This window comes from Lissotriton helveticus, chromosome 6 (genome assembly GCF_964261635.1).
Source record: "Lissotriton helveticus chromosome 6, aLisHel1.1, whole genome shotgun sequence".
NCBI lineage: Eukaryota > Metazoa > Chordata > Amphibia > Caudata > Salamandridae > Lissotriton > Lissotriton helveticus.
Window position 1 is genome coordinate 383,159,947 of NC_136067.1, and position 839,651 is coordinate 383,999,597.

An 839,651-nucleotide genomic window follows, 5' to 3' on the forward strand; every position below is an offset into this window, starting at 1 on the left:
CAACTGCCACTGTTCATAGTCTGTGTCCTCATGTCGTCAGGAGGGTGTCCTCCTCAGGTGGCAAGTCTAGGTCCAGACCCCGGTACTCCGCCCACCGTTTCCAGATTTTGAAATGCTTCCGGGGACAGCCCCTCGCCAGGAATACTGGTTGTTCCAGGCCCATGCAGTAATCCATTCCATTCTTCCAAGCTGTGAGTGGCGGGGCCTGGGGGGCCTTCCATGCTCTCGCAATATCCCGTTTGGCCAATGTAAGTCCTAACAACAGTAAGTGGCATTTGTACCAGTTTCCCCCGACCCCAGCCATGACATGCAGCAGTGCAAGTTTGGGGTCCCTCTTTATCTTCCAGGCTAAGCCCTCATCTAGGCAACGATGGACCCCATCCCAGAACCTTCGCAACGATGTGCAGTCCCAAACCGTGTGTAGTAACGTACCAACCTCTAGCCCACAGCGAAGGCAGTCGGGGGACGCTACTAGTCCCGCCTTCCACAGCCGCTGTCTGGTGTAATATGTGCGGTGCAGGTATCTGAACTGGACTAGTCGCAGGCGCGTGGCTATGGCCGCTCCTCTGGGGCTTTCGAGGGCCTCAACCCAATCCTCCTCGTCCAAGTCCCCGACGTCCCGCTCCCAGTGGGCCCTAAGGCCACCCAAATCTGAGGAGCAATGCGGCACCAACGTCTGATAGATACGCGAAAGTTTTTTATCTGGCAGTTCGCCCATGAATATTTTCTCTTCGATGGGACTGAATTCAGGGATCTGCTCCAGGCCAACCAGGGAGGGTGCCAGGGCATGGCGGAATTGGAGATATTTATAGAACTGGGTGCGGGGCATCCCGAAGTCCTCCTGTAGGTTTGCGAAGGATTTAAGAGTATCGCCAGACAAAACGTCACCCAGGGTGGAAATGCCAATGGCGTCCCAGCCCCTGAAGCCCGTCAAGGCATCTTACTGCGGGAACCTTCCATTGCGCCAGAGGGGGGTCTCCAGTGTAAGGACATTCCACCATCCCGTCCGCCGCAACACTTGCCTCCACACGTAGAAAACCACCTGCGTAGCTGAAGGGAGGGACCTCCGAAGGGGTGCCGCATACAACAGCGTATGCACGGACGCCGAGCACATTACGTGTCTCTCAACGGCGTAAGCCGGGTCTCCCCGATCGCCATACCACCAGTCATTTAAAACCAGAAGATGCGCCGCCTGATAATACGAAAGCACGTCCGACGTGGCCAGGCCACCAGTGTAGGTTGACAGAAAACATGTCAGTAGAGCCACCCGAGCCACGCCCCCTTCCCACAAAAATCCGCTCAGAGCTGAGTTAAGCTGCCGGAACCAGCGGGGGGAAGCACATGGGGATGGTTCTGTAGCTGGTACACCAGGCGTGGCAGCGCCACCATTTTAAAAATTGCAGACCGACCGAGAATAGATAGCGGCATCCGCGCCCAGACCTTCAGGTCCTCGCGTACCCGATCCCACATCGGAGTGATATTGCGCTGCCGGGATATAGCAGCATCTTCAGATAAGAAGACTCCCAGGTACTTCACCCCATCCGTCGCCAACCGAAGGCCCGATGCCCAGTCCCCAACGCTCTGCCGGCCACCCAGCAGCCAAAGCGTGGATTTGCCCGGATTCATGTACAGGCCGGAGGTCTCACCAAAGATCTGCAAAATGCGCAGCAGTCGCGGCCCGCAACGGTCCAGGGCAGTGAGAAAAAACAGGACATCGTTAGCGTACAACGCTAATTTGTCGGTAAGACCTGGCGCCCATCGGAATCCTTTGAGTTGAGCATCAATGCGATCCCATGCCGCGAGAGGCTCCATGGCGAGCGCGAATAGGTATGGGGAGAGGGGACAGCCCTGTCGCGTCCCCCTCTGGACCAGAAACGAGGGAGATATCGCGCCTCTGACACGCACCGATGCCGTAAGACCAGTATAAAGCAAGCGGACATACGCCAGGAAGCGTGGGACGAGATTCAGGCGGCTCAGCAGGGCAAAGAGATACGTCCAGCTGAGGGAATCGAATGCCCTGTCCATATCTGCCAGGAATAGCGCGGCCGGCTCGCCCAATCCTCTTCAAGCTGAAACCGCCACCTGTGCCCGTCTGATGTTGTGCCGGGTGGCCCTCTGCGGCATAAACCCGGCCTGATCCGGATGTATCAAGTCTGTGATATGCGGCTTGAGCCTGGTGGCAAGGGCCTTTGCCAAGATCTTGGCTTCGGTATTTAGGAGTGATATTGGGCGGTAGGACGCATGACTCTCCGGGGGTCTCCCAGGCTTCAGAAACACCACCACCTCGGCATGGCGCCAATCCCGTGGGAGTGACCCACTCTCGCATGAGTCTTCAACGACTGGCCGAAGAAGCGGGCCCAGCTGAACCAAAAACCCCCGGAAGAATTCACTGGGGAATCCATTGGGACCCGGCGCCTTGCACGGGTTTAGTTCGCCCAGGGCAGCACCCAACTCTTCGTCGGTCAGAGGCTGATACAGCAGGTCCCTAACCTCATCCGAGACGGCTTTCGGCGGGAGATCGCCGATAAAGCGCTGAACAAGATCCGCCTCCAAACACTCATGGGGGGCATATAGAGACTCATAATACCCGGCGAAACTCTCCGCAATCTCCACTGGATCTAACAAGGGCTCTCCCTCAGGGGTCGCCATCCGTGGTAACGGCTGAGCATGCATGATTCCCTGGCAAAGACGGTGCAGCATTTTGCAGGACTTGTCGCCCCACTGGTAGACCCGACTGCAGGTAGCCAACCAGGCCTGCCTCGTCCATCAAAACCGAAGCGTGTTGTTGTTGCGCTAGCACCAGCTGTCGCCGTGCCGGCCCGCCATCCACCTCTCGGGCTCTGCGCTCCAGTGCCTCCAGCTCTGCTTCCCTTCTCACTAAGTCCCTCCGTCTCTCCCTTCGGGCCGCCGCGCACCAGGATATGTCCACTCCATGCAAGGTAGGCTTCAGGGCCTCCCAGAGAGTGGTCGGGGAGTCAACCGAACCCACGTTCGCAGACAGGTAGTGGTCTATTTCAACCGTAAGGTGCGCTTTATAATCGTCCTGGTTCAAGTGCCAGGCCGACATCCGCCACCGAAAGGGCTGCTTAGCCGGGCCCACCCGAAGCGCCGCAAGCACCGGCGAGTGATCTGACAGGGCCCACGGTAAGATTTTCACCGAGGCTACGCAGGAGGCACACCCCCTAGGGATAAGAATGTAGTCCAACCTGGAGAACGAGTCTCGCGCCGCCGAGAAGTAAGTATAGTCCCGTCGCGCTCCATGTTTGTATCGCCAAGCGTCCAGCCCTGTGATTAACGCAGACAATCTGGTGGTGGGTCCCTCACTACCCTGATCCTGACCCGCTGTCCCCCTCCGCCACCTATCACAGCTTTTGTCTACAACATCGTTCCAGTCCCCCCCCCACAACAGACAGGGAGTCAGGCACCTCAACCCACAGGGATATGATCTTTTCAACCAGTGGCCACTGAAGTGGCGGAGGGGCATAGACGCTACCAAAAGTCACTCTGTCTCCGCCTATCTCCCCCTGCACCACCACGTATCTACCTTGTGTGTCTGTCCAGGTGCGCTTATGAATGTATGGTACCCTGCGGTGTATAAGGATCGCCACCCCCGTGAGCCGCTCGTAAAGCCGGAGTGAAACGTCTGTGTGTAACCTGAACGCTGCAGGCATAGTGCTTTGGTGCCTAGCAAATGGGTTTCCTGCAACAGAAGAACATCCACGCCCACCCTTTTGGCATATTGAAACACAGCACCCCGCTTAACTTTGTCGAGCATCCCTCTCACATTCCAGCTCATGACTCGTAGTGACCCGGGGCCTACCCGCCCTCCCTCCATAACAGTGGACATTTGGGCAGTATAACGAGTACAGTACTAGAAGTTCCAGCATCCAGCCAGCATGGTACATGGCAAACAGCAGGCAACAGAGCGCACGCAAGCAAGGCCCCCCCCAACATCCCACGAACACCCCTCCCCCCCCCCATCCTCCCCCTCCACCCCGCACGTCCAAAACATGGAAGCACCTGTCACGGACAGATGGCGGCCAGGCTCCCAACAGGGGAGCATATGCCTCATCCTCCAATGGATCCCCCAGTAATAACCCATAAGAACTAGGCCGTCACTCCCACCCTCCCATCCTGAACAGGACGGGCTCCCAGCCTAAATCATCCTTGCACCTGGGCTTCCATCCACAGCTCATAGATTAGCCAACGTTCATGTCTCTCTCATCAAGGCACTGAGGGAATTTTTAACCCCACTAAATGTTGTATTAATAAGGGCAAGGATGGAAATGTCATCTTGTTAACTTTTGGAAAGATTGATATAATCACTGCTGAGGAGATTAGAACTGCCCTTCAAGATAGTGCAAGTGGGAAGGCGGCAGGCCCAGACGGTGTCCCGATAGATATTTTTAAATATAACACTGATTTTTGGTGCCCCATTTTATTAAAAATTTTAAAAGCTGTTACTAATGGGTCGCTGCCCGTAACATGGGTTGAAAGTGTGATCATCCCAATTTTTAAAAAGGGCAATAGAGCTAGTGCCAAATGTTACCGACCGATTTCCCTGCTTGACTGCACATTAAACTTATGGACAGGCTGGAATGTTGGGTGATGGAGGGAAATATATTAACTGAAACCCAATAAGGCTTCATAAAAGGAATCGGAACGGTTGAACAATGTATACATTTGGAGCTTATCATAGGAAAATATACCCGTGCAAAGGAGGGTTCCCTCCACCTATGCTTTGTCGATCTTTCCAGCGCCTTTGATTTAGTGAACCATACTATGTTATGGCAAACGCTGGAAGGGATGGGTGCTCCAACTAATATCATTAGTCTCTTGTCTCAAATTTATGCCCATTTAACATCTAAGATACGATATGGACCCAAAGGGGAATGCAAAACGCACTTTAAAGTTACAAGAGGTATTAGACAAGGTTGCGTTCTCGCACCACTTTTATTTTCATTATATATTAATGGAGTTGATTCTTTGCTACAGGGTCTTAAAGCTGATGCCCCTATTGTATGTAAACGCGCAACACCTATTTTATTATATGCAGACGATGCAGTCCTGATTTCCAGGACTGCAAACGGTCTTCAGCTTCTGATTGATAATTTTACCAAGTTTATGACTGATAAAGACCTAGCAATCAATCTATCTAAAACTCTGGTTATGACTTGTGGGAAATGTAAAACTAAACAGAGTACCCTCTTCATAAATGGTGCACCCATTGAGAGGACCACTACCTTTTTAAATTTAGGATTACTTTTTAATTGTAAAGGTACCTGGAATGCACATATTAACCTAAGCAAATAGAAATTTTTAAGGACAAGTGAGGCTATTTTTAGATTCTCACAAAAAATAGGTAATAAACCTGTGAGAGATTTTAAAACTTTATGGGAGCAAATGTGTTTCTGGGGTATGTTATGGTGGCGCCCTTTGGGGAATGGCAGATCCCTCCATATTGAAAAAATATGGATTTTTTTTTTGCGTAGGGTGTTGTCAGTTTCTAATTCTACTGCTACCTATATTGTCCATAGAGAAACAGATGTCCCCTTTTTAAGCGACTTCATTAGTGTATTGACCATCAATTTATGGCATCGAATTTTGACAAAGGAAGAAACTTATTTTACCAAGGAAGATTGGATCACTGGAAGAAGATACCATGGTTAAAATATGTCCATAATCTTCTGATCGAGTGTGATGTGAATGTTGTTTTTAAAGACCCACCATCCATGGAGAACTACAGTAAGGGGGAGCTTAAAAAGAAACTCCTTGGGTCTAGGAAGATAAAAAGGGAGGCAGGGCTATGCACTAAACCAAATGTTAGATCATTTAGCGAAGGGCCCTTTTCATTAGGCACTCAACCTTATCTTATAGTCATTAGATTTTATCTGACTAGACTAAGGCTACAAACATTGCATTTTCAGATAGCATTTCCTAAGATGGGTAACTGGAGTGCAAACCTTCCTATGTGCCCCTGCGATGGTAAATCTGCCTAAAGCACATTGCACTTTATCTTGTTCTGTAATTTTTACAGGGATCTTAGGAAATCGATTCTGTGTCCACTTTTTATTTCCAATAAGTTATATTCCCATAAAACCGCCTTCTTCTTTATACGTCAATTAAATCATGTTACGATCTGTAATGCGGTCATTTCCTTCACTCAATTAGCAATTAAACGAAGGAAAATGCTTTCATATTTGGAATCGCTTGTCTTTGAGACTGATTACTTGACTAGATGTTTGCCTCTATTTCAGGTATCTTGTTAAAGCTTGTTGTATTTCTTTGCACCCCATGAAATGTTATTGATTAGAATGAAGTCTATATATTAATAATGAAATACGTATCTTTATTTAATAAATCATTTTATGAGGGGGGGGAAGGGGATTATAATATGAATAAATGTTTTTCTTTATCACTATGTTTCTGCCCTGAATTAAGTTTTATTGTGTAGAATGCTTTTACGGATATTTTTTATACCGAATAAAGCTTGTATTGATTTGATTTGACTAAGGTACGTGCTCTAACCGGATCTGCGCTTACTGGCGCGGAAAAAGAAAGAACTGACAGCGCGCATGGGTGGCGCCTAAGTAGTCTCCGTGACGTCATCTCGGTGCATATGACGCCAGCGACGGACGCGAAGCAGCACGATGCCACCTACTGATGCGCAGAGGTACTGCTAGCGAAAACTTTCCGGATCCAGTCGGACGCCTGGGGATATTCTAAGGTAAAGAATCTAACACTAACATGTTCCTTTCAGATGATTTCTCTTCCCCAATCATAGATATGCTCGTGCCACCAGGATTTGCAATCATCAACAAAGACAGAAAATACCAACGAGGAGGGGGTATAGCAATCTTACACAAGAACAACATCTCCGTAACGGAATTTAACACCTTCAACTACAACACCTTTGAATGCCTAACCGCCAACATTAAGACAAGTGACAACAAAACACTACTCTGCCATCTCTTCTACCATCCTCCAGGCAACACCACCGCATTCAGGGAACACTTGTCTGACTTGATTGCTCACTCCTCACTCCGAGACTCAAACAACTTAATTCTAGGCGACCTCAACCTACACTGGAATGAGGAAAACATCTTGCTAATCCAAACCCTGAATGGCCTTCTATACACCAACAACCTTACCCAACACTGCTCAGGGGAAACCCACAACAGAGGAGCAATCCTAGTTATTATTGCCCAGCGAGAGTCACGATCGACCACATCCTGCCCGTTGACTAGTCCAACCACCACATCATCCTATTCCACATCAACCAAACGATCCTATAGCAATCCCCCACGCAAGACCCCACCCCTCCAAATGGGTGAGAAATCTAACTCAGATTCCCTTGGCTGACCTAGAAGAAAGGGAAAGCTCTCTCCTTCCCCTCCCCACAGATGATCTCTCCACAACAGAACTCAGCTCCCACTACAACACAACTATGACTTCCATTCTGGACCAATAAGCCCCCTTGAAACTAAAGTCAGGAACATTCCATCTAGATCCTGGTTCAACACAGACATTAACTCAGAAAGAAGACAACTAAGAGCTACAGAAAGACTCTGGAGGAACAACCCTTCCACAAACCTCCACTTCAAATTCAAATCAGTTCGCAGGAAGTACAAAAAACATATCTAGAACAAAAAGACCTACTTTTTCGGCAATGCTCTGGGCAACGCAAAAAAATAGGCCCAAAGAACTCTTCAAACCTCATTAGGCAACAAACTTTCAATGCCCCTACATCCCCAGGTCCGGCCTCCAAACATCGGTGCGACAACTTTGCCAACTTCGTCAATGACAAAAACACCAAGATTGAGCTTTCACTGGGCAACAACCGCAGTCACCCCCACAGGAGCCCATCAACAGGGACAGAAGACATCACACCCAAGCACCCCCCAAAACCCTGGAAATCCTTCAACCCTATCCCGGAAGTGGAGATAGTAAAACTGATCTCCACCTCCAAACCTTCAACTCACGTCCTAGATCCTATACCTGCCCGACTGGCCAAAAAGCTTAAACTCTCCATCTAGCCCCGCTCTGGAGCAAGATCATAAACAGCTAAGAACCGGAGTCATACCAGACTGCCTCAAAGTCGGCCAAGTCACGCTATTATTGAAAAAACCAGGCCTGGACACCAATGAACACCGAACTCCGCGCTCTACTAAATAAGCCATCAGCCGACCCCACCGACCTCAAGAACTACCGCCCCATCTCGCTGCTCCCGTTTCCTGCAAAAGTCATCGAGAAGACCGTCAACAAGCAGCTGGCCGCCTTCCTCGAGACGAACGGATCCCTCGACCTCTCGCAGTCTGGCTTACGGGCCAACCACAGCACCGAGACCGCCCTGATCGCAGCCACCGATGACATCCGAGCCCTGCTCGACAACGAAGAAACAGCGGCCCTCATCCTCCTAGACCTCTCCGCGGCCTTCGACACTGTCTGCCACCGTACCCTAGTGCAGCGCCTCAGCAGCGTCGGAATCCAGGAGAAGGCACTGGAATGGATCATCTCATTCCTCGCCGGAAGAACACAGAGTCTGCCTCCCCCCGTTCAGATCAGAAGCCACAGAAGTCATCCGCGGCGTTCCTCAGGGCTCCTCGCTCAGCCCAACCCTCTTCAACGTCTACATGAGCCCCCTCGCAGCCATCGCACGCCAACACAACCTCAACATCATCTCCTACGCCGACGACACCCAGCTGATCCTCTCCCTCACCAACGACCCCGCCACCGCCAGAGCCAACCTACACAAAGGGATGACAGACGTAGCCAAGTGGATGATGAACAGCCGCCTGAAACTGAACTCGGAGAAGACGGAAGTCCTCATCCAGGGATCTTCACCCTCTGCCTGGGACGACTCCTGGTGGCCCCCCGCCCTGGGCAGCGCACCCAAACCAACAGACCACGCACGCAACCTGGGCTTCATCCTGGACTCCTCCCTCTCCATGACCAGACAAGTCAAGGCCGTCTCCTCGTTGTGCTTCAACATCATGCGCATGCTACGTAAGATCTTCCGGTGGATCCCCACCGAGACCAGGAAGACGGTCACCCAGGCCCTCGTCACCAGCCGTCTGGACTACGGCAACTCCCTCTACGCCGGAACCACCGCCAAACTCCAGAAGAGACTCCAGCGGATTCAGAACACCTCAGCACGACTCATCCTGGACATCCCCCGTCGCAGCCACATCTCCGAACACCTGAGAGATCTGCACTGGCTCCCGGTCAACAAGAGAATCACCTTCCGTCTCCTCACCCACGCACACAAAGCCCTACACAACCAAGGCCCAGGATACCTCAACAGCCGCCTCAACTTCTACGCTCCCACACGCCAACTTCGATCGACCGGCCACGCCCTCGCCGCCGTCCCCCGCATCCGAAGAGCCACCACAGGAGGAAGGTCCTTCTCCTACATGGCCGCCAAGACTTGGAACTCCCTCCCGACCCACCTCCGCCTGACCCAGGACCACCTTGCCTTCAGGAAGCAGCTCAAGACCTGGCTGTTCGAGCAGTAGCAGACCCCCCCTCCACCAGCGCCTTGAGACCCACCGGGTGAGTAGTGCGCTATATAAATGCTCTGATTGATTGATTGATTGAATGATCTGAACAACTTCAGACTCGTCTCTAATCTCCCTCTCCTATCCAAAATCCTAGAAAGATGCGTCCTCCTACAACTGACTCAACACATGGACAGCATCAACCTTCTAGACCCCCACCAATCAAGCTTCAGAAAAGGCTGCAGCACTGAGACCGTGATACTTAATATCATAGACGATATCCACAAGTCACTCGATAGGGACTAATGCTGCCTAATCATTCTCCTGGACTTATCGGCCGCCTTTGACACGGTTGACCATAATCTACTCATTAAGGTGGTTCAAGACAGGGTAGGTGTAGATGAGGTGATCTTACATTACTTCTTCTCCTTCCTCCACAACCGCACCAAAAAATCAAAATCAAAAACTTCTCGTTCGACCTACACCCAGTCAGCAGGGGTGACCCCAAGGATCATTGCTTTCTCCACAACTTTTCAAATCTACATGGAACCCCTCACCACCATACTCAAAAAAGCCAACATCCACTTCCACCTATATGCAGACAACACCCAGATCTATCTCGAAACGAAGACAAAATAGAAACCCTTCTTATTTCCAACAATGAAGAGAACCCCCAAACCGTAGAATGGCTAAAAGCTATTGATGCTCTCAACGACAATCTTACCCTGGCTGACTCTGTAAAATCGCTGGGAATCACCCTAGACCCAAAACTTGACATGGCCAAACACATCAAGAACTACGCAAAAGCGCCTTCCTCAACTTGAAGCTACTCAACACAATAAAACCATTCATACCGCCCAATGACCTCAAACAAGCTACTCAATCACTGGCGTGGTCTAGACTGGACTAAGGGAATGCAGTCCTCACAGGTACAGCAAAATCCCACTTAGCTCCCCTCAGAACAACTCTCAACGCAGCAGCCAGAATGGTCATCGGAGTTAAGAAATATGAATACATCTCACCTGCACTCAGAGAACTAAAATGGCTCCCAGTCGAAATGCGTGCCAGCTTCAGAACTGCCTGCCTCATGCACAAAGCCCTGCACACAGGTAAACCAGACTACCTGGCCTCCAAACTCAAGAAGGCCGGTCGGTTCAAGAAACCTCAGAAGCTCCAACACACTACTCCTCATCCCTCTGAAAACAAGCAAGCAAAAAAACCGCAGCCCGGTCCTTCGCTGGAAATGTGCCCAAAATCTGGAACGCCATTCTAGCCCATATCAGGACTACCCTCTCCTTTGTAAAATTCAAAAGACAGCTCAAAAACCTCTTCCTCAATCGTTCTCTCTCGAACCGATAACTGCTGTCGAAGCGCAAAAGCCTGCACATTGCAGCACGCTGCTACTGTGACATTAAGACTTCTACCTCCTACCTGACCCCTGCCTCTATCCCCCCTCCCCGATGGAGGCTTAGCTCAAGTCAACATGCACACAACTAGGACACTATAGGACATACGTGCATTAATGATGTACATCGTACTGAGAGTTCCAAAGCTCCTTGAGCCAGTATGTATATTACCACTAGATTGTTTGATTCTCGTGCTCCGACTGTTGTAAAGCGCTCTGTCTGGCCAGCGCTATATACAACTCCTTAATAAATAATAATAAATAAATTAAACTATTGTGCAGACTTTTCTCATGGATTGCTTTAAATTGTAGAAAATCAATTACACAGTCACTACTGTGTAGCAGACTAGACTAGGTGGTCCAGAATGCTGCTGCTACATTGGTCTGCAAAAACAGCAAGTATTGTTCAGCATCCGAAAGTCTGAAAGAATTACACTGACTGCCCATTTGCCAAAGGGCTAAGTTCAAGCTCATGTCTACATAAAAAGGGCTCTCGAATCCTAAGATATAAAATTGGATTTTATATGCCTACACGAAAACTGAGATCCCGTCATCAGGCTATGGCCAAGACTTAACAGATAAAAAAGGCTAGAGCAGAGGACAGTTTTTTTCCAATCTGGCGGCCATCCATTGGAACGAGCTATCCTTAGATCTTCGGCTAACGGACAAACATTTGTCCTTCAGGAAGAAATTGAAAACATGGCTGTTCCCTAAAACATAACCAAAACACGCACTACCTTTTTGACTGAAATATCAGGCCCTAAACTGTCAGGATAATCGTCATTGCCATACCGGAATAACGCTGTCATAGCGCCATGATGTCCCTTGGGATGAATGTTGCGCTTAATAAATACTAATACTTATGCAGATACCCCTCAATAGCAACGCCGAAGACTTCAGTTGTGATTGCAAGGCAGTGGCGTTTTGATGCCTCGCACGTGCTCTGCTCGTTGGTAGAGTAGCCTACACTGCCATCTTAGCTGGCACACTGGATCGGGATGACTTGTAGGGTGAACGGGCTTCTCTGGATCTCGGAGTCCCTAAAAATGAGAGCTCCTTCATCTCAGGTCTACGCAGTAAGACTTTCAGGAGGTGGTCAGGGCTGGTAATCAGGAAGCGAAGCGGTCGTGCTCAGAAGGGACCCGCCATCTTGTATAAACGCTAGCCTTGCACCCCTCCTGTCTAACTTTTTATATGATATACAATATGTTGTGTACTGTATATGTATTCTGGTTAGTGGTGACAGGAGGTTTTGACAAACCGCTAAAGTGGTCTCTAGCAAGACTAAAAAGGAATAGAACAAACAAATAGCTCAGAGCCAGTTTTACATAATGTGTCCCTTGTTTTTGTGATGAAAGTGAAGAGACACTCATGAAAACTGTATGACACAGATCTACATAGTGGACTGTGGTGTAGGCATCGTGATGCAGCTGCATCCCCAATGGAGGCACTACGTTAGAGTTCAAAAATAATGATTCAAAGGAGAGTTCAATTTGAGATTTGTAGTTTTAATCGTTGAAAAATTGTGACATTTTCTTCATAGATATTCAAATCATATCTAATCCAAGCTTAGAAGTTGGCGGTAAGAAAGAGGGAACGCCTCCGATGCATTTCGGGCTGATAGCCCTTTGTCAAGGAGCGCTGTGGGGAAGATGAAAGGAGCTGTAAGAACCGGGGTCTGATGTATGCTATGAGTTATTATGTTAAGCTGTGCCGATCAATGGTGTGGACAGTTGGAGCTCAGGGGAGTGAAGGATGTGAACCGAGTAGCGTCAGCGCGTGACTAGTTCGGTGGAAGGTGAGGGGAGGGTGCGCTCAGTCAGCACTCCAAACGGTGTGGTATTCTACTTACTTCATATCGCGGGTGAAATGCCTCGAGCGTTGCCAAAGTGACAAAATGAACTTCAACAAAAGATCTAAACATTCAAACCTCACAACTAAAGACCGAGACACGCTGAAATCCCTAGCAAACAACTCACAAATTAAATGTATCAAAGCCGACAAGGGAGGTGCCCTTGTTATTATGGACTCTGCTATGTACAATCAACGACTCCAAGAACACATTCAAGACGAGACTATCTATATGCAACTTGATGCCAACCCCACAAAGGAGTTTCTCAGCATTCTCCAAGAAATCGTGACTAGAGCACATCGCAATGGCATTATTGAAGACCGCACAAAAAACTTTCTCTTAACTGAGTTCCCCAGGAGTCCAACCATCCAATTGAGTCCAAAGATTCACAAAGACCTTCACAACCCACCATTCAGGCCTATCGTATCAACCAGAGGATCATTGCATGAACCTACCGGTAAATTCATCGACAAATATCTTCAGCCAATTGTCTTTAAATCTACCAGTCACATTAAAGATACCACCGACTTTTTATTGAAACTTTCAAAAATTCAAATAAACGAAGAGAAGACATACATTCTATGCACGGCCGATGTCAGTGCACTTTATACCTCAATACCACACCAAGGTGGCATCGAAGCCATAGAAGCAGCCCTCCTCAACAGCGACATCGATCCCAACATGCAAGCATTTATCATGGAACTGATGGGTTTCACCCTGTACCATAGTTACTTTCAGCATGATAACCAGTGGTTCTTACAGTTGTCCGGAATGGCGATGGGAAACTGCGCAGCTCCCACATATGCTAACATCTTCATGGAGAACTTCGAAAAACTTCACATCTATGCAGACCCCACTTTTCACAACAACACCAGCATGTACGTACGGTACATCGATGACCTTTTCGTCATTTGGAGCAATACTGAACAATCTTTGAGCGAGGCCCTCACCAATCTCAACAAAAAAGATGAACGGATTCAATTATCATGGCAAATCAGCGATCATACTATCTCATTCTTAGATGTGAACGTCACGATTACACCTGAAGGTTTCAGCACCGACCTATATAGGAAACCAACTGATCGCAATAACACCCTTCACTTTTCTAGCTTCCATCAGGGAGCTCTCAAAAAACATATGCCTTACTCGCAAATGCTACGCGTCAAACGCATAGTATCCAATGAACAAACAGCTAATCTTCGCATAAAAGAAACATATGATCGCTTCTTACAGCGAGGGTACCCAGAAACCGTCCTTACCGAGGCACAAACCAGAGTGGAGAAAATCTCCAGACAAGAGTCTCTAATCAAACAGCCCAAAAAAGAAAATCAACGTATCGTTATGGTGTCCAAATTTTCCACATTTAGTACCATGTATAAGAAGATCATCCTCAAACATTGGCCCATCCTACAAGTGGACCCAGATTTTCGGGACATGTTTCAACAACCTCCATTATTCGCATATTCAAGAAGCAAGAATATACAGGAAATCTTATCCAAACCTACTCCTAAATCCATGGTATACAAAGGTACCCAACCATGCCTGAACTGCAGTCACTGCAATTCCATCATAAAAGGGAACACTATCAGACACCCAATGAAGGGCAATCCGATTAGACTCCAAGTGAATGCCACATGTGACACCTCGAACCTCATATATGCACTCAAATGCCCGTGCGGCAAGCTATATGTCGGTAAAACCGAACGCAAAATTAAAACACGGTTAAACGAACATAAATCAAACATCCGGCTGAAATATGAAAAATCCAACGTTGCAACACATTTTGCTGAAGCCAGACATTCTATCGCCCAACTCCGATTCATCGTTCTTGAAACCATCTCTAAAAAAGAAGGCACCGACACACGAAAATTCTTACTCCAGAGAGAGTTGGAATGGATTTATCGTTTGCAATCGCTTAAACCTTACGGTCTTAACGACCGGATCGAACTCAGTTGTTACCTTTAATTGTACATATTTATGACCACTGCATTGTTTGATCCTTTTTTTACCCATGTGCATTGTACTTGCTTGCGTCCCTACACCTTTCAATCACCTTTCCAATATGGCCCCCACATTAGACCTCGACTTCTAGTTACACTCACACCTAGTCCATCTTCTAATGCACCAACGCGACCTTCCTTTAAACTTCCCCGCGCCTTCACTCGCTCCAGGCACCTCGCCCGTACTCACTTTGGCAACGCTCGAGGCTTTTCACCCGCGATATGAAGTAAGTAGAATACCACACCGTTTGGAGTGCTGACTGAGCGCACCCTCCCCTCACCTTCCACCGAACTCGTCACGCGCTGACGCTACTCGGTTCACATCCTTCACTCCCCTGAGCTCCAACCGTCCACACCATTGATCGGCACAGCTTAACATAATAACTCATAGCATACATCAGACCCCGGTTCTTACAGCTCCTTTCATCTTCCCCACAGCGCTCCTTGACAAAGGGCTATCAGCCCGAAATGCATCGGAGGCGTTCCCTCTTTCTTACCGCCAACTTCTAAGCTTGGATTAGATATGATTTGAATATCTATGAAGAAAATGTCACAATTTTTCAACGATTAAAACTACAAATCTCAAATTGAACTCTCCTTTGAATCATTATTTTTGAACTCTAACGTAGTGCCTCCATTGGGGATGCAGCTGCATCACGATGCCTACACCACAGTCCATTAATTGAACGCGTTTTGACGGAAACGCGACCCAAGAGCGCACACGAAACTGAAAGAAACTCAACATCACAATTTCTCAACGACAATCTATACTGCTGTGCCCCTCCTCGCCCTTATCTTTAACAGATCTACATAGGACACTGGGCATACCAATTCATGTCATAAAGGTCACACATTCTGGGTTTACTTAAGTTTGTGTTCAACTCATTTTAAGCCATGCTTCCATCAATAAATCAGATGCTCAGCTCTCCCCGTTCCATTCCCACGTTTTAGACATTGCAAAACCTATATAACGGCTGCAACAATCAATCCCAAAACGTTTAATCTAATTGCTTAAATGCATTTCTTTATGTTGCTTCATATTGTAGTGTACTCTAAGCTGGATTCTGACACTGTATTACTTGTGGGCATACATGAATAAGTTCACTACATACGGACTATTCAAATCAGAAGAATGACTTACAGCAGGACTGAAGAAAATTCCCTAATTTCTGCTGCAAAATTCTCTATCACTGGAAACCTTTGTCCTCACTTCACCCTCTCGTTTCCCTCTCAATCGAGTTGGTGAGCGACCACCTGTGCTTCTCAGTATGCCAAAACGTTAAAATAAGCTCTCCGTACACAAAGCTACCCATTCCTCCCTGAAATGTAGGATGTTCTTGACAATACTGCTCTTCTGCAAACAGGTTAATAAAGCCCAAGCCCATATTTTGGAAGGTAAAAAAAGCAGGCTATATGTATTATTTCTAAAAGTTAAACCACTGATTTGAGGCATTTATGATTTCACTCAAATATATTTTCGATATCAACCGGAATTAGTCATTTTCACTATGGAGGAAGAGAAATAACAGAACACTGATAACCATTTATAATTTTATTTAAAAACCAAAACAAAATTAACTTCTTATGTTAGGACTCTTTACAATCTCAAAGTATTCTCTCTTGGACACATCAAATCAGGCCATTGGATTCATAGCATCATATAGTCTTTGCGAAGCTAATTCCACCATTTCCCGTAGAGTTTCATCTTCATCAATACCCTCTTCGCATTCCACAGTCTGAAAGACACAAGCATTGATACATTCAGAAAATTACAAGCATTTGTTGCGGAACGTACAAAATAAGGTTTAGTTAAAGTCAGACTTAGTAAGCAATAAAGGTGAAAGTGTTACTTACCCGTAAATATAGGATTGCAAGCTGTAGAGTCACATGCTTTGCACATTTCTGCCATCTTGTGTTGCAAACAAATTGAAAGTTGTTTTTCTTCAAAGTAAAATGTTTCGGTTTTAAGGCGAGTCATGACCCCTTCCAGAAACCCGCAACGAAACATAACAAAGACGCGACCTCAAATTGTTTTTCCACCTAAAGGTTAAGAGAAGATATGTGTAGTAAAGTGAAACAGCTTGTGTACTGGTGCATTAAGAATCAGCTGTGCATCTCATGTACATGTGAGTAACAGGATTATGACTGAGCCATCAGATTTCGACGATGCTGGGCTTAAGACCCGGTGGTGCTGGTGGGCAGGAGTGTTTGTCCAAATGCAATCCAGCAGACATTTAAAGTCCCCTTCCCAAACAATTCTCAAATGTACACATAGTTCTAACAGCCTTATCATTTCAAGACAAATGCCTTATCGTCTACATTAGGGGCATAGGTGTTTACCAAACAGGTATCGAATCCATCAAAAACCCCAGTTGCAAGAATATATATCTGCCTATTAGGTCGGCAATACTGCTGGTTCTATGAAAGGGACCCCTTCTGCAATCCACATCACCACCCCCCTTGCATTTAAAAAAATGTAATTATAAACAAGTAATCCATACATTTTTCCTTAAATTTAAAATCTGTGTTATGTAGATGGATGGGTACCTGGCCTTGCTGGTTGTTGCTGCTTTTTATTAGTCAGTCATCCTGAAGATACAGTAAGAGTTTAGTTCGGTTTTTCCTCGTGGATTGCAACATTCCTTGTGTCTATTTTGCTGCATTTTGTTAACTTTTGTTCCCCACATAACCTGTTGCCTGTACCCTCATTTGTGTCTCTCCGCCCGTCTTTTCACGCCGCTGCTGCCCCGCCCCAGACGCTCCCACCTCCCTGCCTCCGCTCCCGCCCACCTCCCCTTCATATGGTGACCGCTGTGCAGTCGCGCCGCTGGCGCGCTGAAGGCAAGCCAGTCTGAGCCCGTCCACGCCCAGCACCAGAACCCCTGGCCCCCACGAACGCCCGACACCGCTACGATGCCAGCACCCTCCACGCACTTAACACCGGACAAGAACACGCATGCTGCCTTGCCGCACTCCAAAGCGCTTCCATGGACCCTTCTCCTGCCGGAACTGCAGCTTCACCAGCATCCAATGCTCAAACCCACCGGGAAAGAACGCAACCACCTCAAATGAATTCTTTTCAACATTCGCTCCGCACACAAACACGCCGTTGAACTCTGGGACCTACTTGACTCCACCTCCCCAGACGTCGCCTTCCTGACAGAGACCTGGCTGTACCCCTCTTTGGCACCAGACATCGCCATAGCCATCCCGGAGGGCTACAAAGTCACCTGCAGGGACCGCACCAACGGAGTAGTAGTAGGAGGTATCGCCATCGTCCACAGGAACACCCTTGGAGTCTTAACCAACACGGACGACACCCTCAGCACTGCCGAACACCTACACTTCCATATCCATACCGATCCCAACACCACCCTCAGAGGAACCCTCGTCTATAGACACCCCAGGGCACGGCCACAGTTCAGCGACTCCATTGCCGACCTAGTCCGTACACACGCCCTCGGCTCCACGGATGACATCCTCCTCGTGGACCTGAACTTCCACCTTGAGAACAACGACGACACCAACTCCACCACCCTGATCGACAACCTTGGACTCAGACACATCGTCACAATATCCACCCACTCTGCTGGACAACGGAGAAACCGCTGCTCTCATCCTCCTGGACCGGTCTGCCGCCTTCGACACGGTCTGCCACCGCACACTACGCACCCGCCTCAATGCCACCGGGATCCAAGAGAAGGCCCTGGACTGGACCACCTCAGTCCTCTCAGGCAGAACACAGTGTCCGCCTCCCTCCCCAACCCGCCTCCCTCCCCCAACCCCCCCGACCCCATCTCCCCTTCCGGTCCAAAGCCACCGAGATCTGCGGCGTACCCCAGGGCTCATCCCCACACTGGTCAACGTCTACATGGCACCGCTCACCCACGTTGCCCGACTGCACAACCTCAACATCATCTCCTACGCTGAAAACACCCAGCTGATCCTCTCCCTCACCAAGGACACCCTCATGCCAAAACCAACCTCCATGAGGGGATGAAAGCCGTCGCCGAGTGGATGAAGAACAGTCGACTGAAACTAAACTTGGACAAGACAGAGGTCCTCATCCTCAGCCCCACCCTCTCAGCCTGGGACGACTCCTGGTGGCCGACGGCACTAGGAACAGCTCCAACACCCACCGACCACGCACGCAACCTGGGGTTCATACTCGACTCTACTATCTCCATGACAAAGCAGGTCAACGCCGTCTCCTACTCCTGTTTCAACACCCTCTGCGTGCTCCGCAAGATCTACAGATGGATCCCCACCGAAACAAGAAGAACAGTCACCCAGGCCCTCGTCAGCAGCAGGCTGGACTACGGAAACGCCCTCTACTCGGGAACCTCTGCCAAACTCCTGAAACTACTTCAGCGCATTCAAAAAGCCTCTGCACACCTGATCCTCGACATCCCTCGCCGCAGCCACATCACACCACACCTGAGACCTGCACTGGCTCTCCGTCAACAAGAGGATCACCTTCAAACTCCTCACCCATGCACACAAGGCATTCCACAACACCGGACCAGCATACCTCAACAGATGACTCAGCTTCTACACCCCCAACCGCCAGCTCTGCTCTGCCAACCTCTCCCTTGCCACCGCCCCCCGCATCCGAAGAGCGACCTCCGGCGGCAGATCCTTCTCGCACCTCGCCGCCAAGACCTGGAACACCCTCCCCATTCCCCTATGGCAGACCCAGGACCTCCTGACCTTCAGAAGACCAGACCCAGGACCTCCTGACCTTCAGAAGACTCCTCAAGACTTGTTCGAGCAGTAGATGCACCCCCCCCCCCCCCCCAGCGCCTTGAGACCCTCACGGGTGAGTAGTGCGCTTTACAAAATTCCTGATTGACATGAACGGAGCTGCACTGCAGATATGGTGCAACCACCACTAGAAATTTGGTAATTACCCATGAAGCAGTCTTAACCCTAAAGGGTATTGTTCATTTACCACTAACTTGCGTTAGCAATGGTGCGCTTCGTGGAAGGAGATATGGAAGCAGTTCTTTGAAACTAAGAATGTCATGTGATCTCCTGTGCAGAGTAGCAGAATCATGTCTTGCTGAGTTTATCTTAAAGTGGTTTGACACTACACAACAATCAAGTGGGTTGAGGTCTAATATTGGACCTAGTGTACTAGTCATCTTTGGGGATTACGAAGTATAGAGAATATTCTCCTTGTACTATCCTCTTTAACTAATTATATTAACCCTTTTTGGAGCCCTGCCTTTTCTTCCTACATTTTTTTTAAAAGTCTTTATTGAAAAAGAAAAGAAGTGTATGAGTACAAGAAATGTAGTGACTGAGACATTTCACATCGTACATAGGAAAGAGTGCAGACATTCATTTAGACACAGGAATAGCACTCGTAGGGTTTTTTGCACAAACATGGAGCGACTTACTTTATTACAAATTGAGTTTCGGGATGCTACACAACTTTTACCCACTCCCCTTGATCTCACCCTCCTGATCAGTTGCCTTGATAGGCGCACCAATTGCCCCACACTTTGTACCATTTCTTGGGACAGCCCCTACTCTGGTAGACCACTTGCATGCCATTTGACACCTGTCTAGGTCAGATTCCTACTCCTCCAGTCGGGGAGGGGACCCTGCTCCTCAGGTACATGCTATGTTCCGCTTAGCCACAATTGCGGTCGCTATCAGCCAGATCATTTGTTAGGTCGGGCTGGTCTCTTCTCCCAAGACATTTAAAAGAAGCAGCTTAGCATCCAGGGGGAAATCTGCTCATAACCTACAACACTCTTCCAGTAGAGCTGTATTGACGGGCAAGTCCATAGTATATGAAAGAGAGTACCTTCTCGTCCACAACCCCTCAGGCAAAGTGGCGAGTCCCCCCAACCTTGGATAGTTGCTGTCCAGTCGTCTTCAAGTGCCCCCACGTCACCCTCCCAGGCCTTCCACGGGGCTAGCAGTGGGTCTGGGGCATTTTAAATTATTTTCCTATATGTCATGAAGACAGCCTTGCTCTCCATCAGGACCTCCAGTTGTGTGGCCTCTGGCAGTTGGTCTTCCTCCAGGATATGGTGTCAAAAGGCATGCCGTAATTGCAAGTATCTATAGTGTTCGGTTTCTACCATTCCATAATCTTGGTGCAGGATCTCAAAGGTCATCATCGCCTGCCCTCCACACATCGCCCAGCCCTGCAGTACCCCATCTATGGACAGAAGTGGTTTAGTTACATGAAGCAATATGCCATCAGCAAAAAAGGGAAATCCGTTCCTCCCACGTCTCAGCAGTACTCGCAGCCCATTTAAGGGGGTCCTTATGAGCCCAGGCCATCAGTAGCTCAAGTGCCACAGCAAACATGGGGGAGTGAGGACACCCCGGTCGCATGCCCCTTTTTTGGGCAAAGATGCGGGATAGCATGGTATTGACTCAGACTCGTGCTAGCGGGTCCCAGTAGAGAAGTCGTACGCAACCATAACATTTCGGGCAGAAGCCCAATCGATCAAGGGACGCAAACCTAGTCCCACTCGTGTTTCTTTAGTTAGGAGCACGTGCTTGAATTTGAGACTCTTCTATGGAGGTGCTGCACATACGCTGCAGTCTGTGTTCCTTCATACCCCCCCCCCCAAATTAGGTCTTGCGCATAATCTCTGATAATTGTTTTAAAAGCCTCCCGGAAAATGCAAGCTGAAGCAACTGTGCCTTGGTTTTCTTGGAAATACTAGTCAACCCTCTCTCTCAATTTGTCTTTGAAGGCCCTATACTTTAAGTGCCAGGGGTCAATCCTGGGGGGGGGTAACGTACGTTTTGTAACTGGGCATGCACGGTCATGCCCACGGGAGAGTGATAAGAGATCCCCGGGTGGCTTGCATCCTTGAATTTAAACGCATGGGGCTGATCGAAGACTATGCATCGCTGTGAAGCAGGTATCGTGTGGTGCCCCAGGATTGTGGCCGCGTAAGAGAAACACCAAGCCCAGGCCCTTAGTGAATCAGTCTCCCTGGGAATACTGCCTAGACTCTCTACCCATTAGGGACGGCTACTGAGTTCCCATTACATGGATCCCGGTTGCCATCTATAAAAGTAGGGTTCCAATGTCAGCAAATGTCTGCGCTTGTTGCTTCGGTGGGGTATACACTGAACAGATGTTCAGTGTATGCCCTTCCCATCTGCCTGACAGGGCCACAAACCTGCCTAGAGGATCGCACCAAGCGTGGGCTGGGATTAAGGGTATTGATTTTTTATTTTATTTTTAATGGGGATATCTGCCCCCTAGAATTTGTGGTGTTACCTGCATGCATCGGCAGGGAGTACCGAAATCGGTCCATGGCCTTATACTGGTTACCTTTCAGGTGTGTTTCCTGCAGGAGGACTAGGTCTGGGGCTTGCCTATGCAGATATTGGAGCACCGCTTCAACCAGACTATGACACAGACACCAAAAACGTTTGAACTGTACCCTTTTCGCAATCCACGGATACATACTTCTGCAGTGCAAGTCATTACCAGCATAGCTCACCCCCTTCCATCAACGGAGGGCTCCAGGCAGGATCCACTCAGCGCCTATTACCGCCGCCAGAGCCAAGGCCTGCTTCCCACATAGATTATCACTAATTGTTCAAGTCATACTAACCTGTGGGCTCGGGGCGGCTCATGATCACATGGCCTCTCAGGGCAGGTAGTATATGGTCTATTCCTGAGGGGTGGTTAGTAATCTGCAGTGAATTTGGGTTGACTGTGTCCACTGTCTGATCTGCCTCCATGGTGCCCCAGCTGGTGCTCCAGCTTGTTCCTTCAGCCACCCATTTAACAACTCCCAGGCCTCTTCAGGAGAGGTAAAATGTCAGGATTTACCTTATGCTATCACCCTCAGGTGCACCGGTTATAACATCACATACTTGAGTTTCTGTTCCCGGAACACTTTATTTTGACAGCATCAAAACTGCGCCTTTGTCACTGCACTCGAAGTGTGAAGTCCAGGAAAAAAAACAGGATTGTGATGTTTTTAAACGAGGTCACTATAGGATCGAGAAGCTTGCAAAATCGCATTGGTCTCTGTAATTAAACACCCTTGCGATACTGGTCCTAGGAGGGGTCCCCCGCTGCGGCAGAGGCACCCACAGACTATGCACCCTTTTGATTGTAAACAAGTTGAATAGGCGCTTAGGATGGAGTATTTTGGTAAGTTCTTCCAGCACAAGATAGATGCTGGGCCCTGGGGCCCCCTCGATGGCACCCTCCACACCCTAATATTGTTTCTCCTCACACTTCCCTCAAGGTCCTCAAAATTGGCAGCTAAAACAGCATGTTGCTTAGTAAAGAGTTGTACTTGACTCAAGTCTCTTGGTGGTTAACTGCAGGTGACTTAGAGGTGACTCAGCCCTGACCTTCTCTGTGATTTCTTTAAAGTTTGCCCGGAGAAGAGTGACATCAACAGTCACTGCATCCAATTTAGATTCCAGTGAACCCTTGGATAGTTTCCCTGATCACCTAAAACAAGGGTTCCCCTGTTGGGCAAGGCTCCACACTAAGATCATTAACACCGTCCCGCTCCCATTATCATGAACTCCAGCAGTAATCATGGCTACAGCGTACTTGTCCATTTTATTTGGCTGCATAGGTGGTGGCCCCCATTTTTCACCATATTCCAAGAGTCCACACTCTGGTGGATCCCAGCTCGCCGGTCGGCTCAGTCCCCTTATCACTTCACCTCTTTGTGCTGCTTGGTTTAGAGACTAGTCCACCAGGCTCACCTGGCTCAGGAGAGTCTGCAATGTCTTTTCACAAGATCAGGAGCTTTGGGTAATTTTGCTCACTCCCAAATGCTAAGGTAGCCAGGTGCTCCCAAAGCTATAAGGCTTGAACGCCCAGGGGATAGCGCAACCCACCAACCCCCGCTAGGGGGGGCCAGATGGTCAGTCTTAGACCTGGCACCATAGGCATGGGACTCCCTTCCATTTTTGCTTTGGTCTCCTATGTTTTGATGAGTGTTGGACTCAGTTTTGCTGGCCTAGATGCTTTGATAACCTTGCCACTGCGGTTCAGTGCCAAAGTACAAGTGCTCCCTTTATAAATTGTTGATATGGATTAGTGATTCCATGATTGGCTCATTTGACCTACTTGTCAGATCCTAGTACGGTGCACTATGTGTGCCCAGGGCCGGAAAAAATCAAATGCTGCTGGTGGGCTTGCAGCACAGCTTGTAAAATGTGACTCAGGCCTGCCATTGTAGGGCCAGTGTGCAGTCTGGGATGGCCATGTCTACTTGGCAAGTGCACACACTTGCCAGTCCCTACACCTTTCCTTGTCTACATATTGTCACCCCTAAGGTAGGCCCAAGTTACCCCTATGAGCAGGGTGCATTGTATGTGAAAGGTAGGACATGCCCTGATGTGTGTGGCACATCCTGATAGTGTAATACTACCAATTTCGTTTTTTACTATTGCAAGGCTATCTGTTCCCATGGGCCAGAATGGGGAGTTTGTTTATAACATCTTATAAACATAACTGACCCTGGGAACAAGATAGGAAAATAAAGTTTAGCATGCCTGAACTCAGAATGTGAAAATGCATCTTTTAGTGAGGGTGATTTTTACATTGTGTTGGAAAATACCACTTTCAGAAAGTAGATCTTTTCGTGCCCATCCATCCAGTGTGCCTCTGCTAGGTTTATGTATTGAATTTCTGGCTTTTGGATGACAGGGGCTGGAGAAGGGCAGCGGCTCCAGAAGTCTGATGAGTCAGGGCTGGGCTAAATAGGCCTGGTCTGCATTTGGAGTGGTGGGAGGAGTGGTACCTTCACCTGAATAGGGTGTGCCTGGAGTCAGGGCTCACACTGACAAAGGAGGTTGTTGTGCACTTGCAAAGTGCCCCACATAATTGGTGTTGGCCGGGTACAGATACTCTCCGACGTCAGAGAACAAAGGATTTTGGTGTATAAAAAGGAGGGGCCCAGACCCCAGACTTTTAGATCACTTCTGGGAAATCAAGAGGAACCTTTGCCAAGGAGAAGAGCCGGATAAGCTGAGGAGGAATACTGCCCCTGTGCTTTTTGCTGTCTGGGGTTAGCCTGCAGTGGCTGTTTGCTGCCAAGGAAAGGAGAAAAGGACTTTGCTGTTTGCTTTGTCATCTTGAGGAAGATCTCCAAGGGCTTGAAACTGAGCTTGCCTCCTGTTCTGAAGTCTCAGAGATAACAAAGACTTCACCACCAGCTCCCCTGAATTCCCTTGCTTGGAATTCCATCCTGCAAAGAGGTGCCTGCTGCTGTTTAGGACCTCTAGAGACTATTTGTTGCTGGCAACCAGAGAATCGATACAACATCGGAGAAGAGTATCGCAACCGCACCTGTTTTCCGATGCATCACCAAAAAACCCATTGTAGCGCGTACCGCGGCCCGAGAAATCGCCGCACGATGCATCAGGTGCAACGATTTCTGAAGTCAGAGATCCCCACACCAATCCAGAAGCAAGCCAGCTGTACGGCTGCACGAAACCACGCATCGTACCGGATCGACGCATCGCATTGAGGCGCCAAGACTGTTGCATCGTTGGTGGACGCAGTAAAAACATCTGCATCAACTCCCCACGCAGTAAAAAAAATGACGCATCACCTCCACTCCGGTAAGGAATCGACGCATCACCTCCCCTGCACTACAGTAAGGAACCGATGCATCACCTCCTCCGAAGCACCGAACAGACGCATCACCTTCCCTGCATGCAAGGAACCGACGCATCACCTTCTCTGCGGCCATTTTGTTTGTCTTGCGTGACGCATCTAAGGTACTTTTGAGAAATGGGTCACATTTACAACTTGCATTGAACTAAACTATTTCTACCATTTGAAAGCCTTATTTTTAATACTCTATTGTGGATTTTTGTTGTTTGGTCTTGTTTTTGGTTTAGATAAAGATTATCTATTTTTATAAACTGGTTTGGTGTCATTTGTAGTGTTTTCACTGGGTTACTGTATGTGTTCAAAAATGCTTTACACACTGCCTGAGATAAGCCTGTCTGCTCGTGCCAAGCTACCAAGTGGGTGAGCAGGGGATATTTTAGGAATGTATCCCCCTTAGCCTGACTAGAAGCAAGGGTCCCTATTTGGACAAAGGTACCTACCTCTGCCAACTAGAGCCTCCCATTTCTAACAGGCAGTGATTCAAGCCATAAGCCGCCGGGGCTCCCAGTTGTCGTCACTTAATATAGGGTTCAGTGAAAGAAGTTCACTGGCTTCTGCCCCCCAGCCTCCAACTGAAGCCACTTGTCTCCTCTATGAGGGTTAAGCGAAAGACAGGGGGTGGAGAGAAATCAGGCCAGAGTAGGTAAGAATGTTCACAGTGTGCAGGCCTCGACAGCAGGAACGGCCAGGGCCCATGTCGCTAAGCCCCAAGGGACAGTCTACTCAGTCAGTAGGACAAGTTAGGGCTCGGCACACTAGGCCCCAAGTCGCAGGCTGTTACTATGTGGATCTGGACGACGGGAGTAGTTTGTGCCCACCTCCTTAGGTCTACATTCATGACAGTCATCTCACCCCAGGCGCTGCCAGCAGCCATGCGGCTTTGCCGCTTCGCTGATTGGAAGCAGGCCAAGGTGGTACCTCTGCTCAAAAAAACCAGCCTGGACCCAGCTAAGCCAGAGAACTTTCGCCCCATTTCCTTCCTACCTTGGGCGGCGAAGATCACGGAGACTTACATTAATTCCCTCCTTACTGATTTCCTGAACACCAACAACATCCTAGACTCCTCCCAGAATGGTTTCCATCCAGGTCACAGCACTGATTCAGCACTCCTGGCTGTGACTGAACACCTACGGACAGCTCTAGATGCTGGGCGCACCTCTGCACTGATTTTATTGGATGTCAGTGCCACATTTGACACTGTGACCCATTCTGTCTTGCTGCAACGTCCTGGAGGAGGCTGGAATTGTGGGCTCTGCCCTAGAGCGGCTCTTTTATCGCAGGGAGGACGTTCCAGGTGACAGCCCCCCTTTCACGTCAGGTATTCATACCATCAAACAAGGGGTGCCACAATGCTCCTCCTTGAGCCCGTTGCTGTTTAACATGTACGTCCACCCCCTAAATACCAAAAGTCTACTCGCGCAAAGTGGCCACCGACACTGGCCCTGCCAAGGGGAACCTAAACAAACACAGCGAGGGCAAAGAGAAAGAAGCTCAATGGTAGGACGCCTGACATCGGAGGGAATCTGGATGACCCAGATATAAGAATGGGCAACATAGACATTGCACGAGTGTCATTGGACTACCCAGTATGGGTAATGAACCTGATGGGGGATTCGCAGGTCCAGCTTAGATCTGTTGTAAAAGACGAGCTCAGCTCCTTAGCTGCAAGGGTAGACAAATTTGCAGAATTGTTTGAATCTATTGTGGAAAGTCTAGTCCCACCCACAGGAAAAGGAATCAATGCTAGTTGCCAGGCTGAAATGAATACCCTAACTCTTAGTACCAGGTCTGAATCCCCACATTCTCAAAATTCCATCTCTACTTCTGACCCCCATAGGGCTAAATATGAGACCAGGAGCAGAAACGTGGTACATCTCGCGAGGCAACTAAGAAAGACTTTGCGAACCAGCAGGGGTCTATGCACAGTCGGTAGAGGGAAGGTAATGAGCTTAACACAGAGGTAAGAGAAGAGAATAGTGATCTGCCTTTTATTAACATACCCATATGTCATTGTTCTATTAGGTGATCCCAAGCTCAAACAAGGGCAGCGGGAAACGCACTTTGAACTGAAGGACAAATGCCTGTTCTGGTTGCAAAGGCAGAGACAATTATCCTATGAGAAAGCTGGTGAGATTCTTATGACCAACAGGGTCAGGTGGGTGGGCAACAGACAAAAAGATGTACACAGGGATTGTATAGTTGTCAATTTTAAAAATCCAATAACTGTCCAAAGTATTTGATGTTCAAATCATTATTGCCAATATGTGGGAATAAGGTCTCTACTGCTAGGATACTTTTATATTTCACACCAAGCCTCAGCATCCAATGCCCAGAAAATCCACAGACAGGGGTTGTGGAAGCAAAACCTCCAGCATAGTAGACAGTGTCATCAACCACCCAGACCCCTACTATACATTCTACCCACAGATAATAGATTTGAGATCTTAGAAGATGTTGATTGACCCAGAGCAATGCAGCACCCAATACAGTCAACCAATAGTAAGAAGGGAAACAGAGAGCAGACTATTCTGAATAGGGAGTCTTATCACCACGGTACCACTTCTGGGGTACGGGTGGGTGGAAGGATGGAGCCCCCTGATACAACTCAATCAGGCAGGGGAAAGGGGGCAAGTCGCGTAGCACAAACTGATGTTGGGCTGTCACTCAATGTTGCTCCTATAAGCCCACCCATGGGACCGCTGCATATTGTAGCCCAGATCAAAGCTCCAGTAATCACTACAGGCACTACAGGGCTGGGGTCTAGTAAGGACAGTAGTAAGGACCCGATTAGAACTTTGATGTTTAGACCAAGCACCCAAACGAGGGAAATGACACCACTTAATGTTAACCTTAGGATACCCACGCCAGCTAAACACTGTTCCATCTACGTTGAGGGTCTTCGAAACAAACTGGACAATCCTCATGGGGGGCTTTTGTAGACCAATATGACATCTGTATGTTCCAGGAAACCTGGGATAGGAAGGACAAACAGAGGATGGGGTTTGCCACCTTTAGACTTGCTGCAGCTACGAGGGCAAGGGTAGGCCATCAGGTGTTCTTTGTATATGGGTTGGGTCCCACCTGGACTGTTTAGCTAAGCAGCTGGAGTTCTTTTCAAAGGATTCTTCTGACATTCAAATCTAAGGTCAGAATTGCACTGGTCAATGTCTACTCTAGGCCTGTAAGCAACAGCCTTTAATCGCCAACCTTTGACCAACTGGCTGCTTCCATATCTACCATCCCAAACAATTACTGGATGGGCATTGGTGGCGACTAACTGCCAGTTTGAGTCCCTGAATGGTTTTAACGGAGGAACTCCAAATGAAGAAGATCTACACCGGGCAATTCCTAAGGCAAACATCCCGCCTACCAGAGCATGGACACTGCTTGTCTTCCAAATTAGTTTCTTCACCTTAAATCATTCACTAAGGGCATGTAATGGCCGAACCAAATCAGACACCAGGGAAGCATACTTTTAATCGACCAGGACACTCCTCTATATAGACTACATCCTGATAGATATCAGGATGTGGCATTGTGTTGTGGATTATGCTGTTTTGACAGGACATGATAGTGATCATAATGTCCTGGTAGTGGAGGTTGAATTACTGATCAATGAGGCATTCTCGGTTTTAAACACACCACCAGATGCCAGAGTTATACTGACCAACAACAGAAGAAAAGTCAGTTGGCCGGCCGTACAGCAATCGTGTGATAGGATGGCTTCCCTTTACCACTCAGTCATCCTGTGTTTGGTGGCAGCCGAACAGTCCATTTCTAGTGAGGGCACCTTCACCTCTCTTAAACAAGTTGCAGAGATCCAGGAGGTGCTGACATCTACTCTGGCCAACATATTTTTTCTCCCCTTGCACTCAAGTGGGCGCAAAAAGGACAGCTGTTGGATGGCTAAGTTAGTCTTGATAGAGTCAATCAAAACTAAAGATAGATCTCTTATCAGAGAAAAGAGGGCGCTATATAGAGCCAGCATTACCTAAGCCAAAAAGCTCTGGGAGCTGGACAAGTGGGATTCTCTGAAGCAGGCCCTATCCAATCATGACATGAAGGCCTTCTGGTGCATAGTCAATACAGTTGGCAACAAAGGGAACCAGGCTATTGAATCCAACATTGCTGCTGATGTCTGGAATTTATTTTATGCCCTTTACTTAAGGTTGGAGGAGGGGGGCATTAGTACAGCTACAGATATCACTCCACCGCAGGACACCTGCCTAGAGGCCCCTCAGATAACTCTTCTAGAAATAGCTTGTGCCTTAAGCAAAATTGCCCCTTCCAAAGCTCCTGGATTTGATGAGATCACAGGGGACCTCTTCCGCACTGAGCCATCTATCTGGGTCTCCTATTTATGTATCCTGTTTAATGCCATACTGTAGGGAATGGCAATCCCAGCAACGTGGGCTGGAGCGGAAATTCTGCCTTTTCATAAAAAGGCTTCACCACTTCCCTCCAACTACAGACCCATAAGTTTAACTGACGTTAGCCAGAAAATCTTTTCCAGAGTACTGTTGGCTCGTCTCCAGACCTGGGTGGACGAATTTAAAATATTAAGCTTATTTAACCGCATGCGTGCGGGCGGAATTCCGCCCGTACGCTGGGTTTTGCGGAATCGCACTTTACGTGACGAGCTGGGCTCGTCATGAGCGTGCGAGGAGGCTACGCCATGACGAGCCCAGCTCGTCATGAGCGTCGAAGGGGTTAAGCTGGCTTTAGGAGTAATACGTCCCCATAGACCACATTTTTAGGCTCAAACTCTTGCACTGGAAAACAGTGACTACAGAGGATGCCAGCCTCCACTTGATCTTGGTGGATTCAAAATATACATTTGATCTGGTACCAAGAGATAAACTGTGGGCTGTTGTAGGGGGACTGGGGGAGCCGTCCTAACTTTGCTATATGCTCAGGGGTTTTCACAAAGGCAATTATGCCCAAATCAGGTTTGGTGAACAAGGTGAACTTACCACTCCTATAACTATAGATAGAGGGTTAAGACAGGGTTGTGTGCTTGGGCTCACCCCTTTTTTGCCTATTCATAAATGCACTCGTAGATTTATTGAATGCAGGTATAGATACACTGGAGGGTTATTTAGGAACTCTTTCCAAAAACCCCTCGGACCACTCTTGGAAATCTATAAAGCGCAAACTAGGGGTGCTGCAATGTACGGGGCTAAAGTTTGGGGGAATAGTTCCCTTAGAATCATCACCAGGTCAGACAACACTTTGGTTAGGCAGCAGTGTGGTCTACCCCTCAGTACACCAATTGTACTGCTTCAGCCCGACGCTGTTTAATGTCTATAGGAGGCCGCTGGCTGGGATCGTCCGTCCATATGGTATTAAGATCGTGACCTATGCGGACGATACACAGCTGGTGGTCTCACTGGCGCGGACTGAGAACCCTGTGGGCACAGTGGACCTGGCGGGCTGCTTGAGTGAGGTCAGGAGCTGGATGACCCAGTCTTGTCTCAAACTTAACGGGGACAAGACAGAGGTCATGCTGTTGGGCCACTCAGCTCCAACTGCAATCGACCAAATCTGGCCAGTGTGCTTGGGAACCCCCCCAGTCCCCAAGGATGCCATCAAGAGCTTGGGCGTCTGGTTGGATAAGTCCTTGACGTTTGACCATCAGGCTGTTGTACTATCTGCCACCTGTTTTGGCCTCATTAGAATGTTGAGGAAGATTCTTCCTTTGCTACCTTTTGAGGCAAGACAAATTGTGGTTCAAGGACTGATTCTTTCCAGGTTGGATTTCGGAAACGCGCTTTATCTTGGGGCCCCAGACTTCACATTAAAGAAGCTGCAGGTGAGTCAGAACTGTGCTGCTAGGACCCTGCTTCAAATTCCCCGTAGGACTTCTGTAAAATCTGGACTAGCAAGACTGCACTGGCTCCCGGTGAAGGACAGGATCAGTTTTAAATATCTCTGTGTCGCCCACCAGTCCTTTTGGGAAACTGGTCCAGTGATCAGCCGCCCTCTAATCACTCCCTACCTTCCTTGCAGACAGCTACGGTCTACCAATGCTTTACGTGCTGTTGTGCCCAAGGTAAAAAGGTCCAGATCAGGAGGTCGCTCTTTTTCCCTGAATGCGGCCATGCTCTGGAACAGTTTACCTTTTTACTTAAGGTCCAATTCGGACCTTACCTCTTTCAGAAAACAGCTGAAAACCTTTTTATTTAATAAATAGTTGTTTCTGTTCTGTTCACTAACTCAGCTGATAACACATTGCTGGCACTCAGCGCTTGGACGCCTCCGGGCAGCTATCTGCGCTTTACAAAACCCATTTTCATTTCATTTTCATTTCATCTGGATTTGGGGGGTGATGCCAATTGCCAAAGAAATTGCTCTTAGACCCTTAATTTTCTTGACGTCGCCTATGGGTTACACTGGCTAAGTATAGGGATGAGTTAAAGGAGTTCCTGGACTTGCATGGCACTGGGAAATTACAGTGGCTAGCATTGGTCAGGGACTCATTTCTGGCCATGAGCAGAGCAAGTCTGTGGTACAACCCTCAGGAAGCCTGTACCATAATTTCTAGAAAGGAGCTGGCTTGGTGTTCTAGGAAGGGTAAACGCAATCGTTTACAGGAAATTTAATCAACAGGTTCATTAACAGTTGTGTTTTTGAGCATTAAAGACCAGTACATTTTAGAGCCTGCGTTGGACGAGATTCAAGCCGCGGTGGCGAGGAAACTACATTCAATTTAGGCACAGGGTTCTCCAGTTGCAAGTTTTTTCCCATTAAATGGGCAGGTACATTCTCCCTAGGCTGTTCGTTTTTTCTGACCTGGCTACAGTAATTCCTGACGCTGTTGGTTGATCCGATTATGTAGAAATCGGGGGAACAATCACTGTGTAGAGGAGTTTGGGTTGCTGAAATACAATACCCTATCCCTAATTGTATTTGTGGTGTCACGCTTCCTATTCTCTATGTGGTGTGCGCACGCATGTTGCTTTTGAAAAACAATGTACAGGATTAAGTTGACAAAACTTTAAAAAATCTTTTAGTCGGGCATGTTCCCTTTTAACCTATTCATTTTTATAGACTGCTTTTTTTTAGGGTTGAATTAACGTGAAATGAATTAAGCCCCGTTTCTGCCCCACAGCTGTATATTTTATTAATAAGGCACTTTGTATGTGTTAAGTAGTTTGCTTATTTATTGGGGTGTGGGTTCACAGTCTGCATTTGTAATATAGGATTCTGGGGTTTTGAGCTCATGTACTGATGGTTGCTTTTATGTATTGTCAGCTTTTTGCACTTGCACTTTTATGCTCTAATGACCGCAATAAAGTATTTGAATTGATTATTGTCCAAATCATTGTCTACTAAATGGGATGGTGAGTGGACCTGTGAATGAGGTGGAGGCGGATAGGGATCCTCAAGTTCACGCCTCTTTGGTATGGGGATATGCTCAAAGTTACTTGCATATGACCTCTTTGAAAGGGAGCTCCCTTTTCTTTGGGCTTCTGTTTACCTCTGGCATCTGCTGCAGGTGAGATCCTTCTCTGTCCAATGTCTGGCTGTTTCTCTATCGTGTTGGCTAAAAATGTGTCAAAGTTGGTGCAGTGGCCTATTTTGAACCAGACATTGGCATAGACCACAGTTCCGAGTCAGGGGCTACAGGACCTTTATGCGGAGGAGTTTCTCAGTATCTTGGATCTGCCAGCGTTTCTCTGGAGCAGACACTGTTTTTGAGATATAGTGGTCTCCGGGACATTGGTTTATGGCGAATGATGAGGCCTTTTCTGCACAAACTTGGAGCTGATGCTTGACCAGGAGTCAAGACTTTTGGACACTACTTACCACAACTCAAAGCATGCTCACACTGGATGTTGAGTTGTGATGCACATACATTTCAAATGCTAAAACTAATGCATTGCTTAAGAAAGCATTGGTAATTCTAACATGAAGGGTGCAGAATAAATAGCCAGGTAAGCCTCATCCATTCCCGGCACATTACAAATGTATTTGTAATTTCTTTTTCTTTCATGACAAGTCGTAAATGGCAAGACAATGCATTCCCTTACAAAATAATCAGTCTTAATTTATTTTCCAATAATGATGTGTTAAATCCCACAAGTAGTAATTCGGCCCCTTTTTCTTACATACCCTGGTTTCCAATGATAAATTGGCAGTTTTTCCGTCCACTGTTACCGTCAAAACAGAGTCATCTTTAGAACTCACACAATCATCTCCAAAGATGTCTCTACAATAAAAATAAAAAACACATTAGTTGCAGTTGCTAAACGCATTGATAAAGAGGTTCCATTCACTGGTTTTACTGTATGTATAAAAAAAAAAATGTTCTGGATTGTAAAAATGAATGAAATGAAAGCCAAAACAATACAGAAAGCACATACAGCCACATCCCCTTTTACAATGTATTAATGCTTACGTTAGCTTTTTGTGCAAAATGATTTAATATCAAAGACAAAGCTCTTTAGGTGAAACACACAAATTACAAAATATGGTGTTATATTTCATACAGGCACCCCGATATAGGCTTAGGTAGTAACCAAACCTTTCACCTACATTTCCCCTGCCCTTACACTACATAATGGTTCTTGGTACTGACCTTTTACCTAGTTACTGTACTGCTTAAATGGCATGGCGTTTTCCCTGCAAACTAGCCTCATTCATTATGCACGAGGATTCTTAGAATCTCAGCAGGACTACCATCTCCTGCATAATAACTATGTATAAGGGTCATTCCTTCCATCATCCTAGGATGACATGACACAGAAAGGTAGATCCCCTGTGGGTACCACTTTAGAATATAAGCACCATCTCTTTGCTGAAGCAGGAGAAGAGAAAGCGGACTTCCAAGCGGACACTGCATGCAGGAAACTCTGCGTCTTGTGTCAGACACTCCAGCTCGCAGTGGTCTGACATACCTCGTGTGGTGTCCATCTCCAGACCAAGACGGGGTCCCACAGTCTCTCACTTCAGATAATGGAGTTGGCTTTATCTTTAGGGGATTCTTGACTCTAAACCTACATACATACTAGGTACACTTAGGTGCATCTAGTTAGGGTTGCATTGTAGGAGCACGCATTATTACTGTCATGTATTTATATACCTGCCTCTATTAATGATTTTAGCACTATGGTAGGTATCTTCCATCCTTTTACTCTGTTGGTGCTGAGACAAAGTGAGCACGAGTGACTGTCCCTTCATGAACCGTGGCAACAGTACCTTTCGCTCAGAGTTGTCATGTTTGATAGTTGCCAGGAACTATTCTCTCCTTGGTTAGAGAAGTTTACTGTGGCACTGTGAGCTAGCCGTTATACAGGCAAACATACCTGGTGTGGGTGTCTGGAATCAGTCTGGACACCAATCCCACAGTCTATGTTGTCTAAACGCACAGATCCTATATAGGTTAATAGGAAATACACGAAAATGAATTCCTAATATTAAGAGCAACCACTGAACAAAAACTTTAAAAACATGAAGATAACAAGTAAATATATTTACACAGCTCACTACCCAAAAAAACCCCCCCAAAAAACTCGACGCTCTATATAAACTTTACAGGATGAACAGTCAGAGACTGAAGCCTAGCAGAGAGTATTTATCGTTTTTTATGGGAAGTACTGTATAGTTTGAATTACACAGGATAAACTCCTTTACGCATAACCTCCTCTTCATCCTCCTTACATTCCTGATGAAGCCGTGGGCCTCACTGACAGACTTCATTATACCCATTGCTTCCTACACAGTCTTTACTCTGCGCCATTGGTCCCCCTCCCTTGGCCTGGCTCCACCCTCTATATGTCCTACCATTAAGGGCATATTACAATCAATTCTGTTGGGTGGATGGGGGACGGCAGGAATAAAGAGTACAATATGTAAGCTAAATATTACTGCTACTTCTCCTAGCTCTTCTCATCAGTGGGGATGTACACTGAATAAAAAGATATTTAAAGAATTCTGGAAAAGGAAAATGCTACTTACCAGTATGCATCTGTTCTTGGCATGTAGAGCTGCAGAGTAGTACACTTTTGCAATAGATCGCCACCTGGTGTTGGGCTCGGATGATTGCAGGTTGTCGTCTTCTTGGAAGAAGTCTTTGTAGTCACGAGATAGGAGACTCCTCCCTTGGACAATACTGCGCATGGTCATCGACTCCATCCTCAGATTGTTTTTCGCCATGATGGAGTTATGTTATGTTATAAAGGAATTTATACATCGCGCACTGCTACTCAAGAGTGTCCTGGCGCGTGGGAGAAAGAAAACGAGAGACCGGAGGGACTAGAAGGACTGTTTAAACAGATACGTTTTTAGCCTCTTTTTGAATGCGGACAATTCCTCAATATGCCGGAGGTCCTCAGGGAGCCCATTCCAGAGCGTTGAGGCCTTCACTGAAAAGGACATCCCCCCCCAGACACGGTCTCCGAAATCTAGGGATCACCAGCCGTCTTTGCATAGCAGACCGCAAAGGGCGATTGGGAATGTAGAGGGACAGCCTTGCACCAATATAGGCAGGTCCCTGACCATGAAGTGCCTTATGGGTCATAGTCAGTGCTTTGTAATGCACTCGCAGGGCAACAGGGAGCCAGTGCAGATTACTCAGCTGCTTGCGCACGCTTAGGCATCTAGGGATATTAAATACAAGCCTAACAGCCGCATTCTGGATAACCTGTAATTTTCCCAGACGATATCCTGGGATGCCAAGGTAAAGGGCGTTGGCATAATCCAGGCGTGCCAGTATTAGGGCCCTGACCACCGTCTCCCTAGCAGCACGGGGAAGCAAGGGAAAAAATCTTCTCAGGGCTTTTAGTGTGCCAAAGCTCACCCCAGACAGCCGCGTTATCTGTTCGTGAAAGCCTAAGTCACCCCCAGACCAAATTCCCAGATTTTTTGCAACACCGCAGTCTCCTGCGGGGCAAGGAAATCCGGGAGGCCAGAGAGACTCTCTAAAGGCAGGTGGAAAATGACCATAGAGGAGCACCTCGGACTTCTCTTTGTTACATTTCAGGCTAGCCTGGGCCATCCATGAAAAAACTGCTGATAAGCAGCGATGGGCCACCTCGGTTTGCAAATCATCCCCCTTCCAGGTAAAGAGAAGCTGGGTGTCGTCGGCATAGGCCATCATTTTGGCACCCAGCCTCTCCGCAAGACCGATCAGGGGGGTGAGGTAAGTATTGAACAAGAGGGGGCTCAAGGTAGACCCTTGAGGCACCCCTGTTGCTACCATGGAAACCGATGAAGAGAAAGGGGGCATCCACACCTGTTGGGAGCGATTATCCAAAAAGATCTAATCCATTCCCAAGCTGTACCATTGATCCCGATGTCAGACAGGCGGGAGAGGAGCTGGAGATGGGGTACCGTATTGAAGGCGGCAGAGAGGTCGAGTAAAATCAGAGCCGCCCTGCCGCCTGCATCCAGACACTCCCTAATAGCCTCCGAAATTTCCACAAGGGCCTTTCAGTGCTAAATGCAGTTCTGAATCCAGATTGAGCTGGATGTAAAGCTCCTGTAGCCTCCACAAATCTCTCCAGTTGTTTGAAAGCCACCTTCTCACACACCTTAGCCAGGGCTGGTAGGAGGGAAATGGGGCGATAGTTGGAAAGAAGAGGGGTCAGCAGAAGGTTTCTTGAGAAGGGGGAGGAGTTTTGCATGTTTCCATTGCACAGGCACCCTCCCTGATTGGAGTGAGTCATTCACCAGCTTCACTACCTCCGGCACTACTGTCTCAGCCACCCCACTCAGGACCCTAGCATGGCAGGGGTCTGCCGGTGAGCCAGATTTTAGTGACTTGAGTATGGCTAGGACATCTCTCTCCTCGGCAACGGAAAAATGTGAAAAAAATTGGCTGGGAACAGTGGGACATAAGGCAGGCTGATCAGATAGCCTACGGACTATCCCTTTGGGACAGTCCCCTCTATCTTGAATCTTTTGTATCTTGGCAGTGAAAAAGTTGGATAGATCCTCACACCATTGGAATGAGTTCGGAGAGGGGGGAAGTTCCGCATTAGGGGACAGAAAACTGCGTACGATAGCAAAAATCTCCTTGCTATTGTTGTTAACTTTAGAAATTGTCAGCAAAAAAGTTACCTTTAGCTTCTTTAATAGCAGCATAATATTCCCTCTGAGCGGCCCGCAGTGCCGCCTTCGCACGAGGACAATACTCGCGGCGCCAGCCCCGCTCCAGTTTTTTACATGTTATTTTCAAAGCTTTAAGGGAGTTGTTAAACCAAGGTTGGGAGGGAGAGCCTCGAGGGGGGCCCTTCCTCGCGGACTGGGAAAGTGAATTAGTTGCCTGGCGGATCCAGTTAGAAAAACTTTCCACTGCCTCAACCAAGTCGGCGGTTTTGACCGGAGATGTAAGGGCCAAAGCTCTAGCTAGAGCTGGGATGCCCACCAATATGGGTGGCCGCCGGCACCTGCTGGGTCATATGAGTAACATTACAGAGATCCAACAGGTCCTTCGACCCAGGAGCCAGCCGGTCCTCCAGGTGTATATTCAGGTCACCTAAAAGAAGAAACCTGGAGAACTGGAGAGCCCGGGAGGCAATAATCTCGTCCAGAAATTTAAGGAAAGTGCTTGGTGGACCCGGCTGCCGATAGACCAGTACCCCACCTAAAGAAAACTGAGGAGACAGGGCCAGTGAGAATTCTAATACCTCGGCCTCTGGGATCACCCGTGTGCACTCCTTAATTGACCATATATCTCTGAACACTATGGCAACACCACCCCCTCTGCCAGATAAACGGTCCACCCGTACTATCTTATACCCCCTAGGGATAGCTAGTTCCACCACTGGCGAGCATGAATCGTTCAGCCAGGTCTCGGTGACAAATAAGAGATCAAGTTGTTCGTCAATGATAAATTCGTGGACATCGGCGGCATGTTTAACCATAGACCTTGCATTAATAAGTGCTGCTCGGATATTAGTTTTAAGGCCAGAGGGAAGGGCGGGAGCAGGTTGACTCAAGTTGTAGCGAAACTGACAGAAAGGGCAAGCCCTCGTCCTATCTTTCCGGACGTCCCAGTCTCTAGACCCACAGGAGACGCTACCTAGTTTAAGCAATGTATCCCGGTTATATGAGATCTTTACCGCCACATCCTCGACCACGGAGGGATCAGGGCTCCTGGCCCTGGGCACTGCCGAGGCGCGGACGAGCGCAGACGGGCTTACCTCTGGCGCGCCATCGTTGCGTCTGCTGCGCTCGTCCGCTGCGCGCACGAGGGCACATCGCGTTTTAATGGTGAACACCCCCGAGCAGCTGGACCGCTAACTGCGGTCCAAGCAGCCTTCAGGCTGCACCCAAAATGGCGCCCGCCCTCCACTCAATCGGCACGAACAGCCGTGGTGGACCGGGGCTGGGGAGGCCACACAAGAGGTAACAGAGCACACATTATAATGTTTTTAAAAGCGCAGCTTACAAAAACAAATTATCACAGATTAAAAGAAAGTTCGGCGCCTGCATCTAAATCATGCAGGAGCGCCGCTTATCATTGCTTAAAATGCAGTTAGTAGAAGGAAAGAGAAAGGATGTCCATGCGTGTGCATCTAAGTAAGATGAGTACTGGAACGGATACAAGTCCCGGGGAGGCGGGAGGGCGTGCACGACTCTGCAGCTCTACATGCCGAGAACAGATGCATACTGGTAAGTAGCATTTTCCGTTCGAGGCATATGAGCTGCAGATCGTACACTTTTGCAACGATTGTGCAGCACTGTCTCCCCTAGCAGTGGTCGCCTGTATCTGTTGCAGTATATTGAAACAGTGTTCTAGGGACAGCTTGGCCTACTGCAGCTTGCTGCTTGGCTTGCACATCAACACAATAGTGTTTAGTGAAGGTGTGTATTGCAGAACATGTTGCTGCCTTGCATATGTCCTCTAATAGTATATTTCCTAAGAAAGCCATAGAGGCTCCTAGTTTGCAAGTGGAGTGTGCTCTAGGAGGAACTGTTAGTGTACGTTTAGCTTTCTGATAGCATATCTGTATACACTTCACAATCCACCTGGCAATTCCCCCCTTAGAGATGGGGTTGCCTTTGTGTGGGGGAGAGAAAGATACAAATAATTGTTTTGTCTTTCTGAAGGACTGAGTCCTATCTGTGTAGTATAACAGGGCTCTTCCAACTTCTAAGGTGTGTAAGGCCCTTTCTGCAACAGAGTCTGGGTTTTGGAAAAACACAGGTAGCTCTACTGATTAGTTAAGATGAAAAGGAGTGATAACCTTTGGCAGGAATTTTGGATTAGGCCTAAGAACCACTTTGTTAGGATGTATTTGAAAAAATGGTTCTTGTATTGTGAATGATTGTATTTCACTAACTCTTCTGAGAGAGGTGATGGCAACAAAGAAGGCAGTTTTCCATGTTAGGAATTGCAATTCATACTTGTGTAAAGGCTCGAAGGGGGGTCCCATAAGTCTTATGAGGACCACGTTCAGGTTCCATACCGGAGCAGGTGGTAACCTAGGTGGGATTATTCTTTTTAACCCTCCCATAAATGCTTTGATTGCAGGTACTCTGAAGAGAGATAGATGTTGTCTATTCTGTAAATAGGCTGCAATTGCTGCCAGATGCAGACGTATGGAAGAATAAGCTAGATTGGACTTTTGTAGGTGTATAAGGTAACAAATTATATTTTGGATGTAAACATCCAGTGGATCAATGTCATTATTGCTACAATATATTGCAAATATCCTCCACTTAGCGGCATAACACGCTCTGGTAGTGGGTTTTCTAGCTTCTTTAATTATGTTCATACAGTCTGGTGGCAGGTTTAAGTAACCAAACTCTAAGACTTCAGGAGCCAGATGGCCAAATTCAGTTGGCTTGGGTCTGGGTGTCTTATTTCTCCATGGTTCTGTGTTAACAGGGAAGGCGTGAGGCGTAATTTTTGGTGTGGAGCCAGTGAGAGATCTAGTAGTGTGGTGAACCACGGCTGACGTGCCCATGTGGGAGCTACTAGTATTAGTTTGAGAGACTGTTGTCTGAGTTTGCGCACTACTAGTGGAATGAGTAGGAGAGGCGAAAAAGCGTACGCAAATCTGCCTGACCAGTTTATCCATATCGCATTCCCCTCCGACCGTGGGAGTGGAAACCTGGCGGCGAAGGTTGGGCATTTTGCATTTTCGTGGGTGGCAAACAGATCTGTGGATGCCCCCACATTTGGAAGAATGGTTGAAGGACTTGTGGATGCATCTCCCATTTGTGAATCTGTTGTGACTGTCGACTTAACAGATTTGCTATCTGATTGTGAATTCCTGGAAGGTGTTCTACAGTCAGATGTATGTTTTGAGGAATGGCTCATCTCCAAATGTTCTGTGCGAGCTGGGACAGTTGCAGAGAGTGTCCCCCCCCCTGTTTTTGTATATAGTACATGGCTGTCATATTGTCCGTCCGGATTAAGACAGCTTTGTTTTGTACTTGCAATTGAAACGTCTTGATGCTAGGAAAATTGCTAGTAGTTCTAGATGGTTGATATGGAGCATTTTTTGTTGGTTGTTCCATTGGCCTTGTGTCGTATAGTGTAAGAGATGGGGTTCCCATCCCGTGGGGGATGCACCTGTTGTGAGCACCACTTGTGGAACAGGCTCTAGGAACGGCCGTCCTCTTGTCAAGGTTTTGGTGTTCCACCATTGCAGACAGCGATATGTACGGCTGTCTACCAACACCAGGTCTGTGAGCTGACCTTGAGCCTGATTCCACTGTTGTGCTAGACATTCTTGTAGTGGGCGCATTTTCAGTCTTGCATGTGGAACTATGAAGATGCAAGACGCCATCATGCCTATTAGTCTCATTAACACTCTGGCTTGGAGAGACTGCTGGTGTTGAAAAACGGAGACTAAGGTCTGAATGCTCTGTATCCTGGCTGGACTGGGATACGCTAGAGCTGTGGATGAGTCTATGGTAGCTCCTAGATACTGATGAACGTGCGAAGGCTCTAGGTGCGACTTGGTGTACTTTATGGTAAACCCCAAGTCGTGCAGTGTTTGAATTGTTTGCTTTGTGTGTTGGACACATTGACTGAATGATTTTGCTTTTTTTTATTTATTTAGAAAGTTTTATATAGCGCGAACGTGACCCGTGGGTATCAGAGCGCTTCACATAATATATGAACAGGAGGTATATTAGAAATACAGAATACATATACATGAGGTAGATTAGACAAACCATTCACATAGCGTTACCTAAAGGGAATGAAGGTAGGTAGTTATAGTTCCATACATTAGGTGTAACCTACTGCTACAATTCACCTAGCATTGTCTTACTGGACTATGGTAAGTTACTTATACTTTACATAACTAGGCGTATCATACTGATATGAGGTAGATGCGGTTAGTACTAACACCAGGATAGCATAATGCTAAAATTTTTATGAGCCAGTCGTCGAGATAAGGGTAGACCTGTATCTGTTGTCTTCTGAGATGTGCCGCTACTACTGCTAAGCACTTTGTGAACACTCGTGGTGCTGTTGTGACCCTGAAAGGAAGGACTTTGAACTGATAGTGCTGTCCTTGTATGACAAACCTTAAATACTTCCTGTGAGCAAGATGTATAGGAATGTGAAAGTAGGCGTCCTTTAGGTCTAGTGTTGAAAGAAAATCGCCTTTTTGTTGTAGTGGGAGTACTTGTTGCAGAGTGATCATGAGAAAATGATCTGATTGTATGTAATGGTTGAGGGGCCCGAGGTCGAGAATTGGTCGCAGTGTCCCGTCCTTCTTGGGGATTAGGAAGTGCAGGGAAGAAACTCCTGTTCCCTGTTCCTCTAAAGGAACTACTTGAATAGCATCCTTTTGTAGAAGTGCTAGAACTTCCTGTTGAAGCAGAGTCATATGGTCTGTAGACCTTGGACGCTGCCTGGGTGGTATGTTTGGGGGGGGGGGTTGCTGTGAGGTCTAGGCAGTAGCCATGTTGGATAATCTGTCTCACCCACCTGTCTGTTGTGATGGACAGGTAGGAACTGTGATAATCTGCCCCCCACAGGAGTGGAATGCTGTAGAGGAGGCAGAGGGAAGTGACTGTTTGGTAGAGGAAGAGGAGCGATTGTTGTAGTTACCTCTACCTCTTCCCTTATTGTTATTGCCTAGGTTTTCTCCTCTAAAGTAACCTTTGTTAGAGGAGGTCTGTGTGTGCGTCTTGAAAGCTGATGTATCGGCGCCGGTTTGCTTAGAGCCTCCTCTATAAAAGGAGCGGCGAAAAGAACTTCTAGTTTGAGTGGATTGTAATGCACCCATAGACTTAGCTGTGTCAGTGTCCTTTTTAACTTTTTCTAATGTGTTATCTACTTCTGGCCCAAACAATTGGTTCTGATTGAAGGGCTGGTTGAAGATGGTAGTCTGTACCTCCGTTTTAAAACCTGAAATGCGTAACCACGCATGTCTGAATATGACACTAGTATTGACTGCTCTGGATGCTGTGTCCGCTACATCCAGTGCACATTTAATTGAGGCATTAGATATTAATTTGCCTTCCTGTATGAACTAGGTTGCCTGATCTTTATATATATCTGGGAGGCGCTCCATGAGTTTTTCTAATTGGTCGTAGTGAGCCCTGTCATATCGTGAGAGCAGGGCTCGTGTATTTGCTATGCGCCATATATTTGTAGCCTGTGCAGCAATCCGTTTCCCTGATGCATCAATGACTTTGGATTCTTTGTCAGGTGGGGCGTATCTCCAGAAGTCTGGCAATTAGCTATTTTCCGTGCATTAGACACTACTAAAGAGTCTAGTGGCAGATGTCCCTTAATATAGACTGGATCAGATGGTGCTGGTCTATATCTCTTTTCGATTCTTGGATTTAATACCCTACATCGTACCGGGTCTTTAAATATTTCTGGAGCATGTTTAATGACTCCTTTGATCATGGGTAGTATTTGTGTAGACCTTTGTGACTGCTCAAATGTATCGAGTAAAAAAATCCTCATCAATGGCATTAGAGTGCATTGAAACCCCGTGGTAAAGGGCAGCTCTATTTAAGAGATGATTAAACTCAATACTGTCTTCTGGAGGGGAAGGTTTTGTTGGGTAAGACTGAGGATGAGGGATGTCGGGCACATTGTGTGGTGGGAAACTATATAAATCCTCATCTCTAGGGTATTCTGGATTGACATCCTCATCTACAGGGTATGTATGTGGCTCTGGTATGTCATTCCCCCCACCTATATCATACGCCTCATCAGTGTGGTGTGATGATGCGGAAGATTGAACAGGATAAACTGTAGTTTCAATGTAAGGCGGGATAAGAGAGGAAGAAGGTGAAGGAGAGGAAGGGTGCATTGGAGAAGTTGCACAATCCTTCTTTTTAGCAGGAACCCCAGGTAGAAGTGGTGTGTCTGCTGGTCTCTTATAAGGAATAGCTTGCACATGTCCAGTTTTTGGATTGATATGAACTTTCCTTTGCTTAGGATCTGGTCTAAACAGTTCTTCTTCTACAACCTTCTTCGGCGTCGATTTTTTCGGAGCCGATAGGGGTTGTTTTGTGTTTTTTGCTGTAGGAGGCGTTATCGAGTCCCGTGGCAAATTGTTCGGTGCCGAAGATGGTTTCGGCTTGGTAGAGGGCTTAGGTGTCTCCTAATCAGGCCTTGGAGTCTTTGGTACCGAGGTTGGAGATTTTGGAGTGGAGACAGGTCTGGTTGGTCTTGAGGCGTCGGACTCTGGCTTTCCATCCTTATTTTTGGAACCGGAAGGTTTCGGAGCCGGAGCTTTTTGCGGATACGGTACAGATTTTGGCTTCGGCGCCGGTGCATCTTTAGGTTTCGGTGCCGATGGGTCTTTGGGCACCGAAGGGCGTTTTGGCTTCGGTGTCAAAGAATCCTTCGGTGTCGAAGGATGTGTGTGCTTCGGTGCCGATGGAAGAGGTGGAATTGGCACATGTGGTCTTGTCGGTGACGATGCACCGGAAGGCGTATATGTTTTCCTCGGAGCCGAGCCCGAGGGCGGGGCGTCTGAGGGTATATTTCGGTCTCGACTGGGCCCCATGGGCGGAGTGCTGACCGTTGCCTTTGGCTTGGGTAGTGTCTGTTGTGCAGGGGCAAGAGTACTCACGGGTTGACGAGATGGAATCAAGTCATCTGAGTCCTCTGCCTCCGATATGATCTGGAGATCAGGCGAGTTTTCCTCAGCGACGAATGGAGCCTTGTCCTCGGAGATGTCTGCGAGTGGATCTTCGCCCTCGGAGATGTCTTCTTCGACGATCTCCTCCCCGAATATAGCCTCCGGTGCTGGTCTCCTCATCTCGTGTCTACGTGCCCTCCGATCCCGAATGGTCTTTTTCGATCGGAAGGATGCACAAGCTGTGCAGGCCGACTCGTTGTGTTCGGCTACAGACAGAGGTTGCAGACCTCGTGATGGTCGCTATGAGGGAATTTTGCTCGACATACCGGGCATCTCTTGAATGGAGTCCTGTCCATGAGGCGTAGGCCGTACGGCGCCAATAGGCCCAACGGCACGCGTCAACGCACCGGAATGTGTCCGATGGTGTCGAAAGCATTCTATTCGATGTCGATAAAGTTTTTTCGCTTCGAAATTGCTGGAAAAGTCTTTTCTAGCCGGAGCGGAAAACTCTCATCCGAACCCAGTGGCGGAAAAAAACAATCTGAGGATGGAGTCGATGACCATGCGCAGTATTGTCCAAGGGAGGAGTCACCCATCTCGTGACTACAAAGACTTCTTCCAAGAAGACAACATCCTGCAATCATCCGAGCCCAACACCAGGTGGCGATCTATTGCAAAAGTGTACGGTCTGCAGCTCATATGCCTCGAACATCATCTTTCCTCTTGCAACATGCAACATCACATTGCAAAGGAAAAATAAACTGAATGCATAAAAAAAAAAATGAACTGAAAGAAGCCACTCCATGAAAGACGCAAAGATTTTCAATTATGTTGCTCTACCATTTTTTCTTGCCTCACTGCACTTGAATGTAATAATTTCCAGATTAAGTTATCCTAGTTCTTTAGATGAATAACTGAAAACCTATGCACAATTGTAAATGTTTTTCTAATGCAAGACAACATATCTAGACGCCTGGAAATAGACCGGCCTAAAATTTGGAATATTTTTCCATGGTCTAATAAAATGGTGTATATGTTTCAAAAGCCTCTCCCCTGTCTCCATGCTTATGTGCTATAGGAATGCTTATGGATTCACGGTGTTTCACTATTAGAGTAGAAAACCTCGCTTGTGTTTTGAAGACCTGCTGGATCAGAAAAGCTGCACTTTTCACACAAACATGCTGTACTCGAGTGGAGGGGCAAAGGGGGCAGGGGGTAGAATGATACTAAAGGTGGCTGGCCTTGCCAATGATTCCCCCAATGTAATACAGAAAAATAATCTGCTAAATAAAGCTTCTGCCTAGGTAAAAAATCCAACACCCCTCACAAATGAAACACACCCTACAAACACTAATACACACCATTAGCAACATTTGAAGTGGTTTCAAATTTAAGTTACAAACTCACTGGAGCATTATTTCTAGCTTCTTAGTATACTCCTCCATGTTAACAGTCTTAGGAATCTTGTACACTGCAGCTGAAATAAAAAGGTAATTGATACTGTGAATTTGTCGAGAGTTTTTCCAGCAATAGCATATTTTTCTAATATTTACATCTCAAAGAAACAGTACCTTAACAATTCCTTTTTGTTTTTTAGTTTTAATAAGTCTTCCAAAGTCACATTATGCTGTAACGAAAGTACCCAATTATGACCATTTAGGAAAATGAATGCGGTTTTCAGTAACAGTGACCACATCCTAGGACTTGAGTAAGGCTTTCTCCAAAAGTTTTGAAACAGATCAACACTTGAAAATTATTACACTTACCATTGGATCTTTATGAGAAAGGTATACCAGCCAACTAGTGTGCCTCATACAGGCAGATCTTTTTGTTAAACACAGAGGTAAAAGGTTCTATCCAAAGTACTGGCCTACTGCCTGCTGCAAGTGGTTGACAAACGTATTCCACCCAAACAATCGCGCTTCATTCCACTGTGTTCTAGCAGTCCTAACATTGAACGCTTGAAAGGTCTTTAACTCAGTTGACTGGAGCTACATGATGGCTGTCTTGGAGAGGATGGGATCTGAGCCGGAGTTCCACTTCTGGATCCGCATATTATACACTAAACGAGTGGCCAGAGTTAGGATTAATCGGGCAATATCGAAGGAATTTGAGCAAGGGAGAGGAGGATGAGGAAGGGATGGCCACTCCCTCCCTATCCCTCCCCAGCCCCCCCGTCCGGCCGCTTGCCCTGGCTGGACCTGCTCACATGTTGGCTGCGTGGGTTGAGGTGTGGTCAAGAATGGGAAGATGTCACTTCCCTCTATGCCAATGACATGCTGCTGTTCCAGGTGGGTCCAGTGCATTCCACTTCCAGATACAGATACTTAAGATCATAGACATATTTGAGAAATACTCCGGGATATACATCAACTGGTACAAATCAGTAGCATTATTGAAAACCACCGGCAGCCTGACTCAAACCCCTTAAGTGGTACTTAGAAGAATTAAAGTATCTTGGAATCTATGTAACTTTGGACCTTTGGGAATTTCACCAATAGAACCTGGGAAGGGTCATGGTAAAATACAAGTGAAATGTGGGACCATTGAGGAAACACCCAATGTCTTTGATGGGCAGGGCCATGTTATATATATTGATTGAGTTTCCCACATTTCTTAATATGCTACAGAACATGCTATATGAAGTAGCAGTTGATTTCTTTAGGGCAACGGATGCAGTACTTTCGACGTTACTATAGGGTGGGAGGGAAGGTGGTGGCAGGGGGAGGGGGTTCAACGCTTAGCATTGCAAATCCAGACTAGGAGCCCTTATGAGGGCAGAATCACTGCCTAACCTCCAGCCATACTACAGTTTGTCACAGCTACGTGTGCTTCATCTCCCCTCCAAGAATCATCATTAATGACAGACTACAGTGGCCCGGGGGTGGGGGGGTGGGGTATGTGAGTAGACTATCGCAAGAACTAACCCACCCAACATCCACCTCTGATAGACTTAATAGTTAAATTATGGAGGAAAGCCACTAGGAAACTTGGATGGAAGGGTAGGGGGGGTGCTAGAGGACCTCCCCACAGTGAGAATTTGACATAATGGCAGATCTGAAAATAGAGTGAAGAAACAATAGAATATAATAGGAGTATCAACGTTTGGCTATATTTGGTTGGATTCCTACCCTTTGAATAGTGGCGACAGCAAAACTGAACTAGTGGATAATCAGTTTTTACGCTAGAACATGCCCTGGCGGGCTACGAGGAGATACTGTAGGATGTGGTGGACGAATCTCCTCAGGTTGTATTGATGGACAGCCCTCTACAGAAGCATGTGATCTCTCCAACCTACAGGACGCTGCTAAATAATAGCCAGCTGTCCCTTGCGGCATTGTGGGAGACTAGGGGCTAAAGGTTGGGGGGAGGCATGCCCTCACCCTAAGAAGGTGGTCATAAGAGCAGGAATCAGATGAGTGGAATTAAAAACATAGCACCGTGCTTATTACAACCAGAACCAGGTTATTTCATATGGGGAAGACCGACCATGGCGTTTTTGTGGGGATGCGGTAAACAAGGGATCTTGCTGCACACCCAATGAGACTGCCCCAGGTTGCCGCCATAATGGGATTTAGTTCGCCCGCTGTACCTCCCTGGTGACAGACCCAAAACTAGCCATGCTGGCCTTCAGTTGCCTGCAAAAAATTTGACAAGATATGGGGCAAACAGAGTGTATTCAGTAACTTGGATTGATACATGGCGAGGTGGGGAAAGCAACCAGGCAATGTTATTCTGGTTATATGGAATTACAGATGTGAAATACTATGATGTTGATATGTTTCTATGCTTATAATATGATTTCTTTGCTTAAAGCACACAAAAAAAACGAAGATTTTTTTTAAAATTACACTTCATTCTTTTTTTTTCCAAATTAAAATCAGGAGTTAAAGATTCATACAGATGACATGGGGGCTCGTTCAAATACACTTTATAAATCTATGCATCACAGAATTAAGCCTGCAGTCTGCATAGATTTGCCGATTTTCACAGATTTCCAAAGACTATCCTTTACAAATAATAGTTTTTCAAGCAAGCTTATAGTTCAACATGCATACCCTAGTGAAAAGTCCCCTGAAGGACACATTTAACATAAACCAATAGGAACAATTTATTGATGTCAGATATATCGTTCACACTACAAGGACTCATCAAGGGCAGCTCTGCAGTCAGTTGTTTGGACAGTCAGTCAAATACGTCTTTAATGTATAGAACAAGCACATACAAAAAAGACTTGTAGAAAGAGGTTAGAGACAAACTGCAGGAAGAATCAACTTCTGCAGCTATAAAAGATATATACATAGAGTAATGAAAACAAATCAAACATCTCAAAAGAATAAGTCTGAAACACAAGTATCTTTACAGGCAACATGGAAGTCACTGAAATTATTTTAAAACACCTAGGTTCACTTATAATTAAGGGAAACGTGTTAAACGTATGTTGGTGGGGGCTAATTCGTTTAACAAAAAGTAATGCACAGTTGGTGTCAGTGTACATGGTCATAACAAAATTGAGGGGAACCTTATCCATCACCCAAAAATACATAACTTAGGACGGCTGAATACCGTGAAATTTATGATAGTGCATTCAAAATACAGACTGACAGATGGACTTATTTGATTTTTAGGGCTCGGCTGAACGCGCGGAAGCGCGTCGCCGCCGAGAACTTATTGTGGCCGTGTCGCCTTTCCAGGAGACATTCCTGGCCGCGCGCATCGCCTTGGAGGCGATTCGAAACGAGCACGCGCACGTGCTAGCTGCATTCTTTCAGAATCACACACAAGCGCCCATGCACGCATGCACGCACATACAGGCCCCCCCACGCTGCATTCTCTCACACACACACAAGCGCCCACGCACGCACATACAGGCCCCCCCACACACATACACACGCGCACGCACACAGACACACGAGTGCCCACATCGCAGCGTTTTATTTTTATTTATTAGCGTTTATATTTATTATATCAAAAGCTACATGTAAATGAACACTTATTATGTATTACCCATGCAAACCTGCTTCAACTTTACACTGTAGAGCGCATGAAACCAAAACAGATTCATTAATCAAGTATTGCCTTATTTTCGATAAAATTACTTAGTTATTGGTGTGGGATTAAAGTTCAATCAGAATATAAACCTACAATTGAAAGAAAACGGCCAGGAAATATGCGACAGTCTGGCTTTCGGGTTCTGCTTGATGCACGCTGCCTCTCCGTAGGGAAACACCTACCGGGGAACTTTTCAGATGACATTCGCGGGGTTACTGCAGGGAAGCAACGGGGGTCGGCGGACTTCGAGCTCTGATTATGGGAGAGTGTCGGGAAGTGGGAGCTGAGACGGGGCGGCATTACACGGCACAGCATGCAATCTACGCCGACAGGTACTGATTATGTGTAACTCACAGTACATGAAAATTGACTTTATGCCCAAGTCAGTTGTGTATATATAGAATCCCCCGAGTCATTTTTAAAAGGCTCATGAATTGCTATAAAGAGCTATTTATGGAAGAAACCAAAGCGTAAATCTTAAAATGATCTTTTTACTTCTAAGACAATGATGCGAGCAGAGCCGAACGGCTGTAATTAGATATTCGCGGCTGTAGATCAGATGCATACGCTGGGAGCTAGAACTGCCCGAAGAGGCGCTCGCACTTCTGCAGTATATATCTGCATTAATTTGTTCGGTATTAATGCGCTCACTCATTACTTAAGTGTGGCTTACCTGCACAGCCCATTTAGCGCAGCTAGAACATTTCCCTGCACTTTAACCCTCATTACGAGGCGCTTTATCATTAAGTTTGTGTGATAATTTATTAACATGGCAGCACATCTTTCGGTTGTCACAGGTGCAGTTTTCCAATCAAGTTTGGGTAATTTTAAATGTGCATCCGACGTTTAAAGGTGGTTTGATTCGTAATTTTCTGTCAGAGTGCCATAAATCATGCTGGCAATGGTACTCGCTCTAGCATGTCGACCTTTAGGTGGCTCGCATTTTGGATTATCTTACTGGCCAATACTGCTGATTAGTGGGCACCTACGTGTACACTGACCCTCTCTCCCCTTATACCATAGGTTACTTATCAACCGTTGTGCCTACCAAGCATTTCCAGCCACGAGACGCACTATGCTTCAAAGTTTCCTAGTAGGTTTGTCCCATCAAATGACCATGCCATTTATTTATGATTTAAAGAAATGTAATGAGCAATGCCAATAACTCTACCTTTAATGATGCCGAGACCATTGCATTGTAAATGCTTGTTTATAATGAATTTGTACAACAAAATAGGCATCCTGGCACAAAAAAACAAGGAAAGAAAAAGTATACATAGAAAATTAAAAAAGAGGCTAGCAAAGGGGCAGCGATTGCAATGCTCTCTTGAAAAATATGTGAGGAAAGGTTTTTAAGATGCAGAGGATTTAAAGTTGTGGACCCAGAAATTGAGGAGAACTGTCAACCATGCAAGAGTATTTCACACAGGAAGGGAAAATGGAAGTTGCGACTTGGATCGTAGCATTATAATTGGAGTAGTGGGCACAGTGTTTAGGTGCGTAAAACATCCTATGCGTAAAACACAGGGCTTAAAAAGGCAATCCTCTGCTGAAATGGAGGTCAATGAAGTTTAGTTTAGGCATGAGTAACATGACCAATTTGCCGCAGCTTGCACACTGCAAGTACAGCCGAGGTTGGTATCTGCTTCTACAGTTTGGCGAAGGATGACTTAAGAGGCTAAGATGCTACAATAAAGACAGATTGTGTGTGATGGTGGCTGGGTAAGTAAAAATATTTTAGTTCTCAAGCTCTTGAGAAATGCCCTAAGTAGTTGAGAAAGCATTTACATGGGAGAAAGAGAAAAGTTGTAGTCTAGTAGAACTCCTAATATTTCATGGTGGGAGAAAGGTGCAACTCCCAGTATCCAAATCCAGAGAGAATGGTCAGTCACTTTTGTTTTCCACACAGTAGGATCTCAAACTTGCTTGCATTAAGCATGAGTAAACTGCATGCCATCCATGACTCTGGTTGACAAGTTGGAAGCTCTGCGAGTCAACTGGTTGATTGAGTATCTTTGGGATAGGAAATAGCCCTAAAGCCACATGATGTGATCAGGAGGACAAAGGGACATATGAAAACCTTGAAAAACATAGGAGAAAGAAAGGATCCTTAGAGGACCCCACAGAAAATGGGTTGAGTAGAAGAGTGACAGGGTTGAAGAGCCACAACTTAAGTACGAACTGGAAGAAAGGAGAACCAGGCAGCCACTTACTGCCAATTTCGGATATATAGTTTAGTAATATGGTATGTTTAGCATATCGAAGGCCACAGAGGGATAGAGCACGATTAGGGCTACAGAGTTGCCTTGATCCAAAATAATCCTTAATTCCTCAAGTCCCAGAGCTAAAGCCATCTCAGTTCCACAAACGAGAAGGAATCCCAACTGCTAGGGAACCTAGTAGTTGCTGTCTACAAGGTACTTGGTTACTCGCTTTGCTACCACATGCTTGGTGAGTTTGAAAGGCAAGGCAGCAGCTTGTTTATGTAGTTTATTTTTTTTTTTAAGTTGGGGTGGTGGGGACTACTACTGTATTCCAATCTGTGATAACCACTCCAGAAGAAAGACCTAGATTAGAGAGTGTGGTCACTGGACATAGTACCTATATGCATGACTACAGGAAAAATACCAGGCAAATATTATCAAGAGAGCCAGATTTGATAAGACTAAGCAACAAACCTACAGGTTTATGGAGCAAAGCTGTCCCAAGAATCAACTAGAAAAACAAAGAGAAACTGAGTGGTTATGGAGCTTTTCAGACTGCAGGTTTTTAATGTCAGAGTAAATGTCAACTGGGCAAGAAGAGTTGCAGAAGGCTTTTAATGTTGTAAAAGACGTACTGTCAGTGTTTCTGGATTGAAGTACTTTATTACAAAAAGTCAGCTGTAGCTCTCAAAAGTGCAGTATACTTGTTAAACTGCCTAAACGTTCAAATGCATCTCCTTTCATACAGGAAACATTAAAATCAGCAGTCACTGGCCAAGGTGCTTCAAGTTTAATTTAAAATCATAGAAATCATTCAAAAGTACCCTGGAGAAGTTGCACTCGTCCAACAAATCAAGAGAAACTAAAAACGTTCTAACTCATTAGGAACAGAAATAATGAAATTAGTACACATTATCACCGTAATGAGATATGTACTGGTAGCCTCAGCCTCTCCACTTTTTCCTTACTCTTAAAATGTCCTCTTCCCATTATCATGCTCACCCTCTAGGTGCCTGCCAGCTACCAAACACCCTGCCATACTCTCTTACCATGTTAAATATACAAACAGAATGTGTAGATTTGACAGTGGTATCTTGGATTGGAGAAACAGGGGGACATGACTTGCCAAGACAAGAATTGTTACTAGGAATAACTAAATGGTTGCATACCAGTAGGAGTAGTTTCGCAGTGTGACAAATTTTCCGGATTCACAAGCTGTGCATTATTCCTCCATCTAGTGGTTGGGCCGGAATAGTCTTTTTTTGGTTGGGTTTGACCACCTTTTGGTGCCAGGTACGTCCCCTCTGTGACGTCAGACTGTATTCTGGAGGTTGACGTGCGTGGTAGCCATCTTCAGATTCTCTTTTTTCGGCTTGGTTTCTATTGGTAGCCCTTGAGATGGTAATTAAATAAGTGATGGAATCATTTGCTTCCTCACCCGTTTCTTTTCCTTGTAGGGGAGGCTGGGTGGGTCGCATGCGAATCCAGAAAATTGTTCAAGATGCAAAACTACGCCTACTGGTAAATAACCATTTATTTTTGCAGCGTGAATCCTTTTCTGGATTCACATGCTGTGCATTAGATTATGTATCTGTTTCTCCCGTGCTTGGGAGGCTGTGGTGAGAGGAATGCTTTGTAATGGTGTTTGGTGATGCCCATGTTGCAGCGGCACAAATAGTGTCAATGGGTACATTAGCCATGAAAGCTACAGTTGCTCCTTTCTTTCTAGTGGAGTGAGCTGTAGGTTGTATAATCAGTTCTTTTTTGGCATAGGCATAACATGACTTGTAATATCCATCGTGCAATTGTTGCCTTTATGACTGGTGATCCTGTGTTGGTGTGGGCGTATGCGACAAACAATTGTTTGTTTTGTGTATTTGTTCTGTTTTTTGTAAATAGTACAGTAACGCTCTCCTTACATCCAGGGTATGGAGACTTTTTTCTGCTTTAGTCCTTGGATTTTTGATAAAAATCAGCAGGAGAATATTTTGATCCAAGTGGTATTTTGATACTACCTTTGGTACAAAGTGTGGGTTCATTTTCAAAATCACCTTGTCTTTATGAATTTGTAGGTATGGTTATTGTATTGTTAGAGCCTATAACTCACTCTCCATAGGGAAGTAATGGCAGTTCAAAGGGTTTGGTCATTAGTTGTGAAAGCACTGTATTTAGACACCATGTGGGTACAGGAGCTGCCTTCGGTGGGGCAATCCTTTTTGTTCCTTCAAAGAATGTCTTAATTAGAGGCATTGTGAAGAAACGTTTGCATGCTCTCCCTCTTGTATATGCTACGATGGCAGCTAGGTGCACCTTTATGCTTGAGTAGTGGACGTTGATGTCCAGGAGATGAGTTAGATAAGTGATTACTGTCTCCTGCGTGTTGATTGAACCCCTCGGATTGTTAGCAGTGCACCATGTGGTGTATCTCTTCCATTTTGCTGTGTAGCATTTTCTTGTCGATTGCTTCCTTGCCTCTTTTAGAATGTCCAGAGTTCTTAGATGCAGTTTGAGGTGACCAAATTCTATGTATTCAGGCGCCAAGCAGCTAGGTGCAGTGACGCTGTTTCCGGGTGAAAAATGTGGCCCTGTTGCAGATGCTGGTCTGCTTTGTTACTTATTGTCCCTTTGGATAGTTCCAGTAAGGTTGAGTACCATGTTTGCCTTGGCCATTGAGGGGCAATGAAAATCATGCTTGTTCCCGTGTTTTTTGTTTTTTCTAGTACTTTTTGTATTAGGGGTATCGGTGGAAAAGTGTAAGCAAATATCTGTGACCAGTTGAGTGAAAGTGCATTCCCCTTTGACAGGTATGTGGAAACCTTGAGGCAAAGGACTGGCATTTCTTGTTCTGCATTGTTACAAACAGATCTACCACTGGAGTTCCCCAGCGATTGAACAGGTATCGAACTGCTGACTGTTTCAACTACCATTCGTGAGAGTAGTTGTTCTGTCTACTCAGCTGATCCGCTGTAATGTTGTCTACTCCTGGCAAAATGCACAGTTTGTAGGTTGATCTCCTGAGCCAGTGCCCAATGCCAGATGTCCTGTGCTAGTTTGCTCAGTGGAAAGGACTTCGTACCTGCCTGTTTTTTGAGGTAGAACATGGTTGTGGTATCGTCTGTCTGGATCAGCACAGTTTTGCCCTGAATGTGTTTTTGGAATGCCTTCAGCGCTAGAAAGACAGTCTTAATCTCCAGACAGTTGATGTGTTTTATGGAATCCGGTACATTCCATTAACCATGTACTTTGAGCTGGTTGAAGTGTGCTCCCCAACCGTTGAGGGATGCGTCCGTGGTGATTGTCACAGATGGAGTTGGGTTTTTGAAAGGTCTCCCCTGTGCTATGTTGTTGGATGCCCACCATTGTATCTATGCCTGCACCCTTTATGTAACAACCACTAGATCTTCCCAACTTCCTGTGGCCTGAGACAAGCTGTCGGTAAGCAATTCCTGGAATGGGCGCATGTGTAGGCGAGCGTGAGCAATCAGTGGGATATGGTTCCGCACATATGGAGTTTAATCTTGCTCCTAGGAAAGTTTTTTCCCTTACTGGATTAGTGGATGATTTTTGTGGTTTATTGAAAAACCCAGTTTTTGAAGCGTTTGTACAGCTGTTTGAAAATGAGTGCGGCATGCTTGTTTTGAGTGTGCTCTTATGAGCCAGTCGCCTAGATAGGGATAGACATGGAATCCTTCCTTTCTCAGATGCGCTGCCACTGCTGCCAGGCACTTTGTGACGACACATGGTGCAGATTTTATTCCAAATGGAAGTATCTTGAATTGATAATGTGTTCCGTTGTGTAGGAATCACAGGTACTTTGTGTCTTTTGTTCATAGGGATATGCAAGTAGGCGTCTTTGAGGTCTATGGTTGCCAAGTAATCCCCTTTTGTATCTGTGGTAATATTTCTTGCAGGGTACACATTTTGAAGCGTTGTTTTAATATGAACTGTAGGTCCAGGATTGGTCTTAGAGACAGATCCTGTTTGGGTACTAGGATGTATGGAGGGTAGTTTCCTGCAAACCACTCCTGTTTTAGCAAAAAAAAGATTGCATGCTTTTAGCAATGTTTGTTCCGATTGAAAGAATTTTTCATGCACTTGGTGTGTTTGCCGGTGGTCTCTGTCAGTTCTATGCAATACCCGTATTTTACCAAATGTAATATTCAATTGTCCGTTGTGATATTTTGCCATTGTTTGAAGAAGAAGTATATTCTTCCCCCCACTGGTGTTTTGTGTGGGTCCTTTTTTGCAAACGAGTCAGTTGGAGCAGTTTCCTCTTCCTCTTGAAGTTTGGCCTCTGCCTCTTGTGCGAAAAGGCTGCTTCTGATGTTGCTGCCACCTTGGTAGCTTGACTGCTGCCCAGTTTGCTGTGCCGAGCCTAGACTTTGTGACTGTTGTGCCATTTGCTGCCCCTGGCCAACGCGCCTTTTCCAGTGGGTTTTTTGCCATTGAAATCACCTCTTTTAAAGGATCCTCTATGCTGTAGGGCTTCCATCGCCCTTGCTGTTATTTTTTTTTGAAAGACCTTTATTGCACACTTCTGGAGTAACACAGCTTTTGGCCTACAACCCCTGGGGCCGGCCACATCATTTATAATTGCTTCTCAACGTTATATTGTCAACACAGCCCTTTAGCCGACATCCCTGGGGTCCGGCGGCGCTGCATGGAAGGGTGTACATAATTTACACAATGTGTACATCGGACCTGCTGTTATCTTTTTTAATCTGTTGCAGAGATTCACTGCCTTCTTTTCCAAAGAGTGCATCTCCCGTGAATGGTCTGTTGACTGAAGTTTGAACTTCCTGCTTGAATCCGGATTTTCTGAGCAAGGCAGGTCCTTCTCGGGAGGATACATGTGCACATTTGCCTGCCAGCAGTGTCTGCTGCGTCAAGAGCTGACTTAAGGCAAGAATTTGCTATGTTCTTGCCTTCCTGGACAATTGATTTTGCTCTCTTTTTGCCTTCTTGTGGGAGCTTGTTAAGAAGCTCTTCTATGTCTTCCCATGCCTCCTTTTCCATTTTCCTCCCTACCATGTCCATTCTTTTACTTACCTTTCCTGGAGGAGGCCCGGTATTGGAGACTTCAGTGGCTCTCCTTCTGGCTGTGGTGGCAATGGTAGAGTCTGGCACTCTGGTCCCCTGAATGTACTTAGGGTCCTTCGAGGAGACTTTGTACTTTTTCTCCACTCTGGGTGTTATTCCCTTGCTTGAGGATCATGACTTGAAGGCTTCTTTGCCTTGAGCCAGGATACGGGGAAGCATAAGTAGGTACTGAACTCCCTTAGTGGCAGAAGCCAGGGTTTCTAATAGGAAACATGTGTCTTTTTTTCTCTTCGTCGAGGGTGACTCCAAAATGGTCTGCTGTTCTCCTGGCTATGCCATTGTAAAAGGTTGTCGTCTAGCGGCGAAGAGTTCGCAGGATAACTGCATATCTCCTCCTCTGGGCTTTCTGTGTCTAATTCGTTCCATGTATCCTCGAAATTTTCTGAGATTTCTTCCTAGTCAGGAAGGTCTTCGTACTCCTCGGGTTCGTCTTGAGGCTATGGGGTGAGAGGTGATTCGAAGAGATAGTCTTCTCCTCCCTTGGCATCTTCTGCCTCTTCGGTGTCGATGTTCTCTGGTTCAGCGACCGGAGCGTTCTTTAGTTCGAAGACAAGAGTTTTGGGGGTTCAAAAATCCTTTAGGGATTCGTCAAACTCTTTCTTCTTCTGAAGAATCGCTGGCATCTCCTCTTTGAGCCTTTTTCTATTCTTTTCGACCTAGAAAACCCCCTCGGCGTCGGGATTTTCTCTTCTTGCTTGCGCCTACGTCCGACTTAGACGGCGTGGCGCTCTTCTTCGCGAGTTCGGCTTGGACCCTTGGTTTCGGCATCTTCTGCGATCTTACCTCCTCTGTAACCTTCAGTTGGGTTCCATGGGGCTCTTTCAATCGCAGCTGACCTTCGATCGCCTTTTTGATTGGCGTCGGGGCTGCCTTGGGTTGCCCCTTATGTTCGTGGCCCTTCGGTTCTGACAGAGGTGTATGGTGTCTTACCTTATCAGTCTTCTTCGTTGGCTCGCTCGTCTTTTTCTGGGCGCAGGCCTTTTCAGAGTCCCCTTCTTGAATTTCGACGTCCAACCCCTCGTGCGTCGATTCTGCTGGCCTTCTGTGTTCGTCCTTGTCGCTGGAGAAACCCAGATCTCGGAGGGGCATCTTCTTTGTTGTCTGCGACATTGTGCCGTAGTGGGCCTGGTCTCTGCTTACGACGGGTTCTTAGAGTTTTCGGCAGGATCTCCGCACAGACCTCGCAGTTTTTGTCCTGGTGGTCTTCAGGTAGGCAAAGTTACAGACATTGTGCGGGTAGCGTTGAGCGTATTTATGGTGGCACTTGGGACAAAACTTGAAAGGGGTATTTTCCATGTCCCCTACCTCGCCATTTGTGGACCGCTGAGGTAATCTGTGGTATCTGCCCCGGAGCTTCGCCAGAACTGTGATCTTCTTTCCACCTATGTCAATGAGAGATGAGCTTTGCGGTGATTCTTCAGGTTTCTTGATGTTTTTGGGAAAAATCTGAAAAATTCTTCGGTGCTTCCCGACTTGCTTCCAGACCCAACGGCGAAAAAAAGAATCAGAAGATGGTTACCACGCACGCCGACCTCCAGGATACCGTATGACGTTACACAGGGGACGTACCTGGCACCAAATGGTGGTCAACAGCGACCCCAAAAAATAAAATAAATAAAAAACAGACAATTCCTGACCCAACCACTAGATGGCAGAATGCACAGCATGTAAATCCAGAAAAGGACCCACGCTGCAAAACACAACTCTACCACCTCCACCTTACTTTAATTGTTCTTTTTTTCCCATTCTCCTCCGCTTAGTATGCGATTTCATCCAGATGGAAAGTTCCTAAACCCCAACCATGTGGACAGACTTTCTCTCGGTTATGTCCTGAGATCTGGTGTGTCGTGTTCCTCAGGTGATTTCACCATCTTTTTGTGGTCTTTACTCTAGGTATGGGTTATATGTTATTTTATGTTTTCAGAAAGCCGATTCGGCCTTTTTTGCTTCTACGTTTTACTCTTCCTTATTTTCTAACCACTTCTTTCTTCCCAAATTCTTTTCTATCTGACTTGATTTGTTCTATTACATCTTTAATCACATATGCTATCTATATTAGAGTTGAAGTTGTAGGGTTATGACTTTACGAATAACCTCATCTGAAGCATCAATGTGTACTATCCCATCTGGCGATGCTGGAATCTGATGGGGCTCTTCTACAAGAAACACATCTTGTTCAAAGTGAGATTAACAAACGTGCTCGATCATGGCTAGGCTAAGTATTTTCCTTCCATGGCTCAAATCAGAAAAACTGTGGTGGTGTCCTTTGCAAAAAGTCTCTGGATGTCCCACTAGTCTCTACAGATTGTGATATGAAGGAACGTTGGCGCATTGTTAAACTGCTCAAACAAAATCCCTTTCATGATATTTAGTACATATATGCACATACACAAACAGCCAAGAATTCTTGGTCTCATATTTCCAATAAATGAATGTCCATCAAAAGATTACTTAATTCTAGGAGGGGATTGTAATCTAGTTGTAGAGCGATTTATGGATAGACAATCCAAAGTTCCTTTTATTCCTTTCATCATCCATAAACGATTCAGATCTCAAACTAAACAAAGCTGTCTGGTTCGGATTTTTCCCTTTTATTAGATGAAATTACAGAAACACTTTCAGCAATGAATTTGATTTCAAAAAGGGAACACCCCAGGCCCAGATGAATTTTCATAGAATGTAATCTCCAGTTCTCTAAATCACTTCTCCCCCAATTGTTTACATTATTTTCCTTCTTCATTAAAAAAAAAAAAAAAAAAAAAAAAAAAAAAAAAAAAAAATACATGCTGAAGGAACACTCCATGATACGCTCATTTGTTTAATCCTCAAGGAAGGTAAAGATCTTACGCTATGTAAAAATTATAGACCAATTTCTTTGGCCAACATGGATCACAAACTTTTTTGCAAAACAAGCTGGATTACGACTTAAAACTCTGGTACCAAAGCTGATAGGCCGTAAACAAACAGGTTTTATAAGAAAGTCGTAATTTATTGGATAATACCAGATTATTTTTCAATATTTTAAGTAAATCCTGTAAATATAAATATTCTTTGGCAGCTATTTTTCTTGATGCAGAAAATGATTTGAGAGACTGAGTAGGTCATTTATTTTTCACCTGCTCAGATAGTTTGGATTTGGTATCAATTGCCTAATTTAGATTCTTTATTATATCCTCGCCGACTGCTATGTTTGCAAATGGATTGATATTCTCTTCTTTCGCCCTGAATAGAGGCGTTAGACAGGTTTGTCATCTTTCCCCATTGTTGTTTATCCTGCTATTGGAACCTTTCTTACTTCAGACACTCCGAATACCGTGGGATTTCAATATGGGAATAAGCAGATCAGAATATTATCAGCATATGCTGCCAAGTTGGAGTTCATCTCTAATCGGACCTAATCGATCCCAGCATTTCTTAGGAGTGGATACATTTGCTGCAATCTCAGGATAAACGTTTAATCCAGATAATTTCTACCTCTTCAAAAAGTTTGTTACAAATACTTTTGAGTCCATCAACTTTGCATGAACCCCTCAGAAAATGAAATTCAAGTGCTATGGTTTTCAGATAATATCAAAGACACATTCAATTAATTTTAAAACCAATATTATCAAAAACGTCTTCAACATCTAGATGGAATCCTTTTTTTATGTTGGTGGGGCAGGTTAGATTAAATTAAAATGATGATTGTGCCTATTCTTTTTATTCGGTTTCATTTCCTGCTGCAGATTCCGAGCCATTATTTTAAAACAATTAACAATATTCTTTCTAAGTTTTTACGCCATGATAAACATCCTCAGATGTCTTTCTAAATTACAGCTCCCTAAATAATTTGGTGGGGTCCACCTTACTAATTTTCATGCAGATCACAGCGCTCTTTCCTTAAATCAACCCATGTATTTTAATTCTGATGACAATCTAGAGTCCTTTCTTTGATATAATCAGTTAAATAAGATTGATTACAGGGAGGACTTTTTTTGAGAAGGCCTGAAGACAGAAATGTCTTGAGTTAAACAGCGTGTTGATAAAAATACCTGCATAACATTTCATCAAGCTCAGTCTTGTTTTCATCTACCTAATTCCTTTGTTCACTAGTTTGCCTCGCTAAGAGAAGTTCTCACAGACAATACAGTCCCGCTCATCTTCCAAACAGTTAGATAGATCCCATAGTCAATTGGTATTGCCCATAGGTATGTCTTCCAATGCCTTCATTCTGTAGAAGACCATTATCGCGCCCATTGTTTCCACTTTAAGAGAAAAAACTCAAATAGAACTACAAGGGGAAAAGGATTTCAACATTGTTTGGTCAATTCAAACCTGGACGAAAATGTAACCTAAATTCGTAAATCCTCTGGGGTTGCAAACCTTGTGCAAACATTACTTTTTAGATATCATAGACTTAACATTACACAAAGTGAATCCCAACAATACGACTAATTGTTGGTCTTGTAAATCACCCTCGACAGACCTACATCACATGGTATTCTCTTGCTCTCGCACACATGAGTTCGGGCTCAAAGTATGGAAGCAAATACACTATTTTTCCCACAAATGTTATTTTCCTTTTCAAATGTATTTTGGGAAGTTTATTGGACAACTGGAAATATTCTACTTATAATGTTGACATTGACTTGTTACAGGCAGTTGCTTTTCAACAAATTACCAAGAATCAGAAGGTCATCTCGGTTATTTCTTTTCACGCATGGTATTATCATATTTGCTCCAAGCATCAAATAGACAGAGTTTATGTCCATCCGCTGACCTTAGCTATACGAAGAGACGTTATTTGGTCACGTCATAATTTACAAAGACACAGTTCCGCAATCCTCTGCTTTTGATCACCCATCAATTGAAGTTAAAGCCCCTCGAATATTCCAGTATATAGATCTTATCTATGTATTTATACTGAATTCTTATCTCTATGTTTACTCATATATAGCTCTAGCTGCGCGTAAAACCTCCTGTCTGGCGAAAAGCCGGGAGATTGGAAATTTTAAAAAGCGATGTTGTGTTTGTGCTTTTAAATATTGTTTTGTGCATTGTAACATTTGACCTGTTGCCACTGACCTCGTTGGCTTTAAATGTACTGGGAAGGACGCTCCTTTAACCGCGCTCCCATCTTTTCATGCTCGCTCTCCCTACAGCCGATTTAGGTGCGGTTTCGGGTAGAGCTAGCTTTGGCCGCCATCTTGGGGGTAGCCCGGGATCGACGCTCTAGCAGTTGGCCACTCCCACCCCTGGTTGCACTTAAAAGACCGTCCCCACCCCGCGCACAGATTGATTGCTGCGCGTAAAACCTCCTGTCTGGCGAAAAGCCGGGAGATTGGCAATTTTAAAAAAGCGATATTGTGTTTGTGCTTTTAAATACTGTTTTGTGCATTGTAACATTTGACCTGTTGCCACTGACCTCGTTGGCTTTAAATGTACTTGGAAGGACGCTCCTTTCACCGCGCTCCCATCTTTTTATGCTCGCTCTCCCTACAGCCGATTTAGGGGCTGTTTCGGGTAGAGCTAGCTTTGGCCGCCATCTTGGGGGTAGCCCGGGATCGACGCTCTAGCAGTTGGCCACTCCCACCCCTGCTTGCTCATGAGCGGAGCACCTTCCAGGCCGCGCAGCGGACACGCGCAGCGGGCGCGCCTAAGGCAAGCCCGTCTGCGGCCGGACGGGGCCGGGGGCCAGTACCCCTGGTAGTTGAGAGCAGTAGGGTGGATAGATTACAATATACCACAGATCAGCTACTTCGTCTCTGCCCGAAGACTGAACAAAGGTGCGTGCATAATCTGCAGCCTGATACTCGATTACTACGTTGTGGGTACTGTTCCTGGGACCCCCAAAACCCTAGAGATAGGGGGCAGGAAATAGATGAAGTAAGGATGATGCTGCTCAATTGCCGCTCAATGAGGAAACATAAATTAGAAATATACGAGCTTTTAGTAGACCATAGGCTGGATGTACTGTTTTTAACAGAGACTTGGTTGGATGAAGCGTCCTCGCCAGAAATGCTAGAAGCTATTCCATCTGGATACTGTCTACTAAATGTGGACAGGGGGCGTCAGAGAGGGGGAGGGCTCGCGCTGATTCATAAAAGGGAGATGACATGTACTCTTGAGCAAGCTAAGCTGGTAAATAGCGAGGCAGGATCTTTTACGATAACCATCTCCCCTAAAAATGTTAATGGATTTTTGATTTATCGCCTACCGGGTGGGACTTCACAGTTTTGTGATAATTTATCAGAATTGGCCACCCTGCCGGCGCTGTGCTACAAGAAGCTGCTCATTCTGGGGGATTTAAATCTGCATTTTGAGGATGCAGACTGCAGGGAGGCGCAAGCAGTTGTGGATACATTAGAATCCCTATCGTTGAAATTACAATCACTCTTACCTACTCACCAATTGGGTCATCTTCTGGACCCCATTTTTGCAAATTGGGAAGGAATGAAAGTCTCCCCCCCCCCCCCCCCCCGATTAGAATTCCATGGTCGGATCACTGTTTGATTCCGTTTGAGGTGATATGTCATTCCCGCGAACCGGAGGGAAGAAAGCCCCTACCACATAAGCGTAGGGACTGGAAAAAGTTCAGTCCAAAAGCATATAGGATTGCCCTGATGAGCAAGATGCCGCCCCAGAGTTACACCTTGCAGGAGGCATGGAGAGGGTATGAAGAATGGACAGCTGATGCCTTGGACACAGTTGCGCCATGGATAAATAAGCCCGCCGCCAGAAGGTTCAAATCGGCTCCATGGTTCAGCAAAGAGCTTATTGAGACCAAAGCTAAATGTAAAACTTTAGAACGTAGCTGGCGAAAAAATTACAACATCGAGTGTAAATTGCATTATAAGTCAGAATTGACAAAATACCATAAACTTGTCAGAGCAGCAAAGGGAGCATTCTTTAAAGCAAGAATAGAAATGGCAGACAATCCAACTAAAGAATTATTTGCCATATACAAAGAACTCACAGTCCCCACAAGATTAATGGCACAAGACACCTGTTCTAATGAACTGTGTGAGTCTATGGCAGAATACTTTGTTAACAAATTGGAAAACATCTATGCTTCTTTTACAGTAGGGACAGAGGCACTGCAAAAACAAGCCGAAAAGAGTCAGAGCTTAGGCACTTGCTCTCACCTATCGTGCTTCAAAACCCCTGAAAGATAGGCAATGCTGAGCATTGCAAATAGTATTCAGTCTGGATCTCCCAACGACACAGCTCCGCCGAAATGCCTTAAGGGTGTTCTGGATGGCATAATAGATCACATCAGTCACATGGCTACCCTGTCTTTTCTGGAGTGCCACGTACTCTATGTGTGGAAAAGAGCTCAGGTTATTCCGCTGAAAAAGAAGTCTAACCTGCATATCTCCCAGCTACAGAACCTACGCGACATCTCTCTCCTCCCATTTTGCATGAAAGTGGTGGAGAAAATAGCCAATGCACAACTTATGGAATATCTTGAGGAGGGGCACCTCCTACACCCCACTCAGTCGGGGTTTAGAGCTAACCATTCTACTGAATCGGCGATCCTCTTTTCCACGGAATGTCTGAGGCAAATAGCGGATGAGGGGCAGACAGCGGCGTTGGTATTATTAGACCAGAGTGCGGCATTTGACACTGTTTCGCACGCCACGCTGCTGTCTCGCCTCTCAGGAATTGGAGTGGAAGGATCGGCCTTAAAATGGTTAGGCTCCTTTCTTAAGAACAGAAGTTTCCAAGTTCATTGTCCCCCATTCAAATCCTCCCCTCGGCAGTTGAGGCATGGGGTCCCACAGGGCTCAAGTCTGAGCCCGACATTATTGAATATTTACATGGGACCCCTGGCTCACATTGTGGAATCTTTTGGAGTAGATATCGTGACATACGCTGACGATACCCAACTGATGGTCACACTTACTCAGGGACAGGATGATGCTGCAATCAACTTTTCCTCCTGCCTTTCGGCGGTGGCAAGGTGGATGAATGAGAATGGTCTTCGCCTAAATGGGGAAAAGACTGAGCTGCTGATAGTCGGAAAAATTCCATCTATCTGGTCAACAGCGTGGTGGCCATCTGAACTTGGACCGATACCTTCTCCTTCGGAGACGGTTAAGAACCTAGGGGTTTTGCTAGACTCAAGCTTATCTCTTAAACAACACGTTGGCAAGGTGTCAGGAAGATGCTATGGCATTCTTAAAACTTTACGTAAAGTGCTAGATCTCCTGCCTATTAGTACTAGGAAAACTTTAATCCATGCTTTAGTCACGCCCCATCTTGATTAAGGCAATTCCTTGCTCACAGTCCTAAGTAAGAATGGGCTCCATCAGCTGCAGTGTGTGCAAAATGCCGCTGCACGCTTGGTGCTGAATTTGCCCCGGAGAGCATCAGGGAAACAGGCCCTATCATTGCTGCACTGGCTCCCTATTAAGGAACGTATTAGGTTCAAAACGCTATGTATCGCACATCGCATTGTCCAAGGGAAAGGCCCAGCGTATCTGCAAAAGCTTCTGACTAGTTACTGCCCTAAACGCAATTTGAGATCACTTGGAACTATGCTTTGCAAGTTTCCTCGTATCCGTAAGGCGAGAATTGGGGGTCACTCATTCAGGTATTTAGCACGCAAATACTGGAATGAGCTCCCCATTGAACTCCGCATGGAACCTTCAGAAGTGAGATTCCGCCTGAAACTTAAAACCTACCTTTTCCCATGTATTTAATTATCTTTAGCTGGATTTTGTTATTTCTCTCAGCTTATGTCAACTGCTACTTGGGGGTTACCAGCATTCATAGCGCGGGGACACAGTGCTTTGTGTAACCAGGCGCTTTATAAATGGTTTTATTATTATTATTATTATAATATAGATATTAGTTGTATTTATTGATAGACTTTGTATTGAATATGTAGGCTGTTTTATATTAACTTCACCAGCTAACATATCCTTTCTAACGGTTATTCTTTTTCCTCTTATTTGTTCTTTTTACTCCTTAATTCCTACATGATATGTGTCATTGTTTACATTTAATGACATTGTAGATTGTTTTCTTTTTCTCTTTATTTAATAAACTTTTCTTTAACTGAAACATTCTCACACTTAAATCTAAAGGTCAGTAGTATGCTCGATTTTTACGAACCTGGATTTAGAAAAACACAGAATGGACACTGCGGAGATAATCATCAAGAACAACATGATACATTGAACACATGCTAATGCCACAAGCACAGCATGAATATTAATGTGGACAGTGGAAAAGAGCATCCACACTGCAACATAAGGTGCATACTGATACAGCATACAATTCTATAGGTCATACACTACGGGAAAGTGCCCGTTTGTTCATCCCCCCCCAAATTTTGAACTCATGCTGATGGTTTTTCAACTCTGTAGTGCACTGACACCTGCTGCCCAGGCCCCAGTGGATGTCCTCGGACCTCTCAAAGTTGTGTACCATTGGCAAATTTAACTTACCTTCAAGTCCCTAGTATATGGTACAGGTGGTGCCCAGGCTAGTACGTTAAATGTCACTAGTGAACTGTGGTACTTAAGTGTGCCACTGCTACATTGACATGGTAAAAACCAGATTGTATGCCTGTCATCCCATTCTAGTCTGGCGCCTGCCAACTTGACATGGAAAAATAAATCCTCTTGCCAAGTCCACACTTCCCTTTTTAATATTAAACAATTACCCCCTAAGGAAGGCCTGGGTAGCCAACAAGGTAGGGTGCTAAATATAAAATAAATTTAATAATAATTTGAGGTGGCTGGGGGCCTGCCAAGACGGCTGAGCGAATGTAGTCAGTTATGGCTCCACTGCATGCCACAAAGCCCTATTCTTGGCTGAACCAGTCAAGATTGTGTGAGGAAACCCCTCTGCTGTGGCCTGGGGTGTTTGCTGATCCCTGCGTCCAGCTGACATACACCGATCCGGTCAACAAAGCTGCGAGTAGGAGGAAAGTGGGTCTGGGCTCTAAGCTGCTACCCTTGGCGGGCCATAGGGTTTCCGCAAGGCACCATCAGGGCACTGGAAGGATTGAATCCCTGCGAAGACTGCAGAAGCACCAGTGAGTGTTGTAACGTGGAGCTGCCAGTACATCCACTCTCTGCCCCAAAGAACAAGAGTACGACACTGCCGACCTCCTCCAATAACCACCAACAGCTAATTCGTAGGGATGAAGCAGTGCTCCAGGGGAAGCGGCGCACAACTCCTGAACGGCCAACACAATCACTATTGCTGCTGCAACATACTTGGAGACAGGGGGGCCCGTGGGACCCGGGGTGCCTCCACCGTGTTGTGAGGCCGATTGAGACTGGTGCCTGAATCAAAGAAGGTGCTTACGGGACACCCGTCGCAGAGGCCCGCTGGAGGAAAATGCCTAATGTCTTAGATTGGCTGCCGTTATCACCTGGGGAGAATGCCCCTGCTTAGGGAGCTGTGAAGCGGACACAACTGTTAGGGTGGATTGAGAGCCCATTGCCAAGAAAGGCTTCTGTTGCTCGCCTTGCCAGACACTAAAATGGCAGACATGAGGGCCTCATCAACATATTACATAGGCTGAAAATTAACCCTGGCTTCATTGTGCACCTCCCATTACATCCAGAGCAGAAACCTATGGGATGCTGATGCGTGGCACACACTTCCCCCAGCAATTGGTGCTGTAAGTCTGGTGACAAGCGGGCAATCTCGGCAGGGTGTGCTCTGTGGCCTACACTAGAGCCATGCTCATGACCAAATAAGTCTAAGTTTCAATGCTGCCATGTAGGGGGCTCCAGCAGTTCCTGCGCAGCTATTTTATATCGTCCTGAAGAGCACCTTGGACGAGCGGCTAACACCCTAACAGCTGGGGTGGTGGGATGCATGACATTGGCAGCACCCTAGCTGAACTCTTGGCACACAGACGTGGTGCGAGTGGTACCACTTCACTGGGACTGCCCCCCCAAGAGATATCCTGGCCTCAACGAGCTCTGCCCATACACCGCAAGACTTAGCTTCTGACATGGCATGGAGGAGCACGACAATCGCCTCACAGCAAGAGACTGCGGTTGGTCTTAAGCACCCTAAAAGACAACAAAAAAGACAGGGTCTCCAGCTATTTGACACCAGCAGAAGCAAAGGCAAGCCCACAGGAATAGTCAAAGAATTACACAATGGCACTCACGAGGGACAATCTGCTGTCTTTCCTCCAGGTCCTTAAAAAGGATCTTCGAGAGGAATTGAAAGTGGACCTAACCTCTTTACTCGATACATTGAGGTCAGACCTCAATGTTAAAATGGCTTCACTGCAACTAGGTGTGAATATGGTTGGGACCAGGGTGTTGGACATGGAGACGAAGTCTACTAAATTGGACACTCGTACTGCCCAGCTGGTGGAAATTACACAGAACCTGCGTACCCTGCTCCAAGCATCGATCTTGAAACACAAAGTCTTTGAGAACAGGTCCAGTCACGACAACATACCAATCTGCAACTTGGTTGCGGGAATAGAGAGCATCGACCGGAAGGCGTTCATTGTTGGCCTATTGGCGGAGCTCCCGGGAAGATTGTGATAAAAATAAAGCTGGACAGAGTCCACCATGCCAGTCTAAAATCATTAGGTGACAGGAAGGGATCCTGAAATGTCCTCATTAAAACCTCGCTCCTTCAAAACCAAAGAAGCCATCCTCTGTGCGGCACCTGGGGTTGAGGAAATTGCATTTCAGGGTGCAACATGTGCCTTATTTCAGGAGCCCCTGCCATGCTTGCGAGATGGCTACAATTTAGTCAAGTGACAGACAAACGGAGGCAAGACAGTATCAGATATCAATTTGCCTTTGAGCTATAGGATAAGTCTCGCAATGTGACAGAACTATCAGAGGCCATGAAGCTCCTAGGTATTCTGATCCCAGAGCTGCAGACGGACAACAGTTCCCCGAACACCTCTCTAGAGAACACTAACTGATCCCTAACCCCTGGTTTTCTCAATGTCGCCCTGATATTGTAAGACACATTGACTCACAGTGCAGGGCTCAAGTCTAAAGGGGATATCTAGAACGGAGGTCTTCATAATGCACCGAAGACCGTAGCTCTTGTTGAACTGAATGGCTACTGGTGCACCCTTTGGCTAGAAGGTACCGGCGGTGGATGGCGACCAGGCAGAAAGGTGCAATGTATTGGCAGTACCAAATATCTCTCCGCTTACTGGCTCTTTATAGATCAAAATGTTGGTATGCTATTATTGTCACTTAATCACAGCTACTCCCCTAAACTCAAAAGCTACATGATGAGATGCGTAAGCTGCACCGGCCAACCACCTAGTAGTACGCAAAGACGCATAGACACTTTCTTGCATTGAGGACACGCTGTCTCGCTGCTCTTTTTGTTAAAGTTTAACAATCAGGAGGAGGGGGGGGGTCTGGGTGTTACACATGCATGTGTACTCCTGTCATCTGAGGGAGCAGGGAAGATGTACTAGACTTCAGACAGATGTGGAGTGGCAGGCGACCTAAACACCCATGAAACGCAGACCAAGACTAGGTTTTAGGCCATGGTTACTTTGACACTTACCTGCAATGCATAGGGCTTGAACTCCCCAAGCTTAGCACCACAAACTGGAAATACTTACTTGACCAACGCTATGATGTGGTGGCACTGCAAAAGACCCATCTTAAATGTGCCAAGGATCACAGGTTGAAACATAAAACATAATCTCAAATTTTCAAATCGTCCTCTACCTCCAGGCATAACAGAGTGGCGCTCCTGGACCACACCTCAGTGAAATTCGAGCCCATGAGTCACAAAGCGGATAAAGAAAGGACATGCCAAGCTTGATTTTAGTTGAAAAATGCTAAGGTTTGCATGACACTATCACTGTATCACTGAACGGGGAATGTTCTTTGACAAGGTCTGGTACCCATGTATCATTTGCCAATGTGAATGTGTTACACACAAATATGTTCACTAAAACCTGACCTACATAAGTTATAAGTTTGTTGCACAGAGCGAGAAATGTAAACTATCAAATTGTATATCAGAGGTATTTTGATCTAGGATTGTCATAAAGCTTCAGTCCAGACCATGCCAAATGTCTCTTGGAATAGGGGGTGCGGTTTTGTTGTAGTTATTAACATTTATGAAAACTTGAAAAAAATTGTGGTGCACATATGTTTTGTCATCTATGAAAGCAAGTTTATGAAAAGGAAGCCTGAATTGGCTAACACTATCGAAAATGAGTACTATCAATGTCAATAGTTTTACACACTGAAAAGCTGTTTGTAACCTTGAGTAACATACAGAAGAAATAGCACATGGGTAGCAACGAACCATACAGATTGCCCATGGCCACACTGAAGGGGCCTTTTGAGGGATGGAAATTTCTACACCTAGAGGACAAATAATCACTTTTAAAGGAGTGAGGGCACAGTTGATACCGAGAAATGAAACTAAAAACACAAGGGGTAAGTGGGGGGGAGGGGTGTTAATCGATGGGAGGAAAAACGTTATGCCTAACACTTGAAATTTAGCTTTCACCTAGACTTGAATTAACTGTTCATCTTGTTTAAAGTTAGGATGTAACTGACTTTCCTACTTGGATCGGAAGAATTTTTAACTTGATGAAAGAACAGTTCATAGTTTGTAGAACTTCTGACTCTTATTATAGCAGCACCTTTAAGACACGTAGAACTATACATCATTTTATGCATGAATTACAAAACAATTTAAACAGGGTTACCTTTATGTATTTTGGGATTTGATTGGACTTCCAAGATCACTGTTGATACTGCGTCTGCAAACATATCATTTGAAGGATTGGCGATCCACTGAATACACAAAAAAGATGTTAGCATGCACAGGTATGGATCCCACTTTTTTCTAATTCAAGCATTAATTAGGGCAATACATTTGCAATGAATATGCAGCTTACAAGAAATAGTCTCTTCAAGTAACAGTAGCTTTCCCAATTTCACCAGCCGCTTTCATTTCTTGACTAGTATTTCTTGTTCCTTTTTGCTAAGAGGCACCACAAGGCTTGGTCATGGGTCCCGTTTTCTTCTATACTACCATATTTCACATCTTTTCCTCTGTCCCTCATCATACCAGTCTTTCTACAGTTAAATTGTGCAAGACTGTGGGGAAAGGAAAATGGAGACGTGGCAGGAAGGAGAGAGTATCTGCAGTCTCTGCCCTATGAAGGCTTCACCAGGTGTAAAAATCACTTTTGTGGTACACACACTGCAGACAAAGTAGCACAAAACCGTTATTTTCTGCTTAATGTGAAAGTACAAAATCTAGGAGCTGAAGGATAAGGGCTGCAGAGGCACACGCATGAGTACTGATGGTGGGTGGATAAAGTAGTAGGTAGGCAATTTACAGAGGGGCACCAGTGATGACAAAGTAGTGGGGCAAAGAATTCCATGGTAATAGTGCCTTATATGTAAAAATCAAAAAATATTTATCAAGCAAGGGTTTCGTTACAAATAAACTCCGCACAAAAAGGGCACTACAGCGGGAAAGTCACAAGGGACTGGAGACTAGGAAACACGTTGAGCACCACAGTAGGGAGGGAGAGGAGTTAAAGGTAGGGTAGCTGGATTGTAATGTTTCAATTGAAGGTTGACGATGAGCAAACAAGTCAACGCCATCTCATCCTCATGCTTCAACACCCCGCGCATGCTCCGTAAGATCTTCCGGTGGATCCTCACCGAAAGCCAGAAAGACAGTCACCCAGGCCCTCGTCACCAGCCGACTGGACTACGGGAACGCCCTTTTCGCAGGAACCACAGCCAAACTTCAGAAACTACTCCAGCACATGCAGAACGCCTCCGCCCGACTCATCCTCGACATCCCTCGCCACAGTCACATATCTACCCACCTGAGAAACCTACACTGGCTCCCCGTCAGCAAGAGGATCACGTTCAGGCTCCTCACCCACGCACACAAAGCACTCCACGACATGGGCCCCGTATACCTCAACAACCGCCTCTCGTTCTAAACTCCTACCCGCCAGCTCCGCTCGGCCAGCCTCACCCCACGGATTCGCAGAACAACCAGCGGAGGAAGATCAATCTCCTACCTGGCCGCCAAGACATGGAACCCCCCCCCGCACACCTACGACTGACCCAGGACCATCTCACCTTCAGGAGACACCTCAAGACCTGGCTATTCGAGCAGTAGCTTCCCCCCCCCCTCCCTTCAGCGCCTGGAGACCCTCGCGGGTGAGTAGTGTGCTCTATAAATATATTGATTGATTGAGAGGTGGCAATATGTATTTGCATGCAGTGGAAGGTTGGACCGTTATTTCAGTTTCTCATTTCTGCATTTGGTTGATAGGTGAAATGTTTGCCCAGACAGTATTAGTATGGTTGAAAATCATAAAATGATAAAGTTGTACTATAAAAAAAGTGATGCATTATGCTGCATAATTTGCCGTTTCATTCTGCATAATTTGGTCAACCCCTTTGGTGATCTCCTGCCGCATAATTCCATTGACCCTCGTGATAGTACGGAGTTTTCACAAGTAGCATGCCTGCCCATAGTGTGAATGTGTGCTTAAGATCAAAAGGTAGATTCATAGTTTAGGGGAAATTACTTTTATACTGGCAAAGGCCCAGCATGTCCCCCCAACAATAACATTTAGCATAAGCAATAAAAAACATATGCTGTGGTTTTGGGTATATGGCAAGGTGAAGTATACGGTCTTTTTGTACAGTCTTTAGAGAACCTGCATATTCATTGAAAAGAGAAGTGTGTGTTTATTTACTTTTGCACACAAATCACGGACGCACAGACCCACTGACTAATTTAGAATAATACTTCTGCCTGCTACATAGGACAGTGTTTTTGAAGGAAGGCTTCAGCCAGTCAGCAGAGATTGCGTCTCGCAGGAGGACTGCTGCCCAGGCCCAAACTCTGGTTACGGAGGACAGCTCGGAGTCAGGATAAGAGAATGAGACGGCAGATACTGAGATAGCATCTAAGGGAGAAGAAACTGGAGCAGAATCTGGAAGAGATTTTTCCGTTGGCTGAGTTCCATCAGATGGTTTGTTTTTCAGTGATTCTGAGAGACATGATGACAGCACGTCCCTTCGCAAGCACACTGTACATCGAAGCAACCGTAAGAGGGTAAACCAACCCAGAGAGTGGGCATGTGCAGCGGCGAGCACAGACAGAGTGCTCTCTTGGCAGCCCCCCAATTTAGTTCAGCCCTAAATTCCGCCATTCACTGGCGACGCTAGATGTAAAGTTGATGCAGCCAATTTTTTGCCAACTGACTACGTCCATCTCTTTTTGGATGTTGACTTCCTTGAGGAAATCATGCAGCAAACAAATGTTGAGCTGAACAATTTCTGAGGGAGCATGGAGGCACTCTAGGGCTGGCCTCATTCTAGTGGACACCAGTGGATTCCCACTTCACTTGAGGAGTTAAAGATATTTTTGGGCCTTACTCTCAAAATGGGGTAAGTGCACAAACAGGGGACTATAATACCAGGTCATGGAGAAACTAACATGAGGAACATTGCTAAGGGAATATTTAACCGGAGGCCTCATCTGCACTCCCAGTTGCATCTCCCTGTCAAAGGTGTGCTGCTTTCTGAGTAATCTATTTACCCCTACGAGACTGTCTCAGGAACAGAGCGGCTGATTTTGCATTACTTGCTTTGTCTAGGAATACTCTTGTATATTAAGTGTGACCACCTTCTCCACACAATACCCCACCAGAACTGTTCGACTAACCGATCAGCCCGGTATACACTATAGACTCTGTCTTGAAGTAACCTTGAATGAATTGCTTACAGGATTGCCTTATATGAGGTCTTAAAATGCCACAGTTTCTAGGCAACTTTAGTCAGATGACCTTTGTTCTGATGAGATCTGAAGACTAACTATAGGTTGAAATGTTGAAATTCCCTCTCTAAGTTGCTTTCAAAACAGGTTATGATTCACCAGGAGATACCATATATGAACAGACAGTATCTACGCTTATGTTTGATATCAAATCCTCATGCAACCTTGGGAACTGTTCAGTGTCTTGTTCAATGTTGAGGTGGTTATACACTTGTTCACTGTCTGTTCACTGAAACGTTTGCACTAAATTAGATACATAATGAAATGTGTATTTTCGTTATGCTAAAAATACGAAAACACTCATCATACAAGATATCGTGTCCTGGACCCTATTTTATGTTTTCTTTAGCTTCAAATAGCTAGCGATGGAAGGCGTTAATATAGATTCACTTGGCAATTATATGGCATAAGTCAGTACTTTGAAGAGGCCAGACGAGAACAGATATGAAAACCTTAGGCTAGGTGTGCTTTCACAGGGGTATTTCATAGGTAGTAGGCAGATAGTCAAGGTAGTACAGATACACACACCATCACTTCATCTTCACCTACGCATTCAAACCCATTGGTGCTGCACTCACCCAGATACTTAACTACTCTCTCACTCAACTAAGCAGAGGACACACACACACACACACACACACACACACACACTGAATCACTATCCACTGCTCTTTTCAAACTCCTGCAACAGACATTCGAAGCGTTACACAGCACTTGTCCAGCATACCTCAATACCATCTTCGATTTCAGAAACCTTCCAGACATCTTTCCTCAGCATAGGCAGCACCAGAACAAGGAGAATAGACGTACCTAATAGATACCAAAAGGACGAAAATACCTCCCTCTACACATATGCAAAGTCTCTAAAATGAGTGCATTCCGCACGAAGATGAACAATTGGCTCTTGAAATAGGTTGCTCCATGGATGAGCCCCGACTGCTCTTCTGTCAACAACAGGATACCCTCTTGGGTGATAGTGCGTTTTACAAAAAACTCTGCACCCAACGCTATACATATGGGTAAAATCTTTGTCCTGCTTCCATGTTCGTCCTCCGTCAAAGGTTAGTAGACGTTCAGTTTATTGTATGACAAGTGCATTACAGTCACAGCACGGCACACAACAGTGGATGTGACATATGCTACATTCTCATGGACTACCTTGTGTGTCAAAAAGGACTGTGCTGTAACTTTAAAAAAAAAACGTAGATCACACAAGGTCTGGAGTCATAAGTGCTGTTTATTATCCGTCATCCACTCTCAGAATAACTGAATAGTTAACATTCTAACATGGGCTCATGGGCGTACTAACTGGTGGGGGGAAGGAGGGGTGAGAGGAAGATACCAAGTGGGGAAGGAAGGGAAGATTACAACACATTTCCTTACCCATGAAAATGTAGCAAGTTAACAGAATAAGGAATATGCTACTTACCAGTATGCATCTGTTCTTGGCATGTAGGGCTGCTGACATTCACATCTTGTGCATAGATCGCCGCCTAGTGTTGGGTCCGGATGATTGCACATTGTTGTCCTGGAAGAGTCTTCGAAGTATCACGAGATAGGTGGCTCCTCCCCCGGACTACAGTGCGCATGGGCATCCTCTCCATCCTCAGATTGTTTTTTGCCATTGTGGCAGGGATGGAGTATGATACAGTAAGTGATGTCCATGCTAGAGATTAAGTCTGAGTGCTACAGCTGCGACAGGCACCGGGGAGGAGGGAGGGCGATGTGAATGTCAGCAGCCCTACATGCCAAGAACAGATGCATACTGGTAAATAGCATATTCCGTTCGAGGCATGTGGGCTGCTGAATTCACATCTTGTGCATAGAATGTATAGCAGTCTCCTCCTAGCGGCGGTTGCCCGTGCCAGCTGCAGCAGTCTGAAAAAGAGTTTTGAGTACAGCTTGCCCTACAGCTTGCTGTTTAGAGTGTACATCTACGCAGTAGTGTTTGGTAAATGTATGTGTGGTAGTCCATGTGGCTGCCTTACATATGTCTTCTAGAGGAATGTTTCCTAGGAAAGCCATGGATGCCCCTAACTTGCGTGTTGAATGCGCTCTTGGGGGAACTGTTAATGTGAGTTTAGCTTTTTGATAACAGATTTGTATGCACTTAACAATCCATCTGGCTATACCTGATTTGGAAATGGGGTTGCCTTTGTGCTGTGGTGAAAAGGCAACAAATAGTTGTTTAGTCTTCCTGAAAAGTTTTGTTCTGTCTATATAGTACAGGAGAGCTCTTTTAACGTCTAAGGTATGTAGAGCTCTTTCTGCCACGGAATCTGGATTAGGGAAAAATACTGGCAGTTCTATAGCTTAATTGATGTGAAACTGGGACACCACCTTTGGCATAAACTTAGGGTTAGTTCGCAGCACTACCCTATTTGCGTGAATTTGCATGAATGGCTCCTGAATAGTTAGGGCTTGCAGCTCACTAACTCTTCTGAGTGATGTAATGGCCACTAGAAAAGCCACTTTCCACGTTAGGAATTGTATCTCATAGGAGTGTAGAGGTTCAAAAGGTGGTCCCATTAGCCTGGTCAGAACCATGTTGAGGTTCCAGACAGGTGAAGGTGGGTGTCTTGGAGGAATGATTCGTTTGAGCCCCTCTAGGAAAGCTTTAATAGCAGGTACTCTGAAGAGTGAAAGGTGCTGCCTGTTTTGAAGATCACCACCCCCCTTTTCTGAATCATTTTGTCCACCATAAGCGTGGAAGGGTATACTCAGATGTGAGTCCCTTGCTCATTGCACCATCAGGATTCAAGCAAGCCGGGCCGACGACGCCTGAAATGGCAGAAACCGGTCCCCGGAAGCTTGTTTCCTTCCCAGTATAAGAATTGGCTTGGTAGTTTGGTTTGCCCTGTTCCCATCATGCACTGGGACAGGAACAGACTAATATGCATATAGCCAAGTTCTGAGCTGGGATGGTGCAGTGAGCTAAAAAACGGTGATGGATCAAGCCCTGATCTTTGGACTGGGTAAGAGTGGTCTGCTTAATTCAGGCACTCTGTTCATCACCACCCCCCTTTTCTGAACCACCCCCCTTTTCTGGACCCCCCTTTTCTGAATTGTTTTGAAGATAAGCCTCCCCCGCAGCTAAATGTATACGTATGGAACTGTAAGCCAGACTGCATCTGTGTAAATGTAAGAGGTAACATAATGTTTTGAGTAGATGCATCTAGCGGATTTATGTCATTGTTACAATAGATGACAAATCGTTTCCACTTCACCGCATAGCATGCTCTGGTTGTAGGTCTCCTTGCCTCCTTGATAATATTCATACAGTCGGGAGGCAAGTTTAGGTAACCAAACTCTATAACCTCAGGAGCCAGATCGCAAGGTTCAACTGTTGCAGATCTGGGTGCTGAATGTCGCCATGGCTCTGCGTCAAAAGTCTGGGTGTTAATCGCAGCCTTTGATGAGGAACCACGGAAAGTTCTAGGAACGTGGTGTACCATGGTTGCCGCGCCCATGTTGGAGCAACTAGGATCAGTGTCATTGAGTGTTGTCGTAGTTTGCGTGCCACTAGCGGTATGAGCGGGGCTGGGGGAAAAGCGTACGCAAACTTGCCTGACCAGTTCATCCATATCGCATTGCCCTGAGACTGCGGATGTGGAAACCTGGCGGCGAAGCTTTGGCATTTTGCGTTTTCCCTTGTGGCGAACAGGTCTATTTCTGGGTGACCCCACCTCTGGAAGTACGGTTGCAGCACTGAGGGATGTATCTCCCACTCGTGCATCTGGTGGCTGTGTCTGCTGAGCAGGTACGCCATCTGGTTGTCCCTGCCTGGGAGGTGTTCCGCCATGAGGAAGAGGTTTCTCTGAATGGCCCACTTCCACATGCTTTGCGCTAGATGGGACAACTGTGGAGAGTGTCCCCCCCCTGCTTCTTTATGTAGTACATGGCAGTCATGTTGTCCGTCCGGATTAACACGACTTTGTTGCACAAGTGTACCTTGAAAGCTTTCAGTGCCATAAAGATTGCCATCAGTTCCAGCAGGTTGATGTGTATTCTCTTTTGCTGTGTTGTCCATAGTCCCTGCACTGTGTAATGGAGGACATGAGCTCCCCATTCTAGGAGAGATGCGTCCATCGTCAGCACTATTTGTAGTACAGGTTCTTGGAACGGTCATCCCTTGCAAAGGTTTTGTGGGTTCCACCAATGCAGAGAGCTGTATGCACGACTGGTCACCATCACTAGGTCTTTCAATTGTCCCTGAGCCTGGTTCCACTGACGTGCTAAGCACTCCTGAAGCGGACGCATGTGTAGTCTTGCGTGAGGGACTACGAAGATGCAGGAGGCCATCATGCCTATCAACTGCATAAACACCCTTGCTGTGAGCGAGTGTTGGGGTCTGAATTTCTGAATGAGTAACAGAATGTTGTTAATTCTTGCTGAGTTTGGCTGCGCCTTTGCCGCCAGAGTGTCTATTGTGGCTCCCAGGTATTGCTGTACGTGGGCGGGCTGAAGATGAGACTTTGGGTAGTTTAATGAGAATCCGAGGCTGTGTAGGAGGTGAATAGTGCTGGACATGTGACTAGCACATTGCTGGGCTGACTTTGCTTGGATGAGCCAGTCGTCCAGATAGGGGTAGACGGGAATATGGTTTCTCCGTAGGTGTGCAGCCACTGTCGCTAGGCACTTGGTAAACACCCTGGGGGCTGTAGTCCCCCCGAAAGGCAGTACCTTGAACTGGTAGTGCTGATTTTGGATGGTAAACCTGAGATACTTCCTGTGTGCTGGATGTATTGGTATGTGGAAATACGCATCCTTTATGTCTAGTGTTGCGAGGAAGTCTCCCTGACTGAGTAATGGTAGAACTTGCTGTAAAGTGAGCATGTGAAAGTGTTCTGACAAGATGTATTGGTTTAGGGGCCTGAGGTCTAGTACTGGCCTGAGAGACCCGTCCTTTTTGGGGATTAAGAAGTACAGAGAGTATACCCCTGTACCCTGTTCCTGTATAGGGACGAGTTCTATGTTCCCCTTTTGCAGCATGCTGATAACTTCCTGCTGCAATAAGTCTATGTGCTCTGTGGACATAGGACGGTGTCTTGGGGGTATGTTGGGTGGAGTGGATGTTAGTTCTAGACAATAGCCGTACTGAATAAGTTGTCTCACCCACCTGTCTGTGGTAATGCTTTCCCAGACTGGCAGGAACTGTTGTAATCTGCCCCCGACCGGTGTTATATGGTCCGGGGGCAGCGACAAGGCGTCACTGTTAAGTATTGGCGGAGGATCTGGTGTTGTTATTCCCTCGTCCTCTGCCTTTACTGCTGTTGCCACGGTATCCACCTCTGCTTGTTTTATTATAGGTGGTTTGCGTGTTCCCTTTATTGTATTGAGTCTGCTGGGACGCCTGGCCTCTTGTAGCTCCTCTGTTACTGGAGCGACGAAAGGAACCTCCTCTGAATTGTTGGGACTGCAAGGCCCCCATAGATTTGGCTGTCTGTGTCTTTTTTAATCTTTTCTAAGATTGTGTCCACATCAGGGCCAAATAAAAAAAAAATCAGGGTTTACAGGCTGATTTAATAATGTGGTTTGAATCTCTGGTTTGAACCCTGAGATGCGCAACCAAGCATGCCTTCTGAGCATGAAACTTGTGTGGATGGCTCTGGCTGCAGTGTCTGCTACGTCCAGCGCACATTTAATGGATGCGTTGGATATTAGTTTCCCTTCTTGTAGGCGTGTTTCTGCCCCTTCCTTGTAGGCATCAGGCAAATGTTGTAGCAGTTGCTCTAATGTGTCATAATGTGCCCTACCGTATCTGGCTAATAGGGCCTGTGTGTTGGAAATTCTCCAGATGTTAGCTGCTTGAGCAGCCACCCTTTTCCCCAGAGGCTTCTAATACTTTAGACTCTTTGTCTGGAGGAGGAGCATCACCAGTAGTTTGCGAGTTGGCACGTTTACGAGCATTGGATACCACCAAAGAGTCCAAGGGTGTATTTTCTTTTAATTCTGGGGTTAACAACCCTTGCTCTTGTGGTTTCCTTGAAAATGTCTCCTGCGTGTTTAAGGACACCCTTTAACATTGGCAATGTTTTAACTGATTTCTCTGAAGTGGAGAAAGTGTCAAACAAGAAGTCCTCTTCAATTGGGTCAGCATGCATGTCCACATCGTGATTTTGACGCTGCTGTATCTTCTGTCGGCAAAGTTTTGACAGGATAAGAAGAAGTATCAGGAATAGTTTGTGACTCCCCCTGGTCATTAGGGTCTGTCCAGGCTTGAGCCTGGTCATCCTGATCATTGTCCGCAGGGCAAGAATATTGTTCATCATAGTCATACCCCATATCCTCATTAGAGCGTGTGGGTGAGTATGCAGAAGTGTCCTGGCCATGGTACCCTACAGCCTCGAAAAGGACAGGCGATGTAGAAGAATCCCTTTTCTTTTTGAGTGGAATTTTATATGATTCCAGAGGATTTTCTGACCTGATCTTTCTTTGATGAACAGTAAGTCTACCGGTTTCGGAGTCGATAAGTAGCTTCGACTGATTGTCATAGGAGGGTTCCTGGTATAGAACTTCCTCTTCCAGAGGAGGACTCCTTTTTCCAAGTGACACCGTCTTGGGTGTTTCGACCCCTGTTTTCGGATCGATCGCCTTAGGGCGTGCAGTTGGGGGCAGCCCGAATTTTATCGATGGTATAGCGTCTTTAGACAGATTCTATCGGTCCCAAACTCTACACCTACCTACTGTATACATGAGGAAGTCGGTCTACCCTATATTATTGATGGATTGAAATTGGCTCCTTTACTTTTCTGGGCTAACACCTGGTTAAATACAGAACTGTCTCTAAATCATAGCATTCTTAAAGATGTGACCGCAAGGGAGGGGGCAATGAAAATACCATGGCTGAAATACATAAAGTCATCATTCACTGCCCTCGGGAGATCTGACCTATACACCTCACCTTCAAATATCTGGAAGGCAGATATTGCATGGATTAAGCAGGAATTGCATGGGAGGGTTCGTTTAGAGAGAGAAGAGATTGAAGTCAATAAACCATCAGTACGAGCACATTTGATCCTAGCCTCTTCTCCCTCTATGGAACCATATTTGCAATTTGTTACCAAACCCTTGCATAGATTTCTATTAATCAGATTTAGAATGAACTTGATTCACTACTCGTTAGGTCATTTTCCTGTGTGGGAAAAACCAGAGTATGCATCACCTTGTGAGTGTGATCAGTTCTCTAATCAGGACGCTCTTCATTTTATGCTTTTCTGTGGGCTATATAATATGGAGAGGAGAAAATACTTAATACCTCTTTTGAAAACTATGGGCTTTATACAAGTGAGACCGGCCTTGCTTTTCCTTCAAAGGTTACCCAATGCACATGTCACTTTTTGTGTTGCAAGTTTCCTTACTGCCGCTTATAGAGGAAGAAACAAAAGAATCCCTAGAACAGCATTGTTTTAAATTAAAGGTGTACTAATATATCAATTTTATCTTTTTTAAATATCTTATGGCATTTAAATAACTGACTATTTTAAGGTTGATTGTGTAAATAAATGTATTGTGGGTATTTTTAAAATGTTTAAAATTTATGTATTATCTTTGCCTTTTATGATTTTAACAAAAATCGAATAAAGCGTATTTTGACTGACTGACTGACAGACTGACCTTTTTCGGTGCCGGCGTCGATATAGGACCGACCGACTTTGCCCTGTCGTCGTGCCTTTGGCCTTGCGTCGACTTCGGTGCTAGTGGCGTCGGAGATGCGCTCTTTTGCCTCGATTCGACTTGCTCCTTCGAGGCGCCTTTGTGTTTCGGCTCGAGGGCTTTGACGAGCGGTGGTCTGTCGACTCGGTGCTTCGGATCGAGAATCTTCCGAGCCTGTAGTCCCTTGTTTGTGTCGCTGTCCGTCGACGTCGACCTAGTCGGATCGACGTGCTTGGCTTTAGCGATTGACTTTAGCGCACCAATCTTCGGCTCGACACCCTTTATGTTCGACCCCGCAGGGTCCTCAACACCTTTTTTCTTCGTCGGCTCCGAAGTGGTCGAACTCTTCGATCCGAAGACGGTTTTCAGCAGTTTCGGTTTTGAATCGGTGGCTTTCGGTTTCGCTTTCAGTAGTGCGACCGATGGCTTGTGTGATATATTCTTAGCCTGGCCGAAACGCGGGGCTATAGAATGTTTGTTATGATCTTGGCTAAGGCCTTTTGGCGATACCTCGACCTGAGCCTTTGGAAGTTTTTCAGTGTCTTTTTGGGGCCCAGTACCCACTGCTGGGCTTGGTTCATCGCTCGAGTCGTCATCGACGGCTCCAATGGGGGACGCGTTGTCCCTTACCTAGTCGACGTTTTCCTCATCGACGTGTTCGTCGTCTTCATAGTAGTTGGAGTCGTGCTCCGAACCTGGATCCGACGGCTGTTCTGGATTCTCAGTCTCGACGACCTCATCGTCGTCTTCATCGAAGATATTCACTGGGTCGGGCGCAGGCTTCGTCATGGTTTGTCTTGCTGCACATCTGAGCCTAAGCGTCTTCTTTGACCGGAACAAAGCACAAGCTAGACAGTTGTCCTTGTTGTGGTCTGGTGATAAGCACTTGTTGCACACCGGGTGTACATCGATGTGCGGGTATTTAGTGTTACAAAGGGGGCATCGTTTGAATGGGCTCCGTTCCATCGACGATCGGGCCTCCGGTGTCGAAAAGGCCACGCGGCTCTCTTCGACGCCCTGTTTCGAAATGAACTGGAACAGGAACTCGGCACCGATCGAGAGAACAATACCGACGACCCCGAAGGCCTTTTGGCCTTGTAGAAATGTTTCCGAACTTGAGTAAAGAAAAAGTACATCCGAACCCAATGGCGGAAAAAAACAATCTGAGGATGGAGAGGATGTCCATGCGCACTGTAGTCCGGGGGAGGAGCCACCTATCTCGTGATACTTCGAAGACTCTTCCAGGACAACAATGTGCAATCATCCGGACCCAACACTAGGCGGCGATCTATGCACAGCACAGCCCACATGCCTCGAACATAAAGTACAAATACAACAGACTAAATAAAGTACAAATACAATTAGTCTATCCCCAACTCCAAGTTTGTCCATTCTCTAGCTGCACCACATTTTTCCCAGTGCTCCTTACATTCTGAGGGGGGAAAAATGTACTCTGCCCAACCTGTACATGAGTGGGTTTCTTTACCACGACTGAGTAGTTGACATTGAGGTTAAGATCTTTCACCCCATATTTCAGATTGTACCAATTTTTGAAATTGGCTTGATGCCTCTGAACTTTGTCGACTTCCCTTACTGTTGTTCGCCACAGCTTTTCCCCCATCTAGCCAGAGGGGATTCAATTTGGTGCCAGGTTCTCTTCCTCTTAGAGCCACAATAGGGGCGATTCCGCTGACTAGGTTAGGTGTTGTGTGATAGGCCCATTAGCAATCTCTAAGGGAATCATCCATGTTAAAGCCATTGGTGATCGCCAGTTGGATATGTTCTTTGATCATGCGGTTTGTCCTTTCCGCTAAGTCATTAGCTTTGGGGCAGTAGAGTGCAGTTTTTTCGTGCTTGATGTTTAAGTCCTTAGGAAATGTCTTCATTTCTTCAGAGGTAAACTGCACCCCCTTGACGGTTACTAGGACCACAGGTATCCCTTGAAATGACAAAACAGATTTTAGGAACGTGATGCGATTGTTGGTAGTAGTGGACGATGTGAATCTGACATTTACCCAGTGAGAGGTGTAATCTACTAGGGCAAACAAATCTTTTTTGGGGCCCTAATGCCTCCATAGGACCAATTATGTACATAGCGAGTTTTGTCCATGGTACTGCTGGTACTTCTATAGGAGACAAGGGAACTTTGCACAAGATTTTAGATTTATCGCCTCTAGCGCAACTGATACACTCCTTGACTTTCGCTTCAACCATCGAGTCTAGTTTCGGGAACCAAAAGCTACTCCGGACTTTAGTTTTGGTAATACTTCTACCTAAGTGTCCCTCATGTCCCAGGTCTATTATTTTTCTCTGAAGGCGGTAGGTGGGGCTTCCTTCTTGTTGCGGTAGACTGTCATCTATGATGGTTAGTTCTTGTTTTACCTCCCAAAACTCTTCATATCATCTGGCAACTCGCTGCATTTCTCTGGCCAACCGTTGATAATTAGGTTTTTTTAGGGAATTTATTTTAGGGTCTTTCTTCATCCCTTCTTTCCATTCCTCTTTAGTGCTAGAAGGGAGTTGGATGGTTAGGATAGGGGCATCCAACGGATCCTCTTGGTGGTCATTCGTGAGAGATGACCTAGATAAGTAATCTGCCACCACATTTTTGTTGTCCCGGCAGGTATTCGATCCTAAAGCAAAAATTCTCTAAACCCAGAACCCATTTTGCTATTCTGGGTGAATCGTAATGTGTTTGTTTAGCCGAAAAAATGTACGTTAAGGGTTTGTGGTCCGTTCGGACCGTGAATTTGGTCCCCCAAAGAAATAATTAAAAATGTTTAATGGCCCAGTAGCATGCTAGAGCTTCTCTCTCGATTACGGAATAATTCCGTTCTGATTGGTTCAGGGTGCGGGAAGCAAACACTATGATGGTCTCACCATCATCCCCTTTTTGTGATAAGGTTGCTCCCAGACCCTTGTTCAATGCATCGGTGGTTAAAATAGTTTTCTTTTTACAGTCAAATGGGCCAGGGGCAGGTGACTTAATGATTTCTTGTTTTAATCTGTTTACTGTCACAGTGTTTTTCCTCCCACTTACATTCATGTTTGGCCTTCAAATGTTCTCGTAAACTCACATTTCTCCGAAAAGTTGGCATGTACTTTGCCATATACTCAACCAGGCCTAAAAAGGACTGGAGTTCTTCTTTACTTGAGGGAAATGGTGCGTCTTTCACTGCTTGGATTAAACTGTGTTTAGGTCTGATCCGTTCCTGTGAGATTTTATGTCCTAGGTAATCTACCTCTGTTACTTTTACCTTGCACTTGTTCCACTTCACAGTCAACCCTGCCTCAGATATTCTGGCACATACTTTCCTGAACACCATGTTGTGCTCTTCAATGGTGGCTCCGTACACTAAAACAGTCTTGGAAACGCATGCTGTTCGGAATTCCATCAAGTACTTGCTGCATCACTTTTTGGAAAACCGCAGCAGCTGAGGCAAGGCCGAACGGCATCCTCCTGAACATATATGTGCAGAATGGGGACGAGAATGCGGTTAAGGGTCTGGACTCCGGGTGGAGTTCTACCTGGCAGTACGCCATAAAAAGATCGATGACAGAAGAATTTGGCTTTTCCGATAGTACTTAGCATTTCATTGATATTGGGGAGGGGGGAATCTCTCAACGCAAATATTTTCAATAAGTTAGCGTAAGTCAATGCAAAGGCGAATGGCTTCCCCATTAGCTTTCGAAGCAATAACTATGGGGGCTTGCCACTCCGATGAAACAATGGGTTGTATGACCCCTAATTGGCACAGTTTGTCAAGTTCAGCTTTCAAAGGCTGTCTTAAAAGGAGTGGAACTTGCCGGGGTTTGTGGACAACAGGTTTGGCACCCTTTCTCACCTTTATCTTATGTTGATATTTTCTCAAAAGACCCAATTCGACAGAAAATAGACGCAGGAATTAGTCACAGATAGTCTTCCCCGGGTCAGGTTCTTCCACTAATAATAATAAGCACAGTTATAAAGCGCATGGTTACACTAGGCCAGTGTGTCCCCGTGCTGCGGTGCAGAACTGCCCTCGACAACTACACCCTATCATAACCAGGCGTGGCTATCCAGAGGGGAAGAGAAGTTTTCAAATTTTTCCAAAAGGTGCTCTCCGAACCCTCCAACCGGAGGCTCAAGGGGAGTTTGTTCCATTGCTGTGCAGCCACAAAGCGGAAGGAGCGGCCATCCATCCTTGCTCTATTAATGGCCGGAACACACACCTGACCCATTCCACATTATCTAAGTTAGCGAGTTGGGGAATAGAGAGTAAGTAAATCAAACAAATATGATGGGCCCGTCCTCTCTCCCTTATCGGCAGCCAGTGGAGGGAAACCAACGCCCTCTTAGAATAGGCGATCCTCTGGAGCATAAGAACCAGACGAGTGCTGCGTTCTGGATACCTTGGAGTGTTTGCATGCATTTAGCCGTAGCACCCAGGTACAGTATGTTACCATACTCAAGGCGCAATGTCAGCAGGTCATGCACCATGGTATTCCTGGCTGCAATAGGCAACACATCCAAGGTTTTCCGAAGGCCCCGCAGGACCAAAACAGGCGCCTGCTACCAGCCTGGTATGGTGCTCAAAGGAGAGATTAGTGTCCAGCCATACCCACAGGTTCTTTGCCTGAGCGCAGGGTTGGGCCACAGACTCTGGGGCCACCATGCCGATGACCACACTGACGGGGATTTCCCGATCACAAGCCCCCCGGTCTTATTGCCATTCAGTTTCAGGCAATTATTAGCCATCTACAATGCGAGATCTTGCATGCATGCCATGAAGTTGGAGGCTGCCCTATCTTGTGCCTGTGTAAGGGAAACCAACAGTTGAGTGTCATCGGCATAGGACACAACTGTAATCCCAAATTTGTCTGCAATCTCAGGTAAAGGCGTGACAGATTGAACAGGGTCGGGCTCAGGGTCGCTCCCTGAGGCACCCCCGGTTTCAGTTTGATGACTTTGGAATAGTGGGAGCCCTGCCTCACCTGAAAACTGCGCTCAGACAGGAAAGATTTCATCCAGCTCAACGCAGTGCCAGACACACCTCCTTTCCTCAGACAATGCAACAAAGTATGGTGGGCAACCGTCTCAAAACCGTCACTTCAATCAAGCAGAATTAAGGCCGCCGTCTGTCCCGCCTCCACAGATTTCCGAATGGTTTCAGTGGCAAGTACCAAGGCCGATTCCGTCGAATGGAGGGCCCGAAAATCAGACCGAGTTGGATGAAGGAGATTGTATTTCCAGATATGTTCAGTAAGTTGCGTGTTTACCACCTTCTCCGCAACTTTTGCGAAGTAAGGAAGTAAGGAAATTGGACGCAGATTGAGTTGGTCTAAGCTATTGTGCTGTTTCTTGGGTAGTGGAAGGACCACTGCTTCCTTCCATCTTACTGGCACTGTACCTGCCATGATAGATAACTCCAAGAGGTGTCTGATACACGGCTCAAGAGTTGCAATACTCCCTCTAAGCACTTTAGGGGAGGCAGGGTCTCTAGGAGAGCCTGACTTGACATAGATACAGATTTTTGTCAAGAGCTCTGGAGGGGGGGGGGAACGGTAAATTTATCAATACATACTATCTCTAGAACGTACTCAGCTTCCCACCGAGGTCTCGTGGCCTACTCGAGCAGAGTCCGGAAAGGTGGAGTAAATCTTCTCCACCTTATCTGCAAGGAAATCCGCCACATGGTTGCATGACTCCTCTGAGCTAGTTGCTGGTACTGCCGTTGTCGCTAGGGAGGATATGTCTTTGTAAACCCTAAACAGTTCCTTTGCAGTGTTTTCCGCCACCCCGATTCTTTCCTGATATGATGCCTTAGCCCTTCTAATGAGCACATGATAGCTCTTCAGAGTGACTTTATACTCCCTCCTCACCTGGGCCGAGAAGTCTTTCCTCCACCGCCTTTCTAGGCGTTTATAATCTGCTTTAGCAGACCTCAAGGCGGTGTTATACCAGGGAGCAGATTTTTGTACTCTTCCAGGCATTTTTAGTGTTCAGGGAGCAGTGCTATCCAGTGCCTCCGTAATACGCCTATCCAAGTTTTCACCTGCGCTTTCAACATTTAAGCCCCCCGGCAGCCCACCCTGGGAGAGGGCCCTGTTAAGCTTTTCCTGAGAGAAGCCAGCCCACTTCAGGTATGCTATTTTCTTCTTTGATTTCTCCTGTACCTTTAACCCAGGCAGCGTCGCCGCAAAAGGAACCAGGAAATGGTCTGAATAAAACAGAAGTGGTGGGTTCACAACTATGGCATCCTAGTTAGCGAAAATAGGGTCAAGCAAATGGCCCAGTTGATGGGTGGGGGAATCAGATTTTATCATAAGTTGTAAAGTAGCCATTTCCTGACATAACTCACAAGCCCCCACGTTCGTTGCATCATCAAAATGCAAATTGAGATCGCCAAGCACTAAGAGTTTTTCATATCGCAGTGCTGGTTGTGAGAGACATTCTATCAGGCTAGGGGAGAAGCGAGTGGGAGGTCCAGGGGGCTATAGACCAAAAGCCCTTTCAGGATGTAATTCGTGGCCACCCTGATCATAAAAAGACCAGCCTCACAATCTGCAATATCGACCGGCTCGAGAGAACATTGGATGGTGTGTTTAAATATGATTGCCACCGCTCCTCCTCTGCCGGAACGCCTATCTACCCTGGTGACCGCATAACCACGGAGTAGTGCCTCGAGGATCGCAGGCCCAGTGTCCTCATCCAGCCAAGTCTCAGAGAGGAACATCACGTCTACCTGACCATCTAAGAGCTGGTCGTAGATCTCCATTCTGTGCTTCCTAAGTGATCTACAATTCAGTAGGCAACAGTTCAAACATGAACTCGCCTCATTCGCCTCCCTCCCAGCGCTAGGTCTAAAAGAGCAGAGCTTGCATTCCCAACTCTTACTTCCACCCTCAATGCGGTGCCTACACGAGTCCGCCATAGCAGGGCAGAGAGCATACAGTTCTTGGGAGCTATACTGTAGCCCTGCTCCGAAACCACCAGGGGTTCTGGCTCCGAGCCCCGACCGCCCGCAGACGGGCGCAGACGGGCTTGCCTTTGGCGCATCCCGAGGCATGCAGCTTTTATGAGTGTGAGCTCCCCACAACAAGACCGCTAACCGGTCAAAGCGGAAGTGCTTGGCTCTCCCTTACCCGCACTCCACGCAACGGTACTGGTTACCGCGTCGGACCGAGGCGGGAAGGAGTGGAGACTGAGCCCAAGCTTTCGCAGAGGTAAGGATCACAAATGCCCCTAGCACTCCCCCTCAAGGGAAATGTGTGCACCGATTTAAAAGAAACTTAATGCCAGCAGAGTTCCAACATTAAAAATAATAAAACAGATTGCCCACCCACTTTGTAGCACCAAGCTACAGGATGACTTGATCCTTCTGATGTTTTCACCACAAAAGGGTAGATCCGGCGCTCACCAGATACACTTTTCCTACTGTGGACCTTCCTTCAAAGTTTATTTGTGCTTCTAACATACCCACCAGGGGAATAGGATCTTTGGTGTACCCTTGTGGTGAAATATCTGGTTTATTTATAACTCTGCTCTGCTCTCCCCAGATTCAGTAGGGTGAAAGGGGAACAAGAGTCCGCAAACAATTCTATGGATTTGTCATTGAGCAATATTTTACATTTAGGGTAATCTGGAACAGAACCATCACATGTACTTTTCACATGAAAAATAAATTTCAGTTGTTCATCACTCTCAACCTGACTGCTTTGACTTGGCAGCTGTCTCCATCCCTACAAACTCTGGCTAATGCCCTCCTCTATTACACTTCTTGCAATGAGCATTATGTGTGGTACAGAACGGACTGTTGGCTAAATGGTTATTGCTCCCGCATCTGTAGCATTTGAGGCTAGAATGTTCCTGTGTAGGTTTATTGGGTGGTTCCCCATTATTTTGGACTTTTAATACATTACTGCTAGTCTCGTCAGCCTGTACGGAGGCCACCACTTACTCCGTTACTTTTATCTCTTTCATGCATTTAGCAGTGTGTTCAGTCGACTGGGCTATGGAGATAGCGTCTTCCAATGTGGGGTTTTTAGCCAATAACTTCTCTTGTATCCTACTGTTGCTTGTGCATCTGACTAACTGATCTCGAATTAGAGATTTATGGAGTTCACCAAAGTCACACCGTTGGGTGAGGCCTCTTAAAACCACTATATAACTTTTAACAGATTCATTTTTTTCCTTGAGCACGGTTGAAAAGGAATATGCTACTTACCAGAATGCATCTGTTCTTGGCATGTAGGGCTGCTGACATTCATATCTGTGCATAGATCGCCGCCTAGTGTCGGGTCCGGATGATTGCACATTGTTGTCCTGGAAGAGTCTTTGAAGTATCACGAGATAGGTGGCTCCTCCCTCGGACTACAGTGCGCATGGGCATCCTCTCCATCCTCAGATTGTTTTTCGCCACTGTGGCAGAGATTGAGTATAGTACAGTAAGAGATGTCCATGCAAAGAGTGAATGCTGCAGCTGCGACAGGCACCGGGTGGGCGATATGAATGTCAGCAGCCCTACATGCCAAGAACAGATGCATACTAGTAAGTAGCATATTCCGTTCGAGGCATGTGGGCTGCTGAATTCATATCTGTGCATAGAATGTATAGCAGTATCTCCCTTAGCGGTGGCTACCTGTGTCAGCTGCAGCAGTCTGGAAAAGAGTTTTGAGAACAGCCTGTCCTACAGCAGCTTGCTGTTTTGAATGTACATCTATACAATAGTGTTTTGTAAATGTATGTGTGGTTGACCATGTGGCTGCTCTACAAATTTCGTGTAAAGGAATATTTCCCAGGAAAGCCATGGATGCCCCCAGCTTGCGTGTGGAATGCGCTCTAGGGGGGACTGTTAAGGTGCGTTTTGCCTTCAAATAACATATTTGGATGCACTTAACATTTGGATGCACTTAACTATCCATCTGGCTATACCTGATTTTGAAATAGGGTTACCCTTGTGTTGTGGTGAGAAGGCAACAAACAATTGTTTTGTTTTCCAAAATGTTTTAGTTCTGTCTATGTAATATAGCAGAGCTCTTTTGACATCTAGGGTATGCAAGGCCCTTTCAGCTACTGTTTGTGGGTTCTGAAAAAACACTGGCAGTTCTATAGTTTGATTTTTATGGAAATGGGATACCACCTTTGGCATGAATTTAGGGATTGTTCTAAGAACTACTCTATTTGCATGTACTTGAATGAATGGCTCTTGAATAGTTAGGGCTTGCAGCTCACTAACTCTTCGAAGCGAAGTAATGGCAATAAGGAAAGCCACTTTCCAAGTAAGAAATTGTAGTTCACATGAGTGCAGTGGTTCAAAAGGTGGTCCCATTAGTCTGGTTAAGACAACGTTTAGATTCCAGACTGGTGAAGGAGGGTGTCTTGGAGGAATTACGCGTTTAAGTCCTTCCATAAACGCTTTAATTGCTGGCACCCTAAATAGTGAAAGGTGTTGCCCGTTTTGCAGATATGCTGCTAACGCAGGTAGGTGTATTCTGATGGAAGAGAAGGCTAAATTGCACCGTTGGAGGTACAATAGGTAGCAAATGATGTTTTGAGTGGAAACATCAAGTGGGTTAATGTCATTGTCATTACAGTAAATGACAAAATGTTTCCACTTTGCTGCATAGCATGCTCTGGTAGTGGGTTTCCTTGCCTCTTTGATAATATTCATGCAGTCTGGAGGCAAGTTGAGGTATCCAAACTCTAGGATTTCAGGAGCCAGATCGCTAGGTTCAGCTGTTGCGGATCTGGGTGTTGGATTTCGCCATGGTTCTGAGTTAGAAGACTGGGTGTGAGTCGCAGTCTTTGATGAGGCACCACTGATAGTTCTAGGAACGTTGTGTACCATGGTTGCCTCGCCCATGTGGGAGCAACTAGGATTAGCGTCAGAGAATGTTGGCGCATTTTGCGTGCCACCAGCGGTATTAATGGAGCTGGGGGAAAAGCGTACGCAAATTTGCCTGACCAGTTCATCCATATCGCATTGCCCTGCGACTGCTGATGTGGGAACCTGGCGGCAAAGTACTGGCATTTTGAGTTTTCGCTTGTGGCAAACAGATCTATTTCCGGGTGTCCCCACTTCCGGAAGAATGGTTGGAGCACTTTGGGGTGAATTTCCCATTCGTGCATCTGTTGGCTGCGCCTGCTTAGCAGGTCGGCAACTTGGTTGTCCTTGCCTGGGAGGTGTTCTGCCATGAGGAAAATGTTCCTCTGAATGGCCCATTTCCACATTGCTTGAGCTAGGTGCGACAGCTGTGGTGAGTGTGTTCCTCCCTGTCTTTGAATGTAATACATAGCTGTCATGTTGTCCGTCCGGATCAACACAGCTTTGTTGCGTAAGTTATTGTTATTGTTGAACAAGTTACTTACCTTCGGTAACGATATATCTGTAAGAAACAGTAGTTAGTATTAGATTCCTCACCTTAGAATATCCCCAGGCGTCAGTCTGGATCCGCAAACTTTTGCGTAGCAGTACCCCTGCGCGTCGGTAGGCGTCGTCTGCAGGCGTCCCCAGCGGCTCCGCGTCCGTCGTTGGCGTCGTGCGCCGTGATGACGTCGCTGGAGTATATAGACGCCGCCTCCACGCGCTGACGTCAGTTCTTTGCACACAGCTTTTCCGCGCCAGAACACGCAGAGCCATGTAAGAACCAACACTGGTGCCATGCGAAACTAGGGCCCTGAAGGGGATGACCTTAACCCTATGTATCAGTTCGCAGAACGGGGAGGATGGGTGGGGCGGTAAGGAATCCAATACTAACTGTTTCTTACAGATATATCGTTACCGAAGGTAAGTAACTTGTTCATCTGAAAGAAACAGGTTAGTATTAGATTCCTCACCTTAGAATAGATACCCCAGCAATACCAACCCGGTGGTGGGTCTGCGAACCAATACAGCTTACACCAGAAAGTCCTGGAGGACAGAACGGCCAAAGAAGCCATCCCTCCGGACTTGACTGTCCAGGCAGTAGTGCCTTGCAAACGTGTGCAGCGAGGCCCACGTAGCCGCCTGACAAATGTCCTGCAAGGGGACTCCCCGGCCCAGAGCAGTAGTAGCCGCCGTGGCCCGAGTGGAATGGGCCCTCAGCCCAACAGGAGGCTCCTTCCGAGCCAAAGAGTAGCACGCTTTGATGCACAGGACGACCCACCGAGAGATGGTCCGCTTATGCACCGCCCGTCCCTTCTTCGCACCCACGTAGCCAACAAACAGTTTGTCATCCACCCAGGACTGGCGAGTGCGATCCATATAAAATGAAAGCGCACGTTTTGGGTCCAGACGATGGAGCCGCTCTTCATCCTTTGAAGGATGCGGAGGCGGGAAGAAGGAGGGTAAGGTGATGGACTGCCCGATGTGAAAAGCAGAGACTACTTTGGGCAGGAAAGAAGGTCTAGTTCTCAGAACCACCTTGTCTGGATGAATGGACATGAAAGGAGGTTGGACAGAAAGAGCCTGGAGCTCACTCACTCTCCTGGCAGAGGTGATGGCAACCAGGAAGGCCGTCTTTAAAGTCAGGAGATGGAGGACAGGAATGAAGTGGCTCAAAGGGAGCACACATCAAGAAGGTCAGAACCAGGTTCAAGTCCCACTGAGGCATCACAAACGGAACAGGTGGATACATGTGCGTGATGCCTTTCAAGAATCTCGTTACAATAGGGGACATGAACAAAGAAGGTTGATCAGGCAGCCTTAGAAAGGCCGAAAGGGCAGAAAGGTAGCCCTTGATAGTGCCCAGAGCAGAGCCCTGCTGGGCAAGAGAGAGAAGAAAGAGGAGAACCTCGGAGAGAGGGGCAGAAAGAGGGTCCACAGCCTTTGCTGTGCACCATGACACAAATCTGTTCCACCGGCAGGCGTATACCGACTTTGTGGAGGGACGCCTGGCTGCCAGAATCACATCACAAACTTCAGGAGGCAAGTCAAATGGCCTCAACTGTCGCCGCTCAATCTCCACGCATGGAGGTGGAGACTGGACAGGTTCGGGTGGAGGACCGTCCCCTGCTGCTGCGACAGAAGGTCCTCCCGAAGGGGCAGGCGGATCGAGGGACCGACTGACATGCTGAGTAGCTCGGGATACCAGTACCTTCGAGCCCAGTCCGGAGCCACAAGGATAACTTGGGCCCGGTCGCGCCTGATCTTCTTCAGCACTCTGGGCAGAAGTGGTATAGGCGGAAAGGCGCACAACAGACCGCAACTCCACGCGCGCCGAAAGGCGTCGCCGTGCGAGTGCCGTCTTGGAAACTCCAACGCGCAGAACTGATGACATCGCGCGTTCTCTTCTGTGGCGAATAGATCTAACCAAGGCTCTCCCCATTTCAGAAAGAGGCTTTGCGCCACGTCTGAGTTCAGACGCCATTCGTGATCCACCGAGCACCGACGGCTGAGTTCGTCCGCCCTGGCGTTCAGAGAACCTGCCAGGTGTTGAACCGTCAGAGTCACGCTCTGACGTTCCAGCCATTGCCAGAGACGCAGAGCCTCCTGGCAAAGGGTCCACGACCCCACTCCGCCCTGCTTGTTGCAGTACCACATGGCGGTGGTGTTGTCCGTGAACACCTGCACTACACTCCCGGTGACAAAGGGGAGGAATACCTTCAGTGCTAGACTGATCGCCCGCAGCTCCAACAGGTTTATATGGAGCCGGGACTCCGCCGGAGGGGGGGGGGGGGGGGGGGGGGGGGGGGGAGTCGGGGGTACGATGACGACGCCCCGACTTCTTGTGCTTCCTACCTGAGGAACCAGAGGAATGGTGATGACTCCCGGAGCGCTCGTGACGGCTCCACGACCGCTCCCTCGATCGCTCCCTAGACCTCCGTCTGGACCGGGACCGCTCTCGACGCGGGGCCGACACCCGGAGCTCGAGTAGCTTGCGGGACCGCTCCCGCCTAGCTTTATTCGTCAAGGCCCGGCAATCGATGCAGGCGTCCACGTCGTGGTCCGGGCCCAGGCACCGGAGGCAGAGGCGGTGATGGTCTGTGACCGACATCGTGCGGTCACAGCCATCACAATTCTTAAAACCGGGCATCCTACCGGCACCTTAAGAGTAACAGGAAAGATTCAAAAACTTTGGTCAAAGACCGGAGTACTGCTCTTCGGATCTGCGCTAACTGGCGCGGAAAAAAGAAGAACTGACGTCAGCGCGCGGAGGCGGCGTCTATATACTCCAGCGACGTCATCACGGCGCACGACGCCAACGACGGACGCGGAACCGCAGGGGACGCCTGCAGACGACGCCTACCGACGCGCAGGGGTACTGCTACGCAAAAGTTTCCGGATCCAGACTGACGCCTGGGGATATTCTAAGGTGAGGAATCTAATACTAACCTGTTTCTTTCAGATATTGTTATTTTGCTGTATAGTCCAGAGTCCCTGTACTGTGTAGTGTAGGACATGGGCTCCCCATCCTAGTAGGGATGCGTCCGCTGTTAAGACTATTTGTGGGACAGGCTCTTGGAACAGTCGTCACTTGCAAAGGTTTTGTGGATTCCACCAATGCAGAGAGTTGTATGCCCGACTGGTCACCAACACTAGGTCTTTTAATTGCCAGTGAGCCTGGTTCCACTGCCTTGCTAGGCATTCTTGTAGCGGACGCATATATAGTCTGGCGTGAGGGACTATGAATATGCACGAGGCCATCATGTCTATTAGCTGCATAAACACTCGAGCTGGTAGTGAGTGTTGGGGTCTGAACTTTTGTATCAGTGTTTGTATTCCCTGGACCCGTGCTGTGTTGGGATATGCTTTTGCTGCCAGTGTATCTATTGTTGCTCCCAGGTACTGTTGGATGTGGGAGGGTTGTAGATGTGACTTTGGGTAGTTTAGTGAGAATCCTAAACTGTGCAGTAGGTGTATGGTCTTTGACATGTTGTCGGCACATTGCTGGGCTGTTGGTGCGTGTATTAGCCAGTCGTCCAGATAAGGGTACACATGGATGTGTTGCCTTCTGAGATGTGCTGCCACTGTAGCTAGACATTTGGTGAACACTCTTGGAGTTGTTGTTACCCCAAATGGTAGGACCTTGAACTGGTAGTGTTGTCCTTGAATGGTGAACCTCAAATACTTTCTGTGAGCAGGGTGTATTGGTATATGAAAGTATGCATCTTTGAGGTCTAAGGTTGCTAGGAAGTCTCCCTGGCGAAGCAGTGGTAAGACTTGCTGGAGTGTGAGCATGTGAAAATGCTCCGACAAAATGTACAGGTTGAGGGGCCTGAGGTCCAATATTGGTCTGAGAGACCCGTCCTTCTTTGGAATTAGGAAGTATAGGGAGTATACTCCTGTTCCCTGATGTTGCAGTGGGACTGGTTCTATGGCCCCCTTTTGCAGCATACTGATGACCTCTTGCTGAAGTAGCGTTATATGTTCCTGTTACATAGGACGGTGCACTGGTGGTATGGTGTGTGGAGTTGATGTGAGTTCGAGGCAATAGCCATGTTGGATAATTTGCCTGACCCACTTGTCTGTTTTGATATTTAACCAGCCTGGCAGAAATTGTTGTATTCTTCCCCCGACTGGTGTTATGTGGTCTGGGGGTAGTGCTAAGAAGTCACTGCTTTGTATTAGTGGAGGATCTATTTGCATTGCCTCCACGACCTCTTCCCTTGGTATGGTTTCCTCTATAACCACCCCTGCTGGTGTTTTTGTTATATGTGGATTGTGTGTTAGTCTTGTAGTTGGAGGATTGCTGTGATGTTCCTCGTGCTCCTCCTCTATAAGCGGAGCGACGAAAGGAGCCCCGGTGTTGGGACTGAAGAGCTCCCATAGACTTTGCAGTTTCTGCATCCTTTTTCATTTTGTCCAGAATTGAATCAACTGCTGGACCAAATAAAAAGTCTGGGTTGATTGGCGGATTAAGAATTGTAGATTGGACTTCATTCTTAAAGCCTGATATACGAAGCCATGCGTGGCGCCTTAGCAGCACGCTTGTATTGATGGATCTGGCAGTTGTGTCTGCCGCGTCTAGGGCACATTTAATGGATGCATTGGTGATGAGCTTTCCCTCTTGTATAAGCTCATCTGCCTGCTGTTTGTATGGATGAGGTAACTGTTGGAGAATTTCTTCCAAACTGTCGTAGTGCGCTCTATCATATCTGGCTAGCAAGGCCTGTGTATTGGCTATTCTCCAGGAGTTTGCTGCCTGAGCCGCCACTCTTTTGCCTGATGCCTCAAAGATTTTAGACTCCTTGTCTGGTGGTGCTGCCTCACCAGTAGTCTGAGTTTGCACGCTTACGTGCGTTGTATACCACTAAGGAATCTAGGGGTAGCTGCCCTTTGATGTATGTAGGATCTGTAGGTGCAGCCCTGTATTTTTTCTCAATTCTAGGGTTTATGACCCGTGCCCTAGCAGTGTCTTTAAAAATGTCACTTCCATGTTTTAATACCCCTTTTAACATTGGGAGTGTTTTAACGTGTCTCTCAGATGTCGTCAGTGTATCAAAGAGGAAGTCTTCCTCAACAGCATCAGGGTGCATCTCTACATTATGGTAGGTTGCTGCTCTATCCAGTAGTGAATTAAATGCTACTGTATCCTCTGTGTGTGATGGCTTTGTAGGGTATACTGCAGGGTCTGTAATGGGCAGAATCCCTTCAGTGTCTGGTTCCCCTCCTCCACCCCATGGCTGTGTGTTTGGCTCTGGAAGAGGGTTTTGTGGATAACCAAAACCTACATCTGCGTCCTGATCTTCATCAGGGGTGTAGTCAGAGCGTTCAGGTGAGGTTGGGGCATAAGGAGTAGTAGGTATAGCAGGAGCTATAGGTTCAAAGAATATAGGAGAGGTAGCACAGTCTATTTTTCTTTAGGGGTATCCTAGAAAGGTCTTCAGTTGTTAGATGTCTTTTCTTTTTGGTATAAACAGTCACTACCACTTTTTGGGTCAATGTGGATTTTTGACTGGTCCTCTGTGGAGGGATCTGGGTGAAGAAGTTTCTCTTCCACAGTTTTTGTTTTTGGTGCTGTAACCTTTGGTTTTTGTGTCTTTGGGTCGACGTTTTTTGTGGCTTCGACCGTTTTAGGTGGTTGGATCGGTTTTGGGCGTTTTTCAACAGGTTTTGTTGGTTGAACGTCTTTGGCTGGCTTCACAACCTGTTTCGGACCGAGTGGTTTTGTCGGTTTGACAGTGTCTTTATGTTGTTTTGGAGCCTGCTGTTCTGTTGTCGACCGGTTTCTTCCCCTTGTCGATACCTGAGGCTGATTTGCTCGATTCAACGTGCTTTTGTGTCGGAGCGACGTGTTTTGGCTTCAAGGTTGACTCGACGGCCTTCGACTTCGAGCTCGACTCGACTGCTTTGCTCTTCGATGTCGACTCGACGGTCTTTGTTTTCGAAGGTTGTAGTGGTACTGCGGCCTTCGGTTCGACGCCTTTCGGTTCGACGTAATTCGGTCCGAAGACTGTATTGTCGATCAGTTTCGGTTTCGATGGAACCGAGGTCTTGTGATGTGTCTCAGAGGGCTCTTTAGATATGTTCTTAGCCGGGCGGTATAGCGGGGCTGTAGAACGAGGAGGTTGATCTCTGCTAAAGCCTGCTGGCGATGCCTCGACCTGAGTCTCTGATAGAGGTGTAGTGTCTATATGGGGTGTTGTACTCACGGTTCGCCCCTCGTCATCATCGGAGTCGTCTTCAACTGCTACGATGTCCTGATCATAGTCCTCGAGATCGACGATTAGTTCTCCCTCTTCTGGGTAATATTCGGAGTCGTGCTCCGAGTATTGTCTGCTGTCTTGATCCGAGTCTTCGGCGCTCGCTAGATCTTCTTCGTCATCGAAGATGTAATCGGGCTCTGGCGCCGATCGTTGCATTTCTTGCCTCGCCGCCCGTCGATTCCGAATAGTCTTTTTCGATCGGAACTGGGCACAGGCTAAGCAACTATCTTCATTGTGATCTGGAGATAGGCATTTATTGCACACTGGATGCTTGTCTGTATGCGGGAACTTCGAGTTGCACGGAGGGCAGTACTTGAACGGACTTCGTTCCATCGACCGTCTGTCCACGTGGTGTCGAGAAGGCCTCACGGCCCAATACGACGACCGGAGTGCAACAAAGTTGTAAAAGTGTATCGGCACCGAGCGCTGAACAATACCGACGGATCCGAAGGCCTTTTGAAGAGTTTTTCTTGCTTCCGAACTTGGAGAGTAGGAAAGTACATCCGAACCCAATGGCGGAGAAAAACAATCTGAGGATGGAGAGGATGCCCATGCGCACTGTAGTCCGAGGGAGGAGCCACCTATCTCGTGATACTTTGAAGACTCTTCCAGGACAACAATGTGCAATCATCCGGACCCAACACTAGGCGGCGATCTATGCACAGATATGAATTCAGCAGCCCACATGCCTCGAACATTTGTGGCACTCCAAGACCACGTTTATTTTATCACCGAAATGGTTTCCTAACTTTACCAGAGTCATTTCATATGCATCTAGTTCTTCATCCTCTTCTAATTCCAGTTCTGGTAGAGTGTCATATACTTTATGACCATAAACCCCCAGATTATGTAGGAGAATGTCCTGTTTGCGCACTGCTGAGAACCTTTCTCCCCCCATGGCAATTAAATAAGATTCAAATAGTTTGGTCCATTCTTTCCAGTGGATATCCGGTTTCCCACATTCGCTTAAAAATGAAGGAGGTTGACATATCCCCGGTGTACCCATGCTTGGATCTTGATAACAGGGGTGGAGGAGGAACCCAGCAGGAATCCCCAAAATATTTCACCAGTGGAAAGTTACCCACTAAATGGTAGAAAAGTGTAACACTACTCAAGGATGTTCCTTGAAAGAATAGGTAATCTTGAGCTAGGAGATGGTAAAGGTTAGAAAGTAGGCCCCTCCCTTAAGGAGGAAAGCAACTCCAAAAAGAATGAGATAGAGGAGGGTGTCTCAGGATGAAAAAACACCCAGGTGGTTCTCTAAAACAACAGCAGAGAAGAGATTCCAAATGGTACCTCGTGAGACCTAGTGCTGGCGGCCTGAACAATGTTAATGCAGGGGCTACAGTATCGGAAAGAGAACGATGTGGTAAATATAACTAAAGCCCAACGAGCACAGTCTTGCAGAGCAAAATATCACGTGTCAGACGCATTAGGAAAATTGCCCGCATTAGTAGAAATAAAAGAACTGAGGCACTGTATAATGTCTGCTGTGAGGAAGGAGTAATCAATCAGTCACAAGAATCAGGTGCAGGATCAGTGAGCTACAGCCAGATCACCAAGCGCCTCACAGTAGCCTGCAGAGAAGAATGTCGCAGCACCAAGCGCGTTACAGTAGCCTGCAGAGAAGAATGTTGCAGCACCAAGCGCCTCAGTAGCCTGAAGAAAAGAATGTTGCAGCACTGAGCGCCTCACTGTGTAACCTGAAGTGAAGATGAAAGCTGCTTCTTCTTGAACAGGATGCGGAGAAACTGAGAGGAGGTTCCGGCAGCGGAGGCGTGTAGGAGACGCCCAGGATGCACGTCAGGGCGGGGAAGGCTGGTGAGCTGGAAGGAGGCCGCTGGAGCTGTGGGCAGGGCCTGAGGCGGTAGCTGGCATGCGCCGATGGGGGTTCCAGCGCGAGGTAGATTTACCTCCGGAGTCGTCTCCCAGCGCGTAGGGAGCAGCGAAAAGCAGAGTAAAAGGTTGCAGGTCACTCCGGGAATCTTCAGCGCCAGTGCGGAGACACGCTCGGAGGACCCCGTTGATCAGACAGAGAATTCACTGGGGCAGCCAGAATGTAGGCACTCCGGGCACGTTGTAGTGGTAAGTGCGCGCTTTGTTATTCATCTTGTGTTATGTTTCAAATATGTGGGCTCACGCATGATGGGTTCGTTCTGTGGAGAGTTCTAACGTTGTAACCAGTCACCGTTGGGCTTTCTACTGGACGGATGCTTCATGTGCTGGGTGGAGTAATTTCGACAATAAACTACGACTACTTAACCTGTGGTTTTCCTGGATTTCTTCACTTAATATTTGGCGACGATCAGGAAACTCCACTCACACCCACGCAGAAGATTTAAAATGATTTTCTACAACCTCCGATTTTCGAGTGGGACCTACCTTTCCATAAATCCGGTTGCTCTCATTCTTACAGCGAGAATATTCCGGTAGGATTTGTCCTTTCGTCTCAAGAGACTCATTCTCTTTGATGAGGTACGTAGAAAACTGTTTGATACTTTGTGAGTTACTTCATAATTGGCCAGTGAAGTTAACACTTTCAGCTTGTGACCTCCTCCGATAAGGAACCAATCACCTTTTACTTTTCGCCCACGCTGATTGGTTCAGCATCATTCCTGCTGTGATTGTTTTTGCAGCGTTATATTTTATCGGAGTGACATTTCATTCAGTCAGTGTTGACGATGCGATGTTCCGATGTCTCACCCGCATCTCATTTATAATTAACAGTGTATTTTGTCAAAACCAGTGCATTACTACAGTGATGCACGCGCTTATCTAACAGTTGAAATCAGCGTATTGCTACAGCGATACTCACGCTCGATAATTCAAAGATAAACACGCTTAGTTATAATTTAAACCAACGTATTCTTTCAGCGATACGCACGCTTGCCTTGCAATTAATATTTAACCAGCGTATCGTTACAGCGATACGCACGCTTGGCTTACAATTGATATTATTTAAACCAGCGTATTGTTACAGCGATACGCACGCTTGGCTGGTATCCTAGCAACGCTTGTCTGCACCTCACTATTCCGCAGCGACACGCACGTCTAATGATTTGAAGCTCAGTCTGTCCTCTGCGTGTCACTATTCATCAGCAATACGCACGCTTGGGTTTCTATTTATTCCATTATTTTTTAATTTATCGCTCTCACCAATGGGGTTTGCATTTAACAGTAACTCTCATTCGCTTAGTTCCATGTTGTTAATCTCAGATTGTATTACTGCTGTAATTGTAAGTTTACAGGGTTCACTTGTCAATTTCAAGGATTTGTGTGATGCCTAATAACCAGTTGCAGCAAACTACTCAACCACCCCCTTTCCTAAGCAAACCTGGGAGCCCTGAGATCATATGGTCAGATTGGTTTGGCCTTTTTGAAAACCACCTTGTTGCTATTGACGCTGTTGCATATTCACCTGAACGGAAATTTGCTATTCTTTTTGGATGCCTTGGTCAAGCTGCACAAAAAAAATCTTTAATAGCGTTGTTCCTATTCCTCCTCCTGCTTCTCATGCTGGTGATCGTCAAAGGAACGTTTACCTTGCAGCGGTAGCCCGTTTAAAGAAACAGTATGCAGAGGAACCCAACATTATGTTAGAGCGCCATAACTTTTATGCAAGGAAACAAAAAGAGGAGAAAGTTGGAGTACATTTCTGCCCTTAGAGTGTTGTCAACTACATTATCCGATAACTATATCAGGGATCAGTTTGTTTTCAATTGCGCATCCCTAGAGATCAAGGAGCGGATTTTAGGGTGCAAAAATCCTTCTTTGAATGAAGTAATTGACCCCACTTTAAGCATTGAGCGCTCCACACTCTCTAGTAAAGTTATGATTGATACAGCAAAGGGCGGAGTTAACATGATCAACCCATCTGATCCTAATCAAGACAACTATTTGTGCAGTAAATACAAAAAGCATTAATGTTAAGTTTCCTCAAAAGAAACAGGCTATATTTTGTTATAGATGTGGATCCAAAAAACACATTGGAAATTTTCTAGGTTGTCCTGCCAACAAAAAATATTTCCATTCAGTACAGGTCAACCTTTTTCAAGCATTCGGACAGGGAAGCCAGGGCGTTCTGGTCCATCATGCTCCTGTAATTACACTGCTCCAACTGCTTTTTAGAGGCGCCTGGTTCTACAATAAACATCTTTGAATTTAGAATGACCCAAAAAAAACTGGTGCTTGTATAAAGTGTACTGACTGATCTTTCTACTGGACCAGAAAGCCCCAAAAGCAGAGGGCGCCAACAGTTTATGGAGTTATTGGGAAAATCCTTTTGAGAATGTCTGCTGTGAAAGATGCTCTTTTGTGGTGTGTGCGAGTTTCGCAGATCGCGACTAGAAGAGTGTTGCCTCCACTAAGACAGGAACTGTGATTTCAGTGCTGGTAATCCTAAGTCTGCTTCTGGTGAAGCAGAGACCGCTGTTGCCAGGCTCTTTAAATATGAGATGTGCATCCTTCAGCTGAGATTGGTGCCAATGTGGAAGCCCAGGGAACCGGCCTTATGAAGGTCAATGAGCACAAATGTCTTCTTGGTGGTATTCAGCTTGAGACAGACCTTGGACTGACATGCCTGGATGATGGCAAGGCAGTCATTCAGCTAATCAGGAGATTAATATATTATTTATTCATGGCTATATGACACTTTTAGCTAAAACTAGGAGCCAACTGTCAACTGGTGGATGTCATTGCTTGCTCAATAGAGTCTACATTTTTCATAAAGCTAATAGTCCAAAAAGACCAATGAAGCTACATGACAAAGAGAAAACAAATGTTTATCTTAAAGCCTAAAAAAAAAAAAAAAGGTTTTACTATCTTATACCAATTGGAGGAGTACAAGATGGTACCTTCATTAACACTCAAGTGGCTTAGCTGGAACAAGAACTCAAAACTACCGACTTCGAGGTGACAAACCCTGTGCCTTCAACCAAATCACAGACTACCAACCCAATATTTCCTACAAATAACTGAACATCATTGGGAATAGAACTGTTTTCACTGCCTTACGTAATTTTTGCATATCAATAATACCCATATTGCAAGAGAAGTATGCACCAAGGTGACAACCCTAAGTTATATATCTATATATATATATATATATATATATATATATATATATATATATATATATATATATATATATATATATATATATATCTCACTCTCATACTCTCTCACTTACCTCCAGAACAATCATGCCAGGCTCGTATACCAAAGTTACTGCATTGAAAATCCTCAATGTTGTTCTTTCCTGGTGCTCAACTTCCTCTACCTCACCTATTAAGAAAAACAAAAGGGAAATATGATTTAAATCAAAATATATAAAGAAAAACATACCAATACAGACTTGAGTAAGGCGTAAAACCCATTATTACTACACATTGGTGCAATACTAGAAAAAACTTAAGACAAACAATTTAAAAAAAACAGCAATATCTAACCTTCCCGCTAGAGTAGAGCCTATCTTACCAGATGGAATTTTAAGGAATGCTCCAAAAACCTCAACCTGAAATCCTAGTCTAATTAGTCAGCCATTTAAGGTAGGAAAAATAATCAAAGAGAACGAAAAGTATACAGTTACTGGAAAATTCCTAAATATCTCCAGAATACAGTTGTAGTAATATAGTGATCAGCAGTTCTAGGAATAACAAACATCATGGTTTAGTCTAAGAAGAAAAATGTTTGCACCGACACGTGATGTGAATGTGTCTCCTCTGGCACAGATATTGGTGCTGTTCTCCAACAGCCAATGTTCATCAATAAAGTTATTCAATACTTCTTGGTGTCTTTAAAGTATTTTATTCATACTTCTAGATCCAAAATCATGAATTCTTCGATTATCTGGAATTTCATTGACTTTCATAAGTATCAACGTTTCTTATTTATCCATCAATTTATCTTGAATAGCTATTTCCAATGCATTTCGGCATTAGCCTTCATCAGGGAAGTCGCTATTAAGTTGCAAAAACGCCTAAGCGGGATTCAGGGCTTTCGCCATGGTTCTCCTCACGGGGTTTTTGAGGACTGGTTCATCTTAGCAGGCACGTGTAATTGGCGTAGTGATCCGCCGCCTGAGCCCGGCTAAAGCCCTTGTTGATGGTAGCAGGCGCGTGTAATTTCGATGAATGAGAGAGTTCAGTAACAGTGCGCAGGAGAGGCTGCAGTAACGTTACTTACCAGGCCTCCAGGTGAACGCGTTAGTCACGGCCCCAGCACACGACCACAGCAGACTATCTTCTGATTAATGTACGACCCACATGGCATGAAGGGCGGAATGTAGCACACGCACCCAGCGTGCCCCTTGATGCGGCGCAATTGCGTTCACATGGCATGAAGGCCAGACACACGCCCCCAGTGTTTCTCACTCCCCCAGCGTGTCACGCACCCAGCGTGCCCCTTGATGCTGCGCAACGTAAATGGCGCTTGTATGTACGACTCATGGCATGAAGGGCGGACACACGCCCCCAGCGTTTGTCACGCTTCCAGCACACGCCCACAGCCCAGGATGTGATGGCCATACCACACGCCCCCAGCGTGTGTCACGCCCCCAGCCCAAGCCCACAAGGGACTACTTTGCTGGCACTGTTCTTTTACCTTTTAAATGTATATGGTGGCCGTCTGCATAGCCTATGTCCTTCTGCTGCAACTGCCCTTTCCAACGCTGTATTGGGTGTTGATTGGTGCTGTGGTTACTGAGATTACCCGCCTCAAAGGTTTGGGCTCTCTCTTTAGAATATTGGTATGGAAAAGAGCCCTTTTAACATCTAATGTGTGTAAAGCCCTTTCCGCTACAGAGTCTGGGTTTTGGAAAAACACAGGTAACTATACGGATTGATTTAGGTGAAAAGGAGTGATGACCTTTGGATACATTTTGGATTAGATCTAAAAACCACTTTGTTAGGATGGATTTGAAAAAATAGTTCTTGTATAGTGAAAGCTTGTACCTCACTTACTCTTCTGAGAGAGGTAATGGCAACAAGGAAAGCGGTGTTCCATGTTAGGAACTGCGGTTCACATTTATGTAGAGGCTCGAAAGGGGGCCCCATGAGTCTTGTAAGGACAAGATTCAGGTTCCACACAGGAGAAGGTGGCAATCTGGGTGGGATTATTCTTTTTAATCCTTCGATGAATGCTTTGATTTCAGGTACTCTGAAGAAAGACAGATGTTGCCTGTTTTGTAAATAGGCTGCGATTACTGCAAGGTGCAGGCGTATGGAAGAATATGCCAAATTAGACCTTTGTAAAGTGTAAAAGGTAGCAAATGATATTCTGGATGGAAGCATACAGGGGATTAATGTGGTTATTGTTGCAATCAATGGCAAATCTTTTCCATTTAGGAGCATAACACACCCTGGTAGTAGGTCTCCTAGCCTCTTTAATGATGTTCATACAGTCTGGTGGAAGGTTTAGATAACCAAACTCTAAGACTTCAGGAGCCCAATCGCCAAATTCAGTTGGTTTGGGTCTGGGTGTCTGATTTCTCCATGGTTCCGTGTTAACAGGGAGTGTGTGAGCTGTAGCTTTGATGTGGAACTAGAGAGAGATCTAGTAGTGTGGTGAACCACGGTTGGCGTGCCCATGTGGGAGCTACTAGGATCAATATGAGAGACTGTTGTTAGGCACATTGTTTGGGTTTGAAAAGTCCCATATACCCTCATCTACATGGTATGAATCGGGTTCTTGCATGTCTTCCCCTCCACCCAAATTGTATTCATCATCATTCTGCTGAGGGGAATGTGATAATGGAGAATGTACAGGAGAGATTTGAGGTGATATGTGAGGAGGAAAAGGAGAAGAAGGGTGAGGAGGAAAAGGAGAAGGAAGAGGAGGTATAGGAGAAAAAGGGTGCATAGGAGATGTTGCACAGTCCTTTTTCTTTGAAGGAACCACAGGTGTGGGTGGTGCATCTGCTGGTCTCTTCTTGTGAGGTGTAGCACCTACATGACCTGTCTTTGGGTCTATGTAGATTTTCTTTTGTCGAGGATCTGGTCGAAAAAGTTCCTCCTCCTCCTCTACAACCTTCTTGGGCGTCGATTTTTTCGGTACCAGGGGAGGTTGTTGTGTGTCTTTAGCCTTGGGAGGTGTTATAACGTCCTGTGGCATAGTTTTCGGTGCCGAAGGTGTGGTTTTCGGTTTTGTAGGCATGTTCGAGGATTTGGGCACCTCGGAATCAGGCTTTGTGTTCTTCGGCGCCGAAGATGTAGAAGTGGACGGCTTCGGAGCCGGTGCTTCTTTCAGTTTCGGTGCCGGTACTATTTTAGGCTTTGGTGCCGAAGGGTCTTTTGGCTTCGGCGCCGAGGCATCCTTATTTTTCGGTGCCGATCGAAGAGGCTTGCTCGGTGTTGAGGCACTAGAAGGCTTAGTTGGTTATTTCGGAGCCTGGCTGGAAGGCGGGGCTTTCGAAGCAGGTATTCGGTCTCGACTGGGCCCTTTGGGCGGAGTGCGGACCTTTGCCTTCAGTTTGGACAGAATATGTGGTGCAGGGGCAGTAGTATTCATGCGCTGACCCGATGGAATGGAGTCATCTGAGTCGTCTGCCTCTGATACGATCTGGAGATCAGGTGGGTCTTCAGGAACGAGGGAAACCTCTTCGTCGAAGAGTGCTGGAGCTGATCTCCTCATTTCGTGTCGACGGGCTCTCCGATCCCGGATGGTTTTCTTCGATCAGAAGGATGCACAAGCTGTGCAGGTCGACTCGACGTGTTCCGCGATAGACAGAGGTTGCAAACCTCGTGGTGGTTGCTATGTGGAAACTTTGCTCGACATACATGCATCTTTTGAACGGAGTTCTTTCCATGTGGTGTAGGCCGAACGGCGTCGGTAGGCCCAACGGCCTGCGTCAATGACCGGAATGGAACTGATGGCGTCGAAAGTATTGTAGTCGATGTCGAGGGTAGTTTTTAGAAGTTTGAGGAAGTTCTGCGCTTCGAAGTTGCTGAAAAGTGTTTTTCTAGCCGGAGCGGAGAAACTTTCATCCGAACCCAGTGGTGGAAAAAAACATTCTAAGGATGGAGCCGATGCCCATTCGCAGTATTGTCCAAGGGAGGAGTCACCTATCTTGTGACTACAAAGACTTCTTCCAAGAAGACAACAACCTGCAATCATCCGAGCCCAACACCAGGTGGCGATCTAATGCATAGTGTACAATCTGCAGCTCATATGCCTCGAACACATTTTTTCACATTGCAATTCTCTTGTCATCATATGATGTGTGAGGATATACATGTTTGCCAATATGAAGCTTATTAACTTAGCAGTGGATCGCTGATTTTATACACTTTTCATGGGGATGCTCATTGGAAAAAGCTTTCTGGTTAGTCATGGTGGATAGATTGCAGCAGACATCTGCCTTGGCATGTACACTTACCTCTCAGCTTTGTCTGCTGGGGAATATTGTTCGTCCCAAAAAGCACAAGATGGTATATTGTTTCTTTCTTGCAGTTGGCTCTGGTATTCGCTAGTAGGTGGGTTGCCATTACCAGGATGAGAGTTAAGGCTCCCTCGGCGACCCTAAGGCTCCGAGACGTTTCGGAGTGGTCATTGGCTGAGAAAGGAAAATGCTACTTGCCAATATGCATCTGTTCCTGGCATGTGGCGCTGCAGAATTGCACACCATGCATAGATGGCCACCCAGTGTTGGGCCCGGATGTTTGCAGTTTGTTTTTCTTGTAGAGAGTCTTTGAAAGTCACAGGATAGGTGACTCCTCCCTTGGGTGATACTGCGCATGGGCTTCGGCTCCATCCCCAGATTGTTTTTCGCCATTAGGGAAGTGATGGAGCCAAGAGATAGTGATGACCATGTGTGTTTGTATCTAATGTCAATAACACTGGAACAGATAAAAGTAGCCGGGGAGGCGGGTGGGCGTGTGCAATTCTGCAGCTCTACATGCCAAGAACAGATGCATACTGGTAAGTAGCATTTTCCGTTCGAGGCATATGAGTTGCAGATTGCACACTATGCATAGATTATATAGCAGTACCCACACTAGCGGCGACCACTCGTATCTGTTGCAGTTGTTTGAAATAGTGTTTTAGGTACAGCTTGGCCTACAGTGGCTTGTTGTTTTGTTTGCACATCTACACAATAGTGTTTTGTGAATTTGTGCGGTGTAAGCCATGTAGCTGCTTTGCAGATGTCTTCTAAGGGAATGTTCCCTAGGAATGCCACGGAAGTCCCTATTTTTCTTGTAGAATGGGCTCTTGGAGGAATTGTCAGTGTACGCTTAGCTTTCTGATAACATATTTGGATACACTTAACAATCCACCTCGCAATACCCGTTTTTGATATTGGTTTGCCTTTATGTGGTGGTGAAAACGATACAAAAAGCGGTTTTGTTTTCCTGAAGCTGTGTTCTCTCTATGTAATATAGTAATGCTCTTTTGACATCTAAGGTGTGCAGAGCTATTTCTGCTACCGTTTGTGGCTGCGAGAAGAAAACTGGCAGTTCCACAGATTGGTTTAGATGGAACGGTGAAATTACCTTTGGCAGGAATTTAGGGTTTGTACGAAGAACCACCTTATTGTGATGCATTTTCAGAAAAGGTTCTTGAATGGTAAATGCTTGCATTTCACTAACTCTTCTTAAGGAAGTAATGGCTACTGGGAAAGCCACTTTGCATGTGAGAAATTCAATTCGCATTTGTGTAAGGGTTCAAATGGAGGTCCCATGAGGCGTGTGAATACTATGTTTAAGTTCCACATTGGCGAAGGTGGCATTCTTGGAGGTATTATTCTTTTGAGACGCTCCATAAAAGCTTTAATGGCTGGCACTCTAAAGAGAGACAGATGCTGTCTGTTTTGTAAATAAGCTGCAATGGCAGCTAGGTGCAACCTGATAGATGTGTAGGCTAAATTGCACTTTTGAAGATGTAGTAAGTAGCCTATAATGTGTTGAATGGATAGATGTAGTGGATTCAATTTGTTGGTTTGACAGTATATCACAAAACGTTTCCACTTAGCAGCATAACATGCTCTGGTGGTGGGACGCCTTGCCTCCTTGATAACATACATACATTCTTGAGGGAGTTTAAGATAGCCAAACTCTATGACTTCAGGAGCCAGATCGCAAGGTTGAGCTGAGTTGGGTCCGGGTGCCTGATCTCTCCATGGTTCTGGGTTAAAAGATGTGGAGATAGGTTTAGTTTTTGGTGTGGTACCACAGATAGCTGTAGCAGTGTGGTGTACCACGGTTGTCTGGCCCACGTTGGAGCTACTAGTATAAGCGTTAGCGAGTGCTGTTGCATCTTACGTACTAGTAAAGGAATCATTGGTAGAGGAGGAGGAAAAGCGTACGCAAATAGTCCTGACCAGTTCATCCATACCGCATTGCCTTTGGCTAATGGGTGTGGGTATCTGGCGGCGAAGTGTGGGCATTTTGCGTTGTCGTGGGTGGCAAAGAGGTCTATCTGAGGTTGACCCCACATTTGAAAGAACGGATGAAGAACTTGTGGATGAAGTTCCCACTCGTGCATCTGCTGGGTCTGCCGACTTAACAGATCTGCCATGGTGTTCGGAAAACCCTGGGACGTGTTGGGCTATTAAAAAGATGTTCTGAGGTATAGCCCACCTCCATATCTGCTGAGCTAGTTGAGAGAGCTGCAGAGAGTGTGTCCCTCCCTGTTTGTTCACGTAATACATGGCTGTCATATTGTCTGTGCGGACTAAAACAGTCTTGCTTACCACTTGTCTTTGGAATGCTTTTAGAGCTAGAAACACATCTAATAGCTCTAGATGGTTGATGTGGAGTAGTTTCTGTATTGGTGTCCACTTTCCCTGCGTGGTGTGATGCAGTAAGTGGGCTCCCCAGCCGAAGAGCGATGCGTCTGCTGTTAGTGTAATTTGTGGAACTGGCTCTAGGAACAGTCAGCCTTTTGATAGGTTTTTTGTGTTCCACCATTGCAGAGAGCGATGAGTCCGACTGTCTACCTACACTAGGTCTGTTAACTGACCCCGAGCCTGGTTCCATTGACGTGCTAGACATATTTGAAGCGGACGCATTTGCAGTCTTGCGTGAGGTACTATGAATATGCAAGATGCCATCATCCCTATGAGTTGCATAAACACCCGAGCTGGAAGCGAGTGTTGTGATTTGAACTTTGTTAGGAGCGTTTGCACACTTGTTATCCTTGCTGGAGAGGGATAAGCTTGTGCTAGTTGAGTATTGATTGTAGCTCCTAGGTACTGTTGTGTGTAAGACGGTAGCAGATGTGACTTGGTGTAATTTACTGTGAAGCCTAAGTTGTGAAGTAACATTATTGTATTAGGAGCGTGTTGTAAACATTGGTTTGTATGACTGTGCCTTTATGAGCCAGTCGTCTAGATATGGGAAGACGTGTATGTGCTGTCTTCTTAGGTGTGCTGCCACCACTGCTAGACATTTGGTGAACACTCTTGGCGTTGTGGTTACTCCGAATGGGAGTATCTTGAACTGGTAGTGCTGTCCTTCCAGCACAAATCGTAGATACTTCTTGTGCGCCTGATGAATTGGGATGTGAAAGTAGGCGTCTTTGAGATCTAGTGTGACCAGAAAGTCGTCCTGGAAGGACTTGCAGAAGTGTGACCATATGGAAGTGATCTGATTGTATGTAAGCGTTGAGAGGTCTGAGGTCTAGAATGGGTCTTAGAGATCCGTCCTTTTTTGGAATCAAAAAGTACAGGGAATATACTCCCTTGTACTGTTGATGTTTTGGAACCAACTCTATTGCATTTTTCTGCAGGAGAGAAAGTACTTCTTGTCTGAGCAGCGTTAAATGATCTTGTGACATTGGACGCTGTTTGGGTGGTATGTTTGGGGGGGGTAGATGTTAGTTCTAGACAGTAACCTGACTGAATTATTTGAAGCACCCACCTGTCTGATGTGATGTCTTCCCAGGCTGACAGGTGTTGCTGTATCCTTACCCCGACAGGAGTGGAATGGGGCGGGGAAAGGGGAGGGGCGTCATTGGGTAGAGGTGGAGGCAGAGCGGGAGTTGTTATTCTTGCCTCTGCCTTTGTTGTTTTTACCGCGGTAACCCCCCTTTGGTAGCCCTTACCGTAGGTAGACTGAGTGGGGCTTTTATAACCTGTGGATGGTGTATCTGATGGGTACTCTCAGTTCACACCTCTATATGTGGAGCGACGAAAAGAACGTCTGGGAGCCTGCGACTGCAGTGCTCCCATAGATTTAGCTGTGTCTGTGTCTTTCTTCATCTTCGAGTGAGACGTCTACCTCGGGGCCAAATAAGTGTTGTTCATCGAATGGCCGATTGAGTATGGCACTTTAGACTTCTGGCTTAAAGCCTGATATACGCAGCCAAGCATGCCTGCGCAGCAGGACGCTAGTATTGACTGCTCTTGAGGCTGTGTCTGCTGCACAGCGGATAGATGTGTTAGTAATAATTTTGCCTTCTTGAATTAGCTCACTAGCTCTATCCTTAAATTGGTCAGGGATATGTTGCATTATGTCCTCGAGCTCATCATAATGTGCTCTATCGCATCTCGCTAGTAAAGCTTGCGTGTTAGCAATGCGCCACATGTTTGTTCTTTTACCTGACGCATCTAGGAGTTTAGACTCCTTGTCTGGTGGGGGAGCTTTTCCTGATGTCTGAGAGTTAACCCTTTTTCATGCGTTGGATACGACTAGAGAGTCGAGGGGAACTGGTCCCTTTATATATGCTGGGTCAGATGGTGCAGCTTTATACTTTTTCTCCACTCTTGGGTTTAGGACTCTAGTCCTGACAGGGTCTTTAAAAACCTCAGGGGCATGTTTAACTACCCCTTTGAGCATTGGCAAAATTGCTGAAGACCTTTGTGCAGCGTCAAATGTGTCCAGGAGGAAGTCTTCCTCTACTGCATCGGAGTGCATGTCTACCCCATGGTATTGTGCTGCTCTGATTAGTAACTGGTTGAACCCCATGGTGTCTTCTGGTGGTGAAGGCCTAGACGGGTATATATTATCTCGTGGGACGTCTGGTGTATTGTAATCCCATGGGTCTGGCGAGTCTGGGGATCAACTGGCTCTTGTGGATCCGCCCCTGTGTCTTATTCATCATCCCCATTATCCCCATGTGTGCTAGATGGTACAGGGGAGAGAGGTGGTGAAATATGGGGTGGAGGAGTGGGTGCAGGAGCTGGGTGAGGTACATGCATAGGTGGGGTAGCCATGTCCTTTTTCCTCTTTGGGGCCGGAGCTGGTGCAGGCGCCTCTGGTGGTAGTTTCTTTGATAATGCCAGTCGACCAGTCTTTGGGTCTTTAACAAGAGTCTTTTGCTTTGGATCTGGAGCAAACAAGTCTCTTTCAGGAGCATGGCCTGTCGGCATGGAAGGACGTTTCGGCGCCGGTACGGCTTCTTTCGACCTTTTTTCTTTCACGGGGGAAGCCGGTGTCTTTCGGATCCGAAGGCTTTTTCGGTCCTTGGTGTTTTTTCGAGTCCGACACTTTTTTCGGCTCCGATGGGTGCTTCGGCTCCGATGGTTTTTTGGTGCCAGAAGCTTTCGATTGCTCCGAAGTTGGCTTGGGTGCCGAGGAAACTGAGTGTTTCGGCGCCGATGGCTTCGGTGCGGTAGTAGATGTTTTTTTTCAGTGCCGGTTATTGTGTGCCGGCACCGAGCGGGGGTCGACTCGAGCCAGAGTCTCCCAAAGGCCTTATTACTTCTTGGCCGAGCCCGAAGGTGGGGCCGTCGAAGTATTGTCTCGGTATGTACCCGAGCCCGTGGGCGGGGGTGTGACCGTATCCTTTTTTGGGTGTGTCGAGGAAGTGTGGGGGTCGACGATCTTACTTACGACCCGCTGCGCTGGAGTCAGGTCCTCGACATCTGAATCTTCTGCCTCCGATTCGCTGTCGACGTAGTGTTCTTCTGGGACGTCGACACCTTCTTGGAAAATGTCGTCCGGAATCGGAGCCGAAGATCTTTAAACCATTGTTCGTCTGGCTCTCCGGTCCCTGATAGTCTTCTTGGAGCGGAAAGAGGCACAGGCTGAACAGTCCTTGGCCTCGTGCTCCGGAGAGAGGCAGAGGTTACAGACTTCGTGGAGGTCGGTGTGGGGAAACTTCGACCCACATTGAGGACACCTTTTAAATGGCGTCCTTTCCATTAGCTGGAGTCGAGGCCTAGTTGGGCCCGAAGGCCGTATTCGACGACCGGAATGGACGTCCTTGGAGTCAAAGTGTTCTGTCGACTGGAAAACACTTTGTAGAGTATTTTCTTGAAGCCGATGAAGATTGCGCGTCGATGGTTAAGCGCTGGAACCACATCCGAGCCCGGGGGCGGAAAAAACCAATCTGCGGATGGAGCCGATGCCCATGCGCAGTATCACCCAAGGGAGGAGTCACCTATCCTGTGACTTCCAAAGACTCTCTACAAGAAAAACAAACTGCAAACATCCGGGCCCAACACTGGGTGGCCATCTATGCATAGTGTGCAATCTTCAGCTCATATGCCTCGAACATACATATTAACGGACTCAAACAAATGCTAAATAGCATCAAATCTTGAGGCTCAGGGGGAGGGCACTCTGCAACATTATTTTGGGGAATGAGGGGGGAAAATGCCAGATGAATGTACTGATAGTGACGCATTACTATATTGAGGGGACGTCCCAGTATGCACTAGGTTAAGTATATAAGTGGTATGTTACATCTTTCTTGAGGGCAGTTTCTGTTACTACTTTTTATGTATCTTACTGAGGCTGTATTTGCAAGCCTGGTGAGCGCAATGTTATTTCATTGCGGATACTAAATTATATATTTGTTTTAAAACACAAACTTAGCAGTGAATAGAATAGATTCAAGCTGCAAAAATATTTTTTGAAGTAAGCAATCCGACAATCCTTTTCTTTAGTGGTATTACCTTATTTTAGGTTCACATGCTGTACATAGGTTACAGACTTTATGGCGTTGTACATACAGTGCTGGAAACAAACATCTTCATTAAAATGGTCTTCATAAGCAGATGCAATGAAATAAATTCAATTTAAACTAGTTAATTTTTTTCTTGATTGTCCAATGACAAGATTCTTGAGCATATTAGGAGCTGCATCAATTTCCTCCATTCCTTGCGCGTTCCGAAATGGGTTACATAGTACAGTGCCTCTAGGAGCAGGAAGTGCAGTGAGGAGCAGGAAGTGCAGTGAATACTCCCTCCTGAACCTATCCGTGCACCACTCTAAGGCACTGCTTATGAGCAATGTCTCTTCAGCTTCCAGCAGGAGATGGTATGACTTTATGCAAGGTTGGCACGGTTTCATAATGAACTTTATGAAATACCCATGACACTGTTTGCAGCACTCACTCTTCTCTAGTGTTATCTTTTGCCACTGTAGGGATAACCTTTGCTTTCCCTTGAAAAGGAAAATTATCAGAAGAATGTAGACTACCTCAAAGTTTAGTGGGGCACTGCCCTAGTCCATGCGGGTTTTCAGACACTCTTCTGAAAACCCGCAGCTTGCTGCAACTCTCCCAAAGCATTTGACATTGAAGTGTCCTTATTAATGTGCTCAGTTGTGTGGTCCAATACCTGCCAAACGGTTAGCTATCAAATGGCATATTAATGATGTGACTCAGCCCATAGAGCGGCTTTAGCCAGAAGCAGCCCTATAGAATTAAGCCAAACATCGTGCACATACTGGCAAAACCAGCGCACTTAGTAAATCTTTCAGGCAGGTTTTGGCAAAAAGCGTTCCTTTAGTTTATGGCCAACTAGTCTTCACTGTGCCAAAATGACTTGAACAAGTATGAATAGTTTGAACAGCATCTTTAGGATGTATGAAACAAGCAAGCACTAGTTTACAAATAGACTCGCCTGTTAATTTCTGAAGATGGTAATGGAGCAGGTTAAATGGACCAGTGTATGGAATAGCCTGTGTCTCCGTGACCGTACTCATGGCTAAATCTGTGTAATCTGAAAGGGAAAAAAAAGAAAAGTTAAATAAATGCTCTACTAGTGAAAGTTTATAATATAAACTACCGAAACAAATCTGAATAGATTTTAGAATCTGCAAAATGAATGTAGCATAAACACACCAAAATATAAACATTTAGCAGGTGCTTAGCATACATATTGCATGTGGTTGTGTGAAACTCATCTCCTCAAGAAAGTGGTAGAGGCATCTCTTTGTCAACTAACTTAATCTGACTGGATTAGCATTCAAAACCTGGAGATCAAGACCGGGAAAGAAGAGTATGAATTATGTGTCAATTGGCAAAATAGTCAACAACACAAAGAATGCAGTAGGCGAACATCTTGTGCCTTAGAACCTTAAATTGAAAACTGCAACAAGCGCATACAAAGTTGCTTGTGAATCATAAATGGAGTGTGTGGGTAGTAATATCAAGATGATAAACATATGTGTCTGTTTTAGGTGTGTACTTTAATTACTTCACTGAGACTAAGATTGTGCGATTGGGAGCAAGTACTACTGGAAAACAGTAAAAGACACGAACATATACTCAGTTGTCACTTACTAGAGAGGTCACAAGAAGCAAGGATATGATAATTGAAGTTTCTCTTAACGAGTATGCCGGAGACTCGCTGACCTTGCTCTGGTTTTTTATCTGCTAAGACACCCATCACCTATTCGTGAAAAAGATAAAATAAGAAATCATACCATAGGCATATTCATTATAACAAACTGTAGTTAATGCAGTTATAAAGCCTCAATGAATCAGACAATGCATTTATTGGAGGAGAACGGGATGTTGATGCTTCCCCACTTGTACTCCTGCAAGCTAGAAACTTTCTCCCCAGTCCTTTCAAAACTGGCTTCCATCTGGATTCCCTTAACAGGAAAAAGAGTGGCAGTATAGAAGCCCCACCAGAAGACAAGAGGACAATGTATCTCACAAAGCGCACCAAAGCATCTTTGTCTCCCTCATATCGAGTGACAAAACACACATGGTTGTGAGGCAAGATCTCCCATATCCAACAGGGAAGTTCAGAACTGCTTGGGTACTGACTGCACACCTACCAGACAGAAAGGAAGGAGACGGTGGCAGTGTCTCCAACCCGCTTGCCGGTCGCCTCATGTAAGGAGAGCGTGTGGGGAATTGGTACCAGCATTATTTTTTAAAACAAATGTAATTTGAATTTGTGGCATCATTTTATTGGAATAACACGAAAGTGTATTTTTAAAATCGGAGCGCATTGCTTACATCTCACGCACTCACCAAGAAGAAACTCAGCTTCTAGGTACCCTAGCGTGATCCTCGGTGGGTGAAAGCGCTAGGCTGCCGCCTCCCACGGCAACAAGGGGGCGGTAGGCTTTCTACTCACTTCCTGTACACTTCCTGGTCCACTGGGAGCGGTTAGCGCTCTAGTGGATCCACGCAGCGGTATACAGGCGGAGCGCCTGGAGGTGCTCGCTGCGGGAAGGAGACGGTGGCAGTGTCTCCAACCCGCTTGCCGGTCGCCTCATGTAAGGAGAGCGTGTGGGGAATTGGTACCAGCATTATTTTTTAAAACAAATGTAATTTGAATTTGTGGCATCATTTTATTGGAATAACACGAAAGTGTATTTTTAAAATCGGAGCGCATTGCTTACATCTCACGCACTCACCAAGAAGAAACTCAGCTTCTAGGTACCCTAGCGTGATCCTCGGTGGGTGAAAGCGCTAGGCTGCCGCCTCCCACGGCAACAAGGGGGCGGTAGGCTTTCTACTCACTTCCTGTACACTTCCTGGTCCACTGGGAGCGGTTAGCGCTCTAGTGGATCCACGCAGCGGTATATAGGCGGAGCGCCTGGAGGTGCTCGCTGCGGGAAGGAGACGGTGGCAGTGTCTCCAACCCGCTTGCCGGTCGCCTCATGTAAGGAGAGCGTGTGGGGAATTGGTACCAGCATTATTTTTTAAAACAAATGTAATTTGAATTTGTGGCATCATTTTATTGGAATAACACGAAAGTGTATTTTTAAAATCGGAGCGCATTGCTTACATCTCACGCACTCACCAAGAAGAAACTCAGCTTCTAGGTACCCTAGCGTGATCCTCGGTGGGTGAAAGCGCTAGGCTGCCGCCTCCCACGGCAACAAGGGGGCGGTAGGCTTTCTACTCACTTCCTGTACACTTCCTGGTCCACTGGGAGCGGTTAGCGCTCTAGTGGATCCACGCAGCGGTATATAGCCCTCGCGCCCTTTCGAGCGCGCAGCGATCGCGCGCAGCCCCGCCGAAGACCCGCCAAAGAGCTGCCCGTCTGCGCCCGTCCGCGACAGGACGGGGCCAGGGGCCACAGCCGTTGCACCTTCTATTTTATCACAATCAGGTATGAATCCACACTTGGTCACCTACTCCACTCAATCCTTATTAGCCCTAAAACCGCTGTCCGCATGCAGCACGAAAATACCATGGCATACTGTGGAGGGAGCCTTTTCTTGTTTAGAATGTCATCATCGACTGCTCTGTAATCACAGTCCACCTAAAGTAGAAGCTCCCGCAATAAGGTTGAAGTCTTTCCTTCTTAACGTAAGATCCCTGCCTAAACACCAGCATGAGGTATGGGATCTGATACACTCTATCCAACCAGATATATGTTTCATCACTGAAACCTGGATGAAGCCCCACACCATCACTGCTGTAACAATGGGGATCCCAACTGGATATAAACTCAAACACCTAGATAGAGAAGGGAAGACTGGCGGTGGCCTAGCAATCATATATAAGGATGACTTAAGGGTCACTGTATTTTCGCAATATCAAAGTCCACTACTTGAAATCATGTTTTTCAAAATTGATCTTAAAAGCCACATATTTTGGAAAGGTGCTCTGGCTTATCGTCCCCCAGGATCAAACCCAGACTTCCCCCTCCTCCTCCAAGAGTTGTTAGCGCCCCAACTAAAATCCAACGAAGATTTTATCCTTCTAGGGGATTTTAATACTCATGTAGATCAACCAACTTTACCTGAATCTCACTCCCTTATCACCGACCTGTCAAATCTAGGTCTAGAGATAAAAAACACCGGTCCCACGCACAGTGGTGGCCATACACTAGACCTTGTCCTCTCCAACTGTGCAAAGATTAACTGTCTTCCAGCAAGAGAGATCCTATGGACAGACCATTTTCTTCTACAATTTTCATTCTCAATTCCCAAAAAACGTAGTAACAAAGGACCCTTTCCTCAGACCTGGCGCCGCCAATGGCACAAAATCTCCTTAAGTAACCTACGGGAAATTTGGGTAGAACCCATCATATTAGCAGAAGACACAGCAGACACAGCACTGGAAAAATTCACAGGCTCAATTAAGCGAGCCATTGACACCCTGGCCCCTTTAAAACTATACAAAGAGTTCCCTTCTTCTAAACAAGAAAGTTGGTACACTCAGGAGCTAAGGGAGCAAAAACAGAAATGTAGGCAAGCCGAAAAAAAATGGAGGAAGCATAAGACTGAGGAGATTAGAGCGGTCTTCCGTCTTGCTCAATCCATTTACTACAAAAACATCAGAACGGCCCGAAAAAATCGTCTTCTGCAACAGCTGGAAGAAGCTGTTAACTGCCCTAAGGAGCTTTTTAAAATCCTTCAAAACTTCATCAAACCCGCCGCATGTGAGAGCCCTGAGGAGTTCTCACAGATTTTATGCGACGACATATCATCGTTTTTTGAGAGTAAAATAAACAACATATATGAGAAAATAGTGGCCGCCAATAACAGCATGAACAGTATGAGTGACATCAATAAGATCACATCTTTAATTCTGCCTAAAGATAACCCACACCCATTGTCATTTTTTCCCCCCATTGAAAGCACGGATCTCCCTCGTCTCATTACTCATATTAAATCAGGATCTCCAAATGACCTCCTCCCTGCCAAGATGGTTCCTCCCCTGATCCCTCTCCTGGGCCCCTTTATACAAAAGATAATTAATATCTCTCTTACTAAAGGACATGTCCCGGCAGAGTGGAAAAGGGCGGTGGTAAACCCAATACGCAAGAAAGCTGCATCCCCATGGACCGACCTCTCCAACTTGCGCCCCATCTCGCTCCTGCCACACATCAGCAAAATAGCTGAGAAGCACGTGAACACCTATCTGTCACAACATCTCGAAGCGACGGAGGGCCTGGACTATTCCCAATCTGGTTTCAGGCCGGACCACAGCACCGAATCAGCCCTCCAGACAGTGACCAATAACATCAGAATGGCACTGGATGGAGGTAGCTCTATGATTTTGGTGCTGTTGGATCTCTCCGCCGCCTTCGATACGGTGTCTCACGAAGTGCTTCTTGAACGACTAAAGGGCGTAGGACTGGAGGGAGTGGCACTGACATGGATGAAGAGCTTCCTGTCAGGCCGTTCCCAAGAGGTCAGGTTGGGCTCCCACAAATCCATCTATAGGGAGCTCAACAAGGGAGTGCCACAGGGATCTTGCCTAAGTCCCACACTCTTCAACGTGTACGTGGCCCCTTTGGCCGCCTTAGCAAGATCATTTGGGTTTACACCAGTGTCGTATGCTGACGACACCCAACTCCTCTTTCCCTTTAAAGATCTAACCCCTGCAATACAAAGATCTTTTGCAGAGGGGATGAAAGCAATATCCACATGGATGTCATTAAATTGCCTCCAATGTAATATCGGAAAGACTGAGGTAATGTTGTTTGGGCATGCAGCTACACACTGGACACCGGATTGGTGGCCCCTGGAATTAGGCCCTGTTCCCACCCCTAAAAGCATGGTGAGAAACCTTGGAGTGTTATTAGACCAGACACTCACCTACAAGGACCATGTAAACCAGGTGGCGAGCACCTGCTTTCAAGCTATTGGAATGTTAAGAAGAGTGTTCCCCTATCTGCCAGACTGCCATAGGAAAACACTCGTGCAGGCATTAGTCATCAGCAGAGTAGATTACTGCAACGGCCTCCTTTTAGGAGCGAACGAAGGGCAGCTTAAAAAGTTGCAAGTGATTCAAAATACGGCAGCGAGGGTAGTCCTCAATGCCCCTCCTAGGACTCCCTCCATCCCTCTGCTGATTAGGCTCCACTGGCTGCCAGTGAGGGCACGAGTACATTTTAAGACCTTATGCACTATCCACAAAAGCATGATAGGCAAAGGCCCAAAATATCTGGCCAACCTCTTTCTGCCCTATGCCCCTGGACGCACCCTTCGTTCCGGCAGCCAGCAGCTTTTGCAGGTGCCCAGAATAAAGAGGTCCAGACAAGGAGGGCGAGCTCTGGCCCATCTTGGACCAAAGCTCTGGAACTCCCTACCTTCTGAGATGAGAATACTCACTAACCATCTGACCTTTCGTAAGGTCTTAAAAACGTACCTATTCCCCAGCATCTGATCCCTCTCTGTTTATATGCATTACGCACATCTATCTGAGGATATTCTTACTGGCAAAGCGCGGAGATACCCCTTCGGGGGTCTATTCAGGCGCTATAGAAGAATATAAAATAAAAATAAACTAAGGGGAGGAGGTGGCCAAGCAAAGTTTAGGAATGGATGCAGGAATTTCCAGTTCTCAGAAAATGGCTCTGGGCAAATGTAGAAATTATCAGTTTATCATGTATCTTTTTGTGAGTTTTACATGATTTTATGTTTAAGGATATGAACTCCTGACAAGTCGTTTGCTTATACACTCAAGATCCTTATAAAGGTCACTGTTTTACAGCTTTCACATCATCCTTACATTCAATTAAAATGTGCAATACTTTAGGTTCTTCAACTTCAACCAATAAGTCTCGCCTATGCAAGGTCTACTGGGTTTATCAACTGATTTTTATGACATGGCAAGGGTTTTTATTTTGCTATGTTGTAGTGCTGGGCGCGGCCATGTTTTTTTTAAATTGTATTTTTTTTTACTTTTAGCCAAGCAGCAGAGCAGGCGCTGCAGTACAACATGGCAAAAAACAAATCATTGTCAAATGCTCAAAGCCAAAAAGCTCATGCACATACAATAGCTGCAAAGAAGGGGTCAAAAAGAGCACATTCCTAAAGCACATATGTACAGAAAAAGACTAATAGGTCTCCTTGTAGTTCCGCAACACTTGGATTTGATCCTATCATGTCAACATTTGGACATAACAAACAAACAGGAAAGTTCAAATTATCATTTTCTTTATTAGAAGATCAAAGCATGTCTGTATCCAGAAATATAAAAATCTGAAACCATAGCAATTTGGATTCAAAAGCTTCGTTTGTTCGATTATCCACATTTAAGGATCTCTCTACTATACTGACTGACATATTACCATTTTACATCGTATTTGGGTTCTTACATTGATTCTTTTTACGATTCACCTCTTATACATAGTGGTTGGTTGCCCTCGTGATTTCAGTGGAACGTTTTATGGTGCATTGACTCGACAGCCATTATCTCAAGTGATCTGATTGGATCATATGGACTTTTGTTCCTCGTATTTGCATGCTCGTTTTGAATTCAAATTGCTATGGTTTCTGATTTTTATATTTCTGGATACGGACATGCTTTGATCTTGGATGTGCCGTGCCAGTCTCATTCGCATAGCCTTGAAAAAGTCATAGTACTGATCTGCAGTACTGACGAAACACGTGTCGGCTGTTTCTTGTCAAATCTACTTCTACGGATCTTCTAATAAAGAAAATGATAATTTGAACTTTCCTGCTCGTTTGTTATGTCCAAATGTTGACATGATAGGATCAAATCCAAGTGTTGCGGAACTACAAGGAGACCTATTAGTCTTTTTCTGTACATATGTGCTTTAGGAATGTGCTCTTTTTGACCCCTTCTTTGCAGTTATATTATTGCCAATCTTTGATTGTCATTAGTCTCTCTTGGTAGTGGGGGATAGTGGTCTATGTAGCAGTCCGTCTTTAAAACTAAAGATCTATGACTAATCCAGTACTGTTAACTATTTCATTACAAATTGTGTATGTGCGGTCTTTTCCAATATTTGGATACACCACTACCGGTTTCTCTTTTTTCACATACAATAGCTATTTGCCTTTGTCAAGGGTTTTTGTTTTTTTTGGACACAGTGCGAGGGTTAGAAAGAACAAGCAACAAATAAAGAGCTACGACACAGCCAGTGTTGGCAGTTTCATAGAGCTTTTTATTTTTTTATTTTAAGCGGGTGAGGACAGGCCAACGCAGATAGCCAGAGGGCGAGAAGGGGCAAGCAACTTGAGGGACAGTGGGATGGATGGAAAAAGCAACACAATGTAGGAGGGGCAGAGAAGCAACAGAGCTGACGGAGGTCGGTGAGACAGGCAACAGCATCAATGCAGGAGGGGGCAACATGAGCAATAAGGAAGTGGCAAGCAAGAACAACGGGCCAAGCAAGGATAACTGGCCAAGTAATGAGAATGGCAGGTAACAAAGGGGGAAAAAGTACTATCAAAACTCCAAACAGAACAAGCAGTGAAGGACACAAGTTGAACAAGGAAGCAATTCTTGGGTCAAGCTCTAGGGGAGGGACAAACACACAAAGAAGAAGAGAAGCTGGCACATGTTGACTGAAGGGTAGCAAGGAAACGAGAGTAAAGGTGAAGTCAACCAGTGGTAAGCAAAGGGCAGGCTCTAAGACCTAGGTAAGCAGACAAATCATCTTGCAAGCAAACAGTGCACACGCGGTCTCAGGTTAAACCTAAAAATAAAGAGGTTTAGAATAAAAACAAATACAAAAAACAGCAACACAATCAATCAGTAGTTACCTTGGCTAGCTTTTCTCCCCTGAAGTACAGAGTCACTGCTTCCGTATTGCGAGGATTGTGAACTTCAATGTGAACCTCCTCATTATCCTCATATTCTCGGATCAGTGCCGCCTTCAATCGAGCCATTTCATTCTGTTCACCATGGACCAATATCTGCGAAAGAAGAAACATTGCAAGTCAGATGCAAGAAGTGCTATGTGTGCAACTCATCCCAACAAACAAGTGCAAGCCCATTTTGACCAACAGAAAATGGGATGAGCTAGAGACCTCGATATGAACAAAAAAAACCTCCACGTGATACAACAATTAAAGAACAAAATAATGACAAGCAGTGGCAAGGGCAAAATGAGGCTCTTTTTTGAATTATTGGCTTTGACAATGCTTTCTGTCGATGCTGTACAGCAACGGTAAAAACAAACATAAAAAAAAAATCTAAAATAACGTGAATATGTGCATGCTGGAATAACAGTCATGACACTGCTGGTGGCAGCGTCATTTCGTCTGCATGGGTGAAGAAATCTGCCTACAGAATGAGGGTTTATTTATTGGTTTATCTAAATCAAATAAAAAAATGTTTTTTTTACTAGAGCAAAAAGGATTTTATTTATTTTTAAATAAAAGTGAGCAGCAGCCTAGAAGTGAATGGCAGTTACCAAGCCCCTGAAAAACTGCAAAAATAATTGCGTCAGAAAGGGTGAAGTGGGAAATGATGAATAAGTAATTTTGCAGAACGGCCGGCTCAGCTCCTCTGCCTTTAAATGCCTCTCACGCTCACCGCCGTACACTAACAGCCCAAATAGACACCGCAGCTGTTCGGTAGGCGTTTCAGCAGAATGCTCCCATCAAGGAATTAGGTCAGCTGGCTCAGATGAGGCAGGATTATGATCGGTGGCCGGCAGATCAGCACTACAACGCTGCCATCTTGCCGATCGCCAGGCCACGCACAGACTAATTCTATAGTTCCTTTGTTAGAATGGACAGAATTTCCAATTGCAAGTGAAAGATGGAGATGGGACCTCCTTCGAGGTGGGGCATGACTGCTTTTTTGGATGAATTCCTGAAGTCTGACCGCATGAAATAATGTCCAGGACCCAATGGTCGGTTATAAATCACCTTGAACGAGTAGGGTACAGTTCCTAAGGGGATAGTGGAAGGGAAAGGTGGGGGAAAGACAACACTTGTCTTATTGCCCTCACACACCCCGTGTGTCATGCTTCATCATTGGCCCTTGCTAGTCGGGCCGGCGCTGCAATGCTCGACGGGTTCACCGTTTCCGGGGCTCTTTGTCGGAGATCTTTTGGAAGAAGCCGTTGGGTGTGTGCGGGTGTGGGGGCAATGGGGGTTGGTGTGCACGGGTGGAGTGGTTTAAAATAGGTCAGGGTCGGTCCTAGTAGCAATTAATTTTAATGGTGAAGGTGGATCCTGCCTAACTAAAATAAAGTGGAGGCCCTACGGGAGTGTAATGTTCCTAGCAGGCCGTCTCTATAGTGTGGTCGACATGTTTCGTGCCAAGTGTTCCGGAGGAATCGGTGGGCACTTCATCAGGACCAAAAGTAAATTAAAGTGCACAAAAAAAGGGAAGTTGGAAAAACAGGCACCAAGACTTTTGGAAGTAGCCTGTTATGGGGCCCTAGTAGTCCTGTTTCTGGGCGGAGTTGACACATGTGACGAAATTACGAAACAGTTTTGTAGGGCACGGAGAGGCTGGCGGAAGAGCTATGGGGGTGGGGTAGGAGAGGTAAAAAGGAAGGAGGTTAAGTCTTAGTTAAAAACCTTGCAGTTTCAAAATACCAAGGACTACAATAGACTAGTATGGCCACTATGGAGTGTAGAGGGAACCTGGGCTGTTAAAAGGGAGTAATTGTACCTACTGAAAAATTAGTGGAATGGTAGGTCACCTGTAGCCGGCCCTTAATGAGTGTAAATTCATTGAAGGCAATTCTCATGGTAGAATTGCTGTCTTCCTCTGTTGTAGCACTAAATCGATTAGTACATGCAGCATGATCTGTTAACATTCAAAACGATTGCTTCTTGAGATGTTAAAATTTCTCAGATGTAGGATAGGTCTCCGTTCGCTTGATTCTCTCTTTAATCAAGAAGAAACTGGAACAGAAACCTGTACCTTTCCGAGTGAAATGGACTAATTCTATAGTTCCTTTGTTAGAATGGACAGAATTTCCAATTGCAAGTGAAAGTGATGGAGATGGGTCCTCCTTTGAGGTGGGGCATGACTGCTTTTTTGGATGAATTCCAAAGTCTGACCATATGAAATAATGTCCAGGACCCAATGGTCGGTTATAAATCACCCATTCTGGTAATTGATGGACATATTTATCCCCGCCCCCTGCTGCCCCCACCCAACTCCCTTAAACAAAAGGATTTCGGGGACAGGGTTATCGTGGCAGGCACCTTTTTAAAGTCACTGTCTTTGATCTGTGTCTTTGTTCTGGGGCCCTGGCTTCCAACATGGAGCTTGTCTAACACGGACTGCTGAGGGCAGAGGCCTGTAGTATTGAGATTTATAATGTTGTTGATAGTGGTAGCATGGCTAATATCGATAGGATTGATATCCCAGTCTATAAGCGAATTGTCCTCTGCCCATCTCTCCCCAAAAGGCCATTGTCTCTTCTGGAGAATACCCAGAGATCTTGCAGTATTGGTGTCGGATTCAATCAACTGCAAACCATCATCCAAATGCTTTCAGCAGAGTGCTTCTCTGTCATAAGGCATGTCCACGGTCTTAGTTTTGACCTCATGTCTAAAGGATGTGCATCTCAATTCTCCCTGCCTCCAGAGAACAGCTGATCCAGATAACTGGCATAATCTAGTGGAATGCTATATCCATGGCACAACTGATCATCTCTGGAGATGTTCCAACGCCCTCCTAAAGAATTTTCTTAGCTGCAGATTTCTCACCTTCAGGTAGAAGATCAATGTATGCTGCTAAATCCCATCACATCTGCCTATTGTGCTGCCAAATGATCACTTAGCAACTGGATGCTCCAACTGTGGTTGGCACCCAGTTAAAGCACCATTATCCTATACTTTCCAGACTCCTTCCGTTCCAGTAAGGTGGTGTGCAGCATGGAGCGGAAGGATTCTTCGATCAGCACTAGGCAGTTCGCTACAAAACCAGTCTTAGGGTGGCCAAGGAGCTTTATGTTCAATATCCAGTCAAGGGATAACTGCAAGACAGTTGTATTAATTTTCATTACCTTAACACCCTCATTCCAAATTAAGGAACTTATTGGAATAGGTTTGACAGATTCTGAGAGTGAGCTTAATGTTAGAGAAAACAATAGGATTGCTTTATTGATATTGGCAGATTGAATATTTTATGCTTTCCAAAAGGCATGGAAACCCCAAATATCATTTGGAGGAGAATCTGCTGGAGGACAGATTGGCGTTGAATAATCATCCCAATCTGGGCCCACATCCAGTTCGTCATGTACTTCCTCTTCCTCAGATGAGACAGCAATACAGGATCAGGGGAGAAGCACACAGAAAGTAACACCAAGCACAGGGGAGCAGACAGGCAGTTTGGTAGGGGTGAAGCACACAAAAGTTTGCAACACAAAGGAAACAGATACAAGGAGATATATGGTAGGGAGAGAGGGAGAAGGTCTCGAGTGAGGGAGCTGCAGTACTCATGGAGTGATTAAACAAAAGTTCACAAAAAGTGAGCAGTGGAAGAACGGAAGACAACCAATCAGAGAGAAACGGAAGCGGTTATGCTCCACAGGCCATACAAAAAAGATGGCACAAAAAAAGCCATTGAAGAAGCAGCAAGGAAATGAGAATCACAATTAAGCGAACCAATGGTTTGCAATGGAAAGGCTTGTAAAACTCAAAGTTCTTGGTAAATAGCACAGCAGGTCTTTTGCAACCACACAGTTTGTGCAGTCTGACAGGCACAACCTAAAAAGTAGTACTGGCAAGGTGAATAATGAAGAATACAATTCAGCCAATTAAAAGGATGGTAAAGAGGCTATGGTCCAGCGGAGGGCCAAACACATGAAGAGGAAGGCAAGCCATCAAATAAGAAGCAAGAAAATGAGTGACAATAAAGCTAACCAATGATAAACAATGAACGGGCTGTAAACCCACTAATTCCTGTTAAGCCACAAATAGGTCTCTCAACCAAGCATCGTATGCGGTCAGGTTAACGAAACCCAATTACAAAAAGGGTGTTTTGGAGTGTTGTTCAATACAAACCAAGATGTAGGTTATCTTGGCACTTGCAAACAAAATGTTCGTCAATTAAGCACACAAAAAATAGGTCAAGAAAACGAAAGTAAAATTAATACATCTTAATGTCATATGATTAGCTATTTTTGCTGCAAGAGATTGCAGTGGAGAGAATGGTTAGTAGTCCCTCTTTTTTGTTAACCCTCATTACACAAATCAAATTAGATCAAAAAAGTGCACTGTGGAATGATCATTTAACTTAAATTGATAAACAATTACATGGCAGTCTATGGGTGCAGCTCGGTCATATAGTCATTAACTGTATAAAGGCACTAACCACATGTGGTGGCTTCAATGCACGGATGAACTCGCTGGTTTGTTGGTAATCTGTGTGAGCAGAGAATGAGATGTAATCGACAGACATCTTGAGTGGTAGCTTCTGTCCAGACATAGTGGCAATTTCCTCTGGTTCAGACATTATGTGCTACAAAACAGGACCAAAACAACAAAATAGCATAAGTTTAACAGGTAGTCTGAAGTGGAAGGAGCAGGTGGAACATGAAAAAGTGTATATTTTGGGATTTCAAAAAGAGCTGCATGAACATTAGGTTTCTGAAATGTCTCTTACAAGACATCCCAACTGAAAAATTCCCATAAGTGTTACAAGTTGGACATACTTCCTCAAAGCTCCTGTCTACTACAAAGAATATCATCATATACTTAAATAATATAAAATCAAATGAATTATCAAATAAATACATCGGAGGAAAGAGTCTTGCACATCAATTCATTTTAATATACAATTTATTAAGGAACCATTAAACTGCAATACAAAATAGGTGTGGACACATTTTCATCAATCTTGAAACTGAAACATTTTGTTGGTCTCATAAAACAGACACTTACAAAGCGCTCACCCCCCATCTATCAAGAAGCGCTGTGGAGACAACATATGGAGCGGCATAGTAGACTTGAGTCATGCACTGGAGCGGCATAGTAGACTGGAAGGTCGTGCACTGGAGCGGCATAGTAGACTGGAAGATCATGCACTAGAGCGGCATAGTACTGGAGCAGCGTGCAGTGGAGCGGCGTAGACTGGAGCGGCACAAGGTAGAGTGCATTGACCTACAGTGTTGCAGAGCTGCAGCGTAATTGAATTCAGCAGCATGCAATTTAGCATTGTAGAATGCAGAGGCGTAGATTAGAGAGTTGCATAGTAGAATACAGGGGCATAAAGTGATGCAGAGTAGAGGGATGCAGTGTTGTACAGTGCATTGGCATAAAATGCAGTAGTGTGGTACACAGTGCAATTTCGCAGAGCAGAGAGGCACAGAGTGCACTGAGTAGAGTGGAGTGGTGCAGGATACTTTGCAGTTGTGAGTGCAGCGTTCAGCAGCGTATAATGCAGCATCGTAGAAAGCAATCGAGTAGATTAAAGTGGTGCATAGTAGAGTGCAGTGGTGTGGAGTGGTACATAGTAGAGTGACGTGGAGTGGTACAGAGTAGAGTGACATACAGTGGAGTGGTACGATATTCTTAATATGCTTTCTTAAAAAAAAAAAAACCCCAACAGACAGTAGCCGTAGCCAACACGTTTCGTCCTACAAGGACTTCTTCAGGGATCTGATTTGTTTATGAACAACATAGGTCCTTCATAGTATTATGTAATTATTAATATGTGCATGGCGTCTTTCGGTGGAAGGTCTCCCACCAAAAAAGAAGCCATGCACATTTTTCGTTGAGGAGCACATGCACTCCAATTTGGATACTTTTACTGGCTGTCAAAATCCATGATCATTTGTACATAATACAACGAAGGACCTACGTTATTAATAAACAAATCAGAGCCCTGAAGAAGTCCTTGTACGATGAAACGCGTTGGATACGGTTACTGTGTTAGCGTGATGATTTTTTTTTTTTTTAAAGAAGAAAACTAATAAAGAATCTTTGAACAAAATAAACCTATTTGATATGAATGTGTTACATGCATGTGGATTGTCATGCTGCGGAAGGTAAAGAAAAGGAAAATGCTACTTACCAGTATGCATCTGTTCTTGGCATGTAGGGCTGCAGATCCACACACTAGTGCATTGATCGCCATCTGGTGGTGGGCCCGGATGATTACACTTTGTTGTCTTGGAAGAGTCTTTGTTTGGTAGAGGACTCCTCCTGTGGAGCATAGTGCGTATGGACATCGACTCCATCCTCAGATTGTTTTTCACCATTGGGAAAATGATGGAGTTGTATGAGAACAGAAAAATATGTAAATGTATAGTGTATCGAAGATATTACTGGAACAGATATAGGTAGCTGGGAGGCGGGTGGGCGTGTGTGGATCTGCAGCCCTACATGCCAAGAACAAAAGCATACTGGTAAGCAGCATTTTCCATTCGAGGCATATGGGCTGCAGATCACACACTAGTGCATCGATTGCATAGCAGTTCTCTCCCTTAGCGGCGACCACCAGTATCTGTTGCAGTAGTTTAAAATAGTGTTTTGAGTACAGCCTGGCCCACACTAGCTTGTTGTTTTGCTTGCACATCTACACAGTAGTGCTTTGAGAATGTGTGCGGAATAGACCATGTAGCTGCTTTGCAGATATCATCCAAGGGAATATTTTCTAAAAATGCCATAGATGCCCCTAGTTTACGCGTGGAATGAGCCCTAGGGGGAATGGATAGAGTGCGTTTTGCTTTTTGGTAACACATTTGAATGCATTTGACAATCCACCTTGCAATCAGTTTTTGAAATGTGATTACCTTTATGTGGAGTAGAAAAGGACACAAACGACTGTTTTGTTTTACGAAATGGCTTTGTCCTATCAATATAGTAGTGGAGAACTCTTGACATCTAATATATGGAGAGCTCTTTCAGCAACTGTTTGGGGTTGAAAGAAGAATACTGGCAATCCAATAGATTGATTAAGATGGAACGATGAAATGACTTTTGGAAGGACTTTGGGGTTTGTCTTTAGAACCACTTTTTTGTGATGGAGTTGTAAAAATGGTTCTTGAATTGTTAATGTCTGGATCTCACTTACTCTTCTGAGTGAGGTAATAGCAAATAAAAAGGCAACTTTCTCATGAAAAGAACTGTAATTCACACTTATGCAAGGGTTCGAATGGAGGACCCATAAGTCTAGTGAGAACAATGTTTAGATTCCATACAGGGGAGGGTGGTACCCTGGGATGAATTATTCTTTTGAGTCCTTCCATGAATGCTTTGATGGCAGGTACTCTGAATAGTGACAGATGTTGTCTGTTTTGAAGGTAAGCTGCTATAGCAGCAAGATGTAATCTGATCGTGGAGTATGCTAAACTACATCTTTGTAGATGGAGCAGGTAACATATGATGTTTTGTATGGAAACATCTATTGGGTTAATGTTATTTGTGCAATACACAACAAACCCTTTCCACTTGGCTGCATAGCATGCCCTAGTGGTGGGACACCTAGCTTCTTTTATAAAATTCATGCAATCAGGCGGAAGATTGAGATATCCAAATTCTAAGACCTCCGGAGCCAAATCGCTAGGTTGAGCTGCATGGGGTCGGGATGCATGATCTCTCCATGGTTCTGTGTTAGTAGGTGTGGAGAGAGTTTTAATTTTTGATGTGGTACTACTGAGAGCTCCAGTAGCATGGTATACCACGGTGGTCTTGCCCACGTTGGTGCAGTGAGAATCAATGTGAGGGAGTGTTACTGTAGCTTTCGCACCACTAACGGAATGAGTGGAAGAGGCGGAAAAGAGTACGCAAATCTGTTTGACCAACTCATCCATATTGCATTGCCTTTGGACAATGGGTGTGGATACCAGGGGGCGAAGCTTAGGCATTTTGAGTTGAGGTGTGTGGCGAACAGATCTATCTCTGGTTGGCTACATTTTTTAAAGAAAGGTTGAAGAACTTGAGGATGAAGTTCCCACTTCTGTATCTGTTGTCTTTGACGACAGAACAGATCCACAACTTTATTGTGAACTCCTGGTAGATGTTCTGCTAATCGAAAGATTTTTTTGAGGAATGGCCCACCTTCATATGCTCTGGGCCAGCCGGAAGAGCTGTAAGGAGTGTGTTCCTCCCTGTTTTTGGATGTAGTACATGGCTGTCATATTGTCGATGCAGACTAATACAGCCTTGGCGGATAGGTAATGTTGAAATGACTTTAGAGCTAGAAAAATGGCTAGCAACTCCAGATGGTTTATGTGGAGTAGCTTTTGTTGTGGTGTCCATGTGCCCTGTACTGTGTGCTCGGCTAAATGAGCTCCCCAGCCTGTAAGGGATGAGTCTGTGGTTAGCACCACCTGTGGGACTGGCTCAATGAATGGCCGGCCTTTGGAAAGGTTTTTGCTGTTCCACCGCTGCAGAGAGCAATGTGTCCGGTCGTCCACCACCACCAGATCTGTTAATTGTTGTTGAGCCTGGTTCCACTGGCTTGCTAAGCACTCTTGCAGGGGGCGCATTTGGAGTCTTGCGTGTGGCGCCATGAAGATGCAAGATGCCATCATTACAATTAATTGCATGAACACTCAAGCTGTTAGTGAGTGATGCGGTTGGAATTTCTGTATAAGAACTTGCATACTTTGTATCCTTGCTGGATTTGGGGATGCAAGTGCTTTGGTGGTATCTATTGTGGCACCCAGATACTGTTGAGACAGGGATGGTTGGAGATGTGACTTGGAATGATTTATCGTGAAGCTGAGCTTGTGTAGAAGGTGGATGGTCTGATGCGTGTGCTGCACGCACTGGTGGTATGACTTGGCTTTAATTAGCCACTAATCGAGGTACGGGAATACATGGATGTTGTCCCTTCTTAAGTGTGCTGCTAGTACTGCGAAACACTTTCTGAAAACTCGAGGTGCTGTAGTCACCCCGAAATGGAGTGCCTAGAACTGGTAATGTTGACCGTCCAGTACAAACCGAAGGTACTTTCTGTGAGCTTGGTGGATGGGAATGTGGAAGTAGGCATCCTTGAGATCTAGGGTGGTAAGCAAGTCACCTTGTTTTAACAGAGGGAGGACCTGCTGTAATGTGACCATATGGAAGTGGTCGGATTGTATGTAAAGATTTAAGGGGCTCAGGTCTAGTATAGGTCTGAGGGAGCCGTCCTTTTTGGAGATAAGAAAATATAGGGAGTACATTCCTGTGTGTTGATGGTGTACTGGAACTGGTTCTATTGCATTCTTTTGCAGTAGAAAGGCAACTTCTTGTTTTAGGAGTGTGGGATGCTCCTGTGACATGGGACGCTATCTGGGTGGTATTGTTGGAGGAGTGAAAGGGAGTTCCAGGCAATACCCTGACTGAACTATTTGTCTCACTCACCGGTCTGTGGTGATGGAGTTCGACAGGTAGGAACTGTTGTAATCTCCCCCCCCCCCCCGACAGGAGTGGAATGGTCTGGGGGGAGGGAAGTCACTGTTTGGCAGTGGAGGCATTGCGGTTGTTGTTACCTCTGCCTCTATCTTTAGTGTTGTTTCCTCTATAATAACCTCTATTGGGCAAGGATTGGGTGGGTGCCTTGTAAGAAGAGGAGGAGTTATCTGTTTCACATTTTTTGGAGGCGCCCCTGTAAGAGGAGCAACGAAAGGACACTCTGGGAGTTTGAGTTTGTAAAGCTCTCATGGATTTTGCTATATGCGTATCCTTCATTTTTTCCAGTGCATTATAAACTGTAGGACCAAAAAGATGTTGCTGGTCAAAAGGCTGATTAAGGATGCTGGTCTGTAACTCTGGTTTGAAACCAGAGATTCGCAACCAGGCATGTCTACGTAACAGTACGCCCTTATTTACTGCTCTTGAAGCGGTGTCAGTGTCTAAAGCACAATGGATTGAGGTACTAGTAATGACCTTACCCTCCTGTATTAAAATCAGAAGCCCTGGTCTTATATTGGTCTGGTAAATGGTGCATAAGGGTTTCAAGCTCATCGTAGTGAGCTCAATCATACCTTGCTAATAGGGCTTGAGTGTTAGCAATTCTCCAAACGTTGGCTGCTTGCGAGATGGTGCGTTTGCTTGAAGCATCTAAAAGTTTGGACTCCTTATCACGGGGTGGAGCATCCCCTGTCGTCTGTGAATTAGCTATTTTCCTGGCGTTTGAGACCACTGATGAGTCTAATGGCAACTGGCCTTTGATGTATGCTGGGTCAGTTGGAGCTGCTTTATACTTTTTCTCCAATCTGGGATTGATTACCCTGGCTCTGACGGGGTCCTTGAATACCTCTGGTGCGTGTTTTACCACTCCTTTAAGCATTGGTAATGTGGTTGTGGTTTTATGTGATGGTAATAGTGTATCCAGAAGGAAGTCTTCTTCTACTGGATCAGTGTGTGGATCTACCCCATGAAAGGTGACTGCCCTATGAATGAGTTGCGTAAACCCTATAGTATCATCTGGAGGAGATGGCCTAGAAGGGTATGCGTCATCTTGTTGCAGATCTGGGGCATCTGTCGCATTACAATCTTCCCAGGGATCATCTGATGGACCAGGAATATCGTCGGGGTCATCTATGGGTTGCTCATCTTCTACCCCCCTTGAATAATCATCCTCATCATCATCTGCTGGTGCAGGGTTGTGTGTGGTAGATGGTGAGTGTGCAGGGGAAATGTCTACATTTGGTAGTTCTAGCAATGGTGAAGGTATTCTTATTGTAGAATTTTGAGCATGTTTTTTTGAGGGTAAGTGGAGGCGTTTTGGAGGGTCCAGCTTCCTTTTTACAGGCACTGTGATGAGATGTCCAGTTTTTGGATGAATAAGAAGTCTTTTGTTTTTGATCTGGACGGAAAAGCTCTTCTTTGGAAGTATCCTTCTTCGCCACCGACTTGTCTTGTTGTTTAGAAGGTTTAGCAGGGTCTATTACAGTCTTTGGAGTGGATTTTGGTTTCAGTTCCTTAGACTTGTGGTCAGAATCCTTTTTGGTGTTGTGTCTTGTTTGGATCGGATGTTTTCGGATCCGAAATTTTTGGTTCCGAAGCACGTTTCGGGTCGACAACTTTAGGTGCAAAGTGGACTTTGGGTCGACTTTTTTGGGTACCGGAGTTGGCTTCGGTTCGATATTTTTTGGTGCTGAGCTAGTTTTCGGCTTGACTGGTTTTGGTACCTAGGGTTGCTTCGGTGCCAGAGTTAGTTTCGGTTAAAGGACTTTTTCTTTGTCGGGACCGATCGTCTGACTCAAGCTCGAGTAGCCTAGAGGCTTCTTGGTATTTATTCTTCGTTGCCGGAAGGCGGGGCGTTGGAAGTTTTTGGTCGGTGTGCACCCGGACCCGAAGGTGGAGGTGGAACCGAAGTCCGTCCCAGTATGGGGGTGTGAACAGGGTCAACGCTTGTACTCACGACCTGTTGACAGCTGGTGGAAGATAGTCATCGTCTGATTGTCCTTCGGCTCCGGAAGCTGAATCCTCTGCTTCAGAAACTTCGTCGTCCTGCTGTTGTTCTTCGGACTCTAGATCGATTGGAGCTTCGTCTATGATGAGATCTGGTGTGGATGAAGAGGACTGCGCCATGACTCTTTGAGCACGACGGTCTCCGATAGTTTTCTTGGACCGGAACGAAGCGCAGGCCTGGCAATCTCAGCTATTGTGCTCTGGGGATAAGCACAGATTGCACAGCTCATGTAGATCAGTGTGGGGAAATGTGTGTCCACACTGAGGGCACTCTTGAAGGGTGTTCTTTCCATGAGCCAAAGGCCCAATGGCGCAGTTGGGCCCAACAGCCCCGGCGAGCGCTGGAATCGAGAAGCGCAACGTTTTTCGATGCGAGTAACAGGGAAATCGATCGAAGAAGATACAGACGGTATGATGGAGGAATGGAAATCGAAAGAAAATCGGTAATGGGACCGAACAATAAGCACATCTGAGCCCGATGGCAGAAAAAAAACCAATGTGAAGATGGAGTTGATGCCCATGCGCACTAGGCTCCACAAGAGGAGTCATCTACCAAACAAAGACTCTTCCAAGACAACAACAAAATGTAATCATCCAAGCCCACCACCAGATGGCGACCTATGCACTAGTGTGTGATTTGCAGCCCATATGCCTTGAACACACATGTTCAATACAAATGTATCAATTTGATATAATGGTCAAATTTTGAGTGCTGAACCAACAATGATACAAGTTATTTGGAAATGTTTTTTTTTTTGGGGTATAGAGGGCCTGTACTTCAGGTTCATTGCACCACTAGCAGCTTATACTTTTCCAGATACCGTTGTTGACATGTGCGGGACTTTGATGCCACAACCACTCTGTGTATTTGAAAATAGTGTATTGATTTATTTTGATCAAATAAAATTATTTGTTTCCAACAGCATTCAGAATTAACAGAAAATGTGCTTCATTTGTGTGCTCCCAATTCTGAAATACTTGCACAGTTCATTTAAATGTGTGCTAGAACAATAAACCTTTCCTACCCCCTTTATGACATTCCACTCTGGGGCCCACATGGCCATGACATTCCACTCTGGGGCCCACAACATTGGCCACCGGAGATGGGCCCTCTCCCCACCCCAACCTCTTCTGCTCGTAATCTTGGCATCCTCCTGGACAACCAATTATCCTTCAGGCAGCACGTCGTGAAAGTTTCCGCCACCTGTACCACCATCATCAGGTGGCTTAGGAAAATCTCGTGGATGCTGCCTGCCGACACCCTGAGAACTGTAGTCCAGGCTCTTGTCATCTCTCGCCTGGACTATGGCAACATCTTACTTTTGGGTGCCTGTAAGGAGGTAACGAAGAAGTACCAGGTTGTACAAAATATGGCTGTTCGCCTTATTTGTAATCTACCCGCCAGATCCTCAGCCTCGTCCCATATGCGTAAACTACATTGGCTGAGGATCGAGAGCAGGGTCAAATTTAAGGCACTATGCTTCATGCATAAAATAATTTCCGGAAAAGCTCCTCGCTACTTATCTGCTCTGGTTCAGCACTATCTTCCACCACGTACGCTTAGGTCCTCTACCCAGAACAAGTTCCGGATTCCGCGCATCAAGAGAGCAAAAATGGGAGGGCGCTCCTTTTCCTTCCTGGCTCCCTCTCTTTGGAACTCTCTACCCCCCCCTCTGCGCTCTGAAAAGTGCTTCCTTACCTTCCGCAAGGGAATTAAGACCTGGCTTTTCGACCTGTAAAACTGCTGACTGGACTCTCCCACTTTTTGCATACTGCTATTACTCCCAGCGCCGGGAAACCTACGGGTAGCTGTGCGCTTAAGAAATGTAATAATAAATAAATAAATATCCAGCAGGATTGTCACATAAATCCTCTCATTTTGAAGCCAGAGGAGAGAAAAAGTAAACACCAAGCTCTTTCAGAAGTCACAGCCAATCAATTGACCTCGGTTTTTGAAAGCACAGCAAATGTGACAACATAAGAACAAGATTTACAGCCTGTTTACAGCAGTTGTGGAAAAATACAAGGGGAGTTGGTGTAAAAAGGCGTTGCTCCTTGTGAGGGACAAGCTCACTCTGGACAGCCCAAAACAAATAAAGCCAGCAAACCAAAGAGCCAATGTTTGCAATAAGCGGAATACATGCCCAGGGAAGCTTTTTTAATGTCCACAAGTGGTCTTTAGCAAACCAGACAACTGCTCGGACTGGTTGGCTTCGACCTAAACAGCAGGGCTAAAGGAGTTTTAGAAATGTGGGGCCTTCAAAATAAATTAATTTATAAGCAACATACCAGTCTCTTCAGGAGGGGAAAAGTTTATAAAATCTTTGAAGGAGAAAAGGAAATTTCACAGAACTCCCTTAAAGCATAGGCAACAAGATCTACTTATGATTTTTGTACATCAAGCAGTGTTAAAAAAAAAACCACACAAGAAAAAAAAAAAAAAAACAACACACAAACGCTTGTGCCTTCTGGCGTATAATTACCCAAAATTCCAGTAAAATAAATGGCCCTATAGCAAACAAAATACCAGTGGAAAGCTGGTCAATTTATACAGATAATTTATATAAATCAAAAAAGGAAGCAGGTTCCTTTGAGATGACCTACCAAAGATTAGATCCCATTCAATCCCCCTCCAGTGACCAGATAATAAGGTACATTAGAAAAGCAAGAGCCTGGCCTGCAATGGGTCCGGATGAAGTCCGAATTCTGGTGTTAAAACACAATCATGAAATGTGGGCCACTTGTTTGGTCCCTATAGTGGAATTCTGCTATGTCTCTGGCCAGTTGTCACATTCTGGGGGGGGGGGGGGCACACAACGTTCCTCTGCATAACAAAGGAAGCAAATAAGACCCAGGAAACTAACTGCAAATTTCGCTCTTGGATGTGGTGGGAAAGATTTTCGCAGTGAGCATCTTGGAACATCCGGACACCTAGGCACAGGAAGCTATCATCACTTCTCTTGAACAATCTGGTTTCATAGCAGATTCGTCACTTATTGACAATACAGCAGTTCTACAATTCTTTTTAGATAACTATGTAGCAAGGAATAAACTTTTTGGGGAATATACAGTTTTTATTGACTTTTCAACTGCATTTGACTCAGTTGATTGTCCGACTCTTTGGCGGAAGCGGTCTGCACCAGAGATTTAGGGTCTCTGTCCTCCTCCACATGGTATAAAATACTTTTGAGGGGAGTCCAGGGCATGTCCAATTTAATTTCTATAAAAAGGCTAAAAACAGGGATGTGCGTTAGCACCCATATTAATTTGCCTTTATATTTTTTTTTATTGTTTTATAAACTTTAGAGTTTACAAATTACAATACCATAATAAAAAACATTTTGCATCAAATCAATATATGTAGGCATATTATTGACATTATCAGTGGCTTGGAAGGCAAAAGGTGGCATCCGGGAGGGAGATGTACAGTGGGGGGGGGGGGGGGGGGGGGGGGGGAGGAGAAAAATCAAATCACAGTGAGGGAGGAAACCAGGCACATTACTGAGGTCCACTGCTCACAGTACTAGGGTCAACTCACCTACACCCCGTGATTAGACCCCCCGGCTATACACAATCCACTTCCCTCCTCACTGTCTGTTGCCTCTTGCGAAGAGGATCCCCCCTCTGCCAACCCAGAGTGACACATGTCACGCCAAAGTAGTAGATCTTGCTGCAACTTATTTTCCCTTTATCTTTAGGATTTTCCCAGCCATCTTCATCAAGGAAAAAAATGATCCCCCAAGGGTCGGCTCTAGACAATTTCACACTCCATGGGGGATGACATTATCCTTTGTCCTTTTAGACCAGACACCATCAGGTCTTCAATGAAGTCTGCAGGGGTTACACGAATATGCACATAAGCACTTTAAAAAAAAATGAACATATCAAAATTATACCTGGTTCTTCGGTGAAGAAAGGCTAGAGAGGGTTAATAATTATACATATTTAGGCAGAACCTTATCTGGTAACTTGGAGGATTCACTGCATTTTACAAATCTGAGCAATAAGGCACTGGTCAATGCAAATTGTATTACTCTATGGCACCCCATAGACTCAGTCATATGCAAATCTGTCTTGACCCTATGCCTCATGGGAACAGTCCAGACTGAACTGCCAAGCCAGGTCCTGCCAGGACTGGAAAGGAGCATCCTGGGACCAGTTTCGGGGAATCACCCCTAATCAGCCAGGCTATGCTTTTTTTTTTTGTTTTTTTTTTTTTTTGCAGGGGTTTCTGGTCTCCACTCAAAGCATCAGCCTGCCTGTGGCTTTTGATTTTAATGGACACTGCAGGGAGCTCACTCCTGCACTTCCAATCACACCCGATAGCTTTTCGCCTGTGCTGCTGCTCCAGCATTTGAGGCAGGCCTAATTCACTCTTCTGTTCTGATGGACAGCGGGCGGGTACTGCAGCAGCAGGCCCTCCTTTGTTCTGGGCTCTGGGAATGGGGCCCTGGGACCTGCCATTGATGAGCTGGGGCCCTCGGGGAGATGGAGGGCACCCAGGGGCTGAAAGTACGCACAGAGAGGGGACCACCCCCTGACACCCTGCCCCCACACACACACAAACAAACATGTCTCCTCCTCAAAGGGGAGAATAAAATAAAGAGGTGCCCACCCCCTGGCTCTGGTCCTCCAGAGGAATAATTAGGGCGAAACAGCAGCAAAGGATCACACTTTTTTTTTTTAATTGTTTGAAAGGGTCAACGGTCTAGTCTGTAAAAGAGTATAACTCCAGTACCGTTGGGCCTATTTTGTCGATCTTTGGCTCGTTTTGCTCCTGGTGACGATCTCTAGCAGCAAAGGGCATCTTCAAATGGTTTCCTGGCTTCTAAAGAAACACTTTCTGCTAGGAGCTGGCATTACAAGCGCTCTGCACCAGCCTTTTCCTTTGCCTGGTTCTCATCTTCTCGGGGTGGGCTTCTTGACCAGCCCCTTCTGCTACCAGAGCACTCTTCTGCCTGCATTCTCAATCCCCAGAGCATCCTGGCGGTCTTGCAGAGCATTTTGGGGGCAGTGGAGTCCAGATTTTACCCCAATTGTTCCTCAGGGGCCTAGGAGGGCCAGCACCATTGGCGTTGGAGAGTCCCCACCTAGTCCTGAGGATCATCTGGAGACAAAGTCCTTAGTCCACCTTTGCAAGTCATAAGGGGTGTTCTCCTTCAAGGTCCAGGTTCATCTTCTCTGCCTCTCAATTGTACAAGAGAAAATCCAATATAACAATCTTATTTGATGCCACAGGTTGTTTCTGCCGGTCTCAGCTTCACCACTAGCAGACATCACTGCCCCGTTTAATTAAACTTTATTAGACATTTTTACAACAAATCATTTTATGAAAACATTGCATTGTGTGAATTAGTAAAATATACATTTGATTAGTGAAATATACATTTGATTAACATTAGTGGTGATTTTTGGACAAAGATTATAGATCTGCTTTATATAGGTTGAGATACTTAGCCCTTGATAAAACCAATAGCCCCACGCTTTATATTTTGGTGTTGTGACCGTTTGACAAAGTCAGTAAGGCAGTGTGCAGCAGAGGGTAGGGTGCATGGTGATTGGCATATCACTCTGGTGAAGAAAAAAAAAAAGCGCAAGCAGATCCTTCACATAGAGCACACTACAACCTCATCAACACTCCAAATCCATGTTTTATTAATATATATATTTTTTAATATGCTTAATGTGTCCAATACTGATCTTAAACGAATGCACTCAGATTACTCCAAGCATATGGAAAATGTTAGCATGAAAGTATCTGTTAGTAGTGTTGTAAATACATACGCTTTTCACAAGCACGCACACCATTCACAAACACACACATATATGCACAAATACATATTTATGCAGACACACACTAATACACGAATACATTAAAAATTAAACTTACTGTACTGCAACAGTGAAGTCTCACAAGTTCTTAGAGGGCTTGGACTGCAGCCTCCTCTTACTGGGGTTGACCTTGGGTGAACCGGTCGGAGGAGGTGGCAGTCCCTTAGTCGTCATCAAGTAGGATGGGGTGGGGTGGGGGGGCGGGGGGTCGGGGTCAGTGATAGTTGTTCACTCCACCCCACTCTGTGACGAGGTGTAACTGATTGACACTTGGCATTGGAAGCTTCAGGCCTTAAAACTGAAGTGCTCAGATCCGATGCAATGAGTGACACTGCCCGGCAAAGCTCGGCTCAAGCAGCCATGCGCCTACACATTAAGCACATGTATAGCGCATGGCTGCCTGAGCTGAACATAGTGTCTGTGAGGCTGAAGTTTGATCAGCCTGACAGAAACTCTTTGTCTGCAAAATGGTGGTGGTTTTGGGGGGCTGGGGGTGGCTCTAAGCTTTAAGACAGGCCGCTGCCCCATTTCCAGGGAAGAAGTTGGGTGTATGTGAATCTACATGCTACGATCACATGCATAAAAAGTAAGTAACAATTTAAGTTTTTACTGTGTGATGCAGTAGACACATGATTTGCATTGACTGTAAAGTGGCTTCCTCCCAGCGAATGCCAACAGGCAGGCTATGCAGAGGTTTAAAACAACGTTCTTGATACAGTTTGACCTAGCAAGTTGACAAGCTCATATATCCACAGCAATATTTTACGAATGTGTGGTGTTGATAAGTTACAACTTTGAATATCTACTAATGGGATGTTACCCCCAAAATGCCACAATGGCTCCTTTCTTACTTGTAGGGTATGCCTTTGGTGGTATGGGAGTACACATTAACCCTTTGCGCAGCAAGTTTGGATGCATTTAACAATCCATCTTCAGCTCCTGCTTTAGAAATAAACTGATTTCTATATAGTTTAGAAACGTCAACAAAAGTTGATCGGATTAAACCTTTTCGAAAGACCAATCAATATAATACATGCAGACTTGTTTTATATCTACAGTGTGCAACGCTCCTTCTGCTACAGAATCAGGTTACGGAAAGAAGACGGACAGCTCAATTGTATGATTCACAGGAAATATTTTTTTAATGCATCTTTTTATTGAGGTCTCCCCCCAACAACAAACATAAAAATGGCAAACCTGGATGTCCAAGAAGAGGGAGGGGGCAGGGGTGACAGGAAGCCGTGGGTAAAGGGGGGCCGGGACGGTCAAGAGGTGCAATTCGAATATCAGAGAGGATCGCGGGGGGGGGGGGGGGGGGGGGGGGGAGAAGACAGCAAGAGCAAGCAACAGTGCTCAAGAGAAACACTGTCTCCGTGTAAGACGCTGGCTCTCTATCTAGTGCACTTGTTGTACTCAGAGGAAATAAAAAGGAGACAAACTCCAGGAATAAATCCGACACCAATTTAGAAAAAGACTTATTTTATATACATTTTGATACGTAGATCAGCATAAGTACTTTGTAAAATACGAATTTCACAGGTAGGTAAAATGTTCAGTTCAATGAGTCTTTAAACGCAATACTTTCATAGAGGAGAATGCCTATACGGCATACAGATATTTGCAGCAGTTTTGCAGGGGACCCCTTCAGGATTTAAGGTGGTAGGGGGGTCCAAAGTACCACCAGGAGTTAAAGTTTACCTAACCTGGGGCATCCAGCTGAAGCGTTGCTGGTTGGGTTGGTAGCCTTACATGCCAAACCTAGAAATAGGCTCAACAGGGGGACTTTGGGACAAGCGCTGGAGCTCCCAACAGGGGGCTTATTTCATAAGGGTCCTGGGAGCAAGGCAGCACAGTTGTTTTTTGGGAACCCATGCTGGGGAACTTGGGTGCAGAGGTGTTTGGTAGGCTAGGCTGGTGCATCACAGGGCCTTGGGGTTGTTGGTCTCACTGGTTGAGGGTGCAAAAATCAGGACAGCTGGGTTACTCTAGAAGTGAGTCTTTGCGATGCGAACGACCCTCAACAGCTGCACAGTCTGTATCGGTGGAGTGCTGACTGGACTCAAACAGGTTTTGCTTGCTTCAAGAGATCCAGTACCATAGGGTATTAGTGCTGTGCGGTGCGGTTCTGGGGTCTTTTAACTTGGTAGAGAGATGGATCTAACCTTCTGGAGCATGGGTACCTCTTCCTTGGTGGTTTCTGCATTGGTATGACACTGGAGCAGCAGCACAGAAACCAGACTCTGTTTTGGTGCCTGTGGACTGCAGAGGACTAGCTCATTTACTCCAAGGGAGATTGCTGACAATTTTCTGGAGTTGTGGTAGAGGCTCAGCTGCAAGACGAGTCAGTTTATTCACGATTAAAGAGATTCGAGCAGGCAGGGTTTGGAGCAAAAAAGTCCACAGCAAGTCTACAGTTCAGTTTCTCAGCCCTTCTTGGTCCACTTCTTCTGGATCGGTCTAATCTGAGTTCCTGGCATCAGGGGTGCCACTAGAATATTGCATTTAGGGCTATTAAGGGGGAGTGACAGGTAGTAGCCAATGGGCTACTCACCTACAGAGTGACTAGATCCTCTATATGACCACTTCCTATGGGAAGTGGTCATAACCCTGACCCAGTGAACCTAATTCCAACTAAAAACCAAGATGTTGGAATTCTATTTTTTGTGTTCACATTAGGTGGCCCACCTTAAGGGTGGAACTGGCCTGATGGTGAATGCACCTCCCGACTAGCTAATTTCCCCCCCTGTCCTGGTGCCAAATGGGCCCAGAGCATGGGTGACATTTCCCATCTGGGAAAAGCTGGAGTCGCATATCAAAGGCAGCAGAGGCCTCTGAAGCCTTCTGCCTAGATATGCTGAATATTAGCCATCCTGCCTGGAGGAGGTGACAACTACGGCCGGAGCAGACCCTTGTTTCAGCCCTTAGAGCGTGGGCTCTCACCTGCAGGTTGTCAGAAACCTGTCTGCGGGGTAGGCTGGTCCACACCAGTCAGCCAGCACACAAGATGTTGGTAGGTTTTTAGGGGACACCTCTAAGGTGCCCTCTGGGTGCATGTAGTAATAAATCCACCCATAGAATCAGTGTGGGTTTATTAATAAGGGATGTTTGATACCAAACATCTTTAGTGATTAAGAGTTCACTAGCTATATGATGGGTTCACTGAAGCCAGTGCCCAGTACATATACTCAAGATGGCTTGTCTGTTCACTGGCAGTGTCCTAGAATGGACTTGGGCTCCACTGGGGCATATCTGATCACATCGATATGTCCTCGCATGTAATATAATGCACCCTGCCTGAGGGCTGTAAGGTCGGCTGTAAGGGTGACTTGCACATATTACAGACAGTGTCTGCAGACATGGCACACAGAGAATGTGCCAGGTCATATCTTCACTTTAGTCGGCACCATGACACTCAGCCTGCAGGAGTGTGGCAAGGGGTCCCTTAGATGGACCATACCTGCTGCTGCCCTTAGGGACCCTCCTTAGTACCAATGCCCTAAGTACCTGGGGTAACATTTACTAGGGACTTATAGGGCTGCTAAGGGTCTTAACAATTGGGGGAAAAAGTGTACCGTTTTAGAGGAAGATCTGGCACTGGGTCCTGGATAGCTGGAATCTAGGGCACTTCTGTCAAAAGTGCATTATGTATTTCAATCAACAGAAGAGTGACGATATAACTTTAAAAAAGAAGAAAAAGAAAAAAGGTTCATGGAGTAGTTTAGTTTCTACCACCAAAACGAGTACAGAGACAATAGGGAGGTAAGGTGAGCATGCTTAGTGAAAGAAAAAGAACCCTCAGGCACCAACTAAAAGTCGGTAGCCAGTTGTCTTCATTGGGTTCTTATAGAAAGAGTAGTATCAAAAAGTGTGATAAGCAGAAGTGAATTAAAAGGAGTGTGGACTACTCCCCAAACCGAAACATTCTTTTAATAAGAGGGTAGTTCTAACTCCATTAAAACCAGTGAGAATAGCGGACGTATGAATGGTTATATTAATTTGAACCATAAAGTCCTATAAATCAATCAAGAAAGAAAGTAGGTCAACATGTTTCTGCTAATGAGCCAATAGTCCGCTCAGCATTTATCAGGACCGAAAAACGTCCTCACTCCGCGGTTGGCGCACGCTAAGGCGCCTAAACCAATGGTGTGGGACAGAAAACTTTACAACCTTATCTGTGATAGTTGCACAGGTGTTGTCTCCTATGGCCTCTCCGGAATGTGAGAGACAGGGAATTCTGTAATATATAAATAAACAGTATGCCAGGAACTCTGCTAAGTTCACAGCAGTGTTATTGCTCACAGGCAAAAAAAAAAATTCGCAATCATATTAGGCGAAATGGTCAACTAGTCTCTAGAACATTGACTGTTGGGGGAGACTCTGGGTTGAGTGAATGTGTATTCAAATGATCAGAATTTATTATGTGTGATTCTTTCAAGTGTGTACGATAAAAACATTTGTTGTTTGTTTTATTTATATATTACAGAATTCCCTGTCTCACATTCCGGAGAGGCCATAGGAGACAACACCTGTGCAACTATCACAGATAAGGTTGTAAAGTTTTCTGTCCCACACCATTGGTTTAGGCGCCTTAGCGTGCGCCAACCGCGGAGTGAGGACGTTTTTCGGTCCTGATGAATGCTGAGCGGACTATTGGCTCATTAGCAGAAACCTGTTGACCCACTCTTTCTTGATTTATAGGACTTTATGGGTCAAATTAATATAACCATTCATACGTCCGCTATTCTCACTGGTTTTAATGGAGTTACAACTACCCTCTTATTAAAAGAATGTTTCGGTTTGCGGGAGTAGTCCACACTTCTTTTAATTCACTTCTGCTTATCACACTTTTTGATACTACTCTTTCTATAAGAACCCAATGAAGACAACTGGCTACCGACTTTTAGTTGGTGCCTGAGGGTTCTTTTTCTTTCACTAAGCATGCTCACCGTACCTCCCTATTGTCTCTGTACTCGTTTTGGTGGTAGAAACTAAACTACTCCATGAACCTTTTTTTCTTCTTTTTTTTTTTAAAGTTATATCGTCACTTCTGTTGATTGAAATCCATTATTGCTAAGGGGTACAAGAGTGGCCTTTTGACCCTTTCTCTCTTGTTGATTGCATTTAAAAGTGCATTATGTACCATACTCCTGATCGACTCCATCAATGGGACCCCCGGGTTAGCGACCGCTGCTGGAGAGGGTGCGGGGAGCATGGAACATTGGAGCACCTGCTTTGGAGCTGCGACCACCTTCAGCCTTATTGGACCTCGATCCTAGATTTAATAGACTCACCTAGATACTCAGCTGCCCAGGTTCCCTGCGTATGTTTTACTGGGCCTCCCCAACGCCTTGATGTACCCCTTAAAATCTCGGAGAGGGAGGCTAATTGCGATTGCACTAGGGGCGGCTGTACCAAATGTGGTGGCGCATTGGCGAGCCGTCCAACCTCCATTGCAGTTGGGCTGGTTACTTAGGCTGTGGGCGGTCCTGGGAATGGAGAAGTTGTCCTTGGCCAAGGTAGGGAAGGGGGCGGAATTTGCAGCGCTATGGCGACAGTTTCTGACCCGGTTGACAGGAGAATTCCGAGAACTGAGCTGCCCACGCTACCTGCGATTGCTGCGCCTCGCAGACACCCCGCTTCCAGAAACCCAGGCGCAGGCCAGCCAGCGCAAACCACCCGAGAGTTCTGCACCTGATGGCGCCCATTAAAGAGGCAATCCCCCATGGTCTCTGTTTTGACTCTGTGGACAAGGAGAGGGATGGGTGTGGGAGGGGGGTGGGGGTTTGTTTTTCCTTTCTTCTGTTTTCTCTGTTTATTCATGTTTCCTTATCAGTACCGACTGCACCTGTATTTTAGCCCTTATGACACGGCCGGCCCAGGTGGGTTGTAGGCGGCTTGCTGTGTTAACGCTTGCAGTAGGAGCCTCTATTAGCCGTGTGTGCGCTCTTGTACTATTCTTGACCGACATGTGCTCAGGCAGGTGCAGGCTGCTGTATGAGACGCTATGTTTGTTCTTGCTGCTCAATAAAAAAGATTTAATACTAAAAGTGCATTATGTACCAGGCACAAAATGGGGGTGACCATGTCAAAAAGAGGCACTTTCCTACAGTGCAAATCTGAGGAGTGCCCTAACTGCGGGTTAGAGTGTAAGGTCTACTGGCTAGGGGCCAGCGGGCACAAACTAAGACCCCTTGCGTCCTCCCTATGCAAAGCTACAGTCTCTGCTTTCGCCCACCAGGTACACACAGTACCAACCACTGAGAAAAGGTTGGAGGGATGGGGGGTACTTCCAGCGGGACGCGATCATCTTCTTAGCCAATATGAGAGCCAGGAGAAGGAAACTAGCAGCAGCCCAGCAATTAAATGGTCTAGGATAAATGCCCAGACACCCACCTCCCAGGCAGAAAGATTCAGGATGCCCGTGAGCTTTTCCAGCTGTGTAACAGAGGGCAAAAGTGTGTAAATGTATGTAGTCCCATAAGATCGGTCTCAGATTGGCCCCCTGGGCACTACATCTAGGGCATGAGTCCGGCGCTGGCAAAGATCCGTGTGATCAATTGTAGAGGAGAAATACACGCTGTGGAGTTTGAGGCGGGCATTGAGAGACACCCTCCATGGTATGCCAGGGCTCTACAACTCCCTATCCAGAAGCGGTCTGCCAAACTCCTCCTCCCAGACCCCCCGCAAGGGCTGGAGAGAAATCTGTGCATGCGTAAGGATGGCCTTAAAAAGCCAGGTGATTAACCAGCAGCCTGCACCTATAGTGTGGAGAGTTTACAGGAGTTGGTGTGTTTCGGGTTCAGGACGCCGTGCCCTCATGTGTCGTCCAGTACTCGCAAGCATAGAGGAAAGAATTGGCCCTTAGGGAGTGCATATTGTTCCCCCACGGCTTGGAATGTCAGCAGGTGCCCAGCTTTGTAAAGTTGACCAATACAGGTGATACCAACATCCTTCCACCACCACAGGTGGCCACTGGTGTGGCAGCCCCCCGGATCAGGATGTCCAAGCAACGGAACTGCCAATGCATACCATAGAATGTGGCTGGTGAGGTGAAGCGCACGTTTCAGGCATGTAAAGGCTACATTCGGGAGAAGCAACAAGTCGGGTGTTCATACTGCAGTGTAGGAGGTGAAGGAGCCCCCGTGGGGGGCGGGGGGGTACCAATCATTCCAGTGTCCCCCAAGTAGAGGCCCACCAAGAGCCCCCAGACTACGCGCCACATGCTAGAAGGTGGGGGGAAGAGATTAGCAAAATAATGAAGAAGGTGGGGAGGAACATTATCTTTGAGATCGCTACCAGGCCAGCCGCCGACAATGGGAGATATGCCCAGAAAGGGCTAGACAAGCTAATTGAGCTAACATCCGCTACCACATTTCCCTCTAGAAGGTCCGAGCCCCTGTGAAACATCCTAATCTGCCAGTATCGAATAGAGGGCTCCCTCGGATGCATTTTACAAATACTGGGTTTATTAATGGTTCGAAGTTAGTGAGAGCATCCAGTGCTAGTCAGAATGATGCTACAAGAAAGGCTACTTTCCATTGAAGGTAGGGAGGCCATCCACCTTCATTCAATCATATTGCCTAGTGTGCGCCTCATCCCAAGAGTGAGCAATTGGCAGTAATGGTCACCTGTGGTAGAGGGTCTATAATCAGCTTGCCTAGCAACAGGCTGTTGCTGTTCCACAATTACAGAGTGCCCTGAGCACTGGTCCTTTTCATCTCTACATCGTCACACCGACCCTCCAACTGCAACCACAGACTGGTGAGGCATTGCTGAAGTGGGTGCAGGTGCAATCTGGCATTCAGCACAATTGTTAAGCAAGATGCCATCATACCCAAGAGTTTCACTACTGTTCAGTCAATAAACAAGTGGTGTGAATAAGAGGCAACAGCTGTTGTAATCCTCTGTGGAGGACTGGAGTATGCCTTCCCAAATACAGCATTTTGTATCAACTCTAATGGATGCACCTTCTGAGATTGGGATAGAAATTTTGGGCATTTACTATGAAACCTAGGCTCTGGAGCAGGTTTAGAGCTGTCTGGATGAATGCTTGACATTCTTATCTGCAGCTACTCTTGATCAACCAGCTTTAGAGATATGAAGGAATATTTGAATGCCCGCTCTGTGTAAGTAAGCAACAATCACTGCCAAACACTTTGTGAAGACCCTTAGAGCAGTTGTAACCCCAAAGGGTTGTACTGTGAATTGATAATGCAGTCCACTTACCACAAACTGTAGGTACTTGTGATGGGCAGGGTGGATAGGAACATAGAAATGTGTCTTTGAGAGGATGGAGCGATGAGGCAGTGCTCCGGAGCCAGGGCCGAGCTATTCCTTCCCCTCACCTTACCTTACTGTGGTTTCCTCCATGGCCTCTGAGTAACCATTGTTCGTGTAGAACTCATGAAAGGCCTGCTGTTGGAGCTGGTAGGACTTAACTTGACCTGGGGAGGTTACTTAATTTCCACCTCTTGCCTGTGGGTCCTACAAAACAACCATCCTTGATGTTGACTGTAATGCACCCATGTACTTAGGAACCTCGGTATTGTTTGTGATCTTTTCAAAAACATTGGGGACAAAAGAGGTTTCTTAATCGAACCGGATGTTAGGAAGTTTGTGTTGCACCTCTGGTTTGAAACCTACGGTGGGAAGACCTGCAAAAAGCTGGAGCAGGATGCTGGTGTTTACACTGTGGGGAACGGTATCTGCAGAATCTAGGCTGCACCTAATATTTCGTTAGTAATAGTATTTCCCTCCAAAGCCATTTACTCAAACCTCTTTTTATAAGACTCAGGAAGGGACAGTACAACAGCCTCCATTTCCTCCCAACTGAACCCATCGTATCTGGAAAGCAAACCTATCGAGTCGGTAATCAACGCCTGGGCAATTGGCCCACAATGAGACCCTTCTGCCAGAAGCGTTGATACGCTTACTCTACTTATATGGAGGGTGGAGCGTACCCTGTTGCTTGAGCGTAAAGTTACCTCTACATTCAGGTTTTTTCTTTTTTTTTTTAAGGTTTCTTCGAAAAGTTAATCATCATCTTGAATGATGCACATCGAAGTATTATGATGGAGAGCCATTCTCAGAGTATCTGTGTGATACTTCGGCATTATCCAACCAAGCCGCCCCTCCCCCAACGATACTGCTGAGGCCTGGCAAACCGTGTGGGTCAACCCTATAGGTGTCCTACACGTTGATCTCAAGTGTCTCCCTCCCTTCAAGGACTTGCTCTTTTGGAGAAAGAGCGGACTGTTCAATCTGAAGACTCTGGTGGAGGTGGTGGGGGGAAAGGTGTGTGGTGGGGGAAATATGTGTGTGGTGGGGGGGGAAATATGTGCGTGGTAGAGGCGAGTGCCTAAGATGCCAATAGGATGAAAGACAAGTGCATCACGCTCAGCCCCAACAGAACAGAAGAGGTGATCTTGGGCAAGAGCAACCCACCATGGGATTCCAACTGGTAGCCAGCTGAACTAGGACCACACACCCAGAGCATCAGAATAATAATTGAAAGCAAACAGGACATACCCGCACAAATCGATGCTGTCACTGCATCCTGCTTCCAAACCTTGAAGATGCGGAGGAAAATCTTCAAATGGTTCCCAAGCAATATTAGAAAAACTGTCCTAATCACCAGCAAGTTGGACAATAGGAACACCCTCTAAGCCGGGGTCACCAAGCAACTCGTTAAAAGACTACAAACTATCCAAAACTCAGCAGCCAGACTCCCCATCAACCTCTCACATCACACCACAACTCTGAGCTACACTGGCTCCAGAAACACAAACACACTCATTTCAAACTCCTTACTCACAAATTCAAGGTGCTAGACAACTTAGGCCTGCCTCCCTGAACAGTCCAATCTCCTTTAAACCACCTAGATACAACGTCTCTAGAAGCTAAAGACCCAGCTTTAACCAACCTACCACAAGCAGGGTTAGGCGCGCGCACACACCTGCTCAGCACCAGCATACTGTCGCGGGCGACAGAGCGCTTTACAAATACACACAACATAACAGAATACAGGGTGCATTTCCCACATCAAAATAATCTTTTCTGTAAAACCATGATGTAGAATGTGTCGTTTTTAAAATGGGGAAGCTTTGTACATGGCTTTTGTGTTCAAACAAGTCCCTGCCACATGCTCAAAACAATGCACCTCATGCATTGCAATGAAAAGGTTTCCCACGAAGCAGAATGATACACCAAACAGCTAACAGCATGAGGTGAGAGAAAATTACTCTTCTGAATCCCGCAGCCTGTGTATTTTGAGGAAGCAAGGAAAAGGTTCTTACAAACAGTTGGGCTGTCAAACCAAATATAGAAATTAAGACTGCATACTAGTGAAAAGGCGGAGTAGAAGTTACAGCAAGCCAAAGTCGGTTTTGTGCTTACTTCATTAAGCATGATGTTTACTACCAAAGGTAACTCTGACAGATGGAAATTCAACAGGAAGAGTGAAAAAAGGGTACAGGTAGAAAATGCCTATCCCACACAGATGCCTAATAAAAATATAGAGTTAGGTCGTAAATTAGTGATCATTTATTCAGACGTTAGTAGACATTTTAACTGAATTTAAAGATGGCATTCATTTTTTGTAGCTCAGAGTTTGATTACCTTGGCTAAAGTTCCTTCAACACAGTACCCAGCTATGATGACACCATTCCTCTTGTCAGTGCACCAGCTTTCAAATAGTTCTCTGGACAGTCCACTCTGCATCATACCCGGAGAGGCCATAACAACACTAGGGCCAATGTCGTCAAAATGATCCATGCTCTGAAAAGAAACCAAAAACAGGCATCAGGTGGAATGAAAAGTTTCCTGTTGAGAGAAGAACCTAGGTTTAGTAAATATACAAATGATCCTAAATTAAAATAGGGTTTTCACCTTAATTGGAAAAAATACTGACACTGAACCTTATCCCACACCTAATTAGGTTGCCTGCCAATATCTCTCCGTTTACAAGCTTAAAATGTCAAAGAACAAGTTTACAGGTGCCGCACTGGTGACCATGACCATAAGAAAATAAGTCAAATCACTATTTTGTACACAAACGTACAACAAAAACATAGGAAAACGACTTCCATTATATGAGCCAGGAATTAATTATTAAAAGAGATCGACATTCATAGGACAATAAAACGTGTTCCCTACACCACCTTTCAGGCTACAGATAATTCAGTTTCTCATTTGCTATGCACCCAATTAACATGGGGGCACAACATGTTGATTCATCTTATTTGCCCCATGATGAAAGTCTATGCAGGAACCTTAACTGTTCAGGTTACTTCATTGGAAAGAAAAATATATAAATAAAGGTTTCAATTGCACAATTAAGCAATGTTTGTGTGCCTGCTTAGAACCATGGCTAAACGAGAAATAAAACGCAGCATGATTTTGAGGGTTACACTATATAAACTGCAACTTGCTAAAGACAGATTTACACTTGCCTTTGATTATGACCTAGCTGCAAATGGGAAGACTATCCAAACTGAAGTGAAGATATAGTCTTCTCCCTGTGGTAGATGCCAGCCTATACAAACTTGTTTAAATATACTTCAGACGTTTTCCGGTCAGAAACGTCAAAGAAACAGTGAATCTTGGTGAACAATGCCTTCAACATTTTATTTTTTTTTAGCCTTTAGGTAACCCTGGAAGCAGGAGTTAGCCAATTTAGGCTTTCTAAATTTAGGCTTTCTAAACGTAATTAGATGTAGGAGGCTTTTTTTTTTTAAATGAATGCTTTGCAACAACCCCCGCGGCTGGATGAAGCTATTTGGCAATGCAGCTTATACTACAAAATGTAATCTGTTCCGTGTAGGGAAATGGCAGAATCCAGACAACCAGGCAAGTGTGTTTGTACATTGAAATATGCCCACTTCGAGCAATAGGTGCCTCCTCCAGGTCTGCCTGTAATGGAAAATGTTGCTTAATAGCCGTAAAAGAGAATCCATGATAATCCAATTCACTCGCCACGCTGAAGTCTAGAACACTACCCCAGCTTGGTAAATCAATTGGGACACAATGAATGTTTTCCATTCAACTTAAACATGTACATTAAAAAAAGCACTGGGAATGTCCAAGACACTGCCCTGCATGCCACAGTATCCACACTTTCCAGTGATCTATCCACCTATTTGGGCATTGGTTCTCCTTTAATAAATCAGGCGAGTGCTGTTGCTCCTTGCTTGGTCTGGATGTTCATGGACCAGATAGCTATATTTTTGCGATCCACTACCTCTCGGCAGGTCCTGATCATCCCATATCCCGAAGACAATGGTCTTAGACAAAAGGTTAAGAGGAATTCCAGAATTGAATTTAGTAGGTGGGAAATTTCCACCCTTCATTTCTATGTTTTGGTGAATTGTCAGAGTTTGTGGTAAAAGATTCCCTTATGTATGGAGTCTGAAGCAAGCTGCTGTGGGGTAGTTTCCAAATGCCCATGGCCAAAATATGGTGTAATATATTAAATGCAAGTCCTTTGGTTGGATCAGTGTAAATTTACCGGGTATGACTACTTCATTCAGTTAAATTTGTGTTTGCATCCATTTCATGTCATCAAGCCCTTCATTTCTGTTCCACTTAGACGTTAACATGTTCAGACTTTTGGGGGTGATGTGTTGGTGTTATATATGTTAATCAAACTGCCTTTGTCATCATCAGCTCACTCAAAAATTTGGTCCTCTGGTGGCAGGTGTGAGAGGTAAGGTACAGGCACACAAAAAACAAAACACTTGCACTATTTATTTTGTACCCCTCTTCATATTCAAATATTTTCAGAGACATTGGTTCCTACAAACCACCAAATTAAGATCCCAATTGAATCCTAATGTCTACATGTCTAAATACTCACTCCAAATTCAGTGCCTTTCATTGACTTGCCTACCCACAGAAAGGGATTCTCACTAGCAACCTTGCCGGTGTGTGTCAAGGCAGAGGCACATACCACACTTTCATCCCAGCCTCAGTGCAGCCTAGGAGTTTGGTTGAGTTCTCCCACCACATAGTATACAAGTAGCCCATGTTATTCAGAGTATACTCAATCTAGGCTCAGTGAACATGGTCGTTGAGGTGCGACGGTTGTCATTCAGTATTTCTGGGGTAGGGAGAGCAACCACCTGCCAACGTTTACCCCCCTACATATTTCAGGATATGCGGGTAGGGTCACTATTCTACAGCAAATAATGCTCTAAGCCTCTTCTCCCATTACTGAAAAAGAATACTGTTGATACTTTAACAGAGTCAGGCTGCTGGATATAATCTATTTGATTGCATTATTAAAGTGATAAGAGTGTATAACTTTGATGTTTGAACTGTAAAGTATGTTCTGGCTGCTGGCTATTGAGAATAATTATAAGAAAAAATGTTTGTAATTAATTTTTGGGAGAATTGTGGCACTAATAAGATTGAAAACTACAGTTCCAGAGCCTTTCAAAACAGTTTTGTAAGCTTCCTAGAAATTTCAGTGTGCTTATGTTACCAAAGTATTTCTCATAACCTCGGGCAAAATCCCGCTGCTCTCAGGAGTTCAACTAAATTAGAAAGGCCGCCCAAAGCAATACGGTTTGATATGTTCATGTAAACACCAACACAAACATCAGTAATACAGCAAAGCTCCCGAGTTTCCTGTAATGTACAGGCATTGAGACCTGATCCATTGCAACTGTTGTGTTGAACCTAAATGGTAATAAAAAGATATCTAAAAAAAGTAAAGCTCCAGAGTCTCGATTGGATTGCGGTCTACCCTATTTTTGGAACATGATCAAGCTATTTATCGGTCGTAAATGGGCCAATTTAAAGAATCGCCCCCTTTGCGACCGGTATTTAGCCTTTTGGGATGCATCAAGCCGAAAGTCATTCGCCAACTAGGTAATCACAAAATTTGCAATTACCTATTTTGTGAATGCAGTTAGGGAATCACAATTTGCCATTCCCTAAATGCAATGCAAGAAGCATTCTCAGAATGCAACTTTGCATTAATGAATCGCAAATTACCATCAACTTCAAGTTGATGGTAATTTGCAATTCCTTAAAAAAATGCACAAATTTGCATTTTTATAAGTGCCATGTGGGGCACACATGCCAATTTTGAGGGTGCATCAGGGGGGGGCCTTTTGGCCCCCTAGCACCCTTGAAATTGCATTCACAATTTGTGATCACCTATCTGGTAATCACAAATTGCGAATTGCGAATGATTTCCCATTCATTCCTATGGGCCTCTAGGCCCATAGGAATGAATGGGAAGGCATTTCGCATTAACAAATTGCAAATACGAAAAGTGTATGAATCACAATTTATTTAGAGATTCCTACATGCATAAGGAATTGCGATTTCTAATAGAGAGAGTCCTTAAAAATCGCTATTAAGGAATCGCAATTCCTTATGTTTATGCATGTGTCCCTATATTGCTTAATACCCCTTCTTGAAATCTTTATGGAACAGGGAGGGGTGTGGAGAAAGATTAGAGCAAGGGAGATACACACACACACAACCCGATATTGCCCCTTGATTTCCTCAGTAATATCAATATACCCAGGAGCATGACGTATATCCCACATGAGCCAGTAAATACTTCCTGCCGTCAATAAAGCCACCATCATTGCCCAAATAAAGAGCTTCTTGTAGGAGGAAGCGGCCTATCATAACTTAAGTCTAAGGAGCATCCAAAGAACTCCATTCTTAACTTTGTTTCGCAGCAATTCACATTCCAATTGAGAACTTAAATTTACCAGAACAAAGGGCATAAGCTCAGACAGCACATATATTGATAAATACTTGCATCCTCATTAAATCAATTTGAATGGATCTTTAGCTGTATGCAGCCATTGAAGCTACAACAACAACGCCCAGTAACCACCCCCACTGTTGTAAGATGGGTCTAACACTACCCACCACTCCAGAGTACGAAGTACTAGTCTCCCAAACATAACTAAAAAAGATGAACTGACTGTTTAGGGGAAGACCCATCTCAACTACAGATGGGACAAACAATTCAAGCAAAAAGTCAGTGAGGTATTAAACCCCCTTTTAGAGAAAACAATCCAAAGTTCTCCGTAGAGTCTTTAGTCATTCAAATTACAGTATCCCATGAAACAGATTAAAGGATTCCACTACACTTGCAAAACAGCCTCTTCGTTTCCAACCAGAGAATGAAATTCTATTGCGGTATTGGCATTCAGTACATTTTAGTTTCCTCCCTATCTGACTACCAACAAATACGCATAAGGAAAATGCTACTTACCAGTATGCATCTGTTCTTGGCATGTAGAGCTGCAGAGTTGCACACTGTGCATAGATCGCCACCTAGTGTTGGACCCGGATGTTTGCAGTTTGTTGTTGTCCTGAAAAGTTCTATGGAAGTCACAAGGTAGGGGACTCCTCCTTTGGACCACATTGCGCATGGGCATCGGCTCCATCCCCAGATTGTTTTTCGCCATTAGGGAAATGATGGAGCTTTGCAAGAAAAAGGATCCCCATGTAATTTGTATCTAATTAAGATAATACTGGAACAGACAAGGGTAGCCGGGGAGGCGGGTGGGCGTGTGCAACTCTGCAGCTTTACATGCCAAGAACAGATGCATACTGGTAAGTAGCATTTTCCGTTCGAGGCATGAGAGCTGCAGATTGCACATTGTGCATAGATTGTATAGCAGTACCCACTCTTAGCGGCGACCACACCTATCTGTTGCAGTAGTTTGGAATAATGTTTTGAGAACAGCCTGGCCCACATTAGCTTGTTGTTTTGTTTGCACATCTACACAATAGTGTTTTGTAAATGTGTGCGGTGTAGACCATGTAGCTGCTACGCAGATGTCATCTAGGGGAATGTTCCCTAAAAATGCCATTGAAGCCCCTATCTTACTTGTAGAGTGGGCTTTAGGAGGAACAGATAGCGTACGTTTAGCTTTGTGGTAACATCTGTATGCATTTGACAATCCATCTAGCTAACCCAGATTTTGAAATAGAATTACCCTTGTGTGGTGGTGAGAAAGACACTAAAAGTTGTTTTGTCTTACAAAAGGGTTGTGTCCTTTCCATGTAGCATAGCAATGCTCTTTTGACATCTAATGTGTGAAGAACTCTTTCTGCTACGGACTGTGGTTGCGAGAAGAAAACGGGCAGTTCCACAGTTCGATTAAGATGGAATGGAGAAATGACTTTGGGCAGGAATTTCGGATTAGTACGCAGAACGACCTTATTTTGATGCATTTGCAAGAAGGGTTCTTGAAGGGTTAGTGCTTGTAGTTCACTAACTCTCCGCAGAGAAGTAAAAGCTGCTAGGAACGCAACTTTCCATGTTAAAAATTGTAATTCACATCTGTGTAAGGGTTCGAAGGGAGGTCCCATTAACAGTGTGAGAACAATGTTTAAATTCCACACAGGTGAAGGTGGTACTCTGGGAGGAATTATTCTTTTAAGGCCTTCCATAAAGGCATTAATGGCAGGCACTCTGAACAGAGATAGATGTTGTCTGTTTTTGCATCTATGCTGCTATTGCAGCAAGATGTAGTCGAATAGATGTACAGGCTAAGTTACATCTTTTGAGATGCAGTAAGTATCCTATGTTGTGTTGAATAGACACATCTAGGGGATTAATATGGTTGTTGTGACAATATATTACAAATCATTTCCACTTGGCTGCATAACATGCCCTAGTGTTAGGATGTCTAGCTTCTTTAATGGCATTCATGCAGTCTGGAGGAAGGTTTAGATATCCAAATTCTAGTACTTCAGGAGCCAGATCGAAAGGTTGAGCTGAGCTGGGTCTGGGTGTCTGATCTCTCCACGGTTCTGTATTAAGAGGTGTGGAGACAGGTGAAATTTTTGGTGCGGTATTACAGACAGCTGTAGCAGTGTGGTGTACCACGGTTGTCTGGCCCACGTTCGAGCAACTAGGATGAGGGTCAGAGAATGCTGCTGTAGATTGCGTACTACTAGTGGCATGAGTGGTAGAGGTGGAAAAGCGTACGCAAATCTGTTTGACCAATTCATACATATCGCATTGCCTGGCGGCGAAGCTTGGGCATTTTGCGTTTGTGGGTGGCAAATAGGTCTATCTGAGGTTGTCCCCACATCTGAAAGAATGGCTGAAGAACTTGCATATGAAGTTCCCACTCGTGGGTCTGTTGTGTTTGACGACTTAACTGATCCGCTATAGTATTCTGTACTCCCAGAACATGCTGGGCTAGAAGGAATATGTTTTGAGGTATAGCCCCACCTCCATATGTCCTGTGCTAGTTGAGAGTTGCAGGGAGTGTGTGCCTCCCTGCTTCTATATGTAATACATTGCTGTCATGTTGTCTGTGCGGACTAACACAGCTTTGATACTTGCTTCTGGAAAGCTTTTAGTGCTAGGAATATTGCTAGTAACTCCAGATGATTGATGTGGAGTCATTTTTGTTGCGGTGTCCACCTGCCTTGCCTGGTGTTTTGCAGTAGGTGGGCTCCCCAGCCGGAGAGCGATGCGTCCACAGTCAAGATAATCTGAGAACTGGCTCTAGGAACGGTCGTCCCTTGGAAAGGTTTTTAGTGTTACACCACTGCAGAGAGCGAGGAGTATGACAGTCTACCAACACTAGATCTGTTAAGTGACCTTGAGCCTGGTTCCATTGATGTGATAAGCACTCTTGTAGCGGACGCATTTGAAGTCTTGCATGGGGTACTATGAAGATGCAAGAGGCCATCATCCCTATGAGTTGCATGAACACTCGTGCTGGGAGGGAGTATTGTAGTTGAAACTTTGTTAGGAGAGTTTGCATGCTTGAGTGGGATAAGCTAGCGCTGTTGAGGTGTTTATTGTGGCACCAAGGTACTGTTGTACTTTGGATGGCTGTAGAGGAGACTTGGTGTGGTTTATTGTGAACCCCAAGTTGTGGAGCAGTTGGATGGTGGCATGAGTGTGTTTTACGCATTGATTGTGTGAGCTGGCTTTTATCAGCCAGTCGTCGAGGTACGGGAAGACATGGATGTGCTGTCTTCGTGGATGCGCTGCCACTACTGCTAAGCACTTGGTGAATACTGTTAGTGCTGTTGTGACTCCCAATGGGAGTACTTTGAATTGGTAGTGCTGCCCGTCTATTACAAATCTGAGATACTTCCTGTGAGCTTTGTGAATAGGAATGTGGAAGTATGCGTCCTTGAGATCTAGAGTAGCAAGGAAGTCGTTTTGTAGGAGGAGTGGAAGGACTTGTTGGAGTGTGACCATGTGAAAATGGTCTGACTGTATGTATATGTTTAGTGGTCTGAGGTCTAAAATAGGCCTTAGAGAGCCGTCCTTCTTTGGAATCAGAAAATAAAGAATAAACCCCCTTGTTTTGTGGGTGCAGAGGAACTGGTCTATTGCACTTTTTTCTAGCAGAGATACTACTTCTTGCATGTTTGGGGGGTAGATGTTAGTTCTAGACAGTAACCTGACTGAATAATTTGTCGCAGCCACCTGTCTGATGTGATGTTGATCCAGGCAGGCAGGAATCATTGAAGTCTTCCCCCCCACAGGAGTGGAGTGTTGGGGGGAAGGGGAGTCATTGGATAGGGGTAGAGACAGAGCGGGAGGTGTTTTTGCCTCTGCCTTTGTTGTTGTTACCCCTGTAACCCCCTCTTTGGTAGCCCTTAGTGAATGTGGATTGGCCAGGGGTTTTGTAGGAAGTGGAGGGACTCTGAGGAGTAGCCTCTTGTGTTGCCTCTGTATGATAAGTGACGAAAAGAATGTCTGGGAGCTTGCTGCTGCAAGACTCCCATAGATTTTGCTGTATCGGTGTCTTTTTCATTTTTTCTAAAGACACGTCAACATTTGGGACAAATGAATGTGTCTCATCAAATGGCTGATTAAGGATGGAGTTTTGTACCTCAGGTTTAAAACCTGAAATACGTAGCCAGGCATGTCTACGTAGTAAGGTGCTGTTATAGATTGCCCCCTGAGGCAGTATCTGCGCCTTCTAGGGCACAATGAATGGAAATATTAGTAATATTTTTACATTCCTGTTTAAGTTCATTAGCCCGGTTTTTGTATTTGTCTGGTAGGTGCATTATGGACTCTAGTTCATCATAATGTGCCCGGTCATATCTTGCCATCAACGCTTGGGTGTTGGCAATGCGCCAGATGTTAGCTGCTTGTGCCGCCGTTCGCTTGCCAGAGGCGTCAAGGAGCTTAGATTCTTTGTCTGGTGGTTAGGCCTCACCTGAGGTCTGGGAATTAGCACGTTTACGTCCATTAGAGACTACTAAAGAATCTAATTGTGCTGGACCTTTAATATAAACTGGATCTGCAGGGGCAGCTTTATATTTTTTCTCAATGCGAGGATTGAGGAGCCTAGCCCTGACAGGATCCTTAAAAACCTCTGTTGCGTGCTTGATGACACCCTTAAGCATTGGCAAAATGGCAGTAGACCTTTGTGTGTTATCAAAAGTGTCTAATAGGAAGTCTTCCTCCACTGCATCGGTGTGTAAGTCCACACCGTGATATTGTGCAGCCCTTTGGACTAGTAGGTTAAAACCTATAGTGTCCTCTGGTGGGGAAGGTCTGGAAGGGTATTGTTGGAAATGGGATCCCCGGCTGGCCAGGGCTTTCGCCAAAGTCAGTCAGAGACCACCACACCCAAGTCAGGGCAAGGGAGTTACACGCCAAGATAACCCCTACTCACCCTCTAGGTAACGTGGCGCGAGCAGCAAGGCTAAACTTGGAGGCGATGTAGGCTAAGTATTTGCGCACGCACCCCAGCAACAACAACCAAAGGCCCACCACAAAGGAAACTCCACACAAGGTTATATAAAAATAGCCTTTGTATTACACCAAAACACATTAGATAAAACGCACTTTACAATGTGCCAGAGGCACGGGCAGAATTTACAAGGGGATATTTACAAGACAGGGCCACCTGAACCACTGTCAGGAATCAGAAATAGCACTTAGTACATAGAATATAGCACAAAATAGCACACAACCAGTAATTACTGGTAACCAGGATCTCACTAGCACCACCTGTACTAGGGAGAAAACAACCACCTATGTATCACAATACCTGTAGGGGTGTAAGAGGAAAACACATGATGCAATGCATAACATTCATTCAGAGGTGTAAGGAGGAAAACACATGATGCATCACAATACATTCAGAGGTGTAAGGCACATGACGCATAAAAACACATTCAGAGGTGGAGAAAGTACAATTGCGCCAAACCCACGTAAGTCACCACCTGTGACTGTCCCTGTGTCCAAAGTGTCAGGGGCCTAAACGTAGCAGTTGCCCACAAAGTGCTGGGCAACTGGTTCAGGGAAAGTTAGGGCAAAGTTGGAGCCTCTCTGGGGCTCGCAACGCAAAAGGGCTGGGGCCTCTCTGGGCTCCAACACGAGGGAATGGCACCCTCAGAGCCTCTCTGGGCTCAAGGAACAAAATGGCCCCCAGGAGCCTCCTGGCTCGGGAAGAAGATGCCCCCTCTGAGCCTCTCCGGGCTCAACACAAATAAATGCCCGGGCCCCCCACAGGGCCTAGAACAATGTGCCCCCTTCGTTGGAGTCCCCCTTCTGGGGACTCGAAGCAACTATGGCCCTCCCAGAGCCTCTCAGGGCTGTGCAGCCAGAATGCCCCCACGACGTTGGAGCCTCTCTGGGCTCAGAACATCCAGCAATGGCCCCAGAGCCTCGTGGCCCCCACAACAAATAGACGCTGCCTCTGGAGCCTCGTGGCTCCAACCAAGATGCGGGCAGGGAGCCTCTCGTGGGCTCACAGCAATTTCGGCCTCTCGGGAGAGAGCACGAGGGGGGGGGGGGGGCGGGCACCGCAATGTGCCCCGACGCCTCCCCTTCTTTGGAGCAACCACTGCCCTTCACTCACCCGGTCTCGCTGCAGCTGACAGGAGAGCTCCCGCTCCTCGGGACTCTCCTCGGTGGCAGTCTCCTCTCGCTCCCCGTGCTTCCTTCGGCGCGGACTCGGCTTGGCTTCCCCAGACCGGGGGAAGCGGGGGAAGGAGTCGGCCGGTCTTCTCCTCTCCGGTGCAGGAGCGCGGGGTGGGCTCCCGTCTGCTTCCTGCCGTCCCACCAAGGCTTGCCTGACTTCCGGGTCGCGCTGCAGCCAATAGCAGCGCGGCGCTGGTAAAATGGAGGCGGGACTTCCGGGTCGCCGTCGGCAGCGCGGCGGCCCGGCAGGGTTCCTGGGCTGCGGCGGTGATTTAAACACGGGGTGAGCTCCCGAAAATAAATCACGCAAATATGCGGCGTGGGCAGCCGCTAGAGCAGCAAAATGCAGGGTGGGCACCTGCCTGACAAAAGCGCTCCCAAGCGCTTTGTGAGCACAAACTGCAGCGCTAGGACGAAATAAGCGCTCTCAAGCGCTAGACAGACAATCACAGCGCTCCAGCGCTATAATCAAAAACGAAGCGCTTCCAAGCGCTAGAGGGCATAAAGCGCGCTCCTAGCGCTACAAACAGGATAAAGCGCTCCCAGGGGCAAGGACAGAGCCCCAGCAAACAAGTCCTTGGGCAGGCAGGGGGGCAAGGCTGGGCCCAGAGCCAGCACACTGGGTCTCCAGGCAGGGAGACACCCCAAGTGGCGGTCCTCTGGCCCAGCAGCAGCAGCAGCCCCCTCAGGATCCTGGAAGAGAACAACTTCAGTGGGGACACAGTCCCATTTTTATACAGTGCATTCCTTTGTCTGAGGGTGCAGAGTGGGGGCGGAACCAGTCGCAGCTGGTTCTTGAGTACTCTGTTTACCTCAACCACCCTCTCTATTCACTGGCAGGGCTTGGGTCATTAGACACACCACAGGGGGGCGGAGCCAGCATTGTGTGGGGAAAACCCAGCCCATCCAGGACACAGGTACACTCCTCCCACACATTACTCATGCAAATCTCCCACTCACCACCGGGCAGACCCATCCAGACTTCCTGGAGCCTGGCATGCCAGCCAGCTCCAGCCAATCACACGCCAGCACCCTCACAGCACACGTACAGCCATGTCTAGAAATGGCGCTTCGCTACTAGACACATACATGCTGCATACACCATCTCGCAGCATTCACTCTCACGAGTTCACACATACCAGACTCAAGCCTGTACACCCCACGCATCAGGAACTACCAGGGACACATACATTCCCCATGCATTCCTATGGGCGGGCAGGCCTAGCTCAGCACATGCACTCAGAGTGCGCACGCACTTTCCACTGGGACACAGTGAAAGTGCGCAGAATCCCAAAATCACCATCTCCAGGTCACCATTTCAAGCAAAAAGTCTAGGGGTGAACCTGCCCTAAGGGCCAAAGTCCAACAGGTATACATCATCTTGAGTGACGCAAGGCACATCAGGGGTGTTGTAATCATCCCATGGATAAGGGGACTATTGGTCCCTGCTGGTTCATGTGCACCCCCACCTGTGTCATCAAAATCTGTGTCTACATCATCGTCTGGATTAGTAGATGGTGTAGGTGAATGATGTGGTGTAGGAGGAGGAACGGTATGGGGAGGTGGTGGAGAAAGGACCCTTAATGGAGAGGTTGCAATGTCGCTCATCTTTGGAGGGGGGAGGAGGTGCTGGCGCCTCAAGTGGTCTCTTGGAGCTGAGAGTCAATTGTCCAGTTTTAGGATCCTTTACAAGAGTTTTTTTATGTGGATCCGGAGTAAAAAGTTCCTCTGATTAGGGCAGATCCTTCGGCGAAGTTTTCGGCCCCATAGGTTTCTTCGGCACCGAGTCTTCCAGTGTCCATAGGGTACTTCCATGAGGTGGTTTCCTGCTGCAGCGTGTTGCGAGGTTTTCCTCACACAGCCAGGTCGTAAAATTTACAAAAAGGTAAAACCCTTCCACACCATTCCCTCCCCTGAACTGGTGTGCTCAGGGCCGGTCTCAGTTTTGACCAGTATGTGGGATGGACGACCTGAAATCCACTCAGGTAGCCCCACGTGTCCAGCCTGACTCTCGGAGAAAGCAAAAAAACGTTGGTCAGGTTACTTTGTTCTATTCGGTAGCCAATAGTGATACTAGCGGTTACCAAATTTCTCTAAATCCCTCCGCGGAGTTAGTGAGGGAAGCATGGATCCGTTCCATCCTTAAGATATACCACAACCTATGCTACCATCCTTTGTATGTTGGTCGTGTGTGTCCCACAATGTGATAAGATGTGCTGAGTGGCTGCCCCCAAAGCCAGCCCTATCTGTTTCCCCCTTCTAGATTTCAAGGAATAAGTCAACGGGTTAGGCAGCCCCAGCTCAACATAGGTTGGGAACTGCAGTATTTCGGTCTCTAATTGTCGGTCAACATCATCTAGTATCTTGGTCCAATAACCTGTCAGGTCCTTACAGTCCCATAGCAAGTGCACTAGTGGGCCTTACTCCCCACATCCGCGCCAACAAGTCGGGCTGCGGTCCGGATTCCCCTTGTTCAATCGGGCCCGCGTCAAGTACCAGTAGGTGGCTATCTTGACCGCGGATTCCCTGCTGGCAGTGTCGCATGCCATATGGTTGGCCCTATAATATAGGTCCCTCCACTCCTTCTCTGCAAGATCCCGCCCCAATTCTCTCGCCCATACTTTCTGTCCGGCAGTGGGTTGCGGAGGGGCTAGCGGGCGCAACATGTCAGACAATTCAGAGATCATTTTCTTGTCAGTATATTTCGTCACCAGCCACTTTACGTATTTTGTCAATGTCCTGCTCACTTTTGGCCGTACCTCCGCTGGAGAAGCCAGTGACTGATTTGGAAGTACTAGAACCGTTCCGATTCCGGAATGGAATAGACATGCTGTACGTCCGGAAATGGAAGGATCCCCTCCAGGTCAAATAAGTACCCTGCCGCTTTGCAGTCCGTCTCACGGCATGTCACAAATGCCCTTTCGTCCGTCCCTGAAGTGAACTCTCGATTATCAAATAAGGGAGTCATGGGGGAGGGGGAAGGATGTCAAGCCTCGTCTGATGACCACCCCATCCCAAACTCGCAGCAAGGTGTTAGTCATGAGCGACCCACGTAGGTGCGATGGTCTATCTGTCCTCTTCAAGAAGGGGACTTTCCACAGAGAGTTTCGCCAGCGCCCTATCCTGAAACAACCACCTCTTTTCAGATATTCCGGTCGACTCCACTAAGTATCTTAGTTGCGCCGCTCTAAAATATTCCAGCATATTCAGAATCCCCAGCCCGCTCTCCTCTGGTTGTCTATAACGGAGGTCCCTTTGAAGGCAAGGGCACACCCCAGCCCATACAAACTGCTGTATCGCCTGCTATAGTTTCTGGATAGTACCCGATTGGGGCCAAACCAGTAGCTACTGGAATAAGTACAGTGCTTTGGGGAGGATGGACATCTTGATCGCTGCGACCTGTCCCAGCAGCAACAGCTGACTATGTTTCCAGTGCAGGAGACCCCTCGTGACCTGACCGAGTAGTTTAGCGTGACTGTCCCTCAATTGCTCCAACCACAAGGTGGCCACCGCGTCTCGCGGTTGATCTAGCAACTTGTGTGCTAGGCGCTGGGAAACCCTTTTTGGGTATCTGCGTGCATTACAAATAAAATTTAATAATACTAATAATGGACGGAGCCAGTTCCAACCCCAGGTATGGGATCAAATCCCTTGCCTGTAGCCCTACATAGGGTTCCCTTCCTACATCCGACATCTCCCCTCGCTGGCCCAGCCGGAGAATCATGGACTTCCCTACATTTACCCTAAAACCAGAGACCTGACCAAAGGATTTCAGTTCCTGTAAAAATGCCGGACCCGATTGCTCCGGCTTCTCCAGGGTCGCAATGATATCTGCATAGAGGCTCATGGAATGACTGTCCCGGCAAAAGGGGATGCCTAATATAGGGGTTATCCCGCATCTTCTGTGCCAGTGGTTCACTATAAAGCGCAAAGAGAAGGGGCGATAGCGGGCACCCTTGCCTCGTGCCCTGCTGAATCTCAAGAGGACTAGACGCTATCCCGTTGACCCTAATTGTTGCTGTGGGTGCACTGTAACAACTTGCCACCCAGGCACTGTACCGGTCTCCGAGGCCAAAATGAGCTAAAGTCTTATGCAGAAAATCCCAGTCCACCCTGTCAAATGCTTTTTCGGCATCTGGCAGCAAAAGGGCATCGATATTCGTGCGGTGGCCTTTGTAAACAAGATGAAGAATGCGTTTGGTGTTCTTACTACTCCGCCGGTTGTGAATGAATTCAGACTGATCCAGTTCGATGATGCCCGGCATCAGTGGACCCAGCCTGGACGCCAAAACCCCACTAAACAGTTTCAGGTCACCATTGAGGAGGGACACCGGGCGATATAAGCCACAAAGGGTGTTATCTTTCACAGGCTTGGGAAGCACCACGATAGAGGCAGCCAGCATAATAGGGGGGGCTGTGGGGGAGTAACAGATTGTCCCAGGTCCATTGAAGGAGTTAAAAAGCTGCGTCGGTAACGGGGCTAAAAGCTGGCAAAAGGATTTATAAAAACCAGCCGAAAAACCATCCGGCCCTAGCGATTTCAAGAGCTTGAGGCAGGAAATTGCACCCATCACTTCCGCTATCCGAATCTCTGCCTCATGCTTCGACCCCTTCCTTAGCTAGTGGTGTCGTGTTTGCTCCTTGCAGGTATGAGTCTATATTGGGGCCTGGGTGCTTATCCGTCTGGTAGAGGGCAGAGTAGAATTCCGGCAAGGCTCCCGCAATCTCGGCGTCTCCTTCTAGCACCTCCCCTGTAGCATTCTGGAGAGACTGAACCTTCGTCTGCTGGATGCGGGCCCTGTTTACTCGCCATCATAGGCCCAGTCTGGTCACCCCCGGTATAATAGGAGTGCTTGAGTCGGAGGGTCGTGTATTCGCCCTATCCAAATTGAGCCCTCCCAGTTGGGCCCTTGTCGCCTTCAATTGGCACCAGACCCTAGGCGCCCCTGTCCTGCCATGCACCCTTTCCAGCACTTGAGCCGTGAGAAGTTCCAGATTGTCCTTACGCTCTCTATTCTCAGCTGCAGAGATTGCTATCAGTTCCCCAGGCACCACCGCTTTGAGGGCCCCCATAAGGTGGGTAGGGAAGTGTTGGGGGGAGTTGTTAGTGCTAAGTAGTCTGTAATATATTTATGAATCTGTTTGGTCACTCCCTCTCTGTTATGTCCTATGGGATTTATTACGCGCACAATTACTGTGGAGTGTCCTGGCGCGATGTGGTCTCAGAAATGTGGCTAGAGGGGAAATTAATAGGCCCGTTTAAAAAGATACGTTTTGAGAAGCTTCTTGAAGCATCTAAAACCCTGGGTGTGAAGCAGCGCAACAGGAAGGGCATTCCATAAAGTGGCTACTTTGACTGACAGTGACTGGCCGCCCATCCTAGAGCGGCAAAAGCGGGGAGTGATCAGCCGATGCGAAGCAGATCGTAAAGCGCGCCGAGGTGTGTAAAAGGCCACCCGTTTCCTGATGTAAGAGGGACCTGCGTCGTGCAGAGCTCTATGGGCTAAAATGAGAGCCTTGAACTGCACCCGCTGTAACACGGGCAACCAGTGTAGGTCACACAAGTGTGATCTAATACTTAATCTCTTAGAGATGTTAAATAAGAGTCTGGCCGCCGCGTTCTGGATTAATTGCAGTTTATTTACCAGATAACCAGGGATGCCAAGAAAGAGCGCATTGGCATAATCCAAGCGGGATAAAATAAGCACCCTCACCACCATTTCCTTGGCCGGCTGAGGGAGCAAAGGGAGAAATCTGCTAAGGGATATAAGAGTCCCAAAGCATATTCCCGTTAGTCTCTTGATGTGTTCTGAGAACCGGAGATCCTCCCCAAACCAGATTCCCAAGTTCTTAGCCGGGCCACCCTCGGAGAGTGGGCGGGGGTAATCAGATGGCCACAATGCTTCTGTAAAGAGCGGGGGAAATTGACCGTAGAGTAGAATTTCTGATTTCCCCTCGTTGCATTTAAGTTTGGCCTGGGTAGGCCACGTAAACACGGCAGCTAGGCATCTTTGCACCATTTCCGTACATAAATCAGGGCCATTCCAGGTGAACAAAAGCTGGGTGTCGTCGGCGTAGGCCATAATTTTGGCGCCCAGCTCTTCGGCCAGGGAGATCAGTGGAGTCATATAGATGTTAAAAAGCAAAGGGCTCAGCGTCGAGCCCGGAGGAACTCCAGTCAAGACCTCCCTGGCCGAGGATAAGAAGGGAGTCATCCAGACATGCTGGGAGCGAGTGTTCAAAAAAGATTCCAGCCAGGCCCACACTGCGCCAGAGAGGCCGATGGCAGAGAGGCGGGACATAAGGAGTTGGTGAGGTACCGTGTCGAAGGCGGCAGAGAGGTCCAATAAAATCAGAGCCGCTCTGCCGCCCCCATCCAGGCATTCCCTAATTGCCTCCGTCATCTCTACTAATGCCGTCTCTGTGCTGTAAGATGTTCTGAAGCCTGACTGTGCCGGAGGCAGAGCCCCGGAGGATTCCACAAAGGCATTCAGTTGCCGAAAAGCCACCTTCTCACAGACTTTAGCCAATGCTGGTAGTAAGGATATGGGGCAATAGTTTGCCGGTGTCAGAGGGTCCGCTGTCTGTTTTTTTTAAAAGCGGAAGAAGCTTGGCTTGTTTCCACGGACTTGGCACCCTCGCCGACTGGAGTGACCAGTTAACAATGGATGTAACTTCTGTACAAACAGCATCGGCCACCCCGGCCAGAACTCTGGCCGGGCATGGATCCGAGGGCGAGCCCGATTTAAGTAATTTGAGAATCGTGAGAATGTCTGCCTTCTCCACCAAGGCAAACTGGGAGAATAGCCAGTTGGAAGGGGTACCAGTAGTAGGCGCCAGGGGAGGGCTCCAAAGAGTCTCAGTCCGGACCAGGCTTTCTTGAATTAATTGGATTTTATTTATGAAAAATGCTGAAAGCTCCTCACACCACCACTGAGAAGCAGGAATAGACTTCTGCTCCGCTCTGGGTGACAAAGCTTTGAACAATGGTGAAAATCTCTGCGGTTATTAGCTTTCATTATTCTAGCTGCATAGTACTCGCTTTTGGCTTTAACAGCTATGTAATAAATTCTCTGTGCAGAGCGCAGTTCGGATTTAGACAATGGGCAGTAGGCAAACCTCCATTTGCGTTCAAGCTTCTTGCAGCCCAGTTTTAATTCCTTTAACCCAAGGGAATACCAAGGCTGAGAGGGCGATGAACGGTGAACCGTGCTAGGCAGCGGTTTGCATGTGGATTCAACCCCCCCGCTAACCCAGGTGTTAAACTGGTCAACCGCACCCTCCAGGTCCACTGCGGGAGCCACCTGCATGTGGTTTAGGGCCTCTATTAGCCTAAGGATGTTAATCTTTGAGGCGCTAGGGGGCGCACAGCGAGATGGCTGCCTGAGCTGCAGCTCCGCCTGGCGATCGGCAACTTTGGTGGATCTCGCCGGTTTCGCCCCGGCCGCCGATTCCCCGAGCACCTCAGCGGATGGGGGAAATGCTGGGGCATTAAATGCGGTGAGGAGGGACCCCCGGCAGCCATGGATTGCTCCTTAACTCGTCGATACAAATAGCGGAATGTCCGAGAGCCTGACAAGATGGCCGCCGTTGGGGGACATCGGCACAGCGACGATGGAGCAGGCAAACCTCGATCGTCCATCCATGCTCACCGCAGCATTTCGGAGGTAGGGTCTTGATATCTGGCCCTTCCGCTGCCGCTGCAATGTCCTTTTTCGCGCTGTAGAGCACCAGGAACCCCCGTAATAGTGCCGAGGCAAATGCCTGACAAGATGGCGGCCGCCTCTGAGAAAACGCGGGCATAGCCGACCCCTCTCCGGACCCAGGGACTGTGCCACGACCTTGATGGTGGTCCGGTGCAACGGCGGAGAGGACTGCAATCTGCGACGTACCCAGCGTGGAGGGCAGGACTGACCGCAGGCACGGGAGGTGGCATGTACACACGCCTGACGGGTGAATAACGCTGGCTGGTAGCAACACGCGCTGAGGGTGGCGGTCAGTTTGCGCTCGTCTGTGCTGCCTACTGCACTACAGGAGTTCACCCTTGCTCCAGGAACCTGTCGACATCGCTGCCCTGCCCCTTCGGCCCACAAGAGCACGGTGCTTTCGTTCTATGGCGCCCAGGTCAGTGGCTGACAGCGTAGCGAGGGCTGGCTGCCCCTCTCAGTTCGGCGCACACAGACCCCGGCTTTGTTGGTCCACCAGGGCGGGAGCGGAGGTTTGCAGCCTGTCCTGCGATTGTGCCTACGGTGAAAGCATACCTACTGCGATGGCTGCTTAGAGGTGCCGCATACGGGGGGAGAGTGAAGTGCCTACCGTGACTACACGCCGCCTGGGGGGTCGGTAAGGCCCGAGGGCTCATCTACACAGCGAACTGCCGCACCGGATCGCACATTCTGCACGGCTGAATGACCACTGGCCGACTGTGTTAAGGGGGTTTGCTGGACAGCGGAGCAGTCAGCGATCAGCTGGCGTTCGGCCAAATACCCTCACACTCAGGAGAGTGTCACCTTCATTCTTTACGAAAGGCGGTGGGACGATATCTTCGACGGCAGGCATCCCACGGGTGAGGGTCACCACGGCGACAGCGACCAGAGTTACGAGGGCTTCGGGGCCCACGTGCAGGAAGACAGTGTCCCCGAACGCCACCATGGGCAAGCCGGACAAAAACCAACAAAAGCTGTCCTTTGAGGCCAAAAGAACGCAGAAGTCCACTGACGAGATGGTGGAGGATGAGGCAGGGCCTGCGCCCAATAACATAGAAAAGATCCTACTGGCGATTCAGTCGAACCTGCAGGACATTAACGGCAAGTTGGATAACTTAACTTGCAGAATGGACGGCATGGCAGCACGACAGGAAAAGCATGGCGAGCGACTGGATGAGGCCGAAACACGCATATCCGCGGTCGAAGATGAGGCGCGAGCCTCCACCTCAAAATGCGCAGATATGGAACGGCTCCTGGAGGTGATCAGAGCGAAGGAGGAGGATTTGGAGGCACGCTCGAGACGCAACAACGTACGGATCGCGGGCCTGCCGGAGTCCACCAACACCGGACGGATGGAGACCTACGTGGAAACGCTATGCAGAGACCTGTTCGGGGCTGAGGCCCTATCGCCCCTATTCATCGTGGAGCGTGCACATAGATCACTGGCCCCGAAACCACCACCCGGCGCAACGCCAAGACCGATTGTGGCGCGAATCCTCAACTACCGCGACAGGGACACGATCCTTCGGCTAGCGAGAGAAAAAGGGAAGATCCAGCATCAAGGGAACTCCTTGGAATTTTATCCTGACCACACAGTTGCGGTCCAGCAGGCCCGGAAAGAATACACCGCAGTGAAGGCAAAATTGCGTGATTTGAACATTGTGTATTCCATGATGTATCCGGCGCGCCTAAGAGTGGTGTGGAAAGAGAAAGCGACTGTACTGACGTCACCAAAGGCAGCACAAAAATTTGTCAAGAAGGTGCAACGGGAGATGAGGGACAACTCGCAAAATGAACAGCGCCGTGACTCGGACTGAAGGCGTGGGGTTGCTTCTTGGTCTGCCACTGGTGAGTCTATTGTTCTGTCCAAAAACATGCGTTTTAGCATGGCCACTGTTGTCCACACTTGACTGGCCTGCATGCTCCTGTTCTCCTGTGTGAACGATTGGGGTGTTGGTACAACATAAACTGCGTGTTTGGATGGAGAGGGCCTACTGGAGCTCGGAGACTACTGTTCGATAATGCGGAATGCTGCTGACTTTGGTTTGTGAATGCCCCGCGATCCATGCACTCTTGATGGCTCAGTATTAGCTAACACTGACAAGCGACACTGGTACTATATGGTGTTTCCTCTGTGCAGGCTGGCTCATGTGTGGCGGACAACTGCCCCTTGTGTGATGTACTCTGCTTACTATATGCTAGCTTTGGGACGCCTCAATCACAGACTACCTGCGGTCTCCGATAGGATGTGTGGCGATCAACACAAGTGAGAGGCGGTGGGATCTGTTCCTTGCTGTTTAAATGATGTAACTGCATTGGGGTCGCACTATTCCGGGCATGTTGCTCAACCAGTGGCTCTGTTGATGGTTGTTCGGGGGGTGGTGGGGGGGGGGGGGGCGGCGAGTGTTCACCTAAACTGCGTTTCATACAGCTTATTTAGCATCGCCCACCCCGGTGCCCCGGGTGGAGAGTTGTGCCGCTGGCGGACCTCTATGAGGGTATAACCCAGTAAGAGTTTGGTTCTGGGCACTGTATTTATGGTTGTGAAAGTTACAGATTGGTGCACTGGATGGGAATGGCTTCGGCAGGTTGGGGTTGCTGGAGTGGGTGGGTTACGGGGGGGCGGGTTGTTTGGATGTATTGTTAGACCGACAGAGAATGTAATGTCTTTTCATGCTGTTTCCCCGTTAGTCCTGACTACTGCTGTGCCAATTGAGACTCCTAAGGGTGAGGAGCTGGCAATACCTATGCAATTGATTGGGAGTATGCGGTCATGCCTTATGTCACTCAGATTTGATGGGGGCCAGGGAGTCGGGTAGACGCAGCTTAAACGTTCTCACATGGAACATTAGAGGTTTCTCGCAGCCACGTAAAATACGGCAGATATTTGCCAGCCTGACGAGGTGGAATGTGGACATAGCATTCCTACAGGAATCTCACCTGGCCCCGCACACACACGCACAGCTGGGGTCAAGGTGGGCGGAAGAGGTTTACAGGGCCTCGTACTCTTCTTACTCTAGAGGGGTGATCATTTTGGTAAAGCGGGGGGTGGGATTCGAGACTCACACTGTAACACAGGACCCATCAGGTAGATTTTTGCTGGTATCAGGTACATTGAGAGGCCAGAAGGTGACGTTGTTGAATGTGTATGGTCCTAACACAGACGCCCCGGACTTCTTCCGGGAGGTGTGGGGACACTTGCAGAAGCACAATAGCACGCACGTGTTATGTGGAGGTGATTGGAATGTGACGGCTTGGACCGATCAGCTAATTCCGTAGAACACCACAAACAATCACGCACACTGGTGGGACACATGATGAAAGACCTGGGCTTGGAGGATCTTTGGAGGTTGAGGAACACTGACGCATCTGGGGCCACGCACATTACGGCTTCACACAACAGCTGGTCAAGGCTGGATTACTGGCTGGGCACCAAAGACCTGGCGCTATGGGTTCGGCACCTGCAGGTGCTCCCTCGCACACTTTCAGACCGCAATCCCGTCCTCTTGCAATTAGACATTCCAAGATACACACCCCCTCCCTTCCAATGGCGTTTTAACTCGCGTGCTCTAACTGACACGGTCTACGCAGACACGATTAAAAAGGCGATTAGGGATTATTTTGACCTTAATGCTCCATCGACTGATGACCCTTGCGTCCTCTGGGAGGCATTCAAGGCCACGCTAAGAGGGGTCTGTATTAGCACCACGTCGGGGGTTCTGAAGGATATTAGAGCCCAGATACGCAGATGCGAGCAGCAGATGAGACCTGGAATCCCTATATGAGTCCACTCAGGATGTCCTACACCTAGCTAAACTCCGGGAAATACACACAGAGCACGTAGACTTTCTCGACTCCGAAATGAAATATCTGAACCGTACACATGAGGCTAGAGCCTTTGGGGAAGGAGGTAGACCGGGGGCATTTTTAGCTCGGAAAATATGTACAGGTCGCGGTCCTACTGCGATACTTAAGGTGAAGAATGAGGGAGACACACAAACCCATGCTGCAGACATCTTGAAATGCTTTGTTAATTCTTTTGGGTCCCTCTACAAGTCCCAGCCCACTGCTCCGGCTGCTGACACCTATGACTACCTGCACAAGGTGGCGATCGGATGGCTGTCAGATGCGCATAGGGAATACTTAGCAAGGCCTATCACGGCGGATGAGGTGACTGAGATCATAGGCTCACTTCCGAATGGCAAGGCGCCTGGCCCGGATGGGTTTACCTCGGAATTTTACAAACAATATGCAGACATCCTAGCGCCACACTTAGTGGACATGTATGGCACCTCCTTTGAGAAAGCGGTGCTCCCCCCCACACTACGCGAAGCCATGATTATCGCTCTCCTGAAACCTTCTAAAAATCCGGAGGAGTGCGACTCGTACCGGCCGCTGTCATTAATAAACGTTGATTCGAAAATTCTTGCGAAGCTTATAGCCAAGCGGCTGTCACCACTGATGACCAGTTTGGTCCTGCCGGACCAATCTGGCTTTGTGCCCTCAAGATCAACTGCACATAACACTAGGACTCTCTTTGCACTCTCGCACTACCTGCAACCTTCGGTCAAAGCAGTAGCGGTCATGCTCGACGCGGCAAAGGCGTTTGACTCCATTGAGTGGCGGTATATGATCACTGTCCTCAATAGAATGGGGTTTCCTAAGCGATTTGTGCAATGGGTCTCCCTGCTTTACACGCAACCGCGTGCCAGGGTCAGAATCAATGGATACGTTTCGGATCAATTTGCAATTGAGCGAGGGACGAGGCAAGGTTGCCCGCTCTCGCCTCTATTATTCGCGTTAGCATTGGAACCTCTGGCATGTCTGATACGGCAGAACTACAAGGATTCGGCACTGCACTTCATAGCCAGGCCGCTTCACATATCCTTGTATGCGGACGACATGTTACTGTATGTCCGTGACCCTGAGACTCATTTGAACGCCCTCCTCCGGGAATACATCCGATTCGGGGGACACTCGGGTCTGGCAATAAATTGGTCCAAATCCTCTATAATACCCCTCACTGACACCACCTCCCCCTTTGTAGTGGATTTTCCGCTAGAGTGGCAACAGGACCCGATCAGATACCTAGGGGTCATGTACCATAGAGATCCGGATGAGGTGCTTCGGGCGAACTACGGTGTGGTGCTCTCGAAACTGGAGGACAGTGTCAAGCGCTGGATGCATCTACCCCTTTCCCTAGCCGACAGGATAGCGGTTGTTAAAATGAACATACTGCCCAAGCTCCTATACCTGTTTAATAACATTCCAATCACACCACCGCAGGCTATATTCCGTCAAATAAACTCCCTGGTGAGGACCTTGATTTGGGCGGGCAAACAGGCCCGTGTGGATCTGCGGACTCTTACACTTCCACTTGCGAGGGGAGGTTTCGGTGTACCTGATTTCCTCCTATACTACCTATGCGCGCAGGCTCAATACGCGGCGTATTGGTACCATGCAGTTCCATACCTCACTCACACCGCTATAGAGGAGAGCGATGCACACCCAGTTCCCCTCACAGCAATAATCTCACACACCCGCCCCCCGCTACATGCTAGGGATATCAACACAGTGGACACTACGGTTAGGGCCTGGCATAAACTGGGGCACCTGGCACATAAGACCCCACTGTATGCACCGGCCATGATGCTACACCACCATCAGGAGCTTTCAGTAACTGGGGAAAGCGTCGGAATGTCCCTACTGACCAGAGCTGGTATTGATAGGATGGGGGACGTGTTTCAGGGAGGCGAATTCGTAGGCCTCGACAAACTGGGTTATGTTCAAAACCAAACATCCATGTTTCGCTTTACGTATTTCAGACTCACTAGAGCCCTGAGGGAGCATTACCCTGCGTTCCCTTCGGAACCAGAATGCCTTGCACCACTGCAACTATTAATCACAACTAACGACTTATCACACCTGGTGTCTAGGCTTTATTCAGCTGCGCAATCAGAACTAGATGGGCATGAATTGAAGGCAAGGGGGCGGTGGGATGCACTGCTCGACACACCGTTGTCGGATGAAGAATGGGCTAGCGCCTGCGCCCTAACACAGATACTTACACCCAACGGTAATCTGAGGATAATTCACTTTAAATTCCTTCACCAAATTTATTACACACCAGCAAAACTGCTAAAATTCGGGTTTCAGGAGGAGGACAGATGTAAAAGATGTAACCAGGAGGGTGCGGGCTTCGCGCATTTGGCGTGGGATTGCACCAAGGTAGGGAGTTACTGGGTAGAGGTGACTACCACATTGTCTGTTATGCTGGGGGAGGAAGTACACTGTACACCCAAAGTCTGCTTGCTGGGGATAGTACCACAATTCAGGGCTTTGAAGCGAAAGTTCTGTGCAGTAGCATTATTATTAGCTAAGAGACAAGTAGCACAATGCTGGCACAGTCGTAAAGTGCCGAAGATAAAAACATGGTTGCATGACATGTCCACCTGTCGCGACAAACTACAAACTTATGAAGAATTGTTACCAGCTAAGACGAGACCAACAAATATGTGGGTTTATTTAGAGGATTATCTTGCTTCCCTACAGGATGATGAGGAACTTCGACCCTTGGACTGAATGGGTTGGACGACTGAATGGGTAATCACGGGGCAGGTGTAGGATGACGGCGGGAAGTGGGGGGACCTATGAGGGCCGCCACAACTGCCGTGTAGCACGTTGGGGTTACACTGTACGGTCTGAGTTGGGGTATGTTGTCCTATTGTTCTTGTTATCAAAAGAGAAAATGTGAGACTCAGTTCCATTACCAGCTATTAGCCAGAAATACGATACACTACAGTATTCTGCGTCATGTGTAACATTCACGTGCAATGTTGGTTGATGGTATTAACGTAGCGAGCCGGCCCCAGGGTTGTAGGCTCATGCTGTGTCAACTGCTTTGTTTTCAATAAAGGTCTTACGCAAAAAAAAAAAAAAAAAAAAAAAAAGGATGTTAATCTTACGGGGTACAGGACCCGGGGACAGATGGCGGACCGGAAGATGTTTCTAGGTGCCAAGAGAAAATGATCAAGGCGTGATCAGACCAAGTCACCAGCAGAGGTTCTTTGACATGCAATTCAAAGTTAGAGCACACCAAATCAATCAGGTGGCCCCTTAGATGAGTTGGTTTAGAAACCCACTGAGTTAACTGAATCATTCCCGTAGAGTCGTAGAGTTGGGGGTCTCCGGGGTATCTAAATGAATATTAAAGTCACCTAGAAGGAGAAATTTGGGAAAACGCAAGACCCGCACGGCCATTGACTCCCCCAGGGACTTAAGGAAGGCCCCAGGGTGGCCAGGGGGGTGATAGATCAGAGTGCCCCCTAGCGTGAAATGAGGTGATCGAGTGAAGCAAAAATCAAGAGCCTCACCCTCCACCACATCTGCGGAGGTCTCGCAAACGAAGGCCCAGGATTCCCTAAACACTACAGCAGTGCCCCCCCTCTCCCAGTCTTGCGGTCCGCACGTGCTAGGTGGTATCCTCGGGGGACAGCGAGCTCAACAACCGGCTCACACGACTCCCTGAGCCAGGTTTCCGTAATGAACAGAACATCAAGTTTGTAATCCATAATTAACTCAAAAATATTTACTGCGTGTTTAACCATCGACCGGGCATTGATAAGGGCTGCCAGTACGACAGGCTCTTTCTCAGCTGTAGTACATCCTTTGGCCTGGTTAATGTCAAAGTGAAAACTACAGCCAGGGCACCCCCAGGCGGAGTCAAAGCTGGTATCACAGTGTTTCAAACCTACATGGGTGCCTGGATGTAAAAAATGTAAAATGTACAGGAATTTATTTAGCGCAAATCACCAAGCGGTTTCTAAGCGCTTGCTTAGGGAACCCGTCCTGGTATTCCCCTGTGAGATAACCCTGGTAGGATATCCGCAAGGTGAAAGCCAGGCATCCCGCCGCGAGGGGCCGTTGGAGATTAAGCAAGCTATTGCCCAGAGTCGCAGAGTGTGAACCCATGAATCGAGAAGGCACCGGAGCGAGAATTGTCTAGTCCATGGACATTTTTTTTAGGACTCAAGACCCCGCCGAGCCGGGAATTAAACCCATGTCCCGGGCTGACCTCTGCTTCCAGGTCTGCCTCCTCTAACCAGTGAGCCACACTTCTCCAAAGATAGCAGTTCTGCATGATTGTAGGAACGTCGTCCCTCCACACCCAGAACGGAACAGGCAGCATGACCGGCCCTGGGTGTGGTCCAGGTGCGGACAGGCGCAGACGGGCTTGCCTTAGGCGCGCCTTTGGCGCACCCGCTGCGCACATCCGCTGCGCTTCCGGTCCAGCATGGCTCTAAGTAGGTGCGCCTGGCCACTAGAATGCGGACCTGGGCGGAAGAAGGCGCCCGGAAGTGAAATTGAATGAGGTCTTCCCTCCACAACAATCGGCAATGCCTTGGCGGACCGGGGAAGCCTCAGAGCTGAACAAGGTAGTTGTGCAAAGTGGCAAAATTAGCAGCAAACTCTAAAATAGTGGTGAGATATTCTTTTAAAAACCCAACATTGTTTTTTTTCTCTGTGCAAAATGCTTTCCCGAAGTCGCCAACCCCCTTTTCGGTTCATGTATCGGGGGTACCCTAATGGTCACCGTATCGTGATTTGAGAGTGCTGCCGGGATAATGTCTACCTCGTCCGTTAAGTCATGCAGTTCGATCGTGCCTAGCAGGTAGTCCAGTCGAGCAGAAGTGCGGTGTGCATGTGAATAGAAAGAAAATTGAGAAGAGTGTGGGTGAGCTACCCGCCAGTTGTCCAGCCATTCCTTCCCTACATTGGACAATGCTCCAGTTTGGGCATATTGGTTACTGGATCTATCTAATGTGGTGTCCATGACTAAGTTTAGATCCCCACCTACCAATAACCGCCGCTCTTGCGAGCTCAGGACCTCGGAGAGAGTCGCTGTCAGGAATTTCTCCTGTCCCGAGTTGGGCGCATAAATAGATCCCACCACGAGCTAAGAGGCGGCCTTTAACTTCCGTCACTTTATCCCCTACTTTTCCCGCAGATCGTTTGGCGACTAGTATGGCCACGCCCGCTTTTTTGTCCGTCGTGGAAGAAAAGAATTGTTGGGGAAAAGCCCTGGCCTTCAGCCAATGCCAATCTTTGGGGAGGAGATGGGTCTCCTGAATGAGACACACATCTGCCCCCAGGTTTTCCAGATAGGACAACATGCCAGCTCTGCTCCGCCGCCCCTGCCACAGTCCCCCGCTTCCGAAGAGCGACCTCCGGCGGCAGATCATTCTCCCACCCCGAGTGAGCCTTCATGCAAACCAGTGGTGATAGATTTCTTTGTGTTACCTCAGTGGGTTATTTTGCAATCCTCCTTCATTTGCGCATACACCTTTCTCCCAGGAATACCGGCTCCCGTCCTGTTGTGATGGATGCCAGATATAACGGCTAACCTGGCCGTGAGAGAGTCCCGCTGCAGTTTTCAGCAGACCTGCAGTAACGCCATCTGGCGTCCATCACAACAGGACGGGAGCCGGTATTCCTGGTAGAAAGGTGTATGCGCAAATGAAGGAGGATTGCAGTTAACACAAAGGAAACTTAGCACCGGTTTGCATGAAGGCTCAGTCGAGCGATACCAAGCACACTACAAGTCCCAAAAGGCCTTGCAAGTGGCCGCGCACATATGGAACTTCAGGTGCACGTTTGACTTCCTGCACTCCAGTTTTCAGAGCCAATGATTATGGGCAGGGGCCCGAAACTAGTCTGGCTGCATGAATGGATTTTGCTGTTTTCATGTCATGTCGTGCGCTGCAGCCATGAATAAATCAGTCAGCTTCACTTACCCGTGTGGGCTCTCTCTCAAAGGTAACTTTGTGGTGATTATATATATATATATATATATATATATATATCTTTGAATCTTCACGTTCTCAGGTTTCACGACGGAAGTCACGGCACCACAACAGTAGGATAATTTAATTTTAGTTTATTTTAATTACACCATGTGTAAAAAAAAAGTGCAAATGGACGGCCTACGCGTTTCGACTGCAACCAGTCCTCAACTGGACCAACCACCTCATATATATATATACACACACACACTTTAGATCACACATACATACATAGAGGCACAGTGGTAACTAGAAAAACTACAGAAGAAACATGGAAGATACATCTATTTTGACAGACACTGAATATTACTATAAACAAGCATTGGCAATAGGTCTTTTTAGTTGTTTGTAAAGATAGGAGAGACTGATGGCATTGCCAATGCTTCTTTTCCTCGATTCCGTAAAAACATTTCCACTACCTCTGAACAAACTGCATAAAACAGGACATAACCTGGACTGTCATGTTCCAGATACTCGATAGTTTGTGGTTGATTAATTTCTCCAGAATTTTCAAAGTGGCAGGAAATTCACCTGCAATTAACCAGAATAGCCATAGCTACAGAAAGTGTTTTGAGCAACCTTAGCCTGCTTCTGCGGACCCCTGCTGTATTAAGCAAAGTGTTACAAAACGTGTTTAAAACATGATTAAACCTGTCCACAGCAGAAGCCAATATACAAGGCGGGCAGAAGTCTGAAGGGGAACCTGACTTGCAACCAAGATTAGCCAGCTTGCCCTCCTCTAAGGAAATGGATCCAAATTCAGACAGCATGCAGTGGACTCTTTCCAGAGGCGAGATATACGAGTCAAAATTCAAAGATACCTGTCGAGGGTTAATACACTTGTATCTATTTCCCCCCCCCCTCAAAGAAGTTTGAAAACTGCTCACAAAGTAAGTGAATAAAGCAGTGCTGATAAACCAGTAGCTCCATGAACAACATCTGCCCAAACACACGTGGTCACTACAATGAGACCAGGCACGCCATTTGCTGGATGGAAGCATGTTGCACTCACTCACTTTGAGCATCACTTTACAGATTGACCCACAGAAGAAAGAAAGTTTAGAATGTCTTAACATGGGGCCTACAATGAAAACTATTCGAACAGACAGCCCACAGCTTGCCAAGGAGACACTCAAAAAAATGAAACAAAACTGATTTTAAATTAACACTGAAGCATCCAAATGCTTAAAAACGAAATAAACAAGGAAAACAAAGAAATATGAGGATAAATCCACAATAACTAAGATAAGCTGGTTTCTAGAGAAACTCACCTTTAAATTGCTGATGTGTTTGAAGACAAATGGATTGTTGATATTAATTTGCTTGCGAATCTTATCGTTCATAGCATTGACATAGGTCTGGTACACAGCCATACACTTCTTTGCCAGTGATGAGGCATAGTAGATGGGGATGTCATGGAGTTCCGGGTGGTTCTGCCAGTACTCGTCTAAGAAAGTGCAAAAACAAACTTCTCACAATCCGCAGAAAATATAAACTAATTTCAACCACAATATGCCTACCACTAGCCTTCTGTTATGTATGCTTAAAAGGACATTCAAGGGGTGGTGCAGAGGTTAAGTTCATGAGTCCGAAACTATTCTGGGTGGTACAGAGAAGAGACCTGCCATATAAGTCTTGACATTATATAGTCAATTTAGAGTGGAAGGGATAGTAAAAGAAATGTTAACCTGGTCAATGGGACTAGCCGTTTTAAAGTCAGGAGAAGGCCATTACATTCACAGTCGATAGTTTGTGAAAAACTGTTTAGAAAAGATTCTAGTATGTCACAGAACAACTTGTAGTGGAGGAAACGTTGCAATGGGTGAACTTTTAGATCAGGAAGGGCAGCAGAAGGCCTACCTAGTGTAGAAAGCTGGCTTTCTATATAGTGCACCAAAATGATGTACACTTTGTAGAGTCCGGGCAATCCTTACTGGTTTAGAGAGCACAAAATTATATCACTAGGGGCTAGATGTAGGTAACTGGGAAATACCGGTTCCTAAATACCGAATTCTACCGATTCGGTATTTAGGAATCTGTATTTCAGATGCAAGTAAGAATTGAGTAAAAAAATACCGAATTCTTAATATTCGTTATCACCGAATCGGTAATTGAGATTCGGTAATAACTAATACCTACCCATTCATTCATATGGGCTTGGAAGCCCATAGGAATGAATGTGAAGACAATCTGTATTACCGATTCGGTATTACAGAATCGGTAATACCGGGTGGTATTTCAAGGGTATCCAAAGGACACCCTGTTGCACCCGTGAAATGTGCATGTGTGCACATGTGGCACACATGCATGCCCTAAGGGCATGGATGTGTGCCACATGGCACATTTCAAAAAGCAAAAAAGTGCTTTTTGAAAGGAAATCGCTATTTACCACCAACTTGGAGTTGGTGGTAAATAGCGATTCCTTAAGGCAGAGGGGCACTGTTTTAAGTGCTACCTACATTGCATTTAAGGAATCGGTATTACCGATTCCTTAAATGCAAGGCCATAAGGAATCGGTATTTACAGATTCCTTAATACCGAATCCTCCCTAAATCTCAAATGCCTAAATACCGGTCGGTAACGCTGAAATTTACCAAATTTCGGCGTTAATGGCCGGTATTTAGCCACCTACATCTAGCCCTAAATGCTCTTTTGAGGTAATTGGGCGAGGAGATTAGGCTTATCAAAGGGTAGTGCTAAACATTTTTTGTACTCCGCGGCAATACATTACAGTCAAAAAAGTAAATCCAAGCACAATAGATAAAAATAGCACTTATTTTTACATACATTTTGATACCAAGAACTTCATGAGCAAGCAAGTACTTTTTTTTTGTTTGTTAATAATTTATTAGGAAAAGAAAGAAAAAGTACAAGGCAATGATAAAACAATAGTCGGGTCTACAATACAATGATGCATATTAAAGTACAGAGAAGTCGATAAGCACCATACACTTCCCAAAGATGAACCAGGGTGACAATGTCTTGTCTGTTCAGTAGGCGTCTAGTACGAAGGGATAGAAGAATACAAACAGCACGTATATCAGGTGGCTTCTTGCAATTGGGTCTGCAACTACATGTGTTAGGGCATGGCCGCCGCATCACTTACAGGCCCATCCAGTAATAATCATCATCAAAGCTTTATTTCGATATATGTGATATCATAAAAGCACAATTATAATTTAAAAACACAATTCATTAACAGTACAGTAAAAAAAGGGATTACTTATAAAAACCTTTTATATTACAATAAATAATTAAAAATAAATTAAACTTCTGAAAGCTTAGTGGATATGTAAGTATATAAAAAGGGATAAGCATCTTGCATGTTGCAGTTCAATTGAAGGGAATAAACATGTATCACCCCTGTATTTGTTCCACTGCCCAACTTATGGTCCCATTTCTTGGGGCACCCTCTATGTTTAAACACGTCCTTTTTGGAAATCATTACCCTATCCATATCAATAGCCGGATCTCGCAAACACGGGCCGTCCCCACTCCCCATTTCTGCGCAATGTTGCATTTTGCGATGGCCCATCCCAGTGAGGCCCATCTTGGTTCGATCTGCGAGAGGTCAGTGGCCTCCCACACATTAAGGAGGCACAGCAAGGGGGAGGCCTTCAAGGTCTTGCCGCACACCCTCTCCATCTGTTTTGTGACCTTATTCCAGTATTGCCCCACTATTGGACAGTCCCATAGAATAGGGAAGAAGGTGACTGTCTGGTTGCAATTTTGTAAGCATAAGGAATCGGGCCCGTTACCCAGCTTAAACAGAAGCTTTGTATCAAAATACACATGGTGGAAGATTTTCAGTTGGCCTAAGCGCAGTCTCATAGGGATAGCCACTTCTCTAGAAGCCAGTACGTCGCGCCAGTTCTCATCTCCCATGGTCCCCAGGTCCAACTACCAACCCAGCCGCAGGCACTGCAAAGGATCAGGCAAATTGTTTAACAGTTTTTTTATAGGTAAAGGATACAGCTTCTGTGGGCATAGGGTAGTACTTTTTTTTAAAGATCGAATTTCACAGGTAAGTAAAATTTTCACTTAAATGAGTCTTTACGCGTAATGCTTTCCTATGGGAGGGAGAGAGAGAGAGACATACAGCACACAGGTACTTGCTGTAGGTTTCCCGGAGGTCGCCTTGAGGACTTGAGGTAGTGGGGGGGGAGAGGGAGGAGGGGGAAGGTCCAAAGTACCACCAGCAGTTAGAGTTTACCTCCCTTGGGGCGCCAGGGTACAGAGGTGCTGGTTGGGTTGATATCCCTAAATGCTACACCGAGGGGGGAACTGAAAACAGGCTGAGGAGGGGGCTCAGCTCACAAGGGTCATGAGGGCAAGGAGGCAGTCTGTTCTCAGGAACCCAGGCCGGGGTGCTCTGGTGCAGAGGGTGTAGGTATGCTGGGCTAGTGAGTCGCAGGTTCTTACGCTGATCTGTCTTGCTGGATTGATGGTGCAGAAATCAGGACAGCTAAGTCACTGTGGAAGTAGGTCTCTGCGGTGCCGCCATCCCTGGGCGGCTGCTCGGTGTCGGAGTCTGGACTAGACTCAAACAGGCTTTGGTTGCTGAAAGGGGTCCAGTACCATGGGTATTAGTGCTGTATGGCTTAAGTTGGTCCTGGCATCTTCTCACTTGGTGAGAAGACGGATCTGACCTCCGGGAGCTCGGTGACCTCTTCCTGGGCGGCTGCTGCCTTGGTATGACCACGAAGCAGCAGCACAGTAAACCAGACTCTACAGTTTTGGTACCTGCAGACGAGTAGTTCCTCTACTCCGATAGAGATTGCTGGCAATTTGCAAAGGACTGGCAGTTTACTGGGTTTCTTGGTAGAGGATCACCTGCAGGATAAGTGTTTCTTCACCAAAGTCGAGACTGGAGCAGGCAGGTAGGGTTTGGCTCAAGAAAAGCCCACAGCAAGTCTTCAGTTCTCGTTTTAAGGACTCTTTCGTCCTCTTCTTCTTGGTTCGTCCAATCGGAGTTCCTTGCATCAGGGATGCCACCTAAATACTCAATTTAACTGAGTGGCAGTTGGTAGCCAAAACTATGCCCCCTATAGGACCAGTTCTTGTGGAAAGTGGGCATAACCCTGACTCAGTGACCTCAATTCCACCAAAAACCAAGATGGTGAAATTCTAGTTCCTTGGGGTAAAAATAGCCTGCTAGCTAATCAGGAGGCATTTTCACTAGTTTCCCCACCTCTCCTGGTGCCAGTTGGCCCTTGGGTAGGGGGTGGCATTGCATTATCCTTGTCGCGGGGAAACCTCGGTTGCATATCAAAGGCGGGAGAATCTTTTTACGCCTGCTTGGAGGAGGTGACAACATCTATGACAGCAGCAGGCTTGTTTCTGTCCTCAGAGTGTGGGCTATCACCTGCAGAGTTTGAGGGGGCAGAAACCGGTCTGTGGTGGCAGGCTGGTCTATACCAGTCAGCCAGAACACTGCTAGGTTCCCAGGGGGCACCTCTAAGGCACCCTCTGGGTGCATTTATTAATAAGTCCATCAGTGGATCAGTATGAGGTTGTCAAGATGAGATGTTTGATACCCGCGGCTAGGGTCGGCGCTTGGCTTGAGGATGCAGCGCGCTGTCAGACGCTTCTGTCCAAATTCTGGGATTTGATGCTGGTTACTTGTCAGCCGTTTGATATTTGGGGTCCCCTCGTTTCTTACCCCCCGAGCCGGAACGTGTTTCCATCTGCAGCCTCTCCCGCGCCCCCTGCCGGCTCTTTGCCCGCGGTGGGTGCCGGCGATGGCTCGTAGTGTGCTGCTTCCCCCTCTATGTGCTCTGCTAGTTCCCTGTGGCCTCCGCTGCCAGTACATGGTCTCTCCTGGGCACCACCCCCAAAGCCCTTCTTGCCCCGGCCTCTATAATTCTCCTCTGTGCATTGTTGTGGGCTGCCTATGCACAATTTGTTCTTATGAAGCATGTACCAGATGTGTTCTCTCCTTTTTGAGTGTGGACTTCCACCTATATACCTTGTAACCTGATGCGCAATTTCTTCAATAAAGGTTTTTTGAAAAATTTAAAAAAATTATGAGATGTTTGACACCAAACATCTTTAGTTTCAGTGAAGCCATCATGTAGCAGGGGAACTTGTAATCACCAGTACCCGGTACATATGCTCATGATAGCTTCTCTGTTCACTGGCAATGTCAAGAATGAACTTGAACATCACAGGGGCATCTGCTGATCAAAGTATGTTCTCACATGTAAAATAATGCACCCTGCTTTAGGGCTGCAAGGACCCTCTTTAGTACCCATACCCTAGGTACCATTTACTAGGGACTTAATGGGATGCTAAAGGTTTTGCCATTTGGAGGTGGGGGGGCGACAATTGTAAAGTTTTAGGATAGGGGATCTGGTACTGGGGACCTGGGTAGCAGGAACCCAGTGCACTTCTGACAAAATTGCATCATTTACCACTCAAAAGGTGGGGGTGGCCATGTCAAAAAAGGGCACTTTCCTACACCCACTTACAATGAAGCAACATTCTTTGTCCCGTAAGACTTTGCTTAAGACTTGCAAAAGTCAATTGAGAGTGATGCAGTCCTCTTTTCAAAGAGATTTAAGAGGAAGAATAGGATCTTGAACAAACTACAGCTAAGCATTTAAGATGCGTTTATTACACTGTTTCTGGGCTATGCAGATCAAACACTCATTAATACTGATCAACCTATGTAATAAAATCCCTCCACACATTCATCTAGGGGTCAGTTGGAATTCAATCAGACAAACCCACCCATTTGTTTGATAGCGTCAACCATTGTTGAGGGTTTCATGTTGCCGCAAAAGTTAAACATCACTTGCATATGGAAGTCTGCCTATTTGATAGACGGAAGGCATTTGGGACTTGGATGTCTTCATGTGCAGTGCTGGTAAGAATTATGATTCGGATACTCATTAACAATATTTAATATTTGCCTCTCTTAATCAAGAATTGTCACAAATAAGAAGATGAATGAATGAGATCATTTATAAAGCGCGCAGGTACTCAGACAGTGTCCTGGCGCTCATGGTCCCCATCTATCCTGCATGAAAGCCCCTCGCTGTTGAAAAAGCCAGGTTTAGGTAGAATCTACAGTGACAGTTGCGGAATAGGCAGGTTTTAACCAGCTTTTTGAAAACGGTGAGGTCCGTCACAGTTCTGAGGGATAGCGGAAGAGGATTCCAGGATTGGGCTCCCAGAAACCTAAAAGAACTACCTCCGCACCTGTCACATTGTATATTAGGTACTTGAAGGTTCTCGATGGCGTGTATTTGGAAACTCTACTTCTGAGATATCCTGCGCCATTACCATACAGGCCATTGAAAAATAGCACCAGCGTCTTGAATTTGATCCTCTTTTTTACTGGTAGCCAGTGTAGCTTCTTGAGGAGCCGTGATATAAGAGTTCTGGGCTTAAGCATGAAAATCATTCTAGCAGCTGCATTCTGTGCCACCTGCAGACAATTGAGATGGTTTTCGGGATGCCCAGGTAAAGGACATTAGCATAATCAAATCTAGAAGTGACCAACGCTTGGACCACAGTTTTCCTGTAGTCCACCTATAAAAGGGGAAGATATTTCCTCAGCTTGCGCCGGAGGCCGAAGCAGGTGCTTACAACTGACTTGAAATCTCAGAGAGAGATAGTACAATCCATCATAATGCACAGATTTGGTTTGCGTAGGGAAGGGAGGGGAGGGGACATATCCACCGGCGACTACACTCAGACGGTGGAGATACAAAGAAAAGGATTTCAGATTTCTCTGGATTGCATTTCAGTTGATACCTCCTTAGCCACGCAAACACCTTGGTGGGTCATGTTCTAATATTCTCACCCTCATAGTCCGCTCCCTTGTCACAAGTGAAGAGAAGATGTGTATTGTCAGCACACGAGATTACTTTTTGACCCACACTCTTCCGCCAGAGGGGCCAAAGGGAACATTTGTAAGTTGAAGAGTGGGGCTCAATACAGAGCCCTGAGGAACCCCCACTTTCAGGATGGGGGCCGCAATGGGAGGGGTCCAAACGTTCTGGCTTCTGTTGTCAAGGAAGGAGGTAAGCCATTCTAACACAGAGATGCCTATTCCAAGTTCTCGTAGCCTCTCCAGCAGCGGGTCATGCAGGACGGTATCAAAGCCCGACCTTGTTTAATATCTATGTGGCTCCCTTTGCCAACCTGTTAAGGAGTTGTGGGTTTACCCCCATCTCCTACGCTGATGATACCCAGTTGCTCTTTCCATTTGCGAAGTTTTCTCCATCAGTGCAGACCACCTTCTCAGGAATGAGAAGTATCTCGCAATGGAGGAGGAGTAATTTTCTTCAGTGCAACGTGGGAAAAACGGAGATCCTGCTCTTTGGTGAAGTCCAATTATTATGGACCCCTAACTGGTGGCCAACTGATTTGGGTACCCCTCCTGTTCCGAAAACCGGTGTTAAAAATCTAGGCGTTCACCTTGAACAGTCCCTTACCTTGCTGAAAAATTCATCCCTTATACACCCCAGGTCTCTCCGTTCAGGATCCAAATCCCTAGTCGAGGTACCTGGAATTAAAAGGGCCAGACAGGGCGGGAAGTCCCTATCCTATCTGTGCCCGCCATTATTGGAACAAGCTTCCTTTGCAACTAAGACAGTGCACGGATTATCTTCATTTTAGTTAACAGCTCAAGACCTTCCGTTCGCGCTTTTTTTGAGGTACATATATGATCATTAAGTGGCGAGTCCTGGATAATGTGCACACTTTTTTGTCACATTTAAACTACAGTTTAATTAATGTTCTGGTTCTGCTGGATGCATGTGCGGGCCACTCAGAGTGAAATAATAACCATAACCAAAATTTGGTAAAATGGGTTTGAGAATTCAGAACAACATTATACAACCCCCCACCCCCAGAAGCTGAGGAGATGATACATTCCGGGAGTTTGAAAGACAAATTGCCAGGAAGCGCCGGAACATCAACACAGACTACTGTGAATAACTATAGAGACAAGACGATCTTTTTTCTTTTAGAAATATAGGTGATGAGCAGGAAACAAAGAGGAGCAAGTTCGTTAAGCACTTGTATAATTACTCGGCTCTCAGCATAAAATGGCAGGTCTATAGGCATTATCCTACACCTAAATAGCGCTCATTAGATCAACCTGGTAAAGATAAAGGGCACGGCCAGTACTGTAGGTACACAACAGGTCAGTACAAGGTTCCCAAAGTAATTCTTTAGAAATATATGCACGCAAACATCGCCTTGATACACTACTACAGGAACAAGCACAGCACGAAAGTTAAAGTGACCGCGAGACAGACAAATGTAAACAAGAGCGGCCACTCTAATTAGAAACAGATGGCCCCTGCGCCCCGCTGCTTGCTCCTGCAAGGTGGATGCCGCCACACGCACAAGTGTTAGGAAGGTGGAGACCGATTCCAAAAGGTCATTTCCTACAGCAGCGCAGGCGCGCTGCGCTAGGCTCGACCTAAAAAGTGTTATGCAGGATGGTAAAACCACTTACTTGATCTACAATGCACAACATTAGAAGACAGTTATATTTCTTTGCCTCACAAACACACTAATACCTGCTGCATCATCACCCTATTAGATTATAACGCTTACTAGACACTATCTTCCTCCCTATGGGTTTGGTTCAGTGACGTACACTTAAGAACTTGGCATATGGCATACCTAGTGTAATGGGTTCAGGTTAGACAGGAAGATTCAGCAGTGCTGGAGGTGCTTCCCTATCGATCAATGGAGGAATATCTTGGCCAGCTGCTGACAACTGCATTATATATTGATACTATAAGATGAAGGCTATAATGAGGCTACACTGGCCCAAGTGAATGCACACATTAGTTAAGTCTCAGATGGCCAAGTATATTACACAAGCTGAAAATTCCATTGGGTGGAATGCAGTGTTGCCTCTCTGTACTGATATATCCAAGCAAAGAAAACAAGTGCTTCATTACATCTTGGCATTGTCTAGAAAATGTCACTCAGTTTTAGACTGCATGTTAATTATTAATATAGGTGAACTGCGCCTTCACCTATATTTTTTCTTTTCTTCTCCGTTGTCTCAGATGTAATAATACCTTGGTGGACTGAATTCATCTGATATGGCAATGCATCAAGCGTGTCCTTTCAATAATAATGAGGCCATAGTACTGACTCATTAGCAGGAGGCTGTCACTGTGTTAAATGGTACATAAGACTTGCTCTGAAAGGATACAAATTTAGTTAAGGTACTTTCTGCAAACTAATGGAAGTGTAACGAAGTCTTATCGTTTTATACAGTGCTACATAAAAAGGCAGACCAAGAATCACTCACTAGCAACAGTGAAAGTACCTGGCCAATTTTCTTGGGGGTGCTTGTTCCATTGACTGTTGTATATGTTGACTGATTATTCTACTATTATCTTCTTCGAAGGACAAAGCACTACTTTTTTTGCCTTGCTAAATCTAGGACTACAGTTTTAGAAAACCAGGTTGCCTACCACACTGCGCAGCAGGTCTTTGTTCAAGCCAAATATATACACATGGTTTGCATGAAGCCCGTAAATCTAGAATTTACAATAAATTGGGAACTTAACCCCTGGAAGTAGAACAAAGCCTTCTTGCCTGAGGAGTCACAGTATTTAAAGCATTAGCTTGTAAGTGCTAATATGGAGGCATTAAGACATCGTGCAAGTACACACTTGACAGAATATCAGAATGTCCTTCAGCACCCTTTACATTCCTCCTAGCTCCCCCAAGCACTTCACCGAGCAAAAAGCTGAACTCTGACACAAGCTGGAATTTGCCAATGTGGAAGTAGCTTCATAAATAAACTAGATAATATTCAAAGAAGATTTTTAATTATCATTCTAAATATAATTAAATACAGCACACATTTTACCACATGCACATCAGCATGTCATAACAAGATGCAGCAAGAATCATACCTAAAATCAAAAGCAGCTCTTGAGCACGTCCTAGGGCAAAGACCGGAATGAGCCCTCGGCCACCCCGATTCACAATGTCATGCACCGTGTTACAGAAGCGGGCTTCCCGCTCCTCCCGTTTCTCATGGATATGGGTGCCATAGGTGGATTCCTGAGAGAAGCAAAAGCAGTTGCCTTTATTACAAAAGCCCAATAAAAAACATCCATAAACTCAGTAACTAGTTCAAAGAACACGCAGAGTGAAGATGGACTTTATATACTACAAGCAGTATTTGATTGAAAGCGTCAAACAATTTGATGTGCGCTACATTATCTTATTTGTAGAGTCAGAAAATAGTGTAAAAATATGATTGACCTCTGTTCAGAAGCAGAGAACCTCATATTTTAAAGCAATATGCAATGAAAAACTGATAAGAGAAATAAACAGTACAGCCGGATAACTGTTTGCAGATAGAGATTTCAAAAGGCCACCATATAAAGAACATAAAAATACTATCATACTCAATAAAGAAGGGGGGACGGAGAGAAACAAAGTGAATTTTTATTTATTTATAATAATTTGTGTACTGCGTTACATTGGGATGTTGACAGATGAGAGGATGTTTGAGGTGTAGTGCTAGTAAGTTTAGTCACTCAGATGTGGCACAAAACGTGGTTTTGATGTTTTGGGACCATAAAAGATTCAACCCTCTCAAATGAGGTACTTTATGGCGGCAGTATAATTTGTCCAAGTATATTAAGGTCAAACAATTGCATTGCTCAAAGCAGTCATTAATTTCTACATCTCCCCCATTCCCTCCTACAGGAGCAGGATCTCTCTCCACGTCAGAATCCCCACAAAAATAGCTATTTTCTCCATAGGGCCGGATACTTCTACACAGTATTCCACACTTTAGGGCCACACACCCAAATCACTGCACATATAAATATATTGACTCTAAGCTTTCCTGTGGAATATTCCCCTTCCCAGTAACACATTACAGCCCGACTCTAAGTAAACTACTCACCTTCACATTCCTAGTGTTAGATAGCATGTACCATACAATGCAAGCCAAAGATAGCCCATGCTATGGCAATACAAGACATTTTAATGCCAGATAAGCATTGTAATATTACCACACAGAATAGGATGCTTCTATAACAATAATCCACCCCGCGCATGATCCTACTATGCACCCCTACTCATGCACCCCCCTGCCCAGTGGTTGATCAAGTCCGGTTCTTACTAGTGCCCCATTGAATGGTTTCTTCCTTAACCCCTTCAGTGCTAATGACAAGGGTAACTCGTCATGGAGTTTCCATTGATTTCAATGGAAAGTCAATGGGAAGAGGGGGATGTACCTTAGCAGCCAAGTGGTTAACAGTCTACCAGAACCAAAGTGCCATGCAGACTTCTCAATGTAAACCCAGTCTCCTCCCTACACAGTATAAGCCCCTCAGTCACCAAAATGAAGTGCTGAAGCACAGTACAATCACCACCACAATACTCAATGGAATAAATTACCAATGGCTTCCAATATGCAATATTTATGAGGCACACAATCCGTAGAAAAGTCTACATATAGTGCATTATACCACTCTATACTATTATAGACCGATTTACATTAGACTATGCTACCAAACATGGCCAGAAAGAAACATCTTTCAGACACTCTACATTACTAAATCAAATTCAAAAGTGTATTATCTATACAATGCTCTTGAACGAACATGCAAATCCTAATGTGCAAATAAAAGAATAATAACACTGCAAATCTTGCTGCTGCGTGTATTATCTATGGAACTACAAATGCTAAATCCCTAAATGAATTAGGGAGGCTAGAGGTCCTGAAAAAACAGTGATTAACATAATGAGGCTTCTAAATACCAGAAGAATTACAGTCCAAAAACTCCTTATGAACTTCAGATTAGTACCCATGTGAATGGGTATTTCCTAGAGCTGGTTTTGAAGTATTCCTTCGAACTGTACCTTCTTACTTCTATTTCACTATTGTGAAAATTCCTGTTACCCTGTAGGTGATGTTCCACAGAAGACTTGGTACCACTTGAATTTCCCAAATGCAGTGGTCTCTGTATTCTAAGCAAGAGATGCAGCCTGCCTGGAGCACTGCACCCTTATGACCTGCGTGTGCATTTATCCATTGTAACCAATATGCTTACTTAAACTGGCCCTTCCCTTAATATATATCCATTCTAATCATAGGCTGCACTCCATCCCTTAGCACATACACATTATATTTATAAATATCCAGGGCTACTGAGCAGTGCCTACCTCAAAGAATGATGATATAATGCACACAAATTCAATATGTATTATGTCACAAGGACAACCCTATTGTGATCACGGGGACCAGGGTCAGCATTAACTATGTAAACAGAGAGCACTGGGGGTCTATTTAGCATGTGGGTACCCCTTTTTCAAATGCATGGAGACCATCAATCAATCAATCAATCTGCTTCTAACAACCCAGTGGTCAGTTCTCACTTGGATTGCATATACAAAATAAAAAAAAATACTCAGATGGCGAAGGTTCCTATTATATATTATCCAATACATACGCAATGGCAGTACGATTTAATACCAAAAGTGCAGAGGACGCGGAATGACGTGATGGACTTGAGTGTGGATCGCCGGAGACGTCAGGAGGTGACTGGCACCACCCCCCCCTCCCTTCCGCCCACCAGATTGCATGCCATGAGTGAGGGGCTAGGTTGGGTGGATGCTTGGCGACATATGCACCCTGTAACCAAAGACTATACGTATGTCTCGGCAGTGCATGGCTCGTTCTCACGGTTGGACTATATGTTTTTGCCTGGAGAATATTTGTGTAGGGTGAAGGGCGCTGACATCTTGCCAAGGGGCCTGTCCGACCACTCCCCGGTTTCGATTACAATAGATCTCCATCGGAAACGGCAGCCGTTTAGATGGAGGATGTCCTCGTGGCATCTCCTTAAACCGGCATACGCTAAGCACTTACGAGAGACTATTGACCATTATTGGCGGGAGAACCTAGTGGAGGGTGCCGATGTAGGTGTGGTGTGGGAAGCTATGAAACCTACTATACGGGGAGTCGATATTGCATGGTGCTCGGCGGCCCGTCGACAGCGACGGGAACAAACTGCGGAGGCCGCTGCCCGAGTAGCGACCCTCGAACATGAACACAGTACCGGTGGTGATGGGGTGGATCTGCGGCTGCTCCTGCAGGCACAGCAATCATATGCGTCCCTATTGCTAGACGAAGCCAAACAGGCGTGGCTCGCCACCAGAAGTAGGGTGTATCAATGGGGGGACAAGTCGTGTTCCATGCTCCATAGATTGTGCCAACACAATTTCCAGCCCCTCGCACTACCGGGTCTCACGAACGACAACGGAGACGTTCTAACCGACCCAAACGAATTGGCGGCAAGCTTCGCCACGTACTTTACAGACCAGTATGCCCCACGTGACCAATTGCCTGAGGGCGACTTAGCCCGCTTCTTCGAGGAGTTCCCACCGGTGCCGGTGTCGGATGAGACCAGGGAGGCCCTGGATGCACCCCTCACGGCGGAAGAACTGGGAGACGCGTTGGGGCAACTCAACGCCGGTAAGGCCCCTGGACCAAACGGCTACCCATGTGAGTTTTTTAAAAGATTCCATGTGCAACTGGGATCGCACTACCGCCGAGCGCTGGAAGCGGCCCGTACCCGGGGTCTACTGCCACCGGACTGGCGCCATGCAGAAATAGTAGTCTTTCAGAAGCCTGGCAGGCCCCCAGATAGCCATGACTCCTATAGGCCCATCTCCTTAATCAATACTGAGGCTAAGATACTGGCCAAGGCCCTAGCGAACCGTTTGGCTCCACACATTACTGCCTTAGTCCATTCTGACCAGGCAGGCTTTATGCCCCGCAGGGCGACGCGACACAATATCAGGCGTGCGCAGGCGGCGATCGACGCTGTTGGAGCCCTGGGGGACCAGGCGGCGTTGTTGCTGGCCGATATCAACAAGGCCTTCGACTCGGTTGGCTGGTCATACCTATTTACTTTGCTATCTTGGCTCAACTTAGGCCCGGTCTTCCTCTCCTATATAAAGCTCCTCTACACTGATGTTACAGCCTCGGTGCGGGTCGCCGGGGCGGTGTCAGAGACATTCCGCATAGGCCGTGGGACCAGGCAGGGCTGCCCGCTCTCCCCCTATCTTTTTGCACTGGCCATGGAGCCCTTGGCGGCGAGAGTGCGCCAGGATGCGCAGATACGGGGCTTTGTATGGAACACTACCCTGTCGGACAAGATCGCGCTATATGCGGACGATGTCCTCTTTTTCCTCACTGATTTGCATCGCTCGGGCCCACGTGTCTTGGAGATCATGCACCAGTTTGGAGAGGCCTCGGGCTTGTATCTCAATCTCCACAAGTCCACCCTGTGGGTGCTATCAGGAGACCCGGTGACAGACCCTTGGGCCTCGGGATTGCGAATGGCCACGACTGGGCTGAAATACCTCGGAGTGTTTCTCTCGGACTCGGTTGACGCTGCCTGGGACCGTAACCTGCAGCCCGTCTGGGAACGAGTTCAGTCGGACGTCAAAACTTGGTCTCGAATGCCCCTGTCAATCTTTGGCCGATCTGCCATTTTCAAGATGGTTGCGCTCCCGCGCCTACTCTACCAGTTGCAAAACCATCCGTATCCTATTCCACCTCGGTGGTTCAAACAGGTTAATTCAGTGCTGGGCCGCTTTCTCTGGGCGGGAGGCCCTGCCCGGGTGGCATTGCGCACATGCTTTCTGTCCACCTACTGTGGAGGCCTGGCCACCTCGGATCTGCAGTCGTACTACCAGGCCGCTCACCTCCTTGTTCTGAACGAATGGTGGTACTGTGACGGTGGGGACCCGGCCTATGCCCTAGAGCGTGCTTTGATGGGCGATAACTCGCTCCATACCATCCTATACTCACCCCGACTGCGTGCCTCGCTGCCAAGGGTTACCAGACTCGTGTTTGCTATATGGCGACAGGCCTTGCGTCGCGTGGGCTGGTGGGGCCGACTGACCGCTGAAACACCTTTATGGCGGAACGGCATGCTACCTGAACTCTCTAAATTGCCAGGCTTCGATGGCTGGGATGCGATAGGTATCTCGCAGTTAGGTCAAGTGATGTCTGGTACGTTGCTCAAATCCTTTCAGGCCCTCAGTGCCGAATTTGATATGCCCCAATCTCAATTTTTCCGGTACCTTCAGTTCCGACATGCACTGACGCCCAGCATTGCCAACCTTGACTCACTCCCTGACTTTAGCCCGATCGAGGCGAAGGTCTTCATGGGTGATCTTGGGGACAAAAAAGTATCGCGCATTTATCAAACCATGGTCACCCACTGTTCCCCTACTCTTCTCTCACTGAAGGCGACTTGGGAAGTAGACCTCGGCCCCTTGGACGAAGATGACTGGCGAGAGGCCTTGGAATCCCCGAGGGGGGCGGCTATCGCAATGCGATTCCGACTCATCCAATTCAAGATTCTCCATAGGGCATACTATACCCGAGAGCGTCTGTGGAAGGCGGGCCTGATTGGGTCCCCGGAATGTCTGCGGTGTGGGGCTGAGGTGGGTACGCTACTTCATACACTGTGGTCGTGCTCTAGGCTGGTTGGCTTCTGGAGGGGTGTTTGGGGCTGTCTGTCTGAGGTGTTGGGCTGGACCCTCCCCCGTACTCACCGTCTGGGACTGTTGCACGTCCTGGAAGGGGTTGGTGGCAATACTTATAAGCGGCACCTGCTCCTACTGGGGCTGGTGGTGGCTAAGAGGGACCTGGCCCGAGCGTGGAAGAATGTGCGCCCCCCCCCCCTGACTGCATGGAAGGCTGGTATGGACTTCTGTATGGGCCTGGAGAGACCTATATTTGAGGCGCGAGGATGCCCCCGCAAACACTTTAAGATTTGGAAGAGGTGGGCAGACTATAGAGATCTGACACTGGACCCTCCGGTGGAGCCAGAGGAGGACCTCTAGCCCCGTACTGGCTGGCAGGGCCCATGTCCACGCACATTACCCACGTCATAATCTTACATCGTTACGGTTAGTACACACATGCATGGGGTTCGGGTGGGTTCCGGGTGGGATCGGGGAGTTGGGTGGGTAGGTAGCAGTATAAGGTGAAGGTGGGGCAACTGTTTTCTGGTATCCTTAATTGCATCATCTTCTTGCTTGGACACTTGGTTAAGTGCTGTGATTGTATCGTAATGTTTGGTGGTGTAGTCCTGACTGTGGGCTGCCACTATATTTCATATGCTCATCTTCACCAATAAACTAGTTGTGAAAAAAAAAAAAAGTGCAGAGGACGCAGTGTTTAAGAGAGCATAAACACGTAAAATATATACACAAGACACCATACGTTCTTCCTGGTTCATTACATAGTTTTTTGTCATGCACGTGCGTACAGCCATTGCACACTCTGGATCACAATTAATGTGGGAACCAAGAGAGATACTGTCAATGTTTCGACCCTCTCCCCCATCTGAGTGATAGGGTATCTTCAGGACCAAGTCATCTGGCTCAGTACCATTAAGGAGTATGTTCTGTGACTTAATAATTGACTCAAGTACATACCACCACAATTAAAAGGACGTCTACATGAACAACACCCTCTGTAGAACAAATATTTTGCCACTTTTAGGGCACTTCCACAAGTGCCTCCCTGGTCATTCGACTCACTACAATATAAATTCCAAGAGAATCCAGGGAGCAAAGAATCCACCACTACGGTTTCAACAAGCCAGACCTGACTTGCTCAGTACTACTTCACCTTGGCATGGTGAACACCATCTATCTCAAGAGCAGGCAACTAATGCCTTTTGCAGTGAGGGAAGCGCTCTACAAATTTCAAAAGATTTGTCCAACAGAGGAGGTTGTAATTCACTTAGACGTCCTTTCGATTATGGTGGCGTGTGCTTGAGTCAATTGATATGTCACGCAAAATACTCCTTAATGAAACTGAGCCAGATGAATTGGTCAGGGAGAGACCCACTCACTCATGGTAAACAACGTTTACCACAAAACTTTTTCCCCGCAGGGTATCACAACGCGGTCATTGACAGTTTCTCTTGGTTTCCAGATTAATTGTGATCCACCGTGTGCAATAACGGTCCACACATGTATGAACAAAATCTATGTAATGAACCAGTGAGAGAGTATGGTGTTGTATGTACATTTTTTATGCATTTATGCACCCGCTTAAGCACTGCATTATCTGCACTTTTGGTATTAAGTCTTACTATCATTACAAATGTATTGGATAATATATTACCGCAACAGAAATCTGCTCAGTCATTTCCCTTACAAGAGTACCAAGGCTGATATCAAAGTGTTGGCGCCACTCCATTAAGGCCACATTCAACGGAATGCATTCAAAGCAACTCCCCATGATCAAAACAATTCAGGCTTTTTCTCTGCAAAAAAGAAAGAAAAAAAAGTCCAACATATAATGAATTTGATTTGTTGTTTAATTAAACTTCAGAAAAGTAGTAAATACAACTTTTCTGAAGTTTATTACACTACTCTCCTGGCTGTAATAATTAGGGAGCATATATATATTTCTTTTTTTTTTCAAAACGTTATATATTCATTACCAGAGAAACAGAACAGGAACGATATTCCTAAAGTAAATGCGCAAGAACAGACTCGCTTTGTGTGACCTTAAATACAGGAGGCATTTTACAGTCACAGAGTGACTAAACACACACACACACACATACACACATACACCAGAAGGCTACAAATATAGATGTATGCCTCAGTAAGCCAGAAATAGGTGATAGAGTAAACTAAATAGCATTGCAAAAACTGCACAAATATATATCAAATGAGCGACTTACTTTCAAGCTCAAAAACAGAACTGTCCTACAAAAAAAGGCAAGAATTAATTTCCTTTTTCTTGCAAAGATGATATGGGAGGGACAAATTCTCACATTCATACATCTCAGTAGTCTGTCTTCCCAAATTCTCATGGATTAACCAATTCGAGAGTGTTGATGAATTTAGTTTAGACAGCACTCTGATGTCCAAGTAATGCTAATTTAGCCATCATAATGTCATGCAAAAGGGCTATTTTTTTTGATATTTCAACTTTATTCAGTATTTTAAAACAGCAAAGAAAATTCATTGGCAGCAGCTCACAAAAAAACATGTACAATGGGTCAAAATCAGCAGTGCATATGGGAAGTATCAGTCCACTCCAGTCCGACAATACAGCATGTGTGGCAATAATATCAACTCTTAAAGCAGTTTGTGTACCTGGGTTCACGGCGGGATCATGTTGAACCAATTCCCCCATATTTTAGGAAACAGTTCTGGAGAACCCCGGGATTCAAATAGAACCTCCTCTTGGGCGCCGCACCAGTCCAACCCCCTCCTCCATCCTCCCACCGTGGGTGCCACAGTGCGTGTCCAGTGTCGCGCTATGTCCCTCTTGGCCACGACCACTGCCATTCCTAGTAGGCGTTTATCCAACCTGGAGCCATCCAGACCATCGAAGATCCCCAACAGCATTCGCAACGGGTCATGAGGAACCTCCCAACTCGGGGCCTGTGAAAGCTCCTGCTCCACTCCTTTCCAAAACCTCTCCAGCACCGGGCATAGCCACACCATGTGGTAGAAATCGGCCTGAGATTGTCCACATCTCGGGCAGTCTGGGGAGGGTCGCAATCGGGCTCGGAAAAGCCTCTCTGGGGTGAGGTAAGCTGTGTGTAAATAGCATATCTGCACCAGGCGCAGCTTGGATGATGTGGTCAGGGTACGTGGGGCCATTAAGGCGTCCCTTCAATCGGCCTCTTCTAGGGGTCCCACCCATCCCTCCCAACAGGTGCGCAGCCGATCTAGGGACGAGTGGCTATTATTTACGAGGGAGAGGTAGATTCGGGATACTCTTCCCCTTCCCAGATTCCCCATCATCACTTGAGCTTCTAGCAGGCTGAACTCTGGGAGGGTGATTGGTGAGGGGAGGTGTGCATGAATGGCGTGGCGCAGCTGCAGGTATCTAAAATGCTGGGAGTGGGGGGGGGGGGGGGGAAGGGCGTGGCGCTGTTGCAAGTCTGCAAAGGCACGGATGTGGTCCCCCACCCAGACATCTCCAAGGACCGACACACCGATAAGGTCCAAACGACGGAATCCACTCAAGGACGATACCTCCTGGAGCCAGTTGCCATGCCAGAGTGGTGTCTGGCGAGTAAGTTTGCGGTCCCATCCTGTGTGGCGCCGGGCGGCGCGCCAGGCCAGAAGGCCAGCTCTTGTAATTGGCGCAATGGATTGTGGCACCAGGCATCCATAGAGGAACGCTTGGATCTGTGAGAAGTCAGTTTCTTCCAGTTCCACTCGGTACGCTTGGTCGGACCAGCCGCCCGCGTACTAATCATGGACAACAATCAGTTTAGTGGCAAGGTAGTAGAGGTAGAGGTGAGTCACCCCTAGGCCTCCATCAAAGGAGAGGGATGCTGCTGTGTGCTAGGGAGATCCGTGGTCTTCCGCCACCCCAAAGGAATCTGGATAAGGTTCAGTCGAGCTCGCGGAACTAGGTGCGAGATAGGGGGATGGAAATGTTTTGTAGGGTGTAGAGGAAGCGGGGGAGCACCATCATTTTGATCAGTGCGCTTCGTCCCGAGGGATTAAGGGGGAGGGTTTGCCATTTTTTAATGTCTGATAGCATTCGGGCTACCAGGGGCGTGATGTTCAGTGCCCATTCCAATTCCGGCAGGAGGGTTACCCATATCCCCAGGTATTTAACCGAGTGGCGTCTAAGGGGATGGACGACCGCCAGTGGAAACATTCCCGGAAGGGATGCAGCGAGACCAGGGTGGATTTGGCCGCATTAAGCCGAAGGCCGGAAACTCTCTCAAATTCGACAAGGATCGGCAAACATTTGGGGCCCGAGGTCGCCGGGTCCGTCAAGTACAGGAGCACGTCATCGGCGTAGAGGACTATTTTGTCTATGTGGCTCTCATTCCAGGCCCACCTTTGGACAAGGGGGTCCTGCCGGATGAGCGTTGCCAGGGGCTCCATCGTTAATGCGAACAGAAGTGGGGAGAGGGGACACCCCTGGCGCGTGCCTCTGCATATCGGGAATGCCTCCGAGAGCAACCCGTTGATCAGCACCCGGGCCTTGGGATTCGCGTAGAGAATCCCAATGTATCGGTGGAACAGTGGGCCAAAGCCCATCGCCTCCAGCACATCTTGGAGATACGCCCAGCCAACCGTATCAAAGGCTCTCAAAGTCGAGAAAGAGGAGGGCCAAATATGGGGACAGGCGGAAGCGGTGGGCCAAGGCCAAGTAAGAGGCGGCGGATGCAATGACTGGTACCTCTGGCCGGCATGAAACCACATTGGTCCGGGAGGACCAGGTCCTGTAGAAGGGGTTTAAGCCTCTGGGCCAGTATCATGGAGAAGAGCTTTATCTCGGTATTAATAAGGGAGATCGGACGGAAGTCGGCTGGGTCTTGGGGATGACCACGATCGTGGGGGGGGTGGGGGTGTAGCCATTTTCCACCACGTGATGAGAGGCCCAGCAGTTGGGGAGCCAGAATATCCCGGAAGGCCGCGCAGTACTCCTGTGGGAACCCGTTCGGACCAGGTGTCTTGCTAGGGTTCAGAAGGGGGATGGCCTCCAGGACTTCGTCCAAGGTGAATGGCTTCTCCAGAGCCTTCGCAGTTGCAGGGGCAAGAGCGGGGAGTCGAGCACCGGCACTGCACAGGAGAGTAGTTAGAGGAGCGTCAGCCGGTCGTGCCGCATAGAGGCGAGTGTAAAAGTTCGCAAAGGTTCCGGCTATGGCCTCGGAGGTTACCTGGATGGTGCCATCTGGTGCGCGGACCTCCGGAATAATGTGGTGGATCTTGGGGTAGGAGACCAAGTTATGGAGGAGTTTACCATTTTATCACCCTAACCTTATATCCGCGCCACCGCCACAGCTGTTGAGCAGAGTCTAGTGAGATCTGGCGGAGCTCTTCTCGGATCATCGCCAATTGCCGGGTGGGGTCCTCTCGACCTCCAGCCGGGCGGCTTGGGACTCCAACTCCGCGAGCCTGGCCAGCCGGTCCGTTAGTTTGGCGTGGACAAGCCCCCTCGCCACCCTACGAATCACCGCCTTTCGGGCTTCCCATAGGGTCCCTGGCGAGGGAACCGAACACTCGTTGGCAGATAAATAGTGGGTTAAATCCTGCCCCAGTGCGTCAACCAGCGCCTGGTTTTGATTGAACCACACGTTGAGACGCCATACCGCTCGCGGTCCTGTTGGGGCAGAGCCAATTCGGAGGGAGACGGGGGAGTGATCAGACAGTCCCCTAGGCAAGATACTCGCTCCTGAGACCAGATGGCAGTCCGTGGCCGGGAGCAGGAGGAGGTCAATGCGGGAATGGGTATGATGGGAGGCCGATGTACGAGTGTACTGTGCCTTGCGGGGTTTCCAGACTCGCCAAATATCAGAGCCCCAGAGCCGAAGCCCAGCTCGACAGAGCCGCTGCGGAGGAGAGTCGAGTCACAGAAGGGGTACCGGTCGTGTCTTGCCGAGGCTGCATTACGGCGTTGAAGTCGCCGCCAACTACCGTAAGGCCGTGTTGAAATGAGGAAAGGATCCGTGTAAGGCACCGGAGCGTCGGGGACAGGAGGGCGGGCGGTACGTAGACATTCAGGGGGCAACCCTCCACCATGCCCGATATCGCCCCGTGGGTCTTATTTATTATTATTATGTTTGGAACTCCGAAGAGGTCCACATAAAAAGATACATAATACAAAATACTCGTTCAAATGAACAAGATAATCAGCACAACACAGTTAATAAAAACCCTCTAATAAATATCTAAAAAACATTTAAAAAAGTTAAAAATACTAAAACAGAACATTTCATTAGGAGGATTATATAAAGCATGTAAGAAGGAATTGGCAGTAAGAATATTTAATTTCAAGCATTTGTCTTAGCCACTTACGACGGAATAAACGAAGTACAGGACATATAAAGAGAACATGTATACAGTCCTGGGTAAACAAATTACAAAAACTACAAATTGCAGAACAACCATACCACCTAGCCATAAGATTATTTAACGGGAGTAAATCCTGCCTCAGGAGAAGCCAAAAACGCCGTATGCCATGGGAAAGGTTCCAGGCGACATAGGGTTGCATGTGTTTTAATACGCAAGTATCAGTAAGAGGGGTTACTCCCTTCTTTACAAGAATGGATTCTCTGTCCAACCTAAAACTAAGATCCCACGAGGCCTGTTTCAAAAGTGATTTTAACTGAACGGCAGACAGAGTGAAAAGAGTACTCTCCTCCAATTGTAGAAGTGCAACAGCCCTTCTAAAATTCTTTACAATTAAGGAGAACTCCCTTAAAGTGCCCAGCAATTCCGACTTCTCAAAGTCCCCACTTTCCCTCTGGCCAGACTGGCTACCCAACGTACTAGCCCTGCCAAGCCCTGCACCCAACTGCTACGGATGCCGAACTCAAGTCTCAGGGATGCCACTGTGCAGGCGGTATTAATATAGGCTAAAAACCGTAGAATTTTACCTTCTGCAACGTGTAAAAAAAAAAAACATTGCCCAAGATCGACTATTTCAATTCCATACAAAAGGGAGGACGGGATTTTCGCCCTAAAAACCTCTAGCAGGTAAGAGAAATGTCTTCTCCCTGTGGCAGAGTATAATGCACTCAAGCTTTTACCCCGAGACAGGGCCTTCCGGGTATTATCATCAATGTGGGCCTTGTCACTTAGGTTATCAGATATGATTTTCCCCAGGAAGACATAAGACTTAACTACCTCCAGCTTATGACCTCCTACTGACCAACCAAAGTTCTCGTATTTTGTTTTTTTCCTCCCTGAGATACACATTATTTTACTTTTAGCTGCATTTATCTTTAAGTAATGGAATTCAGCAAAAAGGTGCAGAGCGGGCAGACGATTGTTTAACCCTTTGGGCGTTAAGTCCAATAAAAGGATATCGTCCGCATATAGCAAACAGGAAATTGGAGTTCCCCCCCAATGATGGTGCAATACCATCACAAGCAGATACAGACATAGGGAGATCTGAAATATATAGGAAAAAAAGCAGAGGAGCCAAAAGACAACCCTGCTTTAGTCCGTTGATGGAAGGAATGACTTGGGATAACCCCCTTGCCCCTCCTTGAAGGACTTGGCACCATGTATCTGAGTGGAGAGCCTTAACAGCAACGGCCGATCCACTTTGTCGAAGGCTGTGGAGAAATCTATAAACGCCGCAAAGACTCTTCCCCCACGAACCCTTACATATTTATCCGAAATTATCTGAAGTGCGGTAAGGTTGTCCAAAGTGCCATGTCCCTTGCGGAAGCCTGTCTGTTCTAATGGTAATATGTGATTCCTATCAACCCAGTCGTTAATTGAGTATAGGAGACATTTGGAGAAGACTTTACCAATCGCATCGAGCAGGGCGATTTGGCGGTAATTCTTGGGTTCATTCCTATCGCCTTTCTTAAACAAGGGCACCAATATGCTCCCTTTCCAGGACGAGGGGACAGATTTACTCAAAAAACTAAATCTAAATATAAGGAAAAGAATTTTACTCCAGGCAACTGAGTCCTGTTTCAGGACGGATATTGGGAGCTCGTCAGGCCCCATTGCACCAGAAAGGCGCAGTTCCTTTATGGCCAGTTCGATAGTGATTTTTCTAATAGATTTCCCTTCTGAAAAAACTATCATTACAAAATCCCCCATACTCGGCCACCGGCCCATTACTAGCATATAACTTAGCAATGTGATTGACCCAGATTTGCTCAGATATGGGAATTGGACGGGGACTTGGACGGGGACTGACTCTTGTTCCACAACCCTCCCGATTAGAGACCAGAATAATCTTGTGTGACCGTTTACTACGGCCTCTCGCAGGTTGATCCATAAAGAATCCTCTTTCTTTTTTTATTTTTATCTTGGCCCTGCGTCTCCTTTTTAAGAGGGCTATTTTGCTGTATCTTTTGGGGGTTCTGGACAAATAATGTTCCCTCACCAGTTTATTTATTTCCTTATTTAAGAGGGTGACCGATCTGGGAAGTATGGACTTTTTTGAGGTTAGATTGGATTTTCTTGTGGCTAGAGTGACCTCCTTCATAAAATTCTCAAAAGAAATTAATTCGGCCCCAAGCCAATTATGAAGATTTTTTAGTGTTTTATCCAGGATATGTTCCAGGCCCTTCATGGCTTTTGAGTTCCAAAAACATCTTCCAGTTTTATTACTAAAGTTGACCAGATCACCATTAAGGGACCAAGGGTCAGCATAAGGCGGATATATAGAGAGGGTTAATAGTAATCACCTTGTGGTCACTGAATACAGTCTGAGAGACCACCAGATCTCTCAGAAGATAAAAGAAACAATAATCAATGATTATATAATCCAAGATCGACTCACTTTGATTGGATTTATGCGTAAAGTGTGCTGGTGTATCGGAAGGAAGCCTTCCGTTTGCTATAATACCCTCTGTTTCAGACAGTTCTTTCAGGAGCAATTTCCCTCGCATATCTGTTCTAATTTTAACTGGGAAAAGAGTTTGTGGGATCTCAAAATATTCCTCTTTAAGCTTGTTTCTAAATAGTTCCAAGCTTAAATTTGAGACTTTGCAATTGAGATCACCCAATAAAATTACATGGGGGGGGGGAGGGAACTGTATCCTTAGTTTGTTTAATAAAAACAAAGACTTGTTTTAATACTCCATTAAAACAGTCATCGGGGGGGATATAAGCATTTATAATTACCAGGGGGTTTTTCTTTTCCACATTGTCAAGACTAAATAGTGTCACAGCCTGAAAAAGGTTGCTAGGATCTAAGTGGTGAGAATAATTCCACTTTATCAGATTAGATAGCAGGCATGCAATTCCCCCTTTAGCGTGTCCCCTCTTAGAGGGGACAGCCCCTCCTTCTAGGACGAAATAATCCCTCCCCATAATCATTTTGTCCACACACCACGTCTCTTGAATACAGATCACACTAGCCTTCAAGGAATAAAGATACTGCATCTTTTCGGGACTTATTAATTCCAGCAGCATTCCAAGAGATAATTTTTAAGCTGTTGCTAAAAATGAGAAAATAGTTTACGGTTGTCAGTTGATTTACCTGATAAAGCACCAGGTAACCAATTCCATTGCTGAATATCCTCTACTCTATTACCATTTAGGGATAAAGAGGGAGGAATTATATGTGTCACTAGACGTTTAGATTTAGAAATGCAGATCTTTAAGTCCTCAAAAATGGTAGGAGGACCGGCTTGTCTCGAGCACAAAGACCTCCTATCAAAGGAGTCATCTCTACAGTTGGAGAATAGAGGCATTACGTCGATCCCACGACTCTGAAAACTCTCGGCCTGCCTCAGAATGAGGTTCACAATAAGTTTGGAGTAGAACCTTACCCTGATGCATGATCCTGCCTCAACTCTCAAAATTGAGACCAAATCAATGTCATTAGATTGAATTAGCTTCTGACTCTCCATCTCTTTGAAACACTTAAGAAGCAAAGATCTATTCAGTATTAAGTCGGGATCAAAGAGAGGGAGGAAATCTAACGTCAGCGTGTCTATGCTATCCTCTATTGGAATTACCGAGGATTTTTTGGAGCATACTGCTCCTTCTACCAAGGCAGAAAAAGAGGGAGCCGTTGGATTAAGGGCAGATGCTACACTAGGAGCAGGTTTTAATCATCTTCACTATCGGAAAAGGATTCGTTGACCTCCCCAATCCAATATTAGGGCTTCCTAAATTGGGATTCGTACAACTGGAGATGATGTTGTTGTACTCAAAGGGGGGAGCTGGAACATCGTCTATTTGCATATTGGAGCCCTGCTTCGGATTTCCATCTCCAGTCCCAACAGTAACCGGCAAAGAATTATTATGGGTCAGTGTATGCCTTAAAATGTGAAGGTAAACACCCAGGCTATCTGTCTAACAAAACACTAGCTATGTATTCAACTGCACCATTACCAAAAATAAAGAACTTAAACCATAACACAAACAATCATAATGATATCAAAAATAGTGTGTTTTAATAAAAACAGGGATACATTTTTACAATGTAGTTATACAGTTATGATGAATTGTTGATAGAAAGTGATATATCTTTATATTAAAAAACATAAATTAAAAAACATTAGAAGGACAGTGATACATGTCCTATCTATTGTTGCTGTGGCTGTTGTATGCCTTAACCAGGGTGAAGGGGAGACCTCTCCGGAGCAAGACCGCCACCCCTCGGGACCTGCGCTGAAACCCAGAATGCCAGACCATCGCAAACCCGTAACGGGCCAGGATGTTGCATTGAGTGCCTAGAAGGTGGGTCTCCTGGAGAAGGAGGACGTCCGCCGAGTGGCTTAAGGCGGTCAAGAAGACCGTTGACGTTCCAAGAGAGAACATGGAGGGGTCTAACCAGAGTTTACGCCATTGGGGGAGTTGGGGGGACGTGGGAAAGCATGGGATCAACGGGAGGCGCACCTCGGAGGGGAGGACCTGCAGCGCCGTTCCAAGGGAAAGGAAGGTAGTCGAAGTGGGCCAATGGGGCACAGGCACCAAGGGTCCAGGTGGGACACGAGGGAAAGGGGGCGACCGCCTGCGGCCATCTCCCGTGGCAACCCGCAGAAACCCAGAACAACAAGAGCATCAAGGAGCAGGAGGTGTGTGGCAGGAGAGGATATACCCACCATATGTCGTCAAGAGGAGGAGCTGCCACCAGCCGCCCGCAGGCAGCACCAACGGAGGGCGAGGAGCGGCTGAACAGAGCTAAACTAAAAAGCGGCCCATAGGGCGGCTAAAAACAACAAACCAATGGGAGCCAACGGACTCCCCTCTCCCAGGTACCCTCCAACTCCCCCCACCCTACACTTCAAAACAGGAAGCATCTGTCGCCCTAAAGTTCAAACACCCAAAGAAGAAACCCCCCGCTAGGGGAATGACACTAAACTTAAACGGTTAGTTGGGAGAGCAGCACCAATCTAGAGTAAACTAAGAAGGACCCCCCTCCATATTGGCGGATAAATGCCAGCAGCTATAGACAGTACAGCTTCAAAGGAAATAAGTTTCAGGAAAGTTGCAGCAGTCTCACAAGGGACAGAAAGGATAGAATAGCAGGAGGAAGAGGGAGATAGAACTAGAGCGCAGAAAGGAAGGAAAGACATGAGCAGTTTGGACTCCTGTTCCCAAGGAGAGTCCCTCCAGGCAGCCAGCCCTCCGGGCACCGAACAAGGGGCAGCCCAGCTGTTCGGGTTCAGTCGTCCCTAGTCAGACATCCCGTGGCTCCTGCCCAAGCATCTGCATCGTGTGGGGTGTCCCGGACCACAGGGCTGCCGGACAAGTCTGAGTCCAATCTTGTCTTACGCAGGCTCACACTCGTCCGGTCAATGATGACCAAGGATGATGACGCAGCAGTGGGGGGGCCCCCCGATCCGGGGGCGGAGGAGACCGCCGGGGTCTCCCCTCCGGTGAGTGAGAGGTCTCCTGTCGCTGGCGGCCCCGCCTGCGGGATCCGGTCCGGCGTCGCCACGGCTTGGGCAGCTCATGGGTAGGGCGGAGAGTGGGCCCTCGGATAGGCAGAAGGGACGTTCCTCTGTGAGCCAGGTCCAGGTAGCTTGTGGGGTGTCGAAGAAAAAGGACTTGTCCTGAAACAGGACCTGGAGGCGGGCCGGGAAAAGGAGACCATAGTGCAGCCCCAGCGCCCTGAGCATTTGCTTGACCTCGTCATAGGACCTACGTTGGGACTGGACCCCTCTAGAGTAGTCCGGGAAGATCATTATTTTGGAGTTCTGGAAAAGCAGGGGGCCCAGGTCTCTGGCCGCCCCCAAGATGGCGTCGCGGTCCCGAAAGTTGAAGATGCGGAGGATGAAGGGCCAGGCAGGGGCTCCAGGGGGCGGCCTGGGCGCCAGGGATCGGTGGGCTCGTTCTATGGCGAACCATGGGGAGAGTTTCTCTGCAGGTATCCAGGAGCGGATCCAGGTTTCGAGGAAGACGGCAATAGGGCCCTTCTCCACCCCCTTCGGAAATCCCAGGAGGCACAAGTTATTCCTGAGGGCCCGGTTTTCGGCATCCTTCGCCCTGTGATGGATGTCCGACGTCAGCGTCTGGAGTCGAGCCACCTGGGTCTTTAGGGTGGTCAGGTCGTCCTCCGCCGTGGAGATACGGGACTCTGCTTCGGTAATACGCGCCGTGGCGTTCCTAAGGTCTAGCCGGATGAGGGCCACATCCACTCTTACTTCCCCAAGGTTATGCTCAACTGATGCCTGGGAGGCGCTGATCGCCTGTAGGATTGTAGATAAGTACCCTCCCTCAGCCCCAGGTGGAGGCAGGGGCCCAGCGCTGGATTCGTGGTCCGATTTGGTGAATTGGTCCATACGCATCTGGGATGGGGGACCGGGGTCTGCGTGGTCTTTCCCCTGCCCATGGTTGCAATGGGTCAGATGTGGGCGCATGAAGAATGCCGCAGCTGTAGGTGCTCAGTCCGATGGTTTGGGCCTCCCGGAGGAATCGGGTATCCGGGTTCTGACAGTGGCGCAGGTGGATCCGCCGCCAATTGCAGGCCTCCGGGCCTCCCTCGCGGCGCGGGTGAAGAGGCGCAGGGAGCCGAAAGACGGGGGAAGAAGAGGGAGCTGCGCTCCTCCTGCGGCAGGAAACCAAGCAAGTGGGGGACTCCCAAGCGATCGTCCCAGCCGTTGTGCCGGTCAGCGGTGGGCCCAACCGGATTCCAGCAAGGCAGAGCGGGGCCTCGACAATGCAGCACCTGGGCTCTAGTGCCCGTCACAGGCACCCACGCCGCCTGAGCCCCGGAGGCAGAGCAGTGACAGCGCCAGGGTAACAGCGATGGTCGGGTGAGGCGTGCTTGGGCCTCTAGGCCCGTGGTGGACAGATGCAGAGGGCAGGCGACTGGCGTGGTTTCAAGTGGAGCGGTGTTATACTTGGCACCTTGGCGTGAGTCTCCCTTCCACTTCTTTCTGATGTGCCTCAGATGGTTTGATGGTGTTCGCTGCTCAGGGCACTGCGCCACGGCCAATCCGTGCCTCAGTGCAAGTGCTCCCAAAGTAAACTGTACCTATAATTGATTTCCACGATTGGCTCATTGGATTTACTGTCAGCCCCCAGTAAAGTGCACCCGGAGTGCCAGGGCTTGTGAATACCAATACTGCTAGTGGGCCTGCAGCGCCACCCACAGAAGCAGCCTTTTAAAATGTGTCTAGGGTCTGCCATTGCAGAACCTGCGTGCAGTCTGGTACTGTCATGCTGGCTGGGCAAGTGCACCCACTTGCCAGCCTGTAAACCTTCCCTTTCCTTTCCTTCATATTAGTCACCCCTATGGTAGGCCCAAGGGCAGGGTGAATTGTAAGCATAAAGTAGGACAAGCCCTGATGTGTGTGGCATGTCCCAATAGTGAATTACAGCCATTTTCGTTTTTCACTATTGTAAGGCTACCTGTTCTCATAGGCCAAGATGGGCTGCTGGAATTATTGCACCCTATAATCCCAGCAAGCTCAGGGAACATGGTAGGAGGTCGAATTTAGTATGCCTGAACTCAGAATAATATAATACTTATTCTAGTAACGTTTATTTTAATATCCTGTGTTGGCAAATGCTACTTTAAGAAAGTTAGCATTTGCTTGCCTAACCATTTCAGCCCGCCTCTGCCAGGATGTGTATCTGCTGTCTGGGTTGTGTGAGTGACAGGGCTAGGAATGACAGGTAGTGAATGGAGGGAGGACACCAAGGTGGGTGGTGGGAGTGCCCCTTGACTCTGAATAGGGCTGTGCTCTGCCACCACAATGATGCCTCCACCTCCTGGAGATCGACTGATGACTCTGCCCTACACCTAGCCCAGGAAGGGGGGAGACTGTCAACAGATTGCTCCTGGCTGTCCTTATCTCAATGCCGGCTCCACCTCCTGCGGAGCGTCTGCTGCCCTGCCCCACACACTGAAAGAAACTATTCAAAGGCCCCCCTGACCTGGCAAGACAAAAGAAATACTGTATAGTAAGAAGGAACCCTGCTCCCAAAACCTCAGATCCTGTCATCCCAAAGAAGAATCTCTGCCGGAGGAAAAAGGACCTTGCTGCCAAGGAAAACAAGAAGAAACCTGCAAGGACCCCTTGACCCCCCTGGCCCCATACCTGCACCCACGGGGGCTCTGACTATCTCCAAGGGCCTGTAGTTGAGCTGGTCCCCTGACTAGAGTCCCAGGACCATTGGACTCTGCCTGATCCTCTCTGACCCGCTGCTGGGTCCCCCCTCTGGAGTGCCTCGCTCGCCCCTCGGCAGCCCGTGCCTGGCCGCTCCCGCCTTGAGCCCCCACCGCTCCCTCCCGGAGCCATGCCTGCTCGGCCGGACTGCCCGCACCCTGCCTCGCGCTCTCCTCTGAGCCGCACTCCTGACTGCAGCCCCCACCGCTGGAATGACAGGCTGGAATCGCAGCGAGGCCTCTGACATCGCCTCTCCCCGCCTGCTCCTCACTGCAGCCCCCACCGCTGGAATCCTACGCAGGGACCTCTCAGAGGCATCTGACGTCGCCTCTCCCCGCTTCCAGCCGCCCAGAATTCCCCCGCACTTAACCCAGCAGCTGAGACGCGTGGAGACAGACGCGTAGGACGGTGCGCCCTACAGATTAGCGCCGCACCACAAGGGGGCCCTCTCGCACCTGAGAAGCCGCCGGTACGGACCGTACCCGCCACTGAGTGCCACTCCGCCCCCCTTCGCTTTACTCCACAAGTCCCCGCACATCTCTCCTGAGGCTGGTGCGCCTCGCTCCTCTTTCCGGACTCAGGGTCCGCAACGTTTTCTTTCCCTGCCTGCACACCCCAGAGTCTTGTGCACCTCGCCTCTTTCCGGACACAGGGTCCGCAACGTTTTCTTTCCCTGCCTGAATTAAAGCTACGAGGGTTGTGTCCCTCAGTGTGAAGCACCCGGGACACAGAAACAAACCCTGGTAAATCCAACAAAGGAACTTTTATAAACTAGTGAAGCACTGTGGTCATATGGTAGCAACGCTATCTGTCTTGTAATAATTACTGCAGCATATTCTATATCTTTTACATAAAGTACCCGTATTTTTTATATAATTTACAGTCTGGTGTCCCTTTGTTGGGGGGGGGGGGTCGGTATTCTTCCTGTGTGCACTCATAAATGCTTAACTGACTTCGCGCCCTGGGGATTAGCCTGGTCTGCTCGCGCCACGCAACCTAGAGGGTGAGCAGGGGTTATCCTGGAAGGGTCGTTCACTTGCCCTGACTAGAGGAGAGGGTCCCTGCTTGTCACAAGTGAATACCTGTGCCAACCAGAGACCCCCAATTCTAACAAGAAGAGCAGGGTTAGGCAGGACGGTGCAATCCCCGGCTCCGGTACCGCCACTGCCCCCCAACCGCCGCGGCCTTAGGATGGGATCGATGAGGACCAGGCGCTTCGGACCGTCAGGCCCGTGGGGCGGTGGCTCAGGAAGCAGGTGTCAGCCTAGTCGTTGCGTCTATCAGTTCAGCGCCCCGGGGGTTAGTGCGGCAGGGCCAATCCCCAAGGAGACAGAGGGCCAATCTGTGGTCGGGCGGGGGGGGGCTATCTCCGCTCGCAGGGTGCCAGAGCTCCCGGTCTCCCAGCCCGGGCTAGCAGTTCGCGGGCGAGACCCTTGGGGGGGCTCCCACCCCGCCCCAGGCCCCTCCACCGGGCCTCCGCGGCCCCAGTCGCTCCGGGTCTCCGTCAGGGACCCCCGATGTGGCGTCACTGCAGTGGCCGGGCCTCCAGGGCATCTTAGGATGTCCGGGGCTCAGATGGGGTGCCCCCAGGGAGGGCCGCTGTTGCAGACGGCACGTCCGGGCCTCCAGGTCCCACAGCCTCTGCGCCCAGCACTCGGTAGGGCCAAGGGGAGTGTCGCGTCCCCAGGAACGCCCTCCACTCCGCCGCAAGGCCCGCAGCGGCCCCGGGAGTCAGCAGGCCGCAGGGCGGGGGAAGACGGCCCGGCAGCGAGGAGATCAGGAGCCGCCATCACCGGAAGCCCTCTCTCGACTGGTCAGCCCGGCAGAACGCCCGCCGGATCTCCTCAGTCTCCACAGCTCCCGGGGTCCGCGATGCGCCTCAGGGCCAGGCAGGGCGGTGTAGCGGCCCCGGGAGGGCTCAGAGTCCGGCAGGGGGCGAGGCACCACAGCAGCCCCTTCGTCCGCCAGGGGCAGAAAGTCCGCTGGGCAGGCAGGGAGCGCCCGCCGCCGCACACAGGACCGGGTCGCCTCACTGTTTGACTGGAGGCCGCCATTTTTTGGAGCCCGCGACCAGGAGGGGTCGGGACGGTAGAGGCGCCGGCAGACCTTCGTGGGAGCCCCAGTGACAACAAGGGATGCACGGCGGTCAGGGGAGTCCGGGGATATCAGGATTGTCCGTCGGTAAGTGCTGCTGTAGGCGGATGCAGGACGGATGATGGATGGGGGGGGGGGTCCAGAGCACTCTTAGAGTGCTACCGCCATCTTGACGTCCTAGGCCACGCCCCCGCTATTCTTATTAAAATATGTGACCATTCTCCTCTGGGGAGTGAATGTGGCCTGCGTAGCAAACGGGTGTGGACTTTTGCCTTAAGTGTCCAATTGCATATGAATTTTATTTGGCCATGGCATCGCGCTAATCTAGTGTCTACAGAGGACTAGGGCAGTCCCTGGCAATGAGACCTGGAACATGTCCTCAATGTAGGCAAAGGACTACGTTCCACGCCCTGTGAAATTACATGAGGCAGTGCCAGCAGCCTAATCAGTCTTTGTGAATTAGTGTGACCAGCATTTTTTCTTTGTGTGAAGGAGTGGCTGGTCTACTGTCCCCTCTGGTATAAAGTTCTGCTGTCATCTGAACCCCGACCCTTGCACCGACACCAGTATGCATGTGCAATGAGTGTGGGACACCTATATATTAGGACTTTATATGAACGGAGAGGGAGTACTGGCAATAGTTCGATCCAATCTGGCCCCTAGTTTAGCATGGCACAATACGGAGAATGGATACACTTAGCCCCAGAGACAGTGGAAGCATGTCACCTCAGGGGGCAGAAAGTGGTCTCGTGCTCTGCGTGCTATTGTTAAGGACACAGGAGATTGGCAAACAAGCGGCAAATTTGTAAAAGCTGCACACTGTTAACTGTCACATTAATTTCGACTTGAGAAGCAAGCCAGGCTCAATGTAGAGTTTTTTGATACCTTGGAGTGCCAACTATGGTCGCACCGTTACAGGTTAGCAAAGCTGAGTGGGGGTCAGCGTGCAACCCTGCACTCACCAATGGGGCGACCAAGTCTTTTGACAGTAAAAACAATAGTTTTGTGGTTTTACTGTCAGAACACATAAAATACATGTTCCGCTTGTGAAATATGCTGCACCCTGCCTTAGGTCTGGTACAGGGTTGACGTACAAATGTGTCAGGGGGACATTTGATTTTGCAATGGCTTTAAATAGGTAAGTTGGGCTAGCGGTTCAAAACGGTTCTTCCAGTCTGAAAAGGAAGACTGATCAACTTGCTTTACCTTGGTCTCGCCTACGGTGGCACAACCAGTGCTGCAGTCCTTGGGTTGACTCTCTAACTTACAGGCCCTGGATACCATATACTAGGGACTTGCAGGTAAGCTAGCTTATGCCAACTGGTTATAGCCAACTTAACATACACATTTTGGGATCAGGGTATTGACACTAAGGTCTGGTTAGCAGGCCTCAGTGCACTCAGTCGAAAAACCAGCAGCATCAATCAAAAAAGCTGGGGGCGGTGACCCTACAAAAAAAAAAGGCATTTCCTAACAGACTGCATTGAAATGATGGTAATCTTTCACTAGTGGGGGAGGAAGGGCATGTTCTTTGCATAAGGGACTATGGCACAACTGCATAACCAACAAAAAGTCAGAATCACACCCGGGGTACCTATACATTTCACTGTTTTAGCTACTTCTGGTTAACACTGTGGAATCTGCAGTCTCTGAATAAAATGCAATGTTGAATCTATTACCATTTCTACACTAATTAATAAAACACTATGTTTGAGTGATTAAGGTGTACCAAGTCCGAAATAATGAAAGTCACTTAGTCCAGAATACTTCATCTGACAATTCCAGCTCAACCAACAAGGAACAGAAAGGAGGATATGGGGGAGGTGGGGCATTGGGGGAGATATAGGGTGCTTTCTATTCTGGAACCTTCAAGAACAATTTGCTACAAAAAGAAAAGCGATACTCACAATGATGAGGATATCTGGCTTAATGTTTGGAATCTCTGCTGCCATCAAGTGACGGTCTTCCTGACGTGAGAAATCGCCAGTGTACAGAATCTAGACAAAAGTATGAAAAGGCACATTAGGGACCAAACAACACTAAGCCAGCCAGTCACTGAGGCCCATAATGAGATCTGCAACAACAACAAAAACTTGAGAAACCTTTTTGAAAACCAAGTTTAATCTTAACTTCTTGTTTATAACCTCCAGTGGACTATTCCTTGGCCATCACCAACTGAAACTACGTACAGATCTTTTGAAGGGAGTATTCAATAGAAAACAATCACACTGTCAAAGTTTAATGGGATCAGAAGGAATACAGCAACACCATGTTTTCAAATGTGTAGTTAGAATAAAAATTTAACAAAATATACCTTAATACCAGCTATTTCAATCATGAACATGGCTGCTCCCAGGACATGACCTGCATGGTAACACCAGAACTTGATTCCTGCTACTTCTTTAACTTCATGGAAGTTGATAGTTTCAATTTTGTCCATACTTTCCTCCAGATCGGTCTCCGTGTAAAGCATGTCATCTGCTGAAATGTTACTACAAGAAAAAAACATGTATTAAAAAAAAAAAAATTTTAAAAAAGTAAGAGTTGAACACTCCTGTACAGACTGGTTTACATACACACGATTTACAAGAAAACAGACACTGAATGGCTAACATGGCACAATGCTAAGATAGTGCTACACTCGCTCAAAGAGGAGGAAACGTCTTTTAAGACAAATGCTGGATAGAAGGCAGTGAACACACGAAATGGAGAGCTACACGTCCATAATACCACCATTATCACAGTTCCCTTAAGAAAATATTATGACCCTACATCTTTCTCCTGGAACTCCTGCCCCTTTCTTTTGGGATCTTCACTTGGTTACAAATGAATTGCGGGCAAACATCTGGTCATTAATGGAGGAATTCAACTTGGATGTCAAGCTTCAAAACACTGTGTTCTTTAAGCTACTATCTGGTCACTATTTGGTCCCCACACACACACTACACCCACTCACAGCCGGTGGAAAACCCATTGTAAAATACTTGTGTCTACCACATTGTGTCACTCAGTGCCCATTAATAACCATTCTACTTCTGATCATACTATAATATACCTCTTCAGAAGAAAAAGGTAAAATAAATAATCATACGACCTCCAGGCTTTCTTGTACCAAAATTCACAAGGTTTTTGTTTCTCCAGAAAAACAGTTGTAATTTGAGCAAAACCTTGAAACGTCCCTTTAATTCAATATCTTGCATGTACAGTCATCTCTCCATCCTCATGCCTGCAACCATGGATCTTGATAAAATTACTACAGAGCAAATTAAATTAGCATAAAAAATTTGAACTGTAATGCCAGATGCGTAATGCGTAATCAGGCTACTTCCAAAAATCACTACTTCAAGTTAACCCCACGAACGACCTGTAAACCCAATCAAATATTTACAAAGCATCATGTGAACTACTGCACGTCTCACTTTCAGCACATCTTTATTTCTTACTTTTCTTTCACAATCATCACCAATAGGGATACCAACGGTATATTACCTAACCTTGCTTCACTAATAACAATAATCCCCTCAAACCGGGTTTCTGTGATGTACAGTACACTCAGCAGAAATTTAACTTGCAGGTTATCAACTTGACACCTCCGTACTGAAGACCAAGGATTGCAGGCACCTCACAAATTGCAGAGGAGAGCGTTCATTTCTATCGTGGTCATTTAATGCAAAATCTCACTGGTTTGAAAGAAAGTTACCCTACTCTGAAGTGCAGCCCTTTGTTGATTAATTACGTACGGGTCATCTAATAAATGAAAGTCCACTGAAAAGCCCCTAATCTGGGAGAAGGAAAAAGCCCATAAGCAATAACAGTTATTGAATTTAGCACACCTTTTACCATTTGTAGTTTATGAAATGGTACGCAGGCAACATTTTTTCCTGTTATTCTGTAAAACAAAAAGTCTGACGTTTGGCAAAATGAGACCACGTTCAGGGGTATCACTTGATAAGCAGGGGCTACTGGGCCTCAATCATGGGGGTGGGGTTAATTGGCCTCCATGTCCATGGGTCAGCCCTACTATACATATGCCAACTAGGCCAAGTACAACAGATTGAGCACTTTACCGTCAGTGGTAGCAAGGATGAGCAGTCACAGGCTTCTCGGAGGCAACATGGATTTGATTAGGACTTGATTACACAGTAGCATAATAATTTAATGTACAACCCGGTGATTTTCTTTCAAGAAACGAAAGTACTTTAATACAGAGTAGAACAGAATGCTTCACATAAACATAGACAAAGCACAATATAGTGTCTTGGGAGCTACTGGGCAGGGCTGTGCTTCCATCTACCACCTCTCCCCTGTTTATCCACTAAGCGGTTTACCCCGGGGATTAGAGCATTAGCACAATTATGCACAACAGCTCCCTGAGTATATACTCCCTTCCTTAGTGATAGAGGACTGGAAACTAGAACAAGTGGTATCCCGCTTTTATAGAGGAAAAGCAGACAGGCCATGTGTATCCATCATCTGCACTCTCAGAAACAGCTTGGGTGATTCCCGTTAAAAGTGTGCTTTCCAGGCTGTTCTCTAGACACAGCCTTTGTGTAGAGTCATGCATTTCACAAAAGGCTCGTCTCCAACCTAGAGTACCCACAACAGAGGCCCAACTATGCAATATGTCTGCCCCTGGATTTCATCTGCCAACTGAAATTGTAATCATGGGAAAAACAAAAAGGAAGTCATCTCAGCGGTTCCCTTCACGATGCAAAACGTAGTCTGCATTTCCACCCATCATCCCTTCCATCCACCAAAAGGAAGGTCAGGAAGACTAATAGAAGCTTCCTGCCCAAAAAAAGTCCTAAGTGAATTTCTAAAGAAGCCTCGCCTCCTCTTCCTTCACTTCAGTGTCTAGGACTCCGTCCTCAGGAATGTCAGCAGTGCACTTCCACGGTCTGGAAAAACAACCTCATCTTATGCAGAAGGTCAGGCCAAGAGTATCCAAAATGGATCCTATAGGCCTCCATTACTTTAGCAAACACAAACCATGTATGTACCAGGCAGGCTACATACACAAACACATACTTGTGATGTTAGCTCTAGGATTTGGGTGAGTGCACAGAAGATTAACTTTAAATGAGTAGGCCAGAAAGCTGCTACTAGAGAAACACAGATAAAATGGTAAGATTACAACGATATATCCACCATCTGTCATTAAGTGCATGCTTGGTGTGCCCCTCTGAGTCATACGACAGGTCCAGGACCTTATTCAAGTCAAGGGACAGTCCTTGTTCTCTGTGCACACACTAGATTAGCGTGGTGCTAGGGCCCAAATTCAAGTCAGTCAGGTACACAGGGCAGGCAAACAACGTTAGACTATGCAGGGGCATCACTGTCCCAAGAGATACTGGCAGGAGGTTCGAACACATCACCTCCCCACTACTGTGTCCACTTTAGAATTTTTTCGCCCTCTTATTGAAAGGCTGGGAATTGGCTTAATGTCAATTAGTTAGTGGAATAAAATCAAGCAAAGATAGCATAAAGCAAAAAAATAAAAACACACCAGTGCCGAGGTTGCATGCTTACTTCACATCTACAATGGCAAGACTGGCTCACAAACCAAACAATCAATTCAATGAAATGGACAGTTAGAACCAAAACGACAGACAATACAATTAAAAATAGCAGAAGTAACCATCTTTTTTAAAAGCACAAAACACCCCACATGCAGCTGCAGTACCTTACAGTACCAGTATGGGTGAAAGTGTAAAAAATTGATTGAAAATGCAGTCTATTCAGAAGCGCAAAGTCTCTTTAATTAATGTTTCATGGCTTTGAACAGAATAGCTTTTGCATTTGTAGGTTTATGTGGTGCTAAAATACCTCCAGTAGCTTTACCCCTTGAGAGTCCACAATAGCCTCAACAACAAAACAAGCATTTGCAATGCAATAGGTCTCGCATTTGTGAGAGTTTGAGCTATTGGCATTGTAAATGACAATGCCTTTTATGTATGTGTTTTGAAAACCTGCAAGTGGTGCATAGACAGACACATTGTACTGTGCAGTTTCTCAACACATAAATAACTTAAAATACTTGAAAACTGACAGACTTGAATCTGTGGTGGAAAGGTTTGCAAAGTCATACCATCAAAAGGTACTGCAATGCCATACTTCTGGCAGATTGTGTACTACTCAGGTGCTAATTAGCAATAAAAAGCTATTCGCATTGAAATTCAATGCACGTAAACTAATCGCTGATGGATACTAAAATCCGGCACGGCATTGAATCACATGCATCAATACTGGGACACCTCTGTATCTAAACAACTTGAGATGAGTATACTGAGAGAAAGGAACAATCAAACATGGGCAGCAACCACAAAACAAAAACATAAACCTCCCAAATAAAATACTGAAAAGGCCATAAAAGAATCAGGGTGTGGAGAAAGAGGTTTGGCAGTTGGGGAACTAGTAACAGACTCCTGCCACGATCTGCTGTGCTCACCAGAGTCGCATGGACAGATTTCGAAACCACTGGTGCAAGGACTTAGTACAACGCACCTACAAGAATTAGAAATACAGTTGGACTTTGAACCATAAGCAACCTACTAAGCAAAACTGTGCGGGTGGTATTTTCTGATCATAATTAGTCCCACTTGAGGAGTTCAGGGATACAGTGGACCTCCAAACCTGCTTTCATTGATAAAAGCCTGCTCAAATCCGCACTAACACTGGGGGGGAACATCCTTTACGACGCAACTTACCACGCAGTACCCTTACAACGCAGGATTTACAACGCAAGTCATTACAACGACTTGCGCTGGAGGGCGCTGTAGGATAGGGAATAGTTTAATTTACTATCCAAAACCTTCCCTACTATCCACGGGGACTGGAGTTGGAATAGTAAATTAAACTATTACACTATCCAGTGCCCCCCAACGCAAGTCGTTGTAACGACTTGCGTTGTAAAGGCATGCGTGGTAAAAGCATGCGTTATAATGACATACATCCCCACTGGGTAAATGTTTTTTTTTTTAAACTCAAGTTGAGTGCATAAAATATGAGCGGTGCACACACAATGAGAAAATAAGTGCAGCAATGCATGAAACAGCCAGTGAATATAATATGTGAATAGTTCTAACATGGTTAGAATATCTCTAGCATCCTAACACCCTATTAGTACTTCTAAACGCTATGTTAAAATTTAGCAGAAGCAAAAAATTGCAAGTCTATAAGTCAATTTTTTAAGATGGATCGCACAGCATACCTTTCTCATGGAGAAATAGCTGTTCTCTATCCCAGCCCTTGCCCGGGAATGATAAGCAATGAAGGTCACTTCTCTGCGCCACTCTCTAGGCACAATAATTGAAACCATATGGCAGGAAATGCGCGCAATAGACACCAATAGGCCAGGGGCGGAGCTATGCGCCAGCCTCTGGCCTAGTGGAGTCTTTTTTAGACAACACGCAGGGAAAGGCCAATAGCAAGCCGCAAATGGAAAATCACACGCACGAGCGTGTGCATTTTCGAGGTCCATTTTCAAAACCCGGCCAAAAGGACTCTCGCTGCACGAACACTGCTGCGCAGTGTATTGCTGTTATGTTATAAGACATTTCTTGAGCGCACTGTCACCGTAAGTTTCCTGGCGCTGATCGGAACCTAAGATTGGGAAGGATGGAATTAGTGTAGATGGGAGAAGAGTAATGTTTTTAGGGATTTCCTGAAAGAGAAGGGAACAGGAGGACTTAAGTGAGAGTGGAAGGGAATTCCAGAGTTTAGGGGTCAGACAAGAGAAACTGCGACCCCCAGATCTAGTCAGTTTAAAACGGGGGACAACTAAGAGCTGGAGGTGGGTAGACCTCAGGGTGCGAGAGGGACAATAAGGAGTGATGAGGGATTTAAGAAAAGCAGGGGAGGGACCAGTAAGAGCCTTGAAAACCAGGCAGTGGACCTTGAAGACTATTCTTTCACTGACTGGTAGCCAGTGGAGTTGACGTAATAGGGGTTTGGCCGACTGCCATCTGGGAATTTTAAGAGCAAGCCTAGCGGCCTGGTTCTGGACGATCTGTAGCCTAGACAGCTGAGATTTGGGGAGGCCGTGATATATAGAGTTGGAAAAGTCCAGCCGAGACATCACCAAGGCGATTAAGACTTGCAACAAGGCTTCGGGAGTCAGGAGGTGGGCGACTTTCCGTATCCTGTATAGCTGGAACATACAGGAGGATGTTACGGCACTCACCTGGGCCTTAAGAGTAAGCCCGGGGTCAATGACGACCCCAAGGCTCTTTACACAGCCAGCAGGAGAGGGAGGTGTACCGAGCTCAGTGGGCCAGTACTGAGGGCCCCAATGAGGGGCACTTCTCCCAGGAAGTAGGAGCTCAGTCTTGCCTGGATTGAGCTTTAGCTGGTTTTGATTCATCCAGTGCTGGATGTGTGTCAAGGCCGTCCGAAAATTGGTGACAGCATCAGGGGAGGTGAGGGGGAAAATAATTTGCAAATCATCCGCGTATTTAAATACGGTGACGTCCCACCTGCCCAAGGAGTGAAGGAGAGGTTGGAGATACAAATTAAAAAGGAGGGGTGACAGGGAGGAGCCTTGAGGGACCCCGCAAGATGACGAGACACTGGTGGCGCTGAAAGGACCCAGGCTAACTGCCTGAGACCTCTCCTCTAGAAAAGATTTGATCCAGGACAGAGCGGCCCCACAGACACCGGCGGACCCGACACGATGGATTAAGAGGTTATGGTCCACCGTGTCGAATGCCGCCGAGAGGTCAAGTAGGACTAGTGCCTGGGGTAGTCCTCTGTCAGCATTGCTTCTGAGGTTGTCCAGCACGGCAAGAATCACAGCCTCGGTGGAGTGGGCTGGTCTAAAGCCGGCTTGGTTGGTCGCCAGATAATTGGACTCCTCGATGAATTGCGAGAGGCAGGTCGTGACATGAGCCTCCAAGATCTTGGACAGAAAGGGTAGGAGGGAGATGGGGCGGTAGTTAGCCAGAACCGCTGGATCAGCCCCGGGTTTCTTCAGCAGGGGCACCAATACGGCCTCCTTGAATGACCTGGGGACTATACCAGAGGCGAGGGAGGAATTAAGTAAAGGAAGAATGCAATGTGGAAGAGTCTGACAAATATCGCGGAGCACAGAAGGGGGGCAGCAGTCCTTGGGGGAACCAGATTTCACGCGGCTAGACAGTTTGGCGAGAGATTCCGGGTCGAGTGTAGGGAACTGGACAGGGTGGAGGTATTGACAGGGGAGGGTACTGTTGGGGCTGGGGGAAAGGAGTGAGGAATGGAGTCTTTGATTGTAATAATCTTGTCTATGAAGAAAGCATTTAAAGCACTGCATGACTCTGAGGAAGGAGGCAGATTCGGAAGTGTCCTGGCGTCTGATATTAATTCGCCGAGGACCTTAAAGATCTCTAGGCACGAGACCTAAAAAGGGGTGTACAAACACCTCTTCAGGTCTGTTGACGGTTTCTGAAAACCTGCATATTATCTTGTTCCAAATGTGGCAAGTTCGCAGTAAGGGCAGAGGGAAGTCATTGCTATGAAATTGGGATGAGCGCAAGATACAAGCACCCGATGCATTACCAGGATTTAGGACTGGATACACATATTGCCTAATTCATCTATTAAATGGCTGTGATTGAGGAACCATTAACCTTAGAGACCGAATATATTTGCTCTAATCACAGATGAATCTTTAGTTAGCATATTATAAATTTCCAATTTTAAGTTTAATGTAGGCTATCCTAAGAAATCAAGATGGTAAAATAGACAGTTATGAATAATATTTCTCACTACTCCCACCCTCAATCGGCTTCCAGTTTCTTCTTCACTTTAGCTTACAGAAAAACATCTGAAATTACTGCAAGCAAAGATATCTACAAGAATTATTAATCTGCAATATATGAAAAACATTGCATCCTCCCCACCCAGTGAGCGTGCAAATTAAATATGCCACACCCCTAGCTATGTAACAGACTTCTTTATTCTTCATAAAATCAAACACACTCCCCTAACTGTATGCATTAGTTGAGAGGTACATAGACTATTAGTTGATGAAATGCGCTCAGCTATTTGATCTGGACGTGCAGGCGGGTCTACCTCACTCACGCTCTCAAGAGTGGACGAACAGCGACTCGGGTGTCTTAAGTGCAACTAGTCCATGGCGACGGGTTTTCTGGGAGGACTTCATGTGTCCTATGGTCCTTACATCACTCAGTGGGTTGACAGCAAACAGTGTCCGTTTTCCACTTCAGTTTCTGTTTGACCAGCACCCAGTCTCCTCTTTTGAAGACTGTTCATGGGCGTGTTGGCGCTGATCAGCATGAGTTTCATTTTTGCACATTTGAGAAGTGTCGGACATGAACCTTATCAGCGTTTATTGATCAGTCTGATGTCCACTGTGGTAGCTTGTTTCCTATGGCTCTCCCAAAAAAGAAAGTCGCAGGACTCTCACCAGTGGTGGAGTAAGAACTTGTCTGACAGACATGAAGAGCTTGACAAATTGCTTGTTTCAGATCGATATTCCCAAACGACGCTAACTGAATTCTTTTGAGGGTGCCCATAAATCGTTCAACACTGTTTGCCAGAGTGGAGTGCTCTTTCGATGCAGAGTGGACTCAGAAACTCTTTGAACTCCTATTAAAAAGGTGGACCATTGTCTGTTTGGGGAATAGTGGGTATACCCCATGCTACAAAGATGTTATCAAGCCACTGGATGACTGTCATGGGTGGTTGAGGAGATGTTTTCCAAAGGAAAACGTAAGTATTCATCCGATTTTCCAGGGGTCCGCAGAAATTATCTGCCACTTTTCCCAGGCATGTGCAGGAAGGTCAGACGAATGTATGACGTTACAACGCATACTTTTACAACGCATACCTTTACAACGCATACCTTTACAACGCAACATCCATTACAATGCAACATCCATTACAATGCATGCCGTTACAACAAATTTTTAAAAACTACCTTTACAACGCATTCCATTACAACACATACTACCTTTACAACGCATACCATTACATTGCATGTATGGTAAGTATTGGATAGTGTAGGGGTAAAAATTACTATTCTAACTCCAGGGGGGTGCAACAGTAGGGTAAGTGTTGGATAGTGTAGGGGCAAAAATTACTATTCTAACTCCAGGGGGTGCAACAGTAGGGTAAGTGTTGGATAGTGTAAGGGTACAATGCGTTGTGATGGTATGCGTTGTAGTGTCATGCGTTGTAAAAGTTTCGTTGTAATGGTAGTGCGTTGTAAAAGTTGCGTTGTAAAGGTTGTTTCCCAGGTCAGACATAGTCAATGGATGCTGTGTCACTTTAGGAGCTAAATAGTTACACAGATGACATCCTTTCAGCTCTTTTTCAACTCATTCGTCAAGGTGAGGAAACTACTCAATACCTCAGGGCTATTTTGGTAGCTGCAATGCCACGATGTCCTTCATGGTCAAGCTCAATAACTTGTTGTCTCAGGCATGAAGATTTACAAGCCTCTCAATACAATTCCTTCTGGAGTGATAGATAATTCATCTTGTACTTTTTTACATTTCTAAAATTCAACGTCATCAGCAAATGGTCGAACACTTTTCTTCCACAAGTGAGTTGAAATAAGGTCTTGGAGTATGCTATGTTCTTGTCTGTGTTGGTAGTAGCAGTAATCTTTTCAAGTGATAAAGCTGCTGGTGTACTCAACATCACAATAAAGTTAACATTCTCCACATCCACTTTGGATGTTGAACTATGGCGCAGTAGCGGCACTCGTGTAAAGTAATCAGCAGGGTTATTAGCCTTATTTTGGCTTGTGTACAATTCGGTAATCATATTCTTCCAGTCGCAATACCCACTTCTATATGAGGGGAGGCATCATGGCGTTTGGGTTTCCCAAAGATGCCTGCTGATCGGTGATGGCGGTGAAATGTTTTCCATACAGAAACACATGAAAATGTGTGTAGCCCCACACCACACCCAGCCTCTTTCCCAGCTGAGTATAGGCATGTTCAGTTTCAGATAGACTTCGAATGGCATAGGTCACTGAGTCTGAGCGTTCAGATGACCATTATGTTGTACAGGAATAGTTCCCAGCCCCACAGACTCAAACACTGACTGTAGGTAATATGAAACAAAAGTAAGGAACACTGCACCCAGGCTCAAATAAAACGTTAAACAGGAATATCTTCAATTTACTTTTAAAACTTAACAGTGGGTTTCCTTTTTCAGTTTGGTTGGCAGTAAGTTCCATAACTTGGAACTCCCACTTTTTATAATTTTATTCCTAACAGACAACTTTCCTTTTTTGCCCACTTAGATCACATTGACCATATAAAACAGATCTTTTGTTTTAAGCCATGCTGAAGTTGTGGAACACGTGCATTTAGGAGCCATGGTTGACAATTTAAATTTGACATAGAAAAAAAACAGCTTGAGTGGAAGGGAACACGTGTTCACATACAGCAATACTGACCAACTTTCTAGAAGCAACATTCTTCATCATCTAGTCTATACATATATATCTTGAAAATACTCACACAACTTTAGGCAATAATCAAATCTAGCTCCTATAATTGTTCTTGCCGCACTCTTTTTCAGACAACGTATGTTGGCGCAATCGTACATTGGAGCACAGAAAGAGGACTCATTTGTATTTGACAAGATAAACATATGCATGTAGCCTTAAATAAGTGGTTTCTGAAGCTGTATTGTGCAACGTTCCCTTGACTGTCTGGAAGCTGATGTTCTTCTGCTCTGGTTTAATCAGAGAAGGGAAAAGGCATAATAGTTGGCTCAAAGACTTTAAAAAAAATGTTTTATTGATATTATTCACATCGGTCAGGAGATTTGAATCACCCAGTGGACGTAAACTGAAAGCAGGCTGTAACTCACCTGACTTTGACATAATCTGAAAGAAGCCACCTATAAATAGCTTTCGTAGCATGAGTCATAAATGTCCTCCCTTTAAAACTGGTTTTCTGGAGAAACCATGGTAGTGCACCACAGTGGTCCAAATGGAAGCTGGAAGAAAAGTAGCCAGTTAATATAATACCAGGGTTGCAAATATAACAAGAACAAATTAGGGTTGTCCCCTTCTTATAGCTATAGTGATCAGTTTGATGTGTTGAAGCCCCCACTGAAAAAGCAGTCAAAGTGTTCACCAAAAAGTCAAAAATGAGATATCTAGGTACATTTTATTCTACATAAATACATCAGGGTGTTCCTCCTGAAACACTCAACAAACATGCACCTGCACTGTGGACAGAATCGCAGGTTAAAGACCCAGTTTTCATAACAAACTTGTAAGGAAGATTGCTACCTCACACATACTGCAGGCACTTAAATGGGCCTAGACGTAACCAGGGGTTGTACATGATCAATTGGATGATGAGTTTGGACAAACAACCAAATGACTAAAGATGTACTAATGGGTGGGAATCGGAGTTCTGCATTTCTTATAAAACATTTGGTAACAATCTGCATAGTTAAAAGTTGCAGGACACGATAAAAAAGTCTGAGATAGCAAAAGCTACCCGATGGCTGTGTTTGACAGATCAACTGGAGATGGAAATGCAACCCATCTTTATTGTTCAGAAACACAAAGGGGATCTTTCACTTAGCTAAGTCTACAAACCTCACCAACTTTCTTACCTTTACCCTAAAAACCATTAGTAATAAGGCATGGAAAATATGTTCGTTAACTACCAAAAAACATGTTACAGAGCAACTACTGTTAGTGTGTGAAACCACATTAACTTACTGGCTAATCAGAAGCAGATCAATCTCCGCAGGATCTATCAAGTCAATATATGGGAGTGCGTCCATTCCTTCCAGCCCTGGGTGGATCCCACAATCCAACTGAAAAATAAACAAACAAATTGAAAGGTAGACTTTGGATACAGTTTTAATAAAGACATCAATAAATTCTCCATCTCTTGGTGAAACGAAACGTTATCATACAGCATCTCACTAAATTCTGCTCAAGACTTCTCTCTACCGAGAACACCTCATCATAGCAGCATTATGATATTTTATGAACATTATCTTATCTGCACTCTGTGTCGTCTGGAGTGCTACTGTGTGGTATGGTTTTGAAGCCTGGCAAGTTACTGAATCAGTGCAGGGTTAGGCTAAAGAGTTTGGATTCATGAAAGGGTGATGTTGTAGTCCAATTTCAGGCTATTTGGAAACTATCAATTAACTGTCCAAGGTATCTGCAAAAGACAAGGTGCATAGCACTGCCAAAAATCCTTAAAGATATCCTCCACTAAACCTGTGCAGGTTAGGTAGCTATTAGTCTACTGGAACTAGGTGCACTCACACTTGAGCTGTAAACCTTCTAAATCAGACCTCTCCTCAAACAGAAATACCTCGACCCAACAAACTAAAGGACCACATCAAATGGGCTACTCTTAGGAAATAGAGTTTACTCATCTCTCCAACTTTACAGAACATTATGGCTTAATGTCAGACCAAAAGTGCAGCTTCAGACAAGGGAGAGGCCCAGATCAACCATAATATCCATCCAGGATGATCAAAAACTTCCAGTGGACAACAGAGTATCTGATTTGGTAGTTCGATTATTTATCAGCTGCATTGGACAATGTCCACAACCACATGCTACTACAAAGTCTAGGAATCAGAAAATGCTCTAAAATGGATTGAATTTTATCTCGGACTAAGCATAGCATACATGCCACCATTCAAATCACCTTCTCACCCACAACACTTTAGAGTTACTCACTGGTTCATCTTATCTCCTCTATTATTCAACATCTACATACCCAACTTAACCAAATCTGATTAAATCATGCAACCTCACCTTGTACAGCTATGCAGAGGACACCCAAATCATATTAAAAATGGATAGCCCTGGGGGGCGTGGCCAAGATGGCGTCGGAGTAGGACGCTTCTTCAGGTCTCTCCGGCGCCGATCCGAAAAAGCTACTAACAGCGCGGTCCTGGTGTAGCTGCCCGGGTCCAGAGGGGTGGCGGAAGGGCCCCCAACGCAGCGGAGTGCAGCGGTGCCGTCTGAGGAGCGGAGTGACCCTTGAACGTCCGCAGGGATACCTCGCCTCTGGGGCCTGTGAAGCACCGGCCTCGCGTAGTCGGGGAGCCGACGTGGTGACTTGCTGCGCTCGCGGCACTTGGGGAAGTGCCGCCTGTGTTTATTCAGCGCCTGCCGGAGGTGGGGGCAGGGGTCCTGCCGGCAGGGACACGAGCCTGGGCTTCAGAGCCCTGTTGCGGAGGACGGCGGGGACAGCAAGAAGGTGGAGGTGACTCCGGCGGCCGGACAGTAGAGGTGCGGTGAGCACGCCACGGAGCGTCCAGAACCGGCAGACTACCGGCGGGCTGCGCAGACCAGGGCCACTGGAGGAGCGTGGTTTCACGCGGGGCCCAGTGCTGATGTGAACAGGCGGTGCAGGGTCGAAGTAAGGGCCCGGCTGCGGTGCCGACCCGAGCGAGGGCTGTCGGCAGGGTGAGTGCCTCTCCAGGAGGGGGCGTGAGCGGCCGTGATACCTGGGGCAGCGGGACCTGGAGCTCTCTACAACTGCTGCGACACTGCTTTGGCTTATAGGCGGGGGCTGGCTGGACGATTGCAGTTGCCACGTGGTGCCAGGGCGACCTGCGTCGTGATCCACGGCCTCGAGTGAGCAGTGCAGACCCGTTTGGATCACAGACCCCGTTAGGGGACCGGATTGCTGGGGCCGGACTGCTGCACCCTTGCCCCCTGGGTCCGCATCTCATCTGCATCTGACGCAGTTCCAGTTCAGCTACTTCCCGGAGGCCACGGCGTGGACAGCGCTACCCTTGGAGTGGACTGTGACTGCCTTGCCCTGGAGAGCCCTGCCTCTTGCTCGCACCTGGTTGGTGGTAGGGACCCCTGACCCCCAGCATATGGCTCGCCTGCTTCAGATCTGCCTTCCGGTGATCCCTGGATAGTGAGGGGGTTCCATTTGAGCTGCCTGGTAAGAAGCGTTGCGATCCTCGGGCTCCACGAGCTCCCATAGCGCCTGTTTCCTGTCTGACTGGGGGGGTCTGTTCCCCCGGTCTGCGTGTCACCAGCCAAGATGTCCACCGTGTCACGCAAGGGGGGTCGACAGGGTAAGGATGGAGCTTCCAAGTCCTCTCAGCAGCCGGCGTCCCCGGGGGCCAGTGGCTCGCAGAAGGTGTCGGATGACGAGGCGCCTGCTACTAAGGCCTTCATGTCTGAACTATTTGCATCCATTAAGGAGGATATTTCTGAGCTCAAGGCTCAGTTGGCCTCTGACCTGAGGGAAGTGCGCAGAGACGTGGACGGCATTGGCGAGAGAGTGGCGACCCTGGATGACCATGATTTGAGCATGGCTAACGATGTGCACTTGCTGCAACAAGATATCATCCGCCTCACCGAACAGAATCTGGACCTACAGTTGCACACGGAGGACCTGGAAAACCGTTCCAGGAGGAACAACATCCGCATTCGGGCGGTGCCGTGGGATGGTGAGGCGGGAGACCTGCGTGGTTACGTCCGGGACTTGTTTTTACAGATCTTGGACGAGGAGGAGGTGAGGGAAATCGAGATGGATAGAGTACACAGAGTGGGTCTGCCTAGGCGAGGAAGGGGTCCCCCTCCTGACATCCTCGTCTGTGTTCGTGATTTCCAAATCAAGGAACGCATTCTTCGCAAAGCCAGGGCCATCACGTCACTGCAATTCAGGGGCCATGCCCCTCAGCTGTTCCAGGACTTGGCAGCCTCCACGCTGCGGAAGAGAAGGGAGTTTCGCCCGGTGACTACCTTCTTGAGAGAACGTAACATCTCCTACTCATGGGGCCACCCCTTCAGGATCATCTTCCGATGGCAGAATCGGCTGGCACAGATTAATTCTCTTCAAGCAGCAAAGGACCTCTTGGGTCTACAGGATGTCCCTTCTTCACAGGAGGCGAATGCTTCGCCATCTAGGAGACGCCACCGCTCGTCCTCATGGCATAGGGTTGGGGCTTCCCCAGACCGGCGGCGGCCGGATCGTGCCTCTGGTTTGCAGGAAAGGGCCGAAGCAGTGGCTTCGGTGGCCTCAGCCACTCTGGCGGATACGCAAGAAAGCTCTGGAGCGGCATGACCACCACGGATTTGATCTGACCAGGATCGGCGCTGGGGGGGCTTCGTTGCCTTGGTCTGGGTATGGATGTACTTTTTGGGAAGACACCTCAGACCATGGCCGCGGGGGTTGACCAACTGGCACCCCTGCTCCACTTCCAGTTAGGAAGGCCCCTCACGAACTTTGGACTACTGGACCTGATGAGTATTCTCTTTATCCTTTATGATTTCCACTTCTTTTGTTTGTTGTTTCTTTCTCTACGGGTAGGGTTGGGTGTTGGGGAGTTTGGGGGCTCGGGGTTGGGGGGGCGCTGTGACTTGTGCTATGCTTGGATTGCTTATCTACTGGGGTGGGGTGGGGATGGGGGTTGTTGGGGACGGTGGGGAGGGACCCGTGACGGAGGGCCGAAGGGGATGTTTGTTGTGTGTCTGCTGCTAAGTACGTACTTTACTGCTGGCACCTTAGTGCCACGTACGTTTTGGAAGCTACTGGTTGTCTGCTGCCTGATGGCGGGGCTGAATGCGGGGTGGGTGGCACTTGGCATGCTGAGAGCGATTTTTGGGTTTTCTTTCCGCTATGCCACTTAGTGTAGGGACGTGGAATGTTAAGGGCTTGAATTCGCCACAGAAGCGGCAGAGAGTACTGAAGTATGTGATGGATCATCAACTTGATGTGGTTGGATTGCAAGAAACCCACTTGGCACGAAAGGATGAGGCGAGGCTTCGCCATAGGGCATACCCCATTGTTTACAGGTCCTCTGCTGTTACGAAGCATCGGGGGGTGGCGCTTCTGTTCAGGGCTACGTTGCATTTTCAGCCGGTGGAGGTCCGCCATGACAAGGAGGGTCGATGGCTGATGGTTAAGGGGCACATTCAGGGCAGGTTGTGTACGTTTGTGGTAGTATATTTGCCCAATGCGGGTCAGAACAAGTATTTGCAAGAATTGCTGGAGAAGATTGGGGACTTTGCGGAGGGGCTCTTGCTCCTGTTGGGAGATTTTAACTTGGTGTGGGACAGGGACTTGGACAGCTCGGGGGGGCGCAGGGCGGACACAGGGGTCTTTTCGGATTCCACGCAGCAAGGGGTGGGGGAGTTGGGTCTAGTAGACGGATGGCGAATTTTCCACCCTGCCATGAAAGACTACACATTCTTTTCACATGTGCACCACTCCTACTCTCGCTTGGATCACATTTTTCTTAGCCAGTCCCTCAGAGGGAACATTTTAGATGCCGCCATTCTTCCGATTTCGGTATCGGACCACAGTCTCTTGGTGCTCACTCTCCGTTGGGCGCCACCCGACACCGCGAGCCGGAAGTGGTACTTCCCGGCGTCAGTGGTCAGGGATGAGGTTTCCAATCAAGCCTTACGCCTGGCCATCCGTGAATTTTTCGAGTGCAATCCACCGTCGGATACTTCTCTGACGACTACATGGGACGCCTTTAAGGCGACGATCAGAGGGACGTGCTTGGGCCTCAACTCGCAACTTAACACCCTGCGTAGAAAGGAGCGGGACGCACTGGAAGCCGAGGTGCTTGAACTCGAGAGGGCTCATAAGCTCAATCCCTCGAGGGTGACCCTGCGTCCGCTTACGGCGGTTAGGGGCAAATTGAAGGCACACTATGCAAATAGAGCCGAGCTTACTCTCTTGCGATTGGGGCGACATTCATACTCTAGTGGCAATAAGATTGGCAGACACTTGGCCCGGCAATTGCGGGACAAGAGGGAACGTGAATACATAGGAGGGATCAGAGACCCCGCAGGAGTTCTCCATCATCGAGACGGGGCGAAGGCGGACATATTTGGCCGCTTTTATGCCGATTTGTATACGGGCGAGGAGTTGGATGCGACGGCGCAGCGGGAGTTCCTGCAGCGCTTACCGCTCCCACAGGTCTCCAAGGCGTGGAACGATCTGTTAGAGGCTCCGATCTCGAGGGAGGAAGTCCTCTCCGCCATTAAAAACTTGAAATTACATAAAGCCCCCGGCCCGGATGGGTACACTGCTGTCTTCTATAAAACCTACGCAACTGAGGTGTGCGACTTTCTAGTTGCCCTCTTTAATGACATGGCTACGTCCGGAGTGAATACCGGGACTCTGGCGGAAGCGGTGATTACGGTCCTGCCGAAACCGGGGAAGGATCCTGAGCTCTGTCCCTCCTTCCGCCCCATAGCCTTGCTTAATATTGACGCGAAGCTGTATTCGGCGATACTAGCGAGCCGCCTCCAGGACTTGTTACCGGCGATTGTTCATCCGGATCAATCCGGTTTTATCAAAGGCCGCCAAACGCACGACAATACGCGCAGGGTGATTCATCTCATTGAGAAGGCGAACAGGTTCCACATTCCGGCGGTATTGGTAGGCCTAGATGCGGAGAAGGCCTTCGACCGCGTGGACTGGAGCTTTCTATTTCACACATTGCAGGCGTTTGGGTTCTCCGACCGGTTTATCACCATGGTGAGGGCTAATTTCTGTAGCCCGCGCTCGAGGGTGGCGGTGAACGGCCACCTATCGGCCTTCTTCCAGCACTCGCGAGGTACCAGACAAGGATGCCCCCTCTCTCCCTTATTGTTTGCGCTTAGCATTGAACCCTTGGCGATGGCGGTCCGGGAGCATGAGGGGGTGAAGGGCATTCCATTCACAGGGGAGCAGCACAAAATCTCTCTCTTTGCGGATGATGTTCTGCTATCAGTGGCTGACCCCGCTAACTCTCTCCCATGCGTGCGAGATCTTTTGCTGGAATTCGAGGGAGTGGCTGGCTTCAAGGTAAACTACGGCAAGTCTTATGTCCTGAATTTAACCTTATCACAAGCCGACGTTGCTCGGGTAGGCACTTCGACGCCGCTACCCTGGGCTTCGGGCTCGATACTTTACTTAGGAGTCCACCTCACTCCCACGGTGGGTGGCTTATTTGCAGCCAACTTCCCGCCCTTGGTGGCTAAGACGCGGGCCGAACTGGAGAAGTGGAAGCCCAAATTCCTGTCATGGTTGGGTAGGGTGCATGCCATTAAAATGGTCCTTCTCCCTAAATACTTGTATCTCTTTCAGGCCCTACCGATTCCACTGAGCACTTCATCTTTTGGACAGCTCAGAACATTGATCTTAAAATTTGTCTGGCAGGGAGGTCGGGCGCGGCTTTCGTTTGCACTCTTGCGACGGTTGCGGGCTGACGGAGGGGTCGGCCTCCCGGACCTACACCTCTATTATAAAGCTGCCCAACTAAGAGTCATGGTGGAATGGTCACAGCAATTTTCCGACAAACATTGGTTGCATATGGACCGGAGCGTGACTGGCCGGTCCATATGGGATTTGGCCTGGAAGCCCAAGCGTGACCGACCGTTGAACGCGTACATTAGTACGCCCACAGGGACTACACTGAAAGTGTGGGACACCCTGGAGGGGGATGAGCGATGGACGACCTTCCCGTCTCCATTCACTCCATTGCATTTCAATCCGGCGTTCCAGCCGGCACTCGCCGAGGGTCCCTTTGATACTTGGAGGGAGGGAGGATGCCGCGCATTGCTCCATCTGTTCCATGGCTCTGATCCCCTGACTTTTGAGAATTGCATGCGGGACTACCATGTGCAGCCAACTGAAAAATACAGGCATATGCAACTGCTCCACTGGGCCACGTCACCAGGAGTTCGGGAGGCTGCCACGAGGCCTCTCTCCGAATTTGAGGCCTTTCTGCTGAAAACATCTGCCATGAAGGGGGCCATCTCCTTTCTATACCAACTGTTGCTTCGTTCTGCCCTTTCTCCTAGACCGCGCTACATGGAACAGTGGGAGGAGATGGTGGGGAGGGACATCGCCGATGGAGAATGGTCGGCGTTGTGGAGGGACATGACGCAATTTAACCACTCAATTCTACTGAGGGAGGCTCATTTGAAGACTCTCACACAATGGTACATGGTCCCCGCCCGACTTCACCGTATTTACCCGGTAGTTTCGGATAGATGTTGGAGGGGCTGTGGCCTGCTGGGGGACTTCCGCCACATCTGGTGGGATTGCCCGGTCATCAAACCCTTCTGGGACGAGATTCTATCCCATATTAAAGATATTTTGCAGTATCCCATTGATAACTCTTTGGCATCCGTGGTCCTGGGCCTGCGGGATCCTGGCCTTGAGCGCCAGACGCGCGCGGACAAGAAGATTCTATGGCTCTGCCTCGGCGCTGCCAAGCTCACGCTGGCGGCCGCATGGAAGCGGAAAGAGGCACCGGCGATCTCACTTTGGCACGCTAGGCTGTGGAGGCTTCTGAGTCTTGAGAGAATGGCGGACATCTTCCTAGGCAACTACAAAAACTTTAAGCACACATGGGGCCCCCTGGTGTCCTTTCTCTCTACTGGTTTACCCTCGGCAGTTTGCCCGGCATCGCTGAGGACCCTACATCTGTTTCAGTTCTAAGTGTGTGTGATGGATGAGTGAGGAATGGATGAGGCGCCGTCACGGGAGGGGGGGGGGTTGGGGTGGGGGAAGTTAAGTTTGTGTTCCGCTATTGGGGCATATGTGCCGCTGGGACGAGGCTTAGTTTGATGGCTTTGTGACTCTGAACTTCTACCGGCTGGACTAGACGTATTCCCCAACTGGGGTTACATTCGAGACTACATCTTTTCTGCGGACGTTGGAGCCTGGCATCTACTCGCTTCTCGTGCACTGCATTATTGCCTCGTCTTGCATTATTGCTTTCCCACTGTGTGGGACCATCTATGCACCCGATGCGGTAACTTTTGTTTACTGTTTTATCTCTGTGTTTTGCAAAATAAAAAATTTTACAAAAAAAAAAAATGGATAGCCCTGAAGGCATATACAAATTCACAACTTGATAACTGCCTCCATGCCATAAACACATGATATGAATAATCATCTAAAGGCTGAAAACCACCGAGACATATTAGGACCTGCAGACAATAGCAAAAGTACTGTCATATGGCTTAAGGAACTTGAAGCCCTTCCCCCAAAAAACACACACAAAAAAAAATCCTAGGGGTAACTATGGTCTCAGACCTATCCTTGATGCAGTGTGTGAACATTTTCACAAAGACTGCCTTCTACACAATGGAGACACTACATTTCATCTTCCCATACCTTGCATACCAGCATAAACAACGAGCCACTCTCACGCTTGTAATCTCCAAACATGACTTTGCCAAAAACCTATACTTTGGTGCACCAGCATACGCAAAACACAATTTACCTAAAATACTGCAGCAAAGCTTCTTCTCCACCTTCACCCAAGAGAAGGCATTACTCAAGTCCTGCAGTCAATCTACTGGCTACCTATAGCTAACAGGGCAATGTTCAAGGCACTTTGCATTGTCCACAGAGCCTCCCAAGAAAAAGGATTGCCATACCTACAAGTTAAACTCGAGCAACGCAAATCAAAAAAGAACACTGTTCTCCAGACTTGCACCACATATCCATCATACCACCGTCCCATAAGAGATCCGTAGGACGCACTGCTTCCCCACTACAAGCCACGAAGCTCCTCTGGAACGCACTACCAGCCAACATAAGAGGCACCCAGGAGCATATACACTTTGGAAGGCAGTTGAAAGCATGGCTATTTTCTAATGACTGCATCGCCCACATCCCGGCAACAGAATCCAGAAAACAGTCGCACCCTCAAGTGCAATTCTAAGTTTACAACCCACAAATTGGAAACAACTCAATCAGCAAACTGTTTTTGGCATGGAAGCAGGCTAAGAAGGGCTGACCTATGGCATTATACTGCTATGTACATGCACATATAACAGTTATGGCCCACAGTAATACCAAGATCCTAACATGTAATGGTCAGCAGCAAACTGTAACGTATACCTCTTAAATTCACACAATGCCATCTGCTATGTGGATTTTCCATCACCAGCACTGTACAGCCAAAAAAGACTAACATCGCCAAATAAACAGGCATGGAATAATTAAAGAGATCGGTCACACATTGCTGGACAATTCAGAGGGCTGTAATGTAGTCCACCACTGGATGTCCCAAAAATATATATATATATATACACAATCGGACTGCTTCTTTACAGCTCAAAGACTCAGATACGAGATGGAAAAAAAATGCCCATGGCCAACTATACACAAAATCTCAGATTGGAAAACCCATTGCAATAACCATTCAAGCAAACTTTATGATCTGAAATAACATAAAAAGGACCTGCAAAGCTGTTACAAAATACCAGCATAATGAAAACTATAAAGCCATATAACTGTGCGTCAGTCTCTCACACTTGATAATGTCAAATAAAACTTTATTCGGCCAATAATGATCATAAAAGCACAATTGCACACCAAGAGTAAAATATTAAAAATGTATACAATACTTGATAAAACGGCGAAACCGATTATTCATCTACAAATTTCCATGTGTAAATGACAAAGCCCATGTATATTAATTTTAATAAAAATATAAAAAAAACTTCTACAGGCCCAATGCTGCAGACCCTGATTGTTTGGTCGGCCCTCTGGGGCCGCCCAAACAGTCATGCGCACTCTCCCTTTTCTCCATGTAGTCTGCATGTAGCCTACATGGAAAAAATGGATTCACCATAGACGCCTGTGTGTTCGGCATCCCATTTTACTCAACAAGAAGCTATAGGGGTTCTGTATGGATCAGGTCAGATCCCCTCTCAACAATTTAAATCACAATATGACCTTACCCTACTTGAAGAACAGATTCACTTGGATTTCATGCGTATCTTTAGCTCCCACAAATTTTGTGCGCTAGCGTTGGCAGTTATTCATATACTGTCTCCCGCCATGAATCCCTGTTCTATTTGTTATTCTGTTCCCTCCATGTGCAACCCAGCTTGTAGTGCAACACAAATTCTAATAAATGAAAAAAAAATGTGTGAAAAAGTATGGAGTGCCTCACGGAAGTAACACCATGGGAGTCCACTGGTAGGTTCTCACCAGTGGGCTAAGGTTCTCCTCATTAGCACAGCCATACCAAAACAAAGTATAGTGAAAAAGTAATAAAACCAGTGGTGGATTTACTGGTAATGTGAGCGCTGAGGTGTGTCTCCCTAGTGCTTGTAAAGTCTGACACCAAATAAGGTGGAACCTAAGACTTTAGGACCACGTTATTTATAATTAAAAACGAGCTAAACCTAGGAAGCAAAAAAAAAAAAAACTTCTATAGGTCAAAACTACTACGCCTTCTTAGACCTGGATAAAGTACATTCTGTTACAGTACCAAGACATGATTAAAAACAATGCCCACTACAATATAACAATTCTAGGGACATATCAATGAGTGATCACATTTTTTGCCTTCGCCGTAGGGCTCCTGTTTAGAAACTCACAACCTCGAAACATATCAAAGGTGAGGATAAAATTTGCAGATATATCACACTTTATCATCCATCACCCTGCTATGCGCTGAATCCAATAACACAACCGCACCTCGGTGGTCATCATTCAGGACATGAAAACACTTCTCACATAGAATCAAAACAAAAACATCCTTCCACCAACACACACTACACAGGGTAGTCATGTAAGCCAGCTCTTAAGTGCCTTACAAAGGGTTATTAAGCGTTATATAAATGCTGCAATACAATACATAGATGTATGAACATGTCAAGTCTGCCCCATCAGCAAATCATTGCTTGCATATTTGCTCGATATTTATACTGTACTTCACAGCTTGAGGTAGGGGGGTCAAAGTGTGTCAGTTACGCATAGTAGATATTACTCAATAAAACTGGTACTCTTTATTAACTGGGAATGACCGAAAGACCAATTAAACTGTAGAAGGGATCAAACTCTAATTTCGGGTAACGGTATTAGTGTTCCCTCATCCTTGCTTCATACACTTGAACTAACCACCAAGCCTTTAGATGACAGGCTGGTCTACATTTAGTGGAAAACAGATTGTCTGCTGCCTACTTAAAAAGGAAAAGGCACTTCCAATTTAGATTGATTATTTAAGCAGATTTAAAATCTAGAGAACATGGCCCAGGGGCATTAGGATAATTTATAACAAGAAACAAAGTAGTATCGATACAAGAACAGAACACGATAAACTAAATCATAGTTAAAAACAAATGTAAACGAAGCGCCAGAATGTGGATGGGAGTATAAGTCAAGGAAAATGAAGATAACTAGGGGAAAGCACAGATGGCACTTTGATGAAGGAACCTACAAGGGGAAGGAATGGTAACTATGGAAAGGAAAGGAAGCACCTTTAAATAAGTACTAGAAAAGAACGTTAGGATCCTGCTTTAATATAGCCAGGGGTTTGGTTGTATCTAAGGTTGGTGGGACTGAGCTCCAAATTTAGGTCACAATGTGAGAAAGTCATCTTGCGTTTCCTGAATGTAAGAGATTTTTGGGGAAAGCATTCCCATGCTGCCAAGACAGCACTGGCAAGCTGACCGGATAGGTTTGTTAGTCAGGTATTAAGAAGTTACTGTGTGAATAACCATGAGCATAATAAATGTGGTCTTAAAAATTGATTGAGCTTCAAAGCGTAGACATTGAAGCCTAAGTAAGATCAGAGCTATACCAGTGACAAAAAGAACTGCTGCATGCAGCATTGATAACTAGGTGTACCGTGTCCCATTCACTGAAACACCTTGAACCCTAGTTCAAACAGAACCTTTCAAATACTTCTTCTATGGAAGTTTGAGCTAACTTAAAAAAAATATTTTGCAGCATTAACATTTCGTTCAGACATTTCATCACTTGTAACTTACCATTATTTTTCTTCCCTTGAATTCCAGGATGATACATGATCTTCCCACTTCTTGCCCTGCTCCACTGAGGAAAAAATCATCATAATTTAATGTACGAAAGGTTATGGAATCAAATAAAGCTAAATTTACCACACAGTACATTGTTGGCAGCTGTGCAGTGAAGGTTACAATGCAGATTTAATCTTAAATTACTTTTCCAACTACCCAAGCATCAATGGCATTGGTTTGCAATTGCCAATGTCATTCTTTCTGTAGAAAACCGTTGCTCACAATGGCATAACGTGAAACTGGGAACAGTCTAGGCAGTGACCCCGCATAATTGATTTACAGTTGCAAGACAAGGTAGTGCAGTTTCAGTGACATGGAGAAGATGAGAATGCAGATAGCAAAAACTAGCTATAGAGGGAGGAGGGTATCCCATTGTTTAAAGTAGCATTCCTCTGCTGGCACAGTCTCCACTCTAGGCTCCGGTGGCTGTTGGACTGCGGAAGTATCAAGGACCCAGGTCCTTGGTCAGAGAAATACTAATTCACACCCAACTAGTATCAACATTTTTTGAGTCTGAATGGTGAAGGACATGGTCTCATAAACCAAAGAATGATATTTAATAAATCACATGTGTACGTGTAATTATTCCAATTGACAGACAGATGTAATTACTCAGTAGTAAATTGGCAGTCCTGCTTAAAACTGCTATCACATTAAAGGTGTAGAAGAGCTGCTGAGAAGTGCTGGTACAGTCCTTTCTAAAAATACAACAAACCTCATCAGAAGACTAGGTGATTAAATGTATGGTAGCCTTGATGATTGGCGGTGGCACTAATGCACTGGTGTCTAGATGGGTTTCTGACTTTAGAGCTAAGCGAGCCAATTAATGCTCAAGCCTGGCTCAAAGAAATGCAAGGCTCTAGCTCAGCTGAGGGCCCTCTGTTGGTTGCGTTGAGCTCACAATTAGCAAGCTTGGTCCCTCCCTGACCGAGCAAATTTCATCTAAACTCTTTTCTTCATTCTAGCTTACAGGCTATATCTGAACACTAGCTCTTCCCTGGCTGTCCATAGTGCACTGCCCCCACTCTTGTAGACAACATAGTGTACTGTGTCTTCTTATGTTAACAAGATTTATAAAGAGCATGGTAGCACCAACAGTGGGGCTTTACCTTGCGGTACACCATTAATTTAGGGTACCACACAACGAAAATTAAACAGAGGGAAAAAGCACTTGCAAGAACCAGAGAAAAAAAACCTAGGTTGCAAATAGCCACGTTTTGAGCAGTTTCCTAAAAATAAGATGGTTCTGTATTTCTTTTAGGTATGTTGGCAAGCTATTCCAAAGGGCCGGGTCGGGCCAAAGAGGAGCAGCCTCCAGATCTTGTTCTTTTAAACTGTGTAGTAAAAGCCGGGTTTAAGACAACCTCAAGATGGGTAAGATAGGTTGCATAAGTACAGAGAGAATGGGGCTCCTAATGTATATATGATCTTGTGTGCTGTACTTAAACTTTAAACTGTATGTCTTTTTCAATGGGCAACCAATCCAGAGATGGAACAAAATTTAGGGAGAGAAAACAGTAATCTAGCAGCAGCATTTTGGAAAGATTTTAGGATCTTAATAATGGCTCTCTTGGTGCCTAGATACAGAATGTTACAATAGTCCAGGCACGATAGTATTTGAGACTGAATTATCAACTGCCGAATTTGAGGTTGGAAGAAACCAATAATTGATTTAAGTCCTCTTAGAAGGCCAAAGCAAGTACCAGCAAGTGTTCTATCTAGGGTCTTGAAAGAGAGTGTATCGTCCATCCAAAAGTCCCAATTTTTATTTTTTTGATAATCAACTTTATTGATTTTTAAGATAAAACAGCACTAAACATTTGGTGTTTACTACAGGCATTGACCACCATCACCATATATGGTTACATTCCAAGCATTAAATAGAAGCGCCATCTTAACTCGCTGGCATTACACCAGCAGCTAGGGGGGGGGGGGGGGGGGAAGGGGTTTGCGCCCTTAGTCCAGCAGGTTCAGCCATTTGCCCCAAAATCTGTTGTATTTGGCGGGGCACCCTCGGCCTCGAACAAAAGGTTTTTCCTGTGCGGTGCACCAGTTCACAAGCTGGCCCCATTTTGCTACTGTTGGGGATTTGGCTTGTGCCCAGGAGGCCGCAATGACTCCTTTGGCCACCGCTGTCCTAAGTAATGCTTTGTCTGTTCGCGAGCCATCCAAGCTGTCCATCACCCCCAGGATAAGACGTACGGGATCATGGGGAACCAGCCAGCCCAAGACCTGTGTGAGTTCTGCTTCGATCTCCGACCAGTATGGGGCAAGGCTAGGGCAAGTCCAAATCATACGATAGAAGTCTGCTGGTGCACGGCCACAGCATGTGCAGTTTGGGGAGAGACGGAGCTCCGCCCTGTGGAGGGGAGTTGGAGTGATATACGCTGAGTGGAGATAGTATAGTTGAATAAGACTGAGTCTGGCAGAGGTTGTGATGGTCTTAGGGGCCATGAGGGCATTACGCCAGGCTTACTCTTAAAGAGGACCCACCCACCCCTCTCAGCGGGTCCGAATAGGGTTGAGAGTCGTTGGTCCGTTGTTTACCAGGGAACGGTATATTCTGGAGACCCCCTCCTCTCCCCAGATTCCCCATCATGACTTGGGCCTCTAGTGGGCTGAATTGTGGCAGGGACGTGCCTGTTGGAATGTGTGTGTTGAGAGCGTGAGGAAGCTGTAGGTATTTATAAAACTGTGAAGCGTGTAATGTGTACCGCCCCTGAAGGTCCTGATGTGGTCGCCCGCCCATATATCACCCAGCAGAGAGATCCCTATGAGGTCCCATTGCTTGAACCCAGAGAGTGTTGCCACCTCCATCAGCCATGTGCCCCGCCAGAGAGGTGTATGTTGGCTCAGTCGCCTGTCCCAGCCTGTGTGCCTCAGAGTCATATGGCATGCTTTCAGGACTGCCCTGGCGATAGGTGGGAATGCTGTGGGTATGGGGCGTACATACAGGTATGCTTGAATCTGAGGGAGTTCCATATCTGAGCTACGTCATGCTGGCTGGATCGGACCATCCCCCAGTGAACCAGTCGGGAATCACAAGGAGCTGAGTAGCCAGGTAGTATAGAAGGAGATCAATCATATGCATACCTCAGTCGAAGGGTGGGATACTGCAATGGGCTAGAGCAACGCAGGGCCTCGCCCCTCCCCACAAAAACCTTGTAATAACCCCATCTAGCTCCTTAAACCAAGTGCACGGGAAATGAAAGGTGGTGTTTTGAATGAAGTATAAAACATGTGGGAGGACCATCATTTTAAACAGCGCTATCCTCCTGAGAGGGTTAAGGGGCATGGTTTGCCAACGCTCAAGATTTGTTTTTGCCCTACTGACCAACGGGGTAATATTCATTGCCCATTCCAGCTCGGGAAGCAGGGCGACCCAAATCGCCAAGTATTTGAAAGACTGTCTCCTGATGGGGATGGTGGACTGCCAGTCGAAGCAGTCCCCGGAGAGGTGGAGGGGCACCAGTGTTGATTTCGCTTGGTTGAGTCGGAGGCCTGAGATGCTTTCAAAGTCTTGCAAGACCTCGAGGCATCCAGGTCCGAAATTGTCTGGATCCGACAGGTAGAGCAGGACATCGTCCGCATATAGGGAAATTTTATTATTGTTATGGGTTCCCCAGTTCCAGCAGTCAGATTGTATGATGAGGCAGGCCAAGGTCTACATCGCCAGCGCGAATAAAAGGGGCGAAAGGGGACAGCCAGTCGTATGCCCCTCTGAATGGGGGGGGGGGGGAAGGCCTTGGAGAGGGTTCCATTGGTCAACACCCTGGCTCTAGGGTTGGAGTAAAGGACTCCGACAAGGCACGGACTGCCGCCCCAGTCCCACAGCCGCAAGTCGTCTTCCAAATAACGCCAATCCACTGTGTCGAAAGCTTTTTCAAAGTCAACAAGGAGGAGTGGGAGATAGGGTGTAAGAATATGGCGGGGGCCAGGGCAAGATGGAGGCGTCTAATACAAAAAGAGGGCCCCCTGATAACTAATATGAAGCAGACAAGCAGGGGAAGATACAATGTACACAATCACAAAAATGTCTGCCCCTTCATAATACAAAGATGGCTCATAAAGAGTCAGTAATTTGGAGAGAAGCAGAAAATTAGCTCACTGAAGCCAAAACCAGGCACCAAAAACCATAATTACAACATGGGCACTGGTTTCCATTGATCCCTATGCTCTGGGCACTCCCGCGCAGCTGAATCGAGCGCTGCTGCGGGCCACCACCCTTTCGCCGCCATCCCCCAGAGGCCACAGGCCACGCCCACCACCTACAGGCCACGCCCCTTCCGCTCATCCCCTCTATAAACAACGTGTTCCCCCCGGTCGCGCAGCGGACGGGCGCAGCGGGCGCGCCAAAGGCAAGCCCGTCTGCGCCCGTCCGGACCGGCAGGGACCAGGGGCCATGGACCCTGCCCTTCCCTTACCCTATACCCCAGCTCAACTACTGTCCTTCAATAACGGTCAGCGCATTGACCCTCTTCTGCTTCAGCGCATTATTGCTCTGGACATCTTATCCCCATCAGTTCTACTACCCCTACTCACGCCATCTCCCCCCTTGTCCCAGTCTTGTCCCATTTTGGTTTCCCCTCCCCTCTCTTCTAGCACGGCCACTGCCTACCTACTCAATACTAGATCTGCGGGTAAACATCAGCTGGAGATCTTCAATTTATTGGACACTGATGCCCCTGACTTTTTCCTCACGGAAACTTGGTTCTCTGCCGATTCCCTTCCTGATCTCCTCTCCGCCCTCCCCGACTCTTACTATGCTCTTCGGGCGGATCGTCCCGCTGGTAAACTCGGGGGGGGGAGTGGCGATGATCATCCGCTCCAGTGTGGAGTAGATTTCCTAGTTGCCCGTTCTGTTAATCTTAGGGCCCCCCTTACTATAGCCCTTTTCTATCGCCCTCTGCAGTACATGTCCTCCTTTGTTCCTGCTCTCCAGGAACTTCTGGCTACGCTCGTTGTCAACAACTCCTCTGTGCTTCTTCTGGGGGATTTTAGTTATTGGCCGGGCGACCCCAGAGAAGATTCGTCTTCCAAGGATTTCTCTGCTACCCTTCAGTCTCTTAACTTTTCCTCCCACATTCACTCCCCCACTCATATTCACGGTCATGTCTTGGACCAAATCTGGTCAGCTAACTGTCCCATTCCTCCCCCCACCGTTCTTCCCTGCACCTGGTCTGATCATTCACTGATTTCCTTTTCCATTGAGCTCAGAACGCAAGAGAGGCCCCCCCCTACCTAAAAACATCTTGGCCCGAAACTGGAATCAGGTGGACCTTGACTCTTTGTGTGTCTCCCTTGCTTCCTTTGGCCCTGACCTATGCAACCTCCCTATTGACCGTCAAGTAGACGCCGTAAACCATTGGCTGTCCTCTTCTTGTGATTTAGTCGCCCCCCTCAGGAAAGTTAAGACCTGTCGCCCCCATGACGCTCAAAAATGGTTTTCAGATGAGCTAAAAACCCTCAAACTGGACCTTAGACGCTCTGAACGTCATTGGAGGCGTAAATACTGCCCTGTTTTGCGAGCCAAATACAAAATGCTTTTGGCGAGTTACAAGAAGGCCATATTGCGAGCCAAAACCATCTACTTCTCGGAAAGAATATCCCTTTCAGCCAATAAACCTAAGGAGATCTTCTCTATAGTTCGCAATCTTGTTGCATCCGACAGAGCCAACTTGAGCACTATCCCTTCCCAAGACCTCTGCCTTTCTCTTAATGACTTCTTCCTGGAGAAGATTGCCAAGATCAAATCTAATATTCCCCATCCCCTCCTCTTTCTTTCCTCTATTCCTCTTAATCAGTTCCCTCCTATCTCCCTGGATGTGTTCTTGGCTCTACTCCAGAAAGTGAAGTCCGGTTCCCCAGCCGACTGTGCGCCTGCCCGCTTTCTGAAAGCATTTTCCACCCATTGCCCTGACCCTCCTCTCTCTCTTCTTAATTTTTCCATTTCCTCTGGTTCTGTCCCCAAGTATTTCAAATCCGCCATAGTTCGTCCTATTTTAAAAAAAACCTGGCCTAGACCCTTCCTAGACCCTTCCCTCCCCTCTAACTTTAGGCCCATCTCTCTTCTCCCCCTACCTCGGGAAGATCCTGGAGAGCTACATCACTTCTTGCCTCTCTTCCTACATCGAGGACAACCACCTCCTGGCTTCCCACCAAGCGGGCTTCCGACCGGCTCACTCCACCGAGTCTGTTGTCCTGTCCGTCTTGGACGAGCTAAAGAGTAAGGCAGATTCTAACTTGCCCCAAGCCCTGGTGCTCCTCGATCTGTCCGCTGCGTTTGACACGGTCGACCATGCCATCCTTCTTGACCGTGTCAGCGCAGCGGGCGTTCGGGGCACTGCCCTCTTGGCTCGCCTCCTTTCTTCAAGATCGAACTCAGGCGGTTCATCTTTCCTGTTACTCTGCCCCTTCCCGCCTGGTCCCCTGTGGAGTTCCCCAAGGCTCCTCTTTGTCCCCCCTTCTTTTCAACCTTTATATCCGTCCTCTTATTCTTTCCCTTCTTGAAATGGGGGTCTCCGTGTACAACTACGCGGATGACCTCCAGCTTGTTTTTGATCTTTCCTCTCCCTTGCACTCCCCACCCAAATTGCACTCCACCCTGGTCTTTATTTCAGATTGGATGAATCGGAATCAACTGAAGCTCAATCTGGACAAGACGGAGCTGGTCTTGACTGGCTCTTCCTCCTCCCCTTGGTCGACTGCCTTCTGGCCCTCCATCTCTGGCCCTTCACCTTTGCCAGCGGCCTCGGCAAAGACCTTGGGCATTAGAGTCAGTCGGGACCTCTCTATGCATGCCCAGATCAGCTCGGTTGTCTCCTCCTGTTTTCTCTCCCTCCGAATCATCCGAAAGGTGTCCCGCTTCTGCTCTCCTGATGCCCTTAAGCTCATTATCCTGGCCATGCTTCTTTCCCGTCTCGATTTCGGGAACAGCCTGTACGTGGGCATTCCAGCGTATGAACTTCGCCGCCTACAGGCTGTTCAGAACCAGGCCGCCAGTCTTATCCTTCACCTCCCAAAGTCCTCCCACATCACCCCCGTTCTGAAAACACTTAATTGGCTCCCCATCTCTCAGAGATCCCTCTTTAAGATGGGCTGTCTGGTCTTCATGGCTCGAGCCCGCACCGGCCCAGCCTTTATTAATTCTCTCATCACTCCCTATACCCCCAACCGCTCCCTCCGTTCTGCCAATCAGTTCCTCTCTAATGTACCTCGGTTCCGTAGATCCAAAACCGGAGGCACCAGATTCTCTGTTTTGGGCCCCTCCTTTTGGAACAGTCTCCCTCTTCCAATCAGATCCATCACTGTTTATTCCCAATTCCGTAAGGCCCTAAAAACCCACTTGTTCTCCATTGCCTACTCCTGTTAAACAGTTCTGGTTTCCCCTCTCCCTCAGTCTCTTACCTCTAGCGCCAGGAAGCCGCTTGGTCACAGTGCGCTCTATTAAGTACCTTTTTCATTTCATTTCATAGATGTCAAAAAACTTATTTTTCTTTAGATAATTATTATTATTTTTTTTTGGGAGTGATTAAGTATAATTCAATCAAAAATAAATAAATATATTGTTTCAGAACATCATAAATTAGAAATACACACATCAAATCGATATAGGCCCCGCAAACACTCCATCAATCATTCAACACTTAAATACAACTCGCCAAACTCTAACACAATCATGCACATATATCCATCACACATTCTCCACTCATCATAGATTCGATGTAGCCCACTCTCTCTGTCCCGCTAGGTCTTCCAAGATCACACAAGGAGGCCCGAAGATTTCATTGCGAGACAGTAAACACAACGCCAACGCGCGTTTCGGTGCAGAGCCAGGTTTACAGCAACACCTTCATCAGGGCGAAAAAACGCCAAGGAGGGGAGACGGGGTCACAACACAACAGCAGACAGTTTTATTTTTAAATCGTTAGAACATTTAGGAAGCTTCAGAAAGAAGCATTCAATTCCTTTACCCTGGCGTTTGCAGAGGGGTGATGTATTCGTCGCCTTCGTCTATGTCCCGAATCCACGGGCGAGGGGAAATTGCCCAAGCCTTTTCCGTGGTAAACAGGTATAGTCCTTATTCCGGGAACGCAGATATAGATAGACGTTCCACACTAGGCCGGAGATTAGAGGAGTCCCAATTCAAAATTCTGAACAATTATAAACAGCTGCGTGAAAAGTTTCACGGACTCCTAATGGCGCCTATCTTGAAGTTTTCGCAAGGCAGTCCCTTGCTGAAAACACGGTCAACAGGATCCTCACCAAGCGCCTCGCCGTGGGCCGGTTTCTCGATCGAGAATGCTAGCGGGACAGAGAGAGTGTGCTACATCCGAATCTATGATGAGTGGAGAATGTGTGATGGATATATGTGCATGATTGTGTTAGAGTTTGGCGAGTTGTATTTAAGTGTTGAATGATTGATGGAGTGTTTGCGGGGCCTATATCGATTTAATGTGTGTATTTCTAATTTATGATGTTCTGAAACTATATATTTATTTTTGACTGAATTATATCACTGCAAAAAAAAAAAAAAAAAAAAAAATCTAAATAAAAATACGTTTTTTGACATCTATGTTGTAATTATGGTTTTTGGTGTCTGGTTTTGGCTTCAGTGAGCTCATTTTCTGCTTCTCTCCAAATTACGGACTCTTTAGGAGCCATCTTTGTATTATGAAGGGGCAAAGAAGATGGAGGCGTCGTAAGCAGTGTCTGGTGCTTCTCGCCGGAATGAAGACGCATTGGTCCGCAAGGACCATCTTGTGGAGAAAGGTACGAAGACGCTGAGCCAGGATCATGGCGTATACTTTTATCTCTGTATTGATCAGAGAGATTGGACGATAGTCCGCACAGCTTGGGGTGGGTGGCTGGGTTTTAGAGATAACAACAATGGTCGCCACGTCGGTCTCAGAAGGGAATGAGCCAACCTCGGCCACATGACAGTAGAGGTGCACAAGATGGGGAACCAACAGGTCTCGGTACAACTCTTAGTATTCTTGAGGGAAACCATTGGGCCCTGGTGTATTCCCAGCTTGCAGCAGGGAGATAGCGCTGTGGATCTCCTCCAAGGTAATGGGGAGGTCTAAGACAGCCATTTCGTCACTTGTGAGGCGAGGGAGCCGGACGGCCACTCAGCCAAACACCTTCGGGAGGGCAGCCTCCGGTGTGTGAGCGGAGTAGAGCTGGGCGTAATAATCGGCAAATGCCTGTGCGATTTCAGGTGAGGTGTGCTGGGTGCAGCCTGAGGGGTCTTGGATTTCAGGGACAATCCTGTTGGCAAGAGGGTAGGAGATCAGTCTATGCAATAGACTTCAGGTTTTTGTCTCCCCATCCATATATTCGGGCCACGGACGAGCGCCACAACATCTTGGTCGACCCAGAGGAGATCTGTTTGATCTCCTCTTGAGTGACCGCGAGTTGCCTGCCCCGGTGAGCATCAGGGTCTCAGTTTGGGATGCTTCCAACCGCATGGCCCGCGCCTCAAGTAGTGTCAGGCGGTGATTTTTATGCCAAGCGTTTCGCATTTACCCAAACCCTGGCCACGCCACGGATAGTAGCCTCACTTGCCTCCAAGAGGGTGCCTGGGGAGGGGACAGATCCAGGATTAGTGAGGAAATAGTGATGCAGTTCTACCTCTATTGCCATTTTAATTTCTTTACCGTGCAGGAACCACGTGTTTAGTCTCCAGACCCGGATTGTGTCGAGGTCCCACCCAGGTGCATGGACATGGCAGAGTGGTCCGAGATTCCCCGGGAAAGGATGACTACATTGAATACCCTGTGGCACTCAGAGGCAAGCAGGAGGATCAGTCAATGCGGGAATGCGTACTTTGGGCTGCTGAAGTATGAGTGTGTTGGATGGTTTGGGGATTCCAGATCCTCGAAACGTCACACAAACCAAAAAGGTGGCCACCCAGTCATTCAACTTTTTTGCATGGGCTAATCTTGTTGGGGAGGGAGTGCCTGTCGCGTTGAGCCTTGGTTGCATAACAGCATTGAAGTCACCCCCAATCACAGTCTGCCCTAGGGGTAAGGAGGAGAGTGTGCCCGTGAGATGCTGTAAAGTGGAGGAGTATTTACAACAAGGGGTGGTGATGGACAGAGTCTCTGAATTAAGCAGAGTACTCTCACCCAGTCAAGAGATCAGGGCTAGATCCAACACCGTTTTTTAGCTCATTGCACCATCCCAGTTTCAGAACCTGGCTGTATGCAAATTAGTCTGTCCCTGGCCCAGTGCATCATGGGAACAGGGCAGACCAGACTACAAAAGCCAATTCTTACACTGGGAAGGAAACAAGCTTCCGGGGACCGGTTTCTGCCATTTCAGGCGTCTTCGGCCCGGCTTGCTTGAATCCTGATGGTGCAATGAGCAAGGGACTCACATCTGAGTATACCCTTCCACGCTTAGGGTGGACAAAATTATTTACAACAAGGGGTGGTGATGGACAGAGTCTCTGAATTAAGCAGAGTACTCTCACCCAGTCAAGAGATCAGGGCTAGATCCAACACCGTTTTTTAGCTCATTGCACCATCCCAGTTTCAGAACCTGGCTGTATGCAAATTAGTCTGTCCCTGGCCCAGTGCATCATGGGAACAGGGCAGACCAGACTACAAAAGCCAATTCTTACACTGGGAAGGAAACAAGCTTCCGGGGACCGGTTTCTGCCATTTCAGGCGTCTTCGGCCCGGCTTGCTTGAATCCTGATGGTGCAATGAGCAAGGGACTCACATCTGAGTATACCCTTCCACGCTTAGGGTGGACAAAATTATTTACAACAAGGGGTGGTGATGGACAGAGTCTCTGAATTAAGCAGAGTACTCTCACCCAGTCAAGAGATCAGGGCTAGATCCAACACCGTTTTTTAGCTCATTGCACCATCCCAGTTTCAGAACCTGGCTGTATGCAAATTAGTCTGTCCCTGGCCCAGTGCATCATGGGAACAGGGCAGACCAGACTACAAAAGCCAATTCTTACACTGGGAAGGAAACAAGCTTCCGGGGACCGGTTTCTGCCATTTCAGGCGTCTTCGGCCCGGCTTGCTTGAATCCTGATGGTGCAATGAGCAAGGGACTCACATCTGAGTATACCCTTCCACGCTTAGGGTGGACAAAATTATTTACAACAAGGGGTGGTGATGGACAGAGTCTCTGAATTAAGCAGAGTACTCTCACCCAGTCAAGAGATCAGGGCTAGATCCAACACCGTTTTTTAGCTCATTGCACCATCCCAGTTTCAGAACCTGGCTGTATGCAAATTAGTCTGTCCCTGGCCCAGTGCATCATGGGAACAGGGCAGACCAGACTACAAAAGCCAATTCTTACACTGGGAAGGAAACAAGCTTCCGGGGACCGGTTTCTGCCATTTCAGGCGTCTTCGGCCCGGCTTGCTTGAATCCTGATGGTGCAATGAGCAAGGGACTCACATCTGAGTATACCCTTCCACGCTTAGGGTGGACAAAATTATTTACAACAAGGGGTGGTGATGGACAGAGTCTCTGAATTAAGCAGAGTACTCTCACCCAGTCAAGAGATCAGGGCTAGATCCAACACCGTTTTTTAGCTCATTGCACCATCCCAGTTTCAGAACCTGGCTGTATGCAAATTAGTCTGTCCCTGGCCCAGTGCATCATGGGAACAGGGCAGACCAGACTACAAAAGCCAATTCTTACACTGGGAAGGAAACAAGCTTCCGGGGACCGGTTTCTGCCATTTCAGGCGTCTTCGGCCCGGCTTGCTTGAATCCGGGCCGAAGAGGCTGAAATGCCAGAAACCGGTCCCCGGTAGCTTGTTTCCTTTCCAGTGTAAGAATTGGCTTTGTAGTTTGGTTTGCCCTGTTCCCATCATGCACTGGGACAGGAACAGACTAATTTGCATACAGCCAGGTTCTGAAACTGGGATGATGCAGTGAGCTAAAAAACGGTGTTGGATCTAGCCCTGATCTCTTGACTGGGTGAGAGTTTTCTGCTTAATTCAGAGACTCTGTCCATCACTACCCCTTGTTGTTAATTGTAAAGTGGAGGAGAGCGTGGCGGGTGGGACATATATGGACGCCAGGTTAAGGACTCTCCCTTCTAGCTTCCCGGATACAATCACAAACCTGCGCTAGGGATCCGTCACGACGAGGCCAGGAGTGAAGGGGAGTCCCCGCCGCACTAGGATTGCAACCCCTCACAAACCGCGTTCGAAGCCAGACTGCCACAAGCGATAGAAACCGTATCGCGCGAGGAATAAGCAAAAAGTACCAATTTTTTAATGGATAATTTGTGTAAGTTCCGAAGCCTTCTGGCCGCCAGTGACCCCCCCCCCCCCCCCCCCCCCCAGGTCTGGGCATGCTTCCCAAGCAGAAGGATCTCAATTTAAATGGCGTTTAGCTTTAAGCAGTTATTTTTCATCCAACTGGCCACTGCAAGAATGCATTCCTAGAATTTGGCTAGGTCTTTTGTCACATCCACAGAAAGAGTAACAATAAGCTGGGCATCACCCGCATATGAAAATAGAGAGACCCTGAAGGGCTTCACAACCTCTGCCAACGGCCTAACAAATATTAAACAAGCATTTACAATGCAACGGTTTCGCCTTTGGAAAAGTTTGAGTTATTGGCATTGTAAATGACAACATTTGTATTTATGTGTTGGTTTTGAAAACAGATAAATAAATGGCATTGTCATTTACATTGCAAATAGCTTTAACATTTCCAAAGGCGAAACCGTTGCATTGTAAATGCTTGTTGTTACCTATGTGGTTTAGGCGAGTTGGGCACCAAGTCTCTTCCTCACGCAGGAGGGCATGGGAATAGTCTGAAAAATGAAAATTACCCCCTCATTGAACCATTGCAATTGGCATTAAGTGAACGAGCGCAATGAGCAAGCCCAGTAGTCATTCCCTTGAAGGAATTCTGATACGTCCTTACTGTCCTCCATTCCTTTTCAGTATTTTCTTTTCGTAATCTTTATGTCCTTTCCACCCTTCCATTCACAGTCTTTTCGCTTCTCCATCCCTCTGTCTTTATCTTATCATCCACCCATATCTGCAGCCATCTTGCCACCATCCATCCCTCAATCTATCAATTTTTCGATCCGTTCATCTTTCCCTCATCCACACCTCCATTTTTATCATGCTTTGTTTCATTTGTTCTTCCGCCCCATAGTTCATTTATACTATCCACTTACACTATAGTGATATTTATTTACAAGCTCCTGTTTGGAGGCTAGCGCTTCTCCCTCATTGTAGGAATGGGAGCTATAAACAAATAGTTTAATGTTTCAAGTTAATCAGAACTGTCCAGTGGCACCCGCCCCCACTCAAGCTGCTAAGGGGAGGAGGGTTATTGACGCCCCTGCAGGTATGTCATGCGTTCTTCTAAGGCAGTAATATCTCTGTTTTTCCCAAAATGTTATTACTTTCCTCTACCGAGGGCACCCTACCTTCCATCTGTCATACAAGTCTCCCAATCCCCATGTACAGTGACGACGCTGGGAGGTGGTTCTTGACATAGTTGTCCTGAGCCTGTCCAATCAGTGTTTAGAACCAAATACCTTCTGCTCCTATTCTTTTGAGGGGGTGGGGGGATTAGAACGTAAATATCTGCCTACTGGGATAATTATTGGGCTGTTTAAAGCATTCCCACAGCCTGTCAACAGTGTTGTTGAAAAGAGAACTGAGGTACACAGGAGAGGCAGCGCAGCTGCCACACCCTGGGACACAAGAGGCGCTTCCCAACACAGTGACAGCGTGGGAAATGTGTTTGGGGGAACCGGCTTGGCAACTACGATAAAAGAAAATCTGCAGAGAAAACATTCAAAATGAAAAGTCTATGTATCGACTCACTGAGGCGAAAACGGAATTTTTGCGGTGTCTTTCGTAATCTCTACCGAGAAGCCTCCTGCATTTTTCTTTCACCATCTCCGTTCTCTCTCCTCGGCCATCTCTGTGCCCGAAAGCCCCTGCACCCCACAGCTCTAAGAGAACCCCTCTCCTCCTCTAGTAGATAAGGTCCACGAATCCCTACCACAGCATAAGTGATGATCCCTAAACAATGCTCCTTCTCTGCCGTATTAATGGGAAGAATCGTGCTGCTCCTCCCAGTCTCTGTCAGAGAAGGACCATAAAAAGCTCTCATCCTGCGCTATCTTTGAGCAGCCACTGCATCTACTCGGCTCTCCAAAGTGCAGTCCTCTGAACACTTCTCTTTCTTCCCTATACCATCAGGAAAGGTCCTGTATACTTCTCGTCCTCCACTAAACTCTGAGAGAAGAATAATACATGCCAGCTGTCCTCTGAACACGTCCCCTCCTCAAAATTAAGAGGGAAGTTCCCTGCATCTCCCGCCTGTTACCTGCGGTCTATAGGTTGATACCTCTCCTCCTCGACTACTTAAGAAGCACCCTGCAACCTCCAGCCCGCCCCAAGCTGCTGCCCATGGAAGACCCTGTCTGAACACACCTGCTCCGCTACCTCCGAGCCCACCTCGAACTCTCATGCCATTGCAAGAGAAACTCTTATGAGTGCAGCCCACCGCTATCGCTGCGAGAACAGGGGGTGCAGCAGGTGCAGTGGCACCGGAGCCCAAAAGCCCGAGGGGCTCGCTCAACCCCGACAAACCTCCATTTTACTACATCAACAGCAGTCAAAGGGACCACACTCCTTGCTACGCCACAGCGTGAGAGATGTCGCCCTAGCGCTGGCCGTTCTTCCCAGTGTCTTCCCGCTCCCAGGAGGCACGCGAGGCTGCTGACAGATAGTGAATAAAGTTGAAACGCGCCAGACTCACCAGTAACATTCTTAGGAGCACAACCCCAACAGCCCCGACCGCCCTCACTGCTGTTAGGGGTGGGGCAGGTCCTGCAGGCGGTACCTGTTGCTGGACAGTCCTCAGCCTGCCCGCGCCGTGTCCGGTGCTCCCGAGGCTCGGAAGGCGTAGTCCCGCTCCTGGGGTCACTCCTTGCTCGGCGGCTGCTCAGAATCCTGGCTCTAGGTCTGCTTGTTCTTTGTCTGAGTGCTGGTCCTGTGATTTACCCCTGCTCCGTGCTTGTCCCCGACCAGACCCCTGCTCCGAGCTTGTCCCCGATCAGAGACGACACTACTCCCCGTCCACCAGCACTCCGTGCGATTCTGGCCGACGGCGTAGACTCCACCCCGCTGCACTTGTTCGCAGACCGAGTTGTTTGGCTGCCCCGCTTTCCACCCTGCACTTGTTCCCAGGATCACATTCCGCCAGTATCGTTCCGGCCCCCGGGGCTCAGCTCCACTCTCACCAGAGCCCAGTTTCGTGACGTGAAAATGGAGGGGGTGGGGGGCGAACAAGAGTGAAAGCTGCCGCCCCGCCCCTGGAACAGGAGAGGGGGGGAGAAACTATCTGAGAGGGAGGAGCGAGTCTGAGGAGAGAAAGGAGAGGCGGGGCGGCAACATTGGCAAAGGGATGAACAAGCACCTACGAGGACACAGGGGGCGGGAGAGGACACGGACGGCGGGAGGGGGCGGGAGAGGACACGGACGGCAGGAGGGGGCGGGAGTGGACACGGACGGCGGGAGGGGGCGGGAGTGGACACGGACGGCGGGAAACGTGCACAGGACAGCGAGGGGGGGGGCGGAAAGGCACACCGAGGGGGCGGGAATGGACAGACTTTCAGTGAAAGGGGAGGGAACGGGAAAAAACGTAACTCCGCCCTGGGAAAAAATCTCGGGAACGCCCCCGAATCTGGTCCGGCCTTGACGGACAGATCCGGCACTCAATGGCTAGCCTCCATTTATGGAGCTAGCCAATGAGAGCCGGGGGACGTTCCCGAAGTCCTTATGGTCAACATAGGATTTCACCTGCGCTGAAAAGCTGCGCAGAGCGCAGCCTTCGGCAGGCGAAACCCAAAAAGAGTGGGACTCAATGAAGAGTCCTGTGTTCCAAGGGTCTCTGTGAGGGGGCTAACTATGGGGAAATGAAGGTTTGAGTTCTCTCTATGGGTATGCTACTTGTTGGTAAACCCTCTTGAGAGTCCAAAAATGTTGTTCCCTCATAGGTTGAAAGGAAAAATGCTGCTATAATTAAAGTGGACCCTGTAGTAATTTAAATAAATACAGTAGTCAAAGCGTGCACCGTGCTGCAATGTCGTGGGTGGAATAGGGGGAAGAGCATTAAAGAAACCAGTGCTCACCAACTTATATAGCAGACCATCTAACACCAGTAACAAGTCCAGACTTTATAGGAGGTAACAAATGCAGACATGGTGGTACCATGGAGGGCCTAACAAGTCAACTAACGACTGAAACCAGCGTTTACGAAGGACAATGACACAAGCCAATTAAAAATATGAGCAGAGAGTGGGTTGGGATTAAAAGCCATACTCCTCTCTACTGCATGCCTCGCAGCAGCGCATGTGCTGACCAGGCTCGACCTAAAAAGGACAGTAGAATGAATTCATGAAGCTTTAAAACTATTTCAGGTTTGAGTTGGTCATTGGGAGAGCCAGATTTCACTTGTTTGCACAGTCAGCTCTGTGTCACAAAAAAGGGTTGGTGAGGAAGGTTGAAACAGTCTCTGTACACGCTCTTACCTTTAACACCCCCTCTTCTCTCCCCCTTTGCCCCCCTCTTCTCTTACCCCCTCAGCCCGCCCAAGGCATAACCATGACATGTGCTGACAAACATTCCTGACCCCAGACTCTTCTTCTCAGCCCTGCAAAACAATCACGAATGAAGAACATCCAAAGGCACTTCATGTGCATTTGACCTCGCCCTAATGCATCCCGATGTAACCACCTCCATCCCCCAGGGACACTTCCCTTGAACAGTCTCCTTCCCGCTCTACTGGTATTCTGCATTGCAGTTAGCAGAGCTACAAGCTAGGTATGTTATGTACAAGCAAACCTGTTTTAGGTTTAAACCTATTACAACTGATAAAACCCCACCAAAAGGGGAACAGCCATCAGTGTAAACAAACACCAAGAAACAGCTGCATAACCACAAATTAAAGTACCATTAACAGAAAGGAAAGTGAGAGCGACTTAGTCATTCTTCTTTCTGAAGAGGCCAACACAAAGCAATTTTGTTATGCAAGATAGCAGCAAGACATACTGATCTAAGATTATTGTGCTTGAGATTTCTGGTTTAGGGATGTCACTAAAATATTGTTTGTTCTTATTTTTGTTTCTTCCAATTGTATGCGCTTGGATTAAAGGTGTAGGGTTTAGAAGCATTTTTATGCGGTAATCTGATTTTATAAACAGTAGAGAATCTGGGAGTATTAAAACCATATTTGATCTTTTGGCAGTATTTAAGTATTTCAGTGAATGGTAAAATGACTGGCTCCTAAGAATCTTGGCCAATATGTACTATCACATTGACCCACAAACACAAAGTGTTTGTAACATCAGTCCCCTTTTGTAACATGTCACTATAAATATATAGTCAACTGCAAACCACCCACAGGCTTTAAATATTCAATGCAAGATGTAATGGCAGGTACCTGTGAAACGACACCCGCCCGCAGCGTTGGAGATGTGGTGCCTGCGGCTGGTAGGCAGCCAGCCTCCCCCCCCCGGACGCCCTGAGCAGCGGCTGCGCCATACGTCCGACATGCTGGCTATGGGCACGGACGGCCACCCACACGAAGACTCACTACTCCACAACGGATTGGAACATACTCCCGGCCCCTCTCCGTGGCATCGCTCCCGCAAGTACACTCTCCCCTCCCACTCCCATTCCCAAACACATCCCCATGTTCATTGTTTCGGACTCTTGTTTCCCAAACATAGCCATGACCCTCACACGCCACACCTGGAGGATGTACCTGGACACATGTCCGGCCACGAAACCGGACGCGGGTGGCGTCCTCCGAGAACACGGCGTGGCTATACCGTTCATCCGTTAGGCACTTCACACACTCTGTCGACAGCCCGAGGGGCCCCACTGCTCTCAATGGCTGTCGCACACTATGATAAAGGCAGACTGTGCACATGCACTGCTAACCCCTACTCCATTGCCGCACCCCCAAGGACTGGCGCTCCGTTCTGTGGGTTTCAGTGTCATGAATGCCGGAAAATACGCGATGGCGCAGCTAAAAATTGGGACATACCGATGAGACCTGATCTGTTTTGTTAGCAGAGTTAAACTGTTTACTTATAAGAAAAAATGAAAAAATAAGACGTCACTTGCAGACATAACTGTATTACGAGCGCATGTGATACGCAAAATGTAATTAAAGTCTCATTCACTGGGGGTATACTAGATGGTACGGTGCACCTTTCTCTGTACTCCCCTACCCTCACGTAACATCGAAATGTTGCAGCCGGCCCGCAGGGTTGTAGGCTTCGCTATCTGTACTGCTCTATTGAATAATAATAAACGTCTTTAAAAAAACAAAAACAAATGGCAGGTACCTGTGAAAAGAATGCTGTTGCCATCAACGTTGAATAGTGGTGAAGACATGACCAGCCTTTCCATATACCAACAAAATTCATAGCGGCAAGCTATATGTGATGCCTTTAGCGAACCCTAGCTTTTTACCTAACTGCACTTTGCTGCTGGGGGTTTTAATGCCAATGGTTACAATGTTCACAGCAAAATTTCAAATCGTATAATGCTATGTGAGAACTCTTAAAAGGTCAGGACTGACCCAAGTGAAACATTTGCCATGGGGATACTTGTCAGCAATGAGTGTCCACACAACAGCAGCACCCCCTTAACGTACTTAGACAAAAAGTGCAGAAAAGCAGTGGCAATCGTGCTTCAAGTTTTGTGTTTAAGGACTACAAACTAATCTGGGAAGAGGAGTTGACCGAACGGCTAGGGTCGACCTCGGAAACCAGGTTTGAGTCTCTGCAATGACGCTGAATATCCTGTGATTCTGGGCAAATCACGTAATCTCCCCGTGCCTAACAAAATGAATGTGTCCTCATGTAATGCAACTGGTACTATGTAAAGCGCTCGGATACCCGATTCGGGTTAAGTTCATGCTATATAAAACTCAGTAAAATAAAAAAGAATCTGATGAAATTCAAACTTTTAAAGGTTTTACAAGGTATTATCCTGTTCAAAGGCTTAACCACCCCTACAATGTCATAATATTCAGTAAGGACTATGTAATTGTTACCCAACTATGTCCAGAAATTTGTTTATTACAACATTTGAATATAGCACTCTTTACTTTTCTAATCCATGAATAGTCCTGTAAACAAGACAGTGATTGTGAAAGGTAATGGATTGTAAGTGAAAGTGCAATGCATCGACTACTCTTAAAACAGTATTACTTTGCTTCATCGACGCTCATGACAAGCTGAGCCCGTCATGATGCTCGTGTGCTCCTGACGAGCTGAGCTTGTCATGACCGTTGGAACGCTCGCACGCTGGGCTAATTCCCCTGCTGTGCGAGCGTTCTACAGGAACGGGTGAGGTCATGATGAGCTCAGCTCGTCATGAGCACACAACCACCGTGGCTCATGACTAGCTCAGCTCGTCATGAGCACGGGGGCGCTGTGCACGCCCCCTCCCCTCAGCACAGTGGGGGAATCAGCCCTGCATGCAAGGAGTTATATCCATTTGGCATACTGCCAATTGTATGACACTACATACTCTATATCACTTATCAAATATGTGCTTTATATCCTGCACTGCAAAAATAAATGCCATGCTTTGTAAACACTGGGAAAAACAGTTTTTGCCTATTTTAGGGGACAGGCAATCAAATAAACATAGATTTCAAAGTGCGGAAAACACTGAGAAACCACCACTAAAATCCACACAAAAATAAACAATTACAACAGAACAGCCAAGTTGTGTAGCTCTGTTTATTTTGCTTAGCGCAAAATGTCATTTTAGGGGTAAAATATGTGGCACTGCATGAGCAAGCCCACAGCTCGTTGAGGTGTTCTGCTCTCTAGCATACGCCAGTATAACTTTTAGTCTGCGGAAAGTAGCAGCACAGTACGTCATTCACAAGTGTCACTGTAATGCCTGGGGAATAAGTCAGCAGACAATAAGGGCAGTTCTTGGGTAAAAGGGCAATAGTGTCCTCTCAGCCAAAGGGGACAATACAGTGCCAGTAAGAGAAGATAAAGTCATCAGGGAGCAGAAAGATAGTATTAAGCGCTAATAACACGCTTTTGACACCTTCCCTCATTCTTTATCTCCCACTCTTTCACTTCCTACATGATTTATTCCCTCATCACTAAATTCTTTTGGCAGGCCTCTTCTCTGATGGCAGGGAGCCTGGTAATTGAGGCCAGATAACTGATCTATTATTAAGCCCTGTTCTTCCAGCCACCACAACCTCTCTCTCTCCAGTGCCTTCTCACCCCACCCCCCCCACCCCCAACACACAGCCTGCTAATGTACTCCAACTACCACCTCCACCTCACCCTCACCGACCTGACCAGTGCAAACACGATCAATGATACTGTCCTGCATGTACATTTAGTTATACCTAAAGGAGCTCATAGGCAGACCAGTGTTGGCTCGGCACAGTAGTAAATTCAAATACTGTTAAAACAATCCGGCCCTTCCCTTGTTTCCTCGACAACCACCAATACATTAATTGCTGCTGACCTTTTGCATGAGATTACCCCCTTGAGGCGGGGGGTGGGAATGGCTGGGCTAATACTACCTAACTGCTATCCACGTAATGTTGCTGCTGTCTGTTATGTAGCTAGTGTCCACAATATTAATACTGCTGCTGCCTGTGCTATATTATGTAGAGGTTGGCTGGTGTATTTCAGGTTTGAAATGTTGTTTTAGCTCGCTAGCACAGCTCGGACATTTGGTTTATAACTAGGCCAAACCCCCTTGCTCTGCTATTCTCATGAACTCCATGGTTTTTACAACTCTGTCAGAATTAAATTTTATGTGTGCAAAGGATGAGGTTTCGGTTATTGTAACATACCACTATTCCTCTATTAATACCACCTTCAGGACTTTAATTGGGCCTAGTCAGTCCAGGTCTTAGACGTGGTAGTGATTAAAAATGAACATAGAAACTGGTCCCTATGTTCATGTCTCTACCCCCATTAGTAAAATCACTGATACATTTCTGAACAATGAATGTATAAATCGGGAACGTGAACCATGTCATCAGTTTCGTTTTCTGGATAAATTAAATATGTTGAACACTCTTAGGAAATGCAAGATTAAATAAGCTATTTCCAGGATGTTGTGTATCTATGTATTGTAGAGCATCATAATATTATTGAATAGTCCATACTTAGAACTGGAGTCACCACGACAGAGAGCTCTACAGTTCAGGCTGAAGGCAGTGAGATTTTATTTATAGTGCCCGTCAGTGTGTCAAAAGATGTTCAGGATAAAGGTTCTCCAGCCCTTGGCATCCCTGAGAGCGCATAGAAAACGGTCAGGTATTCCAGTTGTAATTGAGATTCTGTTCTAATAAAGTACACAGATGTCAAAATATTGACGAAGCAAAATATGCTGCTTTGCTTACAGGTGGGTGGATGTGTTGTGTATTTGGGGGGTGATGAAACGGGAAATAACATTCAGGAGAAAGTGAAAAGAGGGTACGTATTTTAGGTCCACAAAGATCAGATATAGGCTGCATCCCTCCATTGGAGGGAGGCAGCCTATATCTGATCTTTGTGGACCTAAAAATCAGCCTTTGACCTGGTCCCTAGGGATAAATTGTGGTCCATATTGTTACACTTGGGCATTCCCCCTTACCTCTGCTATCAGATAAAACGGCTCCATGAAAACAACTATGCCCAAGTTAGGTATGGTAAAAATGGTAAACTTACCGACCCCATCCCAATAGACAGAGGGGTAAGGCAGGGATGTGTCCTGGCCCCGACCCTCTTCTGTTTATTTATTAACGGTCTGGTGGAGGCTCTGAATGCTGGGAGGTATATAGACGCCCCTAGGCTTGCGAACAACAGGGTCTCGGCTTTGATGTTTGCCGATGATACCCTCTTATTATCCAAGTCCCCAATGGGAATACAGATGGCCTTGGATATTTTTCATCTCTTCTGTAAAAATAGGGGTTTGGAAATTAATTCATCAAAGACTAAATTTATGGGTTTTAATTGAGGTAACACTACGCGACCAAACCCTCTTTTAGATAGGAAACCATTAGAGAAAATGTCTGTTTTTGATTATTTAGGCCTAACACTTACCGACAAAATGTAGTGGACCGCACAAAATAAAAAGGCCAGTTTAAAGCTGGCACAGACAGCTGGGGGATAGCAAAGATGTCTGGGAAGTGCATACATAAAATGGCTGGTACAGCTATGGAAATTTAGAAGGCCAAGGGTAGGGGAGCGGCCATATTTGGGGTAATTGAGTACGTGATCATTTATCTAAAAATGAGAGCTCTTTCATTAGACAGCTTCTAGATCTCCCTAAAAAGCACATCTTTAATGCCGCTTCGTATGGACATTGGGGTCAACCCAATTGCAGAGGAAGTTGCCCTAAGGCCTCTTCTCTACTGGAGACGTATCTGGAGTACTACAGAACTTGAGTCCTTCAGACAAGAGTTGAAAGAAATTGTAAAATTACAGAGAGTTGATAAAAATCGCATGGCTGTCTTACATTAAAAACACCTTGGCTGCTTTGAAGATAGGAGACCTATGGACTAGTGCTGAAGAAACTAGCATGACAACTCCCAAGAAGGCCTTGTCAAAGATCTTTAGAGAATTTAAACAATCAGATAAAGGCCAATTCAGACGCAGGCGTACAGACCTTATCTTTTTTAGAGGTAAAAGACCAATACAAGCTGGAATCTGCTCTTGATGTCATACAACCCCCCCCTTGCACAAAAACTGTACCTGCAATTCAGGTACAGTGTACTACCATTGCGCGTATTCACAAGTAAATGGGGAAATACTTTGACTCCGGACTGTCCATTCTGTGCAGATAAACCGGAAACAGACCAACATGTTTTATTCGTCTGCCTGGCATACAAGAAGGCTAGACACCGATGGTTACAACAGTTGTGTCGGAACCTTGGGACAAAGTATTGCGCGGAGGCCTATAGGATCCTAAAATATGATACCAGTTTTGCCCGTAGTGTACTCAGTTACTTGTTACTTATTTTCTATGTGGTGTGTACGGTCATCTATTTTAAAAGCTGGGTCTACTGGATAATTCTAGTCTTTAAACGCAAACAAAATGTATTAACACTTTTTTAACTATCTTTTAAAATGTTTTAAAAATATTAACTCTGAACTAGCGCCTTTTTATATTTAGAACTCTTCTTTCTCTTAACGTTGCAATGCACGGGCACTTCACCTTTGCAAGAATCATGTGTGCAAATTATGCTGTAATACTTTTTTATGTGCTTTTATGGCCATAAAGGCCGAAATAAAGAATTTTTTTATTTAAAAGAGGGTGCTGAAGAGGAAAGAGATAGAGTAAACTTAACAGGAGTGACAAACTTTGAAGACCACTACCCCTTCGACAGGCCTCAGTAATGTTTAATTTGCTTACAACAAAATCGTTGTTGTTACTCTTATCTTAAACAGCTAGTAAACATTAACAAACCCAATAGTCTGGGCTGGTTTTCGGTTATGTCAGTTGTTGTGTTATATATCTGGATACAATAACAGAAAGCTCACAGAAACACCAAAATACCGGCTGTTAATCGTCAGGGGTATAAAATGCAATATAAATACAATTACAATTCTGATGATTACAGACCTACATAAATGGTGGCCGCTAAACTAAAAGCAAATCTCGACTGCTAAATGAAACAAGTCTAGCTGAACTCACAACTGCCAGAGAGCAACTGCAGAGCCTTGCAGTTTGTGTTTTAAGGAAATTGTACATGCACAGGCTCCCACACGTCAAGTCATGCATGTTAAAACCTCTGGTTACCGGCATGCAATTATGAGCTGCTTATGAGCCTCTAATCAGCTACTGCTTTTCGCGCCCCTTCAACTGTCTAACAACCCCCTGTTGGTGCCTCACTCACAGCGGCCTGATGAGCAGTTGATCGCTCTCCTCGGCGGGGATCATCACCTCCGCTTTTCTCTTCACCGACATTTCATCTGCGCTTGCACCTCCTTTATAACACGGGAGCCGGCTGCAGTCTGAGCAGGGGAACGCAAAGCCGGAAGAAGGACTGTATTTCCGGTGAGACTCCAAACTACTGGCAGAAAGACACTTCCGGTAGCGCAGTCAAGCGAATGGGCCGCATCGAAAGCTAAAAGGAACCATAGAGGGTAGGAGTGAGGTGTAGAGCGACGCCTGGTGACAGAGCGTGTCATGAGAGGCTTGTAGGCTCTACCTGTCTGTCAAATCGCCAGCAGACTGTATCTGTCCGGAGATGCATTGGAGGCGGTAAGAAATAACCTCACGGGGCTGAGTGAAGAGGGCGGAATGTTGTTGGAATGCCGAGGGCTATTAATAATATAGAATATTTTGGATCGGGACGTACGCCGATAATTCATAATTTCCACATCAAAGTACAGTACTGTTGTTATAAGATCTCTGTCTTGACTTTTGACTCCCCTTGTCCCGTATTGAATGAGTAAGGGGCCTCCCTGATTTGTTTATACGTTATACGATCTCTGACATTACTGTCCGAACCAGCATCGTTACAGGACTATTCTCCCAAACTCTATGTTATGTTGTGAATTACATGTATATTGCTTTAATACAGTTCATTCCACAATCCATTCCGAGTGTTCCTTTTAGATGTATTCTAATGTGTTCAGTTACTTCTTACTGCTGACCTGTCTGGCGGTGTACCTGCTCCGCTATTGCATTAAATCCACTTTCTACTTAATTGATGTGTGGATCATCAATTCAACAACTGGCGACGATCGGGATAATTTTTTTACCTTACTGAAGAAGCCTGTATACCGCTTTTATTTATAATTTTTGGAACCCAAATTCTCTATAGTGGACGACGTGGAGCAGAGACGACGTTACTACAATAGGACAGCGCGCTGAGGACGGTAATCCTTTTAACACGTGAAATTCTGGTGAGCGACTATTTATTTATAAAGAAATATATGAATAGTCTGTAACTTTGGATATACTGCTCGCGCTAGTGCATCAGCGCTCGAGCACTCACCGTTGCTGGATTCAAAGCGCAGATCGAATGCGCGTGTCCTCTAGCCTAGAAGTTCTCTTTGAGAGTCGCGCTGCTTCCCTGTGACGTCATACGTTCGCTGCGAACGTGCCGCATCACTCTATGCGTAGCGGCCATTTTGGATTGGGCAGGCCTACTCGTTATGAATAAAAGAAAAACGGAAGACGTTTTTTGTATTTAACTTGCCGATTTCAACACCTGAAGTCGGATTTACAAAGCGGTTACAGGTAACCTTACTTGAACACTTGGAACAACGCTACTTATCTAATTTTTAGACACTTTTAAGAATATCAACAATTTTAAAACAATTGGTGGTGAAGACTGGATAGTGTAAAAAAAGGACTTGTATTAATCTTCTCATTACTCACTGAACAATTCCACCACAAAACAGCTTTACAGCTTAGTGATAACTTACCACAGCAAGCATCAATTATTTATTAATTCTTAATTTTACGTCAACATGAGTCAACAAACATTTTCTTTAAGTAACCCTCAGGAATTCTGGTGCAAAGGTTCTGAACCAACTTTGAAATGGCTGGAATGGAAAGACTATTTTCTTAATTATATAGAAACTGTAGATTCCGATGGTAAAATGTCTGCTGATCAAAAGAAACGTATTCTTTTACATTCCTTGGGTCCAAAAGGGCTCAAATGTTATAACCAAATGAACAAGCCCATTGTAGGGGGAGGGGATAGTAATGTTTTTACAGTAGCTCTATCCAATTTAGACAAATATTTCTCCCCGAAGGTATGTATGGTCATTACACGTTACAAATTTTTCCAAAGAAAACAGTCAAAAAATGAATCCGTGGATGACTATGTTGGAGAGTTAAAAAAAATGGGTAATGATTGCGCTTTTGGGGGTTTACTGGAAGATTTGGTTCGTGATCAGGTTGTAATGCACGCTAATAATCCTGCAATTCAGGAACGTCTTTGGATGAATGGTGATGCTTGTCTAGAAGACATCCTAGCATTAGTTCGTAAAGCTGAGTCTTCTAGTAGATGTGCAAGTGCTCTAAAATCATAAAGTGTCAATAAAGATGTAGTGGCTAAAATTGATGCAAGCTCAAGAAAAAACAGTAATTTTAAACAAAAGAATGAAACATGGGCAAAGCCTAAGTATAGTAATGAACCTCCCAAATGTTATAGGTGTGGTAGTTTAGAACATTTGGCGTTTGCCAAGTCGTGTCCTGCCAAAAAGAGTAAATGTGGTGCTTGTGGACTGTATGGTCACTACACTAAGGCATGTAGAAGAAGGACAAAGACTGTCAAGTGTATTCAAGAGGACCTTGCCTCTGAGGAAAACACTTCTAGTGATGAGGACCAAGCATCAGATTGTGCTGTAGTCTTGAAGAAGAAACTACTCCTCAACATCAGGGATGGTTGTTTGCTTGTTGATAACAAACCTGAATGTTGGATACATATAGGAGGTGTGCGTATCAAAGTATATACTGATTCTGGTTCGCCCTATACAATTGTAAACGAAGATATATGGCGTAATACATTTGTGGACAGAGTTGGTCCAAAACTGTCTCCTCCAGATATTGAACCAGAGGGTTATAATGGTGGGAAGATAGACATTGTAGGTTTTCGTTGGCTAAAATTTGAGTTCAAGAACCGTAGATCATATGGCAAGATGTATGTATCAAAAAAAGGTCCATCAGTTTTAGGGTGGAAAGACCAGGGAGATCTACATATTATTCTTGACCCCAACTCAGTGGAAAAAGTATTAGTTATGGATGAGGGTACCAAAACAGGTGAGGAACTATTAAAAAAATTTCCTGCAGTTTTTCAAAAGACAATTGGCAAATTAATAGATTTTGAACACAAGATAATTTTAAAGGATTCTGCTGTACCTAAGATCCACAAAGTTAGAAATGTGCCAATCGCTTTACGAAAAGACGTTGCAACAGAACTTGAGAAATTGGTCTCATCTAACATTATTGAACCTATTGAAGCGTCTGCTTGGGTTTCTCCCTTGGTGGTCGTTAAACGCTCCAATGGTAAATTAAGATTATGTGTGGACCTTCGCCATTTAAATGACAATATAGTGGTAGATCAATTCCCTCTGCCGAGGATTAATGAGATGTTGGCTTTACTTGACGGAGCTAAATGGTTTACTACAATAGATTTATCATCTGCGTACCATCAGATTCCTTTGTTCAGAGACAGCAGAAAATATACTGCTTTCATAACCCCACAAGGTTGTTACCAATTTAAAAGGATGCCTTTTGGCTTGGCTTCGGCCGCAGCTGTTTTCCAACGTTTAATGCACAGGTTGTTTTCCACAGTTAAGAACACAAAGTTTTTTCAAGATGATATTCTCATTTTTGGAAAAGAAAGAGCTGATCATGACAACACATTGAATGAAGTTTTAAGTATTCTGAATGACAAAGGTTTAACAGTTGAATACACCAAATGTACCTTTGCTAGTGATCATGTTACTTACCTTGGCCATGTTATAGATTGTGATGGGATTAAACCAAAACCTAACTTAGTTGATGCTATCAAATGTGCTCCTTCCCCCAAAGGAAAAGATGATGTCAGATCCTTTATTGGTCTAGCCGAATTTTGTTCAAAGTACATCCCAAACTTTGCGACCAGAACATATAATATAAGACAGTTGTTAAAGAACAAGACAAAGTTTGTTTGGTCTGTAGAATGTGAACAAGATTTCGAAGACATCAAAAGCTGTATTACAAATATTGCTTCATTAAAAAGTTTTAATCCTGATGCCCAATCTGTTATCACCACAGATGCCAGCATTAAAGGTTTGGGTTCGGTTTTATCCCAAGTCGGTACGAATGGTAAGGAACAAATAGTTGCTTATGCTTCCAGGTCACTCTCACCTACAGAAGAAAAATACTCTACAATTGAAAAAGAGACTTTGGCATGTGTATGGGCGGTTAATCACTTTAGAGCATTTGTATGGGGTACTAAGTTTATTTTACGCTGTGATCACAAGCCATTACTCAGAGTCCTAACTACTGAAGGTACAGTTAACACCTCAGCGAGAGTTGCCAGACTTGCTATTAAGCTGCAAGATTATTGTTATAAAGTGGAATATGTGCCTGGCAAAGAAAATTGTATAGCTGATTTTCTTTCTAGGATGCCTAAGCAGCTTGATGAATGTGAGGATGATTTATGGAATTCATTCCAAGTAGCCTATGTACAAGATATGGAAGGTGCAGGCATTTTAAAGGAGAAGTGGGTTGAAGAATATTTAAAAGATGAAGAGTTATCTTTAGTAAAAATTCATCTAGCTGGGTCCTGGCCGAAGAAAGTTGATGGCAAGCATCCTTTGAAGCCTTTTTGGGAAGTTAGATTAAATTTAAGTATTGAAGATGGCAACATCTGGTTTGGAGAGAGAGTCATACCTCCAAAGACTTTGCGGTCGTCCATCATGGCTTTATGTCATGAGGGGCATTTTGGCATAGTCCGTTCTAAACGCACTGTTAAAACTTCATTTTGGTGGCCAGGTATGGATGCAGAAATTGATAAGTTTGTAAGGAGCTGTAAATCTTGTCAAACAGCTGACAAATCTCTGGTAGTGTGTAAGCCTCCTATGGGCAACATGACTGCACCTACTTCTCCTTGGGAACATTTAGCTATTGATATCATGGGTCCCATTGGCTGTGAACAAAAATATATTTTGGTATTGATGGATTTGTTTTCAAGGTGGCCTTTTGTAAAAATTGTAAGTAAAGCTGATACTGAAACTGTTTTAAAATTTTTGGACAAATCCTTCACTTTGGAAGGCATTCCTTCAGTTTTACTAAGTGACAATGGTGTCCAATTTACTTCTAATAAGGCAAAAGAGTATTTCAATAGATTAGGCATTAAGCACAAGACCACGGCTCTATACAACCCAAACAGTAATGGAATGGTTGAGCGCTTTAACCGTGTTATTAAAAGTACTATTCAGATGTCAGAGAAGAATAAGGAGTGGGAAGTTCAAGTTTTGAAAATGGTTTGGTCTTACAGAACCTCGATGTGTGAAGCTACTGGTTTTCCTCCTTTCGTACTTATGCGTGGCAGGAATCCACGTACCAAGTTTACTCCTGGATGGTTGTTTAAGTCTAATGTGGTGAATTGGTCTGAAGATGTGGTAAGGGAAAGGAGCCAAGCTTCACATTTTAAAAGCAAAATGTTGTATGACTCTAAGCATAAAGTGAAGGATGTTGAATTAGTTGTTGGTCAGTGGGTAAGAGTGAAGAAACCTTGTAAATCTTCCAAGGAGGAAAGTAGTTTTTATAAACCCATGCAAATTGTAGAAATTTTAAACAATTCTGTTCGTCTATCTGATGGACGAGTTTGGAACCTCAAAAGAATTGCCAAATGTCCTCCTCAAGTTAATTCTTCTTGTCAAGTCTCATCTCAGAAGTCATCTGATTTGTTTGATTTAGAGGATTTGTTTTGTGCTAAATCACCTGATGCTTTTGAGACATCCAATATTTCCAATTGTCCTGTTTCAGATGTTTCTGGCCAGATTTCATCTAATTTAGGTGCTTCTACTTCTTCTAGTTCAGCATGTGATGAAGAGGTAAATGTTTTTAGAAACCCTAGACGTGAAAAAAGGCCTCCCGTTTGGCTAGCAGATTACATTTCTGAAAGTTTTCCTTTGTAATGTTAAATTTTTTTTCTCTCTTCTTCTCTTTTCTCAGTTCCAAATTTTATAGTGTAAAGATGGGGGGTGATGTCGGGCATCGGGTACATAGTTATACGTTTAATTTTTATATTGTTCAAAGGGGGATGTGTTATGTTGTGAATTACATGTATATTGCTTTAATACTGTTCATTCCACATTCCATTCCGAGTGTTCCTTTTAGATGTATTCTAATGTGTTCAGTTACTTCTTACTGCTAACCTGTCTGGCTGTGTACCTGCTCCGCTATTGCATTAAATCCACTTTCTACTTAATTGATGTGTGGATCATCAATTCAACACTCTAGTTGTCATCTTGCAACATAGAACACCGTCCACAGGCAATCCATTTTGCAGCAACATTTAATCTCTTCTCCAGTCTATCCCCCTGTACCGCTACTTGCATACACAAGACACACCATCACCCTAGCTAGACACGTACAAAAACAGGACAAACCAATAGCCTTCTCACTTTTTTTTTTCATTTTCGTACCCGCTTATACTTTTGGTGATTATTAGTGACGTGAAGCTAGGTAAAGTTAGCAGTTTCTTCTCTTTTCCTGGATGTCCCCCTCAACGTTACAAATTAGAAACCCACAAAGTTACAAATTTGAAACTCACAAAGGAGGGAGTGATTTGGCTTAAAAAAATGATCATCACTCCAAACTTCTATGATTTGCGATGTTATTGTTGATTTGACATCTCTTAAATCCTGTACTGAATATTGACAGTAACGTGGTGTGCCTTGCGTGGAAGTTCCACGCCAGTCAGTTGGTCGGCTGGCTGGTGAGGGAGGACCACGACCTCGTTGGCTCAAGGAAGCCTTTTTAAACAGAAGGGGTTTGGGAGCACACTGCCTCACATCACAGCACAGTTTGCCCTGTGGGATTTTTCACCACCAAAACTCTGTTGCTGAAATTGAAACAGAGGGTTACTGACTATCCATCTTGCCTGTGGATGAATGAAGAAAAATGCTTACACAAATCCATTACTGCAAATCTGCTGAAATTTTGAACAATATTACAGCAGGAATCGGTACCATGGGACAATAAGGAACTAAATAGCATTAATTTTCTGCAGGCCCCTTACTATTCTCAATTTCCACTAGGCTGTTTTAATCCCATGACCTAAAAGTTACATGGGTTCCCTACACTTCTTTTAGACTGCCCTTCTCAGTCATTTTATCAGTAGGTGCAGTTACTCTGTTCTGCGTCACAAGTAAGCTTGTACTGAGGAGTTCGTGAATACAGTGGATTCAGTTTCACAGCGATTTGCACTGTCTCTTCATTTTTGATTTATAAGATTTCTTTTCTTGAAAAATCCCAAACCTCCTGGTTCACAATATGTCTCAAATCTGAAGGTAAATCTTCTGTAAAAACTTGGGAGCATTTTAACTCTGGACTCATGTGATTTATTTTAAAGCAGAGTCTTCATCATTTCTCTGAATCACAACACCTTCTGTTGTACAGTAAATGACACAGTTTCATTTTCAGAGCAAATTACATCCCAATAGATAAAATGGACTTTTTTCACTGATTACAAACTCGTCATTATTCACTATTGGGCCAGTTTTACTGTTACATTAGCTGACTCCTTATTAGTCACTAATTTGTTAAAATTACCCAAGAGAGGTAGGTTGGAAACCATTTTTTTTAACAGTGGAGCAAGTAGCACTGGTAGCAGTAAAAAATGATACTAGATTTACTTCTGTTTCCACAAAAGGGCCATTCTGGTCTGTCTAGTGCTACACCAAGCATGCAAGCCTCTTCCCCTCTCTGGCACCATCATTGTGCAATCTCGCTTTTCGAAAAACTCTGAATGTACCTGCATATTGTGAGAAGCTGGTAGGGCTGGGGCAGCTGCCTGCATCATCCCATTTTGTGTCATCTGATTAATATTCTACTGCATTTGGGGAATCTTTTGTGACTCATTCTAAAACCTACGTGGATTAAACCTACAAACTTATTTTCACCGGCCTATCTTCCCATGGATGTGGCACACCATTTTTCATTTGTACATTATTAGCATCCTGACTAGGCCTGTGGTTTACAAAACCTCTACCTCTACCATGAAAACTACCATTACCACCTTGCACAAATTGTGAACCGTTTCCTTGTGCATTAACTCTTTGCATACCAACCCCAATACCAAAACTAAAACCAAGTCAAAACAAACTCCAGGACCAGCTCCCTGCCCAAAACCAACTGCCTGGAAACCACCTTGACCAGAGCCACCATTTTGGAAAAACTTAGTTTTAGCTATCATTAATTTCTCCTTTGTCGATTTTCTCCTTAGAATTGCAATCACAACAGTAGTTTGCGTAGGCCAGGATCTCAACTAAAAGATTTGGACTGCCAACATATCACACATTGCTTAATATGCAAACGAGTTTTACTACACAATTCCACCACAAAAGCCTAAATGAATCCAGAAATGCCCTCTTTCATGGGGTCTTCAACTCTGCATTACTGTCTGTAAATTTGAATTAATCTCTTATAATATGCATGCACTTAATCATTTTGATGTTAAGACTCTCTCATAATCTTTGACCAATTTACTTGTTTCTGGGGAACGTTTGTTTTCAAATGTTCAATCACCACTTTAAACCTCTTCATACTTACTTACGCATGACAACTGGAGACAGCTTATTGTGAGGCTCTTCTCTCTGGGGCTCTTCAGTTGTCCCTTACACTTATTCTATAAATCTCTTAGACCAATAATTTCAAATAATCTATTTAAATCCATCCAGAATACCTTTGAAATAGGTGCAATCCTTTCCACCTCTGTATATCACTTGTCAAGTTCTCTAAGCTTGGGAAAGATTGTTGTTAATGTAGAGAAATAGCTTCCTGTTCACAACTAATGCCCATAGTCTCCTCTACGAACTTCTCTCAGTGGAATCCCTCTTTCAACCATCTCTTCAAACTCAGAATCACATCACACACACTCACATTTCTCTTCGTTTTTACTCTTTTTCAGAACCTCTGAGTTATCTGGTGATTCCGTCCATTCCTGCCAATATTTTGTTAAGTCTTCCCATTTGATAATCACCTCCATTAATTCTTTAAGAGTATTCTGCAGAGTTCCAGGATTCTGGTTCATCAATTCATTTTCATCATTCCTATTATATATGGCTTGCAAATTCTCCTTGAATGAGCATGTTTTCCTGGTTCTGCACTCAAATATGCTTAATCTTCTTCTTCATTCTTTGTAATTATTATGGTTTTGTAAAGCGTGCTGCTACCGGAAATGGGTTTCTCGACTCTAGGCCTTCACATGGTACGTTATCAGAGACTGATGGAATAATCTATTGGAACAGTCAGGTTTTTAACCATTTTTGAAATATGGCAAGAGACTGACAGGATCACAGTGACTGTGGCATTATGTTCTATTGTTTGGGCCCTAGGTAGGAGAATGCCCATCCTCCTTAGTGTGTTCTTTTTACACCCAGAACTGAGAAAAGGTTTGGTGTTGGTGGATCGAAGGGAGCGATGTGGAATGTAGGGAGACACCAGATATATGAGATATTTAGGGCCTTTATTTGCTCTTACTTTGTGCATGTAGCATAATGTTTTGAAATGTATCAATTTTTAGGTCTCGTTTAGCGCTGCAGCTCATGCAGTATATACTATAGTGTGGAAGCTTTGTGGAAGCTCCGCCCACTCTCCGGCACATCTTTCTCATTGGCTTAGGTCCTAAATGCTGCCTTCCGATTGGTTTTGGGCATTGTTAGTCCCTCCTCATGACGAGCATATCGTCATTTGTATCCTTCCACAGCTATCAACCCCTTTACTCCTGCACTATTTTCTTCCCTATCTCCCCCCTGCAGTCCGTAACTTCTCAGACCCCCCACCACTGTTCCCAAGAGGCTGGGCGCGCGCGCACTTCGCTACCCCCAAGCGCGCAGTCCCATGTGTGGAGCGCGCACAGAGGGCACATCCGCAGAGAGTAATCGCGCCGCCGCCGCTTTTAAAAGGCGCGCGGTGCGAAAAACGGGCATTTCCAGATTGCGGCGAAAGGAGTGTGTGCTTTTTCTATTGCCCATTTGTTTGCTGTAATGCTTCATTAGTAACGTGAGGCTGCGGGGGAGATTGAGTGCTTTTCTTTACGTTTCCATGTTAATTGCAGCCTCTTCCCGAGCGGCGATTAACATGGATACTTAAATGAAAGCACTCAATACCCCCCGCAGCCTCGCTTTGCCGGATTTGAGTGCCCTCCTAATTAGTCGAAAGTTCCCGGTAAGGGAAGACCCCTCCCCTTTCCACCTCTTTCAGCAGACAGGAGAAAGAGGCATTTAGGGGTCGTAGTTGCTCTGTAGGTTACTGTAAAAGTCAGGCACAATGGCCGGGTAAAGAAGCCAGGAAGGGTTTTTTTGCGAGGACACACTCGGACCACGTTTCTGAGGCAAGGGATAAGAGGTGTTGGGCTGAGGAGTGCTGTCCTGGCTCTTGATGAAGGTCAGAGAAACATCAAAATACGGACCTACCTTGCCACTACCCTACCTCGTTTGGGGAATACATTGTATTTCTTTTCCATCAGTGTCCCTCGTATTTGCGTGTAATTATGTTCCTGTGAGTGTGCAAGTTAGCTCAGGGTTCTAAACGTTCACAGGTTTGGGGCAGCCCGGTACTTAGCGGATCAATTTCAGTTTGTTGCATAAACCTGTGTGGCATGGAAGAGGTTAACTGCGCGGCTGCGAGGAGTACATGTTTATTGTGAGCAATTCGGGTTTGGCCATTAAGGTACATTAATAAATGCAGGAACATGCTAAAAGTAAACTTTGGATTTAAAAGCTGCTCGCTGCAATGTTTCACTGTTCGCAAAATAAGTTTGTAATTTAGGGACGGCTAGTTCCAATGCATAGCTGGCAAGGTTTCAGATTGCCATGTGTGACATTTTCATAATTTCGAGGTAATTATGAGTGACATTTCAACAAATATGAGTGGCATTTTTATACGAACAATATCGAAGAATGAAGATGAAGTAAACATTTAAAAATCAGAAACTTGTTGGAGGAATGAGAAACTCTAATATCTTTAAACTGTTGTAAAGCAACAGAAATGTAAGGGCACTAAACTATTAAAAACAGTTACAGCTAATACTCATGAAATAAATGCAGTGTTTCGAACCTGCGTGGGTCATGTCAGTTGACCGATACTGTGAAAGGCTATAGTTTGTACGTTTCTCTTTGTCAAAGAAATATGTCCAGGGTGTTAGAAAACCCATGTTTTGCCTAAAATACAACGCTTTTCCAGCTGAGAGGCCTTGAATGAGGCCTGTAGACCTTTTCCCCAGACTCCTATCAGGCAGTGCCTGCCTGTGCCTTCTCCAAAGCGTCACATTAACATAACACACAACAGCAAAACACAGAAGGGCAAAATGGACACAAGAAACTGCAATTTGCTGCACTCATAACCAACTGCATTCTTTGCAAACAAGCAGGTGCGCGATGTGTGCCTATATAATGGTCAGCTGTGAAACATGGCCATAATTAAAGAGGAATGTATAACCGCACGGGCTGTGCGTGGAAGCACATCAAGTCATTAGGATATTAAAATAAAGGTACCTCAGGGGCTACATTGGGCACTTCCAGGCGCGGTGCGTCCATTGGGGCGTAGGGACATTGCTGTTCTCCTGTTCTCACCTCACGCCCGAATATCGGAGTCCGCGGCGCCAGGGGGTGGGGCTGGGCTGAGCTGCTGCAGAGTGAGTGACAGTTTAATCACTCCGCTGCAGCAGCCAGTAGTGCACAAACTGCGCATGTGTATTTATGGGCATTATTCAGCCGGCGCATGTGCTTACTCTTCCCCCTTAGCGAGGGACCCAAGGGGGGTGCAGTTTCATACAGCACCCCCAGGGCCGCAGTCCCCAGGGTTGATAGGGGCGAATGGTATCTGTGCCCCCCTAGCCAATCCTGGCGTTGCATGCAGCGCCAGGATTGGTTAGTCCCAATGGTCCACTGCGCAGCAAATGCCAGGGTGCAAAGAAGTAAACAAGGGTCAGCCGCCTCCCGTCGCATCCAGTCTTCTGATTTAGCAGTTTAGAATTTGCAAAAGGAAAGAGCGGGGAGAAGTTAATTCCACCACGTTGCAGAGCAGAGCAGAGGAGACGCACAGGATCGGAGGAGAATGGAGATGCCCGGTAAGTTTATTTTTGTATTGTATTCATTAAATTAAGGGCTAGAAATTGCTGCCACGCACTCAGTCTACTCTAAGTCTAAATGCCGTCATTAGTAGGGAACTCCATACCGCACTCGGGAGTCTAACTGAAAGAAGCACGATGAGGATTCCTTTACTTTTTTCGCTACACAGACACTGATGTTCGCCGCCAATCAGATTGCAGTAGTAGGTGAATGTTCCTGCATATGACTGTGGCGTGGTGAGGTAAGTTTTGCTTGCTTTTGTTTTATATTTAATTTACCCCCCTCCCGTGCGACATCCCTCTCCCCAACCCCCCCGCGAGCCGTGACTGCTGTTTGGTTGCTGCTTCTGGACAAAAAGGGCCTACGTGCAGTAGTCGTTCATTGTTTCAGTCACATGGACTTTCAATTTGATTGGGCCCGAGTTTGACAATGTTTCGGCTAACTCCTGAGGCAGCAGATCTTCAGAGTTTACAATGTCTGGTGCTTCCTGTCACAGCCACAGAACTTGCGCTTTTTAACGTGGTATATAACACATAGCAAAAGGCTTTCTGATTATCGCTGCATCGATTGAACAGCTAGTCAGAACACTCTAACTCTTTCGGGCAGTTTAGACCAATTCTCAAGTATTGGGTACCTGCTAACAAATGGTTGTGAACTGGGCAGATTAGTCTTCGGCACAGCATCCCGCACGGCCCTCCTGCCTGACGCCAGTGCAATGCACATGACTAAGCTTCAGGTATGCCGGCTTGAGAGCAGAAGAGAGGCAGGCCACTTGAAAATAGAACAGTGCACATATTCACGTGACCCACGACCAACTGTTTTTATGTGCTTGTGGGTGCGATAAAAGTGGACATCATTAAATGTTTTTCATGGACTTCGGTTTAAGATTGTTCTAGTTAATTGAATGTGTACATATGAGCTCTTTAAGGAACTAATCAAAAGTGTGTGCTTGGGCAGACATGCAACACACAGTGAAAATGTGTCTAACAGTAAGCACTGGGTATTGTGCAAAATAGATTAACCTGCCTGTAGCACAATTTTATAGGAATTAAAAGTAAATTGTTTGAGAGATGTATGTTTGATTTAATTATTTTTACGTTTGAATAGCGCATGGATCAATCTAATAGTAGCATGAGAGGCTCACGTTAAAACAATGTTCATTATACAATGTGTATGTTCTTGCTTTACAAAACGTAAAATGTGTTTCTCAAAAAATGATAACAACGTCCTCTCGCATGAGGCTCCTTCCGTTTGTCATGGGTGTAGCAAGGGGTTTGTGAAAGGATTGGGAGGCAATGGGTGGCACTTCATGCAAATTGCAAGGAATAGGGCTCCAATAGGCTGCCAACCTCAATTGAATAAAACGGATCAATGCACCATGTTTACATCTGTGCACACTGCACCATGTATGCCTAAAAAGGGAAGCACTCTTTGGCAGAGCAATGATTTGTGAAGCTTCCTCTAACCTCAACCCCCTATGTCCTATTTTCTTTTATACACCCATGTGTTATCCATGTTAATCGCCGCTCGTGAAGGGGCTGCAATTAATATGGATACTTAAATAAAAGCACTCAATCTCCCCCGAAGCCTTGCTTTACTACCAAAACAATACAGCAAATCTGCAAACAAGGCAGATTAATCTACAAATACATGGTGTTTTTAAACGTGCTGTATTGTTTTATTAGTAAAGCGAGGCTGCGGGGGAGATTTTGTGCTTTTATTTAAGTATTCATGTTAATTGCAGCCCCTTCACGAGCTGGCAATTCATTTAACTCCCACGCCTCAACTTCAATGTCTTGCAGGCAACCTTGACACAAGAGCGATTGACTGGGGTTTAGAACTAACGCATACCCCACAGGTAAACAGCATTACTTCCCTGATTTCTTTTTTGTACCTTGTTTCAGCCAAGCATTCACTAAAATATGTCCATTCACGTTTTTCAGATTGGACGCATTTAGACAAATTCAGGTGAGCCCCTCAAATCTATTTAAGTTATGGCAATTCACTTACCACTAGCCTATTATTTGCATTATTTGCAATAAATAACTATACTGGTTCTCCACAGAACATTGCAGGCAGAAGATAACGCACACTATTTACAATAGTGGCAACACACAAAACAGCAATTACTAGGTAAGCAAGATGTAAATAACTAGAGCCTCAGTATACATACACCCATCCCCCTCGATATCAAGAGTAATAAGGTTTTCTTTCTTCTTTTTTCTTTTCTTCTCTTTTTATACAGACCCCTGACGAAGGGGCATGGCCCCGAAATGCATTGGGTGTTATTGCAATGTTTTGGATATATTCTATGATTTATTGATTTAATAATGATGTTTTGATGTACATATGAATTTTCATGATTGTTCGTGATTTACTATACAAAAATATATGATGATTGAAATGATATGAATTCTTTGTGATGAAGTATACGAGATAAAATATACTACAGCTTGACAAAAGGAGTATTCAATAATTTTGTCGTGCGTGTTTGGAGTCCTGGTGGCCTTTCGGCACCAGGCCATATACAGTCCATCCATACTGATAGGCCATATAGTTTAGGAGGGTTGGTGTGGAGAAGCACAAACTCTGAGTCGATAAAAAAAGAACCAGCATAGTTGGGAGTTTTGTTTAATAATAGTCAGCATCCGGTGCGATCGCACTGCTCTAGAGCCACCTTGCTCAAGGGTCCTGTAACCTCAGTGACTGTCGCGCTAGGGTGTGCTGCTTCATAGGCCTGCCTGCAAGACTGGAGGTGAACTTCGGTATGGATTGTGGTTGACAGGCCTTTACAGTTAACCCAAAGTTGCCACTGTTAGGGAACGCATGATGGTGCAAAGACACCAGGGCGTCTAAAGTATAGCAAGGGAATGTGCTCCCTCAGGAGAGTGATCTGGTGGACTGCTCATGAAGGCTAAACCTGGTTCCCCAGTTCCAAACTCGCCAGCTCTGACCATAGTGCCACATCCTCTCCTCCATTGAACACCATACTGCCCCGTTGATAGAAACTTGCACTGCCTTCAGCTACAACCCAATTGTAACCCGCTATAAACTCCTGGATGCGACACAATTCGTATTACGCATTAGACGAGAGTAATATGCTGCCTAAACAAAAAGTTACAAAATCATGGAGAAACCAAACACTCATAGGGAATGCAAGTTTAAGTAAAGCATGTGAAATGTAAGCAGGAACAACGTGGTTACCTTTTCGCTTTTCCATTAATTATTTAGAGATCAATGAGTGCTTTTGCCAGCGGCAGAGCAGAAGTGGACACTGTCCTTGTCTTCTCTGGGCGAGTCCTTTTCCTTCTCTACCCGCCCTGCCCCGAACTGCCACGAACACCGAGCCTTATCTGTGGGCTGTGCCTATTTCTGCCATCCTGGGACACACGTTTAAAATAAAAAAGCAGGGGAATGGAAGCTATAAAATTAAAGAAGTAGACTCACAGGAAGGCTGGTTGGGGCACGGCTAATTGATGTGCTGAATTCTGGCCTGCCTACTCAGCGCTGTTCATGAATATTATATCCCTGACACATAGCATTTTAAATTTGAAGTCACAGTTGCATGCTCTCATATGTTAGACAATTTTAGCATGCTGGTGCTGCCTCATTGGCAGTGTGCCTCAACTGCAGTATTGTTAGAGGGGTGCTAGAATACGTGACTAATGCATTTTAATGCTGTGATGCGGACACTAGCATTAAAAATGTGTTAGTCAAAAGCCTGATGGGGCCCTACCGTAATCCAGCCCTGAAACTGCGAAATTTTATTTTTCCTGCTCAAAGAGAGCATTTGTTAAAGTTTTCATGTTAATTGCAGTGACCACCATGAGCTGAAATCAACATGAAAACTTGAACAAATGCACACAATCACCCCGCAGCCCAGCTCTATTAAGAAAAGAAATGCAGCAACATAGCTGCTAAGGTTTCAACTTGCTATGTGGGACAGTTTCAAACCTGCCTTAACACCATTCACGTGGATCTGTATGTGAGGAAATGCACTCTTTTCACTTTTTAAGCAAAAGTTTGGAGTGATATTTAGCACTGCACCCACACGCACACCTGGTTACTGGCGCACACAGCCTTGGAAGCAGCGCACATAGACCTTACACTGCCACACACAGAGGAAAAAAATTAGAGGGAACATTGCCCCCCACCCTTCCTGCCTTCTCGCCCGCTCGCCACCGGTAACCGGCTCCGGTAGGATCGAGATTTCTAGGGCCTGGGAGATAGTTCTCATTATTTTTGCCCAATATGCCGCAACACAGGAACAGTCCCAAATCGTATGGTAAAACGTGCCTTCCTCCCTACAGCCTCGCAGGAAGTACCTGTGCGTTGCTGATCCTATAGCATGAAGTGTTGTCCTAGTATAATATGTACGGTGTAACACTTTGAGCTGGACCAGTCGAAGCCTGGATGGTATTGCCGTCTGACATGGCGAGGACAGAGCCTCCTGCCACTCCAAGTCGTCAAAGTCGCCCACTTCCCGGGACCAGGCCTGTCTCAGTCTAGATGTTGGGTCTGGTAGTTTATTGATTATCCTACGGTACGTCAAAGACGTCCCCCTGTGTGTCATGTGTTCTGTCAGAAGCCTGTCCTCCAATGGGGTGGCCTCCTGTAGGGAAGTGCCCAACGGTATGGCTGCGTGGAGTGCATGTTGGATTTGGAGATACCAACATTTCTCCGTCTGGGCCATGTAGTACTGTGTTTGCAGATGTTCAAAATCAACTACCGTCCCCTTTTTCCAGAGGTCCCCTACCGTAGAAAGCCCAGTGTTATCCCAGTTTTGGAATCCTTTACTTATGCAGCCCAGCCGCTGGGAGTCCCACAGTGGCGTCATTTGTGTGATTGTCCCCTTACATCGCAATGGGGCTTGCACCTGATACCAAATGTGTATTGTGTGTGCTGTAGGGTCAATCAGCCCCGGAAGCCTACGACATATGTATAGAGTTGCCATCAGTCCCTTCTCCTCCAAGCTTTGTCTGTCTGCCTGGTAAGCCGGTTCGTCCTGCGGGGTGTGCAACCAATAGTTAATTATTTTAAGCTGTGCCGCCCAGTAGTACAACTGAACATTCGGGAGTGCTGTCCCTCCATCGTACCAGCTGCGCACCAGCTTGTGCTTTGCGATCCGCGCCGGCCTGTTTCCCCACAGCAAACCAGAAACCTCTGCCGATATGGCCTTGAAGTAAGCTTGTGGGACTAAGAACGGTGTATTTTCGAGGACCTCCTGTATTCTTGACGCTGTGCTGGATTTCGTTTTTGCTGGTTTAGATGCTTTGGGCACTTTGCCACTGCTGATCAGTGTCAAAGTGCAAGTGCTCCCTAGGTAAATTGTTATTGTGATTGGTTATCCATGATTGGCATATTTGTGTCACCAGGAAGTCCTTAGTAAAGTGCACTGAGAGTGCCAGGGCAGGTGACTCAAATCCTACTAGTGGGCCTGCAGCACCGATTGTGCCACCCACCTAAGTAGTCCTGAAATGGTGTCTCAGGCCTGCCACCGCAGTGCCTGTGTGCAGTCTGTGAACTGCCATGTCAGCCTGACCAGTGTCCACACTGGCCAGGCCAAACCCTTCCCTTTCTGTACACATTGTACACCCCTATGGAAGGCCCACGGTACCCCCCCTGGGCAGGATGCAGTGTATGTAACAGGTATAGCATGTACCAGTGTGGGTGACATGCTCTGGTAATGAATTACAGCCATTTTTTGTTTTTCACTATTGAAAGGCTATCTTGCCAATAGGCTATAATGGGAAATGCCGAGTGTAATGTTTACCTGCATATCTTCCCATAGGAGTAAGAAAGGACATACAAGTGTGGTATCCCTGAATTCAGAATTTAATAACATCTTTTAGGAAAGATGGTTTTTTAAATCTTGTGTTTGAGAACAGCACTTTTAGAAAGTAGCTGTTCTCTTGTCTGACCTTTCTGTGTGCCTTAGCCTGTTTGTGAATTGACTGTCTGGTTTGTGAGTGCCAGGGGCTGGGTAGCCCCCAGGAGGCTGGCTGAGTCAGCCCTAGGCTGAATGACTGCATCTGCATCTTGATTGGTGGGAGGGGATAGCACCTGGGCCTGAATAGGGCTGTGCCTGCCTTCCACAATGCTGGCTTCACCTCCTGCTGGGCGGCTGACGACCCTGCCCCTCTCTCTGAAAGGAAAGGAGAAGACAGAAAAACAAAGTGCTCAGGAACTGACCTGAACTGTTTCTGACCAATCCAAGGCCTCTCTACCTCTAGAGAACAAAGGAAAGACTAGTATAAAAAGGGCTACCCAGACTACAGACAATTAGATCATCCTGGAATCAAGAAGGAACCTCTGCCAAGGAGAAAGCTGAAAGACTGAAGAGAAAGGACTGTCCTGCTGTGTGTTTGTGGGCTGACCTGCAGTTGCTTTGCTGCCAAGGAGAGGGGAAGGACTTTGTTTTTTCTTAGTCCCCTTGCTTGAAGAGATATCCAAGGACCTAAAGTGAGCTGACCTCCTGTTAAGAAGTCCCAGGAACAAAATGACTTCACCTCCAGCCTTTCCTGAACTCTGCTGAGAGAGTTCTGCTCTTCCTGAGTGCTGAATCCGACTGAGGGACATCTGGAAGTTGTGGCCTGCTGCTTGGAAAGCAAGAAACTAAGACAATCTGCAAGTTTTCACGCATCGCTCGCTTGCGGTGCGCATCCCCGACAGTGCGAGGAAATACCCGCGGCTGCGAAGATCGAGACCGTCGCAGTGCCTGTCAACGCCGGGTGAGATCGCGCTCCGCTTGCTTGCGGATCGCATCACGTCACTGCGAGCACCGTTGCAGAGCCATCGCTTCGAGGGGCCAGGAGAGGAGAAGATTGACGCCGCGCATCGCCGCCGCACCTGAGATCGTTGCCGTCCCGAAGATTGTCGCATCGTACCTTTGCGAGATGCTCCCTACGGAACCTACACACCGGAATCCATACAAGGTATCGCCTCCCTCCCCATACAGACCGGATTCGTCGCAACACGCCCGCTGCGTCCAGCGGGGTTGTTGCATCGCCTCCCCAGGTTCTCCGGAGTGACGCATCGCTTGTTTTCCACCACCCCAGCTTCTGTTTTGGAACTTTGTCGCATCTAAAGGTACTGTTGGCTAAATGTGATGCAACTGTGAACTATTTTAATGCAACTGTGGATTATTTTGACACAACCATTAAGAACTCTTTAAAAACCATATCTTGACCTGTGTATGTTGGATTTTTGGTCGTTTTGGTCTTGTTTAGTTTAGATTGAATACCTTTATTTTTCTAAACTGTTGTGGAGTCCATTTGTGGTTTTTTCACTGTGTTACTGTGAGTGTTGGTACAAATACTTTACACATTGCCTTTGATAAGCCTGACTGCTCGTGCCAAACTACCAAGGGGGTGAGCAGGGGTTATCTAAAGAGTGTATCCTCCTTACCCTGACTAGAAGCAAGGGTCCCTATTTGGACATTGGTACCTACCTCTGCCAACTGGAGACCCCCAGATCTAACATTGTTGGTCAGCGGTGGGATTTTGAACTTGTATTTGTACTTGACCCACAGTGATTGGTGTACATCACTAGTGAGTGCAGACCACTACGCCACAGCATACTACATTTTGGTCTTTGATTCTATTTTTGAGTAACTCTTCAAAGCATCATCAGGGGTCGACAAATGTACTCGACGCTCGCAAATGCGAGTGAATTTCATGAAGGGCGAGTCAGTTTCAAAGCCTACTTGACCGGCCTGGCGAGTGCTATCTGGCACTGCAATAGCAGGTGAAGGCTCTAGGGGGCAGCATCACGGTGGCGGCAACGACGGCATTCTGCACGCACCACCTAGCATTGTGGTGGTGGTGCGGTGCGCGGTGAAGGCTCTAGGGGGCAGCATGCTCGCACCACCTAACTTAGTGGTGGTGGTGTGGTGCGCAGCCTATTGTTTCTGTGGGTCCCAGGGCCGTCAATCACGTAGCGCGCGAAAGCGCTACCAATGACGGCCCTGGACTGCCCCCGCGCTGTGCTGTTTAAAGTGCAGCAGTACGCCACAGAGAAGTGGGCGAAACCGCGATGAATGAAGATGAGAAGGAAGACAATTAACATGAGAAAAAGGAGCGAGGCTGAACGGGAGCCGCCTGGCTGTCTGCATGTCTCCGAGAGCTGCGCTGTAGAACACGCGTGCGAGTGCAGGTGAGAGGTGGACATGTGACAGCCTCCTCAACTCCTGACATCCTGCAGACCTGTCCTGTGACAACTGCAGATCAAGATGATCAAGTCGAAGAGGGGGGCGGGGGCAAAGAGACAGAGAACTGGAGGGCAGGTGCTCGAGGATGCACGCGGGGGAGGCCTAGCTATTGACACATCCTCACTGAGCTCCGAGACTCCCTGTTCGCCAGGCAGCCCCCAGAAACAAAGCGAAAATCTCACAAACACGAGATGAAATGGTACACGGGGATTTACCTGTGGGGCCACGTGTTAGGTTCTTGGTGTGACGTTGCTGTCTACAAATGCTGCTGTAGCAACCACCAACTTTGTTGCAAATCTCAGCAGAGAAGCCAGTGTCTGGATGGGAATGTGTTGAGAACTCTAATGTGTCACTCCTTTTGTGATTAGCTGACACTCCTGGGTTGGTGAGAGGCTGACTCTGCTGGGCAGTGTGAAGAACTGGCACACGTGTACAGGGCCACAGGTTGACATGTTGTGGCAGTGTGCAGAGGAGTTTGTAAGGGGGTGACACCGGAGGGCTGAGTGAGAGGATGACACTGACAAGCGCTGTGATAGGCGGGCAGAGATGGGCAGCACGAAAAGCTTGAGTGAAATTGACACGCAGAGGCCGCGAGGCTGTGCTTTGCTGCTCAATAGAGATTTGCCTTCAGGCTGGGCAGCAGGTTTCAGATTTCAGGATTCCCATCATTTGCTTTAAGATTTACCAACAGTCAAAACTCTCAGGTTGTTTTACGTTCTGGTATTTGGACCTCTGCTGTGTGCCGAGCCTCCCCCATGGAGTCTCGCCCGCTGTAAGATCTGTTGCTTTGAACTATGATATGCAATCTATAGAGCCCGCCTGTTAACAGAAGGTCAGCTTCCCCTGTACAGCGTAATTAATGTGCTCTGGACAGGTTGAAGGGGGCACTGTCAGAGTGTGTGTGAGCCCTGGTGTTTGTGTGCATTAGGGTGAATGGTGGAGTGTCTACTGTGCTTTGCTGTACGGGGACAGCAGATCCCGTCATTCAGGAAGGTAGACACATCCCTGGCGTCCCTGGAGGTGGACAAGGCTCCTGTGAGAAGGGGAAGGGATACAGTTACACCCTTTAAAATGTAGGGTCAGTTTCTGTCCTGTTCCTGCTTCATTCTTGCCTAGAGGTGCTACAGCAGACATCTTTATGTAGCAGCTGGGTGGCAGGGTCTCCTCTCACCCATGCCTTTCTGCGGGCTTCCACTTCAGGGGACACCACGACGCACCTCCTAATCCTGCTGAATTTGAGTAACAACGATCAATTTGTGGGTCGAGTGCATTGCTGTTAGGTCGAGTAGAAATGTCTACTCACTCGACCTGCAGGTCAAGTAAGATTTTTTAGATTTGTCGAGCCCTGATCATGTCTCTGAATGGGAAGGCACCAAGTGTGGAGGCAGAATTGGAGTTTTGCATTGAGGATTTGTATTCTTACAAAGTTGAGCAGCTCAGACAATTCTGCAAAAAGTTTGATTGCCCCACCAAGAGCGGCTACCGGAAGGAGGAGCTGCAGAGAATCTTGAAGGTCCACTGGGAGGCACAAGAAGGAAATGATGCCAGTGGAAGGAATGGTTTTCAACCCCAAGATCAGCCTGTGAGCAGACCAGGCTCAAGGCCTGGCAGCAACCATTCTAGTAGGTGGTTCACTCCAGAAGAGTTAGAGGAGAATCAAAGAGTGAGGAATCCTGAGTTGGAGCTTATGAAAATGAAAATGGAGAAAGAGGCAGAGGAGAGCAAGTATGCTCATGCCCTAGAAGAAAAAAAATTGCTTTTGGCTCATGAGTTGAGCCTGAGAGAACTGGAGATCAAGGCCAAGCAGGTGGATTCCAGTTCAAATGGTGGCAGCGCACAGCCAGTGCAGGGGGGTAAAGTATATATTCCCAAGGATTTGGTACAGAATTACAATAGGAGTGAGGATATCTATGCCTGGTTTACCTCATATGAAATGACATTAAGAAGGAATGGGGTGCCTTAGCAGCATTGGGGGCGGGCCTGTGGAAACATTTTGAGGCTTCTGGGAGGAGTGCTCTAGAGCCCTTAGAATTAGCAGGTACCATGACCTATCCCAATATGAAGGAGGCCCTATGTCTCAGGTATGGACTTACTCCAGAGCAGTACAGACTGCAGTTTAGGAACTCCAAGAAGAAAGAGTCTGAGACTTGAATGGAGTGTGTGAATCTGTACTCGCGTGCACTGGAAGGTTGGATGAAGGGCAGCAAAGTAACTGATTATAAGGGGTTGTTGCACTTAATAAGTTGGGAGCACTTGAGTAGTCTATGTGTTCCAGAGCTGCACCAGCATCTTTTAGACAGCAAGCTGACAGACCCCATTGAGCTTGCTAAGGAGGCGGACCGCTGGACCAGTATCAGGGTCCACAGAGGAATTGTTGGTACCACAGCCAAAGGTGGGGGGGACAAGGGTAACCAAAAGGAGTTCTCTCAAGGGCCCCAAAACAGTTCCCAGGGAAAGGAGTCCCAACCCCCCAGACCTAGACCAACTTGGCCCCCTAAGGCCAGGCAGGACAACAGTGTAATGTTTACCTGCATATCTTCCCATAGGAAGATATGCTATCACTGCAACCAGGTGGGCCACTTTTCCTCTAGGTGTCCCAAGAAAAATCCAGCACCCACTGGTGCCCCCTTCTCGGGTTTAGTGAGTGTAGCTTTGGGAGGGGATTTGATTTCCAGTGGGGAGGAGGGCCTAGCAGTAATGACCCTTGTCTCTTTAGGAGACCAAGAGATGGTCCAGGACACCCCTCTGCCCCAGAACACTAAGAAATATGGGCAGTGGGTGACCATCAATGGGAGGAGGCTCTGAGAGACACAGAAACCAGCGTGACATCGGTGAGGTGTCAGTGGGTGTCTGAAGAGCAGGTCATTCCCAATGTACTCCGCCCAGTAGTTGCAGCTGACAGCTCAGTGCGCCTCTGCAAAGTGGCGCGACTTCCCTTTGAGTGGAGGGGGGTCTTAGGTCTCTTAGAGGTTGTTGTAAGTCAAGCCTTGCCTGTAGACTGTCTGCTAGGTAATGACCTGGAGAGTTTCCCATGGAAGGAGGTGGAACACCAGACTCATCAGGTGTTTTTGGGTTGCCCGAATTGATCTGTGTGACCACACGGGCTATGGCAGCCAGTAGGGGTGATTCAGCAGACCTGGAGCCTGAAACAGTGGCCCAGGAGACTGCCAAGAAGAGAAAGGGCAGGGGGCATGGGAAACCAGCCAAGCCGTTCCCACGGTCCAGGAAGGAGCAGAACCTAAGGGGGATACCCTGGAACCTACAGAGGAACTGGTAGCCGAACTGGGAGCCGTACCTGAGCTGACCCATTGGCAGCAAGAGGGTGGTCCCTCCAGGGAGGAATTCTGCAAGGCGCAGATGGAATGCCCTTCTCTCATTGGTGCACAGCAACAGGCTGCAGATCAGACAGCAGGTGTAGCTTCCAAGGATCATCTCATTTACTGGGAAGATGGGTTGCTTTATAGTGAGCCTAAGGTCGCTGAACCCGGTGCAGCCTGTGTGCTGGTGGTACCCGAGCGCTTCAGGACCTTCCTAATGGGTCTGGCTCATGACGTGCCTCTCGCAGGACATCTGGGGCAAGACCAGGCCTTCAAAAGGCTTGTCACCCACTTCTTCTGGCCCCAGATGAAGAAGCACGTCGCAACATTCTGCAGAACTTGCCAGACTTGCCAGGCAAGTGGCAAAAGTGGAGGAAAGTGCAAGGCACCCCTCCAACCCTTTCCTGTGGTGAGCACCCCTTTCGAGCGGGTGGGCATCGACATTGTGGGGCCACTGGACCCCAAGACAGCCTTAGGCAACAGGTTCATCCTGGTCTTGGTGGACCATGCCACCCGGAAGCTGTCCCTCTCAGGACAATCACAGCACCCTTGGTGGGCCGTGCATTGATGGGGATCTTTTCCCGTGTAGGGTTCTTGTCGCGATTACCAGCCTCCAGACTAGTAAAGGAGTGAGGGTGACAGAGCAAAACAGAACACCTTCCATTGTTGTGCCTGTGAAACCTTTAGGTCACTTTTCATACATGTGCACTACATCTCCCAGAAGGCCATGGTGGGGAAAGAGCGATCACATGACACCAAGTCGATATAAGCCCCTTCCTGAGGAGGGTGCTTGACAATCGACCTTGACCGTGTAGCGAAAGGTGCTTCCCCGCTGGATTCCGTCTGTAATTTTGAGCCAGAGACGCCGTGTCTCAAAGGTTTTCTCCGTTCTAGGAAGCTTGCCTGGATTTCAGCTTTCGGAGTATTTCAAGAGACGAACAGACGCGAGCACACTGGCCAGCGCGTCATTTCATCTCGTTTCCAAGAGCCTGCAGGGAGGCTGCCTACACGCACTCTGAGGACCCGCTCAGGCACGGACATAGATAAGCGCGACTGACAGGTATTTCGTCTCCCCTTGAGAGTGGTAGACTGCGCCTGGAGGTGCTCTCCTCTCGGGGACGTTCATTGCTTTTCGTTTTACCGAAACTTGAACAGAGCCTTTATTTGTGTGTAGTAGAAAGTTGCTTGGTACAAGAGGCGGTATCCTGTCCTCGTAAAAATCGGAGTACTTTCTGTTATCTTTGTTTGGTGATTTTTGGCATCCTGCTCTTTACTCTAAGGAATGCTCATAATTCCTTCTGCTCATAAGCGTGACATTAATAATTCTTGGCAGTACTGCTAATAATCATAGTCTGTTCCGATTCAAAAAACACCTTTTGTGAGGAGCAAAGGGTTGTGCTAAGAGAGAGAAACCTTCCATGGTATACAGTGTATAGCCTTCCTGCGAGATAAGTTCAAGACGTTTTATTGGGCTTTAGTTTGGATGGCTGTCTGTCTGGTATATTAAGCATTTCCGGAAGCCAGGATTCCTGACATTCCGCTAATTTACTCATTGCACTAGGTACATATTACGGGGTATCCATGTCTAGTTATGAATGTATATTGAAGGAATGTATGTGGTGTCTCTTACTGTCTTCCTGCCTTTTTCTTTGCATTAGAAAGTATCCAGGCCAGACAGGAAAACCAGTCTAGACCAGACCTTGGAAGTATACCTACGTTTGTTATTTTGTCCCCTTCCCTTTTCCCTTGGGTACTTCTTTGTATGCACTTGGGAAAAGATAAAGTGCATGGGAGAAGTGTTCGGGGTAATAGGGAAGATACTCTTCACGACATCGCTCCTGCTGGCTGTTGCAGATGAAGTTAGTGGCAATTCATATCTTGTGCTGCTGACAACCACGACAGTTCTCCAGAGAGGTGGTCTCCGACCGGGGTACCAACTTCATCTCTAGGTACATGAAGTCTCTGTGGGAGGATTGTGGGGTAACTTATAAGTTCACCACTCCTTACCATCCTCAAGGAAACTGGTTGGTTGAAAGGTTCAACCAGACTCTGAAAGGTATGATTATGGGCCTTGCGGAGCCCATGAGACGGAAGTGGTACGTCTTTTTACCATGCCTGTTGTTTGCCTACAGGGAGGTGCCTCAGAAGTCCTTAGGGTTCAGTCCCTTTGAACTTCTGTATGGCCACCCTGTTAGAGAACCTCTCACACTGGTGAAGGAGGGGTGGGAGAAATCCCTGGGGAAGACACCTCAGGATGTGTTCAGCTACATGCTGGCCTTCCGCAACCAGACACAACGCTTCTGGAAGCTCGCTCAGGAATACCTGGAAGCTAGCCAGGAAGAAATTAAAAGATGGTACGACCAGAATACCACTGGGTCGAATTTCAACCTGGGCAGAAGGTGTGGGTGATGGCGCCAGTGGAGCCTTGTGCACTCCAAGACAAATGGACTGGGCCATTTGAGGTGGTGGAGCGCAAAAGTGAAGTAACCTATCTGGTTGACTTGAAGACCCCCAGGCAGCCCCTGAGGGTCTTGCATGTGAACCGCCTCAAACCCCACTTTGAGAGGTCTGAATTGACAATGCTCCTGGCTACAGATGCGGGAATGGAAGAGGATAGTGATCCTCTACCTGACCTCCTGGCAGCCAAGGAGCAAGACGGGTTAGTGGATGGTGTGGTCCTCTCGCCCACCCTGACCCCAGAACAGCAGAGGAACTGTCGCCAAGTGTTGGGTCAGTTTGCTTCCCTGTTCTCCCTGACCCCAGGAGTCACCAACTGGTGCGTCCATGATGTGAACACCGGAGATAGCCTACCTGTGAATCAGAAATTCTACAGAGTAGCTGACAAGGTCAGGGCCAGCATCAAGGAAGAGGTTTCCAAGATGTTGGCATTAGGGGTGATTGAGCCCTCCACCAGCCCCTGGGCTAGCCCAGTGGTCTTGGTGCCAAAAGCTGCTGCGCCCGGTGCCACTCCAGAACTCTGGTTTTGTGTGGGCTCAATGCGGTCACCAAGACTGACGCACACCCCATCCCCAGAGCTGATGAGCTCATGGATTGGTTGGGAGCTGCCCAGTACCTCAGTACGTTTGATTTAACTTCTGGGTACTGGTAGATTGCCTTAACTGAAGGGGCCAAAGAGAGGTCGGCGTTTTCAACGTCAGAGGGGCACTTCCAGTTCCTTGTCATGGAATGCCCCTGCCACATTCCAGAGACTGGTCAACCAGGTACTGTCCGGGCTGGAGGAATTCAGCGCTGCATACCTGGATGGCATTGCTGTGTTCAGCTACACGTGGGAAGAACACTTGCAACACCTCTGCGAAGTGTTGAAGGCTTTGCAAAGGGCAGGCCTCACTATCAAGGCCAGTAAGTGCCAGATAGGGCAGGGATCTGTGGTGCACTTGGGATACCAGGTAGGGAGCGGCCATGTGGCGCCACCTTCAAGCGAAGATTGGTACCATTCTGGATTGGGAGCCCCCCAAGACCCAGACAGCGGTGAGAGCCTTTTTAGGTCTCGTCAGGTATTACTGAAGATTTGTCAAGGGATATAGCACCATTGTTGCCCCCTTGACAGAGCTGACTTCAAGTAAACAGACCAGGAGAGTGAATTGGACCGAAACCTGTCAAACTGCTTTTGATACCCTGAAGACTGCCATGTGCACAGCGCCTGTGCTCAAGGCACCTGACTTCTCCAGTGAGTTCATAGTGCAGACAGATGCTTCGGAGCATGGTGTGGGAGCAGTACTCTCCCAGATCAACAACAAGGGCTTGGACCAACCTGTGGCTTTCATTAGTAAAAGGCTACTTCCCAGGGAACAGAGGTGGAGTGCAATTGAAAGGGAAGCTTTTGCTGTGGTCTGGGCTCTTAAGAAGCTGAGGCCCTACTTGTTTGGGACTCACTTCCGGGTTCAGACAGACCACAGGCCCCTCAGATGGTTAATGCAAATGAGGGGTGAGAACCCAAAACTGTTGAGGTGGTCCATCTCCCTACAGGGAATGGACTTTACGGTGGAACACCGCCCTGGTACAGAACACGCCAATGCTGATGGTCTGTCCAGGTTTTTCCGCCTTAGTGAAGAGAATTCCCAAGAGGATGGGTAGTTCTCCCCACTTTCAGCTGAAGGGGACACGTGTTAGACCTGGCATCTTTGGCGTGGTTTCCCCTGACTGTTTGCCTCTACCTCCTGTATTTTTTTTTCACAACAAATTTTTATTTGTAGGATCAGGCAAGTAATACGTGTGGCTCCCCACATTCAGGAGAACACCACCAAACATTGTGGTACAGTTGCAGCATAGGACCAAGCGTCCAATCAAGTAGTCAAGAGAAAGCAATTATAAAAGAATCCAGCTATACCCTCCCCTACCCCTACTAACCCCAACTACCCAACCCTCCCACCTCCACCCGTGTGTCCCACCCTACCCCCGTGCACGTGTGTACAGATAGCTTCGGTGTGTAATCGTGATATGATACTCGTGGCGTATTGCCAGGACTTGCAAATATCAGGGGACTAAAGATCTTCCTCCAGTTCTGCCGGGGGGTCCAGTGTCAATCCCCTATAATCAGCCCACCTCTTCCATACCTTGAAATGTTTGCGGGGGCACCCTCGTGCTTCAAAGATGGGTCGCTCCAGGCCCATGCAAAAGTCAATTCCGGCTCTCCATGCACACAAGGGGGGGACCCTCACATCTTTCCAAGCCCGAGCTAGGTCCCTCTTGGCCACCACCAGTCCCAGGAGCAACAGGTGACGTTTATATATGTTTCCACCAACCCCCTCCAAGATGTGGAGTAGGCCCAGACGATGAGTGCGAGGAAGAGTCCAACTCAGTACTTCAGACAGGCAGCCCCACACACCCTTCCAGAAGCCCACCAGCCTAGGGCACGACCATATCGTGTGGAGCAAAGTGCCCACCGCGTTTCCGCAGCGCAAACATTCCGGGGATCCAATCAATCCTGCCTTCCACAGACGCTCACGGGTGTAGTAGGCCCTATGGAGAATTTTGAATTGGATCAGTCTAAACCGCATGGCAATGGCTGCCCCCTTAGGGGATTCCAGAGCTTCCCTCCAGTCATCTTCATCGAGGGGGCCAATATCGGCTTCCCAAGTCGTCTTTAACGGAAGTAGGGTGGAGGAGCAATGAGTGACCATCGTCTGATATATACGAGAGACTTTCTTATCCCCCAGATCACCCATAAAGACTTTAGCCTCAATGGGACTAAATTCGGGAAGCGAATCTATGTTGGTAATACTGGGCATTAGTGCGTGTCGGATTTGTAAATACCGAAAAAATTGGAACTGGGGCATATTAAATTCGGTGCTGAGTGCCTGAAAGGACTTGAGCGTCGTCCCGGACATCACATGTCCTAGCTGTGAAATCCCGATCGCATCCCAGCCGTCAAATCCTGATAAGGCCGACAATTCGGGTAACAGGCCGTTATGCCATAGCGGCGTCTCAGCGGTCAGTCGACCCCACCAGCCCATGCGGCGCAAGGCCTGTCGCCATACAGCAAAAACGAGTCTCGAGACCCTCGGCAGCTTCCGGCGCAAGCGGGCCGAGTAGAGGACTGTGTGGAGCGTATTGTCACCCATCAATGTGCGTTCCAGGGCATAGGCCGGATCCCCGCCGTCGCCATACCACCATTCGTTCAGGATGAGCAGATGAGCGGCTTGGTAATAGGACAGTAGATCCGAGGTGGCCAGGCCTCCGCAGTAAGTGGACAAGAAGCACATACGTAGTGCTACTCTGGCCGTCCCCCCAGCCCATAGAAAGCGGCCCAAGATCGAATTGACCTGTCGGAACCACCGGGGTGCAATTGGATAGGGATGATTCTGCAATTGGTAGAGGAGACGCGGGAGTGCGACCATCTTAAAAATTGCAGATCTGCCAAATATAGATAGGGGCATCCGAGACCAAGCTTTGACATCGGTCTGAACTCGGTCCCAAACGGGCACTATGTTGCGTTCCCAGGCAATGCTTGCTGACTCCGACAGGAACACCCCCAGATATTTCAGGCCATGCGTAGCCATCTGTAGCCCCGACGTCCAGGGACCCGTTGCGGTGTCTCCACTCAGCACCCAGAGGGTAGATTTACGCAGGTTCAAATATAGGCCCGAGATGTCCCCAAAGATTCGCATAATTTCTAGTACGCGCGGTCCCGAGCGCTGCAGATCGGTAAGAAAGAAAAGGACATCGTCCGCGTAAAGCGCAATCCTATCCGATAAGCTGTCGTTCCATACATTTGCGCATCTACACGCACCCAGGCAGCCAACGGCTCCATAAGTAGAGCGAATAGATAGGGGGAGAGCGGGCATCCCTGTCGGGTCCCTCGTCCAATTTGAAACGTCTCCGACACCGCCCCTGCAACCCGCACCGAGGCCGTAATGTCCGTGTATAGTAGCCTGATATAGGACAGGAAAACCGGGCCTAGATTGAGACGGGGCAAAAGTGCAAAAAGGTATGCCCAGCTGACGGAGTCAAAGGCTTTGTTAATGTCAGCTAGCAACAGCGCCGCCTGCTCTCCTGTGGCTCCCATGGCGTCAATCGCCGCCTGTGCGCGTCGAATGTTATGCCGCGTCGCTCTATGAGGCATGAACCCGGCCTGGTCCGGATGCACTAGGTCAGTTATATGCGGGGATAAACGATTCGCTAGGGCCCTAGCCAGGACTTTAGCCTCAATATTGAGTAATGAAATGGGGCGATATGAGTCGTGTCTCTCTGGGGGTCTACCTGGTTTCTGAAATACTATGATTTCGGCATGTCGCCAGTCTCGGGGCAGTGTGCCCTGTTCACGCGCTGTCTCAAGCGCACGGTGATAGTGGGACCCCAACTGTACATGACACTTCTTATAAAACTCACTCGGGTAGCCACTCGGGCCAGGGACTTTTCCGGTATTAAGCTGTCCCAGGGCATCGCCCAGCTCTTCAGCTGTAAGGGGTGCATCGAGGGCCTTCCTAGTTTCATCCGACACCGCCTTGGGGGGCATGTCCTCGATAAATTTAGCCACCTCGTCAGCTGATAGGCGGTCGCATGGGGCGTACTGAGTAGCGAAGTATGTGGCAAAACTCGCTGCTAGCGCGACTGGGTCAGTAAGGACCTCCCCGTCGTCGGACGTGAGTCCTGGCAGCGTTACCTCCTGTATTTTTGACGCTGTGCTGGATTTCGTTTTTTTGCTGGTTTCGATGCTTTGAGCACTTTGCCACTGCTGATCAGTGTCAATGTGCAAGTGCTCCCTAGGTAAATTGTTATTGTGATTGGTTATCCATGATTGGCATATTTTTGTCACTAGGAAGTCCTTAGTAAAGTGCACTGAGAGTGCCAGGGCAGGTGACTCAATTCCTACTAGTGGGCCTGCAGCACTGATTGTGCCACCCACCTAAGTAGTCCTAAAATGGTGTCTCAGGCCTGCCACCGCAGTGCCTGTGCGCAGTCTGTGAACTGCCATGTCAGCCTGACCAGTGTCCACACTGGCCAGGACTAACCCTTCCCTTTCTATATAAAAATGGGACACCCCTATGGAAGACCCAAGGTACCCCCCTGGGCAGGAGGCAGTGTATGTGAAAGGTAGAGCATGTACCAGTGTGGGTGACATTGTCTGGTAGTGAATTACAGCCATTTTTCGTTTTTCACCATTGAAAGGCTACCTTGCCCATAGACTATTATGGGGAATGCAGAGTATAAGGTTTACCTGCATATCTTCCCATAGGAGCAAGATAGGACATAAAAGTCTGGTATCCCTGAACTCAGAATTTAATAACATCTTTTAGGATATATGTTTTTTTTTAAATCCTGTGCTTGAGAACAGCACTTTTAGAAAGTAGCTGTTCTCTTGTCTGACCTTTCTGTGTGCCTTGGCCTGTTTGTGAATTGACTGTCTGGTTTATGAGTGCCAGGGGCTAGGAAGCCCCCAGGAGGCTAGTTGAGTCAGCCCTAGGCTAAATGACTGCATCTGCATCTTGAGTGGTGGGAGGGGATAGCACCTGGGCCTGAATAGGGCTGTGCCTGCCTTCCACAAAGCTGGCTCCACCTCCTGCTGGGCGGCTGACGACCCTGCTCTCTCTCTGAAAGGAAAGGAGAAGACAGAAAAACAAAGTGCTCAGGAACTGTCCTGAACTGGTTCTGACCAAGCCAAGGCCTCTCTACCTCTAGCGAACAAAGAAAAGACTAGTATAACAAGCATTTGCAATGTAATAGGTCTCGCAGTTGTTAGAGTTTGAGCCATTGGCATTGTAAATGGCAATGCCTTCTATGTATGTGTTGGTTTTTAAAACGTAAATAAAAGGCATTGTCATTTACAAGGTTAAACTCTTTCAAATGCGAGAACAATTGCATTGCAAATGCTTGTTTATGAAATCCCTACGAGGGTACTGGCCAGCCTTTCTCCTTTTTGGATGCCCTCCTCTCTTACCGCTGGACGGTAGCTGCCTTACACGGTAAGGCACCCAAGCGACCCCACTTTGGGTTTTGCATCCCTCGCGACCCCTTTTATCAATGTGCAGAGCACTTCTCTACTGCAAGTCACAAAGTACCCACGGGGCGGAAGAGCCAGAGCCATGATAACACATTACAGCAACAGGACACAAGCAGCTAAAAAAAAAACAACCCAGAACTCAAACGTAGACTTTTTTGTCTCAATGCATAAACGCTTTCTTTGATTTTATGGGCCCGAATTACATGCACTGCCTAGGTGGTACTGATTTTTACTGGGCCGCTATTTTACATAAGTGCTGTATTACATAGGTGCGCACAGGAGGTAAAAATAAATAGTAAAGGCTGGATAACCAGCATAAGGAAGAACGAACATTCTCGGACTGCTTAGTTTGCAGGTTGCTTAATTGGCGCCGATATTTGAAAAGATAGATGCAAATGTTTATGGTAACTTGTCAACACGTGCAGATTTTGTTGCAAATGGCAAGTAGACACATTTTGCTCCACTAGGTTCGTGAGCTTAACCTCTACCTGGCCTATCTGCTGCGAGCTCAGGTGGGACCCGGCGAAGCCTTGTGCAGTAATGCCCTATTCAGCGCCAGCGAGCTGATGAGGGCGTCCGGGGGCAAGAGGAGGAGACGCGGAGAGACTGACATCGGGGAGATTGAGACAGAACAGCAGAGCCATGAGAGGAGGGATGCATGCACCTGGACATCTTGTCATCATATAGTGGACCCGCCTACAGGAAGAATGAGAGTCGCGTTCAGGAACACCGGTTCTGTGCATGTTTTACTCCTCCCTGGGGCGGCTGACGGCCCTTGGGCTGATGCACCTCTTCCTGGCAGAGACAGCTCCTGTCATCTTTCAAGTCGGAGCCGCCTCACTACAATGGCCAGGTCCTGTCTCGAGCAGTCCAGGGTTACATTTTACACAGCAATCCTTAAAGGCCGCAGTGCCCCCTAGAGTCTAGCTGATGATACAGCCTCTAAAGTTAACAAGCAAAACAGAAAGCAGCTTGACATCCGTCCTGGGGAGGAGACCTGGGACGGCGAGGGCTGCCCGCGCATGCGCTGACCTTCAACTTTTGCGTGCCCCGGCGCCAAAGAGGAAGTGCGGGGACTGAAGTCCCGGGACCCGGGTGAAGAGCAGGACATAGCAGTGCGGGGCTCCCATGCCTATGGAGAGAGCCCCGCATCGTGCAGCCAGAACTGTAGAAGAGCTGGAGTGCTCCGGCTGCAGCCAGCCACTGTTTAGGAGCACCCTTCCCCCCCCCCCACACACCGGGTGAGTCGATGGCCCGAAAGTTACACTGTAGTGGCTGAACGCGAAAGTGAAACTGTATGCTGGCTTGCCTGTGAAAGCGGGACAGGCGATGTGCGCATGGCTATACGTGCGTGTCCACAGACCCCAATCGCCGCGCGTGCCCCGGACTGTCTCCCTTGAGAGGCATGATGCTGACAATAAGTCTCGCTGGCGACAGCGCTTTCGCGCTGCAACGCCAGGCGAGACCTAAAAATGTCCTTCAAGACAACACAGACCGATTTCTTTCCCTACACATCGTGGCCACAACTAATAAATATTTTGCCACTTTTAGAAAAGCTGGTGTTTCTTATTTTCTTAATAATTTTGTCGGCACCTTTCCCTACACATCGTGGCCACAACTAATAAATATTTTGCCACTTTTAGAAAAGCTGGTGTTTCTTATTTTCTTAATAATTTTGTCGGCACGAAGCTTGAAAAAAATAATTACAAATAATTTCTATACAGGCAAATGTAAAATAAAGACCTTTTTGGTGGGAAGAAGGGAGGTTGCTGCCTTTGTGAATAACTGTCGTTCTTGCTTTCAAGTATATGAAACACTTATACTTCCAAAATGGCTATCTTGTCTGGTAGGTGCAGAATAATGTGCGCCTATGCATGCCTTTATCGTCCCTTTTCTATATCTATGCTTACTGTACTGAACCGTACAGTACAGCTGCAGCTCCATCCGGGTAATTTTCTTCCCCTGGGCAGCAAACGAAACGGCAGCTGCAGAGGCTACATCCGGGTACTCGCTGGTTACAGGTTAGTGTCCCGAGTGGGTCCATGCTGGTGCTTCAGCCCGTGAGACGCTCGTCCGTAGTCACTAGCAGAGGAATCAGCCGCGATGGGCAGGGAAAGGCCGCGAAGAAAGGAAGGGGCGCGTAAATGTTCAAATCCTGCCCATCGGGGCCTCGTCGCTCGTCCCCCGGGGGTGAGAAGACACGGGCGGAAATGACATTCCAGTCAGCGCCGAGAGGCCAACTGCCATTTTCACAGGCAGAGGGGAAGCCATGCGCAAGACAGGTCGTTGGGGAGGAAGGGTGGTATTAGGCGGGGTAGAGCCCTGTGCAGGCAGAGGAGAGGGGGACTTTACTGCTGGAGGGCGGGCAGCCGCTGTCTCGGCCGGGGGGTGGTAGGAGCTGTGCTCTCTGTCAATCAGTATGGAGGGAAGAGGTGCGGCCGCTGACTCACCGGGGAAGATGAAACGCTCTGCCTTCGGGTATAGAGGAGAAACTGCAGCCGAGTGAAAAATCTGCAGTTCAAGTTCAAGGGTTTCGTGCAACGTAGCCAGATTCAGTGAGGGCAGTTCGGAGGGGAATAGTTTGGCATGCTGTCTAATGCATTATATACTGCCTGCTTTTATAGTTTTCTCCATTCCTCCACATTAGATTTTGCCAGGTAATTCGTAACCCTTTCAATTTGTCTATAGAAAATGTTTCCTCTATCGTGGAAGTCTAACCCTCGTAGCTTGAAGATATTCATCTTGATCATGACATTGACAATACCTCATCCTCAATGCATGGAAGAATGGTTGGCTGTCGACATCAACCCGGTATTTGAATCCATGGGCATTTTGAGAAAGTTACACTGTAGTGGCTGAACGCGAGAGTGAAACTGTATGCTGGCTTGCCTGCGAAAGCGGGACAGGCGGTGTGCGCGTGGCTGTACGTACGGCTGTACGTGCGTGTCCACAGACCCCAATCGTCGCGCGTGCCCGGGTCTGTCTCCCTTGAGAGGCATGGCGCTGACAATAAGTCTCACTGGCGATAGCGCTTTCGCGCTGCAACGCCAGGCCAGACCTAAAAAGGGCTACTCACACTACAGAAAATTAGATCATCCTGGAATCAAGAAGGAACCTCTGCCAAGGAGAAAGCTGGAAGACTGAAAAGGAAGGACTGTCCTGGTGTGTGTTTATGGGCTGACCTGCAGTTGCTTTGCTGCCACGGAGAGGGGAAGGACTTTGTAGTTCCTTAGTCCCCTTGCTTGAAGAGATCTCCAAGGGCCTGAAGTGAGCTGGCCTCCTGCTAAGAAGTCCCAGGAACAAAATGACTTCACCTCCAGCCTTTCCTGAACTCTGCTGAGAGAGTTCTGCCCTTCCTGAGTGCTGAATCCGACTGCGGGGCATCTGGAAGTTGTGGCCTGCTGCTTGGGAAGCTGGAGAACAAGAAACTAAGACAATCTGCAAGTTTTCACGCATCGCTCGCTTGCGGAGCGCATCCCCGACAGTGCGAGGAAATTCCCGCCGCTGCAAAGATCGAGACCGTCGCAGTGCCTGTCATCGCTGGGTAGATTCGTCGCACCGCTCGCTTGCGGATTGCATTACGTCGCTGCGAGCATCATCGCAGAGCCATCGCATCGAGGGGCCGCGAGAGGAGAAGATCGATGCCGCGCATCGCCGCGGCACCTGAGATCGTCGCCCTCCCGAAGATTGTCGCATCGTACCTTTGCGAGACGCTCCCTATGGAACCTACGCACCGAAATCCATACAAGGTATTGCCTCCCTCCCCATACAGACCAGATTCGTCGCAACACGCCCGCTGCGTCCAGCGGGTTTCTCGCATTGCCTCCTCAGGGTCTCAGGAGTGGCGCACCGCTTGTTTTCCACCGAACCAGCTTCTGTTTTGGAACTTTGTCGCATCTAAAGGTACTGTTGGCTAAATGCAACGTAACTGTGTACTATTTTAACGCAACCATTAAGAACTCTTTAAAAAACATATCTTGACCTGTGTATGTTGGATTTTTGTCGTTTTGGTCTTGTTTAGTTTAGATTAAATACCTTTATTTTTGTAAACTGTTGTGGAGTCCATTTGTGGTGTTTTCACTGTGTTAATGTGAGTGTTGGTACAAATACTTTGCACATTGCCTTTGATAAGCCTGACTGCTCGTGCCAAGCTACCAAGGGGGTGAGCAAGGGTTATCTAAAGAGTGTATCCTCCTTACCCTGACAAGAAGCAAGGGTCCATATTTGGACATTCGTACCTACCTCTGCCAACTGGAGACCCCCAGATCTAACAATATACATTTCCACCGATCTGATAAAGCACACGGAATCTCCCATGTGTCAATTTGTGTTGTGAGTTATAAGTCCTGGGAAGCAAGATTTAAAGGACGCCTTCGCCCCCAAGTGTGCTTGCCATCTCCAAACCCGAGGTATTTATAAACATAATCTAAAAGCTCCTGTGCTTTCTGCAGCCCATGGTCGCTGCTCGCTTGTGTGCCTCAAAGCCAACCTTTTCCAGTAGCGCCGACCCACTGCTTATGACTGGACAGATCACTATGTCGCCCGCGCACACCTGCGCTCTCTGCCAGGGACTCCCAAATCACTGGATGTACAGGCATCCTAGAGTAGCCTCTTGATACAGTGGTGGCCAGGGTACCCCTTTCAGTCACGTACCCTTGCACCGGAAGGTCGACTACTGGCTCCGGAGCATGCTTGTTTAAAATTAAACTTTCAATTACAATAGAAAAGGAACTGTTTCCGTTAGGAGCCTTGAAAAGCCCCAGCTGCGACACAACTTGATTCTAAGTGCCTCAACATTTAAGGCAGTTTAACAGTCTCTTAAAAGCAACACAGAATACAGAACTGTGTTTGAACGGTCAGGGCTCCGAACTACCTCTTGGTTGATGTTCCCACCATAGCGTGTGGTGGCAGAGACTCAGGGCTCACAACAGCGTGGGTGGCCAGGGTGGGACAGACACAGAGCTCGGCGTGGGCGGGACAGACCCAGGGCAAGCTTTGTTGTGGGCTGCGACAGACCCAGGTTGTAGTGCGGGACAGACCCAGGGCTCACCACAGTGTCCCACGGGGAATCAGTAATGCTGCAGGCGGAGGTGACCCAGCCATCTGCGACCTCTGTCTGCTGGGACTCCCTGTGAGATTAAACAGGGTGGATGGGTTAAAGGAAATTCCATGGAGAACCAACTGCAACATAGGTAGGGTGGAGAGTGCAGCAGAGAATGCGATGTTACGTTGTCATAATGTAGTGATTTGTAGTTAACGCACACATTAGAGTTGTTAAATAATTTGATGCGCTCCATAAACTCCTTTTGTATTTTTAACATTATAATCCGAATTATTTTTATAAAACATTATTATTTTATAATACAGAAATCGTTATAATAAAAGAAAAACCTAACCATATGGTTATCTTTCGCACGTGTGCAGTGAGCCGTGTAACGCAGTACGGCACATTGGTAAACTAGGGTCCGGACTACAAGCCTGCAGAATTGTGTTTTGTGATAATATGCATTATTGCTAAGAAACAAAAAATAATTAAAAAAAACTTTTGCCTGGTGATGCCTAGTTTACATATGCAAATTTGTTTGACAAAAACAGTTGTTGCGCGTAACCACAGAAAGAAGACTGTCTGCCTTACTCCCAAAATCTCTGCTCAGGGGTGGGGAATTCCTATCTCCCGACGCCCGAGACATCTAGATTTCTTACAAGGGCAAGAGGTTTTGATTTCTAACTTGTCCAAAGGACAAGTAGACAGTCTTTTGCTTTCTCCTCGAGGCTCTTGTGGGGCTTCCAGGCCCTCCCCTGGCCCTTTCATTTTCTTCGAGATGCAGCTCCAGAACACAGACATCACTGAAATGTAAGAGGCTGCCTCAAGGGCCTCATGGCTCCTGCTCTAACTTTAACCTTGTGACCCCCCTGCCTTTTATTCTGTGCTTCACTCTTGGGCCTCAAATCGGCCCCAAGATCCCTCCTCACCCTCGCCTCCAGGGGCCTATGATAAAGCTCATGCTTTCCCTTCTCGTACAGCCCCTGCACAAACCTACTTTGCACTTTGCTTTGCCTGTACGTTTCACTCAGTGCCTGTACTTGCTAACCCCACCCCACCCCCCTCTGCTGCCCCCTCCGACTACCCTGACCTGCTCCCCTTGGCCTCTCATATTTTACCGCATCCAGGGCATACATTAAAGTTAATAAATTTGCCCATGTGGAATGATGCAATCCTAAGGCGCACCTTCATTTCTCTCCTTGCACTGGGCCTCTCCTCTCACTTGGTGTGTGCACCAGGGGCATCTTAAACACGCCGCTGTAGCATCTACAGCAGCTGTGGAGTTCTTAATAGGCCTCTTCTTTCTGCAGGTCCAGACAAAGGTTCATAATTAACCTGAAATGGTGGATGGATATATACATGGATGGATGAATGAGTGAAAAGATGTATGTAAGAATGGATGAGTGAAAGGATGGATGGATGAGTGCAAGGGTGAAGGAATTGATGGATAGGGTGAAAGTGGATGGATGAGTAAAAGGATGAATGCAAGAATGGATGAGTAAATGAATTGATGGATGAGTGAAATAGTGAAAAGATGGGGTGAAAGTGGATGGATGAGTGAAAGGATGGATGGTTGAATAAAAGGGTGGATGAAAGAAAGAGTGGATGAATGGCTGATGGATGGGTGGATGGCTGATGGAGTGGATGGTTGGGTGGACGGATGGATGGCTGGGTGGACGGATGGATAGATGGGTGGAAGGATGGATGGATGGATTGATGGGTGGAAAGATGGATAGATTTATGGGTGGAAGGATGGATAGACTGATGGTTGGATAGTTGAGTGAAATGGTGGATGGGGGGATGAGTGAAAGGGAGGATGGATGAGTGAAAAGGAGGATGAATATGAGTGAAAAGGAGAATGAATATGAGTGAAAAGGAGGATGGATGGGGTGAAAGACGGAAGAACAAAAGGATGGATGGAGGGATGAGTGAATGGGTTGATGGATAGGAGTGGAAAGGAGGATGGAAGGGTGAAAGATGCAAAAGGATGGCTTGATGGAGGGATGAGTGAAAGGGTGGATGGATGGATGAGCGAAAGGATGGATGTATGAATGGAAGAAAGGGTGGATGGATGAGTTTGAATGATCTATTTGGAGCTGGAAGGATTAATTGGGCCCCAAGGGCATCATGAACCACTCGCTTTAGCAGCTACAGTGGAGGTGGAGCTCTTGATGAGCCTCCTATGTCTGCAGCTCGGCAGACAAAGGCCTATAATTAACGTGTACGGGTGAGTGAGTGAAAGGATGGATGTGTGGGTGAAAGGGTAGATAGATGAGTGAGTATGAGTTTAAGTGTGGCTTCCTAGATGGATGAATGAGTGAAAGGATGGATGATAGGGATGGTGGATGGACGATGGATATGTTGATGAAGGAAAGGGTGAAAAGATAGATGGATTGCAGGGTGGATGGATCAGTAAGTAAAAGGATGGATGAATGAAATGGTAAATTGATGGATGAGGCTCCTGCCTGTCCTATGAAACGTGTCTCTCTGCTCTGTCCTCTGCAGCCTGTGTCTTTTGTTTGAAACCGCGATCCATCTTTTACACCTGTTTCTAATTTGTCCTCTGCAGTTTGTCCCTTACTATGCCTGTCTCTGAAGCCTAACTCTAGTGCCTTCCCTCTGTAGCCTTTTTTAGGTCTCGCCTGGCGACTACAGCGCGAAGCGCTGTCGCCAGCGAGATCTATTGATACTGACTTGCCTCAGAAGGGAGACAGGAGAGTGGCACGTTCATGCTGGACTGGAAATGTAAATGCGACATGCACATCTCCTGTCCCCCTTCCTCGCAAGCCTCCTGTAGTTTCACTTTTGTTTTGTAGGCGCACGCTCAACTCGGGATGTCCTTAAGCCCAGTGAGTGACGTGCTTTTTTTCTTCTAGCAGCCTGCAAGCTCTCACTCACTGGCTCGGTCTGCAGGTTGCCTGGCCGTCTCTTGGCACGCCACAGGGCTCTCCTCACCACTCGGGAGCCCCGTGTTGCCTCTGGTACCATGCAGTCTGCCCTCGCTCTTCGCCTGGTCCCTTTGATGGGGCCAGGACTTCAGCATGGAGCCTCCAGGGTCCCCGATGTCCTCCCCGGTGGTTCCTTCCTGTTTCTTTGGCAGGCCCCGCCCACGTCCCAACGAAGGCTGCCTGACTTCCGGAGTGCGCCCCACGATGTTGCCTCAGTTCTTCAGCTTGTTCATACTTGCGCTGTTTAAAGACTACAATGTCCAAAATGCACTGCAACTGACCTTGTTTCTCCACTTAGTCCCCCCGTTTTCCCAGATTTTAAAAGGAACATCTCCTTCATATTTTTGGGACTACATTTCAATCGAAATTATTATCCAATCTCAGAGAAACCAATTCCATTTAGGGCTAATACTATCATATTGTCTATGTCGTCCCAAATAACACTCTGTTGTTCCATATTGTTAAACATTCACAGTTTATTTCCTGGACACAATGCTTGTTTCCAAATACCCATAACTTGTATGCCCAGGATTCCAATGTCCTTACGAACTCTGGTGGTTCCCAAACATCTCACGAAGTAGCAGGCGGACCTTCGAGACAGTGTCCCTTCCTTGAAATATCCCAATCAGTATTCTTTTACCACCGGCGGGCATCCCTTTCAAATTAATTCCACAAGACATGCGGCACAGATAGGAAGCCACAGGCTCTTCAGCAGGGGCCTGTTCTGTGGGCGCCACCGCATCACATATCCAAAAGACACACACACATTGGAATCCTGCGCATACCAGTTATGGGTCCAGGCCCAGCCCCAGCGTCCCAACGAGCTACGGCACGGCCAGCCAGCCACCCTTTAAAGGAAGGGGCAACCACGAGACAGCACCAGGGCATGAGTTTGGGGAGACTCCAGAGGGTTCTGGGACACTGCAGCCTACATACGGAGATGTGGCTTTTAAACGTGGCACAACGGCAGAGAGAGGGTGTGGCGTAAGGGGCAGAGATGCCGACACTGGAACTAGGGAACCAGGTTCGAGTCCCGGCATCGGTTCAACATACTGTGATTCTGGGCAAATCACTTAATCTCCATGTGCCTACAAAACCAACAAGCATTTGCAATGCAATAGGTCTAGTTTCTTCTTGAATCTGCAGTATGGTGTCATGGATGATGTTTGCATTGTTCCTTTTGGTTCCGGTAGAACTTTGTGTTGAGTTCGGTACTTATGTTTTTTTTTCCCAGTGACACGGACTCCACTGATGCGTGGCAAACATTAGCCCCACCTCGTAGATTTTACGTGACTCTGGGCTCATGTAGACAGCCTTTGGCACCACGTAGCTGGTATTAACGGGTGTCACTGACCGCACATGGGCAATTTCACACTTAAGGGCCGATCTGTAGTTCAGTTGCTTTAGGAGGCGACATAAAGTGTCCCAGAGACTTCCAGGATCCACAAAAAGGGAGAAGGAGATTGCTGCTGGGGCCTTCTACACCCACCCACCCACCTCCCTCCCCCCCTTCCCCTCCCCCAGCATTTATGGTAGTTTAGACCCCTCTGTGGTGTGAGCAGTCTGAAGACTTCATCTACAGTTGTGAGATCCATTGTGTCTTCCCTCTTAAAAATCAGGAATGCTTGTGGTGTAGTGGGCATACTCACCTCTCCATGTCTCTGTGCTACACACTCTCACAAAGCCTGGATTGGATTACCCATCCATAAAAGGAACAATTATAATTAAACAATTATCCTGGTTAAATGAGAATGTGTTATGATGTCCAATAAATGTAACTGAGAGGCTTCCCTGTAATAGCTATGATATATGTATGAGGTCCTTTTCCTCTTTTTTTGTTTTCTAAGGGAAATTTCACACACAAGCATTCTCTTTCAGCACCTTTTCTCTCCCTCTGGAGCAACCATATGTAAATAATGTGAATTACACTGTCAAGTTGCACATAAATATAAAAAAAATCAAATGCATTGACTTCTATGTGTGTGAGAAGTACTGATATCATTTAATTTTCTCTTCCATATTGTTGAAAGTAATACCTTACACCCTACCTCTAGGTTGAGGAGTCTGGTTTGTACATATACAATTCAGGATACATTAATTTGTTAAATCTTGTCCTTCCTCTTGGCCTCTCTCCTTGGACCATTGTTGTCGCGTATCAGGTTTAGCCATGAGCCCTTATTCTGAGTGGCACAGAAATTGATTTTATATTTATTGCACCTGAAAAAATCCGACTTCTTAGAATCCGAATTTATCTGGTGCAGTAAATACCATCCAATTCCAAGATTTTGAGGAATAGCATGAGGATCTTTGTGCTTACTGCACCAAAATCTGCATGTTCTGGTTAATAGGTGTAACTTTCTACCGATGATTATTGGCAGATTTTTACCTGCTAATATATGTACTACAAAACTCATAATTGTGAGATTTCGAAATAGCACTTATCGCACATAGTTCAATTAACTGGGCTGGTCGTGATGAGAGCAATGGGTGTGCTGGTTTTCACATTCTGGTGCATAAACTAGTGCTGTGTATCTGATCTACAGTAAGTCATCAGGTGGGCAGAGTTTTGTCAAATATAAATGCCTTTGATTAGCCATTTGCAAATGAAAAAGGAGTAAACTTTTAACACCTTTCTTCAATGCTCTACTCGTGATATGGTATTAGTCTACTATAGAATAGACCAACGTCATGACCTCTGTCTGATCCTTATTAGAATTGTCTTTGCTGATGGACATGATGTCTCCACCGAAAAGACAAGAAAGCTGTATGCTTTCTCTCCATATCTACAGTATCTTTGGAGCCTTTCACCCTCACTCGTCAGGTGCTATGTCATAAATTGGGTTCTTTAAAAAGCTGCAGGGAGCCCACATTTGTTAGTAAATAGGATGAACAAATAACGCCCCAAAATCCTGTGCTGAATGTGGAACAAGATTACTTATTAGAACCGCTGGGGTAAACTATTACATCAGTGAGAAATGGGACGGGAAGTGACACAATGCTTCCAGACTATTCCCAACAGCAACAAGCATTTGCAATGCAATAGGTCTCGCAATTACGCAAGTTTGAGCTATTAGCATTGTAAATCATAATGCCTTTTATTTTTGGTCTGGTTTTTAAAACATAAATAAAAGGCTTTGTCATTTACAATGCCAATAGCTTAAACTTGCGTAAATGTGAGACCTACTGTATTGCAAATGTTTGTTCGTCACTCTGGAACATTTTGTGGCCTGTTTCTACAGCCAATTGTGTGAAACCTGTCTGTGGTCTATTCTCTTCAGTTTGTCTCTCTGGTCTGTTCTCTGCAGTCTGTCTCTGTGATCTTCCTTCAGTCTATCTGGCTTGCTCTCTTGACTATGTCTGTTCTCTGGTCTGTAATCTACAGCCTGTCTCCCTGGTCTGTTCTCTTTAGTCTGTCTCTCTCAACTGTCTCCCTGGTCTATTCTCTTCAGTCTCTCTCTCTTGTCTGTACTCTAAAGTCTGTCTCTCCAGCTTTTCCCAGTGGCCCATCTTCTAGAGCCGACTTCAGCATTTCCTCTACAGCCCAAGCTTAGCAGTCTGTCTCTGCAGAGAGTGACCATCTGACAGTCTGTCTCTACAGCCTGCTCTGTGATCACTGTTCTGTGCCACGTCTTTGCACTCTGTTGCTGCACTGAGGGAGCAAATGGCAGCCTGTCCCTACAACCTGCCTGCATGGTTACTGTTCAGTAGCCTGTCTTAGCAGACGGTCTCTTTAGATTTTAGAGAGTGACCATCTGGCAGTCAGTCTTTACTTTTGGACTTCCGGTGCAAGGACGATGTCGGCAGCACCTGCTCAGAAGACCTTAAATTAAGAGTTGTTTTCCCCACTTTTCTGCACAGGGTGCCCGCTGTCCTCAATTCATCAGGACAACTCCAATGGATTTAGGAACACCCCTTTAATAATGAAGGGACAGCGGGGACGGGGCGCTAGAGGGCGCACTGCGGGATGGCTGCCTCGTGAGTCGGCTCCGCTGGTCAGGTTCAATTACTGGCCATAAAACACTCGGTGCAGACATAAAATGGAATTCTGTCGACTTTTCTATTAATCGGAACGACCAGTCCCCACTAAGACTGCAACGGCGGAACTGTAACTCGCTGCTGAAGCCGGAAAATCGGCTTTGAAAGATCGACGGCTGGTGCGGTCCGGAGCGTGCAAGATGGCGACACCTTGAAGTTGCGGCGGCTCGGAGCGTGAGTGGACCGCGTTACTGCACCACAGCCCATGAGATGCGGTAGATTGTGCCTACAACTAGTTCACCCAGAACATTGGATGGATGTAGCCCCCACTGGAATGCCCCATATACGTTGGCGAACACATCCTAAGGTAAATCAGTGGGCTGCATGGTATATACATACAAAATGGCGGACCACAGAAACGGAGGTATGACGGAGGACACTCTTTACTAAGCTCCCTAGCGCCTAACTGTGTGTAAGTAGCAGAACTTTTATTAAAATACAGGTCAGCCTGCCGCTCGCATTTGGCTATATAGCACCAACAGCATAGGCGTGTTGTCACTGCCGACACAGATTGCGGTGTTAACGCGCATAAGAATCAGACGGCGGTACGCTGTGGAGAGGCAATCTGGCTACGAGGCTTGGCAACAATCGCTCATATTGCTGCATGCTACCATGTGCACACAGGTATTTTCGGAGCTGTGCAAGATACCGCGCTCTCTACCACTAGTGTGATATAGCACATGAAGCCCATGTCGTGTGAAACATCGCAATGTTCATCCCAGCTGCGCTTAATGTGTTATGCTCTGCAAAGTTGAAACGCCATGCCAGCCTGGTGCGTTTGCAGTGAAGATGGCGGTACCTCTGCTGTGCAGGCAAGTTGAGGTGGCGTGTGCAGTGTAACTGTTGGAAATCCATGAAGCGACTGAACAGACCAGTGAAAATACAATAACGTGTACTGTCTCCCATTATTTCTACTGGCTAATTGTGCTTTGTGCTGTGGAGTTGGTGCTATTGGACTGGCGGCGGGGTCTAGACTGAGCCTGAACTACTCCGAGGTGCGACCTACCCACGGCACGCCCCACTAGTTCGGACATCATATACATCATTATACTTACCCGTTGGCGGTATTGTCAAATATAGCAATGGGCAAGCCAGATAGACAACAATCAAAATTGTAATTTGAAACGAAACGACAGACCAAGGGCGCAACTGCGCACTCCGACACTGAATTGGAAACCAAGACTGTGCCAGGCAACGCCTTTGAAAATGTTCTGCAAGCCATACAGCGCAGTCTGCAAGACATCAATGGGAAGCTAGACTCCCTTGCTCAGCGGGTTGACAACATGTCGGCCAAATTAGACAAACATGGTGAACGTCTAGATGAGGCAGAGAATCGGATAACTGCAGTCGAGGACGAATCACATGCTATCACGAGTAAGTGCGCAGACATGACAAAAATACTGTAGGTCATTAAAAACAAGGCGGAGGATTTGGAATCCAGGTCCCGTTGTAATAACATCAGAATTACAGGGGTCCCTGAGTCCACAAATACCGGGCGGATGGAGACCTATGTAGAGGACATGCTTAGTGAGGTATTTGGCGCCAATAACTTTTCATCGGTCCTGATAGTGAAGCGTGCGCATAGATCCTTGGCTCCAAGACCACCACCGGGCGCCGGTCCGAGACCTATTGTCGCCCGTATCCTCTACTATAGGGATCGTGACATAGTATTGAGGATGGCGAGAGAGAAACAGCACGTCAACTACCAGGGCAACACGTTAGCATTCTACCCGGATTTTACCATGTCAGTCCAATTAGCACGAAAGGACTTCAACCCTGTAAAAAAGAAACTTAGTGACTTAGGTATTGAATATGCAATGCTCTACCCAGCCCGGCTGAAGGTAACATGGGATCGTCGCTCTACCATCCTCCAGACACCAAAGGCGGCACATGATTTCCTTAAGAAAATAGCCAGCAAGCGTAAAGAGCAACAGCGAACTGAGCAACAGCAGGATTCAGAGTGAATTGGATTTGGACATCAGATAATCCGTGTGTTATTCTTAATATGGATTGCTGGAAATTGTATTTTTTCACCCATGGCAACTTACAGCGGCACCGGAATACTCATGCCGCCTATGATGTGCATTGAACTAGTAGTAGCTGGCTGCTCATGGGATATTGAGGCCGGGTGGGCACGCTGTCTATTCCCCAAACGGACCAATGTAGATGCATGGCAGACGGCAGACTAGTGTCTGAATAGCTACTGGCGGATAGCGTTTGGCAACACGGTCGACACAAGGTGGTAATGTATGAACTACGCATATATTGTCCTGTTACAAGAGGTGACCATGGACGCCGAGTTTCGATGAATCAATGGCAGTGAACTCTATTTACTGATATCTGTAGACAGGAGTTGGTATACAATTGGACCATGATGCATTAAACGCAAGCCCTTTGCAGTGGGTGGGAATGTATAGATACTAGGGGTAGAACAGTGCACTCAGAATTCTATTGCTGCTCTATTGGTATCAACTAGCGGGTGGAGTTGGATATAGCCTTTTTGCAATTATCCTCCTTACAGGCCCTCACGTCGATTGTTTTGTTATGATGTATGACTTGGGCAGGGGGAACCTGTGCTACCTAATTTCATACGCTACTCAACTATGATTATTGTATGTACAAGTTATGCAATGTTGGTTATGTTCCGGTACTATTCGGTCTCCGTTACTAATGTATACCTGACCACATCCACTACAATGGATGTAGTTGTGTGCACCTGGCGGACCCCCTAGGCGAGAGTTCCCCAAGAAAGGTTTCCGTTACACTGTTATTTCAAGTAAGGGTATAGCTTTAGCATGGCTGGGATGCTGAAGTGGGTGGGGGGGCGGGAGGGAACAGGTTGGGAAATGTTGTGCAGACTGTGGTACTTGAGAAACATCGCGGATATCCAGATTCACACCACACTATTTAATGTTGCTGGACTTCTATTATGGAACGCTATATGCACAAATTATGTGAAGAGCAATATATCATGCTATATGTTAATAACTAAGTATGGCTACTGCTAAATTACGCCCATTACATTTAAATTTGATCACCTGGAATGTCAGGGGACTTAGCAACCCGAAAAAATGTGTCAAATATTTACGTACTTTGACAGGCACCATATCGATATTGCCCTCCTCCAGGAAACACACCTTGCACCTTCTTGCAAAAGTAACATTGGGCATAGATGGGCAGAGTCCATGTACAGTTCGTCATACTCTTCATACGCTAGGGGGGTAATGATTTTGGTCAAAAAAGGGACGCAATTTCATGTAGACAATACCATCACAGATGACATGGGGCACTATATTATTATCACGGGGAAACTAAGGGGGCAGTGGTTGGCATTGATCAATGTCTATGGCCCCAATATAGACGACCCAGAGTTTTACCATACACTATGGCGTAAAATCAATGACCTGGCTGACATGACTGTACTTTGGGGGGGTGATTTCAATGTTGCACTGAATGACAATCTGGACAGATCAGGAACTACAACAGAACCACACCGGAAGGCAGTGGAATGTTGCAGGACATTATGACTGAATCACACCTTCATGACATTTGGAGAGCGCGTAATCCGGGGCGTACGGAAGCTACACATTCTTCGGCGGTGCAGAATAGTTGGTCTCGTATAGACTACTCGTTGGGCACCAAAAATGTAGGGCTTTGGACACAAAATATATGTCATCTACCCAAAACATTACCGGCTCATAATCCTGTATTGCTGTCCATAATAGTGCCACATTATGTACCGCCCCCCTATACCTGGAGATACAATGCGCAAGCATTATTAGATCAGATGTATACTGAAACTAACAGTCAGGCCATCACTGAGTATTTTGCATTAAATGAACCCTCCACTGAGGACTCTGGCATACTCTGGGAAGCCTTTAAGGCTACCATTAGGGGTGTATGTATAAGCACTAATGTAGGTATATTAAAGGACATACGTAGGCAACTCAGCACACGCAAGGCCACACTCTACAACCTGGAGCGTGAATACGAGCGCGCACAAGACGCCAAAATATTGGGCAACATAAGGGTTGTAATATCCGAATCCCAGACATTCGCAGAGGATGAACTTAAATATATCTCGAAACAACAGATGGCAAGGTCCTATGGAGAGGGGGGCCGACCTGGTAGGGTATTAGCTTACAAAATTTGTATGAGTCGTCCACCACAAACGGTTCTAGCAGTCAAATATGCCAATGGGGAGTTGTTGCATGACGCACGGGGAATACTGCGCGAATTTATGAGAACATATAGTGAACTATATATGTCACAACCCACTGCTCAGCCCTCTGAAGTCATGGAATATCTAGAAGATGTGACAATAGCATGGCTCTTGGGGACACAAAGAAATTACTTGTTCATGCCAATAACAGTGGAAGAGGTAACTGAAATTATCAAATCGCTTCCAAACGTTAAAGCACCAGGCCCTGATGGCTTCTCTTGTGAATTTTATAAAGCATTCGTAGACCAGTTAGCACCCCATTTGGTTCAGATGTATGGTGATGCCCATGACCAGCAAATATTACCACCCACCTTGAGAGAAGCCATTCTAATCGCCCTTTTAAAGCCCAACCAGGACCCAGAGTGTTGCGAATCATATCGACCATTGTCCCTAATTAACGTAGATACAAAGATCTTGGCCAAAATCCTTGCTGTTCGACTACAACCACTGATGACTAATCTCATCTTACCGGATCAATCTGGTTTAATACTTTCTCGAGCGACAAATCACAACACCAGAACACTATTCGCATTATCACATTATTTCACCCCCAATACAAAGGCAGTTGCAGTCCTATTAGATGCTGCAAAAGCATTTGATTCTATTGAATGGTCATATCTACACACTGTTCTATGGCGGATGGGTTTTCCGCCCATTTTCTTACAATGGGTGAAGATTCTATACACTGCGCCTACAGCACGTATTAAGGTTAATAACTACATCTCTGAAGCCATTCCAATTGCAAGGGGTACAAAGCAGGAATGCCCTCTGTCCCCCTTGTTGTTTGTGATAGCCCTTGAACCGCTTGCCTGTAAGATCCAACAAAAGCATCACTACTCTGCATGTCAATTCCCGCTGAGGCCACTGCATACATCACTATATGCGGACGATATGATGCTTTACGTGCGGGATTCAGACTCATTTAGCGCCCCTACTCAGAGAATATATTAAATTCGGACGTCAATATGGTCTTCAAATTAATTGGTCCAAATCTCTCATCATACCATTGACGGACACAACACATCCACACCCAACTGAGTTCCCGCTAGAATGGCAAACAGAACCTGTTAAATACTTAGGGGTGTGGTATCATCGGGACCCAGAAGTAGTGATTTGCACAAACTATGGCAGGGTGATTAGTATCATGGAGGATAAAATAGGACGCTGGATTCAATTACCCTTAACGTTGGCTGATCGGCTGGCCATTGTCAAGATGGTCATTTTACCTACATTTCTGTACCTTTTTAGTAATATCCCTATTACTCCCCCAACAGCGGTGTTTCACAGGCTATCTGCAATGGTAAATCGACTAATATGGGCACATTACATTACCTTATTCATGCGTAGGCTTTAAAGTTCTTTTGTATTATCTATGTGCGCAAGTGCAATACGCGCATTATTGGTATCACCCAGTTCCCTATCTAACTCACGTGGCCATTGAGGAAGGGGATGCACTACCAGTACCACTGACTGCTGTCATACCACATCGTTGACCTCCATTATATAGTCGTGATATCAACACTATAGATGCGACAAATGCAGCATGGCGCAAGATGGGTACACTGGCACATAAACTCCCGCTATATGCCGTTACACCATCACCCAGAACTTTCAGTTACCCAAGAAGAGGTAGGCATGAGTCTGTTGAAACCGGTGGTAATTGATACTATGGGGGAACTGTACTAGGATGGCACTTTTCGAACACCCAATGAACTAGCATACATTAGCAACCAGACACTGCTGTTTCGCTTTACATATTACAGACTGCAGGGTGCGTTCAATAAATTGTACCCGTCGTATCCTGTGGAGCCACTACAATTGTTGGCGCTACAGCTGATTCTTACCGAACCTCGCGACACAAACATGGTCCCTAAACTTTATACCACATTGCAAGCAGATATAGCTGGCACCACACATAAAGCGTTAAGTAGGTGGAATGAGGTATTAGACGACCCACTAACGGAGGCGGAATGGACTGTAACTTGTTCACTCACGGGTATGCTAACACCCAATGGAAACCTACGCATGGTGCACTATAAGTACCTGCATCACACCTACTATACCCCGGCACGGCTGTATAAATACGGCCTATGCACAGTGTCAACGCTGTAAGGCCGATACGGCTGATTTTTATACATTTAGCATGGTACTGTGCAGCAATACATGAGTATTGGGTAAAAATTGTCGCAATGCTGAGTGTTATGTTGGAGATTAACCTTGTGTGTACTATTCGTACTTGTTTGTTGGGTATTGTTCCGGGTGTGTGCGCTACTAACCGCAAATTCTACATCATTGCTTTGCTTCTAGCTAAACGCAGAATATCGCTCTGTTGGGGTAGTAGTAAAGCTCCCAAAATTAAACAGTGGGTTCAGGATATGACATACTGCAAGGACGCCCTGCAAACATATGAGGAGGAATTGCCCACTGGCTCCAAATCCAGAGACTACTGGAAATACCTGGTTGGCTACCTATATACGTACCAAGTTGATTAACTGTGCATAATAGCTATACTATGTCAGGGGACATCTTACGGCGACATTGATAAATTGCAATATACTGGATTATGGATGTTGCAGTACTATGGTCAGCATGTTGTTTTATATGTTAGGCATTGTATGTCTTTGAAAATGCTAATAATAAAAAAAAATTAGGGACAGCTACTACACCTGCTCCTGACTCTTTGGAGTATCCTTCCCTACACAAGCTCAGTGTGACCACCAACCCTCTCCTTTTTGTACACTATCTCTAAATCGCCTCCTTGTGACAGCCGTCCTATGTGCAAGGTATAAACCCTCTCTGGTTTACATGTTGTCAATTCAAGAATGTGTTCTGTTGATATCCAAAATATGAATTAGAACAGCTAATTAGAACTAAAGCTACCCGACTGGTCAACTTGAGCAGCTGGCAGGGCCATAGAATCATCACATCTCTGTAAATTCTTTAGCCACATAAATAATATCATGGTAACTGGATGGAAAGATTTAAAGGGTATATTGTTACTAGTGGTTTTTCTTTTGAGGTGGAAGGGGCATGGGCAGGCACCTGCTCTTGTACTTCAGTACACCAACATATACCCTACTTTATTTTACCGATTTTATTTATTTATTTTTAATGCAATAGCATATCTTTCAATGCTGATGTTTAAATGAAACTGTTTAGGCACATGTACTTAATATAAAAGCCGTAAATCAGCAAAGCTCTAACAGTACAGCTGTAAACATTCCGAAAATATTAATTTCCAAACATTTCCCAGAATGTATAATAATAATAATAATAATAATTTTGCCAGCTTTAGAAGCATTCTTGAGGCAGCATTTTGAACTAGCTGCAGTCATCTGATAGCACCCTTAGTAACACCTAGATACAAAATGTTACCATGAAATCTTATTCATAAAAATTTCTGTTTTTCCCATTAATTCCAAATTGCCTCTAAGATTGAAAGTACTGATTTTAATCACTCTACTCTTCTCACTTTGTGAAGATAAACTATGCACTGCCTCCTTGTGAGGAGGCTGAGGACCGGTACACTCACTTTCCTTGTAGCCCAAATGAGGATCCCAGGGTGGGTGCTCAAGTCAGTCAGAGAGACCTTGAAATTGAAAAGGGACAAGGGTTAGGAAGAACGGAGGGACAAGAGCAGGGATGGGCAAAACATCCAACATGAACAAAGGGCTGCCACACATAGGAAGAGGAGGTGGAGGGAGAAGCCAACAGTAGAAAAGGGCGCATAGAGACATGGAGAAAAACAGCTCTGTTATACCAAATATGGAGTAAAAGTGTGGTTTGTTTTTGTTTGTTAGCTGATTCTTGTTTATTTTTCTCCCTTTTCCTGTTAACACGTTTGAGCCTATTCACCCGGTGAGGGTAAAAGGGGAACCAAGTGTTGGAAATCCTGAAACAGTGAGTGACAGAGGAAAAGTTACCCAAAAGGGAAAGGGGTGGTGTATTTGAAGGCGAACTAAGAATGAAGACATAGTTGTGCACTGTTGATCACAGGACGTCACACTCAAAGAATTTAAGACAATCAAGAGAAATTCAGGGTGGACAAAGGGAATATAGTACTACTTTTAGAAATACTTGGCATACTAATTTTCATAAAACACTTACCACGGCATTCTTCTATTGTTCCTTGGGTGTCGGTGGCACCATCCCACTGGATCTAAGAAGAAGAGGAGAATACTGAAGAAGACATTACCGAAGCAAAAGACTTATACAGAATGGGGGCCTTAACCGAGGGAAGTACTATGTGTTATGATTCTCAGTGTACCAGTCGCCTGGGAACCAAGACAGTCATGTGTAACTCAAATGTAATAATTAAAAGCAATCATACGCAAATTAGAAAAGCCTCCTAAGCTTTATTTCTGACCATCCATCTACACTCCTCTTCCCTGATGCGCGGCTCTCCTGCCCCTAGCTCTTCCATCTCTGCTTGCACAAGAGGCTCATTATATAGAGTTGGTCTCACATCAGTAAACAAACTGTCATTACAATGCAGAATTGGCATTAAGACAAAATAAGGAAAATTAGATTTACATACTTTACAACATACATTACATTACAAATTCATTTATATTGGAAACAGCAAACAAAAATAGCCGAGAATCTATGGTCAAATAAACAGGCCAGGAAAGGCACATTCACCAAAAACATAATATTTCAGTTAATCCATTCTGCTACCGGCTCCCAAATCTTTAATGCCATTTGTCTCCTCCTCACCCCTTTACAAGTAAAGACTGAACATTCGAGCCTATGAATAGCTAGCAATCTAGCTCGCCAATTCGAGAACGTAGGAGCTTCAGAGGACAGCCATTGAGACGTTATACACAACCGGACCTGTGACATAGCTATGAACATAAAGGCAGATTCATATTGCGTATTCCTTCCTTCTTCATTATTACAAACATCTACCCCAAGTATCACCAAAGCTGGGGTCAGAGTGCAGCTAATCTTGAGTGTAGTATTGATAAAAAGCTCAATATCTTCTAAGAAACTAGTAAGGGAAGGACAAGAATAAAACATGGATTGCGTCAGCCGCAAAAAGCCCACACCGTGCACAAGACTCTCCCTTTCTACTACCCCATTTTGTAATTTTTGCAGGTATGTAATACAAATCCAGCATTGCCATATAACTTTGAGTTCTAAGTGTTCCCAACACAATGACCTCGCTGGCAAGCTCTAACACTGGTGTTAAGTCAATGCCTGTCTTACCAAGCCTACCTTCCCATTTAACACTTTGAACTGACAGATCATCAGGAAGAACCGACAATATTTACTGATAAAGCATCCCTATTCTGCTTCTTTTTTGAATCCATTCAAAAATAGGTACTTTATCTAGCATGCCAGGTATGACCTTCAATTGTTTGTAAAAAAAAACTTTGAATCTGTAAATATTTTAAAAAATCCTGTGATAATAACTGAAAATTGTCCTTTAAATCAATATAAGATAACACTGTTCCTTCCCCGACCAGATCTCCTAACACCCGAATCCCCTGCATTTGCCATCTATGCATAGTTTGGTCCTGAAAAATACCCGGCAAAAGCCTAGCGGCTTTAAAAGGACTATCGGCCAGATTCATCAAGGTAAGGTATTGCGAGTCCTTTATAGCGAATTTTAAGGATTCGCTATTAAGGACTCGCAAAACGGGATTCATGTAGGAATCGCAATTGAATTTGCGATTCCCACTGATTCCTTATTTGCGATTAGCTAATTGCTAATCACAAATAAGGAATGACTCTCCATTCATTCCTATGGGCCTAGAGACCCATAGGAATGAATCGGGAGTCATTCCTTATTTGCGATTAGCAATTAGCTAATCGCAAATCAGATTGCGATTTCAAGGGTGCCAGGGTGTCCAAAGGACACCCTGTAGCACCCCTGAAATGTAATCTACATTGGTGTTGCGCACACACATGTCCAAAGGACATGTGTGTGTGTAACATGCAACTTAGAAAAATGCATTTAAATGCATTTTTCTAAGTTTTCGCAATTTACCACGAGGTTTGACCTCGCGGTAAATAGCGGCCCAAAATTGCGATTTCGCTATTTTAAAATGGTTCATGAATTGCATTTAAGGAATCTCAAATAGAGATTCCTTAAATGCAATTCCTCGCAAATGTGCGAATTCTTTATTAGCGAATTTTGCATTTGGGATGATGGATCCCAAATGCAAAAATTGCACTCGCAAAGGGCCAGATTCTCAGAATCTGGCCCTTTGCGAGCGCAATTTAGCTTGATGAATCTGGCTGTATATATATTAAGATTTGGGATAGCTAATTTCCGCCTTATTTTCTGCCAAATTGTAAATGCAGCAATGATGACCTTAAGTCTAGTTCTTTTATAATAGCTAGGCTCCAAGACCTCCACCAGAATGCCTCTAGCCGCAGACCCTAGACCAATCTCAAAAATGGTAGGACGATTACAAATTGGAACCACCGCTTTATGTCCAAGTGTTAACATTCCCATTGATTGCATCATCGCTGCCCATTAATAAAAAAACAGATTTGGAACAGACCAGCCCCCCCCGATCACGTGGAAGGCACATCCACTTAGCTGCCCTGCGCGAGCGCCTATACCCCCACAAAAACCTATAGCAGACCCTATCTGCCTCAATCAAACTATTTTAAGAAAATAATAAGGGAATAGTCCTAAATAAATATAAAAACGTAGGGAGTATTAACATTTTAAGTACACTACAACGTCCATATAGGGAAAGATGCAAGTGATCAAGTCGCTCTAATTTAGTGTTTACCGCTTCTATCATCGGAAGAATATTTAAATCTGGAATAGTATCAACTGTAGCAGTTATGCGTACCCCTAGATACATAGCTTCTGTGACCACTGGTGCATCTGATAAAGGCATATCGGGGGTCTGAACCACCTGTGTTTTTGACACATTTAACTTATACCCCGAGACTACCCCAAATTGCCCAGCTAAGTCCTTAAGAGCACTGAACGCAGATGGAACGTCAGATGTTATAGCAACTATATCATCTGCATAAGCTAAAACATTATACAAGTTATTGCCAGCTCTTATCGGTACTATACCCTGATTGCCGTCCATTTTACTGAGAAATGGGTCGATATAGAGGGCAAACAGCAAGGGTGAACAAGGACACCCTTGCCGCGTGACCCGACTGATGGAAAAAGAGCTAGTCTGTTGACCATAAATACGAAGTGCAGCTTTTGGAAAGGAATACATCGCACAAATCGCCTGTATAAATTCTACAGGAAATCTCTTCCACCTAAGTACGGCCCACAAGAACCCCCAGGAGACCCTGTCGAGCGCCTTCTCGGCTTCCAACAGGATCACCCCAAGGGGAGAGGCCGTAACATGTGCCCAATCCAATAGCGCAATAATACGCCTGACATGATCCGCAGTGTCCCGACCAGGAATAAATCCGTGCTGTTTCAAGGAGACCAAAGGGGTAATCACTTGAGCTAACCTGGCTGCCATAATTTTTGAGTAAATTTTAGAATCACTATTTAATAGTGAAATCGGTCGAAAGGACGATGGAAGCAGCTCAGGTTTGCCCTTTTTTTTAAACAGCACTATGATAGTATCTTGCCATGATTCGGGCACTATGCCCCTCTGAGCCGCTCTAAGTACCTCAAGCAAATCCTGCCGGATCTCACCTAATAATGCCTTATAGAACTCGAGTGGAACTGCATCGGGGCCCCAGGCCTTACCATTCGCTAAAGATTTTACCGCGAGCTCCACCTCATCCCATTGAATAGGGGCTGCCAAAAATTCACACTGCTCCTGAGGAAGTTTAGAAGTATCAATACCTGCTAAATAGTCCTCCACTAGTGTTTCTATATCCGGTCTAGAGATATCCTCCCTATATAAGGTAGTGTAGTAATTCAAGAACACTTCATTAACACCCTCCTGAGTATCATATACTATCCCACTTTGGTCTTGAATTTTTATAACCGAGTTTGTATACTTCGCTGGTGGAGTCTTTTGGCAAGAACCCTACCAGAATTCTACCCGAACTCGAACATCTCTGTACGATATTGTAAGTACTTCGCGTCCAGATCCTGCTCAAAAGACTCCAACAGCCTGGCTTTCAAAATTGCTACCTTCTGTTGACTAGACTGTATATCATGCCCATGCTTGATTTTTAAAGCAAGTTCTATTTCCGCATCCCTTAACTCTTTTATACGTCTCTTAATTCGCTCTTGCTCTGTCTTCCACCTATAAGAAGAAAAGCTTTTAGTCTCCCCCCGTAAACCGGCTTTCATAGTATCCCAAACTATCTGGTCTGTTGCAGAGCCCCTATTAATGTTTAAAAATTCAACTAACCATTTTTTAATGTGTACACTATAAGCCTCTTCTAATAATAATTTCCTTTCAAATGTCCACACCCTAGGGGGTCTCCTAGTTCGAGGCCAAGGACATTCAGCAATCAGTATATTATAATCCGAAAGGATCCGGGGAGGACAAGAAATAGAGGAGACAGCTGCCACTTGCTCAGAAAGAAAAACATAGTCTAACCTATCATTTTTATTATGAGGGATCGAATAATACGTGAAGCCATCTTCCAAATTATTATGTAGAAACCATAAATCTATAACACCATGTTCTTGAAGTAGAGCCTGTAATTTAAGGGGCATATGTATCAAGATTCCATTTAGCGATTCCGAAATTGCGCTTTTTAGCGAATCGCAATTTCGGAATCGCAAAATGGGATGTATGAAGAATTATGCGAGAAATGTGCGATTCCATAAAATTCGCAGAATTTTTAGCGAAATATTTGCGATTTCCAAAATTGCGAAATTCGCTATTTAAGAAATCGCAAAAACGGGAAACCTGCAATGCAGGAACAGCCTGATGACATCAAAACCAGGAAGTTCCAGTGATTGCTTGCACCTGCTACACTGAGCCACACCCAGTGGCAGTTGGAAGAGTGTGCTGAGGCAGTGCAGACCTGTTTGGAGAGCAATGGAGGCACAGAAGGCACAGGAGGATTTGTCTTTGGAAAAGAGGAAAAGAAAGCAGAAGTTTTCAGAAAAGGAGCAAGAAGTGCTTATTGAAGAAATGGTGTGTAACCATGAGGACCTGTTTGGCAAAAAAGCACTGAAAGTGCCGGACTTCAGGAAAAGGAAAATCTGGCTGGAGATTCAGGAAAAAGTTAACTCTGTTGGAGTCACCACTCGCTCGATTGATGAAATTAAAAAAAGGTGGTACAACATGAGACTCAGATCTAAGGAGAGACTTGCTGAAAGAATAAAAGAGGCAAACAAAACAGGTGGTGGAACTTCTGCTGTGGACCAACCAACACCCCATGAAGAACTGATAGAAACCACCCTGTTACCTGAGAGTGTGAGTGGAGTGGCTACCATTAACAGCTCTGAACCCACAGCAACTACACAAGGTAAGATGAATGCAAATTGCTTCCATGTATGTGTGTAATGAATGTGTGTGTGTGCTGTGCAGAAACTCATAGTCAGATAAATTGTAATCCACTTACACTGTGAAACCAGAATTGAGCAATGCATGATGGGAGTTGTAGTCCTATAGAGATTGTAACACTCATCATCATAGTAACACATGTAATTTTACCAAGTAGTACTTTGGCATGCTGAGGCAGTGTAGTACAATTTGTAGTCTGCAATGAAATCATTTAATTGTAAAGAAACACAAGTTCATATTTCACACTCTACATCCACAGAACAGACAAGAGAATCTGCGTCAGAAAATGTCTTAGAAAATTCACCTCCTCATGTGACGTCTGAAAATGAGGATGAAGTCACTGATGCCCATGTCCCCAATTTGAACATAAACAGGAAGCGCAGACGTGTTGCACCTCTGGAACCAATGGGAGTGGAAGAAAATTCTGAGGTTGAATCAGTCCCCCATGAGACAGTTACAGTGTCCTCACAGGACTCACAACAGCAATCCCAAACTCCGAGGAGGGCACGCTCATTCCGTCTGGAGGCATGTGTTAGCAACAGAGGAGAAAGTGAAGGATGCACAATGTTCGCAGGTCTTGAGCAGGACATGCTTCAGGTGCAGCACCTGCAACCCAAGGCACTGCGATCAATAAATAGACAGCTTCTGAAATCAAACAAAAATCAGGAAGGCATGGCTGCTTCAATCGACAAACTCTGCCTGACACTGCTTAAAACAGAAAAAGCACGTAACAGGGCTGCAAAGGCTGCGCATGACAGAATGCATACATACACCAAGGCCATCAACAGGCTTTGTGCAGTCACAATCAATTTTACAAGGCGCAGCATCAACATGCAGCGAGAATTAAGTGACTGCACACCGGAAATGGCAAAGAGTGAGGACAAAATGACATTGGTCTTGGAAAGCATGCAAACCACCAACTCAGGTGCAAGCGCTCTCCTATGCACAGGAGAAAGTGAGGACAACTCCAGTAGGAGTAGTAGTAACCCTACGCCAACTAACATAATGGTCCAACGAAGAAGTGGAAGGCGTTCCACTACCGGACATGAGCAAGAGCCCATGCCTGCACAGGAGCAACATGCTTCCAGCCGCCAACGCAAAAAATGACTATGAATAATGACCCATGCAGCAGAAATGCATTGAGAAATATTTTTTCTTTTCTTTTCCACGTTTGGATATTTCATTTAACACAAAATCTAAGAAATGTTTCAAACAGATAGTGCTACAGTTTGTATGTTGTGAATTAAAAGAACAATTGCAAACTTGATTTTGAGTTCACTTTATTCTTACCTAAAAATAATTTTGTGTTATCTCTGTCCTTCTTTGACGGCCAGCCATGGCTCCTACGCCTGCCACTGCCATTCTTGGGGGAGGGTTTTCATCATCATCAGATGAGTCAGAGTCACTCACTTCAATTTATGTGCCTTTGCGAATTGCCATGTTGTGCAGCATTGCACATGCTGTCACAATTTTGCAACATGTCTCTGGTTTGTATTGCAATGCACCGCCACTTTTGTGTATGCATCTGAAACGGCTTTTCAAAATTCCAAATGTACGTTCAATTACCCCACGTGTGGACCGGTGTGCCCTCTTGTACCGTCTTTCACTTGCATTTGCAGGATTCAAGTATGAAATCACGCACTGCGTAGGCACTATCACCTGCAAGTAAGAGGGAATAAAGTAACTGTATGTTCCATTTCATTTGGATGGATGGATGGATGTTTGTATGAGTGTTACTCACCTAGCAGGTATCCATCTCCAAACTGACCAGCACTAAGACGTCTATGAATTGCGCTATGTCTGAAGATGAAAGAGTCATGTGTACTCCCTGGAAACTTGGCTACAATGTCATTGATAATGTTCTTGGCATTGCATATGATCTGGATGTTTAGCGAGTGGTAGCTTTTTCTATTACGGAATACATATTCAATGGCTGCAGGTGGAGTGAAGGCAATATGGGTTCCATCAATGCATCCAATCACATGTGGAATTCTTGCAATTTGATAGAAATCCAACTTTGTTTCCTGTATGGCTTGGTGTGTATTGGAGAAATATATATGATGTTGTAGGCTCCTTAGCATTGCGTCCAGGAACACATGAAAGAAACGTGATAGGGCACTCTGTGACACTCCACTAACCTCTGCAATTACATTTTGAAAAGAGCCAGAAGCCAAAAGGTGCAGTGAGCACAATACCAGTACATGTGTTGGTATTGATTGTGTTCTGCCTGTTGGATGTGCCAAAAAAGGTTCCAATTCATTTATCAGGTCATGAATGGTGTGAGGATGTAGCCTGTATTTTTCATAGATCTCCTCCTGAGTCTGCTGAAAGAGCGTAATGCGTATTCTGAAGATTCTCTCCTGTCTTTGTCTTCTCTGGGCAAGAGCTTGGATGTGCAGCCTCCTGGCAATCAGGTAAAGTCCCGCCATTTTGAAAAGTCAGAGGATGCATTCTGGGAGCCTTTTTATAATTTTTTTTTACCACCTGCTTCTACTTGGTGTTAATAGCAATTTCTTAAAATGCGATTTTTGAGAATTCGCTATTTGCGATTTTTTCTTACATACTGCTGCGATTTCTTATTTTGCGATTTGTTAATTGCGATTTTCGCAAACTTAGGGACATGCAAAGTTGGAAATCGCTATTTATTCTGCGAATTAATACTTGTCGCACACTAAGAATTCGCAAAAATGCGAATTCTTATTATGCGCTGCGAATTCTTTGATACATGCCAATTGCACTTTTTGATTCCGCAAACGCTGCGAAATTGCGATTCGCAGCATTTGCGACATGTAAAACACTTGATACATCTGCCCCTAAGTCTTTCGCAAGGTTAAAGTCACTTAGAGTATTAATATTCATGTCCCCACAAAGTAAAAGTGTAATGGGCCAGGCTGCCAATTCAACATTTAAGTACTTGACCACCTCAGGATTGTCTAAGTTCGAGCCATAGACAGTGCAAACCGTAAATAATTTACCACCAATAGAGAATTCAGCAATAGCCCACCTGCCCATTCGATCTCCCAGAGTCCTTTTGCATTACCCCACACCCTGCTTCATAAGTATGGCCACTCCACTCCTCTAGTCATTGAAGACTGTTTAGAACATACTACTACCTCAAAACCCGGAAGCTTAAGACACTCCCGCCTCGCCCATGGTATATGCGTTTCCTGTATACATAATATGTCAAACTGCATAATATGTAAAATTCTAGAAAACAGAGCTCGCTTCTTAGCGTCATTAAGGCCACATACATTCCATGTACCTATTGTACGTTTATCCTGCCCCATCTGAGTATCCGAAAATCAACCTGAATTGTGCCATCCCCAGCCTTTTCAAAGTACAAAAAAATGGGCATATATTCATTTGACAATACTTTAATACCAATTCTACAGTATGGTTCTTAAGCCTTCTAAATCTTAACCCTGCCTCACACCCCCCTGCACCAACCCCATCCCACCCCCCCACACACCCCACCCCCCATTCGCAACCCCAACCCTTACAACACCCTTAAGCGGCAACAGGACTGATGTCCTTGTGATGGAAAGAGCTGGAGTCCCACATCCCCACAGGTTCCTTCACCCTATCAATAGATCCATAAAGACAGAGAAGGAAGACTAAGGGCAGAATCATTGAACAAAAATAGAAATAGAAACGCACATCCAAAACAGAAATTCTGAAGGAAAAAAGCCATGTGCATTATTAAGCGCTTATCTGCTAAAGCCTGCCACTCAGCCCCCCACCCCCCTCTTAACCCTAAAAAAAGGTTAGTCATCCTAAAGGCGGCAATCCCCAATGAACCGAAGAAAAAGACACCTTTTTCTTTTTAGATTGAAGAAAGGAATTCTTTTGCCTGAATTTCAGAAACAAATAATTTTGTTTGCCCTTGCTGAATAACTTTTAGCTTTGAGGGAAAAAGAAAAAAGGCCCGAGCCCCTTTCGCCTGAAAGGGAGCGATCAGCTGACGGAGCTGCAACCTCCGTACCACTGTGGCCGGACAAAAATCTGTCCGAACAAAAAAATCGCAGCCCTCACCATGCCTTTTTCTGTCCGGCCTTGCTAAATCATATAGCTTTTCCCTTGCTAGAAAATTATTAAGACAAATCAGGGTCGCACAGGGTTTATCCCCAGTCTTTTGCCGTTGTTTGAAGGGGAATCTATGGGCACGAAGAACCTCCAACTGCCAGTCCCACTGTACCGGAAATGCCTCTTTAAAGAGATCCACTACAAATTGTCTTACATCGTCCCCTTCACAACCTTCTGGCACCCCTAAGATCCTGAGATTATTCCTTCTCATTCTATTTTCTACATCAGTCAATTTCCATATTATGTCCTCCTTCTGTGCCCCAATCAAATCAGTTGCACTCTTCTGTGCAGCCAGTGCGTCTTCAAGACTAGAAATCCTTTCCTCTGCTTCGGTAATCCTAACTGCAATTTCAGAACAAGTTTTTGCCACTCTCCGGACAGAATTCTGGACTCTACGACACACCCCCTGGGTGCGAGCACTTTCTTGGCGTGCTTCTTCTCGATGGACCATCATCGTTTGATATATAAGCGACAGCGTGATCTCAGAGGGTGGCAATTCAGATTTTTGTAACTGCTTGGTAGTTGCTACCACTGCATCACCGTCAGCAAAATCACCTCCATTAATTAATGAATGATCCATAAGCGTAAACCCACGTATCTCTGGGTCCTCTCTCATCAGGGCCTGCCCTTCCTGAGCTGCCCCTTTACGAACTGTCCTGGGGTACTGAGGAGCCAGGCCACTGTTCAATATACCATTCTGCTGCCAATCCCCATTTTCACTGCCATCGTCAGTCCAATCAGGGTTAGGCTCGTCCCCTTCCAATGATGACCCCGTATGCTCAGAAAGAGAGAAAAATGCCTCGGCTTCAAGCTCCTTTAACAGCTGACTGGGAATATCAGTAGCCTGGATAGTACTAGAATTGCCGACTAATATGCAAGAAGCAGAAGAACATATAGCCCCAGGCACTTCGGCATCACCTTGAACTTCGTCTCCCACAATGCAATTCACAGGTCCATCCACAGCAGTACTGGAGCTTTCACTTCAATCAGTTTGAGCCAAAAGCCCCTGCCCAGATACCACAAAGTCTTTATGATTTTCACTGAGGGGGGGGGGCACACTAACCTCATTGCCAACGCCGACTGCAGCGGACATCAAAGGTATGGACGGCCCCTCTAAGCTTTTCATTACGCGCGCTGGGGTTCGACTAATGACTCCCACACAAATTTTAGGTTTGGAGTTTACCTGATTAAATATTGCAGGTACTGTCTTCACGCTGCTGTTTTTCGTATTTGGGCCATTACGAGCAGATCCACTATTTTATCGCCGCTTTGATCTGCCTTAGAAGCGCACCCTGCATCGCTCCCTGCCTCTCTTCCATTCGAGGACACTGCGGCTGCAGCCGCCGCCGACCGCGCTCTTGCTGCAGCTGCCGCCTTGGAGATGACCTTTGGCGCCATGGCGATGCCTCCGTGAACACGCTGCGGGACAGGGAGCATACACCAGGTAAGTGGTCAAGGGACTCACTGACCTCTGCCGAAACCGAAACCCGCTGTCCAGGCAATTACTCTTTGCATGTCAGTCCATCAGTCCATTAACCTTTGTAGAATGGCTCCCCAGGGTTTTCCCTTTTCTTACACGGAGAGCTACTACATGGGGAACCGCTTGGGATACTAACGAAACCCGGGTGAAATCGCCGTGGGGAGGAACGCCAGCTCACACGGCCAAACGAGCGGCCGCCATCTTGTCTAAAGCGCGCGATTACTAGTTTCTAACACTTCCTATCGCTATACTTTCTTCCGCAAACACAGCCTCACATCCATCCAATATTTGACATCATTACCAATCTGTCCTAGCAACATTTTCGTATGCACTCTTTCATTTGCTACATAGTCCCACTCATTCAAAGCTTCAAACTGTGCAGGTCTAGGCTGTGGATTTAACTCAGACATATCAGTCTTCAATTTTTCAATCTTTTTCACTTCAGATGGACCAAATATAGGAAACTGTACCTTCCTATGTTTAGCAGTAATTGTATTCTATATTCTAAGCTATAGACTTGTATGCAAACCGTGCTGCATCAACATCTCATGTGTAGTAGTACCAATCAAGGGTAGAACAACTCCTCTATTAGCAGGAATCACTGACTTATTCAAATGTGGATCCACTGTAACCTAAATCTAGCTAACTAAATAATACTAATATAACAATTGCAATATGATTTCGAAACGAGAATTGAAACGGACATCCTAAACAGAACAAAGACTGTCTGCCTACTGGAATATGGGACGGAAATCAAACTCACCACTAAATAGTTAAAAACACCTCAGAGTGCTTTCAATCCTACTTTGAGGGGTTCTTGGCCAGCAGGAACCCACCTTTGGGTCTGTGCATCTATTTCCAGTGCACAGGGAAATGAACAACACTACCCAAATTAGTTCATACACAACTAGACCATTAAGGACCTCAGAGGATTGGAACCTAAAAATTGATGTGACACCTATATTTTTCTGAAGACAACCTTAATGTTTTATCTCAAGATCTTGGATTTCCATCTACTTGGCCAGAAAATGTGTAAGATTCTTCTCTGGTTACTAGTGGGGAAGGCTAACAGTTTGGTGATATTGTGTTTTTTATCACCCACCAGCATCCTGATCCAAGCAAAAGTGTGGACAGAACGGAGTGCTGGTAAAGTCTCAACGTGGTGTTCTTGAAGCATTGAGAAGACCACACATTGTTCAGCAACTTGAAGGCATTCCTGGTCTTCTTCAATCTAATCTGATGTCACTGCCAACCCCTCCATCACATCTGATAGTACTGCCTAGGTAGGTGAAATCTTCAGTCATGGCAAGGGCCTCTCCATGGCATAACTTCTGATTTCTTCATCTTAATCTTCAGGGACACATGCTGTGCATAAATGTTAAGGCGAGAAGCCTTTTCCTGCATATGCTGATGCGAGTGTGAGAACAAGGCAGGTCATACACATAGTCATGATCCTCCAGCATAGAGTAAAGGGTCCATCTGATGCCTCTCGCGTGGTATTCTGTTGTGCATCGCATCAACCAGTTGATTAGGTTGAAGAGCAGTGCTGACATCATGCATCCCTGTCTCACACCCCTGTCTCACACCAGTTTTAACGTTGAGTTTATACTCACTATCTCCTACCTTTCAGGTAAAATTATTATAGAAGCTCTTGTTGAGGAGAACTATATGCTGAAGTATTTCATAGGCTCTCAGTATACACCAGAGGCTGTCACAGTGGATACTAGCAAAGGCTTTCTCAAAATCAGTGAAGTTGATGTATACTTATGTATAGTTATCATTTTTGGTGCAAAATTCCAATAGTCTTCCTCCTTTATCGTTTGCTGTTCCACATCCTTCCTTTCCCATGGATCTGTTATAGTTTGCGTTGTTATTTCCCACTTTAGCGTTCAAGTCCACCATCACAATCTTGAGGTCATGGTTCGGTACTGCTTCAACTTGCATCTGTTGGTAAAATATGTCCTCCTTTGTTTCATGTGATGACGCATTAGCTCTGGATAATGGAGGTGTTGCTGTGTCTGCCTTTTAACCTGGCTATCATGAGTTTGCTATGGACTGACTTTTATTCAATTAGATATTTGTCTGTTCGCTTTCTTAGTATGATGGTTTCTTCTTTGTGATGTCGTCCCTTCCAGAGTACAGTATCATCTCTCCTGGGGTGGGTTTCATTCTGCCATATCTGGTCCACCTTCCTTCACCGAGCCCCGCCCCTGGATGTGTAGGTTTTTAGGGTCTCATCTCAGATGTTACTTGAGCCAGCTTTCTTGTATCATACTTAGTTTGTACCTTCCAGAATCACATTCTGGTCTTGCACGTGGCGCGCAGAATGTTCATCATCATCATCCTGTCTGTAGTTTTTTTGTGCTTTGACTACTGCCAATCAGCACATCTCATGCAGAGACTCTGGAAGTCTCTTGTGCCCAGAAGATTTAATAGTTCTTACTGTCTGTGCCCAACTCTCAACCTGGAGGACCAGTGGATCACGCTTTATCTGGTCTCTACCTTTTGACCTGTCTGACTTGGGCAATCCTGTCAAGACTAACCTCCCGCGGGCATAACTCTCCAGATCACTGAGACATGCAAGCCCCTGCTCAAGTGTGCTTTAACACAAGGTAGGTGTTTTATATTCATATCAAGGGGTTATTGTTAGTGCCCTTGTTGTTGGGACAAACTAACCAACCGCGACTCAGCCCTTAAGTCTCTATTTTGCCTGGTAAGTTAATATTGGACATGCATTAATCCTGTCTTTATCTTTGACACAGACTTGGTCCGACTGATGAGCACCCCATAGTATTTCCCGAATATGATCAGGATATCTAAAATACGGGTCATAGACTGAGCTAGGTCTGCGAAGTAGAGTAGGAGATCATCTGTATATGAGATTGCATCTTCCCAGTCTGGTGTCCACCTTATTCCTCTAATTTTGGCGTCCTCCCTCACCCAGTTAGCCTGATGCTCCATATCAATCAGGAACAGTATGGGCGAGTGGGAGCTCCCTCTGTTCGACTCAAACTCACTGGACATCCCGCCATTGACCTGTGCCTAGGTTCTGGTGTAGAGGAGCCAAAAGAGGAAGGGTATTCATCTTGTCAGAACTAGGATCCACACACACCCAGCAAGCTAGATGTCATGCTTCATCATATGAACCTGCTCCTCATCGGGTCGGCACTGCAATACCCGACGGGCACCCATAAAGGGGCTCTTTAGCAGAGATCTTTTGTTCCTGGCTGTATGGTGCGGTGCGTGTGAGGGGCCTAGTGGTGTAGATGTGAGTGAGTAGAAGTGATTTAAATCAAGTTGGATAGTCCAAAATATGACTTTATTCAGGCTGGCTATCCACCTGACTAAAAACAAACAAAGAGTGGCAGCCTGCTGACATCAGGGTTCAGCTCAGCTATGCTCATCCCTGTAGGCCCCATGCGAGGACCTCTGGCCCAAACCCTAGCTTCTGCAGTACCGACAACAAGTAGGCCTACTCTACAAAGTTAGATGCCTTTTCTGCAACTAGTGCCAGCAGAACCGTTGGCTCCCTCAGAGTTCCCTGTTTCGCTAAGTATCCAAAAAGCTGATGGAGGCTGTGCCTCGTGGACCTTTGGGACATGAAGCCAGAGTGGTCTGGGGCTATTAACTTATCAATGACCTGGATTAGGTGGTTCACTAGCACCTTTTTCAAGATCTTCACCTCCAGGTTGAATAGAGTGATAGGTCTATAGGAGGCACACTGCTCCACAGGTTTCCCCCATTGTGGATCAGCACTATGGTGTCCATCCGGAGGTTGTGCAGAAGGAAACCCACCCCGCTTAGCCTTATAGAACATGTCCCTAAGAGGGTCCACCAGTTTACTCCCCCAGCATTTGTATAATTCTCGGGGGAACCCATTGGGGCCAGGAACCCTAACCTCCTGTCACTTGCATGATTACTTCCCTGATTCCCTGCCTTCTATGCTACAGTCAAGCATCTTTCTATCCTGGTAGGCTACAGGAGTTGGGATGTCCCCAACAAACATGTAGCATCCTTGCCAATCTTTCTCCACCCGGGACTCAAATAGGCTCCCCAGGTATACCGCAAATGTCTCAGCTATTTCTATGCAGTATGGACACAATCCCCTCTTTGTCCACTACATGGTGCATACATCGCTGGCATTCCTCCCTATGTGCCACCCAATCCAATAATTTGCCCGACTTGTTCCCTAATTCATATTACCTTTGCTGCTTGGCCCTATAATATGCCAGTGCCTCCTAATCCATCATTCTTTTGTACTCATCCCTGGTGATGGCGATTTTACTTGTTAAGTCAGGGCTGTGTTTGCATATACTGTCTGCCTCCCACTGCCACAGGTGGTCTTCCAGGGTTCTGACTTCCCTGTCCCATTCCTTCATTTTCCCTGAAACATGGGAGATGAGGTGCCCTCTGATTACTGCCTTATATGCTTCCCAGACACTGACTTTCAATTGTACCAATGTTGTACTTTCCTGAAACTATTAGTCTTTCACCATCTTTGGGAACCCCTTGGTTTGCCAGTCAGTTAAGTCCCATTGGTCCAGCCTCCAACCCGGGTGGGTCTGACGGGCCCGGGCCATCAGTTGTGTGGCCAGTGGGGAGTGGTCAGAGATTCCCCATGCCAAGTATTGTGTATCGCAGAATCGTCATCCTGTGTCCCTGGTATGAAGAGCTGTGCCCGGGGCGTGGGAGTATTGCTTGTCTGTAGGATTTTTCCTCCCACCATAAATCCACCTGCTCTACCACCTCTGTAAAAATGCATTGTCATGCCCCACCCCCATCCCTTGCTTGCCCCAGATGGCCCTGTCCTATTCACCCCGCATAGTGAGACTGAAATCCTTCCCACCAGTAGTACTGGCATGTGAGGCAGGCAAAGCATCCATTCTGCCATCTGTCCCAGAAATTTCTATTGTAGCCCTGGTGGGAGATACCAAGAGGCCATTGTCTGGTTCTCCCCTTCAAACCCCCCTCTCACTGCAGTAAAGCATCCCCCCCCCTTCCGGGTCGGTCCATGTTTGTGGATCTGTAGTGGAAGAGACCTAGTAACCAGAATGCTAACTCCTCCTGACCCTGTTGTAAACCCTGAGTTCGCGAGTGACTTGTACCTGCCTTTCCCAAGAACCCACAGTTGTTCTCCACTAGGGGGGTCTCTTGGAGCAGGACAATGTCAGGTTTGCGCCTGCATAGCTATTTAGATACCACCCCCCGTTCAGCTTGTGTCCTAGCCCATTTAAATTCCAAGATAGTATAGTGAGCCCGTCTTTGTACCCCTAGTCTGTCGCTGTGTTGCCATGGGTACTGTGAGTAGTGAATATTCTTTTGAGTGTCCCTGGTCGGTGTGAGTGTGCGTGTCTCCCAAAAACGCCGGTCTACCCATGCCCATGTGTAAACTCCCCCCTCCAAACAACCTCAAACTGCGGGTTTGAAACAACCTCCTTCCCCAGTACTTGAGTTGCCTATCGCCTTCCCATTCCCATTATTCAACCTTAACTTGAACTTCTGAGTTCCATGTTTCCTTCCGTCGCCTGATTAAAGGAGTATCATTCTGTTGGTAGAAGTGTGTTAACCTCTGTTTCGCCGTGCCTCCGCTTGCATCACCATTGGACTATCATCTGCTTGTCCGCTGTACCATAAGTCTGTGTTCAACCAAGGCAACCGTGGGTCTAGAGTGGCGTCTTCTCTTACATCTGATTGCAGTGTCACCCCATATGTCTTCTCATTGCTCCTCACCCTCTGGCTCTTGGTTGATGTGCTTTCCTTTCAGTGCTGTCCTTTTCCCACCAGTCGCCATCCCTTGAGCCACTCCCAAGGCTCCACCAGAGTTCGGAAAAACTAGGAGCGCCCTTCTGCTGTTACCTTTAGGTGTGCCAGTAAGACCATCCGATATTGCAGGTTCTGTCTCCAGAGCTCTACCTTTATCTTATCGAAAGATTTGCGCTGAGCCTGCATGTCTTGGGTGTAGTCCAGGACAATCATTATTGCGTGTTTTTTGCAATTACAGCGGACTTCACTTACAAGCTGCTCTCAGGATAACATTGTGGTCCCTGAAGGTGAGCATATGGGCCAGGAAGGGTCTCGGTATGGCCCCTATGTGCGTCAGGGCCCTGGGTAACCGGTGTGCTAGTTTGACCACAAAGTGTGAAGAGAGATCACCTGTTTTTAGTGTGTGGTGCATCGTGTTCTCAACAAATCGCTCTGCGTCTGTGCCCTCTACCTTCCCCGCTATACCCACCAGACACACGTTGTAGCACCTGGACCATCCCTCTTCATCTTCGGCCTTGATATTTAGTCGGATAGGCCTCTCTTTGAGCTGGGTCTCTTTTGGAGTTCTTTCCCATATCTGTGTGTAGAAGATTGATATCCACTGCCACTATATCAATTTTATTTTCTACGGCTGAACAGATACCTTGAATGGCATGGAGCTGTTCTCCAGGGGAGGGGGACCTCTTCTCCCCCTCCCACTTTTACACCTCTGAACATGTATTAGTTCATTTTGATAGACTGAGGGAGCTTTGTGAATTTGTCGCTCCGTTGTATGGTTAGTCCCCTCTGTCCCATTGGTAGTGTGTACGGAGCAGAACAACGACAAGATCACCCTCCGTGGTTGCTGGCAACCTATGCAGTCTCAGCCCCGGATGCTCGATGCTGTCATGCTCCCTTCTCAGCAGGTCATTGCTGTGTTGACTTGTAGGAATCTACATGAATGGGCCTGGGTTCAGCCCCAGATGCCTCTTTCGGTTGTTGAATTGGTCTCCCTGGCCGGGGTTATGCCAGGGGCCATGTCTGCTGTTACCGTCTTTGATTTCAGCCTCTGCCACGAGTACAGGATATGGCTAATCGGGTACGTTGTCCCGCCCTGCCTTTGGCTACCTCCCATCTGCCACTGGGATCTGCTGTCTACCATCGGGGAGGGAGGGGATTTCAGTTGGTGCTATGTTTCTTCGGCCAGAGCTCGCGGTCTGCACGTCAACCCGCCAAGGCGTCCAAGCCACGCCCTTTAGTAATATTTTCCAGGCAATTGCTAACCGCATGTTTGGCATGATAGTTTTCACGATAGACATTATACATGTATTCTACATACCTGTAACCATAGAATTTTTTACATAATAATACAAAACACCAATGATTTAAAAGTAAGTTGAGGGAAAGGTGTGATCATATCTTTTAAAGAATAAAGTAGCCTATATTATTCAAAGTCCCCTCAGAGTTTTACGACTTTATGAAGGAACTCCCCAGTAACTTGCAATATCCTTATAAAGTACATTAGGAATTTATCCCTTATATTGTTTTTATTATTAGTAGTTGAAAAGTATTTTCAGAGTCTACATAGTATACATATCTATGCTGCCAAATAAGGAACTGCGCTTCATGCTGCCATATAAAGAACTGTGCATGCCTATTTTGGAAGTTACATGACCAGACAGTTTATATATCTAGGATACTTGTAAAACACAGCATGCCGCCTTCCTGTTACTTCAGTGACTGTATGTAGGCCGATATCAGCAAAGGTTTTGTCTGGCAATGTGCCACGTTTTAGAAGAATCAATGAACTGGTGTAGTGTGGATTTAATAGTGTACATTTAACAGACTGGTGACTTGTTGAAACAAACAATAAAGCTATGACAAAGTCCATTTTCCCAGAGCTTGTAATATGTTTAACTTTGTGTACGCAATGGTGTGTGTGTTCTAATTGGTTCATAAAAAATCATCTTAATGCGCAGACATTAATAAAGGTTCTTGTCTAAGGGTTCTCCTGAGTTCTTGGTTGAAGTAAGAGACCTTAATATGTGAGGAAAATTTGGAATTTCATACATAATGTGTTATTTCATAATTGTTTTCCTTATAATTGTACTAAATGTTGTTATTGTTCATTGCAGGTTTGTAAGTGAGTAATGGAGACGTTGTATGTCGGCTTTGATTGAAGAAACTACATTTGGTTTCAATAACATACATAAGCTAACTAAAATAAAATAGGAACAAAAGTGGCACATTTGTAGCTTTACTTTTTAGTGGGAGATTATTTCACACAGTCGCCATCCCTTGAGCCACTCCCAAGGCTCCACCAGAGTTCGGAAAAACTAGGAGCGCCCTTCTGCTGTTACCTTTAGGAGTGCCAGTAAGACCATCCGATATTGCAGGTTCTGTCTCCAGAGCTCTACCTTTATCTTATCGAAAGATTTGCGCTGAGCCTGCATGTCTTGGGTGTAGTCCAGGACAATCATTATTGCGTGTTTTTTGCAATTACAGCGGACTTCACTTACAAGCTGCTCTCAGGATTACATTGTGGTCCCTGAAGTTGAGCATATGGGCCAGGAAGGGTCTCGGTATGGCCCCTATGTGCGTCAGGGCCCTGGGTAACCGGTGTGCTAGTTCGACCACAAAGTGTGGGGAAAGATCACCTGTTTTTAGTGTGTGGTGCATCGTGTTCTCAACAAATCGCTCTGCGTCTGTGCCCTCTACCTTTCCCGCTATACCCACCAGACACACGTTGTAGCGCCTGGACCATCCCTCTTCATCTTCGGCCTTGATATTTAGTCGGATAGGCCTCTCTTTGAGCTGGGTCTCTTTTGGAGTTCTTTCCCATATCTGTGTGTAGAAGATTGATATCCATTGCCACTATATCAATTTTATTTTCTACGGCTGAACAGGTACCTTGAATGGCATGGAGCTGTTCTCCAGGGGAGGGGGACCTCCTCTCCCCCTCCCACTTTTACACCTCTGAACATGTATTAGTTCATTTTGATAGACTGAGGGAGCTTTGTGAATTTGTCGCTCCGTTGTATGGTTAGTCCCCTCTGTCCCATTGGTAGTGTGTACGGAGCAGAACAATGACAAGCTCACCCTCCGCGGTTGCTGGCAACCTATGCAGTCTCAGCCCCGGATGCTCGATGCTGTCATGCTCCCTTCTCAGCAGGTCATTGCTGTGTTTGACTTGTAGGAATCTACATGAATGGGCCTGGGTTCAGCCCCAGATGCCTCTTTCGGTTGTTGAATTGGTCTCCCTGGCCGGCGTTATGCCAGGGGCCATGTCTGCTGTTACCGTCTTTGATTTCAGCCTCTGCCACGAGTACAGGATATGGCTAATCTGGTACGTTGTCCCGCCCTGCCTTTGGCTACCTCCCATCTGCCACTGGGATCTGCTGTCTACCATCGGGGAGGGAGATGATTTCAGTTGGTGCTATGTTTCTTCAGCCGGAGCTCGCGGTCTGCACGTCAACCCGCCAAGGCGTCCAAGCCACGCCCTTTAGTAATATTTTTCAGGTGTTAGACCTGTCTGGCCTTTTGCGTAGTTCCTCCAATTTATTATTTATTTTGTCCCCTTTTCGCCCATCATGCCTTTGTGTTTTTTTTTTATGTCCACTAGGTTTTTATGGTGTTGGCCTGGGGGATAGGTGCTCTTTTGCCCTCCTAGTTTTTCATCTCAGGCCTAGGTGCCTTTCCTGACAGGAATTCACCCAGGTTTACAAAATGGTGGTTTTCAACTGACACAACTGTCACACCTGGGATTTGTCCCATAGGATAGAGTAGGGCATTCCAGAACCTTCTGGTCCCTTCTGGACCTCTGAGGGTCAGCCTATATAAGGCGGAATGCTGGACAGCCATTTTGTCTTTTCAGAGAAGGCTAGCTGGAGTGAAGGCTGTAGCATAAGGCGAGGGTAGGATCATCAGAGGGTTGACCTCCCAGCGTAGGGACGCTCCTTACTGATTCACCACCCTTCTCCCCTTGTAGTTGCTGACCTAACCCTGCTGGGGAAAATCCTGGAGACCCTGGGCACCTGTTTTCATCCGGTCTCAGAGGAAAGAGTGGGTGAGGGAGATTGTACTGAGTGAAGCTCCATCCACTGGCCAGTGAGAGAAAAGGGAAGGACTATCTAGCCATTCCAACCGACCCCCCCTCACACCCCCCCTCCTCTGTCATATCTCCACGAGTGGGTCTGACCCGGCTTGGGATCTTCAATGTGGTAATCCTGCTCCAGGATGTCAAAAGGATAGGGCCACAGAGCGACCTGACTCCCGATCCGCTCCTTACCCTCATTATTGCCTATTCTAGCGGGTGCTGAGGGAGATTACCACATCTCTGCCGGGTGCCCCTTTTCTCGTCTTCAGCTGACCATTGGCTCTTGAGGCGGTGAGGCTCGGTGAAGCTGCCGAGTAGTGGTGTTCTGGTTCCGCTTCTGCGCGGAGAAGAGAGAGAAGCGTCTCTCCTTGGTGCAGGCGCAGCGGAGGCGGGACCGGTGGGAGTGACCCAGAGAAGGAGCAGCCTGTAGCGCCAGCCCTGAGGTGAGAGGCGGCATCGACGTGCGGCTTCTGCGCAGGACAGGAAGAGCAGTGCTTCCGACAGCCTACGCGAGTGAGAGGTGAGGGAAGGCGCTGAAGGAATCCGAGGTGTGTTCTTCCCGCGGGAGTTCAGCGGGAGGAGCGGCCGACCGGGAACGTGGGCGGAGACCTCTCTACCACCCAGGAGACCGGCTCTAAGATCCTGTGCGACTAGGAGAGAGGGAGAGGATTGAACCCTCCTGTTAGCTGAGCCCCCCCTCCTGCTTGGATCCAGCCGGGGTGTGAAGTAAGTGAGGAGAGGGAGGAAAAGCAACGGGAGTTATTGGCACCCGAGTTAGAATTGGCCAAAGCGGAGAATCTTCCATGAAGTTAGGTGTGGAGAACTGTGAGAAGGAAACCTCCTGCTATTAGTGAAAGAGTTGAGAGAAGTTAGGAACAGCGACTGAGTTGACTTCATTCAGCCAGGCCTACAAGGAGCTGGCATTAGCAGACAGACTGTGTTTGAGAGTGGGTAGAGGACTTCCCTGTACAGCGTATATGAAACAAGTTATGTACCTTACTTGGGTTTCCTGAAATGATCGATGCCATCTGCCCAGGAGAGGGAAAGGTCTGAGGAATGATGGTAGCGCTCTCTCTCTGAAATTCTGTGCTAACAGCTAATGGTTGATCTATGTTCTGCTAGGTATAACTGTTAGATATGTCTGAAGCTTTTTGTTAGCCCTGTTTACAGGTGAAAGGAGGAAAGGTTAAAGCTGAGAAACTGCCTGCGCTATTCTGCGCTTGTGAAGGATTTAAACCAAGAAATCATTCCTTTAAATGTGATGTCTTAAAGATTAAGCGGAACAAATGTGATTAGAGTAATGTAAAGAAAGACGTGCTGAAAAGTACATTTAAAGAAAGAAAGAGAACTTTTATAAAACAGCTCGTATTTTTACACAAAGATTGGTGTAGCGTCATTTTTGAGTGGAATTGCTTGATGTTACTGCTGGGTTGTATGCAACCTTCACACATGTGCCTCAATTAGAGATTGTCTTACCCTAGGCCAGGCTACCCTAGGTGACCTGACAACATTAGGTTCCAACATATTGGTGTCTAGCGGTGGGATGGTGACTGTGGTTGCGACTACTCTGCAGTAACTAAGTGTAATCCACTAACCTACACCTGGAGTTTTCTCCTGGCGGCCTTCCTAATTTTTACTTTTGCTTTTTCCAAATTTATTACTGGTGGTGGGGTGGAGGTAGCTTCAGGTTGCCCTTGTAACTCTATTCTTTTTGTGTGCTTGACCTTGAATTGCCTTTAGCAAAATGGAATTTGCACTGGAAGAACTGGACACTTATTCAGTGGCCCAGCTAAAAGACTTCTGTCAACAAATGGGAGTGTTCTTTAAGCGTGGTGCCAAGAAGGGGGAACTCCAGACCAGTTTGAGGGCTTGGGTGGAAGCGCGCAGAGAAGGGAAGGAGGAGGATGAGGGGACAGACCGGGACACGGTCATAGAGGTAGAGGGATTATTCCACCCTGAGGTGGGAAACCTACTCCCAGGACCAATGACCTCCTCTAGGGGGGGCAGTAGTGTCTCCGGGGGAAGCTTGACCGAAGCGTAACTCACAGACAGGAGGGAAAAAAGGAAGCTGAAGTGGGAGTTAGCCAGGTTAGAACAGGAGAAGGAGGAACAGAGGATGGCTCATGAGCTTAGACTAAAAGAGCTAGAACTCAAGGCTCTACAGTTAGGACTCGCCAACTCTCCAAATGGTGGCAGCGAAACCAGAGAACCAACCAGGGAATCTAGACCCTACCTGCCTAAGGATATAATTGCCAGCTATAGTCAGGGGGATGACATAGCCAAGTGGCTGGCTGCCTATGAGGTCGCCTTAAGAGCCCATGGGATCCAGGAGAAACACTGGGGGGGTGGGTTGTACAAGTACATGCCTCCTACTGGTCGGGACACCTTGATAGCCTTAGAACCGAAGGAGCAGACCAACTACCCCACCATGAAGCTAGCACTGATCAGGAAGTTTGGGCTAACCCCCGAAAGGTATCGCCAGAAGTTCAGGGGGAGCCACAAGTTAAGCACCCAGAACTGGGTGGACTCTCTAGATTATGCAAGGAAGGCATTGGAGGGCTGGGTACAGGGCAGTGAGGTGAAGGATTATGAGGGGTTGTATGATCTTTTTTTGAAAGAGCATCTACTCGAGAAATGTTTTCCCGAGCTGCGCCAACACCTGGTGGACAGCAAGCTGACTAACCCCCGGAAGCTTGCAGAGGAGGCGGACATCTGGGCGAGTACCCGGGTGTCCTCAAAGGGGACTGGAGGGGATTCCCAAAAGGCCGGACAGGGCACCCCTCAGAAGAAGGAGGGGGGAGATAAAAAGCGGGAGTTCTCTAAAGGTCCCCAAAACAGTTTCCAGGGAAAGGGAACAGGTTTCACCCCTAAGGCTAACCCTCCCAGAAACCATCATCCTGGCCAAAGCCAGCAGCCAAGGGTTGTCCACTGCTTCGAGTGTGGTGGTGTCGGACATTATAAGGGAGATGTCAGATGCCCAAAGAGACCACCCCCTCCCACCGGAGGAAAAGCCCCGGGAGTAGCTAGTGTAGTGCTTGGGGAGGAGTTGCCCTTAGATAAGGGGGTGAGTGGGCGGGTGTCACCTTAGTGTCCCTGGGAGAACGGGAGATGGTTCTTAAGATCCAGGTGCCCCCAAATACTGCTAAGTATGGGCAATGGATCACCATCAATGGCCAGAGAGGGGAGGCTCTGAGAGATACAGGAGCCAGTATGACTATGGTGAGAAGTCAACTGGTGTCTCCAGAGCAGGTGGTTCCCAATGTACTCCGCCGCGATGGCTGACGGCAGAATGGGCCACTACCCCGTGGCCGAGGTTCCCTTTGAGTGGGAAGGGGTTGCAGGTTCACTTCGAGTTGCCGTAAGCCCTGCCGTGGCAGTTGATTGTCTGTTGGGGAATGACATGGAGCACAATGCTTGGAGAGAGGTGGAATACCGGACGCATTCTGCGATGCTGGGTACACCTGACTGGGCCTGTGTAAGCACAAGGTCTGCGACTGCCGGGAGAGGGAGTTCGCCTGGGTTGGAGCCTGGAACAATGGCCCAACCCGCTGCCAAAAAGGGACAGACCCGAAGACAGGAGAAGCCTGCTTCGGCTTCCACACCCCATGTGACAGATCGGCCACCTGCGTTGGTGGACCAGGAGTCCGTGGAGGGGGGAGTAGTTTCTCTGGAGGACCTGCCCATCCCTGCTGAGTGGCATGTGGAGGGAGGGCCTACCAGAGAAGAGTTCTGTAAGGGCCAGAAGAAGTGCCCTACCCTTGAGGGACTGAGGCGACAGGCTGAAGCCCAGGCAGCAGGGGACGTTGCGGGACACTACCACATTTACTGGGAGGATGGACTCCTCTACAGTGAACCCAAGGTACCCTTACCTGGTTCATCACGGGCCTTGGTAGTCCCGCAACGGTACCGAGCCTTTCTGCTGGAATTGGCTCATGAAATTCCCTTGGCAGGACACTTAGGTCAGGACAAGACCTTTGCTCGGCTTGTCCCCCACTTTTACTAGCCTCAGATGAAAGTGGCGTCTAACACCTACTGTCGGACGTGTGTAACCTGCCAAGCCAGTGGGAAAACAGGGGTGAAGCTGAAAGCTCCCCTAGAACCACTTCCTGTCGTTAGCACCCCCTTTGAAAGGGTGGGCATCGACATTGTAGGGCCATTGGATCCACCAACAACAGCTGGTCACAGGTTCATCCTGGTTCTGGTGGATCATGCCACACGGTACCCAGAGGCAATTCCTCTGAGGACTGTCACTGCACCTGTGGTGGCTAGGGCCCTGATGGGGATCTTTACCCGAGTGGGATTCCCCAAGGAAGTTGTGTCCGACAGGGGGACCAACTTTATGTCAGCGTACATGCGGGCAATGTGGAAGGAGTGTGGAGTGACCTACCGGTTCACCACTCCCTATCACCCCCAGTCCAATGGACTGGTAGAAAGGTTCAACAAGACCTTGAAGGGCATGATCAGAAGTCTGCCTGAAAGCCTGCGGAGGAAATGGGACGTCCTCCTACCCTGTTTGCTATTCTCCTACAGGGAAGTGCCACAGAAGGGAGTGGGCTTCAGCCCCTTCGAGCTTCTGTATGGGCACCCTGTACGCGGTCCTCTCAGCCTGGTGAAGGATGGATGGGAAAAGTCTCCCAGGAAACCCCCCCAGGATGTGGTGAGCTACATGCTGGCCTTCAGGAGCCAAATGGCGAAGTTGTGGAAGCAAGCTTCTGACAACTTGGAGGCCAGCCAGGCAGTAATGAAAGAGTGGTATGACCACAACGCTCACCCGGTGGAGTTGGAGCCTGGCCAGAAAGTGTGGGTGATGGAGCCTGGAGAGCTTAGTGCCCTCCAGGATCGCTGGACAGGCCCCTTTGAGGTGTTGGAGAAGAAGGGTAGGGCCACATACCTGGTAGACCTTAAGACCCCACGACAGCCCCTGCGGGTGCTTCATGCCAACCGACTCAAACCCCACCATGAGAGGCCCGAGGTCATCTTAATGATGGTGACTGATGGGGGAGAGGAAGCGGAAAGCGAACCTCTCCCAGACTTGTTCTCGTCTCAAGAAAAGGATGGGTCAGTGGAGGGAGTGATTCTCTCTCCAACCCTAACTCCTGAACAGCGGGAGGACTGTCGCCAGATACTGGAGCAATATTCTACGCTGTTCTCCCTTGTCCCGGGAAGGACTCACCTGTGTACCCATGATGTGGACACAGGGGACAGCCCACCAGTGAAGTCAAAGACCTACCGGCTGTCCGACAAGGTGAAGGCTAGCATCCATGGTGAGGTTGCCAAGATGCTGGAGCTAGGAGTTATCGAACCTTCCAACAGCCCCTGGTCCAGTCCGGTGGTTCTAGTGCCAAAAGCCGCTCCACCAGGCACCACTCCAGAACTGAGGTTCTGTGTGGATTACAGGGGACTGAACTCAGTTACAAAAACTGACGCTCATCCGATCCCTAGGGCGGATGAATTAATTGACCGGCTGGGAGCTGCCCAATATCTAAGTACCTTTGACCTCACTTCAGGGTACTGGCAGATCTCCCTGACAGATGGAGCAAAGGAAAGGTCAGCCTTCTCCACGCCTGAGGGACACTTCCAATTTTGTGTTATGCCCTTTGGGCTCAAAAATGCCCCTGCCACTTTTCAGCGGCTGGTGAATCAGGTCCTCTCCGGAATGGAGGGTTTCTCCGCTGCTTATCTGGATGACATTGCTGTCTTCAGTAGCAGTTGGGAGGACCATTTGCAACATTTGCAAGCAGTTCTCCAGGCCCTGAAACAAGCTGGATTGACCATCAAGGCCAGCAAATGTCAGATTGGGCAGGGGTCGGTTGTGTACCTTGGACACTTGGTGGGTAGGGGGACAGTGCAGCCCCTGCAGGCAAAGATTGAGGCAATCATGGCCTGGGAACCCCCCAAGACGCAGACTGAGGTCCGAGCTTTCCTGGGCCTCACAGGCTACTACCGTCGCTTTGTGAAGGGGTATGGCACTATTGTAGCGCCTCTCACAGAGCTCACCTCAAAGAAACAACCTCGACGGGTAGTTTGGACAGAGGCTTGTCAGCAGGCCTTTGAAAAACTGAAGCAGGCAATGTGTGCAGCACCGGTCCTGAGGGCCCCAGACTTCTCCAAGGAGTTCATTGTCCAGACAGATGCATCAGAACATGGCATTGGGGCAGTGTTATCGCAACTGAATGAAGAGGGCCTGGATCAGCCTGGAGACTGCTTCCCCGGGAACAGAAGTGGAGTGCCATTGAGAGGGAAGCTTTCGCGGTGGTGTGGGCTCTGAAGAAGCTGCGGCCATAACTGTTTGGCTCGCACTTCCTGGTTCAGACTGACCACCGACCCCTTCGTTGGCTGATGCAGATGAAGGGGGAGAATCCCAAGTTGCTGAGATGGTCCATCTCCCTACAGGGAATGGACTTCTGGGTGGAACATTGGCCTGGAGTGGACCACGCCAATGCAGACGGTCTCTCTAGGTATTTCCGCCTTAGTGATGAGGACTCCCAAGGGGTTGGGTAGTTCTCCCCACTTTCAGCTGGGGGGGGACGCGTGTTAGACCTGTCTGGCCTTTTGCGTAGTTCCTCCAATTTATTATTTATTTTGTCCCCTTTTCGCCCCTCATGCCTTGGTGTTTTTTTTTTTATGTCCACTAGGTTTTTATGGTGTTGGCCTGGGGGATAGGTGTTCTTTTGCCCTCCTAGTTTTTCATCTCAGGCCTAGGTGCCTTTCCTGACAGGAATTCACCCAGGTTTACAAAATGGTGGTTTTCAACTGACACAACTGTCACACCTGGGATTTGTCCCATAGGATAGAGTAGGGCATTCCAGAACCTTCTGGTCCCTTCTGGACCTCTGAGGGTCAGCCTATATAAGGCGGAATGCTGGACAGCCATTTTGTCTTTTCAGAGAAGGCTAGCTGGAGTGAAGGCTGTAGCATAAGGCGAGGGTAGGATCATCAGAGGGTTGACCTCCCAGCGTAGGGACGCTCCTTACTGATTCACCACCCTTCTCCCCTTGTAGTTGCTGACCTAACCCTGCTGGGGAAAATCCTGGAGACCCTGGGCACCTGTTTTCATCCGGTCTCAGAGGAAAGAGTGGGTGAGGGAGATTGTACTGAGTGAAGCTCCATCCACTGGCCAGTGAGAGAAAAGGGAAGGACTATCTAGCCATTCCAACCGACCCCCCCTCGCACCCCCCCTCCTCTGTCATATCTCCACGAGTGGGTCTGACCCGGCTTGGGATCTTCAATGTGGTAATCCTGCTCCAGGATGTCAAAAGGATAGGGCCACAGAGCGACCTGACTCCCGATCCGCTCCTTACCCTCATTATTGCCTATTCTAGCGGGTGCTGAGGGAGATTACCACATCTCTGCCGGGTGCCCCTTTTCTCGTCTTCAGCTGACCATTGGCTCTTGAGGCGGTGAGGCTCGGTGAAGCTGCCGAGTAGTGGTGTTCTGGTTCCGCTTCTGCGCGGAGAAGAGAGAGAAGCGTCTCTCCTTGGTGCAGGCGCAGCGGAGGCGGGACCGGTGGGAGTGACCCAGAGAAGGATCAGCCTGTAGCGCCAGCCCTGAGGTGAGAGGCGGCATCGACGTGCGGCTTCTGCGCAGGACAGGAAGAGCAGTGCTTCCGACAGCCTACGCGAGTGAGAGGTGAGGGAAGGCGCTGAAGGAATCCGAGGTGTGTTCTTCCCGCGGGAGTTCAGCGGGAGGAGCGGCCGACCGGGAACGTGGGCGGAGACCTCTCTACCACCCAGGAGACCGGCTCTAAGATCCTGTGCGACTAGGAGAGAGGGAGAGGATTGAACCCTCCTGTTAGCTGAGCCCCCCCTCCTGCTTGGATCCAGCCGGGGTGTGAAGTAAGTGAGGAGAGGGAGGAAAAGCAACGGGAGTTATTGGCACCCGAGTTAGAATTGGCCAAAGCGGAGAATCTTCCATGAAGTTAGGTGTGGAGAACTGTGAGAAGGAAACCTCCTGCTATTAGTGAAAGAGTTGAGAGAAGTTAGGAACAGCGACTGAGTTGACTTCATTCAGCCAGGCCTACAAGGAGCTGGCATTAGCAGACAGACTGTGTTTGAGAGTGGGTAGAGGACTTCCCTGTACAGCGTATATGAAACAAGTTATGTACCTTACTTGGGTTTCCTGAAATGATCGATGCCATCTGCCCAGGAGAGGGAAAGGTCTGAGGAATGATGGTAGCGCTCTCTCTGTGAAATTCTGTGCTAACAGCTAATGGTTGATCTATGTTCTGCTAGGTATAACTGTTAGATATGTCTGAAGCTTTTTGTTAGCCCTGTTTACAGGTGAAAGGAGGAAAGGTTAAAGCTGAGAAACTGCCTGCGCTATTCTGCGCTTGTGAAGGATTTAAACCAAGAAATCATTCCTTTAAATGTGATGTCTTAAAGATTAAGCGGAACAAATGTGATTAGAGTAATGTAAAGAAAGACGTGCTGAAAAGTACATTTAAAGAAAGAAAGAGAACTTTTATAAAACAGCTCGTATTTTTACACAAAGATTGGTGTAGCGTCATTTTTGAGTGGAATTGCTTGATGTTACTGCTGGGTTGTATGCAACCTTCACACATGTGCCTCAATTAGAGATTGTCTTACCCTAGGCCAGGCTACCCTAGGTGACCTGACAACATTAGGTTCCAACACCAGGCAATTGCTAACCGCATGTTTGGCATGATAGTTTTCACGATAGACATTATACATGTATTCTACATACCTGTAACCATAGAATTTTTTACATAATAAGACAAAACACCAATGATTTAAAAGTAAGTTGAGGGAAAGGTGTGGTCATATCTTTTAAAGAATAAAGTAGCCTATATTATTCAAAGTCCCCTCAGAGTTTTACGACTTTATGAAGGAACTCCCCAGTAACTTGCAATATCCTTATAAAGTACATTAGGAATGTATCCCTTATATTGTTTTTAATATTAGTAGTAGAAAAGTATTTTCGGAGTCTACATAGTATACATATCTATGATGCCAAATAAGGAACTGCGCTTCATGCTGCCATATAAAGAACTGCGCGTGCCTATTTTGCAAGTTACATGACCAGACAGTTTATATATCTAGGATACTTGTAAAACACAGCATGCCGCCTTCCTGTTACTTCAGTGACTGTATGTAGGCCGATATCAGCAAAGGTTTTGTCTGGCAATGTGCCACGTTTTAGAAGAATCAATGAACTGGTGTAGTGTGGATTTAATAGTGTACATTTAACAGACTGGTGACTTGTTGAAACGAACAATAAAGCTATGACAAAGTCCATTTTCCCAGAGCTTGTAATATGTTTAACTTTATTTATTTATTTATTTATTTTTGCAATTTTTAAAGCGCTACAAATACCCGTAGGTGTCTCGGCGCTAAAGGCTAAAGACTAAATAACCAGTGATTAAGACGTAGAGACAATGAATAAAATGATCTATGAATCATGTCGTTGAGAAAACAGCCAAGTCTTTAGCTGTTTTCTGAAGACAATCAAAGATGGACTAGTCTTTATATTAAGGGGAAGGGAATTCCACAACTTCGCTGCTGCTATGGTGAAACATCTGTCTCCCCAATTAACTTTCCTTGTTCTAGGAATTTGAAGCATGTGAGCCGTGTTAGAGCGCAACATTCTAGGTGTTGCCAAAGGTTTGAAAGAACTTCTCAGGAATTTAGGTCCCGTATTTTTTATTGCCTTATAGACAATGCAGAGGGTCTTAAACTTCGTGCGACTTCTGACTGGAAGCCAATGCAGTTGGTCTAGATGTCCAGAAACAGAGCTGTATTTGGGAATACCCAATAGAACTCTGGCGGAGGCATTTTGTATTAGTTGCAGTTTGGAAATAACCTTTTTTTGGGCATTGAGGAAGAGGGCATTGCAGTAGTCAGTACGAGAAAACACCAGTGTGGATATAAGTGTTTTTCCCGTAGCTATGGGAAGATACGGTAAGAGTTTCTTTATTTTCCTTAAGATGTTAAAGGAAGATGAAACTACCGCGTTCGCATGATGATGAAAGAGGAGCTTGTTGTCAAATATCACTCCCAGGTTTCTGACTTTACTAACAGGTTGAGGTGGAATTCCCAGTTCCTCAGGCCACCATAAGGGGGACCACAAAGGTTGAATGTTTCCAAAAAGCATGACTTCCGTCTTGGATGAATTAAGTTTTAAGCAGTTGGAAGCCATCCAACTGCTAATAGCCCTCATACCGTTCTTAAAATTTACTGCAACAGTGGGTCCGTCTTTGTGTATGGATAACACCAACTGGGTGTCGTCGGCGTATGTTGTCAGATTAATGTTGTACTCTTTTATTACCCTCGCTAAGTCCGAAACATAGATATTAAAAAGGGTCGGACTTAGCGAGGAACCCTGAGGGACTCCACAGGGAAGGCTGAAAGTAGGTGAAGTGAAAGTACCCAACTTAACTGCTTGTCTACGATCAGCCAAGAAGGATGTGATAAGGTCCCTAGCTCTATGTTTAATGCCGATGGCCTCGACACGGCCGATCAAAGTTGCATGATCGACCGTGTCGAAAGCCGCCGACAGGTCCAACAAAATCAGGACAGCCTGTCCACCCTTATCCATTGTGACCCTTATTTCATCTGCCGCCTTGATTAGGGCAGTCTCTGTTCCATGACCTTGTCGGAAACCAAACTGAGTTTCGTCTAACAGGTCATTAATTTGAATATAGTCAGATAGTTGTTTATTCATGACCGATTCAAAGATCTTAGCTGGAAACGGCAGAGAGGCAATGGGACGATAACTGGAAGATAGTAAAAGGTCCAGGGAAGGTTTTTTTAGAAGCGGCCTGATAATGGTGTTTTTCCAAATGGTAGGGTAGGAACCTGTAGAAAACATAATATTGCAGATATGTGTCAATGGTATAGAAATGATATCTGGAATATTGTTAAGTATAGATGGATGACAAGGGTCCAGAGGGGAGCCAGATTTAATTGACTGAATTAATTTGTGGATGTCTTGTGGGTTCGTCCTGGTAAATTCAGTGAAAGCTGTCGGGGTCTTATATATCTGAGAGGTTTCCACGTTTGGGTTAAAGTCCTTGAATATGGAAGTGACTCTTTCGGAAAAGAAGTCGGCCAGTACATTACAAAAATTTTGAGACGTTTCAGTGGGGGGATTAGGCGGTTCGGCAAGGTGGTTGACAACTTTGAACAGTTTCTTCATGCTGCATCGAGCTTGGTCTATTTGGGTAGTATAATAGATATTTTTCTCAAGTGCTATGCTCTGCTTATAGCTAAGGAGTGCAGCTTTATAGGTAGTCTTGTCTGCTGAATTATAGTTTTTACGCCAATGTCGTTCCACGTTACGACAATGTTGTCGTTGGAGTCTAAGATTTTCGGTAAACCATGGGGCCGAAGGGGTCTTCCTGTTGCATTTGTGTGTTTTAGGTGGAGGTAAAGTAAAAAAAGCTTCTTCTAAAATAGATGTGGAAAATTAGTGCGTTTTGGTGAACATTATCTGCGCCATCTTGCCTCTTCCCCTGATGCCACACTTTTGTCGTGCGCGCCCGCCATTTTAAGATGCCCCGATCAGAACAAACCCTTTTGCATGCCGCTGGCCCCTGACATAGCCCTTTGCCTTCACTAAGCCTGCACGCTGACCACCCCCTGCTTGCACCTGCCTTGAGTCATAAACCCCTCTTCGGCGCGGCTCTGCCCCAGGCCCTCATCCTGTTCCCAGCGCGACACCTCCCTGCTTTCCTTTCATGATCTCCGGCCCTTAGATGCAAACCCCCTTTTTCCCCGTGTGCCCGTTTTGTCCTCCCCGTTCCCAAGCCGACACCCAGCTCTGCCGATACCATCCTTGCCCCTCCCCGTACAATAGAAAGCTTCCCCCATCAAAGAATCCCCGGGTTGATCAAAGCCCCCACCCCATGAGATCCGATCAAACTCCCCACATTCCGTGAATCGGCGGATTATCCAGCTGCGCGATGCTCATCACCTGTTGTGACTAGGGTGGGGACTTCAACTGTAAATGTGTGTGGGAACGGGCCCAAAGGGGAGTTCCGAGAATGTCTTTTCCATACATCAAAGCTTTAAACATGTATGTGTAATCTGTAATAAAGTCATAAATGTGGGTATAAGAGGCCAGGCCTCAGAAATACAGTTAGAGCACCTCAGAACGATACCTTCTGTCCGTTTCGTTGTGTTCTCCTCCGGAGAGAATAAAAAAACCTTGTTTCCTGCTTTCCAGTCTCCAGCGCCTGCCTCTTCATTGATTTAAATAACTAGAGGGTCACAGAGGCAATACCGCCGGGCAAATATCGATTGTCCCCGACCCGATTGAACTTTTTTTACAATTGGCGTCCCAAGCGTGGGGCCCATCAGCGACTCGTGGATCCAGTGGGAGAGGTCCCGACGACAGAGTGAACGACTGCAACGATCGGGAGAGCTCTTGCCCAATAGACCCTCGTCTGGCAGCCGATCATCCGAACTTCACTAGTTCCGAACAGACCTCTCTCGAGTGATCTACGGTCCTGACTGGGAACCATCAGGAGTGCCGTGAGAAATACGAGAAAAAGAGGACGATCGGGCGCTGGATTCGGAAGACAAGAAACTGTCCACATGGTCCGGGTAAGGTCGTGTTGCCACGACAAATCGAAATTTGTTTTGATTGCTTGATTGTTCAAAATACTAGTATTGCTTTGTTTATTTTTATTTAGAGATTCACTGTCTGCAAACGGAGAAGCAACAGGCTCTCTCTCCCTTTGCAAGCAGTGGAGGATAAGTAGGGTAGCAGCCGTGCTTGTTCTTTTTCTCCCCCACTCAATAATTGCTTGAAACTGAACTGTTGTTCACAAACTATTGTTTCCTGGAGATTCCCTGTCTGCAAGCAGGAAAGAGACCACCCTTTTTGCAGATAGTGAAAAGGGTAGGTAACGCAGATCTTTGCGGTCCTACTCATTCTCCCCATTGTTATTTATTGGTCGTTTGGTTTTATATTTTTTTTGGATCCATGAGGTATTCACTACCTGCAAACAACGTAGAATAGAAATATTCTGTCTAGTCTTTGCACCTAGTGATAAGATAGGCAGTGCTGACTTTTTAGTCCCTCGTTACGAGCCGTCATGTCTGTCTTCTCCCCATTGATAAATAGCCTGTTTAGCCCGGACCGGGTGTTAGAGGTGGACCATATAGCTCCACTAGAAGGCACCCCTAATAAGGACATGTTCATAAACTATGGGTTAGTCACCATAGCTTATAATAAATTATGGCACAGGTATACCGAAGATAGCCAAGACAAACAGTGGCCACTGGCAGGATCCTTTGACCTTGATAAAATAGAAACGTTAGAAATAGCCTTTCGAAATAATAAGACGACGCCAATTATGCTCGACAGTCTCGGTATGTGGCGCAGAGAGGCTACGAAACGACAGAGAAAAGACGAGGATAAACCAAGTAGGGAAATATACCGACAGGACAACCCCAGGACACCGCTACCCACAACTTATCCCCCGACACTATGCAAAGGACGACCAGACTTAGGGCCAGACCAATGCGCTTTTTGTAGGTATGTCGGACACTGGAAAGCCCAATGCCCGACTCTACTGAGCGTGAGTAAAGGCAAAGGGCCGACAAGAACGACAGACCGACAGTACGAGAAAAGGCGCGAGACAGAGAAGAACCCGACTTACATAGACAGACCAGACAGAACCACCACGTTTGATTATGCCCGATGGCACAGATTTCGCCAGGAAAATCTCAGCGGCATGCTCAAGTTCTCCTAGGTCGGGCAATGTCAAGACGGGAACCCAGCCTCGTTTAAAATTCACAGACGGAAAGAGATAATTATGACCAATAACTGTTTTTATATTTGTCTTGGGTCTTTGTATGTCGTACTTGTACTGTCCCCCGTCTGAGTTCGTGTGTATGTAATGTACAAATCTGCGTCATCCCTCTACACGTGTTTCCGTGTTACTCGACCCCTGTTAGCAGAAACTTAGCATAAAAGCAACCTGGAAAGAAAGAAATGATAAAACAAAATCCGTAGACCATTAATAAACTTGAACTTTTAATTTAACACAACAAACAAGGAATAATAACGATAAACTGTAGAAAATGAAAGTCAAACAGAACATTCGCCCCCCCCCATTCTGGAACCTTCCAAAGTAGGGCAGGGTTACGGCTACGCCCAACCAACGGCAACCCATATAAGGCGAGCCCCGCCGCCAACTCTTGGTCAGGAAATCTTAACGTATGGGGGAGCCGGAGGAGAGGCAGGAGCCCGCAGCCTGGGCATTTGCAGGTAGTCCCGCCACATGTCTCCTTGGCCGGCCGCAACGGGCCTGGAAAGACTAAGGTAGTCCCGCTACATGTCAAGAGGAGAGCGAGGCACCTCTTCCTTTTCTCTTCCGTCACAGCCGCAGCAGTCCTGGACGGCGGGATGTCCTGCACGTACCTCCACAACAATTTGTCCAAGTTGGGCTGGGAGGGAGAGGTGACGCGGACGAGCCTCTCCCACCTCCACCGATAGGAGGTTTCCCAGCCCCCAGCCCGACGCCGAACATCCCCAGTCAGGCGATGGTGCCCATACTTCCACAGCACCGGACACACCATGGTGGCACCCCAGTACTTGCGCAGCACCGAACGTACAATGGTGGCACTTGGGGAACACCGGATGTGGAGAGGCCTTCATGCGGGGCGATGAAAGGAGCGGCATGGAGTGCACCGGGAGAAGGAGACGATGTGAACGAGTCTCCCTCGCCCCCCCAGGTGGGGGCATCACAGCTGCACCCCAGCTGAACGTCCCGCTCTCACAAAACAGGGACCTCTTCCTTTCACTCCGAAGGGTCTCTTCCATTCTTGCAAACTCGACGAGAGTGGCCCCTGTAGGGCCTCAAAATGGCGTCTGGATCCGCTGGAAGGCGGGCCCCGGCCACTAGAGTAACTTTGGCCAGCCATACAACTCGAACATTTGTCCCATGGAGCACGAGCCCCCATCTCCGACAGCATCTCCGCAGCCTTGAAGATCATACAAAGGTCCCCGGCGGAACCTTCGGCCTTTGCAGGTTTCCGGTAAGGGACGGCTGCCTTGATCGCCAACGAAACAAACATGACATTGCCACACCTTCTGTTAGCGTGAATTCTAGAACTGCCGAAAAGGACTCTGGTCCAAACTGCCAGTAATGGAAACATTTCCCCCTGATGCTGCTTCCGGACTGTGCCGGCCCCGCCCAAAATGGCGCTGGTATCGATCGGAACTTACGAACACCTCGTGGTGTTCCTTCGCACTAATATAAACTTGATGTTCTGAGATTTTTGTGATCCTTTGTACACTTGGCTAGAAAAGACAAGGAGAGCTCACTCGACGAACAGTATGAAAGAATCCCCATTACAAATGTTGATTACAAATGTACACTGTATTATATTTTTATAACCGATGTAAACCCCATTTACGACGCACACGTACGGTATGCATATAGGAAATCTGATTACAACTATTGTGATTATGCTTCTGAATTATGAAATATATGCCCCCGAACCCCCAGCCAATTAATAGACGTTTTAGTCTCTTACAAATGAATGAGTAAAACTTTCCGATGTTTTTATTGTTGCAAACAACACCCCCCCACTGTACGCACTTTAGCCATTGCCACGACCGACCAAATACGACCACACCCTCCTAATCCATATGCTGAAATGAATTTGCAAAATAAAGTCTTTGAAACTATGGACGGGTATTGCATGCTTTATTTTAAAACAATATGGGATGGGTAGGAAAGTTCTTTTTCTGTGCACCCTACTCTGCTCTCTCTTTAAGGTTAAAGGAAGATGGTTGCCCAGCCCTGGAGGACGGATCGGATCGACAACACGACACTCCGCCTTAGAAGTACGCGACTGACTCATGAACTCTCGCGTAGAGGAAGACCGTGACTTCCAAGGATGGGTAAAACGAATGGTGTAAATGAGGGAATGTAAAAGGAGGGTGAAATGAAATAATGTAAATATTGTAAAGTACAACGTTCCAAAGTAGCAGGGACCCAAGAGCCGAAGAACTTTAGAACGCCACGGCGTTGAAGGAGGTTTAAGGATCCCGATAGTGAGATATATCCTTTGACTAGATACCTCGCACTAGGCACCTCTGGTTTCCTTTTTATGTTTCCCCGCACACGCCCTACATGAACACACTACCCCCCCCTCGACTCCGAAAACTATATCCCCGGGGACCCTGCCCCAAGGAGGAAAGACGAGTAAGAGGTAAGTAAAGGACTTATGAATCCATGTATTTGAATGCGCGCGAATGCTGTCTCCCCCACCCCCCCCTTTTTTCCTCCCTCTGCAGGTTACATCAGAGATTACAGCCAAGGTGTGGCGAAGATCTGAGACCTTGCCATGTCTGAATACACGAAACGGACTAGCGCCGCAGGGTGGTGTCTAAGCACGCCTGCAAACTACTCACGTATCGAACAAACCCGAAAAATTAGCACAACCTGATAAAAAGTGATCACCCTTAAACCAGACCGGACGAATGAACCCATGTCACGTATGATGCGAAACTGTGAGGGAATGTGTGTGTGTGTGACTGAGGCGTTGACCCAACTGGTCAGAGGACCGAGAATGCGAGAAAGTGCGACAAAGTGGTACCTCCTTTTTTCTTCTTTCCTTTTCTCAAAGCACGTCCCCTCTACCCTGTCTAAATGCTCAAACTGCATGATTACAAGATTCTAACGCGGACTCGTGAATACCCTTTACTGTGTAATGCACTAAATAGCCTTTCTTGAATGCACTGCCGCCCTCTCTGTTGCACGTGTACTATTTAGCCTGCCGTTGCACTCTCTCTCTCTCTCTCTCTCTCTCTCTCTCTCTCTCTCTCTCTCTCTCTCTCTCTCTCTCTCTCTCTCTCTCTCTCTCTCTCTCTCTCTCTCTCTCTCTCTATTTTTGCACTACCACTCTTCCGAGTGGTTAGCCCCGAAATTGGCAGATTGCCACCCCTAGCACACCACCTAATTGGCTTCAAATACCGTCAGTATTTGCACAAACGCTTGTCTTTAATACAATCACCCTGAGGCCGCGTCATTACCTCTCCTTTTCCGCTAGAAGTCAATGAACCCAGGTTGGGCCGTAAGGGAAAGGACAGGTAAGACGACAGAGGTTCCCTAATCTGGCCCGAAATAAGGGAACTACATGTCAACGGCTCCTATAGTATAAAACAAGGACCTCAGAATACGCGATCCTCCCCTCCCCGAATCGTCGCAATACCCAAACCAGAAAAACGATCACCCCCGTTACCTCCCCTGTCTATGTCCCTGGTTGTTTCCCATAAAACCCCTGTCCTTCCTAGTTAAGTAACCGGGCTGTAAAAGGTTACGTAGGACCCAGAATGATGTTTTACAAGGTTAACAGACTAGACCAAGGTAAAGAAATCATCAAAATGAACCCCGCAGTAGTTGAAAAACAGGATGCACAGATAGAAAGGAAATGTTTAGCCATGTTCGTCTCTCAGCAAAATACCTGTGTAGTACCATGTTGACGACTCACTGTACCCTTTTGTAAATGTGAAACTCTAGAGAACGGCATATCTTTGCCAGATTTGTCTCCCGAAGGTGGGTTACCATCAGATGAACTGTCATGCCTGTAATAAATGATTATGAAGGAAAGTCATAGTAAATCCAACAGGTCCGCCACCGGTCATTCATATGCCAGTTGTGAACGTTAAATATAACGGACAATTTCATTCTTTGCCTGGAGCTGGGAGAGAAATAGACTTTTTGATTATCTTCATCTGCAAATTTTCTAAAGACTGTCTTTTCAAACTTGTTTAAGGGTACTGCTGTTGGAGGAGAGAAGGACCGGATGTGGGAGCACGAGGCCCGACTGCAGACTAAGGGACACCTGCGACATTAGCCAAGGCGAGACCACGACTGAAAGGAGCTGCAGGACGAGGCACTGTTTTCGACAGCATGAAAAGAAAGGGTCGACCTGATGCCCCTGCTCGACGTCCAGTGCCTTTCGACAAGTCCCCGCTCTCTGAATTCCGTCGCACGCCCGCCCATTTGAAGTCTCTCGTTCCCCTAGTTTGTTCCCAATTTGGCCTTGCTCCATCCCCCTTTTTTTTCCTCTGACCTACCCTATGGACTGTTTTGAACGCTCTTCTTCCATCGGAACTTTCTGACAATCACCTCAAAGGACACAGGGCGAAAAGGACCTTTCCGACCAGAAACGCGAGGAAAGGGTCGTGCCCTGCAACGCAGAACTTAGAACAGAGCTGGACTTGTAGCTCCACCGCCGGTGCTCAACAGCGCCAACGAAAGACCACAAAGAACAATGAGAACTCGTAAACTTCGAACATTTGACATCCTCAACCACCGTTTTGCTACGCCTCATTTCTCTCCCAGCCACCATTGTATTGATCCTGCTCCAATCCGAATCCGAAATATGTATTAACCTGCCAGTTCACGTTATGATATGTACTTGCTGCTCGCCGTTTTTGTATTTCATTCCTATGACTTTCCTGCTGAACAAATTTATCAAAGTTTATCAAATAGGTGCACCTCCTAAAAACTAGAAACCTCAAAATGTATTGTTTACAACTCTTTTTCATCTAGGGTTCCTACCGTTTTCTTTCTCATGCTCACCACAGTAGAACCGAATAGAAAATGAACCAGCAAGATGTCTTGAATATGTTAAAGGGAGGACTGTGGAAAATTAGTGCGTTTTGGTGAACATTATCTGCGCCATCTTGCCTCTTCCCCTGATGCCACACTTTTGTCGTGCGCGCCCGCCATTTTAAGATGCCCCGATCAGAACAAACCCTTTTGCATGCCGCTGGCCCCTGACATAGCCCTTTGCCTTCACTAAGCCTGCACGCTGACCACCCCCTGCTTGCACCTGCCTTGAGTCATAAACCCCTCTTCGGCGCGGCTCTGCCCCAGGCCCTCATCCTGTTCCCAGCGCGACACCTCCCTGCTTTCCTTTCATGATCTCCGGCCCTTAGATGCAAACCCCCTTTTTCCCCGTGTGCCCGTTTTGTCCTCCCCGTTCCCAAGCCGACACCCAGCTCTGCCGATACCATCCTTGCCCCTCCCCGTACAATAGAAAGCTTCCCCCATCAAAGAATCCCCGGGTTGATCAAAGCCCCCACCCCATGAGATCCGATCAAACTCCCCACATTCCGTGAATCGGCGGATTATCCAGCTGCGCGATGCTCATCACCTGTTGTGACTAGGGTGGGGACTTCAACTGTAAATGTGTGTGGGAACGGGCCCAAAGGGGAGTTCCGAGAATGTCTTTTCCATACATCAAAGCTTTAAACATGTATGTGTAATCTGTAATAAAGTCATAAATGTGGGTATAAGAGGCCAGGCCTCAGAAATACAGTTAGAGCACCTCAGAACGATACCTTCTGTCCGTTTCGTTGTGTTCTCCTCCGGAGAGAATAAAAAAACCTTGTTTCCTGCTTTCCAGTCTCCAGCGCCTGCCTCTTCATTGATTTAAATAACTAGAGGGTCACAGAGGCAATACCGCCGGGCAAATATCGATTGTCCCCGACCCGATTGAACTTTTTTTACATAGAGGTGTAGGTAGTAGCTGCAATGTTGGGGTCAGTTACGTTATCTATACTTATAAAAGCATCAGTAAGAGTCTGTGCAAGTTGAGTGAAGTCTAGATTTTTCCAGTCTCTGGAAATTACATAAGGATTTGCAAATATGATGTTAGAGGCTGTGGTTTTAATTCGAATATCGAATAAAATAGCAAAGTGGTCAGACCACGTTAAGGGAAGTATTTTGTTTTTGACGATATGGGGGTTATTAGTAAATATACCGTCAAGCGTGTGACCTGCTTCGTGCGTTGGCTCTGTGATCAGTTGTTCGAGACCTACACCGAGAAGATCATTAATAAGCTGATCAGTATCTTTATCTGACAATAAATCGAGATGAAAATTAAAATCTCCGAGGAGAGTGAAGTATTTATGATCTGCAGATAGCTCGCTCAACTGATGAAGTTGTGAAAGGAAGTTTGGGCGAGAGCCTGGGGGTCGGTATAGAAGAGTACCTGTGAATGTTTGGTTGGTAGTAAGAGTAATCGTAAAGGCCAATGCCTCGCAACTTGTATGTTTGAGATCGATAGTTTTTACACGGAGGCAGTTGCGGTATATTATTGCAATCCCCCCGCCTTTATGGGCAGAGATACGATCCTGCCTATGGACACAGTAATCTTCAGACATCGCAGCCTTAAAGTCCGGCCCTGATACATTGTCTCCCCAAGTCTCAGTCAAGAATAGGAGATCAATAACATAGGTGTTAAGCAGCTCCAATATGTCAATTTTGTGACAAGGGAGCGAGCGGGCGTTAACGAGTGCCGCGTGTATAAGTTTCTGGGGAATGTGGGTTGGGATAACCGGGCTCTTATTGGTGCACATAGTGCATACAAAAGGGCCCCCAATAGGGTCAGCTAATAGGCATGGCGGAGGCATATGAACAGTCTGTAATGTGTTATTAAGGTTACGGAGTTCATTTGCAGTATAGACTAACCTTGTTGAGGGTGAGGTTGTAAGGGGGGTGGCCCTGGGCTCGGTCCAGGCTCGGACGGGCGCAGACGGGCGCAGACGGGCTTGGCTTAGGCGCGGCTTCGGCGCGCCCGCTGCGCCAGCCCGCTGCGCCGTCTGGAGATAACACACATGATATAGCTAGTTGAGGAGGGCGTGAGTCCTGCGCGACTAGAGCGCTGACCCCGCTACCCCCAAGATGGCGCCCACCGCTGCCAGACGCGTGATAAATCGCCACAAACAGAGGTAGGAAAGTATTAAAAGAGCGTGTCAAGGGTGTCAGAGTGCCTGAATAATTCCCAATTAAATTCTCTCGTTAAAGAGCCCCCAGATAAAAATTATCGAACTAAATACAATTTTTATCACAGCCTGATAAAAAAACGCTATTGAACACAATTAAAAGTAGTCTCAGTTTTATATCACTGGTATAAGCGCGAATAGCTCGCAGCCCCAGTCGCAATCACCGGGGAGAGCTTCTTAGGCAACGCGGCCACCGGGAGCCTAACTTAAATATGCTGGGAGGGCGGGAGTCCTGCGCGACTAGAGCGCTGACCCCGCTACCCCCAAGATGGCGCCCACCGCTGCCAGACGCGTGATAAATCGCCACAAACAGAGGTAGGAAAGTATTAAAAGAGCGTGTCAAGGGTGTCAGAGTGCCTGAATAATTCCCAATTAAATTCTCTCGTTAAAGAGCCCCCAGATAAAAATTATCGAACTAAATACAATTTTTATCACAGCCTGATAAAAAAACGCTATTGAACACAATTAAAAGTAGTCTCAGTTTTATATCACTGGTATAAGCGCGAATAGCTCGCAGCCCCAGTCGCAATCACCGGGGAGAGCTTCTTAGGCAACGCGGCCACCGGGTGCCTAACTTAAATATGCTGGGAGGGCGGGAGTCCTGCGCGACTAGAGCGCTGACCCCGCTACCCCCAAGATGGCGCCCACCGCTGCCAGACGCGTGATAAATCGCCACAAACAGAGGTAGGAAAGTATTAAAAGAGCGTGTCAAGGGTGTCAGAGTGCCTGAATAATTCCCAATTAAATTCTCTCGTTAAAGAGCCCCCAGATAAAAATTATCGAACTAAATACAATTTTTATCACAGCCTGATAAAAAAACGCTATTGAACACAATTAAAAGTAGTCTCAACTTTGTGTACGCAATGATGTGTGTGTTCTAATTGGTTCATAAAAAATCATCTTAATGCGCAGACATTAATAAAGGTACTTGTCTAAGGGTTCTTCTGAGTTCTTGGTTGAAGTAAGAGACCTTAATATGTGAGGAAAATTTGGAATTTCATACATAAGGTGTTATTTCATAATTGTTTTCCTTATAATTGTACTAAATGTTGTTATTGTTCATTGCAGGTTTGTAAGTGAGTAATGGAGACGTTGTATGTCGGCTTTGATTGAAGAAACTACATTTGGTTTCAATAACATACATAAGCTAACTAAAATAAAATAGGAACAAAAGTGGCCCATTTGTAGCTTTACTTTTTAGTGGGAGATTATTTCACAAGTGTTGCATCATTCCACAAGCCATACTTTTGCCTATTTATGTCTGCATTTGAACAAAGTCTTTGAACATATGAGTGAAATACCATCCTCATCACACTCAAAAGCAGCAGGGGCAAGTTTCCAAACGCATAGTTCAAAGTTATTTTTCTTCTTCTGTGCATTGTAAGATAATGTTTTTTTCTCTGGCAGAAACTTCTTGGTTACTCTATGCTAAAGAATGTTCCGGAAAGGAAAGAAAAGACACAGCAGTAGCAGTTCGCAGAGCAGCGAAATCAGCACTAAAAGTAAGGTGAGCCCAATGTGTATGACTACAGTATGATTTTCAATGAGTATATCTCTGTTCTTTTAGAGGCACTCACAGCTTATTCACTTTCTACAAGTCAGTATCTTTTCCCTGGGTTGGAAGACATTGACTTTATAACCCAACCACCACTGGAATCCGGTATAAACAATTCAGGTATAGAGACATCACGGTTTGTCAGAAACAGAATGGTATAATCTGCATACCGTTTCATATTACCTTGATCTGCTATGAACGGAGACTGATATAAAAGACTGCCCTGATAGAGTCTAACAGTATCTTAATAGATAGATGTTGGAAAGCATGGGATAAAGTGGACATCCATGCAGTGCACCTCTTATTTTCATTCACTTATTTGGACAGGTGGTACTTAAAGGCATATACATGTAAACTCCAGTCTACAAGAATGAGTCCTAAACCACTGCACCAAAGAGTTTCTATTACATAATGCTGATCGTTATCTTTAAATCATAAGTCTTTGCCCCCCTCTGCAGTCATTTGAGCCAGTCGTCTCAAACCCAGCCAGGCCCAACTTTATCAAATCCGACATGGTCCTGAGTATGTTCTAAGTCATCTCATCTTTATCAAGGTTTCCAGACCCTTCCCGAGATGGCAGCATTGAGCTTCATTTTTGTACAGACTGCATTGTACAGCCAGAGATCCAAACTATTGTTTTACCATTTTGCAATCTAGGTACTGTCTGGTAGAGTGAAGGTAACAAAGAAAACCTTTTCTTTAAAAAAAATAAAAGCCAATGTGTCTGTTTCAGCTTTGGTTGAATAGTAGTAACTACTTGAATTGCAGCAGTTACAATCAAAATAATTGGGCCAACTAATAGACTACAGTGTTAAATAAAATTGATATATACTCATGAAGACCAGAAGCCTTGCATATAAGCATTCTATCAATGCAACCATTTAAAAAAATATATAAATATTTTTTTACACTAAATGATGAGTAGGATATTTTTTGACAAGTTTCCAAAATTGTATTTGAGTATGCATAAAAGGGCATTGCAGAAAAGATAAATAAAAAGGGCAGCGTGGCAGGCTCCAGCACGATGAAGACAAACTAGTGGAGAGCTCCCAATCTGACCTGCTAAAAAAAACCCTGTTAAATGAGCTTCTAACTGTGCTCACTCCTTGGGAATCAATGGTGCTAACCCCATGGACCAAAAGCACTGAAGCAGAACTCGCGTTCTCCACACTCCGAGGAAGAAAATTAATATAATGTGGAGAAGCAATAAAATGTTGCAGAAATCTTGGCCCTATCGAGTCCATAAAGGGAGGCCTACAAGACAGTAACTGGCACAAATTGGTAGACCGGCACATCAAATGGCGCTGAGAAACAAGGTGAGCGATGTTGATCTCCCACAGTACAAAACCTCATAAACCCTTCACAATAAGAGGGTGAGACAAGCAATTATATTAGCAGGCTCCCCTTGCAGTGGGGCAGTTTGACAGAGAGATCCAGAGGCACTGGATAAAACCCACGCTTGACACAACTCCTTTACAGATAGAAGAACCACACAGCTGACTAACCCCATTTGGAACTAACCCCCAAGGAGGGTCCGAGCGAACTCCTAAGGACGGTGGCCTACCACAATGCCCCACCACAGGGCTCCTAGCACAGAATGCCCAAGTGCAAATGTAATCTCTATATACCCAGCACACACGATCCACACAGGGACAGGGAGAAAACCGCAAGGCAAAACCTAAAAGCAGTGCACAGAACTTAAAGGAAAAGTAGCAACTGGAAAGTGCAACTCTAGAGACATAGCATGCATAAGAACCCGACAATAGTAATGGCACAAAACTTTGACACCCCATTCATAAGGTGACCTATGAAGTGAGCAGACACACCAAAAACACAAAGGGACCTAAAAAAACTGAACTCCTAAAACTCCCCACTAGCCTGCAATACACAAAAACAAGCATTAGCAATGCAATATGTTTGAGCTATTGACATTGCAAATAACAATGCCTTTTATTTTTGTTTTTGTTTTTAAAACATAAATAAAAGGAATTGTCATTTACAATGCCAATAGCTTAAACTTGTGTAAATGCGAGACCTATTGCATTGCAAATGGTTGTTACACTTACCGTCCTGAATTTGCACCCATGCCAGTTGCCAGAGGGGGGGCGTGGCTAGCAGCCAGCGAGGATGGTCGCAGCCTGACGAGGCTCCTGAGTCCTGACCCCACCCGTTAATCCGTAATATCGATCCTTCACCGCCACGAGATCCCCGTGAAATTCCGGGAGATCTCTGAGAATACCCCTGGGCCTGTTCCGGTCTGGGCATTACCCCGGCGGCCGTGCCGGTGAGGGAGCAGGACGGCGTTGTAGATTGAGGGACCTGGCGACCAAGATGGCGACCGCCGTGGAACCAGTGCTGCCGTGACGGCGCTAGCGGCCCTCCAACCTGCCGGACGACCGGCGGGGGCTGCGGCGACGGGGGAGCAGCGGGACGGTCTGAGGACAGTTTCTGGTCACCGGAGGATTGCGTGCTGTTGGCGGCGCTCAGGCTGACTGGGACGAGGCTCCTCCTCCCCCTCCGCGGCACCGGCTGGAGTCCCCGGCTTTTGTGGACCCTCGCGGGACCGTCAGCCTGACACCGGCCCACCTGTCCCCCGTCCGAGCTGCGGGCCCCGGTGAGGAAAGCAGCGGTGCCCGGGTGGTTTGGGGCGCCGCCGGCAGAGACTCTGGGAGCGGCGAAGAGTGCTTGGGAGGCGGCCATCTTGACTCCCCCGGGCCCAGCGTGGATTTACTCGCGCCCCGGCTAGTGGGCCTGGAGGAACCGTGCGCCCCCCCCCCCCGGGTCCCCCACGGACCTGGTGATCTCCTTTTGCGGGCACCTGCCGAGGCGCGTTGGGCGCCCCCCACTGAACTGTGGCTGGGGGGGGCACCGCGCGCTGCCCTCCGGCTGGATGCCGGCGCTGGTGGAGGAGTGCCCTGCACCCCTGTTTCCGAGGCTGGAGGGGCCGGCCGCAACTGCCGCTTAGAGAACGACTCTGAGTCCTCCCTGACGCTGCCTCTCGGCTGGAGGGTGGCGTATGTGCCTCGGTCCCGTACTCCCTGGAGCGTCATCAGCGGGGGGTCCCTGCTTGCCCCCGGTGCCGCCCGTTTGAGCTGTCGGAGGGTGGCCCGCCATCACCTCCCGCCTGGGGACTAGCTCGGTGCAACGACCGTGGCCCCGGAGGGGTGACGCACCGCGTCGATTTGCCCCCCCCACCCCCCCCCCCCTGACCGAAGATCGCCCCTGGTGGGGTCTAACCACGGAATCCACGAGACGGTGCCTCAGGCGTCGGCCTGCCGAGCCATCCGTCGTAACCACTCCACCTGGTCACTCTCCCCTCTCCGCAACGATCCCATCTGGAGACTGCAGCACGGGCGCCCCGGGAGGAGGCTCCCCCCCCCACAAGCGGGAATCAGAGCACGGTGAAGTGGGCCAGATCGTAGGTGGAGGCGACGCGGCCCTGGTGCGGGAGTGGGCCCCGAGACCTGGAGAGCTGAGTAAGCAAGGAGAAAGAGTCGGGAGGATAAATCGGGCCGGGACCACCTGGAGGCGCGCTCAACGTGTGCTGTCCTGGCTGCGGGTAGACGGGCCGACCACTCTGGAACCGAAGAGAACCCGGATTGGGCGCCACAACTCCAGATGGGGAAACCAAGAGGACCGAAGCAGGACGGAGGCCCTGCCTTGGAGACGCCCGAAGATGCGACGCAGGCCCCAACGGAACTACAGCAGATGCAAGACCGCATCCTGGAGGCCATCGCAGCCACGAAGGACGCTCTGCACCAGGACATAGCGCAGGTGGCAACGGGTCTGGGGCTTCTGCGTGCCGATCATGGGAAACTAACGGACAGGGTCAAAGCCACGGAGGCCGCCTTGAAGGATCTAGTGCCGGAGCACAAATCCATGGAGGGCCGTCTGACGGAGGCGCTGGAGAGAATACACACTCTGGAGAGGAGGGCTGAGGACGCCGAAAACCGTAGCAGGCACAGCAACGTACGCCTGGTGGGCCTTCCGGAAAAAAAGGAGGGTCCTGATATGGTGGAGTACTTGACCAACTGGCTGAGAACTGTGGTGGCACCAGAGGGTGGGCGCACCGGGTGCCGGCCAGACCCCCCAAGCCGGGCCTTCCGCCCTGACCTGTAGTCATCAAGCTCCTCCATTACAAGGATAGAGACTGGCTGCTGCAGAGGGCCAGGGATGCGGGCCCCTTCCAGGTGGATAATAGCAAGGTCACGCTCTTTCCTGACTACACGTTCGAGACCCAGAGAACACGAGCCTCCTTTCTCTCCATCAAAAAGGAACTTCGATCGGAGGGTTTGCAGTACTCGCTCCTCTTCCCAGCCAGACTCAGAGTGGTGGTGGATGAGAATTCGTTGTTCTTCCCCACGGCAGCGGAAGCATGGACCTGGTGGGACTCCTACAAGGCTGGCACGGACGGGGCTTGTGCCAAGGCAGAGACGGAGCTACGCCAACAACGCACAGTGAGGAAATCACAAAGGCTCCGTGGGCGCAGGCATAGATCCAGGAAGCCAACGGAATCCCAGACGGAGGACGAGAGAGGAGCAGCGCTGCAGGCAGTGATGGACCTATCGGGAGCGGAGCTAGCCCAATCGGGGCGGGCCTCGGGCTCTGAGGACCGGGGGACTGGATCGGAGACGGAACTATTAGAACTTGACAGCACGAAAGGCCCGGAGATCACGCCGCAGACATCGGGGGAAATAGTCGAATGCTGAGTGTCGGATGGAGAACTCCTCCCGAGCAGCGGTAGCTGGGGTTTGCCTTCACAGACAGCTGAGCAGGCTGCAGTAAGACTGAACTATCGTGAGTTACATGCGCATTGCGGGGCGTGGGGGATTGGGACGGTACTTGAGGTCCTTGTAGCTAGTTCACGCCCCAGAGGGCCCTTAAAGTCTCCGTAGTGCAGACTGCGGATTAGGTGTGTTACGGGAGCACGTTTGCTCTACCTAAGTTTGGATGGGAGCAGCTTTTTGAAGTTAGGTCCTGTTCTGGGGGAGGGGGGGCCCGGAGAAGTTCGGGGGTCTCAGGGCGGTGCTAGGGGCAGGGGGTTGAGGGAAGTTCAGTGGGGGGGTGGGAACAGTGTCACCACAAGCGCAAGGGAACGATTCATCTTTGCGATGTACCGAACACTGTGGGACGATGGCTGATACCGGTTCGATAAAATGTGTGACTTGGAATGTGAGGGGGCTTCATACGATGGCACGGAGACACAAGGTGCATGCTTACCTGGTTCGCAGAGGGGTACATATAGCATTTCTGCAGGAAACGCACCTGACAAAGAGGGAGGGTATAGCGCTGCAGCGTAGATGGCGAGGCCACATATTCAACACCACATACTCCGCCTTTGCTAGAGGGGTTCTGATCTGGGTAAGAGCGGGCACCCCTTTTCAGGTAACCAGACAAATAGTGGACCCAGAGGGGAGATATGTAGCGGTAGAGGGCAGGCTCAGGGGCCGACTCCTGGTTTAAGGAAGCGGCTATGCACCGAATGTGGATCAAGCTACCTACTTTGCAAGGCTCTCTGGCGACCTAGCCAGCTACCTCGCGGGCCCAGTACTGTTAGGGGGGGACTTCAATTCAGTGGCAGACACAACCCTAGATAGGTCACACCCACCACTACCCACTTCTCCGATGCACCGGCTCGCGAAAAGCAGATTGCACTGGCAAGACAAATGGGAACTGTCCGACGCTTGGCGCGCGCATCACTTGGCGGAGAGGGACTACTCGTTCTACTCCAGCCTTCACGACCTCCACGTCCGTCTCGACGCCTTTCTGTGCTCTCCGTTGGTGCTCCCTGCTGTGGCACGGACGGAATACCTAGCACGCACTTTATCCGACCATATCCCTCTGTTGTTGACGCTGAACTGGATGAACGAAATACCACGGGTCCCATTGTGGCGGCTACGGCCGGACACGTTAGATGACCCACCGTTCCGTGAAGCGCTAGGAGAGAGGGTTACCCAATACTTCGCAGAAAATGAAGGCTCCGCGACCTCTAGGGCGATGGAGTGGGATGCCTTCAAGATCGTAGTGAGAGGCCACTGCATAGGAAAGTTTGCGGGGGTGCGCAGGACCTTGCTGGACGATTTGGACAGGGCTGAGCACGCGTTGAGAGAGGCCGAATTGGCGCGCCCCAACCGACCTGAGCTCCAGGATAGGGTCTGTGAGGCACTGGAGGCGGTGGCGGTGGCAGTGAAAGTGGAGCGTCTCCGCAGCTTCGACTACAAGTCGTATCTAACTAAAACACATGCCGAGGGAGATAAAGCGGGGACACTTTTGGCTTGGTTAGCAAACCCAGCAAGGAACCGTTGCCCGATCTTGGCCATGCAGGAGGAGGTGGGAAGTGTGTGTACCACGCAACCGGATATATTGGACAGCTTCAGGTCTTACTACGAGAAGCTGTACAAAAGCGCGCTAGTGACCCAAGGAGAGGAAATAGGAGCATTTCTGGAGGAGCTGCAATTGCCACGCCTAGAGCAGGAGCAGGCAGACGCCCTAGGCGGTCGAATTGAGATAGCGGAGATTAGGGGAGCCGTGAAACGGATGGCGCGCAATAAGACTCCAGGTGTAGACGGCCTGCCCATCGAGTTTTATGGACGGTACCTGGAGCAGCTGGCCCCCAGGCTCTGCACGGTGTACAACGAAGCCAAGGATAGGGGACGGCTCCCGCAATCTATGAGCGAGGCTCTAACTTACGAAGGTTGTGACACGAGATCATTCATTTGTACAGTGCTTTTTTTGTTACGCTTGATATAAGCTTGGAATTTAGGTTTTTGAATGGAAACTTAATATAATTTTGAGCAGGGCTCAATGCGCTAGTTTAGTTATTTCTGAAGCCTTTCTGAATTGTTGTGATATTATTATATATTTTAATTAATGCTATCCACGGACAATTACACAATCACTGTACTGTTAGGAACAAGATGTGATGAACCCTTACTTGTCTAGTTAAATTTCATCAGGAGCCACAAAATCTTTTACAAGGCAGGAAGAATACAGTATAAAGAAGAATTTTCTGTGCAACCAGGGTCGCATTTGACGATGTATATGCTAATGCCTTAATTTGCAAATATAGGATGTGTCACTACACACTGCACCCTAGGAACTTAGATTGTTGCTTGTTCCATTTACCTATTATTGTTTCGATCGAGTCGAAAGTCACGACACATTGGTTCTTTTCTCTGTCACTAAACACAATTTGTGAGAATAATAAAGAACAGCATTTGCGGATGAACACAATAAACGACACCGTTCGCCTTTCCCCTTCCCCTTCTTTTTTGTTGGTTTCCACGTCACGGGTGTTCCACTCTCGCCACAATTTATTGTTTTTCATAAACATTTTAAACTTTTATTTTATTTTTCTTCTAGCCCTGAAGAGTCACAGCCATATGTTGTGATGAAACACGTGTCGGCTTGAATTGTATTTACAGTGATTCCCAAGTGGGGAATACTGTGGTTGAATAAAAACCCTTTAAAAGCTACACGCTGTGTCGGGTCTATCCCTACTATCGTTACTCTTAGACAAACCAGTCTACTCATATCTCTTCTGAAGATGATCGCCTTGCCCCAATTATTATACTACTTTAGGACGCTCCCGATCTGGGTGCCTGGCACGGTCTTCAAACAGCTGAGGTCGTTAATGATCTCCTTTTTGTGGGGATCGGGCAGACGCAGGATAGCACTAGCGACGCTCACCCGCCCGAAAGACGAGGGGGGCCTGGCGGTCCCGGACTTTGAGCTTTACTACCTGGTGGCTCAACTGCAGACCTTCACGCAGGAAGTAGCGAGAGTGTTCCGCGGTCCGGAACAGGAGAGGAACAGTGCCCCCCCCCCGCCATGTGTTGTCTTATATTACCCTTCAGCAGAGGCTGGCGCTCAGGGATTTGTCCCAGGAAGAGCGCACGTTCCGTCTGTGCTGGAACCGCTCACAGAAACGTGCGGGAGTCAGACACCCATATGCGCCCGAAATCCCACTGGGCATGGTGACGGCACTTCCGCATGGGGGTGACTGGTCACGACTACAGATATGGGAAGAGGCAGGTCTGCAGATGGTGGGGGATTTGTACGATGACGGAGTGCTGACCCCATTTCAAACGTTGCGGGACCGTTACGACCTCCCGAGGGGAGACTACTTATTGCACGCGGCGGTGGTGAGAGCCATACAGGCACATTGGGGTGAGGGGCTACTTGAGCCGAAAACAACACTGGCTTGCCAGTAGGCTATGATGTCGGCAGGCACTTTCAAAGCGGTGACGTGCCTGTACTCGCGCATGCTGACCGAAACCCTTCAGCCCCTGGCGGCGTTAAAGGCCAAATGGGAACATGACCTGCAGCGGGAGATCCCAGACACCGCGTGGTCGCAACTGGTGCGAAGGGCCAGGAAAAGCACTAGGAATGCACGTTTCCAATTGATTCACTTTTATGTGCTCTACAGAGCTTACCTTACCCCAGGCAAGATAAGGACGTACTTCGGGGCCGAAGAGGCCGCTTGCCCTAGATGCAGCCAACTGGGAGCAGATCTCGTTCACATGCTGAGGGACTGCCCCCACCTACAGGACTACTGGAGGGAGATAGGCCACACATTAAATGACGTAGCAGGCAGGGACTTACAGTATGACAAAGCCGTTAGTATACTTCATTGGTTCCCTCATACGCCCAAGAATAAAATATCCAGCAAGTTCATAGACATGGGCCTCATATTGGCCAAGAGGGAGGTGACCAAGGGGTGGAAGTCGAAGTCGAGTCCCACGCACTGGAGGTGGCTGAACGAATTTCTAAAATGGGCAGCTAGCGAGAGCACACTTAGATACCAGCTGGCTCGACGCAAACCGGATGAGAGGGCCCAGGAAGCGGCGATGGCTTGGGAGATCCTAGTGCAGGCGCTGCGGCATGAGCTATCCGAGGGGGAAGTGGAGGGAGAACCTAACAACGCAACAGACACAACCGTAGCTCCAGCTCCCTCGCCAACCACACACACCCAATAACTGATAGGGTTTTCCTGCTACCCACCATATAGGCTGACTTTCCCGTGCTAGGAATAGTGGAGGACGCTGGGGGAGGAGGTACTGGGGAGGGACTGTTAGGCCGGATCACTGGAGTAGATTCGACATTTATGAAAAGCTTGGGGGAGTGGGGAGAAAACATTAAATGCAGGCAGCAGAATTCCTCACTTGACACCCGAACATGTTGATAACACGTGGTTGTAACATATGCTTGGATATCGCCGCCCGGCCTCAGGGATGTGGGCTGTATGGCTGTGTATGCTGCCCAGGGGCTCGACAAAGGGGGTCGAGGTATCTGCTGTAATAGGACTTATCCTATCTGATGTGCTGATCATTTGGTGCTGCAATAAAAACGGTTTAAAAAAAAAATGCCAGTTGCCAGAGGCACTGGGTAGCAGTCTTGGTAAATTAGCAAAAAATAAGTCGACCATTTTAGCTGCTCAGGAGTCATTTATAAAACTTTGGCCCAAGGACTTGTAACCTGGGAGCCTAGTGGGCTATAAATTCCCCAATTGCAAAAAAGGTTTTGCATGAAAACACACTCGAGATGCGGACATTAATGACTGCCCTGAGCCTGCATGTGCCAGGGTGGAAACAAATTATGAGAAATTGACATCACCAGCCAATACACTGCGCGCCCTTTCTTTTATGCTATTTTGCGGTCGGGCAAACAAATTACTGCAGTCACTCCAATGACTCGTCACGTTGCAAACCCCGGCACTCCACCAAGCGTATAATTTACAATCTCTGAAAAGAGCCAGGCAGATTTTAATGAAATACACTATCACCTTTAAACTTCACAGTGTCAAATGTTTATAGTGTTCACGGTGAATCCTGTCGCAACACACAAAACAGTTCCATCATGAATGCATTGCTTTATACACGCTGTGAACGCCAGTCATCACTAGAACGTATGGGACAATCTATTACAAGTGGGTTAACAAATAACATCAAAAAGTGGTTTCAGCACTCCAAAGACAGTATTAACAAAAGTTTTTTTTATATCACATTCAACTTAGAGAGACTTTCTGTATACAGACAATATACCATAGCCAACGCGTTTCGTCTCGCTAGGACCGATCCATTCGAGGGTTGCATCTAGATGCAACCCTCGAATGGATCGGTTATCGTGCAGTTACCATGCCAGTTTACGATTATAAGAATACGCTAACAAGCGTTCCATTTTTTCTGCCATTGTGAATACTATATTATTTCGTACCTTGAGGACTATAGACCTATACTATTGATTTGAAGCTCTGAAGAAGTCTCCTAGCGAGACGAAACGCGTTGGCTATGGCTATGATGATTTCGTTTATGGAAGAAGTTTCTGTTCTGTGACCAATAAAGAAAAAAAAATTGGAACAAGAAACACATCTACCGAATCTGGACTGCTTCTTTCCTTATGTGCATATTGTCTATATACTGAAAGTCGCTCTAAGTTGAATGTGATATAAAAAAACTTTTGTTAATACTCTCTTTGGAGTGCTGAAACCACTTTTTGATGTTTTAATAGTTGTAAGATTTTTTCTTACTTTAGGAGAGTAGAGAGGGAAGCACTCCCTGGTTTCGTGCACCTAGAATTAAATCTGTTGACACTTTTCATTTGGTTAGGTGCGGATTCTATTGGCCCCTGCCCTCTGTTCTTTTGTGTGTGTTCTCGGGTTAATAAATAACGTCTGTTCATGTTTCAAAACATTCCGAAGCCCGGTTTAACCATTAGCGCTGTAATGCCACACTGGTGAGACTGTGTGCTATAACATACTAATACCAAGTGCCATTTAAATAAATACTTCAAGTGTTTTCCTACATTGCAAGGATTTCTTCGTTGAACAATGAATTGTCTAGACACTAAGCTTTCCCATGCATTATTTTCGTTACAACGACCTGTTGATATGTTTTCCCGCTGTGGTGCTCCTCTGGCCTAGTTTTCACAAAATATAATAAAAGTTTAATGATTCGATAAATAGAGATGCAAAAGGCGCCCGATCCCTGAAACTCTCTCAAATGCCTGTGCGCATTATACAGCTGCAGTCATTTCCTGGCTCCGCACAGTGGGTTAAAACATGAAGGCAAGAAGAAATACACAAGCGTTTCCTATCTTATGCAACCTTAAGGTTTCCACATGGAAAGTTCATTTTTTCTCACTTATGCACTTCCCTGTAAACTCTTTAATGATGCGCTTTCCTCGACGCTCTTCGGTCACCGTACGGGAGGCGAAGAAGCTCAACATTATTGCATGGGTTGCTTTTTGGCCTTCAGCAAAGGTGTTAAATGCTTATTATAGTTCAAGGGTGTGGCCTGCAGGGCACAGCCGTGCCATTGAGATAGCCGGGCACAAGAAGTCACCACACGGCGCGCTTGGCACTGACCCTGAAGGGCTTGTCCATAGCCTGATGGCATTATCTGGTCACGGTTGTGGCTCACACCGAGCCAGAGAGAGCTATCTGCTGGCCATAGAGAATTAACGGTGCCCAGAGGGGGTTAATGGCCCCCTACCCCGCTTTCACACCCACCCTCCGTCCTCCTGTTACTGAACTTCCAGGGCCCGGCTTTAGAGTAACCCTTTCCCAGTCAGGGTCATCCACTGGGAAGGGTGAGGGCCGGCGCTGTCCGTCAGCTGCTAGCCCAGTGCTCCTCTCCCGGGCAAAGGGGTGTGAAGGCCGGCTTCACATACACTGCTGCAGCGTGCCGTCGATCCTCGCTCCCGAGGCAATACTCCTTGGGAGTGAACTTTTGAAAAAAGTGATGCAGCTCTTCTCAACCTGGTTGCAGATTCAAGACACATGGACTGCAAACAATGAGGCAGTCAGTGCTTTGTTTTGAAATGAAAGCAACCACTGCAAGGTGTCGTCACATGGTCAGCGCTCGGACTCCCATTGATTGCTGGTCTTATGCGGCCATAGCTTTGCATCAAGGTTCACCCAGGGTTTGTGGACATTACTGTCACCTTATTTGTTGTCCTGTCTGTATGTGCGAGAATGATAGTAAAACCAGTGCAGTGCTCGTGAAGCGGGTGCCGCGCTGGTAAAGTATGTACACAGTTATTTATTTTTTTTAAATACAGTTTGACAAGCTGCAAAAGGCTCGGCTCGGGAGGGAGAACAGAGAAGGTGGGATGCAGCAGCTGGGAAAAGATACGAGAATGGAAGTAAAACCAGAGCTGTGCTCATAAAACGGGCGCTGCACTGGTAAAGCATGTTCACAGTTATTTAAATAAAAAAAATACAGTTTGTTGAGCTGCGAAAGGCGTGGCTAGGGAGGAAGGGACAGCAGAGAAAGTGGGATGCAGAAGCTGGGAAAAGACACGACAATGTAAGTAAAACCAGAGCTGTGCTTGTGAAACCGGCGCCGCACTCGTAAAGTATGTTCACAGTTATTTAAATAAAAAAATACAGTTTCATGAGCTGCGAAAGGCGTGGCTCGGGAGGAGGGGAGAGCAGAGAAAGTGGGATGCAGCAGCTGGGAAAAGACACGAGAATGAAAATAAAACCAGAGCTGTGCTCGTAAAAGGGTGCCGCGCTGGTAAAGTATGTTAACAGTTATTTAAACAAGTGCAAGAGGATGAAAACTGTAGTTAAGCACCGCAGCTTCTGGACTACATAGAAGTTACTATCGAATCAACAGCCAACAAAAAGCAAGATAAGAACAGCAATGCCACAGTTCAACGAATCGCAAGCGGTATGACAAATTACACAGAGTTTCACCCAACATACAGATTACTTTATGTCTCGCTGAGACAGCGCATTCGCTGCCAAGACGAGACCTAATAAGACAAAGATGCTACTCGAAGAGAAGGATTCCTAACCACACACAATATAAGTCCTTTTTTCGTGTCTGGCTTTTCTCTGAAAAAGATAACCAAAATTATTACAGACCAAATTGTCTCTGTGAAAAAGGAAATGCAATCCACCCTAGATACCTTGGCAAAAGACATTAATTCCATTGAAGCCAGGTTGAGTGCCAATGAAGAATCAATTGCGCAAATTTAAAATCACCTGAAAGAAACGCAGCCCCTGCTGTGGGGAACTACAAAACAATTGGAGGAGCTGAAAAGAAGATCTGGAAGATAGATCAAAGAAATATAATATACAAATCTGCAATGATAGAGAACATATGGAAGGCTCGAATATAAAGAAGTTCTGCTCAGGCCTATTTACAAAAATCCAGTGAATTGAGCATAACTCTGCCATCATAATACTGAGAGCTTATAAAATGGACCCTGACAAAGGTGATCCTGGTGAACACTCTACAGACATTCCAGCTAAAGTAGTCTCATCTGACATGAAAAACAGGCAGTAGTGTTTGATGAATGCACTGTGCGACTCTACCAAGACATATCCCCGCAACTTTAGCATGGAGAAAAGCCCTAAGGGAAATCACTTCCGAACTAAGAAACAGCCTACCCTTTTGCGTTGATCGGCTAAATAAATGGAACAATTAAAGCAATCCGATTGAAGAAGGAAGTACTGCCTTCTGCGCAATGCCTAATGATTCTGGAACATCAAGCCCACAGCCAAGCAGGAAGGAGTAGGTGAGGAAAATCAACCTAATAATCAAAGAAGGGAAGCATGTACAAACAGCAGAAAAATGAAAGGGTGTGTAAAGTGTACACTTATTGCTGCCAGAAGAGTCCTCAGCTTTTTAAGTGCCAGGAGAACTGCCACAGAATGCAGAGGAAGATGTAGGACGTGCAAAGTGTAAGGGGTATGGAACACTTACCATTAATATGATGTCTCCCTTACATGAAAAGTTCTAATTGCCAATAGAAATGATACTGATTCTATTATTTTTAGACATGTTCAACTATTGTCGTCGCGGAGTAGGGGCTATGGAAGACTGGGATACCATGTCAGTACAGTAGTAGCATACATAAATGTTAGGTACCTTAGGGCCAGATACCCAGGGCCACTGGAATTATGCAGCAGGGGAAGGCCAAATTATGCAGCAAGGTTGCGTAAACTATGCTGCAAAAACAGGCAAATTATGCAGCAGAATAAGTCACTTTTTTGGATGTTATTACTTCATTACTTTGTTCTTTTTACACTTCTAAACACTGCCTGGGCATTGGGTGAACCTCATTAGTAACAGTCTAACACCCAAATATAGCAAAAACCAAAGGAATTTGACCAGTCAACCTTTGCAGAGGGCTTCCACTGCACAGTAACATGTGTTGCTGCATTTTTAGTAACCTTCGAACCGTTTGAGCTAAAAACAAACACATTTTTTTGTTAAAATCTGTATATTATACAGCAGATGATGGATTATGTGGCAAATGCGGCAAAGCTATAATTATGTGAAAATCGCTGGAGCAGCACACTCACATAATGCCAGTGGCCCTTCAGATGCCCTAGCAATATCATTAGATAGACCAGATCCATTATGTAGTAAATGGTTAGAATAATGATATGTAGTGCTTAATTTAAGCCGGTGGTTGCCGGTGAAGCCCATTTGCCCTTATTGTTTTGCATCCGCTATTTACTGAGCACAAGAGAGGGAGAAAACACACAGATGGGAAAGAAAGAGGAAGAGAAAGATGGAAAAGGGAGAAAACCAAGTAGGACAAAGGGACATGGAGTGTCTGGTAGTGGATTAAAGAGGCATGAGGTGGATTTAAGAATATGGAGCCTTGGTATTCGGTACCCGACATTTACGAGCACCGGCAATGGGCTTCTTAACAGAACTACGGGCAGGGACATGCAAACTTCTACAAATAAAGCACCGATAAAAAGGAATGTAAGGGTATCAACATGTCTACTAAAAGATATACAATTTGGAGGGCAGATATAAGGGAAATTCTAATGATAGTTTCCATCCACCTGGAGGGGTTCAATAATTGCCCCAATCTACAAAAAGGGCAACAAGAACGAGGCAAAGAATGATAGGCTCATAGCCCTTATAGACATAGACGCTAAATACTTCTCGGGGCTTCTCTTGGAAGAACTAACAGTATGGGCGTCACGCAAAAAATTGATCCCCATCAATCAGACCGGCTTTCAAAAAATCTAGGAACCACGACAAACATCTTAGCCCTTTCCTTGCTGACAGATGCCACTATCAAACAGAAAAAGCCACTATATGTGTGTTACATCGACTTTTCAGCTGCATTTGACAGCATTGACAGAGGAAAATTATGGGCAAAACTCTCAAGGTGGGGAGTGGACCCCAAATTGCTGAAACTACTGATGTTACTACATACAGATACCTGGATCAAAGTAAAACTGGGGGCCGGCAACCGTCTGTCCAAAGAAATACCAACTACTGAAGGGCTGAAACAGGGGTGCGTTCTCGCACCGACCCTGTTCAACCTTTTTATGTCCGACCTCTCTAAAGACCTGGATAACTGCAACCACCATGCCCCAAAGCTAGGGGGTTTTACGCTGTCCAACCTGCTATACGCAGACGACTTGATACTAATCAGTCAAACACCAGTAGGCCTGCAACACCTCATCAACACCACAAGCAAATTTGCTGGAAAGAACGGGTTATGTGTAAACACGGAAAAATCGAAGGTGATGGCACTAAATCAAAAATCAAAAAAGCAAGTATTCCAATGGTCCCTTCAGGACAACAAAATGGAAATAGTTCAAGAATACAAGAATTTGGGCATAATTTTTTATTCAAATGGCTCCTTCAAGCGACAAGAAACAGCAATAAGGAACAGAGGGACCTCACTGCCCATCGCATTAAAAAGCATCAAAAACAAAATAACGGGCCCAAACTTAACCCCCTTGCTAGACTTATTTCGTGCGAAATTGCTGCCGTCAATAACATACGGTAGTGAATGTATGAGAGGGAAGGACGAGATCATCTTAGACAACGTGGCCAGCAAAACATTGCGAATACTATTCACGCTCCCTCCATACACCTCCCCAGCACAGCTAAGGCTCGAGTTTGGCCTACAGAAGCAGCAAATTGCACGTAAAGGCGCTTACGTAAAATGCTGGTACAAAGTAAAGAACGCGGAAACAGACTCCCTGAATGCTCATCTCTGGAAAGAGATGGAAACAAACAAGGACTCCCCCGCAATGGTGTACCTCCAAGCAGCCATTAACTCCCTGGTGCTAAAAGATCTTTGGGTCTCGAGTTGTACACAGAATTGCTTCAAGCGCCTTGTCAACAAATCTGTGAAAACAATCTCGTTGGAAGAGGACAAAGCAGCACTAACCAAGAGGTCCCATGGGTGGTTTGTGATTCCAGGCTACACCAGCGCCTCACCACAGTCATATCTCAGTACCGGCTTTTCAAGGAAGGCGAAGGAAGACTTTTTACGGTTGAGGATGGGGGTAATACCATCCAAAGTACATCTCCCCCCTTGGATGCGATTGGACTGTAATCCCAAGTGTAGGCTCTGTGATAACGCAAAGGAGGATGTCCTGCACCTGCTGTGTAGCTGTAAAGCTCTAGATAGCGCCCGTAAAAACCTACTAACACAGCTTTGGAATCAAAGACGTGTGCGCACCTGCAGACAAGCTCTGCTGATGAGCTTCAAGGGAGAAGACATTCAACTAGCCAGCAGGCTAGTGCGCTTTATGAAAATAGTCAATACGGCTCTAAACCCAGAGGCTAGTAACTAAACTTGAATTACTGTGACTAGTTTTCGCAATTTAAGTCGACTTTCTTTTGATAACTAAAATCACTACTGATCGTGAAGGACCTTTTCTATTAACGGACAATACCGCACTAGCTGCACGGCTTCTTTTTCTCTTTTTTTAAATTTTTCTAAAAGTATTTTTTAATTGCTCGTAAAATTGTTATATTTATATTACAGCTTTCTTCTTGTTTTTACTGAGTAATTGCAAAGATTTTAATTAATCATGCAATAAAGATCATTAATATTATTATTAATGATAGTTTGCGTTCAAGAAACCTACCCTTTTTTCAAAGAAAACAAGACTAATGACACAGACTCTGCCCCACACATATCTTTATGGTAACTAAAGATAGCAAAACAAGCCAGGGTTGTAATGATAGCAATGTATATTACATAAACATCTGCATGAAAAAATATCTTATAAAATAACATACATAAAAAAAGGAAACTGTATTCTGATAAGGGGTAATCTGGGAGACTAGAACATAAATATGGGGGGTTCATAAGCACTCAACTGTAATCAAGAAAATTATTGACACGCTATATTAGAATTACTCCAGGTCAAAGGTACTGGAGAAGCATTCTGAGTTTATGTTTATGTTTGTGGGATTTATTAAGTGTACATACACGAAAGGTCTCTTGGCACTACTGGAGGTTGGAAGCCGTCCTGGTTATAATCTAACAGTAGGCTTGGGTAACAGCTAAGTTTTCAGTTTTTTCCTGAAACCAATGTAGTCCGATGTTAGCCTGATATCATTGAGTAGGGAATTCCAGCATTTGGGACAGAATATAGAAAAAAGTGAGCCACCCATCCTCTTGCGCTTCAATATAGCGGTTGTCAGCATATTAATTGAAGCTGATCTGACATTCCGTTTGGGAAGGTACAGTGAGATCTTCATGGAAATAAATTTAGGGCCTATATCGTGGAGCCCATTGAAAATCATGCAGCCTGTCTTGAACATAGACCGCTGAGTCTCAGGAAGCCAGTGAAGGTGCTTCAATAATGGCTTAGTATGGCAGTGTCTTGGTTGCTCAAAGATTAATCTGGCCGCTTGGTTCTGAATCGGCTGATGGCCAGCATGATCACCATACTTGCCTCCCTAGTAAAAAATCTCCAGATTTTCTTAAAACTCCTTGGTTGATAAATGCACAATGATGTGTCCAGGCTGATCTGTTCGTGCATAGATAAGTTGCCATCAATTTTGACGCGCAGATTCTTGACAGAATTCTTAGGGATATGTGGAGTGCATAATGTAGCCGGCCAGTGTCCTAGTGTCCAAGGGTGGAGTCTGTTATTTGAAATGACTATATCTGTTTAGTCAGAGTTCAGTTTGAGATGGTTGTGACTCATCCAGCCTTTAATAAATAGCATGGTATTTCAGAAAAAGGCCTTAGAGTCCTCCGTCTCGTCTATCGGGAATATCAGCTGCATATCGTCTGCGTAATTATATACCATGACTGAGGAAAATCAACCTAATAATCAAAGGAGGGAAGCATGTACAAACAGCAGAAAAATGAAAGGGTGTGTAAAGTGTACATTTATTGCTGCCAGAAGAGTCCTCAGCTTTTTAAGTGCCAGGAGAACTGCCACAGAATGCAGAGGAAGATGTAGGACGTGCAAAGTGTAAGGGGTATGGAACACTTACCATTAATATGATGTCTGCCTTACATGAAAAGTTCTAATTGCCAATAGAAATGATACTGATTCTATTATTTTTAGACATGTTCAACTATTGTCGTCGCGGAGTAGGGGCTATGGAAGACTGGGATACCATGTCAGTACAGTAGTAGCATACATAAATGTTAGGTACCTTAGGGCCAGATACCCAGGGCCACTGGAATTATGCAGCAGGGGAAGGCCAAATTATGCAGCAAGGTTGCGTAAACTATGCTGCAAAAACAGGCAAATTATGCAGCAGAATAAGTCACTTTTTTGGATGTTATTACTTCATTACTTTGTTCTTTTTACACTTCTAAACACTGCCTGGGCATTGGGTGAACCTCATTAGTGACAGTCTAACACCCAAATATAGCAAAAACCAAAGGAATTTGACCAGTCAACCTTTGCCGAGGGCTTCCACTGCACAGTAACATGTGTTGCTGCATTTTTAGTAACCTTCGAACCGTTTGAGCTAAAAACAAACACATTTTTTTGTTAAAATCTATATATTATATAGCAGATGATGGATTATGTGGCAAATGCGGCAAAGCTATAATTATGTGAAAATTGCTGCAGCAGCACACTCACATAATGCCAGTGGCCCTGCAGATGCCCTAGCAATATCATTAGATAGACCAGATCCATTATGTAGTAAATGGTTAGAATAATGATATGTAGTGCTTAATTTAAGCCGGTGGTTGCCGGTGAAGCCCATTTGCCCTTATTGTTTTGCATCCGCTATTTACTGAGCACAAGAGAGGGAGAAAACACACAGATGGGAAAGAAAGAGGAAGAGAAAGATGGAAAAGGGAGAAAACCGAGTAGGACAAAGGGACATGGAGTGTCTGGTAGTGGATTAAAGAGGCATGAGGTGGATTTAAGAATATGGAGCCTTGGTATTCGGTACCCGACATTTTCGAGCACCGGCAATGGGCTTCTTAACAGAACTACGGGCAGGGACATGCAAACTTCTACAAATAAAGCACTGATAAAAAGGAATGTAAGGGTATCAACATGTCTACTAAAAGATATACAATTTGGAGGGCAGATATAAGGGAAATTCTAATGATAGTTCCCATCCACCTGGAGGGGTTCAATAATTGCCCCAATCTACAAAAAGGGCAACAAGAACGAGGCAAAGAATGATAGGCTCATAGCCCTTATAGACATAGATGCTAAATACTTCTCGGGGCTTCTCTTGGAAGAACTAACAGTATGGTCGTCACGCAAAAAATTGATCCCCATCAATCAGACCGGCTTTCAAAAAATCTAGGAACCACGACAAACATCTTAGCCCTTTCCTTGCTGATAGATGCCACTATCAAACAGAAAAAGCCACTATGTGTGTGTTACATCGATTTTTCAGCTGCATTTGACAGCATTGACAGAGGAAAATTATGGGGCAAAACTCTCAAGGTGGGGAGTGGACCAAAATTGCTGAAACTACTGATGTTACTACATACAGATACATGGATCCAAGTAAAACTGGGGGCCGGCAACCGTCTGTCCAAAGAAATACCAACTACTAAAGGGCTGAAACAGGGGTGCGTTCTCGCACCGACCCTGTTCAACCTTTTTATGTCCGACCTCTCTAAAGACCTGGATAACTGCATCCACCATGCCCCAAAGCTAGGGGGTTTTACGCTGTCCAACCTGCTATACGCAGACGACTTGATACTAATCAGTCAAACACCAGTAGGCCTGCAACACCTCATCAACACCACAAGCAAATTTGCTGGAAAGAACGGGTTATGTGTAAACACGGAAAAATTGAAGGTGATGGCACTAAATCAAAAATCAAAAAAGCAAGTATTCCAATGGTCCCTTCAGGACAACAAAATGGAAATAGTTCAAGAATACAAGAATTTGGGCATAATTTTTGATTCAAATGGCTCCTTCAAGCGACAAGAAACAGCAATAAGGAACAGAGGGACCTCACTGGCCATCGCATTAAAAAGCATCAAAAACAAAATAACGGGCCCAAACTTAACCCCCTTGCTAGACTTATTTCGTGCGAAATTGCTGCTGTCAATAACATACGGTAGTGAATGTATGAGAGGGAAGGACGAGATCATCTTAGACAACGTGGCCAGCAAAACATTGCGAATACTATTCACGCTCCCTCCATACACCTCCCCAGCACAGCTAAGGCTCGAGTTTGGCCTACAGAAGCAGCAAATTGCACATAAAGGCGCTTACGTAAAATGCTGGTACAAAGTAAAGAACGTGGAAACAGACTCCCTGAATGCTCATCTCTGGAAAGAGATGGAAACAAACAAGGACTCCCCCGCAATGGTGTACCTCTAAGCAGCCATTAACTCCCTGGTGCTAAAAGATCTTTGGGTCTCGAGTTGTACACAGAATTGCTTCAAGCGCCTTGTCAACAAATCTGTGAAAACAATCTCGTTGGAAGAGGACAAAGCAGCACTAACCAAGAGGTCCCATGGGTGGTTTGTGATTCCAGGCTACACCAGCGCCTCACCACAGTCATATCTCAGTACCGGCTTTTCAAGGAAGGCGAAGGAAGACTTTTTACGGTTGAGGATGGGGGTAATACCATCCAAAGTACATCTCCCCCCTTGGATGCGATTGGACTGTAATCCCAAGTGTAGGCTCTGTGATAACGCAAAGGAGGATGTCCTGCACCTGCTGTGTAGCTGTAAAGCTCTAGATAGCGCCCGAAAAAACCTACTAACACAGCTTTGGAATCAAAGACGTGTGCGCACCTGCAGACAAGCTCTGCTGATGAGCTTCAAGGGAGAAGACATTCAACTAGCCAGCAGGCTAGTGCGCTTTATGAAAATAGTCAATACGGCTCTAAACCCAGAGGCTAGTAACTAAACTTGAATTACTGTGACTAGTTTTCGCAATTTAAGTCGACTTTCTTTTGATAACTAAAATCACTACTGATCGTGAAGGACCTTTTCTATTAACGGACAATACCGCACTAGCTGCACGGCTTCTTTTTCTCTTTTTTTAAATTTTTCTAAAAGTATTTTTTAATTGCTCGTAAAATTGTTATATTTATATTACAGCTTTCTTCTTGTTTTTACTGAGTAATTGCAAAGATTTTAATTAATCATGCAATAAAGATCATTAATATTATTATTAATGATAGTTTGCGTTCAAGAAACCTACCCTTTTTTCAAAGAAAACAAGACTAATGACACAGACTCTGCCCCACACATATCTTTATGGTAACTAAAGATAGCAAAACAAGCCAGGGTTGTAATGCTAGCAATGTATATTACATAAACATCTGCATGAAAAAATATCTTATAAAATAACAGACATAAAAAAAGGAAACTGTATTCTGATAAGGGGTAATCTGGGAGACTAGAACATAAATATGGGGGGTTCATAAGCACTCAACTGTAATCAAGAAAATTATTGACACGCTATATTAGAATTACTCCAGGTCAAAGGTACTGGAGAAGCATTCTGAGTTTATGTTTATGTTTGTGGGATTTATTAAGTGTACATACACGAAAGGTCTCTTGGCACTACTGGAGGTTGGAAGCCGTCCTGGTTATAATCTAACAGTAGGCTTGGGTAACAGCCAAGTTTTCCGTTTTTTCCTGAAACCAATGTAGTCCGATGTTAGCCTGATATCATTGAGTAGGGAATTCCAGCATTTGGGACAGAATATAGAAAAAAGTGAGCCACCCATCCTCTTGCGCTTCAATATAGCGGTTCTCAGCATATTAATTGAAGCTGATCTGACATTCCGTTTGGGAAGGTACAGTGAGATCTTCATGGAAATAAATTTAGGGCCTATATCGTGGAGCCCATTGAAAATCATGCAGCCTGTCTTGAACATAGACCGCTGAGTCTCAGGAAGCCAGTGAAGGTGCTTCAATAATGGCTTAGTATGGCAGTGTCTTGGTTGCTCAAAGATTAATCTGGCCGCTTGGTTCTGAATCGGCTGATGGCCAGCATGATCACCATACTTGCCTCCCTAGTAAAAAATCTCCAGATTTTCTTAAAACTCCTTGGTTGATAAATGCACAATGATGTGTCCAGGCTGATCTGTTCGTGCATAGATAAGTTGCCATCAATTTTGACGCGCAGATTCTTGACAGAATTCTTAGGGATATGTGGAGTGCATAATGTAGCCGGCCAGTGTCCTAGTGTCCAAGGGTGGAGTCTGTTATTTGAAATGACTATATCTGTTTAGTCAGAGTTCAGTTTGAGATGGTTGTGACTCATCCAGCCTTTAATAAATAGCATGGTTTTTCAGAAAAAGGCCTTAGAGTCCTCCGTCTCGTCTATCGGGAATATCAGCTGCATATCGTCTGCGTAATTATATACCATGACTCTCCTGCTTTGGAGGGAGTGGATCAGGGGGGCAGTTATAATGGTTGAACAGGTGGGGGGAAAGGGACGAGCCTTGAGGTACACCGCAGGTAGTATTGACCCTGGCTACATTAAAGGGTGCCAGCCTAATCGACTAGGTGCGGTCCCCCAGGAGTGAAATCATCCAATCCAGGGTCGTGCCTCTCAGGCCTGCCGCTGCCATTCTATTCACTGATATGGGCTGATCCACGGTGTTGAAGGCAGCCGACAGGTCGAGCAGGACCAATGCCTGTGTACACCCCTTGTCTGCTCCCTCCTTCAGGTCATCCACTAAGCTTAAGTTAACTGATTCAGTCGAGTGTGATGGCTGGAAACCTGCCTGGTGAGTGTCCAAGAATTTAGTCTCTTCGATGAAGGTGCATAGGAGTTTTGCTACGTGTGCTTCAAGTACTTTTGCAGGATATGGGAGAAGCGATATGGGTCTTAATTTACTCAGTTGATTAGGATCTACTCCGATTTTCTTTTGAAGTGAGACTAACACTGCCTCTTTGAAAGCACGTGGGACCATACCTTTCTCCAGGGAGAGGTTGAGCTGGGAGGTATCTGGGAATTGTGCAAGAATGTCTTTTTCTTTTTTTTATGTTTCTTTTTATTGAAAATATAAACAAGCAAGGCAAAAAAACATGTTATACGAAGTACCAGTTCAAACGAGGAAGGAAAAGACAGTACAACAAAATCGGCAGTCAATATAAGGAAAGGGAGGGGGGATTGGGGCCGATTCAATAAACAGATAATGAAGTAGTCAGAATGTGGGGTCAGGGGGAGAGTGGGACGTCCGTGTTATCCACCGCAGGCGGTGTACATATATTCCCACGATAACTATTCCAAGGTCCCCACACTCTACGCCACTTCTGGGGACGGCCCCGGGCCAAGTAGACCGTTTTTTCCCTGAACATACACCTGTCCATGTTTTCCTTCCATACTTCGACTGTAGGAGGCCTCTGGGACCCCCACAACTGAGCAATATCGCGCTTGGCAATCATGGCCCCCAGGGTCGCCCACTGAGTCTGGGCTACAATATAATCCGAGGGTTCCCAGACGTTTAATAAGCAGCGCCTGGCCTCCGGTAAGAGAGCAACACCCGGCCTCCGGTAAGAGAGCAACACCCGTCACTTCCTTCATTACCTCATGAACCCCTCTCCAAAAAACAGCAACTTCATGGCTTTCCCAAATAATATGGAGGAATGTACCCACCTGGCCACATCCCCGTTTGCACAGACCCTCCTCAGAAAAGCCCATTCGAACTAGACGGGGGCCTGTGACGTAAATCCTGTGGAGGATCTTAAGCTGTACCAGTCGGAGTCGAGCTGGAATCGCGACCGCCTTGGGAGAGGAGATCGCAGACTGCCAGTCCTCGTCATCCAACTCAAGGCCGTCAAGGGTCCACAAGTCCCGAAGATGCAGCAGAAAGTCTGACCTATTGTTCATTAATTTTTTGTAGACAAGGGAGATAGTACTGTCAGGCACATGACCGTCCAACAATCTATCCTCAAGCGGGGACAACTCCGGAATTACCTCCCCCACTGGGAAAACTGACCTCAAGGCATGTCGAACTTGAACATAGCGGAAGTACTCTGTGTCACCCAATTCAAACTCCGTCTTTAACATCTCAAACGATTTCACCTGGCCCTTAACCTAGAGACCTCCCACCTTACTAATACCAATGAGGTCCCACTTATCGAACCCCTTGGTCTTCCACAATTTACCAAGCTTATCCGAGCCAAAAAGCTGGGTCACTAGAGTCAAGCGATCTTTCCATCCCATCGAACTAGTTGCGTCATGCCATATACGTACAGCCGTCTTAGTAGGCGCCGACAGAACCCTAACCACCGATTTTGAATACAGCGCCCTGTAGTAATTACCCCCAGGCAATAGCCATCTATCCATAGCAAAAGTGGGGTTCAATTCAGGACCATACATACCATGATTAATAGCCCCCAATTGAGACGCCCAATAATAACGTTTGATGTCAGGGAGGGCAATACCCCCGTCATACCATGGGAGCGACAGTTTGGCAAGTGCAATACGAGGTCTACCGTCCCATATCAACTTCCTTTGAAGACCCTCAACTGCACGGAAATAGCTAGCAGGAACTAAGTCAAGAGTGTTCTAGAGAGCATAAAGAAAGCGAGGCAGGGACATCATTTTAAAGAGGGCCGCACGACCAAGCGGCGAAAGCGGAAGCTTACACCAACCCGCGACGTCCTGCTTCAATCTAGTTAAGGGTGGGAGAAGATTCTGTTCATACCGAATTGCAGGGTCCAATGAGACATAAATACCGAGGTATTTACACCCCTCCTGTGTCACCTGAATGGGACAATTACGTGGAAGAAGAGGAACGTCCCCAGAAAGAACGTATAAGTAGGATTTCGTCCAATTAATAATCAGGCCCGAGTTCCTACACACACAAAACTATCAATGACTTCCGGGGTGAGGTCAGATACAGTAAGATGTCATCTGCATAAAGCGAGATGCGATCTTCAAACTCAGAGGACCACCGAATACCCTTCATCGAGGGCTCCCATCGGATCCATGCAGCAAGGGGCTCGAGGGCTAGGGCAAACAGGAGTGGCGACAAGGGACAACCCTGACGAGTGCCTCTCCCAAGACCAAACGGAATAGAGACCCGACCGTTCACAACAATCTGCGCAAGGGGGTCCTCCTAGAGAAGCCGCACCCAGCCAATGAAACCGGGTCCAAACCCAAACTTAGCCAACGCGGCCCATAAATATGGCCATTCCACGGTATCAAAAGCCATCGTGGCATCCAACGATGCCAAGATGGCCGGCTCACGCAACGTCGCAGCTCTCGCGAGAACATCATGCAGACGCCTAAGATTCAAGGCAGTGTTTCTATGTGGGATAAAACCTGATTGATCCGGATGTATCAACTCGCTAATAACGGTGATCAATCGGTTAGCCAGTAATTTTGCGAGGATCTTAGGTTCAGCATTCAAGAGAGATATCGGCCGGTACGATGCACACCTATCCCTTGGTTTCCCCGCCTTATGAATCACCAAAATGGTCGCAAGACGCTGATCACGGGGGAGAGAACCGCACTCACGAGACTCCAAAAACATATCTCTTAAATAGGGAGCCATCTTGTCAGGCCGCAACTTGTAAAGTTCAATAGGCAGAACGCAGGTAGCGAATAGCAAGAGCCACCTGGTCTGCGGTTATTGCTGCGTCCATTTGTTTCCTATCAATATCAGAAAGGCGCGGTAAAGCAATATCACGCAACAGTAAATGTGAGTCATCCTCCGGCCTATCCGACACGGAGGAGTACACTATCTGGAAGTGATCCACAAAACACTGAACGATCTCTTCAGGATCGGTGACCAGAGCACCACTCGCCGTCTCAATCACAGGCACCACACGGCTAGCCCTATCCTTCTTATCCAGCCACGCTATCAATTTGCCTGCTTTATCTCCCACATCATATAGACGTCCCTGTTGTTCTCTACTCATGGCCTTAGCCGCATCAGTAACCAACGCCCTGTATTCCAACTGTTTTAGTCGCAGAACATGTGTCTTAACACGGGTAACCTCCTGTTCTAAGCCAAGCTCAAGGTCCGCTATCTCTGCCTCAATCCTGACCACCTCCTCATCCCTCCGTTTCTTAACGCCTGCGATTAACGACAGGGCCTGGCCCCTAAGGACGGGTTTAAAAGCCTCCCAAAGCGACACCGCAGAGGAAACAGAACCCTCGTTTTCTAGAAAATAGTGGTCAAGAGATTTTACTAGGTCAGCACGAGTTTTAGGTTTCCGGAGATACCAGGGGTTAATCGGGGCTACCCGTCCCTCGGTCCCGGAATTCAACTCGATTCGAAGCCATAGCGGAGAGTGATCAGAAATTCCCCGAGCCAAATGTTTAACCTCAGTGATAGAAAGTGCCTGTGGAGCAGGCACCAAAACATAATCGATCCTCGAAAGGCTACCGTGAGCGCCCGAATGAAACGTGTACTGCCGCTGAGCGGGGTGTAACAATCTCCAGCAATCTACCAATCCCAGAGTATCAATAAAATCGTGGAGCCAGTTCTGTGTCCCCTTAAGATCCCTAGGTGGATGTCGATCAATCATACCAGAAACCACAGCGTTAAAATCACCACCCAATAGCAATGACCCCTCGGGGAGAGCGAGGATAACCCGCCCCAAGTCCGCAAAAGTGGTTGACTGCAGGCCAGGGGGGACATACACAGAAACCAGGGAAAGGGTCCGGCCCTCCCACCTACCCGTAGTAGCGGCATAGCGCCCTCTATCATCGAGGACCGTAGCGTCGATCTCAAGCGGGAGAGAATTCTTAATAAGGATACCAACCCCCCTGGAACCAGAGGAGAAACCAGCATGGGCGACCAAACGATACCCCTTCCTATTCATAGCAAGACAAGTATTACCCATCAAGTGCGTCTCCTGAAGAAGGACCACATCGGGGGAGAGACGTTTCAACAATTGCAGTACTACCCCACGTTTTATCCTATCCCCCAACCAATTCACATTCCAGCTCATCAGTTTCAACCCCCTACCCCCCATCCCGAAAGAAAGAGAAGATCCAACCGGGATAAGAATCCAGCACCTCGATCAGAAGGTCTAATAATACTTTGCCTTGCGAAAAAACAAACACACACCCCAACAAAACCCCCCATCCCCCCCAACATCCCGTTACAAACCCTGCACCCCTGCGTAAGACTAGGAAGCCACCCCAACTTGCAGTGTGCCTGTCGCCCCCACAACTAACTGAGCTACAAAAAGTTTATCAAAGGAGGAGAGAGACCTACCAGTAGCCCCGCAACCCCCCCGAATGTCACATCAAATCACATAACATAATTAGCGAACCACAGCTAGAGGCCCACTAGAGACCCCAGAAACTAGACAATGGGTGCCTATTCCTGATCCATCAATCCGCCTTCCGCCCCGCCAGACTGTTCCTCCTGTGCACGCTGGTTCGGCAGAGCGTCTAGCCAATCGGCCACCACCTCCGGTTGATCGCAAAAATAAGTCCGCTCCGCATGTTCGATCCTCAACTTGGCTGGAAAAAGCATAGCGTACTTGAGGCCTATGTCACGCAGTCTTCTCTTTACCCCTAGGAAACCGAGTCTCTGCTTCTGGACCGATTGGGTAAAGTCCGGGTAGAAGCTGATGGTAGTGTTCTCAAATTTCATAGGTCCACCCATCCGTGAGGCCTGCAGGATAGCGTCTCTATCACGGAAATTAAAAATCCTCGCGATTATAGGCCGCGATGGGGCACCCACCTTTGGTTTACCGCCCGGAACTCCATGGGTCCTCTCGACCGTAAAGAACTTACTGAGTCCCTTAGGTGCAAGATGGCTTACAATGAGATCTTCGACGTAGAGGTCAGCTGCTGCATCCTCCGACTTCTCCGGCACCCCGATGATACGGACATTATTCCGCCTAGCCCTTCCTTCAAAATCCTCCAGACGACGCGTAAAAAGGTAATTGGAGGCTCTCAAGTTGCTAACCTCCGTCTGCAGGTCAGCGACGTCACCCGTCAGACTGGAAGTCTTAATGTCCAACGACTTGACTTTCTCGTTCGTCTTTGTCAAGTCCGTACGAATCAGGTTGACATCTATCGCCACAGTATCAAGCTTGTGGGCGAGAGTCTCCATTTGTTGCCCAAGGGAGGATTTGATCCCATCGATAGCAGCCATTACGTCCTGCAGGGTCAGCTCAGTGACCGAAGTAGGTGGATCTCTCGTGTCCTCCAGTGACCTACTCGGTCCGCTGGGAGATCCCTTCGCCTGGGCATAGCGATCCATGATGTTAGTCTGGGTATAGCCACCCCGCCGAGTGGTCCTAGATTTTTGCCTTTCCCCCTCCAGTTTCCCCGCCATTACGGGATGTAGAACGATTTGGAGCGGTTAGACCAAGTGAGAAGATGGCGGCCCCTGGGAATCTCGAGCGGAGGCCCGGCTTCAGCCAGAGGGCACAGGCCAAGTGTCCTCCCAAGGCTGGCAATCAGTGAAAAGGCACACTCGAGTGCAACGCAAGATAAAAGCCCTCGGCACGGGGGGTCGATCCAAGTCGCAGTTCTCTCTGGAAGAGAAATCGAAAGTGAAAGTCAGCCGGACCGGTTGTCCCTGCCCCTTCAGGCCGATGTTATTCAACTACAGCTCGGGCACCATGCCAACTCCACAGCCGGGCATCACGGAAGCGTAGGCCGCAATCTTCTGATCACCGCAACACCGGTACCCGGGGTCCGATCCGGAATCCGAGTGTAGGTTTCGCCTCACACGTGGTTCATCTTCACGAAGACATCAAGGAGGGACAGGATAAACGACAGGATAGATGCGGGAGGTTACGAGGGTCTCGGGAGCCCTGTGCTTACGCGGCCATCTTGGTTGCGCACGAAGCTCCTCCCCCTGGTTGATGAAGAATGTCTTTTTGTATAGTAGAAGGTCAGGGGTCTTAGGGGGTGCCAGAATTTACCTTGCTTCTTAATTCTGCAAGTCAATCTAAGGGAATGTTTTGAAAGGTAGAGAGTGTTGCCGAGTTGGTAAATTGCTGATGTGATTTCCAGTCCTGTGCACTAGGAGTGATGGAATTCTGAATAGCTTTTATTTTGTTCACGAAGAAGGCATTCAGATTGTCACATAAGGCCTGGGAATGAGTGATGGCCAGTGTGACCCAGTCGAGATTAGAAAGTTCTTTAACTATCTTAAAAATGTCTTTGGATTTATTTTCAGAACTAAGAACTCTGTTCGTATAGAAGGCTTTTTTTGCCTCCAAGATGGCTCGGTAAGAGCTATTTCATATGTTTTCCTTTCTGCGGGAGAATAGCTTCTCCGCCATTTCCGTTCCGCCTGGCGAGAATTAAGCTTTACCGATTTTAACTCTACGGTAAACCATTTAGAGGCCTCGTGCCGCCTCATACCTCTCTCTTTCCTTTGTAGATGGGCATGAATCTCACTTGCTCTTAATTGCCAGTTGTTGATAGCTGTCTCCAACTCGTCAACATTATTTGTTCTAGGCGGAAGTGTGGATTTCAGTTTTTTTTTTTAATATATCAATTCTGGAGCACTCTCACATTACTAACGCAGACAAATAGAAAAACATTTTCCTGCTTGCGATCTTCATCCACGTACTCATGAAGTCGGTCTTGGTGTGGTGCAACCATCGCAAACGTGAGAGTGCATGAAGTTTGACTCATTCATATCGGCAGGGGAGGTCTAATTATACAGCAGAGATGACTAAATTATACAGAAACAAAATACAAATTATGCAGCATTATAACGTGGCACAATTTTAATAGTATTACTTAATTTTTTCATATAAACAAGTTAACACTGTCTAGGCAAAGGTTTGCCTCATTAGTTCCTGATTACCACCCAAATATAGTAATAAGCAACTTAAAAGTCACCATTCAATATTTACCTAGGGCTGTCCATTGCTTGGCAACACTTGTTGCTGTGTCTTTTCAGTAACTCCTGATTCATTTGAGCTAGAAACAAACTATACAGCAGAATTATGTGGAAAATTCGACTAGTCCATCGTTATGCAAAAAACCCTGAGGCTGCAGACTCGCCTGATTCCACTTGCCTTGCCTATACTCAAAGACAAAATCCATGAATAAGAAATGAGGGACAAGATAGAGGATTATTTTACAATAAATGTGGATTCAGATACATGGCTGGCAAAATCCAGGGGCATGTTCAAGGCAGGAAGTAATAAAGGCAAGGCGCTCTCAATTAGACAACACCAAGGATATATGTGTTCACTAAGAAAATACATATTTTTTGGGGGGTTTAAAAGCCATAGAATAACAATAATGGTAATAGAAAACACTACTAAGAGAAATGTCTAAAATCAGAATTGACTTTGTAGTACAGAAAAATCTGAGTAAGCCCTGCTGCAAATGAAGCAAAAGCTTTATGAAGAAAGTAATAAAGCTGATTGAAGTCTTGCTGCAAGGCTAAGACGGACGGAAGCTAACTTTGGTGTACCCAATATTAGATTTCCAGATAGGTCTTCAACTAAGACTGAAGTAGGAAAACAACTCATTCTTATACTATCATACCAAACTACGCCTAGGCCCCAGTGCCCACAACAACAAAAAATCACCAAATCTTTACAGATTATACATCAACCCACATCACCATTTAACACAAAGAACATTAAACACAAAGAAAATTTAGAACAAGAAATTACAATAGAGGAAGTAGAAAAAGTCATTAACAATCTAGCAGCAGAACCCTAGGGTCCTACGGCCTTATAAATGCCTGTTATAGAAAGTTTACCTCGCTGGTGGCCTATCATTCAACTGAGCTGTTCGACTCATTTTACAAATCAGGTAAAGTAACCTATAGTATGAGTGAAGCAGATATTGTATTAATCCACAGGACAGGCAAGCCAAAACAAAAGAAAAATGTGCCTCATGCTGCCTCACTTCTTTACCTGATACAGGTTTAAATATTTTTATGTAGATTCTTGCTAACAAACGTGAGGGATTTGAGCCCATCCTAATAGACCTGGATCGGTTGGGCTTTATCTGCGGCTGCCAAACCTTTTGATAACATATGCAGACTCTTGCACTTAATAGAAATAGCATAATCCCTGCCAGTAGGGTTTGTGAATCTCCATGAATATATCAGGCCACCAACTTGCAACATGCTTAGAAATTAGATAATCCCAGTAGACGTACATGCAGTCATGTTAATTCCACGGTACAGATTCTTCCCTATTGGCTTTATATGTGCTTCCCTTTCACAACTGCAAAAAACTATTGTTTCTTCAAACCCAATAACTTTTTTTCTTCAGAACTTTCAGTGTGACCTCTGGAGATGCTTGATTTTAATCTTGTTGGCAATAGATGGTTAGGGGTTACAAGCTAGAGGATCTCTTTCAGAAACAATTAGGCACAAAAGACATTTGTTATTTTTGAAAAAGCTTTACAATTGTGCCTGCAATTTATGTCCATTAAGTGGGATTTAAAAAAATATACTTTTGGCAGATGTTATTCAAACTATTCTGGATTGTCCCATTAGTTGCCAGTTTGCTATGTAGAAATTTGATAATGGAACACAGCTCTTTCTCTTCATCTGACTTGCTTACTCATAGAGTAGTGCAAATTATCAAACAGTATTTAAATGTAAAACAATTGTGCAGGATAATTGGGTATTTTGCTGGTGGCCATTCAATGTGTGCTCTACTATCTATTATCTCAGTATTGTACCTAACTTTATAGATTAACAAACCCATTTTTAGGGCACAGAATAATCAGGAACCACTCATCCTTGTCAATGGGTTTATTGGGTTAAACAAAATGGTGCTGTTTGTAGTTTTTATTTCATTCTAATAGTTCTCAAACTAAATTGGTTGAAATATCCTTAGGGGTCATAGTTGTATGTATTTTAGGTGCACAGAAATGTCTTAATTGTTTCTCATTCTAAATCATTTTGTATTTTAATTTCTAATGTAGTCTGTGGACTCCAGTCTTGGGGGCCTTTCCAGATCCAGCACTGTGGCTAGCCTAGACACAGACTCCACTAAAAGTTCAGGTAAGTAACTTTGCCACAATTTGATTGTCATAATGTATCATTGTTCCTTTTGTTTAAAATACAGTTGAATGAATATACACATTGGTGATGTGGAGCAAACACTTGTTTTGCATCCTGTTCTCTATGAGAGTACAGTAGGATCAGTGTTTTAAAGCCACATATTTTGACTCTGTAATTCTGATCAGAAGCACCCCAAAAAACTCCTACTTATAGCTGCCAGTCAGCATAGAAATATCAAGAATGTAACCTAATTAATCTCTGATGAAATAGGAGGAGATAAAGATTTATATCCTATTCAAATATGTACATTTGTCTGGCACAAATCAATAATGTCTGATTTTAAGACCTCCATATATCTGACTATCGATCTGTTTACCTCGCAGACTCTATAATAGCTTCCTTGATTAATTACCTTTGAAAATCAATTACGGGAACCCCACTAATTACAGCAACTACCATCCTTTAGCATGCCTTTCACTTCTGCACAAAAGCATTGAGTTACTGTACATTGGCATGCCATTAAAATAGTAATCATGAGATCACCATATAGGTAAATATAAACTAAGCAACATTCATCTTATTGAAAAAAGATGTGCGTCTCCTAATCTGTCTTGAAATTGTTATTGTTGCTTTTCATTTACATGGAGTGACTCTACCACACTGTGGTCTTACTATGTTGTTGCCCTATCGGATAGTTGCACACTGGTCCTGCCTCCATTGTGCAAGTATGGCTACAAGCTGAGGCTTGTATGCCCAATTGCAAGACTGTGAGAGTGAAATATAACCTTTTGAGGTTTATATGTGCGTGAACTTCGGAGGGGTGCTCCAAAAATATTGAGTGGCACCACGCAAAGACTTGGTAATGTCAAGATGAGTTTGAGGGGTATACATTTACATATTTCTGTGCTTATACCCTGGCAAGTAAAAGTTGGGTGAAAGGTAGATTATGATTGTAACTGGGGGCCTGATTTGGATCTCGGAGGACGGGTTAATCCGCCACAATGGTGTCGGATAGCCCGTCCGCCGAAATATAAATCACATAGAAGATAATAGAATTTATTTTTCAGCAGAAAGGATATCTGTCACAGTTGTTATGGAGTAACCCGTCCACCAAGATAAAAATCAGTTTGCTGTGTTATCATGCAAGCTTTATTTTAGTTTTTGATTAGATATTCCACTGCCAAGAATCCTAACCTCTTAAATAATTTCAGGGGTGTTCATTAAGAATTTTGGATTACCTGGCCTTGTATGTTTGTTTGCCTGGCATTCTGGAACCTTTTCCATAGTAGGTTTTTGCCTAAAGGGGTTTAATGCTGTTTACACTCAAACAAAAAACATAAACAATTTGGGAGGCAAAATAGGTAGAAACGGAGAGCTGCGAAAGAATAAAAAAGTAGGCAGGAGGGCTCATGGATCCAGAGTTACTTTAGGAGAAAATTTAGCAAACGGAGGTAGCCAATTTAAGTCTCTCAAAACCTGGATGATGTAGCTGAATTTCTTCTTGATTGCAGAAAGTCCAGCACTGGAGAGAGCAGCTTTGATTGGGGTGAGAGTATTGAGGAACCCCAGCCAGTGTGAATGCCAAAGTCCAGGATGGATTAGAGAGATTTTCATTTAATGAAGGAGTACGGTCTGGCTGACTTTCCCTGAGCAAATACTTGAAGAAAGTCGGCAAATTGTGCTAATGTGTTGATGAGAAATGACAAGATATGGTGTTATTGGTAAAATACAAAGATATTATAGTGGTTTAAAGGGTGGTGGGTAAACTGTGCAGCTTGAGCTCATAGAGAAGTGCATGCTCAATTTTATTTTTAAACTTGGATGTGGTGATGATGAACTCTGTTTTTTAGGGATTGTGCTTGAGAAAATTCCCAGACATGCCCTGCTGCAGTTTAATGATGCAGGCATAAAAGATGAAGATATCTTTATGGAGGGCATTTTCAGATTCACCTGTTTGTCATTTACATACTCGGGGATGTCAGAAGTATACTTATTGGCTAGAGCTACAGAGTAAACTGTGCTGGTGTCAATATGGAGAAACAAGGTGATGGATGGAATTCTTGAATTGACCTCAGTCATTGGCAATTGCTCAGGACGCATCCAAATCCATTGTTTTCTACGCAGTATGCCACCTCAGTTTGGACCCAGCCATATGCAAATCAGTCTTGACCCTGATCCTCATGGGAACAGTCCAGTCCGAACTGCTAGACCAGGTCCTCCCTGAACCAAAACACAAGCAACCCAGGCCTGTTTTCGCCCTAATTATGGTTGCCTTAGCCTGGTATATCTGGGATCCAGAGGAACAGTGAGCCCGAGACCCAAATCTGGGCATAACCGGCACGGCTAGGGTGTCCAACGCATAAAGAACAAGGTGATGGATAGAATGCTTGAATTAATCTTAGCCACTGGCAATCATTTGGGCCACATCTCAATCCATCGTTTTTCACCCACCATACCACCTCAGTATATGGAGCTTTGAAACACACCACACACCATTGTTGATTTGTTCGAATTAAGTTTGCCCATGTTCATCAGCTGGCCACAGTGGGGTAGGAAAGACCAGAACCAGCTCAGGACATGTTTGCAGAAGCCCATTCCAGCACAGCTAACAGCATGTGTTAATCAAAAAGATTGAATGCTGTTGAAGGGTCAAGCAAAATGAGTGAGCATGAGTTGTTCTCATCCAGAATGCAGTTCATCATTGGCAATCAGTAGGATGCCAGTGTACATGCTAAAGTGAGAATAACACCTAGATTAGTATTTAACAAGAAAGCAGTTGTCATGATCTTGAATACTTTCTCAAGCAGGTAAGTTAGATAATGGTCTACGGTTGGCTAATATGCTAGTATCAAAGTTAGGCTCTTTAATAAAAGGGGTTTGCCGTATTTTAAGAAAATTTGGAAAAGTACTTGGTTTCTTCTAAGAGGTGATAAATAGTTTTGATATCTTCAGAGAGAATGTCTTGGAAGTAGTTAGTGCGTTTGAGTTGTTTTCTTATAATCAATACATTTTATTTGGTAATAGAATCTAAAGAGAGAGGTGTTTGCTGGTGCTGGTGACTATTTTTCACTATTGAATCAATTCAATGCATTTTTTTGTCCTTGATGGACTTAATTTTGTCAATTAAAAAGGGAAGAATTAATTTCCTCTTGAAAATAAAGATTTGGTGGCAGACAATAGTTTGTTTGAATATATTTAAATAGAGCACCCATGGACCTAGGAGAGGCTCTTGGGTGGAATTTGTTTTGTTGCAAGTCAGGATGGCCAGATTGTATTTCCTTCTCTGGGCTTTGGGCACGGCAAGAATAAGCAATAGCAATTTAAGGCTGTACCTGGCTGTACCTGGACTTCCGTATAACCTTGGTACCATGATTGGCTCAGTCTAAGTCTGATATTAATAATAATGGGGCGACCCGGTGTCCCTCAGAACCTGGGTACTAATGTTAAACAAAAACAATTGGTTCTGTCGACAGAACCAATTGTTTTTGTTTAACAGTCTAAGTTTGAAGCATTTTATTTTGAAAGGAGTAATCAGCAAATGAGTTGATAATTGTGTTGTATTTTATAGGATGATGTTGTTGAGCTTATGAGGAAATAGATCTTGTATATTGAGATCCATTTTTAGTCCTGATTTTGCAAGGTGAAGGAATGGCGATAGGGATGAGAACGGGGAGCGTGTTTGGGCCAATCACATCCAAATGGCTGTACACATTTTATTGTTGAGGTTTCAACAATAATGAGGATGAGCATTGGTGCAGATTGTGTAGTTTAATGAGGTTGGCAAGGGTACAGTAGGGTTTGAATGAAGAATTCTCCCAGTCATTGTTCACATTTCCCATTAATATGTTTCTTGATGAAACCATTTGGTTGAGTATATTATGCTGGCAACTGATAAATTAATTTGTTATTTCAATTTAGGTGGATTGTAAAGGATATATATGTGGTGTGGAGAATAGGCAACGAGATTGCTACTTAGTAATGAACCGTATGAACTAAATCACCTCAACATGAATTTCAATGTTTGTCATCCGGTTTTAGGTGCTCCTAATTTTGGGCCTGCTAGCAGGTTGCCTTAACTGAAAAACAACTTTGCAGTCCTAACACCATATAGAAGAGCAAACATTATAAAAGAAGAAATCCTACTCAATTAATGTAGTTTTTGATGCAAAATTGTAATTAATTCCCATTTAGTTAATCAAATGCAACTAATTTTCATATCCAATATTAATTTCATTACTGTTGAATGTAAGTTTGCATATCTTTTGCATTTTGGAATGAAAGAAACAAAAACTGCAAAATCTAGAACAACACATTACCGATTATAAGGATCAGTCTAAAGTCAAAATGCTTAGCTACAAAATATTGCCAGAATGCACACTGTTCGACATACATACCATCAAGCAATGTATTAATTGCGCTCAGTTAATTGCGTTTCAGTCCCAGTGGAGGCCAAGATTATAGCAGAGTCCAATATGAAAGAAATAATTAAAACATGATCCGCTAAATAGTTCACACCATAGCACATCCTGTTATATATCCAAAGATTTACTATCTGTTCAGACATGATTAACCTTCTCATCAGATTATTTGCCTCATTGGAAAAATTCTTTCCACACAACTATGTATCCTCCCTTTTAGGGTTTAGGGGCGACGTGCAGACACAACATTGTGTCTGGTCTTTTTACTTGGCTATAAAAAGTCCTACTCGTTAATATCCTTCGTGCCTTGCATATATATACACGTCATCGCTTAACAGAATGACTGCGATATTATGTTTGGTCTTGTGACTTATTGCATTGTAGACCCTATGGTTTATTATGTGCAAAAAAGAAAAGAAAAATGTCATTAATAGTGCAACTTGAGTTAGCGTCTTCTATCACTAGAACGTACAGTCATTTCTTATTGATATAATTTTCTTATCGCCTAAGAAAATAGGTTGGGTCTTCCCTATCCCGAAGGTCCAATCATTAATTACAATTAACTGTGACACTCAGTAGTGCGTACAAATGCCTGGAATTCCCAAATCACCATCATAGGGGCCTTTAAACGCTTGGCAAGAGATTGCGCAGCCGCCCACTGGAATTTACTCCGCATTGCATTTACATCAATGGAGGAACATTGGTATTATGTGGGGAAAATTTTGAAACACAAAACGAAAGTATAGCAAAGCTACCATCTTAAATAACGCCCCAGGCCCATGATCGAAAGGGGTAGTTTATCAAAGGCTAATCTGTCACTGCATGTCTTTGTCAGCAGCGGGGCATTGCTGAGGACCAAGCATTGCTGCTGGTCCGTAGGCATGGAAAGTCATAAATATTTGGAGGGACCCTCAATTAGCCTGAGAGGCTGACGGTCAGGGAAGTCCAAGAAGTCACCCACAATTGGGATATATCGTGATTTGGAGAAATTTACTTTTAGACGCAAAGCTTCTTCATAGCCATGCAACATGCATAACAGTCTAGGGACTGACTTTTGCACATAGACCAAAACATCGTCTGCATATAGTGACACTCAATCTTCATGTTCTTGGTTCCATTAAATTCATGTCTGTTGCACATCTCTGCAAATCCACTCTGCCAAGGGTTCAACCACAAGCATGCATAGGAGGGAAAGGAGGGGTACCCCTGTCTAGTACAAATCTCTATTGCGCCCAAGGTTCTCAATATTGTGTCTGGACCAAATGCAGTAAGTGAGGTCCGAAATTCATTCATTGACTTGAGGTGTGTTAAAGTTCATTTTGCTTTGGGCATAGGACTCAACCTGACTCTGGAGCTGAAAGTCTGGGAGCATTCTTCAGCTTTCCATCCACCAATCCCCCCGCCCCCGAACCCCTTGTCAGTTTTCGGCCCCTCCATGGTTGGATTGAATGTCAGATTGTGATGGAGGAAGGGGTTGAGGAAGAAAAGGTGGTCAATCCTCCCTTCCCAGAGATATGATCCCATATCTCGAACGCCTTCTCAAAGGGCTCTATTCCTCAAGCGCAATCAGCAGACCAGTCCCCAGCTTGGCCAGGTACAGTAAAACGATACAGATCTTATGATTTCCTCTGCCCTGCCAAATGGGATGCCATTAATGCTTTAGTGACTTCTGAATTTTATGGGCAGAGGTTCAACCACCAAGGCATATATTAGAGCAAAAGAGAGTGCACCAGACCTGAATGCTTTTCTGAAAGCCCTGTGGCTCTGAGGGATTTATACCCTACCAGGATTCCAATCCTCATTCTTACCACAACCATCAGTTTGCTAAGGACAGCTTTAAGACTACTCCAGCTGCCTGGTCAATACCTTTTCATCATCTAGTGATATTTACTCAGTTGTTGGGTTCTTTCTATTAACTTTTTCATTTAGCTGGGCACACACCTAATGTTTTTGCTTCTATTTCATTGCTTGATAAAGCCTACCGGGTCTGGATCTGTAAGGCTGAGTAAGAGACCATGAAGTTTGTTGGTTAGGACCTTCGTAAAGATCTGTGTATCCGTGTTCAAAAGAGATATAGATAGGAACAAGGCACAGTCCTCCAGAGCTTTCCTTGGTCTGTAGATTAACATTATGTCTGCCTCAAATATTTTTGGGGTTAGGCCCAAGGCATGTGAAAAGGTACTGTAAAGGTTTGCCATTGGTTTGTCCAGCTGGGAAAGAAACGCTTTGAAATAGGCTAGCATAAAGCCACCTGTCACTGAAGTTTTGCTGAACTGCATGGTTTTTGGCAATCTCAGATTTCTGAGATACTTATGAGCTCTTGCAGGGAATTGGGAGGATTGTGGTGCATTATAAGGTATGATTGTGCAACCTTACTGTGAAATACACTCGCAAACCTGTCTTGGGTTCAATCAGGCTTGTTTGTAAAACCTTTAGCTCAACCATGGGTAGCTGTGGTCTGTAGTAGCAAGGCTTAAGTAAAGGAACCAGTATAAAGCATTTAGAAGTATGAAACAATAAGAGTGTCACTCAACATGAAAGAAACACCAATTTATAAAATTAGTTTAGATTTTTATGAATGTTTAGACACCAAGATGAGCAGAATCCACCGAAGGGTTCCTGAAATATAGATTTTTAAGTAAAAGGTAAATCTCAGCTTTTTACTCCAAAGCGCAAACAAGCATTGTTAGCTATAAAGCTTTTTGAAATGTTTGAGAGTTGTGCTTGGCTAGTCCAGCCTGAGTATGGCGACCATTTCCACCTTGGAGAAGGTCGTGGGGGAGGGGGTCGGCGGGGGGCTGTGTGGGCAACAAGGATTATTTGGATAGTTACCTGGTCACCAAAGAAGCCTCTATTCCAGTTCCGCACTTTACATCAAGACCACAATTGACTAAAGTGGAGTGTTCCTGATGGTGGGAATGCAGGATGCGGAGGATGCTGAAAGATTCTCTGGATGCTAAGTGGTCAATGTGGGTGCCATTGTGGTTATTCCTTGGTCCACGGGTAAGATAAGGTGTTTTTGGACACAGAGGTCTGTGTTCCTCTAATAACTCTTCAAGCCAGTAGAAGGCCAGATGTGGGTGGATCACCAGTCTCTTTACACAGTGGGTACAGATGTATCCTTTGGTGAGGGCTGTTGTCTATCGTTGCCAACCAATCTGGACTCAAACAACACTCTTGGGTCAAGCAGACTCTGGGGCATCTTTTGGCCATCGAGCATGTGATTCCAAGAGGGATGCTGACTTTTCGGAATGCACTACTTCAGCTTTGAGGGCCTGGTGCTGGTTCCAAAGGTCAGCTGACTGACCCTTGGAGTCACTTCTTTGGTGTGGGGCTCAGGAGCGACTTTTCATGAGCCAGGAGCCGCAGGCATAGTGCTCTCTTCGCTAGCACTAGGTGCAGGAGGTGCAGTCCAGCAGTCAGTGCAGCCTCTCTTGCTGGAGTCAGCAAGGCAGTCCTTCTTCAGTCTTTTGTCCATCATGATATGAGGTTCACGGTGCCAGTGGTTCTATATTTATGCAGAGAGTGACCTGGGGTGATGATGTGATCACTAGCCAATGGGCTACTAGGAAACCTCTCTCCCTATGACAACCTCTGGCTATGTGTGGCATCTAGCAATCCCAGAGGGCACTATTCTGCCCTATCTCAAGATGTCTGAACCCTTGCTTGGGCCTGCCCTAGAGGTGTGGCTCCCTGTGGGCTACATGCCCATGGGAAAACCATTTTTTTCTCTTGCTGGTTTCCTCTCTCTTTTCCTGACTCCAGCCTGTCTACCTTAAGAAAGGTCCGGTCCGGTCCTGACGAGTCGCTGGTAACAGACAAACAACTTGCGCCCGAATTTGCCAGTTTGGACGGCGCCCACTCACGCGAATGTTTTCCAGTGAGAGTGACACCGAAGATACAAACAGCACCGTTAGCCGCCAGGACTAAGATCTACTCTTCCACATCCTACGGTGATGTCCATACATGAACATTCAAAGTAACGGACGATGCCCTGTATGAGAACCGTATTAATTACTTTTGTTATCATCACCCGAGTTATTATGTTGAAGGTCCACGACCACTAAATTGGAGTGGGATTGTGGCCAAGTCTCTTCACGTTCTTCGAGACGCAGGAGGATTGTGAACATCCCATAAAAAGCCAATTGGGCCCACAGCTTATTAGCCACGGTACGAAGGCTGTGCCATACACGTCCTGAGGAAGACCCGCAGGTCGAGGTTCCCAGTCACCCCTGTACCCCAAGACGGGTCGAAACGTCGACGCCCCTTCTCCATAAACAGGACCACTACTCTTTCAAACATTATACATGCCAGTCAAGACTGTATGAATGTTCAAAATGGAATAATATTATTAGTGGCCTGATTTAATAATACGCGGAATCCTTTCCAGTATTGTTTCGATTTAATATAACCCTATGTCACTTTTCTGTTGAGGCTTACACCCCCTTTTTTCTCCAAACCACTTTTTTCTTCTTTTTCCGGCACCCTTGTAGAAGCACGTTGCTTTTTCTTCTACCGTTTGCTTTGAATATTGTATAAATGTATATATAAAATTTCTCGCTGTGTTTGGAGTAATTTATTAAAACTCCTTTTTGTAAATAAATCAGTTTTGATAGGTGGTTGCTTTCTTAACAGAATGAATAATTTTTGATCTAATCAACAAGAGGAGAATAACTTTAATCCTCACTTAGCCTTGGAAATAATCAACTGTGAGTATATGATTCATTGAACTGACAATCAATCACGGGTTGGGCCATTGTTTTTGATAATATATATACCTTAAGAAAGGGGCAGCCCTTCAGGATTTTTATTGCCATTTGCCTACCAAAGGCAGCTGCACCTTTGAAGCTCGCCTTTTGGTTCAACTCCCTGAGTGGCTTCCTGCAAGGGTGAGGTAATACCTCCCTCTGTGGCACACTTCTATTGTTCCTGAGCCTGGGAGTCGTTTGCACAACTCCCCAGGAGGGCAGGAGGCTGTCTGGTGTCCAACAACTGTGTGAGGCATCTGGACAACAGTCACGTTCTTCGATTTCCCACTTCCAGTCTACGCTTCTTACAGTCCTAATATATGTATTCACATTTTGAAAGTGCAGTTTCCTAACTAGCAAAGAACCTATTTTATCTCCCTTTCTTAGAAGATTTGCCACCTCTTTAGTAATGTGAATTGTATGCAATGAACCTGTATACATTTTAAGCATAAACTATTACAACATTTGTTTAATCCTAAGTAACATACATTTGTACAGAGAGTTGCATTTATGAAAAATAATGGTATAAATGTTTTTGTATTGTTTGGTGTTTTTCTAATACTGAGTAATAAATACATGTGTACAGAAAAAATGCACATATCTGTGTATGATTATATATAATAACATACATGCATATATACACTACAACTAGTAATATTCTAGGTGCATTGAATTGTTCAGTACGTATCTTTATTACGTACTCGGACAGGTATTGTTATAGTGAGTAGCACACTTTGATATATGGACACTCATTAATACATATGTTTACTATATAAAGGTACATAGTTATATTTTTTTTTTAAGAAGCAGGTCACACTCTTGAGGGTTGTAAGAGGATTTATTAAGTAGGTAGTAACATCCCCTGAAGACACCTCTCCTGGCAGCAACTGTCCCAGCTCTGACCAAGCTTCCAGAACAAAGGAAGACTCAGACATCACTAGGATACCATAAGCATGCATGTTGCCAGGATAGAACACCTTTCCCTTCCTATTGATATAACAAAAATAAGTAATGAGATGTAAAGCAAGGAAACAATAAATTATCAGTGTAATAAATATATGGAAAACGTTAGCATTGGGGTGACAACAGGGTTACAATGGTACTGGAAGATTACCTAAAAAAAAACAAGAACAGTAATGAACAGAATTCACATTCAATCACAATTATAATCATTGTGCCATGCAGGTCTCCTCCTAACACGAGGTTACACAACCGACCTGCAATTACTAGCTAACTTACCATCAACCACAATCTTCCTTGAATTATCATCCACATTTTTGACTCAAACCTCTAGTTCAAGTGCATTGCATAAGGTGACTCTGCGCACATTCCACTTCTTACCATCAGACAACCACACATTGTTGGCAACTACTCTGGTTAATCATTCGGGTATCAACCATTTCGACATTTTCTGGGAGCCCAGAGTATTAGTTCTAACCCAATCTCCCACTCCAAATGTTATTTTGCCTTTCCTTATATTGTCATTGTGTCTGCTTACATACTTGGTTTGGTGTTTTTATTCATTCTTTCCAATAGACCTTCCTTATTCACTTGACGCGTGTGACCTTTGAGCATCCACGCAGGAGACACTTTGGTGCCAGGCTGCCTGCCCTTCAGAAGTATTAACTGAGCTTCAAAAGTGACAGAATGTAGAGTGGTGCCGTAGCTCCAAAGCATTTCCTTAACAGCTTCCTTGCAATCACATCCACTACTGACATTCAACTGTACACACTCCTTCAAAACTCGGTTAAACCTCTTGACAAGGCCATTTTCCCTGGGATTATTAACCGCAGGGGTGTGGTGCACAACACCCATTTTAGAAAGATCATTTTTAGGGTTCGCCTAGCGTTGCAGCGCGAAGCGCTGCCGCTAGCGAGCCTTATTGTCGCTGTCTTGCCTCCCCAAGCGGTACAGACCGGTGCACGAGCAGACACCGGTCTGTGAACGCGCTTCCAAGAAATGGGGAAGACTGCAGGCGTCGCCACTGGCATGAGCCGCAGGGAACGGCAACGTGCACGCTCACGGCGTCACGCTCCTGCCCTCCCGCGTCTCTTCTAAGGCTGTTCGGCGTTCCAGGCTGACTTGTTTGGATTGCATACATTTACTTTTTTACGTGCCTACAACTTGGCAATGGCTCGCTTAGCACTCCCATTACATTGACATTTAAACTACGTGGCTTTTATCACTGCTTTCTCCCTCAGTAAACAGATCCGCTCTGCAGAGTTAGCAATGCACGGATTAGGTTATTTTTTAACGTCTTTTTTTCCCGCATAATTTGGATGCCAAATGTTCTACAAGTCAGGCGGTAAATACTACGACCATGAACTCTGTAAGGGCGCTTACCATGAAAGCTTTGGTTGCCTTTTCCGGTAGAAGTATGCTTTTCATTTGCACGCCTATACGCTGCATGTCCTGCCCTCCCAATAACCAGGTGAGCCGCTTTTTTTTCTGGGATATTTTCTGATCTGTTTTGACATTGCATATCAGAACTATGGTGATCTTACTGGTTGTTACATCACTCTTCATTGTAACCCATTAAAGTGAAGTAACCAGTCTAAGCGCTGTGCTGTGTGTACAAAGAACACTGGTGTGTGTTACGAAATCGCACAGTACTGCATGCCAAATGTTTAACTCAAATTTCACAAATAGAACTAGATTTAAAATACATGTATTTATAATATGCAGACTGATAATTTGTGTTGCAGGAAAGTTTTCGAACTTATGATGGTCTATTTATCCTACAAGTGGTATCAGAAGAGGCTTGTAGTATTTTATTACAGCTGTACTATGGGGCTATTTATTATATTGAGCAGTCACATATGGAAAGGAATGGGCTATTCAGTGTTACTCATGGGCAGAGAAAATATGAATGAAACACCTGAGGTCGAAGGGTTCTTTTGTCGATATACAAAGAAATGATGAATGCTTTAGATCACAAGCAACCATTTCTTATTGATTTCACTTTTGAGAACTTACCATTCTCATATGTGTATGGTTAGGTATCTGTATATCGTAAACATGGTTAGGAAGCAGCTGAGTGTGGTATAGAATATAATGAGAAATGTTGATGTGTGTATAAATAATACAAGATTATCTGGAGGGGAGCAGTCAAAATTAAGGAACCTGGAGCCTCTTGGGTTTTATATCTAACGAGTGCAGTAGCTGGATACTTTATTAGTATCATATGGGGTACCCCTTGAAGAGGTTGCTCTTAGTTATTGTCTGAAGTGCATAGGTGTTCTGTGAAGAGGCTGGTGGTGGTGTTGGATATAATTCCAGGTTTTAAATATTTGGCTCCAAAAGGCTTGTTTCCTGGTCATTTTTTGAACCTCTCAATTCTAACTTAACACTGTCTTGACTATTTCTGCATTAAACTCTTGAGGCGGCTAGCTTTTTTAGCCAGATTATGGCTGTACATTAGTTGACCATGTCCACTAAGGGATGCTGCGGGGTCATTCATGTGGAGTGATATAACATGATCATAATTATTTAGTCCTTTGAAAGCACAAGTATCAATAGAGGAGCTGATGTTAATTACGGGATGTGGTCGAGTATTGTGTTGCCATGTTCCAAGTGGTGGAGGTCCATCGCTTAGACTGTGGCCTGGAAGTTCAAGCCTTAACTCCAGGGTGCCTGCTAACTGAAAGAAATGTAAATGTGTGCAATTGATAATCAGCAAATTTAAAGGCTGCTTTGGAGCCAGCATAGATCTTAATTGGTAGAATCATGTGACGCTGTATAGTGACAAAGAGTTATTCTTTTTTAAAGGCGCCTTAGTGGTATACCTGTTTTTGAGTATGTCGTTTAAATGGAAACCTATAAAAAAACAAGCATTTACAATGCAATAGGTCTCGCATTTACAAGAGTTTATGCTATTGGCATTGTTAATCACAATGCCTTTTATCTATTTGTTTCAAAAACCAACACATTAATAAAAGGCATTGTAATCTACAATGCCAATAACTCAAACTCTAGTAAATGCAAGACCTATTGCATTGTAAATGCTTGTTAAATTGTGGAACCATTGTCAGTTATTAATGTAGTGGGGCCACCTTCTCTGCGGAAGATTTTGTCACAAAATTCAATTACATTGGCAGCCTTGACCTCACTTGAAAACGCTACTTCAGGCCATTCAGAATAATAATTGATCATGACAATGGCAAACTTATTAGAAATGCCTTTGTCAGAAAAAGGGCCACAAATATCCATGGCTACTCTCTCCCAAGGCCTGCTGGGAAATTCAATAGGGGCAATAGTGGATTCGTTGACACGATGAGACTTGTCAAAATCAGCTGTATGTCTTGTACTGCCACACCTGAAACAAACACGGCTGCACTTGGAATAATTTTTTTACACTTTTGTCACCTTTCTTAACACTTTTTTTCTCTACAGCACAAACCTTGGTAGTTTCATTCTTAATAACTTTGTCTGAACTTTGGTCGTATTTTAATTCGTTGACATATTTAGAAGTGTTTTCTATGCGCCTGTCAATTTCTATGATCTTTTGTAATGAAGGTTCCTTTAATTCTAATAATCTTTCTTGAATTTTAATGCTACTTGTTCTGTTGATAAACTGATCCCTAATTTTGCTTCACGTAGCTCCTTAAACCTCCAAGTTGACGAAAACGTTCTAAGCACTAAAATATATTGTTCAACAGATACACCGGATTGCTGTGCTTCAGAGAAAAATGTATGTCTTTCGCCAACTATGCTGACCTTTTTAACAAATTCTCTTCTAAGGCTTTTATTACTACTAAATATTCGTCAGCATTATCCTCCCGTGTATCTTCAACTGTATCACCTTCTCCGCCTTCATGGTTACTGGAAACACTAGAAGGTATTGGTAGCGTGTTTAACAACTTTCTGCCCTCAATTCCTAAATTATGTTTCAATAAGGCAACTTTTCTAGTAGCTATAAAATCTTCTCCACCTATCACTTCAAGATAACTTGGGTGGAGCTACAATGGTAAATAAATCCATTTATTTTAACATAAGTATGTCTGAAAATTACAATATGTACATTGGTGCACACAGGTAACATACACTGTAGTAAATGTTATAAAAAAACAAACTAAAATAACGGAAGTCGTCACTGTGGTCAAATGCTGACTAAAGAAAATTTGGACAAAGGTGTTGAACACAACATTAAATTGTTGCTTGCTATTACAGCCAGAAAGAAACAACAAAATAAAACAAATAAAGTAGTCGCCGTTGTCACAAAAGATGCTTAGCACTTAATCAAAGCAGTTTGTAGAAACAGTACTGTTCTACTAGTAGCGGTAAAATAACATGCAAAACATATGTCTCAAGAATAATTACTGCACTACTCATCTTGGATAATGTAAATCATGGTCCGGTGAAGTAGGTGAAAGGAGAAGTTCAAAGTTCATGTGATGCCAATGAATAGGCAAAATCCTCCACACTTCTATGTCGGATGCTGCAACTCTCAGTATAAAAGAAAAAATGTGTTCCGTGTTGTAAATGCTTCTGCGTATAACGGCAACACATGTGCAGCGTCGAAGTGTAGGTCAATGACTCGACACAACTGAGTCACTCCGCGCGCCTCCCTCCATGCAGAACAATGCCCGAAGACGACGAGAGACGCGTTGCGGCCACAACAAACAAGACGCGCAGCTGCCGTCTAGAACGCTGTCAACTTGAAGATAAACAGCCAGCCCTGCTCAAGCCGTTGGCACAGGTAAGCGGTAGAGTCAAACAATAACAAAACTCACCGTTGTCGCTACAGCATGCCGGTAGACAGTACGCTTAGATTTCCACACTGGGACTAACAGCAGGACAGCAGCGGAACTGCACTTAGAGGCTCGCAGATCAGTACACTCAGCGCAACTGCACTCAGGGGCTCGCAGATCAGTACACCATCTGCTACACTCTGCGGCACTCGAGGAGTAGAGTTGATCAGAGTTGACTTGTAGATTCTTCTGCAATATTTCAACAAATAGCATGAACGCCTCCACTACAATTAACGCAGTTACATAATCTGGCTCAGTCAGGGGTTAATGTTCCACAGCTTCTTAATACCCATCAGCATCCCATCCTCGTCGCCCATTTTAAGAAGCAGGTCACACTCTTGAGGGTTGTAAGAGGATTCATTAAGTTGGTAGGAACAACCCCTGAAGACACCTCTCCCGGCAGCAACAGTCCCAGCTCTGACCAAGCTTCCAGAACAAAGGAAGACTCACACATCACCTGGATACCATAAGCATGCATGTTGCCAAGATACAACACTTTTTGATGCAACCTATATTGATGGACAAATGGTTATGAGTACAATAACATTTGGATATAAGGATATGGTCAAAATGTGGTTTTTTTCCAGTTAAATAAAGTCTTATCTGTATAGGTTGACATTTTATCTATACTTCTGCTGTACACTTTTGTATTTTAAGTGTGGTGGTCATATCGGGAAGAGCAAGCTTTCGAGAAATTTTCTGAGAGCGAGAAGTGTGTCCGTGGTTCTTATGTTTGTGGTAATGAATTCCATGTTTAGACAGAGAAAGATGTTACACCCATGTTTTTTTTTGGATTCGCCTACAGCACACATGTGATGTCAACGAAAGCTATTGTAAATAAGAAAAAAAACTATAAAACAGGCTGAGAGCCCGCCCTATACTTACCATAACTTACCATCGGTTGGCTCTCAAGTCTCTCTCATTTCATTGCTTTCATTGGTAATGGCCTCCTTCTGCTTCCACTTTTTCTTCTGTTCTTCCTTTGTTCGGTCGCCCATGGAGTATGGACCAAGTACAGTTTCTTGTGTCAGCAGCCAGTGTCCTTCCACCAGCCTCTGCTTGTACAGGTACTTTGGGGCAGATATGCGACCGCAAGTTTTAGCGAGTAGCAGTTAGCGCCTAATTGCGACTCGCAAAATTTAATGTACCAACACAACCGTACCACAAATAGCGACTCGCAAGTGACTCACAACGCAAAATTGCGAGTCGCAAATTGCAACACGCTAAATACTCGCAGATAGCGTGAGCGGTTGAAAACATGCATTTTGGAAACAAATTTTATTTGTCACGATTCACATATACTGCATAGCTCCGCAACCCGGAGTCTGCTGCACACATCAATGATACAACAATTATGTTGTTGACTTTTATAACGTAACAAACCCCCCCTCCCACTCCCCGATTGCGTCCTTGCCACCAAGAAAAAAAAAAAGGATTACAACTCTGAAACAGTACACTGAGCCCATCAGCCACCCTGCAAAGCCTCACCTCCACACACCCATCAGTCTGGCAAACGAGTGTCCCCCTCTGGCGGCGGATCTAGATCCAACCCCCGGTAATCTGCCCATCTTTTCCATGTCTTAAAGTGTTTACGGGGGCATCCCCTGGCAGCTAAGACCGGCAGTTCGAGCCCATGCAAAAGTCCATCCCATTCCTCCATGCAGTCAATGGCGGAGCCCGGGGCGCCTTCCAAGCCCTGGCAATGTCCCCCTTCGCCAGCGTGAGACCTAACAGCAAAAGGTGCCGCTTGTATCTATTGCCCCCAGTTCCTTCCATTACATGCAACAAGGTCAATCACAAGTGCCTAACACAACAGCCCAACAGCAGCAAGCAACACTACGTCGCACTCTGGGCACAAGGGGCAGGGTACACTGTTTGACTCAGCGATCACGAAGGCTACTTCAATGCCGTAGGCACGCTCCTGCCAACCCCATGGCAGTTAATCCATCTCCTTTTGCTGGCCTTGAGGAATCAATGCTAAAGGTTCAGCACCTGCAACTGAAACATATCAGGGTGATGAATATGAAGCTGAGCAGAGGATTTGAAAAAATCACACAACAATTGTCTGATAATCAGGCCCATATTAAGGGCAAATTTGATGCCATGACTGAAGCTATTGTGCAGCTGTGCACAGAGCTGAAAGAGGACAGAGCACAGAACAGGAGGATGGAGCGTAGCAGGTCACATGAAATGCACTCCACGACAAGGACAATTGGTCGGCTGGCAATGGCCACAACCTTGCACAGTAAGCGCACCCTGGCACTGCAGGTTGAAATGGGCCACTACAGTGGTGATGTTGCAAGGGGCCTACAACAAGTCACTGCTGCTATTGAGGCTATTCAAACTAGCATGGCAGCTACCAGGGGAGGCACAGACACGGCTGACAGTGAAGTGTCCAGCTGCAGCAGTTTTTACTGCTGATGCCCCACCCCAGTGGAGAAAGAGCAGCCGGCAATCTATGCTCCCAAGTGCCATATCCACACATGCAGGACATTGGGGCAAAAGATAAATATTTTTAATGTCACATTCATTTCCCTTTTTGTTGTGGTGACGTAACCACTTTGCATTTATACTTTATGTTGTCAAAGTTCTCTTAGATGGACATGTTGGCCCAAAGTTTAAATCAATATGACCTTAAAATAAAGGCACATAGCAATACACAGTTTGACTCTCTCTTGTGTAGTATATTGTGCATATTTGTGTATGTTAATGACGCACCTTGAAAAGTAATGTCTGGCTATGTGGTCCCTGTGCCTTCTTCCCTCTGCTGCTGGGCTTCCCTCGCTTGGTTGGTGGGCTGGGGGTCCAGGATCTTCATCCCCCGAGTCTGTATCTGACAACTCTATGGGCAGGCCACGCCTGCATGCAATGTTGTGGAGTATGGCACAACTTGCCACAATTTTGCAGACTGTCTCATGCATATACTGCAAGGTCCCGCTACTATTGTGTAGACACCTGAATCTCGATTTGAGTATACCAAATGTGCGCTCGATGACTGACCTGGTGTGCCTATGTGCCCTGTTGTATCACCTTTCATGTGCATTGGAGGGAGACCGGTACGGTGTGAGTATCCAGGTACACAGGGCATATGCAACTGCAAGGCGATGTAAGAATTTGAGACAACATGCAGACAGACATTTTTGTGCAAATACATCTCACTGTGAGTGTGGGGATTCATTACCTAGTAGGTATCTTTCATTAAAGTCACCTCTCTAATTTCTGGTTTAAGCCACTGTGCTGCTTGAAGATGTATGAGTCATGTGTGCTACCAGGAAATGTGGCTAGAATGTCTGTGATGATGTGGTTTGCGTCACAGACAACTTGGATGTTTAGTGAATGTGTGCTTTTCCTATTACGGAATATATATTCTATGCGTAATGGTGGACATATGGCCACATCAGTACCATCTATGCACCCTATGACCTGTGGGAACCTTCCTGTTCTATAAAATTGCATTTTGGTATTTTCAAGTTCCTCATCATTCCTTGGTAGATCGATGTGTTGATGGATTTGGCGTACCAGGGCATCTAGGAAATTGTGGTAGAAAAGTGAAAGAGCACTCTGTGACACACCTCCAGCCACTGCAATCACGTCTTGATAGCTGCCAGTGGCCAGTAGGTGGAGGGAGCACAACATCTGAACATGTGTTGGGATTGCATTGCTGCGCTGGGTTCTGCTTGCCAAACGTGGCTTCAGGATGTCTATGAGATCTAGGATGACAGTGCTACTCAGCCTGTACTGTAAATATATCTCTTCCTCCGTCTTCTCAAATATTTGACAGCCTGACTCTGAAAATCCTCTCCTGGTACTCCACCTCTGCAAGTATCCGCAACCTCCTCTCTATCACATACAGGGCAACCATTTTGGAAAGGGTCTGATGCATTTTGGGACTGTTTTTATAGTTTGTGAAGTGTTACCACCTGTTTCTGGTTAGTGGTCAATTGCATGCGCAAATCACCCGTTTTGCGCTCCGTCGCAATTTGCAACTACTCCATACATATTATTTTGCGAGTCGCAATTTAGTATACACAAAAAGCGGTTGCGTTTTTTGCGACTCACTATTCAGTCGCAGCGCAAATCTTTTATTTGCGAGTACATATCGTACATTGCGTACTGCCATTTTTGCATGGGAAAATCAATTAGCGACCAATTTTGCACATGCAAAATGGTCGTACATCTGGCCTTTTTTCTTTTCTTTTTAGTCAGGTGCTCCTTAACAGTGCTTCTTCTTGCAGGCCTTCTCTACCCCTCCTCATCTCTTCCACCCCCTCTTATACCCTTATTGTTTGCCATGGCCCTGCCACTCCCTTCCACTTTGTTGCCATCCCTCCCAACCCCTGTTGCGGCCTTTTTTTTGCCTGTCCCCACCTCAGTCCAAAAAGCAGAGATGAGGATCAGCGCTGGCCATGCCATAGTGCTTTGTTTTTATTTACATTAAGCCATCTTTAAAAAACATTAAAGTCAAAGTCAAATCAACTTTATTCGGAGTAAGATTTACAGCAATAAATTCATATCTTTCTATTATCATATTAAAAATACAAAGTAAACATTCCTAGAATTCCATTTGATTAATTTAATGTAATTACATTCAGTCACTGAAGTCCTCATATGTTAAGGCATCTAAATGAGACACATTTTTTCTAACCTTAATTGCCCTTTGTATAAAGGAAATTACAAAATACACAGTTTTTACATTTTCCACTTTACATAGAAAGTGAAAAGCGCTTTTATACTGGTATATTCTATTGGTCAGAAATAACGGTTTTAGTTTTTTTTCCTGATTTCAGTATAAAAACTACAGAACAATAAAAAGTGCAAAGTAGTCAGTGGTGTTTTTCCGTCAAACAGGCTGTTTGGAAATTTGTAGGACCACTTTTCCATGCTTGGAACACTACTATGTAATGCAATGTACCTAGTAAGCCTTGTTAAATAAAATCTGTGTTGGGTATTACCTGTCAGGAAAAGATATGTTTGTGTACCCAACACAGAAGGGATTTCGCAGTAGTTAACAACGCTTTGTTTTCGGCTTATAGTTTCCATTCTATCGTGGTCCTTTGTGGTGATATAATTCAACTTTAAATCAATTTTGCTAACATCCTGAATAAGCTCACGATTCGCTTGATCAAAATCTATCTTACAATACGCTAGCAATTGAAGGATATACTCTATCCATGGAATTTTTCTACCGCGGTCCAAGGACAAGCAATCCCTTATTAATTCCTTAATTAGCTTAGTTTCATCTTTCACCCATATTCCTCTCCAAAAAGTAAGCCCCGTTATTAATAAAGTCACTTATATATGGTACAGACACCTATGAGTCAAGCTTTGAAATGCACCGCCAAAAGAAGTTTTTTCTTCCCTTCAATCTCCACCGTATGTGTGGTTGACAAAGTTCTGTATATGAAAATTATTTTTCAAAATAAGAGACGCTGAATCCGTGAATGCCAAAAATAAATTTTTCAATGTTCCTTTAATAATCCTTTACGGTATCAGCCAACGCGTTTCGTTCCGTCAAGCGGAACTTCTTCAGGGCTGTGAGACAAAAAATATATATATATATATATATATAAAGAATAATAATAAAAATTAAACATACAAAAATACAAAAACCCTTGTGAATACCTTTAAAATAACCCATACGTGAAGTAATAAACAGACAACATGAAATATCTAGAAAGACCTTAAAAACCTCATTTACACTTAAAATTGCAGCGTCCTTAACATATACTACTCCAACAATTACAGAATCATTTGTATGTGCTGCAAACTCAATAAGTTAAGCGTCCTCATTGTATAATCACCATTTTTCCACAGTGAAACTAGGACAGAAGACAAGAAATTCAAGAAATTCAAAAAATTCAAAAAATTCCTTCACTAGGTCATATGTTAAAAAATGTATAAATTCACACGGATTCCTCCATTTCATTTTCTAAAGTTGGCAACAGCGTCATCCTTGTTATGATCGTTCCTAAATAGCTGTAATCAATACTTTGCACCATTCAATTACATTGTCAGCCAAATCTCATTGGTTATAAAAAACTGAAGAATGTTACAATGTCATTATTACAATCACATGATTTCTCCATCGTGTTTTTTGAGATATGCGGTCACATTGCACCCTTCTCCAATTTTTCCCTACCCTATCCGAGGGGCAATATTCCAGGTGCGAATTCTCTTACTGAGTAACCTTTGATCCCAACCACCATTGAAGCCAGCCAAGGTCACATGAAAAAATTAGCAGTAAATCCCTTCAAGTTCAAATCCTAATGGCACACAACAATACATGCAGAACAGTCATGTAACAAGGAATATAGTCTTCCTACCGCAAAGTGTGTTGAGATGGGATGTTATAATATTCTCCCCATATCCATTCTTCTTTTCAAAAAGGCTATTTTGCGCCAATTTTTTCAAAACAATTTGGTAACGATGTAGTGTGTACCTAGGAATCATGTAAGAATGTTGTAAGACATAGTCCCCGAAATACATCCTTCAAATCTCACCTCCTCCTTTAAAAGCACATTCTAAATAGGAAAACGATTTTGCATCCCCCTCGCATTTATAGGTGTGTGCCAAAGATAAGTTCCATTCCATACCTGATATTCTAAGCTGATGTATTATTTCTCTCTATTTCTCCATCGTTGTTTTGCGATGTGAATCTCTTCTTATTCCTCATGTGGCACTAGCCTATGGAAAATGCATAAATATTGCACAATATAACCTCATTCTATTGCAATCTCTGATTAATCTCAAAACCGTCATACATTATTTCACATAAGTGAAATAATCCCATTTGCTTTTTGGTATTCTAATTATAGGCCACATACCTTAAAGATCATAACGTGCACGTCCTGCACCGTTATAAAAGTCTGACTTCAAAATCCTCTGTCAGCTTTGTAATATCCAATTATGTTAAGGCAGTCACCTAAAAAAAACCCGATATGAGTATAGATTGTCATATATTATAATTGACCGGTTACTTGCAAGGGAAACATCTAATGTTGCATTGCCTTTCCAAAGTTCCCCATTCTTTCGAGTTTTGATGAATGGGCCAAAGATATATATATTATTTTAAGACAAAGGCAATAACCGCCGATTCCAACCCCGTCTACCTCAATGGTCAATTCTGCGGGACGTACAAGGACCCCACCTCCTCCATGGCACCAAAGCACGACACAATTAAATGAAGTACCCATTACGTGGTATTCCATATCGAAAGCGAACCACAGCCACAATGCAAGCTTATATCAGAAAATGTGTTGTTGTGATGAATACTATTGACTATGAGGGTGAAATCACTAGGCAACTGAGTGATGTCGCTTGCTATAGGAGAATATTGAACAATCCCATCCCCTCCCTTGTTACTCACATCAACAATCGGATACAGGATTGGGGTGAAGTTGGCCTCCTATCTGAAGAAGAGTGTCGTTATCTTAAGGTATTACATCCAATGGCTCCGTGTATTTATGTATTACCTAAAATACACAAGGGAGGGGCTTCCCCCCAGGACGTCCCATCATATCCGGGATTAATTCCCCCACGGAACGCCTCTCGCAATATGTGGATGGGTTTTTGCAACCCTTAGTGGCTAATCTACCGTCCTACATACAAGACTCAGGGGACATACTAAGAAAATTTGATAATCTAGAATGGTCTAATGATCTAATGTTTGTTACACTAGATGTAACAGGATTATACACATGCATACCGCAACACTTCGGTATTAGAGCACTTATGTCATTTTTGGCCCTTAGAACAGCAGACCATATGGATCACAATGAAATGCTTGTTGAGATGACGGAACTGATATTGTCAAGAAATTTTTTCCTATACAAGGACAGTTGGTACCACCAAATAAGGGGCACCGCGATGGGGAGCAAATTTGCTCCTTCATACGCGGGGTTGTTTATGGGGTGGTGGGAACGAGAACACGCTTGGGGTAAATATGCCTCCCCCTGGATGGATATGATTATCTTTTGGGGGAGGTATATCGACGACATTATAATGCTATGGAAAGGCACTGAATTACAACTATTGGATTACTTCAACTATTTGAATGATAATCCTTATAATATACAGTTGACAATGAAATCAGACCACAACCGAATAGAATTTCTGGACATATTGTTCTATATAGAGGACAGTACTATCCAAAGCAATCTATATCGGAAAAGTACGTCATGCAATAGCATACTGCATGCGTCAAGTGCACACCCTAGCTCCACCATACAGAATATCCCTTATGGAGAGATGGTGCGCATTAGGCGTAATTGCAGTAGAGAAAATAATTTTCAGAGTGCTATACAGGATAGTAAGAGGAGATTTGCCAATAGAGGGTATAACAAAAAGGTCTTAGACAAAGCAGAAAAGAGAATCTTGTCTGTAACCCGTAGCAACACCCTTATCAAGAAAGCCAAGAAAAATGAAAAAATGAATAAATGCAGTATAGCCTTTATCACGCAATACACCCAAAACAGCACGGAGGTGTTCAAAGTTTTGAGAAAACACTGGAAATTACTGAGTGAGGTCCCTAACCTGAAAGAAGATATTAGCAATATACCAAAAGTCACCTTCAGAAGAGGTAGGACTTTGCGGAATATGCTGTGTCCCAGTTACCCCGTTAGGAACAAACCAGGCACATGGATGAATTCGAAACCAAAAGGTTTTTACACCTGTGGGGGTTGTAATATCTGTCCCCTCGGCAGAAACAAAACTAGGAAGTTTAAATACAACATTGGTAAAGAATACGAAATCAGGCACTATATCAATTGCAACACGAGCCATGTGATTTATGTCATAGGGTGCGCGTGTGAAAAAATATATGTTGGCAGCACGGTGCGACCATTAAAACTCAGGATACAAGAACACACCCGAGCCGTAAAGAATTATGACTTGAAGTACCCTATGTCCTATCATATGCAGGAACATCATAAAGACAATAAGACAATATGGTTCTTGGGCATTGACCATATACCACAACATCCAAGGGGAGGCAATCGTGAACTGACCCTGAGAAAAAGAGAAGCAGCATGGATATGTCGCTTGAGATGTGTGGAAATGGGACACAATACGGAAGGGGAGATGCACCATTTTTTGGAATAAAATGGGATGCCCGTGAGAAATTGGCGAATGAGATAGCAGCATCCTCAGAAATAATAGAATTAAATTCAGGCTCATTTTGACCAATGTGATTTCTTTGATATCCCTTGTGCCTGTTTCCCAAATGATTGCATTTCTGGGGGGTTTGCAAATGTATATATTGTCCGCAATAACAGTAAGATAAATGTAAGCCATTTGAAGCATGAAGCATGATTGATGAACTATTATTTAGGACAAGATCCATCACAAATATTGGGGTCTCACTACTAGTGAAAATTGCATGCTTCCTGATGAGTACATGTGAATGGTCGATCTTTGGCCACTATGTTGCCAGCCTGGTTTCTATATGAATAAGCAGCGATAATCTCTTGTCACTGGAGGGGATATTTGGTGCTTGGTTGCATAGATCTTCATCATTTTCTTCTTAATGAGCCATTGAGTTGGTTTATTATAAGTAAATGTATCGTGAACCTAATAGAATACTCATCTGTAACCTTCTTCATAGTATAACCAGTGCCTTTGAAAGAAGCAGGAGAATTGGCAATCTCTACCCTATATTAGGGTTTTCGATTATGCAATAATTAATAACAATTTGCAAAGTGTATTCTCTTGTACAAAAATGCACACGCTTTGCCGGTGTAAAACGTTAAACTTCCATGAGAATGTTGACATTGGGGTTTAAGTAATAATTTCTGATCAATCATTATCCTAAAAAACGAAAAATCTAATGCTAATATATGGACTTTTGATTAGGCTAAAATGGCGCCCTCTCTATCACAAACACTAGTGGTAAACGATGGCGAGATTCATGGTTTCCCAAACATGACCTGGGATTGGATCTCCTTAAATCCACCAACAGGACGGGGCCTGTGAAAACTTTACCGGAAAGGAATTGGCGCGCGAATGCAGGAGACGCCAACTAGGGGTCCTCGACTTCGACCCTAATAGGTAAGATTCTGACTCCCCTATTCCGCTGGGGACAAGCAAATAAAGCAATTCTTGGCATGTTTACAATCCGAAATACATAGCGAACCTATTTGTTAAAATTATGTACTCTGGCTGGGGGTCCCTTGTGGTATAAGATTCACGCTCTCATATTTTGCTGGGGACTTGCAAATAAAATGATTCCCGGGACTTTAACAATTCGTAAAAATATAGCGGACATTTTCTGATATAAGCTTGCATTGTGGCTGTGGTTCGCTTTCGATATGGAATACCACGTAATGGGTACTTCATTTAATTGTGTCGTGCTTTGGTGCCATGGAGGAGGTGGGGTCCTTGTACGTCCCGCAGAATTGACCATTGAGGTAGACGGGGTTGGAATCGGCGGTTATTGCCTTTGTCTTAAAATAATATATATATCTTTGGCCCATTCATCAAAACTCGAAAGAATGGGGAACTTTGGAAAGGCAATGCAACATTAGATGTTTCCCTTGCAAGTAACCGGTCAATTATAATATATGACAATCTATACTCATATCGGGTTTTTTTTAGGTGACTGCCTTAACATAATTGGATATTACAAAGCTGACAGAGGATTTTGAAGTCAGACTTTTATAACGGTGCAGGACGTGCACGTTATGATCTTTAAGGTATGTGGCCTATAATTAGAATACCAAAAAGCAAATGGGATTATTTCACTTATGTGAAATAATGTATGACGGTTTTGAGATTAATCAGAGATTGCAATAGAATGAGGTTATATTGTGCAATATTTATGCATTTTCCATAGGCTAGTGCCACATGAGGAATAAGAAGAGATTCACATCGCAAAACAACGATGGAGAAATAGAGATAAATAATACATCAGCTTAGAATATCAGGTATGGAATGGAACTTATCTTTGGCACACACCTATAAATGCGAGGGGGATGCAAAATCGTTTTCCTATTTAGAATGTGCTTTTAAAGGAGGAGGTGAGATTTGAAGGATGTATTTCGGGGACTATGTCTTACAACATTCTTACATGATTCCTAGGTACACACTACATAGTTACCAAATTGTTTTGAAAAAATTGGCGCAAAATAGCCTTTTTGAAAAGAAGAATGGATATGGGGAGAATATTATAACATCCCATCTCAACACACTTTGCGGTAGGAAGACTATATTCCTTGTTACATGACTGTTCTGCATGTATTGTTGTGTGCCATTAGGATTTGAACTTGAAGGGATTTACTGCTAATTTTTTCATGTGACCTTGGCTGGCTTCAATGGTGGTTGGGATCAAAGGTTACTCAGTAAGAGAATTCGCACCTGGAATATTGCCCCTCGGATAGGGTAGGGAAAAATTGGAGAAGGGTGCAATGTGACCGCATATCTCAAAAAACACGATGGAGAAATCATGTGATTGTAATAATGACATTGTAACATTCTTCAGTTTTTGATAACCAATGAGATTTGGCTGACAATGTAATTGAATGGTGCAAAGTATTGATTACAGCTATTTAGGAACGATCATAACAAGGATGACGCTGTTGCCAACTTTAGAAAATGAAATGGAGGAATCCGTGTGAATTTATACATTTTTTAACATATGACCTAGTGAAGGAATTTTTTGAATTTTTTGAATTTCTTGAATTTCTTGTCTTCTGTCCTAGTTTCACTGTGGAAAAATGGTGATTATACAATGAGGACGCTTAACTTATTGAGTTTGCAGCACATACAAATGATTCTGTAATTGTTGGAGTAGTATATGTTAAGGACGCTGCAATTTTAAGTGTAAATGAGGTTTTTAAGGTCTTTCTAGATATTTCATGTTGTCTGTTTATTACTTCACGTATGGGTTATTTTAAAGGTATTCACAAGGGTTTTTGTATTTTTGTATGTTTAATTTTTATTATTATTCTTTATATATATATATATATATATTTTTTGTCTCACAGCCCTGAAGAAGTTCCGCTTGACGGAACGAAACGCGTTGGCTGATACCTTAAAGGATTATTAAAGGAACATTGAAAAATTTATTTTTGGCATTCACGGATTCAGCGTCTCTTATTTTGAAAAATAATTTTCATATACAGAACTTTGTCAACCACACATACGGTGGAGATTGAAGGGAAGAAAAAACTTCTTTTGGCGGTGCATTTCAAAGCTTGACTCATTATTGACTTTTCCCAGGGACTTTGGGATATACTCTCAGGGCAGGGAGTATTTGAAGATTGCACGCTTTTTGATAAATTGAGCTCATACAAACTTTGGTGATACATTTGGTTGGTGCTTTCAAAGGCTTAAAGCGGTCCACTGCCCATATTGTTTTGTGTAAAAATGGTACAGACACCTCTTTATGCACTATATAATTAGCTGTAGACTTTGGAACTGCCAACACTCTTGTTAAAAAACTATTTTCGTTGCTTTGTAAGGGCACTGAGTTTGTCCTCCCCCATATAGCTGCCCCATAGCAGGTTCCTGTAACACATTTACTTCTATATAAAGTAAGAATTTCCCTAATGGGCTTATTTCCTAGCTTCGCGGAGAATCTAAAAATGCTCTCAACGATTCTTAGGAATTTTTATTCACAGGATTTAATGTGTGTATCCCAGGTACCTTTTCTATTAAAAAGTAAACCCAAATAACTAAAAGTTGGAACTCTACTTATCCCTACTCCTCCCACATGATGCGATTTATCCTTCGACTTGTTGTTCCCACATGTCATGACAAAGGTTTTACTAATATTTAATCTCTGTCCTACATGTACTAAGCAAATTTTTCTATTAGTTGTTGTAATCCATTTGCTATCCTTGACAACAACACCGCATCATCTGCGTAGAGTCGTACTGGGGTTATACGTGCTCCAACTTTAGGGGCATCTACTTTATGTTTTTGTAAGAAGGGGTCCAAATTATTAACATATAAGGAAAATAGGAGAGGCACCAATACACATCCCTGGTGTATTCCCCTTGTGACCCTAAAATCTTGGGTGCATTCCCCCGACTTCCCAAACCGTACTCTTGATGTTAATAAGGCGTAGATCTGGGATAAATATGTGATAATATCTATGGGAGCTTCTAGCTCTTTCAGGGTTTCCCACAATTTAGTGTGATTAACAAGATCAAACGCACATGTGAGATCTAAAAAGCAAAGATGTAACACTCCATCTTTTGCGAAGGTATACTTTCCTATCAGTAGCTCCAGATTTAAACACTGTTCCACTTTTCCTATACCCTTTCTAAACCCATATTGTGTGTCTGAGAGGATGTTATTCTCATCGGCCCATTGTTCTAATCTTCCCAACATAATTCTGCCCGTCAATTTGGAGGTGGAGTCAAGAAGGGATATAGGACGGTAACAGTTTGCCTTTCCTCTGTCCCCTTTTTTAAATATAGGGACAATAATACTTTCCACCCAGGAGGCTGGCAATACCCCCCTAGAACAGCGTTAAAGACATTTTCTCAGGGTGCTAATTATCTCACCATCTCTTGGTTTTACCTTTAGTGCTATTTTTAGTTCCCTGTTCAACCTAGAGCATTCCCGGTTAAACCACCTGGGATTATATTCATGGTTGGATTTTTTCCTTTGGACTGTTAAGTCTCCTGCGATTTCTACCATGAAATTGCTAAAATCAATTATAGTTGACTGATGTATTAGGGTGCTATCCATACAGATGTCAATATCTTTTTGTTTTTTTTCTCTCAAATTTTCCATGAAAATTATAGGATTTACGCCCAGACCATTTAATGGTGGCTCCATTAGGTCCCTTTAACTGTATGTCTTTTCTGATACCATGCCCCTAGATTGCTGCTTCAGACTAAGCCTTAAAGTAAGGATTAGTGGGTGCTGGTCACTAAACAGGCTTGGGCGCATTACACATTTTTCTATTAAACCCCTACATTTAGCTGACACAGTAAAGTGGTCAATACGTGAGGCTGATCTCACCCCTGCATAAGTATATGTAGGTGTTTCTCCATCTGAGTTTTCTAGTTCTAAAGTCGCTAGATTATACTTATGGGTAAAGTTATTAAGTGCTTCCGCATAAGTGTTACACATTAACAAAGCCAAATAACTTGCGCAGGACTATATGGCTTTGTTAATGTTGTTTTAAAGATGTTGGACAGCTGCTGTTGCTGTGAAACATGGGTTAAAGTTAATAAAAACAAAACCCTATGACGTTGTCTTGAGCCATGCTGCCCATTAGCCTGCACTGCTATGCAACATGTTTAACAAGCATTGGCATAGCCAATAGGTCTCGCTTTTGGGACCTTATAAGTGTTTACCCATGCAACAGTTGATGTTGTTGCACCAAGGATATTGTGCTGCATAACTAAATAATTATAAGGTCCCAAAACCGAGACCTATTGGGTATGCCAATGCTTGTTTTTTTAGGTGAGCATAAAGAACAGAACGGTGAAGGTTAGTTTGTTAGTTATTTAGTTAGAGTGAGTTAGTAAGTGAGAGAGAGTTAGTTATTGAGAGAGTGAGAGAGTTCGTTTTTTTGTGAGAGAGTTAGTTAGTGAGAGAGTGTGAGTTAGTTAGTAATTTAGGTAGTGAGAGTTATAGAGAGAGTAATAGAGTTATTTAGTGAGAGTGATAGAGGCATTTAGTTAGTGAGAGTGAGAGAGTTAGCTAGTTATTGAGAGTGAGATAGTTAGTGAGAGTGAGTGAGTGAGTTATTTAGAGTGAGATTTAGTTAGTGGTAGTGAATGAGATTGAGTGAGTGAGTTAGTTATTTAGTGAGTGAAAACATTTGAGTTAGTGGGATAGTAAGTTAGTGAGAGTGATAAATTTTTTTGCGACAGTGAGTTAGTGTTTTAGCGATATTTATTTTAGTTTTTTTGCGATTTTGTTTGTGAGAGTTAGTGACAGAGTTAGTTAGTGAGAGATAGTTAATGATAGAGAGTGAGTCAATGAGAGAGATTTAGTTTGCTAGAGAGATTTTGTTAGTGAGAGAGATTTATGAAGTGCGCAGGGTGAATTAGGGATACATACTTAATGTTTTTTGAGAGTGAGTTTGTTAGTTATTGAGAATGTTTTGGAAATTTAGTTATTGAGAGATTGCGAGAGTTAGTGAGAGATTGTGAGAGTCAATTAGTGAGAGCATATTAGTGAGAATGAGTGAGTTATTTAGTAATTGAGAGTGAGTTAGTGAGTGAGAAAGAGTAGGTGATGTTCTAAGTGAGAGGCTATTACTGTTAGTGAGTAAGTGAGATTGAGCTAGTGAGAGTGAGTTAGTTAGTTAGTGAGAGTGAGTTAGTTAGTGATAGATACTTGGCGCTGAGTGATACTGTGGTGGCACTGAGTGATGCTGTGGTGGTGCTGAGTGATGCTGTGCTGGTGCTGAGTGATGCTGTGCTGGTGCTGAGTGATGCAGTGGTGGTGCTGAGTGATGATGTGGTGGTGCTGAGTGATGATGTGGTGGTGCTGAGTGATGATGTGGTGGTGCTGAGTGATGATGTGGTGGTGCTGAGTGATGCTGTGGTGGTGCTGACTGATGCTGTGGTGGCCCTGAGTGATGCTGTGGTGGCCCTGAGTGATGCTGTGGTGGCCCTGAGTGATGCTGTGGTGGCCCTGAGTGATGCTGTGGTGGCCGTGAGTGATGCTGTGGTGACGCTGAATGATGCTGTTGTGGCGCAAAGTGATGTGGTGCCGCAGAGTGATGCTGTGGTGGTGCTGAGTGATGCTGTGGTGGTGCTGAGTGATGCTGTGGTGGTGCTGAGTGATGCTGTGGTGGTGCTGAGTGATGATGTGGTGGTGCTGAGTGATGATGTGGTGGTGCTGAGTGATGATGTGGTGGTGCTGAGTGATGATGTGGTGGTGCTGAGTGATGCTGTGGTGGTGCTGACTGATGCTGTGGTGGTGCTGACTGATGCTGTAGTGGCCCTGAGTGATGCTGTGGTGGTGCAGAGTGATGCTGTGGTGACGCTGAATGATGCTGTTGTGGCGCAAAGTGATGTGGTGGCGCAGAGTGATGCTGTGGTGGCGCAGAGTGATGCTGTGGTAGCGCAGAGTGATGCTGTGGTGTTCTTAAGTGATGCTGTTGTGGTTCTGAGTGATGCTGTGGTGGTACTGAGTGATGCTGTGGTGGTGCTGGGTGATGCTGTGCTGGTGCTGAGTGATGCTGTGGTAGTGCTGAGTGATACTGTGGTGGTGCTGACTGATGCGGTGGTGACACCGAGTTATGTTGTGGTGCTGCTGAGTGATGCTGTGGTGGCGCTGAGTGATGCTGGGTTGGCGCTGAGTGATGCTGGCGTGGGGCTAAGTCATGCTGTGGTTGTGCTGAGTAATGCTGTGGTTACGCTGAGTGATGCTGTGGTGGCGCTAAGTGATGCTGTTGTGGTGCTGAGTGATAATGTGGTGGTGCTGAGTGATGCTGTGCTGGCTGTGATTGATGCTGTGGTTGCACTGATTGATGCTGTGGTGATGCTGAGTGATGCCTCGGAGTTGACGAGTAAGAGAGAGAGAGTGAAGTATAATGCCCAATTAGAGAGAGAGGAGAGAGAGAAAGGGTGTATAGAGAGGGTGGAGCGACAGAGGAGAGAGAGAGAGAATTAGAGAAGGTAGAGAGAGAGAAAGAGAGAGAAAGGGTATACAGAGAACAAAGGGTGGAGCCAGAGAGGAGAGAAAGAGAATTAGATAGGGTGGAGAGAGAGAGTGAATGAAGGGGTTTGAAAGAGAAACAGAAAAAGGGGTGAGAGAGAGAATAAAAAGCTAAAAAGGAGAGAAAGAAGAGAGTTAATTAAGTAGAAAGAGAATTAGAGAGGGGAGTGAGAGAGAAGGAGAGAGACAATAAGAGAGTGGAGGGTGTGGAGTTTAAATAGAGTGCCGAAATGATGCTCAAAAAGTAACATCAAATATTGCTGTGTGCGAATAAAAAAAAAGAGTGAGACAAAAATACAGTTAATTAGGCTGCGATTCCTAATATAAGACAAATAGGGATAGATGGTGAAATCAACCCACCGAAGCACTATTTGTAAACAGACAAAAAAGCTATAAAGAGAGCGCACCAGCTAAAGCATAATGTAAAAAGTGTCACAGTAAAACCGAAAATCCAACATAAATAATAACCGTGCCTATTGTAAAAGCAAATTCTTTCTACCTGTTTGTTGTGTTTTGTAACACATCAATTTATTTAATGGTTCGTTTTTCAAGCCTTAACCCATATTGTGGATAATATTTCGTCCTTCGTAGTTTAGCATTGTAATGTAAGTGCAAACAAGATGCGCTGGACGCATGCTTTGCAGACAATGTTGCCTTCCCTAACAGTAGTGATGGTAGGATTGGAGGTTGGAAGCACATTGGGATGCCTGCCGATGGACTGAGCCAGAGAGGGGGGCCACCAAGTGTGTACTTGGACTCAGGAGGGGCCAAATGGTGACTATGAAAAATGCGAAAAGGAGCTGCAAATAAATACATTGTATAAAAACGAAAGCAAGGTTGTCGGGACCTTAAGTAAATGCTTAAGCAAATAATAACAGGGACAGCGTGAAATGCGAAAAGGAGCAGCAATTAAATTAATTGTATTCCTTAGGGACAAGGCTGGCTTTGGGGAAATTTGGAGAAACTGGGGGGTATGGCCCTTTGGACTGAAGTGGGGTTGGGCCCAATATATGCTTAACAAAACAGAAGAACCCACACTTCACGTTATTTCAACAAGTATTATTCAAGTAGAGAAATGAACAAACTTTGTCATGTTCATCTCGGCAATTATTTACGCCTTTTAATCGTTTTTTGGAATGGACAATACTGTTTCAAGAAAGAGAAGAAGACGTTCTTCACAAACATAACCACATACTTTTGTTGTCTGAGTTGTGCAACAACCTATGTGTAAAGAGAGTGAAACATACAATTAATACGATTCATTTCATGGTACATCGTATTATTTTAAAAAAAATTAAAACAGGTGGAAAAAGAAATTTTAAAGTGAGAAAAGATGTCAAAATTATTTCAAATGGACATCAACACATAAGCACAATTTTTTCGAAATACTGAAATGTCATCAATCACTGTAGATACTCAGTATAAAATTAATATCAACAATGTTTGCAATAGATAAGGTTCAGTCCCCTTTGTCAACAGTGTTTTCAAGAATATAGGATTTAATCCTTTTTGCCGACGCGTTTCGAGTGTGGGTTTCCTGTACCCAGACTCTCATCAGGGCCAAATCAATCGTTTTTCCAATCCTTATCCTAATAATAAAAAAACAAAATGTGCATACTTGTTAGGACAGCTTTCCTTAACCTTCTCAGTTTCTTAAATGTCTACATAGTTTGCATCAAGGTGCCTTACCTCGAAGTTGTGGAGGTGAAGGTCACACTTGAAGCTTGTGAATAAAGCTGTGTGCACGCTTCTAAAATAAAGATTGTTGTGTATTTGTTAGTTACGAAGATCCAACAATCATTTCCTATTTTTTTTTAAATATACAAAGCCGGGGCAGGACATTCCTACCTGGCACGGAGTGTCTCAAAAGTTCAGTTGTGTGAACTATTTTCTCTCATCGTTTTTTTAGAAGGACGGGACCACTTGTAATTTAAATTTCCTTCTGTGAAAAGAGTAACCGACAGTGGCGTTATTATGTCTATTTCTACATTTAGGTTCGTATCCATTATACTACTAGGGGAACCGCTAAACCACTCACCGCGAGTTTCCTCACGTTGATCGCGGTGTCTCTCACCAGCCTTGTCTAGCGGTAACCGTTCACTGACTGCGGATCTGTAACATGAAAAGACCCGTTAGGGACGCTGTGTTGAAAGCAAGGACCGCGATCGTGTTACCAGCAAACTAAGGATCCACGCTTACCTATTTCTTCCGCTTGCTTTCCTCTCAATGCTCTCCTTGTTCTGAATCACCAGTGTTGGTCAAACAGGCAGCCGCCTGTACGTTTCTTTAAACTTTCTTGACCAATCAAATGTGGGTATTGCGGTGAAGCCCCGGGAGTGCATTCTGGGAATTGTAGTGAATTGAACGATTCACATTAAATTTTCATTAGAGTCTGTTCAATTCACTCATTGAGTTGAGTCCTTTGTTGATGCTGTCGAACCTCATTATTAGGTACGCTTCCTTGCGTAAAAGCGCTTGTTCTACATTTGGTGATCGATGTTTTGGATCAATGCTTGTTAACACCGTCCAAGTGAAATCGGTCTCCTTGTGATTGAAAGCCACAAAATGGTCTACCATTGGGGCATTCGGGACTCTTTTCTTTAGTCGTGATCGATGTTGTGAAATTCGAATGTTCACTTGTTGGCATGTTTTGCCGATGTATATTTTATTGCAGGCACACAATACTGCATATACTACATTCTTACTTCTGAAATTTGTATGCATCTCATGTCTCCATTTGATGCCGTTGTAACAAAATTCATTTCCTTCTATAGTACTACTGCAGGCGACACACATACCACATTTGTGGTGTCCAGTGATGGGTTTTAGTTTCCACTGTGATATAAGGTCACTCTTGGTTTTAGGGACATAGCTGTCTGCCCGGATGATTTGTTGGCCGATGCTGGGATTTTTTCTCATAGCGAAAATTGGTCTTTCCAAAGGGTTTTCAAGTCCCTCTAGCAAGTCACAGTTTCGCAAGATTATTTGCCTGAATTTATTAGTATGAGCCCCATAGGTGGTGACACAAACCAATTTATTTAGTTCCTTTTTTGGTTTTATTTTTAGGAGCTCTTCCCTAGGAGTGTACCTCGCTCTTTTTATTGAATGCTTTAGCAGTTTTTTTGGGTAACCCCTCTTGTTCATTTCATCACAGAATGTGGCTGCATGTGTATCAAAATTAGTTATTTCAGAGCAGTTTCTTCTTATCCTCAGCAACTGACCATAAGGTAGATTTTGTTTCAGACACTGGGGATGCGCACTGTTATAGTGTAAAATAGTGTTTTTGTCCGTCTGCTTTTTAAATAGAGAGGTTGAAAACCTGTCTCCTTCGATGCCAACTTCCACATCCAAAAAGGTCATTTTCTTATTGCTCGAATCAATTGAAAATTTTATGTCTGGATGTCGTGCATTCAACCAGCCATAGAAATTGTCGAGTTCTATCTGGCTCCCCTGCCACAGGAGCCAGATGTCATCAATATACCGTGCCCACTGTTTTATGTTGTCACTGTAAGGGTTGTTCCTATAAATGAATTTTTCTTCGTACTGGGCCATGTACAACACCGCCATTTCTGGCGCATAAGGACAGCTCATGGCCGTACCTTTGATCTGAATAAAAAACTCATTTTCAAATTTAAAGTAGTTGCTCCTCAAGGAGATTTCTGCCAATGATATAATGAAAGTAGTGGGGACCCTATGGGGTCTCTCCCGCTGCTCAAGATAAAATTCCATAACTTCAAGGGCTTCATCTTGGGGGATCTGTGTATATAATGAATTGACATCCATTGTGGTCATCAATTCATTCTCTGCATCAACTGTCATGTCTTGTAATTTATTGATGAAATCAATCGTATCTCTCAGGTACGATTTAACCTGAGGTAAAAATGGTTTCAAAAAGAAATCAATATATTTGGAAATAGGTTCCAATGCTGAGTCACATCCAGAGACAATTGGTCTCCCGGGGGGTGTCTGTTGGTTTTTGTGGATCTTTGGCAAAAAGTATAGAACGGGCGTTCTTGGTGATTTTTTATTTAGAAATTCGAACTCTTTAGGACCCAGGAATCCATCATCTAGTCCTTCTTTAGTTAATTTAGCGATCTTATTTTGAATTTCAAAAACTGGGTCTTCTTTTACAGGTCTGTACCATTCCCTGTTGTCTACATGTGCCCTGCCTTCAGACAAGTACATTGGTCGAGGCCAAATTACCACCGCACCCCCCTTATCTGCCTGCTTGATTATGATTGAGGTATCTGCTTTGAGGTCTTGGATGGCCGTCAGTTGGTTCTTACTAATATTGTGATGAATGAAGCTTTTACTCTTTTCCAATTTTGTCAGTGACGACAACACCGCCTGTTCGAAGGCGTGAATTTGTTTAGGTATATTTGACATTGGCAAAAATTTTGATTTGACCCTTAATCCAGTGGTTTCCCTATTTGGAGTGGGTTCAGCACCGGCAAAGAAGGTTTTCAACCTAATTTTTTCGGCAAAACTCAATTGCCTCCAACTTGAGTTTAGTGAAGTCAGTTCTTCTACTGGGTACAAATTTTAAACCCAAACTCAAAATCGTTTTTTCATCAGTGGTTAAAGTTTTTTCCGAAAGATTAACAATTGTAGAGGTGTCTAATTGTTGTAATATCTGTTTCTCGTGCGCATCTCCCATGGCTGTTTGAAGCGGACTGATTGTTGGCCGCCCTTCCCTAAAAAAGGCTGATTGAAACCCTTTTTGTTCTGTCCCCCTCAACAGGGAATGGTACAGACCTGTAAAAGAAGACCCAGTTTTTGAAATTCAAAATAAGATCGCTAAATTAACTAAAGAAGGACTAGATGATGGATTCCTGGGTCCTAAAGAGTTCGAATTTCTAAATAAAAAATCACCAAGAACGCCCGTTCTATACTTTTTGCCAAAGATCCACAAAAACCAACAGACACCCCCCGGGAGACCAATTGTCTCTGGATGTGACTCAGCATTGGAACCTATTTCCAAATATATTGATTTCTTTTTGAAACCATTTTTACCTCAGGTTAAATCGTACCTGAGAGATACGATTGATTTCATCAATAAATTACAAGACATGACAGTTGATGCAGAGAATGAATTGATGACCACAATGGATGTCAATTCATTATATCCACAGATCCCCCAAGATGAAGCCCTTGAAGTTATGGAATTTTATCTTGAGCAGCGGGAGAGACCCCATAGGGTCCCCACTACTTTCATTATATCATTGGCAGAAATCTCCTTGAGGAGCAACTACTTTAAATTTGAAAATGAGTTTTTTATTCAGATCAAAGGTACGGCCATGGGCTGTCCTTATGCGCCAGAAATGGCGGTGTTGTACATGGTCCAGTACGAAGAAAAATTCATTTATAGGAACAACCCTTACAGTGACAACATAAAACAGTGGGCACGGTATATTGATGACATCTGGCTCCTGTGGCAGGGGAGCCAGATAGAACTCGACAATTTCTATGGCTGGTTGAATGCACGACATCCAGACATAAAATTTTCAATTGATTCGAGCAATAAGAAAATGACCTTTTTGGATGTGGAAGTTGGCATCGAAGGAGACAGGTTTTCAACCTCTCTATTTAAAAAGCAGACGGACAAAAACACTATTTTACACTATAACAGTGCGCATCCCCAGTGTCTGAAACAAAATCTACCTTATGGTCAGTTGCTGAGGATAAGAAGAAACTGCTCTGAAATAACTAATTTTGATACACATGCAGCCACATTCTGTGATGAAATGAACAAGAGGGGTTACCCAAAAAAACTGCTAAAGCATTCAATAAAAAGAGCGAGGTACACTCCTAGGGAAGAGCTCCTAAAAATAAAACCAAAAAAGGAACTAAATAAATTGGTTTGTGTCACCACCTATGGGGCTCATACTAATAAATTCAGGCAAATAATCTTGCGAAACTGGCACTTGCTAGAGGGACTTGAAAACCCTTTGGAAAGACCAATTTTCGCTATGAGAAAAAATCCCAGCATCGGCCAACAAATCATCCGGGCAGACAGCTATGTCCCTAAAACCAAGAGTGACCTTATATCACAGTGGAAACTAAAACCCATCACTGGACACCACAAATGCGGTATGTGTGTCGCCTGCAGTAGTACTATAGAAGGAAATGAATTTTGTTACAACGGCATCAAATGGAGACATGAGATGCATACAAATTGCAGAAGTAAGAATGTAGTATATGCAGTATTGTGTGCCTGCAATAAAATATACATCGGCAAAACATGCCAACAAGTGAACATTCGAATTTCACAACATCGATCACGACTAAAGAAAAGAGTCCCGAATGCCCCAATGGTAGACCATTTTGTGGCTTTCAATCACAAGGAGACCGATTTCACTTGGACGGTGTTAACAAGCATTGATCCAAAACATCGATCACCAAATGTAGAACAAGCGCTGTTACGCAAGGAAGCGTACCTAATAATGAGGTTCGACAGCATCAACAAAGGACTCAACTCAATGAGTGAATTGAACAGACTCTAATGAAAATTTAATGTGAATCGTTCAATTCACTACAATTCCCAGAATGCACTCCCGGGGCTTCACCGCAATACCCACATTTGATTGGTCAAGAAAGTTTAAAGAAACGTACAGGCGGCTGCCTGTTTGACCAACACTGGTGATTCAGAACAAGGAGAGCATCGAGAGGAAAGCAAGCGGAAGAAATAGGTAAGCGTGGATCCTTAGTTTGCTGGTAACACAATCGCGGTCCTTGCTTTCAACACAGCGTCCCTAACGGGTCTTTTCATGTTACAGATCCGCAGTCAGTGAACGGTTACCGCTAGACAAGGCTGGTGAGAGACACCGCGATCAACGTGAGGAAACTCGCGGTGAGTGGTTTAGCGGTTCCCCTAGTAGTATAATGGATACGAACCTAAATGTAGAAATAGACATAATAACGCCACTGTCGGTTACTCTTTTCACAGAAGGAAATTTAAATTACAAGTGGTCCCGTCCTTCTAAAAAAACGATGAGAGAAAATAGTTCACACAACTGAACTTTTGAGACACTCCGTGCCAGGTAGGAATGTCCTGCCCCGGCTTTGTATATTTAAAAAAAAATAGGAAATGATTGTTGGATCTTCGTAACTAACAAATACACTACAATCTTTATTTTAGAAGCGTGCACACAGCTTTATTCACAAGCTTCAAGTGTGACCTTCACCTCCACAACTTCGAGGTAAGGCACCTTGATGCAAACTATGTAGACATTTAAGAAACTGAGAAGGTTAAGGAAAGCTGTCCTAACAAGTATGCACATTTTGTTTTTTTATTATTAGGATAAGGATTGGAAAAACGATTGATTTGGCCCTGATGAGAGTCTGGGTACAGGAAACCCACACTCGAAACGCGTAGGCAAAAAGGATTAAATCCTATATTCTTGAAAACACTGTTGACAAAGGGGACTGAACCTTATCTATTGCAAACATTGTTGATATTAATTTTATACTGAGTATCTACAGTGATTGATGACATTTCAGTATTTCGAAAAAATTGTGCTTATGTGTTGATGTCCATTTGAAATAATTTTGACATCTTTTCTCACTTTAAAATTTCTTTTTCCACCTGTTTTAATTTTTTAAAAAATAATACGATGTACCATGAAATGAATCGTATTAATTGTATGTTTCACTCTCTTTACACATAGGTTGTTGCACAACTCAGACAACAAAAGTATGTAGTTATGTTTGTGAAGAACGTCTTCTTCTCTTTCTAGAAACAGTATTGTCCATTCCAAAAAACGATTAAAAGGCGTAAATAATTGCCGAGATGAACATGACAAAGTTTGTTCATTTCTCTACTTGAATAATACTTGTTGAAATAACGTGAAGTGTGGGTTCTTCTGTTTTGTTAAGCGGCTTTGGGGAAATAGCACATTATTTCAAAATTCAAAATGCGCACGCTCTATTTATTTAATAATAACAAAATGAGAATGTTTGTTCAAGCACGAAACCATGTATAATAAGGAAACGAGAAAGTCATGGCACTACAATTATAAGGGTACCGAAATGTTTGTGGTTTGGTCCTACTAAATATTAGGAACAGTGTTAGGAGAGTCAAATGTGGCATCAATAAAGTTTCACATATGGGTGAAGTTTTAAAAACATGAAAGGATGTTTGTAGTACTTAAAAGCAAAAGAGGGAAATGCGAAAAGGAGATGCAATTTAATAAATAGTCTAACTTGTGGCCGAGGCTGTCTTTGGGGAAATAGCCCATGGTTTCATTTTTTTTTTTACAGTAAAGTCTGCCATGAAGCTGACGAGGAGGGAGCGGTAGAAAGGTGGGAGTAGTGATATCAGAGAGCAAGTGGGTGAAGGAGCATGATTCATGTGCTGCCAAGAAGCTGACAAGGGAGAAGGGAGGGGGCTAGTGAGAGCAGACAGCAAGGGGGTGGAGGACCATGATTCACACGCTGCCATGAAGCTTACGAGAAGGGAGGGGGTAGTGAGAGCAGAAAGCAATGGGGTGGAGGAGCATGATTCACTCGCTGCCATGAAGCTGACGAGAAGGGAGGGGGAGCAGGGAGGGGGTAGGGAGAGCAGAAGTAAGAGGATGGAGGAGCATGTTTCACACGCTGGAAGGCTTAATGAGCCATAACAAAAAAGGCAGATGGCGGCTGTGCGCGTAACCGCACGCTTGAGGCCAGCAAAAGCGCGTGGTAGCACTTTCAAAACCCACTTACTAAATGTCTCGCAGAGCAGCGCATGCGCTGGCTCAGGCAAGACCTAAAAACATTGACAACTCCAGTAGTTCTCGCATAGACAAAACCTTTTGGCTTTGCCAATACTTCTTTTTATTGTTGGATTTTGAGGTCTATGAGCCAGTCTAGAGCAGAGGTTCCTTTGCTGTATGTATTTGGTGATTTTCTTCCTAATGAATAGTGATCCTTTGTCATGTATTGTTACAATGCAGCTTGAAGGTGGATCTCTGGCAACTGGTGACCAATATAGGGCCCTCAAGGCAAGGGAGAAGTGCTCTTGTTTCTTTACATGCAGGAGTAGTCTGGCAGCATAGTTCTGAATTCCTTGTAGTCATTTCATAGTTGGTAGAGGTGATCCATGTTATAGGCCAATAGGGTAATCATGTTTAGATAGTACAAGAGAGATAGTGGCTTGGACCTTGTGTGGCAATCCTAAGCGGGGAAAGATGTGTCATAGACTTTTCATAATAATAAAGCTTGATCTTGTTACCATATCCACTTGAGCAGTCATTGATATTGTTATGTTCCCGGATTAGGCCCATGCAGCGAAGCAGCTTATTTCTTACATTGTCCTATTTTTCACAATAACATTTTGACTGTGAACTTTTGCACACATTTGTGTGCACGACAATGTTGGATTTGTTTCTCTGAAATGAAATTGTTTACACATCTAGCTTCACACAACATTATCACGATGCCTCGAACATCATGTACAAGGCCTCTTTACACAGTAGGTACAAATGTCGTTCTATCTTCACCCACGGGGAGACAGAGCTATCTATATATCCATAACAGCGCTAATCTACAATTACATCGTAAGGCTGCTTTCTAGTATAAATAATGAGCATCCGGATAGATTAGCAGAGGAGGCACTTCAATTGACACTGAGGGTCCCTACATGCTGAGACTTCACCATGCAGCGGTCTAACACCCCAGTGAGGGGGTGCCCAGTACATGACCAAGATGGGCTCCTACATTCTCTCACGCCAGGTAATGGGGTTGGATTATCCCTTGGGAGGATGCTTGGCTTCACACCTCCACACACACCCAAGGTACACTTTGAGTAGGGGTTTGCATAGTAGGAGTACCCCAGATTACTGCCTTGTGAATATTCCTGCATACATACACTGTTTTAGCACCATGGTAGAACTGTATCTACTATTTATGCTTTTGGTGCTTGTAATCACTTTCCACTGCTTCTGTCTACTGATTATCGCAGCACATGTATTCTATACCAGAATACAGTTGGTTCAAGCAAAATAATGAAAACATCTCACATTGTATTCTCTATATATTTCTGGGTGCATGATCAAGCACCAGTGAGTGAGCGAAAGGTTTCGATCTGTTTTCACGATCTGTGAGGGGTCTATGTTGTCATGTTCAGTGGTTGCCAGAAACTACTCGCTCCCTGGTAAAGTTAGGAGGGCTTATGGTGGCACTGTGAACTAGTTGGTCTTTAGACCTATATATCCTGCGGGGTTGCCCGTAATCAGTCTAAGGACCTAGCCCAAAGTTTATGTTGTCCAACATATGTGCAGATCCTACAGACTGGTAGGAACTACAGAAATTCCTAGGTTTCTTACCCCCTTGTGTACTTTGGGTGGTTGTCCTAGATCGTCAGGCCGGGCGCAAAGTGGATCATCATTTTTCCAATCACAACAGCTAACTATTTCTGTTTTGCACACATTCAATTTGAGGTGTCTGCATGTCATCTACTGATAGACGGCTCAAAGGCGGCTGAAGAGTTTGTTGCTTCCAATGTCTTTGGGGCATACCGGGTGAGGAACTTTTTGTGTGTCATCTACATAGGTCTAATAGGTGAACTGAAATTCATTGATCTAGGCCCATGCTTCTTGCAGATGTTAAAAGCATTAGTAGGATAATAGAGCCTTAATGGACTTCTGCTTTGATGCTGTATGGTTTAGATGAGAAAAGAGGAGTATGGATGACATATGTTCTATTTTTAGATAGGATGTGATCCAATTGAGAGCTGTACCCTCTGTGCCTTCTTTCTGTAGTCTTTGGCCTATGTCGAATGCAACTGAAAGATCCAAGAGAAGTGGTGCAGCAACCCCATTGTAGTCTACTATGTTCGTACGGTCATACCAGATGCTAATTAGGGCAGATTCAATGCCTCTTCCCGGACAGAATCTTGTTTGGAAGTCAGAAAGTATGTAGTTATCTTAACTGAATTGTGACATCTGTGCAAAGGCTGCTCTTTATTACCAGTTTGTTATTTTATTTTGAAAGTTTTCTATAGCACGAACATGACCCCAACGGGTATCAGAGCGCTTTACAGTTTATACATCAAGAGGGATACACACTATCTTAAACTGAACCAACAAAGTGAAAAATACACAGACAATTCAAGCCAAGGCTTTCTCTCGACCTTGGCAGCTGGGCCACAGATCTGTGACCTCGGTCTCCAATAGAATAGCCAGTCCAAGGCAGAAATGTCTTTATCAAGAGCACTTTGACTTCCTTTTTGAAGAGGACAGTGGAAGGATTCACCCTGACTTCAGGGGGGAGGGAGTTCCAAATCCTCGGTGCCATACCGGAGAAGGCTCGATTGTAGGTTTTCTTTTTCTTGAATTTTTGTGGTTTGAGCAATATGGTGCTGGCGCTTCTGGAGGCTCTCAAACCACATGAGTGCTACAGGTTCTGAGCGAGGTACATTGGGGTTTTGAAGTGCATGGCTTTGTGTGCCATGCAGGCAATTTTTAACTGTATCCGAGCTTCATATGGAAGCCAGTTCAAGGACAATAGGTCAGGAGAGATATGGTAGTATTTTTTGGCGCCTGTTACGAGCCTAGCAGCAGAGTTGAGTGCAGCTCTAAGAGGAGCAGACTTCACTCTAGGTAGGCTGCAGAGGGTTGCGCTACCATAGTCCAGCTTTGAAATCACTAAGGCTTGCACTGCCACCTTTAGGTCATGAGCATGGAGATAAGGTTTGAGTTTCCTTAGAATGCCGAGTTGGAAGTTTGCTCCTTTGGTGAGGGAGCTGATGTGCTTCTGTATGTTCAGACTTTTGTCTAGTATAATTCCCAAAGAGGTTGCTAAATCAACAAGGTGCGGCCTACAGTTAAGAGCAGTGAGATGATTCAACCATAGTTCGATGACCGGAGATTGCTTGTGTGGTGCGATTAGGAGGAATTCCGTTTTTAGAGAGTTTAACTTCAAGTGGTTGCGTGTCAGCCAGCTATGAGTTTCCAGTAGGACTGAGTTGAGGGACCAGATGTCCTCAAGGGAGGGGATCTCCAGGTATAGTTGGGTATCATCCACATACATGTGATAGTGAATGCTGGATGATTTCTGTCAAAGGCTCCATGAACAGGTTGAAGAGCGTGGGTGAGAGCGCTGAACCCTGTGGTACCCTTAGCGTGACCGGCGAAGGATGTGACAGGGACTGGTTCACCTTGAAGCTTTGGGATCTGTTATGAAGGAATGAGGAGAACCAGTTTAGTACAGGTCCAGACAACCTCATCCTGTGTTCTAGGAGGTCAATGAGGTTATGTTTGATGGTATCAAATGCTGACGAAAGGTCTAGAAGGTTCAGTAGGCAAGATGAACTTTGATCCAACATTTTTAGCGCATCATCGACACTGTGAGTTAACGCAGATTAAGTACTATGGCCCGGTTGAAAACCAGATTGGCATTGGTCCAGGAATTGGAAGTGAACCGATGTGGTTACAGAGTTGGTAGAGCACATATTTCTCCAGGAGCTATGCCACCATGGGGCTGTTAGAGATTGGGCGAAAGTTATGAAGGTCCGTGGGATCCACAGATGGTTTCTTTAGAATCGGGGTAACTTGCCCCGATTTTAGGCAATCCGGAATAGCATATTGCCTAAGTGATCCATTGACGATCTTAGTCCAAAGTGGGACTGAAGAGGTTCTAACTTTGGAGAGGTCGTTCAATGGCAGGGGGTCGTTTTAGTGATTAGAAGGTTTCAGAGTAGCCAGCGTTTTGCGTAGACTGCTCTCAACCAAAGTTCAGAAATGGCTCCAGTTTTTGGGGAGGTAAGGTTGAGCAGGGACTGTGACATCCAACCCAGTGGGCAGGAGGGTGTTCAGCGAACTGATCGACAGTTGTTCAAGCTTCGATCTTAGTGGTCTTATCTGTGAAGAAGTCTGCAAATTCATCGCCAGATGGCAACCAGAGGAGGGTGAGAAAGACTGGAAGGGTCTGTTGACCCTTTAGCTGACCAGTTGGATGAACCAGGCTGGAGAGAGGAATTGGGGAAAGCATGCTGTCTCCTCCTACCGTGGCTACAGAGGAGGGTGCTTCATATGCAGTGGTTTGGTGTAGGGCGGCTGAGGTCCTCCACCACGAGCTACCTACGGTGGCGGTCAGGACGAATCTCCTATTGGAGGTGCTTCAACCGGCAGCGGCCTCTTCGGAGCCGCTGCTGCCTTTTAATGAAGCAATTATTGACATCCTTTTGGGCACCTGGTCCAGGCCCAACACAGGGGCTCCTGTGGATAGGATGATTCAGACACTACCGCCCGGCTCTGAGCGACTCTTCTTTCCGCTCCCAACACCCCACCCCTGAGAGCTTGGTGGTCCAAGCCTCTACATCCAAAGGCGCATTCCCTAAGGCACCACCTGACAGGGAGTCCGAAAAGCTGGACCATTTGGGAAGAAGATGTTTTCTTCCTCCAGCGTTGGACTGCGGTCATTGAAGACCACATGTCTGTTGGGCTGTTGCACACACTCTGTGTGGGGTACGGTAGCGCAGGTGCTGCCACAGTGCCCTGAGGAGGCCCAGGCCATGCTCTCCCGTGCAGTCACTGAGGGGAGAGACTCAGCCAAGTTCACCATCAGATGTGGACGGGACACCGCCGATTCGCTAGGCAGGACGATTTCAACGTCGGTAGCCCTTTGACACTACGCCTGGCTGATGTCGATTGTTTTTTTCCGGGGATAGCCAGACTCCCTTGCTGGATATGCCTTTTGACGGCCGTTACCTGTTCGGTGATAAAGCGGAAAATGCCCTAGAGCGCTTCAAGTACTCCCGGGCTACGGCTAAGTCCTTGGCCTCTCCATCCGCCCTACGCAGTCTGCTTTTCACCCCTTTCATGGCTACAGAAGGGGTGCCCACCACGGGCCATAGGCCGGCACATACTGTCCAGCCCCCGCGCAGCCGTGGAAATGGGACCCACTGTTGTGGGTCTGGGGGCCAGCAAGCGGGCCATCCACTAGCACCCCTTCTACAGCAGCCTCCAAACACTCCTAGTCCGACCTTTCAGGGCCACCAATAGCTAGTGGGCGGCAAGATTCGCCATCACCTCCCCCACTGGAGCTCCATCACGTCAGACAGGTGTGTTTTGCAGATAGTCCAGAAGGGCTACTCCCTCCCCCTCGAGACTACCCCTCCATCCATGCCACCTCAGTACCATTGCATGTCGGAGGATCATTTGGCCCTTCTCCAACAGGAAGTCAAGGCTCTCTTGGCCAAGGGAGCTATCAAGCGAGTTCTGGTTCTAGAAATAGGTTGTGGTTGCTATTCCCACTACTTTCTAGTGCCAAAGAAGGACAAAGGCCTGTGTTCTATCATGGATCTCAGGAACGTCAACCGCTTCCTCCAGAAGGAGAAGTTCAAAATGTTGACACTAGCTCAGGTCCTGTCTGCCCTCGACCCTGGAGACTGGATGGTAGCGTTGGACTTGCAGGATGCTTACTTTCACATCCCCATCCTGCCGGCCCACCGGTGTTACTTCAGGTTCATGGTGGGCCACGAGCACTTTCAGTTTACCGTGCTCCCCTTTGGCCTTACCAGCGAACACGTGTTCACAAAAGTGATGGCCGTGGTCACAGCTCATCTGCTCAGATAAGGAGTTCCAGTCTTCCCCTATCTTGACGATTGGCTGTTGAAGGCGGGCTCGCCCCAGGCAGTCGTCTCCCACCTAAAGATTACGGTGGACCTCCTGCACTCACTGGGGTTCACTATAAACGTGCCTAAGTCACACCTGATTCCCTCTCAGAAGCTCCTTTCCATCAGAGCGGTTCTGGACACAACGCAGTTTCGGTTTTGTCCTCCTGAGCAGTGAGTCCGGAATATTCGGCCTATGATTCCGATCTTTCAGCCTCTATCCTGGGGTTCGGTCAGGATAACCCTGAGGTTGCTGGGCCTCATGGCCTCCTGCAGCCTGCTGGTAGATCATGCCAGGTGGCATATGCGGGCACTGCAGTGGGACCTGAAGTTCTAGTGGGCACAACATCAGGGGAATCTGTCCGAATGCGTTGATATCACGGAGGGCTCTGCACGGCAATTGCAGTGGGGGCTAACAAACCAGGATTGGTTCAACGGCAGATTCCTCTCCCTTCCCCAACTGTAGTTCACAGTGGTGACGGGTGCCTCACTTCTGGGGTGGGGCGGCCACAAGGGAGAGGCGGAGGTCAGGGGCCTCTGATCTTCGGCGGAGTCCCGGCTCCACATCAACCTTCTGGAGCTCCGGCAATCTGTCTTGCGCTAAAAGCATTCCTTCCCTCTGTCCGGGGAAGGGTAGTGCAGGTGTTCACGGACAACACCACCGCCATGTGGTACTACAACGAACAGGGCGGGGTGCGGTCGTGGACCCTATGTCAAGAGGCTCTCTGTCTCTGGACATGGCTGGAACATCAGGGCATATCTCTGGTGGTTCAACACCTGGCAGGTTCACTGAACACCAGGGCGCCTGAATTCAGCTGCAGGTGCATGATGGATCACGAATGGCGTCTTCACTCGGAGGTGGCGCAATGTCTCTTTCAGCAGTGGGGAGAGCCTTGGTTATATCTATTCGCCACTGAAAAGAATGCGCAATGTCAGCAATTCTGCATGTTGGAATTTCCAAGGCGGCACTCGCTAGGCAATGCTTTTCATCACGAGTGAAGTTGCAGTTTTCTATACGCCTCCTCCTATGCTACTTCTGCCTAGAGTGCTGAAGAAGATCAAGCATGACCGGGCCCAAGTCATTCTTGTGGCTCTGGATTGGGCACGAAGAGTCTGGTATCCTGAGCTGTTAAACATGGCCATCAATCCTCCGATCAGACTGCCTCTTCGGGAGGATCTTCTGTCGCAGTAGCAGGAGACGGCCCGCCACCCAAACTTGTCCAGCCTCCACCTCCTTGCATGGAGATCAAACGGCGACAGTTGTCAGCCTTCGACCTTCCTCCCGAAGTCTGTAATGTTATCTTGGCAGCCAGGCGTCCCTCCACTTAGAGGGTAAATGCCTGCAGATGGAACAAATTTGTGGCATGGTGTGCAGCAAAGGCTGTGGATCCCCTTTCTGCCCCTCTTTCTGAGGTTCTCTTGTTCCTCCTTTCTTTGGCCCAGCAGGGCTCTACTCAGGGCACTCTTAAGGGCTATCTCTCAGCCATTTCAGCCTTCTTAAGCTTCCTGATCAGCCTTCTCTTTTCAAGTACCCTGTTGTAAATCGCTTTCTTAGCGACATTACTCATTTTTTCCCTCCTGTTCTCTTCGTAATGCTTCAGTGGGACTTGAACTTGGTTCTTACTTATCCTGTGTGCACTCCCTTTGAGCCGCTACATAACTGTCCTCTCAGACTTCTCATTTTAAAGACTGCATTTCTGGTTGCCATCACCTCTGCTCGCAGGGTGAGTGAGCTCCTGTCTCTTTCTTCAAAACCACCTTTTCTGGCTGTTCATCCGGACAAGGTTGTCCTACGAACTCGTCCATCTTTTCTTCCCATAGTGGTTACTTCTTTCCACATTGGTCAAACCATCACTTTGTCCACCTTCTTTACGCCTCCGCATCCTTCGAGAGTGGAAGAGAGGCTCCACTGTCTGGATCCAAAACGTGCGCTTTCATTTTATTTGGACATTGTTGGCTATGTGGGCGCCAAAAAAGGTCGGCCGTGCACAAGCGGACCATCTCTAGGTGACAAAGAAGGAGCCTCCAGTGGAATGGCGCGCCCATTCCACCAGCGCGACGGCAACTACCACTGCTTTGGGAAGGGGAGTCCCCCTCAATGACATCTGTCAGGCAGCTACGAGGGCATATCTGCACACGTTCACAAAATACTACTGCCTGGACAGCCAAGTCTGAAGAGACGGCTTCTTTGGCCGTTCTGTTCTCCAGGACTTTCTGATGTGAACTTGGTTTGCAGACCCACCTCTGGGGTTGGTAATGCTGGGGTATCTATTCTAAAGGTAAAGAATCTATAACTAATTGTCTCTTTCATATGAACATGTTACCTACCTTCTGTAATGATATATCTGTAAGAGACATAGATTAGTTATAGATTCCTTACCGTCCCACCCATCCTCCCCGTTCTGCAAACTGACTTCTAGGGTCAGGGTATCCCATTTATGGCCCTAGTTTTGTGCACTAATGGTCAGTGTCTTGTATGGCTCTGCGCTTCTGGCGTGGCATGTCGTGTAAAAGAACTAAGGCCAGTGTGCAAAGGTGGCATCTAAGTAGCTACTGTGATGTCACCCCTCGAGCACGATGCCAACTACAAACGTGGAGCCGACCGACGCCACCTTTCGACGTGCAGAGGTACTGCTGACTAAAAAATTCTCCGGATCCGGACTGACGCCTGGGGGTAATTCTAAAGGTAAGGAATCTATAATTAATCTATGTCTATTACAAATATATCGTTACTGAAGGTAAGTAATTTGTTTGTTTAGGTCACCAAGAATTCATAGATTTAAATATAGTGCAAGAAGATTTGAAGCTGTGTCTAGAAATGTATCTGGGAGTATTCCATCGCAAGGTAGTGGTCTGTAAAAAAAGAAGGAGTTACTGGAGAAAGTTGGTGTAGGGTTGCATCTGGTAAGGAGGGCCCCTTAACCTTGTATGAAAACACCCTCCTCTTTGGCGAGATTTGTTGTTTTCTTAAATATAACAGACAGTCCACTTTTTCTTTTGTCTGTGATTTTATCTTGGAGGAACAGATTCAGGCAATACTGAGGTCATGCCATGATTCAGTTATTAGAAGTTAGGTTGTGTGTCTATGAGTAGGGCGAAGATGTGCTACGTGTTTTTAGAAAGGATCAATCATTTATTAGAAGACAGTGTAAGGAATGTGTTTTGCAAGTGGCATGAGTTTGTTTTGTGGAAGAGTGAGTAGTATTATTTTAACTTGTGATAAGTGTACTATTGGTGATGATGTTTACTGGATCAGGACAGCAATAGTGCTGTTTGACTATATCAATATCCTCATCCAACAGGCTTAGAAGGCATTTTGTTGGGTCTGTTTGTGTGGGTAATGGGGGTACTCATTGAGAGTAAGGTGGTGGGCTGTGGCAGTCGATTTCTATAACTTATGTTTGTGTAAAACCTAAGGAGATGTGAAGTTATGAAGAGTGGTGTGTTATTTATGTCTTTTACATATGTTTGGTTGTTAATGTGGGTTTTGGGAGGATGTGGAGTATGATGATCATGTTTTAAACCTCAAAATTGTGCAATGGATGAAAGGTGGGTGAATGAGCTTTTTTGTGTACAAGCGGAGTTTGTGTTTGGTGTTTATATTGATTGAAAAATGTGTGTTAAAGTTGGTTTAGTAACACCTAACAGAAGGTTCAGGTACACAGAATCAATAGCAAACTATAAATTCACAATGGAAAATTCGTTCAGGTAAAGAAAGAAAGAAGCCTATATTTCAAAAACAATTACAAAAAGTACTCATAATTTATTCAACATATAATTTCGAAGAAAACTCATTACAAGTCAAATAAGCGCTCATAAAAAAGTGTTGGCGAGACTAAGACAACCAATTCATTTTACCAAACACGAGGCTGACATACAAATATTACATATACAGAAAGAGCAACAAAAACAAATATAATGTGTCTTTCACAGTTTGTGGCCACAGAATGCGTCAACGGCGTTTCGACCGCTGGTTAACTATGCGGTCATCATCAGGACAAACAGTGGTTTGAGCGTTTTCAGTAACAATATTAAAAGCAGACCAGTCAAGTGTTGAACGGCAGATGCAGTACGTTAAAATTTATGGAACAAATCACAAGTCCTCATAACACAAATCGAGGACTAATAAGAAAGCTTGTATGCGAGTGAGTCTTCAGCACAACAAGAAGCCTATGGGGAACAATTAATTATGGCCCAACGTTTGCCCAATCAATCGGCATGAGTCCGCGGGTCCAACCAGATAGTTCACGGCACTGCTACATGCAGCAAACTTGTAGCATGTAGCAGTGCCGTGAACTATCCATGTTCCCCATGGGCTTCTTGTTGTGCTGAAGACTCACTTGCATACAAGCTTTCTTATTAGTCCTCGATTTGTGTTATGAGGACTTGTGATTTGTTCCATAAATTTTAACGTACTGCATCTGCCGTTCAACACTTGACTGGTCTGCTTTTAATATTGTTACTGAAAACGCTCAAACCACTGTTTGTCCTGATGATGACCGCATAGTTAACCAGGGGTCGAAACGCCGTTGACGCATTCTGTGGCCACAAACTGTGAAAGACACATTATATTTGTTTTTGTTGCTCTTTCTGTATATCTAATGTTTGTATGTCAGCCTCGTGTTTGGTAAAATTAATTGGTTGTCTTAGTCTCGCCAACACTTTTTTATGAGCATTTATTTGACTTGTAATGTGTTTTATTCGAAATTATATGTTTAATAAATTATGAGTACTTTTTGTAATTGTTTTTGAAATATAGGCTTCTTTCTTTCTTTCTTTCTTTCTTTCTTTACCTGAACGAATTTTCCGTTATGAATTTGTAGTTTGCTATTGAATCTGTGTACCTGAACCTTCTGTTAGTTGTTACTATTATCTCAGTTCAGGGGTATTGGACAGCCTCTGTCGTTGTTAATGATTTAAAGTTGGTTTAGGCTCTGTATTACTTGTGTTAGCATCAAAGTGAGTGTGTGTATTTTGGGAGGTATTGTAGTAGTTAATTGTATGTGAAGGAGGTTTTGATGTGCTTGCATTTGTATTTAGTTTTGTGGAGTAATATGTGATTTAGTGTAGTGAGTTTATGTGTAGGATTTGAATGGAGAGAACTGATGGGGAGTATGATTTTGAAAAGGAAAGGGGGTGGGAATATGTGTTGGAGGAAAGTTTATGTGCAGTGTGAGAAAAGATTAACAGGGGTAGGTGGAAGAGGTAGTCCTTGTGGTGGATAGTAGTATAGGGAGTGTTTAGTTGTGTGCTTTGGGTAAAAGAAGGAGGAGGAGTTATGGTTTGATAGTATGAGCAATGGTTGAGTAAAAGTGTGATGGTACTGAAGGGGGTTGATTTAGGAGTAATAGAGGTGCATTTTGTATGAAAATGGAGAGTGTTTGAGGTGATAAGGGTATGTGCAATGTGAGTTAGTGGCGTATTGGAGATGTGTGAGTTTGATAGGAGGTTAGTGCAGAACTTTGGTTTGTATGGGAGTGAAGGTGCCAATGTGTGGAAGTAGGGTTTACAGAATTCTTTTTTGGAGTTGTGTAGTGTTTGGTGGGTGAGTGAAGTGTGAATTGAGTTTGTTTTGTGCTAAGAACTAGTATTTATTTCTGTTAAGTGTATGTTTATGGCTGTAGATGGGATATGGTGGAGGTTGTTTATTTGCAAAAAGGGCAACATTTCTGGTGGTATGCCCGATCAGGCACAAACAGGCAATTGCCCTGGTCTTCTCTGCCTTTAGCCTCAATGGCGGGGCTGATGAGTGCTTGTAAATACTTATGGTGAGCGCAGCTGACTCTCTCTCAGCTTCTGCAGGCCCAGCCAAGTGGTTACCCAGCAACAAGTAAATGAGTGCATCTGATAGAGACTTCTAGCCTCAGATTCTTTACCTTAGAATATCCCCTGGACATTAGACTGGATCTGGAAGATTTTTGAGCAGTACCCTGCACTCCTGTAGGGGGTTTTGTTCTGGTCAGTGGGTCCACTCTGGAAGTGATGTGCGCAGTACCTATATTGGCGCTGTATGGGCGCGTTGAAATTCGTTTTTTCCTTCCCCCGCCAGGTATCACTGAGCCAGTCTGAGCTACCCCTCAGTCACTTTTTGAATGGCTTTTTTCAATGTTTTGTGAAACCTTTTTGAGAACTTTCTCCTGGTGGTCATGTCGCCCAATACACCGGCGGGTTTCAAACCATGTGGGGCCGGTCACAGGTAAATGCCGGCGACAGACCCCCACTTGGTGTTTGGAGCCGGACCACGATTCTAAGACCTGCGAGGACTGTCGCGCCATGCACCCTATGGTGCTGAGAGACCAATCCCTCAAACTCCCCGCCACCCAACGTCGATTGACTCTGTGACGCTCGAGGTCTGTATTGCGTGGAAGATGCCGGGACTGTTTGCCAAGTCTTCCAAAGAGAATCAGGAGCGTCTGCACTCCAGGCCCTGAAAGTTGGCAAATCCTGAACCCGGGTCTGCTCCATGCTTCCCTGGAGTGACTCCTGCCCAGCTAAAGGAGTTCTAAGAGGCCATGCACTTCATATTTGGGTGGCCTGGAGCTTCTGGAGTGTCTTTAGGACCCACGGGAAGTGCCCCTACTAGACCTACGCCGGTGGGTACGTCCTCTGCGCCAGTTCGGCCCCATGGATCACTAGCTGGACCAGAGGTGAACTCCCAGCGAGACCGAGACTTTTCTATGCGCCCACTCCAGTGCCGGTAGCGCCCCCATACTTATCCCTGAATCTGACACAGAGACCCCTTCAATGAAGCGCTTACCGATGTTCTACTCAAGGCCTGGTCCAAGCCTTGTAAAGGGGCTCCTGTGCTTAGGATGATTGCCCGTAGCATTCACCTTTCTCTGGGGAACCCCAGTTTCCTTACCCAGCAACCCTCTCTCAACCCAGAGAACTTGGTGATCCAAGCCTCTATGTGCAGGATTAATCCCGGCACATGCCCTTCCACTCTACCAGATATGGAAGCCAAGAGGCTGGTTAACTTTGGCAAGAGAATGTTTTCTTCTGCCAGCCTAGTACTGCAGTCAGTGACCACCGCGTGCCTATTGGCCTGTTATTCCCATGTGCTATGGGTTCAGTTGCGCAGTGCTGCCTATGGTCTCGGAGTAGGCCCGAGCCATACTCAACCAGGCTATTGCTGGGAATCGAGATGCAGCTAAGTTCATCATAAGATGTGGGCTCTACTGCTTGCGCCTAACACGAGCAACGACACCATACGCGCCGATATTGCCGCTGTTAGGCACCCCGACGACGGCAGGGACCCTGACCGCTACACGGTTGAATAGCTGGATCACCGCAGAGGTGGAAACATTGGGCGACCTTTACTCCGACGGTACCCTTCTGCCCTTTGCGACCCTCGCGGAGGACACGTCCCTCCCAGCTGGTCAGTTCCTGACACACGCGTCTCTCGTTCATGCGTTGACCGCCGCCTGGGGAGACATGTCTAGTGAACCACCGACACACCACTTCATACAGTACTTGCATGTCATGAGCAACGGCACTCACATCATTCACTGGCTGACACAAGCACTCCTCCTACATACATACCCGGCGACTGTACACCTAAGTGAAAAATGGGCGACAGACAGAGGGCGGGACTGGACGGACAAGGAGTGGGCTATGATCCTGGCTGGCCCAGTGAACATCCCCCGCAGCCCTCGTTTTAAAATCATACAATTTTATATATTACACCGTGCGTACCTCACCCCTGACAAGATAAATAAATACTTCACGGTGGCAGATACTGCCTGCGGCCGCTGCTCCCTCATAGGCGCAGATCTCCTTCACATGCTATGGGTCTGCCCCACCCTTCAGCAGTACTGGGAAGGTGTGACCAAGATACTCCGACACTGCACTGGGGAACAAGTACCGAGTACGTGGGAAGCCTGCATACTGGGGTTGTATAAACGCACACACCTAAATAGAGTCCAGACTAGATACTGGGATCTCGGACTTATCACGGCCAAAAGACTACTTACCAAGAGATGGAAGGCAGCCACACCCCCCCACCTCCGATACTGGTACTTGTCACTGACAAACTGGGCACGGGCTGAAAGCTCTGTTCTACAGCGAGAGGAGACAGCAGGACTCAGAAAGTTCCCCATTGCACACCAATGGGAGGGCATACTACACTCCTTCCTGCAGAAATGCACGGAACAAGGAATCACGTGAAGACACATGTACTCCCACCCCCATTCCCTGATAAGGCACCACACTGACCACTCATGATACACCGTACGACTTCCCATTGCCGTCGGACTCGACACACTGTCTGACTAATGTTTTCATATCTCACACTGCCGACCACTTACCCCAATCCCGGAGCCGCACCGCCACATGAGAAACGGTGGCGGGAGTCCGAACAATACACCGGGATGCCACACCCTCCAACCATTCGGGCGACCCCCCCCAATGACCCCACCGCACGGACGACCCGCGCTCTCCTGGGCCCCGGCCCCCCCCGCCTACCTACCCCGCGAGGCGCAACTGACATGCTGATACAGACTCCTACCTACTCGACGCTATGGCGAACTCTGCATACACCTGCCCCTACCCGCCTCCCGTGAAACCCATGTCCCTGTTTTATAGTTAGTTGTCGATTTGGTTTCATCCTCCGTTAGACCATGTCCATACGCATACAACTTCATGCTTTATACCATTTCGTATCACAGGACACCCTCGGGCGTGGCAGCTGAGGATTGGATACCCCGCATGGGCACTGAGGTGCAGTACATTTCTTTCCGCTGATGCGGATGCACATGGAGGTTACACGCCCCAAATACACTCAGTCGCTGAACACCCTCTACGCTCCCTCACACAATGCTAAACCTGTCTGAGTGCCGACTCCCACAGAAGCACTCGCAGATGACACGCATTGGCAGTGACGGACACGACCATCACCGCGGCAACTGATGAGGGTTGATTCAGCGCAGCCACCTCGAACCACTGCATCCATACTGAAAAACCCACAGACCACACACTTACTAGACACTAAAGGTATACACGTCATGATGTACCGTGAAATGTTGATATACGCTGCCGGACCCCAGGGTTGCCGGACTTGAAGCTGTGTTCATTCACTTTATATACCACGAACTTCATTAACTGCAGCTGGCCCGACTGGGTTGTAAGCTAAGATGCTGTGTACGCTGTATGTCGGACAATAAAGGTATTTAAAAAAAATAAATAAATAAGATGTGGGCTCTACACAACCCATTCACTGGGCAGAGCGATTTAATCATCAATGGCATTGTGGTGCTGCACCTGGCTCAGAACAACTGGCTTTTCAGAGGATGCCCAGGCTGCCTTGATGGCGCTTGCCTTGTTGGAGAGAAAATGGATTCAACCCTGGAGCGCTTTAAGGACGGCAGAGCTACGGATAGGTCCTTTGGCTTGCTTATGGCCCCTTGCCAACCCAGATCCCCCTTCCAACCCTTTCATGGCCACGGAAGGGGTCTCCAGCCACGCTCATTCCCTCCCTGCCACCACAGCTAACAGGCTTCCCAGCCTTTTGGTGGTCGAAAGTGCGAGTCCCATAGACAACATAGGATAGGCAGCCTGCAGTCAAGTCTTTCCACCACCCACTCCCTCTGGCAGCTTCTGCCTCCAAGCCTCTTTAGTTTGCTCTCCGATCAAGATGGGCATCCATTTGAAGGCAGGAATCGTCATCAGCTGCCCCACTGGCGGTCAGTGACATCAGACTGCTGTGTCTTCCATATTGTCCAAATGGGCTACTCCTTCCCATTTGTGACTACCTACGTACCCATTTCACCCACTTGCGATCGGCTAACAGAAGGCCATCTCTCCTTGCTCTGTCAAGAATTGGAGGCTCTCTTGGCAAAGGGAGCCATAGAGAGAATGCCTGCATCAAAAGTTGGTGCCAAAGAAGGACAGAAGACTTCCTCCTATCTTAGACCTGTCCCTTCTCCAACCTCTTCTTGAAAACAGAACAGTTTAAAATGCTTACGCTCGCCCAAGTTCTGTCTGCCCTACACTGGGGGACTGGATGGTAGCATTGGGCTTGCAGGAGGCATATTTCCGCATCCCCTTCTTGCCCGCCTACAGACGTTATCTGCTGTTCACGGTCGGCCAAGAGCACTTTCAGTTGGCTGTGCTCCCTTTACCAGTGACATACTCGGGTGTTCACGAAAGTGATGGTGGTGTTTGCAGCTCTTCTGCAGAGGCCGGGGTATTATTCTTCCCTTAATTCTGTGATTGGCTGTTAAAGGTGGGCTCGCCCCAGGAAGTCATCTTCCACCTTCCGACTACTGCAAACCTCCGGCACTTGCTGGGGTTAACTATCAGCATACCAAAATTGATACCATTTTATGAGGTGTCACCCCGTACCCAGTACGTAAATATACTGCTTCAGAAGGTGTTTCGGGGGTTCCTGCGAGATATCACCCAGTAGCGTCTCAATGTAGCTATCCAGGAGGTGTGTTTAGGAACTGCTCCAGTGGGACACCTTCCTCTTCCGTTAAACGGGGTTACGGCCTCAACGCACCCTCCACATGCTTGTCACCCAATGTGTGTATGTCAGCGTCCCGCCAGACTGCAAGTTTGGTTGTACTGACTCTGCCTCTTCCTTTCGGCATTCCCAAAATCGGTATCGTGAGTGCATATGGTATGGCACGCCTGGTAAGATATAAAGCTCTATGGAAGCATTTCTGGGCTATCTGTACCAGAAGAGGAAGAGATGCACTTAATCTAGTGCACGGATGAAATATAAAAAAGAGCCTATCTATCGTGTACGGAGGTCTGCCTTCCGCCGTATCCTCAAGATGAAGCTTCCCCAGCAACCTCACCACCCATTGTACTTGGGACGCCACATAATAATGTTCCAAAATGGGCAAGGCTAATCAACCCTGTGTCTGGGGTAAGTATAGTTTAGTAAGCGCCACCCTACAGCGAGTATTTCTGCATATGAGGTCCATCATCATCCCTTCGAATGGACAAAAAATTATGCTGGTAGATCTAGTGGAAGGTTTGCAAAATAATATAACAATTGGGGCAGCACCACCATTTTAATGAGCGCCACCTTACCTGCAACAGAGAGATTAAGCTTTTTCCAGAAGTCCACCTGGGGTCTCAATGTTGTGATTGCTCTGGATAGGTTGCCTTCTAAAAGATCTCGGTTTGTGTGATAAATACGAACACCTAAATATTGAAGCACAGCGGTTGCCAGGGCACCAATGCACCATCCACCATCAATTGAGGGGCATCTGTGCCAGGAGTGAAGAGTAGTAAACATAATTTCCCCCAATACACTCTCAGTCCTAACAAATTTGCAAATAATTTCAGTGCGTTTGGTATGATCGAAGGTATCGCCTGTAAGTCCCTTAGAAAAAGCAAGATATCATCTGCATAAAGCGCAACGGCGCACTTCTCTTCTCCCAACTGTATACCCCATTGATCTGCCAGTGGGCGCACAGCTATAGCAAAAAGCTCTATGACCAGGGAAAATATTAGTGGGAAAAGGGGGCATCCTTGACTAGTTCCCCTCCCAATCGATATGTGCTTGGAGAATAAATCTCCTAAATAGACTCGTATGGTGGGGGTCTTGTATAGGAGTTTGACTAAGCTTAGGAAGAAGGTCCCAAACCCAAAGTGTTGCAACACTGCAAACATACACGGCCATTCCACCGTGTCAAAGGCATTTTCCAGGTCCAAAACCAAACAGCCCGCTGCTGGCAAGGCCACTACAGCACTGCGCACCATCCGGAATAGCCTATGAATATGAAATGAGGTGTTGTGGGTCGGCACAAAGCCATTCTGATCCTGATGAACCAGTTGTGGGGTGACCAGGGCCAAACGACCCGCCAGGACTCCCGGCAGTATCTTGTAATCTCCATTTAGCAGCGCTAGGGGTCGATAGGCGCTCGTACTTATGGGATCCCTATCTGGTTTAGGAAGAATAATCAGAGTGGCCCCTGTCAGCGAGGCTGGAAGGACAGCCCCCTCTAATGCTACTGTGTAAACTCCCAAAAGTTGTGGACCTAATAGATCAGCATAAGTCTTTGAGAACTCATGGTGGAGACCTTCTGGCCCCGAGACTCTGTCAGTGGACAGCGCACAAATCGTGCCTTTTACTTCCTCCAGCATAAGAGGTGCATCTAGATCCCTGCTTCTCTGGTGCGAGTGTAGGGAAGGTGAGACCATCTAGAAAGGAATTCATGTCTGTGTCAGAGGCACTCAGGCAGATCTATATAAGTGTGTAAAGTGCAAGGTCATTTCCCTGTGGATCCCATGCTGCGTGTATTTAAGCCTGCCATCCTGAGACTGGAGTTCAGTGATGAGGCTCGTGGCTTGGTCCCGCTTGATCAACCAGGCTAATAAATCCCCACATCGATCTTTTAGATAGAAGGGATAAACGTGGGGGGGGGGTTGGAAGGCCAAGCAGGGTACACCAATGCATGATCCCCATACATCATCTGTACATAGGAAGTTACAGACAACTGAGGTAACCTGTAATAGCCATGTGTTGGACTATAATCAATGCCAGTTGCGAAAAAACCCCATGCCCAACCCAAAAATACACATGTATCAATACCAAGTGACACTGGATTGCAGTTCTGTCAATAGTTTGTGGTACAAGCACCTGAGCTCCAGTCATTATATGATACCATCAGAAGTCTGTGGCGTGACATCAGGCATACGCAACAACACCACATCCGATAGACCAGTCGCTGACGAGCCCTCATCCTCTGAAGAGTGAGGAGGAGTTCCTTTCTTAATGATCATCTCTGCAGTCTCCGCCAGCCGCTCCACCTCGCGAACCACTGCCTGCCTATCCTGCCTGATTTGATCCCGACCAGATGCAGCCAAGAAGCTGAGGTTCCACCTCTTGGATTTTGGGCAACAAGTCCTCATACCGCTCACCTCATTCCTCCAGGTGTGCATCGTGCCAGTTAGTCTATGGCCTGAAAACTGGCCTGTGGTTTCCAGCCAGTCCCAGGTGTCTTGCGGGGTGTCGAAGAAACATGTTTTTCCATCATAGACCACTCTTAAGCATTGCTGGATAAAGCAATAAACATACAATATTCAGTTGGCGAAGCTTCTGCTTAATTTGTATAAAAGACCCCCTTTAGCGCTAGACTGGGAGCGTGTAATCCGAAAATACGAGGACCTTAGCTTTGTCAAACTTTACTTGCGCTAGTTTCCTGGTTTCACGCAGGATCATATCTCTATCCTTAAAGTGCAGCAATTTGAAGATAAGTGGACTTGCCCCAGAACCTGGGCCGGCTTTCTGACAGGAATGCGGTGTACCCCCTCTATGGTAAAAAAGGGGGGAAAGGAGGAGGAGGGAAGAGTATCCTTGAGCCATCGTTCCAAGAAGGCCACTGCGTCTTGAACCTCTGCCCCCTCCAGCAGACCAATCAGGCGTATATTATTTCTTCTAGAGCGACCCTCCGCATCTTCCACTCTGTCTTCTAGGTATCGGATTCGTGCTTCATGTGCATTCTGCTGCTTCTCCAAGAAATCAGCTTGCGGCTCTAAGACATCCTGTTCCACTGCAGTGACTCCGTCCCCTAATTTTTAATGATCTGCATGTAGTAACATAAGGTCAAGCGCGACCTCGTCTTTTTTAGATTCCATAGACTCCCTGGTTCGTTCAATGGCATGCAAGATGGCATCCAAGCGGTCGTTCAGGAGGTCCTGTTGTGCACATGGCTGCGTCAAGTCCATATCCGCAGAGCCAGTGACTTGCGAGGAGGTCCTCGACCCGGCACCCCTAGTCTGGCCCATAGGTCCAGCCAAAGTCTTTAGTATACACCAGAGGTATGATATTCCAGAAAAGCAAGGCAGGGAAGTTGGAGAATCTTCCCTGATCCCAATGCAATACTTAATGATAGAGGAAACAGGAGAAGCCCTCACAGCCTCTCCACTCACAAGACCAGTCTCCGTAGTTTGGTTGTACCTCTCAAATGCAGTATCCTCTGCAGTCCGTTTACGGCACCCACACCCTCATGCACATACAGCAGCACAGTTCTTCCGCGGGGAACTGCAGGCGGTCTCTGTATCCCCTCCTGGCTCACCACTGACACCCCAAGGCTTCTGTTATAGGAAAGTCCCGGACCTCGCAAATGTCCCGCCTAGTGGGCAGCTCGCCTTGTCGTCCTTCCTTGTCCTTTCCAGGCGGACCCTGTTGCAGTGCCTTTTATTCAGGGTCGGACAACCTCTATGGCAGTGACCTCCAAGACAGGATCCACATACAGCCCGCGCTGTCCCTCCCTGTGCCCTTAATTATTGGTTCACACAGGAAGGGGCATATAGCCATGATGTCATTCATACAGTAAGGCCTCAGCCAGGCCCGAGTTGGCTGCGTCGCTCGCCGCCGCTCTCACCAGGCAGCACTGTCAGCAGCCGTACCCTTCTCCCCTCCAACAGAGGCTCGAAACAGGGCTCATCGGCAACCGCTATGAGCGTTGCCCAACGGACTCCGCCCCCAGCGGCCCGAGCAGGCCCAGAGTGAGGCCACTTTCAAAGCAGTGGTCCGATCGAGGCAGAAGCGTCACCACACTCACTCTGGCTCGGGCTGTGCTGTCGTTGCTCCTCTCCGCCGGGGCAAACGGCCCCTATCCACACCATTTGGTCCATGCAGCCTTTCAGTCCCGGCGGCCTGCGCTCTCCATGCCACAGGGAACAGCGCCATTCACCCTGTGCAGCAGCGGGTGGTCAGCTCGTCGGTTCGCATCATCACTCTGATTAGTGTGGCATATGCGTAGGGTGACCAACTGACATGGGTGCAAATTCAGGACGATGAGTGTAAAAATTCAGGACAAAGGGTCAAAATTCAGGACAAAAATTCAGGACAGGAGGTCAAAATTCGGGACAAAACTTCAGGACAAAAAGTAAGTTTTACAGACACATCAGACGAGGTCGCGCAATAGAATATAATTAAGCCTGTCCATATCCAAACCTATTCAATCATTTGCAAATCCATCCATCATGTATCCTTCTATCCATCATTTCACTCTTCCATCCCTCCATCCACCTTTTCACTCATCCATCCATTATCCATCCATCCATCCGTTGACCCTATTCATCAGTATACTCATCCATCCATTCTTCCACCCATCCATTCATCCATCCAGCCTTTTATCCTTTCACCCATCCAGCCATCCTTTCACTCACTCAGCCATCCGCCCAGTCACTCATCCTTCCACCCATTCACCCTTTCAGTCATCAATCCATCCTCCCTTTCTCTCTCCATCGACCCTTTCACTTAGCCATCCTCCCTTCCACCCATCCATCTACTCATCCACTCATGAATCCATCCATTGACCCTATCAGTCATCCATCCACCCTTTCACTCCTTCACTCATCTAGCCATCCATTTGTCCATCTACCCTCCCTTTTACTCCCTCATCCATCCTTACATCCACCCGCTCACTCATCTGTCCAGTCATTCACCCTTGTACTTATCAATTTATCAATCCATCCATCATTTCACTCACTCATCCATCCACCCATTAACTCACCCATACATCCTTTCTCTCATTATCCATCCATTCACCCTTTCATTCATCCATTCACCATTTCACTAATCTATCCAGCCATCCACCAATTCCTTCATTCACTCACTCGCCCACCTTTATATATTAATTATGAGCTGAGCCTTTGTCTGCAGAAATGCAGATAGAAGAGGCCCATCAAGATTTTCACCCATGGTGTAGTTCCTAAAGCAATGGGTGGGGGTAGGGTTCCCTATGCCCCTGCACATAGGAAATCTGAAAACATGAAATTCATGGGTCATGCATGATGCACAGTGGCTGGCCCTGAGGTGACTGTGAGATGGTGTTGGTTTCAGGGCTTTAGGTAGGATGAAAATACCGGGGGTGTTCGATGTAATTAAGGACGTGGCTTAAAACACGTAAGCTAAAAATCTGTGCTTAATATAGTGTGCTGCCTGACTGGTATTTTGCCTCTTCTGTCATTGTATCCAGATATATAACAACAAGTAATGTTACACCTGCAACAAGCCAGAACTATTGGCTTTGTCAAGGGTTGTTAGTTGCACAAAATAAAAAAGTAGCAATCTGACTTCCTTGAATATAATATTGAAAATGCATCAGTTCTAAAATGACGAGACTGTGAAAGAACTCTAGCCCCTTCTTTTTAACTTCTATCACCAGCTCCTTTTGTTGAGCTGGATTCTCATGTAGCAACATTGGCGTTTTGGTACATTTCTTCTGTCTGACGGAATGCCCTACCCTGCCCTAGACAGAGCCTGGGGGAGGCCCACCACATGCTTTACCAACCTAGGCTGGACCATTGTCATTTTGTATGTGACAATCAGCCAGCATACAGATTGACAATGGGCAGGTGGGGCTGCTTTTGTGCTCTGAGGAGGAGTGCAAGGCGGCCCCATCAGAGAGTTGAGGCTTCATGCAGGGAACAGTGCTGTTCTCTGCAATGCCCAAAATTGCGGAAAAAAGGCGTCCGTAAAAGGGGTCCTCACGGACAACGGACGTGAGGTCCAAATTACGGACAGAACAGGAAATTTATGGATGGTTAGTCACCCTACATCATACATAATCACATAAAGATGCACACTCACACACACACAGACCATCACACATGCCACATCATATGCACAGAGTAGGAACTCACATAAATCCAATGACATCACAAGTTGCTAAAATAACACGAACACGCATACCTCCCACCGTCGCAAACCATAAATTAAAATCAGATATGCTTAAAACATGTGAAAATGGGCAAATGTTTGGAAAACATTTGTTATTGACTCCTATATTTGCTGAGTCTGCATTTTACAGTGTCAGAAGAGCAGGCAGCCCACCTAGTCTAAAAAAAAAAAATAAGACTCCTTTCCCGCTCTGGGTGTGGTGTACACTTCGGCAAAAGTCCCTAATAAAATGAAGGCAAAAGACTTAGGAAAATGTAACTCTTTTGCAGCATCGGGAAAAAACTATGGCGAATAATGAAAAACTGACCCAAGATTCTAAGTTTCTAAAATTTACTTGAGAACACTCGTCCACAGGATCAACTACCTCAGTGGTATTAGACCAGAGCCAGTTCTATCAAAGCTGTGTTTCGAGTAAATCTATTGCAGGCTGCACAACTTGTTATGAACGGAGAGGAATCCTGTCCCTTGTGCGAGAGATGAGACACCGGCATCATGCAGACGCTCAGGAACACTTAAAACAGTTTGGGTGAACTGACCCTGGCATATGCATTTGTTGAATTTGCCACACTGTTCACAAATGTAATGTATGTTATACCAATTTGGATTTTTTTTCATTTTCATATTTCTGGAGTCTTCCAGGTTTTTTCAGTGTACCTACTGATGTGACATAGTAGAAGTTTTTTCTGATAAATATCAGACGTCTTACATTAATACCTTTTAAACGCCTTCATTGATCACTAGTTTCTGAACAAAAGCAGAATGCCATGAGCACCTATTACATTACACAAGGTCACATTAGTTTGCAGGCACTGGAGATTAAGGGATTTGCCAGAATAACACAATGTTTAAACCTGAATTTATTTTTTATTTAATTGTGTGTGTGTTACTTTTTTGCGTTTGTAACTGCATATGAAATAATGTCCTTACAGAATACTTTACCAGTTACCTTTGACCCTGCCACCACTCTCAATGACCCCAGCCCCATAGCACAATTTGTATATTTTACACTTCAAGTCTGTAAATGAAAACCGCCTGGAATTGCACCAATAAAGAAGGCCACACTTCCAGCCCGTCTTCATTTACACTTCTTTGCTAAGGCGTTTGCACCCCCCCTGGAAATGCAGTCACAAACCCCCAGGGGGGCGCGCCTCACTGTATGAAGACCTCTGGCAGGAGGACGCAGCAAATGCTGTATCTGTACAGAGGGCCCCATTATCATTCTGTGTTTGATAATCAGGAAGACAACAGAATGATAATGGGCGATAGCAATCTGTGCCATTAGGGGCTGCAGGCCTTTCAGTTCACAGCAGTGCGAGCTGGCCCCCTGCGGTGAGAGTTAGAGAACTCTAAGGCTGCTTGCAAGGGGGACAGCTTGCACCAACGCCCAGAATTACAGACAAAAGGCTTCCGTGAAAGACTTCCTGACGGACAACGGACAACGGACAAGAGGCCCAAATAACGGGCGGTCCGTGAAATTTACGGACGGTCGGTCACCCTACATATGCGCTCCACTGCTACCGGTTTCCGCATATACCGTGACCGTAGTCATCGCAAAGGTGAGTCAGCCGGCTCCTCCGTGGCCACACGCTTTCAACCGGGAACCGATGTCTGGCTCTAGACGCTCAGGATAGTGCAATTCTCCCAATATCGTCCCACAGATCAGTGCCTTGGGGATTCTCCATGGCTCTGCACTGTGGATGTTAAGTCTATGCCGGATAAATTCGACGGATAAAGGGGATCAGTGGCGGAGGGAGTTCAGATCGTGTCCGCCATGTTGCTCCTCCTCATCCAAAAATCCTCACACAAGTAAATCCTTTTATGAGTGTAAAATCTACTTTTCCACTTGTAACTCATGCTTCGTGATCTGGCCCATATCATTTTGAATCTGCCAAGACCTTGCAGTGTTCATCTAGTTGTCAAGTATAAGCCAGGCATTCATCCATGTCTTGTTATATGCTTACGATTATGGCAAACAAGGCAACCAAGACACAGTGAGATAAAGTGATTTGCCCAAGATTAATAGCATTTCAGACTGTGAGAGGTCTCGTTGATGCACAGTTGGCAGTGAACAACAAATATAATGTGGGTTTATTTACAGTAACATTTTGTGAATAAGGTGAAATATTAAAAGTACATTTGCTAAAGTATTTCCCTAGACCCTTCCTCAGAAAGTAAAGTAAGAAAGAGAGCATTAGTACTGTTAGAACAGTTTTGTGATCTGAACGTTGTTGTAATCAAAACAACAGCATAAGAAAAGCACTGGCATATTCAGAGCAGCCCTTGACCCTGTTTCAGGCCAGGCCGCTCCCCCACCGCATCAGCACACCCTGCTGGTGCTGTGTCCCTGCCCCTCGCTACTGCTGCTACTGTTTGAAGTTCGAGGCCCTCCTCCACCCGAAGGCTCCCGCCTGCGCCTCATCCCTGGTGGCCCAGTGGTGGGCTATAAGTATTGTAAGTATTGTTCTGCCTGTTTCTGTCTGCTTTCTTTCTTTTTGCTCATTTGTGCTTGCTCTGTCCATCCGATTGTATTCTCTCTGCTCATCTGTGCTTGTTTTTCTGTCCATCTGATTGTGTTGTGTCCCTGTCTACCTCGCTTTTCTTTCCGTTATTCGGATCCCCCGTTGTGCTGCCTCTGCTCCCCTCTGCCTCCCCCCGAGTGAATAAAGTTGCCTCCTTGCCTTTTTTGCTTTTTTTGCTGTCCTTTCCTCCTTTCCCCGCTGCCCGCTTCCCGCTCTTTCCTGCCGCTGTGTCCCCTGCAGCCCCGCCACCCTCCCTCCCATTGGCTCCCGCAACCCGCCTCCCAGCTGCTCCTCCCTCCCTCCACCCCTTCTTAATGCAGGCCACAGCGCCCGTCCACGCCTGGACCGTGCCCAGCGCCAGAACCCCTGGCCCCCGACAGGCCCACCACGCACGACGGACCTTCGACGACGCAACCCTCCTCGCGCTCAACACTGGCCGCTCGACTGCCTGCTACCAAGCCACCCCGAAGCGCACTCACGGACCATTCTCCTGCCGAAACTGCTGCTACACCAGGACCCGAACCACCGCCTCCCAAACCAGCCCAGGAAACAACAACGAATTCAAGTGCATCCTACTCAACACCCGCTTCGTACACAAGCACGCCATCGAACTCTGGGACCTCCTCTACTCAACAGCCCCGGACGTCGCGTTCCTGACGGAAACCTGGATGAACGCCTCATCGGCCCCTGACATTGCCATTGCCATCCCGGACGGCTACAAAATCATCCGGAGGGACCGTACCAACATCCCCCGGAGGAAGAATCGCCATCGTCCACAGGAACACCCTCTGAGTCGCAACCAGCACCGAAGAAAATCTCAGCACCGCCGAGCACCTACACTTCCAGATCCACACCGACCCCAAGACCATCCTCCAGAGGAACACTCATCTACAGACCACCGGGTCCACGCCCACAATTCAGCGAATCCATCGCTGACTTCGTCAGCACGCACGCCCTCGCCACCACAGACTACATCCTCCTGGGGGACCTGAACTTCCACCTGGAGAACAACAACGACAACAACACCACCACCCTGCTCGACAACCACTCTAACTTCGGACTGAAGCAACTAGTGAACACCCCGACTCACCACGCAGGCCACACGCTGGACCCCATCTTCTCCGCCAGCACCAACGTCACGGTCAGCCACACCACCACTCTCCACTGGACCGACCACCTATGCATCCACTTCTCCTACAAGAAACTCACCGCACACATCCAACCGCCGCAGATCCCCCAAAGATGCTGGAGCAAAGTCACCACTGACCAGCTGACCGTCTCCCTCGCCCAGGACCCCACGGGCAACGCATCGGACACCAACACCGCCGCCCGAAACCTCACACAGTGGATCGGCAACTGCGCCGACACCCTCGCCCCTGTCAAGAACCCTCCAAACAAGCACAACAGCAGGAGAACCACCTGGTTCACCACAGACCTCAAGGACTCCAAAAAATCCCGCCGAACTCTAGAGAAAGCCTGGCGCCAAGAACGGACTGCGGAAAACCTCGAGGCCCTTAAGACCGCCACACGCAAACACCACCAGCTCATCCGCATCGCCAAGAGAACGGCCTTCAGAGAGCATATAGACAACAACGCACACAACAGCAAGGAGCTCTTCAGCACCGTGAAGGAACTCTCCTACCCAAGCTCCAACTCCAACGACATCCCCCCCTCACAGGACCTCTGCGACTCCCTCGCAGCCTTCTTCCACCGCAAGATCGCCGACATACACGACAGCTTCGCAAACCAGACGCCTCCACCAGCCGCAGAACAAACGCCCCCCACTGCCCTCCTCAGCTGCTGGACCCCTGTTAACACCGAAGACGTCACCCAGATCATGAACACCATCCACTCCGGCTCTCCATCCGACCCCTGCCCTCACCACATCTTCAACAAAGCAGACACCATCATCGCTCCCCACCTCCGAGACATCATCAACAGCTCCTTCGAATCTGCCACCTTCCCTGAAAGTTGGAAACACGCTGAAATCAACGCCCTCCTTAAGAAGCCGACAGCAGACCCCAAGGACCTCAAGAATTTTCGGCCCATCTCCCTGCACCCCTTCCCGGCGAAGGTCACCGAGAAAGCAGTCAACAAGCAACTGACCAACTTCCTCGAAACCAACGGCTCCCTCGACCCGTCCCAGTCTGGCTTCCGCAGCAACCACAGCACCGTGACCGCCCTCATCGCCGCCACCGATGACATCAGAACCCTGCTCGACAACGGAGAAACCGCAGCCCTCATCCTCCTAGACCTCTCAGCTGCCTTCGACACGGTCTGCCACCGCACACTAAAAACACGTCTCCACAATACAGGGATCCAGGGAAAGGCCCTGGACTGGATCTCCTCCTTCCTCATCGATAGAACCCAGAAAGTCCGCCTACCCCCGTTCCACTCAGAGGCCACCAACATCATCTGCGGCATACCCCAAGGCTCATCACTCAGCCCGATGCTCTTCAACATCTACATGAGCCCCCTCGCCGACATCGTCCGCGCACACGACCTCAACATCATCTCCGACGACACCCAGCTGATCCTCTCCCTGACCAAAGACCCAGTCACCGCCAAATCCAACTTCCAAGAAGGAATGAGGGCCATCGATGAAGATCAGCCGCTTGAAACTGAACACATCCTTGGACCATCCCCCTCCGCCTGGAACGACTCCTGGTGGCCCGCCGCCCTGGGCACAGCACTGACTTCCACCGACCACGCACGCAACCTTGGGGTCGTCCTGGACTCATCGCTCACTATGACCAAGAAAGTCAACGCCATCTCCTCCTCCTGCTTCAACACCCTCTGTATGCTACGAAAGATCTTCAAATGGATCCCCACGGAAACAAGAAGGACTGTTGTAGTGAATGAGCCACTTTAGGGGTCTGATGATCTTTGATGACCCTCGATCACCACCATTGTGTACTAATTTTAGTGTGCTATGTTACTTTAGCCTTAATGTGGGATGGTCTTGCATTAGAATAATCTTGCCAAAGAATAGAAGGTATGGGATGTCGAGATGCAGAGTTGTTGGTGATGGTGCACACATGTGCTCCATAGGGGATACTGAGGGATTAAGGGCATAGTGTTATTTGAGTTAGGTGAATTATGACTTTAGCCTATTGGCTTTGACGTGGTATAATAGCATTCTGCTTTCCAAGTAGTAGAGGCCTATGCTTGAGCAACTCCATATTCTAAACTGCAGCCATCCTCTGAGCCTCTGTAGGTGAGAGGTGATATTTGAGATTACATGTGTTGTTCACCGGCAGTGAACCAGAGCAGACCAGTTCTTATCAGGAGGAATGTGCCTTCTTCGCATTGGCGCCAGAACAAAAGCTTGGCCAGCTGCTGTTGGGTGCTTGGTGTGGAAAAGTACAGGAATCTTGTGAGAAAGGTAGGCGGGTTCTTCCAGAAGCTTCGATAGAGGATAGAGTTCTATATTAGAGAAAGGGGGTCCGAGAGAGGGGAGAGAGAGAGAGTTTCTGAGAGGCAGAGAGCTTCTGAGATGCTGAGAGATGCTGATATGCTGAGCTGAGATGCTGGTCTGGTGTTTTGGCAGTCTGATGATACATCACGGTGCAGACGTGCAGACGTGTGTGTGCCACAGAGAGTCCGGAACCAACCAGTGAGGGAAAGAGAGACGGACCCTTCTTACGCCTAAGATTATGGTGAGGTGTTCGATGTATATCTAACTTTATCTAACTATGCTTTTATTTTCAGGCTCTATGTATATCTATGTGCTGATGATTGCTGCTAATGTTTACTGTGATGTTTAGTTATTTCTGTCTTTTGTCATCCTATTATCATGTAATAAAGAAACCCTAGAGCATATCATTTGTTGGTATTCCTTGTGAGGGAAGGTTGAGACCCTTTTACCAAGTACTTACAGAGGGATGGGTGATTCCCCTCTAATGGGTAATTGTTGATACGGAAGGGAAAGTGCCTCCCATCAGGGATGTCTAAATTACATTGCTAGGAGGAGCATGCGCTGTGTACCCTCTTAGATTAGGAGGTGTTGTGAATTTCTGCGTACCCTCTTGGATTGGGAGGTGTTGTGACTTGTATTTGCGAGCTCCTCAGCAATGGTCTTATATGTTGTCAGTGTTTATTCCTTTCTTGGGTAAGTATTGTGAAATGTGGTGTCTTTCTGTAACCTGAGAAAGGGTGTGGTAAGTAATGACCTGGTGACTGACAGAAGCACCAAAACATACGGAGAAATTTGTCATTACAACTGTCACCCAAGCCCTCATCACAAGCCGGCTCGACTGTGGCAACGCACTCTATGCAGGGACAACGGCCATGCTACAGAAAAGACTACAACACATACAGAATGCCTCTGCACGCCTCATTCTGGACATCCACAGCCACATCACAACCCACCTGAGAGACCTGCACTGGCTCCCCGTTAACAAGAGGATCACGTTCAAGCTCCTCACCCATGCACACAAAGCGCTCAACAACGCCGGACCCGAATACCTCAACAAGCGCCTCTCGTTCTACACCCCGACTCGCCAACTCCGCTCAGCCAGCCTCGCCCTCGCCACCCTATCACGCACCAGAAGAACAACAACAGGCGGCAGATCTTTCTCCTACTTCGCCGCCAAGACCTGGAACTCCCTCCCCACCCAACTCCGACTGACCCAAGACCTTCTCACCTTTAGGAGACACCTCAAGACCTAGCTGTTCGAGCAGTAGCAGCACCGACCTCTACCCCCCCCAAACCCTCAGCGCCTTGAAACCCTCACGGGTGAGTAGTGCGCTCTATAAATGTACTGATTGATTGAGAGCTCAACAGTGATGAAAAAGCTGGCCGTAACAGAGGCCATTCATAAAGCGAGATTGTGAATATTCAAATATGGGACAGAGCTAGAACCATCGCATGTTCTGCTTTTTGTGTTATCAGAAATAGACAGAATTAGAGACTTGCTAGAATCCAAACCTTCGCATAACAATAGACCTGGCATGTTCCTAGAGCCTTTATATATACGGGACTCTTAGCTGGACATATCCTTAAGGCTTTCAATCACGAGACTTCCAAGCTGACGTACCTATATAGCTCTGTATCCTTTATAGTTATTAGTTACCTGCTTTCTACAAGGTATTCTTTTATTTTGTTTTCAATGTACAAGACACTGGACTGCTGCACACACTCCTTTATTGTATGGGCACAACGGTGGCTCAGGTGCTTTATATAAACAATCAGTGGTCACCTCCCCTGTTCAGCGGGAGGATGACTTGTGTCGCTATGCCCCGTGAATGGGTATGCCCCACATCACTGTGTTAACATTGTCGGTTTTGTTGGGGTTGACTAGGGGTAATAGGTATGGCTATGGCAATGTTGGGGTGCTGAAGCGGGAGGGGGTGGGGGACGTTGTAAAGTTATTATCATTATGGCACGATGTGATCGTACAACTGCGCATATGGAGGTTGCGTATACCGTGGATTATTTGGACATATTCAGTAGCTTTTATGTTGCTTCTCTATGCATTATTTCACGAGCAATAATTACTGCAGAGAATGTAGACTTGGGCTTTCACAGTACACTGTGAGAATTACTAATGTGACTCTATATTTACATGCTGATATGCTATATAACTACTGCCTTGAGTATATGAGGCCTACTTGTCACTCATCTTCAGGCAACCCTCGACACACAAATGATGCATATTGATTGCACCTGCCTGACGTGGAATGTAAGGGGACTCAATACCCCCCAAAAAATACGTCAAGTGCTCGCCTACTTAGACAGACACAAAGCTCAAATTGCCCTGTTGCAAGAAATGCATTTAACAAAGTCCTCAGAAACCAGTATTGCGGCCAGATGGGCTGGGTATAGATTAGCCTCGTCATATTCTGCATATGCCAGGGGGGTCCTTATACTGTTTAAAGGAGGGTTGCCCTTCACAGCCCTTAATGAATACATTGATGATGAGGGTAGATGCGCAATGATTCATGGGAAATTAGGGCAAAATATGATCACCGTCATCAACATAGATGACCCACACTTATTTGTCCGAATGCTAGCAGAGTTACAAACATGGCCAGAGGCAGCCATACTGTGAGGGGGAGATTTTAACACGCATTTGGATGCCGCCAAAGATAGGTCACACCCACAGGGTGCACGCACTGTAAAGGTCGCTCAGTGCATATGGGATACTATGTTAGAGATGGGACTGGTGGATGCTTGGTGTCTACGAAATGACACAGTGAAGATAGGCACACACATCACATCTGCTTATAATACATGGTCCAGACTGTATTACTGGCTACTGAATGAAGAAAGTAATAACTGGGTTGTGGATGTTACTCTACTTCTGCGTACATTGTCAGACCACAGTCCAGTAAAGTTAAGCATTGGCATGCCTACCTCCATCCATCGCCCGTTCACATGGCGTTTTAGAGCCGACGCCTTACTGCCGCCTATCTACAACAATACCATAAGGAAGGCGATAGAACACTTTTTTTAACTAAATGTGGGGACTGTAGACAGCGCAGCCATGTTATGGGAAGCCTTCAAGGTTACTGTAAGAGGGGTGTGCATAAGCACTTCAGCTGGTATACTGAAGGATATACAAGGCCAACTCTCTAAAATTGAAAAAAAACTGACTAACCTGGAGTGCGAGTACGGAACCAACCCTAACAACGCTACACTAGGGCACATTCAAGAACAATTACAAGACTATCACAAACTGGCAGAGTCAGAAACCCGCTATCTATCATGCCGCCATGTCGCTCAGGCGTACGGTGAGGGGGGTCGGCCTGGCTGTCAGCTGGCTGCCAAGCTTAAATTCCGTAACAAACATTCTCCCATAATGAAAATAGTAGGCACGCAAGGGGAAGAATACTATTCACCTCAGGGGATTGTTGACCAATTTAGATCCTGTTATTCCACGCTGTATACCTCGCGTGGGAGCACGGATGAAGCGACACTCAATGACTATTTCTCTGATGTAGCCTGTGCCTGGCTGGTGGATGGTCATCAAGACTATCTCAGCCAACCTATTGGTGAGGACGATATCAAAACAGTGATCTGTGCTTTACCATATAAAAAGGCCCCTGGGTCTGACGGACTCACAGCTGAGTTTTATAAGGAATATGCTGATCTGTTAATGCCATATCTGCTGGAGGTATATGCGGAGGCCCATGAAACGGGCATACTCCCCCGTCATTAAGACAAGCCTTAATTATCACCTTACTTAAAAAAGATAAAGCCCCTTCCCAATGTGACTCATACCGTCCGTTGTCACTAATCAATTTGGTTGCCAAAATACTAGCCACTCGTCTTAATCCCCTAATGACTTGTCTGGTTCTTCCGGATCAATCCGGCTTTATACCGGAACGCTCTACATCACATAATTTAAGAACACTTTTTGCCATGTTTCATGTTCTCAGACCAGACCTGCCAGCCGCTGCGGTCATGTTGGATGCAGCAAAATCATTCAACTCTATCAAATGGAACTATATGTTTTATATCCTGAAACAAATGGGATTCCCGCCAATGTTTATGCGTTGGGTGCAACTGCTATACGCAGAACCTTCAGCAAGGGTTCGTGTAGGAGGCCTTACTTCCGAACCACTGGCTATCAACAGGGGCACGCGTCAGGGTTGCCCCTTAACACCACTACTTTTTGCTATTGCACTCGAGCTTCTAGCCTGTGTAATTCGACAGCGACACAGGGCGTCAGCACTTAACTTTAACCATCGTCCCATTGGCATATCATTATATGCAGAAGACATGGTGCTTTTTGTCCTTGAGTCCCATAACTATTTATCCCCAGTTCGTGAGCCCCATAACTATTTATCCTCAGTAGGATATTGGTTCCAAAAACTAACCATTCACTAGTCGCAAACAGTGGGCTTGCCTCAGAGACCAATGGTCATCTGATTGAAAATACTTTCTGGACTGCTTACTGGCTCTCCTGTGTGAATCTCAGTTGTGTGTTCCACAGTGAAACTCAATCCATGGATGAAAATATACCACCACAAATGCACCTGGTCTCCAAAACCTAAGACTTAAAGAACATTTAGGACCAAATAATGGGGAAGCACTTCTCAGTCAAAGCCCATTTCTGCTTTTTGACAACACTCCGCCACTGATAAATGCTCCTTAGACTTATTGCTAAGTTGAGCCATAACAGTTCAGATCAATGTTCTAAACCATCTATTTGATTGTTCAGGGCTGACTACCATCATTACCGGTGTCCTGCACAATACCTGCTTCATAGTCCCAAAGGCTACATCACACTCTGCAAACCAGATACATTTCCTACACTACTTCTGCAAGGTCTGGGCAGTCTGATAGGCCACTGACATGCCATAGTGGGCCACTAAGTTCCAGTAATAACTGGTGGGATCTACAAAGGGCCTATTAGGTCTGGCTAGTTGCAATCACCAAGTCCAGTAGTCTAGGCCTTACCTTACAGGGGATCATTGTGCACTGTAGATGACTGATAAGTCTTTCAGTAGGTCACTTTAATCAGTGGTTTGGCCTGCTACCGTGCAGCCAGTGTTCTTTGGTAGTGTCCAGAAGTTTTCCTTTTAGTTGTATCTGAATACAGCGTTGAGGTCTAAATACACAACAGAGAATGTCTCCAGGCAACCCAACATCCTGTTCACCATCCTCTGGAATGTGGCTAAGGCATTCCTCAGACAGCAGGGCATAACCTTAAACTATTAGTGAAATCAAGCCTCAAAAAGAGTAGATTCTCCTTGGTTCCAGTGACCAGGGCAACATTTCAGTAGCCACTAATCACACATACTGAGGTACTTTCCTGTACACATGCTTAAGGCATGGTATAGGCATTGTCTTAGGAAATGTGTAGAAACCATGATGTTCCATGGAGAAGCACAGTTCATCAACCCTTACATGGTCACCACTACCAGTGTGCTAGAACCATAGACTCTAGATCACAAATTTACTCCTAGGTTCAGCATTGTGGATGCTCCAGCATCGTTCTCTACCATAAGTGTAGGCAAGCAACACCATTTAAAAAGTACTCTACAGATCTTTGTCAAAGCTAGTCGGAGGTCTACTATGAGGGTGCAGGTAAAAAGGCATGAGCCCTGCACTGTAACTGCCACCACTGCCTGTCAGCTCAGCCAAAGATGAGGGAGCAGTAGCAACTCTGGCATAGGTCTGGGAAGAGGTCACGTGATCCGCGCAGATGAAGGTTATCTCAACACTTGCTTTTTTGCAGTTCAGGCCATTCAAAACAAGAAAGGCATTGTGTTGGATGCATTACAGTTGTAATACTCAAAAGACAGCATTGCCACACTTTAAAGCTTTGTGACACTGTGTTGCCTACTGGTAGTTGATGTTTGTTCAAGTATTTCTAGCCACTGCCTGAACTCTCCAACTTCACGACTTATCTGTGCAGTAAAAATCACTTCTGTTTGGAAAAACTATTCTATTTAAATGTGACTACTTTCTTTTTTGTTTGCAGGACAAAGCAATAGCTCTTCTGAGACCAGTACAGAATTTAGAGTTAAATATGTGGGTGCCATTGAGAAACTGAAAATCGAGGAAAGCAGGAACCTCCAGGGTCCATTGGATTTGATAAACTACATTGATGTCGCTCAGGTAAAGCTTTCTATGAGCTGAATTTATTTTGCGGTACAAAAGGGGGTGGTGACGGACGGAGCATCTGAACCAATCAAACACTCACACCTAGTCAAAAGATCTGGGTTTAATCCATCACCGTTCTTTAGCCCACTCTGCCACCCTTGTTCAGACATGGCTATATGCAAATCAGTCTGACCCTGTGCCTCATGGGAACAGTGCAGCCCGAACTGCCAAGCCATGCCTTCCCTGGACCGGAAACAAGCTTCCGGGGACCGGTTTCTGGCATTACAGCCTTCTTCAGCCCGGCTTGCTTGAATCCAGTGGCAAAGTGAGCAAGGGACTCACGTCTGAGCATACCCTGCCACACTTATGGCGGCCAAAAGCGGTACAAAAGGGGGTGGTGATGGACGGAGCATCTGAATCAATCAATCAAACACCCACACCCAGTCAAAAGATCTGGGTTTAATCCATCACCGTTCTTTAGCCCACTCTGCCACCCCAGTTCATACATGGCTATATGCAAATCAGTCTGTCCCTGTGCCTCATGGGAACAGCCCAGCCCGAATTGCCAAGCCATGTCTTCCCTGGACCTGAAACAAGCATCCTGGGACCGGTTTCGGGTTCATAACCGTAATCAGCCAGGCTATCTTGAATCCAGTGGCAAAGTGAGCAAGGGACCCATATCCGGGCATACCCTGCCAACTTAGGGCGAACAAAGTGATACCAAAGGGGATGATGGACGGAGCGCTTGAGCAAATGAAACACTGACCCCCAGTCAACTGATCTGGGTTTTTTCCATCATCATTCTTTAGCTCACTCCACCACCACAGTTCAGACATGGCCATATGCAAACCAGTCTGACCCTGTGCCTCATGAGAACAGTCCAGTCCGAACTGCCAAGCCATGTCTTCCTGTAAATAGTAGTGTAGACATTAGTGCTTTTATTCCTGTGTGCCAGAGGGTTGCCTTGTGGAAAGTTCAGTACAGTCAGCTTGAGTTAGCTATGGTGACAAGCCAATGATAAAGGCTATAGGCCTGACTGTTTATTATGAAAAGTTATGATAAATACAGTAGGCCTGGCATTTAGATTGTGAAAAGTATATAAGGTAAAGTCAATAGGCATTTAACCCCTTCGCCGCGGGGCAAATTCTGCCGCGGTGCGAGGGGGGGGGAGGGTTGGGCGTGTTGCACCCGTACTCAGGACGGCTCCCGGCCATCATAAATCACGGTGGGCGTGTACTCAAGACGGCCGGGAGCCGTCCGAAGTCCGCCCACTGATTTAATACCGCTTGGGCGGAGCGGCAATGTTCGGACGGCTCCCGGCCGCCATGAGCACATGCCTACTGTGACTCATGACAGGTCAAGGAGTTAAGGGTGGATTGTTATTACTCTGAATTAAAATCTACATATAGGTTTTTGTTGTTGTATGGAATCTCATAGATTATCTTTCTAAGGGTTTTGGTGTTGGTTATACACTCTGACAAACCGTAGGGTTTGTCTTGTCAGCCATAGGGTTGGAAGATTTGCACTGTGAGAATTCTTATTAAGCCCTGTTAGGTGAGGGAATGTTTTGCTTTGCCTACTGACATTTTGCATACATTTGCCATTTTGATTGTTTGCCTTGTGGAAGCTTCCGCTCAGCAGAGTAGACCCGAGTAGGTTATCTTGACAAGCCAGTGATGGCAACTATAAACTTGATTTTTGTTCAGGGAAATGTTATTCTGATACTATAGGGCTGGACTGTTTGCTACGAAACGTTATTACAAAGGCAGTAGGCCTGGCTAATGTATTGTAAAACCCACATGGTAAAGCCAGTAGCCCTATAAAATTGGACTGTTATCACATTGCTTTACATACAGTAGAAATGTATTTGGTTGCTTGTTGTCTCACAGATTACAGTAGAAGGCAAGGGTTTTGGTGTTGGTCACACTCTGACAAACTCTGGGAGAAGAATTTAACTATAATGTTTCTTATTAGGCCCAACTGAGAGGAGTTGTATATTGTTTTACCAACTGTGATTGTGTACATATTTCTAATTTTATACATGTATGCTCAATGGTTGCTAGTTTATGAGCACTTTGGTATGCCTAGGTTGTATATAATAGATTTGATAAAGGCTACATGCCTTATCAGTTCACTGGTATACATTTTGTCAGATTCCTTAGGAATGATCAGTTTTTACTGAAAAGTTTTGACAAAGCTAGTACGCCTTTCTTATTGTGAAATGCATGTGTTAAAGGAAATAGGATTTTAAGGGTGGATTGGTACTACACTGTGCTAAAGACTGTAGGCAGGTATTTTGTTACATTGAATCTCACAGATTACCATAGTAGGCAAGGGTTTTTAGTGACCCACTTGAAGAAACCATGGGGATGAGCGATTTGCACTGCAATAACCCTTATTAGTCTCTATCAGTATGTATTTTATATTATTTTGACAACTCAATTTTGCACATATTTGTATTTTTTTTATTTGGCAAGTTTTATGACAAACACAGTCTGTGGTGGTTTTCGTGATACACCAGTGGTGACGGTTATAGGCCTCATTGTTTATATAATGAAAAGTTAGTATAAAGGCATTAGGCCTGACATATTGATTTTGGTATTAAAGCCAACAGATAGGTATTTTCTTACATGAAGTGTCACAGATTACTTTAATTGGGAAGAATTGTGGTGTTGGTTACCATCTCTGACAAACTCATGGGGAGAAGATTCACACTGCAATAAATGTAGTTAAAATCTCATCTCAGCTGTCTGGAAGGATCGTGCAATAAAAATGAATTAAATAATGCCTACATCCATAGATAGATTAGATAGATAGATCGATAGATGGATAGAAAGATAGACAGATAGATTGACAGATAGGCTTTGGAACCGCTTTATTGTTCCTTTGGTCTGCCTTAGTGTCATTTACATCCATGACAACATGCTGCGTGTAGTAATGGTTCAATCCACATCAGCCTTTGGCTTTCTTGCCCTGTGAATGACAGCATTTTCTGATCACATGTACATCCACCTTAGCATACTTCAGTGCTCTTTTAGGTTTCCATTTCCTCCTGGTATAGCTATCCTTTCTTTTCTTTGCTCCTCCTTTTTTATTTTAATATTTCTCAAGAGGATACTACAGCTCTCTGGGAAGTGCTAACAGGCCGCTTGCTTGCCATTCATTTCATCAGCAGTACGCTGCATCCCACTTGTCCACTTCCTCTAAACTAGGGGACCATTATCCAATGCATAGTGTATCATTGTTTTGCCATTCCTTGATGGCCAACACATTGATTCTGAATGTGACAGCCATGCTGGAACTTTTTAAAACAAGGATAGACTACTTGCAATACCTTTGCAAGCTGGACACCTGCTGCTATGTTTAATTGTATTATTGCAATCATACGGCCACTGTATTTAGAGGGTGTCTTTAAGAATGATTAATTGAATTGATGAATGGGTGCGTATGTGCAAAGATGAGTGGCAGAGTGCATGTATGATGACTTATTCAGTGCCTAAACCCATCAATGACACAAAGGACACTTTTAGTCATACACAAGACATGTTGGCACTGCCAATCCTCATTTGTGTTTTGCAGTGTCTCAACGAGGGATACAGAACTCTATTTCTGTTGTGACTTATTAAAAGAAAAGTGATCTGTATAAACCTTCTGCCAAAGGTTACAATTTCCCCGTAACAGACTTCTTTTCTCGCCTCCCAAGAAAGAAGTCGGCCATTGAACGTTTGGCCTTACTGAACTTGAATACTAGACACAAGCTTTTAACACCCTGGCTGCGGCCGGAATTCCTGCACATTCCGATCGCGGACGTGGTCATGACGGCTCCCGGCCGTCATCAGCACACGCCCACAGATAGTGGAAGCATGTTGTTTGCTTTTTATACCTTATGCAGAATGCTTCAGCACCTTTTATCTTGAATTATACTCCTATTCCATTATGTCTATCTCCTTTTTAGGTCTCTCCTAGCTCTGTGTGCATGCGCTGCTCTAGGAGAGGGCCTCTTGGAATCACTTCAGGCTTCCAAGTAACTTCCATTGCCTAGGCAACTAACAAGCTTTGAAGGAACAGTCATGCTGCAACCAGATAGGAAAGCGCGCCCTTTCTAAAAGGCAGTGTTTTTTTTTAAAATCAGCGAGTTGTTTCTGTATTAATCACACTCTTTCATTTGACTTGGAAGGGGGGTTGTTTTTAAAGTATTTTTTAAATGGCAAAAACACTCACCAAACTGCATTTGCGCCGCACTCCCACTCTCTTGCTAAATCGCCTAATCCCCTGTCCACCACGGAGTGTTCCGATTGCTGTAGAGGGAAACAGCGTTAGGAGGCGGGACACAGGGCAAAGGTCAAAAGGCGGAGCCACTGACTATTTCAGTCGCATAGCCGACGCGCGCCGAAGGCGTGCCTAAGGCAATCCTGTCTGCGCCTGTCCGCAACCGGACGGGACCAGGGGCCACGACCCCTGCCCCATCCATAAGAGACAATATGAGCTACTCACTTAAACAGCTATACGAGCTCCATCCGATCCAACACAATGTGAGGACCTAGCCAATTTCTTCACCTATAAAATGGAAACAATTTAATCAGCACTGAACGTAGGCCCAACCAATGTGGTGCAGCAATCTCAGAACTTCCCCCCTACGTCGGGTAGCTCTGCTCCACTGGTTAATCAGACCGCCGTACCCTCCAACACTTTAGAAAATTGGCCGCCCTGGAAACCATCTCTTTTAAACGCATTTTAGGCAGCCTTAAATCCGGCTCTCCTAGAGATCCTCTTCCCTTCCCCATACTTCAGAAGCTTGAGCCATCGTCATTAAAGCTAATCATGGAGCTGCTTAATGCATCCCTGCAGGAAGAAGTTGTCCCATCCGAAGGAAAGCATGCCATGGTTCTCCCTCTCCTGAAAAAAGCTAATGCTGATCCGGCGGAACCATCCAATTTCCACCCGATCTCTCTACTTCCAGCTTTTTTAAATTACTAGAAAAACATATCAACCAGCAATTGACGCATTTTGTGGACTCCAAAAAAATCTCCTACATCACAATCTGGTTTCAGAGCTGGTTTCTCCATGGAAATCACTCTTTTGGCAGTCACAGAAACACTGCGCCACTGTCTTGATATGGGTGAAACTGTGGCACTCATACTGCTTGATTTGAGTGCCTCTTTCGACACTGTCACACACCGCCCTACTAAAAGCGTCACAATCACTTGGCGTTACCAGGGCAGAGCTCAAATGGCTCACTGATTTCCTGACTGACCGTACTTTCCAAGTCTTTTTTCCGTCAGCCAAATTCTAAGACCCATGCTTCTCCTCATGGAGTACCGCAGGGTTCCATTCTCAGCCCATTATTGTTTAATTTCTATGTCATGGCCCCTGGCTACGATTGCTGAAGACACTGGGGTTTCCATTTTTTCCAACGCCAATGACACCCAGCTAATCTTCTCCCTTTCCCCCAAAGAGGCATCCAAGTCATCTTCCCTCAAGGCAGGGCTACATAATATAGCAGGTTGGATGCATACCAATCTGCTAAAACTGAACGGCGAAAAAACAGAAGTATTAATTTTTGGGGAAAATGAAGATCTTTGGGGCCCCTAGCACTGGCCTCCTCAAATGGGTGCTCTTCCCCAACCTTCACGACAGGTCTGCAATCTAGGTGTAATCATTGACGACCATCTGACTATGAAGCTGCAGGCGGTCAAGGTCGCCTCAATCTGCTTCACCATCCTAATGTGGCTCAAAAAAATCCTTTGGATGCTGCCTGGTCCGACGCAAAGAACTGTGGTCCAGTCTCTTATTACTTCCTGGCTGGACTATGGCAACGTCATTTATCGAGGAGACACTAAGGAGGTGATTTGCAAACTGCAGGTGGTGCAGAACTCGGCGGCCGGATTACTCTGCCAGGTTACTAGTAGGGCCTCCATCTCAGGCTTGCTCCACAGTCTTTCCTGGCTTAGGGTGGAAAACTGCACTAAATTCAAGGCCCTGAGCCATATGCACAAAATCAAATCTGGTACAACACCTCAGTATCTAAACACCTTAGTCCATCCCTACCTCCCGCCGCGCCTCCTTCGCTCTTCCACTCAGGCCAAATTTTCGATTCCTAAGACCAGACTATCGCACATGGGTGGCCGCTCTTTCTCCTGCTTGGGCCCTTCTCTGTGGAACTCACTCCCGATGTCACTCCGGAATGAAACCATCTATACGAATTTCAGCAAATGCCTATAAAACGTGGCTGTTCAATCAATAGGCTCCTTCTACTCTGTGTCAGATGGCACCGGGCAACCTCTGGGTAGCTGTGCGCCTTACAAAATTCATTAATAATAATAATAATACTAATAGGGGACTCAGGAGCGAGCAGCAGCATGCGCCAGGAGGCTTCTGCATTCCTGTGCCCACCCCCACCAGTTGTCTTGAGCGCATCGCAGCCGAGCTTCATTTGCCTTACATAAACAAATGCTTTATGTTTGCACCCCCTCCCACCGAGCTCTCCCACACAGCTGGTTCAGCTGCTTGTTTTAATTAGCAGCTTGTTTTTGTTTGTTGTTTTAAACCCCCTCCCTCCAAGCTCTCCCACACAGCTGGTTTGGCTGCTTGTTTTAATTAGCAGCTTGTTTGTTTGTTGTTTTAATGTTCAACCCAACTGAAGAACTGTGACGTGCCTGGGCTGCACTGAGGGAGGCTGCTGTGGTTTTGGGTTTCCTGCCTGCTCTGTGGGAACCCTGGCTGATGCTGGCAGTTGAAGACGGGAACGCCCTCTGCAGGAAGCTGCCGCCGGGGGCAGAGTTTGGTGCCCATGTAGTTGCCCAGCAGGTCTCCTAGGGCTGCGTGTTCAGTGTGCACTGTCAGCAGACGCCGGGCCTCATTTGCTGGGTAATGTAGAGTTTCCTAGTAATTTATGAAAGAAAGTCTTAATTTTATTAAAGACACGGAGGCGAGTATTATGCTTTCAAATCTTGCGTTTATTTAAATAGCAGCCAAGATAAGCACTAAGACTACATTTCCCAGAGGGCCAAGCAAAACAATTGGCCAATGGGAACGCAATAAAACAGAACAAGATAACCAATCAAGCTGGGAGGTCCCGTTGAACCCGCTGAACATACTTTTGGGGGTGACTGATGGTCTGGACAGGAACAGGGCTGAGAAGCTTTGTCTCACCACGGCCTTGATGATGGCTAAATGCAATATTGCAGCCTTTGGTTAGACCCGGTAGCCCCTTCCATGACGCGGTGGCGTAGGGGGATAGATTGGTGCGCAACGCAGGAACGTCCTATGTATGCTGCCCGCGGTTGTCCCAAAAAGTTCAGAAGAGTGTGGGGTAAATGGGTTGGGATGGTAGAAGAATGAATTACTTGGACTTTTTCTATGGACATGGTTATGGACATTGTCGCCTGGTGTGCCTTGTCGGACTCCTCTATGTGGGGGGCTTCTTCCCCCCTGTGTTATTTTTCGCTACTGTGTACTACTTATTGTGTGAAAAGCTGGCTATGTTTTTATTACTAAATATGTATTCATTAAAATCAATAAAGTTGATTATCAAAAAAAAGAACCGTGTTGATCATGATGAAAGGAAGAAATGCATAATTGAGATGAAGGGACCAGTCCTGGAGAAAAGCATCCGTTGCCAAAGCCAGAGGGTTAGGCCGCCAACTGAAGAAACTAGGCAATTGGGCGTTGAAGCGAGAAGCCAAGAGATCGATATGAAAAGGGCCCAATTTTCGAGAGAGAGAGATCGGAAAACGGATGGAAGAAGCTTCCAATCTGTGGAGTCTCGAAGGTAGCGAGAATGCCAATCTGCTATGGAGTTGAGATCTCCGGGAAGATATTCTGCTTTGAGTGAAAGTTTGTTTGAAAGGCAATACTCCCAAAGACTCTTTGCGAGTTCTGCTAGAGGTTTGGACTTGGTGCCACCTAGATGGTTTATGTAGTGGACAGCAGAAATATTGTCCATGCAAAGGAGAATGGAGCAGCGCACCATGTTTTTCGTGACGCTTTGGATTGCAAAGGAGCCTGCCAGCATCTCTAAACAATTGATGTGCAATTTTGACTCCTTGAGAGACCATGTACCCCCAGTCGATATTGGACCACAACCGGCACCCCAACCCGATAGGCTTGCATCGATTCTAATACAAGGGGCCGAAGCGAAGATAGTTTGCCCGTTCCAGGCATCTAAATGGTCTAGCTACCATTGTAGCTCGACGCAAGACTCTTGATCTAAAGCGATGACCTCGGAATAAGTCAGACCTTGGCGAAGGTGCAGAATCTTTAAACGTTGAAGGGCGCGATAATGAAGAGGCCCTGGAAAGATAGCTTGGATGGAGGCAGAGAGAAGGCCGACGATCCGTGCAAGAGACCTGAGGGAGATCAGAGAGGAATGAAGAACTTAAAAATGTCTGACTTTATGGTCAAGATCTTCGACTGTGGGAGCAGAAGAGACACTGTGGAAGAGTCCACAGGAAAACCCAGAAACTCGATGCTTTGAGAAGGAATGAGCATAGACTTTGATATTGAGAAGGAAACCCAGATCCAGGAGAAGAGATCGGGTGGTATTCAGGTCTGACAAGAGATTCTGCTTGTCGGTGTTCCTGAGCAGAATGTCGTCCAGGTAAATGATCAGTCTGATCCAGAGGACCGTAGGTAAGCCACTACAGGTTTCATGATTTTTGTAAAGCACCAAGGTGCTGACGAAAGGCTGAACGGAAGGGAGCAGAAACAGTAGGTGACGCCTAACCATTGAAATTGAAGGAATTTGGTGTGAGAAGTGTGAATAGGAATGGTAAGATAAGCGTCTTGTAAGTCTAACCTGACCATCCAGTCGTTTGGTCGAAGAGTGTCTCGTAAATGAATAATAGTTTCCAACTTGAGCACACAAGGTCTGTCCAGTGAATCCTATGCGGTCCTTGGGATGTGCGAAAAAACCCCGACCACGCTCCACAGCATACAGGCCTGTATAGATTCCGGCCATTGAGGAATTCCGGACTCATGGCTGCTTTCCCCGCCCTCCCAGCGCGTCAGAAGAGCTAGGCTGACAAGAAATCTGCAGCCCTACATGCCAGCCGAACTCAAAGATTTTAAAAGCACCTGAGGAAGACGTGCACTACCAGAGGTGGCGGGCGCTTACTTCCCACTCACCCCTCATACCACTGTGACTCCTAAAATCTCTGTTACCAGGACTCATTGTTCGGACTTTCATTCTTCTGAGGTCAAGCAGTGAAAACCATTGAATTGATGAGTCGCTTTGCTTATTGAAGGCCCAAGGGACCTCACAAAGTGGACCCCTGGCTCTGCCTCTTGACGCACTTTGATTCTGGGCAGCACACTATCTCCCCGTGGCTTGAAAAGTTTAGGTCTGCCTCAAGCCGGGCCTTGAGATCCCGTCAGTTTGCCCTCCTCGAATCGCTCCTGGCCTGTTGTGGCGAGCAGCCAAAGATGTGACTTGCATTTTCCACCATGCATTTCCTTACTGACAGTACAAAATAGATTGTATTCAGGCTTGGCCCACTTTACAGATGTATTCATTTTTCGTCTCCGCTTCTCCCAACTCTGACACAACACACTGTGAATCTTCAGTAGTATTCATAATTGTGTCAATATGACATGTCTTTCAGAGCTTAATCAGCGATGTTCAGTGTCCACCTCATTGCCCGTTCATTGGTCGACCTCGACAGGATGATAGGCCAGTTTTAGGAGTGAAAACATAATTTGTTTATGTAGCACTTTAATGTCCTATAAAACTGCACATAACCTCCCACACTGATTGTGCGGGTCGCGTCTCAAGTATGCAATCCACTGGTTGCTTCTATATCTGCTACGGCTGCAGGGGGCCAGTTCCTTCTGTGCAGATCTCACTGGCACAATAAAAGCGTGAGGCAACCAGGAAATCATTCCAGGCTGTTTTTAGAGCCTGGGCAGCGCATGCGATGCTCTGCGAGGCATGCTGTAATTGAGTATGGACTTGAAGCCCCACCCACTCTCCTCCCATATTTTTCATTGGCTTGTGTCATTATCCTTTGTAAATTCTGCCTTCCGATTTGGTATAGGCTTGTTAGTTCCTCCTTAGAACCGCATTGTCTTCATTTGTAACCTCCCATTAGGACGGGCCCTTTTACTACTTGTTGTTATACTGTATGTCTTATTTAGTTTTAAGCACTATTTTCTTTAATGCGTTTCTTCTACTGCAGGCATGAAGTGCTTTCCTGCAACATTCAGTGCACTATGCACCCTTTCACTTTCCAAGCAGCCCGGGACAATGGCGGCTGCTTCTTTGAAATAAATTAGGTCTTGCATTTACAAGAGTTTAAGCTATTGGCATTGTAAATTACAATGCCTTTTATTTATGTGTTAGTTATCAAAACAGATAAATAAAAGGCATTGTCATTAACAATGGCAATAGCTTAAAGTCTTGCAAATGCGAGACCTATTGCATCGAAAATGCTTGTTCTTTGTCCCGGTGGTTCCCACACTGAGCGCTGTGGCTCCCTGGGGAGCCGTCAAACCTAGCCAGGGGAGCGCGCACCACGCACTTTAATTTATTTAATGTTGTAGGGTCTGTTGGCTTCAGTTAACCTAATTAGACTTACACGCATGATGTTGGTCCTCCTTATTTCACTGAATCCCCACGTTCCAACACTCCGAAAGTTGAAGATGCCTGATTTATTTTGTTAGATTCGTTAGCCGCATGCGTGCGGGCGGAATTCCGCTCGTACGCTGACTTTTTTAAAAGCGCACTTTACGTGACGAGCTGGGCTCGTCATGAGCGTGCGAGGAGGCTACCTCATGACGAGCCCAGCTCGTCATCAGCGTCGAAGGGGTGAAGAGTTTCATTTTTTTCCAAATGCATTTTACACCAATGCAACTTATTAGGAAAGTACAGTCGTCCTGTCTATTAAACACACTAAGCATTAAGTATTAACATTTGTATTTGAACCATAGGTCCTTCTCTTACACATTTCTTTCAGTACACACACATTTACAGATAAGCCGTCTCTCTCCTTGAGCACAGGGAACTAAAACACTATATACTGCATAATGCCAACATTTGAAAGCAAGAAATCAGGACGTATAAAAAAAAATCAGAGTAATTTATTTTACTGCCATTGATTTGGAGCCTATTTTAGGAATGAGACAGCAAAAATAAAGCTGTATGTGGTTTAAAAAATTGTGAGTCACCCTGCTGAGTCAGGTTGGCACTTATGACATGGGTAGAAATTGAAGTGCATGCAAATATTCTTCAAACGCAGAAACACTTTGGCAATGGGGCCTACTTGCATAGGGGTGCTATCTACCACTGTAAGTGGGATAAAAAAGTTTGAGAGGGTAGTCTAAAAAAGGCATGGGCAAAGAAGTGTAACTAGGAATATTTTATTAGAGGCACCGCCTTAGTAATACGAAACACCCTGCGTATATGATTATAAATCCTTCATCAGCTTCATCCCAATTATTTTCAGGAAGAAAAATGCAAGTACTCCAGAGGCCGAACTTACATACCCCCCCTCCCCCACCGTCCAAAAAAAGTAACAATGGGTAGGTAGCCATGGGCAATGACCAATGGGTCAAGGGAGCCGCGGGTTGAAAAAGTTTGGGAACCACTGCTCTATCCCTTTGGTGTTAAGCTTAGCTTTGGGGGAAATTAAGATCACTAGCATTGTCTGCCTTTTGGTTTTGTATTTTAGGAACATCTGGGTAAAGTAGGCTGTTTTGTGACTGCTTCACGTTCTGGATAAGTGCAAGCTGAGAAATGGCTTAGTTTTGTCGACAGTGAAATTTGTTACTAGGCTGCAGCTTCTTATTACTACAGTCTCCACTTATTGTAGTTTGTCTCAACTGTAGTCGCTGAAAGATCTATTTTCATTCCTTTTACATTGATTTGAAAATTTGAAAGAAAACAAGTCATACTGTGGAATTTGTACTGTGTACGGTACTGTGTGCTGGACTGGGATGTTCATATGACTTCAAAACAAAATCTTATGATCAACTAGTACTTCTGCAGATGACTTCGAGAAAAAATATTAGCCACAGGCCATTTATTCTGATATGATGGTATGACTGACAACCAAGGCTTCAGTAACTGACCTATTGTGGTGGTTAGACCAGGAGCCGATGTAAAAATTCCTGCCAACTGACTACCCTGCTGTGCATAAAAACACCAGTACTTCCAAACATGCCCTGGTTACTTCTCACTACTGTTTTCAATCGATTTTATTGAAAAAAATAATTCCGGTTGTGTTAAATTGAAATCTCAAATGCTTATCGAAATATATTTCACTAATTATAGTCACTAAATATGGTATTTATAATCCATCCCTTAGCTATATGTTAAATATTTGCCTTTGTTAGATGGCTTTAACATTTTTAGGTAGGGTTGTCACAAACAGCTATTGTACTATAAAATATGGGATAGGGATCTAACATTGAAGTGTTTTAAGGATCATTGTGTTAACATGTCAATTGCAGTACTGATTGGGAGCATTGAATCTATCACCAGGAATGTCTATTAGTGACTGCTAAAATCAAGTCGGAAGAAAAAATGGGAGAACGCAATTTATGATTTGATGAAATAGAGCACCGATCTTCCCTGAGGATTAGCAGTTTAAAAGTAAGCATAGTGACAAAGCGGTTACCTTCGTCAACACATGTATGAGATGGCAGAAATTAAAAGGAGTGGAAATTTATGTTTAGCTGACCAAATGCTTTATAGTGTAAATGGGATTAGAATCAAGTATTATTCTGTGTAATTGGTGATCACATTTTACTTGTGATCAGTATCTTACTTTCCCTTGATTGATCCTTTCATGTTAAATATCAGATGTTAAAGGTTTCTCTGTTTTTGTTTCAAAGCAAGATGGAAAGTTGCCCTTTGTGCCACCCGACGAGGAGTTTATCATGGGAGTGTCTAAGTATGGTATTAAGGTAGCAACGTCAGATCAATATGTAAGTATGGTTATTTTAATTCAGATCTTAACAGTTCTATATATTATTTAGTACCTTTTTGTATATTTAATAGAAACTGATATCTCGCCATGAGTATTAAATATATTTTCTCAAAAAGTATTACTTTCATGCTCAAAATGGATTATGTATTCTTGTCATAATATTGATTATTTTAGTACTTGGAAAAAATGCTTTACCCATTTCCCTGTCTCGATTACAATCGCTGAATCCTCCTGTGTTGTGCAAGGCCCCACATTTTGAGTATTGTTTTTTTATCACAACTTCACTTCCTTTGGAATTCTAATAACATACAATGATTCGTTGAGTCAAAACACAGTCTAAAAATCTTCCCTACCAGGCATACCTGGAATACCTGAAAGAAGCAACAAATGGCTGTCCATGATAACCCACATATACTTCAGATTAAAACCGGGCCTTCACAACAAACCTCTTATTTCTCTAGAAACACTTAATACAGCGATACATTTTTATTATTTTTTAACCTAGGTAAAAAAGAATAATATTCTTTTAATAAGTGTACTCCTACTGGTAAAGATTCAATAACATAAACATCAGCCATGCACAAGAGGGGGCGTGGCTAAGGAGCCGATGAGGATGGTCGCGTGAGCCTCGAGCTCCACACCGACCCCATTAATTTTCCTGTTCTGGGAACCGGAATTAATCGCCTGAGCATCCGAGATTGCGCTCGTGGGTGCTGAGCGCTCCCACCAATGATTTTGGGCGAGACTGGATGCCTGCTGGCGACCGGAGGCTGGGCGAGGTGACGAGCTTGGCCAGGGAGCGATCAAAATGGCGCTGATGGCGGCCGCTTAGCATCGGAAGCGGCACCGGAGGAAGAGCTCTGGAGATCGTGGGTGCGTAGAGGTGAGCTGCGAGTGACACCCGCCCTCATACCAGCAGGCCCCCACAGTACAGGCAGAGTGGGGGCCGTGGAACTACGAACTTTGCGTCCATTGACCTGGTCCCGGGGGTGCCTGGCGGAGCAGCGGCTGGCAGCGGTGAGAGGAGGTGACGGCAGCGCAGCCTGCGGCGGTCCTGACGAACGGGGACTCATGGGGGATTGAGCGGCATCTCTCCTCCTTGGACCCCGACCTGCAGGCATCGTAGTGGAAGCGGATCTCGGATCGGAACGCCATTTTGAGACCGGACGGACAACGAGCCCCATGATAGGGGCTACACAAGAAAGCACCACTGGTAGTGATTAGGAGCACTACTGCACGAGCTCTGTCAGGACTGTATTTACTGTCAACAAGGGCCCTGGAGGGCTAGTTGTAGCGGAGGCAGCTGGGACACGCCCACTGTGAGACCTGGCCTTGTAGCATAGCGGCCCACGAGACCACAGAGGCCGGGGAGGAGACGGACAGGTGGTGGCACGGACCGCATCAGTGCTGCAGAGCGGAGATCGGTGAGGGGCCTTGCGGAGGGTCTCTTCCTGGGAGACCAGATTGTCGCCACTGCTGGGGTGGCTAGGGTCTGCCTTGGCTGCAATCCTGGTCCAGTTGAGGCCAGGGAAAATTGCCACTGAGGGCGAGCGACAGCCAATTACCAGCGGCGATCAGGGCGGATCACCTGGGCCGCCGCCAATGGGGAAGTGCCACCAGCGAGTGTGCTGCGGACGAAGGGAAGACTCAGCGGATGACACTTTTGGACCCGGAGAGAGGTGACGACATGGTGCAAGGGCGTGAACATGCAGCCCCTAAAGAAAGATCCTTCCGTGCCTGATACCTGGGCAAGTGGAGCAAGCTGTTGAGGGGGGGAAGTGCCCTGAACCTGGATCACTGGAGGTGAACGGAGGTTGAGGAGTAAGCGGTTGAGCAGGGAGTACCTAGGAGAGGTTGAAGGATACCCCTGCATGGCGGGTAGCTGTAAGGTGAGAGGATAGCTTCGAGCACTGGAGAGAGGGACCTTCCTTGCAAAGAGCATAGATTGGCGACTGTGACTTGTTTGTGAAGAGCAAGAGAAAATTTGGGAGGCTGCACTAGTGCGGGTGACCAGAGCTGCCCTCCATGGGAAGCCACGAGGGAAGCAAGGGGTAGCGCCCCGAGAACTGGTTGATCAGGAGAAACAGGACACAATAGCATCGCACCCGGAGGGGATGATGCAGCAACAGGGTGATCAAATACCAAAGGCCATCACTGACACTAGGGATGCCCTTCAGCAGGACATTGCGCACGTGGCACAGGGGCTGGGCCTCCTTCGCGCAGATCATGCTAAGCTTGCTGACCATGTGAAACAAACTGAAGCAACGTTGGAGATCCTGGAGCCCGCCCAGAAGGCGTTGGAGGCTCGGATGGGGGATGTCATGCATCGCTTACAAGCCCTTTAACGGAGGGCCGAGGATGCTGAAGGGCGAAACCGAAGAAATAATGTACGATTGGTGGGGCTGCCGGAAGGAGTGGAAGGGGCCAATATGGTGGATTACCTGGAAAATTGGCTGCGGACGGAGATTGCCCCTAAGGGCCTGATCCCCTTCTACACCCTAGAAAGGGCACACAGGGTGCCGGCTCGGCCGCTGGCGCCCAGTAGACCGCCCAGGCCGGTGGTGGTGCGACTACTCCATTACAAAGAGGGGGACTTGTTGCTGCACAAGGCTCGCTCCTCGGGCCCCTATAAAGTGGACAGTAGTAATGTGACACTGTTTCCGGATTACACGCTTGAAGTGCAGCGCCGCCGTGCTTCGTTCTTGGAAGTTAAGAAAGCACCCCGAGAAGAGGGCCTCCAGTATTGTGTATGTTTCCTGCGCGCTTGAGGGTGGCCATGGACGGTAAAACATTCTTTGATGATAGCCCTGAAGAGGCGTGGACATGGTTGGAATCTTATAAAGCAGGCACAGGTGAAGCAGGGCGCAATATGGGTGCATCCGCAGAAGTGCATCGCCCATGCAGGTCGCGGCGCATCCGAAGGCGCTGTCCTAACGCTCAGCGGCCCACGGTGAAGGTACGATCGGAGGCATTGCAGGCAGTGATGGCAATATCCCAGGAAAGAGGTGCAGCATTGGTGGGGGCAACAGAATCAGAAAAGCGCTTAGTGGGAACAGAATCCGACAAATCTGATGCGGGAGTGTTCGACTGCCTCATGTGGCGCCTGGGACAGCAGATGAGATTGCTGATGCTTAAAACTGTGGGACCTTTCCCTGAGAACTTTCAGGGGGGTTTGGCCCTTGTTTGTTCTTCTTTCCCCTATGGGTTTCTAGTGGATATTGATCAGTGGGGTGGGTAGGGGCGAATGGGTGTTTGAAGAGTGCGGTTCCCTCACACTAGAAGGCCCCGCGAGCTATTGGGGCTTATTCATCATTGGGGGTATGGCGCCAGATACTGGTAGTACTGTGGACCGGATTTTCCCGGCTCTCAGCCGCCTCCCCTATCTTTGTCTGTTTGTTGTTCCTCAGTAGTTACCGGAGGAATAGTTAGTTTGCTAGTTTGGATGGGGTTTTCTTTGGGGTAGTTAGGGCCACCGGTGTGTCCACGAGGAGGGAGCAGTTGTTTATGAGACCTAGCTCACAATATGGGGACGCTACCTGAATTAAAATGCAATACGTGGAATGTACAGGGGATACATACAATGTTGAGACGCCATAAAGTGCATGCTTACTTGGTGCGTCCACATTGCTTTCCTCCAGGAAACTCATATTAGCGTTGCAGCGCAGGTGGAGAGGGCAACATTTTTACACGACGTACTCTGCTTTTGCTAGGGGGTGCATTGATATGGGTTATGGTGGGGGTCCCATTCCAGCCGACGCTGCACCTGGTGGATCTGGAAGGGAGATTTGTGGTAGTGGCGGGTCGCCACAATGGCTCAGATGTGACTCTGTGTAACGTATATGCTCCTAATGTAGATCAGGCATCCTTTTTTTTAAATTTTTTTTAAAATTTTTTTATTTTGCAGTATATCAGAGGAAACAAGAGGGGTAGGGAAACAGTAAGAGAGGAATCAGGAAGAAAGAGAGAAAGACAGGCGACATACCGCCACAAAACCCACACAGGGGAAGCAAAAATAGGGAGGGAATCATTCGAAGAAGAAGGGCATCAAAGCTCCAAAGTCCACAAGAAGCTGGCAATAGTCCAACAAAGCAACGGGGAAGAGTCCACTCAGGTCGGTTCCTGGCCCAGGATAGACATCGCAACAGTGGACTCAGTACTCGCAGATAGTAAGAACAGCCCAAACTCCTTCCAAGGCCCAGTAGCCCTCCCCAGTCAGAGCCAGTCGCAACTAAAGAAGAAACTCAAGACAATGTCCCCAACAATCCCCCCACCCTCGTCCCACCCCAACATCACCCTCCCCCCAGTGGCAGCGACCAGCAAGCACCCACCGCAATACAGATATTCTTGCAATCATATTTGAAAGAGATGAAGGGACCGCAGCGTTGAAGGACACACAGCCGAAGGCAGGCCTCGGGACAGAAATCGCACAAGCGGGCCCCAGTTGTACACAAAGTTCTTAAAATTCCCCAGAAAGATGTCAGAGAGGCGTTCCATGCTCAACAGACGCCACAATCGGGCATGCCACAAGGAAATAGCGGGGGCATTTGGGGACTTCCACGCAGCTGCTAGAGTCATTTTAGCCGCACCCAGACACAACCACATAACACGCTTATCCGCCCTAGTCTGGTGTTCGAGCAGTGGGTCCCTAAGCCCCAGTAAGACAAAAGCCATGGAGTCCGGGATCGGATAACCCAAAATGTCTTTTATGTGGGATAGGATCTCAGCCCAGAATGGTTTGATGGTGGGGCATTCCCACCATATATGGCAAAAGTCTCCCAACATCCCACAGCCCCGCCAACACCTATCTGAAGTAGTGGGAAATATGCGATGCAATTTAGAGGGATAAAGGTACCAGTCAAAGATGAGTTTCATATGTGCCTCTCTAAGGTCAGTAGAGTGATTGTGCGCCGTCACGTCCCTCCATAGGCCCTGCCACTCACCAGTTGAAATGTCCCTCCCCAATGTAAGTTCCCAATGGTCTTGATATCTCGGCCGTGGTGCCACGGCAGAGTCCAGCAATAATTTGTACAGGAAAGAAATCGTTCCCCTCATGGTGGAGGTACGAAGAAGGAAGGACTCAAATTTCGACAAGGGTCTGGTAGCAGCGTCCACTACAGCAGGCGACGTCGCCCAGTGCAGGAGCTGGAGATGTCTGAAGCGTTCCGTTGGAAGAACGCCATAGTCCCGCATACAGTTGTGGAAAGTGAGGGGCTCGACGCCATGGAACAAGTGGGTGAGGGCTCTACAGCCACCCTCCCTCCATGCTTCAAAGGGACCGTCCGTCAGAGCCGGGGGAAAGGCCGGGTTGAAATGAATCGGGGTGAATGGGGACGGGAATGTGGTCCAACGGTCATCGCCGCTCACCGTGTCCCAGACCTTCAACACTGTGCTCGTGGGAGTGCTAATGTAAGCATTTTTGGGCCGGTCTGCTTTAGGCTTCCAGGCCAGATCCCAGATGGAGCGGCCCACAACGCTCCGATCCATGTGGAGCCAATGCTTTTCCGACAGTTGTTGGGACCACTCCACGATGATCCTCAGTTGAGCGGCCTTGTAGTACAAATGCATGTCCGGAAAGCCAACCCCCCCCTCCAAGCGTGGGCGCCGCATGACCGAAAATGGAAGCCGTGCTCGACCACCCTGCCAGACATATCTCAGCATCACGGTCTTCAATCGACGGAAGTAGTCTAGCCCTATCGGAATAGGCAAAGCCTGAAACAAGTACAACAATTTGGGAAGGAGCACCATTTTAAGGGCGTGTATCCTACCCAGCCATGAGATAAATTTAGGCTTCCAACGGTCCAGCTCAGTCCGAACGGAAGACAACATCGGCGGGAAGTTAGCGTGGAACAGGGCATTCACGGTGGAAGTCAGACGTACGCCCAGGTAGAGCAAGGACTCCGTCGCCCAAGCGAGTGGAGTAAGCAGCCGGGTCCGTTGCACCTCCCCCGCCGACAAGGTCAGATTTAGGATGTAAGATTTATCGAAATTAACCTTGAAGCCCGCTACTTCCTCGTAGGCAGAGAGTACCGAGTGGACATGCGGTAGTGACAGCTCTGGGTCCCTGATGGACAACAGGACGTCGTCAGCAAAGAGCGAAATCTTATGCTGCTCGCCTGTAAAGGGAAGTCCCAGAATCCTCTCGTCCTCCCGCACCGCCAATGCTAACGGCTCTATACTAAGGGCAAAAAGCAGGGGCGAAAGGGGACATCCCTGGCGCGTCCCCCGGGAATGGCGAAAACTCGCGGACCTGTGGCCGTTGACCAACACACGAGAGGTAGGGCCACTGTAGTTGGCCTCAATCATCCGTATGAAAAGGGGGGAGAACCCGAAGGCCACTAGCGTCTGACGCAAAAAACCCCAGTCGACGCGGTCGAAAGCCTTCTCCGCGTCGAGCCCCACTAGCACCGCGGGTAAGCGAAATCGTTCCGCCTTTTCTATGAGATGTACGACGCGGCGCAGGTTGTCATGAGTCTGCCTGCCCTTAATAAACCCAGATTGATCAGGATGGACGAGGGCAGGCATCAGATCCTGCAGTCTACCCGCCAGAATAGAGGAGTACAGCTTGGCGTCCAAATTGAGAAGTGCTATCGGGCGGTAAGATGCACAAACGTAGGGTCCTTCCCCGGCTTGGGGATAATAGTGATCAATGCTTCGGCCATAGAGTCCGCGGTCCTAACATCAACCGCCATTGCGTTGAAGAGGGAGACTAAGTAGTCGCAAACTTCAGAGGCGAACGTTTTGTAAAAGAGGGCCGTGTAGCCGTCAGGCCCTGGGGCCTTGTGCATCTTCAGGCTTTTAATGGCATCTAAGACCTCCTCCCGGGTGATGGGGGAGGACAGGAGGTCATTCCATTCTTTAGAGACTTTCGGTAGAGGCAGACCTACCAGGAATTCGGATTGTGCTCCCGGATCAAGAGCGTCACTCGAGTAGAGCGCTGCATAGAAGCGTCCGAATATGGTTGCCTTGTCCGCATCTCTATGCTGTACAAAGCCCGCCTGGTCGCGAATTCCCCCTATATAATCTTTTTCGCGTTTGTCCCGGAGTTGCCGGGCAAGATGGCGCCCGATCTTGTTGCCCTGGGAGTAGGAGGTGCGCCTAAGTCGCAGAAGAGTAAACTCCGCCCTGTTATTATAATGGGCCCTCAGTTTCCCTCGCACCGCCGTCAGGGGGCGCAGAGTTACCCTGGAGGGGTTCTCCTTGTGGGCCTGTTCCAAAGAGGCCAGTTCCGATTCAAGAGCTTCCCTCTCCTGGCGCCTCAGCTTGTTCAGATTCGCGTTGAGGGCGAGGCACGTGCCCCTTAAAGAGGCCTTGCACGCGTCCCATGTGGTATACACCGACGTGTCCGCAGGAGGATTGAGGAGAAAAAATTCACCAATAGCCTTGCGTAAGGCCTTACAGGACCCCTCATCGCGCACCAGAGCTGCCGGGAAGTACCACTTACGCCAGCCATCCCCCCCGGGGGCCCAATGTAGACCCAGGACCACGAGACTATGGTCCGATAGCGAGAGTGGAAAGATAGTAGCCAACTGTATGTCCCCCCGAAGAGCCTGACTAACCAAGATATAGTCAATGCGGGAGTATGACTGATGCACGTTGGAAAAGAAGGTGTAATCCCTGGTCTGAGCATGGATAAAGCGCCAGCTGTCGATCATTCCCATATCACCTAATTGCCGTGTAGTTTCGTCTGAGAAGACGCCAGTGTCTGCCCTGCGGGCCCCAGAACTATCTAAACTCCTGTCCCATACCATATTGAAATCACCCAATAAGAATAAGTGACCCTCCACAAAATCCCCCATCTTGTTCAGCAGACCCTGCAGAAAGCCATTCTGTCCCGCATTAGGGGCGTACAATACAGCAAAAGTACACAGGCGGCCATGCAACAATCCCTTCACCAGCAGCCATCGGCCCTCCTTATCCACACTCACTCCCTTGGGCTGAAAATGTAGAGAAGCCCGGAAGAGCAGGGCCACCCCTCTATGCTTCGAGGTCGCAGATGCCCTGTAGATAAGAGGGAACTGCCTATGACGAAGCCTCAACTCATCCCTCCTAGCTAGATGGGTTTCCTGGAGAGCCACCACATCCAAATGGTGATCCACCACGTATTTCCAGAGTTTCTGCCGCTTCTGCGGGGAGTTAAGGCCCTTCACATTCCAAGTTCCTACGCTGATAGGCATAAGGGACAAAAAAGACTCCACGTCGTGCACACCCCTAAACAGCCACGGTGCCCGCACCGGTCCTGCACACGCATCTGAGCCCACTCCCAAGGAAGAGAGGCAGACACAAGGACTCGAGGGAAGGGTCCCATAGGAAATACAGGAGGGAATATCAACAAAGGTACCTTCAGCACACAATCATTACACACTGTCGCCGCCACCACCCCCCCGACCCCCATCCCCAACCCCAACCGCCCTGCCATGACATCCACAGTTAGAGCGCTAACAAACCCACCTCCCACCCCCCCCAGAACAAAGAACAACAAAGTGCAACTTAAGGCACTGAACCTGAATCTCGCGGTCTTCAGTTCCAGCAGGTCAAGGTTCGGAAGTCCCCTACTGGACTGGAATTGGGGCAGGGGTGTCAATTCGGTGACCCCCAGGTCCAAGGTCCGGGGTGTCTTCTCCAAAAGTACCATTATACCCCGGGGACCTCAGGCCAAGAGCCCCTCCGACGCCATGCCATGATGTCGGGGTCATGCTGCTCCAGAGCTCTCCTGGGAATCCGTCGCGGTGGCGGAGGCCACCGACGCCACAGCGGCCCCTCTTTCCTGCTCTCTAGTCGCTGGGTCCGGTCGCTGCCGCTCTGGGGACGGGCCCACCCTGTGCCAGGAAGAAGAGCGACGCCTCCTTCGGAACGGTGAGCTGCGAGCCTCCCGAGATGGTTCCTCCTCCTCGATGCCCAGGAGATCCTTCGCCACTCGCAGGGAATTGATCTGCCTCAGCCTGTTCTCCCACCGAAAGATAATCCGGAAAGGATGACCCCAGGAGTAGGATACCCCGCGCTCCCGGAGGAAGGCGGTCACAGGCCGGAAGTCCCTTCGTTTCTGTAAGGTAGTCGCTGCCAGGTCCTGGTAAAGCTGGGGGCAATGGCCCCTAAATTGCAATGAGGTGATATTCCTAGCTTTCCTCAGAATCCTCTCCTTGACCTGAAAGTCGTGCACACAGACGAGGATATCTGGCGGCGGGCCCCCTCCCCTTCTAGGCAGCCCCACCCTATGCACTCTGTCCATCTGGATGTCCCGCAGCTCTTCATCCTCTAAGATCTGAAGAAACAAGGCCTGGACGTATCCACGCAGGTCTCCCGATTCACCATCCCACGGTACCGCCTTGATGCGAATGTTATTTCTCCTGGAGCGGTTCTCCAAGTCTTCTGCGTGGGTTTGCAAATCCAGATTCTGCTCCGTGAGCCGTATGACGTCCTGCTGGAGCTGGTGCACATCATTTGCCATGTTAAGGTCATGGTCCTCCAGCGTCGCCACCCTTTCGCCAATCCCATCTACGTCCCTCCTCACCTCCCGGAGGTCTGATGCCAACTGTGTTCTTAGTTCGGAGATGTCCTCTTTAATAGTCGCGAAAAGCTCTTTCATGAACGCTTTAGTCGCTGGTGCCTCATCATCTGATTGTCTGGAGGACCCGCTGGCGCCAGGCGACGCTGGTTGCTGCGATGACTTGGAGGTCCCCTCCTTCACCGTCTTCCCCATCCTGCGCTGTGAATTGGACATGGCCGCGAAGTGCCGCCGCACTCCCACCTCCAGGCCCCAGGTAGACGCAGCCGGGAGGACGAGGCTCAGGACAGTGACCCCCGGGGTCGGGACACTCCGTTAGCCGTACTGCGTCACTCCCCCAAGAGCGCCCGCTGAGCCGCCAGTGCCGCGGGCACCGGGAGTTCCCTCCAATTCAGGTAGCAGGCAACAGTCGGCAAGAACCTCACCCCGATGCTGGCGTCCGGCACAGAGCCCTCGGGACCCCTTCGTTTGCGCCCTCGCTGAAATCCAGGCCCGGGGACCCTCAGGACCAGCCCTCCAAAGGTCGCTATGCAGGGCCCTTCCGTAAGAGAGTCCCGTGTGCCTTCGCACGAGGAGATCGCCCCTCGGGCGGCCGAGTACCTTGGCACCCCACAATCCGGTCTCCGTGCTCTTCAGTGGCGGCCCCCCTGCCAATACTGGGCCAGAGAGGTACCACCACGGACCAATTAAGCAGCCAGGTGACGGTGCGAGAAGGCCGCGTCGCGCGCCCCCCAGCTAGGAGGCAGCCAAAAGTGTAGCGCCGAGCGCCCTCCAGAGACTCTCCAAAATGGCGCCGCCGGCTTGCCCTCCGAGTCCGCTTATCCCAGGCAGCAAAGCGTCCCGGTCGCTGGGACCATTCAATGTGCCCCCTCGATCAAGCAGGAACTGTTATAGGCAGCCTACCCTGGTCGCAGACTGCAGGGAGACCGAGAGAGCTCCCCCGATGTCACCAGCCAAGCCTCCGCCCATCCAGTCCAGGGCGCCTCTCCTGATCTCCCCCCGGGCCAGGCCTTCCGTTGCAGCAGCACACCTCACGCCCTCCTCCGGCTCCGCTCACCCCTCCGATGCTCCGGCTCACCTCCGACGCGTCCCGGTGGTGGGTCAGCCAATCGCGCGTCCAGCCGGACTATCTCCGCCGGCACTCGGCCAGCCAGGTCACGGGCTCCCACTGTCGGCGTCGCCGTGTCCTCTCACCACACCGCACCGAGGTCAGCGTCTCAGCGGGAATGGTGCGTCCCGCTACAGTCAGGACCCAGCCGGGATCGGCAGCACTGATCGGGTCCACAAAGGCCAGGCTCCGTTTAGGCCGAGGTCGGACCTCCCAGCACTCGAGGCCGCTGCTTCACAGGCCGCAGCCCGGATCCGCTCTACAGGGCGCCGCAGACTCCAAATCGCCCCTCTGGCGGCACCGGAGCACTCCGCCAGCCTTCACATCCAGCTAGTGCCGAGCAGCACGCCAGGGACCCCGCTTTTCGAAGCAATTTCGGTGCGGCTTCGGAGAGGCTCAGAGATGCGTCCTACTCCGACGCCATCTTGGCCACGCCCCCAGGCATCCTTTTTTAACCACCTGTCAGGGAGGTTGGTGCCCTATTTGACTGGCCCGGTAATGATGGGAGGGAATTTCAATTCTATAGCGGATACTGAGATGGATAGATCAATCAATCAATCAATCAATCAACAATATTTGTATAGCGCGCTACTCACCCAGTGGGTCTCAAGGCGCTGGGGGGGTCCGTTACTGCTCGAAAAGCCAGGTCTTGAGTTGTTTCCTGAAGGAGAGGTGGTCCTGGGTCAGCCGTAGGTGGATGGAGAGGGAGTTCCATGTCTTGGCCGCCAGGTAGGAGAAAGATCTTCCTCCCGCTGTGGCTCTGCGGATGCGTGGTACGAGGCTGGCCGATCGTAGCTGGCGGGTGGGTGTGTAGAAAGTGAGGCGGCTGTTGAGGTACTTCGGGCCCATGTCGTGGAGAGCCTTGTGTGCGTGGGTGAGGAGTCTGAACGTGATCCTCTTGTTGACGGGGAGCCAGTGCAGGTGGGTTGAGATGTGGCTGTGGCGAGGGATGTCCAGGATGCTGCGGAGGCGTTCTGTATGCGCTGGAGTCTTTTCTGTAGTTTGGCAGTGGTTCCCGTGTAGAGGGTGTTCCCGTAGTCCAGTCGGCTGGTGACGAGTGCCTGGGTGACTGTCTTCCTGGTTTCGGTGGGGATCCATCGGAAGATCTTGCGGAGCATGCGCAGGGTGTTGAAGCACGATGATGACACGGCGTTGACTTGTCTGGTCATCGTGAGGGAGGAGTCCAGGATGAAGCCCAGGTTTCGTGCGTGGTCCGTTGGCTTGGGGTGGTGCCCAGGGCAGGGGCCACCAGGAGTCGTCCCAGGCGGGGGGCGATGATTCCAGGATGAGGACTTCCATCTTGTCTGAGTTCAGTTTCAGGCAGCTGTTCTTCATCCACTCGGCGACGTCTTTCATCCCTTCGTGTAGGCTGGCTCTGGCGGTGGCAGGGTCGTTGGTGAGGGAGAGGATCAGCTGGGTGTCGTCGGCGTAGGAGATGATGTTGAGGTTGTGTTGGCGTGCGATGGCTGCGAGGGGGCTCATGTAGACGTTGAAGAGGGTGGGGCTGAGTGAGGATCCTTGTGGTACGCCGCAGATGACTTCGGTGGCCTCGGATCTAAATGGGGGGAGGCGGAATCTCTGGGTTCTTCCGGCAAGGAATGAGATGATCCACTCCAGAGCCTTCCCTTGGATACCGATATTGCTGAGCCGCTGTACTAGGGTGCGGTGGCAGACCGTGTCGAACGCCGCAGATAGGTCCAGGAGGATGAGGGCCGCTGTATCACCGTTGCCGAGCAGGGATCTGATGTCGTCGGTGGCTGCGATGAGGGCGGTCTCGGTGCTGTGGTTGGCTCGGAAGCCGGACTGCGAAGGGTCGAGGGATCCGTTTGTCTCGAGGAAGGCGGCGAGCTGTCTGTTGACGGTCTTCTCGATGACTTTGGCAGGAAAAGGGAGGAGTGAGATGGGGCGAAAGTTCTTGAGGTCGGTGGGGTCTGCTGTTGGTTTCTTCAGGAGGGCGCTGAGCTCGGCGTGCTTCCAGCTCTCCGGGAAGGTGGCAGTGTCGAAGGAGATGTTGATGATGTCCCGGAGTTGGGGTGCGATTTATGGAGTCGGCCTTGTTGAAGACGTGGGGGCAGGGGTCGGTTGGCGATCCCGAGCGGATGGTGTTCATCGTGCGGGTGGTGTCTCCGGTGCTGACCGGGGTCCAGTTGCAGAGGGTGGTGGGGGGGGGGCATTGGTTCGGTGGTTGGGTGCGTGGTCTGTGCGTCGAAGCTGTTGTGTATGTCGGTGATCTTGCGGTGGAAGAAGGTGGCGAGTGAGTCGCAGAGGTCTTGCGAGGGTGTGATGTCGTTGTTTCCGGCGTTGGGGTTGGAGAACTCTTTGACGATGCTGAAGAGTTCCTTGCTGTTGTGGGTGTTGTTGTCCAGTCGTTCTTTGAATGTAGTCCTTTTGGTGGTGCGGATCAGCTGGTGGTGTGTGCGGGTGGCGTTCTTGAGGGCAGTCATGTTTTCTGTGGTCTGGTTGTGGCGCCAGGCTTGTTCGAGGGTGCGGCAGTATTTCTTGGATGTTTTGAGTTTGTCGGTGTACCAGGAGGCTTTCTTCCTGCTGGGTCTGCTGGGAGGGTTCTTCAGTGGAGCGAGGTCGTTGGCGCAGTTGGTGAGCCACTGTGTGAAGGTGCGGGCTGCTTCGTTGGGGTCCGTTGCGCGGGCGGGAGGGTTCAGGCTGAGGGAGGTGGTGAGCTGGTCGATGGTGATCTTGCTCCAGCTCCTGGGAGGAACCTGTTGCGGGTGGTGGTGGGTCGTGGTTCTTCTAAAGCTGAAGTGGACGCAGCTGTGATCTGTCCAATGAAGTCCGGTGGAGTGGCTGAAGGAGATGTGCTTGCTGGAGGAGAAGACGGGGTCAAGCGTGTGGCCGGCGTAGTGGGTGGGGGTGTTCACCAGTTGCTTGAGTCCGAGGTTGGCGAGGTTGTCCAGCAGGGTGGTGGTGTTGCAGTCCTTGGTGTTCTCCAGGTGGAAGTTGAGGTCCCCTAGGAGGATGTAGTCAGCGGAGGGGAGGGCATGCGGGCTGATGAAGTCTGCGATGTCTTCGCTGAATTGAGTGCGTGGTCCCGGGGGCCTGTAGATGAGGGTGCCCCTGAGGGTGGTCCTGGGGTCGGTGTGTATCTGGAAGTGGAGGTGCTCGGCGGCGGTGAAGGTATCGTTGGAGTCGGTCGAGATGCAGATGGTGTTCCTGTGGACGATGGCGATGCCTCCTCCGGTTTGGTTGATGCGGTCTCTCCGGGTGATCTTGTATCCGTCCGGGATGGCTATGGGGATGTTGGGCGCTGAGGAGGCGTTCATCCAGGTTTCTGTGAGGAAGGCGACGTCTGGTGATGTTGTGTCGAGCAGATTCCAAAGTTCGACGGCGTGTCTGTGGACGGAGCGGGTGTTAAGCAGGATGCACTTGAGGTGGTTGTTGCTGCTGGCTGGTCTTTTGGGTGCGGTGCAGGTCTGGAGGCTGGTGAGTTTGCAGGCTTGGCAGCTGAAGGGTCCGTGGGTGCGTTTCGGGGTGGCTCGGTAGCAAGCGGGGTTCCAGTCTGGTTTGAGTGCGTTGAGGGTGGCGGCGTTGTAGGTCCTTCGTGTGAGCTGGCCTCGTCGGGGGCCAGGGGTCCTGGCACTGGGCGCGGACGGGCGCAGACGGGATTGCCTTTGCGTGTACGCGCGGGTTCCATTTAAGGCCAAGTGGGAGGGAAGAGCAGCTGGGAGGCGGGAGCGGTGGGGCCAATGGGGTTGACAGAAATGAAAAGGGGAGGGGCCGCGAGGGAGCAGTGGCGGGAAGCGGGGAGCGGAGAGGGGGGTCACACTGGGGGAACAGTGAAAGATTACAAGGCGCAATAAACCTACTTACAAAAAGAAGCACTAAACAGTAAATCACAGTAGAAAACAGAACAATGACAACTGGGCACAGAGGGGCAAAAAGCGGAAAAAAACAGGCAAAAATAGCGAGCAGCAGCGAGGGGGCACCTGAGGTCAGGGGTGGACCTGTGGCGATGGGGGAGAGCCGCGCCTACAGCTGGTGGGCCGTGCGGCGTGGGGGTGTCACACCCCATATTACCTGAAGCACCCATACATAGACCCCCAGTGTTTTCATCCCTCTTAAAGTCCTGAGCAAGCCTAAAAGCACCACGCATCCTTTCAGAATCACTTACATATATTAGTGACTCTGAATGCACACATGGTGGACTTCTATGTACATTCCCCCCTGCGTATCCAAGAAACCATCTTCAGAGCAGATAAGTGAACTCATGATTATCAGTTTTAAAGAGTGGAGTTTTGCAGTCTTGCCCTGATGACCTTGAATAATTCTTAAACTGATTATTGCAAATAGCATTCTCCTTTCATTTATTTTAAATCTGGGTAATGTGTGAGATTGTATTATAGACATTTTTTGACAAATGTGGTTTTGTTTTCTTGCGGCATCCATAAAAAAAATGTATTTTAGATTTAAACAAGATCTCGGATATGAGAAATGGGAGGATGTCACAGTGATTATTTGCAATAGTATTAGTGGGTTTCTACTGTGTTACAATATTGGAAAAATACATCACAATCCCTGAATATTAACTATAAACACATTTGGAATTTGAACCAGTGTGTCTGTGCACTGTTTGTGATCTGGCCAAAAGGACACGAGAAAGCTGAAACTGGATCATAAATTCAAAGCTGATCCCCACAGAGGCCCCCAAAATACGTTTGGTCGAGGGTGCTCAAAGTTCATAAGATGTCCCTGAGCCGCCGCTGTGTAGTTAGTTGGGAAAGAAGAGGTTCACTGGCACTGTGGAATGAGGCCAGTTGCCCCGTTTCCACGGCTCTGAGCTGGCTAGAGTCTTTCATTTCAGAACAGACCCAGTCAGTCAGATTAGGGTCATTTACAGCTCCAAAAATTGTTTCCACCTGTGGTGTCCCTCAGGGATCATCTCTTTCCCCACTCCTTTGTAATTTATATTTACGTCCTCTACTGTACTCCCTGAAAAATCACAAAGTTACAATTTTCAATTATGCAGACGACCTGCAATTGGTCTTTACACTAGACTCCTCTACTGCTGTGGCAGACTTTCAGGACACCATGCCTCATATCCAGAAGTGGATGAACTTAAACTATCTCAAACTCAACCCGGGCAAGACGGAATTAATCCTGCCCGGGAAGAGCGAGATTAGTTGGGGTCCCCACTTCTGGCCACCTAACATGGGTATTCCACCTACTAAATCCCACACAGTTAAAAGTTTAGGGGTGACCCTCAGTGAGGATCTCTCACTAAAAAATCATATAGGGACGGTAGTTTCAACGTGTTTCTTTCAAATGAGAAAGATAAAGAAAATTTCCCAATTTTTAACTCACTCAGCCTTGATTCAGGCAACTGCTGCTTTAATTTTATCACGGATTGATTTCTCCAATATCCTGTTTCTTGGCCTTCCTGTAGGGCAGATGAAGAGACTGCAATATGCCCAAAATCAGGCAGCTAGGCTCATTTTTAAACAACCTAAATGGCAATCTATTAGATCAGGGTTGGAAAAACTCCACTGGTTACCAGTGGCTCAGAGAGCTAGCTTCAAAGCTGGCTGCATTATCTTTAAAGCCTTGCAGGGCAAAGGCCCGAAATTTATTCGGAATTTAGTTTGCAAATATATCCCTCCACGAAACCTTCGATCCGCTCAACAAGAGCTACTGATAATCCCAGCATACAGGAAAAAGCGTCAGGGCGGCAGTAGCTTCCAATATCTCGCTCCGTTCCTATGGAACTCCTTGCCGTTAACCCTGAAACAGAGTAGGGATCTTCTTGATTTTAGGCAGGCATTTAAAACTCTGCTCTTTAGACAAGCTTATTGCAACTAAATTAGGATTTGACTTATTCTTGCTTAAGTACTCAAAGCTGTGTTGTGTTCTAAAGTTTCAATAGCGCCATGAAGCCTGCGGGCGTACGAGCGCTCTATAAATAAATAATTAACATAACATAACATAACATAACATAACATAATATATATTAGTGTAGCATTGTCGTGGATGCAGACGCTCTGCACTGCACTTTCTCATTTCGAACATGACACAACCATTGTACGCAGTCACCAATACGAAGGCCACCCCCTTGGCTGGACTGGCCTTAGCAGGCATCAGGCGTTTGCCTGGAAGGCTGGGGTCAGTTTTGGAGCAGTGGGGGCCAGTGGTGTTACTGGGGGCAGTTTTGCAGCGCTGCTGCAATATGGGCTCTCAGTAACAAAAGCACCAGTGCATGGGACCGGGTTTAAGCAGTAGTGCGTGACAGTTGTCCACCACCTCCCCTCCTCCACCCCACCGTGGGTGGGTGGGAACCAGTGCGGCAAAATTGCCAGCGCTACTTTGAATTCCCAGTCCAGCCCTGCCTGCCCCATCAAACAGGCCTCCTCTGTTCCAGTACCTAGGTCATTTATCTGCACAATCAAGCAGGAACTCCAGTGTCAGAACCCCTGTCGCTGCACCCACACACGCGGTTGGGTTTTTGGCGCACATTGCCGTGGCTGGTGCGCACAGAGACCTCACACTGCCGCACACAGAGGACAAAAATTAGAGGGAACGTTGGTGGGGATGCCCGCAATTGGGAACATACTGGGAGGAGGTAGTTTACCTGCTATGCGGAGTTACAGAGAGACAAATAGAGCCCAACATGGGCACATGCTTACTGCACTGGTTCTCCCATACACCTTAGACGAAGGTGACGAGTAAGTTCTTGGACCTAGGTTTGCTGCTGGCTAAGAGAGATATTACAGCGCATTGGAAATCCAGGCGAGGGCCCACAATTGTGAAGTGGAAGGCAGAATTAATTAAATGGGCAACGAGTGAAAGTACGATACGGCTCCAACATGCTAAGCGGTTTAATAATGATAAAGGGTTGGAGTCTGCAAGGGCATGGGAGACCATAGTTACGTCGCTACAGGCGCCCGAAGCCGAATCGGATGGGGGCTTGGACTAGGACACATAGACGGAGACGTCGGGAACCACAGGCTCAATAGGAGAACCCCGACATATCCACGTAGTGCATCTGTTGAAAAGGAATGATTACTGGCTGGGTGTTGTAGTCCTGATGTTACTGGGATGAGTGACACTGAGGACTTTGTAGTATTAGTTAATCTCGGCTGTAAGTTAATTGGACACACCAGTGGCAGGGGTTGGGCGGGGAGGGAGGGGAGAGGGGGCTGGCTTGATTTGTGATTAGAGTATCATTCAGTTAAATTAGTAATGACTCACTTTGTCTGTTAGCAAAGAACGATCTTCTACACGATAGTGGAGTATTACAGCGATGTGCGGCTAGTGGGAGATAGCCTAAGGAATGTAAGCGTGTGCGCTGTATATTAGTAATGCTGAAGGGCAATGGGACAAGTGATCTGAGGGGCTGTTGTTATGATGTATATTGAGTATTATCAACGCTGTAACAATTGCCAGATGTTTTTTTGAAAATTAATAAAAAAAGATTTTTTTTTAAAAACAGTCATGCACAAGACTCTCGCTAGTTAGTGCATAAGCACTCTCAACAACTGCCATTTTTAATACACAGCACGTTCACAGAAAAAAACGTTTCCACATTGACTGGCAGAAAAAAAAGTCACATTTTAATGGCTGGTAACACAACAACTTCAAATCTATTGTTTCTTCTTTCAAATACCAGTAATTTGAATCATCATTCATTTACACATACTTGGATGAAGAAACGAAATAAGACAGAATGTGAACTGTTTAATTTACCAAAGAAATTTCCACAAATGGAAACAAACAAGCCTTAGGTGAGAAAACAGTACAAGCAATTTCTATTAAGCTGCCCCACTCTAATGTACATTTATTTCTACTCTCATATCTCTCTTTTTTTTGCAAGGCTTTCAAATAAATGATTTGATAAGATTTTTAATAAATTGTAAAGTATTGTAATTGCCTATGACGAAACTCTGAACACTTTTAATCCTGTGATAACACTTCAAATAACAATATATCAGCTCTTGGTCACTGATCTTACAGTAGTTCCTTCCTAAAATAAAAAACAGTTAAATGAAGAAGCTTTCTATTCTGACTTTGTTAGATGTTATTTAACTTCTACCATGGGCCATATTACTTCTAGGGCACACTATCCTAGTCTGCTCTGTGGTACTCATTTAACTAGTGCACGGGTGTAGACAAGGGGTCTGTAACAATCAATGCATTGTTCCCAGTGGAGGCTGTGTGAAGCTTACTGTCCGTCTTTACTGGAGGCAGTGACCCGTCATGCATATCACAGAATGGCAGAGATCATCCAGCTGGTGGATGCAGTGAGTGGCAGTACCCATCTGCTTAGAAATGCCTTTGGAGTCCTGGAGGGCCCAATCCCCCATCAATTAAGGGCATACTCACAGGGCAGGGGGGATTACTGATTGTGCATCATGTTCATGTGCACACAATCACTTCACGTCCTGACTGTGTCTTTCCCTCTGCGGTGCGATCCATGGACTCTTCATGTAATCTGACCTAGTTGTATGCCAAGGCTAAAGCCAAAGTGAAAAACCATCTTGCATTTCCCAGCATACACATCAAATCAGAATTCCAGGAATGGGAAATCTGTCTACCACCACCGCAGAGATCCACACATAAGCAAATGTCGCCATTTTGTTTCCTGGCTATAACCATAGGAGACAACCATTCTGTATCTTCACCCTCTCCATTCACACCATCCTTTTCTAATCTCCCCAACTCCTTAAATACAGCTTCTCTCACCTCAAAAGGAACTTTCCTGAACTTGCTAATTACCGATATGGAACACACTTTATTTTTATTTTGTGTAAGTATCCTTTCAAAAACGTCAGAGACTCACCAAATACTTCAGGAAACTTCACAAAGCATTTTCAATTCCACCTCCTGTCTTTTCATTTTTAGTCTCCACCACTTTAACATTGTAATAATTACTCAGCCTAATAGGGAGATCAGAATTGGGATCCAAAATGACCCCTTAATCACATTGGTGAAACCAACTTATTACTGTATCCCATTTGGCAGCCCAACCAAGCTGTACAATCGCCAAACAGCACAAATCACATCAGTACACTCCTCACCTTGAAAGTGAGTATGAGATGCTCTTCCATATATACAGCGCTAGATTTCCATGCCTTTACCATGCAGATTTCCAGTAAAAACAGCTGTGTCCAAATAGGAGCACTTCTTTAAAATCCACTTTGTGTTAGAGCCTGCACTTCTCTCAAAAGTAGAGCATTTTCCTTGTTGTCAAAATAAGGTAATCAAATGAGGTACAGGAATGACAAAGCTAACAGGAAGAAGTAGGTTTATTCTATAATGCAGGCTCCACCCACAGCTCGGGCTCCAACTTCACCAGTGTCCCAGCTCCAACTGGCCACCCAACATTCCACAATCTACTCATAGAACCTTCTTAACCACACATCCCACGTTCTATTCATTATGCCCGGTACCACACAGTTCTTCTGATAGAGACATCTAACTGCAGATTTCTCACCTTGTTTATAGATACCTCTGCAGGTAGTGGATTCTTGGAATGACTCAGACCAGGAAATCCTGAAGGACAGCATGAACAAAGTGTCCATCCTGCTGGACCTGGCTGTCCAAGCAATAGTGTATCAAGAGCAGGTGGAGGGATACCCTCCTGGCAGCCTGGCATATGTCTAAGACTGGCACACTGCAGGTTGGAAGTACGGAGCTGCCAGTGCGCTGCACTAAGCTGAATGTACATTGACTGTGGAGAGATACATACTTATTGTGGAAACCCAGTGATTCACCTGCTAAGAGGTGACTGCAGACGGTCAGTGAGTTCTTCTTTCTCTACTCCCCCTTGCGCTATGAGGGCCCGGGGTAATATGGACTGAGTTGATTCCATGACAACAAATACACCTAACACATTGTCCCTGTGGACTACACTTTGTGTGAAGCTGCCTCTTACTACACCCTGACCCCACCCCGCACACTGCCTCCTGCTTTAGCCTACGACTGAGACATCAATTGCAATGGGGAGAATCCAGCTTGACTCTATTAGGGTGTCAAAGGACAAAGAACCCAAACCGTCTCGCACAGGCAAAATCAACAGGTATACTAAGGTGGTGATCCTCCCCCTGACGACTCTGAGGCTTCTGCTATGCCCGATAATGCAAACATTTGTGGCAATTCAAACATCTAGAACTGCCCTGGAATCCAGGATTGGTGAAGTCCGATCCAAGGTTTCGCTTCTATAGCAAGATCTTCAAAACGTCACAGACCGTGTGACTGCTGAGGACCGTGTCCCAGCTTGAAGATACCACGTATACTTTTGGGAAGGACCTGGCAGAGATGAAGGCACTCAAAGATCTGACGTGGAAGGTTCATGATGCTGAGAACCAGGCACAACGCAACAATCTGAGATTGATGGGATTCCCAGAGGGAGTTTAGGGACCCAATATGGTTGCTTTCCTGGAGCAATGGCTCTGCTCAACCTTCACAGCTGAAAACTTCTCTACCTGTTTCGTTATCGAACGAGCACATAAAAGGTTGGTTGGTCGACGCTGCCTGGTGCCCCCCGCATCCTATCATTGCACAGTTCTTGAATTTTTTTAATCGGAATGTGATACTCTGAGAGGTGAAGCAAAAGGGGGAGGTCAAATAATGACACATTGACCATCTTGCTGTTGCCTGACTCCTCTAGAGAGGTAGAGAAGCAGAGAAGGTCATTTGATGCATTGAAGGCCAAACTGTGATGCATGTAGGTACAATACATGTTGCTTTTTCCAGCCAAATTGAAAGTACTATATCAGGACAAAGCTAATTTCTTCCTTACACCGGATGAGGCCTGGCACTGGTTGGAGGCGAGGCCTCAGTCGATGCAGAATCGGCAGAGTGAGGCCTCTGGACTTGGAGGTCTGGGGGCCAGACCTAAACTGTGGTCCTCGATACATAAGAGGTGAGGTGAATGCCGACCCACATGGGGCACCAATGGTGGCCGGTATGGTGGCGAGGGGTCTACAGACTCACAGGAGGAAGGGATTTGGAGAGGAAACCAGCCTTCCTTGACAGGTGATGACGAGTCGACTGCCTAGCAGACAATAGAGGACGATCAGGGACATGCCTCAGACGATGCAGTGTCGAACCCTGAATTATTGCACAGACAACTTGGTTATCCTGTGGACTCTTGATGTTGTCGGGATCTGGTAGGGACCCCGGGGGCAACTTCTTGGGGCTAGTGAAGCTCTGCTGTTTTGGTGTGAGATTGTGGCTAAATAGGGGAGGTCCCTCCACCCTTGATTGGTGTATTTAGTGTGTGTGGAGTGAGCTGGAAGTGACAGGAGTGAGTGTGTGATAGAAGTTAGGATTGTGGTGGGTGGATGAGCAGGTGACAGACCTCTCAGTGTTTGTATGCGAGTAGTTATGTTAGGTTTCTTGAGAATTGATGCTTGGGATGGATGGAGAGAGGTGGAGGTTGGCAACAGGGTTTGGCTTTTATTTGTTGGTTGGGAGAGACCATTACATTGTTTAGCATGTAGGCATGACGTTTGTTATGCATCGTGCAATAGAATCACATGTGAATGGTGCAGGGAAGCCCCTACAGTGACACGCAATTTCTGTATTGTCCTGGAACATCACTAGTCTGAGCAGCACGGTCAAACAGAAACTAGTAACATAGGCAGACTCCGACCTGACGCGGTCTTGCTAGAAGAAATACATTTATGGGGAACTCACTGATAGACGGGCGTACACCACTTTGGCACACAAAGGCTTTACTTCTGGGTCCAGAGGGGTGGCAGTACTGGTAAAGAAGCCCCTCTGTTTGAGATTACTTGGACACGAACAGACCCTAATTGTACATATGTAGGAGTCCAGGGGATCTGGGGAAGGACGGTCGTTACCCTGGTGAGTGTGTATGTGCCCCTCCGACTGAAAGCTCCTACCCTAAAGAAAGTGGATGCCACACTAATGGAAACTTCTTCGTCTGTGCATATTGAGGTAGTAGATTTCTATGACGTCATGGTCCTCGAACTGGATTGTTCGACAATGGTAGCAATATGGACTCGAGAAACGCCCCTGGCGCACTTTGCAGCTACATTAGGGCTTTCCGACCTTTGGCCGCAGTACCACCCTAGTGTGAGGAGATACTCATACTTTTCTGGGATACGTGGGTTTGTTTTCTAGACTCAACTGTGTTTTTGCCCCAGCGGGTGAAGTGGAGTGCACCCACGATGACACGGGCATTACTGATATTCAAGCCTTACAGGTTCTGTTGGTTTTTGTCTTTTATGTTGTGTGTCTACTGATGACATTCGGTGTTTGACTACAGGGCCACCCCTTTAACCTGTAAAGGACCTGGAGATGAGTTTCCTCGCCCATAATTTGGTAAGGGTTACAGTGTGAATGATTGGAATGCTAGACTAATAAACGGCAACTGATAGCAGCATTGCTCTGTCGAGTTAGTTAGACATGTGTGCATTCATCTTGATTACGCATGCACGCACAAGTATGTGGATAATGGCAGTATGCGACAATGGTCACCACAACACCAAATTTTGCCACCAATGGGAGTGTGGTAAAAGTAAATGAGTGTCATAATCACATACCAATGTGGTTATGAGAAATTGGTTTTTCCCACTGTGTTGACAATACAGGTGGGCTGGTTTGCACATCACACTTGGGAAGCACCAGAATGTATTCAATGAATAATGCACTATGAATCTCTTGTTCGTCTTTGTATTTACAGATGGAGGGTTAAGAGGACGAAAGAGATAAATTATCTTCTTTAAGAAAAATAAGGAGCAGCTATCTGCCCTTATATAAACAGCGGTACAAAAGGGGGTGGTAATGGACGGAGCATCTGAAAGAACGGTGATGGATTAAACCCAGATCTTTTGACTGGGTGTGAGTGTTTGATTGATTCAGATGCTCCGTCCATCACCACCCCCTTTTGTACCGCTATTGGCCACCATAAGTGTGGCAGGGTATGCTCAGATGTGAGTCCCTTGCTCACTTTGCCACTGGATTCAAGCAAGCCGGGCTGAAGACGGCTGGAATGCCAGAAACCGGTCCTCGGAAGCTTGTTTCCGGTCCAGGGAAGACATGGCTGGGCAGTTCGGGCTGGACTGTTCCCATGAGGCACAGGGTCAGACTGATTTGCATATAGCCATGTCTGAACTGGGGTGGCAGAGTGGGCTAAAGAACGGTGATGGATTAAACCCAGATCTTTTGACTGGGTGTGAGTGTTTGATTGGTTCAGATGCTCCGTCCATTACCACCCCCTTTTGTACCGCTTATATAAACAGCAGTATAGGGAAATCTCCTTCTGCGTTTACCAGGGAGGGCGTGTTGTTGCTCTGAAGAAAGTCCAGGACCTTTACGGCCCTTGCAGGACTGAAACATGTTGGCCTTAGGGTCAGAGACCACAAATACTCCTATTTGACCCCCTTTTATATATATTCTTTTATATATATTTTTAATAACCCTAGCAAATCCAATAATAAAGGGATACTGGGATTTGCCTGAGGTTTTTTAATCTTTAATTCCTTTAATTGTTTTCAACATCCCTAGACTTTCATAGCGACCTTAGTCTGCACAGTGAGTTCTGAAGCCTCCAAGGTTATCATAACAATGTTTTGCTGTTGTTCGGGCTGATCGGCTCACGCTTAGACACAACATACACGCAGCTGGAGTTAACTGGAATTCTGGCGCCTTTAATATGGCACTGCTTACATGATTTTAAACACTTGGAAGATTTCCTTTTCCAGAGAGACCGAGAGCTTTTGCAGATCCTGATGTTGTTGTGTAGTACCTATATTCCCAATAGGCTCTGCGCATTGGAATAATATATCCTATAGATATGACGTAGGACTTAGGTCAGTAGGTCTCTATCGAATGCACTAAACTTAATTGTGAGTGCCAGCTAGCTCAGAGGTCACTATAAACTTTCTGGAATACAAAAGAAGGGATTAGTTTCTGACAACCGCATAAACATGACAACTTTGTTCCCTAGGACTGGAATAACTATCTTCAGAGTCATGGAAACAATAGATAAGTATTTCACGCAGTCAATCGTGCATGCTTCGTTTCTACAGAGTTTGTAGAGAAATAGTGAGACAGGCGTTTTCAATAAAAGGTTTATTGAACAGTCTTCTTTCTCATGCAAGAGAGGTGAACTGCACAATCGTTAGACAGAATGCAAAGTATAATGAGTACAGCGAGAATAGTATTATAAAATTCTACTGTAATAGCATTGTATGGTTTCTAAGCCATATAAAAATACGTACATAAATAACACTGGCTAAAATACTCAACTGGTGCTTCTAAAATACGCCTACCCCAATGTACCTAACCTAGGTCTAGTACGAGGGAAGTAGTAAGTATGGTCTTTGGCATAGGTTTAGTTTTTGCCAAGAATCTACCAAAGGTTTCTCTAGGCTCCAATCAGCTCCATACCTTAGAATGAAGGAGGTCTGGTATCTCTGTCGCGGGACTCGATTTCCCAACACCCCGCAAGGGGAGTCAGAAACACTGGAGCTGGATTTCTCAGCAGAGGAGGGCAGCTTCCCGATCAGTGCGTCAGCTGGAGAGTCTGCTTCCTTCGGCACTTGCTGTAGCGAGCTGCGTTGGGCAAGTAGGTCGTCGAACTGCTCCGAACCACCGTGCTTTGCCATGCCAAGTGAAGGTATATTTATACCTTGAAGGTGTTTAGGAATGCCATGTTTGACGTAAAGTCGGGCATATGAACGTCATAAATGAACCCCTAAGGAATAGTTGTTCATTGTAAAACTTACTGAGTTCTTGGAGAAATCAATATTCAAGCAAGGGGAAGTCCCTAACGGCTTAAGCTGGTTTTCCAAGAAATTGTTGTGACGGTTGGTGAACGGATGGAAGTAACCATGCCTGTATTTGGGCTGCATGGACTATGCCTAAATAAGAGCTTGATGTCTATGCCTATATAAGGGCATGAATTGTACCTATATAAGGGCATGAATCGGGAAAATCCATTCGGAATCTAAAACGCCATACAACACCCACTCCACTTTCTTATGTACGACATGACTTAATTCTAAACATGTTAAACATATCTAAACATGATGTGTTAAAACCCCCCCAAAACACATAAAATGCAATGGTACTGGTTGTACACAAAAGCGCATTGGTGCTGTACGCATTTAAAGCAATGTTTCATTCTAAGCATATAGTTGACATTTGAAAAAATGCTATCTGAATTAATCATGAAAATACATTCATGAAATGACTCGTAAATACAAAAGAAAAAGGTCCGAAACCATTTCATATCATACTACATATAACTGTTGCTATGAGGACACGGTCATATATTGTCTCTGGAAGTTTTCAAAGAATTCTAGTTCTCTATGAATAGTTCTACTTTAAGCAGATTACTTTGTGCCAAAAGTGAAAAATAAAAATTTGGAGAAAAAAAAATCATCATAGGAAAAAGAGTTCCAAAGTTAGAACTTTGTTTTTGAAAAATGAAGGTCAAATTCAAAGTCTCTCAGAGCACTGCGTGCCAAATCAAAAGTCAGTGTTATGTTTGGAGAAAACATAAAATCTCCTAACTCTGTAAAACATTTGTCTACCATTGTAGGTGAAAGTTGTATTACCTCGTTAAGAAGATCGACCGCACATAGATGTGAAGCACTCTGTCAGCATTGGTCGCATTAGCAGTGTTCGTTGTGGATGATACCTGTGTGCCTGTTTCCTCTCGTACTTTACCGTCAGCATTTTGCGTCTGTGAGATCTCAATGAATGCTGTCATCAGAATTGGTAGCCGCTGGGGACAACACAGTGCATGGGCAGTTACTGGTTCAAGCAAAGTATCAACATCCGTTGGCATAGAGATTAGAGAGGCTATGAAGGAACTGCCAAGTAATAAAACGCCCGGTATTGATGGCCTACCCATTGAATTTTATCGCACCTATGCGGAGGTGTTGGTACCACAGTTGGTGAGATTATATAAGGAGGTGTGGGAGTGTGGTTCTTTACCGGCCATGACAGCGCAGGCACTGATAGTTACGCTACCCAAGCCAGGCAGAGAACACACGGATATGGCTAATTACCGACCACTATCACTATTATCTACTGAATACAATATTTTGAGTAAAGTGCTCGCCCGTAGGCTAATCCCGCACTTACCGAAGCTAATTCACAACGATCAAACTGGCTTCCTACCTGCCTGAAGTACGTCTTTAAATATACGGAAATTACACTATCTACTGACAGAAGCCCCGAGTACCTACCCGCATGCCGGCTGCATCTCTCTTGACCTGCGGCAGGCTTTTGATTCTATACATTGGGAATACATGTTCCTAGTGCTTCAGAAATTTGGCATCCCGGATGATTGTATCAAATGGGTGAAATTATTGTACACGGCCCCTACGGCACGCACTAGAACAGGGGGACATATATCAGCTGAATATACAATACACAGGGGAACACGCCAGGGATGCCCACTGTCCCCCCTCCTCTTTATTTTGGCGCTGGAACCGTTGGCCATACAACTGCGTCGCGATTTCATAGCTCAGGGGATAGGTTTGGGTAACACGGTCCACTTTTTCTCAGCTTATGCTGATGACATACTTTTGTTTATTGTCAACAACACAAGACCTGTTCTTATGGTTAGTATACTGTTCCTGATCAATACCAACCTACAAAGCTATTGGGTTGGAGCTGGAGCCATCATCATCTGGCCAGCTATTTACTAGACCGGGCTCACCCTTTATGATAATATCATTAAAAGAAGATGCGCTGAATCCACTGTGTCTCCTACCTAACTCTCCCTCCCTTCCCAGGTATTAGGAGTGGGTAGAGAAGAAGAATAGGAGAAAAGAAAAAAGAAAAAATGTGAGAAAAGGAGTGATGGAGCCTCACGGGGGTAACGCCATGGAGGCTTTGCAGGAAGGTACTCGCCTGCCGCCTAGGTTCTCATCATCAGCATCCACCACTCCAACCAAAAAAGGGTAGTGTGAAAAGAAATGAAATATAGGTGACAGTAAAGGTGCTAGGGGGGGCAGCACTTGCTTGTACACCAAGGAATGGTGCACTGTAAGTCTGGACCCAACAAGTGCGGAGAAGAGTGTCACCAATAATGCACTCTAATCCTGTGAGTTAGTAGATCACGCTGGCCGTCTCAACTTTATTCTGGGCTTGCGTGTCTGCTCTCTTTAAAAAGCCGACATGTTTTGTTGCCTTTACCACAACTTACGGCAACCTCTTCAGGGCCTGGGTCTGTCACTCCACCCTGCACCAATTCACTCATGTGCCATTTTGTAGGCTTCGGAGGGCATACCTATACCTCCTAGCTGATTGTGTCACTGTCACTTAGGTTGTGAATAGTTTCATCCAACTGCTCCCGTCAGTCGGGGTCTTGCTGGTCACCGGCGTTGTCTCTGCCTTTTGTATATGTCTGATCTCCACACTCCATTGTCCCCACTGTTCGAAGCATTTCGCAAATTTGAAAGTGTGTCAGGACTGGCTTTAAATACCTCTAAGTCACATGCCTCTTTCTTCCGGAGCGGGTCGGACCTAACTGCACAAGATATTGGAGATACCGTAATTCAGGTAACGCCTACAACGTTCCGTTATCTAGGTATTCAAATCTATAGGGAACACGACGACCTGCTAGAGGGGAACTTAAATAGGGCATTTAGGGCGCTAAGAGCTAGTGTTGCATTTTGGACATCACTGCCACTTTCCGTTCCAGGCAGAGCAAGTATAGCAAAGATGGTGGTGCTGCCCCGACTAATAAATTACTTTACGAACCTACCACTGATAATACCACAACATACTTTTAATTTATTGAACACTTTGCTGATCGAACTTATCTGGAGTACGGGTAGGCGACGCATTAGTCTAAAGAAACTCCAACTTGGAACCGTGATGGGAGGGCTGAGAGTGCCTGACTTCCGAGCTTACTATTTCGCATGCCAACTTCAGTGGTTAGCCTACTGGTTATCGGGACGCAACCTACACGAAATTGATTATAATGCCTCAGACATAAATAATGGTAGGCTGCATGCACTCTTACTGCCTGGCAGTAGGGTTCCGACAGAGCTCCCTCTATTATTGCAAACAGCCTTGCGCTGCTGGAAAGCGGCACTAAAATATACAAGACTGGGTGGCAACTATGCGGGCAACATACCTCTACTGGGGATTACTCTGCAAAGTGGAAGGTTAACGAAACGCATTCTAACGCCCTGGCTGGAAGCTGGGGTGAGTACTGTAGCTGATTTGTTTGGAGCGGAAACACTGATGGACCACAATACATTCCTGCGACATACTGGTGCCTCGGCATTCATGTTTCTAACGCACACGGCCCTACTCTGGTTCATTAAAAAGACCTGGGCTCCCCAAAGGACACCCCCCCCCCCGAAAACGAACTGAAAAAAATTGTATATTACATGGGTGGCGGGCGTCACTTGATCAAATGGTTATACGCCGCTATTAGCACGCACACGAGAGTCCCCCTACAAGCACTGGAGTTACATTGGGAAACTGAGCTAGGAAGAGATTTATCGGACAGGGAGTGGTCGGTAGTGTGTGAACACTCCAGGAAGATCTCCCGCAACGCGAGGTTCAAATTTATACAAATAATGGTGCTGCATCGTGCTTATCTGACCCCACACAGACTGGACGTGATATTTCCCCAGACACAGCACCATTGCCCACGTTGTCTTTTAGAGGGAGCGGGACTTCAGCACATGTTATGGGATTGCCCACGACTGAGGGGGTACTGGGACACGGTACGAGATATGATAACGTCTTCCACGCAACTAGCCATCACTGACACGGCGGTTGAGTGTATACTGGGGCTTCATGCGCGACTTACTACTAACAAGGTGCAATACCGTCTAGTGAACCTGGCATGCTTGTTAGCCATACGGAACATAACTAGAAAATGGAAATCCCGCAAACCCCCTGAAGTGCATATATGGCATGCAGAGTTACTGAGGTGGGCTGCAGCAGAGGTTGCAGCAATACGTAGGGAGGAAATTAGGGGCCTGCGTAAAAACCCGATTTCCCCTGAATGGGATGCAATGTTAGTAGACTTACGCATGCAAGAGGGTCAACTGTTCTAGGCATTCATGGACTTGTCCAGCGCTTTTGATACAGTGTGCAGGGAAAAATTATGGCGTATGATGGCCTCCATGGGTTTTGAAGAACCTTTGGTCACTCTGCTCCGCAGGCTGCACACTGCTACAACGGTAAGGGTCAGATATGGCCGTGGTGGGGAAAAATCACAACCAATTTTATCTACTGAAGGCGTCCGACAAGGATGCATTTTAGCACCTTTCTTATTCTTGATTTATACAAATGGTTTGGAGGGTTTTTTGTTAGAGACATCTGCTGATTTTCCAAAGATAAATGGAAAAAGAATCCCAATGTTGTCTTATGCTGATGACACTGTCTTAATGACACTTACCCCGAACAGCATGCAGATTTCTCTGAATGCTTTTGATACCTTCATGGGCAATTTAGATTTAGGTGTTAATTTTAGTAAATCTTTTGCCATGACCTGTGGTCCAAAAAATGTGAAGATACGGAAATATATGGTAAAGAATGCTAACATTGAGAAGGTGGATAACTTCTGTTATCTGGGTAACCTCTTTAATAAAAAATTAAGTTGGGAACCATTACTGACAGCACGGGTTCAGAAGGTTGCACAGTTAATCGAAGCCCTTTTCCGCTTTTCTAGTAAATTGGGTCAGCGGCGTGTTGCAGAGATTACATCATTATATAAGGCCAAGTGCGTTTCCGTTTTGACCTATGGTTCAGGGGTGTGGGGTTCGGATAAATGCGAAAAAATACAAATTGTGGAGAATAAGTTTGTTAAGCGTTTGTTATCTGTGCCATTGGGTACATCTAATATATTTTGCCATGAGGAAGTTGGTATCGAGTTTATAAGTGACATTATTCACGTTGCCCCACTGATATTATGGGCAAAGGTTTGGCAATCAGAAGACTTGAAATTAACAAAAGATATTATCCAAGATTGTCAAAAACTTGATTATTATACCCAAATCCCGTGGCTACGATATGTTAAAGATACCTTTTTTAAGATAGGTCTAGGAAAAATGTATACAAACCCAGAACTACTTGGTAGGGATGCCAAGGAGATTATTAAGAACGCCTTTAAATCTAGTTTGGGTTCTCTTAGGACAAATGACCATCTACTGAGCGCACAAGGAAAACCAGCTCGCCAGTTTTATTTGTCATATATCATGAACACACAATGGCGTTTTTATCTAACAAGATTTCGCCTTGGTACCCTACATTTTTTGTTCGCTTTTCCTAAACAGGGGGGCTGGTGGGAAAAGTTACCCCACTGCCCCTGTAATAACAAGGTTTCACAAAATACTCTCCATCTTCTGTTTTTTTGTACCTTGTATAAAGTACCAAGAAATGTTTTCCTTAAACCTTTATTGGCATCATTTCAAACACGTTATTATAAAGAAGCGTACGATTGTTTGCTGTCCCTGTCAACTGTACATATTTGTAATGCCGTCTTAAATTTTATCAGATCAGCTCTGGTGATTCGAAATAGATATTGATGACATTCGGTTTTTCAGAAAAGTATGTAAATATGTATAATGTCTGATTAATTTTATTTGTTTTTATAAATTTGTTATGTTTACTTTTATGGTTTCTATACGAAATCGAAATAAAGTTTTTGAAAAAAATAGTGTGAGGTACTAGAAGGAGTCAGTACGAGGTTCACAATGTCTAAAAAGCGGTGACTGGGGATTATAAATATACGTCAGGTTAATTGTCTTTTTACTTTACGTGTTTTCGGATTTGGACCCAGGCACTGGATGTTCCACTGGTAGAGTTGGCGCTTGTCCACAACCCAGGGGTGGGGGGTAGTTGGGATTAATGGGGTTTTCCTTTTCTTGCCTTACATTATATTGCTTTCCTGATTGGACGATTACTGAACTACACTACGTTTGTGGCTATTTACTGATTGGTTTCAGAATTGTGTGCATGTTCAAACGTCACCTATGTACCTATATGCATGCTTTCCTAATATCATGAAATTACGCTATTATGCTCTCTTTTCCCCAATGAATCTATCGATTCTACTCACTGATTCTTGTGTAATGTAATCTCAAGATGGAAAAACCAATAAAATATGTTTAAAAAAAAACATCCGTTGGCATAACTGATGGCAGTGTCAGACATGTGTCTAGCACGCATTCTTCTCCGCATAGCAGGCATCGCAGAACAGGTAAGATGCAATCTTGACAAATTGGTCTGAATGATAGAAACCATATGGTATTCAATTCTCTTAGAAGACGTAGTCCCAAAATTTGGACGATGTGCTCACGACACTTCATCGCCAGTAGAGTTGTCTCCATGGTGAACTGGGTGTCGCTTCTGGATTGACTTGCCATATCGCAGCAGTAGGAGCAAAAATAGTTTCCCTGCAGCGAGTACCAAAAGGAGAGGCAATCCGCCAAACACAGAGTGCACGAAGTTTGGAAATATTCCTAGGACTGCTTCAAAAGGTGCTAACAGTCCAGAAAATACTGTCTTAAATACATGTACAATACCACTCGTATCAGACATGTTTTTTTTTTTTTTTTTTTTTTTAGGAACCTTTATTTCAATTAGCATGAAATTACAAACACGGGCCTACAACCAGTGTGGCCGGCCGCTAGTTAAATCAAGCAGAAATGAAGCAAGAAGTATCACATCAATCCGGCGCTTAAGAACAAAGCCACATCTAGGATACAGCAGAGAATCAAGATAATACGTGATACCAAGGATTTGAAACGGTTCATTTTTAAATAACCAAAAATTTAGTCGAAAATCAACATCGCATTGTCATTCCGGCTCCCAACACAGTCAGCTAAAACACATTATCACTTCGATGAAGAACATAGATTGAATAGGAAAGGAGAAGAGTGCCAAAGTCAGGATAAATGCAATAGTCACGTACCAAGCACAGTATGCGAGCCCCACCCCTGAAAGGGAGCGTACTATGGGAGACATGAAGACTACGGCCTACCCCCCCCAGCAGCGTGCCTGTCGCCCTAAATGAGAGACCCGAAATATAGAAAAGAAAGAGAAAGAAGAAGAAAAAAGAATTGAGGAGAAGAGCCAGCGATTCAGTTACCCATTCCCTCCCACCCCCGCATACTAGAATCGTATGAACAGAAGCAATATAAAAGTATAAGTATCAGCAAGCACATAAAACGCAATCAGTTACAGCCCCACTAGACGTGCCCTTGAATCACCATTAACCAGCAAGAAGTCCCTCCAAATCCCAAACGAGGTCACCCCTGGCCACTTCTGTCAATAGTAGCAATGATGAATAGTCCTGCAGACGGGATACAATTCGGTACAAAAGGTCCAATCGTTCCAATCAGACCAGGTAGCGCAGCCGCCCAACATAGTCGTAGCCACCGAGAGACAACTGACGATACATGGCGGATGTCGGATTGCAACAATACCCAGACCACCAACAGTCTCCAGTCCAAAGACAGGTCCGCCAAGCACGGAACGGAAAGCACAGGATGTGGGAAACATCGCAGCACAGTCCGAGCCTCATGTACCATGGATCGATGTAGCTTCTCCACTCGCTGGACAGAAAAAGGACCCGGCGAGACAACCACTTGCGGAACGGGTGTAGCAACAGTAAGCCCAGAAACCAAATCTATTCGAGCCTCCAAGTCTGTAAACTCATCCGGGGAATATAACACTGTAGTAGAGGGAGACGCATCGGCACCAACTCGAAAGCAACCCAGTCCGCTACAAAATGGCGGGTCAGCAATGGCGGCGATCCTTCCTTCCAAGTCCCGGGCTCCCCGGAGCAGGGCAGTCCGCAGGGTTGTCAGTGCAGCCAATACGTGGCCACGCGTAAGCGTTTCCCCACATTGCCAAACTCCGGGGGTCTCAAGTCCAGCAGTTTCTCTGTCCCCGGGAGGGGCGCACCCCGAGGCGCCATCCGCCATTTCAGCCATCTCGTTCTCCTCCTCTTCCCCTCCACTTCAGAGTCTCGTCCGACCACTGGAGTCAGCAGGCCCCACGGCTGGATCTCGACAGTCGGCGCTTGCTGCAGAAAGGAGAGTCACCAAAAGGCCGGACATGCTCCCCGCAGCTCGCCGGGAGCCACCCGCTGGTTCCCGGACGGGACTATCAACATGGCCGGGCGTCCCACCCAAGGGGAACCGGGCAACATGGGCTCTCTCCGGCTCGGCAATATCTCGGGTTCACGGGGCAACCCACTATTGCGAGTGGGTTGATACCAACTCTCCCGGCTCGCGGCTCTCAGGCTCCCACTGACCGGCTTCTCATCCCGACCAGGGCCGCGAACGCTACGATCACTGCAGGGCACCCTCTGCACTCGAGGCCCCGGCTTCAGCGCCACGAAGGCCGGCAAGCAGACGGGGACGGTTCTTCGGATCTACTGCACGGTGGAGCCCCAGAAACAGACAGTAAGTGATTGCTTCCCTTCAGCAACTTAAATCAGCAAACCTTGCTCAGGATTATCTTCAGGATAGACGTGCGGGGAGGAAGGGCCCACGGAGCCAAGCGTTTATGCAACCGTTCCGATCGCCATCTTGGCTCCTCCCCCGTATCAGACATGTTTAAGATATGACTTAACATTTCCGAGAAATGTATAGGGCAATTTGTAGTTAAGAGGGCATGTATCTCTGCAGGAGTCCTTGCAACTTGCAGATCATAGGTTTCTTTGGCCGAGGTCAGTGCCACAGTTTTCTGTAAAAGAATGGCTTTCATTCTGCCTAAAGTATCAATTCGCATAGAAGAGATGTTCAGTGAATGCCATAACGGCGACTCCCGGTCTGTCTTTGTTTTTGGAAACAATGCTTGCATACAGCAAGTGACCCTGCTGACACAGTTACTAGTTAGGGTAAACCTGGCAACATGCCACAGCAGCTGTGATCGTTCAACATAATGTATCTCCCATTTGAAAGTTGTCCAAAAAGTGGATCAGTCACCGCAGCCGGAGAACCTTGCAGGTGGCAGGATAAGTTGTTAGAGGAACCATCGCAGGCCCAGTGTAAATTAATACCCTGCCAAAGGAGAGAACTGCTTAGTGCGTTTTCACAATTTTTACCACTAAGAAACACTTCTCTTCCCCCACTCCAATATCTGTGTGTGTATGGTAATTCCCAGGATGTCTTGATATATTCTTTACCCAACCTTTCATATGTGCCTGCTGGTATATGTTTTAGGCAATATTGAACATGGAAAATTGTAACAGGCAGAGTGATTGTTCCATGTATAATCCATTCTGTGGCTGGCTTTTCAGCGACAGTAAATGGCAATCTTTCCAGTTTTTCAATGCTCAGCACCGTATAGTCTGCTACCCTCTTTGCCGGTTTGATCTGTTTATCAGTGAGATTGAATTCTTAAAACAGTGACGTAGTATTCATTAAACGCCAAGGCACATAGCCTGAACATAGGTTTTGTAAGGACCAGTCTAATAGAATGATAGAACGTAATTGCGACTGACCATGTTGCAACATGACCAAGTCCTGTTCCATGATGTCCATGGCAGAGGATACTGTGCTGTCCAAAGAATGTATCGTGGATGACAGAGTCGTTAACCCATTGTCAACTACAGAGAGAGTTTTCTCTAAAATAATACGATCAATTCCTCGTATTCTTTCTGCAGTCTCTGCTTGCGTAATCTTCCATGCTTCATTATAAGCAGCATAGATACTGGCATATATAAAACGTTTATGAAGTGGTGTTCTTGGTCCTAGCAAGAATTCCCAAAGATCATCAGCGCCATCTTTAAGTAAACATAAGTGTTGTTTTACATCCTTGAATGTAGATCTATGTAACCATTCAAGGCACAGTTTCGCTACACTGTATGTTGTTACTATTCCTGGATGCGGTCTCTGAACATATCTTGGATCTGCCCTAGTGAATGTGAAACCCCGTGTTTTATTCAGTAATCTATCTTGACAGTTGTTTGTGTCTGTGGGCCAGATTAACAATTTTTTCCAATCTGGATCTGTTCTGTTGTGATGCAAAATAGTATGTATGTCGACCTCCCCTCTGAAGTGTTATCACTAACAGGTGTAGGTGTAGGTATGGACGGATTGTTTAGGTCTTTTATCTTAGCTAATCCAAGACAAGATGTCTGTTGGACAGTGTCATTCAAAAACATAATTTGCTCTGGGATGATGCAGGCTCTAAATAAAGCTTCTATCCCCTGCACTTGCCAATCTTTTGTGCCCCAGACAGTTTTTGTCTCAATGTTGTCTTTCCAAAAATCGAAACCTAGTGAAGACAGCTGTGCATAAAAGGCTGCAGAATAAATTTGCTTGGTATTTGTCAACATACTTTTCATTCCTGACTTATTAACATTTTTCAAGTAAAATGATTCAGCATTGGATACATTGAACCCTGAAAAGTATGGACATTTTCCCAAAAATGTTTTTGAGCTACCCTTTGGTGGCGTAGGACAATGTTCCCATTGGTTATACATTAATACATTTCTAGGGTTTGCAGATTTGTGCAAGAAATGATGATCATAGTGATTATAACAATACATTTGTTCATAATCTGATGAACCTTCTAAGTATTCATGATTTGTAAATACAGCAGACATTTCTAAGTCTGACATCATATTATTAACAGTCTTGAAGTCCCAATCATCAGAAAAGGTACTAGATGAAACAAAGTCATTCAAGGAAATCTTGAACTGGTGTGGAATCTTCAACAGCTCCGAGGGGGCCAAAAATGTCGTAGTCCGTTCTGTCCCAAGCTATACCACCAGGTATAGGAACGGCTGTGATGTTCACTGATGACAAGTCTCTTTGTTCACGATGAGATGATTTGTGTGGCTTGAGTAGTAAGTTGATGTTCTTACTTGCTGTATCCATTTTGACATATCTTCCATTTATCAGAATTCCCAAATTTATTACCAGAGTCAACCAAAGTAGAAGAAAAAGCACACCCAAAACAATCCAAAATTCAATCCATGGTGAAACCAGATCAGTCTTTTCCAAGTGATAAAAAAGGTTTGTTGCTTGTTCTTTCAAAGTTTTTTTTACTGGCGTCGTTTCAGGGTCGCTGGGATCCTCGGAAAACGTATCAAAGGTAATGAAGTAGCCAGAGGCAGTTCTGTCAATTGTAGGGATTGCATCAGGATTCTTTGAAATCGCTGGAACCACAGGATCACTTGTTACGTTTGTGTGGACAGATGCTACTTCGTTGTAGACAGGTGTTTTTTGACGAACTGTTATTTGGGTCTCAAGGGATACAAGTTCCATAGCTTTGTTGCTTAGTCCTTCATTTCGCACTGCAGATTCTTCAAAGGTGATGAGTTACTCAGTTTGAACCTCTTGGATAGTAGCCAGAGCTGGGCATCTGCTACATTGGCGGAGTCCACCTGGCCTACTGCTTATGATCGGCCACATGATGTGGTTTGACCAGGTCAATCGACACAAACCTTTTCTCCTTTTTACCAGCAAGGGGCGGTAGTAATACTGTTCTTGATCCGTGGATTACTAGGACAGGTACTGGTTGTCTGTAAGAAGGCGCAAATTCCTTCTTGTCTGCGATCTTTTCTCTGACCAGATCCCCAAGCTTAGGAATCCAGACAGACCTTCCTGGGACAGTCGGTTTCTCTTCAGTGGTGGTTTGCTTCAGGAACACGTTACTTTGGTTCATTCTTATTTCATTTAAGTCCTGTAAAACTGCAAAACGGTCTTTGATATCATAGGGTTTTTGGTCTAGCACTGAAGTCTGACAATCGAGGTCCGATACTAACATTCTGGTCCAAAAAAGGACTTCATATGGAGTGATACCCCCTAGAAAACTGTTTGGCATATTGGTAAGACTACGTTGGACACTTATTAGATGTTTGACCCACCCGTCAATTGAGCCTAATACCCTAGCTGTTATAGATTGCTTAATGTCCCGTTTTTTTCTCTCCACTATCAGAATTTCCCTCAGGATTGAATGGACTAGAATACCGCAATGCAACGCCCAATTTGGCTATGTCCTCCTTGTAAGCTTGAGAGCTAAACGCAGGACCCTGGTCAGAATGTAGCATGCCAACTGCGTATGTGCCGATAAAGACTTGCAAATCTTTTATAACAGTTTGAGGGTCAGCCGAGGGCTGAGGCCACATCCGAATGAATCTTGAACATGAATCCACTGCGACCATGACATATTTATAGTTACCATCCCTCTGTAAGGGACCGCAGTGATCTAGGTAAATGCAAGCTAATGGTGTATCTGAAATTAACAGGGGCGTCTGCGCAGGACGTTTCACTGTAGAGACTTTCATCTTTTTCCAGTTTTCACATTCCAAAACATAGTTTCCGGTCTGTTTCCTCACGCGCGGCCACCAGTATCTCTGTTTTAATAATGACACTGTGGCGGAAACACCTGCATGTGCAGAGGCAAGCCCTTCATGTGCTGCTAAAATTAGTCCTAATCTATGTTCCATGTTTGGAATTACTCTATCCCCCACTCTAGGGATTTGAGCAAACTGAACATTATTTGCATCAGTTATGTATGAGTATTTGAGTGGAAACCCTTTTGGTAATGTTTTACCACTGTCTTTGCTGGAAGCATTGACAGCTAGCATTATTTTGCCGTCTATTTTTGTTTTTGAACGAGTGATTGCAGTTATGAAAGGCCTTTGCACAGCTGCCTTTGCAGCTTCATCAGCCAATGAATTCCCTGCAACGTGGACACCATCACGTTGATGACTCAGCTTATGTATCACATGATTGTTTTGTAGTCCCTGTCGTAACTGAACTACTTGTTCCCACAGCATTTTATGCTTGATTGTGTCACCTTTTGCATCTTTGTAACCGTTTTGAGTCCAGTTCTGCAAGTATTCATTGTAAGATTGAACACAATAATACGAATCGCACACTATGAGTGTGGGGGAATAGAAATTAGCCTAGCCTACGAGAAGGTAAGTTTCAATTCTATTAAGGACGCTGAAGCCTTTATTAACAAAGTTCAACAGCAGCTCATCATTATTATGTAACAAAAAACTACATTTCTCACAACACTAGGGAAAGAAAAACAGTCTCTGCTGAAGTCCTTTTACAATGTCCATGACTGTCAGCCCATAAATCATCCTTTCACTTCCTGCACTTCCTCTTTCTTCGCTGGAGGATCTCTCTCATGGTTTTGCATTCTGTTTCGCGTTTTCATTCCCTGAAAGAAACCACACCAATTAACCACGGTATTATCAACCCAGAAAACCAAGTCAACCAAAGTACAACTTTAATCATGCAAAACAGTAATGTAAATATCATAGCAAACTAACTTTGCATCCACGAACCACCGGCATATGCCACGAAGCTTGAAATTGAAAAATGATTACTTACATCCATACGGCGTGGGACAGCAACCAACGCGCTTGCTGGGCGGGATAATCCTCGCCTCCGCGTCCTTAAGAGAATTGAAACTTACCTTCTCATAGGCAAGGCAAATTTCTATTCTATGTCAGGACCGGAGGCGAGGATTATGCTCCTTTAAAGCTTGTCCACAACCACTTGCGCCATATTCAACAGCGGCTTAAAGTAGAGTCAGATGACCAATCCGCTGCTTTCATAAGGTCCTCCAAACGCACACCGAGGCTAAACGCCTTTGAGGCCATCACACCTCGTGCTGAGTGCGCACCAAAAGCTCTCGTATTAGTGCCTGCCTCTTGCATGATCCACCGCACCCAACGGGCTATAGTGGGAGATGAAACTGCTTTAAAAGGCTTCTTGAGGGCTATCAGGAATTGTCGTCGCCCGGAGGGCGGACTTCCTCCGTGGCTTTCTCATTGGCTTTTAAGCATTGCACCACAGGGAGCTTAGGTGACTCTACAAAAGCAAGATAAGAAATAGTGCGAGTATTGGACTTAGTGCGTCTACTCACTGTGAAGGTAACTCCCTCGGGGGGGGGGGGAACCCTGAAAGCATGGACGTCTGATACTCTCCTGCAGGACAACAAACATAACAGTATCGCTAATTTAGCCGACAATTCCTTCCTAGAAAGAAAACGATTCGGCTGCCAGGACACCAATAAATTCAAAACCTGATTCACGTCCCAAAGGACAGAATAGCGCGGTTCTGGAGGTAATGATAATCTAATGCCCCTGAGACGTTTGCACACAAAAGGGTGTTCCCCTAAGGGCGCTCGATCCACAGGAGCATGTCCTGCTGAAATCGGCGAACGGACAGTATTCATTGACTTATACGCCAAACCCTTCTGTGACAACTCTGCTAGGTAATTCAGAACATGGGTCAAACTTGCGACCACGGGATCCACTTCCCGTCGCATACACTAACATACCCATCACGTCCAGGTCGATTTGTATAGTTTGGACGTATTGTCCGCCCAAGCTCTGGACAACAGGAGCTCAGCGTGGCCCGAAAGGCCCGGCAATCTTCAGCGTTGCCTGTAATCCGCCAAGCCAAAAGCTGGAGTGAGCCTTCCTCCACCAATGGGTGAGGACTCCCCTCCGGACTCAACAGGAGATGGGGAGTTGGGAGGAGTCGGATTGGAGAATCCCAAGAAAGTCCCAGTATAACCGGAAAACAAACTTGCGACCTCCAAAACTGCGTTATCAGAATCACAGAGGCTCCCTGCCTGCGAACCTGGGCCGCCATCCGGGTGATCATGGAGAAGGGGGGAAATGCGTATCCGCATTCCCGACTCCAGTCCTGGCTGAACGCATCGGATGCTACCGCCAGAGGATCCGGTCTCCAACTGAAGAACCGGGGAAGTTGCCGATCGAGGCGACATGCAAAGAGGTCGATGGAGAAAGGGCCCCATCTTTCCTGCAGGTAACGAAAAATCTCCGGATCCAGCTTCCTAACACTGGCGTCTCGAGATAACGGGAGTGCCAATCCGCCACCAAATTCTCCCTTCCCGGAAGATATTCCTCTGTGACCGATATCTGATGAGAAAGGCAGAACTCCCAAGGCCTTGGACCGAGTGCTGCCCAGATGGTTGATGTACTTGACCGCCGACACATTGTCCATTTTCAGTAGGACCGAAGCTTGTATGCGGTCCTTGGTCCAGCCCTGGACCGCAAAGGAACCCGCCAGAAGCTCCAGACAATTGATGTGAAGCATTTGTTCTTAAGGGGACCAACTTCCGCCGGTGGAGAACTCCCCACACCGTGCTTCCCAGCCTGCCCGGCTTGCATCCGACTCTATCACCAAATCGGGGGCGGAACCGAAGATTGCTCTTCCGTTTCAGGCTTCTATGTGGGATAAAAAGTAAAAAAAGTGATGGGAGGCCCCCTCTTACTGGTTATGTGGGACCAGGGGGAAATTGCGAAAATATATGGGGTGTCCCTTACTCTTGCAGGACCAAAATGGCCTGCACCTCAATATGGTTAACCTGTATATCTCCAAGTACTCAAGGTTTGGGACCAGACTCAATGGTTTTACACAATATTCATTCTTCGATATATGATACGTTGACAGACTATATGTATTATTTCTGGGTTACACGTGTTTGCAATCACAAGTTAAAATTACAACAACAACTTCGTCTGATATCAGATATATGAATTTATTATTCCAGAATACAAAAATATTTTTCAAAACAAATTTTGCAAAAAAAATTTTTGGACATGTCACATCTTTAAAAATACATATCTATGTGGTCAACACAATTTTATACATGGTTCATAGTTTAAAAACACATTTAATACACAGTAAAAGACGTTTAAAATACACAATTGAAAAAAGTCAATACAAAAGAATCACAATTTTTAGTCGACGCAGCGTTTCGGTTTTTCTTATCTCACACCTTCTTCAGGACTGATTCTAGAAAGATTTTTATTACAAAACAATAAGATTACTGTTTGTTGACCGATGTCATGTTTTTAAATTACATCATTGAATGATGTAATTTAAAAACATGACATCGGTCAACAAACAGTAATCTTATTGTTTTGTAATAAAAATCTTTCTAGAATCAGTCCTGAAGAAGGTGTGAGATAAGAAAAACCGAAACGCTGCGTCGACTAAAAATTGTGATTCTTTTGTATTGACTTTTTTCAATTGTGTATTTTAAACGTCTTTTACTGTGTATTAAATGTGTTTTTAAACTATGAACCATGTATAAAATTGTGTTGACCACATAGATATGTATTTTTAAAGATGTGACATGTCCAAAATTTTTTTTTGCAAAATTTGTTTTGAAAAATATTTTTGTATTCTGGAATAATAAATTCTATGTGGGATAGCCACCACTCCAATTCCTCGCGTACCTCCTCCATCAGAGGGACCCCCTGTGAGTATGTGAGGCCTTTCCAAAGGTGGTGCGCTTTCAATCGCTGAAGAGCCCGATAATGCAATGGGCACGGAAAGATTGCCTGAATGTAGGCCGAGAAAAGACCCACCAGACGAGCAATCTGCCGCAAAGAAGTCCCCTGCTTGGCTAAGGTCTGACGTATCTCGTGGCGGATCTTTGCCACCTTCCTGGAGGGCAGACTGAGCGAGGCAGAGATGGAGTCTATCACAAAACCTAGAAAGGAAGCTTTCTGAGTCGGAACCAGGAGGGATTTTTGGTCATTAATTACAAACCCTAAAGACTGAAGGAGGGACACTGCCATCTGCAGATGGCTCCGCAGCTGCAAAGGGCACTGGCTCAGGAGAAGCATATCCTCCAAGTAGATGATCAAGCGGACCCCATGCGCTCTCAAGTATTCCACCGCCGGCTTGAGGACCTTGGTGAAACACCACGGGTAGGGGAAAGCCCGAACGGAAGACATCGGAACTCGTAAGCCTGTCCCCACCAAAGAAATGTAGAAACCGCCTGTGGGGTGGAAAGATCGGCACCACCAGGAACGCATCCTTTAGATCCAGCCTCACCATCAAATCGAGTGGCGGGAGAACATCTCTGAGCAGGTGAATGCCCTCCATCTTGAAGTGCCTGTACACCAGCCACTCGTTAAATTCCCGAAGGTTGATGACCGGCCTTCAACCTCCGTCTGCCTTGTCCACCAAAAAGATATTGCTGAGGAACCCCGTGTGGTGAACCTCTGTCCGACACACCACCATTTTGCGGAGCAACTCGGCCACTTCCTCGTCTACCATCGCCATATCTGCCGCGAAGAAAACTGTTGGACGGGGACGACAGTCTTGGCGAGGGGAACCGTAAAACTCTATCTGGAACCGCCTGGAGTACCCAAGCGTCCCCAGTAAGCGCTTCCCAAGCGGAGAAAAACTGCGCCAGCCTGCCCCCAACTCTCACTTGTGCAGCGGGCAAAACACTCACCGTTGGCATTTCCGTCGTTGCCTCTGTAGCCTCAACCTCGGAAGCGCTGCCCCCTGGTCGGGTAAAAGTTATTGAACGGCTGGTCTGTCTGGTATCGTCCGCGCCAGGACCCTTGCCCCCTGCCCTGGGGCTGTTGATTCTGGCCGTGGCCGAGTGGGCGGCTCCTGCCCCGACCGGCCCCGCGGAAAACCTGAGGGGCTGAAGACCCTTTTAATATTTGCCTGTGCTTTATCCAAGGATGTGAACGTGGCGACAAACTTTCCCAGTTCCTTAATAAAAGGCTCGCCAAACAACCCCCCCCGCGCCTCGGAACATGCCAGGTCCCCAAGTTTGGAGTCAACCTTAATCAACAGTGATCTACGCCTCTCAGTCGAAAGCGCGCAGTTCGCATTGCTCATAAAGCAGATCGCGCGCTGCGCCCAAGATGATAGAACCTCGGGGTCAATTAGGGAACCCGAACTAGGGGCCTCCTCCACCATGTCCAATTTCTCAGTCATTGGACCAATGCCGTCCAGCAATGTGTCTTGGCATGCGCACCAAGAACGATCTATCCCTTTCTTCAGGTACTTAATAAACTTGGCCAGAAAAGTAGCCATTTTACCTTTAATTTCGGGGGTGAGTGACACTTTACTATCCAGGATAGGCCGGGGGCATTCAGCTCGCAATCTACTCCGAGCCTCATTCTCCAAGTGCTTCCTGAGGAGAGATACCACATACAAGGCCGCCTTCTCTGCGGTGACCCATTCCGCCAACCTAGGGTGAACTATATCATCTGGGTCCAACATGTCTGATATGCCTGCCTTCGGAGGGTCAGTAGACCCCGATGGCCGCCAAGATCTCGAAGAGCCTGCCTCATCGTCAGAAGCATCCGGGGTTTCCCCGTGCTGTGTCCCAAAAGAAGCCGGTTGAGGGTTCTCACCCGAAGGAGTAGAACCCTGAGGAAGAACTATTGGAGCCGTATGTTCCAAAAGAAACCTGTTTAAGGCGCTCGAAAGCATCTGTGTCAATCTCCCTGTCGCACTTTTTCTTAGGGGGAGCGGGTCCCTGTCTGACTGTCTGGCCTGCTCTGATTCACCAGATGGTACCGGAGCCGCAGGGAGGGGCTGCCCCCCCTTTGCGCACAACTGCTCTATTTTATCGGCCAGCCGTTGCTCCATCGGGGTCATGAGCTCCATGACCGCCTTGTAAATGGAGTTCTCTACTTTATTATAAAAGTTGTTGTCCCATTGGAAGTAAGTCAAGGAGTCTTCCTCCTCATAATATTCGTGCTCCATCCTCACTGTGACGCCCAACCACACTAAGCAATAAGGAATAATTAATAAACAATATCGATCTGCGTGGCACTGGGCAACACCAGGGAGCATTCTCACGCGTAGCATGGGGAATCAATAATTGAGGGTCTCTCAGGGTATTTCAAGGCCAGAGGCACAGCTTTAATGGGCAGTCAGCCCCATGACACCACAACTCCCAAACAATCCACCGGGAAGCAGCTGCGTGTCAATGGTGTCCGTGTGGAAACTGGCATGAGGCCCCCTAGACACAGGTGCTTACCCGATAGAAATCAGGCGTGAGGAGACTGAGCTCGTACGGTGCACCGCACCACTACCTACCCGCCGAGCGGGCGTGACACAAAGTTTGGGGTACAATACTGACCCAGGAAACCTGGGCGATTAACTAGGCAGCACGGGTGTGGACTGAAGCGGGTGACTGGAGAGCGTTTCGTCCATTTTTGAATGAAACACGCTCCGAGGACCCCGAGTCGCGTCGCCCCCACAGCGCCCTCTAGTGGGCGGGTAGTACAAAGGGGAACAAGCTGTGTAAGAAGTGCACAAACATTCCCGCGGCAGAAGGGGATCCGTGGGAGGAAAAGCAACAGTCAAACGATCCCCGCCAACACTATTTTAAACAAGCGTAATGAAAAAGCACTTAACCCTAGCTGCCGAGCAGCAAAGAAAGAGAAAGACTGTTTTTCTTTCCCTAGTGTTGTGGGAAATGTAGTTTTTTGTTACATAATGATGATGAGCTGCTGTTGAAATTTGTTAATAAAGGCGAAAAAAGAATGAGCATAATCCTCGCCTCCGGACCTGACATAGAATTTGAGGTCCGTATTCTCAAGCGCCATCTTGAATGCTTGTAGTTCAGCTCGCTGAGCTGTACAATCTCCTAGAGATTGCTTTTTAGTGACCATTGGTCGGACTTTGCCATCGCGCCATAGGCTTGTTTACCCCCGTAGCGGGTTGAGCTGATCCGTCAGTGTAAATTATACATTCATACTGCTCTAGAGGCAGAATTTCAGTTGGCAGAGGACATTCTTGTTCGTATTGTAAAAATGCTTGTGTTTTTAAATATGGATCAAAAACGTATTCAACGTCTGTTGCAGCAAGAGAATTAACCCATTGTATCCATTCGAAGCGCTGCCTCCTGGTCGGGTAAAAGTTATTGAACGGCTGGTCTGTCTGGTATCGTCCGCGCCAGGAGCCTTGCCCCCTGCCCTCGGGCTGTTGATACTGGCCGCGGCTGGGTGGGCGGCTCTGGTGCAATGTTTTGACAGAAAAAACGTTAGAAATATCTAATGTGGTTTGATACTTTTTACACACAATGTTATTCATTAATGCTGCACTGTGTGCATTTTTTACTGCAAAAGTTTTGCAACAAAAGTTTAGATGTCTGTAATCCAATACTAGACAGATAGTCTGGTTTGGAGACAGGAAACAAAGGATTGTTCATTGACGAGGTGCATGTTTCAATCACCCACTGGTATTCAAGTTGATATAATATCTCCCTGACCTGAGAGGGAAGGATACCGGCTTGGTATTTACAGCAAAGGGGGGAGGGGGGCAGGGCCCTGCGCACAGAAATGAGGTGCTCTAGCAGACTTCTCTGGCTCCTGATGCAACTCAAACGAAAGGCGCTGCGTGTCAGCTTTCTTCACCGGCAAATGGCGGAGTCAGTAAGTGTTGCTTTTTTTTGTGTACTGTCTCTATGGCCTGGCTCGCACTCTATGTGGAGGCAAATGGCGATGTCAGTGAGTGTTGCTTTTTTTTGTGTTCTGTCTCTATGGCCTGGCTCGCACTCTGTGTGGAGGCAAATGGCGGAGTCAGTGAGTGTTGCTTTTTTTGTGTACTGTCTCTATTGCCTGGCTCACACTCTGTGTGGAGGCAAATGGCGATGTCAGTGAGTGTTGCTTTTTTTTGTGTGCTGTCTCTATGGCCTGGCTCGCACTCTGTGTGGAGGCAAATGGCGGAGTCAGTGAGTGTTGCTTTTTTTGTGTGGCCTGGCTCGCACTCTGTGTGGAGATTGTCAGACTAGCTTCTCCTTTGGAGTAAATTTAAACTTTAAGGTTCGGTGCGAGGTAATTCTAGCCTAAAAGTCCAGGATGGTGCAACACTGTATTGCTACTCGTTTCAAACAAAACATGATTTGCATCAAATTGCTGGTTTATTTCTCAGCCCTAGCTGGCTTGGAATCTGAATACTTACAATTCAGCTACTCGCACCTTGTTATCTGAAACTTTTCAGTGCTTAACTGCATGTCTAGGCAATCAATGAATCGTGTCAAGACGGCGGATTCCAGAGCTGGCTGAGCTTAATTAAGGCTTTCTTCCATTGCCTCTCTCTTATACTCAAGCGTCATAAAGAGTTAACAGGTATGAGCAGGACAAGATGTAAATTGTGCCCAATGTAAGCAGTGCACAGAAGCTGTACAGGCATGAGAACAGGGCAAAGAGATGTACATAATGGTGTGGTGCAAGGCTGGAACCTAGCTCAGGCCAAATGTTCTACTCTTCCCTTACCTTTCATTGTATCTCAACTGCTGCTTTAGGTGAAAAGACACCACAATATATTGACATTTGATTAGTACTCTGTCCTCCCTTAAACAAACTTTTTTTGAAAGATTATAAAATATATCAGATTGATTTAATACAAGGGTGTCTAGTAGCCTCTAAGAAGGCAAGATCCAGAATACTGAAAATCTAGCATGGATTTAGGCCCCCGCCCGAAATGTAGACACCCTTGATTTAACATTTAATCACTATATTTATTTGGCACAGGTTACCATTTATTTCCTGATAACACTGAACAAAAAAGCAGTGGTGTTAAACTGAATAGAAAAGTGGATTTGAATCTAGTGGCTGAACTGTTTCAAACTCAGCTCCCCACTCGTGTAATCCTAGTAAAAACCACTTTACTTCGCTGTTCCTGATTTTTCTTGAACATCACATTGAGGGCATTCAATGTAGGGTGTACAGTCTACAAAAACCTTTTGTCTATAATGTTTAATGGGCTATAATGTTGATTCATCTATAATTGCCATATTAACTCTATTTAAAGGGCACATACTTGTTTCTCAGTTCTCTCTTTACATGCTGGTCATGGTGAAGGGCTTCATTAATGTTTAGAAACTTTCACTTTTATAACATTTTACTCAATTTAGTAAATTACTTTACTGTATTTAAACACCTCCGAGTGTTAGAGTAAACTTGGCTACATCTTTAAGTATCATATTTTTTTACGTTTGTTACGCAATTCGCAAACCAGATAATTTTATGGAGCGGCTTGTGCTTTTGTTCTCGATGCCATGCCAGACCCCTCCTCAGTGTTCCCTGTTACTTTGCTGGCACACCTACCTCCTGAAGCTAGGGTATCATCTTGAGTCACCTGTGCAGGATAGGAGCTGAGGAGCAGACATGTTATGTTATGTTATGTTAATATGTACTTCTACAGCGCACGTACACCCGTAGGTTTCATCGCGCTATCTTCAAGGAACACAGGGCACAGACTCTACGCGTAAGCTTGTTGGAATAGCCATGTTTTCAAAGACTTCCTAAATGATAGAAGGTCATGGCAGTGTCAGATGAGCGGGGGGAGAGAGTTCCAGAAGGTGGCGACCAGGTAATGAAAGCAGCTGCCTCCTTGCCGCTTTTTTCTAACTAAAGGGACTTTTGCTAAGCCAAGATGGGCAGAACGCAAGTTTCGTACCGGGATATAGTTAGTGATCATATTTCTGAAGAACTTGGGACCGCTACCATGCAATGCTTTAAAGGTGATACATCCTGTTTTAAAAGCAATCCTTTGTGCCACTGGCAGCCAGTGAAGTTTTTCCAGTCCAGCTCTGATTAATAACCACTTGGGTTGCTTCCAGATGAGTCTGGCCGCCTGATTCTGGACAATCTGCAGCCGTTTCAGAAAGCCCGCTGGGAGGCCTAGGTAAAGGCTGTTAGAGTAGTCCAGACGGGAAAGTACAAGGGCAATGACTACTTGGACAAGAGCTGAGTGTGTAAGTAGGTGAGCAATTTTTTTAATTTTCCGTAGTTGAAAGAAGCTTGAAGATACAACAGCCCCGACCTGTCCTTTGAGTGACAGGTCGGTGTTGAATGTAATCCCCAGACTTTTGACCGAGTGGGACTTAATCGGTGGAGAGCCCATGTCTTGTGGCCAAAACTGTTGTCCCCAGCTTAATTCACTTTTCCCGGGCAGAATCAATTCAGTTTTGCCCAGGTTAAATTTAAGATGGTTGGCATTCATCCACCTTTGTATGTGTGTCATTGTAGCCTGGAATTCAGCCACCGAGTCCGTAGTACTTAGCGGGATGATTAGCTGGAGGTCATCAGCATGATTATATATCGTAATTTTGTAATTCTTCAAGGAGTGGAGTAGCGGGCGAAGATATATGTTAAATAGCAGAGGTGATGGTGATGAACCCTGTGGTACCCCACAGGTAGATGGAATCTTAGGGGCTGTGAAGGTCCCTAGCTTCACTGATTGGGTGCGATTCGTAATAAAGGAGGCTATCCAATCCAGGGCGGGACCTCTGAGGCCGGCCTGCTCGACACGGTTCAAGAGTATGTTATAGTCTACCGTGTCGAACGCGGCCGACAAGTCAAGGAGCACAAGGGCCTGATGGATGCCTTTGTCCGCGTTTGATCTAAGGGTATCCTGAACTGCCAGGATCACGGTCTCTGTAGAATTGGTTGGCCGAAAGAAAGCCTGATTGGGCTCCATGTACTCAGATTTTACAATAAAGTTTGACAAGCATCTGGATACGTGGGCTTCCAGAAGCTTTGATGGGAACGGGAGGAGGGAAATGGGCCTATAGTTGGATAGGTCCAGGGGGTCGACTCCAGGTTTCTTCAATAATGGGATCACCGTAGCATTTTTATAGTTATTAGGGACTTTACCTTGTACCAGAGATTAATTTAGTAGTGAGAGGATGCTAGATGCTATAGCCAAGCAGACCTCTTTTAAAATATGAGGGGGGCATTTGTTATTGGGTGAGTCAGATTTAACACGGAAAAGCAATTCTACAAATATTTCAGCAGTAATAGGAGGAAGGGCATCCAGTGTAAGTGGATTTTGGAAAATATCATCTATGGGGTCCACACCAGGCAGATTTTGAATGCTCTTTTTTATAATAGCAATTTTATCTGTGAAAAAATTGTTTAAAGAATTACACAGTACTTGCGTGGGGGCCGGGGTAGGGGCTGTTCTTTCGCTGTTACATAATTCATTTACTATGCTAAAAACATCTGTTTTGTTGTTTTAAGATAATCTTTTGGTAATTTCTACGCGCCAATATAAATTCCTCCTTGTCTTGTGGTAAGTATTTTGCTCTCCACTTTCTTTCTTTTTGGTGAACTTCGAGTTTTAAGTTCTTTAGATCTGAGGTAAACCATTTGTGGGCATCCATGCTACGAGTGCAAGAGAATTTCACTAAGGGTGCATGGTTTTCCGTGCCTTTTAAGAGCCATTCTGAGATCCTCTCTTTAGTAAGATCTACATCCCTACATATTGTTGGCAGATTAGTTGCTGTCAAGGAAGGCTGGGATATCAGTAGCTTTCCATTTCCTTATTTCTCCGCCGGCTTGGGGTGGTGGTTTAATGTGACCATTAATGGTGATTGTGAACTGTATTAAGAAATGATCAGACAGGGGGAGGAGACAAGCTGGCGACCGAGATGGCTGCGTAGACGCTCGGCTCCGTGAGCCTTCTCACCCCGCGCATACATCCTGGCAACTATCCTGAGCCATAACGGCATATTTAAGTATGCGAAGGACACCTTTCACTGACCGTTTGCTCCTGAGGCTTTTCCGTGCGGCAGGCCCGTGGAAATGTCCCCGACTGTTTTGCGGCCTTCACGGAGCTGAGCCCGGGGTGTCGAGTGAGGAAGGTGGCCGACCGGGACTGCGACAATAGCGGCCTCTGGTGGGGGCGAGGAGCCGGCCGGAGGGCGCCGGAGATCTGATGGGCCGATGACGACAGTGCCGACCCAGTCCATCTTGTGGAGTGCCTTGTGGGATGTGCGGTGAAGCAGGGTCGAGGGGACTGCATGATACTTGGCCCCCTTTCCAGTGTTGTATCCGGGCAGGACCAATGACTTTTCCCGTAATCGGCGGGCGGCTCCCAGGGAGCGGCGGAGATTTTGTTTAGCCTTTTGGTGACCCTTCGCTGGGAAGCCTGCCTTGACTTTCGAGATCCTCGTGGTGACTCCTGTTGCGCCCTGGTGTGGGGCCCAGTCCCGAGGTGAAGTGGAGAAAGACGAGGCCGGATCAGCTAAGATGGCGGACGGCGCCCTCCTACGCAGACCACTTCCAGGCAGAGAAGCCGCTGTGAGGGAGAGTCCTGGGGTCTGGCGATACGAGAAAGAACCCACGTTCAGAGATATATTGGCTGCGTTAACAACCCTGCATACGACCCTGATCCGGGACGCTCGGGATCTGGGAAGGAGGATGGCCGCCATTGTTGTCCCACCGTTCCACACGGGCATAGTTCGATCTCGTGGAGGCGCCGATGGGCCCGACTCTGCGTCAGTGATGAGTGCTCCAGCTACGCCTAAGATCGTGGAGATGCTGCGAGACCGGGTTCATGAGATTCCTTTGGACAGGTCTGTTGTACATGTGAGTGCCTCGTCGGGGCACTTCTCTGTTCGGCGGCAGGGGAAACAACGTCGGTCTATGATTTGGGCTGCCCTGGTGGCGTTTCTGCGCTTGCCGGATGGTGTGACTCTCTTTCCCTGGCTGGTGAGACTGTGTTCGGACTGGAGGATGCTTCCGGAGTCGATACTGACATTTTACGGATTTCCGCCATTCATACTCGGCTGGGTTCAGGTGGCTGAAGTCCCATGGAATACCTGCGCTGCCCGATCCGCCCGGATCGTTTGGACCCTCCACTCTGCTCTGTATGCTGGCTGATCAGTGGACGTATGTTGGTACTACTGATAGGAAGGGCCTGGGTTGAGACCGTCTAGTTCATAGTGACACTTATTGTTGGCTGACTGTGATTTGGGGGACACTCGGCAGGTATGTTCTTGCTTGTGCTATCGGTGATTAATGTCTTCCGTGTCTATTCTGATCTTGCTGTTGGGACGTTTATTGTGTGCGGTGGTGGTGGGGGGGGGGGGGGCGGGTGGCCAGATCGATGGCCCTTCCCCACGTTTTTCCTCTTTTTCTTCTTTTTCCCTTTTTCTATATTTCGGGTCTCTCATTTAGGGCGACAGGCACGCTGCTGGGGGGGGGGGGGGGTAGGCCGTGGCCTTCTGCAGGGGTGCTGGGTGGGGGATAGGGGGATGGGGTCTGCTAATTTGTCTTTTGTTTTTGTTTCTATGGCCCTTTGTCTTTCTTCCTTTTTGGTGTCGTCGTTTTTCATGTCTCCTACAGTATGTTTCGTCTTGAGGGGTGGGGTGCAGCTGCTCCGTAATGTGTTTGTTTTTACATCTATCCTGACTCGGGTGCCTTACCCCCAATGTTTCAAACGTATTAGTACTATTTGCGGATTTCCTGTTTCATGCTTGCTACTGTAGGACCATGTATGACCGTATGGCATTGATTCTGAGTTTTTCTTTATTGTAAAATGAACCCTCTCGCATCCTGAATCTCGTACAGTGCGCTTGAATACAAGTTCTCTCCTGGACACTATTTCGACCCTCATTTTCGGGCTGCTGTATTTTTCTACATTGATTTGCTGTACTTACGACTTTACTAGCGGCCGGCCGAGGTGGTTGTAGGCCCATATTTGTATTTACTTGAAGTGACAATAAAGGTTCCTTAAAAAAAAAAAAAAGAAATGATCAGACCAGATGCACGGTGTGATAAAAGGGGAGGACAGTGAGAGATTGTGAGACCAAATTTGGTCCAGACTATGACCTTTTTCATGTGTGGGGGATTGTATGTGCTGGGTCAGATTAATGTTTAGTAAAAGGTCTTGAAGTTCCAATGCTTTAGTGTCGCCAGCAGTATTGTCAAACCAGTAATTTAAATCACCTATTAAAAGTATTTTCGAAAAATCCGTCACCAGTGCGGCTAACTGTTCTGCCAGAGATATCGGGAATGTGCTCAAAGTATGAGGGGGACGATAGAGCAGGACGAGTACTAGAGCACCGCTATCCGAGTCGATCTTAATGACTATGTTCTCAGTGTCAATTAAGATCAATGAGGGAAGCCTCAAAAACCTATGATTTTTGTGAATAATAGCTGCTACCCCCCCACCCGTTCTACCAGGGGGGCGGGCGGTTAGCTGCAATAATGTAGTATTCAGAAGGAAGTGCTGCGAGAATATCTGGCAGTGAATCTTGGGTGAGCCAAGTTTCTGTGACCATAAGTATATCCGGCTTTTGCGTGGTAAGTAATAAGAATATATCGATTTGGTGTTTGACCAAAGAGCGAGTATTGAGGTATATGCAGCGGAGTGTTCGTTGGGGCATATTTGAATGGTGAATGGTAGAGAGTAATATGTTACTATGTCCGGCAGTCTGTTCTAAAGGTGTAGCTTGAGCAATACCATATATTGCAGTACGCCTTAGAACATAGGGGCCAGTGTAGGGCAGAGATGGTTAGGGGGACGCAAAGCGAGTAGCCTATCCATGGAATATGTCCTATTTTGGCCAAGGTCCATCGCCCCTGGTCCCGGTCGGGCGCAGACGGGCTTTTCTTTGGCGCGCCATTGGCGCGCCCGCTGCGCGCGTCCGCTGCGCATACAGGTCATGTTATTTTTATAGAGAAATATGTTGCTGGAGACCACTAGAGCGCCACCCTGCCACAATGGCCGCTCTCCGTGGCCGAACCAAGAAGTAAGTGAAAGCCTCCCTCCACACAAACAGCACGAGATTGCTGCGGTGGAACGGGGATGGCAAACAGATAAATGCAAGACAGAAAATGCCCAGAGTTAAAAAAGAACAGTTTGCAGTATTTTTAAAAATGTACACACAGCGAGTATCAGGCATAAGGAGCTAGCGCGAGGAGATGTGTTTTGTGATCCTCGAGCGCGTCAGCCCGACTGAGCCTTTTATCCCCTGTGGCTGGAGACCACTAGAGCGCCACCCTGCCACAATGGCCGCTCTCCGTGGCCGAACCAGGAAGTGAGTGAAAGCCTCCCTCCACACAAACAGCACGAGATTGCTGCGGTGGAACGGGGATGGCAAACAGATAAATGCAAGACAGGAAATGCCCAGAGTTAAAAAAGAACAGTTTGCAGTATTTTTAAAAATTTACAGACAGCGAGTATCAGGCATAAAGAGCTAGCGCGAGGAGATGTGTTTTGTGATCCAACATCAGCTGAGTGGAATGTCATGCACTGAAGGGGGATGAGTTGTGCATAAGTGAACTTTGTAGATATGAGTTGCACTGTAGATAATAATGCTGGCCCGAATGTTGGGTTTGCATCTTGAATGAATTGTATCTGGCAAAACATGTTGCTTTTTTGTTTCTACCATTGACTTAGCAAGCAGCATGAGTTGTGCCAGGTGCGACCTGTGCAGAATCTGAGTTGTCCGAGGGGGATAATCTGGGTTTGAAAAGATCATTGTGTCCTACAAGAGCTCTGTAGGGTTATGAGCTGTGTATCAATCATATAAACCACACAGATGTTGACCTGCTAATCAGGTTGATTGCTGATGTCCCCTGAGCTTAACCTCAAGCCTTGCATAGCATCTATCAGTAAAAGTTTTCTTAAAAGGACAAGTTAGAAGGTCCATAAAACAAACTTCTGTTAACAATTCTGCACTTTGCAAGTGACATGACTGTGTTTCCACTATCCTAACCCAATGTAGAGACTTCACTAGCCTAACCCAATGTAGAGAATTTTAGTACAATCCCATGCCAATCACAAAACACACTTCAAAGAGAAATTAAGACTTATTTGCGCTTCTTTCAGCTAATCAGAGACACCACACAAGACTAGGTCAGGGAGGATACCCAACACAGCCGAGGGTGTCAGCTCAACTGATACATGTTTTGGGGGCAAGAGTAAGGTCTGCATGGTGTGATAGCAAAGCAATCTTTTGCTATGAGTGAGGCTAGAAACTGGTGATACACTCAGTTGAGATGTGTTGACAAAATCATGTTACAGTTCCACATCAAAACGTAGCGCTAACTGCACTTTTACTGTATTTACTGCTGCACTTTGAGCACTAGTGAAGTAACTGTCAAGGCAGATCAGCGCTCTGTGAAAAAAAAATTTCCCGTTAATTAGTTGAATAGTCATTGATGTGAACGTGCAGTAATCAAAAGCTACCCAAATCCAAATATGGCAGCTCAGCATTCCATCCTTCTAAAAATCAGTAAATTCAGTTTTAAATTGGTTGATAGTAACACCAGTTTTCAGATCTTCTTAAAAGCAGGAGATCTAAAATGTAAGTGCCTGATCCTTTGCACTGAGGTGTTATTTCCCCACCTGTATTTGGGTTTTTTGTGTGCATCTTACTAAGTGTTATTATCCGTGAAAGTCCCCACTACCTATAAAACACATTTCTCAGGTAAGGACATTCGTGACAAATTCAGTTTTTCTGTCTGGTAGCAGCATGTTGGCCCACAGATTTTAGGGATGCTGGGGCTGCTAATTACAAACATTGATGGCCATTCTGTGGGTCTAGTGTATTGCAGTTAGGTCAAGTAGATAGTTTACATTACTAGCAGTTGGTGTTGTTGCACCAAGGATATTGTGCTGAATAACTAAACACTTATAAGGTCCCAAAGGCGAGACCTATTGGCTATGCCAATGCTTGCTATATAATGAAGGAGCTTGGGCCACTTCCTGGCATAAGTATATTTTAAATGAATTTGAACATGGTTGGATAAGGCTGGCATAATGATGCCTTCGCCATGTGGGCACTCCCTGACAAATTGTGGTGGCCAGTCTTGTTCAGGAAGAAGAACGTCATAACCCTTAGAGAGTCGCTCCCAAAAGAGTGATCTCACTTTTCTTGGTATGTCCCCCTCCATCCGGAGTGTTATTTCATATAACTTATGTGGATAACTAACCCTGATATCTGCAGTTTCAACTTGAATGAATTCATTCAAGTCCACTGTCTCCAGATGATCCTTCAAATTCTTGCGAGCTATGGTGACTTCTGCTGCGCTGTCCAACATTGTCTGAGCCTATTCCCCGTTCTAGAGTTGTGTCCTCAAGAACCTCAGCATGTCTAATTTTGAGACCTGCTACCTTCTTTTTGGTGATTTGAGGTTTCCTGTTTTTCTGAACGTGTTGATCGTCTTTGGACTTCACGCGTTCTTCCTTGTTTTCTGACCGTCCTCTTCTTTCGGATTTCTGTGACGAAGTCTGAAAGGTACGAGAGGAACGTGTATCAGTATCTTGATATCTATCAGGTTTTCTCAAATTATCCCTATTCCTGAGGTTATACCTCGTTTCTGAGGGCTCCTTTTGAGGAGACCTACCTCTGGAATGAGAACGCTTCTCTTTAGAAGTTTGTTTAGTATTTTCCTAATTCTTTTTAATAGGAGTGTTTTTAGTAAAGACCTTTAACAGTGTAATTCTACTAATCTTTGTATATTATTAAGTAATTGCTCATCCGACATTGATTCAATGTCTGGGTCAGGTCTGTTGTTGGCTAAAGCTAGCCATGTTGCTCCTGGTCTACCTAGTGGACTGAGCCAGGTAATGTGATTTATATGTTTTAAGGCGCCTTTAAACCAGAGCACATGCTCCTCGTAAGTTAGTGGAATGTCAATATCCTCGAAAGGAATGTATTCCGTTGGTGGGTCATCTTCTTTGTAGAAGTGAAACACATTTGTTCTTGGATCTGCTTCAGGGAAGACTATCCATTAATAGAATACCTCTGTCTGATTATATTCATGTGCCTCTATCACAAAAACTACCCTACCACCTCTTACTGATAGGCCATTTTTTATAAGTTTTATAGTGATGACGTTCCTTAAATTTGGAGGAATGATTATAGCATCCTCGTCGGTTTCATGGAAACCTGTTAGGTTAAAAGCTACTGAATCAGCTGCAGCTCCACCGTTCTCGGTGTCGCTATCCGTCATTTTGTTGACTGAAAAGTTTTGCAGAGCAAATTCGAGGAAACAAAGATAAGGTGCACAATATTTTGCCCGGAGGACCCCGAAGGCATTGCGAGAGCCGTGGGGAGGCGAGACGATCGGAGCGGAGCGGACGTCACCACTGCCAGTAGCTTCCGCCCCAATGGTGAGGGGAGGGCGCCATCGGAGAGCCAATCCTGCCCTGGCCCCGGCGCTTGGACGTGTGAAACTGGGCGTCTGAGGACCTCCCTGGGCGCAGTGAACGGCGGAGTGTGGACAGGCCGGCGTAACTTGGCTGTGAGCTCGAGAGACCTGACAAGGAGGCATCGGGGGTGCTTGGCTGGGAGAGGACACTGCGGGTACCCCGCTCTACATCTAAACCCCTCTGGCGACTATACTCCCTGCACTTTGGTGAGGTTGGGGGCTGTGCACACGGTAGGGTGAGGACGAGTGGTGAAACCCCCCCGCTCCCAGCATGGTGTGCTGGTAGACGGCGGACCAGTGCCTAGATCGGTGACGGGAGGACTGGCTGGAGTGCGGGGGAAGGGCGCGCAGCTGCTTTTGAGGTGGCGTGACGATGACTGTTCTCTGCCTTCCCCCATCGGACCTTCTCCTCGGGGCCCGACCTACTCTGGACGCATCGGGACGGCTGGCCCCGCTTGGTGGAAGGCGAGAGGTTCTGATAGAGGTGTCCCTGGCGTGATTGCCGAGCCTGGCACACCAGACTGCGTGGATCCAGTGGTGCTTGGAAGTGGATCGCGCTAGTTGGGCGGAGAGCAGTCGTGGTGCCAGGGGGCCCGGCGCACCTGAGGAACATCAACGCCTGGGGGGGCTGGGAGCGGACCCTGAGGTCGCTTCCCCGGATGGTGGTGGTTGATGCTCTCGGGTCTCGCTCTGCAAGCGGGGATTGGAGAAGTAGTCCTGCGGAGCTGAAGTTCGGTTGGGAACTTTGGAGCGGCGTAAAATATCTGGTGGACATACATTACCCCCCGAGTAAAGCGGTTACAGACGCACAGTCCTCGTGAATTGGGTTGGAATCCTACTTTAGGGACTGGAACATGGGGAAGCCACGGCGGACAGTTGGGGCGGCGCAATCTGACCACGTTGATGACTCTCTTGAGACCCAGGAGTTGAGCTCGACTGGAAGTCAGGCTGCAGGGCTACAGCAACAGCAGATGGAACAGATCCTCCGAGCTATATCAGACACGAAAGAGGTGCTACGTCAAGATATAGCGCAGGTGTCCACAAGTCTATGGTTGTTGCGGGCGGATCACGGGAAGCTGGCTGACCGCCTTAAGAGCACAGAACTTGTATTGGAAGCGCTGGAGCTGGCCCAAAAGGCGACGGATGCCTCGGTGAGTGACTTATTGCGCAGAGTACAGCAGCTGGAGAAGAGGGCCGAAGATGCAGAAGGGCGCAATAACATACGGGTGGTGGGCCTGACAGAAAAAATTGAAGGGGACAATATGGTTGCATATCTGGAAACATGGCTGAGAGATGTGGTCGCCCCCGAGGGCTTATCGCTGTTCTACACGCTGGTAAGGGCCCATCGAGTGCCAGCTCCCCCACCGGCTCTGGGCCGCCCGCCCCGACCAGTGGTAGCACGCCTGTTGCACTTTAAAGATCGAGACATTATATTGCAGCATGCCCGGACATCCGGCCCATACCGGGTAGACAACGCCTCGGTTTCCCTCTATCCTGATTATTCCCAGGAAGTGCAACGGAGTCGTTTCTCGTTTTTAGCGGTAAAGAGGGCCCTCCGGGAGGAGGGTGTACAATATGCACTGTTGTTTCCTGCGCGACTGAAGGTGATGGTGGATGGGACTGCGACCTTCTTTGACACGCCGGAGGTGTGGCACTGGCTTGAGAAGTATCGAGCGGGGACGGATGGCGCCGGGCGATGGGAGAAGACGGCAGAAACTTCGAGACCTCGTAGGGGCCGACGTATCAGGAAACGTGTGAGGAAGGACCAGTTGCCATCGACTTCTCAGACTGATTTGGAGAGGCAGGCGGTATCTGTTATTTCGGGAGCTGCAGCCGCGGCTTCACCGCCAGATTCGGAGTCCCAGCATGGCTCAGAGGAAGTGGTATCGGAGGGCTCTGAGGAGGACTCTGGACATTTACCGTAGGTCACCCCCGGAACTGCCGATGGCCTATTGGACGAGTGACTATGATTGACTTCAGTCCATGTACAGTAAGGGGTGTGCGTCTATTGTTGCTCGCTATTGAGGAGGGGAGTGGGTAGGGTTCCACGGGCGGTGGCGCGGGGCTTGGCTCTTGGTTGAAGAGGGTGGGATAGTGCACGGGAGGGGAGAGGAGGAGATCCTGGAGTGGGGGGGCTCGCCTGGGGCGGGGCGCTACTAGGAGAGGGGGAGATCTGTATAAGAGGCTTGACTACTACGTAGAGCTGGTTGGATCGCTGTCCGGCCCGGTGTGGTGTAGAGTCACCCCCTCTGCCTCACACTTATTGTGAGACTCTGGTAGCTACCAGGGTGTTTTCCTTTGCAGGGATTGCGTTTGGATGGGTAACTATGGTTTAGCGCCTGTTCTTGGGAAGGGTGGGTGGGGGGGTTTGTTGGGGATGTCCTACAAGTTGGGGATGTGTCAGTGTGCCCGTTAGGCTGTGTTGGATTTTGCTCTGTTGTAGGCTTCCCTATGGCGACCCGACTTGAGCTTAGATGTATCACCTGGAATGTGAGGGGGTTGAACTCAATGAGGAAACGTTATAAAGTGCATGCATACTTAGTCTGCAGGGGGATCCAGGTGGCCTTTTTACAGGAAACGTATATAGATCAGGCGGAGGGGAGGGCACTGCAGAGGAGATGGAGAGGGCAATTGTTTTGCACCACCTATTCTGCGTTCGCCAGGGGGACCTTAATTTGGGTGCGGTCAGGGGTTCCCTTTCAACCCATGTCCACGGTAGTAAATACGGAAGGGAGGTTCGTGGCGGTCCTTGGCCGCCTGGACGGCAGAGATGTAACGTTTTGCAGTGTGTACGCCCCAAATTCGGACCCAGCCTCATTCTTTTCGCGGCTGTCCGTGAGGTTGGCACCGTACTTAGTGGGCTCGGTGTATATGGGAGGGGATTTTAATTCCATCACCGATGTGGAGTTGGACCGCTCTCATCCACCGTTGGCCCAATCAGCGGTACATAAAGTTGCTAAGGCAAGGAGAGAATGGCAGGAAGCATGGAGCCTTTTAGATACTTGGTGGGTGCATCACCCCACAGACAGGGACTATTCGTTCTATTCGGTTCCGCATGACTTACATGTGCGACTTGATGGCTTCTTGTGCACCCGTGGGGCCCAGGAACTCACGTTTCATAGTGAGTATCTGGCGAGGACACTCTCGGACCACAACCCCTGTTTGATAACAGTGCGTTGGTCGAGGCAGAGGCAAGTGATTCCGACATGGCGTTTGAACCTAGTGACTTTGGAAGACCCAGTGTTTAATGCGGAGGTCAGGGAAAGCATTGAACATTATTTTTTGGAACATTCGGGGACGGCGTGGAGTAGAGAACATGAGTGGGACGCCTTCAAGGTAGTGGTGCGGGGGATATGCATTTCATCCGTCACGGGGGCGCGGAAATCGCTGTTGAATGACATAGATCGGGAGGAGGCTCATCTGCGACAAGCAGAAAGAGACAGTCCTGCGGACGGGGGTGGTCAGGCGTGGGTGCTGGCTGCGCGGGAGAAGGTGGCCGCCAAGGTCGAGTGGCTTCGCTGCTATGATTATAAAGAATACATGGTGCGGGCACACGCCGAAAGGGACAAGGTAGGGTCGTTACTGGCCTTGCTGGCCAACCCGGCTCTCAGGGGATCCCCCATAGTGTCGCTGTCTACGGCGGATGGGGGCCTAGTTTACTCGCAGAAGGAGGTCAATGACCAATTTCTGGACTACTACTCGCTGCTTTATCAGAGTAGGATGAGAGTGCCACCGGAGGGGCTGGATGATTTCTTGGCCACAGCACGGTTGCCACGCCTGGACCCAGGCTACCAAGCTAGGGGGCGTTATTTCCCTGGGTGACATTAGAGCGGCGGTAAAAGGCATGGCCAGGAGGAAGACGCCCAGGTCGAACGGCTTCGCTGCTATGATTATAAAGAATACATGGTGCGGGCATACGCCGAAAGGGACATGGTAGGGTCGTTACTGGCCTGGCTGGCCAACCCGGCTCTCAGGGGATCCCCCATAGTGTCGCTGTCTTCGGCGGATGGGGCCTAGTCTACTCGCAGAAGGAGGTCAATGACCAATTTCTGGACTACTACTCGCTGCTTTATCAGAGTAGGATGAGAGTGCCACCGGAGGGGCTAGATGATTTCTTGGCCACAGCACGGTTGCCACGCCTGGACCCAGGCTACCAAGCTAGGGGGCGTTATTTCCCTGGGTGACATTAGAGCGGCAGTGAAAGGCATGGCCAGGAGGAAGACGCCGGGGGCTTTTGGGGCTGGTGGCTGATGGGGCTGGTGGAGTTTTATGCAACGTATATAGACCTTCTGGTGCCGCATTTGCAAACTGTGTACGGAGAAGCGTGGGAATTAGGCAAACTGCCGATAACCACGAGAGAGGCGATCATAGTGCCATTGCTGAAGAAGGGCGGTGTCCCCACTTCCAGGTCAGCGTACCGGCCGCTATCGATGCTCACGGTAGATTACAAGGTCCTGAGTAAGATCCTGGCCACGCGACTATTGGATCACATGAGTACCTTGGTGCACCCGAACTAATCGGGCTTCATCCCCACTAGGAATACTGCGACGTGCATACGGAGGCTGACACGGATTATGGGGGAAGGAAGCGAAGGTTCGTTTGGAGCTTTGGTTCCATCGGTGGATATCGAGAAAGCATTCTATAGCGTGGAGTGGCCATACCTGTTCCGTGTGCTGCAGGAATTTGGTTTGGGGGATAACTTTGTACGGTGGACCAGACTGTTATACCGCTCTGCCACGGCCAGGGTTCGTACGGGGAGCACTATATCAGCAACATGCCAGGTGGAGAGAGGCACCCGACAGGGTTGTTCTTTATCCCCGCTGCTGTTTGCGCTCGCAATTGAACCTCTGGCAGCGTATGCTCGACAGGGACAGTTGTATGAGGGGGTCTTGCTACGCGGAGAGGTCCATTATATCGCCCTCTACGCAGATGACCTTTTGTTGTATCTGGCGGATGCAGGGGACTCCCTGCGAAGCGCTAGAGCATTCCTTAGGGAGTTTGGTCACTTTTCGGGCTTGCAGGTGAACTGGAATAAGACCTGTCTGTTTCCTTTGAACTCCGACAGTCGAGAGCCCCTGGCACTGGAGGAATTACGGTGGGAGCCTAGGTGCCTGCCATATTTGGGCGTCCGCGTGTTCCACGCTCACTCTGACCTATTGGAGGGGAATGTGGGCAGCGCGATGAGGGGACTCAGAGGTAGCATGGGGTTCTGGCGCACCCTTCCCCTCTCGGTGGCTGGGAGGGTGGTGCTCCTAAAGATGGTGGCACTGCCACGGTTGCTCTACTTCTTTCGTACATTGCCGGTATTGATCCCTGCTTCCTTTTTTAAGACGCTACGGGCATTAGTGACGGGGTTTATCTGGGGATCAGGCAGACGGCGGCGTGTTGCGTTGAATACTCTGATGCGGCCGAGGGACGAAAGGGGGATTAGCGGTCCCAGATTTCGAGTGATACTACCTAGCGGCACAGCTGCAGTGGCTTACGCAAGCCGTAGCACGTGATTTTAGAGGCCCGGAGGGACCACAGGGTAAAGTTATCCCCCGTCACCTGCTGTCATTTATAGTGCTTCGGCAGCGGATCAGGATGGATCAGCTCACTCTTGAAGAGCGCACCCTCCGCCAGTGCTGGGCTCGGAGCCAGACACGGGCGGGTTTCGCTGTCCCATATGCCCCGGAGATTCTCTTGGGCATGTGCACTGCCCTCCCGCATGGCGGAGACTGGTCGGCGTTGGCTGGGAGGAGCGCGGGATCCACATAATTGGGGACCTGTATAGGGACGGCGTTCTATTCTCTTTCCAAGAACTGCAGAGTATCTACGATTTACCAAGAGGGGATTATTTATTGCATGCCGCTCTCGTGACGGGAATTCAGAAGCAGTGGAAGATGGGGCTGTCAGAGCCCCCGACTTCGTTGGGCTGTCAATACGTTACAATGGCGGAGGGTACGTTCAAAGCTATTACTTGTCTGTATAGGAGGCTGTCCACGGAGAGGCTGTTACCCCTGGATAGGTTAAAGGGCAAGTGGGAGGAGGACCTTGGCAGGCCCATTCCTGAGACAACTTGGCCGTTACTGTTGAGAAGGGCCTGGAAGGGCACAGGCAATGCCAGGTTTCAGCTGGTTCAATTTTTTACTCTCCACAGGGCCTACTTAACCCCGGTTAAGATTCACCAGTATTTTGGGGGAGCTCCACCAGTGTGCCCCAGGTGCAACGCAGAAGGTGCTGATTTCAGCCACATGTTTTGGTCCTGTGTGGCTCTGGGATCTTATTGGGCGGAGGTAATGATGTGTTTGAATCGGGTAACGGGACGTGAGCTGGAGGTAGAGATGGGAACTTGCCTTTTGCTCTGCTTTCCGCATACTCCCAGCACCAAAATTACTAGCAAATTTTATGATCTGGGGTTGATAATGGCAAAGAGGGAGCTCACCATGCATTGGAAAGCGAGGGCGGGACCCAGCCTACAGAGGTGGAGGACGAGCTTTTTGAGCTGGGCGGGCAGTGAAGGGACGCTTCGTCTGCAGCTAGCTAGGCGTGCCTCCAATGATAAGGCGCTAGAAGCGGCAAGAGCATGGGGGCGTTAGTGGCAGAACTTCAGTCACCAATGGAGGCAGACGAGGGGGAGGCAGATAACGCTGGACCTGATCAAGGAGCAATGGCACGGGAAGGAGGAATTGGGGGGGCGCAACGGAGACGGGGACAACTAGGTATATAAGGAGAGGGATCCGCACACACACTCCAGGTTAAGAACTACTGGGGAGTCATGACCAGGGGTCTGAGCACACATGATTACTTATATGGCACCTTTTGATTTCAAAGACTGAAAATGATGTTATTTTACAATGGCTGGTATGGAGGGCACACTGACAGGGGGAGGGGGTAGAGAGGGGGGGGGGGGGGTAGGCATGGTTAGGAGAAGAATGTTGAAAGTTGATTTCTCCTGCACTGTAAACTGGAAAAGGGACCAACTGGGTGTTGGCCAGCTAGGTATCATTGTACTGATTGCATGTTGGCTGGAGAATCTCAATAAAAATTGTTTTAAAAAAAGGTGCACAATATTTTGGAACACTGTATTCTTCAATGTTGAAAAAAGCTAATACATAGGATTTTCGTCCTACTCAGCTATGGCGGATATTATCCTTTTACCCACTCCAGACGTCTATTGGAGTATTACGGAAAAAAGGGTCTCTGAGAAAAGCACGACTGAGTTACTTTAGTATCTAGCGTTAAAATAGTGCCTTACCAAATGTTGGGCGCCATGTAGTGTAGTTCCTATATTCCCAATAGGCTCTGCGCATTGGAGTAATATATCCTATAGATATGACATAGGACTTAGGTCAGGTATTCTATCGAATATACTAAACTTAATTGTGGGTGCCAGCTAGCTCAGAGGTCACTAGAAACGTTCTCAAATACACAAGAAGGGATTGGTTTCGGACAACCACATAAACATGACAACGTTGTTCCTTAGGACTGAAATAACTATCTTCAGAGTCGTGGAAACAATAGATAAGTATTTCACTCAGTCAATCGTGCATGCTTTGTTTCTACAGAGTTTGCAGGGAAATAGTGAGACGGGCGTTTTCAATAAAAGGTCTATTGAACAGTCTTCTTTCTCATGCAAGAGGGGTGAACTGCTACAATCGTTAGACAGAATGTAAAGTATAATGCGTACAGCGAGAATAGTATTATAAAATAATACTGTAATAGCATTGTATGGTTTTTAAGCCATGTAAAAATACATACATAAATAACACAGGCTAAAATACTCAACTGGTGCTTCTAAAATATTCCTACCCCAATGTACATAACCTAGGTTTAGTACGAAGGAAGAAGTAAGTATGGTCTTTAGCATAGGTTTAGTTTCTGTCAAGAATCAACCAAAGGTTTCTCTAGGTTCTAATCAGCTCCATACCTTAGAATGAAGGAAGTCTGTTATCTCTGTCTCGGGACTCGATTTCCTAACACCTCGCAAGGGGAGTCAGAAACACTGGAGCTGGATTTCTCAGCAGAGGAGGGCAGCTTCCTGATCAGTGCGTCAGCTGGAGAGTCGGCTTCCTTCGGCACTTGCTGTAGCGAGCTGCGTCGGGCAAGTAGGTCGTCGAACTGCTCCGAACCACCGTGCTTTGCAGCAAGTGAAGGTATATTTATACCTTGAAGGTGTTTAGGAATGCCATGTTTGACCAAAGTCGGGCATATGAACGTCATAAATGAACCCCTAAGGAATAGTTGTTCATTGTAAAACTAACTGAGTCCTTGGTGAAATCAATATTCAAGCAAGGGGAAGTCCCTAATGGCTTAAGCTGGTTTTCCAAGAAATCGTTGTGACGTTTGGTGAACGGATGGAAGTAGCCATGCCTGTATTTGGGCTGCATGGACTGTGCCTAAATAAGGGCTTGATTTCTATGCCTATATAAGGGCAACGTGAATTGTACCTATATAAGGGCATGAATCGGGAAAATCTATTCAGAATCTAAAAAGCCATACAACAATGTGATTCACTCCTGCTGATCTTAGAGGTATGGGGTCCCCCACACAAGCCTAAGAGACCTTCTATATTTTATAAAACATAGTTCCTAGCTAGGGGGTGGCATACAAGGCACTATAGGACCTGTTCCCACCATCATTATAATATGATTTCCCCTTTTGTGTTTTATGGAATTGTAACAATGCTGCTTGTATTATTTTTAATCATATGCCTGCTTATGCTCGCAAAAATACTGCATCTTAGAGCACGTCGTTAAAAATAACCATTTTTAACTTTACAGTGTCTCTCTTTTTTACCCATGTTGTGAACTGGTATGAGAATAACAAACGAAAGAGTGTTCTTGATTCCCACCATTCCTGAGAGTAACCTAAGTCGCATGTTCTGGGTTGTCTAATCATTTGTTACTTTGCTATAGGGCGAAGAGCTAATGTGATACTGATGCTAGTCGGTTAGGGGTTCTGGGTACTAAGGTGAGTTTTTTGGTTCACCACAATTCACTGAGGTCCTGGGTCTCTGTGCACAGTTCTATGTCTGAGCAGAATCACTGCAACAACGGGAGGGTGTACTCCCTCATGAGATTTCCTCTGGACCCTTACTTATTTATTTATTTATGTATTTATACCATTTATAGAGCTCGCTGTTACCAAACGGTGTCCTGACGCTGTAATGATAGCTCCCCTAGCCTCAAACCTCCTGCCTAATTAGTAAATAGCCGTGTTTTCAGACTTTTCCGAAAAGCCAGCAGATCCGTGATCTGTCTCAATGCAGATGGAAGGGCATTCCAGGCAGTAGCGGCACCTCGGACAAAACTTCTGCCCCCCCAGCGTGCTTTCTTAATGCGTGGGGTCCTAATCAACCCCATACAGGCCGACCTAAGCTGTCTACCCAGCTTGTACCACTGGAAATGCTGTTGTAGAAACGAAGGGCCAAGTCCATGGACCGCCTTAAAGACTATACACAATGATTTAAAAGTTATCCGTTTACGCACTGGAAGCCAATGTAGCTTCACCAGTTCCCGGGAAACGGAGGCAAACTTTGGTAGGCCCGAAATGAGCCGGGCTGCGGCATTCTGCAGAACCTGCAGTTTGTTAAGCAGCCCCTGTTGGGCCTCTAGGAATAAACTGTTACAATAGTCAAGGCGGGAGAGCACAAGGGCCGTCACCACCGTTTTTTTGCACTCATCCGATAGAAAGGGAAGGATCTTCCGGATGATTTTCAGCGACCAGTGGATGGAGGAGGTCAGAGCATTTACTTGGGATTTGAAGGAGAGCTTATTATCGATCAAGACTCCCAAGTTCTTGACCTTAGCTACAGGAATGGGGGGGCCCCCATCTCTTCGGGCCACCATTTTGGACTCCAAAAGTTGACATTGGAGCCAAAGAAAAAGACCTCAGTTTTGGACAAGTTCAATTTGAGGCAGTTTCTGGCCATCCAAGTGCTGACTGCTGCCATACATTCCTGAAACTTGGAGGCCATGCCATCCTCTCCCCCTGGAAGCAGTGATACCACAATCTGAGTATCATCTGCATGAGATGTTAATTCAAACCCTTATGACCGGATAACCGGGGCGAGAGAGGAGACATATATATTAAAAAGGGTGGGGCTTAAAGAGGATCCCTGGGGAACTCCCCCGGGAGTTCGAAAGGTCTTGACTCGAACTCTCCCAGGGCCACCACCTGAACCCTGTTAGTAAGAAAGGCTTTCAAGATGCTCAGGGCCCTCCCCTGGATCCCGCAGTCCTCTAAACGGTCCACCAGAATACTGTGGTGGACCGTATCGAAGGCCGCGGACAGATCGAGGAGGACCAGTGCCGCTCGGCCTCCTGCATCCATCACCTTCCTGATCTCCTCAGTCGATTTGATCAGTGCCGACTCGTTGCTATGACCTACCCTGAACCCATGTTGCGCTATGTCCAGGCCCTGTGTGGCTTTTTCTATGAGTTTAGCTGGCAATGGTAGTCTGGCAATAGGCCGATAACTGTTGGGATCGGCGATATCCAGTGTGGGTTTCTTTAGCAGAGGGACAATTGAGGCCCGTTTCCAGCATTGAGAAAGTGCTCTTTCCCTTATTTGCGATAGTTGGTTTAAAGAAGTGGAGGTGGTACCTAGGGTGGAATGTCTGACACGGGGATTATCAGACCACTCCCTGCTCTAAATTTCTGCTGATAGGAGACACGTGGGAAACGCAGGGTGGAAGTTAAACGTTTGTAACCTAAGGGATGTAGATGTGGCATGGGAAATACAAATTGATACTGACCTGTACTTATTGGAAAATGTGGATTCAATGGAGTCTGCTATAACCCCCCGGGAGGCTTACAAAACGGTCCTTCGAGACTGAGCTCAGAACATCCTTGCACAGAAAAAGGCACGAGGTAGAACAGATTGAAGGACCTGAATATCAGCTGCAATCCTTAGAAACTTTGCACCAGGATCAGCCTATGCCACAGATTCACTGGCTTTGTGAGGAATACCTGGACTTAGTTCAGGGAGAGACGCGGAGATCCCAACTGGCTCTCCATTACAGGCTGTATGAAGCTGGCAAGAAGGCGAGCAAACTGCTGCTGTGGCACAGTGGACGGGATGCAGAAGTGAAATGGGGGGGCACTATCACCGCCAGCACTGGTGAGTCCTACGTGACTGACGTCCAAATAGTGGTGGAGTTTTCCCGCCACTATGCAGAGTTTTATGGGGTGCATGCATTGCCGGGGGCTGACCAAATCCTAGACTTTTTGGAGTCTATGCCCACTCCTGTCCTCTCAGCAGAGGACAGAGGAGATTTAGAGGGGGACATAGAGCTCTCCAAGGTACAGGCTGCAATAGGGATACTTAAACCTTGGAAACCCTCCTGGCCCAATGATCTCCCGGCTGAATTCTACAAATGTTATACTTGCACACTAGGACCCCTTCTGAATGTGTTTCGTGAGGAGATGGATCGGGGAGAGTTTCCCCCAGATGTCCAATGTGCAACTATAATCTTAATCCACAAAGCTCGAACTAGCTGTGAGTCGCACCACCCAATGTCGCTTTTAAATGTGGAGACGAAGGTGCTGGCCACAATCCTGGTAACCGGCTAATTGAAGTGATAGCCCCCTTGATACAGGAAGACCAATCCGAGTTCATGCCTTGCAGATCCTCCCACCTAAATGTGCGCTGGCTACACAACTGGCTCACAGAGGTGCGTAGTAGGACGACGCCCTGTTTCTTACTCTCGCTTGATGCCGAGAAATCATTTGATGCTATGCAGTGGCCTTTTCTGCAACAGACGCTGTTGAAGTTTGGTCCTGAATTTATACAATGGGCATGACTACCATATCAAGCTTGAATGGCCACGGTCCAAGTAAACGGAATCCTCTCAGGTAGATTGCCCATTGAATGGGAACGTGACAGGGATGCCCCTTCTCCCCTCTTTGCTCTCACATTGGACCCGTTGGCATGTATGATCCATGCTCATCCTGATGTTTGTGAATTCAAGATGTCGGCCGCCAACTTGCTGGAAGATAACATCTCTTCCCACGTGGATAATATCCTTCTTTATGTTATGGAACTCCATGCCGCGATCCTGATAATTTTTTGGACTGTAGAGTCCTTCGGTGGATACTCGAGGTAGTCGATAAATCAGTGCTATTCTGGTCATATGGCCACTCCGACGTGATGACTCTGCCAGGTAGACTGTGTGTTGAAACGGCTAGTTTCAAGTACTTGGGTATATTGGTCACACCTAATTGAAAGCTAAGTCTGGCTGCAAACCTTAGGAGGGTGTACTCCACCTTTCGGGGAGATGTGGAATGTTGGTGAGGGCTGCCCATGACGATTTTGGGAAGGGCCACCATTTTTAAGATGATCACACTCCTGAAGTTAGTGTACTGCCTCCAAAACACGTATTATCCTAGCCAGGAGGAACTGTTTAATAAAATAGACAGAGGTGAGATTGTTATTCTGGACTGGAGGGCACCCTAGGGTGGTGTTGAAGACACTGCAGTGGAACGCCTGTAATGAGGAGGATATCCCTTCCTGATGTCCAGGCTTACTATTGGGCTGCGCACCTGATACTTGCTATATGCACCCCAGGACCACTCCAAATAAATGCTGTAAAGGGCCTGATTACTGCTCTGCTCCCCTCTAAATAATAATTATGGAGATGCTGGTGTGGGCAAGCTCCTGCGGGCGACACAGGTAACATTGGGCGTTTGGCATAGAGCCTTCAAGACTTTTGGATGGGCCTCCTGAGGTACCAGGGAAACACCTCTGTGGGAGGGGGACATGCTGCAGGATTTGGGCAAATTGCAAGGGTTTGGGCCGTGGGCACGACTGGAATCTCCATGATTGGTCATGTTCTAGAAGATGGGGCCCTCATGCCATTCCTCTCATTGAGGGGGGAATACCACCTCCATCAGAATCAATATTTTAAGTATGCACAACTTCACCATGCCTGGATTGCAGAGGGGTTAGATGAGACTGACATACCTGAGCATGCCCCCCCTTGAGGCTAGAAGGTTTATGGAGGAGCATGGGAGCAGTGCTGTCTCCTATACTTATAAAACCCTCAATAATAATATCCACAACTCTTTGGGCGTACTGCGAGAGAGGTCAGCGACTGACGTTGAGGAGCTTAACAACCCTGACTGTGTAGCAGCCATGATACACCCGCTGGAAGTTGAAATTAAGTCATGTCTACTTCTCATACAGTTTAAAGGTGCTACACCAGGTCTACTACGACTGTGCCAGGTTACATAGGTTGGGGAGGGCGGTCTTCGTGGAGTTTTTGAGATGCATGGGGGTGAGAGGAGACTTTTGGCACACAATAAGGAGATGTCCCATCATACAGGTATATTGGACTGAAGTCATTCACAAACTTCATGCTATCTTGGAGGAAGATGTCCTGCTTGATCCAAAATATATACTTCTGTGTATCCCAGCGGTCATTGACGTCCTGAAGGCTCAACTCCTCTTCTAAAATGTGGGTTTGATAGCTGCAAAGAGTGAATGACAGCAGGCATAATTATGTATATGGCTGTGGAACGAGTGACATATAAGAGTAGGGGCTGTCCTCATAAATTTAGCAAAGTGTGGGGCCCCTGGATACGCTTTTATGACCTTGAGTCTGAAATTTACATGAATGTTAATGTGGATCAGGGAGAAACATAGGTTATATCCAGAGCATCTGGGTAGAAATGCTCCTTGAGTTGGCTGCCCTTTGATGTTCTGTATGCTCTGTTGTCTGTCTGTCTGTTGAGATCTTATGTTGGGGTCACTGTCAGCTGGCTGGCCCAGGGTAGTTCTCCTCCCACGCTGCACTGTTTTATTGTATGTGATGTCATGGACACTGCACATTTGCAATGCTGGAAATGTGTAATCATTTGCAATTATTACTCTAGCTACTCCAAAATGTTGTTTATGAAAATTTAAACAAACATATAAAAAAAAAAAAGAAGGGTGTGGCCTGCTGCCGACTAAAATGGCCGCAACCTAGAGGAGCTCCGCGGGAAGAGTAGATTCCCCTATCAATCCGGCAACTAATCCTTAAAATAATCCTACCTTGAAGACGACCATAGGAAAGCGGAATCTGCGGTGCATCCAGCGATCTACTCTCCGGGCGTGTCAGGTGGGGCGGTGTGGCCTGCTCACGAGGCTGAAACCGGAGACTTGCCTGCGATCTGCACCCCCCCTGGAATTAACATCGGATGACGGATAGCGAGGGACGCCCGCGGCGCAGGCTCCTACTCTAACTCCAGCTCGACTGCCCTGAGGTGCCTGACGAGGGGGGCGGTCGAGCTGCCTGCTGCTGTGGCCTGCGATAAGTCGGCGCCCATCGGGAGGTAAGCGGGCCCGACTCCAGGCAAGGATGCCGGCGGGGAAGTGAGGTGCGGGAGAGAGCCAAAAGCGCCCACCTGGTACAGAATAGGGCCCGGGAGGCCCAGCAGAGATCCGGCCCTCCACCAATCCTGGGCCCCACTCACAGGTGCCTCCCTCTGGGGCCCTTATTGAGATCATAGATTCTGGAGGAGGCCCCTGAGGCGTGCAGTGGAGCCTGAGGCAGGACTGAGCCGCAAATAAACTAGCCTGCGCAGAGGTGCAGCAGCCTCGGAGGAAACCAGCTGAATCTGCACCCAGAGCTCGTGCCCAATCTGACCTGCTGCAGAGAATTCTCCTGGACATGGTCACTGCTGCGCACATCCTGCCTATCTATAGCTTCGAAGTTGCAGACAGTGATAACTCGGCCTCGCGGAGTGCCCCCCAGAGCGTGTATGCTACTTGGACATGCGACCATCGGCCCTCTGGGGTACTCAGTTAATTGCGCGGTGGGAAAACCGACAGGCCGCGTGTGGAGGAAGAGCCCCTGGATGGTGACGGCGACTACCGGCCGGCGCAAAGTTCCCCGGATAAGAATGGGGGCAGGGGCCCATGCACGACCACCCAGGGCAAACTTGACAAGTATGCGTACGCAAGAGACTTCACGGCGCTGCCGGACCGCAAAGTAACGCCGGACAAGGCCCCGAAAGGAGAGGGGGCAAATAAAGTGACGCTGGATGACATTGTGGCAGCTCTCACAAATGTGCCCGTGACGGTGGGCACCATTTCTATGGATGGGTCCTTCTTACGGGCGGACTTCCAGAAAATGACCGCAAGGGTCACGGAGGTGGAACAAGTGACGAAAACCCTGTCCAAGGATACGGCCACATTGCTTAAAAAAGTCAATCACCTGGAGGCGGAAAACAAAATAATGGCGGCAAAGCAGGATGACCAGGACGGGCGCTCTCGCCGCAATACCGTCCGACTCACGGGCATTCCCGAAAGTGAAGGGAGCCCGGCCATGGACCTCTATGTCAAAGAACTCATAAAGATTAGACTCCAACCAAGAGGGCTCTCTACCTTTTTCTCAGTAGAAAGAGCACACAGGGTGCCGGGGGGTAAGCCCAAGCCTGGGGCTCCTCCCAGACCCGTCCTGGCCCGAATTTTTAATTTCCGCGACAGGGATGCGATACTACAAACTGCAAGAGTGGCCCCGCCGAATCGCATCCAGAACTCAGTGGTATCCTTTTTCCCGGACTACACGGCTGCGGTCACCAAAGGTCGCAGGAGCTTCTTTGAGGTTAAGAAAGAACTTCGGCGGAGAGAATTTGCTTACCCCATGCTATTCCGTGCGAAGTTAAGAGTAGTGGCGGACGGCAGAACCTGGTTCTTTGACACGCCAGAAGAGGGCCACGACTGTCTCGAGGGGTGGCGACGTGTGGAGGGATCCAGACGGTTGGAGAGAAGCCAGCAACAGCGGAGGGTGGAAGAAGACACCAAGGAACATAGACAGGAGCAGAAAGACGACAGCACACAAAGGGCGGAAGCTGAGGAATGACAAAAGAGATATGGCCCAAAAGGACCTCGCTGACCTTACAGAGCGTATTCAAGGTCTGCCAACAACGGAGTAGTGGACACGCCGCCAGTGGGTAATCGATTAGTGTGTAGTGTAGAAACAAAAGGAGGACTCTTTACAAATCCAGTGGGGACAAGGAGAAACAGAATGAGAAAATAAGAAAGTCCCTAAGACCCTCAATGGGAAAGAGGCAGAAATAACCAGCTGATTTGAGAACCCACTAGTGCCACCTAATACACTTTTAACAATAATGTCACAAAGTTATACAAGAAGGAATTATATCACCAAATTGATTAAATTTAAAACATCTTCATTTAATAGTTTATAAAAAACACACATTTTATGCATATAGGTGCCATTACAGTAAAACAATTAAAAACTGTGTAGATCACAGCACAGAAATTCATAATCCACTTGAGAAAAACAAAATGTCACATTAAAAACTACTAGATCACAGCAACAGAAATTCAAAATACATTTAAAAGAACCAAAATGTCGACGCAGCGTTTTGGTATGTCTTAGTAACACCTTCTTCAGGACAGTTCTCTAATCAAAGAAAACATACAATTGGTGTTCACAAGTATTAACAAGATCTGTTGTTTACAGGCACATAGATTTACGTTCGTAACATTCAAGAATTCACATCTGGCATGCATTACTAAACTTATTTCAAATCTCTTTTGTCTATAACATGTTCAAGGCGCTCTATACGACAAACTAGTGGGTCTCTTGGATTACAGCTGTTTCAATTACAAGACCTTAGGGGATCCTAAATAATCGATCCAGGTATTTAAAAATTACCACCATTGAACTTATTCTCTTTACGAAAACATAACTCATAAAGACCACAATTCTTTAAAGTAAATGAGTAATTCAATACCTCATTTAAGTTTTCTACCCCTTCTGTAGTTTGGGTTTTTCTTCTTTGTAAAGCCTGTGTGTACCAATCAGGCCGACGGGACTGGTGATATTCCAGGTCCTGATATTAAAAAAGGATAATTCCTCCTTTAAGGACATAGTTAGAAACATTACCTGTTATTTTAGATCTGTCTCTTATTAGTTCATTAATATACTAACTTTCATCACAGTATAATTACCTGTGCAAATCAGTTTCCTGTATTCTGCTTTTTCTTTTCTTTATGGAGAAATCGGATACTTGTGTTTTCTTTGAAGTCAGAAGTATAGTATTACTAATTCTAAACGAGAGAAAGAGGGGAACTAATATTACACTATGAGCCTAGTTTCCTCTATTTGAGTGCAGCACTACAAAGGGTCAAAAGATTACCTTAATATAGTAGTTTACTCCTTCTTTATATGTACCGAGGAGCCACCGGTTCAATGCTTAAAATATTATAGCTGTGGATGAAACCAAATGTGTAATTCAGCTCATGATAAAAGGGAATTATTTTCAATACCATATACCCAAGGTTCTCCAGTTTATGATCTTACCGATTTCATCCTCATTGGCCGAAGATCCAATCGTGGTTGTCTGTTCCACATCTAATTCAATGGATTTCTTGGGAACTTATGGTTTAATAACACCATCTGCAATCAATGTACAGACTTCTTTCAATAAGTAATCCCTTTCATTATTTCTCTGTTTAACGTAGAGTTATTTCTATCTGTTTGTTATACAGTCTATTTACTTATTTATGATATTGCTTTGCCCATCCCTTTGCATCCTCTCTTTGGTTGAAGGTATTAACACGTCACATTTGTTATCTCCTATCAAGATATCTATTTTTTATGATGCCATTTCGAAAGCGATATCTCCTTCATTTCCTAATTGTCACACTCTCTCTTGGCGTTAGTTGATTTCATCTTCCATTCCCTTCTATATCGACATGTCCAATGCCATTCCAGTACAAACGCTACAACGACTCTTAAGCTTTTGATTCCATTATACTACCAGTGCTCCACCGACTGTTACGTTTTTAGGTCCATTTAGGAGAGTCTATAAATATCCATTTTCCCGCTATCCATATTACCCAAAAGAAATATTCTAGGCTATGTTGTCGTTCCCCTACTATTTTGTCTTATACCAAAAGGGTTATACTAGCTATTCCCTCTTAACTTTAAAACAAATTAAACCCGCGGGGTCCATTCCCGCTTACCTGCGATGTTTTAGTCGGCCTCCCTGCTCCTCGCGTACTGCTTCGTTTGCGCGCCAATTTCCTAATACAACCGGACGCTCTGTTTATCTATTGTTTTTTCGGACAAGTTCTCGCGATATTACGTGATCACGTGATCCATTTTTGTGCTCCGTAACTATGGCTACCATCCCTCTATAGGGTTCTTGTTGACATTCAACTTCCGTATTACCAAAGCCTCGCGATATTACGCGACCCTTAGTTCCTTAAATTTATTCTGTGACTCTGATGACCCCACTGTTAATTTCGAGCGACTTTCTCTATTTCTATTAGAGTCACAGTGCCCATTTGAATACCGCGATGTTGCTCGCGCTCTGAATTTTGTTTGTTAACTCCGTTACCATGACAACGTTCCTACTGGCTATTTCGTTACTGAGAACATGCTATTAATCTTATTAGTCTCTGTCTGTGGTCACAGACACAAGAAAATTAATTTTAAGTAACTCTTCAAATTCCTCCAATCCATGGCTCTTTTTTGGTAAGTTTATGGCAAAGATGATTTTAGTGACCGGCTCCGTACACTTTCATAAAGTTATTTCTACCAAGTGAAGAATATATAGGTTTTCTTCATCACATGGATATCCCCAAAATTCTATATAGCGCAAAGGTTCGTTGTTCTTAAATCAAAGATGGTACCGTCATTCCATCTAAGGGGGTCTCAATCCTTCTTACATCTACCCTAGTTGTATAGTGATGTCATCTCTGTTCCATCCATAAAAAAATAAAAAATAAATTTGTTATTCCACCCAAGGTGGTAATGTCTTTACATCTAAGGGGTATCAGAACTTCTAATATCTCCCTTGATTGCGTTGTGTTCAGTCTAGCCTCCAGCGTATCCGTGTGTATAGATCCTTAGAGAATACGCTCCCAGTCTTCTCTACTGTGTAGCCCCCGTGTAACTGAGTTAAACCTTGACATGTAGAACTGTTCTCTTTTTTTCCATTTATTATCAAGGTCACCCCCACGCCCATTCAGGGTCACTATTTCAAGACCACACAATCTGACATCCCCCAACTTATGGTTTGCTGCTGTCCAATGTTCTGTCAATGGGGCACCTTTCTTTCCTGTTCTTATTGATGATCTGTGTTCATTTAACCTAAGGCGAATTTCCCTTGATGTTTCGCCTATGTAAATTAAATCACAAGGACATTTGATCATGTAAATTATGCCCTTTGTTCTGCAATTAATAAAAGATTTCACATTGTGAGAAGCGTCATTATGTTTTACACAGGATCCCTTAATGATAGTGTCACAATTGGTGCAATTACCACATGAAAAAGTACCTGTGGGGAGGGGTGCATTGTCGTTCTTTTAAATGTATTTTGAATTTCTGTTGCTGTGATCTACACAGTTTTTAATGTGACATTTTGTTTTTCTCAAGTGGATTATGAATTTCTGTGCTGTGATCTACACAGTTTTTAATTGTTTTACTGTAATGGCACCTATATGCATAAAATGTGTGTCTTTGATAAACTATTAAATGAAGATGTTTTAAATTTAATCAATTTGGTGATACAATTCCTTCTTGTATAACTTTGTGACATTATTGTTAAAAGTGTATTAGGTGGCACTAGTGGGTTCTCAAATCAGCTGGTTATTTCTGCCTCTTTCCCATTGAGGGTCTTAGGGACTTTCATAATCGATTAGTGTGGCCATCTTCTGCGGATGGGGGGGCAGTCCCAGGTACGCGGCTAGACGACTGGCCGTACAGCTACGGCGAGACTCAAATATAAACTGGTCTTCAAGGAGGGGGTGGACTACAGCATTCACCGGACTTCTCACCCCTGAAACGCAAGTACTGCTAATGGGATTAGGTATTGAGCGCTCTGCAATGTTGGGGTGGCGGGTAGTTCTGAATTCGTCTAGCAGGGAGGGAGGGGGGTGGAGGGAATGGGTACCTTATGGTTATGTTTTTCCCGGTTAGCGCACCACACAGGCACTCGTATATAACACCCTTCCAGACATGGGTCGGCAGTGGCAATGTTCAGGTGAATCCGTTATACCAGTTACGCTAACTCACAGTAATGATGACGCCAGACTCACAGCCATCTGATCGAGGCAGTTCCCCAGTACACGGGTGTCTTCCCTATCACTGATTACATGGAATGTGCACGGTCTAGGGGACAAAATTAAAAGAGGTTTGGTCTTACAGTATCTTAAAAGATGTTCCCCAGCAGTGGTCCTACTGCAAGAGACACACCTCACTGGTACTGCCTGTAAGGCGTTGGACAGATGGGGGTTTAAAATGATACCCCACTCGGAGTTCTCTTCAGGTTCCAGAGGGGTAGGTATCCTAGTTCGAAAACAGTCGCCGCTCATAATACACAAGACAAAGACAGACGCGGGCGGCCGCTTCGCGGCGCTTATCATTCAGTGGGAAGGACACCCTATCAATATAGTGACAGTTTATATTCCCCCAGCTCCACATGTGGTCACACTCCCAGCACTCAGTGACTTTCTCCTTGATCTCCCGGAAGGGGAACTGCTGATTGGGGGGGACTTTAGTGCCACGGTGGATGGGACCTTGGACCGGCACCCCGCGAGGGAGCAGACATTGGGGGTATCCCATCTGGGGAGCTTTCTGGGTGCACTAGGGCTTACAGGCGTATGGAGGTACCGCCACACCCGGGCGCGCCAATTCACTTTTCATTCTGGGGTGCATAATAGTTTATCCAGAATAGACTACTTTCTTGCATCCCCGGATAGTTTAAAAAATATGGACAAGATTGAGATTAGACCTAGGGGCATTTCCAACCACTCTCCGATACTTTTAACATACATATATTACCAAAGGGGGCGGCAGCGAATATTTCCCATATTCCCTGGATACTTGAAGGTTCCCAAGATTAGGAAAGCTATGATCACCACAACACAACACTATTTCCAAGAAAATGTTTAGTCGGTCCACTCTCCGACCAACCTATGGGAGGCCTATAAGACCGTTCTAAGGGGACAGGCCATCACCTCTATTACAGTTCATACGCGAGACCAGCAGCAGGAGCTCACTACCATAGAATCGGAGTTACAGGTGGCTGACGCCCAACACTCTCGCAATCCAACTCTGGCCACGGCCCAATGCTTGCGCCTTAAACAACATGTGCATAGGGAATATCTTAGGGAAAGGACTAAACTCAGACTATCGGCTACATGACATAAGATGTACGAGACCGGCGATAAAGCCAGGAAGCTACTGGCGTGGCTAGATAAAAAGGAGCGCGACAAAAAGTGGATAGCGCAGCTTCAGACAGGGGATAATTTAGTAGCGACTGACCCGCGCGAGTTAGTACATATGTTCGCACAACACTTTCAACAAGTTTACACATCACTGACAGAGATGTCCGTAGAAGTGGTGCTGACTTATATAAAGATATTGCAATGCCTAAACTTACACCGGAGGTGGCCCTTGCACTGGAGGCAGACCTTACAACCGACGAGCTGCAGGCGCGATCGGCTCATTACAATCTGGGAAAGCGGTAGGGCCTAATGGCATTCTCATAGAACTTTATAAAAAGATGGCGGGATAGTGGCCCCACACATGCTAAATATGTACTGCGACAGTTTGCAAATAGGTGATCTCCCACCGATCAGCGTCTGGCCACAGTGGTGGCGATCCCAAAGCCGGGGAAGCCCCCGGAGGACTCTTATCGCCACATATCCTTAATTAACGCTGACCCCAAAATTCTAGCATAACTCCTTGCGATCAGACTGACCCCACACCTCACAACCCTGATTCACCCGGACCAGTCTGGGTTCATGCCCAATAGAAACACGGCGTTGAACTTGAGGCGTCTGCATGGAGTGATGGCCCGCATACCTTATCTCCAAGTGCCAGCTGTTCTCCTGTCATTGGACGCCTGTATGGCGTTCGATATGGTAGAGTGGCCCTTCTTGTTTGCTGTGTTGAAGCACTTGGGCTTTGGCCCTAAGTTCTGCGCATGGGTGCTTCTCTTGTATACAAAACCACTGGCGCATGTGACGGCTAATGGTCATACATCCCACGACTTTCCATTGACCCGGGGAACACATCAGGGCTGCCCACTGTCGCCTGCTGCTTTTTGCCCTAGTTTTGGAACCGCTGGCGGCATGGATCAGATGGGAGCCAATGATCCGGGGTATTAGGTGGACGGAAGAATGGGAATACCACATCTCGTTGTATGCGGATGACGTTTTACTATATCTGGCCTCCCCTAAACGATTCATTCTGGTACTCCTGAATATATGTTGCCTTTTTGGTCGGGCATCAGGGTACACTGTAAACTGGTCCAAATTGATACTTTTTGTGCTCCATGGTCCACCACCGCAGTTCCCAAAGAACTGCCCGCTGCAGATCTCAGAGGATGCCTTTAAGTATCTAGGTATCTATATCACAGTGGACCCGTGCGAATTTGTTAAAAGGAATCTAGCGCCTCCCCTGGAGTGTCTGAAAAGGGATGCCGCTCACTGGGGGACATTGCTGCTGACGTTGCTGGGAAAGGCAGCACTTTTTAAAATGATGCGCAGCCTCGTTTCCTTTATACGTTAGAAAATACCCCGTACCCAGTGCCATCGGACTATTTTAAAAAGATAGCGGCTCAGGTTTCCGGGTTGTTGTGGGGGAGCAAATCTGCGCGCATAGCACAGCGCAAATTGACTAGAGGGTGGTATGATGACAGCATTGCACTCCTAGACATACAGCTATATTACTGGGCGGCCCAACTGAAGGTAGACAACCAGTGGATACATGCCCCGCAGGCAGATCCTGCTTTCAAGGCAGATAGGAATGGACTGGGGGTTGAGGGCATGATGTCTGCACTTTATAACAGAAAGCGTACACCAGCGGTAATCGGACCCACAAGGCAGACGGTCCACCTATGGCATGAAGCGCATGCTAAATTAGGCTGGAAGGGAATAATAACTCAGCTTAACCCTCTATGGGACACACAACGTTTGGGCGGCCTTCGGAATTATAAAGGATTTGCTAAATGGGACGCAATTGGTATATCCACGGTGGGTGACATGTGGCAGAAGGGGGAGGTGATTACATTTGAGCGTCTCCAAACACAGTAGGAGTTAGCACCCTCTGAAATCTTTAGGTATATGCATATAAAACATGCGTTGCAGGCGGTCTTACCATCTAGCGCCGAGGTTCCAGAGGCCACCCCCTGGAGGACAGACTGCTGACAGATTGCATGCAGAAGCGGGCGACTTCCCTTACCTACCGCAAATTAGTAAACAATTTACCTGACCCAAACGTGACACAGAGAAAAGTGGTCCTAGGACGTGGGTGACTTTGAGGATTACGAATGGCAGGAGACGCTGGCCTCCCCGCTGGAGGTGGGAATACCCTCAAGACTCAAATTAGTGCAGCTCAAAATTCTACATAGAACTTATTATACGAGACACACCCTACTCAAAATAGGGTCAGCATCGCACCCATACTGCCTAAGACAATGTGGGGAGGAGGGTACATTCTTCCATACTGTGTGGGAGTGTCCAAGGATCATGGAGTATTGGGTGAAAGTAATGAGGACCATATCTCAGACGGTGGAGGTGTAGTTAACGCTGGAACCCAGAAGGTGCTTACTAAACGTGTGGAAGCCGAACAATCTTACACGCCCGGCACAGATGTGGGCCACACTGGGGATAATGGTAGCGAAGCACAACATCGCACAAAAATGTGGTGCGGGAGAGTCGCCAACACTTAATGCATGGTGTGAGGATCTGCATACTGCCATGATGGCCGAAAAAGCAGTGTTTATCAATCGAGGCTGTCCTCAGAAGTGAAGCATGGTCTGGGGGACCTGGAATAAATTCAGGGGGTACATCTGTGAGCCACCAAGGGCACAGGCGGAGGGGGAATCTGAAGATGACAATGGCGGGGAGATGTGAATTTAATTGATGGAATATTGTCCTCTGTTGCGATGTGTGTACTATCAATACGTCTATTGTCAAACAACTGCTAATGTCTGGATATAATGTTTGTATGTACTATCTGATCAACTTGTGCCTTGATTATAATTACAATAAAAAGTTTATTAAAAAAAAGAAGAGAAAAATGTCACTCTGCGCTCGGGCGCAGTGGTGCAGTCTTCACTCTGGTAGGATGAGCACACAAGAGTTCTGGGGGCTGCTTCTTGGCTAGCTCATAATAGATATTGATGCACAATACAATCTATCAGGAGATGGTTCTCTTTTGTACCGGTTTCCCCTTTTTGGCTCCAGAGAAACCCTCAAAAATATGATCATTCAAATGATAAGGTCCCACTGCGGCATCACACAAGGTGTTGTTGGGAATGTTTACAACAGCCCCTTTAAGAAGCGCATTTCCCCATGTGATTTAAAGAGGGACGGCTAATCTGGCAACTGTTAAATAAAGCTGAAAGATAACCTTTAATTGTCACCACTGCAAGGTCTTTCTGGGCTACAGTTAGAACAAATAAATTGACATCAGACAACCTGGCTTGTAAATGCTGAATGCCACAGGATGAACTCCAGACAAAAAACATTTTCCAGCATCTTGCATATACAGTTCTAAAGGACGAACTTATGGTTGACAGGGTAACACCAACTACTTTGGGAGGAAGATCAGAAACCATCAATTGTTGCCATTCAATCTCCATGCATGGAGATGTAGATTGTACTGGTTTGGATTCAGGACCTGGCCTGACTTCTGCAACAGGAGGTCCTCCCCAAGGGGTAGCTGAATCTGAGGATATGTGCTCAAGGACAGAAGTTATGGGTACCACACACCCCTCGCCCAGTCCAAAGCCACCAGGACAACTTGGGTCTGGTCTTCCTTGATCTTCTTGAAAAAACTTAACTGGTGATGTAGGGACAGAAAGGTGTACAGGAGTCCTGAACGCCAGTCCAAGTGAAAATGTTCTAGGAGGGAGAACTGCTTTGGGAATTCCAATGAACAAGAGTTTGGACACTGAAGGCCTGATTAGGACTTTGGCGGTGCAGCGCCCGGTCTGCCATGCCATCACACCTCCGAAACGAGTGTAGTCACCCACTAGATTAGGAGTTTCCTCCCATCTGGCGGGCTTTATTTTTGCATTCCCACAGCAGTGCCTCTAAAAATGGGCACTGTAATGGGAATTCCAAAATTAGTTCCTGCACCGCATGGGCTGAAAGGTCCATACCAAGCAGGAACTCGGGAGCATGCACACATGGGGGCACATGTTGTCCACCCTGCATGCACCCCATTGTGCTTAATAACAACCTTTTTTTCCTCTCTGTCAGGGTTTTCATGGAGGAGTAACCGCCGTGAAAACCATTGCAGAGAGGTACCTCCTAATATGCTTGGCTGGACTGCGGCAGTCCCACCAAACATACTGATGCCTCCTGACCGCATCAACACTGCCAGGGAACGGCGGTTCCCTTGCTGCTGCGAAGGGGCAATGGCATTCCGACCGCCTCAATCATAATAGGGCAGTCGGGAGATCGCTGCGCCCCCACCAGTCTGGCGGTCTGTGGACTCCCAGACTCCTAATTGAGCCCGTAGTGTTCTTTGCGGTGGTAAATAGGTTGAGTCAGGCTTTTCCCCAGTGTTGAAATGTGCCCTGTGACGCCTCTGAATGTAACTGCCATTCGTGATCCTTTAAGAAACGTTGGCTGAGTTTATTCGCTCTGATGTATCAAGATCCTGCAAAGCGCTGTGTAACCAGGGAAATGGTCTGAACATCCAGCCATTTCCAAGGATGTAGAGTGTCCTGGCACAGAACCCACAACCCCACACAACTCTGTTTGTTGCAGGACCAAATGCTGCTTGTGTTGTCTCCAATAACCTGTGCCCGTTCCCCCCAGTTGTCGGAAGGAATGCCTTCAGTGCCATGCAAATTACCTGTAATTCCAAATAGTTGATTTGGAGACTGGTCTCTGCCGGAGCCCAGAGTCCTCTGATCTCCACTGCTCCCAGATGATCTCCTTAACCAAGCACTGATGCATCCATCATGACCGTTAGTTGTAGGTCGGCTAGCAAGAAGGGCCTGCACTGGTCCAATTGCAGTGGAGCATCCCCCACTACAGATTTTCACAGTCTGCTCTGACAGCTCCCCTCCCCGCTCCCGCCTCCCAGCTGTCCAGCCCTCCCCAGCCCCTACTTAATGGTGGGCGTGCCAAAGGCAAGCCCGTCTGCGCCCGTCCGCGACCAGCGCCAGGAACCCTGGATCTCTGCACCACCAACGCTACGACCCAGCGGCACTCCACGCTCTCAACCCAAGCCGCAACAACAACTGCAAGCTAGCATCACCAGCCGACACCCACGGACCCTTCAGCTGTCACTGCTGCTGGCACACCTGCAGCACCGCCAAGACCACAGACCCAGCGCAACCGGCCCGCAAGAACACAACCGAACTGAAGACCCTGCAATGCATCCTCCTTAACGTCCGATTCCTCCACAAACACACCACCGAATTCTAGGACCTCCTCGACAGCACCACCCCGGACATAGCATTCATTACCGAAACCTGGCCAACACCACCTCGGGACCGAACATTGCCATCGCCATTCCCCAAGGATACAAGATCTCCAGGAAGGACCGCCCCACCCGCCCGGGAGGAGGAATCGCCATCGTCCACAAACCTACCCTCCACCTGGGCACACTAACCGACGAGCCCACAGACCTGATGGAACACCTTCCCTTCAAGATACTGGTCAGCTCTACCTCGACCTTCCGAGGAACCCTCATCTACCAACAGCTGGACCCCGCAGACTTTTCACCAACTACATCACGGACATCATCTCCCTGCATGCCATCACGTCCACCAACTACACCCTACTGGGAGACCTCAACTTCCACCTCGACAACCAACTGGACCCCAGCACCACATCCCTCCTGGACAACCTCCACAACATTGGACTCCGCCAGATCGTGACTGAACCCACGCACTCAGCAGGACACACCCTCGACCCCCTCTTCACAACAGGAAACTCCTTCACCTTCAGCCACACCACCGAACTCCCATGGACCGACCATCGATGCATCCACTTCACCTTCAGAAGACCCACCATCCACAGACACCAGCATCCATGAAGAAACTGGACCAGAATCACCGACGACCAGCAAACCTCATCATTCAGCAACTCCACCCCAACCATTGCGGAAAACGACGACCCCAACACCGCAGCCCGAACACTACACAGATGGAGCTCCAACAGTGCCAACACCATAGCTACCCTCAAGAAAAGTAACAACACCCACGCAAAGTAAGTTAGATGGTTCACCACCGAACTTTGAGAGTCCAGACGCACTTGCCGCTGTCTCAAAAAGGCCTGGAGGAACACCAAATCCACAGAAGCCCACAACAACTTCAGAGCCGCCACCAACGCCCACCACCAACTCATCAGAAAAAAGAGGAAAAAAGCGATTGAAGACAGAATCTCCACTGATGCACACAACAGCAAAGAGCTCTTCAACATCATCAAGGAGTTCGCCCAACCTACCAGCGAGTCCACCGACATCCCTCCCTCACAACACCTCTGCGACAAACTCAGCACCTTTTTCCACCACACAATCAAGAGCATCTACGACAACTTCGACAAAGACAACCAAAACAGTGAACCCTCACCAACCATCCCTGACACCCTGAAGCCAGCGATCAATAACTGGACAGCCCTCACCACCGAAGAGACTCTGAAGACGATGAAGTCAATCCACTCCGGGCCCCCCACGGACCCCTGCCCCCACCACATTTTCAACAAACCGGTGACACCATCGCACCCATGCTCTGCCAAACGCTGCCCGGCACCCGCCTCGTTCCCCGACGTCTGGAAACACGCTGAGGTCAACCCCCTCCTGAAGAAACCCTCGGCGGAACCCACCGACCTAAAAAACTACAGACTCATCTCCCTGCTCCCTTTCCCAGCGAAAGTCATCTCCTCGACCTTTCAGTGGCGTTTGACACAGTCTCTCACCGCACCCTAATACGCAGACTCCATGACGCAGGGATCCAAGACAACGCCCTCAATTGGATCCGCTCCTTCCTCTCCGGCAGAACGCAGCGGGTCAGACTCCCCCCTTTCCTCTCAGACCCTACACCTACCACCTGCGGAGTCCCCCAGGGGTCCACCCTCAGCCCTACGCTCTTCAACATCTACATGGCTCCGCTCGCCCCCATCGTCAGAACCTACGGACTCAACATTGTGTCATATGCAGGCGACACCCAGCGCATCCTCTCCCTATCCAATGAACCCAACACCGCCAGACACAACTTTCGAGAAGGCATGGAAGCCGTCGCCAAATGGATGAAAAACAGCTGCCTACAACTAAACACCAACAAAACGGTAGTACTCCTCATGGGCCCAATCCCCGACACCTGGAACGACACCTGGTGGCACCTGCCTTTGGAAGCCTGCCCACCCCTATGGACCACGCACGCAACCTGGGAATCATCCTGGACTCGGCTCAAAATGGACCGCCAGATCAACTCAGTCTCATCCTCCTGCTTCCACACTCTCTGCCTCCTACGTAAGACCTTCAAATGGATCCCCCTTGAACACAGATAGACCGTCACTCACGCCCTGGTCACCAGCAGGCTCGACTACGGCAACGCACTCTTTGCCGGAATGACCAAAAACCTCACCCGCAAGCTAGAGAACATCCAAAATGCCGCTGCAAGACTGGTTCTCAACCTGCCAAGACACTGCCACATCTCTCAGCACCTGTGCACACTCCACTGGCTCCCCATCGAAGCAATAGTCACCTTCAAGGTGCTAACCCACGCTCACAAGGCCCTCCACGACACCGGACCAGCATACCTGAAAAGCTGACTCCAATTCTACGCACCCCAAAGGACCCTACGATCAGCCCAACTCTCCCTCGCCGTGGTCCCACGCAACAGAAAGGCCCGATCGGGAGGCCACTCCATCTCCTTCCACGCGGTCAGAGCCTGAAACGACCTTCAGCTCCACCTCCGACAGATAACATCGCTCCCCATCTTCGCAAGAAACCTCAAAACCTGGCTTTTCGACAGACCCCCTCCTTGATGGACTGGAACCTGCGACCCCGTCCCTCCCACCCCTCAGCTCCTTGAGACCCTTACGGGTGAGTACGTGCTTAACAAACACCTGATTGATTGACATCTGGACAGAATTCGAAAGGTTTAATTGGTTCTGAGCCCACTGAGACTTCTGGTCCAACTACAGAGCCCACATGCACCACCCGGCATGGTCCACAAGCAGGATTTAGGAGGCCAGAAGCCTGAGACCCATGTCAAAGGTTGAAATCATAGCCTTAATGTCATGGACTCATCGAGGTGGAGGGAAGGCCTGGAAGAGCACCGTATCTAGGATGGCCCAGATGAAAGGATACCTCTGTGTGAAGCAGTCAGATGTGATTTCAATATGTTGATGGAAAACCCCAACAATGTCAACCGGTCTGTTGTTGTCTGGAGGAGGTTTGAAGGAGGTTTGTGACTGTTTGAGGCATGCCTGCTTTCAGCAACCAGTCATCTAGGAATGGAAAGACTGATATTCCCAACTATTGCAGATGGGCTACGACCATCACTTTTATGAACACCCGAGGTGCACTGATTAGGCCAAAGGGGAGCGCTGAAAATTGAAAGCACTCCTGGCCTACCTGAAACCACATGTAATGTCTGTTGGACTGCAGGCTAGGAATTTGGAAATGGGCATTTGTCAAATCCAACGCTAATATCAGGTTTCCTGAATACTGGGGCAACTTCCTTTTCAAAGAGAGCTTGAACTGCTACTTCTTGGAGTATGAACCAGTGGTCCTTCAGAAGGAGTTGTGGTGTGGGTGGTATATCCAGGGGGTGAGACAGAAAGGGTAGGTTGTGACAGTGTTCTACAATTTGAAGCACTCGTTGGTCGGAGGTGTGATGTTCCTTCGCCCGCAGATCGGAAAAGTGATGCAACCTCCCACAACGCAATTGTGTACTGCTGAGGGTGACCCACAGTGGTTTTGCAGCAGCTGCAGGAGAGAGCGCTGGGGTTTAATTAAATCTTTGTCCATTGCCTCTGGACCCTGGTATCCTCTTCCCTTGCCTCTACCTCGAAAGAATCATGAGACGTGTCATTGTAGATGTACTTTCTGTAGTTGTCTCTTTTGATATCCCCTTCCGAAGCCTTGAAAAGGGCAAAGTTGTTGGTGGAACAGCTGCACCACTAGATTAAGCCCATGGAAGCATACAGTCTTTGCTGTCCTTGAACCATTCAAGGGCGGAGTCTGTCTTGTCTCCAAAGAGTCGAGTCATATCGAAGGCCATGTCTATAAGTGACTACTGGATGTCACTAGAGAATACTGTTGAGCAGACCCAAGCTTTGGTGCCTAATTAACACCCTGGTCCCGACTGCTCTACCCAGGCAGCCGGTAGAGTTTAGGTTGGAGCCCCTCGATTTGCCTTGGCCATCCTGAATAAGGCGCTGAAGGGATGGTCTGACATCATGGGGCACCATGGGCAAAATATCAGCTATCATATCCCATAACACTAGTGAATCTTTCCAAAATGAAACTGGTATTGACAGACCTGAGGGCAAAGCTGGTGAAGGAGAATATTTAGCAAATACCTTCTTGTGCGTTCACTCTGTCTGGAAGAGGGGCTGGAAATGCTTTGGGGCTTACATGACTGCTGGAGGCCTGACCCCCCAGGCTTTCAGGGGAAAGGTCCTTAAGGAGGAAGGCAGGGTCTTCCGGGGAAAGCCTGTGTCCCCTTCCAGTTTGCCTGTTGACTGGAGGGCAAGAGCCTGGTTTTGCCTAGGTACCCAACAGCGTGTCTGTAAGTGCCTCATTAAAGAGCAGAAGAGGTTCTTGGTTAGTTTGTCCTGGAAGGAGAACTTCTGTGAGCACATTAGGTCAGTAGTGGGTCACGTCTAGTCCAGTACTTTGGCTGCTCTGCTTGTCACTGTTGCGAAGGAGGCAGACTCCTCTGTGACAACAGTAGGTAAAGGTGATTGCAGGCCAATGTCCAGGGATGTATCAAAGCCACTGGATTCTGCAAGCCTATGAATACATTTTCATCCTCGTAGACCGTACTGGAGTCGTTATGGTCATCAGCATATGCATGGAAGCGATACAGAAGCATTTCAGGGTCAGAGCTAGTGTATGAGTCAGTGCGACATTGAAGGGCATTGCTCTGGGTTTGCCTTTGAGTCCAAAAGGGTGATCAGCTCCCCCTCCAGCATCGGTGATGTTGGTGCCAACTTCAATGCCCAAGGTTGTGGCACGGGCTGCAGTGTCGTAATAGGCATTGACATTAGGCCTGCAGAGAGAACGGACCTCAGGACAAGGTCATGTGAGACAGTCGTCTCGGGGACTGATCCACCGGTGGTAGACTGACTGTAGGTCACCTCGGATCTTCAAGGCTTGAAGCTGCACTAGAGGGATCTGGTACCAGAAATGCAGTACTCTTCCTCTCTAAAATGTATAATCGGTTTTGGCGTCACTTCAGGGCCATTGAAGTCGGGCTGAATATGGGAAGAGGGCCAGAATCTGTTCCTGGGACGGAAAAGGAGTTTGCAGACTCGGGCAACTCTGAATGACAGAAGTGGCGTTGTGTTTGGATTTCTTATGTTTCCTCAACTTCTTGGACTTACCCAAAGACTCATCTGCACCCACGACTGGACCTTTCTCAACTTCTGTTGATGCTCCGCAACGTACAGCTTGGCTTAGTGGTCGGGAGGGCCTTGGGGTTTAGTGTGGCTCACTGAATGCACGATGCTGAGTCATGCTTTAAGCCAGACACTAGAGACTGACCTTGTGAGGGTTTCTCACTAACATCTGCTTGTGGCTGTCTTTGCATGGCTTAAATCCTGTCACTTTAGAAGGAAAATGGCCGTAGCACACTGGATTACAATTTTGAAGAAGGAATTCTGTCAGTCCTGACAGATTTAAGAGAGTGAGCTCCGGATCTACATAGAAGGTGTGGAAAGAAAGGAACTGGCATCACATTTGGGCGGGATTTGCCGACATGGAGCCACACAATGCGATCTACCGATGTGCAAGTGTTGCTATGAAAAATCTTTCTGATTAAATCTGGCACGTGGGGAAATTCACAAGGTGAATAATCTGCAGTAAGAAGTCTATCAAAAATTGTGACCACATTCAAGCCCTGAGACACAGAAATTAATGGAAGTAGTGACAATGGCATGGGTTGTGAAACCAATTATGAAATATGTTATAGCAGTGACTTACTGTAGATTGAGTAAGGAATTAATAAAATTCACTTTGTATTGTTTGTTTTTGGTATTGTATTGGTCCGAGCATATAGAATTTAGGGCTGGATTTAGACCTTGGCAAACGGGTTACTCTGTCACAACGGTAACGGATATCCTGTCCGCCGAAATATAAATCATATTAAATCCTATGGTATATCTAAATCTAAATTAGGCCCTTAGTGTGTCTGTGTAAGCTGGGAGGAATAGGAGCAAAATGTATGCCTTTAGCAGGTTATTTAGGTTGGAACATAGCAGGAGATTACTCTTGTGATAGGAACACTGTTTACACAGTTTGATTTATAGGATGACATGGGTTTGTTGTTCTAAAATTATAAAATGGAGTCTTAGCTGTCAACTTGTAAATCCTATGGTAATAACTTGTCTCAAAATTATTACAGTAATTGTGCATATTTGGGTAGTAACACAAATCTAGCACTGGTACTGTAATTTTTCTAGTAGTGAATCTGAATAAAAAACTCAAGGTTGTGGCAAACTAAGCGTTGGAACAAATGTTTTCTAAAAGATTTGCTTCAATATATACTTTTGTTTAAAATGTTTCCTTTGTGTGTCTTTTGCCATCTTTTCTAGGATGTTTTGCACAGACATGCATTGTACTTAATTGTTCGTATGATATGTTATGACGATGGACTGGTGGCGGGGAAGAGTTTGCTTGCACTGAAGACAACAGATGCCCGTCATGAAGAGTTTAGCCTATGGGTATACCAGTGTAACAACTTGGTAATGTATTTTTGATGTCAAGATTTCAGATTTGCCTCAATAAATAGAGAAAGTTTAATGTTTTAACTTCTTATAGGTACATGTGGACAATCTAAGGTATTGTATCTGTTTGTAACACGTATACTCTGCTGGTCTGTTGAATCTTCATTAAAATGTAATTGTGAGAATTACAATAAATACGTGCATCTAAACTTCTAACTTTTCTCCAGCAGTGGATTTTCATATTCACAAGCAAATTTAAATATCCTCTGACGTCAGGATAAGAATCACAGACTTTTAGTAGCTGAAATCGCCTTTGTAGACTACCATTGTAATTTGTTGATAGATATGATTCAGTTGAGATTTTCACATACACTCCAAACACATAAACTTGACATTTGTCCATAAACAAGAAAGGTTTCTTTTTATAGAATTTATCATTCATTACCTCTTGGACAACTGTGTTTGGACTGCTAGAGATATTTGATAATTCATTCCTCCTAGGGAATGTTCGTTATTGAGCTCATATTCTGTGTTATGCATGCTGTGAACTGTTTCACCTGTAAGTAATGCCACTTAGGAATTGAGGCAAGAGTAGCTAAAATGGAGTTAATCTGGACCACGGAACATGGTCAATTAGGAAAACCTTCATTGGAATCTAAGTTCCCTGGTTCTTATCGCCACTACATCCTGTACATTTTAGAATCATGCATAAGTGCCCACACCTTTATTTACACATAAAGCAGATGATGGGGAATTTAAGAGTTAATCTTCATACTGTAGTTGCTTTTGTTGGTTCTCCATCAATGTTTTTCATTTTTTCCAAGCTTACCTTTTCTTGATTCCTGAAAGTGGTAATTTAATTGGTGACATTTGTTTTCACTGGCTATTGGTGAGTTCCATTTGGGCACCTTTTGATAGACTCATTTCCAGTGAATTTTGAGAGACTTTAATCTTACTAGAATACCCACCTCAGCCATTCGTTCACTTCCAGTTTCTGTGTTGTTCTCAACCTTTCAGACTTCTACTTAGGTATACCGGTTCAAATTTAGTAGTTCAGAAGCTGCCTCATTCTTTCCCCTTTTCTCAGACACCATAAGGCACACTGTCTTAACTGTTTTAGCATGTCTGACTGGCAGCTCAACTTCCCCTCTAGATTTTGGTCTTTTCATTTTCTGTCTCAAAACTTTCCTTGGTATTCATAAACAGTTGAATATCCACAGCGTGGATTCTTCCATATTTTTGGGGAAAACGTTTTTACTTGTTTTTTAAAGTTACAGAAATCACAAGGACATTAGCAGCTTATGAAATCAGGTTTACAACTGCCTCAGTATTAGTTCCAACATTCAACATCCAGGACCTACCTCTGCATCAGACTTCTTCAGAAAGCCAATAAAGAACATTTGAACACACAAAAAATCTGGGTCAGTTTTTTCAAGCATCTAATATCATGGTAGATAAAACTGCTTGCTCAGGCACTATCATGTTCCTATTTTTGCTACATTTATTGGAGTGCCTAGTCAGACTGCCATTCCCACCTTTCGTATCTCATGCATAAGCTGCACTATAAGTGACAATAGGTGTATTATAATTCACTTAAAGGGTACCACACCTAACACCTCCTCCCATCCTCCAACACCTGGCCCTTATTTAACATCAGTATGTTTCACCCCAGGTAATTGTCCCCAGGTGCCCACACACGCTCTTCTCCTAGTGTGTGTCCTAAACCTAAGGAGGGTTTTCATCATTCCTTTCATCTTCCAGATTTCATAGCATCTCGTCGCAGGACTCATCCATCTCGACTCCCCTGACCTCTCTCTTCCTTTCCATCAGTGATAAGAGGCAAAGATTTATGTAATGTGTGATATACTATAAGTCTGTTACTACTGTTTTTCTTCTTGCTACAAGTAAAAAAAGCACAGTAAGCATATTTTGGGTTTAAATAGATTAGTTTCACCAATGACTTCAGTAAGTAGACTTGTACCTGCCTCCTAAAAACTCCGAAATACTGGACATGCCCACATCATAAGATAGAATCCAGCTTTTAGATTCCCACATTTGGGGCAGGAAGAATCAGTAGTTGCCCTCACTTATGGAGGAGAGTTAGTTGCCATGAGGTAAATTAAATTGAAACAGTTTAAAGCTGGCAGTTCTAGACACTTTTTTTTCCCTTCAAATTTCTTTATTAGTTTGTTCTTCCAGATCTGTAGACCATGTTCATATACAATTAAACATCTCATCTACAAAAGCCCATTCTGCGAACATTCCAACATTAAACTCAGGATTTTAGATCTATACTCTCTTCCGTGGAAGTTTTCCAATCTAACATGGTTTGCTCTGTTTTTTGTTTCATGGTAACCCAACTGTAACTAAACCCACCCTCAAACTCCCCCCCAATCCTCCCCAACATCCCCCACCCCGCCGGGTCTGTACAACTTAAGGTCTATGTATCTCAAAGCCCATTCTGGGTCTCCTCACGCCCCCCCCCTGACTTTGGATCGCCACCCCGATGGAAGTCGTCCCCTCTGTTGATACCCGTGTGGAATGTGGGGCCTGTCCTGTTTTCTCCTGGACCATCATTCCCCATGCCAGCAGTACCTCAGGTAGTTTGTCATCTCTTCTAGTGCTACGCATATGCCCCTCCTCAGCCAGTGCCCACTCCCTCAAGTCCGTTTTCCATTTCGCCAATAGTGGCCTTTCTGAGTTAACCAATAGATCGCAATATGCCGCCAAGCTATAAAAAGTCCCAAAACAAGGAACCGCCTACTTGTCTTGCATTTAGGATCACGAGGAATCAGACCCAGGAGACAAGAACGCGCATCCATGGCAATCGTCCACCCTGTTATTCTGTTTAGGTTCTCTAGGACCGCCATCCAGTACGTCTGAATTGTTGGACAGGTCCACACCATATGCGGAATTCCGCCTGAACGTGGCGACATCTAGGGCAATGTGGATCTCTAGAACTATCGATGGCATGGAGCCTCCTGGGGGAGAGGTAGGTCATGTGTAATACTGTCCCGGAGACCCCTTAGTATCCTCCCCATATTGTGCTGGTAAAAGGTGGTTTCATCTCTACTTATCCATATCTCAAGATAGCGCAGTGTGTCCGCTACACATGGAAGTCCCATCTCACAGAGCTGGACTCCGTCTCACTCGTCCGCTGACCCAATTGCGTATAGTTGTGATTTTACTTTGTTAATGTAAAGCCCGGAGGCTCCAGCAAATTGAGTCAGTTCGGCAAACAGTAACGGCAATGACTGGGTCAGCCGGTGCAGGTATACCAAAGCATCGTCGGCATACAGCGATACGATATGTTCTGTACCACCCGCTCAAATGCCCAGCCCCTGGAGTACCCCACGGAGATGACATGCCAATGGCTCCATTGCAAGGGGGAGAGCAGGCATCCCTGTCGTGCCCCCCTTTCTATGGATATTGTGTCCGACACGTACCATCCGGTGCGAACCCTCGCCACCGGCCGAGCATAAAGCAGTTTTACCCAATTTACTAAACGCTCTCCCACCCCCATTTTTAGAAGCATCTGTCATAAATATTTCCATCAGATCGAGTCGAATGCTTGTTCGATATCCAGGAACACTAAGGCGCTCTGTTGGGCGCTTCCCTCCAATGATTGCATAACGTGTGCGAGGCGGCGGATATTCCTTAAGGCATTCCTGCCTGGCATAAAACCGGACTGGTCATCATGCACCAGTTGCCGGAGATATGGGAGGAGCCTACTTGCCAGCACTTGGCTAATAATTTTAAGATCCACGTTCAGCATGGAGATTGGCCAATATGAACTGGGGAGCAGGGGATCCTTCCTCGGTTTGGGAATCATCAATGCTTTGCACATGGAATCTGGGAGTATGCCGCTTTTGCCGGCTTCCACAGTGATTTCCAGGAGTTTAGGAATCAAGACCCCCCCCATATTCTTTGTAGAGCTCAGCCGCTAGGCCATCCATCCCGGGGACTTAGCGGTCTTCAAATGGGCAATCGCTGCCCGTATCTCTTCCCCTCTAAAAGGGGCCCCCTAAGGACTCCTGACTCTCAGGGTCTATGCAGGGCAGTTCCACCTCGGCTAGATAGGCTTCCACCACCTGAGGCGTGGTGGGGGATTGGGGCTCGGAATATATTCTTTGCAAATGGGTTACAAATGCCCTATTGATCTTGTGTTGTGTATAAACCATATGGCCATGTTCATTTTTAATTGTCAAAATCGGGTGAGGCTGAGTCTCCATCCTAATCAGGCGCACTAGTAGGCGCCCGGCCTTGTCCCCCTCCGTATACCATCGGCGTCTGGTCGCAGTACTATTACATTTGCCCAGTGAGTCCCAAATGTCCCGTATCTCCTGCCGCAATTCCGCCCATTTAGCCTGCCCTTCCCTGTCCATGTGAAGCTCTTTCTCTAGAGCTGCCAATCACTCCTCCTGGCGGTGTAGATCCCGCTCCAGCACTTTAACCCCCACCTCCGTGGACATACAGACCCCCCGTATCACAACCTTCATCGCGTCGCATTCAAATGCCCTAGTGCTGGCCGTGCCCCAGTTCACATCAAAATAGACATCTAGCCCTTTTGTTATTGCATCTTTATAGGTTGGATCTGCTAAGGCTTCGGTGTTTAGTCTCCATAGTGTACCTTGGATCTCGGCCGGCCCAAAGAATGCGTCATTAACAGGGGGGAGTGGTCGGACAGATAGCGAGCCAGATATTGCATTTCCCCTACCCGATGAGCCGACGTCATTTGAATAAAGAAATAATCTGACCTACTATAGGTATTGGCAGCAGGTGTGTGGCATGAGTACACTCGACGGCAGTGGTTGTGGTGTCGCCATATATCCAGTAAGCAATAGTTTTGGAGCATCTGGCCTATAGCCTCTCTCACTTTAGGTTTGGCATCCGGTTTGGGGGGGTGTCTGTCTAACTCCCCATCAAGAGCACAATTAAAATCTCCTGCAACAATCAATTCTGTATCTGGAACCAAATCTAGCTGCCCCAAGACTCGACTCAGAAACTCTCCATCATCACTATTCGGGGCATAAATATTTACCAAACATATGCATCGCCCATCTAGTGTCCCCTCCACCATCACACATCTTCCATCTGGATCTTGTCTAGTGTTTATAGCCTTAAAGGTAACTCCTGGCGCCACCCAAATAAGCTCTCCTCTAGCAAACCCTGAATAGGAGGTTGCTAAAAACTGGCCTCTCCATCTGCGTTGGACATATTTAAGACAGTCTCCCCATAGATGCGTCTCCTGGAGCAGGGCTATACTTATTCCATACCGCCTGAGATACGTCGCCACCCGAATCCGTTTGACCACATTGAGCCCCCTGACATTCCACGTTATGAATTTATATTTTTGAGTGTCACCTGGCATGAGTCCGCAGCTGTTGGTGCGGCAGCACCCGTCGTTCGTGTGGGGGACCCCCAATAGTGTTGCAGTAAGACCCCTCGCGCTGTAGTATCTCCTGACATCTAGCGACTCGGCATAGACCAGACCCAGCATTAAACTGAAGAACACAACATTGCGAACCCCCAGCCCCATCTCCCCCCTCCCACAGGGAGTAGTACTTCATTCTCACAACCCGACCCTGGTCTGAGGACTCAGGACCCCATAGCTCCACCCTCCCCCTAGATCACCCTCCCCAACTTGAATTAACGACTATGAACTGAAGAACGTTCACAAGCAAGGTAACCCTCCCGGTCTCAGATATTCAGCCAAACTGTCTGGCACCGAGCGGCCCCGCCCGACTGGTGGTTTAGCTAGGCCACCTCAGTGCACTACAGCTGGAGTGTCTGAAGTGTATGTTGGCGGAATAGTGCCTACCTCCTCAAAAATGTTCCAGCCACCCCCCTATTGTCTCTGGGGCTCGAGGCCCTCTCGTAGGAGCCCCGTGTCAGAGTCAAGTGCCCTCCGGGCCATATCTTGTACTTACAGTTTCAATGACCCAGAACCCCAAGGTCTCAATTCATTGTCTGCCTCTTAAGTGTCTCAGGATTCCCCATCGACTGGGCTAGTGGCGCCCGCCAGCTCCGACTGCGTTTCCTGCACCAGATAGAATGGAGAAAACTGGTTCTGCGTCAGGATCGCCTCCATCTCCGTTAGTAGGGTGGCATCAGGCCCCACCATGATGCGCCCTCCGTCTGACAAGTCTTGTACCCTGGGTCTCTGCTCATCATTGTGACGTCGCTGGTTCTGTTGCCGACCACTCCTCCTCCTCTGTTCTTGCCACCCTGGTTTTAGTCCCGTCCAGCCAGGCCCAGCGAATCCATCTAGTCAGTTACCGCCGGTGGGGTACCAAAGAAGTGAACCTTGTCTTCATATTGTACACGGAGCCTGGCCGGAAACATTCAACTATATTTTATATTGAGGTTTCGCAATCGACGTTTGACACCCAAGAAGTAATTTCGTAGATCCTGTACTTTTTTCGTATAGTCCGGGTAAATGTGGAGATTCTGGTTCTCAAACCTGGGCGGACCATTTGTGCAAATAAACTGCAGGATCGTGTCCTGGTCCCTAAAGTTGAACAATCGAGCGATCAGAGCTCTGGGTGGGGACCCCGGTTTCGGCGGGGGCTGAGGGGGCGATTGGCTCTTTCCACTGCAAACATCTTGGAGAGTCTAAGGTTTGGGAATGTTGAGCCAATCCATCCTTCCAGAAATAGTCCTGCTGCCGGCCCCTCCGCCTCTTCCGGAAATCCCAAAAAACGAAGGTTGTTTCTCCTTGACCGCCCCTCTGCGTCATTTGCCCTATCCTCAAGACAGGCTGTGTGCTCTTGGAGGGCCGATACTGTCGCCCGCAGTTGTTGGACCTCGGTCTGCAATGTGTTCAGGTCTCCTTCAGTGGTGGTAACCCGGTCCGCCACCTTTCTGAGACCCAGGCACAGATGGTTGATGTCCATGGCCATCCCATCCATTTTGGATTCTAGCGCCACTCGGGATTCTCGTATGGCTTCCAGAATGTCGGACTTGTTGCAGGCCGCTGAACCCTGGTGTGATATCTGTTCTGAGGCGGTCAGCGGAGGTTGGGCCCGGCCCCGTGTACTGCATAATTTTATTGGAGTGGGCGCCTCTAAGGGTTCTATCTCTCCCCATGTCCTGCGCAAATGTCACAAGGCGCTCCCTGGTGATCTCTCACTCATAGATTGATGGTGCAAGGACTGGCCCAGAGGGCAACCTGGATTCGAAGATGGCGCTCAGGCGCCTTGTGCTACCCCTGGTCTGGAGTACTAGGCCTCAATAGGGTAATTGCCTCTCAGTCTACCTCATTCGGTGTCCGGGGTCAGCTAGTCGGCACCACCAGCTAAATTGTTGACCTGTGCCATGTGTTTACGCTACCGTTCGCCTCCCCAGGCTTGCGGCTGGGCAGGATCTCCGCCGATCGAGTGCCCCAGCCACCGGTCACTGTCATGGGCCGCAGGGCCCCGCCGTCACAGACAATGCCTTATCATAATGATGGTAGCCTCAGTCCCGTTTCCAAATGCCCGTCCAGCCACCCGGACCCCGCCTTTGCCCCCGTGACGCGCCCGGGCGCGCTCTGCTGGGGGCTGGGCAGGCTGATTGTTCCTCCTGCCAACCGGCCCGATACTGCAGGAGTGAAGAATGTCCCAGTCCACTACCCCCATCGTTGCCACACCACACCCGATTAAAACAAATCAGTGTGATGGGCGACCTCGATGTAGGGAGAAGGTGGGTAAACTAAACAGGGAGAAAACACGTCTCAGATTAAGCAGCGTACTTCCTTCTATTCCCCAACAGCACTTTGACAGACCACAGCCGTGACCTTTAAACAAAAAGGGGCAACAGGTTAGTACTTGTAACTCATATACCAACATAGAAACAAAACTGAGTGCACACAAGAACCCACAAACACCCCTGCTTACCCAGTTCTGTTCATAGGAAGACTCCAAATATGCAAAGGAGTAAATGTCTCCGGATATCAAACTCCACTTGTCCTGAGTGTGTGTACCAACTGCACACGATAGCCAAAGGAAAAACTAAATAGAAGGAAATGGGTAGGGAAAAGGGAAGGCAATCCAAAAAATTAGAGTCTTGTATTCAGAAGGAGTAACCTTCTCCCACCATCTCATCAAGAAGGGGAAAAAGAGTCTCAAAACGAAAATACATGAGAACCCAAAAAAGCCCTAAATCCAAATATATATATCGAAGGAGCACAGAAAAACGGCCGCGTTTCAGCTCCTTCGGGAAACCGCCCAAACACACATAAAGAGGCGGACTGACTACAAAAAAACAGGAAGTCCGAGTTCAGAAATAAAGGAGACACGCAGTCGCGTATCTCCGTAATGATCTTCACCGTAAATCCAGGGCACAAAACACAACTCCTGCTGTGTCAAGGATCCAGAGGGAAACAACCGGATTGACAAAAGAAGCAAACACGAGCCCCACAAGAGAGGACCCTTTCAGCAAGGTTCTCGGACAACGAATCCAGGAACAGGAAGTCCCGTGGCAAGGGAGGGACTTTTTTAAGAACCTAAGGGGCTATCTTACAAGTTTCCTCGTGCACTCAGTGTTGCCACCAGGTCTTACAGGGAATATGAGGAAAAAGGAAAGAAATAGTAGGCACCCCCCCCATTCCCCTATTTCCCAACAGTACCCCCACCCAAAAGCCTTCCCACAGGCCTAGGCCTACCAGGATGAAGTAGTTTATCAGAATGGAGGGATAAGGGAGTGAAGCATCCGTTTCTTTCCCCTTGGGTAAGTTATAGATTCATCAAAACAAAAACGGACACTTGTTACACCTAATGACCAATGGTTAAAGAGATGTATTAGAGTATCCTCAAAAACTCAATGTTTCTGGAGTGCGGTATATCTGTTTCATCCGCCCCACATTAGAGTTGTGGCAGTTATCATTGGGTACTCCAAAAGATAGTGAGTTGCCAGCCTCATCCAGAGGCACCTCTGGTCTATGGTGCAGTGTCCAGAGAAGTGAGCAGAAAAAGTGTGAAAACAAATTTTTGAAAAAAAGGAAAAAATTTTAAAACAGGGGAAAACCACCCAAAGTTTTTTTAATAGAGGGTAGATATCCACTGTGGTTAAAAATAGAGGTACTGCAAATTAGATCAAGTTACTGGATCTAGCAGTATATTAGTGAGATCGTCGACATGTTTCAGCTCCTTGGGCCCGAGGGGTCTGCGGAGCTTTCGTCAGGACTAACAAACAGAAAGTTATACTCACACAATTTGTGTAGTATCTTTTTGATGTGGGCGTTTTCTGATAATTATTTCTGAAAACAATTCCTCCAAATTCTGAGTTGGAGGAACCCTTTACTTCATCGGGGGTCCCGCTATTCCTAGCCCAGAGCCGCGTGTAGGGATTCTCCCTGACTTGTGCTGACTCTGCCCCCGGGTGTCAGAGTCAGCACAAGTCAGGGAGAATCCCTACACGCTACTACTGTTTTAAAATGTTTTCCTTTTTTTTCAAAAATTTGTTTTCACACTTTTTCTGCTCACTTCTCTGGACACTGCACCATAGACCAGAGGTGCCTCTGGATGAGGCTGGCAACTCACTATCTTTTGGAGTACCCAATGATAACTGCCACAACTCTAATGTGGGGCGGATGAAACAGATATACCGCACTCCAGAAACATTGAGTTTTTGAGGATACTCTAATACATCTCTTTAACCATTGGTCATTAGGTGTAACAAGTGTCCGTTTTTGTTTTGATGAATCTATAACTACCAGGATGACGAACATGGAACAAGCGCACCAGCCGAACATGACTAGCTGGCTCCCAAGAACGGTCCTCCGGGGCATACCCTTTCCAATCCACAAAGTAGTATAACCTCCCCCGCCTCCGCCTAGAATCCAAAATAGCATGGACCTCGAATTCCTCGTGATCATCAATCAAAACAGGAGGAGGCACAGCCTGAGTGGAGGAGACAAGGAGGTGTGGAATACTGGATGGATGCTATAGTCATCAGGCAACGATAACTTCATTGCCACAGGGTTAACTACCTTCAGGATAGAAAAGGGGCCCACAAACCGAGGTTGCAATTTCCTAGGGCCTGCTAACCTCAAATTCTTCGTGGCGAGCCATACTTTATCACCCACTGCGTATAAGGGGGCCGGACGCCTATGCCTAGTAGCCTGTGTTTTCATACTTAATTTGACAGCTGACAACTGTTCCTGTGCCTTTGCCCATATTCCAGCCAACTCCCTACTTAGGGCATCCACAGCAGGCACCCGCACAGACGGTTGTATAGGCATGGTCTTGGGATGAAAACCCATCGAACTAAAGAACAGGGTCCTTCCCAAGGCTGAGTGCAAGCTGTTATTATAGGCAAACTCAGCCAAAGGGAGAGCATGTACCCAACTACCCGTCAAAGAGGACAGCAGACACCTCAGGTATTGCTCCATAGTCTGGTTCGTACGTTCAGTCTGCCCATCACTCTGTAGATGATAGGCAGAAGGCAGCCGCATCTCCATTCGCAAGGACAGACATAATGCAGTCCAAAAGTGAGAAACAAATTGAGCCCCCCTATCCGAAACAATAGCGGAGGGCACCCCATGCAATCTCAATACTTGAGCAATAAAAACCTCAGCTAACTCCTTAGACGTAGGTAATTTCAACAAAGGAATGAAATGCGGTGCCTTAGTGAAAAGGTCCACTACTACAAGTATGGTGGTAAACCCTGCATCCGATGGTAAGTCAGTCACAAAATCCATACTAATAGTATGCCACTGAGTGGGTGGTACAGGCAAGGGACGTAACAAACCCGATGGAGACATATGCGAGGATTTACTCATAGCACACACAGGACACGAGGACACAAACACCTGTACATCATGTGCTAACGTTTTCCACCAAAACCAACGCAAACAGATTTCCTTGGTCTTGTTAATTCCAGGGTGCCCAACAAGAGATGATGAATGACAATAAGTGAGTATCAGTGTTCTCAATTCTGGAGTCTCAAACAACTTTTCTGCCTGGTACAACAACCCGTCTCGCAGAGAAAACCCTGGGTCCGTCAACCATGGAGTCATGTCCAAATGTCCCACCTCATTCTTCACTTTTACCAAAAACTCCTCCATAGAGGCACATTCCACAATTCTCTCGACCGGTATCATACCCTCTAGTGGACTCACATATATACGTGACAATGCGTCCGATTTCACTTGTTGTGCAGCCGGCCTGTAAGTGATGGTGAAGTCATATTCATTAAAAAACAACACCCACCTCATTTGCCTTGGGGTTAGGGTCCTAGCAGACCGAAAAAACTCCAAATTTTTATGATCCGTGTAAATCGTAATGGGATGTCGAGCCCCCCATAAATAATTATGCCACTCTTCAAAGGACAATTTAATGGCCAGCAATTCCCTCTCTGCTACAGTGTAATTCTGCTCAGCAGGTAACAACTTCTTAGAAAAAAAGGCTATAGGATGCATCGAACCTGTCTCACTGTCACGTTGGGACAATACCCCACCCACTGCTGATTGAGAAGCGTCAGCCTCCACAGCCTCCACATAAAATGGGAGAGCGGGATCCGGATGCATCAGAACAGGGGCAGTTGTAAACTTGTCAATCAACTGTACCAAAGTAAACTGAGCCTCAGTTTTTTCAAGCAAAAGACACCCCTTTCTTCAGCAGAGAAGTCATAGGCGAGACGATGTCCGAAAAATGACTAATAAAACACCTATAGTAAATTGGCAAAACCAAGTAGAACCTGAATGTCCTTCACACAGGTAGGAGTAGGCCACTTCACTATGGCTTCTATCTTACGAGGATCCATCTTAATACCAGTACTTGAGATCAAAAACCCCAAAAACTCCACATGTGTAGCACTAAAAGTACACTTGTCCAATTTCACAAATAAACAATGCTCTTGCAATTTAGACAACACCTGAGAGACATGAGGTTCGTGTTCCACAGTCGACTAAGAAAAACCCAAAATATCATCAATGTAAACGATGACACTCACATCCAAAAACTCACGCAAAACCTTGTTAATAAAAAACTGAAAAGTAGCAGGGGCATTACATAAACCAAAAGTCATAACACAATACTCAAATAAACCAAACTTAGTACGAAAAGCAGTCTTCCATTTGTCGCCCTCACGGACGCGAATGAGATGGTATGCGCCCCTTAAATCTAGCTTTGTTAACACCTTGGCATGTCTTAACTGATCCAACAACACAGGTATAAGAGGGAGTGGATACTTGTTCTTAATTGTTACTTTATTCAATGCCCTATAGTCCACACACGCTCTGAGATCACCCTCCTTCTTCGGTATGAAAAATATGGAAGAAGAAACAGGCGAAGAAGATGAACGAATAAATCCAAAACCCAACATGTCATCCAAATACTTCCGCAAATGCTTTTCTTCAGGCTCAGACTGTAGTGTAGTTCCTATATTCCCAATAGGCTCTGCGCATTGGAATAATATAAACAGCAGTGTAGACGTAGGACTGAGCTCGACTAGGTCTCTACTGACTATATTAGACTTAATTAGTTTTGCCAGCTAGCTCAGAGGTCACTAGAAACTTTCTCAAATAAACAAGGAGGAGTTTAACTTCCCTGGATAGACAAGAAGGGATTAGCTTCTGACAACCATATAACATGACAACTTTGCTCCCTCAGAATAAGAGTGTATCTCTAGAGTCGTGTGAAAACAATAGATAGCTATTTCACTCAGTCAATTGTGCATACTTAGTTTCACCAGAGTGCAGAGAATAGAGAGACAGGGGTTTGAGCAGTCTTCTTTCTCATGCAAGAGAAATGAATTGCCACAATTGCAATACTTATAGTAAAGTAAAGTGCGTACAGTAAAAGGAGTATTATAAAATAATACTGTAAAAGCATTGATATGGTTTCTTAGCCATATGATACTTTAAAATAGATAAAATATATACATACATAAAAACATTGACTAACGTACTCAACTGGTGCTTCTAAATACGCCTACCCCGGTGTACCTGACCTAAGCCTAATACGTGGGAAGGAGTAAGTTAGTAGCAGTTTAAGTTAAGTTGGTTTTGCCAAGGATCTGAATCAAGAATTCTCTTTAAGGGTTTAGTCAGCTCCGTACCTGGGTAATAGAATGCAGGAGGTCTGGTATCTCTCTCTCAGGACTCGATATCCCAGCAACCCGCAAGGGTGGCTGGAAACACCGGAGCTGGATTTTCTCGGCTGGAGAAAAAGACAGCGTCTTTCTCAGTGCGTCGAAAGGGAGGGGCGGCTTCCGTGGGCTCTGGCATCAGCTGGGCTCTCGGGCAAGTAGATAGCCACTCTGCTCCAAACCACTGTGTGTTTGCTTAAGGCAACGTTGGTATATTTATACCTGAAAAGTGCCGGGTTTGACGTAAGGTTGGACATAAGACGTCAATAAAAGATGTCACTAAGAACTGGCCGTTCTTTCAGTGCTCGCAGGAGTTCTAGGACAAATCAAAACAGAAGCATGGGGAATTCCCAGGTTGCTGGAGGTTTGGTTTGTTTAAAGAACGCGTTGTACTCTCTAGGAGTCTGGGGAAGTAGCCTTGCTTAATTTGGACTGCATGGGCTACGACTAAATATGGATATGATTCTTATGCCTTTATAAGGATATTATTTATTATAGCCATACAAGGGCATAAATTGGGAATATCGAATTAGGGTCCTAGATAGAAATACAACACCCACTCCACGATCTAATGTCCATCATTACTAAAACTAAGCAATAGTAAACATATAACGATGCATGTGTGTTTTCCAACCCACCCCAAAATACATAATCGCTTTTGAAATGGTATATGGTAAATACACGAAAATGAGTATTGGTACTGTATGCTTTTCAAGCAGTTGTATCATTCAGTTAAAAATGCATATGTATATATCAGCTGAATGAATTGCGAAAATTACACATGAAATGGCTCTGAATACAGAAAAAAAGGTCGAGACCATTCCATCACATATTAATACAAATGCTGTACATGTGCTAGAGGCTGAGGTAAAATATTGTCTTTAGAGTTCCTAAAATAGAAGCTCTGTTCTCTAAGAATAGTTCTACTTTAAGCAGAGTACTTTGTGCCAGAAAAGGGTAAATATTTTGGAAGTGAATAAAAAATAGTTTCGCTTTCAGGGGAAAAATAGTTCTAAATGTTTTCAGTAGCTTTTGTTTATTAAAGCTGAAGGCCGAATTCAGAGTTCAGGGAACGCTGTGTGCTCGTCGTTTAAAAAGTTATTCCCGTTGTTCAGGGGAGAACATCATTTCAGACAGACTCGCAAAAAATTGGTCTACAACATCAGGTGAAAGTTCGACCAATTTTGAAAATGATGTAACAGTGCATGTGTGAGAATGATTGCTATCATCAATGTCAGGATCAGCAATGCTCACAGAAGGTTGTACCTGTGTGGTGCTGCTTTCATCTCGTACCCCACCGCCACATACTCGTAGTGGTGAAGTCTCAACGTATGCCGTCATCAGAATGGGTAGCCGCTGGGGACAACACGATGCATGAGCCGTTACAGGACCTAGCAAAGTATCGATATCCATTGGTACTGCTGATGGTAGTGTAAGACAGATGTCCGACACGCATTCTTCTCCGCATAGCATACATCGAAGCACAGGTAAGATGCAACCTTGCCAGATCGGTCTGAATGAAAGAAACCAGGTCACATTCAGATCTCTTAGCGGGCTAATCCGAGGACTTTAGTGATGCGGTCCCGGTAGCGTATAGCTAGGATCGTTTCTCCCATCGTTGCTGAAGTCTTGTCTGTGGCTTGGCTTGCCATATCGGAGTAGAAGGATCAAAAATAAAATTCCTGCTACGAGTCCCAATACTAGAGGCAGACCGCCAAAATTGGAATGCACAAAATTCGGGATAAAGCCCAGAACTGTTCCAAAGGGTGTTAAACAGTCCCGAAAAAATTGTCTTAAATACATGTGCGATGCCACTGGTATCTGACATGTTTAAGATTTGGCTCAATATTTCTACGAAATGCACGGGGCAATTTGTTGATAATAAGGAATGTATCTCTGCCGTTGTCCTTGCAACTTGCAGATCATACGTTTCTTTAGACAAGGTCAAAGGCACAGTTGTCTGTAAAAGAATAGACTTCATTCTGCTTAAAGTATCAATTCCAATAGAAGAGATATTCAAATAAGGCCATATTGCCGCCTCCATGTCTGGATTGCTGTTTGGATACAATACTTGCATACAGCAAGTGACCATGGAACTAATGCTCACGAGATAGGCTTTTCCTGGCACCATGCCACAACAGCTGTGGTCACTTATTAGAACATAGCTGCCGTTGGAAAGCTGTCTAAAGAATGGCTCTATCTGTGTTGCAGGAGTGCCGTGCAGGTGACATGAAAGGTTATTCGAAGACCCTTCGCAGGCCCCATGCAAGTTAATACCTTGACACAGAAGTGTACCGCTTAGTGATTTTTTTACAATTGTTACCACTAAGAAATACCTCCTTTTTCTTTTCACTATAACATTTGTGTGTATAAGGTAATTTCCATGTTGACTTGATGTATCCTTTACCCAACCTTTCATAATGGCCCGCTGGTATATACTCTTGGCAATATTTAAACTGGAAAGTTGTTATCGGAATTGTAATTATTCCGTGTATTATCCATTCAATGACAGGTCTTTCTGACATTGTCAATGGTAATCTCTCAAGTTTTTCAATGCTCAGAATCGTATAGTCTGCTCCTTTTTGTGCCAAACTGATTTGTTTATCAGTAAGGTTAAATATAGAGAATAATGATGTTGTGTTGATTAAACGCCATGGCACGTAGCCTGAACGCAGATTTTGCAACATCCAGCCAAGCTGTACAATAGAACGTAATTGGGACTGACCATGTTGTAACATTAGCAAGTCCTGCCCTATTATATCAATAGCAGATGATACAATACTGTCCAGTGAATATATTCTGGAGGACAGAGTCGTTAACCCATTGTCCACAACAGAAAGTGATTTTTCCAAATTAATACGATCAATTTCTCGTATTTTTTCTGCTGTTTCAATTTGTGTTACTTTCCAAGCCTCGTTGTATGCAGCGTATATACCGGCCGCTATGAAACGTTTTTGACGCTGTTTGCGTGGTCCCAGTATGAAATCACGCAAGTCAGCACCGTCTTTAAGTAAAGTCAAGTGTTGCTTAATTTCTGCCAGTGTGGATTTTTGTAGCCATTCGAGGCATAGTTTCCCTACACTGTTAGTTGTAACTTTCCCTGGATGTTGTCTCTGGGAGTATCTTGGGTCTGGCCTGGTCATTTTGAACCCCTGTGTTTTGCTCAGGAATCTATCTTGACAGTTATTTGTGTCTGTGGGCCAGATCAACCATTTTTTCCAATCAGGATTTGTTCTGTTTTGGTGTAAAATATGGGATACGTCTATCTCGACATCTGTAGTGCTATTACTATTAGGTGTTGGCTTTGGAATAGACGTTTATTCAAGTCTTTTATCTTAGCTAGGCCAAGACAAGTAGTTTGATGAATTGTATCATTCAGAAATATCATTTGTTCTGGGATGCCCTAAATAATGCTTCTAGGCCTTGTACCTGCCAATCTTTGGTACCCCAGATGGTTTTTGTTTCAATGTTGTTTTTCCAAAATTCAAAACCAAATGTAGACATTTTGTCATAACATTTTTCAGAATATATCAATTTAGTATTTGTCAACATTGTTTTCATTCCTGTCTCATTTAACATTTTGAAATAAAACGTTTCTGGATCACTGTTAAACCCTGAGAAGTATTGGAATCTCTCATAAAATGTTTTCGAGCTGCCTTTTAGCGGAGTTGGACAATGTTCCCATTGGTTATAATTAAAAACATTTCTAGGCTGAGCAGTTTTATGCAAATAGTGATCACCAAAATGATTATAACAATATAACTCTTCATAATTTGATGAACCCTGGAAATAATCATGTTCTGTAAATTTTGCTGACATTACTAAATCTGACATCATATTATTAATGTTTTCAAAGTCCCAATCATCAGAGAAAGTACTTGGTGTCACAAAGTCACTTAAGGAAACCTTAAACTGGTGTGGATATTTCAAGAGCTCAATCGGGCCAAAAATGTCATAATCAGTTCTGTCCCATGCTATCCCACCGGGTATTGGATTGGCTGTGATGTTCACTGATGACAGTTCTCTTTTCTTGATGTGAGAGGATGTGTGAGGCTTTAGGACCAAGTTGATGTTCTGACTTGCTGTGTCCATTGTACTATATTTTCCTTCAATGCATTTTCCCAAACAAAGAACCATGATGAGCCAAAGCAGGAGGAAAAGTACACCTAACACAATCCAAAATTCAATCCATGGTGAAATTAGTTGATGAAAGAGTTCAGTCACTCTGTCTTTGAAAGTTTTTGTTGCTGGCGTTTCTTCAGGGTCGCTTGGATCTTCAGAAAAGTAATCGAAATTGATGAAGTAGCCAGATGCAGTTCTGTCAATTGTTGGAATTACATCCGTATTTTCATTTGCTTTTGGATTTTTCTTTGTTTCATTAGCATCGTCTGAGGCTACATCGTTGTAGACTGGTGTTTCTTGACAAACTGTTGCAATTTGGGTTTCAAGAGGCACAAGTTCCATGGCTTTGTTGCATAGTCCTTTTTCATTCACTGTAGGTTTATCAAATGTGATTAGTCTCTCAGTTTGAACCTCTTGTATTGTAGCAAATTTTGGTACTCTGCTATTTCTTGGGAGTCCACTGGGCCTACTATTTATTATTGGCCACATGATTGTGGTTTTACCAGGTCGATGGATACAACTCGGTTCTCCTTTTTACCAGCAAGGGGCGGTAGTACAACTGATCTTGTTCCGCTGACAGCTAAGAGAGGTACTGCTTTTCTGTAAGAAGGCCCAAATTCCTTCTTCACCGCGATCTTCTCTCTGACTAGATCCCCAATCTTTGGAATCCAGACAGGTCTTGCTGGGACAGGTGGTTTTTCTTCAGTGGCTGTTGGCTGTTGCTTTAACTTTGTATTACTCAGGTTTCTTCTTGTTTCATTTAAGTCCTGTAAAACAGCCAAACGGTCTTTGATATCAAAGGATTTTTCTTCTACCACTGAAGTGTGACTATCAAGATCCTGAATGTGCATTCTAGTACTGAACAATAGTTCGTACGGACTGAGACCTTTTAGAGAATTTCTTGGCAGATTATTAAGACTACGTTGGACACTTGTTAAATGTTGGACCCACCCATCACCCGAACCTAATACCCTCGCCGTTATAGATTGCTTTATGTCCCGTTTTTTTCTTTCCACTACCGCAGTTCCCTCAGGATGGAAGGGACAAGAGTACCGCAATGCAATGCCCATGCTGGCCATGGCCTCCTTGTAAGCCCGAGAGCTAAACGCAGGACCCTGGTCAGAATGTAGCATGCCAATTGCGTATGTGCCAATAAGGACTCGCAAATCTTTGTATAACAGTTCTGGCGTCAGCCGAGTGCTGGTGTCTACATTTTAAGTGAATCTAGTCTTAAATATTATGGGGACGCATTTCTCCTGCTGGATTTCTGCGTATAGATAGCCTGATGCTTTCTAATAAAAGGGTCCTGGCAATACTCCGGTCGGTTCACGACTGCGATCTCTGTTGCAGTTTGGACAGCCCATTGCAAATTTGTAATGTTGCAGGCTCATCCCCGCCACCAGTATTCTGATTGTAATTCTTTCAGAGATTCCTTGATCTCTTGGTGCCTTAGACCCAATCCCATGTGTGCCGCTTCAATCAAGAACTCTTCTGTTCGTGTTTGGAATTACTCTATCCCCCACTCCAGGGATTTGAGCAAAAGGAACGGAGTTTGCATCAATTATGTATGTATTACTGAGTGGATAGTTCACAAGTAATGCTGCATAGTCGCCTTTTAAAGACGCTTTTACCGCCAGCATGGTTTTCCCGTCTATGTATTTTTTTTAACGCTTTTTTGTGGCTACGGAAGCCGGTTGAGCTGCTTCGCTGTGGCTCTGAGAGCCAATGAATTCCCTGCAACGTGAACGCCAACACGTTGATGACTCAGTGTATGTATCACGTGAGTCTTTTGTAGTTCTTTCTGCAAAAGAACTACCTGTTCCCAAAGCTTTTTATGCTTTATTGTGGCACCTGTGTCATCTTTGTAATCGTTTTGAACCCAGCTCTGCAAGTCATTATTGTAAGACCTGACGCAGAAATGCGAATCGCACAGTATTAGTGTCGGGAATTCACGATTGACATTTTCAAGCGCCATCTTTAAAGACCTGATTTCAGCTCGCTGAGCTGAACAGTTTCTCAATGATTCAGTTTTTGTGACTATTGGTCTGAATTTACCAAAGCGCCAGCGACCTTTAACAATCGTGCATGCTGCGTTGTAGGATTTTTTCCCTACATCGTAGTGTTGTGCAAATCTGTCCATGTAGATTACACATGTGAACTGTTCGAGAGGCAGAATTTCGATTGGCAGAGGATATTCTTCTTCATATTCTAGATTTTCTAGTTTTTTCATTTTCGGGTAAAAATAGTATTTCACGTCTTCTGTAGCAAGAAAATGTTCCCATTGTATCCATTTTGGATCTAATGCCACAGCAGTCAAATTGCGTGGGCTTGTTAATGCCTCAAGGGCTGATTCTGCTGTTAAAACAGTTATCCTTCTGCCTTGGGCTTGGGCTCTTTCTTTTGCTACAGCAGTTTGAACCGCTATTAGAATTTTTTCAGTTTAACTGAATTTCATTTCAGCTTGTGTGTACAAGTGTGATTTGTAAGCTATTGGTACCGTTTCTCCCTCATTAGAGGTTAGGTACGTGAATCCGCATCTTCCTGGGATGACTCGGATTACAAGGTTGCGTACGTTTTCGCGAGTTTGCAATTTTGTTTTAGCTAACATCTCTTTGCAATGATCTTAAAATTTCTGTGTGTTTCTGAGTCCAATTGATTTGTTTGAAATCAGGTTTTATTAACTCATAGAGAGGTTTAACCATCTCTGCATAATTTAGAATGCATGTTCTTCCGAAATTCAGGAAACCTAGTATTGATTGTCTGCTAGGCTTTTGCCTTCACTTGATAATTCATATCCTAAAAACAGGACAGTTAGATGGGCAATTCGTGACTTTTTAAAGTTGAATTTGTAACCCTCAGCTGCAAACCCAAGTATTATGGTGTTTACTCTTTTCAAGTGTGTCTCCAGGTCATCATCTGTGAGAAAGATGTCATCGACATAAGATAATGCCTCATCATCATATATTTGTAGTAACTCTGTTACCCTTGCTGAGAATAATTCTGGGCTATTCTTGAATCCCTGTGGGAGTCGACAGAAGTGTTTTTGCGACCCTATTATTGAGAAAGCGGTCAAATACCTGCTTTTAGGTGCTATGTTTTGACAAAAGAATCCATTAGATATGTCTAATGTTGTTTTATATTTTTTTGCACACAATGTTATTCATTAGTGCTGCACTGTGTGAGTTTTGTACTGCAAATGTTTTGCAACAGGAGTTTAAGTGTCTGTAGTCCAAAACTAGACGATATGACTCGTCTGGCTTGGAGACAGGAAACAAAGGATTGTTCATTTGCGAGGTGCATGTTTCAATCACCCCTTGGTATTCAAGTTGATCTAAGATCTCCCTGACTTGCTTTTTAGCTTCTTGCTTAACTGGGTACTGCCTTTGTGCAGTGGGTTGACTTTTTAACTGGATTTTGTGGTGAGGAGAATCCTCATCCCATCCTACATGATTTTTATATAATGCAGGAGCTTGGGCTACTGCCCATTTTCTTGCAAGTGTATATTTTTTATGAATTGGAATATGTTTTGAGAAGGCAGGCATAATCATTTCTTCGCCATGAGGGCACTCCCTGACAAACTCTGGTGGCCAGTCTTTCACAGCTAACAGGATGTCATAGCCTTTCGAAATGTTATCCCAAAAGAGACCCCTTACTTTCCTAGTCTTATCTCCCTCTATACGCAATGTTATTTCGTATATTTTATGAGGTTTGCTAACTCTGGTATCTGCAGTTTCCACCTGAATATATTCATTCGTGTCCACTGTCTCCAGAAGATTCATCAGGATCTTGCGAGCTATGGTCACTTCTGCTGCGCTGTCTAGCATTGTCTGGGCCCACTCTCCTTTTTTCAGTTGTGTCCTCAGTATTCTCGGCATGTTTTATTATTTTAATACTGGCTACCTTCTTTCTTGGAAATTGTAATTTTTTACTTTGATGAGCAGGTTCCTTGTCTTTGGACTTGACGTGCTCTTCCCTGTGTTCTGACCGTCCTCTTCTTTCCGATTTCTGCGAGGAAGTCTGAAAAGATCGAGAGGGACGTGTATCAATATCTTGATATCTATCAGGTTTTTTCAAATTATCCCTATTTCTAAGGTTGTATCTTTTCTCAGAGGGCTCCCTCTGGGGAGAATTGTTTCCTCGGTCTGGAGATCTTCCTCTCCGTTGAGGAGACCTTCCTCTGGACTGGAATCGTTTTTATTTGGGAGTGGATTGTTTATTACCATCCCAACTGTTTTTTGGAGTATTTAGATTATTTTTAATAAATGTTTTTTCAGGATTTTCAGTTAGTTGGGGTTTTACTGGTTTCCCACCCAAACTATCTCTTCCTAGTTCTTCATAGGATTTTTCTATGATTCTGGCAAGTTCAAATGGTTGTTCTGCTATATCTGTTTCTTTCAATTTCTGGCGGATCGCCACAGATGCTGCTTCTCCTTTTCTGTTGGCTAATAATATAGCCAAGACATGCTTGAAGTCTTTCAGTAATTTCATACCCAGAGTTAAGGCACGTTCTGGACCGTATTCATTTTGAATCTGTCTTAGTACATCTGGTATTACCGCCATGGACGGAACACCATGTGTTTTTGTGTAGATGGAAGCAAAGACTGTTCCCCAAGTGTCAGTCTTCCACATGTGGTGCGATCCCCATTGGAAGACAGATAGTCAGAATTCTGTGTTTCTCAGTAGGCGTAGTATCAGGAAATACTGCCTCTATTTGAGTTATTTTTTGTGCTAGCCTGAATGGAATTTGTTCCCGTTTTGCGGGTATTTTGCCAATGGCTGATTGTATATTCTGTGGTGTGAACTTATTTGTGTTCCCCTGATGAGGGGTCAGCTGTGGAATGTTAATCGTTGGTTGGACTGTTGAAGTCCGCATTACATATTGGACCAATTGTCTGTGTATTTTAATTAGTATTTTTAGCTGAGCTAAAAGTTCCCGGTCTGACATTTTATCAATGTCTGGATGTGGTGTGTAGCTGGCTAGAACCGGCCACGTGGCTCCTGGTCTACCTAGTGGACCGAGCCTGGCGATGTGATTTTGATGTTTTAGGGCGCCTTTAAACCAGAGCAGGTGCTCTTGGTAATTTAGTGGGATTTCCACATCCTCGAAAGGAGTGTATTCATCCGGAGGTTCCTCTATTTTGTAATAGTGGAATTCGTGTGTTACAGCGTTTGCTGCTGGATAGTTTATCCATGAATAGAATACCTCTGTCTGCCGATATTCATGGGCCTCTACCACGAATATGACTGTACCACCTCGTGATGTCAGTCCATTTTCTATAAGTTTAATAGTTATAGTTCTTCTTATATTTGCCGGGATGATAATTGCATCCGGGTCATTCTGTTGGGGAGTTGCGTCATCTGCTACCAGTTGAGCTGCTATTCTAGCTCTCTCCATTTCATCGTCACTTTCCACCATTTTACTGACAGAAAGGTTTTTGCAGATCAAGTATGTAACCCCACTTACCACGGTGATGAGATCTTTTGGGTATCAAATATTGTCTTATGCAGGCGATACCCAAATTATCATCTCTACTACCTCACCGACCATGGAGGCCGCTTCCAAATTTCGAACTTGTATGGAAGCGGTCTCTCAGTGGATGGTGCACAATTACCTGAAGCTCAACGGCGAGAAGACGGAGGTCCTAGTCTTTGGAGGAAACCATGACATCTGGTCCAAAGACTGGTGGCCTCCCTCTTTGGGAGATTGTCCCCAACCCACCAATTCGGCCAGGAACCTTGGCGTTCTTTTTGACTCGGCCCTCTCCTTTGACCTTCAGGTAAATAGAACTGTATCCACCTACTGTAATACCATCCGCATGCTAAAAAAGTTTGCCCCCTACTTGTCAACTGACGCTCGCAAGCAGTCAACTATTGCTCTGGTATCTTCTAGGCTTGATTATTGCAATGCGCTGTATGGGGGCATAAACAAGAAAGCCCTCCATCGTCTTTAGATGGTTCAAAACTCTGCTGCTAGGATGGTCCTAAACCTTCCAAGGCTATCATCCGCAACTCAGGCCAGAAAGGATCTCCATTGGCTACCCTTACATGCCAGGATTTCCTTTAAGCTCATATGTCTGGCCCACAGGGCCGTGTTCGGCTCTGGCCCTGATGATATAAAGACTTTGGTCAGTCCCTATTCTCCCTTCGCTCATCTTCAAGAAATCTGCTTGCAGTCCACAGATTTAAACAGGTGAAATGGGGAGGAAGAGGCTTTTCCACTCTGGCCCCCAAATTGTGGAATAACCTCCCCCCCGAGCTTTCAAACCAACCTACTTTGATTACTTTCTGGAAGTTTTTGAAGACTTTGCTCTTCTCTCAGGCTTATTATTAACTCTATTTTTCTGTTTATGTATTTTATATATACCTTATGTTTTAGTCTGCGCCTTGATGCCCTTTGGGCTAAGTTCGCGCATTATAAATAATTCTTCATTCATTCATTCATTCAAGTTTCAAGGAAACAAATCACGCGATGTACACGCCAGGGGTGTCCTCTGTCCCCCCTCCTTTTTGCGATTGCGGTCGAGCCTCTGGCTTGTCGGCTCCGTCAACTGCACCGGGAGGGTGCCGTACAGTGCCTGCAACGCCAAATAGATGTCTCTCTCTACGCAGACGACATTACGCTTTATGTCAAGCACCCCCACCTTCACCTCAACCCTTTATTGAGACAATTTGTGGCCTTCGGGGGAATGTCGGGGATACACATAAATTGGTCCAAGTCGCAGTTCTTTCCCCTCACTGACTCAGTAATCGACTTTCCCCTTGACTACCCACTAAAATGGTGTCGCTCAGATCTCCGATACCTAGGCATACAAATCTCGCGGGATCGGGAGGAGACAATTCGCTCCAATTACGGGGTAGCAATCACAACCCTTACAGCCATGGTTGACCGCTGGATTGCATTACCGCTTTCCATGGCTGGTAAAGCTTCCCTTATCAAGATGGTAGTGTTGCCCCGCTTCTTCTACCTCTTTCTCAACATCCCGTATTACCCGGGTACCTTTTTTTTTAAAACTCTGAAGTCGGAGCTCTGTCGCCTGTTCTGGGGGGGCAAGGCCCCACGACTGAAATGGTCCACACTCATATTGCCCTACGAAGCTGGAGGCTTCGACGTCCCCGACCTTGAAGCCTACTATCTTTGCACGCAGGCCCACTATGCATTTAATTGGATGACTCCTACGCCATTTATGCCGCAGCTCGCTGTGGAAGACTGGATAGTACACCCTATACCGCTCAATGGCTTAATTCACTGTCCGGAGTCGGTAATCCAGACTTCGAACACGTCTGTTTCCTGCACCTTGGATGCATGGCGCCGCCTAGCTAGGAGGCTCTCTTGCTCCTTCCCTTACTCCCCCCTTCTCCCCTGACATACCACCCCTCACTCGCACTATTGCAGGAACGAGGATTTCGGCTGCTTTGCGACCGATTGCATATTGTCACCTGGGGGGATCTGTTCGTAAACAAAGTTTTCAAATCCATGGAAGTACTCTTTGCCACTTATGACCGTTCCCCACTCGATGTATTCTATTACCTTCGCCTCCGGCAGGGGATGAAAGATATCCTACCTGATTATCCTAATGAACCAGAACTCCTATGCCCATTGCACTTTCTGCTCAGCTCGCAAGATGGGGCCCACTTGGTCTCTGGCCTGTACCGCCGCCTTCGTTCAGACATCGACCCTCTCGTGACGGGCGCTAGGGCATCCTGGAGTGCAGATCTATCCTCCGCGCTCAGTGATGAACAATGGCAGTATTGCTGCACCCTCACAGCTAGGATATCGGCCAGTAGCAGGCTCAAGATGATCCACTATAAGTTCCTTCAACGTCTATATTACACCCCGGTCAAAAAATTCAGGTTCTGTCTGGCTGATACCGACAAATGCGAGCGCTGCCGAGCTGACCATGCGGGCTTCTTACACCTTGCCTGGGAATGCCCGGCCGTTCGGACGTACTGGCAACAGGTGACCGATGCTCTCACAGCCATGACCAAGGTCCCTATCGAGGCGGAGCCGCGTATCACACTTCTAGGACACACACCGCATATTCCAAAAACCAGCAGGAAATTTATTGATACTGCCCTGCTCTTGGCTAAACGGCGTGTGGCATGTCGCTGGGGCCAAGGCAGGGCACCGAAATTTAAGGACTGGCTCTCGGATTTGACTTACTGTCAGGTCCAACACATCACTTATTCCGAATTGTTACCGCTCTCAAACAGGCCTAAAGACATCTGGGAACCACTGGTTTCCTACCTGCTGGCTCAGGAGGACGATGACGCGGCCTCGGAACATCAGCGAGAGTAGGACTGATCAGGCTACCGGCCCTGGAGACTAAGAAGCGCTGGTTCCTGGCACATGCATATACTGTGCTTCCGACCTGACTCATGACCCCTACTGACCACGCTACTAACATAGACATGACGCTTAATGCAAGCGGCTGCTATTCCACCATCCGATACGCATCATATCCCCACATTTCCTTCTACTAACACTTCCTGGGGACACAGCACAAGTCCACTACCCTATTTCTATGCAGGCTCAACCGATGCCATGACCACCACCACAATGCCATGTAGCAACCTATGATCTTTATTCCATGAGCAAGCGCATAGAACTGGAATCTCTTCCTCATTCAGACGTGTGTATAAGACCTTCTTTTTTATTGTTCACTGTTGCGGGTTGATAAGAATTGGAGGGGGGGGGGCGGGGAATGTAAAACCTGTTCTGCTGCTGCAAATCCTGCAATGTGCATACTCCTCCTCCCCTTCTCCCTCCCCTCCCCCCCTTTCTCCTCCTTTTTTTCTGTTTTATACCCCCCCCCCACTCCTACCCGCCCCTTTGCTTTCCTCTCCTTCTTTTTCTACTCCCTTCCTCTTATTGTGCTCACCACCAGACGCTCCCTTATCGATATGGTTTGTCGCCTCCGGGATGCCGGTAACAAGGCTGTGTTTATCTTTGCTTGCTTTCGTTTTATATCACTATGGACATGACGCTGCCAGCCTCCGGGTTGTAGTCGAGCACAGCGGTGTACTTTCCTTATTATGCAATAAAGCCGTTTGAATACCAAAAAAAAAAAAAAAAAAAAAAGTTTCAAGGAAACAAAGATTAGGTGCACAATATTTTGGAACACTGTATCCTTCAACGTTGACTAAACCAAAAACTATACATAGGAATCTCTTCCTACTAAGTTCCGGCGGATTTTAACCTCTTACCCACTCCAGACGTCTTTTGGAGTTTTTACGGGAAAAGGGGTCTGTGTGAAAAAGCACGACTGAGTTACTCTAACGTCTTGCGTTAGATTTATCGCCTTACCAAACGTTGGGCGCCATGTAGTGTAGTTCCTATATTACCAATAGGCTCTGCGCATTGGAATAATATAAACAGCAGTGTAGACGTAGGACTGAGGTCGACTAGGTCTCTACTGACTATATTAGACTTAATTAGTTTTGCCAGCTAGCTCAGAGGTCACTAGAAACTTTCTCGAATAAACAAGGAGGAGTTTAACTTCCCTGGATAGACAAGAAGGGATTAGCTTCTGACAACCATATAACATGACAACTTTGCTCCCTCAGAATAAGAGTGTATCTCTGAGTCGTGTGAAAACAATAGACAGCTATTTCACTCAGTCAATTGTGCATACTTAGTTTCACCAGAGTGCAGAGAATAGAGAGACGGGTGTTTTAAATAAAAGGTGTTATTTATTGAGCAGTCTTCTTTCTCATGCAAGAGAAATGAATTGCCACAATTGCAATACTTATAGTAAAGTAAAGTGCGTACAGTAAAATGAGTATTATAAAATAATACTGTAAAAGCATTGATATGGTTTCTTAGCCATATGATACTTTAAAATAGATAAAATATATACATACATAAAAACATTGACTAACGTACTCAACTGGTGCTTCTAAATACGCCTACCCCGGTGTACCTGACCTAAGCCTAATACGTGGGAAGGAGTAAGTAAGTAGCAGTTTAAGTTAAGTTGGTTTTGCCAAGGATCTGAATCAAGAATTCTCTTTAAGGGTTTAGTCAGCTCCGTACCTGGGTAATAGAATGCAGGAGGTCTGGTATCTCTCTCTCAGGACTCGATATCCCAGCAACCCGCAAGGGTGGCTGGAAACACCGGAGCTGGATTTTCTCGGCTGGAGAAAAAGACAGCGTCTTTCTCAGTGCGTCGAAAGGGAGGGGCGGCTTCCGTGGGCTCTCGCATCAGCTGGGCTCTCGGGCAAGTAGATAGCCGCTCTGCTCCAAACCACCGTGTGTTTGCTTAAGGCAACGTTGGTATATTTGTACCTGAAAGGTGCCGGGTTTGACGTAAGGTTGGACATAAGACGTCCATAAAAGATGTCACTAAGAACTGGCCGTTCTTTCAGTGCTCGCAGGAGTTCTAGGACAAATCAAAACAGAAGCATAGGGAATTCCCAGGTTGCTGGAGGTTTGGTTTGTTTAAAGAACGCGTTGTACTCTCTAGGAGTCTGGGGAAGTAGCCTTGATTAATTTGGACTGCATGGGCTATGACTAAATATGGATATGATTCTTATGCCTTTATAAGGATATTATTTATTATAGCCATACAAGGGCATAAATTGGGAATATCGAATTAGGGTCCTAGATAGAAATACAACAAGACAACGCGTAAACACAGCTACAGGGTGTCACGATTCAGGCACATCAGACTGGAGACTACGTCTCCCAGAATGCCCGTTTATGTGGTCTGTCCTCTCTTTCTCTTCTGTTTGTTCTCTGTGTCCTATAATTGCCTCTTCCTGCTAGCACCCGGTGCTTGTCACCTGTGGTGTTGCCCTGGGATTCCTTGTCTTTCTTCAGGATTATTTCGCTGCTTTGTCCTTTCCTTCGGATTACCGCGTTGGAGACTGACGGAGCCGCTCCCTGTGTTTACGGCGTACCGTGAACTTTGACCCGTATTCTGGAGCCGCGCTGGAGAGAGTCGCGAGGAAGCTCTCTGTGTTTATAGTGTTTGTTGTGCTTTGGAACTATCTTTTGGAGCCAAGTAGGTGGAAGCGTGTGGGAGACGCTTTCTTCTACAAGTAGCTACTTGTTGAACTTGGACAATTAATCTTGGATTCGGGACGGAGGTTCCAATCTCACTATTTCTATTGAGAGCTGTTGAGTGGCTCGGATCATACTTTTTTGAGATTACAAGGAGGCAAGAACGAATGCTTCGGAATCTCTTATTGGAATTACCCAGACACTGTGCTGCTAGCGGAAAGGAATATTTTCATGAGCCAAGTGGCTGTTTATTTGAATGACTAGTTACCTGTGATGGCTACAACCAATAGCCCAACAGAACTGTAAATCATGGGTAGCCTTTGTTTCTTTTCACCTTGCTTTATTTTTACCTTTTTTCTTACGACCTTTTTTCTTGGAAGTTTGTGGCAGTCTTCTTAAGTAAGTCAGTCCATACATACACATATATAGACTGATAGTCAGAAGAGAAAGGGTTTTTTTTATTTATGTGTATCACTTATGTCTTTTCTGCAGGAACCCAAAACACAGAACTACGGATGGTGCCTATCTGGTCATCAATTGCTGTAGATGGTTTCTGGCTGCCAGCCTTTATATTTTCTTTCTCCACTTTTCCCCTTCCGTGGGTGAGGTCCTCATAGGGGAGTGTTTATACATATACTCACTAGAGGTACCTCTCCAAGGGAGGGAAGAATAGAGCAATGACATCGCTCCTGCTGTAACTGGATTGCAAGGTTAGTCAACCTGCCTTGTTTTGTGACACAGGGTAGAGCAGCCCCTGGCACCAAATCAATGCGACAATCAAAAGACCTCTGAGGGGGCAGTACACAAGCTTGTTCTTTATCAAAGACCTCCTGAAAAGCAGTGAAGGAAGCTGGCAAATGACTCTGATCACCACAATCACTCACCGCACAAGTCAAAGGAGTCACCCAATCCGTTGCCTCCCGGTAGCAATGCTGGAGGCAATGTTCAGAATCCAACGTAACCATCCTTCTCACCCAATCTATTCTAGGGTTATGAACCTGTAGCCAGGGTACCCCAAGAACAACTCCAAAAGCAGGGGCATTTATTAGATCGAAACATATACTCTCCGAATGTCCATTGTCACAAGTCATCAAAAGCGGTTCAGTCTGTCGGATTATTGACCCAAAATAAAGTTCTGTGCCATCTATTGCTCTCACAGGCTCAGGTTGTTCCCTAAATACACATGGAACCATCAATTTGTCCGCCAACTGGATAAAGTTCCCAGTGGCTCCAGAGTCTAATAGCACTAATAGAGTGTCTCTACCGCTCGTTGAGAATAAAAAGCAAGCCGTTACTGTAAAATGGCGAGGTGCTCTCTGAACAACTCCTGGTATATCATAGGGATTATTACTACACACCTCCGCGATAGGGGAGCTCTCACATGCCCCCCCCCCACAAAAGCCACTGCCTTATTCGTAAATATGGTACATGGTTTTGTAGGGCACTCCCAGCATAGTGCCCACTCTTTCCACAATACAAACTCAGCTTAAGGAGTCGACGCCTATCCTTCTCTTCCTTGGTTAATGGACCCCTAACCCCCCCCTATCTGCATGGGCTCTGGAGCTGACTTAGAGTCCCCGGTATCAGGTGTATCCCCTTTTACCACCACCGTTCGAAAGGGTTTAAACCGGGTTCTCTCTCCCTTCCTCTCCGCCAATCTGTGATTGAGCTTCACCACCAGATCTATGAACTCAGTACATTCTTCAGGTGGATTAACCACCTGTGACACTACATCCTTTAATGCCTCACACAACACCTGATAAAACAATGACGTTATTTTTGCTAGGGGCCAGTGGGCTTCTGCTACCAAACGATTGAATGTAGCCACGTACGTGAGGAGATCTTGTTTCCCCCGTCTCAATTTCAGCAGTTCTGCATCACTCGCTTGCATGAATGCATGTCTAGAAAATAAACTATGCATTTGTGCCTTAAAAGCAGAAAAGCTATATAGCAACGGGTCATCACTCTCAACCAAAGGGACAGCCCAACTAGCTGCAGTACCAGCTAAATAGAAAATTACAAACGCTACTTTTGAGGTATCATCAGGGAAAGCAGCTGAATGACACATGAAATGTAGATGGCACTGATTCATGAAAATTCCGTATTTAATGCTATCCCCCGAAAATCTCTCAGGAGCTGCTAACAGGACAGGTACAGGAGTGTTTACAGTAACAGACAAAGGAAACCCTCCCTGTGTTGTACCCCGCTCAAACTGAAAAGTAGCGGGTTGTACCAAAGGACCCCTTGGCTTAACAGAAGGATCCCACCCTTTTCCCCAAGGGTTTTCCCGTGCTCTAAGGCTACTCAGTTCAGCCTGCAAACCATGGTTTTCCTGCCGGAGGCCCTGTACTTCTGACTGTAAAGCTGTTATGGCCAACATTAAGTCTTGCATGGAGGGCTCCTCCGCCCCAGTCGCGTTCTCATCCATTCGTCACTCAGGCAGTATAATAATACTTAGGCTTGGTTTCCTGTTCCACCTGCCAACCGGCCCGATACTGCAGGAGTGAAGAATGTCCCAGTCCACTACCCCCACCGTTGCCACCCCACACCCAACTAAAACAAATCAGGGTTATGGGCGACCTCGATGTAGGGAGAAGGTGGGTAAACAAAACAGGGAGAAAATACGTCTCAGGTTAAGCAGCGTACTTCCTTCTATTCCCCAACAGTACTTTGACAGACCACAGCTGTGACCTTTATTTCAACTTCTTTTTTATTAAGTCTCAGAATGAGACACATATAAAAAAAGGGTCACATTGACACAGCGATAAGCCTACAACCCGCAAGGGGCCGGCCGCATGGCGGAACTCAAGATGCGAGCTTCGTGTGGGTTGACATCCGCATTTATCCACGCCGATCTGCACATCAAAACCATCAAGGTCCTCTCAGGGTGCATAGGGAGGGGGCTAAAACAGCGCTGTCCAGCACTCGCCAGCGATGCCCCGCCTTATATATCTTCCCGCGAGGCGGGTAAATACAAACATACCGAACAGAACCAAACAACTGGCCCAGGGGGCCCAACATTCAACCAGAAGCCTAGTAGAAGGCAGTCAAAGGAGGAAAGCAGAGGCTAGTAGGAGCATAGAGGAAAAGCAGAAAGAGAACAAAGGGAGTCAGGGGGAGCAATGAGGGCGTCACAGGTCGCGAGGAGTATAGGGGAGCACCGCATCTTCTACCAGTTGCAAGGCTCGCAGCGCTGGGGGCAGGTTCCTAGCAAATTCACTCTTGCAGAGATAGGCCACTAGCGGCCGCCAGACCTTTTCAAAGCGGGTCGTACGAGACTGCAGTCGGGCCGAAAGTAACTCCATAGTGATGACTTGCCATAGTCTGCCAAACCACACAGCCATAGGGGGGGCCTCCACCTTCTTCCAATACAGAGCAATAAGTTGTCTGGCAGCACCCACCATTTGCAACACCAAGGTCCAGTCACTGCGGGTCAGGGCCAGCAAGTCCACAGGTTTGAGTCCCAACAGTATTGTGCTAGCAGCATCAGGCAAAGGAAATCTCAGCACCCCTCGAATGTGGCTCAACACCTCCTTCCAAAAGATAGCGATCACGGGGCAGGTCCACCAAATGTGCATAAAGTCGCCAGGCACATGATGGCATCTCCAGCAACCGGGCGGTGCGGAGGGGAACATCCTGTGTAGGCGTTGGGGCGTATAGTACCACTGCGTCATTATTTTGTACGCATTTTCTTGTTGCGGCACACTGCGATACACCTTAGGAACATCCCTCCAGAGGCAGATCCATTGCGCATGGTCAATGTCAGCACCCAGATTCTCCTGCCAGCGCTGCTGATACAAATGAGCAGGGGGAGTAGGGGGATGCTGCAGAATCTGATAAATTTTTGAAATCAGACCCTTCGTGCCCGCCCTAGAGCGGGCCAGCCTCTCGAACGGAGTGAAGGCCCGAGTGGCCCCGGGGTATATCGCGTCTGACAAGGCCCAGTGACGCAACTGCAGGAACTGCAATTCAGCCTCCTGGGGAAGGCGGAACTCCTCCCGACAGTGGGCAAAGGTCTTAACAGAGCCACCGTCAAAGAGATCCGCAAGGACTTTGCAGTCCTCTCGAGTCCATCCGCGGAAGGCGGAAGTGCGGTTAGCCGGTGGGAACCAAGGATTATCTTCAATGGGGGTGTGTGGTGAGGGGAAAGTCGTCAGGCCCTTTCGCACCGCCACCTTGTCCCATATGTCCAATACCGTCCTGGTGGGAATCGCCAAATAAGCACTAGGGGACCGTCCCGCCCTATGAGTCCAAGCGAGGTTCCAGATCGTGCGACCCGTGACCGCCCGGTCCAGATGCAGCCACCCCTTCTCCCTTTGTCTAATGCCCCACTCGATGACAAACCGCAATTGAGCGGCCCAATAATAGTCCACCAGATTCGGGCAACCCAGCCCACCTCGATCTCGCGGGGCCATAAGGAGTGACTGAGAGAAGCGGGGTCGCTTGCCCCCCCAGATGAATTTAGTACAGTCCCTTTGCAAGGCTCTAATCTTCGGCAAAGGAATAGGCGTGGGAAGGCATTGGAACAGATAGAGTATTTTAGGCAGGATGGACATTTTGATTGCGTTCAACCTACCCAGCCACGAGGGGATAAGAGGTTTCCACCGTTGCAGGTCGGTGAGAACAGCTTTTCGACATTCCGCCCAATTGAGCGCCGACCAACCTTCCAAAGAGGGAGTCAGGGAGAGGCCGAGGTATCGGATGTGTTGGTCCGTCCACCGGTAGGGGCATAGCACCTCCAGGGGAGGGACGTCCGCCTGGGGGATCGTGAGATTAAGCACCCATGACTTGTCGTGATTAATTTTAAAGCCAGAGGCGCCCTCAAAGGAGCAGAGCACCTCATGGAGTGCCGGCAAGGACTGTCGCGGTTCCGTCAAAGTGAGGATGAGGTCGTCAGCGTATAACGCCACCTTATGGGTCTGCCCCCCCATCCGAACTCCGCAAATGTCCGGGTTTCGCCTGATCAGGTCCGCCAGCGGTTCAATCGCCAGGGCGAACAGCAATGGCGATAGAGGGCAGCCCTGCCTCGTACCCCTACCAATGGCAAACGGCTCCGTCAACCTCCCGTTCACCCTGACCCGCGCTCTCGGCTCCACATAAGGCGCCATGATCCTGGCAATCATCTTCGGGCCGATTCCCATCTTACAGAGGGCCGCTCGGAGGAACCCCCAGTCGACGCGGTCAAACGCCTTCTCGGCGTCTAACGACAAGAGGCACGACGGGATGTGCCAGTGATGCACTTTCCCTACCAAATGCGCCAGTCTCCGCACATTGTCAGCCCCTTGACGTCCCCGGATGAAGCCCACCTGGTCAGGGTCAACAAGGTCCGGCATATGGGGATCGAGTCTCTTAGCCAGCACCTTCGTGTAAATTTTAAAATCAGTATTTAGCAGCGCAATCGGGCGGTAAGAAGAGCAAAGCGCCGCGTCTTTCCCGGGCTTAGGGATTAGAGCTATTTCCGCCATCCCCATGTCCGGGGAGGGGCCTTGGCCACCATCAAAGGAAGCAAAGAGTCTGAGGAGATAAGGGCCCAGCTGCTCCTGGAAGAGGCGGTAAAAGGAAAGCGGTAGGCCGTCAGGGCCCGGCGACTTCCCCAAGTGCAGGTCTCTGATGGCCCCGGTCACCTCGGCAAGCGTAAGTGGCTCCTCCAGCCTCTCCGCCGCTTCGGGATGCAAGCGCGTTCCGCCATAATGCTCCAGAACCTCCTCTGGCGGGGTAACGCCAGTCGGTGCCGCCGTGTACAAGGAGGCGTAGTAGTCTCGGAACGCCTTCATTTTAGCCTCTGCCGTTGTTGCTCGAGACCCGTCCGGGAGCAGTACGTTCGCAATGTGGGATCTGGCCGCCTTGACCCTCAGTCTCCTCGCCAGCAGCTTTCCCACTTTGTCCCCCCGTCGAAGTGCACGCGCTTCAGAGCCAAGAGGGATTTCTCCGCCCGATTCGCACGCAGCATGCGCAATTGCCCCCGCAGGTTCGCTAGGCGCCTCCGCGTCTTTAGAGTGGATTCCTCTTGATTCTGCGCCTCAGCCTCCCGCAAGTCCGCCACCAGGCCCTCCTCCACCGCCCTCCGTTCACGCGCTCTCGCAATCTCGAGGGAGGTGATGTGACCCCGAATCGTGGCCTTGAAGGCGTCCCATACCACCGGAAACGGCGTCTCGGGCAGATCGTTAAATTCAAAGTAGGAGGTGATAGCCGCGCGAATGCCGTCAACCGCCGTCGCATCTCTGAGGAGGTATGGGGGCAGATGCCACTTAATTTCCCTAGGGTGTCCACTCCGCCGATCTCTGAGGCTCAGCTCTACATGCGCATGGTCCGAGATGGATATGTCCGACATTTCCACGTCCATTACATCACCAATCAGGTCATGTGAGACGAACAAGTGATCAATGCGGGAGTAAGAGCGATGAGCACTAGAATAAAAAGAATAGTCCCGTTTGTCGGGGGAGAAGTAGCGCCATGCGTCAAAGAGACCCAAATCGCCTATCTGTTTACGCAGCGCCGAGGACATCGCCCCCGCCCCATGAAAGGAGCCCGCACTCCGGTCCACTGCAGGGCACCACACCAGGTTAAGGTCACCCCCTAAAACAATCGAGGGCCCACCCCGAAGGACATGAGCACTCAAAAGGTCCCGAAGGAAGCGATCCTGTGCCAGGTTGGGCGCATACACATTGCATAGCGTAAGATGGCGGGAGCCCACCTCGACCGAAACCTTGAGGAAGCGACCATCACCACCCCGGAAGAGCTTGCCAGAACCCCGCCTGATGCCAGCTTTGCACAAAACCGCTACCCCAGCTGTTTTCGTATCCGCTGATGCCCAGAATTGGAGGGGGTATCTAGGGTGCGCCATGGGCCTCGTATCCGCCTGAAGAAGGTGGGTCTCCTGCAGGAAGATGATGTCCGGGTCGCGCTGTGGTAAATAAATAAATAATACCCTATTTTTGAATGCATAAATGAATAACAGATAGCTCAATAAATAAGAGTCAAGATTCGAGGTAGTAGGAGTTTTGCAGGTTTAATACAGCATAAGGACAGGAACAGGACGACCTGCACGGGAATAGGATGGCAGCTGCCGGGGACAGGATCGGGAATGACGGCTAACTTTTAATAACAGTACATGAGCATATATACATAACGCAAACACATAGCATTACATTGCAATAGGCGTAACAGTGGGTGGAGCAATAGGCGTGACGCGTAGCAGTCGCGAAAGATAAGGGTGAAAAGAGGTGTAACAGGGCGTATACATAGACATGTGATGCAAACGTAACAGAATATGTCATGAATGGGGCGGAAACCATGGAGGGGGCTACCTGAGGAGCCGGGACCTCTAACCTGATGGTGCGCGCAAACTGGCAATGACGTATCACTAGGAGAAGCTGGGGGCTTCGAACTCTGTGCTAGGAGCAGAGACTGAAGTCTGGAGAGTCAGGGCGACATGTACCTAAACAGTATCTAGTATCTGATGTTTAGAGAACATGTTGATATAAACTAGAAGTCAGGAGGGGAAAAGCTAACAGACTCTAAGACTGGAGCATGCATTATTCTACATGTAGTGCGTGATGAAGAATATTAAATAACCATTAATACAGTATTTCTCTAACATGGGGCCGTAAAGGCTAGACAATGACGGAAACTATTGATGCAGTTCAGTAGCTTTAGGAATGCAGAGGAAGAGGACTGAACTGATAATCTGGAATCATAACATACTCTTGGCAGACTCAGAGGCAGGGCCAAGCTGAACCGGGCACTGCGAGGCAGGAAGTAAGTGAAGGGTCGAGGATACAGGTGGGGGCTGTATCACTCCTCCGCGAGGCTTCAGGAGACAGGAGCTGAATCTGGTGTCCGGGCCCTTTTGAGGCCTAGAAACGGGGACTTTACAATGGAATAATGTGCACACTGAGAAACGTGGCAACGTAGCTTTACATAGGCCTGATATTCGTAGTATAGAACTGGAAACTGCCATACTAGAGGTGGACACAACTGTAATTGCGTCTTTAATCAAACATGGGGAATAACATATGCATATTAATCATGCACAGATAACATATGATGGAGGACGCGTAGGGACACAGAACATGGCAAAATTTACTTTTCCACATTCCCTCCTTGTCACTACGTTTCCTTCAGGAAACATCAATATTCATGATACCATCTATCATTTCATACAGTATCATTTGCTCGTCTCGAATTTTCTTGGAACGGGATTTAGAACGGGGCTTGGGACTAGGAATACAAGAGGTAGCACAAATGCCGCAAATCGCAGGGCCACATTGTATACAGAGGCAGCAGCTGAATATGATCGCTACTGCAATACCTAGAAAGGACAAGACTTTCCATCCCCAGGCGGAAATTATATTCCAGAACCAACCGGACCATGTCCAGGTGCCTGGATCTTGGTGTAACAGATGAGCAATTTTATGGAGTCTGGTTATAGCTGAATAAACAGACGGCGCGTTATTTGGAATGAAAATGCAGCAACTAGATCCTATGACTCTACAGGCCCCGCCCCTATCGGCCAATATGACGTCAAGGACGAGACGATTCTGGAGCACAACAATTCTCATAAAGGATTGTTCTTCGGTTAAATTACTTAGAGCAGAAGTAGTCTCAATTACTACTGCTTCGAGGGTTCTGGTTAATCTACGTATCAGTTTACTATTCACGACTGTACCTAAATAAGGGAAGACACCTTTATTGATATCTATATATTGTTCTAGAGCAGTTTCAGTATAATCGACAATCGGGAGGTTTCTCTTGTGTCTAGTATGTACTAGGTGGGAATTCCTATGGTAGTCGGGTGGGGCTAGAAAAACAGGTGGCAGTAGGAAGGCAATGTAACAGGTTCCCTCCCAATCGAGGGGCAGACGAACATATGCGGTCTGACCACAGATAAAATAAGAATGACGTGAAGCTTTGAAAATAGATTTCCTACTGTCACTATACTTGACAATAGTAGTACAATCACTATGTCCTACGTGTACGGAACCATTATTTCGGACACATAATTCGCCTTTGACTGGTAGTACTGAAATAGCAGGTAAGTCTGGAGTAGTATCAGACTGAACATTCAGGACCATGAGATTCGAAGAATAATTACCTAAATTGTACACTTCATTTTCTAGATCTAACCCGGTTCTGTGGGGGAGACCTTGCTTGTCTGGAAAACATGTACTGTTAAGAAAAGACATATCTGTTGAGGATGACGTTAACGTGGACCATGCTCCACACGAACCATTATGTGAAAACGGATAAGGAAAAAGTGGCAGAACTCCCTTCGGTGTCTGGAAAGGGGGGAGTCGACCACATACCCAACAATTAGTGGCATTGCTGGTCTGGTGTGAGTAATGTAACATGCGGATGAAAGTATTATTTCGCATAGCGAGGCGGTAAGAGAGTTCATGAGGAGGTAGATCACTAAACGTGTGCTCTACTGTAGCATTAGAAGACGTATTTACATGAGAAACTAGGAAACACAGGTAAAATGCATAACTGGTGCAGGAAATCATAATGCTGAGAAATAATATGAAACATAGAAAAACGATACATCGGATTGAGTTTTGACTAACTCTCTCACTATGGGGGTCTATTTTATACATGTCAGAAACAGTCTAACCGTTTCACCTAGGGGAGGACTTAGACAATCAAACTGGCTGACTTATTTTACTAGACCGGAGTTTCAACTTATACTCCTGCTGCGGAGTTTTCCCTAACAGGGGAGGGTTTGTAGCAATGTCTTTTGCGGGACAGTCCTTAAGAACAATATTTTGGCAGTCCTTCAAATCCTGGGAAATGTTCTTTGAGACGGGTTTCAGTCCATAAAACTTCTTCACGTGCGAAAGGTGCACCCAGCCTTTGCGACCCTCCAACTTCACGGCTGTACGGGTGGCGAGGAGGACCTGTCGGGGCTCCTTCCAGCGTGGCTCCAGCGGACTTGAGCGGTCAAAATTCCGGACAAGGACCATGGATCCTGGAACGATTTCATGCGGTGCCACCTCGGTGTTGTCTGGAAATGCGGCGGCAACCTGTGAACGACAAGAGTTGAGGGCAGACATCAAGGAAGCTAGGTAATCTGTCAGCATATTACTTGAAACATCGGTAATACTTCGGGGTCTAGGAGTACCCCACATGTTAGGGGGGCGGCCGAAAACGACCTCATACGGGGACAGACCTGATCTGGAATGTGCGACCATGCGCATATAGAACAAGGCAACTGGCAGAGCTACTAGCCAGTCCACACCTTTCTCTTTACAAATTTTAGCGATGCGGATTTTCAGGGTCTGGTTATGTCTCTCTACGAGACCGGCTGCTTCAGGATGGCGTACACAATGGAACTTCCACTGGTACCCTAACAATAGGGAAACGTGTTTCATTAACTCTGATGAGAATGGCTGGCCGTTATCAGAATATACGACCCTAGGGAGTCCATAACGGGGGAAGAACTCACGAACCAACTGCTTGGCAGTGGTCGCGGCTGTGTAATCTGGGACTGGATATGCTTCTGTCCACCTGGACAAGGCGCATACAACTACAAGGACATACTTGAAACCTCGACATCGCTCCATCTGAATATAATCCATCTGGAGGACTTCAAAAGGGTGGTCAGGAGGCTGGAATCCACCTTGTTCCACCGGGACACTTTTACCTGGATTAAACTGACAACATATCATACAGGTACGGACTTTCTGCTTGGCTGCAGCTCGTAAATGCTTGTTGAACCAAATGTTCTGGATACTGTCTAGCATAGCTTTTTCTCCTAAATGTGCTGGACTATGTGCGGTATTGATAATGACTTGAACCATAGAGTCGGGGAGAAACCATGTGGCTCTACCCTTCATTAACCATCCTTGATCTGTCTGGACCCCTCCTTGTTCGGACCATTTCTTGATTTCATCGGGAGTAGCATGTAGCTGGATATCTATGACATCTTGAGTAGGGTCCTTAACTGTCATACATGTAGTCGGATCTGGAGTGTGTGTCATGTTAACTGGAATGTCTGGAGTCTGTGCTGTAAGCTTGGCTGTGCGATCTGCTAGATCGTTACCCTGGGAAATAATGTCAGTAACTTTCGTATGTGCTTTGCATTTCATGATAGCAATGGATGTCGGTAAATGTATTGCATCTAACAGAGCTTGAATAAGGAGACCATGCTGAATCTTGGTTCCATGAGAAGTCATGAAACCTCTCTCCTGCCAGAGCACTCCAAAGTCGTGTACGACTCCGAATGCGTAGCGTGAATCTGTGTAAACATTAACTTTCCGGTTCTTAGCGTGTATGCAGGCTTGTGTCAGAGCAACTAGCTCTGCTGCTTGAGCGGACAGGGTGTCAATACGGTGTGTCTCAATAACTTCGGTGTCGGTAGTCACTGCATACGCGGCGACTAGTTCTCCTGTACTTGTTCTCATACATGAACCATCCACATAAAGTGTCAGGTCGGGATCTGGTAATGGAATATCTGTCAGATCTTGTCTTGGCTTTGTCATGATGTTGACTACTTCCACACAGTCATGTGTGGCAGAATTCGAAGTAACTGATGGTAACAATGTAGCAGGATTTAAAACGTTGCAGCGTCTGATTTCTATGTGTGGCTGGAACAGTGTCAATTCATAACCTGTTAAACGTGCAATTGTCAAGTGCTGAGTCTGTGTTCGGTTTAAAAGAACTTCCACGGAGTGTGGAACTTGTACTGTCAGGGAGTGTCCTAAGACTATGGAATCACTTTGTCTGATAGCTAGTGCTGTGGCTGCAACTGACTTGAGGCACGCAGGCAGAGCCTGGGCTACAGGATCTAATGTGCTCGAAAAATAAGCACAAGGCTTGTATTGTCCTGCTTGATCTTGTGTGAGAACAGATAATGCTGTACCTTCGCGTTCTGTGACGAAAAGTGTAAAAGGCTTACTGTAGTTTGGTGTAGCTAGAACTGGAGCTTGACATAGGGCTTTCTTTAACTCATTGAAACTGAGTGTATGTTCAGATGTCCAAGGGAGGACAGTCGATACGGCTGCCTCCTGTGTCGTTAACTGTATCAGTGGCTTGGCTAGGAATGCATACTGAGGAATCCATTGTCGGCAATAAGAAGTGAGGCCGATAAAAGCACGTACCTCCTTCTGGGTCTTGGGCTGAGGAAGACTCGCTATTAACTGAATACGGTCAGGTGTCAACTGCCTACCCCTCTTGGACAGTAAGTGTCCCAAGTAGACCACTTGCTGGACACAGAATTGAAGCTTCGAAGGGGACACCTTGTGCCCCATCTCGGCTAGGAAATACAAGACTGTAAGGGATGCTCGCTCGCAAGCACGTTCAGAACTGGCTGTGATCAGTAGATCATCGACATACTGGAGCAGGGCAGTGTCAGTTGGCATGTGAATGTTGTCTAGTTGTCTCTTGAGTGCTTGACTGTAAATACTAGGACTTTCTGTGAAACCTTGAGGAGCTCGTGTGAACATATAGCTTCTTCCATTTAAACAGAATCCGAAAAGAAACTGGCTGTCTGGATGAATGGGAACACTGAAAAACGCGTTCTTGAGGTCTATGACAGTGAAAAATGAGGCTTCGGAATCAATGGCTGTCAACAGGGAAGAGATATCTGGGACAACTGGGTACTGAGGAATAATACACTTGTTAAGTTCTCGTAGGTCAATCACTAATCGATATACTGGGGGTGCATTTGGATCAGTACGTTTCATGACTGGAATGATCGGAGAATTGCATACGTTGGAGTCAGTTTCTACAACTACTCCTTGAGCGATGAGCTCGTCAATAATTTTGGATAAGGCTGCTACAGCCTCAGGTGGCAATCTGTACTGTCTGATTCGTGGTAACACTACACCTGGCTTGAGAGTCACACGATGGGGTGTGATTTGCATGTACCCTACATCAGTTGGACCTTGCGCCCATAAATGCTGCGGAACATTAGACAATCTGGGATCAAAATCTCGTAATACATAGTGACCCTTGAAGTCACGTAGGAACAGACGTATTCCCTCTGGGGAACAGCATATAACTGCACCTAATTCTTTCAGTGTTTTAATGCCTAATAGGTTTTCTGGACATGACTTAGTAAGTAACAGATCAGTAGTACGGGACAATGGACCTACTTCTAGAGTAACTGGCTTTGATATTTCATTTACGATAGGTTTTCCTGAAAATCCAAGGGAAACATTTCTTGAGCCTGAGAGCGGAGCCCCTGGAACTTCGGCATGGCTAATTGTGGTCCTACTTGCCCCTGTATCAATCAAAAACTTTCTATCTTTCCCTAGTACTTGACTGTGAACATAGGGACCTTCTTGATCTACAGGTATCTCGATGAGAGGCAAGCCTACCTCCCTCTCTAGGCTGTTTCATGAATACGGTTGATAATCTGGATACTCAGACTGTGCATACTGATACATTTGCTGTGTAACATGCTGTGTTGCAGCGATAGGCTGCGGTGCTGTAACTGTCTGTGGTGCATTCTGTGGCTGAGGAGTCTGTGAAACTTGTTCTTGTCTAGGCGGACGTGGTCTTTCTTTAGTCTTACCGGTAGCTATGTTATGTTTCAGAACTGCACACTCATTTATAAAATGACCTGGCTGTTTACAATAATTGCAGTTCCCTTTAACGGGATCTGCAGGATGACTGGCTTGATTTGGACCCCTCTTCTGACTGTCTTGAGGAACAGATTGTGCAACTAGTACTTTCATTTTCGTGTCTTTCATACGTTTTCTCTCGTGTTCTTGCTCTTCCCTGATTCTATTCTGGTGGTATTGGAGCATCTGTAACATCTGGGACGGGGTATTAGCTTGCCAGGTACTTTCGACTTTCAAAACTCGATTTTTAATTTGTGGACTTGAATTCTCGACTAATTTAGTAACAAAAAGATGAGGGTATGACTCACTACTTGTCTTGAGGCCACTGTTGATGCTAAAACATTTCTCAAATCTAGAATAAAAATCACTAATGTCTTCATCTTGTTTCTGTTTACAGGCTGAGATTGCATCCCAGTCTTCTTTTCTAGTTGTCAATAATCTGGGTAAGACTTGAATCAATAATTCAGGTAATTCTTTACATTTCGCTCCAAGACCGGTACCTGGTACTCGTGCCTTATCTTCAGCTTCTAGAACTGCCCAATCGATCTTTTTCTCTCCCACCTCCCATTCTTTTTCCTTGAGCTTTTCATACACCCCTGCGGGCAGCAGAACCTTTAACATTTTAATTATATCTGGATACGTGTATTCTCCCATACGGAGCATGTCTTTTAATTCTCGGTGGAACCCTGCTGGATCTTTATCATGACAGGGAATTAATTTCTTCATCTCTAGGAGTTCCATCTTTGTAATCGGAGTGTAAACAAACACTCGTTCTAGTTCGCCACCCGTTCCTCTAACTGGGTGGACTTCTCGTAACGGATTCTGTCTCTCCATGTAAAATGGTTTACTTTCTGGGGGTGAGACATGAACAAAATGCGGGTTCAAAAACGTTTTATATTTGTGACGCTGTTCTAGAATGACACTAATTAAATCGGTACCTAGACCTTTCCATCTATACTGGAGTAACTCGTTCAGGATATCATGCAACGGGCCTGGATCAGAGTGCTGACCCTCATACAATGTAATGAGGTGCTGAATCATATACATACCCGCCAGTCGTTGCTCGGCTGGGGGCATTTTCAGAAACATTTGTGCCACTATTTCGTCTGGAAAAGTGGTAGAATCAGTAATCCATCGGACTGCTGATCGGACTAGTTCTTGTTCATGCATGGTACTCAACTCACTGTAACCGATTCGTGATTTCAGAATGTGATCGGTAGCTTGGAATACTTGTTCTAGAGAACCTTGTTCTGGTGCTGGATGATGGAAAGTAGAGTTGTGTTCTAGGCGTAAATGGCGATCTGGAAATCTAGATTTTCCTACATACGCGATTCTGTCGGGATTCTCGTCCTCTACCTCTTCAGTATCAGAGTTACTTTCTTTCTCGCTTACTTGTGCTGCTTTACGCTGATCGTGTAACCTTATTATTTCTTTACGAATTTTCTTGTACATACTTTCCATAGCACTGATGGTTCTGTGCTTACCCTCGGCTATATTATCACTCCACTTTGTCAGGGTTCTCATTTCGGCTTGATCTTTGGACGGGTAATCTTGTTCTCTTATTAGACAATTGATCAGAAACTTTAATATCATGAGCTGGGTCTCAGCTTTCCTTTGAGACATGGCCTCGCCAATGCTTTCTGGATCATCCCCTGTACGGATGAAACGATATATTCTGTCTAGGTCTTCTTTCATATTCGGTAGGGTGACTAGATACTCGGCCACCCTTCTTACACGTAATGAATATAAAACCATATTATCCTCTCCTGGGACTGGATCATAGCCGCATTCATTAAGGGCTTTTCTTATTTCTGCTACAGACTGATGTCTGGGCGTACGCTGTGACGCTTGCATATGTAATTCGGCTGTCGTTAAACGCTTATGTGGCGGCGGGGTCTGAGGAGGACCTCCTCCTGCGGCCCCTAAACTAGAGTCGTCTACTGATGCTCTTCGTCCTGGCAGAGTGGGAAATGGAAATGTAGGCTGGACTTGTATGGCGGGCTGGACCGGGGGTACCGTAACAGGTACTCCGGTGTCTGGAGGAGCGGGAAGTGCCTGATTTACAGGGACTGGCGGAGCGCGAACAGGATTTGCATATTCTGGGACTGTGTCGTCCAAATAGGACGAAATAAAAATATCAGCTGCGGTCTGTTTGTGACGTAACTTAGTCGGAACTAATGGTGGCGGGAAATTACTGGATGCCTCCGGGGTCGCTTTTGGCAAGCCCTCGGCAAGGAGAGGATACATACCCTTAATAAGGGCATTCCTCTGTCTCTCTGATTGTTCAGTTCTAATTCGTTCACCTATCTCGATTAACTCTTTTTCTTGTGCTCGTTCTGAGGATTCTCTACTTAATTCTGACTTTCTGATTTCTTTTTCGGTTCTTTTATGAGCTTCTTTGCGCCATAACTCGATGGCATCTTTCTGTGACTGTCTGGCTTTCTTTTTCCATAATGCTTCTTCTACTCTCATGATGCACTCGGCATCCCATGTACCCGATACGGGCCATCTATACTTTTCTTCTAACTGTTTGGTATAATCTACCCATAAATCTAGATATAATATGGCACTTATGCCATGCTTCTGATACATAAAATGACCTGGACTGTCCCTAGGCGGAACTGGAACTGCTTCTTCTAACAAACCCTTTCTAGTTTTTAACTGACGTAATCTCGAAAAGAGAGACATTGTAAACTTGAATCGGAACACAATACAATAGACGAGGAACAATAACAATTGGGAGAACAATTCAGGCATACCACGACATTGGAAATACATTGAACAACATCATAACATAACAGTTCGGACAGAATATTACCTGGAATACTGAGAACAGAAACACAAGAATTTCTCGAGAACGGAACAGACTAGAGTTACTGGATGCACTGCTGAAACAGTACGGAACATACCGGTCCCATAAAGGGACGCATCAAGACCCGTATCCACCTAGGTGAACACTTCGTTTGTGGGTCTGTGTACCACCAACCCACGGACCAGAGTCAATTTAGATTGACCCTGTCTAGATACTACCCCAGCGACGGTACTCACCGGGCAGCAAGAACGGAAGGCCTCGGATCGGACTGGACTGCTACGACGACGAACTTCGGACTTCAGTTACGGGTGGACCTCCGGATACCTCGGACCTTGGACTCTCGGCTTGGGCTCTGGTCGGGACTCGCCGCGTTCCTCCACCGTCTCGTCTGGATGCTGGACCGCCTCCTCCGTCTCCTCCGTGGGCCTGAGGGATACTTGAAGCAGAAATATCTGCCGGTGCGCAGAAGAGTTCCGTCACGACTGCAGAGGGTCAGGGGGTCGGCGTGGCTTCACCGACGCGTGGGGAAAGGGCAAGTCCCTATTCGGGCGCCATTATGTGGTAAATAAATAAATAATACGCTATTTTTGAATGCATAAATGAATAACAGATAGCTCAATAAATAAGAGTCAAGATTCGAGGTAGTAGGAGTTTTGCAGGTTTAATACAGCATAAGGACAGGAACAGTACGACCTGCACGGGAATAGGATGGCAGCTGCCGGGGACAGGATCGGGAATGACGGCTAACTTTTAATAACAGTACATGAGCATATATACATAACGCAAACACATAGCATTACATTGCAATAGGCGTAACAGTGGGTGGAGCAATAGGCGTGACGCGTAGCAGTCGCGAAAGATAAGGGTGAAAAGAGGTGTAACAGGGCGTATACATAGACATGTGATGCAAACGTAACAGAATATGTCATGAATGGGGCGGAAACCATGGAGGGGGCTACCTGAGGAGCCGGGACCTCTAACCTGATGGTGCGCGCAAACTGGCAATGACGTATCACTAGGAGAAGCTGGGGGCTTCGAACTCTGTGCTAGGAGCAGAGACTGAAGTCTGGAGAGTCAGGGCGACATGTACCTAAACAGTATCTAGTATCTGATGTTTAGAGAACATGTTGATATAAACTAGAAGTCAGGAGGGGAAAAGCTAACAGACTCTAAGACTGGAGCATGCATTATTCTACATGTAGTGCGTGATGAAGAATATTAAATAACCATTAATACAGTATTTCTCTAACATGGGGCCGTAAAGGCTAGACAATGACGGAAACTATTGATGCAGTTCAGTAGCTTTAGGAATGCAGAGGAAGAGGACTGAACTGATAATCTGGAATCATAACATACTCTTGGCAGACTCAGAGGCAGGGCCAAGCTGAACTGGGCACTGCGAGGCAGGAAGTAAGTGAAGGGTCGAGGATACAGGTGGGGGCTGTATCACTCCTCCGCGAGGCTTCAGGAGACAGGAGACAGGAGCTGAATCTGGTGTCCGGGCCCTTTTGAGGCCTAGAAACGGGGACTTTACAATGGAATAACGTGCACACTGAGAAACGTGGCAACGTAGCTTTACATAGGCCTGATATTCGTAGTATTCACGAGAACTGGAAACTGCCATACTAGAGGTGGACACAACTGTAATTGCGTCTTTAATCAAACATGGGGAATAACATATGCATATTAATCATGCACAGATAACATATGATGGAGGACGCGTAGGGACACAGAACATGGCAAAATTTACTTTTCCACAGCGCTGCAGAAAGTAATGCCAGATCAATTGGCGCTTGTTAGGGGAATTAAGGCCTTTAACATTGAGCGACAATATCTTAAGGGGTCTGGCTACATCACTCGCCATCTAGGGGTTCTCTAAGGATAGCACGCAAAGCATCACGCAGCAGAGCACCCAACCGCCCAGAGTCCCACTCAGAGGGCCCACCCCCGTTCCACGCAACAACCCCCCACCCCAGCCCCCCATAGCAGGCAGAGCAGACAGAGAAAGGAAGAAAAGACAGAAAAAAGAGAGAAAGGAAAGTCAAGTAAGAGAGCCAAGTGTTTAGCAGTCCGAAGGATGGACGGACTAGGCCATAAAAACGTGGCCAACTGGGCCAAAGTACAATGTCTCCAAAGTAGGTCACCCTACACCCTCGGGTTTGAATGTCCATCGGGATGTCACTCCCCAGGAGACAGTCTCGGTGGGACATGACTGGCCGGTAACACTAAAAGGTGTGGAGCCCCCACCTTTCCAGGCCCAGCACAAGGAGAACAGGAGTCCAAACATCCAGCCTCCCACCCGTCCCACACCCTTCCCCGCCCTCCGGAGGGCACAAGAGAACAGTACCTCAAGCAGGATGACATAGGCGGGCAGTCCAACTCACGAGGTGGAGGACCGACCTGTAGGGGAGCGGTCAGCACGGTCAATCTCCGACTCCTCCAGCGCTCTGATGTGGGCGATGACCTCCTGCCTGGCCTGGCTAGTGGTGGGCACGTCGACAGGCGCCGCACGCTGTCTCCTCGGCACCGTGGTCCAGTCCGGGGTAAGCTGTGTCCTCTTGCTCGGAGGGCGCCTGGAGGGGCTATTCGGAGGAGAGCCAGCAATGTTGAGTAGTCGTGCCGCCTCATCGTAGGATCGCAGGGATTTACGTTTACCCTCCCATTGGAAGATAAGTGCGAAGGGATGGCCCCACTGGTACGGGATGTTCAGGGACCGCAATTTCTCTGTCACCGGGCGAAAAGCGCGCCGTCGCTTAAGGGTGTTGGGCGCCAAATCCTGAAAGATCTGAATCTTGTGGCCCTTGTATTGCAGGTCCGGCTTGTCCCTAGCACGCTTCCAAATCTCCTCCTTCTCCACAAAGAAATGCACCCGCGTGATGATGTCCGGGAGAAGCCCCGATCTCCCCGCAGGCGCCGCCACACGGTGAGCCCGGTCCAGTGTGGGAGGCGACAAGTCCTCGTCACCCCGCACCTCGTGGAGAAGTTGCGCCACAAAGTCCATCATGTCCTCCCCTTCTTCTCCGAGCGGCACGCCGCGGATGCGGAGGTTGTTCCGTCGTCCCCGGTTCTCCAAGTCCTCCTGCTTGATTTGGAGTTCAATGTTCTGTTGTTCCAGGGCCGTTAATCGCTGCCACAAATGCTCCTGGTCCTCGGTGCGTGAGTCCGCCGTCCTCTCCAGGCTGTCCACACGGTCCCCCAAGTCCGTTACGTCCTTCCGGAGTTCCGTGACACACGAGTGGACCTCCGACCTCAGGGATCCGATCTCAGTCTTCAGTTCGGTCATGAAGGCGGCCATGAACGCTTGCGTGACCGGGGGGGAATCTGCAATCTCCGCAGGTGGGCCGCCACTGGCCGCCGGCGCCCCCACCTTGCCCCACATGGCCGTCACCGGGTTTCCCTTGGGGGTCGGCGCTGATTCCGCTCTGCTGTTTCTGTTCGTGCGCGTCATCCTCCGCGCAGTCCACAGGGCGTCCTCCAGGCCGCGTCCGGGCCCTCGCTCTTCGTGAGTCGTCCGGGCGAAAGCACAAGACACCAATGGGGGCGGCGGGGAGCACCGGCGCACACTCTCAGCGCACTCTGGGGCCCCAGCCCCGAGACGGCCCTCTCCGCAGCAGCGAGCACTCAGTACGTCCCTCACGTGGCAAGGCAGGTAGTCCAGGGATCACCAGGTCACTGCGCCTCCGCTCCTGATGTGCGTCCAGGCAGTCACGCACCGCAGGGGTCACTAGGTCAACAGATCAACAGGGGGCCAGCACCAGGGAACGTCCCACACACATGTGCCCCAGACCCGCACTCACCCCCAGTGAAGGGCCGCAGTGAAGCCTCGTCGTTGCGACGTTTTCCTGCTGAATGGCGCCGTCCGCGCTCCAAAGTGCCCCAGGGGCACTGCCTGCATTTGCTCTCCGCACCTAGCGATGTCTCCGCCGCCTGCCGTGTCTCCGCAGGGCCGGACACTCCCCGCTTTGCTCGCTTTGGAGGGGGGGCCAGCAGCGCCTCCTACAACCACCGGGGCCAGGCACCGGACCCAGCAGTCACTCAGCTGCCCACCGCAGCGCGGGAGATGGGGGCACACCGGACCCAGGAGCCGCCTCCGAGCCCCGCTCCAGGCACTCTGCCACACCGCCGCCGCCTCGGGTAAGGGCGCCGGCAGACCTCAGCGCAGGGAGGGCGGGGGTACTCAAGTCCGTGGCCGCCGCTCACCCCAGGGTCCGCCAGACCCCGCCGCAGACCGCCTCCGCTGGGAGCCCAAGATGGCGGACGGGCCGATCCAGACGGCTGGTGACAAGCCGGCCGCTCTGTCCTGCCGGTAATCAGTCGGCGCGCGGAGAACTCACTCCCAAAGAGACTGCCCAGCCGGGCAGGGGCATCAGGGCTGTGCGTGGCGGGTCCGGACTCCCGAAATCTGCACAGATAGCCTATGATGGGCCCAACGGCGGCGGGAGCTCCGCAAGCGTGCGTCTGCTCACATCGCCGGTCAACTAGCTGTGACCTTTAAACAAAAAGGGGCAACAGATTAGTACTTGTAACTCATATACATAGAAACAAAACTGAGTGCACACAGGAACCCACAAACACCCCTGCTTACCCAGTTCTGTTCATAGGAAGACTCCAAATATGCAAAGGAGTAAATGTCTCCAGATATCAAACTCCACTTGTCCTGAGTGTGTGTACCAACTGCACACGATAGCCAAAGGAAAAACAAAATAGAAGGAAATGGGTAGGGAAAAGGGAAGGCAATCCAAAAAACTAGAGTCTTGTATTCAGAAGGAGTAGCCTTCTCCCAACATCTCATCAAGAAGGGGAAAAAGAGTCTCAAAACGAAAATACATAAGAACCCCAAAAAAAAACAAAATCCAAATATATATATCGAAGGAGCACAGAAAAACGGCCTCGTTTCAGCTCCTTCGTGAAACCGCTCAAACACACATAAAGAGGCGGACTGACTACAAAAAAACAGTCTGAGTTCAGAAATAAAGGAGACACGCAGCCGCGTATCTCGGTAATGATCTTCACCGTAAATCCAGGGCACAAAACACAACTCCTGCTGTGTCAAGGATCCAGAGGGAAACAACCGGTTTGACAAAAGAAGCAAACACGAGTCCCAAAAGAGAGGACCCTTTCAGCAAGGCTCTCGGACAACGAATCCAGGAACAGGAAGTCCCGTGGCAAGGGACCGTAAAAAAAACCAAGCACCGGTTTCTAGAAGGTAGGGACTTTTATAAGAACCTATGGGGCTATCCTACAAGTTCCCATGTGCACTCAGTGTTGCCACCAGGTCTTACAGGGGATATGAGGAAAAAGGAAAGAAACAGAAGGCACCCGCACCCCCCCATTCCCCTAATACCCAACACCGATCGCAGCAGTCACACGGCATCGGGCTGGTGTGGATCGCGCGCCCGGGCCTCTGGGTTCATGTCGGGCGAGCGAACCACGGCAGTCTCTCCTCCCCGGCACCTCCTCCAGCGTCCTCCATGCGACTCATCGAGGGCAGAGGGTATGGCTGGGTCCCGAATGCAAGCCTGCTGCCTGTGAGTAAACGGGGGCAGTACACAGGATCCCTACCTCTCGGGAAAGGCCGGGGTCATCATCTTGAAGATCAGTATCCCGACGGGTCTCCTGAGGCCCGAAGTTGATTCCTCCGGCCGCGGGCCGTCTTTTCTCGTTGCGATCGGGACCCTCGGGGGGCCTCCGCTGCCGATCGGTGTGTCAGAGGTCACGATTCCACCAGGATTCTTGCAGGATTTCGACCGTTGGGGCAGGAGCAGCGCAGGTATGCGACTAGCTGGCCATGTTGTAAAGCCACGCCCTCGGCAGTTCTAGACACCTTATGTGTTGCTCAGTACTAGCGTCCGGTCTTTCTCCCCCAACATTTCCTCTCAGTATCCACAGACCAAGTTTCCCTCAAGACCTACAAATCATACCTAAACATGTCAGTCATCTCCTTAAGCAACAGCATGATACCTTTTCTACCCATTCCTATTTAATATAACTGACTTCTTGTGTCAGAGGTTTCCACATCTCAAAGTCCACAGACATATTGAAGTTCCCTTAATACTTTCCCAAACTATAAGAATTGCCCCCGAGTTCACTTTAGTTTTGTATAAAATCACTGATGAACCGAATATATTACACCTCATAAAAATCACCCACTGTTGCAAGACCATTGTCAATTCAGAGAATCCGTTGTGTATACGTAGCAGATTCTTGGATCCCCAGCAGGCTGAACAAAGGATTTTTAGGAACATACATCTGTTTGGATTCCAACCTCCTCAGATACCTCTGGCCATGGCATGCCACTCTTAGCCAGCGAGTAAGGCTGTTCTGAGCAGTAGTAGTAATGTTTATTTACGTAATAAAAACATAAAAAATTAAGAATATTGGGGTGTGGCTTGACAAGCCAACATGGCGGTCGCACTCTGAGAGTGCTCCAGACCCCTCTAAGATCCAATGCCATCCTCCAAAACTCAGCAATCCGCCAAGACGCCGTGTGTGCGGAGAAGCCCACATACGTCACATTCCTAATTGGGGTGCAGGGTCAGAATTGATGGTGGGAGGCCGCCAGAGATTGGTGAGGCCTGGCAATATGGCGCCCGCTTAACTGACACGAACCAGGACGATCCCTGGGCCCGTGCAGTTCCCCTATAAGACCGGACCCCCGACCTGATGCCTGATGCTAGAACTTGCTGAAGCACTGACCTTGGGCTCCTGCGCTGGGCCGCTGTCCTGAAGGCATCAATTCCGGCACCACAGACGCATGAGGTGAGCAGAGGTGCTGGGTGCAGCGGAGGAGGTGCTGCGCGGTTTCCCATGGAGACTTGGGGAGGTCCTCGTCCTGCGATCGGCGGGACGCCCGGCGAGGGCCTGACAGCAGTGATGGGCTGGCGGGGGAATCCTAAGCCCACTCCTGGCGGCCCCAGAGACTATCCACTGCCGTGGAACGCCGGGGAGAGAGCGGCGAAGCACTCCGGAGTAGACGCGGATCCTGCCGTGTACACGGAGCATACCAAAGGGAGCCTTGAACTGAAGTGGACCCTAGGGAGACCCAGAGCTGGGAGGGTGCCGCTTCCGGCCAAGTGTAGAGGGCTCTTGTGGATCTCCTGTGGAACAGTGGAAGACCAACAATATGGCGGCCCGGCCAGTTGAGCTTGGGGGCTGCCCAGGGGAGCCTGCAGTGAGGCGCTGTGCTGGGTTCGACCTCCGATTGGCGGGGACGCTGTTTGTGCCTGCCCCCAACATCCCCTCCCCACCTCCAGGGCAGTGCCATTGTGAACACTCCGGCAGGAACCGAGAGTTGGAGGGGAGGTGCCGGTTGTGGTGGGGGGCTTCGGAGCTGACCTGGGCCCCACCTGGGTCTATTACTGCCGGCTATCCTGAGCTGTCGGTCGGCGGGAGCCTCTGCTTCCTCTTCCTCAGCCCCCATCTTTCTGCTGCGGGGGGTTGCCCCCACCCCTGGTGCTTGCTGTGGAGTTGTGGGCGCCGTGCTGGAGGGGCCCTGGAATTTGCGCTGAGAGGGGTCGGCCTGGTGAGACACCTTGGGGGAGATCCTTGCACCACTGAAATGATCCTGAGGCTGGATGTGTGATTGACAGCGGTGCCATTCTGAGCACTCCGGTGGGGGCGAGGGGGTGGGGAAGGGGTGACGGCTGGGACGGGGCGCCACTGCGTTGCTTCTTGGGCCCAAAGGGTCTGTCACTGCCGGCTGCTCTGGGCGATCGGCCCTCGATCGGCGGGACCCTCCTCCCCCGTTTCCTACCTTCCATCCTTCTGCTGCGGGGACTGTGAAGGGGGCGTCGGACTTGCCCCCACTCATGGAGATAGCGGCGGTCCCCGGGGTGTGCCCCTCCCTGAAACTGGCTGCTTAGTAATAAGCACCGCTCCGGGGGGGGCCCCTGAGCATAGGTGCTGCGAGGGGTTGGGCCGGCGAGACACCTCAAGGGAGATCCTTTGAGACTTGGCATGGGTGGCTCCGACGCCAAGAGAGTTGGGGCCCCACGCCACAGAATCCTCTGGGGCATTGGCTGTGTCTGTTTCAGGGGTGGCGCAGAGTCTGCGTCTCGCCCCGGGAGTGGTGTTTTGCCTCTAGCTACTCACCTGGGATTGATGTAGGAGCCTGATGCTTTACCTGTCGGCAGACTCTCCAACATAGTCGCACAGGCATCCCACACCCCATCCACGAGTGAGGATCTGAGGTGGGCTGGTGATACACAGGCAGGTCCGCACCCCTCGTCCGCGCAAACAGTGTGGCCTTCCCGGGCACAACCGGGCAATTCTGCATGTACCAGATTGAAGACTCAGGCGCCTGTCCCTTCTCCTCCACTGCGCTCTCCCCCTCCTTGCGGCACACTCTGGGCAAACGGGCTCCCTGATAAACCTGCAATAAAGTGAGATTTACCATGGGGAAGGATAAAGGGGCCAAGACCCTACCGACTCAAAACAAGATGGACCAATATGCGGTCAATGTCCCCACCCAGAGAGAACCCTCACTTGGCCACCCTGAAGGGAATTTGGCTACCATACCACAATTTTTTATTTATTTATTTATTTATTTATTTATTTTGTTTTTTATTTATTGAAGTTTTGTATAGCGCTAGCTGGACCCTGGGGTATCAGAGCGCTTCACAGCAAATAGAGATATGCAGCGGGGAAAATAAACATAGAAAAACAGGAATCAGGAACAACAGGTAGGAAATAGTCTGTAAACCAGTAACTTGAGCGCAATATGGGACGGAGTTCAAGAGCGAATCAATCGGCTCTGGATTCAGAGAAATATCGGACTTCACCATCAGGTGTGGAGATCTCGTTAAGCACCGGAGCGTCCAAGGAAGAGGGCTTTGAGTAGCGATTTGAATTGCGGGAAGGAGGCGGTCATTCTGATATGGGGGAGATGGCGTTTCAGATCCTGGGAGCATTCCCCGAAAAAGGATTTATTTGAGGTATTGCGTTTCTGTGATTTCAGAGGGATGAGTAGTAGTGTGTTGGAGCTTCTGAGGTTCCTGGATTGACTCACCCTTTTGAGTTTGGTGGCCAGGTATTCTGGTTTGCCTGTATGCAGGGCTTTATGTGTGAGGCAGGCTTTGCGGAAGTTGGCTCGTTGGTCAATTGGGAGCCATTACAGTTCTTTGAGTGCCGGAGAGATGTGGTCATATTTCTTTGTTTCTGTGACCATTCTTGCTGCTGCGTTGAGGGTGGAGGTGAGAGGTCCCAGGTGCGTCTTGGCTGTTCCAGTCAGTACAGCGATGCCATAGTCAATTCTGGAGAGCACAAGTGCCTGCGTGGCCTGTTTCAGATATTTGAGGGGGGGAGGGTTTAATTTTATAGAGAAGTTTCAGGTTCATGAACGCGCTTTTAGCGGTTTTAGAGATGTGTTTATTCATGGCCAGTTTGGGGTCGAGAGTAATTCCTAGGGATTGTGCTGAGTCCGTTTGCGTTATAGAGACATTGAGGGCATTTAAGGCTTTGAGCCATTCCACTATTTGTGGGTTTTCATCTTTGTTCGAGATTAGAAGTACTTCCGTTTTCTCTTCATTCAGTTTGAGGTGGTTGGCTGAGAGCCAGTGTTGGACCTCCATGAGTGTAGCATTTAATCTGTGAATGTCTGCAATCAAAGTGGTTTCCAAATAGAGTTGAGTGTCATCCGAGTAGAGGTGGAAGGGGATGTTGAATTTCCTTAGAAGTGAGGTGAGGGGTTCCATGTAGATGTTGAAGAGTTGTGGGGAGAGTACTGATCCTTGAGGGACTCCTCTGCTGAGGGGGAGGGGGTCTGATTCGAAGCTGTTGATCTTTATTCTTTGAGTGCAGTTGTTAAGAAAGGAGGAGAACCATTTTAGGACTGTCTTTTCGATGCCCGCTCTCTCTCGGAGGACATTAAGTAGGAGGGTATGATCTACTGTGTCGAACGCAGCCGAGAGGTCAAGGAGAATGAGAAGGCTACAATGGTTGGAGTCGTGTGACATGTGCAGATCATCGAGAACATTTAGGATTGCGGTTTCAGTACTGCAGCCTTTACTGAACCCTGATTGGAGAGGATCCAGTAGATTAGAATTCTCTAGATGTTGGTTTAATTGTGAAAGCACACATCTTTCCAGAATTTTCGCTAGGAACGGAAGGTTCGAGACTGGCCTGAAGTTGTTAATGTCCATGAGGTCAAGGCCAGGTTTTTTCAGCAGTGGTGTGACTTGTCCTAGTTTAAGGCAGTCAGGGATGTAGCCCTCGCTCAAGGAGCTATTGATGATCTTGCCCCAGATTGGGGCTAGAGTGAGCTTCAAATCCTTGGTCAGTCTCGAGGGAAGTTGATCGAGGGAATGAGATGAGGGTTTCGCAGCGGCGATAATATTGCTTATAATTTCTTCCTTGACCGGCTGGAAGGCAGACCAGCGGATAGCCGGGGTTACTGGGGGGATGTGGTTGGTTGCAGGACTCGAGCGGAAGGAACGATCAATTTTGGCGATTTTTTCATTGAAAAAGCTTGCAAAGTTGTCGCACTGGGTCTTGGACGCCCCTAAGTTGGCTGCCTTAGGAATGGAGGTTTGGTTCCTAATGATGTTGAAGAGTTCTTTGGGGCGGTTTTTGGCATTATCTAATGCAGAGCAGAAGAAGGAAGATTTTTTGCTTTTGATATGGGTATAGTAGTTTTTGCGTGCTGCCTTGAGTTGGGCGCGATGGATGGCGGTGGGGTTGTGTCTCCAGGTTCTTTCCAAGGATCTTAGGTGTCTTCTATCATCATTAAAGTCAGTAGAGAACCATGACCTAGAGGGAATGCTTCTGGTTTTTTTTAGTTTCAGAGGTGCCAGCTGATCCACGGCGAGCTCAAGGTTGGAATGGTAGAGCGAGGTGAGTTCCGAGGTTGAGAGGGACTCCGTCGTGTTCGGGAGGAGAGTGCTGAGTCCTTCCTCTAGCTTGTCTCGGGGGACTCTGGAAGTGTTCCTGACCCACTTAGGGGGACTTGAGTGGGTGGGAGGGATAGGGCCGGCTGAATGATATGAAAGAGAATGATGTGGTGGTCTGACCAGTCCACCGGGATGATGTGGTCAATCGAGACTGCATTTTTGTTCGCAATGATGGCATCCATGGTCGCTCCTCTGTAATGCATTTCCTCTGAGCAGTGTTGGATCAAATCGTTGTCTTGCAGAAGGGTGTTGAGAGATTGAATCAGCGGGTTATTGGAATCGTTCCATCTTAGGATGAGTTCTCCCATAATTAAGCTGTTGTCGCTGTTAAGTGCAGATTGGGTGATCAGATCTGACAGCTGAGCTCTAAATTCGTTGGAGTTGCCTGGGGGATGGTAGAGGAGGTGGCATTGGCGTGAACTATGACCTTGAGATTTGATGTTGACCGACAGGCATTCGAAGGAGCTGTACAGGCAGGAGGGGGCTTCAGAGATGTGGAGGTCACTTTTGTGGATAATAGCTATGCCGCCACCTTTGTGTATGGGCCTGTCTTTGCGGGTAATTGAGAAACCGGGTGGCACCAGCATGTCCAGAATGGGGTGGGATAGGCTGTTTAGCCATGTTTCCGTGATGAAGGCTACATCAAGGTCATGAGAGAGGATGGATTCAGCTATTTCCGTTGCATGTTTGACTGCGGACCGGCTGTTAATAAGCATATAGTTCAAGGGGGGGGTCTTCTTTTGGATTCAAATTGTCAGGCTTGGCTCTGGGAATGGCTGAAAGAAACAGTGGGGGTCTAGAGGCTCTACAGGGCGGCAGGGTCCTACCCACTCCGGTGATGACTTGGGTCGAGGAGGTGAGAGTCGAGTTCAGGAGTGGGGCCTGGGCTGGCTGGATCGGGTGGAGTTCGTACGAAGCGACGAGTGCGCTCACTTCTTGGGGGGAAGAGGGAGGTTACATTTCTTCTGGGGTTGACTGCTCGCGACTTCGTCAGGTCTTTAGTGAGCTGAGGCAGGGAATCTGGGTGAGGATGAGCCCGGTTGGTGGGGGGATAGTCATTCCTAGGGAGAGGCGGAGGGATGTGGAGTGGAGTGGAGGGAGTGGAGGGAGTGGAGGGAGGGGAGGGTAGCTGGAGATTCCCAAGGGCAGATAGGGTTTCCTTCAGGCCAAGGATCAGGGTCGTGATTTGTGCTTCAATAAGGTCAAGGCGGCGCGACAGCTCGGGTGAGGGGGAGAGAAGGGGAGGGTAGGGGGAACTGAGCCCTGGATGTGAGGGGCTTTGGGGCGAGTTTCTAATCGGGGGTTAATAGGAGTGGAGGAGGCTAGATCAGGTTTGGGGTTCGGTTATGAGTAGGCTGTTAAGGGCGGGGAGTTGCTATCCTTTCGGGGGTGGAAGTTGTCTTTAATGAAGGGGGTGGTGAGAACTATAGGGGGGTGGGTTGGGGGTTGAGTATCGGAGTTGTCAGGTCTATATATCAGTTGTGGGAGGGCTAGAGCGTGAAGGGGGTTGTTGACCAGAAGGGGGTGAGGGTAATCCATCATTAGCGGGGGCAGTCTAAACTAGTGGAGTGGGGATAGGCGGGGTGGGTGACTGAGAAACGGAGTTGTTAAGGTGTCTGGAATCCCTGGGGGCGGAGGCAGAGAGTTGGAGGTGTTTCGGGAGCTAGGGACTGGTCTAGGATCTCTAGGGGGGGAGGCTGAGAGTTAGTGGTGCTTTGGGGGCTAGGGAATGGGTAGGTGGGGGTCCTTTGGGGATGAGGGGGCGGCTGAATGCTGGACGTTTGGGAGCGATGGGAGGAGGACGAGGGTAGGGAGAAAGGGGAAGCTGGGGCTGGTGAGGACGTGGGAATGGCAGATTGGAAGAGCAAGGAAGGGTGGGGACACTGGGGTGGATCTTTGAGGGCGGAGAACTGAGAGTAAGGGGTGTTTCGGGAGCCGAGGGGAGTTGGGGGTCCTTAAGGGGTGTGAGGGGGGCTGAATGGTGGGTGGTTGGGTGTGAAGGGTGAAGGACGGGAGTTGAGAAATAGGGGGGGCTGGGGCTGATGGTGGCATCTGATAGGTGGAGTGACTAGGTAGAGTAGTGCGGGGACGCTGGGGTGGCAAGGACATTTTTCGTAGATTGAGAGTTTGTGAGGAGCCAATTGGTGTGGAGGGGGTTGTTTTGTGTGGGTAGTGGGTAGTAGCCATCTTAAGTGTGGGGAAGAGAGAGTCGAATAACTCGAGGTTCTCGTCTTTCGCCTGAATTAGAATGGTGCCATTCTCATAAATGGTGATGGAGATGTCTCCGGTCAGAGATTGATGGTTCAGGGGGGCGATAGTTAGTTTGCGGTTATGATCAGTGAAGGTGGTTTTGGAGACGGGGAGGGATGAGTTGAAGATGGTGGCCCATACGTCAGGTCTGTTGGTGTGGAAAATGAAGTCCATTTTCATTTGACCCCTAGTTGTGCAGTGGTAGGAGTCAACACCTAGCGTTTCGAGGTGTTGCCTAATTATATTCTGTTTGAAGCGTTTTTTAGCTTTGAAGGAGAGGTTGCGTGGGAATGTTAGAGCGAAAGTGTTCTGCCCTTGAGGGGATAGGTGGTTAGGAGAGGGGCAGAAATTAGTGACCAGTTGTGCGGCCGGGGGCATCCTAGCTGGGCAGTGGGGAGGCGAGACCTCTGGAGTAGGAAGGGGGTGGGAGGACGGAGGGGTGCAGGGTTGATAGGATCGGTGCAGAGGTAAGGGGTGCCCTTCCGGCGGGGAGGTTGGGGTGTAACGCGGTATGTGCTGAGGGAATTGCGTATCGGGGAGGGTCACGTTGGGTGTGGTCGGAGTTCACGTGGGGGAGGGTTATCCAGTGATAAAGGGGGTTAGCGCCGAGGTTCTAGGATGGACATTAGGGTTCAGAAGAAGTCAGTTCTGGAAAGAACGGTGGTCAGCATGCCGCGGGGCGTGCTGAGCTTAGCTGGAATCGGGCGTGGCGATGAGTTTATGTAGGAGACAGGTGGCCCTTGGAGAGAGAAGCCAGGTGATTGTATAAAAACCGGTGTTGTCTGAAGCGATCGGTGTTGATGCTCAAGGGGTGTGAGGTGAGCTAGTCTCTGGGGAGGCCGGCGTCTACAAGAAGTGAGTAGTCTGCTGCTATTTAGGTTAAGGCGCTGTTGATTAGGGCCTCTGAGTTCCCTTAACTGTGCGAAAATTGAAACCTTAAGGTTAAGGCAATAGTAGGACCGGTTTCCCTGCCCAATTAGCTGTTCAGAGTGCTCTTACCTCGCCAGGGCTAAAGACTAGAAATCGGCAGAGCAAGAAAACTACGAGTCCATAACGGGCAGTGCCCTGCTCAAGTATTTAGGACGAGTCAGGAGTAGGCTTAAAAACGGGGAGAACAAGTCTGATTACTCTGCTTGAAAGATGTCCCGGGTGGCGGCCATGTTAAGGTCAGGCAACCCTTAGAGAGAGAAAGTGAACAGGTATTTGCGGGGAGGCGCCCCTGGTAATGATGCTAGGGTTCACTGGCTGTGGCGGCGGTCTGGAGGTGCGGGGGCCCTTATTTTCCAATTTGGGCTCACCTGGAACTTTGTAGATGATGGACTTGTGGGCGGTCGGCCATCTTGGGTGCAGGCAGCCCTGCCGGTGAAGAGCGTCGGGACCGGTGTGAGGTCCGCTACCCGGAGCGGGGCCTTCCGCCTCTCGACGATGCCATTCTGCGGAGATTGGGTGAGGAGGAGGCGTCCCTTTGATGCCCTTGCCAATGGGCACATCCGCGCGTCGCTCGGTATCGCTCCCGCTGACCCGGGATCACAGATCCGGCGGAGCAGCCATTGGATGGCTCTCCGCTACCTCGGACCCGGTAAGTGAGGGGGGGCACTCACTGCTTGCGAGGGCGTTCCACCTGGAGGGGGTGCGGGGCGGAGCTGCGGCGCAGGAACCAGGTGAGTGTAGCGGTCTCGAACGAGCAGGGGTCCTTCTGGTCGGTCCTTCAAGAGGGTCAAGCCGGTCGAGCTGCCCCTTCCGACGATTTTTCAAGATCCCGGGGGCAGCCGGCTTCAGTGAGAAGGGGGGGTTGCAGTGGGGTCGCAACGGTCGGGGATTTACACAGAAAGTGATCCCTTGATCCAGAGCTCGTCCCATTCACTCCCTCCCTTAATCAGTACCTCAATCCCTCAATCAAGACCTGTCAGGAATCAATGGAAACCAAAATTGGAGACGTTCGAGTGGACGTGGCCCTCCGTAACGCAAGCGTTACGAAGTAGCAGTAGCGGAACCCGCACATCAGACATGGAGGATGACATCTCCACTTTGAAGAAGCAAGTGAAACAACTCCTGTCCCACACATCAGACCTCCACAAACGGGCTGAGGATGCTGAAAACTTATCCCGCAGGAACAACCTCCGCCTGGTTGGGCTTCCTGAGGGCACGGAGCCTGCCCAAGGCACCACCTTCATCGAGCAATGGATTAAGTCCTGGATACCGACGAACACCCATTCCCCATGGTTTGTGGTAGAGCGTGCTCATCGTACTTTGCCCCGTGGCCGCCGCCCGGATACCCGCACCGGCTCATCGTAATGAAAATCCTTAACTTCAGGGACCTGGATGCCATCCTTCAAGAGGCACGCTCATGGCCAGAGCTGCTCCACAAAGGGTCAAACTTCTGATGTTTCCCGACTACACCAGAGAGGTGCAAGCTCACAGACACTTTTTTCTTCATGTAAAGCCAAAGGTGCGTGCCCTCAACCTGCCCTACAGGCTCCTTTTTCCGGCTCGTCTTAGGGTGACCTTTCAGGACAAATCCGTTTTCTTTGATACGCCAGAAGCGGCGTGGACATGATGGACATGGGCAACTGAGGACTGCCCGGTTCGCCCAGTGAGGAACATCCTTAAGATGGACCTCCGACGCTGTCGCCGCCCCCCCCCCCCCCATCCTGTGGGCAGCGTTCTGTTCTGGGTCTCGTAAAAGGCACAACATCGGGGAGCGATGTCGGCCTCGCCGGCTGACTCCCTCGTGCTCAGAAATGAGTCACCTGGACTGCAGGACAACTCGAATGGCCCAGATCCACCGACTGCAGGAAATCCTCGTGACAACCCGAGACCTCGCTCTGTGGATACGGACGGACCTATCAAGAAGCCCCTGCATCTGCTCTTCAACGCCACCCATATGTAAAGTTTAGTTAGAGGAACTGTTATCCTTGCAATCTGAGGGAATTGCCATATAACCTTGCAACACACCCCACCATTGATTGACTGATTCTATTTCAGGCCTGTTCACGGGACGACAGATGCTTCACTTTGGAAAGTATGGGGTGGGGGTTGGTTGGGGATTTCGGCTGAGACTGTTCTCTCAGCACTTAGTTACGTTCTCTTATGTTATGACAGCACCCTGCACTGCACCCGGGACCTATCCTGGGCTGATCCCTGCAATTACCCCAATTGCATCCGACCTTTCCCAGAGCCCAAAGAGTTAATCCACCCTAGAGGCTTTACTCGCTGGGTCCACACTACACCACATGCTCACAATGCCCAATCCATATACTGGGGGTGAACCCCTGACGGTTCTTTCTTGGAACGTCAATGGCTTCTTAGATAAAATTAAACGCACTGAGGTCTTAAGATACTACTACAAGAAACGCATCTGATGGGAAATCACTGCCCCTTTCTGGCGCGTCAAGGATTCGATAGACTTTGGCACTCTGGATTCTCTAGCGGTTCACGTGGGACAGCAATCCTCATGCAGCGCTCCTTCCCCTTCCCCTTCTCATGGACTCGAGTGCTCATGGATTAACAAGGCCGGTTCACTACCCTTACAGGGACTCCATCATTAATCTTATGTCACTATATGTGCCTCCCGCAACTTTAGAGCCCACCCTCCGAGACGAGCTTGGGACAATATCTGCCCTTCCTCAAGGCCTGACCCTAATAGGGAGGGATTTTAACACTGTTCCTGATCCCAGTATTGATGCCACGAGCACGTCCACACCCCATAGGAACAAGGAAAGCAAACCTCTCAATGACTGGGCCTCCACATTGGTCCTCTGTAACGTCTGGCTCACTTGGCACCCTTGGACACCGCAGTACCGCAGTACACGTACACGCACACATCAGCGGCGCACCACACTAATTCCCACGTAGACCTTTTCTTTATGCCCGCCCCAGACTGTCAAGCTATATCAGACATTCAAATATTGGTGCGTGGAGTGTCGGACCACTCCCTGCTCCTTCTGCGGGTGGGAGGCCCCTCGGGAGTGTGTCGACCCATGTGCAGTTTAAACACCTCGTTTCTCCAAGAGTCAGAAATAAGAAGAAACTTGGAGAAGAACTCTACATATTTCTGCAGAAATGTGGGTACAGTGCAATTACAGGGTACATTGTGGGAGGCTGGTAAAGCCATGATCCGGGGGTATGCGAACGTGTTCCTCAAACACAGACGGCAGGTCCAAGACCACCGCATCTCCCAGCTTGAAACCCAGGCCCAGGCCCAGGCCCTCCACTTGGGGTCAGGCGAGGGGGAAGCAGAATGCCGGCAGCTACAACTCATACGTGAAGAGATCAAAAATACCTCCCTTGAATCTGCTAAATTGATCTGGAGAGCCTCGGTGGCTAGGGTCTATGGATGGGGAGACAAAAATGGCAATTTGCTCCATTGCCTCGCCACCCATCCCATGGCCATCCGGATTGTGCCTGAGATCTGTGATGCACAAGGCCAAATCTCTCGTACCCCTGTAGCAATTACACAGGATTTTGTGGCCTATTGCAAAGAGTTGTATTCTGCAGATCTCTCGCATAATCTGCAGGATAGTTCCTCGTTTTTGCAGGATACCCCCCTTCCACTGCTCTCCCAAGCCGAAAATGGCAGCCTAGACAAACCCATCACACATGACGAAATTGGGAATGCTATCTCCTCTGTAGCTACCCTTAAGACTCCCGGCCTAGATGGGCTTCCTGCGGAATATATCGCCGCTTCCGTGAGACATTGATCCAGAAGCTCCACACCCTCTTTGAGGAGACAAAAGAAAGTGGTGCCTTTCCATCGCTCACAGACAGTGCCACCATAGTGGTCATACCGAAGGTACATCCTCCGCCTTCCTCCTGCGCTCAGAACCGCCCTGTTTCCCCCTCATCAACACGTAGGTCAAAGACTATGCAACCATCCTCGCCACCCGTATAAAACAGGTGCTCCACACCCTCATCCACCCCGATCAGTGTGGCTTCATGCCATGCCGTAGTACGAGGCACTGTCTAAGGCATGTGCAGAGAGCCCTCGCCCATTGCAAGCGCCTGACCTGGTCCTAGTCCTACTTGACTTTGAAAAGGCTTTTGATATGGTGAACTGGGGCTACATTAAGGACGTACTGGAGAGAGCGGGGTTCGGGCCCTCCTACCAAGGTATGGTGAAGGTCCATTTCTCCACTCAGTCAGCTAGAGTTCTCATAAATGGTGTGCTGTCGGATGCCTTTCCGATCGAGAGAGGGACCCGCCGGGAATCTCCGCTTGCCCCTGTCCTGTTAGCTGTTGCGATTGAACCCTTAGAGTTTCGTATCCGCAGTGATGGCCAGATCCTGGGCTGGCGTTGGCAGGAATCTCATGAGGACCGCTTGCCCTCTATGCCATCGACGTTCCCTATCTATTCGACCCAGCCCAGTCAGGCCCGAGAGCTCTCCACATCCTCCACCTGTTTGAGAAGGCATCAGGGCTGCCTCTTAACCCAGGTAAATCCACAGTGGTACCGCTCCATGTTTCAAGGGAATGTGTAGAGTGGCAGCCAACTATTCCCTTGCGTAGGCTCTCATTCAATTATCTTGGGATCTAGGTGGCAATCCTTCCTGAATTGATCTGGCCCCTTAATCTCACTCCACTCCTCAAGCGCGTGAAGGAGGACCTCCGTCGCTGGCAGACCCTCCCGTTAAATCCCCTAGGCAGGGTCGCACTTTTCAAGATGATGATTTTCCCCAGTCTTCACTACATTAGTCAAAACCTTCCACTCCTCCTCTCTTGCAGCTGGTTCCACAAGCTAGATGGTCTAATTACAACCTTCCTCTGGGACGGAGCGAAATCGCGGCTGGCTCTCACATCGTGTCAGCGGCCCACATACAACAGGGGGATGGGAATGACAAATCTGTTCCTGTACTACCTGGCCAGGCGCCTTTTAGTGATCCATGACTGGTACAGTGGAGGGTGGTCAAACCCCACTTATCGACTGGAGCTAGAAAGCCTCGGATTCTCCCGCGTTCAGGCCATGCTCTATGGGGTCCAAATCCCACGTGACCCTGCCACCAATTACCCGCTCAGTCCGCCTGGCATGGCGTTCAGCGCTGCGACATGTCCAATGAGACAGTGAGCTTTCATCACAAACAACATTACGGCATGACACATGGTTATGGGAGGTTGCGAATTTGCCGGGGTTCCATAAATGGGACCTCATCGGCGTGACCTGCTGCGGAGATGTATGGAGGGGGGAGCACCAGTCCTTATTCCAAGACCTTCAAAAGACTTATTTCTTGCACTCCACCCAATTCTTTCGATACCTCCAGCTACGACACGCCCTGACCTTTCATGTCCCCGATCACACTACCCTCCATGAATTTAGCCCCTTAGAGGCCAAATTCCTTATGGGGAATTTGGGAAAGGGGGGTATTCCAAATTTACCGATCCCTGGTCAACAACACCCCATCAACAATAGAGCCTCTCAGGACCAAATGGGATCGATGGCTTGGCCCTCTTGATGAAGAGGACTGGCGGAACGCCCCGATGGCCCAAAGGACGCTCACAATCTCCACTAAGCTTTGACTCATTCAGATCTATTATCTCCACTGTGCCTATCTTACCCTGGTACAGTTCCACAGAGCAGGTTGTTTGCCGGCCCCACGCTGCCCACTCAGTAATGCGCACACAACAGACTTCTATCACATGGTTTGGTCTTGTGATGTTCTCACCAAATACTGGGCTTCCATTGTGTCTGAATTGGGTGAGGTGCTTGGGAGGGAGGTTCCCCTTCATCCCCTTCTCCTGGGAGTGATGGAGAGGCTGTATGGCTCACGGGCCAACAGGCTGTTCCTGGGGACCGCAGATATAGTTGCAGCCTGGAAGGACTCGGCACCTCCCTCCTTAGCTAAGTAGCTCAGAGGCTTGGATTGGTGCGCCACCCAGGAAAGAGCCATCTATGAGGCAAGAGGGTGCCCAACTAAGCATAAATGTGTATGGGGCAAATGGCTGGGACCTCTGGACTGATTGTCCGCCGTTCGGATGGAAGCAGACTCCATACAAACAGATTGGGGTAATCTCTTGTAACTGTATCGCAGTATTTAATGTGTCTAAATGGTGGTCGTCTATGTTGTTGGTGCTGTTTTTTCTAAAAATGCCAATAAAATTGATTATCAAAAAAGAAATTAAGAACAATAAAGCCAACAAACCATTTGCGCGGCCTCTTGGGGGTTAGTGAGCCCTCTGCTTGGGCTCCCTGTCTGCAAGAGAACGTCCAGATGACTTCCTCAGAGGAAACCGACTACGGCATCAGTGACCACTGAAGCAATGGTGAAATATAGTGAATTTCAAAATCGGGGTCACCCAGCATGCCTTCAGAAATGGGGAGATCAGTTTTAAGGAGGGCTACCCTGTGTCTCCTAAATCCTCAACTTGAATCAAGGATAATACCTAGCTGCTTCAAAATCGTATTGGGTAACTAAGCTCCTCAGGAACATTCCTCAGAAACACCAGCATGTCATGCACATATAGAGATATTACATGTTTAACACCGTACACTTGTATTTCTCATTCCTGCCCACCATTGCACAACACACTGGCACAGGACATCCCTGACATGTCGCCCTGGGTTTATTATACAAGTGAGATACCACCCTGCCGGTGATGGCCCTAGAAAGAAGGAAATTCAATCTGATATCTTCTGGCACAGTCCCATTTTTCCTCAGTACCGCAGATAAGTACTTCAGCTAATTGTGTCAGTTAATTTCTTCATTCAACTGCCATCACCACTGAGCATGGTAACATTACTAGGGCATCCTCCGTCACTTGGAAGCATCTCCTGATATTCAGAGAGGTGCCACACCTGAGATTAAATCCATTTTGCTCCGGATGGCAAACTCAGGAAGTAGTTGGAGGAACTGAGATTCATGTGAACAAAAACAAAGGACCCAGCCTTATGTCGCGTGGAGTTATTTATTTCCTTGTTCCTTCACTTGGAAAAAACAAAGTTTTTCGTGAAACGTCACCCAAAAGGGTTACCCCTTGGTAGCATGCTTCATCATAGGGTCCTTCCCGTTCCGCTACGGAACGGGGCGTGCTGCAACCAGGACCAGGAACTACGCAGAAGCATTGAATATAATGACTGTGTGAGGCAGCTGGTTCTGCTAGGGAGGAGTGAGGTAAATGTTTAAAAATACCTGTCTAGTGGGTGATACTGCCTTTATTCTGAACCCTAGTCGGTATGATAAAAACAGGGGAACAACTTGGGACTCATGAGATTAATGTGCCCAAATCCTAACGGTCGACATGTTTCTAGCCTACCCCTACAGCTATTCTTCAGGACCTAGTATATTATAATTGTGATACCTAGTTCCACTCCTGCTGTTTGTCTACTATAAACAACTCATATGTAGTGCATCATCGCACAATTGTACACAGGTACAGTAAAGAATTAATACCACCTGGTATTCCTATTGTAATTACTGTATTATTGTTAAAGCTTTAGGCTCCATGGTTCTGCCGGCGGGAAGTTCCACTTTTAGTCAAGCACTCGTCAAAGCCCGAACACCGCTTTATACCTACGTCTGATCTACTCCAGAGCGGATCAGACGCTCCTGAGTGTCTGGTCGCAGCACGCCTCGTTCCGTAGCGGAATGGGAAGGGCCCTATGATGAAGCATACCACCAAGGGGTAACCCTGGTGGGTGAAGGTTTTATGAAAATCTTTGTTTTAAATGAATCAATGAATGAATGAAGAGGCATTTCTAAAGCGCATGGCTACCCGGAGGCATCCCAGCGATAGTAGCAGTGCAGCTTCAACTTCGGGCAGTATTGGGGAAAAAGATAATTTTTTAACTGCTTTCGAAAAGAAGGTCAGGTAATTTGGCTCAAGGCGGATACCAAGTGGCAAAAGATTCCACTGTTTAGCGGCATTGTACGGGAAGTGACACCCTCCGCTTCTTGCTTTTCTTATTTTTGGGACTACCGCCAATTGTTTACTATCTGACCTTAAAGACCTGTTAGAGCGATAGGGTTGAATAATGGAGCCTTTGCCTGAGAGTGCTTTGTGTGTAATACACAAAGCCTTGAACTGGATTCTCTCTTGAATTGACAACCAAGGAAGAGATGCAAACGCAGACTTAGCTGAAAGGCGCTTGGAAGTATTCGTGAGCAGACGAGCTGCACAGTTTTGCACTATCTGCAATTTTCTGGTGGTGGTAAGTGGGGGCTCCCAGGTATAGAGCATTAGATAGTCAAGGCCTGACAGGATCAACGCTCGGACCAGCTATCTTCTAGCAGAAAAGGGTAGCAAGGGAAGGATCTTTCTTGGCATTCTTAAAATCCCATAACAGCAGGCTGAAACCTTACGTGCTTGCTCTTTAAAATCAAGATTGCAGTCTAGCCATACACCCAGACTCTTAATTTGATATTTTGGGGAAGGTGGTGTCCCCAGACAGCTAGGCCAAAATGAGCCTATGCTCAGCGTAGTAGAGCTACCCAGTAGCATCAGCTCAGTCTTAGCTCCATTGAGTTTTAAACAAGAGCTGTCCATCCAACTCGACACCTTTTCAAGGAACAAGGATAACCCCGAACCCGAGTCATCCAGTTGATTGAGCTATACCACCAACTGGGTATCATCAGCGTAGGTGATGATCTGAATGCAAAAGATAGCTCCAACAAAAATTTTTTTCATCGAGCACTCCTGCCTTCCTAAATCTTTGAATTAACAGATGATGGTTCACCATATCGAAGGCTGCGCTGAGATCTAACAAAATAAGAGCATTGTAGCCCCTACCGTCCAGAATTTTTCTTAATTCTTCCACCACTGTCAGGAGTGCAGTTTCTGTGCCTTGCTGTAGTCTGAACCCAGTCTGTGAGGGGTGAAGACGATTATTATTTTCAAGAAAGGTTGAGAGAGTGCTCTAACTATTGCCTGTTTCTATTGGGAGGGCACTAATCCCGTTACCAATGAAGCATTTATCACATTTAAAATTACTGGGGATAAAGTCTCAGAAATAAAGTTTAAAATGTTAACTAAGAAACCCCTTGAAGGGAGGTCAAACTCAAAAGGGGAAATGGCCTTCAACAGGCAATCTTTATATTGGGCTGTCCAGTCAGGAGGAAATAAAGTTTGTGAAACCGTCGCCAGAGGAAAGGTGAAGGATCAAGGAAATAAATAAATCCACGCGACATAAGGCTGGGTCCTTTATTTTTGTTCACGTATATCTGGCTTTGGAGTGCGGCCCCAGCCCTAATATCCTCCAACTCCCACCTTGTTTGTATACACATGGAGCTGAGATACAACCACTTTGCTTAAAACCTTACAGTCAGTGCTTAGCATTGATAATGGATAGTATGAGTTTCTCTGAAAGGCATCTTGATAAGGTTTCAGCAAATAGATCATAAGAGGTTCTCTGGTTGTGCAGGGAAGTGTACCAATCAATTTCATGGCAATGTACATTACAATTTCATAGCCAGTTTGAGAGCTAACATGTCAACATAAATTAAGAAGAAATCTACCGGAAGTCCATTACGTCTGGGCTTCTCCTTTCCCACAGTCGTGATTGCATACTGGATCTTCAAAACTGTCACAGGGGTCTCTTGAGCTTCCACCTGTGTTGGCAACAGTATTTCTGTTGTGGTTGTATGGAGTATTCTCAAAACTCATCTTGCAATTCATCCTGTTCCCCATACAATTTTGAGTAATAAACTGAAACAACGTAATGTATCTCTTCTTGAGCATACACTACCACTTCTTCCCCGTTTCAGATCCTCATAATTGGTGACCCCTCGAGATCCGGCTACATTAGCCACGCTAGTAACCTCCTAGTCTTTAAGAGAAGACCAGAATACAACAATTCTAACCACGTTTCCTCCTTTTATATTCCTTGTATGCACAAGTCTCAGTTTTTATAGAAACTAAACTTAACCTTCCCCAGGGGAAGCTATTTGATCTGAACATATCCTTTTCTAACTCCTTTACCCATGTTTCAATACCTTCAATCATGGATTACATATTTAATCATAAAAGTTTCCATTTTTTAAAGTATTTCCGGACAGAAATCTTCATACAAAATATTCCCCTTCTATTTTGTGATGTAAGATTGTACCATGTAAACCAAACTATAAATTCCAATCGGCTTGGGGCAAAACCTTTATCTAACCTATCCTGCCAAGAAAAACTAAAAATATTTTTTAAGGAGTTCTAGAAGCTGCATCATGCTTTTCAGGGTCAGTTGGCTAACTAATTTGTTTCTGTTTCATGCAAGGGTCCGTGCATACTGCTCTACTTTTCTTCAGAGTATATTCACTATTTTCTTTCATTTTCCTGTAGGTAGGGAATTTTTATTTTCATTTACACACGACTATTAATGGGAAAACACTGTAAAATGCCTCAACTTCCAGCCTTTTATGACCCACCATGCAGTGCAGTAGGAAGTTTTCAAATAGGAAAGAAAAGGAGAACTCATCACCAACATATTTGGATGAGAATTCTCCTCTTTAACCACCACAGGAGCTTGTTCTGAAGAAGAGGAAACCATGTATTCTTCCACCTACATGGTAGATACCAGCTCCCGTATCAGCAGATAGTGCCAACTACCCACGCCCAGAGGCAGGTCCACATCAAGGTATCTTGATCTTCCAACCCATCCTCGATCAAGTAGGTGCTCTCAAACTCCTCATCAAGATACAGATTCCCTTAGGTACAGTTTGAAGTGGTCGACACAGGGATCTCACTAGTGGACAATGAACTGATGATCAGAGACACCAGGAACGTCAAAAGTTTCAAACCAAACCTCACCTGCTTCTGGCGGCCTGCTTATTATTACACGAAGTGACTCCAGAGTCTGCCGCCTCTCTCAGCTGGCCATGAACGGCCCAAGAGAGGAAACTGACTATGAAGTCAACCAATGGTAAGTAATTTGCGGACTCGTGGCCATTTTAATGTTCTTTTGGTGTTGCAAGAAACAATAGATTGCTGCAAGAGACAGCGCATCTGCTGTCTTAGTCGAGATCCAACCACCTTATTTCAATCAGTAAAAGAAAGTGGTCATTCACATACCTGAACTTAAAAACCTTGAGTTACTTGAAACTTACCTATACTATCTGAGACCTATAAATGAAGAGAAATGTATACCTAAAATTCAGGTAACTAATTCTTCTGGTCTGGTTTAAACTTTTTTTGGGGGAGAGGAGTTGGCCTAACGGCTAGGGCGCTCGACCTCGGACCTGGGGATCTGGGTTTGAGTCTCGGTAACGACGCCAAAACCTCCTGTGATTCTGGGCAAATCACTTAATCTCCCCGTGCCTAAAATGAAAGTGTGTCCTCATGTAACGTAACTGGAAAATATGTAAAGCACTCTGATAACTGATTCGGTTCGGGTCTAGTTCGCGCTATATAAAACTCTGCAAAAAAAAAAAATAATACTTTTGCAAACAAAATAAAAATGACCCTCCTTTGAGAGCACATCTGCCCTCTGTAATTGGGGGATTGGAGGTCAAGAAACAGTAACGCACTTGAGGCTGTTTTGCTTGAAAACAATGCAATCTAGAAAACTATTTATTCGTCCCACATTACAGGCACACTATGTAAGAAAATGTAAAGAGACTCTGGATTTAGGTCTGAGGCGCTATTCACAGGACCTATCTATCTACTAGTTGCCTCTTGCATCCTGTTAACTTGGAAGTTAACAAGATAAACTGTAATGTTTCCCCCAAACTATAGGAGAGGATCAAGTCTCAAATATTGCACTAATGAAGCTATTTGTAAGTTAAATATTTTTTATTTTATTTTATTTTATCTTTGTATGGCTACTGGCTGAAACAGTTAATGCATTTGAATTTGAATAGATAGATATGCCAAGGTGGAGGGTGGATACCAATATGGCACTTAAGGCCAGGGGATCTGCCACAACACACCTCCACAGTGAATAAGGTGTAAAAGGTGGCCACCAGAAGGGTAGGATGATGGGAAAACAAAATGATGAGGTATACAGCCCTCTAGATAAACAAGGGACTAGAACTGATACCACTGCAAGGTATTGACCGATGGGGTATGAAAGGAATCTCCTAATTTGGAGATATTTGAGGCCCCAAAGACTGATGCCCTTCACTTAGCCATGGGCCCACATAAGTATTTTAATGCTTAAGAATTGCAGATTTTAGCAGTGCTTTTGATCTCATTGACCATTCAATCCTGTGGCCAACTTTGCTTAGCCTTGGTGCATCCAAAATAATTATTTGTTTCCTTGCGAGGCATTATAAGATGTTATCAAGTGAGGTGCGATATGGGCAGCACAGTGAATGCCCACCAAATTTTGGCGTGAAACGAGGCATTCCCCAGGGCTGTGTTCTTGCCCCACTCCTCTTCTCACTGTTTATTAATGAGGTGGACAAAGTTTTGCATCTGATTCAAGCTGATGTTCCACAAATCTCTGGTAGGGCTATACCAGTGCTGCTATACGAGGACAATGCTGTATTGCTTTCTAGCACACTGGTAGGCTTACAGCAATTAATTGACAGTCTTAGGGATTTTATCAATTTAAGGAAACTTATAATCAACAAAACCAAGACATACTATGGTATGTGGGCCTAAACTAAAGAAATGTAAAACTGTAGATATTGTTAAGACTTTTTTCTACCTGGGTGTAACTTTCAGGTAGTGGAAATTGGTCACATGAATTAACTAATATTCGATCCAAGATGGAAAAGAGTGCATACTCTGTTTTTAGATTTGTGTCAAAATTAGGCAATTGCCCAGTTAAGGAAATGATAGCAATTTAAAAGGCTAGATCCGTTGCCATTGCCTAATATGGTGCGGGGTGTGGGGCTACAATTGCAGTCAGGTAGTGCAGCGCGAAGAAAATTCCTTTTTAAAACGGCTTTTAAGTTTACCTTCTTCGGCATCTACTGAATTAATGCATCACGAAGCAGGATTACAGTCCCTAGCTGACTTGGTTGATCTGCGACCGTTGCTGTTATGGAGGTCAATTTGGGCCAACCATGAAACTAATTTGACCAAATCTTGGATTATGGACTGTTTATTTCTAGCTAAAAAAAATGGTATTCCCTGGTTAAGATACATCAGTGACACTTATAGCAAACTGTTCAATTTATCAATTCATTTGAACTCTGCGCAGGTATTACCTTACAGGTAATTATGGATTACTTTCTAAAACTCAAAAAAGAAACTCATATGAGATTAGCAGGGATACAATTAACTTTTATATTCTATCAATCAATGGAATCTAGGATGGGATTTCAAAATTGTTTGACTCAGGTGACAAAGTCAACACATCGCTTTGTATTGACTAGCCTCAGACTAGGAATAGTACATCATCTAGTTGCTTTCCCTGTAATGAAATTATGCCCCCTAGATTCTACCCCCTGCCCATGTGACGGGCTGTCTAAGCAAACCACAGTTCACGTTATACTTTTTTGTCATTTGTACTTGTATTTTAGGCGCTATTATCTAAAACTATTATTTTTATATCGAAACGTGAGATCGCACACAGCTGCACTGAAATTACTAGTTGACCTTAATGATCGTATCTTTTAATGTGGCGTCATTCATCTTGAAACCTATTAATGTAAGAAAAAGCATTGTTCTCTGACAAATAATCATTATGTATTTGAGGAGTGTCCTATGTAATTTGCTGCTAAATCCATTTTTAAACGTTTGTTTTTATAATTGTATATTTTTAACATTTGTAATTGCTTTTATGGTTTGCGCATACCGTTTAAAGCTTACATTGAATTGAATTGAATTGAATTGAATACTTAAGAATCTGATATGCCTAGCATAAGAGTGAGGAATCCCAAATAATAGACTGCGCCTGACTGAAGCACAGAGTTTTCAACAAATGGTCTTCAAGGCAGTCTCCATGACTTATAAAACACTAACTAATAAGACCACGTAAGACCTAGGAAAAGTGAGGACCAATTAAGTGACACATTTTGGAGAATTGGAAGACTCATGCTGGGAGGAAGCCCTGCAGTGCACACAAGTAGTTGCTATCCGAGCAGGTTTTTGATTAAAACAGGGAAAAATGTATAAGGTCTAAAACTCCCAAAGTAGTCTTGGGAGAATGGGGAAAACAGTATGATTTCCACCTGAGGAGATGTGATTAGACGAGAGATTTTTCTACATATGTTATGGCTTTGCCCCCGAATGATGAACTAGTGAGATAAAACCATTAATACTTGTATGATATAATGGGAGTCACACGAATACCACAGTCATACTTGCAATATTGATAATAGGGGGTGTCACTCTCTCAAATAACAACACAAAGTTTTATAGCCTAGGTCTAATGATAACTGGACATAGCCAGATGTTAGGGTAGTCTAGAGATTCCGACCCTGGCACATTGGCCACCTAGAGTATCAGGCTGCCTTAAGAAATACAAAAACAAATTAGGGACTCTGAATGGAATACTGCAGAAGTAATGAGGTTATACTGAAATTATATTAAGGATTAATATTAACTGAGAAAAGACGCTGCCCCTCCCCCATTATATTTGCTCCCAAATACGAAGACACGATGATATGGGTTTCAGTCATCAATTTATGCCTGTAATAGCTATATTAGTTGGGTAGAGAGATACAGTTGACCACATTTTGGTATTTTCTTTTGCGTATTGTTAATTATTATCTGAAATTAAAATATTTTTAAAAAACAGCTCTTCATTTTCAGTCGGGTTATGAGCTGGGAACAGCACCAAAAGAAGCCTCATCAAGATTGCTGATGGCTCCTATTCACTCCTTGATGAAGAGAACTCATGCCTACCCTAATCCTACCCTACTATTATTAATGGGGGTGTCGGCAGCATCGGATGCAGTTGGTCATGATAGGATACATGATTATTTTAGGACACGGTCATGAAATGGCATTGTCATATCTCCTGAACCAATTTAGACTCTCGACCTTAAAGAGCACCCCTACCTTTCATTGTGCTACAAGGCTTTGTTTGTGCTCTCTTTCTTTTTAACCTGCTAGGTAAACATCTGTTGACGCAGTCTCTTTTTACAAATACGCAGGTTACATGAAGTTATAAGTGAAAATTGAGTACCCAGACAGCCTTTTAATCCTCACCACATGCAGAAGAGAAATATAAACATGAATGAAAAACCTGAAACTAGAACTCAATTCCTAGAAAACAGAATTCTTTGATTTTTTTCTCTAACCAAAACTGCAAAATTACCTTCCAGTTGCGTTGCACACCACAGCAGAGGCCACACGTATCATTCATTTTACCGGTCGCAAATGGCCCGATTCACAGAATCGGGCCATTTGCGACCAGTAAAATGCCTTTTGTTATGTATGAATTCCAATTTGCGATTCAGTAACATGTTACCAGATAGTAATTTGGAATTGCGAATACATTCCGATTTGGTATTAGGAATAGGCGTGTAGAGGGCGTCCCTTACTAATATCTGAATTGCAGCGGTTATTAGGAATGTTTTGCGACTGAAATGCGGTTGTAAAACATTCACATTTTACCTCCTACTTCAAGTAGGTGGTAACCCATTCACAAACAGGAAGGGGTACCCAATGGACCCATGCCCCTTTGTGAATGTTCGTAAACATATTTTTTTAGGAGCAGGCAGTGGTACCACAGACCACTGCCTATTCCTCGAAAATGAAAAGAAAAAAAGTTTATTTTTCTTTTTTTAAATGCAACCCATTTTCCTTACGGGCTGCAATATATAAAAAAAACGGATTGCTTTATTTAAAAGAAATCAGAGACATAGTGGTCTGCTGACCCCAGCAGGCCACCATCCCTGTGATTTTAGTGATTACTAATGAGTCGTAAATTACGACCTGCCTCATTAATGTCGATTTGTGACCCATTAGGAATAGCTAAGTGAAACTCATGGAGTTTCATACATTCAAATAGTAATTAGCTAATTGCAATTCACAGAAAATCGCAATTAGGTAATCACTATTTGAAATGATACTTGTGGCCCAAAAGGAGGATCCCACCCAAAACCACCTTTTTAGCTAAATCTCTGGGTGTTATTCTGGACTACAAACTAAACTTTGACACTCACCTAAGGACGGTAGCAGTAACCATCTCAACATTAAGCACAACCTCAAGCATTCCCTTACAAGACATTCCCTAAAGATAGTTAACCTATTCACGGTCATGCGCAGATCAAATACAATAATGTGATTCACCAAGGCTTCCCCAGGACCCAACTTCTTACATTAAAACAGCCCTGAACTCAAGTGTCAGTCTCATCTTTACTATGAGATCACTAGACTGGCTGTCCCTAGAGATATGATGCACATACATGAGTGGCTGCATCACTTACAAGGCACTTTTCATGGGTAACCCAAAGTAAATAAAATAAAAAATAAAAAGTACTTTTGAAATAAACTGTGCATAATGAGTGCATTGCAGGAGGGACTAAAGCCCTACAGGGGAGTGTTCTCTATGTTTCGACCTTCCTCAGATCAACGAAACTTCCACCATGTAACCAAACCCACTATCTTCAGTAATGGCCATAAAAGCTGCAGCTTTCTGTCAACTTAAGTACTTAACATGTAATAAATCACCATAATGCACTAAGTAGGACACAATTTCTTTTTGTCGATGGCTCTCTTTATTTATCAATAATCGTTGTCATTTCTGTGATTTAAAAAAAGCAAAAATCTGCATCTAATTACTTTCTCATCTCTTATTCAGTTATCAAGTAACAACTGTATGACTTAGTTTTATCGACCTGAATTACATTTTGGGTTAATTTAAAACCAGAAAAAAAGTATACGTTAAGTGATTGTCCTTTTTATAACTTTATTTATTGATTTGTCACAAATCTAGAACTCTATCTAAAAACATACGACACATTACGTACATCGTAAGCCTCGACAAGAGCACATCTATTTGTGCCGCCAACAACTTTCACCAGTGGAATAGTCAATGTGTCATTTAGTGATGTGGTATCTTCAATGCCCCATAAAAATAAATCAAACAACGTGTTCACGAGATCTGAGCAATAAAAGCTGTTCAGTCTGCCCCATCCCTATAAAGATCAAAATCTTCAAGAGGGGGAACTTCAATTTGTAAATCTCAAAATCACACCTTCACCTATTCCAGGTGATATCAGAAACAGCAATCTCCGGGTCAGTTGCTACGTCATCATACTAATATCCGTATTAATGGTCAAGGGACGGTTCTTTCTAATTGTAGCAGTAATCTTTAATGTGATGTGGCGGGGTCAACCCTTTACACTATCTACTTCTCTATTAATTGTTCTTCTCAAGGCTGACCTTCAAACAGCAACTCAAAATTACATTGTAATGCACTGCTGAGACGAGGAAGAGAGTTCCACTGTTGCTTTTCCACAAACTATATTTGAAATTAAAATATTGGGTATTCAGTTTTACATATATTGTAAAACGAATGTGTAGGTTTCCTTTCTGCCCACAGTTGTGTACTTTTGGAAAATGGGTGTACAACACCACAGATGCGTTTAGTCATGGGTGAATGGTAATTCTCTGACTTGAAATTACTTGTTACATTATAAAAATATTATTTTGATAAACAGCCTTCACCATTAGAAGATAAACATGAATTAAAGTTGTTTTTAAAACAAAATTGTTACGTGCACTTTTACTAATGACAGCTCCCACAAAAATGTATTTGTGCGTCATATGAACTAGCTATGTACATTAGGTCTACTCCTGCTAAAGCACAATTTCATTAAAATGCTTCTATTTTACATTGCAGGAACAAGCACAGGCCATCTGCAAAGTCCTCGCAGCAGCTTTCGATGCAGTGTTAACATCAGAAAAGTCTTGACTTGTTTTCCAGATGCCTTTTTACCCCACGGATATTATTGAATATGTTCTCTTGTTCAGAATTCATGCTTTACACAAATGAACATTTCATGACAAATAGCATGCAATGTGTGAGCAAGGGGCGTGTACAAATAGAAAGAATCACAAAAGAATCGTTGAAATGCTCGCATAAATGGTACTGATCATGTTTAGGACACGAAGGACATGCTCACCAACTAAATAAATGAATTAATGTAATATGGTACTTTTTCCACCTCGCATGCACCGATTTCGCACATTGTGGATGCTGCCTTTTGATATTTTTGTAAAACCTATTCAAGCTAAGGACATTGTGAAGGTTAACCGTGAACATTTGAGTGGGTTTGTATTGTTTTTGTTCGATTCTATTGGTTCAGTGACGAAGATAACGTTGCCACTTACCCAGCCTGATGAATCATAAGCAAGCTCTGTGTTGTGCAATACCCGCTGTCAGCGTATGCGTGTAGGGGAGGCCTGCCTTTCATACCAAAATATCCTTCTATCATAATGCATAATGTACGGTTCGGTTATCTGGTACTTAATAAAGTGACCTTTCCTTTCATAAATAAATGTTTGTACAAAGGTTACCAAAACGCATTTTGCACATTTATCTCACACTCGTATGGCCTCATTTTGTACTGTGTAATAAAAAAATGTAAAGGATAAAAATGAGTTATTAAACATTTTTCCCCAGAAAACTGTCTAGTGGTTACTTAAGGTACAGGCCGTTAAAAGCTCCTGTTTTCATGTGACATGAGCTTTTGCATGGGCATATACAGTTTCAGAGCCTTTCATTTGTCTGCCCTCCTTGTGTATTGCAACACGGTTTTTGTTAGTAGAATTCCGACTTTGTGTCTTGTGCAGGAGATTGTTGTTGCACATTGTACCACAAGAGACGCAGCGGAAGAAAAAAACGATTTTCATTTCAAATGGAAAATATTCTCTTGTAACAGTAGAAAATAATATGCTCTTCACAAGGGTGAGTGCTTAAGGTAACGGAGAGAAATGTAGATTCGGTCTTATGTTTAGGTGCCCGAGTACACTGTAGTAACACAAGGGGGCATAATATCAAGGGATTTATCTCTGTTTTTTTGGCTTTAAAAGCCAAGAAAGCGGAGATAAAATTATCTCCCTATTACCTAGCTGTCGCTAACACCAGTTAGCGACAGCTAGTAGGAGATAGCGACCATGTTGGGCCCCGCTTTGCATGTCAGAGAAATTTATCACTAATGACATGCAAAGTGGGCGTGCCAAGATGTTAGCGACTGGAAACAGTCGCTAACATCGCTATCTCCTATTACCAACTTTTGGAGATATTCGCGCTAAGCGCGAATATCTCTAAAAGCTAACACCTGCACTGAGCAGTTCTTAGCCATGTTATCCAATGGGTTGTGGATAACATGGCTAAGAGCATTCGCTCGGTAATGCATGAATATCGTGGACTTTTCAGCAATATTCATGCATTTCGGCCGATTTTTATCGCTTAGGAGATAAACCTTGATAATATCAAGGCTCCTAAGCGATAAAAATCGTCGCTACACGGCGATAAAATTATAGCCGCTAAGCCAACATAGCGATAATTATCGCTAGTTGTTGGTGATATGCCCCAAGGTTCTTGGTATGTCATCGTTTGTTACCACATAGTATGGCTTTGACCCTAAATATTAAGGGGATTATTTACAAGAAATTGGCATAGGGCAGCGCCTCGAGGCTTCTTGCTGCGCTGCCCTACGCCAATTTTAAAGGGAAGGAATGCACCGTATTTACAAGATACAGTGCATTCCTGTCTTTTCAGCAAGCGCTTGCGCACATTATGTAAACTATGCACCAACGGAGGCACCCTTGCACCATGGTGCAAGGGTGTCTGCGTTGTTGGCAGGATTATTCTTCCTGCACAGAAACAATCCTGAAAGGTGTTTTGACACATTCCCAGATATATGTCATGTTGTAAATCTGGGAATGTGTCAAAATCTATGGGCGTTGCGTGGGAATACCCACTGCAATGCCCATGGAACGCCTCTGACTCAGAGTAAGGCAAGGCAGCAACTGGCGCTGCTGTGCCTTACTTCATATCTATGAGGCCATGAAAAGGAATGCATAGTGGCTTTGCATAAATATTATTTACAACAAGGGGTGGTGAGGGACAGAGTCTCTGAATTAAGCAGAATACTCTCACCCAGTCAAGAGATCAGGGCTAGATCCAACACAGTTTTTTAGCTCACTGCACCATCCCAGTTTCAGAACCTGGCTGTATGCAAATTAGTCTGTTCCTGTCCCAGTGCATGATGGGAACAGGGCAAACCAAACTACAAAAGCCAATTCTTACACTGGGAAGGAAACAAGCTTCCGGGGACCGGTTTCTGGCATTACAGCCGTCTTCGGCCCGGCTTGCTTGAATCCTGATGGTGCAATGAGCAAGGGACTCATGTCTGAGTATACCCTTCCACGCTTAGGGTGGACAAAATTATTTACAACAAGGGGTGGTGAGGGACAGAGTCTCTGAATTAAGCAGAATACTCTCACCCAGTCAAGAGATCAGGGCTAGATCCAACACCGTTTTTTAGCTCACTGCACCATCCCAGTTTCAGAACCTGGCTGTATGCAAATTAGTCTGTTCCTGTCCCAGTGCATGATGGGAACAGGGCAAACCAAACTACAAAAGCCAATTCTTACACTGGGAAGGAAACAAGCGTCCGGGGACCGGTTTCTGGCATTACAGCCGTCTTCGGCCCGGCTTGCTTGAATCCTGATGGTGCAATGAGCAAGGGACTCATGTCTGAGTATACCCTTCCACGCTTAGGGTGGACAAAATTATTTACAACAAGGAGTGGTGAGGGACAGAGTCTCTGAATTAAGCAGAATACTCTCACCCAGTCAAGAGATCAGGGCTAGATCCAACACCGTTTTTTAGCTCACTGCACCATCCCAGTTTCAGAACCTGGCTGTATGCAAATTAGTCTGTTCCTGTCCCAGTGCATGATGGGAACAGGGCAAACCAAACTACAAAAGCCAATTCTTACACTGGGAAGGAAACAAGCTTCCGGGGACCGGTTTCTGGCATTACAGCCGTCTTCGGCCCGGCTTGCTTGAATCCTGATGGTGCAATGAGCAAGGGACTCATGTCTGAGTATACCCTTCCACGCTTAGGGTGGACAAAATTACGGTGATGGATCAAGCCCTGATCTGTTGACTGGGTAGGAGTGTTCTGCATTAATTCGGAATACTCTGTCCATCACCACCCCCTTTACTGTATCGTTTTGGCCACCATAAGCGTGGTAGGGTATACTCGGATGCTAGTCCCTTGCTCACTGCACCATCAGGATTCAAGCAAGCCGGGCCGAAGACGGCTGTAATGCCAGAAACCGGTCCCCGGAAGCTTGTTTCCTTTCCAGTGAAAGAATTGGCTTGGTAGTTTGGTCTGCCCTGTTCCCATGATGCACTGGGCCAGGGACAGACTAATTTGCATATAGCCAGGTTCTGAACTGGGATGGTGCAGTGAGCTAAAAAACGGTGATGGATCAAGCCCTGATCTGTTGACTGGGTAGGAGTGTTCTGCATTAATTCGGAATACTCTGTCCATCACCACCCCCTTTACTGTATCTTAGTGGCTTTGCATGGCTTTGCATGACCTTGTAGATAGGAGTGTGCACACTGCGCCTCCAGAGCGACACAAAAGTGACACTCCAGCAGCGCAAATGTGCCACAAGGGACTTGTAAATAAGCTCCTCACGTTTGATTTTTTTTTCTGGTCTGTTCTTCGGATTATTTAAGGAAGATGTTTTTTCTCTTAGGACGTGAGGCCTGGAAGAGATATTGCAGGCTTCACCATCTAATGTTACTTAACTTCTGTCACATTCTTTCTGGTGGACACTATCTACCTGCAGATTCCTCACCCTTGCATATCCCTCAGGTGCCAGACTGGTACAGAAACATTTGCAATAGCTCTTAGGTGCTGGTAGTGTCCACATGCTCCATTACGAGGGGAACAGGGGCTTGAGGACCTCATCTGGGCCATAGAGTGCCAGAACCAGTGCCCTGACATCAGTTCAACTGTTTTTTCCAAAACTTCTGAAGCATTATCAAAACGTCTCTGGGGCTTATTCATAAGCCCCTTGCACCCTACATCACTTTTCCCCATGTTAAAAGTGGTGCACCAGTGGCACAAGGGGCTTGTAAATTAAGCCTCTGACAGTCAAGTAGTAGTGCAATACAATACTAACTTCTCATCTTTTTAGGAAAGGTTTCTCTAGAATGAGGAGAAAATGTAAGCTTGAAATCTGCATGTAGTTAGAGAGTATCCACCAGAAATATTTGCAAAGATAAGTAACTTTCTTCTGATGAATACTTCTGTCTGCAGATTTCCCACATTTTAATAGGCTCCCAAGCAATACTACCCTTGGGTGATAGGATTGGAGAACTAAATCAGAACATCGTAAAGAATATACCAGGCAAAGTGACTATTTCACCTCCCTTCCGAATCCAAGCAGTAGTGCTTGGCAAAAGAATGAAGAGAAGACAACATAGCCACCTTGCAGATATCAGCAACTGCAAAATCTATCCAGGGCACAGCTGTCACGACCGTGAGCTCTGTGTGGGGAAGGGAGAGGGGTCTGCCACCACTGCAGATCTTTTGCAGTTCCCTTTGATTTATGGACCAGATCGGAGAGATTTCCCCACTGCTGCACACACTGGTACTTCAGGTCCCACTGTAGAGCCTCCATTATGCCAGCAGCCTCACACTCCGTCTCACCAAAATCCAGGATAGAGGCTGTAACATCTAAATCATAGACTGAAAATCCTGGACCCGCCGTTCTAGGGGTTAGTCCTGAAGCTGCACTGTTTCCAGAATGGCTCAGATGAAAGGAAGCTTCTGGGCGCGAGTCATGTGTGACTTCAGCAGGTTGATATTGAACCCCTGTGAATTCAGAAAGTCAGTCGTAGTCTGAAGGTGGGTGACGACTGCCTGGGGCAATCCCGTCTTCAGTAGCCTGTCATAAAGGTAGGGTAAGACTGGAACACTTGAACATAACCTTTTCCAACACCTGAGGGATACGGATAAGGCCAAAGGTGAGCACAGCAAACTGAGAGTGAGCGTGGCCTACCTTGAACCGCAGGTAACATCTGTGAGCCAGCAGAATGGGTATGTGATAATATCCTGCAAGTCCAACGCTACCATCCAGTCTCCAGGGTACAGGGTAGATGGGACCTGCACCAATGTTAGCATTTTGAATTTCTCCTTTTTAGGTCTCGGCTAGCGTAAGACTGCGCACATTCGCAGTCTCGCTGATAAGACTTAATGACAGAGTGAGTTTCACTAGCAAGGTTAAGCCCCGCCCCTCTTTTCCATTGGTTGGCATCACCGTTCATGCTAAACGGTGGCCAGCCATTGGAAAAGAGGTGTTAGTGACGTATTTCTTTCTCTTTTAGCCCCGTCCTTTTCAGACTGAGTTCCTTGACTTCCTTCTGCTGTAAAACATTTGTTATCTTTATGGGCCCTGCCCCATAAAGATTAGAAACCTTTTACAGCAGAAGGAAGTCGGGGGAAGAGAAAAGTCTATGTCAGACAACCGCTTGGGTTCAGTGACTGGACTGCTAGAAGCTATTTGTTGTCGACAGTATTGTACATTTATAAAGCGCTTACTACCCCTGGTGAGGAGCGTTCTATTGACGGGCAGAATGCATAAGGTTCACAACGAGGCCAGACTCCAGGTAAGAAACAGATTACTCGACTATTTGAACACAAGAACTCAGGTTTCCATCCCGACCCGATTAATTTGAGTGTTTTGAGATTATAACGTATACTGTAAGCAGGGTAATTTGCTCGTGGAGAAAAGCAGAATTGTAAAATGTTATTTCATGCGGAACGTGTGCGGTCACGCATAAATAAATGAACATATTCCGCAAGCCTTATTAAAGCTTTTTAGAAACTAGGAGGCAAGTATTAGCCACGCCGCCCCCGCCGCCACCAGTCCTCACTATGGCTAGACGAGTTGATCTGCTTGGGGAGGGTTGAAGGGTGGCACGATTAAGGCTTACGTCAGCACGCACCATCCCTCAAGCTCTGCCCATCTCTGCGTTGAGAGTGAGTGACGAGCGGAGAAGGCCACGGGACTGCCCTGGGAAAAGTAGAGGGTCACCAGTCGCAGTGGTCCAGCGCCACCATGTCCGGGCGCTCTGGCAGAGCCGAGACACATAGCCGGGCCAAAGATGACGTTAAGAAAGTGATGGCGGCCATCGGGAAGGTGCGCAAATGGCAAGACTGGAGGGAAGGAGCTGGTGGTTGCCAGCTTTTCCCAGCCTATGGGTAGTGCCTAGGCTGCCGTTTTACAGTCAGTGTGGCCGCCTTTTCCCTATGACTTAGAGCAGCTATGGCCAATTATGGCACTATTTATCTCTGATGGAGTGTTCTTGTAGCCAATGGCAGTTTCGGTGGTATCTGACGAATCATGTGTGCTTCGTTGCCTTACCGTATCCTCCCCGTCGGCGTAGTCATTCACAGCAGCTGCCATATTAAAATCAGTCAATGCCTCTTGATTCTGAACTTAGAAGTAAGAAGAGTTATGAAAGCATATTAGTTTGCCTGACAAGGTTATGGCTGTTGAAAGGAGATGGTCCATATTTCACACAACACAACTCTAAACAGGCGATTGTAACAAATGCCCAGTTCATTTTATTTTCTTTAACGTTCTCTTTTTGAGGGGGTAGCTTTATACAGCACGAACTTGACCCAAAGGTATTGGGGTGCTTTACATGAGCACCAGTTACATTACACAAGGACACATTCATTTTTTAGGACTCTCTAGTACTTTCTACTCACTATGTACTACTCACTCTCTACTACTCAATCTGCAAAAACAGCCTAACCTTACTCCAAACCTTTACTCTGCCTAAAGGCACTAGTGAACAAAATGCCATAGGCCTCATTTTTATTACACATAAAGCAATTCTGTTTGTAATCAGGTGGCTTTTTAGCTTTAGCTTTATTAGTGTTTTTCAAACTTTCATGAACATAACATGCATATATATATGCATAGATATATGTATGTGTATATATATATATATATATATATATATATATATATATATATATATATATATATATATATATATATATATATATATATATTACCTACTGGCGGTCGCCAGTAGGTATATATAGTTAGGATTTTTTCTCTATGGGATTTTTTAAAATTCTATGTCTAATAACTTTGGCGTTTGTGGACGGAATTGGCTGAAATTTTCAGGAAAATGGCACATTTTGTTTCTGAGCAGCCCCTGAAAATTTGGGGGGGGTTCGTCAAGGGGGGGCCGAGAAAAAAGGGGGGTCCCAAAACGTGTTTTTAACATTGAGTTTTCCATAGGGCGGTTGGCCTCACTTTTAGCCCGAACGGCTGAATGGATTTGCACGAAACTTGGCAAAATTGTAGGGACTGGTAGCCCGATGTGCCTTTTGTAGGTCTCAATATATGTGCTTCAGTGGATTTTGAGAAATTAACGTTCAAAAAAAGATATATATCTGTAACAGCGGACCGGGCAGCGCTCCGGTTCGCGGACTTTACGCGGTACGGAGCTTTGTGAAGCGAAGCTGATTGGTTCTCCGGCGTCTGTAAACATTCCAAACAGTCCGTAGCGGCCGCCATCTTGTCTCTCGGTAGGATCGAGAGACAAGCGGAGGCCAAACCGAAGGGGCAAATGACCATAAGGGGGCATAGTAGATCCTCCCTGACCCTCTAGGTTTGATGTGGAGGTTTTAAAAGGGCCCCGCGGGGCAAAAAAAAAAAAAATAATAATAATGGAACGGCTGAATGGATTTGCACGAAATTGGCAAAATTGTAGGGACTGGTAGCCCGATGTGCCTTTGCTAGGTCTCAATATATGTGCTCCAGTGGATTTTGAGAAATTAATGTTCAAAAAAAGATATATATCTGTAACAGCGCTCCGCTTCGCGTACTTTTCGCGTTACGGAGCTTTGCGAAGCTGATTGGTTCTTCGGCGTCTGTAAACATTCCAAACAGTCCGTAGCGGCCGCCATCTTGTCTCTCGGTAGGATCGAGAGACAAGAGGAGGCCAAAGCGAAGGGGCAAATGACCATAAGGGGGCATAGTAGATCCTCCCTGACCCCCTAGGTTTGATGTGGAGGCTTTAAAAGGGTCTCGCAGGGCAAAAAAAAAAAATATCGTTTTTTTAGTTTTTTTGCGTGGAGTGCGCCCGGTTCGCGAACCGGGAAGCGTTCTGGGGAGCGTACTTTCTTGAAAATTAGTGAAAAAAGTTAGAGTAAAATAATAATTGTGAGTGATCAGATGTAGGGTAGCTCTGAGAAGAGCTTTTGGGTTTATGGTACATTTAGGTACTTATAAGTAGGTACCAATGCACAGTCTTAAATTCAGAGTGAAAATTCTGTTGCCCTCATCTGAGAAGTGAACTCCATCTCCTCTGTAGATATCTTGCATGTAGTAACGCAAGTTATTGTTGTACAGGGAGCCCATTCCATGGTCTCTCATGTAAGCTGAAACAGATTTGTTTACATGCTTCCTCGATTTCTCAATTTGTGGACAAAATTGGTTCGACCACCTTCATTTCTGTCTTTGGCATATATTTGAATATACCAAGGCAGTCTGAGGAAAAAGTGCCATCAATTGCTCAAAGGTGTCCTTTAAAAGCATTTCCAGACCTACCCCAGTCAAAGTGCCCAAATCATTACCTCCACAGTGCACAATTAACAGGTCAGGTTTTGGCAAATGCATAAAGGTTTTCACCAATGGTATCAATTGGTGACATTTTAATCCTCTGTGGCCAAACCACTTAATTTCCACATCTTGTAAATTGAGGTTAGCTAAATTCCTGTTTTCAGCGTACCTCTGAGCCCAATAGATGTAACTATGTCCAACAATCCAGACAGAAAACATGGCGAGAAAAGGTTCTCCTGCAGTCAGATGAAGTGTGGCAATGAAATGGCAGTTGAAAAAATGAGAGTGTAAAATGAAAAAAACTGAGGAGTTTCTGTGTTAATGAAGCAGTAAGAGTGATTGGTGGATTTTGATTGCTGAAAACAGAAAGTTAGGGTGCATGGATAAGTTCGTTGAAAGATGTATTTTGAGTGGCGAAGAAAAAATCATTAAATGAAAGATTGCACTGGATATGCAGGTGCACTGAGAGTTCAGAGTTCAATTGCAACATTGTTGTGTGAACTTGGAAACACCAGAGGTCTTGCAAAAGGTGGTTGCTATGCAGAAAAAGCAGAGAGGGGGCAGAGGGGGGAAGGGTTTTGATTTGAAAAAAAGTGAGGGAAGAGTTTTGATTGGGTGACATGAGAGATATGTGTGAAGAATTACAGCATTTCTGTGCTTTTGATAGCTGCAGACTCTGGAGTGCATACCTTTTGCTCTGCTGAAGACAAATTGGTGTGTTTCTGAGACTGTTTTGAAACTCAAAGTATTTGCTAAGGTGAGAAAAGATTTCTTTAATTTAGATAGAAAATAGTGTGCTTTAAGGAGAAAATTATGAAGAAAGTTGTGTTTTTCAAATGTTGCTTTGTCTCAAGTGTTTTACAAATAGATTTTGTTTCTTTGAGAAATTGTAATTGGAGAAAATGTGAAGTATTAGTACTGACAGGGTTTTTATGTGCATAGGAGCTGTGGAGTGTTTTCAAATTATGACTTGTAAATCGTTTTTGAGAAAAAGCAATGGTTTTAATATTGATGACAAGGACATAATGGTGTCTGCTTCTTTATAAGGTAATTGAGAGTCTCTGATGTTATTTTTCCCATTTCAATGTAAGAAGTTTGTCTGTGGAGCAAATTGCTTGTAAATATGCTCCCACCTGTGCATGGCAAATTTAGATTTTGAATGTTTGCGTTACATAGGCATGTTAAAGGTGACTGAAACATGCTGCAAAGGCAATCAAAAAACGCTTTTATGTGTCTTAAGGACATTTTAAGTCATTTCCCCATGTGTAGTGTTTTCAAATTATGAGTTGAAAATCGTTTTTGAGGTAAAGGAATGTTTTCAAAATTTATGTGCGCCATATGCCCCCAAATTTCTTTTTCAGGGGTGCAGCAGGGTGTTCTTGAGACACCCCTGCACCCTCGGAAAAATTCGTAATTTGCGATGAGGTAATTGCTAATCGCAAATTGCACCTTCATTCCTATGGGCCTCCTGCTGCATGGAAATGAATGGGTAATTTGTAATTAGCAAATAGCTCATCGCAAACTAGGAATGGTAAAGAATCGCTATTTATTCCTTAAAGTTCGCTATTTAGGAAATGCAAAAAACTTTGATGATACATATGGCGGTTCATCTCTAACAAGATAAGAAGCATAGGGATAGATTTATGATGACTGGCGCATCACCAGGGATGTGTTAGTCATTCTGTGCCGCTGTTCCGTCACCTATGGTGTGCTGCATTTACAATGCGGCGCATCATGGGGCAAAAACAGCACAGATGCGTGACGTATCTGTGCCGTAAAGGTGGCGCATTGCTGGAGTTGTATCGCAAGTGTGATGAAGCTCCAGCAAGGCTCAGGGGTGCCCCTGTCGCAGGGTTTCTGTTCTCACACAGAACTGTGGACAGAGGATTGGAACCTCGGCGAATTAGGGTGCCCCAAAACTCACCTTAGTAATCAAAAACCCCTTAGCAAGCTAGGTACAGTGTCACATTGGATATAACAAACTCTCAATGTTTAGACAATCCAGAATATGAACTTATAGTACCTCAGGATACGTGGAACTCATGAACAGTCGGTCGTTATATATTTCTTAGAAACCAGAACATGGAGTTAAGAAGAACACATGTGTATTTGAAATGTTTATTTACTAATGCCGTCTTCTCAGGCGTAGTATCTTAGATAATACAAGTACACATATTATCAGTAGCAAAATTACCAGCATAGTTACTAGTACATAAAAAGCGAATGGTGACAGTATGTTAACATGCTGTAAATGAATAAGAGTTAGCAACACTTATAAGCAGCCGCGGGCCGTGGAGGGAGTTACGGTGGGGCAGGGAGGCGGGGAGGGGGAGGGGCAGGGTGGAGAGGGCTCCACCCTGCCCCTCCCCCTCCCCGCCCCACCGTAACTCCCTCCACGGCCCGCGGCTGCTTATATCTCACCCTCCCTATTACACATATTATATTATTTGCTAAGAAGGTCTCTTTGTGTTGGTTTAGGGCGTGCCCATACTTTAGTGTCTTAGATTTGAAGGAATCACATCAGCATACACCAGCTCTCTCTTCATGTGAACCGCATCAAGTGTTGTGTATGTGTGTTCGGCAAAGCAATATAAAACCCGCCTCATGCCCAGAATTGGCAGAAGCTGCACTTATGTTATGAGTATGAAGTCGTGGAGATCAGACCTCATAACAATTCTGTATCGTGTTGTTCTTGAAACTTCAGCACTCGCTGTACAGATATAGTTTAACAAGTAAAGCAGATAGTAGAGCAATAACATATTATTCTCATGTAAATCACGATGAACTATTAGGTTGAAAGCTAAAGCAACAACTAAGTGTCGTGTGCAGAAGTTGCAAAAAAGGAAAAATGGCGTTTAAACCGGTAATGAGCCCATGCTAACTTAACACGGTGTAAAGATATCCAGGATCTAGATGACACCTCCCCATGATCCGGAAACGAACTGAATAAGATAATAGAAGTGCCATCTCATGAGAGCAGATTGCAACTTTATATGTGGACGGTCCGCAAGGTAAAACATTAAAAACTAGGAAAATTTAATGCTAAAGAAAAATAAAACAGCCAACTACTTTATCGAGGCTTAAGCCAATAGGCAAGCTAAATAATAAAAACTTGACAAATAAGTCAATGAATTGTCAATGAAATGCTAGTACTCAGCATATCAAACATGAAAAAGGTCTATGACATAACTGTGTATGCAAAATAAGCTGCAACAGCCTCTAATAGGAAGTCACCGTCTTCATCCGAAAAGAGTTCAGCCATCCAATTTAAAAGCGGAAAAGAACATACGTGCTCTCCCAGCACCGGATCCTCTATCACCATCAGAGGACAGCTCGGTGGGTTTTCAAGAAAGCTCTGTTCCAAGAAAGACTGTGTTGCCGCCAGTAAATTCCAGGGACCAATTAGTCCATGCATCAATGCCACAGCCATAATCCTTTCGCCAGGACAAACCAACTCGTGAGTAATGATAGGAGTCATCAGCTGATTAAAGTCGCCGTCAGGAGAAACCGGTCCGCAGAGACACAAATCAATGGCCCAATCGAAATCACAGGTCAGGCAGTGAAATACAGGCTGGACACAGGTGAAGTAGGAGAATCGAAAAGATAATCCATATGCCGTGCTTAATATCGCCAACGGCATTGTGCCATAATATTCAAGCATGCGATTGCGGAACAGCGTCAGCAGCTGCAGGGCGGGAGCTTGCACAGGAGGGACATCCATATTTAAAAATGTAAAAAAGCACAAGAGCGTCCGTTGGTAATGCAAGTAAAAATGGGAATCCACCAAGCACAGTGGAAAAAATAGAATGAAAGAAAGCAGGGATGACTCCAAAGATTTTCTCAAATGAAGTCACGAGACCACTGGTAACAACTTTAAAAAAGTGCGCCAGGCCCTTTGTGGAGGACGCGTTAAAGATAGTCCGAACCATGTCGCTGAAATGCAAAGGCGAATCAGTATTTAAAAGGGTCTGCACCTCTGTACGGGTGTTCGCTATGTGAAGCACGAAAGTTTCACGGGCCGAACTCAAGGCCACCTCTCTCTGAGACAAAAGAGCTCTTATTCTTGCCATGCCGTTGAAATGTGCTCCCAAGGTTGGTATTTGTGGCCAGATTGAAAACTCCCTATGTTCATGTGTGGGAGGAAATAGAACATTTCTGCAGCAAATAACCCGTTCACTTACTGTTACGATAAAAGGAATACTTTTAATTAACCCAGAACAATCTTCATTATTGAGCATCAAATAACTACCATTTTCCAACAACTTGAACGTGGGGATGATAGCAGGAACTGGCGTGCCTTGCAACACGCAAGCCATATTTGGTCGGTGTTTGTTGCATGAACCGTGTAACTGTATGTGCCTACACATTAGTGAATGCTCTGGCGTCTCAGTGCATTCCTCTCCATTCAGATAAACTTCTTGATCATCTTTGAAAATCTGTATGTGTATGGAAGCGACCAGACCTCATGAAGAAAACCACTACCTAAAGGTTCATAACGACCTATTGGTATATATTTCATACAATTTGAAAACTTATATAAAGCAAAAGGCAGCGTTATTAAACCGTGGATAAGGCACGTTGCCAAAGCAGCCAACCTTTTGGATTTATACTGGAAATGTTAAAGGAAGAATTACGGAGTAGGGCCTGTAAATCTTTAATGGACAACCGAGTAAAATTACTCCAACCATCATATTCCTCTAACTCCGGGATAGTAGGGGTGTTTAATTTTTTAGAAGTAGCCAATCCAAAGCATTTGGTCTGGGAAATTGTTTCATTCACAAACAACATATGATTTGGGATGAGACATGCACGGTGCAAAGCCTCAGTGCCTTGTACCTGCCAGGTTCGTGAACCCCAAACTGATGTAGATCCTGGATATCTTTACACTGTGTTAAGTTAGCATGGGCTCATTACTGGTTTAAACGCCATTTTTCCTTTTTTGCAACTTCTGCACACGACACTTAGTTGTTGCTTTAGCTTTCAGCCTACCTGCGTCAAGATCTATGCCTGCTTCAAGCAGGCGCAGGGTTTTGATGCAGCTTTGTCCTATCTGATTGTAAATGCGGCACACCGTGGGTGGCAGAGCAGCGGTGCACGTTAACTGGTGCATCCCTGGGGATGTGCTAGTTAATATAAATCTGCCCCTTTACATTTAATTATGTGCAGGGGACACAGAGTCGGTGAGGTTTATCCAAGGTTAAGAAGAGATGAGTCCTGTTCAGTGAAAAATTGGAAATAGGCTTCACCTCCTCACAGCCGCGGGCCGTGGAGGGAGTTACGGTGGGGCAGGGAGGCGGGGAGGGGGAGGGGCAGGGTGGAGAGACCTAAAAACTGGCATATGGATAATTGCAGGTAAGTACACAATTTAATTATTTAAACGAAATTCGTAGCGCGCACAGCATCGCATTTTGCGATGCTGTGCGCGCTACGAAATTCGTTTGAATAATTAAATTGTGTACTTACCTGCAATTATTTATATGCCAGTTTTTAGGTCCCTCCACCCTGCCCCTCCCCCTACCCGCCTCCCTGCCCCACCGTAACTCCCTCCACGGCCCGCGGCTGCCTCCTCAGCATCGTTGGACATGGTTAAATAATAGCTGCAAAATGTTACTCTTGTTAAACAATTTTACTATTATAATCTCTGAGATTTGTCTCTTACTCTGCAACATCTCATTGTTGTTATCTTTCTTTAAAGATAAAGACAACATCAACATGAGCGACAATCAGCAATCAGTTGATTTCGACCTCATCATTGAACTCGTAATTGAAACATCAGTGGATGTTGATCCCTTGGATGATTTCAATCCTGAGGATGAAGAAGAACGTGATGAGGATGCAGATTTGTCAGAATTGTATGACATAGGATGGGAAGCTGACGTGCTTGAGCCTATGGAACTATAAACATTTATTTTATAAATTTATAATAAATAAAAAGTAAATATTTAAACCGTTTAATTTAAAAATAAAGACACCTTCAAAAACAGGTTATGTGTAGTGTCTTCAATAAAATATTAAAATATGGTCATAAAATTAGATCAGATTCATATATAAAACAGCACAGGTAAAATGAATATAAATTCCATTTCTTTTCTGCTATTTCTGTATTCTAAATTTGCCATGTACAAAAAAATGTTCTATGTAAAAATGTTAAGTAATGTGTTAAGTTTTTGATGACTGTTATTAATTTACTGTTGGGTAATAGTGGTTAATAACATTTTTTATTATATTTTACCACAGATTCAACTGCAGATTATTTCAAGATTTTAGGATGCCAAGCAAAGAAAGAGTGAGAAAGGCTGCAAAACGTCAAAGACAGCAGGTGAATGAAAAAAAGCAGCAGTCCTCTAACAAAAAGATTTGTCAAGTCACCAAGAAAGCACCGGGTAAGAGTACAAAAACATTCATAAGAAATATCTGTAGTAAAAAAAATATTACTACAGAAAATGTTTCAGTCCAGAAAAGGAGAAGCAATTCAAACGGTAAGGAAAGGCCAATGAAAAATGTTACTGCTAGAGTAAGAGATAACTCTATGCATGAAATTAGAAGGAAACAACAGTTTAGGGACATTCGTAAACGAATGTTCCGCAACAGGATAATTGGCAATTTGTTAAAAAATATTAAGAAAGGTCAACAGAAAGTGGTTTTTTATAAGAGAAAAAAAATAGTTGAGAAAGTTATTGATCAGGCATTTGAAATTAAACGTAAGTTATTTATTTTGACAATCAATAGAATTAGGAAGCTAAACAAGGCAATTTATGATTTCAAAAGAAATAGTAGATGGAAGAGAATAGTTAATCATAGTAATTTTTGTGACGTTTTTTCTGGAGAATGGATGCATAGTTCAAGCTCTGAGGTATTTTTTAATGAGGAGAGTTATTTCCAGGATAATGATTTGGTGGATGCAGTTGACACCAGTGGTCGAGCTTATGAAGTGAAAGATGGTTGTCCAGTTGAAAAAGAAAAACTTGTGACAACAGAGATAGAAGAGGTGTTAGGTAATGAGGTTTTAGGGAGACGTCCTAAGGGTCCTGTGTACACCTGGAAGTGTAGTAGTATTTGCAGTGTACGACAGGATTCCATCAATTTGCTTTGTGATTTTATACGGTCATTTAATAAGAAAAGTTTGAAGCAGAAAATGAAGTTGTTGCAAGAATTAGATCCTTGCAGAGTGAGAGAAGTGATAGGTTTGCATGGTCATTCACTGGCTTGTCTTTCCAGGAGAGTATGCCAGAGTGTTTTTCATCATTTCAGGATGCTAGCAGTGCATCATAATAAAGTGAGGAAATTAGTTAGAATGTTGTATTATGCTAAGAGTCCAGCAATTATGCTTAAACAATTATGCGCTGCTCTTTTGCATGGTTCTGAAATAGATGTGAAGAATATATGTGGAGAAATTGAGTTTTGTTACTTTGGAAGTAAAGAGGAGAATGTTGAAATTGACCAAGAAGAAGAGAGTAATGTGGAAGATAGTGTACAGGTTTCCAGTACAGATAATTTCCAGAGGGAAATTGCGACGTTTGAGGTGAAATCAAGTGAGAGGCCAAATTTCACTTGTGTGTGTTGTCGACGCACTTATTATAAGAATCAGACTAAGTTAGTGGATTTATATGGAAAAAGTGAAAGGGAAAATAATAGTGAATGGAAGGATTTTACAACATACTTGATGGTAGAAAATTGTTTTGATTTGGGATTGGATCAACGTGTGTGTACTTATTGTTGTAACAAATTAAATCAAAACCAGATGCCTGCTAGAGCAGTTCATAATAATCTGGAATTGGTTGAGATTCCTTCTGAATTGAAGGATTTAAATACTTATGAATCTATTTTGATTCAAAGTATCCATCCCTTTCAGGCTATTGTAAGAATGGAGCCAAAGACAGGGAAATTGCCTCCATCAGATTTACAGAGAGGATTAAAGGGAAGAGTTGTTTATTTGCCTCTAGATTTGAAGAAAAACATTAACACAATTGGAGTAGAAAAAGTGGAAGAGGAACCTCTTGTTATCTTAGTTAATGGGGTTCCGACAAAGAATAAGAAAATATGGCAAGATTTAGTAGATGTTAGGAAAGTCAAAAGGGCAACATTGTATTTGAAAAAATATAATAAATACTATAAAAATGTATATGTTGCAGAAGAGGAAGTAAGTGAGGAAGAGGATAGCGATTTGTGTGCTGGTCAAATTGAGAAAGTAGAACCCTGTACTAGTGAAGAAATATATGAACATTATAGTGTTCATCCTTTGCATTCCAAGGAAGTCATGGGGAATGCTATTGAGTTGTTTCAAATGAAACAAGCGAAAGGGAGTCCCATTAGTGTTTGGGAGGAAAGTTTGGAAGCTCGGTGTTTCCCACAGCTTTTTCCAACAGGTCAGGGAGGAAGATATGATGAGCGACCTCATCAAATTCCTGCTTCTGAATACCGGACTTTGCGATTGTATGCAGGAGATCCTAGGTTTCGACAATGCATTCCTTATTTGTTTCATCTCCTGTTTGAAAGCGATCTGTCTGGACTGTCATATGCAGTGAACCACATCTTGAAAAGTGGTATACACATGCAAAACATCTCGGCAAGTGACTTTATGGATAAAGTCAATGTCCAAGACAGTATTTTGGATTCTCACCTGATTAATCTCATGGCGTGTCAGCGTGGTACTAATGAGTACTGGTACCGTCGTCATGGTGATTTAAAATGTATGCTGAGGAACTTAGGAACTCCCACATGGTTCCTCACTTTGAGCTGTGCTGAGTATGGCTGGGAAGACTTACTTGAATTTCTACGAGAGGCAAATGCTAACGTAGAAAACATCGAATTCAAGACACCCGGAGAACTGTGCTCTTTGGATCCAGTCAATGTATGTAGGTACTTCAATCATAGATTTGAAGGTATGATGTCTTTCATCATGAATAAGAAGAATCCACCTCTTGGAGAGGTGTTGGATTTCTTCTGGAGGAAGGAGTACCAAGCAAGAGGTGCTCCTCATATACATATGTTGCTGTGGATCAAGGATGCACCTAAATTTGGAACGGATGCAGAAGACTCAGTGATGAGTTTCATAGAACAGTATTCTACGTGTGCTGTTCCAAACGCAAAGGAGAAAAAAAGCCTAAGAGAAAAAGTTCTACATTTCCAAAGTCATCGATGTGGAAAGTACTGTCGTCGTAAATTCCGGAACAAAGACAAGTTCTACACCAAATGTCGTTTCGGCTTTCCACGACCGGTGATTTCTAAAGGAAGAGTGAACAGTTTGATGTCTTCGCTGCGACATAATGTGATGAAGAAATCACCTAAAAACACATACAATTTGAAGAGGAACGAAGAGTCTAAGTACATCAACAACTACAACCCGGTGATTTTGTCCATGTGGAATGCTAACATGGATATACAGTTTGTGGCTGATAACTGTATGGCTGTGGCTCGGTATGTGACATCTTACATCACCAAAAAAGAGAAGACAGAATTGAAGGATATGTGGGAGGACATTTCCCATGAAAAGAGCCTCAGCAAGAAGTTGTACAGTTTCAGTCTGAAGATGTTGTCGCATCGAGAAATTGGAGCTTACGAATGTTCTGACCGGTTGTCTTCAGCAAGTCTCTATGCCAAGTCCAGGAGTATCGTTTGGGCGAGTGTTGGTCTTGCTGCAACGCGTAATCGAGTTCTCAAACCTGTGCGGGAAATTGAGTATTTGGCGGAAAAGGAGCCAAACAGTACCGACATTTTGAAGAGCAACATGTTGGATACATATTATCCAAATCGAAGCAGTCACCTCGAGAATGTTTGTCTGTATGAGGTTCTGCAAAATTACATATTCAAGAGGAACATCAAAGAAGATACTGAGAAAGGAGTGTATGCTGTAATAGGAAGTGAGGGATGTCTGGTCAAGCAAAGAAAATGCCACTTGATAAACCATCGAAAATTGAGTGGCGAATCTCCTGAAAAAAAGGAGTTTTTCTATTTAGCACTTTTGCAACTTTTTAAGCCTTGGCGTGCAGAAGAGGAACTGCTTGGAGATTTCCTTTGTTACGAAGACTCATTCAATGCTGCCAAGGAGACCATAGAATGTCCTGCTTTTCCCAAATATGTAGAAATGTTGAATGTGGAAATTGAGCAGGAAGCAACGATTGCAGCCGAGATTGCCAGAGACAGTTCTCAGGACAGTCAGAGTTCTGCTTCATTGAGTCAGGATCCACTAGGAGGACCTCTTATCGAAAATGAAGCTGCCACTGCTATGAATGAAGTGGAAAGAGCCATGGCACATGCTCAGGAGGATGCGGTTAACTTAGAAGAGTTGGAAAGACAACTCAACGTTGAGCAGAGGAAAATATATGACGAACTTACCATGCAAATTGATCATGGATTAAGTCATGACAAGAAAGAGTGCTCATGTACGTCGTTGAAGCCTGTCCGACTGTACGTGAGTGGAGAAGCGGGAACTGGAAAAAGTTTCCTTATTAAAGCAATTTCATGTTATTTGCAGGAAAGGACAGAGTCATCGCTGTCTTGTGTTGTCACCGCTCCAACTGGACTGGCAGCACATAACATTAAAGGGATTACTTTACATCGTTTACTGATGCTGCCAGTGGAGCATGACAACAAATTAGAATATCACAAGCTATCTGGAGATGCTTGTTTTGAAGTTTCAAGAGTCTTGAGGAAAATGAAACTTCTTATCATTGACGAAGTAAGCATGGTTTCCAATGTCATGCTTGCCTTTGTGCATTTGAGAATGCAAGAAGTTCTCAAAACAGAGTATGATGTGTTATTTGGTGGCAAACACATCATTGTTTTCGGAGATCTTCTGCAGCTAACACCAGTGAAAGGGCAACCTGTGTTCAAAATGCTCACGCATGAAGATACCAGGAAGTGCTTAGGGAGCATTGGCAACGTCAATATATGGTTAAACTTCAATTATGCTGAACTGCATGAAAATATGCGTCAGGCAAAGGATGAAGTTTACAAGACTATTCTACAAGATGTTAGAATTGGAAAAGTGACCGAGCATGGGAAAGAAGCTTTACATGCACATTACTGACAAATTTATATCCAGACGAAGATGTTGTGCCTGAGAATATTTTTCAGAAAGTTACTGAGAAAAAATCTGGAATATGTTTGATGCCAACTCTTGCAGAATGTGCCAAATTCAACAACAAAATGTTGCATTTAGAAAAGCAAGAGATTGTGAAACTGGAAGCTATTGACAGAGTAGAGCATATGGGATCAACAATTATTTTGTCTGAGAATCTGAAAACAAAATTGGATTCATTAGAGAAGAGTATATCTAAAACTGCGGGTTTTGAAAAGACTCTGAATGTGTGCTTGAACTGCCGTATAATTTTAAGAAGGAATTTACATGTTGAAAGAGGTCTGGTAAATGGATCAATGGGTAATGTTGTTGATTTTGTGAAATACAGAAATAGAGATGGAATTGAATTTTTAAAAATTAAATTTGATGGCATTGAGGAAGTACAGCTAATTGGTCGTTGTTCTGCTAGATTTTTGCTTGTAAAAGACTTATATGTTCGTCGTAAGCAGTTTCCTGTTTGCTTGGCATATGCGGTGACAATCCATAAATCGCAAGGTTTAAGTGTAGACTGTGCATTGGTGAATATTGGCAGTTCTGTGTTCAAGGAGGGTATGGCATATGTGGCATTGTCACGAGTTAGAACTTTATCGGGATTGTACTTGATTGAGTGTGATGTCACAAACATTTGTGCGGATCTAGATTGTGTTAAGGAATACAATAGGTTAAGAAGAGAGTATGCGCCACATTTGCCTCAGTATCCTTTGTTTGAGAAACGTGTGGTAGGCCGGAAACGAAGAAATGTGACCAATACTGGGGAGGTTGTAGCAAAAAGACGAAAAGTCGATGAACCTGAAATTATAAGCAGAAACAAAAAGGATTCTGTTGAAGATGTTGTTGGTTTTCAATTTGAAAACAGTTCTGGTGTCAACTGCTATGCTAATGTAGTGGTTAATGTTTTGTTTTCTCTAGAAAATGTAAAAGAAGAGATTGTGGTCAATTCTGATCAAAGATTTTGCAGTTTGTTAAATTCTGTGTTAGAGAAATGTAGCACTGATAGAAGAAACATTGAAAGTGTGTCTGAAATTCGAAATCTGTTAGACAGATGTTCAGGCCAAACACAATTCTCTCAAAATAGTCAGCAAGATTGTCAGGAGTTTTTAATGTATATGCTTGATGTATTGCATGATGAAGGTGTAGATGTAGATCACCTGTTTGGGCTTTCTTATCAATGGCAGCATGACTGCGAGAACTGTAGGGTATCAAGTAGTACTAGTGTAGACTCAGAAAGATTTATATATTTAACTTTGCCAGACAGTAAATCAGTCTCTTTTAATAAGCTAGTAAAAGCAGCTGATCACAACATGGAGTGTAGCCAATGTAAATCTGAAATGATGTCCACATTATTTATACGAACATATGGCCAGTATGTCATTTTAATGTTCCAACGATGTAGGCCTGATGGAACAAAATTGACAACTTTAATTAAAAATTTTGTGGCTTCACAGTTGTCAATATCAGGAAGGACTTTTGTAACTGTAGCAATTATATATCATGATGGTCCTTCAATAACATCAGGACATTATACAGCTTATTTAAAGTGTAGAAATGGCTGGTCATTCTGCAATGATTCTGTTTTAATTTTCAAAAAAAATTGCCGTATGACCTTAAAAACTCTTACCTGGTGTTTTTAAAACCAAAATTTTAGGGAAAGAATCTCGGGATGTGCTCTGAGGAATTTCAAGAAGTTCTAATGGCTCCTACACGATTTGGCCTTGAGGATAAGTGTAGTACAGAGACATAACTTCTTACCATAACACTGGATGTCATGGAGAAATACGTGCACTTTGAATGAGTTCAGAAAAACTTTCTTTTTATAAGCTAATTGAAGCAGCCAATCAAAACATGGAGTAGAGGGAATGTAAGTCTGCAATGCTGTCTACTGTTTTACATTGCTTTGTGATTAAAAGTGATGTAGAGAATTAAATAATTGTACTAGTCATAAAGGTAGTGTAAGTCTGCTTCATAGTAAGCAGTATCAGTGTGATAGGAAATGTAGAACATGATTGAGCAAGAAGGGGAAGATATTAGTAGTCCAGGATTGTGAAAATGATCTTCAACATTTTAATTGTGAAAGTTGCGGAAATACAACATGACGGGATTGGCTTAAAAGAATTCTAAGAGTTATAAATGGCTCAGACACGATTTGGCCTTGTGGAAACGTGTGGTAGAGAGCGAGAAGTCATTTATTGTATGTAACATGTTTTTGAAAACGATGGAGGTTTTCTTTCAGAAAGTGGCGGGTTGAAAGTAATAACAGCACAACAGAGTGTAAGCTGTTCATAGGACATCCTTGGCCGTCATGGAAAGTAAGTTAACTTTAAGGAGTTCTGAATTCTGATTTGTTATGTTGTATGGGTTTTTTAAACACAATCATTTTGATTGTGGTTTTTTTTCCCCGCTGTTATATGATGAATACCTTCAAGTCACTGTTTTAGTGAAATTTGATACATTCTGAGAACAGCAAAAATAAACCATTTATTTATTTATTTTTATTTATTTTAAGGTTTTATAGAGCGCGTAGTAACCCTAGAGCATCCCAGCGCTAACATGTATAATTAATTCTGTTCTGTTTGCATTTATGATGTACATGTAGAACTGTGTAGGAGGCATGGAGAAGGTGAGGCTTCTGTAAGTGTCAAAGTTGTTGCATACAGTGCTCATATTCTACGTAGTCTTTTACATTTCATTACTTTCACTGTTTCTGACTGATCTAAAAAATTTTTTTTAAAAAGAACAGTAAGTATAAGGGAAGGAAACAGACAGTTATGTTAAAAGAAAGACAGCTATAGGGAATAAATTAGGGATACTGTTACCCGCAATCCTCTGCTGATGATGTCACTGAGCATGTCATGAATGATGTAATATGTGACATCATCAGCAGTGGATTACGGGTAATAGTATCTCTAGTTTACTCCCCTATAGCTGTCTTTCTTTTAACATAACTGTCTGTTTCCTTCCCTTATACTTACTGTTCTTTTTAAAAAAAAAATGTTTGGGTTAGCTTCCGGTTCGCGTACCGGCGAGCGAACTGGGAAGCGAACTAAGAGAAATAGAGGTTGGCACAGTTCCAAATATTGTACCAATTTTTTAATAACGGGGAGGTAGTTCTGAAAAGAACTTTTTTTTTATTGTTTTTGTTGTTTTATATTTTTTTTATTATTTTTCTGAACATTTTTTTACTTTTTTTTAAATTTTTCTGAACAGTTTTATATTTTTTTTGTTTTTTTTCGGAGGGGGCAACGAAAACGATTCATTGTAAAGGGCTCAACAGGAGCAACAAAACAAAAAAAAAGAATGTATTATTTGGGGCGTTTCGTACAAACTTGCATATGATAGTCAATAGCTCTGTTGATCAGAGTGATGCTACTTTCTCCGTAGCAAATGAATCCACTGCAATGTACGCAGACTTGTTTTACTTCACGAAATCTCGTTTGTATATTTGGCACCATCTCCCTGCCCTCTGGTCCCGTTACTTCCGGTACAACAGATCTTCTGGCCATAATAGGGAGATTATCTAGGTCGTTACGAAACTGTGCAGCACTGTAGTTGTTAGGATGCCACCTAGTCATATGGCGATGCATTGTGTAGTTTCCGAAACTGTATTTTTTGTCGGTCCCTCTGGACAGTCTATCTTGACATATAAGGCAAGTTACGTATCTTGCATTTACTTTTTTCTGACCTTTGGGAATTTTAAAAAATTGTCAAATGAAGTTTTCTTTCCGGTGAGACGTCCTGGGCTCCTCAGGCAAAACGTGCCTCTCTTCGTGCTCTTCCTCCTGTTCCTCTTCTTCCTCTTCTTGCTGAATTATAACTTCAGCAGGTGGTTCACTCTTCCTTGGATGTGGTGGAGGTGGTGGGGAAGCACCAGCTGAAGCTACTAAAGAAGCCATTGCTCACTGGTAACAAAGGGTCTTTCTCTCACAATGATGAAAGTCAGAGTGAGGAAAGAAGGAGGGATTTTCATCATTTGGGAAAAACAATAGTTCTCAACCAATGAAAAGTGTTCATTTTAGATTATATGACCTAGTCTTACATCATTAGGAAACCAAAAGTGAAATGAACCAATGAAAAGTGTTATTACCAAGTCACATGACCTGCTGTGTTTACGTTACGCGCTTTGCAGGGCCTCCCGGTTTGCTTCCAGAAACCTGCGCTTTGCGCCTCGGTAAGCGTACCAGTTCGCTAACGTAGCACGTCATATGACGTATCACGCGACAACGCGAAACGTCATGCAGACGGGAGGCGTCACGATGTTGTTTTCTAACGCAGCAGTTGCGGTAAAGGAACGTTTACCGGCTCGCGGTCTATTTCGCGGCATCAAGGTCAGCTAACGGGAAGCTTCCCGATTCGCGAAGCGGGAACGAAGAAAAAAAAATATTTTAAAAAAAATTATTAATAAACATATAAAATATATTTTTGGATTTAAAGAAGAATACATTTTACAGCTACAGATATTAGCTGTTAAAAAACCAATGAAATTCACTGAAAAAACCATAGGTTATAGACCATATATAGTTAGGAATTAGCATTTACAAAACCTTGAAAATTCACTGAAAAAACCATAGGTTATAGACCATATATAGTTAGGAATTAGCATTTAAAAAACCTTATTTTACTCACACAAAACCATTGAAATTCCATATATAGTTAGTTGCACTAACTATATATCGCGCACCCGCAATCCACTGCTGATGATGTCACATATTACATCATTCATGACATGGTCAGTGACATCACTGATGACATCACTGATGACATCTCAAATGACATCACTGATAACATCTCAAATGACATCACTGATGACATCTCAAATGACATCACTGATGACATCATCTAGTGTCTGTGTGTTTTTGGAAAGTTTAAATACGTTTTACATATTGAAGAATGAGTGGATGTATGGAAGACTGAGTGTGTGTGTGGCTGGCTTGGAGGTGTGTGACTCTGTGCATATCAATGTGTACTTGTATCAGTGATTGTATAAGAGAGTAAGTATGTGTTAGTATATGTGTGAAAAGTATGGTGTTCTGTGTTTAACTATAGATGAGGAAATCGAAGTGTGATTGATTCTTCACAGGACTGACTAGGTGTATGAGTGCATATGATAGTGTTGTAATAATGAGTGACTGTATGTATGAGTGATTGTATGGGTGAATGAGTGAATGTGTGTGTAGACGTAGGAATCAGTGAGTGCGTATGTAGTAACTGGTATTGGTGTGTCATGATGTCATCAGTGATGTCATTTGAGATGTCATCAGTGATGTCATTTGAGATGTCATTAGTGATGTCATCAGTGATGTCACTGAAGTATGGTGTTCTGTGTTTAACTGTATAGATGAGGAAATGGAAGTGTGATTGATTCTTTACAGGACTGACTTGGTGTGTGAGTAACTCCATGGATGAGTGGCAGTGTGTGACTGTCTGCATAGGTGTATGAGTGCATATGATAGTGTTGTAATAATGAGTGACTGTATGTATGAGTGATTGTATGGGTGAATGAGTGAATGTGTGTGTAGACATAGGAATCAGTGAGTGCGTATGTAGTAACTGGTATTGGTGTGTCATGATGTCATCAGTGATGTCATTTGAGATGTCATCAGTGATGTCATCAGTGATGTCATTTGAGATGTCATCAGTGATGTCATCAGTGATGTCACTGACCATGTCATGAATGATGTAATATGTGACATCATCAGCAGTGGATTGCGGGTGCGCGATATATAGTTAGTGCAACTAACTATATATGGAATTTCAATGGTTTTGTGTGAGTAAAATAAGGTTTTATAAATGCTAATTCCTAACTATATATGGTCTATAACCTATGGTTTTTTCAGTGAATATATATATATATATATGTATATATACATACATAAATAAACATAAACATCTGCATATCTATATCAATACCAATATTAATGCATACTTACATATACATATACATGGGACTTTAAAAAACACTAATAAAAGCAAAACTAAAAAGCCACCTAATTACAAACAGAATTGCTTAAACTTTACTAAAGACGAGACCAAATGCAATAGGTCTCGCATTTGCGAGAGATTAAGCTATTGGCATTGTAAATGACAATGCCATTTATTTATCTGTTTTCAAAACCAACACATAAATAAAAAGTTTGTCATTTACAATGCCAATAGCTCTAACTTTTGAAAAGGCGAGACCGTTGCATTGTAAATGCTTGTTAAGGAAGTAGTTGAGAGGTTGCAGGTCTACTGTTGGGCAGAAGTCTGTCCTTTTTCAATAACAGAAAGCAGCAAGAAGAGCACCCATGACCTACTTCTAATGTTGGGACCCTCTCAGTGGCTCCTTTGGCCAAAATAGCTTGTATTTCCTGATGAAGCAGGGAGAGTTGGTCCTCTGTCAGCTGGTTCAAGGATGGTGGCATAGGCGGCAACGTTTCTGTGAATGGAAGGGTGTAACCCTGCTGAACAATTTGAAGCACTCATTTGTCCGAGGTGAAAGACTACCCTCGAGGCAGGTGGGGCTTGATCTTGCCACAGACGGTTGCTTGTGATGGAGAGAGAGCATATTAAAGTTTCTTTTGCTTGTTTTTTTAATCTGATTTCTTGTAGAGCGCTCCATCACCCTCCCAAGGTATATCTCGGTGCTGAACCAAAATTACAGAGCTCCATACACTGACGGCCCCTAGAGAGGAATGAGCCAAGTCTACAGGCTCTTCCTAAAAGTAAAGAGGTCAGAAGTAAGGCGAAGATCCAGAGGAAAGGAATTCCAGTGGTAGGCTGCTAGGTGGTTGAAGTAGCAGCCACCCATTTTAGCATTCTTTATTCGCTTAGCACACACCAGAGTTGTTTTGAGGGATGAAGTGCTTGCACAGGCTTGTAAAAAGCGACTCGGTCACGCACAATGGCTGGACCGGTATACATAACATAATAACTTGAATTTGGCTCTCTTGCACACTGGAAGTGCACACTGGAAGACAATGCAGAAAATCCAAGGAGGCTGAGACCAAACTCCTTCGGGAGCTGTTACTAATTAGTCTAGATGCCGCATTTGGAATATAGAAACATATGAAGTAAGCCATTCATAGATACAGTGCATTGCAGTAATTTAGCCTATTCATGATCAATGCTTAGTGGCATTTCCCTAAACTCCATTAAACGTATGAGCTCCATTAAATCTGGTGCCCCCTCGGACCCTTGTCCCCCCCTGTTTTTTAACAAAGTGGCCAGCATGGTGGTTGGACAACTTAGAGTCCTATTGAATGAGGTGCTCAGCTTTGGGCACTACCCACATTGTTGGAAAGAAGCCTCTATTCTTTCCCTGGTGAAGAAACTCACCCTGGACCCAAAGCTTGTGGAAAGCTACAGACTTATCTCTCGACTTCCCTGCTAAACTGCTAGAAAAGGCCACAAACGAAGACATTCTAGCATTTCTGGACACACATCAGCTGCTAGATTTGGCCCAATATGGGTTTGGAGCTAACCATTGCACAGAATCAGTTCTGGTAGCTGCAGCAGAGGAGGTAAGAATAAGGGTGGACAAAGGGGGCAGACCGGCTCTAATTCTCCTGGATCTCTGCCGCCTTTGATATGGTCCACCACGCTTTACTCATTAATCGTCTGTTTGATGTGGGTTTTAGGAAATCTGCACTAGCGTTGCTGAGGTCCTTTCTGGCAGATAGAACTCAGCAGGTGGGAATGGGAAATGCAAAATCAAATAATTTTCCGCTCCCCTCTGGGGTGCCGCAGTGCTCGGCACTTAGTCCCACTCTTTAATGTGTATGTTTTGGTCTGACTGTACTGTCCTATGTGGATGATACACAGATAGTGGTATCCATCTCATCGCAGGTTGAGAAAGACGCAGTAAATGTTTGCAGCTGTATGCTGGCAGTGGCGAGTTGGATGCGGACCAAATGCCTCAAACTAAACTCTGACAAAACGGATATATTACTCTATAGGAAAGAGACCTTGTTCTGGAATGCGTCCTGGTGGCCGGCAGAGTTGGACTACCTTCCGAAGCCTGTGCAGAAGGCAAAAATGTTGGGTGTTATGTTTGACACAATATTGTGCTTTTCTGCTCAAATCAATGCAGTAATATCTGTAGGTTTTTAGGTTCAGCATTCAAGACCTCTTGTGTATTCACTTTAGTATATACTTATATGTGTATGTGCTATGTGGGTTCTGGAGGTCAGCCCTGGGGCTGGTCTGCTTCCGCGTAGGGACTTTTTTTCTGTTCTACTGCCTCTATTTAACTGTCTTGCTAGAAAACGACCAGCAGAGGTCAGTAAAATACCAGAATTGCTTTCTGCTGAGAGACTTTCTTTTTTTTTGCACTGCCTCTATTTAACTTTCTTGATAGAAAACGACCAGCAGAAGTCAGTAAAATTGTCACGATTCGCTCCTTATGTTCTCGTGTCCACCACCAGGGGGCTGAACTGTGGGACTCTCCAGTGTTCTAATATGCTTCCTGACACTCCTCTGCATGCATATCTTGATTTCCAGCCATTTGGACACTATTTGGGAATTGACATCCATTCCCAATCCATGCCGGGTTTTGTGAAAGCCAGCCTGCTTAGACTTAAAGCCAGCTTACTCATGCCTGAAACTTCATTACCCAGAATTCCCTGCTCACTGCTTTGTCTCCACCCCTGCAGGCCAAGGATGGGGGGAGGAATTCAGCTCACCTGTGGCTGGCTGCTGCTAGCCTGCCACACCAGCTGCATGTGATTACTGTGAGCTCTTTTAAGCCGCAGCTCCATTCAGGCAAAGGTTGGTCATTGTAGCTGTTTACCGGTGAGACCAATCCTTGTTTCCAGAGTTCCCTGAGCTTTTGCTGTTCTTGTTTCCAGTGTTTCCTGAGCTTTAATTATGCCTTGTTCCTGACCTGCTGCTGTTTTCCCTGTTCCTGAATTAGCACTGCCTCCAGTGCTACCCTGACCCCATAGCCTTAGTAGTCCTTGTTCCTGAACTGCAGCAGTTTCCCTTCTCCTGAATTAGCACTGCTTACAGTGCTACCTTGTTTCCTGAGTTCCTGAGCTATAGCTATTCCCTGTACCTGAATTAGCACTGCCTGCAGTGCTACCTTGTTTCCTGAGTTCCTGAGCTATAGCTATTCCCTGTACCTTAATTAGCACTGCCTGCAGTGCTACCTTGTTTCCTGAGTTCCTGAGCTATAGTTATTCTTTGTTCCTGGGCTTAGCTATTTCTTGTTCCTAATTTGCACTTCTTGCAGTGCTCTCTTGCCTCCTTGTTTCCTCTTGCTATGTCCTGTTTCCTTGAACCAGTATTGCCTGCAGTGCTACCTTGACTCCTGAGCTCTAGTAATTTCCCTGTTCCTGAACTAGCACTGCCTGCAGTGATACCTTGACTCCTGAAGCTTTGGTAGTTCCCTGTTCCTGAACCAGCTATGTATGCAGTGCTGCCTTGACTCCTGAGCCTTAGCTCACTTCTTGTTCCTGCCCCAGCACTGCCTTCTCTGCTACTTTGTTTTCTTGATTCCTTAACCTGCACTATTCTAGTATACCCTTGTAGCCTCCCCTTCTGTATATCCGTTTTCAGTCCCTGCCTTGCTCCCCATTTCCTTGGTTCCAGTTCTAGTCTGCTGCCTTTCTATTCTGCTGTCTTACTTCTGTTACCTTGTATGTTTGTTACCTGCTTTCTGCCAAGTGTGCCCTGTCATTTCCTTCCTTTTCTGTTAAGCACTCCTCCTTGCTAGCTCCTTGTCTATTGTGCTTGTGTTTAGTTCTACCCCTTTGCTGTTACTGCCTTGCGCGTTCCTGTTTGATCGCCAGGATCCGTGGGCTCAGCTGACTACCTAGGTGGTGTTTCTTGTTCACTGTGAGTTTTGTCTTTGAGTTACATTTATAACATCACTATAGGTATAAGCTCCACAGACCCTGCCTTTGCATGCATATCCTACATGAGGGTATTTGCAGTCAGTATCTGTAACAGCAATTGCGGGTAAGAAACTTACTGAGCTTCAGTCTTATCATGTGGAGCTCCTGAGTGCTTTACCCCACACCCCCTTTATTGTTAATGTTGTATTATATATATGTCTTGCACGTCCGTCCTGGGTGTAGTTAGTCTGAATGCTAAATTGCCTTGTGAGTGCCCTTCCTTTCTGAGTCTTACCCATCTTGTTCACTTGTACAGGCTTCCCCTTTGGATCCCTCTTCCTCCTCTGACTCCCTGTATGATCCTGGGCAGCACTGTACTCCTCCTTTCTGTGTACGTCTTCTACCCAGTTCCCAGTCCTTGTCCAAGTCCCTGACTGTGTTCCCCACATAGTCCCGGACAGTCCCTGACAAAAATACCAAAATCACTTTAGCATTCTCTAGATTCTAGTCCATAGAAATTGTCTTCCACGAGCACCCATAGACAATAATATATTTTTTCGAATCTTGTATTTTCAGTGATATGACCACCGAAGACCCTGATTTTATATTAAAAACAGAGTTTTGAACTATACCATTCCCCGCTGAAAGGCAATATTTCTCTCCATGTGTTCCCATACGTGGCGTGTCATGCAGTTTGGTGCTTACTTTCCCTCCAGATTAAAGAACAGTAGATTTTTCAGCACCCAGGCTAATGTCCTGTATAGCTAAATACATATAAGGTCCCAAAGGCGAGACCGATTGCATTGCAAATGCTTGTTTCATGCTGCGTGTTCTCTAAAAAGTCCTCCCGTACATTCCGTTTGACTTGCAGAAGACTGTGATGATGGCCCTCATCACATCTAACATTGACTATTGCAACTTCCTTTATCCAAATATCTGCTAAAAAAAATTGCAGTCTCTTCAGAACGCGGTAGCACGGACACTTCTGAAAATTCCTACATTCAAACCTGTATCTCATTTACTGCATGATTTACACTGGCTGCCTGTGGAAAAGAGAGTATCTTTTAAGGCACTGTGCCATATGCACAAGGCGCTTTACAAGACTGGCCCGACTTATTTTCAAGAACGGTTTACCTGGTACGTGCCCAGCAGGAGTCTTAGATCTAGCTCTGCGTTTATGGTTACGGTCCCAAGAGTCAAGGGAGCCAACTGGGGTGGCAGAACGCTAGCTTATCAGGGGGAAAGCTATGGAACTCTCCCCCCACTGGCTCGCCACACACAGCCGGCACTGCAGGTATTTAGGAAGCAGCTAAAGACTTGGCTGTTTCCGGTGTAAATTTGTGGTCACCTTGGTTTTCTTCTTCTCTCCCCCCCCCCCCCAAACCTGTGACTCCCTCTTTCTGGCCTGGATCTGCTCAGCGCTGAGGCACCCTCGGGTAATGTACGCTTTATAAAACTTTTAATTAATTAATTCATTCATTCCTCTGCCACTACAGGGATTCAGCGAAAAAGCTTACGCAGCCTCCGTAAGAGACCAAAATATTTTCCCTAAACAGTATTTACCTGGTCCTACATTAACCCCTTGCATGCGGACGCGATTCTGCGCCTGTGTGGCAAAATCGCAAGTGGGCGGATTCATGCGCACCCCTGTGGACCCCGCAATTAGACAAGCAGGGATTGGAATTGAAAGGGGCCAATTGTATAGAGTGAGATCCATTGCTCAAAAAAGATCCAAACCACTGTAAAGTAGCAGAATGCAGGCCAATTTCATGCAGCCTCTGCATTAATTGGCGATTGCATTGAAAGTTGCAGAGAAATTCAATAGGATAAGGGCCGCGGCCTAACCTTGATCAACCCCTGATTTAATACTTCCCCGGACCACTAGCAAGGTGGATTTTGTACTGTTATTGGCTCTGAAATCTGTTTGAGTGTTGTCCAGTAAATGGTTACAGTCTTGAAAATGCAATAATTGGGCATTGACTAGCCATTCCAGCTCTTTAGCCTTGTACCGCAAGAGCGAGATTGTGTAATAATTGGACAGAATAGAAGCATCTACAGCTTCCTTTGCCAAAGGCAACACCAAGTTGTGCTTCCAAATGGAAGGATATTCTGCATTTTTCAGACAATAGTTAAAAATCTGTGTATTGTATGAACTTAAGATGGGAGCCCAGCGAGAAAAAATTAAATGTGGGCAAGGATCCAGAGGTGAGCCAGATTTCACCTCTGTCATAGTCTTTTCCACCTCTCTGCAGTAATTTTCAGAAATCCTCCCAAATAGGCTTGAGCCCCTGGGTGAGGGCTGTGATTCCTAAAATGGTTCTCTTCCTAGGGAAGTTGATTCTCAAAGGTCAACTATATCTTGTCAGTTTACTCGTTAGAGAATGTAGCCAGCTGTTCATCACCCCACTGAGCAAAGGCTTTGATCGCCTGATTTAAAGTAAGGGCAAACCAATTCCTTCATTATTTTAAATTGCTCTTTTGAAGAGCCACTATTTTCCTCCAGTCACTATGCAAAATACTGTCTTTTTGCGTGTCTGAGCTGTTTATGGGAGGCTTTTAGTGCAGTTCTGTAGACCATCCAGTCCAATCACAACAGGGCTAAACTTGTTTGTAAAGAACTCAAGGTTGACTTTCCTCCAAGATCTCCCTAGAACAGGAGTGGAATAGAAATTAACTGGAAGGTTACTAGATGAAGGGAATTGGAGGTTAATAAAGAAGTGTTCAGACCAGGTGATAGGTTCAATATCATGAATCGTTATCATGCTCAGGTTGGAAAACAACAGATCAATAGTATGTCCGGCCTTTTGTGTCGGGCCATTTGTCCACTGGCTCAAATGTAATATGTGTACAAAACTGCCCCTTTTTGGGTCTCGCTGAGTCAGCGCATGCGCTGCTCTGCGAGAAATTTAGTAAGGGGATTTCCAAAGTGCTACAAGAGGCTTTTGCTGGCATCAAGCTTACGTTCACTCGTGACCCGCCATGTGGGCTTCTGTCAAGGCTCACCAGCAGAGGCGCCATATGGCTTTCCTCTCTCGTCATGGATCAACAGCTTTCAAGATAAGAGAGCTTTCTTTCACATTCCTGAAGCCTATAGCTTTCTTGTTTTTTACGTGCTCAATAAGCTTTTAGTGAGACAGAAAATATTGCAATTGATTATTGTGATCATAGTAAGTTGTAATTCTTTTTTTATCAGCCTTATTAGTTAACCCATGCATGCCAATGAATTCAGTAGTCACATTTCATGCATGCTGAATGTATTGTATAGTCCGCAGTACTACATTTATTTACTTCACAGCGTCTCTTGCACACATTGTGGAGTAGTGTGGCTCACTGGTTAGGGGCGGCAGGCCTGAGAGCAGAAGTCAGCCTGGGACCAGGGTTCAATTCCCGACGCGGCAGGGTCGTGGACCTTGGTCAGCGGACTTGATAATTCTCGCTTCGGTGCTTACTCTAATCAGGGGTTCCACTCGGCAACTCTGGGCATTAGCTTGCCTAATCTCCACAACGGCCCCACCAATTCCGGGGATGCCTGGCTCCACCTTGGGGACTCCCAGTAAGGGACCATCCCACAGGGAAAGCCAGGACGGGTTCCCCAGAGTTATACAGCGCCGGGACGCCCCGTTGCTGGGGCAGCTGTGCGCTTTACAAGTATACTACATTTACATTTACATTTACATTTGTGCACTGATTGGAGGAATGTTTTTTTATTCAACCCCTCTATCCCTCTTCTACCCTTCTACCCCACCAAACCTCTTGTACCCCTCTAACCCTCTTGTACCCTTCTTCTACCCCTCTACTACCCCTCTTCTACCCCTCTACTACCCTTCTACCCCTCTTCTACTTTTCTACCCCTCATCTACCCCTCATTTACCCCTCATCTAACCCTTTTACCCCTCTTCTACCCCTCTATTACCCTTCTACCACATAACCCCTCTTCTACCCCTCTACCACCCATCTACCCCCTACCACCCCTCTACCCCTTTACACTTCTACCCCTCTACTACCGATCCACCCCTTTTCTACCCCTCTACCCTACTACCCCTCTTCTATCCCTCTACCCCTCTTCTATCCCTCTTATACTCTTCTACCCCTCTACCACCCCTCTACCCCACTTCTACCCCTCAACTCTAGTGTAGTTCCTATATTCCCAATAGGCTCTGCGCATTGGAATAATATATCCTATAGATGTGACATAGGACTGAGGTCAGTATGTCTATCAAATATACTAAACTTAATTGTGAGTGCCAGCTAGCTCAGAGGTCACTAGAAACTTTGTTGAATACACAAGAAGGGATTAGTTTCTGATAAATGTAAATGTAAATGTAAATGTAAATGTATTTCGACTTATATAGCGCACGAATCACCCAGAGGTCTCAAGGCGCTTGCTTAGGGAACCCGTCCTGGTATTCCCCTGTGAGATACCCCGGCAGGGTATCCACAAGGTGAAAGCCAGGCATCCCGCCGCGAGGGGCCGTAGTGGAGATTAAGCAAGCTATTGCCCAGAGTCGCAGAGTGTGACCCCGTGAGTCGAGTAGGCACCGGAACGAGAATTGTCGAGTCCGTGGAATTTTGAGCCCGAGACCCGCCGAGGCGGGGAATCGAACCCTGGTCCACGGCCGATCTCAGCTTCCGGGTCTGCCGCCTCTAACCACTGAGCCACGCTTCTCCACTTAACCGCATAACATGACAACTTTGTTTCCCTAGAACTGGAACAAATATCTTCAGAGTCATGGAAACAATAGATAACTAGTTCACTCAGTCAATCGTGCATGCTTCGTTTCTACAGAGTTGCAGAGAAATAGTGAGACGGGCGTTCTCAATAAAAGATTTATTGAACAGTCTTCTAATGCAAGAGAGGTGAGCTGCTACAATCGTTAGACAGAATACAAAGTATAATGCTTACAGCGAGAATAGTATTATAAAATAATACTGTAATAGCATTGTCTAGTGCTATAACATATAAAAAATACATACATAAATAACAGACTAAAATACTCAACTGGTGCTTCTAAAATACGCCTACCTAACCTAAGTCTAGTACGAGGAAAGGAGTAAGTGTTTGTCTTTTCGCATCGGTTTAGTTCTGCCAAGAACTGTCAAAGGTTTCTCTAGGTTCTAATCAGCTCCGTACCTTCGAATGAAGAAGGTTGGTAGCTCTGTCTCGGACTCGATTTCCCAACTCCCCGCAAGGGGAGTAAGAAACACTGGAGCTGGATTCTCGGCATAAGAGGACAACTTCTTGTCAGTGCGTCAGCTGGAGAGTCTGCTTCCTTCGGCACTTGCTGTAGCGAGCTGCGTCGGGCAAGTAGGTAGTCGAACTGCACCGAACCACACCATGCTTTGCTATAGCAAGTGAAGGTATATTTATACCTTGAAGGTGTTTAGGAATGCAAGCTTTGATGTAAAGTCGGGCATATAAACGTCATGGATGAACCCCTAAAGAGTAGTTGTTCATGCATAATAATGAGTTTCTTGGAGAAATCAATATCCAGGCTAGGGGAAGTCCCTTGTGCTTAAGAGTCTGGTTTTCCAAGAAATCGTCACGTTGATGAACGGATGGAAGTAGCCATGCCTGTAGTTGGGTAGCATGGGCTATGCCTAAATAAGGGCTTGATTTCTAGGCCTATATAAGGGCAACGTTGATTGTAATTATATAAGGGCATGAATCGGGAAAATTCATTCGGAATCTAAAACGCCATACAACACCCACTCCACTTTCTCATGTAGGACATTACTAAGTTCTAAACATGTTAAACATATCTAAACATTCAGTGTTAAACCCACCCAAAACACATAAAAATGCATTTGAACTGGATGTACACATAAAAGATGCATTGGTGCTGTACGCATTAAAGCAATGTTTCATTCTAAGCATATATGTTGACATTTGGATGCTAAATGAATGAATCATGTAAATATACCTTTATGAAATGGCTCGTAAATACAGAAGGTCTAATATTGTCTTCTGGAAGTTTTTCAAAGAATTCTTGTTCTCTATGAATAGTTCTACTTTAAGCAGATTACTTGTGCCCAAAAATTAAAAATACAAATTTGGAAGAAAAAAAAAATTCATCATAGGAAAAAGAGTCCCAAAGTTAGAACTTTGTTTTGAAAAATGAAGGTCGAATTCAAAGTCTCTCAGAACACTGTGTGCCAAATCAAAAGTCAGTGTTATTGTTTGGAGAAAACATCAAATCTTCTAAGTCTGTAAAAAAAGTCGCCTACCATTGTAGGTGAAAGTTGGATTACCTCGTTTAGAAGATTAACCGCACATAGATGTGAAGCATCGCCGTCAGCATTGGTCGCATTAGCAATGTTCGTAATGGATGATACCTGTGTGCCGGTTTCCTCTCGTACCTCACCGTCAGCAACTTGTGTCTGTGAGATCTCAATGAATGCCGTCATCGGAATTGGTAGCCGGTGGGGACAACACTGCGCATGGGCCGTTACCAGTTACCAGTTCAACCAAGTATCAACATTCGTTGGCATGACTGATTGGAGTGATTGGAGTGTGAGACATAAGTCTAACACGCATTCTTCTACGCATAGCAGGCAGCGTAGAACAGGTAAGATGCAATCTTGCCAGATTGGTCTGAATGACAGAAACCATGTGGTATTTAATTCTCGTAGACGAGGTAGTCCCAAAATTTGGACGATGCTCTCACGACACATCATCGCCAGTAGAGTGGTCCCATGGAGAACTGGGTGTCGCTGGTGAATTGGCTTGCCATATCGTAGTAGTAGGAGCAAAAATAGTATCCCTGCAGTGAGTCCCAAAATGAGAGGCTGTCCGCCAAACACTGAGTACACAAAGTTTGGAAATATTCCTAGGACTGCTTCAAAAGGTGCTAACAGTCCAGAAAATACGGTCTTAAATACATGTTCAATACCACTCGTATCAGACATGTTTAAGATACGACTTAACATTTCTGAGAAATGTACAGGGCAGTTTGTAGTTAATAGGGCATGTATCTCGGCAGAAGTCCTTGCGACTTGCAGATCATAGGTCTCTTTGGGAGAGGTCAGTGTCACAGTTTTTTGCAAAAGAATGGCTTTCATTCTGCTTAAAGTATCAATTTGTATAGAAGAGATGTTCAGTGAAGGCCATAACGGCAACTCCCTGTCTGACTTGGTCTTTGTAAACAATACTTGCATACAGCAAGTGACCCTGGCTGACACAGTTACTAGATAGGGTAAACCTGGCAACATGCCACAGCAGCTGTGATCGTTCAACATGAGGTAACTTCCATTGGAACGTTGTCCAAATATTGGATCCATCACTACCTTTGGTGAACCTTGAAGGCGGCAGGATAAGCTGGTAGAGGAACCATCGCAGGCCCCGTGTAAATTAATACCCTGACAAAGAAGAGAACCGCTTAGTGCGTTTTCACAATTTTTACCACTAAGAAACACTTCTCTTCCCCCACTCCAACATCTGTGTGTGTACGGTAATTCCCAAGATGTCTTGATGTATTCTTTACCCAACCTTTCATATGTGCCTGCTGGTATATGTTTGTTTTTCAATGCTCAGCACCGTATAGTCTAATCCCCTTTGTGCCAATTTCATCAGTTTATCAGTGAGATTGAATTCTGACAACAGTGACGTAGTATTGATTAAACGCCAAGGCACATAGCCTGAGTAGGTTTTGTAACGTCCAGCCTAATAGCATGATAGAATGTAATTGCGACTGACCATGTTGCAACATGCCCAAGTCCTGTTCCATTAGGTCTATGACAGAAGACACTATGCTGTCCAAAGAATATATCCTGAATGACAGAGTTGTTAACCCATTGTCAACCACAGAGAGAGTTTTCTCTAAATTAATATGATCAATTTCTCGTATTCTTTCTGCAGTCTCTGCTTGTGTAATCTTCCATGCTTCATTATAAGCAGCATAGATACCGGCATATATAAAACGTTTATGACCCGGTGTTCTTGGTCCTAGCAAGAATTCCCTAAGATCAGCATCATCTTTAAGTAAAGATAAGTGTTGTTTTACATCCTTGAGTGTAGATCTATGTAACCATTCAAGGCACAGTTTCCCTACACTGTAAGTTGTTACTATTCCTGGATGCGGTCTTTGAACATATCTTGGGTCTGGCCTAGTGAATGTGAAACCCTGTATTTTGTTCAGGAATCTATCTTGACAGCTGTTTGTGTCTGTGGGCCAGATTAACCATTTCTTCCAATCTGGATCTTTTCTGTTGTGGTGCAACATAATAGTATGTACTTCAACCTCCCCCTCTGAAGTGTTATTCCTATCAGGTGTATTGTAGGTATGGACGGATTGTTCAGGTCTTTTATCTTGGCTAACCCAAGACAAGATGTCTGTTGGACAGTGTCATTCAAAAACATAATTTGCTCCGGGATGATACAGGCTCTAAACATAGCTTCTATACCCTGGACCTGCCAATCTTTTGTGCCCCAGACAGTTTGTCTCTATGTTGTCTTTCCAAAAGTCGAAACCTAGTTTAGACATTTGAGCATAAAAGGCTGCAGAATAAATTTGTTTAGTATTTGTTAACATACTTTTCATGCCTGTTTGGTTTACATTTCTAAAGTAAAATGATTCAGCATTGGATACATTGAACCCTGAAAAGTACGGAAATTTTCTTGCAAATGTTTCTGAGCTACCCTTTGGCGGCATTGGGCAATTTTCCCATTGGTTATACATTAATACATTTCTAGGATTTGCAGATTTGTGCAAGAAGCACAAGTTACTACTTGTGTAACGATATATCTGTAAGAGACATTAGTTAGTGATAGATTCCTTACCTTAGAATATCCCCAGGCGTCAGACTGGATCCGGAAAATTTTGCGTAGCAATACCCCTGCACGCCGGCAGACGTCGTCCGCGGCTCCGCGTCCGTCGTCGGCGTCGTTAGCGCCGGTATGACTTCATCGGAGTACTTAGACGCCGCCCTCGCGCGCTGATGTCAGTTCTGATACACAGCTTTTCCGCGCCAGATACGCAGAGCCATGATAGAACCAACATTGGTGCCATGAAACTAGGGCCCTGAAAGGGGATGACCTTAACCCTAGATAACGGTTCGCAGAATGGGGAGGATGGGTGGGTCGGTAAGGAATCTATCACTAACTAATGTCTCTTACAGATATATCGTTATATAAGTAGTAACTTGTGCATCTGAAAGAGACACGTTAGTGATGGATTCCTTACCTTAGAATAGATACCCCAGCAATACCAACCCCGGTGGTGGGTCTGCGAACCAATAATCACACCAGAAAGTCCTGGAGGACGGAACGGCCAAATAAGCCATCCGTCCGGACTTGGCTGTCCAGGCAGTAGTGTCTCGCAAACGTGTGCAGCGAGGCCCACGGAGGTGCCTGACAAATGTCCTGCAAGGGCACTCCTCGGCCTAAGGCAGTCGTAGTCGCCTTGGGCCGAGTGGAATGAGCCCTCAGCCCAACAGGGGGTTCCTTCTTAGCCAAGGAGTAACACGCCTGGATGCACAAGATGATCCACCGAGAGATGGTCCGCTTGTGCACCGCCCGTCCCTTCTTAGCGCCCACGTAACCAACAAAGAGTTGGTCATCCACCCGGAACTGGCGTGTGCGGTCTAGATAGAATGACAGCGCACGTTTTGGGTCCAGACGATGGAGCCGCTCTTCCTCTTTAGAGGGGTGCGGAGGCGGAAAGAAGGTGGGCAAGGTGATGGACTGCCCGATATGGAAGGCTGTGACTACCTTGGGCAGGAAAGAAGGTCTTGTCCGCAACACATCCTTGTCCGGATGGAGAGAAAGTTAAGGAGGTTTGGATGAAAGAGCCTGGAGCTCACTCACTCTCCTGGCAGAGGTGATGGCAACCAGGAAAGCAGTCTTTAGAGTAAGAATATGGAGAGGACAGTTATGAAGTGGCTCAAAGGGAGCACACATCAGAAAGGTAAGTACAAGGTTCAAGTCCCACGGAGGCATCACGAATGGAACAGGAGGGAACATGTGTGTGATGCCCTTCAAAAACCTATTTACAATTGGGGACTTGAACAAAGATGGCTGATCAGGTAGCCTTAAGAAGGCGGAAAGGTAGCCCTTGATAGTGCCCAGAGCAGAGCCCTGCTGGGCAAGAGAAAGAAGGAAGAGGAGAACCTCAGAAAGGGGTGCAGAGAGAGGATCCACAGCCTTTGCTGTGCAGCATGCCACAAATCTGTTCCACCTGCAGGCGTGTACCGACTTTGTGGAGGGACGCCTGGCTGCCAGAATGACATTACAGACTTCAGGAGGCAAGTCAAATGGCCTCAACTGTCGCCGCTCAATCTCCAAGCTTGTAGGGGGAGACTGGACAGGTTTGGGTGGAGGACCGTCCCCTGCTGCTGCGACAGAAGGTCCTCCTGAAGAGGAAGACGAATCGGGGGATCGACAGACATGCTGAGTAGCTCTGGATACCAATACTTTCGTGCCCAGTCCAGAGGCACAAGGATAACCTGGGCCCGGTTGCGCCTGATCTTCTTCAGCACTCTGGGCAGAAGTGGTATAGGCGGAATGGCGTACATAAGATCGCAACTCCACTCGAGACGAAAAGCGTCTCCGAGCGAGTGCCGCCTTGGAAATTCCAACGCTCTTCTGTGGCGAATAGATCTAACCAAGGCTCTCCCCACTGCTGAAAGAGGCCTTGCGCCACGTCCGAGTTCAGACGCCATTCGTGGTCCATCATGCACCGACGGCTGAGTTTGTCCGCCCTGGCTTTCAGGGAACCTGCCAGGTGTTGAACCACCAGGGTCACGCCTGGTATTCCAGCCACTGCCATAGGCGCAGAGCCTCCTGGCACAGGGTCCACGACCCCACCCCGCCCTGTTTGTTGCAGTACCACATGGCGGTGGTGTTGTCCATGAACACCTGCACTACACTACCCCGGACAGAGGGGAGGAATGCCTTCAGTGCAAGCCGGATCGCCCGCAGCTCCAGAAGGTTGATGTGGAGCCGGGACCCCGCCGGAGACCAGAGGCCTCTGATCTCCGCCTCTCCATGTGGCCCCCCAGCCCTGGAGGGACGCGTCCGTCACAACTACGTGCTCCGGTTGGGGTAGGGAGAGGGATCTGCTGCTGACCCAATCGCGGTCCGTGAGCCACCACTGCAACTGTCTTGCAGTGCCCTCCGAGATCAAGACATGGTCGGACAAGTTGCCCTGATGCTGGGCCCACCGAAACTTCAGGTCCCACTGCAGAGCCCGCATCTGCCACCGGATGCACCAGAAGGATGCAGGAGGCCATCAGTCCCAGAAGCAGCAGCGTCAACCTGACAGAGACTCGGGATAAAGGCTGAAAGATTGGAATCAGAGCCTGAATATCTCGAACCCGCTGTTCGGGAGGATAAACCCGAAACTGCGCAGAGTCGAGAACCGCCCCGATGAAGAGGAGCTTCTGAGAGGGACACAGGTGTGACTTCGGCACATTGATGGAGAACCCCAGCAGGTGCAGGAGGTCGGCCGTAGTCTGGAGGTGGCTGACGACTGTCTGGGGTGAGCCCGCCTTCAACAACCAGTCGTCGAGGTAGGGGAAGACTGAAACCCCTAACCTGCGCAGATGAGCTGCGACCACCGCCATCACTTTCGTGAACACCCGTGGGGCACTGGTAAGGCCGAAGGGGAGCACGGTAAACTGAAAGTGCTCGTGGCCTACCGTGAACCGCAGGTAACGCCGGTGGGCTGGCAGGACGGGGATGTGAAAATAAGTGTCCTGCAAGTCCAATGCTACCATCCAGTCTCCAGGGTCTAGGGCAGCTAAGACCTGAGCCAATGTCAGCATCTTGAACTTCTCCTTCCGGAGGAAGCCGTTGACGTTCCGTAGGTCCAAGATAGGGCGTAGGTCCCCTTTGTCCTTCTTGGGTACCAGAAAGTAGTGGGAGTAACAACCACACCCTACTGCTGGCCCTGGAACGCGCTCGATGGCCCCCTTGGCCAAGAGGGCCGACACTTCCTCTTGCAGAAGTTGCAAGTGATCCCCCAACACGCGGTGGTACTGCGGTGGCATGGCTGGAGGGGTCGCCTCGAAGGGGAGGGAGTAGCCCCTTCGGACGATTTGCAGCACCCACCTCTCCGACGTGACTGTGCACCAGTGGAAGAGGTGATGGCGCACCCTGCCTCCCACTGGCATCACATGGGCCTGAAAGCACGGACTAGGAGGGTTTTGAGGCGGGTGCTGCAGGGGAAGGTGTGGACTGGCCTCGCCGTTGTCCCCGACCACCGCCACGGCGGTTTCCACGGCCGCCACCGCGCTATGTAGAAGTCTGCGTCGCGTGGCTGGCAGCACGTGTGGGAGCGCCCCTTCCTTGGCCACGAAAGGAGCGAAAGGCACCCGTTTGCTGGCGTGGGACCGAGAGGCCCAAGGATTTGGCCGTAGCCCTGGAGTCCTTAAAACACTCAAGCGCATGGTCTGCCTTGTCGCCAAGTTGGCGGACCTCAACCAGGCGTGGCGTCGAACCGCCACCGTCGTTGCCATCGCTCTGCCCAGTGAGTCCGTGGTATCCAGCCCACACCGGATGGAGTAGCGCGCTGCATCTCGACCCTCCGCAAGGGCTTGGGCGAGTTTAGCCTGGACCTCCTTCGGGCATTGTGGCAGCACGTCCGCGACCGTATCCCACAGGGTGTGCGTGTAGCGGCCCAAGAGGCATGGGGTATTGACAGACCGCAGTCCCAAACTCAGGGACGAGAACACTTTCTTTCCGAAGTGCTCGTACCTCTTGGATTCCCGATCGGGTGGAGCCGTCGGGAATGCGGTCTGGGAAGTGGAGGCCTGGATGACCTCGGGGGTGGGATGGGTGGACAAAAAGCAAGGTTCGCCCGGGGCCGGGCGGTAGCATCTGGCCATGTTCCTATCCACAGGCTGACCTACAGCGGGCTTGGACTAAGTGCCCACAAGAACGTCACACAGGCCTCATTAAACGGCAGCAGAGGCTCAGTGGAGCATGCCTGCGGTTTAAGGACCTCAGTGAGGAGGTTAGTTCTCACGGCCGTGACGGGGAGCGTCAGGCCCAAGGCCTTGGCTGCCCGCGTCAACACTACACTGTAGGTAGCCCCCTCCTCCGTAGCCACGGTGGGAGGGGAGACAAATCCAGTGTCTGGCGAAGTGTCAATACCACTGGCCTCCCCAAGCTCATATGTCCAGTCCTGTTGAGACTGGCACTCCTGTGCCAGAGGGTCCATAGACCCCTCCCAATCACCCTCATCACCCATCTCCTGAAGTTCAGGGTCAATGGATGGGGCCAGTTCGTGGAAATAGAAATCTCCAAACGACGTCGAGAGCGGTGCCCAGTGGCGCCGGAACCGAATCGAGGGGAGGATTGGGGACGTGACACCCGCTGGGCCGGCGCCGGCGAGGTCGTGAGGTCTACCGGCGACGACCCGGATCCGGAAGTGGATCCAGTTAGGGCCTGCGGCGCCGGGACCGAAGTCGCCGGCGGCGCCGAGGCCGAAGCACCCGATCCGCCAGGCCCTCGGTACCACGGAACCCGGCTGAGGAGGGAGGGACCTCATGGCCATGAGGTACCGCTCGACCTCCTCCGACGTTGCATCGTGCCCAGGGACCTGCAGGTGTGGGGCAGGATGCAGCGCCTGCGACTCCGTCAGAGCCGCGAAGGTGGTGTCACCCGAACCCCCGGCCGCGTCGTGCGAGCGTCGGGGTGGGTCGGAGGAACGATGACGTCGCTCCCTCCTCTCATGCCTCTTACCTGAGGAAGATCCCGACGACCGATGCCGACTCCCGGAGCTACGAGGACTCCGACCCCACGACCGGTCCTTCGACCTCCTGTGGGACCGGGACCTTGAACGGCGCGGGGCCGACTGCCGGATCTCCAGTCGCTTGCGGGACCGCTCCCGCCTAGCCTTCGACGTCAGGGCCAGGCAGTCGGGGCAGGTTGCGGTCGTCGTGGTCGAGGCCTAGACACTGAAGGCACCGGCGATGGGGGTCGGTAACCGACATCAGTCGGTTGCACCTGGAGCAAGGTTTGAAACTGGGCATCCCTACCGGCACCGTAGGAGTCGAGAGACTCGAAAAAGAGATGATCAAAAAGATCAAAAAGTTTAGTCAAAAAGTGACTAAGGGGTAGAGCTTCTCCGGATCTGCGCTAGCTGGCGCAGAAAAAAGAAGAACTGGCGTCAGCGCGCGAGGGCGGCGTCTAAGTACTCCGATGTCATACCGGCGCTAACGACGCCGACGACGGACGCGGAGCCGCGGACGACACCTGCCGGCGCGCAGGGGTATTGCTACGCAAAATTTTCCGGATCCAGTCTGACACCAGGGGATATTCTAAGGTAAGGAATCTATCACTAACGTGTTTCTTTCAGATCTGATGACCATAGTGATTATAACCATACATTTGTTCATAGTCTGATGAACCTTCTAAATATTCACATTTAGTGAATACTGCAGACATTTGTAAGTCTGACATCATATTATTAACAGTCTTGAAGTCCCAATCATCAGAAAAGGTACTTGATGAAACAAAGTCACTTAATGAAATCTTGAATAAGTGTGGAATCTTCAACAGTTCTGACGGGCCAAAAATTTACTATTCAGTTCTGTCCCAAGCTAAACCCCCAGGTGTAGGAACGGCTGTGATGTTCACTGTTGAGAAGTCTCTTTGTTCACGATGGGACGATTTGTGTGGCTTGAGGTGTGATTTGATGTTCTTACTTGCTGTGTCCATTTTGACAGATCTTCCATTTATCAGCATTCCCAAAGTTATTACCAGAGTCCACCAAAGTAGAAGAAAAAGCACACCCAATACAATCCTAAATTCAATCCATGGTGAAACCAGGTAAGTCTTTTCCAGGAGCTGAAAAAGGTCTGTTGCTTGTTCTTTGAAAGTTCTTTTTGCTGGCGTTGTTTCAGGCTCGCTGGGATCCTCAGAAAACGTATCAAAGTTATTGAAATCGCCAGAGGCAGTTCTGTCAAAGGTGGGGATTGCATCCGGATTTGTCGAAATCACTGGGAGCACTTGATCACTTGTTACTTCGTTGTAGACAGGTGTTTCTTGACAAACTGTTATTTGGGTTTCAAGAAGTACAAGTTCCATGGCTTTGTTGCATAGTCTTTAATTTCGCACTGCAGATTCCTCAAATGTGATGAGTCTCTCAGTTTGAACCTCTTGGATAGTAGCCATATTAGGGCATCTGCTACTTGGTCGAAGTCCACTTGGCCTACTGCTTAGTATTGGCCACATGATGTGGTTTGACCAGGTCGATTGACACAAACCTGTTCTACTTTTTACCAGCAAGGGGCGGCAGTAATACTGTCTTGATCCGTGGATTGCTAGGACAGGTACTGGTTGTCTGTAAGAAGGCCCAAATTCCTTCTTGTCCGTGATCTTTTCTCTGACTAGATCCCCAAGCTTAGCAATCCAGACAGGCCTTGCTGGGACGGTAGGTTTTTCTTCAGTGGTAGTTGGCTTCAGGAACACGTTGCTTTGTTTCGTTCTTATTTTATTTAAGTCCTGTAAAACAGCCAAACGTTCTTTGATATCAAAAGTGTTTTGGTCTACTACTGAAGTCTGACAATCGAGGTCCACTACTATCATTCTGGTCCCAAAGAGGACTTCATTTGGAGTGATACCCCCTAAGGAACTTCTTGGCAGATTGTTAAGACTACGTTGGACACTTATTAGATGTTTGACCCACCAGTCACCCAAAGCCTAATACCCTAGCCGTTATAGATTGCTTTATGTCCCGTTTTTTTCTCTCTATAACTGAATTTCCCTCCGGATGGAATGGACTAGAGTACCGCAATGCAACGCCCAAGCTGGCCATGGCCTCCTTGTAAGCTCGAAAGCTAAACGCAGGACCCTGGTCAGAATGTAGCGTGTCGACTGTGTATGTGCCGATAAAGACTCACAAATCTTTTATAACAGTTCAAGCATCAGCCGAGCGCTGAGGCCACATACAAATGAATCTTGAACATGAATCCACTGCGACCATGATATATTTATTGTTACCATCCCTCTGTAAGGGACCGCAGTGATCCAGGTAAACTCATGCTAATGGTTTATCTGAAATTAACTGGGGCGTCTTCGCAGGACGTTTCACAGTAGAGACTTTCATCTTTTGTCATATTTCACATTCCAAAACATAGTTTCTGGTCTGTTTCCTCATGCGTGGCCACCAGTATCTCTGTTTTAATAATGACACTATGGTGGCAACACCTGCATGTGCAGAGGCGAGCCCTTCATGTGCTGCTAAAATTAGTCCTAATCTATGTTCCATGTCTGGAATTACCCTATCCCCCACTCCAGGGATTCGAGCCAATGGAAAGTTGTTTGCATCAGTTATATATGAGTATTTGAGTGTAAACCCTTTAGGTAATGTTTTTCCACTGTCTTTGCTTGAAGCATTGACAGGTAGCATTATTTCGCTATCTATTTTCATTTTTGAACGAGGGATTGCAGCTACGGAAGCCGTTTGCACAGCTGCCTTCGCGGCTTCATCAGCCAATGAAGTCCCTTCAACGTGAACGCCATCACGTTGATAACTCAGCATATGTATCACGTGAGTGTTTTGTAGTCCTTGTCGTTACTGAAATACTTTTTCCCAAAGCAGTTTATGCTTAATTGTGCCACCTTTTGCATCTTTGTAACCGTTTAGAATCCTGTTTTGCAAGTATTCATTGTAAGATTGAACACAATAATACGAATTGCACACTATGAGTGTGAGGAATTCGCGATTTGTATTTTCAAGTGCCATCTTGAATGGTTGTAGTTCAGCTCGCTGAGGTGTACAATCTCCTAGAGATTGAGTTTTAGTGACCATTGGGCGGAATTTGCCATTGCGCCAGCGACCTTTAACGATAGCGCACGCCACACTATAGGCTTGTTTACCCTCCGTAGGGGGTTGTGCTGGTCCATCAGTATAAATTATACATTCATACTGATCAAGAGGCAGAATTTCAGTAGGCAGAGGACATTCTTGTTTGTATTGTAGAAATGCTTGTGTTTTCAAATAATGATCAAAAACGTATTCAACATCTGTTGCAGCAAGAGAATTAACCCATTGTATCCATCCCGGATGTAAAGCTTTAGCATTTGGAATGCTCGCTTTCATTACTGCCTCTAAGGCAGGTACAGGTATTACGACCATAATGCGTTTCCCCTGTGCTAGGGCTCTCTCTTTTGCTACAGCAGTTTGAACCACTGTCAGAATTTTTTCTGTTGAAGTGAACTTCATTTTTGCTTGTGTGTACAAATGGGATTTGTAAGCTATTGGTACTTTTTCACCTTCGTTAAAAGTTGAGTACATGAATCTGCATTGTCCTGGAAGGATTCGGATCACTAAGTTGCGTACGTTTACGCATATTTGCCTATGTTTTGTAGCTAACATGTCTGTTTGCAATGAACGCAAAATTTGTGTGTGTTTTTGTGTCCAATTAACTGTTTTAAAATTTGGTTTGATTAATTCGTAGAGAGGTTTAACCCTTTCTGGCTAATTTAGAATGTATGTTCTTCCGAAATTTACGAAACCTAGAATCTACTAAGTTTTTCAGCGTTTTTGGAGGTTGGAGCAGCGCACATTTTTCTAAAAACTTTCCTGCCAGGCTTTTGGCTTCACTTGATTGTTCATATCCTAGAAAAATGATGTTGAGGTGGGCAATTATTGATTTCTTAAAATTTAATTTATACCCCTCTGAGGCGAAGCCCAATATAATGGTGTTCACCCTGTTCAAGTGCCTGTCCAAGTCATCGTCTGTCAGATAGATATCATCGACGTATGACAATGCCTCATCACCATAAGTTTGTAGTAACTCTGTTACCCTTGCTGAGAATAACCCAGGACTATTCTTGAATCCCAGTGGGAGACGACAGAAGTGACGCTGTGTCCCCATAATTGAGAAAGCGGTCAAATACCTACATTCTGGTGCAATGTTTTGGCAGAAGAAACCGTTAGAAATATCTAATGTTGTTTTATATTTTTTACGCACAATGTTATTCATTAATGCTATACTGTGTGCATTTTGCACTGCAAATGTTTTGCTACAAGAATTTAGATGTCTGTAATCCAATACTAGACCATATGTAATGTCTGGTTTGGAGACAGGAAACAAAGGATTGTTCATTCAGGAGGTGCATGTTTCAATCACCCCCTGGTATTCAAGCTGATCTAAGATCTCCCTGACCTGTTTTTTAGCTTCTTGCTTAACTGGGTGCTGCCTTTGTGCAGTTAGCTGATTTTTCAGTTGGATTTTATGATGAAGCGAGTCCTCATCCCATCCTACATGATTTTTGTATAATGCTGGAGCCTGGGCAACTGCCCATTTCCTGGCATAGGTGTACTTTAAATGAATTGAAATATGATTAGAGAAGGCTGGCATAATGATGTCTTCGCCATGTGGGCACTCCCTGACAAATTGTGGTGGCCAGTCTTGTTCAGCTAGAAGAATGTCATAACCCTTAGAAAGTTGCTCCCAAAAGAGTGCTCTCACTTTTCTTGGTATGTCTCCGTCCATCCAGAGTGTTACTTCATATAACTTATGTGGAGAACTAACCCTTGTATCTGCAGTTTCCACTTGAATGTATTCATTCAAGTCCACTGTCTCCAGATGATTCTTCAAGTTCTTGCGAGCTATGGTGACTTCAGCTGCGCTGTCCAACATTGTCTGAGCCCATTCTCCATTCTTGTTGTGTCCTCAAGATCCTCGGCATGGGGGGAGGAGCCTAGCTCGCGACCGAGATGGCCGCGCTTTAGCTCGGCTCCGTTCGCCCGCCTGTGTTTTCTCAATTATCCTGCTGTAATCCTGCCCCGGGAAGCCCTGTTTGCTGTGTGGTAGTGCTACGACGCCTTGCAGGCACTTACCTCTTGTTCCGGTTATCCTGGCTGCTGTGGAACCGGTGCAGTGCCCCCGATCGTTTTTGGGAGTCGGAGGCGGACTGGCCTGGATCTTCTTGCCGGCTCCCGGGCCGGACGGAGCCTGCGGATCTACCCTCCGGGGCGCGGAGGAGGTGGTCGGAAGGCCGTTGTTCGTGTGGGCCGGAGGTCCTTCCTGGCCGATTCCCGTGGGGAGGAGGCCTGTGGTGGAGGCGCTGCCTTCCGTGGTCGGAGCTCCTCGTGTGTCCGGCTTGCTCTCCCTTTGTTCTCCGGTCCGGCCATTTTGATTTTGCCGCCCGGGCTCGGAGAACGGGACCGGCGGCATTGGGTGGCTGGCAAGTCCCCCTCTTCTGGTGGCCCCCCTTCCTGCCCGGGGTGTTCTGTTGCCGGTCGGCGGGACTTTGTTTGCTTTGCTGCCGCCCCGGTGGAGATTTTCAGCCGCGCTGCCTTGTCGGACTCTCAAAATGGCGACCGACCCCGGGTATCCTGACCGGGCCTGGGCGGGCGCTGGAGGCCCGCCGCGTGGCCCGGGTGCCGGCTACTGTAAAGGTTTTCCTACACTTAAGGAGGTCCTGGACGCCCTGCTCTCCTGGCGGCTCTGTGTGACCGCGCCTGTCCTAGCTTCGGAGATGGTTCCTCGCGGCGGGCCTCCGGGGCCCCCATGGCCGGATGTGACTGTGCCGCCGCGGGGTGCGGCTGGAATTATCCTGGCGGAATTGGCCCCGGCTACGACCGCGTCTGCTGCTGTATGGAACTTGATGGAGCCTCCTCCTCCTGCGCTACCTTCTTTTTCTCAAACCCGGGAGCTGGATTTTGCTTGGCCAGGCCTTCATGACTCTCCCGCTTCCTTTCTGCCGCTGCTGCCCGGCGATGCCTGCGCTGGCCCAGATGGGTCAGTTTTTCTGGACATATCCTTGGACTTGTGCCTGCATCGTTTGTTACACTTCGTGACTTTCCTGGATCTTCCGTGTGCCACTCCACGTGCCTTTTCCGGACTGCCGTTGGATCTTTCTGCTGTCTGTCTCCTGTTCTTCGTAGCCTGGTCCTCGCTGGCCCGGACCGTTTCCCCTTTGGACAAACAAGGACAGGGCTGATATATACTGGCATCTGTGTGCGGTAGTCTTGCACTGATTTGGATGGTCAACCTGTCCCGGTATGGTTCTGTGTGACTGACTGGTACTCCTGGACTTTAACCCGATGTTCTTTGACTTCCCTGGGACTTGTCTCCTCGACTCAGGCGGGTGGCTGGGTGCTCTTACTCCTGTCTCCCGGCCCTCCCCCGTGTATGTCTGTGTGTGTTTCCCATCCCTCGTTTCCTTCTCTTCCCTTCCCAATTTTGTCTTTGGCTTCCGACTTCACTTTGCTCCGCTATATTTCGGGTTCTAATTAGGGCGACAGGCACGCTGCGGGGGGGTAGGCCGTAGCCTTCTGCAGGGGTGCAGGGTGGGCTTTAGGGGTGGGTTGGGGGGGTCTGTCTATATTGGGGGGTCTTTTTCCTCCCTTATTTCCGTTTTTTCTGTTCTATGGCTCTTGTGTGTTCACTTTTTTCGGGACTCCGTCTCTTCCTGTATCCCCCTGGGGAGTTTCTGTTACTTTTGTATTCCGGTGTGTGTCTGATTGTGGCTCGTTGATAATTCGGTTTCAACTTTTTGCTACGTCGCTCGCCGGATTCTCTTATCCTGCTTTAACTCCTGGGGGTGTGTGGTTTGATGGGAGTCCCTTCTTTCGTTTCCTTTTTCCCTCTTCCCCCTTTTTCCTCTTTATTGAGGGTCCCTTTATTTCTGTTGGGGTGCGTATCGTATTGTCTTTTATTGTTTGGGCCTTTTTGATTGTGTCTCCTCAATTTGGGTGGGGGCGGCGACGGGTAGGCGCGGTTTGATTGATGCCATTGTCGTTTCTTTATATTCCGACCATGTTTATACTCTTTGATAGCTATGTTTGTGTGGCCTCTTTTCTCATTCTGTGATCATAAGATGGCGGCTTGCCGCGGCCCCTCCCTGGTTGTTTTTTGCACGGCCCATTGTTCTTCTGTTTCCCCGCCCCGCATTAGAAAATTAACCTTTTATTGTCCTGTTCTTGCTGATTGCTTGATACCTTTTGTTGTTTCTCCTGTGTTCTTGGTGACATATCCTGTAGAGAATTTGTTTTTCGTTTACTACATTATCTACCATGTGGTGGCCAGCCCTCGTGGGTTGTAGGCCCGTATTTGTGAGCTTTCTTTGTACAATAAAGGTTTTCAAAAAAAAAAAAAAAAAAAGATCCTCGGCATGTCTGATTTTTAGACCTGCTACCTTCTTTTTGGTGAATCGAGGTTTCTTGTTTTTCTGAACATGTTGATCGTCTTTGGACTTCACGCGTTCTTCCTTGTGTCCTGACCATCCTCTTCTTTTGGATTTCTGTGACGAAGTCTAAAGGTACAAGAGGAACGTGGATCAATAGCTTGATATCTATCAGGTTTTCTCAAATTATCCCTATTCCTGAGGTTATACCTCCTTTCAGAGGGCTCCTTTTGAGGAGACCTACCTCTGGATTGAGAACGCTTCTCTTTAGAAGTTTGTTTAGTGTTTTCCCACTTCTTTTCAGAAGGAGTAGGAGTGTTTTTAGTACAGACCTTTTCAGGACTTTCAGACAGCTGGGGTTTCACTGATTTCCCACCCAGACTGTGTCTGCCTAATTCTTCATAGGATTTTTCAATTATTCTGGCTAGTTCTTGTGGTTGCTCAGTTACATCAAATTCCTTTAATTTCTGGCAGATCACCACTGATGCTGCTTCACCTTTAATATTAGCTAATATTATTGCTGAGACCTGTTTCAAATCTTTCAGTAGTTTCATACCTAAATTTAAAGCAGGCTCTGCCCCGTATTAGTTTTGAATCTGTTTTAGGACGTCTGGTATTACCGCCATAGACGGAACACCGTGTGTTTTGGTGTAGATAGCAGCAAAGACTGTACCCCAAGTATTGCAGTCCTCCAGATGTGGTACAATCCCCATTGGTAAACAATTGTTAAAATTCTGTGTTTCTCATGAGTGGTAGTATTAGGAAATACTGCTTCGATTGGAGTAATTTTTGAGCTATCCAGAATGGAATTTGTTCCCTCTTTGCAGGTAACTTACCAATGACTGAGTGTAAAGACTGTGGTGTAAATTTTAGTGTATTCCACTGGTGAGATGTATGTTGAGGAATCACTATTGCTGGTTGGACTGTGAGAGTCCGCATGACATAATGAACCAATTGTCTATAGATTTTGATTAACTCTTTAAGATGAGTTCGTAATTCCGCATCTAACATTTCTTCAATGTCAGGATGTGGTGTATAGCTGGCTAAGACCGGCCATGTTGCTCCTGGTCTACCTAGTGAACCGAGCCTGGTAATGTGATTTAAATGTTTTAGGGCGCCTTTGAAACAGAGCTCATACTCCTGGTATGTGAGTGGAATTTCAATATCCTCGAAAAGAATGTATTCCTCTGGTGGTTCATCTTCTTTGTAGAAGTGAAACACATGTGTTACTGGATATGCTTCAGGGAAGACTATACATGAAAAGAATGCCTCTGTCTGGTGATATTCATGTGTCTCTATCACAAAAACTGCCCTACCACCTCTCAATGATAGGCCATGTTTTATAAGTTTTATAGGGTCCGATGAAGGTCGCCAATTACCGGTCGGTAACGGCCGATTTCGGCCGTTACCGACCGGTATTTGGGATTTGGCATGTAGGTAGGCTTAATTTACAGAATCGGTATATTTACCGATACAGTATATTTACAGATTCTGTAAAATACCAAATCGGTAAATTTACTGAATCAGTAAATACAGATGTAGGTGGCACTGAAAACAGTGCCACAGGCCGTTACCGATTCGTTATTTACCATGTAATACTATTACATGGTAAATAACGAATTCCAGTGTACATGCACATTTGTGCATGTACACCTGTGCCATGTGGCACACAGACATGCCCTAAGGGCATGTATGTGTGTCACATGGCACACAAGCCAGAAACAGGGGTGCAACAGGGTGTCAAAGTGACACCCTGTCCCCCTTGTAAAATCGGTAATTTTACTGATTCGGTAATTACCGAATCTGTATTTGCTATTGAATCCTATGGGCTTCAAGGCCCATAGGAATCAATGGCAAATACTGATTCGGTAATTACCGAATCGGTAATTACCGAATCTTACCGATTCGGTATTTTTACCTAATTTTTTACCTACATAGCAATTACCGATTAGTAAATACAGAATCGGTAAAATTCGGTATTTACCATTCGGTAATTTGCTATTACCTACATCTGGGCCATAGTGATGGCTTTCCTTACATTTATAGGAATGCATATAGCATCCTCATCGGTTTCTTGGAAACCTGTATAGTTTAAAGCTCTGTTGGCATTGTCGCCTGTAGCTCCACTGGCCCCGGGATTATCTTCGTCGGCCATTTTATTGACTGAAAGTTTGCAGAGCAAGTTTCAAGGAAACAAAGATAAGGTGCACAATATTTTGGAACACTGTATCCTTCAACGATGAACAAACCAAAAAGCTAATACATAGGATTTTCGTCCTCCTCAGCTATGGCGGATATTATCCCTTTACCCACTCCAAACGTCTATTGGAGTATTTACGGAAAAAGGGGCACTGAGAAAAGCACAACTGAGTTACTTTAGTATCTATTGTTAAATTAGTGCCTTACCAAACGACACTACATTACGTCGGGAATCCAAGTTCTGCCTAATGAACCACCAAATTCCTATCGAAATATCGACCTTCGAACAGGCAATTATGAAAGAAATAGATGACCTGAAAAACTAGACTATCCAACCGTTTAAAAACATCTCAAATGCTGAACAACAAGCATTAAATGAACTACGTGATAACGCTAATATTGTGATCAAACCCGCGGACAAAGGCGGAGGAATTGCACTACTTAGAAGGCTATGACCTACAGTGCCTAACACTATTATCATATCAGAAATTCTATAGGAGAATCACAATTGATCCAACAGAACGTCTACAAAGGACTATCGGACTGATGGTGGAAGAAGCGGAAGTGAATTACTGGGTCTCCAAAAACAAGGCTGAATTCCTCCAAGCAACATCACCCAGTATCCCATACTTCTATTCACTCCCTAAAACACATAAGAATCGTACACCACCTCCAGGCAGACCCATCGTCAGTGGGATAGGTTCTGTAATAGAACCTTTGTCCCAATTCGCCGACCAATACTTGAAACCTTTGGTCCAGAACACTCCAACCTATCTAAAGGACACAAGAGATTTATTAAATCTCTTGGCAGACAAAACATATTCAGAAGAGAATATGCTACTCGTAGGACTCGACGTGGAGAGTCTCTACACGAGTCTCCCCAACCGAAGACTCGTGACACCTTAGAGAAACAACTTTTTAACACACAGTGAGAACATAAGACCCCAGGCACTTTGTGTTGGAATGTTATAGGCTTGCCAACAATGCCACAGGACTTTCATGGGCAACACATTTGCCCCAAGTGTGGCAGGGCTCTATGTGAGTGATTTCGAAGAAATACATATACAAAACACTGTGAACCCTTACCAACAGAAGATCCTGTTTTGGAAGCGCTACATAGATGACATCATCTTAATCTGGGATGGCAACAGGGAGAGTTTGGAAGAGTTCCACAGATGGATGAACACCAGAGACGAGTGGCTCAAATTCACCTATACAGCCGACAATAGAAGTCTAGACTTTTTAGACATCAACATCTTTGCAGAGAATGGAACTCTGCAAACCAAAACTTTTTTCAAGCCAACAGCAAAAAACATTCTACTCTCATACAAGAGTTTTCATCCCCGCCCCTGAGGGAAAATCTCCCATACAGTCAATTTTTACTCCTGCGATGCTACTGCAGCAAAACTCAGGACTATAAGATGCAAGCTGAAGATCTGTGCACCAAGCTGAGACTTCGAGAATACCCGGAAAAGACCATTAAAAAATGAAAAAAAAGAGCCATAAACCAACCAAGAGAGAGCTTGCTAGACACCACCCCGAGAATGATGGAAAAGGACTTAACTACCTGTGTTACGACTTCCAATGTGGCGTCAAACAAAATAAAGAAAATTGTGAATAAGAATTGGCGAATCATTACATCAGGAGGATTAACCTGGCCCAAACCAAGATTTGCGAACAAAAGGACGAGAAACCTCAGAGACATCTTGGTACATACCCGACCACCACCACACAAAAGAGGAGAACAAAGACCACAACTATGGGACAATCCCCCGGTGGTGGGACATTTTCCTTGTGGCTCCTGCTCCGTATGCCATTTAACCACTACAACAAAAACTCTACAACTCCTACCAGACCTCAAGTGGACAATCAGGTACCATACGAACTGTAACACCACTCATGTCATCTACATGATCACCTACCCATGTAGTTTACGCTATATCGGCATGACCTGTCACAAGGTCAAACAACGGATAGGTGAACACAGGAGCAATGTAAAATGCCAGAGAATGACAACGAAAATGAGCAGTCACTTTATAGAGGCAAAGCATACTACAAATGACCTGAAATGGGTAGTTCTAGAAACCCTAGCCGTTAAAACACACAGCTCAAAAAAAGTACTTTTTGAAAAAGAACAAAGATGGGTGCATTGCTAGCGAACGAATGAATGTGGACTCAACGACAACATACCCTGACTGAGCCTCAATCACTAAATAGTCCGCATATGACACAAATTCAATCAAGACTGTCTGTGGATTAAAACCAAACATCTGAGGAAACGAATACATATTGCCATTCAGGTTGAGCCCTTGAATAGTACTTTCTATATCAAATCATTTGATGAGACAGATTCATATTGATTTTCAGGGACAATAACCAGTAAGCCCTCTGATCAAAACCACGAGTTTGATAAATCTTTAAACAATTTATCAGGATGACCCTAATGTCTGCGCTGCTTCTACGTAGAGTGTACATAAACCAGACCCGATCATGACCCTACTAAAGGTGATGACCAAGACCAGACTCAACTACCCTTTTCCTTCATAAACTTTGCAAATTATAAAACCTCAAGCCCTTGGCGGAGCCAGCAAAAACAATGTACACAATCTCTGACTAGGGAGAACAATTTGGATATTCCGGTAACAATGTAATCTATTTTCTTTTTCTTTTTAATTAATTTTTATTTTCGATTTACTTGTTTACTTGAATTTTTCAAATTAACGCTAGACTCATGTATTATAACTTTTTGGGAAGATGATTCCGAGAACTGGACACTGTAAACAGACTGGTTAAAGAACGGCAAATCTGTCGTCTATTTCTATCCCTTGTTCCTCACGCTTGAAAAGTACAGGAAATGAATCCCCCTCCACTTCCGGGGATCGAGGGGGAGAGACAGCACAAGTCATGTGCACCCTGCACACGAGGTAGACGCGACGTATGAATGGAGTCTTCACGTCAAAACCGTAATGTACCAAGCGAATGCCGAATGTGACTTTTGTAATATATATGTTACCTTTTCCAGCAGGCGTATCCCTCTGGGACCACACGACGAAGTCAGAAATTACTGACTTAAAGGTACGCTTTAGAGGGATAGCAGGGGGGACCAGCACATTACTATGGATCTCCCGTTGAGAATTATGCATCCACATTTAAACCGTTTGTCCATACTAAAACAATCAGATGCTGCGGAGCTGTAAAATGTCAATATAGCCCCGATAAGAGCATTTCGCCATAGCAGCCATTGTTTCACACCATAAAACCGATGGGGATGTATCGGAGGTTCCCCGCAAACAAGAATCCTCTTATGCCACATACTAAACACAACAGCTAGTGAGTTTAACTATCGATTTGCAGCAATACAGCACTTCGGGCTTTTAACGAATAAAGTTTAGAGTACTTTATGAGATAAGACTTGATGGGCATATGATAACCATAGCACACCATAAGTTCTACTGTATATAATACTCCTAACATATACAATTGAATATTACTAAATGAACAATGAGAGATTATTTGCCATTAGGAATGAGCGGAAATTTTGTCATGCTAAGTATGTAGAGAATTACCATTTTTAATTTCTTTCTTTGTACAGAATTTACTACAAATCGGTACAAATGCAGCACTTTGCTAAAGGTACAACATTCTGACACCATCTGTATATGTTTGTACATCTCGTTTTCCTCCCCCCTTTTTTACAGGTACTTTCAGACCAACCCAAAGACAGGTTAATATACCTGGTCTAATAGAAACCCTAATATAAAGGTCATTTTTATATTTTTCACTAGTTCTTGGTCCTGATGAAAGCCTAACTGACCCATCCTGGGCAACCACAGGCTGAAACATTAGTCCATAAAAAAGGTCGACATATCAGTGCAGGAAGACCCCTAACTCCTCTTTCAATGCACACCTATGATTTTAATACAGCCTGAATCCAGACACAATACATTTTCTTCTTTATCAGGCCACTCATACTTTTTAAAAAATGTTCACTCACTTGTAGTTCACCGTTATTGATCACTGATCACTACTGGTTCAACCAGTGGTTTACCTCCGGGTGGAGGAAGCATAACCACTAACCCAATGATGATGCTGCCACGTACCTTTTAAGGCGGAGAACCAAGATATACCGCCATCCGAGCCCTGGCACGTGATTGAGTTTTTTTTTATCGGTACCGTGAAACGAAAGAACGAAGAAACCTGGGTGACCCAGGACAAGTGATCCGTTCCCCCTTTTGATTTTTTGTACTACGTACCAAGGAAGATGAATGGATCACGACCACTTCCTTCTCCCTCTTTTTGATTCGACACAAAAGGCATAAACATGACAACTTTATTTCCCTAGGACTGGAACAAATATCTTCAGAGTTGTGGAAACAATAGATAACTATTTTACTCAGTCAATCGTGCATGCTTCGTTTCTACAGTGTATCAGAGAAAATAGGGAAATGGGCGTTTCAATAAAAGGGGTTTATTGAACAGTCTTCTTTCTCATGCAAGAGATATGAACTGCTACAATCATTAGACAGAATGCAAAGTATAATGCGTACAGCGAGAATAGCATTATAAAATAATACTGTAATCGCATTGTCTAGTGCTATGACATATAAAAATACAGTGAACGTTTCTCCCATGGCATAACATTACGCGTTGACTGTATTTTTGCTAATACTACAAAAATCTATAACTGAAAGTACTTACCTGATTCCGATGATCTTGGTGTCTAAAATTATATAAAAATCTGTGTCATTTTTCTAAATTGGTCTTGAGTTTCTTCTTGAGTGTGTGTCTCATTTATTGACTCTGTGTGTACAACAAATGCTTAACACTAATCTCTGATAAACCTAAGCTGCTCGACCACACTATTACAAATAAAGGGCTTGGGGTAATTAATGTAAGCAAACACAAGGAGATGATGGATGGAGAGCCAAAACTTTTCAGACACTCACCCTCAGTCACAGATCTGGGTTGATCCATCATCGTTCTTTAGCTCACTTCATCACCCCAGTTCAGACCCAGCTTTATGCAAATCAGTCTGGACCCTGTGCCTCATGGGAACAGTCCAGCCCGAACTGCCAAGCCAGGTCTTCCCTGGACCGGAAATAGGCATCCTAGGACCAGTTTTGGGGTAACACCAATAATTAATCTAAGCCCTGTAAACCAATAAGACTTGTTGGTAATTTTTGCATGGTGTGCCCTTACACTGACACTACAATAGGATACTGGAGGCTGCAGTATGACTGGCAATGCATGGTCTCATGAGTGGCAAAAAGGTCTATCTGAGAGGTCTCCCATAGCCAGAAAATGTGTTGAACCACTTCCGGATGGAGACGCCACTCGTGATTGGCTGAAAAATGCCGACTGAGACTGTCCGTAGGCACATTCAAAACTCAGGCCAAGTGAATTGCCATGAGGTCCTAAGCCCAGGACAAGAGTATCAGAGCTTCTCTGCATAGAGGATACTACCCTACTCCTTTCTGCTTATGTACCATATCAATCAATCAATCAGGACATTTGTTAAGCGCGCTACATACCCGTGAGGGGCTCACGGCGCTGAGGGGGGTGCTGCTATTGGTCAAAGAGCCAGGTCATGAGAAGTCGTCTGAAGGCCAGGAGGTCTTGGGTCTGCCGTTGGTTGGTGGGGAGGGTGTTCCAGGTCTTGGCGGCGAGATGGGGGAAGGATCTGCCGCCGGCGGTTGTTCTTCGGATGCGCGACACTGTGGCGAGGGCAAGGCTGGTGGAGCGGAGCTTTCGGGTAGGGGCGTGGAAGCTGAGTCGTTTGTTGAGGTACGCTGGGCCGGCATTGTGGAGGGCCTTGTGTGCGTGGATGAGGAGCTTGAAGGTTATCCTCTTGTTGACGGGGAGCCAGTGTAGGTCTCTCAGGTGGGATGTGATGTGGCTGCGGCAGGGGGATGTCGAGGATTAGTCGTGCCGAGGCATTCTGGATGCATTGCAGCCGTCTCAGGAGTTTGTTTGATGTTCCTGCGTAGAGGGCATTTCCGTAGTCCAACCTACTGGAGACGAGGGCCTGGGTTACTGTTCTTCTCGTTTCGGTAGGGATCCACTTGAAGATCCTGGGGAGCATTTGTAGGGTGTTGAAGCAGGATGAGGAGACGGCGTTGACCTGTTTGGTCATGGAGACGGTGGAGTCTAGGATGACCCCCAGGTTGCGTGCGTGGTCAGTGGTTGTCGGGGCTGTTCCCAGTGATGTTAGCCACCAGGAGGCGTCCCAGGCTGAAGGGGTGGAGCCGAGGATGAGGACCTCCGTCTTGTCAGAGTTCAGCTTCAGTCAGCTGTTCCTCATCCCTTCGGCGACGGCCTTCATTCCTTCGTGGAGGTTGGTTTTGGTGGTGTGAGGGTCTTTGGTTAGGGAGATGATCAGCTGGGTGTCGTCGGCGTAGGAGATGATGTTGAGATCGTGCTGACAGGCGACGTAGGCGAGGGGTGCCATGTATATATTGAACAGCGTTGGGCTGAAGGAGGAGCCCTGGGGTATGCCGTAGATGATCTCGGTGGTGGTGGAGCTGAAGGGGAGAGGCTGACGCTCTGTGTTCTGCAGGAGAGGAAGGATATGGTCCAGTCCAGGGCCTTCTCTTGGATCGTTTTGGCCACTATAGGAGTGGAAGGGTATGCTCAGACATGAGTCCCTTGCTCACTGCACCATCAGGATTCAAGCAAGCCGGGCCGAAGACGGCTGTAATGCCAGAAACCGGTCCCCGGAAGCTTGTTAACTTTCCAGTAAAGAATTGGCTTGGTAGTTTGGTCTGCCCTGTTCCCATGATGCACTGGGCCAGGGACAGACTAATTTGTATGTAGCCAGGTTCTGAACTGGGATGGTGCAGTGAGCTAAAAAACGGTGATGGATCAAGCCCTGATCTTTTGACTGGGTAGGAGTGTTCTGCTTAATTCAGATGCTCTGTCCATCACCACCCCCTTTTCTGAATCATTCTCTTGGATCCCGGCGTTGTGTAGGCGTGTTCGTAGTGTCTGGTGGCAGACCGCGTCGAAGGCGGCTGACAGGTCCAGGAGTATGAGGGCTGCTGTTTCTCCGTTGTCGAGCAGGGTCCTGATGTCGCCGGTGGCAGCGATGAGGGCGGTTTCGGTGCTGTGGTTGCTGCGGAAATCGGACTGGGATGAGTTCAGGATGTTGTCCTCGAGGTAGCGGGTCAGCTGCTTGTTGACGATTTTCTCGGTGACCTTCGTCGGGAATGGGAGCAGGGAGATCGGCCGGAAGTTCTTGAGGTCCTTGGGGTCCGCCTTGGGTTTCTTGAGTAAGGCGTTGATCTCAGCGTGCTTCCAGCTCTCTGGGAAGGGTGCTGTCTCAAAGGATGTGTTGATGACTTTCCGGAGATGGGGTGCGATGATTGTGCTGGCTTTGTTGAAGACGTGGTGTGGGCATGGGTCAGACGGGGATCCAGAGGGGACGGAGTTCATGACTTTGATTGTGTCATCGTCGTTGGACCATGCGATCAGGCGGCAGATGGTCGCGGCGGTGGGGGTCTCGGTGGTTGGCGGGGCGGTCGTGCCATTGAAGCTGTCGTGGATGTCTGTGTTCTTTCGGTGGAAGTAGGTGGCCAGTGAGTCGCACAGGTCCTGAGAAGGGGGGATGTTGTTGGTGTTGGACCTGGGGTTGGAAAGTTCCTTCACGATGCTGAAGAGTTCTTTGCTGTTGTATGCGTTGTTATCCAGGCGGTCCTTGAATGCAGTCCTCTTGGCGGTTCTGATGAGTTGATGGTGTCTGTGGGTGGCGTTCTTGAGGGCCGTGTAGTTGTCTGCTGATCGTTCGCGGAGCCAGTTCTTCTCCAGTTTCTGGCAAGTATGCTTGGAGGCCTGGAGGTCTTCAGTGAACCAGGAGGCTTTCTTGCTGGTGTGGCTGTTGGAGGGTGTCTTGAGCGGGGCGAGGGTGTTGGCGCAGTCGTTGATCAACTGTCGGAGGTTGAGGGCGGCAGTGTCGGGTTCGGTGAGGTCGGCTGGTGGGCTCTGGGCGAGGGCGGTGGCTAGCTGCTCTTCGGTGACTTTTCCCCAGCATTGATGAGGCGTCTGTTCGGTGTGCGAATGTGTGGTGGGCTTCCTGAATGTGAAATGGACGCAGCGGTGGTCGGTCCAGTAGGGTTCGGTGGTGTGGTTGTAGGAGACATAGGGCTTGCGGAGAAGATGGGGTTTAGCGTGTGACCGGCGGCGTGCGTGGGTGGGTGTTATCACAAGCTGTCTGAGTCCGAAGTTGGCGAGGTTGTCGATCAGCGTGGTGGAGTTGACGTCGTCGTTGTTCGAGGTGGAAGTTCAGGTCCCCAAGGAGGATGTAGTCTGTGGAAGCGAGAGTGTGGATGCTGATGAAGTCACTGAACTGTGGTCTCGGTCCAGGGGGTCTGTAGATGAGGGTTCCTCTGAGGGTGGTGTTGGGGTCGGTGTGAATCTGGAAGTGCAGGTGTTCAGCGGTGCTGAGGGTGTTGTCAGTGCTGGTCAAGATGCTGAGGGTGTTCTTGTGGACGATGGCAATTCCACCTCCTGTTCCGTTGGTGTGGTCTCTGTGGGCGATCTTGTAGCCTTCCGGGATGGCTATGGCAATGTCAGGTGCTGAGGTGGGGGTCAGCCAGGTCTCCGTCAGGAAGGTGACGTCTGGGGCGGTTGAGTCGAGGAGGTCCCAGATTTCAACGGCGTGTTTGCGGGTGGAGCGGGTGTTGAGGAGGATGCACCTCAGGTGGTTGGGTTCGTTGGTTGCTGGTTTCGTGGGTCGGATACTGGTGAAGCTGCAGTTCCAGCAGGAGAAGGGCCCTTGGGTGCGCTTCGGGGTGGCCCGGCAGCAGGTGTGTTCTCGTCCGGGGTTGAGTGCGTGGAGGGTGCTGGTGTCGTAGTGTAGTCGGGTGTCGTGGTGTCTTCGGGGTCCCGGTGTGGAAAAGTAAATTTTGCCATGTTCTGTGTCCCTACGTGTCCTCCATCTTATGTTATGTGTGCATGATTAAATATGCATATGTATCCCCCATGTTTGATTAAAGACGCAATTACAGTTGTGTCCATCTTTAGTATGCCAGTTTCCAGTTCTCGTGAAAGCTACGAGTATCAGGCCTATGTAAAGTCACGTTGCCACGTTTCTCAGTGTGCACGTTATTTCATTGTAAAGTCCCCGTTTCTAGGCCTCAAAAGGGCCCGGACACCAGATTCAGCTCCTGTCTCCTGAGCCTCGCTGAGGAGCGATACAGCCCCCACCTGTATCCTCGACCCTTCACTCACTTCCTGCCTCGCAGTGCCCGGCTCAGCCTGGCTCTGCCTCTGAGTCTGCCAAGAGTATGTTATGATTCTAGTTATCAGTCCAGCCCTCCTTCTCTGCATTCCTAAGCTACTGAATCGCATCAATAGTTTCCGTCATTGTCTAGCCTTTACGTCTCCATGTAAGAGAAATACTGCATTTAATGGTCATTTAATATTCTTCATCACGCACTACATGTAGAATAATGCATGCTCCAGTCTTAGAGTCCGTTAGCCTCTCCCCTCCTGACTCTTAGTTTATATCAACATGTTCTCTAAACATCAGATACTAGATACTGTTTAGGTACATGTCGCCCTGACTCTCCAGACTTCAGTCTCTGCTCCTAACACAGAGTTCATAGCCCCCAGCTTCTCCTAGTAACACGTCATTGCCAGTTTACGCGCACCATTAGGTTAGAGGTCCCGGCTCCTTAGGTAGCCCCCTCCATGTTTCCACCCCATTTATGACATATTCTGTTACGTTTGCATTACATGTCTATGTATACGCCCCTGTTACACCCATTTTCACCCTTATCTTTCGCGACTGCTATTGACCACACCCACTGCTCCGCCTATCATATGTACTGTAATGCAACTGTTTTACTATATATGCTTGTGTATTGTTATTAAATCCCACGCCAGTCCTTTCCCCAGAGCGTGCCGATTCTGATCCTGCCCCCGGCAGCGCTGCCATCCTGTTCCCGTGCAGGTTGTCCTGTTCCTGTCCTTTATGCTGTATTAAACCTGCAAACTCCTACTACCTCGAATCTTGACTCTTATTTATTGAGCTATCTGTTATTCATTTATCCATTCAAAAATAGAGGTATTATTTATTTATTTACCACATAATGGCGCCCGAATAGGGACCTGCCCTTTCCCCACGCGCCGGTGAAGCCACGCCGGCCCCCTGACCCTCTGCAGCCGTGACGGAACCATACCGTGCACGTGCAGATATTTCTGCTTCAAGTATCCCTCAGGCCTACGGAGGAGACGGAGGTGGCGGTCCAGCATCCAGACGAGGCGGTGGAGGAACGCGGCGAGTCCCGACCAGAGCCCAAGCCGAGAGTCCAAGGTCCGAGGTATCCGGAGGCCCACCCGTAACAGAAGTTCGAAGTTCGTCCGTCCGGCGTCGAAGCAGCCCAGTCCAGTCCGAGGCCTTCCGTTCTTGCTGCCCGGTGAGTACCATTGCTGGGGTAGTATCTAGACAGGGTCAATCTAATTGACTCTGGTCCGTGGGTTGGTGGTACACAGACCCAAAACGAAGTGTCCACTTCGGTGGATGCGGGTCCTGACGTGTCTCTTTATGAGACCGGTAAGTTTCGTACTGTTTCAGCAGTGCATCTAGTTTCTGTTCTAGTCAGTTCTGTTCTCGAGAAAATTCATGTATTCTGTTTTCAGTATTCCAGGTAGTATTCTGTTCGAACTGTTATTTTAAATGTTCTTCATGTATCTTTTAATGTCGTGGTATGAATGTGGAGTAATTATCGTGTTCATTGTGTATTGTATTGTGTCTAGATTACAGTTCAGTCATGCCCTTATTCTCGAAATTACGTCAGTTAAAAACTAGAAAAGGTCTGCTAGAAGCAGCAGTTCCTGTCCCGCCTAGGGACAGTCCAGGTCATTTTATGTATCAGAAGCATGGCATAAGTGCCATATTATATCTAGATTTATGGGTAGAGTATACCAAAGAGTTAGAGGAAAAGTATAGATGGCCCGTATCAGGTACGTGGGATGCCGAGTGCATCATGAGAGTAGAAGAAGCATTATGGAAAAAGAAAGCCAGACAGTCACAGAAAGATGCCATCGAGTTATGGCGCAAAGAATCTCATAAAAGAACCGAAAAAGAAATCAGAAAGTCAGAACTAAGTAGAGAATCCTTGGAACGAGCCCAGGAAAGGGAACTAATCGAGATAGGTGAACGAGTTAAAACAGAACAGTCAGACAGACAGAGGCATGCCCTCATCAAGGGTATGTATCCTCTTCTTGCCGAGGGCTTGCCAAAAGCAACCCCGGAGGCATCCAGTAATTTTCCGCCACCACTAGTTCCGACTAAGCTACGTCACAAACCGACCGCAGCTGATATTTTCATCTCGTCCTATTTGGACGACACAGTTCCGGAATATGCAAATCCTGTTCCGCCAGTCCCTGTAAATCAGGCAATTCCTGCTCCCCCAGACACCGGGGCACCTCTTGCAGTACCTGCTACGGTACCCCCGGTCCAGCCTACATTACAATTTCCCGCCGCGCTGGTACGAAGAGTATCAGTCGACGATTCCAGTATAGGGGCCGCAGGAGGAGGTCCTCCTGGTACCCCGCCACCGCACCAACGTAGAACGTTGGCCGAGTTACATGAATGTGCGTTACAGCGTACGCCCAAATTTAAGTCCGTTGCAGAAATCCGACGAGCTCTTACTGAATGCCGCTATGATCCAGTTGCAGGTGATGATAGTACAGTAATATATTCCATCCGTGTAAGACGGGTGACCGGGTATTTAGACACCCTACCAGATATGAAAGGAGATCTAGACCGAATATATCGTTTCATCCGTACAGGGGATGATCCAGAAAGTATTGGCGAAGCCATGTCTCAAAGGAAAGCTGAGATCCAGCTCATGATATTAAAGTTTCTGATTAATTGTCTAATAAGAGAACAAGATTACCCGACTAAAGATCAGGCCGAAATGAAAATTCTGACAAGGTGGAGTGATAATATAGCCGAGGGTAAACACAAGACTATCAGTAGTATAGAGAGTATGTACAAGAAAATTCGTAAGGAAATACTAAAGTTACACGAACAACATAAAGCAGCACAAGTAAGCGAGAAAGAAAATGACTCTACTGAAGAGGTAGAGGACGAGAATCCCACTAGAATAGCGTATGTAGGAAAATCTAGATTTCCAGATCGCCATTTGCGCCTAGAACACAAGTCAGTTTTACATCATCCAGCACCAGAGCAAGGTTCTCTGGAACAAGTATTTCAAGCTACCGATCACATTCTGAAATCACGAATCGGTTACAGTGAATTAAGTACTATGCATGAACAAGAACTAGCCCGATCAGCAGTCCGATGGATTACTGATTCTACCACTTTTCCAGATGAAATAGTGGCACAAATGTTTCTGAAACTGCCCCCAGCCGAGCAGCGACTGGTGGGTATGTATATGATCCAGCACCTCATTACTCTGTATGAGGGTCAACATTCTGATCCAGGTCCGTTACACGATGTCCTGAACGAGTTACTCCAGTATAGATGGAAAGGTTTAGGTACCGATTTAATTAGTGTCATCCTAGAACAGCGCCACAAATATAGTATGTTTTTGAACCCGCATTTTGTTCATGTCTCACCTCCAGAAAGTAAACCGTTTTACATAGACAGACAGAATCCGTTACGAGAAGTACACCCAGTTAAGACAGAGGGTGGTGAAATGCAACGAGTGTTTGTTTACACCCCGATTACAAAGATGGAACTCTTAGAGATGAAAAAGTTAATTCCCTGTCATGATAAAGATCCATCAGGGTTCCACCGAGAATTAAAGGACATGCTCCGTATGGGAGAATACACGTATCCAGATATAATTAAAATGTTAAAAGTCCTGTTGCCCGCAGGGGTATATGAAAAACTCAAGGAAAAAGATTGGGAGGTGGGAGAGAAAAAGATCGATTGGGCAGTTCTCGAAGCTGAAGATAAGGCACGAGTACCAGGTACCGGTCTTGGAGACAAATGTAAAGAATTACCAGAATTATTGATACAAGTTTTGCCTAGATTATTAGCCACTAAAAAGGAAGACTGGGATGCAATCTCAGCCTGTAAACAGAAACAAGACGAAGACACTAGTGATTTTTATTCTAGATTCGAGAAATGTTTTAGTATAAACAGTGGCCTCAAGACAAGTAGCGAGTCATACCCTCATCTTTTTGTTACTAAATTAGTCGAGAATTCAAGTCCACAAGTTAAGAATCGAGTTTTGAAAGTCGAAAGTACCTGGCAAGCTAATACCCCGTCCCAGATGTTACAGATGCTCCAATACCACCAGAATAGAATCAGAGAAGAGCAAGATCATGAAAGAAAACGTATGAAAGACACGAAAATGAAAGTACTAGTTGCACAATCTATTCCTCAAGACAGTCAGAAGAGGGGTACGAATCAAGTCAGTCATCCTGCAGTTCCCGTTAAAGGGACATGCAATTATTGTAAACAGCCAGGTCATTTCATAAACGAGTGTGCAGTTCTGAAACACAATATAGCTACCGGTAAGACTAAAGAAAGACCACGTCCGCCTAGACAAGAACAAGTTTCACAGACTTCTCAGCCACAGAATGCACAACAGACAGTTCCAGTACCGCAGCCTATTGCTGCAACACAGCATGTTACACAGCAGATGTACCAGTATGCGCAGTCTGAGTATCCAGAGTATCAGCCATATTCATGAAACAGCCTAGAGAGGGAGGTAGGCTTGCCTCTCATCGAGATACCTGTAGATCAAGAGGGTCCCTATGTTCATAGTCAAGTATTAGGGAAAGACAGAAAGTTTCTGATTGATACAGGGGCAAGTAGGACCACCATCAGTCACGCCGAAGTTCCAGGGGCTCCGCTCTCAGGCTCAAGAAATGTTTCCCTTGGATTTTCAGGAAAGCCTATTGTAAATGAGATATCTCAGCCAGTTACTCTAGAAGTAGGTCCATTGTCCCGCACTACTGATCTGTTACTTACGAAGTCATGTCCAGAAAATTTATTAGGCATTAAAACACTGAAAGAGTTAGGTGCAGTCATATGCTGCTCCCCCGAGGGAATACGATTGTTCCTACGTGACTTCAAGGGTCACTATGTATTACGAGATTTTGATCCGAGATTGTCTAATGTTCCGCAGCATCTATGGGCACAAGGTCCAACTGATGTTGGCTTCATGCAAATCACACCCCATCGTGTGACTCTCAAGCCTGGTGTAGTGTTACCACGAATCAGGCAGTACAGATTGCCACCTGAGGCTGTAGCAGCCTTATCCAAAATTATTGACGAGCTCATCGCTCAAGGAGTAGTTGTAGAAACTGACTCCAATGTATGTAATTCTCCGATCATTCCAGTCATGAAACGTACTGATCCAAATGCACCCCCAGTATATCGATTAGTGATTGATCTCCGAGAGCTTAATAAATGTATTATTCCCCAGTACCCAGTTGTCCCAGATATCTCTTCCCTATTGACAGCCATTGATTCTGAAGCCTCATTTTTTACAGTCATAGACCTCAAGAACGCGTTCTTCAGTGTCCCCATTCATCCAGACAGCCAGTTTCTTTTCGGATTTTGTTTAAATGGAAGGAGCTATATGTTCACACGCGCTCCTCAAGGTTTTACAGAAAGTCCAAGTATTTACAGTCAAGCACTTAAGAGACAACTAGACAATATTCACATGCCAACTGACACTGCCCTGCTCCAGTATGTCGATGATCTACTGATCACAGCCCGTTCTGAACGTGCTTGCGAGCGAGCATCCCTTACAGTCTTGTATTTCCTTGCCGAGATGGGGCACAAGGTGTCCCCTTCTAAGCTTCAATTCTGTGTCCAGCAAGTGATCTATTTAGGCCACTTACTGTCCAAGAGGGGTAGGCAGTTGACACCCGATCGTATCCAGTTAATAGCGAGTCTTCCTCAGCCCAAGACCCAGAAGGAGGTACGTGCTTTTATCGGCCTCACTTCTTACTGCAGACAATGGATTCCTCAGTATGCATTTCTAGCTAAACCACTGATACAGCTAACGACACAGGAGGCAGCCGTATCGACTGTCCTCCCTTGGACATCTGAACATACATTTAGTTTTAATGAGTTAAAGAAGGCTCTATGCCAAGCTCCAGTTCTAGCAACACCGAACTACAGTAAGCCTTTTACACTTTTTGTCACTGAACGCGAAGGTACAGCATTATCTGTTCTCACACAAGATCAAGCAGGACAATACAAGCCCTGTGCTTATTTTTCGAGCACATTAGATCCTGTAGCCCAGGCTCTGTCTGCGTGCCTCAAGTCAGTTGCAGCCACAGCACTAGCTATCAGACAAAGTGATTCCATAGTATTAGGACATTCCTTGACAGTACAAGTCCCACACTCCGTGGAAGTTCTTTTAAACCGAACACAGACTCAGCACTTGACAATTGCACGTTTAACAGGTTATGAATTGACACTGTTCCATCCACACATAGAAATCAGACGCTGCAACGTTCTAAATCCTGCCACACTGTTACCGTCAGTAAATTCAAATCCTGCCACACACGACTGTGTGGAAGTAGTTAATATTATGACTAAGCCAAGACAAGATCTGACAGATATTCCATTACCAGATCCAGACCTGACACTTTATGTGGATGGTTCATGTATGAGAACAAGTACAGGAGAACTAGTAGCCGCGTATGCAGTGACTACTGACACTGAAGTTATTGAAACACACCGTATTGACACCCTGTCTGCTCAAGCAGCAGAGCTAGTTGCTCTGACACAAGCCTGCATACACGCCAAAAACCTGAAAGTTAATGTTTACAGAGATTCACGTTACGCATTTGGAGTCGTACACGACTTCGGAGTGCTCTGGCAGGAGAGAGGTTTCATGACTTCTCATGGAACCAAGATTCAGCATGGTCTCCTTATTCAAGCTCTGTTAGATGTCATACATTTACCGACATCCATTGCTATCATGAAATGCAAAGCACATACGAAAGTTACTGACACTATTTCTCAAGGTAATGATCTAGCAGATCGCACAGCCAAGCTTACAGCACAGACACCAGACGTTCCAGTAAATAAGACACCGACATACACTCCAGATCCAACTACCTGTATGACAGTTAAGGACCCCACTCAAGATGTCATAGATATCCAGTTACATGCTACTCCCGAGGAAATCAAGAAATGGTCCGAACAAGGAGGGGTCCAGACAGATCAGGGATGGGTAACGAAGGGTAAAGCCACATGGTTTCTCCCCGATTCCATGGTTCAAGTCATTATCAATACCGCACATAGTCCAGCACATTTAGGAGAAAAAGCTATGTTAGATAGTATCCAGAACATTTGGTTCAACAAGCATTTACGAGCTGCAGCCAAGCAGAAAGTCCGTACCTGTATGATATGTTGTCAGTTTAATCCAGGTAAAAGTGTCCCGGTGGAACAAGGTGGATTCCAGCCTCCTGACCACCCTTTTGAAGTCCTCCAGATGGATTATATCCAGATGGAGCGATGTCGAGGTTTCAAGTATGTCCTTGTAGTGGTATGCGCTTTGTCCAGGTGGACAGAGGCATATCCAGTCCCAGATTACACAGCCGCGACCACTGCCAAGCAGTTGGTTCGTGAATTCTTCCCCCGCTACAGACTCCCTAGAGTCGTATATTCTGACAACGGCCAGCCATTCTCATCCGAGTTGATGAAACATGTTTCCCTTTTGTTAGGGTACCAGTGGAAGTTCCATTGTGTACGCCATCCAGAAGCAGCCGGTCTCGTAGAGAGACATAATCAGACCCTGAAAATCCGAATTGCAAAAGTATGTAAAGAGAAAGGTGTGGACTGGCTAGTAGCTCTGCCAGTTGCCTTATTTTATATGCGCATGGTCGCACATTCCAGATCAGGTCTGTCCCCTTATGAGGTCGTATTCGGCCGCCCCCCTAACATGTGGGGTACACCTAGACCTCGAAGTATTACCGATGTTTCAAGTAATATGCTGACAGATTACCTAGCTTCCTTGATGTCTGCCCTCAACTCTTGTCGTTCACAGGTTGCTGCCGCATTTCCAGACAATACCGAGGTGGCACCGCATGAAATCGTTCCCGGATGCATGGTTTTGGTCAGGAACTTTGATCGTTCAAGTCCGCTGGAGCCCCGCTGGAAGGAACCCCGACAGGTCCTCCTGGCCACCCGTACTGCCGTCAAGCTGGAAGGCAGGAAGGGCTGGGTCCATTTGTCACATGTGAAAAGATTTTTTGGATTGAAACCTGTTTCAAAGAACATTTCCGAGGATCTTAAAGACTGCCAAAGTACTATTCTTAAGGACTGTCCCGCATAAGACATTGCTACGAACCCTTCCCTGTTAGAGAAAACTCCGCAACAGGAGTATAAGCTTAAACTCAGGTCTAGTAAAATAAGTCAGCCAGTTTGATTGTCTAAGTCCTCCCCTAGGTGAAACGGTTAGACCGGTTTCTGACATGTATATAATAGACCCCCACAGAGAGAGAGTTAGTGAGAACTCTAGAAGTTGCACTATTATTTTATGTTTTCTGCTATATTTTAGCATTATGATTTCCTGCACCAGTTATGCATTTTATTTGTATTTTTCAGTTTCTCATGTAAATAAGTTTGCTAATGTTACAGTAGAGCACACGTTTAGTGATCTGCCTCCTCATGAACTCTCTTACCGCCTGGCTATGCGTAATAACTCTTTTATCCGCATGTTACATTATTCACACCAGACCAGCAATGCCACAAATTGTTGGGTGTGTGGTCGACTCCCCCCTTTCCAGACACCGAAGGGAGTTCTGCCACTCTTTCCTTATCCATTTTCACATAATGGTTCGTGTGGAGCGTGGTCCACGTTAACGTCCTCCTCAACAGATATGTCTTTTCTGAACAGTACATGTTTCCCAGACAAGCAAGGTCTTCCCCACAGAACAGGGTTAGATCTAGAGAATGAAGTTTATAATCTAGGTAATTATTCTTCGAATTTCATGGTCCTGAATGTTCAGTCTGATTCTACTCCAGACTTACCTGCTATTTCAGTACTACCAGTCAAAGGTGAATTATGTGTCCGAAATAATGGTTCCGTACATGTAGGCCATAGTGATTGTACTACTATTGTCAAGTATAGTGACAGTAGGAAATCTATTTTCAAAGCTTCACGTCATTCTTATTTTGTTTGTGGTCAGACCGCATATGTTCGTCTGCCCCTCGATTGGGAGGGTACATGTTACATTGCCTTCCTACTGCCACCAGTTTTCCTAGCCCCACCTGACTATCATAGGAATTCCCACCTAGTACATACTAGACACAAGAGAAATTTCCCGATTGTCGATTATACTGAAACTGCTCTAGAACAATACATAGATATCAATAAAGGTGTCTTCCCCTACTTAGGTACTGTCGTGAATAGTAAACTGATACGTAGATTAACCAGAACACTTGAAGCAGTAGTGATTGAGACTACTTCTGCTCTAGGTAACTTAACCGAAGAACAATCCTTTATGAGAATTGTCGTGCTCCAGAATCGTCTCGTCCTTGACGTCATACTGGCCGATAGGGGCGGGGCCTGTAGAGTCATCGGATCTAGTTGCTGCATTTTCATTCCTAATAACGCGCCGTCTGTTTATTCAGCTATTACCGACTCCATAAAATTGCCCATATGTTACACCAAGATCCAGGCACCTGGACATGGTCCGGTTGGTTCTGGAATATAATTTCCGCCTGGGGATGGAAAGTATTGTCATTTCTGGGTATTGAAGTAGCGATCATATTCAGTTGCTGCCTCTGTTTACAATGTGGCCCTGCGATTTGCGGCATTTGTGCTACATCATGTGTTCCTAGTCCCAAGTCCCGTCCTAAATCCCGTTCCAAGAAAATTCGAGACGAGCAAATGATACTGTATGAAATGATAGATGGTATCATGAATATTGATGTTTCCTGATGGAAACGTAGTGACAAGGAGGGAATGTGGAAAAGTAAATTTTGCCATGTTCTGTGTCCCTACGTGTCCTCCATCTTATGTTATGTGTGCATGATTAAATATGCATATGTATCCCCCATGTTTGATTAAAGACGCAATTACAGTTGTGTCCATCTTTAGTATGCCAGTTTCCAGTTCTCGTGAAAGCTACGAGTATCAGGCCTATGTAAAGTCACGTTGCCACGTTTCTCAGTGTGCACGTTATTTCATTGTAAAGTCCCCGTTTCTAGGCCTCAAAAGGGCCCGGACACCAGATTCAGCTCCTGTCTCCTGAGCCTCGCTGAGGAGCGATACAGCCCCCACCTGTATCCTCGACCCTTCACTTACTTCCTGCCTCGCAGTGCCCGGCTCAGCCTGGCTCTGCCTCTGAGTCTGCCAAGAGTATGTTATGATTCTAGTTATCAGTCCAGCCCTCCTTCTCTGCATTCCTAAGCTACTGAATCGCATCAATAGTTTCCGTCATTGTCTAGCCTTTACGTCTCCATGTAAGAGAAATACTGCATTTAATGGTCATTTAATATTCTTCATCACGCACTACATGTAGAATAATGCATGCTCCAGTCTTAGAGTCCGTTAGCCTCTCCCCTCCTGACTCTTAGTTTATATCAACATGTTCTCTAAACATCAGATACTAGATACTGTTTAGGTACATGTCGCCCTGACTCTCCAGACTTCAGTCTCTGCTCCTAGCACAGAGTTCATAGCCCCCAGCTTCTCCTAGTAACACGTCATTGCCAGTTTACGCGCACCATTAGGTTAGAGGTCCCGGCTCCTTAGGTAGCCCCCTCCATGTTTCCACCCCATTTATGACATATTCTGTTACGTTTGCATTACATGTCTATGTATACGCCCCTGTTACACCCATTTTCACCCTTATCTTTCGCGACTGCTATTGACCACACCCACTGCTCCGCCTATCATATGTACTGTAATGCAACTGTTTTACTATATATGCTTGTGTATTGTTATTAAATCCCACGCCAGTCCTTTCCCCAGAGCGTGCCGATTCTGATCCTGCCCCCGGCAGCGCTGCCATCCTGTTCCCGTGCAGGTTGTCCTGTTCCTGTCCTTTATGCTATATTAAACCTGCAAACTCCTACTACCTCGAATCTTGACTCTTATTTATTGAGCTATCTGTTATTCATTTATCCATTCAAAAATAGAGGTATTATTTATTTATTTACCACACCGGGGTTCGGGCGCTAGGCACGGTCCAGGCGCGGACGGGCGCAGATGGGCTTGCCTTAGGCACGTCAGCGGCGGGGCCACCATATAAGGTGATGTGGAAGGGAGGAGCAGCTGGGTGGTGGGAGCCTGGCCGCGAATGGGAGAGCGGGGGGCGGGGCCGCAGGGAGGCAGCGGCGGGAAGGGACAGGAAGGAGTGATACAGAAGGCAAAAGGGGGCGGGGGCGCTATCCAGTCAACAACGCAGGGCAACAGTTAAAAGTGATAGAAATAAAAATAAAATGGCACAGTTTAGAGCAGACAGGCAAAACAAGGAAAAAACGGCACAGTATAATTATACCAGGGGAGGGGGGGGAGCGGCGAACTCACGAGGTGGCAGCAGCTGGCTCAAGGCAGGCACACACAGGCGGAGCTGTGCGGTGTGGGGGGCGGCCTGACCTGCAAGCAGGGTCAAGGGTCACTGACCATCTCATGAATAATGTAATATGTGACATCATCAGCCGTGGATTGCGGGTGCGCGAGTTATAGTTAGCAGAACTAACTATAACAGGGAAATTTCAATGGTTTTGTACGAGTGAAATGTCCAGCTAACTATAACAGCCCTGAAACCTATGGTTTTTTCAGTGAATTTCTATGTTTTTTAAATGCTAATTCCTAACTATAACATGTCTGAAACATATGGTTTTTTCAGTGAATTTCAAAGGTTTTTTAAATGATACTTTTTAAATGTAATAATAGGTATATGTCTTTTTTATACTGATTTTCTACAGTTTTGTAACTGTTTATTTTTACATATTTATTTTTTAAATTACATTATATCTTTTTAATATAAATGGTAATAAAAATGTTTCTAAAATATTGAAACTGAAATTTTGTTTTTTGTCAGGGTCACTGAATGAGTACTTGGGTACTGACTGAATGATTAGAGTACTGCAAGGAGAGTGCCTTGGTGAATTTATAAGTGTTTGGGTTTTGGCGCAGTGAATGGATTAGTACATGGTGCTGAATGGGTCACTAGAGGAGTGCAAGGGGAGTGACAGGGTGTTTGTTGGAAGTGTATGGATACTGACTGGAGAATTGAAGGAGTGAAAGACAAGTGTGTAGGTGGTTAGAGGACTGCATGTATAGTGGATAGGGGTTTGAAGCAGTCCATGTGTTAAGGCCTGGGTCACTGCATGAGTACTTGGGTACTGACTGATTAGAGTACAGGCAAGGAGAGTGCCTGGGTGAATTTATAAGTGGTTGGCTTTTGGCGCAGTGAATGGGTACATGGTGCTGAATGGGTCACTAGAGGAGTGCAAGGGGAGTGACAGGGTGTTTGCTGGAAGTGTATGTATACTGACGGGAACTGAAGGTGTGAAAGACAAGTGTGTAGGTAGTTAGAGGACTGCATGCATAGTGGATAGGGGTTTGAAGCACGAGCAAAGGTTTGTGCAGTTCTGGATTATTCGCCTTGTTCTGGTTTGCAGAGTTTCTGGGTCACCTGTGCTTTTATGCTTGAAAGTAACTTTCCTCTCAGGTTAATGCCAGTGAATATCTGCTTCTTGCGAATACTGTGACAATGTGTTGTACCGACAACTCACACACATTTTGCATGTGAACTCATACCTTGCATCGCTTTTCCTCACCGGTGACTTCTTAACACGACTGAAAGGAACGGCAGATTACACTGGTACGAAAGCTTTGCAAGAATTTCCACCCCGCTTTTCCCCAGTCATTGGTGGGTATTTGGTTCCCAAGTACCTGTCTGGCTTTTCCACGAGTGACTACACTTTTATGAGGCATAGGTCCATCAAATTACACTCACATGTAAAAGCTTTGCGAAAGTTATAATCTCGTGCAAACAGGGACATTTGAAGGATTTCTGGGGCCCTGACCCAAAATATTTTGAGGGCCCCTGTTCAGAACAGCTTTGAATTTATGATCCAATTTCAGCTTTTTCATGCTCCCTGTGGCTAGGTCACTGGCAGTGCAAAGGAACTCTGGACCAAACTCTCAATGTGTTTCCATCTAATATTCAGGGATAGTGATGAGTTTTCAATTGTATAAGACATAATCAGTGCGCTAATGTTATTGCAAATAATCTATGTGACCCCCTCCCCACTTTTCTCATATGTGAGGTCCCGTTTTGATCTAAATGAAAAGAATCATATGTTGCATGGTGTTGAAAAAGAAAAAAAAATCTGCAAAATTACTGTAATAAACTCCCATACATCATCCAAATGAAAAATAAATTAATGGAAATTCGTACTTAAAATGATATGAATTATTCAAGGTCATTGTAGAGAGTGTACTTCTTTATGGAAGGTTTGTATTCGTTAATTCTATATTCTGGAATTGTTATCGTGCATCTTTCAATCCAATCCTACTTGTCCAGCTTTGCGTAAAAGATGCATCACTTGCAAGAAAATTGGATATAGCGGCATGGATTCGCAAATTTAGCGGCACAAAAATGGAAATTTAGCGGCACAAATATGGAAAATTAGCGGCAATTTTGCGGCATTTTATTTGGCCATTTTTCCTACAAAAAACACAGATATCTTAGCTTTTTTAGTTATTTAACTAAATGAAGCTATGTATATTTGGTTTAATTACAATGTAGACACTTTGTTTCCCTCGAAAAGCATGTACAGATATTCGAGTGTATCTCTGGATATGGTTTGGGAATTCTCAACGTGTCAAATCCTGGTGCTGGTCGTGGGGAAATGAAGTGGTGAAGTATTCCAGGGGCGTGACGTCGTTGGACAGTCCGCACCATTGGTCTCTTGAAGTGCGTGCTCTGCTTGTTGTCGAACCAGACCTGGAGTAGGTGATGGCGTGACCGAGCGAGATGTCAAATGCAGAGTTCACCCGAGTCCACCGTGATGCACACCCTTTGGCTCACAGCCCTACTTATGCCTCGTCGTGATGCACGGTGCACTTTCGGTTCTCTGCAGCTATATGTGTACTGTGAATGCACCCTCTCCTAACCCCTAAACTCCAACATGCAGAACTCCCTATGCATTTCCAAGTCCAATGGCAAATCCAGAAGTCTCTTCTAAGTAGCTGCCTGCCCCTACCAATCCCCACACCTGTGCAACGCAAACAACCTGCTCACTTTCAAGAAACTGCTGGAAACACATCTCTTCAAGAACATGTTCCACACTTTCTTGCATCCTTCTCTTTTCTCTTTGCCCCTAGAAGCAATTCAGGCATCCGGTGCACACAATTTAAATATATGTAAATAAAATAAGTATTCAGTGACAGTGCAGCTTGCATTGTGGGCACCCCACCTGCAAAATCGTATGCAGTGATGTGGCCAGGAGTATAGGGTGGTACTTGGGCATGCACAGCTATCTTCCCTAAAGGGCTGTAGTGACTGTGCGAGGTTGGACCTGAAGAAGAAAGACTGCAGTGCACATTAGATAAAAACAAACACTCCTGAGGGCATTGTGGTGTCGTATTTACCAAAGCCTCCATCAATCTGGGCGTGTACCTGGCTAGGTAATAAAGGACCTCCTCTGGCAATTGAATGGCATTTATTTTCTACCACAGATCTACCCGGTCCAAGGCGCCCAAGGGGCCATTTCCCCTAATAAGTGTGACAATTCAGACTATTTTAGGTCACACAAAGCTATAATAGTGGCATGAGCGGTTGGGATTATTAATTTTCAATCTATATTGTGTAAATAAACACTGCTGTTGTGCTATTCTCAAAATTGAAAACAGCGCCACCATCTGGTGGCGCTGGAAAGGGTTGCTGGTATACAGACCTCCTGGACCAGTGGGTTCTTTTTTTGAGGACCTCCAGGCTGTCATCTCTGGACTGGCTTTGAGTGCGCAGCACTGCTTGCTGGCGGGTGATTTTAATTTTCACATGGATGTGGGTGAGGACTCTGACTCGAACAAATTGTTTGATATTACAGTTCCTCTCGGTCTTATCCCTTTCCTCGAGGGTCCCACACACGATAAGGGCCATACCCTGGATCAGGTCTTCTCTTCGTCCCTTTAGCAGATATAGAGCTTCTCCCGGTGCTCTGGACCGATCACAGGCTGGCCAAGTTTTCTGTACTGGGTAGTGAGCTATTACCCAGCAGCGCCCCCAGACAGTATGGCTCTGTTTCGAGGGCATTGCACAGAGTGATGCCTGAGCTGTTAGCTCAGGCTTCTGTGGACCATCCGTGCCCCCTCTCAGGGAACTTAGATAAGGACGTAGAGTCCATGCAGGCGTGGCTGCTGGAGAGGCTGAATGACCTAGCTCCTGCAACGGCCCCTCGGGCCACGGTTAAGCGGGTTTCTGCACCGTGGTTCACTGAGGCACTGTGCACCACTCGTCGCCAGTGTAAGGTGGCTGAGAGGGCGTGGCGCCTCAAGTATGCTCTGGAGGCCAGACTTGCTTACAGGACAGTGGTCAAAGCTTACCATCGAAACATTCTCCATGAGAAAAAGGCCTATCTTGCCAGGAGGATAGAGGCTGCCGCTAACTCCTGCAAAGAAATCTTCACTGTGGTGAGGGAGTTCACGGCCCCTAGATCCACCATGCCCCGAATAGTGCCATCGGAGTCGTGGGTCTGCGATCTGGCCAAGTTCTTTACGGACAAGATTAAATCTATTCAGGACTCTTTTACAGAGAGGTCTGTTGAAGTGTTTTCTAGCGTAGTGGCCGGACTTGTTCCGTTGACCACTCGGGATGCTGTTTTGGCGGAGTTTCCTTCTGTCTCCTCCGATGCGTCCCTTGCACTTCTGGCCAATCTTAAATCGGGCTCGCCATTAGACCCCTGTCCGGCCAAATTTTTGGCCAGGATGGCGGCTGTGGTTAACCCATTGGTCAACTCTCTCCTGAACCTGTCCTTGAGTGAGGGGAGGGTCCCGCGGTCCTGGAAAAGGGCTATGGTGATTCCCCTCCTCAAGAAACCTGGATTAGACGCAGAGGTGTTGGCCAATTACAGGCCGATTTCTCTCCTCCCGGCGCTGGCTAAAATCACGGAGAAACATGTGCATGGCGCTCTTTCTAGAATCCAATGACCTCCTGCACCCCTCGCAATCCGGTTTCCGTCCTAATTTAAGTACGGAGACGGCACTCTTGGAGGTGTCAGAGGTCATCAGGGAGACACTGGATTCAGGAGGCAAGGCCATGCTTGTCATGCTTGATCTGTCGGCGGCCTTTGACACCGTCCCACATGAGGCACTCCTCGCCAGACTTCATGACATCGGTCTGAGGGGGACGGTGTTCAATTGGTTTTCATCTTTTCTTGAGGACCGCCGACAAACGGTCTGGGCCTCCCCGAGCTCCGCCGAGATGCCGCCTTTGGGAGTCGGAGTTCCACAGGGCTCTGTGTTGAGCCCGACTCTTTTTAACATCTTTATGACCCCTCTGCCGGCACTGGTGGAGTCCTTTGGCGCCCAGATCGTGTCCTATGCTGATGACACTCAACTGCTCTTCACGTGTAGGAAAGATCAGGCTTTTGATGGAGAGAGCATCCGGGGCTGTTTGGGGATGGTCTTCAGCTGGTTTCAGCAGAACAGCCTCAAGGCCAATTCCAACAAATCGGAGGTACTGTTCTTTGGTTGTTCCTTGGACCCTGATTGGCTGGCCTGGTGGCCTATGGATATGTGTCCCCTTGCTCAGGCATCCCAGGTGGCAAAAAACCTGGGAGTTAAAATTGATAATAATCTGACCCTGAGATCACATATTCTTGGCTTGACGGGTACCTGCTTTGGCATTCTCAAGATGCTCTGGAAGTTCCTACCTTTGCTCACAGAAGAGCATAGAAAGATCACTGTGCAAGCCTTAATTGGCTCCAGATTGGACTATGCGAACGTCCTCTATTTAGGTCTTCCGGACTATCTTGTTCTGCGGCTGCAGGTTGTGCAGAACTCTGCGGCCCGCGCCATCTTCGGCCTTCATAGGCGAGCGAGAGCATCCGGGTTGGTACAGTCGCTTCATTGGCTGCCCATCCGGAAGCGGATTATGTTTAAAGCGTTGACCCTGGCTCACAAAGCGCTTTTTGGCTCTGGTGCAAGGTATTTACAGCGTAGGCTCGTCTTTTACTGCCCGGCTCGATCACTGCGGTCGGAATCTCAGTTTTTGGCCGTGGTCCCTCGAGTGAGGAAGGCCCGTACCGGTGGTCGCTCCTTTAGTTTGAGGGCCCCTCAGTTGTGGAACACCTTGCCTTTGGCCTTGCAGCGCACACCTAATCTGCTCCTGTTCAGGAAGAGCCTTAAGACCTGGCTTTTTAATCTTTAGTAGGTTTTTTCTTTCCCCTGTTTGTTTCTGGTTTTATGGTGTTATGTTTTTTTACACTGAGCTGCCTAAATAAAGCGCCGGGACACTCCTATCGAGTAGCCGTGCGCTATAGAAATACAATTTAACATAACATAACATCTGAAACTAGGGGTGGTACACTTTTGCAGACACTTGGTAACATAAAAGATCAAGAGGAAGAGAAAACAAGTAACTCAAAGACATCAAATCAGCAGCGCAAGGAATTATTAACAAGGGGAACGGTGGGTGTGATATAGGCAAAGGAATGGAAGGGAGGGTATTAGGGAGTTTCGGTGCATTCAAAGCAAAGACACACAACTGGCAGGCTCTTCTGCTCAACAAGGAGCTTCAAGCCACTGAAAACTAGCAATCATGCCTTGAGTACTGATGTTAGAAGGGAAGGATGTAGAAAGAGAGAATGGCTAAAAAACAAACAGAAAATTAATTGGCAACATATTATGTAAAGTGGTACAGACTGGGACAGTGTGCCAAATGACAAACAAAATGTGTTCTCCTCAGTGCAGGTTCAGATCTGTGCTGCATTAAAAACAGACCGGAGTTTGAATACGTTCTTTCTATGTAGATAACATGGTGGTTCTCTAAGAGGGAAAGGGGGACCAGGACCAGACAGGTGAATGCAGTGTGTAAGTGTACCTGTATATTATGAAATGTTTTAGGGTTCTCTTACTCTCCTATTCCTGCTCCCAGGCGGTAGCATCAGGGGCACACAAAATACGTGACACTTCCTATTTCGTACACATTCAGTGGAACTAATGGTTTAGCCTATGTCAGACAAAAGGTTAGGTGGTCAAATGAATTTCTACATCACCCCATGCCATCGTGGCAACCATCTTAGAGATGCACAGGTGACCAAAATTGGTGCACACAGATGTAATAATATTGAAGAGGCCGCACAATCATCTGGGACCTTTCTGAAATTTGTCTTGAAATCCTAAGGCAAAAAGTGGGCAAAAACGGCTGCTGCATTTCTGGTGCACTTCTTTACCATGGCCACTTGGATCGTTAAAATAAAGGTCTTCTTTTGAGTCAATATATAGGCTGTCTTTCAGGTCCTGACGTCTGATATTGACTTGCAATGATTGCAGAGCGAAATTGTTTCACAACATTGGTAATTTGTCTGAGACCGCCTGCGTTATGTCTCGTGGCCTCGGTGTTTTGTGTTAGGCTGACCCCGGCATTGCACGGCTCCGATTCAAACTGGCGCGCAAACTTTCTCTTCTAATCTCTAGAAGGGATTTTGTCACCAGGCCAAATCTACATTTCAGATTTGAAAGCTGGGGCAAAGGTTAGTGTTCGCAGGTTTGAGATCATGTTTAATATCAGATGACACCTTTGTCAAACAGTGCAGTGTGTACGGGAAAAAAGGGAAAAAAAAACACCCTGTCTGGGTTTCAGTAGTCGAGGAATTTGATCCCCCAGAGAACAGCCCTTGGCCTTGCGTGTTGTTTAACTCTTTAAACAGACCCCCAGGATATAGTGGCATGGATTAACTTTTGTAAAAATACCGCGATTTCTACAAAGTGCCGATTTCGCGGGCACTTTTGTAAAAATCGCTGCATTTTTACATAAGTGCCGATTTCGCGGCAAACCGCGAAATCGCGATATCCTGGAGGGTCTGATTTCAATACAGTATGTAGAGCTTCTAAGTTTAAGAAAAAAGTGAATGCTGTTGAAATTGATGAGGATGAATTGTGCCAAGCTATGAGTAACACCCTATCCACATTAGAGATTAACACTCTGAATAATGATACAACAAAGTGTAAGGGTCCTCTATGCAATATGATGATCGGAGTAATCAACATTAATGTCATGGCTGATTCTGGTTCTCCGATCACCATCTTGGATCTTAGAACTTTTGGGAAATTTTGGTCAAATGTGTTACTCAAACCTACTGACGTTATAAAGCGTTCGGTGAGTTTGATATCACCATGTGTGGCTATTTTTCAGACTCTGTCAATTTCAAGGGAAGACAGATTTACACCAAGGTATATGTGGCAGTTAATGGCCGCGATATCTTAGGTTGGCAGGATCAAGCCAAATTGGGAATTATGCTTAAATCTGGGCATGCAGATCCTGTTGTGTTGGGTGAATTTCCTATTCTCTCCATATCGGATGATGTTCCTTTAACACCTGATGACCCCACTTTGTCGCAGTTACTGGGAAAATATTCTTCACTGTTCTCTGACAAAGTTGGTTTAGTCAATTGTTTTCAGCACAAAATTATTCTTAAGGATAATGCTATTCCAGGTATCCAGAAGTGTAGACCTATCCCGTTGTCTGCTCGTGATGATTTAAAAAAATGCTTTCAGATTTATGTTCTCAAGGCATCATAACTCCTGTGGAATCATCTGAGTGGGTTTCGGCTAGTGTCGTGGCACGGAAGAGTTCTGGCGAGATTCGTCTCTGTGCTGATCTGAGGGCTCTAAACCGTAATATTCTGGTCGATTGTCACCCATTGCCAAGAATTCAGGAATTGCTGGCGAATTTAGGTGGTAGCAGATTTTTTACTACTATTGACTTAAAATCTGCTTACCACCAGATTCCCCTTGCAAAGGACTCTCAACACTTAACCACCTTTGTTACTCCGTTTGGAGTTTTTATGTACAAACGCTTGCCGTTTGGACTGGCTTCCGCAGCCAGCGTGTTTCAACGTCTTATGGATAAATTGTTTTCTGATATTGATGGCATACAGGCGTTTCAGGATGACATTTTAGTTCATTCTGCCTCTCTTGAATCTCATTATAGAATTCTTGAATGTGTTTTACAAAAGCTTGAGAGTGTTGGCATGACTGTTAACAAGAAGAAATGTAAATTTGTCACTCATTGTGTTGATTATTTGGGTCACAATATATCGGCTGAGGGTATAAAACCTAAGATATCTTTAATTAATGCAATCAAGGATGCGCCAAGGCCTCAGGATAAGGATGCTTTGCGTGCGTTCTTGGGACTCAGTGAGTATTATGCTCCTTTTGTGCAGGGATATGCGTTAATTGTACAACCCCTCCGTGATTTGCTGAAAAAACATGCTAAATACATTTGGTCAACTAGTACGCAAGAAGCTTTTGTTAATGTTAAAAAATTGATTTTGGATGCACCTGCTATTAGAGCTTTCTCTCATGGAGAGATGACAATCGTCACAGTTGACGCTAGTTCAAAAGGCTTAGGAGCTGTGTTGAGCCAAATGATTGGAGGTCAATAATACACTATAGCCTTTGCCTCTAGAGTTTTAAATGGTGCTGAAACTAACTATAGCACAATAGAACGTGAGGCTTTAGCATGCTGCTGGGCTGTTGAGAAATTCCGCATGTATCTTTGGGGCTCTCGTTTTCAGCTTTTCACCGATCATAAGCCTTTGATTTATATGTTAGGGGATAGCTTTTCTAATAGAGCTTCTTCCAGGCTGGTCCGATTGTTGGCTAGATTACAAGAGTATAAGTTCGACATAAAATACATTCCAGGTGGAAAAAATGTCAGGGCGGACTGTTTGTCTCGTATTCCTTTAGAAGTGACGGATGGTGTATCTGAGGTGAAAAGTAATGATTTTGATGTTCTTTTTACCATATCTGATTTGGCTGAAGGTGGTAAACTTTCTGAAGCTGACTGGTTAGCTGCAGATTGCAATGACCCTTGTCTCAGCAGGGTTAAAAAATTCTTGGCGTGTTGGCCCTGTGATAGACGTTTGTCAATGCAAGATAGGTGTTTTGCTCAGGTGGCTGCGGATTTGTCTATTGTAGACAATGTTTTAGTGAGGGAAGATAAAGTGGTTCCTCCTGAAGGTATTCGTTCTAAAATCATTTCACTTGCTCATGAGGGACATTTAGGGACTTCAAGCACTGTCAGGAAAATTAAGGATTTGTACTGGTGGCCTGGCATTGATGGACAGGTGAAGGAATTTGTTAACAAGTGTCCAGAATGTTTATGTTCTGATAAGCATTGGCGTTTATCTACTTCACCTTTGTGCCCTGTTGATTGGCCGGCTGGTCCTTGGCAAAAATTAGGATTAGATTTTTCAGGTCCTTTTAATTTGCTTGGTTCTGAGAATAAATATTTGGTTGTTATCATTGATTACTTTTCAAAATGGCTTTAATTTTCTTTTGTTAAGAGGCCTGATTCTTCTTCTGTAATTACTTTTCTGCAACGTTTATTTATGGTGGAAGGTTTGCCTATTGAAATTGTAACAGACAATGGTTCTCATTTTATTTCGAGTGAATTTGAGAATTTCTTAGATGGTACCTCGGTGAAACATGTGTTAGTACCCTTATATATTCCTTCGTCAAACGGTCTGGTTGAAAGGGCTAACCGTCTGTTGAAGGAAGGTGTTCAAACAGCTATTTCTAATAATTTGGATGTTTGCAAGTATCTTTGTGAAAAAGTTTGGAGTTACAACACTACTCTGCATTCTACCACGGACGTCTCTCCTTATTTTTTGCTCAGGGGTAGAAAACCTGTTTCTTCGCTTAACCCTGGTTGGTTGAAAGGGAAAGTTGGAGAGAAAAGTTCTGGTTTGGATATTCACAAAGTCAGAAAATAGGTTGAACTTAAACAAGCAACATATAAGAAAAAATTTGATTTAAGAAAACATGTTAAAATTACTTTGTTGTCTCCTAGTGATTGGGTGATCATTAAAAAACCTATAAGAGTTGCGTAAGGTGAATCAAAGTTTTCAGCGCCCACTAGAGTTTTGAAAGTTTCTAAGATGGCTGTGATGTTGCAGGGTCGTGGTTGGTGGAACACAAATGCAGTTGTTAAAATTACAAAAGAACAGGCGAAAATCATTTGTGACAGATCTGTTAAACAATCTGATTCTAGTTGGCTGGATTTTGAGAATAATTTTGGGCATTCTACTTCTTCTTAAGCTTCATTGAATGTTGGGGGTGGTGATGCTGATACTAATGCTGTCAATAGTCAAAATGTTGAAATTGTTGATAAGTTTGTTGGGAATTCTGGGGATCATGTAGCAAGTAGATGCAGTTCTCGTGTTAGAAATCCTGTTCGTTCTCATGATTTTGTTTATTATTGAATGAATGTATTTATTTTTGTTTGGTTTTTTTGTTTTATTATAAGGAGAGGGGTGTGTAGAGAGTTTACTTCTTTATGGAAGGTTTGTATTCGTTAATTCTATATTCTGGAATTGTTATGGTGCATCTTTCAATCCACTGTCTTTACTGTTCAGTTACTGCCATACTCTTGATGTACCAGGTCGTGGGTCCTATTTATGGAATAAATCAAATTCACTACAACAACTGTTCTCGGATTGTTACTTTCCTGGAAATAGTGGATTTTACTTCCTACAGTCATCAGGACTCTGCAGAACGGAGCAGGCCCGAGCACCCCCCCCCCCGCCCGCCCCTCAAGACTGGGGCCCCGCCCTGGGCCAGGGCCCACTTTGCCTTAAAACGTCTCTGCCAGGGTTGCCAGATTGGGCTATTTCTCGCACAATTGGGCGATATTTTGCCCGATTGCCCACGCTGCAGCCGATGGTTGCCTTCCTCATCACACCCTTTTTGACCTTAAGGTGTCTGTGCCCTGCGGCCCCTGCCCACAAGTAACACCTGCAGGGCCGTATATCTTTGCAGGCGGGAAGCTGCTTCCAATGAGGGTCCTGCTATACCAGCAGCGACTTCCTGACCTGCCCCCTAAAGTGTGCTGACCTGCCCTGGGGTTCCTGTGACCCAATCGTGGGTCAGATTATTTATTCAGTGGTGCTGTGGTGGGCACGTCAGGTAGGGTACTGCCCCGCCCCATACCTTTGCCCTTTATCTTTGGGACCCCCACTTCCTCCTTTTCAACTTCCGAGCTGAGCCTGCGCTGCGACTACGGACTGCGAGGGAGAGTGACCAGTACCACTGACTGACCGACCATCTTGATTACGACGACGAGGCCTCTGCGTGGCTCCTCGTCTTTGGCCTTCGACTTGTAGCAGCCTCAGCTTGCCCTGCAGTCAGCTGCTCCTCCCGGCCCCAGCCCCTCCTCTCCTGTGAACTCTGCAGATTGCACCGGCGGCCGTCCCCAGCAAGTTTAAAGGTGAGGCAGGTGTGTAATTTTAAATGTATGGTCGAAGTGGGCGGGATCGGCAGGGCACAGCGTGCCCCTACTTTATTTGTATAGATACATGTCAACCCTCCCGATTCAGGCGGGAGACTACCGATTTCAAGGCTAGTCTCCCGCCTCGGGCTTGATATCGTGTAACGTAAATTCTTCCAGCAATAGTTAGAGTGGGGATGCAGGGGCTCTAGGAGGGGTGAAAAACCAACAAAGCCCCATTAACAAGCAGTTTCAGCCCGGGCTGCCACGGGGGGGGGGACGCACTGCCAGCAACCTGCCAGGGTGCACAACACTTGCATCACCCTCTCTCTGCCTGCCATTGCGCTCCATGCTTCAGAAAGGTAAGGGAAAAACCGTGCATTCGCGTTTCAAATGTCCGATCCTGCAGCAGCCTCGGAAATAAAAAGGTTCAAAATATGAAAAATCAATAATGAAATAAAGGAAGACTGAGTGTTCTTAAAGTGGGCAGATTGGTTTTATTCAAACGACAAAAACATTAGCGTCATTTTACCGAGTTTGCCAGTGAAGCGCTGTTCCCCCGCCCCCCCGTGGCGAAGTGCGTCAAACCTGGAGGTATTGCAATACAAAATGTGTAGGGCGGCTTCGTGTTCACGAATGTGGGCCATATTAGCAAGTAACGGCGATAACATTAGCCCAGCAATGTGGAGTTCATGGTGAGAGAAACCTACAACTGGTTTTCACATTCTCCAAAGCGCCAGGCAGTCTACAGAGATTTATATCAAACTCTGGATGGAGGAATGCCATTGAAGCTTATTTCGCCATGTGGAATGCGGTGGCTTATCATGGCAGATCATGTGGAGCGTTTTCTGGAGCAGTATGATGCTCTAAAGCTGCACTTTTGCAACGCATCATACGTAGAACATTGCTATGCAGCTAGAATGCTGCAAGATATGTACAATGACGAGACAAATTATCTCTATCTTATTTTCCTCAAACCTATGTTGCTAGAAATTAAGGTAGTGAACAAAGCATTTCAGCTTGAATCTGGTGATGTCCTCCACATATTCCGGGATTTGCAAACTTTATATCGGTCCACTATGAGAAGAATTGTAAAGCCCAGTGTCTTCAGTACCAATAGTGAGAAGCAATTGTGTAATTTGGATCTTCAAAGTAGTGCCATTTATTTTGGGCAGGAGGATGCTGACCTTGGCGTTGACTTCCGTAAAAAGCTCCAAGAAAGCAAACTGCCTGATGCTGCCAAGGACTGCATAGAAAAACGGTGCACAGACTTTGTTAAAGTTCTGGCAGCAGAGTATCAGATGCGCTTGCCAGATTCGCTGAGCCTCCTAAGACATTTGGAGCTTCTGACGCCCCAAAATGTGCTTTCAGATTCTAAACCTCTGGTTACTGACTTGCCAAAAGAGTGTTTTGCAGACCCAACACACATATTAGAAACGCAGTGGCGAACAGTGATTTCATGTTCATTCAATACCTCTTCAGGCATGGAATCCTTCTGGATTGAAGTATTGAATTATAGAGATGCAGCTGGGAATCATCGGTTTCAGGAGTTGGCCATGGGCGCCATTAAACTTCTGACCCTACCCATATCAAATGCACAAGTGGAACGAGTGTTCTCACAAATGACCCTGCTTAAAAATGAGAACCGTAACCGAATGGGTCTGAAACTGCTATCAAATATACTCAACATAAAATTTGGACTAAAGCGCAATGGTCTTAATTCCTCTTCGTTCAAGCCCTCGCCGGAACTACTAGCAAAGTTCAACAGCTGTATCTACAATTAATTGTTTTACTGTCTTAACATGCTGCTATTCTTGGCAGTGCCACTGCCAGACTCTATGATGCTGGTAATCTAGGCAGTGCCTGGCTCAGAAGAAGAAGTTTGTGCACCTTAACCAGTCAGAACAATTTTGCCCACCTCAACCTGCCACTGCCAAACCCTGAAGGATGCTGCTACATTCTGCACTGCCTGGAGCATTTTCCACACCTCGCCCTGCCTCTGCCAGTCCCTGAAGGATGCTGCTATTTTTGGCAGTGCCACTGCCAGACCCAGACGGATGCTGCTAAACTTGGCAGTACCACTGCCAGACTATGGGATGCTACTAATCGTGGCAGTTCATGGCCCAGAAGAAGACGTTTGTGCACCTTTACCAGTCAGAACAATTTTGCCCACCTCAACCGTCCACTGCCACACTCTGGAGGATGCTGCTACATTCTGCACTGCCTGAAGCATTTTCCACACCTCAACCTGGCACTGCCAGACTCTGTGATGCTGCTAATCTTGGCAGTGCCTGGTCCAGAAGAAGAAGTTTGTGCACCTTAACCAGTCAGAACAATGTTACCCACCTCAACCTGCCACTGCCACACTCTGGAGGATGCTGCTACATTCTGCACTGTCAGAAGCATTTTCCACACCTCAACCTGCCACTGCCAGACCCTGAAGGATGCTGTTAATCTTGGCAGAACCACAGACTGAGATGCTGCTAGCCTTCACCATGCCACTGCCAGACTATGGGCTGCTGCTTATCTTGCCAGTGCCTGGCCCAGAAGAACTCTTTGGCACAATTGAACTTTCCACTGTCTGAACAAGGATCTACCACGCTGTTGCCTGGCAAAAAACAGGAGATGGCACTTGTGTGAGTCTGCAAAATGCACTTGCACTTTATCAGGTATCAGCTCATGGGAACATCAAGCAGCAAGCCCTGCACCCCATGCCTCGAACTACTCTCTTCTGATAAGTACCAAAAAGTACGAAACATACATAATTTGCGTATGTAAAGAGATGTTCAGCATTGCTTTGGGAGAATTCAAACAAGTGTGAAAAAACATGAAGCATTGGCCTATATTGCCGTTATTCTGGGGGGCCTGACGTGAGTATGCAAGCTGAAGAGCACCTTTCCCAAGAAGAACGTTTCCGCACTTGCAGTCCCCCAAATTGAACCCAGAATATTTTGGGCCGGCTTGCTCCACACCATGCGATATCAAGTGAGTGACAGTTTTCCTGACAGACCAACTTTGATTTCAGTGTACAAAATGTAAGTTATCTGATTAATGTGGGAGGTAAACATATAATCCTTGAAATAGAAGTATATTTGTGAATGTTGTAGTCAGGCTACACGTAAGTTAATGGAGTGGCAAAATTGGGCTACTTTTTGCTACTTTGGGCTACCGTTTTGTTGCTTTTGGGCTTGAAAGTTCTGAAAAAATCTGGCAACACTGGTCTGTGCCAGAGACAGACATCTGAAGCTGGGCAGTGGCTTGTAAAATAAGGCCAGTCCATACCCTCAGTGAGCTGAAACCAAGTAGTGCCTCCCTCCCTGATGTACGTACCCCAGTAATAACCATGTGTGTAGCGCCCCATTCATTGAATGAATGAAAGGATTTGTAGAGTGCCTGGATACTATGGGGCAGATTTATGTTAACTGGCGCATCCCCAGGGATGTGCCAGTTAATGTGCGCCACTGCTCCGCCACCCATGGTGCGCCACATTTACAATGCGGCGCACCATGGGGCAAAAACGGCACAGATGCGTGACGTAAAGGTGGCGCATTGCTGGAGTTGCGTCGCAATGCTGCGTCAAGACCTACGCCTGCTTCGAGCAGGCACAGGGTTTTGACGCAGCATTGGCCTGAAAGTGACTGAGTGAAATCTTATAGATTTCACTCAGCCACTTGTAGGAGGCGTTCCTGCGCAGGAACGCCTCCTTATGGCGCAGGGCTTTACAACGTGATGCATCTCCTAGATGCGTCACGTTGTAAATAGGGCGCATTGTTTGCGCCGCCGTTGCGTCAAATAAAGTGATGCAATTGTGGCGCAAGGGCCTCATAAATCTGCCCCTATGAGTGTGTCCCGGCACTAGGCAGAGCCAGAGGAGAGGGTAGGAGGAACCTTATCCCTTCAACAGGCGGCTTTTCAAATGTTTGTGGAATAATTTGTTATCCGGAATGTATCTGTGGGGGGGAGGGAAGCTCCTTCCAGAGTTTAGCTGCCATCGACGAGCAGCAGAATCGCCATTTCTTTCTATTTGTGAGTGGAATGGATAGTAAATGGGCCGAATGGGAACGTAGGGCTCATTAGGGGAGGTGTAGGGGGGCAGGGAGGGGGGTCGTCCTGTTAAGAAGGTAACTTGGGCCAATCTTTTAAAAGGCTGAGTGTGCAATTGTCAGTGCTTTAAAGGAGACTCCTGCCTTTCCTGCCTTTCCGGGCAGCCAGTGCAGCAGAAGGAGTGGTCGCTGGCACCCAGGGTGGCATGCTGGGACCGTGCTTCCAGAAAGACTGCTCAGCATCACAACACTGACTGCTGCTGTGTGTCTTCAGTCTCTAGGGTCTGTGGCAGGGACCCGAGTCACACACAGGCAGCAGGTACTGCAATGACGTGTCAGAGGGAGGATGGCACCAAACGAAGAAGGATGAAAGGCAGAGGGAGCCCTGCAGAGATGGGGACCTTTGATCTACAGAGAAAGATGCACACACACACACGTACACACACACATACGCACACATACACAAAAGCACACAGGCACACACGTACACATACACACAAGTATACATACATGCACATACACACACGCACATATGCACATACACATACACACACACACATACATACACCCACACACACACATACACACATACAAACGCACACACATGTACACACACATGTACACATGTACACACGCACACATATACACACACACATACATGTAGACATACATACACACACATACACACATGCACGCATACAAACAGGCACATACACAGACGAGCATACACACGCGTGCATACAAACCCGCACGCATACACACATACACACACGTACACGCACACATATACATACACACACGCACATACACGCACACACATATGCACACATACACGCACACATAAGCACAAGCACACATGTACACACGCACACATGCGCACATGTCCTTACGCGCACACCCATGCACATACATACACGTACACATACATACACACACACAAGTACACATACATGCACATACACACGCATACACACACACACACACACGCATACACACACACATACACACACACACTTCTTTTTGTTGCTCAACTCACTGAGATGCATCCTTGGCTTAGATATTAGAGCAATATTACGAAGAACACATGCTTCTCAGTCTCCCCCACCACGGCCCAGTGCCAGGCATGTTCATACTGGTAACTCATACGGTTTGACCCACATGCACTTCCCCGGGCTCTCGAACATGGCCTGGTGCCACGAGTCTGCCAACCGGGGATGCTGCAAGACGCGCAATATGTCAGGCCTCGAACCAGAATTGAGGCTGTGGAGTTAGCCACGTGAATGACATATGTCACCCTGACCCCACTGAGATACGAAAATACTACACAGATGTTCTGAGTCATGCCAGAAACCTCTTTTTATTTGGGGTCAAAGTTCACCCTGATTAACTCTGTGTTCTTTGGCGGGACTGTCCGTCCCCACACGCTGCTTGTAAAAATTTGGGGCATATTATCGAGGACCCGTGTTAAAATTATCGCCGTTTTATCGACAGGAAACTGCAGATAAAACGGCGATAACGGGCTTGATAATACGCCCTTGTTAATTCCCATAGAAGCCCATGTTAACATCAGAACATGGGCTTGTATGGGAATTAACAAGGGCGTATTATCAAGCCCATTATCGCCGTTTTATCGGCAGTTTCCTACCGATAAAACGGCGATAATTTTAACACCGGTCCTTGACAATATGCCCCTAAATTCGCTCGCCAAGTTGTGCTGCAACAGAGCGCTATACATTGCAAGGATGAAGTCTAAGCGCTATGCCCGACAGGAGAGGAAGGTTCGAGATGGTTTATGAGAAGGCGTGGTACCCAGACTGCCTAATGCTGCTAGTTCGAATGCCACTGATTGATTTAAAAACTATTTATAGCATGAAATTCTTCAGGGAACTGTGCTGAAAATATAGGTAATCTATTAACATTTAAAACAGGGCACAAAGTATACCTCTTGGGACGCTCAGCTTTTAATTGTGTGCCGGGCGCAAGCCCCGTGTCAGTTGCCTGTGCCCATGCGCAATGGCACGTGTTATTCCCACATGTGCAAATTGCCTTTCGTCCTGAGTACACCAGGATGCCATGCACGCCCAGGGGTGTACAGTTCCATGTGCGGAGTGCCTACAAAAGTTAACCTGACCGCAGGTGTGCACAGGCAGGGTGCAAGTAGCGCGTTGGCAAATACTGACCTCGGGGCCTGGTCCGAACTTCTATGCAGAAAGAATTGGGTGAAGATTGCGAACCCATTAATTTACGATAAAGCCCGCGTTTACATTACAATGTGCAACATTGTAGACAAATTACACTTATTGCTTCTAGAAAGTGAGAATTGCGCACCATTGGGGCTCTATTTTGTCTAATGCAGGGTGCGAAAAAATTACATTTCTCCCAGTTTACTCCCGCGCTTCGAGACAGGTTTTCTAGCAGCAAATCCTAGGAGCAACCATTTAAGATGTGCTCCGAGAATATAATCATGTTCTCGCACAAACGATGGTTTGCACCCTAAATTGTGAGCGGCGTTAGGTACCCAGTGTATCATGGGCCTAGTGAAAGGGATGCTCCCGGGCTGCCGTTTGAATTATAAAACATAGCAATAAACAGGGCTCAATAGGCCACCCCTGAGTGTGGGCGGTGGGGGGGGGGGGGGGGGGGGGGGGGGGGGGGGGGTTTAGGGGATTGCATTGGAAACCGAATCAGCGTCACATTTGCAATTAAGAACTTGGACCTGAGAAATGTGTAGCTGAAAAGACAACAGCGCGGGAGTTCGGGGAAATGGACTTTAAATAAACCTCAGCGTGTGTAAAATAGCTCGGTGGGCTAAGCCCCCCGCTGCTGTGATCTTGTACAACCTGCAAGTTATCGATTTGGCTCGCAGCAGACTCTCGAGTCACAGCTTTTCGATTCTGAGATAGTATTTGTGATTGGTCTGGAGTAATGGTAATCAAGAACAACCAGTATGTATAGCTCCTTTAACTTACAAGCAAAAGTGAAATGTCTATAGTAATGGTTTCACAACACTAACTCTGAAACGGAGCCTGTTTGTTAGAAATGAAACTGTTCCTGGCATCAGAACCGACTTTCGGCTACCAAGAATGTTTACGGGGGTATTATTGTGTGTGACTTGTTCTCATTTGCTCTAGGTAGGCCCGCGAACAAAGCGCACTGAAAATACCAAAGGGAGTGCTGGTTGGCGCTATGAACTCCCAGGCCCCTCAGGCATCCACTAAGGAGTTTTAGGAACTATAGCTCAAGGGCAGTGCGCGCGCCTAAGGTAGTCATTTGTAACCTGAATGGTTCAAAGCAGACTCTGCCTTTCATCCTTCTCAGGTCAATGAAATGAGAACACTTGGGGGCAGATTTATGTCGGGAATGCGCCACGTTTGCGACACGCAACTGCGGCGTAAACGTGGTGCATCCCTACGACCCCTTTACAACGTGACGCATCTAGGCAGATGCGTCACGTTGTAAAGCCCTGCGCCACTTGTGGGCGTTCCGGCGCAGGGTGGGCGTTCCGGGGCAGGTGCGCCTCGCAAAAGTGGCTGAGTGAAATCTATAAAATTTCACTCAGTCACTTTCAGGCCAATGCTGCGTCAAAACCCTGCGCCTGCTTGAAGCAGGCGTAGGTCTTGACGCAGCATTGTAAAGATGGGGCACCCCCGAGCCTTGCTTGAGCTGCGTCGCGCTTGCGACGCAATTCCAGCAATGCGCCACCTTTACGGCACAGATGCGTCACAGGGGGGGGACTTCTTCCCTGAGAAAAGTTTGCAAAAAGAATGGGCAAATGGTGCCTTTCCAAGAATATTTGAGAAAGCAAGAAGGTTAATAAAGCAATTGCGAAAGTGTAGGTATTACATCAATAAGGAGATTTGACATAGGGAGCCACTTATTTAATATAACCACATAGCTGTTAGTTTGTCTGACATGGCTGCCCATCTCTCTCTACCCTGGCTCCTCTCGAACCCCAGCCTCTGTCTTCCCTCCTGCCAGGCCCTACTGTTTTTGTGCTCTCCCTTATCTCGACCTAGTTCCTAGACAGTCAACCCCTTTTGCTGCCTGTATTCCCTCGGTTCCAGTACAGTGTTTGTGTGCTAGAAGTCTCCTGTGCTATCGTTTGACACCTTTACATTGCTCGTATGCTCCATTTCCACCTGATGCTCTTTCTGGGCCATCAATCTCCTGTGCCTACACACAGGCATGCATCTACCTATCCCGGCCATGGGCCCCACCATTCACCGTCTCTCCAGGTCATATCCACCACCAATATCCATGCATTCACCTGTCCACCCACACCAAGTCTGCATATATCAGTCCAACAATACAACTGTTTCAATCTCCCCAAAACACTGTAGACACCCACAGCTTTGAACTGCTTACTCACCCTTCTTTACACAGCCATCAATCCACACATTCATCCAGCTGTCATATAAATATGACTGTATGGGCACTTATATGTGTTGTTTGACTGAATGCATATCTAAATACATTTCTCTGTGTGTTTCTGAGTGTATATGTGCATCTTGGTATTGCCTAGTGCATATGGGGAGCTTAGATGTGTTTTATCTGTTCATGCAGTATACAACCATGTTACTAACACATAAACAAGCCGTACCTATTGGCTTTGCCAGTGTTTATTGGTAGTGTGCCATAAGAAGTAACCCCCTCTTGTGATGTGTGGTGTTTGTAACAAAGCAACCAAGCAACAATACTGTTAAAAATAAAAAGAATTAAAGGAATACATTCATTTTAATAAAACGGGAAGGAATGGTAAGTGACAAAAATCACAGGGATAATGCTAAAATGTACCTACCTACACAACAAGCAAACATGTTGCAGGTTACCAGTATGTTTTCCAGTAGATTTGTGAGAAGAGTTGGATATTGCTCCCTGCTGTTGGTACGGGAATTATTCCAAGTAGCAGACACACTGGTTTAAGATGTCTCTTGTTCTGGCAGAGTGCCAACCTTACATCTGAGGAAATCTCCCGGAAGTCATTGTAAGCAAAATCCAACGTGGCCCAAGGCATCATTATCAAGACAGAGCTCTTCACAAGGTTGCCCTCTCCCAAGAACAAAGGAATTCCAGTGCCTTCTAGAACTGATCCCAACAGGGCATACCACAGACAAAAAGCATGTGCAATGCAATAGGTTTCGCATTTACGCGAATTTGAACTATTCAAATTTTCAATATTTAGCTTTATTCGATGTTTGTATTAAAAAGATCATAAAAGCACATATGACAATCAATTAAAATGTTAAAAATTTTAAAAGTTACAATCACAATTCATTTCATAGTTAAAAAGAATAATTCATATGCTGCAACAATCGGTTTTTCGCCCACATAACAGGCTACCTGAAAATTAGATTTAGTACAGTGGTGAAAGAAAAAAACGTCCAAGACAAATACAAAACACTATTCATGGTATTTTACAGATCACATAGTTTTCCTTAAAGCAATGAGTATCCTAAGATATGAGGAGACTGATTGTATCACAAATTCCGATTCCAATTGTTTCAACCTAGAAAGAGCTGCTCTACACCCCCTTATGCCCCATTTCCTTAAGATTGGCATCAAAAACCTTCTCCTGGGGGTAATATAAAATTTACAGAATATGATGCAATGTATGTTAGTTTGCAAGGATAAATCATCACATGCGCACCTCACTAAAAGTGTGGACCAATCGTTACAGGTCGGAAATGTCACCTAGCGAAAGAAGGTATCCACCCGAAACCTGGTCAGCAGCATTCTTGAATAGGGGCCAGAATCTAGCAATAAATAGGGTTGTATCCCTGCATGAGAGATCAGTTCCTGGTTCGCCATGGCAGTTTGCTTCCCTTTTTTAATGTGCCACCTTTTTTTATCTAGATGTACCAGGATAGATCTTTTAAAAGTACTGTTAAAATCTAGATTGCGGCATCAACATTATCGGCGCCACCTTGTCCCTTTTCCAACTTATGTGTGCGCGTAAGCAGCAGCCATTTTGTGTGCCATTGCCTCTCTGCCCACTGCCGATAGCCAGCGCGTCTCTCCCCCTCGCTCCCCGGCCTCGCAAGCATCCCCCGCGCCCTGACAGCCCCCGGTCTCTCCTGCTTGGGCCATAAACGCACCTCCAGCGCGACCCTTCCTCCGAGCCACATCCCGTGCTGAACCCCCACACTCTTTCATCTCATTCATAGAACAAGCTCCTTTGATAACCTCTTCCTCCCTGTCCGATTGTCCGACCTGTTCCCAGGCCACCACCTAGCCCAGCAGATACAGTTTACTGCCCCTACAGTAGGACCCCGCCTCACATCAAAGGAGCGGGAATTAATCAATGCCTTCACACCCCCAGATCCGACCGATCGCCCGCATTCCTGTTCCCAGCGGAATGTCCAGCTGCGCGATAGCCATCATGCTGAGATTGGGGTGGGGACTCCTACTGAAGACATGTGTGGGAACGGGCCTGAACAGGGGATTCCAAAGATGCCTTTTCCATGCTTCAAAGCAATGCCACGGATGTCATAAATGTAATAAAGCAATAAACCTGTGTATAAGAGGCCAGGCCTCAAGGATGCGTTTAGAGCACCTCGAGAAGATACCCTGTTGTCTGATTTGACGTGTTCTGCTCCGTCGGAATAAACTCCTGTTTCCTGCCTTCCAGTCTCCAGCGCCTGCCTCTTTATTTGGTAACCGTGAGTTGGGCGAGAGGCGGCTAGCGCCGGGCAAACCTTGAAAAGGGGTAATCGACCTGATCTGCCTGACCCTTTTTCCACAATTGGCGCCCAACGTGGGGCCCACCAGCGACACGTGGATCCAGTGGGAGAGGTCCCAACGACAGAGTGAAAGACTGCAACGATCGGGAAGTGCACCTGCCCGATAGACCCTCGTCTGGCAGCCGATCATCCGAACTTCACCGGTTCCGAGCAGACCTCTCTCGAGTGATCTACGGTCCTGACTGGGAACCATCAGGAGTGCCACAGCAATTACGGAGAATAGAGGACGATCAGGCGCTGGAAGCGGAAGACGAGAAACTGTCCATGCGGTCCGCGTAAGGTCGTGTAACACGACGAATTGCGAATTGATTGTTTGATTGTCATTGGAAAATACTAGTATTACGCATTTGATTGTTTGGTTCTGAGAGATTCTCTGTCTACAAACGGGGAAGGATAGGAGTATTCTCCCTTTGCAGATAGTGAAGGGTGGGTAGCGCAGGCTTTTGCCCCCGTTGTAACCCGTCACGCCTACTTCCCTCTCCATTGATTGATTGTTTGTTCGAGCATTTACTGTTCGAAATTGGTTCTCTGAAAGGATCTTCTCTGCCTACAAACAGGGAGGAACAGGAATTTCCCTCTCTCTTTGCAGATAGTGAAGGGTAGGTAGCGCAGGCTTTTTCCCCCGTTGTAACCCGTCGCGCCTATTTTATTCCTCATTTGATTGATTGATTGTTTGTCCGAACATTGACTGTTTGGAATTGGTTCTCTCTTTGGGTATTCCCTATTTGCAAATACTGTAGAATAGAAATATTCTATCTAGTCTTCGCAAAGTAGTGAAGGATAGGTAGTGCAGACTTTTGTCCCCATTGTAACCCGTCATGCCTATCTTCTCCCCATTGTTCAGTAGTTGGTTCAGCCCGGACCGCTTATTAGAGGTGGATCATCCGGCTCCTCTGGAGGGCACCCCTAATAAGGATATGTTTTTAAAGTATGGACTAGTCGCCGTAGCTTATAGTAAGTTATGGCATAAATATACTAAAAAGGATCAGGAAAGTCAGTGGCCACTGATAGGATCCTTCGATGATACTAAAATAAGCGTGCTGGAAACAGCCCTTCGTAACCATAAAACAACGCCCACTATGCTTGATAGTTTTGGCATGTGGCGCAAAGAAACAGAACAGCGAAAGAAAAGAAATGAAGTCAGGCTAGAAAAAGAATTACGAAGAGCAGCTCATTTAGCCGCAAACAAGTTGAAAGAAGAAATAAAAGAAAGGGAGGAAGCTAAACTAAAACAAGAATCTGAAACATCAAGCCAATGTCCCGTTAGAACGCCCGCCACGCTTTACCCTGAGCTACCTTCGAAGCAGCGAGTGAACGATGATCTACTGCTAGGCCCCCCGATCATCTACATGCCCCCTCCATACGCCCCTTCCCAAACTCTAGTGCAACGCACGCAACCCCCAAGCACAGATGAGAGCAGTACCAGAGCCTCGGTCCTCACGTCCTCCGCGCCGGCCGAGCCCCTTGTACTCAGCGCAGCGCAAGCAGCAACATTAGATGAGCCCGAAACTAAGAAGAAAGACTCTGCTAGACTCAATCGATTGAGTAAGAATGAACGAGCAGGGATTGATAAGATTGTAAAGACGCTAGTAGAACGGAAAGAAAACGAAGATTACGTGACAGATATATGCAATACATATGCTGATAACCACAAACGACACTTTGTTGCACGTTTCTGTTACCACACACTTAACGCCTATGAAGACCGGTATCGGAACAAAGGTCCTGAAAGCCTAACGACTCTGTATAGAAAAGTCGACATTGGAGACGAGGGCGAGGGTGATGTGACGGACCTCTTCACACGCACGCTTGAAGTCTTCCGCCACCGCACTGAACAAAGATTAGAAGCCGACACCACGACCCCTGTAGCGACTGAACCTCAAACCGAGAGAACTGACACCATGATGCCAATAAGAGAAGCGGCACCTTATTGGGTCCCCTCACGAGGACAGGGAACACACGACGATATTAACCACCAAGATGCGAGAGGGAGGGTAGTGTACAACTGGGTCTACCAACCCTGGGATTGGCAAGACATCCTGACTTTCCGAAAGTCCTTGCCCGATCTAGGAAAGAACCCCACTGCCTTCTACACAGAATTAGGTACCGCCTTGGGTTCGACGATTATGACCCTAGCGGACATCGACTTGTTTTTCGGGCTATGTCTGCCAGCTGATGTGTGGAAGCAAATCCGGAAAGTCGACCACCTTGAGCTGTTCGGACATACCTGGTTACAACTCGATGGCATAGACAAGCAACGAGACCCCGGACAGAAACCTCTGAAATCAATTCTAGACCTGCAAGACAAAATCGTACAAAAACTCAAAACCATAGTCCCAGAAAAGAAGGTGGACTGGTCGATAGTAACGGCCTGCTGCCAGAAACCCCAGGAAGATGTATCAGAATACTTTTCCCGGTTCGAAACGGTGTTCTCCGATTACAGCGGCCAGGACATGACCTCTGCAACCGGACATCACTTATTCGTCCAGAATTACGTAAAGGGCCTGACTCCAGAAGTCTCGCAGAAACTGCAGACTAGCGAAAGTAGTTGGGCTGCCTCCAAACCCGCGGCTATCCTTCAGATGGCTCAATACTACGAACGACAAAAGAATGAGAACGACAAAGCGACTGAGAGAAAGAAAAAGGACTTGAAAGAACGAGTAATGATTGCTCAATTGCAAGGAGCGACGATAGGTAGGGAACCGTACAAAGGACACTACCAGTCGACTGCCCCTAGAAATCCACCCCCTAAAGACCGTACCCCTGCGCCCTATGCTGGACGGACAGACATTGACGACAACCAGTGTGCGTTCTGCAAGGGATTTGGGCATTGGAAGTCCCAGTGTCCGGTCCTGCTAGAAATGTACAAAAATAGGGACGCAAAAGACGTAGCGGGTGGGCCGAAAAATAGAGGACAGGGACGAGGGTACGCAAACGACACCAGCAATGACAGATCAGGCAGACCAAACACTTTTGACCGCCCCGACAGAACCAATGCCAGCAGACTGACTGTGACGATGCCCGCGACTGTGCATAGGACTGCCTAGGGCAAGGGAGGGATCCAGTCGAGCTCTATGTTGACCAGCAAGGTCCTTATGTCACCGCTAAGGTCCTAGGTACGAAGTCTCCATTTCTGGTAGACACTGGCGCGACACGTAGTGCGTTATCTAAACGACTGATTCCAAGGGCACCCTTGTATGGCTCACACATAACATCAATAGGCTTTGATGGAACGCCCTCCACTAACCCCTTATCCGCACCGGTTTCCTTCGACTTGGACAGTAACCCCACTGACACGACGTTTCTGCTTTCCTCCAACACCCCCGATGCCATTATGGAACTTGACTTACTGAAGCATTTCCGAGCTACTATTAGGTGTTCACAGGACGGAGTTCGAGTCATTCTGTACGATAACCCGACTCTGCTCAGACCTTATCCCTTACGACACATGTTCTCCATCTCTGACTCATCCTTACTCGACTCTCTACCTCTGTATCTGTGGGCCAAAACTGACGCTGACGTAGGACGCATGATGATTGACCCCGTGCACATAACTGTTCGCCAAGATGCGATACTCCCAAAACTCCCACAGTATCGGATATCGCCCGAAGGTGAGAAGGCATTGGTAGAGATAATTCAGTCCTTGGTAGAGGCAGGAGTGGTAGAGGAAGTAGTCAGCAATATTTGCAACAGCCCTATCCTACCCATTGTAAAGAAGCAGGGTGAGGGAGATGAGAAAGCGTACCGCTTCATCATCGACCTTCGAGAGGTCAACAAAGTGGTCGTACCTCAGTACCCCGTAGTCTCGGATATCACCACCATTCTGACCCTGATTCCTTCCACAGCCACCACCTTCACTGTAATCGATCTCAAGAACGCATTCTTCTCCATCCCCATCCACCCAGACAGCCGCTACCTTTTCGGCTTCACGTTAAAATCCCGCTCATATAGATTTTGTAGAGCTCCCCAAGGTTACACAGAAAGTCCCAGCATCTATAGCCAGGCCCTCAAGAGACAGCTGGACGCCGTTCAGCTGCCGGATGGAGTGGTGTTGATACAATACGTCGATGATATCCTTTTGGCGGCCGACACCACTCAGCTTGCAGTCACTACCACTGTCCAACTCCTGCACTTCCTTGCGGAAAATGGCCACAAGGTCTCCAAGAAGAAGTTGCAATTCTGCCAACCCCAGGTCACCTACCTAGGCCACCTCTTGTCCAAAGACGGGAGAAAGCTTACACCCGATCGAATTCAGGCCATTCCAGAAACCCCTGTCCCAAAGACCCAGAAACAAGTCCGCTCCCTGGTAGGCCTCACCTCCTTCTGCCGGCAGTGGTTGCCAAATTTCAGCCTCATTGTAAAGCCACTACTTTCCCTACTAGCCAAAGATGTCCCCTTCCCACTCCCTTGGACCCCCGAATGCCAATCTTCCTTCAAAGAACTTCGAGACGCCCTTTGTTCTGCACCAGTCCTAGGAACCCCCGATTACACCAAGCCCTTCTCTCTCTACACTCACGAAAGGGAGGGGTGCGCTTTGTCTGTCCTGACTCAAGCCATTGGCCCCAAGCAACAACCATGTGCCTATTTCTCTGCCACCCTTGACCCCGTAGCGAGAGCCTTGCCTGCCTGCCTTCGAGCCATAGCTGCCGCTGCTGTCTCTATCCGACAAAGTGAGGGGATTGTACTCTCGAATTCTCTCACGGTATTAGTGCCCCATGCTGTTGACACCCTCCTGAACCAGACTAAGACGCAACACCTGACTAGCGCACGACTGACTGGATACGAACTGACTCTGCTTGCACCCCACATCACGCTGAAAAGATGCACCACACTGAACCCAGCCACCTTGTTGCCTCTGCCCGAAAACGACCCAAATGTCCCCCGAATACATGACTGTGTGACCCTCACAGACGAACAGACTAGGAGTAGAGTTGACCTCCGAGACACTGCCTTCCCAAACCCTGACGGAGAGCTATGGGTAGACGGCTCTTGCATAAAACTCCCCGACGGCACCACCTCAGCTGCCTATGCAGTTACCACAGCCCATCTGTAGTTGAAACCGCCCGCATCACGCAACGATCCGCACAGGCGGCAGAACTGATTGCCCTCACACGAGCATGCATCCTTGCAAAGGGGACGACTGCAAACATTTACACGGACAGCCAGTATGCCTTCGGGGTGGTTCATCATTTTGGGCTCTTATGGAAGGAGAGGGGATTTCTGACATCTCATGGCACACCCATCCTGCACGGAGATTTAGTCTCCGCTCTGACTGAAGCAGTTCTCCTCCCCAAACGACTTGCCATAATCAAATGCCAAGCACACAAAAAGGTGACAGACATCATTGGACAGGGAAATGCACTGGCCGACATCACTGCCCGAACCACAGCTGAGAATAGGACGACGACTCACATGTACGTGACTAGGTCACAAACAGAAAAATGGACGGACGCTAGGGAAACTATCAGGGACATCCAAATGGCCAGCTCACCACACGAATTGACTGAATGGGCACGGGTGGGATTAAAAGACGATGAAGGCTGCTGGCAGACTAAAGACACAAACAAATGGTTGCTACCCAACTCGTATCTGATCCCCATACTAACTATGGCTCATTCCCCTGCACACATAGGATCTGCCCCTATGACCGAACTTGTCTCCCGAGTTTGGCATAACGACAAAATTGCAGACTCAGCCAAACGATTAGTCCAGCAATGTCTAGTCTGCCTGCAACACAACCCTGGGAAAGGAACTGTCGTACCCCGGGGAGGGTTTGGGGTCCCCAACCATCCATTTGAAGTCCTACAGATGGACTATATCCAGTTAGAGAGATGTCAAGGACTGAAGTATGTACTTGTTGTTGTATGCACTTTTAGCAAGTGGGTGGAAGCCTACCCGACGCGTGACAACACTGCCATTGCCACTGCAAAAGTACTACTGAAAGAGTTCTTCCCTCGCTACGGCCTTTGTCGTATTTTATGGAGTGACAATGGCCCCCATTTCGTAGCCGAGGTTATCCAGCTTATCCTGAAGGGGCTGGGGGTACGACAGAAATTCCACGCAGTTTTTCACCCCCAATCTGCTGGACTGGTTGAGCGACACAACGCCACATTGAAACTAAAGCTGGCGAAAATAGTGGCTACCACAGGACTAAAATGGCCAGACGCTCTTCCCCTGGCATTGCTGTCAATGCGTTCCACCCCCACCAAACACCACTTGACCCCTTACGAGGTCGTTTTTGGCCGACCCATGAGTATCTGGTCTGCACCCAAACCGACATCTATTCACGACGTCCCGGACGTCCTAATGTCTGACTATCTGTATAATCGAACTAAAACGCTGTCTGTTATTCATCATCAGGTGCTGCAGGCCATCCCCGATGCTTCCAGGGGCCCCGGACATACCATCCAGCCTGGAGATTTCGCCCTAATTCGGAACTTCCAGCGGGAGAAGAGTCTGGAACCCCGCTGGACGGGCCCCTGGCAAGTTTTGATCACCACCCGAACAGCTCTTCGAGTGGAGGGAAAGCGCAATTGGCTGCACGCACACCACTGCAAGAAGATCTCGTCGAATCTGACAGCAACCGAAGACGTGACCACACAAGAAGAGCTCCTGAACAAAGATCGACCATCCCTGAGCTGCTACCCAGAAACAGACGCGCTCGAACTGGCAACATATCCCGACCCCACTGTGCCATCCAGAGAAGGGTACAACCTGCGACGAAAGGAGGGAGCTTCGGCTAAGTAGACCACTGACTAAGTTTATATTCTCAGAGCGGTGGCCTAACGCTACTAAGGTCGCCAGGAGAGAAGCCAAACGAAGTTTGTGGTTCTGCCCACTACCGAGCCCCCTTGAAGATGATGGAAGCGCCCGATCCGAAGATGATGGAAGCACCTGACTTGAAGATGATGGAAGCAACCGGACATCCAAAGACCCACCACAGAAACCCAAAGACTGACAAAATGCACAGTTCAAAGACTATTGCCTTCTTTGTTACCCTTCTCTTCTGCCTCCTCCTCATGACCACCCTCTGGATCTTGGAAGAAAGCTCACCAGCACATGAGACACTTCTAGCCACTGTACTACCTGTCACCGTGAAGGAACACCACCTGATCTCTCTCTCACCTCAACTCCGAGAAAGACGTAAGGAGTTCTGGAATAACTCCTTCGTACAACTTTTGCACCAGCACAACCTTGCCGCCAATACCACCAACTGCTGGATCTGCGGGTTGCTTCCACATGCCACTGGACATTCCATCCCTTTCATCCCCTCACCATTCTCTGTTCATGGCTCCTGCCTCGCCTGGTTGATTCTCCTGCCAGAGAGCTACAGAGATAAGACAATCTCCAGCGAGACCATGTCACACTTTTATCAAGGGGTCTGGCTGAACGAAACAAAAAGAGCGGCTGCACCCTTTTGCCCACTGACGTCCAACACCTCTGTTCACTTGGACATCCCAGCCAAAGAGCGTGTCGAAATGCAGGTGTTCAACAACCCGGCCAGACCTACCTTCTCCTACCTCCGGAAACGGACAGCAGCCACCCTGACTGTGGCCCTATCTGTTGTCAATGTCTCGGGCCTTATATGCATCGAAGGCCTTGGGACACAATTTGTAGGTCACAGTGCCTGCAACATCACCAGAACTTTGGACACAACTGACCCACCCTCTTTTGTCACCTCTCCAAACATGTACTTTGTCTGCGGTACGAAAGCCTACACCTGGCTCCCAAAAGGCTGGGGAGGTACCTGCTACATTGCTTTCATCCTTCCTCCGACCTATGTGGCATCTGCAAACCACCACCGACAAAAACGAGAGAGAGACATTGATCAAGCCGACTCTACCGGAGCACAGTTCCTGGACGCAATGAAGGGACTTGTTCCACTCTGGGGTCCAATGGCAAACAGCCGTGCCATCCGACATTTGACCCAGGCAGTTGAAACAACCATGAACATTACAGCTGGCATGCTCACAAATAACACAGCCGAGCTTCAAGCGGTCCGCTTGGTGGCTCTTCAGAACCGACTTGTTCTAGATGTGGTTCTAGCAGATCGTGGAGGAGCATGCCGCATCATTGGGTCCAGCTGCTGCACCTACGTACCGGACAATTCACCCTCAGTGTACAAAGCCATCGAACATCTCCACAGACTTTCCTCCGAAGTTCATCAGGAATAAGAAGAATAGTCGCTTGGGAGTTGGTTCTGGAGTGCAATAAAAGACTGGGGGTGGAGGTTGTTTATGATTATCCTGATACCGATCATTGTAATTTGTGGTTTTTGCCTAGGTGTCCAATGTCTGCCACCTTTGTGTTCGCTTATTGCAAATTGCATCTGCCGCAAGACTCTGGACTTTGAAGCCGAACGCATGAAAGCCTTGTATGATGTAGAAATCCGCAATATCATGGGGATTGACGTGAATTAAACAAGCTGGCTAGATATGTTGAAAAGGGAGGACTGTTAAAATGTAGATTGCGGCATCAACATTATCGGCGCCACCTTGCCCCTTTTCCAACTTATGTGTGCCCGTAAGCAGCAACCATTTTGTGTGCCATGGCCTCTCTGCCCACTGCCGATAGCCAGCGCGTCTCTCCCCCTCACTCCCCGGCCTCGCAAGCATCCCCTGCGCCCTGACAGCCCCCGGTCTCTCCTGCTTGGGCCATAAACGCACCTCCAGCGCGACCCTTCCTCCGAGCCACATCCCGTGCTGAACCCCCACACTCTTTCATCTCATTCATAGAACAAGCTCCTTTGATAACCTCTTCCTCCCTGTCCGATTGTCCGACCTGTTCCCAGGCCACCACCTAGCCCAGCAGATACAGTTTACTGCCCCTACAGTAGGACCCCGCCTCACATCAAAGGAGCGGGGATTAATCAATGCCTTCACACCCCTAGATCCGACCGATCGCCCGCATTCCTGTTCCCAGCGGAATGTCCAGCTGCGCGATAGCCATCATGCTGAGATTGGGGTGGGGACTCCTACTGTAGACATGTGTGGGAACGGGCCTGAACAGGGGATTCCAAAGATGCCTTTTCCATGCTTCAAAGCAATGCCACGGATGTCATAAATGTAATAAAGCAATAAACCTGTGTATAAGAGGCCAGGCCTCAAGGATGCGTTTAGAGCACCTCGAGAAGATACCCTGTTGTCTGATTTGACGTGTTCTGCTCCGTCGGAATAAACTCCTGTTTCCTGCCTTCCAGTCTCCAGCGCCTGCCTCTTTATTTGGTAACCGTGAGTTGGGCGAGAGGCGGCTAGCGCCGGGCAAACCTTGAAAAGGGGTAATCGACCTGATCTGCCTGACCCTTTTTCCACAGTACGTTTTGGGATTTTTTCTAAGCAGGTTGGGTTGTCAAATAATTCTTTGTGCCCCAGCTCCAACGACATATCTTTAATATAGTTGAGCCATTTGATCTTTACGGCTCCATCTAACAATAGGCAATCTCGTACCACTTCTCTATTTAGCAATGTTTCTGGCGTCACCCAAATTTTGTGCCATAGGAGAAGTGGAGAAGATTTGATTAGATCTTCGATGAACGGTAGCCCCACTTTGGCGTGGCTAAAATAAATTGGCATCGATTTGGGTGCAGCCAGTAAATAGCGAATAAAATTATTTTTGATACGTTGTATCCGCTCCGATTTAGTCATTCCCCAAAGACCAGCCCCATAGGTACCAGTGGGAACGCACTTCGCTTTATAAATCTGAATCAGTTCCCGCACTGGTCTCCCACCTAGTTTTCTTGAAAAATTGATCAAAGCACCGTTTGCCCTGCTAAGGGCCAATTTTCTTGTGCTCATTGCCTCTTTCCAACTCCCTCTACTATTGAAGGTAACTCCCAAGTATGAGAAACTGCTGGTGTTTTCAATCTTGTTTGTTCCCAAATAGATAGCTTTACTTGTTCTTTTCAGGGTACTACATGTCATGCTGTATGTTTTTGAGACGTTTATTATTAAACCACGGGCACCCATATAATCAGAGAATTCAGCTACAGCCCTCTGTAGGCCGATGACAGTGCGTGACATGATAGCAGCGTCATCGGCGTACAAAAGGATGGGGATGGGCTTCCCTCCCACAGCAGGGTAATCGCACTGGAACTCCTTGAGGTGTTGTCCCACCGTGTTGATATAAAGCGTGAAGAGGAAAGGCGCCAAAATGCAGCCTTGCCTCACACCTCTTTTAATGTTGAATTTATCTGAGCACACCCGCCCATCCCAAAGCGTACTCTGGCCCCAGCATCCCTAAACAGTTCCCTGATGAATGTTAAAATCTGTTGGTCTATGCTCATATCATTCAACGTTTTCCACAGCATGGAATGGTCCACACAATCGAACGCAGAGCTTAGATCCACGAATGTAATAAATAAACTTTCTTTCTTAGCCTCTGTATATTTAGCAGTTAACAGCGCTAGATTTAAGCCTTGTTCGATTGTGCCCTGCGGAAGCCATATTGTAAATGAGTGATAATATCCTTTTCCTCTGCCCATTCCTGCAGCCTATTAAGAATTATCCTTCCCGCCACCTTCAGTAGGGCGTCGAGGAGGGAGATTGGGCGATAACACGCAGGGTTTTTCCTATCTCCCTTTTTAAAAATGGGTGTTACCACTGCTTCTGACCAAGTTGTAATAAAGCCAGAGCAGTTTGCACGGTTTAGGACATTTGTAAGCAACGGGGACCATAGAGATAATTCAGATTTATACAGGTCAATAGGGACACCGTCCGGTCCCGGTGCTTTCTCCGCGATACTATCCTCAATTGCCTTTATGACCTCCACGTGTTCGAATACAACCCCCAGGGGGAAGGTTTCTGCTCCATCTGTCTCTACCTGTAACCCCACCTGGTCATCAATAATATTGTTTGCCACGGGTATGCATGTGTTTTTACATAAGTTAGAAAAGTACTTGACCCAAATGTCTCCAGGAATAGCCATATCAATGGAATCCGTTTCTTTATCTTTTAGGAACAGAGCATTCACTGCTCTCCAAAAAGCTGTATTGTCGTTTGTTTGGCATGCCTCATGAAGGTTCTGCCATATCTCCGCTTTTAACTCTTTTTTTCTTCTAACTATGGCTGCCCTATAGGCTCTCGGGTAAAGTCTTACAGACTCCATGGATCTAGGATCTTCCTGTAAGGCAGGTTTCAATTTCTGGTGTGCCCTTCTACAATTTTTATCAAACCATCCCATAGTTTTGTTTTTCTGGGTTTTATGTTGCCTAGTCTGCTGTTGTTTTATTTCATTTGTAATCTTTCCAAAAGCATCTAATACTTGGCGGTTACCTTCTGTTAAGGAAAGGCAAATTAGTAGTTGATCATGCATTTTACTAACTAATTTGTGTGTGAACAAGTTAGGATCCACTTTTGCCCATTTTATAGTATAACCATTTGGGCTTGCTAGGCTAATTGGAGTATGGTATGTAACTTTATTAGTTATTTGAAATCCCTCTATTTCTAGACAAAACGAGATTGGATAGTGATCGCTCAGGGCGGCATCGAGTGTCTCCCAAGATGCAACCCATGATCCATATCTGGATGATAGGAGAGTAAAGTCAATTGTTGAGTTAACCCCTCTACCATTGAAGGTCGGTTTAAACCGCTCCTCAGGTGAACAACTTTCATTGATAAAAACGCAAATCGAATTCATATATCAACGTGTTGAGCATATCCCCTAATTTAGAGTGGGAAAAATGAGTCAATGGATCCTCCCTTTTCCCCATCAGGGGGCATATACCCATGACGTGGGAAATGCAGAGAGAGTAATTAAAATCTCCCACCCATAAGATTGGCAAATCCCCTTGATTTTTCTAACTCCCTCAATAAATTTCTTAGGCTTTTTATAGTTTCCTCCCACTTAGAGGGGTGAGCATTATTATAGAAGTTTACAATGGCCATACTACTCAGGCCTAGCCAGCTAACTAACAAGATCTGATAGCAATCTGCTGTGATGAATTTAGAAACTGTTAACTCTGAGGTGGTTGCAATATAAGTGCATAAACCCCCTTTGTTTCTTCCATGCTGAGTTACAGTGGCCGGAGTATTAAAGGTTTGATATCCCTCTAAGTTGAACTCTTTACAATTTGTGGGAAAGACGGTAGAGGGCACACTGATGAGGGGGGTGGGGGTAGAGAGGGAGGGGGGGAGGGAGAATCGTTAGGGTATGAAGGATGCGGGCTAATGTAGAGTATGTCCTAGCAAGGACCATGGCGCTGAAGCCCCGTTTTTTGATGCATGGTTGTAAGATGTTTGAACAAAACTCAATAAAAATCGGTTTAAAAAAAATAAATAAGTTGAACTCTTTAGCCGTCCAGGTTTCTTGGAAGCACAAGATTCTATGTTGATTTACTATATCTTGCCATTCAGGGTTGTCCACTTTATCCTTTAGCCCCGCTATATTCCAAGACAAAAACCGGTGACCTAGATAAATATTACTATTATTAATGTCAATCTCTCCCTTTTCCATCAAGTAGTCGGTTGGAACTTCTCCCTCAATTATTGCTGGATTAGTACTGTGTATAGGTAGGACATGGTCTTTCCCCATCTCTTTTGCCCCAGCTGGTACTCAGTCAACTCCCTACAGTCCCGTAAGAGGGGCATATCTATTAAAAGTTGTCACATTAAAGCTAGGGCCTTGCAAACACCGGTTGTTCTGGTACGGTGGGCTACAGTATTTTCCTATCAAGGCTCGTGGGTAAAAATAACTTAGATCCCTGGTAGATATACCACCCACATTGCAATCCGTGAACCAGTCTCTGATGTGGTTAGTTGCCCTACGGTCCCTAAAGGTAATTATGATGGTATCCCCCTGAATGTCCTTTGGTCTTCTTCCTACCCACCCCAATCTTCTGACGTGCAGTATCTCTCCATCGATATTGAGTGGTAGAGGCCTGTTTTTACTTAGCCAATGAACTACCTTATTCTTAAGGTCCTGGTGGCCTTCATATTTCCCCAGTGGCAGCTCTGGTACGCCTGTAAGTACTATGACGTAAGGCTCCGCCTCCGGAGGGAGATCGATATGCTGATCTTGTCCTAGTAATTTTTGAACCATATAGGGTCTATTTACAGAGTTTCCCTGCTTACGGCCATGATTACTTACTAACCCTCTATCTCCCAGCTGATACACTTTTCTCAGGGTCAGAGGCTGTGCTCAGGATTAGGATAGTTGGAGAGTTGTTTCTATCAGTGGGCAATGGGCCAAAATGTTTCACGGAATTTAGTTTTACCGGCTCCGACGCTGGTATAACAGAAGACTGATTGTCTCTATTTGCTAATGTTTTAAGTAGATCTAAGTTTGCCGAACTTGCTTCTTGAAGGGACCCTAATTGCTCCGCCAACCTCTTTACCCTCTCAACAAGAGGTAATACCAAGGATCTGACCAGTTTCTCTAGGTTTCTCATCAGATCTTGTGAACAGTGTGGATGTGTGCACGGGTTCCCTTGTTCAGCTTTACTTTCTACAGGGCCTTTGGAATTTATGGGGTTCATTACTAATTTAGATGATTTTGAGCGTTTACCCTTTTGTCTATTCCCCCTACCCTGGCATTTCGTTGGAAGTCCTAGACCTATTGTGTTAGTTGGTGCCATCTTTTTTGTAGGTGAACTATTTATTGTTACAATTATCTGTTCGGCTGACGAAATCTCAGTTTGCGAACCACAACTAATATCTGCCGGATTTGGTAACCTACTTCTTGCTGACGAATCTGGCAGATCCTGAAGCTGTAGGGGAATACCAATATCGCTAGAATGCTCTGTGCCAGAGCCATGGTGAAGTGGGGTGCTTGCTGTCAGAATATGACCCAAGGAGGAGCGTTTGTTCTGCAGTTCAGAGGATAGGCGGCGCTCAGTATATGCGATTTCGCGCTCTAGTACTGAGGCTGCCCTTGTGATGAACTGGTCTAATGTTCCTCTGACAGACCCACCCACCAGAGATTTTCTACCCAAACTAGGTAGTGTGGTCATAATGTATGATGAGACTTCAACTAAGTATCTCGAGATAACATACAAGCAGAATAACAATTACTATTGATGGTGAATGTAAGATGTAATATCTTACTAGTAAGTCCAGATGTTTCAGGGAGGTAAGCCAAGAGGGGTAGCCCAGCCCAGCCTCGACCAGCCACGGATGGCCACAGATGGCCCGCCCTTTGCCCGGGCTTAGCCCGGCGCAGCCCATGCGCGTCCCGCGATGCGGAGGTAGCACCGGTGTTATGTGCGCCTCCAGGCGCGGAAGTGCAGGTAGGTGGGCGGGGCTGTCGCGCCGGAGGTTGTGGGGGCTGAAGTCCCCCCGCTCAGCGGCCGCAATTGATGTGGTGAGCGGCGGCGGGGGGGACCAGCAGACGAGATAACAATGCGCTCAACAGCGCGAGACCCCCAGGAAAGCAGTTCTGTCGGGAAGCCGGGCAGCAAAAAACAGAGGTCCAAACAAGTGGTTACAGCGTTGAGGTCTCCCGCTCCTTCGAGGGAGCACCGGTGTTATGTGCGCCTCCAGGCGCGGAAGTGCAGGTAGGTGGGCGGGGCTGTCGTGCCGGTGGTTGTGGGGGCTGTAGTCCCCCCGCTCAGCGGCCGCAATTGATGTGGTGAGCGGCGGCGGGGGGGGGGACCAGCAGCCGAGATAACAATGCGCTCAACAGCGCAAGACCCCCAGGAAAGCAGTCTGTCAGGAAGCCGGGCAGCAAAAAACAGAGGTCCACACAAATGGTTACATAAGTGGTTACATAAGTGGTTACATAACAATGCCTTTTCTTTTTGTTTTCATTTTAAAACATAAATGTAAGGCATTGTCATTTACAATGCCAATAGCTTAAACTCGCGTAAATGTGAGATCTATTGCATTGCAAATGCTTGTTAGTCATACCTCTGCTCTTCCAGTCTGCCACTGAGTAGTAGTTCCACTACACCCTAACAATACTGAGCGAGTCCTTGAAATTTACGGACGGTTGGTCACCCTAGCTGAGATGCCATGCAGTGCCTGCCCCCCTCTCCACTGCTCCCCCTTACCCCCCCGCTCCACCACCACCCTCCTCTCGCCTGGCACTTTTCTTCCCTTACGTCCATATAAGTTTCATAAAGTCTCTCGAGCATCGTGCATGGAAAGCTTCAGAGTCTCAGGCTCCCAGTCATATCTGCATGTGCACTGTGGACTCATGATTCAACATGTGTGCTCCTGTCCCCCGCCTGTCTAGACCGGTCTCTCTAAGAAGCGGGGCAACGCCCTCTGGGTTGGAAATGTGAGGACTTTAACATTCTAGTGTAACCATGTGCCCCCTTCCCAGTGGCTAAGAACATTGACGCGCTTACAGAAAGCCGCGCGCCTCAGGGTATGGTAACACTAAGGTTATGTTAAACTCACGACATATCCTGAACCTGGTGACAGGATGAATGATTAAGTGAACTGTAAGGCGGTTCCCCCATAAATGCCTCTAGAAGCAATACAGATCGCCAACAGAGTGACTGTGCGCCTTCGCGCTTAAGCACTCTAGAAGCAATGCAATGCAATGCAATGCGGGGCTGAGAGCCCCCCCACATATTTCAGAAAAGCCCCGGGGGTGGTGGTCCCCGGAGCTGGGGGGCCACTCTGGGCCCCCCATTACTATCTTATATTGCCCCCGGGACTTGGCTCCCCGGGGGATAATTACCAACGAAGCGCGGGAGCCCGCGCTTTGTTTTTTTTCAGCAGCGGGATGCGCAGATCCTACGCACATCCCGTGATTTTGCCTTGGGGGTCCTTGTGCGACCTCCTGAGCAGGCCTAGGGGGTCAGGGTGTTTCTAACCTTCCCCCTTTGCATGGTTTGTTTTACTGCTATCTTTTTTTAAATTTTAATTGTTTAAGTTTTTATTGAAATTAAACAAACATACAGGAAAACAAACCAAACCTCACAAGGCAAAAACATAATAGTACATTATCATGGGTCCGTGCGGGCAGAGCTCAAAGGATGGATGGATACATTTCAATCGGCTAGTACGGGGATAGGGGCGGACAAGGAAACAAGCGGAATCATTGACAATAGATGAAGAGTGAATGTCAATTAGGGGGACGAAGACACATCAATGGTTACATCCTGCGGGGGAGTACATATATTACCACGATAGGCGTTCCATTGGGACCAGATTCTAACCCATTTCTTGGGCCGTCCCCGGGAAAGGTACACAGTCTTCTCTCGTAACATGCACCAGTCCATGTTTTCTTTCCACTTGGATAAGGTGGGCGGTCTATGTGAACCCCAGAGCTGGGCAATGTCCCTTTTCGCGACCATATTTCCAAGGGTCGCCCATACAATCTGTGCTGAGCCGTAATCATTGGGCTCCCAAACATTCAACAAACAATGCCTGGCCTCGGGCAGCAGGGACACACCCGTAACACTCTCCATGACATCATGTACTCGGGACCAGAACTTAACCATCTCCGGGCATTCCCACAATATGTGGAGAAAGGTACCAGACATCCCACAACAACAACAACAACAAAGGAGTTTATAAAGCGCCTGGTGACGCCATCACGGCGTGTCCCCGCGCTGAGAAAGAAATCAGGTGCATAGATGGAGTTACAGAGAGAACAGGTGAGTTTTCAAGCTTTTCCTGAAAGCAGTCTCCGAGTCCGCAAGTCTAATCTCCATAGGGAGAGCATTCCATTCTTTGGCGGCCATAGCCCGAAAAGAGTGGCCACCCATTCTGGCCTTCCTGATACGGGGTACTGTGAGCAAGCCAGTTCCCCTGGAGCGAAGAGTTCTATTGGGCTCATAGGGAATGGCTAAGTCTTTCATGTAGGAAGGAGCTTTTTGGGAGATGATCCTATAGCATATTAATAATGCTTTAAAAAGAATTCTCTTTTTTATGGGTAGCCAGTGGAGGGTATCTAGAGAAGGTTTGGAAGGGGCTCTCTTAGGAAGCCTAAGGACTAGACGTGCTGCTGTGTTCTGCAGGACTTGAAGTCTCCTGATGTTTTTTTGCGATGTTCCGAGCAGAAGCACATTCCCATAGTCTATTCTGGAAGACACGAGCGCTTGGGTCATGGTGCGCCTTGCTTCAAGAGGGAGGAGATCCAGGGTACGGTTAAGGGTCTTTAAGACCCCGTAGCATTTACCGACCACCCTGTTCACGTGGCAGTCGTAGGAGAGTTTAGGGTCAACCCAAATCCCCAATTTTTGGCTGCTTCACAGGGGGTGGGTAGCGGTCCCAAACAAGAAGGCCACCACTCCTTGGTCCAGCTAGAATCCCTACCTCCCATAACAAGAACCTCTGTTTTCGAGCCATTAAGCTTCAGGCAGTGTTGGGTCATCCAAACCGCCAGAGCTTGCATGCAAGATTTAAAGTTGTCAGAAGAAACAGAGGGAGCTTGAGATAGGGAGATGAGAAGTTGGGTATCGTCGGCATATGAGACTAATTCAATGCCGAACGATTGAACAACTTCAGCCAGAGGGGCCATATACAGATTGAAGAGGGTGGGGCTCAGGGCAGAGCCCTGAGGCACCCCCTGTTCCAAGGCAATGCTGTCAGAGAGAGAAGCACCTCTCTGAACCTGAAAGCAGCGGTTGGTGAGAAATGCCTTTAGCCAACCCAAAGCTTCCTGGGTGACCCCGGCTTTGTTCAGACACTGTAGCAAGATGGAGTGTGCTACAGTGTCGAACGCCGCACTCAGGTCCAGCATTATAAGTGCCATGGTCTGTCCTGCATCTACACCTGCCCGTAGGGTTTCTGTCGCTCTCAGTAGGGCGGTTTCGGTAGAATAGCCTGCCCTGAAACCTGATTGGGAGCTGTGAAACGCACCATTGGATTCTAGATGGGCCATAAGTTGGCTATTAGCTATTTTCTCAGCCACCTTCGCTAAGTAGGGTAACAGCGAGATGGGCCGGAGATTTTCCAGAGTGTCCTGACTGATGTTGGGTTTCTTCTTTATCGGCAGCACAATAGCTTTTTTCCATTCCATAGGGAGGGTAGCCGTAGAGAAAGAAAGTTGGAGGATGTGCCTGAAATGATACTCGAGGACTTCTAAACTAGCTGTGAGTATCTTGGGGGGAGCAGGGTCCCGGGGCGAGCCAGACTTAATGCTCCTACAGATGCTGGTAAGAGCAGTAGTGTGAGGAACAGAGAAACTGGTCAGACATTTTTTTGTATGGATGAGCTCCAAATTTTCAGTAAAATCAGATCCTGAAAGCAGGTCGGTGGAGAAATTAGAATAGATGGTAGTAATTTTATTAGCAAAGTATTTGGCAATATCATTGCATTTCGCCACCGAATCATTAAGGGCATTGCTCTCGTTGGTGACTACTGAAATTTCCTTAAAAATTTTAAAAAGCTCCTTGGAGGAGTTTTCTGCTTCACCTATACGAGTCTTATAGTGTAGAGCTTTAGCGGAACGGATCAATTTATAGTATTTTGCTTGCTCATTTTTATAATGGGCTTTAGCAGTGGGGCAGAAGTTGACACGCCAGTCTCGTTCCAATTTTTTACAGGCGGTTTTAGCATCCTGAAGTTCAGCTGTAAACCATGGGGAAGGTTTCCTCAATTTCTTGTTGGTCACTGATCTACGGATGGGAGCCGTTTCATCCAGGACCGTGAGGATCGTATTTTTTAGACAAGTATAGGCGGTCTCACAGTCGGAGCCTTTAGGGGGTCCAGCCAGTTCAAGCTTGTCGGTGAACGTTTTGGGATTAAAATTTTTCCATTTGCGACAGCAATAGGTCTGCAGGTTTTCATTTTTGACTGCCGTTTCAGTTGCTAATATATGTAAGGGGACCACAAAATGGTCAGACCAGGGCACTGGCACAGGAGGAAGCACTTTTACTCCGTTCCAGTTGCTAAATACTGGATCGAGCAGGTGACCCTGTCTATGGGTGGGACTTTGATGTTTCAGATCTAGCTGCAGAGACAGTAATTCTGCTAGTATGCTGGTGGCGTCTTTGTCCCCAGCATCATCAAAGTGTATATTCATGTCTCCTAGCACCAAAAGTCTAGATTTCCTTAAAGTAAGATGGGCTGTGGCCTCTATAAGGCTGCATGCAAAATCAAACAGTCTTCCCGGGGGTCTGTATAGAAGAATGCCCGATAGGGAATATTTAGGGCTCACCATAATGGTAAAGGATCCAGCTTCGCAGCGATCAATATTCACCGGCGATAAAGAGCATTCAAAGGGGGCTCTGACGGCAATGGCTATTCCGCCTCCCCTACCATCCTGCCTATCGAGCCTGACGAGGGAGTATCCTGGAGGCATCGCCTCGATGACGTCGGGATCGGAGTGCTCACCCAGCCAGGTTTCGGTCAGAAATAGGATCTCAAGAGCTTCATCCTCAAGGAGGTGATAAATTTGGGTGTTATGTTTGCTTAGAGATCGACAGTTAAGTAGTGCAGCTTTTAAAACACTTTTATGGGGGGTGTCGGGGGAGCCAGTGCTAGGTGTAAAATGGCACACTGAACAATCATGTACTGATAGCGCCTCCATAGAGTGTAAACAAGATGGCGCGCGAGCAGGGCGTAGGCTGAGTAAAGTATGTTTGTCATACCGTAAAGGAGGGGGCAGGGATTGACCAGGGTTTCTGGCCCCGCGCCCCGTCCGGTCGCGGACGGGCGCAGACGGGCTTGCCTTCGGCGCGCCGCCGGCGCGCCCGCTGCGCCCGTCCGCTGCGCCTCCGGGGGATAGACTCCATTTATGTAGTGGCCGGGGGCGGGAGGGTGGGAGGGGCCTAGCGCTCAACTGGTGTCCCTGTCCCAGCTCCTCACGCAAGATGGTGACCCTCCAGGCAGCGTCCAATCGGCTGCTGGGGGTAGAGTCAGGCAACAGCTGCTGGTTCCAGCAGGTTCCGATTTTGGGGAGCTAATAAACAGCTAAGGCGGCGAAATTACAAGCGCTAATCAGGGGCACAATAATCAGTGACTCAAACAGAAAATGCACGCAGTTTAAAAAATCGGCGAAATAAAAACAGCACAATGATTAATTCTGCAGTCCCGGCTTTCCGCCTCAGGACGAATTTTTAAGCACTCCTGCACAACAATTAACAATCAATTGGAGTGAGGGGAGCAAAGCTTTTTGTAGTGGCCGGGGGCGGGAGGGTGGGAGGGGCCTAGCGCTCAACTGGTGTCCCTGTCCCAGCTCCTCACGCAAGATGGTGACCCTCCAGGCAGCGTCCAATCGGCTGCTGGGGGTAGAGTCAGGCAACAGCTGCTGGTTCCAGCAGGTTCCGATTTTGGGGAGCTAATAAACAGCTAAGGCGGCGAAATTACAAGCGCTAATCAGGGGCACAATAATCAGTGACTCAAACAGAAAATGCACGCAGTTTAAAAAATCAGCGAAAATAAAAACAGCACAATGATTAATTCTGCAGTCCCGGCTTTCCGCCTCAGGACGAATTTTTAAGCACTCCTGCACAACAATTAACAATCAATTGGAGTGAGGGGAGCAAAGCTTTTTGTAGTGGCCGGGGGCGGGAGGGTGGGAGGGGCCTAGCGCTCAACTGGTGTCCCTGTCCCAGCTCCTCACGCAAGATGGTGACCCTCCAGGCAGCGTCCAATCGGCTGCTGGGGGTAGAGTCAGGCAACAGCTGCTGGTTCCAGCAGGTTCCGATTTTGGGGAGCTAATAAACAGCTAAGGCGGCGAAATTACAAGCGCTAATCAGGGGCACAATAATCAGTGACTCAAACAGAAAATGCACGCAGTTTAAAAAATCGGCGAAAATAAAAACAGCACAATGATTAATTCTGCAGTCCCGGCTTTCCGCCTCAGGACGAATTTTTAAGCACTCCTGCACAACAATTAACAATCAATTGGAGTGAGGGGAGCAAAGCTTTTTGTAGTGGCCGGGGGCGGGAGGGTGGGAGGGGCCTAGCGCTCAACTGGTGTCCCTGTCCCAGCTCCTCACGCAAGATGGTGACCCTCCAGGCAGCGTCCAATCGGCTGCTGGGGGTAGAGTCAGGCAACAGCTGCTGGTTCCAGCAGGTTCCGATTTTGGGGAGCTAATAAACAGCTAAGGTGGCGAAATTACAAGCGCTAATCAGGGGCACAATAATCAGTGACTCAAACAGAAAATGCACGCAGTTTAAAAAATCGGCGAAAATAAAAACAGCACAATGATTAATTCTGCAGTCCCGGCTTTCCGCCTCAGGACGAATTTTTAAGCACTCCTGCACAACAATTAACAATCAATTGGAGTGAGGGGAGCAAAGCTTTTTGTAGTGGCCGGGGGCGGGAGGGTGGGAGGGGCCTAGCGCTCAACTGGTGTCCCTGTCCCAGCTCCTCACGCAAGATGGTGACCCTCCAGGCAGCGTCCAATCGGCTGCTGGGGGTAGAGTCAGGCAACAGCTGCTGGTTCCAGCAGGTTCCGATTTTGGGGAGCTAATAAACAGCTAAGGCGGCGAAATTACAAGCGCTAATCAGGGGCACAATAATCAGTGACTCAAACAGAAAATGCACGCAGTTTAAAAAATCGGCGAAAATAAAAACAGCACAATGATTAATTCTGCAGTCCCGGCTTTCCGCCTCAGGACGAATTTTTAAGCACTCCTGCACAACAATTAACACCACAGCCACGCTTACATAACCCATCCAAGGAAAAACCCATTTGAACCAGACAAGGCCCAGTGACATACACTCGGTGAAGTATCTTAAGCTGGACGAACCTCAAACGAGCAGGAATGGCGACCTCCTTGGGCGAGGACAAAGCAGACTGCCAGTCCTCATCATCCAATCCCAGTCCGTCCGCACACCACGCGGCCCTGAGGCGAACCAGCAAGTAAGCTCTGTAATTGATGAGTTTTTTATAAATCAATGAGATCGTGCTGTCGGCACATGACCATCCAAAATGCGGTCCTCCAGAGGGGAAGACTCAGGAATATCATCACCCCCAGCAAACACAGACAACAGAGCATGACGGATCTGGGCGTACCTAAAGAATTCATTGTCACCAAGCTCATACTCCACTTGCAGCACGTCAAAGGACTTGACAGTACCCTTCGACCACAGATCGCCCACTCTGCTGATACCAATCATATCCCATTTATCAAAGCCTTTCGTTTTCCACAAATGGCCCAAACATTCCGAATCATACAAAGGGGTGGCCCGAGTGAACCTGCCACACCAACCGAAGGCCGCATTCGCATCACGCCACACTCTCACTGCAATCTTAGTGGGAACGGTCAATGTTCCATGGAGTCCTCCAGAGTACAACGCTCTGCTGAAGGTCCCCCCTGGCAGAATAAATCTATCCATGGAGAACGCCGGGGCAGGGCCTGGTGCGTAGGTCGCATGATTAATCGCACTTAACTGGGATGCCCAGTAATAACGTCTGATGTCCGGGAGGGCTATACCGCCATCATACCACGGAAGCGTGAGTTTAGAAAGAGCAATACGGGCACGCCTGTCCCAGACCAGTTGTCTCTGTAGGCTCTCCACTTCACGAAAATAACCCGAGGCAATCGGGTCAAAGGAATTCTGAAGCGCGTACAAAAATCGGGGCAGAGACATCATTTTGAAAAGCGCCGCTCTACCGAGGGGCGACAGCGGCAACCTACGCCAGCGAGCACGTAGCGCCTAGAGGGGTCCAAGGAAACATAAATCCCCAAGTACTTGAAACCGGTCTCCGTCACGTGAATCGGAAATCTACGCGGCAGTGGACGGAGATCTCCCGCCAAAACGTAGACGCAGGATTTAGCCCAATTAATAACAAGACCGGAGTTCTTTCCGAAAGAGGTCAGAACAACAAAAAGTACATTCAGGGACTTTTTAGGGGAAGTGAGATATAGGAGGATGTCGTCCGCGTATAGAGATACTCGATCCTCGAAATCAGGAGACCATCGGATGCCCCACATAGAAGGTTCCCAACGGAGCCACTCCGCCAAAGGCTCAAGAGCGAGAGCAAAAAGCAAAGGGGACAGCGGACAGCCCTGCCGGGTACCCCGTCCAAGCGTAAAAACGGAAGACACTCTTCGATTAACAACTACCTGGGCCAGGGGACTCTCATAAAGAAGTTCCACCCAGGCTATAAAGCCCGGCCCAAACCCGAATTTCGAGAGGGCCGCCCAAAGGTAGGGCCATTCGATAGTGTCGAAGGCCATGGTAGCGTCAAGAGAAGCCAAAATGGCCGGTTCAGTAAGCGTCCCTCCTTAGGAATGACTACGATAGTAGCGAGTCGTTGCTCCAAGGGGAGGGAGCCAGACTCCAGAGCCTCGAGGAACATGTCCCTTAAGTAGGGCGCCATTTTATCAGGTCGCAGCTTGTACAATTCAATGGGCAAACCATTGGGGCCCATCGCCTTACCCGAACAGAGGGAACGAATAGCCACCGCAACTTCATCCACTGTAAGTGGAGCATCCATGATGTCTCTGTCAGCGACAGAAAGGCGAGGCAAAGCAATGTCCCGCAACAACAATCGGGAGTCCTCTTCATCCCTATCACAAACAGAGGTATATACAGTCTCAAAGTGGTCCGCAAAACACTGAACGATCCCAGCTGGATCAGTAACACACTCACCATCAAGCCGCTCAATCACAGGGACAACACGATTAACCCTCTCTTTCTTGTCCAACCACGCAAGCAATTTACCCGCTTTGTCTCCCACATCATACAGTCGTCCCTGCCGCTCCCTATACATCACTTTTGCATCATCAGTTACCAGAGCCTTGTAGTCAGCTTGCTTCAAAGCAAGGGAGTGCAACTTCATACTGGAGACGCCCAACCGAAGATCGTCCTCCAGAGCGGCTATCTCAGATTCCAATCGCACAAACCTCTACATTAACGGCCTTCTTAGCAGCGACAATCAAGGACAGGGACTGACCACGTATAACAGTTTTAAATGCTTCCCATAGCGAAACAGCAGAAGAAACAGACCCCACATTTTCATCAAAATAATGCTCAATAGCCTTTACAAGCTCCGAACGGGTCTTAGGGTTGCGAAAGTACCATGGATCAATAGGAGCAACTCTTCCCTCATCGCCTGCCCCAACCTCATACCGGAGCCATAAGGGGGAGTGATCGGAAATACCCCTAGGGAGCTGACGGATTTCTCTGATGGAGGAGGATTGGACCGCTGGCATTAAGAAATAGTCCAATCTAGAAAGGCTGCTGTGTGCCCCAGAGTGGAAGGTGTACTGCAACTGTGTAGGGTGTAGTAGTCTCCAGGCGTCCACAAGCCCAAAAGTCTCTAGCAAATCACTCAACCACATTTGTGCCCTGGGTAGATCTCTGGGAGGGTGACGATCAGAGGAGCCAGAAACAACCGAATTCAAGTCCCCACCCAAAATAAGAAGGCCCTCAGGAAGGTCCAAAAGGACTCTACACAGATCAGCGTAGGTTAAAGCCTGCAGACCCGGGGGGACATAGACTGAAAGTATGGATAATGTCTTCCCTTCCCACCTACCAGTGAGCACCGCATAGCGCCCCCTGTCGTCGAGTTTCACCTCGTCAACTGCAAAAGGGAGGGAGGACCGAATGAGAATACCAGCCCCCCTGGACCCAGAAGTAAACCACGCATGGGCCACCAGCCGATAACCGCGCCTATTCATTGCCTGACATGCATTGCCTATTAAATGCGTCTCCTGCAGGAGGACAATATCAGGAGAATGACGCCTAAGGAATCGCAAAACAATACTCCGCTTAATTCTGTCCCCTAACCCATTGACATTCCAGGATAACAGTTTCAACTCGCCACCCCCCATCCACGAAAAGTAGACAGAGCAGGACCCACATAGAACCCCATGATCAGTGCAGATGAGAAAAACAATACGATGCCTCGTGAGTAAACAGAAACACACACACACACACCCCCCACCACCCCCCAACTTGAACGTGTTACTCCCCCCACCCTGCACCCCTGCGTACGACTAATAAGCCAACCCAACTTGCAGTGTGCCTGTCGCCCCATTACTAAACTAAGCTACGCAAAGAACCCAGGAGGAGGAAGAGTCCCCATTCACCCCCCGCCACCCCCAGGCTGATCTAGGCCTAACAGAAGACCCAAGTCCAGACTCAGCTGAAACAGCAGAAAAGTTCAGACGCCAGGATCCACAGGTAAAATCCTCATTCCGCCACACCCCCGTCGGCGCCTTCGGGGTGCCCAGTATGTTCATCTCTTATAGGCAGAGAGTCGAGCCAGTCACTGACATTTTCGGGGCGATCAAAAAAGAATACACGTTCCCGATATTAAATCCGAAGCCTGGTAGGGAACAACATGGCGTACTTGAGTCCCAAGTCCCGCAATCGTTTCTTCCCTGAAATCCAAGTCTTTGTTTCTGGACAAGCGGTGAAAAGTCAGGATAAAAAGAAACGGAGGCATTTTCAAAATTCACTGGGCCCTTGTCCCGTGAGGCCTGCAGAACAGCATCCCGGTCTCTAAAGTGGAACAACCTGGCAATAATGGGCCTCGGGGGCTTAGCCTTCCCGCCAGGGACACGATGAGCGCGCTCAACCGCAAAGAACTTGCTGAGTCCAGCGGGAGAAAGATAGTTGGTAATCAAGTCCTCCACCAAGAGGTCAACCCCCAGGATCTCGGGATTCTCCGGGTCACCAATAAGGCACACGTTGTTGCGACGGGCCCTGTTCTCGTAGTCCTCGAGACGACGAGCCATCAGGTCATGCGAGGAACGCAGATTGCCGATCTCAGTCTGGGCTTCTTTGACATCCGCAGTAAGACTAGAAGTCTTCAAGCCCAATGACTCGACCCTCTCATTGGTCTTCGCAAGATCCGCTCTAATCAGCGTAATGTCAACGGCCACCGTGTCGATCTTAGAGGCTAGTGCCTCGTACTGATGTCCCATAGAGGCCTGCATGTTGGCAATGGCACCCATGACGTCCTGTAAGGATGGTTCCGAAGATGCTGAAAAGACGGTCTTAGGATTATCCGAAGCGCGGCCCGCAACGCCAGGCGACCCCCTGACCTGCGAGTAGTGATCCATAATGTTCGTCTGGGTTTGGCCACCACGGAGAGGGGCCTTGGTCTTGCGCTTCTCAAGAGGCGGTCCAGTGGCCATATTGGAAAAGGGACCCCGAAGGGGTCCTCGCGACCTGGTGAAAATGGCCGGTCATGGAGTGTCCAGACAGTCAACAAGACCAGATCAGATGGTCGTAGGCACAAAAAGGGCCGGGTTGTGGGCAGTCAGTCGGGCCAGCACCAAACAGCAAAGTGACAACAGGCCTACCGAAGGTGGATCAGGGCTACACCTCTGCCAATCAGAGCCGGGAGCAGAAAACGAAACCGAAAGTCAGGAGGGGTCGATCAGAGGGGACCCCCCTCAGCCGTTGTTGTTCCACTACTCCACGGCTTGCCAAGCAACCGAGCCCCCGGTCCACCTCGGGGTAGGCCACAAAAAGTAGAGACGATGCAAAAGTGGACCCCAGCGTCCAAATTCGATTTTTCAAAAGATACGAAGATCAGCAAGGATGTCCGAACAAAAGCCTGTCCTCGAAATCAGGATGTAGTCAGGATATCCGTGAAGGGCGGCGCGGGTCCGGGGAGCTCTGTGCTCACGCGACCATCTTGGATGCCCGCGAAGATCCTCCTCCTTTTACTGCTATCTTGTGCCTCGGTTCTACCGAGTAAACACAACAATTGCCAGTGCTGGGGAATTTCTTTAGAACAAACTATTCAACTTTATGGCGTGCATCACAAAAAACATGCACACCTGCTTTAAGAATTGCAGTATTGTTTATTTCTTTTGTTATCTAATTTTTAGATCTGCATCATTTTTTAATTTTATGCATGGGAACAACAAACACTTTCTATATACATTTATATACAAACAACACTAAGTAAACAAGTGATTCGGTATGTACAATGAATAAACAACTTCCATACAACTCATTCATGGCCTTCCATTCATACAAAACATACACTCTGGTCCCAGTGTCAAACAAAATGTTAAATTCAACCAATGAACAGTCTGTTTTTGATCTACTTTAAGTTAAATTTTAACTTTTCAGACAAAAAAGGAAAACAAAACAATTTTTTTCTCGTGTTCCTTTAGGGTGGACTCTAGAGGATGACCTGGGACCTGGTCGGTCGACGCGTTTCGAGCCCTGTAATTGTCAGGGTTCTCTTCAGGACCAAACATTTACTGCAAGGGAAAGGAACAAACTAATGAAAGTGGATTCTAAGGGTTCGACACCTAATATGCACCAAATCCTATCTCAGCCTACCTCTAATGTGGGTCATAACTCCAACACGGTGTTCCGTGATGCAGAAAAGGAGGAAAGGCTAGAACAAGTGGAAAGAGAGGCAATCAGTGCACTACATTTACACTTGCACATTCAACTAATTTTGGGTGGCATGATGTGGTGAGCCTACCTGTTAAATACGTGTTTTCTATTCGGCAGTTGGGATCTGCAAAAAAGGGGGGGAAAAGGAGGGAAGACCGTGAGTGTTGGCTGTTTAGCGGATAAAGCTTTGGGCTGTGTCGGCAAAGCCCCATGGGCGTTGGCTTACCCGTTGCAAAGTACAACTCCGCGTGGATACGTTAGTCGGCTGTTGCTCCAGTCGGAGTCTGTGAAATCGGTAATGTTGTATGGTCAATACATAATCTGGAAGAAAACAATTGGACACGCATAAGCGAACTGTGTATATATCGCATTCTCTCATGTGAAACGGCGGCCGCGGGGGGGCGGTGGGTCTCGTGGTGGTTGATCTTACCGTTAGTTTGAATGCCGTTTAGAGTATATGCCGCGCTGGTTCTGACTCCTTCCTCTTTGGTCTGTGGAGACTGAGTGTGACTCCTACCAACGAAGCGCGCTGTGGGAGTGGCTGACAACCTGAGGATTCTGGGACCTGTAGTCCACAAAGAATTTTTGAAGATGTTTACGTGCTTGGTCTGTAAATTTCTGACAGTTCGTTAAGTCCATTTACTGCTGCATCATATTTCATTATGAGCATCGCTTCTCTCTGGTTTAGTCTTAATTCAATATTCCCACCTCTTGGGTCATTTTCGATTTTAGAGATTACCGTCCATTTTATCTTAGTTTTGTCATGTTTCATTGTAATCCAATGGTTGACCAAGGGTGCATTTGCTACTTCCCTACGTATCCTCGATTTATGTTGGGTGATGCGTTGCCTGATTTCTTGAGTGGTTTTGCCTATATACAGCTTCGGGCATGGGCATATTATTGCGTACACAACATTTTTCGTCTTGCAATTTGTAAACGTCTCATGTTTCCAATTGATATTATTAAAAGAAAACACTGACTCTTCAATTGTCTCTTCACAACAAGTGCATGATCCACATTTGTGATGTCCACTGATCGGTGGGAAGCCGAACAAACTTCTCAATGTCGGTACTTTCTCGCTGGGTAGGGCGGCTCTGACAATGTAATTAGCCACACTTTTTTCTTTCTTGTGTGCAAACAGCGGTACTATTTTCAAGTCTTCATGTAGTCCTTTTATCAGGTGCCAGTTTGATGTGATTAATTTCTTCAATTGATTTGATGCCGGGCAAAATGTAGACACGCACACTATCCGTTTTTGTTCCTTTTTGGGCCTTTTCTGTAGGAGAGATTCACGTGGCGTCCACCAAGCTCTCTTCAAGGAGTTTTTTAATAGTTTGTTGGGATAACCTCGTTGGAGGAGTCTTTCTTTCAGTTGGGGGGCATGTTCGAAATAATCCTCTTTGCGTGAGCAATTCCTTCGTACTCTAAGGAATTGGCCGAAGGGTAAATTTTGCCTCAGGCCGCGTGGGTGATTACTAGAATAGAGTAGTGCTTTATTCCTATCGGTCGCCTTTCGGAAGAGTGTAGTTGCTAGTCCTCCATCTGATGGTTCTACTTTGACGTCCAGAAATGTGATTGATCTACTAGATGAAGTGCAACTAAACTTAATGTCGTTGCTTCGTGCGTTCAACCAGTTCACAAATTCATTTAGGCTCTCGGGGCTCCCAGTCCAGATGAGGAATACATCATCGATGTATCTCATATAGTGGGAGATTTGCTCTTTAAACGGGTTGTCATTGTAAATGAATTTTCCGGTTCTACCGAGGCATAAGATGGCTGCCAACACTTCCTGGTTTGAAGTGTTGACAGCCAATTAGCATAAAGCTCGTGGTCGGGAAGATCCGTGGTCCTAGATATATATGTGTTTTACTTTTGAATTTCTCTGCAACTACTGAACGGATTTACACCATTTAACAAAAAGGCACCTTTCTGAACCTAGGGCTACCTCTTTGCCAAATTTGGTGTAATTCCGTTCAGCAGTTCGGGCTGTAGCTTTCCTAGATTCCTATGGGAACTTTGCATGGGGAAAACACGTTTTGGTACCCCCCTTTTTTTCTCGGGCCCCCGCTTGATAAATCACCGTAAAACTTTCAGGATAGGAGCGGACCGCGGCTGGCCATAAGTTCTGACAATTTCACGACGATTCGTCAATCGGCGCCAAAGTTATTGGGAATAGAATGTTGCTGATTTCCTATGGAAAATAGGTCCCCCCCGCCCCCCCGGAATGCTCAACTGTTGGTTAGCGAGCCCACCGCCCAGGAATCTTTTATAATACACAAATGAACCAGGACACATCATATCACAATCAAATATCATTCCTATTGATATGGAATTTTCCAAAGCTCTTTTTTTCAAACATGGTCATATGATCTATCCCTTCTCACAAAGGGTAACACTTATAACACATGGAGTCAACCTATATCATGTGTACTGTAATACAGTTGTCAGGTTGACTCAAGGGACACAGATACTCCACTAAAATCAAATTTATATCTGAAAAACACTTAGTCTAAATTATGGCGCAGAAATCTATATATCAAGAAACTATGGTTAAAACCTCTGTTTGTAATGTGTTAGTCCTATGTTGGTCTGCAAAATGCCCAAATTATCGACATGCAACCAGCTGAAACAAATATAGAAAACATATATTGAAGGTCTGTTCTATTGGAAATTATTATTTTTTTAATCATGAACCAAAGAGGTTACTTACATCTATGAAACTTATTTTTCTCTATTTTAACTTCATATATGTGGCACCCAAATGAGCATATCTCCAAAAGTCCTTCCAGAAAATATAGTCAATCATCCTTTTGGGCTCGGTAAAGCCAAAAAACGATCTTAATCAAATTAGCAAAAACAACCTTACTCATATTTCCAAAATCTGCATCTCCTGATAACCTGACCCCCTTTATAACTTACTTGTATCATCAGAACGTCCTCAGGTTAACCGTCATTGGAATCTCAACAAGCATTTACAATGCAACGGTTTCGCCTTCGCAAAAGTTAGCTATTGGCATTGTAAATGACAACATTTTTATTTATGTGTTAGTTTTGAAAACCGACAAATAAACGGCATTGTCATTTACAATGCCAATAGCTTAATCTCTTGCAAATGTGAGACCTATTGCATTTGCATGGATGATTGACAGGGTCAATGTATGGATTCATGACTGGATGAGTAGAAGGATGGATGGATGGATGGAAGGAAGGATGGCTAAGTGAAATGGTCAATGGAGAGAAAAAGGGAGGATGGGTGGATGACTGAAAAGGTGAATGGGTGGAAGGATGAGTGACTGAATGGATGAGTAAGTGAAAGGATAGCTGGATGGGTGAAAGGGTAAATGGCTGGATGCTGATTAGCAGAGATGCACCAGAAGTCGTAAATCTGCGCCGTCATGTTTTCATATGTCATATAAAATCTATCACGGATCACTGAGGGTTATCCAAGAGGAGGGCGTATGGAAAGAGTGGCAAAGTTCTTTGTAAACAAACTCAGCAAACTTCGCATATATATTTCCTTCACTCTTCCACCAAATTAACGTCTACAAATGGCAGAAATTCAAACATCCTCCCTACTGAGTCATGATGTCAACAGACACTTAGGGGCAGATTTACCAGCCCCGTATGGCACATTTGCACCGCCATTGCATCACTTTTGTAAAGCCCTGAGCCACATGTGGGCGTTCCAGCACAGGGGGGGGGGGGGCGTTCCGGCACAGGAACGCCTCTGAAAAGTGGCACTCAGTCACTTTTACAGCCATCCTGCGTCAAAACCCTGCGCCTGCTTGAAGTAGGCTTAAGGATTGCCGCAGCATGTTGGGAATAGGGGCACCCCGAGCCTTGCTGGAGCTGTGTCGCGCTTGCGACTAGGCTCCAGCAATGTGCCGCCTTTCCGCCGGGGGATGCAACACGCATCTGCCCATCCGTGCGCCACGGTGCACCGCATTGTAAATGCGTAACATCAGTGGTGGCGCACAGGTGGGCAGATGTGTCGCAACTCTTCTGGCGTATCTCTGCTGATTAGCAGAGATGCGCCAGAAGTAGTAAATCTGCCCCTTAAAGTGGAAATTACTACTGAATAGTCAAAAGGCACAACATTGCACTTAGGGACAGATGATGTTAGAGGTTTCATAGTATTATAGATAAGTGTGTGTCCCTAAAGAAGACCCAGAATATGATAGGTAAGTGTTAGTTACTTTTCTAATCTTATGTCATTACAGGGAATTCCCCCCAAAATTTTGGTAAGACCTCATTTTACCCAATCAAACCACTGCTAACATATTTTTTAGCCTTTTATCATACCAGGGAATTTCCCAAAATATAGTGGAGAACCTTGTTTTACCCAATCATACCATAGTTGACAAAAACTAAAACCTCAAGAAAACTTATTTTATATACAACGTTATAGCTGTGATTATTTAATCATATAATTCACACAACCAGAGTACCCCTCAGAACCAAAATTATATACATAATTCTCAGCCCCTCACCCTAGAGTGGGGGCATCTGTTATCACTGTGGCAACCGGATGTAAAGGGTGAAACGGCTCTCTTTAAACAGATTGCCGGACACACCCCACCTTAGTAGATTCGGTGTCTCTGGAGATCTTGACTGACTGAGATCCCAGTTGTGTTGAAACCACTGTCTGCAGAGGCACACCTCGGAGGGCCCTCATATGCCAGCATGCATGGGAGACCAACAGAATACAGGAGGCCATCAGACCTAGCAGGTGTAAGACCTTCAGACATGGAACCATAGCTCCATTGAGAAACATCAGAATCATATCCTGAATGTCCAAAATCATCTGAGGAAGAGGGCAGGCTTGATTAATCCTAGTATCTAGTTCCACCCCTATGAACGGTGTGAGCAAAGAGGAGTCTAGGTGGGATTTGGGCACGTTGAAGGAAAAGCTCAGGTTGAACAACTGTGCTGTCAACTGCAAATGGTCAACACCAACTCTGGAGTCTTGGCTTTGATCAGCCAATCGTCTAGGTAAAGGAATACTGGTATTCCCCAACTTCTGAGATGTGCTGCAACCACCAGCATCACCTTAGTGAAGACTCGAGAAGCGTAAGACCAAATGGAAGGGCTGCTAACTGATAATGTTGAGACCCCACTGTGAAATGGAGATACTTCCTCGGTGATTGCAGAATAGGGATGTGACGATGTGCATCCTGCAAATCGATCAAGACCATTCATTCTTCCTTCTCCAGTGCAAGAAGCACCTGTGCAAGGGTCAGCATCTGGAACTTTTGCTGTTTAAGGACCCAGTTCAAAATCCTGAGTACAACGATCACCTGCAAACGACCAACCTTTTTGGGAGTCAGAATGGACCAGGAATAGCATCCCTGACCCCATTCCTGCTCTGGAACCAATTATACTGCGCCCTCGTGAAGTAAGGTTTGAGTCTCCTGTTGGAGGAGCAGAAGCTGTTGTTCTGTACAAAAACCTTATTGGGGAGGAAAGGGTGGGGGAAACTCTTGGCAGGGGTAGGGCGTACTTTTTCTACTGGTAATGATGTCGCCTTTCTCAGCGCCGGAAAGGGCCAAGAAACATGGGTCACTGCATAAACAGCAGGAATAGCACCCGCTTATACTGTGTGAGAAAACCTCCCAAGGAATAGAAAGCATACCCAGGGGGCCCGCAGGCGCACCTGATGGAGCCATCGCCCTACTGAAAATGCTATATATAGCATTCAGAAAACTCGATGGGTTGGACCCTGGAATGCTCCTGTTTGGGAGGCAGCGGTGGAGCCAAAGGGAGAACTGGATCCAACACTGATTCTGGATCATGGCGCCCAGGTGGAATCAGGGCCCGGGGGCTGGAGGGTCAGGCAAGAGCAACCCCTGGAGAAGGAGTCAGTGACACCTCACCTCTGCCTTCAAGAGTCTTCGGACCCCTTGACATCGACCTTAGAAAGTCATCCCTTGAAGAATGACGCCAGGGACCATGACGCTGCTTCTTCTTTGATAAGTTTGAAGAGTGGGGAGACGGTGACTCTGATCGAGGACGAGACTTCAGATGTCCTCTTTTCTACTTTCTTGCCTTGGACATGAAGATCTTCACATCTATCTCCTTTAAGGCCTTGAGATTCATCTTCTGACATGAAGAACTGTAGTTCACCCTCAGACACCAAAGACAGTCGTCATGAGGATCAGTGATTGACATCTGACCCTCTTATTTCCAGTAGGGCTTAAACCCAGACTTCCTCTGAGGAGATGCTGCGATTTCCTAGAAAAAATGTTGCAAGTTTCCTAACACTATAGAGAGCATAGATAAAAAAAATGTACATGTCAAAGGCACGGAAAAAAGGAAATTGAAATCAGCATGCCAACGAGGGCTTCTTTTGGATCCGATGACATCACGCGGAGTCGCGTGTGGAACCGTGGCATTAGGACGTCCTCATCAACGTGGGAGGGCTGGAAAAAAGTTTCAGGGAAATGCTAGTGCATTGGGATATTCAAAAGATGAGGAATCCACAGGTAGGTGTATCCATCAAAAACCATAATTTTCAGTGAAGCCATTACGTAGCGGAGGGCTTCCTGATCACTTGCAATGTGGCGGCCATGGAACCAGATATTACATATAATATAATGACCCTGCCTTAGGGTTCTAAGGCCTGTTGTAGGGGTGACTTACATATAGCATGTGCAGTGTGCTTGGGCATGGCAAACAGGGAGCGGGCCATGTCGTGTTTTCAAAATGGTTTGCACCATTTCACCCATCATGCCATGGCAAGCTGCATGCCTTTTTTGGGTGGGTCCCCTTGGGTGGCACAATACATGCTGCAGCCCATAGTACTGCTGCAGTCTTTAGTACCCATTACTTGAGTATCAGAGGTACAGTTTACTAGGGACTAATAGAGATGCTAAAACCCTTGCCAGTTGGGTTACAATTCGACAGTTACCTGTTTTAAGGGAAAGGCTCGCACTGGGGGCCGGGTTAGCAGGGACCCTATATACTTTCAGTCGAAAAGCATAAGTACTAGGTCAAAAAGTGGGGAATTAGACTAAGCTTTCCCAAGAGAAAGGCCATTTGCATTGGCAAGGTCAGTCCCAGGCCTGTGTTCTACCGTAAAGTCCATTCCCTGTAGGGACATGAACAACCACAATAGTTTAGGATTTTCCCCCTTTATTTGCATCAGCCATCTGGGAGGCTTGTACTCAGTTTGTATAAAGAAGTAAGTAGAGCGCCCTGGCACTGGGGGCTTGGTGAGCAGGGACCCAGTGCACTTTTAGTCGAAAAGCATCTGTACTAGGGCAAAAAGTGGAGGGTGATCATTACATGTTTAAAATGGGCATTTTTGTACAATTGTTACTTCCCTTGCTGAAGTGAACCCTTGGCATGAAATAGGACTCCACAGTCTTGGTGATCTTTATCAGGATGGCGTTCTCCTTCCACTGGAGGAACTCAACACTGCTGCCAGGCTTTGTACGGGCCAATTTTCTTACGCGGACGATGGGGGTACACAGTGGTGCAACTCAACAGGAAACCACAATGCACCTAGTGATTCAATACTTGCATGCCATGGGGATTGGCTGCCATCTAATAACATGGTTTGCTAGTTCTCTGGGTACACACGCTGCAGCACCTCATGACTGGAACAGAGAGATGGGCCATCCCTGTTCGGACAAAGAGTAGCAGAGGCATCCTGGCATACCCAGCCTTGGTGTCTCGTAGCACTCGTTTTAAATGAATCCAATACTACATATTACACAGGGCCTACCTCACTGAAGGGAAAATCAACCTCTCCACTGATGACTGAGCCCAGGCTGAGAGTGCTGCCCTACACTGGGAGGATATTAGGGGCCTGTGTATGTACCCTATCTCTGCCAGCTGAGACACTTTGCTGACTGATCTACAGTCTTCACTAAGCCTTATGCTCACCTGCGGTTCTTAGTTTTCCCAATTGGCACATTTGTTTAAATTTCTTTATTGACTTTAAGATAGACATATAACACATAAGAATGGCACAAATTCCATAAACCCTGCAATAGGATCTGCGAATCGGAAGCTACGACAGTAGCCATAGTACCAAAGGACAACAACATAATAAACAACAGAACTCCCCCCTTCCCCGGCACATTTGTTTTTGAGTGATGATGACGTTGAGAAGAGTTCTATCTTTCTATTACTCTAGAAGCCTTATGCACTCCCCAATCCGACGATGTAGTCTGCGTAGTTCTATTGTTCTGCACACCTTTGCATTTTATGTTATGCTATTAACGGAAGTGTATTGTTTAAAGATGCTGTTAACTGTACATTGCACTTGTGGACTACATATTAAGCTGTAAAAGTAAAACTAAAATGCTTTAATAACAAATAGTAAATAAGTAACAGTAAACGGTATGCAACATATTTTGCTGAAGGAGTATACTCCGTGGTCTGATGCTCCCCAGGAGCTTTAGTGAACCTAGAGGCCTTAAGTTATTACTACTTATTGAAGCGAGTAACTACTGACTAATCAATGGCCAAATGTCCACAGACAAACAAGTGTTTATTTATGCTTTTGGCCATCCCAATCACTGCTGGATTTAATCTTTATCTCCGAGGATTTTTTTTTTGTTTAACGGCATTTTAAGATAGAAATTTACGTAACTGAAAAAAAAGCAATACGCCTACAGGCACAGGTCATATATATATTCATAGCGTGCAGACTGTATGCATCTGTTGTGAACCAGAAAAGATATATATATTTTCATCCACCTTTTTTTCCCATCCTTCGTATATAGTATTAGTGTCTCTGAAGCACAAGTTACTTACCTTCGGTAACGATATATCTGTAAGAAACAGTAGTTAGTATTAGATTCCTTACCTTAAAATACCCCCAAGCATGGGGGGCGTGGCTTGGCTGCGAAGCGGAATGGCTGCCTGATCTCGCAGCTCCGCTGACCGAGCCAATTAATCCTGCACTTATAGACACTTCTGGTGTGTGGAATCGGACCTACCTCCCTCAAATATCTGCTCAAAGGTCGGACAGCTGACCGGTGGTGAAACTGGCTGCAGAACACAGACTGGGACGCCGTGATCGCGGTCTGCACGAGAGCGGAGCGGAGGCCTAAAGAAACAGCGGGAGCCGGGTGCTCACGTTAACCCTTAGCCCGGACGAGTGCAGTCGGACGCCGCGCAGGACCGGAGCCCGCTGGGAGGTGGATGTGCGCGTGAGCTGCGAGCGGACGTCGGACTGTGGGAGCCTCCGGCGGGCTGATCTGTACTCGCTGCAACAACTGGCGAGCAATACCCATCGGACAAATCCTGGCGCTACCACACGACGCAAGCGCTGAATAACGCGACCCGCATCTACGGTATATGCGGTGATATGGCGAGTCGCCTGGAATAAGACCCGGTAAGGAACTAACAGGGCGAGACTAGCGCGCTGACGGCTCCCGATATATTTGAAAGAGAGCGGGCTGTGTGGGTGCCCTCGCGCCGAGCCTTCACTGCTCCTGAAATGGGCGGCCATGTTTGAGTTACTAGAAACGCATATCTGCGAGCTGCTCCCGCGCAATATTCTCCCTGGCTGAGACACTGCTGGAGCTCCGTTGCTGCTGCCCTGGGGCCACATCATAAAAGGAGTGTAAATTACATGGCTATACAGGGAGACCGTGTAACGGAACCCCAGGGCGCCTGACTGTGGCGCCAGTGAGAATGCAGAGTTGATTATAGTGTGGACGAGAGGGGCCATTTTGTCCTGCAGCTGCCCCAGTGCTGAGCCCTGGCGCCTCGCCCTGGTTACGCGGTGTAATATTGTGGTCTCCAAGAAACCTGCTCAGTCTGTGCTGATCTTGTTAGGATACATCAGAGTATCAGGACACAGGAAAGCCCAGGAGTTACAGTGGACTCGGAAGGCACAAAACGTTGGACATCCGACGGGCGCATTGGCGCGAAACTTGACGCTGTCGGGGGGCCGGCGAGATTAGTGTGAGGGTTTTCACTGGAGCGCGCCACTACACGCAACCGCTGTGACGCAGCCACTCCTGCCTTGCTGCGGCGTTTGGGGCCGAATATGGGGAAGCCGGACACGAGACAGCCGCGACTGACCTTCGACAAGACTAAACAAAAGGCCACTGGCCAGGACCAGGCGTAAGAGGACGCTACTAAGAGTGACCAGAGCGGCTCGCAAAATGCTGACATAAAATCCATGTTCCAAGAACTGAAGACGAGCTTGCAAGGCATAGATCACAAAATGGATGATCTGGCAGCCCGCATGGACAGCATCACGCGGCGTATGGACAAACAAGAAGGCAGAGTGGGGGTGCTCGAAACACGAGTGTCTGAAACAGAGGAGAGCCAGACTGCTCTGGATAAGAAACTACGCGGCATGGACAAGATTCTATCGCTGATTCAGCAGAAAAACGAAGATTTGGAGGCCCGCTCGAGACGCAATAACGTCCGCATAACGGGCGTGGCGGAATCGACAAACATCACGAAAATGGAGCTGTACGTCGAGACAATAATGACTGAACTGTTCGGGACTGGGCTTTCACAGATGTTTCTGGTCGAAAGGGCACATAGAACCCTGGGCCCCCAGCCTCAGCCGGGCGTGCCGCCCAGACCTATCATTGCCCGTATCTTAAACTATAGGGACCGGGACACCATATTGCGCATGGCAAGAGACACGAAAGACCTACAGTATCAGGGTAACCACATCTCAATATACCCGGATTTCACCATGCAGGTCCAGGCGGCTAGAAGGGAATTTGTGCCGGCTAAAAAGATCTTCCAGCAACTTGGCACCAAATACTCGCTTATTTACCCGGCTAAGCTGAGAGTGCAGGGCCCGGGCAAACCATCCTCTTTGTAGACGCGAGGGCGGCGTTGCAATACGCCAAACAACTGGCACGAGACCAGAAGAATCAGGCGCACTCGGAAGAGCCAGAAGAACGTGAGAGGCTGAGTGATGTCGAGTGACTTGGGGCTTTAATCAGAACTACGTGCACTGTGCCTCTACTGCCACAGATGTCGGTTGACGAAGACATCGGACTGTGTAACTGCTGGAACAGACCTGTACAGATAAGTTGTTGACCATAAATATAAGTGGGGAGGTGGAGAGTCCTTGAGCGATCACTACCAGGCCGGCGCTCGGTCGCCCTGGCACAAGTACAGGGTTAGTAGGTGACCAACCCGCGTTCCCCAAGGGATGATTCCCATTGATCTAAGTTTGCTGGAGAATCCTACTGGTTTCTTGAAGTTGGGAAGGGAGGGCAGAGGGGGTGATGCACGACCTGTTTGGGGGGTTGGAGCGGGTGGGACAAGGGCGGGATTAGGATTGGGTTGGAAAGTTATGTTATGTTTAAATGTAAGTGATATGGCGTATGTAGCAAATATTAACAATGTCTGGAGCACTAGATTACACGTAATGTCTGACCAGCAAGGATGTCGTGCTGAAAGCTGTCCAGGGTTGGGTAGAAATGCGGACTGGATAATTGCCACTTTGATCGCTTGGTTGCGGAAATCTAGGTTGCTGTGTAACGCCACTGTACTGAGAACAATGTGCACGACAGTACTGTGACAATGGCCCAAATTTTAAATGTTTAACTTGGAATGTACGTGGAATGAATGATAACCGTAAGGCAAGACTGGTTCAAGCCTTCCTACTTAGAAAAGCTATTGATATATGCTTCCTACAGGAGACCCACCTGACTACTAACGCTGCCGCTGTGCTCCGTCACAGCAGATGGGGTGAGACTGTGCATGCTCCCTATTCGAACTACTCCCGTGGGGTGGCGATATTGGTTAGAAGGGCCTTAACTGGAAGTCATCAGAAGTGGTACGAGATCCTAATGGCAGGTTCATACTTCTTGTGGGGACGTTATGTGGCGTACCAATGATACTGGTGAATGTCTATGGTCCTAATGATGACAACCCTGATTTCTTTTGTGACCTCTGGCATAAGATTCAGTCTCGTGCCAGGCCGCGATTGTGTGGGGTGGTGACTATAATGTGGTATTGTCAGACACCATGGACAGGCAAGGGGCGGCCAAGGAACATCACCCTAGGGCAGCGACAGCGCTGGGGGACATAATGTCAGACGCTCAATTGGTAGACTCATGGAGATTACTGCACCCCGAGGCCCGGGAGGGTACCTGTTTGACGCTGCATAGGGCGGCCTGGTCCAGGTTAGACTACTGGCTACTGACAAGGGATATTCACGCCTTTACACAGGAGGTAGCACACCTGCCCAGATCGATTTCGGACCACGCCCCAGTCTGTTTGACACTAACTACCCCCCCACAATACGCCCAGCCTTTCAGCTGGAGATTCCCCTCTCGGGCTCTCCGGGACCAGGTCTTCAGGCAGGAGCTGAGGGAAAAACTTGAAGAGTACTTTGAGCTGAATGAAGGCTCGGTGGACTCCCCGGGCACCCTCTGGGAAGCATGTAAGGCAGTGACAAGGGGATATTGCATGTCACTGAAGACAGGGGTACTCAGATCCATTAGGGGCACACTACAACAGCTAGAAACCGAACTGGCAGCGCTTGAGGCTCTGCTCACGAACGCACCAACAGATAGAGACCGGGCTGATTTCAGGGCGAAACTCACACAATACCAAGAGGAGGCAGACAGGGAGGTGAAATTTCTGTCCAGGGACAGCCAGGCTCGACGATATGGAGAGGGTGATAGGGCTGGGCGCACCTTGGCTAACATGCTTCGCTCACCGAGAGGTACGGAATATATTTTGGAACTTACAGATGAGCAGGGAGATATTGTTAGGGAACCCCCAGCCATACTCAGGGTTATGACTGACTACTACAGAACATTGTACACATCTAAGGTCACGCCGGATGATAAAACGCTCACAGACTACCTAGATACAATCGCCCTGGCGTGGTTCAACAATGGGGCCAGACAATACATGGACTTGCCTTTTTCCCAAGAAGACATACGAGCAATAATTGCAGGCCTGTCTCCAGGTAAAGCACCGGGGCCAGACGGGCTGTCAGCAGACTTCTATAAGGAGTATGCGGACATACTAGTACCCAGACTACATAGGGCTTTCGAGGAGGCGGTGGAATCAGGCACACTCCCACAGACAATGCGAGAGGCGTTGATTATCACGATACTTAAGCCTGATAAAGATCCCGCAAACCCGGACTCGTATCGTCCGCTTTCGCTCATAAATATGGATGCTAAAATCTATGCGAAACTGCTCGCAGATCGTCTTAAGTACATGTTGCCGCACATCGCACTCTCTGATCAGTGTGGATTCGTGCTACAGCGTTCCACTTCCCATAATCTGAGGGTGCTGTTTGGACTTTTACACTATCTTGATCCAAAGGTGCAGGTTGCCGCCGCGCTATTGGACGCGACTAAAGCGGTCGATTCTCTTGAGTGGAAATTTCTGCTTACCCTTTTCACCCGTATGGGATTTAGTCCACTATTCGCCAGACGCATTGGAATATTATACAATAACCTGTCCGCTAGAGTCAGGGTTAATGGACAGACGTCGGCTCCCTTCCCGATAACGAGAGGCACCAGACAAGGGTGCCCGCTGTCCCCGTTGCTGTTCGCTATCGCTACGGAACCTCTTGCGGCGCGCATGCGCCAACACCATACCCAGCGGAGCATTGGCTTCATGTCACGAGGCCTCCTCATCTCCCTTTATGCTGACGACGTGACAATATACATGATGAATCCGGCGGACAACTTTGACCCATTGATGAGAGAAGTGCTAAGATACAGTGGCCTTACCGGTATTCATATTAACTGGTCAAAATCAACCATGCTGCCGTTGACGGACGGCACGACCAAATGCCACACTGAATTTCCGATAGACTGGGTGGTGGATGAGGTCAAATACCTGGGAATCAAGGTCAGCCGCTCCATACAAGACATTTGGCTATCAAATTTCGGAGTGGCAATGGACTGGCTTGAGGGAAAAGTGAAAAAATGGAAGTCCCTGCCACTGTCATTGACAGGCCGCATAGCTATTGCCAAAATGGTTGTTGTCCCCAAATTCCTGTATTTATTTATAAATATACCCCTTCCTCTGACGATGGCATTTTTTCGCCGGCTCCGGTCTGCTATAATTGAGCTAGTCTGGGCGGGCAAGCAGCCTAGAGTGGCTTGGAACCTTCTTACTCTTCCGTTTCATCAGGGAGGGCTGGCTGCGCCGGATTTCGAGCTATATGCGTATAGTGCGCAGGCCCAGTACCTGCACTACTGGCAGCACCCGACCCCTTATCAGCCGCACGTGGCAATAGAGACTGATGTGGCGGCACCCTGACCCCTTAGGGCTGCTGCGTACAAGAAGTACACACGATCCCAGGAAGACATTGATACTGTAGAGGTGGTGCGCTGGGCCTGGATGGGTATTGCTAAACGAGCAGGGGTCAGCGAACTGTATGCCCCGAGCATGCCTTTGGAGGGTAATCCACTGTTGGGGCCGCTAACGGATGCAGCGGTGGCCCGCAGAGTATGCGAACGGGGTCTGAGGGTAGCGGGTGATTTGTACCCTGATGATGTGTTTATTGAGCTGCACAATATGACTGAGTCCGCTAACCCATCGGCCTCAGAACTGCTGCTATATTACCAACTACGGGCTGCGTGCAAGAAACGGTACCCGGTCTTTCCTGCGGTCCCACCGACGCTGGCGGCTTTGGAGGACGTACTATCGAACGCCTCCTCGCACAAATTGATAACACGCATATACAAGGCTATGCAGAATGCGTCGCCTGTCCCACACATTGACTCGCGAGTGGCCTGGGAGGGGGAGGCGGGTATAAGCATCACGGAGAAACAATGGACATTTTGCTGCGCACAACTAGAACACCTGTCGCCCAACTATAGATTGAGGCTCATACACTTCAATTACTTGCATAGAACATACCGCACACCTCGGCAATTGGTTAAAATGGGCCAGCAGGCGGAGGCATCTTGTTGGAGATGCGGTGCGAGTGACGCTATATTCTATCGCCTGGCCTGGGAATGCGGCCCAATACACACATTCTGGGAGGCGACCTTTCGTAGCATAGGGCAGATGGTGGGCGAGCACTTGGATCCTGACCCGCTCATTGCGCTGCTGGGGTTTGTGCTGCCCATACCGAGTGCATCCCGGAAACTGGTGGCTCTCCTGTTACTACTTGCCAAACGACAAGTCGCACTTCATTGGAAGCAGAAGGCTGCACCTACGTCATCTGGTTGGGTAAATTCTGCAATGTATTGTAAAGACCAGCTGTCAGCCTATTGGGAACTAATGCCACTGCGGTCCAGACCGACAGACATTTGGCAGCCGTTGGTGGACTGGCTGGCTAGATCGGCCGGCGATGAAAGTGAATGAGAGATGCGGGTGGGGTGAGCCTGGGGAGGTAAAGTGGGAGGGTTGAGGCTTGCAACCAACTTTAGTGGACAGCGACTGATGGTAGAAGTGCCCGGGGTTATGCAATTAGAATATGACTTGCTGATATGCGACACTCACTTACGTCTGTTGTAGTTTGTTGATGAGTTCTATAATGTATTGATATCCTGAACAAATGTACGCCTTATACTATCTGGATGTGACATCCCATGCAATTAAGCTGCCTGCCTCCGGGTTGTTGGCTAAATAGCGGTGCACTTATTGAAGATAACAATAAAGGTTTTGAGAAAAAAAAAAAAAAAAAAGAATACCCCCAGGCATCAGACTGGATCCGGAAACTTTTGCGCGCGTCGGTAGGCGTCGTCTGCGGCTCCACGTCCGTCGTCGGTGTCGTTGGCGCCGGGATGACGTCGCCGGAGTACTTAGACGCCACCCTCGCGCGCTGACGTCAGTTCTTATACACAGCTTTTCCGCCCCAGAAAACGCAGAGCCATGATAAAAACCAACACTGGTGCCATAAAAACTAGGGCCCTGAAAGGGGGTGACCTTAACCCTAGATATCGGTTCGCAGAACAGGGAGGATGGGTGGGGCGGTTAGGAATCGAATACTAACTACTGTTTCTTACAGATATATTGTTACCGAAGGTAAGTCACTTGTGCATCTGAAAGAAACAGGTTAGTATTAGATTCCTTACCTTAGAATAGATACCCCAGCAATACCAACCCCAGTGGTGGGTCTGTGAACCAATGATCACACCAGAAAGTCCAGGAGAACGGAACAGCCGAAAAAGCCATCTCTCCGGACTTAGCTGTCCAGGCAGTAGTGTCTTGCGAAGATGTGCAGCAAGGCCCACGTAGCTGCCTGACAGATGTCCTGCAAGGGGACTCCCTGGCCCAGGGCAGTAGTAGCTGCCGTGGCCCTTGTGGAATGGGCACGAAGCCCCACTGGAGGCTCCTTTCGAGCCAAAGAGTAACAAGCCTTGATGCACAAGACGACCCATCGAGAAATGGTTCGCTTGTGCACCGCCCGTCCCTTCTTAGCGCCCACGTAACCAACGAAGAGTTGGTCATCCACCGGGAACTGGCGTGTGTGATCCAGATAGAATGAGAGCACACGTTTTGAGTCCAGACGGTGGAGCCTCTCTTCCTCTTTTGAGGGATGCGGAGGCGGAAAGAAGGTGGGCAAAGTGATGGACTGAACGATGTGGAAGGCTATGACTACCTTGGGCAGGAAAGAGGGTCGCGTCCGCAACACAACTTTGTCCGGATGGACTGAAAGGAAAGGAGGCTTAGAGGAAAGAGCCTGGAGCTCACTCACTCTCCTGGCAGAGGTGATGGTAACCAGGAAAGCGGTCTTCAGAGTAAGGAGGCGAAGAGGACAGTTATGAAGTGGCTCAAAGGGAGCACACATCAGAAAAGTAAGAACAAGGTTCAAGTCCCACTGAGGCATCACGAAAGGGACTGGAGGAAACATATGGGTGATGCCCTTTAAGAACCTATTTACAATGGGGGACTTGAACAAAGAGGGCTGATCAGGTAGCCTTAAAAAGGCGGAAATGACCGAGAGGTAGCCCTTCAGAGTGCCCAGAGCAGAGCCCTGCTGGGCAAGAGAACGAAGAAAGAGGAGAACCTCTGAAAGAGGGGCAGAAAGGGGATCCACAGCCTTTGCTGTGCACCATGCCACAAACTTGTTCCACCTGCAGGCGTATACCGATTTTGTGGAGGGACGCCTGGCTGCCAGAATGACATTACAGACTTCAGGAGGCAAGTCAAATGGCCTCAACTGCCGCCGCTCAATCTCCACGCATGTAAGTGGAGACTGGACCGGTTCGGGTGGAGGACCGTCCCTTGCTGCTGCAACAGAAGGTCCTCCTGAAGAGGCAGATGAATCGGGGGATCGACAGACAGACTGAGTAGCTCAGGATACCAGAACCCCCGTGCCCAGTCCGGAGCCACAAGGATGACTTGGGCCCGTTCGCGCCTGATCTTCTTCAGCACTCTGGGCAGAAGTGGTATAGGCGGAAAGGCGTACAATAGACCGCAACTCCACTCGCGACGAAAAGCGTCTCCGAGCGAGTGCCGCCTTGGAAATTCCAAAGCGCAGAACTGACGACATTGCGCGTTCTCTTCTGTGGCGAATAGATCTAACCAAGGCACTCCCCACTGCTGAAAGAGGCCTTGCGCAACGTCCGAGTTCAGACGCCATTCGTTTTCCATCATGCACCGATGGCTGAGTTCGTCCGCCCTGGCGTTCAGGGAACCTGCCAGGTGTTGAACCACCAGGGTCATGCCCTGATGTTCCAGCCACTGCCAGAGGTGCAGAGCCTCCTGGCATAGGGTCCATGACCCCACCCCGCCCTGTTTGTTGCAGTACCACATGGCGGTGGTGTTGTCCGTGAACACCTGCACTACACTCCCCCGGACAGAGGGGAGGAATGCCTTTAGTGCAAGTCGGATCGCCCGCAGCTCCAGAAGGTTGATATGGAGCTGGGACTCCGCCGGAGACCAGAGGCCTCTGGTCTCCGCCTCTCCCATGTGGCCTCCCCAACCCTGAAGGGACGCGTCCGTCACAACTACGTGCTCCAGTTGGGGTAGGGAGAGGGATTTGCCGCTGACCCAATCGCGGTCCGTGAGCCACCAATGCAACTGTCTTGCAGTGCCCTCCGAGATCAAGACATGGTCGGACAAGTTGCCCTGATGCTGGGCCCACTGAAACTTCAGGTCCCACTGCAGAGCCCGCATCCGCCACCTGGCGTGATGCACCAGAAGGATGCAGGAGGCCATCAGCCCAAAAGCCGCAACGTCAAGCTGACCGAGACTCGGGATAAAGGCTGAAAGATCGGAATCAGAGCCCGAATATCCGAACCCGCTGTTCGGGAGGATAAACCCGAAACTGCGCCGCGTCTAGATGCAGAGGAGCTTCTGAGAGGGGCACAGGTGTGACTTCGGCACATTGATGGAGAACCCCAGCAGGTGCAGGAGGTCGGCCGTAGTCTGGAGGTGAGTGACGACTGTCTGGGGCGAGCATGCCTTCAACAACCAGTCGTCGAGGTAGGGGAAGACTGAAATCCCTAACATACGCAGATGAGCTGCGACTACCGCCATCACTTTCGTGAACACCCGTGGGGCGCTGGTAAGGCCGAAGGGGAGCACGGTAAACTGAAAGTGCTCGTGGCCTACCGTGAACCGCAGGTAGGGCCGGTGGGCCGGCAGGACGGGGATGTGGAAATAAGCGTCCTGCAAGTCCAACGCTACCATCCAGTCTTCTGGGTCCAGGGCAGCTAAGACCTGAGCCAGTGTCAGCATCTTGAATCTCTCCTTCCGGAGGAAGCTGTTGACGTTCCGCAGGTCCAAGATAGGGCGTAGGCCCCCTTTGCCCTTCTTGGGAACCAGAAAGTAGTGGGAGTAACAATCACACCCTACTTCTGTCCCAGGAACGCGCTCGATGGCCCCCTTGGCCAAGAGGGCCGTAACTTCCTCTCGCAGAAGATTCAAGTGATCCCCCGACATGCGGTGGTACTGCGGTTGCATGGCTGGAGGGGTCGCCTCGAAGGGGAGAAAGTAGCCCCTTTGGACGATTTGCAGCACCCACCTGTCCGATGTGATGTCGCGCCAGTGGAAGAGGTGATGGCGAACCCTGCCCCCAACTGGCGTCTTGTGGGCCTGAAAGCTCAGCCTAGGAAGACTTTGAGGCGGATGCTGTGGGGGTGGATGTGGACTGGCCGCGCCGTTGTCCCTGGGCACCGCCATAGCGGTTACCACATCTGCCACCGCGCTGGATGTTAGTCTGCGGCCCGTGGCTGGCAGGACGTGTGGGGGCACCCCTTCCTTGGCCACGAAGGGGGCGAAAGGCAGCAGATTGCTGGCGCGGGGCCGACAGGCCCAAGGACTTGGCCGTAGCCCTGGAGTCCTTAAAGCGCTCAAGCGCACTGTCTGCCTTGTCACCAAAAAGGCGACGGCCATCAAACGGCATGTCCATAAGGGTGTTTTGGACATCAGCCGAAAAGTTGGCGGACCTCAGCCAGGCGTGGCGACGAATCGCCACCATCGTTGCCATCGTTCTACCTAGCGAGTCCGTGGTATCCAGTCCACATCTGATGGAGTACCGTGCAGCATCTCGACCCTCTGCAAGGGCTTGGGAGAGTTTAGTCCGGGTCTCCTCCGGACATTGTGGCAGCATGTCGGCGACCGTGTCCCACAGAGAGTGGGTATAACGGCCCAAGAGGCACGCGGTGTTAACTGACCGCAATCCCAAACTCAGGGAGGAGAACATCTTCTTGCCATATTGCTCGTACCTCTTGGATTCCCGATCGGGGGGAGCCGTCGGGAATGCGGTCTGGGAGTTAGAGGCCTGGATAACCAGGCTCTCGGGGTGGGGTGGGTGGACAGGAAGCAAGGGTCGCCCGGAGTCGGGCGGTGGCGTCTGGCCACGTTCCTATCTACAGGGGGACCTGTAGCGGGCCTGGACCAGGTGCCCAGAAGAACGTCAGACAAGGCCTCATTAAACGGCAGCAGAGGCTCCGAAGAGCTTGCCTGTGGTTTAAGGACCTCAGTGAGGAGGTTAGTCTTCACGGCCGCGACGGGGAGCTCAAGGGATAAGGCCTTGGCCGCCCGTGTCAACACCACACTATAGGCTGCCCCCTCCTCCGTAGCAACGGTAGGAGGGGAGACAAAACCAGTGTCCAGACCAATGGCGTCCCCTAGCTCGCCTGTCCAGTCATGATAAGGCTGACACTCACGTGCCAGAGGGTTCTCAGACCCCTCCCAATCCGCCATGCCACCCATCTCCTGGTATACAGGGTCAAAAGATGGGGCCGGATCATAGAAGTAAAAAATCTCCCATCGACGCCGCTCCGGTGCCGGAATCGGACCGAGGGGGGACTGGGGACGGTGTCGACCGCGGTCGGCGTCGGGGGCGACACCCTAGCAGCCGGCGCCAGCGAGGTCATAAGGTCGACCGGCGACGGCCCGGATCCGGTGGAGTCCAGTCCAGGGGCCGCGGGGGCCGAAGGCGCCGCGTAACCCGACGGAGGAATGAGCGACCTCATGGCCGAGAGGAAGGCGTCTATCTCCTCTGGCGTCGCATTCTGCCCAGGGACTGGCGGGTATGGAGCAGGTCGCGACGCCTGCGGCTCCGTGTCACCCGAACCCCCGACCGCATCGCGCGAGCGTCGGGGGGGGGAAGTCGGAAGAGCAATGTCGCCTCTTTGACTTCCTGTGCCTCTTACATGAGGACTTGGAGCTCGAGGAGTTGTGTCGATCCACCGGTCCCTCGACCTCCTCCCGGACCGGGACCTCGAACGGCGCGGGGCCGACTGCCGGAGCTCGAGGCGCTTGCGGGACCACTCCCGCCTAGCCTTCGACGTCAAGGCCCGGCAGTCGGGGCACGACTTGTCATCGTGGTCGGGCCCCAGGCAATGAAGACATCGGCGATGGGGGTCGGTAACCGACATCAGTCGGTTGCAGTCGACGCAGGGTTTAAACCCGGGCATCCCTACCGGCACCGTCGGAGTCGTTAGATCAAAAAGTTTGGTCAAAAAATGACTAGAGGGTACCACTGTTCCTGGATCCGCGCTTGCTGGCGCGGAAAAAATAGGAACTGACGTCAGCGCGCGAGGGCGGCGTCTAAGTACTCCGGCGACGTCATCCCGGCACCAAAGACGCCAACGACGGACGTGGAGCCGCAGACGACGCCTACAGACGCGCAAGGATACTGCTACGCAAAGGTTTCCGGATCCAGTCTGACGCTTGGGGGTATTCTAAGGTAAGGAATCTAATACTAACCTGTTTCTTTCAGATCTGAGCCCACTGCCAACTACTGTGCAGTTCAGCAAATGTTTCTCCAGCCTATTTCTCTGTGCACTTAGTTCTGTGTGCTAGGCGTACAAGTTACTTACCTTCGGTAACAATGCATCTGGTAGAGACGATTCCAGCCGCAGATTCCTTAATGTAGAATTACCCCCAGACATGAGACTGGATCCGGAAAACTTTTCTGCCACAGAATCCCTGCGCGCCGGGGGGATGGCGCCACACGACATCGCCTTGTTGCCGTCTGCGTTTGTGACGTCAGCGAGGATACATAAGTCCCACCCCAGCGCGTGTACGTCAGTTTTCTTCGGAGAACTTTCCATGCCACAACACAAAACTGTGAGAATACTGGAACAGTGTGCGAAAACCCAGCTATACAGAAGGGAAAGAAACAAATGGTGAGTAACAGCACCATCCAGAATAGGGCCAGGTACTAAGGCACCAAGTCATGGAATGAAAGAATAGAGCGCAGTTACTTTAAGCAAGTCTGTAATCAACATAACAGCCATCTTAGAGGCAGAAGGCATGTGAAAAGGGAACAGCAGACGAAAAAGTCTGCAACCATCGCCCGGAACCAAGAAGGGTTCCAAGCCAGAATGAAAGAGCAGGGACAAGTCATCCCCCAGCCACACCAGTAGGGGGGGGCGGGATCTCATAAAGAAGGAGTAGTTTCTGTCTTGTAACTCCAGTTCTGTAGTAGGGGTATCTCTGTTATAGTCATAATCTAGTGAATAGTCCCGCCCATGTGCGTGGACCCCGGAGCAATCAAAAATAATCTTACAGTGTCAAAAAATGCAGAAATGCATAGACACTTAAGAGAGAATTTAAAGACAGATAATGCAGCCTAAAAAGGCTACACTGTCCAGTACTTCAACTAGAAATTACACCATAAAATCCACAAAACAGCAAAAGCCTGTACAGATTTCCCTTGCTTTACCAGCAAAATCCCTCAGGAATGATAGAGAGAAGAACCTGGACAGACAAGCCCCATAGGCTGCCATTATGTGGCTCAAAACAGGATACTGTGCCTTTAAGAGAATCTTCCAGAACCTTCTCCCAGTATCCCAGAATGCATAGCAGGTCCAACTTAGTTTCAGTTCTTTTTGAAGGCGTAACACACCAGACCTGTAGCATTCCATTAAAGGAATATGTCTCTCTCCACCGGGGAGGAGGGAGGGCGCTTATGACTATAACAGAGATACCCCTACTACAGAACTGGAGTTACAGGACAGAAACTACTCCTTCTGTAGTAGGGGATCTCTGTGTATAGTCATAATCTAGTGAATAGAATGGCAAGCCCATCCCCACACCAAAGCGGCGTTGGAGAAAAGAGAATTAATGCCACTACTGTGCGAACAGATTTCGCAGCGAAGCCTGCCCAACCTGAGCGTCTGCCCTGGCATCAGTGTCCAGGCAGTAATGCTTAGCAAAGGTATGAACCGACTTCCAAGTGGCCGCCTTGCAGATTTCTGCAATCGGAAAATTACGGAGCAATGCTGTCGTGGCAGCCTTGCCCCTGGTGGAATGAGCCTTAGGCTTACCTCCTAAGGTCTTATTAGCTTTTTGGTAACACAGCTGTATGCAGGACACAATCCACCTAGAGATAGACTGCTTAGAGGTCGCAAGACCCGTCCTGACAGATCCATAATTGATGAACAATTGGTCTGACCTACGAATATCCCTGGTTTTATCCAGATAAAATTTCAGCACCCTCCTAACATCCAGGGAATGCAAAGACCTTTCCGCTGGAGACGAAGGATTCTGAAAAAACGTAGGTAAAGATATAGTCTGATTGATATGAAAATCAGAAACAACCTTGGGAAGAAACTTAGGGTGAGTACGCATAACAACCTTAGCAGCATGAAATACAGTATAAGGTTCTTGGCAACACATCACCCTGCGGGCCGATGTAATGGCCACGAGGAACGCCGCCTTCCAGGACAGGTGCTGCAACGAAGCCTTATGAATAGGTTCAAAAGGCTCCTTCATCAATCTGGACAGCACCACATTCAAGTCCCATGAAGGCGAAGGAAGCCTGACAGGAGGGAACACTTTCTTCAAGCCTTCCAAAAAATCTTTGATCACAGGGATCTGAAAGAAGGAAGTCTGTGAAGGGCATTTCCTGTAGGCAGTCAAAGCAGCCAGATGAACCTTAATGGAATGGACATTAAGGCCAGACTGCGCCAAATGTAGCAGATATGGAAGGATGACATCTTCCTTGCATGTCGTAGGGTTATAGTTCTTAGACTTGCACCAGATGCGAAACCTCTTCCACTTGTAAGCATAAGAAGTCCGAGTGGAAGGTCGCTTAGCCTCCTTCCGTATGTCCATACAATCCGCTGGGAGATTCAAATGGCCATATTGCACTATTTCAGGAGCCATGCCGCCAAACTCAAAGACGAGAGGTTGGGGTGCACCATCCACCCCCCGAACTTCGTGAGAAGGTCCGGCCTGCACGGCAGCTTCATGTGAGGAAGGAGAGACCGGTGAAGCAGGTCCGTGAACCACCACTGTCTGGGCCATTCCGGGGCAATCAGAATCATCTTCGCCCTGGATTGGGAGAGCTTGATGAGAACCGTAGGAATCAGGGGAATGGGTGGAAAAGCGTACAGAAAGCTGTTCGACCAGTTGATCCATAACGCGTTCCCCAGCGTCCCTGGCTGGTAGTACCTGGAGGGAAAGTCTCGGCATTTGCTGTTTTCGGCGGTGGCAAACAGATCGATGTCTGGAGTGCCCCACCTTGCAAAGACTTCTCCTAGCACTTTGTCGTTTAGGACCCACTCGTGGTTTTCCTGAATCAGTCTGCTCAGCTCGTCTGCCTGAACATTCTGCACACCTGGCAGATGAGTGGCCGTTATCGAGAGTCCTCGAGCCAGAAGCCAATGCCAGATCGCCTGCGCCTCCTGAGACAGAGTGCGTGATCTCGAGCCCCCCTGCTTGTTGAGGTAATACATCGTGGTCGTATTGTCCGTTTGCACAAGCAGAGAGTCGGTCCGGAAGGACGGTTGAAACGCCTTCAGCGCCAAGTGAACAGCCCTGAGTTCCAGGAAATTGATGTGGTACGTGGACTCCGAAGGGGACCACGTCCCTTGAATCTGCAGGTCTCCGGAGTGCGCTCCCCATCCCAGGAGAGAAGCATCCGTCACGATCGTCTGTGTGGGAATGTCCTTGTGGAAGGGAACCCCTCTGAGGAGATTCTCCGCCGAACACCACCACTTCAGAGACTGAAGAGCATGTAGAGACAGTCGTATCCTGTCGTCCCAATATCCTCTCCTCTGGTCCCATTGATCTTCCAAGCACTCCTGCAGCGGTCTCATGTGCAGCCGCGCATGTGGCGTCAGGAAGATGCAAGAAGCCATCGATCCCAGCAGAGAAGACACCGTCCTCACTGTCGTGGATGGAGAGGACAGGAGAGCCTGAGCATTCCGAAGGAGTGATAAACGTCGCTCTTCCGAAGGAGACACGCTTGCCGACAGCGTATTGATGGAGGCTCCCAAGTACTGGATGCACTGGACCGGAGTTGGAACAGACTTGGACATGTTGATGTGCAACCCCAGCTTGTTCAAGAGAACGCACGTCTTCTGGAAGTGTGCTTGAGCTTCCGAGAAGGAGGAGGCCTTGATCAACCAATCGTCCAGGTATGGGTAGACAAACACCTTGGTCCTCCTCAGGTGTGCCGCTGCCACCGCCATGCACTTCGAGAATGTCCTGGGCGCAGACTTCAGCCCGAACGGAAGTACCGTGTACTGATAGTGATTGGCGCCGACTTGAAATCGCAGGAACTTCCTGTGTTTGTGAGCAATGGGCACATGGAAGTACGCATCCTGTAGGTCTATGGCACAAAGCCAGTCTCGCCGTTGCAGCTGAGGATAAATCTGATGCAACGACAGCATGCGAAACTTTTCTCTGCGAATCCATTTGTTCGCCTGTCGCAAGTCCAGAATGGGCCTGAACTCGTTCTTGTCCTTCTTGCGGACCAGAAAGAACCGAGAGTACAGACCTCTTCCTCTTTGAGACAGAGGTACATCCTCTATCGCCCTCTTCCTCAACAGGATGTCGGCCTCCGCCTGAAGCTCGCGCAGTTAATACTGCGAGCTGATCGGAGGAATCGATGGAGGAGGGCTGGTGAAACGAAGACTGTATCCATTGCAAACAATATTCAGCACCCACTTGTCCTGAGTAATTTTTCTCCACTCTGCCAGAAAAGATTGAATGCTTCCCCCCACCGGAGCGGGTAACGGACGAAGGGGAAGTAACTGCTCAGGGTCGAGACCCAGCCGGGCCCTTGGTCGCGGTAGAGGACTGCTGTGCACCTCTACCCCTCTGACGTTTCTGGAAGGGTCTTCTGTACTGCTGCTGTTGTTGCTGCTGCTGATGTTGCCCAGAAGACTGTCCCCTTCCTCGACCCTGCGACCCAAAACGCCGTTGGAATTGGCGGAAGGGTTTCTTATCTTTAGGCTTCTCCAAGCCCACCGCCGTCAGGGTTTCCGCCTCGGCCTTCATCCTGGCCATCTCGTCATCAGCGTGTTTCCCGAAAAGGGTATCCCCGGAAAACGGCAGATTTGCCACACGTTGTTGCGCCTCAGGTTTAAGCGACGTCAACCGAAGCCAAGCATGGCGCCTCTGATTGATACCGTGGCAGTATCCATGCGCGGACAGCAGGGAGATATCCGCCGCGGCGCTAATGGCCTGGTTAGAAACCAGCATCCCTTCCTGGACGATCTCCATGAAATCCTCTCTCCGGTCGCGCGGAACGAGGTCCGCAAACCGCTCCATGGAGTCCCACAGCGCACGGTCGTATCGTCTTAACAACGCCGAGTCACTGGAGGCCTTCATCGTTGCAGAGGACGTCCCACACGCTTTTCGTCCAGCAGAGTCAATCCAGCGGCTCTCCTTATCGGGAGGCACGATGGAGGCAGGAGAGGTGGCATGGAGCTTCCGAGCCGCCGTCACAATCACCGAATCCGGTGTCGGGTCCTTCCTCAAGAAAGCCGGGTCCGACTCAGGAGCCCTGTATTTCTTCAAGAGCCTGGAAGGCGCAGCTTTCACCACCGCCGGCGTAAGGAAGAGTTGTTCCGCCGGCTCAAGTAGACCAGGCACCAGAGGCAGTAGGGGGCGAGACAGGTGTTTCTTATGCAATGTCTCAAAGATCACGGAAGTTGAGGGCGTAGGAGCCGTAACCTCGATCCCCAACTTCGCCGCCCCGCGCAGGAGAACCTCCTGGAACGTGCCAATGTCATCAATCGGGGACACCCTCGTCTCCGGTGAATCTGACAACGTAGGCGAGTAGGAACGGGTCCCCGAGGCAGAACGAGACCGGGACCTATGCCTCCTATGGCGATGCCTGGATCTCGAGGAGGATCCGCGTCCACTCCTCGGACCTGTCCCTTCTACCTGAGCGTGACCTCGATCTCTTGGGTCTGGGACGCTCCGCCGGCCTCCCCGGGTCGGACGTCTTGGGTTTAGGAGGAACCTTCGACTTAGGAGTCTTCTTCGGAGGTGTCGGGAGGTTGGGCATCGACACCGATCTCGGTGGAACCGGGGGAGGAGGAACAGTTGGAACCGGGGCCTGAGGCGCCGGAAAAGGAGGCAACGGAGGAGGGGGTGAAACCCTCGGAGGCGGGCCCTGAGGCAAAGGAGGCAACGAAGGCAGTGCAGTAGGCTTCCTCGGGGTATATACCTCGGAGTATGCCGTTCCCGGGGAGCCACCATCCTGTCCTGACTGTGGGGAGCCCCCCACAGTCCTGGGCCTGTCCTTACGACCTCCTGACGTCAACGATCGGTGCTCAGACGTCGATCGTGGGTCCTTTGACGGCGAGCGGCCCTTTGGCGTCGACCGTTTCACACTCCTCGGCGTCGACCGGCTTCTCCGCCTCGACGTCGACCCCGACCAGATAGATGAACCTCTAAATCTCGACGACGGGCGATGACGCCTCGACGTCGACCTCGACGTCGACCTCTTCGAACGCCTCGACGGCGACCTCTTCGAACGCCTCGACGGCGACCTCTTCGATCGTCTCGACGTCGACCTCTTCGAACGCCTCGACGTCGACTTCTTCGAACGCCTCGACGTCGACTTCTTCGGCGCCGGAGACCTCCTCCGTCTCGACGGCGACCTCGACGACCAGGATCCCCTCGACGATGACGATGTCCTTGTCTTCGATGGCGAACGGCGGTGTCGCCTCGACGGCGAGCGCCGACGCCGGGCCCTCAGATGCCATCCACTCGACGCCGACGGCGACGACGAGGAGATCGACACCGGGTTCGACGGCGGCCTGTAAACGTACGTCGACGGGCGACGTTTTCTCGACCCAGAGCCCTGGGGAGACCGGGAACTGGCCGTGGACCTTCCTCTCGACGTCGTGGTCATAGCAACTGAACCAGACGGAGACCGTGGACGTTTGCTGGACTTCCTGCCCCTGGGGAGCCCCCCAGAGGCCTCAGCATGGGCAGCAGAAGCCCCTCCAGACCCACCTTGAGCCTTCAGTCTTCTTTCTTCAAGTCCCTGAAGTCTGATTTTTCTCCTGTCCTTCAGGGTCCTGCCAGAGAAGCCTCTACAGATCACACACTCCTCTGGGATGTGGGAAGAGGGAAGGCAGAGGATACACACCTCATGGGGGTCTGACTTGGCCTTCTTCCTGGAGCACTCTGGGCATTTATCAAATAATGCAGGCATTATGGACAGCCAAAGAGAGCAGAAACCCAAGAAGAAAGTCACTAAAGAACTGTAAAAGTACACAAAATCGAAATTAGTGAAAAAACACCAACAAAACCCTTGAAAAGGGAGAGCTCAATGCTCCAGGGTCCTGCTTGCAGGAGCCGGAAAAAAGAACTGAAACTAAGTTGGACCTGCTATGCATTCTGGGATACTGGGAGAAGGTTCTGGAAGATTCTCTTAAAGGCACAGTATCCTGTTTTGAGCCACATAATGGCAGCCTATGGGGCTTGTCTGTCCAGGTTCTTCTCTCTATCATTCCTGAGGGATTTTGCTGGTAAAGCAAGGGAAATCTGTACAGGCTTTGCTGTTTTGTGGATTTTATGGTGGAATTTCTAGTTGAAGTACTGGACAGTGAAGCCTTTTTAGGCTGCATTATCTGTCTTTAAATTCTCTCTTAAGTGTCTATGCATTTCTGCATTTTTTGACACTGTAAGAGATTATTTTTGATTGCTCCGGGGTCCACGCACATGGGCGGGACTATTCACTAGATTATGACTATACACAGAGATCCCCTACTACAGAACTGAGGGGCGAGACCCATCCAGGGGACCTGCACCCCAAGGACTGTAGAAGTCAGAAGGGCAAGCAACACAATGAAGTATAACACGACAAACCCTACATTGTAGACCAAATGCACGGGCGCAGAAGTACCCAAGCATTCGTCCCCTAATCACCAGAAAGGAAGGACAACAACAACAAGGCGAGCATCCCCCTAGGAAGGGAGCAAGAAAAAAGCACTCACAGAAGACCGCCGCCCTGAAGCAGGCGAGTGCAGAAGACTGAGAAGGGTCCTCCCAGAACCAGGGAGGAAGGGCGGGTCGTGAAGAAATCTGCGGCTAGAATCGTCTCTACCAGATACATTGTTACCGAAGGTAAGTAACTCGTACATCTGATAGAGACTACTAGCCGCAGATTCCTTAACATAGAATAGATACACTAGCCATAGTAGAGGGTCTGCGAGAGGACCTCTCCAGCTCAGACGAGCACAAGACACCCAAAGGGAGATCAGCCACGGGGACAGGGAAAAATAGCCCCGTCCACCGCAGCAGGGGATGAGTCACAGGCCCTGAGCTGAAGAGAACCTCAGCATTGTGAAGGAACACCAGCCCCACAGGGGATGTGTCATAATGACAAAGAGGCAACCCAGCCTTCACCAACAGGAGAAGCCGGGTAATACTAAGGAGGCCAGACCGCCTCAAGCCCAGTCAGCGTACCAGGGACCTCCACAGGAAGCCCCAAGGTACAGACCACGCAGAGGAAGAAGAAGAACCTACAGACTCCAAGGAGAAGGGGCAGTAGCACAGCCAAACCCTCCACTGGGAACAACCCAGTGAGAGGGCAGCCAAGCCCCTCACAGCTTGAGTTCAAGACAGAACAGCCCCTCAGCAATAAGGCAGGTGGAAAAATAAGAACGAGATCTCACAATGGCATGCAGGGCAAAAAGCAGGAGTGCCAGGGCCCAAGCCAAGGCCGCCGGCCACAGAACAGAAGAGCCGGCGGGGGCAGCCAGCTGCCAACAACGCCACAAAACGAAACGCCCGGACCACGTAGGGCTCAGAACAAGGGCAAGGCTAGTAAACCGTCCCGAACGAACCCTAAAGGGGACCGCCCCGGACAGAACTGATCCATTAAGTAGTGAGAGCAGCTAGAAGATGAGAGGAGTAACAAGTAGGACGGACCACGCCGTCAACATAGGAAACTATGCCCTCAGAAACACTAGACAGAGGCCCAGACCAAACGGCAGACAAAGGGCACAACGCCGTAGATGGCCAAGCTACGCCCCAGTAAGGACCAAAGACCGCACCATCGTAATACAGCAACACCAGGAAGGGCGATGAACGCGCCAGGGGGAGTCCACATCCTCCCCACATAAGATAGAGCTATACGATAGCTACATATACCCCACATAGGGTAGGACATGCCCCAAGAAAGCATGGGAACCACCCTTAGGGAAAAAACAATCCCGCATCAGAGGACAAAATCACAGACCTGCAGCAGAAACCACAGAAGGCTTAGAAATCAGCCAGAAAACACATTTGTACCACAAAAGGGGCTGAACCAGCAGCCAACAGCAGAGCAGGGCCAACCAAGGACCTCGAAGGCACAGTATCTCTCACAGAAAGTGTAACAGCCCACCAAAAACCAAATATCAGGAGCAAGTGGGATAACGTCTCCCACCAAGCCCCAGAGGATCAGCAAACCAACCTACTGAGGAGGAGGACGGAGCCCCCCAAGAAGACGCTGAATGGCGAGTCTGCATGCGTATTAAACAACAGAACCCCGTCAAAAGGGAGGTCGACCAGACGCTCTCTAATATTCTCAGGGAAAATAGCATCGCATAGCCAAGAATGGTGATGGAGAGCCACAGAAGTGGCCATAGAAGGGCCCACAGCATCGGCAACTTCCAAAGCCGCACAAAGAATAAAAGCGGCCAACTCTCTACCATCCAACACATGGCCCCCCACATCAGCACAGCCCCCCTCATGAGAGACATGAGAAAGAAGGGACTCCACAGAATCCCACAGGTAGAAGTAACCCTGGACAGCACACACAAAATGTTAAGCGCCTTCAAGGCAGCACTGGAAGACGCAAAGACATTACGTCCCCATGAATCTAACCACTGGGCCTCCCGAGATGGAGGGAACAACACCACAGGCAAACACAAATTCATTGCGCAGTAGAGCGCCTTGAGTGGCAGGGTGGAAAGAAAGACAGACCGGGTCGTGCGGAGCAGGACGATGACGGTGTAGTAGTGCCTGAGTCACCGGATCACCAGTGGCAGGGCACCCCCAAGACCCCATAAGAGAATTATGGAGCAACGCTTCAAAGGGAAGGAACAACTCCCGTCCACCAGAGCCCTGGTGGAGAATCTCCAAAAGGTTGCATGTAGGAAATGAAGTGACAGGTGCATACATCCTCAGAATACTAGCAGCCGTGGAAATAGCCCGAACAAAGGCAACATTGGCCTCAGTAGGGCGCAGCGGAGGTGAAAGTGATTTCTCCGTGGGTGACGGATGTAGACTGAGCCGCCCATCCCTGAGTCCAGGGGAAAGCGGCCAGCTCTGGCATATAGAAGGATCCACAGAGGAATGGGGAACCTGAGGGGCCCCACGGGAGGGCGGAGATGCCGGTGGAGAAGCCAGCTTTGAGCCATGGACAGAAGGGTTTGAGGATTTAGGCCGTGGGGATGGCGAAGAGCCTTCCCTGAAAGATGCTGGTGAAAAGGCAACTGCAGGAGAGGAACACACCAGCAGGTGACGGACCGAAGAAGAAGAAGGGACCTCAGGAGACTAATCCAGAACCCGGCACCAACGCGGCTCCGTGGAGTCCGCCATCTGTGCCTGATCAGCTTTGACCAACGCCGGAGTGGGCCCACGTGGCGCTGGGCCGACTACTGCCACCACGTGCTCTCCAGGAGAATGGTATTATATTACACAAGACAGTGGTCCCTATTATTGGAAACAATGATATGAAAAAGCATTAATCATACACCTAATAAGTGAAATGTCTTTTGTCCAGCCGGACAAGAAATTTATTTTTTTGTTGATCAAAAGGATTTTTTCGAAATGGGAGAACCATTCAGTGTCAAGCGGGCACAGCCGTGACCCTTAAAGTACAAGACAAGACAACAAAACTGGTGGCCAAAAGGGCAAAGCAAAATTGCGTCTGTATACTTTTAGTCAGTGTTACAGACTTGAATTATTTACATCACACCACTGCAATTGTCAATATTTCAATCATATATTGCATTTGGGGTTTTATGGTCGACGACGTTTTGATGCCGTATTTACATATAGGGCATCATCATCAGGACAGAGAATAACAATTGTTGTCTTAAGCATTAATTACACTATGCCTTTAGTCACATTAGTGTATGGTTTCTTCGCGGGCAATTAAGTACATGAGGCGTATCAAGGGTTCAGTGTTGTTCCATAGCGAAGTTATACTGGCAGAGGGGACATCTGTCCGTACAGACTGGGAAAGAGCGCAATCGCTCGAGTCGATGGCAGCCCAATGGCTGTATTTGTGCACCACGCGAATCGCAGCAGCAGTGGCAGCGGATGAGTGAGGAGAATAGGGCAAGGCTGACGCTGAACCGGCGAAGGCGCGGAGCCGAAATGGCGCCGGCTGGACAGCCACCCGCGCCGAGGACCGAGAGGGACTCAGGAAGGCGCCCCAGGCCCCGGCCTCCACCCGCGACTCCACCGGAGCCGGGAAAAAAGCCTCCCGGGGCCGAAACGGCACCGGCTTGACGTCTGGTGAAGCAGCCGCCTGCTCAGAGGATCGAGGGGGACTCGGGAACAAGCCCGGAGTCCTGGCGATCACCTGCAACACCACAGGGAGCCCGTAGGGATTTGCGGCGAGGCAGGGACGTTAGGCGCCGACGAGGGAAGCCCTGAAGGACTACACCTCGACGGCGCCACCCTCCTATGACCTGAAGCCAAAAACTTGGGCGCCAGAGCTGCTGGCGACGCAGCGGAAGTCCCCTCGCAAGGCAAGGGATCCACAGACATCACAGGAGGTGGAGAAAGGGCCAAAGAAGCCTGCGGCTCCGCAGCGTAGGCTGTCATTTGGGCCCTAGTCGCCTCGGCGCCGGGGAAAGGCGGGTAGGGAGGCGACAGGCGGGGGCACCGGTCCTGGGGGGTGGAGCCAGTGCCCACCGCAGAAGGAGGACAAGGCCTTGGAGACATACTGAAAGACCTACCAGTCGGTGAGCCACACCCAAAGGGCCGCGGCGAAAGATGATTCCGCAGACGAAACCGGCAGTTCCTTGCCTGTGAGGTTGGGGACGGACGCTGGGACGACACCGACCTGGATAAGCACGGCAACAGCAACTTCATCCAGCACTCCCACCGTGATTTAGACTTAAGGTGTTGGCAGGCGTTGCAACTCTCCGAGTCGTGGTGCTCACCCAGGCACCACATGCAAATCGGGTGAGGGTCTGTTGCCGTCATGGGACGTACACAGGAAGTACACATCTTGAAGCCCGAATGCATTTGCTCACTGTTCCACTAGATGCCAAAGTGTAAAAAGAGAATGGAAGGCCTGAAAACAGGCCAGGACAGTAATCTGGATCCGCGTTGCACGCGGAAAGAGAAAAAACTGATGTAGGCGCGCTGAGGTGGGACTTATGTATCCTCGCTGACGTCACGAACGCGGACGACATCAGGGCGGAGTCATGTGGTGTCGTCACCCTGGCACGCAGGTATGCTGTGGCAGAAAAGTTTTCCGGATCCAGTCTCATGCCTGGGTGAAAATCTATGTTAAGGAATATGCGTCTAGTAGTCTCTATCAGATAATCGTGGTCAGCATAAAAGCCTTGAAGGGGGGGGGGGCAAAATGTCTTTGGGCCTAGAGGGAGGGCAATTTTAGTGGCATCATAGTCAAATTGTTCATTGCAAAACAACAGGGATGCGATCCACTCCTTATATCTCTCTCCTCTCCAACAGCGGGCCACCAGCAAGGCTAGTGCAGTGCGCCGCTTATAAGACACTTGGATGTCCCACACCCAGCCTAGCACTTGGGTCCCTGGGCGCTTCATATTCCAGAGACTGCCGACAGCACCTCAGCCCAAAAGGTGTTGCAGCACCATGGCCCGCCAAGGACCACATCAGGCACAATTGCAATCTTCATGGAGGCCATAGCTGTGTAGGGAAATGGGGGTATAGTATGTGCGATTAAATATCTTATAGAGGCTTATATGGAGCCTACTGCTCAGGGATATCATGCCGATTTGTGCACAATAGAAGGATCAGATGGATTTCTGTGGGTTTTCTCCTTGACAAAATGAGAGGGAGCTTTCAGAGCTGTGATATCTCCTAGGGAATGAGTGATGCGCTTGACAAACACCCTAAAAAAAAAAAATAAACGGAAGGACCACATATTCTCTGGTATTTCGGGACCCATCTCCTCCTCCCACTTAACATGTGCATTGTGCGCTGGAGCACCCTCGATTGCGGTGCAGCATTCATTCCTTGGAGATTAACTGCGTCACTGAGGAGAGCTTCTAACACCCTACAGGGAACCTGCTCTGCTGGAAACTGGTGGGGTTACAGCTCCCAGTGAGCCCTTCAATCCACGATACAGAAACATATCCACAGGGGTACGAAATGTGGCACCAGTAAATGCTGTGGCATGACAACGGGGGCGGTCCACCCCAGGCGGCACGAGTTTTGGGGGCAGCAACCTCCTCCTGCCTCCCACAGTTACATGCTGTTGCGGCGGGGGCTGGCGCAGCAGGAATTGCCCCGTCCCTCCCCTCTCCCTTTCAAACTACCGCTGCGGGGCGGAAAATGCAGGGACCACCATTGGCGGCCGGAGGTCTTGCTAAGCCACTGAGTAAATTTGTCTAGGGACTAGGGTGACCAACTGGCATGGGTTGCATATTCAGGACAGTGAATGTAAAACTTGAAGAAAAAGGGTCAAAATTCAGGGCAAAAATTCAGGACAGGTCAGAATTCAGGACAAAAATTCGGGACAAAGGGTACATTTTACAGACACATCAGAGGAGGTTGCGCAATATTACATGTGTAAACTGACAATCAACACAAGCACAAGTCCAGATAAGTTTATATTAGGTTGAGAGAACCTGGCACTGCATCTGTTGTGTGCCAGAGTGAAATTTGAAAACCTGCGTCTGCATATTGGATGCACCTGGGTAACATGCGCAAAAATGAAACCTCCACCCCCCAGAGCTTGGCCCCTGGTGAGGTGACAGTAGCCCATAAACAAAAGCAGTTTGCCATGTCCTGGACTGTGTCAGGGGGAGGCCCAGCAAATGCCGTCACTGGCCCATTATCATTCTATATGTGATAATTAGACCGACATACAGAATGATAATGGGCCTAATAGCAGCCTTTGCCTGGTCTGGGAGGGGCTACTGCAGGCCCTTAAGATCACAGCAGGAGCGCAAGCTGGCCCCTGCAGTGAGAGTTACAGAACTCTGAGGCTGCTTGCAGGGGGCAGCTCACTCTAAAGTCCGAAATTACAGACAAAAGGCATCTGTGAAAGAATACTTCACAGACGACAGACAAGAGGTCCAAATTATAGGCAGTATGTGAAATTTACGGACGGTTGTTCACCCTACTAGGGATAGGAAAATTGTATTTAGGTACAGATCTCCCCACTTCACTCACCCCTTGTGACACAGTTGAGAGATTGCAAATGGCTCATACGTGGCCGGTGTCTACAGGTGTTGGCAGAGAGGAAGGGAGGGAGAGTAAAGGATCTTCAGACCTGCTCGTCAGCCCAGTTCCCACCACGCCCTTGACGGAAGAGTTACTTACCTTCGGTAATGATACATCTGGTAGAGACACAGTCTAGCCGAAGATTCCTTAACTTAGAATATCTCCCCAGGCGTCAGACTGGATCCGGAAACTCTTTTTTCCCTAGCAATACCTCTTCACGCCGGGAGGTGGCGTAGCCCAGCTCCGTCCTGACGTCGTCCACGGAAGTGACGTCAATGGAGCCATATAAGCCCCTCCTGGCGTGCTGCTGTCAGTTTTCTGCAAGGAACTTTTACGCGCCACAACGCGGAGCCATGACAAAAACTACGATAGCATAGGAACAGTGTGTGTTAAAAAAGGTAAATTCAATGAGAATGAGAAACAATAGCAAGTGGAACAAGCATTTATAATGCAATAGGTCTCACAATGACATTGTTTTGAGCTATTGGCATTGAAAATGTTATTGTTTATTTTTTTCCCTTCGTGAAGCATTAATTAAGTAATGGCGTTGTAAATGACAATGTCTTTTACTCCCTATTGACCCCTGCAAAGCTCATCAGCATGTGCACGGCACTGTTTGCTGCGCACTCAACAAATCCAGAATGGATAGCTGTTTCTCCCAGTGAAGCTATTTCACGAAACTCGCTTAAAAGGCCATTAAGACTGTATTTTTAAGTGTGTGTTTACTGTATATTTGGACCAGTGGTGCAGCTATCAATAGTGCAGAGTGGAGGGGGCAATGAGGTGCACACCATATCCAAATAATAGCAGTTTTTTGTTATTTTGGGCCATATGTAGGTAAAACATGAATACCGATTCCATAATACCGAATTTTACCGATTCGGTATTAAGTAATCGGTAAATGCGATGTAGATTAAAAATCGGTAAACATTACCGATTCGTTAAAAATCGGTAAAAAATACCAATTGGGTAAAAAAAAATAACGAAAAACCAATACCGATTCGGAATTACAGAATTCATTACCGAATCGGTAAATACTGATTCGGTAATTCAAAAATTCGTAATTCGATGAATCAGCCAATCCTGTGTCACCCAATCACCTCCCAAACAGGAAGTGGCCACACCCAAGCAGCTGCACAGGACCTGGAGCTCACTGTGAGGCAGGCAGGTGAGCTGAGGAGCCAGCAGCAACAGAGCCTCACAGCTACAAACAATAAAAAAAAAAAGAAAACAGCATTGAAATGGCAAGCCAGGACAGGGAGAAGGAGGGAAGTGAGAGGAAAAGAAAGCTGAAGTTCAGTGACAAGGAGCTGGAGGTACTGATCCAGGATGTCAGTCAGGACTATCACAGGCTTTTTGGTAAGCAGTCCCTCCATGTGCCCGAGTCTCAAAAGAGGCAGATCTGGATTGGCATCCAGGACAAAATAAATGCCATAGGTGTAACCCAGCGTACCATTGAGGACATCAGGAAGAGGTGGTAGGACCTCAGGAAGACAGCAAAGCAAGGATGGCAGAGAGGCAGAGGCAGGCTGGCAAAACAGGTGGAGGAAAGAACAGAGCACCAACACCACTGGAACTGATGGTGGAGTCCACCCTCCAGCCGGAGAGTGTGAGTGGCGTGGGAGACGCAGACAGCTCTGACAGAGCAGCAAGGAAACAAGGTAAGACGCATGCCCAGCATGCTGTGCTACCCCCTCCCCAACCCCAATTCCCATAGTGGTATAGGGGCTCCCACTCCACTCCATGTCTTACCCATTACCTGCTATGCATTTTGGGAGATGTAGTTAGAGGGAACTGATGTATAGGACAGTCAGGCTAGCAAACACAGTAGCATGTTAAAGTAATTGGAAATGTCAGGACAATCACTGTGATCTGTAGGCATGATGTTTAATGTAATTCAAATGCAGACAGAGCAGTGAGTATATCTACATTTGTGTCATTACAGGCGAGACATCTCGCAGTGCTGCAGAGGGGAGCAGAGCATAGACAGCCAGGCCAGAGGGGAGGCAACATGAGGAAGAAAGCATGCCTGCAGGGACCACAAGCTCCGCGCAACCACAAACACCAAATCCTCCATCACACGCATCACCACAGTGCCAGGGAACACCCCCATCCCCTCATACCCAGTCCCCACTGCGACGATCACCAACACCACCACCACAACAGTCACGCAGGAGGCATGCCGTGGCCACCCTCCAGCAGATGGAGGAGTCGTCGGAGGAGGGCAAAGGGGGCCAACAGACTCCAATCCATGAAGGAGGCAACAGGGAGAGGGCTGTTACTCCATCTGAGGGCGCCCACAGTTCATCCAGATGCCGCAGGGCAAGGCCGGACAGTCCTGAAGCATCCGAACAGGGTGAAAGTGTGTTTGCTGGACTGGAAGGCAACATGCTAAAGGTCCAGCTCCTGCAATGGAGGGAGATGAGATCACTGCACAGGGAGGTGGCACACATCAACAAGCACATGCACAGGATGGAAAAGGGCATCAGTGCAATGGGAGACAACATGTTTGAGGGAATGCAGAGAGTAGCAACCTCTGTGGACAACCTCTGCAGCCAGCTGGAGCAGGACCGTCTTGGCAGGCGCAGGGAGAGGCAGAGGCTCCAGGCCTATACCAAGGCCGTGAACCGGCTGGCCACTGCAACCTCACTGATGTGTCGCAGGTCCATCGCCATGCAGGAGGAGATGGCGCATTGCAGCAGGGATGTGGCCAGGGGCATGGTTTCTATGACCTCTGCATTAGAGCTCCTGCAGAATGCGAAGGCGGCCACAATGGAAGGGGGGGGACAGTGAGGAGGCTACCAGCCGTGGTAGCATTACGCCCTCTACCACCGAGGGCAGGATTTGATTTGATTTGATTTGAAAAGAATTTATAAAGCGCGGCTAACACCATTAGGTTTCTTGGCGCTGTGCTGGGGCGTGTTGAAAATAGATGGAAGAAAAAACAAAATCTAAGGATATGAGATAGTGAAAAGGAAGGTTTTGAGAAGTGATCTGAAGCCAAAGTATGAAGGTGCCAGTCTGAGGGAAGGAGGAAGGGAGTTCCAGAGGGATGGGGCCAAGAGAGAAAACCTCAGGCCCCCATGTTTTTTCCTCTTGAACCTAGGGACGGATAGTAGGGCCAATTGCGATGACCGTAAGTTGCGGGACGGAGTGTAGGAGTGGAGAAGAGAAGAAATAAAAGAGGGACCTAGACCAGAGAGAGACTTGAAAACAGTGCAACCTAACTTGAATTGGCAGCGGGCAGAAACCGGCAGCCAATGAAGACTCTTTAAGAGTGGACGGACGTGTTGATCTTTAGGCTGGTGAAAAATCAGGCGGGCAGCCTGATTTTGTATCAGCTGGAGTCTTCTCAGTTGATACTCAGGAATACCGACGTATAGCGCGTTAGCATAGTCGAGTCGACTGATCACTAGCGCCAAGAGTGCTAACGTAAGCGCTTCGATGGTAAGAAGGCGGGATATTTTCCGGAGTTTCCTGAGTTGGAAGTGGCTGGCGGACACCACTGCACTAATCTGAGGGGTCATTGAGAGGTCGTTACTAATAATGACACCCAGACTTTTGGCAGAGTTGACTGGAGAGGGAGGGCTTCCAAGGCTGGCAGGCCAGATGGAAGGTTGCCATGGATTGGAGGCTCCCCCGGCAAGAATTAATTCAGTCTTGTCGGGGTTGAGCTTCAGATGATTTAAGCTCATCCAGTCGCTGATGAGACAGAGTGTATTTTGGAAGATAGAGATGGAGTCCTCGGAAGAATCAATATTAAAAATCAGTTGAATATCATCCGCGTAGTTGAACGCAGTAACGCTCAACCCGCGGAGGGCACGGAGTAACGGGGCCAAGTACAAATTAAAAAGGAGAGGGGATAATGAAGAGCCCTGAGGAACGCCACAGGACAGCTCAACCTGAGTGGCAGAAAACTGAGACAGCCTGACAGCTTGTTTTCGTCCCGTCAAGAAGGACTGGACCCAGGCAAGGGCGGTCCCTCGGATGCCGGCTTCCTCGACACGGTCGACCAAGATCCCGTGGTCGACCGTGTCGAAGGCGGACGATAAATCCAGAAGGACAAGGGCTTGTCGGATGTTAGCATCAGCCCCTCTGCGCAGTTCGTCCATCACGGAGAGAATGACGGCCTCCGTTGAGTGCGCAGGTCTGAACCCTGCCTGTTTAGGATCTAAGACACACGAGTCCTCAATAAAGGTGCTGAGTGTGTGGGTCACGTGCGACTCCAGAACTTTGCTGAGGAAGGGGAGGAGGGATATAGGGCGGTAATTGCTCAAAATGGAGGGGTCTGCTGAAGGTTTTTTTAAAATGGCAACCACCTCGGCTTGTTTAAAGGAGCACGGGACAGCCCCAGTGACCAGGGAGCTATTTATGAGGGCCAGAGGGGGCTCGGGGCAGGAGATGAAAGCTGCTCGAAGAACCGAAGGAGGACAGCAGTCACGAGGGGAACCAGAGGAAATTTTGTGCAAAAGCGAAGAAAAAATAGCCATCGACATGGAAGGAATAGCAGAAAGAGTATGAAGATTAGAATATTTTGAAAGCTCAGTGGTTAGGGAATGAGCAGGCAAAGTTTGGGCAGCTATGCTGGATTTGATTTTTGCTATTTTTTCAATAAAAAAACGTTCAAGGAATCGCACAGGGTTTGGGAAGGAAGTGGCCCTAATGTAAGTCTGGCTGGATTGGATAATTCTTCCACAATGGCAAATATGTCCTTCGACTTATTCGTAGAATCCATGATTTTTGTGAAAAAATAAGTAGATTTAGCAAGAGCTATGGCGGTTTTATAGTTTTTAAGTAAAGAGGAAAATACCTCCTTATTCTCAGGGGAATACCCTCGACGCCAACGTCGTTCTGCTTGGCGGAGGCCTAATTTAAGAGCTCTCAGGTCCTCGGTGTACCACCTTTGAGCGTCATGGCAACGTCTGGCTCTAACTAATTTCAGTGGAGCTACTGCGTCAGCAGCAGAAGTGAGCCAGAGAGTGAGATTTAGTGACTGAGTGTCGATAGAAGCAGGTGAATCGGGGGTAGAAGGGGCTGAGGAACAAAGAATGGAGTGAAAAGTGTTCAAATCTGACCTATTCCAATTAGAGGCCAGGAAGTTCGTCTCTTGAGGCTTAACAGTGGGACAAGGGATCCCTAACGTAAATGTAATTAAAAAATGGTCTGACCATAGACATGGCAGGATAAGGGGGACTGAAATGTCCAAACCAGATGACCACACCTGATCTAAGATGTGCCCTTTTGTGTGCGTGGGCGAGTGGATATGCTGAGTACAATTCAGGCCTGACATAAGGTCCGTAAAGGCTAGAGAGCTGGGAGATTCGTGAATGTCTAGGGGCCAATAATTAAAATCACCTAAAACCAAGATGTTAGAGTTATTGATGGAAAGCTGGGCGATGAGGTCACCAAACTGGGCAGGAAAGTTGGGCATAGATGAGGGAGGGCGATAGGTAAGAGCACATATGAGAGAGGATCCTGACAGTTCCTGTCGGATTACCAGGCAGTCTACCGAAGGAATGCTGGTAGTAGGCACTATGGAGAAACGAATCGGGTGCTTAAAGATAGCGGCAACTCCCCCTCCGGCTTTGCCGGAGGCACGATTCGCTTGTAGTATGTGATAGCCAGGGGGGGAAGCGGCCAGGATGTCGGGGGCAGAATCATCGGTTAACCAGGTCTCGGTCAAAAATAGGATGTCGGGTTGTTCTGACTCCAAAATGCAGCGAACGCCACGGCGCTGCGCAGGAACAGTCTGACACTCCAGACAGTGTTGCCAGGGAACGTGCACATGCAGCGCGTGGACGCAGGAAGTAGGGACCACTGCCTATTGCCAAACATTAGATGGGTGATGTAACCCATGTCCAAATGGACACTGCTTACAATACTGGTGGTGTGCTTATTAAACACCATGACATAAAACTGTTACTGGATCTGTCTCGTTACTCACTCAGAAATAGTTTGACGTTATCTCTGCCTCCCATCATGTTCAACTGCAACACCAGCTGCGCAGGGCTCTTGCTGAGGGTTGTCCTCGTCCTCAGAGTCAGTTAGTTCCACTGCTGTTCCTTTTTTTGTGGCAGATTGTGTAGCATTGCACATGTAGCAATAATCTTGCAACATTTGATGGGGCTGTACAGACGTGCACCTCCACTTTTGTGGAGGCAACGGAATCTGCTTTTAAGCAGTCCAAATGTGCGCTCCACCACGTTGCGTGTGCTCTTATGTGCCACATTGTATCTCCTCTCCCTTGGGTTGGTTGGGTTGAGATATGGTGTAGATAAGGCCGGAGGGCATATGCACTGTTACCTATGTACAGAAGAAATTGCCATTAATTTGTGTGACCAATAGCTTGAGCCAAGGTGTACATCAGGGTGTGTCACATTGACTTACCTAGTAGGTATCCTTCTCCAAATTCACCAGCCGCCAGACGTGTATGGATACCACTGTTCCGGAATATGTACGAGTCGTGGGTACTCCCGGGGAATTTGGCCACGATGTCAGTTATGATGTACTTGGCATCACATATCACCTGCACATTGATGGAGTGGGTGGATTTGCGGTTTCTTTAAATGTATTCAGTTGCTGCAGGTGGGCAGATTGGTATATGGGTCCCGACACAGCCAATGACGTGTGGGAAACGCGCAAGTTGGTAGGACTCCAGCTTTGTCCTCTGCAGCTCCGCCTGTGTACTGGGGAAGGTAATGTAATGTTCCATTCTGTCCATCATGGCATCCAGGAAGGTGTTGAAAAAACGGGATAGACAGCTCTGTGACACACCACCCACTGCGGCTATCACACCCTGGAAACTTCCTGATGCTAGGAGGTGCAGGCAACAGAGAACCTGGACATGGGTGGGGATTGCGTGCGCCCTTGGTGTCTGATGCTCAAGATAGGGTTTTAGGTCCCGTATTAGGTCAAGGATGGTGTGTGGGTGCAGTCTGTACCTTTCATGGATTTCAGGTTCAGTCAATTGAAACAATGTGATGCGCAGTCTGTACACCCGCTCTTCCTGTGTCCAAATCCTCACTCCAGCTGCTCTCAAGCGTAGCCGCCTTGCTATGAGGTAGAGGCCCGCCATTGTGTTCACACAGTTGCATTTTGGGGCTGTTTTTATACACTGCACCTGATTACCACCTGCTCAGGATAAGTGGTAAATACCGAATCGTTATTACCGAATTTGGTCAAATTCGAAAATACCGATTTTTGGTACATCGCATTTTGGGGTTTTTACCGAATCGTTATTTCCGATTCGGTATTCATTTTTTCGGTGTTCTCTGATCGGTAAATTAGGAATCGGTAATTATTTACCGATTCGGTATTACTGATGCCATTCGGTAATACGTACATCTCACATGGCTAAATACCGGGCGGTAAAGCCAAAATCTACAGATTTTCGGCTTTACCGACCGGTATTTGGCCACCTACATATGGCCCTCAATAATTTCTATTGCCAAACAATGGTTTCGGGACATTTTCTGTGCTTACGGTACAACCCAGCTCTAATTAAGCACTGGTTGGTGAGAAGAAGGAAGATGAGAAGGGTTTGTGTTGAGGTGATGACGGAGTGCACCAGAAACGCCACATGTAAAAACGCACTCAGTGTCGGAGTGCACCAGAAACGCCACATGTAAAAACGCACTCAGTGTCAATTTCTGTGAGTATCCAGCTCGAGCCAGTGAGCAGAGCCTCTTTCTGAAACAGAGGCACACGTCGTAGGGTGACGGTGCAGAAAATGTGAAGTACACCTAACTGGAAACTTCCATGAGAACCCCACTTCCAGCAAATACTGTACTGATCACTCTGTTACTGTTTCAAAACAACTGTTCTAAAAACACAAAACCAGAATCTTAGTTAGGCCCCTGAAGAGCAGAACATACTCCCTTCTACACTACAAAGCATGCTACCTTTCAGACGTGAACATTCGCGTTATATAACACAGCAATAAAACCAGCAAACAGAACAAAAGTGAAGGGAAACAAGGATTACCATCCTGACCGAATTTAGCGCTACAGAATATTTGGCAACATAACGAAAGTACAGTTTTTATATCGCGAGAGCCTCTTAGAAGGTAGGCTATTCAGCATACACGTGGAGTTCAATAGTGCAAGTTTATGGTTGGCTGTGAAGTGGGTGAGGGGCAAGAAAGGATGATAAAAATGGAGCACAGTGCTATAAATCCGGCCATACGGGTAATTTACACAAGCCAAGGCTTTCCTCAAGGGTGCTGGCCCATAAATGTTCCTGGGGGAAGGGGGGGGGAGGGGATGTGTTCCGAGGGAAAGCACAGGCCCTTCAGGCTAGTATACAGCAAGAACAGAATGGGCAGTGGTGGCCTGGCAGGCATCCACCCACCAGACTTTAAGAACAGCCATAAATCCAGTGGAGCGGAGCAGAGGGATCCATCGGACCAGTCCCCCAACGCTGAAAGAGTGTGCTGTTCACACACAGCAGACGTATAGAGTACACATACAGCAGACACCCGCCCAAACAGCAGTCACACCTCACACAGCAGACACCAACCGACCCACTTACCCAATAAACAGACACCCACCCACACAGCAGACACCCACCTATCCCCTCAGCAGACACACCGAACACACAAAGTAGACAAACACCCTCTGCCCAAGAGGATTTCACACATCCCAGCCAATCTGTTCTACGACCTGGAAGGGCCACCCTCCTATCTGCCGGAGCTGTGTGTGAGGTGCCTAGGAAGAGCCCACGGCCTGTTGTCATAGCAGGGCTCCGAGGTTGTCAGAAAAACAAATGGCTCGGGGTGCAGGAAATCACAAGGGTGCCATTTGCATAAGCCAGCAATGGTTAAAATTCACTCTTCTAAAAGGAATTTAGAGTCCGGTGCCCAAGAGCACACCGTGCTGCACGTGGAGCCGAGACTCCGGACACTGCACCACTGCTCACTGCCAACGCACAGTTAATGTAGAGAAAACAGCTACAAGTGACAGTAACGCATAGGAACCTGTTCCACTGCCCATTGTTTCTATGTTCTGTCCTATTTTGGTTCGTTTGACAGGCATCCCCCTCCAACTGCCTCGAGTTTATTGAGCAGGACTACATTAGATGAAAAGTACAGCAATCGTATTACGTATATTTAGAAAAGGGGTTGGACACCAGCACCCTTCCAGCCAGAGGGCAGGGAACCCCACAGCCCAGTGAAGTGACACACCCGCACTACAGCCCGGGCGCCACATAGTCTGTATGTGCAAAGCAAATCATCAGGGCGACTACAAACACCCGAGGGCGTGAAGTACAGGTGCCATGGGGCCCCCTTTCTAGCCGTCAGACACTCCCCAGGCCCGGTGTTACATTGGATCCGCTTAGGCGCTGCGCGTGGATGCCGGCGGGAATCTGGGAGCCGCCAAATACTAAATAGCTTTCTCTGTTGTTGACTGGAGAGAAATGGCAGGAAAATGGATTAGATCCAGAGAGCCTGGTTGACAAAAGAGCAGGGGTGAGGCGATGCTGATGCCTTCTTCAGCTTCGATGGGGGTTGCTTTGGGAGCAACAGGTTTGCTTCACTTATCTCAGATTGGTTCTTCAGCCTGTGCGTTTCTCTAATGGAGCTGACCGAAAGAGAGTGGATGAGTTTCACTATTCAACAGTAGGCAGCGGAGTTACTTAAGAGAGGGTGATAGTGAAGCAGATGAGCCAGTCCGGGACCGGGAGCTATTCCAGGCGTGTGATCCGTCACTACAAGCCTCATTAGAGGGTCGGAGTGGTGCGTGCTGCAGGCATGAAGGCTTCATGACGGAGCTTCAGCTTGCTGAACTCTCCCTGAATCTCCCCTTAACACGCCCTATCAGATAAGAGAAAATCCATAAAACTGAAGGAAGCCGTAGACTCGGTGTCCCAAAGGCGTGTACAAAAAAGCCACAGGGCCGTAACCAAAAAACCTACAGAGCAATCGAAATGCAGGGTTTTAAATAAATATGGACATTGAGCAAATGAAAGCATGGGCGGGATCAGAAGTCCTTCTCCAAAAATACTTTTACCCCAATAAATCTCGCTACGCGAGAAGTGCATGCGCGCTGCAACACTAGCCGAGACCTAAAAAGCACCCAGTACCAGGAGGGACAGAAGGGAGCTTACAGAGCACCTGCTGCAAGCAAGGGCCCAACAAAGGACCAATCCTTGCCTCACCTCGAGGGGTTAACAGTTGCGGCACAAAAGAAAGGACAAGACAAGTGACTAGAAGTGAACGACCACCAGTAGTTCACTACACACATCCTTCAGTGATTGAAGTACTGCAGCACCACAGAGAACCCAACCCAACCGTCTGCCGTAGAAAGAAGGAGGCACAGGCGTGGGAGGTGGAAGGGAATTATAAACAGAAGAACTCCACGCATGAGAAACACAGGTGGTGCAACATAAAAAAGCAGTGAAAAGCATAGACCTTAACCACCTAAAAAACGTGGACGGAGTGGAGAACCATAGGGCTCGAAAGTCGAACAACATCCCCTGCGCCAAAGAAAGATGCGAGAACACCACCAACCAAACACTAGAATGGAGGGGAGGTCAAAGGGCCCCACGCAGAACAAGACACCCTGGGTGAGGTGCGAGAGCACACCCCCAGAAGACCAAGGCCACCGAAAAGGTGGGGCTAGGTGGGTAAACACAATCAGAAAAGGCCTTCGCAGAGCGGGGAGGATGGGCGGGCATTAAGAAATCTGCGGCTAGACTGTGTCTCTACCAGATATATCGTTACCGAAGGTAAGTAACTCTTCCATCTGATAGAGACATCTATGTGCAGATTCCTTAACTTAGAATAGATACCAAAGCCAGACCCCATAAGAGGAGGGTCTGCGAAACACCCACCAAGTTCCAGGAGACCATATTCGTCAAAAGGCGGACGGACGGACGGACGGCTCGATGTCACCCAGACGGGTTTTCGCCCCAAGCATGGGACAGAGACGGCCCTGCTTGCGGTAACAGAGGAAACCAGAGAGATTCTGGATCGGGGGGGGGGGAATCGGTGGCAGTCATCCTCCTCGATCTAAGCGCTGCGTTTGATACGGTGAACCACAGAATTTTACTGCACCGACTTCTTAGTCTAGGAGTATCAGGGAGAGCGATAACCTGGCTCAAATCTTTCCTGAGTGACATATCATTTCAAGTCTTTGAAGAGGATATTATCTCCTCCAGTAAACCATAGGGTTGTGGGGAACCGCAGGGCTCATCTTTGAGCCCTACATTGTTTAATATATATATGAGACCACTGGCTGCGATCGTCCGTCTATATGGTATTAAGATCATTACTTATGTGGATGACACTCAGCTAGTGGTCTCCCTCGCGCAGAGGGACAGCCAATCAGCACCAACTGATTTGGCGAGCTGCTTGGAGGAAGTAAAAAGCTGGATGACTGCATCATGTCTCAAGCTCAATGGAGACGAAACAGAGCTTATGCTCCTTGGCTGCTCTACCTCGTTTACAGTTAACTCTATATGGCCCCCCTGTCTGGGTCCGCCTCCAATACCCAAAGATACTATAAAAAGCCTTGGTGTCTGGCTGGACAAGACTTTGACCTTCGACAGCCAGGCTATCAGCCATCTGCTTTGGTCTTCTCAGACTCCTTAAGAAGATTCTCCCCCTCCTACCCTTTGAAGCCAAACAAACTGTGGTTCAAGGCTTGATTCAGTCCCACCTGGACTTTGGCAATGCTCTCTATTTAGGAGCCCCTGAATACACCTTACGGAAACTTCAGCTGATCCAGAACTGTGCCGCGTGCACGTTGCTTCAGCTCCCTCGCAGGCTCTCAGCCAAGCCCGGGCTGAGGAGCCTTCATTGGCTCCCTGTTAGGGAGAGAATCAATTTTAAATCCCTGTGCATCTCCCATCAGGCCTATTGGAAAACAGGCCCGGTGATTAATCATTCCCTAATCACTCCATATCAGCCTAACAAACAACTGCGCTCTGCCCATGCCTTTTTGGCCATAGTCCCTAAAATCATGAGATCATGATCAGGAGGCCGGTCATTTTCCTATAATGCGGCCAAGATGTGGAATTCACTCCCTCTCTACCTGAGATCCAATCCCAATTTGTCCTCATTTCGTAAACAGTTAAAAACTCTCCTTTTCAATAAACACGACTAACTTCCTTCTGCCAACTGGTCTCATCAGGTAGCACCATTTTCTTTAGCGCTTGGACGCCTCAGGGCAGCTATCGTGCTCTATAAAACCCCCTTTCATTTCATTTCATTCACATTAGACCCAGGAAACTCTGTAAGGGGCATGAACAAGGGACGGCAAAGACACCAAAATTCCGCGAGGGACGGCGTGAGACTTTTCTTGTCCAGACACAGACGAAAGGAAATACAGAAACAGAAAGGTCAGTGCCAACGTAAGCAACAATGCAGTGACTCCTCCAAAGAAGGAGTACAGCACCGGTCCCCATGATCCATGAGGAACGAAGCCCCAAGGGGCAGAACATTATGACAACGGTAGAGCATTCCACCCGAACATACACCAAAGTGGATGCCAAAATGAAACATGAGACAGTCTGAAGACTATCCGGCCAAGAACTGGAGCCGCAACAGGAAGCCCATGTGTGCAAGAAAAACACATATCAAATGTGTACTCTCCAGGACATGTGATAACAGTGGCAGGGCCGAACCAGAGCCTAGTGCCAGCAGAGGCAGAAGAATCACCATGAAGCAGAAGCTCCGAAGGTAGGCATGCAGCCAAATGTACCAAAAGGTACCACTGTGAGGGGAGAACCTAGAAAGCCAGGAAGACATAGAGGACCCTATCCCGAAGGGGAGAGGGATCAAGAAAGCGCTATACGAGGTCAAAAAGAACCTAGTATGCAAGTACCCCTGTGGCGTGTAGAATACACAAAAAGACAGGAATGGTGCTACACATACGGGAGGCGATGAAACCGTAAACAGGGGAGTCGCTCAATCGGTACCACTGTACCAGTGTGCGGCGCAACCGTCACACAACGCACAAAAAATAACAATAAGGGATTGAGAGAATGCACAGACAAAAGCCTGTCGCCAAAAGCATACACTGCCATAGACCGACACCGTCTACCAACATGGAGAATGTTGAGAAGAATACAAGCACTGTAATGCTACCTAAAGAAGCAAGTGTGCCAGAAAGGGGAGTAAGGACTCGCACCCAGAAAAACAGCTGGTGGGAAGTCCATCACCAGTGCCACAAACGTGAGTAAAATCCCACACCCCGAGAAACAGCTGGGGTATAACACAGAACCGGTGGCAGAAAGTTATAGACAAGTACCACTCCTTGATGAACTAAGAACTAGGCACAGGGCAGGAGCAAACCGGAACCTCTGTCCTGCAAGAAGCAAGGTACCGGAGACCCTGCCAGGGAAGAGGTGTTGGAGGGAACAAACAGCCGAGACTGAGACGGCGAGAACTCACTTTGCCCTAGGCAAGAACGCTAGACAATGCTTGAGCACAACCTGTGTGCACCAATATGGGGAGTATTCACAGAATACGGAAGAAACCGTTCCGGAACTGAACAGAGGGACCTGCCCCCCATGGGCGCATGTCCATGTGTAGGCAGGCAAGACGTGCACAGTGAGGCTGCAAAAACACGCCAGGAAAAAAACAGGCGGGACAGAATCCCAACGAAAACAGCAGGGAAGGATGCCCCTATGGAGGTGGGGATGCACTACGGATCAACCATAGGCAACCAAGTGCAACCTCCGGAGAGGAACCAACCCCATGGATCTCACCAGAGGAGACATCCTACAACAGTAGGAATAGTCAACCTGCGGCCATACTTCCTGGGGAAGGAAGGAGAGCAATATAACCGCCAACAAATACCCCACATAGGGTAAGGCACAACTCTTCCCTCTTGAGACAAGCTTATAGGCAGAGGCTCTAAAGAAAGGTAAACCCAGCTCAACCAGCTGAACCAGAATAAGGAAATAGCAAGGCTAAACAGCCACACAGCCCAGAACATCTGTAACCCATAAAGGGTAACAGGAAGGAAAATGACGGCACTGTCATGAAACCAAAAATCCTCTACGAGGATCCAACAAACATGGATAGGAGGCGCCTGACCGCCGAATCAGCATGGGCGGAAAAAAGAGTGACCCCATCAAATGGTTGATCCTGAAGCCGCTCCTAAACATGCTCCGGGAAAACGCCATTGTGCAACCATGCATGGCGGCGTATGACAACCGACCTGGCCATAGCCCGACCCACGGAGTCAGTAGTGTCCATGGTAGAACGAATCGAGAATTGCGCCTTATCATGGCCATCGCGGATTATGCGGGCCAGATCGGCACAAGAGCTCTCCGGCAAGGAAGGGAGGAGCTGCTCGACAGAGTCCCAAAGGACAAAAGTAGCCTGAGCAAAAACACACAACGTGTTGAGGGACCTGAGTCCCGAGCTGGCAGATGCGAACACATCGCAGCCACATGACTCCAACCACCGAGACTCTCGAGTGGGAGGATGCAATGGAACAGAAGCGGTTGAGAGAGCTGCATGAAGCATAAGGCCTCCAGCCCCAGGATGGAGGGTCAAACAGGCGGGGTCATCGGGAGCCGGGCGATGTCGATGTGCCACAGCATGATCCACAGGGTCCCCTGAACAGTGCTGTGCCCATGTCCCAAGAAGGATGTCAGATAATGACTCCGCAAATGGCAACAATGGCTCCATGTCCCCTGCGCCCTGGTGGAGAAGATCCAGCAAGGGTTCAGAAGTTCTAGAGACTGAGGGTGGCTGCATCCTCAAAATGTTGGCAGCACTACAAACAGCCCTGACAAACGTCTCACTGGCCTCGGTGGCCCCACGAGGCGATGACAGCAAGTCATCAGTAGGTGACGGACGCAAGCTAATCCGGCCACCTAACAGAGGCTCAGCAAAAGGATGAGCAGGCCAATGCCCCACTTGTGCCCGCTCCGGAGAGTGGTGAAACGACTAAGGGGGTGGGGAATTCAAAGGGGCCACATCCTCCAGCAATAAAGTCGGAGAAGGCACTGGTGTCCAGGACGAGTTGAACCGGCGTCTACGACCTCCGAAAAGGCTTCGACCGGCCGAGTCAAGCCGCCGTCGACAACCTCCGAAAAGGCCTCAATTGGCCGAGTTGAGCCGGTGTCGACAACCTCCGAAGAGGCCTCTACCGGCCAGAGTCGGACCTGCGGCGACTCAACATCCCGCGAGGCAGAAACCTGCGGAGGGGGAGTGCGCAGAAGCGGTGTCAAGCACAGAGCTGCAGCCACCTCCAGCGAGGCCGCAGGGAGCTTCGGAAGGCTGTGCGACGGGGCTGTGGAAAAGCAAGATGTCGTGGGATGCCCCTCTGGGATGTGTCCCGAAGTTGCAGCGACTTCGGAGTCGGAATCAGGGCATACGGTCGGAGCCAAGGGTAAACCTACGTGCGGAGTCCCAACCAGAGTCCCTACCCCACCTGTGGGGCCCGAGAGGCGCGCCAGGGAGAGGGGAAAAACCCAAAAAAGTGCCCTGTAGTAGTCCTCCATCTGAGGCTGAGTCGCCCCAGCACCCGGGAACAGGGGATATTCGGGGTCCGACTCCTGAGTGGCCAAGTCCGGGAACGGCGGGCCCCAATATGATGTCGACGTGAAGCCGATGACTTCTGCGACTTCTGTTTGTGCTTACCCAAGGTATGCGAAGGTGGCGACGGTCCCAGGACCTGCCCCGAACAGGAACGTCTTCCTGTGAGGACCGGCACCGCATGGACGTCTCCGCTGGAGATGGAGACCTGCGTTGTTAGGGGTCCGTCCAGGACATCCGGGCAGACTGCAGTTTCATGCAGCGTTCCTGCAGGGATTTAGGCCGGCCGGCGGCAGGCGGCGCACTCCACGGAGTCATGGTGCTCTTCATGGTGCTCTCCCAAGCACCACATACAGATTTCGTGAGGGTCCGTCGCAGACATCGGTCGCTTGCAGGCCCGGCATGGCTTGAAGCCCGCAAAGGGCATCGAACACTCTGTTTCTTGACGCAAAAAGGCGTTGGAGAGGCCAGTACATACAAAAACAGGCCAGAGGTATCACTTTCCCGGACCTGCGTTAAGACGCTGAAAAGAAGAAAACTGACATCAGCACGCCGGGAGGGGCTCATATGGCTCCATGTACGTCACTTCCGTGGACGACGTCAGGACGGAGCCGAGCAACCCCACTCCCGGCATGCAGAGGTATTGCTGGGGAAAAAAGATTTTCAGGATCCGGTCTGACGCCTGGGGAGATATTCTAAGTTAAGGAATCTGCAGCTGGATGTCTCTATCACGCTGCTGTAGCTGTATTTAAGGTGTAGGGGGGGCTTCCGATAAGTGTTCTTAGCTATTTTGGCACCATCGCATAATTCATGTGGAATGTAAGAGCCCGGGATGTACCAACAGTATGCAAAATGTACATTTCTGAACATTGTTTGTTTCTCGACTGCGGATTATGTCAAGAATGTTGATTTTCCTCAATCACTTTGCACCTAAAATATTTTTCCCAATGTGGATATTCGAAGGCAATGACACTCTCGCTTGAGTGACTGGTTAACATAAAGAATCAACTTTATTTAATGAATCAGTATTTTTAATCACGTGGAAAGATACTGTGTCCACTGAGTATTATCCCGCAACAGAGGTAGATGTAGAGAGTTATCTGTTGATAGGTGTACAATGATCGCATTAACTGTATTGCAAGACCTCAGTATACTCACCAAATGGTGATAGCAAAGTGTTATATCCGGTGTATTTATCTATGCATCTTCCCTGTTGGTTTGGCCCTTGCTGTTCAGCCAATGTGAATGTGCTGCATGGAATGTTGGTGTGGTGATGATGCATGGGAATGTTTGGCTGCCGGTGAGGTGAGGAGCGTCAGTTGGAGTATGGGCCGAGCAGCAGAGAGGCTGCTTCTGGTGCGGCTATTCTAGGGGCTTTGCTATGGACTAAACTAAGAGCCTACTATGAATATTCTATTCTGCAACTAAGGCAAATAAATGTATTTATAAACTACACCTCAGCTAACAGACTTTTATTACATTTTGGCGACGATTTTCAGGAAGAACCTACGTGTGTAAGGTGAATTAAAGAAGATAACTTACAGAGAGAAACTGAGGAACCAAGAGTAACCTACTGGGAAACCAAAAATACATGATAATGAAACTTCAAGAGAAAGTGCTGTAAAACTAATATCAAATATCCTCCACTCCAGGGCGTTAGTACAGGTGTCCAACTATTCACCGTACAAGGTACTACTGCGTTTAGATACGAAAAACCAAGATATGTACAGGGCAATGGCTGACTGTGCAGTGATGTGATGGTTGCTCCTGGATCTCCTCTATCAAGCGGAGAGAAAAGATACAAATTATGACATAAGAGTAAAGACATCAATTGATGCATGGATTGGAGTTTGGCTATGTTTGTTCTATAAGGCCGAATTCCTTGTGAAAGAGACAACGGATATGACGTTGGTGGAACAAGTCCCACCGCCTGTAAGAAGGGACTTAAAGCGAAATCGGTGGCCATTTAGGATGGGGGAAAAAGATCCGGGGAAGGCACTGAGAACAAAATAAGTTACTTACCTGTAACTGCGGTTATCCAGTATTGTTATCTTTTATAGATTCACATGCTCAAACCACTGCCCATCGTTGAGATGGGAGTCCCAAGGTAAAATAATCAAGCAGTATTTAACAAATATCATAGGTTATAATGGCCCTAGGTCATGTTATGGATAGCCCATCTATGTCCTTTTTTTTTTTAAAGGACCTAATGTTGAAACACAGCCAATCAGCACCCTTTAGAACACTCCCGGCAGAGGCAGATTCCCTCAGATTTTCTAAGCACAAATGAGAAGGAAGAATCCCATAAAACCAAAGAGAGAAACCTCTACGGGGAGGAGAGTGGGTTGCATGTGAAGCAATGAAAAATACCAATACTGGATAACCGCAGTTACAGGTAAGTAACTTTTTTTCTTATCCAGTATTGGGATATATTACATAGATTCACATGCTTGAATCAGAATAGCAAGTAGTACCCTAAAAAGTGTACTGTTGCTAGTGGATGGAGGGAGGCATGCAGGCATGCAAATCATAAATACATCATCAGTACATTAGAACAGAGACATTTATAAGTATGCAAATACCCTTCCAATCCTAGAAACTTGAAAAATATGTCTACAACAAAATATGAAGCACCTACATCCTGCTATGTACAGGATGCATTCAATGAAATGTTTAGCAAAAGTAATGGAAAAAATAAGCAACTTTCTTACTTGTTAGAAATAACGTTAGCAAATGATATTAAGCAATGCAATTTCAACAAAGCATAACATTTCTCTTTACTAGAAGGAGGCACACCTTAATTGAAGACATGACGCAGTACTGCTCAACCCACGGCTGCATCTTCACACTGGGTAGATTACAGACAGTTGTGCTGCGTCAAAGTGTGGACACTTTTCCATGTTGCAGCACAGAAAATTTTCTCCAGTGTCACTCCAGCAAAAAGAGCTGCAGACGTTGACACTGCCCTGGTGGAATGTGTTTTGGTTCTTCTTGTTAAGGGCTTGTTAGCCTGGTCATGGCAGAATTGTATTGTCCAATAGACCCATCTGGCGACAGTGGCCTAAGTAATTGCTGTTCCTTCCTAGCCCTGCCCGTAAGCCACCAGTAGCTGATCAGTCTTTCTTACGTCTTTTGTCTTATGCAGGTAGAATTATTTTTTTCTCCAGTTCAACAAACTTCTATTTTGGTTGTTAAGACCATAAAAAGTAAGCAAGAAACAATGATACATAAGATACATACAGGATGGGGAGTACATAAAAATAAAATGAGAACAAGGCTCAGTTAAAATTTCGATAGAATGCATCAAAATGAAGAAAAGTCAATGTTATATAACACTGTTAGACAGCAGCAACCATTTAAATTTTTGTTTATTTCAAGATTTTTATTGATAATACAACAATTGTCACTTACAGATAATTGTGATACACATTTTGTAGTATGAAAGAAAAGCTTGTTATAACATATGCTACAACACAATCCGACATTACATTTCGGTGATTCGTCTTTGTGACATTTCAAGTTCTACGGTTGGCGAAATGCATAGTTCCCCCCGGTAGGTATTCCAGGCCCCCCACTTTTTGTCCTACTTCTTAGGGCATCCTCGAGTTTTGTAGTACGAGTTACTTACCTTCGATAACGATGTATCTGGTAGAGATGATTCTAGCCGCAGATTCCTTAACGTAGAACTATCCCGAGACTGGATCCGGAAAACTCTTGCCCAGCATCCCTGAGCGCCGGAGGGACAGCATCACGCGACTCCACTCGCGTTGTCCACGTCCGTGACGTCAGCTAGGTCACATAAGTCCCACCCCGGCGCGAGTATGTCAGCTTTCTTCAGAGAACTTTTCTGTGTTACAACGCGGAGCAATCAGACAAAACGGTGACAGTATGTGAACAGTATAGGAACAGTGTGCGAAAGAGCAGAAACATAGAAAAGGAATGGTGAGGAACAACACCATAAGGGGCAGTGCCAGACACTGCAGCACCTAAGGGCAGGGAAAAGAATAAATAACAGAGCACCGCTCTGATTAGCAACCCTACCAGCACGGAAATAGCCCCCCCTAGAGACAAAGAACATATGAAAAAATGTCATGATAACATGTAGCAGTACTACAACCCCAATCAATAACAATGAAGGGGAACCAGTCCGGGACAAACAAGGAACGACAAAACTCCAAGACCGCCCCAGCATAGAATGTGACATCCCCCATAAGGAACAAGGGCAGAGGCCTGGCCAAAAGACCCCAACCCAGAGGGCAGGAGAGAAGCATAGGGGCCAGAACCCCTAGTACTGAAAGGGGGAAGAGGGGAGGGGGGTTGAAGGTAGTCCCAACCTGGAGCAACCAGAGCGTAAGGGCACAGAAGCACCTATAAACCTATCCTCCAATGACCAAAAGGGAGGAATCGGAACAAATAAACACAACTAACATTCTGCCTAAAAAGAGCGAAAGAATGCACTCACAGAAGACATAGCCACCCACAGGGAGGCGAGTGCAGAAGACCAAGCCAAAGGTCCTCGCAGAACGGGGAGGAAGGGCGTGTCGTGAAGGAATCTGCGGCTAGGATTGTCTCTACCAGATACATCGTTACCGAAGGTAAGTAACTCATACATCTGATAGAGACTACTAGCCGCAGATACCTTAATGTAGAATGGATACCCTAGCCATACCCAAGGGGACGGAGGGTCTACGAGAGGACCCCACCAGCCTGGACATAATAGAGGGTCCCACAGGGGACGAGGACAATGGACAGGTAAATGAGCCCCGCCCCCCCTCCCCCCCCCCACCCCCCCAGGCAAGGGGAACCCCTGCATCTAGAAGACCACCAACCTCAGAGGGGATGAGGTTAGACAAGAAGAGAGGCAGCCCGCCGCCTATCAGCAGGAGAATCGAGGGCAAGGCGAAAGGAGGCCAGAGCACCTCACACCCATTCAAGGTATCAAGAACCTTCACCAGAAGCCCCAAGGCCCAAGCAAGGAAGAGGAGTACCTAGGAAGAAGAGCAACCTAAAGACTCCAAGGAGAAGAAGCAGAGAAAAGGCTCCCTCCCCCTCCCCCCACCGGGAACACCCAGTGAAGAGGGCAGTCAAGCCTATCACAGCCGGAAGGCAATGGACAAGACAGAATGGCGTCTTCAGCAATAAGGCAGGCAGAGCGGAGGGTAGCCCGAGGTCACCCAGGGAAAACCGCCCAACACCCCGCAGGGACAGACAGCGCCCGAAGAGGCACAAGAAGCTCAAGAAACTCAAGAACTCAAGAACCCAAGAACCACCTCACCCCAGGGAGGAGAGGGAGAATTGAAGGCAGGGCCCACTGGAAGAGAGTCGAACATACCCCAGTCTCAAGCAGCAGACAAGGCAAGGATGGCTGTCCCGCTAAAGTGCCAAGAAGGCACAGTGATGCAAAAGAACAGCTGGGCAGCACTGGCATGCACAGCCCGCTGCAGACAGCACCACAGAACGGTGCCCCCAGGACAAGCCAGACGCCAGCCGAAGACAGAGGCCAGGAAGGCCAAGAAGGCCCCGGACACACTCCAAGGGGGAAATCCGCACACACGGCCCAAAGAAAGAAGTGGAACCAGGCAGAGCTAAAACGCAAGGCGGCAGGCCAGACCAGGCTAGCACGCAGCGACCCCAGAGAAGGACATCCCAGGGTGCAACTCAAGCCAGTCCAAAACCATCAGCAAGAGGAGCGCACCTGCAACAATCGTAACGCCACAGAGAGAAGAGGACCTAAAGGCGACCACACCTCCCCAGCACACGACAGAGCTATATAATAGCTACCATTACCCCACATAGGGCATGTAACGTCACAAGACATGGGAACCCTCTTAGGAAAAAACTTTCCGCAGCAGAAGAAAAACAGAAAAGACCTGCGGAGAACCCGCAGACTGCTTGCCAATCAGCCAAAAAGAATAATAGAAGGCCTACTCTTAGGGCCAACACGGCTCAGCAAGAGCCAAAAATCACAATCCAAAAAGGGGGGCCGGACCATCAGCCAACAGCACCACAGTCCTAACAAAAGGACTTGAATGCACAGTAAACACACACACAGGGGCGACCCGCCCCAAGAGAAGAACACCTCCCACAAACCCGATCAATTCACAGGTAACTGAGGGGGAGAAGGAGGAGGAGGACGAAGCCCTACCAGGAACCTCTGAATGGCCGAGTCCGCAGGGGCGTGGAACAAAAGAGCACCATCAAAGGGAAGGTCCACCAGCCTTTCATGAACGTTCTCCGGGAACATACTGTCCCGAAGTAAGGCGTCAGGCTTGTAGACGAAGAGCGCCTGAAGAAGCTATGACACGACCAAGCACCTCCGAAATGTCCAGAATGGAGCGAAGAATAAACGTCGCCATCTCCCAGCCATCGAACACATGGTGCCACAGATCAACACAGGCACCCTCCTGAGAAGCGGCAGACATAAGGGACTCCGCCGAGTCCCACAAGGAAGAAGAGGCCCTAGCCAAAACACACAGAGTGTTAGGGGCCCGCAGAGCCGCACTGTTGGAGGTGAACATATTGTGCCCCCAGGAGTCCAGCCAGCGGGCCTCCCGTGACGGGGGAGACAACAGCGGCGGCAGGGAGGGAAAGGCATTCTGCAAAAGAGGGTCCCTAGTAGAGGGGTGGAGAGAAAGACACACAGGATCACTTGGCGTCAGATGGTGGCGGTGCAGAAGGTGTTGGGGCACTGGGTCCCCCGTGGCGGGGCGGCCCCAAGCCCTCAAAGAAAAGAATGGAGAGAACCTTCAAAGGGAAGCAGCAGCTCCCTACCACCAGAGCCCTGATGGATGACCTCCAGAAGATAATCCGCGGGGAAATGGGCTGCCGGATCACCCATGCGCAAAATCCCCACAGCCGTGGAAACAGCGCGAGTGAAGGCCGCACCTGCTTCGGTAGGGCCCCGCGGCGGAGAAAGCAGCTCCTCCGTAGGCGAGGGCTGCAAGCTAAGGTGGCCGTCCTCCAAGCCAACTGGAGGAAGGAAAGGCCAGGTCGGGAAAGGAGTAGGAGGAACCGAGAAGTGGGGAACCTGCGGCACCTCAGACGAAGACCACGGCTGCGGAGACGGCGATGAGCCGTCCGTAGATGATGTCGGGGTAAAAGCCACGACGCGCCGGCCCGTCTCCGGCGAGGACAAAACCAGCAAGCGCCGAACCTCTGGAGAAGAGGAGGCGTCCGAAGACGAGTCAACTACCCGACGTCGGCCTGGTGCCGTAGAGTCCGCAACTGGAGGCAGGACATTATCGACCAGCGCCGAGGGAGACGCCGGAACAACCTCTGCCACAGTGCAGGAGACCGAGGCTGTGCCGGAGCCGGGGCGGCGAAAGAACGGTGCCAGAAAGGTGTCGACTCAACCCCCGACGAGGCAGCCGCCTGTGTGGAGGGACGAGAGGGCCCCGGGGAGGGAAGAGGAGTCCCCCGCCAGCCTGGAACCATGCAGGGACGAGAGAGGCCCTCCACCAGCCCCTGTGGCACCGCCAGGGCCAGCAGCCACTGGCGCCTAAGCGGCATCACCTCGGCCTCAGACAAGGCCGCCACCTGTCCAGAGGACCGAGGGGAACTCAGGGACACGCATGGCGCCTCGCGACCTCCCGCGACACCACATGAAGGGGCAGAGGCGCCATGGTCCGAAGGAGGGACCCCCGAAGGGCCGCACCCCTACGGCACCACATCCTCCGAACCTGGATCCGAACCAGTAGGTGCCGGGGCCGAAGCAGCTGACGACGCCGCAGGAGGCCCCGCACACGGCAAGGAATCCACAGACGTCCCAGGAGGAGAAGTAGGAGAGGGAGAAGCCAACAAGGCCTGCAAAGCCGCCGTATATGTCTCCATCTGGGCTCTAGTCGCCCCCACACCGGGGAACGGCGGATAGGGGGACGAAACGTGGGGCAGCACCACCCGCGGAGAGCCCGCGCCCCCAACAGGCTGAGAACCAGCCCTCGGGGACAAACTGTGACACTTACCAACAGGTGAGAGATGCTCTTGCGGCCTGGGAGAAGGACGATGTCGAAGACGGAGGCGGCGGTTCCTGAAACCCTCCACAGGGGTCGGACGCGGCGATGCCGCAGACTTGGACATGCGTGCTGAAAGGAGTTTCATCCGGCGCTCCCGCCGGGACTTTGGCTTCATCTGCTGACATGCCTCACAGTCAGTGGAATCATGGTGCTCCCCCAAACACCACATGCAGAAGGGGTGAGGATCAGTCGCCGACATCTGGCGTGCACAAGACGAGCACGTCTTAAAGCCCGAAGGCATTCGCACACTGTTCCCACACACCCGCAACAAGCGAAAAGGGAAAAAGGGCCTGAAACAGGCCAGGAGCGCGATCCGGATCTGCGTTGCACGTGGAAAAGGAAAAAACTGACGTAGGCGCGCCAGGGTGGGCCTTATGTGACCTCACTGACGTCACCTACGCGGACGTCAGGACGGAGTCACGTGATGCTATCCCCCGGCGCGCAGGAATGCTGAGCAAGAGTTTTCTGGATCCAGTCTCACCCTTGGGGATAGTTCTACGTTAAAGAATCTGCGGCTAGTAGTTTCTATCAGATGACGTCTTTTTTGGCTACCATACATCTGTCCATTCCCGCCACCCATCCAATTAGCAACAGCTTATCAGCGCCCCCCCATTTCATAAGAATGGCTCTCTTAATCTGGGTGTACCCAGGGTGGTGAATTGCTGTTGTATTTCTGAAAGATCAATTGCCTCCCAAATGTTCAGGCTTCCCAGTGGGGGTGTCAGGGCGAGTGGTTTCCCTAGTGCCTCTTGCATCTTGTTTGTAGCTCGCTCCCAAGTGTGCCATATGAAGGGAAAATCCCATAGTATGTGATAAAATGAAATCTGGCCACTTGGTTACATCCACGCAAGCAAAGCGCATCCTGTCGAGTCCCTATCTTGGCCGACGTCACCCAGGTGAGATAAGTCCTATGGAGGACCTTCAGTTGAATCAGTCGGAAGCGTTGGTTAATTGCAGCCTCTCTAGGGGACATCAAGGCAGTCTGCCAGTCCTCGTCATCAAGTTGTCCTAGATCTACTTGCAATCTGTCCATGAGTGTAAGAAAGGGGTCTGGTAGGTTATTCCACAGCTTACGATATGTAAGGAAAATGGCTTTAGTCAGGAGGGGTTCAGATAGAAGTCGATCTTGCAGGGGGACGTGTCCGGGATATTCGTCAGATCTGTTAGGGCTGTATTAAGCGCTTGTCGGATTTGTAAATATCGGAAAAACTCTTTGGGTGCCAGTTCGTGCTTCACTTGTAATTCTTTAAATGTGAGTAATTTCCCTTTCTGTAGAAGGTCCCCAACAGTGAAGATCCCTATTGTGCCCCATCTGTCAAATCCTGCTTGATAGCATAATAATCCCAGCTGTTGAGATGACCATAGAGGCATAGACTTTGTCAACTTCCCCTGCCAACCCAAGCGTTTAATCAAGTGCCAAATGGAGTTCGTGTGAGCCATTAACCCAGGTATCTCCCCTAGCGGGGTTTGGTGTATAAGGGTCCCAAGCATCCCTCATGCCTAGTCTGATTTCTCTCCAGCCGGTACGTTGGGTTCGACGGGGGCTTTACAACCAGTGGTTAGTTGTCACTAACTGTGATGCCCAATAATAAAGGCGTAGGTCTGGGAGTGCAAAGCCTCTGTCGTACCAGCCCTTCGTCAATTTCCCTAGGGCGATATGTGGTATCCCTCCATCCCACAATAGTGTCTGGACCACCGCTTCCACAGTGACAAAAATACACGTCGGGGATAGGGTATGGGCAATTTCGGAGTGAATAGAGGAACCTTGGTAGTGCCAGCATTTTAAACAGGGCCGCTCGACCTAATAACGACAATGGCAGCGATCTCCAATGTATGCAGGTAGAATTTAAACATCTTTTTACATCTAGAGTGTGCAACGCTTGCTCTCCTGGAGTAGATGGATTTGGGAAAGATAACTGAAGTATTACTAGTTCATTAAGATGGAACTGCGTCCGGACTTTTGGAATAAAAGTTGGATTTGTTCACAGAGCCACATAATTCTCTGTGAAATGAAGAAGGGGCTCTTTGACTGTAAAAGGCTGAATTTCACTAACTCTCCTCTTGGAAGTAAGAGCCAGGAGCAAAGCTATTTTTCAAATTAGAAACTTCAGTTCAGCTTTGTGAATTGTCTCAAAGGGATGCCTCACCAGTTGTGCGAGGACCATGTTGAGCTTCTATTCCGGAGGGAGAGCACGCACCGGGGAGAAGGCTGGAAGAAGACCCTCAAGAATTGCTTCACAAGACTAGAAGCACAAAGAAACGGAAATTGAGGAGATCTTCTGTATCAGGAAATCGAGATGAGAATGTGAGACCTGATTTTGCCAAAGAGAGGAGATATGGCAAAATCTTCCAGAGAGGCTTCAAATGGGTGTAAGTTGTTCCCCTGGTACAAGCAGCAGAACCGCTTCCACTTTAGGCCGTACGTTTTGTTAGTGCTTTCAACTCTGGATTTTGCAATGATATCTCTGCACTCCTGTGAGATATTCAAGTCTTTGACTTTGAATTCCAAGTACTCAAGAGCCATGCATGCAAATGAAGAGACTCCAGGTCTGGGTGACATACTTTGCTCTTGTCCTTGGTCCAGAGAGATGAAGATGGTTGTAGGCGTACGAGTCTTGATTCCGACAACAGGAGAAGTTCAGGAAACCAATGTTGCCTGGGCCATCGTGGTGCTATGAGAATGAGACGGTAGCATTCCATTTTAATCTTGGTCATCACCCTGGGAATTAATGGGATGAAGGACAGGCATAAGCATTTATCCATGACCATCCCATTAAAAAGGCACTGCCCCACAACCCTAGGAGAGGATACCACCTGGCATTTGGTGTCCTTTTTTGTGCAAAACTGGTCTAAAACTGTCTTTTCCCAAATCAGATACACCTTGTCGGGCTGGCACTGTTATAATCACAGTGGCAAATGGAATGCGTTCTGCTTAACGTATCCGCCAGCAAGTTGTGCAGCCTCGGAAATGCTGAGCGAGATAACATGTGTCGTCCTGTCCCACAGCTCCTCTGCTTACTGTGATAGCGTGATGGACCCGGTTCCTCCTTGCTTGTTGCCCTAGTACATGCTGGTTGTATTGGCCGTACGAACTAGCACGGAGGAACCAGCTATCCTTGGCAAGACAGCTTGAAGGGATTGAAAGATGGACTTGAGCTCTAAGCTGTTGATGTGCTGTAGCTTTTGCACGCTGGACCATTTGCCCTGGATTTGTAACTCCTGTAGATGGCATCCCCAGCCATCCATACAGCCGATTGTGGGTAAAATGAAATCTGGAATGGATTGAAGGAAACTAAGTCCCTTCAAGAGATTTGGTTTGTGAAACCACCATTGCAGGGCTTCTTTTACGTGTTGTGATCTGTATTGTATCATTGAAGGATCAAGAGGACTGCAGCTATTGCCTCTGTAGTTGCCTCTGTAGTTCTTTCTGAAAAGGCCTATTTTTCAGCCTGGCTAGTGGCACTAGATCTATCGCTGATGAACACATTCCGGCGGGGTGGGGGGGGGGGAGGGATACTTGTATGTCTGACCTGAAACAGATCTTTTTTGCCATATTTCTAAGCTAGCTGCTGCAACCGTATGTGCCTCTCTTGCGATAGTAAAGGATTGCTGTGGAAGGTGTCCATTGTAGCTCCCAGAAACGATATGACTTCACTGGGAAGAAGGGAAGATTTTTCTTTGTTTACAGTGAGGCTTAGAGATCAGAACAACTGAAAGCATGCCTTTGCAGTGTGCTTGGCCTTCAGTGCTGTTGGTGCCTTGAGCAGCCAGTCGCCCAGTTATGGAAATACCTGGAGACCTTGAGATCATAGGGCTGCGGCTACCGGGGCAAGGCACTTGGTAAAGATTCTTGGTGCCAACTTGAGGCCAAATGAGAGTACCAGCTACTGTAAATCTCAGAAATCTTCTGTGTTTCTAATGGAGAGGGATGTGAAAATATGTGTCTTCCTTGTCGAGCAAGGTCATATTTGTTGAGACGACGTAGAACCACGGAGTGTTAACATTCCGAACGTCTGTTTTCCGAGGAACTTTTTTTTTTTTTAAACTGTTTTTATTTAGGCACAGAGCAGGGTCAACATATACAAAACAATATTCATCTTTGTCTGCAAATACATATAGATCAGGGAGTAGCAAATTAAAGTTACATATCCGGACATCTCTAGGTCAGACCCGCACCCACAACCCAGCCCCTCCCGCCCCCTGTACCACAAGGGGTTCATCACAAGGCAGAAGCATCTGCATCTAGTTCTGGTGGCTCGCAAATGTCTCCCCGGTACTTGTTCCAGGCCCCCCAGACTTTTTCCCACTTTTGCGGGCATCCACAGTGTATAAAAACCGCCCTTTCTGCCACCATTGCCTCGTCCATATCTTTACACCACTTGTGAAGCGTAGGCAACGTTCCCGATCCCCACAACATAGCAATATTCCGTTTCGCCAACATCATGCCAAGCATAGCCCAATTTTGTTCCTGATGGTTAAGGTAATTTGCTTCCCATACATTCAAGAGGCAGCGCCTCGGCTCCGGGAGGACCGAGATGTCTAGTGCTTGAGACACAGTGCGCATTATTTTGACCCAATAAGCCGCAATGTGTGGGCAGTCCCAAATAGTGTGGTAAAATGTACCCTCGCCTCCACAGCTGCGCAAACAGTATTTATGTGCTGCTGCCCCCATTACATGAAGAGTCGTCCTGGTGTAGTATGTGCGGTGTAGCACTTTCAGTTGGACCAACCGGAGCCTGGACGGGATCGTCGTCTCACAGGGCAAGGATAGGGCTTCCTGCCACTCCGAATCCTCAAAGTCACCTACCTCCCGGGACCAGGTCAGTCTCAGTTTGGACGTGGGGTCCGGCAAATTATTGACTAGCTTACGGTACGTTAGGGAGGTCGCCTTTTCTGTCATGTGCTCCGTCAGGAGCCTATCTTCCAGTGGATTGGATTCCTGTAGTGCAGTGCCCGATGGTATGGCTGCCTGCAGCGCATGACGGATTTGCAAATACCGGAATTTCTCCGTCTGTGCCATGACAAATTTTGTGTGAAGGTGTTGGAAGTCGACCACCGCTCCCTTTTTCCAAAGGTCTCCCACTACTGAGAGGCCAATATTGTCCCAGTTTTGGAAGCCTTTACTCCTGCGGAGGACACCCAACTGCTGGGAGTCCCATAACGGCGTCATCTGCGTGATTGACCCCGCACATTTCTGTCGTGTATGTGCCTGGTACCAAATGTATATTGTGTGCTCAGTAGGGCCAATCAACCCCGGAGGTTTTCGCCGCCGGTAGAGATTAGCAATCAGGCCCCTTTCTTCCAGATTTTGCCTGTCTGCCTGATATGCCGGCTCATCCTGTGGGGCGTGCAGCCAATTATTTATTAATTTAAGGTGTGCCGCCCAATAGTACAGCTGCAAGTTCGGAAGCGCTATTCCTCCATCATACCAGCTACGTACGAGCTTGTCCTGCGCAATCGGTGCTGGTTTAGTTCCCCACAGTAAGCTGGTGACCTCCGCTGCTATAATCTTAAAATAGGCTTGCGGGATCAAGAATTGAGTGTTTTCGAGGACATAGAGGAAGCGCGGCAGTGCCATCATTTTATAGAGCGCTGCCCTTCCTAGCAGCGTAAGGGGGAGGTTACGCCACACCGCCACATCACGTTTGAAGCGGTCCAATTGGGGCTTTAGATTTTTGTTATATAACTCAGAGGGATCAGGTGTGGTATAAATACCCAGATATTTAAAAGCATCAGTAGTGATGCGCAGTGGGCAGTCTGCAGGTAGCCGCGGGGGCGGGCCAACCAAAACGTAAAGGACTGACTTGGACCAGTCTATTCTGTAGCCAGACACCCTACCAAATGTGTCGCAAACATTCAGCAATTCCAGGATGGATTTTCTAGGGGAGGCGAGATATAAAAGAATGTCGTCAGCATTCAGGGATATGCCGTCTTCCCAGGCGTCAGTCCACTGAAGGCCTCGAATAGAGGGCTCCCATCTGAGCCAGGTTGCTAGTGGCTCTAGTATCAGGGCAAACAACAGGGGGGACAGCGGGCATCCCGAGGAACTTTTTGAGACCCCTGTGATAGAGTATTGGTCTCCCTTCCCCTGATTTCTTTCTTATAAAGAAAAAACAGGAATAGAAACCTTTTCCTCTCTGTGATAAAGGGACCTCTTCTATCGCTCCTTTGGAGAGCAAGACCTGAGCTTTCCTGCGCTGTAAGTGAAGATAAGGGGGGCTCCTCTGGGTGAAGTATTCAGAGGGCGCTGAGTGAATTTCAGGGTGTAGCCAAAGGTGATGAGGTCTAACACTCACAGATCTGTCATTATATTGCGCCACTGTTGTACACGGTGGGAAATCATCACACCCAGAAGTTGGGAGGGAAGGGAAGCTGATACACGGACAAGATCCTTGTTTCCTGCTAGAGTCACAACATTGTGAAGATGCTCTTTTGGGGTCCCCTTGGCGAGAGAAACCAGCCGTCTAAGACTGGCGGTAAGCTGCAGGGTTGTAAGTTTGTAAGTATTGAGGCTGGAAAGGCTGATACTGTTGGGTTCGCTGGTAATCTCCTTTATATGAGGTAAAACCTCGCACTCTAGCCCCTCTGAATGTCACTTTATGATACTGCAACATGCCTGTTTTCGCCCTGTCTGTATCCGTTTTGATTGCCAAAAGTGCCTCATCTATATGCTTTCCAAACAGAGAATCCCTCTCGAAGGCGATATCCAAGCTCTTCATCTGCATCTCTGGCCTAAAGGTGGTCGCCTACAACCACAAGTCTTCTGAGCATGGCAGCACCCTCTGTCGAAAGCCAGTGCTGGCTACGTCAAGGGTGCAGTTGCACAAGTTACTTACCTTCGGCAACGATATATCTGTAAGACGCAGTAGTTAGTATTAGATTCCTTACCTTAGAATATCCCCAGGCGTCAGACTGGATCCGGAAAATTTCACGTAGCAGTACCCCGGCGCGTCGGTAGGCGTCGTCTGCGACTCCGCGTCCGTCGTAAGCGCCGGGATGACGTCGCCGGAGTACTTAGACGCCGCCCTCGTGCGCTGACGTCAGTTCTTAAACACAGCTTTTCCGTGCCAGAAACGCAGAACCATGATAAAAACCAACACTGGTGCCATGAAAACTAGGGCCCTGAAAGGGGATGACCTTAACCCTAGATATCGGTGCGCAGAACGGAGAGGATGGGTGGAGTGGTAAGGAATCTAATACTAACTACTGTTTCTTACAGATATATCATTACCGAAGTTAAGTAACTTGTGCATCTGAAAGAAACAGGTTAGTATTAGATTCCTTACCGTAGAATAGATACCCCAGCAATACCAACCCCGGTGGTGGGTCTGCGAAGCAATGATCACACCAGAAAGTCCTGGAGAACGGAACGGCCGAAAAAGCTATCTCTCCGGACTTGGCTGTCCAGGCAGTAGTGTCTTGCGAACGTGTGCAGCGAGGCCCACGTAGCTGCCTGACAGATGTCCTGCAAGGGGACTCCCCGACCCAGGGCAGTAGTAGCCGCCGTGGCCCGAGTGGAATGGGCACGTAGCCCCACAGAAGGCTCCTTTTTAGCCAGAGAGTAACAACCCTTGATGCACAAGACGACCCATGGAGAAATGGCCAATTTGTGCACCACCCGTCCGTTCTTAGCGCCCACGTAACCAACAAAGAGTTGGTCATCCATCCGATACTGGCGTGTGCAATCCAGATAATAGGAGAGCGCACGTTTTGGGGCAGGCGGTGGAGCCTCTCTTCCTCTTTCGAGGGATGCGGAGGAGGAAAGAAGGTGGGTAAGGTGATGGACTGCCTGATGTGTAAGGCTGTGACTACCTTGGGCAGGAAAGAGGGTCGCGTCCGCAACACAACTTTGTCTGGATGGACAGAAAGGAAGGGAGGTTGAGAAGAAAGAGCCTGGAGCTCACTTACTCTCCTGGCAGAGGTGATGGCAACCAGGAATGCAGTCTTAAGTGTAAGGAGACGAAGAGGACAGTTATGAAGTGGCTCGAAGGGAGCGCACATCAGATAAGTCAGAACAAGGTTCAAGTCCCACTGAGGCATCACGAAAGGAACAGGAGGAAACATATGAGTGATGCCCTTCAAAAACCTATTTACAACCGGGGACTTGAACAAAGAGGGCTGATCAGGGAGCCTTAAGAAGGCGGAAATGGCAGAGAGGTAGCCCTTTAGAGTGCCCAGAGCAGAGCCCAGCTGGGCAGGAGAAAGAAGAAAGAGGAGAACCTCTGAAAGAGGGGCAGAAAGGGGATCCACAGCCTTTGCTGTGCACCATGCCACAAATTTGTTCCACCTGCAGGCGTATACCGATTTTGTGGAGGAACGCCTGGCTGCCAGAATCACATTACAGACTTCAGGAGGCAAGTCAAATGGCCTCAACTGCCGCCGCTCAATCTCCACGCATGTAAGTGGAGACTGGACAGGTTAGGGTGGAGGACCGTCACCTGCTGCTGCGACAGAAGGTCCTCCTGAAGAGGCAGACGAATCGGGGGATCGACTGACATGCTGAGTAGCTCGGGTACCAGTATCTTCGTGCCCAGTCCGGAGCCACAAGGATGACTTGGGCCCGTTAGCGCCTGATCTTCTTCAGCACTCTGGTCAGCAGTGGTATAGGCGGAAAGGCGTACAACAGACCGCAACTCCACTCGCGACAAAAAGCGTCTCCGAGCAAGTGCCGGCTTGGAAATTCCAACGCGCAGAACTGATGACATTACGCTTTCTCTTCTGTGGCGAATAGATCTAACCAAGGCACTCCCCACTGCTGAAAGAGGCCTTGCGCCACGCCTGAGTTCAGACGCCATTCGTGATCCATCATGCACCGACGGCTGAGTTTGTCCGCCCTGGCGTTCAGGGAACCTGCCAGGTGTTGAACCACCAGGGTCACGCCCTGATGTTCCAGCCACTGCCAGAGGCGCAGAGCCTCCTGGCAAAGGGTACACGACCCCACCCCGCCCTGTTTGTTGGAGTACCACATGGCGGTGGTGTTGTCCGTGAACACATGCACTACACTCCCCCGGACAGAGGGGAGGAATGCCTTCAGTGCAAGCCGGATCGCCTGCAGCTCCAGAAGGTTGATGTGGAGCCGGGACTGCGCCGGAGACCAGAGGCCTCTGCTCTCCGCCTCTTCCATGTGGCTCCCCCAGCCCTGGAGGGACATGTCCATCACAACTACGTGGTCCGGGTGGGGTAGGGAGAGGGATCTGCCGTTGACCCAATCGCGGTCTGTGAGCCACCACTGCAACTGTCTTACAGTGCCCTCCGAGATCAAGACATGGTCGGACAAGTTGCCCTGATGCTGGGCCCACTGAAACTTCAGGTCCCACTGCAGAGCCCGCATCCGCCACCTGGCGTGATGCACCAGAAGGATGCAGGAGGCCATCAGCCCCAGAGTCAACCTGACCGAGACTCGGGATAAAGGCTGAAAGATCAGAATCAGAGCCTGAATATCCCGAACCCGTTGTTCAGGAGGATAAACCCGAAACTGCGCGGAGTCTAGAACCGCTCCGATAAAGAGGAGCTTCTGAGAGGGACACAGGTGCGACTTCGGCACATTGATGGAGAACCCCAGCAGGTGCAGGAGGTCGGCCGTAGTCTGGAGGTGGCTGACGACTGTCTGGGGCGAGCCCGCCTTCATTAACCAGTCGTCAAGGTAGGGGAAGACTGAAACCCCCTAACCTGCGCAGATGAGCTGCGACCACCGCCAACACTTTCGTGAACACCCGTGGGGCGCTGGTAAGGCCGAAGGGGAGCACGGTAAACTGAAAGTGCTCGTGGCCTACCGTGAACCGCAGGTAGCGCCGGTGGGCAGGCAGGACGGGGATGTGGAAATAGGCGTCCTGCAAGTCCAACGCTATCATCCAGTCTCCCGGGTTTAGGGCCGCTAAGACCTGAGCCAAAGTCAGCATCTTGAATTTCTCCTTCCGGAGGAAGCCGTTGACGTTCCGGAGGTCCAAGATAGGGCGTAGGCCCCCTTTGCCCTTCTTGGGAACCAGAAAGTAGTGGGAGTAACAACCACACCCTACTTCTGGCCCAGGAACGCGCTCGATGGCCCCCTTGGCCAAGAGGGCCATAACTTCCTCTTGCAGAAGTTGCAAGTGATCCCCCGGTGGTACTGCGGTGGCATGACTAGAGGGGTCACCTCGAAGGGGAGGGAGTAGCCCCTTCGGACGATTTGCAGCACCCACCTGTCCGATGTGATGGAGCGCCAGTGGAGGAGGTGATGGCGAACCCTGCCCCCCACTGGAGTCAAATGGGCCTGAAAGCTCGGACTAGGAAGGCTTTGAGGCGGATGCTGCAGGGGTGGATGTGGACTGGCCGCGCCGTTGTCCCCTGTAACCGCCGCGACGGTAACCACGTCCGCCACCGCGCTGAATGTTAGTCTGCGGCCCGTGGCTGGCAGGATGTGTGGGAGCACCCCTTCCGTGGCCACGAAAGGAGCGCTGGGCAGAAGATTGCGGGTGCTGGGCCGACAGGCCCAAGGACTTGGCCGTAGCCCTGGAGTCCTTCAAGCGTTCCAGTGCATGATCTGCCATGCCACCGAAGAGGTGGCTGCCATCGAACGGCATGTCCATAAGGGTGTTTTGGACATCGGCCGAAAAGTTTGCGGACCTCGGCCAGGCGTGGCGGCGAACCGTCACAGACACTAGCGAGTCCGTGGTATCCAGTCCACATCTGATAGAGTACCGCGCTGCGTCCCTTCCCTCCGCAAGGGCTTGAGCGAGTTTCGCCGGGCTCCCTCCGGGCACTCAGGCAGCACGGCCGCAACCGTATCCCACAGAGAGAGGGTGTCACGCCCATGAGGCATGCGGTGTTGACTGACCCCAAACCCCAAACTAAGGGAGGAGAACATCTTCTTTCTGAACTGTTCATACCTCTTGGATTACCGATCTGGTGGTGCAGTCGGGAATGCGGATTTGAAGATAGAGGCCTGGATAACCAGACTCTCGGGGGTGGGGTGGGTGGACAAGAAACTGTTCTCCTGAGACCAGGGACAGCGTCGTCCGAGGACGGCGCCGGGAGTGACACCCTAGGGGTCGACGCGTGCGGGGTCGTAAGGTCGACCAGCGGCGACCCGGATCCAGATCCAGTGGGGCCTTGCGGCGTCGGGACCGAAGTCGCCGCCGGCGCCGAAGCACCCGGCCCGCATGGGCTCCCAGTCGGGTCCGCTGGGCCCGAAGGCGCCGCGGAACCCTACGGAGGAGAGAGCGACCTCATGGCCACGAGGAAGGCGTCGATCTCCTCCGGCGTCGCGTTCTGCCCAGGGACCGGCGGGTATGGAGCAGGCCGTGACGCCTGCGGCTCCGGTGGAGTCGCGTGGGCGGTGTCACCCGAACACCCGGCCACGTCGCGCGAGCGTCGGGGGGAGTCAGAAGAGCGATGTCGCCTCTTCGACTTTTTGTGCCTCTTACCTGAGGACTTGGAGCCCGGCGAGTGGTGTCGACTCGCCGAGCTGTGATGACTCCGGCCCCGCGACCGGTCCCTCGACCTCCTTCCGGACCAGGACCCCGAGCGGCGCGGGGCCCACTGCCGGAGCTCGAGGCGCTTACGGGACCACTTCCGCCTAGCCTTCGACGTCAAGGCCCGGCAGTCGGGGCACGACTTGTCATCGTGGTCGGGCCCCAGGCAATGTAGGCACCGGCGGTGGGGATCGGTAACCGACATCAGTCAGTTGCAATCGGCACAGGGCTTGAACCCGGGCATCCCTACCGGCATCGATGGAGTCGCACGGCTCGAAACGGTTCCAAAAAGGATCAAAAAAGCTTAGTCAAAAAGTGACTAAAGGGTACCACTTTCTCCGGACCTGCGCTTGCTGGCGCGGAAAAAAGAAGAACTGACGTCAGCGCGCGAGGGCGGCGTCTAAGTACGCCGGAGCCGCAGACGACGCCTACTGACGCGTAGGGGTACTGCTACGCAAAATTTTCCGGATCCAGTCTGACGCCTGGGGATATTCTAAGGTAAGGAATCTACTACTAACCGGTTTCTTTCAGATGATTATTTCCGACGCTACGCGTTCTCCTTCTAACAGAATTTTTCTTGCTTCTTGCCTTCTATCCTCTGGTATGAGATCCACCGGAGCTCTCATATCCGACCAAATCTGGTGCTCATAGCGGCTGATAGCTAATGCAGTAGCCGCTCTGATAGTAACTGCAGCCATAGTGGAGAAGCTCTTTCCAAGAACGTCCATCCTGTGTCCCTCCTTACCAGGTGAAGTAGTGATTGGGGTGGCAGGGTTCTTGGATCTCCTTTGTGCCGCTTGGAAGATGACTGACTCTGCCCTGGGGTGTCCTATGAGGCAGGAAGCAGAATCCTCTAGAGCTTTGTACTTCTTAATACAAGGGATTATCCGAGGTATGGTGGCTGGTGTTCTCATAATCTTGATACCTTCTTGCCATACATAATCTATGGTGGGTATGGAGCGCACAGACTTCCTGGTATCCTCCTTAAAACCTACTGGAAGCAATCGGTCTGTTTGACCGTAATTGGTAAGTGAAATCTAGTGGATGCTTTCTCCATCAGACTATGAAATCCTCCAATGTGCTCTGGGGGAGAATCTGATGGTAGTTGTGGAGGAGGGGAGTGCGTAGGTACAATATAATCCTCCCGAGGGTCTGGTGCAGAGGTAGGATCGTGGAGTTCACTCTTCATCCGAAGCAGAAGTATCCCCTACGACAGGGCCTGTTGGTAAGGGGTGAGCTGTGATCACAGGTATGACTGGAGGTGGCAAATCTGGCATACCTGGCAGATCCACATGAGGTAGCATCTCTCAGGCTCACCTCCTTGCTGTCTGTAGTCCGCCAACATTGCCTGCAGGTCTCTGGGGCGCAGCTCTGGTTGAAAACCATATTGATGATAATGTTGAGGTGGAACATAACTCTGCTGACAGTACTGACTTTTATCCTGGTAGTCCCCATCCTCCTCATCTTGACATTTGACGTGCAGCTTTGATGGAATACGAGCTACACCAAAAACACCATCATCTTCACCAGAGTCCTGTATGTCTAAGAGATGTTATGGGATCAACGGTGACACCATACTGTACTCAGCTATGGTGGGATGTAAAAGTCTTGTTATCCTTTGGTACCAGAGTAATCCTCATCGACAGTGGCATTGATGGAACAGTCATAGCCAGAAGGCAGATTCTCTCATCGTCTATGGTATTGCTGTCAATGGTAGTGTCCTGACGTGGTGGTCGTCATTGGCATCATCAGCGGTTTGTTCGTCGAGGAGGCCTCCGACAATTAATTGCTTGTCGACGGTATATTTGCTGACAGCATCATCGTGGATGATTTCTTCATTTACTGGAGTACGTCGACGGTTGTTGATGGAGATCCCAACATCAACGGACTAGGACTCTTAGAGAGCAAAGCTCTTGTCGTATAGGAGCCAATACTGCAGTCGCCACGGTGGTCTTAGTTGACGGTGCCTACAATGTAACACTTATTGTCATCAACGAGTGTGGTAATGTCGTTGACAATGGATTTTGCCAGTTTTGTGCCTCACAGGATCTGAGGAGGAAGCTCTTGGATGGTCTTTATCCTTTCTGGAAAGTGTGGCGGGCACAGACAAGGTAGGCTCTGAGAAGTACTTCACACCTTTTGCCCTCTTATAGCCCTTGGTACCATGAGAAGGTTTATGGTGTTTCCTAACATCTCCAGAGGTACTGTCCCTCGAACTGGCCCTCTTGTGAGACGTGGAGAATCTCTCACTCTCTGCATCTGACAAAATTGTTTGATGCTTAGTGGTCTGGAGCCAAAAAAGCAGCCTTCCCTCTCTATCCTTGAGAGTTTTTGAGGAAAAGAAACTGCAGATCTTGCATTCCAACACCTCATGTTTAGGATGGAGGCAATATATACACCCCTTGTGTGTATCCTCCACATTTACCCTTTGCCTGCCACAGGTCTTACATGGGCGGAAAAGGCCTCTTTTGTCAGACATGGTATTAAGCATGTAGAAAATTCCATATGTTGTAGGATTTAAGTAGCACTCAGGGAGATCCTTCCATATGACGTGCGGTGAAAATCTGAGGGAATCTGCCTCTGCTGGAAGTGTTCTAAAGGTTGCTGACAGCCGAGTGGCTATGTTTCAACATTAGGTCCTTTTTTTAAAAGGACATAGATAGGCTATCAATGATATGTCCTAGGGCCATTATAGCTTATATTGGTTAAGTACTGCTTGATTATTTTATCGTGGGACTCTAAGCTTGACAACAGGGAATTGATTCAAGCATGTGAATCTATGAAATATACCCCAATACTGGAAAGATTTGTCAATTTTGGCTGCAGTCCCAGCGTCTACTGTGTGGTCCATGACAACGTCTGGCAGATCAACCTAATGCGTCATTCTGTTGACACTGGAATACTCGTGGTGTAGAGTACGATGGCAATTAAGAAGATTGCGATTCATCTGTGCTATATCACCATCACTGATGCACACAGCTTTAGGATACTTTCTAAACATTTGCTCTGTGTAGGCTGCGGTTTTTTGGGGTTCCCAGAGGCCGGTGCAGTTGGACCAAGAAACATGTGGGGTGCTACAAGAAGGCGGTGGCAGGAGTCCCACTATCATGAGGAGCTGTCATTCTTGAAGTACTGTAACAAATTCTTGAGTAAGGGCTGGTGTTGGCAGCTGAGAGGTACTTTACAAATAGTCATAAATTCCACATTGAACTGGAACTTAGTGATGATCATCCCAGCCATTAAAAAATACTGGAAAGGTGGCCTTCTAACCTACGGAGTGTTCATGGTGAAGCAAGTACCTGATGTTAGCGTTGCTGTTCTTGAGTTTTATATTTAACACTGTATGAAGTCCATATGACTACTCCACTGTATGCTCACTTTGTACCATGTTGTCCAGCAATTTACATACTATCCATATTTGCTGCCTACTTTTCATAGTATTTATTTCTTCAATTTTATGCTTACTGAGCTATGTTTTCTTCAGTGCTAAGTTCCTGTGTACAGGAATTTTCCTACTGATGCACTGTGCGAGCGTGGAAGCTATCGTTCCTAGGATTGCCTGCGTATGGGCTACAGTTCTACGTGATAGTTTATTTAAAGTATATATGTCATCTCCTACAGTGTGCAGATTTCCTCTACATTGGTGTCACTTATTTGGTGCTGTGGTGACTTATTAATTCATGGTGTGTAATGGATTCCTTTCAGTATGCATGTTTTCTTTAAGTTGGAAGTCGCAACGTACTTTACTCTCATGCAGTATTACTACATTTTAGTCTACATGACCCTACATGAAGGATGGCTGTATAAGTAGAAGTAACCCATTTATACATTGTACACTACAGGCCCTTACACGAGGGATGGCTGTATGGGTGCTAGTTACCCCTTGGAAGTCACCCATTTCTACATTAAAGGCTATTTGCCCTTACAGGAGGGGTGACTGAGTGGGTTGGAAGTAACCCATCTCTACACTTTACGCTTTATGCCCTTACATGAAGGATGGTGGTTTGGGCTGGAGGTCACCCGTTTCTACGTGTTACACTGTTTGCCCTTGCTTGGGGATGTTTGGTTTGGTCAGGTGTATTTCACATATTACTTCTGTGTAATGACGTGTTTTCGTTGATTTAGTTTTTGACTTGGAATTTTGGGTAAGAGCGTTTGCCACGGTTGGTTGGTGTGCGGTATGTAACTTGTCATGCTTGCCGGGCCAGTAGGTGTGGATTGGTGGTGGTAATGGGTGTGGCATTGGTTTTTGTTAATGGATGGTGATGTGGGACTAACAGTGTTCTTCCTCAGTCTTTTGTTCAGCACCTTGTAACTTTAAAGTTAATGCTGTGTGACCAGTTTAACTGATGTATTTTTTGTTTTATAAAGGGGAAGAATGTGAGATGTCTTGTGTATTTACCTAAGCTTCTTCCCCTATTTATGTATGCATCTTCCTTATTTTATCTTTGCATGTTCCCTCACGTAATGTTTTATACCATCTAGCATGTGTATTTTTATGTGTTTTTTAAAGGGTGAGGAAATTGTATATCTGGTGTATTTATCTATGCATCTTCCCTGTTGCATTGGCCCTTGCTGTTCAGTCAGTGTGAATGTGCTGCGCGGAATGTTGGTGTGGTGATGATGCATTGGAATGTTTGGGTGCCGGT

At 47.0% G+C, this 839,651-nt stretch overlaps 2 protein-coding genes across 3 annotated transcripts; one reads left to right on the plus strand and one right to left on the minus strand.

Moving 5' to 3' along the window:
- Positions 1-16,291: 16,291 nt before the first annotated feature.
- On the minus strand, positions 16,292-261,261 carry CPSF3 (cleavage and polyadenylation specific factor 3). The gene is made up of 18 exons (XM_078647825.1): positions 261,077-261,261; positions 237,131-237,194; positions 225,113-225,210; positions 224,245-224,373; positions 213,731-213,908; positions 213,324-213,413; positions 189,151-189,301; positions 179,521-179,696; positions 150,426-150,584; positions 126,943-127,089; positions 122,418-122,570; positions 115,267-115,375; positions 114,605-114,703; positions 103,007-103,101; positions 70,441-70,528; positions 45,820-45,889; positions 33,509-33,605; positions 16,292-16,490 (listed from the first exon to the last, which is right to left on the minus strand). The coding sequence occupies exons 1-18, from the start codon at positions 261,145-261,147 to the stop codon at positions 16,389-16,391; spliced, it is 2,076 nt and encodes a 691-aa protein (XP_078503951.1). The 5' UTR covers positions 261,148-261,261; the 3' UTR covers positions 16,292-16,388.
- Positions 261,262-261,306: 45 nt separating this feature from the next.
- On the plus strand, positions 261,307-642,530 carry ITGB1BP1 (integrin subunit beta 1 binding protein 1). 2 transcript variants are annotated; one of them, XM_078647827.1, is made up of 8 exons: positions 261,339-261,444; positions 325,305-325,482; positions 356,220-356,319; positions 388,403-388,481; positions 463,215-463,351; positions 476,168-476,260; positions 565,249-565,398; positions 641,744-642,530. In XM_078647827.1, the coding sequence occupies exons 3-8, from the start codon at positions 356,248-356,250 to the stop codon at positions 641,813-641,815; spliced, it is 603 nt and encodes a 200-aa protein (XP_078503953.1). In that variant the 5' UTR covers positions 261,339-261,444; positions 325,305-325,482; positions 356,220-356,247; the 3' UTR covers positions 641,816-642,530. The 2 variants fall into 2 exon arrangements, with proteins under 2 accessions (XP_078503952.1, XP_078503953.1); XM_078647826.1 differs by lacking the exon at positions 325,305-325,482 and having other exon boundaries at positions 261,307-261,444.
- Positions 642,531-839,651: the final 197,121 nt, after the last annotated feature.

What these genes read in the sequence shown, in the direction of transcription:
- CPSF3 (XM_078647825.1), bottom strand. Translation starts at nt 261,147, where the DNA reads ATGTCGGTGAAGAGAAAAGCGGAGGTGATGATCCCCGCCGAGGAGAGC. An exon ending in TCAGATTATGTCAAAGTCAG is followed by an intron (nt 213,909 to 224,244) that starts GTGAGTTACAGC and finishes TTTTTCTTGTAG; the next exon opens with TAACATTTCAGCAGATGACA. An exon ending in AAGCTAGAAATAATGCTCCA is followed by an intron (nt 33,606 to 45,819) that starts GTGAGTTTGTAA and finishes TTTTTATTGTAG; the next exon opens with AGACATCTTTGGAGATGATT.
- ITGB1BP1 (XM_078647826.1), top strand. Translation starts at nt 356,248, where the DNA reads ATGTTCCGGAAAGGAAAGAAAAGACACAGCAGTAGCAGTTCGCAGAGC. An exon ending in TAGCAACGTCAGATCAATAT is followed by an intron (nt 476,261 to 565,248) that starts GTAAGTATGGTT and finishes CATCTTTTCTAG; the next exon opens with GATGTTTTGCACAGACATGC. An exon ending in TATACCAGTGTAACAACTTG is followed by an intron (nt 565,399 to 641,743) that starts GTAATGTATTTT and finishes TTTACATTGCAG; the next exon opens with GAACAAGCACAGGCCATCTG.